A 1,153,433-nucleotide genomic window follows, 5' to 3' on the forward strand; every position below is an offset into this window, starting at 1 on the left:
TGGGACACAATTAAGGGGAGAATAATGACACCATACATATATGTAACCAGTATATTCTGAAAATGAAGCATAAACAATGTTTTTCACATGGAGATCTTTTGCTGGATCCTTAAATGCACGGTTTTCATGTCTTTTTTTTTTTTGTCTTTTTTTTTTTTCCACCTGTTTTCTCTATGAAAAATCAAGCTTCTTGCATAATTAACTAAAACCCAAAGATATATACATTTTAAAAGCCAAGCCTTCACCTTCTGATTTTAAAATGAGTTATTCCCTATCTTGCATATTTTAAAAAAAGGTCCAGAAAGAGCTTAGAATTGTAATTCAGAATCTGTACTTTGTAAAAATACTTCCCTTGAACACGAAGTCAGTGCTGACCTCTTCAGGTCATTTGTGAATAATAAAATCTTTCTAAAGAAAAGTTACTAAATAAGAAATGAGGAAAAACACAAAAAGAAGAAATACATTATCCTTGTATTGTAAAGTGTTGCCACTTTAAAGTATGGTATAGGTTGAAGAAAAACACAGGGGTGTGTATATCAAAATACATTTTCATTATGAGCTACAGAACATATGAAACCTTTCAACGCTCTGTCTGCTAAAGGCAATATAGTCTCTCTGGCTTTAGTACTGCTATTGTATACAGGTTTCTTAAAGTACAGTTAGTACCTACAGAGGTGAATTCTAACATGTAAGTGTGTGCTGTGCTTCATATGGCAGAAGGATAAGCATTTGAAAACATTTTTTACATTGGTTTTAAAGAAATTGTACATCACATAGCGTCTCCAATTCTAAACATAGAAAATTAGATTGTACTTGAAGGGCTTGTTGTTGCAGTATGACTTAAATTTTTCTCAGATATCAAGAAGGTCTTCTCCGCTCTCATCACTCTCCACAGTTAATTGTCTTGTCCACCATTTCTTGACTTCTGATCCACAAGAAGCAGCATCAGACATGGGATTCATTTTGCATACAACAGATTTCATAGTTGAACGTCCACCAAAGCGGAGGTTGACTGAAGACACTGAATGGCTTATTGGTTTGGGAGCTATGAAATTGAACAGAAAGTTCTGTATTAGAAAAGATGTGCTTCTTAAGCGTTTTTGCTTAGAATTCAGGTATACAGAACTAGCTGGACTGGGGCAGCTTTAAACTGATTTAGTGCAGAAAGAATAGGGCTCTGTCCTAATGCAGGTTTTTTTCAGCTCCAGCTGTTCACACTGCTCCTGCTAATCTGCTGGTTGAGCAGTTTAACTGAGCAGTGCCTCATGTCCTTCTACTGGGATAGCAATAGATCTCTTCTTACCTGGCTAGCTGCAAGCTAAATGGCAGTACTTACATGAGCTGACCTGCTGGCAAAATGGTGAAAGCGGTAATTGCCAGAAAAAGTGAGGGAAAAGTGCTTTTAGGGGTGGCAGCTACACCTAGAATGTGATATTTAACTATGGCCTAGGGGTGGGAGCCAGTACAAGGTGCTGGTATAGCTTTAGGAAAGCACTAACACACATGTGTCAGTATATAAAAACCACAATTGATCTCAATGATGCTATTCATGATCTTAAATATATGTCTTTGTTGTGTTGGAGGCAGACTCCTTATCTGCCAGCCTGTACTGTGCATAGAGATGACCCTACTTTTCTGATACCATCCACTGAGGAACATTCAAGATTGACATGGCCAAGATCAGTGCTAAGAAAGGAAACCCTGAACTCCTCATTCTCACTTGAAAAACCTATCCAGTGAGCTACAGGAGTACAATTTCTCCTTAGCATGCTCCTTCTTTTACTCTTTCTCTCCGTTCCAACAAAATGTCGATCTTTGCTGCTCAGTGACATTTAAGTGGAAAACGTGGATTGAAAGCTCTTTATTACGCTGTCCTGTCCTGTTTCTTGGACAAGTACTGCGATCACAAAAGTAGGGTTAATGGTACTCATAGCATGACTACCTCTTCTACTTCCACCTAGCTGTGATTAGGGTCTGAACAGTGGCAGCCTCTGAAGGCAGAGCTCTGACTCGGAATAGGTCTGACTGATGACAGCTGAAAGCAGGTTGATGTGCACACACTTAACCTGCTGGTCATGACTGTGGTGGGCAGCAGAGGTCAATATGCACTTTAAGAGAGGATATTTCAGGTGGTGGACAGTGCTTTTCAGATAAAGACTTAATAAGGCCTCAGACTGTACCTATGCACCTCTCCCACCCTCCTATAAGCACCCTCCTACAAGGCATAGTCTAGCCTTTCTCTTTCCAGCAGACTGTACTTACTAGAATAACTTCAGTATGTTTGCTGTTTCTGAAAAAATAAATGGGAAACTGATTGTACACCTGGCCAATTCCTGGCTGAGATGAAGATATAAAAATGTTTTATTATGGAGTAAGGTATAAATTATATGTCTGGTATGCTTAGACAAGAGATGGCACTCAGAAGTTATTACTGTTGTTAGGAAAAACTTCATTCATTTTCACTGTGCCTATACGATAAAAAAGAACTCTAAATGCACAAGATGCTATCCAAACATACGGGAAGGTGCAGCCCCCAAGCCAAAGATCCTGAGTAAATGCATGAAAAAGTAAAAAAACCCAACAACCTGCACATGGCAATGCTTGAGCCCATCTTCCAAACTTTCAGAGATGGAAGGAAGGGGAGAGATTACTGTATTTCATCATGCATGAGGGCAGAAAAACCCTGATGTGGGTGCAAGCAGCAGGCGAGAGGTAGAACTGTGAAACATGAAGCCTCTCATGGCCTTGTTATTGTACAGCAGTGATTCTGAGGACTCTGCTGATAAACATTTTTCACTAACCTGATGGCAAACGCCATTGTCCAAATTTCCGCTGAGGTTTGCCAGCATCTGCAGAGTCTTGTCGATAGCCACCTCTGTCAGAAAGTGTTGGGCTAAGGAGCTGCTGCTGGCTGCTTGTCTGAACAGAGAGAAAAAGAATCTCAGTCAAAGTTCTAGATTGCATGGGGATAACCCTAAGAAGGGTTATCTTTCTATTCTATTTCCAAGCTTTACACATGAATACAAACAAAACGTATTGCCATTTGTTAAGGTAGGAGGGTATTTACTCTTTACTGCCCCAGAAAACTACTACTAATAGGAAACAAAATTTAAAAAAGACCATTTGGGCTCAATTCCATTACACAGTCCCACTGAAAGGTACAAAATTGTTCTCAGCATTCTGCATTGGAGTCCTTATGCTGTACCTTCATTCCCTGCCTGGGAAGAGCTCAGGACTCCTACTCAGGGGACCCAGCATGCCCAGTGTTATCAATCTCAGTGTAAACGCTACTTCAGAATGCTTGAACAGGAAAGCTTCACATCCCTGAGCCTCTACACAGCTCATGCTGGAGCTCAAAGTTGGCGCTGCCAGAGTTGTACAGTTGAGTTTGTCCTTTATGGTGCTAGCAAGGCAGCTAACTAAGCTGGGGAATTACTGCCTTACACCATCTTGCTTTTAAATCTGAAGTAAAACAAGATACTGCTTTCAACTCTTCCAGTCAAAATGATGTTTAAAAAAGAACAAGTAAGAAACATGGAAGTTTTCTGATATCGTTCTGAGTAGATGATAGTCTTCTGGTTAACATACCTCTGGCTGTGCACTGTTATCCTGATTAATAGCATTCATATCTTCACTTGGCTGTGTTGTCTCAATGCTGGGAGGATTCAGAAATCGGCTCAACTCCTGCTGTTGACTCTCTCGTAGACTATGGATAATGCTGCACGACTGCTGTTGTTTCTATCAAGGTACAAGATGTGACAACAAAAATGTTCTCATAGGTGTCTCACAGTCTTTGATTTTTTTTTAAAGCCTTCTAAATATTTAACCAAACGGTGAGTGCCAGATGTGGATACCAGGTGCATTGATAAAGCTACATATATCAGATGATCGCTATTTAAATAAAGTGACTTTCAGCATATGTCTAACCTTTAAGTAGGGTATAGAGGATGATACTTATAGACTATATTAAGTGGCAGGCAAGTTGCTCAATTGTTGGTTTAAACCTAGAGTTTAAAAACATAAAGTTTTGAATTGACACATTAAAAGTTCTTGCAAAGAAAAAGAAACAAATTGGTAGAGCTTCACTAAGAATTACATAAGGCAATGAAAAAATTCTGATTTCTTTCATGGACTTTGGAACAGGCTGTCAATAAGACTGAATAAAACAGCAGTGGAAACCCTGGAACTGAGTACAGATTTACAGCACAAATAGAAAAACAAACCCAGTACCGTTATGATCTTACAATCTAATTTGCCTTTAAATTAAAATAAACAGCCCTTAGGAAGGGTTTCACTTTCCTGGGTAGTTTTCACATGCTCCCTCTAGAGAGACTTAGAGACTAACAAGAGAATTTGAAAATATATATTAACTTCCATAATTCAGTTTATAAAAGGTTCATATAATGTGAAATGATCTGAACCATATTATTAGAGTGAAATGAATAGCATATTTACTTTAACATAGTGTAATTCAATACCATAATGAAATGAACAAGAGAGTTGAACAAACACAGAATTGAGAGCTGAGATTAAATTTACTGCCATTATTATTATAGAGATGAGATGAAAATGAAACTATTTATCTGAATATGCCTTGAACATTGATGTTGCAGCTGGAATGTACATTACATTTGAATAGTCCAGTTACGTTTTTTTATAAAATTACAAACAGAAAAAGCCAGATCCCATGCTCATCTGTGGAAAACCTCCACTCACAAGAAGTAAGCTTTTAATTTAAAAAAAAGGCATCGAAACCCAGACACAGCCTTACAGTAACTGAGAAATCAGTCATCAAGGCAACCAGAGCTGGTTTTGGAAGAAAAGAGGAGAATAACTGCAAAATCTAATTCAAATTTCCTAAATTTTTTAAATATAAATTTCAGCCAAGACAAACTTCAAGCAGCATATATTGTAGCTATCCTGATCAAAGACAAAAATGTTTCTGTTAATCAGAAGCACTGTGTAAACAGAATACAGAAGCAGTGGCTAAGTCAATACTAGTAAATTAAACAGATTGGGATTTCCCGCAGTGCTGAAGCCAAGTGACAGGCCAGGACTTGCACGATCTGGCTAATCTTCCCTCTACCACACAAGACAGCTTCAACCACTGCCTACTAGAAGCAGTCTCCACCCTGACCTGTGCCTGGAGGGCAGTGACGCTCCTACAGCAGTGGTCTTCGTTTGGGAGACGATACGACAGCGGTCTGGGAGAGTAGGAGTATGCATGGGCCAAAACTGTGCCAAGGAACACGCTAATGAGTATGGGTGGCCCCAGCCCAGTCCTGAGCCAATGCCTTGGCCCTGCTTAATTTACTGGCCTAGGCACAGCTACTGTGTGCCACGGTTCATCTACCTGATTTGCATGTACACACTGCTCAGCTGCACACAGAGTTCTGCAATGGCTCATTCAAATGATGTATCTTGATATGGGTTCCATTTGAAGAGTCATCTGCTGGTGACTGATCATGGTATCTTCTGCCAGCAGAGGCAAGGGAATTATACAATTACATTCTTCAAGAAAGGATTAGGCCTATGGGGTTTCATCAAATTACATTGTTTTTTCTTTATTCCTTTGACTTTGGTCTCTGCACATGCATCTTCCTGCTATATTGAAAAGACATTGATTTCTGGCAGGAAGACAGTTTTTGCCTTCAAAAGATGCTTATTTTTGTAGCATTTTCAATTGAGCTGTAACATACTTTTTTTTTGCTGAGTTAGCAACTGCTACATACTTCTTCACACAAATATTATCGTGACTCCAGAGTAAATGAAGCATAGCGACAGCAAATTCCAGCAATGTTGAGCAGCACAATTTCTGCAATCATTTAGATCCTGGTTTAGTTTGACTTACTGCTCTGATTCGTTTTAAACATTTCTTCAGCCACATGCGTATGGTCTGTTTGGCCACCTCCTCTTCTATGGTATACTCCAGCTGTTCCCTAGCAAGCAGCTCTTCCAGTTGAAGACTTTTTCTGATATCAACAGATCTATACGAAAGCATGCTGGAAGAAACAAAGATTTTTTTTTATTTTTTTTTTTTTAATTCCAGTGACTTTACTTGTTAGTTTAGAAAACCAAAACTCATACTTGGTGCAAAAATACGTAGTTCAGGTGTGTGCAATAAGATTGCATTTGAAGCTAAGAAATGCTGAGATGATTCCAGAAGAGATTTGTGATGCTCAAAACAAATGCAGACCCTATCACCTACATCTAGCTATCCCATATAGGTGACTTGCTGAACTGTAAGCAACTAGGGCATTTGTTGTGGTTTGCTTTTTTTCCCTCCCTAAATGCTTACGCTTGATTAATGTTCCCATTTCTATTTTATTTCTAGTCACATTCACTGTCATGTTGCTACACACGTGGGGAGAGCATTTCATTGCTTGGGGTACAAGAACAACACGTGACTGCTGGTACGACAATCTGTCCCCAGTGAAAATGTTAAAATTGCTTAGAGGTGATTCCCTAGGACCTGTGTTTTCCATCACTAATATTTTTGCAGGAAAAAAAGGGAAATCTAATTTTTGTATTACATTTAAAGTGGTGGTCCTTCTGTAGCTACCAGTCTTGCCTTTTCCCAAGCCTAGTGAACACTTGTTAGCCTGGAGAGAAATACAGGCCATTATACCCATCGTACAAATTTAGAGAAAATCTCGGAGTACCTGAGCACATCATGGAAAGTGACGTCACCACCATTATGGAGCCGTTCCATTTCGTAGCACATGTGCTTAAACAGCAGCTTATCCTTGTCGAGATCCACCTCCAGCCTGCCCCGCAGAAGCCTCAGCAGAAATTTCACTCGAAAGGAGGGGATTACTCCCTGGGTAAAATTGCATAATAGGTGATAAATTATTACTGTGACCTAACAACCAAGACCTTCAATTTGATCAGTGAGAGATACACTGTTTCTCCAAAGACTTTGTCAAATCCTGGCCTATATAGTGAATACATTACTGAAGAATATACACACGCAGCCAGCTCTTCAGCACATTCATGGAAGTCTTTGCTGTTACTTGACTGATATACAATGAGAAACTGTGCTGTTAATTTTGCCAGAAATTTTCAAAATCGCTTGGGGGATTTAGTTTCCTCATTTGCATTAATCTATGATGAGAATTATATGCCCAAAGAGCTGCCTTTGAAAAACTGAAATTAAACTACAATTTAAACATTCACAGTCAGGCCTATACCTGGCTGTAACCCTGTCCCTTTCTCTGGAACATCTTTGGACAGGAGAATGTCGGGAATTTACTGGCTTTCCAAAGTTCTTCTGCTCTAAGAGTTAACCTAGCACGTTACACTTTTTGTGACAACACGTTTGGTCTGCTGTTAAAAAAGTAGGACTAAAACTACTTCCCTCCATAACTGTGGTATCCATACTCTTTAAATATTTTGTTCTGCTAAATGAACCTGACTGGAACTATTTTTGCTGTAATGTGTTGTTCCACTTCAGAGAGAGACACTGTCAGTGTTGGGCACGATGGATGCAGAACTCTCCACCTTCATCAGTATATACTGTAGCTCCCATCTCCAGCATAGCCATGTGCCAACTGCAAGCAATCAACTGCTTTTACCATAATGTTGTTCATATTCAAATCTTAGTGATGTCATGAATGATTCAGATGATGATTTAACTTGTGTGGGCATCTGAACAGCTGTCTCCCAGATGCTCTTCTCATCCCAGAATCACAAAATGGTTGAGGCTGGAAGGGACCTCTGGAGGTCACGTTGTCCAACCCCCTCTGCTTAAGCAGAGCCTCCTAAAGCCAGTTTCCCAGGACCATGTCCAGATGGCTATTGAATATCTCCAATATCTCCACAACCTCACTGGGTAACCTGTGCCAGTGCTCAGTCGCCCTCACTGTGAGAAAGTCTTTCCTGATGTTCAGAGGGAACCTCCTGTGTTTCAGTTTGTGCTCATTGCCTCTGGTCTTGTCACTGGGCACCACTGAGCAGAGCCTGGCTATGTCCTCTTTGAATCCTCCCTTCAGGTATTTATATACATTGATGAGCTCCCCCTGAGCCTTCTCCAGGCTGAACAGTCGCAGCTCTCAGCCTTTCCTTATAGGAGACATGCTTCAGTCCCTTCATTGTCTTCATGTTCCTCTGCTGGACTGTCTCCAGTATGTCTACGTCTCTGTTGTACAGAGGAGCCCAGCACTGGACCCAGGACTCCAGATGCGGCCTCACCAGTGCTGAGTAGAGGGGAAGGATCCCCTCCATTAGCCCTTTTTGTCGCAAGGGCACTGCTGGCTCATGTTCAACTTGGTGTCCACGAGGACACCCAGGTCCTTTCCTGCCAAGCTTCTTTCCAGCTGGTCAGCCTCCAGCATGTACTGATGCCTGAGGCTGTTCTTTCCTAGGTGCAGGACTTTGCACTTCGCCTCGTTGAACCACACGAGGTTCCTGTCATCCTATTTCTACAGTCTGTTAAGGTACTTTGGGATGGCAGCACGACCCTCTGCTGTATCAGCCACTCCCAATTTGGTATCACCTTCAAACTTGCTGAGGGTAAACTCAGCCCCATCATCCAGATCATTAATGAAGATGTTGAACAGGACTAGACCCAATATTGACCACTGGCGTACATGACTAGTTACTGGCCTCCAACTAAAACCTGTGCTGCTCTGAGCCTGGCCATTCAGCCAGTTTTCAGTCCACTTCATCGTCTTCTCATCCACCCCATACTTCATCAGCTTCTCTCTGAGGATATTCCAGGAGACACTGCTGAAATCTCAGCAAAGCCCTTCTGAAGATCAGACACATAAATGGATGTGAGTTTGTCGACTTCCAAGGGAAAAACAAGACAGCCGGGAGGAAAGATGCTATTGTATTGATCCTATGAATATCTACATGTTTTTAAATCTACTATTATAAGTACTTGTGGTGGTTTGGTGTCTGATGGGGTTTTGGTAGAAACGGAGGGCGCTACAGAGGTGGCTCCTGGAAGAGGCTTTGAGAAGCTCCTTCAGCTCCAATTTTGGACCCACCTCTGGCCAAAGACAGGCCAGTCGGCGCCTCTGCAAATAACTCTGTTTAAGAGTGAAAGAACCTGTGGAGTGAGTTCTTTGTTCATATTTCTTTGTTGGTGAGCAGAGGAGAGGAGAGGGATGTGAGAGAAACAGCCCTGCGGACACCCAGGTCAGTGAGGAAGGAGAGGGGGAGCTGTGCCGGAGCAGAGGGTCCCCCGCGGCCCACGCTGGGGTGGCGGCTGAGCCCCTGCAGCCCCTGGAGCCCAGCGGTGGCCCAGAGGTTGGCCTGCAGCCTGCGGAGGGCCCCGGGCCGGAGGAGCAGGGACCGGGCCCGGAGCAGCCGCGACTCCGAGGCAGCCCGCGCTGGAGCCGCCCGTCGGTGGGAGGGCGGCAGCCCCGGGAGGGACCCGCGCTGGGGGGTTCTGGGGAGCTGCGGCCCCGCGGGAAGGACTCCCGTTGGGGCGGTGGGTGGAGGGCTGTCTGCCGGGAGAGGGACCCCGCGGTGGGGCAGGGGAGGGCTGCGAGGGCCCCTCTCCCTGAGGGGGAAGGAGCTGCGGAGACCCCTTGTGCCGGACGGACTGTGACCCCCATTCCCTGCCCCCTGCGCTGCTGGGGGGGAAGAGGGAGCAGAGCTGAGCCCGGGAAGACCGGAGGGAGGCGGCGGGGGGGGCGAGGTGTGTTGTATTTAAGACCTGGTTGTATCTCTCATGCTTGATGGTGGTTGTTGTTTTGTATTAAATGTATGTTGTTCTCCCCAAGCTGAGTCTGTTTTTTGCTCGTGACCATAACAGGTGAGCCCTCCCTGTCCTTTGTCTCGACCCTGGAGCCTTTTCGGTTGTATTTTTTCCTCCCTGTCCCTCAGGGTAGGGGTGAGCAAGCAGCTGCGGGGTGCTTTGTTGCCAGCTGGGTAGGCTTAAACCATGACAGTACTTCACAGTAGTAAAGAATACAGGTTAGTATTTGAAGGGCCATGAACAATCTTACATCACGCTCACTGAACTTTTAGAACTTGAACAGTAACCGTTCAGTGAGTTTTGTCAGCACACTTGGTTTTCCCCATATGATTTTTCAAGGAAAAATGTATATTTACTGGATTTCTGTGCTCATTATCAAGTTTCTTACCTCTCTTTTGTCATCAACCATATTCCATATAATTTGAAAATGTCTAAGATCATTATAACTTAAAAGTTGGTCTTCTTCAGTTGAGTAAAACAATGAGAAATTCTCCACAATGATAGCTGAAAACCACAAAACCAAAATACACTATAAAGAAAGCCTGTAGTTACATTCTAACTGGTTAACATCTATAAGCAACAATGAATTTCAGCAGAATATGAATTCTGTTGTGCAAACTTCACATTAATAAATGCATTTAGGTGAGATGCAGATGAGGATTTCGAATGGGTAATATATTGTCATGCTACATTAATATTCACTGTGCTCACTTTTATAAGCTATATCTTAAAAGCTGGTGAGATGCCTAACCTAACATCTTCTAAGATAAATTTGGTGAATTCCAATGATGTTGGAAAAATGTTAACTGGAAGAAGAAGCTTAGAAAAATAATATTTCTTAGGGTAACTATACTCTACAAATATAACACATCTCTTTGTTCAAAAAACTTTAATTCCCAAACTTCCTGAGTTTTAGGATTCACCGTGCCAGAGAAGTATGAAAAACATCATTCGCATATAAGGTAACAGTGAAGGTACAACGTAACCTCATACCTAAATAGCACAACAGACTCACATCTAACATACTACATGCCAAGATGAACCTTTTTGTTATTAATGTCTATTTTCACTTACCAACAAGCAAATTTAGCATGATGTATGCAATTATGACATAAAATGAACAGAAATACATAAGAGCACCAGCATAATTTCCACAGTCTGTTTTCCAGTAGGTGCTGTTATCTGGTGTACAAAATGGAGGTTGAACCTTCAAAACAAAAGAAAGCAAAGTCAATCAATCATAATAAGAGATTCTTAATTTCTCTGCAACCAGTACAATACTTATAGCTGTTATTTCTTCAAAACTTCCCAATTAGGGAATAATAATGTGGGCATTTTCATGAAATGATAAAAATGAGAGAGGAATGACAAAAAAGGCCTAGGCGTGGGTCTCACTACCACAGACAAGGCACACTGTGCATTATGCCACTGTAAAGAATCAACTTGGTCCTCTGAAATGCCATGGTTTTCAAAAAGCTTCACTGCCCATCAGCTTTAAAAAGGAATGGCATATGGGTTTCATCGCAATGGAAACCACAGACAGAAATTTACTTGGGCAAAATAAAATTATTCAAGGTCAAATTTTGAGGTCATTAAGACTACCATTCACACAGAATGAGCCAAAGTGCAGGCAGTAAAGACAAAGTTAATCAGAAAAGTCACCTTTCTCCTGTCAAAGCCGAGATAACAGTGGAAAAGTGAGTTACTGCTCTTCTGATTTTGAAAACACCTTTTTTGTTTTTAAATCATGTAATAGCCTAGCCCCATGAAATATTACACTGTGACTATGTGATTGGAGCTGCAATTTGTGTGTCATGTTCTCAGGTTTAGTGAACATTTTATCTCTTGAAGAGATAAAGGCAATCACAACATACCTTGTACAAAGCTAAGATACTGGAAACACTTTGAGATGCAAGCATGTCTCCAGTTTCTTGCCTACTTTATCTCTGGCAGAACTGTACTTACCATGCAGTCATGCATAATTTTGTTCCAGTCTTCTCCAGTAACTATTCTGAAGAGTACAGTAATAGCCTTTCCAGCTGATGAAAAATTTGCATGTCTGTTTTAAAGAATAGGAGAGAGAGAGATCATTTCACATCCCAGAACTAAAACGTTGGCAAGAAAAAATGCAAATCACTTTCATTTTCTACTGTTCTATTATTTTAAACTAAAAATAGTTACAGTATTATTTGAACGAGCTCACTGAATTATTTATTCCATGACCTAAGGTATAATAACTAAACTTTAGCTCAGACACAGGGCTGAGTATTTTGGCTTATTTTATCAAAGAGCCAGATCCTATCTCCTGTCTCCATTCTCTTCCTGAAGCCGGATGATGCTATTGATTAGGAAATCTCCAGTTAACAGCCAGTTCACAGAAATGTCCCTGCTCTGTTATCAGCCTGGTATATGGATCCTGTTCCTGGCTGATGCTGATAAAGTGTAGTAGGTACATTGGTTTCAGCAGCTTGTGGCTAGCGCTGTGCTGCTTTGAAGCATATTCAGCTGGCATAATGAAGAATAGCTCTCAGGCTGCTCTGGGCTGGATCGGGTGTCATTTGGTCCAATGCACAAGGACTGGAAAGATGGCTCAGTGTCTCCTATCAAAATACCTGATTAGAGCTCTTCAGCTAGACCTGGGGACTTGTCTGGCTTTTACCACAGATAAACTTCTCTAGCAGAAATGTGATTTTTCAGGCTGTTTAAAGAACATCCCCATGAGGTAGTAAGTACATACAGTACCTGTTAATGTTCTCTCCATATTTCACTGTACCAAATAAAACCACTCCAGCAAAAGCATAACAAAGAAGCAGTAAGAACATTCCTACTATGATGAAGAAACTCTTGTACATGCTGACAACCACAGTCAGGAGTAGCATTTTTAGTGTCACCTGGAAGGACAGAGAAAAAGCAATCCATGACGCTATTCAGGAAATCAGAGATAAAAGGGAAAAGAGAGTTATTGCACTTGCCATTTTGACAAGTAATTCTTTACACATATACGTTAATGGATGAGCCCAGTGAAATGGTACATTATGAATCTGATTGGAACTGAACATTTTGTGTCTTCCTCTGAAATTTAGTGTGCTTTTTTCTTGGTAAAGAGATCAGCATATCCGCCCACTTTGCAAGGTCAAGAAGTTGCCCCTCAAAGAGTATATACAGGATAATACAGTATAGGATTATACATCAATAACACAGCATAAGCTTAACTATAATATTCTAGGATCAGTATACTCCGGAAGTATCAAAATTAGCATTGCATGAACCACGGTGCAGTCAGCTACTGTGGACTTACCTGAAAGTGATGCTAACTGTTAGGTGGAAACCACAGATACTGCAGCCTACCTAAAGGAATGGGTTGATGTATACAGAAGGGGGCTTCCTTAAGATCAGCACACCTTGATTAAACTAGTAATTTCTCACACAAGTTGGCCAAAGAGAAGACAGCATGATTTTGGAAATTACATAGGCTGTAGGCCTAGACGGTAAATATACTTTCCCATGCATGCATATTGTACATTTTACTCCTGATAAAGTTAGATTATCCTAACACCCTTAACCAGTTTGGAGGCTATGGAAAATTCTGTTTAATAGGACTGAGAGTAGCAGTTTTCTTTAGAATCATGACAAGCTGATAACTCATGCTGACTTTTAGTCATCACATTGCATCACAACAGTTAAATTAGTGAAACTGATGCAGCTCCTAACATGAAAGCACAAATGACTAGGTTAAAACCTTGAAAAGAACTTTAGAATCAATCAGAAAGCTTTGAAGGCAATCACTTTGTCTGGCTGCATAGGAGAAGCGAGGATTTTTCATTTGACTTCCAAGGCTCTACAGGCTCTGAGTAGCTTGATTGAAAGAAAACTTTTTATCTTTACTGAACAAACCCTCTGACTTACTGTTCTTAACCTCAACAACCTAGTGCAGCAGTCTTTTCATCACGTTTACTTCAACATGTCAGATTTCACAGAAAATGTTTGGATAGTCTAAGAAGTTCTACAGCAAGAGAACGCAGAGTGTCATCCCTTGTTAAACAAATGTGTTTGTTCTCTGCCTATACTTACTCTGCCAGCCTACTCTCAATTATACCAAAGCAAATCCAAACACAACAGAAATTTAAGCTTTAGAAGTGACTTGCTTTGTCACCGTGCCAGTGTTTCCAGATTAATATCTTGGCTCAATATTTTTTTAAATTGAAAATAAATCCTTTACTGTGATAAGACATATATTGTAGAGACACAAGACACAGACCTTCACTCTGGAGGAAGAAACTTCTATAAGAGAGCACTCTTATAACAAGATGAGTGCATCAACCACCACTCCACTAGTTTTGCAGAGAAAATAAATAGCGTGCACAACACACTACACTGAAATGGCAACTGCTCAAAATAGCACAATATATGTTGAGAGTTTTAGAGAGCATTTCAAAAAAAACTGTGTGGTATTGCAGCTGCACTTTTTTTTTGCAAAAAATGTAGCTTTTCCAGTAACCATAATATGGTGCTATTATACGATATATCTAAAATCCTGACATTTTAAAGGCAGCCTGTAAAGTTGGAGTCTCCTTTTTTTTTGGCACATAAAACGGAGCCTTACAGAATGTGCAGTAGAGACACGTAGCAATTAGTCCTTTATTCTATACATAGGCACTGCAAGGGTTGTAGGTCCTAATTTATACTTACATGTTTCCCACAAATTGAGAAAAACCTGAAGACAATTACGCATGCCCCCATCATGTATGTGTATGCATTCTGGAACAGAAACACAGAAGACTTAATACATTGTACTCCAGGCATCTCATGGAAAGATCATGGTAACTGGTCTTTTATTAATGTAGGGCAGTCGCCATATGAAATAAGAGAAATCATAACCTGGTAGCACCACTAAATCAATAACAGTGAAACAGTAACAAACTAACAAAAGATGCTCCACTACTTCAAAAACACTAACCCAGCCTCCCCACACATCAAACAAAAACCCCTTCAATCCTCTATTAGCTGGGCTGTAATTATGTCCAGCAGCCCAAATGTACTTGTTTAGGCAGCTGCTGGCTTACAGAAACTTCTCAGGCCTTCCAAGCTACTCAGCAGCAAGGAGCAAACTGTGAATGTCAGGGCAAAATGACTAGTCACACAAGACAGGTTTTCCTCCAAACAGAGCTTGGGGCAGATAAGAGAGAAACCCGCAGCCATTATAGGGTTGTGATTTCGATAACTTGTGATTGATGACAAGAATCAACTACCCCTTCCCCTTCCATTATAAATAAGGGAATCAGGGCTGTAGACAAATTTTAAAAACTGGGGTGGGATGGAGGGAGAGTTGATTTTCTCTCCTCCATGTCTACTTGGATTAAACATTGCCCCTTAACAAAAAACAGTGGTCTAGAATTGCTTCTGTGTTCAGGAGAGATTGTATTGTTCAGCAGCTTTGAACCTATGTCTTCTTCCAGTCCTCTGCTCCTGTCTGAATTCTGTGCGTTGCCTCTTTCTTCCTTGATGCTCATGAGACTGCCATTCACAAGAACTCTCAGTGTCTTTGGATTCCTGCCTTTCCCCTCCTAAAGACTTCAGTTTTGTACCTCATCTACAGACTCTACCTTGTATCACTAAGACAACTTTTGTACTTCATCATAGCCCAAGACAATGATTCCTTCTTCTTGGCATCAAGCTCAATTTGTTTCAGCCATATTTTGGCCTTATTAAAGTCCCATCTGAATGTATGACAGTGATCCTAATGTTGGTGCTTAACAGATAAAACCAAGCTTAATCATATAATCATGGAATGGTTTGAGTTGGAAGGGACCTTAAAGATCATCTAGTTCCAACCCCCCTGCCATGGGCAGGGACACCTCCCACTAGACCAGGTTGGTCAAAGCCCCATCCAGCCTGGCCTTGAACACTGCCAGGGAGGGGCAGCCACAGCTTCTCTGGGCAACCTGTGCCACTGTCTCACCATCCTCACAGTAAAGAATTTCTTCCTCATATCCAATGTAAATCTCCCCTCTTTCAGTTTGAAACTGTTGCCCCTCGTCCTATCACTGTACTCCTTGATAAAGAGTCACTCCCCATCTTTCCTGGAACTGCAAACTTTCCCCGTCACTGGAACTACATTTTGTAAATCTTACCAGTAAGGCAAAGTGAAGTATCACCCATATAACTCCAAGAGATGTCACCAAGAGATCGTACCGATTTCTTCTGCTTTGCCAGAAGCCAGAAGGTGACATGGCAATAATCTTCATTGTGACCTATGGATAAAAACAATTTCTCAGTTGTAGTGAAGAAATGGCTATTTCTTGCTATAAGAACCTCTTCCATTCTCTACAATGTTTGACTGAGTTCATCTTATGAAATAGTTTCAAACAACCAAGGGCAGGTTTCATGTCAGCTAACTGTTCCCATATGCACAAGTTAGGCTGCTAGACTAACAGGATCACATAAGCTCCCCTTAGATGGAGGAAAACTGATAGTTGTGGAAGACCACAGATAACCAAGACCAGGGGATAAACAGTGTTCTGGAAGTGTCTCTCTCCATCAAGTATTAAAGGAAGGAGTGCAGCTGACCACCTTAGACTGAATGCTTAATGTGTAGATTGCTGAGGTGAATCCGGGCTTAAGAGTTCTCATAGTTAAGCAAGTCATGAACTTAGAAAATGAATATGTCAATAATATGTAGCTAAAAGAGGTAGTAGTATCCTATCTATCCAGCTGTTCGTAAGCAGGCTAAAATCACATAAGCACATTTGAACTCAAGAATATAATTATGTTCTGTAGCACCTATAGTTGAAATGAATCAAAAAGCTTTCTCATACTGCAAGTATTTCTTGCTTTAAGGAATACTCTGTACTCAGCATCATCTTTATTCATCAGCAGATAAGAGAAGAAAGCTAAGGAGCACATTTTACAATGTGCCTGGTCAGAGACAGCAGCCAAAGTGCTTGACATTTCCAATACAGGTAATGGGAGTGCAGACAGGAAGCTTAAGAATAGATACTGATAAGAAATAGTCATCACAGCTAACAGATGTCGAGGTAGGGTGGTGCATGTAGAGGGAACACCGGAGAGTTTCTCATTCGCAATTTGTATTAAACCTTAAAGCAAGTCAAGTATTACTATATAAAGGCTATAAATGTCAGACATTCATTACATGTTTTTTTTCCATCCCACCTTGCAACACTGCCATTTAGCAGTATTCTTCGCATTTCTGAAACCTAAACTGTATATGAAAGGACACTAGTTTGAGGTAAAAGGCTGATTTTACAGTTATTTTTTTGCTGTATAATGTTTCCTGAAGTCTGACTACAAAATGAAGAATATGGTCTCTGAAACTCTAATTACCATTTGAGGGTACCTAAAGGTATCTTGCTTCCTTATATCCAGTCAGCTGAGATGCCCTAGAATATTTGAGATAGATGGCAGAGATGACACAAGACCTGCAAACATCCCTGTCCTTCTGTAGGGGCTAGTGGAGGTAAGGGGAGATCAGCTCGGGTACCCAAAAAAGCTTTTGAAGCCTTCAGTTATTTAGGCAACTGAATCTCACCCTACATCTCGCTTGATCACGATGACAGTTTAAACCCCTACCTCATATGTAGAATTTAAACACCTAAGTTCAGGTGTCTATAATCTTAAACTGAATACCAGATCATGCAAATAAAAAAATCACACCTCACTTTACTCTGTAATCATCAGTGTGGTAACAAAAGTGAGATCTCTGAATTCTTCCTGTTCTTCTATACCACATATACTGATGTAAGCAGTAGAGGTTTAAGAGTGAATCAGGAGTCCTTAGACTGGACACAGGGCCATTAGCTATGCAGAAAGCTTTGGCCTTCCTCATGGACCATGCCTGCTAGGGGTAGCAGACTCTATACATAGCAGACTCTGTAACCAAACTACGCTGCATTAGGGAAGATCCTGGGCAGGAAGCTGCTTCCCCTCTGCATAAATCGTGTGCATTCACAGTGTGACAGCTTGCCTGTTGAGACAGTCAACAAATTTTTCTTGGCTCTGACAAAGTTCCTTTGAAATTCTAGAAGTGTATTTGTTTCCCCTGGCAGTACAAGAGAAAAAAGTATTTCTAAAGACATAGTTACTAGGTAAATTAAAACCTGTCTGTGTATGATACAAATCAAACTTTTCTCTGTTTGCTCAATCTCTCAAGAGATACCGATTTCTCCCGGGTACGGGAAAAAGAACATACTCTAGCTGCAGTTCCTACAAGTATTCACTTCATTGTTTATTCATCACTGCTGGCAAAACCTATCACTGGAACATAGGAACTGTCACATCGGATTAGAGCAGTGGGAAACGTAGTCTACTATCCTGTTTTTGATAGTGGTCAGTATCAGCTATTCAGAGGGGACTGAAAAGAAAAATACTCAACCACAAACTTAAAAAAGAATGATGTACTAATCTAACCACAGAGGAAGCATCTTCTTCAACCTCATAAATGTGTGTTTTGTTACACTATGGATATCCTCCTACATGAAAAAATATGTGCTTCAAAAATTGTGTTTAAGTCCTTAGATTCCAATCTTACGAAAACAGGCTAATTACACCTTGGACGGTTGGCTGTGGTGACAATTTTCTCATAGAGAAACGTTAACGCACACGATCCAGATCCACACAGCAACAGAAGAGAGACAATACTGGCATTTGACATAGCTTATTAAAAAAATGAAACAAAACTGAGAGAGGTTTGATGTCATCACAGCTACAGAATGGTGGGGATTAACACACCAGGCAAATTATAAATGGATCGAGCAGAACTTCCATGATACAACACGGACCTTGTGTTGTACAGAGTGAATTTGATCTGAGATGTTCTACAAGAAAAGAATTCACTGGGTTCACCAAGCACATGTTGAAATGCTCAGAGTTGAATATATACAAAAGGACACAAAGCTCAAGGTGGCGGAGAGGTATGACTATAACAAATTAAGAGTTTATTCCTGCAATACATGTTTAAAGACAAGTGACATGGAAAGTCCCAAATGTACATGTTCAGAAACAAAAAATAGTGAAGAATGAGACAACATCCCTAGAGACAAAATTAAATATATGCATACTAGTCTTAATCTCAAGAAGTCATAAAATATATTACTTTACCTCAAGGACAAAAATGAAGGTGAAAACAACGGACATTGTTGCTAAAGGCACAGTCACTGGATCTGCAGCATCCCACTGAAATGAAAACAAAATCCGTTCTCAGAAGAGTACCTCTTAAACAGAACTAAGTGCCTCTTGATTGCCTTGTGGGTTTTGTTAATGAATAGATTTCACCTTAAAATATACTTAATAAGAATAGCATCTTGGCTTATTCTTCTCTCACAGATTTACAGCTTAACTGGAAATTAAAAATACTGGACCAGACTTCAAAAAGGCAGAAATCGACTCAGCTCCACAAGTTACAATTAATCCACAGTGATCTGTGCCAACTGAGATTGCTCTATATAGAAATCATGTTTCCGTACATTCATCGCAGTAATGGATCAATTGATCGTTAATTGGTGTTAGGAAATGTGCAACACATGCTGTACTACTATAATGAAATGCTTAAAAGAAACACAATTACCTTAACTGATAACAACACAGACTGGGCCAGAACAAGTACAGCAATAGTTCTCTTAAAAAATGGATGCTGAGTTATATCATACATCTTAGCTCTAAAGCCATCGTTATCTGAAAAAGAACGAGTTTGTGGAGGAGAGTTAAAATACACAGTGCTATTTTTCCCCTATTTCTTGAAGTATTTTCCATGTTCATTAGTGGCAAAATAATCCTTTCTATGTTTCAAAATACTTTTCTAATTTTCTGCTACAATTTTCCATATCAAATACAGCTTCTGAACATATAATTTCAAATATCGAATGGCAGTGTTGCATGAAGGCTTTGGTACTTGTAGGGCAAGTGCATCATTCAACTGCTGTCAGGTTAATACATTCCATTCATATCATTAACAGCCAACTGCAAATATTTTTCATTTAGAAATTCATTTCTTCATTAAGGCTTATCCTAAAACCATCGAAGCACAACCTTTTTTGGGTTGATTTTAATAGCCTTATGCAGAGATCTGTAGTTGAAGCCTGTTTCCACATTAACTTATGCACAACCTCCTAGTGGCCTCACGATTACAATTTTAATTTGAATCGCAGACTCCTGGGGAATTATGAACACTAGGGCTCAACATGAATAAAATCAAAATATCTTTGATACCCGGACGAGGTGGGAGATGAAGAGGTTGTGCTATCTTCAGTCTGCTTTTCAGATCTTCCCATCGTCTCTGATCTACAGTCAGTAAAGCTGTCCCCTTAACAAACAAAGAGAAGCGTATAAAGCTTTTGTCATATAAAAGCTAGAATATTTAATGCTGTAAACATGAAAACAACATTCTCTTTGGTGCCTGAAATAAAGTTACATACGCAACTCTCCTTAAATAACACACTGTTTGGGTAAAGGGGTCTAAAGTATCAGCTGTTACTCAAGAGGATTTCTGGATGCATTAGCTGTGAGTTTCTGGGACTCAACTCAGCAGGCACAGTTGTTGCTCTTTGTAGCAGGAGCCCAGTGTGAGCAGTAGAAAACTACAGGAGGTCTTCCATTTGACTGAACATCATTTGCCAGGAAGCACTGTTTTAAAAAGTGGTCGATTTTGTCCGGACTTTGCTGCAGAAAATCCCGCGGCTCGTCAGTGCCGCTACAGTTTCTGTGGGAACGAGCCCTCCAGGACACCGCTGACGCTCTCCACAGCTCTTCTGCTTGGGGTATAATTGAAATAAAATAATAGTATGCTGTGAATCTACAAGAGCTCTCCACAAAGGAAGCACAAGGAGAGGCAGACATACACCTTTAGGGTGGGCGGTGGTAGATGGCAACGTGCATGTTTTCATAACATAGGAAGAAACAAGCAAACCCCAAACAGAATTCAATGTTATTTAAAATGACCTTCAAAACAAAATGAGGGCCTCATCACTTCAGAGAACTGTGTCACGGGTTAGGGCTGGGCTGACAAACTGTAAAATCTCATGGAAGGAGTCTGGAGATACAAAAACAAGCGAGACCTTTTCAAGGTAAATGTCACAAGCCTGTCTCCCAGACACTTGGCTGCTCCCTCAGTCAGCACAGAGCTGCACCGAGCTGGGCGAGGGCTGATGTGATCTTTGGGGCTTGCCTCGGCATTGGCTTGTGTAGACACTGGAACTACAGCTGGCTGTGTGACTGATAAGGTCAGGATTCCTCCCTCTCAGTGGACATAATCTCTTTATGGAGCTGTGTCCCCAAATGGCACACTGGGAGGAGGTGCCTTCTAACACAATGCAGACAAAGTGACAGATGCGAGAATGCCTATTACTCATGTCAGGCCCAAACCACACCATTCAGAAATGCTTAAATTAAAAGGCAACTCATTCACCCAAATGAGCGTGTCTGGTTTATATTCTTGGAGATCTTTCACTGCAAACAAGACAAAAGGTGGCAAAAAAAGTGGACTTTTGTAAAATTTAGCAATAGTGATGCCAAGTTGCTCTGTTGCTCAGAAACTATCACTTCCACCAGCGGGACCATTACAAGGGGACCACAGAGCAGAGCCCCACAAGTGGGACTACTGCTGGAGGAGTTGTATTTGCATTCTGACTTCAGCTCAAAACAGGCAGATAATATTTGAGTCGATCACGTCTTCACTGCCGACTGAACATGTGGCACTTGGGAGCTGTGAGAAGTGATGGGTGGGGGTTGTGAAATGGCGGGGCGGTGGAACACTTCAGGCTACTGGCTTGTCACTGGGACAGCCCAGAGCCCCCTGTGGTACTTCCCAGTCCAATGTCTCCATGCCTGCAGCTCCAACAGCTCACATGAAATACTACAGCATACTACTCTGAAAATATTTTGGGTTTGTTTTTTTTTAAAAAATTGTTTGTTCTCACATAAAATAGTTTATTCAGTAACTGTCCAACTGTGACGCTCCTCAACAACTCCTGGCACTACCCTAACCATGTTATCAGCCATGAACTTTCTAACGCCAATGTTTACTTAAAACACCAATAGCTTTGCCAAGGAACCGGTTTTAAGAAGATGCAACTTAACCTCACACAGCGATGGTTTTGCTGTCTTCTTTCTAAACTAGTTGCCAGTCTTTGCTCTATCTTCACATTTTTTTTTCAGTTCCTGGACATTCCTTCACTCTACTTGAATATTGATTGGGCTGAGATTTTTTTTCTCCCACTACATATTCATCCTTTCAAATCAAATCCTTTTTTTTCTCCCACTAACTTATTCATCCTTTCAAATCAAATCTGAAGATGTTTTCTTTTCCCTATAGTAAATACATAAAAAGTAAAAAGTATTCAGAAAAAAGAGAGAAAAACAAGCATCACATGCCACAGCAGCTACCTGAGGTTACTAAGAAACAACTGAAGAAGCTGAACCAGATGACAGAAATGATTTATATTGACTGTATTTTTGGTATCATGTAAATTCTATAGAAATATTGCATAATGTGCCTACTCATTGTAATTCATAGGGAACTGTTACTAGCTTTTTTGATGTTCAGGCTAATGCTTTTCCTGTATTCAGATATGGAGGAGAGCATTCATAGTCGAAGAGGTGGCTGTAGTTTGAGGAAAGCATATAAGCAGAGAAAACCACCCCAAAATGACAAATGTAAAAATCAGATAATTTTCTGAAAATAATGGGAACCCTGATTCAGGGCCTACACCTTAGTCTTCCACATTTACACTGACAGCTCATACAGGGACAATCTGTGCTAAGATGAATTGTTTAGTTATCTCCTGTGCTCACAATCCTTGTAAGCCTCATGTTCACACCTTCCAGTTCCCTCTCATTTTGAATCACGTACAGTGAACATAAACGAACTTTTACTTTTCACATGAGTTTGAGCTGTCCTGTCTCTTTAAAGTTGCATATCTAGGAGGAGGGAATGACATTTGAATCTGCTACACAGTCACATATAATTAAGGGTATTTTCCCCCTGTTCATGTTGATATTTCAAACTTAAAAATAAAAAACTCATGAAAGATTTACACTGATATTGTGGATAAATCACTTGAAAAATAACCTGTGGGTTGGCCCAGATCACCTTATTCCATAATCGACAGTTGACTACACAGATGAATACTGAGTTATTAGTTAATGACATCTCACTAATTTGTGAAAGAAATCTCAGAAGTTGCCTTTGCTGGAGACAGGTGGACACAGTGAGCTTGATCTTGTGAGTGACTCCTACAGAAAGAGTGGGAACTAAGAGTGAAAACACTGTCTAGGAGATTGACAGCACTTGGTAAGTTTGGGCCTATTGTCACAAAAACATAATAAAAGTCATACTAGTAAGGTCAAATATTCAGCTCTCCTAGTACCTTTTTTCTACGACAATGGCCAAAAGGAGATGCCTGTAGGTATAGCAAAGCAATCCAGAGCAGCAAGTGTCTCCTGATGATTCTCCATTGCCCATAGAGCTGGCTCAGAATTCATGACAGATACGTTCAAGACCACAAGCAAAACTAAAGGGCAAACACATCACTTCCTCGCTCCTCAACACCTCACGCACCACACCTCAACAGGGTAAATGAAAGATGTTTGATCAGCCATGATCACAAGCTACTTAAGAGTGAACTCTGTAATGTGATATTTCTTCTTCTCGCCTATGCTTGTGCCTATAAACAGGCTTTTGAGGAAGTGGACCTGCGTGGAAAGTGTAAAGGGGAAGGAAGAAACAATTTCTATGATAGAAATGCTCAGCTAACATCTCAATAGAGTTTCATGAACTGTGATGTACATGACAGAAACACACACAGCTAAATAAATCATAGTTATAAAAAAACCCCACTAAAATAACTAATTTAAATGAAATTACCTTTTTTTTTTTTTGAGACTTGCTGAAAAATATACTGTATTCATCAGTGTAAGGCTGACACATTTGAAGGAAAAGCAATATTACAAAGCTGAACAGGAAGGGGCAAAAGCATCTATAAAAATCCAGTGGAATTCTCATACTGGAGAAATTTCAGCTTTGTTAATTCACTAGTCAAAATTTAGTGAAAAAGAAAACAAATGAATAGCACATTTCTTCTTGTTCTCTAGAACAGTTACCTTTTAACAAGAATGACTGCACTTTATCTCACCAAGATTACACTGGAGTCACACAAACATAAAAATACGTTCTTCTGAACAGCAGTGGGTTTTTTAGGCTATTTATTTGGTTTGCAATCTGCTTGACTTCATTTCATGATGCCTTACTTGCCTACATTGGGCACACAGTAGTGTGCTGCCCAGCTCCCTGCAAGAAGGAGTCAAGTGGTTTCCTTGAAGGGAAAACTCAATAGTTATGTTTGCTACAGAGTTGGGGTCAGGGCCACAGTAGAGCCACGGCCAGCACCCAGTGTGTCTCCAGCACTAGCACACCGGGTTGCCTTGCACCTCCAAGCCCCAGGGCGCACAATCATCCTTTCCCTCCAGTGTGGTCAATGAGTGATAAAAATATCACTTTAGCTAGCTGCTCACTGATACCTCATTATTTTTGGGACTTTGAATTGAAAGATGAGAAAAATTAAAAGTTATGTCTTAGTGCCACAGGGTCACCACAAGATGCTCAGAAAAAAAAGTCAGATTAAGGGCTGTTCGGTGTTATGTGGCAGATCCATCCAGACGATGCTATCTTTAACAAGTGTAGACCTGCTCTGTAACCATTGACCCAGGGATATGTTTTTCTACCTTTCAGGATAATCCACAAAGCCCACATGAACTGCAGTTTTTCCCTAGAATGCTAGCTACATTTTTGTTTGAGTGATGAGCAATCAATTTTACAACACGCTCTGCTGTTTGCCAGGAAAAAGCCAGGCAGCTTTCCTTTGGATGTGAAATACTGCAATTGCAGGGCTCTAATGAGACCCCTTAGTTTTACCATGTACAAGCATAATATGTCTTTTTACCTGCCACTGCATGTATGCAAACTAAAACAGCAGAATGTGGAGCATCTGTAAATACATTGTGCTTTAGGTTAAAGCTCCATCTGGCAGCATGGCTGCATTGTAAATAAACTCAGTTGACTTTGAAAGAGTGTGTGATGGATTGCCATCATCCCAGGCTTCAGTTTTGCAGCAAATATGGATCAGGCGTGCCTGAAGCCAGACTTGCAGGTTTGCAGAATGTAAGATTGGTAAGTCAGTCTTAAAGGCAGTCTTACCAGGTAATGTAGACAGTGTAATACCAGTTTCAGGTTTCTTACAGAGCCAGTTGTATACACAATAAACCACCTCACTCAGTACCTTGTTTTCATTGAAATTAGCAATGACAACTCCAACGAAAAGGGTCAGTCCAATCATGCAGCCAAGGAATACAAAAACATGAATGTAGATTCCATGAATCTGAACAGAGAAAAATAAGATTAATAGTTAAAACAAATCAAAGTATGTGTTGTAGAATTAAAAGACTCTGATGTGGTTTCTTACTGGTCCAACGCGATGAATAATAACATCTCTGACTTCCACCCAGCCTTTTAATGAAAGAACTTCGAATAGTGCCAGCATTGCGTTCCCCACATTGTCAAAATTAAAATTCCGAGGATTTGCCCTGAAATGCAGTAAACAAACAGGTGTAACTTCAGCAATAAAATTGTTCTTTCTGTTTGTTACCTTGATTCTTCATAGTCTAATTAACATCTAAATACCTTGCAAAGCTGGTGTGAAAGCCTCTGAAATATGTAAGTTACAGTTGTGTCTCAAGAGTAAGGAAACAATAGCAATAGCAATAACTACGTACAGTGTAATTTTTTTGATCCCTATGTATGTTCTATTTTCTTACTTAGAATTTGATTCACAGTAATAAAGCTTATAACATGTTGCTGCATTGTAGTGTTTTTGTCAACGAAATTAGCAAAATACAACATTCATGAAAAAACGGATCTGATAGCATTGGCCAGATTCTAAAATATATTTCCCTGAAGAAGACCAGTCTCAAACCCACATAAATGATGAGGATTCCAAAGTCAGAGAGATTGTTTAGAAAATGCTGTTCCTTATTTCATTATCAACAGAAACTGATGGTCTAAAGCAAAACTTACTGAGAGGACATCACATCTTGGCTTCCCTATTCCATATGCTCTGACCTTTTGTATCAATTGAGATTCAAAAGGGTGTTTCCAGATGAACATTAAAAGCACCCTCTTAGGGCTAGCTTAGCACATTTCTCTGTCTCTACAACCTGAGACAGATAATGCAAGGAGACCAATTAATTTTCAACAATTTAAGGTAAATAGTTGTATTCCAGAAGAATTATCAAGTGTTTGGTGCTTCTGAAAATGCAGCCATTCAGTGAAAAGGAAAGTTCTCAGATGCAGATATTTCTTTTAAATGCAGTCCTTATACTGACATCTGGCTCTTGAAAAATCTGTCCTGAAACAGCCAACAGGTGGTATAAATGTCCTTGCGGTAAAACATTTTTCTGCAATAACAAAACATTCCCCAAAGTTTACAGTTATGCTGATTAAGACCGTTCTTGCTTATTTCTGGATCAAGCTGAAGAGGATTGAATTTGCTTACTCAAGGAGGAATTTGTCTGAAGCATACAGAAGCAAATCCTTCTGCAGATGTTTCACTGACTATTCAAATCACAATATATTATTTGATTAGTGTAGGATGGCTCTGAATCTACCACTGCTGGTACATTCTTTATCCACGCACATAGTCAATTAAAATAATTGTGGCTGTTAAGCTGATTTTGCAAAATGCCACTCAACTTAAAAAAGCAAATAATTAAAAAAAGTTTTTTAACCTTAAAAAGTTTTTTTCGTCTGTTCAGGTGTTGGGAAATATTAAACAAACTTTATCAGAATACTAATCATAAATGTAACATTAGCTCTTATATAATTTGCAGTGCACTACTGCACCAGATAGACCACAAGGATTTCTTGCATTGGAAACAGAAAGAAGCTGTTAGCTGGTGTGGTTGATGGCCATAGAAGAGAAAGGCTGGATTTAGACATGACTTGCTCATTTTTTATGGGTAGCTGTAGGCAGGTTGATTTCCCTTTCTTCTTTTCCCATCTTTTCCTATTTATTCTTAGGTTCTGTGTTGATGTATGGCTCTCAGGATGTCTTCGTAATAGTACTAAACAACAATTAAATGATAATCTTGGTTCAAGACAGTAACTCCCACTATAATAAAAATCACATCTAATTCCTAGGTTCGGTACCTACAGGTATTTTTTTCCTTTGTACTTTATGAATAGAACAGCAGGTGAAGTCTGGAAAAGTCTTTACTAAGTATACCAGAATTTTTACCCTTAATATCATTTGACTTATAATAAAACCCCTCCATCAGCAGTTGAATGCTATGAGATTTGAGCCATTTTCTACATTAACAGCTGTGGTTTTGAAGAAGGATAGGCCAATGCGTAGCAACTCACCAGACTCGTGGCACCCAAAATCCAGGCTTTTTCTCTCCAGGTCTTAACTTTAAATTGAGATTTTTAGAAACACTTACATTTATTCTGAAGATGCCATGACAATCTTCCTACAGTGGAAAAAACCACAGCCTAAGATTAAACAATGGCCTGTGAGAGATGCCAAAATGCCAGTATAGACAGCACCCTTGCCATGATGGGGAAGCAATGTAAACAGAAATGAAGGGTTATTTACAGGTCTGGGATTAATAGTCATGGACCTTTACCCAAATGAAAAAAATGAATCTTGGAAGAATTCAAAAAACCCTTCTCCTTCCAGGACTTCTCCAGGGGTCAGTACTGGGTCCAGTCTTGTTCAACATATTCATCAATGACCTGGATGAAGGGACAGAGCCCACCCTCAGCATGTTCGCTGATGATAATGAAACTGGGAGGAGTGGCTCACACACCTGAGGGCTGTGCTGCCATCCAGCAAGACCTGGACAGGCTGGAGAGCTGGGCAGGGAGGAATCTAATGTGGTTCAGTCAGGGCAAGTGTAGGGTCCTGCACTTGGGGAGGAACAACCCCATGCACCAGTACAGGCTAGGGATTGATCTGCTGGGAACAGCTCTGCAGAGAAGGACCCGGGAGTCCTAGTGGACAGCAAGTTGACCATGAGCCAGCAATGTGCCCTTGTGGCCAAGACGGCCAATGGCATCCTGGGGTGCATTAAGAAGAGTGTGGCCAGCAGGTTGAGGGAGGTTCTCCTCCCTCTCTACTCTGCCCTCATGAGGCCACATCTGGAGTACTGTGTCCAGTTCTCTGCTCCTCCCCAGTTCAAGAAGGATTGGAATCTACTGGAGAGAGTCCAATGGAAGGCTATGAAGACTATTAAGGGACTGGAGCATCTCTCTTATGAGAAAAGGCCGTGAGACCTGCGTGTGTTTAGCCTGGAGAAGGGAAGACTGAGAGGGGACCTTATCAATGCTTATAAATATCTAAAGGGCCGGTGTCAAGAAGAATGGGCCAGACTCTTTTCAGTGGTGCCCAGCAACAGGACAAGGGACAATGGGCACAAACTGGAGCACAGGAAGTTCCACCTGAACATGAGGAAAGACTTCTTGGCTTTGAAGGTGGCAGAGCACTGGAACAGCTGCCCAGAGAGGCTGTGGAGTCTCCTTCCCTGGAGATATTCAAAACCCACCTGGATGCCATCCTGTATGAACTGCTCTAGGTGATCCTGCTCTGCCAGAGGGGTTGGACTAGATGATCTCCAGAGGTCCCTTCCAACCCCTACCATTCTGTGATTCTGTGACTGAGAATGCTTTTCATTTTGCAAGGCTATGTAGCCTTTCACTTATTTCCTAATGATAATTGCTCTCTTTAGGTGATATTTCTCCAAATGGAGTACAGCTAACTTTCTCCATGTAACCTACACAGCATTCACAGTGCTTTTGACCTCTAGCAGCCTAACCTGTTTTTTAGTTGCTACCTAGGAATGCAAAGGCATCATTTTCCATGGTTAATTCCATGCGACATCCAGTCCTTTGCAGATAATATGGTATGAATTTGACAACTTTTCCAGACAGTCCCCAATATTTGGACTTGCTTTACTTTTTTACATGAACACCCAGACTTATTCACTCACTCCTTTATCACCTTTCCCTGCATCATCCTGCTTCTAAACAAGAAAGTTCCCAAGATCTCCATCTCTCATATGATAGCTCTGATTGCCCTACTTGCTTTCCCCAGCAGGCAGAAATGGCACAGCATACTATTATTTTGAAGCAGAAAAGCAGTTCTTACCCTAGAGATGATGTGTGGATCATTACATTTAGCCAGTTTTCCAGCAAACAGCTGCACTCCAAAGCTTGCGAAAACAAGCATTAATGTCAGCAAAAGAATAGAAACCTGTAAAGATGAAGGTAGACTTGTCAAGCTCTCCTCCTGCAGACTTGAAAAAGGGGGTCTGATCCTTCCATGAACTGCAGGGAGGATCATTTTATTGTATAAACCTGGAGATAAGGCTTTCGTGACAGACATGTTATTTTAGGTTCAGATCCAGTAACCAAGTGCTGTGTTATTATTAGCAGTATTATTAACGTAACATTTAAGAATTGTAGACAAGGATTGAGGCTTTCTTGTACTCTGTGTACCATCTTGCTAAGTTCTGTATGCATAAGAACTGCCATTCACTTTAAAGAGAACTCTTCAATTACTTAAATACACGCTGCTTCTGTTTTGCTGAATCAGGCTTTAACAATTAATCTGAGTAAGCCATTGTTAGATATTTAATTCCAGGATAGCTACAACAAAGATATGAATGAGCAAATTACGATGTAAATATCTTTAACAGAATATAGTGTCTATGAAATGCTAACTAGCTGTATAGTTTTTGTCCTTGCTGTATTACTGTCTGCAAATATTTTGTAGCTTAGCTTTTTATAACAACCTAAACTAATACAGCATTCTGTTAAGGAACAAAGTGTCTGCTGTTTAGGCTGACAAATATCACATAGGGTCCCAAGACAATAGATTAGGTTTTGATCAAGCAACAACAGACTCCATTATTGTTATTATTACTATAAGTGCATAATCATGATTGTAATAATAACAACAATGACATAACAATGAGATCTAGATCTGTGATGAACAACTGTATTGTCTCTGGTTGCCCCACAAAAAACATGGAGGTAGAGACCTTCAGCTCTGAAACCAGGTTCACTTTTGTTCTTGCAGAGCTGCCATACCCTACGTCTCAACCTCCTTCCCCAACTAGAAGTCTAAATAAGAGGTAGATTTGATTTCAGTTGTCCTCCTATGTAATTATGGCCAAATATACACTGAATGAATAATATAATTTATAAAAGAATTATTACAGCCGCTTTATTCAGTATATATGTAAATGAGTTACTTATATTCCTAATTTTTAACCTGTTCTGTGGTCATCTGCAGTGGTAGCTACAATGAAAAGTAAACAGACAAGAATGGAGAAAAGATTAGAAAACATAAATGTTAGAGCGAAATGGTATCTTATTACTCCTCCACGTCTCATTTTTTAACAACAAGAACAAAATAACTGGCACATACCAAGAAGATTTCCTTAAAGCCACTGAACAGCTCTCGCACCACTTTCCTCATCTGAGGGACCAGTTTGAAAATTCGAAGAGGTCGGAGGCAGCGGAGTACCATTAAGAGCTGAGCTCCAGATTTGGCAGGGACGTTCTGAGGCATCCAGCACAGGAATATCAAACTCACCTTCAGGAGACAGGGCAGGAAAAGGCAAAGAAAGATTAGGCTTACAATGTCTCACTTGACATAGACACAGCACAGAAGATCAATAAACACTTCTCTTCCTTAAAATTAAAGTGAAGATTAAGGCAAAAAAAGCCTAATTTAGAAAAAAAGACTTGGATCTCCTGTGCTCTTAACGATTCTCCTAACTAACGGGCATCAGCTTCAGCCTCTGCCTTTCCCTTTGACTCAAAATATATTCTATTCTTCTCAGCAGATGGAACAGTTCCAAAGAAGAAATCAAATTGGCCGATTCAGAGCAGGGACATGAACTATACTCTCAGAGCACGCAGCATCATCTCTCTCCCCCCTTCTAATTTCAAACAGAGATTCTATCCTGAAACTGAGATAGTGTCACCTGGAAAGTCCTTTAACAGTTTCCTTGACAGTTTTTCCTAGCACTTTGTTACAGGCATAAGTAGTTTTGTCACTGTGTGGTTTTATCACGCAAATATTATGCACTCTAAAGTGTTTTCAAACAGCATAGTTGTGTCTTGTAGCCTGAGCAATCTCTGACAGATGGTTATTGATTGTAAAGTCTGTTAATTACTCCTTATTTTTTAAAAAGTATTTATAAAGCCAGTGTTATTACGGGGGACAGAAGTGAGAGTGTTGCAAAGAGGTAAGTGCACAAAAAATGGAGGATCAAGCTGATATCACCAATATGATTTAAAGCATAATATCATTTGCTAAAAACAACAGTAGTAAAAGACAGCTGCCCCACCAAAAAAAAAAAAAAAAAAAAAAAAGATTTGCCAGTGCTTCTGACTTTCTTTCATATTCTTTTAAGACCACCATAGGCACATTTGGAATATCCAAGCTACACCACCTAAGTTTTCCTTTCAGACAAGCAGAGGGATTCAGAGGGATTTCAAGAAACTAATGCACATACTGATTATGCATACTACAGTAGGAGTTTTGCAGAAGCATGCATGTTTTTATTTATGCTAACAATGGAATCTTTGATACAAATTGATCGTGACAAATTTTATGCAGCACATCTGTCTGGTGGATTAATCTCTGAAAGATTTAATCTAAATCCATCAAAGCCATTTTGCGTAGTAATTTCTTCAGTTAGAAAATATTTCGTACTGTGTTACACTGAGCACTCTTTTGACTCATTCAGTGGTGTTTATTGTCATATGTGAAGAGGAAATATACCCCCTTCTCTTGTATTTGAATGGAATGCAAGAAATTTCCAGGAGACAATTTTTTCCTGAGAACCACAACTGACAAGTATGGAATATAGGAAGACGCTGCTTTGCTCTCTTTCTGCTATAGCAACACCAGCAACAAGGATGTGTCCTTCTGTCAAATGGCAGAGGTTTTTGAAACACCTTCTATAAAGCAGGAGAACTGTTGAGAGGGGAGGAAGCAACGAATGACTAAGAAACAGATAAAATATTCTCCTGCATAAAAACGCTGAAGCAAGGTCAGAGATCTCTAGTTTACTCTGGAATGAAATCAGGCCTCATACTTAAAACATATCAGCAAATAAACATTTAAAAGGGGCCATTGTATGGCCCTACACTAAATTGCCAGGTGCTTATCACATCAGTGTATTTTTAGACATCTAAACAAGTATTTGTACACATAATTGACAGGACTGCACATGAAAACAGTGGTGTTTGTACACATATGATACTAGTGCATTTGCACCAGGCTGCAGAGACAAAATTTTTAATATTACCAAACATTTATATATCCAAAAATATCAAAATTAAGAATGCTACAGAAACTTCCCATAAGTATAAAAACTTACAAGATATATAAATATGTCCATAACTCCTCCAAAGTCCCTAATGACAGCTGTTGGTGTAAAAAACAAGCCATCTGCCATAATCTTCAGATTAAGCTCAATGCTCATGAATATTACAAAAACATATTCAGCAATCTGAAAATCAAAGCAGAGAACAGTCATAATTTAGGAACAGGCAGTGGAGAAAACCAAGGTGACTGTGCTTCATTAAATGTAAAACGATTCAGTGACAGTACCTGGAGTGTTGGAGCATGCATAACTCTTCTAAAGGGGGATTCGAACATCATGGAAATGCAGGAGCATATAGTAACAATGATCATGACCCAGTCCAGGTAAGTAACCAAACCCAGCAAGTCACTGTGAACAATACGTAAGGATAACCATTACAGAAGTGCCAAAACTGCTGTGTCACTTGTGTCTACACCACAGTTAAGTCCTTTCCTATGAAAAATAAATTAAACTGAGGAGTGTCAGAAATACCAGTATTTCAGAAATGTGTAATGAAACTAGGGAAATTACATGCAAGTGAAGAAGAAAAGCCTGATAAAAAAATCCTCATTCTATTCATCCTCCTCCTCAAACAATCCATGGAAATAAAAACCTTTTTGGGGAAAAAAGAGAAAAACACATGGGCATGCACACATACATGCATGTGTGTGCTCAAACACTTATACTGCAGGCTTATGTGACCAAGCAAAGTTACTTTTGCAGTGCTTACTAAAGCTGATGGTATTTGGTATTTTTCACAGCTCCAGTAACAGGATCTGTTTTAGAACTATAAAAAAAAAGAAAAGATACAGTCATTTACATTTTATTTTAGTCAGCATTGTAATTATACCATGCACCCATCACCTCAAAGTAATTTTTATCCAAAATCAAGGCTACATTTTATCTTGGCTTAATTTTTAATGTCTGTATAAATTTCATTTAATTCTATGCAATTTTAATCATATTATCAACACAGCTAGCATCACTTTAACTCATGGCCTACTGTAATTCCTCTAACAATTCTTTAAACTGCTAGGTTTTTGTGTTTTGCTTTTGTAAGCAAGGACTTAATTTTTGATTTTTCTTAGGGATAGGGGGTGATAACCTGCTACTGAATTTTATGTTCCAAAGTCCTTCCTCAGGAGTTCTTTCCTTTTATTTCAAAACCTCTTGGACTATATCCTCATCTGACACAAAAAACTCCTTCCACAAGTCCTATTTATTTTATTACTTCTTCGATCATTTTCTGATTAATATTTCTAGATTCTTCATATCTGAATTTTCCTATGAAATTGCTGTGCTTCACCTGCCATATCCAAACACCCTTTCAGCAGTCACAGAGAGTGAGAACCATGCTATAAGTAATAAGCACATATCTAGATAGACATGAGTTAAGTTCTTGCTCCAGTAATTATTTAGCCTTTTTATACAAAGCAGAATGGCTTCAGCAGGAGAAGCTACAAGAATCCTATCCAAGAAGCCTCTCCTGCCCCAGTCGTTAGGGGCACTTTTTACTTATCTTTCAATTCCTTGTAGCAAATCATGCTGAGACAGGATCTGCACTGAGGTATCCTATACTCCATGCGAAGGCTCCAGCCATTGGGCTGTGAAATTGCCATCACTTCCTCATTGAGCTTAAAGTGAAAAATGGACTGACTTGACTTGTGGCATTACTACCAGAAGAGATTTCATGAATTACAAGAACGCAAGATGCACGCAAGGAGAACAAGAGGCATCTTCCACATGCCAGGTTCACCCACTTACAGCACTCAGTATACAGAATATAATGGTTTTGATGCCTTCCCACTGAATCCACTGACTTTTGTGTCTTCTTAAGCTCACTCCTCTTCCCCACATTGTATATAGTGGCATTCCTCAGCCTTTTTTACTAGAAGAAAATATGTATCCTACCAGTTTGAAGAAGATACTTGGAATATCTTACTTGGCACGCTGGGTGGGAAAATGAATAAAGTAGGTAGGATTTAAATAAATGAAAAAACGACTGTTTAACAAAATTATTTTACTCTTATAATGGCAAACATTTTAATTAGACTGTTGATAATAAAAATATTCTGTTACCCTTGGGCACTCCACATGTATTTGGCAAGTGGATTGGAATGCATGTTTGTGTGTTTTGTTTTGCTGTTTTAATTTGCAACTGCTTCATGGACTGGTGAACCACAATCAGGTTAGCAGTTGCATAGAAAAGTAGGCACCTAACTCAAGGACATGCTCCTACATAGGTGGCAGAAGACTTAAATATGGGTTGTGTAAAACTGGAGTATCTAACCTTCCTGTTCTACCTAGAAATAACTTGTTAAAGGGCACAGAGAAAATCAGTAGTAAATCAGGTGCTGAAACCAAGTCTTCCAAGTACCAAGCTCATAGCCTTGAGCTATCTTCTGTCTTATGATGTCTGTTTGCAAGGTGATGTGTATTAACCCGCCAAAATTAGGGTGTCAGCCATAGACAAGTTTAAAAGAAGAGCAATGAGACAATTTTATATCAAGCTGCTTGTACATAGATCTATATCTGCCACACTCACATACACCTACAGTTCAGTTACTGAGTCTTACTGGTTTTCACCTGGTCTAGGTTTTCTCCTTTTATCTCCCACAGCTGAACACCTCCCGATCCCATTCTGGGTCTCTAATTATGGGCTAAGGACTCTTTATGTGAGCATAGGTGGGATTAATTTCTCTTAATCTTTTCCTATTCTTTGAGTAACTGTTGGTGTATAAACACTTCCCACCTTATGATGAGGAATAGGAAGGGAGTAGCAAGCTGACTCCCCAAGGTCTAAAAATGGGGGTATAAAACATCAGCCTTTCCTCTCAGTTCATGCCTGCAGCTTCCCCACAGTCTTGTCCCATGTCAGTATCAAAGACTGCTCAAACATATCTGCCCTTACACAGCTTTTTATTGCTTCCTTTCTTCCAACAGGACGACTATACCACAGGCAACTGACTGCCAGCTCGTGTGGTGACCACGTTATATGCAGTTTTCCTTTCAAATTAAAAGTTAGACCTAGATTTCTGAGGACGTGAAAGTAAACAGTTGGAACGAATTGTTGATATGGAATAAACTTACGCATTAAAGCGCGCTCGTACCACTACTCGGCAGAAATTCCGGAATCTGTGCTCGCGACCAACTATGAAAAGTGGTTTATCAAAATATGGATGATTCTCTCGCAGCTCCTCTTCCTGAACTTTCCTTTTGAAAGACAGAGTGTAAATTATTAAGTGATACGCATTATACCTGGCAAAAATATCACTTACACTTTGTTCTTTTTTCATCATGACTCTCAATACTTTTTACTTCATACAGAGAATACTTAATACAGAAAAGTGTGCACTCAGACTTTTGATTTTTAAATACCTTTTCATTTCAGCTTGTTCTTTTTTTTCTTGGATCATCTTTATCTCACTGTCTTCTCTCTGCGCATTTCTGTACCTCACTGTGTTGGAGTGCTAGAAGCAAAATGATTCCTTTTAAATGAGGTCTGTGGGTTGTTGTTTTTTAATGTTTCAGATGAAAGCAAGATATGGTATTTTACATAGAAAGATTCAAATGAAAAATCTTTATTTCCAAATGCACTGCATATCAACTCAGTCAAGCATATTGTACAGTATTTTCTATCTACAGCACAAGGCTACTTATTTTCATCAAGATTAATTTGAGTTTTAATTTCATGCATGAAGTCCCATCCAATGCAACTTTTAACTTTAAAAACAAAGGTCCTGTAAGTGCAGTTGATCTCTCTGAACTGGAATGAATACCACCAAAGGTACTAAGAGCAAAGACTGCGAAAGAAAGGGCTTTAGACGCCCTTTAGACACCCAGCTTCTCAAGCCTGTTGCACGTGCTGCCAGGCAGAGTTGTGCAGAACGTACAGGTAGTGACTACCGAGCACAGTGAGGGGGGAGAGGGAGGGAGGATGTTTTCTGTGCTCATCCAGTGGAGGGTATAATCAGTATTACTATTCAGAGTTAAGTGGGTCTTTGGAGCACTCCTGGAGGGGTAATGCCAGCTGTTACCCTTGCTATCGGACACAAGCAAAGCTGCATCTGCTTTAAAAGATTAGTTACAGTTTCTTTTGACCACCACACAGGGTAATTCATTAAGTACTTCTTATGCAGTTGTTTTCAAGTATGAAGCACATCTAGAAAATGACTGTCATAGTTTGGAAACAGACGAACTAATATTGCCCCTTGAATTTTCACAGTCACAGAGATCCACAAAATATCATAATGAATTTTCAGAAGTGAAAATGCACTTAACTGCATGTAACTATACCACAGTGAAATCCGTGGTTACTGTTCTCTCCTTTAGTCTTTGTCCTTTTGTCTGACAGTTCTGCTGTTTGAAAAACATTGTTAAACTTCCATCAGAAATTCTGAAGTGCTGTTTTGCCAGCCTCAGTGATTTGCGTAATTCCAGAGTAAGGCTTTTTAAGGTGTCCTGGGTAGCAATTGTTGTGTTCCTAATGTAGTGTCTACAGCTTCAGTGAAACTATCTCAGCAAGTGTTTCAAAACCAGTACGTCTATCAGTGAAATAACCATGTCAATTATTTTGAGGATAATTCTAATGCAGTTACAGTATTCCTTTCAAGATTTCAAAGGACAAATTGTAAACATTATATAAACTAAATAGACATTAGTCTTACACAAGCATTTATTATATAGTACATATTCTTATTTTTTTATATACTCAAATTGAAACCGTTATTTCTACGAGTACTTACATCTTGAGTCAACGTTTCAAGAGATTTTCCTCTGCTGATTCGCTGGCTGTTGGAACCATGTCTCAGTGACCTGAAACAATCATAATCAATTTAACGATACATCTCAAGATGAAATTTTGACCTTTATAGGATGGCCATTATAAAGCCATCTCCAGCCACCCAATATCTCAAATTCTTATCTTTTTTCTCTTGCTAACATCAGAAGCTTATATGTTCTTCAATTGTTTTCAATCTGGTCTAACATAAGCCAATTTCTTTCCTTCTGATCTTTAAATTGATAGCTTTGTAGCTGAAGAAGGAAATGACATTTGAAATAAAAAGGCATTTTTTCCATTTATACAGTACAATGAATTTCATTATGGTTACAATGAAGAATGTAGAATTCCATTCTTTGTACAAGTAAGAGACTTCAGTTTTTCATGTTAGGTATGGCTCAAATTTAATTCTTTTCATCACCTTTATTTTAAGAATATTTTTAAACCATCCTTTCTGTCCATGTATACCTGCGTTCTTGTCGTATATGATGCTGGACACTGAGTATTGACCTTTCCTTTGCAGGCTGCCCCTCAAAGGATCCGCTCAGCATGCGTTGTCTAGTGCAGGCTCTACGAAGAAATGTTGATGACACAGAGTTTTCAGTATAAATGATAGTTTCTGAGGTGGAGCATTCACAGGAGTCAGCTTGGCTTTCTGAGAAGCAAGCATACAGCTTAACAGACAATATCAATAAAACAGCAATGGAATTCCATGTAAATATATTTCCAAGGCAATGGTCCCCATTCTGCAACACAACTGGTCATCTGATGAACCTTCTCCATGTCTTGGCAGAGGCCATCTTTGAGATTTTTCAGTTTGCCGTAGAATTTATGGTCCCTCAAGACTTCACGAAGTGTGAAAAGGGTCAAGCAATGCACTAATCATCAGCAAAAACAGCTTCTTGGCAATAAAGAAGGGAATAATGCAGGTACAGCTGACATTTTACGGCAGCTCCCTTTCAGGGCTGTACTCGGCAAAATATTTATGTACACAAGCCTTACAGCATATCTTTGAGTGCTCTTCTACATAACTGAGAACATACATGGTTTGAAAAGAAAAGCTACACATTGCTGATTATCCTGTAATATGAAATGTCTGCTCTCTGGGAATGCATTGAACTTGTAGCATTTTGTTGTGTGGGGTTTTTCACTTGTTCGCTCATTTGCTTCGTTTTGCTTTTGCTGAATTTTGGCAAACACGTTTTACATTTTACACATTTTGGCAGAAATGAGTATTTGTTGGTTAGTAAGTGTGCTACAGCCAAGCAGTATCTTTATTTTGATGGCTACAATGAAATGGGTTTGCTTAAGAAAAAGAGAGGTTCCCATTAAAAGAGCTCACACAAATCCTCCAACAGCTGAGAAATGGAATTTCAACATTGGAAAAGTATTTTAACTTTCCAGGGATGCTACAATTTTAGGTATACACAGTGCACACCTTATTGCTCATTTTGTGTCATGCAATCATTCAGAGGAACACAAGACCCAACTGGTAATATTTAATACTTTTTAATGAACTGAATCTCAATTTTTTTAAAAAACATGAAAAACATGGTATTGGAGGAACCACTCTATTAGCCAGTCTACTGTAAGGCCTAGACAAATGCTATCCTTGATGGCATGGGATGATCATGTTTGATGGCAAAAGGTGTCCCAGGCATGGTCTTTCCCCACTGTGACTTCATTTTTCACTCTTCTCTTCTTTTTCTCATTCTTTTCTATTTAAACACATCAATGACACAAGTAGGGATCCAAAGTGAGATCTGGAACAAAAATGAGAAGCTTAGAATGCTTGTCAATGTTATCACTGTCAATCATACTAGCATGCCAGAAAAATTACATTGTGCTACTCTTGTTATAGAAGGCATTCAGTTTGCACTGCACTGAACTGAAGCATCATGCCATTTAAGAAAATTACTGTATGTCTTATGAAATACAGCTCATCTTAGCCAAATCATGAATGTTTTAATGTCAATGGATCTTAAGCATTGTATTATGGAGGATGATACTACATAACACTGTCAGAAGACAACAGAGATATCATTTGAATACCTGTGCAATTTTCTCGTAAAAAAAACCCCCACAACACAGATAAAAAATATTTCCTAAAAATAGATCCTACCTAACTCCATCAAAATGACAATTTAGCTTTTCCCAGCACAGGCAATGGAAAGTTCTGGGGTCTGACTTGTGTATAGAGGCTTCTTGCTGTGATAAAGAGGGTAACATTTTTTTTTCCCTGTAAATATGAATTATTGTGCTCTGCTTTTACCAGTTAGAAGTTATTTTCTTGACATCAAAAAGTGACCTGCACATAAACTTTTCATATCCTTGTACACAGGTTACTTGAATATCAAGTTACATAAACTCTTAGTGTCCATAATAAGAGAACATTAAATAAACTCAAACAATAAATTCCTTACCCGACTAATGAACAAGATGGCTTATTTGATTATTAATGATACAATAAAATACACTTAGCCATGTACTATACAGAATGGGCATACATAAAGGGTAATACCTGTAGAAAGACTGTTAGGATTCTCTATGATCTCTATCTAAGTTAGATTCCTAAATCCCTATTTAGAATTTATATCCATTGCATCATTTTCAACAACACTGGAAGCCCTGCAGCTCCTACTGAAGTCACCAGTGAAATAATGAAATGCCAGTTGTATAGCACAGAGATCAGAAACTTTTTTCAAGTTAACTGCAAAGAAACTTTTTGTATTTTCAGAGAAAAAGATGCTGTGCTGAAAAAGCCATGGCTACTTTTGACAGCCTCTCTCCCAGCATTCTCCCCTTGATGGAAATTAGTGCTTTAATCTTCCTTGTACGAACTCTTAGCAAAAGCCATGCTTTGTTATTCTTTTGACTTAGGATCTGGATATTTTTCAGCTGTTTAGCCACCTAGAATTGCAGATCTCTGGGGACTTTTGAAAAAGAAGACAGGTGCTATGGAGTTTTCAGAACTGCACAGTTGTCAATTTAAAAGTCTACAATAGGTTTTGTTTTCTTATTGTACTTATGGGCTTACTCTCAGTACCTACATGTAAGCCATGTGTCCAGGCTTCCCTCATAATCAGTGGAGGTATAGGACTCAATTAAATTGATTGTACAGAGGTGGATAGTGCCACCTGCCATGCCCTGGACTATTTTGCCTTGCTTCCAGCTGCTCCAGCAGGGTATGGGACCCCTACAAATCTCTCTATTACCTGCCATCCTCAAGAGGATGTTTTGGACATCCTCTGGCATCTCATACATTACTAGATGTCCATATGTGGACCACTTCATTGAACACTTGGTCAATTAATTTAATTAATGATGTTTGGAAGCTATTCAACTGGTCATAAAGTGGGCATCTGAAGGCTAAGCAGTCAGCTATAGAACTATAGAACTCATTGGGCTCCTCTGCCTGTATTGACCAGATCTCTGTCAACTAGCTCACAGGCAGATCTGATAGCCTGGAGGTGACCCCACACCTAGGACAATTACTGTGCCACAGTGTTAAAAATTCTGTCCTACATGGTTTGCAAATCAGAGTAAAAAAAAATGTTTTCTTTACTTGATACATCTTCACGTAACTGTAGGTAGTAAGAATCTTTTGACCTTTGTTCAGCCAACATAGGCAAAATTAGCATTTTTAGCTAAAATTGTCCTTTCCATCTTCCTATACGAGCTCTATGAAATATTAGCTAGGTTCATGTTCACTTGAGGAAGATATGAAACAAAGGAGAAGAGACAAGAAATATGTCAAGATTCTGGAATTTGTACTCACCTTGCAGAACTCTGAACACAGTCCAGCAGCTGCAAACTACATGCTCCAAATTTGCCTTGAAAAGCACAAATGTAATAAAATATCCTGAAAGAGAAAGTGTGATTTGGTAAGTTATCAGAAAGCCAGGCTACAGGGGAAGACCATACAGAACAATACGATACTGGGAAACCATACAGTTTGTATTACCTGTGAACAATGATGAGGTCCAAACTTTTGAAGTCCTTCAAACTATTTCATGCTTTGGAACGTCTGAAAAGTTAGTGAACAGACTGTTCAAGTACCATTCTTTGAGCTAATGTAAAATATTAAATGCTTTGATCAATACTTCAAAATACTATACCTTTAATGAATATTCTGAGGTCTCTTGCAGAGGGCATGAATATAGGTCATGCCTGGAATTTTTAGGGAGGCATCCTTTCCACAAGTGTTTACTCGTCTTCTTGCATTCCAGTGTAACACCAATTTGTTGTTTTTCTGTATTATTTTAATGAGTGAACACATGTAGTAACTGCAGCAACTGCATATATTACTAGGTACTTTTGTTCTTATTCTCCCTGAAATGTGTTCACGCTGAAGTCTTAGCAGTGTGGTAAGCTTCAGTAAAACACTCAGTTATCAGCCTCATTCAGCATTTTTTTCACTATGACTCTCTATCCTTACTAAATCTTTCTATGCTCTCATTATACTTCCACCTAACTTGGAATATATGGTTAAATGTGACAACCTAAGATTCATGGTGAATCCACCTGATAGGTGTTCTAGTGTTTCTCTCTTTCATTTTATAAATTTAATTCAATACGGCATTGATCGAATAGCAAGCAAAATGCACGTTTTCAGCACAGCTACACGACCGTTCTTTGGCCAAAAAAATACTACTTTTTAAAGAAATCTGGCTGATAAAATAAAATGAATTATTAATGCAACCTGGGTAATTCATGGTTTTTCTTTTCCATGGTTTTTCTTGTTTTCTTCCATACGTCTCTAAAGGAAAAAACAGTCACTTATTTTCTTTAGTGTCTGCTCAGCCTGTTGAACTATGTTAGCATGCTTTCTTTCCTTTAGCTATTTTGTATTCTCATTGTCATTCTTGCCTTGCTGTTTCAGCTTCTCCTCTACCAGATGTTTGTACAACAATTATTTTCCTCGGATTATAGATGAATTGATAGAATCAATGGAGAAGAAGGAACCTAAAGTGGTGATCTAGTCTATCACCTCTCTCAAAGCAGGATCAATAGCTACACTATTCTGGGATGATGTTTGTGTAACTTCCTTCTCCGTACCTGCAGTGTTGGAGACTCCACAGCCCACTAACTCTTCTTCACAGCAATGCTTTACAGTGATCTATAACATGGTGGTCACTTGGCAAAAAACCCGTAAAACACAGTAACTTCTTACCAAAGGATATGTGGATTCCAGTATTTCTTTCTCTTTGCAGCAGGCAGGTGAAATCCAATGATGCCATACGCTTGTGGAGATTTAAGGAGGTGGTGACTAAGTCTGGATTTTGCTCTTGATTACAACAATCATCAACTGAGCTTAACTATAATATTTGTTTTGAGAAATGAATGGTATCAAAGCTCGGCACCTCATAAACTGAGCTTATCTGGAACATTTGTTCTGAGAAACGCATAGTATCAAAGCCTCACAGCTATGAAGAAAGAAAACATACTCTTAAGATAGAAAATGTAAAATATATACAGAGAAACATGTAAGTGATTTAGAACTGACTAATACCAGTCAGTTATTTAATGCAGGCAGATTTCTAATAAAGGATACCAAAGGTATGCCTTCTATGACCATAGAATTGTAGAATTATTTAGGTTGGAAAAGACCTCTAAGATGTACTCTAGGTGGTCCTGCTCTGGCAGTGGGATTGGAGGTCCCTTCCAACCCCTACCATTCTGTGATTCTGTGATCATCAAGTCTGTAACGGGTCTGCGTGGCAAGGTTTTGGTAGCGCTGGGGGTTACAGGGGTGGCTTCTGTACGAAACTCTGCTAGAAGTTTTGCCTATGTCAGATATAGCCAATGCCAGCCGGCTTTAAGACAGACCTGCTGCTGGCCAAGGCTGAGCCAATCAGCGACAGCGTTTTTCTCCTCTGTGATAATGTATTTAAGAGAGTGAAAAAAGTCGTTGCGCTGCAGTAATTACAGGGAGTGAGAGGAGTGAGAATATGTGAGAGAAACATTCTGCAGGCACCAAGGTCAGTAAAGAAGGAGTGGGAGGAGATGCTCCAGGCACCAGAGCAGTGATTCCCCTGCAGCCTGTGGTGAAGACCATGGTGAGGCAGGCTGTCCCCCTGCAGCCCATGGGCGGTGGAGCAGATGACTGCCTTCACCCCGTGGAGGGCCCTCACGTCGGAGTATGTGGATACCTGGAGGAAGCTGTGAACCTGTGGGAAGCCTGCACCGGAGCAGGCTCCTGGCAGGACCTGTGGCCTGTGGAGACAGAGAAGCCCACACTGGAGCAGGTTTGCTGCTAGAGACCCCATGAGGGGGGCTCACGCTGGAGCAGTCGGTTCCTGAAGGACTGCACACCATGAAGGAGACCCACACTGGAGCATTTCATGAAGAACTGAAGCCGTGGGAAGACTCACGCTGGAGAAGTCATGGAGGACTTTCTCCCGTGAGAGGGACCCCACATTGGAGCAGGGGAAATGTGTGAGGAGTCCTCTCCCTGAGAAGGAAGGAGCATCAGGAACAACAGAGTGATGAACTGACCACAACCCCCATTCCCTGTTTCCCGCCTGCGTCGCTGCAGGGGAGGAGTGAGAGAAATCGGGATCAAAGTTAAGCCCGGGAAAGGAGGGAGGGGTGGGGGGAAGGTCTTTTAAGGTTTGGTTTTATTTCTCATTACTCCTCTCTGAGTTAATTGGTAATAAATTACATTTTCCTTAAGTCGAGTCTGGTTTGCCCGTGATGGTAAATGTTGAGTGATCTCCCTGTCCTTATCTCAACCCCACAAGCCTGTTGTTATATTTTTTTTTCCTCTCCCCTGTCCAATTGAGGAGGGGGAGTGATAGCGTGGTCTTTGGTGAGCGCCTGACATCTGGCCAGGGTAAACCCACCACAGTCCAACCATAAACCTAACACTGCCAAGTCCACCACTAAACCATGTCCCTAAGCAGCACATCTACATGTCACAAGTGGTGACTCAACCACTTCCCTGGGCAGTCTTTTCCAATGTTTGGCCACTCTTTCAGTAAAGAAATTTTTCCTAACAACCGAATCCAAACCTCCCTTGGTGCAATTTGAGGCCATTTCCTTTTGTCCTGTCCCTAGTTACTTGGGAGAAGAGACCGACACCCACCTCACTACAACCTCCTCTCAGGCACTTGTAAGAGAGCAATAAGGTCTCCCCTCAGCCTCCTCTTCTCCAGGCTAAACAACCCCAGTTCCTTCAGCTGCCCAGCTGCTCCTCATAAGACCTGTTCTCCAGACCCTTCCTCAGCTTTGTTGACCTTCTCTGCACTCTCTCCAGCACCTCAATGTCTTTCTTGTAGTGAGGGGCCCAAAACTGCACACAGGCCTCACCAGTGCCTCACGATCACTTCCCTGCTCCTGCTGGCCACACTATTTCTGATACAGGCCAGGATGCTGTTGGCCTCATGGCCACCTGGGCACACTGCTGGCTCATGTTCAGCCGGCCACTGACCAACACCCCCAGGTCCTTTTCTGCTGGGCAGCTTCCCAGATACTCATTCCCAAGCCTGTAGCACTGCATGGGGTTGTGGTGACCCAAGTACAGCACCCGGCACTTGGCCTTGCTGAACCTTATAGCATTGGCCTCGGCCCAATGATCCAGCCTGTCCACATCCCTCTGCAGAGCCTTCCTGCCCTCAAGCAGATCAACACTCTCGCTCAACTTGGTCTTGTCTGCAAACTTACTGAGGGAGCACTCAATCCCCTGATCCAGATCATTGATAAAGATACTAAACAGAAATGGTCCCAGTACTGAGCCCTGGGGAACACCAGTTGTGACCAGCCACCAACTAGATTGAACCCTATTCACCACAACTCTTTGGGCTCAGCCATCCAGCCAGTTTTTTACCCAGCAAAGACTATACCCATCCAAGCCATGAGCTGCCAGCTTCTCCAGCAGAATGCTGTGTGAAACGGCATCAAAGACTTTACTGAATTCTAGGAAGACAACACGCACAGCCTTTCCCTCATCCACTAATCGGGTCACCTTGTCATAGAAGGAGATCAGGTTAGTCAAGCAGGACCTGTCTTTCATAAACCCATGCTGACTGGGCCTTATTACCTGGTTGTCCTGTACGTTCTGTGTGATGGCACTCAAGACCATCTGCTCCATAACCTCCCCTGGCACTGAGGTCAGGCTGACAGGCCTGTAGTTCCCTGGATCCTCCTTCTGGCCCTTCTTGTAGATGGACATCACATTCGCTAACCTCCAGTCAACTGGGACCTCCTTGGTTAGCCAAGACTGCTGATACATGATGGAAAGTGGATGGAAGTGATGGAAAGCTGATCTGATCCAGGGTTAGCAATAGTCCTACTTGAAGCAGGCAGTTAACAACATGGTTCCCTTCCAACCAATATGTCTATGTTCCTGCGATAAACATACTAATGAAAATGTTTGCTCATTCTCTTCTGAGAGGTGGTATATTATACTACTGTATCAGTGTCCAGAGAGAATTTATTCAGAGATTAACTTTATAACTTTCCTAGAAGCATAGAGAATCTTGTTTCTTGCTCATTCTAATCTTCAGAAAAAAAACATTGTGTTTTTCAGAAATACTTGTATGAACAGTCCAAATCATCTTCTAGCATATTAGCAAATTAGTACAACTGGATACTTAATTCAAGCAATTATTTTCTTTTTTCCCCAAGATGCACTCATGGCAGTCTCAGTTTCAAGCATAAGATAAATGCACTTCACTCAATTAGCTGTTTATGAAACTGAAAGTTCCATTTAAGCATGAGCTATGTTATTCCCCCAGGCCCAGTAAATGCATCAGACAAATCTTGACTAGAACAGTGAAAATCTTATCTCATACCCCTAGCATCAGTTTGCAGTTTGAGTATAGTATCAGCAGTAATGAAAAGCAAATAAAAAGCTGCCCCTTTAAAAAATGTTAGTTTCCTAAACTGTCACAATATATATTTTATAATAAAATGAATTTTTGTGATTTTGCTGAGTTTGATTTTCTTATCAACAAACTAGAGAACTTTTAAGTTATTCCTTGTATTTTATAAAACAAGTGCATAAACACTCCTATGAGGATGACCGAGTACTGGTGCAGGTTGCCCAGAGATGGAGTCTCCATCCTTGGAGATATTCAAAAGTCATCTGGACATGGTCCTGAGAAACTGGCTCTGGGTGGCCCTACTTGAGCAGAGGGGTTAGACCAGATAACCCCCCAGAGGTCCTTCCAACCTCTACCATTCTGTGATTCTGTGAAGCATGGTTAAATAGATGCCAGAATCAGGTTCTGCATTACTGATACTTTGATTATATTTTGGACTACTATGTGAGGCTACTTTTAATTCGCTCAGTTTCCCTACCATTCTGTGCTGTTAACAACTTATCCTCAGCACTGGAGACAATGGACTGGTTTATACACAACATTTTGACTGGACCTTCTCCACCCTCTCTACTTCAGAAAGCGAGCGGGACTAATAAAGGACTAGACACCCACCCTTAGATAATGATCCCACAAGGAATGTGGGTCAGAAGAACCATAGGCACAAAACTTCCTTTTAAGATGAAAAGCAGTACTCACAGCAAGATAGAGTTGGAAACACTGAAGATATGCAGGAGGAATTAAATTTGCTAGAAGCAGTTATTGCTGCTCAGGGAAATGCTTCGGAATCTTCAGAGAGAAAGGGGAGCTGTTTGTAATTCAGAGGCACTACTAAATGTGATTGTGTTTTGAGAAAGTTGTTCTGTGTGTAACTCGCTTTTACCTTGTTTCATTTTCCTCAGAAGGGTGAAGTTGCCACCTCAGAATGGATTTGTGTGAAGAGTTAAGCCTCTCTGTGCTCTGACGCTGGCAGGGGTGATGCAAATCACTGATCAGAGTCAAAGTGCCCAGGACAGCAGTTGCTATATCCTTGACTCTGTTCCCTGGACTAACTGCATCAAGACCTCAAGGGGGCAAAGCGAAGGTTGGTTTCCAAGCAAGGATCTTCAGAAAACAGAGAGTTCCCCTGGAGTGCAGTGAGAAAGTTGCATGAAAATGAAGACCTGAGACCTCCGTTTTGCTGCATAATGGAACATTAGATGAGCAGGTGAGACACCTCAGATTGAAAGTATGAACTGTCTCTCTGTGTGGTCAAGGGCTATTTATGCCCTTCCTCCTCTTGGGGGGAAAAAAAAAGTCAAGCTGCAGTTCACTATATAAAGGGAAAAACAAAGTTTGGATAGAGGAAGGTGCACAAGAGAGACATAAAGATACATGTGTGTAATCTATATTCCTTCTATGAGGTTGGTTATGTTGAAACATTCCGAATTTGTTTAAAATGTAATTTCACAAAGTTTAAAAAGTAGGGGGGAAAAGATAAGAAGTGGACTTAAGCTAGAACAAACTTAAAATTATCTTTTCAGTACAGCAATTTAATCAAGATGAAGTTGCCCATGGGCAGCTTTACTGTGTACAGGCACTGCTTTAGATAAATGCTCCTTAATTCAGGGGAAAATTAAAAATATGCTAGAAGCAATCTATTCAGAAGGGACATCCTGAGTTATCTCTTATTGTTCTTGGCATAAACTCCATCTCTCCTGTTATCAGATACTCCGAATAGTTGAGGCTCAGGTACTTTTATTAAGGAGTATACAGCATTTGCAAGTAAAATAAAAATAAGAAAAAGAATCTCTCGTGTCTTGTGAGTTCGAGTTTTCCTGTATTCCTTGAACTGAATCCAAAGTTTTCAGCTGTAAATTTTATCCTTTTTTATCACTTCTTTCCATGTTTGTAAAACTCCCCTGCATCAACACTGGCAGCACTGACATCACCTGGAAAAACTGGCCCAGCAGGCCTATCACTGGCAATGCTCTCTATCAGCATGCCCACCAGATATACCATGAACACAATCATCTCATGCTGGAACGGACGCATTGGAGATGTTACAGTTCAGAGCTTATTTAACAATTTTGAGGCAATGAAAAGGAACAATAAACAGTATCTGTTCATTTTTCTCAGGAGGCGGATAAGACTGCCTCTTTGTAAATGACTTACAAGCATCCAGAGGACATATGATCCAACATTTTTCTTACTTGACAGAAGTTCCCTCCTTTTCTCTGTGTGCCTCAAAAGTTCATTGCTGACGACCCAGAAAGTAGATGGGAACACACAGTAAATGTTGAATAAATTAATAGATTAAATAAATTAATTGAAATAAATTAGTAGATTAGTAAATGAAAACTTTCTTCTTCTGCCTCAGAAACTTTTCTTCAGAGGAATTCAGGTGAATTGATGAGAAGTCCTCCTAGATACAAAGCTTTGGCAGAAGCCGTGCTCTGAAGGATCAAGTGGAAGTCAGCAGGATTGAAACTGGAAGGACTACTTTCTGATTCTGTTCTGGTACCTCCGAGAACACAGTGAAGTCCAAACAATGGTTTGCTTGGGTTGTCCTCCCACTCTGGTTCAAAATTCTCCTGAAAAGGAGAAAGTTCTGTGCTGATGGAAGAATTAATCAGAATTCCGAATTTCAATTTGCAGACTTCATTTTTCTTCTATGTAAGAAAGAATGGAGGCCCTACAGGTGTCCCAGTTTAATTTTTTTTTTTGAAATATAAAAAGTAGGATATTCTTTTTGTCTACATGTTTCTTCTGTGGTACAGTATAAGAAGCATGCCAAACAAATGGACATTTGTGTAACCCTAGAGGTGTCAATAACATTTCACAGTTGTAATATAACACAGAATTTCATTACAAATGTTTTACTGAAACACTGCCATGAAGGCACATCTTAAAAAAGGTTTTTGATTAGGACAAAGAGCCTTGTATTTATCTATCTGCAACAGTAATGCCTGTAAAATTAAGGTATATTCACGTAACGGAAAGAAATGCTTACAAATAGAGCCCTAAGTTTTGTAAAAATTGAATACTTATGGTCTTGTAATTACGTTTCTCAATAATATTTTGACAAAGAGCATTTGAATTAGTAATTCTTCATGTTTTCATTACCATGGGTTTAAAGACAGATAAAGTTTCACATTAATTTCTACAGTTCTCCCTGTGCTGTATTCTCATAGAGTATTAAAAAGAACAAGAGCTGTCATATTTCTAAATGGCATGTAATTACTAGGCACTTCTCAAGAAACTTCATAATTCAGACATCACACTGAATTCCTAGTGCACTGCAGTATAACATTGTACTTCTCAGATCAGTTATTCCTGTTTATACTGATTATTTACCTGGGACCACTCATTCACAATGTTCTGGAGATGTACCTGCTTTGATGAGAATGCAAATATAAAAAAAAGAAAGATCTATAAATTGTTGCGTTGCTAATGCACCTAACATCAATGACAGTCATTCTAATGTAAAACCAATAGTGGTATGAAAAACTGCAGCATGGTATTACCCATATGACAACTTTAGACATGGGTTTTGGTGACTCAGGCTTGCGTTATTTACTTATGGTGCTAAGTACTTACTTGATATGGAATATTGAAATGAGTGATCATTTTTAAAACATTCAGGAAATCCTTCTACAGAAGTCACAGTTATGAAATCTTCTCCACTGTACATTTCCTACTCGGAATATGATTATCTGTAGTCTATGCTTTCTAGTGTACAACCCCTGAGAATGTTTATGTGCATATATATGCAAGAACTAGGCTGGAATTCTTTAGGCAAAATACCACCACTTATGAAGAGACATATTTTGGTTACTTTAGAAGTAAGAAGTGAAAAGGGCTGAAACATGATCTTTCCGCATGACAGAGAATTCAAATACATACTGAAGAAGAACAATCTCTCTTTTGTTGCTGATCAAACATATAATATAGCCAGAGAAAAGAGCAATTTATCTTTGATAATGAAAGCAATAGATGTACCACAAAGGGATACAATATCATAAATATTATACACACAGTAACAGTCATGAAAAACAAGGTTAAGAGAAATCAGATGACAGTCAAAACAATATCAAATCACTGCTGCCTCTTACCTTAGAATTTTATTGATTGCTGTCTCTTTTTCCAGAAGATTTCTTGCTCTGATGCTGAAAACAGATTTACGGAGCTAAAATTAAGAAAAAGACAGTGTACTTTTTAATTGCTGTAAAATATAGCATGTCTATGTGACAGACCAATGAAACATTATGATGCCAAGTGTACATAAAATTAAACACATCATGTTTTCTATCATAAAGCTGTTTTTCACAGTCTGTGGCATGAGTGTCCTTTTCCAGGAAAAGGATGTAGAAAAAGATCAAAATGGTCACATAGAGCAAATTCCTTGAGGAATGTCTATGATCCTAGCATTATCTTGCAGCTTTTGGCCTCCCTATCCCAATCCCTAGCTAGTTCTGGGTAGAAAGAAGCAGATAACTTTGTTGACTAGAATTAATATTGTTCCCTTTATTACACATTTCTTTTCTTCTCCAGTTGGCCAAGTCGCACTTGTCTTAATCCTTGCTACTCCACCTCCACTTGATTTTGACTAGGATGGATCATACTCTGGAGGTGTCTTGATTATACAGACGAGCCAGCTAACAAAGCTTAGATGTATCATTTCAGTGCCTAGAGGTAGGTGAGATGAAAGTAGGTCCCTTTTTCCCCTTAATGTAGAGCAAAAAATGCGCAGAGCAAGATGTGCTTGTGCTTGCCTCTGGCCATGAACAGTGTTTCAGGCATATTCTCATGAACAGGACTTCATGAACATTAAATGAAAGGACTGAGAAACATGAAAAAACAAGCACTTAATTCCTAAGCAAGTGGTTAACAAACATGGCAAATCAAGGAACAAATCACAGCTGAAGAATTTAGCTGAGGAATTGCACCTGTGATGAAGAGAAAGCCTCTGGCACCTTGTAAGATTTAACTCTGTCAACTGTTTGGAGATTGTTATCTTGAAGCAAACGGTTGAGTGAGATTTGGGAGCTCCTAGCAATATGTGCCCTGTTTTTGATCAATTTGAAATTTAATCTTTAAGCACATTTCTTTAAGCTATTTATTATAAATATCGCATTTGTTTAACTGATCTGTGTCTGACCTAAGGATATAATAGATTTCTAAAATGATACCTCAAATCCAGAGTCATTCAGCATATAATTTTGCTAGAACTTCTCTCAAGACTCAGATTGACTCTAATTCACAGTAAGTTGTCTTACTTTGGAGAAAAACAGAAGCCTAGAAAATACCTTAAAACTTGTTAATTATACTGGCTGTCCTTAATAAAATGGTACTGCTTTTTACGCCACACCTGTAACAGCAAGCTATAGTCTCTTTCCGCATGCTTGGCTTTTCAAGTGTGGCCCCTTTAACCTTTCTCAAGTCCTAACCCATCTGTACAGCCTGTGGAAGTAAGAACACAGATTATTTGAAAACACCACTACTTTGAGATTCTGTGGGTTCCTTAAAAAAAATGCAACTTGAAAACTGAAATAAAGTATGCAACGCTTCAGAATGTAGTTTGGAAAACACGGAATTTCAGTTAAGACTAATAAATAGTAAACAGAATTTTTGAATGTTTCAATATAAACCAAAAAAAATTCTTCCATCGCCTGGATATGGTTATGAAAATAAACGGAAAATCACAGTATGAGATATACCATTATATTAAATTTTGTGTAGGGGTAAATGTTTCATATATTGAAACACATTTGTGTGGGTTTTAACTCATTTGAGGTACCTCAGCACAGGTTTTGTGAATTTCTCAGCATGATACCTTATTACAGATTTAAATATAACTGACAATGGTGAAAGCAATGGCAACTCTTTCACATCTTTTTTCTTCTAATGTAAATGAAATTAATGTCAGTGGAATCCCAGACATCTGATTTTTCCCCTTATCAGGATTGCAGAAAGAAATCTCCAAACCACAGTAGTATCTATCCTTTTGCTATGTGTTAGCTAATAATTTTTTTAGGGCTCAACTAGGAACATCAAACTTATGGGAAAAATGAAGGTGGAAAACCAGCAGTTTTGTTTCAGTTATAATAACTGCTTTAGAACAATTGCAATTACATCAAACATCAGTGAAAAAAAACGTGCTGCCTACTAATTTCTTATGTCCATTTATTTCTATTAACAATTCTTTGCTTGTTAACATCTTAGAAATTGACAAGATTTCAAGCACAGGAAGCATTCATTTCCTTCCAAATTTCCAGGTTTTGCTCATCTGATTCCAGAAAAAAAGCTGAGGCAAATACATTTTCCTGAAATTGTCTACAGTTCCCTATCTGGCATGGACCACTTCTTTTTGGTATTCAAAATAGGCATCAAAACATATTGGCTTCAAGCGTGTGGCCCAAGCAGGGAAATTTGTCCAGGCCATCAGCATGGGATTGTGTCCTGGGAAAGCAGGAATGAGGAGTCTACATTTCAAAGAGTTTACAGAGAGGCTGGATGCTTGTACTGATACATTCAGCCCTTCCCCAAGCCAAGTGTTAAACCATCTAGTAGTACCAGCAAGGAAGAAGAACATCTCAAGGGAAGCTGCTAGCAGGTCAAGGCTGCGGGCTACTTACATCTGGCATGTTCGTCTATCAGGGCTGCTGAATCCTCCCTCTAGGTAGCAAGACTAACAAAGAAGGAGGCAGTGGCGTATGTTTTGCATAAAAGCATACTGGTAAATCCCTTGCATGCCTCAGCTGGAAATGGTTTGACCCCCTTTTTTTGATGCCTTCAATGAGCATCCTAGTCACCTGCTGGAGATTTGCAAGGACAGAGCTGCACTCTGGTATTTGGCCACTGCAGCCAGAGGTGCAACATCCATGGAGCCAGAGAGATGAAGAGAAGCAGTAGGAAGGAGCCCATGTCTGGAGCCACCGAGATGGGAGAGAGAAGACTGGGTTCTAGTTCCTTTTCCAAAGCTGTTCATGAATTTTATTCAGTGATGCTTAAACAAATAAATCACAGAATCACAGAAAGTTAGGGGTTGTAAATGCCCAAGAAGTCATGGGAATGGGGAAACGGATCAGAACACAGGGTGTTGCACCAGTTTATTTGTGCAAAGACTACATTTACTTTTCCAGCCTTTTTTTTTTTTTCAGATGGACTAGCTGTGAAACTTGCACCTCAGTGGGTCTAGAGTCATAGAATCATTCAGGTTGGAAAAGATCCTTAAGATTGTCAAGTCCAGCCATCAACCTAACACTGCCATGAGGCAGTATGTCCTTGGGCATTGACCATGGTCTAAGCATACCCAATGGACTGAGGCTTAAGTGAAGTTTTGGAGGTTTGTTACCACCCTGTCTGCCGCTGATTGTGAGAGAATTTAGATTGGAGACAGGTATCCAGTTCTTTAGTCCAGGAACACATAAGCATGAACAAGATCCTATACTGTTCTGCCTAGGGATCTCAGTGGTCCAAAACGGAATTGGTAATACAACCCAGGCACTTCTAAGGATTATGGCTTTTGAAGATGATGGTCCTCGCTGCTTTTTAGGACTTAGGAGTCCTCGCTTGAGCAGAACCCTGGTGAATTTATCTTAAATTTAAAATATCCAGAAGAAGCAATACAAGATATTTTTAGACATACACGATTGATCTATTTCTCATATTTAAAGAAGTCAGCAGCCAGTCAAACAGCAACACGCATATGTCAATATGCATGTTGAAGAAAATCAAACATTACTATAGATTTTTAAAATGTGTCCTTATTTTTATGCTAGATGAATAAACCAAACTACTTCCCATTTAATTTTCCAAATTTGCATTGCATATCAGGCAAATGCAATGGAACTGTACAATCAGAAAATGGGGGTGATGATCAGTATTTTGTTTAATAACGTCTAGATGCCACATGCTGGTGTAGAAGGAGGCTGGCAATTAAAAGTTGTGATACCTGCCGAGTTCCTGAATGTTGCAAAGGAAATTATTAGCAGTGTTAATGTACAAAAGACATTACTCGACCAGATGATGTGGAATTGAATAAGTACAGTATGCTCTACTGAGGTTATTTTAGGGTATATATGTCTAGCCTGCTGGGTTTTTTATTACAGATTGTCATGTACTGTGAGGACACCCTCAGTGTATCTTTATTAGCCATTATTTATTTATTTACTTCTTTATGCAGCCTGTAAGTATACTCAGTGCAGAAATAACAGTGCCATATAGCTTTCTGCTATAGAGCATTATTTTTTAACATAAAGACATTGTCCTGAAATCACCTAACAGCATCTGATTACCGTTAAATACGTTTTCAGCAACACATTTTAAAGAACACCTGCAGGTGACTTTAATCTGTAAGGAACAGCTATGACAGGTCAGCAAATTACTAATTATATTTCCTGGATGAAAAGGTTTTAGATGGAAAACATATGCTCCTACGAAACCATAAATAAAGCTCATGTCTTGGTTCCCACATTCCTTTGAGTTTATTTACACAGATGTGCTTGTAATCACAGAATTAGGAAATCTGCAGGTAGTGTTTCATCCACAAGTGCTGGCACCCTTCGCTGCTGCTGTTGACAGGACAGACTTCAGGCAGACAAAATGACTCAGTCCTGTCAGCGTGAACTTGATCTGAATGCTACATCCTATGAACTCCCATTTGTCCAAAACGACAAGGACAAAGCAAGAAACCACTGCAAGTGTTGTGAAAGAAGCTGAACCACAGAATATTGTTGCTCTGCAAGTGCCACCCGCTGCTTTGAAAAGGTATTGCAGACATTTTAAATGACAATATCTATTTAGTAGTATATTTAAAAAATCCTTTCTACCGTAGCAAGAGAAAATCCTTGGCATAAGATTAAAAACAAAGCAACACAGGATGATACCTTCACTAGGTGACAGCAAATGACTGTGGACCAGTCCTACAGCCTAGGTGTATTGGCACAGCACTGCTGACTTCAGGGGCAGCTATGACAATTTATAATAGCTAAGATACGACTTGGTAGTTTTAAGTTTTGAGAAATGCTATTCATTGTCAAGGTTTTGATATATTTTGCTAGCAACATGTATGCAGTACACAAACCCCAGCAAACCCTGCATAAAACAACTGTTTTCAACTTGAATTTGACAGAGAATTTTATGCTATCAACAGGTAAAACTGTGGTGATGTAGTGTATTATTTTTGTATCAGACCACTGCAGAGTTGGCAGAAGAGACAAGCATTGGTGGGTGTTCCGCAACACAAGGTGAGGCAAGGTCATAAGCAAATAGTGAGATATAAATGTCTGAAATGTTTGGTTGACAATGGAAAAAATAAGTGCATGCAATATGTTTTTCTAATGCAATTTTGTAAGTGTTATATGAAAACTAGGAATTTTAGTTTAGTGCTGTTGATAGCAATCTTTTATAGGCAACTGCAGGACCATATGGGAATAGTCTTCTGTACCATGCCAGAAATTCCAAGCAAGGAAAAAAAAAATCATCCAAAGCTTCTGTTTCAGTTTGGAATTTGTTGGATGCCAACTGATGGTTTATGTAGACTTGCAGAATGAACAGATTGTTAGGTATTGCATTGTTATTTAAACATGTATAGCTTGTAGGGAAAATATGAAGAGTCAGTACAATAAGCAATACATCAGAGTGAATTTTAAGGAACAGCAAGGAAATATTTGGGCAGAATCTGTTCAAAGCTTAAGCATTCATTTTGGTCCACGGGAGTTTGCTGCGTAGCCTGTCAAATGCAAACATTATTTGTTCAACAACATTCTGCCTATGCATCTATGGCTTGAAGAGATTGCTTTCCATCAAAATTAATGTGACAAAAAATATGAAGAGCGATGGAAGGCCAGACCGCATATTGTTGGCAGGTACGTAACAAAACCTTCAAAAGAATTTAAGCAGGTTAAGTGACTAAATCCTATAGAAATCTGTGTGGAATTTCTTAAGCTCTTTTGAAAACTTTGCTTAATGCCTACAGAATCATAAAGGATGCAATTACAAGGGACCTCTAGAGATCATCTAATCCATTTCCCTCTCTCAGTGTAGAACTATCTTAATTTGGACTTTGAAAATCTGGCCCTTGGTAAGGCTGTCCTATGTACAAAACAGGCTTGCTAAACAGTCAAGAAAGTGGTCTAGCATTAGATTAAGTACCACAAGGAGTCAAAGGCTGTCCCTTTTGATCAGATGTCTAGAATGAGAAATGGGCATAATTTTATTAATTCTCGGGAATCATTGGCCTGGAATAGCCTTAATTCCCTTTGTAACCCTTGATTGCTGCCTGTCTCTTAAGGAAAGCCATGTTCTTCTAATTAGCTGGCTATTAGTCTGGAAAATCTACATGTCTTTTCATAAGGAAAGTGCAAAGAAGGGCAACAAAGCTGCTGAAGGGTCTAGAGGAAAGTCTTATCAGGAGTGGCTGAGGGAACTGGGGTTGTTTAGTCTTCTGGTTGTACAAGCACATGCATATAAACCCCTTCATTAGAGCAAAGTGATCACAACTACATTTAATCAGTTCTTGTGAATGAGTCCTGTGAGTGGGTGAGGGAGACCGAAGGGCTTGGAGAAAGAGATATGGATTCCCTGGTAGGAGCTGGGAAAGGGAGAGTACCAGGCTCAAATAGAAAGGCTTTCCTGTAACCCAGCCCCTCATTGCCTCTCCCTTCACTCCAAACCAATGCATGCTCTTTTCTGTTAGATACAACAGCCCTAATAATTTTGCCATGTTTGTATTTTGTTTGATTGAAGAAATAAGAGTATGATCAGCCTATTGTGTTTTAATGCATCCTCACAGTCTTTGTAGCAAACCCTTGAAATTTTTTATCGTAAAACTGATGAAGTAGAAAGCTAATCCCAGAAAGAAGTGCTGAATTATGTCACTTTTTGAAAATGGCAAAGTATCCAGTCCCCAGCCTCTTTTCTCTCAGAATGTAATTGAAATATTTTCTTTTCCAGACAGAATTTTCAACATACTATGCGGAGGCAAGAGGGACAAAGCAATTTAAAATCAGCAGAAGCCAGAGACAGGCCATAACAAGAACAGGGTCTTGTTAGTACTGCAGTTCTGTCTTCTCTGCTCTGAAGGCAAACAAGGTCAGAAGAGTTAAACATTAACAGCTGAAATGTGTACATGGTAAAACACTTAATGAGAAAGTGTCTTTTGCTATAAATTGATTTGGACACAGGGACATAGGGACATTGTTACATATCCATTTTTACCTGAAAATAATCAAAATATTTTAAAAATGCAAAGCAGATAAAGATATCTCCTGATTAATTTTCAGAAAACCTGAAGTACCTCACTGCATTTACATATATTAACTTCATTAGAAAGTTCTGATGAGAACAGACATGAGACAAAAATCATCATCTTTGAAAATCAAGACTGTAATGAGCAAGCAAATGCTGGATTCATGAGCCATTCTCATTCCAGGAGGTGCATTGTTTTAATGACTTTTCTGAATGCTACAACTAGATAGATTTTGGCAATATCCTGTGAATGACATAAATAGGTAAGACTGAAGCACTTGTCTGTGTTTAATTAACAAGTAATATACGGAAACTGAAATTGTAGGAGCGAGTTCTACTCAGATACTCAGAAAGGGAGATTAAGATAAGGTTTGAATTATTTTTGTTGATACTTATGCACAGTGTTCTGCAAGAACTACTTCAGAAAAAATGTAGTATTTATTAGTGTTCAAAAATAAAGAATATTTTGTTCTTGGAATTCACATATTCATGAATTCATGTAATTCATGGAATTCACTTTATTAGTTTCTGCTGTATTCAAAATTAATGTGATAAAATTATTCTTTCAAATTACTTAGAGAAAAGAATAATCAGGAGCACTACTTTTGCTGTCATAGTTTTTGTGTCAAAATTCTGCTATGCACAATTGAATGCCTAAAATAAAGTTCAGAAGAGGCTGATTAACTTGGGACATAAGTTTATCACAGTAAGAAGCAGAAATTCTGGAAATGACAATTTAGGAATAAATATTCTATCCTTGGTTCTTTTCTAGGAAGGAAAATATACAAATAAAATTATGACTATATCTTCGTGCCTGATGACTTTCTGAAAGATATCTTGGGACATTCTGTCTTCAATACTAAAAGCTGTGCCTTAGAAAAGCTGAATGGCTATTTCAGCTTTTACAATCACAAAGACTTTCTTCAAGGAAAAGTCCTTTCAGAATACTCTCAGAATATATGTGGTTCTTTTCGCAAGAAACTGAATCGTTAATGAAAGAAGCTGAGCACAGATCAGAAAAAGACATGCTGGAACAAACTGCCAGATTAAACAACAACTTCTTATCAAGAATATGTGGTATGTCTCAGCAGCTCACAAATGAAGTATCTCTGATGCTAACGAAACGTATAAAAAGTTGCAGGCAATTCTGTGTGTTGAATTTGTGTGTGAAATTGTAAACAGATAAAATCATAAACATTCCCTGAGGTGTCAAGAGGCAATGATTTCTACATAAACCAAAGGGTGTTGAACTCCAAGGAAGTACTGAAACCTTTCCAGGATGAGGCTTATAGTTGGATTGATGCTTGTGTTCCATCTCATCTAACTTTAATGGATATCAGCAGGATTGTATCTGGGAATGAAGGCAAATAGCCTTAAAAAAAAGTGGGTGCAAAGCTCACCAGCCCACCTGCAAGGCAACATAGGTCATCACGAACATATCACCTTGGTGCTCCAACTCCTCAAAGCACACAGAATCCAGCATAAGGTTTGCTGCTTAATATTCATAGACCTCCATGGTAATGGCTCTGGCTGCCTCTGAGCTCAGCTCTCACTTTCTGACCATGACCTCCTGTCATACAGGTACATTCTGCTGTAAGTAGGAAATCAATAGGAGAGGCATATGGCATGGGAGGTCGAGCTTTCACAGGAGTTAGACCTTAATGATGGATCTTGCTCCCACAGGAAAAAGGAATGTTGACTAACTTCACTGCTTGCAGAGCTAAAAACAAACCTCATACATGTGAAATGAAACAGGAAGGAAACAGGATGATAAAGAGGATAGAAAAGAGAAAATACGTTTGCTACTATCCAATTAATCTTACAAATGCAGAAATACGGGAGCTGGCTTGTTTATATTCCTTCGATTAAATGGGAGATGCCTAAAGTCAGAACTATAAAATACATGGATATATTAAATACTCTTTTGCTTTTTTTTGTAATGCACTCCTGCTGTGTCACTGCTGTAAACATGCACATGGATATCTGTACCTACTGAGCCATATGCATTTTCAAAGTCCATCTCATGAGCCTGTCAGTTTTGAACTTTAATTTAACAGCAATGTGTTCTGTTGTGTGGCCAAAGATAAGTAACAGCTCAGGGGTGTCCTCCTCACAACAATTTTCCTCAGGGCTTGCAGAAAGTTGTATGTCTCTTAGGAAAGCACTCTGAGGTGTTTCTGTGCTCCTCTGATTCTAATCTTGAAGTTAAGAAGCCAAGACCAATGCTCTGCAGCCAACTCAGCTGTGTTTTACTGGACACCTGATTTGTTGTAAATCTTACAGCTCATTTAGTTCTTTGTCCCCTGAAACTTGCTGTGACTATCCGTCAGGCTCTTGTGAAAGCCAACACAGTGAGATGTCCTTATTCTCTGCCAACTTCCTTTCTCCTCATCCACCCACTCACACAAAAATTGTTTCCATACTTCATCCAGTTCTCCTGTCCAAGAATTTACTGAAACATTGGATAGCTAAGGAAATTCCCAGCTTACTGTGAATAATTTTCATACAAATGTGGAAGTATGAAAGAATGCTTCCCTCTCTGTCTTTAAAATTCCCTTTCTCCCACATCTACAATGTTCATTTAATACCATAGCTCCCTCTTTTCATTAACCCTTTCCTCCCATTAATTTTATAACAGCACTGTCTCCTTATACCTGTATTTTTCTGAGTGGTCTTCCTTCTTTCAGCAGGAAGTATCTTTATGGTACTTTCTACTAAAACAGGGGTACTGTCACCAACTTGGACAGGCCTGATTTCTCTAATTAGACCCAGAGCTCTTCAACTCATAGCCTGCAGACCACATTAGGATAGACTAGCTCAGCACGCAGTGGAGTAGGTCTGTGGCAAGATCAATGGGTTTAAGAAAATTTACTCAGCAGGACCTCAAGCAGACAGCAAAAAATGACCATCCTGCATTTCCAGCAGTGTTAAGTTTAGAGAACACCAGTTTTGCACACAAAGTTACAGACAATCATAAAGAACCCAACCAAAGCATCGTTCTAAGCTGCCTATCAAGCATCCGTAACTGAGATAGCCCAGGTGTTGCTGGCATTTGATCTAAGAGAATGAACATGTCACACTCTGTCTCCACACGTACACTCAGACCCCACATATTGAAAGTGAACTTTTAGGGGATGTATAAAAGGAAAAAGGCATTTAGGTATCTAAAAGTAATTTTTTATATTAGTGTTTGCTTAGTTTATTACTTTGATAATAGTTTAGAAATTTGGAAGAGTTAGAAAAACTTCTGGAACTCACAGACTTTCCTAGAAAAAGGGAGTATCGCAGAGAGATATATTTTCCAAAGCTGTTCTTTTGATTTGGCATAGGCAAAAATAATTTCACACTGATTGTCATCATGGTTATGGTAATATATATGAATAAATACTTTTTCCAACGATTTTGAGAAGGTAAAATATCATAAAAAACACAGAATGCAATGATAGTCTACTCCTCTTTTACAACTTAAACAATCTTTTCAAGTAAGTAGGTAATTATAATACTGAAAAAATTACTCAACCCATTATGTAAAAGAACAAAATCCAATTTGCTTTATTGATCATCACAAATTATGGGTCAGATTGATTTTGAACACAAAACCAATACCATATATATGTAGTGGTAGATTATTAGAGAGAAAAAAAGAGTGTTGCTGAAGCGGAAATAAGGGAATGTATGTATTAAGTACTTCCTATCATTTCAGCAGGTGTGGAATGCGGAAATACCGACATAAGTGCAGCAGAAACTGGAGGAACTAGGCACAGTTCAGTCCCCACAAAGGAAGGACAGAGTCAAATCTGTCAGCAGAATCTAGCCTTTTTTCATCAACTACACTGCAAAAAAGATATGAAAACTTTCTGAAGCCATTTCACTGCTATCAGGAGCAGTGGGAATGCAGCCTACTAGGCACTGGGATCAGTAAAATGTTTGGTCAGGTTTCTTTTTTTTTTACAAAGAAAAGTAAAGTGTGCAGGTAAGGTTTATATTTAAGGGCAACCAGTCATTACAAGCTTGTTTTAAGGATAAGATATTTTTACAAAGATTTATTCATGCAGAAGTGATGTTGCCTTGGCAACTGTAACTATAGGAAGCCAGAGTAATTACTTACACAAAATCCTTCCTAGTGCTTTCTCGCTCTTAATAGGAATGTGTAAATACCTTGTTTTAAGCTACATTTATCAGAAATATTACTCATCATTGATTCTGCCCTTGAGGTATGGGAATCCAAAAGTATGTGCTTAAAGCAGGTTGAATAGTGCAAAACCAATTTGCAAACACTTATTTCAATTTAGAAATGGAATTCAGATCATGCATATTTGCTCTTGGAGGGAAGTGAAAATCTGAAAAGAATGCAGCATTCTGTTTCCATATTGCAAGATCTCATTGAATAAACTGTGCCATGTATTCATCTGTCTTAAAACAGAATCACAATTCACTTTTGTGAACAGTGGGCAGAAGGAATTAAGATTGCAATTTAATATACCTAAACTATATTCACGTAAACAGACCTACTCAATCATTGCACAGCCTGCATTGCATCCTGTGGGCTTATCTGTGTGGCTGGGACAAGTTTAAGGTCTCTGTTCATCTCTTAATTACTTGGTAGAAATGTAGTCTGATTCCCCTGGCAGTGTTTGAGATCCATCATTAGCAATATTTGGCATAGTTCTGCTGACCCTGGGCTTGTCATTTAATAACTTATCCAATTTTTCTGCTGTGCTTGTTAGAGTAGATGATGTCCATTTAGACTTGGTTCCTTCCTATGGCCTTCCTTGTCTGATAAACAATATTTTACCACAGACCTCCCTCTCAGGCCATGCTGTTCAGCTTTGGCTTACTGATGCCATAGAATACATCAGCCACAGCAATGGGTTCTTGCACTGAAATGGGGATGGAAATTAACAGTAGCTGGCAAACTGTCTCTTCTTATTCATTATCAGAAGAATATTGTTTTCCCTGACTCTGCTTCCTGCCTGTACAAATGCAGTCCTGAGTTATAGCTGCAAACCACACACTAGGAAAGCCAGAGTTACACTGTGTAACTGCAATATGTACCCTCTTTCTTTTCTTTGTGCTTCTCTAAATTAAAATGTATTTACAAACCCCTGATGTTAATACTCGAACAGGATTCGAGCACACTGTTGTGAATACTGAAAGGACTTTTCTTTCGTGTGTTAAAAGGTCACTAATAAGTTATACAACATTACAAGTGATCAAGAAGTGGTATCAGTGTAGACGCCACTAGAAATCTGGGAAACCAGTATCTTCCATGATGCACATGAAGATTTTTTCTGCCCCTGTAGTTTTGCAAGGTGCCAGAAGCCACACACATTTACTTACGCTGCATCATCATCAACATTACAAGGAGTCCTGATATTTTTCAAATCCAACCATCCATGTCAGTCCGGCTGGGAGACTAGCAGCATTTACAACGGCTATCAAATAGATGTGTTCAGCATCTATTTTCTAGTGATTCCCAGGCCTAAAAAGAGGTTAATGTCCTTTAAATAATTAGAATAATTCTTAAATTTTTACTCATCTCCAATGATTACACAGAGACTTTGCTTCAGTGAAGTGCATTTTCAACATGGTAACAGTAGCAAGGCACTCAAAATCCAGTGTAATATTCACAAACTTTAATTTTCCACTAGCTCCACAGTGATTAACAGCAAGACTGCTTAAAAAAATAGCTTCATAAGAAGAGTGCATTGAACAACAAAATAATGTATTAAATCCTGAATTTTGAAGTCAAAGGAGACAATTTAAACCAAACAAGGATTGGCTGTAATGTCTGGTTTAGGCTAAATTAAATACAGCCTTTTAGCCTGTGCTCAGTCACCCGAGCTTGTGTTCATTGTTATGTGGTTTGACAAACTGAATAATCTGAGGTCTTTCCTCACAATACTCAAGGAAAGACATAGACTGCCCTATACTCTTGATTTACCTTTTGATCAATATATTTGTTTTCTTCAATTGCTGATCTTTTAGAGTGGTCACACGAGGAAGAAGATGCTGAAGGAAGCCTTCGCAGCAAACAGCTGGTATCTTGTTGCTGGCGATCAATAAACTGCTTCATAAAACTTTCCCTTGTGAACAAATAGAAGATATTTATGGATTAAAACCCCATGAAGAGCTAATATTTGGGTTTCTTTATGAATGTCACAACCCATTACTGCTAAAATGGACAAACTGCAAGAAAAAATGGTACTGGGCTATAGATTTATAAACGGACAGAGTGCTGAAACAACCGATAAAACTTCAATTCACTTTTTAAAGAAATCCATAACTGAATTGCGAGGTGGGTGCCTTGCATGTGGTTTTGAAGAAAATAATTTTATTCCTTTTAATATTTATTATTTATTTACCAGTCAAGGTGCTAAATAACTGAAGTGCCTTTTGCAGTTGTCAGCTCTTTTGAGCTCATTAAACAGTGAGTTGCTACTTCAATATAAATCAATTGCTGATATAATCCAAAGGAAACGTACTCTTTGCAAGAAATTCTTTCCTGAAGATTTCAAACAACATCTGTTCGTGTAACTGCTCTGAATGCCAGTATTAAGGCACTTCAGCAATTCTGTACCTCACATATGGCATGTTTAAAATGTTGAAGCATTTCTGTTTACAGCAAATGCACATTTATCTTGCTGTATTTTAAGTTTAGTAGAGTTGCCCTATTTTCAGTGTAAATTGACTGTGAAAACTATTTTTTTTGAGAGATAGTTCTACATAGAGTAACAGCTTCAGATTTAAAGATATGATTTGCTAGTGATAGTCTGAGGTCCGTTTCAGTAGTTAGCATGATCTAGTATTAGTGTAGAGTACACTAGGAAAAACACAGCTAGAAAGAAATACGAAAAAAGACTAACACTAGGAGAAGAAAGCCCTCGTTATATAAACAAACAGTATTTTGACATCAAAAGCAAAACACCTATGACTGCTTCCTTGAGATTTGGAAGGTTGTTTTTCCTGACCCTTCTGATCAGCATTATTCCTTTCATTCAGCTAAGATGATACAAACAGGTCAAACCAGTTGCCTTAGCTTCCTAATGCATTTCATCAAAAGAAACGTAACCTGAGGAGACCCAGAACAATGACAGACATCTTTCACACCATCCTCTCTCCTGCTATGTGGTCTGTGGGGATACTGGAATGGGCATGGCCAAAGGACCTGTTTGGCCAGCCTGTGCAGTTTCAGCAGTCTCAGCAGCCTGTATGTGCTAGAGAAGCCCCTGGGTTTCTCTATGCTTTTTTTGGGGACCACACCAAGAATAATTGTACTGTAACTGATGATCTAGTAGCCAATTGAGGGTTTGATCCTTTGTTAAGGCAAGTTTTACAGGGAAGTGTAACTATGCAATACAAAGAGGGGACAAGGTCATCACAGAGTAACTGATATTGGATGGCCTGTGTTACCCCCTCTAACGATTTGCTGCCAGTTGACATCTTTAAAAAGCTACATGAGAATTGATTAGACTGCTAGTTGTCTATGTCAGCCAAGAATCTAAAATCCAAATGGGAGTATAGAAACAACACCACACTTTTCAATCATATTGTACTTGTGTCCATTCCAGTCAATCTAGCTGCTTTCATGAATACGTTATAAGTAGCGCTAGGATTATTTCTTTTGTTTTCAAAAGTAAAAATAAGGTAAACCCAAAATGTCACATCCTTTAGTACCAATATTAATTCTGTTTCATTTCTGATTTTTCTGAACTATCTGCCTAATCTACAAGCAAAATAGTTAAATATTTTGGGTGCTACGTGGCACCAGACAAGTTTACAGCATACTAGCAAAGGAAGTACTTCAGTACCTTATTTTTGGAACTGTGAAATCTGAAGGAAGCTTGGAGATTTTCACCATTTGTGGCCTGTTTGGAAATTTTTCAAAGATGCGTAGACGCAATGGAAGCTTCTCCTTTGTATCCGCATTTGCTTCACTTTGCTTTAGCTGAAAACAATGAAAAAAATGACAGAAAGGGAAATTTTGCTCTGTAATATCCCAGACTTGTTTTTCAGAATTCAAATAATAACGGCAATCATTTAAAGAAACAGAAGATGGCAGCAAAGAACTACAGAGGGTAGATTTGATACTCATGAGTTTATTGGTCTGCTTGTACTAGAAGATGACAAATACCTAACAATATCATGCCTTTAACTGAAAGTCATAAAACGGGAGGATTGATAATAATTTTGATTTTAAAATATGAAGCATATTAGTGTCCTATTCAATATGCTTATTTCTATGTTTTCTTCACAGAACCCTAGCACTTTATCAAGCAAATAAACACTCGGGATCTTTTCTCATTAGGCACATCTTTCTGTATATGCTGACAATTCTTCGATATTCAAATAGAACATAGCATTTTAAAAGGGAGGAATTTTAAAGAAATCCAGTTCTCAGAACATGAAAATAACAGGAAAATTACATTTAGATGAGTATTATAACTAATAAAAAAAATCCATCTACACCATCTATTCTGATACTGAGCTGCAGAAAATCACATAATGAATGATGCATTTGTAAGTACCCACAAACAGTTATTCCACTGAATATCACACAACTAAATACAGAAAAGGCAGATACATCTACCTATATGGACAGATATAAGATAAAAAAGACAGGATATGGAGATAGGATCCCTGAATTCTGATTACCTTATGTAGCAATTCAGTTGTGTCATTGCAACAAAATACCAGGTCATAGAATCAGTGAAATTAATTTTTACATTTATTTTAAGTAGTATGTGGATTGCGTACTATTGCAATAAGCACACATCTGAGATTATTTCAGTTCTCCTTCTCCCACCTGCTTGTGAGTAAAGGCTTAAAAACTTACATTTTAAAACAGATTTTCACCATCACCGCCTGCAGAGAATACTGCTGATAGACATCAGCTATAGATTTTTACTAGGGGCAGTTGCCCAGGAAGTCGAATGGAGTTTTAATTCTCATTTGCACTGCCTAGTGAAATGTACGCTCCCACAGCATGTTATAGAAGAACAACTGCTTGACTGCACTGTCATGCTATCAGCAACATCACCACTTCCAGCCATAGGACAGCTTAAACTGAAAATCAATTCCTATTCGGTTGGATATCAGTTGTCATGTGGACTGAAAACTGTTTGAAGAGCTACAAAGACTAATGATTAATGGTAAAGCACTGAGTCTGAATAGAAGGGCAATATTGCATAAATCTGTATTATGTCCAGTCCTATTTAATTGCTTTATTAATGATCTTTAAAAGGAATAAATTATGACATTAACAAAATTTACTTGATATTAAAATGTGAAGAGTTGCAAATACCATGTTGGACAAGGAAAAGGACAAGAAATAGGGGCAGGAAATAAGAGACTGAAAAAAATCTAGAATAAGAGCAGAAACTAAACAAGAACTTGTACTTCAGCACAGCTCCAAAGGGCAATTTGCGCACCAATTACATTACCAGCCAAAGGCTATGCTCACAACCAGTCTCTGTTGGTTAGGCATTATATAGTTTTAGAAAATGGTATAGAAGGCCACAGCTCTGCTCTGTGCTGCTTTGAAGAGATCATATTTGGATATGCACTCACTTCTAAAACCCATTTTATCAGTCTCACACTGACAAGCCAAAGTAGTGCAGAAGAGAGTCATGAAAACCAGGGGAGAACTACATAAACCAACTGGGGCAAGGGAATAAAAACGAGAGAAAGGGTAAAGGGGCCCAACATTTATGCTACAACTACCATAACTGATAATAAAGTAAGGAGAGGGGAGACAATGTAAATTTATGTAAGAAATATTTGAAAACAAATTATTTCAAGAATATAATAGAGTACATTAAATATAGGAATGAGAGGATGATATTAAGAAAGGGAATTTTTAGGCTGCAAATATAGATTACTATCCTTACAGGGAAATCTCTGAGTGTTCAGCGAGGTCTCTGGAGGGAAGTGTCTCATCATTGCAAATTCAGCCTAGACAGAACCCTTGAAATGCCAGAGCACTGCAGAAAGAAATCCCTCACTGACAAAGAAATGAGTTGGATAATCTAACTGGGCTTTTTTCAACATTGTACTGTTGAAAAGCTTTGGGAAGGGGTAATTTTTAGAGGGGAAAAAAGGTTTCCATTTCTGCTAGTTTGTTTTTTAACAAGAACTCATTGCATAAATATGCAGATTTTGGCATGGACAAACAATTTCTCTTACAGCTATGAACTCCTGTTCGCAGAAGTCAGTCTATACAGAATAGCAAGCATACGATAGATTGCAACGTTGTCTGAAGTCTCAGTGCAGAACAGATCAGGGAGAGCTTGGAAGCAGGAAAGTGTACAGTTCAAAAAAGTATGCAAGGGGACAGCAATATCCCCTCTCTAAACAGAAGAATGATTCAAGATAGGCTTTAAAATAACCTAAAGTCAAAGCACTTCTGTAGGATATCTCTGATTACTCATGCTGTGATAATATTACTTATTGGGGAGCACGAGCCATTTAGCTCCACTGAGTTCTTCTCTATACACTTAGGGTGTAATTGTTGCTCCACATGACACACATGCTATTTTGTATAGCTTAAAACCTTTACATTTCAACTTTCTTTAACGCATAACAAACTCATTTATTTTTAAAGGTACAGGCTTATGTTGAAATCTGGCAATGTTGTTGCAGAACGTTTCAAGTAACAGCTAAAACCCAAACAAAATATCAGGATGTTTTCTGTACGATTTTTTTATTATTATTACTTATTATTATAACTGTTGGCAAGGAAATGCACACTGACCTGATTTGCTCTGCATGGCCCTCGATCTCCAGCCCCAAAGAGCCTACTGGGAACAGCTCACCAACATTTTGTCAGCCTGGCCTGGCTAAATTCTCTTGTGGCCACCAGAACAGTAAAAACCATTTATGGTTGTAAAGCCATAGTAGGAATTTATGTCTACTATTTCCACTATTTCTCCATGGTGCTTGAGTTCACAGAGGCAGATTTAATGGCACAATACATACAGTACAACTGTCTGCTCCGAACCAAGATCGGAAGAACTTATCCAAATAGTACAAAAAGAGGAGTGGCAGAGAGGAAATCTGAATTTGGGTTTCCAATGGTAGCTTGAATAATATGTTCAGATACAGGTCCCTGAAATCCAAGCTCTCCCTGATCTGTTCACATACTTGTCTTAGATCAATACAAAAGACAGCTGTGAGAAAGGTAGACTTATTGGTGAATATTTGTGGGGTTTTTGTCTCCCAGAAAGGCATTATGGCCATGTCTCCACTTGGTTTTAATCTGTTTGAGGTGGATCCCTCAACCATCAACACTTGCTGCTTGCTGGTTTAGTTTATGGGCTCTGTTGGTAAGCAAAACAGATTCTTCTTAGAGGAAACAAAACCACAAGCTCCACCTTGTTACATACAAATGTACTCCAGGCACCAAACCCCATGTGTGATGGGTCATGTAGTCCAGTGTGAGACCAAATCTCTTCCGAAGCAAAACTCTCCGAACTGCACGCACTGTAAATGCAGCAGCAGCAGACACTGCTTCATTGTACTGATTCTTTCCCATGGCGCAGCTCAGGTGTTATGTGGTATGATCTCATTCATACTACTTAATGCAGCTTCACCTGTAAATTTTTTTGTGACTTCAACGCTTCCTTACAAAAATGTGATTGCTAAAAGCAGCTTTATCATAATTAAGATCTGGGCCCTTAAAACTGAAGAGAACCTGTTGTCCTAAATACATACAGTAGCATGAATGGTGGTGAAAGTGGAAGACTGGGATAGAGGGAGGGACAATAAAAGAGAGAGCAGGTAATGACTGGTGAGAAAAAGGGGCAGGATAGCTTTCTAACACAGATGCAACCTGGCTGTGGTCAGACAATTCTTCTGGGATGGTCAGAAAAGCAGTCAACGCCCTGCTGCAGAGAGCAGCCTCCCACCAGGCCAACTGAGCCACACCACAAAAGTATTCACAAACCATCCCACCTCTGCCGGCTACTAAAGCTTTCTCATCCATGTTTCAGAAATGAAAGTGTCGACATTAAACATTTTAAACAAATATGCTATATTACAGTACTTGAGCCACACTGTACACAGTGTTATGGAGAACCTGAGGATCAGAGTAACACAATAAATGGTGGTTCTTAATCTTTTTATCTTAAAACACTGTAGTACTATAGTCATCCAGATATTAATCACTGCAAGTGTGATCAGGGTGAAAAGAGTGAGTTCTTTTAAAGTGCATACTGCAACTTCTTTCATAGCAGTGACTGGAGTTACTGAAAAAGCATTAAAGCACTGGACTGAGACAAGCAGCAGGACCTGATTAGGACACCCACGTTCCCACAGTCTCTCCCTATGTTCACCAGAAGAGACATGCCACAGTGCACTTACGATCTTCAGGTGAATGCAGGGCAGTGGCACGCCTGCCCTCCAGCCTACATCTCTTCTGTGGAGGCAGGATGTGAGAAGTGTCTGCACATGCAGAGGTCTCATTATGGACTTAGGTGGGAGCTGACAGCCTGGAACATGGAAGTGCTCTGGGGTCTGGTAATGTGAACAAGATCACTCGAACAGTTAGGAGGGCTAACTAAGGTGAGTAGCTCTTAATTTGCATTTAGAGACAGAAACATCCTCAAAAATAATGTTTTGCAAAGCAAACTGAAAGCTCAAATTTAACACAGTCATTGAGTTTCTAAGACATTGACACTTTGGTGAGAACATGCGGAAAGATAAACAGAGTTAACCAAAGCCAAAGGGATAAGACCTACCTTTCCTAACTTTTTGTTTTGCTCTCTATTCATTCAATTCTGATTATGGAAGAAGAGCCAGCATATAAAGAGTGAAAGATGCAGTTTTCATATGGTCTGTGAGGCAAGTGTGAAGTAAAGGCACTTTTAACGCTCTGTAAATATTTCAGTGAAATTAAATGATTATGAAAAAATTACTGCAATGCTCTAACTCTTTCATTTTAGTTGACAGTTTTCCTAACAGGCTGAGATCAACCATGTTCGAAATTAAAAGATTTGCTACTGATGTACACACAGTTTATTTAGGAACTGGCCAACTGCCCAGAATAATTTTGTGGTGACCGAAAAGATCAAACCCTTTGAGAAAGTTCAAGGGGTCTCACTACAGGATAGTTTTAAATTAATATTGTTTAGTACATTATAGTGCACCGCTATATATCAACATTTTTCACTGCAGTCTCCTTTAGGGGCTATATTGAAGAGTAAAGTAACTATACAATATCTGTGTTACACTCTTAGCAGGATATGCTACATACGTCAACACCAAACACTTTGAGCATGAAAGTGCAGTGGGATGAAAGACACTACGAACTGATACCAGCACCCATCCAACAATTTTCCAGAGTTTTTTACTTATCCAGATTCTCAGATTTACCATCACCTTTGGCTTGTCAAAAGGAATTTTGAATGAAATCCAGGTAATTAGCATTAAATGACATGTAAATCAAACAATTAAAAATCGGAAAGGCAAATTAAACAAGCCACTATTTTCCTTTCTGTTATTATTCTGAAATCATATAGACCTGCTAAATGTTTGGACATGAATGAGCTATACTAAAGGAAGATATGCATATGGGTAAGCTTTCACAGCACACACTCAGCTTTGGCAGCAATTTATATCAACATTTTCGTACCTGCATTTGACTGAATGTTCAACACAAATCAGCTGTTCAGTTACTATTACTTACACCTGCAATTCCATTAACAATGAAGAAAAAGCTCAATTTTGTTTATGCAAATTGCATTGTGAAAAAAGGAAGGCAAAAAACAATCTGGAAATTAAGGTAAAAAAACCTGACAAATTGAATTTGGTTAAAAGTAACATCTGCAGTATTTATGATGTGTAGATCTTATTAGTATGTCTAGAGCACTATATAAAAGACTGCCAAGGGCCCACCCCTTGCCTAAGGTCAGATGGTACCCGCTGACTTCAACAATAGTTCATAATATTTGGCTCTTGGTTCCTCTAGGCTCTGTGTGGTGGCCCTGAGACATAATTACAACAGTTACTTTTCTACAGGTTTTCCAATTCTTCAAGGCATCCGAAACAACATGAGAGCTTTTATGTGCAGGGCCCCTGAGCAGCACCTCTGTAGGATGACATTCGGGTTGTGTATTGCCTATGTTGAGAGGGAGAAGAGGTCGTGAGTTTGGCTGAAGCTGGGATAGCATTACAGGACTGTGCAGCTTAAGAGTCCAACCTGGTGAGGCCTTGTCCGTGCTTTCTTTGAAAGATCCTCATTCCTAAAATATTCCCTGAACTACACCAAAGTATTGTCTGGGAGGAAGTAGCCAGAACTACAGGAGAGAGCCAGCAGCAACCAAAGAGTTAAGCTGTGTGCACAGACAAGGGGTTAACGCTTGAGCTTGCTCTCTTGTCCTCTTTTAGTTGACTGCCTAGATGTACCAGTTGCGATTTTTGCCCTTTGGGCTCACCTAAACAAATGGGGACATTGCAAGCAATAACAAATTCTCTCATGTAGGGACTGTAAAACAGAATCTAAATTGATTTTAACCACATCCTGCGCTGCCTTGGGGAATTTTCAGTGAAATGTACCAAAAAATGTAATTACAGTGGTACTGGCATTCACAGCAGAGACTGCACTGTTGAAAAGGGTAAAATAAGCTGAAAACGTTCCTGGCAGATGGAGGAATAAGTTTACACATACATTTTTCATACACACAAGATTTGGGTTTTTTTTATAAACAACTTCTCTGTGTCACAGGGTTTATATGCTGTGCGTAGTACAATTTGGTGCTGTTTCCCAATTGTTCACTTAAATAACTTTTTCTTCAATTTCACATGAAGTCTTCCAAATTAATAGGATATTGAGTAAGGTTTCACAAATGTGGGGTTTTTAATAACTTCCTTCCAGTAATTGTAGCTCCTATCAGTTCTTCAGGAACAAACGCTGCTGACAAGATGTGATTGCAATTCAAACGGTACAAAATTCCTCTAGCAAAATTTGGCTAAGATTTTTTTCCATTTATCTAATAGAGGACAGGAATCCAGCATGTCAGAGAGTTCCCCTTTGATTAACTGTGATAAATAAGATGAGTTTTTCAGAGCTATTACTTCATATTGCCTACAGACTCAGGCAAACATTGCTACATTGATTACACTTTAGCCATATTTCCAAATCTTTTTTCCCTCTGCAGTGGCAAGAATTAGACCATTTAAAAAAAACATGAAATCTGAGATTCTGTGCAGTCAGTGTCCATAATCAGGGCCCCAGGAATGGGCTTACCAGACCATGTTCAACCTTCTTGCCTTTAGACTGAAGTACCTACCAAAGTTAATTAAGTTATGGTTGTCTTAGTCTCTCTTTATAGTCAAAAGTGATGAAGAGGCACTTGTAGAGGTCAGTTCAGATCTTGGGCTGGCTATATCTTTTAGACATGCTTATCGTTTTCTATTGACTAAGTAGGGAACTTGAATCCAGTATGTTCTTTAAATCAGACATGTGATTCCCAGTGTTAGGCAGGATGAATCTAGGCCATAGCATCTATGATGGTATTCATCTCAGTTAATTATAGTTGTCCAAATATGAAGTACATCGTATAATCATCTAGGCACTTCCTATACTTAACTGGAAAAGGTATCTCCAGATACTGACTCATACCATACTAACACATAAGTAAGACAAGCAAGATCATAGAATCATAGAATCACTAGGTTGGAATAGACCTCTGAGATCATCAAGTCCAACTGTTGACCTTATACCACCATGCCCACTAAATCACGGTGGTATATCACCTGTATATCAATAGAATGGATTATTATATCCATAGAATCCAATCCAATACTAATCCAATAGAGTGGATTAGTATATCAAGATGGAATATCACCTTAGGGTAACTCCTTCATTGAATGCAGAGACAGTGTAAGGCCACACCTATACTAGTAATGCACCTGGGTATTGGCCTGAGAACTGGAGTAAGATTGTCCATTGTGTTACACTTTTAGCAAAGCTGCTTGCAGTTTTGGCCTTGGCCAACTAGCACTATCCCTGATCATGCCTGAGCACAGTTTGGGGCTTATCCCAGCTGGGGACATTCCTAGTAGGCAGTACGGACAGTTCCTATTTAAGTGGTAGGTAGTTTTGGAAAGGGAAAATAACTTTATATGTACAAGCCAGGCTGTACCAGCCAGCCAGCTTTAGGGACAGAGAACAGGCCCTGGTCAGCATTCTCTCTTGATATAGATTGGCTAAATTATTCATTTAGAGAAGATGCTGTAGTTTAGATAAGATAAAATGTCTTGTCTTAGATACAATAAACCTCACCCCTATTTTAAAACGGTTCAGGGGTAGGTACATTTTTGGATGGATAGTTTAAAAAAGATAATGGAAATGAAACATAAATCTAATGCTAACATGCATAACTACTCTTTTAACAGCTTTTTCACATATAAATGTAGTTTTACCATTTTCATATTAATTATTTTTCTCTTGGAATAAGTAGCAGAAAGATTTTTATTTTCACAAAAAGGTTAGTGAGTCACAAAAGAATATCCATTATAACAAAAAATGCATTACATGCTCCATTTCATCAGAGGAAACTGAGACTTCACTTAAACTAGACATCATTATTTGTTATGAATTGTATATTTGATGAACAATAAGCACCTAAAATATTTTCAAGTGAACAAGAGCACAAGATGTATGAATTCTGCTCTTGTACAAACGTAATCATTCAATATTGACTGATACAACGTGTTCATTTTCAAGACTCAGAGTAAAAGTCATTACAACCTAAAAGGGTGCTTCTGCACAGGAGGCAAAGTACCATTGCAGGATAATTCAGACACTCACAATATTTGCTTACTTATCCAGACCCTGCACAAAGGAAGATTCCTGGAGGTAGCTTTGTAAATGGCGCTTACGTACATGTAGCTGAGACACACAATTTTATCTGCTCCGCTGGGTTTGCAGAAAAATAGAGCCAATCTGGGAAATGATAATTGCAGACAGACTTTCAAAGGTTCTCACCACAGGCAGCTCCCATTTACTTAAAAAATTGCTGAAGACACTTAAGAGAACCAGGCTGTGATTGACTGAGGAAATCATCGTCTTGACTTCCTATCAGGATACAGGCAGTGAGAGGTATATAAAATGTTGAAGAGCAGTGAGGTCACAGGGATAAAAGACTCAATCTGCAGAGAGTCTGTGTGTCCCTACTCATAGTTTAACAAAGCAATGTAACTTTGACCTTGGTGCTCTTAATACCAAAGTATAGGAAGACTGGAATTTGATCCATCAATGCAAAACAATTTCCACGTAATTTGTATAGGCTGTTCTATGCATTGTCTGGGCTATTACACCACATAGATCACTACTAAACTGGTGTGGACATATGGCATATCCAACCTGACTTACTACTCAGTTTCATCTGCATGGTAGGAAACATAGTTATACTATATGAACCTAATTCCAGATTCCAAAGCAAGCCTATGTGTTGCCTATGACCTTGTGAATGCTGCTTAAGGTGGAAGCAGTGAGGTGTAGACGCTAAATGGTATTTGTCACAGATCGTGACACATGTGCTTGCGCAGCAAGCTGCATGTTGTTTCTATGGGTTGTGGCAACGCAAGCCTATGTTCCCTCATTTTTAGGTGTGCTGCAGTGTCTATGGATGTTCTTGTAAAGTGATACTTTGCTGGTGCAGATCAACATAATAATATCTTTTAACACATAAAGGATCTCTACAAAGGCAAAAAGGATAATCTACTCATGATCACTGTAGCTAGGACAAGAATGCATCATCTGCAACATCGAATACAATTCAGATGAGACACCAGACAAATCTTCCTTAAAATACCCTAACATGAGTACCAAACATGATAATGAATGCATTATTCTTGGTTTTAGTCACAGGACAAGCTAAGGAAACCTCAAACATAGTGCACATTACTTTGTTTTTGTTTCCAGTGCTTTTATTATAGAGCACCATTATCATGTGGATTTGTTTCATTAAATGTATTCAGCTAAATATGTATCAGGCTGTACACTTGATCTGATGTCCATGTAACTGATTTGTTTGGGACTGGAAAATTGGAGAGCATCTGCGGAAGGGCCATAGAGATCTTCTCCATAATGTACTTCTAGAGAATACAGAGGCACACTCTTCACAAGGAGACGGTCACAGAACAGGAGGCAAAGAGCACCTTTTGCTTAACAAAAAAATCTGTCTAGACAGAACAAAGCTCACTATGAAAACAATCATCAGAATAAGCTGCCCAGAGAAGCTGGCAACTCCCATGCAAACGCCAGGCCTCTACTTTTTATAAGCATACCACGGGTATGGTATGTACAATGTGTGCACAAATGCATAGATCCACAAGCTCCTATGGGCCTAAGACACAGTTCAGAAAAGGCAACGGAGACCTGTGTGACACAGAAGGACCCAAAGGGAAACACAGCATGGATTTTCAAGGATCCAATTGCCATCAAAACAATGAATAAAGCCCTCTCCTTCCTTCCAAAGAGCTACAGGACTGTCCCTTAATTCAGAGGATGGAGCATCTAGGGCTGAGAAGCACTTGCATTTTTCTTAGGTATCAACCAAATAAAACAAAAAAATAAAGATTAGATGAGCTCCTGGTGATATAAAAGCTAGGTAAGCATTTTCTTCTCTAGTGATATAAACGAAGCAGTGGAAGTTTACGTTTGTATTTTTGTTACTGCTATTCACACATTCATAGCAAATCTGACTCCCATCTCTCGTCGATGAAAAGTATGTGCTTTGAATACGATCTTTGACTAGAGTTTTCAAAGATCCCTATTTTATACAATAAAACCTTCCTCCAAGAGAATGTCCCTTGAATTCAATGTGTTTTCTTGACATATTGCATATACCAGGGAATGGCAACTTCTGAATTAATACTTAGGTGTTTATTTCACCATTGGGCATCAAATATATAAGCCAGAATTTGTGATCCATTGGTACTGTTTCTAAAAAAAAGGTGATAGATGAGGTAAGAGGTAGGAAAAAAAAAACAAAGGTGGAAGCTACAGCCTTCAGGAGACTTTCAAAGCTTTCTTAGTTATTAAAAAAGTAAAGTCTGGCACAAGCAGTTTTCCAGATGACCATGTTTTCCAGTCTTGAAAGGACAGCTTGTTTTCTAGAAATGGACATATTCTCTGTAAAGTTTACTACTTTTGAAATAGTGCTACTTTAAATGCTCTGCATATGGCCTCGGAATGGAGGACCAACTTGAATTTTGTGGACTTTCTACTATCTTCCTTCTGTGATGAAAATAAGGATGTAATGCATTTTATATAGTACTTAAAATTCAGTTTGGAACTACTATTGTACTTTTCATTTGTTAATAAAATATGTTATCTTTCCTGCCACTTGTTAAGAATCCATTTACATGTGATAAGATATAATGAAAAGTTTTTTAATTTTTATTCTATTTTGCAGTTATTTCCCATTTGGAATTACCTCAAGCACTGTCCTCATAATAAAAATACTCTGGAGGCAAGTAAATCTAACTAGGCTTCAAAAAGCTCCTTGATTTTCACACGCACATTCACATATATATATAAAATTTCATGCCGAGTGTGGTTAAATTAGATATACCAATTATAACACCTTGTTCGCACAATATGTTCATGAAAAATCCCCATGCTGAAACTCCCACTTTAATGCTGAAACCTCAGCACACAAAATTTGGAAGTGATGCTACTGCTGAAATCTTCATTGGCATCTTCCTAAATCTGCTGAATGCCTGGAGGTGCTGGGTGAAAGGCAAGGGGCTCTGGCAATGTGTTCTGACCAAACGTGTTCAGCATCCCAGAATGGGGTGCAGCAAGACCCGAGGACCAGATGAGGTTTCTGCTTTGTAGCTCTTCACTGTCCAATCTTAATGGGTATCATCAGGATGAAAAAAGAAAAGAAAGAAAAAAATTCTTTAAAAAGGAAAAAAATATCTAGGTAGTTCTTAGTGCTTCTATCAAAGCCTGTGGTTTTTCACAGCTCTGCTCCTGTTTTACGAGATGGTCCTATACCCACGAAAACACCTAGGTCTGATCGGTAGAAAGCCTCCAAATCCTATCTTTTCCATCCCCTCCTCTACTGAGAGACAAAATATCTCTTCTAAGATATCACTCAACATAGCTTTTGGAGCCAGGTGCCCAAAAAAATCAATTACCAGTGTTTGACCTGCTATTGATCCTGGTCTTGATTAAAGGTAGTAGTGAGCTATGTGCTTTAGTTCTACTTATCAAGAATCTGGGGGGATGGGAAGAAAAACTCCTTCACACTGAAAAGTACAACCAGGTCATAAAGTCTAAGTAGAGTTTTGCTCCTCACTGAATAAAGGAGTTGTCAATAGGTCTGCCAAAATGATGTTTGCATTGCCAGGAGAGTGAGACTCCTTAGCATTAGCTAAGTAGTAAGGTCAAAACTATCATCTCAATGAATAATGACTGTATCTGGATGGCCTGCACTTCCCCTAGAAACAGCTTCCTTTCAAATACTAAGCTGCCTCACCAGAAAAGAGATCTGAGGAGAGCAAATGGAGACAAAGGGAAAGCAAAAAGATGAAATCCCTAAAAAACCAGTATGAGTAAAGCATCAGCAAGGTAGCTGCATGCAGGTAGATAGGACTTCTGATTATTTCAGACTGCCTTCCTAATATTTTTTCTATTATGGACTAGATATTTTGAATTCTTTTTAAAAAGAAAATAATTTCCAGGAAATGATGCTACAGAAATTCTGTCCTATTAATTCAACATGCTGATTTATTTACTTAGAAAAAAACAGAGAGGTTTGTAATGTATATTAAACATGACGTTTTCCAAGATGGGTTAGTTAAACTGCCAAATTTGCTTGCAAATGCAGATCACTTCAAATAGACCTACCCAGTGAGAAGAAACTTTCATCAGATTCTAAAGCTGCATGTACAGGTGCACAAAGACAGAACACAGTGGAAGTAATAACAGGCATGGCAGGAAGGAAAGAGCACCCAGGAAGCATTTGACTGGAATGACTGTACATCATGAGCTAGGGGACATCAAATGAAATAATCAAGGGGCAGATTCATAAGTAAAAGAAGAAATATTTTTTCACACAGTGCATAGTTAAATTTATCTTTGCTACTGCAAGCAGTAAATGCTAGAATGTACACAGATTTGAAAATAGATTTAACAAACACATGCAAAAAAAAAATCCACGAAGAACTACTAGATAAAGATACACCATGTTGGACCCTGGAAGTACCCAGATCCCTGGAGAATGACTATCACTCAAGTATGAAATATCACTGGAGAATGGAGTATCACTATGTGCCTTCCCTGTCCTTATGCTAGTCCCTAAACATCTTTCACTGGCCACTGTCAGGGACTACATATCGGACCAGGAAGACCTTTGCTTTGACCCAGTACAGCTGTTATATTCTGAGCCTACAGGTTCTTCCTCAGTAAGCTTAATAATAAATGTCTAAACACAATATTTGCATTATTTTTTTTTTACCAGAAACATAGATAGTGAAATTGTATCAATCGCTGGTCACAAGAAACCACCAAGTTACTGTCAGTACTGTGGTGGTTCTTTCAGATGACATCAATAGTGATACAATTAGAGCTAGAAAGGAGACACTGGTTACCAGAAGCCATCCTTACCCCAGACGCTGGGGTTTCTGGGTGTAAGGGCTGCAGAAGGCTTTCCTCTGATGTCAGTGACCACCATCTCCAATACCAAGCAACATCATACTTAAAGAGCAGTAATTTTAGGGTAGAGGTCCGAAACGACTTACATTTGGGCCACCAAAGTAAAAGTCCCTAGTAGGACTTGTTCTCTTAGGACAGTCCACTGCCATTACAAACAAGATATGCAGGTACTCCACATCAATTCATTACTGACAATGGATAAAATAATCTTGTGGAACTAAGACATGCTCAGTGGGAAGAAAAAAAGTACTAAATACAAGAAAGCTCATTAGAGGCACTGTTGGAGCTGTTAAGAATTTAAGGATTTTTTTTTTAAGAACAATATTCTTATAATGCACGCACACACGTTTTTAAGGTTTGGGAGTATATTCAGCACTTACATAAAATCGGCCTTTTAAAAGGGATCTGTTGTCGCTCTGCAACCTCTAAAAATCAGGGCACTTTGAAAAACTCTGTATATTTGACAAGTTTGTTGTGTGTGGGTGTGTGTGTACACCTGCATTCACATATGCATATGTAACAAAGGTATTTGCAGGACCCAAAATGGAGGAAAACTTTTATGATTCTGAAATGGTTTGCACATATGTGTGTGCCTCTGTAGATTCAAAATCACATAGGCTGCTGGTATTAGAAAGCAAAAATATGTATTTTGGTTTTATGGTTGGGCTGGAAAGCAGACCCAAAATATACATACAGGATATGATAATCAGATGCCTAGAACAGAAAAATATGCATTGCAAGTACAATCAGGTCTTCACATCCTTTACTCTTTTCAAATAACATAAAAACAACCACAAAAAGAAGAGCTTGTCCTGACATTTTGATCGGTGCTTTTTTGCCCCTAACATAATTGCTTGTACTACTGCCTAGAGGATACCTCAGCCTCCCAGAACTCACATGTTATTTTTAGTGCAGAATGGAATGTAGCACATTGCAAGCTTTTTAACTACCTCAAGGCACTGGCTGTATAACCAAAAAATAACTGATTCAGAGTCCTTTTTGTATGTTTTAAAAGATAAATATTAAGATTCTTTACTTTTTTAGGGTTTTTTCCTCCTTTTTTTTAAAAAAAAAATCTGTGTGAAATATTTTAGACATGACTGAAGTACACATAATTCTTTTCAGAAGGATGTGGTCAATGCAAATGAAAAATAGTCTCTTCATTCTTTGCTAGGAGCTGAATTACACCTTTTCTACAAGCTTCTTGCATGAGTCTGTGCTCCCCCATCTTAGTTTTTAACCTGATGTCTGGAATCCTCTGACCTGTAAGTAAAAAAGTAATTGCTATTGGCTTGCATATTTAACAGCTGCACTTCTATAGACTGACCGCTTCCATGCATAGAGGTATAACAAGAACCTAACGTGACTTCGAATTCTCCAGTAAAAGTTGCACCCTGACACTAAACTAATTTCTCTCAGCCATGAGAAATTAAAAAAGGCACCTAGGTCAGTAAAACAGGTACCCTGGACTCCAGCCACAGGAAAGAATTAGATGGAGAGAGAGAGATCTGCAGAAGGCAATTTAACATACCTAAGGTATCACTCTGTCTCTGAAGAAGTCTATTCCTCTCTATTGCTCAGACAACTGCTGCAATTGTATTTCTGAGGCCAGAAGTTAGAGGGAAAGGACCCAAGCCTTAAAGTCAGCTCCTACAAGTTCATGTCAGTGAGTTTTAGCCAGATCAGGGCTTTAACAGTTAAATGAATAGCTGTAAGCCATTATAATCTAAATTTCTGTATGACATTTTAAGATGGTTTTGCTATTAATTTAAGCATTTAAAGGACCGGCTCAATCTTTACTAGTAGCTGTGCCACTGTGTTTTTGTGAGGAATACCTACTACTAGTAGTTTAAACCAGGAATCAGTTAGTTTATGTCTCTATAAAGTAAAAAACCCAACCTTGAAAAGTTTCTAAAACACCTTGCCAAGCCATACAATCAATACTATTTTACTATGCTGAGTTAGTGGCACTGCCCAACTAGTGGCAGCATAAACCCCTTAACTAAGATCTATGTTTTGTCTACTGCTTTTGAAGGATCTGTTCACATAAATGGAAACTACAGAAGCTGTTTATATGAGAGTAAAGTTCTGTTTGTTCATATCATGCAACTTTTTCTTTAGGACACAATCATCACAGTCTAGGAACCTACCTAAAGAAAAAGGAGAAAGCATGAGGACCCCTCTTCTCTCTTATCTCCTAGCAAAAGCACTCACCACCCTTTAAAAAGTCTTCTGGATATTACAGTAACACTTATAGATTTCAGCAGAGCCTGGGACACCATATTGTGCCAAAAGCTGTATCAACACACTGTAAGCAGGCATCCTCTATCCTAATGAGGTTAAATGTTAATTCACCAAGAAAGATTGGTCTGTAAGAATTACTGTTGTCCCTGTTTGCCAAATATGGAAGTGAAAGGCTAGCATGTCACTCATATTGAACTCGCTTTATGCTCTAAAGTGATAGCAAGAGGCCTTGTATTGGGTTTGTGTGGCAAGGTTTTGGTATCAGGGGGGCTACAGGGGTGGCTTCCGTGAGAAGCTGCTAGAAGGTTCCCCTATGGTCAACAGAGACAATGCCAGCTGGCTCCAAGACAGACCCACCACTGGCCAAAGCTGAGTCAAGTCAGCAACGGTGGTAGTTCCTCTGTGATAACGCAGGGAAAAAACCCTGTACAACTGCAGCAGGAGAGAGGAGTAAGAATATGTGAGAGAAACAGCCCTGCAGACACCAAGGTCAGTGAAGAAGGAGGGGGAGGAGATGCTCCAGGTGCCAAAGCAGAGATTCCCCTGCAGCCCGTGGTGAAGACCACCGTGAGGCAGGCTGTCCCCCTGCAGCCCATGGAGGTTAATGGTGGAGCAGATATCCACCTGCAGTTCGTTGAGGACCCCACGCTGGAGCAGGTGGATGCCCAAAGGAAGATGTGAACTCGTGGGAAGCCCATGCTGGAGCAGGCTCCTGACAGAACTTGTGATCCCACGGAGAGGGAAGCCCACACTGGAGCAGGTTTGCTGGCAGGACTTGTGACCCCATGGGGAAACCACGCTGGAGCAGTCTGTTCCTGAAGGACTGCACCCCATGGAAGGGACCCACACTGGAGCAGTTCATGAAGGATTGTCTCCCATGGGAGAGATCCCATGCTGGAGCAGGGGAAGAGTGTGAAGAATCCTTCCCCCTGAGGAGAAAGGAATGGTACAGACAACGTGTAATGAACTGACCGTAACCCCCATTCCCCGCCCCCTGTGCTGCTGCGGGGGAGAAGGTAGAAAATGTGGGAGTAAAGTTAAGCCTGGGAAGAAGGGAGGGGTGGAGGGAAGACGGTTTAAGATTTGTTTTTATTTCTCATTATCCTACTCTAATTTGATTGGTAATAAATTAAACTAATTTACCCAAGTCGAGTTTGTTCTGCCTGCGATGGTAATTGCTGAATGTTCTCCCTGTCCTTGCCTTGACTCATGAGCTTTTTGTTATATTTTTCCCTCCCCTGTCCAGCTGAGGAGGGGGAGTGGTAGAGCAGCTTGGTGCGCACTTGGGGTCCATTCAGGGTCAACCCACACAGGCCTCCTCAGAAATAAGAACTGGTCCTTAGTGATCTGCCCAAATTAAAAAACAAAGCCAGGTCTCACCCTTTCCACCTCAGATTTCACAAGGATACTGCAAATCTTTTTTTGGATCTCAAGAATGAAAAGGGGTGGTGGGACATGCATGAAACAAACAAATGTCTGAAAAAATTAAATCAGGCCTATTGGTCACCCTTATTGGAAACCATGTAAGGGGTCACTTTTGCTCGGCTTTGCATTATAGAGTGAGGACAGTTCTGGAAGACAGCACTAGTAGTGACGATGCAATGTGCTCCTAAGGTTATAGTTGACATAAAGAGTCAGTGACCAGATAGCTGTCAACACAATTCAGAAATCTTAGCTATTACTTGATTATTGTGTGAAAGTTTTATTGAAACACTGTGCCAACGGGAATGCATCATTGCTGCGCTGTGATGGCCAGCACACGCCAAGTATTGCCATGGCTATGTAATATCCTTCTAGATTTTACACTTCCTCTGGTAGATAGGAAACTCCATTTTGAAGTACATTCATTTCAATTGCCCACAGGAGACCTTGAACTAACAGATTTGATTTCTACACAAAGTGATACTGAGTGGAGATGATGATCATTATGTAGTTTGCACTGCAGTTCACCTTAGCTTTATATAACTTCATTCTGTTGAAGTTAATGTTGAAGCTCCTGCCAACTTCACTTCTGCCTTAGTATTTTCCAGTGGCGGATATAACTGGTTTGTAGCTAGTGGGCTTCTTAACAGAAAACTTTATAGCAGACCTGTGTGTGTGCATACACATATGCATGTATAACACAGAGGAGGTTTGAGAGAAAGTATTATGGAAAGCAAGAATACACATAATTCATTTTCAAGGTAACACTAACAAGATAAGGAAAATTTAGTTGTTATACATTGGAAAATAGAAAACAACAGCCATCTCATTGTGAATGACCTTGTAACTTTCTCCTGCCCCTGCTCATGCTTAGTCCAAATAGCCATATTACTGTGAGCTTAGGGAGAGTCAGCAAAATCCTCACACTATCACAGAATCACAGAGTGGTAGGGGTTGGAAGGGACCTCTGGAGATCATCTAGTCCAACCCCCCTGCCAAAGCAGGTTCACCTACAGCAGGTCGCACAGGTTTACGTCCAGGCAGGTTTTGAATATCTCCAGAGAAGGGACTCCACAACTCCCCTGGGCAGCCTGTTCCAGCGCTCTGTCATGCTCAGAGTAAAGAAGCTTTTCCTCATGTTCAGGTGGAACTTCCTATGCTCCAGTTTGTACCCATTGCTTCTCGTCCTGTTGCTGGGCACCAGTGAAAAGACTCTGGCCCCATCCTGTTGACACCTGCCCTTTAGATATCTATAAGTGTTGATAAGGTCCCCTCTCAGTCTTCTCCAGGCTAAACAGCCCCAGGTCTCTCAGCCTTTCCCCATAAGAGAGATGCTCCAGTCCCCTAATCATCTTAGTAGCCCTCCACTGGACTCTCTTCTCCAGTAGTTCCCTGTCTCTCTTGAACTGAGGAGCCCAGAATTGGACATTGACTCCCAGAACGAGCTGCTCCAACATCTTTCCAGGGATGGAGGTAAGGCTGACTGCCCTGTAGTTTCTGAGGTCATCCTTCTTGCCCTTTTTGAAGAATGGAGTGACATTGGCTTTCCTCCAGTCCTCAGGCACCTCTCCTGTTCACCATGACCTTTCAAAGATGATGGAGAGCAGCTTAGAAATAACATCTGCCAGCTCACTCAGCACTCGTGGGTGCATTCCATCAGGATGGGCGTCCAGTTTGCCTAAACGATCTCTAATCCAACCCTCTTCAACCAAAGGAAGATCTTCCTTTCTCCAGAGTTCCACTCTTACCTCCAGGGTCTGGGATTCCTGAGGACCAGCCTTAGCAGTAAAGACTGAGGCAAAGACGGCATTCAGTAACTCTGCCTTCTCCATGTCCTCTGTCATCAGGGCTCCCACCTCATTCAGCAGTGGGCCTACATTTTCCCTGGTCTTCCTTTTGCTACTGATGTACCTGAAGAAGTCCTTCTTGTTGTCTTTGACATCCCTTGCATAAGAACATACATTCTCGGTAACACCTTAAGTTAAAAAAGTATCTATTGAAACTCTTACCATCTCTTACAAATTAGAACTTTCAACAAGTTTCCACAAGTATTCTACTTTTAAATGCATTACAGACTTTCAAGTCAGTTTTTCAAGACAGACACATTTTGAAAGAAAAGAAAATATAAGTGGTGCCAAATATAAATGAAGATCACACTATGGCAGTCATAGAGAAAATCTTCTAGTAATAACTTGTTACAACTCTCGAGCTCCTACGTAAGCTAAAGCTTCAATAAATGAATTGGGAAATTTTGATCTCCTAGAAATGAACCAGAAAATAATTTTCTTCTCATCATTTAAAATAGAAACTTATTCTAATAATTTTGAGTGACATTCACTAAGTTTGTAAATAAGAAACAGAAAAAGAAGAGGAACAGGACAAAGGATAGTCCAGAATCATAAAGCTGAGGTACATTTTCATACTGTGGAGGATCACATCATACATATCCCATGAAAATCTGTTGTCCCTTGCTTCCTGAATCACTTTAATCTAAGACTATGATATCTTTACAGGATATGGGAAATGTATAAGACCTGACATCAGAAAGTCTTTTTAGAGAAACTTCATGCAGATCTGTTGGTAACACAATTCAGAGATTAAAAATGACAGCCAGCATTAACAGTTTTGGTGTGTAGAGTAGCTCTGGCAAGTCTTAAAATTACTTGCAGCTATTGCAACCAGTTTATTTTCTCTAAGCTCATCTAAATATTCTCCAGAATCCAGAGTTAGTTGATACACATCAGGAACTGACTTAAGACATAGTGAACCAATGAAAGCATTACATTTTCCTATTCTGCTATCCATACGGCCATCCAAAGTAAAAAGCATAAGGCATATACTTAACATAAGGAGTATTCTGAAACAACTGGCTATTGAATAACTTGTTCAATAAAACCTTTTTTTTTTGTTAATGTTGGTGAAAGTGGCAACTGCTTAAAGCTTCACTATTGCAGATGTTCTGGTTTCAGAATAATGCAGACTTGTGTACTTTAAATATCAAATCACAGAATGTTTGGGCTGCAGATAACTGTGTAATTGTACTTTACTCCAAAACCTGAATTCTTTATGGTTTGGTTTTCATAATAGGGAGAAAGGAAGGATCAAGTACTCTTCCAATACATTATTTTCTTTTCCCTAGCACAGTCCTCTTTAAAATGGCTTACTTTCCAAGGAGCTATTTCCCTCCCAAAAGGAAAGTACATTATTTTTAATGTCATGCATGCTAGTGTGGCCAGCAGTTCACAGACCACTGGCTAACTGCCATGTGAATGTGTTCTGTGAGAAACCAGGGTTCTGCATGTGGAAAAAACACCGTATAGAGACTTAGTTTATGTGCTTTCATTTTAACAGAGATTAAAAGAATTGATTTTTAGAACTCTCTTACAGTGTCTAACTATATTTTCTCAATTCCCAAATCCACATTAAGGAAAAGTTTTTACTTTTGTACTGTTTCAGGCAGACCATTTCAATTATCCTTCACACCAGACAAGCTAGACTTCCTTCTCCTACTGGAACCAGGCTTAGGTAGAACTTCTTGGCCTCACTCATGGTACTGAAGTACACGGTCACAGTTTGGCCAACAGTCAGATTGTGACTTACCTTCTCTCTATGACTAGTCCTGCTGAATAAACCATTTTGTTAGCCCTCACCTCTGCAAAGCTCTCATGGGGGTTTAATTATGAAGGTTTCTTGACCAAAACAAAGGTAAGGATCAATGCAAAATTATCTATTCTTAGAAGTTCACAGTAAAAAGTTAAAGAAAAATAAGCTGAGCATTTGGTTCAGGTTGCTTTCTTAATTTGTTCTGCAGACAATAATACAAAAAGACAGTGTCAGGAGTGTCTAGCAGAAGGTATAAAAATAGCATGTATTTTCACTAGCTAGAAAATCAGTGAGCTGTTTCAGTTGTTAGAAAAGCTTCACATGAAGAGATGATGAATATCTGGAGGGCAAGTGTATGGAAACTAAATTCCATAGCTTAGCATCTAGAAACAGTTAAAAAAAGCAAACAAAAGCTGGAAGGGTACAAATATAATCAGAGACTGCTTCAGCAAGTATCATGAATGTATACTCAAAAGGTTGGTAGCAAAACCTTGGCCTTTTCTTCTTGTTCATCTGTTTTCAACAGAACAACAAACCCCAAACCTGAAAATGAATTAAAATTTGCACCCAACCCCACATGGAAGCTGGGAACCTCTACAGAGATCCTGTTGGATTAGCACCATGGACCTTTAGAAAACTAACTGAAGTGCCAATGCCAGGGACTTGCTATTTTGTGAACCTAAGTTCACAAATGAGGAACTCGTCCTCTGCTGTGAGTGAAGAGAGGTGACCAGGTTTGAATGTTGACTTTTATCCTTCTTTCTTGCCATTAGCATCTAGGTGCCCAACCTAAATTAGGATCCCAAAGCTAGGAACTTCAGTAAGATGCCTAGTGTTACACACTGTGATTTTGGGCCTTAGTAATATAAAAGCATCCATATGATTAAATGTCAATGAAACATGTCTTCCTAATTCATTAAAGTTGCAGATTCATGTCATTTAATTTTACCCATTGAAAGTCAGGCATTTTGCCTAATTAGTTGTCTAGACTCCCCCTGTATTAGAAAAAGAGAGCATCCAACTTGGACAGGATGAATCATTCCCTGGAGGGTAACTACGACTACAGGCAAGCGCAGATGACTAGTTTAGACTACATGTCTAACTTTTTGCATGGCTAACAAGGTGACATGGGTTCTATCCTTTGACATTTTAGAAAATTCCAACCTTTATCTAAAAGAATGATATTTCTTTTCTTCGTATATAATTGTTCCAAAACTTGAGGACAGTTGCTGCTAAACTTCTGAGTGTTGGATTAACTATAAAAGCCCTAAAATTTTTTGATATGCTGCTTACTGCACGAGCACACAGAATTCTCATGATTTATTTTTTTCACTGTATGTCCGAAGATACATTCTTACTTCTTTCTTAAAAATAACGGCATTTTTTTAAGTGCACAAAGTTTTTTATTCTTGGGAGTTTCTTTTACGTGGATCAAAAATGTGAATCTAATTGCTGTAAGTTAGATATGAAAAGCGCAGACACTGGAAATATTTTTTAACTGCTTAAAAATAATAATTGCATAATCAACAACTGATTGCACATCAATTTAAGATCAAAGGTACAAATTGTGCTTCTTCTCTCCAGGTTATAGACAAACAAAACTGAATATTACAGCAATCACAGAAGGAAATTTTATGTTTGCTGTGTGGATGTAAGTTTGAAGTCTGGCATGTGAATACTGCTTTAGTTTAATAAAAATTCCGACTCTACAAGCAACTGAGTGACCCTCCTAAAATCACCATGATGCTATGGTGATGAGATTTCTGCAGCACTGAAAAAAAAAAAAATATTCTACTTAATATAAATGTCTGATTTGAGTCTTTTATTCAATTTCATTCTACTTTAGAGAAAAAATGTAGAAGGACTCAGCACCATCTCTTCAGAGACTAACTTGCTTTGTCTGGACTGACATTAGCCAAAATTTCACTTATGCACTCTTGAGTGAAAGAGGAGCAGTATCAAATCAGTATTTAGAATATTTGTGCCACAATTATCTTGTACAATATTCACAAAATATCAGATACTCTCCCTTTAGACAGTAGGATGCCAAAAGTCTCATTATAAATCAGGGATTTTCTAACCTAAGTACTAAGTAGAGTAGTGGAGAAGCAAAAGTAATCACTTAGTGAGAAAAAAAAAAAAGGTGTTAATTGCTGTTTCCCTGACAACAAAATCAGAAAAAACAGGGCAGATTTTAAGACCAGAGGGATTAACACCTAAAAATTAATACTTTTTTTTTTAAAAAAAAATTATTTTCGAAGACCGCTGTACACTTCTGCTGTAGTTCTGGACAACTACGTGGCGGTGTATATCAGTATAGACCTCCCCATGCCTCCATCACCACCGTCACCAAAAAAAAAAAAGGAAAGAAAAAGAGCATTATGGAACTAGCTTCCATGATAGTTCTGCCTTTTTTGATGGCACCCAACTGCCAATTAACTTTCTTCTATTGCAATTGTTCCTTCCTACCGGACAGATTGCCTAATGGTTTCCTTTTATGCTTTTGCTATGAAAGTCCTGTCAAGACCACTAATGTTTGTTGAGTGGCCTGTTTGTTGCAAAGCTTCTAAGCATTTCAAAACCTGACCCTGAATCACTGACATGAAGTTGAGCTGTTCAGATATTAACCATTGTCAAAACCAAGAATCTATCTCAACAGACCAAACCAGCAAAGTAGCTATTATTATCTCCCTGCTTCTTTGTTTACAAAGGTTTCACTTTCAACATCGAATAGTTTAAAAAGAGATTTTAAAAAGAGAAAAGGAACATGGCAAACATCTGTCAGTTTTAAAAGCACAGAGGTAAAAAAATGTAATTCTAAAGTCAGGACTTTTTTTAAAAAAAAGATATACAATAAATAGATACATGTATCTCTGCAGCTTCCTGCATTTGCTACTTTGATATGGATTCGTGGCGAAAAAATCTTGTATATATGGTATGGAGCAGAACTGGAGGGAAAGGAGCATGCACATCTGACAAGTACCTTCACTGGAGGGAGTGAGAATTTAATTAAATTAGAAGAACAACATCCCTACTGCACACTTTTGTTCACTCCTCTAAGAATTTCTGTTGCTAGGTAGTAAGGCATGTATTGGGAAAATATTTTTAGTAATGAATGCCATCTGTACTCGTGTTGTGAGTGTGCACTAGTGAGCACCAACAGCACACATGTAATATGACAAAAATCTGATCTTCCTTAAGGGAATATTCCTTTGAAGTGGCAGAACTATGGTTTTGTAAGATTTCAACAATTTAAAGTGGATGGATATTCCTGACTGACTTGAGGGGCCTAAGCGTTGGAACAGACTTTGTTTGATTTCCTTGCCATACTGGGAATTTATGTACGAACCCAGACATGTGACTTCTTCAGCTTTGATTCTCCAGTAATAAAATAGGGACACAATAATCTTGTCTGATACAAGCTGTAAGATAAATCCTGCAAAGGTAGTGAGGTAAGCTGAGGTTGTTATAAGCATAAGGCAAATCAAGAACATTTAATATTTTAATACTGTTAAAATTATATAAGTATTTTAACAGTGGAATTCCAGGAAATAAGATTACAGAAGTAAGATTACATGGCCATGGAAGTTAGGCCACAGCTTATACTCAGGGATGCTTGAAATGCTTGCTCCTTCCCTTGTGGAAATACAACTGAGTAAATCGGTGGCACATATGGTTTTAGCCACCAAAGGGTTCATCCTCCTGCTACTTGCAAATTGCTTCTGAAATTCCATTCAGATTATGGAACACTAGAGGAGTAAGAATGAATGCACTGGGTTAGATCAAAGGTTCATCTCACCAGAACTCTGACAAGGATCAGCAGAAGGTGTCAGAGATGTAAGAAGAGATCAAATACAGAGTAATTTTACTTCCTGCATGCTTTCCTAGCTTGGACAACCTCTGGGGCTGAATGCTATATCTAAACTATTCGCCCTTATAGGATTTTTATTCCGTTAATTTGTCTTAAAACCAAACCAATTTGATTTGATTGAGTGCCCTCTCATTTTCTTACAGTGGAAGAAGTAAAGGTCTTCTATTCAACTTCTCCCACATTTTGTGATTTCATATAACTCTGTCTTAGCCTCCTCCTCGTCACCTTATTTACAAGCTGAAAATGATCCTTGTTATCCCTGTCTGTACCTTTTCTAGGTTTATTATAGCTTATTTTTAAAAAGATGGTGTGATCTTACCTGCATGCAGTATTCAAGACATGGAAGCATCTTGGATGTATACAGCAGAACAGTAATGTTTTCACTTCTGTTTAACAATTTTGTCTAATAATTTTCAAAAATGTGTTTGCTTTCTTTTTTAGTAAGCACTGAACTGACATGATAGTGAATATCTACAATGATCCAAAAATTTTCTGAACTGGTGATAGCTTAATTAAAGCCTACATTCATATATCTAATAGGCTGCTTCTCTACGTGTATTTATTGACATTATATTTCATCTGACATTCTATTTCTCAGACACAAAATACGAATACTTCACAGTCATCTTTATTTTTGCATCCTTTACTTACTTTGCACCATCAGCAAACTCTGTCACCTCACTTTCACCCCATTTTCTAGATAACTTAAGAATACTGAGCAGCACAGATCCCAGCCAAGATCACGATGGACCTCTACTGGTAACTTTCCTCTACCACGAAAAAACAATTATTTATCCCTACCTTTTTTTGTCTTATCTTTTTGTCATTACTCCACAAATCTTTCTTCTTAAATTGTGTAAGCTTAGAAGGGATCCACTTTGTATGGTACAAGGGAAGCTGGGACATACACTTGAGAAGTAGTGTTGTACAGGTGTCATTGCTATAAACTACAAACTGTGCAGCAGATGAAGAAAAGATGATTCACACAGCTAGGGTGGCTTGAGGATAATCTCATGGTTGGCTTAAAATGTACAGCTCTAAAAACTGCCCTCCAAAAGTATCTAGTACTCTTCAGTCACTAGAGAAGGAAACCTGCAGGAATATTTCAAACTGGATATACAACTTTGTAACGTATTAGTGAAGTGGGATGAATTCTGCCCAGGTGTTTAAAGTTCCCTAACATTTTTCATGAACTTCATTGGCTGCAAAAGCTATTTCAGGGAGCAGGTACTTAAACAGTGGAGAAAGTCCAAAGTGGAGTAACCAACAACGTACAAGTGAGTTTCTCTGTACAGAATAAGGTTACAGAAACCCTAAAAATTCACAAAATTCTGATAGGAAACAGAAAAACATTAGAAATAAAGCCACATGGAGGGGGGGAGGCATAAAGCTAAACAAGAACAATAGAACACCACATATACAGGCTGTTACACTAATAGTAGAACCCTAAAAAATAATATGATCAAACTAGAATTCCTATTATTAAAAATCCCACAGGGCTGACACAAAAGACATCTAAGAAACCTGGCAGAAGTAATAAGCAGTAGGATCCTCCAGAATCAGAACATGCAGAACCAGACAACATATTATCCAGCCTGACAGCACCCTGCACTGGTGAAAGACTGGTGCTATTGTTAAATCTACAGTCAATAACGTGAATAAGGTAAATGTATATACAAACAGCACAGGATCCCTCTGTATTGAAACTGCATCGCTAACGGGAAGAAATACTCTGCATACATGTAAATGAGGATTAGAAAGTAACTTCAATATGCAAAGTTTTTATTAAAGGCCTAAAGACAAGAAGTAATAATAGTGGGAAGCCTTTGTTTACCCTCATGTATGTTTAGGAAAGGCCAGAAGAAGAGATCAACTTTTTACTCATAAATGACTCCTCACTGAAATATATAGTCAGACAGTACCTAAGTGAAGAAGCATCTCATGGTTTAGTACTGAGCAAGACCTGGTTCATGACATAAATATCAAAAAGTTATTTTGTAACAGTAACAAAAATACTCCTAAATTCAGATTTTTTTTTCATGAAAAAACATCTACTAAATTGAATTTAAATTTAAAAATTAATTACATAAAATCATAAAGCGTTTGAAATGAAATTCAAAGGAATGTCCAAATGACAGAAACTGTGAGGGGGTGTGTATGGAGTACCCTTAAATACTCTGTTTTAGAAACACAGAATACACCTATCATTTACAGAAAAACTTTAAGAAGGTCAAAAAGGCCAGCAATGTCAACTGGAGTGCAAAGAAGGGTTTTAAAAGTAAATGTATATGTTTCAGAAAGGGAAGCCATATGCTAGGCAGGGAATAGAGAAATAATCATAAATTCTGTCAATTTTTTTATAAAACAATATTATGGCGGACCATGAAAGATTTTGAGGGGCTACTTTCTAAAGAAATAAAATCTAATAAGGAAGCTTTTAAGAACATACAAAAAGCAGGAAGATCCGCAGAGAGTTTAAAAAGAGCAGCAGGCTATTAATCGAGAGTGTTCAGAAAAATAAAAGCAAAGCAAGAAAGCAAAACGAATTGTGTTGACTACAAAGGAGGTCAAAGAAGACCCTAAACCGTTCCAAAGACTAACCTCCAACAAAAAATGTCAGGAGAAAAGTTTTTGGAAGATAACCGACACAAGGTGAATTTGTTGCTCTCCAAGACCTGATGATGCTCACTTAAGACTTCTAAAGGATCTCAGGTATAACAGTGCTGACATACTAGCAGCGGTGAATAACTCGTCACCTAAATAAACTTGGTAGCTACAGAAAGGAAAGTGGCAAATGTGACTAACTTTAAAAAGGGATTTCATGATAGAGCATGGGAAATAAGAAACTAATCAGTCTGACTTCATCTCTAGGCAAAATGATAGAAATGTAGTAACAACAGAATTAGTAAATACATGGAAAATATAATGGACAAAGTTAACACAGCTGCTGTAAAGGGAAGTCATGCTTCACAATCTGTTAAGAGTGCTGAATTTCTAAAAAGACAGTCCAAACTTTATCACAAAAGGAAAAAAAAAAAATCAAATAAATCCTTTCAGTTTCTTTTTAACTTTGAGACAACAGTTTATGGAAAGGGTGGAGAAGACAGGAATAAAAGAGAAGGAAGACAAGGTTGTGGCTGATAGATTTCTTGTGCATGAGATGATTGATTTCAGCTGCACAACTGATGCACTGAACACCACAGAAAGGGGCCTCATGGGAAGAAGAGCAGGATTAACCTCATACCTGGAGGTTAAGTAGCATGTTAGAGTCAGTCTGAATTGCTACAGAGGATCAAGTTTATTGCACACATAGATGACGACTATGAGCTACAGTACAACCCCTTTTCAGTTGATTTCAGCTATCATGGCAGACATAGCTGAGAGGATGAGACTTGTGGCAGAGGGTGGGAGATGTATTGTGAACGAATGAAGCTGTAAGAATACAAAGAATGATTCTGTTCTTGAACCAGCTGAATGGTGTCTTGGAAAAACAGATTCTATTCCTATGTGTGCCTATGGCACTAAGTAAATCACTTAAATTAATCTTTTACAAGTTTTATGTTTGTTCTAGATACTTACGAGGGGTACCGTAAAAAAGTCTAGAAGGAGATTATTAGTTTTGTCTTTGTAGCAAAGCTTGAATATTGTGCAATAAATAATGCACAGGGATCACACACTGTACAACAAAGAGAAAAAATATTCACTGGTGGCTTATTAAAGTGAGCTCTGTCTACTCCTTGCACTAATTGAGGCCAGACTTTTGGAACAAGCATCATGTAATGATGTAATTAAAAACTGAATCATGATGTAGATCCTTAAATAAATTTGCACTGGCAAATTTAATTCTAAACATTTACCAGCTTTTAAATACATTATTTTACAATCTTACTTATAATCTCCTAGCCATTTAATGTGTTTTTGCTTTGGTTTTTCATATTTAAACACATTTACTGAACCAACATGAATACCAAATGTTTACATATCATTTTACATTTCAGACTACACTGCAAATATTAACTCATTAGTCCTTTCCCAATAATCTGAAAGATAAGTAATATCATTTTTCTTATCAAGTTCAAGAAAAGGAATTAAGTTATAATTAAGAAGGACACATCCCAAAAGGGATTATTAACTAGGTGTGATTTCTGGCCTAAATATATTCACCTTCCTTCTTTGAAAATCATTCAATATTTCATAATCTGAAAATGCCCTGGGCCTCAAGCTTTACAGCCTTTAAAGGCAGGGAAAAAATGCAAACATGGGGACGGAAATACTTTTGACAGCATTACAGTTTCACCATTTTCAACCAATCAATGTCTTTTACATTAACAGTTTGAATTATTTGATTCCTCCCTTGGAACACCATTCAGCTTTTAACTATAGATGTCAAAAATTTTCCTGTGCAGCAATACATATCTATTTCTTTATAGAAATGGTCTTGATTAAAACATAACAATTACCTCACAATCCTGCTTCTTCTTATAGTCCTTTTTTTTTTTTTTTAGTGGAGAATTCAAAATATCATTGAATTAAAAACTTTCTGCTTTATCTTCTGAGATAAGACAACCAATATTTCCATATAATAGCGCACAGTCACTATCAGCACTGAGCCTGTGATCCCATCGCACGTACTCCACAGGAAACCTTTTCTGTTCTAGACACTTAATCAGTTGTACAATCATTCCAGTAATTCCACATGATTCAGCTCCAAGAACCAACCTCTCACCTCCTTTCACCTTAGGCATTTTTAAAACATGCAACACTTCATGTTACATTAATTTGTTACGAATTAGATAAACACCAGAAGGCAATACATTCAATAGCACCAAGTAACAGTCTTTGAAGGGAGGCTACTCTTTAAAGCAACATTTCAAAAGCATAAATACAAGTGAAGCAGCGTTAGCCACCCTGGACATCTTTATACATCATAATGGTGTATAACGCATATACCATTATGCCAGTCAACCAAACCGCTGTGTCCAATGGCAAAGTGCTGTCATCTGGTTAAATACCCACATGGGTCATGGAAACAGACTATCAGTGTCATCATGGTGCCACACTGCATGGCAGCTAGAAGGTCTGGTGACTTAGGGAGCAGTTTTACTCTGGCCCAGCACTGCACTCACGTAGTTTAGCTGCTGTCAGTCTCAAAGCTATGAAGTTGAGGGACTTTTTTTAAAATTCTGTTTAAGTCTTCTACTTGAGTATGCTCTACTGCTATTCAGAGACAGGGTTTCTACCAGGCTAACAAGATTTCAGGCTGACACAGTGATAAGCATTGCAAGTGGTGGCCTCTCATCATCGCTTTTTGATCACCAGTTCCAGAGTGGGCTGCTAAAACACAAAGCCACGCTGCTGCCATTTTATAAGCACAGGTGTAGACTTGCAAAGTGTTTTATGAATCGAAGATGCTAAGTTTCACAGAAAAGCCACAGGATTTCGTATCTTAAGCTCTTCACTTCAGAAAGTTGATTCGTGCTCCTAACTCACGGAGACATTATGAAATTTTTCCGATAAGATTATCAGTATGATATGACATTTCTTACACTTACATCTGAGCTGTTTTCATTTCAGATCATTTTACCTCTTGAGAATGGTAAGGAGAAAAATGAATAAACTTGATTTGCTCTACTCATTTTGCATACTCAAGACTGCCATCTTAAAATCATCCATAAGATCTTGCATTTCACTTACATGAGCTGATTAAGTGAAATCCAGTATTTATATTTTTTTGTGGCAGAAAATACCTGCCCTTTTAGCTTATTTCAAGTTTGCAACACATAGTGATATTTATTACTGCAACAGCAAAAGCAATGTTGATTTCTGAGCACAAGGGCAGAATGGCCAACATGAACTCTATAGTTATTTTTGGCTTAAGTGATTGTCATTTGGGGTTTCAAGCGTGACAGAATGGTTTCTTGGTAATCTCGGTCCCTAAATCTGGAGAATCAAGCAAGCAAGTTAACTTGGCCAAATGTCTTTAGCACGTGCCTAACACATACAACCTAGTCCACTCTACCGCCTCCTGTCTGTGGACCTTTGTCAGTACTTTCCATTGCAGCAGTGCTATGATGTGCTCATAAAGAATCATACAGAATCACAGAATGCTTTACGTATGAAGGGACCTTTAAAGATCATCAACACCCCCTGCCATGGTGTGGTGGTCTGGTGTCTGTGGGGCTTTTGGTAGTGGGGCAGTGGGCTACAGAGCTGGCTCCTAGAAGCTCCCCCAGCTCCAATTTGGACCGGCCTCTGGCCAAGGCAAGGCCAATTGGTGCCTCCGTGAATATTTAAGAGTGAAAGAACCTGTTGAGTGAGTTGTTTGTTCATGTTTCTTTGTTGGTGAGCAGAGGAGAGGAGGGGGAGGGGAAGGAATTAGCCCTGCAGACACCCCGGTCAGTGAGGAAGGAGAGGGGGAGCTGTGCCGGAGCAGAGGGTCCCCTGCGGCCCACGCTGGGGTGGCGGCTGAGCCCCTGCAGCCCCCGGAGCCCAGCGGTGGCCCAGAGGTTGGCCTGCAGCCTGCGGAGGGCCCCGGGCCGGAGGAGCAGGGACCGGGCCCGGAGCAGCCGCGACTCCGAGGCAGCCCGCGCTGGAGCCGCCCGTCGGGGGGAGGGCGGCAGCCCCGGGAGGGACCCGCGCTGGGGGGTTCTGGGGAGCTGCGGCCCCGCGGGAAGGACTCCCGTTGGGGCGGTGGGTGGAGGGCTGTCTGCCGGGAGAGGGACCCCGCGGTGGGGCAGGGGAGGGCTGCGAGGGCCCCTCTCCCTGAGGGGGAAGGAGCCGCGGAGACACCTTGTGCCGGACGGACTGTGACCCCCATTCCCTGCCCCCTGCGCTGCTGGGGGGGAAGAGGGAGCAGAGCTGAGCCCGGGAAGACCGGAGGGGTGTGTGTCGGGGGGAAGGTGTGTCGTATTTAAGACCTGGTTGTTTCTCTCATTCTTCTTGATGGTGGTGGTTGTTTTGTATTAAATGTATGTTGTTCTCCCCAAGTTGAGTCTGTCTTTGCTCGTGGCCATAACTGGTGAGTGAGCCCTCCCTGTCCTTTGTCTTGACCCTGGAGCCTTTTTTGGTTGTATTTTCTCCTCCCCATCCCTCAGGGAACGGGGTAGGGTTGATCAAGCGGCTGCGGGGTGCTTTGTTGCCGGCTGGGTAGGCTCAAACCACGACACGTGGGCAGGGACAAATTTTTACTAGATTATAAGCAAAAAGATTACCTAGCTGTGATTTTTAAATTATTTTAATTACATGATATCTAAATTGACTTTCATTGAGTATTTAAACCAATTTCTAAATCTCTTTTACAATCTCTCAATTTGTACCTCACATTATGTGATGGTCAACTATCTGACAAAATACAGTTATTCTCTTCAACATCTACTGTTTTGTTCATTTTGATGATGTTTTCCATCTTTTACTATAAAAACACCAGTAATGTAATGCTTTATTGAAACTACTTCCAAGCACAATAAAATAATGTTCTTACTTGTTTAAGTTTCTTCAGATCTTCATCAAGTTCCAAGTTGTCCAAAATAACAGCAACAAACAAGCTGAGCAGAATCTACAAAACAATAGGAAATTATTTGTTATTAAGCATTATGAAATGACATGGAAAAATGCAGGTCCTACTGATGTAAATAGGAGTCTTGTTTTTGACATCTGTAGAACTAATATCACCTGCTACTATATGTCTGCTAGCCAATTTGCAAGTAGTAATTTTTTTTTAGCTTATCATACAGTTACTATATGAATTTAAAAATTTTGAATTCTAGGTTTTATGACCAATGCATTAAGCATGTTTAACAATATACCCATTAAAATGTATTTCACATGAAAAGAAAATTAAATTAACCAGAAATAATTAAAAAAACTCCACAAAGCAGAATCCTAAAACAGCTTAAAAGCTAAGGTGCTTTTCAATTAAGGTGTGAATTTTTAGCACAGAAGCCACCTAACACTAATTTAATTTATGGACTTGCTTAATGTTCAGAGTGCCTCTGTGCAAAGTAGCTAACTTTACTTTGAAAGAAAAGTAAGCTGCCTCATTATTTGCATGCAATGGGAGCCACAGCATAGGAAACTCATGCACTTTCATTACTATACATTAAATTTTATGTAGATATGCCTCTAAGAGGAAGAAGCCCAGGGGAAAAAAGTGTGTATCAGATTATTGTATTCTCCCCGTGTAGACATACTGACCAGAGGCCAAAGAAGCTGAGAATGTGACTGATGTAGCTGAGAAGGAGACTGCACTAGGAGAGCACAGATGTAGGTGAGGAAGGATACCAGTGTTCAGCATACATCCTTAGACAACTTACATATTAAGGCAGTAAATGTACATATAGATAGCTTTACAGTTGCCAGCAACTGCCAAGGTTTTGTCTCTGAGGTTCAAGTCAAATATCCTGAAACAGACTGAGCTCCTACAGGCAAGCACCAATTTTCTAGAGATATCAGAAGGAATCTAAGCTCTTTTAAGAGAGTTACAGACCTAAAATATTTCTGTTGTCTTGGACCATTGAGCGACAACCAGAGCAAACGTAGCTGTCCACCACTGTTGTAAATGGAGTGTAAGTTTACCTGTCATTCAGTCACACTGGAAAATTATTCCCCACCTACATGAAAGATGAAATTTAAGTAGCTCAGTACACTGGACAAGGAGTTTGGATCTCAAACTGCATCTGAGCGGGGTGTCTGGACCTTGTTCCAGAGGATTCCCTTTCCCTCTATGAACTACAAAGGTACAGAAGACAGGAAGAACCCTCATCCATAAATTTATAAAATGTCAGTGTTCAGAAAAAGAAATGTTATTTTAATAGGGAACTGGCTTTATCAATATGTAGAATTTTCTGCAGCTGTTTGAAAAGACATATATATGCCACTACTTAAACAGTACCTCATATAGTTTTCAGTGATCCAACTACTATGAACATTGGAAGTTAAGATGGCCTCCAGAATCACAAAGCAAGACAAGATTCTCAGAAAATACACAGTCCCTGGCACAAACTACTTTGATATGTAATTGCTGATCAATGGTTTCGCTATCAGGCTTTTACAGTATGGTGTTTTGACAAGCTAGAGGTGTGGGCCTGTGTGAACCTCATGAGGTCCAACAAGGCCAAGTGCAAGGTCCTGTACCTGGGTCAGGGCAATCCTTGCTATCAGTACAGGTGGAGGGGATGAAGGGATTGACAGCAGTCCTGCAAAGAAGGACTTGGGGGTACTTGCAGATGAAAAGCTGGACGTGAGCCACCAATGTGCACTCATAGCCCAGAAGGCCAATCACATCCTGGGCTGCATAACAGAAGTGTGGCCAGCGGGTTGAGGGAAGTGATTCTGCCCCTGTACTCGCTCTGGTGAGACCCCACTTGGAGTACTGCGTCCAGCTCTGGAGTCCCCAACACAGGAAAGACATGGACCTACTGGAGTGAGCCCAGAGGAGGGCCACAAAGATGATCAGGGGGCTGGAGCACTTCCCCTATGAGAACAGGCTGAGAGAGTTGGCGTTGTTCAGCCTGGAGAGAAGGCAGCTCCAGGGAGACCTCACAGCAGCCTTACAGTACTTAACAGGGGGCCTATAAGAAAGGTGGGGGCAATCTTTTTAGCAGGGCCTGTTGCAATAGGACAAGGAGTAATGGTTTTAAACTAAAAAAGGGCAGATTTAGACTAGATATAAGGCAGAATTTTTTTATAATGAGGGTGGTGAAACACTGGAACAGGCTGCCCAGAGAGGTGATAGAAGCCCCATCCCTGGAAAAATTCAAGGTCAGGCTGGATGGGGCTCTGAGCAACCTGATCTAGCTAAAGGTGTCCCTGCTCACTGCAGGGGAGTTGGACTAGATGACCTTTAAAGGTCCCTTCCAACCAAACCATTCTGTGATTCTATAACTCTGTGATCCAGCACCTGCAGCTCACAGCATACTAGTTAAGGAAGTACAGTTCCATACTAAAAAGAAGTACAGTACTCTTTAAATATATCACCCCTTACAGTCTTGCTGCTTCATGCACAGATGTGTATCAAAGCATCACGACTTTAGTTAACTCCCTTTTCAGTTTTTTTTTCAACAAGAACCAAAGATGATGTACCACAAAAGCAAAGTTAAATGCAAACTTGTTATTTGCTTAACTTCCTGCACTGCCATCTCAACTAATAACAGTCCTCGCTTCCAACAGAGGTTTTGGGTTTTGAGCTTCAACTTTTCTTTGCCTTCTAATGTGAAACCTATTCATTTATTTCCAAGGCTCTGCAGTCTGCTTTGCCAAATGCCTTCAATTATCACTTCTCAATTCTAATCCTCCCCCCTCTTCTGGCTGGTGAAAGTAGTTTCTTCATGCGACTTCACTCTTGTTATTCACTGATGGCTGTTTATTCTTAGAATACTTCTTTTTGGGTTTAGTAGCAGCCCAACCGTTTTCATGCTCCTTTACTAATTCCATGTTATTTTCTTTCTTTAAGCTTCTTTTGCTCCCAGACAACTCTGTCCTACATAGCTTTTCTCTTCCAGGGTCTGAGGACTTTAGAACTGAAACTAACAACTTCGTAAGCCCAGGTAATTCTGCAAAGTTGTCTTAGCAGAGTTTCTTCATCCATGTAAAATTTGCATAGGTGAATGAGAAGAAATGTGTACACTTATGAAGCAAAGCAAGGACCGTGTACTTAAATGCAAATTCCCTGTAAAAGGATTGAGGATGGTGTACTGAAAAGTGACTTTGCTCCTAGCAAAGTGCTTTGAGTAAACACATGAAGAAGTCCCAGATGCTTTCAAACATGAAACATAAAGCAGAATACTAAAATTGCTCTTACAGCTAAGTTCTCAATTAAGGTGTGGATTTTTAGCACAGAGGCCACCTGACACTAATTTACTTTATGGACTTGCTTAATGCTTATCTAAGAGATAAAAATGTATTCCAGTTCAGACAATGTTCTTGGCAAAGAATCAGAAAAACAGCAATAAGATTCTCTAACAAGTAACTGCTCTCACTTCCCTTTTGCTTTCTATCCCCACTTCCCAAGGAGTTTTAAAGATCACTTCCCTGATGTCCTGAATCAAGCATGAAAAGTTGTTTTTCCAGACCCCAAGGACTCCTCTGAACCTTGCAAGCAAATTACATGTCCTATATATCTGCTGATACATACATTTGTTTGGCTTATACTTCGATTTTGTTAAGTAGTTCTAAGAGCACCAAATGCACTTTACTGCCATTTATGAAGTCGTCAAGATTTCAATCCATATGAATGAACCTGCTGCACCTACAATTACAGCCAGAAGTGAAACAGGAAATAATGTAAAGTAAAAGTAGATGGAAGCTGATGGAGATTGTATAAATACAGTTAATACATTATAAAAGTAGACAACTGAGCAAAGAAAGAAAATGGAATGAAGAAAGTGAAAATAATAAGTGCATCAAAAACTGCAGTGAATGAAAAATACAAAATGAGCAAAAGTAGGAGTGAATTAAGGGTGTGTAATATGGTTATTCTACGGATTGTGGTATTTTCTCTGTGTTGGTATTCAAAATACAGTACCAAGCCCTTATTGATATAGGATATCCAAAAAACTGTTTTCCTTACCATTTGCTCTTAAAAAAATGTAATCATCCCATTTGAAATGCATACAGAAAAAAAAAGTTTCTAGATATAATCCCCATTTCCATACACATGCAGGAACTGCTGCATTAGTTCTCATCCTTTTATTGCTTGTTATACTATATCATATATTTTCATTTCATTGATTTTGCATCAGGCAACAGGAAAGTAGTGATTTCTAGTTAAGAGCTGATATCCTGAGGCTTTACACTTCTCACTTTGATTACTGCTGCAAAGAGAATGCAACGGAAGCTGAGGAGACCATTTCTACATGATAAATAAAAGCACTTGCTTAACTCTGCAATCATTAGAACTGTGAAGGTACAAGACAGTTAACAATTACATTGTTAGTCTAGCAGTGTGACTTGGATCTTAGGAAGAACACCACCTCACACTAGAACAAAGGCCACCACCTTATGCCACATGGCTGAAGGGTAAATTCTACTACATCAAAGAACTAATCCTAAAGCCCACTATGCTGAAAATGAGCATTATGATTAGTTTTAATTAGCTGAGAAATATAGGTAATGCAAGAGCTATAAGAATAATTCAAAACAAAAAGCACAGGCCATTTGCAAGTGAAGACTTACCAGAGTAGCAAAAAGATGATATAGTATAAAATAAATAGCAACTACTGGTGCCCACATATGTCCTACAGCATTCAATGTCTGATCCATGACATCCACCCATCCTTCCTGTGTAAGAATCTGAAACATTGACATGAATGCCTGCAAGAAAAAAAGAATTACAAACATATTAACAATTCACAAATTATATTAACATGGTTTTATTGACACATTTGTCAAGTTAATTTAACAGAGCAGAATACCTGTTTTGGTTTGGTTTTTAATCTTAATAAACAAATGTATTTCAATTTTTAAAGTCAGGTGAAATGCTATTCCAGAGCTAATGGAGAAATAAATAGCTTAGCCTTTGACTGAACTGTAATCGGCAACTTGTAAACATAGTCCTAGCTTCATTAGCCCACATGAAGAGCTTTTTGGTTTCTTCTAGGGCTGACAAAACAGGAGAAATACCCTGAGCATCAGAGATCACTGTTTTGAATGTTATACTGTATTGTGATTTTTTGATTCTGTTTATTCTTTTGTGTTACCTCTCTATAAATATACCTATAATGAAGTGTTACAATTAAATGTGACCATACATTCATGTTATCCTAATAGCAGAAGCATTCTAGGCACCCCACAGATAAGACTAACCAGTACAAGGCAAGGTCTCAGTACTTCCACTCGATTCAGTCAGTCAGATTCTTCCCCTATACATTTTGTAAATAGCATTATTTGTGGAACTATTCCTGTAACACTTTCAAATCCCTTCAGACCAGAGGCAGATGTCAAAAATAGAGGGAATAATGGAAATGTTCCAAACAGCTGCCTTTGGTGATAGGAATACATGAATCCAGATAAGCCTAGAACACAAATGACTTACACCTTTCAAACCCCAACTTGAACCTATAGCACAGACCAGAATCGAACTCAACATGAACAATGTGTGACCATGACATGTACATATACAGACACTGAGGACTGTGCTCTGCTTCAGCCACAGAAGCTTGACTATGGTATCAAAGTGAAGGGTGGATCTTAATAGCTTTATATCTCTCATCAAGGCCAAACTGTGGCACAAGTTTCTTTTGCTTTTGCCTGACATCAGAAGTACTCCTTCCAGACAGCAAATATCAAAGCCGGTATTTTACTGAAGTTTAATACTAACAAAAAAATGTGTTAGAAACTGAAGACACTAGCAATGCACGTCCCAGATAACAGGATTCCTCGAATTCAAAATGCCGACACAGTGGTAAAGACTACATCTATGCTCAATGAGCCTGACATCCCCAGCAACAGCAGATTAACACAATAATGCACTTGGCACACAAAGAACAGGATTCTTCTTGTCAGACTGTGGTGGTTTGGTGTCTGGCGCGGTTTTGGTAGTGGGGGAGGGGGCTAGAGAGATGGCTCCTGTAAGAGCCTTCAGGAAGCTCCCCTGGCTCCAATTTCGGACCCGCCTCTGGCCAAGGCCAGGCCAATGGCGCCTCTGCGAATAACTCTGAAGAGTGAAAGAACCTGTTGAGTGAGTTGTTTGTTCATGTTTCTTTGTTGGTGAGCAGAGGAGAGGAACGGGAGGTGAAGGAAACTGCCCTGCGGACACCCGGGTCAGTGAGGAAGGAGAGGGGGAGCTGTGCCGGAGCAGAGGTTCCCCCGCGGCCCACGGTGGGGTGGCGGCTGAGCCCCTGCAGCCCCTGGAGCCCAGCGGTGGCCCAGAGGTTGGCCTGCAGCCTGCGGAGGGCCCCGGGCCGGAGGAGCAGGGACCGGGCCCGGAGCAGCCGCGACTCCGAGGCAGCCCGCGCTGGAGCCGCCCGTCGGGGGGAGGGCGGCAGCCCCGGGAGGGACCCGCGCTGGGGGGTTCTGGGGAGCTGCGGCCCCGCGGGAAGGACTCCCGTTGGGGCAGTGGGTGGAGGGCTGTCTGCCGAGAGAGGGACCCCGCGGTGGGGCAGGGGAGGGCTGCGAGGGCCCCTCTCCCTGAGGGGGAAGGAGCCGCGGAGACACCTTGTGCCGGACGGACTGTGACCCCCATTCCCTGCCCCCTGCGCTGCTGGGGGGGGGAAGAGGGAGCAGAGCTGAGCCCGGGAAGACCGGAGGGGTGTGGGGGGGGGGGAGGTGTGTTGTATTTAAGACCTGGTTGTGTCTCTCATTCTTGATGGTGGTGGTTGTTTTGTATTAAATGTGTATTATCCCCAAGTTGAGTCTGTCTTTTGCTCACGACCGTAATTGGTGAGTGAGCCCTCCCTGTCCTTTGTCTTGACCCTGGAGCCTTTTTTGGTTGCATTTTCTCCTCCCTATCCCTCAGGGGACAGGGTAGGGTTGAGCGAGCATCTGCGGGGTGCTTTTGGAGCCAGGTAGGTAGGCTCAAACCAAGATACTCTGCAAACTTGGTAAGGAGCCCAAGCAAAGTACATGCCTGCAGTAAATACTAGTAACATAAACTTTAAGTCTCCCCCCCCAATTAGTTTTGTCAGCAGCTTTAAAAATTAAGTGGAACCCATTTTATTGTTTTTCAAGCACAAAAGTTTATATATCTACATGTTTTCAGCTTTTCCAGCATGCATTTGGGCTTAGAGTAAGTTGATGTGAAGGGCTCTCCCATCCCTCTTCCTCACAAACAGAAACCAAGAGATACGGAATCAACGGTTTCTTTCACTCTTAAGAATAGTTATTTGCAGAGGTGCCATTGGCCTGGCCTTGTCCAGAGGCAGGTCTGAAATTGGAGCCAGGGGAGCTTCTTGAAGCCTCTTACAGGAGCCACCTCTGTAGCCCCCTCCCCCATGACCAAAAGCCGCACCAAAACCCCGCCAGAAAACCATCCCATGGAGTTTTTCAAATAAAAGAATGTCATCTCTAAGCAGTTTCTGCCAATGCAAACAGGGCCCTTAAGGTTACACCCGCACCCTTAAGGGAGTCCATTCCAGGCTGTGATTTATACCCTGCAGTGTAGGCCAATTTACTCTAGAGCACGCTGTCCGCATGCACACAACACTTGGTCCTGAATCTCTTCCTGGCCCCATGTGATGTCCCTATGGCCATAAAGCATCACTAATATTTGGTGACAAGGAGCTGGTTCCAACTATCTGAAAGAATAAGAAGGATGTGGCGTAGCTTGCCACATGTTGCTTCTGTATTATGAAATCAAGGGTGTATGCTTAAAATTTGAAAGGAGGGGATGCAAGTGCAAAGCTTGCTGGGGCAGTGTAGGAGGGCTGGGTAAGGCAGGAACAGTCTAATCTGGTCCATCTTGCTATGAAAGGCACTGCATGAAAGGCAGTGCCCAGTTGGAGAGAACTATGCCCCTGCCCGTGTCCAGGGACTGCTTCGAAGAGAGTTTGCTGGAAGCAGGAAGAAAGTTAAGAACTAAGCAGTATCAGCATCAGGACGGCAGTGCTTGATCTCAGTATCTGGCCCTTTTTCATTGACCATTGATAAGGGACGTAGGACTGAATCTTTTTCTCCTCTGTGATTATAACTAGTACATATTTGAAAGTATAAAAATTGGATCATGTTGCCTCTAGATCATATTCAGAGGAAGAACTGTGCATTTTTACTCTGTTAGGGGGGGCCCAAACATTTAGCTGCTAAGGGCTTTGTAACAAATTTGCCCACTGACTCTCACAAAAAATCTCACACCAGAATTCAGAATAAGTTTCTTATTGCTGCTATGTTCTGTGGCACTCTAGAGCAGAAAGAATCATAAACACATTGTTAGGCTAAGACCAAGGAGTTAGAGAGCTATTTTTGTAGTTGCTTTTCAGAATTAAATCACAGTAATAAAATTTTCAGAGATGATTAAGTCTACAAGTCCAAATCACTCACAAGAAGTGAAGCTAAGGTGTACATGGAATAGATCAAGGCATCCGAGTTAGCAATATCACACACACTGGGAGACGAAGTTAAGCTTAAGACTTTAATTCCTACATCAGCAACATCTTGTCCAAAGGTAATGTCCCAACCTTTCCTTTGAACACACAGAACCCACAGAGCACAAAGGCTAGCATAAGCTAGAACTAACAGAGAAACTGCTCGCAACTACTTTTCTGTAAATTCTTTATGTCCGCTAAATCTTTGCTATGTCACATGTTAGGAGAGCCCAAATACAAGGGCTGGAATTTGCAGTGCACTCTGCTTCATGTTCCTGCCAGTAACCTTGGCCTTAACTAGCATGGTGCCAACCTGCAGCCAGATCCTCCCTTTGAATTAATGCCCCCTCACAACCACACACACAGACTCCTTACACTTTGCAAAATAACCAACTCCTATTACTGATTCTTTTCCTTACAAAAAAATCATGATGAAGGTCCTACAAAGAACACTAACCCCAACAAGTGTTATCTAGCTCTGCAAAATACCTTCCCATGCAAAACTTGCAGAGGTGGAAATATTTGGGATCGTTAGCTGGGAGAGGCCTTCTGTAGCCAGAGGAGCACGCATGAAACAAGGCAGGAAATTCATCCTCCTTTACGGCTGCCAGAGGTGCTTGAGGGTGAAGAAGACAAGCACCCCATCAGCACTCAGCACTGCTTCTCGGCTTCCCTTTGCGAGGGGGAGGTGAAGCTAAACCAGGCAGTCACCGTTTCCCTGCACTCAGAGCATCTTTGGAGCCAGTGGTGGTTGTACCTGACTGGTGTGACACTCCTTGATGAAATATAAAGTGGGCACTACGTTAAGTAACACACCCCACTGCTGGCTTTAAAAACACTGAAGGACTGGATAATTGAACCAGTGCAGTATCCTTTCTTCTGAATCACTCTAAATTACCATAGTTTATGGCTTTTAAAAAATATATCTTTTAATTAATTCTTCAAGGTATAAAGATACCTCCAATACTTGTTGTGGACCCTAATTAATACAAGCACTAGATTAATTTGGAAAAGACATTCTTTTAACATCATAAAAATCCAATCATCCATCTAAAAAAGTTGTCTATAAAGCATATAGTTATAAAAAATGACCTTTCAATATAATTTAAACAATTTATTATAACATTAAAGTCCAGTATGACTAAACATTAGTTATAAGAAAATAAGGCAGTGCACAATGAGTATGTGCTTCGCACCCAGCAATCTCCTTTGCAGCAAGTTATTTTTAGCCAAAAGGTATACTTCCCACTGTTTATTTTAAAATTAATTTGAAATGCAACTAGCTGACAGAATCAACATCTGTGAAGACGAGACTTAGAGATTTATGCAAATGGTGATTTTCTGAATTAATTTGTGTTATAGAAAAGACTGTCAATTTCTTTGAGTATTTATGCCCTATTACTTAATTAGCTGTTTTGATGATGGAAATCAAGTAATACCTTTTTATTTATAGTGGAAGATTGGCAAAGGTTCGGTGGAATATATGAGCCGAAGTGCCAGTTCGGGTATCTTGTCCAACTATTACAGGGGTGGTGCTATACAAATTACTACTTACAGTTATAGTGTACTTGATTTGTAACTACTGCTCATCCTTAAAATATTATGGGCCAAATCCCAATGGCCTTATTCATGGAAGCAGTCCTACAATTACTTCTGCAAATTAAGCTAACAGGATTTAGGCCAGTGCTGTGAAATGCTTGGAAATCTGTTCTACCTGTGTAAACTTACCTTTTTCTCCTAACATAGTTACGAGTGCTCAGTAACACCCTGAGAGAAGAGTCCTGTAAAAATCTGGCAGTGGCACAGAGATTGTAACTGCATCAGAGAATTAAGACTACATTGTTCAACTTTTTTAATGGATGAGGCTTAGGTTGAACTAACATTTCCCAACTTGAGCCTCCTCCAAGCTCAAGGCTAGGAGCAAAGTCCTGGTTTTGCTGAAGACTGGGGGATTTTTGCTGCTGAGATCTGTTGGGCCTGGCTTTCATCTTGTGTCGACCCATTTAAAAGAAGAGCAGCGTTCCCAGCTTTGTGACTTGAGACACCGAGTAGTCAGCACATGGCCCCAAACCCCAAGAGAAACCAGGGCATGGAATTCAGAGACACTAACAATGTATTTTATTTTCCATACAGTGAATTTTAAAATTTCTTAGCAGCCATCTTACACTGATGCCTTTGAACAGACAACTCCCCACCTCCCATTCCTTCTTCAGGGGGCCCAGCCACCCCCTGTCCTTTTCATGGCTCAGTATGCGCAGCCCAAGAAGATGTGCAAAAATAGAGATGGCGGATCGGTTAAAAAAATAGTATAGCAAACATCTATATTTTTACACTTAGTATTAGAGAGAAAGCCAGTCCATTTGGGAAGTTGGAATGGCCAACAGAAGGGGGAAATTTGTAGCCATGGCAACACTGAGCTTGTGCCTATTGAGTGTTGTCAGGAAACCATGTGAAAACATGCAATTTAGAGGCATTAGTGAAAGGAGGAGGTCTGCTTGTTCCAAAACCCATACTGTGCCTTCTTATAAAGCACTTACAGTTTCAAAATTATTTTAGGTTTTGTCTGTTTCAGTGTAGAAAGCACTTTAATGTACAAACTCAAAATTTAGCTTCTAGTATCACCATTTTCTTTAGCGTGCTTGTCCTCTCTGTATTTGTAACTGAAAAACAGCAACAGTCCTGGCCATTTTAAGTTTGCTTTTCTTTGAGGGTAAGTTCCTAAAAATTTGTCTTAGCAAATTCTGCTGTTACAGACCTCATATCATCTCCTATGACATATAGCAATACAAGTATGTCTGCAGTCACGTTTTGAAAATAATATATTCCAGGCAAACCCAAAATCGTGTATTTTATAATTGTCTCTTGTAAACTGAGTCAGGGGTCTTTACTCAGAGCAGACAACATGAGTGGCAATTCCCCCAGCCTTTGCTAGGAAAACGCACTCCTTCGGAGGGACACCATCACACACACCATCATTACAATTTTTAAGTACAAAATTTTCACTGACTCCATTATCCTGTTAAGAGATGTTTCACTAAAAAGCTGCAAAAAGAAATGACAAACTGTAAGTCATACTTCTGAAATATTCATAACAAAGTGAATATCAATAATCAACAACAACAAAAAAGGAGAGACTCTTGCTTCTGGCTATCATATAAAAAGTATTTAAAACATTTCAATCCAGTATTGCTGCGACACTCCTTTATTATCAGTAACAGGTCTTCTATTTTTCCAAAACTTCAGTCAGAAAATAGGAAACAAGTGTGGATATTTTCTGTTTGTAAAAAAAGTGTACAATTTGCTGGAGAAAATATTTTCTCATTCTTTGAACATGTATTTAGTATATACATATATCTGTTAAAAGTCGATATGATAGAAACACTTATTGAAGATTAAATGGCCTCAGAAATGTTCAAAATAATTTAAAACTTTACTAACATCTTGATATATCTTGGCAATGTTTTACTGCAAGTGGATCTTTCTAGATACTTACATCAATTTGTCTAGTTAAAATGTGCAGATGGTTGTGAATCGGTCTTATTTTAATTATACTACCATAATTCTTTCAGGACTTTCATTGCTGTTTGGCATGAATAATAAAAATAATTCTAAAACAAAATGCCATGGTGATTTCAAACTTGAAGTTGGAAGTCTTTTTTCAGAAGTTATACATGTGAGCTGGGCATACAATATGGTGGTAATATCACCCAATTTAAAGACAGAGGCCTGACTTCATTAGAAGTGGGTTTTTTTTTTCTTTCTTCAGCTTTTAAAAAATGAATTATACTGAATTCTTAATAATCCTACTGGCTGCTTTTCTAAGCACATTTTCCAAAATAGAAAGCATGGTGTTACATTATTCCCTGCGGGTAGGTATCTTTTGTCTTACATTTGATGGCAAGCTTCCCATACATCAAGTCCAGGTTGATAATTACAAATTGTTGCCTAGCCATTTTGTTTGCTAAATGCATGACCCTTGAGGCTGCCTTATTCATTGTTATTTAATTGTTCCAACCAATGCACTTTCACTAAAATAGATACATTGGATAACCAAGCTGGAATGACAGAAACAAATAAATTGGCACTGGAACCAATCCATGTACACTCAGTCTAATCCATTATTAAAGAAATGGTCGTATTTTCATTCAGAACAGTGTGCTTCAATAAATACATTAGCTCCAATTTCCACTGATTTTCAATGTTCTGTTCCGAGTTAACGCAATGCCCATAAATATCCATTATTTATATCCAAAAGGCAAACATTTATTTTGTCAATGCAGACAGATTTTATAACCTTGTATAAAACAAGCATTCCTGCACAAATCAAGAGCAATCACTTTCAGAATATGAAGATATAAATCAGGTGTAGACATGTTTTATATAAATTTTGTGGCATGATTGTGCACATGAACCCTCTTTCTGTAATATGCTAGAGTACCATTAAGCCATATGCTTTGTTGTGTCATCATCAGGGTGCATATGTAAAATTTCTCTATATTCCCTCAACAGCAGAAATAGAGTACCTAACCCAAAGAAAGACAAACTTCACTACTGAAGGACTACAGAAAGACTGTTACAACCAGAAAATACAATTCTTTTATCTACACATATATCTACACATAAACTGCTGCAGGGTTCTCAGAAGGAAAGGAAGACCACTAATATAAAACCAAATATGACAGATTCATAGAGTCATTCAGGCTGGAAAAGACCTTTAAGATCATTCAGTCCAACTGTTAACCTAACGCTGCCAAGTCCACCACCAATGGTAAGAAAATAATAACAAGCAACAAGTAACCAATGCTTTTTATACTTGCCCGTGGAAAGGTTGTAAATCTATCCAGTTCCTCCACAAAGCAAAACATCTGTAAACTGATTGCTGACATTACGATTAAAAGGCTGGCAGTAAATACCACCAAACTCCCAAGTTTTTTTCCTGGTCCAAATATCTTATACACAAAATCCTCCAAAGCAGGAGAAATCTTTATAAGCCGAACTACTCTAAGAACCTGCAAAGAAAGAGAAAATACAACTGTATTAATTATTTGATTATCAAACTAATCAACAAGTTTTCACAGGATCAGAGACTTCAAGGACAAAAAGGGACTTGCAGTCTTGTAGCCCAGTAAATATCAGGTCTCCACCGCTTGTAATAGACTACAAGTTGTGTGTTAGGTTAAGAACAGAAGCCCCGGAACCTGTCAGGTTTTGTCTGTACTTATCTTTGAGCAGCAGGCTAGATGAGATGACTTTGAAAGGCCACTTCCAACCTAGATTTTTCCATGATTCTGTGTTATTTGTTACACCACATTACATTATCCACATGAAGAGCTGTCAACTCTTCTTCCACAAGTCATCTGTCCATTTCAGTGACCAAAGACAAAATGGCTTGCATAGCATACCGTATAACCTAGCAAGTTTCGTTATAAACATATTTTCCTTTCTGATACTATATACAAGAAGGGAAATTTTGGGTGGCGTTTCTCACTATCAGAGGAAACAGCATTGTGTCCCACTGACATATTTGACATGTCTTGGTATTAGTATTGGCAGCAGAACTGTGATCATGCGTGGAACTCCTGACCCATTCACTGCTGACTCTACCTTGGAAAAGCTGCTGACAGCTCTGATCCTCCTATTTCAGCCACTCATGGTGGCACAAACAGTGACATAACATCAGTATCAACAAGAGGCAGTGGCAGCCACAACAGTTCCTGGAGACAACAGACAGTGGCATACGAGGCAAATGAGTTTCTGCAGTTCTTACAAAGAAGACTGTCTAGCCCAAGGTATCCCCTATATTTCCACAAGAATCATATTGAAACTGAAAGGTAGGGATTACAGTGCGATTATAGGCTGACCTTATGTACAAGTCAAATACAATTACTGTGCTGCTTTTGGAGAGAAAGCAAGTTTGACAGAAGTTGTTCACAGAAAGAGTTCACTGTACCTTGTAGCTTGCTAATAATGTAAACTTTTGCATTTTGCATGAAACTCATCTCCCTACGTATCTGTTAGGCACACAGAACATGCTAGTCATCTAGGCTTTACTGCCAAAGTGGAGAGAGGGAGAAAGCCAACTCAAGAGAGCAACTTATTCCAAACATACCAGACCCTTGTGTGAGATGGGATGAGCATTCACTGTCTTCAGTAGTTAAAAAGGGTCCTAGATACAGAGGTTACACTAGACAGCTTAACTTTCACAACATTAGAACAAGGTGAGATGAAATCCTTTCTTTCACTTTGGTACCTTGATCACATTGCATACAATCTGAGTACATGAAACTGGTTACGAAGGCAGTGACAGTGAGATGAGTGAGTTCCCAAGTCCTATGAACAAGTAAACATGGTGCCTTCTTACTTACAAGATCGACTTGTAGTGTAAATGTTAGCTCTGTTCCCATCAATACTAGTTTCAACACTGACCCCAGTGGGGTAAAGATTTCATGCTAGTCGGTATTCTGAGTTGTGTTTTAGATAAACTCTATATCTGCCTTACTTTTTTCCCCCTTCCTTTGGGGAACTTTAATTGACCTTTAAGCAACACACTAATCTTATTGATATGGTTTGGTTTTTTTTCATTTATTTTCATTAAGTGACAAATTGAATCTAGCAAAAGTACACTCTAATGAACATTTATGCATTCTATGTAATTGGATTGCAAATTGTATTAAATTTAAGAGCTCTAGAAGGTGCACTATTTGTATTAAATATAAAAATATGTTTAAAACCAAATCAAAATGAAAACACAAAAGAGGAGCCACAGCTTTATTACAAAATATGGCTGCATGTCCTAAAAGGGATGATATTTATTGAGAAAATGACTCAGCAATATTTTCCCCAAGCACAAATACAGTGGCATCTTTTCAGTCCAGTATAGGTCAAATTCTGTTTAAATCTCACCCTTTTATGCTGGTTCATTACAGATCTTTGCAATAATATGCAAATTCTGTCATTTCTCCACTGACTTTGTGTTCTATAGATTATAGCCATGGAATGGTGCTTTGCTGTAGTCTTTCACAGAGGCCTTTGCAAAGTGTTTTGATTGAATGTACAGCAAATGTAAGAAAGATAGGTGAGAGGGTGGACAGTGGCCAATGTGGCGAAGAGTGAATGATGTGTTGGCAAAAGGTAACGATAAAGACCAATGAATAATGCAGACTGAAATATATGCTAAGGAAGACTAGATAAGCCAAATGATATTTCTGCTCGCTATCCTGGAATGTGTCAAGTAAGACTTCTGTTTTCAGTAATCTGTTTTGTTGGCTGACAAGGAACACATTTAACCTGTCATCATTAATACCTGAAGGCCTGGAAATCTGCCTAACGTCAAGACGTCTCCATGTGAAAAAGACTTTTTGACCTTGGTTGATTTGAAAATGTGTTATCTAGCTTGCCCAGAAGCTTAATTGCGGGGGAATACGGTGCATACCTCCCTTACACACTGACATCAAAGGTAAAGTATTTTCCAACCTTACTGTCATTTGTCTCTTAGGGGATTTGGATTGGAAAACACAAATCTTTCAGTGTAGCAGGTGTTCCTCCTTCTAAAATGTATGTCTCTCATATATTTTGGAAAAAAAATTTCGCATCCTGACATTTTCTGTCATAAAAGCTAGCACTTTTTTTAAAAAATGCCACCACCCCTGCCCCATGAAACTAATTAAATCCATTAAGAAGAAAAGACATTATTTTATTATCAACATCTGGCTACACTTTAATCATACTCTCAATCCTGTAAGTTAGTGATGATATGACCCATTTAGTCCAAGACGTTCGTAATTTATACTTAAAATTCCTAGAAAGAAAACATCAGATATAAGTGGAGTCTGCTTAATAAATATGGAGCAACTATTAACTAAGATGCTAACTGTTTTAACTAAGAGCTCCCAGCTACATTTCCTGTGTGCTCTTGCCACAAGAGTGCAATGGCACGGTCCTGACAGATCATCCTTTCTTGTATGTTAGAAATATCATGCCACACCGAATAACAACATTTTACATATTTGGACAGCAAAATCAAAGCTATAATCATCTAAAAGCCTTCAGATGATACCAGATGAAAGCAAAATAGAATTTGTCATCCTGAAAGCTTTCTTGAGCAGGTGTGTAGAACAATTTAGAAAAAATACAGGATGGCATTTGCAGAAGTCTGAAAAGGCCACCATATTTCAACCCACACTTGGGGAGAGTTCTCCCCCCATATTGTACTTACTTGATTTACAGTATGTGTCACTGTAGCTAATCACATTTATTGACAGGACTCAGCCTGACAATTTATTATTTGCCTTTATTGATTATTAATTATTCACCATGCCAATCCATTGCTGAATAATGATATGAATCCTTTAATATATTTAAAAAAAAAATCCCTTTCTTTAGCACTGTAGAATGTAATGCATTATGGTGAATCTCAGTGCTTTCTCCCACAACTGGAGCAACCCTAAGCACTTCAAGGAGGATGAATGGGGAATTGGTTGGGCTGGCTGACAGAGGAAGAATCAGACGTCTGAATTAATCAATATTTCTTTGTTTCTCCTTCCTGCTCTTCACCAAAATGAAAATGTAGGAAAAGCCTCAATAAGCACACTTTCCCTCTAGATAACGAGTGGTTGGAAAGCTGTAAAAAACAACTCTAAGATGATTCTGGAGAAATGGCTGCAGAAGGCCCACAATAACTGGAGCAAAGACTCAGGCATGTGACTGCTACAGAGATGAATATTTGGAGAAGCAACAGCAAGTGTACCGAGGCCTCAGGGACAGAAGCCAGAAAAGCAGTGGTGGACACTACAGGAAGGTGATGCTGTGAACAGCTGTATGCAAGGTCAAGGCCCAGTGAAGGACAGTGAATAAACTAGTCCAGAACCTACTGAACAGTGTAGCTGGATAAGAAATTGCAGTAACTGAAAACAGAAAGGACTTCTCAACAAAGTTTGAAAGAATTCTATTTCTGTAAATCCACCCAATAAACATAGTTAAGAATAGATATATTTATTATTTTAAAGATAGTCTCAAAATGAGTCAATATTGTGAGAACATTAGTAGTCCAAGAATGGAAGTAAACGAGAGCGAAATGTTGATGAGTAATGTTTTTAACTGGTATATAAGGTAAGATGTAAAAGTAGCTGATCATACCTGAAAATATGTAAACTGAGAGTGATAGAGGTCTGGATAAATATGAAGAGTGGTTCCAATTACAAGCAGCAACTCAAACTTGTGAAGAGATGAGCTGATGTATCCTGTGAAACCCAAACACCAGATCTTCAGGAGAGCTTCTAAATCAAACAGAACTGTAAAAGCAACCTAGATGAATATAAAAAACAAGAAAGTTGCATTCAAACCACTGAGTTAAACTACAAGTTTCTATGTCATGTTGTCTATCAAGGTTTTGTATGGCAAAAATAAAGATCTCCATAATATTTAACAAAAGCACTCTAAAGAGAAAAAACAATCAATAATAGAGTTCCTCATATTGGCCAATAGTCTTCATTAAACTGTATACTTTATGAAATTTCCTAAAGTCTCAACACAGAGATGTAGATCCCACAATTTGCAAAGCATGAAATAATAAATCCATCCAGCTGACCTTTCACTGTGCATATAGATAAAAAGGAAAAAAAGTACGAGTTTTTTTTTTCAAAATGTGAAGCAACACTATGAGCAGTCTCAAGAATTTGAAGACATCTAAGGAACAAGTCAAAGTTTAAAGGTCTCTTGTTTGAAAATTGCTACTTCAGTCTTCTAAAACATGCATAGTAAATGACAACTGAAACAGATAGAAAAGGGGTCATGGGACTTAAGCATTAGAATAAATGAAAAAAAAAAAAAAAGAAGAAATTCAACCTCAGTCCAGAATTGGTAAATTTTTGCAATTTTAAAATGAGATGTTGTTAGAGAAGTTGAGCAAAGAGAGTAAAGTGGGAAGTTACAGGGGAAGAAATCTATTTGTAGGCATTGGATGACTGTGAGATTCTTCCAGAGGCTTTTCTTAAAAAATATACACACTAAAATGCATGATGTTGAGCTTGAAAAAACTGAGACAATTTTGCACAGATATACATCTTCAGGATTTATTTTCTCTTACGTCTCTCACTACCAAAAAATCCTTCTGGCTAGACACACTTCTTCCTTACCTGCCTTCTTATTTTAACACTGTGTATATTCTGAGACACTTTCTCCTTCACTTCCCAACAGCCAGGAAACCCAATGGAAAAGATCTTTTTCCTTGACTCAGCAATTCTCCTTTCTCACCCTTTACACACTTTGCAGTTTAAAAGAGACACTGAAATAAGATTAGGTGGCATCTATATACAATTAATACTTTCAAAGTGCTCTGTAAACTTAAAATACAGCTCAAACCTCCTTTGAGCGAAAGCATTATTAGTCTTTTAAGATGGAGAGATTAATTGACCATGGGCCATAAGATTTACTGGATTTGGCAGGGGATTACAAAATTAGAGACTAAAATTTTAACCCTGAGTCTGACAGTGACAATCTTGGGGATGCTGCTTAAAGTACTTAGACTATTTAAAATTTAAACTCTCCAGTCCAACAAAAATATATTTATCAACAGGAAAGAGGGGGTTTGTGAGATAGCTAAATGAAATTTTACATACTTTATGTGTACAGGACTGTCACAAGCAGGAGTGGAGATGGAAATTAAACACTGAAGTTTATGTCCTATGTTTATTCCTCTAGTTCACACAGTTGTTTATGAGAGGTACTACCGGCTATATTGTATGGTTTCCTCAAGGCATGCAAAATAGGCTTCAGTTGTCCTCTGAATGATTAAATCAAGGCAAAATGCTTCATAGCACTCAAACAATTTCTTTACATTAGGAAAGAAATACACTGCTAAGAATTATTTGTATGATTTCAGGCATACGAGGATCCACGTACACAGTATAGGGACGCTTTCATGCTTATAATGGCAGCCACCGAGCCGAAGGGCTCCGGAGCGGCGGGTGGCGCCGGGGGCCCCTTCCCGAAGCGGCAGAACCGCGGCCAGACCGAGGCGGCAGAAGCGCCGGGAGCGAGAGGGCGCCCCAGCCCGCCCCCCCAGGGAGGGGAGCGCGAGCTCCTGGCGGGGTCCGCTCGGACTCGCCGTGGGCGGGGACAGGAGCGGCGGCGGCCAATCCCCTCGCAGGGCAGAGCGGCCCCGGGGAGCGCGGGCCCGGCCGTTGGGGCGGCGGTTGGCGCGGGCGGGGCGGGCAGGGCAGGCGGGCGGGCAGGGCGCAGTCCCGCCCCCGGCTCTAGAGGCCGACTCGACTGGTGGCCATCGCCCTCCCAGAACAGGACCCAGCCATGGTTTCCACTCGGCCTAAAGCCCCCGCCGGGAGGAATGTGGCGACCCAGGCGGAGCTCCCGCACAGCCCCGCAGCCGTGCGGGTCTGCGGCTGCAGGGAGTGCCCGAGCGTGTCCCTGTGCCGGAGGGCAGCAGGGACATCCCCTGTGTGCGGTGTGAGCAGGGGGCCGATGTGCTGAGGCTAGTGGCAGAGCTGAAAGAGGCAGAGGAAAGGTTAAGGAGCCTCGGGGAGTGTGAGAGGGAGAGAGATGGGTGGAGCCGCACGCTGCCAGCCCTGAGGCCAAGGCAGCAGGTGGAGGCTCCACAAGCAGCAGAGGATCCCCTGCCCTCTTGCCACCAGGCAGAAGGAGGGGACCTAAGAGACTGGAGGGGCAATGGGAACAGGTCCCTGCTGAGGGCAGCAGGCGAATCCCCTCCTAGCCTCCCTCACCTTCCCAGTTGCCCCTGCACAACAGAAATGGGGCTCTAGAAGTTGAGGGCCAGGCAGATGAGGAGGCAGATGAAGGTCCCTCCAGGGAGTTGCCTAGGAAGAGTCAGTCAGCCCCATGCATTGTGACTGCCCCTGTTAAGAAAAAAAGGAGGGTAATTGTTGTAGGTGATTCCCTTCTGAGGGGAGCGGAGGGCCAAATATGCCGACCAGACCCATCCCACACGGAAGTCTGCTGCCTCCCAGGGGCCGGATTTAGAGACATTACTAGGAAACTCCCAGATCTGGTACAGCCCTCTGATTACTACCCACTATTGGTTATGCAAGCTGGTACTGATGAGGTTGCAGAGTAAAGTCCAAAGTTGATCAAAAGGGACTTCAGAGCACTGAGGTGATTGCTTGAAGGTTCTGGAGCACAGGTCGTGTTTTCCTCAATCCCTTCAGTGGCAGGAAAGAATACTGAAAGGAACAGGAAAACACACCTGATTCACATGTGGCTCAGAGGCTGGTGCTATTGGTGGAATTTTGTTTTTTATGATCACAGGGAGGTTTACACAGCACCAGCCCTGCTGGTGATAGATGGAGTTAGGCTTTCTAGAAAGGGGAAAAGTATTCTTGCAGATGAGTTGGCCGGGCTCATCGAGAAGGCTTTAAACTAGATTCGAAGGGGGAAGGGGACAAAACAAGGCCCACCAGTGATGAACCTAGGGGTGGCATGTGAATGTCAGGGGTGAAATCGATAGCTCAACTCAGGTGCATCTATACCAATGCACACAGCGTGGGCAACAAACCGGAGGAGCTGGAAGCCATTGTGCAGCAGGATAGCTATGACTTGGTTGCCATCACAGAAACATGGTGGGATGACTGTCATGCCTGCAGTGCTGCAATGGATGGCTATAAGCTCTTCAGAAGGGGCAGGCAAGGAAGGAGAGGTGGTGGGGTGACTTTATATGTTGGGGAGTGTTTCGATTGTGTAGAGCTTAACTATTGTGAGGACAAGGCCAAGTGCTTATGGGTAAGGATAAGGGGGAAGGCCAACGAGGCAGATCTCCTGCTGGGAGTTTGTTATAGACCACCCAACCAGGAGGAAGAGGCAGATGATGCATTCTGCAAGTGGCTGGCAGAAGTCTCACCATCGCTAGCCTTTGTCCTTGTGGGGGACTTCAACTTACCAGATATCTGCTGGAAATACAACACAGCAGAGAGGAAACAGTCCAGGAGGTTCCTGGAGTGTGTGGAAGAGAACTTCCTGACACAGCTGGTAAGGGAGCCTACCAGGGGAGGTGCCTTGCTTGATCCTACTGTTTATGAGCAGAGAAGGACTGGTAGGAGATGCACAACCATGGACTTGCGGAGGGCTGACTTTGGGCTGTTCAGGACACTGGTTGAGAGACTCCCTTGGGAGACTGTTCTGAAGGGCAAGGGGGTCCAGGAATGGGGGACATTATTCAAGGAGGAAGTCTTAAAGGCGCAGGAGCAGGCTGTCCCTGTGTGCCATAAGACCAACCCTCTGGGAAGATGACCAGCCTGGCTGAACAGGGAGCTTTTGCTGGAACTCAGGAAAAAAAGGGGGGTTTATCACTTTTGGAGGAAAGGGCAGGCAACTTAAGAAGAGTACAGGGATCTCATTAGGTCATGCAGAGGGAAAATTAGAGAGGCAAAAGCCCAACTAGAACTCAAGCTGGCCAGTGTCATAACAGACAACAAAAAAGTTTCTACAAATAGATTAACAACAAAACAAAAGCTGAGGAGAATCTCCATCCTCTATTGGATGTGGAGGGGAACATTGTCACCAAGGATGAGGAAAAGGCTGAGGTACTTAATGCCTGCTTTGCCTCAGTCTTTAATAGTCAGACAAGCTATCCTCAAGGAACTCAGCCCCTTGAGCTGGAAGATGGGGACGGAGAGCAGAATAACACCCCCCCCCCCCCCCATAATCCAGGAGGAAGCAGTTAATGTCCTGCTTTGCCACCTGGACATTGACAAGTCTATGGGGCCGGATGGGATCCACCCAAGAGCACTGAGGGAGCTGGCGGAGAAGCTGGCCAAACCACTCTCCATCATTTATCAGAAGTCCTGGTTAACAGGGGAGGTCCCAGACAACTGGAGGCTTACCAATGTGACACCAGTCTACAAGAAGGGCTGGAAGGAGGATCCAGGAAGTTACAGGCCTGTCAGCCTGACCTCAGTGCTGGGGAGGATTATGGAGCCGTTTATCTTGAGGGCGCTTACATGGCATGTGCAGGACAACCAGGGACTCAGGCCCAGTCAGCGTGGGTTCATGAAGGGCAGGTCCTGCTTAACCAACCTGATCTCCTTCTATGACCAGATGACCCACCTAGTTGATGAGGGGAAGGCTGTGGATGTCATCTGCCTGGACTTCAGTAAAGCCTTTGCCACCATCTCCCACAGCATTCTCCTAGGAAAGCTGGCGGCTCATGGCCTAGACAGGTGCACTCTAAGCGGGGTTAAAAACTGGCTGGATGGCCGAGCACAGTGAGTTGTGGTGAACGGCGTTAAATCCAGCTGGTGGCCGGTCACAAGCGGTGTCCCCCAGGGCTCAGTACTGGGGCCGGTCTTGTTCAATATCTTTATTGATGATCTAGATGAGGGGATTGAGTGCTCCCTCAGTTAGTTTGCAGATGACACTAAATTGGGTGGGAGTGTTGATCTGCTCACAGAATCACAGAATGGTAGGGGTTGGAAGGGACCTCCGGAGATCATCTAGTCCAACCCTCCTGATAAAGCAGGTTCACCTAGAGCAGGTTGCACAGGACTGCATCCAGGCGTGCCTTGAATATGTCCAAGGAAGGAGACTCCACAATCTCCCTGGGCAGCCTGTTCCAGTGCTCTGGCACCCTTAATGTAAAGAAGTTTTTACTCATGTTGAGGCAGAACTTCCTGTGCTCCATTTTGTGCCCGTTGCCCCTTGTCCTGTTACTGGGCACCACTGAAAAGAGCCTGGGCCCATCCTCTTGACACCCACCTTCTAGATATATGTGTTGATAAGGTCTCCTCTCAGTCTTCTCTTCTCTAGGTTAAAGAGCCCCAGGTCTCTCAGCCTTTCTTTGTAGGAGAGATGCTCCAGTCCCCTCATCATCTTAGTAGCCCTGCGCTGGACTCTATCCTGCTCGAGGGTAGGAAGGCTCTTGCAGAGGGATCTGGACAGGCTGGATCGATGGGCTGAGGCCAATTGTGTGACGTTCAACAAGGCCAAGTGCTGGGTCCTGCACTTGGGTCACCACAACCCCATGCAGCGCTATAGGCTTGGGGGTGAGTGGCTGGAAAGCTGCCAGGCAGAAAAGGCCTTGGGGGTGCTCGTCGACAGCCAGTTGAACGTGAGCCAGCAGTGTGCCCAGGTGGCCAAGAAGGCCAACAGCATCCTGGCCTGTATCAGCAATAGTGTGGCCAGCAGGACCAGGGAAGTGATCGTGCCCCTGTACTCAGCACTGGTGAGGCCGCATCTCAAATCCTGTGTGCAGCTTTGGGCCCCTCACTGCAAGAAGGCCCTTGAGGTGCTGGAGCGTGTCCAGAGAAGGGCAACGAAGCTGGTGAAGGGCCTGGAGAACAGGTCTTATGAGGAGCGGCTGAGGGAACTGGGGTTGTTTAGTCTGGAGAAGAGGAGGCTGAGGAGGGGAGACCTTATCGCTCTCTGCAGCTACCTGAGAGGAGGTTGTAGTGAGGTGGGGGTCAGTCTCTTCTCCCAAGTAACAAGCGATAGGACGAGAGGAAATGGCCTCAAGTTGCACCAGGGGAGGTTTAGACTGGACATTAAGAATTTCTTTACTGAAAGAGTGGTCAAGCATTGGGACAGGCTGCCCAGGGATGTGGTGGAGTCACCATCCCTGGAGGTATTTAGAAGATGTGTAGATGTGGCATTTCAGAATATGGTTTAGTCAGCATGGTGGTGTTGGGTTGACGGTTGGACTTGATGATCTTAGAGGTCTATTCCAACCTAATGATTCTATTCTATGATTCTGTTCTATTCTGGAATGTATCTGTCTGTTTTTTCAGCCCTTGTTCTGGCAGGTCAAAGAGCTTAAGGAGAACAATGAGCCAAGCTTGAAGAAACTACCCCTTTGGATGAAAATCTCTATCTCAAACACAAGGAAAATGTTTTATCAAAAATTTTAAAATGAAAGCTCATTTTTAAAGGAAAAAACACCTAAATGAGTCCTGAAAGAGCAGAGGGGCGAATTAGGAAAAATGTAACAGTGGGTAGAAAACAGCTGAAATTCAGCTTCAGAGCAGGTGGAATAACAATGCCATTTAAGTACACATATGCACACATACTTCATAGTACATAGGCTTGCTATTAGGACAAGACTAACAAATACGATGTTAAGTGTATTTTAATTTATTCTAAAAATGTGTGGGCGGGATCATTTGCATTTTACATGCTTGTCAAACGAATTCAAACCACTAGCACTTAAAAATGTATCAAATGGTTTGCATAACATCTGATTACATTTATACACCTGTCTTCCTGCTGACAGAGCTTGTATTTTTTTTTCCTTCCTTGTAATTAATTACAGGAGAAGATTCAGAATATCTGACGAGAACTTTTTGTTAGGTGTGAAATGTAATACAATTTTATAGACTTTTTTTTTTTTTAACCTGAAATCACTCCTTTTGTTGCTGTAGAGACAGGGGAAAGGCAAATTCACATAAGAAGCTAGAGCAGACTCACAGGGAAAGAGCAGGTGTAACACATGAGCAGCCACACTCCACCAGGTTGCCAGTTTTGCTTTGAGGAGGCCAAAGAGGGGCTACCAGGAATGGGCTGCTTCTCTGAGGGCTATCTCCCATTCAGTCACCTGAAAGTTTTATGATATTACTGCCACCTTCAGCAACATTAACTTTTGCCCGTAGCCCCTTAATATTTTTTTTTTGCAGAGGCAGAGCTCAGTATCAGCCAACATCCAACAGTGACAGACTCAATTTTCTTTGTAACTGTAGCTTACTTGAAAGGTTAGGAAGCTGTTGGGAAAGGCAAGAATTCTTCCAAGCAGGATCAGTGGACACAGATCCTCCAGCACTTCCCTTGCTACCAGATTTGACACAGCACTGAGTCTTTCCTTCAGCCAGGACAGGGCAAAAGCTACGCAAAGGCAGCAGTTCAAGCGAACAGACTGCAAAAGGAACCTAGGAGGAAGTGTATAGGAGCACCTATTTGAACTCTGGTTTTCAGACCCTTTAAAGCAGTACTTGTAGGAATCTCACACATCTCCAATAAGACTTCTAGTCTGTAACCTCTTTTAATGGAAGACAATGTAGCAGTTGCATATAAAACCAAGCATCCATCACTATTCTGTCTAGGTATTGAGCAGGTAAAGTCAGCATCCTCAATAACAATTACCAAAATGGGTTTGAAGCTCTACTCTTTCCAGGTTCTCAGATACTGTGTTGGGGTTTTGAGTCATCCTGTTAAAAGTCTGGTTTTGCTTAATCTGCAGGGCTGATGTATACCAGTTGAAATGCATCAGAACCTCTTATTTACTACTGGGTATACAAAATTATGCAACCAATGGGATCTGGTATTAGAATTCATTTCTGTCTTTTATGTTCTTTTCTAACCTTTGCCTTCTTTTCTCTTGAGTCTCTCTTCCCCTTCCAGGTTTTTTTTTTTCTTGGTACTGGGTATCTCAAGAACTTCACTTGGATATGTCTACTGAATTTAAGTGGATATGTTTCTACAGTTCTAGGCTACTACAATGTGTGGTCCGTAGAATGGATTGAGTGGGCTATTTTGTTAGACGTGTCTGCTCTTAAAGCCAGCAGCTTCCAAGGCAACTTCTGGAAAACGTATCAGAAGTATCAGAAAGCTAGGTATGTTTGCTGTGATCTGTCTGGTCATTTCCTTTAGCAAAGGGAATCCCCGCTGTTGTTGGCTGCTCAAGTCAGCTCCCTCTGAAGGGAAAGTTTCTGCAGTCTAGTCTAATGGAAAATACAGAGCAACAGCAGTGCATCCTGCTCCAACCACTCTGCCTCACCAAGGAAACAAACCAGCCACTGTGGAATAATCCTCATTGTCTGAGTATTCAGCCTCTTCAAGGCTCTTAAAAACAATTTCTTTGTACACCCTGTGCTGCAAAGAACAAGTTTCACAATAACTGAGTAGGAAATGACAGCAGCTTATCAATTTCTCCTCTCTTCCAGGATTTTTTTTACTCCTTTTCTGACACTGTATTTTATACCTCCTCCTATAAGATACTAGGGATTTGTTCTCGTTTGATTTTTATAGTGTCTCTAGTAAAACCATCACAGGTAAAAAAAAAAAAGAATAGCAACAAATGGAGTATGCCTTAGAAATAAACAAAATACCTTTCTCTATTCCAGACTAATTTACCTTATATACCTAGAAATGTAAACATGTAGAATGAAAACAAATTAGTTTTCTGCCAACCTCCCCACTAATGAATCAATAATCTAAGCTATACAGAAACAGAAAAATGTATCTTTAAAGAAAACTGGACATTGCTTATAGGACAGAATTATAATACACTAGTCTACATGACATACTCATCTTGAATTATTAAACCCTGGCAAGTATTTCTGTTGGAAAAAAAACCCCAAACCCTACACTTGAAATAGATGTTGAAGAGACTGTTTCCACCACTGTTTAATAAAAGCATAATTATACTCTATATTCAGTGCCAAGATAGAAATAGCACATGCAGCATTTCCTATTTTCAATACGAATAGAATTAATGTTATTTTGTTAAGAATCCAGTCTCCACTTGCTGTATCCTGGGCATAAAGCAGAAATGCGTACTGCAAAAAATTCATGGTCTCAGGCTTTAATGCTGACTTAATTATTTGTTTCCGGCCTAGGATATTGTACTGGTTTTGGCTGGGATAGAGCTAATTTTCTTCATCGTAGTTTATATGGAGCCCTGCTTTCCTGGATATGGCTGAACACCTGCCTGCCGATGGGCAGTGGTGAGTGAACTCCTTGTTTTGCTTTGCTTCTGTGCGCAGCTTTTGCTTTACCTATTAAAATGCCTTTATCTCAACCCAAGAGTTGTCTCACTTTTACCCTGCCGATTCTCTACCCCATCCCACTGGGGGAGAGCGAGTGAGTGGCTGTGTGGGGCTGAGGTGCCTGCCAGGTTTAAACCACAACAGAAATTAAAATGAATTTCCCTGTCCTCACTTCTGTCCTCAGATCTCGGCGGTGTCACAAGAGAGTCCAGCATTTGTTGGCTTTATTCCGATGTCTTATTCCCAGGATCATCTTCTTTTGCATTGTTTGTTGAATACGCTTAGAATTTGAGATAAAATAAAGATAACACATTTCACAATTACTCTTGTAATTGTTGGCTGGGCCAACATTTACTCCATGTTCGTATAAACTCCAGCTATCTCCAGTGGCATGAGAGACAATAGAGCAAGAGCATGACGCAACACTAATGTCTCTAAAATCCTCACTTTTTTGAGGGTTTGGTCTCTGATGCTACCTTTAATTTTTCTTTGCTTTCATTTTTGTTCTGGAACTGGTGAAGTCTCACCTTCATAAGATTTTAAAAGAATAAATATAAATTCTAAAACTAAGATAAATTAAAAAATGTGTATCAACTCAATCTCCCTTAAAAAGGGAGATTCATAAACCATCCTAATGTTATTGACTGAAGGGTTTAAAGTTGGGCACTTGAGTCTGACTCTCAAATGCATTTAGACATTTCAAACCACAAGAGTACAAATCATCAAACTTTTTGACCTGTGATTCCTCTGACGTTGGTATATTGGTTGCCAACAAGGCAATACCAATGGCAGAGGAATCACAAGAAATACACTGCTATCATGCACTCTAGCCTAAGAATGTCCCCTCTGGCTCCAAAGGACTGTGTAATTATCAAAGCCAGGGAAACTGCAGTAAGCATAAAACTAGACGTGTGGCAAATCCAGGAACGGTGTGTGATCAACGCTTCCAGAGAACTGATCTTCTGCATTTCAGCACTGGTGGCTTTATACTCAGATAAAGTCACAATTCACAGTGCCCATAGAAATAAGTATTTTTAATAAAGAATGCTACAATACTGCTTTCACTTTTGATTCAGGGAAAAAAAAAAATCTATTTGAAGTTATACCTGTACATTAGTACCAAAGATTTCAATTATTTTTTTTTTTAAACTGAATTAAATAGTACTAAAAAGACACGTAGGCAAGGTTCTAGGATGCCTAGTACATGATTGGCAGTAAAATCCTTAACCAGCTAATTACTCAAGCAGGCTCCCTGCCAGAATGTCACATGTAAAGGAACTTTTTACCTCCACTTCACTGGTTCAGGAGCACAGCCTCGTCCTTCACCAAATTCAAGACTGGATAAATGGCGGTTTTTTTGCAGTATGCTCTTGAAGTTGCTGAAGCCAGGCTATTTGCAACACTTTTGGTTATGGTTAAGGACCTTCTTGCAGCTAAGTACATGTCGAATAAAGATGATTTAGGAAGAAATACTATATTCTTGAAAGACAGTGTTTTGTCACTTTAAAGTTAAATTCCTCTGGATGTTAGGCTGCTGCTAGAGGAAGATAGCAACTCAGCAGCCATGCATTGCCTGCAGATGTTACACTTAAGCCTCATCTCATTACCACTGACATTTGGTTTGAGGAAATTACCTTTCAAAAGGTTGTAAGATAGGGCTGTCAGCCATTGTCAGACAGAGGAACTTGAACAAGTTAGCAAAGAATTCTTGGAATGCTTAAGGGAATAAAAAAATTATGTACTAAAATGTGCTTGACATTCACATTTTCTACTTCAGCTTATCTTGAAAAATATCCAGATAGCCATTTCAGCATACTCACCTCAGCTAGGTAAAATTCATCATATTGTCTCTTGAAATTTTCTCCTTTGTAGTAATTACTAGCAGCAACAATCACATCTACAGCCACCATGCTTAGTATGAACATATGAAACACAGATGATCTCATCATTTTCTGCAAAAGAAAAAGAAAATTTTATCATCAAAATGAGTCAAACCACAAGCATTATAAAGTTTTAGTATGTTGTCAAAACATAATCATCTATAATCATGTTTTTATAAAGCTTCTTTACATGATTCTAATTTATTACTCTTCAAAATATATTCTAATATATTGCTTCAACTGATTTATATGTGTAAGCTGTTTTTTTTTTTACTTTTCAGTTTTTTATTTTCCAGTTGGCTTCTTACTGAAGATTTATTATTTAATATGATATCCATTGCTTTAGCATGTTTTTAAAGTATAAACTGTATTTCTGTCTACTCAGTTGCCCTTGGTTAATACTCCTTCATTACGATTTATTCACGCAGATCTTAATGACTTATTGTTCAGGAACAAGTAACATCAGTAATATCAGTTCTATCTTTTGCATTGCTTTTGCTCAAGAAAGACAAGGGATTCATCTGATGTCAAACTATTGCCTAAAAGCATAAATCATATCTACATGTAGTAGATCTGCACATCTGGGCCAATGAACTGTGAAGTACCTCACAGATAATTCATGTATCTGTGTACTTAATGGTTTGTGACACTGCTGCTGCAATCCCACAGGAGAAAAGAGAAATGGAGGCACGCAGCACTGGCCAGGAATCTACATCAATGAATTGCCAAAACTATAGTGATAAGAGGTATTCCAGAAGTTCAAAGAAGTAATTTCTAGGCCCCCACCACAAAGACCGTGGACTTACGAGTCACCCTGAAAACTTAACCACTACCCTCACTGGGCCAGCCACAGCTGTTCCAGTAGAAGCTTGTCAGACAGGCAGAATGTAGTGTTATTTTACATTAAACCATCTTTGAATGAATGGTCATATCGATATTCTTTACAATCTTTCACAAGTAATACGTTTTATGTCTTCAATGCTTATTTGCAAACACAACATAAGTAAGATATGCACCATTATGGTTCCTTGTGTTTGTGTGTAAATTTAAGCTGTGTTCACATTGGAAAAGGCCTTTTTATTTTCTTCTGTATTTATATGTAAAAGTGCCTGACTCTGCCTCTTCTCAACTTCTTCCTAAAGACTGTGTGCCTGCACTAGTTTATATTCACAGAATCACAGTTATTTAGGTTGGAAGGAACCTCTTGAGATTAGCTAGTCTGCCCCTGCCTGCTCAAGCAGAGTCAGAGTTTGAGGATCTTGACAGCTGAAGACTCCACAACCTGCCTGTGCAATCTGTTCCACTGTTTGACCACCTTCACAGTGAAAGTGATTTCTTGTGTTCAGATGTTCAAAATTAGGCAATGTCGCAGTGGGAGACAGAAGAAAAATAAGATCACAGAATCTCTGAGATTATAAGGAGTCTGTTAAGATCATCTAGTCCAACCTCTCTGCTCAAAGCAGCATCACCTAGAGAAGGTTGCTCAGGACCACATCCAGTCAGGTTTTGAGTATGTCCAAGGATGGAAACTCTACAACCCGCCTGGGCAACCTTGTCCTGTGTTTTCACAGTGAAAAAGTTTTTTCCCATGTTTAAATGAGAATTCTTATTGTTTCAGTTTGTACTTGTTGCCTCTTATCCTACCACTGGACACTACTGAGAAGAGCCTAGCTCCATGTTCTTCACTTCCTCATATCAGGTATTTTTCCATACTGGTAAGATCTCCTGAGCTTTATTTTCTCCAGGCTAAAGAGTTACAGCTCTCTCAGTCTTTCCTCATGTGAAAGAAGCTCCAGCCCCTTTATCATCTTTGTGGTCATTTGCTAGACTCAGTCCAGTATGTCCACATCTTTCTTGTACTGAGGAGCCCAAAACTGGACACAGCACTCCTGATGGCCTCACCAGACCCGAGTAGAAGGGGATCACCTCCCCCAGTCTGCTGACAATGCTCTTCCTAATTCTGCACAGAGAGTTGTTGGCCTTCTTTTCCTCAAGAGCACATGGCTGGCTCATGGTCACCTTGTCCACCAGGACCCCTAGGCCCTTTTCTGCTAAACTGCAGCTGGTTGGTGCGTGTACTAGCCTGTACTGGTGCATGCAGTTATTCCTTCTTCAGTGTAGGACTTTGCTTTTCCCTTTGTTGAACATCATGAGGTTCCTGTGTGGTCAGTTGCCTAGCCTATCAAGGTTCCTCAGCGGCAGCACAGTCACCTGGTGTATCAACTATTCCTTCCAGTTTTCTGGTAGTCTTTTTTAAGGTCCCTTAATCCATTCAGCAGCTGGCCCACATTTTACCTAGTCTTCCTTTGACACTCTTATATCTGTAGAAGCTCTTCTTGTTGCCATCCATGCCCCTTGGCAGATTCAACTCCATGTGGGCTTTGGCTCTCCTAACCCTATCCCTCCACTCTCAGATAGAATCTTAGTATTCTCCAGGGCCATCTGGCCCTGATTCCACCTCTTGTATGTTTCCTTTTTATTTCTGAGTTTTGTCCAGAGCTACTTGTTCATCCATGTGGGCCTCCTGTCACATTTGCTTGATTTCCTGCACTTGGAAGGGGCCCATTTTTTAGCTTGGAGGAGGAGATCCTTGAAAATCAACCAGTTCTTCTGGACCCTCTTATCTCAAGGACTGTATCTCATGGGATTCTTCCAAGCAGACACCTGAAAAAGTCTTCTCTCCTGAACACCAGGGTTGTGGTCCTGGCTTTTGGCTTTGTTCCTTCCTTGTGGGGTCCACAATCTCATGGTCATTGCGATGAAGACTGCTCCTGCACCTCACAACCTGACCAGTTCCTTCTTGCTGGAAGTATGAGGTCCAGCCAGAACACCTGCCCTCACCAGCTCACATGTTAGGAAGCTACCATCACTGAGTCCAGAAATCTGGATTGTTACCTGCTGTGTTGACCTTCTAGCAGGTATCAGAGTGCTTAAATTGCCCCAGGAGAACCGGGGCCTGTGAATGTGATGATGCTATAGAAGAATGCAAAAATTAATAACAGACATTTTTATGTTTGTAAAGATACACTAATGAGTTAGAAGATTCATATATACAGTTGTAAAATACTGTCTTAGTCTTTAGTGAGCTGAGGTTGTTACATTGATAAAGAATTGTCCACATTTACATTTTATGTTAAACCCTGCCTGGAGCTTAGGGTCTTGACCAGCCTACTCTTCATACTACTGTGGGTTTTTTTTTGTGATCAAATTAGAACATAATATGGTATGTATGGGAGGCTGCAAGGACTAGCAGATGTTCAGGCTTTTAGCAAAGACTTGTACCTGCTTACAGAATAATTAATTCCCTGTTGAATTCACTGGTGGTTTAAGGTAGTTTGCTTAAATTGAAGCTGGGTGGAGACTAAGCATATATTTACAAGCATTTCAGCTAACAGGGCTGCTTCTTGTTTCTTAACATCTGGGCTTCTTGTGTGAATCATCAATAGCATTGCAGACAAAAGACAGCTCAACCGTCCTCATGCAAGCTGGCTGCCTTTTGACCCTAGTGGCATAAAATGGTTGTATATTCCAATCTAGAAAGGGAGGCTTAGGAGATAAAGCCTCACAGTCAGGAATTTACAGAATAAGCCTGGGTTAGTAGTAAATAAAATGCCTAAAGCACAGTGAAGTCTCCAAAACAGAGTGGCTAAATGAGGTCTTGCTTTTATTTTTAATCCACAAGGCAAGCTATAAGAATACAATAATTAAAGATATGGGCTACTGGCACCAATCATGCATTTTTGTCAGTGGTGTGATTCAAAACAGGTAGCATTGTATCTGTTACATTTCTATTTCACACAAGTTCTAAACAGATAGCTAGTCTCTCTGCATATTTTACATTGTATTTTTAATAGTGTCAAAATTTCCTTCATAGCAATGAAGTATTCTGCCTCAATTGTGAAAGGACTTGTTAAAAGAAACTAGTAAGTGAGGCTGTAAAATGCACTTCTCTCTCCCTTTGCAAAAAAACAGTAGGGAAGCAAAATGGTAATACAGGAAGAATAAACATGTAAACTGCTTTGGTATACGTGTACATACATGCATACTTTTCCATACAGTCCGTACCTTTGGACACTGATGAAAAGATTTTCCAGTGTGATATTTAATGCTGGAAAATAAATTACAGTAACATAAATAATATCCTAATCATACTGTGATTCGGTAAAATTCAAGAAAGCTTCTCGTCAATTGCTAAAGGTCGCCTTCCTGACTGAACTGAATGGAGACGGTTTAGCTAACAGAGGACTATGTTGGTGAAATACAATTCAACACCAAGATAATAAGGAAGGAGGTTCAGACAGGATACAAGCTAGGCACAGGCTACGTAAAGGCAGAAATAGCTGGCTGAGGGCGCATATCAAGAGATGGCTGTGGCAAGCAATGTGAAAAGCACCTAGTTGCTGGCAGGACAGAGCCCACAGGGCCAGCAAGGTGGAGGTATCTGAGCAAATAGACGTGCACAGCAAAAACACTATGCTGAGGAGACCCAAAAAAAAATAATTCGTTACTTTTAAATCCCGGGACCGGCCTGCTCACAGGGGCCAGATTGGCATCTGTGTTTCTTAATTTTTCCTACAGCATGTCAGAATCTAGCTGCTCACTTGTCATGAATGCTACGCAAGATAAGCAGCTTTCCTGTTGGCCTCTCAGACAGCCTGCAATATCCTTAGGAGATGAATCACAGGCTCTAGCCTGCACACGTACTGTGCCCAACTTTCCCCCTACTTTAATCTTAGTTTGTTCTTTCTGCATCACAGAAATTTAATTTGGATTTGCACCCTTGAAAGGGTTCAACTGCACCTCTGCTGTAATGTTTGACCACGAGAGTTCACCGTCTCTTTACACATTTCTGTATTTGGAATGAGGTCTAAGCGAAAGCTGAATTTAGCCCACAGCATTGCCCAAGCCTTAAATATCATTTTGGATCACCGGATCAGCAGTGTGTCATTTGGATTACAGCCCTTTTCAGAGCACACAGCCATGGAAAATTCTCCGTGCAAACTTGAAAGAAGAGACATAATGCCAGGTTTTGTTCTTGTTTAATTTACTGACCTTTTTCAGCCCTTGGATGTGTGTTTCTTAAACTGTGTAAGAACAAGATGAAAGAAATGTTCTGATGTTGCTGTCAGCCAGCTGCACGATGGGAAAATTGTGTCTAAAATTAAATTGGACTTCAGATTAGCTGTGTTGAAGCAGTCTCAAGTGAAATGCCCTGTTGCTGCCATCAATCAACTACAACAGTGAAGAATTTCTTACATTTACTATGAATGACTTCTAATGCTGGCATCTGGCTTCATGAAGGATGACAATTCTCAGTGTCCAGGACACTGTGAAGAATGTGGATGGCACAGTGCGTTAAAGATGCAATGGCCATAAAAACCAATACATGACAAACTCTTAACAATCCAAATTCTTTAAGTGTTTGGAAACGCACAAAGGGGTTGAGGGTTTGCTTTGGGCCCAGAAGGGAATTTCTTGAAAGCAGAGAAGACATCTAAAATACTACTCATTTATTTAACATTAGGGATGCGCTTGGTACAGCTGAGGAACTCTAAATGAAAAATTATACCTAATATCCCAGATTCACCCACAAGCTCAAGTAATCAATGACACTGCAGTTGCTGACAGGTGGAGACTATCTGGGTCACTTAGTCTGACGGACTATTACCAAGCATGACCTAAAGCAGTCTTTCGTCGCTCCAGGAGTATCAGAATAGGGTACATTGCTTTATATGTCAATGACCAGCTGGAGAGCATGGAGCTCTGTGTGGGGACAGATGAGGAGCTGACCAAGAACATATGCATCAGGATTAAAGGGAGGGCAGGGACAGGTGACATCGTAGTGGGGGTCTGCTACAGACCACCCGCCCAGGAAGACCAAGCAGATGAGGCCCTGTATAGACAGGTAGGAGCAGTCTCATATTCACAAGCCCTGGTCCTCATGGGGGACTTCAGCCACCCTCATAGCTGTTGAAAGGACAACACAGCAAGGCCCAAGCAACCCAGGAGGTTCCTGGAATGCGTTGATGATAACTTCCCTCTCCAAGGGACGGAGCAGCCAATGAAGAGGGGAGCTATGCTGGACCTTGTTCTCAGCAACAAGGAGGGGCTGGTGGGAAATGCGAAGCTCAACAGCAGCCTTGGCTGAAGTGACCATGAAATGTACCCAGGACTTCAGGAGAGCAGACTTTGGCCTCTTCAAGGATCTGATTGGTAGAGTACCATGAGATAAAGCCCTGGAGGGAAGAAGGGCCCAAGAAAGCTGGTTCATATTCATGGATCACCTCCTCCAAGCTCAGGAGCGATGCATCCCAATGAAAAGGAAGACAAAAACATGAGGAAGCCTGCGCGGATGAACAAGGAGCTCCTAGACAAACTCAAACAAAAAAAGGAAGCCTACAGAGGGTGGAAGCAAAGACAGGTAGCCTGGGAGGAATACAGAGAAAGTGCCTGGGTGGCCAGGGATCTAGTTAGGAAAGCCAAAGCCCTGGTAGAATTAAACCTGGCCAGGGACATCACAGGCAAAATTTCTACAGGTAAATCAGTGACAAAAGGAAGGCCAGGGATAATGTCGGCCCTCTCCAGAAGGAAACTGGAGACCTGGATATCTGGGATATGGAGAAGGCTGAGGTACTCAATGACTTTTTTGCCTCAGCATTCACTAGCAAGTGTTGCAGCCACACGGCCCAAGTCACAAAGGCAGGGGCTGGGAGAATGAAGAACCACCCACTGTAGGAGACAATCAGGTTCAAGACCATCTGAGGAACCTGAAAGTGCACAAGTCCATGGGACCTGATGAGATGCATCTGCAGGTCCTGAGGGAACTGGCAGATGAAGCATCTAAGCCACTATCCATTGTATTTAAGAAGTTGTGGCAGTCTGGCAAAGTTCCCACTGACTTGAAATGAGGAAGCATAACCCCCATGTTTAAGAAGGGAAAAAAGCAAGACCCAAGGAACTACAGGCCAGTCAGTCTCACCTCTGTGCTTATGGAGCAGATCCTCCTGAAAACTATGCTAGGACACAGGACACATGGAAAATAAGGACGTGATTGGTGACAGCCAATATACTTCTGTAAGGGCAAATCGTGCCTGACAAATTTGGTGGCCTTCTACGATGGGGATACAGTGTTGGTGGAGAAGGGAAGAGAAGCTGATGTCATCTACCTGGACTTGTGCAAAGTGTTTGACACTGCCCCACACAACATCCTTGTCTCTAAATTGGTGAGACATGGATTCGATGGATGGACCACTCAGTAGAAAAGGAATTGGCTGGATGGTTGCACTCAAAGAGTTGCGGTCAAAGGCTCGATGTCTGAGTGGACACCAGTGACGAGTGGCATTCCTCAAGGGTTGGTATTGGGACCGGTGCAGTTTAACATCTTTGTTGGCAACATGGCCAGTGGGATTGAGTGCACCTCAGCAAGTTTGCTGATGACACCAAGCTGTGTGGTGCGGTTGATACGCTGGAGGGAAGAGATGCCATCCAGAGGGACCTTGACAGGCTGGAGAGGTGGGCCCATGCAAACCTCATGAGGTTCAACAAGGCCAAGTGCATGGTCCTGCACATGGGTCACAGGGCAATCCTAAACACAAACAGAAGCTGGGCAATAAGTGGATTGAGCAGCCCTGCAGAGAAGGACTTGGGGGTGTTGGTGGATGAAAAACAATATGAGCCAGCGATGTGCGCTTGCAGCCTAGAAAGCCGATCGCATCCTGGGCTGCATCAAAAGAAGTGTGGCCAGCAGGTTGAGGGAGGGGAGTCTATCCTCCTACTCTGCTCTTGTGAGACCCCACCTGGAGCACTGCTCTCAGCTCTGAGGCCCCAATGTAAGAAGGACACGGACCTGTTGGAGTGAGTCCAGAGGAGGGCCACAAAGATGATCAGGGGGCTGGAGCACCTCCCCTGTGAGGACAGGCTGAGAGAGTTGGGGTTGTTCAGCCTGGAGAAGAGAAGGCTCTGGGGAGACCTTATAGCAGCCTTCTAGTACCTAAAGGGGGCCTACAAGAAAGCTGGAGAGGAACCTTTTGCAAGGGCCTGCAGTGATAGGAAGGGATAATTGCTTTAAACTGAAAGAGTGTAGCTTTAGATTAGATCTAAGGAAGACATTCTTCACTGTGAGGGTGGTGAGACACTGGCACAGGTTGCCCAGAGAAGCTGTGGCTGCCCCCTCCCTGGCAGTGTTCAAGGCCAGGCTGGATGGGCCTTTGAGCAACCTGGTCTGGTGGAAGGTGTCCCTGACCATGGTGGGGGGGTTGGAATCTTTTATGGTCTCTTCCAGCCAAAACCATTCTATGAATCTATGATTCTATAATACTCCTTCCACCTTTCTGCATTGCAGAGGGAGGATGAGTGACATAAATTGGCCTTTGCCAGCTCACTGCCCTGGAGAAAATCCACAGCAGCTGCCACCTTAGACAGCCAGAGTCACACAGAACCTGGCTCAGAGAAGTAGTGGTCCATGCAAAATGCAGTCACTAAGCAAACTAGAATAACTGAAGATGAAATTACATTTTCCTAATGCTAAAACCCCTTTTGGGGGCTTGATAAGTACATCAGGTCACTCCTTGTACCACCATCCTTTATATGGGATTTTTTTTTCAAGTCCATAATAGGTCTTGCTTACTTAGAAGATGGTAAGTGTTGCAAACTTCTGGGGTCTGGCAGACTTAATAATAAAAGAATACATGGGCATGTTACCCTGATACTACTAGCTCAAAAGTGACCAAGCTGGTAATGTTCAATATTATCACGTAAAACCTTGAAAGAGGTGGCTTCAAAGGGCTCAGTGGTTTTACTTCAGACCTACAGAAATTCAGACCGCGTTTGACAATACTTAACAGTCTTGGTGATGTTGTAAGAAAAAAAAAAAATTAGGACAAATTGGCTTGAAGAATAACAAATTACTGACAAAGCCCTCAAGCTTATTAGTACAGAGCAAGTCATGGTGAGGATTTGCTATGCAGAAAAGCTCTGCTTATTTTGGCCGATCAGTGTGTGAAAAGCTTAGAGTGCATAATTGTCAAAGTGGCAGGGTAGCTCTCAAAAGCACCAAACCAATTAATGAACAGTATAAACATCATTTACCTTAAAGAGTTGGATAATCACTATGTGGGTAAGCAGCTTTTTTCCCAGATTTTGATGCTCTTGAATTGTGTATTCATCAACACAAAACTGTATGAAAAAACCTGTATCTCTTTATATTTAAGATATACTTTAAAACTGCATAAAACAATAGCATCTCCTCCTCCATGTTTTAGAAAGAGGCTCAGGCAAGCTGCTTACTCCCTTTTCATCTTCATTACCTTTTGTTATTTGCCTAAGGAAGCTAGGTCCTGCTAAAAGATTCCAGCCAAGAATCCAGCTATGGCTATTGAGAGACCTTATACTGGCTACATGATGATTGTGGTTAATTTTGTACCTATCGCTATAATGGTATTGTAGGTTGTTTGTACTCACGTCTACACACGTCGACTGGAAGGCCATCCTTTCTGGTAGCTAGGATAGATTTTGATTTGTTAAAGTTGTTTAGACGTTTATGAAAGAATTGGTTGATAATTTAAAATAGTTATCACAACTGAAAAGGTTGCATTTGCACTACTCCAGTCTTTTTTACTTACGGGCCTGTTGCATCCTAGATCATACCACCGCAGTGGCATGAAGGCAGATTTGACTCCCAGTTTATTTCAGTGCACAGCACCAGCATGACTTGTGGCAGTGGTATGTTCTGTAACTGCACTGCAAGTCTTACGGTACCTGATGATTCTTTAAAGTCCTGTTAGCTGGAGTCATACAAGTATCACAGAATACAGGACCCTTGTTCAGAAGAGCTAACAAAGCACAATTCAGGTTCATTACAGCAGCACAGAAAACAGTAAGTCAAATAAAAAATGAAAATGTGTTGTGAGTAAATTATCTTTTTTTGGTTTTTATTTGGCAATTTCTTCAGAACTTGAAGCACAACTTCTAAATACATATAGAGGGATAATAGGTTGTATACAACAGTTTAAGTTGTCTCCATAGAATTCATACCACTAAGAAAGTAACACGGGAAACAGTCACTCAAGGTGCTGCTAGACAATACAGATTTGATAGTGAAAGCAGAAGACGTCACATACCTCAGAAATTATTATAAAGTACTGGTCCTGGAACAAGACCAGAAATAGCAAAGAAAACTTGACTTCTAGGATCCTATGCAAGATGACTTCTAAGAGCCACTGAGCAAAGATTCAATCTTGGCCTAAGGAAAAGGGCAAGTTTTTTGATCCCATACAGGTTTAGTATACTTGTGGTGGTTATTTTGTAATTTTTTTTTTTTTACAAAGTGCTTGAAGATACCTTGACTATGAAAGGAGCTTTAGAAAATCACGTTCTATACACTGCTAATCACAGATAATTCATAGCATGAATAGGATAAATTTGATTTTCTTCTTGTTGGTTAATGGCCATCTGAGCAAGTACAAAATTGTGAAATTGCAGGAAATTTTCCCTTTTGTTTGCAGAACATTGTAGAGCATTTTACAAGCTGTGTAACTAATTTTCTATAAACCATTTTGCTTTCAACTTACTTTATGACTGCCTGACAAAGATATTCTTGTAAGGAGAATTTAGCAAATTATTTCCATGCTCTGCAATCTGAACATTTCTGGAAATTATTAAGCATTAACCACAAATTTTAAGGAGGCAGGCTTTTTAATATCGTACATTGATGCAGTTATATATCAGTGTGGGATATTAAAAAACATTGTTAAATCTGAGATATCATCTACTGTATTTGAGAGGAACTTCCAGATGCTAGACAAATTCAAGTAATGCAGTTTCATTAAGGAAACAAGGTGAAGGGAGAGTTTTTAGTTTAAAGGAGTGGCTTTTAGACACAACAAAGAAAATAAGTCAGTAGTCTCAGCTCAGATGTCATTAACTTTGGCGATGGCAAGGAGGCAGTCTCGGCTTTCCAATACAGGCTGCCTGTGCCAGTGCAATGAGAATAGGGTGATTCTTCACCAGTTTGGGCTATAGAAACTTGCTTTAACATTCTTTATGACAACAGAGGAACTTCTCAGGGTAGTAATGTAGCAGAGATGAATGTAAAGACTCTTTAAAATCCACAGTCCAATGAAAAGTCTCCTTGGAAACTCTAGTTACTTTAAGATCACCTTAGCACAGAGAACCTTTGTTACCAGTTGCAGGAGTTCATACAGAAGGTATGGTGATATTCAAGGAAGCACAACACTCCCAAAAACCCAAATAACATCATAACTCTTGCAAGTTTTTGAATATGCAATTGGAAACCTTTCTATGTTACCTGACTGCAGCAGAGGCAACACTGGCCTGGCAGAAAGAGCAGCATAGACAGTGAACTGTCCTGGCTTGAAAAAGCTACGCATTTCGCTTTACTGTACTTCTGTTTCCACCTTCTACCTCATCTGGTTACTATGTAAAACTCAAGGAGGGCACTGTATTGAACTAAGTGTTTTTACACAGCCTCCTACTACGCAGCCTCAAAGTAAGCTGGAAATTGAATAATAAGCTGAATAATGGCAAGATTTCAGGGCTTGCAAATGCGTGCTCTGATACGTAAGCAGGGTCATGCTTTTTGTGCTGTCACAATACGTTTTTTAAAGCAAATGTCATTATCAGATTATTTATAGCTAAAATCATGCAGAAATCAGCAATTGCCAAGGAGTATCTTCCACCAGTCTAAATGTCTCTGTAATATTTGAAAATACAAGCAATTAATGAACCTGACATATTGTACCAGACTCTCCTGCCTTTCTGCTTAGCAGATTTTGATTTAAAAATATGAAGCTACTTAAAAAAGGCAAACTGAACTTTGGTCAAAGGAACGAAGTGAAGTCAGTAACGCAGGAAGAATGAGAAAATTCAGGTAGTAAACAAATGGAAATAATAATAGAAAGCTTACTGAAGAGAAATGAAAAACTGTAAGATATGACTTTTCCAAGTTACCAAACTTTAAAGGCAAAAGTTTCTGTCAGAAATTAGATAATTATTTTCCTTACACCCTAGATTTGATAGCCAAAGTCCTATTTATGCTATAGGGCTAAAGAATAAGTGTCGCATATGCCTCCTTCAGACTAGCTGCATGCTGTTAATTCATACCCTGCAATAACAGAATAAATCAGTAGTACGGGTACACTCCTGTACGCCTCTTACTAACAGTAGTCACTTTTGTCCTCCCACAAACTTCTAAGAGAACAGTCAAAACCAGAAATGGTGACTCTTCTGCCCTAAAAATCCATGACATAATGGCTTCTTTGAAACTAAATGAACCTCCTCCTCACCAGTTTATAAATCAGCTAGCACAGAGATGTCATTTTCTTTGCAAAAAGATAGAGAGGAAGTAAGCAGCCTTTCAGTGACTGCAATCTGACTTAGAGAAATGGAGAGCAGCAGCTGCAACATAAAAGAAACCTAAAAATACTACTTAAATTGTTCATGATAACAATAATGCACAGAGATTGTTACCTTCCCCTAAGATTTTAGAACTGTTAGTAAGTATATCATCACCTCAGCAGGAATTTTCTTAAAGCTACATACAATGAAATGCAAAGTAGAACCCAAATATGAATACTGATTTAACTCTTTTTCCTAAACATTGCAACACAGTTCAATTCAGAAAATACAATGAGACTAAATAATTACTGTATAAAACCTGAAATTAAATAGGCCAAATTAATTTTTGGTTTATATCTAGTGACTTCATCTAAGTTGTAAGGTTGAAGTGGGCCCTGTACTTTACTAAGGTGTAATTAATCACCTAACTGTCCTACGTAGATTAGTATACTCCCTTGCACCATAGTACTTTCAAAATGAAAGTCTACAAGTTCTTTTCCTTTCACAATAAAAAATACCATACATTTGCAAATTATCATTGATCTTTTAGCAGCAACCCTATGTATCTGGACTAGTTTTAAAGGACATTGATAAATGCATTTAACCTCAGGTACAAGAAGTGGTATAGACCCAATTTAACACTTTCACCTGGTCATACTATACACCACATATATACATAAATATATAAAACCCCACAGAATCAGATTCATAGACTGGTTTGAATTGGAAGGCACCTTTAAAGATCATCTAGTCCAACCTGCCCATCATAGGCTGGGACATCTTTCCCTAGATCAAGTTTCTCAAAGCCCCATCCAACCTGACTGAACACTTCCAAAATATATGTACGTATATGCATGCATATATCATCATCATCGAATCATCATACAATGATTTGGATTGGAAGGGACCTCAAAGACCACCCAGTTCCAATCCCCCTGCCATGGCAGGGACACCTCCCACTAGACCACGTTGCTCAAGGCTCCATCCAACCTGGCCTTGAACACTGCCAGGGAGGGGGCAGCCACAGCTTCTCTGGGCAACCTGTGCCAGTGCCTCACCACCCTCAGGGTGAAAAACTTCTTCCTTGTATCTAGTCTAAACCTGCCCCCTCCCAGCTTCCAACCATTACCCCTCGTCCTATCACTGCAGGTCCTTGTAAAAACTCCCTCCCCAGCCTTCTGGTAGGCCCCCTTCAGGTACTGGAAGGCTACTGTAAGGTCTCCCCAGAGCCTTCTCTTTTCCGGGCTGAACAAGCCCAACTCTCTCAGCCTGTCCTCATAGGAAAGGTGTTCCAACCCCCTGGCCATCTTGGTAGCCCTCGTATATATACTAAATCATAGAATCACAGAACCAATTAGGTTGGAAAAGACCTTTAAGATCATCGAGTCCAACCATTAACCTAACAGTGCCAAATTGTTTAGTGCCAACACTAAACCATGTCCCTAAGCACCACATCTACATGTCTTTTAAATATTTTCAGGGACATTGACTCCACCACTTCCCTGGGCAGCCTGTTCCAATGCTTGACAACCCTTTCAGTAAAGAAATTTTCCCTAACATGCAATCCAAACCTCCCCTGGTGCAACTTGAGGCCATTTCCTCTCATCCTATTGCTTGCTACTTGGAAGAAAAGACTGACCATCACCTCACTACAACCTCCTTTCAGGCAGTTGTAGAGAGCGACAAGGTCTCCCCTCAGTCCCCTCAGCTGCTCCTCATAAGAGTCTCCAAGCCCTTCACCAGCTTCATTGCCCTTCTCTGGACACGCTCCAGCACCTCAAGGGCCTTCTTGCAGTGGGGGGCCCAAAACTGCACATAGGATTCGAGGTGCTGCCTCACCAGTGCCAAGTACAGGGGCACGATCACTTCCCTGCTCCTGCTGGCCACACTATGTCTGATACAGGCCAGGATGCTGTTGGCCTTCTTGGCCACCTGGGCACACTGCTGGCTCATGTTCAGCCGGCTGTCGACCAGCACCCCCAGGTCCTTTTCCACCAGGCAGCTTTCCAGCCACTCATCCCCAAGCCTGTAGCGCTGCGTGGGGTTGTGGTGACCCAAGTGCAGGACCCGGCACTTGGCCTTGTTGAATATATGTGCACACTTACAGGACAGGCCAAATTTATAGCTGATTTGTGATACTGTACTCTGTCAGTTACATTATAATGAATGCATTTGCCATTATTAATCTACATTTTCTAAGTTTTTCTCTGAAATTATCTGCAGAAATACAGAAATATCTGCATTATAACATTGTTGGTGTTTACTTATTGTTTCTGAATCCTCTAGATGTACTCTTCTATTGTATGTAAACAATGTTGACATTTCCTACGGTTGTATATTTTTATTTTGAAAGTATGTTAACCATGAAAAAAACCCAAAACACAATAATGTCATGCTTACTGTGCAGCAGGACAGCTCTTTCTCTAAAACTAAATCTGTTTGCCATTATTCCAAAGCTGTACCATGTATGAGCTGTGGTAAATAATACATTGCTCACTCCTTCAGAAACACGTTAAATATGATTGTGACAAGTAATTGATTATTATATGTGCTTTGACTTTCCCTCAAATTGCAGGGAAGGTGAATGAGCAGAAAAGGAATTTTGGAACCTACCTGTGCTTTATTTTTTTTTCATGCCTTCAAAATTTCCATAATCTTACATTTTAAAACTCTAGGAGCCTCACTTCCAACAATTTTCTGTTAACACTTGTTCCTTGAATTATATGCCTTTGAAGACCTCATCTGGAATGCCTCCTTGAAATTACTTCAGTAGGCTACTTACTCTTTCACTTACATTTCAGTTCAAGAACGATGTCTTTGAAATGTCATTTATTAACCAGATGTGAATCGGGCATTTTCACTGTCTCTGTTTTCTTTGGCCTTTTACTTCTTGATTCATTAGAAATGTGTCCTTTTTTATTTTTATGTTATTGCAGTACTGTAGATTTACTAGCTGCTTTATAAATATGAAGGGAAACATTGATCTTATAATGAGTAGGTCATGAGCTGAAATGGCAATAGATCATAACGTAAGTATTGCACCACACCCTTCAGTTGGTACATAATCAGGATCATCATGAGATCCTTCAGACTTCTTGGCATTACCCATGTACCAAGGCAAGTACAGCTGAGCTAGAGAGGAGTTAAATACACTGCCTGCCCTTCCCTTTTTTCCCTCTCATATTTTAAATCACCTTCTCAGGTATTTAGCCTGAATTTAGTTTTAGCATGGCTGCATTGCTGTGTCAACTCCAGTGAGCAAGCTGCTTGTATCAAAGCTGGCTCTTCAGGGGCAACACGAGCTCAGTGCTGCACGCATGTGCTTTAACCCACCTCTCCTCACAACAGTGTTCACGTACCATGAGCAACTTACGTGGCTGTTTTGCTAATAGTTTAAAGTGACAGACGGCAGAAGATTGCTGACACTACTCAGAATGAGTTGGACGACTGGAAACATAAATTCTGCTGCTAGGAAGGCTTTAGGGCATGTATTGTAGTTCCTTTAAGCTCATGAGAAAGCAACATACAGAGCAATTCAGGATAAGCAGAAATTGGGTCTCTATTTGCCAGCAACCTCTTGTACAAGGTTGGAGAACCATTTTGAATTCCCAGCTACTTCTTGCTTCTTACATACCGAGAAAGCACTACCAAGCTAGTAAAGGATTTGGAGCATGTCTCATATGAGGAACGGCTGAGGGATCAGGGGCTGTTTAGCCTGGAGAAGAGAAGGCTGAGAGGGAAACTTATTGCTCTCTACAACTACCTGAAAGGAAGTTGTAGCGAGGCGGGGGTTGGTCTGTTCTCCCTAGTAACAAGCGATAGAACAAGGGGAAACGGCCTTAAGCTGCACCAGGGGAGGTTCAGGCTGGATGTTAGGAAGAATTTCTTTACTGAAAGGGTTGTCAGGCATTGGAACAGCCTGCCCAGGGAGGTGGTGGAGTCACTATCCCTGGGGGTGTTTAAGAGACGGGTAGATGTTGTACTTAGGGACATGGTTTAGTGGTGTTGCTAGAGCTAGGACAAAGGTTGGACTCGATGATCTTGAAGGTTTCTTCCAACCAAAACTGTTCTATGATTCTATGTTTTAACGGAATAGAATAACAATAAAAATTAAAAATAGAGGGAACAATTTTCTTCATTTTGAAGAACTGATGGTAAAAAAAACAAAAATAAAACCCAAATGCTTCAAGGGTTGTCTGACATGGAAACAGCAAAAAGTATGTCCCTCTAAATAATTTCTAACATCAAAATGTAAGCGTAGAAACATTCAGTTCTCTCTTTGGACATCTTGCTATCAGTATTTCCAAACAGCATAAAAACATTGCAAATGAGGTTCTAAGAAAGCAATTCCTCAAGGAAGGAAACATTTTCTTTGGTAGGTTTTGTTTGTATTTCCCAGCCAAAGACAAAGGAAAAAAAAATTCTTCATGGAAAGTTTTATACTCAACTAGAGCTCCTTACCTTCTGTTAGTTCTTATTGCAGCTTTATATCTTATTATAATGATTATTATAGCATGTGTGCTTTGAAATTCTTTAGAAGGCTGTGCTTTTTTCACAGCTCTTGTATTGTTGAGCTGTTTAAAACTTACAGAAGTACTTGATCAGCATCAGAAGTAGTAGAACACTTCAGTTCTTTGATAACTTCCCTTCTGAACTAAAAACTGTCAAACGTGTGCTTTAGGCAATTAAGACAATTCTACCCAGAATTAATGAAAATCTTTTCCTGGGTCAGACTGGCCATTTGTGTTGATTATTGATTTCTGATTGCAACGCCTTGCCTAACAGAGTACATCAGTCTTCTTGGTTACCCTATGTACTGTACTTGTCTTGGGAACACAGTGTACAATATAATTCAGACTTGCAATAGATACCTCCCATAAAATACGCTTCTGGTCTTTAACACTTTTACACTTTTGTGTGCCTGAATGAGGCAACAAAAACATCACTTCCTCCTAAAAGGCTTAAAGCATTCAGAAATAGCTAGTCAGGTATGTGATGGGAAAGATAAGGAACATGCCCATAGTGGTACACTACAGAAAATCTAATATTTAGGAAAAAAAAAGATTTTCTAAAATGAGTTACTTGGCTATATAAATAAATATCAAACATTTTAATGGAATTTCCACTTTTTGATTAGAACAGTTTTTCCTTGAGTAATTTAATTACCACACTGAAACTTGTGATTTACATATAAAAGCTGAGATTACTTTGAAATGAATAAAATGCCCCATTAAAGAAGTGAACAGATTAATAATTAGAAGGAAAAAAAGACATTTTGCACTTAGACTTCAAACCTACTTTCTAGTACAGCAGTTTTCATTCAAACAAAACACACAGAAGAGAATCATTGGAGTATTTTGGCCTAACTGAAATAGAACTGGAAACTGCCGACAACTTACAGGCGTTACTGCCTTGAGCAGGGAGATAGCAGAGCTAATCAGAGATTTTGACTGCTATTAATTTGGAGGGCAAGGGGCAGCGATTGCCTATGTACTTCCCTTTTTTTTTTTACAAAGCATCTGTTCTCCAGCTTCACCAGCTAGACTACTTTTACTGCAGTCAAGCTGTGATGTCCCTTTTCCCTTCGTTAAGGTAGAACCAGCAGTGTAGACCTGTCTAAAGAAAGGGATATGGAAAGACAACTCAAACTAATGTGGCTTGGATGAAATACAGTAGCATTTTAGAATGAAAATAAGTTGATTATAAGGTCAAAGATTTGTACATTTTTAATTGCTTCCCGCTCACAGGTAGGAGCACAAAAAAATATTTCCCGACTTTCTAAAGAGGTCATAAATTAAGGTTGGGTTTGGACTGGACCACACAGGAATCCTATTGTGTAAATCTCTTGGAGGGGCTGGAGCCATAGGATACAGCAGACTGCAGCCTCCTGGTTATTTTGAAGCTCACCTTTCCAAATGTAGTTGACCTCAAATTTAGTTGGGTAATTCAATGAGCAACACAATAGCTCTTTTGTTTCATAACCACTCACAAAGATGATTTGTAATGGTCATTTTTAGCAAGTTTATAGTTCAACATCACCAGCTTTCTTTTCTAAGATGTTTGTCTAATAAATTTATTTAAAGCAAGAGACCTAAGACAGAGAGATTGTCTCAAGCCTAACATATGCATCATTAATCCAAATTTCAGTTGTCTTTGAAAATCATTCCACAACTCCTCCAAAAAAAAAAAAAAAAAACCAAAACCAAACCACACAGAATCTTTTAGAAACCTGTGCCCCATTTCCATCTTTTGACTGTTTTTCCAAACAGGATTAAGAAGAGTTAAAAATGTAAACACCATATAAAAAGAGATAAGCATAATGCGTAGTGTGCATAACTATGGCATACTTGGGGTATAAAACCTAGCAGGTCCTTCAAAAGGTAAATCAACAGATACACCAAATGCAGGTACTAGAGAGTTTTCTTTCGAAGGCAAGGGGACTGTGTGTGGTGGGGTACAACTGCATTTTTTTTTGGACTGCTTTCACCATCACAACTTGCTGGAGCTGTGTCAGCTCCTGCTCATCGGGATCCAGCAAACCAGAAGAGCAGTGTAGCTGCCGACAGAACTGATTTCCAACACTGACAATTTTAATGCCACCTAATTAAGAGCTGCTTCACTGAATGCTGCTAGAGACGGATGGGATTACAGCAAAATGAATGGGATTGAGAAAGCAGTAAAGATATACAAGGTAATGTGTGATTTTGGATGAAAAAAATAAATCTTGGGGCATACTGTCAATAGTGAGAAGTGACGTGGACAGAAAGAAGTTGATTAAGTAAGGGAGAGGAAAGACAATACATAACTTCCCTTTCCCACAAATCCTTGAACTCTTATGATGCTCTTTTCCCTGTAACTTATCCTTTCAAAAACTATTTCCACACGTCCTTTATGAATTTTCACTTCAGGAATACTTAACTGATGTGAAAGCACATGGGGTGGGAATTAAGAACTCTTAACTTCACAGCAGGGGAAGGAAAGAAAAGCAGAACAGGCGTAAAGGAGAACAAAGGGTTTAGTACCATGGTGAGCTCATAAGAGTAGTTGACAGAACCGTGGGCGGCAGTGATAGGGGGATTGCCATGCACGGACTGTGAAACTCACTCTAGGATAAGGATTTATGCGAGCCTCACTTCTAGTTTCTGCTCTTCAACTGGTGAGTGCAGTGTTTGCTTTAAAACATAGAACATTAAATCAAGTTGGGAATTGAAAAGAAAGAAAATTAAATAAAAGAAAAAGGCAGGTTAAAAGTTTGCCATCAGCACATACACAGCTGTTTTAAAAAGTTTAATTAATAAAAATTCTATAATTGTGAATTGATTTTGATATATACTAAATCAAAATGAAGCAGCTAATTAGTAAACTAAATCTCTTCTGGTCTGTATGGTAAGAGTTTCTATTGAAGTTAACTTCAAAGGGTTTCTTTAAAAATATGAGCATCAAACATTTTTTTGAACAACAAAGGAATATCCTTTGATAGGAAAATGCTGTTGTCCTATATTTATAAAATATAATTCTTATTTGATAATTCTCAATGGAATTATAAGGTATCTCATAAGACTTGAGTAAAGAAGAAGGATGCTGTAATTAAATGATAAAACAAAGTAATAACATAAATCTGACAATATTGATGCAAGTTCTGCAAATTTAGATATTTTCTCATTTGAAAATAATTTGGCTGATTTTATTTTTCCAAGGAAGATCTACAGCACTTTTTAAAATGATCACATATTAATGTATGTATTAATCATGTATTAATCATGAAGTTATATTTCCATTTATATAGTCATCTGTGAAAAACAGGAAAATACAGAAATTCCAGCTTTTTCATATACATTGAGTTTATATGTTTTTATCAAGTATTAAGAAATTTATTTGTCCTTACTGAGAACCGTCTCTTAAATAATGGCCACTGAAATACATCCAAAAGTGAAGAACTATTTATAAGACATCATGAGGTACACACTCCTAGCAAATTTTCATGCTGTACAAATTCTTTAAAGGGAACCATTGTCGCTGACATACTGCAGTATACCTGTCGTGATCTGAGCCCACCCAGCTGGCACAAAGCACCCTGAAGCCACTCTCTCACACCTACTCTCCCCTGAGGGATGGGGAGGAGAAAATACAACCAAAAGGCTCCAGGGTCGAGACAAAGGACAGGGAGGGCTCACTCACCAGTTATGGTCACGGGCAAAGACAGACTCAACTTGGGGAGAACAAAATCAATTTAATGAACAACCACCACCATCAAGGATAATGAGAGATACAACCAGGTTTTAGAAACACACCTTCCCCCCAGCAGCGCAGGGGGCAGGGAATGGGGGTCACAGTCCGTCCGGCACAAGGTGTCTCCGCGGCTCCTTCCCCCTCAGGGAGAGGGGCCCTCGCAGCCCTCCCCTGCCCCACCGCGGGGTCCCTCTCCCGGCAGACAGCCCTCCACCCACCGCCCCAACGGGAGTCCTTCCCGCGGGGCCGCAGCTCCCCAGAACCCCCCAGCGCGGGTCCCTCCCGGGGCTGCCGCCCTCCCCCCGACGGGCGGCTCCAGCGCGGGCTGCCTCGGAGTCGCGGCTGCTCCGGGCCCGGTCGCTGCTCCTCCGGCCCGGGGCCCTCCGCAGGCTGCAGGCCAACCTCTGGGCCACCGCTGGGCTCCAGGGGCTGCAGGGGCTCAGCCGCCACCCCAGCGTGGGCCGCGGGGGAACCTCTGCTCCGGCACAGCTGCCCCTCTCCTTCCTCACTGACCCGGCTGTCCGCAGGGCTGTTTCTCTTCCATCCCCCTCCTCTCCTCTGCTCACCAACAAAAAAACACGAACAAACAACTCATTCAACAGGTTCTTTCACTCTTAAACAGAGTTACTCGCCGAGGCACTGACTGGCCTGGCCTAGGCCAGTGGCAGGTCCAAAATTGGAGCCGGGGGAACTTCTCGAAGCCTCTTACAGGAGCTACCTCCATAGCCCCCTCCACCGCTACTAAAACCCTGCCAGACAGCAAGCCACCACAATACTGAATTAATATGCTATTCTAAATACCAATGAAGTAGAAACTTTTGAGACTTTGTGTCTAATTTTGGCTAACTAGAGTTTTATTTTTAGCAGATGAAATTTGGTGTGTCTGTAAAATAGAATGTGCCCCCAAAATGCTTCTCATTATTATTACGATTCTTATTATTATTTCAATTATTATTACTACTTGAAGAGCATGGCCTACTGAAAATGTATTGCCACAATATGTGATTCAGTATTTGCATTGTGAATTTAGCTGGACACTTGAACGTTTAAATGACCTAGGTTTTGAGCTATCATCAATGACTGTCTTAAAATTATATGAATCACCTCCTGTTGATGTGTCTTTCTTCTGATTATCAAGTGCCTAAGGTGATCAGTCCTATCAGCACATTTAATTGCCAGACTCCTCAGACAGTCAATTAAATTCCATTCCATCTATGTCTGTACAACCACACCTACACATAAATATCTATTCTTGCCCTCATTCCCACACCTAAAGCTTTTAAGTAATTTAAAAATTAATTTCTAGTTAATGTTGCTATCCCACCAATGCAACATTTAAACTAAAACTGCATCTATCACTGTCATGCATCCCCTTCTAAGCCACAGCTATATTCGATTATTCACATTTTGCATACCCTATCTTATCCTTCTCTTAAACAACCACTACGATTAACCTTACTGGTTCTGTATTCATAATTAATGCTGAACTGAAATGGTGTGTACAGGAAATTTTATGTTGATTTACAATGTGGTTTTTTCATGTGAAAAAGGAACTTCAGTGCCAGCGTTACTGCGGACAATTTTCCAAATGATCTGCAAAAGTAACTACACTGGTTCATACATACCCACTGGTACTACTGTCCTTTCATTTAAATGATAATGCCAGTTACTAATGTTTTTAGTTGAATGCATTTGAATAATCACAATCCACAAAAATTAGTAAGTTTGTAGCATTTGCTATGCATCCTGTACGTACACTTACCTGTCTCAATATAAGCTCCTTACTGGTTTATGGAAACACAGCACACTCACATGAGGAACTTCCTTCTTAGAGATCAAGATTTTCCAAGCAGTCAAGTGGATTTAGACATGTAAGTTCCATTGAAGGAATGAAATAGGTACAAAACAATTCTTGGAATTGCTGAAGCACAGTACATTATTTATTCCGAGAAGTAGGCAGTGTTCGAGAAATGTGTTCAATGTTAAACATAAGCAGTAAAGTAAATTTCTTACAGCTAAACTACATTTAAAGAACTCCCTTTTTTCATTATATTATAGCTGGGAGAAATAAACAGCTAGTTTCTCCCATACACCCCTAAATCTTCATGGTTTTAAGGAGGAACACTTAGCCTGAGCATGTCCCTTTCGTCTCATGGGTTTATGGTATTTTTATTTGTTTCAAGACTATTTGACGTTTAGATTTGTTTCAATCTGCCATTTTTAATGACTGCAAAACCCATGTTGGATATTCACAGCATTAGAGATTAAATCCTTCTCCAGTACAGCCAGTGGCAAAATACTTGCTGAGTTTGATGGTGCCACTGCGCTTCTCCCAAACAGAAAGAGAGAAAAACTGGAGGAACAGAGGGTGAAGAAAACCTGTGCTTGTCACATGCCCTTTCCTCCTCACCTCTTCTCTGAGGGATAAGTAGAAGGTCTCCAAGCATCACCAGCACTTGCCTCTACTTAGCACTGCAGAACACTAAGAATCTCCCACCAATTTTCTTTCAGAAACCCAATCTGAGAGCGGTGAATCATCCTCTTTTGCAGCTCAGTCAGTGAACAACAAGCTGCCTCAGTACAGTCAGCTGAAAGACTGGCAAACCAAAGTTGGTATTTCTGTATCATACACAGCTGTTTCTTTGCCCAGGTATCCTTGCAGGCAGATCATTGCTCCAGGTTTGCTTTAGTTAATGGCATTCTCAGCTGCAATAAACTCTGCTCAGTCTGGTCTATCCCCCAGGCAGTTACTCCTATCACCTCTCGAAGGATGCCTACTCACTGCCACCTCAAAGTCTCCTGGTATAAGCTCTAAGATCCTAATGCTGTAGCATAGCTACACCTTGCCTGACTTCATCCACATCCTTTGCAACCATCTCCACGTGAAGCATGCTCGGCAGCATCCTTGAAAAAGGAACACTGCTCCCTTCTCTCAAGGGAATCGTTCTGACCGGGAGCACACAAATACAGCAAACACCATCCATGACAAGACACAGTGTAACCAGACTCCCATCCATACCTGCACCCTTGCCTTCCCACAAACAATGCCAATGGCATCAATAAGAGGACTGGGGCACAAAATCCTTACATATTTCGATGACTTGAATGAGATTCAGATATATGCCTATGCTTGCTAAACGGGATATTTTTCCTGAATAAACTACTGATATTGAAACAAAATAAAGGACCCATATGCTTAATAGCTTCTCAGTTGAAAATTACTTCCTGTCAAAAGTAAATCTGGTAACAACAGAACATTATTAAATCTACAAAGTTATGAATTACAAAATGCTGGAATTAAGGTCATCTGCGTCTGGTGTGTGCATGCCCTAATACAGCCTTTAATGACATGGTCACCAAAGTGCTGAACTTTTCAGTGAACTTCAAGGGGCTGTAGGATGCAGATCAGTAGATGAAACACCCTGCAACATGCGGTGTGTAAGGCAGAGAATGGCAGACGGAGAAGGATGGCTTCATAGTTAAGGCAGCCGAATGCTTCCTTGGAGAACTGTATTTGATGTCTAACCCTACTGAAAACTTTGTGATGCTAACCAAGCTTTCTGAAACTTTCCCTAGCCAGTTATTACTAGAGTGTTCCTCATTTTAAAGGTATTTGACTTTAGGGTGAAAATGTGAATTTCCAGTGTGTGTCCTGCCATGCTTTTCAAAGGTGTAGCTGAGCACTGAGTTCTAGGTGGTTGTGCTGTACAGTTACGCCTTACTATTGCCATAGCACATTTTTCTCTTTTATTTTTTTATACTTAAATTCAGTGCTATTGGTATTTCAAACTTTTATTCAACAAAATCACTTTAAAGGAAGTGTGTAATATAGAGAAAAATGGGAACGTTACTTAAAAGAGTTAATGTGCAAATGTGAGAAAAACATGTTGGTTTGCAAAATTTATGGTTACCAAAATTGTGCCTTTCAAACAAGCTTATCTTTGAGTGTGCTTAGTAGAATGATTACTCTGAGGGTGTGATGGATCAATACCAACCAAACAGCCACACCCTGATCACAGCAAAACACTTATACTGTGGGCAGGTATGGCTAAAGTCTACCTGACACCTAGCAGTGCACAAACTACTTTTTGCTTTAACAGGAAAAGATTTAATCTATGCAAAAAGAGTGGTACAGGAGCTATTCTGGCTCCACAAAGCATACAACAGGCATGCACTCAGCGGAAAATCAAGACCTCCACCAGAAGAAATGGTTCAGATTATCTTCCGGAGGCAGAGCATGAGATTGCTCACCTGTAGCAAACTTGCTCAGAGAGCTCTTCCTGTTATTTGCTTTGTTTCTGCCCTGTGTCAGTGACTGATATGCATAAAGGTTTATGTATGTGTATGCAAATGAGCGAAGAAGCATTGTTTATCTTTATGAGTTCTGATTGAGTGGCAGCAACTAGATGGATGACGGAGAGTAGGTCTGATCAGTGAAGGTTTATCAGCCATGGCTAAGGACAGCCAGCATAGATCAAAGGTTGCTCAACCTTGGCTGGAGAAGAAAGAAAGAAAGAAGAAATTAAGGATCTGTGAATGGACCTATTGGTGGTGGCTTCCAAACTATGCAGAACTGGGAAATTTTGCTTTGGGCAGGGAACGAAACAGAGTGACTGAAGGTAAAAATAGTAACACTTCTCTTGCAAACAACCATGAATATTCAGTCGGAGGTGGTTTCTCAGTAACAGAGAAATGGCTTAGAAGATACTGAAGAAAACTGAGAAAGATATCCAAGATGATAGTTCTGAGCCAACAGAATAACAGACTGGATGGCAAAACCGTATGCAGATAAAAAGAGTATGAGGGAGGGAATTGGGTGTACAGTCAGCTTTCACTAATTAGTGTTCCAGTTCCTCCTCTGAGTTATCTAGAATCCCACAGAGGGAAGTGGAGGACAGAAATAAAGAAAGGAGCGCAGCACATGTACTGCCAACTCTGCTATATTAGCAGTGTCTGTAGTAAAACACCTTCTGAAATCAAGCCCTCTAATGTATATATCTGCTTTCCTCAGCCAAACTTTTCGGAAAAGTTTATGATAGAGAAAATTATTTATATACACTCTGGGTACTCTGCAATTAGTAAAATGTCACCACATAGATTATATACACCAGGTGGCATTAATGGCAAAATAATGTATGGCACTTAAAGTACGATGTCTCAAGCTGCTATTCAAAGGATGAGGTGAAGATTAAAAGAAAATGAATGATTGTGGAAAGAAATTATGAAAAATACATGCAATTTAAATACAAAATAGCATGTTGCAGTGTCTAGGCCTATAAAAATATAAAAATTCTATGGCACAACTAGCAAATAAAGTTATCTGCTGAAGGTGCCTGCTTCTCTCTCCACTAAGCATAACCTCCTGTTCCTCAGTTGGATAACTGTATTTTAAATATCTGCAGTAAGTTAAATGCCCATTCATGCCCACAGGAACAACAGGTTATTGTGTGCTAGGAAAGAATATGCTAGTGTTTTGCCCACTCTCCTGAGAAAACGAAGCCCATGTAACAGTTTTGCAGTGGCCTGAGGTGGAAAGATCAAGGCCCCCTGTGTTGAAAAAAGACAAAGTTGGGGAAAAAACCTGGCATAGCTGAGTGCAAATTTTTCAGTTGTGATTCATTTTTGTCTTGCTCATCTTACGAGAGAGTAAAACAGGTTATCTACTGCATGACACTCTTATCCCTACCAGTGTAGAATTATTTTCTAGCCTTTTGTCCAGCCTGGCCTGACAATGGTTGCAGCTGTTGGAGGGCATTTCCCTGCTACCACACAAACTTCCACAGAATTTACAACATTCATTGTTGGCCATAAATTCCCTCTTTCTTAGTTTTATCCCATTAGTCTTAGTCACACTTGCTTGTACCATATTATGTACACCCTGCTCTACCCTATCCTCATTTTCTTCTCTCTACTCACTCCTTTAAAACACTTAGCATTAACAACCAGGCATGTTTGTTTTCTGCATCTAGTTATTGTACTGTATCCTTTTTGCCCCCATGTTATGAAAGAATTTGTTAAAAACTTTTGACCTCAGTAAAATTCATTCCCTGGTACCATCTGGTACTTTTACTCTGTTAAAGGAATGAAAGCCAAGTAGCAACTACAAAAATTGATCACCATATCCAGTCTGCTTAATTGCTAGCTGGCTGCATGGCTCTGCTTTGGACCTCTTCGGTTAGTTCTCCTTAAAACAACACCCAAGCATGGCTCCCTCCATTCTGTACAATCCTCTAACATCACAAAAGTCTTCGCACCCTTGAACAACCTCACTTGTCCTGGTATCAAACCTGAGAGCATGCAATGCATGATCGCAGCATCAGACCATAAAACTATCACTCTGGTAAGCCACAACACAGCCCTTGAATTACTTTGGATACTCAGAACTGAAGAAAAAAAAAAAGAGAAATAATTGTGCTTGAAGGACACAGGGATGCCACAGGGGCCCAGAACAGACAAAGGGCCAAGCACTGTGTAAAGTGGGCATGATTGATCTGTTCTGGAGAAGGAAGCATGGAAGGGCGCAGTCCATGTCAGATGGCCTCTGTGCCAGGTGTCCATCCTGGCCCTCTTTAGCTAGAAAAAATAAAGATAACAAGAGTCTATAAAATGCACACTCTTACAGTGACAGTTCAGTTTTGCACATTGTCTGAAAGCTCTGAGACAAGAACATAAAATGATTTTATTTTTTTGTATGGAAGAATTAAAATAACAGACAGAAAAAAAGACCTCAAACTGCAAAATACTCACCCTGAATACCAAACTAAATCTCAGGCTAGAAATCAAAGTACATCTATGCCAAAGAAGGGTTGCAAACATGTGCTATCGGTTCACATACATGAAGGAAGAAACTCGGTGTCCTTCCTCCACGTGCCACATTGCTAGCTTTCCTCTTCACTCCCGTCAGGCCTCAAAGACCCTCTTTTCAAGAGTGTAAGGCAAGTGTAGGAAAGAAAGTGAATCCTAGGAAGAGGAAGCCAAGTTGTAAGGGAAGCAGCTTGAAGATCTGAACTTACTGTACTGCACTGCAGCCTTCAACATGTTAAAATGCATAGGTCAGCTGAAGACACTTCCCTCTAGTTGGCACTTAAAGAATTCCCAAAGCATAAAGGATGTAGACTTTGACGTGACAGTGCAAATACTTCTGCGTATAACAACTGCATTTATGTCAATGAAATCACTCATATAAAAACATGATCCTCAGAGCTTGAGGTACCTTCTACTGATTTCAGTAGGATTTAATAAATGCAAAATACTTATGAAAGTTCAGTATGCACGCTTGCTGAAGCAGGACTTAATTTTGCTTTAAATCTGCACATCAAAAATATGTAATATAGATTATTATGGCCTACTGGAGAAAGAGGAGGTAAAGACTTTGGCTTTAGAGAATTACCTCAAAAGAATTGGTGCACCTAAAATAGGAAAGTAAACACGCTGCACTCTGATGCAGTCTATAGAGTGATGGGCAACACCAGACTCAGATCCTCAGCTTTCCTCTGGCAATGCCCATCTCTTTCTATTTGCTCTGTGCCACTATGATCCTATCACTGGCATCTGCTAAGGGCTAAGACATGTGAGATTATTCTTAAAAGTTAGAGTCAGTGTTCAGAATACCAAGAATACAATAAGAAAAGGCTTTTTCTCATAGTTTTTTTTTTTTTTCAATGAGATATATTTATGAATAATGGGGAAAAAAAATCTAATCTGAATATGAAATAGCCACTTAAAAATTTCATAATTTAGTAAGAGCTGTTTGTTTAAATACTTATTAGCTCAGACTCATTCCACTTACTCTTAGGAACTTCACTGATGTGCTGAGAAGGCCACACAGTTTATGTAGCCTCCCATGACAATGAAGAAATGCAGACAATGTGAGAGGCAATTCAGCATCCCCAGAATGTGAATTGTCTTTAGGTTCATGATGGGAACCACTCTCTCCACTGACTACTGAGGAATCCAAAGGATTAGAAACACCGATGGTAACAAAAAAAGATATCACAAAGTGATTTTTTTTCAAAGCTTCAAAAACCTAAAAAGAACATCTATAAAGAACAATCTAATAACCTACAGAGCTGTAGTACATGTAGCTCTTTGTAGTCCTAGTAAAAGAGACCTTTCTTTGAGAAACACTAGAAATATGGAAAATATTGGGGGGAAAACAACTCACACAAAGAAAAAACAATCCCTGCTAGTTTTATTCTAAGACTCTGCAGTCTTCCACTTTGCTCAGATTTGTCATCCAAGTTACAGCTCTAGAGGAAGTCATGCTGCTGCTGCTTCCAACACTTTGATTGCTGTTATTGTGCTAAACACAAAAAAGCTACATGACAATTTAAATACCTGTTTTCAGTTTGATGGGATTTGAAACACTGGACATATTTAACCCCAGAAATAAAATTTTCTGAAGGAAACTCAGCTCAACTTTAATTTTAGTGGCATTACTGAATAGTTTCTATAATCCACTGACACTGATGTGCCCCAAAATTTCTAAGTGCAAATTATGAGTACAAGCTGTACTGAAGTCCATTGCTGAAAAGTATGCTAGAAAAATGGTCCGCTCTGCCTCTTCAGATCACAGCAAAAAGACTGAGGGTAAAAAAAAAAATCCACATAGCTGAAGCAGTCTTTGGAAAATAAGAACTTTCATATTTTTTTACCGTGGCAGATTTTTAGCTTATTAATTTGACCATGATGTTGGAAGAACTGAATTTCACTACTTAATGCCATTTATCAGTGAACTGTACAAGCCTGTGTGAACAAGGGTCAAGATTTATAAAAATTCCTTATGCAAAACTTATTCCTTGTGGAGCAGAAAGTTTTTCTGGGGCCTTGTTTGAAAACTGAGAGTTACACAAAAGGTTCTACTTTCTAGGCTTGTCCAAAAATAAGGGGAAGTTCAGAGGTCTTGGCTGATTATTAGTGTCAGCCAAGGCTTGCATAACTCTGACACACAAAGATTTTTGAAAACCTGCTGCCTCAGACAAATTCCAAATACTTGTTCCTAAATCTCCCAAGGAGTTGCCAAGGGCCTGATGTGACCATGTTTTCTGCTGCAGCAGGCCCTCCTCTGTAAAGAATACAGCAAAGGAAAACCACTACCCTTTTATAAGCTTAATCGTAGTTTAACACCTGTTTTGTCTTTGTGACAGGATTCTGATACTTTAAGTCTGCAGAAAAATTACATGTTCAAGCTGAGGAAGTCATGTTCATGAAATCTGTTTGTTCAAATGCAAAACAGTGAAATCAAGAATATGTTTTCTTTCTTTTTTGTTTAGTTTCTGTGGTTAGATTGCTACAAACTGTGGCTAGTAATTTACTTTGATTGTAATGAACAAGAACAGACAGTTCAGCAAGTGAATGGAAAACTATGAAGAAACTAGGAACATAAAAGAACTAGGTTTCTAACTCACTGTTAACATCTGTGCTTCGGTATAATGGTTATAAAGGGAAAGGTAGGCAGGCAAGAAAGAGGGGAGGGAGGGAGGATAGAAGGAGGAATGAAGGGATTGGGAAGGAAGGAAAGGAGGGAAGGAAGGAAGGAGGGAAGAAGTGAAGGAGGGAAAGAAAGGAGGGAGGGAGGGGGGTTGGTTGTATGCCTTGCAGACTGGAAATATGCATGAAGTTCTGCACCCCCTTGAAATTACTTTTATTTTAGATGCATGCATACAATAGCAGGGAAATAGAAGCATAGACAAAATTATATTAGGAATCTAATAATCATTAAGTTAATTAATGTTTTTTAATGACAGAATAGTACCTATGGGAGATTTGAAAACTGTCATACAAATGACAGCGTTGGCACCAAATACACTAATGTCTTTTTTTTTAACAGTCCTTCCTGATATTCAAAGTCTATTTCCCTTTCTGAAGTTTTCTCATCTTTGGTAATTCTATTTGTATACAGAAGCACAAACATAAACCAGCCACCCCCCATCTTGGTGTTTATCATCCTCAGACACTCTTATCTGCCCTCCTCTTGTTGCTGGTTGCATGTTACAACAGCTTGTGATCCTGTCATTGTCAAGTGTTGTTGTTTCAAATTCTTTGTTTCATTGAAAAGAAAAGGAGCATCCATCTCAAAATTACAACCAATAATCTTTGCACTATGTGTTTTTTTGTAATTTCTGAGTAATCTCAGGAAAATCAGCAAATTAATTCCTCAATTGTAGTCAATTAAAATGCTACATAGTTACTTTATGTTCCCACAAGATGTTCTGGAGGCCCAAATGATAGATGGGTTCAAGAAAAGGCTAGACAAATTGGTAGGAGATAAATCCATCAACGGATACTAAATATAATGGCCTAAATTTAACATCCACTTCAGAAAGTCCCTAAATGAATGATTGCTAGAGTCCAAGACAGAGAACGAGGGCATAAATGGATATCCAGAAGCTCAGAGAATGATCTATCTATCTATATATATATGCCTATTTCTGGTATTGTCTGATTTTGGAGGCATGGCAAATGCATTGTTTGTCTGCTAGTTTTATGTGTTCTCTGGTATCTGCATCACGGGCCTTACCATTTTTCAAGTCCCTTTAGTACAAAATGGCGAATTTAAGTATGCAAAAAATGTATATGGGCAAAATATGTTTGGTTCTCCAGTTTGATGAGATTATCTTTTAAATTCCTATCAGAAAAAGGTAGTGGTTCTCAACACTGCAGCATCAGCTCATTCACATTATAGTCATCCTGGCCTCTCCTTCCAGTTAAACAGATTGTAACAATTTCAGCTGTCTGAATTCAGGGCTTCTTTTAATGACACAAACTGAAATGAACACTGGTTTACATTAGCAGATGAGACAGTGAGCTGTAGTGTCCCAGGAGTAAACTCACTGCCTCTTCAGTTGCCGTTGTTACTGTGGTTAAAGCCTCTGAAAAAAGGAGGCGAGCAGACAGCAGAGGGTGGTAACAGCTTTACCCTCCTCATCTTGAAATGGCATAAAGCTGAAACTGAGCACACATTTAACAACAGTTCATTTTGTGAATAACCCAGACAGAGTCTGAGACTTAGCCATATATTGGAGTTTCTACCCCTTTACTCCAGCCATCACACACCATTTCTTCCCATCCATACCCTATGTACAAGTGGAAAATACTGGAAGTCTCTTTTCTTTTCATAATGCCCAGCATTTACTATCTTCCCATATACAACTGAGGATAGGAAGGTTGGATGGGGCTGGACTTCATTGTGCATGTTCTGCCACCAACATGTTTAGTTTCTCTGTGGAGTCTTCCATTCCATCTCATTTTTTTTCACCATTTTTACCTCACCAAAACTAACAGCTTGCTTTTACATTACGCTTTGCATGCTTGGCTCCTGCGTCTCCTCAAGTACAACTAATATGGTTGTTTTTCAGTACCGTTTCAGTGCCAAGTACATCACTGAACTATCCAAGCTTCTGTTAACTGATACAATTTCTAGGCTTTCTAACTGAGAACAAAGCACAGAAAAAAGAAGTAGATTTTTTTTTTTTAATGACAGCCTCAGAGGTTTAGGATTTGGAATCAATTTAATCTGCTTCTGAATAAACTCATATAATATACTCAAATAATAAACTCATTCCAATCGAAACTTAATTTTAGCCAACTGAAAGAGAAGATTTTTCTTTCACTGTAAGAATCAGTTAATTGGAAGAAATTTATTATATATGTATTTAATTTAATGAAAGCCACTGTAGGTAAGAAGAGTATAGAACAGAGTAGGCATAGTTTCTGCTTGATTCCGAAGTTACACTAAAGGGCAAATTAGTGTATAAATAGACTACCACACTTGTCTCCTTCATCAATAATTACTTCCCATGAAAGAGAAGAGGATAAAACTCACCTGTGCTCTCTTCTGTTACTCCTGCAGTGAAAACCCCTAAGTACTGTTTTGTCTCATTTCTCTCTCTCTCATTCAGTATATCCATTACAAAACTGTTAAAAAACTCAGTTCCTGCTTCTCTGCCCATGTGTCCTCTGCCCTCCATATGTTTTCTGTCTTTCGGTATTACCTTTTGATCTTTTTGTCTCTCCTTCAAGGTTCTCTAAAATTCTGTAATTGTACAGAATTCTGTAACACATTCAGATAGTAATATGTAGCATGAAGGACTTTTTTTTTGAGGGAAGAAGATATGATTAAATTTCTGACATTAACCATATGTTCAAGAGCACTGTAATCATGTCGCTTGCTCAGATCATAGCTTTGTGACTTTCTATTTCTTCCCTGGACAGAGCACATTCGATTAGAAGTGAATATAGCATTTTTAATCTATTGAAGATTTTCCTATCAGAGTACGAGTGCACATATAGTTTCTCAGTAAGTGGCCACTTCCATTCATGCTGACACATCACACACAGTGTTCCCAAGCATTTCCTAAACATCATTCCATCGCCAGCTGTGTGTTTCATTTCTGCTGGACATATTAATCCATAAATATTATAATGAACAGGGAATTGCTGTTCGGCTCATTGTTTCCCATAGGAACCATAGTTCCGGACTTTCTTTGTTCATTACAAAACCCTGTATTGAGAAGACTGAAGATGTCATTACTTGATGTTAGTAATACCACCCACAGTTTCATGGAAGACCCATGAGTTGAATCTTTCCAGTTCAGCTTTAAATGAGCACGTGTATTTTATGAGTCTTTGCAGACAGGAAGACAAAGAGAAGGAAGAAGTGATAAGAACATCAACAACCTCTAAAATTAACAGGAAAGGAATAATAAGAAACACAACGTGCCTTTAGCATGGAATTAAAGGGGTGAATATATGCTCAAAAGAGTTTTTTAAAGGATTTTTTTCTGGAACCTGGTGCTCAGGGTTTTTTTTATTTGTGAACTGAGAGCTTCCTACTGTGCTTGTAGGAGTAAATCACTGTAGGCAGGAAGTTCTAACATGCTACAATGTGTTAAAGTAATATCAACAACAGCAAAATAATGTGGCAATGTGGAAGCCTCAGCGTGCATTCATGCCAAATGGTTCATGTTGAAATGGAAAACACAAAGATTGTTTTTCAGTGACAAAAGAAAATCAGTATTTAAAATCAATGCCAGTCATGGGGAACAGTGAGAGTAAGTAACAAAAGACCACAGAGCACCTTCGGGAACACTCCAAAGAAAAATGCAATAAATATAAAACCATTATACTGAAATAAAAGACTTTTTGCCCCACACTAGGATAGATTTGCAAGTCAAAATCAGAAACCATACTGATACTAATTTTTCACGTTGCCACTTTGTCACTTCTAAGAAACTAAAGAAAATTTAGTTAGGTGTCTGAGTTACAGTTCTTTGAAAACACCAGATTAATGCCCATCTTTCTTGCCCATCTCTCATGGTTTAGTCTTACTTACTTTTAACTACTGTGCTGCTGTATACAAGAGCCCCTTTCAGATCCCAGATCTGTTCTGCCCATATGCCATGTGCCCAGGGGAAGGGCAGGTGGGCTCTTAGGAGAGACAAGAAGGGGTACCCTGGCAAGCACAGTGGCACTCACCTGCCCAGCAGTTTAGACATACCAAGGCACACTATTCACTAGATGGGATTCTGAAACTCCTTTGCAATCCCCTCTTTGCAGATCAGCTGTGACAGAAGTGTAAAGACATGGTTAGCCTGCTGATTTGTTTTATCTCGTTGAGCAACAACACACCGTTTGTGTGTTGTTTGGTGCAACACCACCACATTTGTGTGAGGCAGAGTGAGTTACAAAGGCTCTACACAGAGCCTATACAGTATCTCTGTCTGAATCACTGTTTGCTCAGGAATGACACCAGACCTGCATCGCTTTACGTGCCATTGCAATGTTCCACCTAGGCCAGCAAGGCGTGCCAGGCTGAAACCCCTGACTAGGTCTGTGGGAGTAAGCATGGCTGTACAAAGGCCAAAGCAGTGAAATCCAATTCGTCCAGCTAGTCCATGTGAAGTGTGTTCCCAAATCTGTATTACAGAGGTTTTTATGTTACATACCACACATAAATCACATTATACTTTTCTCCACCACTCCCCTCTTTAGAGACCTGGATGTATCTATTTTCCAACTTAGGCAGCACATGGCCATCTTACTGGAGTGCCTCTCAACTAGTTAGTGGGTTTAAACACTACAGTAGCCAAATCTGGGAGGGATACACTTTTCCACCTTAAGGAATGTGAACTAAAGCAAAGATACCTGTTAAGCGGTTTTCTCAAAGTCTACAGGAAATTTGTGCTTAGTCAATAAATTAATCCCAGATCTCCAGAGTCCCTCTCCATTCCTTTAGCTGCTAGGATATTTCCTCTCCTGATGCACAGTACAGTTGTTGAGGAAGTAAATTCTAAATAACTCATACACTGAGTAAGTGGAGTTTCACCAAAGCATAGACCCAGAGCCATGTAACTGTTGAAACAGAACTTTTAATAGCGTTCCATTTTGTATTTGGAGCAGTAATATTTACAGAGCCCACAGAGGAATTAATAAAACTAAACTTACTGGAAAATTTAATTAAAATTATACAAGGCAATAGAGAGTCTTCACTACCTTTTTCTAAGAACTCCATCCTTCACAGGATATTGAATGACAATATACTTTGCTAATAAAGGTCAGAAGAATGCCTATTAATTGAATGTGTCCTAAAGGCAGGATATATATTCTCAAATCTGATTAACTCTTTCCTAGATTCAAATTTATGCACCATGTTCCTCTTAAGGAGCAAAACCCACCCAAACCCTTAGAAAATAACTACTGTATCGCTCATGAAGGACTTAATGCATAAAGAATGTCTTTAATATATTGCAAAGGCTTTAAATACATGAATTTTTTAGGAAGTCTATTTTCTTTTTACTTTGGATTGACAGAACTGAAACAATAATGCATGGTGAGATGAATAAAGTATGTGTGTTTATCCAGACTTTGAGATTTTGCTTTCTTTGGGCTATATTTTAGTCTATATTTCATAAGAATAAAGCCTATTGTTGGCACTATCCTAATAAAATAATATTTTAATGCATTGCTTTCCTTTGGATTACTTTCCTTGGACTGACATCCAGCAAGGTCATAGATGACTGGAAACCCTGCAGATGTTGCACAAAGGGATAAAGAATGAGAAGAAAACTGCTAGTTGAGTGGCAATTATAAAAAGTTGTAGCATCCACTGATGCACGGGGTTTATGTTCCCTGGAACACAACTTTCTGTGCGTTCACATGATTCCTAAAAGGGGCAAGAATGCAATACTATGGACAAAGGCAGACTAGGTAAATCAGATGCTATCTTAACTCTCACCTGGAGGAGTTTTCATTGCGAGTTCAGCTACATTTGATCCACATACCTGACACTGCTACTTGAGAACACCACAAATGATGTTCCTGTTGCTGTCAGATCAACAATTAAATTCAGGAAGAGGAATTACCAGTTAAGACATATGCTATAATTAAATATATGGCAGTGGTTTGACAAAGCAGATATACTTGAGAATGAACAGCTTGTGGAGGGAATGAAAGGTGCTTGCCAGCTTAGTGTTCAGCAATATACATGCTGCCAACAAGTATGTGTATTTGAGTTTACACATTAAACCAAATATAACCAAAATTGCCAGCAAACATCATGCCATCAGATTGCTATAGTAGATTTCGCTTTCTACTCTGAAGCAAGTTTGTTTCATCCAGAAGTGTCATTATTTAATTTGCAAATAAAAATTTGAGCTGCTGTACAATGTGCTGTAATAAAAAGGGATTTATAAAAATATTACTTATCTTAGGATGGATTTATTTAAACAATGAGGATAGAGTTTTACACACTCACCTATATCCAAGTGAGAATATTAAATCTGGAAGTTTCAAACACTGTCTGGCTTACTACCTACATGCCTCTTCCCCCTTCTTCTGTGAGCCTATTTTCAAGATGGAACAAGAGAAATGAGGTACTTCTGTGTTTACTATGATTAGTCGTGCTTCTTTGCATATGTTATTGTATTTTGCAGTTAATAAACAAGCATTTCTGTTGTGAATAACCTAGGAGTGGAATCAGTTTCTGGAAAAAGTCTGAGAGATAAAGGAAGATTACTTATGTTATTTTATATTTTAAAAACCTAAAATCTTTCTCTCATGGCACACGAAACAGAGCCTTTATAAGGAATGCATTTTTCTAATCTCCCTTTGGGTGTGGTGTATCTTTTTTTGTTGATCTGTGACTTTCAAGAACAAGCCTACACTGCAGAAAGCAATGGATTTAAAGAAATTTATGACTAAAACTCTTGTAGCTATTTCACACCACTGTCTCCTTATGCCAACATTTGAGTGGTGCTGGTTACACACACTGATTTATTAAAAAGCAATGTCATACCTGTAGACATGCAGGAGCTCTGCCCTGGGGTTTATTCACATCAACAGCCACAAGCTGCCAACCTCCAGCAGCATCTTCATGAAACATCTTGAAAGGGAAAATTGTTGTCAGAAATTTTTTATGTGCCAATAAATACAAGTGAAATCTAATACATTCCCCTTAAGGCCCTGTATACTTTTTGACGACAGCTCGTTCAAAATAAGAGGGAAATGGTTCTTACTACTACAGAAAAAAAGCAACACGCTCTTTTCCCAACATTAATAGATTCTGAATTTTACTTAGATAACATCAAGCACAATGTAACCCTATTAGTCCTAATGTAGAAACCGATTTAATTAATCTCTGATAAGTATCATTAGATAGTGGTACCTGTTCAGAATAAATTCTTTATTAAGGTAAGCTTATCCTAAGGAAACAGAAATACATTGTGAATAAAAAAATAAGTTTCATGGTGCCTATGGAAATAGACAACCTCGTCTCTTTTTCTGGCAAAATTCTTTTTCTCCAAGGTTCAGACTTTATTTTTGTTGCACTGATGTGTATCAAGAGTAGCTGTACAGTCCTTTTGTACTGCTACCCAGAGCTTATAATTCCTGCTAATAACTGATTGACACCCTGGCTCTAATGATGTCAATGGAAAAGGCTCTCTTTACCACAGTGGGATTGACATTTTACCAATAACCTCTGGAAGCATAGGTGTATGCATTCTGGCTTTTTTTTTCCCCCTCAGAAATTAGGACATAAAAAGATGCAGACTGCTGGACATAAGGCACAGTGAGAAACCACGTCTGGAAGTGATTAACGCTGTCCTTGAGAACGTCCTTGAAAGAAAATGAATGGCTCTAGCATTTTGAATTGCCACCCAAGAGTCTGCATATACTACGTAATGAAGGGCGGCAAAGTTCCCTCTTCACTCCCACCTTTTCCTTGACACCCAGCACCCAAAAAAAGTCAACTCGAGAACACAGCCACGGCAGCCTGGTTGAAGCTTAAAAGCTATCTGGAGAGAAGTGCTCATTAGACTGGAGACAGTGTCACACAAATACGGTTGTAATGCTGCTGCCACCTTACGTAGCATCTCTGCACTAGGAAGAGTTGCCAGCTCAGACCAGCACCGAGTTACTGCTCTTTGTACCATGTTTTATGTGCTGTGCTAAAGTGCTTTACAAGAACTTCCTTTAATCCTTCTACAGAGACCCCTTCCTTGACTTTGACTCTCAGACACTCATTTTCTTTTCTATAAGACTAAGTTTTGGGACCAGTTTAATGATTTATGAAGTGGGCAAATGACAAAAGACATTGGTGCTTTTTCTCAAGGTTATTTCATGCACGAAACATGCAAGTTTCGTCTGGTGCTTTGAACAAGAAACCCTGCAAGAATTTTTCTGCTCTTCTTAATACAGAAAAAGAGAAATCATTTTTGTACTTCCACAAGCTGGACTCCCTTTATGTCCCATTATGCCAGTGACTCAAGGAACAAAGTAACCGTTCCCTTGTCTGCAGCCAATGTGATGTTTTTATTTTGCGTGATGCAATTTATATTCAAGATGTTCATATTCTTTGGCATGATGATATTATTTTGGAAATTTCTCTTATCCCTGAAATTCCTTAATGTTGGCTGCTTCTTGAGTTGCTCTACATTGATCCCTATGTTCCAGCTTCTAGTTCAGAGTATAGTCGGTTAAGCCTACATGGCTCAGGAATTTGTCCCATCAGAAATGAAATAAACCTTACGTTCCTCAGGCTAAGTATGTGTCATGTGGAAAAGTCAATTTCTTTTGTTAGATTTTAAATTGATATCATCAAATCTGCTTTGACAAAGACATATATAGAGCAGAAATTATTGCCACAAATCTATTTGAGGTGAAAAATGTAGCAGCAGGCAGGAGTAGATTTACATATGGATTACCGGAATACCCAAAGGAATATCAGAAAACATTTAATAAATAATTTTGAAACACTTAAATCCTCTGGTTTAAGAAAATAAATAACTTTGACACACTTAAATCCACTAGCTTAAGAAAATAAATAATCTAGTTACAGAGGTTAGAAAAATTTTCCTCATGGTTATGTTTCTCATATCTGTCTTCCTACGGGTTTTTTGCAGGCAATTGATACTGGCCCCTCTTAGAGGTGGCAAACTGCACTAGCCTGGAAAAGCCTGGTCTTCTGTACATTCGGGATAGGACTGTTACAGTGATGAGTGGGAGAATTTAAATCTCAACCCATTAACCCTCACTTTTCATACTGGGCCTTTCACACTACCCAGCCCACACATGGCACCCTTCTTATCATGGCTTCTTCCTGCTCATTATCTCATATTTAGGGTCTGACTTGCTGTGGCTACCTCGGCTGTTAACATGGCTCTTTCACTGCCTCAGCATCTCATTCCTCTTTGATCCCTTCTCAGTTCCAGGACCAGCTTCCCCAAACACTTCAGATACCCTCTGACCTCTCTTCTTTCAGCTACAGCTTGCAATTTCAGCTCTTCTTCTTAGCACAGAAAGCGATATTCAATAGTAACCCAAATTCCAAACCCACCAATGACATGATAAAAAAGCATTATCCTAGTTCAGCAAAAGAAAATAAAAACATAGCAATAACATAGCCAGCCATATAGAGAACCCTACTACAGTCCTCTCTGTTACTCTTTTTTAAGAAAGCCTAGTTGGATAATATAAGCTACTATTCAGTATTATATGAAAATTCATATATCAGCTTTAAAATATATGTAGTAACATGCAAAGTCAAATAAATCAGATAAAATAATAATAGGAATTTTTGGCTTAATATTCATTCATAAACTAAACCAAATCAAGTCCCCAGAGAATTTCAGCATCTCAGGTGCTTCACCTGGGTGGTTGCAGTTGACGTAGTACTGCTCCTGGACCCCCACATCTGCTGGAACTGCACTCTAATTTCTGCAAACGTTTCAATGATGACTGCGATGAAAACATTCTGAAAAAAGAACAAGAAAGAATGGCTGACACAAAGCTCAGCAAGCAGAAAAGAGAAGAAATTCATTCTAATATAATCTGCATTTCAGACAGGTTTAAAAGAACACATTTTTCAGTACCTTAACAAGCCAGGCCAGAAAGAAAATTAAGGTGATGAAATAGAAATATGAACGCCATCGGGGAAAACTGTCGATTGCTCGGTACATAAGGAACACCCAGCCTTCCTGAGAAGCAGCTTCGTAAACAGTAAATATGCTTGTGCCTGTCAGAGGAAAAATGAAAATGTTTGGCATTAAGCCTTCTTCAAAGTTTTCCATATCAGCAAACAATAATCTTTTATCTGTTCTATTTTCCTTTTCTCTAAAGGGTATCATCTCTCCTCTCCTCCTTCAAAGGGAAGTTTTTCAGGTGCATTTCCGTGTTTCTTCCTTTTGCAGTTAAATATGCATTGGTACTGGATCAGACCAGACCGACTCCCTTCTCTCCCTGGACACACATGCATAATCCCTTCGATGGGTTCACTGGCAGTATGCAAATGCTTCCGAAGGCAGAATTTGTCCCATCATGTGACTTCAGCAGCACCCGTGAAAAAAGGCAAATTTAATTAAAACTATCAGGATCAACATTCAGTAGGTGAAAGAAATCACTATTAATATCAGCAACACTGAGCAAGCAGCAATACACCGAGAAGGTGCCCGACAAGCACAGTCAAGCATCTACACAAGCTACTGAACAGTTTCAAAATCCAGGCAGGTAGCCAGGGCCGCTGCATTAACAGAGAGGTGTTGCCTTAAAAAACGTTAAAGAGTTTTTAAATTGAACTTCCTGTATCACTCTGGGGAGGCGGGGGAGAAGATGAAAGAAAAGTTACGAGGGGTTTAAGTGTGCAGAAACCACTTTTGCATACAAGCTATGAAGTTACTCATTTTAAACTTAAGATCCAAACTCATCCTAATGTCTGAGTGATAACATGCTTCCGCCAGCTCCCCCTTCCTCCTCATCTCTGCAATGAAAGCTTCAAAATACAGACTGTGGTTAGGGCTCATACAGCATTCTTGTTTGAAGTAATTTTTTGTTGCGAGAAGGAACAAAATTAAACTGTGAAATTAAACTGTGAAATCTCACAAACTGCTGTGAAATCACGGAATTGTCCTACAGCCACCTGCTCGCTCCGCTCCGCTACCGCTTTGTTTCATGAAACATCTTGGATAAAACAAAGGGAGCGTGAGGAGTACTGCTCTGAGCAAAACATCGCAGCTGACAGCTACATACAGATAGTAAGCGTGAATCAGCTGACTACCTGATCCTGTTCACAGAGAAAGAAGTGGTTCTAGTCAGAAATTCCTGAGTCCAGGCGTTTCCCAAAAAATCACATCAGCCTATAAGGAGCTCTGCACTGTTATTCTCCCACTGAATTTGCAGCATCTACATCCTTTTGTCTGCTAACGCAGGTGGGATGAACCTGGAAGTGGTTTTGCCTTAGGGAGTCCCTTTTGCAGATAAATCGTCACTGATAAGAGCAGACAGGGATGGATGGAATTCTTTTCTGTATAAACTCTCTCCTTTGATACGTAGGTGTTGAATGGTTAACATGGTCATGGTGGGTAGGCAAAAATGTTAATCCTTTCTGTTAATTTTTCTGCTTATTGGATTCCTTCCTATTTACTGCATATGGTTCTCAGGACCAAGGGACAGAAATAAAAATAAATGGAAAGAAAATGTATTCAAGCATAGATAGCAAAGCCCTTTCTATTTCTTCAGAAAAGAGAGTGGTTTCTATCAATATGGAAATATTCATCACTGATTACTTCATGGGCATTTTGCATTTCAAAAATTCATAAAGTAATGGTTCAATTATCTAATATTATACTGTTGCTGAACTGATTAAATTATTGAACAAACCAGTGCTGTTGAGGACAGGCAGAGATCAAGAAAAAAAAGGAATCTATTAAAAGTTGCTGGCTAGGAAACTGTCATTAGTCATTACCAATGGGAAACTCACAGTGAAGATTAGTAAAATAGAGGGGATGTCATGCAAAGTATTTATAACACATCCACTGGGCCATCTGCCACAGTAAAGCAATACTGTGAAGAGACAAAAATGCACAGTTCACCCAATTAAAATAATACGTGTCCGTCTGTGACATTAAAGTAAAAATATGTCTTGTATACAACTGGTACAGGTGTTCTTAAGGCTATTAGAAAGCAAACATCATTAAGAATATACATTCTTACTTAACATATGTGACTAGAAAGTAATAAAGCTTTCAATACTGATGCCAGGAACCATGCTGTTAACTGTCTCTGTAAATACTGTTTCAACTGGATACAGAATAAAGGCATGACAGTAAGAGATCCAACACCGTGAAATGTTTCTCTTTCAAAAACAAGAGTAATTCTTAGTCAACATCCGCCTTACTGCATGTTTTTGCTCTTCTAAAAGTTGCATTTAAAACCAATCAGCAACTGATTCTATTTTCTCTAAGTATTTCTTTAATATCTGACTACATCTTCCTAAAGCCAATGCGTAAGTTAATAAACAGACTCTCCTTTCACAGTAGCATGCTCTGGTTTTCTCACCATGTTCAAAGCCACACGTTGGGAGAGAAAGTATAAAAATTTTAAGTGATGGTGAGATACATCACCCAAAAAACCAAACCACAGTGATGCTGCCATGTATGAAACCTAACTTATGCCCCTTAGGTCAAATGGCAAAATTCTCCTTTTCCACAGGTGTCAGTATTCTGTCTGTCAGTGTCACGGTGTCTTCTTCTACTAGTTCAGAGGGCTTAAGTCCTGGCCACATGGTGCTAGGAGTCCCATGGTTAGGGCACATGAGCGCATAGGCAATTCGTGTAAGAAAAGTGGGAATATGGGTGGCAGGGGGAATGAGGGCTTGAAAACCTGCAGAGCCTGGCTATTCAGATACACAGCAGGCCCCTGTGTATCTGAACGCAGCCATGTCTTGTCAATGTCCTGAACGTTTAAATCAAGATCCGTGCAATGTAACTACAGGCATCAGCGAGATGTTTCAGTTATAAAAAAGCTTTGAACCGTGTAGAGGTTAAACACATGACTATAATGACATTACTCATTGGTTTAGGCATGTTGGCAGGGGTAACCTGCTGAATTTGGGAGTATGATTTCAACATCTGCATCTAGAATATTGTTAAATCTTAGTGAATAAAAATAGCTAGAAAATATTTATTATAATTTTCCTATTTATTTCAGCAGATGGCTAAACCTCAGTGGCAAGGAAGATTAAAGCCATTTAGGAGGAACTTTCTGATGACTATAAAGGAATATACTTTGAATTTTTTTTGTTTCAGTGCTTTTGTTTGAACTTGTCTAGTAAGTTCCACATTTTGACGTTACAATGAAACAATTCCTTTAACCACATTGATGGTTAATTAAAACAAGGAAGGAAAATATTTCTCAATATACAGATTAAAACTAAATAAATCAATATCATAATATGTATCAGTATCAAAAGACTGGTTTTATGGAACCCATAAACACTTCTACTTTACAACTGCACATGGTCATTATCAAAAACAAAACAAAACAAAAAAGGATCCAGAAGATGAAAGAAAGATTTAATGAAGTATGGGAAGAGAGATTGAGACTTGCTCAACTTATGCAACACTTTCACTTGCTTCATACCCTGTAGAAGACAAGACAGCAATCAGAGACAAACTGTATCCTTACTAATAACGCATGTTTAGGTTTATGGACATTCAGCACTGAAATACAGGGGGGTTATGTCTTCTTCAATACTTGTTTCTTTCAGATCTACCAGCTGGGACCATTAGCCTGAAGGGGCATGGAGGAAGTAGTTGCTTTAACACCTAAATCGTTATAATAAAAGAAGATTCTACTGGTTTCCATGCCTAATCAGCAGCAAGGTCACCTGGCTCTTCCGTGATATACAGATGAATAGAGTACCAGGGGAGAAAGAATTAAAAGAGCCAGAGCACATAGATGATTTTCCAGAGGGGAGTGAAGAAACCTACCCTGCCAAAACCCTACCTTTTAAATACCTAAAGAATATGGAAGGTATTTATTTTTGAAAAAAAGGACTCATAGTTGACAGAACAATAGTATCATTATGCAAGGATGCTGTTTTACATAGTGTATTTTATATTTATGCATATTTTGTAAACACACAGGATTTTCTGCTTGTGTCTGTGCCTCTGTGACACCACCATGCTCTGTGACATCAGTCCTTGCTAGAATCAGCTCATTCTGCAAATGGACATAATGAAAAAGGGAGTGCACTGAATAATGCTGTAATTTTATAACTGAAGAATTAAAGGAGCAAAGCTAAAAGGTCACATGGAAAATTCACTAAATCTGGAAACAAAACCCTTTCCTCCCAACTCCATGTTACATTCTTGCTTCTCAATTCAAAATCCCATATTATTAGAGGAAGAGAATGCATGGTGTCAAGGTGTTGTCTTTTATTAACATCTTTGTGCTATGTGTTTTGTAGCTATTCCAAGTGAGAAGCAAAAAAATGAAAAAAACCTAAGCTTAGGTATGCCATTAACTCCAGCATTTTCTGCATGTGTAATCTACGTTCATTGACTACCTTGACTTACCACATCAGGGTTGTCTCAGTTTTCTTGTGCCTGCTGTGAAGCTGCTGAGAAAGAAAATCTACAGGACAGCCACTTTATGTAAAAAAAGCATGATAAAAGTTTGAATTTGTATTTTTTTTCTTTTTAATCAGTCAAGTAAAAATACACGCGTTGTTATTAAAAGCTTAAAACACCACATATTGTCACCCATAAAATGCCTCAGACGCCAGCCAGTCACAGGCTCCTTTTCCTTACTCTAGCGTAGCCACTAGATGGCGATCGTGCACCTCGGGCACATCTGGAACATCAGGCAGCGGAGGAGCTACCACCCCGGCGAGAGCAGGCTGATAACCTCCCGGCGCGCTGGCAAAAGCATTGATTTTTCTATTTCCCGACAAGACTAAGCAGCCTTCGAGCAGGTGCTGCTGTCTAATTTAACTCTATTTGTTGTGCTGAATACTGAAAGGCAGCCTTCCTCGAGGCGGTTTTGTGAATGCTACATCCCTGAAGAAACGAACTCTCACTTTAGGCTATAGAAACGTTAACCCTGTTTCTGTCCCTGTTCACTTTCACTGATAAAATCATGAAGCTGAATGTTCCTGCAATGTATATTCCCACTGATCAGTCAGCTTTTAATTTATGTCTTATCTTTCAGTGTCGAGGTATTTGTAAAACATTGCGTGCGGTCAGGATTTTCCAGCTGTCTCACACTATTGCTTTGGTGAAACTGGAAGGGAATAAAAATTAGCCAGATATGCAAGGATAAAGTTGTTAGCACTTCTAGGAAGTAGCAGGTAGATGGGACTGAAATCAACAAAATATCAAATCCTGAGCAGCTTCTTGGGGTTTCTTGCTCGTCTCTAAATGAGCGATCCAGTCTATTTTACTCTCCCAAACCAACTCGTATCACCCAGCCAGCAGAAATGAGGAGGAAAAAAAGAAAAACCAAACATTCCCGTTCTCAGCTCCTCCTTTGAAACCTCAAACCCCAGTGCCATTTCCCTGTGACTGAGCTGTGGAAAAGATGGCAAAATGGAAACTGTGCAGAGTACTGATTTACAACAGCAGAAAAACCACACCGCCAGTCCGAACACAGTATTTTAACCCTTGTTAAGTGTAGTGACTTCAAACATACAGTAGTGATGTGTTATTGATTCTTCATTCTGAAAAATCTCTTTCCTTATGAGAAGATGAAGCTTTTACATATGAGGAAAGACTATATACAGAGACTGTACGCATAAAACGACCTATAAGGAGATAAAGAAACATTACAAATATGAGTGCTAGGATCAATGTAATTTGTTCCACAGACTTAGTAGTGGAGAGGTGGAAAGTCAGCCAACTTTCAGAAAAAGTGATGGACTTAGCTGCCCTTTTTGCAAGTATTTTAGACACTTGTTCACTATTCAGAAGTGTTAGCTTACTGATGGGAATGTAGCAATGTTGGCATAGGTATTGACTGCAGAGGGTAAATAGGCACATGGCAGTTCATGCCTAGTTCATTGACTAACTGGCCTAGTTATACCATTAGTGTCTTACATGTGATCGTGCTTGTGCTCCCTGATGTAATATTTTACGCTTTAAAAAGAGAAATCTGTTTTACATTTGTGAATAAGCCCACAGTGTAAACAGAGACAACCATTCTTCAAAATCACTATAGGTGTGCGTGTTTATGGATATTTAGCCAGCCTAGCATTTATATTTGTTTTTCTTTAATACCTTTTTTAATTAAAATGCTCCTCAGCTATATATTCACAAATAACTTCGCAGATAGGGATCCAAAATGTCAGAGCTCATAAGCTGGCTTTACGTGCATAAATACCGTCTGCTTTTTCCTCTTTGCAATTACACAGCTGTAGTGCTAATACACACACTCTCTCTTACAATCACTGCTTTTTGTCTGTGTGGCAACTTTACAAAATTTACTGGCAGTTGATGAGAATCAAGGAAACGCTGAGCTGTGAATTGTTCACACTTCGCACACCACTACCTGGAAGCTCTGCAGCACAGTCAACAACTCCCACCTCTCCTTCTCCCTAGAGAGTATTTTTAAAGACACTACATTCCTCCGATCTCTGGGCTCCCATCCTCAAGAAAACGGGCAGAGCTTCAGGCTGGAGCCTGAAAGTAGGGCACTGCCATAGCTGTGCTTTTCTCTATCAGAGAATCAAACAGTAATAATATTCACTTTTCAGATCTAGAAACCAAGAATACAGAAATCCCTAGGCCTTGGTTTTAAGAGTGACAAATGCTATGAAGATGGGCCTGCCACCACCTCAGTCTTTCCAATGAAACGCCTCTGATTTAAAGTACAGACATAGTAGAGTAAATGACTGCTACGGTAAATGTTATGACAAAACTGTGTAACATAAAAAATGTTAAACAGAAGAAAATCTATAATTTATATTAACTTACGCCTTTGAAAATGAGCCGTCTTTTTATAGGACTGTTACTTCTTCTTTTAAAATACATTATGTATGTAGATGCCTTTAAAACCATACAGTAAAAGTGACAGTCCAGAAACCAAACATTCAGAAATTCACACAAATTGTCACACATAAAATTTAAGGAACACTGTAAGTGTTACCATATTAAAAAGATAAATTTAAGGCAGGTTCTCACTACAGATATGATGTATTTGGATTGTCATTCAGACATATATTAAACACTGGGATTGACTACTAAAATCAAGGTAGTGATGGGCCCCTTTGTTAGACAGAAAACAAAGTATGCAAATCTTCCTTGCACAAGGCATGTAAATTCAACATTGACTTTCATACACTGTCAATCAAAACTATTCACTTGTTGCATCAACTTTTTCAATAGTCATAGACAGAGCAATCTAATTCATTTTAAGGGCAATCATGAAACACCAAAGCGAGCATGCACCATGGCATTAACTAATTTGCTTAACTAATAAAAAATGTATCTGGTTTGTAAGATGAACGAAATATATCAGAATGAAACCATAGAAAGTATTCGCATAACATTTCCATATCTAGAGCGACCATGATGATACTTGACCCAAAAGCAGACTTAAATATGTAGCATGATTGTAAGCTTTACCATGAGAGGTCACTTCATCAAGTCTTGAGTCTGGTCAGGTAGCAGCAACTGTCTCAAGAGCATGAAAATGTGAGGAGGCAGAAAAGATGCACTAAAAGAAAAGATGTAGGAGCTAATGAGAACAGGCATTAGTGATTCAGCTGAACAGAATAATAACGGGGGGGGGGGGGCCTGGAGATGTACGGAGACCCTAAAAATGTGTGCATATTTGGGAAATATGGATTACAAGAGATTGCCTGGCCTAAATGGTGCATTTCCAGTGTGATATTTATATTAGCAAGAACTGAACAATCGGAGAAGTTCAAGACAAAAAGCCTTACAGGAAAAAACAGGCTAGCACAGTCCATAAAGAAAAAAGGTCATGTCCAGAGAGTGCTAAAAAAGATCTTGCAAGTGATTTTCAAACCTTCAGCAGCGTGTTTTATTTGACCACCATGACAATGCGTTTCCTTATTTTCAGTTGCAGTGCAATCCCTTCACCCTAAAATTTCAAACAGTCCAATCAATCAGCAATTAAAAAAACCCAACAGCACAAATATTTAATAAAGGGAAGAACTTCTCACCCCCGGCAGAATTTTAAGAGACAGAAGAGAACCAAAGAGAGCTTGAAATTCACTCTACAAGAACCCATGCCAGTGATTGTGTGTGGGAAGTGGCTGGCCAGTCTGACAATAAGTAACAGCAGGCTAGGTATGCTGGTAGACAGGAAGGTATTCAAGGAGGAAATTCAACAGTACATCATTTCAATAGCTTACAAAGGCTGTATTTCTGGGGGTTTTTTTTAATTTTTTTTTTTTTTTTTTTTTTTTACTGTAGAGTAGGAGAAACAACAGTTTAAGGGAACCTAGACAACCAAAGCTCCTGCTCTGCCCTAATGCTCCATTTCAGTTTCATTCAGTTCCTCTGGGCATCACTTGTGAATTGCAGGCACTTCTTTGAGGATGCACTCTCTATCTTAAAGTGAAGAGATCAGCCCCTTCCTCTCGCATGGATAACGTTTTCAAAAGCAGCTGCGCGAAGTTTTAGCCCTCCTGCAATCAGTGGTAAAACTGTTGTAATCTTAAATAAGATGGTTTTAAAAATCCCTCCCAAAAGCATCCTAATTTAATTTGCTCCAGCTATAGTGTAGGTCTGAACAAGACTTTATCCTTTTCTGTATAAAACTTTCACCCAAGGACAACAGTAGAAAATCCCAACTAGCAAGAACTGCTGAGTATTCAGTGACCAGAAACAAGACAGCAGCAGCACTTAGCTCAATACATTTCTGTAAGAAAAAAAAAAAAAAAAAGGCAAACCAACAGAAGCAAAGCTGGCCAAGGAGATATTATAAAACAGATAAATGTTTGAAATCTCATTAGCCTCCACACATCTGAATAACATGAGCAAATATACAATGCCAAATGCATCTTAAGAGACTAGTCTAACTAAGGAGACAAAATCTTCCTTTCCTAAATGGTAGAAATGAGCTCTATGATTGACTGTAACAAAAAAAAAACCCAAATGACATTCACTCAATGACCTGTTTAGCTATTAATGAGTTAAGTATTCCCTGGTACCTGTTACATGGCACTAGAAGTAAAATAATTTACCTGTTTTGCTGATGCGAGAGAGAGGTTTGCCCACTAGCCTAATACGCGCAGTTAGGGAGCAGGCGGAGACAGGGAGAAGTGGTTTAGCCTGCTAACATCTCACTAAACCCCGCAGCACCTTTGAGAGATAAGTATATTGTCAATTCCAGTTCAGAGATGGCTGTATTAAGTTAAGAGACTCTAAGACTTTCCTCGAATGGCAACACAATCAATGTCTAAGGTGAGACTGTCTTAAAGATTTCCGATTTTAAAAGAGCTGGGTGTCAAAAGAGAAAGAACCTGACTTTTTTTAAAAATAAAAACCATCCATGGACATCAGCAACAACAGACAACAACTTTTTTTTTCCCCTCCTTGAGTTGAAAACCAGTTCTTCTAACATCTGATTTCTTTTATTCTTGAATGTCTATAAAGTGTTTGCATAACTAGAGATCTACTGGTTATCAAAAGAATTCTTGGAACACTTGCACTAATAGACTAAGCAGCTGGCAGGTTTATTTGGAGACAAAAATCAAAACTTTGGGCAAGAAAAGCTGTATAAACTGCCAGATATTGCTGGGGAAAGAGAATGTTCAAAGTTTTAATATACTCTGTTTAAGCCTTGTTTTCAATATTATCTCCTTCTGCAGAAACCCTTCCCGATCTTTATGTAGTACTGAAAATAGTTTCACACACCCATAACAGAAATGTCTTGGATTTCTCACTGTCAAATCAATGATATTATTTTTTTCTCATATATGCCTTCTCTCTTTTTTCTCAGCATCAAATTTACCTGCAAAGATGTTTATTCTTTGTGTAGGTGTGTGTCAGCTCTGTGCTTTGACTCAAAGCTGCTTTAATTTCTCATAGACCTATGATATTTAACATATTTTTCTTCAAAGCTTTTTGCTAAAGTGGAAAAACTGTCAATTTGTATTGAGCCACATGAACATGTGGTTTGACAAAAAAGGACTGTGTACGAAAAACTTTTGGCATTGCTCAGTGAAGCACTTTCCCAAGAAATACAGATTAGACCCACCCCCAATATTTTTTTATCAAAGGATGAGCAAACAGACCTCATTTTCCATATGAAAGTAATTTTCCATTGGTGAAACGAAATCAGAGCTTTTATATCTGAAGGCGCAAACAACTGATATGCATAAATTCGGGGATGACTTTCTGCATGGCATTTACTTCACAGTAACTACCTCTTTCCCTACTCTTCACCTTAAAAAAGACCTTGGGAAGTTTATCCACTCCCTTCACTGAAGTCAAAGGCACCTCTAATTATCTATCACTTACTTAGGAATAAATACATACATAAGGACAGATACTGCTGGACTGCATAAACACATCTTGTTACCCTCAGTAACAAGTCTGCAGGTCCTACCATGGCTTGGGTAGAGGTTTATAATATTATGTTCCCATATTTTTCAGAACAGGAAACAAATCCTGATCCTAACTTGGAATCTCTGCCAGCACATTTATGTAACATTTTTTAAGAGAAAACCATGTTCACAATTTTTAAATCACACTGCCCAAAGTCAGGCATGTGAACTGACGTTCAGATAGCTGGATGTAGTCTGATTCTTTGAGATGCTGAAGGAGAAAAGTTCCAAGTTTTCAGTCCTGGCATTAAAACTCTTTTCAGTGACTCTCCTAAGGAACTTGTAAAAGTACAAACTAAATGCTTTTAGCAGGATTCATGTGCTCAGGTCAGAAATAATTGAAATAAAAGGGAAACAACTGCTAGCAGGCAATAGCAAGCACTGGAATAACTGAGGGAACTGTAGAATTTGTCTCCACTGAGCTCTATAAGGGATGACGTAGGTAGAGTTGACTCTATCTTGGGGTGACCAGGCAATGAGCTGGACCTTCAAATGGATATCCTTTTAAGGGTCATACTGTTTTTATCTGATTTTACAGCGTTAAATAGATCTGTGTCAGAAAGAAGCTCTGGGATTGAGACACTTTATCTGCCAGTCTTCCTTTCCTTGACATAACCATCTAAATGATCTGATTTACTCCTGGACAAATATCATACTCAATCCTAACAGCAACAATAGAAAGAAAAATGTATTTCTCCCCAGTCAGCAGATAATATTCTGCCTTACCATCTGTATAATGAACAGAAAGGTAAACAATCATGTTCCAGGGAAAGGAAATCTAACAAGAAATCACTGATAAAGTTTAAAAAATAACACAAACCAAAACACAGCAATGTGAGAGAACATGAGTATCAAAACATAAAAGGAGAGAATGAAATAGCAATATTAGGTGGACAAGGTATGTGATGAAACCTGCATTTGTAGGGAAATCTGGTGATAAAGAACTTCACTGACTAAAAACATCCAAAGATATTTTTTTTTTCCTCTGTATATTACAGCTAGGAGCATCAACCAAGTACCCAGCTTCTTTCCCTAGTACTGATAGTGTAAATTATTTGGCCTGTCAGCCAGATGGCTTTCTTGTCTAACATCCCCTTATTTATTGTGCAATGAGCAAAGGAAGCTTTGCAAGGCCATCTTCTACTGATCTATCACTAACAAAAAACAAGCTATGGAAATTAAAGCTGGGAGAGGAGGTGAGAGGAAATCCTCTTAACTGTTTCATGGTCATGTAAAGGCAGTACAGCATCTCATCCTTACTGGTTATAAAAAGAATGGTATTACCATGCATAAAGTAATCTGTGTGTGTTTAGGCTGAGCAGAGACACTACCTTTTCCAAATGCTGCACATAGAAACTACAAAGAAACACTGAGTTCAAAGCACAGAAAGCACCTTGGATTAGGGTTTTGCCTGGAGAACTATTGTAGGAGGTACAAAGCCAACTTCCAGTGCTGTGGACCTGCGTAAATCATATTCTTCAGCAAAAAGCCGTTTTTTCTTTTCCTTCCATAAAGGAAGAATTTGTGAGTCACGGGTTGTTTTGGTAGTTTGGTGTCTGGCGGTTTTGGTAGCGGGGGAGGGGGCTACAGAGGTGGCTCCTGTAAGAAGCTTCGAGAAGCTCCCCCGGCTCCAATTTCGGACCTGCCTCTGGGCCAAGCCAGGGCAACGGCGCCTCTGCGGATAACTATTGAGGGTGAAAGAAGGCGTTGAGTTGTTCTTTGTTTTGTCTGTTTGTGTAGGTGAGCGAAGGGGGATGAGAGAGAGACCGCCCTGCAGACACCCAGGTCAGTGAGGAAGGAGAGGGGGAGCTGTGCCGGAGCAGAGGTTCCCCTGCGGCCCACGGTGGGGCGGCGGCTGAGCCCCTGCAGCCCCTGGAGCCCAGCGGTGGCCCAGAGGTTGGCCTGCAGCCTGCGGAGGGCCCCGGGCCGGAGGAGCAGGGACCGGGCCCGGAGCAGCCGCGACTCCGAGGCAGCCCGCGCTGGAGCCGCCCGTCGGTGGGAGGGCGGCAGCCCCGGGAGGGACCCGCGCTGGGGGGTTCTGGGGAGCTGCGGCCCCGCGGGAAGGACTCCCGTTGGGGCGGTGGGTGGAGGGCTGTCTGCCGGGAGAGGGACCCCGCGGTGGGGCAGGGGAGGGCTGCGAGGGCCCCTCTCCCTGAGGGGGAAGGAGCCGCGGAGACACCTTGTGCCGGACGGACTGTGACCCCCATTCCCTGCCCCCTGCGCTGCTGGGGGGGAAGAGGGAGCAGAGCTGAGCCCGGGAAGACCGGAGGGGTGGGGGGAAGGTGTGTTGTATTTAAAATCTGGTTGTTTCTCTCATTCTCCTTGATGGTGGTGGTTGTTTTGTATTAAACGTATATTGTTCTCCCCAAGTCGAGTCTGTCTTTTGTCCGTGACCATAACTGGTGAGTGAGCCCTCCCTGTCCTTTGTCTCAATTCTCAAGCCTTTTTGGTTGCATTTTCCCCTCCCCACTCCTCCGGGGACGAGGTGGAGGTGAGCGAGCGGCTGCGTGGTGCTTTTGTTGCCACCTGGGTAGGCTCAAACCATGACAACTGTAGATCTAACTTATGTAAAGTAAGAGACGTAACACTGTGAATAAATAAAATGTCACTTAGGACATGATTTGATGATAACCCTGTAAGACTGAATACCATGTTAAAAGCATCACAGCCACATTACACAAAGTACTGATTTGCTATAAGGACTCTGCCACTTAAAAATACACTTTGTTTGAGGGTTTCACTGAAAGGTTGCACACTGCAACATGTATTGCCTCTCTGCACCCTAACTTGTGCCACAGCTTAAGTATTGTCTTGCCTCCTACCTCCAGCATAAAGTTGGCCCAAAGGCATTAAGCTAGTATAAATTCAGTACTGTGTGCCTCCTTCAGTGACTCCAACAGTAAGACATTCATGTACTTTGCCTCATCCTGAGCAATCCCTACTGTGGGATTAACACATGTCTTAACACGTGTCAAACCAGAGCCTGAGTCTGTTGCAAAGCAGCACTTCTGCAAGCGCTTATGTAGTCAAATGCTGTAGCTCCTGATCCCATGCATGTGCCTGTACCAAACATAGCTCCCTCCAACCCATACGCACCCTCAATACTGTTCCAAATAGGCTCACATCCTCAACATCTTCCACAGGCTGACATTCCCTCGTGTGATACATGCCTTCAATACTGGGTTATAAAATCACATCCCTGGTGAGCTGTGACACCAGGGATGTGACACAATGCTCATGGGAACTTTGGTCTGAAAAATCCCACAACATTTTTGAGTTATGTTTTGGGGCCACAGGGGTGACTCATGGGGTTCCACTGGAGATGAAAACCAACCACTATACAAATGGAAACACAACCACTCTGCTCTAGAAGGGACCAGGCTCGAGCAGTGTGAATACAAGTCAGTTTATATCACCTTGTTTGTAGACCAAAGATCAACACCAAGTAGATGATTTTATTAGTGCAAATCCTGCCTCTGACTCAATTCCATAGTTCACACATGTTTTCACAGTATATGGCTCTGTGGCGCTACACATCAGAAAGGCATATGGCCAAACATCTCAGTGCAAATACAACCTCTGGTAGTAGCAAGTCACCAAGTTCAGGTTGCCAAAAAATGGAAAATACAGAGGGTAAATATCACTAAGCACTTGCCTATGATCATAAAGACAGACAAAAGGTGATACTGGCATTGAAACAAGTGGCCATGAACATTAGGTAGGCTGATTTTAGGCATTTTCTAATCATTGGAGAAATGAAGTCCTGAAGGAGTTTTTCATCTTGTTTTGCCTCTTCCATTCCTAAGTTTTCTAAGTTGGGACTTCATATTTTATCAACAATGGACATGGCACAGTTTGCTATGGTCACAAGAAGGAGTGGACAAGAGCATCACCAAGGTTCCTTCCAGCTGAAAAACAAGGTTTCATCAGTAAATGTGATGATACAGGCCCCAAACAAAACCCCATTAAGTCCAATAGAGTCCGGTTGTTTTAAATAACACAGGCTTAATCCTCAATTAGCAAATAATACAGAAATGTTAATTATTTTATTTTCCTTGGCTTCCTGACAGGGGAAACTTCTAAGAATGCTTCTAATGAAGTTATGCAGGAAGGATTAACACTGTGCTCTGTTTTGGAAGTTCTCAGCAATGTGGCTGATTTAATAAAGCACCGCACAACAGCTGGGGAAGGTCATTATTTGGTACAGGGTCTGGTTTTGTTACAAAGTATTTGTTTACTCTGAGCTGCAACTGAAATTCTCCAGTGAAAACTCTTCCTAAGCTGCACCTTCCACATTGTGCCTGAGGACACTGTGGACACAGCTGCAATCATGCTTCTGTCTGTGGTGAGTTGGATACAAAACTAACAGTAGCCCCATACTTTGGTCAAAAATGATCACCACAGCCATTTGAACACCCTAAAAACTGCTGTCAGCATAGTGGGTCAAATGTATTGATGACCCTAATATTTAACTGAAATGAAGGACTGCTTAAGGACTAGAAGGAAGTAAATGTGTTTAATAAAAGAAGAGTTTCTAGCTCTTGGAGATAGCAAGAGTCTACAGATCCATGAAAGCATCTGCATTACGGATTTCATAGGACCTCTAAGGAATGAATGAAACCAGAAAGCATCTGGAGAAAGACAAGCTGATGGAGACCAGCTAGTTTGGTACAACATATAGCATCATATCTGACAAATTTGGCAAAATACTTGAGAAGAGAACACAGAGAAAACAGATAGGTGTGAAGCAACTAACAGTCTATTTTGATTAGGTTAAGACACTTGGGAAATTACTGCAGAGCGCAGGTTAACCACAGGTTGAGTAAATGCATGGTAGACGCAGCATACTTCACTGGATAAAATGATCAGATAAAAGATGCAAAGACTAATCTGATTATGAAATAACTATACAGACATCTATTAAATTAATCCTACAAGCTTCCCAGAGCAACTATTCAAAACCAGTATTCTCCCCTGATACTCCAAACTCTCTTCAGAATTTCTCTTAGTGCCCCAATGACTCCACTCAATATCCTTAGCTGTTTCCAGGGCATTTACCATCTTGATATGTGAATGTCAGTGAAATACATGTCCATGGCTAAGGTATACTAATGGTAGAATGCTAACTTTTTAAAAGGCTTTCACAGTATGCAATTTCTATTCACTGCCGCTATCCCTCCGTGAATCACCATTATTGCTCTGTAGTTCTGTATCAAATACCAAGGACAAAAAGAAAACATCCAGGTAATGGCAGAATTAGGATTCTACATGAAATGCAAAAAATGCAAATAGGAAAAAGAAAACACAGAGTTTGTTCTGGAGAAGAGGATTAATTAGTAATACGACTGAAACACTTTTGTTTGAGACATGATGATAGACATATTTAATTATTGTCACTTAACCTCAGAATTCTAAGTAAAAGGCCTAAAAACAGAAGATGAAAAACAAATGTAAGAAAAATATTCATATGTAGAATATAGCAAAGTCGGCTAATACAGAAGGATATGTAAGTAGTACACATACCATTATAAAAGCTATGCAAAACCTGCCACAGGCAGGTAATTAGAAGAAAATAATACCACAGTTTATCAGAAGAGACATAAAGAAGTCCTGTTGTGACTAATCTATTTGTCAGCCCCTGGGTAACTTACGTCAAGATCAATCAGCCATGTAGAGAGCCAGCTCCTTGAGAAACAGAAGATTTCAGAAGTTTTTATCTTGTACACATGGCCACACTGCATCTATGCTCTATAAATGGTTAGATGTCCCTGTTCCACTGGTGACTGACAAGGTCCTCTGACAGAAAATTTGCTGGTTTCACTTCTTTTGAATTTTATGCAATAAAATTCAATTTTAATTCTTTCCATATCATGAATTTAAAAAAATGTGTACTTAGCTGGAAACAGGGGCCCAAAGTCATCCAATCTCATTGTAGCTGTTTAAATTAAGCGTCAAAATTGGGAGCTTAGTTATTGCGATCTTCCTTACAGGGGAAAGAAAAAGGTGATACTCTTGTGTGGTTTACCCTTTTTCAAATATGAACTGAGACTCTCACACTGAGGGTTCATGCTAATTACCTAATCTTAGGAGGCAAAAACTGTGGTCAAAATCTCTTACTGAAATGAGGCAAAGTACTGACCATTATGGTACACGCTACTGCAAGGTGACAGTAGCATAGATTTGTTGGAAAAGTAGAGGATAACCTTCTAAAGGAGTTTTTGTATGAGAGTGGAAAATGCTGACTGCAGTATGGGAGAAGATGTATTTTGACACTTCCCAAGATGACCAGTCACACCTTCCCTGGAGATGGAACAGTATGTCTTCAAAAAGTCTTAAATTCTGCTGAGTATTAATGAGAACCTTCAAAGCAGCTTGTGCCATTAAAGAGTCTGTGCACTGAAAATATCTGTAAAGATTTCAGGGAATATAGGAATTATTTGCATATTGAAACAATTCATAGAACAAAAATGCCCCTGTGGCAAAGAAATCAAGATGTATTTCCCAGCACTGTGTCCTAACTACAGAAAACCAGAAGTGGTTACTATTCATTAAATGTGTTAAAGATTCATTCAGTTCACCCACTAGATACTGCAAGATCTAGCTCCCAGTTTGATCACAACCAAAATTCATGATCAGAGTAAAGAATACATAGGGTATTTAATGTTCTTAGGTAACACTTCACAGCTTTCAAGTCATTTCTATTCGTTCTCAGTTGCTATGAGAAAGGCAGTAACTGGAAGTGAATGGTCTTACAGTTTTTTTCAGAAAGTGTTTCCGTAGTTCACAGAGGATCCAAAACACTACACTATTATTTTAGTTTTCCAATACCATTCTGTGCATAATAGATATTGTACAAGAATTTCTTCATGTGGCAATGTCATGACATTGACCATGGAGCAGAACACAGTAACTATCGAAAGTCCCTAAAGAACAGCAGGGAAATGACACTTAGGAAAAGAAACATTCAATATTTAAATATTAGAGCAATAAATTGAGACTGTGCACTATTTAATGAAGAAAGAGTATGCCATTTCACATTTGCCACAGGGTACTGCAAGGGTAGCAGCATGAATGAAGTCAGTTACCACAGACGAGCTGATGTGCTGGAGTCACACCTAAGCTTCTGCTCTCTGTGTACTACTCCCTCTGAAGTCATCATCTGTGATCTAGATTTTCTGGAATAGCGTTATTCCCCCTTATTTCCCAGCAGAAGCAGAAAAGCCAAGCTGCAAGCTGGCCCTGCGTTACCAAATCAAAGGTCTTAAATCAAAGATGATTTGGTGAGCTGCTCTAATTACAGTAACAGAGGGCATGTTGCATGACTACGCTGATGGTTTTTGTGGTGGGTGGATTTGCTCGTTTCCACCAACTTTACGAAAATGCTGTTTAGGATAAAATAACCAGATCTCAGAAGGCAAGGTAAAGACAATGTGTCCCATGCATTATGCAAGTGTTGAAGGTCAAAGCCTGTAAACCAGTCACATACTGAAGCTCTTGTCTGAAAGTGAAAATCTTCCACTGCGAAAACAATTACCTCTATTACCCAGTAACTGCAGCTTTCATTATGCAGCGCTATATTGTCTTAATGGCACTGACTGATAATTAAACCGATAGGATCTAATTTTCTTGGTATGGAATGACAGGTTTCTAATTGCCTAACTTCATGCTTTGCCTATTGGCTAAGAGTTTCTTGCTCCTTAGTGTGGCTGAAATTAGTCACGCCTTTTGTTTCAGGGCTGTTCACACTACTGTCACACCTTTAACTCCTCTTTCTATTTTTTCACATTGTTTTCTGTTCCTTGTCAGACTGTGAGCTGTTAAGTAGCTATCCACACAAATAGTTATTGTCTTTGACATAAGCCTTTCTTCAGTTCTCATGCAGAGTGCAAACTGGTGGGCTGGGAGGTTGTTTTTGCTTGAAGCAGCTCTTTCTGTTTATTTTCTTAGCAAATCCTTATTAAGGAGATGGTCTTAATGCACATTTATTTCCCTTTGACCACGGCATTCCTAGCACTTGTGTGCCCCCTATTGCTTTACTTGGCTTCTCAAAGTTATCTGACCCTTTGGTTAGCATTCTGCATTAGAGGAAAAAGAAATGTCACTGTAGATAATAGACCTGAGTGTTTTAACTCACACTTCCCATAGGAATTATAAGTGAACAGTAGCAGCAGTACAAAAGCAAATTTCCTCCTTTGCCTTCATAGAGTGTGTGTCATCTCAAAATCATGATGAGAGGCCTTGCTATGCTGGAGCAGGGGCAGCAGAACGAAAGCATGAGAAGGTCATCTGCAGAAATAGTACTTGCACTACATGTAACTCACAGTCTGCAGCAGCGGGCACTGACACACTGCAGGCTCTCGCCGGGAGGCAGTGCAAGGGCTTCCTAGGGGCGCCAGCTGGGAGCTTGAGTCCTGCAGAGCCAGTTGCAATGTTTCCAGCACCACCTTCCCCAGCAAGCTCCCTTATGTTGGAGCAAATAAGCCCTCATAAGACACAAAGCAGTAGGGAGCAAGGGGTGGAGATATTTAAGTGGTTCAGTAAGAAGCCAACAGCAGTACTGGTGCCAGTGAGCTCTACTGAATTTTCACATTTTTTTCATTATTATGCTTGTGTTCTCCTACTAATCACTTCGGAAAACTTACATAGAATTTAAGATTATGCTACATGAGATAAATTAAGAAACATGAAGTTTTATGTCAATAAGGGATCGATATTTCTGAGGTGATATAGTTTAGAGTACAAAACAGCATAACGGCATACAATTAAAGCTCGCATTTGACCTACCTCAACTTTCATTTTCTTATATTTTAATAAGACTGCCTTTCTGCCACACTTTGCTCTCCCATGTCTTTGGCTTATGTGATTGTTCATGGGTCTTTTACTTAACATCAGCAAGTATGAATTTATTTTATTTTAACATTGCCTCCTCTATCACGCAAGTACCTTGTGAGAAGGTATATTAGAAGAAAAACTTCAAAATACTTTCAAAATTAAATCTAACCAAAACATATTGGTTCAGTGTGCAAACCATTCTTTCTGCATTCCCAGGCGCAGATGGGAATGAAAGAGAGATAGGAGGAAGCACATAGCACAGATGTCAGACAGGTCATTAAATGCTGTGCAGCATACTATAATGACATGGGTGATATATCAAACTATATATAGCAGAAAAAGATGGTCACCGGGAAAGAGGCACAATTACAAACAAAACTGAGAACAAAAGAAAAAATAAAGCTTTCTGAAAAGTTGTTTTATTCCATTATAAATACAACTATTTAGCTGCTGGAACTAACATGGAACACCCTGAAATGGCAGGGGAAAGTGTGTTCCACTGAATTCTCTCAGCAACAGTAAAGTTTGCTTTGACTGTCAGTGCAAGACAACTGTACTAATCTATTCACATTAGTTTTACCTGTTTGCCTGGTTTAATGCAAGCCTCAATTACTTTGGGATTAACACAGCAATAAATTAAAATTCTGGAGGGCTGCTCAAATTACTCTAAGTTTCCAAAATTCTACAACTTCCCACATACCATTTGTTAGTGGAACAGAGCTGATTCAATGGATATTATTTGTGAAATTTTTTTGTTTCTCTAAACCATTTGCTTAAAAAAAAAAAAAGTCTTCATTAACTAGGCAACTAAAATGGCCTCACTGAGAAAAGTGGCAAGCACACAGAAACATCAAATAGCTAAGGGAGTTAACTGCAGCATCATGCTATTTTTTATTTGATTTTATTTTCAAATTCTGGTCACTTTTTCAGTTGTCTAAAATCAGAAGCATTGTCTTAGTATCCTTTTTCTGAAAAATTTGTGGGTTTAGATATCTCTGTGTTACTCTTCCAACACAGAAATACAAAGAGCTCATTGTGACCATCAGTAACAGCCAATATGTACATCCCAGTCATGCCCTTGGACCCACGTAGTACAACCAGTTTAAGCAGTCGGTGTGTGCTGTGGAGTGCAAGGACACTGGTGCCTCAGCCCTGGGGAAGGGAGACTGGAGCTGCCTTCTGGTCCACATATCAGGGTTACTTCTCCCACAAAAATCAAACAGGAATAAGAAGTAGCAATGAAGTGTCTCTCTGGTATAAGGTCACAACACAGTCAGGCTATACAAAAACAGGACCTCAGACATGCAGGTCCACCACTTGCAATGTAGCCTTTAGGAAAAGCCCATCATGTTTCCACTGAAAATTCAGGTCTTTACATAATGTATTTAAGACACAGTTCTTTCTAATCCAACAAAAATTTTTTGTGAAAGGCTCTTTGCTAATACATTCTCCAGTAAAACTTAATCTACATCACCTACACAACGATGCAACAGATGCAACTCCCTTCAGCAATAGTAAGAATTCAGACAGCTTGAAGAGACAACATTTTCCAGAAACATGCTCCCTGCTAGAGTCTGATCATTTGTGTTCCCTGCAAAACAAGAAGTGACCTGTTTTTTCCTTTCCACATACATCCACAATGCATGCAAACTCACTAACACTGCCTTATGTTAGAGAACCTCCATTTTAAAATGATTCTGCTTGTTTAGATGGAATTGTCATACTAAAGAACAAAACTGAGAGAAACTGAAGATCACTGGCAAACAATGGAAGGCTCATTAAGGCCTCATGTTTGAAAGGCGTATTCAGTCCTTCTATAGCAATAATAATTTTGCCACGTGCCCCAGAATTTTTGCTAAACATAGCTAATTGCTACTCACTTTAAAACCACTATCACCCCCAAATTGTTTGGTAACTGCCATATCTCATATCAGAAAGAAACAGTGAATCACAGGCATTTGTCTGCTTTTTATAAAACTTACAGCATAAGTTTTGAGTAAGAAAAACTGTATTTTCAAAGTATAATGAACAGGGATATTCACTTACATATATAGTGTCCTGTCCTGTCAGGCTGCAGGAGCAAGTGATTTACAAAGGATAAACAGTGTATTTATTGTCAAAGGAAGTCAGTAAATAAAGGCCAATCACTCAGTATCTGCTCAGGACAAAACTCCATACTGAGGACATCAAGATGTCTAAAACTAGTCTACTGCTAGCCAGTCATCCTGGAAAACGGCTGAAAAATTGGTATTGTGATTATATGGTTTATGAACCCTTGAATAAACTTAAATCTAAATGGAGGAAACAGGTATAATGAGGACAGAACTGTCTCCAAATCAAGAAATAACTTTGCAGAGGCAACAACGCAGTATGAGCGTCTTCAAGCCCACCTAATGCAGGAGCACAAATGTTCCAACAGCATTGTATCTGAACAAAACAAAGACACCTCCTTTTGGAGCTGAGGTAAAAAGTACATGAGGCAATAAACTCTAAATATTCCTTTAAGGGGGACAAGTGACAAGCATAAGGCGGCATGTCCTTGCCAAGCTATAGAAACAGTGGACCACCACCACACATCACCACAGCCATAGACATCACAGAATTGGCGACCGACTTGGAAAATAACGTGCCTAACTTTAAAGCTCTTGCTAATATTTCTTACCATTTACTGTGCAATGCAAGATACGCACGTCCCATGGACACTGCCAAGGCTGGAAATATTTGTGCCACACAAGCACATTTTGATAAATTAAGTTTTCCTAGTCTTCTTCATTTCTGTTTCTGCTCATAAGCAACAGTCCTTTCTTGGTGCACCAGTCTGAAAATTAAGTTATATGCAAAAGCAGAGGAGTGGGGACTAGGACACGGGAAGGAGACCTGTGTAGACTGAAGTTGAGACAGGCGAAGGAGGAAAGGTGTTTTCCTGAAGTGTGTCTTTAACTGTTTGTCTTCCTTGCATCTTAATACCTGAATGAGTGATTAGAAGTTTATGTTAATTGAAAGTAAAAGAGTAAGTGAAATTCCCTGAGTGGAGACTCTTTAGCCCATGACAGGGCCTCAGCTGGGATCAGGGTCCTATTGCTCTCCAGCTGCAAGGCCTAGGAAGGAATTCCAGTGAGAAAAACAAAAATCAATCACCATTTTTGAAATAATGATTTTCACTGGTTTCTCAATCAGTGGACTAATGGGGCATGCTTTAAGTCATTTGAGTCACATTTAGAAAATACGAGTTTTATCGCTAGACAGTCTGAATGGCTTCCCTAATTACATTCTGACACCTTCATGCATTAACATCGTTATCACTTGTCATGTTACCACATGGTAACTCCACAGGCTGCAGTCATGGATGAAGGCCTCGTGATTAGGCATTTTACATGCAAGTGCCTGAATCAAAGAGCTGTGTAAGTGGAATAAGATTAGACCTGTTTATCAAAGCATTTAATACTATGATGCACTTGCTACGATAAACAGAGCATTAAGACTCAATATGTATATCAAGCGTACATATAATCTGTAGAATAAGAATCTGACCACAAATTTTGATGAAATCATTACTGAACCAGCGCTTCTTTCATAAGAGCTCAATCTCTCAGCCTTCAATGGGTACAATTAAATGGAGGCTCTGACTTAACAATTACATCCCCTCATTGCTTTCTATTACCCCAGATACCAAATGACTCAGAGCCAAGAGATTCAGGCTGTGGTGGTGATGCTGATCTGCATTTCTGGCCATCTACAGCTGTCTGTGAAAAATGACATTGGCTTCATTCAGGTGAAGATGACTGTGTGAAAGGGCAGTGCGGGGAGGAAGGAGGCATATTAGCAGGCTGAAAACACCCTTGCAATCCTTTTCACTATCAGTTGTATCCCTTACTTTGAACAAATACCCTGCAAATAAAATTTTTATTCTGTTCATCAACTTATAATTCCCTGTTCCTCATGGACCTTGAAATCTCAGAGCTGGCAAAGTAGGCAGTTGCCTAGGACAACTAATCAGTCATAATCCACTTGCCTCTCTTGTCATGCCAGGGACCTGAAAAGACTACGTGGCTGCTAATACTGCCATGAAGAGACAACCAGGCTGTGTCAGGTGGGTGTGGAGTGACAGAGAAATTAATAGGTGAGCCTCTGCCACCAGTGACAGGCTCTTTTCTGCATCCAGTGGCAGCAGGAATGGCAAGTTGGATTCTCAAGTGGTTTATGTTGGTATATCTTGTTAATATTCAGCCTCCTAAATGTTAAAGGTGGTTTTATATATTTTTATGTTAGGCAGTTCATGCAGAAAAATTGGTAATAACTTCATGGAAGAATAACAAAGAGTAGGACTTTATAGTATTCCCTCTAGTCATGTCTTGTGTTGCTCACTTTCCTCCAGGGCCAGGAATTCCTGCTGCTGCAGACTCAGAGCGTGGGAGGTAGAAGGGAGCATGCTCTGCCCCAGCCCGTGCACAGGGTTGAGTAGGACATCCTTCCAGAATGCAGGTCTTTCACTTTGACCACTGCACTACTACATAAAAACATGGGTCACTTCTACTTTAAGAACCTGTATCAGTCTCTTGTACGTGACAAATTTGGTAGCCTTCTACGATGGGGTTACAGCGATGGTGGATCAGGAAAGTACAACTGACGCCACTGACCTGGACTTGGGCAAAGCATTTGACACTGTTGGGCACTACATCCTTGTCTCTAAACTGGAGAGACCACCATTTGAAGGACAGACCTCTCAGTGGATCAGGACTTGGCTAGATAGTCACATTCAAAGAGTCACGGTCAACAGCTCAATGTCTGAGTGGAGACCAGTGACAAGTGGTGTTCCTCAAGGGTCAGTATTGTGACTGGTGCTATTTAACATCTTTGTTGGCGACATGGACAGTGGGATTGAGTGCACCCTCATCAAGTTTGCCAACGACACCAAGCTGTGTGGTGCAGTTGACATGCTAGAGAGAAGGGATGCCATCCAGAAGGACCTTGACAGGCTTGAGAAGTGGGCCTGTGCAAACCTCATGAAGTTCAACAAGGCCAAGGGCAAAGTCCTGCACCTGGTTGGGGCAATCACAAGCACAAAAAAAGGCTGAGCAGAGAATGAATCAAGAGCAGCCCTGAAGAGAAGGACCTGGGGTGTTGGTTGGTGAGAAGCTCAATATGACCGGGTAATGTGCATTTGCAGCCCAGAAAGCCAAATGTACACTGAGCTGCATCAAAAGAAGTGTAACCAGCAGGTCGAGGTCTGCCCCTCTCCTCTGCTCTCATGAGACCCCTCCCTGGAGTACTGCTCTCAGCTCTGAGGCCCCCAACATAAGAAGGACATGGACCTCTCTCTGAGTCCAGAGGAGGGCAACAAAGATGATCAGGGGCTGAAGCACCTCCCCTATGAGGACAGGCTGAGAGAGCTGGGGTTGTTCAGCCTGGAGAAGAGAAGGCTCTGGGGAGACCTTATAGCAGCTTTCCAGTACTATAAGGGGGCTGTGGTGGTTTAGTGTCTAGTGGGGGTTTGGTAGTGGTTTTGGTAGGGGGGGAGGGGGTACAGAGGTGGCTCTTGTAAGAGACTTTCAGAAGGTCCCCCAGCTCCAATTTTGGACCTGCCTCTGGGCCAAGCCAGGCCAATGACACCTCTGTGAATAACTATTAAGAGTGAAAGAAGGCACTGAGGAGTTCTTTGTTTTGTCTGTTTGTGTAGGTGAGCGAAGGGGGGTGGCAGAGACAACCCTGCAGACACCCAGGTCAGTGAGGAAGGAGAGGGGGAGCTGTGCCGGAGCAGAGGTTCCCCTGCGGCCCACGCTGGGGTGGCAGCTGAGCCCCTGGAGCCCAGCGGTGGCCCAGAGGTTGGGCTGCAGCCTGCGGAGGGCCCCGGGCCGGAGGAGCAGGGACCGGGCCTGGAGCAGCCGCGACTCCGAGGCAGCCCGCGCTGGAGCCGCCCGTCGGTGGGAGGGCGGCAGCCCCGGGAGGGACCCGCGCTGGGGGGTTCTGGGGAGCTGCGGCCCCGCGGGAAGGACTCCCGTTGGGGCGGTGGGTGGAGGGCTGTCTGCCGGGAGAGGGACCCCGCGGTGGGGCAGGGGAGGGCTGCGAGGGCCCCTCTCCCTGAGGGGGAAGGAGCCGCGGAGACACCTTGTGCCTGACGGACTGTGACCCCCATTCCCTGCCCCCTGTGCTGCTGGGGGGGAAGAGGGAGCAGAGCTGAGCCTGGGAAGACCAGAGAGGTGGGGGTGGGGGGAAGGTGTGTTGTATGTAAGACCTGGTTGGTTCTCTCCTTCTCCTTGATGGTGGTGGTTGTTTTGTATTAAATGTATGTTGTTCTCCCCAAGTTGAGTCTGTCTTTTGCCTGTGACCACAACCGGTGAGTGAGCCCTCCCTGTCCTTTGTCTTGACCCTGGAGCCTTTTTGGTTGCATTTTCTCCTCCCTTTCCCTCAGGGGATGAGGTAGGGGTCAGCGAGCTGCTGCATGGTGCTTTTGTTGCCACCTGGGTAGGCTCAAACCATGACAGGGGCCTACAGGAAAGATGGAGAGGGACTTTTTACAGGGGCACATAGAGATAGAAGAAGGGGTAATGGCTTTAAACTGAACGACGGCAGATTTAGATTTGATGTAAGTTCTTTACTGTGAAGGTGGTGAGACATTGAAAGAGGTTGACCAGAGAGGCTGTGAGTGCTCCACCCCGGAATCATTCAAGGCCAGGTTGGATGGGGCTTTGACCAACCTCATTTAGTGGAAGGTGTTCCTGTCCATGGCAGGGGAGCTGGAAGCAGATGATCTTTAAGGTCTCTTCCAACAAAACATTCAATGATTCTATGATTCCTGCAGCCCAATTCATGATATAGGTGTCCACATAAATGAATGGACTTGTAGCTCTGAATGCTTACTGTTTCTAGGAGTACCTAATTGGGCATTTGATTTATGCTGACTTCTCAGCTTTTATTCCAGACTGGTGTAAGCATCCTTCCTCCCTTTCCAGTTGTTTGGCTTTCATGTGTATATCATGTGTCACCACTCAACACTACTTGGCCACTATGAATTCTAATCCTAGAGACAGGTACCCACCTCTAGGCAACATTAAATCTCTCATAGAAAATTTATTTAATGGATTGTGGTAGTGAGGTGCAAAATCCACATTCACAGCATACTATCTTAACCTTAACTCCTTCCTTCTGAACAGTGGTCCTAATGCTACCCCAATCTTCTTCCAGTCTAAGAGCAGCTCCTTTGCAATTCAAACCGGTTTCACAGTCAAAAAGTATTAACCCCATCATAAAAGAACTCCTAAAAGAACTAATGTAACTCCTGTGTTTGGCAGATAAAGTTTCAATTTATGGGTAGACAAATGGGTTATTTTGATCCCTGTACAAGTCTTTTACTAAAACAATACCTGTAAGTGAATTGAGGAAGTTGACTTTGTCCCCACCGTGATGTTTCCTTTCACAAACACTAAATTAGGTTCACTTTTAATCTAATCATGGCAGACATTTTTCACAGTGACATATAAAAGTCTTTTCTAGTTACCAATTCAAAAAAAGGCTCTTTTAACTGTAGGCATGCCAAGAATATTTAAATTCTGGCTCACGTATTATAAGTGAAAAGGCCTTATAATAGAAGTGGGAGACAGCTGAGACCTAAAGCTCTGTTGCTGTTTTACAGACCATGAAATGAGATGATTTTGCTGGCTCATTGTTCCATTGAATAGTGTTCACTTTTACTATAAGGCAAGTATGTTTTAGTAAAGATGTAATTTTTATCTATGTGTTTTGAAGCACTCCTTACCATTTAAATTTCATTATTTGTATCCAAGACACAACATGTGCTTCTCTCCTATATGTAAAATGGACATTAATATGGTAGTCTTCGTCAAATACCCTCTGCAGATACAAGACTTAATTCGTATCATTTAATAGTGTATTGGCCCTAGCAATTGACAGATGGGTTGATGATTCTATAGAATACAATCTCCTCCTTTCAGAACGATCTTTCATGGCATAAAACTTCTCTCACTTTGTAGAATATTTTTTAACTTTCATGTATCTTTCATTCGGGACTTTTCTTTTTGAGAATATTTGATGCAATATGTAGCACTGTAAATCACGGAAAAAACATTCTCTAGGATTATGTGAAGAGTAAAATCAGTAATGTAGCTGCGAGTGTACATCTGTAGATGATTACAGATGATTGCACCCATGAGGCATGTGGAATGATTACTAGCCAGATGTTACAAAAATCTGAATGCAAAAGGTTCTGTACTGTGTGGAAAGTACAGGTACGGAGGAAAACTGCCAGCAACAGCAGGGGTTCTGGCACATTTGTGTCTATGTGGCCTCCTTTCCAGGAGCACCCACACAGACAGCTCTACCAACGTCCTTAGTGTGCCTTGATAGCAATTACGGCCATGTTAAATATTTACTAAAGGTAGACGCACACTCAGATAAGCAGTGACATGGAAGGCAGAAGTATTTGTCACAGTTCTCCAATTGCCAAGTCCTGCATGCTCTTATTTAATTCAACAATTATACTTACGTTTTTTAGATGCATCAGATACAAATGCTTATGCAAATACAATCACATGCCTAATGAATAGTACAATTACTGGGGTTTATTCACAAAACAAAGATATTTTTTCTCAATGTTTAGCCTAACTTTTTTTGCACACTTCATGATACTGTCATGCTATCAGCTACACCCTATGGAATTAAACACAGCTAGGAAAAACACAGGGAAGAAGAGAATAAAATCAGAAGAAACAGGCCAGCTGTGGATGTACCTGACGCTCTCAGTGGGAGACAAGGCTGAAAGCTGTTCTAATATGAAGGAAACCAACCTTTTATGGAGGCCTGAATCAAAATCAGCTATGAAGTCTGAGAAAGAGAAGAGCTTGACAGTACCATACAGGTACAGTCAATAGTAAGGAGCTTTGCCACTCACATCCACACAGTCAGCCAAGCCTTTCATTCATATCCTTTCTCTTACTCCCACTCAGCCCCACAGGTAGTATTTGAAAAATCTTTCAGGCATCCTGATGGGTAAAAGTCTTCATTTAATATGAAGGCTCTCACTGTATAAGAACAACACCTAGTTAAGAAGTCAAGTTCTGTGTCAAACTGTTCGGAAGTGTACTTGGGTTTCTAGTGAGTTCATGAACAACTTACCAGAAGAAAGCCGTAACTTCTTGTAGCCTCCCATCAGCTGAAACCTGAAATATCTGAAGTCACCTCACCTAAGGGGGCAGATTACTCTTTCTCTAGTATTCCTTCCTACCATCTCAGAACTTCATAGAGAAAGGGATTTGAGGTACTGAGGCTTTAGCTAATTGGTTCCCCACTCAATGTTTCATAACTCTCCAGTTTCGCAAACAGTTCTAAGATAGACCTCTGTGACTGTTGCTCATGACTTTCCTAGAGGTATAGCAAGACAGAAGTGCCCTGGCTTTTAGTAACTTCACTCTTATTAGGGATTACACTGCTCAAGTTAGCAAGCCAATTGGTATTAATTTCCTACTACATCCAATTTAGAAATACATACATTGAAGAACAGAGGTGTTAGCTGTAGATACATGCTGGTGTGGCCCATGTTTGAAAAATTACCTTCACAGACAGCAGGTGGAAGTATATTATTAATATACATTGAAAGGGTGCAGGCATTGGAGAACCTATGGCACAAGTCTTACTATATTATTGCTGTACAAATGCAGAATGGAAGCAGGTTTTGTAAAGAGAGGAGAAGCACCTGATGGTCTACATGTTGATTTTAAAAGGCTTTTAATATTGTCTCACCTTGAAAACATACAGAAATGTGGCTAGGTGAAAATACTATTTGTTAAGTGTCCTTACAAGCTGCTATTAATGAAACATTGTCAGAAAGGAAGACTGTCAAACGAGGTTCTGTTTCACTCTTGACCAGGTTGATAGAAAATAAATTGTACTCATCAAATTTCAGATAAAAGTAAGCTAAGAGGGACTGAAAGTATTCAGGAGGAAAGAACTAAAATTCCAGAAGATCTTTGCAAATTGAAGAAATAGTTGGAAAAAAAAAAGAAAGTATGCTATTCAACAGAGACAAGTGTAAAGGTCTACATTTAAGAATAATGAAGTAAAGAAATAAAGGATGGGAAACAGTGACGGCAGCTCTTTCAAAAGGACACAAGGGCTGTAACAAATCACATGAATCACCCACAACATGCTGTTCTGAAAATGGAAAACATCTCACTGGGATGTAGAAACTGTAATAGAGCTTAAAAACACATAAAGTAATGGCTCTACTGGGGTATTCTGCCAGTACTGCACTTCAACAAAGAGGTGAATCAGCTGGAGAAAGTCTAGAGGATAATAAGAATAATTTAAGGTACAAAATGTAAGTCCTATAGCAAAAGACTGAAACATCTGGAGCTATATGGCACAGCAGGGCCATAGAGGGTAGAAGAGGCATAATGACAGTCTTGAAAGACCCAGAAAGCTTTTTTTAAAGTTTTCTGTATGTCAACAGTGAATAAGGTGAGAAATTATGATCTTAAATTGCTAAAAAGAAAGATTCAGGTTATACTTTGGGAAAATCTTCCTAAGAGTACAGATACCGAAGCAGTGCAATAGATTGACTGCAAAGACTGTGAAGTCTGTTTCACATCGGAAGGGGATGGCCTAGATTATCTCGACAAGATGACTTCAAGACATATTTATCAGTAGTCTAACTATGTTCTTCCTTAAACAATACATAACATACTTTTATAGAAGCATACAGATAAATAGAACACCTCAAAACTAAAAATAGAAAACTTGGGAAATATATTGTCAATAACCAAAACTTAACTATCATCTTTCCAATTTTCACTCCTTTAACACCAAAGCCATTTATAAAAGTGGGAGCAGGGTCTGGCCAAAATTAAGGGATTTTCCAAATATGAAACTACCTACTTGGCACAGCCCTCACAGAATAAAACTCTACTAACTTTTACCTGATTAGGTCAGCTTGGTCTTCACCCAGTAATAAAACTGTAAAAAACCCCTCCCTTTTTCTTTAAAGAGAAGAAAAATAACAGAAATGATCAAATTCAAATATGCATAGCTTGTACTTATATTCTGCAAATTAAGTGGTACTAATTACACAGTAGCTGCCAAACCGCTATGCTCTTGTGATTTTTATAATGATAGATTCCAGGAACCAACAGGACAGGCTGCATAATAATATCTGCAAGTAAAATATCAATGGATGTATACAATAAAATAGTATAATTACACAGAAAATAGCTACTGCATTACTTTCCTGTTAACTACATACAAAGGTGCATCACAAAATGGAGATTTATAAAATATTGATAAACCTGCTGGTTATAACTCTTGTTTATAAAATTCTTAATTTGAGGAAGCTTATTTAACATTTTGTGGCAAAGCTGCTGTGTCTTACCCAGTATTTTAAAGTTTAGTAATCAGCTTTCAATTGATATTCAACTTGACTTCTGTCTGCTGTACTGAGAAGTGTTACAGCTTGGTTGCCTATTTCTAGACAAAAACAATATATCAATGACAAGTCTCCTAAGTCTATTAGCAATCTTTGATCTTTAAAATGCAGCACTCAGAATGACATATTGATAAAGTATAGGACTGTGACTCAGGAGAGCGGAGTTTGACCCCTGTTTTTTCAACCAGCTTTCCAAGCACCCTTGGACAAACTAATTTACCCGTCTTTGCCAACCTGCGCCAATCATTAAAAACATACTGCCCTCCTTTATTAAACACTCGGTGCCTCATTCAAATCATCTACCCACTTAAGCTTGTCTAAGGCATTGCTACTACTATTCCCTGGTGACCGGGTAGGCAGCTAGAATAACAGCCTTCAATGCCACAATAATTTTGCGTGTCAAGACAAGAAGGGTGATTTCACTCTGGTGCATAATTCTTCTGGTGATACACCTGTCCCATGCTCCCGTGCCAAGCCATCTCTAACTAGAGAACTTGCTTGTGCATGTTTTTTAGCTTCTAGTGAGAACTCGGCTCATGTTCACCCAAGTATGGCAGTATGCCATGAACTTAGGAATCTGGAGGTTGTCTCAGAGATCAGACAGGGTTATCCTTTTGAGTTCTACTGAAGAAAAAATTTATATGAAAGATAGGTACTATCAGTAGCGCTATTCAGCTAGCAGTACTGGTACAATTGGTACGCTTCTGACTCCCAGCAGAAACAGAATGAAGCTTGGATGAATTCAGTTTTTTCTTCCTTTCTCATGAGAAAAAAGAAAGGACACAAATGGCAGGTTTTGTTCAGAAAGTATTTGGTATCGCAGGCTTTCAATATTCAAAAAAACTTTTTGGATTGCAGTCATTCAGTCATTAAACCTTTTTATTACCTTCAAGTTCAGCTGGGGCCAGGATAACAGTCTGGAGCTCAAGCCAGGAAAAATGAACAAAAAAGCTTATCAGAGTCAGAGAGATGCATCAGAAAGAATACGGCCTGCAGGTATGCTTTATCATTTGATGGGACTTCCCTACCTGTGCTGAAATGAAAATTTACAGCTGCAGGCTCCTGTTGGACCTTTGTCCGTTAAATAAATGTGAGATAACCACAATGTTCTGACAGGGTAACTGCCTATTTTCCATTTGGATATGGATCTTGCCACAGCTGCCCATGCTCTTGCCACCTTTCTTGAATTATTGTTCTACACTCGTTTCCCCATGGGGATAGCATGACACATTGCAGCTAGTAGAGAATGTATTCTCCTGGTGACTCTGCAGGGTTTTTCACAGAATACAAATTGCATCTGTATTGCAAAATCTGCCTGAGTCCCAATCATTTTTCTGGGTAATGTTCTGACTTACACAGTTTGGATCGAGATTGCCGCATATACACATGATCTCATTTGCTCTCCCCCCTTCTCTTAGCAGCAAGACAATTACCAAAGTAATTCTGGGTGGGGTTTTTTCATGGGAATTACTACTAAAATTAGACAAATAGGATGAATTATATACTCTAAAATGAATCATAAATAAAACACAGAAATTAGTCATTGCATTTGCATACTGGTGATAATCAACGGTTGACTCTTCTTAAATAAAGACATTGTTTGGAAGTTATTTAAATCCTGGGATCCCAGGCAATGTAAAAATAGATGATAACTTCATCATTCCAAAGCAAATAGCACAGCTTCTCTTTCTGGCATATGCTCTACTTGAGCAGAATACTGATTGCACTTGATATCTTTTCAGCACAGACATGAGCTATCTGTTCTGTTCATTTAATACACATTTTTAAATGGATACTGAAATGGATTTTACCAGTAGGACAGACCTATCTCATTAAAGCCACTGTAGCCCAGCTCTTGCCTGCTTAGTCCCAGATCTTCAAGGTCCATGCATTTAAATCCAGGTGGGCACTGGTAACCTTCTTCTAGCTCTCTGGAACAGTGGGTGTCTGGGATAGCTAAATTATTCCACGTTACATTTCTGTGAAAAATACAAAATTAAGGTTACATAAACTCAGCCCATAGCAAAACTAAATACTTGAAAGCGAGAGGACTAAAATGAAAAGTAGTACATCAGCTATTATTTTTGCTATCTGATGTTCTTTGGAATATGTTATTTTCATTAATTAAACACGTACTGTAAAGGGCAAGCTAACAGTCTCCTAACACTTCAGCCTTATGTAATGATAGTACAAATACTAACAGCAGAAGTTTCATACTAACTCCTAGAGACCCCATCGAAAATAGAGACTCTCCAAGACACAGAGGAGTTAACATTCAGTTGCTCCAACCGCTCTTTAATGCAATTTAGACACTTCAGGCTCCTCTGCATATCCTGAGAATGTGTTTAACTGCAGTCAATACTGTGACTTTGACTTCTACAGACATTACCTGAGCTAGCTTTGACACTCTTTAAAAGGATCGTTGTGGACGAGTTGTCAGCCACCTGAGTGTGTATTCAGCTTCTTGTACCTTGGTCAGGACAAGTTTCCACCACAGATGGATAGTCACAGTCACAGGCAAGAACTGAAATCATTACATGTTTAATGCAATTAGTATCTAGGGGTTGCTGTGACTGAAACAGATCTACTTCACTTATAGGTCACGATTTGGTAGAACAGGTGAAAAAATTTGAACTGGTTTGAACTGGTTCAAATTGATTTATGTTCGTAAATGTAACACCGAAAAATAGAAAGGTTATGAGACAGGGAGCAGCACCACAACATACTGTGTTGGCCATTTTTTACTGTTGTCAGAGCCTGAGCATCACTTGTCTTCCCAGCCTCTCTGGCACCTGGGGCTGAGCTGCTGAAGAGGCTCTGTCACACTGCACCACAATGGGAATTCAGGTAGGTCCAGTGCTAAGAGAGACAGAAGCTAAAAGGAGAGGGAGGACAAGTTTCTAGCTCCCTGTCCTGTTAAATCTGTGCCTGTGGCATGTACATAAAGATAGGTATCCAAGTACTCCCAAACTTTGGTAAGGAGAAGCTCAGGCAGTTAATTCCCTCTAAGCATTTACAGCACCCAGTTAATAATCACAATACATAGTCCTTTGCCAAAACCAAACACTGGTCACGCCATCTCCCAAGAAACAGTTTAGTTAAGAGCTAACATTAGCAAACCACCACCCTCCATCCTGAGCAGGTCCCTTTTAGGGTCTATGGAGCAACACAGCACAGTACTACAGCACAGAAGTGAGGACTCGTTACTTGTGCTATGAGTCAGCTGGGAGCACGAAAAAGAAGAAAGGTTGCAATATGACATAGCTCCAACTGTGCTGAACAGGCACACAGCTAAGCAACATCTGGTTTTGTCCTTCCTTGTATTCGCTCATCCACCAAATGAAAGTCCTGATTTTTGTTTCAGTCTTAACGGCAATTTCAAATCAGACTTGAAAAGCTAATCATGGTTCTGGTCTGAGAAAAAACCAGTCAACAGCATTCTTCCATTCATGTTCAGGTTGATTCTGACTTCCTCGTCACAGCACAGACTTTTGACATAGAAACACCCAAAATGAATTGCTGAAAGTTACAAAGAAAATCTTGTAGTATTCACCCCATTATCCTGAGGCTTCAGAACAGTGCCTTAAATTTTTAATTAATCTTACTTGTCCACAGAAAAGGTGCAGCTTTTCAGTCTGCCCTTTAGTATAATTAGTATCTATTGTTCTGCTGAAAGTCCTCTTCTTTTAATCTAACTCACAGATGCATTTTGACAACTAAATTGGGTGAACAGAAGCTTTAATTTCTTTTTCTTGCTTTTATGCATTGCATGCAATAGCAATATTAGTCTAAATCTGTCAGTGAGAAACTAAAGCTTCCTACAAAATATTTCCTAGGCAATTATAAATGCAGAGAAATAACTGTAATTGCACTTATCCTGTAGTCATTTCTTCATGATATCAGCGAACCATACAGATCTGCATGGATGCACACACAGACACGTACAGATCCAGCTGAAGTTTTAAAGAACACCCTAAAAATTTAGCTATGTGTGTAACCAGAAGGACAGACAGAGACGCAAGTGTACACGTACTCATTTCACTTTTTGTAAACATGCTCAGCACATGTCATCCAAGGATTTAAAAATTATTCTGGGCACCTGAATTTCTTTATACCAGAATATGTTAATTCATACCCAGTTGTACGCTTTAAGTACGTTAGATTGCTTCCCTCGGCCCCGCACCCGCCAGCCCTGACGCCGCTTCCCAGGCGGAGCTCTCGGGGGAACACGCTGCCCCCCGGGGCCGTCGGGCTGCGGGGGGTGCCCGGCTCTCCCGCCGCTGTCCGACGGCAGCGGTGAGCACCCCCGGGGGAGGGGGAGGTGTGCCCGGGGAGAGCAGCTCCTCCGCTTCGTGACGGAGCTCAGGGGGAGGTCAGCAGGTTGAGGGCCGCCAGGGAGGGCGGGAGAGAGAGAGATGCTGGGAGTCGTCCCCTGACTGCCGTGACAGAAGCCCGGCAGGCGGACAGAACCCCCGCTGCAGAGAACTGCCTGTCCTCTCCCTGCCCGACTGAACGGGGTGAGTTGCAGGATGGGGGGCAACGGCAAAAAGTTCCTGCCCGGAGCAACAGGCACTGCAGGCGCGTCTGCCCAGTGACTACCCCCCCTTCTCAGGTGCCCTTGCGTAACAGGTACGATGTTCTGCAAGGGGAACCAAATAATGACAAAGAGGACAGCTGCTTAGCTTGGAGATGTCACCGAGGCTGAGACTGAACACGCCTTGCATCGAAATGTCTGATAAAAAGAAAAAAAGATGGGTCATGGTTGTAGTGGACTCAACTCTGAAGGGAGCAGAAGCCCAATGTGCAGGCCAGATCACTACGTAGGGAAGTCTGCTGCCGACCTGGGGCCCAGCTTAAGGATGTTGTCTTGGTTTGAAAAAAGACAGGTGTCTGTGGAGGAAGGCAGGAGCCTCCCTTGAAATGGAGAGTGCAACCCCCTTCCCTCCAAACTACTATAATTTTGAAATTAACGGGCCTTCAGGCAAAGATATGGGGAATAGGAATAACAGTTCTTTACTAATATATATATATATATAACACAAGGCAGGGAAAAAACAAACAACCCACTGGTTTACACTGACAGAGTCAGGAATACAACCTGACACCCTGTTAGGGTGGCAGTAGCAGTCCGATAAGATGCTGGCTGCAGTCCTCCTGAAGTGATGGGTGTAGTTCTGTGGAAGCAGCAATCAGGTAAAAGAGTCTGGTCTTCCTCCGAAGGTCCAGTGGTCGGCAGGTAGCTCTCGTCCTCTGGAACTCAGGTGGGGGGAAAAGCTCCTCTGGGAATCCAGTGGAAGAAAGGCGGCTAGGGTGTTCAAAATCTCCGTTTTTATTTGGCATGGACTGCTTGGCTCCTTCCCTCCCCCTCCCCGGGCGGAGTGTCTCACAATGGGATGGGGAGTCGTGAGGCAGTTCCTTGATGGGCCATTAACAGGAGATAGCCCAGGAGCGAGTTACCGATGGGTCAGGCGATAAGGCATTGTTGTGCCCATTGACAGGAGATAGTCCAGAGGGGGGGAGGCAGGGAGCACCGCCCCACCTGGTCTCAACAGCTCCTGAAGATGGTAATAGAATATATTTTTTTCTTTTGGCACATTTTACACTGTAACCCAGGACATAATCCACCCCTTATTCTATTACCATCTACACCATACCCAACCCAATGCCCCCTTACAGATACATATATACATATATACACAATGAAACCTTACACAGAGTTCTCACTTAAAATTAGGTCTCCTTGTGGTACACAACGGGTTTCCCCATTTTTCTGCATTACCCACCAAGTGTAACCAGGTCCTTGAGCAAAAACAACCCCACGGAGGGGTGTGCCTTTGCCTGATGTGGGATTAATCCAAACAGTCTTTCCTAACATACCTCTCGTGTGTACCACAGGGACTTTATCTCCGTCCACTGTGTGCAAGGGTCCAGACTGGGCGGGACCAGCTCGATTGATGGACCCTCGGGTATTGACCATCCAGGTGGCCTTTGCTAAGTTCAGTTCCCAATTTTTGAAAGTCCCCCCTCCAAGTGCTTTTAGGGTAGTCTTAAGTAGCCCGTTGCACCGTTCAACTTTCCCGGCAGCTGGTGCATGATAAGGGATATGATATATCCATTCGATTCCATGTTCTCTGGCCCAAGTGCTTATGAGGCTGTTCTTGAAATGTGTCCCGTTGTCTGACTCGATTCTCTCAGGGGTGCCATGTCTCCAAAGAACTTGCTTTTCCAGGCCCAAGATGGTGTTCCGGGCAGTAGCATGAGGCACAGGGTAGGTCTCCAGCCACCCAGTGGTTGCTTCCACCATGGTCAGCACGTATCGCTTGCCTTGACGGGTTTGGGGAAGAGTGATGTAGTCAATTTGCCAGGCTTCCCCATACCTGTACTTCGACCATCGTCCACCGTACCACAGAGGCTTCACCCGCTTGGCCTGCTTGATTGCAGCGCAGGTCTCACAGTCTTGGATAACCTGGGAGATACTGTTCATGGTTAGATCCACCCCTCGGTCCCGTGCCCATTTATAAGTGGCCTCTCTGCCTTGATGGCCTGAGGCATCATGGGCCCATCGAGCTAAGAACAACTCTCCTTTATGTTGCCAATCTAAGTCTATCTGGGACACCTCTATTTTTGCAGCCTGATCTACCTGTTCATTGTTACGATGTTCTTCGTTAGCCCGACTCCTGGGGACATGAGCATCTACATGACGGACCCTCACAGGTAGCTTCTTTACCCGAGTGGCAATATCTTTCCACTCATCAGCAGCCCAAATTGGTTTTCCCCTACGCTGCCAGTTGGCCTTTTTCCACCTTTCCAGCCAGCCCCACAGAGCATTGGCTACCATCCATGAATCAGTATAAAGGTAGAGCTTTGGCCACTTCTCTCTTTCAGCAATGTCCAGGGCCAGTTGAACGGCTTTGAGTTCAGCAAGTTGACTTGATCCACCTTCTCCTTCAGTAGCTTGTGCGACCTGTCGTGTGGGGCTCCATACGGCTGCTTTCCACTTCCGGTTCATCCCTACGATGCGACAGGAACCGTCAGTGAAAAGAGCATATCGTGTTTCCTCTGCTGGTAGTTGGTTGTACGGTGGAGCTTCTTCAGCCCGCATCACTTGTTCCTGCTCCTCTTCGTCAGTGAGGCCAAAGTCTTCACCTTCCGGCCAGTTCGTAATTATCTCCAAAATCCCAGGGCGATTTGGGTTTCCAATACGGGCGCGCTGTGTGATGAGGGCAATCCATTTGCTCCATGTGGCGTCAGTGGCGTGGTGGGTGGAGGGAACCTTTCCTTTAAACATCCACCCCAGCACCGGTAGTCGGGGTGCCAGGAGGAGTTGTGCTTCGGTGCCAATCACTTCCGAGGCAGCTTGGACTCCTTCATAGGCTGCTAGGATTTCCTTCTCTGTGGGAGTGTAGTTGGCCTCAGACCCTCTATAACTTCGACTCCAGAATCCCAGTGGTCGGCCACGAGTCTCTCCAGGCACCTTCTGCCAAAGGCTCCAGGACAAACCATTGTTCCCGGCCGCAGAGTAGAGCACGTTCCTCACCTCTGGTCCCGTCCTGACTGGGCCAAGGGCTAGCGCATGAGCGATCTCCCGCTTGATTTGGGCAAAAGCTTGTTGCTGTTCAGGGCCCCAGTGGAAATCGTTCTTCTTGCGGGTAACCAGGTACAGAGGGCTCACAATCTGGCTGTACTCAGGAATGTGCATTCTCCAAAAACCTATGGCGCCTAGGAAAGCCTGTGTTTCCTTCTTGCTGGTTGGTGGAGACATCGCAGTGATCTTATTGATGACCTCGGTGGGGATCTGACGCCGTCCGTCTTGCCACTTTACCCCCAGGAACTGGATCTCTCGGGCAGGTCCCTTGACTTTGCTCTTCTTGATGGCAAAACCAGCTTCCAGGAGAATCTGGATGATCTTCTCTCCTTTCCCAAATACTTCCTTTGCTGTGTTCCCCCACACAATGATGTCATCGATGTACTGCAGATGTTCCGGAGCTTCACCCTTTTCCAGTGCAGCCTGGATCAGTCCATGGCAGATGGTGGGACTGTGCTTCCACCCCTGGGGCAGTCGGTTCCAGGTGTACTGTACGCCCCTCCAGGTGAAGGCAAACTGAGGCCTACATTCTGCTGCCAGAGGAATGGAGAAAAAAGCATTGGCAATGTCAATAGTGGCATACCACTTTGCTGCCTTGGACTCCAGCTCGTACTGGAGTTCCAGCATGTCCGGCACGGCAGCGCTCAACGGTGGAGTCACTTCATTCAAGCCACGATAGTCCACAGTCAATCTCCATTCTCCGTCAGACTTGCGCACAGGCCAAATGGGGCTGTTGAAGGGTGAGTGGGTCTTGCTGACCACCCCTTGACTCTCCAGCTCGCGGATCATTTTGTGGATGGGGATCACGGCATCTCGATTCGTCCGATACTGCCGGCGGTGCACTGTCGAGGTGGCAATTGGCACTTGTTGCTCTTCCACCTTCAAGAGTCCTACTGCAGATGGGTTTTCTGATAGTCCGGGCAAGGTGTTCAATTGCCTAATGCTCTCTGCCTCCACAGCAGCTATCCCAAATGCCCACCTGAGACCTTTTGGGTCCTTGTAATAGCCATTCCGGAGGAAGTCTATGCCCAGAATACACGGGGCCTCTGGGCCAGTCACAATCGGATGTTTCTGCCACTCCTTCCCAGTAAGGCTCACCTCGGCTTCCAACAGAGTCAATTGCTGCGATCCCCCCGTTACCCCGGCAATGGAAACAGGTTCTGCCCCCACATGTCCCGATGGCATTAGGGTACACTGCGCACCAGTATCAACTAACGCTTTGTATTTTTGTGGCTCTGACGTGCCAGGCCATCGGATCCACACCGTCCAAAATATCCGGTTTTCCCGTGCCTCTCCCTGGCTAGAGGCAGGGCCCCTCTAGCACTGGTTACCATTTCCTTCCTGGACATACATACTAGAGGTTCCTTCAAGGGGATCTGTCAGATCATCCTCCCTTCTGTAATATCTGGCAGCTCGGTCCTGGGAGGTTGAGGCTACCTTCACTTTAGTGTTACTCCCCCGGTTAGTGTTTCCCTCCTTGAGTTGACGCACCCGTGCTGCCAGGACAGAAGTGGGTTTCCCATCCCACCTTCCCATGTCTTCCCCATGGTCGCGCAGGAAGTACCATAGCTCAGCTCGTGGGGTGTACCCTCTCCCTCTAGCTGGGGGACGTTGGGCTCCGACTTTGGGGCCTGTGACTTGTACCGGTGCCAAATGGGAACTGCTCCTCCTCACCTCCTGCTTTATTTCCCTCATCTCCTCTTGTAGGCTCTTAATCACAGCAGAAACGTTAGCCTGCATTGGGCCATTGATCATGCTTTCAAAATTTCTAAGCTTGCTCGTGACAGAACCCACTGTCTCTCGGTCGTTATCTGCATTAATCATTGCAATGAAGGTGGAGTATTCGGATGGCCCTAGAGTTGCCAGATTCCACAACATTTGCCCTGTGCACCTGACTTTGTCAGGGTCATTACCATGCTGTCCATCCCTCCCAAAGAGTACCTCCAATACTGCCACTTCTCTCAGCTGCTGGATCCCTTCCTCAAGGGTCTTCCAGCGCATTCTATGATGGTGCTCCTGCATTCTCTCTCTGTGGACAAACCTCTCTCTCACACTCATTAAAAGCCGCTCCCAGAGGGAAAGGGTCCCTGGCTCCCTTACAAATACCAGATTGACACCTGAGTCCTGAGTCAAGGGTCCCAAATTCCTTGCCTCACTGCCATCCAGTTGCACACCCGTACCCATAAGATCCCAAACCCGAAGTAACCAGGTTGTAAAAGCCTCACGCCCCCGCCGTACGATGTCTTTGTGCAGATTACGGAGACTGTCGTACGTCAGGGACTCTGTGATTATCTCAACCACTGGCTCGCCTGCAGGTTCTGAGGGCCCTCCTTTCTTAACTGAGTGGTCTGATTTCATCTTAGATTTCCTCGTTTCCACAGGGGCGACTGCTGCTGGCTCTGACTGCCCTTGCGTTTCAGCTGGAACCTGGACGGTTGTAACGTCTGTGGGTTCTACTGCTGCACCATTAGACTCTCCCTCTTCAAGGCAGGAGGAGGGATTCCCAGCAGCTGAGAGAATGCACTCCTTCAGCATCTGGCCCATCTCACGTATCTCCTTCACCCAATCCGAGTGGTTCATTTCTGATGTGAGCTGTGAGGCAGGGTCAGATTCTGGAGCAGCATTCCTAGTCAGGGTAGTTATCCAAGCCAATCTCCCCTGATCTCTGAATACTGAATAAAACAGGATTATCAGCAACACCAGCCACTGTATGATATCATTAGCACTTAGGAAAGCTCTGAATCCTTCGAAAACTGGTGGAGTAGACCCAAAGAGCTGGGTTAGGGGTTGGGAGAAAGTTTCTCCCGGTGTCATTTCCTCACAGTAGGTACCATTATTAAAGTAACCCCAAAAGCATACATTTAGTGTTTGATAGCTCCGAATCCATGTGCCCGCCTTCCAGAGGAAGTTAATAAGCCATGAACTCCTCACCTTATTAATCCATAAAACAAACTGGATAACAGTCACGGTAGCCTTAGTTATAGGACCCATGTTTAGATAAGGGCCTGCAAATGGGAGAAATACAGCCACCACCACATGCCACACGAATCGGGATAAGCTAGCCCACATGATGCCACTTAACAAGGAATCTATATCCAACGCACAAGAACCGTTATTCCTTTTATCTCTCGATGCCCTCGAGCCCCACGTTGGGCGCCAAAATCTGTCTTGGTTTGAAAAAAGACAGGTGTCTGTGGAGGAAGGCAGGAGCCTCCCTTGAAATGGAGAGTGCAACCCCCTTCCCTCCAAACTACTATAATTTTGAAATTAACGGGCCTTCAGGCAAAGATATGGGGAATAGGAATAACAGTTCTTTACTAATATATATATATATATAACACAAGGCAGGGAAAAAACAAACAACCCACTGGTTTACACTGACAGAGTCAGGAATACAACCTGACACCCTGTTAGGGTGGCAGTAGCAGTCCGATAAGATGCTGGCTGCAGTCCTCCTGAAGTGATGGGTGTAGTTCTGTGGAAGCAGCAATCAGGTAAAAGAGTCTGGTCTTCCTCCGAAGGTCCAGTGGTCGGCAGGTAGCTCTCGTCCTCTGGAACTCAGGTGGGGGGAAAAGCTCCTCTGGGAATCCAGTGGAAGAAAGGCGGCTAGGGTGTTCAAAATCTCCGTTTTTATTTGGCATGGACTGCTTGGCTCCTTCCCTCCCCCTCCCCGGGCGGAGTGTCTCACAATGGGATGGGGAGTCGTGAGGCAGTTCCTTGATGGGCCATTAACAGGAGATAGCCCAGGAGCGAGTTACCGATGGGTCAGGCGATAAGGCATTGTTGTGCCCATTGACAGGAGATAGTCCAGAGGGGGGGAGGCAGGGAGCACCGCCCCACCTGGTCTCAACAGCTCCTGAAGATGGTAATAGAATATATTTTTTTCTTTTGGCACATTTTACACTGTAACCCAGGACAGATGTAAAGATGAAGCTTCCTTCCCTACTACGGCCCTCACATTACTGTCCCCTTTAGATATTTCAGGTAGGCAGGGATGAAGTCATGAGAAGTCCAAGGGCAATGAAGAAAGATTTCAGGGTGCTGGGACAGCTGGTCAAGGGATCGGGAGCACAAGCTGTGTTCTCCTCTGTGCCTCCAGTTGCAGGGAATGATGAGGTCGTTAACAGAAGAGCCACCAGATGAATGCCTGGCTTCAAGCCTCGTGCCAGTGGCAGGACATTGGGTTCTTTGATCATGGATTGATCTACAAGACACCAGGCCTGCTGTTAATGGATGGGAAAAGCTTATCTCAAAGGGGGAAGAGGGTTCTAGAGGACAAAAGTTAGCAGGGCTCATTGAGAGAGCTTTAAACCAGATTCGAAAGGGGATAGGCATGTATATGGGCCTGCCAGAGAGGTGCCTGGGGGTAGTAGCTTAGTACTCGTGGGGCAGCATTTGAGAACCAAAAGGCCTACCACTCCTCGAGGGAGAAATCTACATACTCAGCTCCCTTCCTGAAATGCTTATACACCAATGCACGCAGCATGGGGAATAAGCAGGAAGAGCTGGAGGTCTGTATGCGGTTGCAGGGCCATGATCTCACTGTGATTACCAAGACATGGTGGGACAGCTCACATGACTGGAATGCTGCCATGATGGCTATGTCCTTTCCAGGAAAGACAGGCCAGCAAGGCAAGGTGGTGGAGTTGCTCTTCATGGAGAGAGCAACTGGAATGTATTGAGCACTCCCTGGGGGCAGATGAAGAGCAAGTAGAGAGCTTGCAAAGATTAAGGAGCAGGCTCATATGAGAGACACTATTGTGGGTGTTTATTACAGGCCACCTGATCAGGATGGGGAAGCTGATGAGGCCTTCTACAGACAGCTGAAAGTAGCCTCAGTCACAGGCCTTGGTTCTCATGGGGGACTTCAATCACCCTGATATATGCTGGGAAGGCCACACAGCCAAGCACATACAGTCCAGGAGGTTCCTCCAGTGTATTGATGGTAACTTTTTAACTCAAGTGGTGGAAGAGCCAACAAGGAGAGGTGTATTACTGGACCTAGTACTGACAAACAAATAGGGACTGGTGGAGGACATTAAGGTTGAAGGCTGCCTTGGCTGTAGCGATCATGAGAAGACTGAGTTCAGGATCATGGGTACTAGGCACAAATCAACAAGTAGGACTGCAACCTTGGACTTCAGGAGGGCTAACTTTGACCTCTTCAAGAAACTGCTTAGAGAAATCCCCTGGGCCAGTGCTCTGGAAAGCTGGGGGGCTCAAGAGAGCTGGTTGATATTCAAGTACAACTTCCTCCAACCTCAGGACTGGTGTATCCCTAAGAGCAAGAAATCAGGCAAGGGAAGCAGGAGACCTGCTTGGTTGAGCAGGGAGCTTCTGAAAAGGCTCAGGTGGAAGAAAGAAGTTTACAGTACATGGAAGAAGGGACTGACCACTTGGGAAGATTACAAGAAAGTTGTCAGAGTATGCAGGGATGAAACAAGTAAAGGTAAAGCCTCCTTGGAGTTAAACCTGGCAAGGGACATCAAGGTCAACAGGAAGAGTTTCTTCAAGTATATTGGAGGCAAAAGGAAAACTAGAGAAAATGTGGGCCTGCTGTTGAGGCAGGTGTCATGGTGACAGAGGATGAAGGGAAGGCAAAGTTACTAAATGCCTTCTTTTTATATTATAGTTTCCACTAGAAAACCCCTCAGATCCAAGACGCCAGCAGTGTGAGGGCACACTATTAAAAGTATTACTGGCTCAATCACTACAATGCGAAGCACTCACTTTAAGTGCTTCATTTAAACTTAGGTCATTTTTATATTACATCAAACCTCCTTCTGAAGAAGAAAAGCTGTCTCATGCATTGAGTATGATTTAGGCTAAAAAGAAAGAATCTCTGCTTATGGTACCTGTACTTGTACAGATAGAGGCCTTTTTTGACCAACGTCACTAGGCAATTTGTGTTCTGCCTCAAGACAGTAAATAAGCATAGACTAGTCTCATGGATGAGATGATACTCGACATCTAGTCTAGAAGTGGCTAGAATATCACCAGACATTTTCAATATAAGATGATTTAAATTGTTTTATTCCATCATAAGCCATACCCAACATCAACCAAGTACTGAGATGCTGATTGAGCACATAACTAGTTTTAAGCATCTCGAAAGTTCTATTAGGCAATGTGCTTAAATATCTTCCTGAATAGGGTGCCTTGATAAAATTATGAATACTTACAACACGACCAAAGAAATAATTCATCCCAATACACAAACTGGATATTTCTATGCAAACTATTCAATGTGTATGGAGTACAGCATCAACCCAAAAGGCAAGCTGAGAAATTAGTTCTGCACAGGAATGCAAAGGATGCAGAAGATAACTGACTCAACATCGCCTGATAAGAATCCTTCAATAATAAGAATGTTGTAAAAAGATATAGGGGTGCTATTCTGACATGTTTTTCACTGCCTGAAGAAAGTTCTGACTACATAAATACCTATGTACACAAGAAGAACCTGAACTGATTTGTCTTGTCAGTATATGTGCCTGTTTTCCATGGCATCTGTAGCAAAATTGGTCTTCCAACCAGTATGTGCTCATGTGAGCACAACCTCTCCTTGGGCACCATCTCTTTATTAGAGCTGTTCTTCAAAGAGAGGTTTTGACAACTTAGGAAACAAATCACCTGAGGTAGCTCCTAACTTCTTATTTTCTGTTAGTCTGACTTTCTCTGCCTAAAATAGAAATGGAGAAAAAACAGGTTTTTTTTTTTATTCTGGTATTCTATTATTTTTCCAAGATATCGCCAGAAAGCCATTCAAGATTACCAATCTAGTCATGTAGTTTCCAGATCCAGAACATAAAAGAAAAAATTAAGAAGGATATTTATTGATAAGGTATTAAAAAAACATTCCAAATGGTCCATTAGCTAAAGAAGGCAATAACTAAAAATTAATCAGCTGGAGCTGAAGGATTTTCTGTATTATTTGAAACGATCCCTATGTCAGTCTCTGCACAAAAACCAGGCACTGCACAGGTGCTCACTAAAGAACTACTGCAGTAGTAGACATAAAAAAAGCAAGTAAATAGCAACTGTACAGCCTCCAAATAGGGAGCAATACACGACCTAGGATCTCAGAGGAATTGGCACTAGGTTCTGTGCTATCCATTTTCACTAGTGACCTGGGGTACTGTGTGAGCCCTGCTTCATCAAAATCACACCAAGCATATGCTGAAGGATGACTAAGACCTTTGAGAATAGAGAAAGATTATGTAGTTCTAGAGAGCTTAAAGGTTACTCTCAATAACTGTGATTTAATGTCAAGTAATGAATTCAGAAAGTGATAGAACCTAAATGCAAAATGGACACCGCTGTATAGAAAGTACTAATATAGACATAAGCTTGGATCAGATGATTGATAAGAGAGAGATTTCTCTTTAAGGTATCAAGAATTCAGTTTCCTCTTCTGCTATACAAAGTCAGACATCTAACTCTGAGCATGCAATTTTGAAAAAAAAAATTCCATTCCTATGCATTTTTCTAAAAGATACTTCTGTTTTGCCATATTGCCAGAACACAGGGTAAAAGCACCAAGCTAGTGAGAATATAGCAATAAACCTAAAATAAACCCGAAAGAAGGCTCAGAGCTCCATGCTGCAAAGAAGTTTCTGAAGCTCAAATTAAATTGATTCTGGGCCAAGATCACTCAATAAACATTTTATGATGAAGTAATACTGTGGTTCTACATTGACTTTAGACAAGTTATCTCATAAGCATTATTAATACTGCTCTCTTACATTATATAGGTGAATGATATCTAATTAATTTGTCTTATTCTGACAACCAGGGTGATCTACTTCTGTAAAACACCTTCACTGCACCACTCTAGACAATTATTATAGTCTAAGAACACTTTTTTTAAGCTTTGAATTCTATATTATATCAGTATTTTATGAAATCAGATGTAATTTACAAGCTGGATTCATAGTAGGAAAGTAAGATCAGCTGCGTCGTGAGCATCCATATTTTAAGAATGTTTTTGGAGCTTTCTTTGAAGCACCAAAATATAAATGCAAGATATGTATAGACTGGCAGATTAATGATAATGGAACCTCTCAGGTTACAGATCTGATATAGCAAATACTAATTTCTATGGTAGCAAATACCAACTTCTTTCTTGCTAATTTCTCACTAACACATTTAATCATACAAAAGAACAGATTTTCACATCAAATGCAGAATAAGCTGTATTTAGACACAAACACTTTGCATTCTTGATTTAAAGTTTCCCTCCTGCAGTTGAGTCCATGCAAATACCCAAGACTTGTAACTCAATGTGATTTTCCTCACACAGGTTGCTAGTGCCATTTGGGATGCCTGATCGCAATCATCTTAACATTTAGATTCTGATCTAGGAGGTCACAGGTCTCTGTAGGTCCTGTGCCACACCTGAGTCCCCCATGTCATACCTGAGTGTCTTGGATACATTAGTTCTTTCAAGTAGCACTAGATGCCTACATATGGATAACTGCATCAGCCCCTTCAAGTTAAAGAAATGATGGTTCCTATGGCAAATAAGCCAAGCCATCAGACTTAGTTTGCTTTCCCCCATACCACTGTACAGTTTTAGAGCACAGAACCTTGTTTTCCAATCAAGAGCCTTTCCTTAAAGAAGATAAGTTACAGAAATTAAAAAAAAAAAAAAAGATACTCCTGGCATATCCATAATTAATGACTGTAATTTTCTACCAATAAAAATCAGGAAATCTGATATTAAGGTTCCATTACATTATACCAGTAACACTGTACAGAAGAAAAGTTTTAACTAACTTTTCTATTTACAATATGTCCTCTTAAAAGCTCAGATAGCTCATGCCATCTACTATACAGCTGCCGATATCACTACGTAGTTAAAAATATGTATTTCATATTTCAAGTTACGCTTCTTTTCAGAGACTCCAGGAACTGAAAAGATAGGAAGCCTAAATGAAAAAGTGCTTGCTTTTTATCTGACTCCTTGTAAAAAATAAAACGGAAAAGGGTGAAAGTGTATTTGTTGCTTGGTGACTGCGAAAGCAATTTAAGCACCTAGGCAAATTTCCTTTAATTTGTCCTTTTAAATGTGGTTTTTATTCCCATCTTAATTCTTACCATGCTAACCCATTCAAGTCCATTTTCTCCAGTAGGAAGCTCTGAACATACAACTGCTACTAACAGATGGTTCCTAAACTACTTCCTTACACTAGTGCTCTTATTACAGAAAGATTTTACAGTAACAGCTGCTCCCTCACAATTGTTAGAATGGTAGTATAGTGTTATAATAATTGTATTTCATAGAATCATAGAATAATTAACATTGGAAAAGACTTCTAAGATCATCAAGTCCAACAGTCAACCCAACACCACTATGCCCACTAAACCACGTCCCAAAATGCTACATCTACACATTTTTTGAACACTTCCAGGGATGATGACTCCACCGTCTCACTGGGCAGCTTGTTCCAATGCTTGACCACTCTTTTGGTAAAGAAATTTTTCCTAATATCCAACCTAAACCTCCCCTGGTGCAACTTTAGGCCATTTCCTCTTGTCCTATTGCTTGTTACTTGGGAGAAGAGACCGACCCCCACCTCACTACAACCTCCTTTCAGGTAGTTGTAGAGAGCAATAAGGTCTCCTCTCAGCCTCCTCTTCTCCAGACTAAAGTTTCCCCAGTTCCCTCACCCGCTCCTCATGAGACCTGTTCTCCAGGCCCTTCACCAGCTTTGTTGCCCTTCTCTGGACACGTTCCAGCACCTTCATGTCCTTCTCGTAGTGAGGGGCCCAAAACTGCACACAGGATTCGAGGTGTGGCCTCGTAAGTGCTGAGTACAGGGTCACCATCACTTCCCTGGTCCTGCTGGCCACACTATTTCTGATACAGGCCAGGATGCTGTTGGCCTTCTTGGCCACCTGGGCACACTGCTGGCTCATGTTCAGCCGGCTGTCGACCAGCACCCCCAGGGCCTTTTCTGCTTGGCAGCTTTCCAGCCACTCATCCCCAAGCCTGTAGTGCTGCATGGGGTTGTGGTGACCCAAGTGCAGGACCCAGCACTTGGCCTTGTTGAACCTTATACAATTGGTCTCAGCCCATCGATCCAGCCTGTCCAGATCCCTCTGCAGAGCCTTCCTGCCCTCAAGCAGATCAACACTCCCACCCAATTTAGTGTCTTCTGCAAACTGACTGAGGGAGCACTCAACCCCTCATCCAGATCATCGATAAAGATGTTAAACAAGACCGGCCCCAAAACTTAGCCCTGGGGGACACCACTTGTGACTGGCCACCAGCTGGATTTAACTCCGTTCACCACAACTCTCTGTGCTCAGCTGTCCAGCCTGTTATAACTTTGTTTTCAAAATATTTTATTACTTTTTAAACATATTAAAATATGTTTTATATTTGTTATAAATTTGTTGTAACTTTGTTTCTATCATGAAGTTTTCTGTTGATCATTTTCATAATTATTATCACATTATGACCTTTGCTTATGACCTTAGCTTAACAAGGAAGATATTAATATATAAATTAGTGATACTGATATTTCTAAAATTTGCAGTAGTAGTTTACCATTATTATTGGGCGTATTTTTCTTGAACTGTACTCACTGTCAGCTAACTCTCCTGTCAGACACATATATAATCATTAACGTCGTGAAAGGGAGTCATCTTGTAATTGAGTTCTACTGATAGATCTTCTAGTTTGTGCAGAAAGACATTGCAACTTAGGACAATGCTGCTGCCAGAGTCATTAGGTTCTAGATAATCCAATAACAGTATCATCCAAAATCACTAGTGAGAGTTAAAGGAATTTCAGATAGTACATCTCTGCCTCAAGGATTACAGTTATGTCTAGGCACAACTCTTCCTCTGATATTTTGCAATCTTAGCATTCCCAAGGGTCATTTTTAAATGTTATGTTTTCTTTTAGACAAACGTAGGTCTAAAGTCACCATCTACCATACTTACAGAACCAGTTTCCTGTTTTTAATCTGAGAACAAAATCTGTTTTATCTTTTAAACAGTAAGTGTGAAAACTTCATCCATATTTAATGTTTCTCATAATTATATCTGTAATTATAACTATAAAGCTTTCAGATCTTTCTGGTAACAGATTGTCTCTGATATCTATTTATTATTTTTATCACATTAGAAGATAAGATAGGGCACGCTTCAAGGACTCATGACTTTAGGAACACTACAAACACAAAGCTTAAACTTTGGCAACACTCCATCTTTTACATTTTAACTTGGCAAACACAGATTTCACTACTCAAGAATTAGTAACTGAGGAGACTATCAGACAGCATCTGCTGGGGATAATTATATTCAAATCAACAGGCCCAAATAACTGAGGGCATCTCTCATCTCTTCTATTAATTATTAACAAACCTTGAAATAGCAGGGAAATTCCGGAAGAATGCTAATGTGCCATTAATTTTTAAAGAACAAGCATCATGACTGGTTAGCTTGACATCAACCAAGACAAAAAAAAGAGTGAGCTGATACAAAGTCTAATTGATAAAAAGTAAAGAACATGAATGTAATTAATGGCAGGCAGTATAGATTTAGAGAAAATAATTCTCACCATACTAACATGATTTTGATAAGATTACAGATTTGTCCAATAAAATTGCCTAGTTTAAACTTTGTAAAGCAATTCATTCAATAACACATGACTGATTAAGAAGTTGACACTATATAATATCAATAAAGCACATGCTAAATGGGCTGAAAACTGATTAACTGACGTCAGAAAAATACTTGCCAGTGAAATGATCATCAGGATCTACTGTAATAAATGAGAAACAGGTATTGTGGGTTGTGAATTGGTTGAAGAAAAGAAGTGAGAGAGTTGTGGTCAATGGGACAGAGTCTAGTGGGAGGCCTGCATCTAGTGGAGTCCCTCAGGGGTCAGTACTGGGGCCAGTACTATTCAATACATTCATCAATGACCTGGATGAGGGAACAGAGTGCACTGTCAGCAAGTTTGCTGATGACACAAAACTGGGAGGAGTGGCTGACACACCAGAAGGCTGTGCTGCCATTCAGTGAGACCTGGACAGGCTGGAGAGCTGGGCAGGGAGAAATTTAATGAACTACAGCAAGGGCAAATGCAGAGTCTTGCATCCGGGAAAGAACAACCCCATGTACCAGTACAGGTTGGGGACTGAGCTGTTAGAGAGTAGCGTAGGGGAAAGGGACCTGGGGGTCCTGGTGGGCAGCAGGATGACCATGAGCCAGCAATGTGCCCTCGTGGCCAAGAAGGCCAATGGCATCCTGGGGTGTATTAGAAGGGATGCGGTCAGTAGGTCGAGAGAGGTTCTCCTCCCCCTCTACTCTGCCCTGGTAAGACCACAGCTGGAATAGCGTGTCTGGTTCTGGGCCCTTCAGTTCAAGAAGGACAGGGAACTGCTTGAGAGTCCAGCACAGAGCCACAAAGGTGATTAAGGGGGTGGAACATCTCCCTTATGATGAAAGGCTGAGGGAGCTGGGTCTCTTTAGCTTGGAGAAGAGGAGACTTGAGGGGTGACCTCATTAATGTTTATAAATACGTAAAGGGCGAGTGTCAGGAGGATGGAGCCAGGCTCTTCTCAGTGATGGCCAATGACAGGACAAGGGGCGATGGGTGCAAGCTGGAGCACAGGAGGTTCCACGTTAACATAAGCAAAAACCTTTTCACTGTGAGGGTGACAGAGCACTGGAACAGGCTGCCCAGAGAGATTGTGGAGTCTCCTTCTCTGGAGACATTCAAAACCCTCCTGGATGTGCTCCTGTGTGACCTGCTCTAGGTGGTCCTGCTCTGGCAGGGGGGTTGGACTAGATGATCTTTCGAGTTCCCTTCCAACCCCTAACATTCTGTGATTCTGTGATAAAACCAAGAATATGGATAGAAACACAAACAACAATGAAGACAGGTCAGTCTGAAAAGTTATCAGGATCATTTGACTACCTGGTTCCAATAAAAGAAAGTGTGCTTTAATACAGCCAAATGCAAAGTTATAGAGGTAGGATCTCTGAAAGCAAACCTTAAGGCCTATGGTCTACAGAATAAAAGCGTTAAAAGAGGATGGAAATACTATATTACAGAACATAGATGTTATGTGAGAGTTTGAAATGAGGGGATATATTAGGGCATCCTCTCATATTTGCCGCAATAACATCATGGCAAGAAACAGCCAGTGCTTTTTCAGACTGTACAAGCAGAACAATAATGAATTAATGTCCCTCTCTGTATGGCACTCATACAAATTATGATTAATATTATATACCGGGTTTTTGTTGATATTTTTTAAAATATTTGAAAAATTGAGGAAATCATACAAAACCATGAAAATGATAATACTGGAGAACATGCTTTGCAGTAAGAGACTTAATGAGCTAAATAATGTTAATTTATTAAAAAGCATATTGAAAGGTGCTTCAGTTGTTGTGTGTAAGTGGATTCACACAGAGAAAATACTGGGAATTAAGGTTCTGTGTAATCTAGCATAAAAAAGCATAACAAGAATAGAAAGCTAACAGTTGAAGCCAGACAAATTAAGATGATGAATTAGGATCATATTTTTTAACAGTATAACAGTCTTTGGTATAAACAAAAAGTTCCCTTGCTTATGAATTGTTCTGCCAACTAATCAAGAGTAGACACATACCTAGGAGACACACTGGAGTCAAACACAAACTATAAGGTTTCATAGAGTGGAAACAAAATTAAGTCTGACTAGATGATCCAACTGTTTCTTTTGACTCTAAATTCAATATATAGATACTATAACATTTTACTACTGCTAATACATTGTCATTTAGTATATTTGGCCTAAGGTACATAGATTTTTATATTTTACCGTTGAGTTCAGATCTTTTATTCATTATTTATACATTCAGTTTTGGGTTTCAGTATCAGGTTTTTTTGACAATTTTCACAGTCTAGTGTCTAAGCTTCAGCCTTTGTGAACAGAACTTGGAGATTCTTTTTTGACCAATTTTTCAAGAAGAAAATTTTTTACAGGTTTGTTTAACAAATTAAGAAAATACTGGTCTTACTCCCTTTCTCCTCCCATCCATATTCAGTAATAAGGCATGATTAAATCAGACTGCCTATTACATGAGGCAGTAATACTAGGTGAAGTTTGATTTGATTTTGATTGTAGGTTTTTTCATTTCATACGTGACCTCAGTTAGGGTCTACAAAATGTGTCTTTGACCTTCCATCTGTTCCCACTCACTGCACAGGAATTTTGAAGAGATTCAAATTAAATCACTGACCTTATCTCACACTTCAGGATGTGAAAATTCAAAGACCCCAGCATCTCTTAGCTGAATCGCTAGAAGGAGCTGCACAATAAAAGCTGCAGCTCTGCTGTCCTGCATCCCACCCCATTTTAGGCAATGAAGACAGAGAGAAATACATCTTCAGAGGTTTGGGGGTCGGTGGATTCATCCACACTCCAGAAGCACCTTTCTCTCTCTGCTAGCCAGAGAGGGAATTCAAGGCATTTAGGTTCCTAACACAGGTGCTAACTTCAAAACCAGATGACTCTGTACTGCCAGATTTCTTATGTTATGCAAACCAATGCTGCCATTGCCCAAATGAAAACAGGATGGTTGCAGCTACTTAACAGTTTTGACAATCTGTTGGTTTGATCACTAGTTACTGGCTTTAGAGGAAATCAAATTCAAATCACTCTGTCATTCACTCTGTCATTACCCTTCAGAGTAGCAAAGCCACTGAAGTTAACCACAGAAAAGTGAGTAAAAGAAGAAACCTTTCCTATGGGCAGTGCTGGAATGTACAACCAGGCACTAGAAAGCAAAGCTCAAAGAAAAAAGTTTTCAGAAGTTCCAGTGTGGATTTGTTCTTAAAGTAGTATGCACAAACAGTAGTATTTTGAGATTTTATCAAATGCCACATGGCATAACAACTCTATGACAGCCCATTTTTGTGACTGCTACAATCAGTCATGAGGGAGCTGAATTCAAAGAGTAATTGCATGACATGTATGATAATGCAAGACTTGTTTCACAGGAAGCAAAACAACATGAATTAATGGCATTCACACAATGAAGGAGGCTATCGCTGTAAGCGCTAATACATAGGAAATAAACAGGGAGAGTTAAAACCAAATCTAGCTAGTTTACACCAATCTGCATTTCACCAAGGTGTATCAAATTAGACTTATTTAGAAGTCGAAGTGATCTTACACGTATAGTACCTATTACAATCCAATAAAGTATTTCCTTAGAAAATTTAAAAGAAAGAGTGAAAAACACCTCTGTTCCTCGTTAAATTGCAAGGTCATGAACTGAAATACATGAAACAATCTCAGCTGAAGACTATCCATTTTGATTTTAGAGTATGTTCAGGATCACTTCAAAAAAAGTAAGTTTGCATATCAGACTTACCTGTATTAAATATAGAAAAATACCTTCTGAGTAGCTGTCTACCAATCATAGGAAAACACAAGCTCACTAAACTGCACTTTAGGATTTGAAAATCATAAGCCTGAAGTTCAGCTGGGAATCACTTCCATCAAAGCTCACAAGCACTTTTGGACCCATCAACCACAACAACAGAATTAGCTACAACTAGCAAGCAGAGAGGTTTTCCTGGCTCTCTCTTTGGACCACTGCACCATGCAGTTTTACCTCAACAAACTTTCTGCTTAGGCACAAGACAAGGTAATCGCCAGCATTATAAAAGAATACTGTCCCAAGTCTAAATCTGAACTATATCCAAAACAAATTCCTTCCTAAAACTTGTGTTGCAAAGTGTCAAGTCCATACACAGATGCCTTCATCAAATGCATTTACGTGGGCCAATCACTAATGTTACATCTGAAGTGGCAGGAGATGTGACTGTTGGCATAGCAAAAGAAAGGGGCTGCTATCACTGAGCACCTAAGAACAAATTTTCAACATCATCCAGATGGATCCAAATAGAAACTATTTAGCATTTGATGACTAGCCCTTTGACAGGCCAGTTCCATTTGGCAGAATTGGCCATTCCACCAAAGCTCTCACTCTACCTAGGAGAAAGCAGCTTGATCTCTCAATTTTATAGCATGATTGGTACACAAGGTGGACAGGAAGACTTACTGCCAAAACCGGATCACTGTTTCATCTGGTGAAAGGGCTTCACTGACGGGATATTAAAATATGCAGCTGCAGACTTCCAGTAAGGTCAAATAATTTAGTCAATAAGGGATCTGAAACATTGCTGGGGCTCCAAGAAACCCAAATGTAAAAGCCCAAAATAGTCTAGCCTTCAATCCTACAGGCTACATTCAGCTCAAGAGAGAAAACTAAATGAGTCATTGACAGTCTGTAACCAAAGCTTTTTCTTCAAATACCAGCTGAAAAGCCCTTCTCATTCACCTGCCAGGTAGAAGGTGTACAATAAGTTGGTCTGCTTGAACCATAAGTGTTAATACTACCCTTAGGAAATGTCCATGACAATTGAGGCAGGCAGCATAAAAGATCAAGCTGTAAGACGTAATAACTCATGTTCCTGCTGCCTTGGCCAGGGCCCCACATAAGGAGAGAGCATGAGAAGGCTAAGCCTTTGTTTGAGGCGAGCTAGGGGAACAGGGACGGAAATAAGGAGCTGGAAGGGAGAGGGTGAGCAGTGAACTTTGAATCTGTGAAGGAAACCGGTCAAATCAGGCATCAGCTGAGCCCAGCAGAGCCTGCTGCAGCAGGGACAGAAGGGTGGCCGCTATTTTAGGCACTGGAAAAGAAGGAGTGTGGAGCATTTGTGTTGAGTACAAACAATGGGGTTCACTGAGTATAAAAGCAGCTGATGAGCCTGTTCTATGCTAAGGAGATAGGGAGTGATGCTGGATTTGGAGGATTTCTGCAAATTTACTTAAAACTCTTTCATCTTATATGAGAGAGAGAAGGCAGGGGACTGAAGGACTTGACTAGGTAAGAGGCTGGAAAAGCAATTGTGGGGGAGGGGGACGTGCGCAAAGTTTAAGTAGAAACATATTGTATGTTACTGTAAAACAAAAATGAGTAATAACAACTTTGATAGTAAGAAGCATGTTTTGGTGAAAGAATTGGATATGCCATGTGGTGTAGGACAAAAAACGAAGTTGGAACATTCAAGAACATGCTCTTACCCCAACTCTAAAGTTTATACACAAAGAGAGAGAAAACAAGATGCAGCAAGCCACTCTCTTACCTCTGCCCTAACGCACAATAGTTCCACTCTTGCATCCAATCCTCCCCACTTTCAGTGTGACCCCTTTAAGAGAGATGAAGCAGAGACAAACAACTCTAAAGATGCTGAGGTTAACGATACCTGACTTTTGTTATGTCAAGAAGGACCACACAGAATTATAGAAAAATAAGGTTGGATATGAACCCTCAACAGGACATTAAATATAGTTCCCTGCTCCAGACTATTTCTACCTTTCCCAAGAGAAGTTCCCACAGCCTGTTTTAAAGATCGCCAGCGGGGAAATTCAGAACCTCTCTAAAGACTGGACTCCAGTGCAGCCTTATCTCTACCACTACAAAGTTTTTTCCTGATATCCTATTTAATGTTAAATTTCTTGCTAAAATTTAATACAGGCATGTCTTATCTTAGTAGTAGTGCAGAAACAGAGACCAGATTCCTTTTGTCTGTGCAACAGTTTTTATCCACTCAAAAACTGCTACATGCCCACTGCTTCTTTTCAGTTGAGCTAAAAAACTGCCAAATGCTCCTTATCAGCTCTGCTTTATAGATCTAATCTCATTCCCTTTCCACCTCCTTTAGACTCTCTCCAAATGATGCCTATATGTTGTCTGATACAATTTATACATTTTTACAAGAGAACAATTCTCTTGATCTGTTCCTTCATTATGCTCCCAAATCATTTTATGAAGAAGTAATTCCTAAACATCCATTCACAATGCTGTATTTGTACAGCTCATTTTTCCTAAGTGCAGTGTATTGTCCCTACTGACTTTCATCCAATTTTTTCAGAGCACGTCTTCAATCTGTCAAGATCAATTTAATTCTAATCTTGTCTTCCAAAATATCTGCAGTCCCTCCCAACCTCATGTCACCCTCAGTGCAATAAGTATACTCTATCTGCCATCATCCAGGATGTTACTGAAACCTCCAAATAGCAAAAGACAGACTTAGGTGGATCCCCGCTCTTTCCGTTCTGACAACGAGCCATTAATATCAACTCACCGAGCATGTTTTCCAAGCAGTTTTGCACCTATTCTATAATTATTTTCACCTTAACCATGTTTCTCCTGCCAGCTTACAAAAATGTCCTGTGAGACCGTTACAAAATCTTCCTAAAATAAAGATATATGACATCTCCTCTTCTCTCCAATTCACATGGCTGTTACCCTGCCATAGATATATTGGTTTGACGTAGTTTATTCTTGACAAATCCATATTAGCCGCTACTCACTTCCTTATCTTCCAGCTGCTTACAAATTTTTGTTTGTTTATTCACTACAGGACTCTTTCAGTGATAGACGTTAAGCTTACTGGTATTACAGCCATAATTCCCTGGCTTTTCTCATCTTCTCTCTTATTCTTTCCACCTTTTAAAATTTCTTCTATTTTCCTGCCTCCCAGCTCCTCACCCACCCTCCACAAGTTCTTGGAAATAATAAAATAACTGATATGATAGTTTCAGTCTGCTCACAAGTACCTCAGGACGAATATTCCAGCATTTCCCAGACTTTTCTGAGTCTCAGTAATCCAAAGGATTGGGACAGTATGTTGGGTTTGTGTGTGGTGAGGTTTTGGTAGCAGTGGAGGGGCTACAGGGGTGGGTCCTGTGAGAAGCTTCTAGAAGCTCCCCTGGCTCCAAGTCGTACATGCCTCTGCCCAAAGCTGAGTCCATCAGCAACACTGGAAGCACATCTCTATAACATATTTAAGAAGTGAAAAACCTGCTGGGCAAGTTTTTCTGGAGCAGAAGAGAGGAGTGAAATATGAGAGAAACAACTCTGTAGACACCAAGGTCAGTAAAAAGGAGGAGGAGGAGGTGTTCCAGGCACTGGAGCAAAGGTTCCCTTGCGGCCCACGGTGGGGTGGCGGCTGAGCCCCTGCAGCCCCTGGAGCCCAGCGGTGGCCCAGAGGTTGGCCTGCAGCCTGCGGAGGGCCCCGGGCCGGAGGAGCAGGGACCGGGCCCGGAGCAGCCGCGACTCCGAGGCAGCCCGCGCTGGAGCCGCCCGTCGGTGGGAGGGCGGCAGCCCCGGGAGGGACCCGCGCTGGGGGGTTCTGGGGAGCTGCGGCCCCGCGGGAAGGACTCCCGTTGGGGCAGTGGATGGAGGGCTGTCTGCCGGGAGAGGGACCCCGCGGTGGGGCAGGGGAAGAGTGTGAGGAGTCCTCCCCCGCAGGAGGAAGGAACGGCAGAGACAACATGTGATGAACTGACTGCAGTCCCCATTCCCTGCCCCCTGCGCTGCTGAGGAGAAGGAGGCAGAGAAATCGGGATTAGAGCCAAGCCCAGTAAGAAGGGAGGGGTGGGGGAAGGTGTTTTCAAGGTGTGGTTGTATTTCCTATTACCCTACTCTGATTTGATTGGTAAATTGGTGGTGGTGATGGTATTTAAATTTTAAAGTTGATGTTATTTACCGAAGTCAAGTCTGCTTCTTGCCTATGACCATAACTGCTGAGTGAGCCCTCCCTGTCCTTGCCTCGACCCTCGAGCCTTTTGTTACATTTTCTCCTCCCCATCTCACCGGGGAGGGGCAGGAGTGAGTGAACGGCTGCCTGGTGTTTAGTTGCTGGCTGGGTGGCCTAAACCACAACAGACAGGAATCAAATTTAGACAACACATTCAGCTTCTTGAATGAAGTACAGAACTGGAAACAAGTCCAGTTTTAAAACAACATATGAGATAGGTCACTCACAGAAACAGAGCTGAAGTCTGGTTTAGAACTTCTTTCTCATTATTTCCTGTAACTGTTTGCATATGTAGAAGTGATTCTTCCTCACAGCATTTCTAGGCTAAGAGAGATGTACTGCTCAGCGATAACTGCTGTCTAACCTGTGAATGTCAGAACATCCATGGCCTTCTCCATTAGTTATCTGGCTTTCTCTTGCAATAAAAATAACAGAACTTTTCCAGCTTCCTGTGGAAAGTTCAGTATTTACCAGGCCTCAATTCTGTACAGCAATTATAAGGTTAAAATGTTATGGATAAATACAACAGCAAAGAGGAGATCTGGTAGTTATGTTATTAAATTCTTGTGTTTATAGTCAGCCAATTTCACAATAATCTAGAAAATCTACTCCATCTTACTCAAAAGGACTTATTAGCCAGAGGAAAGAAATTCCATAAAAGTTGAAAGGCTGAGCAGAAGTTCAATAAACTTTGATGTCTGCAGTGAGACAAAGAATTGTGCAAACCCAATTGGCTCCAAAGCTTAATACAGATAAGCACGTGTCATTACTGAGCCACCAAGAGCTAAGGCTATTGGGTTCCCATCATTCTACCCTAGATCTTAATGAAAAGGTCACCTTCTTGCTCAAAATGGAGCTGGACATACAAAACCACTGGAAAGCCTGTGTGAAATGAATCAGCAGTCTAATTGCTTTGGATAATTGTCTGTATAACAACTCTAGACAAAAATTAGGATTTCTGCTCAGAAATCACGTGCCCTGTGAAAGTGAGGGGAGTCCCACTCCTGAAGACCACTTCCCTTGGGCACCAATACTGGCCATCACCTCAGAACTCTTTTGACAGGATCCCATTTGGACTGAATTACATCTGGTTTAGACTGATGCTTTATTTTTCTTGATTTTGGTTGGGGTCTAAACAACGTCAGGCCTGGAAAAGTAAGACTTCTTCCATTTCTCTTCTCCATGAGGAGTTTATGCTAGAGACATATGACCATTAAGAGAGATTGTGAATAAATCCCAAAGGCAATATTAAAGCAGTGTTGTTTGTTCGACTAGCATCAATAAATTAATGTGCCCTGTTAAAGAAGTCCTGTTAAGTTGATTTTTCAAGCTTGGTCTTTGACTTCTTCCCTTTCTCAGAAATCCAATTACTCATTCTTATTTTCCCACTGCTGATGTAAGACAGTATCTGAAATCCCTTTTGTTCTTTTTAATCATATCTATTTCCTCTATTAGATATTGTGGTGAACTTTCAGCTCCAGAGTCTTTGAAGCTGTTTTCTGACATTTTCGGGGCCTATCCATAGACAGATGGAAAGATGACCAAGAACATCTTAGATCTTTCTATTACTGGGTAATTATTTTTCTTATCTATTTTCCTGGGCAGTTCCTACTTTAAACAAGAAACCTTGCAAAGAAGAATTTTAAATTGACTGCTATGGTGACAAGGCAGACAGGTCTACAGAAATACTCAGACTATACCCTACTGAAAGTGTTAAAAAAAGGCCCTCAACGAATGACTTTGGGAGAAGAAATAGAGAAGCACTACATTTTACAGCAGCTAGCCGTATTAGCCTTCTTTATTTTGATGAGGCTTCCTCTCCCTTAGCTCCAGTGCAGACTGAGAATTACAAAAGGAAAATTTACCGTTGTGGAATACATATAATCTAATCATGCAATATGAAAGTATTTTTGTGTAGTCAAACATGTTTTGGTAATAAAAAAAAGAAAACACTCAGTAGCTAGTGGGTAAGGATATATAAAATATTCTAGCAGACAGAGCAATGGTTTGGAAATAATTTCTCTCTCCTATCCTTGTGTAAGTACCTTTTGTATACTGGATGTGTCCAAGAGTAAATAACTGTAGATTTTGGAACACAATCTATTTTCACCGTAGTTGTTCAATTCTTTGAAATTAACCTCAGATATAACAAAATAACCTGTCAAACTGCATATAATATATGGACTTACCTAGATAATTAGATTACATATACATTACGGTCCAACCATACTTTCAAGCAATTAAAGAAGATCTGTACTAAGGAAATCCACGTAATACACCACTTACTGGCAGAGAAAAATGTATACCAGTTGCAGAAATCATCAGGGAAAAGCTGTGACAGCAGAGTTGTAACAAGGTAAGTAATAATCATAAGGGAATATTGAGTGAGAAAATTATCTAGGAAGAAGACAATGTTCCCCATAGGGAAAAAAAGTCTGGCAAAATAAACAAGATGATAAGAATGAGAGGAAAAAAAATGTATCATCAAACAACAAAAAAAACCCTTTTCAGCCTTTGGAAAAAAGTCAGATTTTGATGATTTCATGGATAGAATGAAAAACTCAGACCACGGTTAGCTCACTTCGGTATTTCTGTTTGTCAGAGTTAACATTAGAAAATGACTGAGGAGGTGGAGAGACAGGAGGTCAGGCAGTGTGGGCGTCAAGAAAGATGGAAAGAGAAAAGAACTTGCAGCAGTCAAAGAGGCAATGGATGTCTGATGAGGCTGCCACATCCTTTCAAATAAAAAAAGAATAGCAAGATTTTAAGACGCCGTTTTCAAAAGACACTTGCCTCCCTTATAATAATAATTCAGAAGGCAGTAGACTTAAAAAGAGTGATTTCTAAAATAGATGAAGTCTTGACCTCAATAATTTTACCCTTGCTGCTTGCCATAGAATTCTCTGTAATATGAGGCAAATTACCTAAAATTAAAGTTCTCACAGGTGGCCACTAATTGGATCCTTTTCATTTTCTAATCTTGACTTGAGAGCCTAGAATTTGGTTTGCAGAAATACTGAGTATTTACAGCTGTGGCTCATTAAAGACTCTGAATTATTTGAGGCCAAGAACAGCCAACCTGGGCCACTCTCCATTGCCTGGAACAGAACCACCTGAGACAGACAGACAGACAGTCAGGCAGGCAGGCTCAACTTCTGAGAGGAATGTTTAATCCTTATTATAAAGTTGATAAACTGAACCTCAAAGACAAAAGTAAAATTTGTCTAAGCAATTTTTGTGCATTTGTGCTCTATTACATCTCAGCTAATAAAACTCTCCTGGATTTAGAAGTGGTGTGTCACCTCCTTTTTAACTACATCTTGGACCAATGTCTGCCTCTAAATTGTCCTCTTTTTGGCACCAGAACTGTTATTTCTTTCTCTATATTTATCTTCCCAGCCCATGATGGTTTTTCTTATAAATCCTGCAGCCAGCTCTGGGAAGGTCAGCCCTGACCTACACAAAGAAGACAGAGCCTAACTCCACCGAGAGCTTCTGCACTGCATTCCTCAAAAATTAGAAAAGGATCAGATTATGTCTAAGTGTTCACAAGGTATAACAATCAATATTACAGACAAGAAGAGGAAATAAGTGTTTTCAGAGTAGGAATGAGCAGTATGTAAAAAGTAAGGTATAAATCCACATGTCAAGCAACAAAGAAAAAAAATAGATTGTTCTTTGTGTCAGCACCATCTGTCAGAGTAAATGAGGCAGCACTTCTAGGGAAAAAGTGTTTTTCCTTGTAACTCATACACAACCATAGGAATCATTTAAAGTTACAAGTTTGGTTTGGAGATGGCAAAAGTGATTAATTACTTTCTGAAGGTGCCTATCCCAGATACCTAAAAAGTAACTTAAATTAGATTTCTAATTTTTAAACAGCTAAAATTATATATACTTGATGATACTGAAAGAAAAAGGAGTTAAGGCTAGACATTCAACCTGAAGTCTAAAATTTCATTAAATCTGCATATTGACTTTTCCAACTTTAACCCACTTCAGCCATGCTTTTATTTTTATTTTAAGTACTTTTAACTTTTCCTGTATTCAGCCTTTCAACAACCTAAAATTGAGGTGTTTCTGTAAACTTTCTTGGGTTTTTTAACATACATAACAGTACTCAGAGAGCAAACCAACACATGCGGAAGAAATTAGACAAAATTTTTATGGCAACCTTAAAGTTACAAACTTAACTCTTCATATTGCAAACATTATTACGTCTCATTTCATCTTCTTCTGCTGATTTCAGGGAAAAGCAATTATATGATGCCAAATCTTTCCTGTGTTGTCTATTGCATTTCATGTTTTTCCGAACAACATAGGTAAAATCACAGAATCACAGATCTTCTCATTACCACAAACGCATTTTTCACAAAGATTTTTTTTCACCTTCTCTATGGGAAACTGTAAAAGAATCTGTACTATAAAGATTTTCTCTTAAAAGACAGGAAAAGTCAGAATGAAATATCTCATTTCCAGTCTAGGTGAAGATCAGACCCATATTTTACTACAGAATTGATTAAATAAGAAAATACCGAAAAGTTGGTTGGTTTTTTTTCATTTAACAAAATACCATATAATGTCTAGCATATTCTCAAATAATTTTGTAACCTTTTTTGTTTCTGCCACTTTTAATAACCTCATTTTGTATTTGATAGCTTATAGGCTGTACTTTAGAGAAATCTTTAACACCGAGTTTTGCAATAATCAGACTCTATTCAGCAGAGTAGCAGATTAAGCAGCGTTTTGCTTTCTTACAATGCCTACTCTATTTATTTTATGTTCTGACAAATTCAATACGGGAATAAAAGGATCCAATTTTGACTAAAGCAAAAGCTACAATTTCAGAGTTAACATCTCCCTACCCAAAGAAACAGGGACAAAATGAAGAAATAGATGTAATAGAGTCACAATATAATGGTGGTCGAGCATACAGTCAAGCCCTCAATTCAACAGGACATGAAAGCGTATACTTATCCATGATTTTATGGACCATCCCAGTGACAAAAGGCTATACTGTACTTTGAGTTAATCTTGTGTTTAAGTATGTGCTGAACAAAAAATGTGATGTATACTCAATCACCAGTGTAAAATACTAATCATAAGTATTTTCCAAAGGCTGGGTAAAAAGGGATTCTAAATCTCTTAATCCAGAAAGGGTGTGAGATTCTAGGAGTGGTTCTGCCCTGTGCTTTAGGTCTGGCCCCACACACAGATGTTCTGGGAAAAGATAGAACACAGTGAAAGCTGATGAATCATCAGTGACCCGAGTCACCCACAAGTGCCAATGCTCCTCTCTTAAAGCCTCCTCTGCTCTCTTGCTCTCTCACACACCCCCATACGTACACAGTCACTCACCCCCTAACTCAGACTGCAGCCAAATGGCACAATTTGTAATCTGTCACAGTTAAAATGTGCATTTTTCATAATTCCTAACATTTTTGTTTCCCCAATTTATCCTAGTATATTTTGTTGGACTAATTTTAATCTATTAAATCCATTTCACACCCACTGATGCTAATTACAGTCACACATATGCACTCACCCTGGCTGTGTGTCGTCGGTCACGCAATGGTATGTAAAAGTTCCAAACATCTGCACTCCCAGGATCCCATACAGGAGGAGAAAGAACAGTAGGAAAATTGAAACGCTCCAGATTTGCTCTCCAGAACGCCTGGCAAAAAGATAGATAGGACACTGAATGCACAGGCAAAGTGAAGCCTCCACTGAAAAGCTCCAGAATAGAAAATAGGCTTTCATGTGTAGAAAATACGTCCTCTCTGTGCAGAGAGGGAGCCACATTTTTTTCTAAACCCGTAAGTTAGGGTAATTGAACCAGCTGTAAAGTACAAAGAGTGGAACAAAACCCCACCCAAATAAAATGTATAATGGCTTTTGTAGAATAGTATCTAATGACTTATATAGACAATGTATATACGATGAAGTTGATACCAAAATAGTCTTTCATATTACCATTACATGGCTTTTGCCTTTATATGTTGTATCAGACATACTTAGGTGTGTTTACTTGCATGTAAGCATCTCTGTACATATATATGTACCAATACATGTATACTCATAACTGTAATGGTTAGGGCATGTGCTCATGTACTTTTATTTATGAATATTACCCTACTAAGAGTGTTCACCTTAATTATTAAGTGCCCATATTAATGGAACAGAATTTACTACCATTGGTAGAAAATTACTAGCTATAGTTATTAGCAAAATGCTTTAAGATTTATTCAAACATTTGATGGTTTTGATAATTTTCTAGGAAACTTGATGATTCCTTAAATATGGATACCAACAATAATTTCTGGCCAGAACTAAAACTCAGGAAGAAAATGCCCATTAAGCATGAAGGGTCATTTTCTGAGCTGCGCAGTCAGTCTTCTAAGTGAAACCTGAAATTTTCTCTGTTGTTCTTCAGATAACAACCTTACTTACTTCAAGATATTTGTTATCCTAGTTCTTGGCAGCTCAAAACGAAAATATATGCGGAATGCTCGAATCATAATGAGTGGTCGTGGAATCCGTAACATGCCCCAGGGTGACATCTGGTCAACTATTTCAGCAATTTCAAACACCTACAAACAAAAGAATCATTTTTTCGTGATGACCCTGTTCTGTTCCTGTATTCATTTACAGAACTTTTAAAACTATGAATACTATACACGATTTTTATTTTCATTTTCAATCTTCTCTTGGTTTATTTTATTAGTCATTTAAACCATGTTTTTTAAAAGAGAAGTCTTAGTAAATCCTTTAATCCGTTTCTAAGTTATCCTAATGAAATTCCAAAAATATACTCTATGTTCATAATGCTTCTGTCTCAAACAACTCAAGACTGTGCAAGCCTGTGTCAGCTGCCTGCTTCTGTGCTAGTCCTAGCCCACAAGTTTCTCACAACTTCATTAAAAGTGAGCAATTTACATTTCCAAATATGAAAATCAGCATCTGTTAATGTTGCACATCACTAAGGTTTTTCCTAAGATACAAAAGTCCATATACGTATATGCCTTATGAGTTGCAACATGCTTATAAATTCTACATTTAATTCCAAGTGCATGAGAAAACTGTACATGTTCTTCTCCTAGACTTCACTTACGACACAAATTTTAGCCAAGCCACACAGATCAGGGAACCATTTCCTTAATGCACTGGCAGGTTAGGCACTCTGTAAAGACTGTTTAGCTTAATGATTGGGTGACAATGTCTTGTTTTAATCCTTGTCTCTCACTCTCTGAGAGTAACTGCTTAATTCAATATTTGCTCAAAGTACTAAGAAAACAGAGGAGGAACTGGGCAACGCGTAAACTGGATGATCTACGGTGCTTATCTGTAATAATCAACCTTCACTCTGCACAGAATCATAGAATCATAGAATCATTAGGTTGGAAGAGACCTCTAAGATCACCAAGTCCAACTGTCAATGTAACACCACCATGCCCACTAAACCATGTCCAGAATGACGTACCAAAGCTTCTCCTGTGTATAAAGCAGAAAATTACGAAGTGTCTTAAAATTGTCACAAGTGGGTAAGTTATGCCTAAGAGCAATCACTATAGAACTTTTCCAGTCCTTACACTATTGCTGGCCCAGCCTCACAGTCTTCAATCTGTTCTTACCCAAAAGACTGGCTATGGTTAAGGACTGATTGGTTTGCAGGACACAATTTGACCTGTACCTTAACGCTCTACACTTTTTTGCAATCTGTCCTAGTTCCCTTCTTTATGAAAAGTTATAATATTGTTCACAAATGTATTTACTACTATTTTTTCCATTGTCCTTTAACTTGAATTTTGGAAAAGGTTTTGTTAGGTGTGGGCCATATTATATTAAACCTCTCCAGTCACCATATCAATATGCCTATAGCATGGCAAACATCTACCATTCTACCAACCCTGTGGTGGGTTGATCCTGGTTGGATCCCAGGTGCCCACCAAAGCCACTCTGTCACTCCCCTCCTCAGCTGGACAGAGGAGAGAAAATATAACAAAAGGCTCGTGGCTTGAGATAAGGACAGGGACATCACTCACCAGTTACCATCATGAGCAAAACAGACTTGACTCAGTGAAATTAGTTTAATTTATTACCAATCAGATCAGAGTAGGATAATGAGAAATAAAACCAAATCTTAAAAATATCTTCCCCTCCCACCTTCCTTCTTCCCAGGCTTAACTTTATTCCCAGTTTCTCTACCTCCTCCCCTGCAGTGGTGCAGGGGGACGGGGAATGGGGATTGTGGTCTGTTCATCACACATTATCTCTGCCGCTCCTTCCCCCTCAGAGGGCAACTCCTCACACTCTTCCCCTGCTCCAGTGTGGGTCCCTCTCACAGGAGACAGTCCTCCACGAACTTCTACAACATGAGTCCTTCCCATAGGCTACAGTTCTTCATGAACTGTTCCAGTGTGGGTCCCTTCCATGGGGTGCAGTCCTTCAGGAACAGACTGCTCCAGCGTGGGTCTCCTGCAGGGTCCCAAGTCCTGCCAGCAAACCTGCTCCAGCGTGGGCTCCTCCCTCCATGGAGCCACAGGTCCTGGCAGGAGCCTGCTCCAGCACAGGCTTCCCACAGGGTCACAGCCTCACCCAGGCATATCTGCCTGCTCCAGTGTCAACCTCCATGAGCTGCAGAAGGATAGCCTGCCTCACCATGGTCTTCACCACAGGCTGCAGGGGAATGTCTGCTCCAGGGCCTGGAGCCCCTCCTCCCTCTCCTTTTTTACTGACTGTGGTGTTTGTAGGCTGTTTCTCTCACATATTCTCACTCCTTTCTCTGGCTGCAATTCTCCTGTGCAGTAACTTTTTTCCCCTTCTTAAACACAGAGGCGCTACCACCGTCAGTGATGGGCTAGGCCTTGGCTAGTGGTGGGTACGTCTTTGAGCCAGCTGGCATTGTCTCTGTCAGACATAGGGGAAGCTTCTAGCAACTTCTCAAAGAAGCACCCCTGTAGACCCCCCCACAACCAAAACCTTGCCACACAAACCAAATACAGTTGCCTAAGCTAGTCACCATGGCATCCTACTAGAGTAAATGGAAGGAGAGAGCACAACTGTTACATGGAGTAAGAGAAAAATGGCAGTGGCTCTCTAAAGATCCTTCTCTCTCCTTTTGACTATGCAGAGGGTTCATGGTAAGGAGCTTCAGATTAACATTTAACTTCTCAATAAAAAATATTAAACAAGATAAATTCTACTACTAGTGTAGATATGCTGCAATGTGCAATTATGGAGCTACTGAATTCAGCACAGTTTTTAAAAAACAATTTGATCCATGTACAGCTATACTTCCACAACTCGCAATTATTTGGTTGTGCCATATATTTTTCACAATTAAGGAAATATTAATTGAAAAAGCTAAGTGAAATAATTACCTGTAAAACCAGTGACACCCAAAGACAAAAGACCATGAATCCATCAAACACACACCAACGATCCTTTACATAGGAGCTATCACCCTACAAGAGAGAGAAAAGCTAAGAGGTTAATTGTTGTGGGTTTACTGTGAGGATTTACAAATATCATAAACAAAAGTTCTTGAAAGAAGGAAAATTCTTCTCTGTTCCACTTTTAAAATGCCACTTTTGAAAGACTCCAAAAGCCTAGTATCTGGAGTAGAATATGCTGGAAACATACAAACACATCTTCTGGGTGAATAAATAGCTTCATTTTTGTACAGTACTTCTCAGCTTGTGTCAAAAAGAACTTATAAAGAAACCTATTATTTGCACTTTGATGTAAATCAAAAAACACACAAAAAAATGAATACTGGACTCACTTTTCCATTGTATTACCCACTACAAAATACTTGCATAGGAAGGTAAGCGTAAAATGCTAGCAATCTACTATAGTGCCGTTCAATTACTTCAATATTGTTCAACAGCTTCAATTAAATCAATATCATTTTACATTCATTTTTTTGGTAAGTTTTCAATCATTTTTCATGCTCTAGAAAAGTCGACATTTTAAAAGCACTAGACAGTAACCACCATCTCATCACAGTGTAGGTTCTCAAGTTTCTTTGGACATCTCCTGAGCAACTCTTTATCATCTCAAAACAACCATTCTTTAGACTTCCTTAATAATAGGTATGGTGAACTTTTCAACATTGATACTATCGGCACTCCATTAATTGTCTAATACAACGATTCAGAGCATACTTTTGCACTACCAAATAAAAGACATTCAGGAAAGAAAACTGAGCACTGGATCCTTGATGACCCATATGCCTTCCTACCTATTCTCTGGATCTGCTTTAGACTTCTTCAACTAGCTCTCTCATATAACACTTGAGCACGTTTTTGGTGACAGTCCAATTCAGAGATCACTCCTAAAAGGCCGCATGGACAAGACTGCATTCAAGCTCAGCTTCCTTTATACTACACTGTTCTCAACCACTGTTCCAGTTTGCATGCTTAGATATCATAAAAACATAGAATGATAAGGTTGGAATAGACCCCTGAGATCATCATATCCAACTGTTGACCAAATACTCCCATGCCCACTAAACCATGTCCCGAAGTGCCACATCTACACATTTTTTTAATGCCTCCAGGGATGGTGACTCCACCACTTCCCTGGGCAGCCTCCTCCAATGTTTGACCACTCTTTCAGTAAAGAAATTTTTCCTAATGTGATTTTCAAGTCAGAAATAAAGGACAGTTAATTTCAATGCTATTTTCAGACGGAGGATTTTCAAACACGTAAGGATGTTATGTTAAAGTTCTCAATCCAAGAATTAAGAGGAGGAAGACTGCAAATTAGGGAAGCAACTGAACGGGAACTTTTGCATCATATTTTTAACCTGTCCTTCCTGAAGAAAGTAGACTTAATTCCCTAAATAAAGTCTGAGCTAATCAGTAACTCTTCACTCAGGGCTGACCAAACTCAGCTGTTGCAGTGCAGTGATTATGTTTGGTACCTGTGAAGCAGATACATGTTACTTGTCTGTGGAGATCAGCTACCAACACCCTAAATCTCTTACTCCTCTCTTCTCTCCCCTTGTTCCCTCTTAGTGAGGAAATTTGCAGTAAGAGTTGTATCAACATGCAACTTGACTCCTTCAATTGTAGCTCTGAACAAAGATGCTGATTGGTCTTTCTCTCACTGAAGAACTCCGAAACTTACTTTTCTTAAGCACCCTTAGTCTAAAGCAAAAACTTTTCCCTCAGTTGTGATATACAGATCTGAGCACGAACTTGTGCGGGAGTTCCTGTATTCACCCTCCTCTGAATAAACCATCAAGGACTCACTAAAAGCCAAATCTTTTTTTAGAAACTGCTTTTTCTCCCCACAATACGTGTGGTATGATTGAAGCAGCTCTGCTGTTTTCTCCTTACAAAAGAAGATGTCATGACCCTTTCCAATCTTCTCACCAGGCAGGCTGCTCTACCACCTCACTTCTCTCACTGTCACATCAGGCCAGCTTCCAGTGCTACATCCTCCCTGTCAGGAAGGCTTTCAGTGGATCAGCCAGAGAAACGTAGGACACCTGAATTACATCTGTAGAAACTACTCATTTTCAGGGAGGTTCTGGCCCTTTCCGCTTGTGTGTGGGGAGGTTTTGGCTAAATCCTTTTCAAGTTTGTCACTTGGTTGGCAGTGGACACGGTGGGGAATCTTTAATGCATTTATACTCTGTATTGGCATACGGGTTGTTATTTGCCGTTGGAAGCATTTTTAAGGCAGAACCACTTCCTGCTTAATGTGAAAATCAGAATATAATTTTTAGTATGAATCTTGGTATTGAATTCTACTGCTACTTCCATGAAAAATCAAATTCTCATGAAGCACAGGCTAGCAGTCACATAGTAATAGCAACGAACAGTGAGTTTCATTCACATTTGAAAAAAGCCTTGGGCTGAAATTCTACACTTAGAGTCAATGCCAGCCTGTTCTTAGACTTGGAAAGGAATACAGATACATGAATTTAAATACATTTGGTGACACCTTACCTAAAATAGCTTAAGTATTGCAATGTGTTAATCCCTCATCCTTTTTTTCATTATGTCTGCTGAAATTTAAGAATTACTGATGAGGTTTGTTTTAGCATTTTTTTTGTGAATGCACTATCCCAGACCATTTACATTATGGCTTATAAGTCTTTGAAACATGATCTAAACATTTGCAAACGATGAAGGATTATCACTGTAGACTAGAAGCCTCATGCTTAGACTAATCCAAACCTCTTAAAGTCATTAACATTGCTGACTCCCTATTGTCTACCAGTGGACAGTGGATTCTTTAATGTGCACAAGTCCTGAAAGCTTCTCCAGCAATATGACTTTCAGTCTCTCTAAACAACAAAATCATTTGCTTCTGACAGAGCAGTGGATGCTGGTCCCCTTACACAGTCCACGACTGCAGGCTTGGGACAGCCTTTGGAAGTAAACCTTTTTTGTAAAGTAAAACCAAAAGCCTTTGCACAGTAAACCATGCCCTCACTTAATGTCCCTCCCAGGCAAACCAAGGGGCACTGCTCAAACTCAGTGGACTAGCTAACTAACTTAACAGCTATTAAACACAAAGCATTTTAAGATACATAAAAAATCTGAAGTCCAAAGCAGCAGTACTACTTAGCTGTTAGATGGATCAATCTTTTATTTGTTAATTACAGGCCTATTCATTATTTTGCAATACCCTTCCTAGTCTCCCTAAACAGTTCCTCCTAATATTCTTCCGTCTTTTCCCTCAGTATTTATTTACAACAGGTCAGCTAACAACAGGTTAGGCTAGTATACAACCACCAAAATGGCCTTCTTGGTAAACCACACATATGGAATGGATTGAAAGTCTGCCTCTGTCTTAGAGATGCTAATCTGAAATTTGACATACCAAAAGAACAGACAAGCTTGACATAATGGTCTGTAATTAAAATATTGCCTGCCCTATAAGAACTTAATTTAATTTTCTATGGCAATATTGCCATAACTAAGGAAGGATACCTCAAGTTCAGCATAAAATCTGAGTGCTTCTTTATCTATTTGAAAATAGGACCAACAAATTACTCTCCTCCCTTCTCCCTATGTTCTCCTTATTTCACCATTTTTGCCTAAATTTAGCACCATTACATTAACTGAGTACAATGTATTAGCTCATTTATTATTTTTTTATTTTCATGTGTAAAATTAATACTCCAGTAACAGCACTGAGATGCCAGAAGATATACTTTCTCAATTGTAACCAGGACATTAAAGATAAACACCAATTGCCAGTGTTAGGTGCCCTAAACAGTCATTACAAGAGTTCATAGAACCCCCCCCCCCACACATTTCATAAGACCTAACTCATTGGAAATGTGAGCCAATACAAAATACAGACAGAACCACAGACAGAAGTAATAACACCTGAGGTAGTCACTCCACGAGAGCCGTTACAGTTTAACTTACACCAGAAGGGAAGACCAGCCAGACTGTATTTTTTTAATAAAAGTTTATTCCATTACCAACCTTGCTGAAAACAGAATACTGTACAAAATCAACATCCAAATTGCATAAAGCAATGTGCTAGAAGATTGATTATGCCCGCTAATTTTGTTAAGCAATTTCAGTATCTCATTGGTAAGGTAGACAGCTTAGCTAGATGTTAGCACAGTCATCTCCTAGGTCGTTTCTGCCATGCTTATCTTAACGTCTCAGGAACACCTCCTATGAACAGCAAATTCCTGTAAGTGAAAAGCCTCCTCTGCCTCCCTGCTTGCCTTCAAGAATTTCTTTTTCTCTCTCATCCCTGACTACAACCTGTTCTCTGAATCCTTCCCTCCAGCCTCTGTGGGAAAGCTAAATAAAAGAAATGATATAACATTTGCTCTGAGTAATCAGATTTATCATCATCTGCTCTGGAAAGAAGCCCTGTAGTCTTGGGTCTGTCATTTGGAGAATCTTCGTCTCCCACTTTTCCTCACAGTCTCTGACAAACAGGATAGTTGAAAGATGGTACAAATGTGAAGAGAACAGCAAGCTCAGCAACAACCTGCTACTTTGCTAGTCATTGGATCCTGCACGTGGTGGTGGCAAATAAAGCACATGAACAACTCTAGCAAATTCTTCACATCACTCTGTGGACTACTTTGTGTAGCACTACAAATAAGCATTATGGGGTGGAGGCTGACATTTACTGGCATTTTAGGAGCAGCGTAAATGCACAGAGGGAAATAGAAGGAACAGAGGGAATCAGAATTTGGGAGTGTGTTGGTTTGGTGTCTGGCGGGGGTTTTGGCGCGGCTTTGGTCGTGGGGCAGGGGGCTACAGAGGTGGCTCCTGTAAGAGGCTTCGAGAAGCTCCCCCGGCTCCAATTTCGGACCCGCCTCTGGACAAGGCCAGACCAATGGTGCCTCTGCAGATAACTCTATTTAAGAGTGAAAGAAGAGATTGACTGTGTCTCTTTGTTCTGTTTGTGTTGTTGGGTGAAGGGGGATGTGAGAGAAACAGCCCTGCGGACACCCGGGTCAGTGAGGAAGGAGAGGGGGAGCTGTGCCAGAGCAGAGGGTCCCCTACGGCCCACGCTGGGGTGGCGGCTGAGCCCCTGCAGCCCCTGGAGCCCAGCGGTGGCCCAGAGGTTGGCCTGCAGCCTGCGGAGGGCCCCGGGCCGGAGGAGCAGGGACCGGGCCCGGAGCAGCCGCGACTCCGAGGCAGCCCGCGCTGGAGCCGCCCGTCGGGGGGAGGGCGGCAGCCCCGGGAGGGACCCGCGCTGGGGGGTTCTGGGGAGCTGCGGCCCCGCGGGAAGGACTCCCGTTGGGGCGGTGGGTGGAGGGCTGTCTGCCGGGAGAGGGACCCCGCGGTGGGGCAGGGGAGGGCTGCGAGGGCCCCTCTCCCTGAGGAGGAAGGAGCCGCGGAGACCCCTTGTGCCGGACGGACTGTGACCCCCATTCCCTGTCCCCTGCGCTGCTGGGGGGGAAGAGGGAGCAGAGCTGAGCCCGGGAAGACCGGAGGGGTGGGGGTGGGAGGGAAGGTGTGTTGTATTTAAGACCTGGTTGTATCTCTCATTCTCCTTGATGGTGGTGGTTGTTTGTATTAAATGTATGTTGTATTTGTATTAAATGTAAATGTATCCCCAAGTTGAGTCTGTCTTTTACCCGTGACCATAACTGGTGAGTGAGCCCTCCCTGTCCTTTGTCTCGACGCTGGAGCCTTTTGGTTGTATTTTCTCTTCCCCACCCCTCAGGGGATGAGGTAGGGGTAAGCGAGCAGCTGCGGGGTGCTTTTGTTGCCAGCTGCGTAGGCTTAAACCACGACAGGGAGCATCATTTTTTCTCTCTCCACTGTGCTCATTACAACGCAAAAGACCAAGCTAGAAGACAGGGCACAGCAAACAAAACTCACCCTCCCTCCCTTATTCCCTTACTCCACACAAACACTATAAGGCAGGAGGTAAGAGGGGGACAGAAAATTAAATCAGAGCTCAAGGGAGCACTTTGCCTAACCTCTCTCTCCCCCTTGCAAATGCAGATATATACATACACACACATTCCTTATGTTTCTGGATCAACTTCAAATTTTCCCTATTTCCTTAAAACCCTGCAGTTTACAGGTCTGTTTAGTAGCAGAATTATGGACAATCCAGCCCAGCCCCCAAGCTGTCAAATACTTTCAACGTTTTCCTGACACAGAAAAGAGAATGAAGAGATACAGCCTAACCATGAAGAAAAGCTCTCCCTGACTTCTGTTCTCAATTCTCCTCTCTCTCTAAATAAAACTATTTCTCAAATGTGTTCATATGTCAGACATTAGCCCCCTTCTTCAGCGATTTGCAACTCCTCAGCTGCACTGGGGACCAACTGAAGTGGGACCTCAGACAGACAGACAACTCTCAGCCACACTTTATCCATTTTAAGTCCATCTTATACTGTGTGCGATGTTAAAAAATTCAACCTGAAGCATTTTATTATGCAACAACCATATGATGATCCATGCAGGAAACAAAGGAAATTGTGGATTGTGTAGCTAAGACAATGTTAATAACCAAAGAAAAAGTGGCATTTTAAATCAGGTGGTCACCTCCAAGTTAGCCCTCTGCAAAAGTGATGGTATCACTTCAAAATGAACCACCATATTTTTTTTTTAAAAGCCTGTATTTGGAAAAAAAAAAAAAAAACAACAAAAAATAAGGGGGATGCGCACACAGAGCTTCTCATTTCTGTATGTCTTCTCATAAAGCATCTTCACTGACCGTGAAGGAACTTATTTAAAATATATTCACATAACAGCAATTGATTTGTAACAGCCAATGGAATTAGAATTGCTGTGTGAGGCTGAACTCCAAATGGTTGTAGTGGGTGTAATACCACTTTATCATCCCCGAGTTAAAAACGTTCAATTTGTAACTACTCATGTATTGTACTGAACTGCTCCATCATCAGATGCTTCCAAGTAACACATTACATAGTGCATAATTTATCTTTGTCACAACATGTAATGTAATATTTATAGTAATCTATGCTAGAAAAACATTGCAAAAATCACTTGATGTTACAGCACACAAAACAAAGTTACTCTATAATTAAAAAAATGACACAGCTCTTGCCGGTCATTTGGATTAGAGGGCGATTCCATGCACGTTACAGACACACAACACACACAGTTCAATCTATCATTACAAAAAAGCTATAATCACTACAGAACCACTACTTCATCATTTGTAACATTTTTTTTTTTTTAAATAGATTTTTAAGTTAATTTCTTGAGACTTTCAGATTATTTTAGGAACTACCAATGAAGATGTAAGGCTATTTCATTCATTAAAGAATAGTCTCACACATATTTTTAAGGCACGCTAGATTTTTATTAATATATGTAACCAAGTTCACCAAACTTTGTATTTCATGTTTCATATTGTAATGGGAGGTTTTTAAACTGTAGTATTCACCATCTCATTTGCTTTTTCTTACAGAAAAAAAAACCCACAACCAAACAAACACCAAAAGGCCTATAAAGGAAGAAACAATCCTGGCCGTGAGGCAAGATGACTTTCAAACATACAAACAAGGACCATTTTACTTGCTAAAAATATAACAATGCTGTAAAATAATGGGGGGAGGGGGAACTGGGAGGAGTTAAAAAAAGGCATTTAAAACCAAAACTGTTAAAAGTAAATTTAAAAACAAAACAGAAACAAACATGAAAACATTACACAACACTCCCACAAGTACAAAAAGTATCAAGCGGAATAACCATTTCTGCAAAACGATGGAAAGGAATGCCTCAACACACCTCCTGAATCGGCCAAAGCACTGTAGAGCATCCCAGTTCAGGTGAGTGACAAGTAATTCTGATTGTCCACTATTCAGAGCTGTCAGGCACAGCCTTCATACAGAGTCAATAGAGGACAGATGCTAATACCTTGTTATCAATACCCAACAGTAGGTATGGCTTCAGAACATGCAGGGAAGGGAGCTTCGCTGGTGTATTACATCGCTGCTTTCCTGACACGGTGCTTTGCTGCTGCAGTTGGGTGCCAACACGCCCTGCAGAGATTTCATGGGTTACTACACTGAAAGCTTGAATTCCATTTCCCTCTCCATCTGCTCATTAGCCAACTGCATTCACTGCCTTAAGTATTGCCTTACTAGCTGACTCAGCTCCCTTGGATGTCTTAAGGGTTCAGCAAATCTAAAAATGGCTGATCAGGAGGATTAATACCTGTTCCAGGTAGGTTCCCCCTACCTGGAACAGCACTCACTGTTTCCAGGAAGTGCACAGGAAAAAAATCTTCACCATGAGAACGATTAAACCCTGGAACATGTTGCCCGGAGAAGTGCTAGCACCTCCCTTGCTGGAAATAGTCAAGACTCAGCTTGATAGGACCCTGGCTAACCAAATTAAGGCCCTGCTTTGAGTAAGATGTTGGTCCAGACCACCTCCACAGATCCCTTCCAGCCCAGACTTTTCTCTGGTTGTGAGATGCCAATCCCTTGGGATAGACTCCAGTTCTACAACTAGTTCCACATGCATGGACATCTGCTCATGCTTGGGAGTACTCTGCAGCCTTAAGAAGGTGATGTGTTAAACGCTGCTGTGCTTCATTCTGCCCTCCCCGAGCTTCAGTGTTTACGGTGGATGCAATGGGTGGATTTGGATCCAAATGTTTCAAGGTGAAAGCTTTCGCTCTGAAGCATCAAATATTGCCTGGAGATTGAACAGGGAGATTTGATAGGCAAACAGTCTCATCTAACATGACAAAACTCAGTTATGATCATCACTCACAGCTCTCCTTCAACAGAACAAAGCCACAATGATGACAGCTGGAACAGATAAGAAGGAGGCACTTTTCAAAAAGAGGATTTTATTATTTGGTAATTAAAATTATTAAAAGCTGGAGGATCCATTTTATACTAGAGACAGTTTATTCAAACAATAATCTTAGTATAGCTGTAAGAAAACAATATTTGTATTAGTGGTGGTGAACACAATACTCTGAAATTAAATTTTACATTCAGCTTACTGCCTTAAAAATCCCCCATGAACGTCGTCATTTTTGTGAAAATACAGCTGCACAGAAATGTTCTTATTCCCTTCCACAAGTATTTGGATGTCATTAAGATTTTTTCATCTTGATGTCCTGTTTTATTCGCTCAAATTAAGAGAGAAGACAACATGGGCATAAAATAAAATAAAGATATATTGTTTAATTATAGCAGACTTCCCTGTAAATGCAAGTTTCAATACAGAAAGGCACATTAGGAATGAAGTCATATATATATATATGTGTGTCATTCTACCCTGACATGAAGTAATACATAAAAATATCCCTTGATAACAGTTGCTTTCATGAAGAAAAACAGCAATCCTTGAAAGTGCTACTAGAAAGGGAAAAAATTAACACTACCAAAAAGTAAAGTATTGTTCATCTAATTGGTCTGTATATTGAAAGAGCATTTTTCTAAATACATTATGAAAGTAATTATGTGGTAATTTTTTCTTAGCAATTTTAAGGTTAAATTTTGATCACCGTGCTAAGTCACTAAGTATTATATGGACACATACTTCAATCCATGCCCAAAAATAATTTCTCACTAAAAATTTCTATGTCCCACTGACTGGTTAGAAAAATTACCATTTTTATTTTAGAAATACTGCCTATGTAAGTTTACTAAGTAATTTATATGCCTTTGATTTTCTAATACTTTAATGTAAAAACGGTGCAAAAAGCCCCACTGTGTAATATGAGTCATTACTTTCCTGTAATAAACACTCCAACCAAACCAGGCACAAGTAACCATAGAAACTGGTGCGTATATTCTAGTGCCATGGTCTCTAACCTTCCCTGGCCCACAGGCAGTAACACCCAACTAGCAGCATGCTGCAGGCAACTTCGTATTTGTTTTCCTCATGATAATCAGTTTTAATTTTTTTAATTTACTGTGACTAGAAACAGCATTGGAGCATTTCACTAGCAACATGATCCCAGGAGGCTGGGAACAGACGTCCTTGCAATGGACAGACGCACTTAGCAGAACAACAAGAGATAAACACAGGAAAAAGGTGAGACAGGAGAATCAACATTTGTAGACTGAATGTCTTATTCTAATAACGGATATCAATACTGTTTGCTATGAAATAATATTTAAAACTAACAATCACAGCTGCCAACACCAAAATACTCCAGTATTTTTTAAGTTAAATTTTAAGACAATTTTAAATAATATACTTTTTGCTAACACAGAATAGCATGGGACCTGCATTTTTTCATGTTTGCTCCCTGAGGTCTCTACTATGACAAGTAAGTAGTTTTCTATTTTTTCCCTCCACATAATTACACCCTGTTTAATCACAACATCTCATCATTTTCTCATCGTTGCCACGGATTCCACTGGTTATGCCCCTGTTCTCCAGGTTGAGGTTCTCCCTTAGGATTTGCACGTCCTGTGACTGAGCTTTCACCACCAGGCATCATGAGCACATCAAAGCATGCTGACGTGGGATGACAGGAGTCACATACTTTGTTTTACTACATGACCTTTGAAAACAACACACCTTCCTGATCCTTAACTCATTTACACGCCATGGGCTATACAGCATAACTAAAGTCATGGAGAGCAGAAATTTCAGAATTTCCACCTTCCATTTTCAGTCTGTAACACAACAGAAACTCCCTTGACAAAGTTACTGAAAGCTGGTGAGCCAGCTGACAATGTTTCACCACAATTCAAATAATATTTCCATCATTTATCAGAGGGATCAAACTAATTTTGTAATTTCTCCATTCTTGTTAGATGAAGGTGGAATGTTTAATAGTAAAAGTACTGAAAAGAAGGCAAACCAGATAAGGTACAGTAAACAACAGTTCTGTAATCCATAACTCAAGACAAACTTCTGAATTAGGAAGACTATGGAAGAAACTCATTTAAGCATAAATGAGTTAATGCCGTAAGCATTAAAGAAGCAGCTGGCATCCAGTTGTCTGTACACTTTCTGTAGTGCCCACCCCTCCATTGACAACAAACCTGTAACGAGTTAGAGTAATTGCTGACTGTGACATACCTAAAGGCTAGGTGTCAGCTTAGGTACTTCAAGCTTCCCTTTCAGTCATTGGCGAAAAACAGGCCAGATAAATTACCTTTTGGAGGAGCCTACTTTAGACACAAACAACTAATTACAATTGCAGACCCTCAAACTAGTGCTGATGGATCCTGCTATTTAAGGCCAAAAATCTATTGCATGCAAGCAAAGATAAAAAAAGCGTCAGAATATGCAAATGGACATTGGCTGCCACTGGAAACAGTTGCAGACCCCAGTTTAGATCATGGCAACCAGAGTATTTCATTACAGCATAAAAAGCCTGTCTCCACCTCACATTGCTTGCTCTACAGGTGGAAAGTTCGTTATATTGGGAGAGAACTGAATGTACAGTTAAGCCCACGTGGCTGAAGTACCTCTCCTGCTCTGTCCTCAATTCTCTCCTCTTGAGCAGACAGATAGCAACTACAGCAACCAAAGCACTGATCAGAAAAATGATGAGGAAAATGTGCTCTCTGCACAGGATTAATGCTGCCTGGGAACACCTGACACACTGAAAGACACAGATTTCAGTTAACCAAGTAATCTGGCCTTTAGTACTAGACAGAAGCAAAGGAAACAACTTCCATCTATCTGCAACCGCGCTGGTAGAAGATTACGCTTTGTTTCAGTTCCTGTATGGATTCATGGAGAGTGCTGAAAGCTAATGGTGCAACCATTCACTTCATCCCCTTGCCGGAGTACTGAAGTCAGTGTATAGAGCTCAGTGCTACTGAAATAAAGTCTGACAAATCCACTTGCAAATACTTCAGTTAGTACGAAAGTTCTGCTGCGAATGTAATTGATGTAACAATGGGGGAAATGTCAAGGACGATTACTTCTGACTTTCTATAATCTCCTTTGTTAGCTCACGTGTGTCACAACTGCACAGTAAAAAGGAAGCCATTTCTATTCAATTCAGTGCACTAATTGTGCTATATAAAAAAAAAAAATCCAAATTTTCAGCATGATGATACTAAAATAAGTGTCAACTAGGCTTTTTTAATAGACAGGCGAGACAACTCTCATACTTTTTATTTTACAGTATCGTGGTTTGAGCCACTCAGCCGGCACAAAGCACGCCGCGGCAGCTCGCTCACCCCTACCCCGTCCCCTTAGGGATGGGAAGGAGAAAATACAGCAAATAGGCTCCAGGGTCGAGACAAAGACCAGGGAGGGCTCACTCACCAGTTATGGTCATGGGTAAAGACAGACTCAACTTGGGGAGAACAACATACATTTAATGAATAACCACCACCATCAAGGACAATGAGAAACACAACCAGGTTTTAAATACAACACACCTTCCCCCCACACACACTCCTCCAGTCTTCCCGGGCTCAGCTCTGCTCCCTCTTCCCCCCCAGCAGCGCAGGGGGCAGGGAATGGGGGTCACAGTCCGGCCGGCACAAGGTGTCTCCGCGGCTCCTTCCCCCTCAGGGAGAGGGGCCCTCGCAGCCCTCCCCTGCCCCACCGCGGGGTCCCTCTCCCGGCAGACAGCCCTCCACCCACCGCCCCAACGGGAGTCCTTCCCGCGGGGCCGCAGCTCCCCAGAACCCCCCAGCGCGGGTCCCTCCCGGGGCTGCCGCCCTCCCCCCGACGGGCGGCTCCAGCGCGGGCTGCCTCGGAGTCGCGGCTGCTCCGGGCCCGGTCCCTGCTCCTCCGGCCCGGGGCCCTCCGCAGGCTGCAGGCCAACCTCTGGGCCACCGCTGGGCTCCAGGGGCTGCAGGGGCTCAGCCGCCACCCCAGCGTGGGCCGCGGGGGAACCTCTGCTCTGGCACAGCTCCCCCTCTCCTTCCTCACTGACCGGGGTGTCCGCAAGGCTGTTTCTCTCACAACCCCCTCCTCTCCTCCAGTCACCAACAAAGAAACATTAACAAAGAACTCCTCTTCTTTCACTCTTAAATAGAGTTATCCACAGAGGCGCCATTGATCTGGCCTTGCCCAGAGGCGGGTCCGAAATTGGAGCCGGGGGAGCTTCTCGAAGCCTTACAGGAGCCCCCGCTGTAGCCCCCTGCACCACTACCAAAACCCGCCAGACACCAAACCACTACACAGTGTTACTCTTTTAACAGAGGAACAGAATAAACCATGCCTCCTTTCACAACATGATTTTAATGTATGTTTTCTAACACCATCATGACTGTGATTAGAAGCTGCAATGAGGATGCGGTATAATGAAGATAATTTCACATACCCTCACAGTGTCCATGGAGTGAAATGATATCCATTCATCTCTCATTCCCTAAAGGCTGAATTTTCACCTGAGACATCTGTTACTTGGTTCCTTTATGTTGCAGTGGATGTGAATTCTTTCATATCATGGGCACAGTTTCCTGAAAGTTTCTTGGGTTTTGGCACATTTTCTTCTTTGGTTGTTTTGTTATATATAATGCCACAAGTGCATAATGCAAGCAATTTACCTGGAACATTTCTCTATCTCCTTATTCCATCTCCTAACACAAAGGCTGAAAGTAGAAACTTCTAATAAAGATAAGATACCTTTAAAGTAAGGTATCCTTACCTTAGAATCATAGAATCATAGAACAGAAGAGACCTTCAAGATCATCGAGTCCAACCTGTGTGCCAGCTCTATCAACACTACTAAACTCATACCCATGTGAGATGGCCTTCAGAAGACACCTTATCAGAAAGCAGAAGGTAATTTTTGCATTACACTGATTAAAAGATATACAAAGTCCTTCTGTCACAGGTTAGGCTCCCTGCTTTTTCAGAAGTCTGATGCTCACCTAATATCACATGTGTTTTAGGCTTGAGATGTATCTTTCATTTCTCTATTCCACCTTACCTCATTTTTTCATGAGGAGATCATTTTGGAAACTTTCCTTGAATCAACAAACAGACCTAGGTCAAGTGCATACAGTTATATTCATAAGTGACATATGAGTGGGTACGTAAATGTGAGCTTTGATTCTGAGGGACTGCGAGTCATGTCAGTTAGGTTACAAGTTGACTCATGAACTATTTTGATAGACACAAACATTAGTTAATTCATGGTGCTCTCAGAAGCCTGCCAATCAATAAGCTATGCAGTAGACATAAACTGCATGTAATTGGGAGACCAGTTTAAATCTTATTCAAGATACAGTGAAGGAGATTGATCTGCTTTCATTTAAACAGGCTTAATACTTCATTAATGCAGCTGATCATAGCAGAGCTTTTTCTGACCAAGGAGCCCAATACATGAAAGAAATCAGAATCAAGGAGTCACTTAACTCTATTTACATTCTGTGAAATAAAGAACATGAAAACAACTCTAGGATGAGTTGAAGAAAGTGAAATTCTGAACTGAAGAGATCATGAAAATACCAGTATTAAATTGAATTCAGTAACTTTTATGATTGCACTAAAATTTATTACGTTTTATACACTGGTAGGTACACACAGTGGGACTGTGCTGGCCAAAGTTGCATTTATTTCTTAGAAAGCTGTAATTTCATTCACAAAACCAAAGAAGTATATTATGGTTGCACACAACATTAAACTTTTAGATTCTTTATACAAATATAAATCACCAGTAGCAGGCAGTAAAATAATTTCCAGCTAAATGTGGAAATTCCAGTTTTATGATCCAAATGAATCAGAGATTAGTCACTTACCTAGACTTTGCCTATGTCTGCAAATCTTCATACTCCAGGAATTCTGGCAATCACCTTATTATGCGTGATTGATGTGAGGTGATTCTCCCCCTGTACTCCACTCTGGTGAGATCCCACTTGGAGTACTGTGCCCAGCTCTGGAGTCCTCAACACGGGAAAGATATGGACCTCTTGGAGCATGTCCAGAGGAGGGCAACAAAGATGATCAGGGGGCTAGAGTACCTGCCCTGTGAGAACAGGCTGAGAGAGTTGGGGTTGTTCAGCCTGGAGAAGAGAAGGTTCTGGGAAGACCTTATAGCAGCTTTCCAGCACTTAAAGGGGGCCTATAAGAAAGGTGGGGGCAATGTTTTTAGCAGGGCCTGTTGCGATAAGACAAGGAGTAATGGTTTTAAACTAAAGGAGGGCAGATTTAGACTAGATATAAGGAAGAAATTTTTTATAATGAAGGTGGTGAAATACTAGAACAGGCTGCCCAGAGGGGTGGTAGATGCCCCATCCCTGGAAAAAATCAAGGTCAGGTTGGATGAGGCTCTGAGCAATCTGATCTGGCCAAAGGTGTCCCTGCTCACTGCAGGGGGGTTGGACTAGATGATAAAGGTCCCTTCCAACCCAAACTATTCTGTGTTTCTATGATTTAACCAATATTTTCCGTAGAATCAATAATCCAAAGAGTAAGTCAAATAGTTCACTAAAAAAGGATTATTCATTGATTCGCATTCAAAGAAACAACTTGATAACATATTCAAATAAGCAGCAACATATTATTCATAGCCCCTAGGTGTCAACTGTGAGTGAAGTTGGTGTTTCCATACACAAAGGCTGAGAAATCAAGCTTTGGACAAAAGTCACACTGTTAGCCACCCCTCCCTCTCTCTGCATTAATATCTACATGTCCATTTCTTTGCAAAGTCTGTAGTCGTTGTAACAGTAACTTGTTACTCCTGCACTGCTCAGATGTGCACATTGGTCACTTAATTCCCCATGCACGATCCTGTGTCCTCCTCTTCACCTACTTAATGGGCATCTCTGAATAAGACACTACAGGTAGAGGCCAGAAATAGCACTTCATAAAGGATTACTTTGGGCTTACGCAACATATGAAGATTTTCTCAGAATCATCCTATTTCAGTAATTTTCTAAATATTAATGATACTGTAACTTTTACTATTAATATTCATTATGTATGACGACATAATAGCTTAGTTTGTCAGTGAACAAAAAATGCCATCTGCAAACTCAGAACAAATTGAAGAGCTAAGTACAACCTCAGATGTCTCTGGAGTCACCAGACTTTTCAGGAGTGAAAAGGAAAGATAACACACTGATTATCTATCCTGTGCAATACTGACACAATTCTATTTTCAATAAGGTCTGCAGATGGATTTTCTATATGTAAGCTGAATATGTATCTTTTTATAGAAGACTGGAAACAATCAACAAAATAATGTTACAAAATAATGATTACTGAAAAATTCTGCAGTTTTACATTCTCCGATATCATATTTACTTATACAAATTAGTCCAGCAACAACAGTAAACATATGATAACAGAAGCATTTGTTTACCAACATGCATTATATTAAGGAAAAAATTTGGTAAAGCAAGATAACTTTCTCATTTAGTTCACAGTAAGACATATGTGTTTATTTAAAAAAAGTAACAACACAACAACACATCCAGCCTTCTGAAATTACAATCAAAGTTCTAAGTCCATGTAAGGATCTCTAGACATTTACAAAATACTCTTGCTAATGTATATGTATCTTATATTTCTTTTCATTCTTTATACTAATACAATGCAACTATCTATTTCTTAGTAGGAAACCATCATTATGAATGTTGGTATTATATTTGGAGGGATTAAATATGCAGTAAAGCTGCATCTTTGTCAATCTGTCTTTTCAGTTTATATGCCATGGTATTGCCTGCAGTGAAAAACAATCATAGCAAAAAGAGCTGAGAAGTTAAAAAACAAAAATCAAATGTCACCAGCATATATTCAGATCACTTTCTTAAGCACATGTAGAATACTGTTTAAATGCTTACCTTAACTATCCCACGGATATGCATTTTTGCTATCATCTCTGCAGTGTAGAGAAACATCAATAGAGTATCAAGCGCAAATGTCACATATTGGAGAGGAGGATAATGCTCAAAGGTCTTTGGAGTGTTCATACAAACAGAAATAACACTGATGATGGCACAGATTCGCAGTAAAGAGTGTACCCACTGAAAAAAACCCAAGACATTGTGAGATTGCTTTGTTGTTCAAAAAAAGCTCAAATATTTCACCTCCATAACCTGTGCTGGCACTTTTTATAAACACACGTTCGCATTTTTTGTTTACATCATAATCCACATATTAAAGGTCTTCATCCAAAATGAAGCACTCCTGGCTTTTTTTTAGGTTTTTGTGTCTATATATGTGTGTGTGTGTGTGTATATATATATATATAAAATTTTATTAGTTAATTTTGTATAATTCAGAACCCAAGAATTAAGAGCCAGGAAACTGAGAATTAGGAATCTATCCTTTCTACTTTGCAGCTTTTGTAATCCAATTTCTTTTCAAATGACAACTTGTCACATTTATGGGCAGACAATAAGTGGGATTAGTTGATGTTATAAATTGGGTGAATACATTAAATTAAAATATCTGTGGAAAATTTTAGTTCCACATTTAGATGAACTGATTTTTAAATCAGTTTACAATTCCAAAAATTAAGTGAGAGGCATGGGGATTAAAAGCATCCTTCCATTTATGAAAAGAATAAATCTAAAAGAGACTATGTCATAGAAAGATACTTTTTAACATCAGGATTTGCTTTTGCTCCAACCAAGTTTTGTTGCTATAAGAGAACAGTTCATTTCTATGACTACTTAGGTCTCAGTCCCCTTACAATAATGATTAATAAGGCTGATAATTCAGTGCCAGTCACAGTGGGAGGTCTAACGAAAAAGCAGAATGTATCAATACAGGGGTTTAATGTTGGATCTTTTTCCCTTTTAAATCAAAACACCACTGAAACATCTTGAAGCCATACAAGTGTAATGAATCAGAGTTGGTAAGGTTGTATCTATCAAAACAAGAAGAAAAAAAAAACCACTTCAGCAACAAAAAAATTCTCCAAACAAAACCCACTGAACTAAAGTGTATTTATAAAAATTGTTGATCTGGGGAAAAATTCTACACTCATTTACACCACCTCAGATCTTTTGATATCAAGAAGATTTAAAAACACTCACATAATTTAATACTGTACGCTCACCTAAGTGTAATGGTATTTGACCTGAACTGAATAGCTCTATCATTTGCATGCTCTCAGCCCAAATTAATAATTTGGAAGTGGAAGGCACCTGATGAATGATCTCTTATGTCCCTTTAACACCCACTTTATTTGAAACTCTGTTTCAGCAGAAAAAAACCCATACACATTAAAGCGTGGCTGATATAAAAAACATTCTCTGCAACAGTAAATTGTTGGTATTATATATGCTATGCAATATACAACTAGTCCATCAGTGTGACAAGAAAAAAATTATTCCATCAAAAAAACATGTTCTGTGTGCTAAGAAACACAGGTATATAACCCAGCATGTGTTTCTGCAATGACATTCTAAGCTTATTACAGCAGTCAATACAGTAATTCTAATTCGGATTATTTAATATAAATTAATATGTGGGTGTAGTCTTATAAATGATTTAGGTGTTAAAATTTAGCAGCAAAGCTGAAGGGATCTGGCATCCGTACCACAAATGAGATAACAGCTCCACTAAATGAACATAATGCCAACAACAAGTATTATTCCAGAATATTTGACTTTCTGCTTTTACAAAGTAAAAAAATATACACTACTTTTAAGAGAAATGCAAAAAAGCCTTTTGTGCAAAACCATGAGTCATTCAAAATACAGCAATCCTGGATGCACACTGACTGCTGAATACATAATTTAATCATAATAACCATATTTACATGGTAAACGCATTGTCTTCATACTGCACATTTTATTAACTCTACTCCCAGTGAAGCTTTCCCCCGTTTCAAGTTGCCAGACACTTTCACACCTGTCTATTTCTTAGGGCAGGTTGTAGGTTAAATGACACCAGAAAAATGTGAGCTGTACTTCAAAATAACCACCCAAAATACACTTTTATATTCATAAGTGATGTAAAAGGAGAGATTTGAAAGTCAAAAGTGCTGACTGATGGCTACCACTTTAGCAATGAAATGCTCCTTTTAACATCCTTTACAAAAGCTCATTTTACAAACTTAATTCTAATTAATTCTAATTTCAATAAATATGTTAGGAACACAGACACTGAAAGGATGGCTGTTTAAAAAAAAAAATAAAAATCAGTAGATGATGGTTGGCAAACACTGCTTGATCATCCCCATCAGTGTGCAACAACCAAGAGAAAACTTTTTATTTAGTTTTGGATTTTTTGCAAAAAATGAACTGTTAGATTAGCAACTATAGCTCCATACTTGTTTCTGATAAATATCTATTTCAGAATCTTTTGTGGAAATCATATTTCAAAAATACAAGTTACATTTAACTTAAAATTAGTAACTACGGAAAGAGATACCTACTGGTTTGTTAATCCACAGAATATCTGCATTGTCTGACAAAGATTCATCGGGCCCAAAATCTGTAACTGGCTGGGCTTCCACCCTTGAACTTTGTTTCCTTTTTAGCATCCTGAAGTTAACTTTTGTTATCTATAATCATGAAACTTCCTTGGGGAGAAAAAAAGAGAAGACATTCATTCACTAAAACCATTTTATAATGCATTTTGAACAGTTTTATAAATAACCTATAGCATTTTTTTTCATGCAAACTGCTTTTGTACTTACTGAATAACAGGATCGTCATTTTATTAAAAAGCTTTGCCTATATAAATCACTGACACGACTCTCGTTAGTTTACAAAAATTTACATAAAGGTATGCAACGCAAACAATTACAAGAAACTTAGCAACGCTGGCAGAAAATGTGTAACGATATGCAAAGAATGCTATTGCTGTGAACTTAAACCCAGAGTAATCACTGGATGGATTTGACCTGGAGCCATTTAATTTAATGGTGGCATTTCCATTTATTACACTATGCTAAGATAAAGCCCGACCTGCCAAAGGCAAACAGGCGATGTTAAGCAGCCAACATATATTAATGTTCTTTACTGAAATCAGAAGAGCCTTTTTGCTATATACTACTAATAACATGTATTTTTCTAATACTTTTTTTTCTTTTATGTTGGCAATTATCTATCCAACATCCAGGCAGTTGGCACACGGAAGCACTGAGAAAAATGTGTCACTTCCACAAAGTCAGGCCAAGTCTGGACATTCCTGCGTAGGTGGCACTGATGGAGCCTTCTGTATGTTCAGTGATGTGAGCCACAACTAGCAGACACACCAGGAGAGCAGAAAGGTGGGTTAGATCCTATTATTGACTCTCACAGACACAGTTCATAGATCGCAGAGTCTAAATAAATCCAAAGAGATGAAGAAGATACACGCTGCTAAGAACTAACAGTCTGCCCATGAAATATATTTCTGTTGGTCATGAAACACAATCCCTTAGGGATTTTTTTCAGGAAAGTGAGGGGAAGGAGAATACAAGATCTTGGGACCTTGTTCTGGACCATTACTCTGGACCAAGTGTGGTTTGTAGGTGACGCACTTCTGGTAAGTTTGTCAATATTAGTATAAAATAGAATCATAGAATGGTTTGGGTTGGAAAGGACCTTAAAGACCATCTAGTTCCAACCCCCCTGCTGTGGGCAGGGACACCTTCCACCAGACCAGGTTGCTCAAAGCCCCATCCAACCTGGCCTTGAACACTGCCAGGGAGGGGGCAGCCACAGCTGCTCTGGGCTATCTGTGCCAGTGCCTCACCACCCTCACAGTGAAGAATTTCTGCCTTATGTCCAACCTAAATCTTCCCTCTTTCAGTTTAAAACTGTTGCCCCCTTGTCCTGTTACTACAGGCCCTGGTAATTACAGGCCCAAGTATCACAATGATGACTGCAACATGACTGCAAGAGATCATGATCCAGTCTTTGATCAGCTGGAAGGAACAGGCTCTGGACTGCAGAAATACTCATGTGCTTGGTCTCAGCTGCCTTTTCAACCACACAGGCTGCTGCTTCCTGTCCAAACACTGTACACCTATGTATTTTTAGCTGTCTCTTCTTTTAGCTGTTATGGCAAACATAACCTGTTCCTCTTCTTCCAAGTCTCTCAGAGTCTGCTATTACTCTATTTTCTCTCTTTCAGATTCAAGAGGTCAGCTCCTGTCTCTGTAATTCCCTTGCTACATTTTCAGAAGAGTGCTTTTGTGGTTTGTCCTATGGTCTCTCTCCATACACAATGAGCTACATCAATGAGCTCCCTGCAAGCTTCTACAAAGTTTTTTCAGTACCTTCTTTCGTATCTGTCATTAAACTAAAACTCCCGATCATGATTACTCTGCCATTAGTCCGACCTTGTGTTTTCCTGCCTATACACACCTATCTTATCTCTCCTGTCTAATATTTAAAAACCAAGTCTGAATCACTGGTGTATCTTTGTATAGACCATAAAGCAACAGGGTCAAGGTCTTGGACTGATGCTCTCAGCTTAAGAAGCTGACATTATGCAATAATTGATTTCTTAAAATAAACAGATATTATATAAAGGCACAAAATAAGGGACAACTTCTGACACCTTTGTTTGTGTCAGATGGTCAGTCACAGCAACCTTAGTACAAGTGAAACTGGTAAGCTGTCACTAAAACTATGCAAATATAGTAAAATGAATATTATAAATTAATAATCTTTCTTTAACAAATGAAGACTTGAAATAACACCCATACAAGTTGTATGTTCTCTTAATCCTCATGCTCAAGCTTCATGCTCTGGCTTCTTTCTCATAACTGAATTCACTACTTCTTCCTCTTTAGCAATTTTTCCTGCTTTCTCCTATTTATTTCTAAGCGTAATGTATTGACCTATTTTCTCTACTTGGACCACAGCATAACTAGAAATGCTTGAAGCCTCAAAGATGTTGGTGTACTTTTTTGAGGTCATGAAGCCTTAAAATGGCTACATTTAGAACAGTGAGTAGTTTACTGCAATGTCTTGGGAGCTGCATTTCTCAAGACCTTTGGACAAAAAAAAAAAGACACTTTCTAAAATGCTTCTTACAAATATGTTTCTTTGGAAATTGTTACTCAAAAGCTAATCAGTGAATTAACAAAATAATAATTTTATGTTTACCATTTCTGGTAATGGCTATGACAGTGCTCCTAGTAAACTCTTAAGAAAATATGTACCAGTAAACAGAGAATCAGTAAGATAAGTACAAACAATAATTATGAGAAAAGGCTCAGAATATGAAATACTGACAGTGACTACAGAATTTTTTTTTTTTTAACAAATGGCACTAAATAACAAGCTGTGTCTATTTGGGGAAGAAAGTAGGTAATTATCAACTGGCTATTAGAAAGGCTCTGTTGTTTTTATGCTTTTCTCAGTATTGCTTATTTATACATCTGATGTGTAGGAAGATAGCGTATCCTTCTAATGAAATTCCATTTATCCTTTTACCCAGTACCTCTTTTTTTTTTTTTTAATTGATCCGGGCACAGAAAATATCATGAACTTTAGATGTCCATAATGGATTCAGTTCAATACGCAGCTGTTTCTGCAAGTGGGAACCAGCTGAAAGATGAGGAGGAGGAAGGGACCTGTGCACGAACTTCTTTCAGCGTGTGACACGCAGCGAGTACCACACCGAGCTGTGCTAATGGGGAGGCTGTAGTCCTCCCTAACCCCAACTTCAAATTCAGTTCAATACTTCAACGTTGTGACTAAAGAGATCACAATTCTTATTTCTAAGAGGTGGCCTTGAATAAAATTGCCATGTATATAAATCCAACGGAAGGGAGGAAACATTTATGGAATATAAGATCTAGCTTGTTTACATCTCTCCTTGAAATGAGGAGAAATGTCTACAAAAAAATGCAGAATAAAGACAACAAGCCAAGAATCTTCTAAAAATGGTCTCTAGCAAGATTATTCGAAGTATAGCATGGTTGCTCTCAAACTTTTATGCAGTTTTTTGTTGTTGTTCTCACCACTTTTATTGTTCCAGGGAATATGCAGGCTTTTACATGCATCTGTTAGTATAGAGCAACATGAAGGCTGGTGCAGCCTCGGGACTCTGCCATGTGTGTAAAGAATTTTAACTCTTGGACTACAATCCCTTCTGCACCTGTTTCTGCAAGTGGGAACCAGCTGAAAGATGAGGAGGAGGAAGGGAGCTGTGTACGAACTTCTTTCAGCGTGTGACACGCAGTGAGCACCACACCGAGCTGTGCTAATGGGGAGGCTGTAGTCCTCCCTAACCCCAACTACAAATCCACCCCTGCAGTTCCCGCATTGATTCTGACACACATCATTAGGTCTTTCTTTGATCACAACCTGTTATTAACATGAAAGGCTTAATACATTTTCTAGGATATATTTCCAGCTCCAGAGTTTTTAAGAAACACTGGGTGCAGGGCAAAGACTGGTTTTGAGACAGGAAATTATCATGGAGTTTTGGGGCTACATCCACTTCACATTTCTCTGGAGTATTTTCTTTACAGTAGCAATGAAAATCCACAGCGCAAGTGTCAACCTTCTCAGGGAGGAATGTAGTGCCTTTGCTTTTAAATCTCTCCTCTATTTTTAGAAGCAAAGACAAATTAAAGGAAGAAAACTAAACAGAAAATTACTCACACACTGAGCCCCTTCAGATCCATTTGGTCAGCCTTTTCTCTTCCTCTGTTTCCCTGAACTTGCAGGCATGTTAAGCAACTACTACACAGTCTAAACCACTACCAAAAACTAAACTTGCAGCTTCTGCTGAAATTAAACTATGCTAGCACAATAGTTGGTGAACTTAAGACCCACTGTGCACTTGGGAAAAAAACAGTCTGAAGAAGCTCTAATCCCAGTTTTTGATACCCACACTAACCACAAGACACCTCTGCTGATGGAAGCTTGCACTTCCTACAAAACCCAAAAGACAAATTTTAAAAAGTAGCTGATCCTTCACAACATCAAAAGCTGAGAAATCTGTGTCTTGTTTATGAAGCAAGCTTACTGTATACAGCATAATTTGCTCAAGAAATCTCTATCACGAAGTCAGGAAAACATGCTTATAAAATGCTCTGGTAGACAAAGAAGTCAGCCGAAAAATGACTTCACAGAAAAATAAATAGGAAAATAAAGCAGATATTCCCAGCTATGGCTTATGGAGAGAGTTTAAAAATCAGACAAATCCTTGGAATCAGCAATGTCTGGCTTCCAACATACTTCTTTCTGTCTATTGCTTTGCCACCTACAAGCACTCTCTCCAGCACCAACTCTCCCTTTGAAAATGTCAACTCCCAACTTTTCACAGAGCTGTGACACACAAAGTGGCACATACACATCTAAGAGAACAATTACCTTTGAACCTTTTACTATCTGTGAAAGCTAAAATCAGTGACAGGAAGAGGATGTGAGCACCCATACCCATAGCATGATGACAAAACCCCATTCCATAGAATCATAACGTTGGAATAGACCTCTAAGATCATCAAGTCCAACCACTGACCTAATACCACTATGCCCACTAAACCATGTCCCGAAGTGCTACATCAACACTATTTTTGAACACCTCTAGGGATGGTGACTCCACCATCTCCCTGGGCTGCCTGTTCCAATGCTTGACCACTCTTTTGGTAAAGAAATTTTTCCTAATATCCAACCTAAACCTCCCCTTGTGCAATTTGAAGCCACTTCCTCTTGTCCTGTTACTTGTTACTTGGGAGAAGAGACTGACCCCCACCTCACTACAACCTCTTTTCAAGTAGTTGTAGAGAGCAATAAGGTCTCCCCTCAGCCTCCTCTTCTCCAGACAGAACAACCCCAGTTCCTGCAGCCGCTCCTCACAAGACCTGCTCTCCAAGCCCTTCACCAGCTTCATTGCCCTTCTCTGGACACGCTCCAGCACCTCCATGTCCTTCTTGTAGTGAGGGGCCCAAAACTGCACACAGGATTCGAGGTGCTGCCTCACCAGTGCCGAGTACAGGGGGACGATCACTTCCCTGCTCCTGCTGGCCACACTATTGCTGATACATGTTATATGTTAAAAAAACCCTGCAAACTACAGGCTACCTTAAAGAAGAAACTGCTCTTAACCATAGTATGCATTATATAGTATAGGAAAAATCTAAGTTCTTATTCTTTCATCTCAATAGCCTTCTCCCTTCCCTCTTGGCAAACGTGCTGTTTTTCCATTGCCTACTCCCCTCCATCCTCATGTCCTTCCATCCCTGCTTTTGGGTGCAGGTACAGGTGAACAGCATTTCAGTATTTGTTTTCATGTAGCAAAATATTTGAAGTGAGCAAGTTATATACATGACAGTAAGATATATTTAATTTCAGAGGAGTAAGACAGAATTCCAATGGACACAATCACATGGCACATGCCACTATGGATGTTATTAACTCATAACTAGTTTCAAGGAAAAACTTATTTCAGTACTTTTTCTCTCTGTGTGGTATGGCTATTACATCTGAAAAAATGTCCTAAACAGTCTCTTTATTATTTTGAATACAGTATACTGCTAACAGCTGACTGAACTACAGTATTTATTAAAACCAAATAGGATTCTTACAAAAAAGGTATACTGAAGGAAATATCCTAAAAATCAGTTACATTCACATTTTCAAATCATTCGGATACAGGTAGGAAAGAACAGCTGGTGACATCTTGTACTTACTAATGGGACCCCAGACCAAAATACCAGACTGGGGTTCACGGATCAAGGAAGGTTTAACAATTGCTTAAAGCTGCCAATGTAAGAAAATGGACAGGTGTCCAGACTTCAGCTCTTTGCTTCCAGCACATCTCCTGTGTCTTGTCTAGTTATCAGCTAAGGACATTGCTCGCACAATATTTATTTCTTAAATGTAAGTTCTTCCTCTCAGACCTAGTCAAAATAATTCAGACCTACTCAGCAGACAGAATCAAATATGACATTGCATACAAAAGCTGATCTCATGTAAGCAGATATACAGCCTACCACTACTATCACATAAAGTCATATTATGAGACCTTCCTACTATAAGCCTTCTAGCATCCAGAAGATAAAATTTTGAAGAAACCACACATGCATATACATGGTGCCATTATGCAGCCAGATAATGAACTTCATAATTTTCAACAAAATTAGTTAGCTTTTTGACATTTTTCAATTATGAAATTGGGTTGAGTAAAAGAAAAAAAAAAACAACTGAAGATAGTTATTCAAACAGCACTGTTAAGACCACACCATGGCACGTTCCACCACACCACTTCTTTAACATACAAAGTAGAGATCAAGGTACTCAAAAGCTACTTCTCTAGTAAAGAGCAGGTACACTCTCACATTTCACAGTCCCAGCTCCCCAAGTATCCCCAAAACAAGGACACATCCAAGCATGAAGTGGCTACGTCCCTGTACAAGTAAGCAGCTTTTTCTTTCAGTGGAAGCCAAAGCACAAGAGTGGTGAGCACCCTCAGTCTCCTTCCAACATGTTGGCTGTTGGCATGACTGGACAACAGGACTGCTTTCCAAGCCCTACAATTTAAATATACCCTTAGACATTAGTCTCCCAGAATGGTTGATAAAATGCTAAAATTTAATGATGGCCACTGAATTATATGTAGAGAATATACTAATGGCAATATATTCCCTTTATGGATACATAGCACTGTTTCAGAGCTAGATTACTTCAAAAGTTCACTTCAGCTGTGGGCCACCCACCCACCACTTGCTGCCCTAGGTTTAGTCTACTGCAGCGTAGTCTTCATGAAAATCTGTAAGAGCCCATAGCCGACAAAGACGTGCAGCAATGTACTTAGTAAGAATCATGCTGGAAAAAAATAGGAGAGCAGAGTTCTGTGATTTGCTTTTGCGGTCTACTCATCTCTGGGCAGAAATTGTGTTGCAGCCCTCCGTGAAATGAAGAGGACAGATAGCAGCAGGTCATTCTTTGAGAAGATTCAAGGAGCAACCCATCCTCTCTCTAAAATACTCCATATTCAGTAACCTGCTATGAATATTGCAGATCTACGTTTCAAGGTTTTAAAGAAAGGGATGAGGGCATCCTTCCCAGAATGATGCAGTGGTGGAAAGGAGCTTCTCTGTAGGCAGATGGCTGGCAGCATGCCTGCTTAAGTGATTATTTTAATGTTGCCGGGATTTTGTTGTACCACTAATTACATGTTAGTGTGCCTAGAACCTTGTATACACATCTTTTCGTAATATAACTTGAAATACATTTAAAAATAAAATAAACAGTGGTTATATTCTTTTAGCATTGTTACAACTTTTGCTAAAATAATTATTTAAGGAATGTGAATATTCTAGATCATCTTCCCTTTCCATCAGTTACAGAATCGCCAGCAAAACAACTGACATGTATATTTTAAACTCGAAATCCTGAAAACAAAATTAGGACTCTTTCTTTCTATCCTCTTATCTTGCCTTTAAAACAAACAAATTGACATGGGATACACATTCTCACTGCTGCAGGGCAGTTCCTAGAAGTTGCAGCCATAACGTTTGGTACTGTACTACCATCTTCATAAACACATTGACTGAATGTAATGTCCCAGGAAAAAAAGGCCAAACCGGAAGGTTTTATTTTGGGGGAAAAATAAATGGAAAACTGAGATCATAGAATTATAAGCTAACTCTAGGTTGGAAGGACCTCAGGAGGTCTGTAGTCCAGTCTCTTGCTCAAGCAAGGTCAACTCTGGTATCAGCCCAGGCTATTGCAGTTTACGCAGGTTACTCTAGCCTGGTCTTGAAAAACTCCAACGGTGGAGACCGTACAATTTCTTTGAGCATCTTGTTCCTCTGCTTGATTGTCTTCACAGTAGATGGAGTGGGGGAGATGAAAGATGAAAATATCACAGAAAATAAAGAAAGGAAAAGAAAAAAAAAACCCAAATTACCTAGTAGAACCAAGACAATTTGCAACCATAGTCTAGGAGTAGTATCTCCCAAAGCAAGACCTTTATCAGTACTTAACCGATACAGGAAACTTCAAATGAAATAAAAGAGGCTATGGACATAAAGAAAGGGAGAACAATAAAAAGACTGAAAGGGACATAAAATATGAGACAACCCAGAATGCCCATATTTGCCTGACTTTGCTCTTTACCTCCAAAAAGATTTCATGCTCAAAATCTACAGGACATGCAAGTCATTTTCCAACCATGGAATTACTCTATTAGTAATACAGGAAAAATAATTTGTGAATACAACACCTCCATTTTACTCATAAACACATCAAAAATCTTGTTTACAACTGCCTGGATTTCTAAATACCTAGGGGGGTGGAAAGGAAACCCAAATCCCCAGAAGCCAATAACAGTTCTATCTCATCATGACGTACTCATGCTCTAAGAAGACATTCTTATGTGAATGTGGAAAATAAAAATCTGACACTCTCCACCTCTTCCAGAGCTTGGTCCAGTATCCCATTACTCCCTACAACTCCCAGCTTGGTACTACTCATCTCCTGTGGTGAAAGTTTAAGACCTGAAACCTCTGTGACTCAAGACCTGAGTGTGGATGAATGCCACATAGGTCTACATGGTGTTCATGGTACCAGCAATGTCCAGAAGCTGGAAACAAGTCAAATCAGAGTAAGTTGTATGTCCAGGAGGTATAGCTTCTATAAGAATGAACTGTGATGGACCCAATTTCTAATTAAAATAAAACAGACACACCAAACCAAAAGACTACGGGTCTACATTTCTAAAGCACAAATGACACATTGATTGTTACTGCTTTAAAATTTCATTTTAAAACATGTTACCGAGCTCAAACAGTTAAACAAAAAGTCCCCCAACTGATCCTAAAAGTTCCCAAAGGCATACGCATGAACTTGCAGAGAGCTGGAGTCTTCTAGCAGCCAGAGACAAGCTGGAGTCTTCTAGCAGCCAGAGACAAACTTAAAGAAATGTAAATTTTTTCTCCCTCCATTAAAGTTTCTTAACTTTGTGAATTATGCAGAGAAACTTAGTTTATTGTTAATATGTATTATTTCTCTGTTGGTCACTTAGAGGGCAGGTGGGATGTGGCTGCTGTGGAAGGAAATGAAAAGAGAGGGCCAATGAAATGAAACAGAAAATTGAAGATGCTTGAGACAAAACCAAAAGACTCCAAGAGCATTTCTCACAGTGAATATTCCCTTACTAATGACTCAGAATGCCACAGCGGGTAACCAACCAAACATAGCTGACTTAAAAGCTACATCGCCACGTTAGGCCATCAGAAACCTCCATCCTTCCTAGAAATGCATCTCTGACATTACCAGGAGTGCTAAAATAAAAAGATGTCAACAACCAAACAAACCACTAAGCACCTCTCTCTCCACTCAATGTACAGATCCCCAAAACTGCATGTTAAGACTAACTTCAGGCCTAGGTTCGTCGCTCCCTCCAAACACCCCAACCCCCTGGACACCAGTGCCCACCAACCAGGCAAAACCTCCCCTTTTGGGAAGGATCTCTCCACAGCCTCGGCCCCATCCACACACCCCCATTAAATTAGCGTACCCCCGACCGATGATAAATGCAAGCGGCTTCTTTGCCTCACCGCGATGCTCTGCCTCGGTAACGAAACGAGGCGCTTTTTAGCCCCACTGAGGGATGTGGAAGGAGCTTGGGGCGGCAAGATGGGGGCAGGCCGGCCGCCGGCCTGCCCCGGTGAGGCCCGGCCGGCAGCAGGCCCCGAGGCCGCCCCGGAGCGCCCCCTCCCACCGCGGGGGGGAAACACGGTTGGGGCGGGTGATGAGGAGAACGCCGCCGCACCTGCCCCCCCCCCCCCCGCCCCCCGGAGCCAGCCAGGCCCCCCGCGCTCGTCCCCTCCCTGGGAGCCGCCGGCGTCCCCGGCAGAACCACGGCGGTCGCTGGAGACCGAGCGGTCGGGGAAGGGGGTGGGGAGGAGCCGGGGCCCACCATGTACCGAGCCAAGGGAGCCGCGCCCGACGCCTCCGACCTACCGCCAGCATCTCCCTTCATGGCGCGGTCGGGCGGGGCCGGTCCCGGCCCCCGCGAGTGTGTGAGGTGTTAGGGTTGTGTGCCTGCCTCGTACGCCGTCCTCCCCGCGGCGGATCGGGGCGGTGGGGCCCGCCCGGCAGCGGCGGCGGCCGTTCTCGGTCTCTCGGCAACGGCGGCGGGCGGCCGCGGGAACGGGGCGGAGGGGGGGAGGCCGGGCGGGGTTGGCCTGCGGGCCGGCGCCGGGGAGGGAGCAGGTATGGGGAGACGGTACGGACCGCACACACGCACCTTAAGAAAAAAAAAGCACACCCCCCCCCCTGCTGCTAAAGCTTCCCGGTTAAGAAGAAATACGTCTTCACGGCTCGGGAGCCAGGGGGTGAGCCCACGGCGACCGGTGGTCCCGTCACCCAAAACACTCCCACAGCGGCTTCGAAATGTGCTGCTGCGCCCCAAAACGCGCAAGGGGTGAGCTAAATGGGAGAGAGCCCACCGAGGGTGCCCACCGGGGGTTCCCCCCTGACCGAGCAGCCACAGCCGCTGTTTAAGCAGCAGCGTGGCACTGAAGTGTGACTTTGTGGCAATTTTCTGCGGTTTTGGTGAGGGCTTCAGTTTTGGTTTGTTTTTTTGTTTGTTTTTTTGTTTCTTTGTTTTTTCGCTATAGACTTCAAATACTAGGAGAGTTGTCTTATTTTGGTAGAAAAAACACTATTTATACATCTATTTGTACATCTCAAAGCTTATTTGGTTGTTGTGCACTTCCTTGCGGCTGCAGAGCGTTTACTTCACTGGTAGCATCAGCTGGGTGGTCTGGTTAATTTTCAGATTACTGAAGAGCCAAATAAAGGCTCAGTCTTGAGCTCCACAGTGAAATAAATTAATAAAATAGCATCACCTGTTGTAAAGAGATTCCATAAATTAATAAATAAACAAATACTTGGAAAATAACTTCTATAAATGACATTCCAACCTGTATTTTTATCTTCTTGGGCAAAAAAAAAGTTTCTGTAAATTATAGTTTGTCTTTAAATGATACTAGTTGATACAAAAGACTGTGAACCCATAGCCTTCTGGAGCTTGTAAAATTAGCAAAATTAAAGAGGTAATCCTGCAAATGTAGTTGTTGCTACTATGGCATTAAATACATGGAATAGGATTTGAGAAAGAAAACCCTTAGCAAAATACCCCGGAAAGCAGAAGGAAAACGTATGGCCTAAATTGTATTAGGTTCCTTTAGATTACATCTATTTGACACTTGCAACAAAAACTAATAAGCCAGCTAGGGAGCTGGCCTCAGGATTATGGATGCAGTCCTGCCAGCGCTTACGTATGCGCATTACCAGCATTAACCATTCCAGTAAATTTAGGCACCTAATTTTAGTGTTTACAGGACTAGTGTCTTTGATAGCAATCAGCCAGCTGATATCTCATGGGGAAAAAAAGGAAAACAAATCAGTTTAAGGATAAATGTGTTTACAAATAATGCTCTTCACATTTTGTCTTTTTCCTCCACAGTTATATTTTATTACTTGGAATAAGTTGCTAGGCAGCATTATGCTGTTGGTGATAACATCTCACAAATGAAAACTGACAGTTGCAAACAGTGAAATGTTGTAACTGTATCTAAGGAAAAGAAACCAACATTTACCAGCAAATGTGACTTTCTGCAGAAGTTTTTCTGTGGATAAACTGGCCTGGGAAAAATAATTCTTGATAGACCGGTTGAGGTTCAAAGCGACCTCGGGAGGCCATCTGGTCTGACCAATCTGCTGAAACCAGGCTCGGCTATGAGATCACATTCTGGTGTGGGATTAGCTTGCTTAGGGATTTATCCAGTTGGGTCTTGAAAACCTCCCAAGAGACAGACTGCACAGCCTTTCTGGGCAACCTGTTCCAGTGCTTGTCTGTCCTTGTGGTGAAGGATTTTTTCCTGACATGCAGTTCGACTGTCTCTTGTCCCCTGGCTCTTGTCCTCCTGCCATGCAGCCTTGGGAAGAGCTCAGCACTATCCCCTTGACAGCTTCCTCGTAGACCCTGGCAGGCTGCTTTTAGGTGCCCCCAAAGCCATCCGTTCTCCAGGCTGAACAAGCCCAGCTCCTTCATTGTCTCCTCATGGGGCAAGTGCTCCAGCCTCAACCACCTTGGTGGCCTGACACTGAACTGGTGTGTTAGCATCTTTCGTCTACTGGAGGGGGCTCAGAATTGGGTGCAGTATTTTAAATAACGCTTAATGAGTGCCAAATAAAAGTGGATTAATATGCTTACATGTGGTTTGTATTACAGAATACATATTTCCTTATGTATTTCAAACTTCTACGTGTACCTGGTATCAGTTGGTAACACAGTGCTAAATTTTGCCCTACCTGCCCATACTGAGCCTCTGTGAACTGCAAGCTACTATTAGTAACAGGGACCCACACTTTCAGCCGGAGACTGGGTTCTCTTTGACAGCCTGTCCATGAGCATGACTTGCATCAGATGAAGCTGATGCTGGAAGAAGGGTTTAGCCCTTGATGCCTCAATGTACCTGCCTATGCGCAACGGGAGAATAGTAGTATCTTCTATTTAAAGAATTGTGCAGACAATTAAGGTCTGGTGTTTGCAAGAAAAAGCCCTTTTTTGCTTTGCTATTTCACCACAAATTTACTTTCATACCTGTCACATGAAAAGCAACTATGAACATTTTAGAACCTGAGTGGCATATATCATGTATGAGAGGATAAAGTGGAAAACCTAGATATTTATAAAATTGCTGATATAACTTTGCAAAGAGTCTATCAGTCATTTAAAGTGCCTGCTGATGTTTAATATTTAGGGCTGAAGTTTGGTTTTATTCTGATTTAGAAAATTCCCACTGACCTAAAGAGCAAACTATAAACACACAGATAAGGACTAAATTTGGAAGGTAATCTTAAGATGTTACTTTATGGTAATATGAAACAGGTCAAAAGGAAAGGTATGTTCTAGTAAAGATTTATCTCTCATCTGTACAAATCTAGAACAGATAAAGGAATTTCTGTATTCATTCTTCAAACTTCAACATATGGTTGAAACTGGCCGTTGGGAAACTTCCATTTAAAAGGAAATTTTCAAAAATTCCAGAAGATTGATATTGAGAATTCAAGGGTGGAATTCTCAGCCTTACCTATCTCTTTAATTTCTGTAACATGATGTGCAAACACAGTAAAATCTTCCTGGATGAAAGGTGATTAAACCAAAGTTCCCTAGACCTGGTCACTCAGCAGGTCCTGAAGAGAAAGAGGGAATACAAAGCATCTACTTAGTTTTTCATGTTTTGTTGCAGAATTTGGATAGCTCTCAAGCCATGTGGTGTTCTTTTTTTTTTTTTTTTTTTTTTTTTTTCCTGGGATGCAGTTAACTCAAGAAATTAAAAGGATAAAAATTAGAATAAGTGTTTCTAGAGTACACCAAAGCAGGCAAGTAAGGAACATCCTAATCTTCCCCATTTTCAGTGAGGAAGAGCAAGAGTTAAGAAGGGAAAACACTAGTAGGTCCTTAACACAGGTTGGGGACCAACTGTTCCATCTTCTAAAATCCAATTGCTACTCTTCCATTTGCTGACATCTGTATAAATATACATGATTCCACAGCAATATGTGTATTTTAATTATCCTACTGTGGTTGAAAATAGGTAAAACTACATTAAAAGTAGAGAAATTATGGATTTTTATTTCTGGAGTTGTTTGAACTTTATTTGTAGCTCTCTCGTCCTTACTTTCCATGAGTATCTGTTGAAGAGATGAAGAATAATGTAAACAAATTTTTAAAACATCCCAAGGAGCTGAGCTTATTGGAAATGCCATTGTTGGAGTTTGATTTACCACTTAGGAAAGAATTCACTGCTTGATCAGATTTCAGATATTCCATAATGAGTAAAAGAATTCATGAAGTATTAATTTTGATATTATGCTTGAGCTTTTCAAAAAGGTCACAAAATGTCATTTAGAAATTCAGAATTAAACTTCAGACCCAAAGGAAGATTTAATCATTTAGGCATAGGATACAAGTCAGAAACTGCTCTATTCCTGCTTTGTTGCTGTGTAGCCCCAGGGCGTCCAAAGGCCTCAGCCATCTTAATGGCGGTTACCACAAAGTTTCCCTTTAGTCTGAAGTCCTGCTCTGCACACGCTGAGCAGCGCTCCCGTCTTCCTAGGGCTCTGCGTGATTCAAATCAGCTCAGCAGCCCATCTTTGTTCCATCCATCTGCTCTGTGTGGCTCAAGCTGAGAGGTGGTCTTGCTGTGAAGCCTATAACCTTAACAGAAATGGTCAGGGAGCAACATCAGACTCCTGACTGCAAGAGAAGATCGGTTAATGTTCATGAGTAATTTTGATTAGAATGGATTACAAAACTGTCATTCTTGAATGTCTGTGTCCGGTGTCAACATTGGTGAACCAGAATAAAGGACATGGAGTATGGTTTTCAAAATTTCAAACCTTAAGGAGGGTCCTAAGTCTACAGCTAACTATGTATATATTTGGTTTGCTTTCGAAAAGTATTGAGTACTTGGAAGAGGGGCAATAATGGTGTTCCTCCACCCTTTCTTTTTGTTAAATTCTGTCTCTCCTTCATTTTTGGTGTCAAGTGGCAGGACCCAGTGTAAGACAGAGCATTGAAACCATACGAGATGGTTACTGTTGCCTGGAGAATCTGGTGTGCATATGTTTAACTCAGGCACTCAACCTGAGTTACTGAAGTTTTGCCTCTAAGAAGTCAGCACTATCTATTTTTTAATTTACTATTCTTAGAAACAACTTTGGTCAAAAAGATGAAAATGATCTTTCGTTGTAACTCATTCAGGTAACTACTTAAAAAAATTAGAAATCACAAACATTCATTATTTTTATTTTATTTACCACTATTTTAAATTTTTCAATATTCCCAGCAGCAAGGAATGTTGTCCCTTCGAGAAGTAAGGCACAATTTGACCGCAGAGTGAGAATTTATGTTGGAAAATAACATACCTACTTATTTCTGTTCTTGGCCTCTTCAACAATACTGTTAGCTTGGATTACTCGAGACCTTGACTCACTTTCTGAAGTAAGTGCTAAACAGTTAAGAACGTAGTAGTATGTTTTTTAAAATGTACTGTTATTGCTGGCATTTGAGCTGTCTTGCAAGCTTATGCTTAAAAATGTTATGCTTACTTAAGGCCTCTGTAAGTGCAGAGTATTATTGCTGTTTAGGGGAATTAACTAGTAAACATTAAACAAACAAAAGACCTACCTGCTATTTAAAGTTTCAACTGGGACCTGAAAGAGTAAGCTAAGGTTTTACACTAGAGTACAACACAATAACATCTTGATTAATATTGGCCTATGAACTGTTTGGGTAGCTTATATTCACTACCATTCAGGCCAGCTACATTCAGGCCAGCTCAGCTTTAATCTTGTTCTAACCTTGATCCTATAACTCCAAAAGCTATTTCTATTCCCCTTGTGATACCATCAGCTGTCCTAGATTCCATGTCATGTCAGCAAAATGAACACGAGATTTTCTGTTCTGCACAGCTCTAGTGTACTCTGTCTCCTGCTCCCTTCCAAGGGTGCCATCGGCTATCACAGCAATGACTCTCAACGGCTGCATGCATTTCTGATCTGTTTAGTTTAGACAGATTTTAGTTAAATCCAGCAAGTATTTCGGTCCATGGGTGTTAAAGTGGTTTGTCATAGATCTTTACAGTCATCTCATTTAGTGATTGTATGCCCTTGACAGAAGGGATGAAGAATCATTGGAAGCTTCCAACTCTCCTCATTCCATGTTTTATGGAGAAATAATAACTTGTGTGATATGTGGGATTTTCAGCTTCTGGTTAATTTTAGAAAATTGCTATGTAAGCAAATGCAATGTCTCCACTGATACAAACCCGTGGTGTTACTAAAATGGCTTCCATGGAAACCAGGAGGATTATTTGACAAATTTTGGTGGTCTCCAGGTTTTTTTTAAGCTTAGACTGTTCACTGCATGTGCATTTTGCTTTGTTTTGTTAAAGATAAAAAGATCCTTAAAACTAGCAATAAACGTGGTTTGCAAACCTAATGGCTTCGTTAAAGTGACAATAGAATTAAGCTGGCCACTGAGAGGCTGTAATAAAGGAGTAGGCAGAGTCTGTCTGCCTCCCCACACCAAATCAAGTCTTGTTCAGTAGCACAGTATGTCATCAGAGTCATAGTATTATGGAATATTTGAGGTTGGAAGGGATCTCTGGAGATCGTCTAGTCCAACCCGCCTGCTCGGAGCAGAGTCGCCTAGAGCCAGTTACCCAGAACCATATCCAGATGGCTTTTGAATATTTCCAAGGGTAGAGACTCCACAACATCTCTGGGCAACCTGTTCCAGGTTTAGACCACTCTTACTGTAAAAAAGATTTTTCTTCTGTTTTGTTTGGTTTTGGTTTTGGTTGTTTTGTTTGGTTTTTTTTTATTTTTAATATGATTCTAATTTGCTTTACAACATAAATATTCTGGCAAAGTTAAGATATCACTTGCCTTTAAAAAAATAATTCAAAAAAATCACTGCTTATGAATTACCTTGTCTACTCCAAGGCTTACAACTTGATTTTCACGCATAATGTTACATCACACTTCTTCACATTTCAGAAGGCTATGAAACCACAAAAGAGCTATCACCACTTTGGATAGGAAATTGCATTATTGGTTCCTCTTCTGCTAAATAAAATTGCAGTCCCAATCTCTGATCATACCAAATCCTGCAGACTTTTAATAAGAACACTAATAGCGATATACTTAAACTGAGGTTCAAGTGTAGGTGTGTGTAGCAGCACTTATTTTCTTGATTCCACATCTTTATTTGAAGACATTTCTTGTCTGACAAGTATTGTTTAAACCTATTGCCTACTTTTCAAAAGACTGTTCAGTGCTAGGAGTAAGTTCCAGCTCCTCCTCCTCATTGTTGTGTTGACTTCTCTACCTTTACTCTGCAGGTAGTGACACTGCAATGTGTGAAGTGTACATCTACCAAGCACCTACAGGTCTGAAGCCTTAGTCTAAAACTCCAATATGTAGGAAAAGTAGCATTTTATGAGTTTTACTTTGCGTAGGTGTATGTTATCCAGCAGAGAACAAAGCTTCTTAATATTATGTTCAGGAGTGGCTGAAAGGAAGTGAGCAGTCATCAAGGCAGCGTGTCAGGTTCTCATTTAAAAGAGACTGGCTCCTTAGAAATTGAATTTACAGTCTATTTGGAAGCCACTTAGCTCCCAAATAAATACACATTGTGCGTGTATATATACAGATATATATATATATGCATGCATGCATACGAATATTGTAGGCTTAAATGATGAAGTAATAAATCTGAGCAAAGGTTAATGTCCAGTAAGGGAGCACTGAGATATTGCGTTAGAGGCATGTACACATGAAAGCAATTATTAAACTTAAGCTCTGGGTGCACATTTTAAATACTGCACCCTTGTACTGTGTAACTGCGCCTTCTCCAAATTCAAAAGGTCCACAGCGTAAAGGTGTGTATTACTTCAAAACTCGACAAATATAAATAAAAAATAAGAGAGTGATAAGGTCAAAATCTCATGATGGATGTTTTCTCCTCGTACGTTTGAAGTTATAGTATGCAGGCTGCTTGAAGATCTTGTGAATACCTATCAGCACCAGTCTGCACAGGGAAAAACGAGGAAGATGAACAGATGGCAACATTTTAGTTTGTGGATTAAAGATAAATTTAGTGCCAGAAGGGAATTACTATTGTTTAAAATGTAAAGCTTTCTATTTATTCTTCTCTAACTCCAGACTTCTGGCAGTACAATTTCTGACAATCATATGTTCTTAAGAGTGCTCCCTTTTTGAATCTAAGTTTTTTTTGGGTTTTGGTTGTGTTTTTTAAAATTATTTACAGTGGTACAAATGAATTTGAAAAACTGTCACAGATAGGATGCATAGTGCTGCATCAGGCATGGACTTCAAGGACTGTCAGAAATAAAGGCCTGCCAATATTACTTACTTTTTCACTAGATCCATCGAAATCAAATGTGTGAGATTAGCACAACTGTAAACATTCACAAGACTGAAGCCAACAGATCACTCAATACAGGAATTTTACCAGCTCCATTGCATGAGAAAATTTTGTAAGATATTTGAAATATGAAATACACTATGAAGGGCAGCAAAACTGTTAGAAAGGTAGTATACAATATGCAACAGCTGTATACGGGGCTTTTAGGTTTTTTACATCCAAATTCTACTTGCTCATATTTCAAGGCAAAATTATGTGTTATATAGAGGATACTACACTGCAAGTAGAAAGCAAGGTTTTACACCTCACAGCTTTAAGATAGCCTGTTAAAATAAGACAAATCATTGTGTTTTAATAGTCCATTGGAATCATGTTTGGTTTAAACCTGTATATCTTCAGGGAATAAGAACGTATATTTACATATACGCTGGAACATATTTTGTCCAATCTCTTATTCGTGTTTCAGTGAAAGTTTATACTTCAACTGAATGGGTATTTGACTAAAACCTGGATTTTACAGGCCCCAAACTGGACTTTGAATGTTCTTTTGGTGTCTATGAGACAAGCAGAGCGAAGTCAAATGCCTGATGCATTTATATTTTTTTTTTTTTCAGGAAATGCAGAGATAGTTGTGTTAGCAGGAATCCTGGGAATTGTAGCCTTGTGTAAAATGTAAGACACCTAATCACACTTTTAGGAAAGGTGGTATCTGAGTCAAAGTATTTTTAACCAAATCTTAAAATGTTCTCTAGAACAGTACAGTCTGTGGTATACCAGATACTTGATATGAAAATAAACCAGAAGTTGCTCATTTTGAGAAAGCTACTGAGGGCTTTAGTCTCCTATATTTGCTCTGGAAAAAGCGGAAGTTTCTTCTGTGAGTTGCTGGCTTTAAAAATGCGTATATGTGTGTGTGTAGACTAAGACACCTATATCCTACCATCTTTTGTGGTGGAAGTGTGTTTCTTTAAGAGCTTGTACCTCAGGGAGGTATCAGACAATCAGCAATTTCCCAGGACAGCCAGAGGGATCAAAAATTGTTGCAATATTTCTGTAGCATAAAGAAATACACGTGGCCGTCCCTGCCGAATTTTCTTCATTGAGAGAGACTATCCCTCATTTTAGCTTAGTTTTAAAGTGCTTCCAAAATCTCCCACTGCTCTGACGAAGTATTGTACTGCATGTTTTAATGAGGCATTAGGAAACGGATAACTAATAATATTTGTTAATTTGTAATCCCTGAGGCTGCTGCAGGTTAGCAGCCAGCGGTGTCTCAGGGTGCGATGCCCTGCGCAGGTAGGCAGCCTTGGGGAAAGGAGGGGAGGGAGGGACCTGGGGAGGCAGGCGGGAGGGAGGTGCTCCAGCAGCCGGGCAGGGATGCTGCAGCTGGGGAGCACTGGTCCTGGCTCCTCAGCGGTGCACATTTCCCCCACCATGTTACACAGATTATCCCACGCAGCCATCCGTCAAAGGACAGGGGGATGCACATACCTCAAATATTTACGGTGCCTGCACTTTGAGAATGAGACAGTTCATTCACATCTGCAAACGGGCCACTTTTAAAACATCAAAATAAACCATCTGGCTGCGCAACTGTTTCTAATTACTTCCCTGCCTAGACTGTAAACTTCGGGGTTTGGCACCGGCCTCCCTCCCAGAGCGCTGCCCAAATCCCGCTCCCAGGCAGCTAATCAGAGCCACTGCAGCACGGGGGGAGCAGCCCTGGAGCTGGGCTTGTCCAGCTCGCAGCTCTCCGCACGCTCGGCCGGTCTGTCCGGCCATCTGTCCGGCCGTCCAGCCATCCGTGGGAGCGCTCCAGGTGCGGTGTAGGGCAGCTGGCACCATGTACGCACAGGGGCTGCCGGGGCTGGTGGTGCTGCTGCTGGTCACCTTGCTGCTGGCCGGTCACCCTGCGCCGCCGGCCGGCCCACCGGCCCTCTGGTAAGTGCAGCTCTGAAGCCTCCCGGGGGGGTTTGTGACCGATTTACGAGATGTTAGGAGTGTGGAGGTAGGGTTGTGGAGGGAGCGGTGGAGTGGTTTGTGAGCTCTTCCTCAGCCTGCTTAAAAGTGACGCTGAGGGAAGAGCCCTGGGTTGCTGGGAACCTAAATAGGTGTTGTGCAAACTGTGGGAGTTTGTTGCAATGATGTATTTCCTGCCTGAGAGGCAGACTTTTGAAGGCGCGAAGGGGGAAGAGCTGGATAGTGATGAGTCTTTACACCCAAACATCTAAATTCTGCTGCCTAAGCGGAGCAGGAGCCTAACCACAAACCCCCTGTGTTCCTGCTCTTTGGTGCAGTGGCATAGCAAGACATGCTGCCCTTTGCTCTTCCCCTCTACCAGGGCCAGCACCCGCCTGCTCTCAGAGCCAGCATCTCCTTTGCTCCACAGCCTGCAAAAACCAGTGTCTGAGAAGTGCAGGTACTAGTCACCTGAATCCTCAGTATTCCCTAGCTTTGTGAATGCCTATTTTTGGCTTGGCCAGTCCTTTGTTCTTTTTTCCTATAATCCAGCTCCTGGTGAGACAACGTGTGGTTTTCCCTGTGTATGCCCTGAAAGTCCTGGTCTCCAGTGTGCTGGAGTGTGTGGTACAATTGCATGGCAGAGCTGCAAATCTTCAGATCTAGCATCCAAATTCTGATGACTTTACTAAAACCACAGCCACAAACTACACTGTTGCATGGAAAGCAGTGGCTACTTCAGTTTCCTTTTCCATGGATCCTATATATCTTGACGACCAGAAGGATGACTTTGGCAAATATACTTTATTAGAATCAATCATAGGTTTGCTTTTTGGTATCCTATATTCCTGTTATGCTACCTAGGTGTTTGGATGTATACATCTTTTCTAAAGCTTTTGGAATGATTTAGATCAAAATGTTTCATGATAGATAATCAGACTATACATGTATATGCATATTTACCAGATATGCACAATGAAAAAGATGAACCTAATGCAGTTAGCAAGGTAAGTAAAATACAATATAAGCATTCCTGCAGGTAGCAATGAGCTTTCTCATGAAAGAGAAGAAAATTGGGTGGTTTGAGGCACGTAAGAGTTTACAACCATAACTAAAGTGGTGGTGTTAAAAATGATATTCTGGGGATTGGCTGAAGCCATGGCAGGAGAAAGGTTTCCTGTGAGCTAAGCTCTCGCCAGCTCTGAGCAGCAGCCCCTGGCTTTGGCCACAGCTTGTCCTGTTTGCTGTCCTCCACAGGATTGGTTTGGGTAGTCCTTCTTCATGCCGGCTGTCCCGGACTGAGTCGGAGCTCAGGTGCCGTGTCCCAGGGGGGAAGCTGTGCAGTGACAGAGGCAGATGTGAGTGTGGAGTTTGCATCTGCCAAGTGACCGAGTCCGGCAAATACTACGGTCCACTCTGCGAGTGCCATGACTGGGTGTGCGAGATCTATGATGGGAAGATCTGCGCAGGTAAGGAAGCCACTATGGTGACAGAAGCTTAGAAAATTAAGGGCATATAGTATAACCAGAAATATGTCAGGAGCACAGCACACTGATCAGTAGAGACACAGTTTTGTATGTGTCCCTGAATCATGACTCTAAATGGGATTGTGGGCACAATCCAAGGATTTTACCAGATTAAATAATACAAGTCAAAGGGACTGTCTCTGCCATAAAATGGGACTTTGCCCAGAACAAACTTCATCTGCAGCAAGGGCAAGAGCAGGAATTGCTTTGGGTTGGAGGCTCTGCAAACTGTATTTTGGATCTAATACAGGACATGATATTGCCTGTGTTTTTCATATAATATTGCTGCATTTGAGCTGCTTGCCTAATGATGGCATATGGTATCTACCAAGGCTTTAAACCATCGGAACAATCGATTTTGTCCTGTAATTTTTTATTTTTTTCCTCTCCTGCTGTGAGGAAGAAGGTTTGCTGTAACAGGTACCATACGAAGAGTGTATAAATTTTAAAACTCTATTTTTCTCTAAGTAATGATAATGCTTTCCAAACAGAGACTTAAAACAATGTAATTGTATTGTGGTTTGAGAGATTTCCCTGCTGACACTGTATTCTTTAATGACAGATGAAATAACATACATTTCTGAGACAGGATTTAGTCCCTGCCAGTTGTTGGAACATGTTGCTTGGTTTGCATCTAAACATTATCACTCTTTCATCTTTCCAGCTGTCTTTACTTAAGTTTCTGGGCTATTTCGGTCAGATTTTGGGCTTTTTTTTTTTTTTTTTTTTTTTTTTAAGCGGCTTAGAATAGGATTTTAGAAGAAAGCACGGAGAAGAAATGCCATCACATTCCTAAGGGGATTCAGCCTGGAGCTTGATGAAAGGGGCCACAAGGGTACTTCATTTCTAGCATCCCTGCTTCAACAGCTTTACCAGATTCACACAAACGTGTCATCTTTTCAGGCCAAAAACTGCAATTAGGTCAATGGGAATGTTACAGGAATTCTCCTAGTAAGAGGATAATACAAATGCATTCCAGAAGTGGGTTTGGCAAATTTTGTAGGAAAAAAAGAGCAACTTATTTTAGCAACAATGTAGCTAAGAATAAGAAGTCCAATAATAACATTAAAAGATCAAGGATGGAATTATGAGAAAAATATTGGTATTTGGCACCTATGACTTTAGAGTTTTGTGGAGAAACTGATTTATAGATTCTCTAGTCAGCAGTGTTAAGTCCAGTTACATAAGAAATATTGGGGGTCCGCCTATCATTTCAGTGCTGTGCTGTCCCAAAGGTGAATTTTTGGATTGGTGGTATGATTTCAATATGCTTTCTGTTGTTGCTGGGGTAATTGTATAAAGTGAAACTGAAAGCGCCTTCAATTTTAATATTCTGCTACAAACTCCACTATTATCTTCCTCTTAATGTCATGAGCAGTGGCTTCAAGTTTTGTCAGTGCTTTATGGAAAGGGGTGCTGACAGGATAAGCAAACCCAAGAGCTTTCTAGCAAAATTTAGCTTTTGTGGAGCACTTCATGCAGCAGTTCAAAGATGCGCATGTTAAGTGATTAAACATTTTTCTAAAACCAATTTTTTGTAGTTGTCACCATTTGTAGCTCGAGTAATGAAGCCACATTACCACTGAGATGTCAATTTAAATTCACTCTTCTGGAAATATAAGTAGTAAAAAAATTCAGTACAATGTCATGAGGAGGGAAACAGCTTTGAAGGGCCTAGGGTATTCGCTTGTTTGGTTTGGTTTTTTTGAGAATGGTGCTTAGAGTCCACCTGACTTTGTTGGAGTCCAGGGCTGCCCAGCACTGCAGGAGGGTGGCCCTGGATGACTCCTTCGGGGCTGGGACATGGCATCTGGATCTGGGTGGTGAAACTCCTCCTTTCAGGCTGGCTGTGCTTGCTGCCCTCTTCATTTTTCTTTCACGTTTTTCGTGACTTAACTTTAAGTTGCATGTATATGGGAGGAGGGGAGCATAGAAAAGATGGTCAGATCTAGTACAACTGGCAGGAGACTAGTCCTGATGTTGTATAAATAACATCTTCCTCAACCATTTAGTGAACTGGATCTTCTGATGTTTCTTAACATCACACCACCAAGCTGATTTCCCATGTATGTATGACATATTTCCCTTTCTTTGCATTTTTGAGCACATTTTTTGACTCAATGATGAAATTGTTTCCTATAAGTGAATAGCCAAAATGTCTTACTGCAGTTCTATTCCTGTTTCCTGCTTTACTCTTCTTTTTCCTATTTTTGTTTTGATATTTGCTGTCCTATTTCATTGTGGGTCTCTCCTGATGAGTACAACAACAATAACTGCTGACTTGTACCACATGCAGAACTTCTAGACACTAAATGAATATTCCTCTAGAGAGCCATGGTATTTGAGATTAATGCTGTTTCAAACAAGCTACTTTTCAAGCTGCCAGGTTGATGCCTTTTTCAACTGACTGATGTCTAATCACCAGTGATGTTCATACTCAGAGTTGGGCAGGCAGAGTTTTTTGAGTCACAAGTGCCAAAGACAGCTGTTTTTCCCTGACAGTCAGTTCAGACATATCTCCACTTCCCTTTCCTGTCCCAAGCTAAACAAAGTTCTTGGTTGCTCAATATGCAGCTCATTATCTTCAAGGCACTTTCTAGGTCAGATCCATCTTCTGGACCAGTCGTTGGACACCCATATTCTGAAGAGGGAAGACCTGAAGATAGAGAAGATGTCCATCTGTTTATGATTTCTTATCACCTTGTATTAGCAACGGGAAAGAGATTATGCCATGAGTAATGAAGAAGAGCAGAGTCAAATGTCTCTGTCTTTTTATTCTCCATTGAGACTTTTCTGATGTATTTCCCTTCCATGATGTTTCCAAGTGCTTTAGAGGGAATTCTGATAGTTTTTTTGCCTTTTATCCCACTGAAATTGATAAAGCAATAGGTGATCTCTCATGGAGTCGGAAACAATAAGAGAGAAATGAAGTGCTGTAGTCTGAGTCACTGAGTTTCCTGTCCTTCTCAGTGTCCTTTTTATCTGCCTGTCATATCATAGGGTGTAGAGCAAAGAAGAGTAGAGCTGCAATAATGTCATTCTTTTCGCAGCGTTGATGACATCTTTGTTTTGTCATTTGCTGCGGATCTTCAAGGAGATGAACTAAGAGGAGGAAGACTGAATCAAACATTGAATCAAGACCTCAAAGTATTTATGCTTCATTCAGAGCAGACAATATATTTGTTGCTGTTTATTTGCAAATAGTAGTTCTGACCTCAGACAGGTACATGTTGCTTCAGGCTTTCTTAGCATGAAGTGTAGCCTGTGTTGTGTGCAAAAGAAAGTGGAATGCAGCACTAATTCCTATCACATTGCTACCTGATACCTATTTTTCTGTGGTTTTGCAGTGTAAAGCAAAACCAATTTTAGTGGTGGTTTTTTTTTTTTAGTTAATCATTTTACTGTGCCTGTGATTAATGAAGACAGAAAAAATAAACTAAGTGTAGACTTCCATGAGCAGCTGGGGACCCTCTAGATGTTCCTAGAGAATGGACCACAGAAATTGCCAGATGGGACAGGAGACAGTATGATTGCACTGCTCATAGTTGGTAAGATCAAGAGGCAGATAAGATTCACTGACAACATAGAGAGCAACATATGAAAAAGGTTCCTCTTTACTCAGAACTATAATCATGGTCTTTTTTTCCCCATTGTTATTAAAATTTTATAAAAACTTTTTCTTCCAAACTGAAGTACCTTTTACACCTACTGAATAGTATCTGAATATTATGAATAATCACTGCATGATTTACCACTGCCATAAGCAGTTGCTGGGCAACTTTTGTTGACACTGTTCAGGCCACTGAAAGATTTTTCTGTTTCTTTCTCCAAAGCTGTGGTTGCTGTAAGTGCTATACCTATTTTAAGACTAGTTTGGCGATGTAGTGGCAGCGTTAGTTGTAGGTTTTCACAGCCCTAAGTGTTATCATAGTTATGTGAAGGGCAGAAAGATACCAGTGCCATTATTTTCCACTCTTTAAGGCTTTAAACTATGCAGAGAACACAAGTGAAAAATTAAATTGACTATGGGTGGATTCAGAAATACAAGATAAATCCAAATTGATGTAATACATAGTTATGTATCCATGTATAACATCCATATATAACATCCGTGTATAACATCCATGTTATCCAATTGGATATATGGCCCCATGTATCAGTTGGAGAGAGTTAAGAAATTGAGAATGTAACTTGGAGAGCATTTTGACCTGAGGACTGCTCTTTGCACAAAAGCTGAATAGTGTTTTTTGCAGAGCTATCTTAGTTGAGTTGGAAATGCTCTAACAACTGTACCTTTGTATTAGTACCGAAGGGAGGTCTGACACGCTGATTTTTCATTGAGCAGCATTTCTTGCTAAAAGTGTGAAGCAAAGCCAGTCTGTGACCTGCATTGATTGCCATTTGATCCGAAGTGAAATTCAAAGCCCTGGATTTTGGGAATAGGTGTAAGCCTCTTCTCTGTCAGAGGCTATGTTTGCGAAGATTCAGCTATGGCACATGTGATCATTGGAGACACAGCCTCCTAAAAAGAGCAAGTTAAAAATAGGGCAGGAAGCTACTGGTGAAAATGGAGGTTGCAGTTCTTCTCTGACCTGGTTTGCTTTAGTCTGGATTTCAGAACTTGGCTTAAGTGACATTTCCTCTTGGAGCAAGGATTTGTAGGTGTGACAAAAGCATACATATTCACCTCAAAACAGGTCCCCCAGGTTCTAGTAGAAGTGACACTGCGATACCACAGACCTCATTTTGGGCTCCTTGCCTTGTTAAGTGCATAAGGTCCCAGCAGATTACAAAGCACAAACTAAAGCCCATATTATTCTCAGCCTTATACTGTTGGTACCTGATCCAGGTAAACTCAAGCAGTCTTTCATACATCTGCAATGGCTGTAGTTCCAAATGTAGCAGGTATGTTCACAGCAGTGGCAACTGAGGCGTGAGGAGGCAGCTCAGATGGAGGCACTGCAAGGGAGAGGCATTTCTGAAGTACCTTTTTAAATGTCTTGTGGCTAAATGCCTAGCCCTCATTTTGAGCACCTTTAGTCCTTTGTTCCTTTCAAACTAAAGCACTCATCTGCAGACATTATTCATGGAAAATATGTGCTACTTTAAAAAAAAAAAAAAAGAGTACACTGGGCATGTGGAAGGAGAGGCTTTTTGCCTCACCTTGCAGAGCTCGAATGCAACCCCTCTGGCCATCACCAACAGCAAAGCAGAGGGGAAGCAGCATCTCCTTCACCTTTTGCCCTTCTTTAGACTGGGGTGACAAGATTAACTGTTGTAGAGAAAAAGCAAACCTTTGTGGAAGTTTTAACAATGTAAATAATTCTTCTGAAGTGGATTCGAATTTTTATGCTATTCGCTGGCTGATAATGAACTGAAATCTTCTTTTTATTTGAAAAGCATCCCCCTTATGACAAAATGGCTTTCACAGACTGAGTCCTTTTATAAACATTTGTGTTTCATTATTATTAATATGGAAGAGATATGGATGATAGAAAATAGTGTACTTAAAGTTACAAAAGAGTGTGTTAATGATCTTACCTGCTTCATCAGTGGATGGATTTCACTAAGTATTCTTATGACAGCCTTTGTCAGAAAAACTGACTGGCTTGGTAAGATTTTATATTCTTATTTAAAGTTTTAGTGCTGATAGTTGGTCCTGTACAGGGCTTCAAACCATCAGAGAATCACAGAATACCAGGTTGGAAGGGACCTCAAGGGTCATTTGGTACAACCTTTCTTGGGAAAAGCACAGTGTAGACAAAATGGCCCAGCACCCTATCCAGCTGAATCTTAAAAGCGTCCAAAGTTGGGCACTCCATCACTTCTCTAGGGAGATTATTCCAGTGGCTGATTGTTGTGAAAAATTTTCCTCGTGTCTGATCAGAATCTCCCCGGGAGTAAATTGTACTCATTACCCCTCATCTTTTCCATGTGACTCCTTGTAAAAAGGGAGTCTCCATCTTGTTTGTAGCCGTCCTTTAATTACTGGAACACGGTAGTAAGGTCACCCCTAAGCCTTCTTTTCTCAAGGCTGAATAAACCCAATTCTCTCAGCCGTTCCTCATACGGCAGGCTTCCCAGTCCTTTGATCATCTTTGTGGCCCTTCCCTGGACCCCTTCAGCCTGTCGCCATCTTTTTTGTATAGCGGGGACCAAAACTGAACACAGTATTCCAGGTGTGGCCTGACAAGCACTGAATAGAGTGGGATAATGACTTCTTTGTCTTTTCTAGTGATGTCCTTGTTGATGCAACCCAGCATCCTGTTGGCTTTTTTTGCCACTGCAGCATGCTGTTTGCTCATATTGAACTTGTTGCCCACCAGGACCCCCAGGTTCCTTTCCTGTGCTGCACTGCTGGATTATGTTATGCCAGGTGCAAGGCCATACACGTGTCCTTGTTGAACTTCGTAAGGTTCTTGTTAGCCCACTCTTCGAGCCTATCCAGGTCTTCCTGCAGGGTGGCTTTCCCTTCTGAAGTGTCCACTTCCCCACTCAGTTTGGTATCATCAGCAATCTTCAGCAGGGTACACTTGATCCCATCATCCAGATCACTTATGAAGATATTAAACAGCATTGGGCCCAATATCAATCCCCAGGGAACCTGACTTGTGACAGATTGCCAGTTTGAAAAGGAGCTATTTACCACCGCTCTCTCAGTGCGGCCTGTCAGTCAGCTCTCCACCCACCACGCAGACCACTTGCCTAGAGCATAACGCATCAGTTTTTCTAGGAGGCTGTAGGAAACCATGCTGAAAGCCTTGGAGAAATCCAGGTAGACAATGTCTACTGCTCACCCCACATCAACCAAGCAGGTTATTTTGTCATAGAAGGCAATCAGGTTTGTCAAGCACGATGTGCCTTTGGTGAATCTGTGCCGGCTTTTTCCAATCATGTGCTTCATTTGACTTGTGACAGCCTCCAGGAGGCTTCGTTCCATGTCTTGCACAGGGATTGAAGCAAGACTGATGGACCTATAATTTCCTGGGTCCTTGTCTGAGCCTTTTTTGTAGATGGGGTGACATTAGCCTTCTTCCAGACTTCTGGAATATCCCCTGATCTCCATGACATCTCAAAAATTACAGAGTGGCCCTGAAATGATGACAGTCAGCTCTCTGTTGTGGTTTAAGCCTACCCAGCTGGCAACAAAAGCACCACGCAGCCCCTCGCTTACCCCTACCTCGTCCCCTGAGGGATGGGGAGGAGAAAATGCAACCAAAAGGGCTTGAGGGTTGAGACAAAGGACAGGGAGGTCTCACTCACCAGTTCTGGTCACGGGCAAAAGACAGACACAGCTTGGGGATAACAACATACATTTAATTCAAAACAACAACACCATCAAGGAGAATGAGAGAAACAAACAGGTCTTAAATACAACACACCTTCCCCCCACCCCCACCCCTCCGGTCTTCCCGGGCTCAGCTCTGCTCCCTCTTCCCCCCCAGCAGCGCAGGGGGCAGGGAATGGGGGTCACAGTCCGTCCGGCACAAGGTGTCTCCGCGGCTCCTTCCTCCTCAGCGAGAGGGGCCCTCGCAGCCCTCCCCTGCCCCACCGCGGGGTCCCTCTCCCGGCAGACAGCCCTCCACCCACCGCCCCAACGGGAGTCCTTCCCGCGGGGCCGCAGCTCCCCACAACCCCCCAGCGCGGGTCCCTCCCGGGGCTGCCGCCCTCCCCCCGACGGGCGGCTCCAGCGCGGGCTGCCTCGGAGTCGCGGCTGCTCCGGGCCCGGTCCCTGCTCCTCCGGCCCGGGGCCCTCCGCAGGCTGCAGGCCAACCTCTGGGCCACCGCTGGGCTCCAGGGGCTGCAGGGGCTCAGCCGCCACCCCAGCGTGGGCCGCAGGGGAACCTCTGCTCCGGCACAGCTCCCCCTCTCCTTCCTCACTGACCTGGGTGTCCGCAGGGCTGTCTCTCTGCCATACCCCTTCGCTCACCAACACAAACAGAACATAGAGACGCAATCAGCCACTTCTTTCACTCTCTATAGTTATCCGCAGAGGCACCAATCGTCTGGCCTTGGCCAGAGGCAGGTCCGAAATTGGAGCCCGGGGAGCTTCTCGAAGCCTCTTACAGGAGCCACCTCAGTAGTCCCCTCCCTCGCTACCAAAACCCTGCCAGACACCAAACTACCACACTCTCTTCATGCCTTGGGGTGGCTAACGTCTGGGCCCATCAATTTATAGGGGTCAAGCTCCTATAATCATTCGAATACCGTCTCTTCCTTCACTGAAGGTGGGTGTCATGTTTGCATTGACCTGGCTCTTTGCTCTCAAGGCCTGGGGCTCAACAGTGCTGTTAAGAGGTAAAGAAAATGCTGAGAACATCTGCCTTTTCAGTGTTGTTGGTGACTAATTCACCTCTCCTGTTTAACAGCGGGCCAATATCTTCCTTCTGTTTCTCTTCTGCCATCACTTCTGCCACTGCCTGTAGACTTTTCAGTGTAGGTGGTCCCAGGTAGTTTGTCCTGACTAGGAACATGTTGGTAATTTAAAAAGTTGCCATTAGCTTCTTTTAGGAGGAAAGAACGCATTGCTAGCGCTGTCCCAGGAAAAAGATAATTTGTGCTTGGCTTCCATGCAAAGAAAGACCCTAAAGTGTATTTGTGGTACTGTAACTTATCAGTGTTTTAACTGGTGGTGGAGGGAGGCCACGTAACTTTGTGGTGTACCACAGTTGTGTTGCTGGACTAAAATTTCCTTTGGAGCTGGAAGGACTATGAAGAACAAGGCAAAGGTGAAGGAGCTGGAATTTGAGGTTTTTTATTTGAATTTTTCTTTGATTTCTTTGAGGTTTTTTACTTTTCCCTAGAAAGAGAGGATTGTTTTGGCCCAAACTACTTGCAAGCCCTGCTCATTGAAGTAATTCTATATTGAAAAGGCACATATCCAGATCCCGTGAGGTATGTTTTCTTCCACTCCTCTGTTCCAAGTCTGAGTACATAATGAAAAAATGTTCTTCTTTTAACCAATATTTTAAAAGGCTAATTAAAAGCTTCCTTTCCTAGTGATGGACTGAGTGTTTTATTTGCAGATAGGAGTTTGTGAGTTGATACATTGGGAGTGGGCTGGAACAACAACTCAAGCCGTTACATGATCAGATTCTGATATGAAGAGCAATAAAGATTCAAAAGAGTTTAAGTGTATTTGCATCTGCCCCCTTTCTTGAAAGTGCAGTTACATTTCTAATCCACCTAATACCTGCTTCACCCTTCTGCCTATCCACCGGAGTAGCAACAGTGATATAATCTGGAGCATCTTCTTGCCAGTGGTTTAAAGAGTGACCGTCAGAGTCTTTGGAGGCATATCTGGGGTATTTTATGGGGAAAGTCACTGGGAGTGCCAACTCTGACACTGGCAGGAGTGAACTGAGTAATAACTGTGATTTGGAAAATGTTACAGCCAAACGCTGTTGCCCTGGCAGCAGCATGCAGCAGCACATGTTGTGACTGGAGCCACCTGGTCACAGTGTTTTTTTCCTGGAGGTGATGCTGGGGATGGGCAGAGGCATGAGTGGGCTTTGGGAGACTCCTCCCATGCCCCAAACAGACTGCCACAGTCCACCTTCGTCATGCTTTTTCTAGTCTTCTGCTTCCAGGAGCTCCAGTTCAGTCTTTTAAACCAGGTAGTGTCAGTCATTTTAGATATTGGGGATGTTAGCTTTCATGATGTGTGTAGATGAGATGTTTAGTGACATGGTTTAGTGGTGGACTTGTCAGTGTTAGGTTAATGGTTGGACCTGATGATCCTAGATGTCTTTTCCAACTTAATGATTCTATGATTCTATGATTCTGTGACCCACAGTTAGAGGCTACTGAATGCAAAACCCAGCTCCTTTTAAGTATTTTTCCCACTTTGCATGTAATTTCCTGTTTACTTACAAGGATGTATTAAAGAAAAGTTATTTAAATCTTTAAGTTTTATGGTTGACAGTTAAGAAATGATAAATCCGACTCTCTACTTCTAATGTAGAGTCCTGTGCATTTGCACCATGATAGATCTTTTGATTTTGTATTCATTATGCTTTTCTCCAGTGGACTTCATCAATGACAGGAGGCAAATTGTTGCTTCCTGACATTTGAAATGGTTTTGTTTACGAACCTGATAACGTATTTAAAGCAAGATATAAATGTTAATCATTTACCTTAGTCCATTCATTTGTCTGAAATGTGGGGAACACGTATGGCAAGGCAGTTTGTGGTCATGTAACACAGATTTCTTCACGCCTTATTTCCTCATTCCAAATGTTCTAAGTTAAGTTTTGCAGAAAGTAACTAGGCATTTGCTAAACTCGATGGTGCAAGCTGATTTGAGTCTCAGAAGCCAGAAGCCCCTCTTCTTAAGAAAACCCTCTTCCTCTCCTCTTAGTGAAACACCCAGATGCATTTCTTGTCTGTCCCTTCCCCTTCAGAAATTCTTGTATACATGTAGAGCTGGTATATGGTTTGAATGACTTTTCAGCAGATGAAGATACAGGCGTTTCTGTTAGAGGTGAATAATGAATGGCATTTGTCTGTGACAAGAGGTAAACTTACTTAAAATCTAATACATTTCTATGTCTGTATGTCCTGGTGAGTATGTGCTCTGAAAAAAAAACTAGTTCAGGGATTATCTTTGTCTTTTCAGTTGTTCACCTACACAGCTTTTGACTTGTCCTGGGAACAGTGCCGGTGACTTTTAAATAGTAACAAATCCGGATGTGGATAACCTGTTTTCCAAGGATGTAGTTCAGAAGCTGAAATTTAACCACTTTCCCTTTCTTTCTCATATAGCCACATCACGATTATCTTGTTTACTTTGGGGAGTCTTCAAGACACTCAACTGTAATCTCTCTTTTCCTCTGAACAGGGTTTACTGGATTCTTAGGGGACACAAGCTGATGGTAAATTCAGCTGGTAGTGCCATGCTTATACAAGCAGGATAGATTCCTCTCCTCCAGAGAAGAATGCAAGTCTGACTTCAGATGATGTGAACATGTCTGGTATATGACGCTGGACTGTAATGATCACAGCATCCAGCTCTGATACACATCTTTCTTTGCAGTTCTTGCAACAAGTTACTAGAAGGTATATGTTTTTCTTCTGATATTTTCTTCTGAAGAGAGGGGAAGCTGAGAGTCAGAGATCAAAAATATGCCTCCTGATCATCTTAGACTGATGATTAGACTCAAAAGAGAGACCAAGTATCTGAGTCCTGCTCAAGGACTCTCAAACCACTGAGTCCCTGTCAGGTACAAGAATAAAATGGGATGGTATGAAAATTATAACTTAAGGCTGTGTCAACCCCCCCCCCCTTTTTTTTTTTTTTTTTCATGTTTAGATGCTAAAATACTATTTCATACAAGTAATGGTCATGTATTCCTTTTTCAAAGGACTGTCTAGGCGTTAGGTATTACCAAATTGTTGATTACTATGTATCATTATCCAAGTGAGAGCAGCTTTGATTTATGAAAACAGGCAGTGTGTTTCCAGGTTAAAAGTGTTACATGTACAAATAAGGAGGTGAATTTGTAGCAGATCAGTCCTGCAGAGAATTGGTCAGTTTGTTCATTCAGAGTGTTCTGAAATAACTTTGATTAATCAAGCTAAGAGTAACCATTTTCAAAGCTATTCCAGAATGACAGGCTTTTAAACAGAAATAAGGTTTTAGGTTCCTATCCTTTTAAGCTCACCATGAAAAGATTATAAAGAAATGTTGACAACTGCAGGGACACGCCTGCATTCCAGAGAACAGTCCTCAAAATGGTGGCTTGTAAAGTCGTGCCTTGAAGGATTATTGGAGAGGTTCTGACATCTCTCTTCAGGAACAGGGAAGAACTGAAATGGAGAAGGAAAACCAATTTCGTCTTATGAGCATGCTTGCAGAAGGTCCAAATCGTGCTGAACAGTGGTGATGCCATAACAAAAAGCCATATAAGAACATGTTGGAGTGTGGTTCTCCTGAACGCTTTTGCAGAATTGTGCTTTTTAATCACTACATGCTTTACATGTAAAAACCCACTTATGCAGGCTCTCAGAACACAGCTTGCTTTTACCCTAACGATCTGTACTGGCTTGGTTCTTTCTCAAGCAGTTTTTAAACTGCAAAGAATAGCGGAAATGAATTAATTGTACAACTGTAGTCTGACTTGTAGTGATAAGGCTGAGACCTTCAGTTACAGAATCATAGAAGTCAGTATTACAAATTTACTTAGATTTTTGTCTAGTGCCTTCATAGGTAAATTGTGGGAAGCAGATAATCAGTAAGAAATGTATTTAAAATCAGAAAATAGATTTGAAGCACTTCATTGGAGTACTGTTGTAGGACTGGTACTTCTAATGACCATCGTTTGAAAGAATTTTGCTTCATTCTTACTTCTGTTTCAAGCCGCAGATAATCCTCATCACAAACACAGCAAGCATAATGAAGCACAACTCCCAGTCTGTGTCTAGGAAGAGATCGAGGTGCCAGCTGTCACTGAAAGAAAATTGCCTCTCCAGAAAGGGCAGTTTCTCTAGATGGGAATTGAGAATGTAGAAGCTCCTGCAATCTAATACAACTGCTCTCCATTTATATGGGTTTGCCTGCAGTCCATGTTTGTGGAAATCCTTTTATTTAAGGCAAAATGCCCAAATTTGATTTTTACAATTAACTTTTATGAAACAAAAAAAAGGATCAGTTTTAGCTGGCCAGGCTCTCATTTAGTTTCTTCAGCCTGGCTGATTCAGGCACTGCAGCTTGACTTAAGGCTGGCGTGCCCTGTCTTTCCTGCTTCTGTTATTGAGGATCCATCTAAGAACTTCCCAGGACAAGCCACCTTGCATAACCTGTTCCTCCACCAATCACAGATACAGTGAACTTTTCTTCTCTTTCCCGAACATACTCCTTTCTCACTCCTGAACATACTGCTTTCTCATTCACAGGGCTTTAGGGCACCCTCTTAAAGTGAGAGGGACTGGTACATTTCCTACTGCCTTTTTTTCCCAAGACTGATTAATTGATTGAAGCATAGAGGAGAAATGTTAGAGTTTATAATTGGCACTGGTTGTAAACTGCTTTCTTTTGTATGTGGCCTCTTCTAAACAGAGAGCCTTGCCTGTGGCGTACATTTGTGTATGACAATAAAAAATAATTGTGCAAGTTCTTTTCAAGATTTATAATGGTTAACTTCCTGCTAGTTTTGTGTATGTGATGCACAAATACAACAAAAAAATGATAGGAGATGGGATTGGCAAAATTACCAAACCCCAGTCATGTACTTCGTTAGATTTAGGAGTGGATCTTGTCACTCATCTCTACCCTTCAGGTTAAAAAAATGTTTTAATAAAAGCAAATGGTTCAGATTTTTTGAAGTCTAAACAGAAGACTATGTTTTCTGCTGACGTAAGTCTAATGAAATCAATATGGTTATGCCAACAGAGAATTGGTATCACAATGTTTCCTTCCCTTGTTTGCCCAGAATCTCCAGTAAATAACAGAGAAAAGTACAACAGCATCATGCAGACCCTGTCTTTTACCTGCAAACGATAGTGGTGAAAGAATAATAATAATAATGAAATCTCCAAAGTTTAGAATGCTTTTAAGCTTTACAACATTTTACATGATTTTCTGTTTTGTTTTTTTCTTCCACGTATTGTACTACTTTAAAGAGTTACATGTTACTCAGTGGTAGTTTGACAGGCCATATACTAAAATAATTTTTCTCCAGATTGGCAGAGTTGGACTTAGCAGAAATGAGACTTTTGTATGAAAACTTTTCTGATAAATGAAAACAAATCTTTCAAAGAGTTAGACTCTGCTGTATTAATTAGGGAATCGGTTACACTGACAGAACTGTCCCGAGTTTTATTAAATGGTCTGCTGATTTGGAAAGCTACGGTAAGATTAAGACTTTGTAATTGGATGAGCAGGACAAGTGTCAATCCCCTCTCTCTTCACCATCTTAATGCTTTCGTATACAAGTTCTGTTGGATTTTGTTTTGTAAATAAGAAAATTCCATTTTAAATGTGTTTTTTAATTGCTTAAATTTATGTCTGCTACACTTACATGCAGGCTAGGAGAGATTTTATTTACAGATATTATCCAGAGAATATAGGATGATTTCTGCCTAGGGGGTTTCAAAGAGACATACCACATAAAGTTTTTTTGAATACATTTCTTGCAGGTTAATATCTTGGAGGCTGTATCTAAATAATACAGTGACTGCAGACTTCATTTTATTTCATGGGTGCCTATCAAAGGAACTCATAGTTAGGAGTTTTTAAAATAATCTTACTCTGTGTGGGACATCACTTATCAAGCTCTTTCAAAGCAAGCGCGTAGCTCCTCTGGCTGTTTGTATGGGCTTCTAGTCCTCTGTCTTTCAGGGTTTCAGGTGTTGTCTTGGCTTTTCTTCCAACATTTTCTGTATGAGCAGTGGTTGCCAGCCCCACTCTAAACATTTTGGTTGTCTCCAATCGCCAAATAGTTTTTCATAATTCCAATCCCTGTTCTCAGAGTCTTTTCTGCTTTTTGGGTGGTCTCTATCTGGCCCAGTTCCTTGGCACTGCTCTTCACAGGTTTCTTAATCCATTCCTCTGGCTTATCAAAGAACAGTTTCCATGAGGACCTGGGTGAAAGTTAGACCCACCTTGTCTCTCTTTGCACTTCCTGGTGGCTCTTTCTCAAACGAATGACCTCTGCTCTCACACTTGTGTCCCAGGACTACCTTGACTTTAGCAAAGCTTTTGACACTGTCTCCCACCACATCCTCACAGGTAAGCTTAGGAAGTGTGGGATAGATGAGTGGACAGGGAGGTGGATTGAGAACTGGCTGAAGGGCAGAGCACAGAGGGTTGTGATCAGTGGTGCTGAGTTGAGGTGGAGGCCTGTGACTAGTGGTGTTCCCCAGAGGTCAGTACTGGGTCTGGGCCTATTCAACATATTCATCAGTGACCTGGATGAAGGGACGGAGTGCACCCTCGGCAAGTTTGCTGACGATACTGAACTGGGAGGAGTGGCTGACACACCAGAGGGCTGTGCTGCCATTCAGAGAGACCTGGACAGGCAGGAGAGCTGGGCAGAGAGAAACATAATGAGGTTCAATAAGGGCAAGTATAGAGTCCTGCACTTGGGAAGGAATAACCCCACGCACCAGTACAGGCTGGGTGTCAACCTGCTGGAGAGAAGGAGAAGGGCCTGGGAGTTCTGGTGGATAGAAAGTTAACCATGAGCCAGCAATGTGCCCTTGTGGCCAAGAAGGCCAATGGTATCCCGGGCTGTATTAAGACGAATGTGGCCAGCAGATTGAGGGAGGTTCTTCTCCCCCTCTACTCTGCCCTGCTGAGGTCACAGCTGGAGTACTGTGTCCAGTTCTGGACCCCCCCAGTTCAAGAGGGACAGGGAACTACTGGAGACAGTCCAGTAGAGGGCTACTAGCATGATTAAGGGACTGGAGCATCTCTCTTATGAGGAAAGGCTGAGAAACTGGGGGCTTTTCAGCGTGGAGAAGACTGAGAGGGGACTTTATCAATGCTTATAAGTATCTATAGGTTGGGCATCAAGAGGATGGGGCCAGGCTCTTTCCAGTGGTGCCCAGCGACAGGACAAGAGGCAATGGGTACAAACTGGAGCACAGGAAGTTCCTCCTCGACATGAGGAAAAACTTCTTTACATTAAGGGTGCCAGAGCACTGTAACAGGCTGCCCAGGGAGGCTGTGGAGTCTCCTTCCCTGGAGATACTCAAAACCTGCCTGGATGCAGTCCTGGGCAACCTGCTGTAGGTGAATCAGCTTCAGCAGGGGGGTTGGACTAGATGATCTCCAGAGGTCCCTTCTAACCTCTACCATTCTGTGGTTCTGTGATTATATTTTCTTAGAAAAGACATGCTTTCAAGAGGAGCAGAACTGCCTTGGGTATTCACTGACCTTGTAGAAGTTAACCACAGTTGTATGAAATTAAATACTGTTTCTTAGCTTATACTTTATTTGTGCAGGTGTTGTTCAGTTGTAGAGGCTCCTGGCAGGATATGAATCTAAACCACAGAATCTTTAAAATAGGCATAAATCAGATGTATGCTGCTATATCATCGTTTTTTACTGCTTCACTCCTTTCTGCTTTATGGAGTAGGTGGTACAGCACACTGAAATTTTACAGTTTATTTTAGTTACTCTGAATTAGCTTTTTATTGCTTTTCTTATTCCCAAGAGAGGGAATGTTTTTGGCCATAATAAAAAAGCTTGTCTTTGGGAGACTGTGGAATCCTGTCACTGGGGGGCTCAAGAACAGGTTGAACAAATACCTGTCAGGAGGGATCAACATACACTTGTTTGTGCCTCCAGGCACGGAAGGGGACCAGATGATCTCTTCCAGAGGTCTCTTTGAGGCTGATTTTCTTTGATGCTGTTGTGAAACCAATTCAGTTTGATGTTCTGCCTTAGTGAGGAGGACCTGCGGTAGTATAATTGTAGCTTTTATGACACTGTTATGTTTCTAAATGTAATAATTTATTGAAAGGGATGCATAAACATTGATTTTAATCTGTTAAGACCAAGAACTTTCCTCTTTTGCAGTATTTATAATACTTTATAAAATATGAGTGTCTGTTTCAAGTTTCTAAATGACCACTACAAAGTCTCTAAGAAGGAACTATCCTGGGAACAAGCTCACTTGTTTAAAGTTTAAGCATCTTTTCAACAGAGAGGCATAAATTAATGCTTTCTAGAGATAAGTGGTGGTTTGGCTTCTGTAACAAACTCAGAGTCATGGAAAACATTTCTTATCCAACCCTTGCAATTTGATGGAAAGTTAGCAGTGGAAGCATTAAACTGAAACATTTAGATTTTTTAATTTGCTCTGTTTAAACAAATAGATTCTTAGTCAACCGCTGACCTTATGGATAACTGGCAAAATGTACAAAACAGCAAGGGAAAGTGAATGGTTGTCCTGCAGTTTGATGTAGGATAATATAGACCATGAAAAAAATTATATTCTAGAATCTTCTTATCCTTGTTGGCTCTGTTAAACAGTGAATAACATAATTCCTACTTAAACAGGAACAACATCTGTTCTCCATTTTTCACAGGAAGTGAATATATAAAAATCTTTTGTCAGACAATGAAAAAAGGGTAGCAAGTAGTATTACATGGCTAATAAACTTATAGAAATAGGCCAGTATTTTAAGTGCTGTCATGGGGATATACATTCCCTGTATTGTCTCAGTGCAATATCATACCCTTCAGAAAGTTAATTATGCTTGGAAAGCAATGAACTGAACCCAGTTAGCTGAAAACATTGCCTAGGTTGATGACAAGTCAAAAGATGTTGCCATTGTGGGGATGCAACACTCCTATCGATCTGATTTTTTTTCATATCAATGGGGATCAGGGGGTTGCCCCTACTGTTTCCTTCCACACCTTAAAAGCACCCAGCTATACACAGGGTAATGCTACATACACTGCATACGGCACAAGTCTGTAGGAACATTTCCTCCTCCCTCTTTCCCTCTGTTGGTGTTCCTGCATGGCATAGGTACGTGGTCTTCATCACACTTCCTGTGCACGTTTGTAGGAAGCATATGGAGAGTTCCACCTCCACAGAGAGCTTCCCCACTATTCTTCTTTTCTTCTGTGTCCAAGAAATATGAAAACATTGCTGCTTAACTTTTCCTTCAGCTCAGTGTCCCTGACATCCCTTTAGGTGAGCCCTTCATGGAGCTATGTTTTGGTCCTGCTGATACCGTGTCATTCATTGTTGCTTCTGAGAAGCAGTGAATTCAGAAGCTGCTGTAAGAGAAGGACCTGTATTTCTGGTGTATTCTATAAAACCAAATAACTTTTTGGTGCTTAAAATTTTTTGTTAAGTTAGCCTCAGAAGAAAAGGCAGCACTTTTAGAGGGTGCTGTTACTCCATCTGTACCATGCGACAGAATTGTCACCTCAAAAATGTAGTGATAGAGGCTGATGTTGAAGCGTCCCATAATGTCTTGGCATAATGGACATTTCGACTTTATGTTATTCTTCTTTTGCTCTGTCTTTCCTCCCCATGTGAGTCATATAAGTGGTTTTAAATGTCTTTCAGTGAGTCATATAGTATTGCTGATGGATAGTTTGCTAATTCTGTCCCTACTTCATTGTCACTATGTACAGAATCTCTTTGCTACCTAAAAGCTAACATTTCATTTGGTCATCCACTTAACACCTTTATAATAAGTATGTGCTTTCCTTAAGCACAATCTTTTTTTTTTTTTTTTTTTTGTCATAGCAATGTCAAAACTTCAAGCTTTTGTTTGTATTCTGAACTGTCAGTTTGAATTTTTAAATCCTTTTTCAAAAGTGGACCAGACTGAGCATTACGTTGGCTGCATACCTCCTAACACCTTCTGGCAAGCATCAGAAGCCAAGAGTTTCACTCTGCCGTGGCTTATTGCACGTCTGAGAAAGAATCAAAACACACATAGGAAATTTAGTGTGGTGAAAGTGAGAAGAAGAAAAGGATTGAAGGTTGGAAACAAATTTAAAGGCTCCGTAAACAAGCAGCAGCTGGAATGTATGAGACTATATGCAGTACAAAGTGTTCCTCAGAACAAGAAAATGTAGGTCTGTTATAGCAGCCACAGTTTTTAAACAGTGAATTAAGTTTGTGATGGTAATATCGACAAAATTCCTAAACCAGTGGCTTCATTCAGCCTACAAATGAAGGGGGCAAATGCCTGAAGTCGTTGTGCATATAGTACAGAAAGGGGAGATGGCAGATACCAAAAATCGAAGGGAAATATTAACACCTTTCCAGGCAAACATACAGGCAGGAAAATCCTATTTTAGTCAATTGGATAAGGGAGATATATTTCTGGACAAAATGTGGGAGAGAGCCAAAAAAGATTATTTGTTTGACTGCTGTGCTGAAACATTGTATTGGCATTACAAGGTATGTTTTGGCATTGAAATGAAATGAACAGGGAAATGACCGTAGTTCTATGTCTTCATTGCTTTCCCTCAGTAATGGCTTCTTCCAAGGTAGCATTTTAATGATAAAAGCACTTCCTCACTTTTTGTGATAATAAATATACTAGAAATGCAATTTGAATAAAAATATTATTTCCTTCCCCACCCAAAATACTGGAACATGTAAAATAAAGAAATGAGAAATAACACTTGCATCGTAGCTTTTAAAACTTCTGAGTCTGAAAACTAAAACAGATGCAGTCCAAATACAGTGGAGTGACTTGGTGATCAGTGCATCACCATTTAAACACAAGGAGTCGTGCTTCTGGTTTCTGTAGAGACAAATCAATGCAAACTCAGATTGAATTTTTTGTCATTTTGAGATATAAACCTAAAACCTAAAGATTCCTTGTATTGTAAATGGAATATAAGCCTCCATAATGGTTTTAGGTACTATCTGTTCTGCTGTTCTTGCATGTAGTTTTTCTGTTGGTATAGCATGTACGTTGGCCAAGGGTGCACTTTGATGTACCTGCTTTTCAAACAGTTCCGGAGGTAATACAAGATTGGGTCTGTCAGGAGTTACATGGTCTACAAATTCATCTTGAAACCACTTTTTTTTTTCGTTTGCAAGATGTCCTAGTGAGGTATTCAGATTTCAGTTAATCTTTTCTGCTACTCTCCAACAACTAATGGTAGGATGTTCTACAGAAGGCTCTCTGAAGATAGCGTATTACATATCATTTATATTGGCCCAACTTTCGATTTCTATGCTTTCTGTTAAATATATTTCCACCTGTGTTTTAACGTGGCTGGGAAATTTGATCACTTTTGCTGTTTTTCAAAGAGCCTAAGAATACTCTCTGATTTACAAATCCTGGGGAATGAAAAGTGATACGGAGCTGTGCAGTCCACTGAATAGATTTGTGGGTTTCTCTGTAAATGTTTTAAGATAGTATTGTCATGAACTTTCAAGATACAGTTTTTGGTTCCTGAGTAGAATCCCATAAAGAATTGCACAGGTGATAAATGAACAGGGAATTGACAGAAACATTGGTGTTGGAACAAATACTATAGAGGGTGCCTAGAGACAATGGTTCATCTGTGAGGATTTCATCAGAGGATGAAAGAGAGGATTTCATCCTAGACGATGAAATGAGGAAGAAGTAAATAGGCATAGATACATACAGCTGTTAATAACTATTAGAAACAACAGTCATTTTGCTTTATTATTTTTCCTGCCCGCAAAATTTCGATTACTTTGCCTGCAGTGTTTGTAGTGCTGGTAGTGAAATCAGAACATGCAAAAGTGATTTAAGTACAAGTAGCAGAGGGTACAAATAGGCACTTGTTTTTTAAGCAGCAGAAATGACAGGGTTAGGGAAATTAAACTTCAGGAATATTAAAGTCAGCTGTGCTGAGGCAGCATTTTCAGGCTCTTCTTACCACTGCTATTGACAGTAGCTATCCTTGTGTCACAATTTTGATCATTGTGCAATCAACATTACAAGCAGACTTACCTTCATGATCAAAAGAGGGATTTCAGTGCTCCTTTCTGAAATACAGTTGTACACATCCAGCTGTACTCCCCATCAGGAATCCATCACATGTCAGAATCAATCCATTATCTTTTCCTTTTTGTGAAAAGTGTAAATTCTCACGGTTGAGCAGAAATTTTGACAGGAAAAAAATGAATACGAGTTAAAAACCTCTCTGAAGCATATACCTTTTTCTACATACCTCTTATAAACATACTATAATATGTTTTACCACCACAAAGTAAGGCTTGTCCAGACTCAAAGCTCTTACTTTTTACCATCTTTTTCAGCAGCATTGGTTAAATTGTGAAATCAGAAAGAACGGGCTGGTTCATAACCAGTCTATTAGAATAGCATCAGAGAATGATTTAGGTTGGAAGGGACTTGTGGAGGTTGACTGACACAGCCACCTACTCAAGGAGGGCCAGCTTTGGAGTGAGATCAGTTGCTCAGGGTCATCACAGACATGAAGTCAAAACCGTCTATGTGACAGGATAAAAAAAATCAAAAGAAGTACAGATGAACTGCTGAAATAGATCTTAATTCATCTGACTCATTTGACAAAAATTAGAAACAGTTAAAAATAATTTTTGACATGAGGAGAGACGGGTTATGGAACCAAACCAATTTATTTTGCCATTTTCTTTATTAAAAGTATAATACTTTTATCCTGAGAGCTGTTTTTTAAAGCTCTATAGTTTAAATCAGAAAAAACAAAAACAAAAAAAAGCAAGCCATGAGATAAACACAGAGGCAGAAAAGAAAAATTTTGTCTTGAGTTGTCTTTTCAGAAAGGGCTGTTAATTAGGCTACTTCTGCCTACCTGATTACCACACAATCAGTCCATCTGCCCCCGGTTACTTTCTGTTTCTCATGTTTCTCTGACCTCGTAAGCCTCTAGCAGACTTGGCTTTTTCTTTTGAATATGTGCTAACTGTTTGGGTAGGTTATCCCTGGGTTTCTCTACGAAGTGTGTGATGAACTGTTGGGCATTTCTTGTTGGAAGACAAGCAGAAGGTGGTACATGATACATTTCAGAAAGCAGAGGGATAGAATTGCTTAGTCCTGCAATCAACCATTTTTGAAGTTGCAAGACCTTAAAAGTTCATCAGTCTAAGATAACCTGTAGGAATGAACATGAAAATTTCATCATTCAAGCAAAAAAAAAAAAAAAAGGAATTTTTTGCTTGGGTCCGAACATCTCTCTGTTGACATAGAATGCAGTTATAAAACTACTATCTGTGTGTCAGACTTTGTGCCTAGTAAGAGACAATTAATAATCAAAAAGCAGTAACATGGTTCATCATACATCAAGTTGTGTTGTCAATGGTCATTGAAAGCTTAATGACTCCCAGACACAATTTAGATGGTGGTTGAAGACTTCCACAGAGCTGTTTGGTGTTAAACACATCTAGTACATTGCTAGCAAATAGTCAGTCTGGTCTTGTCTGTTAAGCCTGACATCAAGAATAAATCTACCAGCAAAAATTTAAATAAAAACCCCCACCTAGGTGACCCTTTGCTCTATTCATCCATCATCAGGGAAGTAAACAGTTTGTCTGTGATTGCCTGTTTCACTTATCTATTACAGTCTATTTGTTCTTCCTACCCTGTAATTAGTCCATGGGATCTGCTGAAATACCCTCTGATTCACATTCAAACTATTTTCAGAAACACCCTTTAATTCTGGCGTGGTATTTCATTGCTCAGTAAATATGAAGAGGTGCTCAAGATTTGCTTTATTATGAAGTTCTGGATAGCACTGTGAACTTACTGCTGTGTGAGGTTCCAGTTTGGCAGCAACTAAAAACTGATTTCCTGCCTAAACTGAATGCCAAAAAGATGGAGGCAGCAATGGTAGGAGGCACAAACTTACTTCTTCCCAGTACTAAGAAACTAAGTCAAGGCAGTCTCCCTTCAGTGAGATGCTTTCACCTCTTCTGACATTGTCTCTTTAGTATGAGTTCCGGTGTGATTTTTAACTTTAAAAAAACCCCACTTAAACATTTAAAATTCTGTGTTTCTATAGTTTGATCATTTTACACCTTGTCCTTGTGCCTTTAGTGTGAGAAAGTGAGACCTAGTTGGCTGCCCCAAGTGGGCCAGACATTAAGACCATGAATAAACTTCCCCTGCAAGGAGGCTAATGAAGGTGACCAAAAAGGATGGCTGATTACTTGGCCGCATCATGTACTCTGAAGTGAAGGTGGTGAGCATGCAAATGCAGCCCACCTTGTGGCATGGAGCAACTGTACCTGCCCTCTAGAGAAGCATATTGCTCATGTATACCTGTGGTTTCCTGCGTGTACCTCTAACCTGTTTGTGTGACCACACAGTTTTACTCCCCGTCCCCAAATGGTAGGTGATAAATGAGAAGACTCACAGGTTTGTTGGATGTTGGAAAGTGTGTAGCACTGACTGGAGAGTTTAGGAGGATAGCACCAGTTTCTGGGCCTGAGCAAGCTGAACCAAGGTGTCTCTGCTGCCAGAAAGAAATACGGGTATGTTTCATATCTGTAACAAGAGCTGGAGAGACAGAATCTTGGTGTTGCACAAGAAAACAAGAGCACGTCACATCAAGATTTTTGGCCTAATACACTATCCTGGTGAACATTTTAGAAGCTAGAAAGTATGGTGATTCCTTGTGCTTTTTGTCCTGCTAAGAAGCAGGGACTTGTGTTACACTTTCTATACATGCAGGAATGATCAAGTTCAAAGAGGAACAAGATCTCAGTGTGAGATATTTGGTTCAGTTTTTAGTTCTGAGCCATATATTTCCATTGGGAATTTAGTGGCTTAATGGCTTTCCTTTTTTTTTTTTTTTTTTTTTTTCTTCCCCTACTTGCATTTACCTTTTTATTCTTTCTCTAATATTCTGGGATACAGTGCTAACCTTGCTTCAACATTATTGGATATATGCTGTAATTTCCTACTGGAACTGATAGGATGCTTCTATGGATTTCTGTGTACAGGGTTTTGATTTAAAAATAGAGTACTGAAAGGTTATAGGAAAAAAGTATAGCAAACCCCTTGCCTTGCCAAGCCAAGTCATTACTTTTAGGACCATGTCTTATTCTTACCCTAATGTTCTTTCAGAAAAAGATTTTTTAGAATGTTGATTGTACATACGAATTGGTTGAGTAACACAACGGTACATTTTCAGCAATTTTGATGAGGAAAGTAAAAAATCTGTGGTGCTCCAACACTCAGAAATCCACTTTGCTTTTAATAACAAAAAAAAAGTGAAACAAAAAATACTTACTGATACAAACTTTAGAAGAAGCAGTACTTTGACAAAAAGTCAACAATATGTTTTACAGAATTATCACTACAGGCTCTTGAATGAAGAGTAATGAAATTATATGCAGATGTGAGTTGCTTATAGACCTTTTGGAAAATGTGTCAGACTGAAAAATATGCAAAAACATTAACAACTTTTTAAAGGACTACAACAGCATTTAAAACTGAGCAGAAAGTTAGGTTTTATTTTCCTTTAAGTAACATATTTTCCTTGGATGCTCTTTTGTTTTAATAAACACTGACACTTAAGGAGCATTTTATTGTCTTCACTCAGTCTATTCTCATGAAGCATGCTTAAATTAAAATTCTGACTCTTGCTAGTTATAACTCACCATTTTCTTAGAAAATATATTTTCCATCTTACTTGGGACATGTTGCCTTACTTGTTTGAAAGCTGTCCTTTTTACCGTGAACACAATTTGCGTTATTATGGTTAGGATAATGCAAGGAATTGCATATTATGCCTGTTTTCACTGGATTACTCAAATAAAGACCACTAAAAATGTATCCAACTTAGACTTTAACTTTGCAAGGGTTGGCGTTTTCTTTTTTAAAGTTACATTTCTAATTTTTTTAGCTTATTGATTTAAGATTAATGGCTTTTAATGCTGATTAAACCCGTGTTGCTTTTATTGGTTAAAGTTTCTCCCATTTATCTCCTTGGCTGTTTCTGTAATCTGAAGTGAAATGTAGTCCTGTTTAGAAAAGCTGCTTTGAAATAATATTCTCCACTAAATGCTTTTAAGTCAGTATTAGACACCAATAGAAATGAATGGAAAAAAGGAAAACTGATCAACAGTCTAATTAAAACAGATGTTGTGTACAATGTCATTAATATTAAAAAATCAAATACAAAATGGTTGGCAAGTACAAGAAAATTGAGTTCAAGGGGCAAATAGTCCCTTGGGAATGAAAGAAATTTTAAGACTCTTCACTGCTATCTATTTCTTTTCCCTCATCCACTTCTTTCACGTTAGTTAGAAAATATTACTTACAGAATTTAGTCAGCAAAGGTGAAACATAAATACTGAAAAACTTATTATGTGCAAGCTAAACAGCTTTGGTGTGTTAAATTGACTGTTAACACTGAATCAAAATACCTGAAGTAAAAAATAAAGCAGGTAAATAGTATTCAAGGCTACAAATTTAGGCAGTTTAATTTGTATGGTTTGTTTGCATTTGGGTTGTTTTTTTTTTTTTAAATCTCTTTGATAACAAAAAGTGTCCAAAAGAAATATAAATAACACCTACCCCTATACTATTTTATATCCATTACATATAGTGTATCTACCCCACTAATAGAGTCTAGTATATAATTAAAAAGAACAGTACCATTGTGACCACCACCTTGGGAAATTATTTGAAAATAACACATATTTCAAGTATTGTGCCCACTTCTTGGTCTTTGGTAGCTAAAAAAATCTATTATTAAGCACACCGCTGAGTGCTTTGGCAGAAAAGGCAAATTTGTTCAATGAGTATTAATTTTATGTATTTGGAAAGAATGACATACTGATATCATGTGAGAATTACAAAATACTATCTCAACCCTTTATTATCAAGTGTAAAATTAAACATTCTTTACTAGGAAATACATTTTAAAATTGAAATATTTAAAATCTAAGCATGAAAAACTTGCACATGAGAATTACGAGGTAATGCTCACTTTACATATTATTTTATAAGAACTGAAGAGTGCTGTATAATAGTATTATTAAAACACTCCAAATCAAATGGTCTGGGTGACCTATAAGGTATTCTAGATTTGGGGTAAAATAATAGAAGGACTGATACGGGATTTGGTTGATACAGAATTAAAGAATGAGAATATAATTTATAACAATCTGGTTTTACTATTTTAAAATTACTTTTTCCTTCAAATCAGCTTGAATTCATTCTTATTACAAATTTGGTTGTTGAAAGTGGTTACTTAGCTGGGACACTACATTTTTGTGTGGTATTTGTTTTGTTATTGAAAGTCTTCCAATTTAAAAGAAAATCGTACCATCATTAATGTCTACATTAAGAAGTCTCAGAATCAGGCACTTATTTTTTTGATGGATTTACATGTTATTGGTGTATTTAATTTTTTTGATGGATTTGAAAAAAATTATTATGGGTTGCTATCACTGAGTGAACATCTAATAGCAGTCACAGTTCAATTTATTTTATCATATTTTTAATGTGAGAAATATGAGATAATGCATTATTATCTCATATATAGTATGAGATAATAAGCTCACATGACAATTTACAAGACACAGAGACTGGCAGAATGGTCAATAAAGGTATTTGTTAACATTAGTATTAATACATAAGCAGGAAAGCAAAAAGTAGAATAATAGGAATTCATAATTCATAAAAGAATGTGCAGTAGAGGAGAGTCTGAGTAGAAGGACCAAGAATGAGGCACGTGGTGGAGGATAAATACTGGTTCCCTGGAGAAACTCAAATTTGTTTAAATGATCAAGATCTGACTTACTTATGTTAGAGTATATTCACACTTTTAAAAAAATCCTTTCCCATGTAGCTAAGAGATGACCACCGTTACATACTGGAAAAAATTTACATTATTTTTAATGGAAATGGTGTCACACAGCTCAAAAATTACCTGCCCTTTGAGGAACTGAGAGGTTTTTCTTCTTCAGAGGAGCACCACTTTTCTGGTTTTAATTGGCTCCAGTCATAGACCCCGGGACTGAGCTGGTATTTAAGGCAGCATCTGGAAATGAGTATGGAGCTACCTGGGACAAGATTTCGCAATTCCAGATCTTGCCTGCACTGCTTTGTCTACCCTTAGCTGGATTTATTATTTGCAATTGCTATCCTTGCCTTTTCAGTCTTGTGGCTAAAATACCTGACATAAGAGTTCCTGCTTCCTTACCTCTGTGTTAAATGAAGTATCCTTCTATCTGCAGTCAGGCTCAAAGGACAACATCACAAGGTGTAGCAACTGAAACAAGCCACCTGAGGAAATAATTTTTTTTAAATTTTTCAGTGTATTTAGCAAAGGTAACTTTTGGGGCACAGTGGCAGAATTTGGCCAATCCAGAACCATGAGTTCAAGCCATCAGTGTGGGTGTGCCTTACACATGCTAGCTTGATAGGTTGCTCTGGCTCAGGTGAACTGACACTTCAGTCAAGAATAAGTCCTTGGGATCTATGCATGGGCAGCTACATCTGGCCTCTGCAGTTCAGGCTTAATAGTCTCCACTATAAATATGTGAGTCTACTAAATGTACTCCTTTCACAAGGGGAAAGCAGCTTTACAGCATTGGCCTGGAGACAGACAGGGTTCTTTATGCTTTATTTGCTGTCACGGGATGCCTAAGTTTTGGGTGTCAATATTAGGATGATAATCGGGGCATATAACACTAGAACAGTGATATGTCTGACACCAGTGATGCTTACGTGATGCATCTTCTGCTAATGGCTCTGGCATTTGATGATTAGGTGAAATAGGTTCAAGGGGCCAAGAAAGCTCAAGAATATTAAAAGCAGTGGAAAAAGTACCAGAAATTTATTTTCATCACTAAATTTGTAATATTGACTTGAGGTAGGGAGGAGGGAATGTCCAGCTTTTACCACACAGGCTTCTCTTTTCAGAGACATACATAGAATAAAGACCATATCTCTCCAGTCTGTCATGGAAAGTGGCCAATGTGTGGGTGTTACTTTGATTAACTCACAAAAGAATCCCTGAAAAAATAGTACTTAACAACAACCATTGTGGTAACAAGAAGAGATGATTGCATCTTACTGACGTGCTCTCTACGGAGTCTTTGAGAAAGTTACTGGCTGTATGAGCAGAGAGGAAAATAGTGATTGAAATTGGCACAGACCATTTACAGTAGACAATCTGTGTGTATCTAGAAAGGTTTCACCCTGGAAATTGATTAAGAATACAATGAACTACTGAGTATGAAAATTGGAAGTGAACGTAACACTGAATAAAAATGAGCAAGAATGAGCCTTAAATTGAATGACTGAAATGAAAAAAATAATACTGAGGTAATAGAATTTATTATTTATGAACAAGAATATTATTTATTCCTTCGTGGTTTCATTATGCACTTTAATTAGTTTGATGAGCCTAACGGATAAACTTACAAATTTTTGACATACTGTTCAACTAGATTCAGTAGCAGACGTTGAAAAACAAAGTAGTCTGTAGTCTGACAGATTATAGAAGGATTTAGATAAATTAAATGGATGGCTTAATAGATGGCAAATGCTATTCAATCCACTTAAATGTGAAAGAATATGTAAGAATACAGAGTAAAATACAGTGGTATCTGTTCGTAGGAAGCTTGTTTCAGAGTACGGGCCAAGAGAGAGAATACAAATGATGTACTATACAAACAAATCATTAGGCCTTAAATGCATTTAATGGGGGTGGGGAAAGAGGGACAGTAGAAAACACTGCCTGGGGAGATGTTTGCTGCTGTGGTAGAAAGCCACCGCTTCCCTTCCCAACCTAGAGAAGGACAGCTGGTGGGCCAGCTGCAGGGAGGGCATTTACAGACTGCTGGGAAGGTTCACTGCGTGATCGCCATCTTGCTTTCTCCCATGTTTCAGCTAGGGCTTTAAATGATCCTATAGGTTTGTCCTCTGCAAGAAGAAAAGCAGGTGTGTTGTAAAGGTCACAACCAGCAGCATTTTCACCAACAGGTGGTGTTACAGCCTTGCCTCAGTACGAATTTGGTGGTTCTGATTGAGGAGGTAAGAAGGAAATTAAATCTAACTTGCGCAAATTGGAATTGCTTTCTGGGTCCAAGCAGCACTCGTGGTTGCTAGGAAAAAAAGCTTGTGGCATTGGCTTTAAAACAGTGGCAATAGCATTTTGCTTGAAGAAAATACGTGCTGGTTATTTAGGAGATGAGAGCTTGCTAGTGCTTAAGCAGACCTATTTCTCCCTTGGCAAATAGATTTACAAGAGTATTGGGTAAAGTGTTCCCATGGCAATGCACAGGCCTTTTGTCAGCATTTTTCAAGTGGGGATTGTAAGGTATAGTGCCGGGCAGTACAGGGCAAACACTTTTGCTTCCAAGCACCGAGAGGAAACTGACCCTCCTGAACTTCTGCGAGGCATGAAAAGGCAGGAGGCAACAAGGTGGTGGCTGTGGGAGGCTTTTTGTAGGAATATCCCTATGTCGTTCCAGCTGGGAAATTAGCTTGAGGCTACATTTTGAGGGAGTTCAAACAAGACGTTTGATGCTGATGCGAGGAGAGAAGCTGCAGAAGGAAAGCTAAAAGCTGCTGATGCAAAAGAGTAACTGTTTAAAAAATATATGTGAATAGTTGCCCAGATAACAATTTAGCCAGATGGTTACCGGCTGTTGGACTTCAGACCTGAACAAAGTCTGATCCATGGGATTGAAGGGGCGATTATTATACTCAAGTGCATGCAGATAACTGGAGAAATCCAGCTCCTATTTAAATGGATTTTTTTCTTGTTGTGAGGAGTAGTATTTCCAGTGCAGTTGGATGAGAATTGAGTTTTCTTTAAAGGCCTGTCAAGAGTTCTGAGATGTTAATACTTTTCTTTTTTTTTATTTTAGCCTGAGCTTGACAATAGTCCTCTGCCTGATGCAGGCAGAAGAAAGGATGTGTCCTGGGGGAAGGAGGGGGAGGAAGGACCCCTGGGTCCTCTGGAGGTGATTGCACTATTCACAGTTCTGCGGACTTTCTGGATTTACCCAAGATTTCTCACAACAGGCATTGCTGGAATACTATTACGTGAGAACGTCTTTGTATATGTGGTGGAACATGAAAAAACCTTTAAGTTACTGAAGGAAAAAGTGTGCGTCTTCATGCTGTGTCTAAATGCATAATTTAGAATCTCTCTTAGTCGAACGACTTGATGATATCAGTAGATACAAACTTGAGGAAGTCGCAAGTTAAACAGGAAACAAGGTTTTCACAAACAAACATGTTTTTGGATGCTGTGTATATTTCTGTGTTTACCAGGTATACACTTTGCACCACCAGCCTTCCAACAGATCTTTGTGTTATTTTGAGTTAGGGCTTAGGTGAAAATAGATATGCAAATAAATTTTTCACATAAGCTGGGAAGACAAGCTGCAGTAGTAGGTGCTGTCATGGCAGGATGATGGCAGTGAGACTGTGAAATGGACTAGAGACACCATCTAAAAGGAAAGAATTGTAACTTTCTTCAAGGTGCTCACAGGCATTCTACTAATGAATATACAGGATATACTCAGTGTTTTCAATGCAAATCATGAATTTATTGATTCAGTTATCAACCCACAGGTCAACGATTGTAATAGGCCTGCTTTTGCAGGAAGCTTGCAGAGACTGGTAAGCACACCTTTCATGATAATGGGCCATCAGCAAACTGCGATGAAAACCGAGCAGTAGGAAGAAGTATAGGCAAAAGTTCTGCTGAGAACAGTGTCCATGTGCTGAGCACTGATGGTGATGCACCACAGGGCACTATCATCCTCAGCACCAACTGGAGCAGCTATTCCTGGAACATCAGAAGCCTCAAGTCAGACAATGCTCCAAAGAGAGGATGCAGCTCTCCAGGTCTGGGTATGCAGGGGGTGGCCAGAGCCTCTCACTGAGGCAGAGGCTGGGGAGGTGGTGTCCTTGGCTGCAGGTGGAGGGTCTATGTCACCAAATAAAGGAGCTGCAGGAGGAGGTCAGCAGACTGCACAGCATCAGAGATGATCAAAAGGAAATTGGCCGGATCTTCTCGAAGACTGTGCAGATACAGGAGCCCGAGTGCCCAGCTGTACTGAGGGAGAGGCAGGCAGTCTGTGTTTTTCAGGCTGGGAAACGATGACAAAGGCTGGAAGCTTATGACTTCTGGTACCCACAGAAGAGGATCAGTGCCCTGATCTGTGCCCTGGTAGCAGTGAGAGACTGGGAATTGTCTTCAATGATGAACGGGAGCTGGATGATCCTGAGCTACACGGTAGCACCAGGAGGAATCAGCAAGGGATCGCTGTGGTGGGGAATGGAGGCCACAGTTTGGTGTCCTAATCTGCTGCCAAAGGTGGTTTGTTGCTGGCCGGAGACATGGACATGAGACGTGGAGAGACTGCTGAGCCTGGTCCAGCCCTCAGACTATTAACCCTGATGCTCTTCCATGTGGTACAGACAGGGGAGGCCTGGAGCATATCAAGTGTGACTACATGGCTCTGGGGGTGAGGGTCAAGACCTTGGAGGCCCAGGTGGTTTTCTTCTTAATCTTACTGCTGGAGGAGGAAGGGCTTTTACTTTTAAACAAAGGTCTCAATTAATTTTAAAGACAGATCCAGTTTTCCCTCAGTTTCCATGAACCTCATTAGAAATGAAGGAAGTAAAAAGCCTAAAAGTGCTTTTGAAAACAAAATACACTCCATTAAAAGAGTTTACATTTTGAAATAGTATTAGCCTTACTAATATTCTGGTTTAGAATATGTGGAAATACCTTTCAGTGATCCTTTTCTTTCTTTTGTTTTGAATCACAACCTTCAATGTTGGGGAATATTTCTGTAACTGGTAGAATCCTTGTAAATGAAATAAACCTCAGTAAGCTTTATACATCTTTTAAACTTAAGTTTAATGTGTACATCTCATATGCAAAAATGCTGCACTCCTTATAAGAGCAAAGTCCTGGTCTGTGAACTTCGAAAACCCATACTTCTTTTCCTTTCAGTGCTAGGAGAGATTTTATTCACATAGGCCTTCAGAGTTTTTGCCAAATGTTAGGTTTTAAATTTTTGTACGGTCATTTGAGATCCAAATGAATGCTTGTATTTACTTTAACCCACTTCTGTTGTACTTGCTACCACTTAATGTTTGTCTCTTCTCCCATGGAAAACAGTAACAAGTTCAAACATTGAAGAAAGAAAAGCCTCATAATTGATGTTTGGTAATTAGAGAAATGGAAATTCAAGCTAGGATCTAGGCTGTCTTAGCATTATTAGTTGTATTTTGTCAACAAAAGATATTCAGCATGTACTGCTGCAGAGAGCAGTGAAAGGATCACATCAGTGACCACTAGAAATTCACATTTTTTTGTTGCCTCTGCTATTTCAGTGCAGAGAAAAAGAACAATGAAAATTAAGGGCCGTACTTCTAATTTTGTTCCATTAGGATGGCTGTAGGAGGGTATCTTGGCATTTTATCAAAGAAACAATTCCTATTAATATCATTAAATGCTGTGGTTTTGTAAAGGTTATAAAGTAATACTCTTAACTACTTTTGTAGTTCTAATATGCAAATGTGATCTAGAGTTCATTCAAACATCCTGTTACTCTACAGAAACAGTGAACTTGGGTTTAGTTATTTTTATGACTCATCTCAGAAATCTTTATTAAAATGTTGCAGAAATGAATTTGTGTTTCAATTACTTGGTACAGGGTGGCAGTAGTTACAATGAATCAGAGATGCATTTATCAATTAGTCGTTTGGTGAATTTCTTTCTCCTGTGATTATTCTAAACTTCCTTGACAACAACTGGTGAAATCATTGTCTAAAATGGACACTTTTCCCTAAATGAAGCTTTAGTCATTAATTTTGTACTATAGTTATCTCTGGTGGGATTCCTGTGCTGATCTCTGGGTGTGCTTGTATAGCAGAAACATCTGGTTCTTTGGCAGATTCTGCAGACAAATGTGTTGCCAGCTTCAGAGCTGTCTCCTCATTTGCCTCATGATTTGATTTTTCTTGGCAGATTGACTTGAATTCCTCAACGCCATTTTTTTCTGATTTTCTTTTTATGATAAAGGCAATAATTAAAAGGCTTTAAGTTTATTAGTGAATGATTGTATGCTTGAAGTTCTGCTTGGAATATCACTGAAGAAGCACAGGTGACAGGAAAGAAAAAGTTGGAGGTAGTATAAACTGTTAACTTAAATGATGTACTACATTATTTTTATTTTTAATTTAAGTAGCTGAAAATCCCATGGTGTATGTTGTCCAAACACTGATAACCATGATACTTACTGCCCTGGAGAGCATTGTGCTCTCACAGTATTTGCACAAAATATATCTCAGTGTACTCTATGTAAATTTTTGCAATTGCAGTTACCAAGGCCCATGAGAAAGGCCCAGGATATCTGGCAACATTTCTCAAGGCATCCTGTATGCTGAAAAAGTAAAATAGCTTTTTAGGAAAAATAAATGAGTGGATATGGGGAAATAATACTTGGAATAGACCTGATCAAAAGCAAACATCGTGATAATATAGAATGTCTACAAAATACACCAAGCTCTGTCAATAACATCATCCGCTCTGTGCACACTGGCAAGGAATAATGGATATGTTTGTGCATTTTCAAAATCACAGACTGTTATAATTAGATCATTTACCTGTTGACAGGATGCTCTAAATAGTTTTGTTTTGTGCACCTACACTGTTCTGTTACATGGCTGCTCTTGGAAAAACACTGGGAGTTGGGTGCCGGGTGCCTTATACCCACATTTGCTTTTACAAATTAGGTCTTTTTATAGTGAGAGAAGATGATGGCATTTTATGTTGTACTTACTTTGAAACTTTTTTATTATTATGATTTCTATAGTGAGTTTTTCTTTCCTGAGATGATAGATGAATAATATAATCCTGTTGGGTATTTAAATTTTGATCTCTTTTGTCTCATTCATACGAATGCTATTAGGGAGTGTTATTTGCTTCACATTAGTTTGCTAGAATAAATTTGACTAGCCCCAGAGGCAATGTTAATCTCTTTTGATGCAAATTCTGCTTCGTATGCCAAGACCAGGTGGCAAGGCTAGGTATTAATGGGATCATAAGGGTTTTAAGCAGTTTCTTCAACATCTGATTCTTTAGCATGTTTTATTACAGCCAGACCACTCATCCAGTTACAACCACTGAACGTCAGTCTTCCTTCCACCTGCTACTTCTCTCTAATTTTTCTGTATAGTGCATGCAGAGTTCCTACATGTATTAGGGCTGTGTGGTGCCTGCTTCATCTTAGATCCCCAAATTATGGTTTGCTTGTGGATAAATCTGTTGAATAGAAGGCAATTTCTAAACTGCAAAACCTGAAGATTTATGTAAATGCTACGTAGCGAAAAATCAGAAAAGTTGGAAAAGATTTTGTGAGGACTTACAGACATGTTCCAGGCTTTTAAAATCAAACTCAGTTTAGAGTTTTGAAGTTGATCAGCCTTCAGAAATAATCCAGATTAATAATGTAAAGATAATTTTTCTTATTGTTATCGTATTTGGCAACGCTCCCATCTCTATGTGTATGTAAATGTGTGCTATGCTGCCATATTAGTGAAATATCAATGGAAAGAAAAGCAGTGCTGGAGCAAGTTCTGATTTATTCAGATTTGGGAAAGATGAAAGTAATCCTGTGTAGCCACTTTTGAATGCTTTTATTCCTAATAGGTTTGAACAATTATTCAAGAACATGTCACCCATGTGAAAATATGTTCCCTGTGGTGCTATCAAAATAACTGTGACCTTGGCATAACTGCTGCAAAAAGTGGCGGCCAAACAAGCAAATGCAGTTTTAATTTACTTTCCTCTCTTTTAAAACAGTAGACAAATACATTTATGTTATCTTTCTTTTTTTTTCAGCCTAATTTTCTTCTTTTTTAAAATGCCTGTTCCAGTTCTAGGCATAGGCACTTCAGTATAAATGAATACTGATGATGAATTAATTCAATCTATGCTATATCTGCATAGGCTAAAAGTAGGTTATGGTACAAAGCTCTGGTTTCTTGCCGAAGTGATAATTTGAGGCCAGCAGAGGTACATAAGAACGAATTATTTCACTCATCTTGTCTTTTTTTTTCTCAAAAGAGGAGTATGACACTAAAAATGAAGCTGGCTTTTAAAAACTGACTATAAAATGTCACTGTAGCATTCTACTTTTATCTCCTAATTGTGTATCTTGTTTATGTGCTTTCATTAATTATATTATTCTCTAGTCTTAATATTGCTCTTTACAGGTATTGACTTTGATTTAATTTTCTTCTGTTGAAATAAATCGTGTTTTTCTATCCCCCACTTTGGGTCGGCTGTGATTCTTCTCTTACATCCAACTAAAATTTCAGTGGGGGCTTCTTGTGCTCTAGCTGGAGGGGTGTCCACAACTGTGTGTGGGTTTTTTTTTCCACCCTTCAAAAAAAATAGGCTAGCAAAGACATGTAAAAGAAGGCTACCATGTTTAGGTTGTCTTTGTTATTCTTGGGAAGAAATTGTTTGGTTTTTGGACACGTGTTTTCTTCAACAGGCCACCAAATAGAGTCATGGCAACCTGACAATCAATGTCTTTTCCTCTGTGACTTTCCAAATAGATGAATCAGAAAGAATTTAGATTTTGAAAGATATTGAAGTATGAGTGCTCAGGATTCATTCCTGGTAGGTCAGTTCTGCTGGTATTGCTTGGATGGAGTCTCAGACTGAAAGCTGAAGAAAGGGGTCAAGTTTTCGTGAATAGGGAGCCAGAACCACAGCTGTGTACCTTGCAATAGAAATATTTTGGAAGCCAGAGAAGCCAGCTTAAGTGACTCCTTCTTAGAAACCCAGTTTCTCTCTTTGTTGTACAGAAAATGTATACAGACATTTTCTTTCTGTACCAAGCAATAAAATTATATAGGTATATGTATGTTTTAACTTGTAGCGAGCTGTCTTGCATAATCTGTATCATACTGAAATTTAGGGGCTTCATTCATGCTTTTACAGTGTGTGAACCTAAGAAAATTCTAAGTGTTAGAAGAACCAATAGGAAAAAAATGCCTGTACTGCTAAATTGTGGAGTTGTTTGTGGTAATGTGTGTATGTTAAATTTGATGCCACTGTGACTATTGCCTTTTTCCCCACTAAATCCTTAGAGAAGTGAATTATGTATTTCGGAAGTTTACAAAAACTCTGAAGGTGAATTGAGTCGTTTTTCTGGTCATGTGGCCACATTTAATCTCTGTTTTAAGAAGAAACTAAGTGCTTGACGATTTTTGTCCCACTGTGAATAGCTGTATTGTAAGCTGTCATGATTCCACTGCTACATTTACTACAGAGCTCATACATTGACTACAATGGGAGCAGAATTTAGTTGATAGGTATAGTGTGTTCTGCCCAGGAAGTTTTTACACATCAGGTCAAGTGAGGCAAGTGCAAGAATAGATCTTAGGTGAAGAAATGTGACACTCTTTACCCTTAGGGACCAAAAAAGCATGGAGTACAAACTACAAAAGCTTGACATGCACAGACTTGTATGGTCTGCCTTACTAATTGCTCTAAAATTCCTCACTGGCTGCTGTATTTTTAAAATATGAAGAGAAAATTAGTGTGCCATTGCACTTTATAAATAATTCTTGCACATTTAACTCATCATTTTCATCATTAGTCAGGAAGCAATTAACTTTTTAAATGCTAATTTTTAGACTATTAAAGAAATATCCGCTGATATTAGACTGCTGAGATGGGAGCATGCCATGGTAGATTATTATAGCATTAAGACTGTAGGGAAGAATACTGTATGTTTTAATTCAGTGTTAGCAAGAAGGGATACAGTGCAGTTCCATAGAAAGCTGGGAGATTTATTTTAACTCCTGGAGGAAAAATAGGAAAGCAGATGTATATAGAAAGGCTTACCTGAGAAAAAATTAAAAAGTAAAACAAACAAAAAAAGCTTTTTTGAATGTCAGAGTTGTATTGTTTTTTAAGGAGAACTTTCTGATTAATGCATCTTTTCACATCTATCAGTAGAAATGATTCACTTGTTAGCCTTTACCTGTTTTAATCTCACTGGGATCATATTAAAACAATGATACCTGGAGAGCTCTGGCACTCAAAGGCTAGAAATTATATGCAAGCAGACATGCTGTCAAGGGTTGAGGCTGTGCTGGCTACTAACAAGTGACAGACTCTATTAACCCCTCTCCCCTACCAGGAGGTGAAGGGAGAGAGAATAAGGGAGAGACTTATGGATTGGAAAAGAAAACTAAAACAGCTTTAATGAAACAATAACAATAAAATAAAAGGTAATAATGAAAATAAGGAAATAATGAAATATATAAAAATCTATATAAAATACCAATACTGAACGCCTGCCCGTTCTCTGATGGCACTGGAGAAGTCCCCGACTGACTTGGCAGCAGACAGGAACTGGATACAGGAACTTGACTTAGGAATGCACGGACCGGTATCAAAGGCAGAAGAACGGACAGAGTCAGCCTCAGATGTCAGCCACTGAAGAAGAGAGCTTGACCCTCATAATCCCTCAGCTTCATACTGAATATGATGTGTATAGGATAGAATACTTAGTTGGTCAGGTTTGGGTCACATGTCTGGCTCGCTTCTCCCTGCAAGTGTGACCTTTTTATGTGCTTGAGACCCTTTTCACTTCCAGGACCCCAACATGGAGTACAAGATTTAGCAGTGACCTCGGTTGCTACAGGAGCAAGTATAAGCAAGAGCCTTTCTGCACACCGTTCCTTGGTATTAACTATAAATATCAAGCACTAGCACTGCTAGAAGCACACACTGTCTGGAAAAATGCTGTTGATTTCAGAAAGTGCAGTTACTTAGAAATGACTTAACTGAAAAGTGAAATCACTGAACATAATTAGTTCTGATTTAGCTCAAACCAGGACATGTGCCCACTGATGGGACATGCAAAGGACTAGGTTTCCAGTTTACTGTCCTTAATTCCAGTCAGTAGAGGAGATTCTGAAATCATATGGGACATAAGAAACTCACGTATGAGGACTAGTTTTAGAGAGGGACAGAGACCAAATCAGAATATAATACAACTGGAGCAGGGCTTGAGACTTGCTGTTGTGCCCTGGCTTTGCCAGTGACTTGCTCTGTGATGTTCAGTCAGTGGTTCTGCTTCCAGAGAAACAGGGTGATGATACTGCCTTCCTTCCCAGAACTTTGTGTCTTCTAAGCTCTGTCATAATTCTTGTTTAAAATATTAACTAATTGCATACTTGTATCCCTCTGGACAAAGACATCCAGAAGAGGGTTACCAAGGTCATGGACATGCATGTAGTCTCTGTTACCCTTCTCCCCTCCCATCTCTTTGCATGCTGACATAACTCAGTTTTAGAAAAATCCTGGTGTTAACTATTTAGACATGGAAGTGTGGGAGAGACTTTGTTTTTCCATTTTGTCATGCTATGATAATTGTCACAGTCGTGTTTTAACTACAGAAACAAAATTGCTAGATCCATCAAATGCCAGACATTGTTGGTTAGGTCATACATTTTGCCCTAGGCAACTTCTCATTTCCATTCTGCTAATGGCTGTACAACACGTAGCCTCATAACAAATGGATGGTTTGATTAATTGGCCGAATGGTATGGGGCCTAATAGCCCTCAGCTCTCTGCTAGATGGGCAACAGTTTGAAGTCATTCTTCTCAAACTCCTGCTTTAGCAGCAAGTTTACTAGTAATAAAACAAACGCAGTAATGAAATTCAGTTATGTCTGCTCAAGTCAACTGGCTGTACGTTTGGAAATATGCACTTGTGTAGCAAACTGCTGGCAAATCTCCATTTAAATGAGTTTGTTATTGCACACACATCGATTTTGCTATTTTCCAGCAGGTAGCTTCCCCCAGCTCGCTGTCAGTGTTCATTGGGCTCCATCAGTGAACATTTGTTTACATAATAATTTATATCTGGCAGGACTATCTTTATTGAATCCAAGCACTTTCACATTATAACTTTTAAGAACTGTGAAATCTTTTTTCTACCCCTCATATAGGAAATATTGTCAATTTATGTGTGAAACCCTAGGCCAACTGAGTTAATGGGAGTGAAAGCAAGGGCTAACAGTGGATACGTCATCAAAGTTGCATAGGTGTTTACTATAAAGCCATTTATAAAGGTTGACAGGATAGTAACAGAAGCATTCAGATAGTTCTGAAAAATAAATAAATAATAAAGTATTCAAAGTAAGCTATCTAAAAATAATCATTCTGTAATAAATCTTTACATAAAAAGTAAAAAGACAAAGAAAAAATTATGATAAAACCAGTACCACACACAAAAACAACTGGAAGGCTAACAAATTCAAATAAAAGCTGTCTACACAGAAATTGAAACTCATTTTACTGGAGCAATTGCCCTCTCTAAAACACATGCATAATGTTATATTTAGCTGATTTCCATGGCATGTTGCAATGGTATTATTTCACTGCTCGACACTTGGAAAATTAAACATGCTCTAAAATTGCAAATTGTTACTAAAAAGCTGAGAAAAACCCATGAAGGGTCGTAGCAAGCCTTAGTTCCATACATGTGGCTGCGAGAGTTTGCAAGGGCAGAAAATTACTTAGAGCTACAGATTCTTGTACAAGAATCCATGACTGATCTGTACAATAAATACCTACACTAAAAACAAATTAGCTGTAGAAAGTCCCAAAACATGGGGTCAAATCAGTGTGTACAACCCCTCTAGCTATTCTTACTGATGTAAGATTACAGTAACCCCTCATGTTTTCGCTCGAGACGAACATTTCGTGGCTTCTGCAAAGAGGCTCTGCAGAATGTCTTGTCCTCTCTTTCTTACAGAAGCCTGTAAAGTTACTGTGCATTAATTAACAATCATGGCAGTTAAGGACCATCAGATAAGTCAATACTTGACACAGAGGTGGGAAGCTGGTATTGTGTGAGATGTTTCTGTCCTGCACTGTTGAAATTAGGGTGGAAACTGCTACTGAAAATAGCATGAGTTTTGTTCCCTGGTGCTTTTTCCTTTCTGTCTGCTTCAGAGAGGCTGAGTTAGAGTACCAGGACAGAATGTGCTGGGACCGTGGGTGACACAAGATCTTGGGGATGAAATCTGATTTCACCAAGCCTATTTCTAATTTTGATAGTTTTCACTGCAAATTAAAGCCTCGGTATTAGAAGTATGACTGCCCCTTGGCTTTGTAGCTTAATGGCATGTGGGAAGTGTTCTGTGTTCAGGTCAGCTCAAGACCATGCAGAGATCTAGCTTTTCAGCTTTACTCAAGTCCTGGTGTTCCCTTCCTAAAAAGTGTGTTAATATGTTTAGAAGAATTTTCTCACTGATCTATTTTTGCCAGAAATAGTGAAAGGGAGAGATTCTGGCTGTGAAGTAGGGGAGGGGAAAATGTATACTGAAGCAATTTAAACATTTCAGAAAAAGATATAACTTGACTAAGCACTGAGTCTCAATTAGCCTCCACAAATATAGCGCATGGCTCTTCTGGGAAGTATTTGGTTGTTGCATCTCAGTCTTACCTTGAAACCAATTGGAAGCAAACTAAGTATCCAGATCTGTACCTTCAGCATTCTGCAACAGACAGTGTGAAAAAAAAAAAGGAGTTCTATATTTCTTACCCCTACACATATTCTCATGTGTAATCCAACCTAAAACATCCTGTTATATGTTATTGCTGGAAAGTCTGGAAGTATTTTGCAAGACTGTTCATGTTAACATAGAGGAAAAGCACTTCCAAAAAGCCAAAGAACATAAGAGTTTAGCAGCTGTTTAGGGCTTGGTCCAAATCCTGCTGAAGTAAATTAAAAAAATTGGTAGATATTGAAATGAAACAATTGCCCTATTCATATATTTTGTAATCTCAATATAAAAACACCAGGCATGCAAGGATGAAATTCGTATAATTTGCATTATGCTTATCAGTTGAGATGTCATCTTCGTTCACACACGTCATCTATTTTTGGGTGCAATTGTCCCAGTGTAGTTCATAGAGTAACAAAGGTAGGACAGATATTTAAGGATTTTATGTCGTTTCGTTACTTGAAACAGTAGTGTTGATTTGTCCCTCAAGTCACCTATGTACTCCATTCAAAAGTAGGAAATTTGATAAATGATGGGGAGAGCAGTCTATATTTCAGAAGGACAGATGGAAACTGGAAGAACTAGGAAGAAACCTAGGAAGAAACATATACGGTTTACAGAAGACAGTAGAGAACTTTTCAGAAAAAATTAATATGAAATCTGTTCCATTCTGTATTGTATTCGTGGGAAACACAAATCACTTTGCAGTTGGCCTTTTCCTTTCGCTTTCTTTTCCCCTCTTGTACTGAATAGTATTGTCGCATGGTCCTCAGCCAAAAGAGGAGCAAAGGGCTACCTGGAAATTGTTCCTTGTTTCAGGTCTGTGCTATGTGTGTGTCCCTGAAACACAGGGAGTGTTTCCAATTCAGGCAATTCTCCTTGATGTGCAGAGTCCTGCTAACTGTCAGGCCTAACTACAGGATCAGAAATTCATGTGTTGTTGATGGAGCTCTGTTTTGGAGCCTGTAGAGGCAGAAAAATCAGTATAAAACCCAAGTTAACAAAACTGCAGTGCTTTTCCAAGGCTGCCATTCTGTGTGAAAAAGAAAAGAGGATATTTTGCTTCTTATAGTCAATTAATAAATAAAAAAGTATGCATAATAAAAGCCTGTTGTGATTAGTATTTGATCTCTCAATTTCCTTGAGAAGAGAAGCTAGTTTAAGAAAAAACATTACAAAAATGAAAGACTGAAAAAGAGTGTGTAAAGAAAAAGAACAAAACCCAGTTTGATCTAATTGCATTCCTTGAAATCTAGTTCCTAGCGTTTGATGATTTGTACTGAAAAAATGCCCACTTCCTGTTGCAAAGCTATTTAAAATAGACCTACTACATTTCTGTGCTTTTCCCATGATTCATGTGCAGTTAATGCTTATTTTCCTAATAAATTTTTACTGAACTTTAAAAAAATTTATTTCAACATTTTTTGATAGCATGTACAACAGTAAATATCTTTTGTTCATCTTCCATTTTAGTTATGATCTTTTTCTATCCCTCTTTCAATACCTTCCCCAAATGCTGTACACATTTCTGTGCTAATTAAGGTATTTTTACTTTTACAGGTAGATATGTAACTATATTTTGTATGTGTGTCTGTTGGGGGGTGTACCTATCTCTGTGGAAAGGAGTTGTCTGAAAAAGCATTGGAAAAACTTCCGGGTAACCTTTCGGAATTGTTTAATGCCAGAAAAAGCAATGAATAATATTTAGCTCTTTCTTTAAAGTGTCTGTATACTGTTCTTTCTTTTAGACATCTTGGAGAAATTGAGCCGCAGATACATATATTAAAGCACTAAATGGGAAATTGTGCACTCTCCCTGCTAGTGTTTATTTTTATTTTTATTTATGGCCAGCTTTAGAAATATGGCAAACTTATTTTTGTTTCTGTTATAAAAAAATTGTCATGAAACAATTTATCTGAAGAATAATAATCACTTAGGTTAACGCTAAATATTGTCAGTGGGTGGGGCATGGGGAGTGTAGTTTATTTGTGGCTTTGGAAATTTTTTAACTTCAGAATAATAAAGTTATTTGTCTGGTGACAGAAAATTCCAACCTAATACCTGACCAGGAAATGGTCTGTTCAAAATTATGATCCTGCTCCATTCTAGGTTCCATTGGAGGTACCAGCTTTAAGTGCAAGAGAAATGTCAGAGGATTATCCAAGACAGTAAAATGAATTTAAATTCTTTTAGAACATATCTTTTAATACCTTCGAATTTCTTGATATTCCTGATAAAAGGTTGTGTATAGAAGGCAAAATTATAATAATCTCTGCTAACCTAGTAACAGGCAGGGGCACAGTCTTGCAGCACTCTTCTGTTTTGAACCTCAGTATTTCTTTCCCCAATCCTATCCCTACCTCATTCTCCACCATTTGTTCCAGCTTCCTTTTCACTTCGCACAAATATCATGGTATCCTTTCCACTGTGAAGTTGCACTCCTATCACTGAACAACTAAAGACCTATCTACCTAATACACAGGTTAATATTATCCAGACGACCTGGTCCACTTAGGTGATATTTTCTAAATATTGTTTTAGTTTCTATTTGATTACAGGTATTTTCCAGATCTCCATTCTTTCAAAGTATGTACTTTCATGCAGAATATACATCCTAAAATATTTTCACTTCTCTTTTCACAATCAATAGATCCTGTCTCTATTAATGAATACTCTTTCCGCTGATGCTTTCAATAGCCAAGTTTTTTGGTATGTGCTAGCAGGCACTGTTTTTCTCTTAGATTTATCTTCTAACACTCAGTTCTCCAGTAAACATTTGTATATGTTTAGCTCCCTACGATGTTTCTGTCTTACTGAATTTCTGCTTTACAGTCTGACTTTAAATAATTTTCTGTTTGTTGCAGTCTCCTTGGCATCTAGGTATGTTAGTATATTGTCTTCTCATTCGAAATATGCGTTTATAAAAATATTTGTGCTATTATGTAATGTAACCTTTCCTTTGGAAAACCACAGGCATTTGGACATAAAAAACAACCCCAAAACCCTAAACAAACCAACAGCCCCTCACCTATTTACCTTTAGACACTTTCACCTATGTAAAGAGATTATATACATATTGGTGTGCAAGGAATTTTATCACTAGATACATTCTGAGCAGCAGCAATAATTCCTAACTGCTTAAAGCCTGAAGCAATTTATGGACCTCTATTGTGTGCACAGGAAATGCAATGAAAACTGGCACTTGCTGCTAAGCAAAGTGTGCCTCCCAACATAGCATTAAAAGTAATCTGCAAAGATCTGGCAGTTTAACTAGTAGGAATGCTAAATTGCTTCCAATGCAGTTTGCCTATGATGTATTTCTAAAATGAATGTAAACTTCTTTTCCTAACCAATAATTCATGCCCACAGAATACAAACCCTGCTGCTTCTGTAGGCTGTCAGCTCCATGTGGGAAAGAAATAAACATTTTGAGGTGCATTTTACTGGGATGTACTGAGCACCTGTGAAGGCCATTGATTTTAGTAGGAATTAACGAAACTCACAATTGCTCTGTAAATCACATCATTTGGCTTTTGAAAATCAGCACCCTTATTCAAGGGGTATGACACTGGGAGGGGCATGGATGTGGCAAAGGAACTTCACTAGCATTTTGAGTAGGTTCAGTGTTTGCTTCTGCTCTATTGCATGCTGTGGACACTGAAATGAAAAAGAAAGGATTATGGGGTTTGAGGATTGTAGAGGTCAGAGGAAGACGTGCTTCAGGATATTCCCGAAACAACACAAACAAACTAGCGAGTAATCAGTCAATCTAGATGAGAGACAATTGTGTTTGAATATTATATATGCATTTGGGTGGGCTATGTAGAAGCAATTAGAAAAATGTGCGATGGTTTATACGTTCTGTTTGTCTGATTTTAAAGCCTTTTTTAAAAAAAAATCCACTGTCCAACTGGAATTAAACCAAGCAGAATTCATTATTTCATTCATTCTTTCAAGAACGTCACACTTTATCACATATACCTTCACTTTAAAATGTTTGTAACAGAGAATGTTTGGCTGATTTGTATTCAATTAAACAATAAAACTTCCTTTATTCCACTGTGATCTAACTCAGTTTTCTCTTGTGGACTGCTGTATTGTAGGTATCCACCAAAGATCCCAGCTGTATACATTTTGTAGCTTTGTAGCTTTGATTGGCAACTGTAATATAAATGAGATTCTGCTTTGCTCAATAATTGTCATTCAGACATTCTTTGCAGGGAACATGAATTTGAAATAATGGCAAGAAAATTAAACAGTTCTTCTATTGATTTGTTAATTCTTATTATTTTAAAGTCGTTTCCTTCAGGGAAATTGCATTCTGTTCAGGAATATCTTCTGCAAGGCCGGAATTGATTCTTAATGTGATCGCATCTCATCCTTTTGACTGACAAGGTTGACTCTTTCTGGCAAGATATTTTTTCATCCTTTTTTCTTCTTCTTTGCATGTCACTGTTTTCTTCCTCTTTCTGTCATTTCCTTCCCAATTCTGAGTATATGTTTTAACAATTGTCTGTATTTTCTCACCTTCCCTTTTCATTTTCTTTCCTTTTTTTTTTTTTTTTTTGTTCTGAATCCTCTCTGCAGTCCTGTGGTTTTGTTCCCTGTGCTCTGCATTGTGTTCCAGCCCTTTCTACTCATCCATGCCTATCTCTTTCCCTTTCCTTAGTTTCTTTGTTCACTTCCTCAGACTCTCATTTCTTCTTCATTTGCTTCTAGGTTTCTTACATATGTTGTATTTAATACTGTCCTCTGCCTACCCCTACAGCCATAGTCCTTGTGCACTTAAAACAACTCTGATGTTTTTACCAAGTTCCTCTCCCCTTCTCCCCTCTCCAATACTGTATGTTCCTCTTTCAGCCTGTGCTTTTGTGGTTTTTTTTCCCCCCTATGGAAAAAGTCAGTTGACTGAGGATATTTACTTAAGGAGAAATACGTTCCTCTTAGTTTTTAATATTTTAAGTACCGTTTGCAAAGTAGTTGTGTTGACCTATCATTCACTTATGTTTGTTGATCTAAGCCATCATAGTCAGTCTTAGACTTATCCATATTCAAAGGTTTCAGAGTATTGGCATGAATTTGTTGACCTTGTCTAATCTATCTTTCAAATTGGACTACTTCTTAGAACAACTACCATATCCATAATAAGCAGACATTATTAATTTCTGTGATAATTGATTTCCCACAGAGTATGAAAGATAGCCAGGGTTACACATTGGGAAAACTTTGTGAAATAAAGCTATGCTGCCAAAAGGGGGAACAGGGGAACTTGGAGTTGGTTTTATCTTTTAAGGCATTATTTTAACAATTATGGATTGCATTATTCTTATTTTCTGTGACCGTAGTAGGTTCTTTTTCCAAGTTAGTTTATTTCTTTTTGTCTTGTCTTTAAAATTCTGTTAATAACCATTTAATTCTCTGACTAGCCGAGGTCTTGCTGTAACTAGATGGGTTTGTGATTATGTCATGCTTGAAAAGGCATGAATAACCAGCATGAACAGAAGAATTATGAGTGCAATACACGTTGTGTTAGTGTTCCTATTAGTGTGTCTCAGTCAGAAGCAGAAATGCCTTGTTTTTATCCTTGATTTCTGAGCTTTTCTTATTGACTCCTTTTAGTTTTTCTAAACTTTCCGCCCCCACCTTCCTCCTCAAAATGTTTCTAAAGTGTACAAGTAAGAGAAGGGCTAGGGGGAAAAAAAAAATAAAAGAAATAAAATACTCTATTATCAAGCCAGCTTGGTGAAACTTCTTTAACTGTTTGACTCCTTTTTTTTTTTTTTTATTGTCTCCTTTAAAAGGTTCGTTGTCTTAATCTCAAACTCAGAAGAACAGTAAGAATCTTGTTTACTGAATCCCCACTTTAAGAGAGAGGTGTTTTTCTCGTCTTTTTTCATTTAATGCCACCAAAGTTCTTAGGAATATTGTCTTTTAAAAGCTGAGGAGAATCTGTCTTTTTTTTGTCTGTGTGTGTGAAAGACTTGTTAACAAAAGCTACCTAGTCTTCCTTTCTGCTGCTTTTGAAGATCTCCTGATTGTTACATCAGATGAGAGGGTTTTTATGTCATGAGCAGAATGATTAGACTTGAGATGGAAACCAGACGTGAAAATCAGCGCGAGTTTTGCCATTGACTTCGGCAGGCCAGTCTCTTCTGTTTCTTTCTCTGCTTACAGGATTTGTTCTGTATGTTCTCTTCCATTCCTTCCTGGCTACCTGATCTGAGAAGGAAGTGCACAGAGCAAGGTGTAGGGACAAGACCACAGACTTGACCTGAGTGTAAAGACAGAGCCTGTCTTGCTCTGCCATATGAATACCTTGGAACATTAGCTGAACTCACTTGTCTTACATGTTTTCCAGTACATTTTATTCTCTATCTGTAAAGCATGGGTAATTTTTTTCCCCACAGTTTTTTGGCGTTGTGAATGTAAGTGTTCACACAAACACCTGATAGTAGATTGTGATATGCTGAGATGATACGGCAGTGTAACTATACAAATATCTGAAATTAAAAGGATTCAGGAATCTACCCGAAATTACTTTAGAACTTTGATATGTATTTTTCTTTGTGCTTCACACTTTTTCAGGAATGGAAAATGTCATTCAATTGTTTGGATTATTTTTTTTCCTAAATTCGTTACTTATAAATGCTACATTTAAATATACATCAAGGAGAATAACAACATAAAGGGACTGTTTAGTTCAATCATACCACCCACACCTAGAAATGATCTTTTTACACTAGGAATCTGAAACAAAGTTTTAAAAGTAAATAAAACAATCTCTTCACCTTTTATCCATTATGATTTTCTAGTTTTAGAGATTTCACTGATTTATTTAAAACCAAGGAATAAAAATAGAGATAATTTCAGTTTGCCGTAAATTTCAGTCTCCGGTATTTTAAAAACTTATAATACTCTGCTGATTACTCTTTGTTTAAAAGGATGGTAATCTGTGCATACTATTGCAGTTGGTGCCCTGCTCCAACCTGCGAGCTATTTTCTCACTGTGTCTCTGGGCAAGTAGTTCTTCATTTTGCTCTTTTAGTTATCTGATGTAAAGAATAAATAATATAATAGTGCCTACGCTGCAAAAGCTGTACATTACTTTCATCTCCCTACATTGTCTGACCATTCATCCACTCAATTTTGGTGATGTACCTGAGGCAGCTAAGTTAGGAGCCTATCTATCTTGCTAAAATTCTTACACTGGTTTTCAGACTGTGCTGTGCAGATCTGCAATGGGCCATGAAATATATGTAAAGTTTTCACAAAAGGCAACTGAAGAAATCAGGTTGTATTTGACAAAATAGATGAGTTTTCTGAAAAGGATAACATGTTATTTGGAAAATGTCTAGGGGTCTGTAAAGCAAGGATAATGTCCATCTTGTTATTTTTATTCCAGGAAATAAGCAGGCCTACTTAAGATCTGAATCAAACCAAGCCACTTGCTGGAGCCACCTATCTCTCTCCCTTTAAGTATAGACAAGCTTAGGGTGATCCACCCTATATCTTAGCCAAGGAACTCAAGTGCATTCTTTTCCATGGGAAGAATTGAAGGGCCTTGGGAGAATTATTAAAACTCAGATATCAGACTAATCTAAAGTGCTTTCATTATCCTCCCTAAATGAGTATCTAGAAAAAAGTAAGAAAAAATTTTTCATCCCTTCTTTCTCTCTGCCAGTCTTCCTACCTGCAAAAAAGGTGCAAAGATTTGTTAAGGAATCTTGTTTTGAATACCTTATTTCTTCACTGATACTCCTGTTCCACTTCCTGAGTCCTCCTTCTGACTGAATCAAGTCACTGGATTTAGAACATTTTCAGATGTCAGGATGCTACCGATCCAGACCTGACCTTTTTTGAAGACTGACTGCAATTGCAATACATTTTAACCTTCTATCTCTGTTTGGTTAGGGATAAAATTTCCCAAATACCATACAGCATGTTTTGGAAAGTGAAGTCTATTTTAGTTTCACTGAGGAGCCAGTGCACAACTTGGTAAATTGGCAAATCTGTGCTTTGGAGACTGTGATAACAACAGGAGGTGCTGCAGGAGATTTGGCTGGACTGTAGAAGAAACTGTTTGCCTGAGGCATGTTCTAGGAAACAGGATCCATCTTTATTTTGCTGAACTTTAGATTCTTCTTAAAGCTTATAAAGAACCCCACAATCTCTGAACAGGTTAAAAGTTCACAAATGTTTATCTTTTCTAAAAGCATAGGGAAAAAATTAGAGAGTATTAAGAGATGATTAATGTTCAAAAAGCAGGGGAAGAAAAACCTAATACCTAGTGGGGGAAGAGTATAGCCAAAATAAATCTCGAGAAGCATTTGTTTAACATTTGGTGCTGCTGAAAAGAGTGGATAAATGAGGGCACAACTTAATGCGTTCAGAATTATACTTCACTTTTGACCCATGTTCTTCATTGGAATGCTGGGGTATGCCCCTCTTATGTGTCCTTGGTGGTCAGATATTTTCAAAACTGTCTAAAATGGGGTTTTAATGCACCTGTAGTTTTCCCCCCAATAATGGACTATCGAAATTATATGCAATGCTCCGTTTATTTTTAAACATTATGCAAGCTAGCTTGAATACTCTGGTTTTATGCACTTCTTCTTTTTGTAATGAGTTTTCCCCCTATGCCAACAAAAGTTTTTGAGAGGTTAGCAACTCAATTTCAGGGATTACTAGCTGGTGTTTAACAGCTTAAATCTATGCTGTGACAAGCTATGGAACTGTTGTTTCCCATTTATATTTTCTGTGTCAAGTGCACATCTGCATTGCTTTGAAGAGAGAGGAACCAGATTTCCTACCAGACACAAGTCTAATGGAGACAGTTAATGATATTTATGATCTTGGCTTAAGTATTCATACTAGAGAACTCTCCTGCTTAACCAAAAGACTGAAAAATATGGTTTTGATTTAAATCTGAGGAAACTCATTATCTTTGTTTATGCTTTCTTGTTGAAATGCTGCTGTGCAAAGCACACCCACAAATAATGTATTTCAAACTAAGCTTTTTAACAAAAGCTGTAGGAAGAATGTGCAGGTACATCCCTTAATTCACTAAATGTGTAAAAACACCATTAAATAAAACAGTTATCCATTCCAAATAACTAACTATACTTATCATGAAGTTATTGAAAAATTATGTTTTGTAAAGCATATAAACAACTTTGATAACAAATACTAAAAATTAATCTATCACTAACAGGTAACACTAAATATAATCATTATTTCAGCTAAGAAAGTACATCTTCATGGAGATCCTTGGTTTGGAAATAGTCCTCAAACACAATTACTGAGTAATGATAACTTTTCATGATGATACTAAATTTCACTTAAGTGGGAGGCCTGTAGTTGTTTTATGAGTATATGTCCCCTTTTCTCCCCTCCAGTTCACTATGCAAAGGAGATGTAGTATAAATTTATTAGCTGGTGATTCAGTGGTGACTACATAGTCATCACACGGGTCTTGTGCAGTGAGTTGGCTTGAATTAGGCATAGGTTTTCCTGTGTGCAGGTCATGTACAGATTGTGCCAGGCTTGTCATTTTGACCTTTTGGGCATTAGGTTTACCATGCTGTGAATAATATCTAAGACTCATTTTTGTACTCTGTGGAGCTGTCTTACCCAGCTGACTTGTTCTATGTAATATTTATGTAACTGTGAGCTTCTTTGACCAGCTGCTAACCAGCAATCTGCAGAAGGTCTGATTTTTTTTGGAGAATCCTACAGAGAATTTTAATACACTTGTGCTAGAGTTTTTTAGGGATCCCAGTAAGAAAGACACTCAGACTTCATAAGGTAAAAGGTTTAAAATACCTTTTATTGGAGATAACACAAGAAGGAAAAAGGGGATAGCACAGATATAGTCTTATGTCTCTTCAGATGCTGGCAACATCAAGTTGTGCAGCATCAGGTGGGCCTCTAATCAGGGCACGTCAGACTGCCTCGATCCTGTCTGTACTGAGGTTCACCAGCATTATGTCCTTCAGACCTCTTACAGGATTTTCTTAGAAGTGAACAACATGGGCCATTTTGACTGTCAAGCAGAAGGATGTTCATGTGAGAACTTTAAGACAAAAGCAAAGACACACAGGTGGCGTCATTGCCAGGCACTGCATGTGAGCCTGGCCTCATATTTCATATGTAGCAAATCAAATCTTACTACTGCTAATCTGAGGTCACCAGTTCTTAAAGCAAAGTTCTTGGTGCCAACCTGTGCTCTACTTAGTCTGCAGTACCAGCTGCATTCATTTTGAATATGCCATGTGTATAACATAATTTTACCCCTAAATAACTTTCTGATTTTTGATCTGATACACTGGTAACTTCTGAAGTTAGTTTGTACTTCAATGGATATATTTTAGCCATGTCATTTTTAGCTAGCTTTTCAGTTTAGTAACTAAGCATTTAGGATTTAGCTACAAACTTCCCATTAATGCCTAGTGGTGAAGCAGCTCTTCCCACAAAATGTCTTCCAGTATCCAGGGCTTAGAAAACCTGACTTCACTGCAGTGAGTGCTTGCTGATGCTACATAGATGATTTTTTCAGCAGGCATCTCACGCTCTCTGCAGCTCTGTCTTTAAGAACAGGAGCAGGGCAGTGGGGTGGGCACAAGAGCAGCCCCAGCATTGGGCACCTCCCTGGGGATGAGGATGGGCCCAGGGCAGGCTGGGATGTGAGCCTGTGGGCCTGTGGATAGGCCTGGCTCCCAAGGAGCCATGGCCGGGCAGGGCAGGACTGTGGGAAGCTGGAGACAGAGCCCTGATGTGGTGGCTGACATGAGGTCCTGGGCGATGGGCAAGGTGAGGACAGCCCTGGGATGCTAGGCATGGACAGGGAGGGCTGGTGGTGCCCTGAGGGCCCTGGAAAGCTGAAGGAAATAAAAACATTTCAAGGGAGGGGAGCCCAGATTTTTTTACTGTGTGTATGGTCACTAATGCTTTATCAGAGAAGACTCTCAAAGCTCCAGAGGATATTGGGGTGGAAAGCATGGCATTTGACTAGGTGGAGAGAGGTGGCACCCGTGGCACCACCACCTAGCTGTAGCTCTGTAGACCAGAGGGTTGGTGCTGCCGGCAGAAGGGCTAGCAGGGAATTTTTAAATGAAACAGGATTTCACTGAAAACTTCACATTTGTTGAATCCAGAAGGAAAAGAGCTTTCCTCAAATTGCTTTTCAAAGAGCATTTTGAAAGAGCTTTTCGAAAGAGCTTTTTGAAAGAGCTTTTCTGAAATGATAGCTACCAAGTGTTAGATTTGCAGGTCACTATGATAGATATCTGAGACTGGAAGCATTAGGAGTCTTTCATCTGTCTTTGAGATTAAGAACCACAGCTGGAAACCTGGAGAGCACCGATACAAATATGGCTTCCAAGGTTTCCAGACTTACTGACAGAGGCTAAAGAGGTGAAACTGTGGAGGCCCCCAGGTTTTCACGGGTTCCTTTCTCATGAGCATGGAGGTCAAGAAGTCTTTTGATGATTTGGCTTAAATCAAGTAGCTGCTGGGCGAGCCTTTGGAGGCACAGCTGTTAATTTCATGTGCTGTTTATTTTTTTTTTTTTAAATAAAACTCCTCAGCGTTTGTTTTTTTTTTTTTTTTTTTTTTTTTTTTGGGGGGGGGGTGATGATGAAGCCAAACTTCAACTGTTTAATGTCATGGAGAATCAAGAGTTCTCCTTCAGTCAGTTTTGGATCAGCAAGTTTGGGCTCATGGAGACCTAAGGCAATGTGCAGCCACAGACTTTGGAATGAGCCAGCAAAATGTATCTGTGCTAGCATCTGTTAGTGAACCGAGAGCACACACCAAACCAGCTCAGTATTGGGAAACAAGGTTTATTTAACTCAGTTGTGTCAACTCCTGAGCATAACACAAACATGAACCTGCTGGTTTTGTAAATCTTTCTTTCCCACAAAAATTTAGTTTTTAGTGTGTCTGCAAGTTCTAGTGTCTACATAGCTAAATATGTGAAGCTCCTTTGTATTTTTTTTCTTCTTTGCAAGTTATGTAACGGAAAGGAATTGTTCATGTCTCAGGTATAGTTATGTTTGATAGGTGCAGTATCTGTATAAAAGTCTACACTGGGAAAGTGACATGTGGAAAAGCGGTCTTCTAGAGAAGCCAAAGAATACTTGCTCTGCCTATTAAAAGATCTTCCTACTTAAAAGTTGATTATTTTTGTGCTTCAAAAAAATGAGAAACCATTTGGTTAAAAATAAGTAAGGAGTCTTTCACAGAACCATTGAATTATTAACAGAAACCTTGACTCTAGACTGTTTTGATGGATAAAACTAATTTATCTCTGCCTCCCTGAGATATTTCTATCATCTGTCTAAACAGCATGAATCACATTTAAAATTATATCAACTTGTGCCACCTCCAGAGTAACAAACTGGAGCTGATTCAACTGTGTGTTACTTTCCTTCATTTTAATCATTCACAATATCTGATTGATTTTTATTAGAAATTAGCACTTTACACAGGGAATTTGAATTCATAGCTAAGAGGGGGGAAAACGAAATGCACCTAATCAGCAGTATCATTTATTTTTCTTATATTTTGTATCCTTTTAGTACAGGTAGAGGAAAAATGCGTATTGTCTTTGATTCTTGAAGTATGTGTGTGTATATACATAGACACAAACTTCATTTATACCAATTACACATACACGGTAATAAAATAAATAGTTTTTTACATGTATAAATGTGTGGTTTATACACTCTTCAAGTAAAAGGCTCAAGCTATGAAAGACAATTTGGTCTCATAGCACTGTCCAGTACATAAAAGTGCCAAACCCATGTATTAGCTTTGCCATGTGTCGCAACTGGAAACAATGTAATTAGAGTAGCAATTTTTTGGGAAATTTCATGTCTTGCACATAATTATTTTTTTAAACAATGACCAAAAAAAGATTTCAGAATTTGCCATGAAATAAGCTTTGAAAAAATTTTAGAAGTCAATTGAAACTTTCTGATATTAAAAAGGAAATATTCCATATTATACTGGTTTAATACACATTTGCTGAAAAAACTTGGTTTCTAATGCCTTATTTGGGGTTTAAGTGGAAGCAGGATGGAGATATATAAAGGGCTGCACAACCATATTACCTGACACACAAAGTTGTGTGCAGAGAAATTTTAAGAGCACAGGAGACAATCTCACCTACATCTGTTTCTTGCTGTGTCTGATTTTCAGTACTTCACAGAACAGTGAGAGAGTAAAAATGCAAAAAATTAAACTGAGTAATGTACCATGTAAAAGAGTAAAAATCCTTCCTGACCTTTTTCAGAACTTGTTGTTCTAAAGTTCTGAAATACAGGGTTAGAGCAGTATATATTAAAAACCCCCACCAACTATGACCAGCATGTGCAATTAAAGTCTCTTATAAGCATTACTGTAATTTAAGTTCTAATCTTGGTGCTGCAATTGCAATTGACACTAAGTGTAGTTTTAAATCTCAAGACTAAGTAAAATCAAGCATGATGACCTCTTTGGATAGAGAAAGATAACTATAGTCTCAGTAGTGAAGAGTATTCTTCTTTTTTCTCCCTATAATTTAAAGGCACTCAGTAAAACTTCGAGTTCTTTAAACAAAGCCTGGTGTTTTTATCTTCCTGAAATAGTTTTCTACCAATATTGCTTAATTAATTTCATTGTTTAAAATATCCTCCAGGGGACAACATTTTGATTTATTATTTTTTTTAATTTCAGTTTAATTTTCTAGTCTATTTCCATTTCTAAAGATACTGATTTTAAAGTATAGTTTAATCTGATCCAGTTTCATATTTCTATTAATGTAATAAATAACAAACTTTATCTAATGAGAGCACATTACTTCCAGATCATGTATGATGCTGACGCAAACTCTAAGTGTTTTCTTAAAACACTCTTCTGCAAATGCTAATACTTTTCATCTCTGAATTTAGAACAAGTACATTAAAATCAATTTAATTGTATTGGGATATGATTAGAAGATTTTAAACCTGCTGTATTCACATTGACTCAAGTGATAGAGAACACACGAGAGTATTAAGTTCCTTATGTCAACATGAAACAAAGAGGTTATTGCTATAAATAATATTGCAGAGTGTGTATAATAGAAATATCCATTATACCTAGTTGATTTATAACCTGAAAATTAAATAACATCAGCAGTCATGCCCTCACACCCACTTCTGGAATATTTTTTATATTTTGATGCGGGTTCTGATTGATTTTATCTTTTTAGAGCACTCACTACTGAATATTTGTTTGCTAAACCATTGTGCTAAGCAATCTCTGCAACTATGTGTACTACAAATGCAATAGGATTTTCTTTTTTTTTTTTTTTCTTTATATATTAGAGGGTTTTTCCTTAAGAAGTATACACAGTAGTTTGGTTTGGTTTTATCAGTACCTCTGTTAGAGTTATGATTTAACACCATTTATTATATTTTTGTTGTGCACTCAGTAGTAACTAAATTAAGATGATTTGTCACCACTTCTTATTTTGACTCTGAAAATCCATTTCAGATGACTTAAAGGAGCAGGGGGAATCCAATCACTAAAGAATGCTGAGAGGCAAACTGTGTCTCAGACCCTATATGCTCTTGTCACAGTGACTCAGTTGTGCTCTCAGGCTGCCCAAAGGCTGGTGCTGGATGTTCGTATCTGTTATTCCGGGTTACTTCAAGGTCTGGACACCCTAAATAAACACAGAGAAATTTGCTTAATGTAAGAACATCCAAGTTCAAACTTGCTTTCATTTTAATAGCCTTTTGAGAAATAAATAAGGTTAAGTTTCTTTTCCTCCCTAAAGGCCTCTGGGCTTACTGTGTTGCTTTGAAAATCTCTGATGCAGCTCTTATCAGGGCTGTGGTTTGTTGAAAAGGGGCTTCAGTGGCAAAATTGTCTTGAAATGTACTGCTATCATTAGGCAGCTGTTTTCCTTCAAATTTCCCCCTGTTTTTTTTGAGAGTTTTTTCTAAATTCAAATCAGTCCCCTTAACCAATCTATAGTTTAACCTCATAGTGTCAGCATAGGGCAAGAAAGAAGTGATTGGGTGTGAAGGAGGAGCCAGTATTTTTGTGAAAACCCCAGAATTGCTGAACCTGATTTCAACAGAGGCAGAATCCCTAGGGTATACTGCAAAGGTCTAGAAGACATCTGGCTTTCGTTGGAGGTAGCACAACGTAAACAAGCAAGATCCAAACTTTAAAGAGAGATTCGTTTCGAGCATACTGACATAGAAAAAATGTAATGATACCAATTTTTTTTTTTCCAGAAACCACAAAATTTTTTTCAGAAACTGCAACTCCAACAATTCTGAAAAATGAGACTCAGAGATATGCTTCAGCTGAATTTAGCAAGGCACAATTACTGAGAATCTCAAATGCAACTAAACAGAATAGGCCATTTTGTTAATCTTATCCTAATGTAATCTGAAATATTTTCACTAGCTCAGCATTGGTGCAAAGTAGCAGAATCTGCTTCACTAACTATAAGAAAGTCATCCAGTTGGAAAGCACTATTCAAAACATCTTCACTGTGCTGCTCTAGGTTGAAACTTCAGAACAATGTTGTAAATTTTACTTTCCCAAAATTTTCAACTCTTACAGCTCAATCATCCTTCCTATCTAACATTCCAGTTTAAAGCAGGAATCCATAACAAAAACTCCTTCATATTTCTTCACCTATTTCATGACGTGTTTTTTAGATTTGAGAAGCACTTCATGAATCACTCAGTGGTTGCTAAAAATGAATAATAATGAACCCAATTCAATTATCATGCCAGCTGCTGATTTTCTTCTGATGGCTGACTTTATGCTATAGAGAGGAATCCTTATGCTGAATCTCACCTGCCTGTAGGAAACTGATTCTATTACAATTTTAAAATGAGCACTGCCCCCAATTATGTTCTTACACAGAATAATTGGCCTTTGGTTATTAAAAATGGCAGCGACGACATCTGACTGTATTTTAATGTCTGGTCAAACAGCCTGGATTTTGTACTCCAGTAAGAGGCTTCTTTTGTAGTGAGAGTTACTGTGCTGTAACTAATGTTGCACAATCACATAAATAGGTATTCTACCAAAGGCAGTATCTCCAATAGTGTTGGCTTAATGAACCAAGGATTTATTTAAGAGCTTGGTCCTTGCAGTTTAACAAGCACATGATTATAGTTTTACAATTGCCCCTAGGCAGGAAGTACTCTTTTCATCTTACTGAGAAAAAGGTTGACCATAATTTCAAGGATACTATGTTGCCTCATTGAGGGTTTTTTGTTTGCTTGTTTTTTAAACTAATTATCTCTAATCATACGTAACATCTGAAAGCTCTCAAACACCAAGAAATTTGTCCTTACCAAAATTTCTATGATAAAATTAGTCATTATCGGCTTTATAAAGAAGAGAATTTAAGCTCATCTCTTGGGTCCCTGGTGATGTTGTCCTGTGCCAGAGGTTATCCAGAAAATGAAAGAGCCGAGAGTTGAACCCAGTTGAACCTCCAGATCAGGCTTTTCTTATTTTTCTTTTCTGCTAAGCGTTTCTAAGGAGTCTGCATTTTTGTGCCCCACCATTGCTCAGTGGAAAAGATAATCGCAACACAGAGACGTGCAGACATTCACATGTGTTCTTAGGTGGCAAAAGCATGGTAGGTAACAAAACAAGTAATTTGTTTTGACTGTTGGAATTGCCTACGGAAAGTTTAACCGCTAGGATGTAGCAGAGCTTTCAGACATGGTGAACATTACTAAGAAATAAAAAAATCAACCAAAACTGGTACAAAGGTGGAGAGAATCTTTTCCAGTGGGAGGCACAGAAATAGCAATAGCACTGCTGAGTGCTACAGTTTTCTGTAGGAGTATAGAGATGGAAGCAGTGTTCAAATCCAGTTTCTGGTTTACCCAATAATTATGTAATACAATTGTTTTCATAAACCAATGGAGTTCAACCTATAACTAAGCTGATATCCTTCTCCTTTTTTTCTTAAAGTGTGTCAGAATATTTAAAACCTGACATAGATTACTGTATAGATGGGTGAAGCAAAAGAAAATAAATGAATGAATCTTTATTTGCATACATGTCTAGTGATGCACCAAACTCCGAAGTCCCACCAGTTAAGCCTGTATATCCTAGTCAAGCGTTGTATGCTACCCAGTAGTTTAGTGAAGAAAGTCGACCTCTGAGGTCTATTCAGCCAACACAGGATCTGAGTCACTCTGCAGAAGTGCCTGTCTCTCATGATGGATTACAGATGGATCTCAGTGAAATCAGGCTTCCAAATTGGTGCCTTGAATACATACAGTTCAGATGTGGATTCAGAACTTTTTGTCCGAGATTATATCTTTGTGCCTTGGACCTCTAGGTATGCAACATGTAGTAGAAAAACATGATCAGAATGCACTTAGAATGAAGTTAAGAGTCTTAAGTACAAAAGCATGTGATCAGAGCCAAATGATTGTGGTTTAAATTACCATCTTTCAGCTGAGACAAAAAATGACAGATTTTAATTCCTAGCCTATTGCAACTTTGCAAATGGCTAAAATTCTATGAGTGTTTTCCCTGGAAAACTTGACTCATTCTTCTGAGGTTTAGAGACCTAATGGCAATTTTCCAGCGTTAACTGGACCCATGTTCACTTTACATTGTGTGTAGCATTTCAAATGCAGGTTTGCTACCATTTTCTGTCCCTACTAATACATCTTCAATGGGTACATCAAACTTTTTTCAGCTAAAGACTTAGTCACACCATCATTCCAGGGCTGACGTGAGTATACACTCGGGATCTTCTTGTTGTTTCCAACTGGGGGGGGGGGCCTTAGCCTATGGCATCCTTTCCTTGTCCTTGGTGTGTGACCCTGTGCTTTCTATTTCTAGTTTCAATCCACTTTTATTACTTCAGTCCTTCAGACTGTCAGTCAAATTAATTCTGTATGGTTTTCCGTCTTCACCTTTATACTGAGGGCTAATGGGTTTGTGTCATCAACAAATGTTGTTAGCGTACTCTGAATTTTTCTGTCAATATCAGTAAAACATATTTGGTCCCAAAAAGATCCTTTGAAACATCACCGGTAATTTTCTTCTATCCCAGTAATATCCCTTTTGGTCCTAATGTTGTTTACTTCCCTTAAACCAAGTTGTGACCTGATCCAGAATAATTTTTGTTTCCTAAGTGGCATTGTATCCAATATATATGATCATATCAGCTAGATTTCCTGTGATCCTTTTCTTAAAATACCAGTTACCTTATAAAGAGAGATGCCAGGTTAATTTGGCCTAATTACAGTCTGTTTTTTAGATAAAGCTGTTATTCATCATATTCAATTTTTCATTACCTCAGTGTCTCTAGCTATGCAATGCTTCATAATTTGTTTCAAATCCTTGCACAGCTCATGAGGTCAGAGCCACTTGTTTTTATGCTATGTTTCTTAAAAGAAAAAAAAGTTAAGTTTTTTTTTTTAATTTTTCAGACATTTGATTGCCAGCCTGATAGATTCATTAAAAGTCTTTGTTATTAAACTGGGCTTTCATGTGAAAGCATTGTGAGTACTCTCGAGTGGAGATTATGGAGTCTCATCCTCCTGGTCTAGACACTTCCTCAAAAACAGTTTTATGTCTTTGTTTTGTTCTCATCTTATATGAGTAATTTTCATCTCCACAGTCTGTATCATTAACCACACTGCATTTGCTACTGTAGTCAACATCCCCATATTAATTTTGTTTTGGACTGTCTGTAAATTATCTTTAATCTTAACTGCTTTTTGCTGCTTGGTAAAGCCACTCTTTTTCCTGCTTTCTTTTTATTTGGATGATGAAAGCACATTTTAGTACTTACAGTTTTGGAGATCTAACTCTGCCTAACATTTTCTGTTCTCACTTTCACATCTGACAGTTTTCCTTGCATATTAGGTTCATTTTCCACCCTACAAGCTTTCTGCATACTCCAGATATACTCTCTGAGGTGAGTGCTTATCTAGTTAGAAATGGATCCCTTTGTTATAAAAGGTTTTTCTACATGTTTGAAGCTGCAGTTTTTTTCACAGTCCACAGCCCCAGTCTTTTTCTTAAAGGAATTCTAGCACTTTATCGAGTCTTCATTATTTCCCTTATTTTCTGATTTTTTTAAAGTGAAATTCTGATTTATTTATGTACAGCATTTATTCATGTTACAGCCATTTTTAATAAAATGGAACGAATGTGTTCTCCGTTACTCCGAGATATAGCCTTCTTGACCAACTATTTATAAGGTCTTGTAGGTCACTTTTCTTGTGTTATGTGTCACATCCTCAGATACCTGGGTCTATCCCTTATTGGTAGAATTTATTTTCTGGGAAGTTACAATATCACCTCACAGTTTTCAAAGTGCTATATACTCCTTATTTACTATTTCATAATATTATATTCTTTCTAAATAAAACAGAAATTTATATACAACAGAAGGGATCCTACACAAACCTTTCTGAAAGGAATCTTAAACCAATTCATCGTAGAATCATAGAATCATTAGGTTGGAAAAGACCTTTAAGATTTTCAAGTCCAACCATCAACCCAACACCACCATACCCACTAAAACATGTCCTGAAGTGCAACACCTACAAGTTTTTTGAACACCTCTAGGAATGGTGACTCCACCACTTCCTTGGGCAATTTAGAAACCTTTTGTACCCTCTCTAATTTTCTTACAGCTTATCACATGCTTGATTTGTAGTTCATGACATCACTGTTTTTGCCATGAGGAAGACCATAAGACTAGCACATGCACATGTGGGAAATAAGCAAGAAGAGGATTACTATGTCAAACTGACTTGCGGATCTACTGCATCATCTATGTGACAGGGAAGATACAGTGAGTTATACAAGCTATTGCAGGCAGTTTTATGGCCTTCTACAGTTCAATACAGTCTTCTCACCCAAATTTTTGGCCAGAATATTGCCATTGCTTTACAACTAAAAAAAAATCCAATTGCAAAATTAGGGTATTTTAAGAGGGTGGCCAAGGTGAAAATCATTAATACAATCTTATGAATTCATATTAGCTAACTTTATAGTTGCTTTCAGTTGCATTCAAGAGATCTTCCATTATTTCTCTCAGTTTAATTTCATTAATTTCAAGTTTTTGTATTTTCTTGTTAAATAAAACCAAGAAACTGCTCTTCGAGCAGGCTGTATGAATTTTAAGTGAAATTAATTTTTTCCTTTTTGCACCATATATCAGAGTGGTGCACCTGTAACTGAGAGAGGTTAGAGCTACTGAACCATCAGTACTAAGCAGCAGTGGCTTCTGCCTTGCTCTGTCAGTTCGGCATGGGAACAGGGAAATCAGTCCTCCTATTATTAGAGCATCTTTTCTTCACCAGCAGACAGCAAACTGTTAAATCACAAGTGCCTAACATTGAGAACACAAAGTCACTGTGATAAGTAATCCTTGAAAAAAAGGAAATTATAGGGAGGTGGTTATGTTTTGTCTTTAGTTTTTTTAAACTACCCTAGGACTTACCATCCTTTTCCAGAACAGCTTATGCTGCTGCCTGTCAGTGAAACAGACTAATCACGAGTAGGTTTTTATTATATATTTTATATCCTACTTTTTTTCCTTGTCCTTTACCAACTGAGAGTAATTAAGCAATTTTTAAGGTGGTAAATCCTGTTTTAAAACAAGAACTAACATGATTCTCTCACATGTTTTTACACTAAATTTTTCCAGCTACTGAGCTATATCTTGTCTTAGGACCATCTTGTAAGGCAAACAAAATTTTATTGAGCAATGAAGGATACTCCTTTTTCTCATTAAAATTTTTTATTTACAATAGTTATTTAAATTCCTTCTTATTGACAGCACACTGGGCTTGTGTTTTCAGGCAGTTGACTCTAACTGCAGGCAACAGATGCATTTAAAATAGACTGCAATAAGATTCTATTTTTGAGATGTAGTGATTGGAAGGCAATCTTCTTCTGTCAATCAGATATACATTCAAATGGTGTTTATTTTAAAATTGAATATTCTAGCTTAAAAGATTTGCAGTTGTTTTCGCATTTGCTACATAAAATTGTAAGGGAATGCTAAAGATTTTACTGATAGAAATTTGTACCTGGAATTTAGTGTGGAACATGATAGTTAATGTGTAACATAAATAGTGTAAATTGTCAGTTTATCTGTGTATTTGGCTATTTTTCAAGAAAATTAAAGAATTTTTTAAAACCAGCTTTCCTTTCTTTTATAATTCTTCGTGCTATTAGATATATTACAAATTTTAAGCAACATATTATTCAACTGATAGAAGGCTAGTATGTCATGTCCTAATAGATTGAGCAGCTGCATTGGTTCTTTAAGATTCTTCACACTTAGCGAATAATCATACATAAATATAGTCCTATGAGCACCAAAATATACTACATTGCCAATATTATGTCAATATTTAAAGACAAAATTCAGTTTTACAGCAGCAGCCAAGTAGAGTCTAAGTGAGTGGGAGAGGGCTGGAGGAACCAGTAGCCAGAGGAGGCTTTACAAAGAAGGGTTTGCACCTTTCAGTAGAGGTAGGAGCTGCAGCTGCTGCTGCATGAGGGAGTTACTGCTTGCTGCCATCGCTGGCCCTCTCCACACTCCTTTTCAGGGTTTGTGCCATAATAGATAATCCTGTGTCCTCAGTGCTTCTTAAAATAAGAATTCATATGTAGGCCTATCAAAACTACGTCCATTAGGTTTCAAAATCATGGTGATGTCAGGTGTCTCCTCACATTTAAGATCATACTTATTCATTTCTATTTTTAATTGCATATGAACTATGTTAAGTGAATCTGTCAGTTGCGTTCATTTAAAACTATAATGGATGGAATCTATTTTAGAAGCTGGATTAGAAAATATCACTTTCTGAATGAAAAAAAAGGACTTCGCACACTCTTTGCTTCCATTGCTAGGCCATGGGAAGTGTGACTGTGGGAAGTGTAAATGTGATGAAGGCTGGTATGGTGAAGCTTGTCAGTATCCAAATACTTGCAATCTTACACGGAGGAAAAGCAATGAAATGTGCAAGAATTCTCAAGATATCATCTGTTCTGGTGCAGGTAAGATGTCTTTTGTTGCTTTTGTGGCTTGATGTTCTCCCTGTGTTATCTCGAGGATCACTGTAATTTCTTCCCTAATTTGGAATTTAGTAGAGTGTGTTTCAAGAGTCTGAGAAATAACTGCATGTACACTGAAGTGCTTAATTCTCCTATAGGCCTGTTTCTGTGCATCTGATGTGCACTGATTCAGAATGCCTACTTTAGTACTCTAGTTTATCCATAGCTATTTTGGGTTGATGAAACTGCAGGTGTGTCATGTATTTTGCCCATCAAAACGTTATGGTAATGGCATAGACGTAATTTTTTTTTCATTTGTGCTTATAGTATGCAGAAATGGCATTTACAAATATTTTTCCAGGACATTTATAAGCTGTACTGTTTTATGAGATAATTTTGAGCTGTAACAATGATTATTGAAAACAGTCGTGGAGGATCTGCTGAATCATTTTAATAGGGTACTTCCATCTTCACATTTCTGATTGGATAACTCTCTTTAATTCTTTAATTCTATAACTCATCCTAACTTAAATAGGAAGTTCTTTCCTTAAAAAAAAAAAATCACAGGAAAAAGAAACAGCCTTTTAAAGACTTCACTGGAGAATGGTAAAATTTTGAAGGGGATTTGCTACTAGTCAAGGTTTGAGACCAGAAACTGCCTTCCAGTTTTTCCATTACATTGATCCCTGAGTGAGAGAATGTTTCAATAACCTCACTTCTGCTCGCTACTGCTAGCCTGTAATTTCTGTCTGGGTCCATATCTTTTCAAACAACTGAATTTCTCACAAGGTATTTGCTGACATGAACAAAGAACCCAAAGGGTTTGTGCAACTTGCTACAGAGAAGCTAGACTCTCACAGCAAGATGTGAAATCAATTTAACATAAAATTTTAAGCACACAGCATACTGAGTAAAGGATACATTTCATTTATGACAATTATATAGATTATATGAAACTCATGATTGTTTGGCTAACAAATGAGAGACACCTAAATGAGAAACTACTCTCAAAAATAAGCATAGTTCTTTGTGATCAGTCAAAGTACTAAACCAAGAATGTTAAGACCTTTTTTCTCTTTTGTTCCTTGGCTAGAAGTGGCCCTGGTCTGTCTATCACTGAGCCTTCACAGGAAAACAACGTATCTGAACAACCGTTAAAAGTGGCTAAGAGGGGATTTTTTTGGGAGAGAATAATAATGCTTTCAGTTTTACTGGTATTAAACAGGACAGAAATTCCGAGACTGGCTAGGGAGTTTGGGGTAACTTTGATGGTCTGTAGCCATATATATTTTGTCTTGATGGGATTGCCTTTCGATCTACTGACAACATTGCTTTTGGGATCTGAGCTCTGTTTTTTAAATGCCAATAAAATATGGAAAGAGATGACATGACTCATTGCAAGAACAGTTCTTTGCTGTCATACAGGTAACTATTTATCGTAATTCTTTTCATGAACCAATCAAGATCCACCTAAAATTTTCTGAGACTTTTCTGTCTCAACTGTTCCTAATCATTTGTCAGAGCAACTAGGGCATTCTACCTAAACTGAGATTCTCTACATGAGCAATTTCAACTTCTAGTCCATGGGAAGGAATGAACACTTTTGGGACACAGTCTGACCAATTTAGATGCCCAATTTATGAATTAATTTACCATTTAATCTTTTTTCCTGCTTGGAAATGATCCATAAACAGTTTTCTCAACATTTTTATTCTTATTTATTTTCCACGTGATTGTAGCAAATAATTCTAGTTCTGTAATTTAGTTATGTTGTATTGTCAGTTGTATTATTATTTTATTATATTAGCTCTTGCAAACATTTTTGAAGTTTAATTTTTTAGACTGGCCATGTATGTCGCAGAGCCCCCTTCTTCTGTTCTTTGGATTAATGTGATGTTTAGTAAAACTTACACTATACTTGTAATGGTGAAATATAAAACTGTTTCTGCAAACTAGTTGTGCAGTATCAGCATAAAACTGCTATTTTGCAGGATTTCTTTAGTGTCAGTAATCATGTTTTCCAAAATAAGTATGGATGTAACATGAGGAGTATGAGTCTTGTGAATTAAGTTCCTTTTTTTTTTTTTTAAATCTGTGCTTGCTTGGCACAGTGGTGCCAGTGACTGCTGAAACAGCTTCTGCAAGCCCATTGACCACAGGGCCCCAGTTAACATGCTATTGCACAAAGTTCCTACCCTTACAATTTTAATAAAGGTGATAGAGGTAGGGAAAAGGAGTGTCTTATATGACCAGCATGGCAATACTTGTGTTCCTAACATGATTTTATAGTATTTTTGCTTTTTTGACCATATAACTCCTTAATGTGTTTATTTATGGTTGTTATACGCTACTATGCATTATATTCCAAACTAGAAAATATTCAGGAGGAGGAGGGGGAGGAGTTGTTTGGTTTGCCCTGGCAGTTCCACTCCAGGTCAGATAGGCTTTCTGAGGGAAAAAGGGGGATTGTTCCTTCCCTGGGAGCAACAAAACAACCTTTTTCTGTTGGGGAGGGTGGGTCATGAGAGAGGCAGCCACTGAGGTGAGGGGGTAACCCTGCTCAAAAGACCAAGAAACAAACATGCAACCAGACCAGAGGTGACAGAAGACAGATCTGTTCACAAATCGATTTCCATCTTTTGCATTGTTTGAGCACTCTGTCTTGGCTTTATGTCAGGAAGTTTTCTATTGTAGTTTAAGTTGTGAGAAAAAAATGGTTCTACACTTCCAAAGCATTTGGGAGTCCTGGGGGTACTTACATTGAGGGAGAATCTCAGGCAGACCCATATTCTCGCTAGTCTGACATGGGTAAAACCCATCCTGTGACAAATCAGCAAGTTTCTTTGTTACAGCTTTTAATATCCTTGCAAGATATAATCTTTTTTGAGCCATCACCCACAAACTGGAGGAAAATGAACCCTAAAAACTTAAAGTTAGATTGGGTCAAAATCCTAAAATGACAAGATATTATTATAGAGGTTCCTACATTTCTTGAAACGAATGAAATAACTTGTAATGTGAACATCATACCACTGGAAAAACATGCAGATTGCAGTAAAACTGTTGATACGTTATTATAATACTTATGGTCTGTTTAATAATACTGTGAATTTATTTCTCTGCAATAGGTTGTCTATTGTATAATTAATGTATTGCTGCCGTAATTGCTTTCTAAGTTGAGTCCTTTTTTCCTGACATCTGATCATAAGGTCTTCAGGCAGGTTTTCCTCATCAATGTTTCCTTCCTTTGATTCCTGTTTTTTTTCTCCAAGGCTATACTTACAAAATTTTAGATGATAGCTGTAGAAAAGGTACTAGATAATAGAGTGCAAAGGAACTTTGTAAACTTAGGCAGACATATTTGCCATGGCCTATTACTCTCATGTAACATGGCTGTGGAACTGGACAAAACCAGGCTTCATTTTTGAGAAGATGACTAAGTCAAATTTTCTCCTTTCGGTAGGGAGAAGATACCTCAGTGGTATGAAGTCAGACAGACAACTCTAGGAGTGGATTTTGCCTAGGAAGATATGGTGCTTCTTATTGTTTTATTATCATTATTGTTTATTATATCATTTTTAGATATATATATATAATATATATATATATAAAAACACATATACATATATAATTATCATAGTGTTTATTATAATTAAAAATTAACCACTTGAATATTGTATCCATTCACAGCTCAGCATAGGCTTTTTGTTGATATGGATCATTTCTGTGTCTGTCTTTATTTGGCTGGATGATTTTTAGATTTCAGCCTTCTCAGAAGTAAAATATGTACCATGAACTGCAGTTACTGAGTAGTGACTTAAATGTTCACAGGCACATGTCAGTGTGGCAGGTGTAAATGTGCAAACTCAGAAGGAAATGGACTGGTCTATGGAAAATTTTGTGAATGTGATGACAGAGAATGCATAGATGAGGAGACAGAAGAGATTTGTACAGGTATGTATTATAGTGAGTACAAGAAAAATGGTGAAGATTAATACAGGCTGTTATAAAATTGTTTAATTGTGTGGAACTACAGAATGTCTTTACTGGAAGTATAACTTAAAATAAAAGTAACTATATTTGCACAAGAATTTAGTAAGTAGGAATTTCAGATGCAAGAATGAGCTAAGCAGGACGTTAAAGAATGAAGAAATCCTGTGACATCCTCCTCTTTTTGGAAGGATTGCAAAGATCATTATACAAGGTAATTCACTAAGTAATTCATAGCTCAGTGTGTTTGTCTGATAGAATACGAGAAATGTGAATGCTTTATGGCACAGATGAGAGCAAGATGGAGGACAGAAAAGAACAAAAGATAAAAGAAAATTATATTAATAAGAATATTGTGAAGGAAACAAAAAATTAAAAAAAGAACAAGAATAAATGTAGGATATGAACTCAGAAGCAATTCAGAAGATTAACAGAGAAAGGAATGAATGAAGAAAAATTTCATGTGATAGGTAAGGCATGAGAACAAGATGGAGTCAACTGTGCTGGTAGATTGAAAAGCAACCAAAATTCAAACTGTGCTTTCATTTCATTATAAGATAGGAACCTGGCAATTATATATTATGCTATACACACCAGTTATGGCATTATAAATGCTGTTGACTATATTACTACAGAGGCTTGTCCTTGAGCTGGAAGGTGCTACAAATACTTTTCAAGCTATACACATGCATATTGTGTCTGTATGAATACAGGAGGGTTCAGAACTGCTCTTAGATTATTCATTGGTCTGGTAATAGTGCTTGCACTGAGTGTGTGTAGAAAGAGAGAGAGTACTTGTGTAAAATAGATTTATCAGTCTTTGTGCTTGCACAGAGAATAAAATAAATTCTCTTTAAGTGTCTTGAAGGCAAAAAGCACCTTTTTGGCATAGGATTAGGTAGAGATTTTAAATGATGGTAAACAGAATGGTCCTCTGAAGTCCAAAGCCAGGAGCACAGTACAATACTTCCAATAATTGCCTAGAATAAAATGAGTGGAGGGCAATAATTTTTATGTGGCAATGTTTCCATTTATATTTATTTGCTTGTAACCATTACATGTGGTACAAATGTGATATAAAAAATTACCATTTATTTAGTCCAGTAAATTCTCCTTCTGCTGGTTTTTGTCATTTTTTTTTCCCCACCTGTGTTGCTGCTGGTTTACACTGCTAGGTTTTCCTTAGCTTTTATTTCACAGAATCCACTTTTTTCATCCAATCGTGCCATATTCCAAAATGCATCTCTGTAAAAAACTAGTTTTATATGTATGCAGAAATCAAAGTATGCTGATATAAAAGGACAAAAAAATGTTGGTAGATTCAAGTCTCTGAGGCCTGTGATTCATCAGCATAAAATCCCTGGTACCTTATGTAAGGTTTGGAGCCTTCTAAAGTAAATATAGGGTGCAAACTAATAGTGTGCTTGACTTGGTTTTGTTGTTGTAAGCTGACAAGTTTTTGCACATAGATTATGAGTGTTAGATTTTGCTTTGCTTTCTAGCAAACCTCTACAGTACATAACCATATGCTGAACCAGGCCTTATGCAGACAAAATGGACAGCACATGAACAGAAAGTCAAAGGTAGATAATATCATCACATAAAAAGCAGAGCCCACATGCCTATCTGGTTACTGCTTCTCTCTCCCATTCTGATGTCTCCTTTAATACCTTCTATGCTATCTTTCCTTTCACAGGATTTCCACCACAGGAATCTTTTAGGTTTATTTGTGAAGTAATAAAGAAACAGTGTTCCAACCCTGTTCTGCTTAGCTAGCAATGACCCCTGGATACTGTCCACAGACAGGGTGAACCTAATCACTGCCTGTTGTACTTTCACAGTTTGTATAGCACCTACTTAGTTGCTACATATCCTTTATTGCCCTTGAAGGTGTAGACAGGTCTTGAAGATTTTAATTGTTTTCAAAGAAAGCCAACTCAGGAGGATCAAGCTTCTATTTACACACCTATTTCTAAAGCCTGCAGCTGTGAGCTGGTGTTTTATCCTGGAAAAGCATGCAATGCCATGCTGAGATACGGACAACATGCATTTTAATCTTTCCACAAGGGGACGGCATTTTTCAAGCGAATCAATTCTTAGGTGGGGCCAAGTTACAAAGATGTATCAAGCTTTTCCAGCCTCAGTTGGATTTTTATCAGTCAGTTGACTGTATCACTATTTATTTTGCAGTCAAGTTGCAGCTTCTTTGTAATGAAGTATTATGGTTCCTAGCAAATTAAATTCTGATCCTGATCTTTTTATCTAAGGATTTTTTGCTCTAGTGGGGTGCTTTTGTCTTCAGTAAAGAGTAAGAGGTAGCAACAAATTGTATCATTTAATTCATATTTATTTGAGGACTATACAAGTGTGCATGAAGAATGAAGTAATGCTGGTTTAATCTGCAAAAATTGCCAGTAGATCAAATTAATTAACTCCTTCACCATTTTTCCCTTTTCTTGTCCACTGTTCAAGAACAACCTTTTGGTAACAAGCATTATTTTAGATTGTTGTTTAGTTATCTAAGAAAGATGGTATTTTTATCTTCTGTTATTTTTTGACATATAACCAAACAATTGTAATGAAAATGTCATGTGTAATTGTAAAAACAGGGAAAAAAGATTATTCCACAGGTCTAAATTTGCACTCTTGATACTTAAGGATAGAAGCTGCCCAGATTGTGATAGAGATGATCAGGTCTACTAGGCTTAACATACCTAGAGGGAAAAAAGGACAAGATCCTGACTTGATCCTTCTAGTAAAGAATTAACTTATGGCTTTAAGTTTATTAAGAGTTGCAGCTACTATGCTTTGTGTAATTGAACCCACACGGCAGAAGCACCTTAATGGACCGAAATGCTCAGGAGCTGGTTTCCTAAAGCTTGAGATGACCCAAATATCTTTTGTGGAGATGTGAGTTTTGTTAAATTAATATCTAAAAGGTTAATTTAACTAATTCTTGTCTTTCATGGACTGGTTTATCCATGTTCAAAAATCTTCTTAACAGGTAAGAAGGGAAGCCATATAAAATGTAGACAGTTTGTAGTAAACCAAGGTCCCTCTGCTCAAATTATCTGAGGAGTCAAACTCACACAATGATTTCTTAGACATGCCAAGTGCAGTGGGCAAATGTGTCCTATCTTAACATTTAAAGGTGTGCTTAAATTTTAACTGTTATATTTACTGTATTCCAAATTTACCTATAAAGTTGCAAAAATTAAGCTTACAAATATAAAAATATTGATATTATTTTCTTAGTGTTTATTGATTAGATTTAATCTGTAATGAAATGAAAACATGTTCTAAAATGAACTTGAGGAAAAATATAATTCAGATATCCTTTGTCTTATTTTATGTAGACATATATGGTCTATAAATTGTTTCTATTCTGAGTCTAGCACTAAGAGTTTTTAAAAGAAAAGATCAAAACAGTTAAATTGTTAATGCCTTTTCAAAACTTACCTCTTTCTCACTGTGTAAAATTTGTTTTGGCTTAAGGCCATGGAAAGTGTTACTGTGGAAACTGTTACTGTGAGGCTGGTTGGCATGGAGATAAATGTGAATTCCAGTGTGACATCACCCCCTGGGAGATCAAGAAAAGATGCACATCTCCAGATGGCAAAATCTGCAGCAACAGAGGTGTGTCATTCGCACGTTCCTTCTATGCATATTTATATAGCTTGCTTTAAATTTACAATATGCATTTTATGCAGTAGGACAAAGATTGTGTTTTCTGGTAGTTTCTAGTTTGTTCTCACTTATTTCAAATCTGGATAGATGTTTCCAAGTGAGTGGGTAGGTATAAACTTACACAAATCCACACACATTTTTGGATTAAGCTGACCCAAGTTGTTCTCATCCTTCATTTTTGCAGTAAGACTGAGCAGGATAATTTGTTATTATATCTGCTTATGTGAGAGACCTATCCTGCAAAATAAAATATTAGCAGAATTTTGACTTTGCATGGATTGGTTCTGTAAGGTCAAAAGGTCTGTAGGTCAATTCACTCTTAAAGAAGACCAAGGACCCACAACTGAATAAGTAAAATGAAAACACAAAGCTTTTAGTTTCCACTGCAACCTGAAAAAACAACTAAGTAGTGTTCAGTAACAATGCTGTGGAATGCATACAGAGCTGGAAAGGTAGACTTAAAACAGTATTTCTAACTACATGGGGTTTTATTTGCACAAAGTCCCAGAATTTGACTTTTACCTTACACTTCTGTCTGATTTTGTCATTTTGGCAAAAAATATCACAAAATAAGATTTCTTTTCAGTATCTTCAGTATCTGCTATATTTGGCTTCATGGAACAAAGAGTTAAAAAAAAATGTTATTTTTTTGGCAATAGTCCAGAGTAATTACAGTAGAACATAAGTGCAAGTTACATAGATACCTCTCTTAAAAACATCTCTACGGACAAAACCTGCTATAGTGTGAACATCTAATTATCTTGAGAGCATTTAGAAAACTCTTTTCTCTTAATTATGAGGAAATTGAAAGATTGGCTCAAATACAGAGATCATGTGGGCTCATTTAGTCTAGGGACTTCAGCAGTAAAAACTTTTCTATAATTCTGGAAATAATAAATATCAAAGTGGCTTTGAATCAGACACTTTGTTTGCACTGAGAAAGTAATTTCTTGTCAAAGAATTGCTTGTCAAAGCAATTTTTTGTTCAAATTTGAAATTTTAATGTGCAAGTATCTCTTTAAATTTACATTGTAATTGGGGGAAATCAGGACAAATTATATAGTGGATATTCTGAATAGCTACAGACTCCTATACAAAGGTACATTCATGGGATACTTCTATATTTTCAGCCTTTCATGTATTTGTGATTTTATAAACACAAAAATTTTGTAGGCTTTTGACTACAGAAAACTGCTTTCCAACACAGTATTTTTACTCTCTTTAGTCCTATTTGCCCGGTTTTCTGTGTATATACATCTTGTGATATAGGTGCAGTTCATCTTGTCAGTCTTGAGCGTTCTAAAAATTAAATATCAAGGCTAACCTTGCTGTCCAGCCTCCTTCAGTACTAAGATGGATAAATGTTCTGTATCTTTCCACCAACTGACTAGTCAACCAGCTGAGACCAGATGTGAACCTTTAGATTTTTTAAACTTTGGTGAGATGGTGTTTTGATTCTGATATCCAGAACAACTGATCCAAATTCATTTTGAAGTTGTTCCTGGGAGGATTAATCACTCTCCAGAGGCATTTCCTCATTTTATGGGTTTTTTGTTTGGTTGTTGTTGTTGGTTTTTTTTCTTCTCCTTCAGTAACGCCACTGAATTGCGAAAGTATCCAAAGTCAGGTGCAAATTTCTTGAGGTTGTCTTGGTCGCTTTAGCACTAAACAGGGCAGCAGCTGTTCCTGCTTCATGTAACTGTCATGCACGCATGATTGTGTAGACCTTTTCTTTTTAGAGAACGTGCCCATATCTATATGTACTCTTTAGTCACCCTGTCCAGTTGTCCTGAAATGCATTATATTGTTCAGAGTAATGTGGATAAGAAGACAAAGGCTTTGGTGGAGTAGCAGAAGGTGAAGCTACTGTTCTGGAAATGAACTGCATGCATCTGTAAGGTTAGGCTGCTTCTTTGTGCCTTTTGGCATCTCAGAAAAAGTGAGTGTATGGTCCTGAAGCATATTTGGATTTCTGAATCAAGAAACTGTCTTTTTTTGTTCTGACTTTTCCTAAGTTGGTAGGATGCATGTTCTCTGTATATCAGTAAGGTTGTGACAAACTAGTGTCTCCGTCATATTTTACATTTCCCTTCCTGTTGTAAACCATAGGGTGTGGCCCTGAATGTTGACTTGGGAAAAGTGGAGAAGTATCATTTTCATGTAGATCTCTGCTGATTATCATCTTAGTTAAAGAATAACCTCCTAGACATTTTCAGCTGGATTAGAATTTAGATTCCCTTCTAGTTTAAATGTTTATGTTTTAACAATCATTAATTATCCACTGTGCTCAAGCCCAAGTCATTTAAAAGGCATTGATTTTTATTGTCATTAGTGTCAGGGCAAATTACTGTTGGTGTCAAAGATTTACAACAGTTCTGTGCACTACATTTTTCTGTTGATTCCTAACAAGGCAAAAGAAATTCGAATAGCAAGCCAACTTGTTTGCATAATATATTACTACTAAATAATCAGAGAAGGTTTTAAGTCATAGAAGATGAGCATATGCTCACGATTAACACTTGCAGCTTTGAAACTGCGCTCCTGTGAGAGCAGAAAATTCGCAAGTGTAAATTCCTGTAATCAAACTACAATTACTCTAAATTGCTCAGTTAATCTTCTATCTCTGTCCCTCTCTCTTTTTTTTTTTTTTTTTAAATCATTCCTAGGCACATGTGTGTGTGGGGAATGTACATGCCATGATGTGGACCCAACTGGTGACTGGGGAGATATTCATGGAGATACTTGTGAGTGTGATGAAAGAAACTGCAAAGCAGTGTATGATAGATATTCTGATGACTTCTGTTCAGGTAAGGAATATACATAAAAGGAACTTATGTGTAGTTTTATAACAAAAGCATCCAATTGGTCTGATCTTGCTCTTCCTTAGTGCTCCAATTCTCATTTTCCTAGCTTAAAATATACCAAGCTTTAGCTGTTTGGGTTTGGTGGGGTTTTTTTGTTGTTTTTGGTGGGTTTTTTTTTTGAGCAGACTTTTAAAATTAAATATATAATACTGTAAAAAAAAAGTTTAGAGCGCTAAAGCTTTCTTAAAACATGTCTGGTTTTCTATGCCTTTTAGCAAAATTCTGTAAATATGAAATACTATTAGGTGCCCATCTCCCTTCTAATGCTCTTGTCTTCAGTGTAACCTAACATAAATTGGAAATGGTTGAAACTTAAAAAAAACCCAAAAGGTATAACTCTCTTTCCTTGGGGAAATTTAAATTTTAAAATTTGTTAGAACAAATTTTGTTTGTTATTCCATGTTATATGGCAGGGAGAGGACAAGTGAGAGGAAGAAATTAGAGCAAAAGTGAATTAGCAGGTTAATGAAAAACAGTACCCTAAAAATACCAATTGACCTGACAACAAGTAGAACATCAGAATGTGGAAAATATGAATGTGTGGTCCAGCTACAAATCACTGACTGTACATATTAGACACTTTTACCTTCCTTCTGTCTTCTATTTGTACTTCAGAGAGTTATATTCAGATTAGTTAATGCCCATCCATCCATCCATCCAAGGTCTGCATTATATTTAGATTGATGCTCCATGTATCAACTAACGAACACTGAAATTCCGAGCAAGACCTTGCATACAATTGGATGCATACAACTATGCATACAACATAGTTACTGATAATATTGGCAGGAGAGATGGACTTTGATCAATACACAGCATGCAATTTGTACATGCAGGAACTTTGAAAACAACAAGTAAGGATGGTTTCAAAGGGACTTGACAGATTACAGTTGTCAGCTCTAATATGTAGAAATCCATAGGAATCTGATCTGGCCTAATTAATAATAGGAAGAATGCAGTTACATCAAAGAAAGTAATGATGTGATATATTCTCCTCCTATTACTAGAACGAGAGATCCCTCACAGAAAGATCATAGGAGTTGTCTGTAATACGGAGAGAAGTCTGAAACAAACGTGACACACAAAATTCTTAGCCTCTTCTTTGCCTTTTATAAAGGTGAAAGGTTTCTCAACTGTTGTGGTGGTGGCTTTTTTTTTTTTTTAAATAAACATTGATGAAATACTAGCTAATAAAATGAGAAAAAAAAGACAGAATCATTTCTAAAAACCTTCAGTGAATTCATTTGCTGGTTACAGTTTCAGGCACCTACAAATCTTATATAGGTTTATTTAATTAATAAGCTGGAAGGATGTGGAACTGCAGTCATGAGAGCAGCAGGAGGATTGACTTATGGGATGTTGTCAATTCTTGAATGTATTGTGTTGCTGAGTATGTTTTTAGCACTTATCAAAATGTCAACATCAGCTAAGGAATACAAAGCTAAGAAACAACATGGTCAATGTGTTCTGCAGTTAAGGGTGAACACAAGAGTTTCAAACCTAATTAGACTAAAGCAAACCTGTGGCATCTACAGGTAATGCTGCATCACTGAAACAGGGCTTGAACTCCCTCTTTCCTGTCTGTTATTGCCATTGCTGCTGCCGCTGCCTAGGGTGGTAATGCTTGTAAGAAAGCAGAGTGTAAGAAAATATGGACAGTCACAAAGGAGTTGTGGGGAAGATATTGCCATTTGACATTGGACTAAGGACTGGTACAATGTTCTTTATTACACAGACATAACTGCAAATGAGCAAATCTTATGAGAGATACAAAAGGAGGTACTCGTGGCTTTCCTGATGTAACTAAATCTCGTTGAAGCATAGCTTAGTTTTTCTATCTAATCATCAGAAATTTTAGTACAATTTCTTATTCTTATCCATTCACTTTCCATTATGTTTTAGAAAAGCCTAATTTAGCCTTGGCTGGCCATCCAAGTTTGCATTCCTCAAACAGATTGCGCAAAAAATCCGTTTTCACATGAAGCAGTGTGAGCAACATCTTGTAGTCCTGCTGTTTAGTCCTGTTTCAGAAATGGACAAGATGCATAAGTACTAATTTTGGTTTATTGTGGTAGACAGACAGAATCTGCAATTAAATCAAAGATTTACTAGCAGAATTGTAATTGGACAGCTTTTTTCTTTGTTTATGTGAAATACATATACCTAGTGCACAAAATGTGCACACGCTAGGTGTGTTGGCAAAATATCCTCATTTTTCTCACAATCATTTGTAAATTGATTTAGGATGAATCCAAGAGGGATCAGTCAGATTAGGGAAAATAATCCAGCTCTCTTAAAGCCTACATCAAACTGAGCTGATGATACAAAACTTTCCCTCTCTTATTCTGCCTACCTAATACCTAGAGACAGGAAATCACATTGTCCTGAGTAGCAGATTGAAAAGATATGAAATCATGTTTACATGTAAAGAGTTTTGCTGTAACTGAATGAAATGCTATGTTCAATTCATAAACTACAAATGACAGAAATTGACAGTCCTGCTGTGAGGATTTAGTATGACATAACAGCAGCTCCCTCCAGAAGCTTCATATGGCTTAGGACGACTGTCAATTTGCAGTACTCTATATTGGCAACTGGATGTGTTCTTTTAACATCTGAAGTGCTGTTCAAGATGTTACTGAATGATTTTCTTTCAGAGGTGTTCACAACATTAAAGTGATTCTCTTCCTTTAAAGAGAGAATAGCTTTCATGACTTGACATAGAAAGAAAAAAAGGCTTCCATAAGAAAATTCCTACATTCACACATCTCATTAGCTCCTTTGCTGTGACCCTAGCAAAGAAAATATTATATGAAAGAACAACATCCTCTCATAAGTATTTATCATCTGGATCAGGGAACATACGTCAAATTCACACCTTGTCAGCAGGTACACGTGAAAGCAAGGGGCAGATTTGTAGAATCTGTTTGAGTTGGAAGGGACCTTAAAGATCATCTGCTTCCAACCTCCACCTTCCAATAGACCAGGTTGCTCAAAGCCCCATCCAACCTGGCCTTGAGCACTTGCACATTGAAAGTTGGGTTTATGTTGCTACGTTCAGACATGGTCAGGAAGAGTCAAGTTAGCTAATAAGATATCAAAAGCACATCCAACTGTCCTATTTAAATGAGAATCCATTACGTCCAGTATTTTATTATTTGCACATCACTGTTTAGTAGAAGGCATTGGTTTGAGGCTTGGAATTGGTGTGACATTGCTTGTCTCTAATGGATCACATTGATGGCAAGTAAATAAAAGATGGTATTGATATATTACTTACAGAAAATGCCGCAACCATGGTAGAAAAATAAGAACATAAAGGTAAATAAAAATATTGCCTTATGACGACCCCACTTTTCCAGACAGTGGTGAAATGTGTATTTGTAACCTCTATTCCAGCCTTTTGCATGAGGCATGTGCCCAATGGCAAAACTTCCCTTAAGAAAAAAATTAATAGGAAATAGGGCTCAAATGGAACGATAGACCAGTGCTATTTTCAGAAAACAGTAGGTATAGTGAATTGATTGTATTTTTTGCCAGTCTGGTTATTTAAGGAAACCACAACTTTGATAAAGGTCATCTAATCATGAGGTTTTGTCATGTATTCATTGTAAAGGTCATGGACAATGTAATTGTGGAAGGTGTGACTGTAAAGAAGGATGGACTGGGAAGAAGTGTGAACATCCACGTTCCTGTCCATTATCAGTTGAGGAAAGTGCTAAGAAATGCCAAGGAAATTCTAATTTGCCTTGCTCTGGAAGAGGTAAGTACATTTCTGGGAGAATTTTCATGCCCTTAAAATGTACTTCCATTAAAAGAATTTTCACAGATGTCCAGCATTAGTAGTACTGAAAAATGTAAACTTTTGTGGATTACTGTGCATGAAACACATCTGTGTAAGGTGTGAGTGATGAGAAAGGTGGAGAAGAATACAAAGGTCACCTGTTTTTCCTGTCATCTACTGCTTTGTATTTTATTTTACATATCGCAATGTTTGTTTTGGAGGTTTTCAAGGATGCTTTGAAGATTGCTGCAGTTAAGTCTTTACTAAAGATACATTATAATATGAACCAATTCTATGCATTCTTTGACAAAACCAGCATGAGGTTTTCAACCTGTGTAAAATGTTGTGGCACCATTGTGATAAGACTTGTTCATATTTACACTGCCTGAGAACCTGCCCTACTGAGTGCAGGGCTGACTTCTAAAATGCAATTTTACTTCAGTGCAGTTTGCTAGTTAGCTACTGGCTTTTCTTTTGAAAGCATTTCTTTGTGACACTATAGCCTTTTCAAAAGCTTTGACTATAATAATATGCTATGTCATACATACAATTGAAATATACATTGCAAGTAAAAGGAAACTTTTCTCAGAAGGAAAAAGACATGCTAATTTTCATCTGCCAATGAGTGAAATGTGGTTTTCTGAAGAGAGAAGAGAAAAAAGTAAATATGAGACAGACTTGCTGGCACTGATAATTGAAGTTGTTATGAATTCTGCCCACTTAAGTATTTGCTGGCAAAGGTCTAAAACTACTCTTGAATTACTGCATTTGACCCTAAAAGTCATTCCTTTGCAATTTCTTCTTGCGCTAATACTGTCTAACATAGCCAAAAATTGTAGGCTGTCAACTCAAGTTAGCACTGTGATAATTGTATTTTTCTCCCCCTGTAAATGTGTAGCATCTCATAAGTTAAACACTGCATTAGCTGTATCTTAAAAGAACTACGTATTAATAGATCGTTGCTTGCTTTTTTCTTAATTAAGCTGCTGTTTTCCAGTGAATTGCATCTCTCTTCTCTTGCTAAAAATTCTCAGAGGAATTTTCGGGTACAAGTTAGGTGAAACTTGGGCATCTGTAGAGAATTAACTGCATTTTATTGTTCATGATTGCAAGTAGTATAACTAAAAGAAAGGAGTGTTGACATTTGATTTTTTTTATTATTATTTTTTTTTTAAATACCGGCTTACTGTTTTCCTGTTCTTATTATATGCTGAACGTCATTTCTCTCATCTGCTTCGCTTCACTAGAAGTTGTGTATGTTGAACATTTGGAGTCAGTTCTATGATTTAATTGCACCGTGCACCATGAGAGTCAAGTGACAAAGAATGACAGTTATAACAACAAGTTTAATTTTAATAAAAACACAGTCTTAAGTTATGAAACATGTTGTACTTTTTATATTTTAAAATTTGAAAAGTTTTATTAAGTATAGTGAGAAAAAGTCAGTTTAAAGATTTAAATACCAACAGCAGTAATTCTATCCTCTGGACTTTCTGAAAAAACACCCGAATATTAATACTGTCAGTATTCTGTGTTGATACTAGCAGTGTAATAAGTCCTTTTCAGGTGTTCATTTAACTGAATGATCTTTGGCCAAAATTTTCAAATAATGTACAAGCAGTAGCTCTTGGAACAAAAGGCTTAGTTGATAGTGGCTTTCACTGAATTTCCTTTGACTTCCAAAGAAGAAGAGATCATCAAGGTTTATGAGGAGTGCAAATGGTACAGATATTCATCTAAGACATTGTATGATAAAGAGCTGCTGTAATGAAGAACAAAGGGTTTTGCATCCCACACTTAAAAAAATTCCCATTAAATCTGTAATTTTAAAATGGAATGTGGTATCTTGTTTTAGTTCTACAAACAATTTTGCTTAAGAAATTGGGAGACAAAAAAAAAAAGATTTTAGTCTAATCATCTGCAATTTACTGGGTGGTGTATTTTTTTTTACCCTGGACTCCCTGTATTTCCTTTTCTTGGAATTTTCTTTTCTTTGGATAGAATAAAAAAACATGAGAAAGTTCTTGTACTGGTGAAATGGTGTAAGTGTTTAGTTCCTATGAAAAACTGTCATTGAACTTGCACAGTTAAATTATTTGGTGCCATTTGAAATTCCAACCGCTCATCATTATAACTTGCCACAGGCAGAAGTGTTACACAAGCAAGTGAAACAAAATAAATATTTCCAATAAAACGCAACCTCTTTCAAGCCTTCCGAGGTGGGAAAGGCCATGGACTTCTAACACCAGCCTCATTTTTTCTGAAGTACATAGGGAGGATTGTGCGACAAGGAAGGGAAAGCTCCAAAGGAAAAAGTAGTGTTACCTTTTCAACTTGAACATTGTTTTGGTAACGTTCTTGTAATATTTTTCTCCTGGTTGTGGTACAAGGACAGTAAATCCTTATGCAGGTCAATAATCCACTGCACTGTTGAAGAATTTGAGCACCGTCTTTATTTAATGGGAACTTTTAGTAAGGTAGTTCATGTATGGACTAGGATGTAGAATGGAGGGCACAGAGATGCAGGTGCATGACCCTATGACATTGCCATGTTTTGTTTCCTTGAAAAATGTTTTTTCTTCCTCTGTACCTTTTGTTTCTAGATTAGCCAACAGCAGTTGTGACAACTCATGTACTCTTCTGCAATCACTTTCATGGTCTTGGATAAAGACATTGAAGGACAAGGCATTTTTAGTATTTTTTAATGCCATACAGATAGCCAAGACACATAGGGAGAAAAAGAACTGCTACAATTCATAGTTTCTTTCTATAGCTTCTCTCTAAATGCTGACATATGCTCAGGTTTTCAGATAGAGGAGTTTAAAACTTTAGTTGGTTCCCTAGATTAACAAAAATTGTATTTCCTAGGTGGGATTTTTTTAGTTGATTAAGTATGATTTCAAAATGTGATAAACCTTCACTTAAACAGTAGTAAAAAAAATAATCCATGCTGCCTGAAGAAGCATTGAAGAAACAGTCCTTCAAAACTTTAGCTGGTCATATTTAGTTTTTTGTGCATTTTGCAAAACTTTCTGGTATGGAAGACTATAAGACTCCCAATGATTCAGTTTCTCTTTAAAATCTCCAATAATTACAGAAGGTGAACCAGGGGGAAAAAAAACAAAACAAAAACCCAACAAAAACTAAAAACCAAACCACCAAATCCTCTAAATTCCTCATAAAAAAAAAAAAAGGTTTGGGATTTGTATATTTTTTTGTCAGAGACTTTGGATGATGAGGGCTTACGTTAAAAAAAAATGTTTTACTTCACAAAATGATATAGTATTAGAACAAAAATCGTGACAAAATGGTACTCTGAAAATTTTCAAACAGTCTGAGTGACCAAAAGCTTACATCTTTGAACTTAATTTTGGCAAGTTGCTTATTTTATACCCTGTACTTCATTTTTACAAGTAATTATGAATGGGAAAAGAAAAGAGAATGTTAGTCTAATCTTACTCTTTTTTATGATTCAATATGTTTGTAATATTAACTTTTCATATAAAGTACCAGGCTTTTATAGAAATATACCCAAAATTTTGTAATGAATTTTAAGGCAAATTATAGAATCATAGAACAGTTTTGGTTGGAAGAGACCTTCAAGATTATTGAGTCCAACCTTTGTCCTAGCTCTAGCAACACCACTAAACCACGTGCCTAAGTACAGCATCTACCTGTCTCTTAAACACCTCCAGGGATGGTGACTCCACCCCCTCCCTGGGCAGGCTGTTCCAATGCCTGACAACCCTTTCAGTAAAGAAATTCTTCCTAATATCCAGCCTGAACCTCCCCTGGTGCAACTTGAGGCCATTACCTCTTGTCCTATCGCTTGTTACTAGGGACAACAGACCAACCCCCGCCTCGCTACAACCTCCTTTCAGGTAGTTGTAGAGAGCAATAAGGTCTCCCCTCAGCCTCCTCTTCTTCTATTATGTTCCTACATAAGCTGAAACAGAGAAAGCATCAGCAATGCAGATTAAAAGAGAATTGTCATATGCCACCCAGATTTCAAGAATCCCAGGTTCCTTTAACTATAAGTCATGTAACCTCAGCAAGAGGGGGGAAAAAGAAAGATATAGAATAAAATAAACAGTGAAAGAAATTTTTTTTTTTTAAAGTTATGTGTTTAATATATCAAGGTACACAAAAGTTCTAAAAGTTTTAGAGAATTAAAAGGCTATTATGAAGGACACAACCTAATTAGATAATCACTATCTATAAAATGCTATAGATTACAATTTCTTGATCTGTGTTTCACTCTCCGGAGAGCAGATGAAGCAGTGAACTTTCATTCCAGACTGTAATTCTCTTCCTGATTTTCTCTAGTCACTCACAGGAATAACAAGTTGTTTCATGGGTGCTGGTCAGCATGTGGGGAGAGCAGAGATCCTGTCAAAAATCTATTTCACCATGGTCTTATATTTCTTTGCTGCTTCAGTAGGTGAAGGACAGAAGACTTTATATTGGTATGCTGAGCAGTGAGAACATCTACATTCTGAAATCATGTTATAAAAGCAGAACAAATATAAATCCTCTCAGTTACATCAATCAGACTGTCTTTACCTTCAGTATTTCCTGTTATATATAGTGGGAGAGAAGGATCAGATGAAGATTTTGGGAATTAAAATACACTATTGCTAGGTACTTTCCAAAAATCACTTTCCCTACAAAAGCATGTTGAGGACAAGGAGATAATTCTAGCCAGCTTCATTCACGTAAAACAAATAATTCCTTCTACACTTTTATTCCTGAGAGTGGGTTTTTTTTTTTTTACTTGCTGCACGACTTTTCACTATAGATATAGTACTTTCACAGCGGAAGTCTGTCCCTTTTAAGAACGCACTGTACAACAAGACCAGTATCAGAGACAAATGAAAAAGCACACCAAAAAATCCTTACGGTAGGAAATAAAGAGATAGCATATTATTGTCAGGATTAAGGGACAAGACAAACCACTTTTCTCTTGAAAATTCACACCACTCCCTTGAGTTCCCCCTTAGGGCAAAAAGCAGATTTCAAAATCATTATAATAAAAAAGTCTTCAGGAAGAGAACTGAAAATAAGAGTAGGTTTTGAGAAAAATAGATGAAAACTTTTTTTTTAAATAATCTTATTCTCATCACTTACCCTTAGTGAAGGCAGCCATCCCATGGCAGTGATCCAAAGACAGATAAATGACAAATCATCTTATTGGTAGTGTCTTTTACCATTTTAATCTCTTCCTTATAATTGCTTTTATTTATTTGTCATGTGGAGGGAATATAACTCCTTTATCTGTGAAATTCTCCCTTATACTTCTGCTCTATCATTAGCATTGGCTGTTTGAAATACAAATTTTTTTCGATTCTGTACTGAAAAATTTTTGTTGTTTTTGCAAACCCTCCTAAGTCCCATTTTCAAAATATTAAATTTGTGAGTTCAAAAGCTGTACAGCATTCTGAAACTTTACCGACAAGGTTACTTTACAGTAACTACATTTTCCTTCTCTGTTTAAAATCATCAGAAGTTGATTGACTTGGTGGAAGAGCAACAGTGTTCAATGCATTATTAAAAACTCCCTGTGGTGAACAGAGACAGTGAATCAATCCCTTGTGTTCAGTGCTGGATTCTGTAATGCATATTGCTCGTCTGCAGTATACCGTCTCCTAGAGTCTGGAAACAAAAGCTTTGGGATAAAGGTCAGTGATGACCCCAAAGGGCAGTGCTGTTGGCCAGGGGCTGCTGTAAAGTCCTAATCCTTTTTGACATATCTTGACCATACTGTTGCATAACATATACTTTGTGCTGCTCTGAAACCTACCTCAAAGCTTAGGCTGATACAGGAAACACTGTAAATTCCTGTTGGTTCAACACACCATGATACATAGAAGAGAGATACACATACGATAAATCATACCTGTGTACAAAAAAAAGTGGATGAAAACCAGATAAAGAGATATGTGGTAAATAGGTGCCTAAAAGTAGGTATAACTACAGGATCCTCTTCTGACCCTTGTGAAGTCTTAACATGACTGTTCATAAATACAACATAAAATATTCAGCTTGTAAATAATTTCTGGAGTCATATTATCAAGTAGTATAGCTTCATATAAAGCTTTAAATGACATCATTTGGTATATCTTCAAGTTTTTTAAATCTATACAAAATTTAATATAGTAATGCCAATCTGATTGTCTACATTTAGCCTGTACCCAGGGCTAAGCTATAACAGTTGCTCTATCACCTGATGACCCTTCATGAGCCAGGAAGGGGGAATAAGGAAAAGGAGAGCAAACCCATGCATTGAAGTGAAAACTTATTTAATTGAGCAACACCAATACCAACAAAAGTACACAAAGTTATACTCAGCCAAATGCAGCACACAATTCACAGGAAAGCAGTCCTCAGGAGCAGGGGAAAAGCCAGAAAAGGAGCAGGAGAAGCCATAGCAGAAACCCCATAGAAACTCCTCTACCTCTGCAAACCTTCCCCCTTCTATAATGACCATGACATTATGGGATGGGTTACACCTGTAGCTCACTCAGGTCAGCTGCCTTGGCTGACTTGAAACTGCTAATGGCCTGCCTGGCATGGCTGGGCTGTGGTTCTGTCCCAGCTAAACCAGGTCACTGATCATGTCTCCAACAGGTAAGTCTGTACAGATAGGTGGGGTGCCTTAAAAGGTCAGAAAGGCTGTTGGTGGCATGTGCCAGATCACGAGAACTAGTTCTGTACTGTTACTACTAGAGCCTTATTTACTATAGTTTTATGTCCTCACAGTTCTGGTTCTTCTGCTCTAAGTGCAATTATTTATCAAGGGCTTTGGGGTCCTCCTCTAGTATGGGATTGCTAAAACCAATCCACCAAAAAAATTTCCTATTAGGTACCTATAGAAAAACATTGTTTCTAAAGCCTACAGCTTGTTGAATTAGTAAAGGAAGATGGTAGTAGAAGTTGCCATTTGAATAATTCACTGTATTTTATATATGACAGGATGGGGTCAGACCAGAAAAGTGTAAACAATTCTAAGGTAAAATCTAGGTTACTATCCCTGCTATCAGCTCTTTATTGCAGCCTCTTATTATGCAAATAGCACTGTTTAATTGAAGTGTAAATTACTGTAATGTACATCATCTCTGAATTTGGCCTGCTGTTTTCATTCATTTTGCATGACCCCTGCATTCTGAAGGAGGTCTTAATTAAAGCACTGTAGTAGACAGCCTGGCAGCAAGCAATGTTATTAGCCGGTGTAACAGGAATAGAACGTAAATGCAAGTCATGCGTCGCATCTCTAGCTTTCACCTCATCAACTTTGAGACTGAGCTGTTATACATCTGTGTGCTTGAAGCAGAGAGGCTCTCTTTCTATGCTAGTACTTTAATGCTGAATGAGCTGGCATAGCAGTGTTTGTTATACAGTTTGGTATACCCTTATATGCTGGACTGGCAGTCTGAACTCCACTTGTAGTCTGTTGAAGTCTAAGAGAAAAAAATACAGATAAATAGTTGCATCACACTCCTCCTAGATTTGTCTACCAATAGCTTAGGTCACCAATTTTAAACTTTTCTGATTCAGGCTCTGTATGAGCCTATCTCTTTCTGTTAATTGAAGCAGGATCCTCTGGAAGCTGTCTCTTATTAGGAAAGTCAATTTGGAACTGCTGAGAATATTCCACTCTTTTTCCATTTTGGATTTTTTAAAATATATTTATCTTTTTTAATCGGGAAACTTTTAGAAGTTCAATACTTCAGTATTTCTCTGTAGAGAAAGCCACACATTTGTCAGTGACCCACCTACAGCACTCCTGGCTATTGTTTTTGCCTTTTACTATTCTCTTTTTGGGGAGGCAGCAAGTAGGGACAGAGTAACCAAGGCAGGATTGTAAATCAAGAGAACATTTCATATCTTCAGTGAACCCATACTCACAGTGCTTATAACTCAGTAATAAATAAATGGTTCAGGAAGTACTTTGTTTCTGCATAAATGCTTTTTTTAATCTGTTCTGGTAGAAGCAGTGTGTGTTGGAGGTTGCCTGTTTCTGAGATGTAGGTGATATTGTAGGAGTGAAGTAGTTCACAAAAATTTCTGTAATAGAATTTGTTAATGTTCTGAAGTTTCCTACTTGTTTTCACAGTGAGAAGTTTGAAAAGAGGTAAAGAATAGAGGAAAAGTAACATATGTGTTTTAGGATGATGCATAGGAATTAGGGCTGTGGGATAAAAGTCAAGTATAACAAAGGAATCTTTAAACCATGGCATCTATGGCTGGCAGTGTAACGACCACTTTGTAATGAGAATAACTTGACATGCTCTTTTTCAGTATAGCATTTTTTTATGCAAATATCTTTCATTTTATTCTCACCGTTAAGAAAGGCAGTGTAGGACCAAACAAATTCTGATGTTTAAGTGGCTATGCAAGAGGTGGGCACAATTATTTATATATGATATATTTATGTAATTATTCATATGTAATACATAACTCTTTATTATGAGTGTGGTAGGTGCCTGCTACAGACCACCTGATCAAGGAAAGATATAAATGAGAACTTCTTTGGGCTAGTTGACCTCTGGAGGCCCTTCCAGCATACATGATTCCATGAGTCTATGGTACAACCTGAGTACGAGATACCTTGTAGTCAACCAGCTTTGATTTTTTCGTGCAATTTTGAAGAGGCGCAGATACAAGTGTGTAACTGTCCATTCTGTGGACTTTGTTATATCTAAGTACATGTCTTTGCTGCTTTTAAAGCTTAAATACTTCAGAGAGTAGAAACAATTCTATAGAGTAGGGGAACACCTAGTGTGACCATAGGTCACCGACATCTGCAAAATTTGCAAAGCAACCAGTTGGCTTTGTCACACATCACTCTTCTTCATCATAGTAATGGCTATTAAATCATAGCATGTAGCTTCACCTATCAGCACATAACAGCAAAATAAATATCCATACACAGATTAGTGCCAGCCATTTTGTTTCAGAATTTTGAAGGCTGGCATAGTGTTACAGTTCATCTTTGCATTCTTTCTACTTACTGGTTAGAAAAGTAAAGGAGTGTGTTTCCTTGCTTTTTTCAATCATTAAGCTCATATTTAGCTTCTGAGATCTCCAGAAAAAAAGAGATTGCTGTGCAAATGCTTTATTGGCAGCTGTTAAGAGATGAGATTCTACGTTGTGCCTCCACTGGTGAAAAGGGACATAAAATGCAGCAATACATTTTTTGTACTCGGTGGGCAAATCTGCACAAACCCACTAGCCAGCCAGCTTGAGCGGTTTTGTTTCGAATGAGACATATGCCTGTTGGAGTGTATTTGGAAGCATGGGTTTAGGTAGGGTTAATCTGATTGATAAGAACGCGTGGGGTACAAAGGCACAAATCTGTAAAAAATTTGACTTACTCATTTCACAGCTCAGGGATAAATGTGTTTTTCTGATGGCTGTAAGCATTAACTACATGAAAGATTCCTCTTATTCTCTCAGTTGGTGTTTCTGAAACACTACCATCTCTGGACACCCTGCAAATTTCCTTTTGTATGGGATATGGTCTTCCTTGTTCTTGTTCCTTTGATTATAATTCTTCCTCCAGCAGACAAAGAAGACCTCTTTCATCTGCGAAAGACATCTGTGAAAGAACTCGAAGGCCAGGACTGCCTTCTCCCTGACAACTAGTTATCTTCTGTACAGTCTCTTCTGTATCCCAGTCTTGCTTAATTGCTCTCAGCCTGTATCTTCCTCTTTTCAATTGGTGGGAGTCTCTCTTGCTGTTTTCGAAATGTCAATATTCAGTGATTGTTAGTGTGTCTTTTAGTTGGCTTTTTTTTTCAGGCAATCCTGTTTTTTCAAATTATTTGAGCTTGACTTCTTGTTTAGCAGAGCAGGGAACATAATATAGAAGGCAAACTGGAAAAAAATAATTCATAATATATTTACCTTCTTTCTGTATAATATAAAAATCTCAGCATTGAAATTGTTATCCAGAAAGAGTACGTGAGAAATTACAGTTTTGCCATAGTGTTGTGGGTTAAACCTTCAACAATGCCTGTTCTCTGTACATTCCAGTGAGATGTATATTTGTAGATGACACATATATCTTAGAAGAATTCACGAGGTGTTAATAAGATGTAGTAGATCACAGTCTTAAGTTATCAGGCCAACTTACACTGTTTACAACTGAAAGAACATGATCAGTATTCAAAAAGTTGAGGCAAAGCTTTGCATAAGTGGATGCTCGCAAGTGCTAGGCTTTGCAGCAGACTGGCAGTTTTGGAACATTCACCTGTAATGGGTTGCTGTAATTATGATAATTGCCATTACCTAATCGAGGAATGGACTGACACTGAATCTTTTGTCTAGTCTGTCTCTTTCATTTGATTGGATAGTGAGCTGCATATAGACCCACAACACATCAACACCTTTGATGGATGGTGTGTGCTTGTAGAATCTAGAAAGGGAATATATTGTTGTCAGTGTTAGATGGAGAAACTGCATACACTTAAGCAGTAAATCTTGAGTCAGAGGTTTGTGGTAAAATTTCTTTAGTTTCTGCTGAAGGATGCCTACAGATCGTTAAACACACTTGCTGTTTTGGTATACCAAAATAGTTTGTAAGGAGGTTAAATAAGTTATTCATTCCAGTCAGAGAAGATACAACCAATTAAAATGAATAATAGTTTTAAAAGTAGATTAGATTTTTGCTGCTCCAAGTAACCATCCTGTTTTTGTTCACTTCAAAAATGACGCCTGACCTGAAGTCAGGATTTATCAATGTCTTGAGTACTTGCAGAGATATGGGAATGATTCGCACTGCTGGAAAAATTCTTCATTGAAATGTGCAAGGGTAATTAATTGCATGAAGGAATGTTTATGCAATACATACAACATGAGAGATAAATACAGGTTCATTTTACATTTGTGGAAGCATTGCAGCTGTTTAAAATGAAAGTACCTTTAAGTACCTTCTCTCTCATAACTTCGATGTATTAAGTGTTTGTAGTTTGATCACAGCAACAGAAGACATTTCAAAAGAATTTTTTGCTGGGAAAAAATAAGTAATTGAGATGTATGTATATGTTTATATGTGAAAGCTGATAGATTTCACAGCTTGTTGACTAGAATAATGCCTGATATAAAGTCATTAAGCTGTACATTGCAGCAAAATGTGAGATGAAGGCCTGTATTGTCCAGAGGTTTTATTCATCACCATAATAAAAGTATGTATATTGAAGCATTACTGCTTGAGTCAGCTTGCACGGGGAAATGCGTAACTGACTGGTGTATGCACAACAGAGTGTTTTTGTTTACCTGTACAGTTGCCTACAGGGGGGAAAACCCATGTCAAGTTATGTGTTAAATATACGCAAGCTATTGTAAACACAGTAGAGTATTCTGGGTGAGGTTCATCTCCTGAATTTATCTAGACATCAAAATGTGAGATACTTCAGCCTTTGATTTCAGCAGAATGATTGTACCTCTAAATCAGAGGCAATTTGCCCATTTCTTCTATATTTCTGTGTTACTATAAGATGAATTGTCATCATTCATACTTTTCCCTGCGGTCCTTAAAGAGAACGACTATCAGGTTAACCTTTAGATGCCTGCATTTGGGTTCTGTGAATCCCATCAATTTATGAAATTATTTACCCCAACTGTAATGTTTTACTACAAATAAAATGAAGCCTGCGTGGGCTAGAGCAAAGAATCTCTGCTGTTGATATGCAGATAGGAGAAGTCCTTTTTCTGAATATCTTGTGGTAGTTTATGGAGTGTTTTGAGCTGCCTTAGCAGTGACATCTAGACTGGTAGATTAAACAGTGCTGTGGATTATCCCCAGGCACTGCAGCTTGCTTGCCTATAATGTCAAATTTTTAGAACAGTCACTGGCCCACTTTTGCCTCATGCCAGCTAGTATTCTTTCCAAACAATTCCTGCTTATAATTCAGGAATTAGCGTGGGCTAGTGACTAGTCCCAGTAGGCAGTCTGGATGAGGCCACCTTCATGAAAGACAGCTTGGTAGTACAGATGCCAGTTCTTCTGTGCCAATCTGCCTCGGTGCCAGGGAACAGTCCCAATCCCATTTAATTGACTAGTAAAGAGACATCTATCAAATACTGTTCTGTTGTTATAGTAATGAAGATTGACCTTCTTTCTGCACTGTGGTTGGTATGGTATCTATGTAGCCTGCATGAAAAGATGAAAGAAAGAGTTTCCAGCACACCTTGCCAAGGACCCATTGCCTACTCTGAAGCTGTTACCTGCTCTGTGCCTTCTCCAAGACAGCAGCTTGTGTAAAACAAATGGATCAGTGCGGTCCCCAAATTGGTTTTGTATGGTGTGACAGAAGATTAATAGATTTCCAGGTTGACTGAGTAGTTTGATTTCTTCCTTCTTTTGTGCTCCTTTTATGAAAATTTTTACTTAAAAATACTGTGAAGTCCCTCAAAATTCAAATGGAGGCAATTTTTTAAGCTGAAAACTGCTAAGAATTGGAAGTGTTCAGACTGTTGGTGAACATCATTGCACGTTTTTTCCAGAATTTCATTTCTGGAAAGTAAGCCTGGATTTCATGGCATAATTGTAACGTCCAACTTTCCATAGTACAAAATGACACCCCACCTTTTTTCTTAACTGGCTTTATACCTGAACAGGTTCTAGCCTAATCAGTGCTTACTTGCTTATCTATCTCATAGTTTCTTGTTTGAGGAGTTTGCTATTTCTCTTTGAGTATTTTGCTATGTCATGCTTGTGCTGCAGAATGAATTATTCTACTCCACTGTGTATCAGTACAATGTATTTGAAGCATGTAGGTACAAAGATTAAAAACTTTTTAAATTCTGCAAGGGAGAATGCTATTAAAAAGCTAAGCAAACTTTATTTTTCTGATAGGCAAAAATAATCTTGCATGTTTATATCAGTAGTTATGTTCTGCTTTAGTTAAATTCTAAAGCGCTGTTTGCCAAATTTGGATGAAGCACTGACTGATACATTAGAGATGCGGGTGTTTGTAAGAGTCAGAACAGTATAAAGATAATTTATTAAGTCAGTGAATCTCATTTTCAGAATATGTAGGCTTTCCTATCAGGAACAGAAGTCCATCTTTTTTTTTAGCAAAGTAACTTTAAGATGTTAATACATTTAGCAAATGCTGAATTTAAATCAACATGATATTTAAACTGGACTTTTACCATACCACTTTTTGAGGTTGCTTACTTGGTGTGAAGGTGCACAGCGACCAATGTTATGATTTATAACAAAAAAAACCCCCAGAGTATCTTGCAAAAACATGTAACATTTAATTAGTTTTATTTCCTGAGGAAACTGAAAAGGAAATTTTATGAGTTCCTGTTAAGTAAGAATGTCTTTAACAAGATTTTCTTTAGAAAATCAGTTCTTTAGTTTTTTAAAGGTCTACCAAACACCTATTGATAAATCTCGGTTACATTTTTATGTGGGTAGTGCTTCTAAAGTATTTTGTTCCCTGTGATTGTATAAACAGTTGCATCTTGTTTTGCATAGTAAACTGAAATGGTATCATAAGCTCCATGAGAGAGATGTGGAATTGTTTCTCTGCTTTTAAGTGTTTCTAGAGAGATTTGTGTACTATGTGAACTGACAGCAGACTGGACTAAATATTTTAACTAGAAGCAAGGAACCTGGGGAGAAGTGAGATTGGGGGGGAAGTATTGAGGTTTCCGGTCTCTCACTGAGAATTTTTGCAGTTACCAGGAGAAAGTGGGAAGTATAGTTAGCAACTAAGAGCATAAACCCTTTCTGAAAGCTTTGCTAGATATAAGTCTAGATATTGATATGAAACCTTGGGAAATGACTCTAAAGTAAAGTTGTTTTCTGCAATTTATGTTTGGAAAAGATTGGTGCAAACTTTAATGACAGTTCAAAGTCAAGAAAAATCAGGCTCAAAACCAGCCTTCCTACTGAGAAATTCCTAACAACGTCTTCTTCCATGTCTAAATCTTTGTCCCAGAAGTTGCACATCTGAAATTTTGTAGAATTTCAGCTCTCTAGTTCTAAAATGGAAAGCTTAGTTTCAGGTAAAACCAAACAAAACAACTATCTTACAACTATAGAAGTTTTCAGAAAGACAGATAAATGCCAGATCCAAGAAACTGCTGACATAAAAAATATTAATACTTGCTGAATCTGCTTCCTCTGAGACGTAGAAGCAGAGAAGGAAAGATAAATGAGATAATAAACATTAACGGTTTTCTTTTAAGATTTGGGTTTTTGGTTTGGGTTTTTGGTTGTTTTTTGGTTTTGCTTTTTGCTGTTGTTGTTGTTGCTGTTGTTGAGTTTGGGTTTTTTTTTTGTGGTTTTTTTTTTTTTTTTTTTCCTTCATGAGTTTTAGTCATGGTTTTAAAGCCCAAGTATCTGAAGATAGGCTGTTCCTAATTTTTTATAGAATGCGATATGTACACGCTCTCTTTCTAGTATTTGTACTATAATAAATAATTACTATCGACTTTACTTTGCTATAAATCAGTCATTGCCTAAATAGCTGTTTCAAAACATCACCACTTCAACAATGCATGTTTTTGGAGAGTTGTATGACAGAGAACCAAACGTGAATCTGTGTGCATCTAGTGGGCTCCCTTTTTCCACCAGTTTACTCATGAATCTTTTAACTGCATCTTCTGCCTCCTTTATGCAGGCAAACTTTGGAACTGTGTGTTTGGATTTAATTCCTACTATTGCTTGCTTGCTATACATGCCTTACTTCTTGTTGTGAAAGGTGTCCATTTTGTAACTCTGCCAGTACTGTGTATGTTTATAAGGGTGTGGAATATACACATGCAAAAAATGCCTTCTTTCTAAGTGGGTCGTGAACCCAGCCTGTTATTTCCTCCCAGGGACTTGTTTCCAAATATAAGGCAATGATTAAGAATAGACATTGAAGAGAAACCTGGAACATAACACCTTGTTTCAAATTTAGAGATTTCTTTTCTTAAAGGACCTTTGGACTGATATGCAATGTGTGAAAGTGGCAACCTTACCACACCTACAACTTACAAACAGTGCTTCTTGTTGTTTTTGCCAGTAGATGGCATTATTTATATTAACTAAATAACTAACAGTTTGGAACACTTTTGTCAGGTTCTTTTTTAGCAGGACAGAGGTTGATGGACGTTTACTTTTCAGAGTGTTCATGGAAATCATACATAGCTGCTATTTTGAAATGTTTTGTCAAAATTCCTTATTTCCATTCAACAAAACAAATTTTTTTTTTCCAAATGAAAGTCATTTCAGATTCATGTAATGATGCAATTCAACTGATTTAGTAATTTTCACTTTTATTTGGGGTGAGGAATAAGAAAGGATTTCTATTTTCTTCTGTTGGAAGACAAAACAGAATATTTAATGGACAGCTTAGAGTTTAATATTAGTGCTTTCAGTCAAGAAAACTTTCAGAAATTTTTTTCTGCCCTATTGCTTACTTTCTGCAACACCCACAGTGTACAGACACAATAATTTTTTCTGTAGTAGATCTGTAATGACCTGTGGCAGATCTGGGGAAATAACCCAGCAACCTGAGTCCACATGTAATTTATAGCTCACTAATGTTTTGTTGTTTTGGTTTTTTATTTTTTTTTCTTCCCCTTTTGAATGCTTAACCCAAAGCCCACTAAAGTTAACAAGGAGATGTATATTGGCAATGGCATTTTTTTACCTGTTTCAATGGATGTTGAAATGAGAGTGCTGCTCACAGAGTAAGATTCTTTGATGGAAGCTAACCAGAAGATTTATAGTGCATTAGTCATATTGGAATCCATGACCTTTGCAATGATAAATGAGCAACTGAAGTCTGGAAGATATTTCAAGATCCATTGTATTTCAAAATATATTGCATATTCCACTGCATAATCCAGATATTGATCCTTGTGGTTTTTGCGTGTGCTGCATGTTTATTTCACAGGCAGCAACCTGTAGGTAGGAGCTGGACACCCCTGAGGGTGTGTGCACAAGAAGTCTAATGCTCCCAGCTTGGATACTGTAATACAGTACCCTTGGTTCAATTTGCTATCACACGTGAACCGAGTCCATCACTTTATGCCTGTACAGCCACTGTTTACCCAGAGGTGAGCTTGAGGTGAGTGTGAGCAGCAGCCTCTCAGATTCTGGGCAAATGAGCCTTCTCTGGTTGGAAGAGGTGCCAAGTGTGGAACACTTTCTGGATATAACTATTGGTGATGATGGATATATATCTACTGAGTAATGAATTAATATCAGCAACAGCTTTGTTTCTGAACCTAGCCTTTGAATGGCAGTGATTTTCAGTCCCTAACAGCACACAGCAGTGTCAAACTGGAGAAGGAAGTTGAAAGACCTGTAGCATCGAAGAAACAAAATAGAATTTTACCTTACTGCACATTTTTCTCTACTGGAAAAAAACCCTGTTATTCCCAGGACCATCAGAAGTCCCGTATGCAGTGACTTCGTTGCAGTGGTGATTCTTGTCACAACCCTGTAGTTCAAGGACCAAGTTGAGAACCAGGGAAGAACAATTATGTTAATTATGTTTATGTTTATAGACAAAATGCCCGTGGAAGGAATATTCAGGTCATCAGTACTGCTCTGCTACCCAGAGGTTATTCCATTTACTCAGACTTCATTGGAAATGTCCTTCACAAACACTGCTTACTTAGGGAAGATGCTGCCACGTGAATTTGTCCCAAATACTACCTTACCACACAAGGAAATACATTCATTTTATGTAGTTTGAGGAGTAAGATATCCCTCGCTGCACAGAGGTTCAGAATTTTACGCAGAGCACGCACTGGAGCTTAAAGTGTTTCCAACCCTTTAAAGTTTCATATAAGCTTTAAGTGGACTCTGAAAGCAAAGGGAATTAATAGAAACCAGAAATATCACAAACATATGCAGATGTATGTTTTCACATATGTGGTGGCATACTGGAATTCTGTTTGCTGCTTATATGTTAGATTAAACTAGAGATGCAATTTAATCTTTGTTGTGATTGGTAAATTTGATTTAGTTATCCTTAATCCATGCCTTTATCACAAAGCACAGGCTACTAAGCTGTTTTATCATTATTGAAATTATAATTAACTTGAGCTGACATGTAAATCTTATAAATTCTGGATCTTTTAATTCAAATTTATACTTCTAGCTACATTTTTTTGGGCTTGTACCCAAATGAGTAATAGTTCTGTTTTATTAGTTTCAGTATGTATTAATACTTAAAAGCTGTTACCATAACCAAGAGATATGATGATCTTTTTTCACTTTTCTGGATGTAGAAAGAATGGGGCATTTAATCTGAACAGCCTGAACCTTATTTTGCTTTATCTATCTTTTTATTTCATATTACAGAATCAAAGATATGTCTACATACTTCTCTGTGACCTTTGCTACTGATCCATCAGCCATTTGAATGTGATGCACCATTGATTATCATCTAATATAGACATTTGCAAGAAATAATCAACTCAGAGGCCTCTTGGTCTCATATATATGATGTACTGAATTTCTTTATTGGCATCTTACACTCATTATTCATAGGTGACTGATTTTTGACTGGAGATATCACAGTAATGTTACGGTCAAGAATGTATTTGTCCAGTTTTTGTGAGGATACAGATGGATACTAATTGAATAATAAACATCCAATGATTACTTTATAAGCATTTCAAGTAATTAACACAGCAAAAAAGAAAAGGATAATGACAAATAGAGGTAAATAATAAGTGTAAAAACGGCTTTATATTTTCCTAAACCTGAATAGTTCTTTGGCAATGGCAACCAAGTAAAAGACAAAAAAAAAAAAAAAAAAAGGCTCTGAAGAGATCGAAGGAAGGGCATTACAAATATAAATATAAATGTATTTATTAACATTAATACAAGTTTTCCTGAGGTGTGAAATGAAGTGCATAATGATGAGCAGTTGTACCTAAATCAAAGCAAGATACGCAAGAATCTGTCACTTGTAGAATTACCTAGCATGCCAAACTTCAGACATTAATTATAATTCCATTCTTGGATCATCTCAGTGAATATATTAACAGTAGGTCACAGGAATTTCAGAGAAACTTCTCATTCCTGATGTTGAACATAGTGAGGCTTAGGAGCATCTTGAAGATATCATCAGTGCTTTGGGTCAGAAGCTTACCCTTCTGTAAATTTGCAAGTTGTATCAGTTTCTATTGAGATCAGGAAGATTATTTCTCAAATGACAAACTTTCAAGTATGACCTAATAAGCAGATACTGTACAGAAAGAAATAAGTGACTTACTGGAGTTCATTCTCATGTTTGGCAGTTTTTCTTGCTTCTACATTTAACTCGTAAATTCTTAAGATTAGAATTTATTTTCTTTATAGCAAACAGTTATGAAACTTGACATGATGGGTTTGGGTCAGCTAGACTTAGCTGCAGTGCAAATAGGACACGCAAACATAGCCAGTAGTAAGTAACATCTAAATTAAATCAGCGGCTGGTTTAGGTGTAAATGATAACTCACACTAAATGACCTCATAAATAGTGCTTACTGATATGGAATTGTATATTGACTGTCATTTTGTCATATGAGAAGTATAGCTGTGTTTTTGAAGAGCTCTTTCTGAGGTCGCAAACATTGTTCTTTCTCCATGGGAATGACTCATATAATCACAAATCTGATATTGTGACATTTTCATGTTTTATTCTAGTTTATATGTGTATTAGGCTCTTCAGAATGTTATATGCTGACTGAACTGAGTCAGCAAGGTGGTATAATCTTGTCTAAATTCATTTAAAAGGATTGTGGAGCAATAGATCCTTTAGATAATGGAGTGCGATAATGATTTGTTCTGCTTAAAAACTTTCAAAAAAGAAATTTCTCTCTTCGCAGAGGGGTGACTTTTTGACAGCTAAGTCTTATGAGCTAGAAAAAGGCTATTCCACCTTTTATAATAGCAAGTTTTCTTTGGGGATTAACATGCCTACATTTCCAATGGTGGACCACTTAGCCAGAGTTAAGGTGGATGACTATAGGCATCATAATTTTTGAATATCCAAATTCAAAACTTAATTTTCTTTTATCTTGCTTGGGCCTCTTTAAGAATTCATATCTGTGAACAGCTGAGTGAGATTTACTTGCACAGCCACTTGCAGAAAGTGAATGTCAAGTTCAGAAGCTTAAAGATTTGCACTCTAATTGCTAAACTTAGGGCAAAGCTTGGCTCAGCAGACTGGCAGAATTTTTCAGCTGCCTTCCAGAGGCGAGTAAATAAGCCAGTCAGGGACCTGATTACAATCTTTACATGGGATTACTCTATGTAATAAGGAACGTGTGGTGCTAGAGGCAATGCCTTCTGTATATTTTACAGAGAACAAGTTATGGTTTCTAAACCCCTTTTTCAGAATCCCAAATACCTTGTGCCTCATGCAGAAAGCTTTGCAAGATTGACATTTCAGCACGGTTAACGCCCTTGAATTCTGCTGAGTATTTTCTATATGGTTTTACACGTAGGAGCCCTTCAGGGGGTTCTTCGTTTGCTGAAATAAATACCTGTGGGGAGATAATTAAACATTTCTTCAAGAAGTTTTTGCTGTAGTAATGATACATTTCTATGATATGATTTGCCTAAGAATGGCAGAAATATTTTGGTGTAAGGCACTATCATCAATAACAAAAGATCATGTAATCAATGTATCATGTAAATCTTCACCCAGCATTTTAAAACTCCTTTGGGGACAGCGAGGGCTGAACATAGAAAGCTTTACAGCAAGGTGAAGTGTTCCTGAATATCTACATAGGGCTCAGCAATGAAGCAGTAAAAAAAAAAATTAAAAAAGATGTAGAATGGACCTTGAAACCACTGCAAGAAATGGAAATGAAAAAATACTGGGAAAAATATCCGTTCTCTTTTCCTCCTGTACTGGGTGCAGGTGGCAAGGTGGTGGGGGCAGGGGGGCGGACGGACTGCAGGGTAGCTGCTGTGAAGAGTGGCGGGGCTGCCCAGTGCCGAATGCAGATGGCTCCAACTGACCCACCACAGGGCACAGCTGAGCCCCGCAGCCGCAGTGGTGGTGCCCCGGGGAAAGCGTATTTAAGAAAGGGCAGAAAATGTTGGACAGGGAAGAGGCAAAAAAAAGGGTGAGAAACAGCAGTATGAACACTGAGGTCAGAGAAAAGAGGAGGAGGAGGATGCGCTTCACAGCAGAGCAGACATCTACTGCAGCCCAAGGAGGACCCACACTGGAGCAGGGGAAATGTGTGAGGAGGAAGGAGCGGCAGAGACGAGCTCTTATGGACTGGCCAGACCTTCCAGTTCCCCATCATCCTGTGCCACTGGTGGCAGGGGAGGAGAGGAGTCAGGGGCGGAGGAGTGAAGCCGATTATGGGAAAGGGGTAGGAGGGTTATAGTTTTAATGTTTGCCTTTTTGTTTCCCAATACCCAAATTAGTAAGTAAATATTTATTTAATAACACCAGATTTTAATTATTAATATTATTATAACTAAAATTAATTTTCATCAAGTCTGGTCTGTTTTGCCAATTGAATTTAACTTTGAAAAGACAGTTCACAATTCAGATGTTTAGATTTCATACAGACATCTACAGAGGTCACTAGTTTCTCTTTGATTTGAGAACAAAGCCGTATCTTCAAGAAAGGCCTGTGACCCTGACTTGGAAGGTGAACACAGCACTTTCTCTGATGGCATTTTGATAATTAAATACCTTCACTACTATAACCATTTGTAATATAAATACCCAACAAGTCATTGATACTGTCTCCTCTAATTCCTACAAGAATTTGAAAAATAAACAAACATGGATTCTGGGACTGGCCCACTTGGAAAGAGGAAAAATGGTTCCCTGTTCCCACAAAACCAAAACTTCCTGGTCATCAAATCTCAATTTTAGGAAAAATAAGCTTCATTTATACTATTGTATTTATCTATGCATATGCTTGTCATGGATGAGTGTTTTAGATCACGTAAAGAAGTTGTAGAAGTGCAACTTAACAGAGTTTGATTGCAAAGTTCACTCTATTACTACACAGAGGAAATACGCAAGTGAAAATTGAGTTAGAATCAATTTGGAATGATTCACACAGAGATAAGAAATGTGAAAAGGTAAGGGAGACCCTCCTGTTAAGTCACGAGGTTTAGAATAGATTCCCTTGCTTTCTAAACTCCTCTTCAGTGAGGAGTCTAGATGCGGCTAGACCCACTCCTGTCCCGGACTTCATTGATGGTTCATGTCTAAAGGATCATATGTGTTTATGATAAGGGATTATATGTGTTCACTCAGTAGTTTATATTATTTTGCTAATATTTCAAAGTTTCAGCATACTTATTCACTTACCTTTTGTCTGGGTGTCTTGTGGTAATTCTCTCCGAAGTTCAAACTTTTCAGTCCAGGCATCCAGTGGTAGCTTGTTCTGAAGTTCAAATACTAGGTTTCCTGAAGCAGACTCTTAGGCATTGGACTTTATAATAAATAACATATAATTTAATAATATATAACATTATATAGATAACATATAATTTAATAGAGCAGTAGAGTGGCAGGGTCAGCTTGTGCAGGGTGCCTCCAGAGAGACGTCCCCCCAAAAAGTAGGGAAGAACCGAACAAAGAACTGCACAAAGAAATCCCTGGGAAATTATGCCCCTAAAGACTATTCACCTGCCCTCACATGACTGTTCAATCCAATAGTAATATTTGGGTCTGGGGTCTTCTTGTTCCTCATCGGGTCCAAAAATGATTCTGGTCTGACGCATTGTGACTCCTTGTTGAATTACTTCATTGTGTCCAGACAGGCTGTTATCTTGTGTAGTTGCACCTGCTGCTAATGGATGTAGCCTTGAAGCCTCCTTATCTTCTGATTTACGCAGGTTCTGGAGGCCCTGTTTTGACTAAGTAGATATATGTTCAGTAAATCTAAGTGGAAATTTACAGCTTGCAGCCTAAGGCTTCAGCAAATCTAGCTACTCATACTAAGTAAAGCTAAGCAAACAGTATACTAAATCACACAGCATTATAACTCTAAGTGATTCATTCTATTTATTACTATCTATTACTTATTTAAGCTAAATGACTAATATCCCTCAACATTGAGGGGCATTCCTGCCAAAGGGGAGAGTTTCCTGGTGTGCATCGCAGCTGCTGTCCAGGGGGATTCAGACTGGGCTCATCCACAGATCTTGTTGCTGGAGATCACTGCCATGCAGCCACACTGCCTAGCAGCAAGACTCAAAGAAAGCTCACTTAGGCTGTCGTATTTATGGGATAAAGTCATTGGCTTGTAGTCAAATTCCATACAATGGGAAAGGTGTACGTGAGACTTCTTGTACCCACAACTTTCTTGGTTTATTCTACTCCTTTATGGGTTTCTTAGAGGACTTCTTGGCCTGGCTACAGCTTAGGCTTTTACCTCCTTTGGAGCCTGTACCAAACTGCTGCTGGTTTGGTTAAAGGGGATTGAGTGCATCTGTCACAATGCTGCTTTAATAATTCATTTGTCAAATGGTAGTTACCTTTAGTCAAGAGGAGATCAAGCACAAAAATCTTTGGGTAGTGGGGGTGTTAGCAGTCAGGTACTAAGAGTGGACAGTGAATTCTAATACCTAGTTGGAATCATAGAATCATTAGGTTGGAAAAGATGTCTGAGATTGTCAAGTCCAACCGTCAACCCAACACCACCATGCCCACTAAGCCATGTCCCGAAGTGCCACATCTACAGGTTTTTTTGAACATCTCCAGGGATGGTGACTTCACCACTTCCCTGGGCAGCCTGTTCCAATGCTTGACCACTTTTGCAGTAAAGAAATTTTTCCTAATGTCCAATCTAATCTTCCCCTGGTGCAACTTGAGGCCATTTCCTCTTGTCCTATTGCTTGTTACTTGGGAGAAGACACTGACCCCCACCTCACTACAGCCTCCTTTCAGGTAGTTGTAGAGACTGATAAGGTCTCCCCTCAGCCTCCTCTTCTCCAGACTAAACAACCGCTGTTCCCTCAGCCACTCCTCACAAGACCTGTTCTCCAGGCCCTTCACCAGCTTCGTTACCCTTCTCTGGACACGCTCCAGCACCTCAACGTCTTTCTTGCAGTGAGGGGCCCAAAACTGCACACAGGATTCGAGGTGTGGCCTCACCAGTGCTGAGTACAGGGGCACGATCACTTCCCTACTCCTGCTGGCCACACTATTTCTGATACAGGCCAGGATGCTGTTGGCCTTCTTGGCCACCTGGGCACACTGCCGGCTCATGTTCAGCCGGTTGTCGACCAGCACCCCCAGGTCCTTTCTGCCTGGCAGCTTTCCAGACACTCATCCCCAAGCCTGTAGTGCTGCGTGGGGTTGTTGTGACAGAAATGCAAGACCTGGAACTTGGCCTTGTTAAACCTCATGCAATTGACCTCGGCCCATTGATCCATGCAGGCAGAAGCACAAACTGCCAATACTTTACCAGAATTTCGTTACAACTAAGTTCTTCATGGTATTATTAGCTCTTTGCTTGGTGTCAGATTAGAAGAAATATCTGTGTAGTACAACTACACAGTCTAAGAATCATAATTCAGGAAATGTAGCCATTGCACTGTACTTGTTTTTGAGTATTAGTATGTTTTAACAAGGTCAAGTAGTGCAGAGTTTGGAATTTCTTTGCAATTAATAGCTAAATAGCTACAGAATGGTAGATAAGAAAAAATTAAGGCAAATATCTCAAACAATTGTGAAAGATGATACTATACTAGGCATAATTATGTGAATTTCTATAAACTTAGACAATAATGAAAAAAAATAGTAGCAAGGAAGATTCCTTTCAATTCTTCCCCCTCTTCTTTTTTTCTACTTCATATTATTTTAAAAAAACAGTACTTAGAGGTATATACTCGCTTTGTTCAGCTTTTCTATTTTAATCTACAACAGAATTTAGTAAAACTGCATCCTAGAAAAAACATCAAAGGATAGGTTAAGACCAAGAAATGACTTATTAATGGAGAAAAAGTTGAGGCTTAAAATCCATCTTTTTTTTTTTTCACCACCACCATCTACTTCATTAATAAAACGCCAAAATGTTGCGATGATATTCTGAATGGTAATGATGTGACAAGTGGGGCCTGTTCTCCATTCCAAAAGACCCCAAATAATGGTGTTTCTAATTAGGCCTGTAGCAAAGTGTATTAGACAAATTTTACGTTTCTTACAGCTGTGTAAAGTGCTGTGAATTTCACAGAGAAATACATGACAGGGTAGTTCTGTAGTTTTGGAGGTAGCTTCAAGGTAACCTTGCTTCAGTCTGAGATAGATCCCCCTCTAAGTTTGCCTTCAAAGACACCAGATTAGTGTTAAGGAAGCATAAAATACTGCATGGTGAGTCTTTAAAATGGCACTGTTTGTGTGAGAGTAGATACATAATGGGAAGCTAAAGATTCTACTATGTCTATATATTTAATAAACCAAACTGAGGTTTATATTTAGGCTCTGCATTTAGTTATCAGCTATCTTAGGCTTAGTTTCAATTACTCTGTGATCATTTGTATTCTCTTGGTGCCTCTGGTCTCCACTTGGAAGTTGGCAGCAGTATTTCTGTAAGCACGGTATGCCTGTGTGGCAACAAGTGAAGGCTCTTGTCTGAAGAGGTTTCTTGTTTAAGGAGGGACTGTTCTGTTCTGTTGACAATGAAAAATGGCATATGCGAGATGAAAGGGAACATTGCCTACTCAAGCTTAGTGTTAGCTGAGATTTTAATTGTTCTCTTGTCTTCTGTGTTATCAATTATAATGTCGCTTTCTCTGCTCTGGGGTCCAACAAACTATATGTTTTATTGTGAAGCCTGATATTCCCCAGTAAGAAATATATAATCAGATACTTAAAAACAGCATGAAAGAATATTTTGACCTTTTAGTCTGAAATACTGAGTAACACCTGCTTTCATTGCCTATAGTGGGGCTCAATAACCTTCCTAATTGCCTACCACCTTGTCGGAACAATGAGGAGTAATTACAGGTGTTATATAATGTTTCAAAACAACACAAATTAATTAGATTGCACCATACATTTACTGCTACCTTCATATTTACTCTGTCAGGAATTCTTTGCACTGCTTTCCTTTTAGTATGATTTGGGTTTGTATTTGGTGTTATGAAGACTTTTGACAAAGAGAAATATTAGGCAGTTCATAGACTCATACAACCATAGAATCGTCTAGGTTGGAAAAGACCCTTAAGATCATCAAGTTCAACCATTAATCAAACACTGCCAAGTCCACCACTAAACCATATCCTAAGTGCCACATGTACATGTCTTTTAAATACCTTCAGGGATGGCAAATCCACGATTTCCCTGGGCAGCCTGTTACAATGCCTGACAACCCTTTTGGTGAAGAAATTCTTCCTAATGTTCAATCTAAACCTCCCCTGGTACAGCTTGAGGCCATTTCCTCTTGTCCTGTACTTGTTACTTGGGAAAAGAGACCGACACTCACCTCACCACAACCTCCTCTCAGGTAGTTGTAGAGAGCAATAAGGTCTCCCCTCAGCCTCCTCTTCTCCAGGCTAAACAACCCCAGTTCCCTCAGTCACTCCTCATAAGTCTTGTACTCTAGACACTTCACCAGCTCTGTTGCCCTTCTCTGGACATCCTCCAGTGCCTCAATATCTGTCTTGTAGTGAGGGGCCCAAAACTGCACACAGAATTTGAGGTGTAGCCTCACCTGTGACGAGTACAGGGGGACAATCACTTCCCTGCTCCTGCTGGCCACACTATTTCTAATACAGGCCAGGATGCTGTTGGCCACCTGGGCACACTGCTGGCTTATGTTCAGCCGGCTGTCAACCAGCACCCCTAGGGCCTTTCTGCCAGGCAGCTTTGCAGCCACTCATCCCCAAGCCTGTAGCGCTGCATGGGGTTGTTGTGACCCAAGTGCAGGACCCAGCTCTCGGTCTTGTTAAACTTCAATTGGCCTCAGCCCATCGATCCAGCCTGTCCAGATCCCTCTGCAAGAGCCTTCCTGCCCTCAAGCAGATCAACTTTCCCACCCAACTTGGTCTTGTCTGCAAACTTACTGAGGGATCACTCGATCCCCTCATCCAGATCATTGATAAAGATATTAAACAGCACTGGCCCTGTTACTGGACCCTGGGGAACACACCAGCTGCCAACTGGATTGAACTCCATTCACCACAACTCTTTGGGCTCAGCCATCCAGCCAGTTTTTTACCCAGCGAAGAGTACCCATCCAAGCCATGAGCAGCCAGTTTCTCCTGGAGAATGTGCTCAGAAATGGTGTCAAAGGCTTTCCTAAAGTCTAGGTAGACAAAAACCACAGCCTTTCCCTCACCCACTAAGTGGGTCACCTTGTCACAGAAGGAGATCACGTTAGTCAAGCAGGACCTGCCTTTCATGAACCCATGCTGACTGGGCCTCATCACCTGGTTGTCCTGTACATCCCATGTGATGGCACTCAAGATGATCTGCTCCATAATCTTCCCTGGCACCAAGGTCAGACTGACAGGCCTGTAGTTCCCTGGATCATCCTTCCGGCCCTTCTTGTAGATGGGATCACATTTGCTAACCTCCAGTCAGCTGGGACCTCCCCAGTTAGCCAAGACTGCTGATAAATGATGGAAAGTGGCTTGGTGAGCACTTCTGCCAGCTCCTTCAGTACCCCTGGGTGGATCCCATCCAGACCCATAGACTTGTGTGTGTCTAAGTGGTGCAGCAGGTTGCTACCATTTTCCCCTTGGGTTATGGGGCTTTATTCTGCTCCTCATACCTGTCTTCCAGCTCAGGGGGCTGGGCACCCTGAGAACAACTGGTCTTACTATTAAAGACTGATGCAAAGAAGGCATTAAGTACCTCAGGCTTCTCCTCATCCTTGGTCACTATGTTTCCCCCTGCATCCAATAAAGGGTGGAGATCCTCCTTAGCCCTCCTTTTGTTGCTGATGTGTTTATAGAAACATTTTTTATTGTCTTTTACAGCAGTAGCCAGATTAAGATCTAGTTGGACTTTGACCTTTCTAATTTTGTCCCAGCATAACCTCATGGCATCCTTGGAGTCCTCCTGAGTGGCCTGCCCCTTCTTCCAAAGGTCAGAAACTCTTTTTTTCTTGAGTTCCAGCAAAAGTTGTCTGTTCAGCCAGGCCTGTCTTCTTCCCTACTGGCTTGTCTTTCAGCACATGAGGACAGCCTTCTCCTGGGCCTTTAAGATTTCCTTCTTGAAGAATGTCCAGCCTTCATGGACTCCTTTGCCCTTCAGGACTTCCTCCAAGGGACTTCCTCAACCAGGCTCGTAAACAGGCCAAAGTCTGCCCTCTGGAAGTCCAAGGTGGTAGTTCAGCTGACCCACTCCTCACTTCTCTGAGAATTGAAAAATCTGTCATTTTATGATCACTATACCCAAGGTGATCTCCAACTGTCACATCACCCACAAGTCCTTCTGTGTTCACAAACAAGAGGTCCAGTGGGGCTCCTTCCCTAGTTGGCTCCCTCACCAGCTATGTCAGGAAGTTTACCTTCCACATACACACCAGGAACCTCCTAGACTGTTTCCTCTCTGCTGTGTTGTATTTCCAGCAGATATCTGGTAAGTTGAGGTTCCCAAGAAGAACAAGGGTAACAAGGGCTAGCGATTGTGAGACTTCTTCCAGCTGCTTACAGAATATTTCACTTGCCTCTTCATGCTGCTTGGGTGGTCTATAACAGACTCCCACCATGACATTGGCCTTCTTGGCCTTTCTCCTCATTCTTATCCATAAACTCTCAACGCTATCATCACCATCATTAAGGTCTAGGCAACCAAAACACTCCCTAACACACAGGGCTACCTCTCTGCCACTCCTTCCTTGCCTATCCCTTCTGAAGAGTTTATAGCCATCTGAGTTTATAGCCAGTTCTAGTAATTAGGCCAGACTTGGACATGGATGAGAAATTTCAACACTGTTATCGACCTGAATTTTTTATTCACACATCGAAAGCTTCTGTCAGCTGCCTCAAAGAGGACCTTGGGATACTGTATGGAACAAGAAAAATTTCAAAACAGTCTGTAAATTCTTGCAGAATTTTTCTTAAGTGCTATCTGATGGCATCTGAAAGGATTATCATCATTTCACAAGTACAAAGTGCAAATGCATCAATGGCAATGACATTTACAAGTCAACCCACAGCATCAGTGTATTCAAAATCATATAGAAGATTGTATATTCATGGCTGCATTCATAACACGGCCCGTATTTATGGCTGTATTTTCATTCTCAGAAGTCAGTAAGAACTGCCTACACCTCGTTTAGATTTTTAACCTTCAGTTGAAGGTGCTGAAATGATCTTTCTAATTGTTGTTTGATTTCCTTTGGGGAGAAAAAAAAAAGATATTTTGAGAATGGAACACAGCGAGGACCGCTTTTTTTTGTTTTCTTTTGTTTTCTTTCGTTTTCCCCTACTGAAAGTTTATACCTTTGATATCTGGAAAGAAATGGGCTTCTCTGTATTCTAAGTCAAGCAAGAATGTGTTTCATGAATATTATAAGCTTTTTCTCATCTGACTTTTTATAGATTAGTATGTCTGCTTGTGGATCTATAGGCAATCTTGAAGGGATAGTTGCTCTTCTGTGAGGGATGCACAGAAGGGGGCTGAGTTTTGTAACATGGAGCTCAGCATATCAAATGTGAATTTTCCAAAGCTTTTCATGGTCACTGAAGGGATACAAGATCAGATATACTATTGTTTTACTTTAGTACAGCAATTCCTGCTTTGTTCTGTTTTATCTATGCTGAATCAAGATATATTTGTGTGTTTTGGCAAATTTATTCAAACTGACAATTTAACAGATATTCCATGACAGGTGGTAACTCTTAGCTTCTAGTTTATAAACAGGGTAGTACAAAATTATTTTCAGTGTCATCTGTAAATATAAATAGATGATGCCTTCCATTAATATACTTTATGAGGTTATAGTCAAACTGCCTAATTTTGATGTGGTATCCAAATTCCTTTCATGAATATGTCCTAACTTCTGGGAAAAGAGAAAATAAGGGTGAAAAACATATGCATGTATTCCATAGTCAAGTTGTTGGGAGCAGAAATATCTGAGCTTATTTACTTAGACTTCTTCCTATTGAAATTATTTTCTCCGAGTCACTGTGAAATCTACATTTGTCTTCCCAACTATTTGAGACACGTCCTGCAGATACAGCTAATTAAGAGCCAACCACTGGTTGGAGTTTCCCTCAGTGCTTTCCACTGATTTGTTTTTGTTTATGATGTGTTTTGTTTGCTTCATTTCTGGGATACATTTGTGCAGTCTTTATTTAGCCTTCAGATCATCAAGTTACTGGAGCATCAGTGCACACGGCATGAAAAGAAATGAGTCATTCACCCATTCCTAATCTTTTGTTTCCTCATCTGATTGAAGGGTTCAATAAATTACTGTGGTTCATAATGACTATAAAAGTTAAACACTATTTTTATCTATTCAGTGGTGTTTTAAATACAGCATTGGGATCTATCATTCTGTCATGGAAAGAGGCTCTGGAAGCATTTGACAACTTATAATCTTTCCTCCTTCACATATTCATGAGAGAGGGAGATTATGCATGCAAGCAATAACTTTACACATTAATTATTGAGTCAGATATCTGGAAGACCATAACTTCATGAAAGACAATGCACAGAAATACTTCGATTTGAAGAAAAGATAAAGCTCACAGGCAAAAATCCTGAGGTTTGAATAACAACAGCTAATTTCCTGTCCTTCCTCCTCTGTTCCTTATCTAAGTTTCAGGCTAGAATATCTATATTACAAAAAGTCCCCAAGGAAGAACAGAAGTGAGCAGCAGGAGATACATCTGTTCATTGGGCTCTTCAATGGGTTTGGGCAGTGCCTGGTTAGTGCCTATTACAGGTGATGTAATGAGCTCCATCTCTCAGTGAATCGGTTATGTTACTTAGCAAGCTGCAAGGAGTCAGCAGGGCCATGACCCTTTAACTTCCTACACTTTCATATATTACCTCCTTCCTGGAAAGAAGATGGAGCCAGCCAGTTGTCTTGCCCAGACCATGCAGCATGAATGGTGAGCTTCTAGTAAATCATTCTCCCCTCTTTATTGCCGTCTTGTTTGACTTAATGAATCGGTGCACCTGTCTCTACATCAAACAGCACTGAGATAGCCCCTTTATTTGTTCATGGCTGTTAGTGACTCAAACTACTAACTCCAAGTAGTTCAGCTGGCTGTATTTTGAAGTCCCTACACTCATTCTTAGACTGTTAGTGCTTTTTTGATGCTAGCAATTATAACTAGTCCTGGTATTACACAGGAATAATTCACTAAAATGATTTGTTTGAAAGACAGAGAGAAAAAATCGCTTCTGTTGCCCTTTCATCTACACACTGTAACACGGAAACAACACTTGGCAGGAGTTAACCCATGCTCTTGGATAATCTTTCACAGATTAAAAAATGGAGGCATACCGAGCAATTCTTTTCATTTGGATATGAAGCTTCCCACAGCCCTTTTTTCAGATAACATAGACTGGATATGAAATTAATTTAGTGCAGAATGAGTGATAGCTGTTGTCTTTAACCTGCAGACACTCATGATAATCTCTCTAGACTAGAGTCGCTGTGGTTTAAGTTCATAAATAATCCATTTCTAGTAATGTTAGCTTTTTCTGTATATTGCATATGATAAGAGCAAAGCAGTTACAGTTATCTACATACATGTAAGTATCAAGAATGAACACAGTAGCAATGACACTTGCATTGTTGCATAATTTGTTCTGTGTTCAGCTGTAACACATCCTGCTATACAAAAGGTGCCCAGATGAGGGGATCTGGGTTGTGGAATTTGGAATTGCCAAGCTTTTCTACTTTTGAGGCTTTACCTTACTGTCACACTTGCTTTGCCAGAATTTATATTAGTGCTTCCTAGAATACACTTCATTATTTTATTTATTTTAATTTTTTTTCGAGAAGTTGTGCATTGACATGCTTTGAACCTGTCTCAGTACAAAACAGATAACCCTTGTAGACTTATAGTGACTTTTCATGTTTCTTCATAGTTGTAGACTTGAAAGGATGCTATTCTAAGAACTTTGTTATATATCAGTTACTCTCAACAAAGTACAGAAAAACACATTGTTTAAAAGATATAGAGTAATCTGTTTTTAAAACTCCAGAAATCTCAACTGCTTCAGGTTATTTCACACCTGTCCTCAGTCACAGAATCACAAAACGGTAGAGCTTGGAAGGGACCCCTGGAGATCATCTAGTCCAACTCCCCTGCTAAAGCAGGCTCACCTAAAGCGGGTTGCCCAGGACTGTGTCCAGGCAGATTTTGAATATCTCCAAGGAAGGAGACTCCACAACCACCCCAGGCAGCCTGTTACAGTGCTCTGCCAGCCTCACAGGAAAGTTTTTCCTCCTGTTCAGGTGGAACTTCCTGGGCTCCAGTTTGTGCCCATTGCCCCTTGTCTTGTCATTGGGCCCTAATGAAAAGAGATCGGCCCATTCTTCTTGACACCCACCATTTAGATATTTGTAAGCATTGATAAGGTCCCCTCTCAGTCTTCTCTTCTCCAGGCTAAACACACTCAGGTCTCTCAGCCTTTCCTTATAAGAGGGATCCTCCAGTCCGCTCATCATCTCTCTGTTGAACTGAGGAGCCCAGAACTGGACACAGTACTCCAGATGTGGCCTCACCAGGGGAGAGTAGAGGGGGAGAATAACTTCCCTTGAGGTTAAGGCCACATTTGTCTCAATGCATCCCAGGATACCATTGGCCTTCTTGGCCACAAGGGCAGATTGCTGGCTCATGGTCAATTTGTCGTCTACCACAACTCCCAGGTTCTTCTCTGCAAAGCTGCTCTCCAGCAGATCAACCCCCAGCCTGTACTGGTGCATGGGATTATTCCTCCCTGAGTGCAGGACCCTACAGTTCTCCTTGCTGAACCTCATGAGGTTCCTCTCAGCCCAACTCTCTCACCTGCCCAGTTCTTTCTGGATGGCAGCACAGCCTTCTGGTGTATCAGCCACTTCTCCCAGTTTTGTTTAGTCAGCAAACCTGCTGAGGGTGCACTCTGTCCCTTCATCCAGGTTGTCGATGAATATGTTGAATAAGAGTGGACCCAGTACTGACCCCTGGGAACAACGCTAGCCACAGGCCTCCAACTGTACTCTGTGCTGCTGATCACAACTCTCAAATCCCTGCTATTCAGCCAGTTCTCAATCCACATCCCTGTCCATTCATCTATCCCACACTTCCTAAGCTTACCTAGTGTCAAAAGCCTTGCTGAAGTTGAGGTAGACAGCATCCACTGTTCTCCCCTCATCTACCCAGCCAGTCATGCCATCATAGGAAGCTAATCCATGTCATTTGCTTTAGTTAAATATTTTTCCCCTGCAGGCTGCCCTGTTTACGACCATCTTTTGTTAGAATTTCCCTATTAAATTCTTGGCTTGGCTTTGCCTTCAAGTTGTCAGTCTGCTTTTCAGGCTTGCTGTCTTGCTTTGTTAAGCATCATAAGACTGTTTGTCCTTTTGAATTTCTTTGAGTGATCTTTTGTGGTGTTTGGAATTCATTCTAACCTATGTATGCTCTTACACATCCCCACCATATCCAAGTGCCTTTCAGTTGCCTCCTAAGGAAGAGTGCTACCACTTGAGACTTGCTCTTTTTCTTCCCCTTTCCTAAAGGAAGACTGTTTTGTTTTGAGGAGGTGAATTGATGATTTATGTTAGGAGATGTTGAAAAAGAGCTACACCTTGTCGCCCCAGCAGAGAATGGCAGTCCTCATGTTCTGTAAATTTTGTGGGTTTTTTTGTTTTTTGGTTTTTTCTTAATTGCAGACCTGCTCCTGAGAATCAGGATCATGTGATCATGTCATTTTGGTACAGCTTGCTGTGAAAGCTCATCATTTGTTGCTTTTTGCCTTTAAGCAATGCTTGCATGCATGTAGTCTTGCATGGGTTTTGTATATAGAAGATACCTGTATCAATCTGTACTACAGTTTTTCAGATAAAGGTCTTTTGGGGGAAAAATGCACATGAAAATAATTGCATTGCATTGTAGAAACAGAAACATAGAATCATAGAATTGTTTGGGTTGGAAGGGACCTTTAAAGATCATCTAGTCCAACCCCCATGCAATGAGCAGGGACATCTTCAATTAGATTAGGTTGCTCAGAGCCCTGTCCAATGTGCTTTTGAATGTGTCCAGAGGTGGGACATCTATCACCTCTCTGGGCAGCCTGTTCCAGTGCTTCACCATCCTCATCATAAAAAATTTCTTCCTTCTATCTAGTCTGAATCTTCCTTCTTTTAGTTTAAAACCATTACGCCTTGTCCTATCAAAATGTTGCTCTCAGTATGTCTCTTGACATTTGGGGTGGGGTTTGTTTGGTATTTTATGTGGATTTTGTTGGTCTTCTGAACACTGAACCTCTGCTTAGCAGTAGTGGCTTTTTTAAGGTAAGCCTAGATTGTCTGTCAGATAGATACTGAAAAGTATCTGCTGAAAAGTTTTGTGTGTATTGTTTTATATGTATTTCTTATACTGTAGAAACTATTTGGTTTGTAGATAGTTTTTTACTTGTGTAGTGAAACTTCTTGGGAACATTTCTTTTTTCATTAATTGCAGCTATAAATAAAGTAGTGGAGAAACAGATAGAGTTGGGTGTAATGTTTCCTGTTGTGATCTTTGAGATAGGATAGATGAATGAGTCATTCATTTAAGTAGCAGTGCTGGTAATGAAGGCTTCAAAGGAAATATTAAATTCTGTCATTGTGATCTGCCTGAGCTCAGGCTCCTGATCCTGAGAGCGACAAACCCAGGCTGTCCAGGTCTGTTGCAATGCAGCCTGCTCTGGCAGTCGCCTGCTGCTGCTCTGCCTGCTGACCCCTTTTCCCCTCATAACTTCTGAAAGCCAAACTACTACTGTACAAGGTGGAGAGACTCAATGGCTCCGGCAGTGATGTTGAGATTCATGCAGTCTCACTGCTGGGAAGGAGGCAGGGCTGCTGCTCTTGGGAAGGAAGCAAAGAGTGACTGACTTTTTAAAATAAGTGCTTCATTCCTGTGAGTGTGTACGTGTGTGCACTGCAAGAGTTTTGACGTGTTTTGCATGCTACTGATGTTATGGTATGTGTGGTTGCTGCTTATTTTCAGCTGATGTCTCCACTGCTCTTTTTCCTCTCACAACTGAGTATCAGTTTCTGCCCTTGTCTGATCTACAATTACCGCCCCCTATAACTTATGCCTCCCACTTTTTCTCACAGAAAAATAATGAGTTCTACTGATTATTTCCCTTATTTCTTCCCACTCCCTCAGCACCGAGCCTCACTAGCTTCACCACTCCAAGAGGGGAAATGAAAATAGCAACAAAAATTAATAATTCTTCTGTGGCAGACTCTACTTTGCTGCTGTCAGTGCTTTGCCGTAACTCAGGTTCCTGGGGAGCAGGGTTAAAATCCAAGCGGTTGCTGGGACCTTACAAATTCCTGCACAGGAATTTAATAATGCATCAGTTTTTTAGTTGCATAGGACTACTGAGAGGAGACTTAAATACAATTTTCTTGTGCTTATATTAGCAAAGAGGAGCCAATCCACCTTTTTTTTAGGAAATAAATGCTGTTTAGCTCATTATTGCTTGATGCTAAAAACAAACAAAGCAAAACAAAACAAAAACTTTATTAGCTTAAAAAATAGTTCTGCAGAATTAATTGCTTTTTAAGCATAGCATTAAACTGTTGCTTTTATTGTCTGAGTAAGTTGGGGTACTTTTCCCTAAAACAGCAATAAAAGTAAATCCCACATTCATGCTGTGTTTAAAGCAGTTTTGACAAATTTAAGCTTGTTTCCTGTTTTGTTTCTCTAATAAGATGTTTGTGGTAAGTGTGGAATGCTCCATAGAGGCCTGATTTCCAGCTGAAATCAGGTATGACAAAGCTTGCCAAATCATTGTGTTTGATCTAGTTAACAGTAATTTTTTTTTTTTTTTCCTTTTCTTATTGCTAAGCAGAAGTCTGATATTTCCTGGAAAAGAGCTGGGATTAATTTTTGATAGTCTGTAAAAATCCGTATGAGCAAACATGGCTTTAGTATTAATTCATGCCATGCTAAAATCAGTGATGGCATCCTAGTGCTGGAACAATATTTCTCACCACTGGGATTTGCCTCCTATCTACTCTCTCATACCAGTTTAATCCCTCTCAGTGAAAGTCATGAACAACAACAGCAGCAAAGCTGCCTGGTTCATCTCCAGTTCTTGTGGTGGTTATACAGGTCTAAGCTCAACAGCTGAGTTCGTCTCTAGGGGCAGCCACCTTCCAGCAGGGCTGGTTCCTGCTGCTATCAAAAGATGTCCTGGAGCTCAGGGCTCAGCAGCACTGATGAATGTCTTCTGCCCCAAGCATGGCAATACCTCTGTGAGCTGCCGAGCTACTGGACATACAAACACCTAGCTCGTGTAAGCCATCACCTCTCATGCAAACCGAGAGCTGCCAGGTCTTGTGGCTCCTTTGAGCGCAGCAGGAGAAAAGGGCCAGGGATGCCTGACTTTCCCAGCAGCACAAGAGCTCCTGTCAGCTGCTAAATGGTATCTCACAGCTGTAAGGGGCAGTTCCCGCCATGTTGTCTTTCTCCATCTGGAGATGCTTTCAGCAAATTTCCGCTTTTTGCAAGGCATAGGTTGTGGGGTAGTTTGTTGGGTTTGGGTTGGTTTTTTTGGGGTTTTTTTTTGGGTGTTTTTTTTTTTTTTGGTAACACTGTTTTTCACTCTGACTGCTCTTAATACACTGGTTGCTAGTGCACTGCTCTCAGGTGCTGTAACCCTACTTCGTTCTTAAAGACAAGAGGGTGGATTGCTTATCATTTGCCTAAATTCAGATCCACGGTGAAACTCAGAAGGTGCAACTGTGCACTGTGATCCCTGATGCCCTCTCTAATTATAACAAATAAGTATATAGGACCTTTTTTTTTTTTTTTTTAATGAAAGCAAGATCTAGCTTGATTGAACAGCCAAGTGGGAATACTGTTTTTCTCCAGGTTGGCACAAGCTCTCTAACTGTGCTACCACACCTCCCATGTGTTATGGCCACCATTCAATCCTTACCAGCCATGGTGGTTCAGAGGTGGTTTGTGTGACAGAAAATTTGTTCTTAGACAATAAAAATCAGCTGGCAAAGTTTTGAACCGTGGTGATGTAGGAAATAGTGTTTCTTCCTATGGTCTCAGCGGTCTGTAAAATGATACATTGCTTAATAGTTCAGCAAGGTGAATGTCTTGATTAATCAGAGATGTCTTCCTATGGGAATGGGGTCTGATTATTTATTATTATGGAAAATGTGTTAGCTCTTTCTGTAGACAAAGTCATTTTGACTCAGACAGATGTTCTTTTGCTTTTAGAGGATAATATAGATTTTTTTTTTTCCTTTCTTCACACCACTGCATGAGCTAGCTGTTGTCTTTATCTCTCTTTTAATGCTACTTCTTTTCTGCAAATTGGAAAATATTTCCTGAGGACACCTAGGTTTCCACTTGCTGGAGCATCTTCCTCAGAACTACTCATAACTACCCCTTTTCATAAGCTTGTATTTTTTAGATTAATCTCTTTTTTTCTGAATGTCAGCCACAGGTTGTCTTTCTTCCTTTGTTTTTTCTTTTGGCAGACCACCTCACTTTGCTTTATCACACTATCACCCGCTTATTATTCTGTGAGCTCTGATATCTATCTGCCTCCCTTGTCTGTTCCTTAGTGATAAGGGAAGACCTTATTGCTCTCTACAGCTACCTGAAAGGAGGTTGTAGCGAGGTGGCTGTCAGTCTCTTTTTCCCAAGTAACAAGTGATAAGATGAGAGGAAATGGCCTCAAGTTTTCCCAGGGGAGGTTTAGATTGGACATTAGGAAAAATTTCTTCATCAAAAGGGTTGTCAGATGTTGCAACAGGCTGCCCAGGGAAGTGGTCGAGTCACCAACCCTGGAGGTATTTAAGAGGTGTGTAGATGTGGCACTTGGGGACATGGTTTAGTGGTGGACTTGGCAGCATTAGGTGAACAGTTGGACTTGAGGATCTTAAGGGTCTTTTCCAACCTAAATGATTTTGTGATTCTATGATATGCAGGCATCTTTGCTCTTCTTTCTTTCCATTTCACATCATCTTTTCTTCATTTTTCAGGTGTTTGAAGCACTCCAAACTTGCCCTTCAAGCCTGATTCTTCTCTGTTACTAGTTTTACTTTTGTATCCTGACTTCATGGCCACGTTTCCCATTCTCCTTGTTCAGGAGGTTGTTTGCCAGATTTGCAAGTTTTCAGTATATCTGCCCTTCCCTCTTCTCTCATACCTTTTTCCTATCCAAATTTTACCTTAATCTTCAGCTGCGGCTTTAATCTTGGGATCTTTTATTTGGTGGAACCTGCTGGATTACATTTCTTACACGTACATATTCCAGAGTGTGCTTACTGAAGCGTAACTAATCATTGTAATGGTCTTCTCTTCTCTCCTTGTCCCATCTTCTGCTGCCTTGACAACCACTTAGATAACTTTTCCGACTCCTACCCTTAAATGGAAAAGCATGAAAAAAGAAAGAAAAAGCTCACAGCAACCTCTCCCACCTTTAAATTCACATGAAATCTCCACTGTTTCTGCTTTGTTGGCTTTGTTACTGGCTGTTTTACCAGTGAGGTTTTGTTAAGGCTAAAAAAGTACTGAAACTGACTTTTGTAGGTTTTATTTCACAAGCCTGGTTTATCTGAAGGTTCAAGTACTTTCTTTCCTCTCCACTGGAGTAACCTTGCTCCCAGGTTGCAAAGAACTGTTCCTAAATAGCTGGAGTGGGTAGGGAGTCGCATCTACCTTCAGTTTTCCATAATAGCAACTACCGTCTCTGGGAACACTATGTTCTCCATATATTTATTGGTGGGGAATAGGCAGGTCTAGTTTACAATTTAGTGGACCTTCTTAGACAGATTATTTTGGGGGAGAAAAGGCACACAAATTGCTACGGCAGATGGCTTTGATGCATTCCTTCTCTTTCTTTACCCAGAAGATGAAAGTACTCAGTCCACTGGCTAGGTCCAGATTCCTCCTCTTAAGTCATTTTTTGCTTGGCAGATATTTTTTGCTAGAAACTTTTGGAGTGAATATTGCATTTTCCTTGAAAGGATTCCTTTTTTAGCCAGCAATCTCACTTCTGATGAATTTTTAAATATTTAATAAAGCAATTGGTCTGTAGAAAGCACAATTTGCATTGTCTTTGTGTTCTTACATGATGACTGAGGAGAGTGACAAAGCAGTACTTTGTATAATATCTATACTTATTTTCAAAACAGAAGAGGATAGATGTTTTCAATTTAGCATAGAATTCCCTACAGTACTTATCAGGCTTTACAGTCTTAACATTTTTAATCAGTTGTAAAAGATCCTCTTACTCTCTGATTTATATAATAGACCTTAGCTTTTCTATTTTTGCTTCATTTGACATCAGAACGTTTCCGATCCTATAAAAAATTGGTATTTTGTTACTTATTTTCATCTTAAATTTTTCCATATATAATGTCGATAAAATTCTCACTTTTTAAAGTGACTTTTAAAGACAAAAAAGGTTAGCTATATCCTTAAAACAAAAGAGATACGATATTTAATATCAAGCATATTACTGACATTTTATGTGACCATTTTTCCTCAAAATCGTATTGACTGAAATTTTCAAAGGACTAATGACTGGTCATATGTTTTGAATTTTCCATCTGCTGGGGAGCTTTTAATGCTTTCTGAAGTGCATTGGACTCTTCTCTCTCCCTCTCTGTTTTAGAGAGGAATTGTAAGAAGAATTGCAAGTTATATAAACCTTCCCTGGCACTCCCAGGAGTTCATGTTGTCTGGTAGAACAGTCCCCACACTGATGTGAAAAATGCTTTCTTGGTGCCTAGTTTCCATTCAGTTTCAAATACCTCTTTTGCTTATCAGTGGCATTTCCTCTTCTCCTGTCCAGTGGGTGACACTGACCAAGGGTTGAGGCTCTTCCAGGCACTTTTCTTGGCTGTCAGTGTTTTCAGTGGGCTGTCCCACTGAGAGCAGACCCAGAGCTGACAATGTGGGTCAGGACTGAAAGCAGGTGGTACAGAAAGGGCGGGTGGCTGCACGGTGAGACTGCTGTGTTTTGCAGCCCTGACTTAAGCCCACAGGTAAATCTGTTGCTTGTGACTGGCAGAATGAAGGTCAGTTCCAGTCAAAGCAGAAATTTTGGCAGGAGCGTATGTCTTATTTAGGGGTGATCCTTCTAGAAATTTTGGGCCTAATGCACACTATAAGCCTGATTTCTTGCTCTCGGAACTAGCAGCAATATTAATGTATAGGCAATTGTTTCAGCCTCTAGGCTTTTCATAGCAGTTGCTGGAGTTAACTAATTAAAATAAAATGCCTTAGTTTTAGTGTTTCAGAGTACTGTTGTAATTGTCAGGAAGGTTTGGAGACTGATCACAAATCCCTCTTTTCTATGGCAGACATTGCAGGAATATTGTGACCTCACTGGTAGGCTTTAATTACTTGTTGCATATGTTTCGACTAGCTTGAAAACTGCTGTCTTTAATTTTTAATTGTTGGGCTTTATTCAGGTCCTCCAAACAGGAGGCTGAGTATAAATATATGAAGCTCATAATTAAACCTGTTGTCTCTAACTCAGTCTTAACAGACAGTGTCCTGGCCTGCTCATTACTTTCTGTATTACTTTCAAGAAGTTTAAACAAGTACACCTGTAGTGTGATACATAATGTGCCTAGCTGGTCTCCTTTGATAACTCTTGGCTCACTGTTTTGCTATAGGCTCTCCCTGAAATCTGTAAACTCAGGGTTACCTGCAACAAAGAGTTTACTACTAATACTTAAAAAACAGAGAGTGAGAAATTGGAGGATTTTGTTGTTTTCTAAAGATAAGTTTGCATTAAAAAAGCTGTTACAATCATGCCTTTAATTCCCTAATTACATGTTACATACTCTTCCTCAGAGCTAACCTTTTTGGGCACAAGGAAGAAGCATTATTTCACAGATGCAATTACATCTGGGGCAAAGATTTTAGGAGCCGTAAGGCACTGTCTTTACAACAGATTAAATAGAGAGCCTTGTAACGAGAGGCTAGTGCAAAATCCGGACAGCTGAAAACAAAAAGTAAAAATTTGCTTACAAGTGATGGCTAAGAGCACTTTAACTTGGAACAATTCAGTGGATGATGCAGTTGCTAGGTAATGTCTTTCATTTCTGGAAAAAGTCTTAAGGTGAAAGCTAATCAATCAGGTAGACACAGTATGATGTCATTTGTTGCCATGGTTTCTGAACTTAGCAGTCTGTTATCTGCAAATAATATTGATGGTTGCTATGCAGTTGAATCTTTTCATATTGTTGTTTTGCCATTATAAAGCTCTTTAATCTTGGCTAAAGCTTCAAAGAGCAGAATGTCTAGGAGTTTAAATGTTTTAATAGATAGGGTTGTATTACAACCCTAAAATATCTTGAAATTTACTACCTAATAAACAACAGGCATCAGCAGGAAGTGAACAAGGTTAACATTTTGGTGATTAAACTTCCACAAAGCAGTTGACATTTTCTAGTAAATTAATCTGCAAATTAAATATCTCTGTGGAATTAGTGCTACGACTCATTATATGGCAGATCATGTAAAAAAGGGGTAAGCAGTCAATCCTCTGGATGATAAGGCAGTCAAATGTACGAAGCTGTAAATGGCTCCAAAGCCATCACAGCTTCTTGAACAATGTCCTTGTGTTTCATATATCTTTTGCTGTTGGATTGTGCCTATTTATTATGTTTGGGTTTTGCTAGAAAATATTTTATAGCAGCTTATGCTAAACATCAGACAGTTGGACAGGCTGAAAGGGAAATAAGCCTTATTTTTCCTGATAGTTGTCAAGGAGAAGAAAAAGCATTCTCAAGTCAGGTCCTTTAAATCAAACACAATACTTCATTTTTCATATTCTGTAGGGAAGATGTTAGTTTTAGTAGAACACCATGTATCCTTTACTTGATTTATTGGCATCTCTTTACAGTAGATTTTCTTGATAGTTTGAGTTATTGAAAGAATTTTGGAGGGGAAGAATGAAAAAGAGATGAAAAGACAGAGCTCAGTGCAAGCTAGAGAAGGTAACATGGGGTGATCTAAAAGATGAGGTGATGTGTAGAAATACAAAATGTTCAGTACCCATTGGTGAAATATTTTAAAGGAGGGGAAGGCCCATTGGACAAAGTGGAAAGAGAAAAAAAAAAGGAGAGAGAAAAGCAGAAAAGAAGGCTGATGGAAGAAGAACTATTTTTATTGGGGTGAGAGAAGAGGGGAGGAAGGGTAGAAAAAACAGTCAGATGATGGGTTGCTGAATTCTAGGGGGTTTACATCTTCAGAGTGACATTTGCCATGCTGTCTACTCTTTCTCTTTTTCATCAATAGATTCTTTCTCCTCCTCTTCCATTTCTACTGTTCTCTGCCTTAAAAACACATTTCTTTAGAAAACATTTTGCCACCTTCTTTCTTGTCTTCACACATCTCTCCTCTGTGTGGTGACATTGACTATCACATTTCTGTCAAATGGAGAAGTAATTGCCTTTGTAGTCTTATTTGTCCCCTTAATATAGTGAGTGAATTGTCAAGAGCATGCCCTCCACGGGAGACCTGAGGAGGATGTCACCAGAAAAAGCAAGGCATATGGCTAAAGTGGGCAGGGGTGTTCTCGATGACTCCTCTCCTGGAACTCCTCTAGAAATTCCCTGTTGGCTGTGCAGAAACACAATAGCAGCCTTCAAGGAGTGTATCCTCAAAGTGCTGCTACTCAAGAGGAGGCAGATGGAGGAGACATGTCGGCTTGATGATGATAGCAGATGTCAACAAGTTAACAATCTGAAAAGAAAACTAGCAACACAGCAGTGCTTCTTAACCAAATGTTTAAAAAGAGGGAGGAGGAAAAAAAAAAATTAAAAAAAACAACATGGAAAAGAAGACACAAATCAGCAGTGCTGATCAGCAAGAGCCGTAAAAGACTATCTGATGCTAAATCTGTAAAGTGGTGCTGTTGAGTGGATTTATCTAAAGAAGACACTATTAGGCTGTCACAGAGGAACAGCATTTACTTCATATGCCATATGCCAACTGTGCAATCAGGCTTCTGGTCATACATGCCGCGTGTACTGAAGTGGGGGACAAGTCTCAGCCATTTGCAATTGCTCTTGCATAACGCTTGCTTCTACAATCCTGGGTATTCAGTTGCTTGTGCTGTTGTGAGAGTTCTGTTGCTTGGGATAACATACTTATCTTTTATTTCTCCAGGGTTTTTATCTTAGGGATATTTGTTTTCTGTGTTGATTTTTTTTTTTTTCTCCCTTAAGGAAAAACTAAGTTGTCAGACTTTTTTTAATACTCTTTCACATTATAAAGCAATTCAATTTAAAAAAGATTAAAAGAAAGGTACATTTTATGTCTGAGAAAAAACCCACACAACTTATTATATGAGGGACAGCTTGGTACTTTGTACTAGTGAACGACTTCATAAAACATACATGCAATAGTGGAAAGTCTCAGAGAGCTCTGACAAAAGAATTTCTTAATTTGTGCGTTTATGATGGTTTTCTTAGGCCGAATTTTTATACCAACAGCCATTGCAAGACACTGAGTGCAGGTGATGAGCAGACATGGGACTTTAGGTGCTTTCTAAAGGAAAATGATAAGAGCAGCTGTATACAGCAAAGTCCCCAGAGCCACCGTGACACTCCCCGCGTTGCACACACCTTGTGAAGCCTCTCAGCCTGATCGCAGCCCTTTCACACGGGACTAAGATATTCCACGTAGCACTGGATGGCCCAGTGTCACTGAGCACTTAACATAGATTTGGAGTAGGATTTCCAAACATGACATAGAAATTAAAAACAGATGTATCAACATAAGGAATTAGTGAAAGTATCCTGACCTTTGAAGCCACTTTTGGGCCTAAGGTGAGATAATACAACCTGGAACAAAAAGTTACCGGCTATAGATACAAGCCTTCTAAGTGTGTGATATGGTTAATGATAATAGTCGACTGCAGTTACTTCAGCCCTGTAGATAGTGTTGAATGTAGAAGCTGATGCAGTTTTTGCCATTGAGATGTGCCTAGTAAGACTAAGGAAAATACAGGTATTTAACCCAATTACATGCTTTAGCTACTGTGGGTGCTATTTAAATAAAAATCTCAGAGCTTGCTGCCAGAAGTTTGCTCCAGTGTACAAAACTATTGAAGAAAAAAAAAAAAGTGATTCAGAAATCTGAAGTTTGGAAATTACTTTAGATTTATTAAAGCAATTTTCATTTAATTTTATGTCTGTATGATTCAGCTAAGCTCTTCTCTGGAGCTTTTATATCTTTAGTTGAGGTCTTGGGTCAGTCATGCTGCAAATAATCTTTTTTATGAGTAGACTTAAGGCATGTTTGTTTTCTGTGTAGTGATTTAGAAACAGGAAGTTAGTTCCCAAACCAAATCCAAACAAGCAGTTGTTCTTCTAATAATTGCACCACATTTTTTCTTGAGTATGAGGAGATAAATGCACAATTTTATTTTTCACAACATACTGCAGAAAAAAAGGTGCTTGTTTCTTGAACCTTGTGTGGACAACCCAATTTTTATCAGATCTCCACAAAAACAAGCCCCCCATCCCAAACCCCCAACAGCCTAACAGAGCAATCCTGTGCATACTAAGAAAATAAATTCTTTGTTGTTCTTGTAGGTTCAGTTAAAATACAAAACCATCAATATTCCCATCTGATGTTTCAAATGCAAGGAAGTTGCTGTACAAGATGTCCTCTCCTGGGCTGTTGGTTTTCTGTCTTTCCTGCAAAGACTCATGAAGTGCAGAGCACAGCAAAGCCAGGGCACCACACTACTGATACATCTCTCATGCCTCTGCTGCTATCACTGTGCTGCTCACCAGGAATGAACTGACACTGCTACCTGTGATAAAGGTCGGTGTGTTGTGATGAGCAGCACGGTGCCCCTTCCTCATTCTGCAGCTACAGCTGAGTACTCTGTACAGAGGGCAAACCACATTGAAGGGCTCTGACATTCTTAATTTCTCTGATATGGTGAAATAGCACTTCAGTGCAGAAAGGAGTGTTCAAGTCCAGCAGGAGAATTGGTTTTTTTCATGTAGATGTTGAGCTCCTTTTGCTGAAGAGGTAGCACCAGAGTTATGCTAGCCCATCTAGCTGTTTTGTCACAAAATTTCAGACATGGAGTACTGGAAACACACAGAACTGTACTGATACAAGTCCATAAAGCTTTTTTAGAAGAGCAAAACTTATTTTTTTCCCAACATAACTAGAGGTTGCAGGAGGCATTGTTCACGTGTTACAAGTAGAACACTGGTCTCGCTTGCCCAAAATCCTTGTAGGAAACTAATCCCTAGATTCACACAGTTTGTGTGAGATCATCCAGTTATTCAGGTGTTTAAAGAGGTTCCAAGGATACTTTTGCACATACTAAAGATTGTTCCAAAGGTTCCCTTTTTCTGGCACCTCATAAACCATACAACCAAGCAGGTCCAAGAATTACCAGCGTTTTAAAAGCCAGAGATCACTCCACATACAAGGCAGAATTAATTTTTTTTTTTTTTTCTAGTCAGTACAATATTTTTTTTTTTTTTAAATGAAAAGCCGTGCTAGGTGTGGGAAGTCATTCCAGGCCATTTTGGGAACAGGACATATGAAATAAACTATATGTGCCCACTAGGAAGTCTGTAGTTGTGTTCTGTTTGTCTATAAATTTCTCCATATTGATCAAGCTCAGCTGGATTGCACTGCTCTTAATGCCTCAGACTGAGCAAGGCATGATGAGATTGTCCACCTTATTTTTGGCAACTGCTGCATTTTGTTTGCCCATTTTGTCATACTGTTTATTCCCTTTACTAGTCTTTTTTCCCTCTGCCACTCAGTGACATTTCCTTTTCCTTACCTGAAGCAGTGCCATCCTATCTATTACTTCCTTAAGTCACATCTGTTTCACCCCACCCAGTATGTCCCCTGAAACTTTGTGATCTTCTGTACAAATCTTCCCATCCCCCTTCTCTGATTTGCCATTTCTGAACATTATTTTAGATCATCTGTTCCCATCGAGCATGAAATGGGTTCTGCTGGCAGAAAGACATAGCAGCTTTACTGAATGTGCTCAGGTTGCCTGAGATTTCTTGATAACAAAGAAATTGCAATTTCTGATAGGTAATGCTTTCAGATGTTAAGCCTGGGACAGCCATGGGGCAGAAAAGTCCTTCCTAAAGGCACATTCCCTTCTATTTATCACTAGTCTAAACCACCGTCTTTCCAAGGTACCAATCAACCTGGTTTGCTTTTATCAAAATCTTGGTGCAATTTGGTGCTGTATTCATTACACATTAAAAAAAAAAATATTAAAAAAGACTTTATTTATTTGTTTTCATTTAGAAGATAAAAATTCAGCACCATGCACAGAAAAACACTTTATGTGTTATAGGCAGGAAAAGACAATGAAGTACATCTTATTATATTCAGTATTTATTTTTACATTGAAAGCTATTGCTGTTTCTTCATGATATTTTTGCTGGCAATAACAGGGTAAAAACGTTTTATTACACAAATTATATATTTCTAGCACAGTGTTTTAAAATGAAAATTACCTGTGTAAAAGAGACTTTCAATCAGTCTATATAGGCAGCTGGAAATTGGCTTGAATGTACACAGCTAATGGCCACAGCATTTCGCATGGGGGCAGGTTTAATGTAAATCTCGGCAGTCTTTACTTACACTTTCATAAATATTGGACAAAAGGAATGAAAAAGTCTAGTAAATGGTAAATAAAATCAAAAGATAAATGCTTAAGGCATAGATTTTTAGAATTCTAAAGTCAGTTATATGACAAACTTATGTGTTCTAATGAGATGTGGCATTTTAATTCCCTTTAAAAACCAAACCCCTCACCCTAAGCTGGTCTTTTTTTAGTCTTCAAGTAATAACAATTATTGGTAATAAGCTAATACTCCTCTTGACATCAATGGGAGGAAACAGTGCCATGAAATATTAAGATTGTAGACAAATAAATGTCTTGTATAATTATTTCATTTTTGGGATCTTGCATTGCAATAAGTAGGTTAAGCTTTTCAGTGCTAACAGCTAATATAACCTCCATCATAAAGCTTCCTTCATCAGACGAAATTTACTCTCCCTGTTTACAGAGAAGGAGAGGAAGACACTTACTATAAAATGTCTAAGGTGAACTTTTTTAATTTTACTCATAAAATTGTAGCTCTTGCACTGGCAGTTGAGAAGGTGCAGAATATTATAGTCCTCCTGTGTTTAATTGTTTCTGTATGCCCTGGAATTTAAAAGAGAATTTAGGATGTGTTTGGCAGTAGCTTTCCCTCTATAATCAGGTTGCTATGGTAAACCTATTATTCTAGACAAAGAAAGAGTATGTTTAGTAAAGTGCTGATCCCTTTTCAGTATAATGTGAGCTTCAAATTACTTTTGAATTATTGAATTTGTATGGTAAGTATTCTATCACAATAACTAAGAGAAGGTCACAGAATAAGGTGTGGCTTCTGTTATTTCAGTAGCAGATACACCTGGCATTGTAGTAGTATGGCTGAAGTAAGCTAACCTTGCAAATATCTTATCCTGGTTTTCCCAGAGAAGCAACCTGAAATTTATTGTTACAGAATGCTACTAATTTTGGGGTTTATCTGTATGGAAATAAACTGAGCCTTCGAAGTTTGCATTTGCTACATCCTATGTAGTTAGCTGTTCAGAAGCCATAGGCCTTTAATTATCTGTTAAATTATCTCCACAGAGTGAGCCCGCCTTACATCATCTAACCAAAATCTCAGTACTTTTGGAGGTAAAATACACTTTCTAAGTCAGTACACAGTTGCGATTATTTGGTGTCACCACTAAGTTCACTTCTCATGTCCCTAGTGCTGATTTTGTCATATTTGTAAAAGAGAAAGAATAATGAACTAATAATTTCATTATCAATTTCAGTAGCAGTGTACTGAACTACTGTAACTGTATCTGAATACTTAAAAGTAAAGAAATAGCTCAGAGAAATCCTTTTCCAGAGCACTTATTGACTGAGGTTTTTGTCAATTTTCAAGACACTTTCAGTTCTGCTGAGGTCCGCAGTCAGATTATCTATATCATACCCTGAATTTAGGTGGGAGCCAGCCAAAATATAATATGAGGCACAGATATCAACAATGAATTTTGGCTTTTTGAATGTATGTGTTGGTGTTTTATTCATTAGCTAAGCTGAGAAGATTGAGACAATGGGGCCTAAATCCCCTTCATCTTTTATTTTGGGAAGACAATCTGAGCTTGTATCTTTTACATGACAAAAATGTGCCCTATGTGCCTAGGGATGAGATATTCCTCAGGTTTTTTTTGCTGATGAAACCGTCGGACATTAACTAAAATGAATAAATATTAATTGCAGCAGGGACTGAGAGCAATCTGTTCCCATTCCAGTGCAAGTGCCCAGCCACTGGGCTCTCAGGTCATCCTGACTTATTAAATTAAGCATTACAGAAAGTAATGCTTAATTACAGAGCATGCAGGACCATCATTACAGAGCCTTTCTTTGCTCATCCCTCTGCAGGATTTTCCATCTCTGGTGACTCCTCTCTTCAAAGAAACTTGCTTAAACTGATTTTATTGTCCTTCAGGCATCCTCCTTATTATAGCACTAGCTGGCCAGGATATTACTGTTAAAGATTGTTTTTTTATTTATTTTATTCACAACAGATGGGTCCTGTTTGTCAGGTGGCTGACTGTGCTTTGGGACACTGCGATGTGACATTTTTGTAAAAGTAGCCAGGTTGTCTAAGGTGAATGCATAGAAGGAGACTGTGAGAGCCCCAAATGGCAACAAGTTGGACTCATTAAAAGTTTCTGTATATTTCAGTGCTATGGAATTATTTTTTTTTTAGAGTTTCTGATGTAGCTGTCCTTGGCAAATAATTATAGCTTAGAGAATGCAGGCAAATAACATCAATCATTCTTAAATGTTGTCACGATTACCAAATACAACTGTATTTCATGATGTGGTAGATGCACTTCCTATAAGAAGTTTCTTTCTGGAACAAATACCCTCATATAATTCATAGAATCATAGAATGGTTTGGGTTGAAAGGGACCTCAAAGACCATCTAGTTCCAATCCCCCTGCCATGGGCAGGGACACCTTCCACTAGACCAGGTTGCTCAAAGACCCATCCAACCTGTCAATTCAACATAATTTCAAAACTATATATATTATAAAGGTATCATGAGGTATTTGCTGTTAATTCTCTCTATCAGCATGCCTTTTTTAAAATTCTTGCTCTTCAAGTTGATCATAAAATGTCTTTCAAGATTGAATCCTGGCACACAGAATGTCAGCTTGAAAGTGCAATGTTCATTGATGCTTAGGAAGATGAAGAGTATGGCAGCTATAAAATGAGCTGGGAGTTTTTTTCCATAAGTAATAAAATCCCTCCTACTCCAACTTAATTAGACTGGGCTTTTTTGAAAAACAAATGTAAGAAATTTAGACTAGAAGTTGAAAAAAAAATAGATTAAGCATGATCTGGCAGTATGTTGACATTTGTCACAACAGCTACAGTCAAAAAAGCCCCCCTAAGGTTCTCCTTAACAGTCCTTTCTCATCCAGCAAAATATTTTGGCAAATCCTGAAAAAATATTGTGCGCGCTGAACTGTTTTGTTACATAATGAAAGGCTGCACTTAGAGGATTTTTTTGCTTTGTAGCTATGGTTGCTCCTACTGTACATTTGGGTTCTACAGTCAACAGAGCAGTGTCCAGGCCCAGGCTGAGTCTCACTGATGCTGTGATTAAATTAAAATGAGAGAAACAGGTTTTTCTGCATCCTAATCCATGTCTCTGGTGGCCCTTTTTTATTCTTTCCCAAGGCCATCAAATGTGATACTTTGATCCATGGTTTGCATCCTATTTAGAGCATTCTCACACTAGCGTTGTGTTAAAACAATTTAAAAAATATAGAACCAGACTCTTAGAAGATAGGAAATAACACAACCAATCTTACCCTGAACTGAGTTTGTCTCATATATGTGCAACGGAAGACTGTCCTTGATCTTATTTTTTTTTCACATCTGACCATTTAATACTCACTGCTCTGAGGGCTTTGGAGTGGAAGATCTGTGGGAGTTTGGATGAGTCTATTCCCCCTTTAAGCTCTGGGGAGGTCTCCTGTGAGCAGGTTGATGGAAGGGAAGACTCTGACAGAGGCTGTGCTTTCGACTTCTATTTCCTCTGGTCTAGACAGGAAAAATTATAGGGATTTTTGCTTTCCAAATCCCTGACAGAGTATTTGAAGAGAAAACATCTTAGATAGTCTATGCACAGGGCTATTTCACTCTAATCATATTCATTTTGGAGTTTCTGAGGTGTATGCTAAATATTTTAGATCAATTATAGAGGTTAATTATGCAGTTAAGCATGTGCCATGGCTGTGTTATGCAAAGTTGAGATATGAAAACATACAATGCTAATAATTGCTTATTGTTGCTGTTTCCACCAAGGTATAGCAGTGATATACTCTGCTTCTGGTTGCCATGGAGGAGGGATAGTATTACGGATAGTAATAGTGTTTATGTGCATACTTTAATGAATACAGAGTGACTTGTAGTTTGTCTTTGGAAGGTAGGCTGTAGAACAAGTTTGGGGGTTTATTTAATTTATTTTACTACGCTGAAATCATGACTTTAACAATTATTTATTTTTACAGGGAGATGTGAATGTGGCCAATGTACTTGTTTCCCTCCAGGAGACAACAGAGTTCATGGCAAAAACTGTGAATGTGATGATCGACAGTGTGAAAATGCGGACAGCGATGTCTGTGGGGGTATGCATTCACTTAATAGACCATAATTAATATAAGTCTTGACAGTTTATAACTTTCTGTTCCCCCTGACTTTATAAAATAATGTCACTATAAACTATCTACATAATTGATTAATTATAATAGATTTTTGTAAGGAACCAGCTCTATAAATATTGAGTATGTTAGTGAATATTTATTTTAAAACTTCAGAAACACTAACAATGAAGTAGATTAAATACATCTAATAGCATATATGTAAGTGCTGTAGTATATCCTAAACTCCATCAGTGTTCATTAGAGAAGAATAAAGACACTTAAAGCAAAACCTGAAAAATTAGGTAGTTTTACTTTGTATTTAGTACAGTTGATCTTTTACTGATAATGTTGTATTTTACCTAAAGCTAATAATGACCAGCAATACTTCTGAATATTTCATATTCACTGACAATGATATGGCTGTTTTCTAAAAAAAGTAGTGAAAATATGAAAGAATCTAAAATGCTTGAGATACATTGTCATAGTAATTGTATATGCAGACGGTTTGTTTTAATGTTGACAGTGAAAACTCCAATTTTTGATTTTTCAGTAATGTAGTTGGTGTTAAGCAGTATTTCAAGTTAGTTTTAGAGATGTAAATGCATAGATTCCATATGGTATTTTAAAACAGGGGAGTAGGATTTGTCCTAAATGCTGTCTTTCTAGATTTTATTGATTTTATTTTAGAAATGATTCTTTGATTCTTAAGATTAACAATGTAGTTGTTATGAACAATGACACATTTTATTATATTCCTTATTTTTATACAAGAAAAAATCCATATTGCTTCATAATCTTTGTGTACATAAGCAATTCTGACTACAAGAAAAATTTCTGCCATGCAGAATATAGGCATATATGGAAAACTCTAGGTTGAATTTCTAACCAGCCATAAAAATAGTTTATAACATTCAGTGTAATTCAATAATACAAATGTGTAGAAAAGAATAATTTTGAAGTTAATTTCATATAAAGGACATAACAGCAGGTAAAAAACTGAAAAGCTGGGTCATATTTGTTATAAATTGAGTAGCTGGGAACCAAAATTCGTCATCTTTCATATTTAAAAATATGTCTTCCATTTATGTCATTCATATTTTACATTATTTAATGATAATGCTTCAATATTAATACTGCTAATTATATTCCACATTTTGGAAATCTTAGACAAAAATTCCATTCTTCCTTATTAGGAAGGCTATGGTGATAATTTTAATTTTTGTTGCTGGCTAGAGCACCTCACACTTAAGTTAATAATCACCTCAACACATGAGCCATTGTCCGTTTTTTACTATGCAGGAGACACTGTAGGTCATACTATTACCTGAATAAACTCTCCCCTTTAGTCTAAATAGCTTTGTCCAAAGAGAATGTCAGAAATTGATTAGTTTTTAAACCATACACTTTAAAGTTATTTTCCTAGTTCTGAAACACCAAATGGAAAGAAAAGCCAGCTCATGAACTTAGGAATCAGATGTAGTCTTAAGCTCAAGTTTTCCACTCTCATTCAAGCTGATAGTTTAGTTACTAATGATTCTTTGCAGCTAAAAGGAATTGTATGGGAAACCGCAATTCAGGTGACTGCTCTGTTTGAAACTGCATCTGTTGATAGGACTTCAGAAGGCCCACCCTGTCTTTTTGCTATTCCAGGTTACCGAGCTTATTCCTAACTCTTTCGCCAAAGTGCCAAATCAGGAATTCTGTTGTCCTGGGCTTTCTTGTAGGTAAAAGTGGAGAAAGCATGGCACGAGGTGACGATTAAATCCACCAAGATCTGACCTTTGAAGTGCCTCAAGGGAGACTAGAGCATCTTTGCTCATGCACAGCTATCTGAACTTGGTGAGGTGAAGCTGGTCTCCAGAATTTTAATCTTCCCAATCAGAAGTCATGCCACTCTCAAAATTGCTGGATTTCTGTAGTAAATCAGTTGGGGTTCCAGTGGTAAATAACTAGCAGATTATTATTTCATATTCTTGGTATTTTATTTCTTATTCTGTCTATTACATTTCTAAATATAGTTTGAGATATTTTTATCCTAAATTTAGTTGTAATTTACTCCTTGAAGCATGTTTCTATGTTATTATTATTGTTGCATGATTCCACCTGCTTTTGTTCCTTCACAGTCAAGGACTGTTTTGCCCTTCCTCGGTTTCTGTTCTTACGCCACAGAAGTGTTTCTTTGCACTTTGGTTCTTCTGTGTGAAGTGCTCTGAGATTCAAATTAACAAACATAGATGTCTTACTAATTACACAGTTCTCTTCCATACACCACTTTCCCTTTTTGTGGCTGCTGGAGCTCTGAAATGGCTTCTCATCCACCTGCCTCAAGACACCACCCCTCACCCCAATAACGTAAGGCAGCACCTATTTAGGTGTAAGTACTAAGTATAGGAATGTTTATCTTCAGACAGTCCCCATCAGTTGCATCTTTCTGTTCACTCACCATTTCGCAAGTGAATTCCCCTCATCTTCTCTTATCTTCAAACTCATAATGAGCCATTTACTCCTTATGCATTTTCTGCAACTTCATCTTTCACTGTCTCCCACCAATATTTTCATTGAAATGTCTCTTCCTACAATTTCTGACCAGCTGTAGGAATTTCTGTTATCCTCTCAGATTCTCAATAGCCTCTAATGTTACTGACAGCTTCAGCCCTAATCTTTGGTAATTGTCAGCTGTTTTGCTTGGCTACCACTTTCTATTCTGATTTTGAATATTTCTTTTGATATACATTATTTAACACAGCTCACTTTTTAGGAGATTCTACCAATTTTAACCTTACTTTCTTTCCTTTTTTGCGACTTACCTATGAGCTTCTCTCATTAATTTTGCACTAGTGGGCACGCACATCTCTCTCTCTCTTCCTTTTGGGTTTGTCCATGGTTCCATCTCAGCCTGAACCTCTTGACACCTCTGGCTGAACTGCTTATTCTTTCCTCTTTCCTTCTCCTCTTTTCACTACTATTTTTATACCACTGTTGCTACCGAGGCAATCACTGTCAGGACATAAACTCTTGCTAGTAACTCCAGCTTCAGAGAATTGTAAGCTGGACTCTGTGAATGTGCAGGGTCTGACAGTGAGCACTAAGTGCCTGAAAGCAGAAGGAAGGAAGACCAGTGTTTTCAGATTAAATGCATGCTGAAATGAGAAATGTGAATGACAACCTAAATGATTTGAATAAGAATTGTTACTGGCCTTCTCTGACCAGCAGAGATTGATTAATAGCTTGCTTTCCAAACCAGCTGTCCATGCAACGGTAGAAAGACATGAGGCAAAAGATATGATAAATTAGGGTAGAACTGAGTGAGACCCTATTACCATGCTTCTGCATGATTGTAGTGAGTCATTCACTTAAAAATTCAGCTGTCCATCACTGCAGTACAGGAATAGAGACATTACATCTCCACAAAGGCAGACGTTGCAGGAGGACTTGGCATTGATTCCAGAGCACTCTGCTATTAGAAACTGATTCATAGAATCACAGAATGGTTTGGTTTGGAAGGGACTCTTGAAGATCATCTAGTCTAATCCCTCTGCCATGGGCAGGGACATCTTTCACTAGATCAGGTTGCTCAAAGACCCATCCAGCCTGACCTTGAACACTTCCAGTAACGGGGCATTCACAGTTTCTCTGGGCAACCTGTTCCAGTGCCTCACCACCCTTATCATAAAAAATGTCTTCCTTATGTCCAAGCTAAACCTGCCTCCTTTCAGTTTAAAACCATTGCCCCTTGTTTTGTCACTATGGGCCTTGGCAAAAAGTCTCTCCCTGTCTCTCTTATAAGCCCCTTTTATAATATTGAAAGGCTGCGATAAGGTGTCTCTGGAGCCTTCTCTTCTCCAGGCTGAACAACCTCAACTCTCAGCTTTTCTTCACAAGAGAGGTTTTCCAACCCTCTGACCATTTTTGTGGCCCTCCTCTGGACCCGCTCAAAGAAGTCCATGCCTTTTTTGTACTGGGGAGACCAGAACTGCATGCAGTACTCCAGGTTGCATTTCATGAGAGCAGAAGAGGGGGAGATTCACCTCCTTCGACCTTCTCGCCAGGTCCTTCCTTCGTTTTCCTCTTTCTCTGCCTGGGCCTCTACACAGAGACTTAATACTCTATGGCTGGAGGAAGTGTCTCATGTTTCAGATAAGTATGTTCTGCCTAAAGAGACATTCCCTACAGTTCAGTTTTTTTCAACGATGTAAGATTTCCCCAGGTGTATTTCAGTGCTCTGTCACCTTCAGAGGAAAGAATTTTTTCCTCCTGTTCAGGCGGAATTTCCTGTGCTCCAGTTTGTGCCCATTGTTCCTTGTCCTGTCACTGGGCCCTACTGAAAAGAGTCTGGCCCATTCTTCTTGACACTCGCCCTTTAGTTATCTATAAGCATTGATAAGGTCCCCTCTCAGTCTTCTCTTCTCCACGCTAAACACACGCAGGTCTTTCAGCCTTTTCTCATAAGAGAGATGCTCCAGTCCCCTAATCTTCTTCATAGCCTTCCATTGGACTTTCTTCTCCAGTAGTTCCCTGTCCCTCTTGAACAGGGAGGCCCAGAACTGGACACAGTACTCCGGATGTGGCCTCATCAGAGTAGAGGGGGAGAATAACCTTCCTCAACCTGCTGGCCACACTCTTCTTAATGCACCCCAGGATACCATTGGCCTTCTCAGCCACAAGGGCACATTGCTGGCCCGTGGCCAGCTTGTTGTCTACCACAACTCCCAGGCCTTTCTCTGCAGAGTTGCTCTCCAGCAGGTCGACCCCCAGACTGTACTGGTGCATGGGGTTATTCCTGCCCAGGTGCAGGACCCTACACTTGCCCTTATTGAACCTCATGAGGTTCCTCTCTGCCCAGCTCTCCAGCCTGTCCAGATCTCACTGAATGGCAGCACAGCCTTCTGGTGTGTCAGCCACTCCTCCCAGCTCAGTATCGTCAGCAAACTTGCTGAGGTGCACTCTGTCCCTTCATCCAGGTTGTTGATGAATATGTTGAACAGGACCAGACCCAGTACTGACCCCTGGGGAACACCACTAGTCACAGGCCTCCGACTAGACTGAGCACCACTGATCACAACCCTCTGAGCTCTGTCCTTCAGCCAGTTCTCAATCCACCTCACTGTCCACTTGTCTATTCCATACTTCCTAAGCCAGTCATGCCATCATAGAAGGCTATCAGGTTGCTCAGGCATGATTTCCCCTTGGTGAATCCATGCTGACTCCTGATAATCTTCTTTTCCTCCACCTGTTTAGAGATAACAGCCAGAACGAGCTGCTCCAACATCTTTCCAGGGATGGAGGTAAGGCTGAGTGCCCTGTAGTTTCCCAGATCCTCCTCCTTGCCTTTTTTGAAGATTGGAGTGACACTGGCTTTCCTCCAGTCCTCAGGCACCTCTCTTGTCCTCCATGACTTGTCAAAGATGATGGAGAGTGGCTTAGCAATAACATCTGCCAGCTCCTTCAGCAGTCTCAGGTGAATCCCATCGGGGCCCATGGATTTGTGTGTCCAGTTTGGCTACGAGATCCCTAACCCAATCCTCCTCGACCAAGGGGCAGTCTTCCTTCCTCCAGACTTCCTCTCCTACTTTCAAGGTCTGGGATTCCTGAGGACCAGCCTTAGCAGTAAAGACTGAGGCAAAGGCGACATTCAGTAACTCTGCCTTCTCCATGTCCTCTGTCACCAGAGCACCTGCCTCGTTCAGCAGGGGCCCACATTTTCCCTTGTCTTCCCTTTGCTACTGATGTATTTGAAGAATCCCTTCTTGTTGTTTTTGACATCCCTAGCCAGACTTAATTCCAAACGGGCCTTATTCTTCCTCGTTGCATCCCTGCATACTCTGACAACACTCCTATATTCCTCCCAAGTAGCCAGTCCCTTTTTCCACCTGTTGTAAGCTTCCTTCTTTCCTTTCAGCATTTCCAGGAGCTCCTTGCTTATCCAAGCAGGCCTTCTGCCTCCTTTGCTCAATCACCAGGTTGACTGTTGTCCATTATGTTCTGTTCTCTTTCAGGATTGAGGGCAGGCAGGCAATAAGAATTCAGAACAAAAGTAAAGATCAATTTGAAATTGATTTGATAATGCTCTTAACTCCATTAATTTTGATTTGTTCTCTGGACCATTATTGGCCTAGCTGTGAGTTCTTGTCACAGCAAAGCATCAACCATTAAAGGAATAAAATAGAAGCCCTTTTGGGTTCTCTGCATGCTGCTGGTTGGTGCAGGATTGTTCTGCTTAAAAACTCTACAATAAAAACAAACCCAAGAAAAATAGTAAAAAATTGGTTGAAGCTTCACACAAGTTTGTCACTAGGGCCACTAGCAAAGGTTGAAACTCATAAAGCTAACTCATAGCAAGGCAATACTATATTTCTAGGGGTGCTCTCATTTTGTTCTATGTCAGTATTTCAGTCTGTGCTTCATATAGTGGGCCACCAATTAGATAATCAGATTTGATGAGACCTTTTAATATTTAGTCATGGATGTTTGCGCTATCCTCAGCACTAAAAAACAACTAAGCCTCTGGTCATCCCAGTAAACCAGTTCTTTGACTGGTGAGAACAGAATTCTTTGAGAAGTCTGACTTGTTTCTTTTCAAGTGAGCAAATTCACTTTGACTTTTTAACTACTTTTTTTGGTCGCAGCATATCAGAATATAATCCTAACACTGTAGGGAATCCAGTTGTGTGATGTCATGTCTCATCAAAGAGCAAATACAACTATCTCTTTTATTTGTTTATACCAATGCCTTGTGGTAAAAGGCATTACTTGTCATTAATTCAAGATTCTGGTTGTAGTATAAAGTCTTGTAAAAGCTGGAGGAGCTGATTTATTCTTGGGGGAAATGCTGAGGTAATTAATATTTCCCTCCTTACTCAGGTCTGCCTTCACACCTCTCTCTTCTCTAGCTGTAGGAAACCAGTGCAGCAAAAACTCTACATAAGACTTTATGGGAGGGGAAGATAATTTTTTTTTTAATAAAATCCCCAAGTAAATTAATTTTTACCACTCGGACACATTCTCTCACTGATTTCATTCACTTGCATTCTCACACCAACATACAAGCATCAAAGTGTCTGGATTTAAGTAGTTTGTCAGGATCACCTGTGTGTGATCAAGTTCTCAGCAGGTCTTTCGTTTTGACAGACAACAATAAACTGGTTTTTAGACACATCTTTTATATTGTTTAGAACCCAACAGTTAGGATAATCCTTTTGACTCATGATTTTGCTTACTTTCATCTCTGTAAGCTTCAGGCAAGTCTGGTGCTTGTTGTGCTTCGTCACTTTTCACATTCTTAGGACAATGCTGTTCTTGTTGGGTTCACAAGGAAAGGAATGACACAAGTTATGAGCTGTGTCTGTGTTGACATCCTTTGTTGTTAGGTGCACAGTCTTCTGCTGACAAGTCATCGTGAAAGCCACCATACCACTGTTTCGTTAGAGTGCAGACCTGATTTTGACAAAGTAATATATTCCTCAGTTTTACTGCTGTTCTTGAGTTGGTGGTTATCAATACCTGTCATGTTTTTAATACAAGTCATGTTTTTAACCTCCTTATAGTGCTGCTTCTGGTGCTTACTTACACATTTCCATTCATATGCCATTTGCACCAATCTTAAGATTTCCAATATAAGTCTCTATGTATTGGCAGAGAACAAGGGAAAAGCTGTGATTTATAAGGCGTACATACACTTAAAGCCACAATTCCCAACTTTCCAATATTTTAAACTTTCAAACAGAGACAGAAGCTTCCACATCACATTCCTACAATTAGTGAAGGATTCTAGGAGAGCATAGTCATCACCAGGGTGTACAACGGAAGTGCTCCCTCTGAAAAGACTGGTATAACTTGCTCCTTTTAATATAAAATTGTCATTACTATCCAGTCAGGCTAAGTAATTTGATTCAGAGGAAGTACTGACTTTCTTTCTTTTTTTGGAATATAACGATGTGATATTATATGATAAAGATACACAACAGAAACTGTGAATTCTTTTTTATGAAAGTTCTAGGTCCATATTGCAGAAATCACGAATGACATTTATTTTTGTCATCTGCTCAGTGAAGTAGAAACACGATATTTTCAGATAGCATATTCTTATGAGGACCAATAAGACCATAACCATAAAAACTATAGAATTATGATTAATGATATGCTTCATTAAGCAAAGCTAAGTATTAATATTATGGTGCAGTTTCTGTCATACAAGTTCCCCATTTCTTGCACTAATGTTGCTTCACAGAAACAGAAGCATATAGGACATTTATGGAACTCTCTAATATACCTAAAATGCAAATCAGGAGAGAAAAATAATACCATTGCCTATCTCCCAGCCAAAGACAGCTTTTGGCACTGACTGATCCGAAAATTCAGAAACATGAATTCAACTCCTGACTCTATCATGGCTTCTCAGACTACATGGGACTTAATTTCAAAGCCTTCAGTTGCCTAAAGTTAGGCACACTGTATAATTTCTGATGCCCAAGGCTACCCTTGCCTGATCCCAGCTTGGCTCCACAAGGACACAGGGGTGCCTGCATAGCTGCCACCATCAGGTGGGTGTCCTTGATATCTTAGAGTATGTCAGATGGCACTAGGCATCTGAATTTAACTCATAATCTCTCTGTGGTTCCTGTTATGTTAAAATAATAGTCTATTTCCTACCCAAGAGGTTTTTCATCTTTCCTATTGAAAAGTCATCAGAGCAGGGACCATGATCTTTTGACTGAGGAACCTGAAATACATGTTGTTACAGAATTCACCAGACATTTTTATACTATTTAATAGTATATAGTATTATAAAAATTTTACTACAGTATTTGGTATTGAAAATTGCAATTGATTCTCCTAGGGAAAAAGAGTTCAAACACATGCTTACTGGGTAAAACTGATGCTAAAAAAAGTGAAAATGACTGTATTATGTAGTGAAGTCAGTCTACCTGGCACAAAGCTAGTGTGATTTAGGGTTTTATTTTGACAACACTAAGTAGAGAGTTAATGATTCAGTGCCTGTGTCCTTGCACTTAACTACTTCATCCTAGCTCTGAGGCACATCCAGGGGCAGCAACAGATAAAAGGATCATTAGGTATTGAATTAGATAAGAGAGTGACTGATGTAGACAGTATAGGTTTTAATGTGCATGCTACATTCTGTATTAAGTTAATTTGGATTTAGTTAGCTAATTTTACTTTTTTAATTTTTCTTTTAAATGCTCCACAGATTTCTGTCCTGGTCACCCATTTGTGTAGGTGTATGAAAAGTTGAGACTTTACACAGATGCACAGAAAATACTGGGGTTTAGCTTTTCAGATAGCATAAAATATTATTTAGGTTTGTAAAAAGCATTTTAATTGAATTTGCTGAAATGAGCAGTAAAGGAATTGCTAATGCATCAACATTTAAGTTGATTGATAGATATTAATTTGCAAATCCAAAAGGGGCCCTTTGATGTTGAACCTCATATATTAGGCTGTAATAGCCATTACACGATACCCATGCTTCCCCGATGTTGAAGTCTGTGTACTGTGTGCAACCAAAGCCTGTCTCTGAGAAGGCCGTGCTCTGAAGACACTAAGACACGTGTAGCCCATGCCAACATCGCTTGAAAGTTTGTTCCAATAGTCATCATCCTTGTTTGAAATGCTGTTTTGTTTCTCAAATGAATTTGTCATTATCAGCTTTTCTTTCTGGTGCTTGCTTCATCTTTCTCTAGTAGCTTGAGAATCCCCATTCTAGTACCTTCAAAGAAGATAGTTCAGATCCTGCTAAACACTTGTTAGCCTATTTTTTTTTTTTTTTTTTTTTTTCAGTAGGCTAAGCAGATACAGACCTTTGAAATTCTTTCAACAAGCTATTTTCTCTGCCCTTTGAATTCTTTCTTTGTAACTTTTTGGGAATCTTCCGAGTTTTTCGAAATCTATTCAAACATGGATATCACAGTGAGTTGCAGGACTTTAATGTCCATCTCATCCATGCTCTAAATGTTCCTACTCATTTCTGTTCCCTCTTGCTTCCCTCCTGTTATATGCATATGAGGATGGCATTAGCCCTTTTTACTGCAGTGTTTCACTTGAAGGTTTTACTGAACTGCCTACCTGTTTTGTTGTTCAAACAGGAACTACAGCCCACCTTTATTAGTCTTGGACAATAACAAGCTACCTATTATGAAAATATGATAGACGATCAGTATTTTGCTTCACATTTCTATTAGATTTCTCTAACTGCAGTTGTCAGAGCTGTTCCAGTCTTATGACATTCTCCTGGAATTCAATTTAAAAAAAAAAAAAAAATAAAAAAATCCACTAAAGTTTTTAACAACTCATTTAGCGTATTTGGGCAGGTTAATGAAGCCTGCTCACTAAGAGATATTTTGCCCAGGTTGATGTTGTTTAATATTCTCTTAAGTTAATAATATAATGGAAAGTTCTTTATCATAGTCCTGTAGTAAAAAAAATACAAAAACCTGTTTCCTTTAAATACAGAGAGAAATATTTGTTTCATATACTGTATTGCTCTAAATCCAGGGGTCTTGCATTATGCTGAGATTTTTCATACTCCTAGTATACTTTAAAAGCTTATTTTTCATCCAGTTATAGATTTTTAGGTTGGCTTTTTTTTTTTTTTTTTTTTTTTTTTTACTTATTATGTCTGGTTTATTCACGACAAAATTTCTCATTTATGGTGGTTGCTATTTCATCTTTCTTTCTTTGGCTGTACAGCCTTCTCATTCCTAACTCATAGCATCTCTACACCCTTAGACCTGAGTGGACTTCCCTCTTACTACAGAAAAATGTTGTTGGGCTATTAGATAAATTCGTCATACAGGACAGTCAAATTCATATTTTTATAGCTGAAGATTTGTTTCCTCCATTTCTGGTTACTATTGACTTTATTATATATTTATTACGTTAGTTTGAGAAACCTGTTCTTCTGACGTGCCAAATTTTGTTTGGGCCAGGCCTCTGTTTGCCTTTTGTGAGCATCATCTAGTTTTAATCAGTTAGTCTATAAATAAGAACCAGCTTCCTCTGTAATGATTACTTCGCCTTTTTCATCATGCTGACATTTCCATGTAATGGTGCTTTCTGTGTTAAAAAATTCCCATGCAGGCTTTTTGGGAACTCCGACAACGGTTGCATGAGTAGTCCTAAACTGGTTTCCCACAACCACACAGTTTTATTTCCAGGCGTGGTAAGAAATAATTCATCCTGTTGACCAATTTGATTTGGGTTGATTTGGGTTATAATGGACCTCCGCTGTCACAGCTTGCTTTGTTGCTGCATTCATATTTCACATTTAAATATCGTGTTTATTTGATTTATTGATAATTCTAAACACAGTGACAGTATCTTTAACAACATCTTTTTTTCTCCTTTGCCTCTCCCCCATCACAGCCTTTCCTGTTGATTGGAGATTAATGTTTAAAACATTCATTTATATATTTAAATGTTCGTTTAACACAGATTTTTATGAATGAAGAACTATAGTCTCAGAGACATTGCAATATACAATTTGTTGTGATTTTAAGTGTTTTATGTTAAATCTGAATTGATGATAGACCAACACTTTCCAGTAAATCTGCTTAATCTGAATAGTTAAATCAGTATTTCATCTCGTTAGCCAATTCAGTTGGTCTGGACTTCCTTAATTAGAGATTTTTCTTTTCCTCTTTGCTCTATGATTGCTGTATTCTTAAAATATTATTCTCCTCTATGGAGGGTATTAAATTCAGATCTAAAAAGGACCCATGAGCTAGAGCAGCATCTTTTTGTTGCTTGTCATGCTTATAATTTTGAGAGTCTGGGATTCACTGAAATATAACTGGGACACTCAAATGTAATTTGAATAATTGCATTCAACTGAAAGCAGTTGCTTATAATGTTTTGGCCATTCCTTTTGGTCAGCTTGTTTGGACATCTTCAAACAAATGCAAAGAGCCTCTGCAATGAGGATATACACAACTAAACAGTGTAAAGCAGTTTTTCACGTGCTTAAACACACGCGGAAGATAGCTAGACGTTAACAAGCTCTGGGCTAAGCACTTGCATACTTACCACCTTGATGGATGAGGCACCCAAAGAGCTGCAGCTGCCCCAGTTGGTGTCAGCTAGGAGCAAATATTATTTTGGTAAAATGGATTACTGGAAGCAAAAGGATCCTTTATATTTTGAGGATTTACATGGCATAAAGGAGGAGAGGAATACTCATCTCAGAAAAATACATGTCAAAATTTTATGTGGTAAACTGTAAACTCTGTTTGCTGTAAATTTATAGATTATTCATTACTTATTTGACCTGTGTAAAGGCTTTACAGACTTGATCAGTTTCTGCATTCTGTAAATCTTAATGACTATACAAGAAAAATGATACAGAATTATTTTCTGCTAAAATGAGTACAAGTATTTGTATGTCCACAAATAATTTTCCAACGCTGACACCCAGTTGTATATTTTGCTTTTCAGTGGTTGAGCTATTCTCAAATCTAATCTATATGTTATATCTAATTAAAAATAAATAAGGCAGATAAAAATGCTCTGACAGAAGCATAGCTATAGTAAGTTAATGCAGACAATCGCATGCCATCTACCTGGAAGGAGCATATGGGAGATTATATATGTTTGTTTTCTAACTCCTGTATTTTGGTTTATTGTGTAGTTGTTCTTGTTTCCTAATCTAACACAGAAGCTAAAGTAGCATCAAGCTTCTATTGTTGCTAGTTATCAGTTTTTAACATTTGATATATGTTAAATGCACATATGTAAATCTGTAATTGCTGAGTGTCACTTGCAGAAGTGGGTAGGAACACTGTCATCGTTACTGAGCATTTAAAGATGTATAAGTAGAGATAAAAAATGGAAGATCAATACACAGTCTGGGGTATAAAATTATTCTGAATATTTATATCTCTGTAAATGACAGCTCCAAGACTTTGGAGCTTCTAGTATTTTCTAATTTAAATTAGTAAAGTATTTGGCCATCAGTAAAACATTAAGGGACCCCACTTACGGCAAACTACAAGGTTTGTCTCTCCTTTGGGCTTCTGCCAGTGCTGCCTCCTAGTTTACAATGTCAAGTTACACTGCTGACCCTTGAGAAGTCCACAAATCAGAAAACCAAAATTTGCTGGTTTGCTTCTCTGTATCCTACAGCTCAATGCTTTGCCAGATACTCCTACTGCTTGTTCCCTTCTTCCCAGCCCGTGCTCCCAAATTATCTCAGTCTCTCATTTCCACTCTCTTGCACTACGTAGCAGGTAAGATAGGACAAAAGTCTCTGATAGGTATAATTTGCTTCTTTTAAGCTCAGTAAACTGATTAGCTAAGGAATGCTCTTCTCTGCTGCAGAAATATTATTCAAAGTTGAAAAGTGAAATTCTGTCCGGGAGACTTTTCTTACTTCTTCTTTCTATTTTCCATTCCTGTATTCTTGTCTGCATTTGTTGTCACTTTTCCCTTCTTCCTGGCAAGATTTTCCACTCAGTATACTATTCAACATATTTTATTTTCTATTAATCTTTGTACAAGTACTTCTCATAAATTCTATTTCAATCCCCTCCTTTTTTTTTAAACACTGATTATAGATTATAGGCTGTTTGACCCATGTTCTTGGGTTTCTTTGACCTTTCCTTCACTTGTCATTCCCTGTCCTTCTTTCCCTAACATTTCAGAGTGCATTCTCCACTTGCCCTCTATTTTATGTTTTTCCTCATTCTTCTTTTCTTTATGTCCTTTCATTTCCACCTGTTTTCCTCCCCTGTTATTAATCACCTTTTGGTAGCTGTGTCCTTGCTACTGTGTTCTTCTTCTGCCTGTCCATCTTCCCTCTTATTCAGGCTTTTTGTCTTGATCTGGGAATTGAAATCTATGTGTCCCTGTGGAGAAAGCCCACTATGGTAGCCTGCCCATCCTTCTTCAAAGTCCTGCCTTGGGGTCATACAAGTGTGCACTCTGGAGGATGCTCTAGTCTCTTCCTTCTTCCTGCTCCTTCTTCAGCATTTCACTACAGTAACAGGAGTGAAAGTGCCAGACCTTTTAAACTGCTGAGCTGGGGTAGCTATGTCTGGAGAAGAGATGCAGAAGAGAAACGTGATGTTGTGAGGGTGATGAGAGGAACTCTTTGCAGGTTACCAGTTGGGTTTACATAGAATCAATTTTAGCAGTTGCCTGAGACTCTGGGGGAATGTTGTGGTTTGAGCCTACCCCGCTGCAACAAAGGTACCACTCACCCCTACCCTGTCCTTTGAGGGATGGGAAGGAGAAAATAGAACCAAAAAGGCTCAAGGGTCAAGATGAAGGACAGGGAGGGCTCACTCACCACTTATGGTCACAGGCAAAAGACAGACTCAACTTGGGGATACATTTACATTTAATACAACATACATTTAATACAAAACAACCACCACCATCAAGGAGAATGAAAGATACAACCAGGTCTTAAATACAACACACCTTCTCTCTCTCCCCCCCCCCCCCCCCATGTCTTCCCGGGCTCAGCTCTTCTCCCTCTTCCCCCCCAGCAGCGCAGGGGGCAGGGAATGGGGGTCACAGTCCGTCCGGCACAAGGTGTCTCCGCGGCTCCTTCCCCCTCAGGGAGAGGGGCCCTCGCAGCCCTCCCCTGCCCCACCGCGGGGTCCCTCTCCCGGCAGACAGCCCTCCACCCACCGCCCCAACGGGAGTCCTTCCCGCGGGGCCGCAGCTCCCCAGAACCCCCCAGCGCGGGTCCCTCCCGGGGCTGCCGCCCTCCCCCCGACGGGCGGCTCCAGCGCGGGCTGCCTCGGAGTCGCGGCTGCTCCGGGCCCGGTCCCTGCTCCTCCGGCCCGGGGCCCTCCGCAGGCTGCAGGCCAACCTCTGGGCCACCGCTGGGCTCCAGGGGCTGCAGGGGCTCAGCCGCCACCCCAGCGTGGGCCGCGGGGGAACCTCTGCTCCGGCACAGCTCCCCCTCTCCTTCCTCACTGACCGGGGTGCCTGCAGGGTTGTCTCTCTCCCGTCCCCCTTCACCCACCAACACAAACAGACAAGACAAAGAGAGCTATCAATCGCTTCTTCTACTCTTAAATAGTTATTCCCAGAGGCGGGTCCAAAATTGGAGCGGGGGGGGGGGGGAATGCTTCTCGAAGCCTCTTGCAGGAGCCACCTCTGTAGCTTGCTGCCCTACTGTCAAAACCGCACCAAAACCCTGCCAGACACCAAACCACCACAGGGAATTATCTTCATCCTGTACTGTATGAGTTAATCTGCAGCAATTGCAGAGTACGTTGAGTCCAGGCCTTTCACATCAGCTGCTCCATGCACTGCAGCAGATAACCAGCAGTAATGGGCTGCTGGAGGGGATTGTAGCTTTTATCTCCCTTGTCTGTTCTGTTGCATGCTGTGCTGCTGTCAGTCTTGTGCTGGGGTCTGCTTCCTCGGGTGATAGTATGGGAAATGCAGGTGAGACTTTGGCACCAGGCTGCAGGATTAAAGACATGGGAGGAAAGGGATTGTGTTTGTCCTCGGTACGCTGCGGATGAGGGAACATCCCATAAAGTTGAGCTGATGCTGAGCTTTTTGGATGAGGGGAGCCATGCCTGTGGTTTTCTGCACATCGCTAGGGCACCCTCTTTAACACAAGAATGAGACAACTGAAGAAGGCCGCACTGCAGGGAAGCTGTGCTGGCTGTCTGTCTGTCTATCTCATAGCAAGCACTTCACACTGCAGAGATTTGAAGATCCTCTCAGTTGTGACTGCAGTCACTGCTTTGTGCTTGTTTTGCTCATAACCAACCTTGATGTCATTATAGGTCATGGTACCTGCTCATGCGGACGATGCATTTGCCAGGATGGGTGGTTTGGAAAGTTATGCCAGCATTCAAGGAAGTGCAACATGACGGAGGAGGAGAGCAGAAGTCTCTGCGAGTCAGCGGATGGCATGTTATGCTCTGGGAAGGGTAAGAACTGGCAGCTCAGCTGCCCCATGTCAGTGATCGGCCAGAGGAAAACAATGACATTCTGGAAGACTAATGTGCGTGGAAGCGGGTCGTTGTTGAGTAACTCTTTCTTTCAAAGGCACCTGTTATTAGAAGGATGTTACGTTTGGCTCTGTAATGCACTTACATCCATTTTGTCAAACACCCACCATGGCCGTACTTGTTTAGCAGTGTTGCTTTCCTATGAAATTTGTTAATAGCATATAGTTTCCTGTATGTGATTATCTGATGGCCTACGTTGAACAGCTGTACATTATAAACTAACCGTTAGTGCTCCGTCCAGTTTGAGGGGCAGGGGCACTACCTGCAGTAACACTGCAGTGGGCAAGATGGCAAATGTTGTATCTCAGGCAACAGTAAGGGGAGGAGAGTGTTTAACAGCAGTGGTCAACTGTTTAACAGTTTAATCACCCCTCACCCCAACACAGCAGCAAGGAAAGGTAGACGTCTGCAACCCCATGACAGAATCCCACAAACTCTTTCATTTACTAATTTTTATTCAGGTGATTGCACCAGCTTTAGTCCAGCTATAAAAAATTGCCACAGGGAGCAATAAAATTTAGAAAATCTTGATAATTATCTGAAATTGTTCTTTGAGGTTCTTACCTTCCAGTCTTTCAGGCTAGGAAGCTGCATTACTGGAAAGGGATTCTTAGCTCCCCCGTAGTGCAAACTACAGGGTTTTGTATATATGTCTGAAAGAGAATAGACAAAAAAATGGGTGGTGGGATTGGCTGGAGGCTAGAATGCACTCACTCCAGACTGGACATGCCATTTCCTCTGTTCATATATCCCTTGCATAGACAGGGAAGAAACCCGCTAGCTGGAAAAAAACAGTTTGGAGCCTTCTACATCAGGCAGATTTCCAGTTGTCCCTTTCTTCAGTGCAAAGGAAATTTAAATGGGGTTTCCAGCTGGCCTTCTTCCATTTGTATTATCACTTGTCAGAATTCTTCCCCACTCCACCATTTTAATTGGTTTTTTCCCCCCAGTTGTTGCAATGTCATAGAAAATGAGGAAGATGCACTGTTTCTCTATTCTTTCCAGAAGATGTGGCTGTCTTTAAAGTAGCATATGTGTAAGAGGATGCTGAGTTACTGGAGAAATGGAGTTACTCTGTTTTACTGCAGAAGTTAACTTTTCTTCTCTTAGTCTTGGTCTCCCTGTGATTTTTTTATATAAACCATGAAGGTGAGCGGATATGCTTAAAATAGTCAAAATGCACTATATAAGACTCTAAATAAATATAAATATGAAAAATTATCTTGAATTTTAAAACATTTGCATGATCTGATACCTTTTTGTAAGGATGGTCGAAAGCTATTTATTTCAGTGTGTGGGTCTTACTCTGAGAACAATTAGCTTTGAGCATATATATCATAGGTACAATTTATTTTGAAGCTTTGAGATAATCTGGCAGGAATTTGCAGAGACATCAAGGATTTTTTTTTTTTTTTTCCCCTCTGTTGGTTTTGCTGCCCAGGGAGTGGTTTGGGATCTGGTCACTGATGTAGGCTGGAGCAGCCTGAAAGTTGGTCTGGGTTGTAACCAACTTCAGGTAGGTAGTGCTTTTAAACCTGACTGCGTGAATGGAGGCTCCGAAGGCCCAGATTTTCTAGGGCGGTAGTACACTGTTGAACAGCATTTACTTTCTATGTGAATTACAAACCTGACCCTAAATCCTTATTCAGTAACACTGGTGGGATTTTGGTTTTTAAGTTTCTTTGGCCTCCAAGCACGGGTAAACTTCCAATGTGATGGAAGGTTGCCCCGAGGACAGTCAATATAATAAAGCTGTGTCAAATTAGATGCTATAGGGGCTTTACTGTGGGAACAGCTGATCATATGTTAATGCTTGTCCCTGCAGAGAAACACCTCACATAAGGTAACTTCCAGAAATGTGTGGCTGGTGAAATCCAAGGAGGCTGCTATCTCCTAGCTCTTCTCTGAGCAGAATGGGGATCACTGGCACAGACAGTCTAATTCTGGAAATTATGTCTTACTGGGTACCCATACATTAAAATGTTGTTCATAGCTAGTGTCAATGGCACTATCTGGAGGCCAAAATGACAAATTGTTCTTTCTGTTTCATTACATTGAGCAATAAATAACCATTACTGGTCAAATAAAAGGGAATTTTGAACCCGTGCAGTAATGGTGGTTATGCCATCTTTGGTGGAAACCTAGCCAACATATGCAAGCGCTGCCATGGACTGAGGGAGCTTGAGTTTCTGCCTGTCAGATTTAATAGACTCGAAGGAGTCTTGGTTTTCAGCAGATAACTGCTGAACACTTTCAAAAAATTGCACTCTCTTAATATAAGGAAAGTTGGACATCCACATTCCTAGGCTGTTTTCAAAATCTTGGCTCACTGATTATGCCACCTGTAGTAAAAGCTCTTCCCAAGGAAAACAGCAACACCCACCATGCTGCTGCCTCCCTGGCAGTAAATGTAGGGCTGCAGATGGCTACTGTAACAGTGCAGGATGCGGCCTAGGTAATGAGCCAAATCCCATCCAAGAGGATCTGGCGGGGATCCCAGGGAACACCCTGCAACTCATTAGACTCATTTTAATTAAACTGAGGAGCCTCCCAGAGCAGCATGTTCTGTTCAGGGAAAAGACTTGATACACTCATTCTCCCTAACAGATTTTACATTATGGAGCCTGATCTTCCTTGGTTCACTTGGTGTTAAATTTGCTGTGTCTCCTGCAAAATAGTTTTAAACATCGTGGCATCTATCAGTAGCATCATCAGTGCTTCCTTATGCAGAATAACTTCAGGTTTCTTACAATGTCATGCTCTTACTAACTGCTTTAATTTCACTAAAATTCTCATGCTATTCATCATTATTTTCAGCTGTCAGTCCTTGTAGGTTGTATAAACAGAGACATTTGGTTTAAATTACCCTCAAGTATGACTTAGTGTAGCTCTTATACAGCAACGATGCAGTATATCCTCTGCTGCTTCTTTATATAATGGTATTTTTTATCCTTGTAGGGAATATCAGTATTTTCCATGCCCATGGCTCAGTAAGCACTACTCAGAACTTATGGTAAAAGTAGATGGCTAACCAAATACTCTCATCCGCAAATGTTCCAATCGCTGTTTCTTCCTGTACGTATTTACATGTTTCATATGTTGCAAGTTAAAACAGTATTTCTCTAAAATTAGGCAATTAGTTAATTTTTGTCAACTTAAAATAAACACTAACACTAAATTACTCACACTTTAAATTCAAAAATTAGGTACTCTGCTGAGGATGTTCTGAAGTTTTAAAGAATTTTCAGGGATCAGAGACATTTCAGTGTTTATGGGAAAAATCTGGGGAAATTTCATTGATATCGACAGACAAACTTTTTTTTTAAAATGTGTATGTAGATTTTTGCTATGGATTTTTTTCAGAGGTCATGGAAAGGAATGGAAAGATGGAAAAACATCATTTTATACGCTTTGGCTCAGGCCTTGTTAAGTAACCCATGAATTCCATTTAGGTTATATTCTGACATGACCAAGTTTCCTTCTATATATTTTTCTTTAATATTGTATTAAACACATTGGTGACTTTGTACTGGAATCATTCTGGAAATATTATAAGACGGTAGGATTTTCAACAGCATCCAACTCATTTATAAGCATGTTCTGTTAAAGTTGACAGCTTTTTTTTTTTTAAACTCCACCTTCCCTAATTGAAAACTATGCGTGTATTCCCTGTTAACACATATTTGGTTTTTGAGATTTTGTATTGATTTGTGCTGTAACCAGTTCTTAGGGCTAGGTCCACAAAAGGAATTTTTCTCAGCGGTCCCTAAGCACCTCACCTTGGCATTTAAGTGTCTAAACTCTGCATGGGGTCAGGCAACTAAGGATGGGCTCTTGAAAAGCCAGCTCTCTTCAGCCACGTATTGGAACAAGCCAGGAGGAAGCACTATCTCCTAGTTGCAGAAAAGCCTCTCTCACACTCTTCTCAGGCCACAGACACATGATTGCCTGGGGGAATCTGTCCCTTTCCAGGATTCTGAAAATCTGAGCCTCCTCCTGAAGGTAGGGATGTCTCTTGAGTTTTCCCTTAAAGAGATGTTTCTGGTGTTACCCCAGTTCTCAGTGGGTTACAAAATCACCCGAAAGTCACCATAAAGTTCCTCCTTTGCCTGTGGGGGGGCAACCTCACATCCCTGAGGAGGAGTGGCCTATCCGAACAAGGGGCATTGAAGTACTCTGCAGGAATGAGCAAACTGCTGAACTGCCATTATGTCCGCAAACTCTTTCTGGCCTGGAGTAAATATTTAGTAATTCCACAGTAGGTGGAGCAGATTCATTTGTGGTGGTGAGGATTTTGGAGATCTAAAGACACCTCTGGTATTTTGTGGACTCATCCCTAAAGGCTTTAGATGAGGAGGGCCATTTTCTTCTTGAGTACGATTTTATTGCCTTCAGTAACAGTGGGTCAGGGACAATTTGAACTTTTCTAGTCAAGAAAAAAACAGTTACTGGGAAGAGTAGCCCTGATTGTAAGTCTCTGAAACCAAAGGAAAGCTTCAAAATGTCAGTCCTGACTACGTGAAGTAGCAGAATCAAAGCATTAATAGTAACGCCCTACCATACTCTAGCTCACCCCAGAGAATCCTTTTATTCAAAAAGCTTTTAGCTTGATTATTTTCTTTTCTACAGTAGCTTCTTAGGCAGCAATTTTGTGCGTAGGCACACATGTGTATGTGTGCACGTGTGTGTCTGGGGATGTGTTTCCAAGTTTGAAAATGCCAGTGCTCTGTGACTGCGTGTAATAATTTTTGTGATTTCAGGTTCCTGCCACTGTGGAAAGTGCATCTGTTCACCACAGGAATGGTACATTTCGGGAGATTTCTGTGAATGTGATGACAGAGACTGTGACAAACATGACGGTCTCATTTGCACAGGTGCAGTACAGGCTAATACTTAATTGCTTTAAGAAACAAAATGTGTCGATGGGAATTATGTTAGACAAAGCCCAGCCTCTTCTTTCTCCACTGACAGAGGAAGTGCATTTATTCAAACCTGCTATAATTGTTTCTTCATGCAGCGTGATAATCAACTTAAGGTTTCAAAACACAGTTGAAAGCCTGAGTATAAATTTAAATAAGTAAGCCAGCTATGAAATCTATCAACAGTTTTCACTGTAATTGACTACAAGTGACTGCTTTTTGGCAAAGGACGCACAGTGTCAGCATTGTTACAATGAGATTTCTTTAACTTTTGTTCTCTTACTAGACTTTCAATGTGTACAATGCGTTTAAGTCACAGACAAAATTCCCTTCTCTGATGATCTTTGGTAGGTGAGAGGCATAGCTGTGTGGGTTGACAGAGCTTCCTGGCAATCAGACAATTCTCAGTGGGAGGCTGAAATACCAGACAGTTTTTCTTATGACATGATGGCTAGTGATTAAAGCGGCTTCACCTTAACATTATCTGAGAGTTTGGGTGGCAGATGTGGCTAGAAATGGGCAGGCTGCCATCAAACCCTCATGACAAATCTAGTGACAAGAAGCAACATGGGAATTGCTAAATTAACTCACTGGCTGCTTCCTGTTACAACTCTTAATTTTAGAAAATCTTTGCTGAGCAATTGTTGATGTGGAGGAAATCTGCAAGTCGATTAGAGTGAGAGTGGGAGGGCTGACACTAGTCAATTGTGTCTTCCAGCTAGCCCTATTAGCAAGGGTCCTTTTCTGTGGGTGAGTAGCCAGTGCAGAGACGACAAGAGTCTTATCTTCAGCTGCTGCGGCTATTCATGGATCTTCATAAAGTCAGTAGGAAGAGGAGCTCACATTGGAAACCCAGGCTGTAGAGGTCTCCAGCTGAGCATCCAGGAGTCATGAAAAAATATTGAAATAAAATTAAAATATGCATCTTGGTACTTAATGTTTCCCCACTGCAAAATAGGGCCAACACATTTTTCATCTAATAGAGATATTATTTATTAGTATAGCACTTCTGAGAGTTTAGGTTTAAAGTTTTTTGTGTTCGAAGTGCTGGTTTTATTGCTATTCCATTTGTAACTTTTTATGTCTTTTTCTTTCTGCATCATGCTTAAAAGTAATCTTGTTTTTCCTTGCACCTTGAGTTACAGTGTGAACACTGAACCTCAACAGCTGGGTACAAATAGTGGTAGTATAATTACAGTATTTTCAATTCTGCTGATGGAATTATCGAGACAATGCTATTAATGCTTTGGAAGTGTAGGTTTGGGGTGGCTTCTTAATGCAGTGGTACAGTAATTGCTTCCTTCCAAAGCAAGAAAAAGGGGTGGGGGGGATAATAAAGGAACAATGCAACTACTTTAGTATGGCTTTTTACTTCCCATAAAACACATTTTAAGGTAGTACATTTCAATTATGATAATTGCCCTTTATTCATTCTGTTCTAGGCAATGGTGTTTGTAGCTGTGGAAACTGTGAGTGCTGGGAAGGATGGAACGGAAATGCTTGTGAAATCTGGCTGGGGAGAGAATACCCTTAACAAAGGACATCAAAGACTGACAGACTGACGGGGTTTTTTTGTTTGTTTTTTTTCTTTAGGCTGCTAGAACATTTAATTTCAGAAGTATTCAGTGTATAGGTGTGGGTCTGCATTCACGCACACATATGTGGGTGTAAATACTCTAGAACAATCATTTGAGAGCCTGCTCCTCAAAGAAAAGCCTGACAAAACTTAAAGAAAAAAATTAAAAATGCCTTGGGAGCAGGACAGTCCAAGCTCTAAAAGGTGAAGTCATAAAACACTAGCCCTGTGGAACCTCTCCAGAGTTTTTTCATAAATTCAGTGGGACCGAGATTACACCCATAAAGCCTATTTCTTAAGAAACCTTTGGAAAAGGTGTAAGAACCCCTTTTTTTTTGGACATCATCTACTTGGTTGTCACCTCTCCATATCAGTATGCAACAATATTCCTGTAGAAGAGTAGCACTAGTTGAGTATTTGTCAAATAACTGATTTGATTAATTTTATGGTGTTTGACAAATACATTGTTTGGCACTTTTTTCTTTCTAACAATCCTGATTATGCACCAGATCATAAATTGAGAGAAGCTGTAAAGAAGCTTATCAAATTATCAGTGATTTTTCGTTTGGTCAAAGAATTGTATTTGTCTAACTGAGGTCAAATCACCTGACAACCATAGACTGAAGACCCAAAATGTTTGAACAGATCCTTGTCCACAAGAGAACTTCTTAGTTACTGTGGTTAATGTGTCAGTAAGTTGGCTATCTAGTCTGCATACTACAATGCTTTCAAATACATAACCTGTAGGAGTATAAGGAATGAAACTAATAAAGGTATAAGTGTATGATTAGCTATTCTGAGTATGTATCCTGCAATTCATATGTACTTTTATCATACTGTTCCATGTATGTACAGTTGCCTAGTCCTCTTAAAAGTAAAGCAAATGAAAATTTGTTGTACTAATAACTTTTAGGATGACAATTTGTATGCTATTAGAAATCACTGTTTGGAACAGATTGCACTGTCACACATGGTATTCATTGAATTTAACTGCTTTTATAGACGTGGGGAGCCTGAAGGTCAACTGACTTGAAAAATCAGCTATGCTATGCAGTAGCCTCGCCTCAGCCAAAGGTGTTTAGAGAATGGCAATGAAGTAATTAAATTTTTAATACAGTAAATACAAACAAAGCAGTGCTATGAACAAAAATTTTATTTTTATTTTCCAATGGTGAAATGCTGCTCAGTGTGAAATTCACATTGAGTTATGAACGATGCACAACTATTGGGACTTCCCTAACTTATTTACATATGAGTCTCTTTTTTTTTTTTCATACATGTAGATTTGGCAGCCCTTTAATTCTTTAGAGCAAAAAAAGATACATACATTTTAGTTTCAAAAGTGTTTACATTTTGTGAAACCATGATTGAGCAAGAAACTGCTGAAATGGTTGGAAAAAATTTCTTTTTAATACCAAACTGTAACATTGTGGTTGAGGTGCCAAGGTCCCAATTTTTGAAGAGGTACATGACACAGAAATAAGGGAACTATGTATTAAATGAAAAAGGTATTTGCATTAGTCTAGAAACTAGTTTTTTTCAGAAAGGATAATTTTGAAATAGGAAAATACAATGGTACAGAACATGTAATAGAATGCAAAATACTTAAATGAATTTATTTAATCACTTTTATTATCCCCCTTCCCATGCAGCTTGCTCTTTCTCTTACCCAATTGTTTTCCTTAACCTGGATTCTTTATTTCTAAAAATGAAGCCTGTGAAACCCATGTTCTCAGGGAGTATAATCAACAAACGTCCATGCATAACTTTTTTATAGAAGTTATGCAGATAAATAATGAGACATACATCCCAAAGCTGCTAGCTGTTCTCTTTTTAGATAACCAAAACCAGGCAGAGTTCTAAAATGTATTGGTACAGTATAAAGAATCTTCAAAGTAAAAATTCATCTTGAAATTATAGTTTATGCTTTCTACTTACAACCTTTCAACTCTGCAGAGCTTAACAGGAATATTTTCTTAATTTTTAACATATACGCATTTTGCCAACCCTGGTGTCTGGAGAGCACAGATTGTTGATTTTATTTATATTTATGAATACCACTAACCTGAATCATCTTATAATGTGTTTTTTCGCATATACATTCGTCTGCTGAATCAGTGTGTAAACAATGAAAAATACAAAATTTTCCTTGATTTTCTTCCATTTGTATTTAGTATTGTAATAAGAAAATACTAGATAGTCAAAACTTTTATCTCTGTTCAGTAGATGCTTTTGACTTGTTCCATGGCATCATAAGCAGATTTATATACACCGTGTATCAGCTGTGGTATTTAAGGTACTCATATTCATAAACAAAAGAACAATTCTTTAGAGGGTTGCAATATCATATTTGATGCAGTTTACTTTGTAATTTGCTTCCATTTTAAATTTATATACTTAAAGAGTGTAAGATGATTCTGGTTTCTAGTTACTCTTTTTTAAAAAAAAAAAAACAACTAACATTTTGGCTACTGCATGGATTACACAGCCATAGCATTTCAAAAGCTGTTATCCAAGTTGATTGTTAAGGTACATATGGAAAAATACTAGAATATTCTAAGCTACTGTCAGTGGTTCATTAAAGTGTAAATTATCAGACAAAATGGTGCTATTGCTATAAACCTTAAAGTATTAACTAAGACTACTAAAAATATAATGTATACATAAATTCCTTTCCAATTTTTATTCTGTTTCTTATAATGTTGTTTGAACATTTGCCCCGCTCTTCATGCTGAGGCAACTGGTGATGTAACTCCCAGCAGATCTGTTTTGTGGCTCTTTTCCTCACTAGAAAAATGAGATCAGAAGGAATAAGATTATTATTCCACATATGTGAATAATAGCTGTATTAATAAATTGTGATTTTACACCTCATTCCCTGTGACAGGAATTCCAGATACATAAACTGCAAAAGCAGGAAGAGGTGTGAGGGAGTGAAACACACTGCTCGGTTCTTCATACCTAGTGACTGTAAAAACTTGCTTCCAGGCCTGTGGCAAAAGGCAGTTCTAGGTGGCAAAAACCAAATTGGATAAATGGGGATTTTGTACTGGTTAGATTGATAAACCTGATAAACAAAAGATACTATGGCCTTGCTTTCTTCTTGTGAAAGAAAGAAGACAATCCAGAAGCATGCTGAATGCTTCTACAATAGACTTGCAGGATTATGCCTATTCTATATAACATATTTGTAATATCACCTATAAAATAGCTGTGGATCGATTTGCTTCCATGAATTATTAACCTACTTGTGAGCCTTTTCTCCCTGATTATACTCTTTCTTAGAAACATGTAGATGAACATTTAATCATGTACCTGCTCTCACATTTCTGATGCACTGCCCTTGTTTCTTTACAGAATGACATCTCACTTTGTAGCTAAATGATACAGCTAAATGATACTGGGATGAAGAAAGCTAAGTTGAATATTTGTGTGACTAGGTAATAGAACAAAAATTTTATTACATCTTTAAAAATAAGTCATAATATTTGCATTAGTCATCACCACCCCCACCCCCCCTCATTATTAGACGTTTTAAAATGCATTGTACAGAATATGAGTTTATCTAAAGGGGCATTTAAAAGAACGATAACCTCTTTACGTAGTCCAATTTTACTTGCATTCCCATTTGAATGTAGCTGAATAATTTCTTTTTTATACCAATAAACAGATGGATCAGCAAGACACACTTTTAATGCATGGACCAAACTGCCTGCTTTCATACCTCATTGCTTACAGTGGTTTTAAGCCAACAGAAGAACTTTCCATATATATATATATATATCTACCTATCTCAAGTCACAGTTCCTAGTGTTGTTTCAGGTATATACCATAATCAAAGTGACTTGCTTTACGTTGTATTGGGGGGTGGGGGGGTGGTGTGGGGGAGTGGGTAGTTAAGAACAAGTTAAAGTTGTTAACTTTAACACAAGTTAAAGTTGATGAAAATGACAGTATATTAAAAAATTATTTGAGAGTGGCTAAAACCCCCAGCAAATCAAGCGAAAGCTGTGTTATGTGAACTACAAAGCACTCAAAAGCTATAGACACCTTTCTATAGGCTCTATCATGTGAGCAATTTCATAAAGATTCTTGTGTATATATAAAATTTTTCTAGTACAACAAAACAGTGCTTTGTTTGAAGGAGTTTATATCTGCTTAAAATTGGATTTTTAACTGTTCAGGTGTGACTGATTTTGCCAAATAGGACTGTAGCTGAAAACTAGATTAAAAAACCAAGGAAAGAGATTAACGACTAGGTGCAGTGTTAACATATGAAATGATAAAACAAGGTTGGATTTCTGTGCAAACAGTCTCTCAGAGATTAGATAAAACCCAGAAGAAGAACCAAATACAAAGCAAGCATGCAAAAGATCTGGAACGTTGCAGATTCACAGACAGCTGGACATGTAAATACAAAAAACCCAATCTGTAAATACAAATTGATTCCATCAGGTTTACTATACAGTACTTTAGTAGTAACAGACAGTTGAAAACAGCTTTCACTTAACAGCAAAATTAATTTTAGAGGGAAGAAAATGGTGAAGTCTCATTCTGGAGAACAGCAAGAGAGGTATTATATTAAGGAGCTAAAATTTTCTTTGGCATGGTAAAAGGGGAGAACTGAGTTTGACAGCCTATTTACATGAAGTTTCACCATCCTGTGGCCAGTGCAATGGTGTTTTGCACAGTCTACTTCTTCCATGATTTTTTTTGTTGTTTTCCAGTATGCCTTCATATAAATCTTTTATTCATCATGTTGAATCTGTGTATACAACAAATAAGAATAAACACAAACTGTACAATGCAGACAAACTCTTTGCATATATGTATGTAAATTTAGTAATACAGACCAACAGTTTTTTGATAGACACAACCTATTACATGCAGTTCATTCTTGCCATCCTCTTCCCATGCAACAGATAAGACAAGAGACAAAATTAAAGAGAAGAAAAAAAGCACAGAGACCCCTTTAGTATGTGTAAACAGACTGTAGAAAAAAGTACTTTTTAGAACAACTGTTCATTGGATTAAACACACATACTAATTTAGCTCATGGAACAAAACCAGAAAATAATTTTTAAAAAGGCTGTATTTCCAGTATGTACTAACTGCTTTCAAAAATTAAATCTGGCCTTAATTATAGCCCCCCAAACTGGTTCGCAGATCGTAATTACTCAAGATAAAAGTTTAATGTTGAAAACAATAATTATGTAGCATCAAGCCATGAACCACAACCTCCTTGCATGGCTCAGCCAGGTCTCCACCCTGTCTCTCCCCAGGCTTTTACACGGACAGAGTAAAAAAGACAGCTGGATGGATGGGACATGAACACATGTATTCCCTCCTCATGAACTCTTACAAAATTCAGGTGAGAGAGAAAGAGAATGTAGCCTTCAGCTGTATTATCTTACTCAAAATACTGTCAAGTGCTCCTATTACAATTGTAGGAAAGCCTGGGGCCTCCTATAGGACCCAGCAGATGGCATGTCGTCAAGGCTGCTGCCTCCCATGGGTCCTCCAGATGCAGAGCAACCCCCCGGCTCACCATGTGAGTTGCTTTGGTTTTGTATTTTTTTCTCAGGTATGGTACACAAATCCCTCAGGACCAGATGGCATGAGAGGGGTGCACCAAAGTTTTTAATAAAGTGTTGTTTTCCCCACGCACACATGTTTAGTGCTAGCAGGCAAGGGCACAGTCTAAGTCAAAGTTTCTTTGAATTTTTATCACAGTATTAGAGTAGGTTTGTATTTTTTTTTCTCTACACAGATAGTGGGATTCATGCTTAACTCATTCCCTCCCTAGAAAAAGCAACATCAAGTTCAGGTTGCTGTTCTCATATTACATATACAAACAAGGAAGTCTGACCTAAGGAAAAAAAAAAAAAAAGCAGCTTATCTAGAATTTAGCAGCTTTACAGTAGCCTCCTTGAAGAGTGCACTAAATGTTGCTTATAAAAACAGAAGAACACATTTGAAAACTAGCATGAGGAGTTCATTCAGACTGAATTAGTTGTTCAGCTGAGCAGACAGGGAGTTTGAAATAACCAGTAGACTCTGTTAGGGACTTCAGCACAAAGATGTGGTAAAACAAATTGCCAGAAATACAATGCTAAAAAAAGGTATGGATGACTTCCTTTTTTTTGTCTTTAAATATCAAGGTAACAGCAAGAGGCCAAGAGAATGTTGCCACACAGTTTTTCAGACTGAGGTACAGTTTGGTCCTTGTTGCCCTTTCTGAGAAACAAATACCTTCTTAAGCATGCAGAGAGTACCCATATTTTTAGTCTTCTGAAAGCCTGTGACTAAGTGTGCAAGACTTCAGTTGCATCTCTGCAGCATTCTCTATATCTCTCCCCTGCCCTCCCCACTTCAACATTAGTTTAATTGGTCACAAGTGACAAACTCAAAGGGTTGATGTTTCTGGTAGTATGATCCAAGGCTTCAATTTTTATAATGTTTTTGATTTCTTCTGGGTTCATGTAGGAGAAAGTACAGTATACAGAGATCAAGGCAAGGCACCTTCAATCTAGCAATTTGGTGGGCATATTATCCTAGGAAGCTGGGTGGAGGTACGTACTGGGATATCAGTGAGATACATAGGACCAGACTTTGCATGCTTAGCTAAAAATAAAAACCAAGTTTTGTAATATGTCCAGTTTTAAAACTTTTTTTTAAAACACCAGAAATAATAAACTATAATTTGTAACTACCCTTTGCATTGGTGCTGCAAAAAGAACACAACAACATCCTTGCCCATGCTTTGCTAAGTAGGTGTGGGATTCAGCCAAAAATAACAATGGCATTAAGATCAGTTCCTTAAAAACAGGAAAGGATTATATTTGAAATGGATTTAGGTAGCGCAATTCTGGTTAGTCTTATTTATTTTTATTATTCGTGGTGGTTGTTTTTCAAACAATGAAGATTTAGTAGATGAAAAATGAGCCTTAATTCAGGCCTACAAGGCCTACAAAATTCTTTGGACCCACTTTCCCAAAAATGAGTGGGTCTTGCTCGCTGGGCAAGGCAAATGTTACCATTACCAGTAAGCCTGTGATATGTATAAAACACACACACAAAAAGAACCTATAGGGGGATGCCAAACACTCGTTTCAGAAAACTTCCTGTTGGTTGTGTTTGACACTCTTCCCTCCACTACAATGCCAACCTCAGAAGCACAGTATCTGTTACTGAAGAGTATTCACATTTAATCAATATTGTAAGCCAGAGACAACAATCCTATTCTTTATAGATATAATTTGTAGTAATAGATTTTTTTGAAGGCTTCCTGATTCCCTGATTGCTTTCAAAACTAAACCACTGGCAACGCTTAAGTTATAGAGAAACACAATCCCTGCAAAAGGTCACAGACAGTGGAGCGAGCAGCCTTATAAAAACGGGAAAAAGAGAAATCCATAATAGCACAGGTTTACAGCATCTAACTAGAAATTACTTGATTATTTGTGTGCTACAAAATAGAACTTAAACACATGGATTTTGCTGAAACTGGACTCAAAAAGGGATTATGGGCAATTGTCAGCAGGCAAGGTATCAAGTGTACTTGTGAAGTATGTCATTCACATGAAGTGTCACAGTCACAGAAAAGATATTAAAAAGGCATTCCAATATCTGGTAGGGCATTCCATGGTCTGAGTTTAGCTGGTTCATCCAGGTGTCTTCTTGTTGTGGGTGGAGCTACACGTTGAGATTTATCCGCTTGCAACAACTCAGTTCAGAAACAGCAATGGGCAAGTCTGTGACTTGCCACAAGCTGATCCACAGACACTGCAGAGGGGAAGTCTGGCAAGGATAAATCGCTCAACTGTACTCAGGACTCAGTAAGTCACAACACCTGTGAGGATCTGGCTATGTCGTCTTGCTCTTGTTAACTGGTTTGCCGCCATTCATTATTGCAGATGCACTTGTGCTTTTACTTGGAGTTACCCCAGCCTTTGGCACTGTTTCTCCAATATCATGCAAAGATGGTTCTCGATACATGGCAACTGAGGGGAGAAAAGAGAAAAGGAGAGACGTTTTTAAGAATTTATCTATCTCATTTAAGAGCTCATCTCAAAAAGGATTAATTTTCTACAATAACTGATACTGTAATATAATCCATGTTCCTCTTGCATGCAAGGGAAGCTATTTACTTTGACAGACACTTGTTTCGCATGACTGATATCTTTCCTTGACCCTCCAAATTTCTTACTTTTTCTGTATCTGACTTAAAAAGACAGTAGGAAACTGTATGCTTGCTTGTTGAATGGACACTACAGAAGCCTTGGAAATGAAAAACTACTGTTCTGTTTTTGCATGAGGCAGACACTCAAAAAAGTACATATATATATACATACACATATGCGTATATGTATATATACAGCACTTAAATAAATATTCTGCAAGTTTTTAGAAGTAAAATATGATAAGACAGATGGTATGTTAACAAATGGGATCATACGATACAGTTGTCTAGACTTAAGTGTTCTTTTTTAGTCCTACATTGCCAGACTAGGCTCGGGTCTAGTTATAACAAGTTACTTGTACATCGGTCTCCCAAATATGAGGAGCTTGGCCATGATCTCAAGTGTGTACTGAAGAAATGTCCAGGACAGTGCTGCAGAGAGTACACAAGAGGTTTGGGGTTTTTTCTTCCTCCTTTCCAAACATGTATGCAGTAGCCACTGGTCTCCACTGAATGTAAAAGTGCAGAAAACTCCAAATTAAAGTATTAATTGAATTCTTAGAGGAATTAGAAGTTTGCCCCTGGGCTTCAGTCCCTATCTAACCACTTTAAATCCTTTGAGGAAAATACATGTGCTCAATTACAGAGTTCCAGCATTAAGCTGCCTTAATGATTAATGCTCTTGGATAATTCAATTTCATTTTCCATGTCACTGAATCAGGTAATATTTCCACTTATACCTAACTTCAATAGCATTTATTTATATCAGAGCAACGTTAAAAGAGATGTCAAAGCAGTCAAAGGAATTAATCATCACTATGATTTTGGGACTGGCTGTGTGCTGACATAGAGAGCACAATCCCTTCATCCCTTGGCTAATTAGAGTAGGAGACTGGAGCATCAAAGTACTGACCTTGGTCTTCAATGGTGTGAAGTTTCATAATAAATATGAAGGGCCCCATGGCATCATTAACTAATCAGATACTTGTTCTAACATTTCCAATGACATAATGTAAATCCTTTTATGGCTTCTGAAAGTCTGAAATTATAAGTGCTCTCTAGTGTACATAAGGCTGGTTTTGATTTATGTCTTCAGACTGCCTCCATAACTGTGTTTAGGACACTTTGCTGATTAATTAAAAGAGCTTGATGAAATAACACCATGACCTACAAAAATATTAAGTCAAATAACATGAGATGGAACTATAATATAAGGAATTACATAGCAGAGCTGTCATATTTGATGACTCTCATGGGCAATGCAAAGCAAGTTATTTCTAAGCCTTGTCTAAGCTATTTTGATCGAGTGTGACCATCCAAACATTAATGAAGAAAGTAACTTGTTTCCTAATCCATATGAATTCCTTTTAAAAATGCACTGGCTTTCCCTCCCTACAGTTCTTATAATTCAATATAAAGGGATGACATATAAAGTGTCAATATCGTTAAGGGCTCATGAAAATACTGTAAGATTTTGCAAGACGAGGAAAGCACAAAAGCATCAACCTCAGTCCAAATATGAAGTTAAAACATAGGATTATTCAGATTCTTTCCTATGATGAGACTCTAAAACATTTAACAAACTGATCCTTTAATCAAAAACTTTAACTTAAAAAGTTAAAAGAAATGGGACTCAAGTAAAGGTTTACTCAGGTCTGTGTTTTCAGATGTTAAATAAGGAGATAATTTTCAGAATGACTGATGCTGTGTAGCAGTAATATCAGTGAAATTTGGAGTGCCATCAAGGCATCAGGACAAGAAGCAAAAAAGCAGCATAGGTTTATAAAGGCCTGCAGAATACATAGGATAACCCAAAAGTTCCAAGATATGAACGACTATATTTTTCAGAGAATGTGTGACATCATTTACTGTGTAAAGTTAGTATGACTTTTATTTGCTTCTGTCTTGGTTTAAAGGCCAACTTACACAAGTTATGTGCATTACATCAACTGGCTAAGTAATACAGTAGGATTTATTTTATGAAGAGACCTTTATGTTTTGTATTAGAAAGCTTTTACTTTGAAATGCTGACATTTCATCTATTCCCTTTATAACTCCCAATTATCCCATCACATCCGTTATTTCATTCTGCTTAATGAAAGGACTATTTTCTCACTGAAAGACTCACAACAGCTTTTGTCCTGAACGAAAAAATATTTTCAAAACATCACAGTGCACTTCCACAAAAGATTTGTTTTCTTGCAAAATGACCTCTTAATCCCTGGAAAAAACTGTTTTTACATATGCCCTTTCTAGCATCGCTATGCTGAAGCACAAAACCACTGAATCCTGGGGACTGTCATTTGGAATGGCCCCAGTGCCGGGCATGCACATTCACAAAGGGTATTTTAGAAACCATTTCCTCTTCTTCTTGGAGATTTGTAGGAGGATCTGCCAGTGATGGACTGAGCCTCACCTTCCAATGGCTTGGGTAGAAAATGAGCTGCTGGTTTTGTTTTCTTCACTCTGTTTCCTTTCATGACCTGCCCTTCTTTGTTCAGCCCCAAGAACCAGGCCCTCCCGGACTCCTGTTGTCTGTAGAGCATGGATGAGTAGATTACATAGTAATTTTCAAAAACAGACTCCTTGAATTTGCACTCTGGTGTAAAAAGTTCCTGTGGGAGGAAAAGTAAGTGTTAAATTATAACTGTAAAGTTTGGCTTCTGTTCTGTTAACTTCCAAATACCTGTTGATAAGTTTAATATATGACTTATTATAAGGTTCTGCTTTGAGACCAGGAGATCTGTCTTCTTCTAGAAGACCTCCAGGTGAAATTATTTCAGCACCCAAGGATGCCTGTGTTTTCCCATCTATGCAACAGGGATAGTATATTTTCAAAGTAGAGAGCAAGCGACACAGGCATAAAAACACTATTTAAAATACAGGCATAATTATTATAGTGCTTATTTTTCTGATAGGATATCCTTGTAAAGATTAAGAAAGTCTATGCTAAAATAGCATTAATGAGAAAGCAGTTGTTCCATTTTAATATACTAAATGCAACAAACTCCCATTATGGTTTATAACAACTGGTATTTGATACTTAAAAAATGCTTCTACCAACATATTAAAATATATATCATTTCTTAGACTCTGCATGGCCTGAAACACCACAGGAAAACACTATTTTCACCTACAAATTTATGTACAAAGAAAAATTATTCCTACTGACATCCTCCTGCATTCATCCCAAAACTGGAATGCTTTTCAGAAGTCACATTCAGTAACAGAGCAGTTGTCCTAAACTCTAACTAAGGTTAACCTAAGCAAAAACTTCTGTAGCCCAGTAGCCAAATAATAATTTAAATATATTTTTAATAACATGAGTAACAGTAACAAAATAAACAGTATGAACATGTAGTGAGACAGAATTTATCAAAATCCTTCAAAAAGCCCCCAGCAAGTTAATAAGAAAATAAAATTACTTTAAAAATATCACGAGAAAATACGATTATGTGTGAATGTGACTTTCTGTCTTTAGACCCATCTGCTGAAACCTGTGGGTAGATGTGGAAAAGTGGAAGGTAGCTTGCTAAGCTTTCAGAGCACAAAATTCTCAGCTCTGACTCCTCTTTCTTATATTTCCCAAGAAGTAAATATCTGGTAATATCATATATTTTTCACTTCTACATTCACAGTATTTTGTGTGTGTGTGTGTGTGTCCCACTTTCTTTTGCTCCTGGCCCCATGCAGTACTGTGTTAACACTCAGCAGGTAACATATTTTCAGGGTCTCTATGCCATCCCCAGTTGCCTATATCTTGTATGAATTTCACAGCCGTTCCTGTCACAGATTTCCTTTTTGGAAACTAAATTTCTTAAAGACACATTTCCCCATACCACAAAGCATAGATGAAATACTCTTCTGAATCTGCACTAATGTCACTTAGTGCACAACCAAGTTCTCCTAATGTTGTGGGGTACACATTATTTGTATTGCCATGCCTTAAGTCACCACCTGTAAGCAAAGCTGTCTTGATGGACACTGGGCACACTATTAGCTTTGTCAATTACGGACCATCTTTTAACCTCAAATAAAAAGATTTATTGTATTTTAACCAGCAACTGACTAAAAGCAGTTACTGCAGCAGCTGGGAAATAATTTGTGAACCTGCCCTAAAATAGGTTGCTTTGTCAGTGTGAGGAAGGACGCTTAGTGTCTATAGGTCACGCTCATTTATAGGATGCAAAACCCACTTTCTGATGTGTGCAATGGCCATCTTTTCGCACTACCACTTCTTTGCCACCTTTGTGCACAACTATATATATATGTATATACACACATGCAGAAATGCAAACACAGTCTGTACTGGAGGCACCGAAAAATAATGACAGGGAATAACAGCACCTTCTCCTTTGCCACAGGGCTTTTTCTCTCTCTGTTCCAAGACTTTAAGACATCTGTTGTTTGTGTTACTCTCCTTTCTCCTCCACTGATTTCAAATCACAGTAGGGCTCAAGGAGACTCAAAATAAAACCAGAAGGCAGGGTGGCATGCTAGAGGGAATGCCTGTTAAAGCCTAGCACAAGCATTTACATGTGAGTCATGTTTCTCAGCTGTTGAAACAGAAGATGCTAATCAGGAAATGCCTACACAGCTCTCCTTATTACCTGCTTCACTGCAAATGCTACCCCCTGTGTTCCCCACTAAGTTTTACTTCCTTGTAAAGCTCAATTACCATAAACACTACTTCTTAGCCAATACTCACTTTTTGCTATAAACAAAACCCATTTGGCATTCCATGCTTCTCTGTACCAGAGATGGTTGGCTGCTTGTAAATGCTATTTGTGTGTTTTCACAAATAATATCCATTAGAACACTGAAACAAGATTCCTTCAAATCATATCCCACCTCTGAATCAAACCTGGTTCTTTCCTCTCTCATTTCTTTGACACATACAGTAGTGTTTCTGACAGTGCACAGCATATGAAGCAGTAGCTACTTACTTTACCAAGTCAAAAAAATGAATGATGTCTACACAGTTACTTGGCTGCTCCTGGATGCAGACTGATAGAATGGACAAACTGGCATCACTATTATTTCTTAGTTATGAAAAGCACAAGAATAGTCTGCTGATTTTTTTTTTTTTTTTTTTTTTTTTTTTGCGTACAAGGAGGCACCAAACCTGAATACTGTATTCTGCCCCAAAGTTACGCAGCTATCCTACTCCAGATGTCCAGGTAGTGTAACAGCTTTGCATTCACCCAATATATTAGGATGCAATTCTAACTGGGATAAACTCCCAGTCAAAATGTCACTTAAATACATGTTACATTAAAGCAGGCTCATAGTTGCACCAATGTGGAGAGTAATGAACAAAGTTTAGTCACCTGATGGTGACTGTGCTGAACTGCAATGACTGGTTCCTCTGAGGAATTACTCAGAAAGAGACTTCCGAAATGGGCACCTTCCCTGGGGCTCAGATTGGAACTGAATATTTCTAAGTTGAGTGATGTCTAAAGCCTTGCCTCGGACACCATTTCATCTGGGTGAAAAGCTGTAAGCACCTACATTTTCTCCAGTAAAGCAGCCATAACACCTAAAATGCTGTTTCTGCATGTACCTAGGCCAAATCTAGATCTGTGTACCTAAGCCTCAACCCAGTAAGAACTCTCAGAAAATGACTAATGTGCTAACAACACTGACTTTAAAAGAAGTCATCCACAGATGGCTTTATTCGAATCCATTGCTGGAGGGAAAGCCAGTACAACAGCATTTTATAAAAGAAACTCAATGGTGAGGGCACTCCCCTAGGCTATCTGCTTATCTGTATCCAACCTGAAGGAATACAAATCTGCATCTGGTTGACATGAATAATTTATATCTTCCCTGCAAGAATTACTTTTTCGGTTTTGATCCCAGGACAGTCTTTATGTTTTGTATTAAGAAATGAATTAATAAATCGCAAACCCAGACATGATTTGCAAAGAAGAACTTGTGCTCAGGATTTCTCTTCCAGTGTCAGTGCCCAGATGTAATCCATAGTCTTATATAAAAGATGGTTTTCTCCTGTCAAAGCAACATTTGAAAAATAAAATATAAACCAGCTGATATTTTCCAAAACCCCAGGAGTGGGTTTTGGCTGTAAACTGCAATCTGATACAGTTTCCTGGGTCCTAGAGAAGTGAACAGTGTAATAAATTGCACCTTGCTGAGAATTTTCATTTGGATATTTTTGCCAGCTTCCCATCAGGCTTTGCTTGATATGATTCCTATTGGGAGATGTTTTAATTCTCCTGGTTGCTGTAGCATTAATAAGTATCACAACACACAGGTTGTGGGTTCAAACTCTTGGAATCCAAAAGTTCTGTCATTGGGGAGTTCTTAGTTTTAGGGTCCCCACCAGTGTTGCCAAAACTCAGCATTGTAGTATTACATCATGATAGTGGAGCCTTAGCTCATGGAGTCATGTGGTGGTGTCAGAATCTACTTTCATTTAAGAACAAAACAAAAATGCAATAAAGGAAAAAGAGCCATTATCCACCTCTCCAACTTAGGAGTGCCTGAATGAAGGAGCTCAGATTACCTGTGTTTTCAACAAAAAGAGATTAGTATTGTTGGAAAGCGATTCAGATGATAACTGAGATGAATTCTCTACCAAGTAATTCCTTTTTGTCAGTCAGAGGCTGAAGTCTGACGTGATGAAGCTAGGGCTCCACACTAATCAATAATATGGCACAGTAGCAAACGGCTGTAGTTCAAAATCAAAGTACAGCAAACTTTACTGTCCCACAAGTCATTGAGTAAATGAAAATATTTAAACGGGTTATCAGTTTAACTTCCAGTTGCTGGGCCTTCACAATTTAGTCTGTTCAATTTAGCTAGCTTTTCTGAAGTTGCATATATCCATTTGTAGCCGTGGTCTTTCACTTAAAAAGAATCCCACAAAGCATGGAGTTTTTCTACTACAACTCTTAGAAAGAAGAAATAATTATACAGCTATGGACAAGACAACTGTGCTGTGAACCACAGAGTTACAAAATAAAAACTAGCATGACAACACAGCTAGCCATATAGCTTCTAGATACTGTTTAAAAATTACGTGAACGCCTACAATTTTAAACTATATCTCTGTTCAGTAAGTCAATAATGAACTGTCCAGGCTGAACAAAAAATAACCTTCCACTGCATGCCATTAGGGACAGCATAAGACCATGGCTCTACCACGCTCATCAAATCAGGCAGTTCCAAGGACAAGGGCTTCCACAGAAGTTTCCTACCTTCTACTCCTGAATCTTCAAGTCTCTTTAAATTTGTGTTTTATTCTGAAATATAGGAAAGGAGGGTATCATTCTAGTTACAGCTCACAGAAGTGATATAGCCAGCAGTCAGCTTCTTGAATTGTAGCCAGCAGTAAATAAAGAGGCAGTGGATTCCCCTGGAGATAGGCACAATGGGACTTGTTCACCACACCAGGCACCAAAAGCACAGCTGCGGGCTGAACCAGATATAGCTTCTCCTTGGTGCCAGCACAACCACAAGACAAACTCAAAGAGATTTCCAGGTAAGAAACAGCCAGTCTAATTTAGCACTGTAAGAAAACCCTAATACTATTTATTATTTGCACTTAGAAGCCCAGGTCATGGAACAGGGCCTTACTGCTTTGGAAGTACAGGCCAAGTGGAGTCAGCCTGATGTGAACACCTTTCAATCAGAGTAGCGATTGACACAGAGGAAAAAAAAAAAAAAAACAAACCAAAAAATCCAAGCAATAATATCAGCATGGTAGTAGCTGGTAATGGAACACTTTTTTTAGGAATGATGAGAAAGGATTTTTAAGTAGAGGCTGGAGAAAGCACAACACTAGCTCTGTGGAGGCTTATAGGAAACTTCTGCAGAGTGAGAAAAGCAGCACAGATTCAGCACAAAGGTTAGAGACTAGCAACACAGGAATCAAAAGAATGAAGTGACATTTTAGAAGTGGATAGAAAGGTTGGAAATGACTCATGGAGAAGGGCCTTAAAATTGAAAAAAAAAAAACCCAGTCACCCAGTCTGTGTTTAATGAGGAGAAGGCATTCAAGAGAAATACATTTAAAATAATGAAGATGGGAAATGAACTTTGTGACAGACTTCTGAACACAGATCGTGGGGGTAGCACTATATTTCTCTGTGCAGGAGGGGAGGATGCTGGAGTAATCGAGGTGTGAAACGATGAGATCCCAGAAAACAGTTGCAGTGCTGTAGAAGGGCAAAAGGCTGTATCATAGACATATTTATGCAGCAAGACCTGTAAGATCTGGAGCTTCACATGCACAGGAGAACTGGAAAATACCTGAATTGATATTTCTCTGACTTGCAGCACATTGAATTAGGTGAGTTAGCTACCTTATTACAGTATACCTATTTGACAAATGCTCGTGCAAGGGAATAAAAAAAGAGTTACTCAAGATTTCCCATCCATTGCACCAAATTTTTCCAACTCTTACACTGGCCAAAAGTCTACAGTTCAAAATGATCTTGTTCAAGATTTCCTTTCAAATGGCAGAAAACCCAGCAATACATGGTTAGGTACTTTATGGATTAAGGAGAAATTGATATTACTTTCCCTGTATGTTCAGAAGGCATTTAGCTGATTTGGGCCTAAAAGCTCCCTAATACAAACATAATTTTTAAACATAAAAACAAGAACAAGGAAAGTTGGCAGAATTTTCTATGTGCAAACTGTCCAAGTAAGATACAGAGGAACATGAGGTTTTAGCTGACACTAAAAACATTGTGGTGACTTTACTAACAAAGCTTCAAAACAAAAAGCAGTAATAGCTGAACCTGCCCAACCTACAGACACCCCATGAAAGCAGCAAATACTCAGAAGTCTGTTCACATACTTTCCACAGCCTTCTGACAGAAAATTTCCTTTATACCATAATTTGCTCTTCAGAGCTAGTGTTATTTCTCTTGCCTGTAAGATTCCTAAAAGTGGACTTTAAAAAAAAAAAAAAAATAAAAAAAAAAAGGACTTGATATCATGCAGGTAAAAAACAAGGATGGTTCTTGCTGGTTAAAGAATCACAGTGCAGTAAGGAAGTCAGCATGTAAAAGTAAAACTTTCAGCTATAATTGCTGTCTCTCAATTTTTACTTTTAAAAGTGCTTTACTTAAAAGCCCCAAATATATCAATATCACTGCTTGTAAAGAAATAAAACACAGCTAAATTTCTAAATTTAGGCAAAAGTAAATGTAAATCAATGCTATTGTAAATATTAGCACTTAACTGGGATTCTAATTAGCAGGGATATGACTGGCGATATTAATAATGTAGCGATTCTTTTATTCATGTACATTCATGAGCACCTAAAATAAGGTCACGAAGAAAAGCCACACAGCGTACTCAAAAACAAAGTAACAAAAAATAGCTTGGACAGATTTCTGTGTGTTTAAGATGGTATTGATCGCAGCCTGAATTTGGCTTCATTTTCTGTCCAGATTGAGCAGAACATAAAACAGCTTGGATTACAAATAATTCCTTGTTTCATGATGGAAAGGTTGCTTTGCTTACAACTAGCAGCTACAGTCATATTAAACTATAATTTATTAAAGGCAATAATATTTTGTATGGAAGGCAGAGCACATACTCATCACTTCCATAAACTTACCATTTGCAAGACTAAACAATGATGTCAGATAAAAGCATGTATTAAATAATAACTTGAAGAACGATCCCCAAATACTACTTATATATACTACCCAAGAGAAGTCTTATATAGCTCTCTCCCTGTCCACATAGAAGTTAGATTTATAGCACAAGCAGTGCTCAGGTATTTATATTCTTTTGATGAATACCTACAATTCAGTCATCAACACAGTGGGACATGGCTGAAATGTAGAACAAAATCTCCTTGATAAGTGTTTCTGATACGTGTTATTTAAGACTGTACAGTTTGACTCCAAAAGTGAACTAATGTTTTCGAAACGAAGCCCATTGTGCAGATCTGAATCACCCTCACATTAGGAGTGAATAAAGGTTGTCTAAATTCGAAAGAAGGTTTGGAGAAGCAGCCTGGAAAAGGTTACTTATTTTTAAAACTGTTTCTATGGCATTTGTGTGCCAAAACTGGAGTACTTCAACAAAAGTTCAAGAGAAGAACTGCTAAAAAAGTTTTGCCTCACCTGAACAAAAGAAGCAAAATGAATTTTAAGAATATTAGTGATAAGCCAAATTTGTAACTATGGGTTTAGAATGGGCTGCAACCCACCGACAGCTATCACATGTTATAGCATATGGTCAAGTATAATATCCTCCTTCATCCCCACAGACATATAAAGGAGGGTGACGTTATTTTTCTGCCTCAGTCGTGCTCTGAACTTTGACAGAAATCTGTGGTTTTTGGCTTGAGTACATCCCTTGACTTTAAAGGAAATGCAACCAGAATCCTTGTACCAGTGAAAAGAGATCTTTCTCCAAGAGCACAGTCTTCTCCCCACCTAATCCTCAGCACCTAGCTTCCCTTAAGACTTAAATTTGCAGTAAAAATCTGCTTTAAGTGTTCAGCTTAAATGCCAACTATAACTCCTTGCTGTATCAATGCAGAAAGACATCTTTTATCTCCTATACATCATCTGTGATTAAAGAAATCCAGTATCAATAAGAAAGGCACACACCCCAAGGCATGACAAAGAGAAATTGTGTGTGTTGTAGGGTATATTTTCTTCCACTACTCTTATGGGACGTTTCGGAGAAGAATGTGGGTAAACCAGCCTATCTTTCCTGGTTGCTTCTACTCTGAACAGCCATAATTCATCAGCTTGTAGACAGCACCAAGTTCTCAGCTAGAAAAGGTCAGTGCTGAGGGAAAAATGGGACAGCACTAAATTAAGAGACTGAAAGGAAGGATTTAACAACATAGCTGTTGAAACAAGCCACGATGGGCTGAGGAAGAAATTCTCATCCAGTCGCCCATCAATCCACCGTTCTGTCCCTGGATGAATAATGCAAGAGGAATACAGAGTACTCTCAGATATAGATCGAACCTTTCCAAATGACAGTGGAATTTTTTGACACAATTTTATCGAGACACTTACAATCATTACTGCAGACAACCTTCTGTAATCCAAATGCCTCAAATAATATATACTGTCAAGAAAAGAAGCAAAATAGTTATCAAAATAGCCAAGTACCTAAAAAGAGCAAAGGAAGATGACTTTTTCTTACCATTTACCATGAATGAAATCTCTGCCTCTCTGCAATACACTGAAATGTTGGATAAGGAAAACTGATTCCAGCTTTGGCCACTGCCTGACTGGTGTATTAGCATTAATTAGCTACCATTTTGCAATGTCAGATGGGATGGTATATTTTCATACATATGGTGTTGTTACATAGTGTTTGCAGACCTCCCTGAGTATGATTGTATGACATGTCCATAACTGTCTGCAAATGCAAAAGTAAACGTAAATAGATGCAAATTCAGAGGTATTTTATAAGGTGTACTTTAGGCTCTTTCAGTTCTACATGTTCCTTCCAAAAGATGTGTGAATTTATGAAAGTTTTAAATGGGTGTCATTTACAAGCTGAGAAACTAGAAAAAGTTGTAAGAACTCTCAAGTTATAAGTGGCCTACTTTAGTGTACTCTTTTTAATTTCTTTTTCTTTACAGTTGTGAGCTTGTTTTTCTGCTTGCAGCCTTTTTTTATGATCTGTCAGTGCATGAATTACACTGCCTAAAGAATCAACTAGTATAAAAGACAGGGGCTGGACTGAATAAAAGACAATTAGGGTAGGTCAATTACATGAACTTCTTGCTAATGTATCTTTGTCACTCTTTTGCTGTTTTACGCTGGGTATTCATAAGAAGAACATGAAAGGCAAGCCCAGAGGAGCCTCAGTCTGAGGAGACTAGTGCAAGACAAAACCATTCTGTCACAAATGTAACCAATTTCCTGAGAAAAATGCATTAGCTAAGACTTCTTTTCGTTTCTTGACTCAAATAAGCTGCAGTTGAGCACTGAAAACTGGGAAGCAAAGGGAACAAAGACCACTTTCAGATGTTTGTTACTTCACTTTTATATTTTAGGAGAAAAAAAGAGCAATTCTTTTCTTCTTTCACCGTGCATCTTCTTGCACAGCTTTGTCCTTCCACCACGGAAGCACAGATGTAAGTATTCAACAGGTTCTCCCCATTTCCTTCCAAAGCAGCTTTCACATATGAAGACAAAGGGCTCTTAATCTGTTCTCTGTTCTCCTTCCTTCTCTCCTTTTCTAATGAGAAGGTAGAAAATGATGGACGTCAGATCTGCAAGATGGCCCAAACCTGACAGGCTGACAGGCTCTTAAATATTCTGTACTGTTTCCTGGTTTGTATTTTCATTCTTTCATAGAGATGGATGTGTACAGCTGTTTCACTTAAACATAAAAAGTCGATGCACATATGACAGGACACCCAAAGGAGTGCTGCTCACCACATAACATCTGTCCGGAAAAGGTAACATAGAAGCAAAGTTGCCTGTCCTGAAATTAATGAATATAAATAAAAATCCTAAATTTCTTGCTAATATTTTCAAATGCAAGTGCAGGAAATATTATATATATATATATATATATATCTCACGCAAATAGTAATTTTCACTAAAAAAGGTCTCTTTTCACTGAATATATTTCAGTTCATCCAGAGATCTAAAATATTTTCCTGTTATGATTTAATTTTCACAGCTTCTACATAACTGTTATTTCAAGTATCCACTATCAGAAGAACCTTGAAGTACAGAGATTCACACCCAAATATTCAAAAGCTGAATAGTGAATTAATAACAAAGACAAAAGAAAATCCATTCTGTCTCCTGTTTTAACTAAACAATTAATGGGAAATAAAATGTCAGCCACTAACAGGTATTTTCAGAATGGCATCACACTGTTAACTAGTCAGAAGTGGCAAAAGGGAACAAGCCAGACACTTTTGCGTCTATCATTATATGTTAAAAAAACAGAAGCTTAATGTGTCTCATTGTATAGGAGATGACTGCACGCAAATCCTGATACATGCTTAGCAGTGATGCTTGTTTTTGTTATGGATGGGTAACAGCAGGATGATTATAGCTACATCTTGATGCTGAGATAAAATTCCTCTTTTAGCAACAAGCTTATAAAGGCTCATTATGAACAATGTGAATATATGGATGTCTGGCAAAGCCAAAAAATCAGAGTGGTAGCAAAGGATTAGGGCTTTTTACTTGCCTCAGTGTTACAATATGCATTGCAGAAGTGAAAAAAAAAAAAGTTTGGAAATATTTTTACCAAATAGTGTTCATAACAACAATAAAAAAGGCAAGATTTTTATCCATAGTGGCTGGCAACTGTAAGAAGCAGAAGCAAACTGCTGAATGCAAAGAAAATACTGCTGTAAGGTCTTACAAACCGCCTATTGATTTCTAAAGGAAAAATCATGGAGGTGAAAATATCAGGTATTTTGATTTCCAAGTCAATTAGAAACACAATTCTTCACCGGTCCACCAAAGCTGAGGACAGTTTTCATATCTTTATTTCACAGGAAAGGTATACGTCAAGCCATATTGCACACAAATACTGAACTGCAAGGGATAATTCGGAAAGGCTGGGAGCAGGCTGAACTTCAGACAGTGACTTGGTTACCCCTAGCTGATGCCTGTTGATGCCTATCTCAGTTGCCTTTTCAAAGAGCAATTGTTTTAGCTGTGGGTTATGAGCACTAATTTATCACTTAGTCCCTGGTTCTAAAGACCCCAGTGGTCCTTGATAGCTCCCATAACTTTCTTCTTACACGTTTTTTGATTGCTTATAAATTACCTGAAGAGCTTTGGCATTGTTTCCTGTAGTAAAACTCCTGTTATTGCAATAGCCATGGCAGTGAGCCTATGGCCAAGACTGTGCCTATGCTGAGGCATTATTTCTTGTGGCCAGAATGTCCTCCTCACCCTTTGTGCCCACCTGCTGGCTCCAGCTCCTGCCAGGGGCTTTTCCCCAAGCAGGAAAATTCAGACAAGAGAACGCACACACTCAACTCATACTCACATCCTCTCACCCTACAAACTTAATTCTAAACTCCAGCATTGTGGTCGAATACATTGGAGATAGATATATGCCTAGATTACCTGCTGTGGTAATTTGGTGTCCAGTGGGGTTTTGGCGGGGTTTTGGTAGTGGGGGAGGGGGCTACACAGGTGGCTCCTCTAAGAGGCTTCTAAAAGCTCCCCAGGCTCCAATTTCGGACCCGCCTCTGGGGCATAAACATGCTGTTACAATACAAGACTGGTATTTCACAAAAAGACAGAAAACCTTTTTTCTTTTTTTTCTTTCCATTCCCGTTAAGCTTTATATCTTCAATGGTCTGTACTAGTAATTCCACCCACCATTGCCTGTGAATAGGTTGGAAAAAAGTCTTTGGAGTACATTTTATATGTTGGAAAATCTGGGAAATTGCGATTAAAGCAAACATTCTCAAAGGTGGTCTCTGATTTTGAGATCAATTTTTTAGCAGCGATACCTGGAGACCAGGCATTCAGCTGCTTGGTGCTGGGCAGCTCCTGGTCCACTCTTAGCAGCCTCTGTGCTTCTGAAAATCAGGCCAGGAATTTTGATGCCCAAAACATACAGCTATGGAAATACACAACTACAGAAATCTACTCCTAAACAGTTTTCCCTAAACTCACAAAATCAGTCTCATTTTTCAAGCCAGTTAAAATGCACTGCTTGCCAATCTTGCGCCTTCTCAGGAAGCCCCAGGAGTGGGAAGGGGCTGTTTCATCACAGGTTGTCACTGTTATGCCCATGCTGACCCATCTGTACCTGCTGCATAACACTCCAATGCGGAATTAGATATTTTGCTATGTATCTTAAAACCGGCCCACATCTAAACACATATGCAGATCAAATGCAATGCAGTGTTGTGGTTGCAAATTAACCCTCAAACCTATTCTGTGTGGTCGTGAAAAGACTTTCAGCAGTGTAAGTGTTTAAGAAAAAGGGAAGTCCACTAAATTAGTTAGGAGGACAAAATTTGCAAGAGAGAGAAGATAATATATGGAGAAATAGAAAAGAGAAAAAAAAAAAAAGGTCCGAACTTAGTCCGAGAAGACCCAGACAAATAGGAGTGGACATGGGACAAAGTGGTGCGATGAGACTACAGAAATTCAGAGAAAAAGCAGTGTAGTTATTCAAGGTGCTCAGTCATACGAATTCGGATGAAAGTTCATATGGGCTGAGACACTGTGGGTATATGCACAGGTCCAAAAATACTGTTAATAGAAACCTCTACCCCCATATATTCAGTGAAGTGGTAGGGTTTGTTTGCAGTGCTTCTTGTAACTTTTATCACCGCAGAATGGTGGTTTTCCTTGTTAAATGAGTACCTGGGAGCAGCTAAACATATAGGATGGGTGGGCCTGGGGGCATCCCACTCCTCAATCTGGACAGGCTGTGGCTGTGCCTCATTCCTTCGGCAGGAGGGGCCATGCTTCCGCTGCTGAATCTTCCTGCCACTCCTCCCTTGTTAAAAGTCACTCTCCCTGCGTGCTCTGGGTGATGCCAGCAGCGACTCTGACCTCAGGATGGAAAGATAATATAAACCTCCCTGCTTTGCCAACCCTCTTCCCAAGCTGTGGACCTTCAGACCTCTGCAGAACACTTATCTAGATCTGGGAAGTGAGAAGGTACGTTCATAGGGCAACTAAGTTGCCACGGATGTTTTGCAGCCTGTGACTGTAAAAGTAGGCAGAATTCTGTATAAACCACTTTTTCAGAGCTCTGAAGTGAGCAGCGTATTTGCTCATGATGATATCCAGGGGAGTACCGTCCACCCCCGGCCTCAACCGATCCATTCATGTTAGCAAAGCTATTTTAGAAACTGAAATTAAGGAAATGGAGTCATGCTTACAAAGAAAAAGGGGGAAAAAAACCCTCTGCTTTATTTTTCTCACCTGTTACTGCCTCCAGAATGCTATTGCAGGTATTTCGTTACTTGCTCTTATAAATAATAACAAAGAGGTGCAATATTTGAAAAGAAAAATTACCCCTTCTCTACCCACATAGTGTCTGTCTCTTGCCTGACACTTCTCAGGCTCACGACTTGTACAACACCCACAGTCTGTGTACCTTTTACCAAAGAGTTATCTGGTGCCTCAGCTTGTATATCTATTAAACATAAGACTGACTCAAACCTAATTTACATTGGGTTACAAAGTAGAGGTAAAATTTTGAAATACTACACTGCTCGTAAAACTGATATAAAAATAAGAATACTTGGGATCCTTCTTGGGGGATAAGAATTACCATTTTAATTTCTCAATTCCACATGTCTTATTAAAACATACTTGTTTTTAAAACTGAAGGAGAGTTGTTCTCTTTGGTTAAACTCTAATTTTTCCATTGAGATTAAGGGAAGAACTACACACCTACCACTGGCCAGAGATGTCACCAAGTACCAACCAGTAAATACATGACATGGCTCTCTGGGTGTTCACATCCACTCAACTCCATGCCTACCACCACCTAAAAGTAATTGCCACCATGCAGAGTGAGCGTTAGCTCCTCAGCATTCATCACTCTGGAGGAGAAATAAATAAAAGGGAGGGAGGCAGGAAAAAGCAAGCACCGTGTCCAGATGCAGGGGGTTTTCTTCACATAAGAGAAAGGAAGAAAATGAGAGAGTGAAGACTAACAGTACAACACAGGTAGTGAAAATATAAACCTTGCCTTATTCACTTATACTTGTTTGCCTGGACTTTTTAAGGGGCCTCAGAGCATAGGCTTCAAAGGTGCTTAAGTCAGGTAAAGCCCTGAGTTTAGCACAAATAGATCACACCATGAGGACACTACATGGATATTATTAAAGGTAATTTCTCCAGGACCAGCCTGGCTCCTGCTGGGGATGCAGGTGCCTGGTGTGGGGGAAGCAGGGGGTTGGGGCTGGGGCAGGGAGCAGTCTCTTTTCCTGGTACCCACCCAGGGCGTGCAGAAACAGACCCCAGTTTTTGGGGGATGCACAGCCACACCCTGGGTGTTGAGGTCTGCTTGGAAGTCACCACAGCATATGGCAGCGTCACGCTGTGACCTGAGCCTCCCAGACAAACCATCAAGCCACAATGGAAGTTCAACATCATTTGCTTATGCCAGCCCGCCAGCTGGGGTGGGCAGGTGAAGGAAGCTGCTCCTGCCTGGGAGATGGCTCAATTTATGGATATTGAAATAGACACTCCCTTCATCGAAACTCAGTGGATACCAGACTTTCATTATCTCAGCCATTTCTTTATTATGGTTTTATTAGATTTCATTTCTAAAATCATATTGTCAAGCAATTGAATTTTTACACCTTTTTAACTCATTCCCTGTCACTCCTTGTTTACATCTCAGGGTAAAGGCTTTCTGTGGTATCGCCACAATTAAAAGTAAATAAATTAACACTTGTATTCCATGAAACATATTTTTTTCTCCTGATAATTCACTGTCTCAAAAAGAAAACCGAAATTGTAAATGGACAAAAAGGGGGAAATTATTCTTTAATAACATTCTGGTTTATGTGCTTTTAAATGAAACGCTAAGCACCATGCAAAAATTACAATATTAGCATAATCTTCTCTATTTTAATGGCATGAGCATTTTTCTGACTTGCTGAAACCTCTACCAGCAGTCAATCCTCAGGGCCAATGAGCAGAATGGCAAATAGACAGAGCATATTTCAAAGCTGAGTAAAAGTACCCTTGAATAATTTATAATCATCAATGTTTTATTTGTCTAAATATAATATTTATGACTGTCATTTATGAAATTACTTAATGAAACATAAAATGTTATGAGCTATAATTTATTTTGTTAATATGAAAATCAGGAACATTCAATTACTGGTATGGATAATCTCATCTGAATTGAATTGCTGTTGCTGGGAACTCTCTAATTCTTTCTAAGACTCAGAAGCTGCAGATACATTACTTACAGAACGACTGTTCTTCATGAAGAATAGAGAGGCCCTACAGCACCCAGGAGAGTGCTTGTTATATTTATTTTACATGGAATAAAACAGCAGTCTTAAAAATTCTCCACTGCCTTGGATAACAAAGCCCCAAGCTGCAAACACTTATAAATATTAATAACCTTAATTAGTATACCTGACATTAGGAGGACACTCATATTTAAACTAAAATATATAAATAATTGTAATTAATAACATCATTACTTGAAGATAGATACTCTGAGAAGTATTCCAGGTATTTATCAATGCAGATTCCTCTAAGCAAATATGGACTTGACTTCACCTATACCTGCCACTGATACAGTCACGGTTGTAAACTATCAAAACACCTAAATTTATAATCCAGAAATCTGAAACATAATCAAAGGCAAGATGCCTGGATTGGGATACATTTCTCTCCTATGCTTTCATAGCTATTTATTTCAAAGTGATGACTGCTTTCACAAAATACTACTCTGCATGAGTAAGTTAGCTGCACATGATGCGAGTGACAGGGAAGGGAACTAGGTCAGCTGTGCCGTTAAAAAAAAAACAACCCACAACGATTACAGCAGCTATTCTGAAACCAGGATACAAATAATAAAGATTAAAAAAGGTCTTGGATTGTTTTACAGGTTTAAAAGTCCCTTCCTGTTGTTCCATTAAATTTGTATTTTATTCTGTGTTTCTCTTTTCCTTATACTACAAGTTGATAGAATTAGTTCCTCATACTACAGGTATGATCCTCATACTACAAGTTTTTGTGAAAAGCCAGATCCCCATTTCCTCAATGGCAAAAAAAATCTCACATTTGATTTATTACGGAGCAATCATTATCATCTGATTCAGTAACTCAATACATATAAACATCTGTTCTGGCAAAGCCACAAGCCATTTTCCATACTAGAAGTTACATATCTCCTCAAATTTCCTTGCTAAAACATTCCCTTCTACTGCCACTCTTGTCTTTAAATATTGCTGATATCAGGTTCAGCATCACTGTCCTGTCTTTCTGAGCTCATCTGAAATCTGGATTAGATCAGATTCTTCCTCCAGTGATGGAGATGTGCTTTGCTTCTTGTGTAATCTTCCTTACAAACCCACTGAGAGATAGTTTGGACACAGTTTATTATGATACAACTCTAAATATATGAGATACTGCATGAGATAAAACCAACAGGATACCAGACAGTAACATTAAGAAATCATTGATTTTAAGTTCCAGTTCATGAGACTGAGTTACAAGCACTCATTGAAAGATATATGAAACTCCTGAAGTGGAACAGGCAGTAACTAACCCACCCAATCCACAAAACTCTCTCCTGTTGTATCATTAAGTGTTCCAGATCCTCTCTGGAATGATGCTTTTATTCTATTTTGAATGCTTCAGCACTTAAACACATCAGTGATATAAAAATGCAGTCAGAGATAACGTATTAATGCGAGATAGAGATGCTACTACTTCTAGCTCAGAACATGGCACTCAACCGTAAAAGGTTTCACTGAACAACCTATAAATACCACGCTGTTACTTGGTCATCTGGTGTCCCTTCTTCCAAATGTGAACATCCAAACCGATGATCTCTGCCTCTAGATGAGCATGGAATAACATTAAAATCATCATTAAAAATATTTAAGATCCTTTATATTTTCCCTTTGATTCTTTGATGTCCTTATTAATTTATAACACATTTCACGTGTCTCTCTACAAATAAAGAGAGAAAATGACAAAACTAATTTTTTTTTTGTAATCACAAGGTTAAAGGCACTTTGGGGTTGAAGAAAACCAGCCTAGTAACCATGTGTTCACTCACAGGCTCATTGACCTTTTATTCACCCAAACCCCTCATTTATCGTGTCACTCCTGAGCCAGGCTGAGCAGACAGTTGAACGATCCTATGTAATTCCCCACAGCGGAAGAATCTGTGTAAGTCTCATGGCAGAGCACTTTCATTAACAAGACTGAAACACTCACAGCTGCACAGTGCCAATACATATCAAGGACCCGACAAGAACTGCATTTCTGTCATCGCTGATCATCTTTCTTAACAGAAGAAGATGAATGCAATTAGCACCAAGGATAAACACAATGGAGGATGGATCCTGAGTCCTAATACTCTTACTCAAAGCTATAGCAGAAACTGGTGTGAGATCAGGACCTTATTTAACCCCCAAGAGGTGGAGGTAAACTCCTGTGGAGTATAGTTGCAAAGAAACACTCTAACACCCCCTGGGATTTTACTGATAATTAAATGAGACCTGAGTACACAGAGAGGTGATGAGAAAAGGCTCGGGAGAGGTGAGCTGAATTAGTTTATTGCAAAGCATTGCCAAGAGCTACCTGTTCAGAAAAGCCCAAACAACAGAAGGGGCCGTGTGGAGTATGAATAAGAAAGATGAAGGTATGTCCTCTCCCAATCAAACCTTCATGCTTACTACAGCCACAAGAGTAAGAGTGAAAGAATGGGTTTCCCCCTTCTTCTCTGAAGGGGAAGCAGACCCAGCTGTGATTTCCAGAAGTGGAGGCAGGTGAGGGTGGCCTCGTTGGTTGCATCAGGCCGCTGGCTGTGCGTTGGGCCAGTGCACAAGACTTGGGACTTGTCAGGCTCTGCTTGGGCTTGGCCTGGCCTGCTTGGAGCTTGTTTAGCTGTAGCAGCAACTATCACAGACTCCCAGAATAACTTAGGTCAAAAAAGACCCCAGAAGGTCCAACCTTCTGCTCAAAGCAGAGTCAGCTATGAGAGGAGGCTGCTCAGGGGTTTTTTTTGGTATTAGTCTACTTTCTACATTGGTAGCAAGCAATTACTAGAGAATTTCAACACTCCTGTAATTAAAAGTTCTAGTTTCTATAGCTGTTAAAAAGACTCTGAACAGGCGGACACATAATGCTTGGAAGGCAATAGAAAATTAAATTAAACTTGATATTTGCTATCTGGTTTTGGATATCATAATTTTTAAATCAGTGATTTCCAGTGACTTGGGAGGAGCAGTGCAGTACTGTACCAGCAACAAAGTGGTTATGCATTAACAACTTTCTAAAAGACATTTCCAACTCAGCCCATATTTAAATCAGCTTTTATCAGATGATAATTACTCTACTGCAAACCCAAACTAAATTCCAAACACCTCCTTTAAAATGTGTGAAATTTCCCCTGAATTAAGTAACCCCTCTTAATTAACTTACCAAGAAAAAAAGGAAAAGCTAGATAGATCACCAAGCAGGATCGAACAATCACAGAGATCAAATATTATTAAAAAAGTAACAATGCTCAGTGAAAACAATGCCAAACAATACTAAAGTTAATCAAGAAATCGAAAATTACTTATTTTAGTGGCAATCCATATACTCTACATGTCGGTACACGTCTTCCATCTACTTCTGAAGAAAATCAGAAGCCAAATTCTTAACCAAAAGAGACATGCCACCACTATTTATTCACGTCCTTTTCTGGATTAATTTTATAGCTTCAGAAAGAAAATATTATTTTAAAACTATTTAATTAGCAGAGAGAATAGTAAATAATTCATTTTCTGTACATTGCACTTAGTTTTGATTTGCAATAAACTTTTGCAGTATATCAGCCTTAAGGCTCCTACTCACCATATTGTTAATACCCTTTATAGTACCACAAGAAATAGAGACACTGTTCCACTTCTAATCACTTGCCACTTTAAAACAACATATGGCTGAGGCCAAATAAATGTTTGAGAATTCTGTTTGTTTAGCAAAATTTAATAGCAGCTTAAATTAATCTTTCCTTTAAATTCTATTAAGATTACACTTAAATATATCAGTAGTATTCTAACATATTTCAATCAGAAATGCGTAATGCCAAGGTACAATTTTGTGTTACACGTTATTAGCTGCTTCACAGAACTGAGGAAACGCTGCTGGAAAACAAACAAAGGCAGAGATTAATAACCCCATGACAAGGAAAAACAAAGGCATGTTTGCATCTTCCAAAATACCCACACAGAAAAAGTTCTCTAAGTCTACTTAACACTCTGTGCTTACCTTCTCTTGTTTATTCTCTACTCCACTCTTGCTTCTCTTAAGTGCCTGCACCACCTCCCCACCTGCACTCATTTAATTACTTAATGTCACCTCCAACGGTCTGCACTTCTCCAGATCTGGGTGAGGGTATCAGTTGGACCTGGGGCTCAGGAGAGACATGCAGCCTCCTAAAGTGCTTGCACCTTGTGGGCCCTGGTTTCATCAGTCACCTGCAAACCATCTTTGTCTCGGGGTGGGAAGGATTAGCCATTGCCCGCTTTTAGTCAGGAGTATAAACATAGCTCTAGCTATATTGCAGATGGTGATTTTGATGGTTCTCAGAAAAATTTCCTTATTATTAAATAACAGTTTTTTACCCACAGCAATACTCAACAATAAAATGGATGGGAAAACACAGACTTCTTCCCTATCCATCACTTTGTCCAGACAGCAACAAATAAATGGAAACAACAGGACGGAAAGGTGCGGGACCCTTCCTGACATCTCTTCCACAGCCAAAAACCTAAATGTTTACTTTGATGATTTTTGAGCCTGGGATATGAAGCCTGTCAAGAATTTTGCAGCATATGTGCAATTCCACTATATAGAGAAATAAGCTCTGTAATGACTTACAGTCAGAGACTAGGACTTTTGCCAACCTTTCTTATAATTTTACAGTGCAGAAAAATGATTGTTTTGGAGACAGTCACCCTACAATGCTTGAGAGCATATTTAGCTACCAACCCCTCCCCCCCCCCCAAAAAAAAACAAAACAGAATGAAGTGGTAAAGTTGTTTCCGAAAATGTAGGAGGGAGCAAATGAGCATCTTTTTGTGGAGCACATAAGGAGAAAATTGTCAGGTCAGAAGCAAACCAGAGTGCAGATGTACACAATTTATGGTTAAGGAAATAAAAGAACAGCGGGCTATTGTAAAAACGGAGCCACTCTTAGCCAAAGTACGTAAGCAGCACAGTGAGGTTTTTGTCCTGCAAATTTCTGAGCTCTCTCTCCCTAACCTATAATGAGTGTAAGTGGATAATATGCTTCTAACTCCATGAAGACATAAAATTGGTCTCTTTCTGGGGCTTTTGGACAGTTTCAAAGTGCATTCTGCAAAAGTAACAACCGCGCGTCTGGTTCACTGCGCTAACGATCTGATCTCACTCTTGGCAGACTAAGGTAAATAACTGAAGTGAAAATTATTCTTCAGACCCTAAGAGTCGCAAACAAACTGCTGTGCTACCCAGCAGGCTTCCTGCTGGTTTTAGTCAAACAATTTCACAAATTCAAAATGCAGGCTTTGGAAAGGATCAGCATCCTCTCCCTGAAACTTCCATCACGACTTAGATGAGTCCGGCCCTCAGATGAGACGGTGAGCTGGGTGCTTGTGCGGCTGTCTGCTGAGCAATACTTTCGTGGAACTCCTGGAGTAAAGCATCGCACACTGACACATTTTGTGAGCTGCCCTATATTCTCAAGAGCGGTGACAAAATAAAAACTTCTCATCGTTTGACTTCTTCCTGTGCTAATCCACGCTGCTTGGCCAACCAATGTGAAACTGAATAGCTGATGGCATTTTTTATGGGAAAAAAAAGCCCAAATCTGGGGGTTCACAGGACTGTGGAGTTGCTCTAAGAGGCTTTCTGATGAGTCATTATCCAGCTGTCTGACGCTTTTGGCAGAAAAGACATCAAAAACATATTATGACTGCACAGCTTTCACTCTGGGTCCTTGCTCCAAATGATTTTTTTGCCTCTCTGTACTGCTAACTACATTCTTTGCAGGATATTTATTCATGTACCACTAAATACAGTCATCACAGGATATTTATTCACTTGGTATTCTGCTTATACCACAATATTAGACAGCTGTTGGGTGGCCTTGGCTGCTGCTATTCAACAACAGTGGTTGTAAATGTCACATTTCTTCAGACTACATCTGCATCAGCCAAATTTTCCTGCTTGTCGTTTTTTCTCCAGATGCCCTGAGGAGGAGTTTCGTCCCAGGCAGTGACCTACATTAGGGCAGGCTGGCTGCCGCAGGGAGCACCTTTTAGTGCTGTGTCTGCCTCCCCCGTGCTGCGCTCCAACTCTGACTGTTGTTTCTCATGTGAAGTCTTTTGCACCCCTCCAGTCTTCCAGGAAATAACCCAAGCCTTTTTAAAAAAAATAAATCCACGGGAATTATTCAGAAAGAAATTAATTACTTTATACTAGTTGTCACTGAAAAATGCTCCACTTGTGCCAGAGATACCAAAAAACCCAAGCAAGGGTATGTACACTAATAAATGTGCATGGATATGTAGGACCTGTTTTGCATAACTTCAATTATCAAGTCTTCTTATGTAGACAGTTGAAAGATATTGTTTCACAGAGTGACCCGTGCAACCTATGATGTTGAAAATAAGTAGGATTAATTGCCCTCTTCGGATGTTTCTTATACTTGTCAGAGAGAACATCTAGGAGACTGATCGCATGCTAATTGCTGAAGCCTGGGACAAAAAAAAACCCAAAGCCATTGGGTGTGGAAAAAATACTGAACAATAAGTATATGGCCAAGTGTTACAAATGTAAGTAGCATGTCCTTTAATATCTTATATAAATGAACGTTTAACCTCTCTTATTTTGTGTTTTGTATCACAGGGGTCTCTACTGCCATCACCCGACCAGTACCTAGCAGAGATACCTCTCTAAAACAAATGCTAGGTGAACACCTGAACACAATCAGCATTGGGGAACCTCAGGGTTTGAAGTGGTGCTGGTGTTTGCCACCCAGCTTCACCAAGCACACACTGTAACAGAGGAAAAACCAGAACAGTGTTTCATGCCTGGGTCCATTTGCTTCTCGTCTTACAGAAAAAAAAAAAAAACCAAACAAAAACAAGCAGGTGATCAGAAGCTTGTTCTGCCCTGACCTTTCAGAAGCTGCAACAGGACTCAAAACCTGCTTTCCAGTTGAATTACATGGACTGGGAAACAGGAAGGGTGAGTGCTCTTTACTTACAACATAAAAAGTAACTAGAAAACAGCAAATGGAAAATCCTACACATATTCTCACTTGCCTGAACAAGTTGAGGAAAGTGTCTCAAGAAAAATGTGTTTTAATTACTTGCTGTTCACTAATCTTCAGTCACGTGTACGCAAATAATACTGAAATCTGCTTCTTTTATCATAACTGTCAAGGACGTTTTTTAAGCTAGTATGACTTACCAAAATGGAATGTACATTTGAGAACAATTCCAATATGTTGCAATAAATTAATTATCAAAAAAAGTATATTTAAGTAACAACCAGCAGCTTGTGCTCCAAATTGTGTTTATATAGAGGCACCGTAGGTCTGTGACCATACGGTTTGCACTCAAACCTCATGGATACAGCCCACGTGGCTTCAGTTATAGGATCAGGGCTAATACAGTTTATAAAAGAGAGCAGAAAAAACCCAAACAACCCATGAACAAAAAACCCCAACAAATAACAGTTGTTTGGTTTGTAAAAAGTGAAGTTTAAAAGATGATTGGCTAGTATTGCTCGGGCAATCTATCGACATCTCTATACTACATCTATCACCATAGCAACTGCAGCTGGGGCGGTGTTTCATTGCTAGCGGCTCCTTCTCCCTTCCTCTCTTGTGGTTTACAGAGCAAACCATTTGAGGAACTTCTTCATCATTTCTTTTTCACAAACCATGGTAATCTGGTCCTAAATTTATCATAGTGTTTTGCTAATGCTAGTCCCTCAGTTGGTATTCATTTATCCTTTTAATCTCTTCCGGCAGGCAGTTATCACCAAGTACTTAGTACTTTACCACTATCACTAATCTTTTCTTAAATGTTATTTGTAAATGTGAAAATATTGGAAGGGTCACAATAATAGCAAGCGTAAGAAGCAGACTGATGGGACCACACTGAAGCAGTGATCAAGAAGCCCACTTCAACTGATTATTTATATTAGAAAACTATTCCTGTACACCTCAGCCTTTCATTAAAGACAGATGAGGTTGTATACAGCTTTTGAACCTGAGACTATAGAAAAGCATCTGACTCCTGAGCCAGCTTCTCAGACCACAGGTCAGGGCAGCCCAGATGCTAAAGTACTCCTGGGCAAGGTGTAAAACTGTCACAGCTTCACCTGACAAATTCCGTGCTATTCTCAGTGTGGGTTTAGCTGGAAACAGCATCCTCCATCTGAAAATTTGAGGAGTGTGTCCTTGATTAACACATTGTAAGAGATTTGAACAGGAGCTGAGAACACCTCAGTGACGCAGGATCAATGCATAGGGTGCACTTTACACTGATGCTAGACAAATTACATCTGGTTTGGGTCCTCCCATATATACTGTCCATGCATACTGACAATCAGGGAAGTATAGTCTCTTCATATAGCAGTGCAACATCAAATTACAAAGCAACTCAATTTAAATAATTTACAGATTTGGCATATTGGATTTTCTACAGGCAAAAGCTTTGCCACTTCAGAGTCGGCATGCTGGGGAAACACTCCCAGGCCACATAAACCAAGTGACCACCAGCTGGCTGAGGCATGGAGACAAAGGGGAACTTGAGACCCCATTTGCTTTCAGCTTATTAATTTATTTTAAAGCAAAAGCTAGGAGACTGTAGGCAAGGGGGAGAGGACCTGAAGCAACTTGTTTTGTCTGTGGGTTACACATAGGAGGAAGACTGGTGACATTTGCACAAATAGTTTCGCACATAAAAACACACTGACCCTCTGCTTACTTACACTGCAAGCCTGAACATCTTTTGAAACAGTGGAATAAATAATCTACTTAATTTTTAGCCAGCTGCAGCCTAACTAAATGTATGGAGTAAGACTTCACATAATGCAGAAGTTGTCCCTACCTACATATAAAAGTTTGCATATTTTTCTTTACACATCACTTGGGATAGTAAGTCCATGAGTTAGATCAGTCGTGCCTGTGAGGCTGTTGCTTCAGTTTTCTATGTGAAGCTCTCAAGAATCCCTTGATCTAAATCTTGTTTTGTAAATGTTTGTTCTAGCTTGATCATGCAATTTCTAGCAAGTCCAAACATGAATCAATACCTTTTTTCTTGAAGGAATCTCTCCGTCTGTAAAACAGAGCAAACACTAATAGTTACAGGAGAAGACAGGCTGTGTTAATGTCATCAATTTCCAGCCAATAGGCTACATAATTCTCTCCTTTAAATGATTCTCAGACAACACCCAATTTAACTGCCTAAGAAAGATTAATCCATTCCAAACAAAACCAACTTCTCCTTCTCTTGATGGAGAAGTAAACCATCAGTTTCCCAAACTACAGTGCCAAAAAACTCCTTTATCAAAGAGGGAAGCCTCTTTCTGGTGATGTGGCTGGTCAGCAAAAGATGTTGCTATGAAGGAGCTGAAGAACACTTTAAAACAGACTGGGCAGGTACTTCTTGAATGCAGGATTTATAATATGGATTATTGCAAATGCTGGTGAGTAACAAAACAATTTATTTAGTGCTAATATAGTGAAGTATTTTAAGACCAGTCAAGCCACAAAGAATTTAAAATATTTCATTATTATTTTCCAATGATGTTGTTTCTGCATTACACATAATTTATCTGATACCTAATTGTGTAAAAATAGTCCATATTTTCACAAACAAAGCAAACAGAAAAAAAATGTCATTATAGAAATAGCATTATAGGAAATAGTTATAGTGTAAAAGTATATAGTTACTGACAATACTGGAAATCAGGGTGAGGATAAAAATGTATGGCCAAGATTCCCACCAGTGACTAGAAATACAAATGTCCAGACTCAGGTGTGATTCTTTGATGAACCATCTGTAACTGGAAGTCTGAATACTGCCCACCGTGCTTGCCTTTGGCTAGAGCAGCAGACAGGGTGCAGTGGTCTGGAGTAGTAAATACTCTTCACTATTCTCCTTAAATTTAGACACAACATAGGCTCTAATGTGTCTTGGCACCTATAGTGGGCAGCTCATGCAGGGACCCGAGCCCTGGCCCCTGTCTGTAGTAATCATTGTGCAGGCTGTTTTAGCTAACACAACAGGTTTTGTATCCACCTCTAGCCTAAAGCAACGGGAGTGTGTACATTAATCTAAAGATGCAGTTGGTGAGGACTAATTATGTTTTCTGTAAGCATGAGCTGCTAAGGGCATATTTTTTTTTTTGCTAGCAGAGATTACAGTGTCAGGAGTGGGTTAGTTGTTCTTTCTGTGGAGCAGTTTCACCTGCCAGAGCTGAGTACACTGTGACAGACTGTGCTGCGTAAACACGGGCACACACTTTAAATGACATGTGGACAGAGTGCTCTCTCTCTCCCCCCCTGCCTTAGTACACATTTCCAGCTGCAGGCCTCTGCATTTAATAGCAGTCAGACTTAAAGCTGGCTTTTTCACTTAGTTCACCTGAGAGCTGCCTGCGGAAAGCAGGAAAGGGCTTTACACCATAAACAGCAAATGGAAAACAGTGTCAGTAAGTGGAAACGTTAGGAAAAAAGGTAACTTTTGTTCATGAATTATGAGCCTTTCCACTTTGCATATCTCTTGAGTGTTGTATAGCACATAAGCTTTTCAGAAATGCTTCCCTAGTAGATATACCGATGTAGAAAACAGAAGTTACGTTTCCCTTGCAGTAATTTTCATTTCAGTATAGCACTGTCAAAGTAAGCTACTTATTTGAAATAGTTTGATAAGTTAACATATATACTTTAAAAAACCTCCAATACATAAATCCACATAGCTCGGTGTCAATTCAGAAGACAGGCAGGAAAACCTTATAGCTCCTGTGCTGCTACAAACCTTGCACTCAACTGAAGATGCAAATGAGGCCTTCAAGTACCAGAATTTGGAGACTTTCTAAAGAACAGTTTAGCTTAAACTAACCTAAATGTTGTCCTGCAGCTCTCAGGCCCACTGTAGCTTCTCCCAAAGCCCAGTGACAAAAATGAGTGGTAGGCAGCTGAATCCCAGCATGATGCCGGTAAAGCTTGCTCTTAAGAGAGAAACACACAGTTAAATACGGATAAACTTCATTTGCAGACACTGTCATTAAAGCAGGACAAAAGAGCTTGAGTAGGAGCCAATAATACCTCTCTTATAAGTGAAATGTCCTGTAACTATTTGGAATAAATGATATTATCATAGCAGTAAGAAGTCTGGGACACATAGCTACTTTCTCTCTTTTTATCAGAGCAAGGAATTTGTCTTCCTTCATCTCTCTTGCAAACACAATGTAACCCAATTAACACTATATCTAACCCTTATCAGCACCTTCTGCAAATGAGTTCTGAAGGGGAAATGAGAAAACATATCCAGCTGTGTATAATGACAAAGTTAAATAGTACAGAGTATTTTTCTATTATTAGTAGGAAATAATTGTTGTTTTAAAAGATCATTTCTCTCCAGATACATGCAGCTATATTAATTGATGAGAAACAGTTGTGTAAACATATATATGCTGATTTCTAAACAAGTAGAAAAACAGTTTTCATGGAGCACTCTGCATTAAAGAATATACTGTATTTTTAAACATAAGTGTAATACTTTTCCCTTAATTTATAGGTGCTCCAGACAACATGTCCAGGAAAAAAAAAAAAAAAATCTCTATATTAGAATTATCAGATGTATGCTGTCCAGAAATGGGGCCTTTGGGAGAAAGTTTTGCCACTAGTATCCAAATTCCTGCTGTGCTAAACCCTAGAAAAGAATGACCTATGCACTGCAGGTGAACAAGACTACCAAAATTTTAACAAAACTACAAATGTTGTGCTTGGAAATCTCTTTATCACCAGAAATTAAATCTACTGCAGGTACTTCCCAACACTGTTTTCTTTGTGCACACTGAAATTTATCAAAAGCTTCACTGCCTCTTTGAAAAGTTTCTGTAGACATCCACAAATTTTGAGAAGCGCCTGTCTTGTGAATACTTTCCTTGTGCTACAAGGAAAGAAGTGAGTTCAAACCCAAAAGGACCAAAAAGCCATATCTGTGCTTGTGGGCATGCTTTCCAGCCGTTTGCTATCAAGAATTTAAGCACATCCACATTTCAGGCAGGCACTGGGTACCTCACTCCATGAATTAAAACCCCTTAACAAGGATCAGTTTTAAGTTCTGCTCCATTTCACGAAAATTACTTCTACTCTAATCCTTCCAATCTTTTTTTCAAGGGAGGCTTTTTTCTTTTTCCACTTTAATGAAAATTTCTAGGCAGTTTTCAGGAAGCTTGACTGCCATGTTTGATTGCCTGGATTTCATCATTTGGTTAGAATGACACTGTATTTTTAAGGACTTTTGGTTACTTAAACTTTTTTCACTACCTAGAAGAATCAGCAGAAGCAGGGTCTGACTGGCTTTCTGGGTGAGGGGAGTGCTCCAGGCCCCTGAGGCCACCCAGGCTGCTGCCCACCCGATACGCTGTGCAGGGCATTTGTTTACAGTGATGCAGGGGCTGCTAGCAAAGGTGTTTTGTTGTGGAGGTCTTGAGAAGACTTCAATATCTTTGCATAAGTTAGGAAAAAAAGGTCTTTAGGTATTTCTTGAAGCAGAGCTCTATAAGTTATGTAGCTGAACACCTTTTGCTTTATAGTCTTTGCTAACCGACTTTGCAGTCTGCAATAATGTTTCACAGGTTCCGTTGTTTCCAAAGGTGCATTTTCAGGGTAGCATGTCAGGCTGATTTTACTCTGTGCTCTCATCAATAGTTTTGCTTTAGCAATTGTGGGTTTTAAATATTTAAAGTGCATTGTTGTTGTGGTCCTAAAACTGCAGCAAGAATTAAAGGAGAAATTATATTTGTCTTGGACAAGTGAAAGGGACAAATCTGGAAAATGTAAAATGTCTAATTGCCTCTTGGCTGTGAATATAAAAATTGAAAATCACCTGTAATTGGAAATTACCTATTTCCGACTGTAAATTTATGCTGTTGAACAATAATTTTTCTTGTTTCCCAAAGTAAAAGGAAAATTCTCAAGTACTGAGAATACTGTTAAAGAATGCATGTATCACTAAGCTAACCAAGTGGTATGTTACTATGATGCTTGCTAATCAGAAGAGTGAGAAAACACTCAATAAGCAAGAAAGGAAAGAGACTTTTTCCTACCTGGAATATAATATTATCTCCAACTGAACTGAATGGTGAACTGTCATTCTTTCATTTTATTCAAACTATTCAAATAATTAATTTTGGAGGATGCCACAACACCATGTTAATGCCAACTTGATGATTTTTTCACTGTTGTCTAGAAATCATGATGATCTTTCTTTCAACACTGACTCAAACATATTCTAAGAAATCTGGGAAACATTTGTCTTGATGAAATGAGGGGCTCTACAGATGACACTGAAATTTGTGAATAGCCATGAGATGAATTACAAAAATAATAATAATAAAAAAATACACACAAACATTTACATGCACTCCAAACATGACTGCCCAAAGGGCAAGCTTTTGGTCTGAAGTGGGATGTACAGAGGTTACAGCTGGAAGAGCTGGAAGACCCCATAGGTACCTTTACCCCACAATTATCCTCTCCAGAATGCCATTTCTATCATTTGAAGATACGGTGAAATGAACAGAAGTCTATTTACTCGTTAGACTTCCTGGTTGACGAGCAAATGAACACGTATTTCCCATGTGTTTATTTGACTTTTCGTAGTCACAGTTCAAAGCACACGGAGCCTGTGCATGTGCCCTCACCTGTAGGCTCTTGCTTCACTTTCAGATATCACGGGTTACTGAAGTGAAGCCAAAATCTCCAGCACTGATTTGCAGTTGTAGGTCTGTAATTAAAAGCCATGTTTGACATCTGAATTTAACTGACACCCATATATATGGCTTCAGGCCGGTCTCCACTCCTGTTGTGGTTTGTATAACATTAATTGAAATGCTTCCCTTGAAGGGAAACTTTCTGACAGCTAAGTGAGTAAACAGCTTGGATTCCAGTTCCCTTCAATCACTCCACTGATGTGGTTCAGTAGGAAGTGATTTTAAATCTGAACTGTCACTAAAGAACAAACCTCAAGGTTAAAAATAAGAAACAGATATCTGAAGGTTTTTTGCATGAAAGAAAGAAAAAGATTCACGCAGAACTCTGTTTTAGTTATGCCAACTTTGAAACAGATTGAATCAATAACAGGCTGTGCGCTACAGAGATGCAAAGAAGTCAGGAAAACCCGGTTAAATAGACTGAGGTAACCTAAAAAAAAACCCTGAAAAATGCCCTTACCACCAAACGTGTGTATTAAATTATGGCTTGTGCTAGGAATGCTGGTTGAATCCTCTGTAGATTTGGACAAGAGTATTCTGGTATGAAACAGGTTAGCAAGTGTTCTTTCTTACCAAATCAAATATATATGTATATATATGTTGAAAACCATTGACTGTTTTCACAGTCATTTTCAACTAAGGACAAGATAGTTTCTTGGTGCATCAACAGCATTTTGCATTTCACTGCCTCCACTTTTTACTAAGAAAATAGAGGAAATAATTGTTCGAAACATCCAGCTGTGTAAAAAACTAGATAAAATCCCTAGGTTAAGTGACCTGAAGCCCTGCAGTTTCCACTCTGCCCACAGTAGCCCAGACCATCCCCGACAGTCAGGGTGTAGTCCTGACTCCACCAGTGAAGCCAATGCCTCCCTAGTGCCTGGAGGAGGGATTATGGACAGGATTATGTGGAACGGAGGAGAAGAACAGCTTTTAGAGGTGCTAAGGTTGTACATTTCAGAAATGTTACAATAGATGTTGGGCTCCTCAGTGTGTTTTGCTGCTGTTTCAAGAGCAAGCAATACAATAAGCCCTTTCACACAGCACCCCTAAAATGATCTCCTCATTGTCCAAGAATGATGGAATAAAAAATTTGCCTGCACAGTAACTCATGGTACCATTCCTCATATGTAGGTCACGTTTCTAGCCTTTGTAAGGCTAGAATCATTCCAGCCTTTAGTTAATAAGTTGTTCACATAAAAACTTTATCTAAGACTCCTGTGCTTCAATATACAGAGGATTTGTTTTACAGATTTGAAGGAAATGTATGACTGTAGCTGTTAAGCAAAGCTATCAAAAAACAGATTATCTTTAGTCCATTTTTATCTTCTGTATCAGCTTTATTTTGTTGATAAACGCATAGTGCAATTTGTTTTTCATGTATCAAGAAGGGTTTTCTTTCTACATTACCTAAACTAACTTGCTTTGAAGGAAACGGTTGCGTTGGACTGTTGCAACTGGTTTCCAATTCAGAAGAAAACTATCGATAGTATTTTGAGCAGAAGATAATCTTATCTAGCAAAAAACAAAATACAAGTGGAAAACACCCTTTATTCAAAGTATTACTTTAACTGTAATTGAGAAAAGTGATTTTCCAGAATATACCTCCTATGCATTATATGCTGTGAAGTAGTTTTTAAAGAAACTTACATACTTCATGTTAAAAGAATTTCATTAGACAGCTGTCTCTGTCTACAGCTGAAGTACTGGAGCAAGCAAACCACCTCTCTTCTTTTTCACAGATCAGGAATCAGCCCTGAAGTGTGTCTCCCCAGAAGCTCACATACCTGAGTGCACTGAATGATTTGCATCCTAATGACAACTGAAGCCAAGAACAGCGAAAGTCAGGTTTTTACTTAATTTTTTAATTGAAAGATAGCTATAAAATTAAACTAAACATCAAACTGCACAAATCTGAGGGCTAAAATAAACTTTTTTTTTTTTTTTAAATCAGTTTGCACATGTACAGGGACTTGCACAGAAACAAGATTTGCTCCAAAATATTTGCTGACGTCTTTTCAGACACTTCCACAGTAAACGCTTCACCGCACACACAGCTGAAACCATTATTTCCAGCCTAGGGGGACTTCAAAGTAAATCTTATAGTTCTCAGCCTTTAACTGAAAGGTATCATTCATATTAACCCTGTAACAGATTGGTGACAAATCACCAAATTTTGAAAGGTCAATGAAGGATTTCTGTGTTCAAATCTTTTCTCCCTAACCTATAATGAGAAATTTACTCAAGAACTACTAGCACCAGGGTACTTAGAGAAGCAGGAAAATACTCAAAAATGAGAGAACAGAAACGTAATGCTGCTTTCTCAAAATGAAATCAATGTTGCTTACTTCCTTAAGGTAATAAAATTCATAGGCTTCCCAGTATTTGGCTTGAAATCGTGGGGATGTTGCCTGTTTTGATTTGCAACCTGTGACTTCTTCATTTACATCACCAAGAGGGACCATAAAGCAACAACTTCTTTATGACTCTGTAGGCATTGCGATCTATCTTAGTCAGTTCGAGCACTCTTTCAGGAATGACCACTACCATAACTCAGAAGCAATGCACCAGCACTTCAACCTTTTAAAATCTTAGACTCTATCTCAAGTGCTTTTGCATTTCAGAGCAAAGATTCCTTACTGTGTGGACCAAAAAATCTTTACCATTCAGCATGGAAGGTGCAGAAAGGCACTTCCACTCTTCTTTCTCCTTAATGACCAGGGAAATCATTACGATTGAAAGCTTATGGAGACACTGTTACAGAACTTGAGATAAGTCTGAAAGTAAGTGATTTTTTTATATATAATAAAATCTATTTATGTTTACATTGCTAGCTGACAGATCATCTGTTGAGAATGGAAGCCGGTAAGCCTATAAGAAAAATTGCACAGTAACACACTTGGAAGAATTTGTGTCTGAGGTGCCTTCCAAAGTGACTGGTTCAGATGAACAATAATAAAGGCTTCTTTTTATCCCTAAGAGCTTCATTCAAGTTTTGACAACCAAAATATTACCCAACAAGTTGGACAGGATAGAATGAATCCCAGTTACTGGGATTTTTTTTTTTTAGTATATAATAACAGAACCTTTAGTTTAACAAGTCACTAGAATAAACATATGTCATACCACAAAGAAAAGAAATGAAAAGTTCTTCTCAATATCTTCTCTCTCTCCCCTATTCATCTACAAGAATATTAATTGCAGATGGCAAAGGAAAATGTCTTCTTTTATGTGCACAGCTGCATAGCTATGTGACAAACTTCTGATACAAAGTACAACTCAAAAAGTCATGATGCAATAAGTAACAACCTTCCACTGCTGAATGGACAAATTTAAACCACAGAAATGAACACACACACACAAAAAAAGCTTTTTGGCTTTAAAATCATAAAGAATTGTCTCCCACTTCAGCACAACACTTGCTCAAAGTCCCAGAGCAAATCTCTTTTGCTGTAAAGTTTACTTGTGCTTCCCCTCACCTCCCACCCAAGGGAAGCTTGGAAAGGGCTTTAACCAAAGCACTGGCAGAGGTACATTCACTGAAATACTGCTTGGTACAGTGATTTATACATCTGGCTGAAAAATCCAACCACTGGATGTCACTGTTACTCCACACGAGGTATGCAAATACAGCCATGAGACCACCACACCATAGAGCAGCTGTCTAAGGCTAATTCCTTCAGAAAAAAAAAAGAAACTTTGAACAGTGAATTTAATAATTAAGAGTGCAAGAGAAAACCACGCTTGGAAAACAAAGGCTTAGAGAGTCCGCAGCACAAAGAGTGGTCAATGGTGGCCTATGCTACTGTGCCAAATTTTGACTGTGAAAGAAACTGAGGGAAACTTTGGCTTTTCCTTCAGAATGGGAGAATGGGAGAACACATCCTTCTCCAAGCCCTTTACATTTCTGAGCTCTGAGGCTGCAGACTGTTTCCAATTGATGCCCATTACATATAGTCATTGTTCTGCAGGTACTTTCCCAGTTGGAAGAAGACTGACATGATTCCTTTAGGCAGCACCGCAAAGTTACACATGCACATGCTCAAAAAATTACCATCAGTCCTCAGCTGGGTATTCTAACAGTGAAAGGTTTGCATTTCCATCAGCTCTCCCATGTTTCTGGTGTAAAGTGTTGCAAGTGGCTTTAAGCTGCTTCACATGGCATTGTAAATGGAAATTTCAATGCTCTTAAAAAAAAAAAAAAAAAAAAAGGGATATTCATCTTCTCCCCAGAATGCAAAAAAACCCTGTTCTTGACCCCAAGTGATTTTCTCTGTGCCAGCCTTGAACATGAAACTGCTTTGATCTACTGGCAAAAACTTACTTCCTTTTTTTTTTGTGTATCATGCTTCATCAACAACTGTTTTATCCTTATTTTAACCTCCTCACCTGCCTGTCTTTAGTATTTGTAGTAGCCCTTGAAAATACAGGTATAACTCAGCTTGTTATTTCCAACATCACCTCCAAGAAGCAACATGAGGATTTCTGTAGAATCTGATAAACGATATTATTTCAATTTACCGTATAATTAGTTGTGCTTAAACAAAAAGTACGCTCCTAGTAAATGTTAAGTCTGTACTTTAAAAGCAAAAGTAGTTCTCATTTGTAAATTATTATGATTTATTGTCAATAGATTCATCCTACTTCTATACGATCGTTTCAACTCCCTTTTCAAACTTTGTCTGATGATTTCTGAGCTTCTCACCACTTTCAAATTAAAAGTAAATGTTAGGAATGGAAATAAAACCTGAAGTTCATAATGAGAATTTGGAAGGTGTCTAAAATATGCAAGCATAAATATCAAAATTGTGTCCCTAAGTATCCTTAATTATAGTGCCTGATTTCACCTTATGTATGCAGAAAAAGAATTTTTAAGTCTTCTACACATTTTTGAGTTTCCTTTGCAGCGAAATATATACAATAATACTGAATTTGTTTACCCTTGTTAAAATAGGATCTCTATATTATTAACATTAACTATGGAAAAACTCTTAACTCTACTGAGATACAGATTCAAATTTAGCACAGTGCCTGTATTTCCAGTCAATATGTGACTGTGTTACTATAGTTAGATGTTATATGTGTTGCTGCTCATGTATTATAGCATGTTATGCTTCTAATTAAACTTAAAGCTGTAGAAAAGCTTAGAAACATATAAGCTGTATAATCATGAAGATAAGAATGTCTGGGACTCAAAGACAGAAAAAGCATATAGAATGCCTTAAAGATGATCTGTTCATTTATTAAAATGCAGTGGAAAATGCCATTTTAAAGATACAAATTCAAGGATTTCCAGGGAACTAGAAAGGCAAACTCCATACAGCTTTTTCACTATTAAATGCAGCACTGATTTCATATTTTCACATGACAGTAAAAATAAGAGATGTAGGTCAGGAATTAAATCATGGAAGTTCTTTGAAAGTCAGAGACACTGGAAATAAATATCCACAGTGAAAATATTTCAATCAAACACGGCCTTTTAGCCATCTTACTAGCTGCGGATGAGAAGAGATAAAAAATAGTAAGAGTTGACCTTTCCTGAATGGCTCATCAAACCTGGCTTGCCCTTGAAACTGGCAGGACACACAGACCCAGCATTTCACAAGATGCACATGGAGTATAACATACCATGGCCACACACTCTGCCAGGCCATTTTTGTGGCCATGATATTGTCCACAATTTACTAATGAAACTGAATTTGGTGGAAGCGTTCCTATCAATTAAAATCATCCACTGGAATAATAGAACTTAAAAGGCAGGCAACAATATGGCACATCACACATACCCTGGCCATTTTACGTTAGATTTTTTTCTACAGTTTATGCTTGTTTGACTTCTCTTTGCACTTATCAACTAGCCAAATAAAATGTGGGTCATTCAAAACTGCAGTCAGCAATACAGATTCTGCCACCACCAGCGATTTTAACTTCAATAGAAAGGCAGAAAATGGTCCAGGAAGATTCAAGAAAGCAAAAAAAATCTCTGAAAATGTCTTTCTATTGTGTTTAGACTATTACAATGATGAAGCCTTGGTGATAGGAGCAGTGAGGCAAGGGTGTCGTGGGAGGAGAAGCCCTGATTACTGGAAGACCTCATACAGTATATTACCAGACGGTGCAAAATACGGAAACTCTGCAGATGGTACCTTGAGGCATTTTCTGGCCTTAGATAAGTCCTAGTTTGAATTTTTTTCCCTTTAATCTTTTTGCACTGACTTTAAATGGTTTGCTCTTTCACGGCGGGTTGTTAAGCACCTCCTCGTGCCGCCTGCCACAGAGGAGCTCTGACATTGCAAGGATATTTTCTTTGATGAACTGTAACGAAACCTGAGTGCATGGCTGCATTGTCTTCAGCCTTCATAATGGGATTGCTCATTAAATGGAAGGTAAACATATTAAGAATGACAATTTCCATCCAATCATTCAATTTAGAAAAGGACAGACATTCCTTGCAAAGTCAAATAGCATGGCAAGGTTATCCATAACAGGGATTTTACAGCACAGCTGTCAGCATTCAGAGATCATCTGTTTACCAACAGGTATCACTGTCACTGTTGTTGGGCTTTTCCGGAAGCAGAGAAGAAAACTGAAGAATGACCAAATCACATACAGTATCCATGGCCTAGTACATTCCACAAATGTTGGTACTGCAGAGATGACCACTGTTTTCAGACACACGTGCACCTGCATCATATGGAGGAGGAAAGTTCAGTGGCGAAGGTGCCAGAACTGCACAATCATTTAAATACAGTAGGGGCTGATCTTGCAAACGTTTCTGAGCTTGGTGCTTATTACCATGAATACCCTTACTAAAATTAATGGAAGTACTCAAGCAGATAAAGCTTTTAATGCCTTAAATTGCCTGAGTCTTGAGGTCCACAGGTGCATAAATGTAGATCATTACGCCCACAAGGAGTCCCCTGACTTCCCAAAAAAACCCTCTATTTAGGTGAAATCATCGGCCCACACTGTTCTTTTTTTAAAGATTAGAGATGCAGTTTGTGGAATAACATACCAGATAATTTCTCTGAACTTCAACAAGAAATTATTCGTTTCTTGTTCAGACAGTTAAGGAGAAACTGACATAAACATACAATGTAAATGCCAAAATGTAATTGATTAAGTTTGACAGAAATGTGAATACAGCCACCTTCCAGAAAATTTTTTGTGACCATAAAAGAACTCTAATTTATAAGGTCATAAAATCCTGAACTACAATTTGTAAAAAATATGTAATTTTATAAATATTTTTCTGCTTTTCATTTGGAATCTGCAGAGTCTTTTAGACATGTTGATGGTCACTCTCACCAGATGTTTGTCCCCCAACTTCTGCTTTACACAGAGACGAAGGATCCAAAGACTAAAGACCACAAAATTCACAGTGGTGTCTCAACGTGACACTGTTTTGTACACATGCCCCTGTCCTTCCTCTACCTTCCTCCTCTTTCAGGGTTTCGTTTCAAAGTAACTAAACACAAAAAAGCTCAGAAAGATGGTAAGGTGCTATATCTGTTCTTACTGTTTTCAGAGTTCCTAGAAGAAATGCAAGTAAAGGTGACCTCAAAGACAGTTTCCAAATCTCAGTTCCATCATGAAAGCATCCCTTAAAATTGACCATATGACAGTGTTCTGATTAACTGCAACAGAAATTATTATGGATACTGAATTTCGTTACTGGTTTTGTATCCATTTATTTTAAGAAATTTTCATTTTACTGATTAAATTAGAACTGCTTTGAAGATTGAATGCAATATTGGACCTGGTAATAGTTCCCCACCTGGAAAGCTAATTACCATGCCTATTACTTGTTGGACATTTAATTCTGCTCTTACATTAGACACAATATATTGGTATACTTTAAAGCTGATACTGGATTCACTTTGGATCCAAATTTTCCTCTGGTTTCTGTAATGTATGCCAGGAAAATCCTTGAATGGACTACGTGTACTGAACTCCACATGGTACAAATGTAAAGCTTACTGGTAATTACTGAAAGAACTCCTTCTCTCAAAAATCACAACTGCAAAATGAATGCAACCTGTCACACCAAATTAAGCACATAATAAATGCATAAGAAGTCTGCTTTCATCTAGGCATAAAATATACATGCTCCCAATGGGCTGCTGAATCTCTGTTGACTTGCAACTAGGGAGAAAGTGTGGGCCCATCTAAGTCCTGACTCCAGTGGCACAGAAACTAGCTAACAACTCTGAAACTAAGCTACCCATAAAACTGCAAAATACTAAAATACCAGGCAATTTTCTCAGGCCACGAAGACATGGGGACCATTCCACGTGTGTCAAAACAGTGCTCACCATGCCATTTACTTTGGGGGCAGGAGACTTCTATTGTCACTCTGCTTTTTATCTCTTGTGAGAGATATTGTGTAACTTCACAATTTCTGCCCACAGACGAGACAAGTAGTATTTGTAGGTACGACAGACACGATATGTATGAACATGCATGACTGACAAGTAATGTATATTGTAAAATCTTTGCAGCAAGAACCATGTCTTCTATGTTTTGCACTATTTTACAGTATCAAAGTTCTGTAGGTAACAATAACCATCACGTAAATCTACAAACAGCTGACGATTTTTTGGTATTGCAGAAAAGAGCTGAACATGTATTTTTTTTCTCAAAAGTGAAAGAGCTGCCTAAGAAGAATCTCTAGCAACCATGTTCATTTTCAATACAAATGGGAATTAGTGGGGAAGTTCGGGTTCTAATGCTGTGCCAATATTTGAAGGGAGCAAATGGACTGACTGCATGTCAGTTAATACAGCATCAATCCCAGGCAACAAAACAACCAACCATAAAATAAAAAAGAAAAGATTAAAAGATTGTGTTGTACTTCATTAGTAGAGAATTAAAGGTCAGGAATTTAATAAGGCAATTCAACATGATACTATGGAAAATGTATTTTGTCAGAGAAACATTGTTTCATTCTGAGATGGCTTTAAATTTGGTAGCTGACAAAGGGAGCTGTGTTTATATACACTTGTATTTCAACTTGGTAAGGCATCTTACTTGATACTTTACAGCATTTTCGCTGAAAAAAAATGACATCTCAACCATAGTCATGTAAGAAATCATCCTAGTTTGGTGCTCCACTGTATTCATCAATGATTCCATGAAGTGTTAGCTGACAAGAAAGAACAAGTACTGGGTGGACTGCTTGGTAAGAGAAGCAGATTCAGACAAAATAAATGTTAATATAGCCACATGGAGATTCAGGCATTTAGGGACAAGATGCAAGTAATACTTCTAAAACAAGGAGGGAGAATTATGGAAAACGCTAACTTTAAAAAGAACAGGAGGCCAGCAGAGACAAGAGACTTAGCATGAATTCTCAGTGCACAGTGCTTTGGGAAACAGGGCTTACAGTAGCCTTGACTTCATAAACCAAAGACCAGCTAATATCCAGAGAAGGTGGCTTTACCTCTCTATACAGCATTATCAGGTGAGTGATGGAATAGGGTTCACATTTCTGATGCCCATTCTTTTAAATTTGGAGGCATGGGAATAAACAACTGAGAAGCTGGCTGGCATTGCATTTATCTGTTCTTTCATCACAGTTCTTTTTGGAAGGTGTGTGTTACGTATTATTTATTGATGCAAGGTTGACTGTTCAAAATGGTGGAGTGTCTAGTATTAAAGTGTAGAAATCTTGAAAGCTGATAAATAAACTACTCATCCCAAAATGGCTACTTTTGTATCTTAGTGTTTATTGGACTGCCTCTGCAAAAAAAGCTCCTTCTGAAATATCTCCCAGTGTATGCTGTCCATCATTTAAATTTACAGGAAGGTTTCCAAGGGAGACTGGGATGAAAATTTTGATGCATCAAAATTTAGTTTGCATGAATAATGTACCACCAGAATATCTACTGAAGATTGTCATACAAAACCTGCTTGTTTTGGGATACTTGGGAACATCCTATAATGCAATGTCATGTAGAGACATAACCAAGGTAACTTCTGGCATCATAAACATAGTTTGGTACCCATGCTAATTACTTTCATGAGAAATTAATTAGAATGGGCATAGTGATAAAATGATGCAGCTACAATGCTGCTAGCTGTGCTAGAGCCAGCTCCTTTGCCTCAAGCTTGGCTGTCTGAATGGTTTTATATTGTGTGTTGAGGCGGTGCCCTACACTTAGAGGAAACTTTACTGATTTTTCCCTTCACTCTCCCCCAATATCCATAGTGATTACAGAAGTGTTATCACCCTGTTATAAAAAGGAGGAACTAATACAAAATTAAATGAGATAACTGGTGAACGTTGAGGGGATGCCTGCATGACAGACTGATTAATTTTGAGCAAGCTTTTCCTTGTGCTCTGGGGCAAAGACAGCTCCAGTCCATAAGCTCTGTGATAACACGTTTCTGAGCTCAAGCTCAAAGGCTTATTGAGAAACAGAGTATATTGTCTGTGTATGTCATAGTACTAATGCAGATGAATTTTGAATTAGATATAGCTTGTAATCTAGTTTGTTGAGATACAGGTCAAGTTTGACTACTCACCATCCAATATACAGGCAAATGCACAGCATACCACGGTAACACCAGGAACATACATTCATTATTTGGTGTTCCATACCAAGATAAAATTAACACTGATTGTATTGAAGAGCTTAGAATTAATTTATTGCATCTTTTGGTGAGCATATCTTAGAAAAAACCATACATTTTTCAAAGAAAACCGTACAAAGAGCAATTTCCTGTAAGTGGAAAGGGAAAGAAGTATTCCTAGCAAACCACGGAACAACCTTAACTTTAAAATTAATTCTTCCTTGTTTGTATTATTCTTTTATACAAAATCAAAATATTAATAATAAATAAATTAAGAAAAATATTTTCTATTCCGTTGCTAGATCTCTATATGAGAGTATAGTTATGAAGTGAATGCTAACCTTTGGCTCCCAGTGCAAGACTGTAAAGCATTTAGATGTCAAAAAATATTTTTTGAAACTTTTAGTAACATGACTTATCATTATACATTATACCATGAAATCAGGAAATGTTTCTACAACTGACTGCATGCCCAGTGAGAAATACCCTCTGAATAAAACTCTGTTCAAGCTGGCATGCAGTATTTACTCAAGCAGGAAAGCAGTGCACATCATAGCTTTGGAATGAATAACCTGATATGACAGAGTATGCTATAAAAATACACCTCTGCATAAATTCAACAAAATACTTAATTTTACTAAATCCTGAAAGGGTGTAAAACCACCAGAAATGGGCTATTTTATCTTATGAGAGGAAAGAGCAAACCACAATTGGGATACAGCCATTCTAACGGAGAGAAGATTTTCAAGATATGGGATTTTATGCTCCAGAGTGTACAGAAGTCTGAGGGGTGAAAAGAAGGAACACTATCACAGGTAATTTCTGAAACGCAATGAATTCAGGGGAAAAAACAACCCAAACTTCGCAAAGTGAAAGTCTCAGGCTCCTGAATACTGAATATGTTCATATCATAAAGAAATCATCAACCTCATCAAATCTTACAATTTTCTTATCATTTAGATTTATCTCCTTTACATTTTTCTATAACTCTGTTCATGAATTTTATAGTATTTCAGAATTCATATCATTGTAATCTAGTTTTTCACTGAAAACGTCCTTCAAGGTTTCTATTGTATCACCACAGTCAGAAAAAAATACTGAACGAAAAAATATAAAAAATAATTTGCATGTTACTGCTCTAAAAGTTTTGAAAGAAAAAGTAGTAGTCTAGGTCATTCATATAGGTCATTCAAGATAGTAAAAATATAACAATATAGTCATTTTTAGTGCTCAGTGATTTCTCACATTCCTAGCTAGCATTAGTTTTTCGGTAGGGAAGTGTAGACAACAGAGCTAATTCCAATTTTAATTAACAATTTCATAAGTAATCTGATGGGATAACAACACTGGTTAATTTCACAGATAATACTAAATGGAAAGTTGCTATAAGCACTAACAGGATTGGGGATATAATACAGATGCATGATACGTTGCTAAGAGGCACTCCTCCCCAGACCTGAGGATCATCCTGCATTGGTGAGCTCTATTAATAGCTAATCGAAAGTTAAGATTTTAATTTCTTGACATCACCCACTATATTTTATTAAAATGTGATCCCTCTGATGTAAGAAGAAGTAATAATAATAACAATAATAATAATAATAATAATAATAATAATAATACACAAACATAGAAAGAAAGTCTGTCTTACATACAGTAAACGTGAAATAAAAACATTTGGAGAAAGCAATGTGGAATACATACAGAGAGTAGAAGATTTTGATGACTCTTTTCCCAAAGTAAGGTCCAAAGAGATTTGGCATGTTGAAAGTTATGTCTTAGAGATGCATGTGTAGTACATCATTTTATTAAGAATCTGAGATTTTGGTTATATGCTGCTGTATTCACCGAACTGATTTCTTAATCCATATGACTTTGCTGATACTACACTTGGAATATCATGTGCAGTTTGAAGCTTCTCCATGTTGCTGAATGGGAGTGATCTTGGAGGAAATGCACAGAATCACACACACAGAATCACAGAATGTTAGGGGTTGGAAGGGACCTCGAAAGATCATCTAGTCCAACCCCCCTGCCAGAGCAGGACCACCTAGAGTAGATCACACAGTAACACATCCAGACGGGTTTTGAATGTCTTCAGAAAAAAAAAAAATTAGAAAGTTTGATGAGGAGAGGACAAAAAACAAAATTCCACATCCAAATGTGCATATAGAAAAAGGGGTGCTGCAGGAGATAGAATCAGACATAATTAAAAATAACAGTATTCACATTTCTAAAAGTAAAAATAGATATTGATAAACTAGCCAGACTAATGTCTTTCCAACCATTAAATTCCTCTGTATTGTGCTACATTTAATTGCACCCATTGTCTAAGAATTAATAGTAGCTAATAGACTTGTTATCTTCTTTATTAGTGCTCATTATGCTAAGCTACACCACTGTATTGGACAGCTGCCATTCCTATTCTATTCAAATTTTGTATACTAAATATATTTAATCTATTCACTGCTGCCAAACAGTAACAAAAGGAAAGAACTCTGAGAAAGAAAACTGAGTTTAAATATCTAAATGAACAAAATCCATTTAATAAAGTATTACCAAGTAACAAAGAGTAATGCTACTTTGACAAAGGAGAAGAGCAGGTGGGACAGATATTTTGTCATAAATATCGATCAAACCAAGATTATGTTAAATCTATTTTTAAAGGATTTATCCTTTAAAAGGCTTTAAAGGATAAAGTTTAAAATGTGCCCCTTATTTCACTAGATGCTTAAAAGTTTATATCAAGAAGCAGTGTTGCAATGATGGCAAGACTGAGTTGTTATTATAAGGAGGCATTTTGAAATGGGACTATGACAACCAGCTAAAAGACAATATAGGTCTTTCGATTTTAACATAAATTTTCCTGTAAATTTTTTATTAGTTTCTCGGGAGTATGAATTGTTATGCTATTAATTAATTTTGTTATCTTTTTTAAAATGACTTCTCGCTTTATGCCTAATGACTTGCAGAAAGATAGTTTTGCCATTGACTTGACATCTTGTCATAACTTCAGTCTCATGCTTATGTAGAAACTCCAGTGATTATACTAAGCTGTATTAAAAATAAATTAAAAACCCCACAGTATAATAGTCTGATTCTTCACTTCACCATAGAGCAACTCTTGACCACAGTAAAGCAACATAAAGCACCTCTAGAGTCAATGGGTCCACTCCAGAAAAATCAGCTATAAATGTGTAGCATTTGTCGCTACGATCACTTGGGGGATATTACCTGAGGAAAGTGGGGAAGAAACCAGGCTCATTTATACCCGCCACCAGTCAGACAAACATAGCTACACCTAGCTCACTACTAAGGATAGCAGGGTCTTGACTTGATTCCCCTCCTATGCTAAACGGTGTGCGATGATGTAACCTGGCCCAGTACAAAGTACAGTGAATAAGCACACATCCTTGCCAGGTAACTCAGCTCTCTGCAGCAAGGTATGTGGTATTTTGCTAGGACAATTCACTTCTTAACAACTAGGTTTTTATTAATTTGTAAATCCTCATATTGAGACTGTCTGAACGAGAGTAGAAAGAATGAACATCGCGTGAGTAATTGAGCAGCACTCCAGAGGGGTTGCAGAGTCACCTGGTGGGTGCCACTACAAAGAGAGGTAATGGAGGGATGACAACCCACAGCTTCAGCTATTCAGAAACTTTTGACCCTGTCAAACCAAATGGCACGCAATGGCCTGACCCCAATTTTTTCCAGTATACAAAGAGGAACAAGAGTGTCCACGATGAAACACTAGAAGCCAGGAGTATATCTGTTTTATACGTGTAACTTATTGAAACTGATGACTGAAGAAAAGAAAAAATATATATTTGAATCTTAACATGATTTTTTAACTTATTTTTGGAAACTAAATATAATTAATGTTAAATCTTTGATAAAAGAAATTTATTTTTTCTGTTAAAAATCAATTTCTAAATTTTGGTTAAATAAATCACAGCTTTAGTTTAAAATTGATGAAAGAATCAATAACCATTTCAAGAGCATTATTATCCAAATGGACAGTTAAAAAGACAAGCTGATTTGAGTGTGGTCAACATCTCAGCGTGGATGTCCTGCCCTAGTAAATAAACTTGATTATGCCAGAATTCATCCTACCAATGATGTCCAAGTTTGAGCTGTAGTTTGAAGGCTTGTCAATAGAGACAAGGACCTCCAGAAGCCAAATTCAGCCTAATTTAGTGACTTTCTGGTGACTCCTCTATCCTCTATCCCACTGTCTACAGAGAGTGATAGGACTGAACTCATGAGTTAAGCATGCTAATTTCAATTTTTCCACCTGAAGTCTGGGGCAAACCTGGGCATTATCCCAGCTGTTTCTTGGTGTGCAAGACAGGTCAACCATGCTTTGCATAATCACAGGAAAAAAATAACACACTCTGCTCACTATTGGCTTTTATCTGAAATCAGACGTGATGGTAATCAAGTGATTTGGGATGACAGATTTGAGTTCAGATGATGTTCTACAGGATATTATCACATAACTAACCCCTCCTTGTCCTCCTCTCCAGTTCCCACACATAAGGTTTTCCCATTTTGCTCTTGCACAGTAAGTGCCCACCTTCAACATCTTAGCAAATAAACAGATTAAGAGAGGTAGAAAATTGGCATTGGTCCTCTACTGTTTTTATACTACTGTGTCGGTAAATACACAATTCACAAGCTTGTAGAAATGCTTCAGGTTTTCTCTTTAAACCCATTGTCCATCCATTACTCCAGTTTCAAGTAAACTCAACTGTACATTCAAAAATCTATGCTCAGGGAGCTCATTCAAATGCTCTCTCTCCGAAAGAACAACAAAGGCAGTCACTGTTTTCCTCTAAAAGCCCAAGTTCTCCAAGAAGCACAAAAACAGACAACCAGAAAACAATGAAAAGATTCCCTAATTTTATCTGCATGATTGGTTATGAATCAACAAGATGGTTGTGTGGGTTTTTTAGCAACTTTTTTTTTAATTATTGGAAAAATATTTTAAACAGTGAAATGCTTATCAGTCCATATAGAAATTCCTTCAGCATACTGAGTCATGAAAAATAGCTGGGGGCCCTAGGATGTCAGGCTCTGAATACTCCTGAACAGGCTCCGCAGAATATGCAGCTACATTTACGAAACTGTCCAGTCCTTTTACGATCAGTTATGTTTACTCTTAATTCTAGCAAAACTATCCACTGTTGAAATTCCTGTGACTCCCTTCTTCCTAATTTCACCTGCAGTTTTCAAAACCACTGCATACCCTCCAAACCATGGCAACCTTCACTTCCCCTGCAGTGGTGTTAGGACAGACATGTCTAGCAGAAATAGCAAAAAAAAAAGCAGGTGAAAAAAAGGAGACCTTTCTTAAATTGATATTTTTGCTTGCTGCTGTTCTCTACTACTTTTAAGGATGTATGAGCACAGCCTAAACCCCTCAGATCACCTCCTTTTCACAGAATTCAGTGTTGCCCAAGTAAGCTCGGTTACTTTGAAATGTTTCCACTCACTTCCCAGCTCTGCTGCAAGATCCGTCACAGTAAGAAGCATTCAAGTAAGTAAAACATGACTTCCCAACTGTCTAAATTATGTAAAATGCTAACAATATTCTAAATACAGGAAAACTGTTTCTTTAACGCTCCTTTCTGACAGTTCACCACAACTGCATCCATTTCAAAGGCTTCTGCTCCCCACACAGAATTAAATAGCTGCCACAAATGTCCTTTGAACAAGAGCTGCTATCAGTGGGATAGGAACACAAGCAGCCTGGGGGCTGGTATCAAACAGTCCCCCAAAATAAAGATTATGAAGCAACCAAGGACATCTAAAGAGAGAAATCTAGGCTGAGAACTATTTGAGGAATTATCTTGAGAGAGATTTCTTCCAGAAAATATATCAGACATGGTTTACACTATAAAGCATCTTCTACGAGCATGATCCTAGGCATACATATATTCTAGTCTAGTTTCAGTCCCGACAGCCGAACCCTGACCTTCTGCAAGTAAAGTAATAGCAGTCCTTGAAGTTACGGGCGCCTTTGATTGACACTTCTCCACTGTGGCAGTCTGTGTAGGTGTCTGTCAGCACAAACAGCTCTAACGTCAATGTGACAGTGCCATTGTCTTCAACGCTGGCTCTGCTGGCCAGAATTTCTACCTCTGCTGCCCAGGGATTACATGACTATACATTCATAATCTTTAAGATGTCACTGTGTCTTGGAAATGTCCCTTCTTTGCCTAGGTTATCAGCACAAGTGGACGCTAGTGCCCTGGATAACGAAAGGGATCCTGGATTTTTTTCAGACTGAGGGTAAAATAAAACAGCATGAAAGTCCAGCTGCCACAAATCAGAGGGAATACAGGTATTCCTTTGGACATTTAAAAAAAGACACAAAATCTAATGGAAGATGTTCTTCACCGCATGGGGAAAGCAGAGCTCTGACGCATGAAGACAAAGGACATAAACAAAAGACCATGCTGCCACATGTGGATACTATGTAGAGCTTAATGCCATTTTGTACAGGGAATCTATACCATTCCAGCAATGCAGAAGATTCTTGCAACACCCAGAGGAAGGCTCCCCCATACCACAAGGCAAGGAAGAATTCATAGGGAAAGGAAACACAGAAGATGCAGAGCCCATAAAAACCCAGGAGCTCTTTCAGACTCAACAAACCATGGAGAAAGATGGAAAAGAAAACAAGTGATTTACAACGCTCTGTACCACAAGCATTAAAAAAAATAAAAGATGAAAAAACATCACTAATGCCTCAGCATTTTGTTCCCAATGTCCCATCACAACCTCCAAACACTTCTCTCCCCTCTGTAAATGCCAGGGAACAAAGACATTCTATTTCAAGGTTGCCAGTTTGTTTCTGGGGCATGTAAGTGGTAAAAGAAGATACACAGGGTGACAAATTGTTAATCAACCACAACCTACAAAGAGGAGCATGCCAAAAACACTGTGTCCCCAACAAATCTGTCCCTGAAATTTAGTGTGTGGTGGTGTTGGTGTAGGTTGTTGGTTTTGGGGTTTTTTTAAAGCAGTAAAGTCAACCAAAAAGTCTGAATTCCCAAAGAAATCGCTTTATTAGAGGCTTCTAACGTAGTCAGAAATAAAAATGCTTACAAACAAAGTAAACCAATAAAAATGTATACGGAACAGAAGTGATTCAAGTTAATTTAAGTGTGTGAAGATATCAAAGTGTATCTGGAAAGAATTCAGCGAATGGATACTTGGACTATGCCACATTGCAAAGATACTAATAAGGACTCATCAAAAGTAGTGGTTCTACTCAAAAATACATTTTTTTTGTATTCCAGATCAAAAGTTCAAGTACAAAGGAAACTGCTTGCACACTACACTCCAATTCAATAATCAGGTAGAAATTACTCTATGTTTTAAGAACAAAACAGCAGCAGCAGTTTCTTCCTGTAGGGATTGAGATTCATTTTAGCCTTTTTATACCAGTGCACATTTATTTATATTTTCCTGTTTTGTTCCCTCACTTTTTTTAAAAAAAGAAAATTAGTTTTGTCTTAACATTGTAAGGAAAAAAAAGGCTTTCCTCTTGTTCAGCTGGCAGTAGAGTAGGTGGTGGCCCAAACTTTTGTGCCATGCAATGTGCTCATGCTCTAATGAGGAAAGACGTGTGCCACGCTCAGTATGTATCTGCCTTTCTTTGCTGCTGTGCTCCAGCAGATCACCTCTGTGAAGAAGCAAGTGGCACATATGAACATCGATAGTTCTGAGGTGGCTTGCAGCAACAGCAGCAATATTTGGTGAGTTAGGATCTGGCTCAGTTTTGTGATATTTCTGCTGCCTATATCATTTTACTCAGTGTCTTCAAACCAACTTGTGCCTGCTCAAATAGTAAATAATTCTTTGTCATCTCTTTTCCAGTTTCATGAGGCAAAGATCAGTCAGGGCCCACAGCAGTTGCCATTGGAAGGGTAATGGCACTGAATCCTCCTGCTCGGCCTTGGAACTTGTTGTCAGTGGATGGTAACTATGCTTACTCTGGATTTTCTGATGTCAAACTAATTACTGTTGTCCAGTCCTAGGCAGGACAGCAAGCTTTATTTCCATCATCAAAGCAGCTCTTGCTGGTCTCACAGCTGACTGTGTTGCAGGGATAGGAAGAGCACAATGCATTATTGCAGGAGTGATAACTTCCCCATACGGAAGTTCTGCAACAGCCATCAAGTCGTTGCACTTTCCCACACCTGTCACTGAATATTTAATTTGCTCACAACTACTACTCACTGTAAGGAACTGGTGTGTAAAACGCCTGTATCATCTGGTGAATTTGATTTGCTGTCTTCATCATGCATCCATCAAATGATCTCATTTCCAACATAGCACCCTTGGCTGCTCTGGTAGTTGCTTTGAATGAAGGAATATAAAAGGATTGGTTACACATACTCTAAAACAAAGTATCTCAGCTCATTTTTTGAAAATGGAAGCTTCTGCTGAGGAAGTGGTGAAGAGACTGAAAGTCAGTTTGAGAAACAGTGGTTAGGAAACCAGTTGGAGAGAGTGTCTGGATGCTTAAACGAAACACATAAAGGGGAAGATGGAAAAACTGAATTTTAGGGACTTTGATCCTCATCACCTACCGTACCCTGAAAGAAGCTCTGTTACAGCATGGCACAATGCTGTACGCCTGAAGGTGATATTAGGACAGTAGGGTGACTCCATACTGCTACAATTAGTTTCTGCCACTGCAAAATGTTGTTATGAGAAAGGGTTGCCTTAGAAAAATATTAAAATATGAAAGAAATCAAGCATCAAAACAAAGCTGGAAGTTGTGCACTACCAGAAATTTTACTAATGCAATATTTTAGTGCACTGATGAATACTTGCAGGTAGCAGTGCTTGGACTTTGTATCCACTCTGAATTAAAAATAATTACTGCAAGCTGTATCTTTTGAAATCCTAGAAGAATAAATGTGAGGTATCCAGTTATTATGCAGATTGATGCAATATATAACATGACATAGCATAAAAAATGCTTATCACAAAATAAAGTACTTTTAAAAGGTACATTAGCATGTTTGACTCCTACTGATTTAAGTTTATTGACTTACTGACTGTTCAGGAATATGAATCAAGACTTTAATATAGCATGATTACTAGGGAACACTATGATATATTCTACTGAGTGTACTAAGATATCACAGTGCCAGTAACATATGAAGGTAAATCCTAGATTTGTAATGGCAGTTTCTAAAAACATTGTTGTAATTGTCATTCAAGAGACTGCACAGTCCCCAAAATTTAAAGTCATTGAGGAATAATTCTGGATCACAGCTTTTATCTAGTTATTTCATGTAGAGGGAACCAACTGGGGTTACAAGATTCATGTTATAAACATGCACAGAATAAACAGCACTATATTAAACTGTAGTACAAATATTTGGCTCATTGCTTCATGGTTCATGGATAGTTTAATAACGGAAAATATTCTCCTTTTGCGTTTCATTAACCTTCTCACTGCGTTGGGCATGTCAACTCTACTCCTCTGAAAATGAGGATAGAAAACTGTGAGGTAAAAAATGAAATTCAATGATCACAACAATTTAGACACATGCCTGTATCAAATTCAGAACTGATGAGCAAATGCAAAAGTTATATATGCCACTTTGCACAAGTATCAAAATATTTATACCTTGCAATTGTGTGAGCTGGCATGCACAAATCCTGTTGTGAGGAAAAATAGGGATTGTAAAATGAAAGTATTAGAAGCGTGCTTCCCATCCTGCTGAATTATCAGTAGTAAAAGGTGTCTAAGCAGGAACCCCAACACTCTTTTGCTTTTAAAAACATCATGACATTTGGTGCCTTTAAGAGCTAAATTCAGTGCTGTAATCCAGTGAGAATCTGGAAACTCTCAGATCCCACTCCTTGAAGGTAGTAAAACACAATACTTAGAAGTGGCGACATTTTAACACACAGAAAAGCTGCATTTGACCCTAAAGTGATTGCTGCTTGCCATAGGGCGCAGGCAAACCTAAATCCCTATTTTGGGATATGAGCAGAAAATGCTTCTCTGACGAAATCAAAAAGCAAATTCAAGATGTGCTTGTTCTGCAGCCTCCCAGGGATTCTGAAGAAATCACCCAGGTCATAATGACAGAAAATAAGTAATGTGTATTTCTCTAGTCTGCCACAGTTTTGTTCCAGATGGATGGAGGGAAGAAAGAGATGAGGAGCCTCTATTAATTATCATTCTCTATATAGTTTTAGTACCTATGCTATCTTCCTAGACAGCTCATTTCTGAGGGTTTTCATGCCAGATATATGTATATGAGAAAAATTATATGACAAAAATTAATCAAGACTAGGCAACCACACCCCAATCTGGATATATTTGTGTTGTCAAAATAATTCTTCCTCAGACTGACCTTAATATTTTAACTACTTTATCAGCCCAAACTGGCTTCCTAAAAGAAGTATTTCTGTACTGCTGGGTTGGAGACAATACATGACAGAGTGTGATGGCTTAATTATGAAAAGGTGGGCATCAGGGAACTGCCAAAGAATCATTTGGATGAAACTCCACAGCTGAGAATTCGGATGTGCATTTGCAGAAAGCATCGCTGTGGCCAGTACCTGTGTGTAAGCTGCCACCAAACAGATGCAGCTCTGCTTAGGGTGAGCAGAACTAGGAGGCATGGAAATTCACTGCCTGACCTCCAAAACCACTGATAGGCAGCGCTGCAATAATGCTGCAGGTGCACAGCAACAAAAACAAACATGTGTAGGCAGGTTGGGGAATAAAGATAAAAAGCAGAAGGTGGTGTGGAATACTTCAAGTAATATGTATGTTGAACAATTAACCTTTTTTTTTTCTCTTTTGTATTGCCGGACACACAAACAAACTAGATTTTGCCCTATATTACATCTATAAAAGACAGGAGAAAACGGAGTGGGCTTCAGTGCATAGCAGATACTAAAAGGGGTCTGTAATCTGGACTAGGATGCCACAGCAAATCCTAGGGAATCTCCCTTGTCACCCCTGGGATCCTGTCACACAGCTACTAGTCACCTGTGCAGGTGATCACTAAGGAAGAGCTCACGGGATTTTTCCAGTTTGGTGTAGAGTTTGGTTACTGCATGTTTCAGGGACTTGCTGGGTCTGCTTGACTGCCTGTTACATCAGGGCATGTCCTGCTCCTGGTAGCGATGCTTACAATTGACTGCAATTAGAGACAAACATACCTCTTGTACCTTAACCTTTTCACTCATCATTTTACCTTCAAGGCTTCACTCAGCCCTTTGGCACACCAGCTCCATCTAACTACTTCTATACAGAACAGCATGTGAAGGGATTTAAGTTGTGAATTAATTATGCCAATACGAAGCCACCAGGGAACATGCCAGTGCAGATTGCTCATTTGCCTCATGGGAGAATATGTCAAAAAGAAAGTAGCAACAACATGTCAGGCAATCTAATGTTTCTGAAGCTTGACACAACACATTACAGGAATGAAAGATATTAAGATATAATACAATCACAAAGCAAAGGCAAAATCACATTGCTTTAAAGAGAGGTTTGCATGAAAGCACAGTTACATTTGTGGATAATGAATACTATTGTAGCTTTGTCTTTAGTACTGATTTCTCCTGCACATTTAAAAATCTCTACAGAAGATGGACAGGTTTAAACAACTTTAAGACTGTAAGCATCACCTGTGACAAGCAAGAAAAGTGTAGGTTAGTGGTGACAATCGCAACTTCAGATTGTCTATTTTGGCCTAGATGTCAACAGAAAAATCTATTTGAAGCTTCCTCAGTATGCAGGGAATAGCTGAATCAAGGACCATTTTTAACTTCTGTTTTAATTTTGCTCACTTGACTACTTTGCCTTAGATTTTTGCCTCTAGTCTTCATTACTGAGTTTTGATAACAGCTTCCAGCCCACCACTTCCCAAACCTATAAAAAGAACAGTACTTGAAATTATTACAAATGTAAAAGAACTTTTAAACTGCCATTTAAGCAAACAGATGTGTAACCAGTTTTCCTTTGTGATACATGTTGTTAGGACAAAACGTCTGTTGGACTCCCCCAGGCTCAGGGACTAAAGAATAGGCAAACTATAAAATTATCTCCTTTTTTGCCAACATGAATAAATTGTTATCTCCTTCCCATTTACATTGTTTGCATAAATTGCTAAGCAAAACACCTTTTAGTGACTGCTATTTTAAACTAAGAAATTGTCAGGTTTTGTGGTTCATAAAAGTTCCAAATACGATTTCTTTAATCCATGTCACTTACCAATGGTCTGTAAAACTGGAGTTTAAAAAAGAAAGATCAAAACCAAATTAGAAACCTTAGGGAAGTATTAAAAAAGGAAGAAAAATGTATGAGAAAAGCTCTTTGTGCTTTCATATCTCAGAATCTGTTACGGTGATGTTTTTCATTAACCTGTCTGGTGGTATGTAACCAGACATATGGGCTCGAACTGTGTGCACTGATCACCAGATCTGGATGTAGAGGGGAGCACCTCAGTAAGGAGGAGACAGCTGAGAAATGCCAAGATTAAAACAGGTCTGAGGGCTCCTCACAGTCCCAGCCACAAGGGAGAGGAAGAGGCACGCAGCCCTCGCAGCTGTGTGTGGTAAACGTGCTTGTTGATAGTCCTCAAGCCCTAAATGACAGCATGCCTGTTCTGCTGCTTCTGCACGTTAGCCATGCTGACATTTCACAGTAGTGTGGCACAGTCAACCAGTAGAGAAAGCGTTTGATACAGTAAGACTCAACGTATCTCTTATTTCATACATCTAACGGGTAAAACTGCCAACCAGTAAACACAGTATAATGTTCCCTAGCAGCGAACTGTAAAAAGATCTATTGACTCTTAGCAGTTGACTACATCTACTGAAGCAAGCTGTGTTTTGACATGTACAATACTGTATGGCATGGGAGATTTTAACTAAAGACATGGCAAACATATATAAGTGCATCAAGTCCTTGACAGAAAATTATTTGGTTTCTCCTCATTTCCACTGTTTGAAGTTGTTAGTTTTAAACTTTTTGGTTTACAGGAAAGTCATAAGACATGGTTTAAGGACCAGGTTTGAACACACCTGAAGAGCATACAGAAAATGTAAGATGAACTGAACACGAAACATGAACAAAGGACATTTTAAGGGAACGATAAGTGTCACCTGGGGAAGGAATTTTCCCAATCAGGCATGGCCCTGCTATAAGTTGACATTTTGTACCATTTGCTCTGACTGAGCAATGACTAGGAGAGGCTGACTGGTTTAGGCTTTAGAAGTTACATCCGCTTATTTTAGCTGCAACACTGTTAAATGCATATTACTAACTAAACAGATATTCAAGTAACAAAATTGTGGTTTAACTGATCACTGGGAAAATGCATTTTTTCTATTCACATTTCTCTACTCACATGCAATCCTTTCACAAACTATGCAATAGGCTTAATTCCATGAGCAAGGAGATGAACTCAAGCTTATACATATCCACATATAGGTTCAGCCCTGAACACTTGACTCAGCTGAAGTCCTAAGGCTGACCACTACAGTACAGATTTGGTGACTAAAAATATCCTGGTGCTGAATCCAGCTACCTGAGGCAGTATGTCTCCCTTGGAGCTAAGAAGAATGTTTAAATTAGATATGGAATACTTGTCATGCGCAAAAGAGTGAGTGAGTGAGAAATTCAGCGTGAGCTTCTACAGACATCTTCAGAACACAACTGTGTTATGAATTCTCAGCATATCAGATCCCCTACTGAACACAGTTCTCTATAATGCTTTTCTTGATAAAAAGATTAACAAATTTTTAAGGAGACCTTTTTACAAGATTTTTATAAACTAGAATGTGAAATTTTAAATTAAAGACCCTAATTGTAAGTTTTTTTTACTTAATTTCAACATTTGAGCACAGAATTCCTAAAAATTGCTTATAAATTATAAACTTACATACACTACAGAGATTTGCACACCATTAAGCCAATAAAGTTCTGCCTTGTTTACTCATTGAAGGTGAAACATACCAGTGCAACCATTCTTTGCATTATCTACTTCTAATTCTGATATTGAAAAATGCAACTATTTTTACTTACTGGTACGTTAAACCTGGGAAGTAGGGCTGGGCTAGAATTATATTTTAAATGGAATACAGAAGGAGTAAAAGCCATAAGAGAAATAATATCTGTTCTGATTCGCCAAGGAGTGGATTAAGATCAAATAGGAAGTCAGATGCAAAAACTGTAAAACCACACAGGCTGAGATGTGGAGCTCAAATGCCATGATGTCAGCAGTATTAAAAACTACTTTAATTTGGATTAACTTTGACCACTTTCTCCTCCAGCCTAAAACCATCTCCCAGATTAATTTCTTTTGCAGTCTGTTCACAAGGAGTAATGCAAAATTTTGGCCAAACTGGATTTTTGGAAGAAGTTTGCACAGCTGTGCAATATGGAACAGTGGAGTGCACCATACAGCACAGCACTGGAAGCTGCCTGGAGACCTCCCCCTTCTCTAGCAGCTCCGCCGTAATAGCTCTGTAATTTGGCGTCTCACCAGGTCTGGAGTCTCAAACAGCAAGGATAATATTTACAGTGCTTGCTAAATCATGAAGGTGGCACCACTGCTAGAACTGACCAGTTCACGTTTGCAAAGCTCACTGGAGAGGAAAGTATTAGTTTAATTTTAAATTCTGAAGGATATACAGTTTGCTAAAAGCCGTAGTGGATGACAAAAACAGATTCTTTGAAAACCCACAAATCCGTAGATTTGTAGAGGACTGAATAACACGCCAAATGGAAAGAAAAGTGCTTTGCTCTGAACACGTTTTTTTATTTTCATTTTAAAAGAAGTGTTTCTTCTCGCTTCTTCAAATCTTCAAATTTAGTAGCTCATAAAATAAGTAAACAAACCATTACAAACAGAATTTGATTTAAATGTCAGTCATGAGATGGATAGATGCTTTTCAAGAACAAAAGGAAACACTGAAACTTTCTCCTATATAGACAGAAGTTAAAAAGATCCTATCTGACAGCTTAGTAAAGCCAAATCTGAACCATCACAGAGTCTGCAAAATCAAAAGCTAAAATTTTATCAAAATAGCCAGTCTCCTTTCTGAAAAGGCCATTGGTTTTTCATTGCAGTGAAAACTCTGGAGAAAAAAAGGAAAAGAAAAAGGGTACCTAACCTTACCATATGTGAAAACAGGAGATTTAAAGCAAAAGCCAAGTCAAAGTATAAACATAATGCAAACCAATTTTCAGTGTCCTCAAATACACAAAATAATTCAGGGCATCAGTTTTACACCTACATTCACTTCTTCAATATGTAAAATTAGTTATGTCAATGCTCTCTAATAGTAACTGTTACTGAAATGTCATGTTAATCTGTTGCTTTAGCTCGAGTTAAATCTGTTCTGTCTGAAATATTGTATCATTAATAAAAACATACCCTTGAAAGCACTGTCTTTATTACATAAAACATAGATGCATCCTTGAGAGGTGCTGGAAAGAAATATAGTCAAGAAAAGAATAATAACTATCTGTACTTACTACATATCCGCTTACACATCATTGCACTATGTGCTGTATCTCAGTTTTATAGGCAACAGACACATCAGCTGTTCAACTCCAGCACAACAAATCGTTTTTATAGCATTGATTTGCAAATTTTGCTCACTGAATTGCATTGCTTCAGCCATTTGAAATTAATGTGATCACTACCAGTAGTAATGGTTTCCTTTGCCAACACAGTGCCCTCATTAAACCACAAGCAAATCAGAAAACAGTTCCAGATTCTATAAAATAAATCTGTCCTTTTGCCAGAAATAAAATGTTCCTGAGTCCCATCAAAGTTAGCTGCATCTGAAAATCCCAAACTGAGAGTCAGAATGACATTTCCTTATCCAAAGGACTCACATCATAGTACATAGATTTCTGTATGTAGAAAAAACAAAAATTGATTTTTCGTGTGTACAAAAGGCAAACGTCGAATTTCACTAGTTCCATAGCTGGGCTGTTGCTTGTTCTGTGAGCTAATGACTGCCTTTTTTTATTGCTTGTCATGTCCTCACATATTGTTATATATATTATACAGACCTACTATGATCCCAATTGTTTTGCCAGTTTAAGATAGAATATTTCAAACTAATGAAAGGGAATATATTTTAGGTTTACATTTTTTACTGCACAGCATTTGTTTCTATTTCTATATGTGGAAAAAAAAAAAAAAAGAAAGAAATGATAACCAAAGTTCCACCTCAATTCTTTTATCCCTGTTTTATGTTTTTAGCCAAAAAGTCTGTGTCGGAAAGAATTATACGAATCAGTGATTAAGACCTGAACAAAGCTTAACAATACATATTTCGTATGTATCCAGTTCCTTTATGGTCTGAGTTTTAGCAAGTAGCTCTAGTTAAAACGAAATAAAAGTAAAATCACAGCCACTGCTACTGCTACATTAGTAGGACTCTTCAGTCACATTTTGAGCTAAAACCACAACACTCTTAGAACTAAATTACTGTGTTTCCATTTCATGACTGCATATACAAAACCAGGTAGGTCACTCTTAAAATCGTGCTAATTAAAACATACACACAAAATTTGATAATACAAGCAGAATTTCCTAGAGCTAGTGCACAGAACTATAACTAAGTTTCCAACTTGCTTCATCTATCTTAGTGTAGCACTGTCAGGCCTGGCAGCAGTATAACGACTCCTCCAAAGGAGAAGTAACAGGCAAAATGAGGTGTTTGTAGCCGTCTGTGGCTGGTTATAGACAGCAGTGACATGCGTACTCGTCCTCTCAGAGACAGGGATCCACACACCTGCGATCTCAAGGTCCAGCTTGGCAATCCTTGCCTAGGAATAAACCACAGCATTCCACAGGTATCCTGCAGGCACCCCACAGGACAGTGCAGAGGCAGCACTAACCTGTCCGCACATCACCCTGTGTCTCTTTTCTTTCATTACCTTCCTGGTTCACTGTCTCAGCAAAATAAATGCTCTGCAGAAGTGAGCACAGCTTCTTTGCAGGCTGATTGCATTGCCCCTTGTACCCACAGCTAGGCCCCCACATGCTGACTCTGTTTTGCAAGAATAATGAGTATTGGCAGATCCTAATAAGAGGCAGAAATCTCCCAGCAGTACAGCCCTGTCTCCTGGGACCGCTCTGACCAGGAACGATGCCAGGTTCAGAAAGCTCAGGAAACAGCCGAGACGGCATCACCTTGACACAGGCGCTCTTAAATTATACACCAATACAGATCTCAGCTAATTATTGCAAAATAAATAACACCGGTGATATTTCCTTCCAAGAGCAAAAAGCACAGGCAGCTGTTACTCAGTTGAGAAACTGGATTTTTAAAACCCCACCTCTTGAAGCTACAATTTCATTCTTTATACTGAATTCTGTACCTATAAAATATGATAAATATCTTTGCAACATCAAGGTGTAACATGTAGCATGATGCCAGCTACTGGCTGTTACCACAGATTTATCGCAAATCTGGTGGAATACTGCTGTTGCTGAGGATAACAAGGATATGATCTGGGGAAACATAAAAATAGGGGAAAAATTGCTCTTTGACACAAGTCAAAGAGAACGCAGAGAGGTACAGCAGATTCAGATGTGGCCTCCAAAAATCTTTATATACTGCCTTTACTCTACCTGCTTCATGCTGTGTAGTTAGTAACAGCGCAGCACACAGCAGAATTGCAGCGCTATAAACCCGACTGCAATCCCATTGAATGTAAGCCTCTACAGAGAAGAGCCACATCAGAACAAAGTCCACCTAGCCCCGTAATAGGGGATAGTGGCCAAAACCAGATTCATACAGAAAGATCAACAAAATCCCAACAACAACATCGAAAGCATGTGGTACATGGAGAATCAGAATGACTACTTTCTTTAAAATAGGAAAAAAAAAAAGCCCAAACCTGTAAGTCATAATCAGGTAAGTTCCTAGCATGCTGTTTGTCTATATAAATTGAAAGCTGCTTACAGGCATTGCATCCCCTCCTATCTTATAGCAACAACATGTGCACGTAGCACAACGGAGATGGAGCAGAATGGAGGCAGACCACTTTCAGTGAAGATGAAAAATGTTTGAACATGAACATGTTTCTTTACAGATGGCTTAGAAGACACTGGGCACCATGCTTGTTTGTGATTTGCATAAACTGGAAGATTAGTTCTGGGTAAAGGATAGAGTGGTATTATAATTTTGTTTTGGACTTTTAATTGCGGAATTTTCACGTTTTCAATTAGACATTTAAATCAATTTTCTATACACCAATGGAGAAGGAGGTTTGGGAATTTAGTATGCTGAACTACACACAGCTACAATCTCTATATAATTTGTTTCTTTTGTGATGACTCCAATTACAATATAGTGTTCTGCCAAAAAAAATAAAATCATAAAATCTTCAAAACATTTAGCTATTTCTGTACTATATGGCTTAATTAAAACCTTGTTTATCACTTAATACACTGAACATGCAGTCCTCATGAACTGACTTTACAAGCCAATCGAGAAAGCAACACCACCGTGAGACTGAGTAACTATGTGTGCCAAGAAACAAACACTATCATATAAGAAGGATATGTATTCTAAATAAAAACAAAAATGACACCAGGTCCATCTTTCTATGAAAGACTCAATTACAGTGTAGTAAGAACTACCTGCCCTAGAAGACTTCATTCAAATTTAGCACGTTTCAGGGTTTGATTATCTGGATGATAGTCTCTGACAATTTAATTCAGCACTAATTCAGTTTATTTTTTCTCAGTAACATATCTCCTAATCTATGTCTGTTTCAGAGAACAGTCAGGCCAGTAGTCAATTTGCACCCCAAAAATGCAGGGGTTTAGAACTTTTCCTTAAGCAAAGCAAATCAAGATAACCTTGAGGTCTATAATTAAGTTGTGGGGAAGCCATTGCACTCATTTATATACATTTTCAGTCATAAACTCTTGGACCTGGTCCAAGAAAATTACTGAACAGTATTCTTGCATTTTGAAGGAAGTAAGGTTAGATGGGAGTCTTTGTCACCCGTATCTATTAGCTTACTGCACCAAAGGAGGTTGCAGATTCCTCTTCACGATGGTAATATTTATATTCCATGCCAAAGCCTACATAATTTCACATCTTGAATCTTTTAAACCTACATACTACTACTAAAGCAATCTAAAAAATCACGATAAATCATGGCAGTATAATGGATTACCTCAAATATTTCCTGATCCACTTGTGATAACTGAAGAAAATTAACAGATTGCTGCAGCAGGTTTATGCAGCTTGAAAACTTTTGACTGAACATGAACTTCTGCTATTTATCTTTTACTGCATACATCCAAAATTCATGTAGCCCCTTGACATGGTACTATTTTGTTCTGAAGCATTTTGGCCAAGTCAAAAAAGGTTGAACACAGGTTTTTATTTTTTGTATTATGGAGGCTTTTTAAGTCTTGAAGTCATAACCGTCTGTCAGATTGCTTCCTAATCTTTGTAATATTTCTAAAGTATACTTTATCTTCACAGCAAGTTCAAAAGTGGTGCCCTAGTGCACATCCATGTCATATTAAAGTGCCTTCAGATAGAATTTATAGGCATTAAAATGATTTCTAGTTTTTGCTGGAAAGTAAGTAAGAGGGGAAAGAAGAAGTGGTGCACACTACAAGCTTAAACTGAAGTTTCTTATGAAGATACCTTTTAGAATGTAACAAAAAGTCACATTACAGTCTACAGAATAAGTTCCTCAAAGAATATAAACTTCAGTTATTACTGTTATATAGGCTGCTAATAGAACCTCCTGGAACTTAGCTTGCTTCTTGTGATAGAATTTCACTTATTGACAATTAATGGTTACTTCTTTTTTTTTGAAGAAGTGGACAAATGAAAGGGTATGCAGCATTAAAATTTCATCCATGACTTCAGAGAAATATTTCTCTACTCTTAACACAGCTTATCAAAATTGTTTTCCTGTGGTTTCCTAACTTTTATCCCCTCTCAATAGCGTGAAATATTGTATTAGTAAAAGGATTATTATGCCATTTCTGAACTGTCATCTGGTCATTATGCCATTCCCTTCCTGAACATTATTTGCTCCTTACAGTGAAAAGCAACTCAAACTAAAATGCACACAGCACAACATAGAGCAAAGCTACTGAAAATCTTGAAGAAACTGTGAACTAAATCCCTAAACACAAAAGGGTAAATTAAAATATAACTTTATTCTTAAACGACCTGCTAAACTAATTAAGAGTTGTTATTATTGTCTCTCACTTCGTAAAAATGTCACCTCTCAAGAATACTTCAAAGCTGCACAGACCTCAGAAAGAAAGTAATGCCAGGAAAACTGCAATGTAAATCACAATAATAAATGCATTTTTTCAAAGTGTTAGCATTTCAACTACTTGTGAGTCCTTTAACATGGTATCCCATTTTCTGTGATAACATCATTACACCAGAAAATACACAATTGTTTCAACATTCTGTTTAATGAAAAACAGAGTGGAGTTTTCAAATGTACTCACTCTTGTCCGGGTTTTGCTCCAGCTGAATTTAGCATGAGTTTTATGCTAAAATGAACATATTCATGTTTGGGCCATTGGAGCGGCTGAAGGGGGTTAGCTGCTGCCTACCATTACAGCTACAAAACTGTGTTGATGTTCTGTAATTTTTCAGCTAGGGACAGAGGCCACACATTACTTCTTTGAGCTCTCTTGGAGATCAAACAGAGATCATTGCATGCATTGTTTTCTGACAAATAATTTAGACCGGATTTTTTTGTTTCATTTTGTTCCCTCAAAGATAAAAATCAAGGTATAGACTTCAATGTAGAAAAGGACTGCACTGAAGACCAGTGTGTTCAATCTCAAATTTAAAACATCTGAGAGTAAAGATTTTCCTATGCTCATTTTCAGCTTTGCACACTCGAATAAAAACAAGCCTCTACTACAACAGCAGCACTGAGAAAGAAACTAACGAAACAACCAGTAGGAACCACTGAAAAAAGCAAACCAGAAAAGAAAGGAAGTGGACAAAATATTAATGGAAGGATTTTCTATGCTCTGTGCTGCTAACTGGATTTAACTTCTATTTTGAATCATTCCTAGTTCCCTTCCTATATTCTTCATTTTCTGTATTACCATTCAAAATAAAGCTCTAGCTGTATTTTGTAAGGAGGGATCAGGATAAGAAATTTGGGGATTGATATTAATACTGTGACTATCTTACTGCAGATCTCCAAAGCACTAGGTTTTGTTTATCGACTATAACTGAATTCAACAGCTTCCCTGTCATGTAACAAATCACTCCTTTTAAAAAGGACTGTATAAATACTGCATTTGAATTATATATGTTAAATCCATATCGTATGATTTGATGACATATGATTCTATGACAGCTACCAATTACAGCGATTGGTACTTTTTCCTGAAATAATATCACACAAATCAAGCAAATTCCCCTTACTATCTTAGAGTAAATTTAGCCTCCTATATATTCATGTATGCACACTATTCCTTGAAGTTGGTCTAAAATGCAAATGAAGGAGAGCAGATTTTAATTCACAGATTTTAATTCACAGCTTTCAGAATTCAGGAAAATCACTGTAACTTCTCATATTCCACTGATTAGTATAAAACTTTGTTACATGTTAAACATGAAAAACACATGCAGAAGAGGGTATATCTGATGACTTGTGGGAAGACAGCCTTACCTCCACAATAAACAATAACAACATCACCTTTTCTGCTAATTGCTGTAGGGACATTCCAAATGTCCTCTCAAGGCAGTCTAGATGCAGTGCAGTCCTCGCTCTAACAATTAGCTGTGATTCCTTCAGTACAGAATAGAAATTTCCACATAGAATAAAGCAAGCTGCTTGTACATAGGACATGATTATGAAAACTCAGAGACATAAGATGAAACAAAACCAGAAAAATATCTTGGATTGTGATGACAATATTTTAGGACACTAAAACTGGGGGAGGGAGAAGGAGAGAGGGATGGAAGGAAGGAGGGAGATGAGCCTTGCAGACCAGGAGGCCAAAAGGAGTACAATGGGGAGTTGTGCTACTTTTTGGAGCATGAGTTAACTTTCCTTTCTGGTAAATAAGTCCACCACTAGCCCACGTGTAAAAGTAAGAGAGAGAATTGTATTATACACAAAATCGACAACAATCTGCTATTACCTCGTACAAGCCAGTGCTATGTAATCACAGCCTTACCTCTTTACAAGCAGACACAATCAATTTTTCTCTGAAAACTCAGTCTAATGAGTCACACATGTGGAACTGATCAGCCTCAGAAATCATCTCAGCTTCTGAAGGATCCCCAGTTACTAAGTTCACTGGTATCCTTCAAGCCTCCTAGAATAAAAGTGACATCTGTGGGAAATTCTCAACCAAAAACAAATTCCCATGGCACTTTAAGATGTTACTGACCCTGGAAAAGTACTCTTCACTAAAAAACCAGGTAATTCTCAAATTCAGTCTTCTCAGTCTGAATCCCATGGGGCTTTCACAGTCTTCAGTTAATTGGGCTAAATTTATCGTAAAGTAAGCAATCAAATTGTATGTTTAGATTGCTGTTTCTTTATATTTCTGAGTGGAAAGTATCCAAGCGACTCCAAAATAATGACTCAGAACCTACATCAACCATATTGAATTAGTCTGAGCATGCATGTCACCTGAAGAAATCGTCTCTGGAAACTGCACCAAATACTGACTGAAATTCATCAAGCTTGTGAAATTAGACCTAACATTCAGAACTATACAGCTCTTAGTAGAAATAAAGGCAGACACTTAATACTTTTTCAAATTCAGGCTGCTGCCTTTCCTAAATGACAACACCTTTCTTAAATTTAGAATTAACTAAGTTTACTAGAAGGAAAAACTGAACTTCAAATCTTTTAATTATTACCAGACTTTCTGAAATGGGCAGTCCCCTATTTCTTTTTCAACTCTGATACCTTAATTAAGTGTTGCAGTCCAAATGACAATACATACACAGTACAGAAGACTGCAGTTAGTAATAATTTGATTGCATTATCTGTCAATGGCCAAGAGTAATAGACTATATAAATCAGAGTTATCATGTAAGTGTTGGACTAGAAAAGGTTTTTTGGTTAGAAAGGTTATAGACCCTGTTGAAATTGCCTGCTCTGAATCAGAAGCAAGTCTATCTAGATCACGCTGACAAGTGTTTGTCTAACTCATAGTTAGAAACCTCCAGTGAGGTGATTCATAGGTTTTTAGATCTTCCCAGTACCTCATGTAGTTAGAGATTTTATCCTGACATTGTCTTCACTGACAATCAAACCATTACCTCTTGCCCTATCCTAGATGAATATAAAAACAGCCGATTGCTTTCCTTGCTCCTTTACAGTACAGATTAATGTAATCCAGTTTCCTCAACATCAAAACCCTACTAAATTTTAGATATAGCATACACAAATCTTTCCTCTTACCACTAGGTGAGTTATCAGAAAGCAATGAGACAGTAACTTCCTGATAAATTAATACGTTTTTTTTCTTACTATATTAATATTTCTATAGTTATAAAATTAGTATTGTTTAAAAAAAATATCTGTGATACCTAGAAAGACACTGTTTACTAGATTCTACCTCTTCCTCCCACTCCATCCCATCCCTTAAAGCTAGATACAATGCTTGCCTTGTTTCGGGTTTGGGTCCTGCATTATCCCTTACAGCTTCAAGCTCCTTTGGCACATTAGAGACCAATCACAGCAGACGTTCTGATCAAATACATCTAACTCGTCTAAAAATCCTCTAGCTTTGTTTAAGTCTTCTTTTGACTTACTCTCCAGTGGGTGCATTTAAGTTCCAACTAGTTGTGGACCGCTTTGGCTTCTCAGTGCCATACACTGCTCCTCACCCTGTTAAAGATGGACATACAAGCTCATTTTTCCTTCTCCTACTTTTGTTGTGTTTATTCAAGCTCTTCTTGCCATGTTTTATGTTTCTTGGTATAATATTGAGAATTTTATCTTTTCCAAATTATATGCTTCAGTTACTCCTTCATACTCAACCTTAGTCCCACATCCTTGTTTCCATTTGTTCTACAATTTGTATGACAAATAGTCAAAGAAGTTTCTTATTTTCTTTGGTTTTACAATAGTTTGGCTGTTTTTTTCTTTAATCTTGTTTCTTTTAATACTACCAGCTCTCCTGAATGCAACAGCCCACTTGTTTTCACTCAGTCTTTTGTGACCACCTTTCCCTGAAAGCAGCCTCCAAACTCAGGCTTTCCCTAACTTCATCAACATACAATTCTAATTTACGCACTGAAATAACAGGCCTGAAAGATTTTAGGGTATCTATCAAGAATATTGATTTGTTTGGGCACATTTTTACCCCTTTGCAGATTTGCGTTGCTGTGTGATTCCAGACAGAGCCCCACTGAAACTGATGTGGCTCTGCTTGAGGTGCAGTGGGACATCTATACAGATCCATTTATGGGTCTGACTAAAAACCACAAAAGACAACAGGTCTGGACAAAAGAGGAGAGGAAGAAGGAAGGAAAGCAGAAGGACTACAGTACCAATGACAGGTACATTGTATTACTATCAGCACTTGCAGCTTTCACTCTGGGAGAGGATAATACGCTCTACCACATGTATCATATGATCAGTAAACAGTCACTGAATTAACAAAACATGGAAGATTAACCTGTATTGTAAACGTTCCTCCCCCCTAATAAAATCTTCTATATTGTTTGAAAATACTTGTTTCTTTAACATACAATTTCTATCTTGTAAATAACCACATTTTTCAATGAGAAAAGTACAATGTAGTTAAAACTTACATCTTAGTTAGTTAAGAAGTGTTTGTGATGAAAAAATATTAAAGAAAAAATCCTGTTCTTTGGAATTCTCCTGTCTTGCTCTGTGGCATAATTTAAAAATACTAAAAATCCTTACCTTATTAGCATGTGTCACATTGAAATGGAAGTACTATAAGCAATGAACCCAAAATTTATGCTACTAGAAATTCTTAAAATATTCTTCTAAGTTTTTTAGTGTTCTGAAGCAGTACTTCAAACACCATGAGTATATGAGGAAACTTTTTTCTAATGATTTACCTTAAAGTATTTTATTTGATCAATTTTATTTCTGCATAAAGGAAGGTTAAGCTGGAAGCACACTCAAGAAAGAAATACAACAGAAAAGAGGTTTCAAGTCTTCAAAACTAATGTATTTATAGTTATATTAATCTTTAAGAATTACTTGCCTTCTAGCTAATAACTGTTTAATTAGTGCAAGAGAATTGTTTTTGAAGGATATAAGGTAAGATATAAGCATGTTTTCAAGAAGAAAAGCACATCCTAACCAAATCAGAAGAACTGACAGAGACAGGAAATAAACATGAATAATGTAAATGACGAATATTGTGGCAATGTATCAATCTTAGCTAAGGACCAATGGGAGATCAAATACCACATTTTCCCATGTAAACAAAAACAAAACCAAAAACAAACAGTAGAAGCAAATCACAAAAACATAAATTTCAAACCCTCCTATCAACAAAAGCTCCCCCAAAAATCTTTTCCTTTTTGCTAATGGAGAAGTAATGCAGCCTCCTGAATGTAATAAATCATAGTAACACTATGTAAAGAGGAAGGGAGAAACAAAGGAAAAGCTTCATTACACATTAATAAGGCTTCTATTTATGCTATAGATAGCATTCAAGTTCACATAATAAACCTCTGCTCTGTAGTGTAAAGTCACAAATTACCTTTCAGATCTCAACAGGAGAATGATACATATTTATTCACAGGTTTTCCCACCATTTACCTCCAGTAAAAGATTTGATTCAGTATCCTTTTACTCATGTGGGTCTTTCTTATTTCAAAACAATCTCTGCAGCAATTTCTGTTCTGTATATATGGGGTTTCAGGTGCACTTCTCTGCTTCCTGCCTCCTACTGGTAATTGTCCTGTTGAGCCACTCAGAGACGGGCGTTAGAAAACAGCATTCACATTGCCATCTTACATTTCCAAGTTAACTGGAAATTTTTATTACAGTATTTTTTTTATTAAGGTAGCCAGCATCGTACTATGCACTACTGGCTAGGTGGTACAGCATATCCTGATGCATTCCCTTTGAAAAGTCTTTTTCTTTTCCCTGATGACTGGTACCAAAGTCTTCCTTTCAACAACAATGTAAAGGATTATACACAATGGAAAAGGGAAAAACTTACCAAAAACCTTCGCTTAAGAGTTTGCTAACTTCATGTATACACATTTATCTAATTCTATTACAGCAGGATGAATTTCTCTTTGGCTCTGCCATTCTTACGGTTATACAGTGAAAAGTGTAGCCACCCTTCATGTACCCTCCATATTCTTCATGAAATGAAGCAGTAGTCTTAATGAACAGAAATAGAAATTTGGATGCTAGAATCTGTCATACATGCACTTTTCTTGGAAAATCATTTCTAGTCGGCTTTCGCATAAGCTACTTGCATAACACTCACTGACTTTGAACCCCTCAGGTATACTGTTTGCAGCCTAATACTCCATTGCATTAAGCACCTGTGATTTTAACTGCAGCAATACTGCAGGATGGATTTATCCCCATGTTTTCTTCACAATAAAGGGCTGTTAATTAGGCTCTAATGATTTTTTTTTTTTCCTAAAAATATAGGTGAAGTTTCTGTTTTCATTATGTTTTTAGCAATTTCTTAAGCAAGGTAGGGACAGAGAAAGAAAACACATACAAGCCAGGTCCTATATGCCTCTTTGCTCGTCTATGCTCCTATGTTTTTTAAGGCATAAACTTCCTAATACTTTGAATTTCTTAATACTAGCATGACTAGCAGGCCATTTTTAGGACAAACATTCATCCTGCCTTTTAGATCGTTAATTTTCAACGTACAATCCACAAAATATCTGAAGCCAGTCTTCGAAGTGAAAGGGGTGACAGATGAAAAATATAATTTCATGTTTGTATTCCCTGGCATGCAGCATTTGAAAATATAAAAAGCAGGGAAAATGACCTAAACAGATTATACGGACGTTCAAGTAAATAATGTTGAGAAGCATTCTTGAAGCCCAAAGTAAATGCAATCATATAATATACTCTAAACATGGTGAGCTACACTTAGGAAAAGCATTCCAGAAGCTGTATTAAGATCCCCAGGGCCAGAAGTTCTGACAACTGAGAAGATAGGTCTCTTGAGATGTCACGCTAACAGCTAGCTTCAGGTGTTTCTTAATTTTATTTGTCAGCATTTTAAAAAAAATAGTGGTTTAATGCTAAGGTCGTGTTTTGGTGTCATATTAGCTTTGTTGTACAAGAGAGACATAAAACCATTTTAATATAAAGAAATGGAAACAAAGGAGTACTTTCAGTTTCAACCTAAGATCTTTCATTATTATGGAATTTTTAAGAAAAAAGAGAAACTACTAAGTACATCTCATCAAAAAGAATGAACTTTGCTCAATTTCATTGACATAACATCTTTCAAGCATAAAGACTTTGCAAGTGATATAGTTTAATCAAGTAGAGAGAGCTGTATAAAAGTATAGCTATTTTTCTAAGTGATAATCAGATTTCAAATCACCTATGATGCTATTAAAAAGTAGGTCCCCAATCTAACAGCAGTACTAACAGGATTGTGGCCTGGAGTTCTTATCATTTCACCACATTTCACTTAATTTTACTCATGAGACATAGATTTTTTATTTTTAAACTACGGGATTTTGAAATAATTGTGGATGTTCAATTCACGTGGTAATCTGACATCTGAAATGATTACTTATGTTTAACCTGTTCAATATTACTTTTCTTTTACTATTCTCCACTGCAGAAGTTAAACCTAGAAGCCAATAGAGTCGTATTTGGCAAAACTTTTCCAAGAAGCACTAAAACATACTAAAAGCTGTAGCTTCGTTCCTGATAGCACTGCTTTGTCTTTATAGCACAGCTAGGAGATTTCCATGGTCAGGACCATGAGCCAGATTAGGTTGTGAAAGCAAAGTTTTATCTGTGTAGTGATAAGGTGAATCTATATAAAATTCCCCTGGGAGAAATTACATCTTAGTACCAGTGTTCAGGTAATCCAGTTAGCTAACAAAACAGGCTTGAGGTAAGAAACATACACCAGAAATAGAAAAAAAAAAAAAAAAAAAAAAAAAAGAGAAGCAAAAAAGCTCATTTTAGACAGCTACTTTGAACGTGAGGTTTTAGCTCACGGCAAAGAAACTGTATAAAAAACCATACTTGTCTTCTCTTCATTCACTGTGTTCATCATTTAGTTAAAATAATAAAAAGATGGGGCTTTTACAAAGTCTACTTAAGAGACATTCCTGGAGACAGCATGTGATTGAACAATACCATTTTCCTGTGGTTTAGTGGCAGAAATTATGTTATTCCACATGCAATTTACATACCGGCTTCCTGCAAAAAGAATGTCAATGTTTTGTTAAATTCATTCTACCATAAAGTTACCTCAAATACTTTGACTGTATGTCTATCATTTTAGTAGAGGTTTTCCAGATGACAGAAGGCTTTGTGACTACATTCAATCCACACGCTATGGCACAATGATGAATTTATTATGATGTTTAAATTCAAGAAAACAATGAGAAATTCAGGTATCTGCTTCCTAACCCTGTCTGAGCCTCGCTTAAAATCAGTCCATAGAAAGAACTAGGGCCTTTGTTCAGACTAGCTTGGAATGTTCACATGTCTCAAATCTTTGCTATATACTTAACACTTGACATATACTTCTGTTACCATGGTTAACTAAACTCTTCTCAATTAAATAGTTTCCTAAATGTTAACTTCAAAAATTTTTTTAATGGAAGACAAGAAAGCTTACTGGCATTCTGGCACAGCACAAATGGGAGTCACAAAGCTACATTCATTCCTGCATGTAAAGTTCTTTGGGGTCCCCAGGTGCAAGCCATTAACAAAATAAGAAGTTTCTGTCACCATATTATGGGTATTTGTTGCCATTCCTTAGGCTCTGGTCTCACAAAGCTTTTTTCATGGAAGAGGAAGAATTCCCCCCTCACTGAGGTTACCCAAAAGTATGAAACTGCTGATGTGTGTGAGAAAACCTTGGCGTACTATTTTGCTAGCATAATACAAGATTATCATTTTAACTACTTGTCCAAGAAAAACCAGCCTTCCTGTCAATGTTTCAACACTGATGTTTAGAATGCACATGGCAAAGAAAAACACATTAATGAAAATATTTGCTCATTTTTATGTTTTCTTGATTTACCTATTCATACTATAGAATAAATAAATGAGTCTTTTTATTTATATGTTTGATGGGGTTTTTTTACAGTTGGCAGTAAATACTTACTTCAGAATAAAGGGGCAATATGCCACTTAATAAGGGTTTATCCAGCAGAGCTTGCTTTCCAGGTCACTCCAATCACAGAGCAATGTCAATTTGACATTAACAGAAAGATACTACTAACAGTCTTAAGCATGAGCTAGAGACCCCCCTGCTGTCTACCAGCGAGGGAACTGAGTTGGAAACCTTTAGAAAAAGCAGCAGCCCATGAAATGCCAAATAAAGTTCCTCCTTCCATCCAGAGATAAAGGAAAAGAGTACAGCACCACTTTAACAAATAGAACTTGACAAAAAAGAAAGAAAATAGATGTGGGCATTTTTCAACATTTGTGGCTTTGCCGAATGGAACAATGTGAAGAAAAAGGTTATTTCATCTTTTTGGAGAAAAAACCAGCACATATGCACAAACATTTACTGAACTTCTGAAGCCCTTTTCTTTTACAAAAACACCACCTAGTCTGATTAGAAATTACCAACAGATGGTAATAACTAAGAAGGCAAAACAATTGTCTAATTTTCTCTGTGTTTTTGTAGTTACTGTTACATATCTTTGAATGCAATGATTCCTGATTTGATTACCAATACTTTCCTTTTATTGACAGAAGCATAAAAGAAAAACTCTGAATCTGCAAAATACACAGGTTCAGTTCTTGTAAAACTGAATAATAATTTGGATTATTCAGACTCTGTCAACAGAGAAGAGGCTCATTCTTAAAACAATTTTCTTGTGGATTTGGCTTTTTTTTAATTTAATATCTGTGATTAAATTACATCTTTATGTATAATTTATCCACTTCCAGTCACGTGTGTGTGGATACATACTAACACATCCCTTTACACATATAAGCAATAGGAGTATTATTAAATGAGTTTGTATTTATGTTGTTATTTTCTTGTGATTTAATAGAATTTTGACCACAAATTCCAGGAAGATTTCAGCATTCCTCCCAAGCCTAAATAAGAGCAAACTTCAAGATCTTGAAAATTTTGTTGAGCAATTATTTCTGCAAATAAAGTAAACTTTTCACCTGGATAATTTCAAAGCATGTCTTTCAAAATATTTTTAATTTTTAGTTAATATTTTAAATAAAAATATCTTAATTTTCACAAGTTGTCATTTTTACTTTTTGCCTTGCAAAACCATTAATTAAATAACAAGATTTTCTAGTATTTCTGGTTAAATTCCATTAATGTAAACAACAGACAATATTTATTAGGATAACTAGTGTCCTTCATTTTACCTTGTACTATGTCCAATGAGATGTTTTAAAAAACCACTTTTGCTGACCCAGGTGACATTTGAGCACAATCAACTTTCCTCTGCTCCCATTAGCACTCTGGGATTGGTGTTGTGAACAGTTACAGTGTCATAACTGTTATTCATCATTCCTTTATTCAATAATACCATAAGTTAACAGTTACACTCACGGACTTCTTTTGTGATTTTTCAGTTAAACAACCCAATGTTTTCTTCACATTTCCATGACTATTGTTTCATTCCACAAATCTGTCCAAGAAACTTCTATCAATGTAGGCTCACACAAAAATATGTCTACTAAAGTCATGAGGATAACAAGGTTATAGTGTATTTATTTTTAAGACAAGGGCTGCAGAACATGCTGTATTTTTCAGTTTGGTGTATCCACAGACAAATGAAACTGCACATGCCTTTTTGCACCTGAGAAAATCTTAATCTGCCAGAATAAAAGGATATTTTGTGTGAACTTTGCGTCTTGTCTGCATCTGACATGGCCAGTGTCCCCACATTTCCTATCAGTGTAATTCCAACAATTTCTACTGAGGCTATATTTACCTTGAGTAGTTTCAGGCAAAATTTATTAGTGAGACAATTTTCATATGATTGGCAGAGTTTGCTGTGAATCTACTATGATCTACCTGTCAATCATCTAATCCTAATCTTTTCTTCTGTCTCCTTTCTCAACGCCATACTTACACACTCAAAGCTGTGAGTCAGACACAGAAGTTTAGACACTATCTCACTATTCCTCTCATGCCATCTCTAGAGCAGTCACCTCCATATAATAATATTTGAAAATCAAAAATCAACTCATCCTTCCTCTACTCTAATCATGTCAGTTCAAGAAAAGTGGCTTTCACTGTTCTGAGCAGGATAGCACAGGGTAGGATGCTGTCAGCTATCAAAGACGCAGTGAAATGTCTGTAAATATTAAGGAGAAATATCAATTTTATCTCTTACTCTGTTTTCAAAGGCTATTCTTCAGCCATTTTTAATGCTCAAATGAATGCTAAATGGGTGATAGAATTGCCTCAGCTGATGCTTCTCTAGTTGTCACTTCCAATGCCTGAAAGGCGATTCCTTCATCTCCTTTGCTGCTGGTGCCAATATTCAAAAATGAAGAGACAAGGGCACACTCCTGATCTTCAAATGTCAAGAAGAAAATAGTCAGCTTAGTCCCCCTCATGAACAACATAAATATTGAAAAAGAATATTAAATGCTGCCTCTTGCTCTCTTACCCTAAGCCTTAAAAGAAATTCTCCATAAAAACAAAGGAGGGGTGCGGGGTGGGGGTGGGGGGGGGTGGGTGGGGGGGGTGGGCAGAGGGCGAAATGCACAGGGTATGCAGGTTGAAATTAAACATTCTTTTTACTAACAGCATTCAGATGTTGAATTGAACAGAGGGATTCTCCCTGCTACACGATGTTCAAGAAGAAGCTGAATGAGAATGATGCTTGCTCTTACCCAAATCCTTCTGGTACCTACTGAAGTTTAGCACAACAGCTCCAGATCCCACTGTAATGAATGGAAAAATTCCTACCAAATCTAAAAGTTATTCTATGCCTTTATAAAAAGAAAAGTAATTTCTGTGAAAGTGTGAAATTACAACTGTGACTGCGTTCTGAGAGGATACATTTTTCAGTTCGTATCTTTGTGAGAACATTAATAATTTACAGAGATAGTGTGTCCAGATTATTCTTGATTAATTATACTTTACTTTTTTGTCTGATCACTCTATTCTTACGTTATTTCAGTAACATGCCCATTGCTCTTTCCTTGGCATGGAACATCCAAACATGTTCTAGGATAAAGAAAAATACAAACAAGGATTCTAGAATGTGGTTAATCACAGGCAGGTCTACTTCTTAATTCAAATTTTGTAAAAACTAAGCCCTTAGATTTTTAAATAAAGCCATACTCAACCAATAATGTAAAACTGGTAGGAGAAATAGTAAATATTTGGCAAATAGATAAAAAAAATCTTATACTTCTACTTATTCTTAACATCTTCCAAGCTACTTTAAGGAGTAGATCTTTGCATATTATTCTCTTTCCTGATGATCTGGACTGTGCTCAGTTTTGGCCTGTAGCCTGGATGGCAATGTGACAGGGTACAACTGCTTAGGGGACATCAGTCACAACACAGAAGTCAGATGCTGACCAAAAGGGACATGTAAAAGAGGACATATTACACTTTTGAAACGTTGGCTATATTTTGTTTTGTGCCTGCGGTATAAACCCCTTTCCTTATCTTTTTAAAATTCACCAGCCGTTAGGCAATTCTGCAACAAGTAAACAATTCCATGGTGAATTAGGCAATCACATCTCTTCTGTGGAAAACTCTAGGTCTTTAGCTGTGTACATCTGTGGAGCCACAGAGTACTGGTATTTCATTTTCATGTTGAAATGCTTTGTTTTCAGCTTTACAGCCACAATCACACGAAAGATTAAGTAATATAATGTGAATGCCTGACAATGCTAAAAAATGTTATTGTCCTGTTATTAAGCCAAAGTTATCTGCAATGTGATGTGCTATTGGAAAAGGAAAACCACATGTGCACAGAAGGAATTAAGCCTTCAGCCTTTTGTTTAATTTACTCAAAGTACAAGTTTTTCCTGCAGTTCCTGCATATTAGATCCAGGGGCTCATGTTTTGCCAGGTAGTGGCATTGTGTCGCTTTTTATTACAAAACGTTTAGTGACAAATATATCAGGAGAACAGAATGTAGAGAACAGTCACAACTGAATTCAAACATGATGGGGTGAGTTTTCTACTCACCCCTACTCCAACGCTTTTAGTGCAGGATTCAGGTTTGACTGCTGGTTTTCTACAGATTTATGATTCCTTTTGAGACACCCTCGGGGAGAGACAGTATGTCCCCAAGGCTGTAATTGTAGTCTGCTAAAAAACAAGAATCCTTGTCAAGTCAACAGGAATCAGTCAAAAGCGATTCTCATTTGACACTGAATAGAACATGTTGAATAAACTTTGCACAATAATTCTCTCCAGTTTAACTCTTGCAAGAGGGATTTTTGAAAGTGCTCAGTTACGCCAACCCTGCTACCTACGAGATCAGTGATTGTAATTGGCACCAGAATTAGGCCAACAATTTGTACTTCTGGGAATTTCAGAGCCCTCCAATATCCAGCCAATATTTTACAAATTTGAAACTGGAAGTTTAATTTGATTAAAGATGCATGTGATTACACTAAGCTATGGGCAGAAAAGGCCCCACCATCGCTAGGTGCTTTTCTGATGCCACACCACAGCTAGTGCTTGGTCAAGTAACAAGACAGATGAACCTCATACATTCCTCCTGGATGTCTGCTTCTGCCTGTCTTCAGCTAAAACTGCCTCTCTAGTGACTGAATAGTGTCCCAAATGAGGGAAAGGTGAGAAGGCAGGAAAGAATCACATCCTACAAAGAAAAATGTCAAGAGTAGGTTGAAAGGTCTATGGCACTTGTCTAAATGAGCACATATTATCATGACTATCCATGGAAATTCCCCTGGGATCACTGTTAGGGAAAGTTGCCAGCAGAGAAGTGGAGGATTGAGAATTTGACATGAGAAACCAAGAGGGAGATGAAGATTGAACTAACATAAGTCTATGGGACCTGATGAGATGCATCCCAGAGTCCCAAGAGAATTGGCTGATGTAGTCGCCAAGCCACTCGCTATGATATTTGAAAAGTCATGGCAGTCAGGAGAAGTCCCAGGTGACTGGAAGAATGGAAATGTTACACCCATTTTTAAAAAGGGTAGAGAGGAGGACCTTGGGAACTACCAACCTGTCAGCCTCACCTCTGTGACTGGGAAAATCATGGAGCAGATCCTCCTAGAAGCTCTGCTAGGGCACATGGTGGACAGGGAGGTGATTCAGGACAGCAAGCATGGCTTCACCAAGGGCAAGTCCTGCCTGATCAACCTAGTGGCCTTCTGTGATGGAGTGACTACATCAGTGAACAAGAGAAAAGCTATGGATATTATCTATCTGGACTTCTGCAAGGCCTTTGACATGGTCCCCCACAACATCCTTCTCTCTAAATTGGGGAGATAATGGGCTCGATGGGTGGACTGTTCAGTGGATAAGGAATTGGCTGGATGATCACATCCAGAGGGTAGTGGTCAATGGCTTGATTTGCAGATGGAGACGGGTAACAAGTGATGTCCCACAGGGGTCTGTGCTGGGACCAGTGTTGTTTAATATCTTCATCAATGATATAGACAGTGGGATCAAGTGCACCCTCAGCAAGTTTGCAGATGACGGCAAGCTGAGGGACAGGATGCCATCCAAAGGGACCTGGACAAGCTGGAGAGGTGAGCCCATGTGAATCTCATGAGGTTCAACAAGGCCAAGTGCAAAGTCCTGCATCTGGGCCAGGGCAATCCTTGTAATCAATATAAGCTGGGGGATGATGTGATAGAGAGCAGCCCTACTGAGAAGGACTTGAGTGTACTAGTGGATGAAAACTGGATATGAGCCAACGATGCACGCTTGCAGCCCAGAAGGCCAATTGCATCCTGGGCTGTATCAAGAGAAGCGTGGCCAGCAGATCAAGAGAGGTGATTCTCCCCCTCTACTCTGCCCTGGTGAGACCCCACCTGGAGTACTGTGTTCAGCTCTGGAGCCCTCAATACAAGAAGGACATGGACCTGTTGGAGCAGGTCCAGAGGAGGGCCACAAAAATGATCAGGGGGCTGGAGCACCTCCTCTATGAAAATAGGCTGAGAGAGTTGGGGTTGTTCAGCCTAGAGGAGACTCCGGGGAGACCTTATAACAGCCTACCAGTACCTGAGGGGGGCCTACAGGAAAGCTGGGGAGGGACTGTTTACAAGGGCATGCAGCAATAGGACGAGGGGCAATGGTTTTAAACTAGAAACAGGTAGATTTAGACTTGATATTAGGAAGAAGTTCTTTACCATAAAGGTGGTAAAGCACTGGAACAGTTTGCCCAGAGAGGTGGTGGAGGCCCCATCCCTGGAGACACTGAAGATCAGGCTTGATGGGGCTTCTGATCTTTGGGCAACCTGATCTGACTAAAGATGTCCCTGCTCACTGTATGGGGGTTGGACTAGATGACCTTTGGGGATCCCTTCCAGCGCAATGCATTCTATGATAAGTTACTGGATGCTTGCTTTCCGAGACAGTTTTGCATAGACACCTAAAAATCAGTCCTGACACGTTCATATACATTGTAAGTAAACTCTAATTGGCAAATAGTTAACTACAAATTTAGCTAAAGGGAAAAAAAGAGGTCTCAAGTTATCCTTTCAGAGAGGTTTAGTCCCACAGGAATGAGAAGGCTTCAGAAATTATCCCAGTCATTTATGTGGATGTATTCACCCACAGACTGTCACAGCTCTGCAAAGACACACATCATATCTAGTCCCTGGCCACAGAAAATCCAACAGGGGAAAGCGGGAGGAAGCAGCCCCATCACCCTGGCGCACACACATAAGACAGGGGACCATGAACACCCTAGGGCAGCTCCCAGATTAATAGGCTCTGCCAACAAGCAAGAGGCCAGGGTAAGGGGTCGTTAGTCAGGACATACAGAATCAGCCTTTCTGTGGCCATGCCCAGATGGTCAATTTTCCATGCAGGATTCAGCACATGGCTAAAACTGCCTCACCAAGAAGGAAGAAACTGAAACATCCCAAATTTTTCCACAGGGGCACTTGGCATATGGGAAGATTACAGGGGATATAAATTTATCACTGACCATCATTCACTAATCTTAGCTACACACTTGCCTATTCAAGTGAAAAAATTAATATGCTGCAACAAGAAAATAAATGTGTGTAATACCAAGGTAAAACAAGATTAAATAAAATCAAGAACAATATGAAACCTGTTTTGTTCCAAAAATGTAATGGATATTATATATAAATCAGTCATTAACAACTATAACACTAATACAGAAGACATCTACGGCTATTGCATTGCAAGATACACTTTCATCTTACAACAGTGGTGAAGACTGCTGTGGTTTTTTTCAACATTTGGTATTTATAGAAACATCTTTTATAGAAATCCCTACTGTGTAGGGTTGCACACTACAATAACACATTAAATAGACCATCCTTCTTTTGCAGCTCAATCTTAAGGACCACACATTGTACGGAATTGTGTTGCAAAGGTACAATGGAAAATTAATACTCATACTGCCCACATCATCTTATTATAGGATATATAGGGTGCCTTACCAAGCTCCCTGAAGTTATAGGATGCTTGCATAATTTTCTTTAATTGCATAGGTAGACACAACATTTTCCCATTTTATGATAGTATTATGGGATATAAATTGAATATTCTGATCCGCTTAGCAAAAAGTTTTAGAGAAATTATTAAAAATTAATAAAAATATTCATTTGGCTATTTCATTTCTGCAAGATAATACTGAACTTTTCTTGCATAATGAAAGCACATTTTTGCCTAACTAAAGCCATTCTTCAGCCCACCAGATTTATTTATTTTTTAAATAGACTTTATATTTAAAAGCTCATAGCTCGTTTCTGTTCATCTATCTTGGTATCTAGCCATATATCTTTTGGAAATAGCCCTGAACAACAGAAAGTGCATTAACTATGCAGCTACAGCAGTGACAGACAGCACTGCATGTGTCTAATTGTTGTTGTTCTGCTCCACAGAGAGTTAATTTTTCTTTCTTACCTAGAAATCTTGAAGATGCAGTGAGAAGTCTCCCTCACATCATAAGAACCAAACTTATTATGAAAGGGATTTAAACTTACCATAAAAACCATCTACAACTTCATTTGGTATTTTGAATATTCATTAGCCAATAATGGAAAGAATTAGTAGGGTTTTGTTTTGGAAACCTGTTTTTGATAACTGTCCAAAATTGGAGAGATTTTAAATCTTTGGTAGCTACTTTTCATACATTGATGCAATTAATGAGTAAGATTAAACAGTAATGAATAGAAAACTAGAAATGTCGAACATGATCTTTTTGCTTGTGCAGTGACAATTACGCGGGTAGTAAAAGAACAGAAGACAAGAAGGGTATTCGAAGGCTATACCTCAGACAGTGAAACAGCATTCAACATCTAGGACTACAGCTAACCCAAAATGTCTAAGAACAACAAAGCTGAGAATAAAGAAACATCCAGAAAAGTGTAGCTGTATTTATGCAACAAAACAAACATTGGCCAAAAATACTGGGAGGTTACCATGACAGACAGAATTGCCAGAAGCAGAAATTTGACAGACTAGATTAAGCTGCTGGTCCATCAAGCCTGTGCTCAGCCTTTGGATGTGACCATTGCACAATAGTTAGAGGCAAGACTCCTTCAGTGGATCTACAATAAGCAGTGCCATATATTGAGGAAAGCATTCTTCTTGATCCCTGTGGCAATCATCTTACTTCCTGAAGCATGAGATTAGATTACCTCATTTTAGCACACCTGCCTACAGTTACTATTCCTTGTCATACAATTATTAGTTGAAAAACATCCAGCTGCAGCTGCTGACTCTGTGATCTTCCATGCTTTGACAAGAAGTTTGGAAGAGCAGCTTTTTAACCTTGATGTATTTATGTACATTTCTATAATGTTAAGGAAAGAAAACACATATATCAAGAGATTCTTTGCATGTGCATATGAGAGATAAATGTGGGAAAGGAAAATAAATATTTTAAGCAAATATGAAGGTGTTTCTTGTATTTCAAATGAGTCCTGTCAAAGATACTTTGGACATTAATGAATTAAACAGGACACACATATTTGGTTTAAGTGGCAAGAAACATCGGTGCAAATTTTGAGTCAAATTCCCTTATTACGCCCAGTACAGTGTTTAAATGGCAGGAGGGTGAAACATCTGTCATAAATGAAGAAGCCACACTAAAATACTCTATCTTTATAGTACTAACTATATTTTTGTATATTCACAGTAGCATATTTCTTTAACTGCTATTGTTTATGATATGATGGTCAAATAGTAGCCATTTCTGCAGTGAAAGACTCAGGTGGGTAGTAAAAAATGCAAGCATCAGACTCAACAATGGTGATATCATCATAAACGTTTCTTCAATTATGATATCACCATAGTGTTTTCTACAATTCCGATGCACTCAGCTGTGCTATTTCTCCACTTTCTTAAATCTCTGCTTATCACAGTCTCCTCATGTCAGCCATATTCCATTCACCTCTTTCCTTCTCACTTCTCTCCTGCCCTATCAAACTCATGTGTCTGTGCATGCCTCTTTTTTTCCCTTATCTTGTGTGTGAAAACACTGGCTTCAGCACATTCAATAAAAAAAAGTGTGCTGAAAACCTAACCCACTGAAAAAAAGTCATGGACTTAGTGTGTATTTTATACCCCTTTTCTATTCTGCTCTGTAGCAGAGACATCTGGCACTTTTTTGTACAATACAGCAGGGCTGTGTTATCAGTTGTTCCTTAAGTGCCACCATAGAATAAATAAATATATTAGCAATTTTCTGTATTTATTTTTGGCAGGCAACTTGAGAGACAAATTATCTACTTCCAAACACAGATATAAATAAGCATAAACCATGCAGATGTTTTCCTCCACCCTGTCAGTGTGTTTCAACTACTTCTGGAACATGCTGAACTTGTTTACCTTTTGAGCAATGCAGCCCAACTTACAGAGAAACACAGCCCTGAAATGTGCTATTTACTCCCCTCTCAGACAAACTTTTGTTATGTGAAGCAAATAAAGGTCATCTTCCAACTGATATCAGATTGAATAAAAGATAACAGGGTATGAAAAGAAGGTATTCACACATAAGAAAGCACTTTAGTGGTAAGTCCTTAAAATTAGCTAATGGAACTTGCGTAATGTCCATCTGTTTACAGTCTTAAAAATACCACTGTTAACATAACTGTTTTTCAAAAGTCTGTATCAGAAGCTGTGATTTTCGAATAATTAAATTCATACATTTTCCTCTCTCCAAAGTGTGCCAGAGTAGTTCCAAGACATAGATAATGACAAGTGAACTAAGGTCTTATCCCTGTCTTAGTAAAGTCTATGGTGGGAGATAAGAGCATGGGAGCAGTCTAAGATCCTAAAGCATAAGTCTGACATAAGAAAATAATGTTTCCTACTGATCAAAATATTATTAAAGGAGACACTCCACTCTGATGTGCTTACATTCACAAAACCACAGATACCTCAAAAGCAACATTTACCCTATTCTATTATTCAGTATGCTTCTGACTACTAGAACAAAAGCCGACCTCTTTAAAATCACAGAGCAAGCTCATATTTGTCCAAATCTCTCTAAACAGATAAATTCCTGTTTCTACAGTACCTTGCAAAATGGAGAAAAATCTCTGCCAAAAACTAGGTCAACCACTTTTATACTATGACAACACAAAATCAACAGAAAAATGCTGCCTCGATGTCACATTAACCTTTTTTTCGATTATTCTTGTAAAAAATATTAATTTTAAGATGTTACATTTCCTCTTTGGTTTTGCCTAGTTTAAACATCATTCTGTTCTGTTTATTATAAGGTTTTATGCACATTTGAACCTTCAAAGTACTGCACACGCTAAGAGTTTTTATTCTAAAGCACAAAGAGTCGCTCTGTGTAAAGCTACCAGAAACATACTTTTCATTTGACTTTGATTTCAATACTAGAAATATGGATTACTTCAATTCTCACTCTTTTGCAGGCTGCACTGTCTGTGCTCCTACTTTCTTCCTTGAGGCTGAATTTTGCTCTCAGACAGGTCAATTATGTGGGCTTAAAGAAGTGGTAGAAATGCCAGCACTGGGAAGCTGCTGAAATGTCAGGCGAAAACCCCAAAGACTTTTCTTTCAGATGAGAGTTGCCAGAGCAATATAACAAATACGCTTCATAGTAACAGATATCGATGTTTTCTCTCATTCATGAAGGCTGTGACACAGACTGACATCTTAGCTGCTGCAGAAACACTACCCAACCAACACCCTCGACACTGCGTGCTGTGGCAGATTAAACACATACTACCATCTTATGAGAAGATTATTCTGTAAAGCACGTAGTGTGCCATCCCTAGTTCTGAAATACTTTATGAAATTTGGTAAGACCTCCTAGAAATGCAGCTGTGTCTCTCCATGACTCTCTACACCCTCCAGCAAAGTTCCCACTGCCCCATACCCAGAGGAAGAGCTCTGGAATCACAGCAGAAAACTCCAGCTAGTTACCAAGCTGGAAGAGGTAACCAGGCACTTCAGACCTGGCACTGCAGGCTCAGCCATCTTGTAAAAAATCGCTGTAGTTCATCAGCCTTACTAAGAAACCATGCAGTGGATTGCTATGACTTTAATATCTGCTGCTGACAATATCACAGACATACTATTGCCTTTCCGGTTTCATATCTCAGGTCTTAGTGAAAACTAGCAGAAGAAATAGTTAAAAAGGAAACACAAAAAAGAAAGCATAAGCAGGTAAAGGTGTTTTAGAGTTAGGAATTTTTTCCTTTCTACATTTAAGTTTTTCCCTTTTCTCTTAACTCTGATAGCCACCAAATGTTGACCACACCCTGCTAAATTGCTCCTAGGATTAAAAAAAAAGAACACAGTAGCCCTTCCAAACCCTCCTAGATACATCAAGTAATTCTTGAGAGAAATTCACTAATATAATCCAAGACGACTGTCATATCCTCACCTTAGGAAAAAAGGAATCATAAAATGGACTAACGTATTATAAGTTTTACATCTGAGTTCATTCTGTTATGACACCAGAAAATCCTAGAAGCAAAACAAGAAGCTCCAGCTCCCCTGAAAGTTGAACTAATGAACCTTTCACAAAGTGAATTGACCAAAATGAGCACCAAAACCAAGAAAAGATTCTGCCGTGTATTGCACTGCCATCTTCCTGCTGCAGGCAATACCTCTTCCCCATGGAGAATCCCTGAGGCTGTCCTTGTTTTTTCAGTGCATGCAGCCAGTTCCATTCCTTTTGATTTTGACAGGATCAACCCTGGAAATAAAATCGTATCTTGCCCAACCTTTCCAAAGGCGAGATAGGAGTAAGACATATTTTTGGACTTTTGGACTATAACTATTACATCAAAAATCTTGCAGATGAGGGTGACTGAGATGGTTCTTTGTGGAAAAGTTCAGCTTCTCCAACTAGCTTTTGCAGTGATGAAGTCAGTCATAAATAGTGAATTATTCACAGTTCATTAATCCATCTAAAATAAATTTCAACTCTTTTTTATAATTCTCACTGCTCACTAACATACACCTAGAATTGGGAAGATGTCACTAAATAAATATATCCTAATTATGAATGGATATGTATGGATATACATATATAAGTATAAGTATACATGCACACACAGAAATAAAGTTGGACACAATAAACTAAATCTTAAAAAATGTGAGATTGATGGGTAGTCTTTAAGTAGGCTAACCCTTAACAGTGCAAGGAAAAAACTGAACATGAAAAGGCTCTTGTTTTTATATTTTATATGATGAAAAATAATGAATCATGGTATCACAAGAATTACTTTAAATGCATTGAAACGTAAGGTTATAATTTTGGAAAAGTATTTTCTCTCAGGAATTTTGCACAGCCATATCAAACTCCAAACCTTCTGCTCCTCCTTTATTTGACAAGGCTTTGATGGTGTGTGTTAGGGACCCTGACTTGATCAATCCCCAAAGGACAGAATACAAATCTCAACTGCTGCAGCAGGCAAAATAGGTATGAAAAGCTATTGAGACTGACTTTCATATACAATTTGCTGTCTTTCTATTTATGTTCTAAGAAAGAAATACAGTCATAATATCCTTCTATGATATTTCTGCACTTTCTCCTAGTTCTAATTCTGTGAATTGGTTGAAAAAATCTTAAATCTTAAGTTCTTCACTGTGAGGGTGGTGAGGCACTGGCACAGGTTGCCCAGAGAAGCTGTGGCTGCCCCTCCCTGGAAGTGTTGAAGGCCAGGTTGGATGGGACTTTGAGCAACCTGGTCTGGTGGAAGGTGTCCCTGCCCATGGCAGGGGGGCTGGTATTAAATGATTTATAAGGTCCCTTCCAACCCAACCCATTCTGTGATTCTATGAAATATGGCAGAATAAAATAAGAAAAAATCAAGAGACTCCCAGACTGACATAAACAACTATTTTAAAAAAATTGTTTTAAAAAACAAAGCCAGAAAACAATGCAAAGCTGCGTTTGATAATCTATATGTAAAACTGGTCTGTCACTGTACCTTCACTTTGCTCTTATTGAATACTTGATATCAGAGAAAGTAGGATTACACATAACACCTTTCCTGTCAGTGCTGTTGCTTAATTAGTCAACATCATGTGAAGCTTATGATAAAACAATTGAGTTGGGGCCTTCAATCTCTGAAAAGAGGCATCAACATGTAGGATATTCTCATAAGCTATGCATTTCATATACTGTGAATGGAAAAAGGGACACTGAGGTATTCTGCAGAGAAGAGCTATACAGGACTTTGGTCTCCACTTACGTTATGAATGCTACCTAGCCTATAGTGCATGCTTCCATATTTTCTAAATGTTTAGAAGAAATTGGTAATATATCTAAACATGAAACTTAGAAAACTTTTTCTCCCATCCTCCCCTGAATAGCCAAGGAAAAAACATATATGACATATAATACAAAACTTCTGCATTTAGATGCTACAGATACACAACAAAGAGTCAAAAAATCCACCATCAAGACAGTAATAGAAAGTCATTGGTTAAAAATATTTTTCTACAAATGACAGCATTTAAAATATTCTGCATGCAGTATTTCTTTAACTTGACCCTCAGGGAAAAGACAGGCTTCTCTCTGGTGCTTTGTCTTCTTATTTTCAAATGCATTAGTCTCTAAGCTGAAAGCAAGCAATTGCTAAGACATTGTCAGCATTTTCAATACATTGATATGAAACAATCGAACCTGTATTACAGTACTGATGTTTTGAAATCACCACACTTGTTTCCTTACCTCACACAAGGTAAAGCGATCGATTGAGACACTGTCCCAAGAAATTTTTAAGTGAAATACACTCAAAACATAACAGCATTCACATAACAAAATTCAGACATACTTAACAAGTTGCCAATAACTACAGGAATATATGAAGTCATCAAGTCCAAAAATCTTGCCATTAGTGGCAAAGAATATGCAATCCTGCAAAACATTAAACATGTGCATTACATTTTCCTTATATATAATCTTTTATTTATGTCCATAAGACTTATCACAACCTAAGTAATCTGTGTCGCTCAAAAAGAAGACATAGAAACAAAGCAATTCAGATTCCAACTGGCACGACAGAAATATCTTGTAGACCTGAGGATATTCTAAGGGTCGGGTTCACATCTATTCAAAGTTTGGATCCAGCCATCTCTTCTTATCTTGCCTTGTACTTTCCACTCCTTTTCCTTCCCCAGATGACACCATTCATTTAATTTGACCATTTCCAGAAGAATACATAAACACAGTGGCTGCCAGAATTTGCTCATGTAGGGTCCCTCCCTGAGCAGAAATAGTAGTCAGGAAACTGGTATATTTTCTGAATTTTGTATTTCTTTCTGAAGGACTGAGAACTCACTTCAGAAACAGTGCTGGGCAAGAATGTACTCTTAACTGTACCAACACATTAAAAAGGTACTGTTCAGGCCATAGTACTGAAATGAACTTCCCACATGAAGTGATGGAACTGGGAAGTCAGCAGTGTGTTTTCTCTAATAGACCTAGATTATTTCTTCTGGTTTTCTTCCTTCTGATAACAAATATTACATGTTTTCCTGTGACAGATTTTTTTTATTCTGAACAGAAGAAAATAAATGTTTTAGATCATACTGCTGGAGTTTCCATCAGATATTTTATGAGGAAGAATTTTCTCTTTGTCTTGACATTGACATTCAAGATTAGTTTCATTTTTTCTTCCTAATTAGCTTTTCCAAGACAATTGTATATTTGAAACAAATAGCACACTTCCCCTCAGGGCATCACAAACTTAATCTGTCCAATTTCCTTTCAATGGACATTGAAAACAAAGCAGGGTATTGTAACTCAGTGGGGAATTAAGAACTATGTGACACAAAAAATGGAAAAAGCACTATGTAAATAAATTCAACATAGACAGCAATGAAAATATAGTAATGAAAAATCCTTTAAGCCACCTTGCTAATACCTGACGGAACTGCCTGTTCATGTTGAAGTCTGTTTGCCTTTCAAAAGAGGTTAAGACACTAAATTTACACAAAACTGAGGATTTTTGTATTCACAATAACACACTGAGTGATTAGCATTAAATAATTCGGAATATCTTAAACAATCTGAGGACATTCCAATCACTTTATCCAGCAGTCTTATTTGAGATTCAGAAGACTTTTCTTAAACCTTGATCATCCTATAAAGCTATAGTACCTCACAGAACTCCCTATTTTCCTGATACCTGAAATTAAAATATCAGTAATGCTAAGCATACAATTACAAGATTATGGTGATAAACTGGAAGACTGTCAATGACTTTTAGGTGGAAGTTACGCTTGTCTTATCAATGAAAGGAACTGTTGGAGCAGCTTTTGGTTTCTGATCAATAAGTCACTAAGAAAATAATATCAGGCCTTTATCTAAAATTTTTGGAGAATTTAATTGAAAATAATAATCTTTGTGGTGTATTGCACACTACCAGTATAGCCTACCAGAAAAGGAGGTCTACAGAAGGCTTTTTAGAACTGCTAACACACAGGCTTTCATACATAGAACACAGTAATTTCTACTGTATCCCAGTTATAGATAGGCTGCATACATACATGAGTACACAGGTGTATGTGCTATATGTATATACATATATAGACATTATAGAACTCCTTAAAGTGAATATGCATCCCATTCTTGTATAGATTTCAACTTTGTCTGTGCCTCTTAAACAGAGTTCAGAAAGATACTTACTGATGTGTAGAGGAAACCTTCTCCATTTAGGGCTATATACAACCCAGTCTTTACACCCTGGATAGCAACAACTCGAAGTCCCACTGGTATAAGGTTGAATAACGCTGTGAAGAAACAACATGATGAGATATGAATATACTATGTTTATTACAATATTCTAATAAATACCATTAGTAAAAAGAAAGAAAACTACTCCCTGCATGATAGTTTCTGATTTTAAAATTAAAATAATTAAAAAAATCTTGCTTCTAATAAAGTTAATCCTCAAAATTAAAGCCTAAGTATCTCTAGCAATAAGTCCTGTAGTAGTTCAGTATTTGGCACAAGTGGTAACTAGCAAATACAAAACACAGTAGACTGGATTGTAATCATTTGTGCAGCATTGCAGACATGAGTATCTCAGGCAATCTGAAAAGAGTCAAAGAACCCAACATTTCCTTCATCAATGTAGACAGATCATAATGGTAATACTTGTGAGATATCCTGCAGAAAATATCTCTCTCTGATTCTGGCAAGTAACTTTTTATTTTCTCAGGTATTTTTATGGTTTTGGATTAAGATGTGCTCTCATTAAAGATTGCTTTCAAGGAGTCTGTGATTTCAAACACTTTTTTTTTGCTTTTGTGAATGATACATTTGCTACAAGCAGTAGTACACAGGTCTCAGGCAATTGCAGAGGCTTATCATGGTTCAGAAAAGCACTGAAATATGTGCTTGGCTCTAAATGTGCATAAATACTAACAAGGTGAATATAGAATATGTTCAAAGATTGGAATTCTAGGAAAAAGATAATTTAAAAAACAGCTAATAGCAGATACCCTAGCCATGGCCATACCTCTATAATAACAAAAATAGCCACAGCTTTGATTAGTGTCTGAAAAAGACCAATGTGAAGAGTGGGAGTTTACCAGCCTTGCCACAGGAAAACAAGAGAGAGTGATATAAGTAGAAGGCACAGACCAATTTTTCTTCTAAAATTTATTCCAGCACACAGCTATGCTAAGTTTCCTGACCCATACTAGGAAATGAGATGCAAAGCACACATCAGTCTTGGAAGAAAAGGTCTGTATGAGCCAGAGTTCATGCTAAGTGTTTTTCCACTGTGGATGAGTCAAGGATTCACAAGTTGCTGGATGAAAACCAAAAGTACAACCTGTGTGTTCAACATAGGCAGTGAAGACCATGATTTCACCAAGCCAGGTCTCAGGAATACTATGAGTTCCTCAAAATTTACGATGGACATCCATAGGTGTGACCAGAAAGCGTACCCTATGAGGCTATCTATAATCAGAATGCCAGGGGTAAAGCACAAATCAAGAGAAAAAGGGTCGTGTAATTGCAGTGGATAAGTACATTTTTTCAAGATGTGAAAACTCATGGTTGGTCAAAGGACACAAAGCCATAGATCGCTTATGATAAAGATGATCAAATCTTTATAACTGAAAAAACCCATAGGTTGACTACTAGAACTTAAAGATAGAAGTGGGTGGAAGAAGACCCCTTTCCTTTAACATGCAGAAAAAGAATATGTAATGTAAGATCTTTTTAAGAATGCACAAAGCAAGTATAAAGCTAAGAATTGTTGTAGCAGAGCATTTCCTACAGCTGGAGAAAGGAAAGTGTATTCAAAAGAGCTCTGGAAGAAGAGAAAAAAGATGTATGGGTTTACAAAGTATAGAGATTACATCAGACAAGAATTAGCACAAATACATAGCATCTACATTTCTGTAGTTGCCAAAAGTCTCCATCATGATAGGATATTACTGGGCTGTTCACTAAAAAAACACTGGGTACAGACAACGTCTCCTCTCTAATCTGTACAAGATAAATGTAAACCAGTGAAATATGGTACTCACAGACAAAATATCCTAAGAGTATATCGGCTAAACACACATGACTTGAGAGCTTTCAAATGTTCAATATAATTTGGAAGTTACAAAAACATTCAGCTGTTACCCTCAAATGAAACAATGTCAAAACCAGCAAAACCACTATTGTAGGTGTTGAAGAGAGTCTGTCATGGCAAAACTAGGTTTCAGATGGCAGTTAAGTTTCTTTTTTTTTCTAGAAGAAAAGAAATTCTAGGAGGAAACCTGGATATTAACACCATGCTAGAGGGAGGGCAGCAAAAACTGAGGGGACACCAGGAAGGAAAACCAAACAATACTCGTGTAAGAAAAGAGGTGAACATAAAAGACAAGTCAGCCATAGAAAACTGCAAATAAAAAACAACTCCAAATTAGAGTGGTTCAGTCAAAACTTCTGGAACCTAGATATAATTTGCTGTATCACCAATAAAAATAAAGAAACAAAGCTCGGAAAAAATCAACCACCACTGAAGGAGAATTAGAGGCCTGTAACATGGCAGTGTTTTATACAACCTATAAAATTACTAGAGTGGCTTCTAGTTGCTAGTGAATTTAGAAAGCACAGAGGGCATATAATGTATCTTTTACTGACACTAAGTTTTAATAGGAGATTGTCAAAACTCCTGTAGTTAGTCTAAGATCATAAAATTTTAGAGCGTGATCTGAAGTGCTGTAATTCTGCACATATAGAATATTCAGTAACTTCCACAAAATCTTTCAGACTTCTGAAACTAGAGAAGCTAGTTCACATTCAGTTATTGATTGACAAACGCTCAGCAATGTGCTTCATACTGAGGTAAGCAAAACATGCACAAGTAAGGCACAGTGTGTGGTTTTTACATGCTCTGAAGCTGGCCAAAGCAAATTCAATTTCTTCCAGAACCTGGCTGTGCAGTACTCTTTACTGAGCAGGACTTCTGTGCCAAATTACACATTTCAAACCTTCCTAGGATTCACCTGTGCTATCCCCTGCTCTAATAAGAAACAGACTTGAGAAAAGCAGAAATCTATGGCTTTACCTGAGGGGGGTATGAAAAAGAACCATGCCCCCAGTTTTCATTTATCTTTAAGACAATGATCCAAACCCAAAACTAAGTGGGGAGAGAGGTCCTGAACATCTTTATGGCCCTAAACCAAGGCTGGTTAGTCCACAGATAAGTTGAGAGAGGGAGGACCCTGAAACAGCCCAGGAATTATACTTCTGCCTGGTGCTCAGTGATCCCATGCTGCACACTTAAGTATAAAGCCTGGCGAATTCAACTGTAAACAAGATATGGGAGCATTAGGGAAATCAAGTGAACCATTCAGCAAAAATGATGCAAGTAAAACCCTTTCTCCTTGTCAGTGCTGAGCCTGTGCAGGCTTCCTTAGCTCTGCTTTGTATTCCAGCTAAACATGACTGTAAAGCAAACGGTTTATCTTCCTTTTCCTAAGCCTGCAAGCCTACTCCCACCACACACAAGATCAGAAAATGGGGGTGGGTGGCAATTAACAGGAACAACTGGCGTGAAAAAAAATTATTGTTTTAGGTGTCATGGAGGGCATTTGCAGGAACATATTTGAGTTGTATTCTAATCTCCCAAAAATTTTAGCCAAAGTCCACTTTTTGATAAGCAATTACTCCTTCCTTGAGCAAAACACAAAAGAACCACATTTCTTTTTCCTTTTTTTGTGTCATATCATCACAGTCTATTAACTTGAAATCTGAAATGCCTGAAATCAGATATTTCCTTGTGAAAGTCTGTTTAGGTACGACTGACTCGTAGCTACAAGAAAATTGCCATTACAGATCACCGCTTTTCTCAAGAAGCTTGCCAGAGACCAATTGCTTAAGGCTTATAAATTTGCTGTCTATTCTGCACGTGCACTGCCCTGGTGTTAGTTACAAAACTTCCCACAGCACCAAATGCGCAACCAGATCAAGGCAACTATTTCTTTAATTTATTTCCATCTGCAGGCCTACAGGCAAAAATTACGCCTCCATCAGAACATCTTTTAGGTTGGCAACGAGTGCAGGGAGGTTGGTATTCTCAGATCTGTCCATCCATTTCTTAGGGAGCAAACCCATTGCTACCTGCCTGATGTTACACAAGATGCAATTAAAAATGTACTTTTTAGTATGGCTGAACATGGCCTCCATTGATCCTATCACATTGACATCCATTATACTGGTGGGAGAAACAGGCTTACCTAACTCTCAAAGGTGGTGCAAACAGATGACTAAATGCCTGTGCAATTTTTTGAAGAAAAACTGAAGTAAAAAAAAAGTGCAAAAATCAGACTGCAAATGTTTTAGTTCAGTAATCCAAATGTAACACTCTATAATCCAAATTTAACAGCATTGCAGGTGTTATTTTTTAATCTTCACATGCTTTATTTCTTTCTAATTATCTCCTTTACCTTACAAGGGTACTGTGAAGATTATTTTATTAATATCTTCAAAATATGATAGTGGTAGGTACTTTAGAAAGATATTAAAAAGTTAATACTTCCATATTCAATTTGGAAGATACAAATAAAGCATCAGGAGCACACATTAAAAGATGAAAATAAAGGAATGTTAAATGGTTACATGATTTCTTGAACTGCAACTCTACCAAGCATCAAGTGCCATGAAGGAAGTAAAGCAAGTTGCTGCATAATTAAGCAAGAGATGTGCACAGCGCAGCCAAATCAAAGTTGTTTGGGTAGTGTTAACTTCGCCATTTACCAGTTTACGAAATAAGGCTACAAATGAGTAATGCTCTTTTAATCTGTTTTAATCATGACTGTAATTTCATAAGGGGCACAAATAGCAACATTTGAGTGTTAAAATCAGGTTTATCACCCGTCACGGAAAGTATCATAATTTATGTTGAATTCTTTCAGTGGTTGTTGGCCGAGATAGACTCTTCAGGTGAATCAAAATAAGCCATAGTGTTAAGTGATTCAGGGTTTCAGTCTCAGAAACTGAAGAACCAGAATTGCCTGTTTCCCAAATTGATTACCCTTCCTACTGAACCTACCACTCATTAATGAGACAAAACTTTAAAGGTAGACCACAGACTAAAAATGAGCCATTTTGGGTGGGGAGGAGGGCAGGAGGGGAATGTAATGCTTTTTACCACAAGCATAACATGGAAATCGCTCCTATTGCTTTATAGTTTCTGGGTAGGACCTTGTTTTTCCTAATTATTAATGATGGGGCCCATGGACAGCACCGAAGCAAGTTCCCTTTGCACCAAGTAATGCTGAGAACTGTTGTAAAACCCAGGAAAATTAGAGCTAGAGAGGAACAGCTACGCTGAGTAGGACCTCAGTAAACAAGCCTACAGCTTTAACCACGGTCACTCCTGTTTTCACTACAAGCAAGCCACAAAAACTAACCAGGAACTGTAAGGCATTAGAAGAAGAAAAAAGAGAAAACCACCTAAAACAAGAAAAGCAATGTAATAAAGCCTCTTTCCACATATGACTGAGAATTTGGCAAAAAATTACAGACTGTACGCACAAGATAGTTTAACCTAACAGCCTTGTTCTGGTGATGCGATTTAAGGAAACTTCGCACCATTAACCAACAGGTGCATTAATTCATACTCTGTCGCAAAATATCACTAACTTGGAAAAGATTATAAAAAGAAATTACAACAATGAACGGAAACCCCTCAGTCTATTTATGTTGGGTTCTAGTAGCATGGCCGCAAACATGAGCAGACGAAGTACATTCAGGGATGCAATTACAAGCAGTCACATTTTTCTTCTTTTTCATGCAAGGGTTTGTGTGCAGCAGCACGTTAAAAATCTTGCCATCTATCTCTGCAGACTCTCGCCTTTACTCAAACTTAAGGCAAGACAGGACAATGGCTTGCACTATAGCAGCTGACAAAAACCACTGATAAAAATAATTTTGACTTCAGATAGAAGCAAAAAGTCACATTAAAGAGACTACCAAAAAGCTTTAAAGACAAACAAAAACTAGGTGTGAAAAGAACCACTCAATTTGAACAGACTACCTCTTAATCTTACTTTGTGCTACCTCTCTATAACACTGTGACTCCCATAGTGTGTAATATGTTTACTGACATACATATAAAATGAGTATAAAATAATACATGCACTTGAGAAAATTTTAACTTCAAGCACTCCTCTAACTGCTTGACATGGAATAAATTGCAGCAGCACAGAAAGTAGCAGCATGACTAAGCTTCAGTTTCCTTGCTGAAAACAAAAAAGAAATCACTTCTCTGACCCTCGCTACTCACTCACTGTGGCTTCTCCGACACCCAGCTACTTGGATGGTCAGTGCATGAGGAGGACTCTTGCACAGGCTTCAGGGACAGTGAATAGTGCAGAAGACTGGTGGAAGGCTGGCAGAGGTGCACTCCCTTTGGCAGTCTGTATTGCCTCCATTTTTATGAAACACAGTTTGAATGGAAGTCATCCTCACTATCAAGGTAAGCATATTATCTGTCCTATTGACAGCTAATATATGTGCATCCCTTTGCCCACTGGGCACATTAAATACGCAGCCTGCAAGCTCCATGGTCAGAAGCAGGATTTTCCCCCTCTGGCAGCTGCCAAAACTTATTTACTAGTAAACGTCAGACAGAAATTTTCATGATAAGGAGGTCACAAAATAAAAGATCAAAATACTAGGAATTCTACCCATGAGAAAATTATTGTTTTAAAGTAAAAGAGAAAAGGAAAAACAAAATATGCTGCAATAAAGAAAAGCAATATGAAACAAAAAGTTCAACAGGAAATGGAATGAAACAAAGTGGAAAGGGAAAAGAACTGAGGAGAAAGACTGATAGCACAAAAGAAAGACACATATTGATATATTCATGAATATACTAAACAGATCAATCTTTGTAGCTCTTAATATAGTGTTTATACATATATACTAGCAAAGTTTAAGGTGGAGATTACATGCTTTCCTGGCAAACACATTAATTTTACATCCTTATGGACTAAAATGTCTTTACTAAACAATAGTGTAAAATTGGACTAGTGAAGAAACAAATAATGAATCACACCAGTTAAAGATGGAAAAAAATCCATTTATGGAAAAAACTCATTTTAGCTTAAAAATCATGTTGAAGTAAACCACAATGTTATCTAACAGTATTTATCCAAAATATGCAATACTGCTATCTGGTATTTGGTTGAGTTTGAACAAGTTCTGTATTTCAGAAGATTTATAACATAGAATATTTATTCTGCATTTTGGAACAAGAATAAGAGAGATAGGCAGATAGATGGAAATCCAGCAAGGCAGAGAAGAGGAGAGAGAAAGGGAAAATGAAATAGTAAGCAAAAAAAAAAAAGGAAGATTTGTAAAGCTGACGAGCAAAAAGTGGAAAGTAAGGCACTATGATCCAGTTTTGCAAAGATTCAAAATACGTAGAGTTCTAAGCCTAAAAAAAAAAAAACACACAACAAAAGCAGAAATAACCTTAAAACATGCCAAAATTGTTGCAGTCGTACACACCTCCTCACTGAAGCTGAAAATAAGACAGAGATGGGCAGAGAAAGAAGGAGAGGGCGAGAGAGCTACACGTTTGCACTCTAAGACACATTTCTTGGACCTCATATAGGCAAAGCTTCTATGATAAACAGTAATGATCTTGTCTGTACAAGGTCTCAGTATCTAGTCCAATACAGAAGTGGGCATGGGAGATGGACACACTGAGGAAGAAAAGAAACAAGGAACGGCGTGGAGGGGGCAGGAAACACTTGGAAAACAAGCAGAGAAATACACATCAAAATAGATTAACCAACTATTTTTCTCAGTTTTTTAAAAAAATAGAACAATAAAAGATGATCATGCTATCTGTTGATGAAATGTGTTAAAAGTGACAGCCGTGCATTAACAGATAAAACAGGGACCTATCCGAAGAAAAGCAGAAACCTCAAATCCCTTAATTTCTATAGCCTAATTCCAACATTTTTGAGGAAACTAAAGGCTTATATATGCATAATAAGAAGATAAATCTTTTGTATTAAAAATGCTTGAAATAAGCCTCGAGATCACACAAAAATATGTTACTTAAATATGACATTATCATTAAAATAAACAAAATACAAATGTTGTCTGCTAAACAGAAAATTATAAATCAACTGTTTCTAGAGTAAGAATAGGTTTGCTTAATTATCATTTGCAGCTGAACTTATCAAACGTATATATGCTCATTGGATGAAAATACGTGGCAGTATCATAGGAAAAGAGTACCAAAACAGCAACCCACATAGCCTTTCAAGACCACTTTCGTTCGGAAAATTTTTGAAAACCGCCATTGTCGCAGTCCCTACACTGGCAGAAATTCTCTTAAAACCAGTTGGAGCTTTTGCTGGTATAGGGACTGTAGGATCTTTAGCCCTAATTCAGCAAGGTACTTTAGCACATGGTTAAGTAGCAATTTGATAGTTAGACATACACTTATTTGCTTTGCTGAATCAGGGCCTATATGATCAGATTTTTCAAGGAATTTTTGTTTCCTTTTTTTTTTTATTTGAAGATAAGAAATTTGTGTTCAATATATAGCTTTTATTAAAATATTTTTATTATAATTTTACCATTTTTATAAAATTACCAGAAAACAACCATTGGCCTAAATATCTCACCCCTGAGGTCCATCAGCACTTATGCCCTCCCGTTCAGAGGGAATATATTTAGGCCAACGTCCAGGCTTCGAATGGACAGAACCCTCTTCCTTTCAACAAAACACATTCAGAAACCCTCTAAAGGCATTAACACTGTGTCTGCGCATACACACTCGAGCGATGCAATCTGCGTGTGCGATTAAGACATTCCCTTGGGGCAGTCACTTACTAGAATTACTGCTGTCATCCTTGGTTCCATCGAGACTTCCATCGGGGTGCATTTGCAAGTAGTAGCCTTGCCTGCAATATAACCTGGTCACTATACCCTTGAGCTGGGGATCTGAAAGACAAACATATTTTGTCACTAGCCTCAAAACTTTTTCCAAGAGTTATCCCTACTTCTCTCATTGTAGGAGGAAGTTTGGTGAAGCAGCATTGCCGTCTTAAAAGTAAGTACTACAACAGGATGGATCCTGATGGAGATGGAGAAAAATCTCGCCACAGAGTATTATTAGGCCAGTTGGTGTCCTGTTCTCTGACTCCAACGTCCTTCATTATAATTAACACAGGTAAAACACAGAAAAAAAGAGCACCCCAAACACTCATAGTCAAAAGACTTAAATCAGATTAAGCCCTGCAAAAAATTTTAGACTTCAACAAGCCTTACAGAAACTAACAAAACATTTAAAAACCCTACTCGTTTCATACGTTAGTAACTTACTATGCTTCACATAAGTTTTAAGGACACTTGGAGGAAAAGATCTGTCTCCTTTCACTCTCTACCAAGAGTGATAAACTTATCTGGTATAATATTTTTTAACAGTCCCATCTGAAGAGTTTCCAAAATATTTTACCAATCTAGACGCAGATACACTTTACCTGCCCTCTCCCACCCCCCAGGGAATAACATCCACAATCAGGGCAAGGCATAACCTTCCTTCAATAGAGGAAAAAAAATATGAAAAAATCTTATTAATCTAAAAGAATATGGGAAATTCAGGTAGCTGAACAGTTAAGCTACCCTGTTTAATATTCTGCACTTATGAAAATTGCCAAGTGTTGGACAGGGGCTGCCAAGCCACAAATTCATGATTCATCTCAAGGTGCCTTACCAAATCACAAATTAAGCATCTGCAGAACTGGTTCAGTGCTGAGGAAGGGGACAGCACATCTTAAAAAAATCAACAGCACTACCCCTCTTTGATATTGGGGTTGATATTGTTAAACAGAAACTATTAGGCCCCACTCCAGGCAGCCAGTACATAAACTTGTAGGGACATTGGCATTAAAAGCATCTATGTTGTATCATGCTTATCATCAATCATGCATCACGCAATAATGAACTAAAATCATAAAGACTTTGAGACAGGTATGTAATAAAACAAACAGGTGAACTCCTAAGGACAACAGAAATTATTTCCATGCAATCCTGTGGCCAGAATATAAAATCCTCCTTAAATTTGTGTATAATTGCTCTCACAATCAATCATGCTGTATTACTTACAGTATCCTAAGGTGAGGTGAAAATAAACACTAACAAACAAACTGCCTCTGAGTGGAATGCTCTGATTTTTCCTATAGAGGCTCTATTTCATGAAATGATTATGAAAATGCTAAGTTATTCTTGAATACCCAAATTACAAAGTTGTATTAAACAATAAACCCATCTAAATTAAAAGTATAAGATTAAACTGTAAATATCGTAAGAATTGTTACTATGAATATTAATGCTGTAAGACTTTTGAGGCATGGAAATAAATAATATAAACATTTGATGATCAACATGTAAGCATATTGCAACTTCATTTTTTTTTTTTTTTTTAACTGCAGATTTTACTTTCTGTGAATTTTATGTTAGCAAAAGTTTCCATCTTTATATAAGAATACTCAGAAGACAATATTTTTTAAATTTATAAACAGAATGAACTATTTTCTTTGAATGTACTGTCTCAATCAACTTCAGCAGGCAACTCAAAAGTATTTTCCTAGTTTAAAAATGAAAATCGAGTTCCTCTTATACAGGCACTATTCTTATCAACACATACTTTCAATGCGCACTTCCAAACTGACGATTTTAAACATACTTGCTTTACACATATTAAAATGGCATCTTAAAAGACCAAAGAAAAATATTATTAAAATTAGAGCTTTAAAAAGTATTTACAGGAAAAATATCAGTATTTCAAAAAGCAGTTTCTACACCCAAAGAATCACAAATAAATGATTCTTTACCATCACTTCTAGCTCAAAGTATCATAGGAAGGCAAAGTACAGTTAACCCACTATCACCAGCTGTTTACATCTACTGCCTCAAAGTAGCTTAGAAGTGACTTTCAAAGTTGTTCTTTATACTCATTCTGTTAATTTTTCTAAACTCACAAATAAAACCTATTTTCTAACAAGAAATTGCACAATCATTTGTCTATGTTTTCACCAAAAGCATTATTTAAATTTGACCCTGCTTTACCACATACACAAAACTATATCTGAATGAAAATAATTTGGTAGATAGCTATACACTTCAGCTAGCATTTCAGGCTCTGTGTGATGAGACAGGGTATGAATCCCCCATTTATTTGTTCACTCAAGCCTAAACACAGCAAAATAGTCACTATTTTAGCATGAGACCAGAGGATCCTATTCACGTGTTATATCCCACTTGTATACAGTTTTAATGGTTTAATTTGTCAGAGAACTGAATAAAACTGTCCCAAAACATGACTCTTTCACTTCAAAGTTGCACTGAAAACTGGAATTTACTACTAATAATGGGATACTAATTAATATTTTCATTGTACAAAGTAGATCTCTGTAGACTAATAAATGGCAAAAAATAAGTCTTTTTTTTTTTTTTTCCCCCACTAAGCGTATCTTTCTTTTTACCTTTTTTGTGTGGATTGCTAGAACCTTTTTTACCCAGCCTTCTAATATCTTTTCTACCTTAAGTTTCCACCTGTCCTTAACAAGATTAAAACTTTTATTGCTGACAAATAATTTAATCATGTATTTTTTAGTAGTTCTTACTCTAATATTCAGTTAATATATATTACAGCGCTTCAGACATACAAATGAAAGTCAATAAAAACTAAACGGTTTAGCTGAACAGTGCATAAAAAACTGGGGGAACTGGACAATGAGACATGGTATTTCTTTGATCTTATCCAAAAAGGAACCCAGATTTAGTGATGGAGTTGTATGAAATGACACATTAATCTCAATGCAAGTCATAATAAACAATAGTCAAAATGACTACTCCATACAGCCTCAAGGTAAATATCTCCAAGATGAAGCAGACAATCCCATCAGGCAAGGAATTTCTCCTTGCAGAAAGATAAATATCTTCTCCTTGCAGAAAGATAAATTACTCTTTCAGGTCCTTTTTAAGACACCTGGGCAGCAAGCAGAGAAGAGAAATCTGCTAGTCCCTGTATTTCTATAGTGCTTTATCTACGCATTGTCACTTAATAATATTACAGTCTCAGCTTCAGACGCTTTACAAATTAGTTCCTCAAATCCTTCCTGACCACTCTTTTATTTTTTTTTTCTGCCTACTAGAAAGCAGGAGCAACCAGCACTGCCCAGAAACACCAGCAGAAAACTGATGCTGCGGGTGCACTGGATACATTATGTTTTTTAACTCCCACTGCAGTGATACAGGTAGACAGAGCAGCAATTACTCTTACCCTTTATACCCCATGCATGCCTTTTTCTTCCCACATGAAAGAGAAGGCAATGGCAAGAGAATATAATAAAACACAAACGAACAGGATGAGAGTAGACAGCCTTACCAAAGAGTTCCCAGCTCTCTTAGGTTTATTGCAGATATTTTGCTACTACTTCTTGTCAAGTCCTAGCTGCCACAGAGAGGTGTTTATGTGAGAAATAACGTTTCTATTTAATTTTAAACACCTTGCCTTCCGGAGGAAAAAAAAAAAAAACAAACCAGGAAACGTCACCATGGATCAAAATCAGAGGACAGTTCAACATCTCCTAACGACTTTTATTGATCTTACTTTGCAACTTGACTTCTGATGTTGAACAGTTCCACACGACAAATCTGCAATGCCCCACCATGGAAAGTATTATTCTGGCTTGTAGTTATTAGAGGTTGTCACTAAAAATTCAGAGAAGCTGTACTGAATGGACAAAGCAACAGCTTCTCAAACGCCTCTTCCACAGAAACCTGCATGACAGCAGCCACTTGCAGCCCTCTTTTATTGCTTTTTTTCCTTGTCAGTGGCAATGGCAAGATGCATGATTGCAGTTAGCATGCACATTCTGTCAGTAGCTATTTTGATGTCCTCAACAAAGGCAGATTTTAATTAATTTGTCTTCTCTTCTCCCTTGAATAGTGGCTATAAAAATGGCTTTGGCATTAACTCATGACAGGCTGAGTGCAGCTCTTATTTTAGAACAATTATGACACTTTATTTTTTGAATTAAGAATATTTTCTGTTCACAAACAGAATGGTTTTAGCATCTCCTTCCCCACTTCCATAGGCTGCGAGGACAGATATCTTTAGAAATTGTATAGGTTCAAAATAAACAAGGAGACTACCTCATTAAACATGGGTCTTAAGGATTTTACCTTTGTGTTCAGACATAGATGAAATTACAATGCTAAAAGAACAATGGTGAATATGCCCATTGCATTATAATGCCATGAAAAATGAATCCCTTAGAATCCGCTGGAGTTTTAATTTTTAGTTTTTACCATAGGAGGGTTTTTTTGCCTATCATTATTTACTTACTCCTTCTTTTGTGTAAGGGTACTAAATAGAACCCCTTTTGAGCTGACAAGAAAATGCTTAATGGTGGGTTAGTCTCATATCAACTCACATTGGTATGGAGAATAAACTGCACTATCCAGTCAATTATCAGTCTGTCACAAAATAAGTTGCTCAACAAGTCAAATGAAAGCCAGTATTTAGTGGTATATTCTGCTCAGATATCATAGCATCGAACTGATTTTCGCAACTGGTAACTCCAGCTCCTTCACATTTCACTTGCCCTTTATTCTTTGCATTTCCCCCTTGCAGTTTTTACGTTTGGATATATCAGTACTAAAAATACCACTCATACTGGTCCAGAATAAATTAGGCATTTGTTTTTTAAGATTTCTGATGCTCTGATAGTCACCATGACTTGACTGTCATTTCTTGCTCACTGATGTTATAATCAGCATTTGTTACGAATCTTCTCCCTCGTGTTAAACTTTATCTGAAATATCAAAAATATTTATAATTTGTATTATGTTAAAAAAAACCATTAAGCCCCAAAAAAGCTGTAACCCTCAGATTTCTTGTGAAGTTGGGAAGCAAAATACCCACCCAATGCACAGAGTGTCTCACCCACTCCAGACCCATTAGCCCCAGTTAGTTTGTAAGGCCTAGGACATGTGAAAGGACACTTTTCCTGACTTCTAACACAAGAGTACCTGGAGAAAAGTTTTGTGTGGAGTTTTCAAGTGGGATTCTTGCAGTCTCTCTTGCTGAAGTCACTCCGCTTTTACAGGTTGCCCAGAGAAGCTGTGGCTGCCCCCTCCCTGGCAGTGTTCAAGGCCAGGCTGGATGGGGCTTTGAGCAACCTGGTCTGGTGGAAGGTGTCCCTGCCCATGACAGCAGGGCTGGAACCAGATGATCTTTAAGGTCTTTTTAACTCAAACCATTCTATGATTCTGTGATACTTTGTATAACAATTAGCTACCGACCACAGGCAGGATTCGAGCCCATACACTACACCACAGCTCAACGCAGCCTCCAGCCTTTCACTGACTTCTGCAGAGATATCTGTTGATGTTTCAGATTAATGTCTGGATACACTTCAAAACTTTAAACATGTGTCAGTACTACTCAGTATTTTAGAAACATTTTCCACTAGGCAAATTAGCTCCAGAAGGAGAGACAAAATCCCACGTAAAATGACATTTCCGTTTTGGATTCTTGTTTCAAGTATTTCAGTTCCTGTTGTAATCCTTTTCCTAGTTTCCAAAAGTTGTTTTCTTCTCAAGCATACTGTTGATGTTTAATTGCAACAGTACTCAAACAGGTACAGTTAATACAGATGATTGCATTACACTCCTTTTGACCTGTTTTTGGCAAGCTTTGCATCATCATTCACAGAATCACAGAATGTCAGGGGTTGGAAGAGACCTCAAAAGATCATCTAGCCCAACTCCCCTGCCAGAGAAGGACCACCTAGAGTAGATCACAGAGAAATGCATCCAGGCAGGTTTTGAATGTCTCCAGAGATAGAGACACCACAACCTCTCTGGGCAGTTCCTCTGATATGTGTGCTTCACAATTACAAAAGCAAGCTTCCTAAAGCAAGTACATAGCCAATGGGGAATTCAAAATGCAGAATTTTGTACTTCATTTTAAGGTGATAAAATCCTAAATAGTCATCTAAAACCATAATGGTTCTTCATTATTAAACTCTTCAGCTTATGATACAGGTCTTGCATTCAAAAGCTTTATACACTCCTAACTTCTTTGTTATTTTGACTGTCCTGTCACTTGGTGTCTCAATATTTCAAAGTTTCTGATTGTGTCGTTTTTACTTTCTCTCATTGTTAATAGGAAGTGACAAAATACCAATATTTATGTGATAGTGCTCTCTGATCTTAATAATAATTTTTTCAATATCCCATAATACACACCAGAAAACTAAAATTTAATTAAAAGCTTGAAAGAAAAATATTTTCAAGAGAAAGTTTTGCTCTATTCAGGACAGAGGGGAAAAGGATATACTGTGAACTCAGAAAAGCAATAGCTTCTATTATTCCCTGTTCCCATAAGTAATAATAGTACTTATTCTGAAATGCAGTGGCTTTGTGAGCCTATTTCTCCGTGCTCACTTATTTTTCTGTCCTCATGATGATTACAGGGCACTCAACTTCAGTGTTTATTTTTAACTCTACTTTTTTGTCTGTTCATGCCTCACATCACAAGCTCATCTCCCGCAGAACCTCGCTTTGAGAGCATATTTAAGAGAGACAGAGAGTCCTCCTACGTTCCTGCACTGTCATTGTCATTGGCGCTTCCACAGCGTTTATGAAATTTCTTGGTAAACTATGAAAGCAGGTTGGAGTTCTGCAAAATGGTTGCTTTTCTTGAAAGCACAGCATCTTACCCTTTGTGCTGGCGTCCTTGCTTTTGTATTGTAAATGTTTTTATGTTAACTGCAAAATGTGCTCCCTTCCATTTGTGTGCACTGACATTTTGTCTCTGAGTCTCACAATACATTTCAAACTACCTGAGATTTGCTTCTTGCTATATGGTTTTACTTGAGCAAATTTGATTGTCAAAAGAATTACAGCAACTTGGCTTCTAGCTGGGATAATTTGCATCTGTTCAGATTCACAAGATGATTGGATTTAACAGATTTCTCTACAGCATAATTGTTAACAGTCTCCTTTACCAGCCATATTATTTGTGGAGGGTATTTGTTAGAAAGGGAAGAGGTTTAGGTTGTAAAAAACCCACATTGTTCAAAAAAAATCACAATTTTACTCAGGTATGGGAATTTACTTGTAGTAACTTCATTTAGTAATTTGCATTTCTCTTTCTACTGGACTATATTGTACATCTCCAATGTATCTGATCATGCAACACATGGATTTGTTGGGAGATTTCTCCCTAAATACTGCCTTCCACTGTTGACCTGTGTTCCTTCTAATTTGCTAAAATTCAATGATCTCTAATTTCTCAATATCTGAAATAGCTGATGTTACACACAGGAATATTGAGAATTTGGCCTCTACTTCCAGGCTTACTTAGGTAGCTCTAGTCACAGTTTAATGCATGCAACTCTTATCTGACAAGTATCATCTTCCACTGACACAAAAAAATCATCTTTGCAACTATATTCACTTTCTCAAAGTTTACTTTGAAATGCTAAAAATTCTATTATCTAGTTTGGTTTTTTTTTACAGCAGTCTTGCTATTACAATTTTTATTTGTTCTTTTCATTCTATATAGGCCTAAAAAATACCATGTCTTACTGAATCTTCCTGACTTAGATAAAATCATTTTCTAGTATTTTGTTAAGGACTGCTTCCTATACCTGAACATCTTAGTTCAACCTGGTATTTTCTTGCTTCTGAATTCTGACAGTAAAACATTAACAGCATACAAAATATTACTTAACATTTCCCTTTAAAACAAAAACATTAAGCAGTAGATCCCAGAGTTAAGTAATTTCTGTGTCCTCATTTTTGCAGTAATCTCCACTTCGTTAGCTTCCCATAAATAGGTCCTGTGGAAGACCAAACTTTATTTTAGTCACATTCAGAAAATATGAAGGCACCACAATGTGATAGATTCTATTACCATTTAACTTATGTATATAATTTGACTAATGCATTGCCCTTTGAATCGGTAAATAAATGGGTTTTAAGAATGAGATTTCTCTGAAGATGTCACTGAACGTTCAAAGCACAATAGGATGGGCACAGGCGACATTTCGAAATGGAACTGAATATATTTCACATAACACCTAACTTCCCAAAGAATGAATTTGAATCACCCTTTCCTAGATAATTCATATTTTTAGAACAAAATGTTTACACATTATGTTTATTTTTATAATCTTGACTATTTGTCTCCTTGCATGATGCATCACAAAGCAATGAGATACTTGAAGTCAGCTTCTATTTCTTTCACAAATTGAAGTAGAATTAAATTTGGAAAGCACCTAAACAATCTGTTTTAAAAGTATTAAAAACTATCAATGGTCAATGGACAGAGGATAGCAGGGTAATTTGCAATGCAAAGTATGAAATCCTAAATGACACTCCATTTTCTGTAGTTACATACAGGAAGCTTCCGTAACGCTGAGTGGCAGGGGCCCTTAACTTGTTATTAACTTAATTTAATTCTTGCCAGAATATATAAAAGCACACAAAATAAAGTAGTTTATTCCCTTCCCTTAGATATGCAGCAGCATCACTTCTGAAATGCGCACCTCAAGAACTTAGTGTATTATATTTACTTTTACTTTATTTCCAATGGCACAAAATATTGAAAGAAGCCATTCATATTACTTTCAAGAAATTTTACATTTTCATCTACTGACTAGCCTCAAAAGTGGACACTAACAGATGAATTGCACTGCCAATGAACAGGAACAAGGAGTTACTACCTAGTTAAAAAGTGATAACTAGGAATTGCAATATATAAAATCATAGAATCATTTAGGTTGAAAAAGACCTTTAAGATCATTGAGTCCAACTGTTAACCCACCGCTGTCAAGTCCACCACTAAACCATGTCCCTAAGCACCACACCTACGTCTTTTAAATAACTCCAGGGATGGTGACTCTATCGCTTCCCTGGGCACCTGTTCCAGTGCTTGATAACCCTTTTGGTGAAGAAATTTTTCCTTATATCCAGTGCAAATCTCCCTTGGCACAACTTGAAGTAATTTTTTCTTGTCCTGCTGCCTGTTATTTGGGAGAAGAAACCAACACCCATGTCACTACAATCTCCTTTCAGGTAGCTGTAGAGAGCGATAAGGTCTCCTCTCAACTTCCTCTTCTCCAGGCTAAACAACCCCAGTTCCCTCAGCCACTCCTCAGAAGACCTGTTCTCATACGTTATGTCACAGACTCATTGCAGAGCAAAGACGTTCAGTTTTCTTTGATAGCTGAACAACATATAAGGCTTTCCTGGTTTCAGGTGCAGCAGATTCCAAATATTTCCTAACGTAGCAGTCTCAATTTTTACTGCCACCACCATAAACAGATACATTACTACATTCTGCAAAATTACAAAAAATCACAAATTGTCATTTCTACATTAGCTGGGATTTGTGCAGGTTTAAACACATAAATAAGAAAGCCAACAGAAACATGACTTATTCTTTTTAATCAGTGCCGACAACTTAGTGCACAAATGTAAACTCCTGGTTAATAAAACAATAAAAGCACTAAGTTGTGACCAAAGGCAAACAAACCTGTTTGATACTTAAAAAAAATCACTCAAAAGTGAAATTAATTACATTTTAATTTAGTGTTTAATGATGTATAAAACACAGGGATTTCTTCTTTTCTTCATATCTGACAGAAAGCATTTACAATGAAAAATATGGATTAGTAAACCAACTTCCAAACTTCAAAAAAGTGGAAAAGTCAAAATTTTCCTTAGTTGATCATTATGTTTTTTTATGTACATTATTATTTAATCCTCACACTTTAACAGAAATCCTCACTGTCAAACCATGTCATTCACCAACACTGAACAGATTTGTTTACAAAGACATAAAATTCCAGCAAAATGAAAACGGCGAAATGCAAATTACATTTCAGTGCTCTTCATGAACAAGTAATATTACTGGAGATAGAGGACTCCAAAGATATGTGGCCAGGATGAAAGAAAAATTGATTGACAAATGGATAATCCCATTGAGAAAGGGAAATGTATTTCCATATTTGTTATTAGTGAGGAACAATATTTACTGTTTCTTTATAAAGCAAGATTACAGAGGTCCCATCAGACAAGCTGAAGTTTGCACTGCTAATGTGAATGAAATACCTTATTTATTTAGAAAAGTATTTATTTTTGCAGGAAAGCATGAAAGCTTTGATTCATATGGAAGATCTACAAAAGAATTTTTAATATCATTATACATACCATTAATAGTACTGTTAATTATTATTTAACATTTTTTATTACATTCCATTGCTCTTTCACAAAGGGTTGCTATTTTCAGTTTGATCTCCAAAATCTCTAACAGCAACAGAATGAAAGTGAGGCAGTATCACCAAGAAAGTATAATCGAGGATCTACTGCCTTTTTTCCCTTTTTATTTTTTTTTTTTTTTTTAGCAAATGATATACTCAAGGAATGTCATGAGTTATAGGAAGCAAATTATTAAGAACTACTTGAACCAGAAAATACCAAGTCGTACTAAATATTTCAGTTGTTCTTTCATTTTTGCAGCATAACTAAATGTTACTTTGGAATGCTATTTAACCAGGAACACACAGACATTTTCCTACAATTTATTCTACTGTACACACAAGAACTTGTATATTTTATTTGTGAGAATGCAGTGAGATTTAGAGACAGAAAGGGAAGCAACACATGGCTGCTTTGGTTTTCTGAGATGATGTTTTCCCCAAATCCTCCCTGTGAGAAAGACAAGTCCTGTTCAGCCTACAGACTGCAAGGCCTTGTAATCTGTGGTATTAAACACAATTCGGAAATCTTAAGAGAAGCAGCTTGGAAAACTGATCTTCAGCCAGTGCAACAAGCAAATAATCCTCTGTACTTGAAGAACACAGTCTGTACCATTTCTAATTCAGAATTACAGGCTCATTTCTTCTATCATTGGTATGACAAAGCCGTGCCTGTTTACTGGAGGTGCTCCCTGCTTATTTTTTGAGTTCAAGGTTAGCTGGGGCTACAGCTTCAAGGTCTTTTGTCTTATCCCCATCTCTGCTATCCAAGAAAACTTGGAATACACAGAAAGAAACTCTTATGAAGTTACATGACCCCAGGAGCTGGGCTTTAAGGAAATCAGTAGATTTTGACACTGACAATACAGGACGTGTCACAAAAAACTGTGACAGGGATTCAGTCAACAAATCCTTTTTGAGGAACCTCAGCACAAACAGCCTTGCTTCGAGACTGACTCTAGCAAGAAAAAAACTGCTATAAGTGGCAAACTTCTTTTATGCCACCTAATGTTCCTAGAGGAAAAAAACCCACAAAACTTCAAACAAAACCAAACAATTTATCCCACCTAGATTACTCTGGTTCTCTTGGAAAGGCTATTTAGTCCAAATATTTGACTACTAAGCAGACCTATACTCATAGCATCTATGAGAAAATGAGCAGAAACCTTCTAGGTCAGAAATAAGGAGAAAATCTTCCAACTCTGAGTCTCTTGATAATCTGGTGAAGACGCAGTCAGCAGAGACTACCCCAGCCTCTCACTGGCACCATGAACTAAGCCTATTGTTCACCTACAAAAAAAATAGAAGTATTCTATAAAGTCTCACAAGAGTCCAAATGTCTGCTAGGTTTTGGAAGAGCTCAAAGTTAGTTCATGCTTTGATGAAGACCTGCCCAAAAGCACGTCAAAAACACATGAATGGCTTTCAATCTCTAAATCTCAATTTTATTAGAACACAAATCAGAACAAAAAGCTTTTAAATATATAAGCTGAAAGTAAAATAAAAGAAAGTAAGAATTTTATATGAAATCTCCCATCCTATCTAGCACATTTTTGCAGTGAGTTCATGATCTGTTTTTTCATCCTGCTTTGCCTCCAGTCCATCTCTCACCATGGAGAACTGGCTATACATCTACCATCTGTACTTTTTTTAGCCTGTTCAGGTAACAGGCTCTCCTTGCTCTGTTTCTCACATCCTGTCTTTCACTTCATACCTGCAGTACTCACCAGTCCAGCATCATTTCCCAGCTCTACATCAATAACTAATCTGAGCAGTCAAGAGGACATAAGAAGGCAGCCCTCCTCCCTGCTGCCCAGTCACATCTTAACTTTAATAACAAAACACATTTTTAAACTTAAACAAATAAACAAATATGGCATCAGTCACATATATCCTCCTTCACAAATTTATAGAAACACTCTGATTCTCTTTAGGCTAACTATGCACTTAACAGAAGATACAAACCACACCTTATAGCTACAAGGAAATAATACACAGTCTATAATCTCTAGTTGTACACACAGAAGTGTATCAGAACATTGAGCCAAAGCCACCAGCAACTTCATCAGCCCTCATACGCATTTTTCAGAGTCAGAGTGAAGATCTGTGGCAGTTCTGAATGTGTATCTTCTCCCAAGATGTGTAGTATAAAACCGGCAAAATAACCCAAACCAGAATATATTCCTCAAGGCTGCTGAGTCACAACACTTCCACAATGATGGCTCCTCCCTTCACCGTCTGCTTGGCCAAAAAGAATTACACCAGCATCATTCCTTGTCAAGTCTGGCATCATCTCTTAATTTATTATAGATGCCCAATTACTTGTGTGAAGATACCAAAGGAGGCAGATTCCAGACCTGTCATTGGTGTTTTCCAATGACATAACAAGTCACATTCCTTTGACCAGGTATGGACATCTGCCTCTGAGCTCCTTCAAGAAGAAGCGAGGAGAAGCAGGCAGCTCTAGGTATGATTTTCCTCATTCTGAAGGACAGGTCAAAAATGCATTGAATGAATTGCACCCAAGACAGTTTGCTTATCCACCCAAAACATCTATCATGCACTCTTCAGACCTGTTGACCCCCTCGAGACACTAATGATCTCAACCCTTTGGACAAGCCTTTCCCCTGTCAGGACCCAACAGCAGCCCCTGTCAGTCTAGCCTGTTTGGACTAGACTTATGGTCTGACCCAGACAGACACTCATTCACTTGCACGTTGTGTTAGGAGACCCACCTATACTATAAAAATGCAGTCATATGGGCACAACGAAATTTACACTGGTTTGCTTAGCATCCTCAACAATCAGCTGCTTACTTTTCTCACACCGGGGTTTCCACTCCACCCTTTAATTTGAAGTAAACTGCTTTAGAAAACATATACATTCAACCAGCATGTTTTAAACAGAAATCAAGAGCAATTTCATTCTCCAGATCCGTTTACTTGTACTGCAGCAGTATCCTTTAGCCCCAGTGAAGACTGAGGTGCCACCGTGTGAGCCAGCATTCAGAAGAGCCAGCAGGTATGCTCCTAAAGAATAAATTACAACATTTTCTGAGTATTAATATTAAACTCTTTTTAAATTTCTTACATTTCCTGCACATTTATTATACCGACAACTTAAATGTTATTTGAGGCTGAAAGATCTGAGATTTAAAAGGTGGAAATTTGTCCCTGGGATTTCCACAGCAACTTCTGCCAGCACCTGATGACGCTGCAGTGACAGCACTGCTATTAGCCCGTATCACTGAGCAGCTGCAACAAGTGGTGCAAACTTTACTCTGTAATAATGTCTTAACGACAGCCTTGGACTGAATGTTTCAGCTTTCTTTAGCTTCACAACCCGGGGACTGACCTTTCCAAGGCTGGGGCAAGGCTGGCAGCTCAGGGTCGGCCACTCAGCCCCATGTCTGCAGCGCAGGCTTCGGCCAGGGCAACGCCCCTTGGCTGTGGGCTGGTCGGCAGGCTGGCACACCAACTGCAAAACCCTGTGTTGACTCAGCGTAGTGTAAAAAAGTCTCTCCCTGTCCTCTTTTCATTTTCTAACGCTCATGTGCTCTTACTTGGGCTGTCTGATGCGCAGTCCGAGGGCTGCTCTTCTATACCATAACCGGAGGTATTGCTAGAGCTTCACGTGTAGTACTGCAGGTGAAATGCTGCACGGTTTAGTGTCATAACACACCTCCAGTGCGTATTCACATACATTTCAAAACCAACATAGCATAGCATGAAATACCTAACACTTTTACTTTTTATCAGAACATAAATTCAAGACTCTCCAGCTCCTAAGTGCAGCCAGGAAAAAAGAAACAGAACAAAACAAAAACCAGAAAGGATATTACTAATTCAGAAAGCTGTCCAAAATTAATCTACTTCCTTCTCAACCAAGCTCACATTATAGCAGAAAATCCTTGGTTGTTTTTCAGAGGCCTTTGATGTAGTTCTCTGTTTCTATACTCAAATACAGCAGAAATCTCTGACAGAAATCTTGTTCAGATTTCACACACAAGCCAAACTCCCTTTTCTACAAACAGAGAAGAGGAGTATGTATGGGCCTTGATTGTGCTTTATTAGGTTCTTCACTAAAGTCTGTGTTAGTGGCCCTGTCAAGTGGGTGATACTTGATTTTTCTAAGAAATTATTTTTAGCTGTAAGCAAAGTGTGGCTGTACCAGAGAAGGAAGAGGAGGGAAGAGGAAAGAGAAGGTGAAAGCTGCCATCCCCCTGACTAACACACTGTCAGCTGTGTGCTCCTGCAAAACTCACCTGCCATCATTTTTAGTGTGTATTTTGTGGACAAACCAGAAATCTGCTGCTTTATAATCAAAGTATTGCTTCAGCTATTTCTAGGGAACATAACAAGACAGCAAAGGAAGCATAAAATATTGGAAAGCAGCTGAGCAACAGTACGAGGCCTGAAGATGCTTGGCCTTTCCCTACCTAAGGTGACCATACAGCCCTTGCCACTGTATTGTCAAAGCAACAGAGGGCTTTTTTATCAGGTTCTTCTGTGTTGCAACACTAAGTAGAGAAGTAGTGTCACCTCGCCTTAACAAAAAGGACTGAGATGCATGGCTCAGGAACTATTTATGCCATATGACTTCAGGTTTCTAAGATGAACGCCCTGAGTCGTGCTCTGGAAGGTCATAAACTACTCAGGGTGCCCGATGTTGAAGACAGAAGTCTGAAGTGGGATGATGTGAATAAAGGAACCATGGCGTCACCCATAATGTTTGCAACTGAAAAAGGACTTGGATCTGAGTCTCCATAGCACCAGCAACTGCCTGGAAGTGGGACGTTTGGCCTTTGTTTTTAGAAACGAGATCAACAAACTTTTTCTGTAGTTTACAAAAATAAAAGAAACCTTGAAATTAAAAGCAAAACCAAATGGATTAAAAGCTTTTCCATTCTTCAGTAGGCCAAAGTGAGTAATGGTGTACCACTAGCACTTGAAAAAACATTGGGTCACAGCAAAACAAACAAAATCATAAATAACTCAGAGTTTAAATCCTTTGTTTCCTGAAAAACTAGTTACTTAATTCAGTCAAAGAGTAAATATTTCATTTCAAAGATTAGTGCAATTTTAGAATTTTAAAATTAAATTGACTGACAATCGAAATAAATACTTCAAAACTTTTAAAGTAATAGTAATAAAAACTGTAAAATGCCTATCTGAAATTAAAAGGCTTACATCAGATTGCTTCCAGGTTCACCTCTTTCCATTACAAAGGGCAACATAGTTAAACTAACTCGTCTGTGGAGTCTTTTTTGTTGCTTTGAGTTCTACATTTTAGAATCACAAAGCTTGCAAAGAAAAGTACCTTTAAAAATAGCCCTGTCCTACCAAATATCCCATCTAAAGCAGAGGCACACAAATCCTTTCCACCTGAGCTAACGGGATCAATCCATGGCTTCTGGTTTCACCTACCAGCATAGTTCTGATGTATGAAAGGACCCAAAACCTAAAGACCTTGCCATAGATATATGCCCTATTTGGAAACACACAGACACCGAGGAAGCAGAGTTATAACTGCCAGAGTCAAATTCTCATAAGAGCAGAGTCTACACTCTTCCTGTTGGGAAAGTGTCATGTACTCAAAGAGGACAAGTGTTATCTATTGAATTTCTTTGTCTCCTTCCTGAAATCTCTGAACATTCAGCTCTAATGCAAGGAAAACCAAAGTTAGTTTTAAACTTCTGCCCAAACCTGAATTCCTAAGTTACATCTGTATTTCTACTTTGGTTTTTTTTTTTTTTTTTTATTTTTAGAACATGGTTAGTTTTGAATATTTTGACATAAATACTTTAAAGGCCATACAGTTATTCATTGAAATTATTATTCAAGTTCACAGTAAAAACAGGCTGCTTCTATTATATCTGGGTTAAAAAACGTGTGGTATCCACAAGATTTTATACATGTCTTGTTGATCACAACATTCTGTAGACTCTACTGAACACAATGTTACACTGGGACTCTAGCAAGACGAAGGAGGCCTCAGTCAGGAGAGGAGTGTGGGTTAGGCTTTATTTCAGAGGGGACTGGGCTGGTCCAGAGCACTGGGGCACGTTCCTGGAAGAGGATGAGCACAAGCCTCATATGCAAAGTCACAGTATAAAGACCCTTCTGCCAGCAGGTTTCCAGGGAGACTCTAAACACAGGAGATCAGCACCACCCTCGCTTTACAGGCAGCAAAACAGAAGCACAAAGAGGATGGACAGTTCATCCAAAGGGACAGGATGTAGATACCCCTACCCAAGTCCTAAAAGAACTTCATATGGCTGAAAAAGACACAATTAACAACTGGATGGACAGAAACCACTATTTGCAAGCATGTCAGAGGCCAATTACTACCCTGAGTTTTACATTAAATTGAGTGTGTTTATTTGTGTAAAACAGTATTAATCCCAATGTGGAGGCAAATGGAAGGATTTTCATAGAGGAATTTAAATTGGGGGAAGTGAAGACAAGGGGAAAATGCTTGCCACTGTTAATAAAATAAACAGATGTCAGTGCAAATGGACATCACTTATTAGAAGCCTTCTATCCATGTAGCAGAATGACGGCTTATAAAATCTTTCCTCAGCACTTTAATATCTAGTGATGAATGCAACTGGGAGGAAAAAAAAAAAACAACAAATCCCCCCACTGCCCCCACCATCAACAGTTTTCAAACAATTCAAAATAAAATAATCTGCTTTAAAATTATATTTTGGACAATTCATGTTAACTACTGGATATATGTTGTTCAGAATAAATACTTTCTCTGTGGAATTACCTCCTTTGAAAAGTCACAAAGCATTTGAATGGCAGTGTTTGTACACTGTAAGTAGTTCTAAAACTTTTCTTAAACTCCTGAGCCATTTAAAGCTGAGTAAACTGGAAATTAGTAAGAACATTACATTACATAGTGTAGGGACACCAGCACAAATCTAAAATGTTGAAGTTCTCAAAATGTCCTAAACATCTAAACATTAGTAAATGCTTCAGGTTTCTTCCACAGAAATACCTGTACTCCAGTCATTTTAAAAGAAGATAAATGTTAGTGATAAGAGCTAAAATTAAGACAGTTAGAATTTTTTGGATCAATACAAGTAAAAGGGAGACAACCACAGGGAATTTTAGAATTCATAATCTACTTATTCTGTCATAAAACACTCCTTCTTTAGAAATCCAGTTTCTCTGTGAGAGAAGTATCCAGTTTTCTCCTCAGCTCTTCTGAGAGCTGGAGACCGCAGGAAGCTGAGCTGTCACCACAGTGCAAGGGAAGGCTCCCAAAGGTTCAGGCTCACAGCCTGCTGTTTGCCCAGGCACTGGAGACTGAGAGGCTTTTAGGAGGCGAAGAGCTTGGTTTGGAGACTTACAGCAGTATTGTGAGTCTCAGCTCTCCTCAGGCCTGCCATGCATCATTTCAGTGTGGAGAAATGCTAGGCTTGTAAGATTATCATGCACTAGAGCTGAGCAACTTGCTCATCTGGCAAAAAACAGCAAAAGGATAAGATTGCTGGTATCTGTTTCTCTCTTCTACAAACCTGCGAGGTTTGATAACAGCTGAAAGAGGAAGTCTTGCGGTGGCAATGGCTCTGTTTAGGCTAAAGAGTGCAGGAAAACAGTTTCAGCACAAAACTCTGAAGGCTGTGATGCCCTGGAGTGAAACTTTTGCTTAATTAACTAGAAAGTTAATATTACAGTTAATACCCCTGTGTATGTTAATGAGAATTACAGAGATCAGCTATACATATATGACTATGTCACTCAACTCTTCACCTAAATCATCCTATATGCAAACCATGGGAGGGGAAACAAAGAATTAGAGAATAAAAAGAGGAGAGTAAGGGGTAAAAATTGGGAGAAAGGGACTGAAGATCTAGAAGAGATGGTCGACAGGCTGTGGTCCTCTTCCTCCACCCAAGATAGGGATGCCTGCTTGGTGAGAATTGCACCTTCGTCCTGGCGAAGAACACCTGGGAAAACTTGGCCAGCACTATTATACTACATTAACGCTATTGCAGTAAGTGCGTTTATCAATGGCAGTTCCGTACTTGTTATATCTGTTGCCTTAATAAATTACCTATATTTGCAACTTTGCAAAACTGTTTCAGTGAAAGTCCCTGAGAGGGCTCTGACAGGCAAACGTCACATCCTTACTCTTAACGCAACACTCAGGAACCAGAAGTAACCTGCTTTAGAGTAGACTCCACAACTAGAGTCATTGAGACTTCTACAGCATACATCTGATGTAATCCTCCTAGGTTCCCTTCACAGCTAGTGGAGCCATCTATTTCTGTATGTCATGAATTACACCCTAGAAATAAATATTTTTCATGAACTGTATGACAGTCAAAATATGAACCTGTAAGATGCTCAAGCTTTGGAGTCTATACAGCAAGACTTTGCATTCAGTCAGCTGAATGTCACCCCAAGAGTCTAGAGAAGCTCCATGGCCACCAATTCACTGGTTGGAAGACATACTTTGTTTTTCCTGGAACCTCAGTGGAAGGAAAATATCCCAGAAAAACATTCTGATTCAATGGTAAATGAGCACAACAAATAATCAATGGTGTAACAGATGATTGCAATGAAACTTCTTTGAGAAATGTTACAAGTCATCTGAATCCACTCAATATCAAAACCCTTTGAAATCCCATCCTGAAGGCAGAACTTTTTCAATGCTGGCCTTACCAGAAAGTTATTTCCTACTAGGGAGAACAAGAAAATGTGCTCAATAACTCTGTTTCTCTCCAAAGAACTTAAGATGACCACTTTAAATTCAGAAGTCTAAGGAAACACATGGTAAGAGTTAAACCTTTCCCGAAAGACACAGGGACTGTGTCTGAAGGGGAACAGATCCTCTGATTTTGTGAGACTCCCTTGCAGCTTTCCAGAAGATAAACTACTTCCATGTCCTACTTCTCTGTCTGTCTTATGTCATCCCTTGAAGAAACAAGTTTATGAGATCCTTCAACAGCAACAAGCAGACTGCATAAAGATCTAGCTCCCTATCATAGTGTACAGGCAACACCAGTGTACAGCTGCCACAGGTATTCAACTAGTCTAACTGATGTCCAAAATCAGTATGTGGATGTGGGAAAATGCAAAAAGTAAACCTAAGGGGATGAAGTTTATGCCTTTGTTTAGCAGAAAATGCTCGTAAGACACTGAAGTGATCCTTTTTCATTTGGTTATCTGCCTAACAGATATTCAAACACAGCTGATAAAATACAGAATATAAATACTGTGCTCTGTAGTAATCGTGTTTTCACCTCATCAACCAGGAATAAGCTTCCAGCTTTGTAACTGTCCTACAAATACCATCACTCCACACCACCAAACACTCTGATAATGTCCTCGCATTGGTAACAAATATCAGTCACCTCTTATCTGACTACAGCAATGTGTTTTGAAAAAGTTTTCCAGCTAGGATTAAGCAAAAAATAATATTCCTGTTGTGAAACTCTTTCTCAGGAAGCCCAGAACAAAGCTTTCTTCAAGAAAAAATAAAAAGAAGGGAAAATTAATCCAGAGTTACTCTCACAGGAATAACTAGCAGCCTGGCAATCAGCACCCACTGCAGATTCAGGTTAAAGGCTTTTTGATTGATCCAAAGCGAGTGAGAACTCAGACTTGAAATGTCCGCACAGTAGAAGAGTGCTCAAGCCAGAGAGCTGCTTCTTACACCCCGGGGTTTAATAGCAAAAATTTTCCAGCCTCAAGACACTTTTCCAACACAAATTTTAACAAAACTATCCTGTTCTGATGGAAGCTTGGCATTGGACCAAACCTGACAGAACAGTAAAATAGTTTCAGGTAAAATCAAAATATCAGTCCAACCACTTCTACCGGAGGGTCAGAAAAAAAATGTAGCTCATCTGCCTAGGAAGAATGATTACTGCAGACACACAACTTCACTTTACTCGCTAACCATAAAATATTTGGTTAATTCTTTTCTCCTTCCCCTGATGATGATATCCAGTCTATCCAGTCCTAAAGCACTGCTTCACCTTTTTTTTTTTAAAAAAAAAAAACAATTACAGTTACAAGCATGAACAACAAAGCAAAATGCAACTGAACATAGCACAACAGGTTATCACTTGAACAAGTCACAAAACAAATTAACCAGGTCTTCTAAAGAATCTCTTACTCATTAGGGCAGCGTTTCACTACTGCTACAACAGCAACAGACTATCTCAAATTTAGCATGCACACACATGTGTGCACCATTCCACCCTCTCCAGCACAGGTGAAGCCTACTCACCGCTCTCATCACTCCTTTGTGTGAAAACACAAACTGGCACAAACCCTTACAAAATTTTTGTTCAGTAGAGCTGCTAAAAATAAATCCTAGATAAATGAAGCTATTTAATTTGTTAAAACATACTCTTAACTCATTTTGCTAAACCATGTACCATAATGATTTCTGCTTCTTTATAACGATGACTGGAACATTCTAATCCACAGAGCTCTTGATGTTAAGCCTAACATGTTGCTGTGCCTCCATCTGAATTTTGGCATGTTTGCTTATATTTCATAGTGCAACTCTTCTAAGAATGTAAGCTAGAAGACCTATGCAATGTACTGAAATTTGTCTGGATGCCAAACACTACTCATTTTAGTAAACATCTGTTAAAACTTGCACAAACAATTATTTTAGTTATATTTTAAATCAAGTCTGATTCTGTATGAGACAAATTATAACTTGATCACTGTTGGTTTTGTTTTGTTTTTAAAGCTTCCATTGAAATGAAACCTTCCAGCATTTATTTCTAGTAGGCTATAGCAGTTTAAAGAACTCATAGGTATCATTCTTTGTATTCAAAGTGAGCGTGAACATAAAGGTAGAGTAATTTTTGATTCAACTTTAACACACAGAAAGACAAGTAGAGATGGTTTTAATCTTTGGAAAGACAAAATTACCTCTCTGTTTAATTGCAGCAGAAAATATTTCTGTTCTTTCAAAACTATAACTAAGTAACCTTGTCTCTGCAAGATTACTTGGAAAGATACATTTCTTACAATCTTTTTTCTTTAAAAGTTCATAAAATTAATACTAAGGTCATCCTGGTTTCTCAAATAGAAGAATAATAACATTCCCATGAATAATATTTTTCCCCTTCAAATCCCCCAAGTACAAAGAACATAACCTTCCCTATAAAATGTATGAATTGCATGAAATACTTATATAATCCAGCTTACAGTTTTCACTGTCCCTCACTACGTCTCGCATAACTTGTGTGGCTTTATCCATCCTCCCTCGGCTTCCCCTCCCTTGCAATATCTGATCTTCATGCACCTACTAAGGACCATCAGGAATGAAATGCAGTATTCTTTCATTATCAGCCAGGTGTATTTGGAAAGAAGAAATCATGGATTAAAAATGTCTGGAAATGGAAAGGTGTGATGAAAAATGAAGGCAACCCATTACAAGTGATTAGAGGATTTTAGGCAGTGTCGTATATCTTACCTTATCTAAGATTCCACTAAGCTCACTTTATATGGCTTAGGCAAACTAAACCAAAATTAACAGCGTGGACTATGCTCCAATTTTTATGAGTTCATTCCTCCCTGGTCCATTTCAGCAGTAGTGTAGAAAGGGGTTAGGTGCAGGTATAAAGGACGGGGTCATAAAAGTCCTGAGTGTTAGCAGCTCTGGAGTTTCCATAGTTAAAGCTATACCATCAAAATCTACAAATGTAAACAAGGCCAGAGGGACATCAGAATCATTAATGGTTAATGCACAGAAATGTACTTTTGCACAGTGCTAAAAGCACTTTTTCCCCATCAAAAGTCCGTCCATGTATCTACTACTGCCAGGGCTATTTCTAATGCGCTGTAATAGCTGTTTTCACAGGCTTGCTGGCTAGTTCCAGTGGTGGACTCAAAATAAGGAGCAAGTTCTGCAGCTTCATGTGCTAAAATTAAAATCTCAGTATTGATAGATACTGTACATACGGAAATTCTTGAAATGGAATCAAAGTCTCTGGTTTTGTTTACCAAAAACTATACAAAAGTTGGTTATGGTCATCAGCAGGTTCCAAACTTGCAGTCCAAGAACCAACTGGCTATATTTTATTTTGCCTTTGCAAAACTGAAACTAATTCCAACTATCTGTCTGTTTGAGTAGCAGAAAGCTGTAAGAAAATAAACTCAGTGAAATACACTGGGGATACAGTGATAGACTTGAGGTTCAGAGTTGTTTTGCTGCATTTTATATTGTTCATCTTTAAATGTCCCTCCGCCTGTAGCAAAGCCTGACTTTGCTGCCAGCTCCACTCCACTGACTGAAATTGCATAATTGCTGTCAGGTAATTGGTTGTCACAAACCAACTGTTATTCCCCTTGATTGTGTTTCAATACATGAAACCACAGGATCACAGCAGATGAGAGGCATTATAGAACTAATAAAATAAAAGTTAAATTAATAATTCAGGTTGCAGTACTTTCTGATTAAGTCTTGTATGCCTACCATAGTTTTTTTAGATAGAACAAAATACGTATAGCTCATTTGTTTGGGTTTTCTTTCCCCCCTCGAGTAATCAGGTGCCTTACCAATATGGCTATACAGTACTGCCCAGTCAGTATATGTCTGTCAAAACAGGCTTTGACTGGAAACGCTGTTCTGACAAAACAGAAAATACAGCACGCTTTGCAGTGAAAAACTCCACAAACCTAAATGTCGGTTTGTTTTCCCAGATGACAGTACAGTGGTTTTCTGAGCAGCTTTGTTTAATAAGTTGTTGGTATCACTACTATTCTGATTTCCAAGCTGAAGCTTTTAAGCAGCCAGAGCAGTTTCTTGTGCACTGCTAAATCCTTCTGTTAGGAGCTGCTTATGAAGCAGACCACAAACCACTTCTGCTCTATTTTTGGGATTTGAGTAGTCTCAAGGTGTGGACCTAAAGCAATACACCTTCCAGCGATGTAAGCTTTGTCACAGCACAACCAAGGATAACTACGGCCTCACCTACATCAGAGAGTCATATTCTTCTCAAGAGTCCAGGTGCTTGTGGAAGCAACATCACCACTGTGCATACTTGTCACAGAAGTCACATAAATATCCAGAGCAACCTTAACATCTAATATCATAACTGATCTACATGTGTTATGCATCTATAGCTGTATCCTGTTGCAAGGAGAGTCAAATCAACTTCTTCCCTCCCTCTTACTGTTTTTTTCTAATTTAATTTGTGGACATATAGTTACCCAAGCCGCATATAAGCACTATGTTATCTGTTTCACTACTCCCGCTGAAGCAAGAGGTGAGATGCAGCTCTGGTCGATCTTACTGTAATGACTGAGCAACAGCCTCATGGCTAGTCTTTCTTCAGCATTATATGTGCAACGCAAAAGGATGGCACCATAAACCCCCATGGCTCTGAATGGGAGAACTGAGCAACTGTGTGTTGGGATGGTCGGAGAACAATCCTGTTTCCTTCCAAAAGCATCTCTGCTGAAGTTCACAGGCAGAGGCGGTGGCAAAGAGCTTTCAGAGCTATAGAAATCAATATTTCTCCTTCCCCTGTGGGAACACAAATGGGAAAATGTCTGTCTTCCTCCAAATATAGCATCTGAATGACTCCAATAAAAAAATTCTATTCAATCTTTTCCTCTTTCCTTGAAACAGAAGCATAGATACCCATAAATAAATAGACAAATTTATTTTGTCTGAATAAAAATATTCAGAATTAGCTTATTGATAGCTGCCTCACAATTGTTTAAAAAACACTGATCCAGTGCCTCTTAGAAAGAGAGAAAAATAAACATACCTAGCTACACATTCATAATGCAGAAAGCCCAATTGCAACCAGTATGCAGAAAGACCAACGTCCAATTCATCTTGAAAATGTTCTCTCAAAGCTCAAGAAGAATACAAGACTAAAAAAAATAATACTGGTATTTCAATAGTAGTCCCTTAAAGACATCTTTCTGTTTCCATGGCAGTAGACAGTAGAGTCCAAAACTGTGTAATTTTCATGTTACTTAAAAAAAAAAAAGAGAAAAAAAAGCCTTCATAGGGATAAAAATTTAACCCGATAACCAAATAGAGGCATTCAGGACTCACCGAGCTGTCAACATATTAGAGCCACTGTGCGAGACATTGCTGATACTATGGCAGAAGTGAAGAAACATTTTTTCACCTCCTACACAGCTATGACATATCCCTAAAAAAGAACTTGGTATGCCACAATCTATTGGACTCAGGATGAGAGTTGCGCCATTAGTCCTCTGGCATCACATCTGAACTGCTCTGGAAAATAAACAGTATACACATGAATTGTTCCTATGTAATAGCACACATCTATCTGGAAATCAACTGGAACTAACACTGTTATACATATAAACTGATACACAATCAAAACCTAGCTGCATCTCATATAAACAGAGTAAATAGAATAAAAATAAATAGCAAATAGTTAAAGACGGTTTCTGTGTCAGGTCTTGTCTGCAGTAGTCTGTGTCATCCTTGATACAATTAAGGGCAACAAAAATACTTAAAAAGAAGAAAAACTTTTTTGCTGCTTCAGGCTCCAAATGTGGCTGGTTTCCCCAACTGTAATTAGGAACTGAAGTTAATCACACTACTTACTTATATAAGTAAGAAGCTTAAATTCAAAGATACTGCTCCAAACAACCCCAATTATGTTCTAGATGGATACTAATATCAGGACAGAAATAATTAAAAAATCTAAAATTACATTATTTTTACAAGTCTGTTTAATCTGAAAGTTCTTACATATCTAGTCAGGTTGCTCAGATGCATTCAACTTACCCTTTCCTCACCTTAACATGGTTGAATTTCTCAAAGTTTAGCCAAAATTTGCAGAGAATGCTTTTGGAATAACAGCATCAACAATTTACCAGCAATGCATTCCCCACTTAACTACCTATATTCCACCCTTATACTACTTATACCTAAACAGTTGATAGCAAAAAGTAGAAAAGAAGCTTATCTTCCTTACATGCCTCCCTATATTTAAAACAAGTGACAACTGTGAAAACCAAAATACATACATTATGCGAAGTTGGCAACGAGCTGACAAAGTTATAGTTAACAACCTCTAAGCATAAATATTTTTTAAGATAAGATGCACTATGTTCCTCATATGTGTGCCACTTGGGCTGCTTAAACCACGGGGGTTTTAGCTGCTGTTATCAGAGCTCTGCAAGCGGAGAGTTTTACTAAGTCAGATCCTGAATTTTTGAACTGTTTATCCACAACAAACTTTGAACAGGACCTGCCCAGTGACATCCAATGACCTAGAAAGCTACCCCAGTAACTCAACGCAAATGTTTGCTTATGCCACTGGTGCATTTCAACCATTATGTTTGCAACATAAACCCCTGGTAAACAGGGTGATGATTAACTGATTGAATTGTACTGAATATGATAAGCAGCCTTAGGATGGCTATTGGCTTGATCCAGCCACTTTGTTGTGACAATGAGATACAAATGACTATTCATATTCTAGTTTAACTACAACCAGATTATTCAGGCTTAACCTACGCTGATTTTAGTACCTTTTAACTGTATGGAAAACCTGATGAGTCTTTGTTTCTGTGTTAACAGAGACACACTTTTAAGACAAAAAAAAACATCTGAGAGTGCTGATACACCTATTTGTAATTAGAGATCTAGAGAGTATGGCTAACGGGAATGGCTTAGGTTTTCTTTCTTTCTGTGGTTTGGAGTCAATCATCTTAACTCTACAATGATATTGCACCCAGGTTGGGGCAATCCCAAGCACAAATACAGGCTGGGTGATGAGTGAATTGAGAGCAGCCCTGCAGAGAAGGACGTGGGGGTGTTGGTAGATGAAAAACTGAATATGAGGCAGCAATGTGCACTCACAGCCCAGAAAGCAAATCATACCCTGGGCTGCATTGAAGGAAGCATGGCCAGCAGGTCAAGGGAGGTGATTCTCCCCCTCTACTCTGCTCTCATGAGACCCCTCCTGGAACAGGTCCAGAGGAGGGCCATGAAGACGATCAGGGGCTGGACATCCTCGCCTATGAGCACAGGCTGAGAGAGCTGGGGTAGTTCAGCCTGGAGAAGAGAAGGCTCTGAGGAGACCTTACAGAGGCCTCCAAGTACTTAAAGGGAGCCTACAGGAAAGGTGGGGAGGGCCCCTTGATCAGGGATTGTAGTGATAAGATGAGGGGTAACAGTTTTAAACTGAAAGAGGGGAGATGTAGATTAGATATTAGGAAGAAATTCTTTACTGTGAGGGTGGTGAGACACTGGCACAGGTTGCCCAGAGAAGCTGTGGCTGCCCCCTCCCTGGCAGTGTTCAAGGCCAGGTGGGATGGGGCTTTGACCAACCTGGTCTAGTGGGAGGTGTCTCTGTCCACGGCAGGGGCGTTGGAACTAGATGGTCTTTAAGGTCCCTTCCAGCCCAAACCATTCTATGATTCTATGATACTGTTTCCAAAGAAAGATGGCTGCTTACTAGTAACATTTAGGATTTTCTAAATGCTATAATTTATATAATCTCATTCATCCATTTGTTTTGATTTATTTAAATGCATAACTTTTTTGCTCATTTTGCATAGAACTTACAACAGAATACTTTGTAAAATGGATATGTAATGCTTTATATAAAAAGATTTCCAAAATCATGTGTACTACATCAAAAGATGTGTTTTTAGGGTAGTTACATCATAACCTCACAGTTGTTTAGCACATATAAGCTGCTTAGACAACAGAATTCAATGAATAAATTTACATCTACAAAAGGGCTAAAATACTCCATTTCTTAGTTGCACACAAATTGCAAATTTGGGGACATCTGGCCTTTAGAGCTGGAATTCAAAAAGTTTTATCTCTTTTTCCTTAAATATTCCCCAAAAAAAATCGTTACTGAGGCTCTGTGGAAGCGGGTCTCATTTGCTTTAGCAAAAGTCTATGGACACAGGAACTAGAATGATAGTTATTTCTACTTTGTCAGAAAACTAAAATATAACTAGAAGCATTAATAAAGTGAGATTTACCAATCTAATGCCTGGAAGAGTTCAGCCATAAACTAATCTCTGCACAAATCCATCTTCAGAGGGAAAAAATAAAAGGTAAGTGAAAAAAAAAAAGGTTCTTGGAATCCAGACTGTTATTTTAAGCAAGCACAAATTATGCTTATAAGGAATTTAAGACTATGGCCTTCATTTTAAAATATTTATAAAAAAGGTATAAATAATCTGTGCACTAGACTCTGTTTGGAGTTTGAGATAAGCATAAAATTTGATTACCTAAATAAAGCTATTCAGGTCAAAAAATAACTTGCTTGGTAGTGAGAACTGATGATGATGTATATTGTTCATTATTAATAATTTTCTAATGAGTTCTTTAGGAGGAATATATATATTTTCAAATCCTTAAAACGTACACAATTTAAGTTCAACAATATTTGCTAGGAACAGCAAAGGTTTGCATTTCTTCAGACTACCTGCATCAGCAGGGATCAATCTCTCTCTACTTTTCAACCCCAGGAATGGCTTTCTATTAAAAAATTCTAAAGTATCCTGTGTTACTTTATGATTAGTCCTACTTCTTAGCACAGTCATGATCCAAGATAATTGATAATGAAAAGGAACTAATAGCAGGAGGAATCCATTATTAATTTTTTGTGTGTCCTTACGTGAGAAAAAAGGGTAGACAAACACACCTAGGTCTACATCTTGTAACACGCCTCTACTTGTTTGAGGGCAAGCATGGGTAATCTTCAGGACTGATGCTGTAAGTATGCCTCCAGGTACAAGCCTGACCAGAGCTCTGATAAGACAAGACTTGCAGTGGACACAAGGGGAGCCTTGCTAAAATCCAAAAGGCTGTAGCAAAGCTCTGTCTGCCATGCAAGTTTCCTCCTAGTGTTGTAGAAAGAGATTCCATAGCTGATGGAATCTTATTTTTGTTGGCTTAAATAATACAGTTTAAAATGCTGTTGGGAACAAAATATTACGTATTTCATGTATATACATATTTCATGTATATATAATATCTGATTACAAAGAAGGAACCATTCTGATTATACAAGAAAAGTGAAAGAAGAAAATAAAGCAATGAAGTTTAAGAGTTCATTTATTTCACAGTCACTGGTACACAGATTACAGTGGTAAATTTTTCAACTCATCAGAATTTCATATGAAGAGATACAAACCACTAATTGAGGTAGAGGAATTCAAGCCTCAGTTATACATAAACTATATAGATGAAAATGAGAGGAGCATCTGTTTAAGCTGGGATATTCACAATGCATAAATTAGTAAGTGTGTGAACAAATAAACGCTCAGTAAATGTTGCAAGATTTTGGAGTTATGAACTATAATACATGAACTACAGAATTTAGGTTACAAGGGAGAATGATTGGAAGACCTTACTTTGTCACATTTATAAACCTACCAATTTGGTGTAAGACTGTTCTTAAAAACAAAACAAAGAAGAAATGATCATAGAATAAAACCAGAATAAATAAAACCCTGAATACTATTTTATTTATACTCTAGCAAACAGATTGTTTTTAAGGAATTACCAATGAACTTCACATATGTTGTCCTAATCACAAAAATTAAGTCTGCTGTTACGTGAAAAACTCTGTTACAGATTTGGAAATAAAATACAAGAATTGTACTGAAATAGACTTTTGTTGGTGAGGTACTCGGTGTTTCATTATGGAACATGATTTTTAAAGAGCAGCAATAACAAAATCTATGCATTATAGAAATGTGATGTTTTCATATAAGGTATAGAGAAACGATAAATTTAGTACTTATGATGACAGAAATCTGAATAGTTGCCTTTCAAAGACATCTTTCTTTCATACTACAGAAAATACTACAATAAAAGCATAGTAATTCTAGTAAAAAACCCAGCATTGTTTTAGTTTTATATGGTAAGTAAGGAAGTGAGTCCCTCTCCAAAACGCAGGGAGTACAAGTTCTCATCAAAACCAAACTAGAAATACCTATAATGCATTACTGCATTAAGGGAGAACCTGGTACCAGCTCCCATCTCTAGGTTCATAGTTCCACAAGAATTTCCACTGTAAAGAAACCTGCTGACCTTTTCTTAAGCCTCACATACCTGTTGTTTACTGAGTGACTTTGAAATCCAGCAACAAAAATGCCTGAGGCTTGAAAAGCCCATTTTCATTGGGACATGACATTCCACTCAGGTTTACCGGTACAAAGAACCATTAAAAAATGGAGACTAATTTAAAAAATCATTACTTCCTTTCTCTCATTTGCATTTTTTAAAAAAAAACACAGGAAATAGTCTAGCAACAAAAACTAGGTATTTTCTGGAGCCAGGCTTTACAGTACCAAATCAGGATTAGCAGCAGCTACACTTAAGTGTATTGGATACATCTTGGAGTTTGCAAGATAAAGTAGAAAGGGCAGGCTTTGCAATTGAAATGGTAGTTAAGAAGGACTTCCACTTTTCATCTTTTTTTTTAAATTCACTTCTACAGAGAGGAAAAGAGTGTGTGCTTGTGTTTTGTAATACTGAATTATTCTGACATGAAATAAAATGCTTGATTTAATATTTTAAACAAATGCTGAATTCCATCGCTTATTTATGCTGATGACTGCCAATCAGCAGTCCAATCTTGGTTCAATTTATAGCAGTTTTATAGCACAGCAACTCCAATGCCTTTCAAAAGTTCTACACCTGGGCAAGGGATTAGAATCAAGACTACAGATTTAATTAAATTGTTTAACTTAGTTACATCCTAGAGATTATCCTTTATATCCCAGAGAAAGGATATACTTTGCATTCCAATTTCAGTCAACTTTCTCTAGCTTAATTTATGAAAATTTTACTGAAACAACCAATAGTGTGTTTCTTAGCTGGTACTCATCATTGTACGAAATGGCAACAAAAACAAGCTGGGATCTTGAAAACCTTGAGGGAACGAGATTTCTGTATTTTTTTTCAACATAGTCCATCTATTTAAATTTTATATCAACCTTTTACTATTTACTTCTTTCAATCTTATATTAACTTCCCTTTGAAATATCAAAATTCTCCACTTTCTTTGGTTATATATTTATTTATTAACACAAATGTAAATTTAAGTAACATCACCTATTACATGATATGCTGAAATCATCTACAGTTTGTAATACAGAATAAGAGCTCAAGAGAGTCCTGAAATCAACTCCTGCCCGTCTCTAACTTGATCCAATTATATATTCCTAAATCCTGGCACCCAAAGCAGCTTGTTCCTTTCTTGGCACCAGGAAAGGGTATCGTCCCTCATTTTCAGTCCCATAGGAAAATCTATTGGAAGATCTAAACTTGATCTCGTCAAGTTATCTGATTTATATAATTGGAATGAAAAACTAAATCCCTAATGTACAGAAATGTTATGGTCTACAAGCAATGAAAAGAGGTTGCTGATTTTAGATTGTAATAGAGAAAATCAGAGCTTTATGAATTTTCTCATCCTCTTCTACCATGAAATGTAGTACCGTCTATTCTTTCTATTTTCACACCAGTCAGTGTATGACAGAGCATAAGATCTAAATTAGCACTGATGACACTTGAGGACAAAAATGTCCTGGTTTCAAAGGGTTTCAGAAAAAGCTGATGGCACAGTAAGAGTACATGCCATTGGGGTATATCTTCCTGTCTATCACTAACTCTAATACTTGTCTAAGGTAAAAGGGAGCTTACATATGACCAAGCCAGATAGGCTTCTGTTTACTCATTATGAAAAATGGGTATCCACAGTTGTGTACCTTCCAATTTCTAAATTATGCTTCCAGTCTAAACAGCAAATTTGTCTGTAATAAACTTTTTGAGTTAGTTCTATATTAAAATTAATTACTGCTGTTTATAAGCTACTGACTTGAAAAGTTATTGTTCAAAATGAGTTTTAAGCATCATTTTAGCGTAAATTAAGACTGATACATTCTGAAAACATGACATCCACTAATAGGTTATGTATTGTTAAAAGACAAAATTCTGTATTTAAATACAGTATAGAAATCTGATCTCACTTGTAACATTTCTATTATTGCATCATCATGAATCAGAAACCACCTATGCTGTAACTTCCCTTAAGATCTCTATTAACCAGATAATTTAGTTCTATAATACATTTAGTAGACACAATAACTGATACAGCTTATAAACAAGATCACTACATGTGGATGGAAACTGCCTGAACTTTGGAGATCCATCAAGATCACTCAAGATGGAAGAGTTCATTTGCTAATGAAGAGTTAAATCGCCAATTACCAAGTGAAGATAATGAAAAGTAATGTTTGTATATAGGAAAAGTGAAATTTGGATTCCTCCAGTTTCACATATACTCCAGATATGCAAACTTCCTAAGGTAAACAAAACCAATGTTTATCAGGAAGAAAGAATTGACCAGAAACCCCTAAACACCGCAGTACTTTATAGACAAGACAAGCAAGGAATTCAAGCCAAAACCATTGTGAAATCTTTGAGAAATTTCAAAGAAATCTTATCTTGCAACTAGTACCAAACTTAGAATATTTAGAAAACACAAGTTAAAATACTTAGTGCTTTCTGAAGTTATTCGATTTCTACTTTTAGCATAGTATTTTAAGATACATAATGGATGCTGTTAAGTTTTTCTACTCACTTTACATTAAAATAGGAGATATTCTGAAATAACATTGCTACAGCACTACATGTACATTAAATGCCCACTCTTCTATCCGCCATGTTTGAGATATTACTCAAAATCAACAGTCCTTAAAATTGTTACCCTTTTAATGTTATTTTTCCCCATTTCCTCTCAGAAAAACATCTCATTCATCACTTTTAGAACCACCAAGACCAGTTCAGAATAAGAGAATTTCATTCCAGTCATGACTACATTTCTTTTTAAAGCTTCTCTTATCAAGCTCAGGGTCTATGTGAAATACTGAATGCATGGGAAAGAAAATTTGACACTAAGTCTAGCAAACCACATGCTCAAAAATATTTTAAAAATATGCTTAGAATATTTTACATGAGATACAGCATATTTAAGCATTTTCAATTTGTGACTATCATACCATCCTTTGAACAGTTTAGTAGCAATGAAAGAAAAAATTTGAAAAATTAGATTTCTCATATATATAGTGTTAAGACTGTGTTTATAGTTCCAAAAGGGTTGTCATGGGTTAATCAATTTCATTTGAAGAAAAGTAGTGAAGAATAAGCAACATCAGTTCAATACCCAGAAAAATAGATGGTCTTGCACCTAAACAATGCAGCTGCTGTGGGCTTCAGTGAACTGCCAAGAAGAATTAATTCTGAGGACAGTCACATAGGAAAGCGTAGCTACAGGTTTTGGTCCGCTGAAACTTTGAGCAAGCCAGATCATTCGAGGCTGGAGCTAACTGACTGGCATTCGATGCGGTTTCTTAAGCTTCAGGAACCGAGGCATGTACACCCACATGCACAAATCTCCATTTCGGTTCCACTTACATCATTCCACAAGTAGAACTAAAAACTACTTAAGGCACTACATATACGGGGAATTATCTTACATCTGAGATTATGGGCCCCTCCCACATCTGCCACAAAACATTAGCTGATATACTGAGGAATTTTCCAAAAATGCTTTCTTTGGAGAATTAAATTACCTTTGTAGATGCAATAAAATCTAATCAGTGAGTTTTCTGAACTTGTTCCCTAGGTCTCTCTTTCTTATAAATATTAATGTACAAAAACAGAGGCCAAGTCATTCCAAAATTCATACTCTATGTATAAATTTAGAAGTTTTAATGTGGTATTAGCACACAGAAACAGTAAACATCACACTTGGTTTTTAATACGTTGAGTCTTTTCCAGCAGAATACTCTCAAGGGACCTAATTAACCAAATGTCGATTTTTCAGATTAGCAAAGAAGTTAGATATGTAGATGAAAATACAGGCTAAGAAGTTCGAATTTGCACTTGTGACAAGCATATGGTTTTAATCTCTGTGCACTGTAGTTGCATGAGGTGAAGAACTGACATTTATTTTCTTCTTTTTATTGGGTAGCCTCAGGTTATAGAAGGCTATTTTACATGAAGACTCAAAATCTTCTCTGTCAATTCTCCCATTTGTGATTATATTAACATAAATTAAACCATTATAACTGATCAACCTCTAATCCAAGACAGGATGATTCATAATTGATTGATGTCTGGCATCAGTGTCAGGCAAGATCTTGGCTTCATGGCTGCCCGGAAATTAATGACAGTGATTGCTTCATCAAATGACAGGTAGCGTAAAATAAAGGTGAAATAAATTTGAAATACCGTAATACTAAAAGTATGAATCAAAACTGCCCAGTAAATGAAAATGGCTTCATCCACTTAGCAGATTATCAGACAAGTCTCCCACAGAAACCACTTTGCCAGTTTAAATCATTAATCAAAGTTTTAGAAAAGATGTTCAAAATTACCATTATGTCTATCATTAGAGTCAATATATAAGCAAATACGAATATTACCCTTTACCCTGAGTGAGCTCCTGGATGTACCTTTAATGCTACTCTTCCTAAAAGTGAGTCTCCCAAAACACTCCTCTGCTGATATTTTAATATCCCCCTAAAGGAAGGACCATGAACAGAAAGTTAGTCACAATGACAAAAAAATTTTATATTCAGTTGGGGATACATATGAATTTCATATTATATTTATTCATAATAACTTAATTTGTTCACAAACAAATCCCACTGAACAAGAACAGTACTAACAGGCATTTTTAAAGAAGAATTTAAAAATAAAGAGCATTTCCAAAAGTTTGCTAACATGTTGGTAAGTGTGCGTACATTGTGTACATCCATTTATCTAATTCACATACACATGTATGTACCAGAGTAAATGCATATTTTTAATTTAAAATGCAGCATCACTAGTTTTTGCTGCCTGACTGTTTCAAAGATGGGAAGACACTTACTTTTCATATGTAAGTACAAAGGAAAACACCTTCTTATTCCGTGAGAAATATAGTCTAGCTTTTATGGCTCTACATAACAAATATCTTACATATACTACTCTTCCATTGAATTGTATGAGAATGCTATGGATGGTTTGTCACATCTCAATTAGCTCATTTTTCACAATGCTCTCATGACACTGTATATCATTTACACAAGGTTTATTTGTCAAAATCTCATAGCACCTTTCTGACAACAGTTGTTTTGAAATGCATCCTATCTTGCTTGGCAAAGACTTATTTTAATGGGTTTGACAGCAGGATTTCAGTGAAGAATTCAGTGGTCATTTAACTCAGTTTAGGAAAACTAAAAAGAGACTTTCATAAATGTTCATTTTGTAACTCATATAACGTACTTCTAAAGCAATGAGACTTATAAAACGTGTTTTTTTCCAAACGATTATTCATTCTAAATTATTCTGCGTAAGATGTTTAAGTAATGACTTTTGCTTGATTGTTGCTTTGGTTTTCCTGGTAAATAGCATGCAACTTTGAATCCACAGGTACTCCATTTATCACTTTGCTCATCACGAACATACACACAATGAAAGGCATGATAGTAATTTTTTCAGCAGGAATTCTTATGTACTAGCAGTAATTCTGAGACCTTAATGTAAATCAATGGATAAATATCACAATGTCTCCATTTGAAGGATTTTTAGAGAAAATAAACTTGGGGGTTTGATGCTGCAGACTTTACTAGTGAGTAGCCCTTGTTCTGATTATTCTTACTGAAATCACTTGTACTGGTGTTTGGTTAACAGCTGAGTTATATTCTAATCCAGTTCTCTTATTCAAGAATGCCACAAAGTGCCTTATGAAAAACGAATGAATGAAAAAGGATGAGTTCACAAGTCTCTTTAAAGCCCCTTCCTACCTAAGAAAATGTTTGGCATCCCGGTGCTGTGAGACAGTCATCTCCTCCTGAAACCCTAATACAATCAAATACAGAGTTTTCCTCCAAATGAGACTGCACAGGTGGTCAAGAACAATTGCTTAGTTAGCAAATTCCCCTAAAATTGTTCTCATGAACAAATATCACATAGATAAATCCACTACGATAAACCAAGCACTCTTGTCTTCTTTTGAAGCTCACAAGCAGACTGCCTAAAAATAAGCCACCACAGATTTTGCCACTGACATGTTCTTGCTTATCTTCCCTGTACCTCTATACTATCTAAAAATGGCAAGATTTAGCTTGCATTAGGAGTTACAAGAAATAATCCTTACAGTAATAAAGCCATGTAAAAATAAAATTGTATGGATTTTGCCAATTTATGCTATTTCAAATATGAAGCACAGAAAAGAAACAAGAAGTATCAATCAGGACAGATCACTGACTATGCTTCTTAAAGCTATCTTCCAACCCAACCTAAAGAGGAGCTATAGTACACATACCAAACTACAACACATGGTGGCATTCTCTAATGTAACGGAGGGTGGCTTGTACTTTACCATTGACTGGTAGGCATTAGTCACGTTCAGAGTGACAACATTTTCACTCTTCACAGTACAATCTTTTTGTTCTAAAACTACTTGTTGCCTGAGAATAAGTATAAAACAAATCATCACCTTTTATGAACGCTGTTGACTATTGAGTTGCATACCACAAAATTTAAAAAAAAAAACATCGAGAAGTCATTGCAATATCATTTAGCTCCTTTTATTTCTAGGATTCTAATACAAAGTACTGGATAAAGCACGATCACCATGGTACTAGGTTTAGTCGTCTTAGTTGACTACTGGCCATCTACCCCACAGAAGGACTGCCTGCGAAACTTGCAGGTCTGTATGAAGAGGCCCTGACCCGGGATGGGCAGCAGGAAGCACAGCCACAACCGAGCACCCTCGGGGATGAAGAGCAGCTCTCCCACAGCTGTCGGCTGTGCCCTGTCTCTCACTCTGGTGACCGGGGAGTCACCGGGCAGGGGGAGCGGGACCCCTGCACTATGGTCAGGCTACGCCTACCAAAGCCTAGCGGGCAGCTCAAGGACGGGACTGGCGAGCGGCAGCTCCCAGACACACCTAAAAAGCTTTCCGCCCTGTGCGCTCTTTGTCCTTTAAAGAAAAACACAGGCGAGACGGGGACACGCGGGGTGACGGGCCACGCCGGCCGCCTTCCCCGAGGGGCTTCCAGCCCCGTAGCCCACCTGCCGACACTAGCACCTGAGCCCCTGGGCGGGGCGGCGGCGCAGGCAGGAGGTCGGGCGGCAAGGCGAGGGACCCAACAGAGGGTCCCCGGGGCCGCCGCGCCCCTCAGCCCGCGGAGCCCTTCGCCCGCTGACAGGGAGCCGGGACCGCCCGCTGACAGGAGCGGCGGCGGCAGTTGGCGCTTCCCGCCGCGGCGGCGCCCGGCCCGGGAAGTTTCTCGCCACAGGTTGCCCCCTCCCGCCCAACCACCACCCCCCCCCTCCCCGCCCCCGGGAGCCCCGCGGGCGGGCCCGGCCACAGGGACGCACCTTGGCGCCGCAACCGCCGCTTCTTGAGCCCGAAGATGCGGACCTTGGAGAAAATGTCCACCAGGTTGCCGTTGCAGAGCCCGCGGTTCTTGCTGGGGCTGTTCCGCCTCCTGCTGGCCGAGGGCCGGTCCCAGTGCTGCTCCCTCGCCTGACGCTTCTGGCGGATCAAGCCGCTGGCGATGGCCGCTGCCATGGCTGCTCGCCGGCTCGCCCACGCCGGCCGGCGCCGCGACGGGCAGCGGGGAGGGTGGCGGCGGGGCGCTCAGCCCCGGCGGGGACCCATCCCCGGGGGCACGGGCGAGCGGGAGCCTCCTCCGGCCCGAGGCGCGGCTCCAGCGGGGCACCCCCACCCCACCACCCCCCCTCCGCTGCGGCCGGCGGGAGCTGCCGCCGCCGCCGCGGGTCACCGCATGGGTGCCCCGCCGCCTCTGCCGCCGTGCCCCGGCACAGGGGCACCGGCTTGGGGTGTCTGCGAGCGGGCTGGCGGCGCGGAGCGGAACGAGCGGGACTCGGGGCAGAGCCGCACCCGGTCGGGTCGGGTCGGGTCGGGTTGGGTTGGGTTCGGCCGGCACCGTCGCCTTGCAGGGCTGCCCTTAGCCCCGCGCCACCGCCCGCTCGCCCGCCGCTCCCATCGCCGCGGCCGGGGCGGCTACCGCCGCCTCTTCCAGGCTCCCGCCTGATGATTGTCAAGTGCTTCGGAAATCAGCATCTGGAGAGAGCAATCTTCTTCTCCGGGGAGAGCTGTAATCACGGCTCTTCAGTCCCACCCCGCTCCAGCCTCCCCTCCACACACACACACGCCACACACACACACACACACGCCACACACACGCACACACACAGAGGCACGCACCGCTGGAGCTTTTTTTTTGTCCTCTCCAAAGCGAGGGGCGGCGAGGGTGTAGGGGGTGGAGAAGGAACTGGAAAAAAGCAGGATAATAAAGCAAAGGGGGCGAGAGGCGGAGGGAAGGGGTGTTGCTGATGCGGTTTTCTGGTGGGAACCGGTGGGTTCCCGGCGGATCCGCCGCCAGCTGCCTCTGCCCCCCTTAGCTTTCCGGACGGCTTCGTGCGGGGCTCCCTCCCCACAGGCGAGGACGGCGCTGGGCGCTGCCGGAGGGGCGTATGGCCCACCCCGTCCTTCACAGCCCACCCCGGCACGCCGAGGCACCCTCACACTCACCCTCCCGCCAGCTCCCCGGCACCGGCTCCCCGCCGCACGCGGCGGTGATACCGGTACCTGTCGCCGTCCCCAGGCCGGGGCAGCCGTGGGGGCAGAGGAAGACAGGTGCGGGGGCGCTCGTCTGCCTCGGGAACGGAGGGTTTAGTCCGACGGGAGAGGGGGTTCTGCTACATGCGGAGGGTTTAGAGCTGCGAGGAAGAAACAAACCTAGGAGGCTGAGGGGACCTTTCACCCAAAGCAATTCGCGCTCTTTGGAAGAAAGATTATAGCACTAGCAGGCTTTTAACTTGGAACACCAACCGATTTCTGAGGTTTCAGAAATACCGAAGGAATTCCATAGGGCACCCCAAACAGCCGCAGTGGGTACATTTATTGATCACTAGCACCATGTAAAATTATTTAGTTGTTTTCATAGTCTACGTCTTGGAGCACTTGAGCAAGCACCAGCCAAGCTTGCTAGACACAGAATGCCTAAGGAGTCTCTGCCCCCAGGAGCTCACAATACACTGCATATAATAAACACTATGTAAAATAGCACATCTCATTTCTTTCCTTTCGTCTTTTTCTGTTGGGTCTTTTCCCTTTTCAAATAAGGGCTCCATGTTTTTCGGGTTTACTTTCTGCCAGCCTAATGGTGAAACTTCCTGAAGTTGTACGTAACTGGAGGGAAGTAGAAAAAGGAAGCCAGCAGCTACACAGAAAAAAAACGCAGTTATGTTACAAGTAAGGGTAGATGCTCATACAGGGAAATATCATGTAATAAATACCTAATTTTAATGCTGTTTTCAGAATACTCTATTTTCTTATTAGATGGTTCTTTAAAAAAGCAGGCTTTGAAGTGTAAATATCCATCCAGAATAATTCACTGCTTTGCATTACAGAACCTACAGAGTAGGTTCTTTTTTCAGCAGAGGCTTCAGCATCTCCGATATTGACCATTATTTCCCTAAATCCTTTAATCTACAAAGAGCTATTTTTATACAGAGGGCAAAAGTGTATGGTGGGAACTCCCTTATAGAGGGATTTTGTATTAATGCTAGACCAACTAGGAGCAGAACATGCACAATCGGATCTGTATAATACATTTTAATTCTATTTAAAAGTGTCTCTAAAGAGATTCAGCTAAACCGCATTGGATTTTCTATCTGGCAATTTTTACAGAGCAGCAGTTTCCTTACAACGATTACAATTACTTTAACTAATGCAATTAGACAGAGAGGTGGGGGTTTTAATTATTATTATTATTTAAATTTCACTGTAGTAGTTTTGCATACTGCTTCCCTTTTCCTTACTTCCCAGTTGCCTTCCTTAAGACTCCTCAAGATAGAAGCGATCCTCCAAATGCCGCCCCAGCGCCTCCCCGGCCCCGGCCCCGGCCGCCCGCGCCCGGGGGGGGGGGGGGGGGGGGGGGGGGTGGTCCCTGCCTGCAGCACCATGGACAGGGACAGGCGGGCACAGGCGGGGCGTGTGGCCCTGAGACACCCGCTGCCACCGGCGGAAGAGGTGACAAGGCACAGACGAAAGTCTCCTGCTCCTCAGGCTCCAAACAAAGGAGTGAATGAGAAGCAGTAGAGTGAAATAAAGCCCAACCCTCCCACTATCTATAATTTTCATAGGAATTTAGGAGTGGAATACATGCAGCCCTAACTTTTGCATGAGAACCCCCCAAAAGATGTAGCTTCCACGTTTTCTTTTGCTGGAAGGACCTCTTTATATTATCCAATGATGCTATTCACTATATACTATCTACTACTATTATTCCTTTTCCGTAGTTTCCTTCAAATACTGGGCCTTTGCCAAAACACACTGACATTTCTCAACGATATGATGCTCAGGGTGACAGCAAAGAAAGGAAAGAAAGAAGGTGAAAACGGGCGGTATGCCATTAGACAAGAGAAACTGTGTTTCTTACTCCAGAGATCAAAACCAGTAGCTTTCTACTTGCATCTCAGAAATGCAGAGCAGTTGTTTACAGCTTGAGGTTTTGCAAAGAAAACTCAAGAGAGCCATCTGCTGTCTTAACCTGTGATAAAACGTGTGCAATTCTAGTCAAAGTGAAGGTTTTGCTAACAGATGGATTGTAGAAGTATGAACATATCAGCTACCTTAAAGACTAGTAACTGCATAAGATTATACATTTAGGGCAAATGGAAATATCTTAGTTGTAACATATGCTACATTAAAATAGAATTTTATTTCTGATTAACAAAACTCTGGGTATGAAAACAAACGACTGAAAGCAAAAGAGGGGAAGAAGGGATTTTCAATACTTTCTATTCTCCCATCTGTTCATTTCTAACTGCTAATTTATCATCGATTTCAGGAGTTTTCTAAACAAAAAACGTTTTAGAATCTTTAAAATTACTTGTTTGAATGAATTTTAGGGGATAACATTCAACAGATATAAAGTGTGCAAAATACTTGCTTTATTATATACTAGGGTATGAAATATTATTATTCCTTAAATTTATTTTTTGCTGTATAACCGGAGACAAACAATATTCCATTTCATCTAATTTAAAATTTGAATGACAATGTGCTAATTTCAGGCATCAAAGTTCAATGTTAAAATATACACTCAATATTGGTGTATATACATGTACTACTGATACACAAAATGCTTTTATAAGGGCTTCCATTAGGAAAAACGAGATTCTGTGTTTTATATTCTGTCCTAACCTCGATCCATAGGCTACAAAATGTACAGAATCAAAAATGTCATACTTACAGTTTAAGGGCTGTGTTACCTTTTTTTTTTTTTTCCCCACTTGTATGATTAGCATTAGGTTGGACAGAGTTACATGCTACAGAGTCATTTTTTGTCAATGAAGACATGAAAACTCTTCAGAATTCTTCTTTTCACAAACCATTTCAATATAAATAAAATGTCTTTCTACAGGTATGTACCCACATACACACACTCCACCCACATTTTTTCCTCCAAGATATCCTGAAACCATTCTTCATATCAAAACAAAAACAAAATAAATAAAATCAAACCCTAAGAAAAATACCTCAAAGTCCTTACAAGTATATATTTACTGGAAGTGTAAAATGCTGGATTATTACATTACTACTAAACGTGTTTTAGTTTCATGAGCTCCAGTAAAGTTTTTATTGCACTTCCTTGCCAACAGTAAGCACAGCTTGTTTGTCTTGTCAAATACTCTAGAATATGATGCTTTAAAGTCAACCTATCTTATAGTCTAGAAATCACCAGAAAAGTATTGGTAATCTAGATGTTCTTCCAGACTCTAAAGAATTGAAGATCGTTTTGTGTCCCTGAAAAGGCTTTTTTTTTTTTTTTTTTTTTGAAGATGCTGTAGTTGCTTATAAGAGTAATACTTTACTTCTTATACTTCAAACTGGAAAGGCTACTCTAGGGGTAAAAGTACAAATTTAGGCATAAAAATTGCCAGATATGCATAAGACTACATCTGGGCCATTGAGAAAATTTAATGTCATTCCAAGAAGAGACATCTGAGCAGTGAAAAAATACTTGTTTATAACTTCTGAAGGATTAATTTAATCAACATTCCAGTGCTTTTGATAAGACAGCAGACTGATTACCAGTGCTGTTACCAGCTAAGGTTGTGGTAAGGGTTGGAAGGGATCTCTGGAGATCATCTAGTCCAACCCTCCCCTGCCAAAACAGGTTCACCCAGAGTAGGTTGCACAGGACTGCATCCAGGTGTGTTTTGAATATCTCCAGGGAAGGAGACTCCACAGTCTCCCTGGACAGCCTGTTCCAGTGCTCTGTCACCCTTAATGTAAAGAAGTTTTTCCTCAAGTTGAGGCGGAACTTCCTGTGCTTCAGTTTGTGCCTGTTGCCCCTTGTCCTGAAACTAAGCACCACTGAAAAGAGCCTGGTCCCATCCTCTTGATACCCACCCTTTAGATATATATAAGCATTGATAAGGATATTTATAAGCGTTGATTTTTCATTACTGATCAAAAATTTAGTGAATGTTGCTGGTAGTTTTGGTGGATCATAACTCAAGTGCCTAAATTCAACTTACACACTAAATCCCCTCCACTCCCACAAAATGATATCATAAGAAAATGTGACACTACTACAAATGGGATTATCCACGTACCTATAAACTGGTATTTGCCCAAGGCACATAATGTGTACATATAGGGGCTGTAGGGGGTGTTGTTAAGCAATAGTAACTTCCAATTCTTGATTTAATTTTCTTGAGGGATAAAGCTAGAGAAAGAGATATAACTTAATGACTTGAACAAGATGAAAGAAATATGGTCTATGACTTACTCCACAGGTTGGTAAGTGTTCAATTTTTAAAAAATTAACAAGATAGAAAAACATTTGTCAAAATAAAAGGTCATGTTTGTCATGACCATACCAGTATGAACATATTAATTCACAGATAAGAAATCCCTTTTAAGATAGTTTATGTGCATTCCATGCTTATAATGAGACTAGTATGGTTTTGCAATGAGCTTTAAACAGTTTAAGTTAGGTCAGTTTTACATGTTCTTGTATGTTAGTCTGGATATAATTCTCTTTATAAGTTATTGTTAACTTCTCAGAAGACAATGCACTGTGAAACACTGCAATTTAAAGTCCTTAACATCCTGAACACTTAATGCTGGTTGATGAGACTTTAAAGAGCATTAAGAACAAAATTTATTAAACATGCTAATTTATTTCACAGAATTTGGATAGCTATGTTTTTACATAGTTCTATATCAAAAGCACTCAGCTGTCAGTCTCAACATTCAAAATGCACTCAAGGAGCCAAAGTCATACCTATTAAAATGTACTGAATACATAGGATGTCCCATGTAGTTAATTATTAAAAAAGTCAGGTAAATCTCTTTAAATAAGACAAAAATAAAATTCCAGTATGTTGTTTAAAGGATTGCACATATTTTAGCCAGCTTCTTCACAGGCTTTGGACTCGCTTGACTTTATGTATCTAAGACAGAAGAAGAACCATTGAAACATAATTAGTGTATATGCAAGAATAAATTAATCCACCATGTGAGGAAGTCCTACATTAGATGACTGTTTATGCAGAGAACTATCCAAACGTAACTGTTAATATACATAACATCTAAGGAAGTACGAATGCCTGTATCAGCTCAGAGGCAATGGCTTAGCTAGTGCAATATTTTTTTTCTGCATTGACGGGTGACATTTCTTTCACTCATTACCTGGGATATGTCTGCAACTTGAAGGACTAAGTACCTCTATGCTAGTAAGGATTGAAGTTCATTTAGGGAACCGAATAAAAACGTCTTGTAGATGTCCAATAGGACAACACTGAATAGATACTGTGTTATTTTTTAGAATGATATAATTCCCAAATTGCTTGGTTTTGCTCTTGCTTTTTTGACTTTGCTTTCCTCGTTCGCTTCCCAATATTACACTGTATTGATCATACTGTAGTAAAGAGGTCTCACAAATAGTGCTGTGTCAAGGAAAATACCTGCTTTAATAACTTAAGGGTTTCGTTTTCAATTCCATTGGCTAACTCTTCATTCTTCAACAGGGAAAAGGAAAGCAAATAGAGATTCTTATGCAGTTTTTAGCAATCTTTTGGCAAGACAAGATACATGATTACAGCTGTTAACTTTTAGCACACATCCTGTGACACTATTCACGAATATTCCTAGTTTTCACTCTCTCTGTCCTCTATTTCTGATGCTGCTTCTTCTGAGACCAGGTGAACAAAAGAAATCAGCTGGACTGACAGGAGAATCTGAACAGTACACACATCATATGAGGCTCTCCAGGATAGCTCACCCAGGTCCAAAACTTAAATTCAGCAAGTCTCTTTTAAAAAACAATGAACAATAACAATGACCAAAAAAAGAATCAAGATCACTTTCAGGGACAAATCCATAAAAGTAATTAAAAATGAAATACATTGTTGTTTCTGCAGCGACACATGTACATGATTTTCACTTTTAAAATTACATAATCCACTTAAAGATAGATCCTTAATTACTAACAAGAGAAACACATTGCCATTTATTTTGCTTCCACTGAAGCTAATAGCAGATCTGGCACCATAGTACTTCAGACAAGGCTCTAGTGACACAAGTCGGAACAAGGACTTTCACTGAAGAAAAGCACCACCACCACGCCCATCTCTAGTCCGCACAGATACAGAGAGCAGTTTAAGGCTTAGAGACCTGAAGATTAATTTTTCATATGCACAGCTTAAAGCAACACCTATTGCACTTGCTTATCTAGCCACAGCAGGACTTTTTTCTGTTTTGCCCAGCTTCTGAAACATGCAACAGACTTTGCTATTACTCTTCCAAGTAACTGAAAGTCCCTGTAATGTGAGTCTGCTTAATTTTGTTCTACAGAAACAGAAGGAGCACTGTCCCTGAGAAATTTGGTCTCTACAGTGAACTTCCTCTGGAGTCAGTACAGCTGATAGAGTGTGACAGTATGTAAGCTGTTGACAATACTCTCCTGTGAGGGTTTCCTGGTCCTAGAACCAAAAAAATGTTAAGGAGATTGCAGTGAAGTTACTCACAGTCTCTTGATTAGAATCATCGCAAATATTATCCTAAACATACATAATTTTTTGGTGCACAAGTTCTAGGAAAAAAACATGGCCTATATAAAAAGTAGCCATCAAAATGAAAATTTCTAACTCTAAGGAAAAAAAATCAGCTCCACGGTTTAACAGTGATTTGGGGAATGTTTACCAGCATACACATGGGAGATTGTTCCTTTCACAGACTTTGACATTACATCACAATATTTATTGGTTCATTAAATGTTCACTTTCCAACTGATATCTTCATAGAGGAATCAAATCCTTTAGTCTTTTTATTAATGAAATAAAAAATATCAGTGCATACAAAACCCACACAGCATATATAAGCAGAAAATGCATGAATATGTAAAATTTAAAAAAAAATGTTACACATATATACATGAGAGAATTTTTGTATTTATGAGAATTTGCAGTTGGAAGGAGATATTTTAATTCAGATGCCTTGTCTGAATACTATTTAAATACTATTTAAAAGTTAATAACTTATCTGCACATGATAAGACATGTAAATCCCAACTTAGACACAAACACTATATTTTCTGCCTTAAATTATTGGGAAACACAAAATTCTATCTGAGCAATAAGCAAAAAAGTAAATAAATAAGTAAATAAAAATAAAACTATGAACGAAGCTCAAGCTTATCGTCAGTGTTTTTTCTAAAATCCTCCAATATATAAATTAATTTTAAATCTTTACATAAGGTTTTCTTGCTTTCCTTAGAACAGATATGAAAACGTACAATAATATGAAAAAAAAGTGTTGTATTTCTGGATTTTAAGAACAAGGGAGGTATTAGATTTTGGTCACCTCACAGAGACCCAGGAGAAAAAGTGCATGCTATCTGCTACAATAAAATGCTGAACAGAAAAGGTAAGATGAGCAGAGACATACATAAATTACTAGCTTGAGAAGCAGAAGGATGATTCCCCTTAAAATACATTCAATAATCCTGTAAGTATAGAAATTGGTTGTCACCAGTGACAGGAAGGACTGGAACATGGCTGCCTGAGCACTTGCATCCATACATACACATCCAATACCGCTTTGTGGTAGAAGACAGCACTCTGTGGCAAATGATTTAGAAAAAAATATTCTTCTACTATCCAACCTAAAATTGGCAGTGTAATTAATTTAGCAGAAGAAATTTTTTGATAGTTATCTGTCTTGGTTTCAATTCTACCATTTATTTTCAAATAACTCTTGCTTTACAATCAATTTGATGCTATTTTGAAGACATTTGCAAGCTAAAAAAAAAAACAACCCTGAAACCTAAAATCCTGTTCTTTTCTTGTTCCAGAGGCAAGGCAATAAATTATTTCTCTGGGTACCCATCAAGACAAGGTTAAGTCTCCGAAGGGAGAAAAAGTAGCTATAGAACAATGCTGGCTAATGCTGCACCCATCTGTAGGGTAAGCCTTGTCTGTACCCTTCTTCTGGGGTACAGACATAACTAGTGTTTTCTAGAAAAGCCAGACACTGTGTTTTCTTCTTTCCAAATAAACAGAAAATTCGGTGTGTTGTATTTCCATTGAATGGAGTAATTAAGGACAGATATAAATCTCTGAACACAAGTATACCTTAGCTTCTTTTTAGTTAATCTAGATATTCAAGAGTATCTGACATGATAATGCAGTTTATGTTAGCATAGGAGGCGACTTTTGCATTTCCCCCCCTTAATGTTTCTTTCCATCTATATTATTGCCTTTGACTGAAAGATTTTCTTTGTACTGACACACTATCATTAAGCAACAGATGCAAATATGATCTGCTACAAAAATACACCAGAAGAATATTGATTAAATTAACTTTTTAGATACCAGCCTTTTCTCCTCTTCTCTTTGATAACCAGCCTACTTCAGCTCTAGTTTCATCATTACCAGTAGTAATTGCTACATCAAGCTGCACGTCTCCATTTTACTCCTTCCCAAATAGAAACATTGATTTTTTCTATACTTCATTTATAATTTTAAGAAAACTGTAGCAAACCCAGAAATTAATGCTTTGACCTGAAAAAAAAAAAAAAAAAAAAAAAAAGTAGGAACTTCTGCTTGCCTGTCCTTTTATTTACATAAATTAGAACATCAAGACAAAATTTATAGACTTTTACTATCTTTTCTTTATTTTGAGGATGCAATAGCTAGAATATAATGAATACTACAATCATCTTATTTAAGTGCTGAAAAAATATTGCAATACCTGCTCATATTACAGGGCTGACATTCCTGGTTATTAGATCAAATACCATAGCGTTTATTATTAGCAATGATAGCTTGAATACTCCTAACATAGTGATCTGATTTTACAACTCACTCCTACAAACCTAAATTATGAAATATCTCATAGTCAAAACTTAACTCCTCGAACCCTTTCAACAGAATACCGCTCTAATGTGCATGCAATTATCTGATTTGCCAGCAGTGGACACTGTTACTCTAGTTATCCACAGATACATTGACTGGTGAATAACTTGCAACACACACTCGTAAATTTTTATTTTATTACTTGCACTGCTGTAACGACTTGGAGTTATTTGTACCAGACAAAAGCTGAGTAAATATTGTATGGTAGGAACATTCAACACCTGTGCAACAGTAGAGAGACCGTCTCTTTACAAAAACTGTTATTTTTAAGTAACTGTTATTTTAAAAATAAGCACAGACTTACTCAATGGGATTGCTTTTTTATCATAATAATTTCAAGTTGTAGAAGGTGTTCTGATGCAAAAAATGAACATTTCTTCATTCCTCTTTTTCACAGAATGATAGCTGTGACAGTAAAACTGTACATCTTTTGCATTGCTTCTACAAAATTGTTGCAAGTAATGAAATCAGCAAGCTGAAAATTTCTAAACAGGGTATTTACTTCAGTAGCCTGTACAATTTGTTGAATAATATAATTGCTCAAAATCTGCAAAGGACTTCTTTTACCCACTGATACTTTTACAGGCACTTTGAAAGTTAAGCTGAAGTGTAGCTTTTTGGTTAGGAATAAAAACCAGACAGCTATAAAATCAACACAGAGAGTTGCAGAAGGATTAGCTGGGAATCAGCCTAGTGAGTTGGAAGAGAGTTTCTGTTCATCTTAGAAACAGAAAGAAAATCTAAGCATTTAAGAAAAGCAATCCACAGGTTTAATCACAGATAATAAATATTATCTTCTTAGACACAGTTACAGGAATTCCAGCAATCACCTAATCTCAATATTCAAATGACTCATCAAGCTCCCCCTAAAATTCTCATCAGTCTAACCCTATTATATAAATGCAGTTTTCCTGTAAGAAAATGTAGTATCTTAATAGCATAATGCTCATCGTCTGGCTACTGCAGCTGAAAACTTACGAATACGGCCTAATAGTCTGTCTCCAGTATGTGTACATATGATGCCCAGAAAGCCTACCAGAACTGTGGTTTTTGTCATATGAAAAGTCAGATGCAGATACAGGCTATTTTTTTTTCTTTATACTATTCACCTCGATTAGTAAATTGGTATGACTTACTATGCAGTCTGGCCATGCAGAGCTGGCAAAGTTGAACAAGAAGCAAGGAGAGGGTCATGCCTTTATCAGTGGTGGGATAGCTCAGATCAGCCTAAGACTGTTGTGAAATTGCCTCCCAGAAAGCTAGGAAGTTCAGAAAGGTTGGTGTCAGGTCTAGCTTCTAGCTGGCTATATTTCAGTATTTGAGAACTTTGAGCATCCACTGAGTCAATGACTCTTTGTTCACAGCCTCTTATTATTTTCATAAAAGTGACTTAGAAGCCAGCAGTCAGTGCATGAATCTAGTCAACACAGAACAGTTGGACTAGAGTGAGAGACTGCTGAAACTGTCCTCATTCCACATCAGCTCTTAAACTTCCTCAGCCTTGAATAGAGGTAGGCAGAACACTGCCCCTTCCCAAAGCCCACTTTTCCCAATCCATCCACCTCGTAACTGAAATTGCTACTGATGTACAAGGTTGCTCTTCAGACTTAAGCCTTTGGGACTCATTTGTTACCAGAAGTCTCCAAATATCCCTCGCATTGTTGTTCAGTGTTCAGGCAAGCCTTGTGTTTAAAAAAAAAACCAAACTCACGAAGTCTCAAAGCTTTCTGACTTATTTCTAGCCTTAGTTTAAGCACTACAGAAACTTGCTTCAGCTACAGATGTAGGGAGGAAGAGCTAAATTAATACCAGGAAACAGCTTGATGAGTGGAAGCTGTCTTTGATGCAATCCAAACTGTGCGTGCTCTGTAAATAATAAGTGAGAGGGTTTGGCTATGCTAGACTGATAAGGAAGAACAGAAGTCATTAGAAATAGAACATACTGGCAGCCAAATTCCTGTGAACCACAGCTCCTTGACTAATACTCTCTCTACAGAGACAAAGAATCCTTTCTGTGCCTTAAAGACTCAAATATAAAGAAACTACACACCATCATTTATTGTGGAAAAAAAGATTTGCTTACAATTGCAGTTTTACACATGTGGAACAGGGTAGTATACCATGCGGTAAGTATCACTCATATAACTAAGTTTTTAATGATTTTGTTTACAATTGAAGAACAATTCTATTTTAGAACAGGACCTTTTAATTTAAAATGTATGCAAAAAAGATTAAAAATATTTTATATATGCTCTCAGAGCACGATCTATTTCTGAAATTATTTATGATCAGAAGACAGCACATTTAAATATGTGGAGCTGTTGGCAGTTTAAACCTTGATTGTTCCGTATGTTTCACATGACATGGGATTTTCTGAAGCACAGATAATCTTTATAACTTCCAGTAGACTTTCAAAAAAATATTTTCTGATGGCCTTTATTTATGAACCACGAGACTCAAACTTTTATTCTCTATGAAATGAATCTATCAATGGTCTACATAGGTTTAAATATGAATATCAATGGTTACCTCAGAAAGCTTAAGCGACTTCTCCAAATATTATCGTGGGACATAATTTCTTGCACTTTCAGTTAAAAAGGATTTTTTTTTTTATAATTATGCTTTTTAAAAGCATAGGTTTATACATGCCACATATAGTTACATACAATTTTTCCACTCTTAAAAATGAAATGCAAAACTGGACTCTAGAAAACAAAACATCATAGCCTATCAAGAGTGGACATAAAGTGAAAGATAGCTACAAGATGTATGGCATAAGATAAAATGTATCTTCAAAAGTCCTCAGAATTTCTTTACAAGGTTAAAGAAATTACAGGTATGTTATATGCATACTCAAACTGAAACCACACAAACACTAGAGTGACTGGACAATAATATAATCAAAGGTCTTCTTCAAAGAAACCAGTGATCAACTTAGTGGTCCAAGCAATTTTCAAATCTAGTCGACACTGAAGTAACTTTTCTTTCTTCATTCCAACTATTCAAGAAAACAATGAGGCTATAAAAAACCTTTTTGAACTGAAAGAGCAAATCTCTTTTACAGACTGAAAAATAATTTGACTGCCTTTGTCTATAGAAATAAAAGCACATGGAGGAAAATGCCAGCAAAATCATACTAATTTGTTCTTAGAAGCAAAAATATTTTCTAGGTAAGGGTATCATACTGTTACCAATCAGGAAACCTGATCTCACTGCAACGGAAATCTATGTCATAACATATCGTATATAGCAAAGTTAGAAGAAATATTTTAGTAATTTCAGTCAGCACTAACAACTCTAACACTAAAACAGAAATAATGATATCATTTCTAGTGAAAGATACGGAGATTGTTCAAGGAGAAGCCTTGCTCTGTGCCTCTTTCTGATCTGCTACAAATAGAAACTAGGACCTTTTGTTTTCAGACAAAAGCTATGAAAGACCAGTGGATCTGATGGGCAAAACCCATTCGTGCAAATTTGCCTTAACATGAATTATCACAGCGTTTGAGTTAACAGGGACCTTCGCAGCAGTATTCAACACGCTGAATGTGGAGGCATTGGGCCAACAGGTATTCTGAGTTGCTGCATGCAAGACTCCACTTTTCTTCCACTGACTGTACAGGTAGTCTTTACGGTTAGATTGAGAAGCCTAATTCTGCTTTTCTGAAATGCACCGCTAATGCTTAAAACAGTCTAAAGTATATAAGTTCATATTTTAGGCTTTTATACCAACAAAAAAGGTTTGAGGTAAGCTTTTTAAAATGGAAATTTTCAAAGGTATTTAAAATAGTTATTAGTTTTCAGTAGTTAATAAATCATTGTTTGAACTAGGCTTTCTGTATTGCAGCATCAGCTGAAATATCCTGGATTTTCACTTTTTCATGTTTATAATGCTCCTGCTCACCAGAAATCTTCAGGCCATTTAAATTTTCGCACAAAATCCAACAAGGATACTAATTACAAGATTATGTAAAACAGTTTCAGTGTGAGGCATTGAAACATTACAAATTATCAAGGATTAATGACTTTTACACGTTCAGTTATATCTGCTGATGTTATTATAATGTTTATCGTAGCTCTGATCATTTTTTTTGGTTATTCAGTGATGCTTGAACACATCCCAGGACAGATTTCCTCTTTCTTCTCACTACACTTCATCAATATTCTTACATATCACCAAAACCTAGTCTGCATGTAGTTTGTAACATACAAAGTCTCCCATTTTGGCCTCATCCTTGAAATCAAAAAATAAGAGCTATATTATCTAGCTAACAGAAATAGCAGTGTTGGAATCTATTCTCTTTATGCTAAGAGCTGGATATCTCCCACTATTTCTCTGCAGTTAAGTGGCAAAGTATTGTGTTAATGGTGGGGTTTGTGGTGGGAGGGCGGAAGGGGAGAGAGAGCATTAGATGAAAATCTGAGATGCTCTTTGTGGTAAAACACTCCTAGATTGCAAGACATTTTCTGGGAAGGAAGAAAAACTTCAGTCCCTTTCACATACTGTGAATCTAAAAGAATATTTCCATTTTAAAATTTATTTCCTAGCTGAGGTAAATATTTGTATTAAAATACTATATAGTTCATTGGTCTTTTATATGTGCTTACTGCTAATTTTGTTCACTGAACTAAGTCAAGTGTTAAAAAAGACCTACTTGATGCAGTTTTGTTGTAAAATTAAGCATTATACCTTATTTTGTTGAGACAGAAAACAAGTTAATTCCTTCTAACCATCAGCACATTTTGATATTACCTTGGGAAACTGAATTTTGATTTAATTTGTATTTAAAAGCAAGCTAAAGCTACTGCCCTGCTCTGGGTTGCTCTGCTCCAGATGAACACAGAAGTGCAAGCAAAAAATCCTCTCTAATTTTCCAAGATCTCCTTGTGGATACTCAGCTTTCAAATGGGTATTTATGACAACAAACTGGCTTTTCCTAAAACGTATTTTCTGTGTCCCTTTTCTCTATTAGGTGGACAGCACCATCAATGCCCCTGTTATCCACTCCATCCCTTTGGCTTCATTAGCTTTGCCATTCTAAAAAAAATCCAATTCTTGCACATCGTCAAGATCCAGTTCACATTATTTTTGAATTATTAATTAATTTGGTTTGCATTCATTATAATCAAATTGTATGCTCTCTTTTGTGGCTGTGTTTTCCTTTGTATACCACTGAAACTCCCAACCCAGTGTTATAACCTGATGGCTATTGACTGCACTCTTTAGAGGAAGGTCTCCCACTTCTGTATATGTCTGGTACCTAGTGCAAGGCCTGAACCTCTGTGACAGCTATGCCAAGACAAAGCCTGTAGCCCACGGGTGATCCCCATACGTTAAACATTTCTGATTTCATCACCTATCCATCCCAGTAATAGCTTCCTCCCATAATATAAAACAGCAGGAGGAAATCAGTGCTTTGCTAGCATCAGAGCATTTTGAAAGTTCTGATGTATAGCACAGAGGTGTGCTTCCTTTAATATAAATTAGACTGTATAGACTAGTTAACTTTAGTATAAATAGGATCATATTCTCACTGCTGTCTATGTGCTCTTTTAGTATAGTGGTAATTATAACTCTTAATACGGGAAAGGAAGGGAAATCTGAAGAACAGTAGGCAGATTTTTACGAGACAAAGTACAGTTTTCTTTCTGACACACTCATTATAATTGTCAATTATAGGTAATTTCCTTGCTTACCTTCTCCCCCCCCACCGCATGCCAAATGAAAGAACAAAACCACTAAAACAGGCATCAAAAAAAATCAAAATTTTATGAGTATAAAAAAGAAATCAGGATGTATTCTTTAAAAGCCAAGATCATAGAGGCTCAGAACAGCCTAATTTGATTGTAATGCTACCTTAACTGATTACTTTCCAATTGAAACTAGTTGCTATTTTATGACAAACATTAAAAACGAAAGCCAAGGTAATACAATCTCACTGAGAATTTGAATGTCAGGGTGTGTGAAATGATACCTTCTTCCCACCTCCGTACACTAGAACCAGCTGGTGGCACAAAGAGCAACAATAATGCTTAAACTCACCCAAAACATATTGTTATGTACTACAGTGTCCTCACAACAGGATCAAATACAATTCGTTTATGCTCTGTGTACCACTGATTCAACTCAAGGTCTAAACAATGTTAATATTGCTCAAAATTTGGAAAAAAAACCCCAATGTTTATCATAGCTCCTTAAGAAATCTTCAGCTAATCAAAGAAATATTGCTAGCAAAACACCATGAATCTGGGGTGGGAGACCATGCAGGAATGTATATATGTTATACACAAGCAGTAAAACTTTTTATAGACTCAGATTCACTGTTGTTAAGGATTTATAAAGACAAAAGATGCAAAGGACTAGATTAAGCTCACCTAAATTTCACCACTAGGGGTTTGAAATATTGGCTCCCTCTGTTATAGACCAACCTGCCCAAAGGAGACGAACACCCGCCCAGCATTTTGAAAATGCTCACCACCCTCTGCTGATCATGAAGAAATCCATGCTCCTAAGAATTAGGTGAAACACAAGGGAAACATTCAACAACCCTGATACAACAGATACTTTTTGCACTCAGCTACGTACATGGCGTTCTCCCCTATCTGCCCAGTTTAAATTCAATAGCTCTGTCTTATTTATAATCCAGGTCAAGATTTTACAAGCTTATTTTGTACAACTTGCAGACAAGTTACCTTAATTTTTTCTACCTGGTTATTTTGCTAACTGTTCCTTCTCTTCTTTTCTGGCTATCTGTCTCGCTCCCTCAGGGTGTGAGAGAGGTACCACAGAAGCTACTCTTGCTCTGCTGAACGGCAGGGTGAAGCCGCTTTTCCTCTGAGCGTCCATATTGTGCCAAACTGCAGTCAGCATGGTGCCATTTTCGTGTTGAATCATAGAATTGTTTAGGTTGGAAAAGACCTTTAAATCACCGAGTTAGGATGAAACAGGAGAGGGAATATTGGTTTGTTTTGCACAGTCAACTTGTTTTTGTGCTTAAATGGTCATAAATGTCATAACTTTCCATAGATACGTTAGAATGTTATTCAAATGAAAAAAGTGAAGAGAGTAATTAAAATTCATTAGCTACATCTATTTTCGCTAAATAATTATTCATGGAAACAATTACGTTCAAATCTTGCAAGAATCACTTTCAGTAGAACAGAGATGCTAGACTCATTGTAAGAGGATTGTGGGGATTAAGGCACAATACTAATGATTTTTTTAAATTTTTTTTTTACTGTCTTGAGCAGTAAGAATGATATACAACCTTTGAGGATTATTATGCACTTCTTTGATTAGGTAATACTGTATTAATCTCTTGAGCTATTAATCTTCATGAATCACATGCCATCGAACATGCTTCTAGTACTTAACAGTGGCAGAAATTATCTAACAAATTTTTTGTCTCACTACATTCTGTCTCCAACTTTTTGTTCTGTCTTACTTCCCCTATACCCACAATCCTCGCCTTTTCCTTCAATGTTCTAAATCCTGTAAATTATTCACCCACCCTCTAAGGCATTTTACACTACACAGTCACTGGACAGGGTAAAGATCTACCCTCGCAATAGGAACTGAAAGCCATTTCCTACGTTCGTTGGAAAATTTTTGTTACAAGGGCACTGACATGCCCACTACTCCCCTCTCAGTATTTGCTGCACTGGGCTACAGCCTGAAGAGAAGGAACAGAGTGTCCTGTCTCACTGCCTGGTTAGTAAACTGCAATCCCCAAACCCCTCCTATTTGCAAAGGATGTGTAGCTAAGATCTCTCATTATTTCTATAGTAACAAGCAAGTAAGTGTATAACTGCAGAGGGTATATAAAAAAAAATTAGCGACATTTTCTGCTGTGCCAGCTGTACATTATGGCAGGAGAAACTAACTAAGCTCTAATATTTAAAGTAACAAAGAGGGTTCTGGGCCTAACCTCAGTAGAGGACTTCATCTGTAAGTATCAATCAGGCAAACACAAGCAATTCCAGAGTAATTTATAGCACAATTGCTGAAAAGAAATAAAATTCTTTTTTGTTAGTAAGGACAAGGAACTACAGATGAAACAAATTTTAGTCACAAAATGTGTGATTCTGTTTGACAAGAAAACTGTCTTAGCAGTCATAAAACATGAAAATTTTCACATTTAGAAGTCATACGTGAAAAACACAAGTATTTCCATTCTGGTGAAGAAACAGAAGTATTTAGGGGAAAAAAGGACTAATGTTTGTGGGTGGTAACATTGGAACATGCTAGAGGTGCAGTCGACACTGCTTTAAAACTAATTTTAAAGTAGTTATACAAAAATTAAGGCATCACATTTGCTGGTTGTTTCTGAAAATGTTAACTCTCCATGCTGCCTATAAAAAGTTAGCAGTACCAGCCATTATTCTACATATCATAAAATAACTATCAACTAGATTTTTGGCCAGAGAAGAAACTGACTTTCAGCGTTATTCTCCTGTTGCTGAAAGATGATGTTTCTTGGGTTCAAATAAAATTATATCTGAATGCAGAATTTAATATGTCAGCATACAAAAGAATACTAGTCCAGTTAACAGAAAACAAGCAAGTCTTTTTCTGACATAGCCTTGAAATGAAAGTTGTGTAAATTCAAGTAATACTGTCAGCTGCCTGTATTACAAGGCATTTTAACAAGAAAAGGTCACAGCAAGATGCTTAGCCATTAACAAAATCAACAGCTACAAATTAAAAGGTTGATAAACAATTTGGAAACATCTAGTCATTCCACACTTCTTACATATAATGGTGCAGTAGAAGAAAAATTAATCGCCATGTAGATGTCAGTACTATGCACAAAAGAAATGTCAGTGACTAGTCACCACCAAGACATTCAACATGTGCAGGCAGCTTCTCCCCTCTTGTGCACCTTCTCCTCAAGTTTGAAAGACTGGAGAGGGCAAGAGGTATGGCCCAGTAATGAAGAGCCAGGAATAGGAATCCAACACTCATTTTGAAAGTCTTTAGAGGTATAGCAATGCAAATTGCTGGTCACAGAAGACACGATTTCACTTTCTGTGGAGATGAAAGGTCTTGTCAAGAGCACGTTACTATTTGCATCTCCCATCTGCTTGGTGTCTGTTTAGATAGATATTCAGGTCCTGACTAAGATGCAGTTCCATTTTATGCTGATCTAACCACTAGTCTCCAGCTCCCTCAGCTAAGCACTGCTTCCCTCTTCCACTGACCAGCAGCTTAAGGGAGAGTCGGAGTTGATCACTGATCCAATAGAAAAAATGGTGCTAGTTTTAGCTGATTAATCTGCTAGATCGTCCTGCTTGTCCTGTAGCCACAGTGGTGGAAGGCAGAGAAGAAGAATGTGAGGCTACAAAGAACACGAGTCCTCCCAGGTGAATGGCTTTATAAAAGCTAGATATATTTTATTAAAATATCTAGTGCTCTGTAAGAGATTGTTGCTTTGCATACTTGAGCTTATATAAGCACATAAATTGTCTCCCATTTGCAAATAAAAGTAATATCTAAAAGAAGTCACAATGTACTTGAGAGCTAATTAGTCTTGGATACAGAAGCAATAATCAGATCAAATTATCTTTCCACTCTTTCTTCAAAGAAAATGTTATTGGACAAGTAAGTATGAATGACAGATTCAGTGAATCCATCTAAGCAACCTATGGAAGAAAACCTTGGTTATAAACTAGAAAGAACGCTTGCACATGAACATTGTTTTGAGCACTGACCTGTTTTCCCAATTATTTAAAACATACAGATTCAATGATTGTGTTGTGTGAGACAACATAGAAACTGCATATTTATATTTATTATGATGTTGAAAACCTCTTTTATGCCAGCCCGCTTCATAACAAGTACGTATTTTTATTACAGCGATAGCACTGATGAAGTGACTTCTCATGGAAATCAATGGCAAAATGTCAATGATTTTGATAGATCAGACCAAAAATAGCTGCCAATTACAATACGCCAAATGTGCTTCAAATGCATTTAAAAATGTTTATCTCTGTTGGGGCAGCTGGGGGAGGGAAAGCTGCTTGTTATTTCAGCTTGAAAATTTATTTGTGCAACAGGAAATATGAGAAAAGCATAATGAAATACTTTATTATACATAGTTTCTGCTTTTCTGTTGTGATGGGCCAGAACACATTATGTAGCCAGTTTAATGAAAAACATTAGAAATTTATGTCCAAAAATTACCTATGCTGAAATTATTATCCTATAAAAGAAATGGCTTCAACAACTAGAAGATTCATGGCATCTTATTCTAAAAGACCCCTGGACCCCTAACCCCAGCCTAGTACGAGGTAATGATACTGAATTTGTCTTAAGTAGTATGGACAAAAGTAGAAGAAAATGGGAAGGTTACAGGGGGGGAAACCTAAGTAAGAAAGAAAAGAATAATAGCTACTCAAAAATATGAAGAAAATGGTTTGTCAGTGATGATCAAGAGGTATCTAGAATAATTCAGAAAGGAGATTTACAAATATAAGTTAATATAATTGTTTTTAAAGTGTCATTGTCAAGAAGGTGGTTGTTTATTATGTTATTCCTTTCAAATAATACCAAAGCTTTTTAATTTGCTGTAGTCTTTATATATAAATTTATATTTCTCCTTGTAAGACATTTGGCAGGGATTTTTAATAGTTTGAGTCCAACTATTGGTTAAATAAATGTCTGCTCAGGCCGAAGCATAGCTGAAAGTGTTTGAACTTTCTAATGGCAGCTCAAGTTTGATTTACGTAAAATGAACGAGAGAAGACAGGACATGTAGATTTAAAAAACAGTGTTAAAAAGGCTCTGCTTACATCTAATTGTAACAGTCTGAGAACCAAATTAAATTTCCATTTGAGGGATATTTCCTCAAAATAATTAAACTGAAAATCACTCCTATAATAACTGTATTATTCCTCTAGAGGTTCAGAAAAACACTGCTGAGCTATGCATTCTGCTGAATTAAAATAATCTGCACTTAATTGATGGCTTCACACACACTGCTGACTGTGTGAGAATATCTTACCTTTGAGCCCACTCTCAATATCTTACACCATGAACTGAAAGACTTTCAGACTGTCAGAGACTTTCGTTAAACAGTTACAACAAGATTTCACATCACACGAGATGTAAGTACACACAGAGAACATGTGGTTTATTACTTATTGTGGATAACATGAAATAAAGTGTATCAGAAAGGTTTTCTTTAAACCTTTATGAAGAGAACTTGAAAATAAGTGATGGATTCAAATACTGAGATGATAGTGGGGTCATAGAATCACAGAATCATAGACCCATTCAGGTTGGAGAAGACCTTTGAGATCATGAAGTCCAACCATCAACCCTACTCTACGAAGTACACTCCTAAACCACATTGCCAAGCACCACATCTAAACGACCTTTAAACACATTAAGGGATGGTGCCTCAACCACCTCCATGGGCAGCCTATTCCAATGCCTGACAACCCTTTCAGTGAAAAAGTTTCTCCTAATGTCAAGCCTAAACCTACCCTGGTGCAGCTTAAGTCCGTTCCCTCTTGTTCTGTAACTAATTACCTGTGAGAAGAGATCAGCATCTACTTCTCTACAATGTCCTCTCAGGTAGTTGTAGAAAGCAACTCCTCTCCCCTCAGCCTCCTTTTCTTAAGACTAAATAGCCCCAGTTCCCACAGCCGCTCTTCATAAGACATTCTCTAGACCCTTCACCACCTCTGTTGCCCTTCTCTGCACTCTCTCCAGCACCTCAATGTCTTTCTTGTATTGAAGTGCCTCAAACTGAACACAGCACTCGAGGTGCAGCCTCACCAATGCCAAGTACAGGGGGACGATCACATCCCTACTCCTGCTGGCCACATTATTCCTAATACAAGCCAGGATGTCATTGGCTTTTTTGGCCACCTGGGCACACTGCTGACTCATATTCAGCCACTTGTCAATCAGTACCCCCAGGTCCTTTTCTTCTGGGCAGCTTTCCAGTCACTCATCCCCAAGCCTGTAGCGTTGCATGTGGTTGTTGTGGCCCAAGTGCAGGACCCAGCGCTTTGCCTTGTTGAAGCTCATACAACTGACATCAGCCCATCGATCCAGCCTGTCCAAGTGCCTCTGTAGAGCCTCCCTACACTCATGATCGACACTCCCACCTAACTCGGTGTCATCTGCAAACTTACTAAGGATTCACTCTATCCCTTCATCGAGATCATTGATAAAGATGTTAAACAGAAGTGGCCCTAGTACTGACTCCTGTGGAACACCACTTGTGACTGGCCACCAGCTGGATTTAACTCCGTTGATCACCACTCTCTGGGCCCAGCCATCCAGCCAGTGTTTTACCCAGCAGAGCGTATGCTCATCCAAGCCATGAGCAGCCAGTTTCTTCTCTAGAATTCCATGTGAAAAAGTGTCAAAGGTTTTACAGAGGTCAAGGTAAGCAATATCCCTCATCCATCAGGCAGGTCATCTTGTCATAGAAGGAGATCAGGTTTGTTAAGCAGGACCTGCCTTTCATAAACCCATGCTGACGGGGCTGATCACCTGGCTGTTCTGTAAATGACTTGTGATGGCACTCAAGGTGATCTGCTCCATGACCTTCCCTGGCACCGAGGTCAGACTGACAAGTCTGTAGTTTCCCAGATCCTCCTTTTGGCCTTTCTTGTAGACAGGTGTCACATTTGCTGTTCTCCAGTCCACTGGGACCTCCCCAGTTAGCCAGGACTTCTGGTAGATGATGGAGAGAGGCTTGGTGAGCACATCCACCAACTCTTTCAGTACTCTTGGATGTACCCCATCTGGCCCCATAGACTTGTGTGCATCTAAGTGGTGTAGTAGGTCACTGACCACTTTCTCTTTAATTGTGAAGGCCACATTCTGCGCCCCCACCCACCCCCGCCCCTCATCTTCCAGCTCAAGCTGCTGGGTGTCTAGGCAACAACTAGTTCTACTACTAAAGACTGAGGCAAAGAAGGCATTAAGTACCTCAACCTTTTCCTCATCCTTTGGTCATTGGTATGATGGATAAAGATGAATTCACCATAGTACTTGAAAGTGGTGGTTATTTGGGGACCAGGGACTAGGGATGATAACTTAAATATGTTAATTGCACCTCAGCCTTTTCCTCATCCTTTGTCACTGTGTTTCCCGCTCTATCTAGTAAAGGAGGAAGATTCTCCCTAGCCTTCCTTTTGTTGTTAATGTATTTATAGAAACATTTTTTATTGTCCTTAACAGTTGTAGCTAGTTTAAGTTCTAATTGGGCTTTGGTTCTCCTACTTTTCTCCCTGCATAGCCTCGCTACTTATTTATAGTCCTCATGAGAGACCTGCCCCCTCTGCCAAAGGTCATAAATTCTCCTTTTGTTCTTGAGGTCATGCCAAAGGTCCCTATTCAGCCAGGTCGGTCTTCTTCCCCACCAACTCATATTTTGGCACACAGGGACAGTCCACTCCTGCACCTTTAAGACTTCCTTCTTGAAGTATGTCCAGCCTTCCTGGACACCTTTACCCTTCAGGGCTGCCTTGCAAGGGACTTTGTCAATCAGTCTCCTGAACAGGCCAAAGTCAGCCCTCTGGAAGTCCAAGATGGCAATTTTACTGATCCCCTTCCTTACTTCCTCAAGGATTGAAAACTATCATTTCATGATCTCTATGCCCTAGATGGCCTCCACCCTTTACTTCCCTCACAAGACCTTCTCTGTTCACAAGGAGCTGAATAAGCCATTAGCCAGTACTAACTAGTTTCTACTTTACATGTTATTCTTTTAATCATTGGAAATTTAACATGCGGGTTTAAAATTTTAGAATACTTCTTTTCAGAATGTTTTTAAATATCTGATAGTTTGGGCTTATTATTAATGAAGGGTTCCTATTAAGGATTGCTTACAAAATAACTGTGTTTGTGGAAGTCAGATATATTTATAAGACTTTATTGCCTTAAAGCACACAACACTGAAATAAAACTTAGATGTTACACTCAGGAAAATTTATTTACTTCTGTAAGAAATGGTAGTTGAGCTTGGTTTAGGGTAAGTTTAACATCAAAACATACATAGTAAAACCATGATATTCTGCATTTAATAAGACATTGCTCATTGAACACTTTTAGGGAATGGAAAAAAGAAAGCATGTATTGACATTTTTGGAAGGTTTACTTCACTTAATATGCGGTAAACAAGTATGCTGAAAAATTAAATTTTCCTGGAACTTAAAAGCAAATATAATTCAAGTCCTAAAAAGTAGGAGGAAAAAACCTGCATGTCCTTGGCAAAAGTTAATCTGCCAGTATATTCAATTATCTCATAACACCACTTCACTATTTTGTGGAACCTTGCAATAGGTATTAACATGCAAACCAATTATACTAGCCCAAACTGCCCTTCCAAGGAAGGACAATCAAAGAAATCAGAAACAAAAGTAAGTGAATTAAAATTAATTTGTTCAGGAAGTGAGGTAAAAACCAGAATGCATAATTTCTTAAAGAATGTTATTAACTAGCTCAGTGTTTTGCTGAAACACGTTATTTTGGTACACCAAGAGAGCTATGAAAACAGTTATTATGTCTGATGTGTTTTCCATGTCAGAATCCTTTGCTAGACCTTCTTTAAATGCATGAACTAATCTGCTTCAGCCGTTAAACAATGTTTTAGTTAAGGATTAGGTTAATGGCAAGTTTGAAACTTAAAACTAAATTCATTTTGTTTATCTAAGTGGAAAAGCATCCTTCTTAAAAATAAAAGAAAAATAAGAAATTTCTATCATGTTTCCAGGATGAGACTTTTACACTTTTTTTTGGCACTTTTCAAATAGTTATTATTTGTTTAAGACTCGTCACAGGTGGAATCGTGCCCTTAAAGAAACATTCTACAGAAAATTATCCTTAGGCTAGTTGTAACAAAGCTCATTAATAGAAGAAAAAATGTTGCTGCGGCTCAAGTACCATCAGAACTGGCAGATACAGTTACTGATGTAACAGAAGCTGTAGCTACAATGGCAAACATGCAAGAACACACAAAAAGCACAGTTATTTTACATTTAAAACCAAAGGAATAGGATTTTTTTCCCCGTTCAGCTATAAGAACATTCTGTTCTTAAACTGGATGCTTCCAGTGGAATTCCCTTTCAAAAACAGTCCATGAGACAGAAATCATACAAAGGTTGCTCTGGTCAATAGTTTCTAAAGGAAATTTCCAAAGAAACCCTTCAACTCCTCAATCACATCAATGAAAAGCTCGCTTTGCTAGCGAGCTCATGTATTTATAACCCCAAATTTGAACTTCTCAACCTAGGCCAAGGCTCTCAAAGGCAGGCTTTAAACTCCAGAGGCAATGCTTTAGGATTACAACCTACCCACGTTAAACACTTGCAAAGGCTTGATAATCTTCATTTTTGGAAGGCCAAACCAAAAGCCTTGTGCAAGGTTATAATGTCAGGCATGTTACAAGACAGCAAAAATCACTAAGCCCTTTTCCATCTGTTGTACCCATCCAAATTCCCAGTGCTTATTACAATAAAACATACATATATTAGCAGACAGCAGCTTATATGTAATTTCAAAAATAACATCATGTTTTGAAAAGAAAAAAAAGAATAGTAAAACATGTACATTGGAACAAATTTCGGGGAAGATAGCCATAATACCTGATATTGAAAGGAACAGTTGCCTATGTAAATTGGCTCAAAGGGAAGATGTAAAGACACTTTTTGAAAAATCTCAGCTCAGTAAAAACGTCATTGAATAATTATTTATTGAAAATAGCCATCTTTAAAGAACTATCTCCTCACTCTTCATTGTCCAGGTGCTGTAGCATAATGCTAATGCTTGAGAACTGGAAAGTGAACAAAACTAAAAACAGAAGCCCCCCCACCAAAAAAAAAGGCAAAAAATAAAAATATTTTCGTGACAGTGACATACATACGGTGAAAACTAAATTTGAATTGGCTGTGATCCCATACATCCCATTACTTTTGGCTTTCAAACCCAGAAAGGCTGTTTGGAACAGCCTCAGCACAGTAGGGTCCTGGCCCAAGACACTGAGGTATTAGAGGAGAAGAGTAACCATGCATAAATATTCACACACATATATAAAGCAGTCAGGAAGCAACGCAGTAATTCATACAAAATTCCACATACCCATTCTCCCCCATCCCTCATTTATCTCCCTGAAATGTATCTGCATGAAGATCAGATACTTGTTCTTAAACACAACCTACTAGTGTCTAACCAGGCGCAAGGAAAGCTTATACAATCCACTGTTAACAAGACCAAGATTTGTAAGAAAAATATTAAGGTTAGTATGAATGAAATGAATGGAAGTGCGTGTTTGTAGGGAAGCTGGGGAGGGAAGGAGAATTCACATGTATGCAAGGGAGCAAACGTTGACTTACAGGGTATAGGATTCAGCTTCGTAGAAAGAGTTAGTCAAGAGCATCCCTAAATTACAATCAGATCCTGGCAGGAAAACATACCTAAGGAAAGCTGCCTGCAAATTGTGCAGAAATCTGAACTTTTTGAGTCCAAATGACTGATCTGCAGGCTGTGTCCTCATTACAAGTCTTCCCACCTTGCACCATTTCTCATTGGACCAAAATCTTGAATTTTTATATGATGAACTGCCTATTTAAAAAGAATAAAGCAAATTTTTTCTATTTTCATCTCACATTGCACAACTGTGTCCCCAGTTTCCTCTGTAGCCTGATTTGCAACATGGGCACTGAAGATGCACAGCCTGGAAGACCACTATAGAGTGAAAAGTTCCCGAAGAAAGGGAATCCCAGAAACCTAGTACTGCAAGACCTGCGAGATACAAATTCCCCTATCAAAGAGAAGCTATTGCACCCCATTCACCCACTCTGGTGTTAGAAAAATATCTGTAGCAGCTGTCACCTTGCGTCTGCGTACTGAACTGGGAATCACAGTGTAAACTAAAGTAGCCTATACTGTATTTGTCTGTATAGCAAATCAGGATAACCTGAGAATGAGAAAACTGTAGCTCTTTTACAGCCTACAGGCCTATCCACTTAGTTTTGTGTTCAGATATAAATTATGACCATTTGGAGAATAGTTTGGAGTGATCCTAAAAAAACCCTAACCAAAACCATTCAGATTAAACCGGTAATCCTTCCCAGTTTTCTTCTTTGTTTCTGAAAAGTTTGCTAAATGAAGTCTGTTACTGAAAGGTGTGCTTATCATTCTTGTGAACTTCGGAGAGAGATTTTACCTCGGCGCATGACAGAAGTGAGGAAAGGAGAAACAAAGCAACACCAAAAAACTAACTACATCGGTTTTGTTTCTCCTACCCCATTTGCTTTCTATTTTGATCTGTTGTGTCCCACAACTTGAAAAATGGTTAAATTTAGGACTGTACTTGAAATTGAAGTGTGAATGAACTGCTACATTAGTGTTTGCAGGCTACATTATAGAGTAAAAGTACTCAACTGAGGTTTGACATAAAAGTAAACTGTGTTTAGGGTGCACTAAAAATCACAGTAATGTTTCAAGTATAATGTTGCAAAGTAACACAAGTTGGCTGGAACATGTTAGCTGTTTCCAGCTGATGAAACAAGACATTTAGAGAGGTATTTCTCCGGCTAAGGTTCAAAGACAAAACTGCCTTTTTTACTACTAAAGTTCTGCAATTGGACCTAAGTTACAGGTGAGGGCACTGTAAGCAAAAATAAAACCTTAGGACAGGCTAAATGCAGATACATTTACAGTGAAATACCTTTAAAAGGCACAACAAAAAAACCATGCCCACTGACATTTCAAATCACAGAACAGTAACTCCCAAGTTGAAAAGCATTTTATATTTGGTATATAAATACCATTACTTAGAGAATGATCGAAGCTTTTCGTTAGAAAATATATATTATATTCACACACATATAGACGTTTGAAGACAATTGCCTAAAAATAAAATGCATGTAATCAAATAGGCTTGTATATGAAAAGTTAAATCTGCTGCCCAGTGCACCTGAAATAACAAACAGTCTGAGAGGTAACTGTACAGCAAGAGGAACGAAAATACTAGCTCAGACTTTTTCCTTTATGATTATCAAACCTCACTTGATAATGTTGCAGGAGACCTGATATTCTAAGGTAGCTCCTTTTTTTTCTAATTAAATGCAACTGCAGAGCATTCTGTACTTGTTTTCAAATAGGTTTTAGATATAATAAAGTACATCACACACTCAGAATTATTTGAAGTTTAAATATTAGTTTTTTCTTTTCTAAATTGTTCAATATTTTTTAAAAATTAGAAATTATAGTTTCTGTCTTACTTTATCTCACTGATTTAAAAGGCGTTTCAAAAGACAACTACCTTGATTTTTCCATAAGATGTATCCTTTCAGCTCAAAATACTTAATTGAATTGAGCAGGAAAAAAAGGCCACGCTTAGTCACTGATGTAAATGAGATGTTTTTAAGGAACACTCAGCATCAAACCACTTCTCTGATAGTTAGTGAAGCACTTTTTCTGTTTAGTTGCCTCAGCACATAATCCAAAATTCCAGGAAGAACTGAATAATGTCTTCATTTAAAAGTTTTGAACAGAGTTTGGATCTTGACTTCATAACAATTTTTTACAATCTAAGACACGGAATAACTGAAATCTATTGTATTTTTCTAGAATGACTGATAGGAAAAAAATACAGATTGTATTGTCTGAAAATTGGTGTGAGACAACTGAAGATGCTGGCATGGTGCATGCACAACAGTGCCGTCTTACATTTGGTTTCTGCTGAGTAACATTTTAAAAAATAAACAAAAAACCTTCCAAAAATATGAAGGTAGGAAAAAGAAAAGAAAAAAAAAAAAAAAGAAAATAACTACAGTCTCTGCGATTTTAAAACTCATGAGACTTCCAACAGTTTGCAACCTTGAGTTATTACTGCATTACACCAAGAAATACATTGACTGTAATGAAACTACGTAAGTGGAAAACTGCTGTACTGAAGAACACTTGGAGAAGATAAACAGAAATATTTGGCTCAGTTACTGGAAGCCTGTCATCCTTCATGAAGCACTAAACATTAGGTCCAAGCTATTAAAAGTTTCAATTAATCCAATGTCTGCAGGCTCTCTGACACTAGCCTATAAAATGCCTAAATGTTTTGATCTCACCCCACATTTAAACCCATTGGATACAAATGTAAACAAAGTCAGCTTGGCAAACAGAGGGATCCACAAAGGGACTGACTTCTGAAACCTAGCATATCAGGCTGATTTTTCTATGAATCTTTACGAAGCCTAAACACAAAGGCTAGTAAACTCAAACCCTAGCAGGTCAAAGTCATCTACTAGTAGGGCCAAAACAATACACTGGGTGCCTAAGTGGTTTGCTCAATGCCTTCTTTATTCACAGCAACACTGGGAGACCTGTCCAATCCCAAGACGGTCCCCAGAATCCCAAGACAGGGAGCAAATTTGTCTGTAAAACACATGGTGAAGGTGGGGAACCAGAAGCATGATGATGTGGAGTTGCCTACCTCCAGAACACTGCAAGAAGACACTTCTTTTCAGGGGATACGATGATTACCAAAAATCTCAAAGGTCCAAAGTCTACTCCTCTCTCCTACAGGCAGACAGCTTGCACATCTTTGAGAAAGGTGACAGTCCTCCTTTAATTAACTATTCTAGACTACCCCATTTTCATTGTCAGAGGTAATTCACCTTTGGAGTCCCACAACCCAACTGCAAGTACGATGGCTCAGAATCACTCCCACTGGATTTGGGGCTCAGGTCTGCCCAGGTGAATTAAAGTGGTTTAAACTCTGTCGACAGAGTTTAGTTTGGTTCTTGACTGTCCTTCCTTTCAAGAGAAAGCCTTAGGTGCATTTTGGACAGAAGCTCTTTCCTACATCGGTCCTATACACTGAATGTCTGGTGCAGGAGGTGCTGCTGTCCAACATCCTACCCAACCCTAACCATGAGCTTGCAACCAGGTTGCCTCAACCTGTCAACAAGAAAATGCTTCCTGATATGCACCGAAACAAAATTTGAGGCATTTGGGGTAAGAAAAGTGCCCCTATAGAATTTAAGTCCCCTCAATGTTAGGTAAAAGCTGAGAAGAGCTTCTTTGGACTACAAGTTGGACCTGGTTTCCAAGGAAGTGTTATTCCTAATGAAAAACTTCTCTCTATGCATTGTTCCTAAGTGAATGAGAAAATGCACTTTTCTAACATTTTGAAAGCGTAAGTACATATAATGTGCTTGATGACATCAAAACACAGAAAAATGTCACAGTGAGGCAAATGCAAGTTTTCTTTCAACAGTACAGCCAGGCTACCACCCCATGTTTCACTCTTTGAGAGCAAGCGAGACCTACTTTCCTACATAAATATTTAGGTTAAACCTTTAACACTTAGCAAGATTTTGATGATGTTAAGTGAAAGGTTTGAACAGCTACAGTTACAGCAGAACAACAAAAAAATTAAAGCAGCGCCTTGTTTTTACAGCAGCAAAAAGGTAGGGAACAAAAAATCAAAAGTTGTGATCTGAATTTCAACACTTAACAAAAATACATTGTCTTTCATACTTGTTTTGCAATAGAAGCAGCTCAATATGAATGTTGACATGTACCTGATCTATATTCCTTCTACAAAAGTGGGGTATTTTTATACAAGCAAGTAAATTTCATGGAATCTTCCATGCAAATGAAGATTAAACAGTTGGTATTTATCAAACAAATGATGAGAACACTGTCTGGTAAAACAAAACAAAGCAAAAAAATAAAATCTATTGCCTAAATTAAAAATATCTATAAAAATTATTTTGGTGGCACCTACTGGTATTAAGAGCTTATGTCCCCCCCCCCCCCCCCCAAAAAAAAAAGAAATATAAGCCTACTTTACCACCTTCTCTTCCTCCAATATCCCCCTTGCTGCCATGAAAGGAGGCAAGAGTCCCAAAGCTATTATTGATGCAAGTGTCCTGCAGATCATATACTTTCTAGGGCCCTCAAATATATCCATATATCACCAATCATCCATCTTCCAGTTTTAACTTTTCTTTATTCTGAAGTGGTAAAAGCAGATTTCTTAAATAATATTTTTTGGCAGCAATTTGTGGTGGATGAAACTTCATTTTTATTGCGAACTATTTTAATCATGTATATAACACCAAAAAGAAGGTCACTTAAATCAAGTGTGTAACACCAAACAGAAGGTCAGTTTCCATCAGAGCAGAACTAAAGAAGATCCTTTCAAGTAGATTCACAAATAAGAAGTCCCATGCATTCGATAGCAAACTCTGTGACAAGTAATTTATTTCATGAAGGACACAAAAACACTGGCAGTGGAAAAGTGGCATAAACAGTTGAGGCTTGCCAGCAATGCTCTGCTGATGCCAACTGCAACAGGAGGAGAACCTCAAGGCAGAAGGATGACTCTGCCACAGCCAATAAACCATACATTTTTGGAGATTATGTATACACAGAAGGAAGTAATTGGCCTAAGAGATGGCACTGCTTATGACATGGATGCTTAAATACTCCAGGGCAGACATCTTTACTTCAAGGCTTCCTGCAGGTTTGAGTCAGCAGCAATATTTACCTGATACTAGCACAGGTTTACTACCATTGATCAAAAAGACAAATACCATTGTCATGTTGTAGCACCCATTTCCAAATCCCTCCGGATGTTTTATTTGGTTTAGCCAGATTTACTTCATTTAATTTGCTTGTGTTTGCAGGCCTGCATGACAAATAAAGTGGAATTAATTTGTTGTCTCTTTCAGTGAAGTAAGCTACAGATGTGTAAGAAAATAATAGCTTTTTTAATACACCAAAGCATTACCTTAGCAAGACTAAGTACACATATTCTAATAAACCAAGTATTCATGCAAATTAATGTATGGGAAAAAATCTGATTTTTAGGCTAAGAAAAATGTATGCTCACACTTTTCTACACCACATAAATGCATTAAGTAAATGTCTAAAGTAGCAAGCCAGCTCATCTATCATAATTTTTACATATTTAAAATAGTCTCTTTTCCTTGGTTCCTCTGAATTTTGTTCTTGCCCTAGCTGGAAATATAATTGAAATCTTTACCTAGTTATGGAACCATAGAAAATGAGGTACTTACCATTGTAAAGAAGACAAATAAAAGAGTTCAGTAACAAAGTAATTAAATGTGAAATTTTTGAAGGCTGCATCCCAAACAGTGAGAGGAGTAATTGAAAAAGATAGAAGAGGTTTGTTTATCATTAAGGAACTGTATTGCACATTTTAAAAGCTATGTATGTCAGTGCACACTGCAGATAGATGACAAATTGTTCCTTCAGGACAACTATGTGTTACAATTATTAAATGCTAACATAATTATAACAATCAGATACCACATTCTCTCAAGATATGATGTTGATACTCCACAGATGCAAAATGATTACTAAATTTAATACATGTAATCTATAAAGAGGGCTAGAGGTTGCTTCTAAGACTACCTAATATAACAAATTAAATTAAATTAAATATCAACAGGCTTTTATTTCTTTTTCATCAATGGATGAAATTTATTACATTGAAAGAGAAAGGAAAAGACACATCCATGGACTGATTGAAAAAGTTTCACTGGCATATTCTTTGGTGCTTTTATACTGAAATTTGTGATTCCCATCTAATATGATGCTGGTCTTAACAAGTGACATCAGCTTTAAAATACGCCTGAAGAGCAGAATGAAGCATGGTGGTAAAACAATTTATGAAATGATGCATAAATAGCCTGTGCAGTTTCCCTGTGAGACTTGACAAAACATACTGGCTTCTATCCAGACATCAAAATGTAATTAAGTATGATTTGTTATGTATATTCATGGATTATTCATGTCTGAATACTTTGCTTGCTTGAACTGCATGAGTGTATTTGGCCCTGATCTGCAAATATTTTAAGTGAAAAATCCAATTAGAGCAACTTTTTCTGGAGGAAATCAGTTTTTCTTTGTCTCCCTTTCTACAGATCTAGAGTAATTAATAGTTTGAGACATTGGATTAGTGTTAGAACATTAATCTAAATATTTAAAACAGTGACAGATGGTACTAATACAACACACAGTGTGATCCTGCAGGAAGGAGAGCCCAGCTATGGGAGTAACACCAATATTCCATATGTTCAGGTTGGTGGTGAACACTTTAAAGAGATAATTGTTTGGTCCCAACAGCAACAGAATTTCCACAATTCCTACATAAACCAACAAGTTTTCGAACTAGTTCAAGAAACACCCTGTGTAAAATCTCTACATTTGCAGGCCTTTGTCAGGACACTATTTTCAAATACATAGAAAAATGGCTCCACTGAGCAAAGAGAAGCTCTATTTTCTCTCATTTGTAAAGATGAGAAAACTCTCACCTTTAAACTCCTGCCAAATTGTCCTTAAACTTTTATGTGTTTATTTAGTAGGTCAAAATTTTTGTTTAAATAAGTGATATCTGATGATTACTTCTACAAAAGAAGAAGAAGAGAAACATTCTCCCCTTGCTTTGCTTTACCTTCCCTTTCCCAGCTCCATGTAAATATATTGGTTTGTAAATGTTCTGCAGATTTCAGTATGGCTCAAACAACTTTTAAAAGATGTTAAGAAAAAACACAACCTCCACAGCACACCCCTCCAACAGTAAAGGTCTTATCTTTGGCCGTGTGGCTAACAAACACATTACTACTGCTTCCTTTATTAAAGTATGCTTGTGTTAACATTCCTGTGTACCGCAAACTCTTCTCTCCTCTAAGGCTTCATTTGGCCCACTTTAAGGTGTCTAACATCAAATGCGAGACCCTTTAATGTAGCCACATTTCCATGGAACCCCCTCGGTATGGCAACTAACAGTGGGAGGCCAGTCACTGGCTGAGGACACCCAAGAGTTGTTACAAAACCAACATTAATTTTACTGTTTGTCATATCCTGCCATCAAAGCCTAAAGGGTGTTTACAAATCCTATGCTCTGATCAGTTGTACGGATATTCTGGAAGAATGGAGAAAGCAGAGGGAGTAAGTACCAGGTTTTGTTCTAGAATAAAAATAAATACAGCTGATAAGGGTATTTAGGTAGAAAGAAGTGCACCTGGTCAGCAAGAGAATGTTGTAAAAAAGCTTTAAGCAGAATGTAGAAAAAACACATTAATTTCAAAAAGGAAAAATAATTAAAAATTATTTTTTTGCCATTGAGCTATATAAATAATAGTCTAATTATATTTATTTATTTATCTGAAAATGCTTAGCATCCTGTAACTATGGTAACAATTTGCCCTGCTGAGCACATCTTTGTTAACGTCCCCTTGCTGTAGTAATGCTTCCATCACCATCTGGCAGTGACAATTTTCTTGCTTGAGTGAAAATTCCTCCAAAGTATAAAAATCAGGCCATTTATTTTTAGAGGGCTAACTGCCCCAGCTCCTATTGACTTACAGAGTCCCAGTCAGTACCTCTGTAAATTCAGTCATGTGATTTTGATATCTTAATGAAAGGGATAAGCAGCAGTGTAAAAAATGATTGAGTTACAAAGCTAATCATCTGTCCTCTTGCCTGTAGTAGAGAAGGTTTATTTTTCGAACTTTTTCAAGGAGTGATGTTTTAAAAACTATATACTGCATCTCACCTCCTTTGCTTCACATAAAATCAGTGGTATTAAGCAGATGGCAAAATGAACTCCATTATTAATAAGACAGATTCCAGGACTATCGCATGAAGACTGGGAAACCTTTGGTTTCCATGGTAAATCATTTGACTCTAATACACTTAATAAACATGTTTAACATTCCATACTCAGTAGGTCAAATAGAAATAATGTAATCACAGTTACTAGGTCAAATAAATAAGGTTAGAACTCAGAAGACCAGCAAAATACTAAATACGTACTGACAATGAGCTAGGTCGGACAGATACAGAAGCAAAAGTCCTTTCAATCACAGGCCTCCTTCCTGTCTACATTTTGACATTTCAGTATCTCTTCTGAATTCTGCTGAAAAGCAGAAGACACTATAATTGCATCACAAGTATAAAATAAGCATTATTCTTCAGTTAGAAATAATATAAGTGCTACTGAACGTTTAATTAAATTAAACTCCTTTGCCCATGGTCCTATTTTGCATATCTGGTTATTGAAAGTCAGTTGATTGATAAATGGTTTCTGTATTAGATATTTTCTTTAAAATCACATAAAATAAGCCAAATAATCCTTCTGGTTTTGTGAGGAATACAGGTAATGATGAAACTAATGACAGAGCATGGGATACATTTTATACATATTTATATATGTCTTTGGTGTACATGAAGAGTATAGACCAGACATAAACACAGGAGCACTGTTTTTCCAGATCATTCATCCAGGCATTTGCAACTGTCAATTTCTCCCTTCACAGGTCCAGAACATTAGGCCAGAGAGTCCTGTTCCGCTCTGTGCAACAAACATATGTGTAGCTTGTGACCAGGTCCTTTATATGAAAAAAATTGCTTTCAATGTGTGTTCATATACAGACGAATCTCTACCTCAGGGTGAACTTTTTTTTCCCTGAAAGTAAAGGTTTTCAGGAAAAAAAAGGAATTGACAGTAGCAGCTTAGGCTGGCATTTGGAAACAATGGAGAGAGCAGCATGTAGCTTGACAAGAAACATATTGACGGAAGAAATGTATTGATGGTTGCAATGGAAGAGTTGAGATACTGCAATGACTTTCAGTTTCTAGGATGATTGTATAGGTTTGAATGCTTTGCAGAAAAGATGCATTTTAAACTGAGCATATTTAACATGAACACTTGAGAAAGAATCTGAAAAAAAGTCACAAAATAATGAGTCCACAGTATCAAATAAGTCAGATTTCTCAATGAGAACTCCTCAAGTTACCTTAGAGAAATGACTACATGTCTGGTTATCTTTGATGATTCAACATCTCTCAGGCTTGGGGACTTGATACACCTCCCAGACAGAAATTTTATAAAACCTCTTTTTTTTCAGTATTACTGCAAGCTTCCCCTCCTTCACAAGGGACTATTCTTTATTTTTTCTTATGTTTATTGAAGAAATATGCTATAAATTTATTAAATAAGAGATAAATCCTTTTATGAAAGGACCGAGGAGAAAATTCTCTTTTAAATGTCTAGTTTATTTTTTTAAGGAGGTTAGCATATGTAAGACTACTTTGGAAAGGTTAGATAGTCTCTGAGGAAGAGCATTACCAATTTCCTGACCAGAAAATACAATAGCATGGAATTCCTTAGGCAAAATGATAAGGCCTTATGTTTCTGATTTCTCCTTTATAAGGTAAAGAAATCTAACTTTTATTGAGAACATTAATCCCCCTTTACGTTACAAACTGTTATAAAATGCATAGTTCTTTTCACTGGGAAAAAAAGTCATCTGGTGAAAAGAGAAACATTGCTTCTTCCAGTCTCCTTTATACAGAAAATTCAGTACACATGTTTACAATGCAGAAGAAATTACCATGAACAAAGCCAGCAGAACTCTCAGAGGTACAAATTTTTTGATCTGGGATGGAAAAGTAACAATTTACCACACCCAAGCCATGAGTGTGGTGCTAAGACAGATATCTAACTCTACTCAGATGGTTGGGAAGGATCAGCTACTGATGGGGCCAGTCCCTCCACTGAGCATGAATAAGTAGCCCACAGTTATTGCCCGTATCTTAGCAAGGCTAAATGAAGATGGTCTGGATTATTAGCCTGTTTGTCACTTATCTCCAGTGACGCTGTGGAGGTCAGACATAGCTTCACAAAAGTCAGCAGTGCAGTAACATAAAGGAAGCAACGGCATGAAGACATGATTTTTTTGAGCAGCATTAGACCGGAATTCATTTCATAGAATGAATGAATCATAGAATAGTTTGAATTTCATTGCATACAGGTTTGCCTAACCTCAGCCTCAGGAAAAAGAATACTTTGGTAATTCTCTTTCCCTAGGAAGTAGATGCATAAAGCAGCTGCTGCTTCTCTTTGGCTGACGTCTGTTTTGTTTGGACCATGAATAAGAAGTCCATGACTAACAATTTTCTCTTCACAGTACATCCAGAGCTCTATCTCAGTGTTTAACAAAAGAAATCTCCTTTCTTACTACTGCTGATGAAAATTATAAATAGCTCAAAACAGGCAGAAAAAATTGGATATGTATATTTATAAAGTTGTTATAATAATTATATGCTAAAAGATCAAAAACAGAGGACACCAGGAATTATTTTAAAGGCAACAATCATTATATTCACAGTAAAATAAACACCACATATTTGGCATAAACCAAGAAAATTATAACCTATGGGTCAAAGAAAAGCCAGCCAAAAGTATACCCCAGCTGCAAAATAAACAGGCATGAATATAGAACTACTATTAATCTGATTTGTTACACCTGAATAGCAGTTTCCAGGTACTGAAGCAATTCAAGTCCTGCTGTTTTTCTAATTTACATTGTAAAAATTCAATATGACTGAAGTATCAGAATGTTATTTTAAAAAATATATTAAACTTTGTATTCTACGTATCCATTCTTCAGTATTCTTTAGTGTTGCCTTTCCTTGTTTATAACAGAAAAACTATAAAAATCTAACAAATGGCAGAAAATACACCCACACATGTCCATAGGAAAGCTTTGCTTAAAAAGGTTTGATATGTTCTTAGCAAATTGCCCTATCTACTTCATCACATTAGCAGGGTTGTTGCAAACGTTGCAGGAAACACAACAAATACAAGACTGAAATGCTGCAACATATATTTTACATTCACAATTCAGCCAAAACAGATGCTGGGGTCCTTGTCGCAGAAATACTAAGGACTTCAAGAGTCCCCAGGTTCCACTATTTCTCTTCACTCCAGCTGATAAAAGAGTCACTATTCTACACCCATTCCCATTAAAATATTTTTCATCCACAGTACTGAGATAAAGATAACATGTACCAGTATAACCCCAAGGTGGTGGTCACTCCACTATAGGCCAAGAACAATTCTTGAAATTAAAATGGACAACCTTCTAGGCTGCATGGGGAGAAGACAGCTATCATATCCACAGGTTTTGTGATGGCTCACAAATCACAATCACATTTAAAAAAAAAAGATAAGTACTGCACCCTCTGCACCCAGCTCAAGTAAAATTTGATCCAGAGCAATTATACATCCTGTTGAAAATTTTGAAGCGCCATTTTTCTTGACAACTTAGTAGCCCATGCACTTTCTATCAAACAGACAGCTCTATTCAATATGTGTCATGTCTAGCCAATAAAGTTATCATGAAAATTAATGGTAATATTACGAACCTCAGAATAGAAGCAATTAACTTTTTTCACAAATGCCAACAGTGCAAAACCTCTACATCTTAATTAGTTCTCTATCATCTTACTTTGTATTTTTCCACAACATGCGGATATTATCTAGATAAAACACACTTTGCAGTCTCATTTTCCAGCATGATGGAGTAGTTTTGCTCCATGTTGACAATGTGAATTTAGGTCTTACCCTAGTCTAGAAAGAATCTCTCCACTGAAAGGCTGAACTTCCCTTTAAATGGACCAAGCACAGACAGATCACCCAAAACTCATTTGTTTCTAGTTTCACAGTAGAAAGAATTATCCTGACCATATGTATCATATCAGCCCATAAGTAACAACAGCATGCTGGGGATTAAAGTAATCCATTGTAACGGGTTATTCTTTTTATAGAAAAAAACCCACCCTATTTTACTGAGTATCAAAGAGATAAAGTTTATTCTACCTTTTCCATTTACTTTCTTGACGTACAATCAGTGCAGATCAGTTAATGTACAGGATCTGATCCCTAATTTGTTCTTACCAAGAGGAGTGCAGATTCACTACCCTGTTGAGGATTTACTGGATTTTGTTCTTGTTTTCAGCTGAAATGGAAAAGCTTTCTGATCATCATGGCAAATACAGATGCAGCTTTTGTTTCATAATTATCATAGCTATTCAGAACTTGAAAACATGACTTGTTTTTTGCTGTAGCTGTACTATGCATATCTTAGGGGGTGTCATAGAAACTAGGAATGATTCACTGGGCAGATATGTTCCTTCACAGTCAATAGTGAACCAACAACCCAGAATAACACTAAGAAAAATTGGTGTAATGAAGATTGTATCTTTCTTGAAACAAGTTTTTGACACACCATTTGCTTTTTTCTATTCCTCTTGATAACTGAATTCAATAAAGCGCTTTTTCCATAATCTTTGTGCTGCAGCTATGATGCTTTATATATCGGACTGATAAACACTGCCAATATGTACCATTTATGACAGAAAAAAAACCAAAACCAAAACCAAATGACAACATCTTTTGAATAACTACAAGTTTGTATAACTTGAGTGAAATGTTCAAACACTAAACATCACAGTACTTTTTAAAGTGCTGCCTTACACTTAGAAATAATACAATTCCTCTGTCTAGCCACAGTCTTCCCCTTCATTTTATGACAAAAATCCCTCTAACCTCCAGACAATCTGTGTTATGCAAGGCTGGGTACTGTCTCCCTGGGCCATTCATACTTACTAAGGTTCTTCAACTAGCATTTAAGTTTACAATATTTTGATGAAACTTGACCCAGAAAATCAGGCAGTTCTCTATCAGCTCTACAGTATCAGCTTTTCAAAAAGATAGCACACTATATGTATGTAGTTGATTTTATTTTAAATAGAAGGATGTTTACCCTTTCCCCATCACAGCTGTTCTCTCCAAAATCCCACATACAGTACCCTGTTAAATATTTTAAAAGGTAACGGATGGCTAGAGGATTTCAGATGTTGCAATGGGATATAGAACCTGCTCAGTTTAAGTTCATTCACACTGTGGCCAAGAGTGAGCACAATCTGACCCACTACCTATGCATCCATCATACACAGTATTCCATTTGTATTCAGTCTTAAAATCCTTCAGGCAATTAACTAACAAAAACTGGGAAGAGGTGTTTTTATAAAGAGCAGCTAATAGCAGTATAAGGCATCATCATATGACTGAGCACATTCTGCGTTAAGACTGGTAAGTAGGGAGAGACAAAGGAGAAAGGGAAAATTACATACCACTATTTGTGTTTGTTGTAGTCCTCCCTCTTCTTGCACCCTACAAAACAAGATCCCATACAGCAAGCGTTATCTACCTACTAGGAAGCAGGAAGCAAAAAGACTGTCAATCACAGGGGTATTACATACAGTAAACTTCCACCCTTTCTCCCCTTTATAGTCATTAAAAAAATAGGAAAAAATTTGTAGAATTAGGAAATACACTATTATGGAGAAAGTCAGTATAAGGTAAAAAGGGGAAAGAGGGAGGAAGATAGGATGGCAGAAAACAAGACTATGACAAACACAATTACTAGTATGTAATTTTACACTTTTTTTATGTCCTGTCTCCTCCCATTCTACAAAACAAGGTTCCATACAACAAGCAGAAGTGGTAAGAAATGAAACTGGGAGACAGGCTCCTCTTAATTGCCAGCCTGAGGAATTCTTCAATCAAAATCATCCAGATTAAGCAATAAGTCTTGTTGATAACAATAGTGGCAAGAACTGTATCGAGGATCCAGTCTCAGTTTTGTATATAACAGTCATTGCTGCCTCAGTCCTTTGGTCTAGAAGATTAAAATGCTTCCAATACACTGCTCATGAACAGGGAGACATCTAAGGTTTTTCTGTACCCAGTGGTGTATCTTCACTAAGCACTGAGCAATGCTTACTTCCAGTATCACTAAAAACTTCTTTTCTCATGGAACAAAACAGATCTCTTCTTCATGTGAGTGTGGCCTTGGTCCAGGAAGATGCAAGTATGGTCCTTAAGAAAACTAAGAGGTATAGCAATTCATATATAACGCTGAAAACTGAAGGAAAGAAACACACCCTACACAAACAACTTCATCTGGCAGTAGTCAGTTCAGAAAAACAATGAAGTCTGATTCCAGTAGGTGTTTAGATAGAAACAAATGAGAGGGCTCAAAGTGACTCACACAGAAAATTTTGCAATATCCAGGTTTTGAAATACAGACTGCCCTTTCCTTATCGTTTGGCAAGTTGTATCTTGAACCAGGTAAAGAAACGTGAGCACTAAGAAGTGTTTTTTCATGATCTTATGGGAAAGGGGAATTAACACCCAGTAACTTCAGAGATCACTTGATAACAAAACTGTCCTAAAATAAGAGAGCTCAACAGATGTAAAATAGCTTCAATGCTTAAAAATATGAAGAGAAACTGATATTATAGTTATAAGACAAATATGATGGAATTACTACTAAACAGAGCAAGGTAAGTGGGTCAAAGCTGGTTGTAGATAATTTCAAGAAGATTGAAAGAATATCTGTTGAAATACATACCGTGCTGCAGGAGGTTATGTTATTGTTTCTACACACATTTAAATCTCAAAGTATAAGTAAGCAACTAAGCCAAAAGGGGAGGAGAGGGGGAGTTAAATATTCATGCATTAACTGGCCAGATGTTACAACAGGACAAGCTTCAGAAATAGTTTCCTGACATCTTAAACACGTTTCTTGTAACTGCTAGTTCTGGGTTATAAAAGAACCGTTGTTTAGAAAAACATAAATCACTCCTCTGTATCAGTTCACACAGGAGTTACAGTTCATTCATTAAGCTATAGGAACTGGAATGTATTTAAGCTGTACAATTTATAATAACCACTACAGTATTGGGAAGCTTGCAAACATAGAGAGTGATTTTTTTTTTTTAAATATTTATAAAAATTTTATCCACACCAGATGCAAGTGTTTGAACATATGAAGGTTCTTCATACCATGAAAATTCTTCAACTCCTTTTGAACTCTGCTTTAGAACAATATAATTAAGTCACAGGGAGTAGACAGAACAAGACAGAAGAGCAGTATGATGGAAGAAGCAAAAACCCAAGAAGAGACTGAAAATATATATTAATCTTCTATAGACCTTTTTTTTTTTCCCAAGTGTAAACCCAACAGAAGTAAACTTTGAAGGCAGGTTGAAGATCAAATAACTCAATGTATAAAAAAAATAAACTCAGAGTCAGAGAAACTGTGAGAAAATAGACATGTACTGACAGTCCCAGGGAACACAGCAATTAAAATAGATTGAAAGCAAAATAAATTGCCTGTTTGTCATGATGTCGCTACAAAATACTTTACAAACATCTGTTTTCGGGTAGCAAAGAGAAGATATTTACTGATGACAGCCAAAAAAACTGAAAAGCCACAGCTCACAAGAGACAGAAGAATGCAGCACTGCCAGATGACCCACTGGGTTAGGGAAGAAAAGGCAAACTGGATCCCTTATCTACTGCACACAGGCAAGTGATACAGCTATCATAATACCCAGCAACCTCTGGCTTCCTAAATATGCCATTCATGGCTGGGTTATGTGAACCAGAGCCTTCAAACAGGCTCAAAGTCACCATTTTTCTGCAGATCCAGAGGACAAAACACCTCTGCTATTGTACCTACAGAAATGTTTTCCAGAGGAGAAAGGATCTCAGGTAGAAAGTCCAACAAGGAGTATAACCAGGATCTGTATCACGGGGCAGTGTTTCTGGCTTTTTGGCTGTGGAGCCTGTTTTGACCATACAGCCACTTTGAGCCTCAGTCAAGTCTTGCTTACACACGTCAGCCACTCAGGACAGAGGATAGCAGGCTTGGATTTCCCATACAAGTTCAAACACTCCTCCTTCATACACTTTTTATTCAGTGGGAATATCCCAATAGACCTACCAGTCAGATTACATCATTGTTAAATGCAGTTTGCTGTCAGATACATGGTGCCTGCCCAGATTAATTGAAGTAAAGCCTGCACAGTATACATGGTGCAGAATACCAAAGGTGGCCCAAATCTCACTGCACAGTGCTTGTAACAGGAGCATAATGCTCTTAGGCCCATAAACTCTGCACTCAGTCATCTTCATTCCAAAGAATACATATGATTTTCTTGCCAAAAACACATCAATTCCCATGACGCCAACAGAGAGCACAGTAAGAGATGCTGTTCACTTGTGATGCCTGGAAGATCCTTTAGAATGAAAAGTTTTCCAAAAAATTGTAAAGCAATTCCTACAGTGCAAAATTTGTTCTTTGGCAAAAAAATAAAAAGCACTGGTTTTAGTTAAACATATTTTTACTGAAATGAAATACTGAAATTTTTATCTTTCTTTCTCCTACAGCAAAAGTGTGTGATCCCAATCAGCTCTACTGAAGTTGCACAAGCTTTATGGGGAGTGGTGGTTTCCTTATACAAAAGCCATAACATGTTGGAAATACTTGTTGAAACACTGTACTCAGTCAAAATCTGAAATAGTAATTTTTTTAGTGGTAAATATCATATCCTAAAGGTTCTTGTAAATGCATCTCAAAATCACTAGGAAGATTTTTTTTTTCCTCAGAAGAAAACTATTCTGCTTCCAAGTTCTCCTACTGATCTGTAAAACAATTGTTTTTTGGTTAAGTTGTATCCATATAAATGTCATTGTTTGAACAAGAGGTCCCACTGGTCTGAGTAGAAGACAGCCTTAATGCTGAATCAGAAGCAGGCAGTGAAGAAACAGAAGTTTCTGCGAAAGGGACAGGCTTTTCTAGCTGGGACACAGTCTGTTTAACAAGTGGTGAATGTACACAGAATAAAGAGTAGTGAATGACTACTAAAAAAAAGAGAATGACTAAGTAATAACAGTTATAAAAAGACCACCTATTGAGCAGTGGAGATGAAGGACAGACTTATCTATTGTAAAAAACACATCAGCTGCCAGAATACTTGGGGGGAAAATAAAAAGTAAAAAAACCCAAGGAATATACAAGGACTTTAAAAAAGGCTACTGAGGGATCATCTAATGATTTAACAACAAAAAAAGCAAAAATTGAAATTTCTCCCATAATTCTGAAAAGAGACTATGCCCAGCTACATATGCAGCATGCATTTTAGCCTGAGCTCAAGCAGAAGACACACATCTGAAAACAACCTTCAAATCCTGGAACTCCTGGTTTCCTTGAAAGTCTGTTTGGCAAAGGACAGGAAAAGATTTTTAAAAAGAGAGATAAAAAGAAACAAACAACCCAACCAATGAACCCTGGGGCATTGAGAAGCAGACTGAGGAAATGAGACAGCTACAACCAACTGGCTGTGCTCTGCCAGGATGTCAGTGATAGCAGATATTTCTATGACAACATGCAGTGCTCAGAGCTGATACAATGTAGTTTTCCTGCTTCTCCAAGAAACAGAGGCAACCTGTGATGCACGGGCCAATAACATTGACAAAAGTTTGAATATTATTATTCTTTCCCGTCAGCTATCTTCAAGGCATGTACAAAAAGAGACACATCTCATGCCTGAACACCCCATTGTCTTTGGAAGCAAAAGGCTTGGGCTCAGAAGCACAAGTGTTAAGAGAGCCAGTGAACAAAGATAGCATGCAACTGGGTTGTTTATACCTCCCATTACCAAATTTTCTTTCTGTTTCCTCCTTTCAAGTTGGTAGAGCTATATTGCTTGTTGTATGGAAAGTTATGTTGTGGGCTAAGAGAAGAAGGGACGTGTGAAAACAAAATTAAGAAGAAATATGGAAAATAGGACAGAAAATTTCTTTGTGTGAGGCTCAGCTGTCTCTGAAAGATGAGCATAGAGACCAGTATTGCAATCACCACACAACAACAGCATCTTAGATGTTGGAGGTGGAAGAAAGGAAGAAAGGAAGAAAGGAATAAACTACTTACTAGATGAGAGCATGGAGTTCGGTTTTCAGGCCTTTATTCCTATACAGAAACCGCTCAAACAACTGAAAAAGTACAAATCTACAATAATGGAAATATTTATGAAATGAAGTCCAGACACTTTTCACACATTTCAGATGGGCATGCAAACAACCTTCACAAGACCACACAATTTTGTTTTCCTAGAGTACTTTTATTTTTAACTGTTATCCTCATAATGAAAATAATGGTGAAAAGATTCTAGATCAGGGATTTATTTTCTAGGTCAATTAGGCTTATGTACTAGATAGCTTATTATAAATGCACATGTTGGAGCATACAGTGCACTGTAGATATTTTATAATAGTTTAGAAAGGTAACTAACCTCCTCTGGCCCAGCAGCCTTCACAACACAACCAGAGTTATTAGATATGCACATAACAGCTCACAAATTGCAATATAATTAATAATTATTCTCTAGTCACAACAGTTAATCACTCACTGTACTATAGACAGGCAATGCATCAAGCAAATACCAGCTGTAAAAATGCAGCCATATAATTAAATGAGTTTATTTTATTTATAAATCAGCACCTGTTTGCTTCACAAACAATCAGAATTTGACAGTACCGTGTTTATTATTTTAATCCATTTGCTCATGAAGACGATTACATTCAATGTGCCTTGGGGAAGGAAAGAAGATAGCATGAATTCCCTAGCATATAAACACCGTAGTTAAGTGCAGGTCTGATGGGATATGATTATGGGGACTGCAAGGAACAGCAGAAACTCCAGAAGAAAAAAGTTATTTCTATTACTCTACCAGGCTTACCTGAGAAATACTAGAATAAAATCCTATTACAACTGACCTCTCTTGTAGTTGCTGCACTGACACATTTAAGAGAGATGCTTCCTCAAGGAAGGATGTCATTCCTCAGTTGTATGAAATCCAGAGCTTGTGAATCAACTTCGCTCTCATTTTATTACAGCACACATTGGGTTTCTGGACTTTAACTGGTCCCCTGTGGTACTACTGCAGTATAAGTAATAAGTCTAACTATACAATCTCTGTGCAAAGCTATTCAGTCGTGGCTGTTTATCCATCATCTCTTTGAAAAGACAACTTGCTTTTTTAATTCTGCCTCAAGATAAAGACACTTATTTATAATATTTTGAGTTGCTGTCCATATAAACATATTTTTTTGTTTGAGAATACACAATGAATACACTTTCTAATGTAAAGCAGCAATTTAAATGTGACTGATACAATAATACTAAAAACCCCTAAATTTCAGTGAATCACGTAAAATGTCCATCATGAAAGACAAGAAGAAAAAATTCTCTAGAAAGCAGATGCAAAAGCTTTTATAAAAAAGAAGAGCAGAAGCATGTGATGAGAAGATAAAGTGCTACATGCAGGTTTCCCATGAAAGTCAAGAGGGGTGATGACAAGATACCAACCTGGAGGAGAAAGTGTGATTCCTGACTACACAAGCTGAACCCCCATATGAACAGAGTGAGGAATCACACTTGGAGGAAAGAAAAAGAACATTATGGAGAGATGGAAAAGGATTTGAGACAACAGAATAAGAGAAAGTGAGAGTATGTGTGTGTGTCAGAGGCAGCTTGACATCAAAGAAATGAAAATAGAATATAATTAATAGAGGAGGGAAGCATAGACTTAAAAGAGCTGAAAACAGATTTTAAAAGAAAATAATTAGTCTTAAAAAGAAGCAATACATGAAAGAAACATCCATGCAGGAAGTAGAGTGCAAGTAAATAAATGACACTTCAACATCTTCCTGGAAATCTCAGTATTTGTGTAGGTCTCAACAGCACACTGTTCTGACTGCCTCAATAGTTTTTAGAACCTATAAAATTTATACAATATGTCTATGTGTTTAAGCCCACCATTTAAATGCCTAAGGTTGTGGAACTGCATTTGAATACTGAAGTCTTTTTGTATGCCACAATAATTTAATGTAAAACTGGGCTGTTTTTAAAACTTGTACCCCTGCAAGTGTTAGAATGGGAATGAAGTTGACTAACATCAGCTGTGGAAGTGCTGATTATATCCCCTTAGTGTACTGCTTATTAACTTTTTCTTTAGAGAATATTATGTGCTAAAGCAGTAAGAACACATTATGCTGGGCTGTAACAGCTTGAATGCAGGGCCAGCATCTTGTCCACTCCGCATATCAGACAGCTGCTGAGTGGTACCTCACTTACATCAGCAATTATTATGGGTCCAGCACACTGTACAGCACTACAAATGTCTTCTTTATTTCCTAATCTATTTATTTTTAAAAAGCCTTGGTTCTTCTACCAAAAAATCTGAATCAAAAGGATCAAAAGGAAAGAAAAATAAACTGCACACTCCATGAAAAATGAAGTACCTGTCTCCTGTACTTTTTAAAGCCCCTTCTTTTTGCAGTAAGTATGACTCACCCTTCGTGTGCTGTTGTAAAACACCACATAAGACCAGAGATGACAGACTAGATTTGCACACATTAATTTGGTCCTGCTATAGCTCTCCAGTGAGTGAATAAACGAATATGGAGCTATTTCCTCTACATGCTAACCTCAGAAAGAGCCATTATGAAATGCTCTGTAGTTGATTTTTCTAATTGCCCAGCTTCCACTCAGGTACCTAAAAAAGATTTTCCAAAATGCTTAGCAACTGACATATTTAGCATCTTCAAAAAAGCTGATGTCTTATTTTGATAGCTGGATAAGATTAGAGTATCTTGCTAGTGTTTTAGAATAAGAAAAATCTAGTTTAGGAAACCCAATCTTCTTCCACTGACACCAAATGAAAAATACCTTAATGGTACTGGAGTTAATTTGGATCTTAAATGTATTTTCCAGAATGGTGTTGAGCTCTGCAAACATGTTAAGTGGAAAAAAGATACAGCCTGCTACACACCCTCTCAACTTTTGTGAAATAGTAAGGAAGGACAGTATAAGACATAAGCAAATTATGATACAAAGCAAGAATTTGCTCACTTAAATGTACTCAGAGCTACTAAAAAAGAAAGTATATTTACCAAGTGAATAAAACACAATAGTTCCTAATAACATACAATAAAAGACTAATCTGAGTTAAATAATTTATTATCCTAGACGGATTTTAATTTCAAGACTTTAAGATTTTGATTTTGAGATTTTAATTTCCTAACCAGCTGTCCTTCAAAACAGTATAAATTCATCTGGTTTCACATCCCATTACTTAATTTTTTCACAGAAAAACTTTGAATGGATTTCCACTTTGAAGAGTCTCAAAATTTCTTGACAAGGCAGACACAACAAAATTCAATTTCAACCAGTCAAATATTAATCCTGTACATGAAAAACTTGCTGCAGCAAAGCTGCCCAAAGGCAGGCTATCTGTGTTGCCACAAATGAACCCCAAGATATACGAAATCCTCCCTGCCCTGTAACACTGCCCCCCCTAAACCTGCCCATCACTAGGCAACAGATGACATATGTAAACATCTGGGAATGACAGAGTCCAGCACACCCATGTGTGTGCAGTGTGTGTGCTTTCTCTCTTCTCACATATGAACATTGTTTATATACCAGGGAACACTAACAGACAGCCAGATTATGTGTAGCAGTATAGGAAATAGGACCTGTCACTGTTCATGAATTTCTGAAACCACCAGTGTCTCCTTCCATTCTCTTTGTGGAGTTTCCTCAGAGGAGCAGAGGACAGACATTTTTTAAGGGTGACAGTAATCTCCATTCCTGACCTCTCTAACATCTGACAGCCATGAAAATCCCAGGCCACATAATCCACAGCCCCCTTAAAATTTCTGCAGGTGACTGATAATCAATCAGACATGGAAAAATCTGTTATTCTGTTCAAATGTTCTGGTTTCTGACATTATTCCAAGAACATTTTGGAATATTCTCACCATGGCAAGGAATTGAAGTTGGATTTAATCCAGCATTATGTAATCACCAGACAACAAAATTAATCCCTGAACAAAGGCACTGCATGGCAGTGCAAGGGAAGCAGCACTGGGTGCTGCCTGGAAGAGGATATGCACTTCTTAGCTCAAGGAGCCAGGTCCTGCAAACTGAAGCGCTCCCTGCAAAGTCTGAAGGACTCTTAGCACATCTCAAGATAACATGAGTTGTTGGGGTTTAATTTAATGAAACCTCTGAGAGTCTTAACTGGTTTAGAAAATAACATCACTTGTTCTGTTTACCATTTGCATCTCAAAATATGTAAAGTAATCTGGAAAAAAATTATACCATCCAAAAAGGAAAATGCCTAATTTAGTAACATCAATATCTCAGTTTCATGTCAGTTTCTTAGTTTAGCTAAAATATCAGAAGTCTAATGTCTTCTAGTTTATAGGTGATTAAAACCACAAAAGATAAATAGTGTGCAAATACATACAAATGAACACTTTTCTTCTTTGAGTGGTCTGATGGTAGTCGACCAATTACATACGCATCCATAGGAACTAGGAACTTGTTTTTGTAACATGAAGACACACCACATGCAACACTTCAACTTAGGAGAAGAGTAATATCATCACTGAAGAACAGCTGAGAATTTTAGCTAACATCTTACATGCTAAATCTCACCACCACCACCACAACCACAACCCCCCCTGCCCTGCTGATTCAAAGGAACCTCTTCTGTACTTTCACATATGCAAGGAGTTATACTAGGACATAGGTTGCTGTAGGGTGACATTACAAATCATCACATGGATGGATATTCAGTATGTATCATCACAGTTAACATGTGATTATTAAGAAAATCAAAGGGCAGCAGACCATACAGTTATGAAAAACATTCTATCCAGATTTTAGGGGTTTAATTATTATACTCAATTGCAAATTTAAGATGATAAAAGAACTAGGGTTTTTTCCAACCACTATTTCAGATTAATCAATAGCTTGCACAACGGGCCACAGCTTCAGCACATTCTCTTAATTTAAGCACTTTTAAGAATTCAATGTAAAATACAGTTAAATTATTCTGTTGTAAACTACTGTCTTTGGCTCTGGAAAAACCTCCAAATTCCACCCAATTAGTAATTTTTCGCTAAGTCCTATATGAAATTAGGGTTTCCAAATTTTATTGACTTTCTCATATTACTAGAAAACTCTTTTATGACTACTAAGGATAAAGTGGCTCACTTCAAAAAAAAAAAGATAAAATAGAAAAAAGAAAGTTATAAGACCTTCCTCTTCCCAGAGGAAATGTCCCTTTTAGTTGGCGACAGGAAGAGTGACAACTCAGCTGTTCCTGAATTGAGACAAGAGGAAATCAGCTGTTATTGACATAGAGAGATGAGGCTGCCACACTTCAAGGAGACTGCGTGTCCAAGAATGCTAAACCTTCTGGACACAGTGTCCCCACACAGGACTAACAGCCCACTGTGAAACTACCGCATGTTAAGTCACTTGAAGCATGTGAATACAACTTCTTCAGCCTTGTGAAGCCTCTTATATGGGATTTCTGAAGCCGGTATGACTTCAGCCGTTTGTCAGATAATCATATTTTTTTATTAACAATCAGGAGATCTTGCCGTATTTGAAAGATTTGACTATTGGCAATGTTTCTCACTGTGCTAAGAAATGTTTACACAGCAATGCCAAGAAGTATTCACTAAAAATTTTCTCCTGTGCACACAGCTTCAACTTTCATAATTGCTCTCTCCCTCAGTTGTTGGGCTTGAATTCATCCTAGCGAGATACTCTCTTTAAGAAAATCTACCAAAATAAAGACTGGAAGTGATACCTGCTTATATTTTAATTTAAAGCACCTCTCAACCCCGCCCCTCAAAAATGCCAACTAAGCAAAACCCAAGAGAACAGACTACTTTACTATCTGTAAAATTCTTCCTGCTGGTTGAGGCTTAAAGAGTACTTCTTGTTTTGACACTATGAAAAGCAAAAATACACAGTCTTTAATGAAGCTTCAAAAATAATAATTTTACTACAGAGTGAATCAATTTACTAAGGAGTGAAAATTAACCAGATGATAAAAAATTACTATTCTCAGAGTAAAGGGAAAAAAAATAGTTAGTTATTCATTCTGGTCAAAACATATGGTACAAACAAGACATGTCTACAACTATGTTAGCCCTTCTCACATGAAAAATGGCAAGCAGAAGAAAATAGAAGAAATGGAAATTTTTCTTGTCATAAGAACATATACTTTATACACTATGAAGACCTCCTACCTGTCAAATTCCAAAAGAGATATCAAGAATCAAAGTCACTTGAGGGAAAAGACACAAAAAAGGAACCGGTTTCCAGTTACCGTCTTTGACACTATGAGGAGGTAAGTGTCCAAGAGGTACAACAGCTCAGACACACTTCTGCTCAACAACCACTTAATCTGCCACTCCTGAGCACCATCCAGAATAGAAAATCATAAAATACTATTAATCAGGATATATTTTGCATCCCTGTAAAGTCCTTAAAAGCCTTGCCTCCAAAATCTGGTATGAAACCACTGCCTTGCAGTTGGGAAGACCACACTCTAGAACCACCTTCACAGAAAAAGCGTGAGTGCTCCTTGCCCTCCAGAGCTTCAATAGTTCTTTGCCCATACTTCCCCTTCACTGTTACGGACCAGTAGCTATCAGAGGGTTTAGGCCACCCTGCACTTTGCCCTGATGCTTCTTAGGGTCAAGCAACGAACCAGAAAGTGGCACAAGGAACAGAAGTCAAACCCACAAGTGTCAGCCAAATCTGGAGTCCTGGACACAGCTGTCACACACAGTGCTATCAGGTTTTCCCCCTTCCACAGTGATGAAGAGTTACCAGAGATGCAGGAATAGTATCTCTGTAAACAAGTATTTGTTGATTGTTAACAAATGGTACAAGACAAAGGACATATTGAAGCTCTTTACTCAGTTTTCTCTGGATTTTTGGCAATGGGGATTGACAGAGGATATGACTGCTGTCCTTTTTGCTGTCTTCATAACCCTCTTGCCTTTCATCCTTCCATCCTTTTATAGCTTTTCCATCTTCTTTTTTAAGCTCTACAACCTATTTCTTATTCCCCTTTCTCCCCTCTCACAAATTTTTTTTTCAGTCTCTAAATCTCTCCTAGAAACCAGAGCTGGGAAGGCAAATCTGAAGATGCCCAACAAACTCAGTCAAAATAGCAGCACTAAATTTCCACCTTTGCCCCACAGAAAGACCTTGCACAGGACATCAATGTTCAAGCAAAATATTTAAGATAGATACTGCAGAGACAGCACACATGCTTTTTGTTTCGGGCTGTAAGTATGTTGCACCAGGAATTGTACCCTGTGATTAATTATGGGAAGCCTGAACACTTGCATTAAAAATAAAATTAAAAAAAATTTGAAGCTTTGTTTTGAAATGAATATCAACAAAGAGTTTAGTCACTCTTCGAGAAAACAAGAGTTTGATTTTGTGAAAAATTTGATATTTCAAAAGTATGTGATCTTCAAGCTTTCCTTTAGGATAAAATTAAAAAATAATTGGCTGAAGAAAATATGCAAATTAGGGAGGAGAAAGTATATTGTGGAAGAAAAAACCCACCTTTCAAATATCAGACTAGTGATATTGTAGAACCTCTTACTCAGAAGAGTAGTGGAGAAGAAGAAAAAATGTCACTTTCTGATGTGGAATAATTTAAAAAATGGATAGCTATGCTGCTTACAATAATAAGAGGGTAAAACTCTGCATAAGTCCCTCAGTCATTGTATTCTGAAATTCCTGACAGTTATGTCCAAATAAAATGATTCTCTTTGATAAAGTCAACATAAAACTAAAATTTTGTGAATAATACAGGAAACATATAAATGTGAAATTTGTGATAATTTTTTTGAGACAAATGAAGGTGAAGAAAGTGCAGAAAGATAATTATAACAGAGCTATTTGTTCCAGCTACTCCTATGCAGCAGGAACATGAAAAGGCAGGAGGTTAATTATACTCTGTAAATAATATTTTCCAGTGAACAGCTTTGGTAAGTGTAATAGGTTCTCCGCAATCACAATCATTATTTATTGCAACCACCTGTCCTGAAATAGGAATTAGCTGCAATATCTACAGAGGAAGTAATACATACTGGGTTTTAAACAGAAGCCTCAATTCCTAAATAGTATCACAATTTTATCTATATTTCTAAGTTTCCCCACCTTCAGTTTTGTGACCCAATACTATTATTCCTGTTAGCGTTACAGTCTGAAACATTTCAAATGCATTACAGCATTTCAGAAAACCACCACAAAACCCAGCTATTCCCCACAATGAGTGAAATCACCATCGCACACAGCAGTAAATCACTGTCTTCCACAGTTACTACATCATTTATATGCCATTTATGTAGGATTTTGTAATATCATTCAGAAGAACACTATAACCAATATTATAACCTCAGCACCGTCAGCGTGACGCTTACATTTTCACGTTAACTGGTGTTTTTGCCTCTGAGAAGTAGAGATAAGGCTACTGACATCAGATAAACTTGGAAACACCAAAATAAAAGCGCTGTTGATAACACCGTTTGGAATAAATCTCTCTTATCTAGACAGGGAAGTGCCAGTGATAAATTCAAGAGAATAGAAAAGGTGATGGGCTGCGCAAGTGCAGTGGTTGTTCTGTGCACTCTCCAGCCTCTTCTTTGCAGCTACCCAACTCTGTATGCCCGCTCAGACGGTCTTTGCTCAGGAAACAGGGAAAAGATGACCACACGCAAGTAACAGAAGTCTTGCATGTTACGATTGTGAAAATACACAAGCCACGTCACAAGCCAAATTTATACATGTAGATAAGCATACCTTTTTATACAGTAACCTATGGAATTTAGTGCCTCAGACTTTTGCCTTGCTGCATATACAGTACAAGATCACATCGGATAGTTTTGATTCATTTACTTTTACACTGGAGCAAAAATTGAGAGATGAAGCTTTACATATTTAAGAGGATTAATTTCAGTTAATAAAACTTTGGAACCTCAGAGCAAATTATTAAATAGAAATGATTGAACATTTTTCGAAAAACTAGAAAGCTTGTTAAAAATGTATGTGATCCTGTTTTCTTTCATGTAATTGAAGTACTATACAGTCTACAGTTCATTTAAATGTATGTAGTGCTGAATGAAGAAAACTTGTAGTAATTCAAGCTTGCATTTACTCATCTGCGTACAATAATATGTGAAATAAGCAGAAGGAAGAGAAAAATCAGAGAGGCCAAGCTTCTGTAGGTCATACAGTCATACAGCTACTATGAGAAGCCACAGAAAGCACTTTATCCATTAATCTATGGAATAAAGCTAAATTGCTTTAAAGAAAATACAACATTGAATATAAAACAAGCCTGTGCAGTTCTACCCGGAAAAAAACATCTTTTTAGGTATATGGAAATCAGAGAAAAGGAATGGATTAAATAGTAGGAAAGAATGGTGCTAAATATGGTTAAGGGCAAAAATCCCAGAAAGCTCCTAATTAACAAAAACCCCCAGTTTGTTTGTTTGGTTTTTTTACTGGTGGTAAAATCATACTCTTTTTATATTCTCTATAAGTATCTATAAACATTTTTATATGTTCTATAAATATAAATATCTATATATACCATCACAGGACCAGTCCTCAAAACCAGGTTATTCCTATGATTTCAAAAGTTTCACAGGTTTTTGTCTCTTCAAAAAAAACCTTATAGGTGACACTTACAAATGAGTATTCTGCAATTTAAAAAAAAAAAAAAAGAAAAAGTACTTTAGTGGTTGGTCTGAGTGTGAATGTAAGAGAAAGCACAGCGCCCTTTACGTACTTAAGGCATATAGAGTATAATGGCCTTTTTACTGCTGAACATCTCATGCTGCTCTGGAAGCCCATGCTTTTGACAATGTATATAGCTACTTGCACCAAAAATGCCTCTGACTCCTAACTTTTCTTATATTGTGCCCCAGCTGCTTTTTGGCAAAGTGAGAGGAAAGAACACAAGTAGTAAAAATTATTTTAATGCATAATTTTTTTCAGACCTCTAAAATCTTTTCACAAGGTTGGATGGATGCAGCACACAATTGGCAGTCTTAACAAGAAAAGGTACTACGATGGAGAGACATCCTGGTTATATCCCTTGTCTTTGGAGAAGTTCAACAGACAGAGACTTGTTGAGATTTAGCAGAATGTATCTATAACCTCAACCTGAAAAAACTGTCTTGGCTACTTTAGAAACCAGTAATTATTTAACTGTAGTATTATTAAAAATGTAAACCATTTGAGAACGATAAACTGTAAAGATTGGGGGTTTTATCGATAAAGATGAACCCACATGTTTGCACCAATTCAAGAATCAGATTTCTGACAAAAAAATAATTTGTTTTTAATCCTCTGAGATGTAACGGACAAAACAAAGAACACTATCTATTGAAGACAAGCATTTGCCCAAAGAAACAATCCAACCAACCACCTTTCAGATGCTCTGTTAGAGAAAAAGCACAGCAGACTTGTGATCCTAACCTGCATCTTTGTTTCACTTGTCAAATGGCACCTACATAATATAGAAGCATTCAGAAGTTAAACTTCACCAAAAAAAAAACCAAAATCATTTTCAACTACTTTCTAGATGTACCTTTGCAATTGCAAACTTTTTAATCAGCGGTTGGCTCATAAGAACAATTATTTGCCATATCAAATGGTTCAGCATTTTTTCCCATAAAGAATTCCTGAAAGAACATGAGTGATAAAATTAAGATCATATTCCATTGAACACACTTACAGCTTTCTTCTCCACTAAACCACTATGTTTCATGTCAGGTGCGTGTTGGAGGAAGCTACCCAACAAAACAATGAAAAAAAGCACCCACACCCTGCCTCCTCTATGTTGCTTCACCATCTTTTTGTTATATTCCACACTTTGGCCCACTCATATGATTTGCTTCAAAAGTGATATTTGGTTTTATCACTAAAAACAAAATCTGAAATTCTTCTAGATAATGTTGAATAAAAAGCATAAATAAAAATAAGGGAGTTGCTCACCAAGCTGTTTTGGTTTTTCTAAACTTAGTACTAGAATAAGAAAATCCGAAAATACCCTAAGGCAGTGAGTGGTTGCACCTTTCCAATTACATGTACAAAATGTTTTGACACACAAGACAGCTCTGAGAATGATTCAATAACCTGGAACACAAGACGTACTATTGATATTACCATAAAGCTGAAACAATCCTGATCAATACGTAGCAGGGCTGTTAAAAAAGAAATAAAACTCACCAACACACCTTTTTATTTACTTACAGGTGAAGAAATTTAATTTGGAGATAAAAACAAGAACCCTACCATATACTCATAAAAATCAGTAAACTCTAAGACCAGCTATTTTCACATTATTAAGTAATATATAATGCTTACTGCTGAATCACTTAGAAATATAAATCAAAACTATTGGCTAGAGAGTGTACATAAAACTAAGGCCTTTAAAAATATATCAGACAACAGAAAAATCTTGAACACCCATAGGCAAAAAGGAATTTACTTTGTATAATCTTCTGTTTTCTTCTTATATACAGATTAATTAATACAAATTCCATTAATCTAGCTAATGCATCATTGGATTAGCTTGGATGGAAGTAATTGTATCTGTAACTTCACAAGTTTTCAAGATATATTCTGTGCATCACAGTTATTTATTTCCATAATGCTTCATTCTTTTAATTTTATTTAGAGGTGGTTTTTTTTACTTCAGATTGTGCTGAAACAAGTAATTAGAATAATAATGCAAGATACTAATACAAGAAATCCAGTTGCTATTAGACCACTAAGACATACCATATTTGAAGACTTGAAACCAAGCATCACTAATTATCACAAAAGTTGTTCCTTCTGGTATCCAGGGAAAAATACATCAGATATGGGAGAGCTATCTGAAGCAAGAGTAATTTGAACAACATCATGAAGGATATGAAATTAGAAGGCACAAACCTCAGAGTTCCAGTCTCTGTTTATTTGACATTTGTTAAATATTTGTGTCTTTTTTAGGACTCATAAAGGAAAGCCTTGATAGTTTTGGAGGGGGCAGGGGAGTCAGGAAGCCTGCAGCTTTATACAGGCAATCCAGGTGAAGACCAGCATGTTCAGATCCAAAGATAGGTGGTAAATAATGGTCGTAAATAGTGAGGCAACACTTTTTTGTTGTTCTCCCTTTGTTTCATATGATTAAAAATTGGAACAGGACACTGAAGAAAATGCAAAAAGACTGAAATGTGAAGTGAAAACAAGATTAAAATGAAAACTAACGTTCCTTCTCTTGTTTTTCTGTGATGAAGAACAGTATTGCATTAAGTGAGGGCTAAGACATCTTTCAAGACTTGGATTCAGTTTGTCCTCTAGTTGAAATTAAGTCACAGGCTTTCTGCAGTTCAGATGCTAAATTACTTTTAACATTGCCAGGGATTTGTTGTTTTATTCACATGCACGTTCGTCTCATTACCCCAGCTCCTCTGTCACAAGTGTTAGGAGAACTTAAATTCCCTACTTGGATAACCACCAATTACTCACTGATTTGTTTTACCTTACATGAACAAAAAAGAATTAACAGGCCAAAATTAATATGACCACCTTTGAATTTTTCAGATCTCTTATTCCAACTACAAATTTTAAGGTTTTCAAGAAGCAACATTAATTAAAAAAAATATATATAGAAGGAATAGGCATGAAAATGGCTATGTCAGATTCTGATTTTGGATTTTTTTGTCCCTTTTATAAAGCTTACATTAATCAGATTTGAGGTTAAGATCTTTACAGAGCGTCAATGGGGAGTGAAAAAAATAACTGTTGAAGCCCTAAATTTTTATTTACCATAAACTGACTTGCAAAATCCTAGTCTTCTATGACAACTTTCCATTCCTCATTCCTCGTTTTATTTAAACTCTTTTGGCTCCTGCTCAGAAATGTTAATTGAAATTAGGAGCTTTCTCCTACTTCCTGAATATTTCACGTAATGATTTAAGAGCAGCTCATCAGTAATTCTTCCATGCAGTGCAGGGTGATACTGTTGCCTTTTTCTAAAATTAAAAAAAAAAAAAAGGAAGAGAGGGAGCAGATGTGAAATAATGATTTGTCAAATCCAAACATTTGGCTGGAACACATTTGTCACTTTTCACAAGAATGGATTTTTTTTTTTTTGAGATGGGAAAAGGAAAGCAAAAAAAAAAAAAAAAAAAAAAAAAAAAGAGGAAAAAGAAAGCCTAGAGAGGTAATATTTAAATAATATCCCCAGCAAGGGCAACACTTGGAATACGGAAACCCCATTTAAGATCCACCTGCTGCACAACTTAACGGGAGGTACTTTTTAACCTTGGTGTCCATACCCCAACGAATGTTGATTATCAGGCATTTTTTAGTCCAACAATTAAATATAGTAAAATGGCAAAAATATTGAAGTTATGTCTTAACTGGATTATCAGCTATTCTGTGATGGATGCACATGCCCTTCAGCTCATCTCCAGACATTCAGTCCTGCTGCAGAACAGAATGCATTTCAATTCAGATACATCCTATGGACAGGGAAACTACTCCTCCCAAGTCTTCCTACATACCACTTCTACTACAAAGAATTTTATATCAAAGGTGATCAAAGGACGGGGAAGCCTGCCATATGAGGAAAGGCTGAGAGAACTGGGTTTGATCAGCCTTGAGAAAAGAAGGCTTAGGTGAGACCTTATCACCATGTTCCAGTATCTAAAGGGTGGCTAAAAGAAGATGGAGACTCCCTTTTTACAAGGAGTCACATGGAAAAGATGAGGGGTAATGGGTACAAGGTACTCCTGGGGAGACCCCGATTAGACAGAAGAGAAAAATTTTTCACAATGAGAACAATCAGCCATAGGAATAATCTCCCCAGGGAAGTGGTGGAGTCTCAATCATCGGACACTTTCAAGATTCAGCTCGACAGGGTGCTGGGCCATCTTATCTAGACTGTGTTTTGCCAAGAAAGGTTGGACCAGATGATTCTTGAGGTGTCTTCCAACCTGGTATTCTATGATTCTGTGATTCTGTGATATCTTTACTTTTATAGAGTGGCATTGAAAATGCCACATATCATGCAATAAACTACAAAACACCATCATCTTTAAAGTTTATTCAGACTCCACTTAAGCATACATCCCATTTCTTAACATTTTAATTTGCAACAAATATTTGTAATTAAAATTACTGTAAAATAAGCAGAATAATATTACTCAATAAAAGTCAGAGTATGATTCACCACACAATACTGTTTTCCATAGCAACTGCTGAAAAAAATCATTATTACACATGCACTCATACATACTTGTACACTCATAAAGGAAAGCTAATCCTCTATTGTTTCCTTATGACCCAGCCAAAAATCTAGGACATATACAGGGAAAATGAAATTTAAGGTCTGCTTAGAATGGATAACTAGTTTTCCTTTTATTTGGGGTGGGGTGGGGTGGTATTTGTGTTTTCTCTTTTAAAGAAAATGAAGGAAAACATTGTTTAGATCCAGAAAACAGTTGATACACTAAGGAAAAAAAAAAAACCAAACCAAAACTCAGCCATTGATTGCTTCCATTCTCATAATACGTTTTGGATTTTGTGCAAAAGTTCAGATTAAATTATGTTCAAGAATACTGGAAAATACTGGAAAATTTTCAGCGTTTTAACTAAGTTTTACTTTGAAGTGTTACATTAACTAGAATTCTTCAGCCTTGACAACAATACTACTGGAGGTGGGGAAGATGAATTTTCTGTAACTCCAAAATGCACTAGAGAAGGTAAAAAGAGAGCAAGTGTACAAAGACAATGACACCAAATGAAGCTGGGAGAGTGCAGGCGTGAAAGAAACAAAATTCAGTGGCCAAACTCTTTATCACTGGATACTGTAGATTAATCAAGCCGTAAACAGGCTGCAAAACTTATTTGACCAGTTCTCAGGCAAAAATCCCAAGTCAAATTAAATCAAAATAAACTGACTCTGACTCTGGAAGCCCCTAAAATGCCTGTCACTAGAAAACAACTTTCTGGAAAAAATATCCTTACCTACCCACCCTGTTTTTATTGTTCCCCAAATACCTATTTTTGAGTGATGGCAAACAGAACTAGGTGGACCTTTGGTTTGAACAATTAGAGTAATTTTGACATTGTTACATATAACTGCCTGCATACTTGCTTTTAGATAACAGTAATCCGTCCCAAAGAAGCAAATGCCCAATGTACTGTCTAGGGAAAAAAGTGATCAGAGCTCTGGCCTGAGCAGAAGCCATCACTGTGCTGTAAGGCAAGAGCCTAGGTGCCACATGTGGCAGCGGGGAGGCAAAGACCCCAGCCTCCTTCTCCCTCCTCCTTTCAGCACGAGTCTGGCCCAGGAAGCACGCAGAGCACGCATGAAGAACAGTCACACTCCCACAGTGTGCCAGCGATGATTGCCCTTCAGTTGATTATATGCCAATATACCTTTAAGGTCCTGTTCATGAGAGGTATTTGCTTCAGAATAGCAAAAGTCAGCGTTGCTTGTAACAACACAAAGTCAGCTCGACAGATATAATTAAATACAAATAAACTTGTGACAAAGCATACAAGTAACAGTACTAAAACATGAGATGTACATGACCACGTGTACATACTATTGGCCAGCACACTGAACCAAAGCCTGTCGCAAACCCTGGAAGGATCCAAACAGCCTGAAGTGAACATTGGAGGAAGGTCTGCATACCAAGAGCTTTGCATCTCTCCCCGAACTGTCAGCTGCAGATGTTTCTCTTCTCTCAGAAAACTGGACAGCAAACAAAAAATCCCAAGAAATCCATACTAAGATGACAAAACCTGATAAAAATACTATACAATGAGGTGCTCGAAATACGGTATTTTTAAATGAGCAGATTTTATTTCAGTTGGTATTGCTTTAAAACATTTTCTGCATACTAGTAGAAATTCAGATGATTAATATAGCTTGGTATTAATACTCAAAGCACTAAATATGCTCTACAAAAATTTGGTTTAAAGGGATGTGCAAGTTCCAGAAGGTGAGGGTGCAAACTGTGGAACACATCCTAAAATAAAATAAACAGCAGAGGGAGGAAGCAAATGCCTTCTAACAAAATCACTCTATTTTTAAACAAGTCCCATTTTTGCATCTTTTACATACATATTTCATTTTTCTCATTTGGTAGAGAAAATACAACAGACTCTTATCAATCATTTATATTTCTAGACTCAATTTCCCTATGGCATACATCACATTAGGAAATGTATTAATATTAAATTACCTTTTTCTTCAAGTATATCCTGCCATTAAGTAGGGCATTATTACTGCCTTATAAATGCATACTGCTTTATCACCAGAAAATCTAGAATTGGGGGGAAGAAAGGCTTAACTATAAAGGAACACTATTTCTCTTTTTTCAATAGTCAGTTTCCATTGGAAGCTTACTGCTGACACTTAAACGTTTATCCTCATTGCTTACAAATATGCGCTCTCAGCTTTTTAAATACACAGCACAACTGTTCTGTGTCACCATGACAGAATTCTTCATCAGGAAAAGATAGAAATAGAATAAATACTGAAAGCTGGCAACTATTTTTTTATTCCCTTAAAAATTTTACATCAAGCACTATTTGAATTTAAATACTACAGCTGTTCCTATAAATTTGCTATGGGCTGGTGCGAATTATGACCACAGGCTGCTGTAACACAGTAAGGTTGCACGAGAAACTCTGATGTTTGCATGATTCATTCTCTCTGTCCATTAGGGGAAGTTTCAGGTGAAGCTTGGCAGCCAGGACAACAGAGCACCCTGAGATGTCACTGGAGACAGAAGGCCCTGAACATTGCAGGGAGCCAATATTAGTGCAAAATTCTTAGTGGTACACAGAAGTTAATTGTAGCTTTCACACTGCACTGGTTTTGAAATATGTCATTAGTACCTCTGTGGCTACTCCTCCTGATCTCAGACCTTTCTCTAAAAGCTGTGAGCATGCACCATTGCCTCGTAACCCTTGCAGCGAAACCCTGGAGGTGGCTCTCATGCTACAGTGCCCCACATATCAAATGTGCCTAGCTAGGTAGTCCAGCAGCATTCAGCGTTGGTGCTTCTTCTCTTTGGTAGGAGTGGTGACCAGTAGTCAATGTAATGACCCAGGACCATTTTCTTAAAGCAATAATAAAGGAATAAATCATGTCAATGAGAAATACTAAAGCAGAAAGGGGTCTACATGGATGTCTATTTACAGGATGCCAGCAGTGCAATTGGAGACATGACTGTAATAGACACAGATTTATTCAGGCCAATCCTGATTTGGGTCATGCTGACACCCACAGCAGTGACGTGGGAGAAATGGATTTCAGTGCTGTGCAGATTCTATCAATACCAGTTAAAAATGAGCAAGGAAAAAAAACCCAAACAAATCCCAAACCAAAAAAAGAGACTCCATGCCCTCTTGCTATCAATGACCCAAAGGAGAAAACCACTGCAAAAAATATCAGCTTTTCCCTTGCTCAATATAAACCATAGCATTACCACTAGTATCAAACTGTTTCATGCCCAGTAGTGACTCAGGGATGTGAAACAAGAAAACAAGCACAATCGGTTTATAATTTCTTAACAAGGAAACAAACTCTCCATTCTTTCAAAGAAAAGAAGCTTTGATGCTTTGTTTCACTGTGCTTCAGCTTTGGAGTCAAAATAGCTACCTGTCACAAGTATTCAAAAAATCAGTTAATCTATTGCAAAACTCATGCAAAACAACACATAAGGGTAATTCAAATGTTGTTAATGGTTCTATGAAGCAATTTCCTAAACAGGAGGGAAATAGAAATAGCCTACTAAGAAGAATACATAAATATTCTATTAATGGACACAGGTAAGAAGAAGCACCTTCACATTCTTTCCCCTCTTCCTCATCAAGATCACATTCATCACACGGTAACCTCCAATAATTACACACAACACTGTATTCATAATTTTCAAACACATTTACCACCAACATATTTATTATCCCCCCCAAGATATTTATACTCCCTGAAGCACATTTTACAGATTGTTACAAATTTTAAATATTTCAGAATATGAAAACAACTCCTTATTCTCCTCACATCCTGATCCAAATCTCTGTTTTGAATAGAAGAAGAGCATAATTTGCAACATGAACTTCACCATCTATTCAACTCATACTAGCAGCAGTGTGCTTTCAGATAGCTTGTCTGGGGAATCACATGTCAAATGCAGCTTTTTGGCTTTTTATATGCAATACAACGCAGTCCGGCAAGGCCATGGAAGCAACAGAACAAGATTAGACAGTGCACTGTCTCCTAGTAAAATTTAAAATTTTGACTGAAAACCAAAACTAGCCTCTATAAAGAAGCAGCAATACAGCCCTGGAGCCTGCCCTGCTCCAGCCTCTTCGTCTCTGGGCCTTTGAGGCACCACATCGGAAACAACCTCCTGTGATTCAGCTTTACACGATCTGTGTCGGCAGTACAGGACAACAGCATTGTCAGCAAGACAAAAATGAAAAGGGAACAGCAGAAGTATAGGAGCTGGAGCTCCTGGCCCCTCCTGTCAGGTAGGACTTTGCCCCCCTTGGCCAGCGAAGAAGCGTGAGCAGAGGCTTGCTGTAGTGCAGGCTGCTTTGTGCCGAGGTCTGTGAGCAGATTTAGTCCTGAACAGTCTGATCAGAGAAATTAGCGAAAGCCTGCAGGAGCCAGAGACATCTGTTCATCCTGTGTCTTTTCACTGATCCCTCCAAGAGAAGGTCCAGCCTATGAATTTTCTTCTGCTCCTCTCCATATGCATGCAGAACACCTATTAGTCCTCTCCTCTCACCAGTGATTTATTACTGAGCTTTGCTGTCCCTCTAAGCCTGACAGCCATCATTCCTCTGCCTTCAATAAAGAATGGATCATCATACACTACACACATACATCATACACTAGAATTTTAAGAGTTCTTTGAGCCAGCAGGCAGTGGTATTTTTGCAGACCATGGGTATGAGCAACATGGCTACTGCAGAGACACAGGAGCTATCACAGGTCATTCTCCCTTCATCGAACTCTGCATGCTACAGTGCCAGCTGTGCCAAATCAGTGAATGTCTGTACTTGTCCCCAGAAAACATCATCTTCTGGAAGAAAGATGAACATCACAGTTTAGTGTCAATAATCTGCACATGCTACAGACTGGTGTAAAGTAGCTGAGGAATGTTTGGCAATTTGCTGCTCTAGGATTAGCTGAAATTCCTCCCAGCCAAAGAAAGACAATTTGGTAGGTATCTTTGGCTTTCAGAAAGGAAATTTAAAATTGGGATTTCAGAGGACAGACAATGAGATGCTATTACACAATGTCTGATCCTTGTTTCTAACTAATATCTAGCAGCATTTTAAAAAATAGACAATGATTGCAGAATAAAAAACAGTACTCAATTTTCTTTAAAACACCTGCGTGTGTCTGGTAAAATTAACACATTATTAGCTCTTGAGTGGAGTAGAAAGAGGGGAAAAAAGGTTAAAAGATACACTGAGAGATTTCCAGGACAGAAGCAAGAAAGTGAGACAAAGCATCCCTGTACCAAATAGGAAACCTGAATTTAGTTAGTATCATAGTGTGACAATAAGCCTGGTTTAAATACTGTGACACAGCCATGGTCACTTCAGTCCATTCCACTGACTGTACTTACAAACTCTGCAAGAAGCACATCACTGTGAAAGAAGATGAGCTGGGAATGACCCTGGAGACCACCGTGCTCAAATTTGTACATATCTTTTTTATATATGTTCTCATAACTCATTTTCAGGTGCAGTCAGAGGAGACAACATCCTAATACAAACAAATATTTAAACAATAGGAAGATCATTCCAGGTTATAGTAAGAACTCACAGCAGACAGGGAAAAAGTAGTGGTACTACTAGCACTGCTGGTAGATTTGTTATTTAAAGATTGAGTAATTGTAGTGAACTGTCGTATTAGCCCATCCTCCCTCCCTTGGAGGCATAAGCTTGTGACCTTCTGAGTTCATTGAGAAGCTACCGGTTGCTAGTTACGGAGCATCCTCCAAAGCACTTCTGAGCAATGAACTAGTTTATTGCAGGCATCTCTATTTCATTCCTTCATCGTTAGCTTTCTATAATGTTTGTACAAATCCCCTTAAGAATTGTTCTGTATTGTAAAGTAAGTACGACTCTGACAATTATGCTGATGTTATTTGCCTTATTCAGCTGTTCTGTAGTGAAAATGTTAGTCTCTGTAAGACAGACTTAGTGGTCAGCAAATATTATATTTTTTTCCACCTGTGTTTTAATCTCTGTACTATTTTTATTTCAGATTATTAACATATTTGGTTCTTGTTTCAAAGTGATTATGCCTAGAGAATTTTGTCTCTAGGTTTTGGCATGAATAAACTTAAAAAAACATCTGATGATCTCATACAGTGGGGAGAGGGAAGTAGTAAGACTATCTCCCTTTAATGCAACAAAAGCAGCCAGGGCAAGGGGCAGGACAAGGAAGAGCAGGCCAGCACGCCTTGGTATCCTACATTTTCAGAATGGGTAAATGTGCACAAATAATATATTTCTGAAAACTTAATTTCAAAGAAAGCAAGCACTGAGGGGGAAAACAAAAGCATCTCATAAAGGCACTGGCAGCTTTATAAATGATGAGCAATCCTTTTAATGTTTTTGTGATGTGATTTAAAGAGTTCTTATTACTTTACAAGAAATCTGGGGAACAATGTTCCTATCTCCAACAACATAATTATTAAACTGATACCTAGTTCCAAAGGCATCGGTGAGCAGCCTCATTCTGTCTCTCAAAAATGTCCGTAAAAACCAAGAGGCCATAAGTTCTTTTAATCCACAAGCTTTTGTAACATAGAGAAGCAGACTGGAGATTCAGTGAAGCAGCTGGTTCCGAGGGCAGGAGGCTCTTGGTGCACTATTAATAGGGGTGATAGGCCAGAGTTCTGCAAAAGCATCTGAACTTACTTTAACTTCACCCAAACGAACAGTCCCACTGAAATCCAAACTTTATGAGAAAGCCTCAAATAACAGTACCTTCATACTTGGAGATTATTAACAAGAGATATGGTATGGAGAAAGGTGTTTAAAACACATTTACATAAATAAAATTCAAGAATAGCAGCCCTGCTTCTAGCAGCATTCATTACAAGCTGCTGAAAATGAGTCTGTTACCACAGTAACCAAGCTAATATTGGCTTTCCAGCTTGCAGGCATTAAATCCCTTAAATGCAGGTGCAAAGGATGAATTCACAGTTTTTGGAGCAGGTGAATTTTGTCTGCCAAAAATGTCAGAAGTGGAAGAAAGAAGATGCTATAAATTTTTATGGCAAAGACATAATAAATCGGTTACCCAGGAGGGGGAAGGGCTTGTTATAGTAACAAAATTTGGACTGGATGGAGCACAAGCTCTAAGTACACAATCCCATTATTTTTACTCAGAAATAACGGACAGTGATTCAAGAGTTATTCTGGTGATGCTTAAGGTGAAATAGAATTAATTTCACTCCCCTTCAAGTGCGGAATCACAGCCAAAATATACATAATTTTTGACCAAGTGAGCAGGTGAGGTCCTGAATACAAATAAGCAGTAGACCTGTTGAGACAGAGCATTCTTCTCATGGTTGTTTTCTGAAGGAAAAAACCTCAGGCTTGTAAATACCTGTTACTCTGAGGAAACTGTACTTTGCTAGCCTCTCCTACCAAAGAGGTGGTACAAATAGCTTATACCTAGATGCAGGTCATACACACCTAATTTTTCCTAACTTAATGATTAGTATTGAATTTCAGGAGAACATTCACTGCTAACTCTTCCTAGAATTATTTTCAAGGCACTCATTTTAACAGCTTTTTTTTTCATTTATACATATATGGCTCTTTTGTCTTGTGCATCAATTGCACGCTAAAATAAAAAATCCTTACAAACTATCAGTTTTACAAATCATACATAGACTCTACATATTCCAGAGAATTTCTGGATTCAATGATCAATATTTCAAAATGGAATTGCATTCTGGAATTAAATCGTTATTACATCACACTTTTAAAATAGATAAATATATGCATGTTCATACAGCATCTGAGCCTACTAACTGTATAGTTTCTAGCATCATCTCGTGAGAAATCTTCACAAGTCTAAAAACATGAACATTTGGGGAACAGGAGCCAAAAGATGCTTGTCTCAGCCTCAGGGGCTGCGGGTGACACCAGGATGCCCTAACCTCTCAAAGGGGCTGTGTTTAAGGTGAGGTTCATGACTCACTTCTTTCTCTCACCCTCTGACTGACTCAAGCATTTTAAAAAAGCATGACAGAGGTAGGCAGCCAACTGGGAAAAGCCACCCTCAGAGCAGCTGGGGCAGGCTAGGTTGGCTTAGGATAGTTTCCTGCCTCTTTCAGTGCACAAACTCACTCAAGAATCTCCAGGTTGTAAGACCTGTATTTCGGGGTAGCCAAGATGACATCTCCCAACTCATCTGCTATTTTTTTCAAAATTATTTCAGATAAGTTTGCTAAACATTAGCACTAAATAAGAAAAGCATGTATGAGGAGGTAAATAACTGTGCTTGCATTGCCATGGGCATAATCACAGATTTTACTTAGTGATTCACCCAAATGATTTTAATAAATCTTTCCTCTCTGAAGTTTGACTGTCAGAGATGACATTTCAGATTCAAGAAACCTCTGAAGCACATCAAATAGAGCAGTTGAAACTTTTTTTTTAAAAAAAAATGAGCAAAGAATAAACATAACAGGTTCTTATAACACAAATGCTGGTGCAACGTCCTCACTCAGTTTTAATAAGAGTTGGTGTTTTGCCAATATCTTCCAAGTGTTCCTCTTCAGGACCATGATCTTTCAAGCAGCTATGCTGGTCCGCAGGGAGTTTCTGAATTAACTCTTAAAACGTTTAAATATAAAGGCTATTTAGAATACTAAACATTTAAATTACAGACATATTACTGAAGCATGGCACTCTCCTGAAATCTATTTTTTCCTTTCTCATATGATAGTAACACCTTGAAGACTAAGCAGCATGACAGAGTAAAGTCACTATCTTACGAATCAACACAGATCAGACAGACCTTTATAAATACTGCCAGCTGGTGTACTATAAACAAGAATCTATACTAATGGTTTATTATGCAGTAGCTAAACATATATAGCATGGCTATTTAATAAAAATATTCTAAGATGCTTGATGCATGGGAAGAAGGAATGCAACATGCTAGCATTCAGCAGGAAATGCTCAGAAAAATTGTCTTTCTTCGTTAATCTATGTTTTACTGATTTTCAGAAAAAACTTACAGAGCAGTATCCTGTAAAATGAATGTGTCTCAACCTGCTGATAAGTCATACAAACTATGTTTCCATTTTATTACCTCACTTTCAATCTTATACCAGGAAACCTGTGACATTTTTGTGAATAGTTCATCATCCCGATACTCAAGCAGTGGTTCAGTGTGTGGAAGAACACCAGGATTCAAACACTCAGTGTCACTGATTGGCCCTTGTGTTTGCTTCTACATAACTGAAAGGTGTTCTCTGTACTGCTTTTCCTCCATTCACAGACAAACCATTTGTGCCAACGCACCAAGGATGTTGAGTGAACATTTGACAAAGCACATTCAAATGTCAGTTCTTGCAGCTTGCAATGAAAGGTAAGCCCATATAACAGGTATTTTGGCCAAAAGAATAAAGTCTTGAATAAATCTTCAGTTATGATACCTGTTTTACTTCATATCTAATATGAAATGTTGACCAGAATACTGGTCAATATAAAAAAAATAATTTTAAACTTATATTAAGAACTGATTTCCATAAAATCTCTGATAGCTATTATCAGTTAGATAATATCATCTAACATATTATTGAAATGTTGTGTCTTTGAGTAAAAACATTCACATTTTTTTCCTTGAATTTTTAATTACAGATTGATACCAAATATAATCCAGCAGCTTCAGGCTTTCAAAAATGTTGATTAAATGCAGAAAGACTCAAAGGTTTTGAAACTTCAGTTTTTCTGCCCCAAGGGCCTCAACATTAAACTCTGTTATTAAAGAAAAACTAGCTGAAGTTATAATAATGAGCTTAAGAAATGTAGAAAATACCCATAGTATTTTTAAGAAGGCCTATTAAATTAGAAGTCTCCATAAGGGCACCAAACTAACGCAGCATGCGACTGTTTAAAATTCAAACACCAAACGCAGGTGATACTCCATCAAGTGTCTTACAGAAATTCAGAAGTACAGCCAGCAGGCAGAGTTGTCATCTCTGCATGACACGGTATCAATGATGTTTTTGTGACAGATCTCGTTCTTCATAAAATTATACTGACTGACTCAAGTAAATGTTCATCCTCTGATATCTTAGTGACTACATCTCCTGTAGTGTCTTCAGGCTCTGATGATGAGCTAACCGGGTTGCAGTGTTCTCTATCAGCCTGTACTTACATTTAAAGCAAACAAAAAATACTGACCCATCGCAGTTTCCAGCTTTCTTAAATATATCATCAGTATCAGATTTGTTGAACTTTGTCACTGACTTGGAGCTTTGTGGTCAATTCTTCCAAACATCTTTAGTGCAAGTTATCAAACCTGCATGTACAAAAATGCTCTTGTTTTTCAGCTGATGTTTAACTTTCCCGCTGACTTCTGGTTAAATATGTATTGTGGCACTAGTGCTCTGACATCCTCCCAGCTTTCCTTAAAGAAAAGCAATTCATTATTTCTGTTTTTTTCTCCATCATGCTTGATAACTTCACAATTCAAACTGATCCCAGTGCAGAAATTCTGACATGTCAGAGCTTAGATGTTAACTGAACTACTTGCTATGCACATAATCTTTACTGGAGTGTCTAACACCGTGTAACTGCTTCAGTCACTCACTCTTTCCTTCCTAAATTAACTTATGCTTATGATTTAACATTCCCTAAGAGTCTAGGTAATGTCAGTCACCTCAGCTATCACTTACACATAGAATATATTCCATTAAATTAATGGAATGTATACTAAAAACACTGCATATAAATAAGCACTTTAAATTTCAGAACTTCGGCATTTTCCATCTACTTGTAGGAAAATAAAACAGCCTTTCAGCACTTCAGTGCAGTTATGATTTTTTAAAAATCTAAACCTTAAATATGCTGGAAGATTTGACAGGTGTATGTTGGTTTAAGATAAATAAGTAGTCTGAACCAGAAACTAATTTTATCATTTGAGAAACAGTCACATAGTATACCAACAATAGCATAAAGAACTCAGTCTCACAGTTTTGCAAGCTGACATACAAGACAGCTAAGGGTTGCAACACTGCTTCAAGTAAAGGTGGTGTATTCTTGGTATGAAGAAATCATAAAATATTCACCTTTGAATAAGACAACTGTTGTCTACCAGCAGTCCCCAAACACTGGCTTAGTTTATTTTCCTGTTTCCTTCAGCTGCCTCCAAAAGCCTTGCCTGTTTTCCTTCCTGTAACATATCTCCGTGATTAAAATTTCCTTTAGCTTCACCAGTCATATGGTGTTATGACATATAATGGCATATAAGCTGCATTTACTACAAAAGCAACCACATTTTCCTTATCATCACCTTCACATTGGGTTTAAGTTCTGGTAATATGATAAGTCACAGATTCCTTTTGATGTTATAGAGGGTGTTGTTGTATTATGGAATTATTTCCTTACTCTACAGAAAGTTTGAAAATCCTATTTGTTTTTAAGGAAAACCTACATTGAAATTTTCTAGCTAAACTAGTTTTATCAGTTGAGCTCTTAGCAGGCAAGAATACCTAATTTTTTGTTAAGAGATTAAATAAATATACAACATGAAAGGAAAACATTAAAATATAAGAATAAACAAAATAGAAAAAAATGTAGAAAAATAAAAATATTCTTATTTTTATAAAAGTAAGAAGCTTCCTTTCCTCAAGGGGCTGTCACTGAACTGAGCTGAACAGACATGAGGGTAGCAGCATGAAGCCTGCAAGTGCTACACCCTCTAAAGCTTGTGTCATATTTGCCTAACCTCCCCCTTCCCATTGAAAAATGTGTGCCAGTCATCATTCATGCATATTCAGACCCAGCTGAAGTTAGCAGCTCCCCGATTTCAAGAAGTGAGGTAATAGAAGTGAGAAAACCCACGGACTGCTGTGCTGCGTAGCCATAATCCGTAAGTGTCTTGAGACAAGCTGCAGCCCCAAGAAGAAAGATGCTTCATAAACAGGCTAATTGAGCAGGCAAAACCTTCCTGTGTAAGCCACCAAAATGATTTTTTTACCTCATTTCTATTACTTCAGCTTATTGTCCTTCAAGAGTAATACTGGTTTTCTTTGGAAGGATTGCTTTATTAGGTGTCTAAACACTTTTGGCATAAACTAAGCAGAAACATGCTTTTTTTTTTTTTTTACCAGAAGATAACTGTAGTCAGCAGTTCAAGTTTTTAAAGTAACTGAGGTCTTCACCTAAGTTCTACTACTTCAACATTATGGCCAAACTGCAGCCCTTCACATATTTACATCATCATTTTAATCCACAGAGAATTTCCTTCTGTAAAAAAAGCATTAATAGAAGCTTCAACAAATTGATTTCAGTCTCTGCAGTAAAGCACAGTGAATATTTAAATCCATTTCCTCAGTGAGACCCCACAAATAATGTTATTGGAGACAAATATTGCATCAAAATTCTGCTGTCATTTGAAATAGCACAGGATTCAGCAGAATACTTTCCACTTCAATATGTAGCTTTGTGTTGAGGAGTTTGCGAGTGGTTTCCTTGTCCCATCATACTAGATAAATCTCTAATTTCTACACATTCCCAATGAAAATATCCTTCAGATAAATAAGAATTAAGGAGTGGAGACTTTTAATTTCTAAAAAAAACGCCAAAAAAACAAAGAGGCAGTTTTCTACCTGCCAAACAGCAGGAATAAATAAGGGGAGTATCCTAGAGGTGTTCTGCTCCCTCCAAATCAGGAGCAGTTTGTCTTTGGCTCAAATGAGAAAAGATAAGCTAATACAGCTGCACAAAACTTTGCCCAGGTGATGCCAACTCCCTTTTTGATGTAGCCTTCTGCGTGGGTGCTTGGCATGTGAGCACACTCTCGGCATCCCTGAAATGCTCTATGGGTGTGGTAAAGCGTTCTCTGACAACATGTCCAACTGAAACAGGTCTTTCCTTTGATAGAGGTCGACCGCCAAAGACTGAGTTAATTTTTTCACAGGTGATAAAAGCGCAGTTAAAGCTGGCATCTTTGTAGTAAATTCGATAACACTGTATTCACTGTACTGATCAGCATCCATGGCAGAGAGAAATAAAGGCCCTCCAAAACTGTGACATAGTAAAATTTTAGCTGTGCTTTGATCTGTTAGCTAAATATCTCTCCTTCCTCTGCTGAGATCTTGTCAGTAAAAGAAACCTTGGTGAAAAAAAAAAGTAATGCTTCCATGAAAACGGCATTCGCTGATTTAGCTTTAGCACCAGAGCACAGCGAAGTGGTTCGTTAATTTAGACTTTTGCAGTTCTGCTAAACTTAGTAAAACTGATGTCATCAAGCCCAGAAGCATCTCTAGAAATACTCACGCCACTTCGTTTCAGAGAATGAAACCATATGAAGGACACAGGCAGAGCTGGATGGAAAAACAAAATCCACAAAACTGTTTCGAAAGTTGTTTTCTCTCTTCAGCTTTTGAGAGAGTTTTGACATTTTGTGAAAGAGGATCAACAACCACCTTGCCACCAAAATCACCTGAGCTAGAAAGGCACTACACCAGTGTAGATCCAACACAGACACGTGCGCCTAGGTCTCTCACATTTCAAAGAAACAACCTAAGCCTGAAACACCACTTATTCCAAGACAGAAATTAAGTCCTAGAAATCCCTGTTGAAAGTAACATTTGGAAACACACTTGATTTTGCTAAAATTGGATCTTTTTTGCCAGAGGCAAGTGAAATATTGAAGAGCAATGGCTAATTAAAAATAATTCCTAGCTTGAATACTTGATCTGAGTAAAAGTGCTAGGATGAATTTCTTAAACAGCAAGTATGTAGCAAAGCTTGGCTAGTTGTGAATAAAACTGCAATCCCACAACAAGCTCTGCTCAGGCAAACCAACTTCTCTAGGTCTCTAAGCAGGATAGCTGAGGATTTGTGCAAATTTTATTGAGGGGAAAAAAAAGGAGAGAAGGAAAAAAAAAAGCCCAGCAGGCACTGGTGTTTACCCTCTGTTTTTTGTAGCAATATTCCTTGGGATTATAATTCACACCCCACCGAAGGCTCCCATCAACCAGTAAACCTGCCTGATGTAGTGCTGACATACTGAATTATTTAAACAAGAAAATCTTCATAATAAGGAATTTTCAAAAGCAGAAGAGAATTATTTTGCTGCAGCTCTGTTGCACATCTAAGAAGTCAGAAAATAAAAGCATTCTCCAAACATGCTGTAGGTGATAGCACCGGGGGCTGTCAGTGGGAGGTGAACAACTGAATCCTACCCTCAGAAAATGCTTTCACACTTTTCTAAAGAACAGATATGGGGGGTTGGGGGGAACAACACTTTCTTTATTGCTCTCGCTGAGTTTGGAGTTTACTGTTGTTAACCAATTTCAGCTCACTGACTAATAACCTTGAAGTTTTCTTTCTCCATCCCACTAAATTAGAAGTGTAAAGGTAAGGAGGCACAAGGTACATCTAGTAATACAGACTAGGAAAACGCAGTGCCTAATGAACATGAAAGTAAAGAAGCCAAATACCAATTCGTATCGATGCCACCAACCCTATTCCCTCTGACAAATCTCCTCTCTGATCTCCTTGCCTCACCTCTGAAGCATGGCTGCCGAAACAGCTCTCGGCTCGGTGGCTGATGCCCAGGGGAGAAGCAGCAACCGGAGCATAACCTCCGCTGCTGGGACAGCAGCAGCTGGGGCCAGCGGATCCAAGGCTTGGTATGGAAAGCGTAAGGAAGAAGCCTTTATGCACTGTTAAGCTACCCTTTAACGCGTGCAGCCAAGCAAGAGACTCTACCAGCCACCCACTTACTGGGATGCAGTACAGTTTTCAGCATGGTATCTTTTTCATGTTCAGCAGGTTTTTTCTTCCCCTAGAGAGCAATAACTCATCTACGCAATGGGATGCACTAATATATACAGTTCTGCATCCTCGCCAAAGAAGGACAGTCAGAAACACTGCAAGTCACAATATCACACAAGAGAAAAATCTGGTTCTGAGTTTCAGATTCAGCATCTCCCTGTGCAGCTTGGCATCTGCCATCAATACAATATTTTTCTTTCCAGCTCAGAACATATGCCTCTTCGTGCATGAGACACGATTGGACAACGAATGACATCATCTGTATCTTTCCTAACCCATTTTCAGGAAACTGGGGTCCCTTGACAGTTGAATTGAGAAAGATAACTAGTTTTTTCCACGTGCTAAACCAAGATAATCTCCTGTGTTTTGTTCCTTCTGGCGTCTTGTTTAGTGCTTATGCAAATAATATAATTTATTTGAGCCATTTGCAACATTAAACATGGAATTCAGCAGACAGCATGCACAACCAAATTGCACAACCATATGAGAATGAGACGGTTTCCAAAGATAGTTACATTAAGCTTACATTTGCAGAATAAATAATTCAATCCTCATGCTCCACATTTAAATATTTATACAAATACACTGCTTGTCACAATTAGTTTGATTAAACTGTTAAGAAAAAGGAACTCTGCAAGAAATGAGACTTCATCCAGGAGGAGAAGCTATTTATGTTGAAGTTAATTATGTGAAATTACAGTACAGGCAGCAGGTCAGGAAGTGGTCCTCCAAATCCACACAAAGATCGGACCCCCAGCTCATTCAGGGAAGGTTTTCTACCCAGATTTTTTGCATTTAGCAAACAAGACTGAGCTTATTTTCATCTTTGTCTCATGGAAACATGAGACGTATTTTCTTCTGTCTCCCATGAAAAGATATAGATTGAAAATACACTGTAGTTTACAGACTACTTTCTGCAAAATTTTCTTTCACAATATGCTCAGGACAAATTACTTGCTTTCACAGCATACTCACCACAACTCCTTGAAGCAGGAAGAGAAATATTAATGGAAAAACTTTTCCCTTTAATCTCAGGGGCATTTTTCAGGAAACTTCAAAAATCCTAAATAGCCTCAGAGAAAAACCTGGATTTGTGATCCTGTTTATAGATCAGAGTAGGGATTATTTCTGATTTATGGAGGTCTGGTGCTACAAAGTTTAGGGGGAGAGAATGACACTCCCTCTCTAAGCAGAAGGAAGCAGCTTACCCTGTCTCACTGGCATTAATTTTGATGTAACTAAGGCTACCCAGAGCTCCACACATGACATTCTGTAGTACTACTAGGAATTCAATCTCTGACTGTATGTGCAACATCAGAAAGCTGCCATGACAAGACTTATGAATAGGCAAGTGTGTCACCTTGATCTTGAGATAGTTTTTTCTGTGTTTTGCAGTAATCGAAGGAAAAACAGGATGCTGGGTCTACTCCATCACTGGTCAAGTTCAAGCTGAACAGCATTGTGTAAGTGCATTTACTGCACAAAACATCTGGCTAGTGGGAGAGATTCTGCAGGAAAGCCAGACCGCCAAACCAGCCTACAGTTCAAGCTCGTGAGGAATCTGCCCTTGCATCAAAGGGCGCTGAGTAGAGACTTTGTACAGAGGACAAATAAAAAATTCCTGTTGTTTCAACCTTCTTATTTTAATATCATTTCTGGAATAAGCCTATGAGAGCCAGATCAGGAACATTGCAAAAGTTCATAAACATGTGTTATACCTTTCAGGGGTGGTTGGTGGTGCAAGAGCACAAAGAGTGGGAAGGAAAGAGTGGGATACTGCTGTTAACAGCCATAGACCTGCCAAAAACCTGCCAAAGAGGTTTGCTTTATTGTATGATTCAAGGAGATCAAACAATTTAGTTGCTGTATCTATGAGGCAAGCTAGATTCCTGAATGTAAGTGATATTTTGCCTTTTTTATTGTATACTTGGTTGACATATTTCCTCATATTCCACTTTCTTTTACCTTCCACTCACAAACAAAAAGTTTCTCCTTTTTCGTATTTCCAAGCATGAATGCATAATTATGTGTGAATGAAAGTGAGACCAAGAATACGCTCAAAGAGGTAATGTTTTAGTTTCCCGATACCAAAAGTGAGCACAGGCAGCTTTGGGAAAGCTCTTCTACCACCTGGATTTATGTTTAGAAGAGCTCTAGTGAGTCTGAATCTTTTCCCCTTTATTGCTGTTATCTGGAAGAAGGTTAAACATTACATACACACAAATGAATCCATAATCAAGGACAGAACTGGCACGCTATTGGAAAAAAAATATAAATTTGACTATTTCTCCAAAGTTTGTCAAGCAAGGAAAAAAACAGGTGGACAGTTATAGAAAACCCCTTCTTCCCTCCTATGTAGGCAAAAGTCACATATACAGCTACAGTCCCCAAGAAATAAAAAATGGATATTCAGGTAAATTCATACAAGGAATTGATGCAGAGTTTATACTACTGATAAAAACCGCTGCCACACCACAGACCTGCTCTTCTTCAGTAAAGGGACCCAAAAAAAAATGAAGAAAGAGGCATCACAAGCTTCACTAATGTGGACAAGCATGAGGGGAAATTAAGTACGTGTGATATGGGTATTTATCAGCTTGACCTTTTCAAGAAATGGATTACTCGGACCCTTCACTTTCTCCACTTTTATTTCTTTGTCACCAGAACAGCAAAGAGTAACATTTCTGTGTCAGAGAGGACAGCCATCAGGAGCTTTATTGTTACATTTATTACTACCTAGAGAAACTTCCTCCCCAACAGTCCTCAATGCTGGCAACCTGCTGAGAGAAAGAAAAGTAGAGTGCATGAGCTGTTTGCTATATCTGCCAACCTGTTCCTGACATTTTCACAGGGGCTGGTAAAAGACTTCATTTTCACATTGATCATGTAGCAAATCGGCAAAGACAAATTCCAGCCAGGATCTTTGTAAAAAGGCTTCTACAAACCAGGAGTTATCCTAGGACCTGTGTATCAAAAGTTTTCTTGATTATTTCAGCTCATATTAGTAGCTTAGTAAAGTAGTTGTAGCAGAGAACACTTCACACCAGCTTAACCTGGACCTGCCACTGAAAGGAATAGTACCACCAGGTTGATTTTAAGTTGAAGAAGCTCTCCAGCACTGTTTACTGCTTAAAGGTTTGTGCCAGATCAGCTAGCATAGATGTAGGAACAAGGGTCAGGGGGTGGACTACGCACTGGACTTCTCTTTCAGGAGTAGATCTGACACTAAACATTCAGGAAACTATAACTAAAGATTTGGGGTATGGGAGAGGTTTATGATTATTTTGCAATTATTTTCCAACACTTCCAATATAGACTGGTTGAAGATATAAAAACATTATTTCCCCCAAATATCATATCTATTTGTAAAGTCTTATAAGATTTCAAGTCATAAAAACATACAGGTTAGCAGGGGGCATTAGTTGAAGTATTATCATTGAAAAGTTGTTCTTCAAAGAACCATGCAGTTCTGCAATCTGAGAGAGAGTCTTTCCCTTCCCCTTCCACTACCCCCTGGTTTTTCCTGTATTTTGGTACTTAGACATGATCATGCCACTTCCCAAACAGTCATGCAATCAAGGCATAATTTGTTCCATTAGTAATGGAAGAAACCATTTAGAAAAATGTTATTCACTGGCAGCTGAGACTGACTCAGGGAAAAAAAATGTCCAGAGGTTGTAGAAGAGATTGAACTTTGAACCATACTATTAATCACTCTGGTTTCACAATGTGCTACTCTCTAGTCATCGTCCCTTGAATATAAGGTTTCAGAAAAACAAGTTAAAAGCAAAGCCATTATAAAACAGGAGAAAATGATAATGCTAACCAATACTCCCTTCTTTGCAGCAAAGAAGGAAAAGCAATTGCAGTGATAAAGCATTTTTAGCTTTTGTTCTCAGAGTGGCAGTACCTCTACCCTATAAATAACTAGGTCTTATAATTGTATTATAGATACAATAGGTATTTTACTACATACATTCAACATCACATGCATACTCGTGCTAAGTACAAGAAGCATTTTCTTTCTTGTAGATAGGCTACGTTGTTTAAAATATTTGCATTAACACAAGTGAAAGCAAAGTCAGGGCCCGTTCCTTTCTGTGATCGAACAAAAGTGGAATACAAAGTCGACAGTGTTGAAAATATCAGGGTTTTATTATGTGTGTTAGGAAACAATTTCTGTTAGGGGATATGTCTATTTTACCTTTCAATGTCATTAGTAATGGAAAGAATTAAAATTCATGGAAATAACTTGGTATATCCTGGAATAATGCAGAACCTTTATTGGATCATTTACTCTAACCCATTAAAGCAAGCGCTCCATGTAATTCACAGGTTGCTTTGTCATGTCCTGTAGGAAGTCAGAACAAACAGCCTTGGTCAGAATAATGTATCCCCAGAGAGATCTTATGGAAAGTCAAGGAACTTATAGAAAATATTTTGTTATCTGCAACATAAAACCTAAGAGTAGAAGGGACAACAATAACAAACTATGGATGTCTCATACTGGTCTTCCTGCTCTACTGTTTTTAAAATTGCTCTCAAATGGTGACTAGGATAAAGACGAGCACTGAATACCATTAGCTTGAGTAAAGATTAAGGTCATTGCTAACATGTATTCCATAGCTTGTTAAATACTGTCTTGCATAATCATATCTTGCCAATACTGAAACTATCTTTAAGATGGAAAAAGAATCAGGTTAAGGTCAATTAAAGTATTGTTATGCAAAACATACACAACTAATTCAGCCGAAGGTGAGAAAACAGGGTGTTCTTATCTGAGGTTTTTCAACTGTAGGCACTTTTCTTATGGTTTTTCAAACCTGCAAAAAGCCATAACACACAGGCAGACTGCAGAGAACAGTACTTCAATGGTTGTATACTGCGGGGTCCTTCCCATTTCTCTCTTGAAAAGCAAGACCTCATGATTCCGTACTGATAGCCTCAAACACAAAATGCGTTCTTCAGTCTTCAGAAACTCTCATGCTTCTAATATTAGAATTATTTATGCCGTAGACCTGTTCTGAACAAATAAAGACCTATTTTGTGAAAGATGTGAATAGGCATTTTTCTTTTCGACATTCTTAGAAAGCATGTATGCTAACAGAAGAGTGTCTGGTCTTCACATCTCAGAGAGAGCACAGTTTCAGTACTAACTTGGTTAAGGTGTCTGGCTTCCTGCATTTGGACGGCAAAACTTTTTGGTTTATATCCTGAACAAAGTTTATCTCCAGTCCTTCTAACAAGAAGCAGCTTTCTTCACGCTGCAGTGAAGGAACTTTATTACTTTGTGATACAGTAAAATTTGCCTAATTATTCATTGAGACCTTTCACCTTGATCATTCAATTGGTCTGAGATCACCTTTATTGGATTCAGTTACATTTTCTCCGGAGGAAACTGTAACTCGTTTAATATACATGCTTCCCAATATTTTAAAGATACTGGATAGGAGAGGGAAGGTCTGAAGGAAAGAGGTTATTGATTATAAAGCTCCATTAGTTGCTAGAAACATAGGGGGTTTTACCACCTTCAAAGTGTAAGCATCAAAGATGCATTTGTGATAGGACACTTGTTAATATTCACGGAAGCATGCAGTAACTCCTAGGTCAAACCATTAGCACAAATTACACATATAATTGTGCTGTTTTATCAAACCTTCTTAGAAAGCTCAGGCATGACTATGCATATGAATTTTGGACAGTTTTGCATATAAACGACCATACACTTTAATTTTGGCTTATGGTCTTAACATTAATACTAAATATTATGCACTTTGCAAATGATGTAAGACATGGTTCTGAAATTAAAAAAAAATAAACCCATGTTAATTCTGTAAGTTGTTGAGACATGCAGTTGTTCTGCCAGACAGACCCCTGAACAGTCAGCCAATGAAGCTTTCCCCCCTGCCTCCCCGTCACATGTTTCCACTGTACTATCCAGGAACAACATGCTCTGTGGTTAAACTTTGTAAAGAGGAACGCACTTAAAATACTCAGTAAGTCTGAAGAGCACATTTTAGCTTCTGGAAGTATCACTATACACTTCAGCAAAAGGGCCATACAAATCATCTTCTTGCACAACGCAGAAGCTGTCATACTGGAACTGAATCTTGTGTTTCAATGTATTTTACTTTTTATTGCATAATAATAATATAATTAAGCAAACTACATGTTTTCAAATGACTTAATTGGAAGCAAAAGGAGAAACAAAATATCCAGTGGCAAACTTGCAAAATACTGAAAGCAACATATCTGGTGTAAACTAGGAGAAGCTCAATTTTACATCACCAGATCGTGGTATGAATAAGAGCCAGGAAGAGCAAATAAAAGAAGGAAGCCACACTCAAAGACGACGTGGGAAAACTGCGTGTTGTGTTTCTCAAAAAGCTCAAGGAAAACTTTTACAGATGCATAAAGAAGTTCAAATCAAGGCCACGTAGATTTCTACATCTCTGACAGCAGTTTTCAAAATCTCCACTGTTACATGTATTAGTAAATAAAGATATATCCATTATGCCTATCTGGGAAATAATGTCAGACATTTTAGGAAATAAGATTAGAGAAAAGATAAAGTGACTCCTAGTAGAAAATAATTATTTGAAGATGTGTGTATTTTTTTCAGAGCAAAGTCCAGCTATGTGAATTCTGCAATAGGTTTCCTTTTGGATTTTCTTTCTTCATTTGCATTCCATACTATATCAGAAATGCTACAGATGATTATTTTGTCCCTGAGACTTATCTCAAGATTTGGCTGATGTCTAAATATTCAAACATGTACAGCATGTATGCTGGATACTTGACCAAGTACTGTTGTTTTCCAGTTGCTACGGTTAATTAAGTACAGTCTTAGCTCCGAATTATTCAGGATGACACTGTTTCTAAGTAGAGTTTCTGCTAAAAGTGCCATGAAGGAGTACAAGAAAACCTCATTTTCTAGAACTAAACTTGTTAATTTTTATAGTAGTAACGCATCCAAGTATTTGAAATGTGTTTCATCAGGGTGTCCACTTCCTACCTAGTTAAGCACTGCATACGGAATCCATTTTAGGAGAAATCTACTGTCAATGGCATTTTATTAGGATAGTCTTAGGGAGGATTTACATAAACCAGCTTACATAGGTAATAGACTCCATCACTGAAGAATGATAATATTGCTCCCTTTATTTCCACAAGAAAGTTCCTCAGGGCACACCACTAACATATTAGTGTATTCTAAGTCTAATTTAATTTTTAAATCTTTACTTGGAACGAAACTTGTATATTCAAAGTGCATTTATTGACCTACCAGAACACCACAAATGTAAAAAATACTGATTTATTTAAACACCTTCATGTAATCTGGTACCCAGGAAAATGAGTTAGAACAACATATAGGCTCACGTAACAGATGCCTTCACAGATTCTGTTACAGGCTTTCACAGTATCTTAGGTTAATGTTTTTGCTGGTCTTTGCTCCAGTGACACTTCAAGCACTTTTGTACCAAATAGTTGCAAAAGTATCCAGATTCTAGCTGTAAGAAATCCTGACCAGGAACTAAGCTACTGTTATTTCTATTGTAAGCTTAAATAACTAATCTCCTTCTCCATTAATGAAGACTCCCTTAAAAAACAACTATATTCTTTATATGAAAGAATCTCATTTGGCTGTATACAAGGGAACTTGAAACACATGATCAAATTTTAGAATACAGAATAAAATAGAAACAGAAATGTAAGTTTAAATGTTTTGTTCCATGGCTTCAAGACATAAATATACATCACAGACTTACAGTCTTTCAACTTGGCCCAGAAAAAAAAAAGCCATAGAATCACAGAATCATAGGACAGCTTAGGCTGGAAGGGATCTCAAAAGAACCTCTGGTCCCACCTTTCGTAGGAAAGGAAGCCTAAATGAGATTACCTAGCACCCTGTCTGTGTCTAGTTATACTGAAAGTGTCAGTGAAGTAGATGGAAATACAAATTGTAGGTGCAAATTAGAACAGCTACTCCAAGCCGTCTCAATCAGTAGTCATAAAGATCCAGTACTTCTAGTGCAGAGAACACGTTCCTGAGCTCTGCAACTGTGGCTGCTGAAGCTCTTCTGTAGCATTTGAGCAAGAGAGGAGTGAGAGATGTCTAGTGAACAGGGTATGTAGAAAATACCAGCTTCTGCTCCTACTAGTATTTTAGCATTTTAGATATATAACAGGATACAAAATAAAGAAGCAAAGATAGACTTCTTCCCTAGTGGCTATTTGTCTGCAGAGGTATTTTAGCTTGTCTTATTTTTTTAAAAGAGCAAGCTTAAGCTCTGATAAAGAACCACAAGCCTCTGTCCAACCTCACATTTCAGTGGGCAGTAAGCCCATCAAAAAGCAGGATATATTCTAATATTAATAATCCCTTCCCTCATTTACTCACTTGCTCATCTTCTCAGTGAATTTCTAACACGTTAAAGACATTAAATAATGTAATAAACAAGACTTCAATCTAAACAGCAGCCTATAAGTTCCAGTTTGCAGAATGCGGCATGAAATTGTAATTTCACCCTGTGGTTGTGCCCCACTGCCATCCTTGTATTGGAGAAGGTAGGCAAAGAATTATTATTTATAGTTAGTCTGCAGGGCAAACTAGAAAACATGAGAATGACAAGTGTGTTTCACCCCTTGGTTTTGATGTTTCTCTTATGCCTGCATGGTGATTTGCAGAATGCCAAATCTCTGGTCTTAAAATTCATTCTGCAGTCCTAGAAAAACACAACTGAGGACCTGGACTTGAGTCTTGAGACTTTTGAACATAACGCAAAGGAAATTAAAAGAAGTCTTAGAATGGGAGAGCTGGCCAAGCTGTAATCTAGACATTGTTAAAGGCTTGCTGTGGAAGGCTGGAGGCCCAGCTGCTGAGATTCTCATGCTTGGTAAGAAAAATCCCTTGAGTATCTTCTAAAAACTGGGTGTCACCTGTGTCTTCAACCTTACTGATGTTTCTTTCCAAGAAGGGGTGCGGAGGGATAAAGGAAAGGGACCAACACATGCACACTGTGAAAAATAAAAGTGTTTGAAAGAATCTCACTTATTCGTTGTCCTATTAACTACTGCAGCTTCCATGACTTTATGAAATTGACTTTATGCATTTTGGCACAAATACCGAAATAAAAAGTTCCTTAAAAATAAAACTGAAGCTTAAACAAATGTATATATGTATTTATATGCACAGAAAATAATCCTATTTTCTGAGGGACAGAACTGAGAGGAGACGGGAAGATGATATATTTTAGATTTATGTAGCTGGAAACTGTTTATGTGGATCCATTGTTCTATTGACAGAAAAAAAAGCCAACACAGTACCTCTTATTGTAAAAAACCCACAAAACTCCAAACCCTCTGTGTTGTTATTTATGTCCTATGTACTCTTACCTGCAGGAACCACAAATTTCAATTTAAGTGGTTTTTCCAAATTTATCCTTTTTTCCTACAGAAATTTTGCTGACCATTTCCTTATTACATAAACTATTCTTAGAAGTAAATATGAAAAGCATAAATAGCTGCATTTAGTCCCTGGATATATGCTTATTTTACCAGACCACATTACCTAGCCCATGCAGCAGTACAGGCTGGGGACCAACTGGCTGGAAGGCAACTTGGCAGAAGAGAACGTGGGGGTCCTGATGAATATCAAGTTGACTGCTAGCCAGCAATAGGCCCTCATGGCAAAGGTGGCCAACTGCTGCCTGGGCTGCATAGGGCAGAGTGGTACCAACAGGTCAACGGAGGTGGTCCTTCTCCTCTGATCAGCACTGATGAAACACATCTGAGGAGCTGGGTCCAGGTCTGGGCTCCCCAGTACAAGAGGAACATGGACATACTGGAGCCAATCCAGCAAGTGCCCATGAAGATGATGAAGGGACTGGAGCATCTGTCATATAAGGAAAGCCTCAGAGAGCTGAGACCATTCAGTCTGGAGAAGAGAAGGCTCAGAGAAGTCTCAGAGAAGTCTTATCAATGTATATAAATACCTGATGGGGGAGTAAAGAAGATGAAGCCAGACTCTTCTTCAGCAGTGCTGTGACATAACAAGAGACAATGGGCACAAACTGAAATGTGAAGAATTCTGTTTAACCATAGGAAATATTTTTTTTTTTTGCTGTGAGGGTGGTCAAACACAGGAACAGGTTGCCCAGGTAGGTTGTGGAGATATTCTAAACCTCACTGGATACAGTTCTGGACAACCTGGTCCGAGTGACTCTGCTTTAGCCAGGGGCATTGGACTCCATGATCTCCTGAGGTCCCATCCAATCTTATCCATTCTGTGAGTTTGTGATCTTTTCAGCATACATTACTTTGTCCTGATTTGTATTAATTCATAATTTTACTTCAAAACATTTAAATTCTTCTATTACAAATTTTGGATCTGTAGAAAAGTTAAGTGTTGCAAAATCCACTTTAACTTGTTTCTCCAGTCATAACTGTTAAGGTTTCAAAAAGTTCAGCATATTATATGCCTCCCTAAATTGATGTAATTGATGTACTGCAACAAGTTAAAGATCAGTTTAGCAATAAGAATCCTCATAATATTCACTGTTCTTTGCATCTCTCAAAACCAATCATTAGCTAATAAAGATGTCACCAGTATATAAAAGTTCCCCTAAGTTTACATGGCTAAACCAATCAATTTTGTTTTCTTATTTCCTTAGAAATAAGCAGCCATCCTTCAATAGCTGCCACAAAAAGAAATAATGTCTGCAAGTTCAAGATTATTTAGAATCTTTCTGTAATGACTTAATACTTCCTTCTTCCAAAACAAGGCAATATATTACAACAGCCAAATCTGCAAGGAAATGGTTTAGTAAGGAAAGTCTACCAGACGCCATTGGTCACAAATAATACTCAAATGATAAAATGCCAAGAATATGTGAAAAAATAATTCCACAAAAACAAAAGCAGTCCAGAATAATTACAGAAATCATCTAAAGTTTACAAAAATCTTAGTTAAGTCAGGCTAAAAATTTGTTTTAGCTACTTATCATAGAATTATAGAATGATTTGGGTTGGAATGGACCTTAAAGAGAATCTAGGTCCAACCTCCTTGCCATGGGCAGGGTCACCTTTCACTAGACCCATCCAACCTGGCCTTGGACACTTCCAGGGAGGTGGCAGCCAGAGCTTCTCTGTTCAGTCTGTTCCAGTGCCACTTAGTCTTCCTGGTCAGGTGGCCTGTAGCAGACCCCCACTATAAAGTCATTTGTACCTGCTCTCTGTTTAGTCCTGACCCATAAGCTCTTGGTTGGCTCCTCATCCAACCCCAGGCAGAGCTGCATGCCCTCCAGCTGGTAATTGACATAGAGGGTGACACCCCCCCCCATCTCCCCTGCCTGTCCTTCCTAAAGAACCTGTATACTTCCATTCCAACACTCCAGCCATAGGAGCCATCCCACCACATCTCTGTGATGCCAATGAGATCATAGCCCCGCAGGCATGTGCACATCTCTAACTCTTTTTGTTTATTCCCCATGCTATGTGCATTTGCATAGAGGCATTTAAGTTGGGCCCCCGATGAAGCTGACTTACTGGCTGGTGGGGCTGGAATTCCTTTATGCTGCTCTTCAGGTGCTCTCCTGCTGACCTGTGATCCCTCTCTAGTCTCAGGACATCTCTTTCTGGCACTGGCATCAGACTGGTAGGAGTGGGATGGACTGAGGTTCCCCTTCCTTGGCAACTTTAGTTTAAAGCCCTCTTCACCAGCTTGGCAAGCCTATGACCAAAGATGTTCTTCCTCTTCTCTGACAGATGGACCTCATCAGCCCCCAGCACACCAGGTTTCTCAAATCGAGTCCCATGGTCTTACTCAGGTGTTACTCTATTTTCATTCAGTACCCTAACCTTAAGAGAGTGCTCATGCAGTTATCGATAGGGAATGGAAGACATTTATATTCACTGCTGGTGAATCTTCCTGCTTGTTTCCTCCCAAACTTCTTTAGCATGTACTATACCCTATACTTAGGATCATAACACTGCTCTGCTGCACAGATCATCCTTTTCTTATGTGTTTGTACTATGCTTAGCCTGGTGGGGTACTAGTCTATGAGTGGGATCTCAAAATGCTGCCCTAACATTACCTAATTTTACTTGCTATTACCTTAAAAATAACAATAGTACTCAATACTATCTTAACAGAAACATTAAATCACTTCCTTCTCTAGCAGGAGGTGTAGCATGTTACACCTACCCAAGTCTAATCACATGCTGCTGCCGAAAGCACATTTCCATTCTGTCTCCTGCCAGACCTCATGAGCGTGTGGTTGCAGGGCAAATGGGATAAGCTTGATGATTCAGTGAAACTCTGGATCCCATGCATCCATTAGATAATTCTCCACAAGAGAAAGCCATGTGACTCATCTGCATGCTGCACAAGTGCAACAGGGGGCTCAAGGTGCAGGTCCCTGGGGGGTCAGGTGGGGATTAGACCCTCAGTTAGTTTTTTTTTATCAGCTGTAAAAAGAAACTGCACCCCAGCAGAGCTGAAAACAACTTCAGCAGGGCATTGGTTGATGATTAAAAGCATGACAATAAACTGGATGCTCTTGTACATAAATACTGTCATGTAACCGTATTGATTTTTAGTTTATCCCAATAGTCAGACTACTTTTGGAACCAACTTGGCTGTATAGATATCCAACCCTAGTTTCAGAAACATGTCAGTAAGACTCATGCTTATTTGCAAAGCAAGGCACTGACACCCATCGGTCAAACAAGCAGAGCAACTTAGAAAAACATATACCATCAAGAGTCCTTGATTGAAGTCCTAACATTGGATGCATTAGATTGCTCTCTCATAAACATCTCAAGATAATTTATGGCTACTAAAGCTACAGAGTGGCTGAGAGTATTCCAACACCAAATATCAGACATCCAAAACTTAAAATGTCTGGGTCTGAATCTGTAAAAGGACTTAAAAAATAATCCAGCAAAGGAATTAGCTGTCTTAAATCAGGCATGTCTAAATGACAATGTCAAAACAATGTCTAATTTTTTTAATCTTGGTCAAAGAGCAGAATAGAAAATTCAGAGCTAGACACAGAGCAACCATAAGGAGAATCAGAGATAAGGCAAGAGACTCATTCTCCAAGTGGCACAGCCAAGCAGTGGGAAATATAATTAACAAGAGATGTGAGCTCATCTTCCGTGGAACTTCAACTCCTGACCTGCTTGGAATCTGCAGCTCTGATTTTCATAGAATCACAGAATGGTTTGGGTTGGAAGGCACCTTAAAAACCATCTGGTTCCAGCCCCGCTGTCATGGGCAGGGACACCTTCCACTAGACCAGGTTGCTCAAAGCCCCATCCAACCTGGCCTTGAACACTGCCAGGGAGGGGGCAGCCACAGCTTCTCTGGGCAACCTGTGCCAGTGTCTCACCACCCTCACAGTGAAGAATTTCTTCCTAATATCTAATCTAAATCTACCTCTTTCAGTTTGAAGCCGTTACTCCTCGTCCTATCACTGCACTCCCTGATCAAGAGTCCCTCCCCATCTTTCCTGTAGGCCCCCTTTAAGTACTGGGAGGCCACTATAAGGACTGACTTCTGGGTCCTGTTACCTAAGACTATCGCTACAGTTTACAAGAAACAGTCATCATATAAAACGGGCAATTTTTATCTTTTATGGGTGCTGGCACCAACAGTACAAAAATAACAAATGTAATTGTAAGAAAAAATATTCAGGAAAATGACAAACTAAACCCTAAAGGGTAGATTCTCTCATATCACCTCTCCCAACAGGTGTTCCAGGCCATGAAACAAGGGCAAAATTTTGCCACCTTTCCTAGTCCCCTTCCAAGCTGCCTTGCAATCAGCACTAGCTAGGGCTTAAGATGTTCAAGCAGAAGCCTGCAGTCATACACTGTGAGAAGTCTCCTTAAGGATAGTTTTAGCTGTTTCAGCCGTTAAAAGGATTTCTTCTTTTGGCCTGCTCTCAGGCCTGAGTATTGCTTGCGTCTGGCAGGGGTTTTACAATGTATGCTCAGCAGGTTGTTTCTTCCTCTCCTTTTGTAAAGAAACACCAACCAAACAGAAGAAATGAACATATGAGGGGCAGAAGAGAAAATCCCTTGTCTATTTCTCAAAGAAAAAAAAAAAAAAAAGAAAAAAAAAGGTTAAGAAAGCTATAATGTTTTCATATGTGTTTGTGTCTCACCAGAGAAGCACTGGTTTAAATTTAGATTTACCACATTGAAAAAGCACCTTTGAAGCATTTCAGAAAGCCTGAAATAATAAATAATAAAAGGGAAATATTAAAAAAACCCTACACCAAACCCCCACCTTATGTTAAGGAAGGGCATCACTTTGGTGTTGATACACACAATTAAAACTACAATAAAGGCAAATCTGGTAATTTTGTGTCATCAGCCAAGCTCACACTGAAGACGCTTGACCTCCAAGGAGAAGAGCTGGGAAAAGCACTTGCTCCTGCCTGCCTCACTTGCTGGAGCACACCCAGCGGCGAGACTCCCACACAAGCCCTGGGCAGTGCAGGGGCAGGGGCCAGGGCAGGGACTGAGGCAGGGGCAGCAGCAGGGCCAGGGGTAGTGGCAGCAGCAGTGGCAGGGGCAGGGGCAGATGCAGAGGCAGATGCAGGGGCAGATGCAGAGGCAGAGATAGGGGCATGGGAAGGGGCAGGGGCAGAGGCATAGGCAGTGGCAGGGGAAGGGGCAGATGCAGAGGCAGAGGCAGGGGCAGAGGCAGTGGCAGGGGCTGGAGCAGAGGCAGGGCCAGGGGTAGGGGCAGGGGCAGGGGCAGGAGTTGGGGCTGAGGCCAGGGCAGAGGCAGAGGCCAGGGCAGGGGCAGGAGTAGGGGCTGGGCCAGGGGCAGGAGCAGGGGCAGGGGCAGCCACTGCCTCGCCCAGCGCGCCTCAGCCACCGAGACCTCTGTCCCGGGCGCTCCGCTCTTCTGTGCTCTGCCCCACACCTCGCCAGGCCACGCTGCCCCGCTCGGCTCTGCACCAGTGCTTCTGCACGCACCCCGCAGAGCAGCTGTGCCCTGCCTGGCACCGGGCACGAAAAAGTGGCGTTCGATCAAGTCACCTGTTTTTTCACACTCGGAGAAGGAAAGCCGTTCTGTTTTCACTCCCCTGCCTTGGGTTTCATCCTAACCCGGGACTAAAATTAAGATGCTTTTCTACCCAGCTCTCAGGTATAATAACATGAACGTCATGCGTCCTCCTTTGCCTGCCTCACAGCTGTCATTTTAGTGAGTTGCATCTTCACAAACACGCCATGGTCTAGACCTAAGACATTCTAAAACCTTTTTATAACCATTAGACAGATACCCCAGCGGGGAATACCATGAGCCTCCCTGCCATCTGATGTTGTTCGTGATAAGTTTTGGATAGAACAGATTCAAAAATGGCCACAGGATGAAGCAGGAAACAAACAGGTATTGCTTAGCCATTACCTTTCCGGCTTCTGTTATGTTGGCTTTTTCACACTGAAAGGAGCAAAGTTGGGTTTTTTTAAAAATCTTAGAAGTTATTTTGGTCAAAATGTATCTTAGCCTGGAAAAACAACTAGTTACCAGAAGTATCCGGGTTTGCTCATTAGTGTATTACTCAGTGACCATTACCAAGATGTTTTTCTCTAAGCAGGTGGTTCACTCACCAAAAGTCTGAAAAATGCAACAACAATAATTTTTTTTCTCATTTCTCTATTACAAAAGTTGATAATAGAGTCCCTGATCCTGAAGTTCTCAGATACATATTTTTACATTCACAAAGAAATCCCACATACTGAAGAATTTTAAGTACTTCGGTCTGGTTTTGAGTTTCAGTATGAATTTAAAGACCAATAAAGTAAACAAAACCTTTTCCAGCATTAGTTGCCTCCAACATCTTCTCAGTTCAGTTCTCGTTGGTTCTGATTTTTCCTGTAAAACTACACAATGCTATTGCCTTCCTAAGTATACACTTAGAAAAACCACATCTTTGATTGCTAAACACAGGGTTGTTTGTGAAGGAGCTAGGTTAGAACACTGAGCTTAGTACAGTAAATAACTGAGAAGGAGTTTTGACTATAAACGCCATTGAAGATGAAATTCGTATGAAAGTCGTTCTGACATTGTTTGAAGATGCGCTGCACAAATAGACAAAACCCGGTGTAACCTGAAGCTTTTCACAAATTTTGAACCAACTATCTATGCTGCAAGGATTATTCTAGAAACAAAAGTACTTGAATGTCCACTGCCTCAAAAATTAATGCCAATGTATAAATTTCATACTGTAATCATCACTTAATTACTGCCTCAAAGATCTAAAGATTCCAGAAATATCAATTCAGAATAAAGCGGATTTTCACTCACACTTCCCCACAACAGGAGAGATTATCTTTGTAATGTGACTGGAACCTCAATTTAAGGCAAGCTGACAGACTCCAAGAGACCTTATGTCCCTGGATCACTGTAACTGTCAATGTCAAGCAGTCACTTCCAGAACAAGGGTGACAAAGGGCACATACCATACGCTGTTTGTATTGCAACAGTCTTCTGAAAAAACTCTGTCTGTAACTTACTAACACGTGTGAAGCAGTTACTCATAAAAATCTCAAATACTGTTTTGCAATGGAAAAAATATTTACTTTGGCATTCATTTGGGCATCCATCTTGAGTTTAAATAGGGATCTTCACTAATTTTATTGAAGATACTCCATGCTAATTGCAAATATGTGTCTATATTTGGAAGGACACTATGCTGTAGGATCCCAAGGCCCGATTTCCTTCACATGGGACTCAGAAGAACTTCAGTTTTCTGTCAGAATTATTAGGAAATAAGTCCACACTCTGGTCTTCTTGTTGAGTCTTTCTGAGCACAAACTATGCAAATTTCCTCCTAGATAAAAACTACAGGTCTTCACTCTAACAACAGATCTTAGGAAAACACTTTTTCCAAAGCATTTTACCTTTCTTTGCATCTTGTGATACTCTGATACGAACTATTTTTTTTAATTCCTCACCGACCTTCCTCACTTTTCCTTAGGAAAGCTAGGTTCTAAAATATAAATCTGTTTCATACAATTTGCTTCATTTGCTTTTCACTTGACTCAGGAGCTAATGAGTTTCTTTCACTTCTGGGTCCAGCCCAACAGCAGAGTAAGAAAAACGGAAATACCTTCTCTAATCTGAGAGTAGGTTCTCATTGTCTTTTAAATCCATTTTCACACAAGATGCAAAGTTAGGTGTTCAAAGCATTAACAACATCCCTCTGAAAAAGAAGGTTTTTGGGAGAGATACCATCCCCCGGCAGTGTGAAAACTTTACGGCTACATCACTCTCTCTAGAGAAAGGAACATTTCAGGCACAATGACAGTGAGATCTTAATAGGAAGAAGATTACATTTCCATTGGGTATTGTAAGTATAAGGCTTTTCTGTGTCTGAAGATAACACAATTTTACCAACTCTTCTGAGTTACCTTCAGACATGTTCATTATTTACTTCCAGAATAGTAAATTCTGTTTTATGAACAATGTTAATCATTAGACTTCAGTCTGTTGCATATACTCATTTTAGGAGTATTATTAGTAGACACAGTGTTCACAGGGTGAAATATTTGTTCATCAAAAATAGTTAAATTCAAGCAGTATTATACTTCGCAGTAGTAAATTTTCATAAAGTATTTTCAATAGCATTACAGAAGGCAGCAGACTAAAGAGTTCATAGTATATTGATGTGGAAAGTGCTAATATCAATTTCACTTAGGTCTCTTCACCTAAAAGATATTTTATACATCTACACATTATACATTTTATTTTTTCCCAGGTAGAGTTATTGGCAACTCTATTATTAATATAGACAAAAATATTAGACTGAATTCATTCCCTTGCTTGCAGGATCTGTGGTCTTTATACATACCCAGCTGGATGCTGTGGGGCAGAGACCAAAACCTACCCACTGAGAGAGTGGAAAGACCCAAATGACCCTGCATACACAGACACAGAGCAAAGCCCGGTGCCTGCCTTTGCCCTAACTGCAAGATTTAGCTGTTTGCAGAGGTGGATTCACAGCCCAGATTTTACTTCTCACGCAGAGATTTATTGAGCTGTAACAAATTAACGAGAGTGCCTGGAAACAGGTTGCTGGTGCTAGTCCTGTGAGATTGCTGAACTCCACTGGCAGGCTGGCTGAGATGAGGGCAGTGCCTCTGGTCTGAATTTTTACAGTAGCTGCCAGCAGACACACACTACAGATTTAACATGTCATGTTACCTGAGACTATGTACACATGCACACACACACAAAAAAACACCTGAAAAGTGCAGTTCTGGTACAAAGCTATACATGTCAGCAAATAACACTTCCAATCCCAAACTCTCACCCTTCCAAAACTCCCCCTGCCAATTCTGCAAAAGTGATAGCTTATTTTAATAACAAGTTACCTGTGACAATAATACAAATATGTTCATTTCTCACAAAGAAAGAAAATAATACATGGCTCAGTAAGTCTGTTAAAAAAATTATTGCAGATTGGAATACAGATACTAAATGAAAACAGAGATCTAAACCAATTCTACATCAGCCATTTCAAGATTTCATGAAGGAGTTAGGATCATTTAACAGACTGAATATCTCACAACCCTCCAGCACCAGTTAGCTTTCATTCCAAACGAAAACATTGTTCTTCTAATGACTCTCTTCAAAGACTGAATTTTAGCCAATAGCAAGTTAATAAAAGCAGACTAGATTCACCACATGCTGCATAAGGACTGAATTAGCAGCAGAAGACCCATTCAAATCTTTCCTCCTCTATCCCAACAATATCAAACACAAAGTCCGCAAAATAGAAGGAGGGAAAAAAAAAGTTAAGTACCAAATCTAGTGAAATTTCTGTCAAGAAAAAGAACAGTGTTTTTCAAATCCTGCAGTTTCATTAACATTATTTAATATCAGCATTATTTCCCTTACTGGTTATATCATCTCATTAGTGCAGTGGTCAAACAATACTCACAGTTAACCTATAAAGGTATGCTTTTAAATATATTTACACAGTTGTTGTTTTTTTCTTTTATAATTACTTACCAAATGTTTGTCAAAACTGGAAGAAGAATTTTAAAAAGCCCATAGTTTGCTGCACATGCTTTGTGTGATGACATATATTAGGTTCAATGTGAGTACAGTGGTGTTCCTGCACGCCTCATGTTTCCAGTAACAAATCATTGATGGAATCTATTCTTGTAGCCAAATACTACTTGAAAAGCAGTAGTTGTCTGGCATCTTATCAATAACATTGTATTAGGACAGACCATTAAAGGACCTGAAGCTGCAATCCTGGGATACCAGATCATCACTCAGTCAGCAGGATCTGGTAACAGGTGATATAACTTGCCCTACTGCAAGTAAGACCTCTTGAGTTCTTTCATAAATGGTGTTTGGTTTAGAACAGTGGTTGAATAGAGGGAGTTTTGACGAGCATTGTGTTGAGAAACAATCAGTGCACACAGGGAGAAGGAATAAGCCTTCTTCTCCCTCAGATTTGGCTGAACAAGAGAATGAGCTACCCTGCAGGATGCCAGAGAAGGGGGAATCATCTGTGCTTAATGCTGCAGCATCCCCTCTACATAAAGAAGCTTAATATAACCATCATAGCTGGGGGAAAAAAGGCAGTAATCTCAGAATCCATGTAACAAAGTATCAAAGAAGCTACCATATCTTTTTTAAAGTTTCTAAAAATTGTATTCAGTGGGACTGAAATGAAATAGACTGCAAACATTGCACACAGGAAAAAAACAGGGAGGGTAGGAAAGTACCCTTTAAAAGACAGGTACTGGTAAACCACATGGCTTGTGGAGGCTGTATTTCACCAGCACAGCTAACACACTCGCTGCAGCCAAGATACAATTGGTTAAAGTCAGCTTTTCTTAATTTAATATATATCTAATAATACAGGAGGCAGGGAGACTTGATTCTGTCTAAAGCCACATAGCTTCATTCCCAGAGCAAATAAGTCACTGCTACAGCAAAAAAGTGTGATCTCACCACTCGCTTCATTCAGTGTGTTTTGACAAATTGCTGAAGAACTCCAATTCTTCAGTACCGCATCTATTCAAGAATATTTATAGGCTCCCTCTACTTGCTCATCCCCTCCTTTTCGCTAAAAAAGATACGTCTCCAAGGATGACTAACTGGAAAGGGGAACACAGGCTTTCTTATTGGTAATTACAGCTACAGTATAACTGCCAGCCTCATGGGCTTGCATATTCCTCTAGGGCTCTAGGCGTCACAAAAGAGATGCTGAAGAAAACTACTGAGGGACAATTACCCTTTTACCTCAAGTTCCAATATCTTATCCAAGGGATTGATGACTAATTTTATTATGAAAGTAAAAGCTGAAATGAGGCACTGGAATGGGTTGGGTTGGATGAGAGTTAGTTAGACCTGGATGTGGGATCTCCTCACTAAAACCTCAGGGAAGGCTCTGAGTCCTTGTACTGAGTAAAAGACCATCTAAAAATTTTTAAAATGCCCAGAAGGAAAACATTACGACTTCTTAGTGCATGCTGCTTCTACAGGGAAAATAGTTTGTTCTCTTGCTTATCTAAGGCAACAATCTGTTGACCAATGACAGACTTTCTAAATTAAAACTAAAGCTAAAACCTGTCTCTAAGTATGGTACCATAAGTGCAGTCTTTGGCATATACTTAACTTGCCTTTGTATGTTAGGATTGTGTAAAAACAGACAGATGAGCTTTCAGTGATATAAGACACTTAGGTATGTTTCTCTACACCATAAAGTATGCACCTCCTATTAAACATTATGTTATAGCAAATCATTGAACCAGGGATGCAAATAAAATATGAACATTGTGCTGCTTGTGTAGCTTCATAATTCTCAGCTGATTTCTGTCGACAAGAATTTCCAAGTAAAAAATCTTCCATGGCAAAGATTCAACAACCACAGACATATTTATTTTTTTTGTTAATGATAACAATTCAAAGAAAGAATTGAGTCTCTCTGAGTGTTCTGCCTCTGAAGAGCTTGAAATTTGATTTTTCTCCATACCAGATCAAGAAAACAAGTCTATTGTAAACTGAGTGGAAGAAAATAAAAGAAGAACTGAAGGCAAAAAAAATTCTCTAGCAAACTGATGTTATAAACCAGAGGTCAGCTGCTTGCTTAGAGAAAACATGGAAGTATGATACATATCTGTACCAAGAGTTGTACGGGAGCAGCAGTGCCTGGAAAAGCAGCCAGCAGGTATCTCTGCAGTAGCATCCCTGGACAGGAAAGCACAGGTAGTAAAGCTCTTCCAGAGAGTTTTCTTTCCTCCATTCTGTTACTTGCATCTATCAACTCTCTGCCTGGCATGAGATGTTGACAGATACCTGTAGGCAAAGCATTTTAAAATCACAGAGAATGTCTTCCTTGGTTGTTATTTGTCTGTCAATGTTTTCAGGGGGGAAAAAATCCTTAAAAGCCCTGAAGTGTTAAGACAGAAAAAGAGGAATTAAAATACTTATAATTAATTGTATACAGACTGAAGAAAAGCTCCAAAGTTAGTATACCACCATGAAAATTTAAGCCTTTCAGTTTGTGTTATAGTACATTTTCAGAAGTGAAACTGTGGGACACACCAAGCATTTCAAATATTGCACATGGCTAAGCATTTTAACAACTTTTACAAATAATGCTTTTGACATCCAGTAGAGCTAGTACTCCTAACAAGCATAAAAAGAAAAAAAAAATCCAACAAAATCCCAGCAAAGTTTTCAAATGTAAATTTAACCTGACAGCAGTCTTGTAAAAAGGCTGATAATTTCAGAGTTTCCTACCAAGACCCAAAAAGAAATAAAACAAAATTGGGAATAGAAGCACTGATGGCATGGGCAAGCAAGGAGATTTCTCAAGCTTTTTAAAAAATAATTTTGTACACACAGAAATGTATTTCATCTGTGTGAAAACTTGAGCAAAGTAACTGAATGCATAATAAATTATAACTTTTTCAAAAGCAGTGCTGTTCATTCACCTTCATTTCTTAGAGTCTGAATTACTGACAAGTGGATTTCTTAAAAGAAAGGAGGAAAAAATTCCAAGTTATTTATATTAGTCAAATGATAGACTGTGATGGTTCACTAATTCAAACAAATTGAATCCCTTAATATAAAAGCATCAATATATCAGACAGATCTTACAAATTTAGCATGCTAACTTCTGTCTACTTTTGATCCACTATAAGCATTTAGTTAATTTTTTCTTGCAACAGCCTCATCTTCCACAGATTTATAGCTCTTTAATTTTTACGCTGTAATATACTCCCACATCTCAGTGTAACTATTCATGTCGTTAAATGTAGAGAATACACATATATCTTTTGCAGGAGTATGGCCCAATTCTCAGACCAAGCTCTAAACTCAAGTAATAAGTCAATATTTAAGTAGGGGGAAAAAAGCTGCCAATTGCCTATATCATTCATTCAGTTTTCAGAATGTATGCTCAGGAGGAAAGAAGGAAAAAACCCTCCCCTTTAGCAGAGTATCTAGGCAAACCATTCAATGGAAGATGTATTCTGGGTAAAGATTGACAAGTTGAGAGTCTGTGGAAAAATTAGAAATGAATATGTAAAAGAATGTCTGACTATTTTAAGGTAATTCATGTTTTCACCTCAACATCTGAAAATACAGACCTTGCTCTTTTACTATTTTTTCCTTTTGTAGTTATAGGCACATTTTTAACTGAATGATAGTGCAGAGAAAAGTTAAAAACAAATGTTATAGTAGAAGCAGAGAAATGGGGGGACCTAAGTCTTTGAAAAACAAAATCCTGAGCTAGGATTAAAGAAAAAGACAGGCTTTTACTGTTCTTCTAGGCCTGAATTCCCTTCACTTGGCCTCAGTAATGTAGCAGTTAGGCATTTATGCTTGGATACCATCTTTGATTCAGACACCTAACTTTGGGTGCCTGTAGTCCCTTTGTAATCACTTGAGATCTAGCCAGTATCTTCAAGGGGAATGGAAGGAGTCATGCCACCAGTCATAAGCAACCACCAGTGCTGATCACCTGAACAGTGCTCTCTGCTCCACCAGGCATACTGTCTGCATCTCAATTGACTCTAAGAGGTGCCCAGGCACCTGCTGCAGGCATGTTGGCATCTTCTTGGATGTCTCAGTTTGGACCTGAATCGCATCCCTCATCAATGTCAGTATTTCAGGCTTCTTTTCTAAACCCAGGTAGAAAAATAAACACCTCCTAAGGAAAGTTCATCCCTTCCAAAGTATATAGAAAATAAAGAGGATGAACTGTCTTCCAGGGGTGCCTGCCCTGCTCCCAGCACCACAAGGCAAGGTTCACTGGCTGACTTTGGAACAGACGTACTGAAGGACACTCATCATACTTTAGATATCTACAGTGGTATCGTTTAAGCTTCAGACCAATTAAATAAATCCCACTACTCGGACTGTCTGGAACGGGTGGTCCGTGGTAGGAATTTGCTCTTTTGAGGTGCTATTTTACTTAAACTGGAATTTAGCCAGGCCCAGTGGAGCCTGACTGTATGGCAAGATGAACAGTGGACATGCGAGCTTGGCTCACGTTGGTGCCCATCTGGAGCCCATTTGTTCTTAGGGAAACCCAGCATTTTTTTCCCATGCCCCATCTCTGAATGTGGAAGTTTAGTAACTTTACTGTAAAAGGGGCAAACTTCCTTTCCATTTTCTGGAACTTTTGTTTCACCTCCATTACTATTAACCCCTGCTGTTATTTCACCTCTGCAAAACAGAGCTCATTACGGTTTACTGCAATTTTGCACATGCTTTCTCCCCTCAGTTTCACTGTGCCCCTGGTTTCCCTGTCCTACTGTGGGTCTATGACTAAACTCTCTTCCAACAAATCTGACTGCCCACCATTCCTCCTTCTTTTATGGGCTGTGGTAATATCCAGCAAACTACTTTTCCTCCCACTAATTACAGCTGCCCTAGCTATTTCCTTTTCCCTACCTCCCTGGATATACTGTCCATATAATCACAGTCCCTGTGTGGCCGTTTTTCCACCTTCTGTAAAAGCTTCTTCCCCCTGCCTCACTCTTTCATTGGTTTTATGGTTTCACAGGTATGTGGCTTTTTTTTATGTCTCGAATCCCACAGCAGTGCCTCACATTAAATACTTAGAAACTAGGACTGAATACTGGCTACAATTCCAAGCCACAAAACTAATACACTCTGAGGATCAAATGTCTTAAGAGCAGAAATAAAAAAAAATTATGGAAGCCAACAGCCAAAACTGGTTTTGCTGCTTAGGTGTGGAGGCATGCTGAAGATAGAAGGGGGTGATCTGTTTTCTCTGTCTGTAAGTAACTTTTCATCAAATGCATTTACTCTGACAGGCAGAATAAGGTCCATTGCACATATAGCGCTTTGATAATTGTACAACATGAACATCCTCTTGGAGGTGCTAAGGCAGTGCCCATTGCATATTAGAAAGATCAAGAAATCTAGGTGTCACCCAACATGACCCATCAGTCTAAGCATGCTGCTTTTCAAATGTCATGTCACTCTCTTAGCATGTGTGTGATCTATTTTTAGTCCTTGGCCTTTTTCCTGGACCTGCTGTTTCTGTCCCAATGGCATGGATGCAGTCAGTCTCTGAGGGGCACACAGGCAGCCTGGTGGCCACCTCCCCAAAGCGCTTTTGCAAATTTACACTCGCATATACTGATCTACTGTGGAAATGCTGCCATCTCCAAAAGAGAGCAGTGAAGGTAAAGCAGCTCAGAGCCAAATTCTTAGCAATTTAGGCAAAGCTGACACTGTCATAGGTATTTCAGTAGTGGATTAAAGCTGGTATGCAGTATACTGTTACTCAAGCTAAAGAACTTGACCAGAACTAGACCAAAACCCCAAAATTAAAGCTCTTACTTTTATGAGGAGTCCTGTAGGACTGCTATGGCATTGCTGGGGGAGAGATTAATTGCTCCAGGCTGGGCCACGGGCAGGGTGGAGGAAAGACCCAGGGGAGACTACACAAGGCCAGGAAGACCTTTTCATTCCCTGACAGTGGATTTTTGTGGAAAAGGTTCATCACATTTTTCAATGACAAAGTCCTGTTTCTGATTATTGAAATCTGAACAGATTGCAGTTTGAGGAGACACTGCTGCACTGTGAATCAAGCTGTGCTGAACATCAGATCTCATCATATATTCTTATCTCCATATCTGTGACTGAAAAGAGAGTGTTCGTAATGAACTACATACAAAAAAAGGGCACACATCGTCAAACTGAATGGGTGTGGACAGATCCTGCAGCTAAACCAGCTTAGACCTTTATGGCATGCCACTCAAACCATGGCGAGTCTCCTTCAGAAAGAAAAATAGTTCAAAGAAACCAGCATCTGCAGATCTTCTGCAGCCATCAGTGCCAGAGGCATATTTCAACAGCCTGAAACCCTGCACTGCTGGCAAAGCTATGAATTGGTATTGTGATTCTGGAAGGGAGAGCTGAAACAAAGGAAATTTTTTTCATGTTCCAAAGTTAAAAAGAAGTTTTCAAGTCTTTCAAAGTCTTCACCATTAATTATCACTCACTGATTAATAAACTAACTGTTCTATAAACTATCAGCCAATGAAGTAGGTAACTCGGAATGTATTTAGTAAAGATGAAGCTACACCTATCCTCCATACATAATTTCTGAAGTTTAAGTTAAAGTCTTGGCTCCACTGAACCCACAGGAATTTTATAACTGATCCCTGCAGTTCAAGATTTCACCAGCTATTCTGCTTGTTCATACAAGTAATGAATTCCTGACTTTGAACTTATGTTTCTCTGCACTGGCTCAAGTGTATTTCAAATGCGCAAAAAAAAAAACAAAAATTGAAAAGCAAGAATGTGCACTATACACATTGTGCCTGCCTTCACAATGTAAATTATAGCAATTCAAGTCTATAATTTCTGGCAATATTGGTAGTTATATCCCATTTCAAACTTAACAAACAAACAATAAAATGCATATTCTGGTATAGTGAAAGCACATCCCTGTGTCCTGAAATCTGCTTCCAAGCACAGAAATGATGGTTCCTTTGTTCTTATCATTGTTATGATATCTGACAAATGCAATATCCCTGCAACTGCCACAGTCAAAAGGATGAAAACTCATCATGAAAACAGACCCTGCCAGTTTGAAATCTCACACACAACAAGAATTTATTTAAAGAAAAAGGACAAACTGATACTGTAGATTTATGCATAAGCAACTTGTGGTGGCTTAATAGTTCCACTATATATAACTTTAAGAAAATTTGCATATAAATCTGGTCATTTCATTAAATGTCCCAAGAATAATTTTAGTAAAACTTACACTAACTGTAATAAAAAACATCTTTGTAACTTTTACCTGGTAAAAGTGCTGCTTAGTTGGCAGGCAGTAATTTGTTAATCCAAAGTGGTCAAACTATCGTGATTTGTGTGACTGTACTCTTTCCACGTAATCGGTGTTGAATACCAGTTACTTCATAGGTGGTACTTAACTTAAAAGACTTGGGAGAATCAGCCTCTCCCACATGGAACAACTGGGGCTCAAAATGCCTGGATCACTTCATTGTTTTTCTGTCCCCCGTCTCTTAATTGGAGACAATCGCCTTTTCGTACAATTTTTATTAAGCAGTGTTTGCTTATGTAAGGTGCTTTGACCCTGACAGTGCTGAGTGTGCTACTGGCACACTGCAATTACAGGTAAGAAAGTCAAAGATCTTTCATAAATCTTCATAAATGCACTTCTCCTTATCACAGTCTAGATAAAAGTGGCAACTACTTGGATGCATAAAAGGTTCCATCTATGATTCTACATAAAAAAAAAATACAGACAGATGTTTGTTGGATGCTTTTTACTACACCCTTGAAAAATCCCTGTCAACGCAATAAGTTTACCTGCTCTGTGTGGATGAAGACCACTACTTGCAGCAAATTCTGAGAATCTGGAATAGTAAAAGCTGAGCTGGATTCAGGACTCCAAGCCTTACCTACCTTAGCGAGACTTTTGACAGATTGAGAAGGATTAATTATATCAATACCCAAAACATCTGATTTGGACTACAAATGGTCCTATTTAATAACAGTATTTCCTCTCTATACATTTGCAGTAGAGCAGCAGTTCTGACTTTTTAGCCTATGTTTCCAGTGCTGGCAGCTGTGCAAACACAAGGTCACAAAAGCCAGTTCCTGTTAGTTACACCCAAACTGCAGTGATAGCACAGTGAGTGCCCAGTGCTCCCCTCAATCCTACCTCACCTTGTCCAAACACCCAGCCTGCTTCACAGGGGTAGAAACAGTGTGTCAGCAGGAGAAAAGAAGAGGAAAGAAAAGGGTAGGCCTCCCCAGTGCACCCCTGGGGTGCTGCTGGTGTGCAGCTAGGAGGCACCCTGGGGAGCCCAGAGCTCCCACAGCTCTGATGTACACCACAGTCCGAACATCAGATGCCCCATGATTCCTGTTAAACACATCCATTTAAATATGTAGTCTCTGTAAAACTCCACATACTGATGAGGGCATAGGTTTGGATGCGACAAGGTTGCAGAATTGAGCCCTAAAGGCAACTCAGTGCTATTCTCATTATCGCTGTCTGTATTGCAGCAGTGATATTGACAGTGATCAGATCAGAACCCTCGCACCGCACTGCGTGCGGATACACAAGATGGCAGTTTTCCACCCAGGAAGGTCTTGTGTTCTAAATTTAAATGAGATCCCATTTATAAATAGCAACGGAACAATGTGGTTAAATAGTCTCCTTTGCCAGCGTCATAATAATTCCGAATCGCATCAAAATGGAAGCAGAGAAAATTAACAGCACTGCCTTAATCCTTTGTGTGTTATGTTGGGGAACTTGTCAATATGACTTCATTCCCAGCACTTCTATTCCTGTAAATAAAGCAAAATAGAATGTCCCTAAAGACAAATTATGTAAACCAGAAAGGGGATGAAGATTAAGATAAAAAGTCCAAAGTTGAAGATACTGCCCGTGGCAACTGCTGAGATTGACTGTGCTTCTTAAAAGAAAAAAAAAAAAAAGAAAACAAAAATCAGACAAAACCAAAGTAAAAAATAACTTTCCTATTTTCTAGTGGAATTCCCCTGCAGTTTCATATTGATTCCTTTTCTTTAATAGTTGGATACAGCGTGCTATACAACTTGGCTTCAGTGTGTTGCTCAGTAGAAAGTGTTTGTCTCCATTATATTACTGAAGCTTACAGAGGCATAGTTAAACACCTTGTAAATAACAAGCCATAGCACATTTTACCAGATGGCTGTTCAAAGGCTCATGTAGGCATCCAGAAAATCTACAAAGATAGCATTCATAACAGGAGTAGTTACTAAGCGCACCTCTAGAATCAGTACAAATGTGAACAGTGATGCAGGAAAACAGCTAAAAAGGGAATAGGTCTGATGTATCACTGCATTACCCTACTTTCACATGACTCTGATTCCAGCAATTCTCCCAGGAATCAGTCCAATCCAGTTTTGTTGACAGAGTTAAAGTGGCTTTAGCTAGAGTAACACAGCAATGAATCAGATTTTCTACCAACTCTTATTATAGATTTCTCCCTGTCTAAAACCAGAAGGAAATAGAAGATATCTTTGCAAACTATCTTTGCAAAATTATATCTTCATAGTCATGACTACACATTAAGAAAGAGGAGTAAAATGTTTCCTGAGGCCAAAAGAAAGTAGAAAACTTTCATTACCAAAGTTGTGACATGTAGTAGAAATTTGGGGAGACAAAGCATCGCCTTGCAAAGAGACTACGTGCATATATTTTGAGAGCCTGACTGCTCAGATGCAGAGGTGAACACTGCTGCAGCACCCCTGGGGGAGAGCTGTATTATATTAAAATTAGCAAAAAACCCAACCCAATCCAATATGCCATGCAGGTTTGCTGTAAGCTACTACAGACTCAGGCTTGCTGGGAAGGCTAAAGCGCAGACACAGGCTCAGTCTCTTGTTCAGTCAGGAGGTTGCTGGCCTCATTGCCACAGCAACTCAGGAGGCACCTTGCAAAGACTAACATTTCGTCTTCGTGTTCCCATGTGCTCTTTCTTTTTATTTTTTATTTTAAAATTTAATTTACTATGATAAGCATATGCCTAGATGCGAGTGAAGAATGTATAATAGGTTATTTCAACTCCACTACAAGTAAAAATTCTCATTTCTAAAGCATGCTGAATGAAAACAAGTTTTAACTGGAATGTAGCAAAGGGAAATATCAGAGTTTAAACAGAGAAAATATTGTACATGAATCTTTGTAGGGGAATTTCTGACTTGAAATAAAGCCAAGGGAAGAAATATGTTGAAAGATGAAGATCTGTGATGACCTTACATTCAAAGGCAGCAGGCTTCTGACCACGGAGAATAGGACTGGGTTTGATGTAGCCACCCATACAGCTAAGTTATTAGGGTCAACAAAAATGGTAAAGCTGAGAATATGAAATGGGAGACCTTAGAGTGTAGGAGGAACATGGGAGGAGAGAGTCAGGTAAATTAAATAACATAAACCTTAAGAAAAGGGAAATACTGTGGATGGAAGTTCAGAGGAATTAATTCTGGAATCCAGCTGAATGAAGCAGACTACCTGAAGAGGCTACTTGTCAGGGGGCTGGAAGGTGTGACATCCACCTTCCCATCTAAAGGCCCAGTTATACCCCTACACATTCTGAACGTTGCTTTTATCGATTCGCAGAGCTTTTTATGTTAAGACTTAACCAGTGGAAAGTCAAACATTCCTTCCCCAAAATCATAAGCTGCTTTTTCTTTTCTTCAGTTTCTCATTTGGGGCTTCGTTTGCTCAGGGACATGCTACATATTATTATCTAGAGAACATGTAGCTGAGACATGTACAATGTCGGTAATAGCTTCAAAAAAAAAAAAAAAGAAATAAAGTGAAATAGTTACTGCAGCTGTGAAGGAGTGTGGATAGTATTGAGACAATATCAAGGGCTTGGATGGAACATGAACACCCTGACAGACTTTCTATCTGTAATCAGGACTTATTCTTACATCTCCAATCCAGTACACTCAAATAGTTTCTTGAAGTTCTCTTTGGTTCTTGCTCCCTTTCCCAGTAGTTCTGCAGTAGGAAACTTCCTGCACATTAAATTTCTTGGGGTTTTTTTTGTTGACTTTTTTTTGAGGGCAAAACAAACATTAAATTAAATTAGAGCTACTACACTTTAAATTGGTTCTATTTATAGCATTAAGAATAATTTTTGGCAAATTTTATTTTAAGGTTTACACATTTATTAAAAGTTTTCCTTCCTCATTCTTCACTCTCTTTTCTCCTGAGGATCAGGGATGCCTCACCATTTTAAGGTTAGCTGCTGGGAGGTTGGGGGTGCCATGTTAAAGCCCCGATTGATCAATAACAAAACTTCGCAGCTGATGCAAGGAAACATTGAGGCTCTTTGCCAATGCAAAAGAAGAAGCAAACTAACTAAAAGACCAAACAAAACCAAATAAACACAAAACAGAGGAAGTGTGGTATTTGAGGTTATTAAAAAAAATGAAATGAACTATTAGAGGAGTTCAAACTATAATGCTTTTAATAAGCTAACCCATTGATGGCAGCATACTCAATGAACAGAGGCTCACAGTGCATTTATTAGATACACAGCTGTATATTTTATAAAGTGATAGCATATATTGTTGGTGTAAGAGCATATTCTCATCGGAAAACTAAAAAAATAATTTATTTGGGTGAGAATCAAGCTGCAATCTGTTTTCAAGAAAAGTGCTTTCTAAGTTTGTGGTTTAAATTTGTTTGATTAATTTGAATGTCATCAAGGTATAAGAACAAAGTCTAGACTGCAAAGAACATTTTTTTTAATCATTCTACAGCAGCCATCAGTGGTTGTTAAACAGCCTCAAAAACAACATTGTGTTGAACCACAAGTTACTAAGATATGTACTTCTACCTATTCCTATCTAGCAGCAGCTGTGAAGAACCAAAGTCATTGCTAATATTTCATCTTCCTCAGTGAAGCACTGAATTTGCTATAGTACAATGAGAATGGACGTTTCAAGTGAAGGCATCAACTATTCTTAAATACAAACCTATAAACTCTCCATTTACTATCATTCTAATATACTCATAATTTATCAAGTACTGTGATACTTGTTTTCAACAAGGACAAATAACACTTGCAAATCTAAATTTAACTTGGCACGCATGTATTGTCAAACATACATTCATAACAATACATGTGTACTGTCATAAATGTAAATGCCATATTCTTTGCACAGAGCACACAATCATTTGGACTATGGTTAGACTTGATGATCTCAAAGGTCTTTTCCATCCTAAACGATTCTATGATTCTATAATTTCCAAATAAAAGAGAAGATTGTGAAGAATTAATATTTTGTTTCTACCCATCTCTCAGATAATTGGAGCCTTTTATTTAGGTCTTTTAAACTACACATTTTTGTCTTCCAATTCAGTTCAAGAAACGTTACAAGCGATTCAGTGGCTAGGTCAAAGAAGAGGAAAACCAGAGAGCTTAACTTATTTTTCTCATCTGTTGTAAACACACCCTATGCCCTTACACTAAAGCTCTTCATCTTCTTGCAAGTCCTTACCTAAAAATGGGGAACAGTGAGGGTTAGGGTGTTTTATATCCTTCTTTGGTAGGGTACTGTTTCTCTACAAATCTGAGTGAAAGGATGTTATTTGTTATACAAATTTAGCACAAGAATAAGCAGGCGATATCACAACTGAATATGCATTTCCTGTTCTCTCAAAATGGCACTTTCCAATAAAGCAAAATACAAGATATTAAAAATATTCTGTACTTGAAGTAAGAAAATTGACAGGTCATTGGCTACCAAAACCAGGAAACACATGCCCCTTATTTTCTATAAGGATTTGTTGCTTTGGGGTTTTTTATGGTTCCATTATCTAAATCCTATGTGAAATTCATGCATTTCAGATAATGACTCTCTGTATGTTGGGTTTTTTTGTATGTGGGAGGAGATTTTTTACATGTCTTAAAGAAAGGAATAATCTGGCCAATTTTAATAGCAAGCTTCAGTTTTCAGGACAAAGTCCCTGCTAACATCGTTTTAAGTTATTTGGGTTTTAGGTAGATGTATAATGAAGAGACACCTTTTGTTCTCAGAAATTTATCTAAAATCCATCAGGAATACAAGGTGCAAACTAATCCAAGCATGACTTCTCAGTATCAATACTCATCTGTGTATCACATTTAAAATGTATAGGCTGAGGAGAGGGTGAAACAGATTTCAGTCATGTTGCTGGATACATGTGTGACTATGCATATGATAAATCCTAAAAGTTTTCAAACCCACCTTCAAAAAGAATCCATGAATGCAAACCATGCAACCCAGATGTGGATCCCCCCTAAAAAAGACCTTAGAGGAAGAATGAAGGTAACAATGCAATCTCTTGTATTTCTTGTGATATCTCTCTACCTAGCCACAAGGCTCCTTATAACCTTATAACTTTAACCTTTATAAGGAAGGCTCGGTAGAAAGAAGCATTCTGTCTTGAGCAGACAGAACAGAGCACAGTGAACTCACAAGGAATGAGTTATGTCTTTTCTACCTCTAGTCTTTCTTTCTTCTGTCAAAAGAAAGAGGAAGCTTTAAATGAGGAATGCAATTGTAATTGTCATGATACAGCTGAAAGAGCCACAAACCACTTCAGTTCCACTTTGTTTTTGCTACAAGCAGACAATATGCAGCACAGAATATCCCAGTCACTGCTTCTGACCATTACTATTTCCGCTGCAGAACGCAGCTGCCGTGGACTCCCAGGATCTTAGATGATGAGTGGAACTAAATGCTTTGCAACATGAGTAGGTTGCAAAGCTGCTGGAAAACTGAGGCCACCTCATAAAACGACATTTCACCGCCATATAATGTAGTTGTGTACACATGACTATCTACAGAGTGAATTGTGCAAAACCCCAAACTTGTTCAGACTGCATAAAGAGTGTTTTCCTGTGAAACTGCACTACATAAAGAACAACATGAAGGTAAAATAGCACACAGACACCACAATGAGCACTGGAGAGAAGAGTCCACCTACCATGCGAGATTCCAGGCGAGGACTGATTCCCCTTTATCCGTGTCCTCCCTGAGACTTTGTGCATATTGATACACATGTAAGTGATCTCAAAAAATGCCGAGCACAACAGAAATGCTAGCAATAACCTGTCTTTTTCAACTTTGTTTAGTGAAAGAAAAAAAACGTCAGTTCTTTTCTCTTTGGTCCAATCTGCACCAGGTGGGTCCTGCAAGCAGCAAAAGGCGTCTTTTTTCCTGTAACAGATTGGTGGAGAATGCAGGGAACTCACCAACCAAGGCTATAAGAGCAATAATGTGAGAGCCTGAGTGGAACAGAAATAGAATTTTATCATTGTCATATACAGCGAACAAGAACACTCAAATACCAGGTTGGTAAAAAGGTCATAACCCCTATATGCCAAAGCAGGATGGCTAAGTTTTCAAGTCCATCAGCGAATACAGTCATGGTCTTTGAAGGAGAGAAACTACTACGGCTCCTATGGTAGAACAACGGGAAGAATGGTGGGATCCTGATCCCTGAAAATCTAAGGCTTTTAAAGGCTTTTAAAGCAAAGTTTTGTGATTTTTTGAGGGGTTTAGGAAGAGTGGATTGTTTATGGGAAAGGAGGAGTTAACAGGGAGGGCAGCCTGGGCTGGTGGAATGTTGGGCAGCTTGTGAGAGCACGTGAAGATAAGAGCAGGGCATTAGGGGAGGCAAACAAATGCTGTGGGGATCATGCTGTGGAGTACAAGGCCAGGGAATGTACCTTTGCTGCAGAAGGGCTAAAAACAGCTGCTTCGAGAGGACAATGGTGAGGATGGGAGGAGAGACCAAAGAAAGAAGCTTCAGATATAAAACATTGGGAGGGGAAAAAAGAAAACTGAGTTGGCTCAGGCTAAGGCAGCTGTTTTAACGGTGTTGGTGAAAACGCAGTAGAGATGTAAGGTGAGCAGCACGACTCTTACAAGAAGATAACTGAGAAGCTTAAACAGAAATTATCAGATAAAATGGGGAGAGCAGCTGCAACACAAACCAGAAGACAGCTAGCAAAGTGGGGTCCTGAGGACTGGCACAGAGGCATTTGGGATGATCCTGTTCTACCTGGGACTACTCTTTGTGAAAGGAAATCACCTCTGGTTGACCAGTGCTGATCAAAATCATCTGGCTTAAACAGCCTGTGCAGCCACCAAATGGGCCAGGTGCAATCCACAGAAGCTCCAGCAGTGGGGAACTAACAGAGGTTGCAGCCAGTGTTGAGATGTGGTAGGGCAGCTGGAATTGGTGTCTGTAGAGATTCTTTTGGAAAAACAAAAACCAAATGGGTCCAGGGTCACATATTGTTAAAAGCAGTTACTGTTTGTGGTTGTTAAACTGGTGCTGGAGGGAAATGAAGTGTAGTCATGGTGTGCCAATATTCAAAACTATAGCACTGGAGGATTTACTCATCTGTTGCACATGATTATAGGTCCTCTGTGCCCTGCTAATGTAAACTGGCTGGATTTGGAATGGCAAGCTGGCAAGGTTGGGAAGACTTTCCAGGAAGGAGAGCCTAAGGAACCTAATAAAAAAGGAGAAGGCAAATAAATACCATAGTAAAAGAAATACAAGCAGTTATAATGCTTGTTAGTACGGGCCCTGAGGGCAAACAAGCCAGGCCCCTGGAAAGTAGGGACAAGACAGACGGCTGCGGTTCTGGGTACAGTGCTTGCCTGCACAATTGCAAAGACGGTTTTTTTATTTTTATTTTTCCAGGAATGCTGGGTGAGTCATGAAGATGGCGTTTGAAATAGAACAATAATACAGTTTGGAAGAAAAAATAGAGTGCCTGGGAGAAGATACAGCCAAATGGAATAAGAAACACCTTACAACCATCATGCATAGGTTGGCAGAGCTGTATGGTAGAAATGAAAGAGAAGATCCCAAGAGTCAAGCATTGAAACCAGTGCAGGTGATCTCTAGCAGCATGAAAGCAACACTTTCAGCTCCACTAGCTGAGGAGCATTCAGACTTTAAGATGGGGCAAGTCCAGTCACTCGACCTTTTGGGACACAGTAGATTAAGGTATGATCAGCCAGGGGAGACTTATAGTACTGACCCTACTGGGGTAGCTGTAGACGTAATGAATGGCCCTAGCTTGTTAATAGAGTTTGATGCTGCTATTCACGTCTTGAAAAGTGCCTGGGTGCCTGATTAGGAAATAGTCTCTTCCTCGATCTAGCAAACAACTGTTTGTGTGAAGGCAATATAGAAACTGAAAGCCCTGTAATAATCTTGGTTACAGAATGGTGAACTGCAACGAAGCCCTAGAAACACTTGAAGCACGAAGGGGTGAGTGGCAAGAGAATTTTGTACATGTGTGCTGAAGATAAGTTACAGTGTGGAAGGATTAATGCACTCATATTAAGATCCAAAACCACAGAAATGGTATGAATATCCAAGTGAGGCTGAGGAATGATTGTGACCCACTATTATTAGCCCAGTGGATTATGAAGTACTAATTCAATGACCCAGTTTATGTAATTTATCAGTGTATCAAAGAGTGATGGAAGGATGTGGAGTGCAGATTTCAGGGCAGTAAGCACTGTCACTCCACAAACAGCACCTAGTGCTGTTAAACTGCCAAAACGCATGGCCACAGAAGTACAAGGAACACAGCAGTTTTCAATCAATAGAAATATTTTCTTTTTTTCTTTTTCTTTTTCTTTTTCTTTTTCTTTTTCTTTTTCTTTTTCTTTTTCTTTTTCTTTTTTTCTTTTTCTTTTTCTTTTTCTTTTTCTTTTTCTTTTTCTTTTTCTTTTTCTTTTTCTTTTTCTTTTTCTTTTTCTTTTTCTTTTTCTTTTTCTTTTTCTTTTTCTTTTTCTTTTTCTTTTTCTTTTTCTTTTTCTTTTTCTTTTTCTTTTTCTTTTTCTTTTTCTTTTTCTTTTTCTTCCTTCCTTCCTTCCTTCCTTCCTTCCTTCCTTCCTTCCTTCCTTCCTTCCTTCCCTCCCTCCCTCCCTCCCTCCCTCCCTTCCTATTCTTTTCTTTTTGTTGGTTTGTTGGGTCTGTGTTTTTTCCTTTTCCCTAAAAAGGAATGCTACTATAAGTTCATTTCTGTATTCAAGGGAAACAATATTAATTTACACGAATTCCTCAAGAGTTTCACAACAGTCTTGCAGTCTGCCAAGCAGACATCACGTGAATGAGTGATAAATTAATCCATGAGAAAAATTATTGTAGATGACATAGTAAATTTCTGTTGGTTTTGTTCAAAAACTTTAAATTTTTGATAACTAAGGAAGTTCATTTAGCATTCATACACACAAAATTATGTGGTGAGCTAGTAAGGAGCAAGAGATACAGCATTCGGCACTGTCCATAATTCCTGTGACAGCTAAAGGGGTTTAGTGTATGATTTAAAGGAAGAATAAAAATCTTAACAACATTTGAAATCTACCAACAGCTGAAATATCACTCAAAATTACTCCTCTGTGTTAAAGAGCAGGAATAGAGTAAGCTTTTATATAGTAAATTATTTGAAACTCCTTCTTCCAAAGTACATACATCATGAAAGAAAAATCCATCTTCCAGATTTTTTTTCAGTATAACAGACATCAGCCTTAGATCACTTTTTATCACTAGATGTTGATACCAGCAGACGTATTGTGCAGCAGTCAGTTATCGAAAATAACAATTTGGCTTTTTGTAGAGCAATTGGCACTGCAGTTATCTGAATGGCTGCTTGACAGGAACCACTTGCAACCTACCCTGGTTTCTGCTTCCCCAGAACTGATTCCTGTGGAGTTACAAACCAAACTTCATCTCAGTGGTGAAATTAGACAGGAATATTTTAAGGATTGTAATGTTAGTGTAACTGTACAGCTTAAAAATCAATAACAGCACCTGTATTTTAGCATTTGACATTACTAAGCATTTGAAAAATAGCACAGGACAAAATCCTGCTTAAATAAAACAGGCTAGTTGTAATATTAGAGTGAAGGCTGAACTTAAATTGCTGGTTTACTTCTGTATTTCCATTAAAGTTGACAATCTTTCTCAAAGGCTCTGTAGATTGCTGGGTCACAGAAGGGGCAAGGACAGCAGTAAAAAGCTGAGCCTGCCTTTGTAAAGATGATCCTGCATTGAACAAACTGTAACCGATAAGCTATAAAGTGTAATTTCTCTTTCAGGTTGATCCCAGCCCAGCGTTTACAGTTTCTTTTCTGATCTTTTTAACACTTGCTTCTTTAAGGGAGCAATAGTAGTGCCAGGAACACATTGCTGCAGTGAGATGGCATTACAGCATCCCTCCGGCTGCGGCTGTGCCAGGGAAGATGTTTACCACATGTGGGCTGGGGAAAGGGGAAGGAGAGGCGGGAGGGTTCCTGCTGTGGGTCAGAGCTTTTGCAGGCAGCCTGACACCGGGCTGTGAGCAGAGCATTTGCCCTGAGCACGGCAGAGCCACATGGGCTGTGGGCAGCTTTCTGAAGCCATCCATGGTATGCTGGACTTGCCTCACTGCCCCCTGTCTGGGGGAGCCAGTTGAACAGGAGGCTGACAGACGACTGGCTAAAAAGCTGCTCCTTCATTTATTTAAAGATCCACATACATATTCAGGTTAAGCTTTAATGAGCGATGTTTCCCTTTCTGCCTTATTTCGCCAAGATGAAGGACAAGGGGGTCTCTGCTAAGAAGTGAATGAAGCTGGGCATGTCTGGGGGAGAGGGAAGCCAGTCCCACACTTCCCAGCATCAGCAGGTAAGAGGGCTTTAAAATGTCAGTATTCTCATCCATAATGACAGCTGCTTTGAAAGGCTGGAAAAGCCTCAGCAGCAGCTTACTGTCATGAATCAAAACAACAGCTTGATTCAAAGCGAGGGTTCTTTCCTATTCATCCAACACCTCACAGTGCCACGCTTTGTGAAAGCAGAAAATAGTTTTCATTTACAAAATAATTTTCCTTCTGTAGTGTTCTACAACAGACACAAAGGAATATTCATAAGCTGCACCCATTGTTCTCCACATTTATAAAAAATTAAAAAGTCTTGCAATGCAAAGATGATTGCCGACCTCAACAGTTGATCTAGGATAAGGTACAGAAAGTTTGTTCTGTGTTTTTTCACCCCTTTTAAATGGAAGTCCTGATGTAATTTTAATAGCAGTGGCATAACCACTACAGTTTAATGCTGTCTTGGTAATGAATGAAAAGAGATGCCAGCACAAGCTGCATCATCAATTCTAGGGACACCTTGCTTCTTCAGTGGTTTTAAGACTCAAAATGTACATGAATTAAGCTTATTTTAATCTGTAAGGCAGCATTTCCAAGAGCAGAGTTTGTACCGGAAAAGAAAGTGGCATCTTTTTTTCCAAAGACATTAAACTCAATTTGTTCTGGAAGATTATGGCAACCAACAGCCTAAATAATCCGTCTGTCTAATACATTTTCTTGAAGACTACCATACAGAAATTTTCAAGTTGTTCCATCCCATACAAAATACTACTTTAACATACTGAAGGAGAAATAATGGTTTAAGGGCACTGAATGTCTACTAAGATTTATGTTAAGAGCAGCTTCATTAAAATCTTAATTATTTAAAATATATTTGAATTTCATTAATTGTCTCTGTTAACTATTGTGAATTTTATTCTTTAATTATATTTAATTTCCTTCTTTAGTGCTTTGTATGTGTTCCTAATTAATTTGTACAGTTTTTCTTGTGGTGGTCACGGGCTTAAATGGGCGCAGGCTTTACAGCTGAGCAAGTATCTTACCTGATTCCATCTCCGGTACTGCTTAACCATTTTAACTGTTGTGGATCCCATTCTCACAGGCACCACAAACTAGCAATGTAATGGCAGCTTGGCTCCGAATGTCTTCATTCACAAAGCAGAAAGTATTTGATGAACTCAAGATGCTTCTACCTCCTCTGCAATCTTGAGACTTCACATTGTGTGTGTACACAGTGCAGGCTTTTATGCCAGGCAATGATAGAAATTTTCAATAGGCTCCTCTTTTAGTAGAGCTACAAGTCCCACATCAGCAGCAGAAGTATAAAGTCCAGTGTAACGTTATGGCAAAATCCATTATTTAACCTTAGGATTTCATATACTCCACTACTTGAGCTTTAACCTTGTAGTCTATAAGGTAATAATAGTAGTTTCAGTGAAATTGCAGCCTTGCAAAGCTCTGCTACATACACAGCCTTCTTCACTGTAATAGAAGATTTACAAGGCAATATGTAGGAACTGGAACATTTTAAAACCTGAAGTGGATATTTTAAGTAACAAAGCACTTTACAATAGTTAATGGTAACAGACAGATGACAAAAATGAGTCATGATAATACTATTTTTCTGTAGAGGTGTGAGCAAAACAGACGTTAACTCACCTTTTTCTTGATGCTCAAATAGTTAGGTTTTTTCTAGTACCTTCTTTAACCTAAGTCAGACCTCTTTCCATTTCAAATTCCATTTGCTCCTGTTGCTGTCTGCACAGGAGGGCATATGCCACTCCTTTACTCCCAGCCTGCTTGCCACTAAGCAGGGTGGGTTTCTTATGGGCTTGCAGGTCTCCACATGCACAGAGGCTGCCCAGCACAGGAGCAATAACCCATGGTGGTGGCCCAGAGCACCATACTTTTGTGCTCTTTCCTATTCTCATGGCCTGAGTATTTAAAAGGGAAAAGAAAAGCACTGTCCTGGCCTGCCCAGAAGCCAAGGCCCAACTGCCTAGTGTTGTCACAAGCCAACTCGCCAGGATCTCCCTCACCTTCTCTTGCAGATGCTTTATCTGATCAAAGAAGGTCTGCTTTCCTTATTCTGTAACATACTCTTCATGGACCCATATCACGTGCACGTTAATACCCACAAGCCACATTTAGATCAGCAAGGAAAGGAAACAATTTAAGGATGAAAAAATAGCTGACCCAAACTGTCACACCCTCCTCGAGGACAGTGGGTTTTGTTCATTGTTTTGCCTTGGGAAGCAAAGCCCCTGAAATCTGTATTTTGTATTCTGCACATCTTATGTGAAGTAACAGTAACTTGATATGAAGGACATCTTGAAATATTCTGCCTTTGTGAATATGAATGTAGGAATCTGCAGAAACTGTGAATGAACATTTACAACAAACTGTGAGCCTCCTACTGATGCACTCGAATACAAAACAAGAGGCAAGAGAGAGAAGGAAAAGAGATGAATTTGTTTTCCTAGCAAACAGCTGTCTTCTTTAACAGAAGAAACTAAAAAGAAAACACTGTGTGAAGAGGCCAAAAGCTGCATTAATTACTGTATTTTTAGATGCTACAAGCACAATTTTCATAAACACTCTAAACTGTGAAAAAAACGTACTGTCAATGCAATTAAGTCTTTTTTCTTGGTGCAGCATCATCAATGCATGTGCCTGCTGAGAATGGATTGTGGGCTGTGCAGTGCAGTTACCCTTTGATTAATGATTCAAGGCAATCAGTGGGGACCACACAAACTCCTGGGGGATGCCACAGTAAGCAGCACAATGTCATAATTTCTTCTCTTGACCTACATTACAAAGAGTGAAGACACAGTCACTATTAAGGGCCAAATTTCAGCTGTGGTTATAGAAAAGCAACTCCCACAGAGTTAAAAATAATAGGTACACAGCTTAGGAGCAAAATTTGGCAGGGAGAGATTACTTACTTCTTGGATATTTGGAGGGTTGTTATTTATTTATTTATTTAGATCAACTGGAGAATGTGGGAAGGTATCAGATTATTTCTTATATTAGCTTTAATGGCTGGGTGTGAAGGACAGTCTGAATTTTTGCCTTGAACAACCTGTTTTGCAGATTTTATGTATTTCTCTTGAGCAAACCTGTTTTATAGTGCAGGGTCTATGTATTAGCCCTAAAAACCAGCCTGCTTTGCAGTACAGCCTGCTCCAAGGGGGGAACAAGCCCTGCAAAGGTGGAGCAGTGCTGCCTCCTTGGAGACAGGAGGGTAAAGCAGTGCTCCCTTCTCAGAGATAGGTGGGTGGAGCAGTGCTCTCCTTCAGAAACTTTAGTTGGGGTGATTGATAAAGGGCGGCTTCAGTTAGAGCAGCTACCCAACCTCCCCTATCCAAATGAACAAACCCTGCAGAAAAGGGGTGTTTCTGGACTTGAAGAGGCCCACTCCCTTATCTATAGTGGACAGAACCCCTTGGACCCCCCAAAATACTGTATACTGTGCCTGCATCCCAATTAGCATGGAAAGCAAGAAGAGGAGGGGGCAATGTGAACAGGACTCATAAATTTGACGGAAAGGGACAATAAAAATACCAATAATCACAACACAGGTGTGCACCCACCACCGAAGAACCAAAGATCAGACGGGACCTGCGAGATGATGGACACCAGGAGTGGTGATATCTCTTTTCTTTCTTTCTTTCTTTTCTTTTCTTTCTTTCTTTCTTTCTTTCTTTCTTTCTTTCTTTCTTTCTTTCTTTCTTTCTTTCTTTCTTTCTTTCTTTCTTTCTTTCTTTCTTTCTTTCTTTCTTTCTTTCTTTCTTTCTTTCTTTCTTTCTTTCTTTCTTTCTTTCTTTCTTTCTTTCTTTCTTTCTTTCTTTCTTTCTTTCTTTCTTTCTTTCTTTCTTTCTTTCTTTCTTTCTTTCTTTCTTTCTTTCTTTCTTTCTTTCTTTCTTTCTTTCTTTCTTTCTTTCTTTCTTTCTTTCTTTCTTTCTTTTTCTCTTTCTCTCTTTCTCTCTCTCTTTCTCTCTTTCTCTCTTTCTCTCTTTTTTCACTCTTTTTTTTTTCCCTTCTTTTTCCATATTATTACATAGAATTAAGGAAAGCCATACTTTTATCCAATCTGTGAAACATTACCTTTACTGGATCTGTGAAATATTATTACTATTAAAGTGTGTTATTGCTGCCAATCTACTGACCAAAGAGGGTTATTAACTCACTACCTTTGCTGAGAAAAGGGTCTCTGCCGTGCAGAGGAAAATCCCTTTAAAAGACAGGATACAAAAGATTCACCTACCCCAAAACCCACCGAGTGGGATGGGACACTGGGCTACTGTGGCCCATACCAGAAAAAACAATCCTTCTAGTTGGAAAAGCTGTATCTTGTTTCTTAGCTGGTTAGTGTTTCTATTTAGCCAAAGCATGGCATTAGAGCTGGTATTTTATCAGGATAGACCTAAAAGGCAGCCTGAAATAATCTTTTTGCTAGAGGCACACACACTAGTGACATCAGCATGTCATTTGGATTGCTTTTCTTCACTGACATGAAGTCCTCCATTTCATGCCGATGGGCAGTGATCATATTATCTCATGAAGTATTCAGAGCTGACCAAGGTAACACAGCATATTTGGTTTTGTAGCCTTCAGCACTTAGAATCTAACACCAAGAAGTTCAAAATGCTGTAGCATCTCCTTCAAACAACGTTGTCTACTGTTTGGGTAGCAAGTCTGTCCTCTGCTTCCTGAACCAGCTCCCTGTACAGTATTTATTCTTGCCCAAGATCTCAGTATCTTCAAGTACATCATTGTTTCAACCAAGGTTAACTGAAAGGCCAACATTAGAAAGGCTGCCAACAGCACTGTTTCTATGACATGCGGAAATTTTCTACAGAGAGGGTGAAGCTCATCTGCACTAGAGACATCATTTTCTCCAGGGCTAATTGTTTGGAATGTATTTCCTGAATAACCAAAGGGCATCTATGTGAAAAAGTTATTTTCAGCTTTGACTTCATTTGTAAACTCAAAGCATCTCCAATATTCTCATTTTTCCCATAGGGAACGGATGCAAAAATAGATATAATGGGATGGATGCTAGTCACATTACTTTCTGCACTTCAGATAGCTGCTCAGACACTACAGTATGAAAATCTACATGATATGAAATGGAACAAAAGAATATAAATGCTTAGATATATGAGACTACAGATAAAGAATAATTCTGGCTGTAGTGGGAGTTCTCAGTTTAAGCAGCTTCACTGTGTAGTTAAACATGAACACATATCAGTGAAAGGTTAATATTTTTTGCTAAGTAAAAGTCTATAAAAGTTTCTATTTTTTTAATGTAATCATTAAAATCCCTGTGATATTGCTTATGAAATGTAGTCCACAGGGTCACATACACTGAAAACTGATTTCAAATCTGCAAATTGTCACCCATTAAATACTTCCTCTGAGTGTCATCATAAAAAAAGATCCAGAACAAAACAGCACACTCTGTGCTTAGGAAGCCCACAAGGAGCTACTTCTAGCCTATCATAAAAGAACTCAGGCAGTAATACTTCAACTCCATCAAATGTTTGCTAAATTTGAAATTGACCAAAACTTGTAAAGACATTCATTATTTGGGGCATTCACCAAGAATTTATATTTTTATCTTTCAGTGCATAAGAAAGTTGATTTCAACTTCGGTAAGTTGCAGCAGCTGCTGAAACCATCTATGCATTTATAGGCAGTTCATCAGCTGTCATGAGCTGCCATAGCTTTCCTCACCTTCAAACCAGAGATCGTTTAGTGCCTACACCTTTACAACTGGAATGGCACACAAAGCTTGCTGTCTCCTAGAAACAGTTTCAGATTAATTAATTATTAAGCTTTAAATGTTACACAAAGCCAGTTATTTCTATTGCTGAATCAATATAACTGGTATGTACCTCTTATGTTAATAATGTATCTTTTCTGACCTGCTCAAGGGCGACTAGGTGCATCAGGCATAAAAATACAGCTCTCATCTTTTTTCCCCCATTTTTGTGTATCCATCTCTCTTTATGTAATGAAGTGATCCATTCTCTCCAAAAAAGAGTAAAATTTTTAACCCTCAAGATCTGGACTTCAAAATCCTTCAGGTGCCTGGAACTGTGCTTCCACGCTTAAACAAAACTGGTCTAAGACTGAGAGAGTTGAGGAGTAAAGTTTCTTTATTGGCAGACAGTCTCTATTCCAAAAATTTCACTTACCCATTAACTATTTAATAAAAAAATAGGTCCTTGGACCAAGCAGGAGAACCAAGGTATCCTATTTCTGCTGCCCTCCCCTTGTGTGTCCTACCAGATAAGGAGCTCTGTCCTCAACATTTAAAAGATTTAATTGGACTGATTTTAGCAGGAGGAAGGAGGGTAAACCAATCAGTGTACATCACAGACTTACATTTCCCTGAAGACACACTTCAGGCATTTAAATCCTTCATCAGCGAGACCTCAAATGTATTTTGTAATTGGAAAAATAACATAGAAGCAGCCAATCTAACTTTAAGAATAAACTGGTTAGTCTTATACCAAAGAAGGTAGGATCAGTTGTTCTTTAGAAGAGCCCCCCCTTGCTCCTCTGACTGCGGAGAAAAACTCAGTGAATCCCTGGAGCAAGAACCCTTTTCCCTGAACTCTGTTGCTGCTCCTTCCCTGCCTCATGTTCTCATGTCTACACTCATCTTCTCAACAGTCACTGGACCAGAGAAGCCCAATTTGATAAGAATCAAAACTGACAAACTACCTACCTGATCAAGTGTCTCAATGTCCTTAGGGACCAAAATTCAAGGCCTAAATAGGAAGAACATAAGACATTACCAACCACCCAGATAGGCTGGCAGCCCTGGCTGCTATGCCATGACACATTACAGGCAGAAAGGGCAGGAAACACGAGAATAGTAGGAGCCTTCAATTACCCTTATGAAGATTCACACTGGTACATAACATAACGTCACGGGTTGAGGCTGGGCCGGCCACTGATGAATGACAGATGCTCTCTATTAACCCCTCTCCCCTCCCAGGAGGGGAAGAGAAAGAGGAATAAGGGAGAGAGACTTCTGGATTGGAAAAGAAAACTAAAACAGCTTTAATGAAACAACAACAATAAAGAAAAGATAATAATAAATATAAGGAAATAATGAAATATATACAAATATACACAAAACCAATACTGAACCCAACCCCCTGCAATTGATAATCATGTCACCACCGACACTGCAGGGCTGGCACTGGGGGAGTCCCAGGCTGGACTCAGCAGCAGATGGAACCTGGCATAGGAACTGGATTCAAGAACTGGAGTAAGGAATGCATGGATAGGATCATCCTCAGATGCTTAACCCTTGTAATCCCTCAGCTTTATGCTGAATACAATGTATATGGCATGAAATACTTGGTCATTTTTGGGTCACCAGTTTTGTCCACTCCTCCTCGCAGGTGCAACCTTTTTTACTTAGCTACAACCATTTTACTTACGGCACTTCAATGTAGGGCACGAGATTTAGCAGTGACCTTGGTTTCTATAGAAGCTAGTACAAGCAAGAGCTTATCTGTGCAGTGTTCCTTGGTATTAACTATATACATCAAGTGCTATCACAATTAGAAGCAGACATTGTCTGGAAAAACATGCTGTTAATATCAGAAAGTGCAGTTACTTAGAAGAGACTTAGCTGACAAGTAAAATCACTGAACAGAACTGATTCCGTCCTAGCTCAAACAGGACACACAGAGATCACATTTCTATGAGGCCATTGATAAGTACATTTTGAAGTAGCTGTGAAGGCAGTCCACAAAGTGAGACACTTCCCTCAACCTTGCCCTGACTATCACACATGGCTTGGCTCAATATTGCACATCTGAATCTAGATAAACTCTGTATCCCTACAGGACCAACGAAAGCCAAAAAGATATGTCGTAGTTTTGTTCCATTTCAAGAGTTAGAGCCACATAAAGATGAAGAAACTTATTCAAAATGAGCAGCTAAGAGAATTAGAACCTTACAGACAGCGTGGAGATTATTGAAGGAGCAGCACTGATGAATGCATATCACAGATTTTTTAAAAAGAATTTTAGAAAGGATGGAAAAGATGAGGACTGAACAGCAGGTAAGGGAGGTTATGAGAAACAAAAAGGTTTCAACCTCAGAAAGTTGAAGCTGTGTCAAACCTAAGGAAAAGGAAATGATCACAAACTCTGGCAGATTAAATGTAAAAACATAACTAGGAGGGTCCAAACGAGGGTTTGAAGAGCAACTGGCAAAACAAATTGAAACTAAATACAAAATCTTTTTTTCAAACACATCAGTGGCAAGAGGCTTGGCAAAGTCTATACAGTCAACTGATGATTAAAGTACACAAAAGAAACCTGAGAGAGGACAAGATCGCAAAGAATAAAATAAATTCTTTGTGTTAGTGTTCACTGTAAAAGAAACTGGACAGATTTCCATGCTGAAATCCTTATTTTTTGGAGACTCAGTAAAGGAGACCTCTGACTTCTGTATCATATTTTACTGTTACTTAAAAGTGACTGGTAATAAACTGCAAAAACCCTCTGGCATTCAGTAAGCAGTTCTAAGAGAAATTAGGGATGAAATTGGTACTTACCAGCAGTGGTGGTAACCTCTCCCTACAAGCTGTCAAAATAGTCGAACATGATAAATGCAAGTTGAGTTTTTAAAAATTGGTTTGGTAATAAGCAGATTTGCACATCCAAAGAAGAGCAATGAAGCTGGTGAAGGGTCTGGAGAACAAGTGCTATAAGGAGTAGTTGAGGGAACTGGGGTTGTTTGGCCTGGAGAAAAGGAGGCTGAGGGGAGACCTTATTGTTCTCTATAACTACCTGAAGGGAGGTTGTAGTGAGGTGGGTGTTGACTCTTCTCCCAAGTAACAAGTGACAAGACAAGAGCAGATGGCCTCAAGTTGCACCGGGGGAGGTTTAGAGTGGATATTAGGAAGAATTTCTTCATGGAAAGGGTTGTCAAGCACTGGAACAGACTGCCCAGGGAAGTGGTTGCGTCACCATCCCTGGAGGTATTTGAAAGACCTCTAGATGTGGTGCTTAGGGACATGGTTTAGTGGTGGACTTGGCAGTGCTAGGTTAACAGTTGGACTCGATGATCTTAAGGGTCTTTTCCAACCTAAATGATTCTATGATTCTAGATAAGCAATATTCAGAAAGATTGATGCAAGGACCCTTATATTTTACATAACACAGATATTGTTTTATCTTCATCAATAAGAAGATGACTAATATATTCGTCAAAACTTGAAGTAATAGTTTAGGCTGTGGTGTAAGAAATGCAGCTCCCCACTTCCCTCACAGTGTACTCCTTTAGACACTAATTTTGGATCATTAATTCAATGGCAGATTGAATATAACAGGATTTAAAAAAAAAAAAAAGCTTTTTGTTTTGGATGAATTATTTTTCCAAGCCAAAATATGTTATTCCTCAAAAACACAAAATAAAAATACTGCAATAAACAACCCAAACCACCTGCCTGAAAACAGGTTGTTTACAGTCTTTGAGACAATTTTAATGTCTTTCTTTTCATGTTTTGAAGTGCATTCCTCTAAACTCTTTGCTCCTTTCACTGGTGCAGATTTACAAAAATGACCCGATCTTTGAAGAAAATTTACTAGAAATCACCTGGCAAAGAGATAATTTTATTTTGTGTTGTACTTTGTTCTTGTTCTCAATATGTTGAAGGATCCTATTTCTCAATGTTTATACAGTCTTTTCAGAGCAGTGTTTTCAAAGTAATTTGTACTCAGATGTCTGCTTGTATGTATAAAGATGATGTCAGAGCTGATGTATTTTCCAGGAGGAATGTTTATTCCCTTTCTTTCCCCTGAAATACGCACATTGGACTTTTTTTCCTATCTCTCAGAAATCTGAGTGAGATCCATCTTGTCTAACTCTAGCTATCTGTAAGTTACATTCTTGTATTTCCTCATAAGAAATATCAGTACTGGGCAAGTCCAAGGGTTCATCTGATCTAGTATTCTGTTTCCATATATGTCTATAGCTGTCTGCTTGAGGAAAGTAAAAATGGACAATGATACAGAATCATAGAATTACAGAATAGTTTGGGTTGGAAGGGACCTTAAAGATCATCTAGTTCCAACCCCCCTTACCATAGACAGGGACATCTTTCACTAGATCAGGTTGCTCAAAGCCCCATCCACAACCTTACCTTGAACACTTATGGTACTTCCTCTGAGTACTTTGCTAGATTCCAGATGTTTTCCACTCAGCTGATTTCTAGAACCTGTTGTGATTTCTGTGTTTACTAACCCCCAACAGATACTTCTTCCAAGTACTCGTCCATTTCTTGCTTGAGCCCATGTAAACTTTTATCATTCACAGCATTGTCTATCAGCAAGCTCCTTGGTTCTGATTCCCATTGCATGAAGAATTGTCTTTTTTGACTGTTTTGTAATGGGCTTCTCGTACATTCATTTGATGCCCCTAGTTCTTGTATTGGAAGAGGCAGCAAACACTATCAACTTTTGCCATGACATTCATGATTTTAGAGTTATTATATCCCTGTCTCCTCCATGCTCCCCATCTCCATGTCACCTGTTTTTCATGGTGTGGTGGCTGACTGCCAAGTGCCCACCAAGACACTCTATCATTCCTCCTCCATTAACAAGAAAGGGGGAGAAAAAAAAAAACAACCTCATGAGTTGAGATAAGGACAGGGAGATCACTCATCAACTACCATCATGGGCAAAACAGACTTGACTTGGAGAAATCAATTTAATTTATTGCCAATTAAACAGAGTAAGATAATAAGAAATAAGAACAAATCTGAAAACACTTGCCCCCCCCCACTCCCTTCTTCCCAGGCACAATTTTACTCCAGACTTCTCTACCTCCTCCCCCTCAAGCAGCACAGGGGGATGGGGAATGGGGATTGTGATCAGTTCATTATGCATTGTTTCTGCTGCTCCTTCCCCCTCACACTCTTCCCTTGCTCCAGCGTGGGGTCCCTCCCATGGGATACAGTCCTTCATGAACTGCTTCAATGTGAGTCTATCCCACGGGGTGCAGTTCTTGATGAACTGCTCCAGAATGGGTCTTTTCAGCAGGGTGCAGTCCTTCAGGAACAGACTGCTCCAGCGTGGGTCCCCCATGGGGACAGAAGTCCTGCCAGCAAACCTGCTCCAGTGTGGACTCCTCTCCACAGGCTGCACTTCCTGCCAGGAGCCTGTTCCTGCATCGGCTTTCCACAGGCTGCAGCTTCCTTCAGGGCACATCCATCTGCTCCTGCGTGGAGTCCTCCACGGGCTGCAGGTGGATATCTGCTCAACAATTAACTCCATGGGCTGCAGGGGGACAGCCTGCTTTGCCATGGTCTTCGCCATGGGCTGCAAGAGAATTGTTGCTCCGGTGCCCGGAGCACCTCCTCCCCCTCCTCCTTCACTGACCTTGGTGTCTGCAGAGTTGTTTCTCTCACATCTTCTCACTTCCCTCTCCCAGCTGCTGTTGCGCAGCATTTTTTACCCTTTCTTAAACACATTATCACAGAGGTGCTACCACTGTTGTTGAATGGCTCAGTTTTGGCCAACGTTGGATCTGTCTTGGAGCTGGGTGGAATGGGCTCTGTCCAACATGGGGGCAGCTTCTGGCGTCTTCTCACAGAAGCTACCCCTGCAGTCCACCCCAACACCCAAACCTTGCCACGTAAACCAAATTCACATGGCCAGCCCACCAAGTTATAGGTTGTATGGAAGCTGTTCCCTGCTTTTGACTGCCCTCACTGCTTTTTCCTGAAGTTTCTCCATTTCTGCGATATGTCCTTTTTGAGAAGAGTGGATAAAAACAGCACTGTGTTCAAGATATGGCTGAATCACAGATTTACAAACTTTCTGCTTGTTCTTTGCGTATTTTTCTGTTCTTTTCCTATAAATTCCTAATACTTGATATTTTCTGATTATTACTGAGATGGTAGTCCTATGAAAATAACTGTCATAATCAATAATGTCTCTGTGAAATTATTGGTTCTCCGAAAAAGAAAGTTTTTTCCCAGGCTTCTTTGCCAAAACCTCCCATCCTCTGACTTACTATATCTCTGGTTTTGTTTAAAAATGTAATTGTTGAACACATGGGATGAAAATTAGTAGTAGTAAACAGCTGAAAATAACAAGAATGTTAAAGTAATTTGCATGGTTCTTGCTTGTGTAAACAAGCCCTACAAGTAAAGCACTACTTTTTCCTCATGTATTAATTCAGCTTCTATCTCACATAGTAAAAGGGAGCAAAGGAAGAAATTCTCACAAAGAATGGAAAACATTGATTTGCCCGTGGCCGAGCCAAATACTTGCTTAACACCTTGATTAGGATGCATTTACTCCTGCCCTGAACCTAGAAGAGGCTCTCAGCAAGCTAGGTGATGCTTGGTATGACAACCAACTGGGCCTAGGGATGCTATAATGAGTCTGAAGTTTTACTTTTCCCAAGGGAAATATAAATCCTGCATGCATTCAGCTGTTGTATTTCTGATACACGTGTTTGCATAGAGAAGATAATGAGATATTTATAAGTGGCATGATACATTACCCTATAAAATTGATGAGCAATCCATGCATCACGCTCTAAGAGAATCAAGAAATTAATCAGTAACAAAGTATCCTTTCTTGCTTCTGAATTTTAATTTTTAGAGGAGCTGTGAAAACTGTAAACTATTAAGAAGTCTAAGTTAACATTGTGCAATAACACACGATTTCTGAATCTGATTTGAAAACTACGTAATATAAAGATTTAAGTACTTATTTATTTCATTAAACAGGTGAATAATGCAGTCAGTAGCACTGTTGATCTACCAGAAAACAGGCCAAGGGAAAGGAAAAAATCCACAAAAAGGGCATATTCAGGAGGTTTTGGCAGGGAGAAGAGCTATTGAAAGACATGAAGATATACAGCTTAGGGCAGGAAGGAATTCACCTTTCATAGTGAATTATACAGGCTACAGGATTATCTTTCAGAAGTGGCTTTTAATAGCTTATGAAGAACTGTTCAAGGGCTGGAACAGATAGATGACTGGAGAGAGCATACCTCCACCATTACAATATAATAGCCAGAAACTTGGCACAAGTCTTTGGACCTGAGAGTTAACTTCACTTTTGGGCTGCTCCAGAGGCCGTATAAGTATTACCAGTTCCTTGCCTGGAGCTGGCTAAAACTGAGTATTAGACAAGATATACTAGGAATATTTTCAGAATCCTGCAAATTTCAGAAATATTCATGTCAGAGATTTACTCCACACTGATGCAATGCCTGCTTTAAGCAAACCTACAGTTTATCAGCTAAAAATACATTCAGATATTTTCAGTAAGAGCCATGATAATGAAGAGATTGTTCTTCAGTTCATCGATTCCACTAGGATTTGGGTTGGTCTGTAATCCTTAAACATTAAGATTAATATCACAGATGGAAGAATTAATTTTATCAGGTAAGACTGTGAGTTACTTTGTTGAGAAGGAAAAGGGACAAAGTAAAAACAAGCCAAATGGCATTCAACTGAAACCTCTGAGTTAATCTGTTTTGTTCTTTTACATCCCTTAGAAAGACACTTCTGTTCATTATATATCAGCCTTCCATCACCCTTATTTCACTCTTTCTTTTGGACTTCAGCTAAATGACAATTGAAAATCTTAGGTAATGTAATCTAAGATTTTTGGAATGTTTTTTCCAAAGGAAAATCATGGCTTAACCAATTTATTTAAGCTTGAAAAATAGTCTTTTGATCTTGTCAAGGCAGTAAAAATGTTTAAAAAATTACTTGGAAGCAAGTATCAGCTATATAAAAGAGAAACACATGACAAAAACTTGAGCAAAGTACTATCTCACCTAAAGGCACAATGTTCAACTGATTAGTGATATGCTTAAATCCCCTTGAAGACATTTAATTTTCTCTCTCAACCCCTGAACTGGAGAAGAAAAGAACAGCAGAACACAAGTTTCTCCAAGCTGCAGAATCCCCAACAAGGAAAAGAATGAATTCAGAAGCATCTAATCCCATACTGAAAATTAAATTCATACATATAGTACTCATTCAATTACGAGAGTACACATAGTCTGCAGCATGTATGTTCTAACAACTAATGTAGAATGTAACCTTTTAATAATATTCCTTTTTCCATCTTGAGAGAATTACTCATCTGTTTGCATCTTTATTTCTGATTTTGTATTAGAAAGGGATAAATTACACAAATAGTGTTAAATTTAAAGCAATTTTCAATCACAAATCAAGTGACTGGAAAGTAAAGATTAATTTGTGGTGGAAACAAGAGAAAGAAAAGTCTGTGCATATGGACTATAGGATAGAAAAAAATAAAACAAGCCAGCTGGGTAACACTAAGAGGTAATGCTGCCTGCAGAAACAAACCAAGCATCAGTTTCTTGACTTTTTAGACATTATTTTTTCTTACTGAAAAGCAAATCACAAGAATAATTACTATGGTAAAGGACAAGACTTTTCTGAGAAGTACAAAGATTATATGCCAAAAAACTGAAACAACAGATCTCGGTGCCTTTCTGACCTATCCTAGTTTCCCTCTAACTTGCAACAACTTGGCAATTAATAGATTCTTTTCTTTTAATCTAAGCTGTCTTATTTACTTGCACATTTATATATGCAGTTCAGCAACTCTTTAAAGTGTTCCACTCAGCCCCAACCTGTCCCCGTATCCCTCATCCATTTCTTATTTGAATTTTTCCTGTTAAATCACATCTTCTCTAACCACTGTTTTCCATGTGATGTTATTGAAAACTTATTCTAAAATAAAGACACTTATTAAAGTGGCTTATCTTTTCACAACTAATTGTCTGGGGTTGACTACTAAAGGATGACGTTCAAAGTTATCAGTACCATTATCTTTGTCTTAGGAGGCTTGGAGTTTTGCAAATTCCATCTCCAATTATTCATTGACAAGGGGTTACTGTCTCCCTCAAGAAGATCAAAAATTCACCCTTATTCTCAGAATTCTTGTGCTGGAACCCTCCATTGACATTATTACAGATGAACATAGCTGCTTTGCAGTACTCTCTTTCAGAGAGGCAAAGAGTGCCTGTGAAATTTGAATGACATCAAGATAGGCGATGCAAAAGAAACAAACAAAAAATAGTCAAAACCAAAACTTTGCTTTCAACAAGCATCATTTTCTCTTCTTCCTCCTGACCTTTTCAAAATCAAGACAAAGATTGCTTTAGATAAAGTGTACAAAATGACAAACACTAGCTAGTTGTCCTAGTAGTTTCCTTTGGGGAAAGCGATTGTTTAAAAGAAGTGACTCATTAGTTTCTGTGCTTTCCAAATGACAAAATGCCTTCACTGCATGTCTCTCAAGCACTGTACTCTACTTGCCTTCTGTAGCATTGAAGAGATGTCAGCAACTAGCTGGTTTTTGCTTTAGGATTGGATTGCCCTGTGAAACCCCTATTCTCTCTGCAAACAAGAATCAGGTTCTATGAGGAAAATACAAAAGCATGAGTAGATTTATTTCTATAAACCACAGCAGAATTGCCTACTTCTGGGATGTTCTAAAATAAGGTAACAAAGCAAAGAAATTAAGAGCAGAATTAGTTCTGTTGTTTGTGAAACAATTGAGGGCAGCTACACTCATTCCTGAAGCTGGAGATTTGCTCAAGCCACAACACTTGCATCTGGGCACAACTGTTAGATGCTGGGTTCCCCAAGATAACCAGTCTAGAGGGAACAAGCAACTGACACATTTAGCCTCCCACAGTCAAAGGTAACACAGTGGAGCCCAAAAGGGACGGCAGGGACCAGGAAAGCTGAGTTTGGATTCTGGCTCTGCAAATAGTACCAGCCCTCAACAAGGCTGACGAAACAGAATCCAGGTTTAGAAGATCTGCACGAAAATTGATAAAATGAACAGAAAGAAGAGCAACAGAGTGTACAGGAACAAGATACACCTCTTAAAAATGTAAAAAGTCATCTTAAAAATTAATTTCAAGAAAAAAAAAATAGAGAGGCAAAATCCTTTTCTCCCCTGTTACACACATGCTGGTTTTAAGTGTCCCATACTTTTACAATTCTTTTCTTTTTCTACAACAAAAAGTTATTATAGCTATGCAATGCTCAGATATAAAACTCTCAACAACATCAGTAGCTCTGTGGATGTATTTAGAGGAGTATTCAAAGACTGTAATACAGCTGGCAAAGAAGTCAGTGGGAATGTAGATATTTCACGCTTCAGGTTTCCTTCAAACAGCACTACTTTCAGTTAAGAATTTCTACTGTGGCCCTGCATGTGGCCCTCCACAGTCTGCACACGGCTCATCAGAAACGTGTACCACTGAACACTGCTGCGTCATTACTGTATCTGCAACCGATGGTTGACTATACTGATGTTCAACCCAACCTACAGCTACTAACTCTAGTGTGAAGACACCCAAGCCCTTATTAGCACAGCAGGTTGGGGACTTCCTGTGCACCAGTAACGATGGCTGCCCACAACCAAGCTACCTGTCTAATCAGACATTTTAACAGACTCCCTTGGGGTCCTTCCTACATGAACAGCGTGCTTCCCAGGGTATTCCTGGGCTAGCACGGTAACTCATTGCACCCTTACCTGAGTGCTCAGGACTCTGCCATGAAACAGCCACCAGGCAGCCTTCATGCCATACTGCTCCTAACATTTCTTTCCCTTTGAACCTTTGTCACAGACTTTGTTTCTCTTTGCTCTGAAGAAACTTCTTACCAACACTTTCATGCCCTGAATATGGAATACTCAAATCAGCTTCCTAATGTGTTTTTAGCAATGCTTGCACTGAGGCTCTACTTTGAATGTGAGAACAGGATGCCTTGACAAAACAGCTCCACAGCCCAATCCCAAGTGTGGAGTCTGCCACCATAACTTTCCTGATTAAAATAGAAAGCATTACTGAACATAGACAAAAAAGGCCACAAAGTACAGATTGGTAAGCTCATAAGGATTCTGCAAATGGGTCATCAAGGCTTACATTTACAGTGTAGATGCTAAAACCAATGCTTTAACTGCAATATCAGGCTGTTTCTCAACAATTTTTTTAAAAAGTTTTCTTTCAAAATGCTCACAGGAAGGTGAATTCTCAGCATAGACTAACATCTTCAGAAATCTCACTGAAAGGCTTTCTAAATGTACAAAGAAATACTCAGCAGCACAGATCTAGTGGAATTTGATGTCCTTACAATTACAGTTTAAATTTATTTTCAAATGAAAATGAAGCACTTTAATAGGAACCATTTCAAGAATACAAACCTTCATTTCATGAATATAAACCTTGGACTCCCAACTCAGGGTTTTCTGTTACTTAGACCACCTACAAACTTTCAGACCTGCCCACTATGCAAATGACAGGCCTCCCTGGGATTTCTATAGTGCTTTGCATGAATTCTCCAAACAGATTTTTCAGTTAAGACATAATGCATTATATCAGTTATATATATATATATATTTCAAAAGCAGAAGCCTATAAAAATGGAAGAAACTTTTAAATCAGTTAATGGAAACAGTAACTTCACTGATCAATTGTGCTAGCTGAGAGTAACCTGTTACCATAAATATGGGAAAGCAGTTGAAGTCTTCCAAGTTCCCGACATATTTTCACGTCATATAGCTTGACATACAAAAATACACCAAGTATTTCATCTGCTTGCTTTTTTTTAATAGGGTGATTTATTTACATGTTGAAGTATATGTGGGAATTTTCTTCATTAAATTAACAGCTATAACCGTGAATACTGGGATACTGCCTACAAGGTAACATTTTAATGTTTCATCTGACCTCTCAATTTTCTTTCATGATGTGTACTTTATATCATGACTGTTTTCAGAGAGCTCGGAGGAAAGCTCAGAACACTTTCATATAGAACTGCACGGATTAATAAATAATTTGTATGTATTTAGTTCTTTAAGAAATGCCTACTAAATTTGTCCAAATACGAAGAAATATTATGCATGGACATGCTAATATTAACCTTTATTACCACATATGAGTTCTATACAACTACCTCTTAAATTACTGTCCTAAGATGTATTTGTCATATTGAAATGAAAACCTGGTTAGCAACAAATGAATTCACATAATTCACATCACTGAAACAGAATACACATAGTGCTTTTAGGTGAGGGCTAGGAACAGAGCCAGTGAAAATGCCAGACAAATTTCTTTTGACCCGAATCATACTCCCGAACCTAGGAAATGAAGTCCAGGCTCAACTGTTATCAGCATTCCTTGGAGTCTGCCAGCACCGCGAGGGTAATCGCGCAGCGGTGCCGCAGTGTCAGCGCGCTGTCAGCCAGGGCCTTGCCACTGCAGAAGAGAGCTCTTGTCTGTCCGGGGATAATATCTAGAATAGGCTTGGCAAAGCACAAATGAAGGGCTAATAATCTCTGCCCTAGAGAGCATGCCCTCTGACAGTTTGATGCTGCACGGAAATTCATGAGCATGGCTCTTCAGTCCATGCCAAAACCCTGAAATAGCCATAAAGCTCTGCACAGTCTGTCATCTCTGCTCATGAAATTGAGAAAGACTCCTGCTTTAAAAGAAAAGCTACAGATATAAGGTAGCAGGGTGGGAGGAACACAAGTAAACAAGTGCAAGTGTTTATTTTTTTATTATTATTAGAGAAAAAATTCCCATTTCTTCTTTTCCTTCTCAGTTATTTTTTTTAATTTTTTTTTTTTTGAAGATGCTGAAAAGACCTTCAGCTCTGGGTTTTGTTTCTCCACCTAATTCATCCTACCCAGGATCTATGAATCTAGCAGCACGCTATATAATTTCTCTCTTTGCTCTTTTCTTCCCCTAGTCCTTCAGGCTTCCAAATGGTGAATTGACTGTACCAGAGAAACTACCACTCAGATCACATTTTGAAAAAATAGTTCAACATAATTTTGATCAGGTGATTTATTTTTTTTTAATTTGTAGTTTTTCTTATGATGTTTGGATCAATCCATTATCTAGCAAATAAAGAAAATCACAGAAAGAAATGTCTTAATGCACTAAGGAACACATTTTTATTACAACATTTGTGTGTTTTGGTATAAAGAACCATAATTGCCTCCAAAAAACTTCTTTCAAGTTTACGTGTTGGTATAGTTTCTAAAACGGTGCACACTAACTCATTCTCCAAGTACCCTTGCTGGTTGCTCTCTTTCTGTCCTCTCTTTGTTCAGGAAGTTCGTTGAATCACAGCTTTTCTGCCTGCTTGAGTTTCACCCACTCGTTATCAGGAATGAATCACAGCTCCGTAGCATCTCCTCTCCTCACAGCCAGAGTCTCCAAACAGAAGCAGCAGCCCACAGATCAGCTCCTGATTTCAGTCATGTGTGCAATTCTCCCACCCCAGTAGATGTGGGCGACCACCTGTGGCATTTGCACAGCTCAGGCGCTGGCTGGGTACCGCAGGGCAGCCAGGCTGCGCTGCATCAGGGGTGCCGAGGAAGACCAATCCCTGTCGGTGGGAAAGTCATAAACTAACAAGAGCTACCACAATACCTGCTACAAAGTCTCTTTCCCTCCCACGCTGTCTTTCCTTACCTGCAAAATGCCCCCACTACTCCCCTTTCCTCCAGGAATATGGCTTTAAGTCAAAGTTTCTAACCCAGAGCTTATTGGCACCACCTAGAAGCAGTTGCAGTTTTCGCTGTATTAATCCATGCTGGGGTATGCTTTAACCCCATTCCAGCAAGTGGCTTGGATTATTGACTGATAAATGGTTCAGAAAGCAGTTGGTCTATCTTTTTCTTCTTTTTCTTTTGTTTCCAAACTCTTGTGAAAGCAGCTGACAACCTGGGGTTCAGATTGTCCCATATTTTAAAAGAGAAATAGAGGTTCTGCTCATATAGAAATTACTGACTATTGTAGTCCTGAAGTCCTGGAGCTGATTTAAGCTTTTCCACTGATGATAAAATAAATACATTCACACTAACATCTTCTTTTGACAGTTTTTGTTATTTTTACTTTTTGTGTATGGTTTTTAAAAAGAGGCTTTTCTGCCCAGAACTTTCTTTCCAAAGCCCATTCTTTTTTATAATATCACGTCAAATAAAGTAACAGAAAGAACACAGTGGGACAGGTGAGCAAAAGAGAGGGGGGAAGAGCAAGTGGAAAAAAATTGAGGCTGGCAAATGCATTAAAGGCTTCATGTTCAAATCACAGCAATACTGGTGTATAAATTCACGCTGAGGAGAGAGGCAGGGGCAAGAGCTGTTCACAGACCAGAGTTTGGAAAGAGATGTTCGTACTAAGTAGCTTTAGGGCTACTTTTAAGTGCCTCCTTATGAATATGTCATTTTCCATGATCATTTTCTTAGGTTTTTATGGAATCAAAGATAATGCAGAAATCCTCCAGATTCAGGGTGCATATCTCTTGACCAGAAGACCAGCCTAGATCCCTACATAAGATGTCTATAATCAGGTGGTATGGCTACCCCAGCTGAGGTATTCACATCTTTGAAGTTAAAAACACAATTTCAGAGGCCTGACCACTAGGACTTTATGATACACCTAGACAATATAAGCACCACTACATTACTGTTTATAAGAGTATGTATTATTCAGATTGTACTCTTGAGAACTGTATGAACATTCATAATATATCCCAGCATCCTAATGTTACTGGATTAAGGCACAAAAGAGAAGCAGGACAGCATATCTAATCTGAAAAAAAGATTTAATACCTTTGACAGAAGGAACAAAAAATTGTGACGGGTGAATAAAGGAATGACAATAAAGCATCCAAAAGAATGAGAAATAAATTGTATCTTATTTTAGACTAATTTATCTCTGTTTGGGGGGGTAAGAGAAGGGGTGGGAGAAGACTTTGGGAAGGAAGTAAAACAGTGGAAGCAAGTAGACTCAGAGGATGAACAACCTTCTCTGCTACCTCTCTCATCACTCTCCAGAGTCACAGATCCATTAGGACGGTGAGGAACCTCCTACTTTTTGAATGTTGTCCCAACAAGACCCCGCAGAGATGTAGATGCAGATTTTACTACCGTGCCCATCTCCTCTGGCTAAATCTAGAGCAAGTCCTGGGAGATGTCTGTTTTCTACTGCTCTCTGCTTCTCTCCTCTTTGAAAGTCTTGCTTTGACTTGCAAGGCCATCTTTTTTACAAGGCAACATTTCTGTGAACTTGTGACAAATGAGGTAACTCAATAATATTCTCAACAACCCAATCCTGCTACAGGTTTGCCACATCACAGAGCAGCTGATGAGACCATGTGTTCTGCCTACGTCTTTCCAGCACCTGACACAAGAATGGCTTTTTCTATTTTTGCTGCTTTTTTCTAGTACATTTTGTCTTAAGAAAAAAAAACCTTAAAGCAGCAGTCCATCTCAACTACCTTTTTCTCCTTCATCCCTTCCCTAGTACCTAAGAGAATGGTCATTAGTTCCAGATATAGTAAAAGGCAGCCAAGCAGGACTTTTCCCCATTAAAAAACAAAAACAAAAAACAAAACTAAAAAACCTCGAAACAGAGCAAAAGAAAATAAATCCACACACTTTCTAGAAAAAAATGAAGTTTAAAAAGCAAAACAAAAAATAAAAAATGCTGCAAAAATAGAAGTGTCAGTTTCTGTTTAATGTTCACATCACTTGTCCTTACCTGTTCTCTCCTCTCTCTCATGCATCCTGCCCAGAAAAAGATTTGCTAACATGAACAAAGCAGCCCACAGTACCCATTGGTGTCTACATTAGCATGTAGCCTACTGCAATAGGAACAGATCTGTATAGCAAAGCAGCTGGTGCTAGGGATCTGGCATCTACCAAAATGCTGATATAGATGCACTCCCGGTTACTCAAAAATGCAAATGATCTCTGAATTCATCACCCACAGTGAGAGGGCTACATTAAGCATCTTTAATTCCCTAGGATTATTTATAGAAACACAATGTAACTCTGCTTTTTCCTCTATGTAAAAAGTGTTATGCTAATGTTAGTAACACCAAACAAACATTATATGGATTTCAGAATTACCCGTTCTAGCAGGTGAAAACACCAGGGTAGTGAAGTCACATTTATGACACTATATATATAAGCCTTCCCACCATTACAGTAAATTCAGAGAAGACAGTCTTCTACCACTTCTCTGCTAAAAAAGTAGTTCAGCTTCGCAAAAGCTCACACATCCACTGGTTGGGGGGGGGGGGGGTTGCAATTGAAATCTCATTGCAGCTTCTTCTTTGAGGTATCTTTGACTATCACTTGTTCCTGCATCAGTATTTCGGTTCTAAGTTTGCTGGATAAATACCTTTAGTTCAGTTCTCCTTAGGTCCATTAGAAAATATTCACATGTTCAAAAAAGTCACATCCTTTAATACATACACTGAACAACTGAAGAGGAATTCTAATTAAGCTGCCTCTGCTGATGGGCACTTTGTAACCAGCAAAGCCAGCTATCTTAACCAGCATGCCTTTCCAAACGTGCCATACCATGCTTGTTTTGGAGCTCCATACTCAAGTGGTATTGAAGATTCAGGCTTCTAAATTGACTTTAACATTCACGAGAAAAGAGTAAAAGTTGAAACAAATCTGCTGTCCTTTCCAAAATATACAGAGAAGGAAAAAAGCAGCAGTTGGGTTAAACAAAATATTTGTGACCAATCCTTACATGGATGGAGCTCATCTGTGCTTGCCACCACTGGTGTGGAATTGTTTTTACACAAAGAGGTTGGTTTTTCTCCAAGGTTTCATGTTGTTTTGCTTAAAGTTCCAGAAGGAAACAGAACAAGTCTCTAGAGGGAGATCTGGTTTCATGCGCCTTCAATCTGCACTATACTTTTGTGACCAACCTACAGGGATAAACAAATGATCAGCCCAAACCACTTACATAAAATTAACACTGCAAATCATTATATCAGAATGTGCTAAAATTGCAAATAACAAGTGTTTGAAAGCCAGAGTATTCAAAAAGAAAGCTTATCTATAAATTCTTAATTCAGTCTTTTCTGTACAGGCAAAATCTATCAGTCATTAATTGCACTTTCATTTCCATACATGACGGTGGCTGCTTACTATTAGCATAATTATGAAAAAAAAAAATTGAAGAAAAAAAATGAAAGCTGTCCATTTCAGATCTAAGATGAGTCACATTCAGCTATGGATCATGAAAGACCTGCCAGAGTACATATAAATTGAAATCCCTCAGAACTGCATGACTTCTCTTTCCCTTCAACACACTTCTTTAGAGGTTTTGAAAAAAAAGCCAAAAATCACTAAGCAAACCAGAGGCATTCTGAAGCAAACACTCAGCACCTATAGTTTCGCTCCTATGTTTAAATTTGGCAAAGTTGAAAACCACTCAAAACAGGATCTTCCAATGCAAAAACAGCAAAACAAAACAAACAAAAAAATCTTTACTTGGTTTCTTGAAAAAAAATAAAAATGCGTGATTTACATGATGCAAGCCATCCTAACTGCTTCAAGAAAAAAAAAAAAAAATTGAAATGTTCTTTACAATGCTCTGTTTTCATTTAAATAATATTCTGCAAGTGCCTGACTGCTTTGTGTTGATTCCTCCTGAAACACTTGTGACATCAGTGAGTATTCTTCAAGATCTTAGCGAGTGCCTGTGGGGCTCTGGGTGCCTCCCTGTGGCCTCAGGTGAGGCTCTCTTTGAAATACAGAAGCACCTTCTGTACGGAGGTACAGAAATCTCATCGGTCCAGTCCAGCCGTGATTCCAGAAGAGGCACAGAGTCGTTTAAGCTTGCACAGCTTAAATGGATCTTTCCACCTCCAAGGGAACAGCGATTGATACGCATTGCTAGCTTTACGTTTCTTCACTTCCAGAGGTGAGAGGTGCTACATGATCAATCATAGCAAATGCGGGGAAGAAAATAATGAAATACACTTTACTATGTATAATGAGTGGTTTATTCATACAGTTATGGAAAACATTTTGAAACAGTTAAGATTAAACACCACAGGAAGCTGCTGAGGTACATTATTTATCAATATGATCTGTACAAGTATTTGGCCCCCTCATCCTGCAAACAATTTCCTCTGTGCAGTACTTTACCAGTCACTAATTGGTAGCACTGCAGGTAATTTTACAGCATTTTCCCTTGCCTTCAAAAGTGAAAGAGTGAAGAATAATGTTCGTAGGCTGATATTTTTATCCTTTTTTTACTCCTTAAGCAAATTCTACAGGAATAACTGCTAAAATTTGAAATATGGCACACGTGGTCCTCATTGACTACTAATTCTGGGGTTTACTTCATATTTAAAAAAAATATGGGGTTTCATGTGAACAAAGACGTCCATAGCAGGAAATTTGTTTTAGCATTTAAGTGAATATTGTTTTAATTTGATTTTACAAACACTTTAATATTGCAGTAACTTTAGGCACATTATTCTGTGACTCACTGGTGCTTGCCCGTCTAATTAGCAATGAATACTCACACACTTCAAGTATGATTCAGAACCAACAAGTAAAACTCCTTTGTGACATCTTCTGACAACATCCATTTACAGATCCAAATGGGCTGCTGTCCAAAGGTGATGGACAACACTTGTGTCCTATAAGTGGCTAAGTTAAGCATTTTCATAGCATGAAGAAAGCAAATTTTGGACCTCTCAAGCAGCTCATCCTGATGAACACCAACAGAAGAGATGCTCCATACGTTATGACAGTAAAACTCCTCTGCAGTTTGCTGAGTTTTCTTTTTCCAGCAGACCTAAGATCTGTTGCTTACATAAAGTCTGGGAAGCAAAGAATTTAATGATTAAAAGTTTTAGGAAGTGATCATGGCATGCTTTCTGGTAACACAAGTGTCCAGAGTTATTTGCTTTGCCTTGGTGTTTTACTTCATTTCCAACAGCTCAAGGTTAGGCAAACTATTCAGCTGTCTAAGCATCTCTATGAAAGTATATACAGTAGTTCTGTAGTTAACACTTTAAGCAACTATGACAAAATGCAGCTGGAAAAAAGAGGAGAAAAGAGAAGTGAAGGTAGAAGTTTGCAAGTTTGGGAAGGGTGCAACATCACCTCAGACCACAATGTTATACTACAGGTTGGGTAGAGTCACCTCAGGAACCACAGACCTGGGTATTAGTAGGAATCCTTACAGTCCCTCTGCCTTGTCAAAATCCATGTTGGATTTGATGCTGGGCCTTGAAAATGTAAATCATAGATATATGCACCAGTCGCATATGCTTCTAGACTTGATGGAACATGTTCTGGAGTTACAACTAAGGACTAGATCCTCACGTTTTAAAATCCGGCTCTTTTCTTCACAAATGTACAAAATCTAAGAGAACTGATAATACAGCACATAAGAAAGTAATAATATATACATATTATATATGTAACGACATCGTTTTCAGTTTATTCATCCCAAACCACAATTTCTAAAGGAACAAATTACAAATACACTATACTGACCTGAATCTATTTTCTGCTCATTCATCTATGTAGGAGAAGCTTTAAGTTCTTGTCCGAGCATAACTGTTTTGCAGGATATCATACTCCTTGCTGGAGGCAGCCTTGCTACCGCAAAAAGTTTATTTTGATGACACATCCATAACAACCAAGGCATCAAAAAGCATTTCTTTTACTCAAAAGCCTCTTACGTGGCTGGAGCAGCTGCCTTCATGACTCTAATGCTTTTTTCTTACCAGCTGTAAGCAAGGGCAGGATGGGGACAGAGGAGGTAGAGCAGACTGCTCTCTCAACTGCCACCAGCTGGCATTTACCTTGAGCAAGCTCCTGTCCTCCCTCACACTGTGTACTGCACAGCGTCAACTCAAGACTAATGGCTTTGCCAAATTTTCCTTCCCTTTTTATGCCTCCTTCCTCTCTGTCCAGAGCCTCATATATCTATAATACAGCAAGGAAACTGCAGACTGGAGGTACCTTCATATCCTACAGTGCACACCTACACAAATTTTGTTTGCTTTTTTATTTAGTTAACACCACAAATATGTATGCTAATTCCAGCTGTGCCAAAGGTATTAGAAAAGTTGATTCAGCCCTCTGCTCCCTCTCCAGAAGATAATACACGAGCACATACTTCGAAGTACAGCGCAGTCCTATGCCTACAGAAAGTGGCTATGCTTTAACATTTCTGCACTTTGCAATGTTTGTAGCAAAATATTCCCTTCAAGCATTAGCCATCTGACGAAGTTTGCTGATCAAATCTTTCCACACATCTCAATGAAGAGCTGTGGTTAGATCTAAGGCAGTAACAAATACACCAGATTAGGCCTTTGGTCTTTTTAGATTTTATCTATTTTAATGGAGAGTAGCGAGAAGAGGAATATCCAACATGATACCTTATGTTCTCCATAAAATTGCCCTGTATTTTTGTAGCATGTACCTTTCCTACACAAAGAACAGTCTGTGCTTTCAAAGCACTTAAACAAATGCAGATTGGAAACACTTACCAGGAAGGAACCACAGAGCCAGGCTAGTTATAATTGTGACTCTAATATTCACATCAGCTTGAAATAACTTAAAATTGTTCATCACATCATAGCCAGTTATAAAAATGTGACACCTGAGAATAGGATGCTGGCTTACTTGAGGAATATTTGTACAACTAACCAACTATGTGCTTGAATTCAAGTTTCAGAATCAAGCCAATAGCTGGTAATTTATTCTATTTCACAGATTCTTGTATTTGCAAAATACAGTCACAATTTTTTTTTCTTCACTCTTCAGAAGACACAAATTCAATGAGAAAAAATAATATCAGGCTTAAAGGAGGAAAAGCAGCCCAGTTGTGGATTTATGATTTTGTTGTTTGGAAGGATACTAATTCAAGCTTCTTCCCTCCCCTTTTATTTTTATATGACTATATAAGAAATTTTTCTCAGAACCATCAGTCAAAGAAACATTGAACATTATACTCAGAGGAATACACCCAGTAAATTATCATACTGGAATCAGTTTAGCTCCAAGAAGTTGAAGGGTATGGGCCCCAGCTCTTATGTAAAATACTTTCTTTTGACTGAAACCAAGTGAAAACACCACAAATCTCCCTCTTTTCATCTATTCTGCCTCTGCATACTCAGTACTTAGTAACATGATGTTCAAACTCTGGAAAGAACACACATTACAGATTAAGATACCTCAATCCCTTACTTCCCAATTTAAAAATCTTGTCTGAACACACAAAAACGATATATTACCTAACACACTGTGAAAACTAAATATAGCTTTATTTCTAGTTGATCAAAGAATCACTCAGGTTGGAAGGGACCTTAGAAAGTATATAGTCCAACCTCCTGCTCACAGGAGGGTCAACTTTCAGATGAGACCAGGTTGCTCAGGGCTTTACCCTATTGCATCTTGAAACTCTCCAAGGATGAAGCCTGCACAAACTCCGCCAAAAACCCATCCCACTGTCATGGTGACCTCCTGAGGTAAGAAAGTTCTGCTTTATAAAAGGTTGTAACCTCCCATTTTTCAGTCTGTGGCCACTGCCTCATGTTCACCTGTTGTACACCTCAGAGCCTGGCTCAGACTTCTCAGTCCTCTCCCTGCATGCACTGCGGGCCTGCTGTTAGATCTTCTGAAGCCATCTCTGTCCCAGGCTGAACAAGCCCCACTTCTTCAGCCTGCCCCAGCACTGACCAATTTGGTGGCCCTCTACTGAGCTTGAATTTATCAAAATCTTCCTTGTGCTGGGGTGAGTAAGAGCCATAGGCAGGACTCCAGGTGCTATGTGGAGCAGAGGGGGACAACCACTGTCCCAGTCTTCTGGCTGCACTCCCGTTGATGCAGTCATAGATACTGTTGTCTGTCACTGTCCCCACACCTTGCTGCTAGCTCTGTCCAGCTCACTGCCTGCCAAGACCTCCAGCAACCCTCTGCAAAGCAGCTCCCCAGCCTGCATCATTGCAGAGGGATGGTCCACCGCAGCTGCAAGCTTTCGCATTTGCCCTTGTTGCTTGTCATGACTCCTTTTGGATTTCTAGGCCCTTCTGGATGGCAGCCCTACCCTCAAGCATACTGAGAGCCTCAGTTGCTGATGGTGCCTTTCATCTCCTCCTCCAAGTCATTGATAAAGATATTAAACAGGATAGGACCCATGACAGAACCCTGCAGTACTGCACTTGCAACTGACCTCCAGGTAGAGTACAATCACTGAACTTTAGCCTGACCATCCAACTGTGTTTTTCACCCATCTGGTAGTCTATTGATCTAGTCTGGAATGTGCTACCTTGGACAGAAGAATACTGTGGCAGATGGTGTTGAAAGCTTTGCTAACGTCGAGGTAAATGACATTCACTGCTCTCCCCTTGTCCACCACTTCAGTAATTTTATCAAAAAAAGGCAGTTGGGTTTGTCAGACATGATTTATCCTTGGTAAATTAATGCTGGCTGCTCCCAATCACCTTCTTTATGTGCCCAGAAATGTGCTCCAAAATGACCTCTTCTACAGTACTCCCAGAGGGGTCACAGTAAGGCTGAACCTCTGTAGTTCCCCAGACTGTCCTTTTTTTGACTTTTATGAAGATAGGAGCAATGTTTGCCATTCTCCACTCATTGGGGACTTACCCTCACCTCACTGATTTTCAAAGATGACAGAGTGGCTTTGCAAGTACATGAGCCAGCTCTCCAGTCAGCCTTGAATGCAGCCAATTTGATCCCATGGACTTAGAGAATCACAGAATAGTTTGGGTTGGAAGGGACCTATAAAGGTCATCTAGTCCGATCCCCCCTGCAGTGAGCAGGGACACCCTCAACTAGATCAGGTTGCTCAGAGCCTCATCCAACCCAACCTTGAATGTTTCCAGTGATGGGGCTTCTGCCACCTCTCTGGGCAGCCTGTTCCAGTGTTTCATCACCCTCATCGTAAAAAAATTCTTCCTTATCTCTAGTCTAAATCTCCCCTCGTTTAGTTTAAAACCATTAGTCCTCCTATTACAACAGGCCCTGCTAAAAAGATTGCCCCCATCTTTATTACAGGCCCCCTTTAAGTACTGGAAGGCTGCAATGACATCTTGCTGGAGCCTTCTCTTCTCCAGCCTGAACAACCCCAACTCTCTCAGCCTGCCATCACAGGAGAGGTGCTCCAGCCCCCTGATCATTTTTGTGGCCCTGCTCTGGACCTGCTCAAGTGGGTCCATGTCTTTCTTGTGCTGAGGACTCAGCTGAACGCAGTACTCCAAGTGGGTCTCATGAGAGCAGAGTAGAGGGGGAGAATCACCCCCCTCAACCTGCTGGCCACGCTTCTTTGGATGCAGTCCAGGATATGGCTGGCCTTCTGGGCGGTGCGCACACATTGCTGGCTCATGTCCAGCTTTCCATCCACCAGTACCCCCAAGTTCTTCTCAGCAGTTGTGCTCTCAATACAAATACTTGGCTTAGTCCTCATCCACCGCTGGTCATTCTCCTCCTCCTCCAAGCCTTTCACTAAGCACAAAGGTCTGGGAGACCTTTCTGGTGAAGACTGAAGCAAAAACGACACTGAGTCCGTCAGATTTATCTGTGTCTTTTGTTACTAAATCACCCACTCTATTCTCCAATGGGCTCACATTTTCCTTATTTAGCCTTTTACTATTAATGTATCACTAGAAACTTTTCTTTCCCTGAGTATCCCTTACCACTTTCAACCCCAGTTGAGTTTTGGCTTTCCCAACACCATCAATACAAGGCTGGGCAGTGTTTCCATATTCCTCCTTTGTAACCCACCCTTGCTTCCATGTGCTGTGTACATCCTTTGTGTGCTAGAGCTCATTCATGAGTTACCTTTTTAGCCAGGCTGGTCTCCTGATATAATTACTAGCTTTCCTGAGTATCAGGATGGAGCATTTTTTTTGCTTGGAGGATGCTGTCCCTAAGGACCTTTAGACACTGTCCTTAAAGACCTTCTGGCTCTGTTGAGCTCCTCTGTCCTTCAAAGCTGCCTCCCTTGTGATCCAACCTATCAGTTCCCTGCAGAAGCCAAAGTTTGCTCTCCTGAAGCCCAGGGTCTGTGCTCTGCTACCTGCCTTCCTCTCTGTCCTCTGATTTTGAAGTGCAGTATTTCATAGTTCCTACAGTTAAGGCTGTTACAGACTAATTATCACATCGAGTTGAACAAAACACTTTCTTGTTTTTCGTAGCAGATCCAGGACACTATCACACTTGGCCATCCAATCTAGCATCCGTGTGATGTAGTGACATCTGGCATTGGTTCCAAGCCTCCTGGATTGTTCACACTCCATATTGTTGCCCTTCTGACAATGCATCTTACAATGGTAATATTTTTTCTCCAGGAGGATTTCTGAGCAAGTAAGGTAAATTCTTTTATATTTCTCAGGTTATTTTTTTTGAATTTTTTTTTTTTTAATTTCAGCATCACAGTTCAGCATCTATTGAATACCTTGCAATATTGCAGTATTCCCCTCTGGTTTTCATCCTACATATATCTTCATGGGTTGTTAGATCTTTTCTCACACTAAAAGGAAAATTTTACACAGATCTGTACTTGAATCCATAGGAGCATCATTACTTCCTCAAAGTGAGCTATCCTTCACTCTTTAATTTATGTGGATCTTTCCAAATGGTCTATATGAATAGTTTTCCTTTGGTATATACATTACTGAAGTTAAGCTTACTTGTTTTGCTGCTTTTCCCAGAATGAAAAAGTTCAGCCTAACTGCCAGATCCTCTCTCTAAGTTCATAAAAGCATGGAAGAGCAGGATGATGTAGCTATTCCAGCGAGAAACATTTTACAGCAAGAAGGAAGAGTGGGTTTAGCTTCCACTATGCCAATTTGGTAACTAAGGTCCAAATGACTTAAATAACAAGTCTTTTTCCTATTTGCAAATGACATAATACAATTCTTCACACACAATAAGGCTCAGTTTGGGAAAAGATTGGCAGCTGGGAAGTTTTGTTCAAAGCCTAAGGGCTTTGAGGTTTTATTTTAGGATTATTGTTGGCTTGTGAGATTCAGTGTGTCAGCTTATTAATTAATTCCTTAATATTCTTATTTTTTCTATATGTAGCCCTAAACACTAAGCAAAGGACCAGGGAACAGTGCAACTCAACTCAAGTAATTATGTTTCAAGTTAACCCTTGCTTTTCTTATATGCCTGTGCTGTGTATGAATGCAGAGATCATTTTAACTAGCATAAGTTGAATCTGACTGCTCTGTTAAAACAAAAGTTGTGTGTTATTTTGTATATGTCAATCTTCAGCACAATCAATAAACAACTCTATGGCAAAGGAGGAGTACGGGACGATTTGTTTCTCAGTTGTTGCTCAGGCAAAGGGAGCTTGTGCAAAGGAACAGCGTAAGCAACGTTGCCAAAGGCTGGGAAAGGGACCTAATGCAATCAACAGACTAATCCTCTACATGCATGTTTCAAAATTTCCATAAAGAACAGTACACAGGCTGAAAAGAATAATGTCAAGAAATGAGAGATTCCTCAAGCAGGCAGACTCAGATGCAGAAATCAAAGAAGACGGTAAAAGGGTAATCAGACTTCAGTGCTGCAAAATACTCAGAATTGTGAACATACATGAATGTCAGAAGCACTTTCAAGATTTAAGGATGTCACAGGATCACTCAGCACCTTGGAGAATAAATGTGGCAAATACTGATTTGAGCAAGATGGTTTGCAGAAAAGTGCGATCGGAGAAAAAAATAATTCCAAACAAACAAGGCATGGCACACATTACTTCAACATTAAATCAATTTTTGGCTGAGAATTTACAAAGAAATGGGACAAGTATGGAGTATATATTTTTCACAGATGAGTAATACTCTGATCAACCATGTACTTTGTAAACACCTGCCCGAATGTCAGGTCAGATGAATCAGTCACATCTGAGTTTCTTCTTCTTCAAATACAATCAGTTTTTTCTTCTAGATAATGAGAAACCTTCTTAAAGGTGACTCATGTACATGTCTGTAGCTGAGTTTCTATTATGTGAAACTTACTTATTCCAGGACAACTTGTAGTTTGGTAAGAAATAGCCACAGTGCTCCACCTTGCTAACAACATCTACCCAGTCCAGTTGAGTACAGTCCTGACACAGCAGTTAGTACAAACCCACTTGGACAGCGTACAACCACATTAATGTGAAGGCAAGTCTTGAGTCAGCATTGCTGAGACATTCAGACCTTAGGAGAGCAGTGGGTAAGCACTGGGAGAGACCTCCTTGAGCAGTGTGGCCCTGATCCAGGCCCTAATACCATGTAATGTCCTGAAGAACTGCTTGCTTTTCTTACTTAGATGGGTAAGAAAAGAAATCCAAGGGCTGCGGGCACATGCACGCACACACACAGACACACACATAATATCAGTGTAACTGCATTTGTGCTTTCCTGTGCACTGCTATAGTAAGAAATTCTTGGCTGTTATTATTACTACTTTGTGTTGTGAACGCAAACTATGTACAAAGTGCTAAAAGAATAACTGAAGGTTTAGGAAGGTTGAAGTCTTGAGCTAATTTCATTTAGTGCTTTATTGACTAACAGCAAGAAGGAAGCACCTAAACCAAAACCTAGTCAAAATCCCTAAATAACTTGTGTAAAGAGATACAAAACACACTTTTAAAAAATGTCACTCAGACTGAATTTTCAACAACCTCTGTGTCTGTTTGCACTTGGTAGGCACAGAAGGGTGACAAAGCAGGTCTGACCCTGCTCCTGCTCTGCAAGGATAGTGCCCTCCATATAATTATTTGGGGTACAGCTGTTTCACACAAAGTGCAAAACAGATGTGCCGCCACAGATGGCAAGCACCATAGCACTTTGGCCTGGGACACAAGTGAAGGTGGGGTGGTGTTGGTGGAAGAACATGTGGTCCTGCCTCTCAGTAATTCTGCATCCTTGAGCACTGAGGCAAGGGTGCAATGTAGGCACAAGAAATGCCAGCACCCAAAGTAGCCTGCTTCATTGTCTGTCACAGAAGTTGGTTGTACCCAAGTGGTTTGGTTGTTCTGGGAATTTGGCAGCACCTAAGGAAAAAAAGCCCTTTCTGGGTATCAAAGTCCATATCAACACAGAATCCTAAAATGATCTTTACCCTCCTCTGGCCTGGGCACAGCATTTCACAATGCTGCAAATCTAAGAGATTCTTCTGCTCCCAGCCATGCTTCGCTTACACTTAGTCTCACAGTGATCTTCTCATCACCCCTTTCTTAGGACCCTTTCTCTAACCACCTATATTTCAGCAAATCATCTTATTTGCACCTCGCAAATTTCCATACATGTATGTGATTTTCCCATTACAGGTTTACTCATCTTTTCCTGGCTGAACACTCACATAAAAAGACCCCAAGCATTGCAGCAGCATGCCATATATATCTGAACAAGATCTCAGCCTCCACCAACCCTCAGTATGATAATTACAAGTGGAGTCCTCTCATTTTACTCGAAAAAGAAATCCAAATCACCTTGGTTTTAATACAAAACATTTTCAAAATAAACCAACGTCATGTTTAATACAAAATTACTTTCAAACATGGAGTTTCATTGTTTTGAGGTAGCTTGAACAGCCTACAAATACCTGAATGCTTCTCAGAATCTGAAAACTTGAACAAAATTAATCCAAACCTCAAAATCAGAAGTGCTAAAAACTTTGTAGCTGTGTACAGTATTAACTCAGCAATAAAGCAGAAGCCAGTGTTCAGCCTGGCTGTTGATTTATGTAGAAAAGTAAAACAATTCAAAATATGCTCTTTTGCTTCACTGATTTATTCACATGTACAACTTCACTAATGCTAGCTAGAAGCACAGTAGTTCATTAATGAGAGATTAAGCTTCAGAATCCTCTTCCTGAAAAATTTGAAAAGACATCAGTAAATTTGACTTCTCACAGAGTGCTGTGACTGAAGTATCTCCTTAGTACCACTGTTAAAAAAGAATAAAATTATGTACCTATTCAAGTGCCCAGTAACTCAAAATAGAATCACTAAGCTGCCCTGCTACCTGGAAGTCTGTCCTTCAGAAGTTGTCAGCCATTGCAACAGGTTTTTTTCTGTCTGAAGCTGAGGCAATTATTCTTTCACCAGAATCAAAATTATGAAATACTGTGGGGCTTTTTTTCCCAAAAATTGACACCAAGAAGAAGTTAAAAAAAAAAAAGAAACAACTTTTGATTTATAACAATTTGATAAAATTTGTGGTTCTTACTCAAGCGAAATAACAGCTTTTCAATCATTCTAACAGGACTACTGTGTTTTAGTAAAATAAAAATAACCTTGCTTTTTCCATTCCAGAACATATTAAAAAAAAAGCTTCAGGATTATTGGAATCTGGTAAATCATGAGAATTTTCTTATACAAATTCCAGGTTATTGACGAATGAGTGAAAAAGGAACGTACATCTCTTCATCTACATCATGTTTATTGCAGAAATAATTAAACTGACACACATCTAATGAACCCATTTCTAGCGAAAGTAAGAAGTGCATGTTTTACAAGGCTATACCTTCTGAGATATTTGGGGCAGATTTGATCATTGTCTCTCCCAGATGTAGCTGCTGTCTGACCCTCTCTGCTGAGGGACAGCCATGGGCGACTGCCTACACACCAGCTAGCCCCCGGCTAGCAAGGACAGAGCATTTAGGGTTTAGTTTTGTGCCTGCACTTCACCAGTGTGCTCACCCTACCTGCCTCATTGACAAGCTTGAAGCCAGACCCAGCCGTGCATTTGGCACACCTTTCCAACACGGGCCTTTTCCTTTGGTCTTAAATATCCCGTTAGGAGTCATGTCATCATCCAGACACGTGCCATAATAGTAAGAATTTATCTTCTGGTTTTGCCTTTGAAAACCTATTGGGAAAGCATCACGCAACACCAGGTTGAAAGAAATCAACCTTCCTTCTCAACCTTGCCTAACCTGTTGAAAAAAGAAAAAAGCAGACTTTGATTCCCTTTCTTGAAATTTCTATCTAAAGTCGAAATAAAGTAGAACCAAAAATGGGTGTTCTTCTCTTTTTTGAACAGGTTTTTCTTCTCTGCCAAAACCAGGTTGACAACAGTTCATACTAATTTCCTATTTTTACAACACCACAGAATACTAAATCAAGAAGTTTACCCAGTTTGATACTATGAAAAACATTGAAAGAGGAAAAAAAATCTTAGAAAATGGTTTCTCATGAAGGGTTTAATCTTTTTTTCATGTTTTCTTTTTTATGTGGTATTTTTCAAATTCAGTTTGGTTTTATATGAATTCGTCATCACTCATTGTACTTATGAATCAGGAAAAGTTATCTTTTTGGATTTTCATCAGGCAAAAGAAGATTAATTACACCAAAAACTCACTTAGCTGCCATCCTATGCATGTGAACAAAATTTAAGTATCTCAAATATGTCAGATGAAATTAATCAGGAAAAATCTATTACTCCGTATTGTGTTCACCTATGACCAAAAAACCAAGACTTGTGATGCAAATATCAACTTAGTAGGCAAAACATTAAAAAATTCAGGCTTGGGAAAGAAGAAAACAACAGTTAAAGGGGAAGAAAAGAAATACAACTATGTTTAATTAGGTGCACAGTAGGTTAAAACATCAGCTTGCAGTAATCCTAAAGAAAAGAGATACTCCCAGGTGGTATTATTCTATACAGCTTTATGTCTCATCCTAACAAAGAGCCCTGAATTGTGATTCTCCACATCCAGCAAACCCCCATGGGCTCACAGGAAGAAAAGGACAGCATTTTCAGATTATTATTGTCAGCTCCCTTTACATATTGTTGCAACTGCCACTTTTTAAAATATTAAACACCCTGAAAGAAACATTGACAAAGCCTGAGATTTGAAAGAAAGAGCACTGAGGTGAGCCCACCAAGCAGGCAATTTATTGCTACAGCTTGCATTCACCTCACCTGCTTGGCAATTTAAAGATCCTGTACACTTAATGAAGCCAGCTACCATGGGGAATTATGGCATTACCTTTTACAAGTAACATAAATATAAAAAAGGATTTTACTTCCTACCCATTAAAAATCTGAAGGTTGTAATAACTCCAATTAGAATAATAGTAAATTCTCACATTAATTTCCACCTTCCCTGAATCCTCACTTTTATAATCAATAATATTTTTGTGGATTTAAAATTTACTTTTTATCCAAGATTCGAAAGTCTTTTCAGGTGTAAATTTACAACGCACCACTGAAGCACCCATTGTTGTCCCTGTTCTCAAAAAAGGTGCTGTAATAAGCTTGAAGGTTTGTCTACAAAAGCAAACTGATGAGGTTGATGTGAATTTACAGCTTCTCAGCTCCCTCAAGGCAATTCATATGCCCACATCATGAGGACACAGTAAACACAGTCACCTTGTGGCATATCTAACTGGGAACAGCTGCCTAGGGGTCCCGGTGCACTCGTATCCACAGGGCAACACAGCCACCAGCAACCCATGTCCACCCCCATTCTTCTCAGCGTTTTCAGCTGGATCGGTGAGTGCCCCCACTGGGCCATGCTGGCTTTTGTTTAAGCAGGCAGAGGTTGCATACCTGGATGAGGGAATGTCAGCGGGCTGGGTGGCCATGTCAACACACCTCCTTTAGCAGCAATGTCATCTTAGATCCATTTAAGCTACACATGGAATTATACCTTACTCCGTTTTAACATACTTTGTTATAACATCTCCATGTTACAGCCTCTGTGCAACTTGCCCAAACCCAAGAGAGCAGGTGTATCTCTACAGACATTTTTCCAAAATAAGCAGAAAGTAGCAAAGTCAAGTTCAGACAGAAACAGAGGGACTCCCCTGGAAGGGTAAATGAATTAACTGAAGGTGTGATTTGATGACAGCTCAAACAAATCCATGGTGGAGCTGCCACTCCCTTTCTCATCAGAAAAAATCATGCTTTTGGAAAGCAGGGCCCCCTACAACTCCAGCTAATGCTAGTTTATTCCACCACTAATATTGCAGCTGCAGGTTATTTGCAATAAGTAGCCAAATGACAGACTTTCACATACCACATTTAAGCACAAACACAAACCACTTCTGCCTCCCCCAAACCAATTTATAACTCAGCTATTCATAACATGATACATGGCCAGTACAAGACGTTGCCTGCACCAACATCTAGAGTTCTGGGCATATAAATACGGACTAAAATACAGGAAGTTCTCCAAGGATTATAAGGAAATCAAAATCTTTATTCATGAGCGCTGCTATATATAAAGCTTACTGCTTTGATGGGTGTGGCAGGTGGGAAAAAAAAAAGGCTTTATTAAAGTGGTTGGGATCTGCACTTAAACCTGGTGCTTCTTTATAGACTCAACATCCTCTGCCTGCACATGCTCACCCTTGTAATCCTGTCATTCATCTACCAAAAGGAACCGCCCCACTAGGAGACGAGAGAGCAACTTAAAACATAATTTGATTCAGAATAGAGAAGTTTCATTACGGTCCGTTTTGAAAATTAACCATTACCTAGATATAGTGGCTTTGTAACTCTTCAAAAACTCTTACACTCAGATTTGCAGTCAAGCTCATGTATCGCAGTTTATGAACGCAATGGTAGGTATCCAGAAACTACTTCAATATATACCTTCTTGTAGGAAAATTAATTTACTGATTTTGGGTTAGGTGTTCTTTTTTTTTTTCTGTCTACACTGCAGCACATTTCTGAATAAGACAGCAGATAGCTTTTCCACCTGGCTTCACATTAGTTGGTGAAACGCCAGCTGATCCAGTCATTTCCCTCCAAACTTTCCCTCCAACCGCAAAATCACAAGTCTGACAGTCACCTTCTAAATTTTTTTCTAGCAGGGTCCACTCAATTTAAAATTAACTCCAGGATTCTCACTATCCTCCTTTCTACTCCAACATATTATAAAGTGTGTAATTAGGTTATAAAAGTGATACATATCTAATAACTAAAATATGTTATTTTTCTTGTACTTACTTCAGCTTTTACTTCAGCAGTATAGCAGAAGTACAATCTTGTGCTATAATGCTTTTAGCATTGCAATAAATTAAAATACATTGGAATAGTCAGTCATCATACTTTTGCATGAAAACTGTATACCAGCTTTCATGACAGTTCTCTAAGCATTTACAAGAGAAGATTCAGGTAAGCATGCCATTTGAAAAGGACAAGCTGCCAAATACTCAGCTCACAGAAATATTTTTCTTCTAATTTTGTATATGGTAACTATTTTTTTCCATCTTACATTACAGAAAATTACTTCTCAGCCTCTACACAATGTTATTTATTACACTTCTGTCTTAAACTTTCTACAGACTATGATTATGTCTGACGTTCAGAAATTAACAGGCATTTTTAAACTACATTTAGAAAGGATATGATTTATGCTATCAATTAGAATCTATATCTTGTCATACAGAACTTTTGAAATTACTTATATATAAAATTGTGTGCACATCTACCAAAAACCTTAGACTTTAGATTAGCCTTTCCACACTACCCTGCACAATAAATTTGAAGGAGAAAGATGATCTTCAGGTGAAGGCTATAAGCCTGCACTTGAACCACCTCTGTCAGGATGAAAAATCTGTAATTTTTCTGCATATTGTAACCCAGTTAGCAAAACACAAATAGTAACTGTCTGACTATAGTAACAAATAGTAACCCATATGACTATATGGGTCAGTGGTGCATAATAAAATTTTAAATAAAGATGACATAGACAGCTTGAGTTGACTTTGAACTAGCTCACATAGTTTCTGTGAGCCCTATAACCTTGACCATGCCTGGTGGAAAATCAGATCGTATTTGTACTCCTGTTTTGCAGGAACCCGACAGTAGGAGCCTAAGTCACCCCCAGACACCTGTCCAACCCCTCCCCACAGGCAGTGAAGAGAAGATGCCTGGAAAGCTACTGCTGCTGACTGTTCACCACCCAGCATGGGGAAGGGGACCAATGTAGTGCCACACAAAAACAATTGTGTTGGAAGAATTCAACACTGAAATTTATCTCAGAAAAGGTATGTTTATGCTTTACATAAGACAATTATCAAATCATTATATATTATTAATACATGTAAAAGTCCGGGGTAGAAGGCTTTTCCATCAAAAGGAAAATATGGTAAAGCATTCACAAATAAAATTTTTATGTATATTCCATATGAGAGATTGTAACAGGCACTCAAGTACACTGTGGTTGTTGAATCTCTGGTAATACATATTTTCCCCTTTCCACTCTGAACATCAAATCTGCCTTACACTGATGACTGCAATGAAAAATGAAACATTTTAAAACTGCAGCAATTATATTGAATTAGTATTATGTAGCTGATGTCCCTCCATAACTGAGGTTTTTTTCTGTATGTATATGTCTAAGCGCTGATGACACAAACCAAAGGAAACCCATATGAAAACACGCAGAAACACCTCTCAGCTTGTACATTTATTATATTCCAATGCCTATCAGCAGCCTCTTCTCTGGAGATTATGAAGCTGATATAGTGCTGGGCTATGAAGTGCTGTGTAGTTTCAGCCATGTGGGATCATATTAGGGTTGACTTTAGGATTAACTTGGTTTGCACAAGCTGTTGCAGATACCTACAGGGATAGGCAAAGATCATTGGTTTTGTTGTCAAAAACAAGGAGCAAGCTGGTTTTAGTGGGAGAAGAGCAGAGGTATGCTCCCTTCTGGGAATGAGCCCTATCCTTACTGGGCTAATATCTGAATATGGCCTAAAAATATAAGTTAGGAATAGGAAAACTACAAAAAATGCTTCAAGGAAGAGGGATAAATTAGGGCAGCTCTCCCTCTCAAGCACCCAGAGGCCAGGGTGTGCAGAGGGCAGACAGAAGTGGATAGCCACTTAGCCTTTCTTTCAAATCCACCCTAAACATCTGTCCCCTTCTTACTCTTGCAGCAGCACTGTTGAGGAAAAATGTCTGTGAAATATAGCTCTTTCAAGAGTACTTATCTGCTGTCTAGTTCTGAAAGCAAGCTGGAGGCCCTCCTGATGACTTTATATAAAAACCCTCCCTTTCAAAACAGTCAAGTTTACCTTTGCATACTGCTAATAATTACCTGTCGACTTCAGTGGCTGCTTTTATCTCCCTGCTTGGGCTTTATGGGCCACATATAATGCTACCTGGGAATTAAAGAAAAACAAAAAGCCCACTGCCATTATGCATTAACTTCCTAGTTAATGCATGTTCGCTCTGCCTGATTTTGGAAAATACCTTAAAATTTTACATGTGTATGGAAGAAATTAATTACATATAAGGGGAAAAAGTCGCTAAGTATCATATGTAGGTGTTTATATAACAAGACAGAGAAAACATAATTTATCAAATGAAAATAGCATATACAGACAAACTTATAGCCCTGAGAATACAGCAGTGAAATTGAAAATAAGATCCTAATTTTTCTCAGATGTAAGAAAAATTGTCTACTTATCATTTTAGGAAAATAATTATAGAAACAATAAGCTATTTTTTGAAGGCATTAGATGTTGTAGCAACACATACGGCTAGTGTAATACTAGTCTCCAGGGTTGTTTTATTCCTAGGTGTTGAAAAGTTAGGAAAGATGCTAGGGGAAAATCTATTTCATTTCAAGTTTTCAGGATGTATTCCCTCCTGATCCTTCACAAGTGTTTTGTCAGCTTGACAAGGAAGCATGAAAGGAAAGCCTGCAAAATTTTGACTACTGAAATTTGAAATAATTAGTGAAAAGAAGGTTCCCAGTATGCTTTTCCTGTCTCCAGCAACTGACCAGTAGAGATACAGCTGACCAGTAGAGATATGATACTGTGCTGGATGACACATTGTATGGATTTCTCACGTTACCAAACTGATCTTTCTGCAAGAACGCCTTCCTCTCCTAAAACTAAAAATATGAAAACTTGGATCTGAACTTCACTCATAATAAATGCTGCAAGCTACAGGTATGATACATCATCAAAGACAAGAAATCACTTCTGTCAAAACAGAAGAAATGTTCTAAAGTGTAATCCAGAGGAAAAAAAGTAAATCGTCAAAACAAGCTGAAATTAAAAAACAGAAACATGACCACCAAGTTTAAAAATAATGTTGTGGCACCAGCTTTATAATTCAATCTGTATACACACCAAAAAAAAAAAAATCCTACTAGCTAGTAACTAAACTTCCTCTGGAATTTATGGCTCAGTCTTCCTCTCACAGTAATGAATGCTTATGAATCTTTTACTGAAATGAATGCTTATGAGTCTTTTAATTTTATTGGAAGACATATGGATCTTCCACTCAAGTAAAGTTATTGCTGAGCCATAATGATATTTTTTTTTCCAACAGTACAATATTATTACTTTCTAAGCATTCAAGATTTTTCATTTTGGCACTGATTTCCAGTAGCTGTTAATAACGGTACAGCTTCTATTTCCTGGAACTGGTATAGTCATTCAGAGGCAACCTGCATTGCCTAAGGTACATCGGCGATGATGCTACATGTGCATATTTGAATTATGTATCTCTAGCAGTTAATCTATCCTATGGCTTGTCCCATTTGGTTCAATGTAAAGCCTAATCTGGCACAAACAGGAGGATTTCAGATTTCTTGCAGCTAGGCAATATCTATTTCCCTTTACTATTGATTCATAGATGGTTGTAGTTTGATGAATGCTGAAAACTATGAAAATACTGTCTTACTGGTACAGGTTAGAGACGTAATTATGCACACAATTCTTATTTATAAAATCCCCAAATAAATCAAGTTTGGTCACTTTTAAAATACATGAATTAGCTTTTGTAAATGGGATTCATCTCTGCAAAATGTATCAAGATAAGGTTTAGGCCTCCAGTTATTAAATATGGAAATGTAACTTCTATTTCCCTTTGTTTCCTTAATAAAAGCAAGACTCCTTTCTGATGTCATTAAATAAAAGTTCTGACTGAGAAGTACTATCCCGGCTAGTAGCATATTGAAATCTGTGTATTTGAAAGAAAGAAAGAAAACTATAAAAATGAGACTTATATTTTGTAGAAGTAAGTACAAAGTGGAGAAATTTCCCATGGTTAAAGAATGCTTTGACAATGAGTGGAAAAGTGGGATCCATTTTTCACAATATTATTGTTACACAAGTTTGTGATCCAAGATGCAGAACTAAAATCTGCCTTTCCACCTCTTGACTTCTGAAAGTTCAGAGTGGGGTTTCTAATTTGGATTTGGGTCATTTGTACTCTTTTGACATGCCTCTGTGTTGCTCTCATTGATTTTAACCTAAAATGACACTTTTATTGTGCTTATTTAGTTCCATGTTGAAGCTGAAAAGTGCAATCTCAAATCTTTCTCTTTGAAAGACACAAAAACTTAAAACCCAGGTACAGTTGCCAGTTCCCTGTACTCCATAGCCCTACAAGTTTCTTCCATGTGATCAAGGCAATATGACTTGTAGTCTAGAAAATGATTCAGTGAGCCATACAGAGCAACAGGACTAGAACAAACAGAAGGTAATGAATCTGGTTGCTGCTTATATGAAACAAGGAATGGATGGCAAGCCAAAGGCTGGCACAGTGATTAAAAGAAAAAACACCCCAAACCAGACAGATGTTCACCTGAATGACTTCCAGGTGAGGAACACTGGGACAGTCTCATGCATGAGGTGGCAATTCGAACCGCTCCCTTTGTGTCTTCTCTCTTCTGGTACACAGAGTACCAGAAAGAGCAGAAAGAGAAGTTCTATTTAGGATGAGACTGAAGAGTAGCAAAAAAAAGCTGCATGACTTACAGTCAATCAAAAGGGAATTTATTGTGGCATTTTTGGTTAAGGCCCAATTCAGAGTGTTGTATTGATCTGGGCAGCTCTGCCATGCTACCGCAGCAAGACTTGAATACTGACATGGAGAATCCCACAACAGGTATGGCATGGCCCTTTGAGAAAAAAATTATCTTGTGCTACGGGAATTTCTCATTAGCACTGTAGAGATGTTTGTTTTGGGTGTGGGATAGAGGGAGGGAGGAGGGCCTGTTCCACAACAGCTATCACAGTATAAAACAGCTCTCACAGGAACATCTAGAGACATTTTATAAATACTGATGAAGTCTCCCGAGACTCCGACAATTTTCGGAAATAATATGCTTGTACTGTGGAAAGTTACTCTGCTGTCTGGAGGAGTTATCGAATTGCACAAGACCATAAATGTGTAACAAAGCTCTCAGTAAATGTAGGTTATTGCAGAAGAACTGTAAGAAAATATTGTGGCATAAAGACGGGGTGGGAAGGAGGGAAGCTGATTTCTCCTGAGAGCAATGCTCCATGTTTCCACCTCCAGATGTTTACAGCTACTGCCTGTCACTAACCTCCCACCAAGGACATGCAGCCCCTCTTGCAGGACAGTGCTGGTCAGCTTCCTGCTATTTAAGCTTTTTCTTTCAGAGTGCCTGGGCAGGCACCCATCTCACTTCCCCCTTGCTACAGCTCAGTTCGTTGCCAGACTGCAGCAACGATGGCAAAAGAGATGCTTACCTTGCTTACCTTTGTGTGTAATAAATTTATGGCTCAAAAGACATTCAGCTGTAAGTGGCTTTATTTTTTAAGCAGACAATTCCCCCCCCCAAATATACTCATCTTAATATGCCTTTAATCTTGTTAGTAGGCAAGTACTTGGAAGCAAACTGCAAAAAGTCCATTAAGTGTCATGAACACTCTCAGCCTAGGTGCAATTTTAATTTAACTAATGTTCTTTAATAACATGGCATCTGACAGGCAAAACTATTTCCATTCAAAAAAGAAAATGCATGGGAAATTTCCACGACTTAATTTTGTGAATACGTAACATTAAGCAAATTATATTATTAAAAATTAGGTTATTCCACACAAGATCCAGTTGCCAAAATAATATTTGTCAGCACTAATAGCATTTTGACATTTATACCTATAAAGCTATTATTATACACCCATTGCAATACAGTGATCATAGTGATTTCTCTCATAACCAAACAGAGAAACACTTCCGACCAACTGAAAAAAAAGAACAAAAGAACAAGAATGGAGCTGTCCCAACACACTGCAAAAGGCAATTAAAACTTAGGCTTCTTCTCGCTGAAGTTATTATTTTCTTTTTGAATGAGCTCTCAGTTTGGCCATTTACATCAAAATGGAAAAAGAGGACTGGCCATCTATCAGTGCCAAGTCAAAGCAGTGACTGAAATCTGCATAATCACTAGCATTTATTTTCACAGATTTTCCTCCTGTGCTCCTGGGTCACAAGGACAAGTGATGGACACAGCTGCTGGCTTCCAGAGAGAGTTAAGCCCTGACTTGCCTTCCTACTCATTAAAGTCACCACAATGAATTTGTAAGCATGGTTGTTCTTGAGCACCTCGAAGTACCTCTTAAGTACCAAAAAGTACACATTTCTCTGGCTGGAATGTGTGGGGAAAGTTTACGAGAAATGGCCTCCTACTGTATATTTAATTGGCAATGAAACTGCTCAAAAATCAGTTGTGATTGGACTTCTTCAGTTGAACACACAGATGGACAGTGACTGATTTAACCTGTTTTGCTTGTCCTTAGTGATAACAACTGCCATTCTAAAAAAGTGTCACAGGAGAGTTTCTTCAAGGTTTAGGCAGACAGACCATGCACTTCCCAGAATACAAATTATTAGGACTGAGCTCCAAATCTTCAGAAGTTTTAGGTATTACTTTTTTTTTTTTTTTCTTTCCCCTGGAGTTTTTCTACTCCCTCAGCTTAGTGAGCCTTATCCTGCTTCTGTTGTTATCACAAAACACTCAGAATATATTTCTTGAGTGAGTTTTTAGAGTGTGTGTCAGAACTGTTTATCAAATACAGGGCAGACTTACGCTACTGCTTCATTCTGGAAAAAAGTCAATCAGTAATTGCAAAAACTCAATCTGTGTGGACTAAGCCAACTAGATACCAAAGATGAAGACCCTTTTCAGATACAGTATTGAAAAATCCCAGCAAAGGGAAAGATAAATTTGATATTGAAAATGAAAGAAGTCTCAACAGTGACCAAAAGTTCCATGTGAAGAAGTAATATATGTGTGTGTATGTAAATACGAACAAACATTCAAGATCCCAGATATGAGGTTTATTTAGCATCCACGTTTCTTAACTTAGTGCAGGAATAGTTCACAGAAATGAGGATGATACTGAATTACAACTATTTGGTGTAAGAGTCAGTCCGAAAACAGCATTGTCTCAACCTTGTCATCAGGAATATGGACTCTGAAAGTTAGGCTAACATCTTCACATGAGTCTGCAGCGACCTGCCTGAAAACAGCTGCTGATCCTGGGAATGGAATGCCAGGCTTGTAAGGTCATTATGCCCTGGACAGAGAAAGGACAAGAACTGAATAACTTGTTCATCTGCCAGGAAACTGCAAAAGGATAAGAGTGCTGGTATCCGCTTCTCCCTTCTAGAAACTTTGTGAGGGGAGATAACAGCTGAAGGAGGGAGCCTTGAGGAGGCAAGACGGCTCTGTTTTGGCTAGAGTGCTGTGACGTTCCCCAGTGCCAGGGACGAGCCTGAGAACTATTATCAATAAGGATCGATCAGCATCGATGGAGCCAAGAAGAGGCGGAGATACAGAGAAGAAGCAAAGGGTGCTACTTGGCATAAACGGCTCCTCAGCAACTGAACTTTGGAAGCTTTCCCCACCAAGGATCATGACAATCGTTAGACCAGTGGGACACTGCCTGGACCTGGGACCATAGGGATGGTTTGGACCCGTGGTGGTAGCTATCGATCTCTTTCCTCTTTTCAATTTACTTTTTACTTTCCTTTCACCCTCTTTACCTATCGCACGCCGCTTTGCGGGTGAACAATAAAGTTCCACGGTTTGATTGTAGCAAATCCCTTTGGTGTGGTCGCCTTAATTTTGTACTTCAAGATCACAGCAAACGAACCATCACAAGTCCACTGAGTGGACCGTGACATTTGGTCAAACAAAGGCATGGGAAATAGTCATTTTTCACACTTATTTCACATATTCATATCACATCCTAATGTGATTAAAGTAATAAATTAGACTGCCTTAGAAATTTCCTTAATTTAGAGTTCAAAAACAGTATTGTGTGTCTTATTGATGAGTTTTATCCAGTAATAGTAAAAATGCAGAAATACAGTACGCATGGCTACACTAAGTCAGAAACATCTACAGCAAAGAAGTTGATAGTCTTTGCTTCACAGAGGCTCATCCCACATTGTTTGATATTCTTCTTTTAAACCTCTGCCTCAAATAATAGATTTTTAACCAAAGTATCAAATGTGATTAACAGTAGATAAAAAAGTAGATACCTTTAAAAGGCGGTGTTAGCTTTATTAGCAGCACTCCTGGCTTTGCCTTTTATTCATACAAAGGGAAAAGAAAGACAACTAATCTAAGGCAGTTTTAACTGGAGCTCTAGACAGGCTTGTTAAACTGCTTGGTTTTGGCTGGATGGGAGAGGCCTCCTTTTCACTAATCCTTTCATCAAATAACCTCATCTGTTTTACCTGGCTTCTGTAGTGAGGCACGACTTGTACTTTGGGAGGTTTTGTAATTTATTTCTAATAATTAGCTAATATCAGCTAAACATTGCTTATCTTTTAAATCCAAGCCTCAGGTCCTTTCATTGAACTTTGGAACGTAAAGAGACCTTATCACATACGGCAGATACAAGAAGGAATGAACACAGTTTTCTCCCAGTCAGGTTTTCTCCTAATCCTGTTACTGGAATAGGAGGTTGAAGCATTCTCTATTAGCTATGAGACGGCTTCAGCGTCCATATGAGCGTAGCAAGAGAGCAGACTGCATTTTTGTCATTCAGTGCTCTTCTGCCCTTATCTGGGAGCATCATGAAATCATAGGACTAGAAGGATCATTAAATATCATTTAGTCTAACTTCCAGCACTGAGACAGAATAAAATATACACAAATAGATCTAGGTAAAATAATAATCTAAATCTGCCATTAAGGCCAATTTTAATTTAAATTCCAGGTGAATGTATACTTAGCTGATGAAAACAGATCTTGATTTGAATTCACTTCTTAGGGCCAGTTCTGCAAACATGCTTATGTACTAGTCATTAAACAAAGATTTAATTCTCCTTGAGTCATTTGAATTGCTTGCGAAAGAAAAGCACAGTATCTGAATATATGCAAAACACAAACTGAAAGCCAAAAAATATCCTAATGGTGAAGCCACATGCTGCTTTCTGCCTTGGTTTGTAAAAGGGGAGGTTTAATGGAAAATGGTGATATTTAAAAATTATCTTTTCTGTACTTTGAGTATGAAACAATTGGAAATTAATACTGAAAGTATGCAATTTTTTCTAAATTATAAAAGAATTACAATTCTATTAATTTTAAAATTCAAATATTACCATCTTTAAAAAGTCACTGATAATATCTGTTTACTGTAAATGTAAAGAATAAATATAGACTATAGATCTGTATTCTGACCTAAATTTGTTCACTCCCTCTAGCCAACTCCATTGTGTTGACACACATCCAAGCTCCTACTGTAGAAAAAGGAGAGATGCCAAACTTGGCTTGTGCTGAGCTCACAGAGAAATTACAAGGATTTTAAGCTTGTGCTCAGGAATCAGGAAAGGCATTTCACTTGTTAGCACAATTATTATAAACAGGATAAGAGACTCAAACTTACATTTCTAAAGACTCTGTATACAGTTATAATTACAGTGAACCTTAAAACTCTTGTTTTTAAAATACTGTGATGTTGACCATAAATTGTTAATTTAAAGAACATTTTTATGCTTGCAGAGGTTATTTGCTCATATTCAGCCTTTAGGAAATGCCAGGACTAGGAGTGCCCATGTCTATAAAATGCTTTTCCACAATGCTTACATCTTGTGAAGTGCATCAGCTTGACAGTGCTCATTTGATGAACATCTATTCAACATTTCATTGTTGTTGGAGGCTTAGCCCAATACCTTATTTACTAGAAATATTTCAAATCTTAGTCTGAAAGAACAATCATTAATATCCTCATGGGCTTTTTGAAGGCTGCCATCATTTATGCTAGCCAAAGGCCTCAGGAAAATTCATCTCCTTTGCAGGTGAGCGCCATAACCAAATTCCTAATTTCACAGCTGGGAAACTGTGACACAGTGACATCACATTAGACATGTCCACAAATACTGAGTGAAAACTGACAGGTTCTGAGCTTATGTGAATTAAGGTACATGGAGGCTCACCATTCAGACATACAGACATACAGCTGATGTGAAGATAACCTTATACTTCCCACGGAAAAATTTAATGTGAAGATAACCTTATCCCTCCCACAGCAAAATTTCACAATCTTCCTCCTAATCGCTGAAGTGCTACAGAGCTCCTTTAGAAACGGGGTACAAGATAGTTTAAGACATAGAGAAGGTTGGTAGGTTTGACAAATTTCATTCTTAGGAAAGATCTGGAGTGTTTTTTTTTTCCCTCTCCTTTGTGAATTTTTCCCCTGAAGCTCAAAGGGAAGCAACTCCTGAGAACCAGCAGGGCTGCAAGATTAGTGGGAGAGCCATAGGCTTCTGCAGCAGCCACCAGACTTCAGCACACATCCAGTGGCACAAAGTGGTCGTGCTTAGGCTACTACCTCCCAATGACTGTATCCTATGTTGAAACAAAGCATTGGAATAAAAGTTAAATACAGAGAAACCTCTGTAGTGCCTATGCCCTAAAGCTGTCACTATGATGGCATTCAAACGTTAACTTCAGCACTTGCATGGTATTCTTTGGGACCATTTGTATCCAGCCAAGCCAAGATATCTATTATATACGTATTCATAAGAGCTAGTCACCCTAAGCTCTCTTTATAGTCAATGGAGAGAAAGAAGCAGTTCTAGGGCATGATTCATCTCCTCCTGAAGCAGGTGTCCAAAATAGGTCAGATGAATCATGCCCTAAAAGCATCTGTTTCTTTCCATTGACAGCGAAGTGGCCAACACCACCAAGCTCAAATGCAACCTACTACCACACAGAAGACTTCTGACGCTCTGGGAGCTCAACCCCAACCATGCCCTACAAAGAGGTTGAGGTGCCAGGACTCAACCTTGCCCACTGCAGCCTTGCTAGGAAAAAAGGCTCCTTTTTTTGCTTATCCTCAAACCCATTCCCAAAAGTTCATCTTTATCTTTTCCCCTTCACATAGGAGCTGTTTTCCTGTTTCCTTCTTTCAGAGGCTTATGTCACCTTGAGCTTCACAGCTTGCCCTTCTAGCAGCACTCCTCTAAGTGCTCTCCCTACTTCCTTAGGCACTTCCCCTCCTCTGCAGCCTTCTCCTGAGTGCATTTATCCCTTGCAGCTGCATTTCATCATCCCATCTGCTGTCTTGCCAGTGCCTGCATTAACCATTTCTCTGCTTGAAAGAGCTTCTAAGCCCTACCCTACACCCTGCCTTCAGATACTTTTATTAGCATTTACCCGTACTGTGCACACTGAAGAGCATGTATGCACATTAGCCTATTGCTTTTGAAGGAAACAATCTGAAGAAGTGATAAAATACTGTAAAAAATTAAGTCTTCTGGCCCTTTTGAAATAAGAACAAATTTGTGGGTTTTCCCTTCAAAAAGTATTCTGTAGTATTTGAGCACCCTGCCCTGTAATAATGAAAATATTGCAGCAGCATAGTAATGGCGATACTATAGTTCAAACATAATGAAAATAAAACATGGGAGTATATTTCTATACAGCAAGTTGCATGAATGAAGAAACCGCATCTTTTTTCCTTCCAAGTGGAACTACAGTCTATATACTTCAGGGGAAAAAAAAAATGTTAACTGTGTTACAAGTTAGAGGTTACATTACCATGCACCAACACAAAATAGCAGCAGCAGCACAGACAACTCCACAAAAAGGGAGACGAAGACAATGTCTCATGAGTTCTTAATTCATTAAGGAATGAATACACTCCTACAATTTGTAAAGGAATTTTGTTCTGAAGAACAAGGCAACTTGGGGAAAGGAGGAGTATCTAATAATTTTGCCTTTGATCTGAAAATACACCTTTTAAGCATCACTATGTGCAGCTGAAAGAACAAGAAATGAAGGCAAAAACAAAACTATAAATATTAAAAGCTCTGTGAAAAAACAATCTCTGTGAAGTTTTCCCACTTCCTAAATGGTAGTTATCATGCGAAAGAGTGAAAAGCAAACAATAGAATAACTTTTGTCTCTATAGTATATGTTTTTTTCTGTGTTTCTGAGCCCTATTTTTCCAATCCCAAAGTCAGCAACTCACCCAGCTGTGAGGAAAACAAAAGCATTGTGTAGTCTTAGGTTTAAACAGCACAAAATAAATATGTCATTTTAACTTTACATATATGACAAGTATTACTGAATGAAATGGAACTATCCATTTACATTCAGCTAGGTGTATGCTTGTAGGATTATAACTCATTTCATGACTAAGTGTATTTCAAAACCTGTAACTCCAATGAATTTTTCATATCTAATGTTTTCTCTTTTTTATGCCGTTCAAAGAAGATATGCAAGTATGAGCATAAGGTTGCAAAGAATATCATAATTTGGATTCAACATTCTTTTCTCCTCTTGAAGAGGGAGAAGAAAGTGTTAGATATATGAATGGAAGGATAATCTCAATAGAGCAAGAATGCTTGAGGGTCACTCCATGGAGAAACTACTTTTTTAACTTAACTGTCTCTAAACAGTTTAAGTGCTCATCACCAAGAAGCACAAGTGCTGCCAGTCATTTACATGATTAATTAAAAAAATCATGTCCAAACCAAACATATGACTTTGTTAAAAACTTGTAATTGGCACACTGAGGCTGTGACCTGGCAAGCTGTGTTCCAGTGGATATATGGGGGAACTGCCGTGCCCATCTCAAGATCTAATACGGGAAACAGTAGTGACCCCAGAAGCAGCAGTCTGTCCCTACAACCACATCTTGTCCTGACTTTACCACAGTGCATTTACTCTTTGGCCTTAAGAAATATGGAAATCTTCATTCTAAGTTTTATGGTAGTTGTAGCTTGGAAGATGGAAAGCAAATTATTTGACAGGGGGTCGGGGTGTTTATTAGATGAGTTACTGTCTCTAATTTTTAAAACAAAGTTTTCAAATTTTTTTTTTTAATGGCTCATTTTTCTCGAATGAGAGTACATATTGTCTGCATACTAATGTCACTGATGACACCATTGATATCTTCTGAAAGGGTCAGAGACTTAAAGGCATGCTATAAACTTGAAAATCAGATTTTCAACAGCATCTTTGTGCTCTTTATTCTTTACTTTTCTATTATAAAAGAGAACATAGCAACCCAAAGCCAGGAAAAAATTGAGAAAACTTTTCTACAGGTGTATATATAAAATGTTCTAAAGCCTTCTCAAGCCAAAAATCTCAAATTGACCTCGATAAAATCCTTTAAAAATTGTTCCTATCCATTCTTTTTCTTTCCAATTCCTCTGTTAATTTTTGGTTTACTATTATTCAAATCAAGCAAAAAGATAGACACTAATAGATCAGATATCTGTGTCTGAAGTGCAGTCTTCCAAGCTTTTAACGCAGCTTCTGTGAACCAGCTTTATTTCCTTGAAAATGAGACATATAGGTTAAACAGGTCAATTTTATTGAATTAAATCATGCTGTTTCCCTGTATTTTCCATGACAGAATATCTGTAATTCTAACATTACTAGCATTTGCTAAAGCAATTTACTTTTCTATAAGTTGCTCAGTCATGCATGCTCGAAAACTAATCATACTGAGAGTTAGCAAACTTCTGAAAGAAGTTCACAGATTTATACCCTTCATATTTGTCTTGACCCTGCTGTGATACCCATGGAAGCAACCCTCTGCATTGTTATGTCCTTATGCATTTTTACGCCACCTTCTAAGGTGCTGTCTTTCAGCTTAATCTCATCTGTATCAGGCTATTATTTTAGAGTCCCAATTAATTGTAACTGCTTTTGTATTGTACAAGCCAACCTCCACACAGGTATCATGGCTCAGGTGTCTCCTGGGCCATGGGGAGGGTTGAAAGTCCCAGGTGAGGCTGGGCAGGGCCATCAGAGCCCAGGGGTCCACTCAGGGCACAAGTACAAAGTAGTAACTGTATTTCTAGGAGAAGGACATCCTCCTTTAAAAAGTAGCAGCTGGTTACATAAAGGGGAAAAAAATTCATTTCAAGAATCATAATATCTCAGATGCATAATGATACCAAAAAGAATTAGTTTTACATTTATTAGCCCACATCACTGAAACTATTAGTAGTAATAGTTTCATTGTCTCCTTCTTCTGATTACACTGTGGGTTTAACAAAGGGTAATAATTCTACCAACATACCTTGGTTTGCCCTTAGACCAACAGGACTAGAAAAAGGTTACCCACAAGTGTTTTAAAACTGACAATCCTCTTAAAGGATTGTCAGTCTTACTGACTCTACTCAGTGCTTGTCAGGCCACACCTGGCGTACTATGTTCAGTTTTGGTCCCCACTATATGAAGAAGATCTGGACAGGCTGGAGAGGGTCCAGAGAAGAGCCACAAAGATGATCAAAGGACTGGGAATCCTGCTGTATGAGGAACGGCTGAGACAATTTGGTTTGGTCAACCTTGAGAAAGGAAGGCTTAGTGGAGACCTTATCACCATGTTCCAGTATTTAAAGAGTAGCTACAAAGAAGATGGAGACTCGCTTTTTACAAGGAGTCACAAGGAAAAGATGAGGGTTTACAAGCTACTCCTGGAGAGATCCCAATTAGACACGAGAGGAAAAGTTTTCACAATGCGAACACTGAAATAGCTTCCCCAGGGAAGTAGTGGATTCCCCATCATTGGACACTTTCAAGATTCATCTGGACAGGGTGCTGAGCCGTCTTATCTAGACCGGGCTTTTGCCAAGAAAGGTTGGACCAGATGATCCTTGAGGTCCCTTCCAACCTGGTATTCTATGATTCTATGAAAAGCACTGATACAGCTCCCACTCATCTCTTGAAATGAAAGGGAAACAGCGGCAACAGAAGTCTGTCCTTAGGCTGTGCAGCTCTGTCTGCCTGACTGCCTCGCACAGGCTGGGACGTGCTGGACCAGGCTGTACAATGTGACCACATTTCACAAATCTCCAGGACAACATGTGGTGCTACTTTTCCGCATGTTTCAAGTAGGGCTATCACGCTCTACTTCTTTATCGTTTCAGAAAACAGGAAAAATGGGCATGAAATTGACCATACTAATTCCATATATGCCAATTATTGTAGCCTGGGAGTTTGCAGTTCTTGTGTTACTTCTCCCATGTTTGTCAAAAACTCATTTCTGCATGCACTTTGCTCAGTTAATAGTTCCTGAATTTCCAGCTTGTTCGTGTGCATCAAGCATTGTGTCCTCCCTTTGGACACAGCACACGCACCATCTCTTCCTCTTCAAACCTCTGTCCATTTCTTCCCTTTGTTTCAATACCAAACCAGAGAGAAAGGCTTTTAAGTTTCTACACTTAACAGATATTCACCAGGTACTGGTTTTACCTTTGATATGGCAACTACCTCCAGCACAAATAAGATGCAACTCGCATCCATACCACACCCCAAAGCCTGACTGTTATGCATTTTTTTAGCCAGTGAACTCAGGTTCCCTTAATTCATATGGAGGAAAAAAAAAAAAAAAAAAAAAAGAGTTTCAACAGACATCTTATCTAAATTAAGTTTCTTCATCAGGACAAGTAACTGGTATAGCTAATGCCAAAATACCATATATCTGTGTCACAGCCAGCATCTTCTTTTGCAATGTAGTAGAATAGGACCACTTTATAGATCAGTTCAATAAGCCGTAAGGAAAGAAAAAGTGCAAAGTTTTGAGGAGATAATTAATCTCTGCCAGATTTCTGAGTTTCCAGGACAACCTCATGTTTTATTAAGCAGGAAATTGAAAAAAAAAGAATGAACTGGAAGGATATTACTTTGCAAGAGATTGCTTAGATAAGATCTGTTAAGGAGATTGACATTTATAACAATAAAATGTATTTATGGTTTGTGCAGCCACTAGAAAAAGTAGATAAGATTACAGTTGATTTAGGTTGGCCAAATGCATTCTTGGGAAATGAAACAAACAGTGTCTTAGTATCAGCATACCGACTGACAAGTCTTTTAGCAAACAGATACTGTTAATTTCCCTCCAATGGCCATGGGCCAATACTGTTTTCCTGCCTCTAAGCAGCTAGCTATCTGTTGAAGTTATGTGTCCAGAGGGAATATCAACAGTGATATTCCAAGTTTGTTTTGATTGTCTTTTTAGGTACTGTCTTGGCACTACCAGCACCTTGCCAAGGAAGTCAAGATATCTTTCTTCAGCTTTTTTAGACAGTGTTTTTAATTAACATTCTTTCCTCTTAAATGTCAGGAATAAAAACATACGATAGATATGTATATTGCTGTGAATTGGGATCTCTCTCACATTTCTCCATTAGTTCCTCAAGTCTGTTTGCGCACATGTGCAAGTACTACCATAATCAAATAACTTAAATAACTATTTCTGTGCTTCATCTCCCCATTCACTTGCCTTTCTGAAGCTGTACTGAGGCCATGCAACATTAGGTGCATAAAATCGAAACCAACATGAGCATAGTAAAAACATTCAACAGCTAATAATTATTTTTAATTCTCCATATTGATTATGAATGACATTGGGAATTGGTGTGGGTGTTCAAGATTTCTGGGCAACACATACCTCCCAATGCCAGTACGAAACCTCTCTGCAGAAAGTCCCAGGAGCAGGGATATTTCCTGTAGTACTAATTATTTCTCTTTCTCCTGCATTTCTCTTCTACATTTATTTTATTCTCTTGAGCAAGCAGTACAGTTTTCTCATGCTTTCTACAGCATTACAGTCTCAGATGTCTACTCACTATCAGCAACTCCCCCACTCCTCTGATACAGCCTTCTTTATTTCTGATCACGAAATTCATCCATATATTAGGAAGAAAAAAAAAAAGCCAAAGCATTTTCCACAGCCTTTACATTATTGCTGATGCCAGATGTTCACAATTCTTGAACAAGGTCCCCACATACTACAAGGCAGCATTTAGGGGGGGTGGGAGAAGAACATTTGGATGTCTTTATTTTGCTTTCTGTTTTTTAAACATTTAAGCAGCATTTTTGAATAATTTCCTAACTTTTTTCTTGCAGGCCCTAGAGCTAATAACATACTAAAAGCTATAAAGGGGTTTCTGACATTTATGTTACTCCAAGAACTAGAACCTTAAGAAAACTTCCTAATCAGGGATATATTCAAGGCTTATGGGCAATGTAGTCCTTTTCAATCTATCTAAAGAAATCCTTTTCCAGAGTATCTTAGATCTACAGTCTTTGTACCTGCCATTTACCCAAACAGATAATTACACAAAAATTTCATTAGGTTCAATCTGTGTTGAAATTAATCTCTATGGAGCAAATTTTGTTAATCATGAAATAGCAGCTTGGAATCAGAGGGGTTATTTCCTGATGGTAACTATTTGCAACAACAATTCTCATTTCTCATTTAAGCAAAAGTTCTTCAAACCAGCATGTCAATCCACACTTGAAAAATGGTTGGAGATAGACTGTTGCAGAGGATTAAAAAATAGTGCTTGCTACTGTAAGCATGTGTGAAAGCACATGTACATGCATCTTCAGTTAGAGTTGTGTTCGTTCAGCTGTTGTTATTCCAAAAATAATGGATTGGATATAAAATGGTAGGCACTTCTGTGTCCCTTTCTTGTCTGGATACAAGCCAGAAAACAATTTTAAGCTTAACTGAAAGACTTGTTTAAATGGTTTTCACAGTTTTCTGCACCAAAATGTTATCCCTTGTACCATTCTTTAAATATGTGTTGGGCTTAGCCAAGCTATAAAGAAAGGGCTCTGAAATTCAAATGAAAACAAAAAGACAGTTCCAATCACTCTGTGACTAGGAGAGCATTCTTTCCCATTGAATGCCTAGTTAGGGCAGTCTGCTTAGCTTTTTTAACACAGGTGCTTAGGCATGTATAACTGCTAAACCACATAACAGCCGGTATACAAAGGGCTGACCCGGAGCTTAGCAGAAATCTTGAGCAATCTACAGCATAACTACGTGCTCATTTTGCAATGCAAATTACGCTTCTCTTAAGCAAGACGTTATGCCTGTGCTGAGCCTTGTCGGCTCAACCTGCCAGACTCTGGCAGCTAATTTGCAGTCAAATTTTAGGCAGTGAAGCAGTTATCTAAGGAAATCATCAAGTTCCTCATATTGCAAATGGAGAAGGGGAGATGCCTGCAGAGGAATAGCATGTCCATCCAATGTAAATACACAGATTCAAGCAGAATAGCTCTGTCTTTGGACACCTCTGAGGTATCCAACCTTTTCTGCTTGTACTTCTATGAAAATAGTTTAGGAGACTAAATTAATTTAGATGAATTAGGAGAGTAAAATTGAAGCCCATATTAAGCAAAAGTTCTCACCCATCAGCTCTATTTGGCAACGACATCTACCTGCACAGATTCTGACCCCTCAACCTCATGTATTGTTATTAATTAAATATTTATTCACTTCTGTGACGTTAATGCATTCAGTTATGCATGCATAGTTGAGCAGAAAATTTAGACAGAGGTATTCTGGTACTCATGAGAAACCTGGTGATGACAGTCTCATGCTAGTGGATCAGTAAACCTGGGTGAAAATCACCAGATGAAAAGGAAAAGACAAGAAATGGTTGATAATATATATTATAATTTTTTTTTTCTTATTCCACAGAGTTTAAGCAGAATAGGAGTTTTTATAAACATCAAACCCAAGAACTACAAAAAAGAGAAAGCATATTAATAAATTAAAAGAGAGATTAAATTAGTGATGTTTCAGTAATGATTGCAATACTGAAAGCCCTTTTCAAAGCCATCTTTAGAAAGATAAAGAAGTCTGAATAAACAGAAAGCAGTGAAGACGTTCTAAAATAAACTATTGAGAAAATGAAGATGAAGGAATGCATGCTACTTTGGATGAAGCCTATCACACTGTGCAGCTGTCTTGGAAAAGCCACAGGCAAGTAAGTGCTGGAAAACAGGAAGAACACGTTACTGGCTCACAAAGGGGAAAGAAGGACAACATTTTTCAAATACATTATTCATTGTAACTACTCATGGTCTTTTATTAGACCAAGTAAAAAGGGCAAAACAGGTACAGCAGTACCAGTAAAATGTATGTGCGGGTATAAAAATGTAGGTAATGTCCCGTAAATATTTTATTAAAATTTTACAAATGCCAAAACACAAGAGGCTTTGCAACTGAATACTTCCACTACATATATTTACTAGATAATACAAAGGATGTTATTATGTATTTCAGCTTTGTCATTTGTTCTTTTCATATTTCTTTCTACTTAGAGAAATTTTGATTTTTATTCACACCCTGTTCATGGAAAAGAGATCTGAAGCTCTTTAAATGAGAAGGCAATGACTCTACTAAAAATGTATGTTCCTGATGGCTTAAGAAAAGCCCTATTTCTTCTCTGGGCAAAATCCATTGGAAAAAGAATACCAGGGCAAGTCAAAAATACTGACACAAAATCCTTGAGCATCTTATCTCTATCAAGTTACACAGAAATTATACAGTTTTAATTTACCTATGATAGCAACTGTAAGGATGACAAATGAATCCTCAAAAGAGATGGGCAACATTCCTTGTAAAATGAAGGGAAGAAGTAACATTAGACCCCGTCATTCACAGCCATACAAGCTTTGTATATTACTGAATGTCTTTAAATGTCAGGGCAAATAAGCATTTGGTTAATGTGTCCATGTTTATATCTTTCCCTGCATATTTCCATGCACACACATAGAATAATATTCTCATGGTTCTGCAGCAGGGAAAAAACTCCCACTAGTGAGATTAGAACTGAACCACGCACTGTAACCTGCAGAATCACTTATAGCTTTGCTTTAAAACAGCTTATGTTCCTATAATATAGTTAACATACAAGTGCACATGGAGATTAATTTTGGCATGTCAATAAGGGGCCATTTTGAGCAGTGGAGATGGACAGGTTAAAGTCAGAATTTCACAGAAGGGGATGATGCAAAGATGACTTTATTTTCATTTTGAAGTTTTCAGAAGATGCTCATTTCTGCTTCCAGCACGAATTTGTTGGTTTTTTTTTTTTTTTTATGTAGAGCAAATATCGCAAGCCAGTACTACAGCCAGGGAAAAACAGAACTTCAAAATGAAAACTACTTTCAGCTTTAGGCTGCAGTTCAGTAAATGTAACTCCAGCTAAATATAGCTTTTCCTTTTTTATAAAAACAGAAACTTGTGCAACTCTATCGAAGTAGTTGGACCAATTTTTTTATTTGATGGCAGATGATGCTGGTCCCCAGGTAAAGGAAATTAATGTTTCACTGTTGAGTTAAAGAGATGGTTTTTAGTGGAGCTGAGAAGCAGGACAGTGTAATACTTGGGGAAGAGGAGATTGAAAGTTTGAGTTGCAAGAGTGTAAAGAATAGCTGTTGAAAGGCACAGAAAGTTCTAAAAATAGAGAAAAATTGGGAGATTTTACAAGCATGAAAGAAGCAATAACTTCTTGTCATCAGTTGGAATGCATGTATCTCTCTTTTTTTTTTTTTTTTAATTAAAATTCAATGGAATTAAGCTTTGGGCTCCAGGTAAGTTAACCAAAATTTTTAGATAAAAAAATTTGTACTATGTGAATTACTGGCATATTTCTAAAATTAAGTAGGCTTTAGACACTTCTAATATGTCTGGGAGAAAAAAAAAAATCCAAAGAAATAGAATTTTCTTCATATAAAGAAATGTTATTAAAATATGCTGAATTAAACTTGGTTCATGATTTCAGTCTATAAAAAAGTCACCTGAAACTTAATGTTCCCTAAGTTGTTTTTTTTTAAAACACGGATACCACTGTCATCAACAAGACCTTGTAAAACTACTCCACATGTTGACAGATGCAGTTTGTTAATAGCATGACATTCAAAACACTGCAGTAAACGGTGCAGAAAATACAAGATTGCAAGGTGTGGAGCTGGTCATTAATAACAGATAGGACAGCAAGAAAACTATTTTTGGAACACATGACTGAATTTTTTCAGTATTTTGAATTATTTCGTTTTGCCAGTACTGTTGTATGTAGAAAAACTATTTTTGTTGACTGCCTAAAATTAAACTACTGAAGATGATCTGATGCAATGCATATGCTTTAACAATGATCATGACTTCAAAGGTGATGGATTTTCAGAAGCTCCCACTGTGTCAGTGCTAAATTCTGGATTCAATTATCTCGTCTACAACACATAGCATCTTTTTCAGTACCATGAGGTGTCCTGTCTAACCTTAGCTACCACTTCATAAGGCAGAGTCCTGTGTTATATTAGACAGCAGTATCTTAAATGGCACTTCACACCTATGTTTTGTCAATTGAATACTCCCTGAAATATTTAACTTTCAGAATGATAGAAATTAGCCTACAGACATTTCTGATCCATACTAATAGCATGTATTGCACACTTGAGAAAATACTACATATTTAGATGTCTAAAAATGAGGTTATGACATAACTCTGAGTAAAAATCTGTTCCTAGTGTTTTTGTTGACGAAGGCCCTGACTCTCCATAGATCCCACATACAAAAAAAAAGACATTTTTGCAGAACTGGAGCCTGATAAAGTTTATCCTTGTGTTTTTCCTTTTCAGTGTGATTGTGACTGGAGCCTAAATTTGCCCAAGATGATACACAGCCAAGTTTCAGGAATACCTATCACTCTACACTAGAACGGATTTTTTTTTTGGTAATAATCTGCAATAAAAAGTTTGGCACATTCTTGAAAAGTTTTCCTTTTAAAATCAGTTAATTTCTTCACAGTTTGACCTCCTAAAGTTTATATTGCAACTACAATCCACTGCCATCAGCTTGCTCATCTAGTTTGCATCAGCTAGTTTGCAAGCAAAATAATTGAAAGCAAAGGGTGATACTAAGAAAGTGGGAAGAAATTAAATTAAACTATTCACAGAAATTTTAGCACCATCTGCTAAGGTACATAAAGTCTCAAAAAACAGTATAAACTAGCCAAGAGTTAATCATGAAACATAAAACTAAGAAATACATTGTATTTTATGTTAAATGCAATAGAAGGCAAGTACAGGAGCTAAGTATTAACCAGGTAAAAAATGACATGTTTTGACATATTAAATACTATACATGCAACATTTTTCAAATCCTTTTGGAAGGCTAAGCTTGTTTGGAATGAGAAGATACAAAATGAAGAGTCAATAAGCTGTATTTTGGGTTTCACCAGTTTTCATCAGAAGAATTTGAAGGGCTGAACAAAATTTTTGACCAAGTTAGGTCCCCTTACTCAGTAGTTAGAGAACATTTCGGCAACATAAAAGAGTAGAAGACTGTAGAAGTCACATAGACTAAAAAGTGGTCTTGAAGGTACTTCAGTAAGCATACTTACTGCTGTGTATGCTTTATGGTGCTTAGCAGTCATGTATTCCACAGGAAACATTTGCTTAGTGTCATGGCATTCAGTGCATCCCCAGCAAGTTTGCTGATGACACACAGCTGGGTGGTGCAGTAGGTATGCCAGTGGAACGGGTTGCCATCCAGAAGGACCTGGACAAGCTGATGAGGTGGACCCACGTAAACCTCATGAGGTTCAACAAGGCCAAGTGCAGGGTCCTGCACCTGGGCTGGGGCAACTGCTGGTATCAATACAGGCTGGGAGAAGACATGCTAGAGAGCAGCCCTGTAGAAAAAGACTTGGGGTCTGATGAAAAGCTGGACATGAGCCACCAGTGGGTAATTGCAGCCCGGAAGGCAAATTGCATCCTGGGCTGCATCAAAAGAAGAGTGGCCAGCAGGTCGAGAGAGGTGATTCTGCCTCTCTGTCCTGGTGAGACCTCACCCGGAGTGCTGTGTGAAGGACGTGGACATGGACCTGTTTGAGCGTGTCCAGAGGAGGGCCACGAAAATGATCAGAGGGCTGGAGCATCTCTCCTATGAAGACAGGCTGAGAGTTGGGGTTGTTCAGCCTGGAGAAGAGAAGGCTCCAGGGGGATCTTATACTTACCTTCCAATACCTGAAAGGGTCCTATAAGAAGGCAGGGGAAGAACTGTTCACAAGGATTTGTAGTGATAGGATGAGGGGTAATGGTTTTAAGCTAGAAAAGGGTAGATTTAGGTTGGACATTAGGAAAAAGTTCTTTAATATGAGGGTGGTGGATCACTGGAACAAGTTTCCCAGAGAGGTAGTGGAAGCCCCATCCCTGGAGACATTCAGGGTCAGGCTTGATGAGGCTCTGCGCAGCCTGACCTAGTTAGAGATGCCGCTGCTTATTGTAGGGGGGTTGGACTAGATGACCTTTAGAGGTCCCTTCCAACCCAATACATTCTACGATTCTATGATTTGCAGTGGATAGACAAAAGGCCTTGGAAGCAGCTGTGTCAAAGGCAAACTTCCTAATACCTAGGGACACAGAACAAACCTTCAGCATGCAAATAAAGCCACTACAGAAAATACTATTTATCTGGACGGTAACATGTTTAAAGATAGGCATGACTGTCACCCTGTACAGTGTGAATCTTCATACCAGTCTGTGGTGGTTTGGTGTCTGGTGAGGTTTTGGCGCGGTTTTTGTAGTGGGAGAAGGGGGCTACAGAGGTGTCTCCTGTACGAGGCTTCAAGAAGCTCCCCCAGCTCCAATTTAGGACCCGCCTCTGGGCAAGACCAGGCCAATGGCGCCTCTGGGAATAAATATTTAGATGTAAAAGAAGCGTTTGATTGCTCTCTTTGTTTTGTCTGTTTGTGTTGGTGAGCGAATGGGGGGTGGGAGAGAGACAACCCTGCGGACACCCAGGTCAGTGTCCAACTGTGAGGAAGGAGAGGGGAAGCTGTGCCGGAGCAGAGGTTCCCCTGCGGCCCACGCTGGGGTGGCGGCTGAGCCCCTGCAGCCCCTGGAGCCCAGCGGTGGCCCAGAGGTTGGCCTGCAGCCTGCGGAGGGCCCCGGGCCGGAGGAGCAGGGACCGGGCCCGGAGCAGCCGCGACTCCGAGGCAGCCCGCGCTGGAGCCGCCCGTCGGGGGGAGGGCGGCAGCCCCGGGAGGGACCCGCGCTGGGGGGTTCTGGGGAGCTGCGGCCCCGCGGGAAGGACTCCCGTTGGGGCGGTGGGTGGAGGGCTGTCTGCCGGGAGAGGGACCCCGCGGTGGGGCAGGGGAGGGCTGCGAGGGCCCCTCTCCCTGAGGGGGAAGGAGCAGCGGAGACCCCTTGTGCCGGACGGACTGTGACCCCCATTCCCTGCCCCCTGCGCTGCTGGGGGGGAAGAGGGAGCAGAGCTGAACCCGGGAAGACCAGGAGTGGTGGGGGAAGGTGTGTTGTATTTAAGACCTGGTTGTATCTCTCATTCTCCTTGATGGTAGTGATTGTTTTGTATTAAATGCATGTTGTTCTCCCCAAGTCGAGTCTGTCTTTTGCCCGTGACCAGAACCGGCGAGTGAGCCCTCCCTGTCCTTTGTCTCAACCCTCAAGCCCTTTTGGTTGCATTTTCTCCTCTCCATCCCTCATGAGACGATGTAGGGGTGAGCGAGCGGCTTTTGGAGCCAGCTGGGTAGGCTCAAACCACGACACAGTCAGACCAATCCTAAGTACTATTTGAATTTGAAAACAGTGAGGCAGTAAGAGAAAACCACTGGATGCTTATGCACACCGTCCCATGAGGATAACCAAAATTAATTACTCAAAGATCGGACCTGTCCCACGATGTCAAGCAGAGATAGTTCTGCCGAATTGGACAGGAACATAACCGAGGTGCAGAAGAAGCGTGATGAACTGTATGCAAACGTGGTGGAAGAAGGGTGTTCTGCAAGGGCACATATTAACTTCTCCCCATGTCCAGCACTTTTCCACTTCTCTACGCTTCAGAATAGAAGACAAATGCTCCCGGAACTGTGATTACCTAAGCACTTACACTTTCATATAACTATTGTTATTATGCATAACTGTAATAAGAAAACTTCAACAGAACACCTACATGAGGCACTTAAATCAGCTTGTAAGTGTTACAGTGTCGCACAAAAATTGCATGGCCTCTGTCAAATTAAACACATTGAAATCTACAGTAAGCCTTAATTCTCTCCCTATCAGCTATCTAATAATCACTAAGCACCCAAATTACACAAAATGTAAAGTCCATTATGTATATTTATTAAGTTTAGAACTCTTCCATCACCAAATTTAGATAAAGTTCCATTCAAACTTGTCCAAAGTACATATCCAGCTTGATAGCACTTTGCTGTTGAGTTCACAGGGAGGTTTATGAGGAATCTTGTGCAGTACTCCACTGTGAAAGAAAGTGCTAATGTATTTCTTAAATTTCTCTATGGGCTGTACAGGAGAATGTACTCCTCTGTGTGATCCTGACTTTTCAAGGTTAAAGAGAGAATGATTTGGTATGGCAGTATTTGGAAGGAAGTGTGGCAATCCGTATCTGTTTCACAGTGTAAGCAGGCAGAAGCAGCTGTGTGGCATCGCCAGGCATCCAGCAACTTGCTGCAATTGCAGACCACAGTATCAAACAGGAGGGCAACTGGCATCCCTTCTAGTGAACACCTGCAGTATAACAGAAGAGTTCTGCTAATGGAAATGTCTAAAAACTCACTGTGACATCTATCCAGTCATGAGTCTAAAAGCCCATAATCGCCAGAAAGCCATTTCAGTTTTCTATAATCTTGCTACTTGCAAAGCCAGGAGCCTTTAGTAAGAAAATAGGAATACAGGTAGGGATGAAGTTAGGGCAGATGTTTCCACCAAATTCCAGGTACTGTTAAGTAACTCTCTTTTTCTTCTTCAAAGACCTGTTCCTATCCCAGGGTGCTTATGAAAGAGCTTCCCATTCTTCCCAAGGTTTTGAGAACACGGGGGCTAGTTAAAAAGAAATTCCTAACTGACCTCCAAATCTGGGCAATGGATCCAAATTTGCCTCACAAAAGTGAACACTGAGTTCTGCTCCAAATACTAGCTCTGCAGATCTCAACTATCAGAAGTGGCCTGAATCTATTAAAAAGTCTTTCTGATACAGAAATAGTAGCCATTTTAGAGCATTCTTCTGGGTAAGGCCTCGTACACTTGTAACAACTGATCTGTAATAGCACAGCTGTAGTGATTTCGCCTGAGTAAGCAGAATAAATTCTTAAACTCAACGATCAGCACAAATTCATCAGCTTTTTTGACCAATCTAGCTATGAAGCCAAAAAACCCTCACAGGGCCTAAAATATTCAGCATTGCCTCATCTAGAGGAGACAGAAGCTTTTAGGAAGAAAACTGGCACATCCAAGACTTCACTGAGATGTAAATCTTCCAAGGCTAAAACTAAGGATTGAGGCTAAAGTTAGTTGATGCTATGGCAGTGATAAAAGCTGTTTGCTAGATTAGGTGTTACTGTCTCATGGGTTCAGATAAAGGCTTATCATCAGCCTTATAAGCCCTATAGGAAATCAGGAATTTATGAGTGTTCTGCTCTTACCATAGCACGTTGGGATACATATGTGCTCCCTGCCTCTATATGAGGAGCGGGAATGACTGCCAAACACTTTCAGGCACAAGAAAAGACAGTCCTGAGGATACAAAGTGGTACTGTTACTCCAGGTCAGACTGAAAGGAGTTCTGACTCGAATTATGAGAGGCCAGAAATAACTTAAAGAGGCTCATTTCTATTTGTGGTCACCTCAGGAAAGGGCTGACTGCTTCAGCACCTGGATTTCAGCACTTCTTGCGCTCTGGCGGCAGACCAGAGCTCACAGCAGTGAGAGATATATTGCCCAGGATCGTATATACCAGGTTTGGTATTTAAGAGCCAGATGCCTTTCTAAGGCATCAGCAGGTACATATGACTGGGAGAGATTAGGTAGGCTTCACAACATATTTCCCCCTACTACCACAGCTGCCCATTTTGTGCTGATGCGAAGAAAATATTCCTGGCCTTGACCCAGCTCATTACCCTCAGTACTCTTTTGCAGTGAGTGGATCAAGAAAGGTGATGGGAAGGCCTACTGCCTGATTCAGTACAAAACACATAAAAAGTGTGTCTGTGCTTGCCTTGGAGAAGTCAGTCCTGTGTTTGATACTGTGCTTTGACACAAGGAGACTTACTTCCAGTCACATGGGCTGGAGAGATGGGCACGCTGCTGCCCATTCCTCCTCAGGGGACCACCTGTGCAGGGCTAGCTGAGTCTCATGGTGTTATTCTGCAGGGTAGCTTTGTTCTCTGCCATATGAAGAGCCACAGGTCATCTGTGAAAGTCCCACGGTCGCCTGCTCTGGGACAATCGTATGAATCATCTTGTGTTTAATGCTCACACCTCCTGCACACCCTTCTGGGGGAGAAAGCCTTGAATGCAGGCCTGCCACTCCACCTCTCAGCAGCTCCGCAGAGCCACATCTTTGCTGCGAAGAGTGCAGAATCGCTTACATAAAGGGCTGGAGATGAGCGGTGGAGGAGGAAGAGAGGTGTCTTCCCATAATATCCTGTCTCAGGGAGTCTGCCAGCAGACAAAGCAAGCTCTCTGGAAGCAGTTCAGCTTCCTGTGTTGTTGAATAGTTCTGAACCTACTGCGTTCCTACTGTATCTCTTTAGACTTGAGAATTATTGGGTATAAAACAATGAAATTTTGCCCAAATGTGCTCTGCTGCACAAATCTGCAGAAGGAAGTGCACCTTTGTCCACTGTCATAAGAAAAAGCAGATCAAATAACCTAGTTAAATGAGTTAACAGACTCTAGCACACATTCAAAAGATGCACGCCAACACTGGAAGTCACTGCTGAGAACAGACATCAGGAACTTTTGAAGGGTTTTACCCTTTGCTCCCCCTCGACAAAAAGGCCCAGATCCTCTAAGGCAGGCAAGTGCCCAGCTGCCATTGAGGCCATTGAAGGGCCTCCACTCACAAGCAGACTTTTGGGGGTGCAGGCTGTGTCTCAGCACTGAACAGAAGGGTCAGCAGGTCATCAATTATTTTTAAGTTATTCTGAATTCACAACGAATCCTTTAGCGCTGCCTTTGATTAGACAATTTCCTTTTAAGAAATGGATGGGGTCGGTTGGTGAAGAAGAAAGTACCCTACAGATCCTCCAGTCACAGAGTAGCTAAGGAGAGTAAAGTAAATGTGTCCTGAAAAAGCCATGCTGTACAAGTGTTGACAGGGGAAAAAAAAAAAACAAACAACCCAAGGAAACTGGGACTCCTAAATTACTTTAATTGTTTCCGAACAGTTGTCTCAGATACCTACAGCTAGTTTATTGGACCACTTGAAAGTCCTGGACAGGATGTCAGTGGCTTTTACTACCTTTACGTTTAGTAACCCATGTGACAAGAGCCAGACACTTCCCAAAATTGAAGGGGCACTCACAGCCCACAAGCTTTTCCCTTACAGCCTTTATCTGCTGGCAGGGCAATCACTGTTAAAACATGCTGAATCTTCTTTAAATAACTGTAGTAAATTAAGGATGAAAACCAAAGTAGTTCACTATTAGAATTTTTTTTTCTAATTGCATGTTTACCTCATATTTATTGTCCTTTCACTGGAAACAGCAGGACTGCGAGTCTTTCTGATCTTCAAAATATCTCACTGATCCTTGGCTTCTGCTCTTCAAGCCTGGGTCTTAATACATGACACAAATATTTAATCACATATGGCACAAACATTTAATGACACAAAGATTGCTTGTCATGAAGAATTATTTCCAGAAGAAAAGCTACTATGAGAATCCATCAAACAATATGAGTAATGTGAGACACAGTGACACTGTTCCTTTGAGGCTTTTTTCTCTATTATTGGCTTTCCCAACTGGCTTTTAACAGCATGATGAACCACTTACTGATGATGAGCGATCTCATCAGCACTAACAACGTCCTCAAGACTCAGCACTATGTCTCCTTTGAAACACTTCTATCAATAGCCAAGGATCAAGGATCACATGTTAATTATCAAAGGCATCAGAGGTAATTCAAACTATTTTATAGCTTATTATAAGTACTTTTGGTGTACTGCATCGTTTCCTGGGTGCAGATGACTCAGATGTGTTCTAAACAGCTTCAAATTTAACGTCTCTGACCTATGCAAAGCTTGTTTATAATGCAAAGTAGGATAGCTCTTGCTCTTATATAGCTTATATATTCCTAGAAAGAACCTGTTCCATCACCAACAACAGCTAAAGTTAAAGCAGTAAATAATGTTTGCTTTTCTTTAAGTTTCTACATAAGAAGCCTGTTTGCAAGCCACATTATTTGAGTGCTGGGCTGATATACCAACAGTTATCTCAGTTTCTCTGAGGGATAACTGTGCACTTGAGAAAAGAATTGTAATGTTCTCCATAACTGTATGGCTGTAGACAGATGACTTTCACAGTAGTCCACCAACATGTTTTTCTCATGACTAGTGTTAGGACTCAGTTTCATTCTTTACAATATACTTAGATCATTAATTGTTAATTAACGAAAAAGGAAGTAGGCATCTTTCTAGTGAAAGCTGCATGGAAGCCAATGCAGTTCCAGTAAGATATTGGATAAATTAGGTAAATTTTTGGACAGAATTAAACAGGTTGAATTTTAAGCATTAACTACAAGGAGAAATTTCCAAATACCATTACCTACATTCCAACTAAACTACCAATTCTCCCAAAAGACTTAAAATATATACTCCTCACTTTATTTGAAAAACAGTATCTTTCAAATTAAATGGTTTTTTTTTTTTTGTTATTTCACAGGCCAGAAATTACTTTAACTCCACAGACTGATCACCATCAGAAGAAAAGTTGTAATGGGACCAGCTTCCTCTCTTTTGCAGTAACTTCTTTGCATTCACCCAAAAATGGTTGTCTAGGCTGTACAATCATCTCTCAGCAGCAGAACATTCCTCTGGAGATATTCAAAACCTATCTAGACATGTTCCTGTGTGACCTGCTCTAGGCTAACCTGCTTTGGCGGGGGAGTTGGACTAGATGATCTCCAGACGTCCTTCCCAGCTCCTACCATTCTGTGATTCCTCTCCTTTAACAAACTCCACGTGCTAGCTATTCAAGAAGACAAGATGGCGCTTAAGCCCTTTTCAACCTCCATCCCTCAGGTTCCTCACATCATCCCTTACTCATTATCTTCTCCCTTCACTGCCACAGTCCTGGCAGCTCACCCCTTCCAGCTGCTTTGCATGCACCAGGGAGCAGCTGCAAAGCCACACCACAGACAGGTATGTGCATGGGCACATGTACGCACCTACCCTGCCCCTGAAGCTTTGTCATGTCATGCTGCCTCCAGCACAGGAGCCACACAGGCCCACAGTGTGACCAAACACGCTGGTGAGGCCTAGAAACTCTGCCATTTGACAATTATACCTGTCCCTGTTCATAGAGATTAGAAAAAGACTAAACCTCTTCCAAAGAAGGCCCTGAACACACACTGCTTGCCCTCTGCATCTTCATTGATGATGCGACACATTTTTTGCACAGTTCAAGGTGGAGAAGCTGAACCATATGCTCTGTGACCATTAGTAAACCCATAGCACTTGTCCAAAGGAAAAAAGTGCTATGTGTGTACTGACAAAATCTAACACATTTCTCCCAAGCAGCCTCATTTACACTCCTGCACTGTGTATGGGGAAAAACACTTGATAAATAAAACACCTTTCTATGAGCCCAGACCCATTTTGAACTGATGTTCCTCACCCAGCACTGGGTGTGAGGGGGACACACAAGAAGAACGTTGCAGAAAGGCACCACAGCAGCAAACCATTTGGAATAATTTAATAAACTCCAGCCCAACATATCCCTTTTCTCACACACACATATCTATTTCAGTGTTCTCAGATTGATGCCTTCACATTTACAGACTGAGGAACCTCTGCACTGTCATCAGGCTCTCCTTTAAGCAGCAGAGACATTTAAAGCAGGTACAAACATTGCAGAACAGCTATGCTGCACTATCCCGTTACTATTATTTGTTTTATCAACATGCTTCCCAAGGGGTAGAAAAACAGTCCACAGTGTACAAACAACATCATACCATTATCTTCAAAGCATGAAAAAGATACCAAAGCAAAACACAATTCAAAGGATGACCTTTATGTGCTATTATCCACAGTGCAGTAATTAATTTTATCTGCTATGCACAAATGAAATGAACAGCGGTTTTGCAAAATACATGAATGAATGAATAAATAAATAAATAAATCGATAGATAAAAAGCGACACCAGAAGCATCTTCCAATACATCCCCCTTTGTTCCCCTTTGTGAAGCTGTACACAGGGGGCAAAGATGAAAGACAATGGCTATCAACCCTACGTCTTTGCTTTGAAGCATTCACTTGTTCACTCCGAAGTGTTACAAAGAACATTTTGGCTTCAGATGCCAAGAAAATCTTCCAGCAAACAGGACTTGATTCCATCTGTCATCTAATATCAGAGAGAAAAAAGAACCCTGCTGGTGTCATTCATGCTTTCAGATGCAAGCAAAAACTTGCTGGCCGCAGCAGACTGCATTGTATTGCCTGGGTAAGTGTGGGCTTGGTCTACCTGTGGGTGACAGGTCTGGGTTGTAATGGAATAAACTGGGGAGTCAGGGGAAGAAACTTCTGCACAGCTATTGTAAGGTTTTAAGCAAAGACAGTTGAGGCAGATAAACAACTGCTTAAACTGAAAAGTTTCTAACAAGGCAAACTACACAGCTATGTGCCACACAGGCTATTCATTCTTAAAACAGATCATCACAGGCAGATGTCTCAGAGAAAACCCAAACTGGCATACTTGAATGTATTTTAAAGAGTATTTTTATATCCTTCATCCCTAAATTTTAGCAACAGGAGTGCTCCTGACCTTAATCCAAAGGTATCAGGCCTTGTATTTCTGAACAGAAGTCATAGAGAGGAGTTAAGCAGAGCCAAGAGACATACTTGACTTTGAAAATACCCTTGGCTCTGCCCCCTAATTGGTACTAGCCATCAACATTCAAAAACAATTTTAACATAATTTTCCACAAAATATTACAGAAGCCATCAGAAATATACATATATTTTCATTTATCAGAAATATGCAAACTCAGTGTTACCTCCCCTTTCACCTTTCTTGTGAAATTAGTATCATACAGAGACTGAGTTACCCCAAAGAAAGGGGTGGTTTGCTTCAAAATGTCATTTTAAGTTCTATAATGACATAACAAAACTGACTGAGGTCAGTTTTCACCTTCCTTCTGCTGCTCCTTGCTTTGATAGGAGTGAGACACTGTGAAGTGTTCTGGGTGTGTTAAGACCTCTTTACGTTTCTGAACTGCAAGAAAATTATTTTTAATCCGAGGGCTCAACCATGCCGTGTAAGTGGTGCTAACTCCACATTCTGAATTCTTTGCAAAACTTTGGGGATCTGTTTTTTGGGATTGTCTACACATTAGGTCAATGGCCCCTGTTGATATCTAATTTGCACTGATCACTCAATCATGTAAAGCTGTATGCTAATTAGGCCAATAACTGAAACATATTGTAGGGAGATTTAAGCTTTGCAAAGCTGACGAAGATTACTGAAGTATCAAACAAAAGAAGAAGGGAAGAACACATTTCAATGGGATGATTAATTGTATGAACAATTTATTTTTAAATGATCGTGAATGTTTTTTTTTCATCCTTAATTGAAAAAAATAAGTTAAATGCAAGAACGGAGAAAGCTCTTTGCTCCTCTACTGCCACAGTGACAATTCCTAAAGCCAGAAGTACCATAGCAAATCAGTAATAGAGTAGCAGAATCACTTATTAGTTTATAAAAAGTCTTTCAGTAATGTAGAGCTTTTTTTCCTTTAAAATTTAGAATCAGGATAATTCATTACAATTTGAGGTTTTATTTTAAAAAAATAATAAATTTGTAGTCTTCATGTTCATGATGAAAAGCTCAATGTCACCTGAAGAAAAGATGTAGAAAGAAGTTACCAAAAAAAAAAAGTGAGCATATTATTTTCACTGCAAAATATTTCATTTGTTTGAGGTTTATTTTGTACTTCTAAACAAAGTATGTAAAAATAGGGTTTAAGTATCTTTTCATTGTTTATAAATCTTCAAGCATTTAAACACTTCATAGTTATGACTCCCTTTACTTTGCAGGTGGAGAAGCAGAGACATAAAATTATTTGAGACCCAGGGTTCAGAAACGTTCACTAGCTTTGAATCCTTCTGCATTGTGTAACTCAAAATGAGCTAATCTGGACTATATTTTGAGTTTTTGAATATTATTGATCTCATCGACGTTTCTGGAGATTTCTCAATACAGAAAAAATAAAGGTGCTAGCAGGACTTTCTTTTTTAGAAGAGACCCATAACTTCTGAATTGACTCCATATGTTGTCCCAGAAATCCCTGAATTCTTGGAGTATGCTGCAGACATGTTTCAAAGCTCATGTCTTTTGAAGGAACCTGCTGATTTTATTCTGTTACATCTTCCAAATGCCATTATGTGCATGTGTATCTGTAGCCTGATACACCTGTTTTTCTTGATGTTAAAATCTATTGAGAATTCTCACATTCTTGGGATAACAAGCAACACTTCATCCTGCAAGTGATCTCAGGGATTACAGTAAGAATTTTAAAGGATAAAAGACATTACTCAAGTATAGGAAGAAAAATCTGGTCAAACTTAAATATGAAGCTTTCAAGGAGTTTACAAGACTTAGAAGGATTATTAGGTTAAATAACGCTGTATTTGGAAAACTTCTGTTATACTTTATGCAGGAAAACATGGATTATATCCCAACAGTGGGGTTGTGCTAACATCAAGAATGTCGCTATTAATAGGCCTCAGCTGTACTTTAACCCCATTTTGTTTTGCTAGTTCAAGCTTTTATTTTGCAGTTTTAAATGAACCCATTGTGTAACGCTGTCTCTTCTTTTTTTTTCTACCAGCATGTAGACACAGAGGTGATTGCCTAATTAAACAGTAATGCTACAACAAGCAAATTGGCACCAAGACTCTTTAGAAGTAACTTGCATGAAGAAATAATTAATCTATTAATAAAATAGTAGAAGTTAAATAAATCAGCTTACAAAAAAGAGATGCATTTCAGCATGACGTTGGGAGGAGCACAGAGAAATTTTCTGAGCAGCCAGAGATCAGGTTAGGAAAGCCAAAGCCCTGATAGAATTAAACCTGTCCAGGGACATCAAGGGCAACAAGAAAAGCTTCTACAGGTATGTCAGAGACAAAAGGAAGACTAGGGATAATATAGGTCCTCTCTGGAAGGAAATGGGAAACCTGGCTACCCGGAATATGGAGAAGGCTGAGGTACTCGATGACTTTTTTGCCTCAGTCTTCACTGGCAAGTGCTGCAGACATACCTCTAAGTTGAAGAGGGCAAAGGCAGGGACCGGCAGAATGAAAAACTGCCCACTGTAGGAGAGGATCACATTTGAGACCAACTAAGGAACCTGAAGGTGACTAAATCCACAGGACCTGATATGATGCATCTGCAGGTCCTGAGGGAATTGATGGATGAAATTGCTAAGCCACTATCCATCATATTTGAAAAGTCGTGACAATCTGGTGAAGGTCCTGCCGACTGGAAAAGAGGAAACATAACCCCCATATTTAAAAAGGGAAAAGGAAGACTCAGGGAATTACAGGCCAGTCAGTCTCACCTCTGTGCCCAGCAAGATGATGGAACGGATCCTCCTGGAAACTATGCTAAGGCACATGGAAAATAAGGAGGTGATTGGTGACAGCCAACATGGCTTCACCAAAGGCAAATCGTGACTGACAAATTTGGTAGCCTTCTACCATGGGGTTACAGCGACGATGGATAAGGGAAGAACAATCGACGTCATCTGCCTGGACTTGGGCAAAGCATTTGACAGTGTCTCACACAACACCCTTGTCTCTAAACCGGAGTGGCATGGATTTGATGGATGGACTACTCAGCGGATCAGGAATTCGCTGAATGGTCACACCCGAAGAGTCACAGTTAATAGCTTGATGTCTGAGTGGAGACCAGTGATGAGTGGCATGCCTCAAGGGTCAGTATTGGGACTGGTGCTATTTAACATCTTTGTCGGTGACACGGACAGCAGGATTGGGTGCACTCTGAGCAAGTTTGCCAACACCACCAATCTGTGTGGTGCGGTCGACACACAGGAGGGAAAGGATGCCATCCAGAGGGACCTTGACAGGCTTGAGAGGTGGGCCTGTGCGAACCTCATGAAGTTCAACAAGGCCAAGTGCAAGGTCCTGCACATGGGGCGGGGCAATCCCAAGCACAGATAAGGGCTGAGTGATAAGTGGATTGAGAGCAGCCCTGCAGAGGACTTGGGGGTGCTGGTGGGCAAAAAACTGAAAATGAGCCAGCAATGTGCGCTCGCAGCCCAGAAAGCAAATTGCATCCTGGGCTGAAACAAGAGCAGTGCGGCCAGCAGGTCGAGAGAGGTGACTCTCCCCCTCTACTCTGCTCTCGTGAGACCCCGCCTCAAGTACTGTATTCACCTCTGGGGGCCTCAACACAAGAAAGACATGGGCCTGCTCGAGCAGGTCCAGAGGAGGGCCACAAACAGGATCAGGGGACTGGAGCATCTCCACCATGAGCACAGGCTGAGAGTTGGGGTTGTTCAGCCTGGAGAAGAGAAAGCTCTGGGGAGACCTTATAGTGGCCTTCCAGTACTTAAAAGGGGCCTGCAGGAAAGGTGGGGAGGGACTCTTGGTCAGGGAGTGTAATGACAGGACAAAGCATAATGGTTTCAAACTGAAAGAGGGGAGATTTAGATTAGATATTAGGAAGTTCTTTACTGTGAGGGTGGTGAGGCACTGGCACAGGTTGCCCAGAGAAGCTGTGGCTGCCCCCTCCTTGGAAGCGTTCAAGGCCAGGTTGGATGGGGCTCTGAGCAACCTGGTCTAGTGGAAGATGTCTCTGCCCATGGCAGGGGAGTCAGAACTAGATGGTCTTTAAGTGCCTTCCAGCCCAAATTATTCTATGATTCTATGATGTCATCCCAAAGATAAACTATTTAAAAGAAGGCTTATATTTGTGCAAACAACTTTTACATTATCCATTTTTAAATTGCCATGAAGCAAATGAGGATTTATCATTTTAAAAGAGATTATTTATTTCCTTTTGCCATCAACAACATGCTGTATATCTGATGGGTTTCATTATTTCAGAGTCTGATTTCATTTGTAATGGAGCAAAAAAATATTTAATGTATTTTGCTTTTAAACATCAGTTTCTGTCATTGCCAATAGATGTTTATTGCAATTAGTCAATGCTGACGGAGATTTACCTATTGATTATTGGATTCTACTCAGCATAATAATTTATTGCTAGTTCTTATTTTGATAATAGGGTCAAACTGGAGTCAAAATATTTCTTGGATAGAAAAAAGACAATTTATTATTTAAAGTAGTACTCATGAATTTTAATACATTTGAATACATCTTTCTTCATTCACAGAACTCTGGATATGAAAAAATGAACTTTAATTGGGAGCTCAGGGTTAACAGAATCAATATGCAGCAGGTTCTGCAATCTGTCCACGTCTCTTTAGACAACATCGTCTTTCCACTGCTGTGTTGAAGGTGGGACTGAACATCGTAACTCCAGAACAACTAAGAAATCGAGAGGAAAGCAAATGGCTAAATCAAGTTATGGAAAAGTTTCTTGTTGAAATTGAAGTGTGAAGGCAGGTATTTAAGTGCTAATACACTGCAGAATTAAAGCCAAGCCGTGTCTTTCTGCTTTATAATAATATGTTTCCACAGAAAAGTTTTATTTATTGGAATTTTTTTTCAGGAATTACTTGCTATCAATCACCCTTCAGGTGACTATATTATGTCATAATTTTGACATGTATAAAATATTTTTTTCTAGCTTTCAAACTGCTTCATAAATGCTTTAAACATACTGTGACAGAAATAGAAATTAGAATTATGTCACTGACAGCATCTCTTCATCTTTATCTTCCCTAAGAGGACTTTAAATTGCTATTTTCATACAAAGTAGAAAGCAACTTAAACCACTTGGAAAATATTTTTATATACATTTGACTGCAGGCTGAAGAGAGAGACTGTCAGAGGTGAGATAAAATTTCATTGTATATAAACAATTCCGAACCTTTTGGACTTGATAATAAGAAGGAAATAAAAATGTGTACTATGCAGCTTTAAACTGACGGTTGATGTCTGGCTTTGCTGAACACTGCAGCACAGGAGGTGGTAAATACCTGCAAACAAGTACTCATCCTAAATTTCATTTCTCTCTAGACAAGATGGTGTCTACAAATAGAGTCTACAACCAGTAGTATTATTAGCTGCAGATGAAGATATCCTGTCAAAACTGAAATCAGTTTATACAGTATGCATTCTTCTATTTTTAAATTCCTAATACACTTAAAAAATAACCAAGGAAACAACAGATTATTTTCACTGAGGTTAAATAATTAATTTGGAAACATTTTGGTATTTCCTTAGTTCGAGGCATCAGTGGCCACAGAGAAAAATACATCCTTTCAAACAAGTCCCCAATTTTAAGAAGAACTAATACATGATTGACTATGCATAATGTTTCTATCCTACTGTATGGCAAACAGCAGTACTTAATTTTTCTCCACAGTTAAGTGATCAATGTGAATAATCACACATAATATGTAGTAAACCAACATATTTTCTTCAGAATTCTCTTTATCACTTATTGTATTTTCTTATTTCACAACGTTAGTACTGCAAAAGTTACAAGAATTCTGTTCTTGAGCTATGCTAGGGTTGTATTCGTGATCTGCTCGATTTGTATGCTGCCCTACATCTGACAGTCATTTCTAAATGATTGAGAAATTTCTTCTGCACAAACTCCAGTAAGCCTTGTGACAATTACTGCTATCTCTGCAGATGCATAAAAACTGCTCTCCTACTCACTTTTGAAAATGTAAAGCCTCTCTTTTTGTACTTTGACTCACCATTGTGATGTTACCACTATGGTAGCACTGAATACAAATATGAACAGATTGACTAGAAATATATTTATAATATCAAAATGTAGACTTAAATAATTTTAGATGTTCTTTCTTCCATCCCTTACGTCCAATAGACCTGAGATTCTGCACACTACAAAGGTGATATTCAACTATGTAATCTGCCTACAGTTATTCTGGGATTATTTTTTATTTATTTATCATTTCATATTTAAGTAATCTGTTCATAAATTTGAAGAAGAAATTCAGGCTCTTTTAGGGTTTTATTAAGTTACTGTATAGATCTAATCATGCAATACCTAACTTCATATTTACTCTAAATTAAATATACACTGCCCAACTTCAAATGGCAGGGTGATTTGGGGAAAAGAAAGAATTTTCAGACAAAAGAAAAAAAAAATCATAATTCCAATTTGGGGCACAAACACTTATAGTTTCTTCAGAATTTACCATCTCTTTTTTGCTAGGTCATTCAGCCTCCAAACTGCAGTCCCAGTTTTGCAGACGAGGGAATTATTTAGCAGCAGTCTTTCACCTCTTTCCTCTTCTAAAACTTATATTCAGTCCTTACCCTTCGGGGTGCCCGTTTCACTTACTACTTTGGCATCTTCTTTCCAGCATCTTCTTAGTGACTTGGAACAAATCAGCACCAGATTACAAATTATCTCCCCATACTCCTGCACATGGCCTACTGAGACTGGATGAAAATTTCTTGAGAGAGCTGGTGAAGGAAGAAACATCTGGATTTTGCTAACAAGAGCTGTCTTGACCCTTTGTTTCACAGCCCTATCGCATTTTGGAGCAAAGTACTCACTGCATCTTTTCAATAAATCATAATAGCACAGCTAATGTGGCACAGATTTACTGTCCCACTGTCACTAGTGACCCTCTCCAGGAGTTCAGTTCCTTGCTCTTCATCACCCTATTGGCATAATAAGTGGAAGCTTTATGTGTAAAGCCACATCTGTGATCTCTATATCAGGTATATAATTCAACCTTGGGAAAACAAAGAAGGAGCGCCTCACTTCCTTAAACCTTTGTAGGTGATTTTTATCAGAAACATTCTTCTCAGGCCACATTCTGCCCTGTAGAGGATTGAGTCTTCCAATTGCTCATAGGACAAATGAATCAGAAAATCTGTGTCCCTTATAATTGAAGAGAAGTTTTTTTCTCTCAGAAAGAAATGTAAGAATGGGTATCATAAAATATTGGAGCTACAGTCTCCCAAAGTCTGAAAACCTCTAGGCATATTTTGCTTAACACTGGACAAAAGCAAAGACAAACTGTATTTCAGAGACCTAAAGCATTATTTGCAACAAAATGCTATAGCAAGTTTGATCAAGAGGAGGACATGGTGGAGGGTAACACTAGTAACATCGTGCAGTCATGTAGGTTTTCTGTCACACATTTTGATGTCTTGGATTGTATCAAAAATTTTGTTCTTAACAATCAACTTGCTCTGTCTGCCATGATCTAGCTATCACGGACTGCTTAGTCTTTTCTGTGTACCATAGAAAGACATAAACATAAAAAAGGGCAGCAGATGCAAAGAGTTTTAAACCTTAAAAGCCCAAAAGGTAAAAGGGACCAAAGAAGATATTTAGCAGTGCAGAAGCCTTCCTAAAGTTCATTCCTGTAAGTAACACAGAAAAAAATGTTGTTCCTTCAGAGGACAATAAGATTTCTTAAGAGAGCTTGAGAAGAAAAAAAATATAATACTACTACTGAGAAATGCAGGGTTGAGAAACAGGATAATTCAGCCTCTGGAAATTACAACTAATTAGCCAGAGATCCGATGGCATTTTTAAAGCTTGTTAATGTTACTGCTAACATCATAATTCTGAACTGCAGTGTGATGTAACTTGCACTCACATTTTTGGGGTTTGCAGCAGCATCAGCTAGATCCTTCCTTTCAAACAAACAAGCAAAATGTCCTCAAAAGTGGAGTTCTGAGGAATAAGCCATGAGAATGGTCATCAGCTCTTCCCAAACCTTTGTAAGCCGGGTTGCTAACATTTCAAAGTTTTCTGAATCAAACAGATCCCATTTCTTTCCTTCAGCCTTCTTTTCAGCACAAACCAAGTCTGTATTTTTATGGTACACAGCTCTGAGATGAAGTCCTGATAAAGATGAGGCTCTGGTAGTTTTAAAAACATTTTAGGACTTTCAGGCTCCACCCCAATCTATCCTTTGATCTGTTATTGTATCTGAGATGTATAAAACCCCCTTATGTTCACTGAGATTTTGCATCATCTTAGGTCGAATGCAGTTTTTATCCTATGGTGAACATGGCCAGGCAGAGTTGAGAAAAAAAAGTCTTTGTTAACAGAAATGAGAGGCCATCTGGGCAGCAACTGTCCTTAAATTCATCATCCTTTATGCTCAGTGTTAAATATACTAGGAGAATAAGGCCTCCCTGTAGAAAAAAATAAAAAGAAAGAAAAAGATTTAAAAAAAGGTTTCAACGAAAACTTTGAGAATAAGAAGCTATCAAAAAAAAAAAAAGGAGTAGAGGTTTGAATGGAATTTCAATGTATTTTTTTCTTCCTTACGACTGAATGCTGTGTCCTTTGAGAAATGCTAATCTACGCTCCCTGGACAGGGTAGCCAGAGCTTCCCTTTACAATGAATGCAACATAAATATAACTGGTCTCTAATTCCAGTTTTTAGACATTTATTGAGGGAGAAAAACAATGAGTAAGGAAGAAGGGGCTTGCAAATGTACTAGGAAGCAGAGGAGAGAAATTGTGCATGTATGTGTGTGGGAGAGCAGAGCGAGTTCAGAAGAAGAAACGTCAGCTTTAAATCTCCTTTCTGCCTTAGCTCAGATGTCATTGCATTGTCACATTTTGGTCCAGCATCCAACACCAAGACTCATTTTCTGTTGGAAAGCTAATTGATAAGCCTCATTTCCTTTAGCAGAAGCTATGTAACATAGAACTGAATCAGAAATTGATTCTTCTGTTGGTAGTAGTTAGGTTCAGGAAGCTGAAAGAAGGAGATTAGGTTCTGAAATCCAAAAAACCCCAAGAAAATAGAAGAAAAAGGAGAGAGGAGGGTGACAGGGTAATGGAAAATATGTAACGGTGTGTATAAAATACCATATAACAATATATTCAAAGTATTAGAAAGAATCTCCCTGAGCCATTTCTCTTTCCCTGCTATGCTTTTGTCATCAGGAAATATTAAGGGAGAGATAAATTGGAAAAAAATCACTAAAATTTTATTATTGAAAGGCATCTGAATCTTTTGATTGGTAAATTATATTTTGTGAAATTATGAATTACTGCATCACTATTACCCTTCTTAAGGGCTGCAAAATAATCACAGTGTGCATAAAGAGTCTAGCAACAAAACCCATGAGAGTTATGGCCATAAAACACTTTTACTTTTTTGCAGTATATTTACACTTAAAAGATACAGTTTAATTAATGATCATGACAAGGAACTGAGGAAAGTGAGAAAGGTGACTGCTGACTGTGTTTTAGGTGCATTAATTTTGAAATAAGCCTGATTTAAAAAAAGCGTATTATTCTGCCTAGACAAATAAATTAAATCATTCATCAATTTTAGTCCTCAGTTGTGAAAAAGATGACTTCATTCCAAAAAAATGAGGCTAAAATTGGCAGATAAAAAAATTACCTTTCAGGAGAAGCAGCCTTCTAAATTAGATTGCCCCTTTATGAGTAAGCGGAAAAGATTACTATGAGACTAAGCAGATATACAGAAAAGGCCTGGAAAAACACACCTTCACTGCAGGAAGAGCCTTAAAGACAGCAGCTAACGACTTCTGCTCTTTTAAGAGAGCTTCACATTCTGGAGTTCAAGGAACTGGTTGTGGAGTCCTAGTACATTGAAATAAATGCAAGTGAGAAAATAGCAAACCTGGTAGCAAAAGGAAAATATGTTGCATGGATGTTTCCAAAGATTTCAGAGAAAGGCAAGTATGAAATATTAGTCCTGCAACAACTAGCAGTTATGAGGCTTTTGTTAATATTTGACAATGAATAGATCTGACCCTAAAACTGATTTTTAAGAACAACATCAAACTGAGAAAAGCATAGAAGCACCTTACTTCCTGTTCCCTACCTACATGTGGGTAAAAAAAGGGCTTAGATCCATGACTTCCCAGGGTTAGCAGAAAGTTTCCTCAAGAGTCTATAACCATCTAGACAAAAATCAAACCCCAGCAAATGGTGGGCTCGCTGGTAGAAACATTGTACTGGAACACATTTGTTGAGCTACAATTTTATTTTAAAAAAAAAAAAGAAATGAAGGCAAGGGGAAGAGACACAGAAAAGAAAGGCAAAACACTGGATGCTTTCCATTTCTCGAAGTTAAGATCCAAATGTAACATCAAGATGATGCTAATATTATACAAGCTTGCTGCACTGCACCAAGCTCACAGAACATACTGCACTACTTAAAACACTGCCACACTCTCTCTACAAGCAGGCTGACATAAAAGATCCTCCTAAGTTATTTCCAGCATTAAGCTGTTCATCAGTCAGAGAAGGCATTCATTTAATCATCTTAAAGGGGTGTAATATACTGCTGTGTTATCCATTCATTGTTATGTATCCAACATTACAGTGGTATGTAAAACTAAAAACCAAAATAATTGTGCTTTTCCACTGCACAGAAGCTTCCTTTTGTGAGCAAAAAGATAGTGTTTCTTCACCTGCATCATTGATGTTAGACCCACAAGGACTTTCTACTATAGAGGACCATGAAGTTTTACAGCAAGACTCAGAATCATTTGGGCAATAAATAGAATAAACATTACACTGCAGGAACAAAAGAAAAAAGTGTTGAAATATTTATAATACATATATCAGCCTTTGTACATTTAAAACACTGAAATCTTCTTAAATCTAGACGAGAGCATTAGTAACAGAACTCAGGGAGAAGCCTCTTCACAAAAGAAACATACAGTAATTGCCTCCCCCAACAGTGTAAATTTTATCAACCACGATAATCCCAGCATCTAATTTTCAAACTGCAATCCAACGTACTGGCAAAGGATGCAGGACATCAATCAGGTCTAGACCCATGCCACATACACACCCTACATCGCATCTTTGGGTTATCACAGCTTGGGTCTGCCCATTTGCCCTTATGTTTAGATTGCACTGGCATCCTCTATATCCCTGACACGGGACATACGCAGCTCATCAGGCAGATTTTATGCATTAGTTGGCTAACTAACACCTCTAGAAAAGGCCCAGAGACTTTGGTTAGATTAACATCTACCTGTTGGGCACCAATATGCCTGTCTGAGCATTGGCAGACTTTCCTTCAGAGTATTAAAATGTTACAGCTGTATCTTACAAGGTTTCAGCTAGGTCTGTGTAGCCTTGTTTTGGGGAATAAGAGTATTACCCAAAGCATGCAAGCCAAGCTGCACGAGATGGTTTCAGGGCCAGAGGCCATCTCCTGGCTCATTTTATTTACTAGTAAAGACATAACCAAGCAATTCAACCTACAAAGAGACTGAGCAGTCACTTTTACATGTAAAGAACCGGAGAGTTCGACATGTAGACAATGTCGAAGACTCTTGGAATGGCAAGGGTCCAGTCAGCTAGAAATACCAAGATGATTTCAGCTGGTGATCTGTGGTCCAGAAAAAAAGTGAAAAATTCCCCAAGGTCTGTGCCTGTCAGAGCTGGATATCTAGCTTGTGCACCCTGAGTCTTTATAAGGACACATCTTCTCATAATGTTCTGCTTAGGGTAACCCTGTAAGATTATATTTCTTGCAAACAAAATCCTTCCAGTTTTCTGTTTTCCTTACTAACAACCAAGAGTCCGTCAAGAATTACAGACACCCTCAGAGAGGGTCATGAAGACTATAGCAGATCTGCTTGAAGCACTGATTTTTCCACAGACTACCACAAAGCTCCATTTTAAGATTTAAAACTGATGACAGATGCCAGACCAGATTCTCTCTCCCTTAGGTGCACTGGGGCAAGTGCCAGGGTCAGACAATTCTGTGCTAGAAACTGGATGAGGAGCATGACCTAATTCTAGCACATGTACACCTCTTGTGCCAGGAGTACCTCCAGTGGTATTACTAGCTGTGTCCCATATGGCCTATTTCTGTTCTCATTTTGATACAAAAACACTGCTCATTACCAATATCCCACCAACAATCCAGTGGTTTTACTGGTTCTATGGCTTCTACCAGACACATGTCAGTCAGGAAATCTAAACCTCAAATAAAATGGAATAACCTGCATAGCACTAATGAGGTATTATATCTTAGCCAAATTTGTTTAGTGATTTTCCATAACTAATGGTACACTGAATTTTTCTGCTTATAAATCCTTGGCATAGAGTGTACACAGACATGGGAAGTATTCCACAGACTCTTCCATGGCAATGAACTTTCACTGATAAAACTCCTTTGAGAGGTTAGGGAAAGGGGAGTATACTGAAGATCTGAACATGTTGTACAACAGTGAAAAAGAATAGGGTGGATGACAAACCATAGAAAGGTAAGATATTAAAGTAAGATGGAAAGAAAAACAGGTGAAGAAAATGAGAACGCCATGCTGTAGTTGTACTGAGGAATCTGCAAGCCTTAAATACTTGTCACTCATTTAGAAGAGGAGAGGAGAGGAGAAATAAGTCAAAAATATATTATGCATCTACAGGCAGGGTATTTTTATATTTAAAACCATCTGTCTTACAAAAGTTCAGGTCGCATCATCAGTTAGATAATTATAAGCCCTTCCAAAGACCCAGTTTTAGTAGAAAATGCTAACTTGATATGAGTTCCTGGCCTGAAATAGCTGTAGGCTTTGCTAAGGCATGACAGAGGGAAAATGGATGTGGTCAAAAATCCTTCCAGCTTCAGCAATTCCTGCTCCCTAAGGGAAAATAGAGTTGCAATTTTGAGGCTGCTCCAAGTCACTGGGACCCCAATAGCCCCAGGATCCATGATTCAGAGTGTCATGGGCAAGACAGTGAACAACATCCCACAGTGGATTTGGATACTGGGGTTTATTTAACAACGAGTGAAACAAGAGTTTTACTCTACTTGATTATGAGCCAACCCCTCTTTCACTGCCCCCAGTTTTAAGCTACTAGATCTTGCCATCCCTTTCCAGCAGGGAATTCGCTGCTTGCTCAGGACAGTCAGGCGCAAAGTCAGGTTGGTTCCTGCTATGTCACTGCTCACCATGACACATCTTGGTTGTTACAGACCAAGGTCCCTGGGTGTCTCCTGGCATTCGTCTCCACTCAGGTCTTTGGTGAGATCTTTGGTGAGATCTTTGGTCTCCAGGATCACTTCCAGGATCTTTCTTCCAATCAAGATCTTCACCTTTATCTTTCGAGGCTCCCTTCTTTTTTGAGAGACTGTTTCTTCTTTACAGAAACCCTTCTTATTGACATCTTTCCAGCATCCCGAGCTCACAATTTTCCTGATCTAAATTGTCTACGTGCAGAAGCACAATGTGTTATCAGCCTCCTAATTGCTATTTCTGGCTCATGTCTCTCTTAACTGGAGAACTGAGGACACGACACTTTTGCTTAGTCCAGGTGTTGCAGCTAGCAAGTAGCAGGCTTCTGCTTGAGAGTTCAGCAGTTCAGCTTGGGGCACTCACCCACACAAATGCGTGCATACAATTATCTGCTGCCTCGTGGCATTCACAATTCAATCCATTTTTTCACCTACAATAGTTACTCTACCTCATACCAGGCAATATCACCTAAAAACTAGAAACACTGTATTTTGTAGCTGCACTACAGATCTGAGAGCATGCAAATGCCAGTTCCTGCTTCAAAGACCCATTTCATTAATATTAGATGAACATTTCTCAGCTGAGTCAGGGACCACAGTAGTTCCTTCTCATATGGTAGTAAGCTGGCTTTACATGGAGGTATGAAGTGAGAAAGCAGAGAAGCTTCCCTCCTCCTTACTGAGCCGTGCCTATCAAGTGGTACTGGGCGCTTCCCTGGGAGATGGAAGATTTGGCTCATTAGGAAACTGAACTAACATTTGCTACTTGCTGCCTGAGCACTTCACCTGACGAGCCTCACTGCTAAGTGTTGTCCTCCTATCTCCTACACCTTCCCACTCCCACCAGCTGCCTCTTTCTTCCAAGACCTCTTGGCATGGTCCCTAACCTTCCCTACACATTCTCATGTTCTGTCCTCTACCCAATTGCTTCAGTTTCCTCGTCCTTCTCTTTCCCATGACTAGTTTCAGAGTGCAAGCTGGTACTATGAGCAGAGCTTGGCAGCTTGGGCTTATTTTTTTGCACAATGCTACTCTCCCCATATATAATATCAGTACCCTCCAACCATCAAGAGTTTGGGGCTTTGGCCCCAGAGGCACCAAGAAACGGATTTTTGTCTCAGGCTTCTCCAACTGTTTTGAGCAGCAGCAGCAGGTGTGAACACATTGTGCTTAATGTGTTCAGTCTATGCTAGCAGTGCTCCAGAGAGTTAAGGAGAGGAATCTTGTCTTTGGATCCAAACGGGGCTTAAGTGCAAGCTATTTGACCACATCAAGAATGAAAGAGCCTGTATATTCACAGAAGTCAGATTCCAAGTGTCCAAGAAATTTTACAGTTAAAGACAGCAGCACTCATGCTGCTCTTCCAGGGTCAGGGAGCAGATGAGCAGCAGTTTCCACATCACAGCTTTGTGTACTAGCTTCTGAATTCCTCTTGAGAGATACCTAGATTTTGATAACCTCCTTTTGGGTCTGGCCTTCTCTGTTGCAGTCAGATTCCTTGAATGTGCTTGGTACTATCATTAAAAAGTCTCAGCCACAAAGCAAATGATTGATGTGATCAAACAAGGCATCCATATGACTTGCCAGTTATAATACTGTTATGCACTCCTCACTTTAACACAGATGCCAGAACAAGTCTGGCTTTCTCATTTGCAATAACATGGGAGAGACATGCAGCAAACAAGTCAGTTTACAGAAGCTAAGGCAATAATAGGAGGTTGCTATGTACTATGATACAGTGACATGTAGCACAATTGGGGAAGATAAAAGGAGTATTCAAGATTTGAAAGTATCATGAAAGTGTTTTCTGATCGGAAATAAAGACTAAAAAGAAATTCTTACAGACTCTCCTATATCTTTTTCTTTCAAAAGATTTGGAAATGCTAGAATAATCAGAGAGAAAACAATTCATGTTCAATCCTTTTCCATAGCAAGGCAAACCTGACAGGTTACCAAGGACCTGTCAGATCTTCTCATGGAGGCCAGTCATTTAAACACCATCCTAATTGTAAAATGGGTGGTCAGGTCAGTGAGCGCTATCAATCTTCTTGGAGAACAATAAGCACTGATCGGATACTTACACTTGATGGTGCAACTCAAAGTCTGCCCAAGTGTGTCCTGCCTCAAAATGCTCTATCAAGGAGTCAAAAAAATGCACCAGACTGTTTTTGAATGTGAACTGGCATTGTGAAATGTTCCATCAAAGTTAATGACATAATCTTCCAAGGTGCTGAGGCAAATCAAACACAAGAGTTAAATTTCCTTTTACCTTCAGAATTTTTGTTGCTTGAAATGACAGAGCGCAACACAGCCCCCAGATTCCACTATAATCATTCACTTTTGAGTCAGGTATGTAAAGGAATAAAAAACAATGCCACATATATATTACAAAGCCTCAGTGCATACCTTCTATATATAGCGCAGACACCTAGTCTGCTTTATCACAAATGCTTAAGACATCACATTATTTTGGACTGAAATATCAATGACTTGGGAGAGAAATAATAAACTTGTTACAACACTGAAATTTCGTACCTATTGTTTGTTTTAAAGGAAAGAAAGAAAATCAGAAATATCTAACTCAAAGGGGTTTGAATGGCAAATTGCCCTAAATATGAAACAGAAAATGCAGTGCATATAGTTATTACTACCCTCTCTACCCATATATGTAGTTGTATTCCCAGGGAGGTTGTGGAGTCTCCTTCTCCAGAGACATTCAAAACCTGCCTGGACACGGTCCTGTCCAACCTGCTCTAGGTGAACCTGCTTTAGCAGGGGGTTGGACTAGATGATCTCCAGAGGTCCCTTCCAACCCCTACCACCCTGATTCTCTTTATAGCTTTTTGGGATCACAGCTTCTGTGTTTCATCTCAGAAAATTCTGTTCAAAGAAGCTGGAGAGTGGAGCCACTCTGAAGCTGCAGACAGTTGTGAGGATTACCCATAGTTCTGCATTATAGCTCTTTTATTTCCAGCATCTGCTGAAGACTGACATCAAAAGAAAGATCATAAGTAACATAAACCATAAACTAGCCAAGTCCTCATCAGGAAGCAGATCCTTGTGATCTGACAAGACAAAGGGCAAAGTGGTTTTCCACTACAGATAATGTAATGTGTCAGTATCACAAAATATTGAATATTGATGCTCTGTTGCATGTTAGTATTATTACCACAACAACATCAAAGTCCACATCAAGACCCTGGGTCTCTGTCTTACCACAGTTCAAAGATCCCTATTATGAAGTTAGAGCTCTCAAGATCTCAAGGCACCACAGCAGACCAAACAATGGAGATTATAATCAGATCATATCCTCTACACAATAGCCATCTGACTTTACTCAGTCTTGTAAGATATGGCACACAGCATCTGCATCAGGTCTCACATTGATGCTGCAACTGCATACTATACAGATAGATAATGAAGGACAGACTAATACTGAGCAACATCTTCCTCCAGAGGAATAATCTTGATTCCTTCTGTGCCAAGAAATCACAACAGATGACAGTTTTAACACTGATCTTTAATGCAAGTTACTTTACAGTAGGAGAAATAGAATTGTTCAGCCTATAACAGCGACACAACTAGTAACAATTATACAATACTTGCGTAGTCACTAGGTTTACACAATACTTGTGTAATCACTATGCTTAAACCACAAAACACAAATCTGAGCAAATAATTTTGCTTTCTGTATAAGTGATTTCAAAGGACATCTGCTCTGCCTAAATGTCACATGGAACGATGGATACAAAAAACTTTTCCATTCCTGACATGGTAGCGGTGAAGAGGAGGTATGGGGTGATAAACATTGTTTTATGGCTTTTGAACTCCCTAAAGCAGGGAGTTTAAAGAGGAGGTGTTAAAAGGTTGTAGAGGAGGAAAGGGAAGAAAATTAATTTAAAAAAATCTCAGTAGTCTTACAGTCCCATCATCTTGTCTTCTCTCAAGTATATGTTGAAGTTCTCTTGTTTCTTCTGAAGAGACTGGGAAGTCAATGCACTGACTTTGCTGAGAACGGCATGAAATTACTTCGCTGAGAACAGCATGAAAATTCCCACACAGGAGACAGAGGGATTGCCAAGCCTGAATAGAGAGATCTGCATGTTCACATTATGGTTAATGAGAACCAACTGCACAAATTGCGGCAATTCATTCAGCCAATAATGGCTGTTATCAGGGAGAGTTTAAGTATTTGTATACTGCACTTTCCCTGGACAAATCTGTATGATGCAGGCAGAAGCACAGCTGAATGCACTAGTTTGCTCAGGTGCTGATAATGCTAAAGTACAGTAATAAGGTTGTAGTTGATAATAAGGTTGTAGTTTAGTGGCCTACAGTGAAATCTGTGCTTCTGCACCCCCTTGTCAGATTTAGTTTCATGCTAGTTTGGGGATAACTGTACCTGCTCTGATTGTAGCTTCCATCTGGAACAAAAAATAACCAAAGCTGGTTGCATGTTATGAAAAGCAAGCAGGTAGCAGGAATCCAGTCTCTCCAACTTGGATATATGTTTTTTTAAAGCACTGCTTAAGCAGCACAACTGAATTAAGTACCAAAGTTGCTGGTACAATCAATGGCGTAGGTGCCTTCAAAAGTCCCTGAGAGATGCCAGGTTTGGCCCTTTATTGCGTAAGCAGATTGAATACCTTAGTCTGGCCAACTATTGCCTTTTTAATATACATTTGTAAAAGTTGTTTGGCAAACAATTAAAATATGGTGCAAATATACATCGAAATCAAGGTACTTTTACTACAGCACATACAGCCAAAGTTTTGTTCTCCTTCCATGTTGTCTGTGATTAATTTAACAGCCTCCATAACATCAGCATCCTGTGATCCTGAATCAGATAGTCAAAGTCAGAATGCAAGGGTTACATCACGAGGAAAAATGTTTATTGCCATACAGTAATAATTGTATAGCATTCCTGCACTGCCTCTGACTTTTTTTCAGCAGGGTATAAAATAATTTGTAACAATAAAAAAGTTAAAATTATGTCTATAACAACTATAGCAAAGATATAAAGACAAGAAGAAGCCTGCAGCAAGAAAAGGGCATTTATAATTTCTTTCATATTTCTTAGTGTTTCTTTTTTTTTGACCCTACTTTTCTTTGAGGACAAACAGCGGAGTAAATAACATATTGTCTAAGTTAATTTGGTTTTGCTAGTTTATATTTTTATCTTCATACAAGAATCTATACTCTCATATTCCCTAAAAAAAGTACACTTACAGAAAATGGCAGCTCCAAAAAACTAACATTTTAACATCAAATTATGAGACACCATTGACAGTACATTCAAATTTTGTTATTTTTTTAGTGTGTTTGATGAAATAGTTTGTATATCTTTGTATGTACTTGTGCAGACGCATATGTAGAACGAAAGAAACTTAGAACAAGTGATTCAGGCAACACTTCGCCATCTACCTAGCACTGGATTTTGTCTCAGTATAGCGAACTATTATCTGCTGTTGTTTCGGCTTCAGCAACACATCTTCTGGTGTTGGTGAGAAAAGACATTATTTGAAATAGTGGGATTGATTTCAGCTGGAATCAAAGTCAGCCCTAGCAAAGCACACAGTCTCTTTGCATGTCCATCCCAAGAACCTTACTCTGGTGCAGGCAACCCGAGGGCTCAGATTGGCAAACAAAAATCCAACAAAAATAAAAGATAAAAGCTAAAAATCATGATTATTTGCAGCTGGAAAAGGTCACTGGAAGCAAAAGGCAATACTTTCAGTGACAGCCTAGGTAATTTCGGAGCCTACATTTCATCTTCACACAGCATTTAAGAAGACAGGGCCAGACTGCTACATGCAAAGGTGCCTGAGGCAGCAGGGAGCCTCTGTATGAATTTCAGCTGTATCCAGGGACTGAAATCCCATTAATTTCAGCTAGTTCAGACCTGTCATTGGACTGGTCATCATCCCCAGTAACCAGCTGCTGCACAATGGCCGAACCCCAGGAAATTCCCAGCTCTGCTGTAGGTTATTGGTTAAAGCATTTTACTAGATTTTTTTTGTACTGTTGTAATGAAAGACATGAATTGTACAGTCACTGTCTTTCCATCACGGCCTGAATCCCTATGCTGATAATTTATTAGGTTTCTCTGTTTGAAAAACTGCAGGTGGCAATAGAATCTGCAGAAATTTAAGACATGTTCACAGTTTGATGTGGTGGAGTTCATAAAATATAATTACCATGTGGCCATATGAACACTGTATTATGAAGGTGTGGATCCTAGTTTGATTTTATGAACTCCCCGTGTATATCTTTGTTAAATGACATCTTATATTTTAACCATGAGAATAGCCTGATGTATCTTTTTTTTTTTTTTCACTTTCATTTCCATATGAAATATAAAGCAATGGTGGCATCACTAACTAATGGAGATTCTTGGATCTTTAAAATCTTCCTTTTAAATTAAAACACCATCCAAGAAGATGGTCAGATCAGGAAAGTGAGGTCAGGCAGATTGAAAATAACGAAGTAACTAATTACCAAACAAGGAACATCAGTCCAGCTATCCAGATCCCCCAGTGAACCAAACTAGAAAAGGAGGTTGAATTTTTTAAACGGACTCTCCTTTATTACTAGGCAAGAGAAAGGAGGTGATTTAAGCATACAGAGCAGTAAACCAGATTCTGCATCTATAGTTTCTTGTACTAAGTGAAAGCTATGAGTTCCTGCAAAGTGGGTGCTGGGTGTCTCCAGTGTCTCAGGAAGCCACAGGGAAGCCCAAGCCCCTGCATGGTGCCACTTCTGGCTGACAGCATCTTCATGGAACCCCAGTTCACACTATTCATCACGCGACCGAAACTACAGCCTCATGTTAAATCATTAAGGGATCACAAACCATTTTTTTGATCAGGGAGAAGACAAGAAAGAGGCTGAACTGGAGCATGCCCAAAGTAAAGGAAGCTGAAGGGAAAGTGTGGTTTTGTTTGCAGTGTGCCATATGGCAGAGAAAGGTCCCTTCAGAACACCTTTCTGGTAGGTAAATTAACTAAGGCTGTGCTGTGCTGGGATGCAATTTGACATATACCTTCTTTTGTTATTTATGGCTGTTGGTCTAGAATACAATGCCCCAGAAGCAGTCTCAGAATATCTCCTGTTCATTTATTTATTTTTATCTAGATCTTCATTGAGAGATTGCCGCAAACCACACTCAAGGAAATAATATGCATGAGTAATTGTCACTTCTGTGTTCTTTTGAAATGAAATACATTTTATTATTCAGCATATCTGTCATCCTTATCTTCTCTCTCAGATCTAGAAGTTCCAGCTTTAAGTACCTATCATAAATCATGCGTGTAAACTCTGATATTCCCAGCATCTCAGAGTATGTATTTTCCATATGTCTCAGCACATCCTGCATCATTTGGGGTATGAAACATATAGAATCAATTTGTCTTTTTATTGAACCAAGCCTTTAAAAACAAACAAAAAAAAATGGAGATACATGGTAAAAGGACCTATAAAAATTCCAGGAAAAAAGCAAAGACTAACTTATGAATAAATTTATCTCTATAAATTGTGCCTGCAAAGACCAAGTCAAATTCACTATTTTCTCAAAGGCAGTAGTGAATTCTAATATTGCATTTCTGTAATGTTTCTCCCAATTCTCCTATGCATTTAGGGCAGACACTTGACATAGTGTCAGCATAACAGTAGGAAAAAGGAAAACACAGAACTGTACAGATCATCAAGACATAGCAGCCAGCTCCAGCATTTCAGCTCTGACTATTTACCTTTTTGTTCTAATTTACTTTTTGTAAAGGTGCATCTCTAGTTCTGTTGTTGATTGAACACACAGTTCTCATTTGGGCAGGCAGCTGGCAAGCACAATGTTATACATGATGAAAGTGAAAACCAACACACTGGAAAGGCTTGAGCTCCAGTAAATGAATTACCAAATCTATATAAACTGAGCATTGACATCTGCACTCTGGACACCTCCTCTTCCTGACCCTGCCTCGGCATGTCGAGTTTACCAATGTGGATGGAATAATTTATGTCAAAGAAAAAAGGCCAGTTTAGATGATCTAATAGTCATTTTGAGCCTGTTCTGTAACTTCCATTAAGAGCACAAAAAACCTGGGTATGCTACCAAGTGAATTCACTGTTAGGAGCTATAGTTTCCTCATTATCTAACAGGATTTGGCTGAAGAACTGAAGTGTATATTTCAAGCAATGGTTTAACTCAGTGATTGCAGAGGCACTTTCCTGAAGACCCTGAAGGGCACCCTTTGATGCCAGCTGGACCGTTCACTTTGAAAGCAAAGGATGACAATCCTGAAAAATGTTTTACCCCTTAAATCTGCACCTCTGAGCAAAACCATGCAACTAGGGGCCATATCTGTAACCTGGAAGAGGGGGCAGAGTCATGTCATGGAGTAGGGAAATCTGGGAGGACTCCCAGCAACTATTGAGCTGCTGAAAAGAAGAGCAGGGAGGGGCTATTCAACTGCAGCAACGCTGGATGGAGAGGTTTCAAGCCTGCTAGCTTGCTAGTGAAATCCACTTGCTATTTTTCAGGAGATTAAGAAAGGCAGGCAGAGATGGGCAAAGCTACCTGAGGAAAAACTGCCTTTGGAGAGAAAGTGGCTTAGGAAATCCTGTCTTCTCAGAGCAGACTAGAGAGCAAGGTTTAGCCACAGACTGTCTGACAGTTTGGAGGTTATCAGAGGATAAGGAATTCTCCTGGTTGGGAAAAAAGGGTGGTTTGCAGGCTTGCAAAATGTTAAAAGCAAACAAACAAGCAAAACCACATGCATAAAACAAACTCATTCTTCAGTAGTTTCAGACTGATTAAGAAAGAATCTCCTGTTGTACTGGAGGATGGTGTATTATTGCATTAATTTGAAAATATAATCTCTACTCCCATTCTTCAATCAAGATGGACAAGCATCTTCAAGCTTTATTTTTGCTCCATATTTGTCTAAAGATGAAGACTGCAAAATCCTTATTAAATATACAGAATAATGAACTAGAGTTCAAGATGAAAGCAATGAGTGGACACCCCTTACTTTGATCTCCCTGTAACAGCTCTTTTTGTGTTCATATGAAGATGACAAATTAACAGGAAGGCTGAAATGAATTCATGAAGCTTTATATTTTATATCATGGAGTTTGTTTGCAAAATATCCAGTCTTTATTCCTCTACTGAACTGTTCCTTTCAGCCAAAATAGGAAGTTGCTGAACTATCATTTTAAAAAATATTGCTCATACTATAACATTTGACACATCTTAGGAAGCAAAGAAATACTGAGCAAAGTGGTCATATGTCAGCTGGAGACTTTTCTTTAAGATGCCTTTAAGATGCCTTGGTGACTGGGCCCAGAAGTATCACTCTTCACTGTTGACAACTGAGTACCCTGGTTCCTTTGAAAGGGTTACAGCCTTAGTGGTTTTTGATCTACAAGCAAAATAAAGGTCTACATTTCACCCACTAACAATTCTAGTAGCTGAGAATGGGGAAGAAGAGAAAGATACCAAGAACCTTGAGAAACCATCACCTACCCTTGGGAGAAAAGAAGAGAGACTGTCTGTTAAAAGAAGGATATTTTTTAATGTATAAATCCAGAGTTTTCCACACATAAATCAATTGACCTGATTAATCTGTGCATCAAATATTTTAATCAGATTCATAGTGACCATTTCTGGACAGGACTATAACGGTTACCAAGAGTGCTACTTGACACACATGTAGACACCAATCTCTGTATTCCCTCAGGGCACTGTAGGAGCACAGAGATCCATCAGCTTGAAGCTTTTGACATACAAGGGCCCCAGCAGTAGCCCTCACCAAGCCCCAGCAGGGAAATTGAGGTATTGGTGAGGAACTGGATACTGCAGCTTCAACATTTGCCTCAGTCATACGATAAGATACCAAATACTTGCGGAGGGATAGCAGTTTTTCAACAAATACAAGTTTGTTTTTCCGTTTCATTTTCTATATATTATGTCAGAAAGCAAAAGAAAATCTGTCCTGGCAGAAAAATTGCAATGACTGTTTTGCAAGTCTCTCTTAAAGGTCCGTGGGAGTCAAAGACTGTAGTGAAACAAGACTCAAACCTCATTGTAAGAATTTTAGACATCAGAAATTACTGCATATGACTGGAAAGCCCTTGGCTGTAACCATCACATATTTTCTACTTATCCTCATCAGGACGAAGTTTGCGTAGGACCCAAAATCTAGAGAGAGAAGTAAAAAATAAAACAAACGTCTTTCAGGTTATGTGGACTTCCTGATTCACCATTTTTCTTCATCATCACTAAATTTAAAGAGTTGCACCACCAGCAAAAAAAGGCAGGGACTGGTGATACATAGTAGAAAGAATATACTATGCATTTATTGGGTGTCCCCAAATGGAGATGCAACATATACAGGAGGAATATAGAAAGAGGGAGGCTATTTAAAAAGTCTTTGAACATTGCATTGCAACTTGCTAGATTCTTATGGTGCACCTACGCTGCTAAATCACAGAAGTTTTCCCACTGCTTATTTTCTGTTTCCTCACATACTTGAAGTCTGAATTTACTACCCTCTCTAAAAAATTCCTAGTCACTTTTCTGCAGACACTTCACTCCATAAAGTACAGACTGAGCCAAAAGGCAATAGAAACAACCACCATGTTGTGTGCTCTAACTGTTTCCCAAGTTTCGCAGGGTTAAGCGCTTGCTCCTTCCCCAGGGACTGCAACAGCCTGGGTACCACACGTGGAAAGGCTGCTCTGAAGGGCAGCAACACATTCCCCATGCAGGGCCCGGAGGAGAACCAAGGCCAGGTACCACCTTGCTTCCAGACAGCCAGTCTGCTCTGGAGAAGCTAATACTAAAGAAAATGGTTACGAACTATATCGAGATCCTTGGTTTTGTTTTATTTAGCAGCAGATGTAGCCTTAGTGTCTAAAAAGTCTTGGAGACAATATTTTGAGGATACAGACCCTTGCCGCAGAAGGAAAACAAAGGTAGGGTTTTGCCCTATAACAAAGGGGGCATCTTGGTAAGAATACTGAAATCAGCTCTGCACCATAAAAAAGGATCCAAACTCTTTTAATTCTGCTGCCAAGTTATGTAGGAGGATTGAGAAACTCGTAGGCAAACAGATTTGTCTGGGGAGAAGATGGTATTTTCTTGAAAAGGTTTTTCTTTGCTTGGTTCTCATTTTGCTTATTCGATGGACTTAGCAACCAAGTTGGGCAGGCCTGGATAGAAGTTATTTAGGAGTCCTGCTGAGACAGCTGCTTGAGGGCCTAAATGTGCTACAATAATCTTGATGAGTCTGAGTAAGAGTGGATGTAAAACCCTTAGAAGAGGGCAGTATCCCCAATGGGATCCTCAGAAGTTGGTGACTACTACCCTGTAGGCTATGTATCTTCCATGGACTTTCTTTGTGACATCTCCTTTGCCTGTCTCCCCATCTTTCACATCAAGGGACTTATATTTGCAGCCTTCAGGCTATTAAACTAATTAAAATACATAGTCTTCAAGATGGAAAGTCTGTTGATCTGGCTTCTGTAAAGATGTCAAAAAAAAAATCACCTTTCCTCTGAGTCAGAATAAAATCAAATTATACACAGAGTAGATTAGATTAGAGAAGGTCTGTTTCTTAAAGTACCTTATCTGTTCTGTTCTTATTGTACTCAGTCAAAGCAGGCGGATTCACCAAATGCTGTTTATGTCTGTGAGCTTCATGCTTGCGTAGGGATCAAATTCTGATCCGGTAAATGTTTAACTCATTCCAACAATGATATGTATAATCTTCATCCGACTAAAGCAGAGGATTTTAGCAAAAAAAGCAAGTAAACTGCAATGGGTGCATAAGTGCATTAATAGGTCCTACTAAGTCTCAGTGATCCTCTTACAGGTACACAGACTATAATGGATCCACAGTAGACAAGAGGCAATGCATAGCAAAGCACACACAGCTCATCCTGATGGCAAAACAGAAACAGTGCTTCTTGACAAGATGAGGGAATTGCACTTTTTTCAAAAATGGCTGTTCAGGAGTTGCCATGGAAGGTCTAGTGGGCATGAGTGGGATGAAAGTTCACGTTCAAAGGAGCTCAGTTGAGGACTCCTCCAGAAGGGAACTTGAGAGGGTATGTACTCCTGTTACCAGCCTGAAGGCAGTAGCAGCTATACCTCCACATCACGTGAGGAAAGCACAGTTTTCAGGAAGAGGCTGATCACCTGAGAAAGTCAGAAGTTGCAGGTGAGCTTTCAACTTCACACACCAGGGTGAAGGGTGCACACGAGGTCACCGCTTTTTGTGACTGAATCTGCTGACATTACAAAAGATAATGCCTTTCCCCGCAAACTGAGCATCCTTTATATCATTAAACAGTCACCACCATAACAGCAGCAGTTCTGTGCATGTCATCATCTTTCTTACTATTCTCTTCTACTACATGGGTGGGGATACTGCTCCAAGGTGTTTTGTAGTCTGGTGAAAAAAGCGTTGCCACTGGAAAGAATAAAACCAACAATTTTAAACAAAAATTAGTTCCTCCTTGGCCTTTTGATAGGCCACATCACCCTCTCAAGAAGTGAAAGTCTAACTATTATTATCTCCTAGTTAAAAGGCAGCTAATGAGATATCTCAAAGAGCGTGTGAACTGAAAATTCACAACTAAATCACAGTTGCATCTCTTTTCCATACAACCATATTTATCTTTGTCCATCCCCCCATTTCTGTGTTTTCCTGGGTTCATTTAGTTCTTTCAAACTTTCTGATTAACTAGACAGGCATTCAAGTAAAGCACAAAACAGAAATAATAAATATTACATAATTGGGACACAATTCTTTTAGTTCCTTTAACTATTGTTATCTTGCCTTACCTTTATAAGCTGTATTTTTGTCATTCTAACACACTAAGCACGTTGCTTTTAGACATTAATTTCTGAAAACTAAATATATTTAATATTTCATGAAAGCATTTCTTAAAACACAAAATGTGCTTAGGACCTGTTTTTTAAAGATCTTTCTGTCGAAGTAAGTTCAATGGCATAACATTGAGAGGTAGCCACTTTTTTGTGTGTCCTTGACATTCACACATAAAAACTCTCTTCCATCTAAAAATGTCACTGTTTTTAAGTGTACTATCTTTCTGATAGTAGACATCTAATTAGATAATATTTGCTATGCATATATCTAAGAGCTCTCAGAACTATAAATAAAATGTTTACCGCAGTGAAAAACTTTCAGAAACATGGGACACCAAACTTTTAATTCTCACTCACTTAGTTTGAACGTCAGTTGAAAATACAGTGGGTGGTTGCATATTTTGTACCAAGGAGGACAGAGTGCCATAAATTGTCAGAAGAAAGAAAATTATTTGTAACTGCGTATATTTGTTAAAGGTCAGTCACCTGAAGCAGCTAAGAGGTTTAGAATACTGGTGTCTTTGACGTGGACAAACTAGTGAATGGTTAACGGTGTTTAAGCATAATTCATCTTCTGCCTCTGAACACTGCCAGATGATTATGAAGTCCACAGTCTACTAGATGCTTACACACCACTCACCTAATTTATCCACAAAGAGTGCTCACAACTGCTTGTTGTGTTTGTGTTTAAGTTTTGGAACTTGTTCTTCTGTAACAGGAAAAAAAAGGAACTTTAATAACAGGACCTTTTATAATAGGAACTTTTTTCCTCTCTAATGGGAAAAAAGGGAGAAAAAATGTACAAAAAGAGAAGAAACTCAACACACGAAGGACAGAAAGATAGGAGAAAGGGATAAACATTAGAATCGACTTTTTTTTTTGTATTCTGAGAAGTCATGAGGATCTGATTTAGCTCAGAGATGAATGAAATCACCTGAAGGCTACCTCCTTCGTCAGCGATATCTTGCACCTTGCATAGGCCTTGTTTTAAGAACAGGGAAAATCAGATTATCGTAAGATAAACTTGAGTGGTGAGGACAAATAAATGTTTTATTAACTCAGCTACCATGTTATTTACTTCAGTTTATCTAGCCTATATATGTATATCCTAACAGCATAGATTGACGAGACCACTTCGCCTCAGCCCCTTCCCTCAGTGTAAAATTTATTTGAATGCCAGAGCAAAATCCGTTTGAATTTCTGAAAATGTGAGAAGGGAAAGGAAACAGTTCAAAGCCATGTGATTATTGTAGGAAGCATCTAAAACACTGAAGAATCTATGCAATGTGATTCGTCAACCTGAATCCAAGAAAGCAAACCTCAAAAGGCAACCTCAGCCTTTAAGAAGTGGCATTACAGTAAACTTATAGAGACCTCTGCAATGTTATGAAAGAGTGTCAGGGTCCTGTGAAAGCTGAAGAAATACAATTTTAACCATGACAGCAGTCCATTCCAACCCACCTTAAAGCTCAAAATCATCTCATAAAATAGCATTAGCATTTCTGCAGAGAAACTAGGCAGGCAACTTAGATAAACATTTTCACTGGCACAAAAACATTTTCAGCAAATAGCTACATGTTCCTCAAAACAGTTTGTTCATTAGAAGGCAGAAAAATTTGACTAGTTTTCTCTTGAAGAAAACGTTGCATACAACTTTATTTGCAGTCCTCTCTAAATCCTGCCTGCAGGGTGGAAGCCTACAGTGCTAAGGAGTCACATCAGATGCTCAGCATCATGCAGCGTACGCTTCAATAGACACAGCCTTGGGACAACTTAAAACTACAGAGCAACCAGTGCAATGAGAAGAAAGCCGAATTATTCTGACTGTAAGGCAGGAATAAGTTAATCTATCATAGAGAGTGACGGAAAGAATATTTGATCCCTCCTGGTTTCCTTTGGAGCACCTTCATTCATTTGATGTCCAGATGCCAACTATGATCAACTCTATTAGTATCAGCAAAAATTCACTTTCTCCAGAAACTCTCATAACACAGACTAGCAGACTTCTCACTGTATTATTTTTTTAAAAAAGCTTTCCTTATGAAATATATCTTAAAAGCAACAGACAACAAGGCACACTTTACTTCCGAAAAAGCTGTGATCAGACACTCTCATGAAAGCGGTGTTTTCTTGCAGCCTCCAAGCAAGAAAATATATTAATAAAGGAAAATCAAGTAGCACGATGTAATGATTCAGTAATCTCATTTTACTGGCCAAATCATTCATTTGTACTGTGATTACACATTGAAGCTCTTAAGCTGCAGAGATACTTCCCAGATGCTTCTGTTTGCTGTCTTTATCTGATTCAAAAGGTGCTCCAAGCCACGGTCACCTGGGCTCTGGCAGGCAGATCACTTCAGGGTCTGCCATGGACACAGCTCCTATGGTAGATCCAATTCTGTGCTGGCCCAAAGGGGCAGAAAATGGGTAGCAAATGTTGTTGGTCATTCAACCAGATAAACCCAGTCTTGCCTGTGGAGATGTACGGGGATGGTACTCCTGCTGCTCCTGCCTTCTCTTCCTCTCGCTGTCACCCAGGGGTGCATACGTATTTTCCTTCTTCCCTCTCCACTCCTGCTTTGGCATTATTTTAAATTCTGCATGGGACCAGTTTGATCTAAGCTCAGGTCACCTCAAGTCAGCAGAGTCTTTTGCTCTCCCTTCCCCAGTCCTCCTGCACAACGCAGGGGCAGAAGAGCTAGTGGCAGTATGGCAGCAAGCGAAGCACTGCCTGCTCTAGGCTTCCTACACACAGGAACACTGGCTGTGAACAAAGACCTTCAGATTCAATACTGAGTTATATTGCAGTGGTAATAAAGGGCTAATTTAGATGAGTTCTCATTTCCTTTTATTATAACACAATTTCCTTTCATAGGCATACGTTGCTTTCTCTCTGGCTTTGCAAAGCAAGTCAGACCTGTACCAGTGAAGAGCTGTCTTATGCACCCTGAACATTCTGAGGACTGTGCAACCTGGAAAGCTAGAATTTTCTCTAGCTGCATCTATAAGCTCTGCTTTTTCTTTCCTATGAATAAGATTACAAAGGCTCTGTGGACCGAGTTAAAATTATCTTACTATTTTCTTTACATCGGTTTTATAAGAAAATAGGAGATAATCAAATGCCGAAACTATCCTAGGGAAGAAATTCTAAAGGGATATTACAAAAGAGTTCCCTTTATCCACACGTGAGACATTAATACTTCATGAAAATAAAACTAAATCAGTATATCAGACTCTATGTAAAGATTTGAAATCTGCCTTTACCAAACACTAACTTTTCTTAGGCTTATGTTTAACTTTGGCAGGCATGGATTCGGTAGAGAAAATTTCTCAATTATCATGTGTTTGTTATAGTATTCTGAATTTTAATCTCTATTTCCTTAAAACTATTTTCTATTTCTTAAGTAACAAAGACCAAATACAGTTTTCCACAGAACACTGACCCTCTTTAAAAGGCTGTAGTGCACCCTCATCTTGTAAATCCCTGCCTGGCCTACTGCCTCAGCAAACTGCACAAAGCTAAACAAGCTTTACCACCTAATGGGTCATTTTTGAACTTTGCCCATTGAAAGTAAAATGCTACCTGATCTCATATGGGTGCTACTGAACTAGAAGTACAGTTTCCTGACTTAGGTTGGACTCCATCTAACTTAGTCTGGGTGCTTAAAATTAAGGCATTCACCTTTTTGAGTCAGGTATTTGATATTCATCTGATAAAAGACAGGCGGCTATTTTAGTATGCAGAGTATCATCTTCTTGAGTTGCCTTTTCCTTTTTATTGACTGTTTATAGGGCCTAGGAGAAATAGCTCACATTCAGTAGTCTTCCAGACATCAAAATTTAAACAAAATTGTTTCCACCCATAGTCCTTTTGTTCTCTTGAAGTTGTAGAGCAAACCCACGCCACACAGCAAAACATTTCTTCTTTGTTTCACCAAGATTTCAGCTTTTCTACAATCGAATTTAGGTGTTACAACACACAAGAGCAAACAAACATCTCAAGGGGCTCCCTTACTATTGCTATAAACAACAGAAAAAAAAATATTTTTGGAAATTTCAGGAGCACTCAACTTGCATTTCTTTTTTACCTATTTTGCATGATGTCCCTCTATGGATAGGCTACTTCAGGAAACCAATAAGCACTCATTTTTCTCAGGATTTGAGTAAAATAAGAGGAAAAGCATGACTTCCGTGGAGTTTGGGTTTTAAGATTTTTGTTACCTCTTATGCAACATCTGCTATATTTTTACAATCCACATAGGCTTGTTTGAAGTCTTTCTTGAAAACAGTCTGATACCATCATTAAGCTTTCAATTTTTGAAATCACCAAAGTAAACCAAGAAATATTTCATACTCCATGAAAGCAAAACAGTTATATACACATTTACTCAAAAGTACTTATTTAGCATTCTAATGTACATGTGAATATAAGCACCTAGCTGAATTGGGAACCAAGGACATGAAAAACTTAGGAATTGGCCCCAGCATACCACTTTGATGTTGAACATCGGCAACAAAAGGCTTTGAATAACTAATAAAACTGCAGCTGAAAATCTTTTCTTTAGTGTAGACCAGAATAATGATTATTTGTTATTTTAGGGGAAAAGTCTTAAGAAAAATCAAGTTCTTGTCTGAAGAAAGTGACAGCAGCACTGTCAACTACAGCAAGAACCATCAATGCAGGTAAATCATTACGGTAGACATGCAAAAACCTCCCCAGCAGTACTGATAATCTGTCTCAGCCATGCCTCAGTTAAAATACTTCTGAGAACAGACATTAACTCATTCACCATACCAGTGTTATCCTTGGCCTGGGCATGTGACAGTAAAAGCATAGTTTTATACATCTATAACCAAAGCATACCAATTATGGTCTGAGTTTAAAATTTCTGGAATGACTAACTGCGGGAAATGAGATAAAACAACTCTGCTGCAATAGAGTTCTTGAAAACGTTAGACTTTCAGTGCGAATAAGATGATTCTAAAGTTGTGATATCATCAAACTAGAGCTGTAGCCAAGTCTAAATTCTCCTATTTATTTTCAGTAAGCTGTACATTTCCTGGCCCACCATGTGAATGATTATTTCAGTGGTGTTGGTGCCTGTCCAGAGCCTATGTAAAATAGACAGTTTTTTGTCCGGCTCGACATGCCAAGCACTGTGCTGTGAAACACAAGAAAAATATCACAGAGTACACCTCCTTTGCACACATATCTCTCTCCATCTAGAAATTACACTAATGTAATACCTGAAGGTGTTTATGAGAGGAGTCTGAGGTTTACCAGGTAGGTTGGTTGGTACGGTAGCAGGAGCCCTGTCCATGTTGCACATGTTCAGTAAACCATAGGCAAACATCCACTACATAAATACAGAAAAGCTCCAAAGTGCACATGCATACATAGAATCATAGAATCATTAGGTTGGAAGAGGCCTCTGAGATCATCTAGTCCAACATGCATACTACATGCATAAAGTCTTCCTTTCCCAAGATGTTTGCCTATGCACTGAGCAGGCTGCGTGCATTTGGATGCAGTAAATCTGATGCATTTTTTTCACGTGTGAGACTTTCTGCCTATGCTCAGATCAACTAAATGGCACATAAACAGTTACTGCTATTCCAGATAAAACAGACTCATTCTGCAAAGGACTAGCATATGCTCTTGTATTTATGGCACCTGTATATTTTCAGTTCTCTGAAGTGCTAAAATGGACCTCAATATATTTTTATGCTGTTTAAAGGCACAGCATAACTTCCGCTGTTTATAACTGCCGAGGATCTCATCCTTTCCATCCAGGAAGGGGAAGAAAGGACTGTGGAGGTTTTTCTCAAGGAGCCCCATACAGTACCCTTTGCAATATAGTTCTGGTGATAATATCTGCTGAGGAGCTGGTGAAGGTACAAGGCAAAATCTCTCCTTGAAGATTCAGCTCCAAAATACGCATTTTGTAATTTTAACTATGTTCATCCACACTAAATATCAGGTAAAGAAAACAAATGGAAACATTGTGAACTTGCATATGACACATGCACTGCAAGGAAGTTTGTGAATTCACAGGAAGAAGCAATAAACTTTTTCTTCCAAAAGAGAAAGGGATTTTTTCTAAGAAAATAAAAAAAGAATAAACAATTTGGAATATGCCATATCTTCAGTGTTGTTGCCTCTCATCAGAGAGTGACGCTCTTTTAAAATAAATAGTATCTGTTTGAATTTTTAGTAAGAAAGGAGATGTAAGCAACCTGGTACCCTTATTGAAGAAAAAGGTGTACTCAACTTTCAACTCAGCCACTCCTGGATTTTGGAGGAAATCGAAAAATACAACTTGAGTAAAGTGACTAATATCAGTGATCATATCACTTTTATCTGTGGTATTCAAACCCTACCAGTATTAAGTGCTGAAGTACATGTGCCATGTTTGAAAATTAAGTATGCAAGTCCTGGACACTTAAAGTATACTTGAGAGTGGAAGATAAGCACCACTGACTGCTCAAAAAATAAAACTGAAAAGATTTATTAGTGAAAGCTAATACTCAGGATGTAGGCAAAATGGCTGCCTTTGTTTCAATGGATTTGCACTCTTTTATGCAAGAAAGTGTTTACTGATACCAAACTGCAAGTTAGTAAGTCAAAGATGATGTCTTTCAGGTTTTTTGATGACTGAATCCTTTTCTATACTTTTAAAACATCTTCTTTAGCAATTAGCGTGTGCCTTTCCTTAGCGCTTCACTGTGACTACCTTTGAATCACCAGATTCAATTAGTGGCATCATGTTACCTAAAGAGCAATGCTAAATCAGATCAAGAAGATAAGAGGGAGCATAAAGTGGTTTAGCGTGAACAAGGATTAGATGCATTTACTATAAAATAACTGCTGTTTTTTGGAGTAAGTCAGTGTCCTATGAGTATTAAAGCCATTTTGGGAAAAATAGGTATTTTAACATGCAATGCAAAAAGGAAAATTTTTAAATGTTGGGATTAAATCAGGAAGAAGCACATTTATGCATATTTCCAGAAAAAGCATCCGTCATTCAGCCATAGAATAATCTAGCAAGAGAAGAAATACAAATCTCATTTTCTGGAAGTTTTAAAATAGAAGTCAGTATTATTTCAATAATACAGTAATAATACAGTAATTTGTCACTGAAATATGGGAATGATCTTGTTTTTCCAGGAGACAAGCATGATAGATCCTCCTATCCTTCCAGCCACAGTAACACTATTGTGTACAACGGGACCATCTTCTTCTACCAATGCTGTTTGAGCAAGATAGGAATACCAGAGCTTCATGCAAGTCATACTTTTCTCCCCCTTCCCCTCTTTATGTCCCAGTGATACTGATGCCCAAAATGACAGTGTTTACTGCTTCCTTCTCTGCCAGACCCACTTGGGGATGTCTTAACGCACGACTTTTGTAAAGAATGAGAGAAAAGGATCTTTATTTACAGCCTTGCTGTGGCTTGCACATCAACACAGCACAAGGCAGAGCAAAATGCTCTCATCACAGTAGGTAATGGCCTACCTTAACATTCATATTAGGAGCTAAACATGCCATTTTACAATCTCTTTATTAATTCATTCAATTGTTATTGCACAGATGGTCTAGATACAATCTCCCATAACTGTATGATATGCAAGGCATTCAGATGAGTGACCAAGACTGTTACTTGTCTTATAATCTCCTGTCAGACAACCCAAAATTGTAATACATGAATAGCTCCTTCAAACTTCATATGTATGCCCCAGTTATCTTAGAAGATAATAAATGATGTGGTAGCTATTCAATAATCTACTTGACAAAAACAACAAGCTTTTACCAGTTTCAATACTTGAGATTAATGTGACAAATTTTACTATTTCCAAAAATCTGCTTTGTTTGAGACCATAATCTTGGTGTTACCTGCAGACCACAGAAGCAGCAAAGGCTAGTAAAACATTATCTATTTGGTTTCTTCTTTCCCTGTAAGTCCAAAGTGTTTTTGTATAAAGAACATGCAGTTCATTGTACTTTTTCCGTAATTACAAAATTAAAACCATCTGACTTATGCTAGGCAATCTTGCAGCAAACACTTTCACCTACTATACTTCGTTATTTACATAGAAGTTGATAGCTGAAAAAGATTGTGCTGGTTCTCTCATCGTGCTTTGGAGCACATGAACAAATGTGTGCGCTGTTTCACTACAAGACAGAAGTGAGAACTTGGACTCATCACACATGGTCAGGTGGAGCAGATGTGCTGAGCACTGAAGTCACCAACCCAGCAGAACTTCCCCTGTGCTTGGGATGCAGGACCAAGAAGAAACTAAGCTTGCAGGTGCACCAAGATAGGACTGCTGGAGGCCTTGCCTGCAACAACTTGCTTCCTGAGCTTGGCCATACTGCTAATCTTGCAGCTTGCATTGTGGTTTCTAGTAATGTTTTCCTAAGTTATCTCTCCAGGAATATTTGAAACATTCACTGTCACAGAATTACTCTGTTGATTGCTGTCAGTACTGCTAACAGTCTTGTTTCATCACCAGACTGAATTTTTCAAAATATCCTCTGAGATGATGAAAGTCAAGTGGAAAAACAATTTGAGAAATACTATCTGAATATACAAGTAGGTGTTTTCCCAGAATCAATTTATTTCCAAACAGCTTGGAACTGCTTCCAGTCCTGGCACACCTGCCCAGTTTTGCTAGAGATCAGTGGATGCTCCCAGGATCACATACAAGCAAATCAAATGAGCACAAAAGGATTTGGAAATGGACAGAACCACTTTCACATTACAGATGGATTTTTCTACAATTTTTAATGCCTCTTGTCAAGCCATCACAAAATTATGATTGTAAATCCCATGTCTCTCACCTTTTTCCCTGCCACATACACATCACCATCTCACACATGTAGAGCTGTATAGCTCAGCCAGTCTCTGCAGATTACTCTCCAAGGCTGATCTTCGAAAAGCTAGTAGATCCCACTTATTTAACTTGTCTTTTTGACATACATTTTTGATATAAAAAAAAATATTTTTCTAAAAATATGAAGTTATTGAGGCGTTATGGAAAATACAAAAGGACCTTAAGAGTCTAAAACATCCTGTGAAGAAAGAAAGGCGAAATTCAGTTTGGAAAATGCAGAGAAAAATAGAATGCCCGGAAGAAAATAACCTGACAGAATCGTTCAATAATACAATACCGACACTTTGTACTTAACCAGCATGGTTCATGGAAGAAGCTAATGTGCTTTACCAGATGTTAGGAATAATTTTTCCATCCTACACCTGAGGTAGCCAAGGTCTCAAAATGTCATGTGACTTGTTTAAGATAAAACAAAGAGTGAAGAAAAACGCACATAGTGGAAGAAATACAGGCTGTTGGGTGTCTTACATGCCTGGTCACGGGATGAAGGTCAAGGTCAGAGGAAGGAGGAAGGCCAGGGGCTACTTTAGTTGCGGTGGGATTCTTCCATCTACATCTTTTAAAACTGTTCCAAATTGCAATCAACCAGCTATTTTGTTTCCTTTGTTGTTTCTCTTTTCTGCCTTTGGGTCAGCTTGTGACAGACTCTGTTCCCACGTGAGGGAATAAAAGCAGAAATCTCCCATTACCACCTTAATGCCAATCTCTGCTCCCTGCATTTACCTTCTCCAAGGTCCAGAGAAGAAAACCAGTGATGCAAACAAACCTTCAGCCTCCCTGGAGATGTCAATAAATATCTGGACTTAGATTATAAAAACACCCAAGCCCACACCTTTTGAAATATCTCCTTTTTTTGTTTGTTTGGGTCTTTGGGGGCTTTCTTTTTATGGACTCACCCTTTTTCTTCTTTCTGGGCTTTTTCTGCCGTTTTTTCTGCCGCTCCATTTAAAAAGAATCTAGGTAGGTGTAAATATTATGTATATAAAAGACCTACAGTAAGACAGAGGGTAAGCATAAATTTAGTGTTTTGCTGAGCCAATAATCAGTCCCAGGCTAGAAAGCAATGTGAATGCCCTGTGGGCTACATGTTTACTTAGGGTATCACTGTTTAAGTCAAAGCTCCATTTTAGGAAGCACTAACCCCTGGTGTATGGAGAAAAGAGGCCTTATTTGCTACTTCTCTCAGTTGTTAATAATTATTATAATTCCAAGCAAGTTCCCAATTAGTGTGAGCTAAATGCTCAACCCTTCCCTTCATAGTTTCCTAAATGAGAATCTCTGAGCCTAAACAAACATAATATTTAGTTTCATTTAAATACAGAAGAGATTCAGTGCTTACTTTTAAAAATATTGCTAGAGCTACTGTTCAAATACCTGATCTTTATCTGGCTGTAACATCCATCTAGAACAGCTAAGCGTTTAAAAAAAGATCTCTATTTCATGGGTTCTTCTTTTAATTTTTTTTAATAAACTGTCACAGCCAGAATGTGGAGAGCTTTTAAATTTATTATATAACTCACAAAAAGATCCAGTCCCTCCTTAGATATCAGTAACAATATTAAGTGAGCAGCTGCAATCCACACACCCTTTTTTGCTTTTATCACGAAAACAGAATGAAATTTATCAGTTATCAAATACAATGCCTTCTCTGTATGAATAAATTATCTTATGGTTATAACTTACAAAATGTTCCCATCTCTATTCGTACCAAATGCATCAAGCCATTTAGATGACAGAACACTACAAAAATTATCTGAACTGTCAGGAAGCTGCAATGACTTATTGTATAAAGATTATTCCAATTTTTACCTACTCAAAACAGTAGCAAAGAGGGAAAAAAAATAAGTCTTTCCAGAATATTGGTCATACATAGTTTAGAGTGAATCACCATTGAAGAAATCATGTTCTTTCTAAGGAATCAATGATTTACATTTTAATGACACTTGACAGGAAAGTCATGATCTCTTTCAAACAAATCTCCCCACCCCCCACCCCAAAAAGCACTGTGTGAAATTTTGAAAGTATCAATAACTTTATTTCAACTCAAATAAATTTACAGTAACAAATACCTTCTTATGTTTCCCACTCAGATAATGTCATCCACCATGAAATGATGTAAAGCCTGAATCATTAAAGGCACATCTGATTTTTAGAATATTTTTACTTGACTCTGACCAACTGCACTCCAGCTGAAAGGAGCTCCATGGATAAGGGAGATGTATACAGAGCTTACTGATAGACCTGGAAACCAGAAGAGGTCTTTAACCTGTTTTTTTGTTTCTGCATTTGGAATCTGGTCAATGTCTTTTTGATAAATATTTGCATAACTGTAAAGAACGTCTCAATCTGTTAAAAAATCCTAAAAACGTTTTTTTCTGTCCATTTTAGTGACTATAAAGCTAGTTCAAGATTTAGGTTTTCACAGTAGAGCATGTATTTTCAAAAAGATTTTTCATAAAATAAAATTGCAGCTTCTTAAATCAGTAAAAAAAGGTTAAAAATAAACTACTGGGGTTTTGGATTTTTTTTTCTGAAGACAGCAACTTCTCCCTCAACTGCAAAAACTTCAAGCAGTTTTGGCTTGAGCTGAGTCAACACAGATTGAGCTGAAGCATCTGGTCCTATGAAAGCTGCTGTGAGAGTTTGCAGAATTTTAAATCCTATTTCGGGAGCATCGTGGTGACACTGTAATTATCACACTGCACTACTAAATAGACTGAAGCACCATTTTAAACACACGGAGCTTGTGCTCCAGCATAGCCCAAAACCAGTAAGACAGGCCTGGCCACTGGCCTGACTAGTCCAGCAATGTCTCCTGCAGCAGCATCCTCAGATCCCTTCAGAAGAACACAAAAGAAATCCTGAAATAGCCAATTATTAAATTAATCTTTTTTGGGGAAAAAATCTTCCTAATCCCCCAGCAATAATTAAAGTTTGGGTTATGCTTCAAAGTGCTGAGATACTGAATTTTCTGAGTCCCAGATGTGGATACTCAGCACGTAGGCTGGTGTCACAGCACTGAAGGCCATGCAATGGCCGTGGCTGAGCACTAGCCCAGTTACTGGTGTTTCTTTATAATCCCTGCTGTATGTCTGAATGCTTTACACTCCATATAAACCTTCAGTCATCCTTTTAATCCTAACTCTTTTCTTTATTGCTATCCGCTGGCACTGTAGATCACAGGCATTTATTGCAGTACAAATATCTCATCAAACCATACTTTAGTTTTCTTGCTCCTGCATCTCTGAGTAATCAGAGCTTTTAATTTGCCTTTTCCATTCTTTTGCATTCTTTACCAGCCATCTCCTTCCTAAACTGAGTAGTCACAATCTTTCAAATCTTTTTCTCCTTTCAAGGCTTCCCTCCTACTATTCTAGTCTGTTTAAAAAAATGTTCAGTCATTGATCTTCAGTCATATTTTTAACAATGGAAAAAAAACCCATACGTAGATAAACACAGAGCACAGAATCCCCCATATTGTTCCTGGCAAAAAAAAAAAGGCCTTACTGATTGACCTCACATGCAACAAGGTCCCACAAATCTCCTCCTTCGGGCTCCGCATAAGGAAGCTGGCACTGAAAGGGGAGTGCTACCAGAAGTATGGGACCTTTATAGCACTTGGCATGGGACCACGTGACCGAAAAGGGCTCATTCTGCCTATAATTTCCTAAGCAACATCTTGAAGCAGACAGCATTAACTTTTGATGTGCACCTACAACACGATCTTCATCCCCTTAATGTAGGCCCCAGGAATTTTTTAGGGAAGGCAGCAAACAGAACATACAGCTGAAAGCAGAAGAAACAGCATTTGACCTTTTTGTTTTTATTAATGAACAAACAACATACTGCCATTTCCTTAGCATAGCATATTGAAAAAAAGACCTTTCTGTGTCATACATTGCCCTTTCCAAAACCGGGGCCTGCCTGCCTGCCTACCTTCCTTCATTCCTTCTTTCCCTCCTTCCTGTTTTCAAGAAGGTGACTTGTATCTGTATAATTCCACACTGTATCTGTAGAATTTCACCTTAGTTTATTCCTGGACATGATCAGAAATATGTGTGGTTGTGTTGCTGTTGCACCAATTATTATAAAACTTTGATTTGTCAAGCACAGCTCATTTTTCCTTTTACTCTAACATTTTTCTTAAGTGATGCTCTCCTGAGTAACCATGGAATTAACTTAAGGAGTGTTTCTCCTGCATCAACCTTAACCCTGTCTCCTTTGATCAGACATTATCCAGACTAAAAATAAGATGGCTGAAAATCCTTCCAGATGATCACAGACAACATACAAAATTATGCCTTACAAAATGACAGATGAAACTATAATGGGTCTGGTCTGCCTGCATAGAGGGGATTCAATTAACATGAAGGAGGTAAAGTGAGGCATCATCTGAACTTCTGCTACTCTAGTGTACGGTTTATCCATGAGGAAACAGGAACACATTGCTGTGCTGGTGGAAAAGCAAGGTGGGAAACTCCCGTGACTGCCTGCCATTCACTGAGGTTGCAGATGTAGTACCTTAGAAAAAGACTCTCTGTAATGCCAAATGGTGTAAAAGAAGAGGTTTTCCATTAAAAGTCTGCATTTTTTTCTGCTAATATATAGGAGGAGTTCAAATGTTGAACCAGGTTGCCCAGAGAGGTTATTAGCATCCTTGGAAATATTCAACACTTGACCCTGAGCAACCTCATTTTGTTGAACCCACACTGAGCAGCTGAACCACATGGTCACTTCCAACCTAAATCACCCCACAATTCTGTAATAATATATCATAAATGCTTCATTTTAGATGTACTGAAAGGCAAGGCAGGTAGGTTTTCTGACCAACTCTGCCTCAAGCTTTCTTCCTAGAAGGAAGCAGGTATCAATGATCTACATATAGTTCTTACAGTAGAGAGGGTCTCAGATTAAAGGCACACAATCTATAGACCATCGAAGGCTACCGTGAGAATAAAATATTCAAATGCATGTTAATTCTTCCTTGAACCCACCCCTTGCTCAAGGGAAAATGGAAGACACATAAATTTACTACAAGCCATAACAACATATGCTTTTGAAAAACCACCCCTTGTTTTCAGATTTTGAAATCACAATCTATCTTAAATTTCAAATAACATCTTATTTGCCGTATGAGTTTCTTTTCTATTTCCCATTGCAAGTATCTAACTATCTGGCGATCTTTCATGTTATATCAATTTAATATATATTTAATATGATCAATTTAATATATATTTAATGTACTACCAGGGAATATTATGGAGTGGTTCATCTTGAGTGCACTCATATGGCATATGCAGGACAACCAGGGGATCAGGCCCAGTCAGCATGGGTTTATGAAAGGCACGTCCTGCTTGACTAACTTGATCTCCAATGACCAGGTGACCCACCTAGTCAATGAGGGAAAGGCTGTGGATTTTATCTACATGGACTTCAGTAAAGCCTTTGACACCATCTCCCACAGCATTCTCCTAGGAAAGCTGGCGGCTCATGGCCTAGAGAGGTGCACTCTGAGCGGGGTTAAAACCTGGCTGGATGGCCGAGCACAGAGACTTGTGGTGAATGGAGTTAAATCCAGCTGGTGGCCAGTCACAAACGGTGTCCCCCAGGGCTCAGTATTGGGGTCAGTCTTGTTTAATATCTTTATTGATGATCTTTATTGATGAGGATATTGAGTGCTCCCTCAGTAAGTTTGCAGATGACACTAAATTGGGTGGGAGTGTTGATCTTCTCGAGGGTAGGAATGCTTTGCAGAGGGATTTGGACAGGCTGGATCCTTGGGCCGAGGTCAGCTGTATGAGGTTCAACAAGGCCAAGTGCTGGGTCCTGCACTTGGGTCACAACAACCCCATGCAGCACTACAGGCTTGGGGATGAGCGGCTGGAAAGCTGCCTGATGGAAAAGGACTGGGGGGTGCTGGTCGACAGCCGGCTGAACATGAGTCAGCAATGTGCCCAGGTGGCCAAGAAGGCCAACAGCATCCTGGCCTGTATCAGCAATAGTGTGGCCAGCAGGACCACGGAAGTGATTGTGCCCCTGTACTTGGCACTGGTGAGGCCTCACCTCGAATCCTGTGTGCGGTTTTGGGCCCCTCACTGCAAGAAAGACATTGAGGTGCTGGAGCATGTCCAGAGAAGGGCAATGAAGCTGGTGAAGGGTCTGGAGAACAGGTCTTATGAGGAGCGGCTGAGGGAACTGGGATTTAGCCTGGAGAAGAGAAGGCTGAGGGGAGACCTTATTGCTCTCTACAACTACCTAAAAGGAGGTTGTAGTGAGGTGGGTGTCGGTCTCTTCTTCCAAATAACAAGTGATAGGACAAGAGGAAATGGCCTCAAGTTGTGCCAGGGGAGGTTTAGATTGGACATTAGGAAAAATTTCTTTGCTGAAAGAATGGTCAATCATTGGAACAGGCTGACCAGGGAGATGGTGGAGTCACCACCCCTAGAGGTGTTCAAAAAATGCATAGATGTGGCACTTTGGGACATGGTTTAGTGGGCATGGTGGTGTTGGGTTGACAGTTGGACTTGATGATCTTAGAGGTCTTTTCCAGCCTTAATGATTCTATGATAATATGGCTTGAACTCACGAAAGCCTTTGTTAAACCAGGACATATTCTGAGTATGCAGACAGAAAAAAAAAAAAAAGAAACTTTTAAGGGCCTAAAGGTAAGATTACTTGAAAGAAGGAAAAGTCTGTTATTCATTCATAAATGAGAAAGCAGAAGAAACTGGTCTGTGATTTTAAAATGTAAGAATAAATAAGACTAATTCTGAATTGTGAACTTCATATTCAAAGAAAAATCTAAAACACCATGTCAAGATTCAAATTTCAAGGAATGAAGGCATCAAATAAAATTACTAGATTTTAATGTGACCAGGCCTGTCTAAACATTCATTGGTGACAGCTAGACAATATTTACAAAAGCTGTTGCAACATGAGCCTGTATGCATAACAAAATGCAAATAGTATGAGTTGTCATTAATCACTTTTCATGCAAGTGGCAAGGTCACTTAGACACAGGCTAAACCTATGGCAAACACTATCACTATGGAGCTTTAAAAAAGTGGAGTGAGGAGGCTTTCAGTCAAGCAAATACCACCCCCTAAATCTGTCTAAAACAGGGACTGATTTTCTCCTGTGTTTCTCATCAGAGTGAACATTAGTGGGAAGAAATTACAGTACTGTGCAGATGCTTCTTCCCTGCCAAAATGAAGGCATTTAGGGGAGAAGAAAATAGAAGATGCCTACTAAGACATTTGTTTTCTTCTTGCAGTTGGATAGCAGTAGGAAAAAGAATTATATAACAGAGAATCCACCAAAAAAGTACAGGTATATTCTCTATCAGATACTCTAATGAATTATAGACCTTAAAAAAAAAGTGTTTGCATACGTCTCTGTAACCACAAGTTTAATGTTGTATTTTTAATTAGATATGATAACATAGTCAAAACTGATTCTAATGATTAAGAGAAAAAATTTCATGGATGTGAGTGTTGTAGTCTAAAGTGATGAACAGGTTCATTTACTCAGCTGATAAACATGAAAGGCGCCAGATGTCCTTGTTTCTTGTTTTCCCTAGAAATGGCTGCAGAAAAATGGTTATCTGACAAGTCCTTTATCAACTTTCTATCATATGAAATCTCAAAGATCCCATATTAAATAACAATATGTTCTAAGGCATGAGGTCAGAAGAAATGTGATAGGCTGTCAAAGAGTTTATAGGAAAACGTTACTTTAAAAACCCTGCAGCATGCAAGATATATCAAACAAGATGAAAGGCAACAAATGTGCTTCATTTAATAAAGCATGCTTCTTGCAGGCCAAAAAACCTACTTTGACTTTAGGCTGGCTTTTCAGTTACAAATGTGGGAAGATGTATCAGCCAAAAATACAGGAGTTCATCAATTCTTGGGGAAAAAAAGAAAAAACATGAGATACCATTAGAGTATCGGATGGAGAATATACCTGTCCTTTTTTGGTGGATTCTCTGTTATATCATTCTTTTTTCCTACTTCTACCCAAGTGAAAAAGAAAAAACGATTTAGAGAGATGGATCAAACCACTTAGAATGTTCTTAAAAATTCCCTCCTAGCTTCTTAATTCAAAACTCTAATTTGAGGCAAAACCTTGGATTTAAATAAAGCAAATTTGGTTTGCTTTATGGGGTTTGTGTGGAAAGTCTCCTGGGAACTCTACATTCCCAAAGCAGAGTGCATGGTAAGCACTGAGGTTCATGATGCCCAAAAGGAACAGGGGAGTGACAGAAAGGGAGGCAAGCTATAGGCAGAGTATACAAGAGGGAAATGCCTATGATACTAGCATCAACTCCTTACTTCAAGTAACATTAAACCATGGCAAAACACCAATTTTTTATGTCAGGGTACTGACCTAGCAAAAAAAAAACTACCTAGGGAGAGGTTATTCAGAGCATTAGCTATAAAGACAGCATGCCGACACTTTGCCTAGTATGGACAAAGATGAAGCAACCCCTTGCCTGTGCCCTAAGCAGTGTCTGGTGACTCAAAGAAAATTCCAATTTAGAAGAGCTACTAAACCAAATAATTTGTTTTTCACTTAAACATGTTTTCCAGAAAGGTACCCTGTCTAGATTTGAAGACATGAGGAGACAGAGAATATAGTTCTCAATTGGTTCAATCTATCAGGCACTTTCACCATTAAAAAATTGATGCCTGGTGTCTAATTTGACTGTGTCCAGTTTCAGCTACCAGACATTAGTTTCTGTTACGCCTTCCCTAGCTAAAGTAAAGAACAACTTCATTTCTGACATTTTCTTTTCACTCTTGTAGACTGTAATCAAGGCATACTACAAGGGCCTGAGCTCCCCAAGTCCCTTTCTGAAAGGTACATGTTCCAAACTTAAAATCTTTTTTGTATGTTTTTCCCCTGCATCTTCTCCTTTTGTTCAAGTCTTTTGAGAAAAGAGTGGCATCAGAACTGCACACACTGTACTATGTATTAGCAATCAGAACAATGTCGGTTTGCCCACAACATACTAACATGCTCAAAGACCAAATAGAGTATTTCTCACAAAGTATCACCCTGGTGCTCATGTTGAGGTGTTCGCGCACTATAGTTCCCAAGTCTTGGTGAAAGTTGCTGCTTTCTTGCACGCAGTCTTCCTTTCTGTAAAAATGGTCTCTGTCCTCTGCCCCAGTGTATATTTACTCTAGCAAACAAACCTTCTCAAACAATCCAAGTCACACCCTGTGATCGCTCTTGCTATGAGGTACACTTCTTCAGTCACGCTATCATTCTCTTTGTTTGTTTTAAATCAGAAGTGACTTTTAAATCTGATTTTGAAAGTTTAGGAAAAAGAGTAAGCAGCTTCCCAGGTCCTAAAATCCCCAAAATTAGAATGACGTGTAGAAATAAATCAACAGCTTTGTGAAACTGGATTTTTGCCTACACGGTTTTCTTTCAGTCTTTCAATCTAATTTATAATCCCTCCAAAATGAAATAAAGATTGTTTGATGAGACTCATTTTCCATAAAACCATGTTGACTGGCATTAATTAACTTCCTATCCTTTAAGATGTTAATAATCACAGGCAGGCTGGAGAGCTGGGCGGAGAGAAGTTTAGTGAAATACAACAAGGGCAAGTGCAGAGTCTTGCATCCGGGAAAGAACAACCCCATGTACCAGTACAGGTTGGGGACTGAGCTGTTAGAGAGTAGCGTAGGGGAAAGGGACCTGGGGGTCCTGGTGGGCAGCAGGATGACCATGAGCCAGCAATGTGCCCTCGTGGCCAAGAAGGCCAATGGCATCCTGGGGTGTATTAGAAGGGGTGCGGTCAGTAGGTCGAGAGAGGTTCTCCTGCCCCTCTACTCTGCCCTGGTGAGACCGCATCTGGAATAGTGTGTCCAGTTCTGGGCCCCTCAGTTCAAGAAGGACAGGGAACTGCTTGAAAGAGTCCAGTGCAGAACCACAAACGTGATTAATGGGGTGAAACATCTGCCTTACGATGAAAGGCTGAGGGAGCTGGGTCTCTTTAGCTTGGAGAAGAGGAGACTGAGGGGTGACCTCATTAATGTTTATAAATATGTAAAGGGCGAGTGTCAGGAGGATGGAGCTGGGCTCTTCTTGGTGATGGCCAATGACAGGACAAGGGGCAATGGGTGCAAGCTGGAGCATGAGAGGTTCCACATTAACACAAGGAAAAACTTTTTCACTGTGAGGGTGACAGAGCACTGGAACAGGCTGCCCAGAGAGTTGTGGAGTCTCCTTCTCTGGAGACATTCAAAACCCACCTGGACGCGTTCCTGTGTGACCTATTCTAGGTGGTCCTGCTTTGGCAGGGGGGTTGGACTAGATGATCTTTCGAGGTCCCTTCCAACCCATAACATTTTGTGATTCTGTGATTCTGCCCAGGACGGATGTCTGTTTATGGTTACCCATGTCAGACGAACTACCTTTCACTAAAGCTGGAGCAATGTTGCCCTGTGATTGTTCTCTCAAATTGCAATATTTTTCTGATATTTACTAATAATTAACACTAGATATCTTCCCAATCATATACTTAAAAGTTCTGCTGATTTAAAACTGCTTATCCCTAGCAGATGTTTAACATCCTAAATGTTTATGAACCAGGATTAGAATGACTAAATTATTTTCATGTAATAAGAATACATCATCCTATTTCTTTCCAACTACAGAAAAGAAATATTTCTTGAACAGTTTTGTTTGTCCTGAATCATACTAACTATTTATATTTTCCATTCCATATTGGACTGACACTTTGCCAACATTTCTTTTGTTCTTAATCTACTAAAAAGGAAAAAAAATAGGGCCTATTGCTGCTAGCTCCGTCAGGCACAGGTTTTTCCTGACAACTTCTTATTGAGATTTTCTGCTTTTACTTACAATTAACGTATTTATGTTACGATCCCTAGTCCCTGGACCCCAAATAGCCACCACTTTCAAGTCCTATGGTGAATTCATCTTTATCCATCATAGCAATGACCAAAGGATGAGGAAAAGGCTGAGGTACTTAGTGTCTTCTTTGCCTTAGTCTTTAATAGTAAGACCAGTTCTTCTCTGGGCACCCAGCCCCCTGAGCTGGAAGACAGGGACAGGGAGCAGAATGAAGCCCCCATAATCCAAGGAGAAATGGTTAGACATCTTCTACACCTCTCAGACACACACAAGTCTATGAGGCTGGATAGGATCCACCCAAGGGTACTGAGAGAGCTGGCAGAAGTGCTCACCAAGCCACTTTCCATCAGCAGTCCTGGCTAACCAGGGAGGTCCCAGTTGACTGGAGGTTGGCAAATGTGATGGTCACCTACAAGAAGGGACAGAAGGAGGATCCGGGGAACTATAGGCCTGTCAGTCTGACCTCGGTGCCAGGGAAGATTATGGAGCAGATCATTCTTAGTGCCATCAAGTGGCACGTGCAGGACAACCAGGCAATTAGGCCCAGTCAGCATGGGTTTATGAAAGGCAGGTACTGCTTGACTAACCTAATCTCCTTCTATGACAAGGTGGCCCACTTAGTGGATGAGAAGAAGGCTGTGGAAGTTGTCTACCTAGACTTTAATAATAAGACTTTGACACTGTTTCCCACAGCATTCTTCCAGAGAAACTGGCTGCTCATGGCTTGGACGGGCATACTCTAAGTTAAAAAATAGCTGGACGGCTGAGCCCGAAGAGTTATGGTGAATGGAGTTCAATCCAGTTGGTGGCCAGTCGCAAGTGGTGTTCTCCAGGCCAATTGTAAGAGGTTCAACAAGGCCAAGTGCCGGGTCCTGCACTTGGGTCACAACAACCCCATGCAGTGCTACAGGCTTGGGGATGAGTGGCTGGAAAGCTGCCCAGCAGAAAAGCACCTGGGGGTCCCGATCGTCAGCCAGCTGAATGTGAGCCGGCAGTGTGCCCAGGTGGCCAAGAAGGCCAACAGAATCCTGGTCTGTATCAGAAAGAGTGTGGCCAGCAGGACCAGGGAAGTGATCTTGGCACTGGTGAGGCCGCACCTTGAATCCTGTGTTCAGTTTTGGGCCCCTCACTGCAAGAAAGACATTGAGGTGCTGGAGCGTGTCCAGAGAAGGGCAATGAAGCTGGTGAAGGGTCTAGAGCACAAGTCTTGTAAGGAACGGCTGAAGGAATTGTGATTGTTTAGCCTGGGGAAGAGAAGGCTGAGGGGAGACCTTATTGCTCTCTACAACTACTTGAAAGGAGGTTGTAGTGAGGTGGGTGTCGTCTCTTCTTCCAAATAACAAGCGATAGGACAAGAGGAAATGGCCTCAAGTTGTGCTAGGGGAGGTTTAGATTGGACATTAAGAATAATTTCTTTACCAAAATGGTTGTCAAGCTGGTTGTCAATGGTTGAACAGGCTGCCCAGTGAAGTGGTGGAGTCACCATCCCTGGAAGTGTTCAAAAAATGTGTAGATATGGCACTTAAGGACATGGTTTAGTGGTGGACTTGTCAGTCTTAGATTAACAGTCTCAATGATCTTAAAGGTCTTTTCCAAACTAGAGCATTCTATGATTCTGCGACAATTTACTTTGTTCTGGAGGCAATATTCTCCAGCTCAGACATTACTTCCTATCTTTTTCAAAAATGTTAATGTTGTATTATTTGTTGTGTGAAACTGAGTATGTGCCATCCAAATTCAGTATCTCTTTCCTCACATTACACACAAATCTGTATCAGGATAGGGACAGGGGAGAAATCATAATGTGTACTGAAAAGTATGACAGCAGAACATCTGACATAATATCTGAAAAGAAACACACTGTGAGACAGCAGGGGTTTTATTCAAATAGTTTCAGCATCCATAATAAAAAAAGATGAATGTCAGCAAACAATGGGAGAATCTGAGAAACAAAACTAGGTGATTTAGTCTGCCTGGTAATGATATAAGACACAGAAACGCAAAAAATTACTATAGTGAAGATAAATATAAATCCTCACTCTATAACACACAGGAAAGGCAGAGATTTTTAGTGGAGGGAAACAGCATTATATCTGAAAAATACGATAAGAAATCAGTGAAGAGATATCTTCAACAGAGTATAAATTAATACAAATATATAATATAGTACTGGAACAGTAACTAATAACAAAGCCAGCTGACCAAGAAAAGGAAGTCAGTTGCACAAACTTAAGGGATATAAAGGAACAACTCCAAATGTCAAGTGATTATATTTCAGCTCCACATGCAAAATATGTTACATGTGCTTAATCCCTAAAATTATGGCTTCTCAAAACAGTTTATTTCATAGTATGCAGGACTCAAAGCCATTCCCAGTTTTCTCCTCTAAAACACACTGGAATTGGTTTAAGAAGTAACTACAGCCAAGCCACTAATTACCAGTGACACAATACAATTAAGTTCAACTTCCTCCATGGAGTAATCATAGCATAAAATAATACTGTCACCCTAATCTTCTGAGAGGGGTATTTTTTTAAAAAAGTGAAGAAGCTAATCAAAAAGACAGTAGAGAGTGAGCACACTGAACGTTTTAACCACAGCATGAAGAAGTCTCAGGATTTTTAAATAGTTTAGATGGTAAAACACCAATAATTCTATATTTAAATAGCATGGAAGGAGGAAGAAAAGAGAAAGAATCAGAAAGGGGTGAGTACTTTTACGCTTCAGAGAATAAGAACTTAATTTTAGGCAAGTCAATAGGAAGAAATTATAGGAAGTAAAATGTTTCATGGGAGAAGACCATGGACACCCTGCAGACGAGTTCAGTGAGGTCTTGTGCTCACCTTGCAAATCAGTAAAACAAACAATGCTGGGATGTATAAGGTACTGAACAGAAAATAATACTGGGATGATTATAAGGCTGGTACATGAACTAATACAGTCTTAACTGGAACACCATGTTTAGTTCTCTGAAAGCAAAGAGGAGCAACAGAGTGCAGAAAACTCCCCCCACCTCAAGCGTCTAGAACCATAAAAAGACCAGAAGATAGAGAATGAAGACATTAAGGCTTAAATGGGAGAGACTTCAGCGAAGTAGACAAAAAAAATCATTAAAAAAAAAAAAAAAAGACAAAAATAATGGAAAGGGTGCATGAGAAAGTAAATCTTCTACTCAGTTTCATATTCATAGTGATAAAGGGGTTATTAACTAGACTATTCACAAAATTAAAATAAAATTTTGAATTAAATGTTGAATAACTCCATAGTCTGCTGTTGTAGAGGCAGGAATTTACAGTTCACAAAGAAAGAGCACTTTTTACAGGTAACACTTTCATTATGCACATAAAGTTTTAGAAAGAGTTTTGAAGAAGTTTATGTAGAATCCTTTTGTAGCTTAAGGGACAAAGCCAAAAATGCTTGTTTGATAATTAACAAATGGAAGATATACTTGAACATTCTGAGCCAACTAGATCTTAACAGTGAATGACAGATAATATCATTAGCAACAGATAATGAAGGGCCTTGAGAGGGAAGATAAGGGGTGCCAGAGAGAGAGTCCAGGATTTCAGTCAAAGTAAAAGCTTAGTAAAACAACTTTGTAGCGGATAAATGTGTGTGTGGAAATATTGTACTCTGAGAGGTCTACCTCTTCTCTTTCCCCAAGTTTCCTATCGGGTACTCCAAATACAGGTGAATGAGAAGTAGGAAGCCTGAAGAGACAAACTAGCAAGCAAGATCATCAAGATCATATTGTGCCCCAGTATTTGCAATATACAATCATGAAACCTCTACAAACTTGTGTGGCAGGACGATATCACCTCACACTTTATAAACAATTCATTCAACATGTTCAAATCTCAGAAGAAAGCTAACATTTTAGGTAAATGCTGGAATTTGAGAACTACATTATATATATGGCAGAGGACTCTCCTGCAACATCTAAAATAATGTTAGGATTTAAGTTTTTGTGCAGGTGCATCATTGAACACTGCGTAAGATTCCTTGGAGGCCCCTCTGAGTTAGATATCTTAGTATCTCATGAAAATCTGCTTCCCAGGGGCTAAGACTCCAGGTAGAAATTTAATTACTGTTCAGAGGACACAATCCATGGTGCCACAAAGTCTGTTCATAAAACAGTCTTTAGGAAAGAGGTAAGTGGGAGAGTGTGGCACTTTAAAGCCCTGCTCAGCCCTCCTAGCCTGCCACAGTGCTGAACATGAACTAAAATGGTTCACTAAGTTAGTACTATTCTGCCTTGATTCTTTAAAGAGGATCTCTTGAGAAATAGTCACTTTAGATAATGAGGTCTCATGAAATGGCCCACTTGATCATTACAGAACATTTTTCTCTATACGTTTTCTGATGGATTGAATGGAAACAGTATGTTTCCATACCAGTGACCCTCTTTCTTTGTCTTCCAAAGCTGCCTTTTTTTGGTGAGGGAACAGTCTGACTTTGAGAACGCGATAGTTAAATATTGACTGGTCCTCATGTCGAGTCATACAGTTGCTGCAGATGGACCAGAACAAGATTATCATGATAAAACACGCTTCTTGATCAAGTCTGGATCAACATTTCCTGTCTCCTACAATACAGGTGAAATTCACCCAGTCTAACATAAGAATATAACCTTAAACATCCAGGTCTAAGTGAATCAGCCTGAGTACTCTGTATTCAATGGAAAGAAACTAGCATTTCCAAAGAGCAATCCAGCTCAGCCCAAACAACGTGTCTAAAAATGGTCAGATGAAGCACTTTCTGGAATTGTCCATTTCTCTCCATCAGCTATAAAATGAAATTAGAATTATCAGATCAGATTTAGAGGTTTAATTCTATGGCATCTATAGCAAGATAAGAAGCAAAACCTCCTTCTCATCTCTATATGTCTACCCAGAATACTCTAATCTTCTTTCCCTCCAGATTTTTAAGGCTTGTTATTCTGAGTACATGCTAATTGTCATAAAATTGGTCCAAGATCAACAAGGGAGTGGTAAAGAGAACACGCTGAACATCCATCTGCTTACCCCTTGCAGATCTTTGTAGGTTGTCCTGACTCTGAATAAAAATCTTGGCTCCAAAAACTTTGAAATTTCCCCAAAAATATCAAGACTTGGATCCTACTTTCTTATGCACATACCCTGATGCACATTTTTCCTAAGGAAATGCATACTGCATGTATTTATTCATTTCTTTGTGATCCAGTGATATACAAAGAGGTCTCATTTCAGTTACTTTCAGGTCAGCTTCTACAAAACATTTTTTCAAATGTTCTACAGCTTTCTGAAAGACAACTCATTTGCATTGATTCACTTGGCATTCAAGAAGTGTATGTCTCAGATGAGACAGTCCACGGAGCCCGGAGCCCAGAGTCTCTCAAACTGAGGCCTGAGCTCCACTGTGTTTTTGGAGGTGCAGGGTAAGACACCACAACTCTGAATCATGGATCCACCTCAGAACAACCTGTGCCGCTCATGTATCAGCCAATATCCCACAAAAGCCCAGCACTGCAGTTCAGTTAGCAAAATTAGACTGGACGTTAGGAAGCATTTCTTGACCAAGAGGGTGGTCAAACACTGCAACAGTCTGCCTAGAGAGGTGTTCGCTGCCCCAAGCCTGTCAGTGTTTAAGAGGCATTTGGATAATGCCCCTAACAACACACTTTAACTGTTGGTCAGCCCTGAAGTGGTCAGGCAGTTGGACTAAATGATCGCTGTAGGTCCCTTCCAACTGAAATAGTCTATTTTATTCTGTTCTATTCTATTCTATTCTATTCTATTCTATTCTATTCTATTCTATTCTATTCTATTCTATTCTATTCTATTCTATTCTATTCTATTCTGTTGTTTTGTTTTGTTTTGTTCAGTTTTACTCTATTCAAAATGTCCCTTCATTTCGCCAGTATGAATTACATTTCCACTTCTAAGGCATTTACTCCCATTATTCTTAGGACTTCCTGCAGAATGATTTTACTACCAGACATCAAGTCAGAACAGATTACAACCCAACTCATTCTCCCCCTCCCCTGCCTCCACAAAAAAAAAAAAGAAAAAAAGCCTCAGTGTGGTGACAAATTACAAAAAATTGCAATGGAAACAGAACAAACTGAATGCCATAAGGCCAATCTGCAGTGCTGTGCTGGCAGATCAGCTTAAGTCCTGTTGTGGAAAGGCCAGCGTTCCCCTATCGTTCCCTCATTGGTTTACATCTTGAACCAGGAAATCCTCCCTACTACAAGGAAAATCATTCTCTCTCTCCTCCGTGTTTGTTGTGCACCTCCTAAAGCAGTGCAAGAAAAGGAGGGAAGAAGATCTAGATAAGCCTCATAAGTAGTTCACAGCCCTTCAGATGGCTACCCAAAGCCAGTATGGTTTTTGGCAGATGCTGGCCAGATGGCTATGGCAATTCTTCTGATTTTCTGCACTAGCATCACACAGCTCCATGCAGCCAAGACAGAGAGAAGGCAGATTTTCTCCAGGTTTCTCTACAGGCCTAGTGACTAGCCATCACCAAGCAGTCAACAGCTGGCTGCTGGTAAGATGATGGAGGATGAAAAGCTGAGCTTGCAAATGTGCCATGCTCAACCACATAAATGCCTCAAACTCCTATCCTTGTTTTCAGAAGACTGCTGTATTGCCTGGCCTGCCCTATCTCTAGTGGCCTTTGCTTTTCTCCAGTTTTCTCCTCAGCTCCTTGTTCAAAAGCAAAACTTTGAAAACACCATTAAAAAATCCTTTACTTATTTTCATTTCAGCACACCTCTAATATCTTTGCTGAATGAACAATCGCTGGATGTTTCTTTTGTTTACAGGTATGCACTAGAAAAATCAGTTATTCAACTACTTATTTTTAACATTAGGTTAATTTTTAAAATAATTTCAATATTTAACATTAAGAACAGACTTCCCTGCACCACTACTGAACTCCAAACTAATTTATAAATATATTGTATATTCGAGTTTTGGAGAAAACCAACTTCCTTGCTTTCTTACTTATAGAAACTTCTGGTAAAACAGTATTAGTCTAAGCAAGGGGCAGCAGCCATGATTTGGCATTTTCTGCTTTTAACAGTCCTCAGTGTCTGTAGGTAACGATAATGCTGACGATCAACAATCTTCTCCTAATGAAGGAAAAAGTTTCATCCCACCTGGATCAAAAGTGGGATGTGGGAGTTAATCCCTGGAGAGGAAGAATTATAGGCATAAGAAGGTCCTTGAGAAAACTCCTGGAGTAATCATGCCAGACTTTAATGTCCTGTTTCATTTATTTATCTTTTAAGGAACTGAAATTCTGCTATGGGATTTCAATGGTAATTGTGTGGGAACAGCATTTGCTCACATAACTTACATTTGATTTTTAAAAAGTCAGAAAGTGTCTCTCCCTTTCCTTTTCAGATAAGTGCATTGGAAAATCATAAGAATGTGGCAACTTATTTTCTTTTGTTATGATTAAATTTAGGCTTCATTACAAACCAGCTTAAAGGCAAATATTTTTTATTGCTTACAGAACCAAACTTTTAATTGCTTCCAGCAAACTTTATGAATTACATCCTTCTAGCACCGAAACTGTTAATTCTATGTAATATTATATCAATTTCTGTATCTTATTACAAATGTTAGAAAATGTCCATAACTGCAATTTTAATTTATTTTTTGCTTACACCTCTGAAAACAAAAAATAATGGGGAAGCAAGATGATACTCAATGGATATATCAGTTCTCAATGATTAAAAAGTTGAATAGCTCAGTCCCATTTCTAGCTGTTCCCATTTAAAACAACAGAAGCAAAAGCATAGGCTAAGAATTGATGAGAAATCAAAGATTTTATAGGCAGATAAAATAAGGTTGGTCTTTACTAGATCTTAGTATGAACCTTCATTCCCCTGACAGAACATGAGAAAACCTTGGGCGGGGGGGGGGGGGGGTGCAGGCAGGATGCAACTATGTATAGATGGACTGAAAAAAAATTTTGGAACTTTATTTCAAAAAGTGCCGAAACTGAAAACATGGTTATATGAAACAAAGAAAGACATCCCAATGCATTAAGTCCATTCATTTCTTGACTATGAAGTTGCTTACACAGTCAGACTGATGGAACTTTTTTGGAAAAAAGTCTCCACCACTACTATTATTCAAAATTATTCAAAATACAGTTTTACTGGGAACAGCCTCAAGAATTTTTGTACTAACAGACAATGCACTAATTCAGGGCCAACAAAGATGAATTTTTTTTCTGGAAAATCTTTTCTTATCAACAGGTGCCTTTTCTATCATCCACTTAACTCCCATCCCCTAAGTTATCCCATTTCCAAAGACACATGGATACAATAACTGTGTTTTAACATGATAACATGATGCATCTTCCTTTTGAAAACTGTAAAGCACACAACACACGGCGCTACAAATCTACTAAAACACTTCTTTTGGGAACCTTTTCTGGAATTAACTATTCCTAGTAGATTTACTCATCTCTGACTAACTCCCAGTGATGTAAGGACAAAGTCATACATAACAGGAAAGAACAGGAGATCTCTTCTTTCAAACTGCTTGTATATGTGTTTAAATACATATGCATGTGTGTGCACTATACACAATGAGACACTCCTGTCACACACTACAATCTATGCTCAAAGGTGGCTTTAATCTTGCAAACGACAAACAATTGGGAAGCTTAAGCTCTGGAGAGAGTACTAATGAACTTCCATATTAAATGTCCTGCTTTGTGGCTATTTGACATCATAAATTGATCTTAAAAATATTTACCTGAATATTACCTGAAAATTGCTAGATACAGAAAATAGAAAGAATATTCTCTTAAAAACTGAAGAATATTTAAACTTACTTAAGCATTCCAAAGAAATTACTCGGATTTGCAATGCTAATCAGAAGAACATAATATTAAATCTTATAAGTAATGTTTGTCTCTTGGTAAATGCAAGGCAGTTTGCTGTTATCTCTTCAAACTTACCAGATTTTAATCTTTCTGAAAAGTCAAGCATAATTATAATTAATCAAGATTAATAACAATATGCACTGTGGCCAGCATTGAGACTCAAACCCACTGCCAGTTATTTCAGTGAGTTTTTAACCCAAACGGCCACTGACATCCACTGGGATTTTTCTGATGGTGACTTCAGCAGGGTAAGGACTCTGCAGTTATCCCATGTATGATTGTGCACTGTCGACTGACTGGTTCCATCTTGGGAAGAATTTCAGTCTGCAAGGTAATGAAGCGACCTCCTCTTTAACATGCCAGCAAGGTCCTGCTGTTGTGAAATGCACGGCCAAGATCTCTGGTTTCAAATCTTTGCTCACATAGAGTTAGTACAGAGTGAGGGAAGCAGATAACAGTTACAATTTCAAAAGTAGTACTACTGTCAGGCTGGGGTTTTTTCATACCTTCCTTGTTTACTGTTATAACCTAAAAACATCACATCTTCAGTATTTCATAATTTGGAGATCTAAGTCCCACTAATCAGTAAAATTTGTTCCTATAAACATCAATATCTTTTGACATCAAATGCTCAGAAATAACTCCTTTCTAAATTGTTTTTCAAGTGACTAACATTCGTGATTCTCAATCTCATGAAATCATGCTATCTCACAGTATTCAAAACCATCATTGTCATTTTCCAGGAGCCAAGGAGTCTTGGTTATTTTTCTAATCAAGGTTCAGCATCTAGAAAAGTACTTTAAAAATCCACTTTATCAACAGCTGAGATAGAAATTTCTTTTATATTCACACAATCAGCGGGCAGTTTTCAAGGCACAAATTTAAGAAACTGTGAGGATTCCAAACGATACATGATTTTCTATCATTGAAGCTGATGAAAAGAAAATGGAAGGAAAGAAAAAACACAAAGGGGAATATATTTTACAATTATCCTTATCAACACATGCTTCAGGTGACCAAAGCAAAATATGAAGGTAATATATTACCTCTGCCTAGTGATGTCTTGTCATCAGCCTGCACAAAAATCTGCTATGAGCCTGCATCTGATCTGAAAATACATGGAAGCTTACTGAAAGAAGATATTGTCTGCAAGCTGGGTGCCTTTGCTGCTCTTCTCCTTCCGTTTTACAGTGGAATACAGATACTGGGTTCCTGCCATTATTTGCTCTACCACAAATATAACTTAATTTGGTCTTAATTTGTGAGATGTTCTATTAATTCTGCTTTACCCCAAAAAAAAAATAAAAACAAAAGGCCAAATGTTTAACTCTATACATAAAGAAACTATTTTATAAACCAGACAACACTGATAAGTGTAAAAATATTCAACAATCACCAAGGGAAAAATAAACAAACAGCAGTAATAGAAAAGGTCATCTCAGCTCTTTTACCTCCTTCATGAAGGGAATTATTCTTAGAAAACTGTGCATATGTCACTGCAACAGTATCTGGCAAGATGATAAATATTATTTTGACCTATTTTGACATTAGTATTTTTAGACCATAAAATTCTAGTTTAAAGTAATCAATGAATGAAAGGTCTCAAGGATAGATGCTGAAGTGCAAGTCAGCACAGAAAAAAAAAAACTATCATAGATCAAAACAGTCCTTATAAAGAAAATATTTTACATTCTTATGACAAAAAATTACTAGGAATACTTTGCCAAAGATTTTTCTTTCCCCAGTAGCTGCATTAAGTCCTTCAACTTCTTATCACTCCAGTCTCTTTAAAACACTGGTTTCCAAAGCAGAAGTCTTTGAAGCTTGCTAGGAGCCTTAAAGCAGGATGGGAAGGAAAAGAAGGGTCCTCTGCAGGCAGCACACCGCCAGGCATCATGAGCCCTCGGTTGGTGGTGTTTGGACTCTAGATGGTTCCCTGTCATAGCCCTTCCTTCCCGCTGCCGTTCCCTGCTGCCAGACTGTGCTGCTCAGCCAGCCACAGCTCAGATGTGCAGAGCAGAAAGTCTGGTCCTACCTGCCAAATAGAGGTGTCCCCCAAAATGCTTTGTGGAGTATAGTACAAAGGGTAGTAGAGAACTGAACAGTCCCTGTCTGATTGCATGAGGGAGATGCGTGCGTCCTTGTGCGTGTGTTTCTCTATCAGGATGTAGCTCCACAAGCACCTTTTCTCAGAGGCAAAGCCAGTCTATGGGACTCCTACTTTGGCTTCAGGTCCCTGTGCATCTGCCACAGCTCTCAGATGCAACAGTTGTGCACTTTTTCTGAAAAGTTACTTTTAACCCAGATTATTTCCCAGTCCTGGTGTGCAGAGTGGATCCTCAGAATGCTTGTACCAGTACAATCAAAGTTGAAGAGCTGAGGTGGGAAGGTGGGAACAGGCAGACAAGACCAGAGATATCCTCAGCTGCCTTCACATGTGCAAATAGGTCCTGAAAGTGCACACGCATGCCCTCTTCAAACTCTTCTAAGCTGTTTTTACTCACACTATAAGAACAGAAGTCAAAAGAAATGGGGTCAAGCCTACCAGTGACGCACTGCTCATTGTTTCAGATTCTCACCTTCCAGTAACACCATTAGATCAGCAGCTACTGTGTAAAAATAAGTGTATCCGTGTCTATACAATAAAAGAGAAAGGTTAGAACAAGGAGAGAATGAGACAGCGCAGAGAGGGGATGGAAAGAAAGAAATCGAAAGATGTGACCTTTAGAAAAATAAAAGAAATAGAAAGGAAAAGAGGAAAAAGGGAAGGGAAGGGAAGGGAAGGGAAGGGAAGGGAAGGGAAGGGAAGGGAAGGGAAGGGAAGGGAAGGGAAGGGAAGGGAAGGGAAGGGAAGGGAAGGGAAGGGAAGGGAAGGGAAGGGAAGGGAAGGGAAGGGAAGGGAAGGGAAGGGAAGGGAAGGGAAGGGAAGGGAAGGGAAGGGAAGGGAAGGGAAGGGAAGGGAAGGGAAGGGAAGGGAAGGGAAGGGAAGGGAAGGGAAGGGAAGGGAAGGGAAGGGAAGGGAAGGGAAGGGAAGGGAAGGGAAGGGAAGGGAAGGGAAGGGAAGGGAAGGGAAGGGAAGGGAAGGGAAGGGAAGGGAAGGGAAGGGAAGGGAAGGGAAGGGAAGGGAAGGGAAGGGAAGGGAAGGGAAGGGAAGGGAAGGGAAGGGAAGGGAAGGGAAGGGAAGGGAAGGGAAGGGAAGGGAAGGGAAGGGAAGGGAAGGGAAGGGAAGGGTCCTATTTCAAATCTGCTTTCTTTCTGCATGCTGTCATGGACATTGTCATCCTCCTTATAAAAGTAAGTATAGTGAGCACAACCACAAAAATTTTTTTGAATAAGGAGAAGAGACGTTAGTGTAACAAACAAAAAGGTGGTTGTTTTCAATACTTTTCTCCACCAGTTGTAGAGTTCTTATGTTTGTTCCTTTGCCTTTTTGAATCATTAGACTGATCTTTCCTCCACACCACACACAGAGATTTTCCCAACAATTCTATTCAATGTTCAGCAGAAAATGAGCAGGAAGTGACAGAGAGAGACACGCCATGTTATGCAGACATCTCTAGAGCAGCACTAGGTGTAGAGCAGACACCACGATTTGTTTGAATGCATCTGTCCTGCCCAGTTGCTAACGTGCATAGTGCTGGCACTCTGCACACAGAGACATCACTGACCTGGTGAGAGCATTTGCATGATTATATCTAAGAAAAACATTGGTGTTTGGCATGATAAGATTAAATGAATTACGATCAAGTGATTTTACCACTGTATTTTTATTCCTTCTGGGGAAGGATGCATTAAGGACGACCAACGTTCACTGTGAGCTCTTCAGGTTAACAGTATTTCCATTAATACTCCTAAAAACCCACAGTCTTATTTTCATCAGCTAATGTGCAATCTGCCTGCCAATGGGCAACACCGCAAACCGCTGGCAGTCATGCATAAGGAAAATACATTCCGGCAGAAGGCCACTCTTCCTTCAGCTAACATGTGCCATTCTCTGGCAGACATCTGCATGCCAAAAGTCAGCGTTTTGTCAACCCTGCCTGATTTAGCAGAGGGCATGGGAAGCCCTGGATCTTCCCTTTCCCCCAGCTCAGCTCCACTCGCTCAGTAGTCAGCTCGCAGCAGGTACCTGTGGCCCTGAAAACTACACTGATTATTTTGTTGCCTTGTGCACAGAGCACAGCATTATTAAGGCTGACAGATAGAAAGACACTTCTCTCGCACACATGTATCACAGAGGTGGACAGATCATGCAGGAGATCTGTAACTCCACAGCTGCTCTGGTATTAGAGGCAGAGTGCAAGGCAGCGACTTACAGAGAGATCGCTAACCGCCCCTGGCACAAACACCTCCAAACTGTGCAATTAGGCAGGACTGGTGCTACCCTCCTGCACGCTCTGCAGATAGACCCACTCCCACTTAACTGCTGACACGTCCTCCTATGCTTTGAAGGCTATGAAGGGGAATATGCTTCCGGACAGAGAAGCAGCAATTTACCATGTATCATGGGAAGAACTGGCTGAAGGGCAGAGCTCAAAGGGTTGTAGTGAATCGGGATACATCTGGCTGGCAACCAGTCACCAGTGGTGTTCCTGAGCACTCATTCTAGGGCCAGTCCTGTTTAGCAAGTTTACAAACTGGGAGGTACTGTTGATTCCTTTAAGGACAGAAGGCCTTGCAGTGGGATCTAGATAAATTGGAGCAATGGGCAATGATTAACAGGATGACATTTAACAAGCTGAAATGCCAGATTCTGCACCTAGGACAGAGTAATGCCAAGCACAAGTATAAATTGGGAGAGGAGTGTCTGGAGAGCAGTCCTGCAGAAAGGGATCTGGGGGTGCTGGTCAACATGAGGCTCAGTGCGCCCTGGCAGCCAAGTGAGCAAACCCCATCCTGGGGTGCATCAAACACAGCGTAACCAGGCAGTCAAAAGAGATGATTATCCCTCTGTGTTGATGCTGCCTTACCTGGAGTACTGTGTGCAGTTCTGAGCCCCACAATTTAAGAAGGATGTGAAGGTCCTTGAATGCATCCAGAGGGCAACAAAGTTGGTCCTATGAGGAGCAGCTAAGGACTTTGGGCTTGTCTAGTTTGGAGAAAAGGAGGCTGAAAGGCAACCTCAATGCTCTCTACAGCTTCCTGAGGAGGGGAAGCCGAGAGGAAGGTGTTGATCTCTTCTCCCTGGCATTCAGTGATAGGATATGCGGGAATGGTTCAAAGCTGCGCCAGGGGAGGTTTAAAATGGACATTAGGAAGCATTTATTTACTGAGAGGATGATCAAACACTGGAACAGGCTTCCTAGAGAGGTGGTCAATGCCCCAAGCCTGTCAGTGTGTAAGAGGCATTTGGACAATGTCCTTAATAATACACTTTAACTTTTGTTCGGCCCTGAACTGGTCAGGCAGTTGGATTAGATGATCATTGTAGGTCCCTTCCAAGCAAAATAGTCTATTCTATTTTTTTTCTTTTGACCTATTCTATTCTATTTGATAAATTACAGAGGTGAAAGCATGCAATGTATACTTTGCTTTTCCTATATTCATGTGCCATATGCAGACTCTGTAAAGTATGGCTGTGTGATTAAGCAATCCCAGCTGCTAAACTGATAAAGCAAGGAAAACATCAAAGTATTTCTCTTTTTTTCCTCATGAAAAGTGCAGGAAAACCAACAAAATTTGACATAATTTTTCCATTTGACTGACACTTCGTTTTGCTCATCCATACGAAAACCAAATGGTTACATTAATAATTACAGCAACTAGCTTTTTCTCCAGGAACTGACTACCTTGGGCCCTGGAGGTGTTCCATTACCAGCCAGGAATGTGGTAGAAGAGCAATAGTACGCCTTACTGTGAAAGACAGTCTGACTTTTTGCCTTAAACAACCTGTTTTGCAGATTTTATGTATGTCTCTTGAACAAACCTGTTTTACAGTGCGGGGTCTATGTATTAGCCCTAAAAACCAGCCTGCTTTGCAGTACAGCCTGCTCCAGGGAGAGAACAAGCCCTGCGAAGGTGGAGCAGTGCTCCCTCCTCAGAGACAGGAGGGTGAAGTGGTGCTCCCTCCTTGGAGATAAGAGAGTGAAGCGGTGCTCTCCTTCAGAAACTTTAGTTGGGGTGATCAATAAAGGACAGCTTCAGTTGGAGCAGCAACCCAACCTCCCCTATCCAATGGACAAACCCTGCAGAAGAGGGGTGTTTCTGGACTTGAGGAGGCCCACTCCCTTATCTACAGGTGTACACTGGACTTGAGGAGGGCCACTCCCTTATCTATAGCAGAGAGAATCCCTTGGACCCCCCAAAACGTTGCATACTGCACCTGCATCCCAATTAGCATGGAAAGCAAGAAAAGGAGGGGATAATGTAAACAGGACTCATTAATATTAACAGAAAGGGACAATAAAAATGCCAATAATCAAGACACAGGTGTGCACCCACCATCACTGGATGCCAGCAGTGGTGATGTCTCTTTCTTTCTTTCTTTCTTTCTTTCTTCTCTTTATTTTGGTCTCTCTCCATATTATTAGATAGAATTAGGGAAAGCCATGATTTTATCTGATCTGTGAAATATTATTACTATCAAAGTGTGTTATTGTTGCAAATCTACTGACCAAAAAAGGTTATTAACTTGCTACCTTTGCCAAGCAAAGGGTCTCTGACATGTAGAGGAAAACCCCTTTAAAAGAGAGGATACAAAAGATTCACCTGCCCCGATACACATCGAGTGGGACGGGACATTTCCCTCAGCAGGTTTCTAGCCTCTCAGCCTTTTCTTTATTTCCCCACCAGAAAGCATATAGAGAATTGGGCCTCATTTGCAAATACTTTCAGAAATGCCCACACTGCAGCTGCCAGAGCCTTTACTCCCAGTTCCAGCAAAGCACACATAACACAGCTATGGCTATGTGGGGGGCAGCAATACACTAGGAACCATTTCAATGGGAAGCAGTGTTTCTCTTGTGAAAAGAACTGGTCCCCATGGCTTCATTCCATGCTGCGCCATAGCCCAAAGAGGATTATCTTCCAGGTAGCAGCTGTCACACATACATGTGTTTTGCTTATGGCTTCATGCCCCATGTAGAGGTCTTGATGATTAATGAGAAGTCTGTCTTGGAGTTTAAGGTGATGAGTTTTTCACATAAGGACCAATAAGCTGGCAGCCATTAGAGGGAAGTCCAGCCAGTGCTCTCCATGGCTTCTGACATGGCAGGTCCAGCCCTAATGCGTACAGTTCCTTACACATGGGCTATTCTCCCCTTTTTTAACTTTGAACAAACCCAAGCAAGAGAAACACTACAACAACATGCTCCACTGGTTTCCTTTACTTCTTTAGAATGCTTGTACTGGATGACTTTTTAATTTTTACTTCCTTGAAGTAGAAATAATCAAATACTTTGAAGCTACAGACTATTTCTGACACAAAGTAATTATATCATGTCCTTCTCTTAAGCACACTGACATAACCACTGATGTGCTGGATAGGCTAATTTCCTCAGTAACAGCAAACCAAAGCCAACAGTCAGCAATCATGTTGAACAGGCATACTGTTCGTTGTGGGCTACCTTGCCTTTACCTCTGGCATACTCTGGCAGCTCTCACTATTCAATCTGTCTCAATATTTCAAAAGCACTGTTCCCACACCTTCCTACATATACTTGGCACAGCCCTTTGACCCGCTTCATTACTAGAAACCTACGTAGATAGCACTTGATAAGAAGTAGCTTAAGAAGACTATGAAAAATATTTTTCAGTCTAACTAATGGTTCCCAAGCAGTCTGGACCAACAGATTGCTGTCAAACCTTGACATTTCTCCTGAACCACTACGCACTGTACTACTAAGCAATGTGCCTACCACCAGCCAAGGGACATATTGAGTTACAGGCAGAAGAGAAGTGATGACTCCCAAATGAGAAGGAAAGTACAAGTGTTCACCAAATGAGTTCCACACTGAAAAGAAGAAATCCACAGTACTCATTCTAGAAGACCATTACTGAAAATACGAATTGTGGAACAGGGTAAATAAATCAAAGTCATCTAATATAAACTGCAGGAAAGAAAGGCAAGAGATGTATAAATTTACTAACTTATCAAAAAAGAAGAGTCTTATAACTACATTTACATAAATAAACTTCAGCTAGAGGTCAGCCTTTTTGTGCTAAATCTACCCTAAGCTTCCCTAAAAATGTCACTTCTGGGATGAAGAGGGTGTCCCCTCAAGGAACTGAGCAAGAATATGAGGCATTGCCAGAAAAGCACTGCTCCAGGGCAAAGCCCACTTTTTATTACCTAATCACTAAAATTAAGCTGCTTTATTATAAATATGATAAGCTGTTTTCAAACAGATTCAGTCTAAGCTTAAACCTGATTTTTACAGCCTGTGGTTCCCTAAATCATGATCTTCTTTGGTAGCCTGTGAGACTTGTGCAGACAAAAAGTTTATTCCTTCTACCATTTCTTACCTGTGACTACTTTGTTCCACTTTTCTTCCCTTGATATCTCTTTTTGGTCTGTTCTAGGTGAAACACCAAAGCCAGTAACTTTCACAGTGTGCTACAAAATGTCTCCAAAAGTCACTGCTACACCCTTTTTAGCATATTAGAAACTTACTCTGTGTTTTTCTTACCTCTGTCTTACTCCATGTTTTTTTCATTTCAGCCAGTGGTATGAGAGAGTTTGAGAGTCTGAGGTACTGTTTAAGGCCTAAAGACTCTGCTGTGCTCTATTAGAGCCAGTGAAGCTGTCAGGAAAGACTGTCAGCTTTTTGCTTCCACAGGACAGCTTTGTACCACTTTCTGTAGCCTCAAAGACTTCCAGAGATCTGCTGACAACAATTCATCCTCATTTTTTCCTTGAACCCAACTCAGAATTATATATTACCTAAATCCCTCAACCTCCCCCTAGCTTCTTTGTCCCCAGATAGCGTTACTTGCATTGCCAATCTGCATTCAGCTGCTGAGACTTCCCAACTTTAAAACTGTGTCAAGACACTGATGATGTTTTGACAGTGCAGGCTGTAATGTAGAAGATTTGATACAGCTTAGAAAGAAGTAGAAAAAATGTATTTCAAATACAGCAGCAAACAGTTTTAAAATGTCTCATCAAAAAGAGCCAGGCCATCATGGTAACAAACCATCCATGGACATAGACATGCTGACTGGTAAAGTACATTATTTTAAGATAGTGTCTTCTTCATACAGGAACTTGATACAGAAAAATACACTACGTATTATTATGCACTAAGGCTCATATTTTTAAAATATGATTGTTTAGAGTCACTTCCTAAATCAAATGTAAGTGCCATACTTCCAAAAGTGCTGAACACCAGCAAGTCCGTCCTGCTGCAATGGTTTCTCCTTCTGTGGCATGTTGACTTGAGTATGATGAATACCTTGATAAAACCAATCCATTTATTTAACAGTCTCAATAAGGGCTGAGCTAGCATACCAAATTTCAGACTGATGAAAATTATTTTCCATCAAAACATGAAATGTCTCTGCAGTGAAAATGCTGACACGTTCTTAATAGCAAATCGAAATCCCAGAATAGAGTGCACATCTATCTGTTCTCAGGAAACAGTTAATTTCATTAAACCCATTATGACTGCTGTTTGAATTCCTTATTACAGGAGTGTGCAACACAACTTGGCAAGTAGGGGCTCTTTTTAAATGCATGTGTACAGTTCCTGAGCAAATGAGTAGATAATAGACATTTTTTTTCTAGAAGCAAAACTATGGCTAGAAGGTGCACTTAGAGCAGTACAAACACACAGCTTTGTGTGTCCAAGAGAAAAGTCAGGATTTCTGACATTTGTTTAAGCCATCCTCATCTCCAACGTATGACTGCCAACAGAGGTTTAGGGAGCAGAGGGGCAGGGAAGCTGAACTGGGCACTGTGAGAAGCAGAGACTCCTGTATTAGCAGATCCACAGTCTGCTAGGGCCTATCAAATCTCTACCTCTTTTTTATTTTAAGAAATAAATACAAGATACAAAACCTGCATTTTTACAAAACAAAGTATAGTGCAGAATAAGGACATATTTTGAGGCATAAGCAATGTGGGCATGTTTTTGACTGGCTCCTTAAGTTTAACTCATTGCTTTCCAAGCTTAGCCCTTGATTTTTCTCCTGCTGTTGTTAGTGGCTGCTTGGACACTTTTCATGTTAGCTTGCACTTTGTTTTTATTCCAGTAAGACACAGAATTGCAATAAGCAAAGTGTTAAGGGTGGATCCTTAGCAAACAATGAAGACTTGTATTTCGAAATAAGAAGGTAACATACCACCTGTGCCATTTACAAAATGTTGCATCACACTGTCATGAATTAACTATAATGTGTTGCTGAGACTCAGCGGAGTTTTTAGTTGCAACATACCCTCTGAGCCAATTGCTTGGACATAACCAGAAGGGAACGAATCTGATGATTTTTCTTTTTCTGACTAGCCACAGTGGGTAGAACATGTAACAGTAAAGCTATGGCAGCTAGAGTTATGTGCTGTGATAAAGCAATTTCAAGGCCATAAGAGGAATCAGACAGACGATAAGGTAATTCAGAATTAGTAATTTGGCCAACCTTGCCATACTTGTGACCATTTCACATATGCCCTTAGTGCATATGAAACTCATCCACACCACTGCTTAAATTCTTCGCTCTGCATTCAAGATTTTCATGCTTCTTTGGCAGTACACAGAAGGAATCAAGCAACCTTTACCAGGGGAGCTTACCAGTGACCATAAATTTGGTGCACCTAACTAGCTTCTGCACTATTCTGTCATGTAGCCTTCAGTGTAGAAAAGGCATGCTGGAAGTTTGCCAGAGTAAAAGATCTATAATGCAGAGGCTGGGAGAGGCAAAAGACCCTCAGCTCCCTCACTAACCCAAAATGCATTCTCTTTTCAAGAACATTACAATAAATGTAATACTTCTAATAAAGTATTCTCTTCCTCTCTTTCAGCTCATCTGCACGAAGCCCTGGAAAGATGACTTTTTAAGGCAAGAAATAGACAGACCTACCCGAGGGGATGCGATATTGGACCTGATGATCACAAATGCAAGCGAACTCATCAGAGATGTCAGGACTGGAGGCAGCCTGATGCAGTGATCATGCACTAGTGCAGTTCACTGTCCTAAGGGGTATGAGGCAGTTGAAAAGCATAGTCAGGACCTTAAATTTTAGGAAAGCAAAATTCCAGCTCTTCAAGGAGTTAGTCAATAGGACCCCTGGGAAACAGTCCTCAGGGACAAGGGAGCAGAGCAGAGCTGGCAGATCTTTAAGGACACTTTCCATAGAGCGCAAGAGCTCTCAATCCCAGGTGTAAGAAGATGGGCAAGGAGAGCAAGAGACCAGCATGGCTGAGTCAAGATCTGCTGGTCAAACTAAAATGCAAGATGGAACAGCACAGGCAGTGGAAGCAAGGATGAGTACCCTGGGAAGAGCACAGGGATGTTGCGCGGTGGTATAGGTACGAGGTCAGGAAGGCCAAGGCACAGCTGGAGCCAAACTTGGCAAGGGATGCAAAGAAAAACAAGAATGGCTTCTACAGGTATGTCAACCAGAAAAGGAAGTTCAAAGAAAGTGTACCTCCTGATGAGCAGCAATGCTGAACTAGTAACAACAGACAAGGAGAAGGCTGAGGTTCTCAGCAACTATTTTGCCTCAGTTTTCACTAGCAACCTCTCTCCTCACAGCTCTCAAGTTAATGGACCACAAGATGGAGACCAGGGAGACAAAGTCTCTCCCACCGTAAGTGAAAATAAGGTTCGTGACCATCTGAGGAACCTGAACACATAGATGGGACCTGACAGAACGCATCTCAGAGTCCTGAGTGAACTGGCTGATGCAGCTGCCAAGCCACTCTCCATGATATTTGAAAAGTCATGGCAGTCAGGTGAAGTCCCTAGTGACTGGAAGAAAGGAAAAATTATACCCATTTTTAAGAAGGGTAGAAAGGAGGACCCTGGGAACTACTGACCTGTAAGCCTCACCACTGTGCCTGGGAAGATCATGGAACAGATCCTTCTAGAAGATGTGCTAAGGCACGTGGAGGACAGGGATGTGATTCAAGACAGTCAGCATGGCTTTACTAGGAGAAAGTCCTGGCTGACCAACCTAGTGGCTTTCTACAATGGAGTGACTACATCAGTGGACAAGGGAAGAGCTACGGATGTCACCTATCTGGACTTCTGCAAAGCCTTTGACACAGTCCCCCACAACATCCTTCCTTCTAAATTGGAGAGATACAGGCTCAATGGGTGGACTGTTCAGTGGATAAGGAATTGGCTGAATAGTCACATCCAGAGGGTAGTGGTCAATGGCTCGATGTCCAGATGGAAAACAGTGACAAGTAGTGTCCCTCAGAGGCCCATACTGGGACCAGTGTTGTTTAATATCTTCATCAATGATATAGACAGTGGCATTAAGTGCAACCCCAGCAAGTTTGCTGATGACACCCAGTTGGGTGGTGCAGTAGGTATGCCAGAGGGACGGGTTGCCATCCAGAAGGACCTGGACAAGCTGGAGTGGTGGGCCCATGTAAACCTCACGAGGTTCAACAAGGCCAAGTGCAGGGTCCTGCACCTGGGCTGGGGCAACTGCTGGTATCAATACAGGCTGGGAGAAGACATGCTAGAGAGCAGCCCTGTAGAAAAAGACCTGGGGGTACTGATGGATGAAAAGCTGGACATGAGCCACCAGCGAGTAATTGCAGCCCAGAAGGCCAATCGCATCCTGGGCTGCATCAAAAGAAGCGTGGCCAGTAGGTCGAGAGAGGTGATTCTGCCCCTCTGCCCTGGTGAGACCTCACCTGGAGTGCTGCGTCCAGCTCTGGAGCCCCCAACACAAGAAGGACGTGGACCTGCTGGAGTGTGTCCAGAGGAGGGCCACGAAAATGATCAGAGGGCTGGAGCACCTCTCCTATGAAGACAGGCTGAGAGAGTTGGGGTTGTTCAGCCTGGAGAAGAGGAGGCTCCGGGGAGACCTTGTAGTGACCTTCCAATACCTGAAAGGGGCCTATAAGAAGGCAGGGGAAGAACTGTTCACAAGGGTTTGTAGTGATAGGACGAGGGGTAATGGTTTTAAGCTAGAAAAGAGTAGATTTAGGTTGGACATTAGGAAAAAGTTCTTTAATATGAGGGTGGTGGATCACTGGAACAAGTTTCCCAGAGAGGTAGTGGAAGCCCCATCCCTGGAGACATTCAAGGTCAGGCTTGATGGGGCTCTGAGTAACCTGACCTAGTTAAAGAGATGTCCCTGCTTATTGTAGGGGGGTATAGAGGTCCCTTCCAACCCAATACATTCTATAATTCTATGAAAGAGGATGCTGTACTGCAGAATTGTCCATGACTGTGATGTTCCCGCTTGTACCAGAAACCCTTGCATCTGCTAGGCTGAGCATACCAGCTCTCTTGAGGGTACGAAACACTCTGCCTCCAACACGCACACATGAATAAAAAATAGCATGATCCAACTAGTATTAAAACAATGATTGTCACAAGAACCTACGAATAACTGTTTCCCAGTCAATATATTTTGCATTGCTAGTCCAGTCTCCTGAAGAACTGAATGTTAGGAGGACTAAAGTGATACCGGCAAGGAGAAAAGCAGATGGAAATACACAAATTCTTCCATAATAGCACTCGCCATGATGAATGTCTGCCATGAGATCACTAAGACCTTCAGTAACAAGGCTGTTCACCTGGATTTATAACTGTTTCTGAATATCTGACTGTAGCTGCTGCTATAAAGACACCTTCCACTTTCCAGGGATTAAAGAAGGTTGGACTTCATCTTGTCAAATGAAAGCTGAACTGTAATGCTCTCATATGTAAAGCCTCTTTATTATTTACATAGCTATAGCTCGAAGTAGTCTTTATAATTCACCTCTCTCTTTATGACACTTCTAATCTTTAAAGGAACTAATTCAGTCAGAACAGAGAAATCAATAGCATGTGATTAAGTACATCACTACCTGCCTGCCCTGTTAAACGATGAGTCAAATTCAATATCAAGACCTCCTCTTTAAAAGCCAATTGTCATGCAATCATCTTCATGTGATCCTCCAGAAAAACCTATATCCCACTACAGCAACAGGACTGCCATTTTCAACAATGAAATCCATAAAAGCATGAGAGCTTTTTCTCGATACCACACTCAGAGCTGGAATTAACTCCTAGAAGACAAAACAGATTCTCAGCCTTCACAGAAAATTGCAAAAGCTACTGTCCCTCAGGACATCTAAAGAATAATATAGTTCTGTTATTTTGGAAGTCAAAAAGAGAGAGTAATTGTCACTGACAAGCACTTTTTAGGTTTTGCAATGTACCTGAGTAATACGGAAATGAACCCACAGCAAAGAAAGATCTGCCTTTGCTCTTCTTTGTGGACCGCTTTGGCTCTACAGATCAAATAATAACCACAAGTAACTCGAACTGACTACCTACAAGTGAAGAGGGAAATGCATGAAGTGATGGATATGAATGTTGAGATGGGCAGAAGGTAGAAAGCCAGGAGAAAATCCTGTTGGCTTTTTCGATCCTCACTGAGAGACATAGCCAAGCCAAAGCCAGTTATTTAGTTCAAGCCATTTTTGTGATTTCTTTGGCTCTTTTTTCCCTTCTGTGCAAGGTACAAATCACATCTGTCATCACATTTCTTGTCAGAGCCTGAACTAGGAAAATAGCTATGAGTTTTCTCTCTTTTTCATAAATTACGGCTGTAGGAATGAAGGTGTTAAATGCCACAGAAGAAATATTTCCTCAAATCCACCAAAAAGGCCTTTAATATAGAACTGTTTTGAACTAAAGCAATCACTGCTATTTCAGTTACAGACTTCAAAATGTTCTTTTTAATCTTTAATACAAATTTATGGCTCCACAGTTCTACAACTTTCTCTAAAGAAATCACAATCTTTAGTCTTGTTACTATCAAGGTTTCTATGGAAAATTCTTTTCTTCTTTGGAAACCAATGACAGAATAAAGATTATATATATACACCCACATAAACACATTTGTTGGGTATATTCACCTCCTCTCTGAGAGAGATACAAAAAAGCCCAAGCATGGAAAACGATATGTGAAAGGAGGCCACTTGGAGGCTGTCTTGTAAACCAGGTATTACTCTACTCGCACATTTTCAAACACTCCTTGGCACTACTGTCATGCTTTGGAGCATTAGAACCAGATTTCCACAGGTAAGGGTGTATACAACACAGCCTGAGCTCTGCTAGCTTTGAGCCCTCTGACTAACTTCATCTCTAAGTTGCATCTGCGCGGCCTCGCCGAAATCAATGCCTGTGCGCCTGGCTAATTGCTGGTTATTTTCTCAACGGCAAGCAGTATTGACCCAACAGCAGCTACATGTTTGATCTTTCACTCCAGTCACTGGTGAAGATGGAAATACATCTAGTCTTCAGGCTTTTTCGAAAGAATAGGAATGAATGGTAGACAAGGCAGCTTGCAAGTGGATAAAGAAAAGAGGTTGCTGTTTTTCATGAATAATAAAATAATGAGAAACTGAGGGATACTATTTATAGCATACAGGTGCAAACAATTGCTAGTGACAAAGCCTGGCTTTAACCAGACAGTACAATAAAAATGATAATGTTAAAAAAGCAGCAGCAGTACCTACAGCAATAGGAAAGACGAAAATCAGAAATACATCATTTTCCAGAAAGGAAATTGTGACTGAAACTAAATAAGAAGCAGGATAATACACATGCTTTGCTTAGCAGCCTGCTGTGTAAGACCGTGCTTCGGTGACATGTAATTGTTAACTTAAAGAGTTGCTTTGACATTGTTTATATGTGTGTAAGAATACAATATTTAGCAGTATTTCAAATGCTAACAATGCAACTGAAATGAATTAAATAAAATGAAGAGTTCAAAATAGTATGAGTGTTTAGAAAGTTATGTGTTGATAAGAAACAAACCTCATATTAATTGCAAAGTGTTTGTTACTGGATATATAGGTTTGCTAAGCATCAGTAGTAGGAAATACATTTAATGTTGATAACCCTTAAATAACTGAAAAAAAGTTTAAAAAGAATAGCATATTAAGCATTATGCCACTCTCATAAAACAGTGGCTATTATATGTCCTTCACATTTTTTGACTATGCTATAAAATGCTACAGAGGAATTACACACTTAGAATTACAAGCATGTGGCTACTGCCATCATAATAAACAGATTACTGCTATGAATATTTAAAACATAAGCAGCATATATGTAATGGAATTAGTTCTGACACAGCATTGCATGACCTCAAGGCAATGCAGGCAAAGTACCTGCAATGCACCTGAAAGCTGCTGTACCTGTCAATAAATTGTAAGATCACGTGAGCTTTGAAAAGAAAGAGAGATATCCAGAGTCTGAAACAACCGGAAAACAGTACAAAGAATACATATATATACATATATACATATATATGTGTGCGTGTGTGTGTATATATATAAAAGCACCATTTTTCAGACTTACTTTCATTCTTATCCCTGTAAAGACTGTTGGCAATTCTCACTTTTATTATGTGCTTTAAATTAGACAGAACGATGGACATAACGCTAATAAACTACAATACATGCAATGCTTTGGCTGTGAGTGTACTCTGTATAAACAAAGTGTATACAAAGCAATTTAATTTCTTCACAGATCATGACATTTATAAATTGCTGTCTTACAAAATGAGATTAAGGTTGCTAAATGACCCGCGTAGGCACATTTTACTCCAAAATGAGATCCATAACTCATAACATGATATTGGTATATGAATACCCATACAATACACTGATCCTTTATACTACAGTGGGTTTCCAACAACTGTGCTGACTTCCATCATGGTTTTTTGTACCTTTCTTTAGTCATGGAAATACAGCATAGCAGCATTTCCAGAAACAGATTTCACATAACACACAAGTGATGCACAGAAATCCCTGAGGCATTGTTCCTCCTTCCCAAGCAATGAATGTGGCTCCCAGCCACAAGTCATTTCACAGCTGTGGCAAAAAAAAAAAAAATAAAAAAAATATATATGATCATATATATATATATATATGATCACTGTACTGTGAAGGCAAGAAGCTGAAGTCCTCAAAACTCTGCATCCAAAACCATGTACACTAATAAATATTAGCATTTGTCTGTATTAGAATGGCACTCTCCTACCCAAATCAAAAGCAACATAGTTTGCAAAAGTCATGTTATAAATAAAGGTAAAGATTGCATCTCTTCTGAGCACATCATCTAGCACATATTTATCTTTTCAATACCACTGTGAGGTAGAGAAGTGTCCTCCCCATAGAAGGACATAGAAGTGTCATAGTTGGGGAGCTAAGAGAGATGATTTGGTTTTCCCAACCTTCCAGGAAGTCTACAGAAAGTCTCTGACAAGTCTTTAGCAGCAAGTCTCTGATAAACTGGCAAGTACTTGCTGGTGAGAATTACCATTCTTTGGGCAGCTTTATCATCAGAAGTACAAACAGCTGTTCTTGAAACCAAGCTTTGGCTTCATTGCATTAAGCTTTGCTCACCATTCCTCTTTCCAACACAAGAATGGTAATGGTACACACTGTTTAAATCCCCTTCAATTTATCCTGTCGTATTTTATTCCAACAACATAAACTGTGATGTCGCAAGATACGGAGTGTTATAAAGTACTGCATGACTTTTCCTCCTATGAATGTCAATTAGAGTTCAATTTCTTACAAAGCTGGGATCTTTGGGATTTGGGTATATGTAACACTTTCAATCAATTACATCATTATATACTATCCAGAAAAATATAAAAATCTGTTATAATGGAGATGTAGCTATTTCATAGAGTCTGATATATTTATGATGCTTTTAAGCAAATCAAGGCAAAACACTTCCTGCATAATTTAACTGAACTTAGGAACTCTTTGTATAATGGAAAAGGGAAATTTCACTGGAATACATGAAAAAAAAAAAAAGAATCATAACACCTAAACACCACCTGACATGTACATGTAAAGGAAAAAAAAAAAAAACAACAACAAGTTTAGAAGAGCTTTATTTCAATAAAGGATTGATTTTATTTTCTTTGTGTCTGATGGCCAAAGGTATCAGCACCTGTTGATATGTGTACCTGTTGAATGATTTACACTGTAAGTATAATATTGTAACACTAGGACCTGAAACAAAGAATTTTTTGGAACAGGACCACATTTATATTCATCTGAAAGCCAAGTGGGGAAACCATTCTTGACTACTTATGTCAAACAAAATACAACTTAAATGAACTGAATGGGGAATAAAACCTATGCCTGAAAATTTTTTTTAAAAAAAAGAAGTTCTAGGTGCAACTAGTTAGCTCTGGCTAACCTAATGCAACGATTGCCAATATATGAGAGTTTTCTAGCTGAAATACAGAACAAATTGTGTGTTACTGCTTCCAATTACTAAGAATGGCATTAAAAAAATGGAAGTAATAATATTCCAGCAATATCTGTGGCAAAAAATGATCTGTCAGATCTATGACAGTCTGACAGCATTTTGAAAAACCCTGAGACTTTTCCAAGTCATGCTAAGATCCAGTTCATCCCTCATCAATGTAGTGCCAACACCAGCCATTTACTATAAAGAAGAGGCTCTATTTAGGTTGAAATTTGCATTGCACTGCTGGTGTGCTCCACAGTCCCAGTGGTCCCATGGCTGAAGTTGTGCGCCAGGGTACCCTTGGAGAACCCCTCCTGCTGTGTGGACACAGGGTCCTCCAGCAGCTGGTGCTGCCTGCAGGTAGGAGATTGTGCTACCAACTGCAAGACAACCTTGGGTGGCTGACCAGCGATCGGCTGCTGATCACCTATTAGGATCATAGGGTAATCTGGGCTGGAAAGGACCTCAGGAGGTTTCTAGTCCAACCTCCCACTCCCAGCAGGGTCACCTCCAAGATCAGATGAGGTCACTCATAGCATTGTCCAGTTCGCTCTAGAAGACCTCCAAGGATGGAGCCTGCACAACCTCCTGGGGCAGCCTGTGAGTTTAGGCACACAGTGGGTGCCTACAGTTGGCAACTGGCCTGAACTTCATTGCCCGTATACACATCATGTGCACTTTGAATCCTCAAAACAAAATGAATTGACCTTATCCTTCCCCCTCCTTGCTGCACCAGTCAGTAATGGAGATGTACACACTGTGTGCCAGATGAATCATAGTGTATGAATCCCACCTCCCCCTCAGATGTAGTAAATGCAGATCTGCTGCAGCACCAAAACTGCCTTTTGAGAGAAGTACCGTTTTAATTGGAACTTCAGGAGAAAGGGAAATCTTGAATTCACCTGAGTTACATGTTTATATACTACAAAAATCAATACTAATCATGTCTTTGGAACCTCTAGGGAGCACTTTTTAAAGCAGCTTCATGGATGATTTCATGTGCACAGGAGTGATTCTTTTGATATCACTCTCAGAAACTGATTATTTTCATTGTCTCTTAGAGAATTAAATCAGAGAGAGGGACAATGACAAAGGATCGGATCCTTATTTACAAAATAACCCATAAAGGCTTTAGTTAATATAAAAGAAAACAAGACTTTTTATGAACTTAACTCAGTTATTTAACGGTGTTTTCTAATTAAAAATAGCAAAAGAAATATACAATAATATTTTCATAACGCAGCTAAAATGTTAGTATGCTACCAGTTTATGTAAGACAGCTGCATAAGGGACATAAGGTTAAGGCATTAACAGAGAAATTATTTTGTTTGTAATTAAGGACTCCAACACACAGTCTGAAGGGTCTCTTTGCTTATGTCAACTGCACATTACTATAATGCCAGTGACTCCCCTCTGATTTAGACTTATTATTCCAGATTATATTAAATCAAACTCAAATCCTTAGTACACTGCCTAACAAGATCCCTGCACTTAGACAAATGCAGGCTTTTGAAACTCAAAATTAGAGCTTCATCCTTTTTGGAGACTACTTGTAATCCTATTCATTTGTTTGATGCTTCTCTGTCCTACGACTTTTCACTCATCTAGAGAAAGAAGATATCTTTCTCAACAATTACTGCAAAAACAAAGGCAGGCAGAAAGGAGAGGTTTTCCATGTAGGCTACATGCAACAGTAATTAAGCCTGCGAGTAAAAATAGAGATTTCAGTTTCTCCCTAAGGAAACCATTCTTGAAGAAAGCCTCATATAAAGACTACCCTTCTTCTTGTAATTGCATGAATAGAAAATGTTATAGAAAGACCATTTTAATTATAACTACATTCATTTCTATCAAATCTGCAGGTGTACATACTTACAAATGTAAATTCAATAAGGCTCACCCAACGTTTTCAATTCTTAACAGATATGAATAGCTAATCTAAAACCTCACCTTTTAATTGCACATCTTGACACATCAAACTGTGTACGGGTATTGTGTTCAAAGGCAGCAGTGCATAATCAAGCCGCGTATAACCATAAAGACTACCTTCCGCCATGTAACGCTACACACACACATGTGGTGGCACATATAACCTCACAGAATCCTTTCTATTGCCTTCCAGACTGGATTTGAAAATATGATGCATGTATATACATATACATGTGTGTGCATGTGTGTATATATACATAGAGACCTGCAGCACAAAAGACTGGTGGATACTTATTTGTCTAGAGAAATGATGACAACAGAGTTAACTTGGTTTCCTTATTAAACTGAAACTGTATTTCATTTACTTCTTAGCTGCTGAGTCCTGCACTTCCCTAGGGTGTTTATACTTTCATTACCACTCAGCTGCAGATCAGCAACTTGATTACACAGAAGAGCGAATACCAAGTAACACAGCCTAATGGAGCACATCTCCATACCTATTTTGATTATCAGACCTGGTTTTGGACTGCATGCGTTTTCCATGCAATACCAGGTTCAAGGTCCTAATCCTTATTTTTAAAGCACTCAATGGCTGAGCATCAAGACATCTAATAGATCAAAAGCAGTGAGGATTTGGCAAATAATTTCACCCTCCTGGCAGAATGGAACTTTCTATGGTAAAGTTTTCCTCAGTAAAATGCATCGACACCAGAGATGGCGCTCACCTTCCACTTCAAATGCAAGTTGAATTTCTTTGAATCTTCTCTAACAACCGTATGCATCTTTCTATGAAGCTAGAACAGTTAGTTTCACAATATGCAATCCTCATCTTAGGAAGAGGATGAAATGGCTTATATGATACTGTATATTATACACTATTATATTTATTATATTATTAACAGTTATTTATGTATTATTATGTTATACTAAACATTAATAACATTTAATACAATTCTGAAAGGAGCAACAACAAAAGAGGAAACTATTTCCATAAATAAGAAGTGTCAAGCACAAGACAAGGTTGTGGTCAGTCAGCTTTCCTTACTCTACAAATGCTTTGCTTTGTTCAGGTACAATAACTAATAAATATTATCCTACGGCAAGAACAGGGTAAATTAGCTAAGATATATCCAACACTATAGCTTTTTTGTATATCTTGTACATGCCCATCCACACGTGCCCACATCCACATTCAAAGACCTAGTAAAGCAGCTAGAGATGCATTCATCACCTAAATACAGTCTAATTTTTTCACTATACTAGCCTAAGCTGGATAGTCCAGTTAAGGCATACTGGTTTCTGCAGCCAAGAGAGCGACTCAAGAGAGCAAGATAGCTCCTACAGCTCCCATAGCACCTGACTCCCCTTGTTTCCCAAGCCCTAATGAGCCATTGCCCAGCTAGAACTGGATCAAATGAGCTGCCTTTGGCACAAACTCAGAGCAAGGCTCAGAGCAAGGCTCATACCCTCACCACTGGTTTCATGTACTGACTGCACTGCTCCATCTGACCTCATGCCATTACAATACATTAGAGTTTCTCTGTTTTTCAGAGAAGATTTACCAAGATATTTTGGACTCATCTTATTTTTACATAGTGTATTAGAAAGCATTTCTCAGTACACAATGAAATAAATAATTCTTGCTATTTTACTTTCTTTTCACTTAAACCCCAATTCACAAAATTGGGTCATTTTCAATGGATTTACCACATGAAACTGAGAAATAATAATAGCCAGCAATTAAGTCAAATTTAGCACTTATTACTCAACAAGAATTGCCTAGGAACAGAACATGTTTTCCATAAATGCATTCATTGTTCAAAATTCTTTTGAGCATGTTTTAATTCATGCACGTCCTCTCCTACAGACTTTTAATAAGCTGCTCATTGCAAGAATGTATCATAAGTTGGAGGCACAGTTCAAAATTAAAGTTAATTTGACAGGTCTCAAGCCAAATGTGTTTTTTGCTGATTACACAAGCATAACTCATCTGATCTGCAGTATGTCCATTCAGAAGCCTGAATCCCATCTTTACTTTTCATTAATATTCTCCAATAATTAAAAAACCTTGATTTTCTAACTATTCCTATGAGTAACCATGTTTTCCTGAACAGAGTCAAGCTACCTACAGGGGGAATCAGAGTGAAATAGCTTCACCCAGCTCTGTTCCTACTTTGAGCACAAATCCAAGAAGCTATATACTTGAAATCTGACTATAAAGTTCTAAACAGGAAAAATAGTGTCTTTGCCATGAAATGAAGATCATTCTGCTTCTCTTCTGTTTGATTAAAAGAAAAACATGAGCCATTGTCTCATCGTAAGTGCCACACACTTAGTGTGGTATTTATCAGCTTTGATATGCTGTCTGCCCTCAAAGACCTTTTTAAAATATGTTTTTATGGACCAGTTTCTTTTTCAAGCCATAATATAACTGCACACCTACTATAAAGTTACAGTTTGCCATCTCTTTTTAATTTGCATTATAACTTGCAAAAAAGTCAACATCCACTTACAATAGGAATCACTCAGGTTGAATACTCATTACGTGATCAAAATAGAAACCGAGGAGTTAGAATAGGCACACTGTATTTATAATGTCTTTTGACTGTATCTCAGCTTAGTTCCCCAGTACAGAAAACCAAGTCTTTAAGCTAAAAATAGTCTTCAAGTCTTTGGTCTTTAAGTTAAAATTAGCACTCGAAAACATTCACACTGCAGGAATTATAGCTCAAGCAACAAATCTCACCATTTCAGTTACAACATGTGATAACGCTCCTCTGCAACACACAAAAAGCTAACATAATGGGATGTTCCCTATTAGGTAGAGACTCAGGAGGCGTAGCAGCTCTGGGTTGGACGTACAGGGGACTCTGAGCCTGCAGCTAGAGCGTGGTGCCACAGACGCTGTACTACACATCCAGCCACCATCCCATGGACTTGGGGGAACAGTGTCAGGCTGACACTGACAGTGGCACAAGGCAACGAAGTCGATCTGCTTTAGGTCCACGTGGCACATCTCCAGCCCATACACTGTTTCAGTTGCCAGCCCTCCTCCCATAATTTATGCAGTTCACAACCGTGCAAAATGACAGTGCAATAAGCAGATAGATCAGATTCAGTATTTATGCTTTGCACAAATACGGGAGGCCTCACACCATGCACAGCTGTAAAGAAGCCAGCCTAACAATCCTCCAAGTTGTTTACCAGTTAGCTCTCACTCCTACATATTTGCAGATTGCTAAAAATGACAAGTTTCCTTCGTTTCAGCAGGCTCCTACTGGCTGTCTACCATGGTCTGAAATTTCCAGTCTGACCACTGAACTAAGTGGGAGACTGTAATGAAACAAGTGAGTCAGTGAAGGTCTGTTTCCCAGGCACCATTTGGCACAAACCAAAGCACTTGCATTGGCTAAATCTCTGTACAGACTTAATTTCCTGTGTTGGCTTGGATATCTGTTCACCAGAACTCACTACAGGTAACAATACTGGCTAACCAAGTTCTACTATTGTCTTGAAATAGTCAAGAACATATGCAAGAATGTAAAACAAAATGAACTATACCATACCTGTCTTCTAAATGCAATAAACTTGTGCATAAGATTGTTAATATGACTAATAATAGACTAATACCTGGAAGGAGTAATTAGGTATTTTGTCAAAAATCCAAATAAATAAAGCATCAAATTAATGAAGGCATAGCTACCTCCTCAGCATTTAAATATCACAGTAATGGAGAATTACCTTAAAATGCTTTATTGCCTCCTGCTTTCTTTCAATTTCCAAATTTCCTCAAATTATATTTGTGTGTATATATAGACGAATAAAGCAGTCTTATCTTAGCTTGAGCCATTCTTTGGAAGAGGTCACCTCTTTTTTTGTTTTGGAGTGTTTTGGGAAAACCTTCCAGAGAGACCTCCATATTTCTGCTTCTGTGAGAAGCTGGGGTTACTCGCCCTGGCTCCTCCCTCCATGTCCTGCTGCCTATGGCCCTCTATAGCCATGGACAAGCCCCCAGCCTTTTTCCTTCATGAACTCTAGCATCAGGCACTGCTCCTGCCCCGTTTCCCATCTCCTTTAAAACTGCTGCTTTCATTTTTCTTCACACAGCATTCCCAATTTGATGACCAGATGACCAGCTCTCTTACCCCCTACCCCATGGATATTATTCTCAAACTGTTCTTACCCCTTTCCTCACCTCACCTTTTCCCCCCGGGATCTGATTACATGCAAACAGGGGTAAGATGGGGAAATACACAGATTCTGGGCATCTGCTACACAGTCTCCCTTGCTTCTCCCTCTCCCACATCCCTGTAAGCACAGGGAGAGGGTAGGTAAGGAGATGCAGCAGGCTTCTTGGTTTGCCCCACAGGTTGCCGCTCCCAAGACAGCAGAAACCGGTGCAGGCTGTGCAACAGCTGCCTCAGTTGGAAGCATCCTGCACCCTAGTCCAAAGCCATCTTCCACCCTCCCACTCTGGCAGCCATCCCACCCTTGCAGCCAGCACTGAAGCAGAACTGCTGAGCTGTCAGCAACTTCTCACAAGAGGCCAATTTTTACGCCGCATAATTGTAGCAAAAAAAAAAAAAAATTCATGAGACTTGGCAACCCATGTTAAATTTGCATGCATATCTGATTAGCCGCATCTTTAGAATACACAGTCTTACAAAATATTGCAAAACTATTCATTTTCATTTTTTTAAAGTCTGGATTGAATTCTGTCAAAATATAAAGCCTGTTTTCTTCTTCCTTTCCTCCCTCCAAGTGAGTATAATTCCATTTTCCTTTGAAACTGTAACATTTTATTTCACATTGCTTGGGAGTTATGAACAAAAAGAGAAAAACAGTAATAGGAATGAAAAAGGAATTTGCCAGATTCGCCTTTATTTAAGCAGACAGAGAATGAAATAGGACACTTTCCTACAGTTATTGCTCTTTTTCCACCTACTTCCCCGGAAAGTATCTAGAAGGAAAGGCTCCAGGCTGGTTAGTCAAAGCTTATGGAAGTCAGTCTTAGGGCAGTTTTACACATCTCCTACATGCCCTTAGCCTGAGAGTTCAAACTACTGACATTACCGTACAGGAAAGGAGCCAGCACATTACAGATCTAGGCACTGATGGGAGACCTGCTCTGCCTCCCCTAGATAGACAGTGTCAGAAGGCCAAAAACGTAGTTTTCCAGGCTTAAGTGGAAAAGTTGTAGTGCACCAGCAACAGGTAAGATTTTCATTGGTTTGCCAGTCTGACTGGGACGTATTTTCTGAGACTGGAAACCAGGGTGTTGCAGGAAGATTCAGGGAGGGGAGTTGGGGGGTCACATTTTCTGACCCTGCAGAAGAACTTGGTTCTGAGATACTGCTGTTTCACCTTTGCTTGTGAAGGCTTGGATGGCAAATGCTGCATTTCAGGCTGTGGCCAGGGCTGCCAAACGTCCATTTCATCTGGCAATCTCAGCTTGCACCTTGGCCTCTTGCATCCAGCAATGCTGCCCAGGAAGGCAGCTGACACCCTTGGCATTGCTCATCATGTTACATGGGACCACCCCAATCCATCCCATCTCCCCAATGTATTTGGGAAGTCACAGTATGGAAGAACATTTTCATTCCAAGAGGAAGGACCCAGTCTTATTTCCTGCCCTCTTTATCTGCCAAGATACTGCCTGTGACAATCCCTTTCAAACCTACCCCGATCTCAAACCTGCCACAAAACTTTCTTCCTAGTCAAGCAGGAGTAAGCCCACTTGAGCCATCTTCCCAATCACTGGGTCCTCACAACAACCAGAAGCTTCCAGCAAGACACAACCACCTGCCTTCATCGCACCTTCACCTCACCTTCCTCAGTGCCTTCCTGGCACCCACAGCTCAATGAGCAGACTCTCCAGCACATGTCCAGAAAGGTTGTGGTTATGTGCAAATATCAATCCATGTACAAATTGGCATGATCACTGATACTATATGCCACACAAACAAACCCTGAAAGACTATAATAAACATGAAACAAAATGTGTATGTCTGTGTGCATGAACCAAAACTAAAACCTTTCCTTTCCCTTCTCTGGCTGTTCCAAAAGTATACATGCTTTATTCCATAAATATGCATTATATAAACTGCCAAACAATATACGAGAAAAGCTATGTCAAATTGGTTAAATTTTCTTTACAATATTTCAGGCCCCATTTTGAATGCTGTATTTTGCTCAGTGTGAATATCTGAGCACTTAAGCTACTTTCTCAAAACAATATTTTAAAAAGTTTTAGACTTCATTTCAAGACTTCTATACAACGTCCTGTGTGTGTCTGTATGACACTTTCTGAAAAGAACAAGAGTGCAAAATCCAGGCTTCTGTTCAGAAAATGCACAAAGGAAAATGTTGCAGTGGCTACACTGATTTTGCTTCAGTACTTTGATACATAGGTGCTTACATATATTTGACAAAAATAAGGCTTCCAAAAAACACTTCCTGTGAGGGGAAGTGTCATAAATAAAATACGTCCACTTCTGTGGTGAAACACCACCTTTCATTTTTCATTATCCTCTTACAGCTTTAAATAATGTGGTCACCATAGTTCATCTTCTTTGAGGTAAAACTTTATGCTCTAGTTCATAAAAATAGAGCATAAAGTTTTGCCAGAAAGAAAACACTTAGTCAATGCCTGGTCATTTTGACATAAAAGTGAGAAAGCAGGAACAAATAAACTACGAATCCTGCATACTTTTGTCAGTTCACAAATCATAGCTGTCAATTCAAAAAGCAACTGCAACCATTTCTCTTGTCAAAGTACACAGAGTCTCTGTAGTTAACCAGGTGGCAGTCCTCAACCCTGAAAGGTGTTTGGACACTGAACTCCTGGTAAGGAACTGGCATTTATGTTAACTACGCTCTGCACATGGAGAGGACGCCTTGTTTCCCCAGTTAGGCTCACACCAGTAACAAGATGACATGAAGTACCTGGCATCAGTCTGTGTTCATCGGGGTCTTTTAGCTCCAGGCGAGTACGAGTTTCAGACGAGTATAGACAGCTTTGGTTGGAGTCACTTGCATGTTTCTGCATTGCACTCTTCAGCACACCACGTAATAGGAAACATTATTCACTTGGACACGGTGCAGCACAAGTACACACAGACAGCTTGATTCCTAATCACACCTGAGCTAATAAGTCCTCCTGAGACTTATTAATGTCAGCTTGAGCTGTCTGGAAACGTCTTGCCCATATTTAAAAAAACTCTCAGTCATTCCTCTGAAAAGGTCTAGTGCATCCATGAAGTAGAGCAGACATCTGTAAAAGCACTACAGAAAACCTCAGCCTGTGGTTTTATAATAGACTTACTAGAATTTAGCAGGTAAATTCTCTGGTTGTGCTGTGCATGCTTCAGCCCAGGATTTTGATCGGTGAGCCGGGAAGATTTTCTCTTGGGTTGCTCCTAACACCTTTCTCAAGCTGCCTGGGAGGTACTCCCTCCGGTGCTCCTGCAGGGCGCAGGCAATGCTCAGTGCTCAGACAGTGAAGACAAAGAATAAAAACCAATAGGTAACCAAGTAATTAAAGCCCAAGTCTATCATAATTAATACATATAATGGAGATCAGTTAAGAAGAAAGTTAACTGCTGTACCAACAGGAGGTTTCTTTATACCCGGGCTTCTTATTCCTTCCTGGTACAATGGCCTACGAATTAAGGGATTTAATCCTACTGCTGCAGTTAAAGCATTACAGCTTTCTAAAGTCAAGTAGACCTAACATTTGAATGCTTGATTTTGCAGCTTCTTTTAATGACTTTTAATTTATTTGTTTGTTTTCAATAATGTATTGACAAATACTGTCAAGCAGCAACAAAACCAAGTTGAAAACAAGCACTGTGATTACATGCACCAGGTTTAGCTGCCTCACATCCCTGGGAGCTATTTACTTTTTTTCAGATATCTGGATGCCAGGGTATGAAGGCTAGTGAGCAAAGAATGGTTTTATGGTTAAGGCATTGAAAAATAAGATTGTGTTCTTAGAAAGAGTATTATACAAAAATATTAGGTCATTATGCTTTTCTATTCCCCCTTGCCCTATCTCTAAATAGAGGTTAGTATGACTCCCATAGCCCATAGAAATTTTGGAAATCCTAATTAACATCTGCAGAATATTTTATGTCATGGACGGATACAACTACTTTAAAGCAATTAATTTTTATTGGCTATCTTTTCTATAGTGTATCTGAAAAAACCTGTGTGTTGCAAACAGAAATGTCTATCTACCATATAGAAAGCAAAGTAATACAGAGCTCCTGGTAATGCCCTGTTCTCTCAGAGCCTTCAGCACACTACTGAATGAATGGATTTAAACAGACTTGATTTTAAAGGAAAAAAAGGACAGTAAAACTACCACACATCTGATAGTTTCCATAGCATCAATTGTTCTTTGCACTCTTCCTCCCCCCCCCCCCCCCAAAAAAAAAAAAAAAGAAAAATGCTTGGCATTATCAGTGAAACCAGACAAAAACTTTTACCCCTTTCTCCTTAAAATCACTACAGTCACAAAATATTCTGGAGCACTTTTCATTACTTCTATTCATACAGAAAGAAAGGTAATGCACTTGTTTCAGATATTATATTACATGGCAGTCCTTCTAGGAGGTAAGTGCTGTTGTGACAGAAGCAAATCTCCACAGCACCACTGATGTGAAAGAAACCCTTTCAGTTTTCATCAGATGAGACACTCTTCTATGGTGAGGGGTTTGGCTAATTTTTCTCCTGAGGCTGTGGGTATCTTGCTGCAGACTCAGTAGCTTAAACATAGGAGAACTGTCAACATTGTCCCCACATCACATACAGAAATGCTTATGACTCCTGGGCAATTTTCTTTCACGTGTTCATAGAGGGAAGGTTGCGGTCAGTGGAACTGGGGCATGACTTCTTTTCTTTGTTCTCCCACTGTCGTCTCAGCCCCCTGGGGGTCAATGTTGAACAGCGTTTCTAACCTGAAACAGGAAACTAGAAAACCGGTCGAGGAATGCATGTCTGCAGTGAAGATGTTTATTTACATCATATGCCCATGCATTAGCTTCATGCCATAGCCACAGTCAAGGAACTGGTCTTAAAAGGAAACACCAAAAATAAGGAGTGATAATTCTGCCACAAGCAGGAGATGGTTCTTTGTTCCCCCACCTTGTTGATTGTGGAAGTCACCCTCACTCAAGCATAAACAGCCGAAATTACATCCTGGTCTTTCTGCCTGCATTGCACGTGCTGTGTTCAGGTCATCTGGATATCAACCACATCCAGCTTTGAACAGGTGCTCAAAGTGCAGTAGAATAGGTCATATTGCTTCCACTTGTGTAAATACTGTATGTTAGCAACGCTATGTGAGTCACAGCTCAAAGTCTGAGGTGAAAGATGTTAAAAGACCTCACCATTCATCTACCTGCTCACACCCACAAGTAGAAGCTGTTAGATTTGAAATAACATCCTGTAACTTGTTGTTTTAATTTCTGCAACATGTGGCAGTAGCATACACTGTCAACTGATCAGAGGAACTGAGGAAAACAGGAGACTACTTGCAGTATAAGCAGAACTACCTGTTACAGCATAGGGACAAATGAGTGAGGAGCAGGAAGCACCTAACAACACTTCAAAAAAATATTGTGAACCACTGAGGTAGAGTTATCAATTTTAATTTCTACCTACGTTAAAGCAGAGCACTGGCTTTGCGGTTGTGTCCCACATATCATTAGGAATCCAGGAATCGGGTGCCTTTTTAATCAGCAGAATCACACGACTCCATGTGACATCAGAGATGGATTTGTTGTAACTGGAAGAAATTACTGGGGTATTACTCTATACAGGTCTGCCTCTAGCCTTCTGGCTACTTCAGAAAGAGCAGAGACATGGCTTTTCCCACCTAGTCAAGAATCACCTCCTGAACATCCCTCTATGCCATCCCTCCTGTGCCAGCCACTCCACAGCAAAATGATGAAGAGCTAAGTACTGCCTTGTCCTTGGTACGCCAAGTGCAGAACTAAGTATAATCTCGCCCTTACCATGTGAATAGCACCATTTAAATGAGTGCACAGTATTGTATGGAGATTTTCTTGAGATGCATCTGGCACAGTCAGCACATATTTTTAACACTTCTTTTCATGACCACGGCAATACTACGCAGATAAAGCAGAGGCACTCAATAATAAAATCCTATCCTTTGCCACTGCCCAGTGAGATGTTGAATTTGGGCAGAAAACAGTAGTACTATAGGGTCTTGGGATGAAGAACAGTGAGCATCCAAAACTGTGTTTTACCTCTATGATGACACTATTCTTAATAATTTTTGTCCCTGAAAAGGTATTTCAAGGAAGACAGGTTTCCAGTCTTGCTTCTAAAAGTGAAGACCATGACTTCAGTGCCTCCACTCCTATAGCTACTGTGACCTATCTATTAATAAGACAGAACAAGCAACTGGTAAGACAAATGAAGCATTACCTTACTTTTACCTCCGGAACATTCTGAAAGACTGATGAAGACTAAGAAAGAAATTTACTTGGGATCACAGCTGACTAGAGTAAACAATAAATAATTACTATCTGTTAAAAGACACTATCAAGATAGAAATAATTTCCTTATTTCCTACTTAAGTATTTTCCTATTTATGTAAGTAAAATCATCTTATGCCAAAATAGTAATACATAACATAAATTAAATAGAATTAACTTTTCATCTATTTCCATGCTGCTTATTAAATGTGAACATTTTTCTTAGTTTGGGCAATAAAAATACCCTAAAATCTTTAATTTTATTTCTTAACTGGTCTGCTCTGTCTTTGACGTGCATATGTTTGCTGCCTCTACTAATAAAGTCCTGTGTACTGCTGTATTTTATTATTTAATTATTTATTACATTAGGCTACTGCATCACTCCCTAACTGGGTCTTTTAGAACAAACTATACAGCATTTAGTGCCAGTTTATAAAAAAAAAATCTTTAACAAGTCGATACAGTTTCATCTATTTATATAAGCTGCAGCCTGAGACTCAATGAGGTGCCACAGATTGTGCAGCATGCAGCTCGCTATGAACATGCTATATTGTGAGTTGCTTGATGCAGTAAAATCAGTCCTTATCTAGCCTCTAGGAAGAGCCCGAACCTGTAGAGAGGGAGGAAAGGCAATCTGCAACACTTTTGTTCCAGTTTCCAAGAGCAGAGAGAAAAAGAGATGGGAGGAAATATACACAGAAATAATAACTTCTTGGTTTCTAAAGGGTAAATAAAACAACTGGGTCATTTTCACGAACAATGAATCTTAAAGACAGCAAATTTGTACTGGCTTTTTGCTACTAATCCTTGTAAAATAATCAAAGGTTAGCATCTTCACTTGTGTAAAGACTGAGATACAGAAAGGGCCTTGAGCCTGCAATTACTGAATTGATATACAGTTTTTGAATGGCTGAGCTCTTTGTGAAACCTATCAATATACTGAAAGGCATTGGTAAAACTATACAGTTGTGAAAGGTTGGTTAAGAAACTGAATGTTAGTATTACCCCTAAAAACCACACAGGCCAGGTGTGTTTTTTACACATGCACCTGGTTTTTACAGGCCATGCACCTTCCATTTTACGTTGCTGCTAATTGAATAGATCCCGTTTATTAAATAAGCATAGGAAAATTTTCTCTGCAACACTCATCCAAGCCAAGGGCAGTGTTCCCCCTTACTGAAAATACCTTTGGGCTGGAGTTGAATGCTCCAAACAAAAAGGGGTTTTTTTTTGCAACACAACTGATATTCCAAGTCACAACAACTAAACCATGAGCCCAATCCCACCATTAACATTGCAGACCTTTAAGAACATTTTGTGATCTGTTAACAGCAGAATGGGAATTTGTGTAATATGTATTAACTTATTTATCTCTCAAATTACAACTAGATCTTTCAAACTAAAAGTTGCCTGCAGAGAACCAAAATCTAATAGAACTAGCATCCACTGAAAAATCATTTATGCTTCTTTGTACATGCCAAACTCTGAGATGTCAGAGCAGTAGCGCCAAAATTAACCTCTAAGTGTTCTTTCATGTCCTTGTACATCCATCATAAATATGACTATTTGGCTCCTGTTTAGACATTGTCTTCTTAAATTCTTAATAGAGTATTGCCAAAAATGGAGCAAAGTTGAGTGGACACAGATTAAATGGCTGCTGCATGATGAAGAAAAACCAAAATAAAGGTAATTTTGTAAGTATTAACAGACTCATGGTACCCATTAGCCTGAAAGAGCTGGAAAGGAGAGGAGTACACAGTGAACAACTGTCAGTATAGTACACAGACGCGCAGGAAGTCTTTCTATAATAAAAATAAAACTACCTGTCGTTTTTCACCTCCTGTAGAACAGAAGAACTTTTAGTAAAAAGACCCCAAAATTTTGATATCTCAGCCACAAAACCTGAAGCTTATTTGTGGGACATCAGGGTACCAGTGGATTTACTGGCTTTGTTCTTTCCTCCCTTTCCTCCACTCACGCAAATCCCTCTGCACACAGGCTGGATGCTACAGTGAGCAGGGCCTGTGCTCTCTCTAGAGAAATTTCAGAAGCCTTTTCCCTTCCCATCTGTTATTTGAATCCACCCTCATTTGTTCTGAGCAGAGCCTGTTCTCAGAAGGGCAGTACCATAAACCCCACAGTACCCCACCAACTCAAAGTTCAAAACTTCTTCACTCCTAAAGCAAAGGTTTCTTCTGTTATGAAACATCTTCACCATGCTGAACCTCATCAGGTAGGAAGGCCAAACTGAACCTCACCAGGTAGGAAGGCCACACTGAACCTCACCAGGTGGAGGGGCCACACTGAATCTCACGAGGTAGCAGGGCCATGTGCCACGCTCCAAGGATGATGGTAATTGTCACTATGGCATTGACAGCAGGCACCGGATACTTCCTCTCATCACTGAAGGGAAATGTAGGAGAAAGACCATGAGATCTCTTACAGAGCATAGCAGAGGTGTCCTAGCTCTTAGGCTTTTTAAAATCTGTCAGGATTTAAAATACTCAGAAATATACAGTGCTGCCAAGGACCCATAGCAAAGGATGTGAACTCACAGGAGTTTTGTATTGTACCCACAGAAGTAGTGAGAAAGTCTGCTCCAAATCCCGTCCCCAGGTGGAAAAAAATCCCTGCTGGTCATTGTAAAGCAGGATTTTCACTCTCTCCCTAAAAAATTTAGCTGAAAGGAAGATGGGGAGAGAGAGCTGAAGGAGGTAGGAGGAGAATAAGCAGACTGTAGTAGAATCCATGGCACTGGCAAAATTAATTTTCCCATGCCTGTGTCCTCTGTGGGCTAAGAAGAGGAAATATAGGCTGAAGAGCTCTGTTACAGGGTAATCTCTAATTAGGTAACTATGCATCTAGGGGCAAGAGGAGTCCACCCAGGCAGCAGCCATGGAACATTATGACAGAAATGATGTCTTTTAACAGCGATATTACAGGAAATGTCAGGGCAACAGCTAATTTATGACCTTGAGAATAATGTGGTAACAGTTTGCCCAGTTATGAAAAAACCAGAAAGAAGACAGGAATGCAATGCACACTGATGTAAAATGAGCTTGTTAAAATATCTGAGTGAAAAAGCTTTTGGCATGAAAGTATTGAGTGTGATGAAAGATCTGGCTCCTCTTGAAGCACGGGTACAACTTGAGCATGCGAAGTACCACATCCAGACACTTCTACTTATTAGCACTAAGACAACTGTTAATGTAGAACTGCTCACCACTAATTTAAACAAATTGCATATAATTGGTTCCTATAAACCCTCCAGAAAACACTGCTTCACTACCTTGGCCACCTGACTTTCTCAGCGTATTCTCAGTTCAAAAGGCTTAGGCACTCACAGAGAGTACCACGAACACTGGGTTTAGTATCACGGCGCTTTTTGGTTTAACTGCCCTCCTAAGTCAAACAGCAATGAACTGAAACCAAGAATTTTTACATTTTGTTTCAGTCATGGACATTTATTTCATAATTAGTTGAGTGTACTGCAGTTCGCTGGACAGCACATTACGTACTGGCCTTCAACCAGGGCATTTTCAGAAGCTCTATAAACTCGTCATTATATCTAACCTTAAAAATATTAATATTTTTAGCCCTATTCTTTGAAAAGTACTGCTTTTGTATCTTATCTACCAATGCCATATATTTCTACACTAGATCTTTCTGTACTGGATTAAAAAAAAAAAAAAAAAGATAGTGCTCTGTCAGGGACTTAGGATACTCTTGTTGCACATCCCCCTCAGGGAGAAAACATTAGTGCCATGTACCAGTGGCAAGGAGACTACCAGGTGACCCGCTTACTAATTTGTATACTGCTGTGTTTGCAGTTTGAACTTTCATTCTGTGATATTCCTTTTTTTAGAAGTATTTTTTCAAAAGGATTAGAAATTCCTGCCAACTCAGCCTTCCATTTTACAAATTTCCTTCGAGGTCCTTCATTGAAGAAACATTGAGACTTGTGAAATCCGTTTGTGTAGCCTCCAGTTTGTTCTGGTTTCCACTGTCGCCTATACCAAATAGAGCGAAAAAAACCAAGAACTTTGGGATTCTGAGAAAAATCTCAATTCTCTTTAGAGGGAAAACCCAAGAGGACCGTGCCCACATGGGGGGAAACCGTTGTTCTGTCTCAACCATTCATTTGCTGCTTGTTCTGTTTGGTTTCTGTAGACCTAGATTTGTTTCATTATACATTAATGCCCTTGAATGCAAACTGGGGAAGACACGCTTGTTCTGCAAATTAGTCACTGTAAGTTAAAATAGACAAGAAGATGGAGCAGACTGAGGCTGATGCTGTAAGAATTATTCAAGTAATAGTAGATTAAGCGCAAAACCTATTAATCTGTACAAGAAAATTATTGTCTTCCACAGAAACAGAGGCCTCTGCTTACAGAGACCAAGAAGTGGTGGATCAGCAAGAGAGGATTTGAGTATTGAAATCTAGCTAGATTTTAAAAACCCAAAGCAGTGTGCTGAGGCCAAAAATACCTCTCCCTTCTTTCCCTCTGAGGGCAAAGATCACATCCATCACAAGAATGGTCCAATGTTCTGGCTATGGAGAGCATGATCCCTTTATCCTCCTGTAAAACCCCTCTTCAGAGGTCTTTGATGACCTAATCTGACAATGGAGCACAGCAGTGTAAAGCAAATAGCAAGGAACTTCCAGAAGAAGGATTAAAGCTGGTACTTTCAGGTAGCATGCCAAAAATAAAGACACTGTAAATGAGGAGACACCAAAACCTTAATTTCTCCAGCCTGGAAGAGGGAATGAAGAAAAGATACTTTCACTCTTGGAAAGAATCTCAATGCAGTTAGTCTGGCCCAAGTTGATTCAATTGCCATGCTGTGTAAAAGGTCCTGGCCATGTTACATTAATGTGCTACTAACTGAAGAAAGAGTTTCCAAGGTACCTAATAAATTGAGAAGTATTTATACTGAAAGTCTTTCACTCCTCTATTGCTAAAAAGACTTTACCAACTTAGAAGATTTGATTCGACTTCCAAATTTATAGAGTGGTTTCAGAATTCCCAGCTCTTTGTAACAAGCCTACATGCTGAACAAAGCCCCCCACTGTGCTTTATTTTAAGGCAACACAAAACTACTTCCCATGATCAGAGCTTTTCACAATTGGCTTTATTGTAAGCAATGAAAACACAAAAATCTCTGTTCTTGTTAAATGCAACACCCTCATCTAGCCCCAGACTAAGTCATGATTTTCAATTTGTAAAGGAAGAGTTACCTTAAGGGGTTTTCAGGGAATTCATGAAAAGAGAAGCATCCACTGCTTAAATTCAACCTTTTCATATTTAGCATTAAATGCAAGACTAAACATACCCGTTGCATCCTCAGAGAAAAGATTAAAGAGATTCCAAGTGCTATAAACTTGTTTTCCCTAAAACTATTTTAAAACAAACAAACAAACAAGCAACAAAACCCAAGCCCAAACTGTTTTATAATTTCTAATTTGTATTAATATAGGCAAAATACACAGAAATATACCGGATCATACTGTCAGACTACGAGCCAGACCCTTTCAATTCACAGATCATGACCAGATGTAGCCTGCCAAAATATTTAAAGCATCAATAATCAGTAAAAATGTTTCTTTACTTGGGCTTCTCACAACTATATAAGGGAAGAGAGGGACTGGCGGTCATATGGGGAGAAATATGTACCCTTTAATTAAAGGCAGATCAAGAAGCACATGTAGCAGCAACTCAGGTCGGTGTCCATATAGCTCTGCAGATAGAAGATGGGTGTGCAGTACAACAACAGGTTACTCAGATGACCAACAGTGTTGGCCAGTTTCATTGCACATGCTCACACAAATGAAGGGGTGATCCCTAGTAAGGGCAGTGATGAGGAAAGTCAGTGAAGAGGGAGAAAAAGGTTTTCTTTAGAGACAGATGAAACCTCCTGTCCTTCAGCTCCTCCTAACCCTGGAGCTGCATCTTCTTGTCAGAGAGAGGAGAAAGGGGAAATCTGTTGCAAGTCTGAGCCTCCTTTCCTGTCTGGTTCACCCTCCTCAGAAATTCAGTATGATTCATTACTTGCAAACTCAGGTCTCTGCTGCTCAGCTGGCAGCCTTACTCTGAAGCAGGGTTCTCTGGCCTGTTTGCTCCACCAGCTTTTCACAGGGTTAACCAAGACCCCATAGGAAGTCTCTTTCTAGGTGCTCCTTCCTCAAAGGATGAAGCTGGGATTCACCCCTTCTACTGAAGCTCTAATATTGCTTTTGCCTGCGTGGGATGGTGTCATATGCTGTTATTGGTGCAGGTGCATTCCCACCCTGAGGCTGGGGGCACAAGTAAATCACCCTCCAAGCAGCGTTTGCCCTAACTTTCCTTAGTGGAGGTGAAAGGAGTTTTCTGATCCTCTTTGGCTGTGCTCATGCTGCTAAATAAAGGAAGTGTTAGATCCCTGGTCACTCACACTTGTTCCTTAAGTCCCAGGCAGTTTTGGACCACTTCAGCTTGCCCTCTCCAAGCTAAATCTCCTAGGGAGGGTAGCAACTGCAAGTAAGGTGGACATGAGCCAGCCAGAGCCATTTGGACTTGGATCAATCCCTGGCCCTTTTTAATTAAGCAATATAAATTCAGTCTTAGGTTCCTGAACAACTAGGAGGAGTTTAAGGTTGGAGAAGGATATCAGTGCCAAAATGAAGGTGGACCGTTCCTATTCACAATTCTTACTTGCCATCTGCTAATGAGAAGAGACTGGCTCTCCCTTTGAAGTTACTGTAAGATCTCCAGTATATGCTTCTTGATGCAGACTTACGGTGATCTACTAAGTCTGAACAGCACCTAATGTTCTTGACCTATTTGACTGTGGTCTTAACGAGCTATTGGAAGAAAAAGGCAAATTAGTATTGAACCTATACTACCCTCCTTCACTGCACATAATGCTTGCAAGTGTGCAGAGATGCCTTTGAAACCTCTTGATAGACACAAAAGCTATTTAAATGCTTCCAGTGTTGGATATCTCTATAGTTTACACTGGCCAGTGCATGATGTCTGATACAAAGATTTACAAAGCTTAAGATCTGTAGAACACGCACTGCCTTTTTAAAGGTGTGCTATAAATCAGTTGGGGCAGGGGGGGAATAATACACTTCCTCTCACCAGCAGTTACTGTGGCAACTACACTGACTGTTTCAGTTCAGCTTGAGGGCCACTCTCGTGAGTAGACCCATGTGCCATCTCTCCTGCAGGTGAGCCTGCAGGTGTTAGCCCAGGCAGTTGGAGCGCACGTAGGACTCCACATGCCCATGCAGGTCCAAAACAGCAACGGCTGCCAGGCGTGCTCACGCAGACGGCTCGCAGACCGTGCACGCGACAGCAGGCAGGCAAGCAGGAGGCACTGGACACTCAGCCTAAGGTCACCCTGGAGGCCACTCCTTCAGAGCAGTGCAATGACAGCTGGTAGACTCATGAGAGTGTGGGAGCACCTTCATTTATAAAAGCAAAGCAACATTTACAAGGATATCTCACCTTTAGCAAGATAGCTATAAATGGAATAAATTGAGACAAGCTAGACTCTCAAACGTAACTCTCTTAGATATCCCTGGAAAAGAATCACTTCTAGAAATAGAGGTTTTCCATGAAAATGTCCTTAAATTTCAGATCTATTTGATCTTCGATTGATAAGTAGCTTAAACAATTTCTAAATTCTGCTTGCCTGTAGGACTCTCTATCACTAACCTGTCTAAATGACTACAGATTCCTTTAATCCCTTCATTATTTACTTTATAATTTCTTTTATCGTTCTGGTTTTTCATCTCCCTCTGAGAATAAGTGGGAGAGAGAGCATCCCACACTATTCATGTATCATCCACACAGCACTTGAAAAAAAACCTAATCTAATGTACTAACATTGCATTCTGACTTTTATTTTAACTTCATCAAGTTCCATCCCCAAATTCTTAACCTATATATATGAGTACAAAGGCTTGGTATTTATCTCTTCCTCATCTTCCATCTTAAATCTATTAGAAAGTATTCTTTTTGGCAACCAACTTAGACCACAGTCACATAGCCAGCCAGTGAAAGCCAAGGAAAATGGGCTTCAGCAAACATAATGAACCCTCACGTTGCTGTTTCTCCTGATTTTTTATTACAAAATTTTAACCTAGCCTGCACAACTTACAGGTTACTTCTGCTTTGGTTATAAAGTCCTAACCTTCTGCCTCTGCTTTCATCCTGATGGCATTTGGCACATCTGGAATAAAATCTTTCTCATCCAGCATCTAGGAGGCCATGAAACTAAATAGCCTTACAGTTAAACTACTGTGATACTCACCTGCATATCCTTAGGTTCAATTATTTGTTCTCATTGTGCTTAAAGACTTTTTTTAAATTGAGAACACCATATTTACTTAAGTAAGGAACCTCTTAGATTGTGTTTACCCCAGTGGTATATGGCAATGGTCAAAATCAACATGCGTGATATTGAAGTGCTAAGAAAGCCAATGTCTTCTAAGATATACGTTCCCTGAAAACCTTCAACGAGGAGTTATCTTCTGTGGCCCACAAATCACAGGACTCAGCTCCACTTTATCCAGTAATAGCCCAGACAGATACGTCATCTCTTATAAACTCCAGAGATGAACTGAAATGAGGAAAGACACTAGAACACAAAATCACAATGACTCCATTCCCACTACCTTGGCGCACATTCCTCATTGATTTCACCCAGATATGTATTACCTAGGAAACTACAACAGCTTTTTTTTTTTTCTCTTACAGTTTTACAACTCTACAAACATTATCAGGGTTTAAAGTCCACTTCTGAAACAAAATAAGGCCTCCTTTGAAAAATGTGGGTCTTCAATACAAACACTACATAATGATGTATTTGCTGTAAACCAATCCTGTACTGCTTTTAGGTGACCTGTTCCATGAAAGAAAAGCCCATGCTACAAGTTTCAAAGGTAAGGGAATTCATCTCTGACATGTTTCAAAACTTTACGCAAGTAGGCAGAGCTCAACATGTCAGAACACAGGGCTTAATAACACATACAGTCACTGGTTTTGGCCATAACGTACCTGGTTAGCAGGAGCCCTAGAGCATGTTGCACTAAAGTGGCATGTTACAGTCCTCTCATACAATAATGTCTCAAAACTAGACTATCAAAAGTGAACTCAATCAAAGGTGAAGAAGATCCAGACCACACGTTTGCTCTGTTGTATCCTGCTGAAGGTATGGACACATGGGGAATGCCTGCATCCACATGGGTTTTGCAGTTCTCTGGGAACAGTTCAGCAAGGTACCACGGCCAAAAGCTTCAAGGAGACACGTAGCACCCATGGCAAATCCAGGACCTGGAACCAATTCTCTACCAGGTCAAGTAAGAATTGCTCAGCAATATTATCCAGAAAACTTCCTTGGAAGCTGAGGAGTCCTGCTTTAACAGCAGAATACCACATAAAGCATTTTATCCTCAAGCAAGTAATATCCTCAAACAATCATCAAAACAAATGAAAGGGATAACGTTTGTTCTTAGGTCTTCCGAATCCTCTTGCTGATTTTACTGTCTTCTCCTAATTAATCACATTTGCTTTACTGCCTCTGCATTTATGTACTCCTGCTCAGTGCCACTAGTTCTGCTACTGTAAATCAGGAGAAAGTGGAAAACCAATCACTCATACAGCTCATGTCCAATAGAGAAAAGGATAGTCCATCAGCCTGCCCTTCATCCATTATAAATATCTATTACACCAGTAATAATCTGTACAGTCATACTGCTCACTGCCACTAGCTAATTATTCAAAGTGGTGGAGAGAACTTAAAAATAGCTGAAAAAAAAACATAATTAAGGGCTAATTCTCCAAAGAGACCCTAACACAAAGTAAAAAGGTGAGATGCCTGCACAAGCAGCAGGTGAAAGAACTGAAGGAGATGTGAGAGGCTACAATGGAGGCAACAATGCTCGGGATGCATCCAGGTCACATTCACGGAGATAAAACAGGTTTGAGTAAAGCCAAGAGGTGAGCAAATGTTGGTACTAAAAGTCCACATAACCCTATTGTTTGAGGTAGAAAGTCTCCTTCACATGGGGACAAACATAAAAAAAAATGATTTATACTGGCAAGGGGCTAGGAGGAAATCTCTTGGGGGCACAAGTGTTTACAAACTTTAATCCACCTGTTAGTGCTATTTTAAAACAGGGATTTTAGTGAAAGCTGAAAGAGTCCAAGCCACAAAATTGCACCTGGATTTTTGACATCCTGAAGTTAATTCACATCCGAGATCTTGGGTTGATCTCCTAGTGGGATAATCTGCCTAAATCACATTTAGGTTCAGTTTCTCAGGGACTATTAGCAGTCTGGGTTCGACTTGCAATTTCTAGTTGCAAGAAAATCAGAATTGTAAAGTGTTTTTTCATATCATGAGCACTATGAATTAATAAGCACTACAATTAATTTAACCATTATTAAGATATTCCTGATAGGATACTCTGTTTTAAGATACTGGTGTACTAATGGTTTAACTGATTTTTTCCAGCATTTCCCTACTCTACAATTTTTCCACACCTTTTTCTATATTTTACTCTATGTTTTGCACTGGTAGTTCCTGTTCATCTCATTCAACGTCAATAAATGTACTACATTAGCAGTGAGTGACCCATAGAAACTACTAGGCAATAGCAACACTCCATAGTGCACTTCTCTAATGAGAAGTGTGAACTAGGAACCGTTTAATCTGGACGTTTTGTTTAAATGTACCAAGTCATGCTTAGAAATAGATTTACTGAAAGAGTAACAAGTCTGGCAAACTTGCCTTCTTTAAATTAACATTTTCGGCTCAAACTTCATTAAAGGGCAATGAAATTCCTCTATATTTCCTTTGCTAGCATTGGTAAGAACCAAGAGATTTATATGTAAACAGAAGTCTTTGCTTTTGTATGCAAGCTCTCTCTCATGCTCAAACCATTCAACTCGGGTACAAAATTACAGTTTTCGGTCACACTAGAGCTTAATTCTTTATAAGTTTGTTCAAGGGAGCAATATCCTACTTCTTCCCTCAAGAGAAAGGACTTTGTGAAAACATGCCCTTTGCAGGAGACACTTCCTTATCCCATAGGCCTAGAAAATCCATAGGAATTAACTCGCTTTAGCTGGACGAAAGCAGAGCATACAAGGGGATGTGTCAGCTGCTGCTTCATCTTTGTCCTCCAAAGCCAGAGACATCCTATATCCTCAGGAAAGGCAAGTTATACTGCACAGGAACTGAGATGATAGAAATGCCCAGGATTTTCTGACAGTTCAAGGAAGGAGAAGGCACCATGAAGGAAGAGTTCTTCACCTTACAGATGAGATACTCACCCCTGAAAAGCTCCCCGTAATCGGTAATAACAAACACAGAGAAGGAATAGCAGTATTAGCCCCTGTTTTTCAACAGGAGAAGAACCAAGGAGTACCTTCTGAAAGTACAAACTCCTCCACACCCTTTCCATATAGCATGTGGTTACGTGGAGCTGCCACACTAAGTTTTTGATGCTCAAAATAGAAATGCTGTTTGACAAGTTAAGATGCATTAAGAAGAAGCTACTACATGCGGTGGCCTAAATAAAAACTCTGATTTAAGACAGTCTAGTGACAGGTGAAAACTGAAAAGGTAGATTAGGATAAGGATCACACCTAGATTTGCCCCGTGTCTTACGTCTTTCCTAGACCACCTAAAGGCCAGAGCTGGAGACAGAACATGTTCAAGAGCTAAGGCGCGAGTCCCACACATTCTGTATCCTCATTACGTTATCTTTCCAAATGACAAAGCTGCATGAAAAAAACATGGATGACATGATGAATTTTCGGAGAACAGCAAAGTCTATTCCCCTATCAGCTCAGTGAAATACAGACCTTTCTGGAATCTCCTTAAAACAATTTTTTCATAGAGGATTACAGCTTATTTGTCTCACTGCCTGAGAGCAAAAGCCAGAACAATTCCAATGGAATTAAAATGTTTAACCTTTTTTCGATTCTGCTGTCTGATGGGACACGGTTAATTTTAGTGACACAAAATGATCAAGCCAAGTAATTTTCAAGGTACTACCTTCAGTGTGCAAATGTTAAACTCATTCCACACAATTCCTTATACTCTTTCCAGTTAAAAGTAAAATAAGCAGGTGTCACAGTGAAAACACAAAATACAAAAATTAAAATTACACTACCAATTTCTGCCAGCAACTGAGTGTCATTTATTGTCATTTGACCCACACAACGATCCAATATTAACTCTCAAACTGTTAAAATGTTGCTTATGTTCAACACAGTATGTTTTCTAAACTAGTGCGTTGAATTTTACTGCAGAAGGTGTTATTCTGACTTCTGCATTGAATTTTACTACTGATATTATTATTATGACTTAATGCTGTCTCATCAGCAACTATTTACTGTCTTTGCTACTATTTACTGTGAGTGCTTCCAAAAGAGTATGCTACAGGCACACAAAACCAGCATTCCATTAATCCATTAAAAGCCTTTCACTTGATGATTTTTGAGGTTTTGCCTTCAACAAGATCCTCTTTGAAGTCAGCGTGCTCCTGATTTGAATAACAACTTTGTTATTCACATGCTATTTACCTTTGCTGCGGAGTGTATTAAAAAGAATATATGACACACATTTTGCCCATTGTGAGTTCAGGCCATCATGGTGCCAAACACCATCAGTTCCCTTTGCAATTACAATTTTCAGTATTTCTGAGTGGCTTAGGCCCTCTAAAGATCCACTTTGAGAACATAATAAATAATTTTTTAATAGCCAGACTGAAGATGAAGATAATCCTTTGAGCACATTATCACATGATCTCCAATAAAAAGATTTTCTTACCAGTTGCTTCATTTGTTCTGACAGTAGAAACACACGCTGTGCAAGAAGTGGGCTCTTTCTGGACTAACCATGGCCCCAGTCTTGCAAAGTTTATTTCCAGGTACACCGTTTTTCTATTGTATACGCTCTTTCTGTACAGTGGCAAGTCGCTCTCAGGTATATTAATTGTACATCAATTGTACATCAAGCCTTATGCTACACCACAGGATTTTTTTTCACAACAGAGACTGCAAAATTTTAAGATCATTCACTGCTTTGTTACTCAGTAAGTTGTTCAGTAAACTAGTACTTTGTCTTTGAAAAGCTATCATTCACTGAAATGCAAAAAGCAAACAAAAGGACCCACAGCACACTTTCGCAATGTTCAGACGTTGCCTACAATTTTTAACAAGCAGGGAATCAAGGCATAGGGAAGTTACAGTGTGTCCAAAATCACAAAAGCCATCTGAAACAGAATTAGGTACAGAAACAAATCACTGCTCCTGGAGCAACAAGGTCATCCTCAACTGAATGAAACATGCTCCAGCAGGACTTGGTGCTCACAGGCACATTTGGGAAACAACTGTAAATACTCAGCAGAGTTTAATTTGCACACAACCACTTCATTTATCCAACCACACTCTAGACTCACAGCATTTCATCCAATATGTTGAGTGATTACACAAAAACCTCAGTAGTGACCCTACCAACCCAGAATCCGTGTAATGCCATTTCCTATTTCTTTAGTTTGACGAAGTCCTCTTGAAAAACTGGGTTCCAGTTTCAAACAACTCTTTCCTGTCCATATTATATTTTTACAGGCATTTAATGGACAGAAAATCTTTGCAAAGGGACAAATTCTGAATGTCTACATGACTCCTTCGCTAAATTTGAAGTCAATATGAATTTTAGCTCAAAATTAATATACTTAATGTAATCAAAGCAGGTAAGTAGAATAAACATCAAACTCAAATGAAAACTGCATACACATAAATATTTAAACCAATGATATCTGTAAACAAATTTTTCATATTTTCCTTATGCCTAAGTCATCCTTTGTATATTTGAATTAATTTATAAATGGTCTGTCATTAGCACACATTGAATTAGGTGCAAGCATTTTATCACAGTAGGGAGATGCATGAGCAGGCATAAATTTCACCCCTTAACAAGTAGAATATGCAATTTAATTTGATCAAGAATAATTAAATTTGTATAAATTCAGGAAATGTATTCCATAAAGGATAGAACTTCAGTAGGTGAGGTACATGTGAATAGGCAATTTTACATTTGAGCAGGAGAAACACACCGCGGCTCGATTAACAGTACGGGAATTACAGCATTTAGGCAGTCAGAGCTGCTAAGTGAAAGAAACTTCAAGGACCAAATCCTGCAGCTCTTCCTGAGGCAAAACACCTTTTGTCTTTTAGTGGGAGGTTTGTTTTCTATGAGTAAGGAAGGCAGCGGGGAGGGGAAAGCAATTTACTTAGAATTCAGATAAAGACACACACTATATATTTTATGGGCAAGATCCAAGTTTCTGCTTTAAACAGATCCAGCCTCGCGTGGCTGTGCTTAGAAACTTTTTCAAAATTGTAAGCGACCATGAAAGAACAGTCTATTTTACGGAGAAGGAATTTAACAAGGGACTATGCAGAGATCCCAGTCCAGCCACAGCCTGCATCTCAGGTGCTTTTCTTTTTAAAAAGGCTTTGTGTTTGAGACTGATACGGGGTTGATACTAACAGAAACCAAATTCCTCTATCAGCAATATATTCATAGTAATGCCAATTTCCATCTACTCTCCTGTCAACATCCCTGACTGAGTCAGAGAGATGCCTCTCCTTGGAGGTAAACAGAGAGGAAACATGATACATCCTCTGTCTGCTGGGCTGCCACCAGGAGTGAAATAAGATACTAATTGCTGCCGTGGGGGCATCTAATACTCCAGCCAACTAACTCTTCTCCCATGGGCACCCTAACAGCTCTCATTGGGTAAAAAAAAAAAAACAAAAAACAAAACAAAACCAACAAAAAAACCCCACTTGTTGTATTTGCTTCAAAAAATAGAGATACCCTCCTTCCCAATCTCCCCTCAAGCTCCAAATCCTCCGCGTGACTTAGCCATGCCCTAACTGACCATACCCAGTTTAGAGACTCGGGGGTTGGGGGTGGGAAGCCACCAGGATGGCATCTTATCATTGCAAGCCCCAGCTCAGGCCTTACAGTCTCAAGTGATTTTTAACTCTTTGTGAGAAAAAGTCTTTTTTGTCTCACACTTTGTGAAGCCCTCTCCATGGGTATGACAAGCCAGAATGGCAGAGCTAGATGGAAATAATCACAAAAGCAAGTGAGGCCCAGGGAGCTTAATACACTGCAAACATTTTCATGCTGGACAGAATGCTGAAGATATGTGGTGCTTCATTACTTTTTGTACTGTTAAATTCAGGAAACCCCCCCAAAAAAAAACAGTCAGTGCAAGCAAAACCCTATCAATTGATTCTCAAAGTTTTTCTCCTTATGAAGATGTAAAGAGGTAAATAATTGTAGGAAAGGGAGGTCCTCTTTCTGAGATGTCAAATTTGAAACAAATTTGGTCCCAACAAAGTTATTACTAAAAAAAAAAAAAAAAACCCTCTGATGTAATCCTGCCAGAGACTTGCGCACACCCTACTGGACACACCCCGTCCCTCCCTGCCCTCCTCACCCCTCGCTCCAGAGCCCTACTCGATGCCGGTAAGCCCGGCAGGGCCAGCCGGACCCGCCAGGGCTGGCAAGGGGGCCCCGGGAGGAGGTCATCGCACGGAGGGGAGGGATGCAGCCAGCGGTGGAGAGGCAACGTAAAGCAGAGAACACCTGGAAATGAGCCACCTGATCCCGTTTCTGGAAAAAGACCAGCTGTTGAAAGGGACAAAAAACGTGCAGCAGGCCGAAAATAACTAAATAAACTGAAATCTCAGCCAGCGGTGCCTGCCTAACCTGCTTGATTTTCCGCACGGTTGGATCAGCGGCAGCTGCTCGCTCATGTGGTGCCTTTTGAGACTAAAAAGTCCAGTCGCTCCTGAAAAGTTTGGCAGGCAAAAGGGGCCGGGGGGAGTGTAGCGGAGCCCCGTGTGGCAGCGGGGACGGGGCTCTCCGGCTCCCAGGACGGAGCTGCCCGCAGAGGGGGAGCCCCCCGGCCCGGGGCGCCGGGACACCGGGCGAGGTAGGGCAACACGGCACGGGCTCCCCGCTCTCCCGCGGGCGGCCCCAGCCTGGATGGAGACGATCTGCCCCCAGAGCAACAGCGGCTATGGCCGAGCTACGAGCTAATCCGGCCAAGCAGGGTATCAGCCTCCCCAGGGGGGTTACCGCAGTTTAGCGCTCCCGGGAACGGGATGTCAGGACAGTGCATGCGGCTCGGCTGGGCTCGGCGTCCCGGCTCCTCCGCCGGGATCCCGTCGGACCACAGCAGAGAGGCGCAAACTGCGCGGGGCGGAGAGCCGTACCACGGGCCTGACCGGCGGGGACGGCAGCCACAAGCCCCCACCTCCGCGCTCAGCTCTCGGCCCGCCCTGTGCACCCCCGGCACTCGCGGCAGCGGAGCGCAGCCACCCCCCAGCCCGCCCCCCTGGGTTTCTGCCTCCCCCCTTCTGCCCTGCTTGCTCAGACCGGGTCATCTCCCCCCCCAGCAGGCACCCCCTGGGCCAGCTCAGTCCTCCCCAGGCAGGGTAGCAGTGGCGGCGGGGGCAGTGCCACTCCCCGCCACCAAAACCCACTCATCCCATGCAGGGGGGGTAAGTGCAGCAAAGTCCCTGGGGAAGGGGATACACGGTGTGCTGCGGTACCCGGCAGTCCGAGGAACACGTCTTAGCTTCAGGGACCGTTTCCTTACAGCCTCCCCTCCACAAGGAAATGACACGGCCTTGGGGGGGGTGGGGGGGTGGGGTGAGGGGTGTCGGGGTTGCATATCCCCCCGGTATGCAAACTGAAAGGTCTAGAAACCACCACCCCGCCAAGCCCTTCCTCCGGAGCATCGCCTCTTGCCCAGAGCACCAGGGTGCTGTAGCCGTGTCGTGACCCCCCCCCCCCCCCCCCTTCGGGGGGCTGTCGGCAGCAGCAGCGGGCAGGGCAGGCAGGGCCACGCCGCGGCGTTGCTCTCCCCCTGCGGTCACGGCCCCTGCATGCGCGGCCCGGGCAGGGGGAGAAGGAGCGTCCCCAGGGGCTGCGAAAAGGTAGCCGGCTGCCCTGCCCCTGCCCGCCCCATCCCGCCCCGGGGCGGGAGGGAGAGGGGGGGCGGGCGGCAGACACGGCTTGGAAGTTGCCCCCGGCCGGGGAGGTGTCTCGCTGCAGCGCCAAGGGGCGAGAAGCAAAGGGCACTTTGCGGGAGGCTGAGCGCAGCCTCCGGCGGGGCATTTCGGCCTCTTTGGTATGCTGAGAAGTGGCTGCTCTTCGCTGCTGCGGCAGCGACGGGGAGAAAAGGGGCGAGACGAGCTGGCAAACGGGAGCGAGGCGGGGGGGGGGGGGGCGGGGGGGGAAGAAAAAAATCGGCCGAGGTGCCCACCTCGACTCTCTGCACTGGCCCTTAGCTGGGCAAAGCAGGAGCCGGCACCCCGGCTGCCGGGGCGGAGAGGGGTGCAGGCTGCCAGGGCTGCTGCTTGTTGATGTTGGGGTGTCAGAGAGGCAACGAAAGCCTATGATCTACTACACTGCAGTGCCAGCGTCAGGAGCCTCCTGCTCGGGAGCTGCCACTGCAGGGCAGCCCGCACACACGCACCCCAGCGCTCACACACGGCGTCCCTCCCCTCCGCCCCGGCTCCAGTCGCTCTCGCCTCCCCAGGCACGCAAGTGCTTGCGGACAACCTGCCGGCCGGGGAAGGGGGGGGGGGGGGGACGACACACGACCCAGAGCCCGGTGTGAGGGGGCGGGGAGGGCCGGTATTTCCCCTGAAAAGCTCCCGGCTCCCCCGCCCGCCAAGCATCCCTTCTCGCCCACCTTGCTCGCCAAAACGCCGGCTTGGCCGCACGGACGCCCCGAGCAAGAGGGATGCAACAGCAGCAGCGTGACCCTCCGGGACCGGGCGGCCCAGAGCACCTGCATTTGCATTTCTTATGTAATGTACTGCAAGTTTCCCCCTCGGAGCCGGGCTGAACCGAAGCGCATGATCCTGGCTGCCAGGCAGACATGGAGACGCACGCAGAGACACCGGCGTGTGCACAGAGGGGTCATCCCGGCAGGGAGAGGCGGAGGAGAGACGCAGCCACCCAGGCGGTGCTGCTGCTGCCGCTCGGCGTAGGTGGCCGAGTTGCCGTCTGGGCACAAGCCCCAAGAAAGTGTCCACCCCCTTTCCTCACACCCCCCCCCCCCCCCCCCTTCCCGGCCTAAAGTTCCGGGGGGTGAGTGATAAGGGGGATAAGGGGGAGCCCCCAGGCCGGGGGCGGGGGGTGTCGGGCTTGACTTCAAAAAGCCGAGCGAGGCAGGTGGGTGGGTGTGTGTGGGGTGACATATTGCAAGCTAATCAGAAAGTGCTGTGCAGGACCTGAGCCCCGGCGCACTCACCCACCACAGGCAGAGCCGGCTCACACCACCACGGGAGACCCAGGCTCCTCTTCCTAAAACTGACTCGGGGTGTGCACGGGGGGGCTCACATCGAGGAGAGGAGTGGGGCGGTGGGGGCTCTACTGGCTTCCCCTCAATAAGGGCAGCGATATAAAAGTTTCCTCCTTGGAAATACCACATAGAAACTAGGAGATGCAGGCTGGGCTAGGGTCGCCTTTGGTATTTTTTTTTTCCGGGGTGACAGTGGCTGAAGCTAATCCAAACCGCTCCTTGCTTATTCATACACGTATGCACATGCATGTCCGTGCTGGCCTCGTTATATTTCCCCCTTCTCCCCTCAGCAGGATTGCAGATCTACCTCGGCGAGCAACAGACAGGATAGCATAAAAGAAAAACAACGCAGTGCAATGGATTGCTTACCAGTTTGGTTCTTGTTTTTCTTAAGACTCTTGCCACAAAGACACTGCAGCATATGCGATCCTTTGCTGAAAATGTTCCAAAGAAACCACATTGATTTGGGCGAAAAGCAATCCAGCAGCTTATACACCCTGAGAAAGAAGAGATCCTTGTGGTTGCATAATAATAAATTGAGACCAGTTCTCCTGAAGAGGGGCACCAGTTTTATCATAGAAAAAATGATTATATTCCGATCTTCTCCCAGTTTTTTTTCCTCACGTGGTCTATTTCTTTGAGACTTTTCAACGGATGCTTTTTTTTCAGCCAGGCTGAATGGTTATTCCCCCTAGATCAACATTGGATTATAACCAAAAGCGTGGAGACAAAATCAAAGAAATCCCTTTTTTCAGCATGAAGCCAAACGAAAAGTAAGGTAGTGAAATCCCAGCCGAGGCCAAAACCTCATCAGAGACACCGGCAAAACGCGGAAGAAAGATCCCCAGAGAGAAAACCATAGCCTGGTACTTGACTGCTAGGAGGATGGGTGGATCTGCAGAACAAAAGCCACGGCAGGATCCATCCTACTGAACGACTGCCATTGTGCAGCCCCGCGGCGGGAGAGCGCACCACCGGCACCCGGCGAAGCCCGGCTGAGGCGCAGACACCGCTGCCGGCCGCGGGCGCGGACCCCGCCCGCAGCCCCCGCCGATGCCCCGCAGCCCCCGCCGCCGCCGCCGCCCCGCGACGCCGCCCGCCCTCGCCCGCGCGGGCCGCTCGCCTCCCGGCCCCGGCTGCCGCTGCGCCCCGCACCGCCGCGCAGGAGGCAGCACCCCCCGCCCCGCCGCCGCGCCGCCCCGCGCCGCCCGCCGCAGCCTCGGCGCCCAGTCGCCGGCGGGCGCCGGGGGAGGAGGAGCCGCCGAGCCCCGCCGGCCCCGATCGCCGTCACGTACCCACGTGCGGCCCGGCCCGGCACGGCACGGCGCGGCCCGGCACCGCCCGGGGGGGGGAGGACAGGAGGGCTGCCCCGTGGGGCAAAGCGTCGCAGGCCGCTGAGCGCGGATCCCTTACCCCCACCTCACCCCCCGCCCAAATGTCCTGACCCCTGAAATCCGGCCCTTCCCCAAGGCTGCGTTTTGCCCGTCTCGGTCGCGGCGTGGTCTCACAGAACGCGAACGGCCAAGGCAGCCGCCATCCGCATAAATCAACCTGAGAAGGGTGTTTCTGGATGCTGGCCCTGCTGGCGTCGTACCTAAAAAGTGAGGTTTGGGGATTGCCCCAGCAGAGGCAAGCACCGTCTGTTTCATGTTGGGATGGTACCACACACGGTGGAGTCCTGGGCCATGACTGGGGCTCCCAAGCACTGCAAATATCTGCAGAGGCAATGCTAAAGTAATCCCCCCAAGCACCTGCTGCACAGCCAAGTTGACAGGTCCACAGGCAGCCGGACCAGCTCCTGAGCAGTTCCACTGGCTGCTCTCCGCAATCCCACCCGGGGAGCACTGCCCTCTCACCAGCCCTCCCCGGTCTCTGCAGCAGGGCTGCACCAACCAAGCCCACAGCAGTGGCACCCAGGCGTGGCAGCGGTGGTGCTGGAAGAGCTGGAAGCTGATGCCCATGTGCTCCCTCTCCCATTTAGATGCTCTGGTGGGCTGAGTGGATACTGGAAGGTGTTGGAAGTGATGGGACAGAAAGCATGAATAAATGAGGGAAAAGAGGATGAGGGTAGTACTAAAAGAAGCTGCTGAGAGGAAGGTGAAAGGAGAAAACAGAGGTGATGGAAATGGGGCAGTGAACAGCTCTCTCTCCTCTCCTGCTCTGTCTCTCATTGCCAAAGTCATCTATAACCACCTTCATGATCATCTTTACCTCTTTGGACAAAAGTTCACACTTTGACCATTAACTTTTTCCAGTAACAAAATAGTACAAAATAGAAGTACCAGGACACTGTTTTTACCTATGACATTTATATTAATATTTGCATTCATTCAGACATAGTCAGATGTTGGTGTTTTCTCCTGGAGCCATGGAAGCTGCCGTTGCTTCAGGAAGTGTAAGCAAGTGTATGAAAACACAGAGGTTTGTGTGCGTGCTTTTCATGCCTTGCCAGGATCTCCGTCTGGTTACCAATGTTTGAGAAACTTACAGTGAATAATTGGTCAGCACACCAACAAAAGCACTGTGAAACAAAAATTTTCCAATGGTTTTAATTTCAGCGAGATGCTGGGTTTACACATAGAGATGAATTGCTTGGTTGCCAGATCTTCATCGTTATCCTGTTTTACAGAGATGAAGAATGACACACAAGAATGAAGGACTGTATTGTGAGAAGTGGTCCATGGAATTGGCAGAACATTATGGGGGCAGGGGTAGGTGCCTACAAATCAGCACCCAAGTTCACAAAAATAAAAATAAGCAAAAGTTGATTGATAACATTTAAGAAAAGTTAGAAAAAGAGTGAGGCAAAGGTCACAGAAGAAGTTCATGCTAGGAAGTGGCTTGGTCCCATGTCCCATCCTCTTGGCTGTTCCACCTGTTGAGCTAACGGCCTGTCCTTCCTGGAGTGCAGGCATTACACTGGCTGCTGGGAAGATGAGCTGGCTCGGCCACCTTGCAGCCAGCTGGCTGGGAGTTCACAGCAGCCCCAGTGCTATTCATGGTAGCTCATATGTCACAGCTCCCTACAAACATAAAATTGATCTACAGTCTTCCCAAAATATCTGAGATCTGTGTCTATCTTCCCTTGACCACAAGAGCCAACGTTATATAGCCGGGGACAGTCTGTGATCTGTAGAAAACAAAAAAGTAATTTACAAGCTTTCCACCCAAGTAATTGGTTTGTATACCTAACTCAGGCTAGCATGTAATTCCCTACTTTCTAAATGAAAGTAAAACTTCTCTTTAGCACATCATCATCATTTAGATGTCAGGAATTGTGGCTACAGAACTGAAGGGGGCTGGTTCTGATGGTGATACATGACTTAAGGTTTACCGGAATTAGAACAGAAGCAGAAACTCCATATCTCGACTGAGAAAACTATCATTCACCTTGCTTGCCTGGTAACTTAATGCCCTTGAAGAGGTCTCCAAAACATGTCAGGCCTGCAGAGAAATACCTGAGTAAAAGCAAGAATTTATTCAGAGTTCTTCTTTATGCAAAGTCAAAGTCATGGAAAGATTAGCCTTTCAAAAGAATGGTTGACCTAATGTGGAAAAAAACCAGGGGAAGTATTCTCAAGTGAAATATGTATAACAACCTTAAAAAGTCGAAAACATATACTTAGACCTATTTAGCCTAAGTATAAATTATACTTTTCAACACTTTAATTAATTTATAAATGTCCTATCATTAACCGATACTGAACTAGGTGTAAGCATTTTATCACAGTAGGAAGATTCATGAACAAAAATTAATCTCGTACTTTACTGCATACAATGTGCAAGCAATGAAATCAAAAAATGACCTGGACAAAGAGAAGGAAACATTCCCTCAAGGGTTTTTATCTGTTTTAGGACTATGGAGTAAGATGACTTTATTGAAGAGGGATATATGCATAAAAGGTGGGCAGACATGTGAAAGAAAACATCATCTACATAGTCCTTGCAAGGCAAGAGAAGTGAAAAACCAACAAGCGATACTTGGTTTAGCTTTTCCTCCAGGGATTTCAGGTTCTGTGGTGGGTTGACCCTGGCTGGATGCCAGGTGCCCACCAAAGATGCTCTGTCACTCCCCTCCTGAGCTGGACAGGGGAGGTAAAATACAACAAAAGGCTCATGGGTTGAGATAAAGACAGGGAGATCTCTCATCAATTACCATCATGGGCAAAACAGACTTGACTTGGGGGAAAAAACCTTTAATTATTACCAATCAAGTCGGAGTAGGGTAGTGAGAACTAAAACCAAATCTTAAGAACATCTTCCCCCCCACCCCTCCCTTCTTACCGAGCTTAACTTTATTCCTGATTTCTTTACCTCCTCCACTGCAAGCGGCACAGGGGGACAGGGAATGGGTGTTGGAATGGGGGTTGGGGTCAGTTCATCACAGTTGTCTCTGCTGCTCCTTCTCAGGAGGAGGACTCTTCACACACTTCCCCTGCTCCAGTGTGGGGTCCCTCTCACAGGAGACGGTCCTCCACGACTTCTCCAGCGTGAGTCCTTCCCACGGGCTGCAGTTCTTTACATACTCCTCCATCGTGGTTCCCTTCCATGGGTGCAGTCCTTCAGGAACAGACTGCTCCAGCATGGATCCCCCATGGGGTCGCAAGTCGTGCCAGCAAACCTGGTCCAGTGTGGTCTCCTCTGTCTCCATGAGTCTGCAGGTCCTGCCAGGAGCCTGCTCCAGTCTGGGCTGTAACATGGGGTAACATCCACCTTCAGGCATTCACCTGTTCCAGTGCAGGGTCCTCCACAGGGTGTAGGCAGATATCTGCTCCATTGTTAACTTCCATGGGCTGCAGGGGGACAGCCTGCCTCACCGTGGTCTTCACCACAGGCTGCAGGGGAATGTCTGCTCCAGTGCCTGGAGCACCTCCTCCCCCTCCTTTTTCACTGACCTCGGTGTCCAAGAGGTTGTTTCTCTCACATATTCTCACTCCCCTCTCCAGCTGCAATTGCTCTTGAGCAATAACTTTTTTTTCCCTTTCTGAAATACATTATCACAGAGGCACTACCGCTGTCACTGATGGGCTTGGCCTTGGCCAGTGGCAGGTCCACCTTGGAGCCAGCTGGCATTGACTCTATCAGACACAGGGGAAGCTTCTAGCAGCTTCTTACAGGAGCCATCCCTGTAACCCTCCTGCTAGCAAAACCTTGTCACACAAACCCATGACAGGTGGAAAGGGAGAAAGCAGCAGTGGAGTATTCTGGTAACTCAAGTTGTACCAAGAAGACCTCTGATTGACGGGGACTATTTCAGGTTTGCGGGAGAGGAAGAACATAACAAAATGAAAGGTCCCTTGCTTATATAGTGTGCCACCAAGCGTCCCTGACTTCTAGATCAGAGAAAAGAAGTCATTACCTAGGGACTCCATGTGGGAGGCCAGGGTGATGGTGATGGATTCCATGTGATCCATCCTCATGGGGTGGTGGCATCAGAGGACTCATTTTTATGTGAGGAAAATTAAGCAAAGCCTTGTTCTGGAAGGCCTTTTGAGAACAGAGACAATTTTCCTAAGAGGTCAAAGCACCTTACCGTATAAGCAGCTTGTATATTAGTCAGTAAGACTGTGGGCTGAATAACTCCCTCAACCCAAAGTTTTGGTGTGGATTGATTGCATGAGTAAGTCAGACAAGGTTAGCTGTTTACAAATCAACTGTAAACTCCTTTGTTTTCTAAAATACAAAGCCTGCAGAATTCCCATAGAAAATACAAAGATGGTAGCTACCATTTAGTAAGACTGAACCTGTAGAACAAGACATCTAGATGTCTACCTGTGAACTAGATGGTTATACTCCATTATAGTCCCTGAAGATCTGGAACTTGATTTGACTGCTGAAACTTAGACATCTGAGATTTCCTAGGATATCTTGCAACATAAGGCATGGCAGATATGATTCTGGATCTATGTGAGACCCAGGCCCTTATGGAGCTGCAAGCGGAGGCCACATGTACGTCCTAGAGCACCTCAATAGGAAAGTGATGGCTGTCTATGTGTAGGCAACTGTATAGAGCTCTTAAATCCTTATTGATTACCCTGGAGCTTATATACCCAGTTCACGGATTTACACATACACAGATAATTCGGTTTATGCATCTTACCCACAAATTGTATCCCAAACTAAATGTTTGTAACTGTAGACTCTTGCCGTCCTTGGAGACAGCTAGTTCTGAAACCCTCTTCATCTCTTCCTCTTCTATGCTGAGGTTAGTGTCTAGAGGAGTAGATGAGGCTGAACTCTTCATCATACTTCATGGCAGATTTTTTGACTATTCCACATAGAGGACATCAGAAAGGAGTGCCCAAGTACAAAGAGCAATGGAGATAAAGGGATCCATCCTTTTTGGAAATGTCACCTTGCTCCTAGTGGGAAAAGGAAGAAGAAGGGATTGTCATTCTCCTTCGATTCAGCATACGGGTGCACTCACCCTGAGGGAATCAAGAGGATGAGTTTGAACAGTGGATGATCTTACAAATTAGAACATGCTGATCCACCAGTTCTAGCCCAGTGCCAGTTTCTGTAGGAAATTGTAGGAAAGGGTGACATTAGTTACCTGAGAAAGAAAGGGACACGATGGGGAATAGACCATATTCTCACAAGCAGATGTTAGCCAAATCCATAACTACACACATACAAAAAGAAGTTATCAAATATCAGGATTTCCCTGTTGTTCCAAGGTGATGAAAGAGCTGCTGGGAGCTCTTGGGGCAACTGAGGTGAATAGTGCCCTAAATTGGCGGTGCACTAGTGCCCTGTGCTGGTGATGCCTGGTTGGGTAGCCTGGCTACATTGAGGTCCTGGGGTTGTTTTAGGTTACTAAGGCAAGTGGATATTTTCATGTGCGCGAGTGATGTCCTCTATTATCTGTCTCTATCCTATCAGCCTCGTATCTCGTGATAGCATTGCCTATGGGGGAAAGAAGCAGCTAACTGAATAGGAGAAAAAAGGGCCTTGAGCTGCCTGCTCAGTAGAGGCCTACGGTCCTGATGTTCAGCAGGAGCAATTGTGGGAGGAACCCTACTGTTTCCACATAGCATAGTGAGATTTCATGAGAGGGTAACTGCATGATGGGTGGGATGTTGGGACAGCTCAGATATTGTCCCATAACAGACAAAATTTAATTCATTCATCAATCTGTAAAAAACATGAGGGATGTTCGTAGAAGCACAGAAATGCTCCTGCATTAACGGTATGAGCATCTCCCCCAACAAGTACGAGGTCCAGTGGCCATAAAAATGTATCAGTCCACCAGGGTATGTATTACCTCTGCTTTTTCCAAGGGAGAAGCTAAATGCAAATGGTCTGACAGAGCACAGCGTCAGCAAACAGGGTGACATATGATGTGGGAGGGACCCATGTAGGTTTGTATGTAGGATTTGTCTTCAGGAAGCCTGTTAAAATTCCCTCCATCAGACTTGTGGCAGACATGCCTGAGCAGGTCGTGATGGCTGTACTTCCCTCTGCCTAACCTGCGGCAACCAGATGGCAGTGACTGCCTTTAAGGCACTTGGCAGGGGTTAGAGACAGGTGAGGGATTTACAGATTGAGCTTTTCTGCCTGCAGCCATCTCCTGGCTGTGCTGTTGGGGGCTGCCCTGGTACCAACTCCAGCCAGCTTCAGCACAGAGGCTGGCTCAACTAACTGAAAATTTGGAGAGCAGAGCCCTGGCCACTCCATGACATACAAGCAGCTGTAAAGCACTCTGGTTATGGCAGGGGACTGGGCAACATCCCTGTTTAATTTGTGGGGCTAACGCTGCGGTGGTTTGCTCTGTGGAAACACAAGTCAGTCATTGCAGAGACCATAATCGAGACCACAGATTGAGAGCAGCCCTGCAGAGAAGGACTTGGGGGTGCTGGTGGATAAAAAAAATGAACATGAGCCAGCAATGTGCTCTTGCAGCCCAGAAATCCAATTGCATTCTGGGCTGCATAGAGAAGTGTGGCCAGCAGGTAGAGGGAGGTGATTCTTCCCCTCTACTCTGCTCTGCTGAGACCCCACCTGCAGTACTGCATTCAGCTCTGGGGCCTCCAGCACAAGAAAGATATGGACCTGCTTAAGCAGGTCCAGACGAGGGCAATAGAGATGATCAGGGGGCTGGAGCACCTCCCCTATGAGGACAGGCTGAGAGAGTTGGGGTTGTACAGCCCGGAGAAGAGAAGGCTCTGGGGAGACCTTGTAGAGGCCTTCCAGTACTTAAAGGTGGGGAGGGATTCTTTTATCAGGGATTGGAGTGATAGGACGAGGGGTAACAGTTTCAAACTGAAAGGGGTAGATTTAGATTAGGTATTAGAAAGAAATTCTTCACTGTGAGAGTGGTGAGACACTGGCACAGGTTGCCCAGAGCAGCTGTGGCTGCCCCCTCCCTGGCAGTGTTCAAGGCCAGGTTGGATGGGGCTTTGAGCAACCTTGTCTAGTGGAAGGTGTCCCTGCCCATGGCAGGGGGGTTGGAAATAGATGGTCTTTAAGGTCCCTTCCAGCCCAAACTATTCTGTGATTCTATGATAATCTGTAGGAAATTTGAGATTGTTGTTGTCATATAAACAAAATACAGCTATGGGTACTAGAGGAGAAGGCATTCATTTTTAAACAAACCTGATCTTGGCACAGATTTCAAATGCAAATCGTGCCTCTTTTCTTTCCCTTCAATAATAGAAATTTCATAAAGTGCAAGATCATGTACTACAGGGCAGAGGTAGTAATTTGAGAAATATAAAAACATTGAAGAAGCAGTTACATTTAAGATAAAATAAATAGACTGCAAGAAATGTCTCAAGGACTTAAGGGCAATGGCACTGAAGAAGCAATTAACTGTGAATCTAAGCAAATATTGCAGATTATAGGACAGAGGAAAGACTTAAAATAGCATAGTCTAAGTTGTTTAGGTGATACAGTGGTTTGGTATCTGTAGTTGCTTGATTTAATTTCAGATACGTGTAATTGCTATGAAGACTGACTAGTGAAACTTTTATAGTTCTTAAAGGGCAAAACATTTGTGTTACAGCTCTGTGGCTAAATTAAAAATTTGTCAGTGAAGGACAGCAAAATGGTTTGAGTGGTTTAAGTGTAACAAAATAATTCTGCTTCAGCAGAGCTTTTGTATCTCAGTTTATATTTATTGCAATCGAAAGATGTGAAGATATCAAACTATTAGGGAAAGGAGAAGTTACTGCAGTGTTTTTTCACTGACCTGAGCAATAGAAGTAACAAAGTCTCTGAATGATCCTTAGAACAGAAAAAATGAAACAGCAAACACTGGTGAAAGCAGAAGTAAAGCATAATACCTTAAACTTCATGCTATGATCCAACAAGGAATATATGTTGATCTAAATGAGTGTAACTGATACAGAAAGCAGAGGTCAGTTCCTGATGAGATAGAGAGAAGTACAGTGGTGACAAGCTTGAACGTGTGTTTGCAGAATGTTTATATTTGCCTTGCTGCCATTTAGCAGACCACCCTGAGGCAGCAGCTGCATCAGTTAAAGTGGTGGGCACAAAAGGTGGTGCAGTGCCCAGCTATTTAAACAAATTGCAGCAAAATGTGTAGACAATGCAGCACTGTGAATATGAGGAAGGATCACCAAAGAACAGCAGAAATCTGTTTACCACCACAGCAGAGCAGGGGAATTTGCAAATATGTACCTGCTGGACACAGAGGACTTTTTTTCTGAAGTGTTTTTGTCTGCAGTATTTTCATATCAACACGTACGTTCTTTGAAACAATAATCATCATCCACAGGAGGAAATGAGAGTCCCCCAAAGGAAGAGAATTCAAACTGTTCAAAACCTAAATCAAGTACACGTGTTTTCCCTTAGAATAAATTATTTTCCAGTCTTGGCTTGTTATGTAGTGCATTGAACTCAGCCAGCAATACCAAACTGTCGTAAGAAAAATGGTACCCTTCATCTAGGTAAGTAAGAAATAGTTGGAGATAGAAGTCGATTCACCTCTGTAGTTGCCTGACTTAGAAACCAATCTCACTGAAATTGTAGACACTCAGCCATGGGAGACAAGAGGGGAAACAGAATCTGCCCTACCGGAGTATCTTTATCTTTCCATTGATTATGCAGATAAATGAATCCAGCACACCCACAAAATTAGCTGGTCGCCAAAGTTGTAGACCTGGAAGCAGGAGACTCTCTTCAGCCTAATGAAAGTGATTATCTAATCACTAGATCCTATCATTCCATTATCTATAACAGTCCCATACATCAAAGCATACATGGGCCAGGCATTCCATCTCTCCACCTATCTGAAGGTCTTTGAGCCCTACAGTAGATTCAGGCTTTTTCTTCCCTGATATGACCACAAACATGTCAAGCTCAGGAGAGAGCTGGGGCAGATTTCTAGTTCTTCCTTTGTTTTTTCTGGCACGCTTCAGGGACGTGTAGATTTTTCCAAGTTGAGGTAAAAATGAGAAGCAAGTTTAAGTAGCCTGATGGAGAACCATGTCACTGTATTTCTCAATATGAACTTAAAAGAGATGCAGTCACCACAGCACTGCCTCTCCAGATGTGAGGGAAGGGAGAGCTGTGTTCAGCATAAGCAGATGGATGAAACATGAATGTTCAAAGGAAAACATGCTATTGAGGAAGGAGGTAAGGAGCCTTCCTTTTCGTTTCCCAGGTCATGACAAAGACCGATACCTTCAGAGGCAGGGCAAATCTACAAATGGAGAACTGTACTGGAGAGCTGGTGAATGTCCCTCGTTCAGGAGAGGGAAACATAGAAATTGTGAACATTCTGTAAAAAATTGCTCATTGTAAGGAAAAAAAAAGGAGTACTTTTTGTTCTGTTCCCAGCACAGTCTCTGACACTGTCCTTCCTGGCATCGACATAATGAACAACGAGAAATTTCTATGCACGTGTTTTCATGAGTGTTAGGACAAAAAGTAAAAGAAGCATCCACTAAATTGCTCACTGGAAGGAGCTATTGACACTACTCTTCTCCAGTCTTTTCATGTCTATCGATAGGGGCTGCAGCCTTACCATTGCAGATATTTAGGTATTTCCCACTGAAAGCAATACTTTGAGGACTTGACCCAAGGTCATAATGGTATGGTCACTGACTGAAGCTTTTTCTCTGTTGTAAATTGTGTCTATGTCAGATGCTATAAACCAACAACTTGTGAATAGCCCAGGTAAGTTAGGCGAAAAACAGTTAAAGGAATTAAAGAGCTTAGTAAGCAGAGACAGTGCCAAGAGCTGTTGTGGTTTTTTTTCAGTGAGAGCTTTCTACATGCCAGATTTCATTATCACTAAACATTTCCGCAGCAGAAGTGATCAAGAAGAACAAAGATTTTTATTCTCCTTTATTTTTTCCCCTGACCACAAAAGTAGCCAAGGCTTACCCAAGACAGAATTAATTCAGACCTAGCTTGAGTACTTTGACTGGCAATTTTGCTGTGCTATTGAGATACAACTGAGATTCAAAATCTGTCTTCCCAGGTGATCCACTTTTGCTTTTTCTTCCTGTCTAAATAAAGAAAAATCTTTTGTTGGTAAAGACTACACCAGGAAAACTATCCATTCTTTAGCTCCAAAGCCATGCTTTCTACTTCAGAAACTGTTTATGTTTTCTATGTGCTCTGGTTACGGGAACTTATTAACATACAACTACTGCTGAAGACAGCTGTAATAGGACTTTTTTTTATATCTAGGAATGTGATTATTCTACAATGGATGGATAAAATGACTAATTAAAACTGAATTCAAATTTTGATGCCTGATGATAGTCCTAGCAAGTGGATTTCAGCTCCCAGTTTAAAAGACCTAAATGTAAGATGTTTGCGTGTATTTACACATAATCTATATATGTCTATGTGTGAGATAGCTGTCTCTGTTCTCAAGGTTGTCAATGAGATTTCCTCAGCACAGTGAATGGACTCCAAAGAAGAGTAGACTCTAGAGTTGTTCTGCTAACCTCAAAACAGATACCAGGTCAGCTTTGTATCAGGTCAGCTGAAAGACACTTTTGATTCCACTGACTCTACTGACTAGCTTCCCATAATAGAGATTACATTTAAGAGCCTTAATCTGCAAGTTGAATCCAATCCTTTGTTACACATGGGTGATATGCCAATAAATGGAAAGTGAAAACTAGTTGGGTTAATTAAAAAAATCAGCATACTTGCAATAAAATGAATAAAACAGTAGGTAGGTCAGAAATCCACTGATGAAAAATACTGTGTGTGTGGACATGCTGGTTTCTGCACGTGCAAGTTAAGCTACATTGGTTTAACTTTCTACCATGATCACCACCCACATAAACAGCTTGATCTTCTGAGGTGCTGAGAATTCATACTTTCTAGAGCCAAGAAAAGCTCCAACAGTACATCAAATCTGAAAATTGGGACATTTATTTAGATTGCTATGCAGCAATGTTGATTTAAATACCCAGCTTGAAAATGTTGGCCACAGTGAGGAAAGAAAGCAGTATCTTACCATCACCAGTGAAAGGCTCTTTATCTCATCCTACGATATTTTTTCTTGTTCTTCCAGTTAATATCTTCTTCCAGTTAGCATCTTTGCTTTTTTCCTAGTTTTTCCCCTACAGGTTCTGGCATGGTATTCTGCTTGTTCACTGTTCACTAATATCAGTGATGGCCCCTCTTTGACACTTTTGGCATTTCCAGACCTTTTCTTATTACTGTCATTGTTAAAGGCAGAGATTTGCACCACACAGAGTCAGGTCCTCGCTTGCCTTTCTGCTTGCGCTATTATGTATACAAAGAGTTGGAAATGGTTGGATAATCAAGACCTCTGATTTATCGTTATGTTACATTTATTCTGCTTAGGTGAAAGCAACTATACAAGCAGTGTAAGTGGCCACAGAGCAATGGAAAGCAAGGCTTTTCCAAAGATGTTTACAATCCTCATTTACACTCAGTCCCCCTTACTTGTCACTCTAGTGTATGAAAGGTTTTAATCTGGAAGAATTCGCAGTTGCACTCACTCTAACATCTTGTATTATTGCAAGAAAAAAGTAGCAAGGTCTATCTATGAATGAGAATTATGTCTCAAGTCCTCAAGATTTTGAAAAAAAGAAGGGCCTGGAATGGGTTCTTTTTTGCTATACCAATAAAAAATTAGGTACTCCAATAAAGATGGTGAATGCAAAATAAACACAATCTTGCCTGAGGATAAAAGGTACTAAATAAAACACATACAACTTTCTTCAAGTCTTTCTCTTCATATCAATATCTAGTGGATGCTTGTGCTGAACAAACCATTAATCTAGAATATCTTTCAAAGCTGCTTTTTTTTTTTTTTTTTTTTTTTCTACAAAGGAAACATATTCAGTAGGAGTTGTTCACATTTTTTTCATATTTTTTCCCTAGTCAAATTATTAGTTTCAGGTCTAATCTGGGCAACTCACCCTCTCTTCAGCTACATTAACTGCATTAACACATTAATTTTTGAGTAGCCACTTGTACTGCACAGAGTTTGCACATAGATCACCAAAATCATTTCAGTTAAAGGCTTTACTTTGTACTTGGAGCACAGGCCTTAGAGGTAACAGTCTACTATTTAATAAATTAAAACACATAGTGATGTACTTTTGCACTGCAAATGAATGAGAACATATTATAAATAATAAATTACAAGAGAGACTGACAATGTATCTAACATACATCTTAGATCTTGCATTTATGTTACACTAAATACTACTCTGTGGCTTGTGTCATGGAACTGTGGAACAAGGTACATTAAAATGAGATGTATTAAAATGAGAGTGCTGTTAGAAAACAAAGCCCAAGTTTGTTTCCCATCCTCATTCCTGATAATCTGGAGTAACTGTCAAATCACTGGAGCTGCTATTCATTATTAGAGATACAAATAAGAGCAGACGATGGTTTAGAATCATCCTCTATGGAGACATCTGAGCCATTCTGCTATTATTTTTTGAATAAAAAAAGGACTGCTCAGGGGCAGGTTTCATTAGTTTTCATTCAAAAAAGAAAACAATAAAGCATTAAAAACCAGAATTAAAGCTATTTGTTTTAACCCATTTACCCATCTGAAGTCAGATCTAGAGCAGCAAAATCAAGAAATCTAGAAATCAGCTTAATCAAAATTAATACAGGTTCAGATGTTGCAGGAGCTGCAGAAATTCTGCTATTAGTTCTTCAGCTAAAGCTCATTTTCACATAGAATGATGGCAAGACAAGGCTTGCAGAAGTAATTTCAGAGTGAACAGGTTACTGATTATATTATTAAATCCTTCCTCCAACATGTATTAGGTTTCAATGGAGTTCTAGAGAGAATCCAACTCAGGTGGCAGCTGGCAAGGATGAAAATGCTGCTGTGGAAAACTAGGCAAAGCAGAAAACAGTTGCACTTTTCAATAAATAACCTAAGGTCCAGTATTTTTGGAATATATTCCTAATATATTCCGAATCCCATCTCAGGACTGCCTGAATCTGGGCAGGAGGTGACATTTTTGATGCTTTCCCTTCTGCAGTGGTAGAAGCTGCAGGAGCATCTGCTGAGACCATAGGAAGTAAGAAACTTGTCTAGATATCTAGACATCTAGGGTCTAGCTGTCCCTGGAATGTATTGGATTTACACAGAGAAAAGTAAATAGTCAGCACAAGCTGATTCAATAGTTTCCTATTCTGGTTTATGCTAATCTCTCTTTACATCATTCATAAACTCTCATGGGATCACAGAGCGATGTAGAACGCACTACACGTATGGGAAAATCAGATTTTGCTTCATTATAAGTATTTTCATAAACCCGTTATTACAAAGAAATAAAATGTCATTAGAACTGGTGAGATACCAAGGAAGAGAAATGAGGCAGAGCCTCTACTGCAGCATGCCATGCCAGCAAGGAGTGCCCAGAGCTGGTGTAGGCATATTGCTGTTTCTAAATGTGAGTGCGTGCTTTGGTTTAGGAGTATGAGGGCCCTATTTCTTTCTTGCTATAACACACTATGCAAAGAAGGTGAGTTACGCAAGCACAAGAAATGTGGTTTGATAACATGAATGTTTAGGTTATCCCTGATCTAGGCATAGAAAAAACTCTCATGTTTCTCTTGATTTCATCTGAAAGAGCCAGGAAACTAAAACTTGTGTTAGCCAACTGGAAACACCTGAAAATCTTTCACTAAAATAGCTACTATAATTGTAATTTCTTAATTATTTTATTTTACTATTTAGGTACCAAATCTAAGTCTCATGGTGTTATTGAGGTAATTTCCAAGTTATCTGCAACAAGGTACCATGAAATTGGAAGGCTTCAGTAAGCCTGTTTAACAGACATCAGCTGCCAAATAGGGCCAAAACAGGGAGAGAAGAGAAAAGAAAAAAAAACGAAGTTCCTCCCTCTAGCCACACTCAATGCTAGATGCACTGCTTTTTGTCATTGTCCATCAAGAGAAGTAGAAGATAATGTTCCACAGCACATTAAAAAAGGACACTGTCAACCTAGCTTTAATAAATTAAATCAAAATCTAATAAAGCTACTTTCTCAAAAGGGCACCTGCCTCTGAGATCATCTCCTTTATATTCTTTCTCATTATTTAAACTAATTTAATCTAATTTAATTTTTTTATTACTTTTCAATTCTCTGCTACTGTGAGACCATTTCTTCCCCCTACACAGATGCAAGCAGCTTGCAAAGATTCCCTGAGGATTCCTGGAAGTAGAACTGAGATTTCAGGGTCCCTTAATGCATAGCCATGTCACTGTGAGAGCTTTATGCACCCACATGCACCCACCTGTCTCTGTTGCTTCTCCTCTTCCTTAGCTTCAAGCAGAATGAGGCAAATTGGGAAAAACACTTATGTCTGATGTCGTAATTCTTAACTGCCCTTGCTTAGTTGCTGCATGACATTAGGATGCTTAAAGACATTACAAAGGGGATTTGAAAATCCTGAGGCAGAGAGGAGATGGTAGTATTTGCTTCCTGAGTAGCTGCTCTGTCCACTACCATATCCTACAGAAAGGGAGCAGCAGCAAGTAAGTTTTAAAAGGTTGCAGCAAGCCTGCCCAGCTTCAAAGGGAGACTGAAGGACCCTTCCTTAAAGACATGATCCTGTGAGAAGAAAAGGAAAAGGGGTGGGATGTCCATGTGAAGACTGAGACGGAAGATGTACTTGAGTGTATAGCATTCCCATCTTGACTCTCACCCCACAACCCTGCACTCAATAACTTGACTTCAGGCATGTTTCCACTCAACGTGGTAATTATTTGGATCCCATATAGAGATCTGCCTCAATTACCTTCTTCTTTGCAACATCTAAGTTTGTTCTTGGATGTGTGCTTAGGATTCTCTTTGCCTTTACCTTCGTTGACACCATTGAAGTCTTCGAGGCCCTCAGGATTCCACAGAGAATCCATTGTTTATGTGGTAGTTGGTTTTTTTAACCAGAGGTGTCCCAAGAAAACACTAAAAATCTTCTTCCCAAATCCACATCATTCAGACCCTAGCACACCAAATAAAGTAAATAGGTCATTTTCCATGGCAGCTTGGCAGTTATTCTGTGTTCCCCTTAAGTCTTTTGGGTAGGTAGAAAACAAAAGCTCCTTCTCACATCCATTGGAGTAGTGACTTCTCCAGTGATACCTTCTGTTCCTACTTCTTTCTCAGGGCATCATGAAGACTGACCACATGCTTTTAAGACAGGGAGAAGCTTCTTAGATAAATAGTCCTTTCCCTAGCATCTGCAGGAATTCAGATCAGAGAAGTACTCACCAGCAGCTGCATGGACCTACACATTTTCTGAACACTCTAAAAACATTTCAGAATAACTAATCCTAGTAAATAACATTTTACTACTATCATCTAGCTGAGCTCTGCAACTTCAGCCACAGCTCAGATGCTTTAAATTTATGCAGCCATATTTACAAGGTCTAGGTTTTCATTCCAGAAGAAACATGGCTATTGAATTCTCATTTCTCATCCCTTAGACTAGGGCATGACACTGACCAAAGGGACACTCATTTCATGTGCAAAGAAATAAATTGGAAATCGTTTCTCTCAAACTGAACAGTTCTGGGAACACAGGTCATATTTTCCAACAGTGGCGTTTCAGAGAACGTCAGCAGTGCTCTGCAGAAAGCCAGGGCCACTTGTGACAGCAGTGCTTGTCTCTAGATCTAAGCCGCGTCAAACAAAGCTAACTACCCTTTTGACACACTCTATTAATGATACCTCCTCCATGTAAGGAATTTTAGGCCATTGCCATAAAGTGCAAGGGCTTTGGAAAGTGGCCCCACAGTGGCCCAAACCGTGATTCAGATAACCACATTTCCTAATTCCCACCACTTCCCGGTCCTTATCTATTCCCTCCTGCCTGAGGGTGGCCAGCTGGCTCAAGTAGGCTACACTGCTCCTCCTTGCCTCTCTCCTAAGGCAGCTGATGCCATTTGCATGTACAGGTGCAATTAAGCCACTGAGTAGGCTGGTCTGAGTCACTCACCGTGCTGACATTCGCACACACACACAACACTCACTGCTCATTTCCTCTCCTAGGACAGAGGCTGGTTTGCATGGGTCTTGCCTATGCACACACTTCTCCTTTGTTGTTTCTGCTGCCTTCCTATCTGGTCTTGAGTCTTGAGTTTTGCAGCCGTTCCTCTTTTCTGCCTGACTTTCTGCTCAGATTCCACTTTTAAAGAACTGAATGTTGTTTTAAGTTTGATCTGTTTCTCAGCTTTTCTGGAAAATACAGTAGGACTTCAGGTTTCCTGCTTTCCCCAAAAAATAAGTATAAATGTTAAAGCTTCCCTGTTCCCTTCCTTTCCATCAAAGACACCCTTTTCTTCACCCTGTCACCTTCCTGTTGAGCAACCACTGGCCCACACCACTGCGGTGCTGGCAGTTTAGGAAGATGCTGATGCTCTGGTCAGCACCGTTTGCACGGACAGAGCTTTCCTCTGTACTATGACTTGCTGACTTTAGGGTGAGCTTCACCTGCTTCCAGATTAGCAACACCAGGACCTCTATCAACCCCAGGTCTGTTCTCAGTGCCAATTTATCCTTATGTGAAGCATCATATCAAAAGCAAATGCTTATAAGCTTTCTGCTGTTGTTGGTAACGCAGGCCAGATGTGACCACACAGGAATAAGGCTCTGTTATCAGTTTTAGTCTACTGGCAGTTTATAAGACAATTCAATGGCAAATCCAGGAACATCTAAAGAAGTCAATGAACTGAAATAAAATTTGCTGCTTATGGTGCTTGTTTTCCAAGTCGTCTGTGTATACCTAAGAAACATACCGTATGCTCCACCACTTACATTTGTGTAGCTAGCAATCACAATTTGGTTGTAAAGTGACAGATGTGGAATGAAAGCATTGAAGAACAATAAAAATTAGAATCCCATAAAACCAGTTGTACATGATGATCACTTATCAGAACGTGGCTATATTTTAACATATGGCCCATAAAAAAAACGTTACTGAGTGTATTTTAAAATCTAAGAGAATGACCTTTTTAATTGGTGATAAAATTGGCTTGCTCCCCAGGCAGTGCAGTTTTAATGAAGCTGTAAAAAAATTAACTGTTTTGTGACAAAAAAAAAAAATAATGCTTAGATTATATTTCCAGGAAATAACACAGATTAAAAAGGAAACTTAGAAATATGGTGTGACTTTTCATTATAATTTTTAAAAAATTCATAGTGAGAAGAAGTAGAAATCAAAGTTATCATAAGCCACCATTATAAACATTAATTCAACTGATTAAAAATTACATAAATAATTTATCCAATTTTATAATAGAATAACAGACTAGGGTTGATGAGCTAATAATACAAAGATTCATCTACAGACAGAAACACATTATGCACAGGCTACATCATTTTTCGTATTCATAAAAGATCCATTTATCTTCTTATGAAAAGATTATAAGATTTGATCTACAGACGCATCATAGGATGCCCCAATGTGGCTGATGTAAACCCATCACGTTAGCTATACCAGACATGTTGATTCATATCTCTATCTTATTTTAACCCTGTTACTTTTCAAATAGTCATTTGTATAGCATGACACGGGGCCCAATGATGTCTTTAAAAATAATTTTTTCTTATATTAAATGTCATAAAAGCATTTTCTTGTGAAGAGATCATAGCTCATTTTACATTTCTCTTAACAGCATTTACTTGACGACTTCACCACTTTGGAGTTACAGCTGGGACTGACTCATAAGATATTTATATAAAGAGCTGTTTTATCTTGTAGCTAAATTCCCATATACAGACAAACTCTAACCATAGATAGAGCAGGACAAGATTGGTACCAAGCAATGTGGATTTATATTTAGGATTGCTGAAGCCTCAATTTTACAAAAAGCCTCTGAAGCGATCTCACTATTTATTTCCTAATAGACAAACCTGAGCTTATTTCTTGGCAGAAAGAGCCTGTGAATCTTGAGGAAAGAAGACCATTGCTTTTACAGTCCTTTTGCTACCTTCTTCTACCCAGAACATGTGGTAGCTACACAGCTGTATTGATTTGTTCCTATCATAGTATGCTCAAGACGGTATCTCAATTATTTCCTAACAGAGCTAACTGAAAAGTGTTGTTCTTCTTTAGATACACTTTGATAAATTTAAAATAATATTTTATTATTTTTCACTGAAAAACAAAACAAGAGCATTTAATGCTTTGACAAGATGCATTCTCTTCCCCATATCTAAATTTTTGCCAGTGAGGTAAACCAAAACCAGATAACATAAAAATCCCCAAACAGTAGTCAAGACAGCATAAAAAATGAAAACTTGACAACAAAAAAATTTAATTTTAGGGGGGAAAAAAAAAAAAAGACAGTTTCTACTGGAAATTTTGCAAATTCCCTTTCCCTTACTGTCGAATCAGGGGGGACACAGACTACAGCCAGTATCTGCTAGAAGGCCTTTTATCACTGAAGCCATTCCTCTTAACAGAGGCAGGCTGTTCCCATTAGTAGCAGGCAATTATGCATTTACCACCCCACACACTTGCTCTGGGGGCTGAGGGCCACAAGATGGGCCCTGGCTCACCATCATCCAAGGGTTCTGGCTCTGCGGGGCAGATGTAAGCACGCCCATAGCCTTTGCAGGACAGCAGCCGCCTCCTCCTCCTCCTCTGAGACACCCCACTTGCTGCTGAGGCCGGTGCCCGTCGGCAGCCATTCTCGAATTTGGCCAGCTCATGGTGTTATAAGATTATCAGTTCTCGTGGGCTTGGGGGAGGAATGGTTGACAGAGCTTATCAGCGCTCAGGAGACCCTCACATGCCCCTTCTCAGATTCATCGCCTGCTTTCTGATGGCTGCTTTCAGTAACTCTTTCTCCATCCATATGAGTACATCCCTGTAGAGCCTGTCCACACAAATCTGCACACAAGGGGCTTTTATGACAAACTGGCTTTTATTTTTGGCAGGAGAAGGAAGGAAGGAAGGAGCCTCCTAACCTAAAATCTTGAAATAATCATTGTATTTTTCTCCTTTGCAAAAACAACTTTTTGCTCTGGTTCTCTGCTTCATCTTGTTCATTACCAAGTTCATTACTGTGGAAAATGTTGCTTTATAAAAGCCTCAGATCAATATGATAGATACGTGCTTATGTTCCTAATAGTTGGAAAGACTTGGAGAAAGCCAGACGATAAACTTGAAGATAGCACATCACTACAAAGTGGAGATCAGCAGTCCCTGCAGGGTAAGTGAGCTACCTCTGTTAGTAGCTAAAACTCAAGGGTTACATTAAATAAATTTAAAGCTATATTGCATGTATTATGCTCTCCTCCACCCCGGTGTCATAACCAATTCATATATATTGGCAACTTTGTGATGTGGCTGACCACAAAATTACAGACGTTCAGCTATTTCTTGCAACTCAGGAAGGGAACAGTCTCAATCACATGACATATCTGTGTTATTTCCAGGAAAAGAGGTGGGAAAGTGTATCAAAATGGCAGAACTCATACTCAAAAATCTCTGGATGACAGTGTCCAAGGCAAGAAATCCTCTGCCTGTTCTTTTTCACCTGGTAATGTGTAAACTTTTCACCTTAGAAGAAGGGGTGGAGATTTTCTCCCCTACTTAGTACACCAGAACCTGTTTGTTAGGAGATTTTCCTAGGAAAGATGTAGACAAACTTCCCTGGGTCTATGAGGGTGCACAACCAAGGCTGTCTCACTCTGAAGCAAGCATTTTCATCACTCTGTTAATATCTACATGATAGGAAAGTGGGACACCGTGGTTATAATTTTCATTTTTAAAAAGATCTGGTCATGCTTTATTAGGTCCATATCTTCAAAGAGGACTACGCGGAATGGATTCTGAATAGACATAGTCATCTAACATTTAGGTCTCTGTGCAATTAATGAAGAAAGATAAAAATCTGACTTAGTGAGGCTGCATCTCCCTTCTACTATCTACAGAGACACCTACCCCACTCCATTAACTTTAAAGAAAATGTAGGTACTTTCTTTTCTCCTGCCAGGTCCAAATACCTAAAATTTCTGCAGATTTTTGCACATCAGTTAGACACACTGCATTTCGCTTGCATAGACTCCCCTTCAACAGGACTTACCATAATAATTAAAAGTTGCAGTGTAAAACAACTGTGTCACATTACATGCATTTATATTTGGCTCTTTCAGGATACAAGGAAGCGATCAGTTGACTTCCAAGGGATCAAGGAACCAACCTGACTGTCCACTCCTTGTACTTTCTTTGATCTGTCTGTACAGCACAAACTGAGTGTAAAATACCGTCTACCAGAATTCTTGGCTTTTTTAAGCTAATACTCAAATAATTGTGTCTGTGACATTGCAGTAATTTATTCTGTGTTTGTACCCTGTCTAGCTCAAAGGAGTCTTGGGCAGGGAGTGAAGATCTGGGATGCTATGACTAATGTGATTGTATATGAGGGGGGTTTTTTTCATCTCAAAATGTCTTTTCTTTTTTTTTTTTTTTTTTTTTTTCCCCCCTGCCTGCAAAGTCTATTCCAAGAGGATTTTAAAAAGAGCTTGGAGTTAGATTTTGAAGGTGTGACCAAAAGCAAGTGATGGGACTTTGGTCTTGTGGGAAAACGGATGGGATACAATGCCCCAAGGTGAGGGTGTGGATCACCCAGGTGGAACAGGTCCAGGGAGAGATGAATCTGAGGTGTTGGACAACTATGCTATGCTGGGGAGAAGTAGTAAAGCAGACCTTGTTACAGATTGTTTCATTTTGTGATACAGCTGTTCTGAAGGTGGTGGACACCTCCCTGCTGAGTGAGAAGGACTGTTCCTCTGTTTGCTTGCACCTCCTCCATTTATCTTTGCCTTCTGAACATATTTACAGCTTCTGGAAGCTCCTCATCTTGGAACAATGGGGACAGGCACTCAAAGCCTGTTAGCTACTGGGCTCCTCCTGTTTTGCCCAATAAGATGCGACACCTTTCTGCTGGTGATACCTACGAGCCTAAAACCCTCGGCTCTGAATGGAGGCACCAGCTCCGTGTTCTGAAGGATGATCTGGGGTCTTGACCCAAGTGCTGCTTTCCAGATATTGCTGAAATTGCACGTGGCTTGGTGCACCAGCTCCCTGCTCCTGTCTGAGACCCATAGGCTCCCCTGTGAGGAAGCAGAGAGGAACGAGGGCAGGCAGAGATGGGCTGCCTATCCATGCTGGCAGGATGCTCAATTGTAGCAGAGACTGAAAGGAGTTGGGGGTAAGAAGGGCCCAAAAGCCCCTCAGTAAGCAAAAAGCTTTGGGGTAACAAATGACATTTGATGGCTGGATTTGATTCTGTAATCATGAGGGAGATCATTAACAGAAGTGGTGATTTCATCTTTTCATGGAGTATGTCATTTTCAGAGGCCAGAGATGACTGTTAAATTACTTAAACTGACTTCTCATGTATTAAAGGCATGTAAATGTCACCCACACATTCCTGTACTGAACACAATGACTTTAATTAGACTCAAATATTTCAATCCTCAGGCAACTAAACCCTTTTGTACCACAGAGAGGGAACAGAAAAGATTGAGGCATCAGTCTACAGTGAAGGGGATCTACTACAACACAAAGGTTCTGTTTTTCTTTTACTTGAATTGCAAAAAGTGTCATGAGTCCTTCCAGTATGGAGATATTTTTCATCCCAGAAACATTTCTTTATCATCCCAGATTTTATGTTCAACCTGGACTTTGAGTAAATGTCAATCATCAGTCTACTGACAGGTGAGTCTCAGAGTACCAGTCCATCTGCTGTCCTGCATCCACCTCCAGTCAAAGACTGATGTTTTAGAGTAAGGGAGAAAACTGGAGAAAACAAAATTTGGCCAGTCTTTCTTATTCAAATGAGGAACCTTGAGAACAGATTACAGTAATTTATCACAAAGCTGTCAGTTCTGTGGGACTGTGCAGGCAAGACTGTCAAACCTTCCTTCACCCAGGGATGTGTGGCTGAAAGTGGATGGCAGAATGGTATTTGGAGCCACACGATCCAAGGCAAGAAGGAATACAACCACCTAGGTTTACCTAGGTACCTGCCTGTGCAGCCTTCAAGCTCTCAGAAGCTGAATCAAGTCCTATCTTTAGGACAGCAACTAACGTCACCTTCCAATTATAGTGACTGCACCACCCTCTAAAATCAGTGTTAATTTATCATCCTCCCTGTTAGAAAACTGCATCATATGTCAAGGTGAATTTGCCTGACTTCTGCTCATTGGATCTCATTGTCCCATGTTATATAAAACTGTAAAGACTTTCAGTTTTACTTTCTTTCCTAAAAGCCAGAAGTACACACTTTTAGATCCTTTTTTTCCCCTACATGAGTATGAGTAGCTACACAAGATCTTATCTCAGCCTCCTTTCTATAAGCTGAATAGGACCAGCTTCTCATCTTAAGAGTTATTTTTAGCGGTTTCATTTTATGACTCTTCCTCTTGAAGTGAAGATAGCAGAGCCGCTATGGTAGTCCAGCATACTACAGTAGGACAGCATATTACTGCAGCACAGCAGTACAGCTATTGCAGAAGTAGAACTATTACTGTGGTGCGTTGCTCCTATGTGCAAAGGCAATATGGTATCCCCCCCCCCTTCACTTTGATACTCACTCTTTTTTCCTTGATCAAGGAGGAACATCGCCCTTGATCAAGGGTAATGCTGATACTTCTAAGGACAGTGTTAACACTGAGAGCTAACAGTAAGGTGATGAAGACGGCCAGTGATTAAGCAAAAAAAAAAGGTTCTGAATTCTGGAAAAAAAAATTATTGAAAATATTTCTGGGGCAAAATAAAAAAAAGACTTCATTTTTAGTCATTATGAAAGTGGAGAACTAGAATGTTTATATATTATATTTTAAAAAGAAATGGGAATACACTACCTGACCAATACATGTCTTGTCATTATGGACATATTACCACTTCACTAAAAAGAAATTACAACATTTTAAGATTCAAGGACAGGACAAGGAGAAAATTGAACAGAGAAAAAATATCCTGACCACCTCACCCTTCTTCTCAGAGTGAGGCTCAAATCTGAAAGGAAGAAAAAAAACAGAATACATGCCACATTTGACAGCAAACATTTGGTCAGGGGAAGTCCTAAAAACACATTCAAAACCTGTAAGGTGCACATGCTTACAGGAAAAGGTGTTTAACTCCCGGATTAAGTAGGTAACTTAAAATTTAGATGCAAGGTTCAAAAATGTCCTGATGTGTCTGAAATATATCACTTCAAAATGGTTTGAAGGCCATTAAGAAAAACAGATTCATGCTGCTAAAGTTATCTCTCAAGAATTTTTGAAAGTATAGTTTTGTTAATAACCAGTTATATCAGAACAGAGTAAAATATTTTTAAGTGTATATAGTGACCAAAGAAAACCTATTTGGAACTATCTGATAAAATGGATATATCTTACCCTCAGGGAAAACACAGAAACTAATTGGACATCGCTACTTTGGAAAAGAAAAAGTCAGAGAGAACCATTTATGATAGATATTTCAGAACGTTTAATGGACACCTACATGAAATGTAAAGAACATGTCTCTTCTTCAATTATTATCAGCAGCTAAATGAAAGGAATATTTCCAAATTAAAAAAAGCATATTACATGGACAGTAAAATAGCCATATAAATAATTTATAACCATTTCAGATTGCAGTACAATACGTTGGCCTAAGCAGGTCATGAAAATTTTCCATTTATACTTGCAAATTGAATAACTGAATATTCACTGAAGAGGAAAGTTCCATAAGATACAAATACTAGTTAAGACACATGATTTCCACCATCTCCTTATGGAAGTTAGGTTCTTAACTGATTTTTGCACATTTAAAAGTCTTTCTTGCAATCATCTGATCTAAAAACACAATTACTTTTTTTTTTCCTTTCTACGATCAGTGGGCGGTATCATTCCCCAGGATTTTCAGCTCTCAGAATGGGAACTTAGCATCTTGAAAGGATCTGATCTCTGAAACCAAATCAAAGCAAAACAAATCAAAACAATAGAGTTGACTCTACCATCCAAATTTGGACCTGAGCTGTTATAACTGTGTTCTGGCTTTATTTAAGGACGTATGAGCAGAAGTCATAGAATCACAGAATGGTTTGGATTGGAAGGGACCTTTAAAGACAGTCAAATCCAACCACACCTTCCACTAGACCAGGTTGCTCAAGGCCCCATCCAACCTGGTCTTGAACACTTCCAGGGAAGGGGCAGCCACAATTTCTCTTGGAAAGTCTAGGGAACAGGGTAACCCAGGTATTTAATATTGTGGAGAAGGTATCCAGCTATGAGCGCTGGGGGTTGAAACACCAATCAGAGTTGGTTGTGAGTAAGCTGGACCAGGATGACACATGAGATTGCTCAGGAACACAGTTCCTTTGACTTTAGTGTTCTGAGGTTATTCAGTATCCCTCTGGCGTGGTTTGAGCCTACCCAGCTGGCTCCAAAAAGCACCACGCAGCCACTTGCTCACCCCTACCCCATCCCCTGAGGGATGGGGAGGAGAAAATACAACCAGAAAAGGCTTGAGGGTCTCAGCTCTGCTCCCTCTTCCCCCCCAGCAGCGCAGGGGACAGGGAATGGGGGTCACAGTCCGTCCGGCACAAGGTGTCTCCGCGGCTCCTTCCCCCTCAGGGAGAGGGGCCCTCGCAGCCCTCCCCTGCCCCACCGCGGGGTCCCTCTCCCGGCAGACAGCCCTCCACCCACTGCCCCAACGAGAGTCCTTCCCGCGGGGCCGCAGCTCCCCAGAACCCCCCAGCGCGGGTCCCTCCCGGGGCTGCCGCCCTCCCCCCGACGGGCGGCTCCAGCGCGGGCTGCCTCGGAGTCGCGGCTGCTCCGGGCCCGGTCCCTGCTCCTCCGGCCCGGGGCCCTCCGCAGGCTGCAGGCCAACCTCTGGGCCACCGCTGGGCTCCAGGGGCTGCAGGGGCTCAGCCGCCACCCCAGCGTGGGCCGCAGGGGAACCTCTGCTCCGGCACAGCTCCCCCTCTCCTTCCTCACTGACCCGGGTGTCCGCAGGGCTGTTTCTCTCCCGTCGCCTTTCACTCACTAACACAAACAGACAAGACGAAGAGAGCTATCAATTGCTTCTTTCACTCTTAAATAGTTATCCGCAGAGGCGCCATTGGTCTGGCCTTGCCCAGAGGCGGGTCTGAAATTGGAGCCGGGGGAGCTTCTCAAAGCCTCTTCCAGGAGCCACCTCTGTAGCCACCTCCCTCACTACCAAAACCCTGCCAAAATCCCACCAGACACCAAGCCACCACACCCTCTTACAAGAATGGGTTTCCCTTTGAAAGTTTCCAGTCTGTATAGTACAATTATTCTTGATTCTTTATGTTTTGCCCTCCCCAGAAGCACTTGTCACTGACTGTCAACATCCTGATGCTACAGCCATTCACATAAATTGAGTTTCTTATTCTTTTGTAGAAAGCTAAATATTGGTGGAGATGACACCAAGGTGAGTGGTGCGGTTGACACTCCTGAGGGAAGGGATGCCATCCAGAGGGCCCTGGACAAGCTTGAGAAGTGGGCCCATGTGAACCTCATAAGATTCAACAAGACCAAGTGAAAGGTCCTGCACCTGGGTTGGGGCAAGCCCCGGTATCAATACAGGTGGGGGGATGAAAGATTTGAGAGCAGACCTGCCAAGAAGGACTTGGAAGTACTGGTGGATATAAAGCTGGACATGAGCCACCAATGTGCTCTCGCAGCCCAGAAGGCCAATTGTATCCTGGGCTGCATCAAGAGAAGCATGGCCGGCAGGTTGAGGGAGGTGATTCTGCCCCTCTACTCTGCTTTGGTGAGATGCCACCTGGAAGACTGCATCCAGCTCTGGAGTCGTCAGCACAGGAAAGACATGGACCTGTCAGAGCAAGTCCAGAGGAGGGCCACAAAAATGGTCAGGGGACTGGAACACCTACCTTATGAGGAAAGGCTGAGAACTGAGATTCAGTTCAGCCTGGAGAACAGAAGGCTCCGGGGAGACCTTATTGCAGCCTTTGAGTACTTAAAGGGGGCCTATAAGAAAGACAGAGGCAATCTTTTTAGCAGGGCCTGCTGCAATAGGACAAGGAGTAATGGTTTTAAAATAAAAGAGTGCAGAATTAGGCTAGATATAAGGAAGATATTTTTTACAATGAGGGTGGTGAAACACTGGAACAGGTTGCCCAGAGAGGTGATAGAAGCCCCATCCCTGGAAGCATTCAAGGCCAGGCTGGATGGGGCTCTGAGCAACCTGATCTAGTTGAAGATGTCTCTGCTTACTGCAAGGGGGTGGGACCAGATGACCTCAAAAGGTCCCTTCCAACCCAAATCATTCTATGATTCTGTGATGATTTGGGCCATATAATTAAAAAGATTTATGACAAATCATAACACCATTCAGCCCCACATTTTTCCACCCTCATGAGTTTTGTTCTTTTCTACTTCAGAGAAACTAAATTCATCTTTCTTCATGGTCGCTTGGATAAGCAGCAAAAAGAGGTTTCACTGCAGCCTGTGTTTTAGCCATGGAGACAATCTCCTGTGATATCAGCAAATCTGACAAGCCTGACCCCGAAGGTTACTCCTGTCCCAGCAGACCCTGGAGAAGGTTGATGTGCTATCTTAGGCCTTCAGCTAGTGTTTACTAATCTAGTATTCTACACAAGAAAAGATAGGTCAGAAACTCCACTTTTTCTGTCTGTGCTCTATTCTTGTCTCACGGGAAAAAGCCATTTTCCTTTTCTTTGTCCTCTCTTCACTTTTGTGCAGGGGCTTCTCTGTGTCTCAGCAGGTTCTAACACAGTGGGGACCTTTATGAGAGCAACTGAAAATAAATACATTCAGACTTCCCTGAGCTGCAAAAATTTCCCTCTTGTTCATCTTCTGGAAATCACAAGACAATGTAGAATTAACTTTTACTTTTTTAATGAATAAGAGAAATACTTGTGTGCAACAGCTCCTTTAGAAAAGGTTGAACTCAGATGTAAATCCAGAAAGCCCTTAATTCCTTCAGCTGCTGGTTCAAATCTGCCTTCCCTCTGGTCTTCTTGAGGGATTATCTTTCCTCTGAGGAAATGTGTATGTCAGTGGAGGAATCTGCCCTACCTGTCTCCAGCTTCTTACTGTTCCTTTCAGTAGAGGACTTCCACTCCTGACCCTCTGCCTCTACTCAAAAATCTGTTTCCTTGAGCAGTTTTCCAGATTCTTTCTGCAAACTGAGTTTCTTTCTGATACATGCTGCTGTGCCATATGGACACCAGGAAATGTGCAGAGTAGCTATTTTCTAAGAGCCTAAAGGTATTCCGGCTTGGCTTATGCTGGTAAATCATCTTTTAGATAATGTCTAGGATTGCTTGGGTAAAACAGTATGTACAGTCCCCAAAGATGAAATTCCTGTGCCATTTGCTCCCTGCTACCAGTGCTGAAATGCAACTTAAGAAGCAACAGGCCGCAAAACTTTTGGGTCCATTCAGGGAGGTTTTGGACCTCTTCAGCCCTTCACCACCTTCCAAGGACTGCGTGACAGCTGATGGTGCTGTTGCAAGAGATCTCACTTGATTACATGGATTTTCCATTTTTCTTGCAGGACCCTGGGCTTGAGTTGACTGACGGTGGTAGGTGTGGAGAATTGCCAAATGTCACTGCATCTGGGCACTGTTTGATCCCTTCCATGCTTAACTTCTCTGACAGCCAGTTCAGCAAGCATCAACAAGATGTAAAACAAGTTGCACCAGAATTGTGAAAATTTTCCAGTATTTGAACTGGAAATGAACTTTGTGTCAAGAGGATGGGGCCGGGCTCTTCTCAGTGGTGCCCAGCAACAGGACAAGGGGCAATGGGCACAAGCTGGAGCACGGGAAGTTCTACCTCAGCATGAGGAGGAACTTCTTTACCCTGAGGGTGGCAGAGCACTGGAACAGGCTGACCAGGGAGGTTGTGGAGCCTCCTTCTCTGGAGATATTCAAAACCCATCTGGATGCATTCCTGTGTGACCTGCTCTAGGCTAACCTGCTTTGGTGGGGGAGTTGGGCTAGATGGTCTCCAAAGGTCCCTTCCAACTCCTACTGTTCTGTGATTCTGTGAAAAAAAAAAATCCATTTGAGACTGGAGCTTAAACAAAATACAATGAAGAACATATAAATGGCTTAAATGAAACCATGTTATGAGAAACATAAACATCCATAAACAGTAGGAAATCACATTTTTTAATCAATGAATGAATTTTGATTGTTTCACAGTTTTTGCCTTTGCACTCAATGTTTGTGTGTGCATTTGAGAATGATACCATCTTCCTTGTTGTGGTTACTTGGAGGAGAACCAAATCATGCCTCTCCATGAGTTTTCACAGAAGTGAGAACACTGCTTGTTACATGACCTTCAGAAGGTGGATGGTGTGGAGGAGAAGGCAGAGTAGAAGGACACAGTTTAGTGTTTTGTTTTATTTTACTCATTAAAGCTATATTTCCTGCTTCACAGACCCCCTTTCTGCAGGGGAGAAGGGGAAAAAGTAACTGATTCACAGTTTTCAAATGTGATTATCTTCTGCCTCTAGTGGAATTAACACAGTGAGTTGGGTCTTCCAGCCACTGTGACTAACAATAATTCTTTTTAATGCATTCTTGTATTGAGTATTCATTCACTCTCCTTTTGTTTATTCTTTGAAAAATAAACTAAGCCTGCAAATGTTTGAGCCAGTTTGATATTGATGTTGGGTCAGGCTTCAGGTTTTGATATTTATCATTTGTTCAGTGAAATGGAACTTTTTAAAGACAGTTAATAAATCACTTTGTCAGCTGAAAAGTGAACCAGCAGGAAAAGAATGGAAGTGGTAAAAAGACTTTCAAAAATATCTTATACATATTCTGTGACTTCCTGTGAAAACTGTGTTGGGAACATTTTCAGTCAGTCTCCTTCATTCCATTACTGCTTGTCCTCTGAAACTTTTTATGCAGCTGCAGGATCTAGCATGAAATATATGTGCACATGCCAAGCTGAAAGATAAATGTGGCTCCTTCTTCTCACTGGTTCCTCTGGATAAACCCAGTACATTGTAATGGAAATACCTGAAGGACCTGCAGTTCACCTCTTCAGGGTAGTGTGAAAAGATGTGTATATCTGGAACTGCCAGAACCAACATGACATTTCTGACAATAGACTAACACCAACAATTAATGAGTGAAATTGCCAGTGAGGTAATTAAATGGCCATTTCACTTGAACATTTGTCTAAATGCCAGAAAATTCAAAGCATTAGGTTACAGGATTCATGCAGTATGAAGAGACAGGGTATCCTTGGGATGGGCATGTAGAGCTCATCTGGGCATGTGGGCAGATGATAGGATGCCACGGGGAGCAGGCCGGGACCACTGAGCTCAGAGGTACCCCTGCATCCTCTCATCTGGGTACAGCCATGCTCTTGCAAGGTCAACTCTGAGGATTTCTACTAGCAAAGCCTGAACTGAATCTTTGCTTAAAGCTTAAATACGGATTCCAGACCCTAGTCTAGCCCAGGTGTGAATTTGAATGCTATTGCTCGATTTCTGCTAACAATATAATCATACAGAGATATAACTGTATATCATGAAAGCCTTGAAAACTTAGTCCTAAATTTGCATCTCTTCTCCACATAAAAGAACCCATCTGTGTGAGGAAGCAGTCCAGTGTGAATTCAATTTTATTAGTTAAATTTCCTTATATGACCCGAAAACCACAGATTCAACAGATGAAAATATTTCAGAAGGAGCCTAGAATGTCTTTCATGACTGTTATTAACATAATCAATTACATTCTGCAGCAAAGCCAATTTATTCAACATTTACTGTATTGGACAACAGGCATCTTCCATGTGTGACGGCAAGTAACAAAGTGTAGCACCTTTAGTAATCAATTTTTTTACATCAGTGACTGTTTTGGAGCATGGGATTGAGTGTGCAATATTCATGTCACCATTTTCAGCAATTTTACCCAAAGCCTAGTGATTGTTTTTTTGTAACAGCTGAAAAAGCATTTCCACTTTACTAGAATTTGTCATTGGAGTGCTTTGACAATTATGGGATGTCCAGCACATGCAGGACAAAACCAGAACAAAACTAGAACTGTCGCCCTTTTTGGGTACAGTGTTCTTCTTTCAATCACACTGTCATCTATATTCAGCACTTCAAGTAGTGGGACGTTGTGGTTTGCTTGCTTGTTGTATTTCAGTGCCTTCATAAAGCCAAAACCACACATTTAAAACCTAAAGGAGTGATGAACTACAGAGCCAACGTGAGGAACCTGCTAAGGTTTTATCAATGCGCTCTTGACTGATGTATTAGAGCAGGGTAACTCCATTTATTTCTGCTGTTTCAAGAAGGTGTTTCTGACCACGTCAAGCAGAAGTGGGCCAGCTAGTCTTCTTGAAGTGTGGGGCCTAAGACATCCTGGTGGAGGTGTTTATGTGCTTCACCCCTTTGAGGAACGTACTCGAGGAGAACATAGATACTCACAGTCTAATTCTCATTTAGAATAAGGCCCTCTCACGCTGACCTAGCTGTCCATACAGGGGCTTTAGAGCATGACGAAGGTACAGCCACACTTATTGTTTATACTCTGTCATACCATGAAAATAGAATTTCCAGATCCTTGCCCTGATGCGCCAATAAGGCCAAATAGCATTCACCTTACTTGCACGTTTAGCCTCATCTTCTCTATATGGTTTCATCCCATGAGTAAAGGGAAAGGATAGGTTTTAAATTCCACTGATCTCGGTATAAAGGACTCTGTAGAGAATGAAAATTTGAGGCCCTGATCCTACAACCATTTTCTTGTTTGGGGCATTTTACTTCATTTGTCCCTTTGTATTCCTAATCTTCCCCACCAGCTGCTTCTTAGGGTTTTGTCACACATTGATCTCTCATGGGAAGAACAGCATCCCTGCCAGGACTTTGTTTTTAAGGCTGCTCAACACAAGCCCAGCTCTCACATCTTCACATACAATGAGCCTCGAGGTCTCACACACATCTAGTTTTGTCTTTCTCAAAAGTCCTTGAGAGAGAAAAGTAATGAGCATTCCTGCTCACTTATATAAGCCTATGGTCTTATTCTTCATATTTTATTCTTTTTCTCCATGTTCCCTCCAATTTGGTACCAATGAGGTTCATTGATTTGTTATGTCGCCAGAATATAAGCTCTTCCAAGCACATGTGCTGTCTTTTGTACTTGTATAACATCTGACTCCAGGATGCCCAGTGCAATGGATCCCAAATCCATAATAGGGCTACTCATATGTGCCACTGCATAACAGATAATAACAATATTAGCAATAGTCATAAGAACATATGACTAGTGCTGCATTTTTGTTTGTGTAACTGTGAACTACAGAACTCCAGTGTTTTTTTCGATGAAAAAAAGCCCTGTGATTTCAGCAGTAGGTAGGCTGATTTCATGAGCAGGTATTACAAGAGCAAATTCATCCCAGAGTCCTGATCATCTGGAAAACCTCTTGCTTTTGATACCATGACATGACTCCTTTGTGAAGATATGAGTTCTCTGAATACTTATTTTCAAGAAATGGCTCCTTTTAGTGAGGTGCAGGTAATATGAAAATATAATAATACATTATGCAAACACAAAGCCTCAGTTAAGTTTTCAAGAGCAGTATATAGCCTAGTTTTCAATTGCTTCAGTTCATTCCATTTTTATTGAAGCTGTGTATTCTCCAGAATGCTTCCTCCAACCAAAGAATAAAAACATTTCCATTTGGCTTTAGTTATTCTATTTCTTTTCATAAAAGAGCAGCAGTCTTGGTAGTGTTCTTGCTCTGCTATTAAGGGCTAAGAAACCTTTTCCTTAATTATATTTTTTCAGAAAATGCCTTCATCCACATTTCCCAAGGCAGATAATGCCATGTTGCAACACATCAAATCCTGGCACACCAGCCACACACCTCATTATCCCGGGTCATGGGATGGAATACAAGCCTGCTATAAATGGATGTCATGAAGCACAATGTAGGATGTCAGGGATGAGCCCTTGACTTGCATTATTTTTCTGCAAAGTGTAGCATGACAAAAGAGTGCCTTTGCTTAACTCTCCAGCATCTAAAGTCAACAAACTGAAGTATGTGCAAAAGCATAAAGAACTCCAGACCTTGCTAACTTGCTTCTTTTAAAAATCTTCTAAATAGAGGTGATTACCTAGTTAAAGATGCAAACAGAAAAGTTTCAATATAATGGGATCTCAGATAATAAGAGTCTCTTCCTGCTTCTTATCACTCAGGATCCAGGCCGTTCAGCTTTGAGAGACAGGATCTCTCTCCCTCTAGAAACCACCAAAGTCAATGACACATCTTAATTGTCTACACAGGAAAATTTGCCCCTTACTTCAGAAGGATTGCTTTGTTAGACACCTAAAATGAATGTTCAAGCAAATTGCTAAATTAGGCAGACTTGATACAATCCTCCCTTTTATTTCTTGTGTTGGAAGTATATTTGCCTTATTAATGACTAATTTATTGAATGTATGGAAATAGTTTACAGTTTAAAACATAAATACAACCTCTAACAAATTATTTTTATTATGTAAGAAGAGAATCTGATTATTTTAGTAAACTAATCAAGATATCTGTGTCATTTATTTATAAAAACTGTAGCTAAAACTTCGTGTAATCTGAGTGAAAGCAGAAACTAATTTTGCAACCAGAATCCGTTTTAAGCACTTACACATCCTGTAGCCATTAGGGGCAGGGTACGCGTAACAGGGGGACTGAACTGTAATAAATGAAAATAGCTTGTTCTTTGGGAAAAAGAAAAGCTATCAGCTCTCCCAGGAAAAAAAAAAAAAAAGAAGAAGAAGAAGCAGGACTCCTCCATCTCATGTTCTATTCATCAGCCTTTCACCACCTCTGGCATTCTTGGGGCATATTTCTATGGTGTTGTCTCCAGACTTGAAATGTGTTGTAATATTTTGATGGCATGTATAGTGCTCTGAATCCTCTAATTCATTCTCTCAAGGTGATACGGCTTGGAGGCAGAAGGGTTTGCTATTTGTAACAAGGAAGAAAAGGATCACTCAGAGCAGAGTACTCCGAGTGTGAAAGTATTTTGTGCAAGAACCCCCAAAATTGTGTTGTTTCAGCTTGAATGGGCCTATATTTTTTAAGCTGTTTCACTGAAGCCTGAAGTGCACAAATGGAAGCAAATTTTAAAAAACCTTTGCTTTCTGGGATTTTTTGTAGCTATTACATGAATTATTTAAATCGGTTAGATAAAATGGAGGAGAGTGAAGAGGGTTCATTTGCCGTTTAGTGCTTTCCACTGAAGGGAGTCGAAACTCCTTCCCAAAACAGAAGTGCAGTCCTTCTGCAGATGTGTGACAGAGGAGTGTAAAGCTCAGTAAATGCTGCAGTTACGTGCCCATATGCTCGCTGTTTTGTCCTGAAACAAAAAACGTTTGGGCTACCATTCTCTGCTTTATAAGCCTGCTTCATCTTGCAAGAGCCAGCGATGCTCTTGCAAAACACCGTACATACTCTGGTGCCACGTTCCCCTCCTCCGTGGCATGGGAGAAGGTCATTTGCCTTGTGCTCTGCTCCTTCCAGTCTCCTTGCTGGGGGCTGACCTGTGGTTGGAGGAGCTGTGAGAGCATCCTTGAGCACTAGCAGGCTCCTGATCTGCATGTAGTGCTCTCTATGTGCAGCACTGAGTCAGGCACTTTGGGATTACGAAGTATTATATCAATAGAAGAGGACTGTGTGCACACAGTATGAGTCTGTTTGTCTTTCCTAAAACTTACTGGTGTGACTCATGACTGGCTTTTTCTATGCCATTAATGAGATAATTGAAATACTTTTCCAGTGGTCAATTTAACATGCTTTAAACCCAACAGTAAAATGACAGGAATGGCAATTATACTCCCACGCACATTTTGTAATTTTTAATCTCCACAGGCTGGGCAGAATATACGCTTGTTTTCTAAAGCTATGGCAGTTTGCGGGTGTGAACCGCAGCGCCGCACTCTCCCAATGGCTCATGCAGGATTCCAGTGGGCTGTGGGCTGTGGCTGGGATAGGATCAAGTCTGCCTGTGTGTTGCTCAAGCCAAGATGGCAGAGAGGTAAGGTAAGGAAAGCAAACAAACAGCAGCAGAGCAAGTGACGTGAAGGGACATCTGCAAATGTTATTAATGACAAAGCAAGAAAAAACACTTATTAAACATAAAGTGCAGGGTGGTACTAGATGGATAGCTGGAAAAGAACAGATCCTGACCTGAGGGATAAGTGAGGAGGACAGACAGATGAAGTGAGAGACAGTGAAGTAAACTCCTTGGGTTGGTTCAAAGACGAGAGAAGCATGTGCTGTATGGAAATGAGAGGCTAAAGGTGTCCTGCTGCCTTCCCTTTCATTATATGACAACACTGGCTGGTGACAGAGGAGCAGCCTCACAGAAGACGCAAGCAATAGTCCTCACTCCAGAGCTGGACAGCCTCAGGCAGACCTACAGGCATCTTGCAAAGCAGAACAGCATTCGTCGTTTTTGTGAGAGGTCTCAGCAGCCAGATTTGTGGTGATGACAACACACTCCAGGGTCAGTCAGCCTTGTCACACAGGCGATGCTTGTCATAATCGAACGGTTGCTCTTGGTCCCTGCTAAGAAAGCAAAAGTTGTAAGCTGTTGCATCGATTGTCTGAAGAGTAACTCTGTCATTTAGGGAATAACCTCAGTTTCTGCAGCAGGGGCATGTTTGTGACACTATCTAAGACTGAAAACATTTAGAAGAAACATCTTTTAGGGGTGAATGCCCTCCCTGGGGCTAACTAATTGTTTAAGTTACAAATGCTGCGGTCTATAAAGTACTATTCTGATGTAAGTCAGCTGGTGCAAGACAGCAAAATGAGGGACTGGAATCGGACCTGATTCCTTTGGGTTGCTGGCAGAAGAATCAGATCTGAGCTTCCCTTTTTCTGCAGTTTTTTGACATTGCCCAGTGCAATGACACACACATCCACTTGAGACTCCTCTCAAGACTGTTATCTGGGTGCAGAAAATAGTAGTTTACACCTGTAGAATGCTGCGCTGGTATAGCCATACAGCTTTGGTTTGCATGTGAGTCCATTCAGACCTGGATCCAGACTCTGTGCAGAACAAACTTTCTTTGACTCCCATAATTTCCTCCTGTGTCAGCAAGAAAGTCACACATGGATGTTAATGGGAGCTTTGTACACGGGCTTTGCTGGGTGAGGGACTTCACCCAGTGACATTATGGCAGCTTCCTGGTTATGTGTTAAAGTAAGGACAGAAGACTTTTTATTTTAAAAACTGAATATTAATATCCTTGGAAATACCTAACTGGGAAATATTTTTTACAGCTAAATGGAGTGATTATAGCACTTTAAAAATCAATCACTGTTCCCCTTTTAAAAGGTTCTTTGCATTTACCAAGCTGATGAATAGCCTAATTAAATTCAAAGGAGTTAAAAAAAAACAAGTTCAGAAACTGAAGCATGCCGAAGTGCTATTTTGGGGAACACAAAATATGACTATGTCAAAAGCCTGTTTGGTGAAGCAGCATGTGATGAAAACTGTCTTACTCAATTGAGGCTGCTCTCTTTCTATCTCTCATAAAGATTTTGAATGAAGAATAGCAGAGATGTTTTTTCAGGATCAGAGCTCCTGTTTCATCCTCACCTTTTTCACTTCCAGTAGTGATGTAAAACAGGAGGAAATTACAAATACAGTCGTGTAAATAACTGTTCTTTTTTAATTCTTTGTAGAATTGTGGATGCATAATCATTTTTATGGCTTATTTTACTGTCCAGGCAGAGCAAAATTCTGTTGTGCAAGGCACTATGCAGAGCATAAAGAGGGTTGAGTTACTTTAGTGTAAAAGGGACACTAGAAAAAGAAAAAAAATCTTCTCTTGAACTGGTAGATTTAAGGGATACTACTGCATTGCTACAGGTAAAATATTTTCATTTTTGTATCTTTAATTATGTAACTAATTTATAACTATTTATTATCTGTTTATACTTATTAATAGTTCATATCAATTTATGATCTATAATGAATTTATGTCTTTTTTCTTCCTTACACTTCAGTCCAGTGAAAGAACAGAGGGGTGCTACAGACATTTACATTTGCTTATTCTAAACTCCTAGTGAAGCCTTCTTTTAGTTTCTCAGGCTTGTTTAGTTTTCAAATACAACAGCAGAAGTTTATATTTCCTTAAAAATGGTCAGTGGATCTTCTATATCAGAAGTTACCTGATCTGGCATTGGGATGCCGCAGAACCAAATTCTCTTTTCTGCAAATGGATCGGCTGTTGGCCCACCCTCCATGCAATAGTTGTAGGGACCAGCTGTACGCAAAATTTTGAACTGTTATCTCAATTTAAATGAGACAAAAGCAGCAGAAGGGACAGGGAGTATTATTTTTACTCCAAATTTGAAAAGGCTGACTGCAAAAGAAGAGTTTTAGGTAGAGGAAATGATAGAGAAGAAAATATGGTTGTGTTTAGAGAAAACGTACCATGCAGGCAAATAGAGATAAGGTCCAGAAAGAAACTCGATAGGTAGGTGAGAGGTGGAGTTGAACCAGGGCTGAGGGCTAAGTCAGAAGATGAAAGAAATAGGAGGCAACTGAGGCAGAGACTCACAGCATTAAACCCAGAGGCAGTGGAGTGAGGGAGGAAAGTCAGAGGACTGGAAAAAATGAAACTGCGGACAGACATGAAGTGTCAAGTCTAAGAAACACAGAGAAGGAAATGTTAGCAAAGAGTTTATTACAGCATCCAGTGAGAGAGAAAGGAAGAAACAGCAGGCATGGAGGAGTAAAATCCAGCTCTGCCATGGCCTGAAGTGTGTAGTGTACCACAGTTCAAAGGAAGGGGCAGGTGTCAGCTAATGCGAGGAAAGGGACAAAGCACAAGGGGAGGGCATTGAGCTACAGTGATAGGTCTGTGGGTTTTAAACACTGTGCTCAGTGAAATGCGAGTTGACTTTTCTTCAGACTGTCAGGATTTGAGGCATGTTCAGGATTACCCTTTGCCTTGGAGGAGAGAATGAGAGATTACTCTGATTTTCTAGTTGTATATCAATGCTTTAGAAAATTAAAAAGAATTTCAAGTAAAAAGAAAACTGCAAGCAGCACCTTTTCTTGTTTGGATTTCTTTTTGCTAGCACATACTGGAGTTTGACATTACTTTCTCTTTGCTTCCAGATGCGTTAGCATATACTTTTCTACAAGAATAGTGTCACTGGCAGGTTTGCACTGACTTCTGTTACTGACTGACTTGGAAACTGAGGCCTTCTCGGGGAGATAAGCTTATAAGTAGTTCCATAAAATTGCTACTTGTCTCTTTTTTTACATTGTCTGGAGGTTATCAGGCAGTCAAAGTTCAGTCACTCTCAAGTACAGTTCACAGCTTCGTTGCCAGAAGAATTTATTGCAGTGGCACAGCCTGATTTCTGTGTGAGAATGTACCTCCAATGAAAAATTCATAGCATATAGAATTTGGAGTTTCCAAAAAAAGCAGCTCACAATGGAAAGCTGAAACCTGTGATAAACTTAATAGATGGGTTTGCTAACTCTTTTGTTTTGTAAAATATCAATCTCCTGACCATTTTATTTAGACATTACAGTTGTCAGTCAAACCCTCCTTTTTCTTCTTGTCTCTTCTTTTTTTTTTTTTTACCCTTTGTGCCTGAGTGGACAATGATCTTGGGCTAGTACTAAAATACAACCTTTTACCAGTAACTCCTGGCAAATGGCTGATATGTCTCCATTGAGTAGTAAGTACAGTTGCACGTTTGTTCAGCTGAATGTTGGAAAGTTTTAGAATCTAGTTTTGATCCCAGGTAAGCTGAGCCACATTTACGAAACCATGTGAGGGTAACCACGTTAGCAGGATGATTATCACTTCCTGCTACTACTTTGTGCTGATCCCACAGGGTGCCTCGCTTATGTGTATGTTCATATAAGACATCCACACTGCTCTTCCATGTTTAACTTAAAAAGGTATGTGCTAGTTGACAAAACTGCTTCTCTGTTCCTACGCTTTATTTTTCTTTCGTCTTGCTTCATTTGTAAAACCTATGCTCTGTATGCATAAGGCATAAGTGATCTCTAGCTTTAGTTTCAGGCGTATGAAGATATCACCCAAGGTGCCCAGTTTCATCATGGTATTTTCGTTACTCAGCTCCCGAGTGCAAAAAGCCGCATCCCTCTTGACTCCCCTAAACTGCACACTGCTGGGATCAGCAGCAGAGAACTGCACAACCATCTAGCACTGGTAAGTTTCATTTGATATTTGTCTGGATATTTGAACTTCTACGTTTCCGAATGTTCATTACTACCTTCTCCTGTATTGAATGCCATTTTATTTAAAAAAAAAAACCAAAAAACAAGGCTATGTTTAAACACCATTATGGCTGCCCACCAACCATCTTGATGCGGATGGGAGAGTTTATGTGCTAACGGTATGTGCTGTTACTTACACCAGAGCAGGGTCTGTGCCAGGGAACGAACATGGCAGGTGCTGCTAGGAGCAGAGGGTGACAGTGGGGCAGGACCCTGCAGATACCAAGTTAAAGGATAGGTCAGACTCCTGTCTCTGATGCAGCTCCTTCTCAGCCATCTGCTGCCAGCTGACAGAGCTGGACTGTAGCAGATCTGGCTTGAGCATGGGCAGCCAAACCCAAGGGAGGTGAGAAGAGGAGGTGGAAGAGGTTGCAGAGCCTATTCGTGCATGCAGGGTCATGAAGCAGATACTGATTCAGAGAGGCTCATAGTCCTGCTCCCCAGTCACCTAAATCAAGGAAGATACTGTGGCGTCCTAAGGCTCCTGCTCAGCCTTTTCTTCCAGTGGAAGTTAGCCTACAGGCAGCAAATGGAGGAAACACAGCCACAGCTTTTATCTTAATGTGCAGTCCAGACATGGCTGGGGTAAGGGACCTGCCTCCAGGAGCTGGAAGGCAACCTGGCCTTTATTGTTTAGGCATAGATATCGAGGAGGAAAGTGGCATAAGTGCCTACTAATTTTGATGCCTGCCTGAGACAACCAGATTCTGGTATTTCAAATTTGTTACTGTTTTGCAGCCCATGACATGCAGGTATCAGGGCCAGTTTTATAAGAGTTAATGTGAGAGGCTATTGGAAAGAGTTTAGAGTGTCAGCCAGGGAATACTTTTCATAATAGCATCACAGTGCTTGCTTTGGGATCTCAAGCCAGCATCTAACCATTTCTAAAGTGAAGCCACCATGCTCATTTTGAGGGGCACAGAGAACCCTGCAGTTCCATCTAACCAATTCTTACACAGATAACATCTTCAGCCACTTCGATGCTCAAACTCTGTTGCCTCTACTGCCAAACTGAGCATGTTTGGTAATTTTCTAAATTTTTTATATTTGTGCAGATCCTTATGGAAGAGAAAACATACACCCTACCAATAAACTTGAAGGTTCTTCTTTATAGCATGGGAGCATTAGTTCTCTTCACAAAAATGCTTTTAATAGCAGAAGGACAAAGAGCTTGTCCCCAGTCTCATTTTTACCTAAAATCTTGTAAGAAACTACGAATTCCCAGCCTGGGAAAAAAATTAGCCCAGAACTTTGGTTAATCTTTGGCAGCATTTTCAATAACTGGAAACAGTCTTCTAATGGAATATGTCAAGCAAATTGAACTGTAGGAGGGACTGTCAGCTATGCCTACGATTTCTTATACTCATCTCCTATTGGAGATTCTGCTATATAAAAATCTTAAGATGCGATTAGCATGAGCACTGCACCCTTCCTAATAGTTTTCCTTATTTGAGCCTGATAATTGTCCATTACATCACTGTTACTGCAGTTAATCATACTTACCTTTCTTCACAGGTTTGCTTTCTTTGCAGTTCAGTTTTACCTCAAGTAACAGTTCTTTTTAGTGTTGTTGCCTTAAGATCTAGGAACATCCTAGTCCTTGTTTCTGACCTCTTGGGACATTCAGATAACACAGATGTCTTGATCTAAATCCAGGAGGAGATGTGGTATGAGACCCTTTACCACTACTTGAGTGACTCTTCTGCACATATCTAGATTTTAAGTGTCTAAGTTAGATGAAATTAATCCCATTCATAGTTATTCACTATTACCTTCCTCAGATCAGATGAAGGACAAAGAAACATGAGCAATTCCCAAAAATCTTCACCTTTATTTGCAGGTGTTATCTGAGCAGTGAGGATACTATCCTGAACCAGTCACATCTGCCAACTCTGAGGACTAACCAAGTCTAAAAGCTATATTGTCATCCAAGGTCATAACAATATAAAGGAAGAAGGATTTGTAAGCCATCTTTAAGCATAATATGGCCAATTTTTTATTTAGAATCCTCTTTAAAAATTAAGGTGGTGATTTCCCTCTAATTCAGTCCAAGAATTTCTCATTTTTATCACTTTCCAGAAAAGTGATCCAAAACAAAATCCCTCATGGCTCTGACAGAGTATCAGGTCTCCCCTTCTCAACATGTTACACATGGATTCTTATGAAGCTGTTGGCTTTCATCCATGCTGGAGAAACCCTTCACTTGCATTCTTCAAGAAGTAACAGTCTGATAAATAACAGAAAGTCATTCTTTCCCATCAGCTCTTCCAACTGCTTCAAGCCAGATGGAGCGTTGTCTTTCTGCTTCTCCCACCTTTGATTTTGGAAACACTGAACTATTTATTGTTCAGCAAGAAGCCACAGCTTGTCTTTCTCTTCTCATCATATTTTGTATCTCCTGCTACTGTAAATAGTTCCAGACTGTGACTATGACTTTTCTTCAAAGCTTCTCCAAGGTTATGGAGGATGACTCTGACCCAAGTTTTGTCAGTTGCTCAGTTGTCCCCAGGGATCCCAGCATTGCCACTGTCCACAGATATCTCAGGGGTACCAATTCATCTTATTCTAAAATAGACACCTAGGACAGATAAAAGTACCAAAGACTTCATCCAACCATAGCACTTGGGAAAGCTGGAAGCAGTAGTAGAAGCACTGGCAGCTGTGTGCCCATAACCTCGCGCATTGCTCTGGTCATTCCTGCTTCATGTTCAGGGGGTTTTCATCTAAACCACACAGGCTAGAGCCTGTTTATTTCCATATCGATATTTAAATAAAGCTAAAATTCTACGGAGTTTGATAGCACTTGTTTGGAAGAATTAAGGTTAGAGAGGAGCTGTTTCGTCAAGTCTTACATATTTAGTAACTGACATCTTCTACTATATTTAGCTTGTGTACTGAAGAGCAGACAGCTGATTATGCAACAGATTGAACTTTTTCCGGCCTCTTTGCAATGAGCAGGGCATTGAGCACCCTGATTACAACTGTAAACAGTTAATAATTATTGTAATAAGGACTGTTATCATTAATCTCACATTAAACTTCTGAGATTTTCAAAGCATTTTACAAAATAATGGAGACTTGAAACAGTGCTGTGAGTTAATTAAGACCTGACATCCTTCTATTTTTTTTTTTTTAATTTTTTTTTTTGGAACTGAGGATTAAGGGCCCAGTCTGGAAAGGAATGTAGATGATACTGATGCAGGTTTCAGTTTTAGTATTAATAATATTGATAATGTTTAATTAAGTGTTTAAGCTTGTGTAGCTTACATGCTTTAATATCATAACTGCGAAGTTATACTAAGGTACTGTTGGCCAGACTTTTCCAGCAGCTTCTCTTGCTATTTATGATGAAGACACAATTAATCCGAGTGTTAATGAACTTATAAATGTTGCTAGTATAACATTTGTTAAATGCGTCAGGAAAAAGAGGAAGGCGGGAAGAAAATTCATGCAACAGAAAGTCATTCAGGCTTTTTTAATCCCTAGTTAATGGTGAACCAACCATGTAAGTATCAGACATAAGGACATTATTTTTAAGAACGATATTTTTGTCAATGTTTAATTTCATGTAGTTGGCACTTCCCAAAGATGAACTGAGGAAATAGATGACATCAGGACTTTGAGATCTGAAGAAATTTCCCCAAATACCCGGGCCTTTCGTCTCCCAGCATTCTCCTCTAAAAAGTAAATCGCCACCCTTCAATGAGAGAACAAAACAGATTTCTGAAGCATCATTACTGTACTTTATAACTCCACAAGTAAATCAGGAAAGATGCTGCACAAGAAACAAACATCATACACTCTTTGGTTTCTCCTGAAGTGCTAATTATTAGTGCTATGATTAAAAAGTCTCTCTGTTCTTCTTTTCTTCTAATCATTTATAGATTACCATGGTAAAAGAATGGCTTTGACTGGTTAACTGTGCAGTAAATTGACTGTTCTTAGTCAGCAACATTTCTTAATGCTATGTTTATGTATATAGCTGTAAGTGAATTGCCAAAGTAATATAGTAAGTCAATAAGGAAACCTGCAGTTCTTCTTTCTGATTTCACCAAAAAAAGCCCTAGTATTCACATTTGAAATAGAGAAAAATGCAAACAAAATCTCTGTAGCTGATTCTATTGACTTATTGTTGTTTGATTCATTCATGCTTATGCAACGTGTGGGCGTAGCTACAATAAGCCTTCCAGTATTCACCCATTTAAAAACCGCATAAATTACTGTTGTTTAATTAATGTATATTTTATCATCTGCTGAAGTGTCAGCCCTGGGGAGATGGATTAATTTATATTCTGCATTCCCTAAGGGACCACATATTACCTGTGTATTACCGCACATCGGACACAACAAAGCAGATCGATTTTATCTGAAACAAGCTGTATCTCCCAAGACAGCAGCATTTTGCATTTGACTTAGCATATACTTGTGTAAGTATTACTGCATGCAAAATTAATTGATTACTTTTGTTTTTCTTCTGATAAAGACATCAAGTCTTTCACTTCCCTTCTCTGATTTATTGACATTTTGATGTAACTTCTATTGTGCTATCTTGTATGTTCTTTTCTCTTTTAGGAAACCAAGTGCCATTATCTTTTTGACATTCTGTTTAACCGTAACAAACAATAACTTCAGATTTAGTAGAACTTCAATCGTTTCTCCTTTAAACATTGATACTCCATTGCAAGCTACTCTTCCAAAGGAAAAACACATCACAGCTAAAGAGTGGTAAAAAAATTGTCCAGTTTCCATGTGATCCCATTCTACCTTAACTCAGCCATGTAATATCACCTGTCAGGCAGTAAGGAGGCAAAAGCATTGCCCACCAAATGAACGATAAAACACTACATAACCCCTGTCCCTTTAGTTTTCCAGTCTCTTTCAGCATCAAAGGTAAAGAAGTTTTATGCTCTTTTCTTTCCTTCTGTAGCTGTTTCTACACTTTTGTGGGTTGTGCGGGATTTTTTCCTAATAGCAACTCTTGGGATTTGGAGAGTGATGGATTCGTTGGCTGATCAGTTTCCTCAACTTTAATACCCATGATTTCTCTTACTACGCAAGAGGAGGCAGCAGATACAACGGCTGGAGCCCTGACTGCTTTGTGACATTAACTGGGAAGCTGACACAGACGCCAGCTCAGATCAGAAGCAAGCACAGATGTGCTGATCTCTGAGCTCAGACTCATACAGCCACAATAACTGCCTGATGGCTGACCCACGGTCACTGTTGACAAATGTGCCCCAGCTCACAACAGATGCGATGCAATATGATTTAACTCAGACCACTGTGAAGAAGCGTAGCCACAAGTTGCTTCCCATACATTTGTCACAGTCTAGGAACGCGTGCATTGATAGCTCTTGCTTCTCAGCAGATATGCACTAACTTTTTACCCTGCGGCAATCTGGTCGTGTATCTGAGCCTAGTGAAGAAAGCAGAAAAGAAAGTGCTAACGTAGAAAAGCTTGGCTACTGTGAGCTTGGAAAGAAGAGAGTTGTAGTTGCAAAGTGTTCGGAGTATTGTTAAGAGGCATTTGGCATACCACACTTGGCTCCTGGTGCACATCTTCCCAAATGTGTTCAAAGGCTTAAAAGTTTTAATTAAAACACTTTATTGAAATTACTGATACTGAGAGTGTTAAGAATTTTCTGGGTGTCAACTGTATTGCTTATGGTGGCCTGCTCAGTTACCAGTCAGCGATAACATTAACTTCATACGATGCTAGAAAACCATGGAATATCATGTGAATCCATTTGGGAAGTCACTATCTCAGAGTCTTACTGAGATTAAAATTCAGCTTTGCATAATCATCTGATATACAAGCGCCAACAGATCCTGAAACTTTACTAATTTCTGGATTACTGTTATTGGTCAATTTTTAGTCTGTTAGGAGTATCTCAACACACACGTTAATCAACACAGATGCCATAGTTTAGTATCTTACTCATTCTTCCATTTTTTAGCCAGTAGGCCTGTTATGAAAAGCGCTATATTACTTTTAATCTTTTATTCTATTTTAACCTAGCACAACCCACTGCCTTTTGTTCACATATGTGGCAGAATGTCACTATGGTAATAGCTGTGCTATTTTTTTTCAGCTGTTTTAATGGTATGCTAACGTTTGTTGGAAGCTAGAGATTTTGCTGCGGTACTGTTTCTCACATCTGGAGCATATGCCCACTGAGGTTTGTATTGTTGATTCAATTTCTGATTATAAACCCAGACCTAAATTTTATTTGTTCTCCTTGGCTTTCACTGAGTGAACTAAATATGTGGCTTTATATTCTTTATGTGTAATTTTCCTTAAGACAGTCTGTGAAAATCACTATGTAAGCACAATTTGTGCTGCATGGTGTTATTAAGTATTCTCTTTTAAGTTGTGCAGTGAAAGAACTGTATAATTCATTTTGTTGTAGCTTCCCAAACAAATATATTTTGCTAAAATATTTTTGATTAAAAATTGATGTGTCATGTAGCTACTTCCCACTGGTTGTAAAATGAACACAAATATGATAGGCTGGAGGATTTTCGAAAGATGTATTCCTTTCATGTATTTTCTTTGGATTGAAGCTAAGAACGCTTCCACTGGTAAAACATCGTTTCAAAGTTACATGTAATTTCCTGTGCCAGTCTTCCTATGGAGGTCAAGATTTTAGAGTCAGACCATCAATAACAGTATGTATACTTCGTATTTCAGATATGCAAATCAACCTCCTTTCTTTCACTTTGAATTTTATTATAATACAGATCATAGTATAGAGAACCATGGTATGCAGTACTGCCTAAAATATTCTGCTGGTGAGAAGGCAATGTGAGAACTGTTATTTAAAATAAAAAATCCATTTTTTCCATCAGACCAGGAGGTGATTATGCACTGCTACTTCACAGTTCACCATAACAGCAATGAATAGTGGATGACTGCCTCGAAAACATGGGTGGCTGAGTTTCTAAAGAGATTTTAACCAAACTGCACCTCCACAGTAATCACGTCTGGTATATTAAACATCTAACAGTTTTTTGTTGTACAAGTATATATTATGGTGTAAAAAATTCTGGTTTGTTTGAACAACAGTTTTTACAGAATTTGCCTTTAATGCTTTGCAGAGGGATAGCTTTGTGTATGGAGCTGCAGCCAAATATTACTCTCAGATCTACACGATCAGCTTTCATTTATCTTCATAGTATTGAAAAATGTATATGTGATCTGATCCAATTTCATCACGCCATAGCTTACATTGGCAAAAAAGTTCAAATTCAAATAAATCCTATAGATTGTATTTTTAATAAGCATTAAATTTGAATCCAAACACCACTGAAACAGGAATATCTCCAGTTTTCAGCATGCACCTGAGTTCCATTGAAAGTAATAAAGGTAATCAATCAAATCCAAATGGAAATACCCTTCAAAGTGGGCAAGTGAAATTTAGAACTGGATCTGAGTTTATGTGACTCAAACCTGCCTTTAACAGTTGAATTACCAAATTACAGCTGTTTCTTGTTTTATTGACATATGCAGGGCAGGGCAAAACTTAACATCCTCCGCTAAGCTCTACTGTAGTCCAATTTTGACTTGTTTTTGAAGGAATCGTCATCTTTCTGAGTTACTGAGGTGCAATAGAATCTATTCTGCTCTTATCACTGGCTCTCACCAGTTTCTCTCTGGCTCACCACTCTTCAATGTCCTATCCTGCCTGCTCTGTAGTCTTTCCATTCCTCAGTCAACCTATTGCTGGCATATATTTTTATTTTTCCTACTTCTCTAGAATCTCACTTCCTGAGAGATCTAATATGTGGCAAGGGCAGATCTAGGCTAAGTAACTTGAAGACTTGTGCCTAAATTTTCTGTTCCTCCTTCATCAGTCCTTGTCAACTGGATGAGTCTCCTGTATAGCTAATGGAGTGACGAGTGTGCTTTTGAGAGCCTTCAAGAGTAGGCCCTGTCTGTCCAAAATTTAAGTGCAAGTTAAAAAGCCTAAATTAGGCACACTGTGTGTTGTGTTCCATGACTCTCTGGACGCAGAGATGGGCTATTGTTTGGGCCTGTACTTCCTCAGCTTAAGACTACTAAAGTTGAATTTTCTTTCAACTTATCCCCCTTTTATGTTAAAAGTCATTGTCATTGACATTTCAGTAATTCGTATTTCCAGATGTGCAGTTCTCTGACCTGTCTTATGCTTCTTGTGGGCAGCTTTACTTTTCTAACATCCTTCAAAATCCACCATTTTCTTTACATCTCCACCAGCAAAACCTCATGTAATTTTTTCTTTTATTTTTTCCCAGTTTTTCCAAGGTTACAGTATCCTTCTCTTCCTCCAGTCTCTCTCACTGAACGTTTCCTTCTTACAATTGTTCAACGTGCAACATTCATTCAATTCTGCTCTAATGACTTCCGAGATCGCCAGTTGGGTCCTCATCTCTTGCAAGATAAAGCATTAACTCTGATGTCTCCTGTTGAGAGAACCCACTCTAAGCTGCTGCATTACTGTGGTTCCTCTCCTCATTTGAGTGCCCTTTTGCCCTTGTACTCCCTCTCTATTGTTCTCCGTCCATTTTCCTACTTTCTTTCCTTCTTTGCCTTTTCTCCCTCTTTTGGTGGTTTTTCACATAGCTCTAGCTTAAGACGGCAGAGGTGGGGGCAAGGCAGAATACATGACGGTAGTTTCCTGTTCTCAGATGGCCTGGCAGGACTCTCTTCCTCTCTCCATTGACTATGGAAGGAGGCAAAGACAGACAGCCACCCAGTGTCTTCTCCTATACTCTTCCCTCTGCTTAGTGATTTTCTCATATTTCATTAAGCAACATGTCTCTCTATAACTCCTTCCTATCCAAAACCTATTTCTCTGTCTTCAGCCTTCCAGTACAACAATGATTCCCTGGGACATTGACTAGTGGATAGGGACAACAGTATCCTCAGGTTGGATTGCTATGGAGAGCAGAGGAATTTATCCTTTTAAATGTGAAGAATGTTGGTAATTGCGGCACTTGTACAAGATGTTCTCACGTGCTTGCTTCAAATTGTATTTTTCACATAGCTTTTATTTCTACAAGTAAGATTTATTTTTAATAGCAAAGAATTCATGTCAGGAGATGGTTTTTAACCTTCCTTGGTTTTATATTTAAACTGCACTGAGAGTAGTATTTTGATTAAAATATTTGTCTTAGACTTGAATGACAGAGCAAATATTAATGAGAGATTCTGCACCACGAGAGCTACAGAGAATGAAACAATCTTTACAAAACACATTTTTTGTCTTGCTCACTTGAACAGTGAATGATTATGCTACCTGTCTGTGAACGGCACTTTTTGTCCTAATTATACTTTGAGTTCCCAGGAGAGGGTCACAAAGGACAGAAGACTAGCATTCATTCTAGCATGTGTCAGTTCTAGTGGACTTCCACTCCACATAAAATAGTGTGAGCTCTTTCCCACAGAAATCCATTGCACTTCTGTGCATCTACTACCATGTCTCACTGACCAAAAATACTGGCCTTGTTGAATTTGTATTCTGTCTAGAATACTATTGAGAGGAAAAAGCAATAGAAGACTTTAGTTACGTGCGTCTTCCTTTCCATTCACAAAAATCTTCACTATGTTCACTGGCAGATATGACTAGGTCAATTTGGAGAGAAGGATCAATCCAGTATTTATATTCAAGGTTAAAGATGGAAAAAAAAAAAGGACAAGAAGACTTCCTATGATGTTTTCAGCTTATTCCACTGCCATTGCAGTACTTTATTTCTGCCACACAAAACTCATAATGCTTGCCCTGTCTGACTTCACATGACGGATTACTTAAAGTGAAAAATTATTCAGAGATAACACCTCACATCACTCCAGTGCAATCTCACATGAAGATAAATGATTGAAGAGCTCAGACTTGTCAAAAGGAGAGACTGAGGAAGTTCAGCAAAAACAAAAGCCAACATAAATGGGCTTTCGACAGAAAGATGAGTGTGGAAGTGTGAAATAAGATGTTACAGCACTCTGATAGAGAGGACAAAGCCTCATTTGTGTCTGATCAGTGGTCCTTGCAGTCTGGGAATGAAAGGAGAAGAAACATGTCTATAAGACAGTTTCATTTGAGGAGTGAAGTAAAGCAAAACTAAATACTAGACAGCCAGATCCCTGGCAAAGAGACTAACAGGACCAACAGTTTCCTTAAGATCTCCTCAGCACTGGAAGTTTCCTTTACATGGATAACTTCAGACAGAGACTTTCAGTGTTTGTTCCACTGGGTTTATGACATCCCCATCTAAAGCTGATGTCAAAGGTCTTGGCCTTACAGCCATGACTGTGATCCTAGGATTTCTAATGTCTCCTGCAATTCTTTCCTCTTCTCCTACTGGTCTGGGTCACCTCAGCGGTCAAAAGGGCACAGCTAGTAAATTTGGTTCAGTGTTCTGGAGTGTTCCCACACTGACTTTGGGTGATGGCCTAGAGGTATCTCTCAGAAACACAGCAACAAAGGCACAAAACAGCATGGTGCAGGAGCCAGGAAACTGTGCTCCAAAAAAGCAGTCTGAGAGCTAACAGTCAGAAGTAGTTCCTTCTCCAACCAACTCTTTGCACACAGAAGTTTCCTAAACACAGAAGCTTGCATGGGCCTAAGAGGAACTGGAATTTGGCACAGGCTTTGAGCACTTACAGATACTGAGGCATCTGAACACCCCATCGACAGGAGAGTTTCCTTGCACAGGTGCCACTACTAGCTCTGGCAGGGCCATGCATGACTCCACAACTCCTGGAAAGGTTTCATTCAGTTATGAGTATGGAGGTGAGGAGGGCTTTGAAGACATTCTGGAAGGTGAGTGGGAAAACCTTTGGTAGTCAGTAAGTAGGTGCCCTGCTTCATAGTGCCATTCAGCCATGGGGTCCTCCTGACCCCATATGAAGCACCTAACCCCCACAGAGCTTTCTCCACATGAAGAGAGTGCCAGCTGGTTTCCTCCTGGAAACTTGGACTTTGCAGGGCTTAAGGCACATATGGAAGGTGGGCTGTGGGATTAGAGGGGTCTATCCCTCTGGCAGAGATCTGTATGTAATGGAGGCTGCCAAGGCGTTAGTGCATGGTAAGAGGAGGGGGCCTGAAATTATCATGTGCTGACTGCCCCTGGTGGGGCCACTCTGTGTCATCCAGCCTGTTCTGAATAGTTTTTCTGACATGTTTGACAATGCCCATCATTTGTCAGGATCAGTGTCACCTGCAACTTAATTCAATTGGCCACACTTATGCATCTAGCACCATTCCTGATACCTTGGAGTGCCCCACTTGGTCTCTAATTATCACCCCAAGAAGGGCATGGATCCCTCTCAGTTGCTACCTTGCATCTGCCTCCCTTGTAGAGAAGTTTCAGACATCCCAGGGTGTCACAAGTAGCAGTAAGTGTCTTTGTGTGCGCAACTGAACCCAGCCCCTGGGTCTGTGGTGGCTCAGGTAGATTTGGCTTGCTTGGCAATGTCTGTCATAGTATTTAGTCAGTGATACTGAAGTTCCCTTTGTGGAGGGCAGGGTCACACTGGACTATCCTGGTGCTCTCCAGGCATCACAAGTCAGGCTCTGGCTGCTGTAGAGATGTGGGTTGCCCAGCATTAAAATTTCTGTGTAGCAGGTAAGGGAAGGAGTCCTACCTTGCAATTACCCCTCTGATTAGCATCACTAGCACCCAGAAGTGGAAAAGCTGCATCCTGCACTTTGGACCTGTCAAAGGGAGTGCTGTGCATGAGAGTATGGGCCCTAAACTAAGAGGGAGGACACAGGGACATCCTGTGGATGTGGTAAATTCCACAACATGAGGCTGTTTGAGAGGACCCAACGGAATGCCAGAGACCAGATGCCCACCTGTACAAAAGCAGCCCCTCCTGCCTCTCTGCAAGACAGCCTCAAGGCCACACAGGCTGCACATCTTCATGTCTGGAAGATGCTCTTGGAAATTCTCCTACAAGATGTCGTAGACGTGGCCCATATAAGTCCATTTTGAATTTTGATGCTATGCCAACGTATCTATTTGAATGCTTCTTCCATCCTTACAGATCAGTTCCTAGGAGAAGATGCTCTCTCTCCTCTCTGAGGAAACACATGTCTTCATCTAAAGTCAAGCAAGAAAGTGGAAAAGAAAAGCAATAAGCAACTTTAGTTCCTGCCATGCAGAGTTGTTTCAGATGTCAACAAGCATTCAGTTACCACTCTCCAGTTAGAGTATTTGGAGTCGAAGAAGTTTCAACCTCAGATTGCACAATTAAAAGAAATTAAAAGCCAATATTCCTATCCAAATTTTGTTTCAAAACAAGTAAGTTTTACAATAGCTAATCTGACAGTCAAAATTTCTTGTATAGGAAACTGATGTCAGATCCAGCTGTAGTCAAAACCTAAAACTGACAGAAAAGTTTCTTTTCTTGGATTTTATGACACGCTAGAGTAAACAGGATTTTGACTGACAGCTTCTCAGGGAGACAATCTTACCATCTTTGTATTGTGAAAAGTATGTTAGCAGTAGAGCAGAGTAAGTGGTATATGTGCCAATATGCAACAAAACCTGTTCAGAATTTTTTATGCTACCTGAAAGCAGGTGATACAAAGACAGCTTCAGCTTTTCTTTTTTTGATGCATTTATAAGAACATTAGAAAAATCAGATAAACCTATTTAAAGTGTCTAAATTCCTTAAACTATCGTAACTGTTTTCCTGAAATGTTATATTTTCTGATTTTCACATTAACAGATCTTTGATTTTACAATGTTTTATGTGGTACAAGCCTCATCTTTTTTCTGTTTTGTTGTCACTTTTTGGACTGCTTCTACTTCAGGTGCGTCTAACAATATATCTGAGCTATAACGAGGAGGCCAGAACTCAGCACAGTATTCATGTTAGGGACCTACTACTATTCATTATAATGTATTTTTTTAATGCATATTTTCCAGTCTTCTCTTAAGCAGTCCTTATAGCTTTACACAGGCAAGCTAGGCTTTTCCCAGTACTGTACTTTGCAAGATGACAAATTGGCAGACCTCTCTATTCATCACCAAAGCAGCACCACTCTAATACATAGGTTCTGTAGTTGAATGTAATTAAGATATGCATTATTGATGTGGCTCTGCAAGAAAAGCAGTAGCAAAAATGTGTCTTTGTCACCGGGATCAATCTGAATATGATGGCATCTGTGGATATTAGTTTTACCTAGTACCTTACAAGAGCAGTTCTGCTTTAATGAACTGTCTCAGGTAGTTGTTTCCTCTATTTGTTAAACAGGCTTCTCTAGTTTCCCTACCAGGATTTCTGCATTCTCTTTTCTCATTAATCTCTCTCCACATAATCTGGTAGTAACTTTATTTTCTTTCCCTGAATATAGCCCAGTCTTTTCTCTGGTCAAACTTAGCGCTTTTTTTATCCATTCTTCTCCTATGAACTCTTAATTACCATTTCCTTAAAAACATGCTCCTCTTTTCCCAACTGCTACAACCTATCCATTTCCAAAATTTCTTCCTTGTGAAACATCTGGAAAGTTAAGTCATTCTGCATTTGAGGACTCTCAGCTGTGAGCACTTTCTTTGCTTTCTCAAGCACTTCAGGACTACCTAGAAGACTCTGCTGGGCTCAAGGCTCGTTGCAATGCATGATCCATTCTATGAGTAATATAAATGTCATGGTGCTGAGTAGCATTGCCTTTCAATGAAGAACTGAAGTGCAGAGATGACAGCCTGCCCATGCACGTTCACGGCAGAACCTGGAGACAGCGAGCAATTTAATGCCCTTAGCACAAAACCAACTTACCCCTGTATCTGGTAATACTGAGTCATGGTTATCAGTCACAGAGGAGTATAGATGATTCAGAGGTTCATTAGCGAAGCACTTTGACATGGCTGGAGGCTATACTAATTAGGTTCACAGATAGAGCCTGAAGATTCAAGAATCTTGTTGTTTCCCTTTGCGTGCTTGTTATTGGTGTTCTGCAGTACAGCAGTTTTCCATGCTAAGGGATTTATTTCTAGTTGCTACAGAGTATTACAGTACCCTTTAATGTAACTCTCTGGTGACATTTTTAAATGATTCATACACATTTTATATGTACTAGCTTATTTTTAAATGGAAGATGTAAAGGAAAAACTTAAAAGGCACATATCTGTACTGGGAGCCTTGCTGAAGACATTGCATTCAAGGACTCGGTGCCTTGGACAGGCCACGTCTGCTCTGTAAGGGCTCATACTTAGGGTTCAAGAAGCCCCTATGTTATCAATATAATCTGCAACTCAAAAGATAGCTTTGGGAAAAGTAAACTCTACGTGGATCAAGGGGTGGTATGTATTGATCCTGACTAGGACAGGGCTGCTTATCGTGGAGCGAGCGAGCCACATCACGGTGAACCCGAGCAGGCATAGGCCAGTCCTGCACGGGGCTGCACATCCAGCATGGCCTTCAGGCTGTGTTGTGCTGCACATGGCCCTTGGCTGCAGGATAAGCTCAGCCAGCTGCTTGTACCAGGGGAGCCTGCAGGCAGCTCCCACTTGGTAACAGCGATCACACCACGTGCCTGGCCTTGACTTCATCTAAAAGGGTAGCAAGAAGTTCTTGTATGAGCATCCCTTAGGAATAGGGTTGTTTTTTTGTATACAATACAATTCTTGTACTACGCAATATCTCAAATGACCACAAAGGGAGAGCTTCTCTCCACAGACAGGATATGCTCTGTGCAACACTGGGGGAAAATCCATCCAGGCTACGTCCGATGCTGCACGAACGCAGGTGCCCAGCATCTGAAGGGACATAACATTTACTCACTATCTATATTTCTCTTCCTGTTCTGTCTCATTAAAGCTGTTATCTTACTAAGCCTTTTGTTGTCAGCCCTTTCCTGTTCAGATCCAGGAAAAGCCCTGCACTGGCTCACCCTTTCTCTCAACCTCCCCATCACTCCCCTTACTGCTCACACTGTGCAAAGTCACTAAGGCTCTTAAACAAGGAGTAACCTGATTTTTAAAAGACAGCTAAAGAGTGAAAGCTGAAAGGGAAAAAAAGGGGAGAGTGAAGCAGCTTCCACTAGCTGAATTCAGGACCTCTTTCTGAATGATGTATTGTTTTCTGCAGTCACTGTCTACAAAAAAACAGTGTTTTCATTCATATAGCTTAGTAACAGGAGGCAAAGCGACACAGGGAAGGAAGTAAAATTCATGGTATATTTCTTGCTAAAATATTAGTCTGAGCTTGGAAAACCAGCACCTGAGGACTTCTGATTTTTAGGCAAGAAATTTGGTGGTGTGTCTATATGCTTAGAGTAATACTTAGATTTCTCAGGCGGAAAGTCAGATGATGATATGATTAAATCATGGGAGCATAAATCAGGATTCTCATCCAGGTGACTTTCATGAGAAACTTTAATTAAACTTTGATTAGGTGTAGATTCGAGAGAAGTATTTTTGTCTTGCCTATCCACCTCTGTGTTCACCTCTCCTTTTGTTCACTGTCTAATGATTTTTGAACCTGGCAGCCGATTTCAATCAAATATGACAGACTGGTTGAAGTCTTAAATATACTGGGCACCAGGCAAAGCAGCAGCTGGTTAGAAAAGGGTCCCAGTTGAACACTGCCATGAAAAGAAAGGTAGCAATTTCTCAGCCTCCTACCAATCCCCACAAGAAGCTGTCCCCTGGCAAACAGCAAGTGCCTGAGGGGCAGCTGGCCAGGGCATGACAGCCCTGAGCCTGGCAGAGCTCAGACTAAGATGGGAGCACAGTCTGCTGCACCAAGGGATGGGGAGGATGAGAGCTGGGGTGGGGAAAACCAGCTCTTGTCCCCTTGCAGCGTAGGGAAACCCAGAATGGACCAGATCTGCTGCTCAGAGAACTATTTGCTTTTTCCTCACTCTTTTTTTTTTTTTTTTTTTTTTAAATCTTTATGTTGTGTAAGAGATGGAAATGTTTCCGTCCTTTTTGATCAGTCCATAAAACCAGTTAACCCATGTTCTATTTCCAGCAGCAGCTGGAACAAAAAAAAAGCATTTGTACAAGTACAGAATTGCCTGTCCACAGTGGGACCCCTATTCCCGCGCCCTCTCAGTTAATAGCTGTAGCTTGGCCTGAACATGATGTTTTACATCCCTTCTGTTTTCTAGGTTGACTTTCTGAAGGCAAAAGGAATTCACGTGATTGCTCTGCTTACCTGCTTGTGTGTTCGGGTGTCTCTCACACCCCCCAAAAACTATTGAACCCACTAGCTATTTTTAGCAAAATCTGAAAAGAATAAGAGAAATCCGTGATACACCATATGAAAATCAGTGATTCTGGAAAGGGGCTTATATTAACGTTCCCACTGATAAAAAGGTCTGGCAAAATTCAGCTGCGATACACCCAGTTTGGCAAAAGCCTGTAAGCCAGCCCGCATGCAGAGAGCTACAGTGGTGCTGCCTCTGGCAAATAAGCATCGTGGGCTGGGGAGTTAGGGCTAGGGCATATTGGGGGAAAGCAGATGAGGGGACAAAGGATACAGTAAATCGGTTAGATTACTGTTTACAGAGAACTTGCTTCAGAGGTTGTTTCTTCTGTAATAAGAAAAAATGTAAAAAAGACTCATAATTTTTGTGTCAGTCTCTTCATATTAGTTATTCTGGAGGAAAGGAAGAAAATGCTCCCTGGCACCACAAGAATGTATGCACAGAGCATTTGCAGGGAGTGACTCCATTGTACTAGCAGAAGCTTTAAACAAAATGACTGAAATGTTTATGAATTTTTTAATCCATGTAAACCAGAGTAGTTTAATTACATATAAAAAAGGGTTGCACAACCTCTGCAAGGTGTTGAATATTTCATCTCAGCCTAAGGATGCTAGAGTGCTCCATTAGTTGAAAAAGCCCTCGAGGACGTGTGAAAGTGGTGTGTGAGAGTGTTTCTATGTATGTTACATCAGGAATGCATACGCACATGTATATGTATGTGTGTGTATGTATAGGGGAGGAGAGAAAATAATTATGGACAGTGTAATATTGTGAGGAGTAGGTTGTATCTCACTGAGAGGACGCAGGTATTTATAGAGAAAGATACAATCAACTTTCATTATAAGATCCTATTTTAATAGTGTAATAATTTTTACTTGAAGCATTGTTTTGCCTTGAGTCTTGTCTTTGATTGCCTTTAAAGAGAAAAGGGGATGCTTATGTAAAGTCTGAATAACATTCATAAACTCTTATCTGAGTATCAGGATGTTAAACAATACCCTGTTTGTAATACTTGGCATTTGCCTAAGATGTCTTTGTTTTTATGCAATCAGCTTGCTGCTGAATGTTCACACTCCTTGTGGCTATTTGAAGAAAACAAGGTTTAATTTAGCAAGGTATTTGTTGTTAATTTGTTAGATAATTTGGTCTCCACTGACGTAAAGAGAGTTTATTCATTCAGTCACTTATTTTGCTCCTGGCTTCATCAGAAGCACACTATAAAACATCTGAATTCTCCTAATTGCAATTCAGAGATGGTATATGCTACACTCCCTGCAGCTCAGGATTACAGGTACACTTTCTGAAGAGCACGGATCTGAAATGAGCTCAGCGCCCAGGTTGGGTAAAGGTAGGTTCTGCTATCCAGCCACACTCGGTTAAGCAAGAACATCCCTCTCTCCGTAGATACTGGAAACTGTTGCTAATATGTTAGCTTTATTGATCTTTCTTTGCCATGTCTCCTAGATTAACCCATTAATAGCATGTAAGAGTTTAACCATTTAAAGCTGTGCCGTATTTAGCCCTTATAAAGCATAACACTTTGCTTTTCTCATCTGTCACAGACCCAGAGCCAAGGTCAGCTCTGAGTTAGGTAGCAGCATTTAGACAGAAGTATTTTAGTGATGTCCAGAAACACAGGGACAACGTTCCTCTGCAGGCTCCTGGTCCAGAACATGATGGAGGCCTGCCTGGGTGCAAGGATCACTGCTGCAATGTGGCAGAGGAGAGCAGCTGAGGAAGAAGTTCAGCAACCACTGTGGTCATTTACAAGGCAAACTGCAGTTTGCCTCCTCTGTCTAACCTCCTAATAAGCTCATCCTCCTCCCATATGTCTTCCCTAAAAGACAGAGCCACTTGTGGATTGGGAGTCTGGGACAAGCTTCATGGTACAGGCACTGAAAAATCTCTCTCAGGAGCCATGTGGCCAAAAAAAATAATTAGTTTTATAAAAAAAAGCATGTTTAACTAAAAGTCTGTAAACATCCAGGGAAAGGGTTAAGGTAATGAACGGCTGATCTTTGCCATTTCCCTGTGAACATAAAGAGTTCTGACAAGCAGTCACTCTCTTCCTCTGCTGGAGAACCAGACTGCTGCTTTGCTGTCTCCTCTTTCATTTAGTTCAAGCCGTCCACAGTGCTCCTTGGCCCACTTTCCATTCTGGTGCCATGAGATGGAGGTTCTCCTGAGCTCCTCACCAGGAAGGCCCTGTGACCTGCCTGCCCTGTGTCCCTGTGTGATGTTTCCTCCAAAGCAGGTGGGGTGAACAGCAGACCCAGCTGAGCCCACCAAGCCCACCCCTTTTGCACTGCAGGAAAGGCAAAGCCCATGCTAAGGGGCAGCAGAGGCCTGGGCTTTCCCCTTTAACATGCCCCAAAGCTCCTCAAAACCCTGAGCCTTCAAGTTCTGGTGCAGGTGCAAGACAGGCTTGGGTCCAAAAGGACAAGAGTCCATGCTGAAACACAGTGTCACCTTAACCTTGTCCATTCAGTATGACCTCAGGGGTTTATTTTATTTGACAAGTTTAGTTTTTAATGAACTTTGGCATGGGACTCAATCACAGAGCCAAGCTTTTCTGAGGTAACCCTCCGAAATGCCATCAACATACCCACGTGACAGAACTCTCTTTTCCCTCTTGATGAGGGGTCAGGAGTTGTAACTTTCAGGGCTCCCAGTCAGCACCCGCCATATAAATGTACTGGACATCTTCTCAGCAGCAACTGCATCTCACTTGACTTCAGGGTTCATCCCCTGTGTTAGGTTGTGGTCTCACAGGCGGTTGCCCTGATATAATGGCTTGTCACCACCAAGAAGGAGAGGACTTACTGCTCTGACATGCTTCCTTCCCACAACAAAAACAACAAAAAAAACCCACAAACAAACAAAAACCCATGCAAACAAACAAAAATAGTTTGCTTTGTGCTGGGATAGCAAACTGATTTAATTTCCAAAAGCTTAGAAGGAGGAGTATGCATGCAGGAGAAGGGAGCAAGGCAGGTTGAAAAGGAAGCAAGACCTCTCAGTTGGCAGTGGTGGATTTTAAATCCATTCACCCCATCTTATGAAAACTAAGCTATGGCTGTGGAGAGATGAGTGGCTTCTAGCCTAGCGACTTTAAAACTGATCTTACCTAACCCCAATCCAAGGCAATTTAACTAACAATTCAGTGTGTTCATTTAAAAAGCTAATTGCAGAGAGATATTTATTGAGATTTTTCAAGGCAAAGTGCATCAACACTTTAGGATTGCTTTGTCGGTGCCTCACCCTGTCTGCATGAGGAACACACCCTAAATCCCTTTTCTCCAAAATGGATGCTTTGAACTCTCATTTTTGCCTTTAAAAAATAGCTTTATCAGTCCTGGTTATCACCTGGAAGATATAATTTCACTCAACGGATGTTATCTGTTCCCACAACTCCTCTAGGCAGTTTTTCAACTGTGCTCTTTCCCCTAATCCTTTTCTTTAATGCTGTATAATTAAACAGAATACTAACAGTTAGTCAAATTACAGTGCAGATGACACTCCATCAGCCAGAAGGAAGAAGAGGAATTACAGAGGCTGGTCCAGACACATGCCAATATCTAATTAGTTTACATCTGTGAAATCCTGTGAGATTTTTGGAGTGTGGGGGTAGGGAGTAGAAGAAAGGAGGGTGCCAATAGATATTGGTGATCATTTTTTCCAGGAGTGTCCAAAGGAAGCGACTGATCCCTTGCCTATGACTACTTTGAAAATTGTCATGGGTAGAGCATTTTTCTATCTCTAAGTGTTTTCCATCTCTATATGGAAATACTTCAAAGTTAATTAGAGAATATTTGTAAAACACTTTGAATATTCAAGTGTCATGTAAGTACCAAGGTATTATTTAACTATGACCCAAACTAATTACCGAGGAAGTTTAGACTCCAACAGCACCAAGCAGGCAGTGCTGCCAGGCTGAGTTAGAGAAGAAGGGAGCTGGATCGGAAGAAGATGGTTTCAGAGATGTATTGCAAATTCACCTGAGACAGGTGAGTAGCAACATGAGGAGGTGGCCGTCTTAGATACGCTAAACCAGCAGTTGCTGGAATGGCTTACAGGTGTAACTGTCCCTTACTACAGGTTCCTAAACAGAAATCTCTGCAGTGCAGCATTAGCAGTTACTAGTTCCTAGTTGGGATGAACAACCAACAGCTTCCTCTTTGCTACACTGTTCCAGTCTCTTTCCATATACAGGATGAAGCACTCAGGCCTTTTCATGTATGACCATTTTCATGCTGACTTTTTTGATGTTAGACACAGAGCACCTCACACATTCCCAACCCAAAGGGAACAGCTCTTCTCCTGAGCTTTTCAGCTGGATCTTGTATCTCACCTGTCCACGAGAACAAGACTGGAAGTGACAAGAACTCTGTGATGCTTTTCATGGTTTTTTGGTAACTTCCCACCACCCTGAGATATATGAATAAAACTCAGCAATGGGCTGCAGCTCACTGAGGGAGAGAATCTGGAAGACTTCTGGGTGGATACATTCCCAGTATTATTCCTCCCCAGTTGTGCTGCTAAGCTGGGTTACATAAGTTTGAGGGAGCAGAACCTAAGGCCAGGGAAAAAGAGCTTTCTTATAGCAGTCTGCTGCTCCATTAATGTTCACGCTTTCCAAAAAAGACATGGTTCTTTTGAAATCCCTCCAGCCTCGTGTGGTTTGGACCAGAGATCTGGTGACACACAATATTCAATTTTGAAAAAGAATTTATTTCTACCATTTCATGGGTCCACTGAGAGGCAGGTGAGCCACTTTACTTACCTTTACTCTTAAGAGAACAATGAAGATCCTCATGGGGTGGATTCTTCACTCACTTGAAGTACACTATGAAAACTGTGATTGGTAGCTACCACCAGCCTGTGCAAATGTGTCTTACTGCATGTGCAATGGTCTCACCATCCATGGGAGCTTTGACTGGCTAGAAGGTTTTAAAATCAGGCCTTTTATGCTCAATGAACCTAAAATCCGTAACTTTAGGTACCTAATAAAAGTACTCAGAAATCCATTTTAGTGCACAGCTTGTTGTAATTTTCTAGCCTTTCTTATTCTCTGCCATTGCTCTCAGCAATTTCTGGAAAATTCAAGGGAGAAGAAAGGGATAACAAGGTTAATCAAAAAAAAGAGAAGCAGCTTCTCTTATAGAACATTAAATACATTAGAGACAATTTTATATTTTATGTAAACAATGAGGCAAAGTGAAGGTGATGTGCAGGACTCTGAACACTGTTAACACCACCAGGACAATTGCCACTGGTTTTAACGGTATATGAAGTTACCTAGGCACTTGCAGGTGGTGAGCATTGCCAAAATTTTTGTTCTTAATTTTAAAAGCCAGGAAATTGAATATTACATATACCAGAGTGATTGAAAAGGAAACTGAAAAGGTCTCAGGGTTAGGAAACGTGCATTTAACATCTATTAATTAATTCTACATCTTTTCTCAGGGAACAGGCAAGCAGAATGCCCACACTGATCCCTGGCAGACTCCACTTGACCAAAGAGAATCATGCCTGCATGGTGCAAGTTGGGCAGTTGCCACATGGCCATGCTTCAGCTTTGCGCCATGAGTCCGCAGACTGATATCTGAGCGTGTTCGTATGGGAAGGCTGCCGTCCCCAGCCTCTGCAATGCAGCCAGCCAGTGCCTCGCCTTTCTTGCTGAGCCACTCCACCTGCCCGTCCAAGTTTTACTGCTCCAGGTGATGAGCCCTGGATATTTTAAATGTCCAGTAGTGCTTAAATAATTCATTTGGCCTTTTAACACTGCTCACAGATGGGAAGGTGCCCTGGGTGGTGAATCACTTCAGTTCCAGTTGGGCTTCAAAGGGTCTAGTCACAGGACTGAGAAATACTACAGGAAGTGCTGGGATTGCACCTATTGCTCATGCTGGCAGGAAAGGAAAAAATCCCTACCTAGTGACAGGGTAGATGTCACAGCTCACAAGGTTGGAAGACCCTCCACAGGACATTTGGAAAAAAAATGAGTTTTAAGCAAGCTCATAAAATGAAGAAAGTAACTATTGATTTTAGCAATGGGTAAATAACAGCATTTCTTTTTGCCCCCACTTCTGAGTGGCAGTGAACACTGGAGCCTACATGATGCGGAAAGGAGTGACTCCTGCCCCTTTTGGGTATGGCTGTTGTGATGCAAATACTTACCTCTCCTGAAGGATATTATTTAACTATATGAACATCAGGGTTTAATTTTTAGACATCTAAGAATACCAACTTAACAGGAGCTCAAGCTGCCAGCCAGAATCCCATCAGATCAAACTGCAACACTTGGGCAATAACTTGAATGAGTTTAAACAAAGGGTTCTGCGTTAACAGAACTTTCCTTGAGGGAGGTATGTGGGGAAGAGAAGGCTGGCTAACCTTCTGTAGTGCCAGCCTAGGAAACCCAAACCATTACTAGCCCGTGGGACTGCTGCTCTCGTTTCCTGACAGAAAGCGGCAAGCATCCCTCCTCTTCAGTCCTTCCATTGTTGTAAATCGCTGTTGAATCACCACGTACCACCCTTCTTCATGCTTATACGCACTGAAACCTGGACCCCAAATATCAGGAAGCTCTGTCTCTCATCCCTGCTGAACGGACAATGTGTAGGGGCCCCATTCCCTTCCTGGGTAGCTCTGGTGTCTGTTGCAGCTCTGCCACATAGTAAGGATTCCCACCAGGAGGTTTCCTGCAGCAAGTGGCCATAGCCCCATTTAACAACCATTTCTGTCACTGCCACTTCGCTCTGGTTGCTGCCTGCGCTCCTCCAACTGCCAGAACTCTCCTCTTTGTCAGTGGCATCATCTACAAAAGCCATCATTTTCCAAATTCTTTCATTTGTTTTATTTTAGAAAGAAATAACTGCAATACAGCTCCTGCCTACACTTTTGCCACAAAAAGGGAGACAGCCTTTGATGGCCTGTTCCACTTCACTTTCAAGGCCACAGCAGCTAACTCTGGTAGCTCCTTCCCCTACACATCTTTACCATAATTCTCTCATTCATATATTTTCCAGTAACAATACAAATGTATGACTCATCATTATATGTATGTGTGTGTATATATATATTTATATATATAAACTTGCATCTATAATGGTGTATACATTTAAATGGTGTGTGTGTATATATATATATATATGGTGTGTATGTATATTCTATAAAATAGTGTATATATATGTAGAAATGGTATGTGTATATATCAAGCAGTCATTTCCAACTGATAGACTAAAACCCATTTTTTCAGTGTAGAACCAGTAGAATTACATATTTGCCTGTAAGAGGTCTTGCAAATCATCTTGGAAGCCACATTCTGGTACATTCTGGTATCTCCCACTCTCCATTGCAGTCTTCTAGTACTGATGGTTATGCAAATCTTAATTATAAGGCAGCCAGTTGCATTTAGTCTTTCAAAAATTATTAAGAAATAAAATTATTAAATTAGTAATTACTTGTCCTTATGATGCTGTATTAAATCCTACTTTTTAAATTAATTTGTATTGTACAATTTTGTTACAAAATTATTATTTTTTTTCTTGTAATACAATTTTATAGGGACTTCAATAGTTGGGTAAGTAATACGCTTTTGAATTTGCCTGAAGTAGGCTTTATCTACAGAAGTCCCTCTTCATTCCTTCATATTATCCATGTTGGCTAAAATAATGGAATAAGAGTGGCCACACTGCCTCAAACTGGATGTCCCTTCAGCCCAGTACCCTGTCCTTGGCAGTAACCAGGGGAGGATGCTCAAGGAAGCACAGAACAGGACAAAGATGTAGGATGTTTTTCCTACCCGATATATTCTCCAACTTTTTGTGGCTTGTACATTTAGTGGCTTATAAGCATTTAATAACTGCTACTTGACTAAGAACCGTGAGGTGTCTGAACCCAGAAATTTTTCATAGCCACAACATCCCATGAAAACAGATCCTGCAGCTGAATTATATACATCCAGTTTTGTTTGCTGCATGCGAGGTTTCATACTGGGAGATACACAGAGGAACTTAGTGAACTTATTCCTATTCAACCTCAACATGCTACTCAATTGTTTACAGACTTCTGCCTTATCCCCCTCATTTCTCTCTTTTCCACACTACTTCCAGCGTCCCAGTTTACTGGGAAATCCATGAACTTGCTCATCTTTGTAGCGCTTCTCTGAACTTCTTCCAGTTCTGTTTTCTTGTTTCACCTGTCGGGACATTTTTTTTTTATTATTCCCTTTTTTGAGATTAAACAAGCAGAGCTGCATATAACAAATCATGGAGCTGTGGCATAATGACATTCTGTCTTATTCTCTGTACTTTCTGCTAATAACTCTTAATATTTAATTTGGTTTTTGACCTCTGTCAGGCACTGATTTGACATCTTCACCAAAGCACCCAGAAAAATCCAAAATTGCATTTCTGAGTACATCTACATATATATGTATAGTTATACATCTTATGTGTAAGAAACACTGCTCCTTTTCCCTCAAGTCTCTGAATGATTTAGTATATTTGAAACCTCTTACCTCGTCACGCCCCATTCTCCAGGAACATGTACATGTCCCAGCAGAGATCCATGCAGAATTCACTTATGACTTCCTTCCATTTAAAGAGCTGAAAACTTATTTCTATGCTGTGTTTCCTATTCCAACCAATTACTTCAACACCAGCCACCAGCATCTCCTGGCAGCAGAGACAGACAACAGCATCCAGAGCTGCATCAGCAGGAGCACAGCCAGGAGATGAGGGAGGCATTGGTTATCCCCCTCTGCTCATAGAACACATCTAGATACTGTGGCCAGTTTGGGTCCCCCCAATATGGGAAAGACATTGATAAACTGCAGCGAGTTCAGCGATGGTCAGGGCTGGAGCAGTGCACTTGAGAGCCTGGGGCAGGGGGCTTGTCCAGCCTGGGGCAGACATGGCTTTGGGGACACCTCACAGCTACCCCAGTGCTTATGGGGAGGCCACCGAGGAGATGGGAGTCAGACTCTCCAATGTGGTGTGTGGTGGGAGGATAAGAGACAACAAGCATACATTTAACCTTCTCTGAAGTTTCGCATTTTCTGCCAACCAAAACCACTTTAAAACCTCTGGACTGTCTGCACTGACTTAAAAAACAGTATGTTACACCCATGCCTCAAGGTTTCTTAAGGCTCATAGAAAATAACTCCTTTATTTTTGAGGATTCAGAAATCTTGGAACCCCATTCTGAACTGGTTTTCACCTCACAATGACCTGAAAATCCCCTTTGTGATTCCACTTTCCTCATCATATTTATATTCCTCACAAATTCATGGGCAAGGATAAGTAGAAGACTAACTCCAGGAGACATTTTGGGCTAGTTATCTGGACAGGACACATAAATGTTAGGCATTCCATTGCTGTGATTCAGAAAAAAAAATCAATAACTTTATTGAGTTTATTATTAATTAGGCCTAAGGGTTATTTTGGAGTTGGAGGAAATAAATTAGCAATTGAAAAGGCATGTTTTCCAATTTCCCAGTTCTAGCTGAATGGTAAAACATTGCGAGCATCTAAACAAATCAAAGAATCAAAGAACATCTAGCAGATCTTCCCTGCAAAGATCTACTAATTTCTTTTTCTACTACCAAATTATTTTTCTAGAAAGAATGTTTTTCTTCTAATACAAAGTTCTAATTGTTTAAGACTTCAGAATAATGAAATAATGTATTTTCATTGCTCTACAACTTCTATGGTGTAATTTTTAACAGAAATGCTGAATATTCAATGTCTACAATTAAGGACACAGCACTAGAAAGCTATAGGGTTATCCCAGAAATTTTTTTAAGGGCCTACAACTTCAGAGCAACGAATGATGCTTCAACTATGTTTTCATAGAGCAACAGTCACACCTAGTGGCCATAAAGTTAATTATTTCTATATACTTTTCATGGCTAATCTGAAAGGCATTTTTTAACACTGAGTATCAGATGCTATTATTTTCTATTTACATTGTATGCATCTTAATAAAATTTGAAATACTCATGTAAGGAAAACAGACATATATCTGTGTAGAAATATATACTTTATAATTCTGAATTGTGTTAAGAGCAAAAAATGCTACAATAATAACAGAGGGAAGAAGTTCAGAAGGCATTTAAAGATATTCAGACGGGTAAAGAAACCATTTTGATTTTGGCATGGGATGATGCCATTTATGAATCCAATAAAATGTAACATGTAAAATGGTAACATGGCCAGAACCATCAAGGATTTGAGGTTTTTATACCCTTGAAAGCAGAAGGACCATCCTGAGGCTTGCCATATATGACAGCAAGCAGATATGTACATTGTTTTATTAAACCAGTCCTGCAGGGCATGTCAGAGCGTATGCAGAAAAGTTTTTCCTCTCTTGGCTAGCCTGGATAAGTTGCTCTTCTGGTGGAAGAGATACCTGCCTGTGAAAGAAAAGGAAACCTTCCTAGAGATCACACAAGGGCTCTGTGGCCGCCACTTTGAAGGACTTCAGGGAAACTATACTGATTTCCCCGGCTCTCCCAGCACAACCACTTACCATGGCACCTGGTCTTCCTGTCTGCTCCATGCGGGGCCACCATTGCCTTAATTCCCAGTAAGGACTGAGCAGCAGCATTCAGACCTTGAGTTCCTCAACCGAAAGAGAGGATATGACACTACGTATGGTCAAAGGATAGCTCTGCTCCCCAGCCCAGCCCTATGCGGGGATCCCTTCCCCAAATTTCCTCTGCCTTATGATGAACTGATCAATATCACCATGAGCAAAGAATCTAAGTAAATGTAAATTACGTGGGTATTTGAGGTATGCAATTTGGATAATGCATCCAGAGAATACATTCTTGCTACAAGTACTCCTGTAGAGTGCAGTTTGGTACAAATCAGCTACATCACACTGAGAATGATTTCCAGCTTTCCTGGGAGCTGGAAATAAGCCACAGAACAAGCAGAGGACAATCAAACTCCTTTCATTGTTCCTGGGACCTCTGCATCACTCTCCAAGTTTGAGGGCATTATGTTTTCTAGTACATGAAGTGAATTCAAGGGAAGCAGGTCATTCCTGGGTCAGGCATACTTTCTGGGTCAAAAGCAATGAGAAAAGTTCTGAATCACAGAGTTTCTATTAATAAGATCAATGTAATAGCAAAATGCAACATGCCAATGTGCATTTGTAGCATTGCCAGCATGAAAAGTTACACTTAGATTGTCTAATTTACTCTTTCATCTAGCTTCATTCAAAGATTACACAGAAGCCATAATTATCTTCAGTAGTAAATATAGCACTAGTTCAAACTGTTCTTGATAACTCTTTTCTTAATGAATGAGGAAAGAAAGATTGTTCTTTTTAGGCTTGCACTGAATTTGATGACAGTTAAGAGAGTTTGCCCACCGTTGGGGCAGCACATTGCACCGATACAAGAAGCAGCAACAGCAGGTGTTGCGTGGAGGTGCAGAAATACTCCCTGAAACCTGTCACAGACCTACTGACCACCGCAATAATTTGCATTTACCTGTTCTGCAGCATGAGACTGAGCTGAAGAATGAAGCCACATGTGAGACACACAAACAATATACAGGCAGACCCAGCACGTATACTAGTAGGTTTTTCTGTCTTGTTTGTAGTTGTTTCCTTTCCTCTGTTTGAAGGCATAGCACTACATCCATGATAAAGTCATAGGAGACGGAACATAGCCAGAGATGTCATTCATCTTGGCTGAGTATGTATGAATATGGTCATAAATCACCAGAGCTGTCCAAGGCACCCGAGCTCCTCACACAGCCTTTGGTTAAGCTCCTTTATTATGAAGCCATATTTAAAAAGCTAATTTTAAACTTTATCACACATGACTGGCTTTAGTTGCCACAACGCACAGAAAAAGAAAACTACTTCATTTTTAGTGCATGTCCAGATTTTTTCACCTGACCTTACCAACAGTGTGGAGATTATGAAGTGTAGGATATGTTTCTACTTCTCAGTTACTGTGTTCTCAGTTGGTTTACAAGGTGAAGCCTTGGTTTAATACACTGTATTTTTCACTTAAGCTTTCAGGCTTTGTCCTTTATTGTAAGAGCTGTAGAGCTGTAAGCAGAGCTGTACTCTGAACCATGGGGGCCAATGCGCAGGCTAACCCTGGTCTATCTCAAATTCGGGATATTCTTTATCACATTGTTAAGAAACGTGAACAATTTCTAGTTCTGAATGTTTGCTGCCCTCAAGAGGAGAACTTTAACAAATATCTAATTCATTACATTACTCCACCAAAAGCAACGACTGAGGGGTGGGTTTTTTATGTTTTGCCAAACAAAACCACATCCTAGTCATTGTATCTTCAACTACCTATGCCTTTAAAGAGTTTTCAGAGTCTGAAACACTTACCTTTAGAGTTATTCATATTTTTAAATCAGATTAAAAACCATGTGCTAGATAGCTGTAACGCCACCACCACCAACATACAGTTTCAAGTGGGGATTAAATATGTATTTGGAAGACAGATCCGTGTAAGGTTACTAGACAAGCCTCATCAGGTTCAGGAAGTCCCCTGAGCTGAAAATAGTAGAAGTTTAGGAGATTACTCATAAATATAATTTATGTTTGCCCAGATCTTACTCCTCCCTTGGTGTCTGCTAATGGTCTTCACTGGGAAATAGGATACTGAATCAGATGGATCAGATGGACTCATCCACCACGCTTAGGTGCTGAAATACAGTCTTCAAGTATTGGTTAAGTAATCTAGGAAATGCCTCTGAAGAGCCCAGTGTCCTCATTATCTCCTGGACAGAGCTCTGCAGCTCTTCAAAAAAGGTATTTCCTGGAAGCAGTCAAAAACTTTCCAGGAGATCCTTGGTGGTTTGTTCTTTTAGCAAAGCTCTACAAATTTCTTTGAAATTCCCATTCAGCCACATCTTTGACTTTCTGGGAAAATTGAGGAGTAATAAAAAATGGAATTAGGGAGCAACTTCAGAAAACAAAGAAACAAAAGAAATAGTTTAAGTGTTTAAACTCAGAACCAATCTAAATAGTTTCAGAAATCATTCAAGCCTTCTTTTGTGAAATACATTCCTTAATTGCAAGATGTTCTTTTAGCTTTATGCTGCTCAAGAAATTATGTTAAAGGCTTATATGCCATATACAGTTAGCACAGAGAGTGTGCGTGTGATACTGCTTAGTTGATGGGGATTTCAGCAGAAAATGTTGTATCAGACATCTGCACCTGCATATAAAACACTGGAGGTTGAGACAACTGTACCATAAAAGTCAAGAACAGCATAGGTTATGCTGTTCTTTGTCACCCACCGGGAAAAGGCCATGACCTTGTACAGGATCTTGTAATTTTCTCTTGTGTTTCCTTTTCTCTTGTCAGTCCAGGTTGTCACATGTCTCTTTGACCCTGAAGAGAGACAGCAACATCCCTGCTGAGGTCTAATAATGTATCCAAGTAGTCATAAAAAAAAAAAAAAAACAAAAAAAACCAAACAAACCAAAACAAAACAGGGAAATTAATTACAAGATGTAAAAAGTTGCTACTAGTTTGTACGAGGTTTGTAGCTGCCTCTGTTTTAAAATGGATGTAGTTCTGCCACTGCATGGTATACAAGAAAGATTTAAGTGGGGGGTATGGACACCTGTAGCTTCAAGAAAAGAACTGCTCCTCTTTGGAGAGATTTCACACAAAAGATACCCCCTATATTAAAGGAAATTCACTGCAACTTCTTTTACTTTAGTGAAGATTTCTTTTTGTTTTCTTTCAGGACAAGCTGATACTTAAAGCACATTCCTTAATCCTGACTACTGGAATCCAATAGCTGCTGCTTATTTCCTATTGTATAAGCTGAAGAAAGGTACTTGGTGTTCAGATTTGTCCCTTAGAGACAAGGATTAGAACTTCAGAGGTCAGATTATGTCTCCATTTTACATCAGGCTCATCAATAATAAAAAGCATCACCACGTTGTAAAAGCGGTTGCAGGAAAATATGGAAATATTCCTAGTTGGCCTATTGTGTAGTTCCTAAGAAAATACAGCTTCAAACACTTCTAAATAAACAAAGCATTTCTCAGACAGAAGTGCCTGAGTTCCATTATAGGGAATATGTATATATTTCATACATGTATGCAGATACATGAGATATTTTTCACCTTTTCTAAAGTGGGGCTTTAGGGTTTTAGCAGATATAGGAAATCTTCAGAAACAGCTTGTAAGAATGTATGATTTACATTCCATCATAAATAAGCATGAACTGCTGTACTTAAATCTGTAATAGTGTGTGCTGGTTTTGGCTGGGATAGAGTTAATTCATAGTAGCTGGTGTCCTGGGTTACAGTGTAAAATGTGCCAAAAGAAAAAAAATATATTCTATTACCATCTTCAGGAGCTGTTGAGACCAGGTGGGGCGGTGCTCCCTGCCTCCCCCCCTCTGGACTATCTCCTGTCAATGGGCACAACAATGCCTTATCGCCTGACCCATCGGTAACTCGCTCCTGGGCTATCTCCTGTTAATGGCCCATCAAGGAACTGCCTCACGACTCCCCATCCCATTGTGAGATACTCCGCCCGGGGAGGGGGGGGGAAGGAGCCAAGCAGTCCATGCCAAATAAAAACGGAGATTTTGAACACGCTAGCCGCCTTTCTTCCACTGGATTCCCAGAGGAGCTTTTCCCCCCACCTGAGTTCCAGAGGACGAGAGCTACCTGCCGACCACTGGACCTTCGGAGGAAGACCAGACTCTTTTACCTGATTGCTGCTTCCACAGAACTACACCCATCACTTCAGGAGGACTGCAGCCAGCATCTTATCGGACTGCTACTGCCACCCTAACAGGGTGTCAGGTTGTATTCCTGACTCTGTCAGTGTAAACCAGTGGGTTGTTTGTTTTTTCCCTGCCTTGTGTTATATATATATATATATTAGTAAAGAACTGTTATTCCTATTCCCCATATCTTTGCCTGAAGGCCCGTTAATTTCAAAATTATAATAGTTTGGAGGGAAGGGGGTTGCACTCTCCATTTCAAGGGAGGCTCCTGCCTTCCTCCACAGACACCTGTCTTTTTCAAACCAAGACAGCTGGTTTGGTGCCATGTTTTGAATTTGTGATGAGAACAGTGTTGGTAACACAAGGATGTTTTAGCTGATGCTGAGCAGCGCTGGCACAGCGTCAGGGCCTTTTCTGCTCCTCACCCCATCCCACCAGCGAGCAGGCTGGGGGTGCACAAGAAGTTGGGAGGGGATGCAACTGGGACAGCTGACCCCAACTGACCAAAGGGATATTCCACACCATAGGATGTCACGTTCAGTACATAAAGCTGGCGGAAGAAGGAGGAGGGAGGATGTTTGGAGCGATGGCACTTGTCTTCCCAAGTAACCACTACACAAGATGGAGCCCTACTTTCCTGGAGATGGCTGAACGCCTGCCTGCTGGTAGGAAGTGGTGAATGAGCTCCTTGTTTTGCTTTGCTTGTGTGCGCAGCTTTCGCTTTACCTATCAAATTGTCTTTATCTCAGCCCATGGGTTACCTCACTTTCACCTTGCTGATCCTCTCCCCTATTCCAGCAGGGCTAAATGAGCAAGCGACTGGGTGGTGCTCAGTTTCCAGCTGGGGTTAAACCAGGACATAGTGCAACTTGCACAAAAGTATTTGCATTCATAAATTTAAGAAGAAACATTGTTGTAGTGCCTTACAAAATTCGACTTATTAAAAGCCTAAAAACCTCAAAGTGACTTTCATGTAACAGAATAAACACTGTTGCGATGCTGACTGCTTTGACAATCACACTATTAATACAGTATTCCTGTGGTTGTAGAAATTTAATACAACCAAAATCAGTGTGAAATCACATGGAGGAAGAAGGTGATGCCTATGTTAAACAAAACCAGTTTTGGTCATTTCCATTCATTATCTCATGGATTGTTCTCCTGCACTCACACATTCACCTGCAGCAAGATGTGTGTGTCCCAGTGGTCTGCCCATTTTCACTTACACATGTCACGGTGGACAAGGGACGTCAACTCCTAACTAAACCTCTTGGATTCCTCTTGCTGACAATGGGGTTTAGACATAGGTTTTATTCACTTTGTTAGTCACTACGGCATAAACTTTTGCCTCAGAATCTTGCTTAAAGATTCCTCCTCCATAAACTTTTGGGAAGGCAGCTACCCATGGTCTGTGTATCCTCATTTGTGCATCTTTGTGTCCACAACCTTGCTGCCACCCTCCTGTTATCACAGTTCATGTCTTCTGCTTAAGCATCATCATGCTGTAGCCCCATCAGAGCTCAGGCCTTCTGGTCTTTCTGTAAGCAATGCATTCCTTGGTGTTGACCGCTCTGACTGATGTTAACCATGTCCTTGGTTATCAGTATATGATGTTCTTCAACCTTTGCTTGGTATTGTTTCTTCTGGTGCTTTTACATACATGCATTTCCATCTGCACTTCGTTCTACCAATCTTTATATTTCGATTACAAATCTCTGCATGTCATGCAAGGCCAAGTTTGGGAGAAAAGCTCAACTCCCTTTCAAGTTTCAGAGAAACCTGAAAAATGAATCTGCCTGCTCAGCTCTAGAAATAGCAAGTATTTATATTCAGCAATTTCTTTGCTCATTTCTGCAGCATAGTTAAAGAAGACCCCACAGGCTTTCTTGCATCCCAACGCATGGCTGTCTCATTTTGTTCATGCTCTTAAACAGAACGTATTACTTTAGCTTGAATGCTCTCCAGCTAAAAAAAACAGATCATGGAGGCCACATTTCCTGTATCCTCATCATTCTGTGTTATACCATTGCGAATCTCAGGTGTAGGTTAATGAATTACATTCTCTCATTCCTTTAACTGCCTGTCTCATCTCCCCCATGTGGGGCAAAAAATGCACGTCTAATTTGTTTAGGGAAGATAAGTTTCTAGAAAGTCACTCTGCAACTGGAACACGACCTCCAATGGTTTGGGTGATTCTGAATTAGGAATTCAGAGAAGGAATCCTTCCTGTCAGCTCAACTGCCAGCTGTGTTGAGGGCCAGTGGTGGCCCTCAAGGCTCTTAGACTGGGGGTGTGTCAGAGCCCAAAACTCTCTGAGCAGGTTCTCTGAGGTATTCCACATGAGGAGGGCTTCATGTTTAATACCTTATTTCCTCATTTGTAGATATTTGATGCTACACAGGATTTTTATTTAGCAGAGTGATACAGCAATGTACTAAAATCACAAGTGCAATACAGCAATTGCATTAGGCAGGTGGATCACAATACAAACCCGATCGCCATTACCAGTCCCTGCATGCTCACCATTATGACCCCGGGCATCCCAGCCTCTAGGGGGGAAGGAATATGTGAGTTGAAACTGGCTCAAGTCAGTTGCTCTCTTCCAAGTTCATTTTCTTGGTTGTTCAGTTTTTATATTTTTAGGTTTGGCTCAGTCGCCTACACACTTCTCCACCCATGCTGTTTCTCTCCCCTAATTATCTCAGGCAAGGCTGTTTACACAACTCCAAAGCCCACTGGTACAGCTGGATATCTAAAACAAAGGTCACCCTCCACATCCTTTGTGCTGAGGTAAGTTCAGCTTTCCTTACGATAACTGGTGGCCATTCGTTACATTCTTCCCCGAGTTCATCATTCTTGCCCATCTCCTCTGAGCCTTCTTTCATTGTAGGCGTTTGTTGTCATAGGGTGTGATTATCTTCTTTATTTTTTATACCAAAAAACCACAAACTCAAAAAACATTCATTAGTTGCATTGAAGATAAAAAATGAGTATGACATTTGGTTTTGTGCCTCTATTCTCAAGGAACTGCTTTTAAAAAGCAACCCTAATACTAATTTTGCCACGGAAGACCACTAGATGTTTGAGGTTCAACTGGTACTGAACTTCATCTGCAGCTTTTTGCTAAGACCAGTGTCTTGCTAAATGAACCCTATCTTCTTAAATTTTCAGGACTAATCAGTTCTTTGAGCAGCATTATTGAGAAAGTGATTAAAGCAATATATGAACAGCTCTCCATATGGATGTCATTTCAGATAATTTTTAACTATTTTGTAAATTACAATATAGCCTAAAACCACTAGCTGGGCCTCAAGAGTCTGTGACAGAGAACAATAAGAATTCATTAATTTCAGCTTCTGCTAAATCTGACAGGCATATTTGAAATACAACTATGTTGGAGAGTAACAGCCAGCTGTTGTTGACTAATGATCTCATCATTTTGTGCATACAATGATCTTATTTTATATTTATCAAGGGACATGCATGGCAAACTGACCCAACAAGATAGATAACTTCATGAAGACAAAGCTGAGGATACATTTTCCAGGAAGGATGACTTGTTATCAAAACTAAAAGACGGGTATGTGTTTTCCTCTCTATGAAGAAAGAGTGTCAAAGTGCTCACTGCATCGATCTGATACCTTTGTCCACGCTGAACCGTTCTGTACTAATCGAAGAAAAAAGTACTAGGATTGAACCTCCTCTGAAAATCTTTATGAAACAATCCACCAAAAAACTTACTCAGGCTTGCAGCTACCCAGGCACTTTGTGGAAGTCTCGGTACAGGGCCTGGCAAACAAAAATCTAAATCCTGTAAACCCAGTTTCCCTGCCAGAGTGTGTTGTGGACCTTGCACAGTGGCCAGGGCTCCCAGTGCAGTGCCGTAGTCCCATGGGCCATTTAACCAGGGAGTGCCAAGCTGTGAAGGACTATCTCCGCTCTGCACCACCACAAGCATGACAAAGGTGGCACAGGAACCTGTCTCAGGTAAATGCTCCCAACTGCTTCCATGGGGTAGTTTTCAGCCGGATTTATTCCTTGATCTGCTCCACCACAAAGCCACAGCAGCACAAGTGACTGAGGAAGCAGAAGAACAAGAGTGAATGGCCAAGGATCAGTCTGGGAGGGAGTGAGAAACTGTTCCTTCTGGAGGACTTGTGTTGGTTTACACGTACAGGGGAATAGCAAGAGCCAGTGTGAAGGGAAAGAAGACAAAAGGCAATGGCAGGAATTAAGTACATCTTGACGTCCACCTCATTCAAGGTTCACCTATTCCTGTTATGACCTAGAAGTTAAATACCAAAGCTAATCCTCTCTCATAAAGTGGGAATGAAGAGGAGTCTCTACTGAACACTGCAGTAAATAACGAACTCACTCAGAATACTGAAGTGCCGCCCTCGCCTAATGTGACTTGATCAAACACCTCCTCTCCCGGTCTAACTGGTAGGCTCATTCCTCCTCTCAACATGTTGTAACTAAGGCAGGGTTGAAAGAAGACATGAGTGGGTGAAATCTCTAACACGGTGACTAAGGTAATTGCTTGAAACTGAAATTTAAAGAGTTCTTGTGCTCAACTCCAGTTGGCACTTTGCATGTAATAATTCCATGTTAATTAGACAAAGAATGAAAACCCCAGTACTTCTCCATCCATGTCAATGCCTGCACTAGTAAGATATTAGGTCATGTTGTCTCCTGTTCACTTTGGGATGCTTCCACGCAAAACAAACGCCCGACTCTGAGAGAACCCTGCAGCAGCTTGAGCATTTAGTTTGCAGAAAGATGCAAGCTCAGGCAGAAAAGAGATTTGAATCCCAGCATCTGACTTCTGGACGCAACGTTGGCCAGAAGACGCAGTGAGCATCCTCAGCCTTCTTAGCTGAAGTGCGTTAGGGCTGCACGGGAAATCGAAGGGGATCGTTGGCTCAGCTCTGCGTTCTGAACAGCCTAACACACAAGCAAGGTGGGGGATTGCTCAGGGCTGTCAAGACTGAAGCAGCTCTGCCAGTTCTCAGAAGCAGACCTAGAAGCGCATCCGCATGAGGAGTATTCAAGGCTGAACCTGGATGGAGCATCACATCCCCATGGAAATCTAGCCACCCGTAGACATTTAGGTGTTGCCAGGCTTAAAACCTACTTCACAGTAGAGGAATGGTCATCAGGGAAAATGGGCAGCTCTGGTTTTCAACACTTTCAAAGAGATCTGCAAATCACGTGCACCTTTGAAAATCAGTCCTGGGATGTGGCAGCAGTTGGTTACTCTTTCGCTTTGGCTCAGTCCCCAGATTTGGATACAAACAGCCGAAATGGTTCCTAATATGGAGGTGTGAATCTATTTAACACAGCAAACCCAGATGAACTGCTGTACAAACTCAGATCCCGAGAGAGGCTAAATCATTACTGCAATGACCAAACCATATTGGCTCAAGAAGTTTTGTGACAAACTCTTCTTCTGAGTTTTCAACATGGCAACTTTGTGGAACAGCAACAGTATTACTTAGAGCAAAATAAAGCTCTATTTATGAAAATTCAGAAACTTAAGATACAGTAAGGGGAATCAATGTCAAGTGTGCATATTATCATTATAAAATAAATATATTGCAGAATTATTGTAACAAGCTCTATAAGCAAACTAAACATCAGAAACCTCAGCAGCTCAGAATTAAATGTAAAATTCCAAAAGTCTCAGTATGTTCAGCTCTGCAAAGGGTCAGTAAGATGCACAACCTTAACCTTAAGCCTGTGTCCTAACACAGCAATTGTATTCATACAATCAATACAATACGGTTAGGTTTTAGAGACAGTAACCAAAATTAAGTTTTCTTTCTTCTCTCATCTTATTGCTTTAAAGTCTGTTAGAAGATGTTTGGCACACCTTCCACAAATCCTGATTTTTCCTGCAGAACTTGCCCTGCTACTTGGCCATGCACATCATTGAGTTACACACACCTGTACAATTAAAGTACCTGACAATTAAATGAGTTGTTTGTGGTATAACTCTAAGACCAAGGCAACAGAACAGAGCAGAAATTTTCAGGGTTAGTAATAAGTGTTTCGAAATTGTAACACATGGCTTGTTTATTGAATGGGATGTGAAACAGTTTGAGAATTTGACGCAGCTGAGTGTCTCCAAATATACTAGGAATAGGGTATATTAGACTTCTGTTGACCTGAACGTGTTGCCAGAAATACAAGCCTCTCCCATAAAAATGCATTAGCAACGATACGCAGAAGGAAAACTAAACTCAAATGGGCAGTGAATTAGATATTGGACAAGTGAATAACCACCTTGTCAGAATAATTCTCTCCCCTGAAGTAAGATCAGTCAAGTTTTTATGTAATCCTAAAAAATCTGAACATGGCTGTTGGAGACCAGCAGTATTCTAAGAAAGTCAAGCACATGGTATCCAAAAATCAAAATGTAAAATTCTGACTTATGATTGAAAGCCAAAGACTGAAGCAGATTGAGTTACATAGTAACTACATATGGTACAGTTTTGACTTTTCTTTTTTTTTGTAATACTTATTTTTAAGACAACACTTTTCAGATTTATTTTAGTACTTTACTTGCATAAAAACTCTGTTTATCTCTAAAGCCACTGATGAGTTGGAAGATGAGAACGGGGAAAATGCACTATTTGCTAGCAAACCACCCCACACTTCCAAGGAAGAACAAATGCCAGATTTACTTCAATGGAGATTAATGTGTGACAAACATTCAGTAATAATCTCAGAGCCATGAAACAACAAAAAAAGTACATAAACAGAAAAATTCTCAAAAGCCAAAATCCCTTTTGCTTTACAGTGAACATGTTAATGTATCCAAATTTCCCTTTTTCCCCCCAGTGTAACTCTATGAACAGAAACTCACCTGAAGAAAGCAAAGTGATACCCAAGTATCCAACCAGTTTGTACCCTTATTGCCAGTTAAAACAGCTAAAAAGCCATGTGTCAGACACTACAAATAAGACATCTTTTTAAAAGTTCCCTGTATATTTGGTTTCAGATACTTGCCAGTTCACCTTTCTTTGCAAGTTTATATGTGACCATGAAAGTTAGAAAACTAGCTTTAAAACCCCTCTTCACAGTTGAGATTTTCCCTTGACTACCTCACCAAAAATTTTATTTGGGGCTCGCCACAGCCTTTAGGTAGCCTTTATACTGTTTTCTCTTTGCTGAACAATTGCACACGCGCCAAACTGCCCTGCAACGCATTACAAAAGCCGCGTCAACCGACAGCAACGGAGACACAGCGCTCCTGCCGGCACCGCCACCACGGAACGTGTTTTTATCCCGGACAATGAATCAGCAAAAAGATACGTTACAAAAGGAAAAAAAAAAAAAAAAAAAAAAAAAAAAAAAGAAAGAAAAAAAAGAGGGGCAAATATTTGCACATTGGTTCCGTTTACGATTCCCAGGACTTGGCCCGCGCTGCAGCACTGGCCCGTCCCCTCAGCGGTGTCGGAGGGAGGGAGGGAGAGAGGAAGGAAGGGACGGAGGGAGGCGACCCGCCACCGCCGCCCGCCGCGCGCGGACAGAAGCCCTCAGGCGGGACCGACCCCCCCCCGAGGAGGCCGCAGCCGCCCCGCCCCGCCCCGCCCCGCCCACCGGGAAGCGGGCCCAGAGCTGCCCTCAGCGCCCACCGGCCTGGCCTAACCGGGGCCTAAGCCGAACCCGCCCCGGCCGCACCCCGCCGCTGCCCTACGTGGCCGCCGCGGCCCCGCCCCGCGCGACACGCCCTGCCCCCGCGGCCGCCCCTCGGGGCCGCCAGTCTGCCCCTCAGTTCCGGCGCGTGTGCACGTCGCTTCTCTGATTGGCTGTCTGCACGGTGGGGCCCCGCCAGCTCCGGCGCGAGCGCCAGCCCACTGCCCGGCCGTATAGGTCGGTTTAGCCCGGGCGCTCTCGCGCCGCGGGCTGAGAGAGGGTGCACCTCCCCGCGGATTGGCGGGGCGGCACGGCGCATGCGCCTCCCCTTGGCCTCGCACATTCTACTCCCTCCCGCCGTAGCCGCCGGCCGTGCTCTGGTCTCGCGCGGCCCCGTGCGGCCCCGTTCCCCCTCCCGCCATGGCGGCCGCCGCGGAGGAGCCGTTCCCTTTCCACGGCCTCCTGCCCAAGAAAGAGACGGGCGCCGCCGCCTTCCTCGCCCGCTTCCCTGACTTCGATGGGCGGGGGGTGTTGTTGGCTGTGTTGGACACCGGCGTAGACCCGGGGGCGCCGGGCATGCAGGTAACGGGCAGTGGGGAGGAGCCGCGGCCCTGAGTCACGGCGGCGGGGGAAGCACCTGGGCCCTGCCGGTGCCGGGCTGCCCCCGTGGCGTTGTGGTGGGTGGCCGCTGTGCTCCCGGGGGGACGAGTACGGGGCCAGGGTGTTTGTCCGGGAGCGGCCATGCCCCCCGCCCTGGGCGGCCCGAGGCGTCGGCGAGAGCAGGGGAGGCCCCTGAAGGGCTGTCCTGGGGACTTGTTTGTTTGCTTACCGTTCCCGCTAAACGTACATTGGCGTGAGCGTGGGCTCTGGTGCGGGAGGGCGGAGGAATCCTATAGAGGGGGGGCTCCGCGACGGTCAGTTCGGGGGTTTGTGTAAGGATCCTCCTTTTAAGCCGTTCACAGGCGTTTTATGGTACTTAAACCTCTTTGGCTGTCTTCTTTCCCATAGAACTCATTGTAAGAGGTTACTTCGGTTTTTTGTTAACCTTAGCATTATTTCAGCCGTGCGTAGCTTGAGGCTACAAACAGCCGCTTAGCTGTTTTACATGGAGAGTGTATTTTTGGCAAAATTTTCATATCTCTCTTTCTCGGTGTATTTTTAGTGCGTTGTATTACAATAACAGTCTGTATCAAATTTGTTTCTGCCAGCTTCTTTTGGATCTGCTCGCTTTGTAGCTCAGATCGTAGTGATTGCCATTATCGTCTCAATCTCAGTTTTGTAAATTTCTGTGACTTTGATTTTGGCATTTCTCAGTACTTATTTCTTTTAATTCTTGTCCCTTAACATTTTTCTTTATCTTGTAATTTTGTATGTGGCCTTTTATGTCACTACTGCTTCCAGTTTCTTGTCAGGATGTGTTCTCTGAGACGGGGCGAAGGAAGCCTTGAGAAATGATTCAAAGAGAGTTGTATGCAACTGACATGGATACCGCATCCTTTATTTTTTTTACTGAGCAGGGCCTGTGTTGGTTTCTGCTCTTTCTTTGGCACAGGCACAGATTTTACTCCTAAATGACTTAGTTCAGGAACCTCACCCTGGCAGATCTTTAGTTTAGTGTTCTGAACTGACTCCCTGTGGTGTTCGGGTAAGTGAAAGGATGAGTGAAGAGGACAGGTAGAGTGGAAGGAGGAACTGAACAGCTGCAACTTTGATTGATTTAAGCTGGAATGAAACTGGTGCTTTTGGTGAAAGGTTGTGGGTAAGTGGAATTGTAATTAGAAAGCTTAAAGAAAGCTAAACAAAAAGCAAACGGAGTTACACCATGGACAGACCAGAAAGTAATAAACGACAATTAGGAAGATGTGAATATAAATGGGATGTGCATAGTCCTGAATTTTCATGTATGGAGTCAAAACCCCCTAAATCTCTAGAGGTGAGGAGTGATCAAACAAAGAAAGCATGAGTTTATGGGCACTAGAGGGAAGCTTTGTTCTGAGATAGATAACCCAAGGCTCATAAGGGATAATAAAGGATACCTGTGAACCCTCACAGTCTTAGTGTTGACCACACCAATTTTCTTCAACCTGTTTTCTTGATGTGGAGGATAAAATTTCAGGTAGTGTAGTAAAAGATTTGTAGAGAACTTTGGGGTGCATGTGGGTGGAATTCATCTTGCAATGGGTCAGAGTGAGCTTGCAGGGATGTTAGAGAAAGATATAAAGAAGCTGTGTGCTCTTTCCTCACTGCCTGCTTGATGTACCTGACGTCGGCTACTTGCTAAACTACAGAAGGGAGAGGCTTATTGTACAGGGAATTATGAAGGAGATGTAGGCAGTGCATAGTCTACGGAGTAGCTTTGTAGTTGTTGTTTTTTTCAGCAAGAAGATGTATTCACTTTGTGGAGAATTGAGAAGTTTACATTTTGCCTCCACGGAATAAGACAGTGTCCTGGGCACATATTGCAAGACAGTGTAGCTGTACTGTGACAAGTAGTTGCTAACCTTGGGATGAATGTTTGAGGTTTTTTTTAAATGTCTCTGTCTTCTCTGCTGCTGCTTTTTCTTATTGTCAGGTCTTGGCCTGGCATGGAGTTAGAACTATGAGAATAGTGTCAGTTGCTTAGAGGGAGGAGAAGGCATTATACGTAGCAAGGTTAATAGGTATTATAACTTGGAGTTCAAGTTAACATCAGTAATGATTACAGACCAAGATGACCTACCTTGTTTTGAATATAGTGGGGTTTTTAGTCAAAACAAAATGACTCATGTTCTGTTGCTCCCTAGTGTTAAATTCCTGGGTAGGGTTCCTTTGCTTGTTGATATTATACTTCGGTTTGTAAACACTGGCATCCTAAATGTGTGGCATATGCTCACTTGCTGAGGGACAAAAAGATTTGGGGACAGAATATAACAGGGAAGTACCATTGTGCCTGTGTTCTTCCCTGAACACTTGCTGCTATAGAGAGAATAGTTACTGGGCTTAACAAACCTTCTTGCATCTGTTTCATTTTTCTACTCGTTGGCTTGCTTTGCCACACGCAGTGTTAATCTGAGTTGGACTTGCTTTCCTTTTCTTTCTGAATCTGTTGTAGCCAATGCCATCTAGGGAACTCTTTTCACCTTGTCTTCCATTGCTTTTCACTCCACCTGTTGATGCCAGCTGTGAAGTTCAGTTTGCCTACTGCTTTTGTGCTAATTTTTTTCCTCCTCAGCCTTCTTGGTAGAATCTATTTCATATTGTCATCTGCCAAGTCATGGCTTGTAATTTCTCATTAAGGCTCAGCAACTGATGAAATTTTAAGTGGGCAGATAAGGTATGTTTAATGGAGCGTTGTGGTTGTGTATGTATAGACTTTGTTCAACCCCACCCTGTCCTTTCCCTGTTGCTGCTGTCACTTCTTGTTATGTTTCATGATAGGTAAGTCAGTGCATCTGCTTCTTGCAATTTTGCTTATTTTGTGAAGTGCCTGTTGGAATTATTATTTACTAAAATTAACTTGTACTTTTATGAGTATAAAAAAAACTTACTTGAAAATTATTTTATTTGTGGTGATGATCAGCTGTCCCGTGACCAAAGTGCTGAAGAACTTGTTCATCTCTGGTTGCTGCAATATCTGTCAGTAGCAATCGGTTGTATAGTCTGGCAAAAACATGCTCAAATGCATTTGGCTTTGCCTTTTAATTTGGGATTGTCACAGATACTGGTGCTCCTCTACTTCTGTTACACTGATCAGCTGCCAGGATTATGCAGATAGATTATTTTTAATGTGCTCAATTTACTAATTTATTTGTTTAGAAAGTCAGAGCTGACATGAAAGTATATTTTTCAAACTAAAACAACAAAATAATTTTCAGTTATAAACTAGTAGACTGATTTATTTTTTCAAATGTCCGTAGGCAAACCATGATACTAAAGGTAGGATTGGGGATTTTGTAATACACTCTAAAATATTTTTAATTGTATAAGTTCTTCATTTTTTTGAATTTTAATGGGAAAGGTAGTAAAACATACCTTCTATCTGTAATAAATTACTTACTTTAGGATTTTTCTGTTCACACAAGGGAGTTGATCAAGTTCACTTGATGTTTTGGTTTTGTTTTGTTTTGTTTTGTTTTTTTCCCCTCAGAATTACAAGACTTGAGAAGGAAAACCCAGTTGAACTCTGAGTTTCACTGTAGCATTACTGCTGAAGGGCAGTATGCCAAACAATGGTTCAGGTCTGCAGAAGAAGCCGTATTGGTTACTTGCACTAAATGACTGTGAACCTGTCTGGATCGCTGCCGTTAGGAATTGAACCTTGGACCTTTGCACCTGAAACTCTTGAGTTTCTTGTCTCTGGCTGAAATACTCTGATTTGTTAATTCCAATTGTACAAACTTACATGCGTGTGTGGACCTGCTGTTCAGCTAGGGGGCAAAGCATCCTATAGTGTAGGAGTTGCACATTGTCTTTCTGGCTAGGAAACAACTTCTAAAACTACCCAAGCTCACTACAGCGTAAGTCTGTGTTCTGGCCACCACTTGCAGTATAACTAGTCTACTTCAAACAAGTCACCTTGGATTACGTTTTCATTCTTGTTTTCTTGTGCTTTGATCACTGAATAATTCTCTTTCATTAGAGGCATATTGAAAAATGTCCGATTCTGATAATCTCGGGTTTGGCTTGCAGTTGCTTTGTTATTGGAGTAGCTCTTGACTTTTCTGTCAGTGGAGGCTGGCATTTCAAGGCGCTAATTACAAACACTAGAAAATTACATGGTTTGAGTGCCTACGTACTATATTTCCCAAGTAATTTTTTCACTACTATGTTAACTGTTGTTCAGTAGATGTTTTAGCAAGTTAATGTGCTTTAACAATTTTCTTAACTAAATATGAATTTCTATGAACAGAGTAACTGTGTTGGTTTCTGTAATGGAAGTTCTTCCTTAGCAACTCTCTTCAAAAGCCGTATTTATTACCTTCTAGGAAATGAAATTGATGATTCCTTTTCATGGTTGCTATGGGTTTGGGATGCTTAAACCTATTTTTGTTGGGGGGGGAGGTTGCTTTTATTTTTCTGTTTGTTTGGGTTTTGGGTGGTTTTGCTGAGTTTTTTTTGTTTGGGGTTTTTAGGGGGGATTGTGTTTTGGTTTTTTATTTGTTTGTGGAGTTTTTTTTAAACCATGAGAATTTGAGACCTTGAAAGTATTTGTCCTTGTTTGTTGAGTTGTGATAAAAGCTTGACCCTGGTTGTCTTTTTGATAGCAACAGAGTGGCTTTTATGGAACAGCTTGATCATACTGTTAACTTCCAGCAGCTGAATTCACAATTTCAGAGCGTGATTTGAGCAAAACTACCTGCCATCTATGTTATGTCTAGCATCAAAATTATTGATAGAGACTAAAGACAACAATACCAAATATTTCAGTAGTCAAAACCAGCAAATATTTCTGCTTTTCTGAACAAGAACCTTTTTTCACTTTCCGTGTAGTTGGTGTATAGGAGATGTTGGGAAGATTATTGATGTATTTTTTTCTTATTTTAAATCAATCGTTAATGTGGAACTGTAAAAATGGGTGCGTGTGGCTAATTCATAGAATCACAGAACAGTTTGGTTGGAAGGGACCTTTAAAGGTCACTTAATCCAACCCCCCTGCAGTGAGCAGGGACATCTTTAGCCAGATCAGGTTGCTCAGAGCCCTGTCCAGCCTGACCTGAAATGTTTCCAGCGATGGGACTTCTACCACCTCTCTGGGCAGCCTGTGCCAGTATTTCTCCACCCTCAGTGTAAAAAATCTCTTCCTTGTATCTAATCTGAGTCTACCCTCTTTTAGTTTAACACCATTACTTCTTGTCCTGTTGCTACAGGCAATACTGCATTTGCTCATCTTCGTATGGATTGCTTGATATTTACTTTTCATATGTCTTTATGAATATTCTCTATAGGGGGTATGTACAGCATTTTGTTGGGGGCTTGATAATCGCTTAATTACTCTTTGTTCAAATCAGTATCTATCTGTCTGTCCCCACCTTTCCTGCAGGCCCCCTTTAAGCACTGGAAGGCCGCTGTAAGGTCCCACCAGAGCCTTCTCCAGGCTGAACAACCCCAACGCTCTCAGCCTGTCCGCACAGGGGAGGTGCTCCAGCCCTCTGAATTCATATCACCCTTCAAGGAAATACTACTGTATATGGAGTATAGTTTATTTGCTGAATAAAGTCATACAATACCTACTAGATAAAGCATGTTATTACACAAAGCTAACATTGAATATTTTTGCTAATTGTTTAAAAAAAAAAAATCATACTCTTAGTAATCATGTAGAAGGTTCCTCTAGGTGAAAGGAACTTTAGTTACGTTTGTGGTTTCTTGATGTTGTGTAGTTGCCTACAAGTACTGTCAAGTCAATCAGGGCTAGTTTTCATTTAATTTGAGGAGGTTTTAAATTTATGCTTGTAAATTCTTCTTAGTTCATCAGCTCTCCTCACTCTGCTAAAAATACTCCTTATACAATATTAGGTGTATATAGCCATAGCTCCTAACACTTCAGATTGATTAAAGCATGAAGCAAAATCCTTAAAACAGGAAAAATAAGATGAGGTTAACTTGTGTTCCTTTTAGGTTTAAGCTTAGGTGAGAGACTCAAGCTTGTGAGTGCATGTGCTTCACCATGTTTCATATTTTTAGTTGTGTGCTCATTACTGTAAAAGTTGGCCAGAATGGTGGGATAGAAGCAATGCAGCAAATAATTTGAATACAAATAGTAGTTTTTGCAAATCGTTTTGCAAATTTAGGCTTGGTTTTAAATTGAGGCTCCTGTGCTTTATTGATACAATGTTTTTACTTCTTTCTCTTCTAAATCCTTTTTAGAAATGAGTTAGTGAATTTGTATCAGCCAGAAAGATGGACATGTTGCTATTAATTAATTGAAAATTTAACTAATTTCAAGTTGAGTTTATGTCCTTCAGTTAAATGTTGGGTGCTTAAGAAAGTTAGTTGGTAATTCTGTTAACAAAAATAAAAAATTTCCTGGTTTGTGTGCTAAAATAATCAACTACATTTGCTATTTTTCTGTGCTCCTATTTTCAGGTTACAACTGATGGGAAACCCAAGATAATTGATATAATTGATACAACAGGCAGTGGTGATGTAACTACATGTACCGTTGTGGAACCTAAAGATGGGGAAATTGCTGGTCTTTCTGGAAGAACTTTAAAGGTGAGTATTTGGTGGTACAGAGACACCACTGGGCATCTTTTTCTTTCTTTCTTGTTTAACAACTAGTTTAGCACCTATTTTGGTTTCTGCAGAACTTAACTTCCTTTTAACCAGGTCTTATTCAAAACTAATACTGCATTTGCTCATCTTCCTATGGATTGATGTTTACTTTTCATATGCCTTTATGAATATTCTCTATAGAGGGTGTGTACAGCATTTTGTTGGGGGCTTGATAATCACTTAATTACTCTTTGTTCAAATCAGTATCTATCTGATATAGCTCTGGAAGTTGGCTGAAGAAAACATGTAACATGCTTTAAAAATATCAGACACTGTTCTGTCTTTACAAGTGCTAGTATTTTCCACATTTGTATAAACTACAAGAGGAATCGTGTTAATGTTTTGGTAAATAGCTCTAGAAACTGAAAAATCCGTGAGGACTTAGTTGTAGGCTCATTGCATTCTCACTATGAATAGAACCAAAATGGTGCAGGGTTTTCAGAAAGGACAGGATGAGATCTAGTAGAGGTGTCGGCTACACAGAGAACTGCTGGTGTTACTGGCATGTTCTTGATTGACCAGTTAGATTGATGAGGTCATAAGGGGACATCAAATCTTGGGATCTTTCCATGCTATCAGCTTGCTCCTGAATTTTGCACAGAATATGATTGTAAGGGTCAATCTGTTTCTCTCTTTTGCTGCTGATCCTAGAAACAGTGGATCTGATATACTGGGAGTCTCAACTGCAGCAAGATAGGAAATTAGTCATTCAGATATGTTGTGGCCTCTAACCATAATACCTCTTCATGCTAGGGTGCTTCTTTTCATTTATAGTGCTGTTGTTTCCCCAGACCTCTACCCAATACAGTCACTGCTGGAGCTGTATGTTTAAAAGTAGAGTGTCAGGGTAACTGATAGTTAAAGGTGTTCAATGGCAGTGTCACAGGAATTGATGCTGATTCCTTTGGAACTAGATTGAAATTGCCCTGTCGTGTTGTTGAAACTTAGTGCGGTAGTTACTGTCATGGAGACAGGGAATTTTAAATTGATGATATTTGCAAATCTCTTTTGCGAAGCTGTCTTACACAGTGTTGATTTTTTTTTAAATCCATTAGTTAACCTATTTCTGAATATACTTTTCTGTAGATTCCATCAAACTGGGTAAATCCTTCAGGCAGATATCACATTGGCATAAAAAATGGCTATGATATCTATCCTAAAGCCCTTAAGGAGAGGATTCAGGTAAGGAATTATATTTTCCTTCTGGTATACAGTCATATCTCACTGTTCTGATTCTTAAGTTTTTCTAGGAAAACAGAGTATGTGATTTGCTATCATACATCGTCTGCTAGCCAGCGCTTGAGAGCTGTTTTCTCACTGGTTTTAGTTTAGTTTTGGCATGATCCATTTCTTCTGTGATTTTTTCAGAACAACAGGAGGTGGCCTGGTCGTCCTCACAGTCATCCATTGAGGCAAAAAGCCTAGAAATTACTGATGCTCTTTTTTGCTGTGTAGGAATTGATGTTTATTTATAGCATTGTATTGACCTTTTTTAGCCATTGTGTCTCAAATCAAATTATTTTTGTAGTCTTCATACTTTGACGTATGTATTTGTCAATATATTGAGGAACCTGATTTGATTTTACAGAAAGAACGCAAGGAAAAGCTCTGGGATCCTATTCACAGACTGGCTCTAGCAGAGGCCTGTAGGAAACAAGAAGAATTTGATGCTGCTCACAGCTCTCCCTCCCAGGTTTGTATAAATTAAATAATTTGTGAACTTGTTGTTTGCAACAGTTTGTTAATGGTTGAGAGGATTGAAATATTTCATTAGATGAGTGAAGGAAAGATACTGTTATCTGTTAAAATAATCACAAGTATATCTTCTGATTAATTTAAAAAGACTATATACGGATGGTTGTTTGATTTGCTTAGTGTTAACTTTTTCTATACTTGTCAAATATGAAGAGCATTACTTCAAATACTTCATAGCATATTTTTAGTAAGTTTTAATTTAATATGCTATTTTTTGAGGCTGTCCTCCTTGCTATGTTCAAGGTTGGAGTCTTCTAAACATAAATGTTACGATTACAGAAATTGGAAATAGTTATACATAATAGGCCAAAAATATGTAGTGCTCTATTGAAGACCATTAAACTTCTGGATGTTGTAACTCCTAGAATAGTCTTACATTCTTGTTGAAGTTACAGAACGAATGTATAGCATCAGAAAGGAATATAAGATTACCTGTCTTGCAATAATTTTATAAATACTCTCTATTTTTGTTGGCTTATTAGGCAAATAAGCTAATAAAGGAAGAGCTTCAAAGTCAAGTGGAACTATTGAATTCTTTTGAGAAAAAATACAGTGATCCTGGCCCAGTATATGATTGTCTAGTATGGAACGATGGTGAGACCTGGAGGTAAATGCCTAAACTTGTTTAAAATGTCTTGTTCTACACAAAAAACAGCTTGCATTGAAGACTGTTAGCTTTTAAATCTACCCTCTTTTTGTAGAGGTCTTAAATATTATTTGCTTTAAAATAATCCTGCTGTATCACTTGAGTTTCATGAGAAAGTTCCAATCCCAAATGAAGATGTAGAATGAAGTCTTATTAAAGACAGCATGCTATAAAGAGTAAGCTTGTGGGATTTTTCTCCTGAGACAGAGGAAAATTGCTTTGTGTATCCATTGGTAATAGGAAAAAAAAAACAAACCCAACTAAAACAGAAGCCTTTGCAGAAACTGCAGGATATGTAATAATGGCACTTTCTTGACTGATAATATGCATCATACAAAACAGTGGGCAAGATTGCAGTAGGCAAGACTTCAAATGTTTGTGTACCAGCACTGAACAGCTAGCTTTAGTAAAATTTCTTCCTATAAGAAATTGTCTGAATTTCCATATGCTTGCTTTTCAAAGACAGATTTATTTGAATTTAGTAGCATTTGAAAATAAGTTTATTTAGAGAGATCTTTCTGGTTTCTGAATTGAAGTGTAAACAACCAGGTTTAAAGATACTGACTTAAAGAACTAAGATACTGTAAACACAGAACCAGACTTCCTGAAGTCTTTGTGGTACTGTTTGCTGAGGGAGGCCAGGGGAGGGAATAACAGAAAGTTTACAGCAGCTGGACAATTGCCTTTTTTTTTTTTTCTTTTTGTCAACAGAGCCTGCATAGATACGAGTGAGAGTGGTGACTTAAGTAGTTGTATGGTACTGAGAACCTACAAAGAGGCTCAGGAATATGGATCTTTTGGAACATCTGAGATGTTGAATTATTCTGTGAATATATATGATGATGGAAACCTTCTTTCCATTGTGACAAGTGGAGGTAAATGAAAGTAATATTATGAAAATTTTGCTGCTGAGTAGGTATCATGAGAAGCAGCAATTTGTATTTGGTCCTGATTCTGATACTTGGGATGGCTCAAGGCAGCTGTCTTAATACAGTGTGTTCATTACAATACTCAGATTTCCTGAACTAAACCTATAAAGACAGCTTATTACCAAACTTGCTTGCATTTCTGTATGAAATATTCTGTATGAAAACTTTGTGTTCATATGCATGTGTACATACAATGCATATACTTATGTGCTATTTAAGATGTTCCTGCATCTTAAAACCTGAAACAGGGAGAACCTTCTTTCAAAGTAACTTTTTGTTTGTTAAATACAGGGTGATGATTGAATTTTTTAGTTGCTGTCCTTTGTGCTTATATAATTCAAGAATCTTATTTAAGATATCGAGCAAAAGAGGTATTAATCTTTATTTTGGTGTAGCCAAACTTTTTTGTGACGGCAGATGTCACTATAGCTGTAGCTCCAACCACTCTGAACCATATTTGTATTTTCTTTATATAATCATGTTTTGGTTTTGAAGCATCCTGAGTGGTTGTGGTATGGATGTATATGATTTTGAAAAATGCTCTTGATTTCTTATAAAACTGTCCCATCTTGGTAGAACTGCAGAAGCAGTTCTGGTTTCTAAATCGATAGTAATTTTTTTGAGATTGCTTTTTGTACTTCTATGCAGTTTTATTTCTAATGTTTTTCTTAATCCCATCTGAGGTATCTAATTTTCATAACTTTGAGCAGGAAGTGTGGAGCCTTTTAAGTAACTTTTTTTTGGTGGAATGAAGTTAATACTTCCTTTCCCTCTGCCTACTGCCTCCTTTCTCCCCTCAAAAAGCTGATTTATTTTGTAGATTCCTGCTGTTTACTGGCTTTTTTTTTTTTAGTATAATATGACACTTATTAAAGTGATTGGAACCCTGGGCTCATTTTATAGATTCACAGGATCATTTAGATTGGAAAAGACCTCCAAGATCATTAAGCCCAACTGTTAGCCTAACACTACCCAGTCCACCACTAAACCATGTCCCTAAGCACCACATCTTTGAAATACTTCCAGGGATGGGGACTCTTACCACTTCCCTGGGCAGCCTGTTGCAATTCTTAAGAACACTTTCAGTGAAGAAATTCTTCCTAATGTCCAATCTAAACCTCCCCTGGTGCAAATTGAGGCCATTCCCTTGTCCTATCACTTCTTACTTGGGAGAAGAGACAGGCGCCCACCTCACTACAACCTCCTCTCAGGTAGTTGTGGAGAGCAGTAAGGTCTCCCCTCAGCCTTCTCTTCTCCAGGCTGAACAACCCCAGTTCCCTCAGCCACTCCTCACAAGACCTGTTCTCCAGGCCCTTCACCAGCTTCATTGCCCTTCTCTGGACACACTCCAGCACCTCAATGTCTTTCTTGCAGTGAGGGGCCCAAAACTGCACACAAGTTTCGAGGTGCTGAGTACAGGGGCATGATCACTTCCGTGGTCCTGCTGGCCACACTATTGCTGATACAGGCCACGATGCAGTTGGCCTTCTTGGCCACCTGGGCACACTGCTGGCTCATGTTCAGCCGGCTGTCGACCAACACCCCCAGGTCCTTTTCTGCCTGGCAGCTTTCCAGCCACTCATCCCCAAGCCTGTAGCGCTGCATGGGGTTGTGGTGACCCAGGTGCAGGACCTGGCACTTGGCCTTGTTTAACCTCATACAATTGACCTCACCCCATCGATCCAGCCTGTCCAGATCCCTCTGCAGAGCCTTCCTGCCCTCGAGCAAATCAACACTCCCACCCAACTTGGTCTTGTCTGCAAGCTGACTGAGGGAGCACTCAATCCCCTCATCCAGATAATCGATAAAGATGTTAAACCAGACCAGTCCCAATACTGAGCCCTGAGGGACACCGCTTGTGACTGGCCACCAACTGGATTTATATACTAATAGCTCAATAAGTGAAACTTGAGCTGTAGTGTATTAAATTGGTATAAATTAAGTTCACTAAACATACAGTGATACAACTTTTCATTTGCTCAGGAGCACATGGAACACACGTGGCTAGTATTGCAGCTGGATACTTTCCGGAAGAACCAGAACGAAATGGTGTGGCTCCTGGAGCCCAGATTCTTGCAATCAAGATTGGCGATACGAGACTAAGTACAATGGAAACTGGCACTGGTCTCATAAGAGCTGTGGGTATTTCACTAAATAGATTAATCTCAGCAGTGTGACTTAATTGTAGAATATTGTGGAACACTTCCTGCTCTACTTCCTTGTTGAATGTGTGTTTATGGTTCTAGAATATTTCTAACAAAAAAACCCCGAAACGACCAAACAGACCCACACCCCACACCTCTCAAAATAAATCCAAACCAAGCAAAAATAACCCAACCAGAAAACCCCATAAAATCAACCAGAATGTGTTTTAAAACATATCTTAACACTAATTTTTTAATATAAAACAAAACTTCTGTTGCATAGAGCACTTACAGGGTTTTTCAGACTGATAGAGTTACAGTCTGGCTATTCATGGGCTAAGTTAATTGTATGCTTGTTTAAAGTTCCTTATTCTGTGTTGTGTGTATTTTGTTGCGGTTTCTTAGATAACTCTAGAATAAAGACTAGTATCCGCCCATGTGGCTGAGTTTGGTTTATCTTTTTCTTAAGAGTGTGGAAAAATATCATTCCTTTTTAATGATGAAAGGCCCAAGACCATTTCCATATAGTGAGTTGATGGGGAAAAATTTTACACAAGAAAAGGAACTGAAAATAGAAAATTATGTTTGTGGCCCATAGAATATCTTGCGATAGCAACATGAAGATGTACAATAATGTTTTTGTGACTTTTTGGAATTCCACTGCACTGCACAGGAAAGAATTTTATGTTATTGAGGACAGACACTTGAGAATATTAACCATGTCTGCAGTTTTCTCTTAGGGTACTGTCTTAATTTATAGTTTGAAATGCAGCAAGAGTAAGACTGTTCAGGGAGTGGGGTTTTTTATTCTGTTAGTCACTGGGAAAATACCACTTTAACTGATTGACGTTTCTTTGTAGAGTCAAAAGAAACTTATCCCTTTTTCCTATGTCTGTAGCAGATCAGTTTAAGCAGATTTTTTTGCCGTTCTTGAAGTGACTTGCTCTGACTAGTATGTATTTTGGCTTTTACTTTATCAGATGATAGAAGCAATAAAATACAAATGTGATCTTGTCAACTATAGCTATGGAGAGGCAACACATTGGCCAAATTCTGGGTGAGTACTACTGCGGTTAATGTAAAATATTGTAATATCACTGAAGTAGAATTACGTTTGTTGAGCTTTGTGTAAATGAACTGTCAGTAAGAATGAATTGTTCAGGCCCAAATGATTCATATACGTTAAACTGTAGCAGTTTATATTTTTTAACTGTCTTCAAAAGTTAAGTAAACCTATCAAAAGTGCTATTGATTCATAATACAAAGAATATTTTAGAATAATAAGGAAATTTTGTAGTTGGAACACCACAGAATCTGAGGGATTTTTTTTTAAGACCTAATACTGCTATGTAACTGATACTCTTCTTTAAAAGCAGAAGATTTTTTTTTTGTTTGTGGTCATCTTCTGTACTGGAACAGCCTCTGCTAGGTGTGGGAAGCAGGCTGTGTATAATATTCCTCATTCTGCGACTGGTCGCAGAGATTCTACTAGAAATGGGAGTTTTGCCCTGTGGGATGAAAGCAATATTGTTGATTAAATTACTTTTTTTTTTTTTTTTTCCCTCTCTTACATCAGGAGAATTTGTGAAGTGATTAATGAAGCAGTGTGGAAACACAATGTAATCTATGTTTCAAGTGCAGGAAATAATGGCCCTTGCCTTTCTACGGTAGGATGTCCTGGTGGGACTACATCTAGTGTAATAGGTAAGTAATTAGTTTTGAAAAAAATTTTGACAGTATTCACCTTCTGTGTTTTCAAGCTTTGTACTTGTGTTATGTGTTTGAGATCATCAGTTGATTGCTGAACTAAATCTAAAAAAATATCAAAGACTACTGATCTACAAGATTAATTGTGAGGGAGGCACTTGCGGTAAGCTTAGGTATAAAAATTTAGATTGTTATGTTCTTACAATTCAAGATCTTACTTATGTAGAAAACAGAGGTCGGAGGTAGATGGTCTTGATTTGGTGTGGCTTTGTATAAAATTCGCAAAAGAAATCTTTGTGGTCTGAGCTATTTGAAGATTCCAAGATAATTTTTTTAACTGTAACTGTATGAGCACACCACTTCACTCAGACCGTTAGCTGCTGGTAAATGCAACCTAGAAAAAACATAAGGAGGTTGTATACTAATTAATCTTCTGGAACACTCGTAATGCATTCTGAATTGTCAAAACCACAGTTTTAGATCATTTGTCTTCATCAGATACTCTAATTGTATAGTAAATACATATACTCTAATATGTAGTAAAACGAAGCTTTTTAATTTGGATATAAAATAATTTCATGATGTGACCTAGCGAAGTCCTTCCAGGGGAAGAATTCTTTGAGCTGCAGCGCCACTTCTGTGCAAGCCTATTACTGGCATAAAAATATGTTTTTCTGATGGGCTGGTGTATGTTTTTGATATTTCAGTGAAAGATTGAGGTATAAGACTTAGCAAAAAGTCTAGCATTCGGGGGGTAACTTCCCTAATCTTAATTTTTATATGAATCCTCTGATGCTGCATTACACAAGATGCTTGTTAGATCTCCGAATTCTCATGCAAGGAGGCTAGTGTGTAGACTTGAAAGTTGGAGAGACGCTATTTCAGGACAGCTAGTAGAATTAACGCTGATTGCTTTCTAAAAGTTCATCTGCAATTACTCCACTACTGAGACTATGGGTTGGAACTGGAACTAAACAAGCTCGTTTCAGGTCTGCATTGGCTTTGCTCTTACAGTGCATCTGCTCTGTCAGTTCAGCTTACTTGGTGTATCACTGTAGTGAGTGGGTGATCATTCATTCTACATGCAGAGTAGCTTGCTCCTTATCCTCCATCTGGAGTGAACCAGATAGGATTTGTTTGGGTTTTGAGGGTAAAGCAAAATACAGTTGATGGGTTGGCATAGTTCACACAGACAGTATGGACATGGACCTTGCCATATTTGTTTGTCAGCTTGGTATGGTAGTCTTCTACCATCCTGATAGCGCTTGTGCCGTAAAGAAAAGTGCATGGCATGGATGCGTTGTGCATCCTTGACATAGTGTTCTAAAATACAACTTTATCAGGCTTTGACATAGTTATTTAGATGCTCTGGGTACTTTGAACTGATAGATGGGAAAGTGATGGCTGTCTCATCACTGTGTTTGAGCTGCGTGGATGTGGCCATCTGCTCCAGGTGCTGTAGCTGTGAGCCATGTGAACCTCAACCAATTCCCATAGACTGCTTTGAGGTCTGGTTGGTGTAGTCTGTAACAGTGTAAACACAGCCAAAGGGATGCGGGAGAGAGTGGAGACTTATGTAAAAGTGATCTGTTGTGGAAGAAATGTAGGAGGTGAATACATTCTATTCCAGTTGAATACAAATGAAACTTTGAAATTTGCATAATATTTTAGTATTATACAGTATGACCATCAGCATGGTTACTGCATAGTATGCTGCTTTACATTTGCTTTGTAAGAACGTCTGGATTTAATGTGATGAAAGATGTGTGGTTCCATTTTTAAATGTCAAGCAAAAGTTCTTCTCATAATGAATTTAAAACGCAGAAACATTTTATTTTTTGCTTTTAATACAAATTAATTGTATGTTTAAAATGCTTGAATGATTTTTACAGGTGTTGGTGCCTATGTATCGCCTGATATGATGGTTGCTGAATACTCTTTAAGAGAAAAACTGCCAGCAAATCAATATACTTGGTCATCCAGAGGGCCTAGGTAAGTTACGCTAGAAGAACAAATTCATTACTTTGGTGTTCAGATTATGTAATTCAAAATCTAAAAATTGGTCATTAATACCAGAATAAAAGTATTTCTTTTGCATGGGAAGAGTGTAGGTAGCCTTCAGTTCTTGGAAGTCTTGGAAGCATGTTGGACTCTAGAATTGCTGGGGGAGGGGAGAGACCACTGAACTGCCTCAGCACAACCTGTGAGTTTCAGAAAAGTGTGTTTAATGAGCGCAAGCCTATTCAGAGACGATAAAAGTTATTGAAGAGCTGTCTGGACAGTTGATCTTTTTCTGAAACTTATTTTTTCAGAGGATTTTTTCCATAGCATTTATGGCATTAAATTAGTGTGGTGAAGTTAACTGTTCTATTAGTGTTGAAGATTAAAAGAAATACTGTTACTGCAGTGGTGTTACTTCTGGCTTCATTGACACTGCTGTGATGGCCCAACTAACTCAAAGATTTTGCTGGAGTCCAGTAGAGGTGTGAGTAGGCAGAAAAAAAATGCTTTTCTAACTCACATTATTGAAAATTACCTCAAAGACCTATGAAAGAAAATTTAGGGGCAATGAAAACTTAAGTTTTTATTTCATGTCTCAGAAGCATTCGATAGGCTAATGCGGTAGCCAAAAGAAGAAAAAAAGAATAGCATCTCTTCCTGAGTTCTTGCCTGTGTTTAAACTTTGGAATTGTTACTGCAAGTCGTAGAGCTGCTGTATACAGTCTTTAGGAGTTTAACCTACAATAGTATTGGGTGATGGAAAAAATAAGACATAGCTTGACGTTGGTCCTTGATTTATTTGCTGATTATATAGCAAATGCTTCCCTATTAGCATTGGTCTTTCAAGTTAGCTGTTGTGCTGTTTGTACATTTACAAGCAAGTGTATTTTTCCCAAGAGCCTTATTACCTAGAGCTGTCATGTTTTGTGTAGGGAAAAGAGAAATGTGATTTCTGCCTTCAGATGAGAGAGGGAGAAAGATCTGTAGTTAATATTGATATACATATACACGCACACGTATATCTATATAAAAGATACATTTTGTGTGCTTTCTCACTTTGCATTGTAAAATAGTCAGAACCAGCATATGTCAGCTGAAAGACCCAAGTCTGGCCAAAGGAGATTCCCCTTGTGTAGGGTACAACACACAGGTGACGGGAGAGTTCCTAAAGCTTTGCTTGGAGCAGGCTTGGGGTAGGGGAGCAGTCTGTCCAAGTAAGGAGCAGAGGCTTTCGGGCAGAGAGCTGTGCACTGCTTGGCCAGAAGTGTCATGTTACAGACCTGTTGTTTGTATAGGGCTGTCATAAAATATGTCCAAACATTACAGTATCATACTAAGAGTACTCTGATTTGAGACGGACTTTAGACATATGAAGCTGTTAGTGTGGGATATAAATGCCCTAAAATAGTCTGCCCCTCTGCAGACCTTAATAGCTCAGGCACAATGCTGTTCTTATTCAAGCAGTGCAGTTTTTGTTCAGAGCAAGGAAGATGGAATATATCTGGCTCATACAGTTGAAAACTGGGTGCTGCTTTAACTGAGCCATAGGTACTTGGTCCATTCTTAAATATGCTTGGGCAAGACAGAAAGGTGGCTTAGACCCAGCTGTTCCTGATCCACCTCTTGACATTCCTTTTTTGTCTTCTCCCCTTGCTCTTGTCTCAGGTTCTGTATTGTAATTCAGAATGTGACCTGGTAGTGAAGTGGCAGCATGCAAAGTCAGAGATCTGGGTTTTGGATCTTTTCTAGTCTTCCTCTCTCTTTTAACTATTTTTCTTTAAAAATAATAACTGTTGAATAAGCAATGTAGAATGCTAATTTGTGTGTTGAAGTGTTTAATAGGTTTGTTTGCATGTGTTTTCTAATTCAAATCGCAGAAGATATTCTGCTGACTGAACTGAAACCTGGTGAGGAGTGTTGAGGGAGTGAAGGTTTAGACAACTTTCCCTGTAAAACAGGCATAGCTGATGATTAATGTGACATTTCAAATTGCTGCTTATTGGCATGCTTTTTTTTGGGTTCAATGGGTTAATAGAGGTAATGTACTTGTGAATGTTCCTAAAATTTATTTTTTTTAAGTGCACAGATAACTTCAGGATAAAGTGTGCAGAAAAAATGTTTATTTTTCAACCATTCTGTTTTAACTAGCACTGATGGAGCCCTTGGAGTAAGTATCAGTGCCCCAGGAGGTGCTATTGCTTCTGTTCCAAACTGGACTCTGCGAGGAACACAACTCATGAATGGCACATCCATGTCTTCTCCCAATGCGTGTGGGGGCATTGCATTAGTATTGTCAGGTAATGTGCTACAATGTTAAATATCAATGCATAGTCTAAATGAGATTAGATACTTTTTCCTCTAAAAAAAAAAAGTGCTCTCACTTTCACATTTTTTTGCTGTATTCAATAATACCCTTATTTTTAATTTCAGGACTCAAAGCTAATGATATTCATTACACTGTTCATTCTGTCAGAAGAGCTTTAGAAAATACTGCAGTGAAAGCTGAAAACATAGAAGTATTTGCACAAGGACATGGTATTATTCAGGTACTTGCTAGCAAAAAACCAAAGATAATATAAATAACTGTCAGTGGAAACTTAACCTACAAAAAAAAGAGCAGCTTTCTATATGAGCTCACTCAGTTCGTTCCGGTGCTACTTGATTCTCAGATCTGACTGAGAGAAGGGGTCGTAGTGGGAAGGGAGGAGGAATGAGACTGTTCTTTCATTTTCTGCATGCAGTTACTGTAGAATAAATGTGTTAACTAGACACATTCTTAGACTGATCAAAAAGATATGTGGACATAAAAGTGGAATGTGGGTTTTTATCACCCACATGTAGATTTGGGTGTCTAAATTCTGTCCTAGTGTCCAAAAATGTTTTTTATACTGTTGTCAGAGAGCGCTGAACTTGTTCTGTGCAGACAAAAGCTGCAACTGTAAGTTCTGGGCAGTGAAAATACAGATACCCACGCTGGTTCACAAAGCAGCACAGCTGCAGTTGTGCAATGACTTTGCTCTAGGCCTGAACTGAAAAGTCTTGCATGTTCATTGTATCCTGTGGATTTCTAAATAGCTTGGAAATCTGTGATGTGATCCTTTGTATGATGAAGCATAGTGAATGACAATTTCTCTGTGCATAAGCTTAGGTTCTTAAAGAGCTGTTGCTGTTTTTTGCCTACAGTCACTCCCATCCTAGCCAAATAGAGGTACTGAGATTTTGCTCTCATGCTTAAAGACGCTAGATATGAAGTGCTTAGCCCTAAACTCACTTTGTGGAGATACTGGAACCTAGTATGTAGCATCTGCTAAGCACATCTATAACACTGAGTTTGATACAGAAAGCAACAATGGTGGTAGCCATATAAAAAAAAAAAATTGCCACAGAAAAATGCAATGTGCCAGTCATGTCCTATAATTTGGTAGTCTGTGATTAAAGCATGTGTTAAAACATGTTGTTAAAACTCCGATCTGGGAGATCGAGGCTCTTGTACGTCCATTTGCTGCAAAAGAGAGTGCCCTATCTCTGCTGGTCAAGGTAGCTCACTGTGAAGCAGAAGAGAATGTAGGATTTTTGGAGTCGGTAGAACAGAAAGTGAGACAGAAGGTCTTTTTAAAACAAAAAGGTGACCGTGCCATCCAGGTTTACTGTGACAGCTCATTTACTTTAAATCCAGGGCTGGCTTTCATGACCTGATGCTCTTGTTTCATATCAATAAATAAAACTTAGATGAGCATCCCATATTGCTTGTGTCTTTTCAACTGCTCAACTTCTTGTATTATATAAAAGGTTTAAATGTTTACATAGTGTTGCTCCACATAGAGAGACACTTAAATTAGTATAGTGGATCTGGGCCTTTGAAGTCCTCTTGTCTTTGAAGTCATCTCTGAAAACTTTTGTTATGCATCTTTTGATGGATTTGTAGCAAAGGAGGTTTGTCTTTTTTTAATGTTCTTGGCTTTCTGTGCTCTGTGTGGCTGTTGCAGGCTGAAAATATTGCCTCATTTTCTATACTGAGTACCACGTAAGGCGCAATCAGTGTGGCTCAGGTAGCATGTGAGTTACTGTTGCTGTGCTGGCTGAACACTTCATATTGAACATAATATGCATAAAGTACTATTAAGTTGAAATGTGTTAATTTAGAATGTGTTCTTTCTAACAGGTTGATAAAGCCTATGACTACCTCATTCAGAACTCATCATTCACCAGTAACATAGGCTTCACAGTTACTGTCGGCAGCAACCGTGGAATCTACCTCAGAGATCCTGCCCAGATAGCTGCACCTTCTGATCATGGGGTGGGCATAGAACCTGCCTTTCCTGAGAATACAGGTAGGAAAGAGCTTTTGTATGGGGGGAGTGGGGGAGGATAAAGTGTAATCTTTAAACAAAAAAGCTGTGATGATAAGGAGTGGTAGGAATCTGTACTGTAAAAGGAGTAAGTGTGACTCTAAATTTCATAGTAAATGAAGGCATGCGGCTAAACAACTTTTCCGTTCTAACCTCGGCGTTACAACTGCAGCAGTTCTGTGTTTCAGGGGTTCTGTTGCTTCATGGTTCCTCTCACTGAAAAAAGGGATCTCTCTTTGTTTTGGAGAAGTTTAAAGCAAAATTGTGGGGCTAGGGAAAAATACAGAAAAATATTCAAATATCCCTAATGTTTCATGAATTTGTTGAACTTCAGAGTTTCTGTTGTAGATAACTCTTGACAAACAGTGGTGACTGTTCTAAAGGTGAAAGAACTTACCCAGAAATTAATTTCTCAGTTATTTAAAGACTCTAAATTTTAGATTTGGACTCAAGTTTCCACAACCTGTGAAAAATATTACTTTAACAAACTAGATTTACCTTCAATATCTAATAATAGATAAACATACATGTATCTAAAGTCAATAGAGGAATTGGTACAGTTTTAGTTACTGACAGGATAAAAGTAACTTGTGCAACTGAAAATAAGGTTTGACTTATTCACCATATACCATCTTGCCCTGCTTTATTATATGCAAATTGGAACTCACTGAGAGACTGAATTACATTGTAGTCAAAAAATGATCTGAGAGCTTGTTACAGAGATTAATTCCTTTCCTAAAACCAGTGATCCCCCAAGAAGGTTGGCATGTCACAAAGGGGCAAGTTTTTTTAGGGGAAGACGGTGTGAATTAGGATGGGCTACTGACTCAGGTTACCTTAGTTGTTTGACAGGTTACATTGCAATCGGTGCTTTTTAAATGTACCGTGTGACATGAACAAATAAAATAATTGTGTGATAGTCTTCTGCAGGAAGCAAACAATCTGAAAGCATAATTAGACATTTGTAATGAATGACTGGCTGGTAGTATGAGGTTGTCTACCTAGTACCTGTCCAGTTGTTATTTCTGTGCTGCATCTGGTGTCTTCAACAAGACTGAGTTTGAGAAAGTGTAGTAAGGTGTTAGAGGAGGCTGATCTGCTCAATCTGTCTGTTGCAGTTCTCTTTGAGCTTTTATTGCTACTCATGTACCCATGAGGGAATTACATCTGATAAGAGTACTCTTTTCTCTGCTTAACAAAGATGTAATGAAATGTCTGAAAATTAAGCTAAGGTTAATTAGGACTAGGAAACATGGACATTTTTTTCAAAGTGTCATTAATCTTTAGAGCAGGAGAAAACTGGTTTTTAATCACTAAAACATTTCAGCTAGAGTTGGGTGCTTTTCTGGAAGCTGTGCTTTGACCCATAGCTTTTTTGACATGGAAGTTAATTTGCTAAATTGGCTAAATTGACTGTTTGCAGCATCAGACTAGATTGTCATAGTAATTTTTTAATAGACTTTACCTCTCGCTTAGGTTGCTCCATAATGTAATTTGGTAACTAGCATAATCTTCAGAATCAGTGCAATTGCTTTTTATTGTATTTCTCGGCATTAGGCAAGACTTTGTATCTATACAAGAGAGTTTATACCTGCTTCCAGACTGTTGTGGGTAACTGAGGCATTGCTTACTAGCCTGTCTTTGACTTTGTCATGTTTGACTGTTTCAGGGGGGAAAATTTCAAAGCTGGGTACAACCTTTATTTTACTATACACTGCTGCTTATTCTGTTTTTCTCAAGTTAAAAGAAATAATACAGAACCTGTCCTTTATGGAGAATCTGACATCCAGGGGCCCTAAGGAATTTGTTCCTATTACATTTTATTGTTGTGTACATTTTAATGGCAAATACTGTGTTATAGTAGAATGTGAGCACATATTTGTGTTATTGAACTGGTTTTTAAAATTTGTTTCTTGACAGAGAACACCGAAAGAATATCTCTCCAGCTTCATTTAGCTTTAACTTCAAATGCACCGTGGGTCCAGTGTCCTAGTCATTTAGAGCTTATGAACCAGTGTCGACACATAAACATTCGTGTGGATCCACGTGGCCTGAGAGAAGGACTACATTATACAGAGGTATTGAAGTATTGGTGTTCTAAGCAAGATTGGGTGCCCTTTTATTTCGTGTGGTCTCTATCAACTTCTTGTAAAAGTAGTTTTTAAGGAAATAAAAGCTGTGTGCTGTACAGACCAGAAAATACTGCCACACTTCATTTCACTCTACAGGCTGAATCCAGGGTTCAGTGATAGTTATGCTGTAGTGTTACATAGCACATGCAAATGGGCCTTGAGTATCTCTGTTTAAAAAATAAAAGCATATAGAAAATATAAACCAAATAACCATTCATTAAGTTTTTTCTCTCTGGATATATTTTCACCTTTGACTATCTGGCTCAGTCCTGTATTATTATTGAGGATAGAGATTTGTGATTTTATGAGGTCTTAAATATTTCTCTCTTTCTGTGGTGGCTTAAGGACTGGCCTGGCTTTTGTGGTGTTGCCATGCAGTCTTATATGGACTCAAGATTTGCTTTACCTTGAAGAGTTGCTTGGGTACAGTGATGCAACCTATTTTCTTGTTTCCACACCTCTACCCCATCCCATTTTGGAAGGTGAAGGAGAAAAATGTGTGGTAATGTCTGTGTACAGCAGAAGCATTTCGCTGACTTTGAGCCGCTGTGTTCAAATTTGGACAAATTTAATAAGAAAGCCATTAAATTTCTCATTTTCTCTTCCAACCATCCTCTTTCAGTCCTGCAAAAGAAACTCACCAACAAAAAATGTTTTTCCTTCCTCTCCATTCTCATTCAGAACCTTATATTAACATTGAAACATTTCCATTGCATTGTAGTTGATCATAATGAAGATATCAGCTTGCTTTTCAGAAGTAACTTGCTTAAGAGGCTTAGAGTTGCAAGTCTTCTATGGTACCACTGAGAACATTTTAGCAAGGTGATGGTGGAACAAATTTTCAGAGATAGCATTTAAAGCTGGGCCATGAAAGGCACAGTAGATCAAACTGTATTTTCTCAAACATAACCGTCGAAGACAAGGATTAAAATATTTTTAATACAACAATGAAAAAAATAGCTGAAATAAAATAATAAGGCTGTTTAGGATAAATTCTGAGTTGAAACTAGTTGAGCTTTTGATATAGGGACTATCAAATCTGAGTTGAAAGCTTGAAAACTGAGGAGAGACTGAAATGGGTGTAAAACTAATGAAAACTAATGTTTTGTGTTCTTGGTGAATGTTGCTGTTTTACTATTTCTAGGGCGACAGTGGTCAAATGAAGATTGTTTGGGTTTTTTTGTCTCAGTGATAACTACAAAGATTCAAAATACTCTGCAACTAGTTTAGGTTTAATGTGCTCTGTAATTTCATTTTGACCAAAGTTTTTAAGTGGCTGTATTTTATTTTGTTAGGTGTGTGGATATGATATAGCAATGCCTAATGCAGGCCCTCTCTTCAGAGTTCCAATAACTGTTGTTATACCAACAAGGTCAGTAAACCCAGGCTTTTTCTACATTTTTGAAGTTTAGTTTAGTTTTCTTTACCCACTTGTAATTTATTTCACCACCTTCTTTCTCTGGTAGTTCTTGAACTCACTGCTGACGTTGTTAAGGGAACAGATTCTCTCTTTCTGTGGTGGCTTAAGGACTGGCCTGGCTTTTGTGGTGTTGCCACAGATTCTTCTAGCAGACTTCCACAGCAGTGGCTTTTTTTTTTTGTAGTTTTGGTCCTGGCAGCCAGAAGGCAGTGTGTTCTAGTGGGCTTAGCCACAGTGGCAGCAGCTTCCAGGTCCATCAGAACACAGATGACTTCTGGGTTGTTTACCAAAGCATCAATCAATATCCTCACAGGTGCAAGTCAGCTGGTGTTCATTTCTTCATTTCTAACTGGTGGACTAGAGTATGTAAAGGCGGGGGCAGGTAAACATGGGGATAAGCTGCCATCATGGCTTTAATACAGCAAATTTAGAGTTAGTATTGTGCCAATCAGTGATTTAAACATGTAACTTCAGTGATGTTGATGAGGAAGGAGAGTGGCTTATTAAACCTATTCAGTGGATAATCTACCCTCAGGAAAAAAATATTAACTTTTCTCTAACTTATTCATAGAAATATTACTTCTTATTTACTTCAGCTCACTTTAGTGGGAAATTACTCAGCCAGGAAAAGCAGGTCCACCGAAAGCTAGAATTCTTTGATACTGACGTTTAAGCACAGTAACTTCGGGGAGGTGAGGAGAGTGTCTACATAGTGTGGTGGAGCTGATGTTTTAAATCTTTTGGGTATGGTGTGCTGTCAGATTCTGTATTAGTACAGATTAAAATAATTGGTGCTGAGGACTAAATATCCTCATTGTACACTTTTTTGACAGTATTTTTGCATTTAAAAATACTTTTTCTAAAAAAAAAAAAAGGGCTTCACAGCATGTTTGATTACTGTTTGTATTTTCTTTTTGACATACAGAGTAGATGAATCATCAAGCTATGACCTGACATATACAGATGTTCATTTTAAACCTGGTCAAATCCGAAGGCACTTCATTGACGTTCCACAGGGAGCTACGTGGGCTGGTAAGGAAAATGACCACGTTAATTAAATAAAAAATATCGCATCTGCCAGACTTGACAAAGTTGTTTTGAAATCATTTTGAGTTCTGTCTGAATGAAAACTGAAGGATTTGACCCATGAATACATAAAATACTTATTTGATTTTAAGCTCTTAGAGGAGTGATTTTTTTGAGTTATCTCATGGTTTCTGATATAGAAAAATCCTGATTCTTAGTCTTCTAGAAACCAGCAAATACCGTAACTGGAGGAATACCCTGTTTAGGGAAAAGTACTAGTGTCTGAGGTTTCTCTAGTTTTTAACGTGTATGGATGTACTGTTGAAAGATGTCTTAACTGAAGATAATGTGATGTTCATAACGGGAGAGTAGCTCATAATTCTGCAACGAGCAAAAAAAGGGGTTTTTTCTCATTTTTTCTTATCTTCATGTGCGAGATTACTAAATAAGGATCTTTCATTTAGATTGAAGTTAGTGATAAAACTTTTAATTTGGAATTCAGCAGCAGTCTGTCCTGTACAGATTATATATCTGTACTATCTGATTCATTTTCACTATTTAGTTCAGTTGTTTCTCTTAACTGATCTCTCAATTTTGCTAGTTTTCCTTAATCTGAAAAGGTCTTTGTAAATACCTGGTATATAAGCATGATTCACATATAGTTTTCTGGTGAATCTCTGCTTTACTTCTAAAATTCTTGGCTCTTTAAACTAATTTTTTTTTCTTTAATCTAGAAGTGACAGTATGTTCATGTTCAGCTGATGTGACTGCCAAGTTTGTGCTTCATGCTGTTCAGCTAGTCAAACAGAAAGCGTACAGAAGTCATGAGTTCTACAAATTTTCTTCCTTACCAGAAAAAGGATCCGTGACTGAAGCATTTCCTGTCTTGGTAAATGACCCTGGGGTGGTGTGGGGGAAGAGGGAGAAAGTAATATATCAGTGGAGTGTAACATAACTTATTTTGGATATTTCTTTTTTTCCCCAAAGAAAAACCCCAAACCCAAGAAATCATGCTTTTGTTACCATATTCTGCTTTTCAGTTTTGAAAAGATCCCTAATAGCTTACTAGTGTTTCTTAATCATTTGGTAATGCCCTTATAATATGTGTTAATCTCTTCAATTTTTTGGTACTTGTTTATACAAACTAGTTTCGGATAGGGTCTGTGGCTTGTTGGGTGGATGCAGTTCAGCATATTTTGCCTTCAGTGCTTAATGTGGTAATCTGTGACCTCTTGATGTTGAAGCCAGGTGATAACCGACTGGCTTACATTCCTACTGTTTAGGTGCAGCAGGCTTAGCTTGAATAATGTGATCTCAAAGTCCAAAACAGAACCAGGGAGTGAGCTAGGAGTTCAGTGGTGTGGATGATAGTGTCCACTTCTCCAAGTTTGTCCTCTGTCTTGCTTGATTTAGTTGTATAGCTCTAGAGCGTAAGAGTGGTTATGATTTCTGTGCTGTTCAGTCCCCTGCCCTCTGTGGAAACATCAGTTGGGGGACCCTAAGCTAAGTTTGTCCCGTCGACACGTTGTGAATTTTAATTAAAAAATAATAAACAACAATAAAAGCCCCAACCAACCAACAACAACCACAAAAAAAAACAGCTTCACAAGCTTCATGTCATCTTATTTAGGCAGAGAGTGGAATCTCTTCTCATACACATTTTCTAGGGCACACATGTTAATGTCCTCTATGAACTAACCTGTCTGCCTAGTTTAAAGGATAGAAAAGGAAGACATAACACTTAAAAGCTGTACCTTTCTCTGTAGGGTATACCCCTGGCACTCTTTGATGTGGTCATCAGTCATCCTATTTTGTTGGAGCTGTCTTGTCTTTTCTAGAGCAAGTATAATGTCTTACTTGGTGCTGTGCAAACCTATACAAATGGAGTCAACTGGACCTAACGGGGTCTTTTTTGAGCTATACTCCAATTTTTTGGGGTTGTGATGAGGGAGGCTGGGGTGAATAGAAGGGGAAGATGGGAGCTTGAGTCTAACCTTGTGCTTTTTTTACCCAGGCTGGAAAAACCATTGAATTTTGCGTTGCTCGGTGGTGGGCAAGCCTGAGCGATGTTAGCATTAATTACACAATTTCTTTCCATGGTGTACTTTGCGCTACTCCTCAGCTAAACATGGTAAGTTTTCCAGAGTGTTTATTTTGAATTATTCTGAAGTCCTGTGGTATCTTAGAATAAAGAAAGCTTTTCTTCATTCTTGCATGTATTTAGAAAGACTAAAAGTATCTTTATACACCAGGTGTTGATGTTTTCTATTAAAAATAGGTAGATAGGAGTTCAGTCCCACAGAAATGCCTGTTACAGTTATTTATGATTTTTCCTATGACTTTTCATTACAAATCAGTAAGGGGAAAAAAACAGAAAGGAAGAAAAAAAAACCCAACGAACCTCAAACAGGAATCCAAACCCAACACCAGTAGAAAGAACATACTAAAAGGCTGAAATTGCAACTGTACGTACACTAGCAAGTGTTTATGTGAATAAACTTTGCTGGGACCACAGTCCTTGAACTTGACTATTAGACTGCTATTGCTAAAAGCCAATACTTTGAATACCATTTTCAGAACAAAATATCATTAAAATTTATTTTCTGTTCAGTGTTTTATGGAGTTGTGCCAGTTGGCTTGAGATTGATCATTTAGGGTAGTTGAAGGCACAGTGGATGGGCAGTGTCATGATTCCTAAGGCTCTGTGATACTAAAGGATTGAAAAAATTGCTAAAAACACTAATATCATAATATTTACAGTACTTTGTCTTGCTCCTGTGTTGTTTGCTCTCCTGTGCAATGTGGCTTGGCTTGACTTTGCCTCCCTCAGGAGATGGCTCGCTTTGGGAGCTGCGATGGCGATACCTACAGGAAGCAGCACCATGCTATTTTATCTTGGCTCCTCCCTTTTTTTCAGCTAAGGGCCAGAGCAAATTATAGCTGTCTCGCAGGTGAATGTGGATGTACTCAGGCTCTAAGAGCTAAATAAACTGGGGGGAAAAAAGAGTGGGTGCATTGTGCTAAGTTACCAGGTCTTGAACCAGTAGAGCAGGAAAAGAAAGAGCTGGTGGTGTTGGTGTGCACAGCAGCTCCCCCCACCCCAGCAGGATTACATCAACTGAATAATGGAGACTTAAACATCAGAGAATACAAAGAGTTTTGCCCTTCCTTCCTGAGCATCTGTAATTTTCATAAAATAAATTTTAATTCTGCTGATGTAATGGTGGATTTGTCACAGGATACTGCTAGAAGAAAAGTTTTCGAATTATTTTGCCCATCACTAGCCTGTGTACGTAATATTGCTTCTTTTTTGCAAAGCTAAACTATTCTGTAACAGTAATCCTAAGCAGAAGCACCATAAAATACTTGGTTAAAATTTTAGTTTAGTAATACTTACGATTTTCCTTTGAATACGTAATTCAATCACAAATGCACTGACAAAACCCAGCCCTGCCCGAAGTGTGACTTGTGCAGTTCTGTAATTATTCAGATGGGAGGGGCGGGAGGGGGGGGCGGGGAATGTAAGTAAGACTTTAACTGCAATTGCTAAAGTTTTGAAAGTCCCAGTATATCTGCTGTTGTAAAATAGAGGTAAGCTTGTGACAGTTTCAAACTCATGCAGTATTACTTCTCATAGCATAGATAAATACAGCTTGTGTTGCATTTGAGAGGGACATATCAGATGATCCACACCTGACATAAGTGCACAGAAGCTTAACTGTTATATGCGCTTTTTTTTTTTAGCATGCTTCAGAAGGCATTGTACGATTTGATGTTCAGTCCTTGTTGAAGTATGAAGATATTGCTCCATGCATAAATCTGAAAAGCTGGGTTCAAACGCTCAGGTAGAGTTTCTGGGGAACTGTTATCGGGAAAGTGGGAAAACTATTCATATCTAGTTAAAATGGTAACAAAGTAACAGTGAAATTTAGGGTAACAACAATATTGTTGTCAAATTTCAAGTAGGTTTGGAAACATCAATTAGTAAAATTTCTCAGCAGTGTCATTTTTGGTTCCTTTTAACTTTGATAAAATTTGAGAATTACGGTGACTTTTTCCTTGCAAATTATTTTCCTTAAGCTAATTTAAAAAAAAAAAAGTTCCATTACTTCTGAAGGAGACACTTAGAGGTAAAGGGCACTTTAACATCTAAAGAAATACGTTGTAGAGTTATTTGGTGCTACTGTTTGTTGCTTTGTGGGTTTTTTTGAGCAGCTGCTTCAGATCCTGTGTGTTTTGACCTGGGAAGGCTGTCTTCTCTCTTGCTTGATTGGAAATATTTTTGTAGGATCTGGTGTAGAATTTTGTGTGGAAAGTTGTGTTTATCTTGTTATCAGTTTCACACATGCTGATTAGGAGGAAAAGCTTTATTGTAAAATTCTGAACCAGTGCAGCAATTACTAAAGCTGGTCACTTGAGGAAAAAGAAACGCCATACAGTTTAAGCAGTACTTCTAAGACTTGGACCAGACAGTTTCACAGTGGTCAGTAATCCAAAGTTTTCCATTATTTGGGCCTCTCAGTGGTGACCTTGGGCTCTGTCTGGGGCTTTTGGATTCTTATAACTGGAATTGAGATCGATAGGAGTTTATCGTTTAATGAACCACCTAACGTTAGATTCAGAAAAAAACCCATTTGATACGGCTTAAGCGAGGAAATAAATCAATCCCCTGATATATCTTTGCCTCATTCTTGGTTTGTAAAATGGAGATTCTCTTATCTCCTTGTTATGTGGGAGGCACTCATCTGACAGTAAACAGACTGCAGTTAGGTACATTTAGTGAGAAATATTTCTGTATTTGAATTAAGGCATGAATAGTGTCTCTTGAATGAAGTAATGAGTCATAACACAGAGGAAAAAAAAAAAGTACTGAATGGCTTCTCATTCAGTCTCGAGTTTCAAATGCTTGGAGGCAGGGTGAGTATTAGGAAGATGTATCATGTGTGGTATTACTTAGTTCTTAAGTCTTCTGTCAACAGTTTGTCTGGTGTCTGCCAGACTAGGAAACCTGGATTAAATGGACCTGTGTTTTGATACAGCCCAGATATATTACTGAGTGACTAGTCTGTGCTCTTGGCAATGAAAGAGCTGACAGAATGTTATAGAAAAGCTTTGATCGTGTAATTAAAGGCTGTCAGAATGAATGTATGAAACATAAACTTAAATGATGCCAGGCCACCCTCATTCCCCTGTTTATTTTCAAAGCTCTGATTTTCCTGTATTATTTTTATTTAGCTTATATTCTTTGATGCTTAAGGTCTAAAATGTTTGTGGTGCTCTCAACAGCATTTGAGTTAACATACAGCACATAAGTAGTCTATGTTAATGTTTTTCTGTGTTACTACTCAGATTTCTGTAAGGCCTCTTAGAGAGTCTTTTCTAATATAACTTCCTATAGCAAACAATTAGCAACTGTTTATTCTGTCTTCTAATTACTGTGTCATTAATCTTTCAATCTATGCCTAAAAGTGCTGATGTAGAGTAACCAGATTTTTTTTCCTAATCCTGACGTCTGTTGGTTTTCTCTTTTTTTTTTTTTTTTTTTTTTTAGCCTTTAATTTTGGGCATTTAGACATGCTTGCTAGGATCTGTTGGCTTCTTTCAAAGAACTTTACAGAATCACAGAATATTAGGGGTTGGAAGGGACCTCGAAAGATCATCTAGTCCAACCCCCCTGACAGAGCAGGACCACCTAGAGTAGGTCACACAGGAACGCATCCAGGCGGGTTTTGAATGTCTCCAGAGAAGGAGACTCCACCACCTCTCTGGGCAGCCTGTTCCAGTGCTCTGTCACCCTCACAGTGAAAAAGTTTTTCCTTATGTTAATGTGGAACCTCCTGTCCTCCAGCTTGCACCCATCGCCCCTTGTCCTGTCATTGGCCATCACTGAGAAGAGCCCGGCTCCATCCTCCTGACACTCGCCCTTTACGTATTTATAAACATTAATGAGGTCACCCCTCAGTCTCCTCCAATCTAAAGAGACCCAGCTCCCTCAGCCTTTCCTCATAAGGGAGATGTTCCACCCCCTTAATCACCTTTGTGGCTCTGCACTGGACTACTTCAAGCAGTTCCCTGTCCTTCTTGAACTGAGGGGCCCAGAACTGGACACACTGTTCCAGATGCGGTCTCACCAGGGCAGAGTAGAGGGGGAGGAGAACCTCTCTCGACCTACTGACCGCACCCCTTCTAATACACCCCAGGATGCCATTGGCCTTCTTGGCCACCAGGGCACATTGCTGGCTCATGGTCATCCTGCTGCCCACCAGGACCCCCAGGTCCCTTTCCCCTACGCTACTCTCTAACAGCTCAGTCCCCAACCTGTACTGGTACATGGGGTTGTTCTTTCCCGGATGCAAGACTCCACACTTGCCCTTGTTGTAGTTCATTAAATTTCTCCCTGCCCAGCTCTCCAGCCTGTCCAGGTCTCACTGAATGGCAGCACAGCCTTCTGGTGTGTCAGCCACTCCTCCCAGTTTTGTGTCATTTTCTTTGGCAGTGTCTGTAGTGTCACTAAACCTTGTTTTTGAACAGACATTCGTTTTAACTGAGGAATTTCTGCTGCCTGGATAGTTACGATATTTTAAGAGATGTTATTGCATGTGATGAATTCACTTGTAGTTCAGAATATGCTTCTGTTTAGACAAGACGAATTTTGATAGAGGATACATGTTTCTTAAGAGTACCTTCTGTTGTTTTTTGTTGTTTAACTGCAGACCAGTGAGTGCAAAAATAAAACCTTTGGGCTCCAGAGATATTTTACCAAATAATCGTCAACTATATGAGATGATTTTGACCTATAACTTCCATCAGGTAAGGGTTATGGGTGATAGGGCTTTTTTAAAAGTCAATAAAAATACAGCATGTTTTCTAAAATCAGATTTTAACTTCAGCTAGCTTTCTGTCAGAAGCAAGGTCTAGATTCCCACTCTACAATCAAAATTCTCATTTGGTTTATTTTAGGAGCTACTGTTGCTTGAAATGGGATTTTGTTCAGGTATTCTTTTGAACATGCATGTAAGGATTGTACTTGTTTTATTCAGTTGTGGATTAAATGTTTTGACCTTTCTTTTAATAGCCGAAGAGTGGAGAAGTAACTCCAAGCTGTCCGCTTCTTTGTGAATTGTTGTATGAATCTGAGTTTGATAGTCAACTGTGGATTATTTTTGACCAGAACAAAAGACAAATGGGTTCAGGAGATGCATATCCACACCAGGTACACAGTAATGCATTTATTTTACATTCTGTTTTCTGCACAGTGTGAAAATTTACATTCTTTTTCACTTCCCAGGCCTGCTGTTAGCTCCTAACACTTCCTGATGCATAGATATAATGTTCTTATATCTTCACAAGAAGGCAGGTTCAGTGATGATATATTTGTATGAAAAAAGTAATGACAGGTTTGTTTCCATGAAAAAGAATATTATGATTTTTTTCTTCCAAGGAAGGAGAAGGAGTTATGGTGTCTTATTTCTACAAAAAGCTGGTAACTTGTGATATCGTGCGATTTTGACTGGTGCTTCTCAAGAAGTGAATTCAAGTTATTGTTGTCTTTATGTTTGGGTTTTTCACAAAGATAATTTGTGAAAACTTTTCTACCTTGAACTTTTCTAAGGTGGAAAGGATCCATTATTTTTCTGTAGTCTTTGTCCGCTGATAGATCAGAGGCTTCTATATTCATGAAGGCTGTCTTATGTGGTGTTGATGTTTTCAAATAGCCTTTTAAATCCTATAGCTTTGTTTACTTCCTGTTGCTATATTTCAAAGGGAGTTTTTTTGCCCCAGACTTGTAGATACTTTGCCCTCTCTGGGAATATCTTTCTGCTGGAACAGACTCTGTGTCTGGATCATGCAGAGGCCGAAAGCAGATAGAAAAGAAAAAAAAAAAAACAACTCACACATAAGAGAAACATTTTCCATAGTTTTTGGATCTGAAACTGGTTTTTAACAATCCAAAATCACAAATGAACTTCATCAATGTATGTTTATTTTGATAGATCGATCATTCTGGAAATGTACGAAGGATCAACTCTAAAGTGTGTCTTTAGAATCTTAAAAATTAATTTCAGAAATTGCGTTATTTAAACTTCTGTTCCTTAACCTGCATTGTTAAGGTGCTATAAAATGTAAAAATCACCACAGTAGTCTGTTGCTTACACCTGGTGGACCACCATGCTGTAAATATCTGATGTTGTACATTATAGAAGAATTCTAAAGCAGTTCAAAATTATTTAATTCAGGAAGAAATACCACCAAGAAGAAGCATAACTCCCTAATCCAGGAGAGAGAGATTCTGTGAGCAGGGTGGTTCTAAGTTATTGTCCCTTTCTACCTAGGCCTGCCTTTTGTATTATAGCAGCAGCAGCAGAAAGGAAACTTAGCATGCTACTGCTCAAAACATCCACATGGTGCCTTTTTAGGTTGACAGAAGTGAAAGAATGTTTTCAAAACGTAACAATTTAAGAGCCTGAGTTTTTTGGGGAGGGGGGTCGTTTGTTTTCTGTTTTGTTTTTAATAAATGGAGGTGATGTTACGTGCATGTTCCTAGCTGAATATAGTAAAAGTTCAGGGCAAAGAGTCTGTGAGCTATTTAAACTGTAACCTTAAATCTCACGGGAATACTGGGTCTCCCAGTGTGAAAGCTGGTACAGAGACAGTGGAAGATATCCTGTGATCTAAACCACAGAGCACCTGAAGTTACATAGTAAACTGAAAGTGTATCAAGGCAAACCTGCTAGAGGTTTTGAACTGAAAGTTTAGCAAGAATTCTGATTATTATTTGAGCAGTTAATACAGTGTAGGAGTAGGAACAAATGATGTCAGCCTATTTTGTGTTCTGAAAGCTTAATTTTTTTTTTTTGTCAATCTAAAATGTGTTTTGGTTGCTATCAAGTCTTGAAAGCACTCTTTTCAGGAGATTCTAAAACTAAGCAGTCTAGCATATTTTAAATGGGTAGAGCTATGTGGATCAAGAAGAACATGACAGTCTTATTTCTGGATTTCTTTGTGAATGGTGAAGTATTTAGTCTCGACATTTATGAGAACTTCTTTCTTTCAGTATTCTGTGAAACTGGAAAAAGGAGATTACACTATTCGCTTACAAATTCGTCATGAACAGAACAGTGAGCTGGATCGCATCAAAGACCTTCCATTTATTGTTTCTCACAGGTTGTCTAGTACCTTGAGCTTAGATATTTATGAAAACCATAGCCTTGCTCTCTTAGGGAAGAAGAAATCCAACAGTTTGACATTACCACCAAAACACAGTCAGCCATTCTTTGTTACATCTCTGCCCGATGACAAGTAAGTTACTGAAGTCCTGTTTTTCTCATCTGCATCTAATCAGCTGCCTCTGCACCTAACTGAAATCATACTTTGATAGTGTCTACCTGTTTAGGCTTAGTAATTCCTCTTGTGTTGCTCTTTCACTGTTTGAATTCTTTATTGTAGTCCGCATGGAACATTAATGAACCTGATTTTAACCCTGAGCTTTCTTTTTTTTGACTAGAATCCCTAAAGGAGCAGGACCAGGGTGTTATCTTGCAGGAGCTCTTACACTGTCTAAAACAGAACTCGGAAAGAAAGCTGTGAGTATTTGAAATGGATGATGGCTTCTTTTTCTGAAACTCTTGAAGCGAGTAAATGGCATATCGGGAAGCGCTGTGTTTCATGGTTTTAGTACTTTAAAGAGCACTAGGTTTAGTAACATAACACATTTTAGAAGCAGTTGTTTCATTATAAAGTCAGAGTAACTTCTAAGTAGGTCTATTTTTATTTTCACCTTATAATTTCAAATTTAATTGCATTTTCTAAATTTTGAATTCTAATTCTTTTGCTCTGAATACTTGTATTTCTAGAACCACTTTTTTGTTGGTGTGAAGCCTTTAAAAGTGATTTTTTGCAATTGCCTAGCTTAGTATATTTTTGAATGAAAAATACATGCATATATATTGTATTTTGTGCATGTGGGTTCTCTAATAAGCAGCTGTACTCTTCCTTGCATGCATACAATTTTCAGCAAAAATGTGCTTTCTTAACAGCTACATGTTACTGTTACAAAGTAGTAGGAATTTTGCTGACTCAAACGCATAAGCAGATATTCTTACTTGCTGCACACTGTTGTCAACCACTAATACGACTGTGTATTCCAACAGAATAATGTAAGATCTCTGTATGTGATGGTAGAAAAAAGCTGTAGGGTTTTTTGCTTATAACGCAGCATCTTGTAAAAAACGGTTTCTAACTTGTATGAATCTGTAGTGCAACAGTGATTATAGTAACCAGATCACTTTTGTGTGTATCTGGTGCTAAGGTATTTAGAAGATTCCCTTAGCTATTTTTCAATAGATGGCAAAGCTGAGAATAAATTTGAATCAATCTTCGTAATTGTTAGTATTTAGAGGTAGTTCGTCTATGTCCATATGTCACTAGATGGGGCTTAACAATGTGTATGAAACCAGAGTATGTTTTCATAGAAAATAAGTTCCTGGGAGTAGGTGGGCACACACTTTTAGATCTTGTTGAGTGGAAAAGTTTAGTTCATTCAATCAGATTTGCTTGTAGGTAGTATTTTGGGGTAGTACTTAAATTGCATGTAACTGCAGGTTAGATAACGTCTGTCAGGAGTATTTATGTATCAGTGAGGAAAAATCCAGTAACTAAGAACTTTAAAATACTTAGTTTTATATTTCTTCGATTCCTGCAAAGTTGCAAGTATGCTTTTATGAAATCCATGGTAAATACATTTCAGTAGTGTAGTACAGTTTCCCTAACTTGAATTCTGCACTTCCTTGAACTATTGTTTGTAATTCTCGTCTATCTTATTTTAAAACCAGACTAAGTAGTTGTATACAGTGATTTTTGGGTTGGGGAGTAGGAAGTAGGTAGGTATTGCCTGTCAAATTTCATGTGATGAAGAATACTGAAGAGCTTACATGGAGAGAAATTCTAGCTGAGGATTGTCTCATGTCTTAGGCAAAGGCATTACTGTTACAGTCATATTTCACTAGAAAAAGGGTATCAAATAGCGTCAGGTAATTTCTGCTGCCTTTAGTGAACCTCAGTATGTACCAGGAAACAAAAAAGGAGGACTAGGCAGCAAAATTGTCCCTGGGTCAGCAAGTGGATGCAATGTGAGGGAAAATGTATCTCATTTCTGTGTATTTATTATGAAATAGAACAATGCCCCTAAACAGTCAAAACCTAAAATTTACACTTTTGAGGCTGAGTTTCTGTAATTTGTTAATTTAAGCTAAGTGGTTAACAACACTTGCTTGTCTTACAGGAATAATGGACTGTATACAGAATAATGCATTGTTTTATTAATTTTTAAAATCTGAAAGAGCATGCTTTAAGAGCATGTTTGATCATAATGTGACTCTCTAAAAGTTTAAAGATCTGTAGGTTGAAAGTATAACCGTAATTGTACAGAGAAGGTGTCTCCATCCTGTGTGGTGTGTGCATGTTTTCTTACAGTATGTTATTCTAACTCCCAGGGGCAGTCTGCAGCAAAGCGACAAGGAAAATTTAAAAAGGTACTGAATGTTAGTTTTTGAAAAAGATATACTTAAGTCTTTTTGCGTATGACTTAAAGAATTTGTCTACCAGTATCGGGTTTTGTCGTCTTCATCTACCTCCTTAGTCCTGAGTTATTTACTTCAGCACCTTAAGTATGTCTACTGGTAGAATGACAAAACACTGTTGTAATACAAAGCTGAGAGGCATGTGAGCATCTGGATACTTCTGCAATAAGTGCTGTAAAAATGCATGTGGTGATTAGTGGTCTGTAACTTTTCTTTTTATGAAATACTCGGGAATCTTCAGTGTTTGTCAAGATTTTTCTGTGGCAAGTGTTTCTGCCTATTCTATTCTGTCTGCAAATTGACAACTGAATATGAACCTAACACTTTGATGTAGAATTGAATATCTAACAGTATACCAAGTCTACTGAATTGAGAGCTGGATTCATTACAGTTGTAAAGAAACATACAGTAGCAAGCAATTTTTTTCTTGGGAGGGATGGGCTTGATTGAGAAGTCTCTCAATTCATGATTCTACTCGAATGTAACTTGTTATAGGCTAGAGTTTATACAGTGATGTTAGCAGGTAGTAGAATTTACGGAAAGAATTTTGAAGCATGTGTAAGATATTTCAGGTAGGGAGTGACTTTTAACATAGCAGTGTTTAATAGTCTCGTATTTTTATATTAGGTAATAGAATATTCTGCCAGCAGTCAGAGACTGAAATAGTCTTTATAAAAAAAACCCAAAAAGTATTTTAATAGGCTACCTTTATAAGGCTACTGTTTTTTCTTATTTTGGCCTTAAGTTATAAGGCTGTTTACATTCTTTTGTTTTCAAGGTACTGTGTTCTGGAGTGAAATGCAAATTAGTCAGGATTCTTGTTAGAAATAAGGCATGAGAATCATGAATAACACCGTTTATTGCCATAATCGATTATTTTGTTAACAGTGAGCTGGTAACTGAGCCTGCTAACTTAGTCTGGTCTTGGTGTAGTAACTGTGTGGCAATGTGATTAGGCTTTACAAGAAGGATTTTCATGCGCATTGCTGCAGTTTTGTTTTTATACTCCATATGAAAATTATGCAGATTCCTTTTAGAAAGGTGATTTAAAATCCCATGTGAATGCGCTGCTTCCTGATGAATAGGGTATAAAATCTTCACTAAGTGAATCGCTAACGAGAGAGTTAAACTCTAATCATAATTTAATTTGCATAACAAAATGTGATTAAACAGATTCAAGAGGTTGCATGGGGGTTTTTTTCTTTTGTTTTTAGAACAGAGATTTGTGTTCAGATCTGAGCAGCATACCTACCCAAGCCAAAATAAAACCTGTTCTTGATACTTCCACCTATTATTCATAAGAGGCATCAGTGTACTGGCAGCAGATAAATAAAACAGTGTATTTCAGAGCATTGATCCATAAAAGCTCCATTAATGAATATATTTTTCTGAGAATGCAGCTCTGAGGGCTTCCTAGTTTACAAGTTTTGAATGTTTACCCTGCCCTGTCATAAGTCTACATGTGGTTAAGATGTTTTTCAGCATGGAAAACATGTTTATATATTTCCTTTGTGAGCCAGTCAGTCAAAAAGGTATGTGTAGATTTTTTTTTTTTGTATTTTTCACGGACAAGTCCAGGCCTTCTTGTAGGATTAGGAGTGTTAATTTACAAATCCCATTTTTAAGTATGTTGTTTGCTCTGATACCTAGGTGACTAGTCTGTGGAAAGGTGGGGTTTTTTTCAGTTGAGGGAGGTGGGTTTTTTTTTAGTTGAGGGAGGAGGGAAATTGTTAGCTTGCACCTGTGTGCATGACATTACCAGAAGTCCAGGGTGGACGTTTCTGGTTGTTTGAAAGTACTTTTATTTTCACAGATTGGCTGAGGCTGGAAGGGACTTCTGAGGGTGACCTGGTCTAAGCCCCCTGCTCGGGCAGAGCCTCCTAGAGCTAGTTTGAGGCCCGTGCCTAGACAGCTTTTGGGTATCTCCAAGAGTGGAGACTACACAACCACTGTGGGCAACCTGTGCCCAGTGTTCAGTCATCCTCACTGTGGAAAAAACATTTCCTGATGTCCAGGGGAACCTCCTGTGTGTGTTTGTGGCCGTTGCCTCTTGTCCTCTCATTGTGCACTACTGAAAAGAGTGTGGATTTCTCTTTACACCCTCCCTCCAGATATTTACACAGATTGATGAGATTACCCTTCCACCCCCCAAATGCCTTCTCTAAGCTCAACAGTCCCAGCTTTCTCAGCCTTTCCTCATACGACAGATGCTCCAGTCAGTCATCTTCATGGACCTTCCCTGGACTCTCTCCAGTACGTCCACATCTCTCTTGTACTGGGGAGCCCAGAACTGGACACAGTACTCCAGGTGTGGCCTTACCAGGGCAGAGTAGAGGAGAAGGATCACCTCCCTCAACCCGTTGGTAGTATGTCTAATGCAGCCCAGGATACCATTAGCCCTTTTTACCACAAAACCACATTGCTGGCATACATTCAACTTGGTGTCCACCAGGACCCCCAGGTCCATTCCTGCAAAGCTGCTTTCCAGCTGGGTGGCCCTCAGCATGTACTCGTGCATGAATTTATTCTTCTCCAGGTGCAAGACTTTGCAGTTCTGCTTGTTGAAATTTGTGAGGTTCCTGACAGCCCATTTCTGCAGTCTGTCAAGGTCCCTCTTGATGGCAGCACAACCCTCCGCTGTATCAGCTGCTCCTCCCAGTTTAGTGTCACCTGCAAACTTGCTGAGAGTGAGCTCTGCCCCATCATCCAGATCATTAATGAAGATGTTGAACAGGATTCGATCCAGTAGTGACCCCTGGGGTACACGACTAGTTACCGGCCTCCAACTGTGTGCTGATGATCACCACCCTCTGGGCCTGGCCATTCAGCAGGCTTCAATCCACCTGACTGACTGCTCATCCAGCCCATACTTCAACAGCTTCTCTATTTTGCATGAAGGCACTTTGAGGTTATGCCAGGAAATAGCAGCCTCATTTTCCAAAGAAGATAGTTAATTATTTTATAACTGGACAAAAAGGTCAATGAGTTCTTTCCACAGAATAAGCAGGTGTCTTTGTTTTACTAGAGATGTACAGCAGAATCATATGCCTAATCCATAATTTTATGCTCAAAGAGCTATTCTGGGGAACATAATTTTATCTTAAAAAAACCCCAAACCTGAAACAAAACCAAAACAACCCTTGGGTTTGGGTTTTTACATTGTCTTCAATGTGTCTGGACTTAAGAAAAAAAGATTTCCTTTCTGTCTGACCACTGAACCTATGATATGTATGAAGTTCAGAATTCGGGAATGCTTTTCCTCTGAACTGATGCCCACTGAAGCAGAAAGTGCCCTACTGTCACGGCTTGGGAACCTGGTGTATTCTTAGAAGTGCCCTTGGTCTCTAAGGGGGAGGCACGTGCTAAACAACTGTGTGAAAAACAAATCGGTTCTATGCAACTTTCTTCTTTCGCAACCTAACTTGTGTAACACAGTTACAATCTGATTTTTTTCCTCCCCTTGTCTGCAAGTTTTGTCATGAACATAGAATGAAGACAGATCATTGACTTTTTCTAGTCTGTAAGAAGCAGTTTTTGATTGTTTTACATAATGCAGCATTTGAACAACAATATGTAATATATAGAAAATTTCTACATCTTTCTCTCTGCCATCCTTTCTTCCAGTTTGAAGCAAGAAATGCATTACGCAGGTATCGACAAGTAGTAGTGGAAGACTAATAAACACCACTGTGAAATCGAATGTAAAAGGATAACTTCCTTTGAGTATTAAGATGCTAGCCCTGTTCAGTCAAGAGGCCTTCAAAAATAGGATGAAGTACATGTCTGACGTAATCTTGCATAAGCCTGGCTGGTGACTTCAAGAAACATCATTTATTTTCAATTAAATAAGACTATTGCTGTAAAAATAAGGAACGTTGCACAAATTGTATGCATCTTAAAGTAGATACAAATTCCATCTGCACATTCAACTCTGTGTGTGTATGCAGATGTGCGTGGTATTTATTAAATGGAAAATTAAACCTGGGATGTATTCCCTCAAGGAGCTTTTTCCTGTGGTTAGTTTTGCTGTGGGTGCTTTAAAGTACAGATAACAGTAGTTCGTATGTCTTCTCCACTTTTAAGTACCAAATGTTGAATCATCAGATGAAGATCTAAATTGAAATCTTTAAACAAAGTTAAATTTTTGTAAAAAAGCAAAAAACTGTTTGACTGTTTTGAGGACATTGTGCTTGTCTATATGTGCAGTTTGTAGTTCTAGTTAAAAGTAAACTCACTGGGGCTTACCAAACTCTGCACAGAGTACACTGACCAAAGTACATATCCTGTATGATTCCAAAGTTTTTAATATTGCTTAATTTTTTTTAGAGGATAAACAAAGGGCAGCTTTCTCATTAATATGAAAGCTTCCTTAAAATCATTTTTTCAATGGATAATATGCTCGCTCGCTGCCTTTCTCTGTCTATGGCCCTGTATCTTTTTGTAGGTATGTATAAAACCAAATGCAGTACACTAGCATTCTGTTGCTGTAGAACAGTTAGAGTGAAATTTTAATAAGAAAACAGATTAAAGTGCTGAATTGTGAAGAGTTGCCTTTCTTCTTAACCTCTAATGATAGATGTTTCTGTGAAGGCAATGACAGTGTCATTCTGGGATCTTTTGGTATCTAGGGGGTTGCCAAGTTTTATAAACAATGCTGGTGTTTGCAGTCAGGATAGAGAGAAGAAAGAAGCCTTCAGTCCATCTTATGGTCTTGTGATAGTTGAGTTAAACATGATACACACCTAAACCTTATTTATCCCATGAAATAAGTTTGATGTCTGTAGAGAAGAGTGTGCCTCTTTTTCTGTAAGCTCTTTTGGAAAAGGAGTGTGCTTAGGTCTGAAGCTCATTGTTTTCTTTTCAGTGGTCATAGTTTGTAATGCTTGCAGAATCTCATGAGACCAGAAGTACCTGGCTGAGAGAATGGGGAGGTGACATTTTACTGTTGATGGTTTAGCTACATAGGATTAGTCTCTTAAGTGTTCATCCACATAAGAAGGATTTTGTTAATGTAATTACACTTGGTTTGAAACGTAAAGCAGAGTAGTGGAGCCTTCTCATATAAACAAGGCTTGAGAATGCAGAGCCTGTTTAGATACATAACTTCAAACATATGTCGTCACGTAAGATCAAAGAGGACTTTCAAGAAGGAAATCCTGAAATACTAGAAAAACATTTTTAGGAATTCTTTCTTAGGAAAGTATTAGCCTCAATAGAGGACGCCTTTCAAAAAACACTGTAAACTACTGATTCAGGTTTTTATATTGAACTAACTTCTTAGGCATCTTAAGATGTTTGGTTTGCTTTAATGATCTACGTTGTTGCTTTCCACCGTACTAATTACCTCAGCCACCCCCATACCATGTTCCTGACTTCTGTATCCTCCACCACACATGCTTGCCTCCATGAGCTGTTTTGTCATGCTCTGGCCTAGGTCTTGCTGGAGTTTTAGTTAGGTGTACTGCCTGGGCATGCACTTGGTACTTCAAATGCACATGTGCAGGATAGTTCCTGTGAAAGCTACAGTGTAATCTAGATTAGTGATCTAAAGTAGGCTTCAAAAAAACCCGTAAATGTCAATTTTGTGGTTCATCTGCAATTACATATTAAGTAGCTAAAAAGATTGTTTTAAGGGAATATTGATGTCACTTTCTCTTACCAGTATTGCTTTCAGTAACCCGTAGCAAGCTGCTGGTCTGTTTGAACTATCAGTTCAAATAAAATTGTTCTGCATCAGTGTTTTTGAATAGTTTCAGAAGTGTGGTGTTGAAGTCCATTACTTCAAGGTCATACATAGCAGTTTCTAACAGTCTCCTTTTTACTTACTATTTCAGTAACCTGATAGAATTGTATCTTGTGCACAAGATTTCATTTCATTACACAACACTGATCTGGTTTATGGGAAGCATATTCACCTTGCTACCACAGCGACTGAGCGTGCATCAGTGTTTTGCATGATGTTGCAACAGAGTAATGGTATCTAGAGGATTTAAACTTAAGTCATGTTCTTTGTGAAATATTCTGTATGTAAAATAACGGGAGATGTGCCCTCACTGTTTAGGGAGAGGCTTTTTTAAAAATTGCATCATGAAAACCAAAACCAACAAAACTGCCTCCCCTAGCAATTTTAATGTTTTAGAAGCAATGACTGAAATCTTAATGCTGGCTTATTTGCAAATTTATGTGTAAATCATCTTAGGAAATGCTCTTCAGAGCGTGATCTAAGATCAGTTAGGATATTCCTTTTAAATAGCTGTAGCTGATTTTCTCATGGTAGTTGTTGACCAGTGTAGCATGAACTCAAACTATAGTGATATTTCTATGCTAGCCAGGGTTTTTAAAAAAAAAAAAAAAAGTGCTGTTTCTACTTAATTTGAGCACAGATACAGGTGAAACTGGAAAGTCTGTAGCAGCAAACTGGAAAAGTTGACTGTGGATGCATCAGCTAATTCAGTAAGCATATGGAAGAAATATTGGCTCAGGAGGAATAAACATATGTATCCTATGACATGATTCATGTTTACGCTACTGGTATTATTTTTTAGAATTCAGTCATCTTTATTCATTTGGTTATTGCCAGATTTGTAGGATAGGCTCTCTAACCGATTTTTTTTTTTTACTTTACCTTTTAACCAAGTTATTTGCTTTTTTTGTAAACAAACAGAAAACCCCCACCCTTCTGATTCCCTAACTAATATGTAAAATTTTATGAACACAAAAATGTCAAACTTGCTAAATTTTAGGCTTTCTTGTCTTACAGTGTGCTGTTTTAATATTTACATGTTTGCATTGCTTAAAATAAAAAGTTAAAGCAGTTCCTGAATTCTTAATGACTATTAACTTTGCTCTCTGAATCTTTACTCGGTGTATGTGTAGTTCACAGTAGTTGCTTGCTATGATTTAGCTTTTATATAGCATCAGAAAAAAGCATACTGTATCCCTCTCAGTATGTGTCTCTTTTCCCACCTCCAGGATGTCCTTACTGTTCACTATCATCTGATACCATCGCCATCGAAGAGTAAAAATGGCAGCAAAGAAAAAGAAAGAGAACAGGAAAAAGAAAAAGATGTAAAAGAAGAATTTGCTGAAGCTTTAAGAGATCTAAAAATACAGTGGATGACCAAGTATGTCTTCTGTCATGACTACGCAAGCCTGAAGTACTCGTACAAAAAAAAAAAAAATCCAGAATCTGTACTTTCATGCTATGTCCTCCTCTCTTCTAGGCTGGATACCACTGACATGTATAATGAGTTGAAAGAAGCATTTCCTAATCATCTTCCATTGTACGTTGCAAGACTTCATCAGCTGGATTCTGAAAAGGTTAACGCTTTTTAACCTCGATTTGTCTCAATACATCCATGTAGCGTGAACAACTGAATTTTTCTTCATACATGTTTGATCTTGAAGTGTCTACCATAGCTGTACTCAGTACTGTAAAGCAGAAACTCCTCATTAAATTGATAGCTGCCTCCCTAACTGACTGTGTTTTACTTAACCCCACAGCAGAATGAAAGAAAGTGTGCCTACCTATAGTATATTTGCTTATCATTTACGCCTTGTTAGGTTAAACACGTTGTAAGTTTCCTTACTGGTTCAGGCTACAGCAATATAATTCTAAATGGTGGTTACTGGGACAAGCATACATCCCATTGTGCTCCTCTACTGGATTGGTAATTTCTTCCAGCAGAATTTCTCAAACAACTTGAAATGACACAGCTAAATCCACCATCTGTCATTGTCCTCAAAAATGAGAACCGTGAACAGAAAAGTTCACATGTCTGCTTTTTTTTTGTTTATCTTGAAGATAAACAGCTTTGTGTATATATGAGTAGCTTGAATATTTTTCCGCTTATTTGATTCTGATTTTATATTTATTTCTGAAATGAATAACTGGTACCATTATTTAAGAGGATTAATTCTTCCTGAAAGGTGGTTGGCTTTCTGTAAACTCTGCATTTTGCATATACCCACCTCATGTTTTACAGTTTTTCAGTGAAATGGACTACATAAGTGGGAAATCTTGATGCAGACTTCTTACCAGTTTTTGAACCAAAAATTGGAGAAAGTGGAGAAAAGGACATGATGAATTACCTAATGTTATTTCTGCATACTTTGCAATTATCTTAGTGTGAGTAGAATCAACAATCAAGTAGTGTGATTTCATAGTACTAGACATCTTTTTTATTCTTCCTTTAGGAGCGAATGAAAAGACTTGATGAAATTGTTGAAGCTGCAAATACTGTAATCTCTCATATTGACCAGACAGCATTAGCAGTGTATTTTGCCATGAAGACTGATCCCAGGCCTGATGCAACTACTATAAAAAAGTACCTACCCAGTAAATAATTTTCTTGCATCCTATTTCTGTAATCTATGTGCTTTGTCTCTGCTTGTAAGAAATGGAATGACTATAACCTTTCTGAATAACTTGTGTTATTCTAGGGGGCATAGGTAATTTCAAACTTGACTGCAAAATTGTTTCATTTTTTTATTACAGCTCCAAAATGCAGGAAGCCTGAAACCTGCAAACTTTTACTTAGAAATATTAAATAAAATAAACAAGGCTGCTTTCAGGATTTAAATATGTCAGAAAATTGGGATGTTAAGTTTTTTGTATCAAGCTTAATCTTAGATCGGAGAATATTGATATAGGGGTGCGTGTTTTGAATGCTAATTGCCTCTTCTTTGCAACCTTTTGGACCTGTATTTGAAGGCAGAATTGACAGCAGTCTAACTGCTTGCAAAAGATTTCCTTGGTGAAAAGTGTGATGACCATGCTTGTGCTTCAGAGTATTTTTGAGACTGTTGTTTTTCTTTAGTTTTACATTGTTCCTCTGAATTACCAGTATCTATCCTTAGGAAGACAGTATTTTGAAGGTGACTCTCTAGTCTGGAGAATTACTGATGGATAGCGGAGTGTGTGCTGTAGTGCTGTTTTAGTCGCAAATACAGCAGCAGATTTGAAGATTAAGCCCTTAAAATGGGAGATGCATATTTGTGGATTATTTTAGATGATAAAATACCAAATTTCAACTGTAAAATTAGTCTGCCTGTTCCAGATATCCTGGGTATTTGTGTATAATTCTAGAGTTGCTGATATAAAAGCAAAGCTGTGACATAATAAACTTCATTCTAAACGTTTCTTGGTAATTGATCCATTAGGTCATGTGATTGAATCTGACATCTGAAATTGAACAGCAAATTCAGTGGTGCTCTAAATGGGTGCAATTCCTTTGAAGTCAGCAGAATTGTGTCTGCTTATGTTGTTGGTGGATTCAACTCTCTGTTTATAATGCCAGGAGCTATAAAGCTGTATTTCTAGATGCTGGCTTATGCAGTTTTAGAATCCTGAGTTGCCCTTGCCTTGAGGCACAAAAGGCATTTCAGACTTAGAACAATTGAGCTTGTTTAGTGCGTACTGCCTCTAGGTAATTTTTTACAATGAGTTTAATTTATAGTAAATAGCCATGCTTTAAAGATTATCTTTGTGCTTATTTTAATTTTGTGTGTACTAACTTCTGTCAGCTTTTAGCTTACACTCAGTAAAGCACTGATTCTGTTCTTAATGAGGTATCTGCAACAGGTCTGTAATATTTTTCATGCTGTGTTTTTCTAGTGAAATGGAAAAACAGAAGACGACTTTAGTGGATGCGCTTTGTCGAAAAGGAAGTGCACTTGCTGACCAGCTGCTTCATCTGCAGGCCCAAGAAGGGGCTGCTTCCAGTGATGCAGAAGGCAAAGATGAGGATCATGAGAGCTGCTCAGAAGCTTTGACAGAGACATTCTGGGAAACAACAAAATGGACTGATCTTTTTGATAGCAAGGTAAGAGAGCAGAGCAGAGGTTTTTTTTCTTTTGCATGATGGTTTTTTTGATGGTTCCTCGTAGAAATATGCACCACCTTTGTGTGCACAGCCTCATGCATTCCTCCCTTCTACTTTTTCATGCTGTCCCCATATGTTGTGCTTCTTTAATGACCTTTTTCCACAGAGGTTTTGCCAAGCCTGTCAAATCCATGGTAAGCCCATCTCTGTGCATGTGAATGTAGAGGCTAAGGGAAGGGTATAGAACAGTACCAGATTTCCATGAAAAAAGCTGCTTGCTTTATTGAATTGCTTCTTTCTGTACCTTTCAGTGAATAGTTTTGATTAACCTCTGCACTGCTCTAGCTGTACACGTACAGAAGTGTGCAGCACCCCTACTCTGTTCAGTCCTGCATTCTGTAGCCTCTTCTACACTATGGACAAGAGAAGTTTTGTGGTTTGCTGTCAGTAATGTCTGTGGAGGTAAAGGAAGAAACCCTTGGAAATAATTACACTTACATATTTATTAGCACAGATTACCCTGTCACTTCAAGGTTCCTCATCCTGAGATTTAAGTTTTTGTCTGCTTCATTCAAGAGAGCTATTCCAGAAGAAAAAAAAAAATCCATTGTAGGTGATGAGTTATGTAGCTTTTGATTTACACAGTTTATGACTTTGTGTGTTTAACTGTTGAGTTATTGAGTATTAATCAGTTGCTGTACTTAACTCTTGCATATGGCTGTGTTTTAGAGGAAGATGAAGTGACCAATGTATTCTTCTATAACTCGGTTAAATTGCCAAAGCCCTTCAGATAGTTACAAAAGAAAAACTTTTCAATTAAAAAAATTGCTTAATTTCCTTGACTGTAACTCATCTTCCGGATAAGAACTTGTGCTTTAGCTGGAAGCCTGAACAAGAAGGTTGATGGTGGTTACCCTCACTTCTTTTAACGTATATAGTCTTGTACACCTGCATCTTTTCTGTGTTCCTCTTCTAATCTTTAACTGATTGTAATAACCTGTGGTAGCAGATTTTGTGCTTTAATCATGTTGTCTGGCACATGATTTTCTTGCTATTTGTAAATATAGTACTGTGTTCCAGTATAGCAACCCCTGGTTTACTGCTGCCTTTTTATTTTTAAAGCTGATGGGAGTGGAAAACCTGCCAATATAGATGACATCTTGGGAATTTATCGCTCTTTGTTATGTGGTTTTTTTCAAGATAGTTGTTGGTTCCTGGCACTCTTGAGTTGTGTGCTCTGGGCCTGGAATGAGTAACTCTGATCTGAATCGCACAGAGTAGGGATTGAACCTCTCTGACTGCCTTAACCAAGGATTTGTCTAAGTGCATATTCAGGTTTTGCTCTGAAAATCGATGCTTCACTATGGTTAAATTGGTACTGAAAGGCCAACAAAGCTTTTTAGATTTTTGTAGTATTTCATATGGAAATAATTTACATCCTGTTCACACAGTATGTTTGTCTGCTTTTCCCTCTTGCTTTTACTAGTCAAATTGAAATCTAGACTGATTGACTGTCATGAGCCCTACGCAGCCACTTGCGTACTCCCCTGCAGCAGGATGGGGAAGGGAATTAGAAATGTGAAAGTGAGACAACTCATAGGTCAAAATAAAGGCAGTTTGATAGGTAAAGCGAAAGCTGTGCACACAAGCAAAGCAAAACAAGGAGTTCACTCACCACTTCCTACCAGCAGGCAGGCGTTCAGCCATCTCCAGGAAAGCAGGGCTCCATCTCCTTTAGTGGTTACTTGGGAAGACAAGTGCCATCGCTCCGAATGTCCTACCCTTCTTTCTTCTTCCCCCAGCTTTATATGCTGAGCATGATGTCATACAGTATGGAATATCCCTTTGGTCAGTTGGGGTCAGCTGTCCCAACTGTGTCTTCTTCCAGCTTCTTGTGCAACCCCAGCCTGCTCGCTGGTGGGGCAGGGTGAGAAGCAAAAAAGACCTTGATGCTGTCTGTGCCAGCCCTGCTCAGCAGCAACTAAAACATCCCTGTGTTATCAACACTCTTTTCAGCACAAATCCAAAGCATGGCCTATAGGAGCTACTGTGAAGAAAATTAACTCTATCCCAGCCAAAACCAGTACATTGAGGGTACTTTTAGCCTAGAAATGTTCTAGAGTGCTCTGAGTGTTTTAAATAGGTGGCTTCTGTAAATGTAGAAAATGAGCCTGTCATGCTACATCCTAACGACCACTGAGGTGCATCATTGTCCTGTGCTTTTCTGCAGCCTTTCTGTCCTGTCCCCATGCGTAGCCTCCCTTACTCAACCTTGCCTGGCCTGCATACAGTTTATCTTCTGTGTTCTATTGCTTCTGGACAAATTACCTTATATCAGAATGGTTATGATCACTAGTAAAGTGGTATTACAAGGGCTACAAAGGTGATTAAGGGACTGGAGCACCTGTCGTATGAGGAGAGGCTGAGGCTGTTCGCCTGGATAAGAGAAAGTTCAAGGAGGTTTTGTTTGTGTGTATAGATGTATGATGGGGGAGTAAAGAAGGTGGAGCCAGGCTCTTTCCAGTGGTTCCCAGTGACAGGACAAGAGTCAGTGAGCACAAACTAAACCACAGAAACTTCTACTTAATTAAAAATTGGGTTTGTTTTTACTATTTGGGGGCGGAGTGGCAATGTGTTGGAGTTTTTGGGGGGTTTTTTGGTTGTTTTTTTTTTTTTTTGCTGTGAGGGTGATCAAACACTACAATGGGTTGCCTGGAGAGCTGATGAAGTCTCAGTCTTTGGAGACAGTCAAAATTTAATCGGACATGATCCAGGGCAAACTGCACGGGGTGGCCCTGCTTTGAGCAGCGGGATTGGACAAGATGATCTCCAGAGCTCCCTTCTACCTTGAACCATTTTGTGATTCAGTGACTGCTGATGTAGCTCACTCATTTCTTTGGTGGTTTTCTTCGTGTGATCTGTGATCTAGGAGCATGTATGTAGGTCAGTAATGATGCAGTGTTAGTTTTGCTAGCTATCAATTTAATGTGTCTGAAGATCACACTATGGATGTATCATAGAATCATAGAACAGTTTCAGTTGGAAGAGACCTTCAAGGTTGAGTCCTCACATCTCTTCCGTGGTACTGTTCAGTAACTCTAATCCCAGCAGTACCTATAGATAAGGTTAAAAAAAAAAGTCTAAAGGGAAAGAAATAACATGCTGCTACTTAAAACTTTCATATGATAATTGGAACTGAGACTTTTAATTGTTCAGTTTTATACTTTGAAGTTTTCTTTTTCTGGAAACTCTTGAAAAGGCATGAGGACTGAGAATTTTTCTTTGAAAGGAGGTAGTAGAGCACTCCTAATGATTTTCCCTGATAACAGATTTGGAGAAAAGAGTTGGGCCTGTTGTCACAAAATTGATGGAATCGTTTGTGGTGTGTAAGCCAATAACACATAGAGTTCAGTATTAGCTATTTACTAGCAGTTCTTTGCAGAAAGAGATGCTGGAGGATATTTCAATAAAGTTGATTGGTGTAAATTACCTTTGCCTTCATTTAAAGGTACAGCAATTTTTAATTCTACTGTGCAAGCTCAGTGAGTGAGGGTCTTCAATTGGAGGCGGGTATCCTAACTTCTAGATTTGTGGTTTTCACGTTATAATCAGCTGAGTTCAACTAGAGGACAGGATTTCAGCTGAGGCATGCAATTTGGCCAGGTTTCTTGGGCAATCAGCCACTAAAGTTTCTGGTTCTTGGGTTTAGGTCTGTTTGTTACTTCTGTCCCATTGTCTTGTCAAGAACTGTTTACCCAGGTGCTTCACATCAGTTACTTATTAAATTAAGAATTACAACCCTAAAGACTTCAGTATCAATGCTGGGGCAAAGGGAGTTATTTTCAATTGAGAAAAAACTTTTTTGTTTTTCCTTTATTGCTTCCTAGAACTTTCATGCTTGCTGCTGTTCATATTCTTTCATTTCCCTTACTAACAGGTGTCATGTCCATCTAGTAGTTTTCTTAGGCACTGGCTAAGAAAACTTAGCTGCACTGGCTGCAGTTAGTAATTGCACTGTTCAGACCAGCTGCTTCAGTTGTTAGCACTGCAGTTGGCAGCTAATGACCAAATGTTCTTTGGTCATGTAAAATCATAAATACATGATGAGGATCCAATTATGCTTTATTTTTTTTAAGGGTCATTAATGACTAAGACTACATAATTATGATATGGCCTGACAGAAAAAAGCAGAAGAAAAAAATTTACAGTTACTGTCTTTGCTGTGAGAATAGCTGTATACCTGGGTCATGGGCTGTAACTTTTCTTCGAAAAGAAACTTAATACTTTACAGTTCCTTCATTCCACCCACCTCTGCCAAGCTACACCTTATGTTCCAGCTGCCTGATCAGTATTCATTCATTTTATTTGTAATGGCTGACAAGTTTTGTAAGTGGGATTGTGCTTAAAGCCTCTCAGCTTCCTGTTTGAATAAAAATCAGTGTCTTCTGTCCTAGAGATGGGCCAATAGAATGTTTTAAATATCTGCAGTGGCCTTTGGTCTTCCTCCTTTGCAGCTGCTTCTGTCTGTTGGGAGGAAACAGTTGTGTGAATCTCCACCTTGCATGCAATATGCTGTTGTACTTCTGGAATATTTTGCTATTTTAAAAACAAATTGGATAGCTTAGTGCAAATAATTTAATTTTACAGTCTGTTAGAGGAAAATTTGGAGTTTTGACCATTTAAGGGGAACCATACTGTTCATGTAGCTTGCTTCCTTTGCGATGGGGAGTTTAGGAACAATGTTGATGGCTTAATTTTGTAAAGTAGTGTTTAAGGCTTCAAAACAGATTCTGTCAAAGAAACAAGTATCTTTGCTAGGGTAATGGCAAAAGTGTTGATTGTGTTCTTCAGTCCAGCTGACTTGTGCTTGTCAAAATTCACCTTGGTAGAAAAGAAGAAATTGTGACTTGAACAGCCTTTCTGTGATGCTGCTCTGGACTGATTTAGGCCAGACTGATAAAATGAAGTTGTGACTTGGTCCTGTCACCTAACCTGACTCATTTGCCTTTTGGGGAACAGAAGAGGTTTGGAAGGAGGAAGGATAGAGTGGAGTAGTGATGTAGGATCAGGGACAGACCTTGTGTGAATGCCCTTCAAATGAAAGTCCTCAAGAGGCAACCAGCTTATTCTAACACACCATGTTGGAAACAAAAATGTGGCACTTTTCTTGTACGTGAACATGGCTTTGTGGCATTGGCACTCAAAAGATGGAACAACTGGGTGAGAAAGGATAGAAATAAGGTCCTTGAATACTACACTGATCATTCAAGTATATGCATGGCTTTAGATAGAAACATTGATCTCGGTGGTTTTACTTCTAAGCTTCCTGTAAGTCATAGTTCATCCAGATGTCAGTAATGTAAAGGATAAGTACATTTTTGAAAACAGAGACCGTGTTTATCTTCTATGTTGTTCTTAAAGATGAATCAGGAACATCATCGCTTTTCTGTGTGTTTCAGAAGCTCACCCTCTAGTAAGCCAAGTACTGTCACTTGCTTCTCCTCTCCTCTGCAGGAGTAGCACCTGTGTTGCCACAGGGCATTCCTTGGTTCCTTTGAATTGCCTGTTTTCCACTGAAGTATCCTGCTTGTCCCCGTACTGTAGCAAGTATGGAGGGAAACTGGTGCTGACTCTTGATAGTAAGTGCATTTGTTGACGCTTTCGGCTATTATAGTTAGATCACTTGTCACTGAAGCCTGTTTTCAAATGAAACGTGGAAGAAAATATTTGTCCCCTGTGTACACAAAAGCGTTTCAGATAATCTCCAATGGAGACAGGTCTATGCAGCAAGTATTTGTTTGATTATGCCAACGCATTTGTGATAGTGCTTTAGGGATTTTAGTAATGGAATACAAGTTATGCGGTTTTTCTTTTACCTAGAACATAGCTTTGAAATTTTTAGGCCAAATTCCCAGTTTTGAACAAAACTGCTACAGGACAGTAGTAGGATGTTGCTGTTTGTTACTGGGACTGACTCATCTGTAGAATTTAATGCTCCTCAACCTTTAAATCAGCTGTTGGGGAAAAGCAAATGTCACATTTTAAAATAAGTTTAAAAACAAATAAAAGGCACAGACCTTTCCATCTTGTGTTTTAAACCCCTTTAGCCTGGATTGTTTTTCATGTTACTGTCTACACTGTCAGATGAATCTGCTTCTTCCAGCTGATCGTATTCAGTCACTGCCAAACAGTTGTTGCTGGATACTTGATTCCCATAACTCTCCTCCCTCTCTTGAAAATTGATGAGTCAATTTTTTTTATGAGTATTGCTTTTATTTGTAATAGGCCAGTTGACAGAGCAGAGAGGAGTCAACAAATGTAGCTAAGAAACCTTAGTTTGTTACCACAGATGTTTATGAACCTGAAAAAACTCATTTGCTGGTAATTATAAACATTACGACTTCAGTGTTCTTAGAAGTAGTTGGAATGTGTTATCTCGTAGATTATATCACTTAACCTAGTATTTTAATTAGTTGTAAATGTAGCTACGTTTTAATCAACGGTTTAAATGGTGAAGTAACTGATTATATAAATCTGTGTTCCTTTTCATAGGTAACAGTATTAGGATACCAGAAAAAGTTTTATTAGGTAGTTTAGTGCTGCTGGATTTAAAAAATGTTCTTTTTTTGAAGAGTGTTTTCAGGCTTTTAAATACTTTAGCACTGCAAATACCTTGGGAGAGTCCATGTCAGCATTTTACACTCCTAAATATGCATCTTTATGTAGCCAATGGCAAGTTAAGGAGCTAGTTAAGAGGTGGACGTCCAACCACTTTCATGGGTCTGGCTCTTGGCGCGTTTAGTATTACGGACCATTAGTGTGGGGACTGAAGTATCTAACAGTGATTTCTCCCCCAGTATCCTAGAAGTACTCATGGCCTATTCTTATGACCCTTTGTTTATCTCTCTCTGGCCAATTTCTGGGACATATTACTTGTTCTGTAAAAGCTAGCCTTAATTATATTTATTGAAATTATGACATAATATCATACTTCGAATTCATTCCTATTCTCTAATCTAGCAACTGCTTTTAAGTACTATAAATTGGTTTATTTGCTGTTGTTATACTTTCAGATAGCAGCTGTTTCCTCTGTTACATCTAAATAGCACTCCAGTTTACATTTTGTTTACACATATCAAGGAATCATAATCTTCACTTCTGTGATCTTGTAAAGCTTGCAGTATTTTAATTATAAGGCTAAATTTGACCAATATATATATAAGTTATAAAGTATTACTTATCTAACACTTTTTGTTTGTAAGCCTATTCTGATTTTAGAGCATCTCATGCATTATTCTTTACTTCGGAAGTGCTAATGAACTTTTAGGAGTTTTACTTAACTTGTATACGGTTGATTGGTTTTTGTTGGGGTTGTTGGTTTTTTTTTTTTCCAAGCACTAAGACAGAAATTATTGTTTTTTATCAAGAGCTCTTGGAGCAGTGTTTTCAGTCTTTGGGTCCACCAGAGAACTTTTTTCTCATTTAGAAATACCCAGACTTTTATTTGGTCAGAGCAAGGGTGTTTCGTAAAATGCTTTGTTTTCTTGCCACAAAAACTCTAGGAAGCCCTGTTACGAAAGAAATGCTGTCAAGTGGCTTTCCTCCTGCCTTTATCACTGATGTTCAATAACCATTCAAAACTTACAGGGTCAGGTAAGAGCTTTCTTAATAGAGCAGTGACATTATTTCTGGTTAGCCTCCAACATGTTACGTTTGCTGAGAGCTCCAATGCATTTTTCATTTGATTTTTTTTTTGTTTCGTTTTGTTTTTGTTTTGTGGTTCTATCATCTTTTACAGAAGGGATTATTTTTTTTTTAAGTTTAATTTAACCGACTAAATCTGCTAATGGATCCACTGAGCAGTTACTCAGAAGTGTTTGCTAATGTGTTTTGCTTTAGGAAAATATCCAAAATGATTGGATTGAGAATGCAGCATGCAAAGTATTTTTCCAATAGCAATATTTGGAAAATCTATATGTGACTAGTGCTGTATGCTCATTGTTGCATATATGTGTGTGTTTTAAGCTACAACAGCTTAAGAGAGTACTTCAACGCAACAAAATTAGTACTTGAAGACAGAAGTAGAATGAGCAACTCTGTTTGGTGCATACTTTAATTACACCTTTACTTGCTTGATAATTAAGCTTGGTTTTTTTTTAGCTCAGTCTTTTAAGTATTAATCCTGCAAAGACTTGTGTGTGTGTGATTAACATTCAATGGAAGTGTTCAGGCAGCTAAAATTAGGCAGGTTCTTCAGTCTTTGCAGGATTCAGATCTCTGAGTCCTTAATGTTTGTATTAAGAAATATTTAATTTTTTTTTCACTGTAATGCAAAATACTTATTTCTAAACATCCTTGAAGTGTTCTGTTAGCTTTTCTTAATGGGATATTTTCAGTGGACACTGGGAAAATGTAACGTTTCTTATGGGAGTCAGAGGAAAGGAAAAATGTAATGAGTGAGGGGAAATGAAGAGAAAACTCTTTAATACGAGATTTCATAAACTTTGCCAACAACAGAACCACCACCATATTCACCAACTTTGCTGCTGTCACTCTTCAGTAAAAAATAAAAAATCAGCTATTTACCCTGAGTAGTCCCAAGGGAATATATGAAACAATGTCTTGATTGCACTAATTCTTAGTGCTGTAGCTGGTGAAACGAAATATCTTGCAGCACCCTGAGTGCTGTCAGTGTGTGGGTGTTAAGGTCCTGATTTATTTTATGTTAGCTCTGAAGTAGATACATTCATTTGCGCATGGTAGTTATAGCATCGGCAAGTATTGGAAGCTGTCTCTTTAGAATCATTATCAAGAGGAAGCTTTTTTAATAATCTCTTAATAAATTACCAGCAGGGAGGAGGTGACCCAAAACCTGAGGCTTGTCTTCATGCTTACCTGTCTTCATTGCTTGTTGATGATTATGTGCATTTCTCTGTGTGTATGTGTGTCTGTGTCTGTCATTCACTGTGTACCTTCATACGTGTTTCTGCAGTAAGTTTGTGACTTCCTGGAATCAAAACTCTCAGTTGGGTCTTTGTTTCTGTGGGTCAAAGATACACCTGCCTGGTTCTTGATTTTTTTTTTCCTTAATTTTTTTTAATACCATATAGTTGCCTCTAGAGAATGAAAATCCAAAGAAGCTAGGAATGTGACGAATAAAAATTTAGAGAAGTGACATCTGTGTTATATAAGATATTCTGAAGTCAAATATGTTCATGAAGTCAGAAATAGTCTCTAGGAAGTTCATGTTCATAACTAATGAATCATCTGTTTTACTACAAAGAAAAATGCAAGCTATCTTGTGTAAATGTTTTGCCTTGTTTAAATCACTTCTGCTACCTGAACAGAATCTGCTAGTACTTGTTAAGCATTGTAATATTGAAATATTAAAATATCTAATTTGATTTTGTTTTCACATTGTAGGTTTTGGGTTTTGCCTATAAGCACGCATTGGTAAATAAAATGTATGGGAGAGGTCTCAAGTTTGCCACAAAACTTGCGGAAGAGAAGCCAACGAAGGACAACCTGAAAAACTGCATTCAGGTAAGGTGTATTTGGTAAGGCAACGAGCTACATTCACACTGAGTAAGCTTTTAAAAGTAAGATATAAGTATGTTTTAATTTTGGATACCCCTTACATTGTAGGACTCGATAAACTTAACATTTTGACTTTATTCAGGCTTTTGTGGCTTGGCCTCCATATTTAATAGTGACGACTTGTTTGTTTTTCTAGAATAGCCAGTTTGTGAGTAACTGTCATTTTTGGCAGATTTACCTTCTGTAACTTACTTTGGGGCATAAAGAAAATAGAAACAACTTAGCCAAAGATCTTCTGCATATTTAAAATCCATTATGTTGCTGTTTAACCACTGTTATTTTTACTCTTATTAATCACAGTTATTGCTAGTAGAATATAGGTGTAGAACTAATGGGAATTACTGTAACTCCTAGAACAAAATTTTCTGTGCCTTGAATTGAAAGACTGTAGATCATACAGAATAGTTTTCTTTTTCCCCTTTCAGGACGAAGTAGTTCAGAGAGTTCTCCAATCTGTTATCTTTCTGATAATAGACATCTTTAGTTAGATGTTGATATCAGTGCAGTGTTTGTTGGAAGGACGTAGATTTTAAAAAGAGTAAGACCCTAGAGCTTCTCATTTTTTTTAACGTTTTCTTTTTTTCTTCAGCTAATGAAGCTGCTTGGATGGACTCATTGTGCAACTTTCACTGAAAACTGGCTTCCTGTCATGTATCCACCTGATTATTGTGTATTCTAGAAACCCAACAATTGTAAACTTAAAGTGATTTTATATGGGGCAGGATATTAAAAGATAAGTTTGACTTTTTATTGGAACGCATGTTTTCATTAATGAATGCTGATTATTGTGTGTATTTATCAGTAAAGGCACCCGGGTACAGCTTAATACCTGTTAACCAAACTCCTGTCATCAGGGAGTTTCCTTATTGTGCATCCCATTGCTGGCAATGGATGTGCCAGAACTGCCAACACCAAGGATTTGGAATTAGGCTGGAAAGGCTTACTGCATGCATGTTAGGTTCTTAACTGTTACTTTTAACTGCAAACCTGTAAAAGCTCTGTATTTTTTACAGTAAACTGAATTTTAACATGTTTGATCTTAATTTCAATTGTATGAAGGCCTTAAAGCTACTTCAAGAGTAGCTAAAATCTTATTTATTAGACTAAAGTAACGGGACACCATTACCTGTATTGTTTGCAAGAGTTTACATTTAATTTTTTTAAGAAAAATTCAACCTCTCAAACTGTTACAATGTGTAACTCAGAATTGCTGATGCATAGGTGCTCTTGTAAATCTTCATTTTGGAGTGATTTCAGGCAAACTCAAAAATCCATGTGAAGTTGAGTATCAGGGCAGGGCTGATACGTGTATAAAAGTGCCAGACAGTTAAATCTTGATCAGGTATTGTAAAGCTATACATATATGTTTAATAATGTTAAAAATGTAAAACACAACAGAATAAATGTGCAAAGTTGAAGATCAAAAAACACCATGTGCACTCTGATGCTTTAAAAGATTATTTTATAATTAATAAAAACAAATAATGAAGCTAAAAATTGTATTGCTTTCTGAAAGAGTACATAAATGAAACTTGCTGAAAGAAAACAGCTTACAAACAGCAGAAGTTCAGTGCAGCCCAGAAGAGCAATGCTTTCTGTTAAAGCCTTTTTACTAACTATTGCTACTAACATTGTTCCTTCACTGGAGTGAAATTGGTCTGTTTGAACAGGTCAGACGTATCAACCAGAGACAAATCGCTGTATCATTTGTCTTGCCAATTTTTTCCTAACTTGTAGTGCAAAACTCAGATGCAGCTGCACATTTACAAACATAAACGCACAGAAGGTGCACCATAGTGCTGCAAAGCATTCCAAACTAAGGTGCTGCCACTAAGTCAAAATTAGTCATAGTTTTCTCTTTAATTCTCTCTTACTGTGGCTTTAAGCAGCTTGACACTTGATTCTGGAAATTCTGCTAGAATGGTTGTGTTAAATATTTTGCAAAATTTTTCCAAAAACTCATAGTCTGTACTGAATCTGAATTTATTTGCCCATAGTAATACTGTTCCTGGCTTACAAAAATGCACCATTGTTCCTAGCAGGGGGTCCAAAGCTGTGTGGTGGTATACAACATCAGTTGCCAGTACGAAATCATAATGGTAAGTTGATAAAGGAAAGTCTTCATTGAGGCTTTCTCCCCATACCAGTTTTCTCACTTCAGGTTTGTGCATATTCGTGTTTTGTGTATTTCTTGAAACATTATATGAGAGATTTTCAAGAACTTCAGGCAAATCAGTAGCTGTAACATAAGCTCCTAAAGAAAACATGAACTTATTTCAACTCATAGGTATGTAGTTGAACATATATATATAAAAAAACTTCATCCACATAACTTCCCCAGGCTCCCCCTCACAAAAAACTAGGTACTTTTATTAACAAAACAGTATTTTATAGTAATTTTCATTTTTAAAAGAGCCATGACAAAGTTTACTTCAACTGTTGCTTCATTGCCTTAAAGTGACAGTGGTAGATCTAGTTCATCTGTCACAAGAAATGCAAAAAGGAATATGAATTTACTAACCTAAGATACAGGCCACAATGGAAACCAAGCCTGTTCCAGCGCCAATTTCCAAAACTTTTTTGTCTTTGAGGTTGAATTGTTCTTGATTTGATTCCAGATATTGCGATAAAGCCAGTGCCTAAAATGGTTAACACATATCCATGAGAGGGTAACAGGTAAGTTGCACAAAAATTCGTTAAGTGTTTTTATACAGGGTTTGAGGGGTTTTTTATACAATGAAAAACACTGAAGGCTGTAACATAAAAATGTAATATGGAAAGAATTGTGATGTGTCCTGTTTTTTATATTAAAAAAAATTCAACAGCTTATTTTTAGGTTTATGGTATATGGATTTGCTACACACTTCCATACACTGTGAGTCCGCTGACAGCTCAAGGTGGGCAGTGTTAGATGTGAATCACACAGTCAGAACAGCAAACAAGGTGTAGGAATATGTAAAAAGTAATGTTACGATTTATTATTGTAAATGTTGCGGTTCATTATCACTATCGTAAAGTAGATTCAGGCTTCAGCAGAGATTTTTATTTTAAAAACTATCTTTTGTTTATTTTTTTTAAGGAAATATTAAAAATGTATTATTTACCAACTCAACACTTGTCTATTGTTAATAGTACAAACTTACTAAAAAAAAAAAAAAAAACACCAAAACAAACCAACAAAACAGATCCAGCAGCACTGTATGAAAGTTGCTTGTCAGACCTTTGTAAAGATCATATCGATAAGATATAAATTAGCTGTTTATAAACCACATAAATTGATGCCAGAGAAACTAACTTTCCCTTTTGCTTCTTTTCTTTAGAGTTGTGTTACTGTTACTGTTTTAACTCTTGTGCTTTTCGTAATGCAACACTGGCTACCTGCTCTGGGAAAGCTGACAGCTAATGAATCACCAGTCCAATTTGTGCAGCCTCTCGATTTTCTTGGAAAGTTTTACTGTCTGCACTCTGACACCTGATTAATGTGAGAACTGATGATCTGACATTTCAAGATACTGTTTCACCCACCCATATGCTTTCTTTTTCTCTATTGTTTTGAAATTGTCTGCCATTTTCTGTGAGCTTTTTCAATAAATGTGGATCTGAAAAATTTTGAAATATTAATTTTCATATGTCTGTCAGTTGACCCTCTCTTCCCTCAAGGGCAGTTTTCTCAGTCCACATAAAATTCTGGTTTTAAGCACAAGAGAAGCAAAGGCTGAAGAAGAACTGTTTGCAAGTGTGGTTTTCCATACTGCAATGGAACTGTTCCAGCCTCTTCTTTAAAACAAACATGTTTAATTGTTTTATCCTCCTTTATTTAATCTCTCACAATTTTCTTTTTAAGCCTCCTTTTTATACTGCTGATTGTTTACTTCCCAGCAGTGACTGATGAGAAACGTGGAAGAAGCTGAACACTTCTTCCCAAGTTCCCTTTCTTAATTTTTTTCAGTATATGCATCCAATTTACAAATACTTGGGTGCCATGGTTCTTTTGGCATGAAGTGGCACATTAGCATAAGGCAGAGCTTTCTGCCGAAGTACTTTGCAACTTCATTCGGCATAGGGCAACTTCCACTGTCAGAAGGGTCATTTCAGAGAGCTTCCTCAATGTTTGTGTGCCACTGTCATGGTTTACCTTCTGTCCTGTCAGCTTTCTGGGTGCTGTATCGCATACTTACCCCCGGCCATACCACAGCTCCAAAGTGTTCTATGGACTCCTGAATGACGATCTGGTGGCCAGCGTACATGTAGTGCTCTTTATCAAAGTAGTGTGAAACTCTGGGAACACAGTTCTGTAGTAGTTTAAGAGTTACTGGTGAATCTGTGAGAGAAAAGATGAAATGTGTGTTTATATGCAACTTGTGAAAGGGTTAAAAGTACTTTGCGAAAATAGTACGTAAGCACATGGACTAGGAAAGCTGTCAGGCCATTGGCCTTCAGAGTAGTTGCTGTCCTGAAGTGGACAGTCTGGCTGTCCAGGGAGTGAAAGGAGCACTGGTCATTTCCTGCTATTCTGAACAGATACAAATGAACCTTTTAGAAAAATCTACTAATTTAGACATACAACTCTGCTAATAACAGCTAGAAGATATGCAGGGCCAAGTTAGCTTGTATTTTGGGGTATGCTGTAGTTCATACTGTGCCAGAGTATGCCACGTAGGGGGTTGTGCTGTAGTTTTCATTTGTGGAGCCAACAGATCTAGAACTTTAAGCTTCTTTCTTAAAAAAAAAAAAAAAAAAAAAAAAAAGATTTAGGATTTACCTCTTAGGTTGAAGAACACCTAGCGTGTTTTAGTGGTTACTTATTAACCATTCTTCCACAAAAGGAGGGTTGTAAGATGGTCTTTTAGTATATGTTGCCACAAACTGCGCTTTTCAGTGAGTCAGCGCTACAGTTGTGCTAGCACGTCTCACCAGGGCAAGCAGGCTTGTCGGTGAGATTTTTCAGGAGAGCTCTGCTGAACTGCTCCATCTGATCTCACTGAAAGCAAGGACCCTGTTGTGAATGACTGTACTGTTGTTGGAAGCCTGTCAGCGGGAAATGCATAAATGATAGAAAATTAACTGCAAAGAAAAATTTTGCTCTGGCTTGCATGGATTTCAGTTGATGCCTGCCTAGAACCCTTGGTAGGTGCTTGAGCAGTTTAGCCTGTTGAAATTTGTAATACCACAGCTTCAACAGTGCCAGCCCAATTAATGCATATTACGATCATATCTCTGATAATTGAGAAATAATTCTTAGATGTCTAAAAAATCCAGAGGCCTTTTTAAATGTACGTCTTGCCTATAGAGATAGTCTTTTTTTTTGTAGATTTGGTCTGATAATAAGTACAAACACAAGGCTAAATGGTGGGGGAAATAACACAGAGATCAAAAGGAAAAGTGAAATGATGACATCTGCTGTTTGAAGACTGGGAAAAATGAAAGCGTGAAATGCTAGCTTGCCATAGCAATTGCAGTATTTAAATTGGATTAAACCTGGGTTGGATTGTGCTGTTGGTGATGCATGCTTGGAGCTGCAAGTGCAGTTTTCAGAGTCATACTGCTCTTCACAGGTTTCTTCTTCCTCAGTTTGGCAGTCCATTACTCTCTGACTTTTGTTGGGGAGCGGTGGCTGCTGTGCAGACATCATGGCAAAAGAGCTGAAATGGAAGGGGAAAAATAATGCTGAAAAAGCTTGCGGGTACTCTCTTTGTGTGAGGGAGGACTGGAAGAAGACAGTGAGTAGTTTGGGTAGGCTTTGGTTTTAGGGGTTTTTCGATGATGGGTTGAAAGTGGCTTCCCCACTCCACTGGAAATTGCTGTGAGCACTTTCTGGTAATGCAGTAATACTATCGGAGGTTCTATTTTATCATGTTCATAATATTTATTATGTTATCATGTTTATTTTATCATTTATGCAAAATCTTAGCATTATGTCACTGAATTGATGCCCACTAATCAGTCTGAAAAGTGAGCTACTTCCATGGTGTTCCTATCAGTTGAAGCAGCAGCTGAGAAAGATGAACAGTCTTTTAATGTCTATGACTATTTATCTGTGTAATTTACCGTTTGCCAAAGAACTTGGGACTTGGCATTACTGCGATAAAACTGGTTAATTTGCTGCAGCCACTGCTCTTGATGTTGTCTCCTTGTATACAGTTGCCTTCTCTGCCTTTTCCTGCAGATCAGCGACGCTTTTCATGTGCTACATCTACACATTTTTTGAACACCTCCAGGGATGGTGACTCCGCCATCTCCCTGGGCAGCCTGTTCCAATGTTTGACCACTTTTTTGGTGAAGAAATCACCTATGACAATTACCTTCCTTTTTTTTCTTAACAGAGGCAGTCACAATGCGTGGGGCTGACTGACTCTCCCTAGGCAACTCCCTGGAGGGACCTTCATCTCCCTCCTCATCTGCCTGGCCCTCAACTTCTAGAACCCCATATCTGTTGTGCAGGGGCAACTGGGAAGGTGAGGGAGGCCGGGAGGGGATTCGCCTGCTGCCCTCAGCAGGGATCTGTTCCCATTGCCCCTCCAGTAGCTTCGGTCCCCTCCTTCTGCGTGGTGGCAAGAGGGCAGGGGATCCTCTGCTGCTTGTGGAGCCTCCACCTGCTGCCTTGGCCTCAGCGCTGGCAGGGTGCGGCTCCACCCACCTCTCTCCCTCTCACACTCCCCGAGGCTCCTTAACCTTTCCTCTGCCTCTTTCAGCTCTGCCACCAGCCTCAGCACATCGGCCCCCTGCTCACACCGCGCACAGGGGATGTCCCTGCTGCCCTCCGGCACAGTGACACGCTCGGGCACTCCCTGCAGCCGCAGACCCGCACGGCTGCGGGGCTGTGCGGGAGCTTCGCCTGGGTCGCCACATTCCTCCCGGCGGGGGCTTTCGGCCGGGTGGAAACCATGGCTGGGTCCTGTTCTGGAAGGGCGATGGCCACCAGTCCAGTGGGCCTCTAGAGCCGGGGGCGGGACTGCGCCCTGCCCGCCCGCCTGCCCTGCCCGCCCCGCCCGCGCCAACCGCCGCCCCAACGGCCGGGCCCGCGCTCCCCGGGGCCGCTCTGCCCTGCGAGGGGATTGGCCGCCGCCGCTCCTGTCCCCGCCCACGGCGAGTCCGAGCGGACCCCGCCAGGAGCTCGCGCTCCCCTCCCTGGGGGGGCGGGCTGGGGCGCCCTCTCGCTCCCGGCGCTTCTGCCGCCTCGGTCTGGCCGCGGTTCTGCCGCTTCGGGAAGGGGCCCCCGGCGCCACCCGCCGCTCCGGAGCCCTTCGGCTCGGTGGCTGCTACTATTCTGCGCATTCTTGAGAATGGGTATTTGTTTGCTCTCTCCAGCCACACACGCTGCAAACAAAGTGTTGTATGATTTCTGTCCAGTTCTGGGCCCCTCAGTTCAAGAAGGACAGGGAACTGCTTGAAAGAGTCCAGTGCAGAGCCACAAAGATGGTTAAGGGGGTGGAACATCTCCCTTATGAGGAAAAGCTGAGGGAGCTGGGTCTCTTTAGCTTGGAGGAGAGAAGACTAACAAGTGACCTCATTAATGTTTATAAATACGTAAAGGGCGAGCGTCAGGAGGATGGAGCCGGGCTCTTCTCAGTGATGGCCAATGACAGGACAAGGGGCGATGGGTTCAAGCTGGAGGACAGGAGGTTCCGCTTTAACATAAGGAAAAACTTTTTCACTGTGAGGGTGACAGAGCACTGGAACAGGCTGCCCGGAGAAGTGGTGGAGTCTCCTTCTCTGGAGACATTCAAAACCCACCTGGATGCATTCCTGTGTGGCCTACTCTAGGTGGTCCTGCTCTGGCAGGGGGGTTGGACTAGATGATTGTTCGAGGTCCCTTCCAACCCCTAACATTCTGTGATTCTGAGATTCTGTGATTTGGGTTGTGTCATACTGCAGGAGGCTGTTCTAGATATACTGGTCAGAAGGAGAAGAGGTTTGGCAGCAGCCAGGAGGTTCAGCAATGCCTGCAGGTAGTTTTTTAAGGATCAGAGTGACTGCTGACTTGTGCGAGTGGTTTATTTGCACACATGATACTCACACCATTGCAGCTTTACTCGTATCTGATATATTCCTTATTGCTGTTCTGTTTATTCACAAGGACAGGATTTGTGTTCCAAGTCCTCTGACATTGCATTTGTTCAGTCATGGCAGTGATTTTCTACTGTTTCAGAAAAAGAGTGCTTTAAAGTAAATTGATTTCAGCAGATGTATTTTTTTAATTTTTTTTTTCATCAGAGGGCCTCCATCTAGCTAATAACGAGTTGTAGCTATGCACCTTTTGTGTATAATTCGAGATCTGATGTTATGGCGATTAGCTGAGGTTAATGCTGCTGTTACTGCATTCCCTGACGTGTAAGTGAATGTATCTGTGTTCGCGTTTCACACATGACAGCAAGCCTCCTTACAACATCAATGGTTTCTCATGTAATCAAAAGTATACTTCCAGTTTTCAGCAATGCCTCTTTTTCATGCCTTGAGCTAGAATAAAATCTGGTCATGTTTTAATGTTTTAGGAAATCTCTGGGAAAATATATTAAGACTTGTGTAATTGGGAAGGTGTGTAATGAAAAGAAAATAACCTGTTAGAATTGGTGATGGCTACAGCCAGAAAACACTAGCTTGAAGACCCAGTCTTCTGAACATTTCATGTCTAAGCATGCAAAGCACTATGTTTTCAAATTTAGGGATTGGGGAGGAGCGTGTTTGTTTTGGCAGGGTTGGGTAAGGCTCCTGTAGCGTGAAATTTGTGCTATTTAAGTGAAAAGCCAATTCTGAAATTACAAAGCAGGAGGAAACTTTGCCTCAGCCAGTAGTCTTTTACGTAAAAACCAGAAGGGCTTGTTTAATGAGTAAACTGTTTAATTCATCAGTCTGGGTAGAAAGGAATCCTTCTATATTTTTTTCCTTGCTTAGACAAGTTTTTCTGCAACAGGTCACAATTTCAGTTGGCTATGGGTAGCAGTGAATACCCTATTATCCCTCATTCAGTACAGACTGAATTCTAAATTCAATTAGACGTGTTATATTACATTCTCAAATTAAAAATTGTTATGCTTTCTCCCATTTTGTCCTTTCAGCTCCTCTAAAATAGGAGTCTACTTATATATTTATGAAGACACTTTGCTGTTTTTATTAAATCCCTTCTTAAAATGATCAGGAGGTGTAAAAAACACCTAGCGTACACTGGTACTGTGGTGAGACTGGTGTGGTCCTTAAGTCCATCACTTGCCTGAGCTCTTAGACCGTAAATTGGGGGAATAAAGATTATGCACTCTGCATTTGTATGTAACCTAACACACTGGGCTCTGGTTTATGGAAGGACCTTTTAGATGCTATAATAATATCAATAGATTTTCATAGGTGTAGCTTTTGCTAAACAGAAAGGGATTTTTATTTATATATATATATATACCTGTCCTACTGACATAACTATGAAATTATATATTTCCTAAAATGGAGTTAAAAGTAAGGCTTTTTTAGCTGCAAACTACAGGACAGATTTAGTCTTATAATTTCAATAATTCAAGTATATTAGCCTCTTGACCTTAATGATGCACAGCTTTATTTTATCATTTTAAATGACAAACTACCTGAAGACTAGAGACACGAGTACTGAGTAAGCTATTTGCAAATAGGTGGTGTTTGCATTATTACATGCCCTATGTGTAATATGGTCAAGTTGCTGCTGTGTTTCTAGAATTGTAATACCTGACATTTCTTACTATTTTGACTTTTTTCTGGTACGTATTTCACTGAAAATGGTATATCTCTAAATGAGTTTTCATTTAATAATATTGGAACCAAAACCTATTCCCTTACAAAATGTTGGCTCTTTCTGAATATTAGCTGCCAGTTTCTTTCCAAAATGATCCTGATGGGAAATAGTCATCTAAATTCTGTGATTCCCAAAGTTTTTAAACCATTATTGACTTCATTAATAGTCTTAAACTGTTGTTGTGAAGAAAATAACTTACAAAATCACATTTGATTTCTTCAGAACCTACGGAAGAAAGAATAATTCACAAAATTATATCTATTTGACAACGCCACATAAAATTAGCAAGGTACTTAAACACTGAAAGGCAAACTGTAAGATGATGGTAAACCTTAAGGTAACAGTTTATCCCCTGTAAGAATACACCTTGTGCTCTTAAACTTCCAAAATCCATTGCCTGGAAAGAGCTTTTCAAATCCAGCTACATGGCAAAAAAAAAAAAAAAGTAGGTTAATGAGCAGTACTGTGTCACTGGGTCTTCAGCTGTAAACAGAACTCTGCTGAAATGCGTCTCTCTCACCTCTGCACCAAGTTGCACAGCATGGTCTGTTTTAGTCTGAATTACTTGGGAAAAAGCCAATTCCATCTACTGACATGGGAAATACAATTGCAGTGTGTTCTTTGAGAGAGAAAAGCCATACGCTGATACCAAACATCCATATTTCTTAGAGCTCATGCAATTTTCTCATCATGCACTAAATAAAAAAAATAATAATAATAAAATTTAAATCAAAGATTAATATCAATGCTAGGAAATAAAGGAAATGTCAGTGCTAGGAACATCACTATAGTAAACCTATATGATATTTGAGCCCACAAGGTAAATGCATCCAAATACTGAAAACCAGCAATGATAGTCACTCCTCGCGAAATAGTAGGGGTCAGGTAAGCTGGATGTCGTTGGCTAACGCAGCTGACCTGAAATGTAAGAATTCAGACAAACCTACTTCCTTTGTTAGTTAGCAGAGAACACAACGGCACGTCAGACGAGGTTAGCTGGACAGCTGTGTGGGTACCTGCTGAGACAGAGGGCACTGGAAGTTTCCTGCAGGCGAATGCGCGCTCCAAAGGTTTTTATACAGGCATGCACCTGGAAGGAATAACTCTCAGCTCCGACCGGTCGGATTGCAGGCTATTTAGAGTAACATTACCAGGCAGTGCTTGAAGAACTTACCCTGTTACACTAAACTCTTCCACATTTGCAGTACAAAACAAAAACACTCTTAGGCTTTGAAGTCCCCAGCATACCAACCTTCAGAAATAAAATCTTGGCCTCCTCCAACCTCTTGTTCCGTTCTTGCAGATTAAGTGTTCCTGCGTTCGCCTCGGTCTGCAGTGCTGACCCAAACAAGCAACTTATCATGGGCAAACTAGCGCATAAATAATGTGTGTGGCCACCTAGCAGTAGCCCAGAAAAGTTCATGAAGCTCCTGTTGCCAGGAAAAGGTCACGCCTTCCCTGCCCCGCTGAGCGTCTGGCTGGGGAAGCTCTGGGTACCCTCCCTTGCTCTGAGTCACAGTGAACTGACAATCCTGAGGAAATAACAGCTTTCTCGTCATCTTTAGTGCAGGTTGTAACCATAGGAAACCCCATATCTACTGAAAGAGAGTGCAGACACGAAAATCAGACTTTCATCAGAAAAACTTGCAGTTGCTTGTTTTAAAACAGATGGATATTGTAGATGTTGAAGATAAACAAAATATGTATTCCTTACACATTTCAAGAATTTGAGAGTTTTATATGCATTTACCACTTTGTTACCCTTCTGCTTTCCCCTCTTCTTGGAAAAGATTCTGTAGAGAGAAATTCAACCGGAGCATATAAAAATTCAAAGGGAACTTTTAAAGTCATAAAGCTAGAAAACAACCCCCTGCTAATTAATGAACAACTGAAGGTGGGCAATAGAAATAAGGGGGGTGGGGGGTGGAATCTACATTTTTAACTCAATTTATAGGCATTTGCATCTTTGGAAGGACAGCTTTTAAATTCAGGTAATGGTGTCTTGAAGAGTGGCAAAGGAAAAAAATGAGCCTTTTCTGTCACTGCGGCTGTGTATTGCATGCGTTAGCTGCTGCGTGTCTCTAGTAGTCACAGCAAGTATAGGAAGTGCTTGGCTGCTCATTCAAATCCTCACCAGTTTCTTTCCTCTGAAATTTGATAGTTAAAAGACATTCTTTTTTTTTTTCAATACTTGGGACCTAGTATGAAGGTATTAACTGTATTAAAGTTGATGTTGTAAACGTTGCATTTCACAGACCCACTTGACTTTACGAGTAGCACAAATGAGCGGTCCCAAAGTAGGTCAGTAGCTGTTATTAGAAAGAAAAACGCAGATACGCTGCTGTTGGAATGGCTGCCATAGCTTTTTTAAAGACGCGGTCTTTTTAACAGGCAGGTTCCCGCTGTCATATTTGTTGCATTTGTCACTGGGGATGAATGTAGCTCAGACTGGTGCTGCTGTTAAAAGTTCTGTCCTAAGCTTTGGCAATGGGATTGATGCTGAACGTAGATAGTTTTATTTTTTTAAATCAAATCAGAGGAACTGGCCACTCTGTATCGTGTCTCTTCTGTAAGCAACTAAAAAGGATGGCAACTGTAGGGACAGCGTTACACCTTTATTACAAATCATGTAGGTATGGCTTCGCTTCTTGTTTATAAGTGATAACAGGAATCAACACTGATACTCCGAACTGTGGCTGCTGTTGACATATTTACCAAATAATTTCTATAAATGCTTCTTGTGCTACAGTCTGTCTCCAAGCATTTCTTGTTTAACACTGAAAATGAGCATTGTCTGGAGGTGTAGCCCCATGGAATTAAAAATTCTCCAGTCTTCTGCGAATAGGCAGGCTGAGGGGAGTACGGCACCTCAGTTCTATGTGTAGAAGGGCGATTTTCAGTTATTAACTCAACATCCAATTCCAACAACACAACATCCAACACAAAGCTCTGAATTATTTGGTTGGCTTTTCTGTTTCTGTAAACACTCGTGGGAATTTTGCCATCTAGACCATTTGTGGAAGGCAAAACACAACAGGCTGCCAAATGCGATAAAGTCAGTCAAACTTCAACTATTTTTAGAATGTATTTATTTTTAATGTGAGTTGTGTAGCTTGGGGTTTGTGGTTTGGTGTTTTTTTTTTTTTGGGGGGGGGGGGGGGGTGTGTTCTGGTTCCATGAAACCTGATTGATGGTGTGGGTCTTTTTCCTTTTTAGTGCTATCAAACTACTAGGAAAGCCGGGAACACTATTCTTCCTAACTGCCTGGCACTGAGCTCGGCAGTAGCATCCTCTCCAGTGTATAGGCAGAGTAGAACTACCTTCGTATTACCAGATTATAGATTAGAGTTATTTAAATTCGAAACTAATCTGAAAGTTCCTCTGCTGTTAATAGTACCAAGTTCAGTGTAAAATAATGTAAAACCTTATTTTAACCTAATTAAAATATTAAATTAAAATTAAATAATTAAAATTAATATTTAACCTAATTAAAAGATTGTGAGAAACAGGTATGAAAATGTTAAGGTCTTCTCTGAACCCATCAGGAGCAAGATTCATGCCAAAAGAAGGCAAAGTTAAACCAGAAAAGTTAAAGGATATTCTTATCAATGAAGATAATAGTTAAAAATCACCAGGACCAGATGGTAACTACCCAGAACCCTGCAGTGAAATTACCAGCTCCGAACCAGACCGTGGTGCCTGCTGCTGAAAGTAGACTTGGTACCAGAGCCCGGGAAATTGTACAAATGCAAGGTGCGTTTCTCAGGGGGTCTTGCAGGGATCTAGGAAAACTAGTTAAACTGAGAGGAACGGTAGTGTGGCTATTAGCTGATAAATAATAAGGCATAGCATGGAAAAGGAAGAAGGTTTTGTATGTTCTTTGAAACTGTCTACAAACATGTAGTTCAGGATCCTGCTGTTAATGCAGCGTACATGGATTTCCACGAGCTTTTGATAAGGTCACTCAGTGAATATCCTTACAGAAATTAAGCTTTGCTAGGGTAAGGAGGGGGAGTTATCTTTTGGTTTAGTAATTTGTTAACAGCGAGGAGGCAATAAATGGTCAGTTTATTAAATTACAGTGTCCCATGGGGAGCTGTGCTACTGAGTATATTCCTAAAAGCTAGCGGGAAATTAAGATAGTGTGGTGACAAGAATGTAGAATTATTCAAGATGGTGAAAACGAAAATGATCTGGAGAGTTCCAAAAGGTTCTCTGACATGTTATGAGAGGTGATAATATGATAAATGAAATTCGGTGCTGACAAGTATAATATAATACACAGGGACAGCCTCTAACTCTGTACCACCTAGGAAAGAGATCTTGATGGCACCAGACACAGCTATATAAAAATACCTTTGCAAACCATATCAGTAATCAAAAACATAAAGGGAATGTTGCGGTTTTATAAGGAGAAGAATAAAAACCAAAACAACGAAAAAATACTATTGTTTTTCCTCTCTAGGAATTTGGAGTTTGTCTCACATGTTCAGTGTGTGGTTCAAGTCTTCGATTAAGACATTCAGGGTCTCAGAGCTGCAGGATTTGCTGGAGGTCCTGGGTGGCCTGGTGAGTGGCTGACGAAGAATGGCAGACTCCCAGTTGTAAAGCAGATTCTCCTCATCCTTACTGCTGGAGGCAGCAATGTTCCAATGCTGTGCCAATGCTTGACAAAAGCATCCTTTTTTTTTTTTTTTTCTTTAATTGATTTAATGTTGCATGTTAAGTTAATCAGGCTTAACCTTATTTTGCACATACAATGAGATGACGCGCATCTCAAAGAAGGGAGTGAAGCAGAGTGTTGCCAGATAAGTAATTAGTTAAAACTGAGCTACCACACAGGGGATCTTCATGTTCAGGAGCATGGAACAATGAAGAAATGCTTCAAGATTTCATGCTGAGAAGAGGGAACGCCAGCCTGCGCCTGCCTTGCCAGCAGCTGCTGGTTGCTGTCAGCCACGTGTTGTGAATTCAATGCCAGCTCTGTCCTTCCCTGGCAGTGCAAGTGCTGCAGCTTGGTAGCGAAGCTGTTGGGGAGAGCAGTGCTGCATCACTTGGGCTTGCTGCAAGAACCAAACTGGTGAGGGATGGGACTGTAAATTGAGTGTGTGTTTCTGTCCTCTAACCATCCTCTGTGACTTGGGCTGCTCTGGATTAGGCTAAAGAGCCTCATTTACGTGAGGACAGATGTGTCTCTACTTTCTGTGTCCATCTGTGCGATCTGTTGAGCAAGGCCTCTTCCTGCCATGCAGGAAAAGCAAGGAGGCAGGTCAGTCAAAATGTGGCTTTGAGTGTCCGACCAGAACATCCCTTCACTTTCAGTGAAGAGCCCTGGAGTGTTATTTAAACACGTGCTCTGTAATACTAGAAATAACAGTTTGATTTTCTAGTGATTTCCTTGTCATAGAGGTTTTTGTCTGGCTTCTGTATGTCTCTCCTCTCCTAGCAAAGACCTGTCACCCAAATGGACACAGGTCATCAAGATACCATGCACTTAGATGAGGACATTGGTTAGAGAGGTACAACTGCAGAGGGAAGGCGGTGGAGAAACAGGGAGGCACAACATCTGGCACTGCTGGATGTGAAAAGTGTTTCACTATGTGAAGTCAGGGCTGAACCAGATCCTTTGCCCTCGTACTCACGTACTGACAGCAGAGACTATACAATGCACCCATGGATTTTTTTTTGCAGCTGATTAACTCCTGCTTTATAATAAAGCCATACACTTCTGCTCTCCTCGGCAATGAGTTATGGGATGTCCCCAAGCCTCCTATAGTTAATTTTTCAAGGTCTGAAACTATTTGCCTTCAAGGGATTGTTTTAGTTTGAATTTCTTCATTAATCTTAGTCCTTCCCTGTGCCTCCTCTATATTTGGACGGCACTTTTCTTAATAGGGACAGGTTTTTCCCTTGATGCCACCTCTTTCTCATCTGCTTATTCGCCCCGCCTGTTTGGACATCCACTGCTCACTCAGGAAAGAAGTCATTAAAGCTGAACTTTCATCTGAACTCTCTCAAAGCTTGGGAAGAATTTTACATCTTCGCTGAGGAGCCCTCTGTCCTGCCATGGGGTGTTGTCTTACCTCCCGTGGTCCCTCTGCCATTTCTCAGCCGGTTGCTCAGAGAAGGACTCAATGCCATCTGCTATTTTTTCCTTAGAGCAAGGAAAGAGATCTTGAACTAATTCCGTGGGGCTTTTTATAGAACAAAGAATGTGATGGTCTTAATTTACCGAACTGGAAGTTTTACAGCAGGGGTGCCTTTACTTGATCTGTTTGGGGCTGGTTACTATACAGACAAATGAGGGACCAGCTTACGCTGGCTGTGTTAAGGATGAGCACACCACTCAGTGCTACAGGCTTTGGTTGGCTACAGTTACCATCATGCAGAGATAAAAATGGCAGAACTTTTTTCACAGTTTTTGTTTTTTTGGGTGGTTTAGGGAGGGGTTTGTTGTGGGACACTTAGTTATCCCCTGTTGTAATAGTGTTTGCCTAGGATTAAATTCTGCAAGTTCTTTTTCAGGTAAAGCTGCTGAAGCTAGGAAGAGTTTTGTCATAGTGAGGGACGGTTAAATGGCTGAATAACAAGAATGCAAGACCTGATTAATGGTATCTCACTGAAGGGTCTCCTTGCTTCTCTTCCACTTGTGAAAAATCTGGTGTTTCTTTAGAAGGAAGATAAAAACAGATTTAAAGTAATTTCAAATTAATGATTAAAGAGTAGCTCAAGCAATATTAGATTAAGCAATTAGTTTTGCAACTGGAATTAAGTATTTAGAAATTAGTCTTTGCAGACTCTTATTAGAAGTAACTTGACTTGATGGAAGAGTCTCTGTTGACTTGGCAGCCACCTTAGAATCACAGAATCATTTAGGTTGGAAAAGACCCTTAAGATAGTCGGGTCCCACCATGAACTGCGCACTGCCAAGTCCACCACTAAACCATGTGATTTTTAACAAACCAGGCCTTGTTTGAGCTTAACTGTACAAATACAAAGGGCAATGCAAAGTCTGTTTCCTTAACTATTGTGCATGCAAATCAAAAATCTAATGCAAGTCAAAGCAGCTCTGTGCCTGAATTAGCCCACAGACTCTTGAAGACATTATTGAAACCACAGTTAAAATGTCAGGTGGTGACCACAAGGTAAATTTCTATGTTGTTGGAGTCAGTGTGATTTTTGCCTTGGACTATGAGAAATATAATATTTAATTTCCACTGGTTTAGCTGTAAGAGGGCTTCTGTGCATTTGGTATTTTGCTTTCTCTTTCTTCTTTTTTTTTTTTTTTTTTTTTTAGAATGAGTTTGGGTGCAAAAGGGATAATTTGAAGCCTCCAGTTTCAATTTTATCTAATCTATACCTGCATGCTGCAGTATGCAATACGTTTGAAAGCTCCACATGTTTGTCTAAGCAAGAACTGCAGAATTTAATCCTGAGTCACTAGTAAAATTCATTTTTTAAAAAAATCTATTAAGCTGCTACGTTCATCATCCCATCTTTGTCACTGCCATCCAGAGCTATAAACAGGCTGTAAATTCAGTACGGCCTTACCTGCTGTAGCTTGCTGTGCACCTGCTTCACAGGCAAACCTGTGCTGGCTGTCTCGTAAGTAGGAGTAGGATGCTGACTTTGTGCTTAAAAAGTCTAAAACGAATGCAATCTGGATATTTAACAGCTTTCTTGCAGTCAGAAGTCATCGTTAAGCACTTTCTAGCTCACTAAAGAGGGTGCTGCTGGCAACGTACCCCTCATGATTTCTTTAGGACATCAAAAATAGTTCCTGGGTTTCACAGAATCACAGAACAGTCAGGGTTGGAAGGGACCTCTGGAGATCATCTAGTCCAACCCCCCTCCCAGAGCAGGTTCGCCCAGAGCAGGTTGCACAGGACTGCATCCAGGCAGGTTTTGAATGTCCTCAGAGAAGGAGACTCCACAACCTCCCTGGGCAGCCTGTTCCAGTGCCACCCTCAGAGTAAAGTTTTTCCTCATGTTCAGGGTTTTTTCTGCAGAAGCACAAACTGGGCTTTGCTGCCTTTTGGGGATATAAAGCAAAGTTTGACTGTTTGAAGGGAGAGTTTTATCATATTTTTATCAGAAGAACACTTGAATCTTGGCATGTTTCCTCAGCTTTGCCTACCAGATCAGGGCGTTTTGTGGAGGTGAGAGGTGAGAAGTCCCAGGAGCTCGGCTCCAGGGAGGTAGTCAGTCTTGGCAAACCTTTTGTTGTCCTGCTGCCTCGGCAGTCATGCAGCGTGTGTGTAATATGTTAGGAATGGACCAGAGAAAGCAGAATTACGTTATCTGGAAAGTACCAGTAATACTTAAAGCTATGAAAGATTTGCCTGGCAGCTTTTGTAAGGCTATTCAGAAAAGATATTTTGGGATGACTGTTATGGCAAGGTTAAAACTACTCCCCGCCAGCACCACCAAAAAGAAGAGAGGTCGCTTCAAGCATTTTAAGCCAGTGATGGGCCCCGCAAATACTCTGTTGACCTCCTTCCCTCCGAGGACGCGGTCCCAGGTGGAGAGCTGGGGTGTCAGCATTTGAGCGTACTTCGGAAAAGAGACAATTATTTTAAAAGCTGGTTAAGAACCATAATTGCAGCATTTCAGCGCAGACAGAAACTCAGAGGATGGGTGGCTGTGCTGTGTAGGAAATTATCCTCAATTGAAAGGTATGCCACGAGTAACAGTATCCTGCCACACAGCGCGGGCTAATCCAGTGCTACAGCAGTTGCAATCCCAGGCAATTACATCTGGTGTTACAAACCCATTTTTGTGTCCCTTACTCATCCTCTCCTCTGTCCTGAAGTTTTAATCTGCCTGTCTGCAAGGTTGTTGTCGCTGGCAGGCATGCTGCCTTTCTGCTCCCACGTGCTTGGGTGGTGGAGTGGTGCTCGTGCCTGCATGAATGGAGGTGACCTGCTGTAGTGTCACTGCTCTGAGTCACACCTTTCTGTGGGGAAATTATTATTCACGTATTTCCACAAGAACACTGTGCCATCGTATGGATGCTTTTATGTTATTCTCTTTCTGGTCAAATACTGAAAGGTATTGCTCAGACTGCAAGGAGCCCCCTCCAGCTGTTTCACATGGAAACAGTTATTGTGGATGCTGTATAGTAAATGCTTTCCTATGCAGTAATCTGTGCATGAGTTATGAAAATCAATTAGAAGAATAATAATCTTATTTTGACTTTCATTATCACCTGTTCTGCAATGCAGCTCTTCTAAAGAACGTGGTTAGTGGCAATACCATGTGAGCTGAGTTGTTTTTCCCTGCAAAAACTGCCAGATACACTTTGAAAAATAAATAAACAAGAGCTGAGCTTTGCAGTATTAGGTGTAGTATAACAACACGTCTCCTTTGGCCCAGGTCTTTGATCTAACATTTCAGTGACTCCAGACGGTCATCTTGGTTCAGGTGGTAGCAGCTCGATCTTCAGCAAAGTCTGTCTAAAACATGACCTACCCAAAAGGATAAGACAAGAGCAGAGACAAGAGACACCATCTATAATGAACAAGACTTGTTGTAATTAATATGGCTCAACTTTTTGCAAAATGTGTAATTGTAACTTGCATAACTCTGTGTGGTGACACTGGCTTTTAAATATATTATTTCTGTAATATTAATTATTGTGGGTCTGTCCAGGGTCTGCGTGAGTTAAAGCAGCTGTACCCTCTTTCACTGCAGCCTCCTATTGTTCCCGTGCCGAGTCAGCTGTTTGCAGGTGGGTGTTTGGGGCATCACTGAGATTTGAACTTGGTCGGCGCTGGGCCCTGCACGTCCCCAGCAGTAAAGCTCCTCCTCTGCTGGAAGCTGAGGCTTCCACCCGCATCTGTGGGTTTCGGGAGGCAGTGAGCAGCCTGGCACGCCTGCCTGTCGCTGATGGACGTAATTCTTGCCCAGCTGTTGGTTATCCTGCCGTGCGCTCGCGGAGGTATCTATCCCAAAGGTGCTTGTGATATTTTTTTTTCAGTCCTTGCTGACCAGATCTTGCAATGTCACGCAGGTGCTGGACAGGACACGAGAGCACGGTAACATCCACAGCTTGCTGATTCTGTGCCAGGTTCGCAGGTTGGTGACAGGAGTGGCTGCTCCCCGCCTGCCCCTCCCTGGCAGGGCCTTTTTTCAAGCATTTGTTGGTGACTCACGGATAGGAGGAACTGGATCCTCTTCAGGAGCCTCCCAGGTTGGCCTCAGGGCAATACATGGTACTCTCATTTCTTACACCTATATTTAAGCACCACCAACAAAGAAATTCAATATATTAATGCTGTGAGCAGACTCACCCTGCTAGAAGTCAAGTATGTGCTGAACACAGATAGTTCAGTGTTGGAGAGCAGCGAGGAGTGCCAGGGAATGAGGATGGTCCGGACTCGTGCCTTGGGCTCTGGAAGCATCCATCTCATTACACCTTCTGTGTATAAACCCTTCTGTCCCCATCTGCTTTCTATAACTTGAAGGGGAAAGGGAGCCCTTTACCAGAATCTCACTATAGCTCTAGAAGTTTCTGAAATGCTAAATGAAGGATTTTTAATTTTTTTTTTCTAGAAGAGATGCTACTTCTTTCTTCCTCAACCAGTGATAACTTGTGAATTGGTTCAATGGAGTCAAGTACCAGGGAAAGACAATTTGCTGTTCTGGAGAGCCTGCATGCATGCAAGTTGTTTCTGTGCTTTTAGCCTCCTGGTTTGCACTAAAACCTTTTGGGTTTGTTTTTTTTAAATGGTGATTCTGAATTTTGATGCCAGGGAATTCCTTGTCTCATAAACGGTGAGTTGAGTTTGAAAGCTGGCTAAGGAGTGTGCAAAATTTATGCCCTTACATTAGATGATTATTCTAGTGAAAGAGAAAATAAGTTCATGTTTATCTGCAAATACAAAAATGCTCTAGATGTTTATTGCCTGTCCCTGTGCAAACTGTTAATTTAAATCTTCCTTTTTTGAAACAGCTGGGATGGGGTTCAGGGATCTCAAATAACAGGTTTACCCAAACCCATCTGAGTTTCCATGTCGTATTTGCTCTCCTGTATTGTTCACGTGTTCATGTCTGGAGCTGACAATGGAAACCTTTCATCATCTTGGCACCAAGGTTTCCTTTTATCCCTGCTACTCCTCGTCTGACACGAAACGGCAACGTGGCGTTAGGGGTTTACTGGAAGGGAGTTTGTTATCCTTACACCTGCTTACTGAGGTAAGAGATCGGAACTATGTGGATTGCTGTCTCAAAATGGAAAGATGCTCACGTACAAGAGTATTTAAGAGTATTTAAATGCAATGGCAATTCTGTCTATTTGCCAGGCGAATCTCTTTACAAAGTTGGAGAAGACACTGTAAACAAGTACAGCAAGACATTCACGCTCTCCTCCTTCACCTGGGGATGATCCCCATTCATTTCTTTAGTTTAGCCCCACCTGTCATGGCTCCAGTGCAGGTCAGGATTTCTCTCACTGTCTGCTCACTACCCTTTTACTACGCACAGAAGCACAGTAGAGTCTGTTCTCACCCGAAAAGGCTGAAAGGCTGGCAAAGCCTGTGTACTCCAATGATTTTATCTAAACTATTCAGACTCTCAGTCCACAAAGTCTATGCTGATAGCAGAAAAGAATTTCAAAGCACTGAATACTGAAATAAAATTCACAAATGTCTCTTGGAGAGACTGGGTTGGCAGTAAAAATACAAAAACCTAGCAGTGCAGCTCTAACTAGTAAGAAAGTGCTGGGGAATCCGTGATGGGTGCTGTTAGCATGAGAGGGCGCAGCTTGTATGACTTTGCCAGGGTCACCACGTCAGAGAACTGTAGGATAAAAAGTGGAAACTTCAGCATCAGCCTCCGATACACTTTTCAAGCCAGAAAGCAGTATGTAGTGCAAAATCAGCATGGAGCAAATAGATGCTGCCCCTGCAAGCAGGCAGTGAAGCCACCGCAGCCAGAAGATATGACAAAAGTCTTGTGAACAACATCAGTGCAGCCTTTGGCTCTCCCCTTCCCAGAGACACCAGAGTGTCCCTGGCACTGACCATACCTCACAGCCATCTCCAAGGCACTATGAGCAGGATGCAGTGGCCTACATACGGATGCCCAAAGCCCTCCAAGACACCTCCATGTGTCCAGAGTAATTGCATGGGGCTGACAGAGAAGACATGCACCACTGGGAGACACTCACCCTCCTACAGCAGCAGCTGGAGTCCAGGTGGGGCACCCGAGACTGTAATAGACACCCATATTTAGGCCACTTAATCCTGCTGGGGGAGATTTGATTCCAGGTGAGAATACCTAAATTCAGGAATCTTTGTGGGAGTTCAGTTCACTCCAATCCACAGAGATATATTCTGTATAATCGATGAATCTAGAAGTAATTAATCTCTCTAAAACTGAAAGGATTCAGTTGCCTAGAAGCAGGTGTCTAATGCTATTTTAGGTGTTGTGGAGTATCCCGGTTGGCATTCTGTTGCTGCACCAAAAAGAACATGGGCTTCCTCCATCTTGCATCATGTCTGCCAGCCCCGTGCAGATGTCTCATCTGCCCTGGAGTATCAAATGGCAGGAGGAGCCAATGTTAAGGGAACTGAAGACATCCGTGCTGGCAGGGCATCTGAATCATCCTCCAGGCTCCCTTAACTACATCAACCAGATCTCTGATGATTATAGTGGGAGCCAAGATACTAAATTTTAAGAGAAGATATAAGCATGACTCCTCAAAGTAAAGCTATCTCACTGACAAAATCACAGGATTTGGGGCACTGACAGCCCTTTTTCCTCCATAGTTAGATGATTTATGGGTGCAACTGTCTCTGTACCACCTTTCTCTTACCTCCCAAAATGACAGTCCAGCTTACAGGCTGATGGTTATTTTTAAGTCAGTTTTTCAGTCCCTCCTGTTGTAACTGTACCCCTGGTATGAAGAGACTTGAGCATCCCTTATTACCTAGAGAAGGGTGCCGTAGCATGCTTTCAACCAGGCATCCAGCAGCAAAGTATAACATGAGGCAAGGGGTAGACTTAAACTGGCGTCTTCCCCTTGCAAGGTGAAATAGATGGGAAAGCATCTCTTTGGGAAATCCACCAGGACTTGTGTTGGGACAACAGCACTTGGATTTGACTAATTGTAATTATGGCCAGCAGCCGATGAGATGGAGATTTTACCATGGAAACAGAGCCATGGGGTAGATTTCACCAGAGCCAAGTGGCAGCTTAGCGTAGGATTCACAGGATATCTATTTTAGACTTAGCTGCCCAAGAGGGGCTTACGATTGCCATTTGTGATTTAGACTTTTTTCTGTCTGTGTCAAGCCTTGGGAGAAATAACAGGTAAATGAGATGGAATGTATATCCTCTCAGTCCTCTCAGTCACTAAGTTGAAAAGGATTCTCTTCTCAACAGGAAAACAGTCTCTTTCCTCCAATCTCCTCTTCTTGGGGAAGATAGCTAGGTAAACTTTAAAAGGTTCAAGAGCTACAGAAAAACTGGTATAATAAATATCACTGGTTTTAATTTTGACTACTAACTAGAAGCTATACTTGCCATTCATGTAATAGTCTAACCGTCATGTAGCGTAATTTCATAAAAGTCTCAGAAAATTGCATTGCAATTGTTTGTAGAAGGCCATTCTTCCAGCCCAAGGCAGGAGCAAGCATGCCTAAACCTGGCATTCCTGCCAGGTGTTTGTTTGCTCCTCAAGACCACCAAAGACATGCAGTCTTCATTTCACTGAGGTCTGTGATGAGCAGTGGATTGCAGATGCGGGGTCTGGGTGCAGGGGTGAGAGCAGGTTTGCACTGTTTGGTTTTGTACAGCCTCTGGTTGAAGCTCCAAGCTGGATCACTCAGCTGTAGCACAGTTATTAAGAACATTCCAAATCCCATTAAATCCAATAAGGTTAAATTGAAAAATACACGTAAGCTTTTTGCTGAATGACAGCTGCAAATGCGTTTGAGCATGAGCTGGGATTACTTGCCACCTTCCCATATCACTTGGTGCCTCACTAGCCTGAGACTTAACATGGCAAGTTGCTCCAACCCTTTATGAGCCAACAAGTTTCACAGGGAAGAGTAAGTGTTGAGTGTCCTCTGAGTTAAACTGTGCTTCTTAGTGAGATTACAGGGCAAATGCTCATTTAAAAAGAATTAATAGCATAGGTAGACAGATACACTGCTCCACTCGCACCTCCACTAAATATCAAAACTATTTCTAACCTGAAAATTTGATATGTCACCCACTGATGCAGACATCTATGCCGATCAAGGAGCACATGGAAAGAAACTTCGCTTTCGTACGTTTTTTGTTTTTTTTTTTTTTCCAAACTGCATCAGTCTGAAGACCGGACAAGAATGTACTCACTCCGCAAACCCGGAATGAGATCCTGCGAATGGAGCTATATCCAGCAGAGTTTTACAGACTCAAGAATTATCTCCAGCATGTGTGCAGGAAACATGAGAAAGGACACTCCCCCTCTGTGGTTTACGATGTTGCTAATGAGGTTAAAGTTGCCTCCACTCCCTCTTGTCAACTCCTCCATGCACACGCAAGCTATTCCATCATGTCAAGTCTTCCCCTTCAACACTGAACTGCCAAGTGCTTTTTTCCAAAGGCTACCATCTAATGGGCTGGATGTGCTGTAGAGCACTTGTAAACGCAAGAAGACTTGTCTAAGAGCATTCGCTGTGGCATCTGCCACTCTTCTGTATAAAGCCATATAAAGGTTTGTGTGTCTGACTCTAAAAACATTTATCAAAAATGTCTCTGCTGCTCTACTGATGGGAGAATTTGGGACCAGTTAGTCGTTGCCTTAGTCCTTGGTTGTAAAATGCATCTTCAAAGAGCAACACTGGCATTACTATCCCAAGCACTGCAGAGCAGCTCTTTTCAGCTGCCTGCTGTCTGGGACCAGGATAGCTATAGCCAAAGCCACCAGAGTCCACTGGAAGCAGCCAAAGCAGCATATAAACCCTTAAAAAAGCCCACCACTTTCAACTTTTAAAAAATTTTTGAGAAAACAAATGTAGCCTCAGTTGAAGAGGTCAATTTCTGCAAATGTACTACTTAACTCACAGTGTTTTAAACATTTACTTCTGCACTTCTAATTTAACATCTGGGTATGCTGCTCTGAATATGCTCCGAATCTCCTTTAATAAGGATCCTTTTGATTTGTTAGTTTTAAATTACAGCCCACAAAACATCAAAATACTTATCTGCTGCTAAGAAATATGTAATAAACAATAGAAGAAAAACACGCATGCAGCTAAGCTTGTTGTCTGTAATATTAATATTTTTGTTCAAATTCACCAGTGAGTAATAATGATGTATTATTTAGGAGAATGCCTTGCCTGTGTTTGCTAATCACTCTTCCTAAGGGTAACAGGTCCTGCATGGTCCAACAAATTGCAAGCCAATCTCCAGGTCCAGTGCAAGGCAATATCCTCAAGGAAAAATGACTTTGGCAGTTTGGGATCAGCAACTTGAATTACAGCCTCGGTACTCTGAGCATCACACCACTTCATTTAAGAACGATGACCACATGTTGGCAAAGTGAGGACTGGTTTTTTATTTCATTGCAGAAGCCAAGTCAGAAATCATAAAGACAGCATGATAGCAACAGCCTTCCTCATCCAGAGGAGGAAAAATCAGAAACTGTTAAGTATAATAGGGAAATAATGATATATAAGTATAATGCTTTATATAATATGTATAATACTAATTATAACATTGGGCTGACGATTGTTTAATAAGAGAGCTTCTGTGCTTGTTCCATTGCTCTGATCTCTCGATATAAATATGGTATTAATTTTTTCCATTGTGAGTACCGATTCTTACCAATTTATTGGACGCATCTAAATGACTGGTGTCCCCTGTCTCCAGAAAGGTCCCTTTGATATAATTTGGGCTCTGCAGCATTGCTGAAAGGTGGGACAGAAGAGAAGCAAAGGCCAGGGACTGTCTCACTTTGCATCCCTGTTAGTGATATGAAGGACAAGGTTATGATTGTGCAGGCTCTGCCCTTGCTGCCACAGTTGACCTTGGCTGAGCCCATGGGCTTAACCCGAATGGTGCCCAGCATGTGCAGGGAGAACCTGCTCTGGTTATTAATCCAGAGGAACAATGACAGGAGCCAAACACAATGCAACAGGCTTTTTGGCAGAGCCAAAATAAATCAGAAAAAAGCATTCAGAAATTCCTTCCTCCATCACCTCTCGGCAGACAAGGCAGGGTTGGGGAGGAGGACACCTGGACAGGGTTCGAGCCAGCTAACGCAAACCTTGTGGTGCGTGCCAGGTGAGGAGCTGCCCAAGCACAGAACAGGGAGAGGAGAGCTTTTCTGGTCCTAGGTCTCCCGCCATGCCACCCAAAGCCAGAAAGGATATTTCTGACCTGCTGTCTTCAAGGCCTAATTAGCTCGAGCTTAGTTTCAAATGAGCCATGAGACCCTCCTGAGTCAAGCATCACAATGCCAGTCACTCGATCCTAGGCCTGACCTACTCAGCCCTCTGTGGGATGGGAAGGGACAGCCTGCACAGGCACTTGAGCTGGTTCCCAGCAGGTCAAGGGGTTCTCCAGGAAGGGGGCCACCAGCAAGCCACAGCTTGGCAGCGTAGCACCCACCTCCTGGCCAGCAGCTCCCTGCCACCCCAAGCAGGAGGTTTTGCTCCCCACCACTGTGCCTACCTCCACAGCTAGCTGCCAGCCTTTAGGTGGCCTGGCACTCCCTGGCTGTGACACCACTGAGCTTTGTAACCCTTGCCCACACAGAAGAGGGGGTCTTCTCCTGCTGGAGAAGGTTTGCATGTGCCACGGTGGCCAACCGGCACCTGAGTGAGGGCAAGGAGACAGTGGCACTGTGTGGTAGAAAGTGGTGGGAAGAGAAATAGAAGTGAAGGAGGAGGAAGAGGAGCCAAGTTTTCACTTCCATTCACCATCCTGTGCTGGCACAGAGGCTCCCACCCTGCCAAGAGTCTTGCAGCTCACTCGTTTAAATCAATTCAATGGAGCACCCGCATACCAGGAATGAAGCCCATGTTTTGAGGGCTTGTCCTCTGCAGGAGTGCTGCAGCCCCTTCTCCAGCCAGATTCAGGAGTACCCAGATCCAGCACATTCGCATTGTACATGGACAGCAATAGAGATGGGAAGTCACCTCTCTGGCCCATTTTTTCCCCATCTTCCCTCTTACCCTGCTGTGTTTCCAGGACACTCACCTCACTTCTTGGCTAGAAAAGTCCAGTTTTATGTGAGCAAAGACTTTTCTCACAAAAATAGGACCTTTTCTAATCTTGTCCTCTCCCTGCTTTAAAGACCTGCATTTAGACTTCTGACTAGCTACCTAATTAGTTGTGGCTGTTACAGCACTTCTAGTTCAAGAGGACAGTGGGTAACTAGGGCTGCCTTTTCTGCTGGGCTGCTGGATCACGGAGAGAAGCAATCACACCACCTCACCCAGGCATCTCTGACAGGTGGCTTGAGACTCCAGGAACCAGAATTATCAGTTCCCTATGGAAAGGGAACTGTAGTTCCCTGATAGAAAGCCATGACCAAGAACTAGTCAAAATGTAATTTAAACACACCTAGGAAATGCACTACTTACTGCATCTACAATGTAAAATAGCCTCAGCAGACCAGAGAATCTGGCCCTTCCAAGCCTGCTGAATTGGTACCTAAGCAATTGCATTATTTATTTTCTCCTTTCTACTGTCAGTTACTTTCTCTTATTGACTCGGGTTGTGTTGAGTTTTCCAGAATGCGGACCATGTCTGTTTGCCTGTAAAGCACTCACCATAGTCAGCTTTCCACAGCCAGGAGTCCTTTCATCTCATGCAGTTGCAGATGTCCCATCTGGACAGGGATTTCACCTCCTCCTTCAGGCACAGGGAAGGACAACAGGGAGGCGACAAATCCTTTGAATTACAGACTTAATATACATGCACTGTAATGTCTCTGATTCAAAGCTGCCTAGTGCAATGCGACACATTTCTGCTGGAATGGAAACACAATCCTGTTGGAATAAAGATCACTATACAAACTAGGCCTCCTAATGCAACGATTTGATTTCACTAATCCAGCACCCCAAATTCTAATTCAACAAAGTTTACGGTGGCCCAGATGTGGCCTATCACTCAGGCATGTGTAGCTCTAAGCATCAAGTAACGCACGGCATGCTCAAATTATGGATGTGCTTAAGAGCTTATGTTTGACCTTGGTCCCCAGCAGCAAACTCCTTTGGATCTGATGTGGATGTGATGTAGTTGTAAGTAATCCCTTCTACGGTTAAATATGGCCTGGAAAGCAGCCGTTTAATAAGCTGAAGATACATTTAGGGGTTTTCATATTTAAGATTACTTCTTATTTTAAAAGAGCCTGGGAGCGTTTATTTCTATCAGAGGGTGCAACTCTTCATAAGTAATTATTCTTGCATCCTGGAGCCTCCCAGCCTCCCTCAGCAACTTTTCCTAAAATCCTTTTATTTTACTGTATAGAAGGATCCTGAAAGTGTTGGGAAAAATCTGTTAGCTTATCTCAGTGCACTTAAGATGTACAATCCTCCTGGAACAGTCCCGCTATCCCATTCAACACTCCTGACTATACATACATGTAAGAGAAATTAAGTTTAGGTTGAAATACGTATATCCATATGTGTATGTGCACGGACTCCACACACATACATGCATACACACATTTATTTTAAAAACAAGACCTCACAAAGCCTTTGACATACACCTCATCAAAAATGTGCAGTGAGCTTTTTGAACCCAGGTGAACATGTCTCACTTCAGGCACCCTGAACTCATCTGGATCTTTAACTCTGCAGCTGGCAGCACCAGGAAATTCGCTGAAGCCAGACACCTGACACGGCCAGGCACCATCAGACCAGCGCTCTCCTGATTCTGCTCCCCACACCTCCAAGGAAAGAGGAAATACCCTGGCATGGTCCTTCCCCAGGAAACTGAAACCTGAAGTCAGATGCACACATTACAGCCCTGCCATTGCCTCAACTACCGATCTGCCGGGACGGTGCCAGAGTGTCCCTTCTGTTATCTGTCATAGCTTCAGAGGTGTTAACATCCAATTACAAGAAAAAATGAGCTCTGCAACCAAGGGAAAAACTGGTGCTGCCTTTCTGTAAGCTGGGAGATTTTTGTTCCTAGGACAGAGGGTGTTTTTGCCAACTGTGAAATAAACAAAATCACTGTGGGATGTGTTTCCATTAAATCGAAAACAAGGGCTTCTTTTAACGTGTAACTATTCTCACAAAGTACAAAGGGGAATCTGAAAATCAGAAAGATTTTGCTAATATGTGATAGGTGGGAAATTAAACTGCCTAGCACTACCAAAGACTAAAGTTATCTTGATCAACATCTGAGACCTCCCTAAGTTTTGGAAACACAATTTACCTTTCTCCATTTTAGTTCTGTTTATTTTACATGTCCATTGGCATGCTTTTTTTACGCTCGCAGCTTTTGGGTCTGTGGTAAGCTCTTATGTGAGCTAAAAAGGCTGATGCAAAGAATGGCACCATCTTCACATCAGTATCCAGGATCACCCTGCCTCTGTGGAATTAGGTTACTGGTGAGAAAGAAGGCCTCCATGGTCAAAAATATCCTGGGAACGGTCCACTTTCCAACTTCCCATAATAAGCAGCAATGAAAGAAAATCTGCCATGTGTACCTGCACACATAGCTGCTCTCTTCACCCTCTCACACAGGTTTGGGGTGTTCCTGCCTCAGCAAGCTGTCATTCCTTCCCTCACCCCAGGAGGAACTGGGAGATGCTCTGTCTTGAGACATTCTCTCCACGGGTGACGGGAGGCTCTGCTGTCCCTTTGCAGTTACGGCAATGAGATGGCAAAGTGCTACCTGTGGGGCCAGGCTGCTCCCTCCCACTCCTGTCACCCCACAGGAAGCTGATGCAGAAAACAGTGCCCAGGAAACTAGGCCAGGGCACTGTAGGGGCCAAACAGGGAATAATTTTCCCCAGCTTTTTGACCATGCAGTTCCCTGAATGCAGCAAGACTTGCTGTGGGAGCATCGTAACACAACTCACTGAAAGAATACAGGAGAAAGCAGGAGGAGGGCTGAGCAGACATTGAAGGGGGAAGGAGCAAAGTTAAAGGGAGTATAACTTGACATGTCCACCTTCCAATGGGATACAGACATCTTGCCTCATAGCAGGGGCCGAACCACATGCTTGTGACTTCTGGCAGTGAGAAAATGGGAAGAAGATGAACCTCTGAAAACTTGCTGCAGCAGCAGGAGTCCAGCCATGCTCACAGCCCCTCTGTGAACTCGCTGCCTGGTCCCCAGCGAGTTCCTCTCCAGCAACTGAAACAAAGACAAAACCAGCCATCACCTCTTCCCCCACAGCCCATCCCAGAGGCCTCTAGGCACGCTGGAGCTGCCTCCTGCTGACAAGAGGTTTGTCACCTCTCCTGACCGACTGATAATGGCACTTTGAGCTGATGAGGGCAAGACGGTGGTGCTCACTTGCCCAGACAAGGAGTGTCCATCCAGGGAACAGGAACTGTGGGGTACAACCCAGTCCGGCTTTCACGGGTATCTCTCTGCTGCCTGGGGGGACATACAGGCATAGCCTCGATGGAGGTCACCTCATGCTACTGGTAACCTCATCTACAATTGTTCCCAGCACTGCTTTCCTTGCCCTTCCTGCAGGCACCTGGCAATTTATTGATCATCTTCCGGCATAATTTTGAAACCTGCCACTCTGCCAGGCCAGGCAGCCTGAAATTACTGTTTGGGACATGGTGACAGTAGGGTGGAAGGCTCCTCCAGAGCTAGACGTTGCAAGCAGTTAGGGAAGAGGGCCCTGAGAAGAGCTTTATGCTACACCCAGACCACTCCCGTCTCAAATATGGCCTCAGACATGGCCTTACATCAGCAGAGTGAACTCCCTGGACCTGCCTACCTCGTGCTCACAGAGCTGCCTCATGGGCTGCCTACTAATGCTGCTCATATCAAGCATGGCTCGAGGAGCATATCTAAAAAAATCATGTTCCCTGGGTGACATTGATCTTGAAGTGTCTGAATGCTGAAAGCGAGAGGACGCTGCCGCCAACATGCACAGCCTTGCCCCAATGTAGGTATCTTCCAAGGTCACCCATAAGCCCTGCAGCGCGGGCAGGGAGGTGCTGCCCTCACCTCTGTGGCATTAGCCATGCACATTTTGCCTAAGCCGCACACCAGGTGCCTTTCGTAAACGTGGTGTCCCTTGCAGAAAGACTTATTTATTTATGTATTGCTGACTGATCCCAAAGGACCAGGATTTCAGGGAGATACTCAATTCGTGTTTCTGCCCCATGGATGCGCCTTCAAGCTCATTACCCTACGCACTGGTGGCTAACTTCTTGCAGCAGCGTGGGGTTCAGTCTAGGCTTCAAACTCCATCCCACAAATGAACAAAACAGCTCAAGCTGAGCTCCATGACGCAACATTTTACTCGCTTGATGCTACCGACCTAGAAGGGGTCTTGACGGGCTTATCTGAAATGATCCCAAAGGACTGGGATACTACAGACATACCTTAGGCTCTTTTCACAGCAGTGCCGCTCTTTTCCTTCTGACGGGTGTTTTGATGGGGACTTCTGCCGTCTGGTGAGTATCTGAAGAAGAACTTTCTGAAGGGAGCAGCTGACTGGCAAGCGATCCAGTCACCCTCAAAGCTGTCATGTGAGATTTTTCACAAGATGCCAGAGAGGGCACCTAAATCAGCAAGATCACAGGTTTTCCAGGCATGGATTCCCAGTCACCCTACCTGTAACTATTAACACGAGCATTACTTCACAGTGAATGAACTCTACCTGCTCCCCTTGCAGAGACGTGGCACGAGGCTCCTCCAACATTTAATACTATCTATCTAAGCTCTCAAAATAGGGATTTAATGAGGCTTAAATGCTGAGTTTGTGCTAGACCTTCCAGAGGGAAGTTTATTTCATCCTGCAGGCCTAATATTCATAAACTTGAAAGCAACTTTGGCATCAGTAAAAAAAAAAAAAGTGCTGTATTACATGTGCATAAGTGTATCTGCACATTTTTGTGGATATTCCCATGTGCCAGTATTTGAAAATGCACCCCATTAAGCTTTTGGCTAAAGAGTTGGGGGTTTTTTTCTGTTGTATTTTATTGTCTGCAATAAGCAAAACATTAGCACTGCAAATGAAGAATGGGAAGCTCCAAGACTGTGAATGTAGCTCATCGACGTGCCTGTATTGCAAGTCTCCATCTGTACCCACACTGCACAGAATAGAAAACATTTCTGATGATCCCTGTGGTCCCCTGAGGCTCAAGATGCTCTAACCAGTCCTTGTGGCTTGGAAAATCCTTCTATCAAATGCCTGCAGGTTAGTTAAAATACCTGCTGTCATATAAATGGTGTAGTACACGTACATGTCTCTTCCAAAGATGTGGTCTTCTTTTCAGAGCTGCTTTGGGAATGGGAAAAGTAAACTGGGAAATAGAAGACCTTTTTTATTTATATTTATGCCATTTTCGTCCCTTGCTTTTCTCAGCAGTCTCTCACCATCTCCAAGATGCAGAAGGAGGAAGCCTATGCTTACTACACTCCTGCAGTTCTGGCTAAGACAGGAACTCAATAGGCTCTGGGAGGACCATGTACTTCAGCGCACAGAGCCAGTGATAAAGCATCCATACGGATGAACACCTAACTTGCAGCGTGCATCAGCTTCACCAGCACAGCTACCACTCCGGTGGTTTCAGTGCTCCTGCTGCTGAACCAATATCCCATGGTATGTGCAGGCAGGGCACAGGCCAAGCTGCCTGCATTTATGCAGAAACTGTTAGCACAAGTAACACTCGACTAAACATTCCTCAAGTTCATAACAAAAAAGAAAAAAGCAACTGGCACTGTAGGATTTAAGACTCCTTAAGAAGAACAGAAAGAAAGCAAGCAAGAAAGAAGGAACGTTGAGGAGAGTGTGCTTGGAAAGGTAAAGAAAGGGAAGTAACTACTAGAGAAGAAAAAACAACACGCCGTATTTGATGTATTATCACCTTCAAATAACAAACTAGAAAACCTGTGAAATGTGGCCAGAACTGGAACCCAGAAGCACAGGAACTTAAAGGAGTACATCTTCATTAAACTGTGAAGTCTCCATCTTCACATTCCCCAGAGTCTCTGCATGTTTGGCCGGTGGGCTGGTGATGAGACCTCTCAGCAAGGTCAGCAAGTCACAACCCAGTTTCATAGTTATGAGTGTATCTAGTAGAGTGAGCTGGCAGAAAAGACACTTGGCTGCTAATTGTTTGACTACCAGTTTCACCACTTGGGCAACAAACAACGTTGGGACATATCTAAGAGATGACAGTGGGGCATTTCTGACCACTCTGCTACCCTGAAGTGTGGAGGTGGGTCTGCAAGAGTCAAAGAATGGCAGAGTTGCAGAAAACAAACTCTTCTCTACAATCCTCCACCCAACCAAATCAGAAAGAGGACAGAGAGATGGATGGAGAGGGGTCAGTCCAGGAAAGAGAAGGCCTCAAAATGGCACGTGACATCCTCCAACTTCTTTTTGCTGGATTCACCTGTATTTAGCTGAGACCCCTGCCTGGTCACAAGTCAGCACAATCTGCTCAGGCCAGGCTATTTGGGGTGCCCATAAACTGTGCCAGTCTGCAGAAAATTTGCCTGCCCTGCCAAAAGAAAGGAGAAATATTCTTGGGAGCTGGGACTGAGACTTTGCACATAAATGCTTTCCTATATGAACATTAAAATAATTATGCACTAACGTGCACTGTGTGTGCAAAGAGAAAACAAGCAATCCATTTCAAAAGAAGACGTGGTTGGTTGCACAGTTCTAGGCAGAGGGGGAGATGACAAACTTCTGATGTTAATGATATTCTTTAATATAGGTATAAACTTATAGGGAGTGAGAGGGTTGAAGGGACTAAACAGATTACCTGGTGTGTTTGTACTGGTGCAGCCCCCTCCTTCCCCTATTTGAGGCTGTATCACTGCAATCACAAGGACTGCTGCCATAATGTGCTCTTAAAAGTTCCCGACAGCTACCACAGCGAATGTCATACAATGTTGCCCTGGCAGGGACAGGACTAGATGGCATAGCCAGCTTTCAATTCTGCCATTTCTATGGTCCTAGGAAAATGCCCGACCACTTAAAAGATATTTAACTGCAGTGATGTCAAAGGATCTACTAAGATACGTTTCTGCTGCATCTCCTTCCATGGGATCCCACTAATATATACTGAAAGAAAGATTTTAAGAATTTTAATAGATTGATGTATCCCACTCCTCTGATAAATCAACTGACCGATCTCACTGATCAATTGATCTGACCTCCTTCTTTGCTGATACAAATTCATATCTCACTTTTGGTTTAGACACATTACAGACCACATGAGGGCCTATAATCTCAGCCCAGCATTTGGACAAGGCCAAGAGCTCAAGGTGAACGGAGCGTCCAAGAGAATGACAAGTTTATAAACACAGTTTGCCACCCCTGGGTCTTAAGACTGATTTGGCCACAGTACAACCCTGGGCTAAATCTGATCTTGATCCAAACCTAGGGCTGGTAGATCTCCCTTAATCTGGAAGTGATTCATTTTCTTAAGGGTCAAAATTCTAAACTCACTGCCCAGAAACCCTGCAGTTATCCCCTTTGGGAAAAAAACAAAATAAAACAAAACCCAAAACCCAACCCACAAAACCAAAATCAAAAGAAAAAAAAAAACAGGGAGCAAATATTCCCTTTGGAGCGTACAAAATTGGAGTTGAAATTGCTGAAAGCAGCAATTAAACCACAAAACAAATAGCACCATGAATTCCATCCTGCAGACGACCTTTCCCCAGCTCCCCTTTTCACCACCCCTTGCATTAGCTCTGCCCCTGTCCATCACGCTATAAAGCACAAGGCCAAAACCATGCCGTGTGCACTGGTGCAAGCTGGCATGGGCGTGATGCAGGTTGCCAAGCCCGCCTCCTTCTGAGTTTATCACCAATCTGCCTCTTGACTCCAGGGACAGTGTGCCTGATGTCATTGCTCAGAAATCCTCAGCCTGATTTGATGCCATTGGCAAAGACCTTTGAATTCTCTATGGAAATATGGAGTCCTCCAACTTCTGAGTGTAATGTTACTATCCTTAGTGTTTTCCCAGAAGGCTGAAGTGCAATGAGCTTTTTTTTTTTTTTTTTTTTTGTGGTTGTTTTTCAGCTAACAGGATTAATTGTGGAACAGACATGTGAGAGACCTGAGATCTTGGATCCAGTCTCCAAAGTAAACGATTGGGCTTTGCTTGTTGAAGTAACCAGGTGATCAAGGCAAGGCTGCATGTCCAAAAGTTCAGAAGTCAAAACTGGCATGACCAGTCCCACATAAATAAAAGTCATGTGATGCTACAGGATCTTTGAAATACCCACCGGGGATGAAGTCCTGTGCTTCATCTTTCTTCTAAGCTTGCTTGTGTCATATCATCTACTGATTTACAAGTGCTGAGGAAAAGAAGCGCCAAACACGTCTGGGGCTAAAAGCCATCATGTGGACTCCAGTAATTTCTTGCCCTTACAGCATCTCATGGAAGATTTTCCACTTGGCAATAAACAAGTCCTTGTAAAAGGCAGGCAGATTTTGTGACATGCAAGCCATAACTTCAAGCGGAGGTCAGGATACCCGACATGGTTAACTTCACATAGCAAGAAGCTTAGAGAAGGAATAGGTCAGGACACATTTAATGTGTCTCCAATATACCTATCAGAGAACTTCTTATGAGGCTCAGCTTTATTTAAAATCTGGATTTTAAATGAGTCACATGTACAGTGTGAGTGTTACTACCTACACTATTCCCAAATCTTCTCTTCCAGCCTATTAAAGTCCTTGCAATGGCTGCAAGAGCCATTCCTATGCAATTTTGTAACAAGCTTTGATCCATTAATTTTAGCTGGTTCCAGCTGACTGACCCCAGCACAAGAAAAAACAGCATAGTCAGAGCAGGTCTTTCAGCCTTCTTCAAAGATCGCTCTTGGTTTGATCACCATATAATGTTCATGTTTCTATGCATCTCTTCCGTAAATTTTACAACCAAAACTGGAGAGCACAGATGAGTGGGGAAGAGATCATTGACACCATTGTTTCTTGGGTAGCTGTAGAAGATGTGAAGCATACTTGTAAGAACTGAGGTGACAGTACATCTGATCGGGATCAGAAGCTCCTGAACAACATTGTTTCTGGCTGGCCTTTCCTTGGGAAGGAGATTGTGGAAAAGGGTGAATATAGGACAGCTGAGATGGAAAAAATGTAGTCTCCAGAAACAGAAAGCTGGGAGCTTCTGCTCAGTTGAGAGAGTATGGATACAAGGACCAAAGAAAAGGGTAAGGGAACAGCTTTTCAGCCAGGGATGTGGCTGGGTACACAGGAGGGCTGTAAGGTAGGACATTGTCTCTCTACAGTTGATTTCTCCTGTGCTCAGAAGAGCAGGTCTTGTAAATAGAGATTTGCACCAAAGATACTTGACTCCAAGACAACCGTCACCTCTCCAGATATGCTCAGACTGGTTTTAGATATGGCACTAAATGCAAGACTTCAAGAATGCCCACCTATACTTGGGTTACCAAGTGCAGCAAGATGCTAACTCCTGAAAACACTGATGCATAGAGCAAATGCACCGAGGGGAATTTGCTATTTTGCTGAGCACTGAGCGTAGCTTTGCATGACACCAGGAGGATTTAAAATAGCTGGCAACAGCCTCATAAGCATTCCCCCACCTCAGACTCATCCCACCTAAGACTCATGGAGCACAGTTAGGTGATGTCTGACCTGTCCTTTGGGCATGCTGTGAGCTAGAAGGCAGCTCCGAGCAGTACCAGTACTTTTAAAAATTCTGCCTAGGGCCATCCATAGCCGCATCTGTCCGTTTTCAGACATTTACAGACTTGTTTCCTTGCTTGCTAACATTTTTAGTGTGCATGTGTGTATGGATGAGTATGGATGTTTATATTCAAAAGTATATAGCTGGTAGCAAACTAGATCCTGTTACAGTTGTAAACGCATGATAATGTGTAAGTTAAAAGAGGAAAATAAGGAGAGGCCAATAATTAGACCTTTCAGTTTAACTCCAGTTCCTAGGCACTATTAAAGCAAATACACACTCTTTGTGTACACTGAAATCTACTTAAAGATGAACAGCACCCAGAATGGATTTGCTAAGTTGTGTCAAACCAAACTATTTTTCCTCCCATCTCAGGGTAGTAGATTTTGGGATCATAAGGAGATGTCGACTTTAATATACTTTGCCACTGCTTCTCTCTATCAGACTAGAGAATCATCACATAAATTAAACTTCCAACAGCACATGTGTTAAGCCAGAAAACACTTCTTAGTGATGCGTGTGATATTCTATGGGAACAGAAGAATAAATCAAAGAGAATTCCACAAACTCCCTTCTGGAACTCACTATATTTAGAAATAACTTGGATTACAGAGTAGATAACGTACTTCTTAAACCTACAGGTAATGTGAGGCTGAGAGGGATTGCTGGAATGCTTTGGAGAACATCTTTGGAGCCAAACATCCACATAAATGAAATGATCTGAAGGAATGATTAACTGAAGAAGGTATGACAGACATCTGCAGAGACTCAGGGTTACTCCACAGTTGCCCATGCTCTGACAACTTATGGATAAACAAAGGGCTTAATTTTCTAATTTGTGTGAATCTGTATGAGTTAGGGAGGTGCAATGTAATTTTCTGTACCTTAGAAGGAATCAGTTTATTAATGAAAGTGAAAATGGCCTAGGAGCTTGCAAAATGTACTGAGTTCCCATATTTAGGGGCTGTAACATGGTGTTTATAATTATAAATAGCAATAATCTCCAGATACGTAACTGACTTGGATGACTGATGACATGACCGCAGAGGGTATCAGTTTTTTGGACTACGAATTAAATGTTAAAGAGTCTCAGATCTTAACACAATGTTCATAATAAAGATAATCCCGGCAGCGGCAGGATTTTACCCTCCCTACCCATGCTAACCTTTTGAAGAAGCAACAGATAGAAACAGAGTGAAACTTCAGAGCAAAAACATACATGGAATTGAGTTTAGCATTCAAAGATTGCACAAACATGCCAAAACTATTAATTCTTGCAGCAGTGGGAGCAGAAAGGTTTGTTCCACTGGCTCCTGGCCAGGTCAGTTCACCATCAGCCAAGGGGAGAGAATAGCTAGAGCTACCTCCTGCCAGCACTTCCCAGCGCAGACCCAGCACACGAACGAGTTGTAACAGCTGCCACTGGAAAACAAAGCAGTTGCATTTATCGAGAACAATGAGGGAATACAAAGTCCCTAACACAGACCCTGAGAAACGTATAGCATCCAAAAGCTGCCACCCAGAAGCACACAACATGATGACACCTTCCTTAAGTAAAGTAAGGACCTTCTATTTAGCACACAATTACAAAGCCAGAAATGTTCCCAAAGAGCCTCATGCTGTTTGGAAGAGAGAGAAAGTTTTTATGCATTGCACATGTGTTACCTGATTGTTACCTGATTTGTTACTCAGAGTTTGTGAGCAATATCATGCTACGAAAGGCAGCAGTTTTCTGTAAATATTACAGTCTCATAAAAATCAGTATCTAACCCATACACATTACAGTAAACGTGTTACTGATATATTACAGTCTGAGCAGGCTAATTAATGATGGACGGACACAACAAGAAGGCTGAGATCACAGGAAAAGCTAGAATAATAAAACAATGATATTATTATCAATGTCAAATTAACGAATCACCTAACAAATACATCTTATCAGACTGAATTACAGAATTACCACTAATAGAAACGGTTTCAGTTTGGTTTGAGCAATTCGCCTTCTGACTAGCCTAAGGTCCCAAGTTACAGCCAAGACAGTTTCTGACCTCATTGGCAGTCAACGTCCACATCTGCAGAATGGCTTGCTCCTTCACCCTTCCTGGAGAAAGTTGTCCAGTGCAAATGGCCAAGCTCTCCAGTTCATCGTAAAGACATGGGGATTTACATAAACCAGGCTAAAATCCAGTATTTTTCTGCACGTTACAGCGGTTCTGCTTATTGCCTGTCCATCGCTTCCTCTTTTAGAAAGGACCTCAAAATCTTTTCAGCCCCTCAAGAAGTATGATAAAATGTTTTAAAAACAGTCAGCATTATGGATATCACTAGCTTTTAACGCACGAAAACTATACTGGCTCATCGAATAATAGCTTGCTGATCACTTTCAGAAAATCAGTAAAGGTGCTTTTGCTAGCTGTGCACACAGCACATGCATGTGTTGCTGTGTATTCACATCCTCAGGAAAAGGAAAAAATGAAGGATCTTGGTCAAAAGTCAAGTTTCTCATTTAGAGTGAGAGTTGAACTTTTAAAACAAATAGGTATGTCTCCAGCCTAGAACAAAAGGAATAATGTTGATGGTCTTTTATTAAAAAGCTTAAGAAAAGAAAAAAAGAAATGTTTCTGATCCCCATGCCCTTCAGCCTTTAGTTATTTTGCACTGAAATACAGGAAGAAAACATATTCTTTTATAAGTTTATAACATTTAGAAAAATGTACGAAAATCTATTCCAACACAAGATTAGTGGGAAAGGTCATCTCTGTTGTTCCTATTGCATAGAAATCTAAGTCTCTGGTATGAAAAGCCATATTTATAATCCAAGGAAAAGAACAGGGATTGTCTGATGCGCTCCCCAAAGTTAACAGGTCCCAAGTTTAGATTGGGGATAATGTCATTCTTTGATAAACAGCCACTGTTTCTTCAAAACCAGCTGTCTTTGGCATATCAAATCTGTCAGAGGTGCTTACAGCAGCGTATAGGTTATTATAACACACAACATATATTCTCACTGAGACATGTCAGATCACATACCTCTCATAATTTTCATATTTGATGACAAATTTAGATTATTATGCACCATACATTGTTTCCAGAATGAACTTCTATTTCCAGGAGTGATGCAAGGTTAAAGTTATAAAATGACGCCATGCATCTAAGAAACCACGTTTTCTTAGGTGTTTAATTAAAAACATTAATCAGAAGCTCAGAAAATATTTATAATCTTAGAAACTTAATTCATATTTAAGCATATAAAGAAAAGCATCATGATTTTCAATGAGTCCTAGTAGTGAATAGTTCTGGGTTTCATTAGAGTTACTCAGTACACTTGAAAATCAACTAGAATCTACTTAAATGTCCCCCTAAAACCACAGAAACCTAATTTTGAGCAGCTAGGTATGAAAGCTGCCTTATGTTGTAAAAACCAAAACCCCAATTCCTTCACATTTAAATCAACAGATTTCATTACATATGCACAAAACCGTAAAAACAGAATTTACCCATCAGAAAAAAATATACCCAGGAGTTGGAATCTAATAGATATGTTTATATCTAAAGTTCCCAGCCTTTGACATACTAGCCATACTTGGGCCACTATAAAGGACCCTTATCATGCAGAAGGAAAGGTATTGCAGGAAAAGTGTGGCAAAAATAGATTGGCCCGACCCTATTCCCATGAGGATTAAAAAACGAACGAAGCCCCTCCTTCCTCCGCACATTCACACATTCATTCGCATTGCTCTGGACTTTGCCAGGTATTAGCTAGCCTATTTCAAACGCTGTGCTTACGCAGAGAAGGGTTTTAAGCATTGAAAGGAGATTTGGGCTGAGAAAATGAACAGAGAAAATAGGAAGTAACCAGTAGCTGCTTAGTGTATGCAGAAAGCACAACGAAATAGCTTTCCAGTGGGAAGGGGTTACACATGCATAGATTTAATGGCATTTGTGTTCCTCAAGGAGTGCTCTGAAAATAGTATGTGAATAAAGCTGGAGAAACACAGCAGGTGAACTGAAGAGGGAGGAAAATTTTAAAAAAAAAGAATGAAAAAGAAAAAGAGAATGCAAAAATCAGACCAAGGAAGAAGCAAAACAACCCCAAAAATATAAACTATACCAGAGCACATACACATCTACTATGTATAGGAAAGAAAGCAAAGAAGATGAAAAAACTAGAAAATTAATACAAAGTTTTTCATAACTCTCTTCTTTCTGGCATTATTGTGTTCTGAATTGAGTTGATGTAACTCCTTCAGGATGGCATATCTTCTCAGCCCCCTTTCGCTAAGCATCTAATTTATAAAGGTTTAATTGGTGTTAAGTATCAATCGGAATAGCGTGATCTCCACCCAAGATGAGTTAATCTGGTATTACTCTGAAGCATTTTCTTCCCCCAAGTCTGCTGGACTCCCCAAATGTGAGGTAGGGCTCAAGGAGCCGCTCCCACAACACTGTCTGCAATTCAGCTCCCAGTGACCTGAAACATACAATTCTCACAGGCTGCGCTGATGCCTTTCACCCAGCTTTATGCTTCCGCATCTCGCTTTCGCTCGACAACTTTTAGGCAAGCTAGAAGTGTAGACAAATAAAGCTTGATTACAGCTGAACTTCCCCACTTCTGCCCTTAACACATTTTAAGGTGATAATGCCTGGGCTGGGAATTTGCCTGCGAGGCTGGCAGTCCGCAGATGGCAGGGCTGGTCACTGAGATAGTGGGTACATCCGAGCTGCCCTGCCAGGCTCACTTCTCAGGAGGCTGCAGTACTGGATCCCAGTACTTGACAATATCCAGCTGGCATAGTGACAGCGAGGCACTTGGAGCACAAGCCAGAGCACGCTTAATTTTCCAGCAGGTGAACACACAAAAAACAAAGTTCCACTTGGTGATGGCATCTTCAATCAGCTAAAGTAATAGGGTATCCTAATTTTATGTGAGGTTTATACACTGATAACGGAAGAAAACATGATCTCTGGCTAAATATCTTGCCATAGAGGATTTCAGAAGAAAATTTTTACGTATGTATGAAATAGCTGATATATAAATACCGCAAGCATTGTTGTAGAATATTGGTGCTGTCTTCCATCAGTTTAAGGCCATGTTTTGAACATACTATTAAACACACTAGGTTTTTATTGTATAATAAAGCCCAGGGGATAGCTGTACGGTGGCATCTGAAACACTAGCCATGTGGTCTCCCTCTCCTGTTTGTGAATGCCACATAGATCCAGCGTGCTGACAGCTGCCAGAAAAATCACCTGATGTTGCTCTGGACACCTAACTCGTAGTAAGGATCATATCCCTAACTTGAAGTCAGTGAGAACACAGCCTTTCAAGCAATTCCTAAGTAATTGGCTTTATTTCTTCTGAATAATCAGTAGCAGGCCGTCTTTTCCACATAGAGGTGAGTAAAAATTATTTATGGGGACATAAACCATCATCACTCATACCTAATTAATTCAGCAATTAAACAACTGCCGTTTAAATTCCTTCCCTAGTCACTATGATCAGTAAGCCATGTTTCTCCTTGATAGACCCAACAGTTTTTAAAAATACAGCTACTAGTGCCTGACGCCCCCGGGGTGTGCGCTTAACCGCACAACCCGGTAATTCAAGGCGCCGCCGACCCCCACAGGCACCCAGCGCTGCCGGACGTGCCCCAGGCGCCCCCGCTTCACCCGAGGCCCATCCCAGAGGCGTCTCCTCACACGCCTCCACCCGACCCCCGTTCAAAATTCCCCTCCAGCGCAAGCCCCTGCCTGCAGCCAACGCCTCCCGGTGCTCCCCCCCCTCCGGCCCGGCCCGGCCCGACCCGGCCCGGCCGCGAACCTCCCCCTCCCCTATTTTCTCTCCCCCCCTAGAGAGCCGGCCGCCTAGCCCCGCCCCTCCTCTTCGGGGCGGAGCCTTGCGCACCCGTGGGCCAATCAAGCACCGCGGCAGCCAGCCCCCGGGGCTGCCCTTTCGAGCGGCGGGGAGGCGGTGGGTTGTCATTCGCGTGACGTCACGGGGCAGGGAGCGGCATGGGCGGGCAGGCAGAGGTATGGCCGCAGTGATTCCCCCTGACCTGGTGGGGGGTCCGCCCGGGGAGCGCTGAAATCAGCCGTCCCTGTGCCGGGGCCGCCCGTGGAGGAGGCCGGCGGTTCAGGGTGGCTGTCCTGGGCCGCAGCCTGCCCAGGGCTTGGTGAGGCCGTGAGGCCCCGGGGGTGAGCCCCGCGGCCTGGCGGGCCCAGCCACCCCGGCCCCGGGGGTGAGCCCCGCGGCCTGGCGGGCCCAGCCACCCCGGCCCCGGGGGGGAGCCCCGCGGCCTGGCGGGCCCAGCCACCCCGTGGGCTCACCGGGCCGCTCGGGGGAGGCCGCAGTGCCTGGTCTGGCCCAGCAGCTGCGGCTGGCGGCTGAGCAACCGCCTGTAGGGTCCGTGTGCCTGTTTTCCGTCTGGATATGTAAGGTCCTGAAGCCTGCGGCAACTGCCTTTCCCCTCTGAGGAGGCCCTGGAGCTGGGGAAGGGGGGGGGGGGTGGGTATGCTGCCGCCTCTGCCTTCACGGGAGGGGTGTAAGCGTGGCTGTTGGCCTGCTGAGCCCCGTCTGGCCTGGTGTCTTCACTGAGCAGTGGCCAGGTGGTCAGGAAGCAGCAGCTCTGGCTGTTCAGACTTCTGGCCATCTGTGTACCCGCGCGTGAGTGCTGGTCACCCCCGTGTCCGACTGCCATCCTCTGTCCGGCATCCTCTGCCCATTTCAGCTGGGCTGAGGCTGTAAAGGTAGCAGCTCCGTGAGGGCACTGCCAAACCTCCTTTCCTGTGCGGTGCCCCTGTAGGACCAGCAACGAAGCTGGTGAAGGGCCTGGGGAACAGGGCTTGTGAGGAGCAGCTGAGGGAACTGGGGTGGTTTAGTCTGGAGAAAAGGAGACTGAGGGGAGACCTTATTGGTCTCTACAGCTACCTGAAGGGAGGTTGTAGTGAGGTGGGACTCGGTCTCTTCTCCCAAGTAACAAGCGATAGGACAAGAGGAAATGGCCTCAAGTTGCACCGAGGGAGGTTTAGATTGGACATTAGGAAAAATTTCTTTACTGAAGGAGTAGTCAAACGTTGGAACAGGCTACCCAGGGAAGTGGTGGAGTCACCATCCCTGGAGGTGTTCAAAAAACGTGTAGATGTAGTGCTTCTGGACATGGTTTAGTGGGCATGATGGTGTTAGGTCAACGGTTAGACTTGATCTTAGAGGTCTCTTCGAACCTTATGATACTATGACCACTACCAAGGAGAGTCTTTGGGAGGCAACAGTGGCATGAAACTGTGTTTCGTTCTGGCCCTGGGTATTTTCCTTTTTGCTTTCAGAAGCTGCAGCAGGTACAGGGGCACATGTGCTGTCCAGTTCCCTTTCATTCAGCAAAACATCAGCTGGTCTTGCATGTCATTCAGCATCTCCAGATGTCTGTCACAACTGGAGGCCCTCTGCCAGCTTGACCCTGGCTTAGTCTGAGTCTGTGCTGTGTCTCTCCTGTCCTTGGGGAAAGTTCAGTCTTTGACTATATGCGGCCTGCCACTCCCCTGAGTGGTTACTGCTGTCTAATTTGGAAACATTTGCTGGGCTGTGTCTTCATGTCTTGTATTTCTGTGATTTTGGCTGCTAGTTACTGTCCTGTTTATCTTGGAATATCAATTATACACATACATGAAATTTGTATCATGTGACATCTGCTCTCAGTTATTTTTGAACATTTAATGAAAAAATGAATTTCCTTTTTTTTCTTAATGTCGTGAGTAATATCTAAAACTAATGTATTCAAATCCATATTTCATAATACTCTGTTTTGGTCTTTTCCCTGTGTATTCAAGCTTGTACATGGATCCTACAGCTACAGGATTAAACAGTTGCTGCCAGCATGGAGTTGTCTTAATGCTATATATACTCCATATGGCTCTACAGACCCAAAGTAATTTGATAATAAATGTTTAGGGGCTTCTGTAATTCTTTTATTTTAATAATGTCTGTGAGAGATGGCAGATCAAAATATTTTTCCACTATAGGAAACTGTAATTATAGAAGAGTTCATATTTCTTACTTTTTAAGTCTTACAGAAGAGTTAATTTTTCTTATTGTGGAAGACTTGATATTTAAGTAGTCAATTATGGCAGTTGGCTCTCGAATAGGTAGATAATATAGTGAAGGTAAGAAGCATTTCAGTTTATGCCTTGAAGCATCCTTTGAAGCTATGGATGCTTCATTTTCTAGTGGAGAAAATAAGGTGTGGGGTGATAAGGTGACTTGCCCATTATTGCATGGAAAATGTTCAGGCCAGAGGTAGAGTTCCTCATTAAGTACTCTTAAACCGAAGAAATAAAAGTGGACTTGGCAATTTTGGATTCTTTCTTGATTGCCCGATTCTCCTTCATCATAACATGTAGACTGGGAAGATGCTTTGTTTGTTTTTTTTAAAAATTTAATTATGGGGTGTTTTTGTTTCATTTCTAGGTTAAAGTGAAAATACCTTTTGGAAACAAGTATCTTGATGCTATCTTTTCTGTCCCAGAGAAGAAATCAACATATGGAATGATTCTTACGCATGGAGCTGGAGGAGATATGAATTTCCCTCACTTAGTGTCTTTGGCAACCTGTCTTGCATCCCATGGAGTTCTGTGCCTGCGGTTTACTTGTAAAGGCCTTAACATTGCGTATAGGACTAAGGCCTTCAAAACAGTTGTGGTAAGAAGTGACCAAATTCTGCCAAAGCTTAGATCCATGGATGTCGTCTTCTGGGTTTCTTAAATTATGACCAGAGATTAGTCAGGCAACAATGGGAAAACTAGAAGCGATAGTTAGCTGAATGGAGCGCTGTCTGTAAAAAGAAACAGCAGGAACAATTTTTATATGGGCAGTAGCTGGAACAGCTGCAGCAAGTATGTGGGTTTGAGTTCAGGGAGATAAAGAAAAGCTCGAGAAAAGGATGTGAAGAAAGCAAGGGTGTTCTGCGGGAGAGCTTACAGCTGGGAAAAATCAAAGCATTTAGGATGGAAACAAGAGGTAGGTGTTTGGGAGGGTTTGGTGAGGGGATTAAAGGTTACAGCTTTGGGAGCGGTTTTGAGAGGAAAGAAGCTGACCTGGGAGTTGTGCTGGGTCTCTGAGGGCTGGTGATTGGGAGAACAAAGCTTTGGGGAAAGTGTAGGGGACTTCGGGTTGCAGGAAAAGTTGAAGCAAAAGAGATTGGAAACAGCATATGAGACTCCTAGAACCAAAATAGTCTTTGGTGTCAAAACCAATTAAACTGTTACATGCATGTGTTTATCTCTTTCTGCTGCTGCTACATTATTTAAGATGTTCTTAGGCACCTAGGTTTTGCTAAAATGAGCAACCTTCTGTTATAATAGTGTCAGCTTAGAGTATCTTCCTGTTCTGGAGTGTGTAGGAATTTTTCTCCTGATTAGTCCGGCTGCATTTACTGCGGCATGGGAAGGTAGCTTGAGTGCTTTGCATTGAGTAGCAGACATTTTTATAGGGGCACTACGTCCAGTTCTTAAGGAATTAATTTGTATTATGTCATTGAGATTATATGTACATTGAAGTTAGACTTGGCTAGCTTTAATGTGCATCTGTTCTCCATTCTCTTTTGAAGAAGCATAATGTTGTTAGTGAGTTTATATTAATATACTGCTGTGTAAAGGTAGTTTAAAGGCCCCCGCTAAGATAGCATCTGATCAGTTATCTCCTAAAAACTGAAAAATGTGTTGCTGGATTTTATCTTTTCTGTCATACATAGAATCATAGAATGGACATAACTGATTGTGTCTTAAACTTTTCATTGGAAATACATGACTTCAGCCTCAGTGAAGGGCGTTTTTGCTAACTTTGTCTTTTGATGGGCTAAGAGTGTGAGTGCAGTCTGTTACTGTAAGTTATCAGAAATGATAACACAGTAATCACTTGTGTTTTGGTATCTTGATAGTGCACCTGAAGTTTTAGATTTGCTGAGAACTAATGTGAAAATGCTTGTGTTTATTATGTTGTTGCTGCAAAACGGTATGAAATCATTAATGTGAAAAAAACAGGAGAGCAACTTGTGTGTATTTGTTTAATCTGCAGTGCTGAAAGAGCTTCCCATTTTGTGATGCCTTCCAGGTGTCTTAATTCTGACTTGTAATGCTTCTTTTTATCTTATTTCTTTAGGAATACTTAAAGCTTTCTGATGACTATAAACTTTCAGGTGTCTTCCTTGCAGGTATTGTTTTTATTACCTATAGTTTTCTCTCTTACACCACCTCTAACGACAGCCATCTGTCGTTGCTCCATTGTTGAAGTCTATCCCACGTTGGTAAGAAGCGAATGAACAGATGTGGATGACAGGTTTCAGTTTGAGGTGGGCACTAAAACCTTGCTGTCTAACGTGGGAACAAGCTGAATAAACTCCCGCTAGTCAGTGTTGCCTAGGGAGAGCGGTTCAGCTGTCTGCTGGCAGTTGGATGCTCTGTAACCCTCACTAGTTGATCAGCAGCCCGCTGGCTGCCGTGGGAAGGCAGGTGCCCAGCCCGCTTACAGACCTGCGTTCGGGTCTCTGAAGGGCACCAGCCCCGTCGCTGGTGGCTGCGCGGGGCAGGTGTGCAGCTCGGCGCTCTGGCGGCTGGCTTGAGCAGCGCTGCTGCTCGGGTCGCAGGTGGGAACATCCAGCCCGCCGCTTTCAGCGGGTTCTCTTGGGTGCACGGCTGTCTAGACCTGTTCACCCTCCTCATGATGCCACAGATCTCGCTCCAGAAGGAGGAAGGGAAGAGCAATAGACCGTGTTTTCCAGGTACTTTGGGAGAAAACTTCCTTGTCGCTTGTAAGCGACAGGGCGTGAGTTCTCTGATAATCCCTGTGTACTTTTTCACTGCAGGTCTAGTTACTGGGAAATGGAAAACAGTTTTCCCAAAGCAGGTTTTGGTAGATAAACCTAGTGGCAGATTAAAAAAAAAAATCAGTTATATTATGTGAAAAGGGAAGTAGATAGATGTGATTAGGAATAACTTGACACAGGAAACTCTGAATGTTCTCTGACTAAGTGAAACCAAATCTGCACTGGTGCAAGTTAATCCCACTGGAATCAGCCACTTCTAACACTCCATTACAGAGCATTGCCAGCTCATATGCCTCTTCTTTGAGGAGATATCGCCTTCCTGTTACTGGCTGACCTCATGCTGCAAGTTCACACTTTATTTTTTTCCTCCTTTGCTTTTACTTTTAGGCTGATGTTTGAGGTGTGCATAAACACTTGCTGGATTTGTTCTGGGAGTAAAGTACATAAAACTTTGTTTTTAATTTGAGCAGATTACGGTTGCATGAAAAAAAGTTATGCAAGGTAACAGCATTGCTGTCTCGAATTTCAAGGGTCTGGAGCATAGGAGCTGTCCCTCTCTTCCCTTTGCCCCCAGGTTGGGCCGTTGTCCCTTCCAGTATTGCAAAGGATCCCTCTCTGTTTATCTTTTCTTTTTTTCCCCCCCTTCTTTTTTAAATGGGGATGTGAAATCATAATATAACCAGACAAATATTTTAGCAGAAAATGTTGAAATTAGGAATAATATTTTTTCATGGAGCAGATGAATAAAAGCATCCGTAGCACTACTGCTAGTACACTGAAATACATGCCGTTGGATTGTTTTGGGGAGTTATTTACTTGAACAGAATGTAATGAGGTGACAGCAGATATACTCTTTTTCCTTTATTTTAACATGGGAGAAAGGCCGTTCCATGGGCTCACGAGCTGCTGCCTCTGTGATACGTCAGCTTAGCCAGCATGACGATGACTTCATTCAAGGTCTAGTATGTTTATCTTACCCATTGCATCGACCAAAACTTCAGTCCAAGCTCCGGGATGAAGATTTATTATTTATCAGGTGTCCGGTGCTGTTTGTCTCAGGATCAGCAGATGACATGTGTGAAAAAGTGAGTACCCTTGTAAATCCTGCTGTGAAGGGGGGCAGTATGGAGGAATAGGAATGAGTCTGACGTCTGTACTGGTATACATGGCTGTGAGTTTGATTAACATCCTTCTCTAAAAATATATATATCTGTTCTGAAGGAAGCCTTGGAAACTTCATTGGACATAAGGAAACCTGGGGGTGCTTCCTTTTGTTGCTTGAAACTTCTGGATCAATCTTGGTCATACACTGCAGCAAATCCATTTTTGGGCCACTGAAATACTGCTGATTTAAATGTTTTGTCCTTTTTGATAGGATCGTACAAATTAAAAGTGGCTTGTGGATGGAACGAGTTATTTACTATTCTGTTTTAACCGTTCCAGATTACAAAACACAAACACTGTGCCGTGCCACCAGTTTCTCCTTTGTCACGTTGTCATGACAAATTCTTCTAGCAAAGCAGTTCTACAAGTCAGACTTCCGTGGTAGAAAGCAGTATGTTTCCAGAGGTGAAGATCAGGTGTGCGGAGATAAGAATACAGTGGTTTTCTGCCTTGTTTTCTTGCAAATAGGGATCTATTCTTGAACAATTCAGCCTGAATTTGGGAACGTGTGCAACTGGCATTTTCCGTGCTTGGACAGTTTCTAAGGAGTCGTATAATGCTTTTGTGAAGAGTTGTCACCAAAACATCAGGCTGGCAGCCAGCAGATCCTTGGAGCGCCCTCTTAACAGGTCTTTAGGGAATTATATTGCCACTCTGCCACTCTAGACAAATCTGACTTAAGAAGTTCTGTTCCTTTATTGGTAGTATTACCCTCTGGCAGTAAAAGTGGGTTCCTTGGTCAGGGTGGGGAAGGAGCCTGCTCAGGGTTGTGACCTTTGCAGTTTTTGAAGTTCTAATTTTCTGCTTTTCTGTGTTTGAGTGAGGGCAAACCTTTGAGCAAATTCCATTATTGAATAAATTCCATTGTCATCACATCTTTCCTATCAAGATGTTTTTAATGTGCATGCAAATCTATTTGGATTTTAGGAGCTGCCTATTGTGTGTTGCACGGGTGAAGCAAGAGACATCTGTGAGTTGCACCGTTTGGAGCAGCTGCTTCTCTGACTTTTTCATTCTTATTTTCTCCGTAGCACTTGCTAGAAGGTGTGGCAAGCAAAATGAAAGCCCCTAAAAAAATCCACTGGATTGATAAAGCAAACCATGGGATGGCAGTCAAAGGACGAACAATAGACGATGTCATGGAGGAAATAAATGCCCAAGTTTTTTCTTGGCTTAGAGAGCATGTTGAACTGGAGCACAAATGATTTGCGGTGTTTAAGCAGTTTCTTCATTTGGCTGTTCCTACCTGTGGCGAATCAGAGCGTGTTATTTCTCAGGCATATTTTTTAAAACATATTTTCAGAGGTGTAAGTGTAAATGCAAATAAAACTTTTTTGTATGAATGAAGAAAATTATGCAAAACAATAAAGAACTTTTTAAAGGAAGGACAGAAAAATTACAACATATTTAATGTCAGCATTGTTTTTCTGCGTTTCTATGCAAATAACTGTACAACACTTAGTAATGCAGAGCGCTAAGTAAATGCTTTTGACTAATAATTGGAGTAATATACTGGGGAAATGACTACTTTGACAGCAAATCTTTAGGTGCCTTTCATTTCTGAGTGTATTACTGATGCTCTGCTTCTTTGAAATTAAAACCTACTGATTTGTCGAAGGCCGTGAGCACACCCCTGAGGCTGGCGGGCGGGGCTCGTACTACTCTGCCTTGGTGCTGTGTGTGTGCAATTCTGCTCTGAAGTGCAATACACTTCCAATCCAGGGAAATCTCTCATCATTTACAATGTCACTACCCCAAGGAGACAGATTCTCTGCCTGTGTGGGGAGGAGGAGGAGGCAATGCAAAGGACACAGGTCACAGTTTTGAGAAGTCACCCTCCCTTTCCTGTAAAGGACCGGTCACAGAGGCCCTTTGGAGAGAGGGGCAGAGAAGACTGTTAAATGAAAACTGATAAATTACGCTTATTCTGGCAGAGGAACTCCTGGTGGAGGAAGCCGGTGTGACGTGTTGCGCAAGGCTTCTGACAGAGGGCTCGGAGGAGGCGGGTGGGGGGTCTGGGCCTCATTACCCGTTAGCAGGAGGAACTCGGGTCTTCAGCTGAGCCCCAGCATTGCAGAGCGGAGGAAACGCTGTGTGCGCGCTTGCAGCTGCAGCCTTCCCCGTCACGGGCTCCGAGCGGCCTGTGGGCACAACCAAAGGTTACAGCAGTGTGTCCATTGCTTTCAGCCGTGTCATCAGCTGAGTGGTGACCCCCCCCCCCCCCGAGATGAAATGGCTGGTTGGTCCTGAGAAAACTCCTGAGATGGTGGCCTCATCTCCCCTGCCATGAGTTTCCCTAAAACCTCCTCCGGTCATTCTGCATCTTTGCAGCTGGCAGCTTGCTGAACGTGAGCAGGCAGCTTGGGCCTGGGGGTTGTTCTGGGGAGGAGCTGTTGGATGTGACAGCACAGAGCTGCTTAACGTATGCCAAGCCAGCCCTGGTGAGCTGAGAGGGTTCCTATGATGTTTTGGTCAGGTGCTTAGGTTGGATAGCTTCATTTTGGTGCTGTATTGTGTAAAAAAAATCTATTCGAATGTAGGTTAGTATAGTTAAATTAGAACATGTATTGTTTACCACACGGTCAAATAATTCCTTAGGCTTGCCTTTACTATAGTAAAAATAATAAGCTGGTGAAAGTTAAAAATGTTAATCAGATACAATATTCTTCTGTTGTTCCTCACAAGATGCCTCAAGAATGCTATCTGCCAGCGGTAACGTTGTTCAGTAAGCATAGCACACATCTAAATGTTTGCAAAGAAAATAGCTATATGGATTTTAAACTGACTGGCTGTGTTACAGAGAAAAGAAATCCTCACTTTGGACTGGAAACATATGTGTTAACTTTAGAATGTGATGAATTTACACTTGACTGAAAATGATCGTGGATCATTTTCAGACAATGTTGATACACTCAGAAGTAACAGTTGAATTACTTGGTGTCAGGGCAAAGCAGGTATTATTAAGAATAGACTTCTGAAACAATGGTTTAGTTTCAGTAGTCACTGTTCAATGCTACTTAATTCCATACTGCCAAAGTGAGTTTCACAGACAAAGCATCTGTGAAAAATCGTATAGAACTTAAAAATTTTACCTAGTATTCCTAAAGTGTCCAATACCGCTGTGTTCTATATTATAAACCCCTCATCACTGTCTTTGAGAATACTGATTCTCTCAGAAGGAACAAAGTTATGGTCTGAAAAGGGTGACTGTGGTGGGGTAGGTGGAGGGGTAGATTTACAATTTCTATCATCTGCACTTGCTGGCAGAACACACTTGTGAACAGACGCAGTATAACAAGCATGAGTAAAAAGTATCTGCATTTCCAAGGTAGCTCAGGACAGTAACACATGACTGATACAAACATGGTTTTTATTTTAAAAAAAAAAAAAATATATAAAAAAGTTTTTGAGTAAGGCTCTGCAACTACTGCATGATAGAAAGGAACCGGGGTGCTTGGTTTTCTTCCGTATGTAGTACGGAAGAAATATTTCATGATGCAGTAAACTTCATAATATCCATTGACGTTATCCACTGGCATTTTAATCCAAATTTTTCTTCTTTCCTTAAGAAGACAGTCTGAATGTAGGTAATTATTCAAAAAATTATTTTATTTCTTTCTGTCAGAGTTCATCTTTGGCCTGCAGTCAAGAAAGAAGAAACATTTTTCAGTTAATTCATAACTCTCTAGTCCCACAAATGGGTTAAGAAATGTTTCTGAGTTTGAGAGGCGTTGATGATCAGGTCAGGTAACTGGTACCACGCGGTACTGTGCGATGCCCGTTCCAGTTTGGCTGAACAAGAACCGAAGACACCCAGCACTTCATGTGTGATGCTGTACGTACCGTACCTTTTTTCTGTGGCAAGTACATGGAAAAAGGTCATCATCAGGCTGCTGCACCTTCTCCATCCCATCTCTGATTTTCGGCTCGCTCACTTGCAAGCTGGCATATTCCTAATTGTAAAAAAGGAGGGTGGTGTTAATTCGTAAACTTGTTAGTTTGTACATCTGGTTGTAAATATTGCACCAACTCAGCGGAGCAATTCTGTAAAAACTCTGGGGCCACACAATCCATTACTCCGCGCTGTGTCACAGACAGGGTAAGCAGATACTTCACTGCGGACAGGAGCCCCCGCGGGTGCCTCACTGGAGCGTCGGTACCTCGGTGCTAATGCACAGGTATTTACAGCTGCGCTTCACGGGGCGCGCGCCTGACGTGGAATTCTTTGATCATTGTGGGCAACGTATTCTTGCAGATTAGATCAAGATTTATGGGATCTGACTGCTTCTCTCAAAGCACCGGCGCAGTCTTAAGAGGCGTCGGAGGAGATAACGGCACACAGTGGTGTTTGTAAACTAACTGAAGTTCTTCATTGCTGCTGCTCGCTTTGTGGCCTCGAGTACTGGACTGGCCAATTTCCAGCGGCTCCGCTGCCCTGAATTCTTTCTGTGGGATTTCTATTTTGGTGGTAGGAGCTGTTAAAAATATACTAACCTGGAAAAGTTTGAAATAGTAACAAAAAATGTGGTCTCCCATGAGATTGTTTCTTGCAAATTCTTGTCCAGACTTTGCAATATTTTTTGCCTGTCAAAGAAAATAATTTTTTAAAAAAAAATTCTCAAAAAATAGTAGTTGTTTCAGGATGCCAGTGTTGACTTTGGAGTTAAGTATAGTCTTGACAGTTTAGGATAGCATTTATTTGTATTTAAGCACACTTAAAAGTAAGGCATTCTTATGAAAATACTGATAATTTTTCCCAAGTTCAATTTAATTTCAAATTAAGGGCAGTATTATGTACTTTTTAAAAAGTGTTTTTCGTATGTTGGAGTTGACTACAATAATTTTTAAGTCCTTCTAGTACAATTCTTTTTTTGAAGAATCGCACTTTTTGCGCTCTCTGTCTAGAAACATTGCTGAGTACTTCTAACTGCGTATTTACCTCTTCATCATGCTCTTTTGCCCACTGTAGTTTTTCTAGTAGATCACTCAGGTCACTTTTGAATGGAATATAATGTTTCCAAGGCTGCAGCTCGTTATAAAAATGTTCATAGTAGATGGAGTCTTGCTTTAGCACCACACTGTTTCCTGCTAGTAGGTAAGGCAATCTGTATGCTGCCACTGTGCCATCAATATTAATTTGATATTTATACTGGAAAGAAAATGACCAAAAGTTATGAACAAACAGAAGATCCAAGTAGCTTGGTTAGGTTATATTACTCTGAGAGCACTGGTACTACTGACTTGCCGGTATTGAGAAAGGTAGGATTGGCTAGGCAAGCGTCAGTGTCTTAAGTAGCTTTTGTTATTTAGTTTGGAATTCATCACAGTGCAGGGTACACGGAGCTGCCCTCTTCACCAGTTAAGTTCTCCAGAAATTCTTAGACACTCATCCTCAGATGTGAGGGTAGATGTGCCACTTCATCCACTGATTTTCCCACTATGTTAGTTATGTTAGTAGTCCTGATTGCTGAATCAGGAAAAAGAAATGAAAAGGAACTTGGGGCTATATAGATTACACAAGGTTCTACAGAACCTTTAGATGTAAATCAAACGTTCTTATCCTTAGTGCAAGAGCAACACAGCAGCTGATCCCCCTGAAGGGATGCCTATTCATGCTTGTTACTGGTGGTGTGCTGAAAAACTAAACCCCACTTTATTATCAATAATACATATAAAGTTATTTGAATAAAGGGAAACACTGAGAGCGTAGTTCTATGAAAAATGGTTAGTGGCTTACCTTAAAAAAATCAAAAAATGAAATGTGCTTAACAATGGGGCCGTAGAGGCTTTCATCATGTTTAAAAAAAAAAAAGTTTGTGAAAGCAGCATCTATGATTTCTGGATATTTTCTGCTGAGTTTTACAAGTTCAAGCCTCTCTTTGCGGCTGTCACGCCCTCTCCAGAATGCTGTGGTATTCTTGTCTTCCCATGATGGGCCAGTATTTGCTTGAACTGACATCATATCCAGACTGACTCTGGAGGAGAAAGAAGTGATTTAACAGTGAAGCCTACTTGAAATTTTTAAAAGCGCCATTAGTGAAAAGAGTTTACAGTACCAAGAGGCAAATACCAAGGATGAGGTATGCCACGAGCACACTCCTATACATACTGTATCAGTGTTTCTGCAGCAATAACAATAGATAAGGAAGGTCAAGTTCACGGGCCTGTGGCAAGATGGCATCAGTTCAGCGACAGCGTGGAAAGAGTACCTGTCCGTTGCCATGGAAAAACAGAGCTACAAGTGGATACGGTCACCAGACAGATGAAGGTGATGCAGGGTAATGTAACTAGCTTAATGCAACATACTTCACTTCCTTAAAAACTTTGTTAAATAAACTGGGGGGGCAGGGGGGCAGCGAATTTAGGAAAAGTCTTGATAATATAGACAAGGATCCTGAATGGAATGCAGTGAAACGATAAACAGGTTCGAAATGGATTACGAAGATCTCTTAGTAGCTGGCTTTGTAGTGTTTCAAGTGAGCAACAGAGCAGTTGCCAAGGCCTGTTATGATCAGTAATCAAAGTGGGAGATAGCAGGTTCAAGGTTGAGAATTCTGGCTATGTTGGGCTTTAAAAGGTTGTGGTGGTTTGGTGTCTGGCGGGGTTTTGGCAGTAGGGGAGGAGGCTACAGAGGTGGCTCCTGTAAGAGGATTCGAGAAGCTCCCCTGGCTCCAATTTCACACATGCTTCTGGCCAAGGCCAGGCCAATTGGTGCTTCTGCAGATGACTCAATATTTAGGAGTGAAAGAACCTGTTGAGGGAGTTCCTTGCTTATGGTCCTTTGACGGTGAGTGGAGAGGAGGGCGATGACAGAGAAACAGCCTTGCGGACACCCGGGTCAGTGAGGAAGGAGAGGGGCAGCTGTGCCGGAGCAGAGGTTCCCCTGCGGCCCGCGGTGGGGTGGCGGCTGAGCCCCTGCAGCCCCTGGAGCCCAGCGGTGGCCCAGAGGTTGGCCTGCAGCCTGCGGAGGGCCCCGGGCCGGAGGAGCAGGGACCGGGCCCGGAGCAGCCGCGACTCCGAGGCAGCCCGCGCTGGAGCCGCCCGTCGGTGGGAGGGCGGCAGCCCCGGGAGGGACCCGCGCTGGGGGGTTCTGGGGAGCTGCGGCCCCGCGGGAAGGACTCCCGTTGGGGCAGTGGGTGGAGGGCTGTCTGCCGGGAGAGGGACCCCGCGGTGGGGCAGGGGAGGGCTGCGAGGGCCCCTCTCGCTGAGGGGGAAGGAGCCGCGGAGACACCTTGTGCCGGACGGACTGTGACCCCCATTCCCTGCCCCCTGCGCTGCTGGGGGGGAAGAGGGAGCAGAGCTGAGCCCGGGAAGACCGGAGGGGGGGGGGGAAAGTGTGTTTTTAAGACCTGGTTGTATCTCTCGTTATCCTTGATGGTGGTGGTTGTTCATTAAATTGATTTTGTTCTCCCCAAGTTGAGTCTGTCTTTGCCCGTGACCATAACTGGTGAGTGAGCCCTCCCTGTTCTTTGTCTTGACCCTGGAGCCTTTTGGTTGTATTTTCTCCTCCCCATCCCTCAGGGGATGGGGTAGGGGTGAGCGAGCAGCTGCAGGGGGCTTTGTTGCTGGCTGGGTGGGCTCAAACCACGACAAAAGTACAGAAAAAAGACTCTAGGAAAATCAGGGAAAAAGAGACCTGGCCAGTTGTCAGCATGTTCATGGCAGGGGGAAACAAAGCAAACAAACAAAATACCTACCCTTGCAACATTCCCTCTAAGTTCTGTTTTCACTGACTTGTTTAGAGTAATTTTGAGTAAATAAAACAGTAAAGTATTTTAATATATGTCATTTATGGTATGTAATACATAATTTGGTTAATGTTAAGATATGGTTCACACAGTTATTGCCTACCTACGGGGTGCCAATGTCTCAATGAAGAAATAAAAACAGTTAATATATCGTTCATACAAATATTTTTTTGGAACATCATTCACTGTGAATTTTTTTTTTAATTTTAAGCAATTTCTTACCGTCCCATAGTCTCCAAAACTGAGTCTGTTAAGTCGTATGTTGGCATGACAATGTCTTTTGACTCACTGGACCCACACCATGAGAAGATGGGGTGCAGGTTCTGTGGGGGCTTCTTTTTCTCCAGAGGCCAGTCCCCCAAATTAACAAAAAACTCTACATCTGGCATTTTCACCTAAACAGAAGCAAAGTAGGCACAAATGCATTTTAATACAAAGTAGTATTCTTCTGCTGGCATCCTGCATTTTTAAAAAAACCTCACCAAGAGAAAAAAACAGTCAGGTGTCTAATATACTTAATGTACCTGGAATAAATTGTTAAAAAGTTTAGAAACATGTTAGAAGTACTGAGACCAGAGTAAAGCCTCCAAGATGATTTTTTTTTTTTTTAAGATTTGCACAAAGTCATATAAGTGCTCTCTCTTTTTTTTTTTTTTTTTAAGGGATAGGCACACCCCAGTTTAGAGGACAGTTTCTTGTTACACTTCATATGATTGGCCACACAGTCTTTGTACGAGGCTAGCACTGGGATCTAGTAAGCAATTGTATAGTCCCAAGGTAAGTTGAACTGCCTTGTTGACTGTATGGAAAACTGCTGTTGGGTGGTAAATTAGTTTTCTGTCACGTCAGTGAACTGATTTGCCCCGTGTCTGCATGATAACTAAATCCAGCAGAAGTAACAGAAATGAACAGCCACGATGGGAAGACCACATTTAGTCAGCAGTGGTGTTAATAATTAAGCATAATATCCTCACTTATTTGAAACAGTTGGTAGTATGGAACCATATCTGAAATCACTGCTGCAGCCAAAAAGCAAGCAAAGTACTGTTGATGACCAGGAAATGTTGTAACAACAGGACAGAGGGCATAATGTTGTGCTATATGAAAATCTGAGCATTGTGTGTGGTTCCGGTATTTGCAAACGAAGAGAAGGTACAAAGAAAGGTAGCTACTACGATAGCGATGGACCAGCTGCCTTGTGAGGAGAAACTGAAAATGGTGGGACATTTCAGTCTGGAGAGCAGAAGGCTGAAGGCGACATATGGTTGAGTTTTACAGAACCCTGAAGCCATGTGTAATGTCAGTGCAGAACTGATGCTGTATCTGTTCTTAGTTCATCCTCCTCACGACAATAATTTTTAAAAAATATAAATCCCCTCAGTTTGCTCTTTCAAAGCAAAGGAATCCCAGACAAATTAGCTAGTCTTTGCATGCCCAAACAGCCTTCTTGCTGTGTAGCTCTTTTCTGAGAAAGGGAAATGAGAACTGCACCGTTTTCACAAGATAGGCAGGTCGTAGGTTTTATACTGTGACATAACCTTTTTTTCTTTTGTTTTTGCCTCCCTCCTTAATAAGTCTAATTGGGTAATCGACTATTATGAACACCTGATTATCATACTGGCATGTATGGAAAACTGTTGGACTAACTCCAAAATCTCTGTCCTGACTACTAACAGATAATTTATAGATTACAACTGTACATATGTGTGATTAGGACATTTTGTTCAAGTGTTATCATCAACGATCTTAGTATCTACTATGAGAAAAGATTGTCTCCGAAGAAAGAACAATTATGAATGTTAATAATTCTCAAATTAAATATACATATACATGTAAAAATATAATTTAAACATATTGCTGACTCATCATATATGCATGAAAGCATTTCTCCTCTCAAACCCCTTTATTCTTCAGACCAGAATGGCTGGTCACAGGCTAACATGTCACAATTCTTCTGTGGCCCAAACAGGTTTCATTAAGTTTCTAATTTATCTTTACAGACAGAGATAGAAATTAATAATTTGCCAAACATCAAACATCCTCCTAAATGGTTGAAGATATCCTTCTCCAACTTGATGACACGGGAAAACCTTTGGCAGAGACATCCAAGCTGTGACCCAAAGCAGTACTTTTTGTCTTCTGTAGCACACACACCAAGAGAAGAGGTTTTATTTTTTCATATTAATTTCAAAGGGGGTTTGGCTACACATTCTAACCTTCAGCACTGAACTTTATGAGTACAGTGCCATCTCATGGTCGTAATGGACGTAGAAAAGCTACAAATTCTATTTTATCTACATCCTTGATGGCAGAATCATTCAACAGGTTCAATCTTCTTCTCCAACCCAGTACATCTACTGTCTTCCAGTGACACTGTCTTAATAGAAATTCCTAAAGTATTTAATGGGGATGAGACAAATTGTGTCTTCTAGGTCTCTAAACAGTTTCTGACTTTGGAGTTAGCCAGTCTTTTCCAACATTTAGTCTAAATGCCTTTGATGCAATTTAATTCCATTATTTCTTGTCCAACACTATTGACACTGAGAATAGCTTCCATCTTCCAGAGAGCAACCTTTTTGACAATTAATGGCTACATTCATGTCTTCCTTTTTAGATGAAACCATCCCTGCTTAAATGAACCTTCATTTGTTTGTCTAGTCATTCTTAGTGCTTTCCTGTGCAATGTCAGTAACCGAACAATCTTTCCTGAAGCATGACCAATCCATCACCAATCCCGAGTGTAGTGGAAAGGTTACTTCACATTTCTTTCATGTGTTTGTTCTGTTAAATGTGTGTGTTTTCACAACAGCATGCCACTGGTGACTCATGTTAAATTTGTGATACTGTAACCATCACACTTTTCTGCAGAAAACAATCACTCCCTCCCTGTTTCAAACACATGTCCTACCTACATGACTTACCCAGCCTTTGTGTAATATCCTGCCCTTGTCACTTTATTTTATCCCCTTTTCCATACAATTTACTCTTACTTCTTAAGAAAAATTTTAATTATGATGCTGTACTGTGAGGTGCTTGCAGGTTCTTTCATTTTTGCTATCTGAAAATTCAGTAAGCATGTTCTCTAGTCCATCGTTCAGTCAAAATGTAACAAAGTTATTAAATGGGGACTGAGCCTAGGACAAATCTCTGAAGAATACATTTGTGATGCCTTTGTTATTCAGTCATCCTGTAAAATGTACTAGCAGAGACAGCGTTTTCTATTAGATGCTATGTATTTCATCTATAGGAAAAAAACCCTACACACTGTCCAAATCTGCTGTAAAAGCCTGCTATTCAGTTAACATTTCAGATTGCATTCTAGAACACGCCAACTTCAAACACGGAAAATCCATCTCATCTTTCCATTATAAACTGAAGAACAAGAAGAGCTTTTTAACAGAAATAGCAACAAATATGGTGAAGTATATTTGTAAAGCCCAGGCTTCTATAAGTTAGGACATGTAGAATAAATGACTGTACAGATCTACTCACTTTTCTTGTCAAAGAAAGCAGTATGGCATCCATGAAAATTCTGAAGCCAACATGTTCCCCATACGTCTTTATATAAACCTGAAAATAAACACAGGTTTTACTGGTCTGGTGTTTTTTTCATTTCAGAGAACGGCTGGCACAATTTAGAGCTCTGTTAATCACTTAGTAACTAGTCAGACAGATTGTACGGCTGTACAGATTTATGAATCGGCTGGGAAGCCTTAGAAATCTCATCTCTCTAACTCATCACAGAAAAGTGACCCAAAAAAAAGGACAAGCTTTGCTTGCTTTTGCAGACATTTTAGGTCTGTCTCATGGAAACAGAAACTGGTTGCCTGTTTCTGTTGTGTCCCATCGTTCTCATTTCCATATGAAACTCTACTGAAAGTCAGTACAGTTTTGTTAGAAAGAACTGTAGCTGTGATCCTCAGTCGACCTAAACGTGGTATTTCTTTACCTCAGAATTATGCACAATGTAATTTATTGATGCCTGTCAAATTAGATGATCAAGACACTCCACAGCAATATTACTCAGAGAACATGAAACTGTGTTAGCATTTAGGAGACTTGGGTCTGTTCCCAGGACTCACACTGATTGCTTGGAGAGCAATCTGCCTCCACTGTGCTTCACTTGTAGCGTGGACAGAAAGCACTTTACAAAGTAGGGCAGATATTGCTGAGCTCATATACAAACTGCAAAGTATTCAAGGACAGCGAAGCAAGCAAAGGAAGTTTATCTTAAAGACCAGGCTACAAGAAGCCTTTCAACTGGGAACAGCCAAACAGACTAGTTGTATGACTTGCCACCAAATCCCATTCCCTACCTCGTTATCTTTGATGGTGTAATGACACAAACTCTGTCTTTGTCCAAACCGCTGTGGAATCTCTTTTGCAATCTTATCTGGATCAACAATGGGAAAATTTGCTAGGTCTCTTTGAATCTGTGGAATGATCTGAGGGCAGTTCATCTCTTCCAGCCATGCACTGCTCTCCTCCTGAGGGCAGTCACAGTTTTCATGGTAAATAGGTCCTATCAGGAACACAATTATTTTATTTTTAATAAGTCGCACTATTGAGCTGTTGAGCTCACAAAAGAGGGTCAGGCACTGGGCATTCATTGCTTAGGGGCAAACCTTCAGCAACTCTCAATGGATGTTTTAACCTTTTTTGACTCCAATGGAGTCATGCCAAGCTCCATCAGCTTATGTGTGAGCCCTGCACATAGATTTGCTAGGCAACAGCTTCACAGCATTTGTTTCTTTTTATTATTTTGAATAGTACGTGCAGGATGCTTATAATGAATCCATAATTCTGATGGGATTTGATAGCCTGGAGAAGTACCGAGGTCCTGCAGAATCCTGTGCTAATCCTAGAAAAAGCCATGATAAGAAATCTGTGTGTAGTGCTGCTTCTTACCTTCTAAAATGTAGGGAGACTTTGCAACATGTTTATCTCCAGTTTTGACTTCTATCTTCAGGTTTTTGTAGCTTGCATACATCCTGTATCTCACAAGGAAGGAACCATCTTTTCTGTCTAATACCTGCACACCAACGCGAGTGAACTGTTCATCAGGAGCGGTGATCTTCACCTGGAATGCACTTTCACCCGGTGATGAAGTGAACCTACCCAGAAAACAAGTGGGAGCTTAATAAAAAAGGAAACACACAACAGCTTTCTTAGTCTGATCCATTCCTTTTCAACTTGACACATTTCCAATGACTTCACTGAGCCCCGCTAGGTCTTCATGAGCACGTCGTAACGTTCACAAGCAAGGCGTGATCTTTCCGAACAGAATTTTGTTAGGCTACCTAAAGCGTCTCATGCTGTTAGAAGCAGTAGGTATCAAGAAGTTTCCACTCAGATACTCATGAACACACCTCCAAAATCACTTGGTGCCCAACATGTTCAACAGTGTCGGAAATAAGTTCTTTGATTATATAGGAACAGAGCACCTTTAAAAATCCAGCATAGCTCTTGATTAGTAGTAGCTCAAGTGTAAAATGATGGGAAGGTAGAAAGCATGCAGATAAAAGGATCTTGGTAGATATATCTTGGTGTCCCGTCCTGTAGGGACAGGACAAGGGGCAATGGTTTTAAACTGAAACAGGGCAGATTTAGATTAGATAATTAGGAAGAAATGGGAGGTGAGACACTGGCACAGGTTGCCCAGAGAAGCTGTGGCTGCCCCCTCCCTGGCAGTGTTCAAGGCCAGGCTGGATGGGCCTTTGAGCAACATGGTCTGGTGGAAGGTGTCCCTGCCCATGGCAGGGGGGTTGGAACTGGGTGATCTTTAAGAACCCTTCCAACCCAAAGCACTCTGTGATTCTATAAAAAAAATAAATACTAGAACAAGCTTCACTTTAGCAGCTTAATAAGTCTTATTGTTTTACATACGGAAGCAAAATGTTTCCAGATTACCTTATTTTCCAGGTATTATTTAAGCAAGTAGAGTGAAGTTAAACTTCTTGATCATTATGGCAGCTCATACAGGAGGAAAAAAAAGGATATTACAAATGCCAGTGGGGTAGGGAAAAAACATTGGAGTGGTATCGTGTAATTCAGTGTACTTATGACATTGTGGTAAAATTCACCGTCCACCAATCACAGAAAAATCTCCAGAACACCAAATAAAATAATTTGGAAAACCAGGAAGTTATCACATGTCATTGAGCTATTAAAGTCGGCACAGTCAAAATGCTGCACCTGCCAACTTTCTTCCACCTCTTTAAACATGATCCCAATTATGTAGGGAGAGAGATTGTCCCCAATTATTGGGGCAGAGAGAGATATGGTGGGAGCAGCTGGACTAACGGATTACAGCCCAGCAGCCTGGTCACATTTCCTGAAACTGGTCCAGACATACTAGAGAGCTGCCAGTTCCACTAAACGTAGGAAATACTCTCCCAAGAGAAGCTGAATTGGCAGCTTCCAGACTTGCACGTGCCATGGTGCATCTAACCTGGATGGGAGCACTCTGAGCTCCTATCTAGCTTGGACGGTCAGGGTTTCTTTCCTGTAGAAATGGAAAGCCCTGAGTGTCTTCTGAAAACTAAGTTTACCTATTTCATTCCTATGAAGTTCACCTAATGGCCTATAGAGTAATTCCTAAATGACTACTGATCTTGTGCCAACGCCTTTAGGAGAAACACTGATGTTCCTAACAGTGGAAACAAGCAGGACACCTCAACAGGTGTATCACAAATTAAGTATGTTAGTTATTGTCAAGGTTTTGACAAAGCAGAATAAAACATAACTTGTTGGTTGGACTAACACACGTGTTTTGTTGTTGAATATTTTCATCCTCTTATCTCATCCCCTTGTGCAGCTATTTGATACTCCTAAAAGATTAATTAGCTTTTTCAAAAGTCAGGGTGGGAGCCTTCAGCCTTCCTTTTCTACACGAAAATACCCAGTAAATTTCTGCCCCAAAGGTGAAAGCGGTTCAGCTGGGACATGGGCAGACAAGGTCAGCCTCGCCGAGGACGGGGCACTGCTGCGATTCCAGGAAGGGAGGCGGGAGCAGGGCGCTTCGCTCCTTCACAAGAAATCCAGCAATTAACGATTCCGAACCAGGGCCCGCAAATACGTACGGGGCTGCTCGCCGTGGGGGGAAGTCGCAGGGGGTGCAGACGCCCGGCGAAGGGCGCGTAGAAAGTCCTGCCGCTCCCCGCCTAACTCGTTTCCCCCTCCTGACCGGGAGGGGATCGGCGGCCAGGGAAAGTCACCTTTTAACCGATCTCTCGGATTTTTTTCTGCCCACCATCTCCGTGAAAATCAGCCGCCGCGCTTACCTCTGCCCTTCGGCGTCCACGGCCTGCACGTAAAAATAGCGAGCGGGGAGGGCAGCCTCCGCCCGCAGCCCGGGCCCCCATACCGCACTGCGCTCGGGGCTCAGCCGGCCGCCCCCGCCCGCCGCGGCTCCCGCCGCCACGGCTCCCAGGGCGACGCAGAGCGGCCACAGGCCCCGCATTTACAGCACTTTCCCCGACAGAGAAACACCGCCGAGGCGCGGGAGGGACAGCGGCCGGGACCTTCCTCCTTCCCTCACCGCGGCACCGGGGAGTCCCGACCTCGGCGCGGCTGCATGGGACGGAGGCGGAGTGGGATCGCGGAGCCGCTGCCACCCTGTCCCTGCGCCCGGCTACCGCCTCGGCTCCTCAGTGAACCATCCCCGCGGCGCCTGAGGGGAGCGAGGCAGGGCGGGGCGGGCGCCCCCACACTCAACTGCTTCCGCGGGGACGGGGCGGGGCGGGGCGGGGCGGGCAGCGCACCACTTCCCGCGCTGAGCGGCGCTGCTGGGAGAGGTAGTCTGGCGGGGGGGGCGGCGGCGCCTGAGCCCCGGGCTGCTTCCGCGGCTGAGGGGCGGTTGGCGGGCGGCGGCGGGTGAACCCCGGGCGAACCCCGGGCTGCCTCGGCGGCGGAGGGGCGGGCGGCGGGCGGCGGCGGGTGAGCCCGGCGCTGCCTCAGCCCCGGTGGAGCCTGGCAGCTGAGAGCGGCTGAGGGGCTTTGCTGATACTCGCCTCAGAGGAAGATGCTGGGGAAAGACGGCTCTGCCCTTGTCTCTGACTTACGCATTTGGACGTCTTGGCGTCGGTTTTCTCCGTGTCGTGAGCTCAAGTTCCCACTAGTTCACTCCATTTTCGTAACATTAGGGTGGGAAACAGTTTACAGTTAGGAAAAGGAGTTTCCAAAATCCTCCCCGGATCAGACAGAGCAGGTGCCTAGGCTAAGGGGCGCCCCACCAGCCCCTTGCCATGGGAGCAATTGCCCAACCTGCGGCTTTGGGGATTCAGTTGCCCTTTGTCAAATGATTGAACCTCAGGTGACAGAAAGCTAGTGTGAAACACTGATGCTGTGTATAGAATCGTAGAATAGTTTAGGTTGGAAAGGACCCTAAAGATCATCAAGTCTAAGCGTTAACCTGATACTGCCAAGTCCACCACTAAACCATGGCACTAAACACCATATCTACATGTCTTTTAAATATCTCCAGGTACAGCGACTCCACCGCTTCCCTTGGTAGCCTGTTCCAATGCTTGACAACACTTTCGGTGAAGAAATTCTTCTGAATGTCCAAACTAAACCTCCCCTGGTGCAACTTGAGGCTGTTTCCTCTCGTCCTGTCGCTTGTTACTTGGGAGAAGAGACCGACCCCCACCTTGCTACAACCTCTTCTCAGGTATACACACATCCCCAAATGCTTTTCTTTGTCATTTAGCTACAGAAACCTCACCAAAATTAAGGCTCTTTGTGGGAGAACTTCAACCCTAAAAAGACACTATCAATTTTTCTCTTTATTGCTTTTCTTTTGTTAAGGCAAACAATAAAGAAAATTGAACTCCATCATCAAGGAGTCGGAGTCATGAATTTCGAAAAGATTTTGTATTTTGCATTTCTAATCACTGCAAATATATTTATGGAAAAGCACACAAAAAATCACTTGCTTTAAGAAAATTCCATGCTGAGAATGGACCACTTGGGTCAGCAAACGTCTTTTCCAACCAGCAACCTCATATGAAATGCCATAAAAACTTACCAAGCTCCAACTTTTAAAGCCATAACTTTTGTGTCCTGCTGTTGCCATTGATGTGATTTTTCAGGATGTTGAGCAGTTACAAGACATGTGATTTCCAGTCTAAAAATTCGTGCAGGCCCTGTTTGATATCCATCACCCTTGGGCTCCTCTCCTTTCCCTACCTTTACACTCTTGATGTATTTACAAGCTGAAATCACATGCCTTCTCAGCATATGTTTTGCTGTATGAGACAAGCCAGTCTCCTTTAGTGGAGGAGAACTTTAAAAATGTTTTTATTTAAAAAGAAATTTCATAGCTGTAGAATTTACAGAAGGTCCTTCCTCTCTCTAGCAGGGCAGCATTGGCAGATTAAAAAAAGCACATCAGTGAGGAAGTAAAGGTGACACACTTCTATCCTCCTGCCTTTCCCTCCTCCAGCTTTTCTTCCCCTGCACAAGCGTGGCTTGGGAAATCTGCGTACAGATCTGGCGCTATTTGTCAGCACCCAAACAAGTTGTAAAATAAATCATGCAACCTAATTTTAGTCTTGGCTGGCAAAGCCAATGCTGCTGCTATCTTAATGCCTATAATTTGGCTCAGAGAAAAATGCTTTGGAGGCTGAATTTTTAATGACTTCACAGGCTGTTTGGCCAACGAAGGCTCAGCTGGCTTCCAGCTGGCAGAGGCACAGGGGACGCTCTCTATCACAGAGGCAGGTTGCCTCAGGATGAAGTCACATCAGATTCTCAGTCCGATCTAGGTCTGGTCTTACCCATGTCCAGGGGATGGCAAATGCAGTTGTGCACCTTTCATCCACCTAACCACTGAGAACTGTCAGGTAACTTGAACATTTGTGGAGAGATTTGCTACTTCTTTCCATTATTTGCAGACCCTCTGTGTTGGGTTGACCCTGGCTGGATGCCAGGTGCCCACCAAAGCCGATCTATCACTCTCCTGCTCCTCAGCTGGACAGGGGAGAGATCATACCATCACAGAATCGTTATGTTGGAATAGACCTCTGAGATCAAGTCCAACTGTCAACCCAACCCCACCATGCCCACTAAACCATGTCCTGAAGTGCCATATCTACACATTTTTTGAACACTTCCAGGGAGGGTGACTCCACCATCTCCCTGGGCAGCCTGTTTCAATGTTTGACTGCTCTTTCAGTAAAGAAATTTTTCCTAATGTCCAATCTAAACCTCCCCTGGTGCAACTTGAGGCAATTTCCTCTTGTCCTATTGCTTCTTACTTAGGAGACCAACACTCACCTCACTTTCAGATAGTTGTAGAGAGTGATAAGGTCTCCCCTCAGCCTCCTCCAGACCAAACAACCCCAGTTCCCTCAGCCGCTCCTCATAAGACCTGTTCTCCAGGCCCTTCACCAGCTTCATTGTCCTTCTCTGGACACACTCCAGCACCTCCATGTCCTTCTTCTAGTGAGGGGCCCAAAACTGCACACAGTATTTGAGGTGTGGCCTGACCAATGCTGAGTACAGGGGCACCATCACTTCTCTGCTCCTGCTGGCCACATTATTTCTGATACAGGCCAGGATGCTGTTGGCCTTCTTGGCCACCTGGGCACACTGTTGGCTCATGTTCAGCCGGCTGCTGACCACCACCCCCAGGTCCTTTTCTGCCCAGCAGCTTTCCAGCCACTCATCCCCAAGCCTGTAGCGCTGCATGGGGTTGTGGTGACCAAAGAGCAGGACCTGGCACTTGGCCTTGTTGAACCTCATAGCATTGACCTCGGCCCATCAATCCAGCCTGTCCAGATCCCTCTGCAGAGTCTTCCTATCCTCAAGCAGATCAACACTCCCACCCAATTTAGTGTTGTCTGCAAACCTACTGAGGGAGCACTCAATCCTCTCATACAGATCATCAATAAAGATGTTAAACCAGACTGCCCCCAATACTGAGCCCTGGGGGACACCGCTTGTGACTGGCCACCAGCTGGATTTAACTCCATTCACCACAACTCTCTGTGCTCAGCTGTCCAGCCAGTTTTTAACCCAGCTTAGAGTGCACCTCTCTAGGCCATGAGCTGCCGGCTTTCTAGGAGAATGCTGTGGGAGATGATGTCAAAGGTTTCACTGAAGTCCAGGTAGATGACATCCACAGCCTTTCCCTCATTGACTAGGTGGGTCATCTGGTCATAGATCAGGTTGGTTGAGCAGGATCTGCCCTTCATGAACACACGCTGACTGGGCCTGAGTCCCTGGTTGTTCTGCACATGCCACGTGAGCGCTCTCAAGATGAACCGCTCCATAATCTTCCCTGGCATTGAGGTCAGGCTGACAGGCCTGTAGTTCCCCGGATTGTACTTCCAGCCCTTCTTGTAGATGGGTGTCGCATTGGCAAGCCTCCAGTTGTCTGGGCCCTCCCCGGTTGACTAGGATGTCTGATAAATGATGGAGAGTGACTTAGCCAGCTCCTCTGCCAGCTCCCTCAGTGCTCTTGGGTGGATCCCATCTGGCCCCGTAGACTTGTGGATGTCCAGGTGGCAAAGCAGGTCATTAACTGCTTCCTCCTGAATTACAGGGGGTTTATTCTGCTCTCTGTCCCCATCTTCCAGCTCAGAGGGCTGATTACCTTGAGGATAGCTTGTCTGACTATTAAAGACTGAGGCAAAGAAGGCATCAAGTACCTCAGCCTTTTCCTCGTCCTTGGTGACAATGATCCCCTCCACATCCAACAGAGGATGGAGATTCTCCTCAGCTCTCTTTTTGTTGTTAATGTAGTTGTAGAAACTTTTTTTGTTGTCTCTCACAGCAGTGGCCAGCTTGAGTTCCAGTTGGGCTTTTGCCTCTCTAATTTTCCTTCTGCATGACCTAACAAGATCCCTGTACTCTTCTTGATTTGCCTGCTCCTTCTTCCAAGAGTGGTAAACTCCTTTTTTCCCTGAGTTCCTTAAAAAGCTCCCTGTTCAGGCAGGCTGGTCATCTTCCCTGACGGTTCGTCTTCCGGCACACGGGGACAGCCTACTCCTGTGACTTTAAGACTACCTTCTTGAGGAATGTCCAGTCTTCCTGGACCCCCTTGCCCTTCAGGACCATCTCCCAAGTGACTCTCTTGACCAGTGTCCTGAACAGCCTGAAGTCAGCCCTCCAGAAATCCATGGTTGTGCTTTTGCTGACTCTCCTCCTAACTTGACCAGGAATAGAGAACTTACCATTTCATGGTCGCTAAGCTCAAGACAGCCTCCAACCACCACATCTCCTACCAGTCCTTCTCTGTTTGTAAACAGTAGGTCAAGTGAGGCACCTCCCCCGGTAGGCTTCCTTATTAGCTATGTCAGGAAGTTCTCTTCCATACACTCCAGGAACCTCCTGGACTGTTTCCTCTCTGCTGTGTTGTATTTCCAGCAGATATCTGGTAAGTTGAAGTCCCCCACGAGGACAAGGGCTAATGATTGTGAGACTTTTGCCAGTCGCTTGTACAATGTCTCACCTGCCTCTTCCTTCTGGTTGGGTGGTCTATAACAAACTCCCAGCAGGATATCCGCCTCGCTGGCCTTCCCCCTCATCCTTACCCATAAGCACTTGGACTTGTCCTGACAATTGTTAATCTCTACACAATCAAAATGCTCCCCAACATACAAAGTCACCTCACCGCCTCTCCTTCCTTGCCTGTCCCTTCTGAAGAGCTTATAGCTATCCCACCATGTTTCTGTGATGGCAACTGAGTCATAGCTATCCTGCTGCACAATGGCTTCCAGCTCCTCCTGTTTGTTGCCCACGCTGTGTGCATTGGTGTAGATGCACTTGATTGATCGATAGCACTTGGCTATCGATTTCACCCCAAACATCGGCATGCCACCCTTATAATAACATACAACAACAGGCTCATGGGTCAAGATAAGGACAGTTTAATAAAGCAAAAGCCGCGCATGGAAGCAAAGGAAAACAAAAGATTTTATTCTCCACTTCCCATCAGCAGGCAATGTCTGGCCACTTCCTGGAACGTATGGCTTCGGTACGTGTAGTGGTTGCTCTGGACAACAAAGGTAAAAACAAGTGCCCCCCCTTCCTCCTCTTTTCCCCTGGCTTACATCGCTAAGCAGACATCATATGGTATGGAATATCCCTTTGGTATGTTTGGGTCAGCTGTAGTGGCTATATCCCCTCCCAAGATCTCGTCCTCCCCCAGCCTGGCGGGGTAATGTTGGAGAGACAGCCTTGATGCTGTGTGAGCCCTGCTCAGCAGCTGTCAGAACACTGGTGTGTTACCAACACACTGCACAGCACAGCAGGGTGAGGGCTCCATCTCAGACAGATCCACTACAATCTCCACCCCTTATTCTGTACCATTTGTGTCATGCTCTGGTCCCACATAATTTAATACACCTCTTAACCATTTCATTGTATTCTCATTACTGAAATTCCTTCTTACCAACACTTAGAAACTTAAGCTACATACTGAAACCATCTTTATTCCCAACATAGAGATTTATACATTCTCATTCACTACTATCACTTGTTCTTTAGCAGATAGTCTTCTTCCACTCCTCCAGGTCTATAACTTGGGTCCGGTCTGTCTAGATGAGTGTTCAGGACAGGAGAAGCAGTATCTTTGATTGCTGGGCACCAGCACTGCCTTGGTTTTGGTCATTGTTGCACTTGTCTGTTTCCTTGCGAAACTTTCTCTTCGTCAGTTCAGGTCATTCCTGCTATATTACTTCCTACAACAATACAACTCACATCGCAGATTACTTTTCAGCGAAGGTTTCATCTCCTTGAGGCACGCATCAGGTCTCCCCATCCTTCCGCATTATCCACCAAGTATACCCAGGGCGTTGAGCAAAGACAAACCCATGAATGCATTTGCCTTTTCCCATGGGAGGAGCAGCCCACACTGCCTTCCCCAGCCACTTTCCTGTGTGTGGGAGGACATTTATGAAATAAGGGACATGTGAACAATCCAGCCTTTCCAGAGAATCTGAGCTGGGACGTACCGGAACTGCGGAAAGCATAAACAACTTCCGGTGCAGGGAGCATGAACATCTTACAGGTGCAGGAGAAGAGACAGCCACCATTAATGACGCAGTTTTAATTCTTGAAGAAGATGGGTGTGAACATCTGTGAACGTGACTTGAACATGACTCGTAATGTGGCCAATCAGGTTGGACTATGGGCTGTTATTTGCGATGAAGCCAATCAGTATTTATTGGGTGTGGTCGAGGGTTATAAATTGCACTGGAAACACGGAAATAAAGGTTCACTTGCTAGATCACATTGATCGTGTCAGTGTCCTCACGCAGCTCCCACACCTGTGTGCACTACTGGGACTTTATCTCCTCCCACAGTATGCAGGTGTTTTGTTTGGGCAGAACCAGGACGGTTAGCAGACACTCTGGTGCTAACTAGCCAAGTGGCTTTTGCTCAATTTGTGTCCCAGTGCTTCCATGCCCCACGGTCCAATGCCTTCAACATGGTCTTTAACAGTCTGTTATATCTTTCAATCTTTCCAGAGGCTTGTGGGTGATGATGTGCAGAAAACAGACTCCACAATCTATAAGACTGTAAAGTAGGTATGTTTATTCAGCACTGGGCAGCATGGGGGTAGTCCCACCGAAGTCATGCGTGCTTCAACGCGGCAACTTGTCTCAGATTTATACAGTTAGATGTTAGATATATATAAGGTTTCCCAATACACCTATAGATATGCATAACCTATCCCTGCTTTGTATTAAAATTAGTTCCAAAAGGTGATTTCTATAAACTACTCCTAACTGCGCTTGCACAGTGCCTTCTTGTGGTCGTGGAGATGAAGGCTGATGGCTCCTCTTCGTCACCACTAGTAACCCCTTGAAGGCTGATGGCTCCTTTTCGCCACCGCTAGTAACCCCTTGTTCTTGTGCAGACTCAGTTGCTCCTCGGCTCTTCCCCAAACCATAGGGTTGGTTTCAGTCAGTTCTTGAGGCACTCTCCTGGTTGTTATCAGGAACTGTCCTTGTGTGGAGCCGTAAATCTTCTTGCTTATTAGTTTATCAGGAACTGCCTTTTGTAAGGGGCCACAACATTCCTTGCTTCAGGTGATAGGGGATGTGATACACTCACTCAATGCCATGTTTCTTTGCCCATGAGTTTATTAGGTTATTTTGGAAATGCTTCCCATTGTCTGATTCAATCCTTTCTGGGGTGCCATATTGCCACAAAATTGACCTTTCAAGGCCTAAGATGGTGTTTCAGGCAGCGGCATGGTTACAGGGTATGTTTCTAGCCAACCAGTAGTTGTTTCCACCATGGTGAGTGTGTAGCTCTTGCCTTGATGTGTTCGTGGCAGTAGTCCAATATAGTCAGTTTGCCAGGCCTCACCATATCGAAAACCCAGCCACCACCCTCTGTTTCAGGGAGATTTTACTCTTGTGGCTCGCTTGATTGCAGCACATCTTTCACATTCATGAGTGACCTGTGTAATGGCCTCCATGGTCAGGTCCACTCCTCAATCACGAGCACTGTATCTGTATGTTGCATCTCTTTCTAGACGTCCAGATGTTTCATGGGCCCATTGAGCTATAAATAGCTCACCTTTATGCTCCCAGTCCAGGTCCACCTGAGCTACTTCAATTTTGGCAGCCTTGTCTACCTGTTCATTGTTTCGATGTTCTTCTGTGGCATGGCTTTTGGGCATGTGAGCATCTACCTGATGTACCTTTAGAGTCATGTTTTCTACCCAGGCAGCAATGTCCTGTCACAATGCAGCAGCCCAGACGGGTTTACCCCTGCGCTGCCAATTGGTCTTCCACTGCTGTAGCCACTCCCATAGGGCATTAGCCGCCATCCAGGAATCAGTATAGAGTACTGGCCACTCATCTCTCTCCGCAGTCTCCAGGGCTAGTTGGATAGCTTTCACTTCTGCAAACTGACTTGACTCATCTTCTCCTTGAGTAGCCTCAATGACTTGTGTGGGATTCCACGCAGCAGCATTCCACTTCCGATGGTTTCCTACCACACAACAGAATCCATCAGTAAACAAGGCATAATGTCTTTCATCTTCTGGTAACTTATTATATGGTGGTGCCTCTTGGGCACGAGCCATCTCCTCAGTTCTTTTATGTCTGGGAGATGGCTGATTGTCTTCTTGTGTCTTTGCAGCAACTACGCTGACAGACTTCTTGGGTGACCCCTTCTTAACAGCTGTCTTCCCTCTCAGTTCACATACATGTGCTTCCAGCTTGGAAGTGGGTTCACCATCCCACTTCCTCATGTCCTCCCCCTGGTCACACAGGAAAAAACAGAGTGCACCATGTGGCATGTGCCTGGGGCTCCCTTTCCGTCTGACCGGGGCAGGAGAGGACTCTTTTCTTGGGGCACCCCGACAGCCAAGGTGCTGTCCCATAGGAATGAGAAGGTACAGAGATTTTTTTCAAACTTTTAGAGCCAAGAAGACACTCTTTCCACAGCTGGTGTATCCATATCTGGGTTATACATCGAAGCCAAGCTGCTAGAATATGATGCTGGGGCACTTTGAACCACCTTCTTCCACATGGCCTGTGTGCACAGGACATCCTCTGGATCTTTGAGGACCTCATCATTGTCCAGATCGCTGTAGATGCCTTCCAGCACTGCTAGTTCTTTCAGGTACTGGGTGCCTTCATCTGCGACAGTCCACTTTCCCGGGGAGTTCACAAGATCTTCCTTGAATGGATATCTTGCCTTCACACTTGAGAGGAGCCATCTCCAGAGACTGCAAATTGCTGCATCTTTTCCAATTCCTCTCTCAATTCCCCAGTCTCTAGCAAGGGATCCCAGCTGTTGGGCTACCCTACCTTCCAGTTGCTGACTGTTAGCCCCGTTATCCCATCATTGGAGCATCCAGGCAGCAATCCACTCACCTGGCTGGTGGCTGTAATCTTTCCGCATGTCTCGAAGTTCTGATGAGGTTAAGGACCAGGTAGTTTCTGCTTCCTGTTTGATTTCTCTCACTCCTTCCTCCAATTTCTCTGTCAAAGGACCAGCTTCTTGATCAGACCCTTCTTCCTCCCTTACCAATCGATGATATGGACCTGTTGATTTCCTTATCCACTGTTTCTTCTTCACTACTAGGGCAATTACTGTTGTTGTTCTTGTTTGGGTTCCTATCTCAGCCATGTTGTCCTCAGATGTAGTTTGGGTCCCTGCCTCAGCCACAGTCCTCTGAGAATATTGAACTGTGGCTCGATAGGCACAGGCCGGGCCCCAGTACAGAGCTAGAAGCTGCTGGTTTTCATTGGGGTAGGTAAGGCACCCTTCTATTAGGTGGTGCATTAGTTTGCCAGGATCTCTTGCCTGTTCAGGTTTAAAGTCCCAGGTTTTGGAAGGTGATAATCGCGCTAAGAATCTGCCCAAATCCTTCCATACACCCTGCCACTCAGGGACCAGCCGCCTCAGAGCACATTTCATTATTGCCTGACCCACAAGTTGTCTTCTCTTACACCAGGATGACACCAGATTCCACAATACCCATCATTTGCCAACAGTATTAATTACTAGTATTAAACAACTCACATAAAGGTGAACAAGGACCTTGGGAGCCTGCATAATAAAATCATCCACATCAATCCTGGATAGGGAGAGGGAGATCACAGAATGATAGGGGTTGGAAGGGACCTCAAAAGATCACCTAGTCCAACCCCCTTCCCAGAGCAGGTTCACCTAGAGCAGGTTGCACAGGACAGTGTCCAGGCAGGTTTTAAACATCTCCAGAGAAGGAGACTCCACAACCTCCCCGGACAGTCTGTTCCAGTGCTCTGTCACCCTCAGGGTAAAGAATTTCCTCATGTTCAAGCAGAACTTCCTGTGTTCCAGCTTGTGCCTGTTGCCCCTTGTCCTGTCATTGAGCACCACTGAAAAGAGTCTGGCCCCATCCTCCTGACACCCACCCCTTAGATATAAATGTGTAAGTGTTAGTAAGGTCCCCTCTCACCCTTTTCCAGGCTAAAGACCCCCAGGTCTCTCAGCCTTTCCTTGTAGGAGAGATGCTCCAGTCCCCTCATCACCTTAGTAGCCCTTTGCTGGGCTCTCTCCAGCAGTTCCCTGTCTCTCTTGAACTGGGGGGGCCAGAACTGGACACAGTACTCCAGATGTGGCCTCACCAGGGCAGAGTAGAGGGGGAGGAGAAACTCACTCAACCTGCTGGCCACACTCTTCTTAATGCACCGCAGGATACCATTGGCCGTCTTGGCCACAAGGGCACATTGCTGGCTCATGGTCAACTTGCTGTGCACCAGGACTCCCCAGGTCCTTCTCTGCAGAGCTGCTCCCAGCAGATCAATCCCTAACCTGTGCTGGTGCATGGGGTTATTCCTGCCTAGATGCAGGACCCTACACTTGCCCTTACTGAACGTCATGAGGTTCCTCTCTGCCCAGCTCTCCAGCCTGTCCAGGTCTCACTGAATGGCAGCACAGCCTTCTGGTGTGTCAGCCACTCCTCCCAGTTTAGTATTGTCAGCAAACTTGCTGACAGTACACTCTGTCCCTTCATCCAGGTCGTTGATGAATATGTTGAATAAGACCGGACCCAGTACTGACCCCTGGGGAACACCACTAGCCGCAGGCCTCCAACTAGACTCAGCACCACTGATCACAAGTCTCTGAGCTCTGTCCTTCAGCCAGTTCTCAATCCACCTCGCTGTCCACCTGTCCATCCCACACTTCCTGAGCTTCCCTATGAGGATGTGCTGGAAGACAGTGCCAGAAGCCTTGCTGATGTTGAGGTAGATGACATTCACTCCTTTCCCCTCATCCAGCCAGCCAGTCATGCCATCATAGAAAGCTATCAGGTTGGACAAGCATGATTTCCCATTGAATCCACGCTGACCACTCCTGATAACCTTCTTTTTCTCTACATGCTTAGAGATGACATCCAGAATGAGCTGTTCCAACACCTGTAGGCCTTTTGGTTCTCAGAAATGCTACCATGTTTGCCTGCCCCACGAGTACTGAGCTGCTACCCCCAGGCACCTCTCTGGCAGGCCCGGATACATCCCCATCCCCCTTCAAATCTAGTTTAAAGCTGTCAATGAGCCCTGCTAACTCTTGTCCTAGAACCCTCTTGCCCCTGAGAGAGATGGATTCCTTCATCTTCTGCACAAGATAGCTCCCACAGCACAAGGCCATCAATGCCAGGGCAAAGCACAGAGCCACTGTTTGTGCTAGCATGCTCCCAAGCGCCTTCATCCTCCCCACAAAATGGCTCCCCAGCACAGTAAAGCCATCACTGTGAGAGCAAAGCACACGGCCATTATTCGTATTAATGTGTTCCCAAACTCAGTGAAATAAGGAGATAAGCAGTGCAGCCAACAAACTCCGTGACCTGCACAGGAGCTTGCCACTTAATAACTACTACAGCTACAGCACACTTAATAGGAAACTGCCGTTGTCAAGCCCCATGTTGGGCACCAAAAAGACAGTGGTGGGTCGACCCTGGCTGGAAGCCAAGTGCCCACCAAAGCTGCTATATGACTCCCCTGCCCCATAGCTGGTCAGGGGAGAGAAGATACAACAACATTCATGTGGATCAAGATAAGGACAGTTTAATAAAGCAAAAGCTGCGCATGGATGCAAAGGAAAACAAAAGATTTTATTCTCTACTTCACATAAGCAGGTGATGTCCATCCACTTCCCAGGAAGCAGGGCTTCAGTACGTTGCCCTGGACAACAAAGGTATAAACAAATATCCTCCCCTTCCTCCTCTTTTCCTCTAGCTTACATTGCTGAGCAGACGTCATACGGTGTGGAACACCCCTTTGGTCGGTTTAGGTCAGCTGTCGTGGCTATATCCCCTCCCAAGATCTCGCCTTCCTCCAGCCTGCTGGGGAAATGCTGGAGACACAGCCTTGATGCTGTGTGAGCCCTGCTCAGCAGCCGTCAGAACACTGGTGTGTTACCAACACACTGCACAGCACAGCAGGGTGAGGGCTCCATCTCGGACAGACCCACTACACCCTCTCACTGGGGGCAGCAGGGCGCTGTGGGCCGAGGGTGCCGTGCTGCAATCACATGTATTGAATCCTCTGTCGGCGGGACATGACATAACTTTCCGATCCTTCTCTGGTTTTGGTTTTTATTTTAAATTTTGCAATTGTTATAAAAGTAATCATTTAATACTACAAATACGAATATTTAAAAATAAATAGATTTTAAATAATTGCAGCAGTACCAGAAGTGCTCCTCTCACGTCTTCAGTGTCACTGTTTACTCCCATTGAAAATAGGCCGACTGCAGTGAAGATGAAATGGGAAATACCGTCAGCAGCTCCAGGCACTGTTACCTGCAATCATCTTTTGTTCCTTTATACGGTTTTCCAGAAGCGTTTTCAATAAGTGCATTCTTTTAATGTGCCATGGCAGGGGGGTTGGAACTAGATGATCTTTGAGGGCCCTTCCAACACAAACCATTCTGTGATTCTATGATGCGATTGTTACTACAGCCAGGGAAACCAAGAGAAATCTGGTGCAAATGAAATCTGGTCCGGACGCGTCCCCATTCCCCAGGAGGAACTCAGCACTCGCTTCTATGCTCCTGCACCTTCCCCGTGGGCTCCGAATGGGAGACGGACCCACCTTAGAAGCGCGACGCCAAAACTGAGCTCAGAGCCCAGTCCAGTCCACTCAACCTAACGGCAGCTCTGGGCAGCAGGGCCGGGTACCCCGCTGGCCCGGCCACCAGCCCGCACCGGGCGGCAGCACTGGGCCCTGCGGCATAGCTGCCGTGCACCGCCGTCCGGGAGGCACCGGGCCCGGCCGTACCGGTTTGGGGAGGGCGGGCGCCACACGGCCCGGGCCAGCAGGAGCTTCGGCATGGGACGGGGATGCGGTGTGGGCGGGGGCTGGCGCCGAGCTCGCCGAGGCAGGAGCCTCAGCGGCCAGCAGCTCCGGGGCCGGACAGCTTCGCCCAACATCTGCAGCTCGTCGTTAGCGACGGCGACGGGTCGTTTCCGGCAGGGCGTCCTGCAGCCGCGCGCCCGTCAGCCAACACAGCTTCGCGTCCTCAGAACACACCCGCGGAGCTCCCGGCGCCAGGAGGCCCGCCACCGGCCGTGCCTCCCCTCGGCCTCCCCGTCCCCGTCTTTGCCCTTCCCGAGTCCCTCTGCAGCACCCGGAGCCTCACCTCGGAGGGCAGGTGAGAGCTCTTCCCTGCCCCGGTCAGGCCAGGGAAAAGCGCAGCCACCACCCGGAGAACGCACGGCTGCTCCGCTCCCCGGCCCGGCCCGGCCCGACCGGGTGCCGAGGCCCCGCGGAGGGGCCACCGCCCCGCGCTGCCATCCCGGAGCTGCTCCTCCCCTCCCGCCCGCGGGGCAGCAGCGGACGAGACCATGAGGGCGCATACGGGGGACGACACACACACACACGGCCAAAGAAGTGCCTCTCGCAGCAGCGAGGCGCAGTGGCGGCCCAGCCGGGAGGCGGGCAGCTGGTTCCTCCGAGACACCGTGAGGCCCGCAGGGGGAGCGCGGCCGCCGCCGAGCCGCTCCGCGCCTCCCCGCGCCGAGTGCGGGAGTTGGTGCCGGCCGGCGGCGGCGCTGAGGAGGCGGGGGGCGGCGGGGGCGCAGGTGAGCCCGCGGCGCGGCGCGGCACGGCACCCTCCCGCCGCGCGCCGTGTCTGTTTCCGGCGAGATCGCGTTCCCGCTCCGCCGCGGCCGGGGGAGGCGACGCAGGCGGGCGCCGCGCCGCGCAGGTAACGGGCCAGGAGCGCGGGCCGCGCCGCCCAGCAGCCGCCTTCCCCTCTCCCCCCACCGCCGGGTGCCCCTGGCACTGCGGAAGGAAGCGGCCCACCCTCCCGGCGGGCCCCACTGCCTCCGAGCCGCGGCCCTTTTCCCCTCACCCGGGGCTGTTCACTCTCGAACCGACTGGCGGCAGCGCGGGAGGCGGGGCCGCAGAGCCGCGCCGAGGCCCCGATTGGCGGCGCCCCAGCCCTCCCGCCCCTCCCCGGTACTGAGGCCGGGTATCCCCCGCCCGGTGGGGGAGCTGGGCGGACGGTCTCAGTGGTCGACCCCTCCACGGAGCTAGTGAGAGCGGACCCTGCTGGGGCTGCTCAGCAGGCCCGGGGCCGAGCGCTGCCTGGCCGCCTTGGTCGCAGGCGGCTGCCGAGTACGGGCGTGTGTTTCGGTGTTTCCTCGCAGCCCTCAAGCGGAGCCCTGCCCGCGGCTGGCTGCGAACCCCGCTCCGGGTAGGGGAGGGTTCCTGCGCGGCGGGCGCGGTGCAGGGACCGGCGGTCGGTGCCGCAGGAGCCCGTTCCCGAGCAAAGCTCCTGCCTGCCGGGTTTCCCATCTGCGGCGTGTGTCCTCGCACCGCGGGCGTACGAACTGCTGAGCTGACGGGTGACGCGTGCTGTCGAGCCAGCCTCCTAAATCTGTTTTTTGGTAATTCTTTGCTACTATAAACAAAACCTGCTTTTCGTTCTCCCATCTTGAAGTATAGGAGGCACGTAAAAATAAAAGGGAACCCTTAACAGCCGCGTGAGGAAAGCAGTGAAACAGATTGAGGGTATTGTCAATTTACAGTCAACAGAGGTAATAGTTACTGTAATTGTCTGTAAGCAAAAGTATGCAGGATTCTTCAGAATTAAGTGACCTTAAGTTGCTGTTTCTGTAATTTATTTGTATAAATTATTTTGTATTCCATATACATAATGTGTTGTGACTGTAAGGACTAGAAGTGATTAACCACAACTACATGAATGTAGGAAGCTTTTTATTTTTTTTCTTCATGTGTGGGTTTACAAGTATAGTTACTCATGATGTATTCACTGTGGTATCACTATGGTGTATGCTGTTGGCACCTCACAAGTAATAAAAAGCGCTGTTTGGAGAATCCTAGAGATGCTTAGGGAACAACCTGGTGTATGTTGTGATGTATTTTGAAGGGTGTTTCAGCTTTTATTGGATATAAGTTAAAAGATAAGCTTCCTGTATATTTTATGTTGACTGAGATGCCTGTACTAACTTCTTGTTTTCTTTCAGATACCTCGTCAATACCTTGCAGAGGTAATGGAGGCGATGACGCGAACTCTGCTGTAATTAAAACACAAAGAAATAGATATTCTTGGCTGTACAACACTCTTGCAGTATCATTCAATGCCTAACATTTCAGAAGATGAAAAGGAGAATGGTTCTGGAAATAATGGAAACAATGAAAATAAACCTGGGAAGGAATCCCCAGAAGCTTCTCTTCATGATCCTATGAAGCCCTACTGTGTGTCAGGCTCCTCCACTGCGTCCTTAGTGTCTAGGGGAGATGGGCATTACCCGTGGGGATGTCCTGTGACTCATACACGAGAGAAATTTTATACCATCTGCTCAGACTATGCTTTTTTAAACAGAGTAACATCTATTTGTAAAAGCCCAAGTGCTTCAGTTAGTGCCTGCCTGTCGGGCAGTGCTGCCTTAAACATTGGAAATAACACACCTGGCTTGCTCGGAATTCAAACTGGTGCTTCAGAGATAATCTACAGTGAAGATGCTAACCTGGAAAGCTTGCCTGGTGATCTTGGAAAGCTTCCACTGGCATGGGAAATCGACAAATCAGAGTTCAATGGCGTGACCACAAATCTGAAGAACAAAGCAGGTGAGGTGGTGAAGGTTTGATGTTGTGATGGGAAGAGGCTTCAGGTTTACAACTTGTTTGTGGAGGGGCCTGGCCAGCACCTGTATCTCTTGAAGAAGTGCCATGGAAGAGCCTGGACGTCACTTCAAACAACCTACTCATCGGGAGCAGGGAGAGTGAGATAGGAGGAGTGAAAGTGAAGTGTAGCTGCCTGGGGAAGTGGCTCCAAACCAAGGCTGGCTTCTGCTTAACTGTGGGGGGGGTACTGTTTGGGGTGGCTTCTGTTTGTGTGCGTTTGGGTCTTTTTCTCTTGTTTTTTTGGGGTATGTTTTTCTTTCTTTTAGTAGGACCTAGTGCACTCTGCAGTGTTTACTTCTACCTGTTAGGTAACAGGTTTGTCACTTGCAGAAATGTTTCAAGGTACTTCCAAGGTGTATTTTGAAATTAAAGCCCTGATTTGTTTATGACAAGAAGTAAGTGAAATCATTACAGTTACCCAGCAAAGCATTTGGTTCCTGTAAGAGAATTGTATTTATTTGGATTTGCTGTATGTATACAGTGTTAGGGAGCCCATTTCTTTAAAACTGGCTGCTTTGCTGCCTCCTGTGTTCTTTCTCTGCCTTGTCACAGGTTGCAACTGTGAATCAAGCACTTGCATACACACTCGGTGTTCTTTGTCCTGTAATCCCTCCGCTTATCTAGAGTAGGCTGTAGATTTTTTTTTTTTTTTGTTAATGGGTTGGCTAGCTAGTCAAATTGCTATTTTCTCTACCTTATATGAAACCTAAAAACATGTTTGGCAAGATGCTGTTGCCTTTTCATGTGTAGTGTCCTTAAATAAAAATAAAGAAATTGTATTATCTTACAGGATGGTCATTTTTGCTAAAATATATGTGATATATTTCATTTGGCTTCAAAATGGATCAGAAATACTCCTGCTCTAGCATGTAGCCCAACGCTTCATTTTCCACTGCCTCAGCGGCTTACAAAAAGGAAGAGACCTTGGAAGTATGTTACTCTTACTGGATTTGCATAGAAGTTTTAATCAGAAAGTGTAGCTGTTTACAGAGCTTGGCTGTGAAAAACAAGTGTTACATTAGATTTCCCAGAGCATTTAATGTTAGGAGAGGGGAAGTCCGTGTTGGTCTGAGAGTCTATTTCTGGATGGCTGGTTTAACGCATTAGAATAATCAGATTGCCTGCTCTCTCCAAACAGTTGGGCAGGTCATCATTAATTCTGATCAGAAAAACACAATGCTGATTATGGAGCTAATGGCAGCTTTATGAACCTGTTCACAATTGTGATTATGCATTTGAGCTTTTTCCTTCAATTAACGTTTAGTCCCAGTTTGCACTTACTAAGGCATCTCTATCTGAGGTGTATGATATTACTAAAAATACTGAAGAAGAAAGATCTGGAAGGTAAACTAGGCATTCATTTGTTTGTTAAATCTGTTTTGCAGGCAACATGAAGAAACAAGTGACAAAGAAAAAATCTGTAGACAAAAAAAGCAAACAGTACAGGGAGTGTCCTCAGCGTTCTGCTCTTGAAGATGTGAAGGAGAGGAAAGTGTTGGACCTCCGGAGATGGTAGTATTTATGAATTGTATTTAAGATTATCCCCGTACAGTTTGTCAGTAAACACTGTTGCTGGTTACCTGATTTCAAACTTCTTAATAATATCTTCATACTTTTTTTTTTTTAGTAGAAATGGGGATCTCTTAAGCGTACGTGCACTAAATCTCTTACTTTCTTCAAGAAGAATGAGAACTTTCTTCCCATCTGTTGAAATTCTAAACCCAATTTTCTTTCTAACCATTTTTTTCTTTCAATATGAAAATATTTATGTGGGGATTAATTGCTAAAAAAAAATGAAAGTTCATTAGCATAGTCAGGGAAAAAGTAACCTTAACCGTAGCACTGATGTGTCTTACTCCTGATTTTTCTTTTTGCTGGGAAACACTTGATCAGAACCTGTCAGTTCTATACAACCTGTATCATATAAATATACTGCACTGACTTCACTTAGCTTAATGAATCCGTCTGGTTCTTGCTGTATGTCGATGACATCAGAAAGTTAAGAGCCTGGGGAATCTGTGACCTGGAATGACATTCATTAGTAAATTGGTAGAGACACAGTTTACTACAAATTCATGTGTTAGAAGAGACTGGATCAAACCGTGCGCTATATTAGTGCAGAACCGTTTTTTCCTACAGAATCATTTGTACAGAACTCCCAAGGGGCTGTTGGGAATTTGACTGATTTGTATGAAATAGGGCAGTAGTGTCTGACAAACTTAAATAAATTGGTTAGCATATTTGCTCTGTTTTTATTTTTTATTTTTTTAAAAAAGAATGCCTTTTTTTTTTTAATACAGGTGACATAAAAACACTTAATGTAACATGGCACTTCAGTGGCATGGCGCACAGAAAAGTAGTTCAGGTTGCTCTTGTACCTGAATCAAGAATGCTAACTGATGTGTTTGGGTTTTTGTTTGGTTTAGGTATTGTGTCAGCCGACCTCAGTACAAGACTTCCTGTGGAATTTCATCCTTAGTGTCTTGCTGGAATTTCTTATATAGTACACTGGGAGCTGGAAGGTGCGTCACACATAGATTGCTTTGCTTCTGGAGAGTCTAAAATACGTTGCTAATGACTTTATTAAACAATACCTTTTTCCCCCCCCTCAGTTTACCACCTATTACTCAAGAAGAAGCTTTGCATATATTGGGCTTTCAGCCCCCATTTGAGGAGATTAGGTTTGGTCCCTTCACTGGAAATACAACTTTAATGAGGTATGTTTGGTTCTTTTGATGCAGCTAAATTGTTAATGTTTGCAAAACTAACATAACCTTTAAAAATACGGTAGCGGTTCACTTATTTAAAAAAAAAAAAAAATCAGCTGACACAAGTTAATCCTCTTAAGTTTTAGAATAACGAAGCATACCTGGGTACTCTGATAGTGTCCCGAGAAACTTTTCAAAAAGTTTTTTGCACTAGCCATTTTGTATAGTGCAACGTTGCTACGTGGATCAGGAGAACTTGAAATGTTTGTTTAATGGTTGTGTAATGATCTAATGAATCCTGTCTCCTGGTTAGGAAATTTTTTCTTTACACTCGTTTTCCTGTTTTTGAAAGTGCATGTTAAATGCCTATTAATGTCACTGGAACAGCCTGAAGAGGCAATTGATATACTAGTAGCTTTATGTAAAAAATAATGTAAAAATTGAAAATGAGAGTTGAGGCCTGCACCTTTGCTCAATGGAGCTGTTCAGGAGGAGGAGAGGGGCAAACAAAAAAAGAAAAGAAAAGATGGGGTTGGAGTCACAGAACACTTGAACTTTCGGATTCTGTTTCACTTCTGCTCTGCTGTTTCTTGATCTTTGAGTCAGGTCTAAAATCTTTGTACTTTTTTTTTTTTTTGTGTGTGTTATTAAACTCACAAGGGATTTTAAGATTAAACAGGGCCAGGAGCATATTGTATTTGAGTGTTGAACATCTTGACAGGGCTTTGGCGTGTTACCCTTCTGTGAGATTTAAAAATTTTGCAGTGTTCTTGCCTGTTTCATGGGTTGCATTTGATCTAGTTAGTGGTTTTTTGAAGGCGATTATATATAGAGTTTGTCACAGAACGTGGGGGCTGGATTTGAAAAAGTGGCAGCAGTCTGTTCTTTAGTGGTAACATACTGGCTAGATCTTTGAAGAGTGTCATGAAAACTTCCTTCTCTGCCTTAGGAGACTCGGATCCAGATTTTGTATCTCTTCAGGAGTATGTCAGGGCATAGCAAACCCTTATAGACCAAGCCAATAAATTGTTCTGTCTATGTCCAATCTATACCGATGAAAGTTAAATTTGTAATTCTTCTTCATTTTCCCCTGTGAGTGCCCTGTGCGCTGCAGAAAAGTCACCCTTACTAGTTTGGGTTTTTTCTGCCTGATAAAATAATTTTTAAGTACTTGGCAGACTAGAAAACAGGAGGGCTGAGAGCCAACCCCATTATCCAACATAGCTTTTTGATTGAGTTATTATCTTCAGAGATACTAATTTGGATCTTCTAATGTGAATATCCGAGACAAAATCTTCTTTGCAGACCTGTCCTCACTTACTGCTGCTGTGAGGAGCTGCAGTATGGGACTCCTGTAGCACTTGGGCATTGTGAAGCTCATGTGACAGAAGCCCGACGTGATACACAGAAAGTCTCACTTGAAGGGTCCTGTCTTCTGGTGTCTTAGAAGATTCCCTTTGTGGAGCTTGCAAACCACAATTGAAGTTTGGCACTTCAGAATTTGAGTGCCTTTCTAAAGACTAAGTAACTGAAAGTTAGTGGTGAGGGGACTGAGCACAATGGGACCAACGTTTCACATCTGGCCCTTTGGTTATTATGGATCTGTGTCGGGTCTGAAAAAGCAAAATGAAGGAGAAGTCTTCAAGTATTTATTAATCTCTCTAGGATATATTGTTTGCATTAGGGTACCATGGTCATCTCCAGTCTATATACTAGTGTGGCAGACACTTAGTAGCACACCAAGATTTTTCTTCTAAATTGTCAAGCAGAGGAAATGTGAGAGGAAAGGGAATTGTGCTTTATAACTCTTGAGTTACTACAATCTTTAAGCTTATTGTTTCAGATGGTTTAGGCAAATAAATGATCACTTCCGTATCAAGGGATGCTCGTACGTTCTGTATAAACCTCATGGGAAGAACAAGACAGCTGGAGAAACTGGTACGTAGCTAATCCTAAAGCATTCATCTTCTAGTGTGTAAACTGAAAAATCCTGCAGTGTGTAACATTTGACAGGACAAATTCTGCAAGTAGTGCTTCCAGTTTGAGGTAAGTTATCAAATAGCTCCCAGTTGCCTGATTTTTCTAGTTTTATTTTTTCTTATTTTACTAAGACTTTCATTCGTGCTTTATTTTAATTAAAATATATTTTGTGCTATATATTCTGCCCTCACAGAACTGGAATTTTAAGGTATCCGGGAGGTCTCTGCGCTTCTAGTTCTGTGTTGGTGTCCTGGAAGATGTTTTTGCTGTAATACATGGGGGAGCGACACGTTTTTATTTCAGCATAGTAGAAATCTATGTTGTATAAAAAATTTAGAATGTACAGCACAAAAGTATTAATGTCATTAATAAATCATAGAATCACAGAATGGTTTGGGTTGGAAGGGACCTTAAAGACCATCTAGTTCCAACCCCCCTGCCATGGGCAGGGACACCTCCCGCTAGACCAGGTTGCTCAAGGCTCCATCCAGACTGGCCTTGAACACTGCCAGGGATGGAGTTTTATGAATAAATGTTTTATTCTTTTTAAAAAATGCAGTTTTAAAGTTAGTGAACTCATTATTTTTTTTGTTCTTGATATCCCATTTGAGAATTCTATCATGTTTCAGTGCCTTTTCTTGTCTTTTCCTGAAACTGAGCACTGCAGCCACATTACAGAATATTGTAAGCCCAAATGTGGCATGTGTTTCTGAGACTAGGAAGCTCCAAGGAGCTTATGATACAGAAATGTTTGAAAGCTTTCAGGGGTTTCAGTAGTATCATTGATCTGTGCTACGTCTGACTTGGGGCAGTAGGACTGCATTGTGTTGCGGTGTGTATTTCCTAGGTTAAGAGATGCTTTTGATTCTTTTCTTTGCAGAACAAGTAATTTTTAATATGACTTTGATCTGAATACAGTGCATACTTCATATTGCATTTCCCTAGTACAGACTGTGTGGCAGATGTGATTTTTTTTTTTTTTTTTTTTTTTTTTTAATTTTATACTGGACAGGAAATTAAATACTAAGAAGTTTGAATCAAAACTGGGTTTTGTGCATGCCTGCCAGGTCATGTCCTCTAATTTAAAAAGCAGTGCAACTATTAGGTCTTTTTTGCTGAATATGTAATGCAGGATCCAAAGCATCCTGGACTGTAACCTGATCTTTCTTTGTAGCTGCAGGGGCCCTTGCAAAGCTAACCCGTGGACTGAAAGATGAATCAATGGCCTACATCTACCATTGCCAAAACCATTATTTTTGCCCAATTGGATTTGAAGCAACCCCAGTAAAAGCTAGTAAAGCCTATCGGTAAGATACTGTGTTTATGCTTGTTAGTGGAGGAAATGCACAGAAAAATTTACTCCAAGTTGACCATATTTCTCCCTAAATAAATTTCAGTGTATGTTGTAAAAGCGTTTATGTCTGAACTAGCAAAGCACTGCTGTGTGATTTGAAAGGATTGACTTAAAATGAAACACAGCTAAGCAGACTAGATTGACAGAACTTAAACAGAAAACTATTAATGGTACTAAGAAACTGTTTAAAGAGACTGTAGCCAGATACAGAGAAGGTAGTTATTTACTTGAAGGACAAGTGAAGGTAACTAGTCTGAAAAATAGAACCATATGGACTGAAAAAAGCCAGGTGTTTTTTAAGGAGAACCAATAAAAAGTCAGCTAATTATGAAGAAAGTCTGTTCCCAGAGAACTTGAGGGGAAATAAAAGAAGTAAGAGAGTGTGTGTGTATTAGGACTTTTCTTTGTAAACTAGAAACAAAAAGCCTACAGTGATACTAATCCATTACAAAGTGGACATGATAAAATCTGCACTTACAGAAACCAATGTTTGTGTATGGTGAGAACAAGGGATGTGTAGGTATTGCAGGATGGTGGCTACATACCTCTTCTTTTTTTTGCAGTGTTGACTAGCAATGATGATAAACTGCAACTGCTGGAGTGTAAGGCTTAGAAGAGTAAAGATACTCGAATAATTTGTAACCGAGAATTAGTGGGGGGTGCGGGGAGAGAAGCTAGAAGAGGTCTCTGGACTATCATGTAGTATGTTTTTTTTAAACAATGCTTGGAATGCTGGAGTGCTTCTTGAAGACCAGGAGAAATTTAATATGCCAGTTGTTTTTAGAATAAAAATGCGATTACCTGAATAATTTCAGATTTGTCAGGGTGACATACTTAGGATAAAATAATGGAATAGTTGATACAGGTTTCAATTAAATACAGGTTTTAAAAGAGGGTAATGGCATTGATGTTCATACTGAATTTAGGGAAAGTCCTGCATTAAAAACATGAATTCAAAGTTTGAAAAATTTCATAATCTTGAGGCAATTTATCTTAGCTTTTGTAAGGCATTTAACTTGCTGCTGTATGACTTGCTGAGAGTAGTCTGTTTTACCTCATTCACAGAATCCTATTAAATTTAATTCTCCCAAAGTGGTTGCAAACACAGTGTTTTCTGGAGGATTCTGTTGGACTTTCTCAAGGTTCAGCTGTTGGTCAGTATTTGTTAGTATTATTGAGCATAAGAAGACAATCCTTGACAAAATTAGCAGATACAAATAGTGGGGAATGCTGAAGAGTAGGTCGCTGGTGTAAGGTGAACCTCAGTCTTGCACTTTGCTTACCAAGCAGTCTGCCTTTGGCTGTGTTGAAGATGTAGAGTCACACTGAGGAATGGAGAATGCCAGCTCTGCTTTTAGAGTTCAAAATGGTAATTGTTTGGAGGTAATAAAGCATGATCATCTGAATCTAATTTGTTCCCTATGTGAGTGTGACCATAGGGTTAGTGAAAGCTTTTAGTATATGCACAAAAGAATACAGAAGATTTTATTAGGACTGCATTCACTGGCGTGCCATGTGAGTGAGAAGAGTGTGGAAAATACACGCCAAATAAAAGTCCAACACATCAGTCTGCTTAAGTTTACCAAAAGGTTAATGGCTGGCTTGCTTGATCACTTACTAATAATCTGCACTGGAAGAGCAAAGTGGAAAAAAAAAAAAAAATTGTTTACTAGATCAAAAATTCCATTTGAGAAATAATATGGTCCAGTGTATGGAAACTTAACGTGCTTTATATCTAGTTGGAATTTATATTTAGTAATGAGCAAACCCAACAATTTCAATACTTTACTCATAGTTGAAATGGATTCTCAGTCACTAGTGATGTTGTTATTTTTACATCAATATTGGCACTTTTTTTTTCCTAACAACAGATCTCTTCTAACAATGTAACATGAAGTAATGAGTTCAAGGAGCTTTTATAGCCTTATTTTAGGCTGAAGGTCAGACCAGAAGAGCATCCTGTTCTCTTCATATCTTCTCATATCTTACTGGGAAAAAATATGTTTAGGTTCCAGAAACACTATCAAAAGATTCTGCAGCCATTCTTGTTTGCCTGATTTTGCATTCTAGCTACAAAGGATAGCTCTTCTTTAAAAATCAAGCTAAGAAATGTTTAAGTTCCAGAAGAAATGGATGGATAGGTTGCTAGGCTGAGCTTAGTAGACAGTTCTTAGGTCACCCACAGACTTCCTGTATGATCTTAGGTTGCTGGATTTGGACTCGGGAGACCTGGGTTCAGTTCCCAGTTCAACCACAGACTTCCAGTGTGACTTTAGGTAAGTCAATTAATCTATCCTGTGTCTTGGTTTCCCATCTCTACAACGATGGCATACATTGTAATTTTACAGGGAATTTTTTATAAGTAAGCAAATTATTGCAAGCTGTAAGGCCATATGCTCTCTAATACCCTAGGCAGAAAAATCTCAGGTTTTGTCATGGTTGAAACTAGTTTTTCATGGGATAACTAGACACAGGAAGTCACAGAACAATCCTCTGTATCTCATCAGTCTGCCCTGATGTCTGCCACAAATCTTCCCTGATAAGGTTACTGCAGGCTTTGAGTTTCTTGGAAGTTGCTCACAAACTTGAACTAGTATTGGTTGAGGGGTTTGGTTTTTAATATGTGGTATTGGATGCTTAGGAGGAAGCAGCTGAAGTTACCAGTTGCTTTCATACAGGTTACCCTACAGCGGTTAGTAACAACTGTCAGCTGGGGTATAGTTTAAAAATAGCAGAAGGGGCTCTTTTGTGATTCTATTAGACATCACAGATAGGGAGGAAGACATTTGTTCCAACTTTGTGTGGCTTTCCACAACTCTTACTTCTGTTGTAAACATTAATATATATGTAAAATCTTACACTAGACTGCCTTTCATCCAAGTAACACCATTTTTATTAAGATCTGTCTTTTTCCCAAATAATATGCAACAGCTTCTATCTTGCTTTGAGGCCTTGTGAAACAAAAAGTTTCCCTGTCTGCAATTGCAATCACTATTTGTATCATGGGAGCTGGTTTATAGTTTGGCTGAGGAAACAATTTTAAATGTTAGAAGCTCTTAAAAAGAACAATAGAATGTTAATCTCTCTTTTTCTTTTTAGTATGCACAATAAATCTTACTAGGATTGTATCTTCTATTGAACAGAGGTCGTGTCTTGCAGCAAGAAGTAGAATATTGGATCTTAATTGGAGAGCCAAGCAGAAAACATCCGACAATACACTGTAAAAGGTATGTTACTTGGTAAGATTATAAACCAATATGTTTTCTTTCAAAACAATTTGTATTTCTCTGCTAAGGGTCACCAAGTGACTTTTAAAGTTCTTTTTAATGAATATATCTTTTGGGGGCTTTCTGAGGCTGGGAAAAGCGGCAGCCTGTGGCGGGCTGCTGAGGCGGCGCAGGTGGCGCCAGCACCACTGGTGGCAGCTCTGAACGAGCCGTAACCGCGCCAACGGTCACTCCCCTTCCAAAAGAAGCCCCTCGGGATAGCAGCCACGGAGTAAACAGGCATCGAGTGGGTGTCCCCCGGGAGCACCACGGCAAGGGCTCGCTCCCGGGCGAGCGGTCGGAGCCGGCACACGGAGCGTGGCGGTTCGCACGGGAGGCGCGGGGGGTCTGCCGGCTCGGCCGGGGGGTGACGGGAACCGCTCGGCAGAAGCCCACGGCTTCCCTCGGCCCCGCACCCGCCAGCCCTGACGCCGCTTCCCAGGCGGAGCTCTCGGGGGAACACGCTGCCCCGCGGGGCTGTCGGGCTGCGGGGGGTGCCCGGCTCTCCCGCCGCTGTCCGACGGCAGCGGTGAGCACCCCCGGGGGAGGGGGAGGTGTGCCCGGGGAGAGCAGCTCCTCCGCTTCGTGATGGAGCTCAGGGGGAGGTCAGCAGGTTGAGGGCCGCCAGGGAGGGCGGGAGAGAGAGAGATGCTGGGAGTCGTACCCTGACTGCCGTGACAGAAGCCCGGCAGGCGGACAGAACCCCCCCTGCAGAGAACTGCCTGTCCTCTCCCTGCCCGACTGAACGGGGTGAGTTGCAGGATGGGGGACAACGGCAAAAAGCTCCTGCCCGGCGCAACAGGCACTGCAGGCGCGTCTGCCCAGTGACTAACCCCCCTTCTCAGGTGCCCTTGCGTAACAGGTACGATGTTCTGCAAGGGGAACCAAATAACAACAAAGAGGACAGCTGCTTAGCTTGGAGATGTCACCGAGGCTAAGACTGAGCATGCCTTGCATCAAAACATCTGATAAAAAGACAGACGAGTTCTTGTCGTAGGGGACTCAGTTCTGAAGGGAGCAGAAGGCCCAATGTGCAGGCCAGACCCACTACATAGGGAAGTCTGCTGCTGACCTGGGGCCCAGCTCAAGGATGTAAAGATGAAGCTTCCTTCCCTAGTATGGGCCTCAGATTGCTGTCCCCTTTAGATATTTCAGGTAGGCAGGGATGAAGTCATGAGAAGAAGTCCAAGGGCAATGAAGAAAGATTTCAGGGCCCTGGGACAGCTGGTCAAGGGATTCGGAGCACATGTTGTGTCCTCCTCTGCGCTTCCATTTGCGGGGAATGATGAGGTCGTAAACAGAAGAGCCAGCAGATGAATGCCTGGCTTCGAGCCTGGTGCCAGCAGCAGGACTTCGGGTTCTTTGATCATGGATTGATCTACAAGACACCAGGCCTGCTGTTAATGGATGGGAAAAGCTTATCTCACAGGGGGAAGAGGGATCAGGGACAAGAATTATCAGGGCTCATTGAGAGAGCTTTAAACTAGATTCGAAGGGGGATTGGGTTGTATCTCAGCCTTCTAGAGAGACTCTTGGGGGTAGTAGCTTAGTACTTGTGGGGCAGCATACTAGTACTTTTGAGAACCAAAAGTCCTACCACCCTTCGAGGGAGAAATCTACATGCTCAGCTCCCTTCCTGAAATGCTTATACACCAATGCACGCAGCATGGGGAATAAGCAGGAAGAGCTGGAGGTCTGTATGCGGTTGCAGGGCCATGATCTCACTGTGATTACCAAGACATGGTGGGACAGCTCACATGACTGGAATGCTGTCATGATGGCTATGTCCTTTTCAGGAAAGACAGGCCAGCAAGGCAAGGTGGTGGAGGTGCTCTTCATGGAGAGAGCAACTGGAATGTATTGAGCTCTCCCTGGGGGCAGATGAAGAGCAAGTGGAGACCTTGCAAAGATTAAGGAGCAAGCTAATATGAGAGACACTATTGTGGGTGTTTATTACAGGCCACCTGATCTGGATGGGGAAGTTGATGAGGCCTTTTACAGACAGCTGGAAGTGGCCTCACAATCAGAGGCTTTGGTTCTCATGGGGGAATTCAGTCACCCTGATATATGCTGGGAAGGCCACACAGCCAAGCACACACAGTCCAGGAGGTTCCTCCAGTGTATTGATGGTAACTTTTTAACTCAGGTGGTGGAAGAGCCAACAAGGAGAGGTGTATTACTGGACCTAGTACTGACAAACAAAGAGGGACTGGTGGAGGACATTAAGGTTGGGGGCCGCCTTTGCTGTAGTGATCATGAGAAGACGGAGTTCAGGATCATGGGTACTAGGCACAAATCAACAAGTAGGACTGCAACCTTGGACTTCAGGAGGGCTAACTTTGACCTCTTCAAGAAACTGCTTAGAGAAATCCCATGGGCCAGGGCTCTGGAAAGCAGGGGGCTCAAGAGAGCTGGTTGATATTCAAGTACCACTTCCTCCAAGCTCAGGATCGGTATATCCCTAAGAGCAAGAAATTGGGCAAGGGAAGCAGGAGACCTGCTTGGCTGAACAGGGAGCTTCTGAAAAATCTCAAGTGGAAGAGGGAAGTTTACACTGTATGGAAGAAGGGACTGACCACTTGGGAAGACTAAAAGAATGCTGTCAGAGTATGCAGGGATGGAACGAGGAAAGCCGAGGCTTCCTTGGAGTTAAACCTGGCAAGGGACATCAAGGTCAACAGGAAGAGTTTCTTCAAGTATATCAGAGACAAAAGGAAAACTACAGAAAACGTGGGCCTGCTGTTGAATGGGGCAGGTGTCATGGTGACAGAGGATGCAGGGAAGGCGGAGTTACTGACTGCCTTCTTTGCTTAAGTCTTTACTGCTCAGGCCAGCCCTCGGGAGTCCCAGACTTTGGAGGTAACAGAGAAAGTCTGGAGGAAGGACTACTTTCCCTTGAAGCTGAGGAAGATCAAATTAGAGATGAATTAAATAAATAGATATCCACAAGTCCATGGGTTCTGATGGGATGCACTCATGAGTGCTGAGGGAGCTGGCAAAGTCATTGCTAAGCCACTCTCCATCCTCTTTGAGATGTCCTGGAGAACAGGTGAGCTGCCTGAGGAGTGGAGAAAAGCCAATGTCATTTCAGTCTTCAGAAAGGGCAAGAAGGATGACCGAGGAAACTACAGGCCAGTCAGCCTCACCTCCATTCCTGGAAAGAAGTTGGAGCAGCTCATTCTGGGGGTCATCTCAAAACATGTGGAGGAAAAGACGGTTATCGGAAGCAGTTAACATGGATTTACCAAGGAGAAGTCATGTCTGGCTAACCTGATAGCCTTCTTTGAGGGCATGACTGGAGAGCAGTGGACATTGTCTACTAGGGAGACTAAGGGTGAGTAGTGGACATTGTAGACTAAGGGTAGAGCAGTGGACATTGTCTACCTTGACTTCAGCAAGGCTTTCAACACTGTCTCCCACAGCATCATCATAGGCAAGCTTAGGAAGTGGGGGTTAGATGAATGGACAGTGGGGAGGGTTGGAAATTGGCTGAAGGACAGAGCTCAGACGGTTGTGGTCAGTGGTGCAGAGTCTAGTTGGAGGTCTGTAGCAAGTGGTGTTCCCCAGGGGCCAGTACTGGGTCCAGTCCTGTTCAAATATATTCATCAGTGACCTGGATGAAGGAACAGAGTGCACTGTCAGCAAGTTTGCTGCCGATACTAAACTGGGAGGAGTGGCTGACATGCCAGAAGGCTGTGCTGCAATTCAGTGATACGTGGACAGGCTGGAGAGTTGGGCAGAGAGGAACCTAATGAGGTTTAATAAAGGCAAGTGTAGGGTCCTGCACCTGGAGAGGAATAATCTCATGCACCGGTACAGGTTAGGGGCTGACCTGCTGGAGAGCAGCTCTGTAGAAAAAAAACCTGGGAGTTGCGGTGGACGACAGGTTAGCCATGAGCCAGCAATGTGCCCTTGTGGTCAAGAAGGCCAATGGCATCCTGGGGTGCATTAAGAAGAGGGTGGCCAGCAGGTCAAGGAATTTTCTCCTCCCCCTCTACTCTGCCCTGGTGAGGCCACATCTGGAGTACTGTGTCCACTTCTGGGCGCCCCAATTCGAGAAGGACAGGGAACTGCTGGAGAGGGTACAGCAAAGGGCTATGAAGATGATTAGGGGGCTGGAACATCTCTCTTACAAGGAGAGGCTGAGGGACTTGGGGCTTTTTAGCCTAGAGAAGAGAAGACAGAGAGGATCTTGTCAATGCTTATAAATACTTAAAGGATGGGTGTCAGGAGGATGGGGCCAGTCTTTTTTCAGTGGTGCCCAGTGACAGGACAAGAGGTGATGGGCACAAACTTGAACATAGGAGCTTCCGTCTAAACATGAGGAGGAACTTCTTTCCTTTGAGGGTGGCCGAGCACTGGAACAGGCTGCCTAGGAAGGTTGTGGAGTCTCCTTCCCTGGAGATGTTCAAAACCCACCTGGATGCGGTACTGTGCAGCCTGCTCCAGGTGAACCTGCTCTGGCCGGGGGGTTGGACTAGATGATCTCCAGAGGTCCCTTCTGACCCCTGCCATTCTGTGATTCTGTGTAATGTACTATAGTTCTAACCGAAACAGGTGCTTTAATGAGAAACTTCATGTTTTGACCTCAAGGCAGGCTCTACAGTTTTATATTGTGTGTCTGGAGACATGTGGGCTGCTGAAAGCCAGTCTCTTTCCCTTGTTTAAGTGTGACACAGCTCACAGTAGTCAGGAAGAAAAGACACCTCAGTTGTCTGCAGTCGTGCCAATTGTGACTTACAGGCTCTATGGACCTTGGAAGAGTTTATGTTGCAGTTGAGGACATAAACAAGCTGTTTCTGGGGTGTGCACAGGATATTATGCTGCTACCAAGACCTCCTAGCTCAGGTGCAGGTACAGCCTGTACTCTGTTGCATTACTAGCTTATCTATGCATTAAAACAATTCATTTATGGTGAGATCTGGCTCATACGAAGTTGGTGTCTAAACTAGACATACAGACTAGGGGAGGTAGAGAGTGCTATGTAGAAATTGCACTGATTAGTTATATTTGTCATGATAAATTAATAGAACAGCTTTCTCAGCTTTACTCGTCCTACTAGTTCATAATGCTTAATACTCATTTCTGAAATGAGGGAACAGTGCAAAGGAGTAGTATTTCTCAAGAAACCAATTCCATGGCAAAACATAAGGTTTTGTGACTAGCTTCTCTGCACCCCTGGAGTTAAATATGGAGTGATTTTTTTTTTTTCTTGATGCATAAGGAAAATACTAATAATGACTATAATAATAGTAATAAACCCCACACAATTTCTGCTTTGTTTCCTTTATTCTGAAAAATTGTTTGAAAGTGCCTATGTGATGGTTTCATAGCCAGTTAGATCTAACCCAGTACCTAAAACTCAGGTGTCTCTTTGTTCTTGTTTTGTCAGTGAGGTATGGATGTCAATAACTGTAAATAGCTGGATATTTTGGACTAATGAGATTAAGTGCAACAAAATAAAACATCGCATTATGCGTGTGATTGTTGTGCTGAGAAATGGGTACTATAGTACATCCCACTGACAGATTTTTGTACTGTGGTATATGAGCTACAAACAGCACAGGAAAAGGTTTCTAAATATAGAATACAAACATTTTTAATGTTATTTTTGACTGTGGAGACATTATTCCTGCTACAGGCCCAATGAGAGCTAGCAGAAAGTTCTGTGCCTAAGGTAGGAAGGCAAAGATTGGGGTAGAAATGGACTCTCTGAACTTGGAGAGATGTGCTAGAGAGAAGCAGGTAATTAGACATTGGCAGAAATGAAAAGGCAATGTGTAGGCTTAAAGTGGTCTGGAATATGGGGATATTTGTTCCAGTTGGGCTAGAAGGAGCTGTGAAACTCTGAAAGACTGAGTGAATGGGGAATGATTGAATTGATAGTGTATTACAGATGGGAATTAAATAAAATGGAGGAGTGAGTTATGGTGAGATTTAGTGGCCAAAAAACCCAAGGGTTTGTGCAAAGTAATATAAAAGAGTAAGAGAGGATTAAATAAAGTAAAAGCTACTGTTTCCTCTTGCCTAAACTGCACTTCTTCCTTACACAAAATGATGAATTGATAAGGGTTATCAATGTAACTAATGACTCGCGGTGCTTTTATGTATTTTGGAAGGTCTTTCCCAAGAGCAGGAATAATGACTGTGAATGCTTTGATTGAAAGTGACTCCTTTATATTTCACTTGATGTGTCTAATGCTGAGGCTTTTGTATCTTTACACCTTTGTTTATCTTTAAATCACCGGTAAGACTAAAGCTGCAAGCATGTATACATGAGTCTTAGTGGTGCTGAGGTTTCATACATGTCAGCTGAGTAGTAATAATCTCATTCTGTAGGTGGGCAGATATTGTGACTGACCTAAACACCCAAAATCCTGAATATCTAGATATTCGACACTTGGAGAGAGGACTGCAGCATCGAAAAACAAAGAAGGTAAGGTAAACTTACTAAGATGGGAGGAAATTAATGGTAGATTTTTTGCAAATTTGTTCACACTTCATCAGTGAAAGATAAGGTCAGTAAAAGAAATTTGTGACAAAGTGTTGATGAAGACAAAAGTCAAATGTGGGTATACTTGCTTACCAGAGTCATTTATATTTGCTTGCAGGACAAGATACAATACAGCACTAGCCTAACATATGCTAGGATGAACCAGGGTATCTGCATATACAGTGTGTTTGGTCACAATATTTAACCTTGCTGGCTTAAAATGAGCTGCAGCAAGTGTAGAAATACTCTACAGACAAATTACAGACAGATCCTCTTGGTACATGACCACCTAGCTACATGTAAGCGGGAAAGAAAGTACAGTCGAGTAGTATCAAACATAAAAGAATGCACATGTCTCTTGTGCGGACTTACAGTCCGTACATACAGCTTGCTTTCCTATAGATAGGGCTGTATCTTGTGGGTAGGGGTGTACTTTTGATTTGCAGATTGAAAGCCTGTGAGAAATAATACGCTGAAGAGATGATTTCAAATGTGGAGACCCAATGGAAGTCCATTTCAGCAAGATGAGAAGGGACCAGAACACCAAATTTATGTGACAGTGGCTGGAGAGTACAAAAGACTAGTAGAAGACAAGTTATACTAGCTGATGAAAAAGGAGGCAGTAATTGAATCTGGGAAACGATCAAAATTGATTGAGCAGAGTTTTGTGGTTTGGTTTTTTTGTTTTGTTTGAGTGATGCTGCAGGTTTTTCATTTTCTATTTTAAAGACTTCTACTACCTGCCAAGATGTTCACTTCAAATACCTGTGTATGTTACAAATGTGCCTGTGTGCATTTAACAAGGAACCTTTTTACTTTGATTAGGTTGGAGGAAATCTTCATTGCATCATTGCCTTTCAGAGACTTAACTGGCAAAGATTTGGTCCTTGGAATTTTCCATTTGGAAACGTTAGACAGGATAAGCAATCCCAAACACAAGGACAAGGAATTTCCAAATCTGAGAGTGAAGACAATATCTCCAAGAAACAACATGGACGACTGGGTCGATCTTTCAGTGCCAGCTTTCATCAAGAATCTACGTGGAAGAAATCTAATCTTCGTGAGAGGAGGAACAGTGGGTATCAGAGTTATAATGATTACGATGGAGATGATTAAAATTAACTTTAGATAATAGACTTGATATATTAAAGTTAGTTTTAATCAAGACATATTAGGGATCTATTAGTCCTAGAATACGTATGAATAGAAATAATGGTATAAGATACAGCTTCATAATTATTAAATAAATCTGATTATATGGTTGCAGTGGATGAGATCTGATGTATAAACTGACAGATAAGCACAGATTATTGTACTTTTGCAATCAAAAGTAAATATGACAGCAAAATCAATTTCTTTTGAAATAACTGTACTATGTCCTGATCTGTGAAAAGAGCAGATTGAAATCAGTTAATGTACTAAAGAGACTTAACTGAAAATACTTAATATTCAAAAGCATGAAAATGTATGATACGACTTTATAAAAGGGTTATTCTGCAGATGGTGTAAGGGTAAAAGTAAACATTGCCCTCCTTTTAACACTCCATTTTATTAAGACTGCCTATATCCAGGGAGAAGGAAAAAAAAAATCACATAGGTTAGAAAACTTTGTCAGATTTACAAGTGGAATGTACGTTCTCCATTTAGTTCCCCGTAGACTTCTGTCAGTCAGATAATCATGCTTTTTCAAGCAGGTCTTAGTTTCTTTCCCTCAGCTGGATGCCTCTCAGACTGAGAGGAATCGCCTGTGGCATGGGAAGTTTGAGGACAGACCTTCTTTATTGCTTTTGCTCTGTGGGTCCAGTGGCTGAATTCTTACTGGAGCCTCTTGAGAGCACGGACTCACTTAATACAAGCTTGTGAAATTCAGTATTAAAAAGCTGCGTTTACCACTAGCCAAATGAGTTAGCTGAACGCTGTGTCCTGTTGGCAGGTTTTTTTCCTTGTTCAGTCTTTAAACCTCTTGTCGTTTTTCTGCTGCTCTCTTTAATTTTGTATGAAGGGGATGCAAGTGCCGAAAACTGCTGGCAGCCCTGATGATATTATATACCTCTCGCCAGCAAACAGTTCAAACTTTCATGTGCAGTCTCTTTTTTTTTTTTTCCCTAATTTGAAATGTATCCAATTGTTTGCCCAAACACATCTCAACAGTTCTAACTTTCTGCGTACAAATGTTCATAGCTGCTCAAGGATTAATTTTTTGACATAAAGATTTGTCATGGAATGCAGGGGTTTTGTAGGTTGCTGCTTTTGTTAACCAAAAATGGGAGACTTTTAGACTTTTGTTCATTCAATAAAATTTGTTTTCTATTTTGTTGTTTGCTTTTGATTTGTCTTGGAAATAGTGACCCTACGTTTAGTGAAGGTTTTGAGTGAAGTGGGTAAGCTAAAGATCAGAATTGCAACCCCTGCTTAGCAAAGTAATTCTGGAGGTAGGATCCCTGCTTGTAAGCCTTTACACCCACTGCGACTTCACTTCTAATATTTAATTTCCCAAAGTGTGCAGGCTGATGACTAAACAAAACCTATAGGTACTGAAAAAATTATTTTCCAGAGAACTCTTTTTCAGACTTTATTTTTGTGAGCTGAATTTGGGCTGAGGACTCAAATTTCTTTAGAAGACTTGAGCTGTGTTCCTTAGGGTACTTCAGGCTTAGATGAGTTACGTAAATGTTTCTAAAAAATTAAGTTTTGCTTAATAATGATCGTTGCACTGAGGAACAGGGACTCTTCCTCTCTAATGGTAGCCTGCTGCTGTTCTCAAGTAGGTGTTGTGATAGACTTTGGTTTTTACAGTTATTTCGCTCTTGGGTTGGAGGCTGTCACACTTCATCAACAAAGTACGTAGTTCTTTGGTTCTTCCAGCATTAGCAGGAGGAAGGCGCACGTCCTTAGGGACCTGCTGCTGGGAGCTTTCCCTAGGGTTTCTCGGGTGGGAGGTGGGCGCAGTGAGGGGCGTTGGGGTTGCAGGGGGAGCGGAGCGGGGAGACCCTAGGCCGGAGGGGACATCATGTTTAGGGAAAAAAAATAGGACGTTTTTTCTTTTTGCGATCTGGTGTTTGGTACTTCACCCTTCTCCGGGCAGACGAGGAGCCCGCGGGCGGCTGCCGCCCTCCTCGCTGGAGCCCGCCCGCCTCGGGCCGCAGCGCCGCGGCCGCTCCGCCTGGGGCTCCCCACGGGCGGCTGCAGCCGCGGGCGTCCCTTGGAGCGTGTGGTGGGAACCGCCTGCCCACGGCAGCTACACCCACCGGGGACGGCGATGGGCCAGCGGGGCGCCGCCCTCCCGCCCCGCCCCCGTCGGCAGGCAGCCCCCGGCCAGGCCGGGCCCCGGTTCCGCCGTGGCGCCCGGCTCCGCCCCGCAAACTGCACTTCCCGGCGGGCAGCGGGGCAGGGCGAGGCAGGCGCATGCGCACGCTGTGCCGTGAGGCTGCGGGGCGGGCGGGCGGGCGGGAGCGGGGCAGCGAGGGGCTTCTGGGCCTGAGGCGGTCTTTCCCTCCCCCCGCCGCAGGTGAGCTCCGCCGCGACCTTCAACAGCCGGACCCCGGCCCGGCCCTCCCTCGGGCTGGGCCGGCCCCGGCGCCCCGGGCCTTCCCCAGCCGCCGCCCCCCCCCACCCCCCCCCCCCCCCTACCCCCGAGCGCCTCGGCGTGTCCCCGGGATTGGGGGGCGCGGTTTTGGGACCGCGGCGGTCTCCGCAGAGAGGGAAGGCGGGACTCTCCTCTTGCTGCCTGGCGGCCGGCCGGCGGGCAGCTGCAGCGCTGCGCCTGACCGGAGCTTGTAAACGTTTGTCCCGTACCGCAAGCGGAGGGAACCGTCCGGAGCCGGCCCCAGCGGCTGCCGGGGCGGCGGGGTGCCCGCCCTTCCCCAGCCCGGGCTGCCTCCTGGTTTCTGCTGGCGGTGACAGCGCATTCGCGTTGATAAAGCGTACGTGGATCGTCTCACCTTTGGGTTGTGCCGCCTTTTGCTCCTCGTAGGCTCTTCTCTCTCAGAGTGGCCGAGAAAGGACAATGGGAGTTCAAGGCCTTTGGAAGCTGCTTGAATGCGCTGGGAGACCTATAAACCCAGAAACGCTAGAAGGAAAAATTCTTGCTGTTGGTATCCTTTAAAAGTAAAGCTGAGGAACCGAATTTGTGGGGGAGATTATTTTAACTATTTTGTTTATTTCTACGTGATTAGCTTTTTTTAAAATTTGAAATCACGACAACATTTTGATAAGTAGTTTTTGTGCTTTAAATATGTGGAATACTAAGCTCTTCTTTCTTTATCTTTTAAAAAAATAAACTTTTTTTTTGTAGGTTCCTTACGTGAGTGTTGGGCTATAGGATTTTGTGCTTTATAAGTAAATGTGCTGCTCTCAGTAGGACTGTAAGATGAAGGAATTTAAATACTTCTGCATGAACTTTCCTATTATATATACTTGGTTAAATGCTGGAAAGATGTGGGAAGAAGTCACCTTTTGTTTATTTGTAAAGATAACAGCGGAGGTACTACTTGCTGCACGGTTATTTCAACTCTACCTTTTGTCCAGGGCAATGAGGGCAAGAATTTATTCTCTGAAATTCACAAGTGCTTGGATAACCTTGGTTTCAATAAGCGAAGCGTGGAGCAGTGGGCAGAAGCCACTCAGTCAAATATGTGCACTTTATAGAAACTATCAATACAATGTCTGTGTAAGATAGCATGTTTTTTTCCTCTTGACGGTTCTTTAAGATATCAGTATTTGGTTGAACCAAGCTATAAAGGGAGCCAGAGATCGTGGTGGTAATTCCATACAAAATGCTCACCTCCTCACTCTATTTCATCGACTCTGCAAGTTACTGTTTTTCCGAATTCGGCCTGTCTTTGTTTTTGATGGAGAGGCGCCGCTTCTGAAGAGACAAACCTTGGTAAGTACCTTTTCTGAGTCATTGCAAAGCAAAACAGGGTGTGTGTCTGCTGACACTAAGTAGCCACTTCCAATTTCCTTCTTACTCTGCGTTGGAATCTGAACTGTGAGGATGGAGGGCTTGAAGTGCACTGCTGTGCAGGTGTTCTTTGCAGTCCCGGCCTTGGTTAGCTGTCGGAGTGTGCAGCAGCTCCCTTTTGGTATATTCAGTTTTGATTTGCATAGAAACTAAATTGCGGAGAGGTAGGTGATGGCCTAAGCCCGGATCTTGCTCCAGGATGGACCTGAATGCAACTCTTGCAAGCATCTGTACGCGGAAGCTGACAACTATTCCCGAGTCCCATGGAGGAAACAGGCATAGAGAGATTTAGAGGATCTGAAGGCTATGTCCCTGTTGATGTAGGATGAGTTAGGAGTTTCCTGTAGACTCAGCATACAGAATTATAACATTAATTCACTGGGTATGTATCTTCAGCATCCAGCAAAATCTCATTGGTGTTAATCCTCTTTTCCCAGGCTAAGCGAAGACAAAGAAAGGAAGTTGCTGTCAGTGATTCCAGGAAAACTACAGAGAAACTCTTGAAAACATTTTTGAAGAGACAGGTTATCAAAACTGCACTTAAAGGCAAAAGGCAAGAATCAAAATGATCTTCCACTTGTTTATAAGTGGCAGGTAAGTTTTTATGTAGCTATTAATCACAGTTGGTTTTTTTTCTTTCCCTAAGCAATGAAGCTTTGCCCAGTATTACACAAGTTCGAAGGGAAGGAATTGATGATATGTATGTATTGCCTTCTCTGGAGGATGAAGAGAAGAACAGGTAGGTAGAATTAAGAAAAATTACTTAAATGGCTATAATAAACTCAGATAAAAGTATAAACCATATTTTTTTGATGCTGCTGAAAGGCCTTTGACCTGTGAGACTCCATAATATATAAATTGTATTTCTTTATATTTTATATCAGTTTCTATTTGGAAAGTTTGGTTTATAGCTCTGGATATAGAAGCCTTCTAGTTATTTATGGGTGTGGTGTTTTGACCCTGCCTGGATGCCAGGTGCCCACCAAAGCCACTCTATCACTCTCCCCCTCCTCAACTGGACAGGGGAGAGAAAAATACAACAACAGGCTTGTGGGTCTAGATAAGGACAGGGAGATCACTCAACATTTACCGTCATGGGCAAAACAGGCTCGACTTGGGGAAAAGAAGTAATTTATTACCAATTAACTCAGAGAGAAGTAATGAGAAATATAAACCAAATCTTAAAACACCTTCCCCCCTCCGCCTCCCTTCTTTCCTGGGCTTAACTTTGTTCCAAATTTCTCTCCCTCCTCCCCCCAGATGGCACAGGGGGACAGGGAGTGAGGGTTGGGGTCAGTTCATCACCCTGTTGTTTCTGCTGCTCCTTCCTCCTCAGGGGGAGGATTCCTCATGCACTTCCTCTGCTCCAGCATGGTGTCCCTCTCACAGGAGACAGTCCTCCATGACTTCTCCAGTGTGGGTCCTTCCCATGGGCTCCAGTTCTTCATGAACTGCTCCAGCATGGGTCTCCTTCATGGGGTGCAGTCCTTCAGGAACAGACTACTCGGGTGTGGGCCCCCCCCATAGGGTCACTAGCAGCAAACCTGCTCCAGCGTGGGCTTCTCTCTCTCCACGGGTCCACAGGTCCTGCCAGAAGTCTGCTCCGGTGCAGGCTTCCCATGGGTTCACAGCTTCCTTCAGGTATCCACCTACTCCGGCGTGGCGTCCTCCACGGGGTGTAGGCAGATATCTGCTCCACTGTCCATGGGCTGCAGGAGGACAGCCTGCCTCACCGTGGTCTTCACCACAGGTTGCAGGGGAATTGCTGCTTTGGTGCCTGGAGCACCTCCTACTTCTCCTTCTTCACTGACCTTGGTGTCTGCAGAAACATTTCTCTCATGTATTCTCACTCACTGCAGTTACTGCTGCACAATAACTTTTCCCTTTCTTAAACACATTATCACAGAGGCACTACCACAGTCACTGATTGGCTTGGCCTTGGCCAGTGTTGGGTCCATCTTGGAGCCAGCTGGCATTGGCTGTATCAGACACAGGGGAAGCGTCTAGCAGCTTCTCACAGAAGCCAGCCCTGTAACTGCCCCTGCTACCAAAACCTTGCCACACAAACCTATTACAACGGGAAAGTAACAGAAGAAGCTTTCGGCCCACAGAGTAAATTTCTGCACTTGGTTCATGTTTAAGGATGAAAGTTGTACCTCTCTGTCTCCTTGGCCTTATCTGTATGACTAAATGGAACTGATTGTTGAAGCTTGGGTAGCTGGTGTCTGGCAGCTTGGTTCCAGTTTGCATCCCCTCACGCAGTAGTTTAGACATAGTACTTCAGCAGAAGTAGGCTTTGGATGTGTCATGGTCCACTCAGTGGACTCGTGATGGTTCGTTGTCTGTGATCTCAAAGCGCAAAATTAAGGCAACCACACCGAAGGGGTTTGCTTCAATCAAACAGTAAAACTTTATTGTTCTCCCATAAAGCGGTGTGCGATAGGTAAAGAGGGTGAAAAGAAAGTGAAAAGAGGAAATAGATTGATAGCTACCAGCATGGGTCCAAAGTGTCCCTATGGTCCCAGGTCCAGGCAGCGTCCTGCCAGTCCTAATGATTGTCGTGATCCTTGGTGGGGAAAGCTTCCAAAGTTCAGTTGCTGAGGAGCCATCTTTTATGCCAAGTAACACACCTTGCTCCTCCTCTGTGTCTCCACCTCTTGTTGTCTCCGTCGATGCTGATCAATCTTTCTTGACAGCAGTTATGCGGTCCACCTGGTCAGCTCAGGCTTCTGTACCAGAGAACTGCACAGCATTCTTCGTGCCATGCAGCTCTCACTCCCAGGGTGTTTGTACCGCATTCCATTCTTGGGATCAGCAACTGTGTCTCAGGCAGGCCTCTGCAGACTCATGTCAAGATGTTAGCCTAACTTTTGGGGTACCTTCGTGTCCATATCCCTGATGACAAGGTTGAGACAATGCTGTTTTCTGGAGCGACTTACAGGATGTACTTGTCGGACTTGTGACATCTTAAACAACACTAAGGGGGAATGTGGAACTGTCCGTTGGATTACTCTTTGCACATATTATAATATATATATGTACACTTTTATATACTTGCTGGCCAAATAAGAATCCAGTAACGATTTAAACAGCAGCGGTAGTCTCAATCTCGTTTTAACTGAGATAAGCCTGCCTTCTGGCTTTCTGTTCAGATCTTTTTGATTTGTGTATGTATTTATATATGTGTTTATTTATATGTGCATATATATGTGTACTTTGATGTTGTGTGTGAACTTTTGTGCTTACTGGTGAAGGGATGACTAATGTCCTTTTCCTTAAAATAGGAACTTTATTTTCCTAGGTAAATATCTACATCTTTTTTTTTTTTTCCTCTTTGTGCTTTTTAGCTCAGAGGAGGAAGATGAAAAAGAATGGGAAGCAAGAATGAGCCAGAAAAAGATGTTGCAGGTAAGTGCATCCTATTTGCCCTGTTACTGTGAACAGTCCTCTCATGCGTGTGCTATGTTTAAAAGGCAAACAAAAAGGTTAAAAAATGTGTTTGAAGTTATAGGTCTTACTATAGCGTTATTTATCAAGCAAAGAAGTTAACGTTAAGTACCCTATGAATTCCTACTAACAAGGAAATATAAATGTAATTTTATCTACTAGAATACAGCAGAATAGGAATTTCTTATGGTACCATTTTTTTCTTTTGGCCACTTTGTGTGGACATGTGGAAAAATTTATTTTTGCAACAATAGAAGTGAAATGTATGTCTTTGTGCACATTTGTTTATGCACAGATAAGACAGCATATTTAACAAAATTCCCCTGCTTCTCCAAATATTAATTGATGCTGAAGCACTTTGGTCCTTGAGTTTTCACAGATAAATTCTGTATTCCCTTCTGATATGCTGATCTCATGGGAAGAGGACAAAAGAAATACGTAACGCAAGAAGAAGGTATAACGAATAATAAAATTCTCTGCTTCAAAAAACCAAAACCAAGTCTCTCTTGTAAATACTGTTTATCTTTGAAGTAGTTCACATTCAGAAGGAGAACCTTTTTGGAAGGATAAAATCAGACTAGCCAAGGCTGTAAGACCTGCTCCTGTGATTTATACTAAATATCTTTTTGTAGAAAGAGTAAAACCAAGTTCCTCTGTGTAGTGTACATCAGTAGTTATGTACTTTATTTTATTGGTTCGTTGCCTTTTATTTTCTTAACGGCTTTCTTCACAGTATAGGAAGTAGCAACAAGGTTTTGTGGGTTTTTTTTGTTGTTTGGACTGATACTCTAAATGTTTTATTGTTCTTGCTGTGCTGTAATATAAAACACGTTTATGTTGTTTTCCACTTTTATAGGAAGAATTATGTGAAAATCCTCATTCTATAGATATTGAATCAGAAGATTTCAACAAGCTGCCTCCAGAAATAAAACATGAGATCTTGACCGACATGAAAGAATTTACAAAACGAAAGAGAACATTATTTGAAGCAATGCCAGAGGTAATATTTAACATAGTTTTCAAGCCATCAGAAAGGATCCCTTGCTGTTAACAGAGGTGAAGTCTGCGTCAGAGTATCGCATCTGTAAAGCTTTACCCCCAGGCCCGTTTAATAAGAGATGTTATGTTGAGGGGGAAAAACCCAATGAGGTAATGAGCCCGTAGCAGAGCCCCCCGCCATGTGTCTGTTCAGAACCCTATCTCTTGATTTCCACTAAAATTGGCAGAGCTCGTTCCGTTTGTCAAGAACAGGAAAAAATCATGCTGTGTCTCACGGCTCGTCAGCGTTACACCCAAGATTTCAATTGCACGACCGTGCTGCTGGTGTAGATGAACCAGGTAGAATGAACACAGCTTGGGTTCCAAACCCTCAGGTTGTTGGGGGAGCTGGCAGCTGGGAAAAGGCTTTTGTGACTTGGGTAGGTGTGTTACTGATGCCACTCAGAGACAAATGGGGAATCCTGTAGTGCCACTTCTACAGTAGCTTTTCAGAGTACAGTTCAATTTTTAAAAGTACTATATATGTCAGGTCAAATGACAGCTTGCGCCTAAGCTAAGAAACGTCTTTTTAAAATCGTCCACATGTGGATTCTGTTATAATTGTATTGTTTTTAAGATGGGGACCATCTCTTAGCCAGTGTCTACATTTAGCCTGTACCCAGGGCTAAACTGTAGCAGTTGCTCTGTCACCTGATGACACCTCACCAGCCAGGGAGGGGAATTGGGGGAAAAAGGAGAGCAGACCTGTGGGTAGAAGTGCAACAGATTTAATGAAACACCACCAACAGAGATACACAGAGTTATACTGAGCCAAATGAATGTCCAGTCATCACAATTGACCAGAGAGCAGTCCTTGGGAGAAGCCAGAAGAAGAGCAGGAGGAACCTCAGCAGGAATCCCACAGGAGATTGCTCTCTTTTCAGCAAACCTCCCCCTTCTATAATGACCATGACATTATGGGATGGGTTACACCTGTAGCTCACTCAGGTCAGCTGCCTTGGCTGACCTGAAACTGCTAATGGCCTGCCTGGCATGGCTGGGCTGTGGTTCTGTCCCAGCTAAACCAGGACAGCCAGCTAAGCTTTGTTGGTCACATCAGTGAGATCTTGTTGTGTTTAGCCAGCGTTCAGAACTACTTAATGGTACCTTTTAGAATTGCTGTGTGTTACCACACTGGTGTTGCTGTCGCTTGGGAGTGCAGCAGTTAGTAACAGACAAACATTACCTCCTTAAAGGAAACTCTTGAAAGGCTCTCCAGAGCATGGTAAATGAACTTGCTTAAAAGGTACGGCTAGTGGCATTTTATTTAAATTGACTTGGTTGTTTGTTTTGTGTTTTGTTTTGCTTTTTTTAAGGAGTCCAATGACTTTTCCCAGTACCAGCTTAGGGGTTTGCTTAAGAAAAGCAGCCTCAATCGGTGCATAGAAAATGTAGAAAAAGAATTGAATCAACAGCACTCGGGTGAAATCCAAACACAATATGAAAATGAAGGTGGTTTTGTGAAAGAAGTGGAATCTAGGAGGGTAGTCTCTGAAGATACTTCTCACTATATCCTAATAAAGGGTATGTCAGGTCTCAATTTTGTAAAACCTCTTGGTTTGGTGTGTACAGTCTGCAGCTGTCAGTTTTAAGAAAAAACTGAATTTTGTTTACAGGTACATGTAGCCAATAATTTGTATGAAATGTGCATTACTGTTAGACATAATTAACTGTGGTCCGTAAATGTGCAGAAAAGTGGTTTATTAATCTTTATAATGATGTTCATTATGTAAAATAGAATGTTAGTATAAAGCATTTTTTTTTACTAAAAAATAAACCGACAAAAAACTTTCTTTCAGGTATTCAATCAAAAGAAGCTACAAGTAGAGACTTGGAAACTACTGCAGGACCCTCATCAAAAATGTTTGAATTTACTAAATCGAATAAAATCAATGAATCTCCTGCTAATGCAAAGCTGGTTGCATCTGACAGGTTGCAGACAGAGAAGGATAACAACGTGGTGACAGCGCCACCCTCTCCTCGGACTTTGCTTGCTATCCAGGCAGCTATGGTAGGAAGTAGCTCAGAAGAAGAACTAGGAGGGGATGAAGATACAGGGCAATTGAATGTGGACCGATCTGTAACAGAGGAAGGCAGTGTGTCTCCAAGAACACTACAGGCAATTCAGCGAGCTCTGAGTGATGATGATGATGAAAGGAAGAAAGTTGTTACTGTTAGAACGGGTGGAGCGCTACCGGAAAGATCAGAAGTGAAGGATTTTCTTCTTAGTAGCTCAGATGAAGAAGATCAGATTCCTGAAGTGAAGGAGGCAAAAAAAATACTTACACCTACAATTCATTTGTCAAACCAAGAAATTATGCAAGATGCTGAATTTGAACAGAGGAGTCAGGAGCTGGAAAAAAGTCATGTTGCACCCAAGGACACCAGTATAGCCAGAGCTGAAAATTATTTCTGTGTTGACAATACTAGAAAAGTCAGAGAAGATGTAGACAGAGAAAAAGATAGTTCCAAAATGGACTTAAATTCTTTGGAAGATAAGGATATAAGCTTGTGCATGCAGAAGCCAAGCTGTTCCCCTGTACAAACTAGTATAGAGGCTTTGATTCCTGCTGAAACAACAGACTTTTCTAAAAATGAGGAAAACTTGAAAATTTCTGAAAATATAGAGGAAGTAATTTCACAAACAGAAGAGAACCTATCTGAGGTACAAAAGGATGTTAGATTTTTTCCAGAAGCAAAAGGTCCTGAGGAGGAAAGAGAACAGATATCACAGTCTGAAGACAGTGATTCTGATGGTATGTGCTTTTTCGTTGTGTAAAGAGAGAAGAAAATAGGAGCTTACTCTGTTTGTAGTCAGTTGAAGTTAACCTTTTCTCCTGCTAAGAAATGCTTTAAAATACATCTATTCCTATGTGTGTAGATGAGAAGAAAATCTGAGCTATGTTTTTCCCTTTGGTATTATGTTTTTATTATTGAAACCTGAGTATACAATATGGAGAGTCAATATGCTGTTGTGTACCCTGAACTTAACTGGTGTATTAATCATCAACTGCCTGGTTTCTGTAATTTCACAATCCTTGTATCTATTTACTGCACATAGAGAAAAAAAAAAAAATCAGTAAATACGTGCCCAAGTTAAAAATGCATACAAATACTTTTTAAGCAAGCAGCAGGAAGTTGAAATCTTTATTTTCCTTTAATAGGAAGCTTTATTGAAGTGGATACTGAAATCCGTAACGAGGCTGAATTTCCTACTAAATGTGATGAAAAACTGGGTGATGAAACAGTACTTCCAGAAGCGGAGGCAGACAGACATGATATTGTCACACAGGACTTGCTGAAGGAGTCTGATGAAGAGCAGTTGGCAGACGATCAGAATGTTGAAAGAGAAGATGATGGTAAAGATGCAGCAGATGAGTGGCAAGACATCAGTTTGGTAACTCATTGTTATGTGTTTGAGCTGGTAGTGAAGTGCTCTGTCCCCAGGTAGTTTTTAAGGAAAACTATTGGACATCTTCTTAGGGTTTCATTGCTTTCTCATATATGTATCTAATTCTATGGGAAGTAATTTTTCTTTAAAGATGGTGGTTAACCGTCATCTCTCTGAAATCAAAGGGAAACTTTAAGATTTGGTGTTCTGATGGACAAGACCTGTCTCTCTTACAATTTACTGCATTTGAGAAGCTATGACAGCTTTCAAATGTGAATTAGTGGAGCACATACTACTAGAATAATTATAGTTGTGGACTTAGTGGTTTACTTAACTAAGTATACCTGAATTGTTGAAATAATGAAAATCTTGTTTTATTTTTCAGGAAGAACTAGAAGAATTAGAAAATGACCTTTCTGCTGAGCAGAATATGCTTCAGGCTCAAAAACAGCAGCAGGAACGTGTTGCTGCTTCTGTAACAGGACAGATGTTCTTGGAAAGCCAGGTAGTATTTGTTGAATCGTTTTGATTTGATATAGCATGATGAAGTCTTCCCCCCTCCTCCTCAGTCAAACATTTTCTCAGAAGTTGTTAGTAATTTTGCTTAATTGTAGGTCACCTTTTTTCCTCTTAGGAGCTTGTTTTCTTCAGTTTGCTTGATTTAAAATATTGAAAGTATTGAGATAATCTTGAATACCAACAATTTTAAATAATTTTTACAACATTATAAAAGAATAAAATTATTAATAAATCAAGGGTTTTTTTAAAGCAGTAGCTTTTTAAGTTTGGATGAGTTTGATCTTTGCCTGTTGCTGTGAAAGCTGCAAATTGAACAAAATAAAATCAGGAAGTTACTTTCAGCAGTATAGAAATGATGTCGTCTGGGTGCTAGGTAAATTGTGATTTCCCCTAGGGATTAAAAGATAAAAGCTTACAAGAAATTCGCATGGTAACCCAGTTTATGGCCTGGGTAGCTGATTTTAAAGAATCTCACCAGTAATACCTGCATAAGCCTGTAACTTCTGTTTCAGTATTAGCATTTAAAGGTTAATGCAGTCTAACGCAAGGACTACTTGCAATACAATGTGTTTGGGTTAACATACCTGTAATACAGTGGACTAGTGATAGTATCTATGATGTAATAAATTTATTCTAACATTAATTCTGAGAAATATATAAATGCTTTTATTTTCTTTGCATAAAAGGGATAACTTGGTCTAAAATGATTAAAATTTTTGTTTCTTTTGTTAAATATTTGCTCATACTTGTTTCTTCGGACATTTTTTTTAAAGGCCAGTAGGTTGTGTGTTCGTAATGTGATGTGCCATGTAATGGTAGATACACCATTATAATTGTAAGTCTTTTGACCTTGTGCTTTTCCTCTTTATTGCAGTAAAAGTTTCAAGTCCTGAGACTGACTTTGTCAGGGCACAAAAGCCAACTGCAGTGAGAAAAAAGTGTGTGTATGTGCAGATATATCTATATATATATATCAAATATAGATTTAATAAATTTTACAGCTTAGCTTTTGCAGTGATGATTGCATCCAGTTTGGGAGCAGGAGAGTAAATGGAAAGCATAATTTCTGGAGATGACATAATCCGGAATTGTGTAACTAACACAAGCCTGTAAAACCTAGTCTGCCTGTGGTATTTAACTGAGGTTGAATAATGTATTCCATAAAAGCAAATTGTGTAAAATGCATCAAAATACATGTATGTCAAAGGATGATTAATCTGCCCACTGTTTCCTGCTTGATATTAATGTTTCTTGTATACTTTCATACTATTTTCTGAACTAAGGTGACAACTGATATTTTTTTTTTTTAAATTATTATTTCTTTATATTTACCCTGCATGGAGCCCACATAGTTGTAATGCATGGGCTTTTCTCCATGTTATGGAAAGGACAATACTTAAATATTCTTGTGTAACTAAGGTAGCAGATTCTCAAACTGTGTAGTAATAGTGTGATCAAGTAGTGCTTGACTTAGGTGGCACTATCTGCCCAAGATGAATAAGTGGGATTTCTTCCTTGACTTAACTGTGCTTGGCACTTCCTAGCAGAAATTAAGATTTGCTGTGAAATATTAAATACCTCCAAAGTGTGAATCTAGCAGTTCCGAGTCAAGCAGAAGTATAATAGGAGTTCATTTTTCAGATGAAATATGAACTGTTTTCTCTTGATCCTACAGGAGCTTCTCCGTCTGTTTGGCATTCCATATATTGAAGCTCCGATGGAGGCAGAGGCACAGTGTGCTATATTGGACCTTACAGATCAGACCTCTGGGACAATCACCGATGATAGCGATGTTTGGTTATTTGGTGCACGACATGTTTATAAAAATTTCTTCAGTCAAAACAAACACGTGGAATATTATCAGTATGTTGATTTTCAAAACCAGCTAGGTAAGCCTCAGGTCTTGACTTGTTAAATACAGTCTTTAATAAGACAGCGCTGCCGTGTGTCTTGAAATTGTATTTTCTACAGAATTTGGTGTGTCGTATTACAATGCCTGTTCTTTGAGGAATCTCCGAAGACATTCAGTGGGTTGCTGTTTTTATTGCCAGATGACACCCCTGAATTTGCAGGCACCTACACTTAATACACTGAGTTAGTGTGACGGTCATCAAGGCTGGAGGTTTGAGCTATGGCAGCAATTTCTGGGTAAATGTTGGCAAATTTTCTGACATGGTGGGAGAATTATATTCTGATGTTGTCAGATTTATAGTCTTCTGGAAATGGAGGTCAGTTTTGGACATACTGCCACATAGTGTATTAGAAGAGGCTCTGGCATATGTATATGCTCTGTAAAAGTTTAGTTAATTTAGTTAATACTGACGTTTTTTTTTCTTCTTTCAGATTGCTCTCCTACCAGTCTAATCAAATTGTTGTTAATTATGTTGAACTACTAAACTTAAGTGTCACGTAGTGTATTAAGGAAAATATGAGCCAATTTTAACTTTTTCTTATGTCTTGTTTAAGCAGAATCTTTAAAAATCAGTTTTGATGTTTTCAAAGTTGAGAGAGGCTGTAGACTTTGAAATAATATTTCAATCTCTTCAGCATGTAACACTTCACAGTGTTTTTGTGTGCTGAAAAATACGTCTTTGGTTTCTTCTCCCAGCAAACTGAATGAAATATTTTTTCCCCCTACTTGTTCCCACTTAGGTATGCTACTGTAGCTTACTTGGAAAGGATTGGTGTAAAAGCACGTGTGTGATTTTTAGCTGTTACTAATGTAATAAACCAGAGCATTTATTTATTTGTTGTGGAAAAACAGTCACCATCGGTCTTCATGTCACATTCCTCTGCGGTTTTGTACTTCTGCTCCTTTTCCGTGCATTGCACAATTCTTCTTTCTTGACAGCTGATGGATATCCTGACTAGCATGCTGATGGTCTTGCTTTGTGTGATTAGACACACATCCCTCCTTTTCTTCATTGAAATTGTTTTGTTTTGTTCGTACTGTAAACTCCTGAAGCTAGTCACTGAAAATCAGTCTGGTTGCCTCAGGTCTTAAGAGTGTACCAAGCAGAAGTGGTCAGCTGAGTTCTTCCTTCTTTCTGGCTGTTTCACAGGCTCTTTTGGTCTGCTTAGTAACTGCAGTAGCACAGAGCAAAAGGCTTCCAGTTTGGGAACTCTTTGAAGAAGCAGAGGCATTGATATTATGGACTAGAATTCAAACAATGTTTTTATTTCTGATTCAGGGGTTATTAAATTCAGGTCAGCATTAAATGAGAACAGGATGGTAACCAGAGAAATAGATGTAAAATAATAGCTCTTAGCTCTTAGGAGCCCAGAATTTCCCAGTGGTCTTTACATTGTAACATTTTTAATTGTGTCAGTATGTATTTGCCAAGTTAGCACAACTACCGGTGCTTGAGCTAGCAGTAGCATATTGACACTGCTCCGAAATTTAATTCAGCAAATTCTGACGTTGATTTAAATGTAATTTTACAGAGTTAATGCCTTTGAGTTCCTTTTTGTTTTTTTTTGCCTTTCAGAAAATATATTAATTTTTAATTTGTAAGAGAACAGATGCTGAATCCACTGGTTTTATGTAGTTTGTGCACTTTCTTTTACAGGGTTGGATCGAAGCAAGCTAATTAATTTGGCATATTTGCTGGGAAGTGACTACACTGAGGGCATCCCAAATGTTGGCTTTGTAACAGCGATGGAGATTTTAAATGAATTTCCTGGGCATGGCTTGGAACCTCTCTTAAAATTTGCGTATGCTTCATCGTATTTTGCTTTTTTTGTCTCTCCGTGATATGAATGTTAGTGAATACACTTTTCTGATGCTTAAGCACGCAACAAAAAATGACCATTATTGACCATCGTTAAGGAGACTAAGTAAACTGTAAAATATGTGACTCCATTATATCACTGTTTGAAATGACAGGTAAATAAGGTGACGTGTTGATACAACAATTACAGTGAGACTAATGAAGACAATAGGAAGCTGTAGAACTGTGCAACTGCCTCTGAGATCATTGCAGAGCTGGATCCGTAGTGAAGTGGAGGTTTATTCTCCCTGAGTTTGTGAGAAGGTGCTGTAGCTTGCTTGTAGAGAAAAGAGACTTGAGTGAGGAATGGATGACCTGGAAAAAGACAGACAGGTGGGCTGTGGGGAAGAACAAGATTTGAAGAAGGTCAAGCCAGTTGTACTGGCAATGGTGAGGATGGTTAGAAGTCTTTTTTTTTTTTTTGGTATCTTTTTTTTTTTCATTGCATACCAAAAAAACTCCAAAAACGATCAGTATGTGTGAAACAGGCAAGTGAGGCTGAATTTAGGGCTTTCTGTTTAGCAGCTTATGGGGAATCCAGGTGATGTTTGCTCATGTGGCTTACAATGGCTGCATTTACTGTGTGTGTTTTGTCTTTCCACTTTCAGATTATATGTTCCTTTGGCCATTTTTAATTTGGAAATTTCCTATCTCTTCTCATGTAGTAACTGAAGTAGGGAGGTTATTGAAATTACCGTGGTGGCTCTTGATATTCCAAATTATAATTTATGGCGGCAAATTATTAATTTCCTCTGTTTTTCAGTGAGTGGTGGAATGAGGCTCAGAAGAATAAGAAATTGAGACCAAATCCACATGATACCAAAGTCAAGAAGAAACTGCGGGAGCTGCAGCTTTCTTCAGGTTTCCCAAATCCAGCAGTGGCAGACGCGTATCTGAAGCCTGTGGTGGATGAGTCAAAGGGTTCGTTCATCTGGGGGAAGCCCGATGTAGAGCAGATCAGAGAATATCCTTTTACTAGGTGGCAGGACTTGTTAGCTAAAAGTACTCAGATGAAAATTCATTAAGTCTCATTAGTGAGTCAGTAATGGAGTGTCAAATTCTTAACAACTCATTGGTGTGAGGGGCCCCCACCCTGTCTGCCAGCAGTTTCCCACAATGATACCAGCTCTGGAATGGAAAGGAATGCAGCCATGCTTGTGTGGCACTCGGAGCTGCTCTGCCCTCCTGAGAGAGGGCACTGCTTCACTTTGCTTGCAAGGAATCTCGGAGCTGGACTGACTAGTTGTGATGTTACGTTTCTGTAACTGTGCTGTGCCTGTTTCTAGACTTAGAGCGGGCTTATTTGCACACTCCTGATGTGTGTTTTGCCATCTTTCAGGAGTAAGTTTCAAAACCTAGTCAGAAAGGGTGATTCAGTCTGCAGTTTATCCCTAGTTACTCACTGCATTTCTTGCAATGATGTCCGTTTCTTGCGTCCGTTGCAGCTTGAGCTGCAGTGAATTGTTGACAAGTAGGTGGCAATGCATGCAGAGCTAAGTGTTTTAAACAGTAGATGAAACTTCCAGTGCGTTCAAGTGTGAAAATAAGGTTTACTTCTAGGCATTCTGTCTTAGAGCAGTACCGTATAGCCAAAATGAGCTCTGTCTTCACTGAGACATGGTCTTGGAAATGTTGATATTAGAGAAAAGTTTCTGTAACTAATAGAGATGTAACAGCGTGGTTAAGATATGTAAGTGTGATACTGGAACCATCCAGATAAGTCTGCTGTAATAACTTAGAGTATTTTCTCTGGTTTTGTAGTAGAAAAAGCTTTGATGTAGAGTAATTTTCCTCCAGAAATTGTTTATTTGATGAATTTTCATTTTGTGTGTTTACAAAATACTAGTAGTAGCCATTTTATAAAGTTCCTTAACTTTCTGCACATTCTGTCAGGATCACTTTGGCTGGACTAGGACAAAGATAGATGAAATCCTTTTGCCTGTGATAAAACAGCTGAACTTGCATCAGGTAAAGTATAAAACTATGTGTAGCTTGAGGGTAACTCCAAAATAGTAAGAGAAGCATTTTAAACTGAACAGCAAAGTTTTAACCTAGAATACATTTCTCAGAAACTAGGATTTGGCCATATTTTTTTAATCTTTATATAATGACTTTGAAATATATATATATAAACTTACTTGTGTAGACTTTATTTCTGTATGATTTGGGTGTGTTTTGAGGCACTCTACAAAATTGCGATTGCTGGTTTCAAATTTTGTTTTCGATCAAGCACCGATCTCAAGTCCAGGTTGCTGTTTGTTCTGGATGTAGCTGGAATTAACGGGTACCTCAAGCACCTTTAGTACTTTTGAAAGACAGCATGCTCTCTCTAAACATGATTTATAAAAATGCCCCTGAGGTTTTGGTGAAGTGAGAATGACCATTTGGTACCATCCATATCCTTTGAGGAAGAGTGCAGACTGAACTGTTGAGCAGGTGCCCATTAATAATATTACTGTAGTTTCCAGATAAATGTTCTGTCAGCTTTAATAAAACTTAAAAGTGAATAGTGATGCATGCTGAGATACTCTGAAAGTCAGTTGTGAAACTGGTCAGCTAAGGTCAGACGCTTTTCTCCTTTTCTCATAAGCGAGATAGTCTAAATCAGTGTTCTAGGTTCTCTTTATCACTCAAACAATACCAAAACCTGTAGCTAAATCCAAATACTTTCAGGTTGGCTCGAACATCCTTTGGCATCATCTGTCGCTCTTAAACAATTTTGGGGAGAATATAGAGGACTAGCTTAGTCTATACAGGAAGCCGAGCTGTAGTTGAGTAACATGGACCCACGTGTGTGACTACTCCTAGTTCTAAAATCTTTATCCTGTAGCAGCATGTGTTACAGTGAACTTGAGTCAAATGACCAGGTTTTGTTGCACTAGCATATGCAAATATAAAGTGCACTTACAACATTTGCTTAGTAAACATTCTGTTGTTTTAGCAGCTTGAAGCTAAGGAGCTAAGGATGTGTTTGTAAGGACATACTTAAGAGCACTACAGAGATTCTCGGTACTAGGGTTGAAAATAGCAACATATGTCTAATCATCAGCACAATGTTTATAAAATTTCACTGGAGTTCGCTTATTATTTAGTTTCTGTAAAGGTTCTTGTTGCATAATTTAGAATAACATATAGGTATTACTATAATAATGGATCTTACTGTTCACATCTATTTGCGTGCATATTAACTTCATTAGACCTTTGTCCTTCTTGAGTTTGGGGCGCTTTGTAGTATGGTGGAGATAACAACTGAATTCCCATCACAAAACATCCAAAGGTGTTTCTCTGTTTTATTTTTTATAGACTCAGCTTCGAATTGATTCATTCTTCAGACTAGCACAGCATGAAAAACTAGCTATTAAAAGTCAGAGACTGCGCAGGGCTGTGACTTGTCTGAAGAGGAAGGAAAAAGAAGAAGCCGATGAAATTCAGGAGGCCACCGCTGTTATGGAGCTTGAACTTAAACAGCATGAGGACAGGAAAGGGGAAGGTACTGCAGGCTGCGCAAATCGTCGGGCTGTGGCAACAGAAGTCCAAAGTGGAAAGAGGAGAAAACATTCCGATTCCAGAAATGAACATTTATATGGAGGTGGTTTTGTTGGGAATTTGCATCTTTCAGAAACTTCTAGTGACTCCTCAGTAGAGGAATTGGAAAGCAGAGATTTAGGCAAGAGCAAAAAGAGGAAAAATGTCTCTGCAATGGAGGCAGCAGACCAGAAAGAGAAAAAGGGGTGTGGTAGCTCAAGTGATGAGGATGAAGAAATGGAAAATGTAGTTATGGTGACTGCTAAACCTGTGTTTGAGGGCAGAAAAAAGAAATCACAGAGAGGAAGGAAAAAGAAAGTCTTAAAGAAAAACAGTCTTTAAAAAGACAGACTGTGTGTGCGTGGCTTTTTATGACTTAAGCTTTGTAAATATGCTAATGAATTTTTGATAAGTAATAAATTATCCCTATTTATCATGGTTTTGTCATGCATTTTTTGTCCAGAACTTAAATAGGAGGGATTTTAAATGAAAAAAAAAAAAAATTTAGCACATTTACTCATTAGGACCCTGATTGGACTTGGTATAAGTTTTCTGTTTTGAGATTTTAAAATTGAGCCAAAATGTGATGCCCATTCATTTGCGTTCTGAGGTGAGATAGCTGCTAAAAATCACGTGCAATCTGTTGCTTCCTTAACTTCAAACTTAAATGAAATTTTGAAAGCAACTTGAATTATTTCCAGCTGCTGAGAGAAGGAAAATTAGATCAGTTAATGTTTTCCTATTCCCTTCACTATACCTGTCTCAAAAGTTTTGTGCTCAAAGTAACGCTTATCAAACCTTTAATGAGTCAATGTAAACCCTTGTAAAATCTCATGGAAAGTTACACAGTACAATAAGTCCTTATAAAATCTGAGTGCTGTCATTGTTTGTGTTATGAATGTAAATGTCGTGTTTCTAGACTTGGAGTTAACGTGACCGTGTCCAAAGACAGAATTTGTCTGCAAAAGTGATGTTCAGAGGTACCCGGTGGTTGCACCACTCGTGACAGATTAATTTGTGAGAGAAGCAGTGTGTCAGGCTCAGGCTTCCACCCACCTCAGCCTGTCTCTCTGAATGATTGTAGAATTTATTTATAGTTCCTATGGATTAAGATGGAAAAGCACTGAATGCTGCCAGTCATACTTGGGTTCTTACATTGCATTTTAGTCCTCCTCGCTTCTCCCTTCTCATTTAATATTTGTATTTCATTTCTCATTGTTCCATTGTTTTACAGTCCAAGTCTACACGACTCAGTTTCCTATGAAACATGAGCCTCCCCTAAAAGGGTGAAGGGCTGAGCTGAACTGGGTGGGATTTGGCCCTTACAGTGGCAGAGAGTCTAATACTTCATGAACAGTGTTTACTGGGCACAAACTATCCTTTTTGATACTACTTTTGTGAAAGATTGTCATATTTTAAGCAAGTTCTCAGCCTGGACAGCCAGTTTACAGCAGTGCTTCGTAAATTGCTCGTTAGTGTTACTGAGATTTGCTTTAAAAGGGCAGATCACGTCTTGGTGGTTTGTTTGATAGTTTCTTAATGCAGAAGAGCTCCTACTAATTGCTTATGCCAAGTATAGCGAACTACAGAGACCTTCAGTTCTCTGTAGGGCTCGTTTAGTATTTTTGTACAATAATTTATTGTTTTTCAATGACACCCCAGTTGAGGTTGAAGTCTTATTTTGCTAAAAACTGTAAAGCAAGAGGCAGTTCCTGTCCTGAACTGGTTACAGTCTAAAGGGAAGTCTGAAAGACACCTGTGTTTGTTCTCGTGGCAGTAAGTGGCTGTGATCTGTTGAGCGAATGTGCATCTTGTGTGTACGAAAGAGGAGTGGTATGTGTGTAATTATGCATGTTGACAGCTGTCTCGTGGGGTAAAGTGGGCTAGGGTTTGGGGGGTTGTGTGCCTCCTTGCAGTGCTGCATTCCAAAGTGAGCACTCATTTATATACCCCTGCCACAAATGCACCCCTGCCCCTTGGTAAATCGTGCTCCCTGCTTGGAAGGCCCCTTTGACTCTAAAGAATGATATTTAACTCTTTGCTTACTTTTTAGTAACAGTGAGTGGTTACTGCTGCTACCTCATTTTTGTAAAAAATACTCCAAAGTTGGTTACTTTGCTGGTTGGGGCTGCCTTGACTGGGTGCCTGCTGCTGTTACGAAATCTGCTCCCTTACGTAAGGGATGGGGTGTGCGGTGCCCACTTTGTGGTTGTGCTGCAGCTGTCGGGATTTATTACCGCTTCTGCTGTGGGGATGTTGGCAACGCGTGGCACATGCTTCAGAGCACACTTCTGCCTGGGAGGGAAAGGACCGGGCAGATAAGGACTTTTCTGCTCCTGGAAAGCTGCAGGAGGTTCAGGTAATGTTGGCTGAAACACAGTGAATGCTGGTGGTGTTTCGCTTGTCTGCGTCTTGTACTCTAACTTTGCATCGTTTACTTCAAGTGGCATAACTCGGCAACTGAGCTGTTCTGCTTTGTTTAGTTGCTTGTAGTACTCCTGAATTTGTGTGCTAAAGTCAGACAGGTTGTTGTGTAGTTCAGTGTGCCTCAAAGGATATTGTTAGAAGGGGGAAAAAAAAAAATAGAGGACTACGACATACAAAGGTTTTTCCCTTTAAGGGTGATTTTATAGTGCAATGTTGCTTGTCCTTCAGAATGCAAAGGGAGTGATTATTAACCCATTATTTTTGTCTTCTAATGGGAAGAAAATGCGTTTTTTTATACTTCTGAGGTAGATGGCAAGTTGATGGATGTGCTTAACATCTACTGCTTAATGTCGCAGTAGTTTCTAATGCTACTTGTTATTCTGAAGATACATACAAAGACTGAATCCTGTGGAATCTCTTTTCTGTTCGCCGCATACAGCTGTTGCTATTGCTAAGTTCATACACAGACATAAATGTAGTAACAGTATTTTTGTTCTACAAGTTACGGTGGTCTGTAGAAGCCCCCTAAGTTATTTTACACCTTCAAATAGGTTAATGGCTGCTGGCGTGGTGATAAGGTTAACCATTAAACCTGTATGCCTTTAGCAGGGTGAAGTCAGGAGGGCATGGTGCGTCCCTTCTAACAAGGCAGGGCTGTTCTATACCGTTCTCTTTCATCTGGAGCCTTGAGAGGAAAACCTTCCTAAAGCTTTGCGCTGTGAGGACATTTTCACGATATTTAGCATGTGTTTTTGCTTTAATTGTCTTTTTTTACTAGAGAGAGATACTGCTTCACCCATTCACCAGTTCTTTAATTGCATCCCTCATGGATGTTTAGATGTTTGTGGATTATTGACTGCGTGCTGCCTGTAACCATTCCTGCAAAAGTCAGTCAAATTTCTATATAACCGTACAGGAGCTTTAAAAATTATCAGAGCACTGATTTTTTTTTTTTTTTTTTTTTTTTTCCCTGTGAACTCAGCATTTTTCTGATGGTGAAATACCAAGAATTGGAGACTATTGGTTGTCTGCTTTTCTGAAGGCGGCTGAAAATTGTATTGTCCTCTGTCATACTTTTCCTATTATTTCTTTCTTCCAAATCTGCATGTTCTGCATGTTGTCTATAGCTCCTGCTGCCTACTTATTCTCATGTACAACTTTTACTAATAGCTTGTTTCCTTCTCTTCCAAGCCAATTATTCAAACAAGATTAGATCCTTTTGGTGCAATTTTTCTTCTCTTTCAGACGTTTGCTACTACCTTTCCTTTCAATCATTTATGAGCCTACCAACCCTGATTTGAATTGATTCTAATTTTAAAATGTCATAAACCAGTTTTAAATGTTTATCAACCTTTTTTTTTTTTTTTTTTAAATCTGCTTGCTTTTTCCCATTTTTGAGAGTAGAACAGTTGAACTAGTTTGCTGCTTCTGGTTCTTTTATGCTTTGAATATTGATATTTATGTGTCTACATGTCTTTACTATCAATACAAGTAAATTATAGCATAATACATGTAAAAATAGTTTATATTTTTTTTTTGCAAAGTGTTATGTGGAGAAAAAGAAAGTCATTCTATTCAGGCAGGCTTCTGTTTCTGTCACAGGTTTGTGGCTTAGTATGGATTTTACATCATCACAACGTAGTCATCTACAAAATGAACTGATAAGAGAACTGGAAAAACAAAAAGGTAGAATGTTTCTTATCTCTCTGTATTTTCTTGTACCTAGGAATATTAAGTATAAGGAGCAAGGTGTCTTACTGGCAATGAGCTATCTTCTCATTAATTTTTTCTGAAGAGTTGTGTTTACGGCACTTGTACAGAAAATACAATAGATAGCGCTGTTGTAGTATTCTAGCTATGCAGGAAGTAACTGCTGACACACTCTGGTCCTGGCAGTTTCCTACCAGTGCCTGGCATCTTGCCTGCAACTGGTTCCAGATAATGAAGCAGTGACTGTGATCAAGCTATTCAGGAGAGGTTTGTTTGTGGGGTGTCAGTTAGGGAAAATTGGTTATTGTAAGCTTGGCTTCTGTCTAGACACCCTCAAACCTCATCTTCAGATACCTTCAGGGGTGTTGGCAGCTTTTTCTATTACGGAATTTTATGGCTGCACAATGTTCAAGATTGTAAAACATCACAAGTAATCCCCTTTTAAGGGGTCACCAGGAGTGTACAAAGTTTTAGGGCAAGCACGTGTGTTGTTTTGGGGTGGGGTCTAGTTATGTTCTGCAGCTGAATGAGAAAGAAGGAGGTGGGGTTTTTAAAAATGATTTTATCTTTCATAATATTTTTGTTTAAAATCTCAACTGAGTCTTGGCTCACGTAGAGCCAGACTTTTGGGCTTCTGCTGTTTCAAGAGTGCTCAGTGTGCCATTTTGCTTTGTTACCTGTCCAGCGAAGCAAGGTGGAGCCTTGGGCACGACTGCAGTACTTAAAACTAATTATTTGCTTACCGAAACTAATGTTTGTTATTTTGCTTTCAAATACTTTTTTTAAAGTACCCCAAATTGATGACCTTCTCCGAAAAGTTGACATTGCAGAAGAAAATGGCTGTTAGGGATTGGTATAGATTGCAGTTCACTGTTCAAGTGCCTTAATCTGGAAATTTTCTTTAATGCAATTCCCTTTCCTATTGTGTAATTCTTACTTGAATAAAGAGCTCAAGCTGATCCTATGCAATGAAGCATGATTGCTGGGAGAAGAAATATCTAGATGTATAAATATTAAAGATAGAACTACTAAAGACTGAAATATTGATGACTGTCATTATGTATTCTGTAGTACACGAAGGCTGAGCTAAGGTTGCACAGGCATTTCTTATGCTTCTGCAAGCTTGATCCTCTAATATTGATACTCTCTTTATGCAGGATTCAGAGGAGGGAGGAGTGAGTTTGCATGTAATTTTTTTAGTTACTGAATTATGAAAATAAATTGAGTTCTGGGAAATTAGGTCGATATATGCAAAATTAGTTGGTACAGCAGAATCTTTAGATCAAATGCAGAAATATGTTCCACTTAGCTAACAAAGTAACTGCGTTGATAGCAATAGCAGGTGGTTCTCTTCCATGTCTAGAAACAGTTGTTTAAGAGGATGAGGAGATATAAATGGAAAATGGGATATCTTTACAGTTTCGTCTGACACCAGGCTTTGGCGTATTAAATTCCATGCCAGGTTCTGGGGGTGAAGGGTGCTAAATGGGCTGCATGGAGACATACCTGCCTGATCACTGTGAGCCTGTGCCTTTCTTGTTCTCATCCCTTTCCTCCACTGCCTTCCCCATTCCCATTTCATTAACTTCACCTACCCAACCTCAATCTCTGTTCCTTGGGGTTCTTGCTTCCATTCAGTTTCTCTGCAAGTTCTAGTCTGAGCTCTTTATATTCGGTGCCTTCCCCTTTCCTTCTTAACTGGCTTGTCACAAGCTGTCCAGGTTAAAACTCCTTGTTCACGATTCCCATTACTACTGGTTCTCAGCTCACAAGTAGGTCCTCACCCAGTCTGATTTTTCCTCTGGTGTCTTTATCCAATCAGTTCTCACCACACCTATGTGGTTAGATGTCTCTGTTCTTTCCTCTCATTATTTCTCATGATCATTAGCTTTAACTCTCCTTGGCTAAACTTTTCCGAGATCAGATTCTGCCGCTTCCAGCTTAATTTCTTGGGATAATAAATTACGTTACCACAGTTGCATTATTTAAATTCACTCCAGAATAACTTTATCCCTGAGACAAAAGGAGGAGAGCAAGTTTGCAAGGCGTACTTGTCCTTGACACTCCATCATCTCGCTTCACTTGGCCAACGCTCAGTTTTTAATCCATAAATATCTGAGAAAATGCTGACCTGATAACCTTCACATATCTCCTGGCATTTCAGTAGGGACACACTCCTTTTACTCGCCCTGCTTGACAGGTGTCCTAATTGATGGCAATTCCTGCTGTCATTTCAAGTCTCTGGGTGGAGTCCAGAAATGTACCTTAAATGGGACATGGTTGGAATAGAGGCAAGTGAGAAGCAGCCTAACTCTGTAACTTAGAAGTTAAGATGTTCAGCTGGGAAGAGGGAGTGACTTAGTGTCTCACTTCTATTTCCTGGGTTACTTCTAAACACTTCTTACCCTTCTCACTCCCTTCCCCGCTGACACTTTTCCATTGACTTCAAAGGCTTTGCTATAAAATGTGAAAAACACCCTGGGACTGGCGCATGGAGCCCAAGTCTGCTTCTTCACAACTGAGTGCCCAATTCACAGCTAGGCTTTTCCTTGCTTGTTGTCCTCCTAACATGATTCTTGCAATCCTGGTTTCCTGATGGCCCACCTCTGGTTGTGATGGAGGGGCGGGGAAGCATCTGGTTCTATAGGGCAGCTGGAACACACCCATCAAGTGAGTGAGTTGTGAATCTGAACCCTGCTGAAGAAGGTCCAGCACCCAATTCCTCCATTTTTCTGAGTACTTAAATTGCTGAACCCTTGTTTTTATAGTGGACTTTGCAATTAACAGTGGTGGTTAAAAAATGAGCCTATTTATATTATATGTAAATGACACTTTTGCTGTATCTTCCCACTACCTGCCTTGCCTTTCATCTTCCTCTTTTTTTTTTTTTGTCTCTTAGCTTTCAATTGTGCTTCTATCTTAAAAAAAAAAAAAAAGACAACCAAATGACCTCTTCCATTAATTCTCATCTCAAAACCAGTAAAACACCCCCCAAAGTCATGGAAATCACACCATTAATTGCTTACATTTTTTTTTCTTCACTGCAGGATTGACCTGAAATATTAGAATTCAAATTCTACTCCTTTTAGGCAACAAGCTGTCTCCAAACAAAGAAAGACTAAAAGAGGTAGTGTGGAATGTGACTTCAGTATAACCCAATTAAGGACTGACTAGAGGTAAATTGTACTTTCACAGCAGATCAGAATAAAATACTGAAAAAAACAGAATAAAAATACTTCTAGTCTGACTTTACCTCTTGGCTATCTTATACTAACTTATCTCTGAGCTCTTTTGTTTGAAAGTGGCAGCATTCAAATACTCTAGTAAACATGAGGTGTACTAATTTAGATTAACACTTCTGTCCCCCCAATAAGTAGATCCGCTTTTGCTGAAGACATTACTAAACTCACATGGTAACTTCTTCTGTATGGATAGAACAGAAGGTGGAGGCAAAACTCAAATAATCAAAGCTTGTGTTAACTCTGTAGAGAAGTCTGTAACATATTCTCCCTTCTCAGCCATGTGCCTGTCTTTCCTGTTTTCACGTCTTTCCCCTTTGCCATAGCTGCATTTCAACAATAAATTAAATATTTCTCAATTGCCACATGAGAAAGGTGGTATGTTTGCATGGATTGGTGTTGTTAGGTTACTTTCAGGCCCTTTCCTCAAATAAATGATTTAGAAATCCAGAATTATTGGTAGGGGAAAATTGGCAGGCATTTTGTTGAGTCCCTTCTGTTCCACTGGCTGTGGTACCTGGCATGTTCTGGCATGTAGTTACAAGGAAGTAAGAGCTTTCAATGGCACAAAGCCCTCTTAACTGGGCAAGGCAAGAGATGTGAAAGATTAGACTACACAATGGCTTACAGTGTCTAAATTACTCACCCAGAGCTTTTCTGTCCATCAGGAAATTGACTGTAAGCCTTTCATAATGTACATTCAACCACCTAATTTAAGAACACAGTCTGGTTTTGTAGTCAAAGGGAAATAATTTAGTTATCTTTAGAGATTAAATAGCTTCTGTGACTAGATCTGGAGATGTTTTCAACTATAGACAAACATGATGAAGTAAGAAGGGAAGTACTTGGCACATCTGGATTCATTATGTGTTCATGAGATAATCTGACTATGGTACTTCTATTTTCAGCCTTCTAGTGGTTTTGGATGACCCCTTACTTGGATGGGGCTGGGATATCAGTGGTGTGAATTTTGAATTGAAAATGCACCTCTCAGATCTGGGTAAACACATAGACTGGATACTGTGAGCATGTCTGTCTCCTGTTCTTGTCTCCTCGTGCTCTGAGCTAAGTGCATCTTGTCTCTTGGCTGAAAAGAGGCTGCCTGTGGGTGGCAGTTTTGTATTTCTGCATTTCAAAGTATAAAGTTTCAAGCATTATATTACCCTGACGTAGTATCTCAGATTAATCAATATAATACACGTCATCATTGCCGTCACTTCAGCAGTTTGTAATGAATATACTGGAATGTCTATGCTTGGTTACACGATCATTTTCCTCTTTGTAGGTGGAGATGAAGTAAGGAAAAATTAACTGTGTAGTTTAGGTAAGTACTGGAACAGTACCTTGGTTTATATTCTGAGAAAGGTATAGTCTACATCTGACTTCTGGCAAGTCAAGGGTATGATTAAATTTCCCTCCTAACCTAACCCCTTCCTTTAAGGGTCCTTAGGCTGTAATGGAACGAAATAGAAATAAGTGGAATGAAATAAAGATACTGAAGTGATACCACCTGTAATTTGGGGACTATTCTGTGATTCAGGATTGTGTATGTTTCCATGGCGTCATCTGTAATGCTTGCAAGACCAGAGCTCTGATGCTGAGATGTCAGTAGCTCAGTAAAAATTGTGAGACTCCAGAGTCCCTTATAATTGGGACCTAAAGTAGATTTAGGGTAAAATTCCTCTGAGCGGTTGGAAATAGCCAGATGGATTCACAGGGCTACCTTCTGATGATTCCTTTCAGTGTAGTAATGTAACACTTCTCCGGTCATCTCTTACAGTTACAGAACTGATTGCAGATCTGTTCCCTTACAGACCTTTCTGCAGGTATCTTCTTGATGTTGGGATACACAGATAGTTGTATTTATGTTTTTATATATATATATATATATGTAATGTATATTCTATATATTGTTCGTATATGATTATATATAAAATACATCTGTAATCTTTACTTTGGATGACTCCAGTTCTGTGTGTCCAGAATGGAGAGAGCTGAAGAGTCCTGGCTATCGTGAATTCTTGGAGATTTCTCTTATGCAGTACTCAATCAGTAACATCAGGACAGGTAGTCCTCCTGTGTTCCTCAGGCTCAGAGAACACCAGGTTGGAAGGGACTTTAAGGATCATCTAGTCCAACCTTCCAAGGTAAAAATATAGTTTAAATGATATGGCCAAGCACCCTGTCAAATTGAGTCTTAAAACTATCCAATGTAGGGGAATCCACCACTTCCCTTGGAAGATTATTCCAATGTCTAATTGTCCTCATCCTGAAAAAGTTTCTTCTGCAGTCCCATCGCAATCTCCCCAGGAGTAACTTGTATCCATTACCCCTTGTCTTTTCCATGTGACTCCTCGTAAAAAGGGAGTCTCCATCTTCTTGGTAGCCACCCTTTATGTACTGGTACATGGTAATAAGGTCTCCCCTAAGCCTTCTCTTCTCAAGGCTGAGCAAACCCAGTTTTCTCAGCCTTTCTTCATAAGGCAGGTCTTCCAGTCCTCTGATCACCTTCGTGGCCTTTTTCTGGACCCTTTCCAACTTGTCCACATCTTTTTTGTATAGCGGGGACCAAACCTGAACTCAGTACTCAAGGTGTGATCTGACCAGCGCTGTGTAGAGAAGGCTAATGACTTCTTTATCTCTGCTGGTAATGCCCTTGTTAACGCAACCTAGCACCCTGTTGGCTTTCTTTGCTGCTGCAGCACATTGTTCACTCATGTTCAGCTTGTGATCCACCAAGACCCCCAGGTCTCTTTCCACAGGGCTGCTCTCCAGCCACGCAGATTCCAGTCTGAGCTGCATTCCTGGGTTATGTATTCCCAGGTGCAAGACCTTACACTTGTCCACGCTGAACTTTGTAAGGTTCCTGCCAGCCCACTCCTTCAGCCTGTCCAGGTCTTCCCGGAGGGTGGCTCTCCCTTCTGGAGTGTCAACTATCCCATTCATTTTGGTGTCACCTGCAAACTTCACCAGGGTGCTCTTGAGCCGAACATCTAAATCACTTATGAAGATATTAAACAGCACTGGGCTCGATACCAATCCCTGGGGGACCCCACTAGTGACTGGTTGCCAGTTTGAGAATAAACTATTTACCACCACCCTCTGGGTGTGACCTGTCAGCCAGTTCCCCACCCACCGCACAGACCACTTGTCTAGGTTGCAACGTGTCAGTTTTTCAAGAAGGAGGCTCAAAGACAATTTCTCAGAATTCTTAGAGGAACCATTTATGTCTTCACAGCTGTTAATACCTGTTTATTAAGACATTTGCAAATACAAGTCTAAATGGTAAAGTTTAAATCTAAACTCTACAGGTGAGAGTATACTGCTTCTGAAGAAAAGAGAATATGTTGCTGTAGGGGTGAACTTTGTCAGGTCAGGTGCATGCTGAAGGCTTGGATTTCATTCCTTTTGCCAGTTGGAGAAGATCCATCAAAGCAGGAGAGAAGCAGAAGATGGCTGGGTCTTATTTCTTTATCACCTTGGGCTGTGACACCATTTGACCTCAAGAGATTAAGTAGGGTCAGGCCAGCAGTTGAAAAAGACTAATCTGTATTTTTTTCCGCTGTAGGTTGTTCTGATGAATTATTGGGTGAAAATATTGTTTCTGAATTAATGCTCTCCTAATCCATTGGAAAAGTACTTGGAGGATGTTTTGTTACTCTGTGGTCTTTGAGAATGAGCCTGAAAATGCAGATATTGACTGCTAGTACATTCACAACTTTTATGTGGGAGGGTCATTTTAATTCCTTGTTTAGCCACATTTTAATTCGGGTATCTAGGCAGTGGTATCAATTTTTTAAAAATAGAATTATTTTTTTTAAAATATAATTTTAGTTCAGCCCCTTGTCTTTGCTGCTTTTGCTGCATTTTAAGTGCTGTTTAACAATGCCTGTCTCTTATTCAATGGAGAATGCATTAATGTAGGCAGCAGTATCATTAGTTTTACAGTAAAAGATTTAACATATGCTATTAGTTGATCAAAGCTACCCAACTGAATTTTAAGGTTACTGTTTCCTGTATACTCCCAAGCATTATTTTATGTGGCAATTGGTGTAAAGGGAACAGCTGAGCATGTAGCACGTTTCTAAACAGGTACTATTTCTACTCATTCAAAGCAAAAAATGTGCAGATAAAGACAGCCTAAGGCCCATTCATGTGACTTGTTTCATTGATAAAGAAAAAGAAGCTGCAGCTTACAACTTGTTCTATTCTGACCTGGTCTGTCTCCTGTTATTTTCTTTCTGCCTTCCCTTTGCCACTTGAAGGATTTCTCCAGCAGAACTCATGTCATTTTCTTTCTTTAGGTTTTGTTCTAATATAAAACATTTCATTTGACATTTGAATGTGTCAGCAAAATCCTCTGGTTCCCTACACAAGATTTTGCAGCTTGACATGCGTTTCTCTAACTAACCTGCCACTGACTTCACAACTCCAGTCTTCCACATGATTTAGTATGTCTCTTTGGAAAACTATGTTCGCATTTCAGTTGTAATAAGGATGATTGCTTTGCCTTTGAGAATGATGTTTATGCTGTTCTCTTAATGATGTGGTTGATTTAGTGCAAGATGTGTCAGCAGTATATGACTTTTCTCCCTCAGCCCTGGTATTAACTTAAAATCAAGGGAGTTCAAAGAACATGCTCCAAAGACATTAGAGTTGTATGATAAACAATACTTTACCTCAAATATTTCAAAGAATGCTGTAAGAAATTAACCTATTAGGCAGAAAGTCTTAAGAAACTTGACGTTCAAATTCTATTTCAAGAAGATTTTGGTGCATCTATAGATGGGAACTTTTTTTGTGAACACAAGTTCAAGACCAAAGGAGCGCTATCTGTTTCACTAACAAAAATGATCTCAATTTCTATATGTTAATCTGAACAGGATCAGACTATCTCATTATAATATAAGTAAGATCCTAGCACCTGAAACTCCCGTGGTTTCTGTGTATACATGCTCATGCGAAGAGATGAATAGGCTGAAGAAAGTAATTCTATGTATATACCACTTCTGTGCCTCTCCAAATACACAGAAGGAGAGTGAGGGCAAAAGTACCTGGTCAAACCCAGGCAAATGAAGAAAGGAGGAACCAGTCCTAGCAAACATTTACGTTCTGACAGTTCAGTACAGATGCTCAAGTGGTATTGCTGGAAATGTCCATTATGCACTTTGAGTCTTACAAGAATGGAAAATCAAGCCTCCTCTTCTCTTATTTGACCCTATTCTACTCATGAGTCAGCTCTTGTTGTCTTAAAAAGTCATTAAAATCCATTTATTGAGTCAAAATTCTAAGATTTTTTTCTTCCTGAACAAAATACGAACTAACACAGGGATAAACACTTCCAGGGGAATAACTTCCTATCGTCTTTATACACTTGTTACCAAGAAACTAGTTTGATCAAAGTGCCAGCAGAACTTTCTCAATGTTTGCAGGTACTAAAAAAACCTCATGTCACTTGGATTTTGCTTACTCTAACAATTTTCTTGTTGCTTGAAAGATTTCCCACTAGTTTGTTATTTTTCTGTTCTAACTGCTCTGAAGCCAGTTACAGAAAAATTAACTTTTCTGTTCGTGCACTCCCACAAGAAGTTTAGCTATTCTGAAAGATATAAATCAGAAAACAGAAGTGTGTCTTTTGCAGTATGAAGGGAAACTTGTATGTAAGTAAGCAAATCTGACTCGAAGTCTGCAGTCCTTATTTTGTCAACACTCTTCATGAGAATCATTAGCATCCTGGTCCTGGACATCCTGATAAAATTTCTTATTAGGGTTTTGAAGCCTGTCTACCATATGATGTATCTGATGAAGCACATACTCTTTGTGATTCTCCACAATAGTAAGATCTTCTTAAAGGGAAGGCAAAACCATACAAATTACGTAAACTTCTCCAGATAACCCACCCGGGGGACTACTAAAGGGATAAGATGGCCAAAGATTTAACTGCTGTTACTAACCAGCAGATTTAGGATTCTTCTTTCAGGGGTGTGGACAGTTTAGCTCAGGTGGGGAGCAGTGGGCTAGAAACCCTGCCAGTGTAGGTGCTGTGCAAGCCTTAAGTAGAAAGATTTCTGATAATGTAGGGAATAGGTAGGAAATGTTTATTGAGCACTAGAGGGGTAGCTGTAATACTGCTGAAGTTTTATGGATCTTCTGGCAGAAGCTTTATAAGTTAAAGCTTAATAAGTTATGGCGTCTCAACAAAACTGGATCCAAAACAGATGTCAGGGGAGGAAGAATCAAGAAAAATGTTTGTAATTGGGAGGTAATAGAAGGAACAGCTTTTTACTTTCACAGCTAGTACTGATCACAGAACAAGATCAGACTGCTCTAAGCAATAGGAGAAGATTAAAAGCAGGCTAAATCTGGTACGCCTGGAAACAAGATGATACATGAAATACACTTACGATATGTGTAATAAGACAGCTTCATATTAATTCTTTCATAAGGAAAGATTAATTTTGCCCTGGAGCAGCATTTCTCTGGTACTTAACTCATGTTTGTGCAGAGTTCCCTGCTTGCAGGCACGATGATACATGTGTTTTCTCTCAACATTAGAGTCCTGCAGAAGATGTAATGGGTGGCCACATCCTACTGATTTCCTAACATCTTAAAATATCGTGGTTTCAATGTTAACTATTTTATTTAAGTTATCTTTATAAAATTATACTGTTTAATTTTTTTTTCCAATACTATATACATTTCAGTATTTTTAATCTTGCTGTATGCCATGATTAGGGTCTGTCCCCCCCCACCAAATACATTCTTGGGCTACCGTGGGTTGGTTTGTTGGTTTTTGTTATTGGGTTTTTTTTTGGTTTTTGTTTTTTTTTTTTTTTTTGTTGTTGTTTGTTTTTGTTATTGGTTTTTTTTTGGTTGTTTTTTTAACTTTCAGATTATGCTTAGTGCCAACATGCTAAGATTGAACATGAATGTTTTTGCTTTTTCTTCCTTATTTGTTGCTATTCTCTCATTTCCTCTGATGCATAGAGCAAGTTGAGTTACAAGCTTAAAGCACTGGCTAATGAGCCTAAGCATCTTCCTTATGTGTTTTTGTTTGGTATCATCTTTTCCTTTGTTCACCCCTGCTTTTGTTCCTTCGTCCTTCTATCACAAGGAAGGGAGAGAGACTTTGTCGATAGGTTATGGTAATAAAAATACTGAGCCATATGGGAAAGCAAATGACAACACTTGAGGTCATCGTGTCCTGTGACTGCAGTGATTTGAGGGGGAAGAATATGTGAAGAATCTTCGGTAGACCAATGTGTTTTATGCTGATGAAAACATAAATGTTTTAATTTTTAATAGCCATTGAGCCTGCAGTTTCTGTGTAGATCCCGATCTTGAAATCTATGATCTTGATACAGAAACTCTCCTTTGGACAAGATGATGTCCCAGTTATCTAGATCTCTAGCATGCTTTCTAGGAGGTGTAGCTTGTAAACATGTTTTGCTCTAGCTAAATTGCCAAGTGATCATAGTTGGCTGTGAAGGCAAATATCCTGTGATATTTTGGAATGACTTTGTTAAGAAAATGCTCTGGACAGCTTCACTTACGTATTTTTTTGGTAACATTGTGGTGCAGCTTTTGTGTTGATGGCAAAACTGAAACTAGCTTGGTATTCAGCTAGAAAAGAATGAATTCTTTCCTGTTAGAAGAGTTATCCAGGATTATGTTAGCTATCATAAATATCCTTTGCTTAGCAACCGGTCTGGCATTCAGGATATCAAGCCAACTGGAAAGAATCCCTCTGACAGGGCTCTGTTGGGGTGGGTGTATAAGCTTTCCTGACAACACTAGTGCTTTCGCTCCTGTCTGTCATAATTTGTGTTGCTAGGATCTGTTTTGCAAGTTTTGTGACAGACTTATAAATGATACCATGGCTCCTTTTGTTTACTGTCAGAATGAACTATAATGTGGGGAAAGCGAACAGTAAAAGGATATGGAAAATAATAAAAAATCTGGGCACGTAAGACCATGAATGTCTATGTTAGGGCAGCTGTTCTTGAAGGCAAAAAGAAGTTTAAAAATTTCCTTTTGATTGCTGAATTGGAAAACAGTGTATAGTAACGTTCCACTTTACTTTTTGACTTCTTCAGCAAAACAGGAGAGAAATTATTTAGCCATGAACTGAAAACTTCAATTAGAATTCAGGAGATTTCACACTTACCGTGCTAACCATTAATGGTGAAATGTATCTTTATTCACAGATGTAATTGACATTCTTGCTTCCAAATCAGCTTTTCAATATCAGTTTGTAGTTTCATTATCAGTCCACTGACCTTTTATACTTTTTCTTCCAGAGGAAGAAGATGATGAACAGATAGTTGCAGAAATCATGAGAAGGCGTTTTTTTCCTGCTCTTATAACTCATAAGGCCTGGGAAGGCTTTCACTTTGCCGGCCATGAGATAAAAATTACAGAAGCCACTGATTGTTATGGGGCAGTCGTCTGGCCATCGGTACAATGTTTATGCAGTATTGTTGTTTTTTAGATTTGGAGTCTTCTAGCACTTTTAATTTGTTTTGCATGACAAATATGTTTTGCTATATGTTGTAAACCCAAGGAAAACATTCTGTGCTTCTCTGTCTCTGTTCTGCAAATCCCAAACCTGAATTTAGCCTGATTTTGTATGGATTCCTGGTTCTTGAAGCTTAAATGGTATTTCTTGTTTGTGCCTCTGTCACACAAAATGTATGATCTTGTGTCCCCTCCGCACCTACCAGTAACTTTTGTTCCTATTGACCAATATAAGCATATTTTGAAGGAAATATGCCGGTCTTCTGATGATTACATTTCTGTACGTTTTATAAATACAGTAGGCTGTATAGCAGGTAGATCCAGGTTGTGGAAACAGCTGGGATATGAACTCACAAGGTATTAACATTCATAGAAGCTACTCAACCTACTCATGCGAGAAACAAATTTACCTTGTAAATATGCAGATGTGGGAAAAGCTTCATCTGGAGCTTTCAGTTTCAACAGCCAGAAATCTAGTGGGAGAGAACCATTGTTCTTGGCTTTTGATGTAAGAAGCATCAACATGCCCACCATACAAAGAGCCTTCTTCAAGGTTTTGAATTTGTGTGATGCAGCTAACTGACTGTTTTGGAATAATCAGGAGTGAAAGAAACCACTGTGGTCAGGGGAGTGCCATGATACAACATTGACACTGAGAGAACATCTCTGAAACAGAAATATTTCCAGGAGCCCCTATAGGAGGGAGACTACTGAAACCCAGGAGGGTCCATTTCTGTCCCAGCAGTATCAGCTTCCTAGGATTGTACTATTTTTAAGAAGTACGGCCATAGCTGAGCTGAGGAGAGTTAGCATACTCTGCTGTTTTGAACTCCAAACATTTTTCCTTGTCTTAGCAGACCTGGACAAATCAAGTTATACTACAACTCTTAGCAGCCTTGGTGAACATCTTCATGGAAAGGTTGGCTGACTGCTGAGTACTCTCAGAAAATCATGACCTGTACTGAAAAGAACATATTTTTTTCTAGAAGTGTTTAGCCAGTTTTGCTGTGGAAGGCAGGCAACCCTTCTGTCTGTGTCTCTTCATGTTCTCCCTTCCTGTCCATCCAGCAGTATTTGAACTCTTCCAAAAAATGTCAGCCAAATTTTTGAAGAGGGCAGAAATTTCAAGGAAAATACATTTTTTTTTTTTTTTTTTTTTTTGCATGTTTCACGAAAAGGAAGGCAGATTTCAAAGTTTCTGTGATTTAACCTACAGAAGTTTTCATCCTGCCAGCCATTTTCTACAACAGAATATGGCAAAACTCTGAGGGAAGAAATTATAGGAATATATGGAACTGACAGGAAATCTTAATATAATATATTTTTAAATGTCAGTCAAACATCAGACACAATCTTTAGGAACCTGGCTTTAATTAATCCTGGTGCTCACAGACTCATTTCTATATCAAAACTTTGTTGATTATGAGAGATATGTAAGCTTGCTTAACAGATGCTACTCATTTTGCTCCGAATTAAGAGATAGGAAGAAAAAACTTTGTTTGAATTTCTGGCATGTTAACATTGGGTCAACAGTCCTCCTGTTCCTTTCCTACTTCTTGATTGCTTAAAAGCAAAACTAAGAGCATAATTTTGCTGTGCCAGACTAAACCACTAATAATTTAATTTCCAAATAGTCATCTGTACTGCAGGAAGATGTGGAACGATCATATGTATTTGTCAATGGAGATTATATAATTATTGAAGTCTGGGAAAAAATGTGGGAGGCAGGCTGGAAACTGTCTTTGCCAGAGAAAGAAAATTAGCAATTTCTATTTCAACAGTGAACTAAACCTCACTGGTCAGTATGAGACAGGGCAGAAAAGCTGAAGAATCTTCTTAATCACAGTTAATAAATGCAAATATAAGTAGTCTGTTGTACAGGGCTCTTTGTGACTTTGGTTTCTATAAAAGTTTGGTAAGCTTGACAAGGTAAGCACATAGAAACTGAAAACAAACTGAACTGGAAGAAAAGGAGTAAATCTATTGGTCCCTTTTGAATCATTATGGTAATTAATTATTGTTAGAAATAATTAATTTTGGAAGAGATTAACAAGGGTTGTTGTGGATTTTCTCTCACAAGTGGTCCTTATATCAAGATGTCTTTGTGAAGGACACATTTTAACTCAACCAGAAGTAAATGCAGTTATAAGCAGGAATTGCTGACTGGAATTTTATAGCTCATGTTATGCAGTGTGACAGATTAGATAATTGCAGTTGTTCCTTCTGGCAGTAATGCTTTGCAAGCCTATATTGAGGCGTGTTGTGGCATTTATTTTGTCAGCCTATAGAGCTCAAAGATCACAGTGAGCTGTGATCATTTAGGGACAGCGCTTGAATGAATGTTGCTCGTTTGAACAGACATGTATTTTTGAACAGAAAAGATTTTTTTTCTTTTGCATGCATTTAAATGACAATGCATATTTAGTAAAGGGGTTTATGTCATTTTTTTGTTCAGTATATTTATGGATTCCCTCCCTTACAGGCTCTTGTTCTGTGTTATTTTTTGGAAACTAATTCTAAACAATACAATTTGGTTGACAAAAATGTGATTGAAATTGGATCTGGAACTGGGTTGGTCTCCATAGTAGCCAGTTTACTGGGTGAGTACTTGTCGTTGCTCTTATGATCTTGGAAACGTTTCTCAGATGAATACTGGAGGACAAAGGAAGTGGCTCAGTTCTTCTAAAAGACTGTTGTTTGAAAGCTTTGAAGCGCAAGAAAAAGTGAATCCCTAAATGCTTGTTTGGAAATCTGCTCTGTTATTTTTTACTGTAAAGCTGTGAGTATATTGATGCAATAAAGGAAGTCCCAGTAGATGATTGTCATTAACAGTGTTAAACAGGGGACCAAAATAAGAAACTAGTGGCCTTACAGGATGTCAATGGCAACCAGATGAAGCCAGATCTAGATGTGACCGATGCATCACCTTCCATTGATGAAACAGCGCTTGGATGCCAGGTCACTTTCTTTCCACTTGTGTTCAGCATTTACTTTCAGCAGCTGATCAGCAACTAATCAGCAACTTGACTTTTCTGCCACAGACGCTTGTGTTTTCTCTCATGGTAGCCTATTCTTTCCCAAGAGTAATCCAGATCAGTGACTTCTGCATTTTAGCAGGATTTTAGCTGTGTGTAGTCTGAGAAAGCTGCTTCTTATGTGAAAAGGAAAGAATGTGAGGCAATGCTTAAATCCCATGCTGACTTCTTGGAGTCAGTAACTGGTATTCAATCCCTAGTCTCTCACTGCATTTTTACCCAATATGATACAAGGATGCAATAAGTATCTGATTTCTCCCCACACATCCCCAGCTGCATTTAGATGGCAATCTGTAGAGTAGAACTACTGGGAACCAAATATTTATTTTAAGCAGAATGGCTAAGAGCATGTGCATTGTTCTGTACCCCTCAGCGAGAGCTACCTGGTATAATCAGTTCCTTGTGCAGTGGCTTTTGTGAAAGGACTTTAACTCAAGTCTTGAAGGATATTCAAAGACTATGTTTGTTTTCTCCCTGTCACAGGTGCATTTGTGACTGCCACTGATTTGCCAGAACTGCTGGGAAACCTTCAGCACAATGTTCTCCAAAATACAAAGCTCAAGTGCAAGCACCAGCCTTGTGTTAAGGAATTGTCTTGGGGAATTGATCTGGAAAAGAACTTTCCTAGGTCTTCCTGTCACTTCGACTACATTATGGCTGCTGATGTAGTTTACCACCATCCCTTCCTGGATGAACTCCTCCTAACTTTTGATCACTTGTGCAAGAATGACACTGTGATTCTGTGGGCTATGAAATTTAGGCTGGACAAAGAGAACCAATTTGTGGGCAGATTTCAGATGCTGTTTGACTTAGAGGTGATTTCTGATTTCCCCAGTTTGAACATAACCTTATATAAGGCAATGAGGAAAGGCAGGATGAAAGCCAGACCTTCCAAACCGATGGTCTGAGAGAGATAGAGGGAGATGACAGCAGCTGTTCTGCAGATTGTTCTCTTTTTAACAATTTCCGTGTTAATAGCTGCTAACACCTGCATGAATGACATTTTCAGAGATTGCTAAAACTGAATATCAGATTACTAGTGCATCCCTAACAAATTCCTAAATTCAATTTATTGGTAGTTTTATACACAGAAGAAAGGTATCTTTGATGTTTTCTTGACATTTATGTGCTAAGGTGACAACACTAATAACTTTCACAAGTCTTACCATTATTGTTATGGATTGTGTAATGAACATTTCCAATAGTTTTCAATTACAGATTTTAACGTTGTCTTACAAGATCAACGAATCGATTAAAACCTAAGATTATGATGAATCTTTGTATTTAAAAGTTGTGGTGTTAAATCGGATCTTTCCCCATTCTCACTATTGTGTAAATCCTTCCTTTGACTAGCCTTTATAGGACATTAAATTATCAAGAAAAAACCCCACCTGGGAAATATACTATCATAATAAAGGAAGAGAATATATTAGTTACCCTTTGATTTAATGATTATGCTTTCTTCCCCTTCCACTTTTTATTTAGATTCAGGGATTCTTCAACAGACAGCCGCACACATGAGACGAGAGAGTAAAATGTTTTGTTGCTTGAACAGAGGTCTTGGATAAGAAGAGTACAGCATATCACCAACTGCCCTTTGCAGAGACCTTAAATTCTTGGAGGTCTGCTCCTCCAAAAATAGACGGTCATCTGGACCTCAGGGAACAATGGAAAACCGACAGCGGCCATCAAGAGAGGAGTTTTGCATTGCTGGCTGGTGGTGACTGGAGGTAGAAAACTAAACCAGCCTGACACAGTGTGGCTGAGGCATGGGCAGGCTTAGATAATTTTTTGATTTTGTAGTATGGGAAAACAAAGTACTTTTCTAGCTGCTTAGTACTATGCGTTCCTTTTTTCAGTGGTCAGATTAATGTCCTTGAAAGCCTATCAAAGAACTTTCTTTTGGGAATATTGATAAAATGATTCTTTGATCTTGTTTTCTGATTCTGTTTGTGATTGACTGTGAGAGACCTTCAGGTCTGTTGTAGGCTAGAGAAGAAATCTTGCTCATGTACTAATGTCCTGGCAGAGCTTTAGAAGCTCTGCTGTAGCAGACAATTGCTCTAGTAATATGAGGGCTCTGGGGGCTGTCAGTCTTTATCTTTTTAGCTCCTATTTGTATCCTCCTATTTGAGGATTTTGGTTCAGGCGGTAGGTTGTAGTGAGTCCCCAGAACCTTCACGTGGTGCAAAGAGAAGTACCTGCAGAGGGTGTGCTCAGGGTGAGGGTCTTTTACATCAGGTGGCAGAGCTGCAGGAAACAGTCAAAAGGCTGCGTAGCATTAGAGGAGCTGAGACAGTTAGGTGGTTTTATAACCATGTGACACCTTGGCTGTGACCCACAAAATCAGGACTCTGCTTCAGTTTCCACCCTCCAGCATCACAATTAAAAAAAGGTGTGAAACTTTAACAGCTATAGACACTTATGAGCAAACACAGCAAGGAGAATCTGTACTAGCAGCACAGAGTGCATACTGGAAAAAGAAATGACAAGAGCTCGTAGTGAGTGGCTCTCTGTTAAAGGACACTGAGGTGCCCATCTGCTGATATGACAGAAAGTCACGGGAGGTGTGCTGCCTTCCAGGAGCTAAGATCCAAGATGTGGCTGAGAGGGTGTCACAGCTTAAGAACACAGATTACTACCCAATATTACTCTTCCATGTGGGCATGAATGATGCTGCAAGTCACAGCCTGGGTAGAATCAAGGAAGACTATAAAGCCCTGGGGATGAAAGTGAAAAATATTGGTGCCCAAGTTATCTTTTCCTCCATTTTACCGGTCTGAGGAAAGGAGGCAGCCAGAAATAGACAAGTAATGCATATCAACTTCTGGATATGTGGCTGGTGGCATCATGAGGGTTTTGGCTCTTACAACAATGGGACATTCTTTGACTGTAACCTGTTAGGGAGGGATGGAATCCACCTTTCTGGAAAGGACAAGGGTATCTTTGGCAACAGGCTGGCCAACTTGGTGAGTCAGGCTTTACACTGAAGGACTCAGGGGGTGGGGTCCAAAGTGGCAATACTCATACCAATGTGTCCAACTGGGGAATAAGCCAGGTCAAGCAGAGCAGTGACAAACATTCCTTAGCTGCCTCCCAAGATGAGTATCGGAAGGCCACCTGCCTCAAGCGCTTATATGGCTATGGTGGATCCTCCTGCACCCCTCCAGGGAAACCTGTGTGCTTGATTACCTCTCTGAAGTGTCTGTACACCAATGCACGCAGCATGGGGAATAAACAGGAAGAGCTAGAGATTGGTGCGCAGCTGTAGGGCCATGATCTCGTTGCAATTACAATGCGTGTAATGGTGGGACAGCTCACATGACTAGAATGCTGTCATGAATGGATATGTACTTTTTAAGAAAGACAGGCCAGCAAGGTGAGGTGAGGGAGTTGCTCTTTACGTGAGAGAGCACCTGGAATGTATCGAGCTCTGTCTAGGGGGGCATGAAGACCTAGTCAAGAGCTTATGGGTAAGACTTAAGGGGCAGGCTGATACGGGTGACGCTATTGTAGATCTTTACTCCAGGACATCCGATCAGGAGGAGGAAGTTGGCAAAGCCTTCTACAGACAGCTGGAAGCAGCCTCACAATCACAGGCCCTGGTTCTCATAGGGGACTTCAACTACCCTGATATATGCTGGAAAAATAACACAGCCAAGCAGCCACAGTCCAAGAGGTTCCTGCAGAGCATTGATAGTAACTTTTTGACATAGGTAGTAGAAGAGCCAACGACGAGAGGTATGCTGCTGGACCTGCAGTTTGTAGGTAGAGGTAGCGTGTTTTATTGGATCAACCAGAATAGCGAGAAAATTAGACTCTATGCTGGCTGGTATGGAATACTACCTCTACTTACAGATGTTATTATACTTACATCCTTAGATTTTTACAGATGCAGAAAACCACAGCTACTGAATGGGAATATTTTTTCCACACTGTGTAAGAGAAGCAGTTCAATTCAAGTGAATAAATAAACAAACATGGATCTCTTCTATTTCTAGATTTCCTCTCCCTGCTTCCTTACTCCTAACTCACTTGCAACCATCAAATCCACTGCAGTTGAAACTCTAATCCTTGCATCCCAAAGGACATCTCTGTTCACAAATATTTCATGGATAAAGGGATTGGCACTGTAATTAATGGGTAACAGCAAAAATATTGTGAACTCCAAAGTGATGAAGTCTAAAGAGGAAAAGAAAGACTACGGCAAAGTAGTTAAGTGTGATCACTTTTAAATAGCTGTTCTGCCGATTAGCCCTCCTGTTTGGACCGCAGGCTGTCCCCTGATGAGCTCCTGGTGAAGTCAACCGGAGAGGGGTTTTTAGAATGGATTTAGGATTGAGTCCTTTAGGCCCAAAAGCTTGTTAATATTTACTGTAACGTAACATTAGTCTTCTTTCTCACAAGTCTGTCTAGCACTGCTGTGTGAAGCTTCCTGGGAAAGCTCTAGTGACTGGCTGCTCTATTGTACAGCTACCTTTTGTCCTCTGGTATGATTGGCAGGTTATTAGCCATGACCAATGAAGGGTGAGGCTGGATGTGGCATTTGTCTATGGAGTTTATTTCTGCTCTTTGAGAACAAGTCTCACATGAATGTCAGATATTACTGATGCCTAAAGTCAGTCATAATTTTAATAATCACTTATCCTTTGATCTGATATTTCAAGTAAAGAATCAAGTTGTCATTTAGTGCATTGTGTTGCTAATACACATGGCATTTGTACCCGTAGTTTGTGAAAGGTGGATCGAAAAAAAGGTCAGCTAAATCTGTGGGTGAAAGGGTTCCACCTATGAGGAATGCCAGAGAGGCTGCCTAAGCTGGTAGGATTTTAAAGTGTCTTATAGAACATCATGGTAATCATACTAATTGATGAGATATATGGGGATATATGGTACGAGTTCAATCAATTGCTTGGATTTTCCGTATTCAGACCTAAGAATCCTTTATTGAACAACAATATATTTGAGTAACTTGATGGTGTTTGTCAGATTTTCTGCAAACAATATGCTTCACAAATGCTAATGTTTTCAGAAAGGTTTCTTTTTGTATAAAGTATTCATAAAATCATTACAATGATTTACTTTACTGTTTATTATATTACATCTCCATCAAGATCTTTTATAAATCTTCACCTCTTCCTTCTCAGAATTTAACTGGCAAACACTTTCAACAGTGTATGGTTTCCATATGGTCATACTGAGTTTTTAGCTTTGTCTTGTTCAATTGTGATGTTGCAGCTCTGAGTGACTTGGTTTCATTTGTATTACTAAACCCACTGATTTTGGCTTTTTGCCTCCTATGACATCCGTAAGAAAAAGCTGTAGCCACTGAACATTTAGAAAAAGCATTCAAATGACAGTACAAATCTACTGTGCAAAACTCTTTTTTCATTTAGAAGCAGTAATAGAGGCCCAGCCTAAGAAATGCAACTGCCAACATTACTTGAATAACTACCCATGGCACAAATGACAGTTGAATGATGAACAACTTAGATATTATACAGGCACTAGTCAGTGTTAGGTGAGTAAAGAACACTAGCTGCTACATATGTCCTCCTTAATGGTGATTGGTATTAATAATCTGTTCAGTATGTCAGCACAGGCAACACAATCACCTGAAGAAATACTACATTTACTAAACAACAGAGGATCCTGAAACCTGAATGGGTTTAGAAGACCCAGATTCAACTAACACCCTTTGAACTCTCAAGACCTGAAACATACAGGATTTTTGCCCACTCATAGCCACTGATACTGCACTGGTGACCATGAGGTGATCTCAAATAAATTCATTGAGAAAGATAGATAGACAGATGCTGTCAAGATGTCATTGCTCCATGAGTGTATGTCAGAAATTGATATGTTCATTCTTATAATACCTCTGTGATGTCAGGGAAATATTGTTACACAGGTGTAAAGCAAAGAGGGAACCAAGCTAAGTGTCAAGTGATTTAACCTCAGTCAGTGGAGGGTCCAGTACCAAGGTTGTTTCACAGTAATAATAACAATTTCTGTGCTCTATCTTGTTTGAATTTGCTCACATTAAATTATTTATTTCACAAAATATAGTTTTCCATACCACTTTGTAAATAAATTATAAAACCCCTAAGAGTATAAGCACTCAGCAACAGGCAAGAATAAAATCTTGAATTTCCCATTTGCATAGTTATGCCAACCAACCATACAATACACAGACTGGCTACTGTGGAATTTAAGAATCATTCAGGTTTGAAGGCAAACTCTGAAGGTTACTCCTGCTCAAAGCAGGGCCAGATTCAAAGTCTGAACAGGTTGCTCAGGTTCTCTAGTTGGTACATGAAAATATCCAAGAAAGGAGATTCTGCAACATATCTGAGCAGCCTGTTAATTTAATTCTGCCTCCCTGCACCCCCTCCTCCCCCCCGCCCCCCTCCCCATCCAACTGGAATTTCTCTTGCTGCCACTGGGCATCTGTCTTTTGTAATTTTGAAATGTACCTATGGCTTCATCTTGTCTATAACGCTCTTGTTAGGTAGTAGAAGATAGCCATTAGATTCACCCCTAATCTTCCTTTCAGGCTGAACAAAACCAATAGTCTCAGCCCCTAAACTGTTTTAGTCCTCCTCTTCTGGATTCTCTCTAGTTTGTTAAGATCTCTTTTAGTAGTGGCTCCACAACTGGACACAGTACTGCAGATGTAATAATGACTTTGAATGATCTGCTGGCTACACTCTTGCCAATGCAGTTAGCTTGCAAGGCTATACCACTGTCTTTGTTCCTGCTCTATCAAGACCTCCAAGTCCTCTTCTGCAGAGGTCCTTGCTAGCCAGTCAACTCGTGGCCTATGCTGTTGCATGGTGTTATTCTGTTGGACTTGATGTGGATTTTGACAGATTATTTCTTCAGCCTGTCAAAGTCCCTCTGAGCAGTAGCTCTGCTCTCACCCCAGTTTGGTGTTTTAACAGCATTTCATTTCAACGTATTTAATCCATTGTCCAGGTCACTGATGAAAATGCTTAATGACATCAGTCCCTGCCCTGACCTCACCTGCATCACTTCTACAGGCTGCTAGCTGGGCTTTGAACTTTTGCTCACTACATTTTGAGTCTAATGGTCCACCCCAGTTTTTTTACCACTTCATAGTCAGTTCATCCAGTCTGCATGTCTATGTTTGAGCTACAAAGCCTCTATAGGAAAAAAAGTGATAACCTTTATCAAAGAAAATTATATCCATTGTGTTCTGCTTATCCACAGGACCAGTCATAGACAGCAATCAGGTTGCTCAGGTCCTCAGCAAATTTGTATTGGTTGTTTGCAAACATATGTGCTTGGAAATGTCTTCCAGGAGGTTTGTTGCATAATCTTCCCAGGGACTGAGATGAAGCAGTCTGGACTGTAGTCCTCGTGGGCTTATCTCTAGTTCCTTTTGAATATGGGCTAATATTTGCCCTTTTCCAGCCATTGGGATCTGTCTCTGATTATCATCTTTCAGAGTTGATAGACAGCAAACTTACAGTGGCATCGGCCAGCAACCTTGGCATCCTCAGAAACGTTCTGCCCAGTCCCATGGATTTCCGTACACTCAGTTTACTTAAGTGGTCCACAACTTGATTGTTCTACCCTACTACCTCTTTCATCAAACTCTGTCACTAAGCACAGAGATATGGAAATCCTGAGAGCTGACCTTGCTAGTAAAAATCAAGGCAAAGAAGGAAGAAATTAGCTCAGCCTTTTTCATATCCTGTGTCATTCAATTCCCTGCCCCATTCAGCAGTGGATTCGTATTTTCCATGTCTTCCTTTTGTCATTGATGTACCTATAAAACCATTCACTTGCCTATCTTCTAATCCAGCTAAGCCTTGGCTTTCCTAGCTCCACCACTGCATGTTTGAGCAACAGTTCTGTGTTCCTCCTGGGTAGCCCATCCTTACTTCCACTTTCTGGGTACTACTTTTTTTCCATTCGAGCTCAATCAGGATAGCTCTCTTTTTCTCTATTTCTGCAGAGCTTGCTCGACTTTCTACGTGATTGGACAGACCAACTTCATTTGAGGAGGTTGTTTCTGAAGATCAGTCAACCTCTTGGCCCCTTTGCTCTTCGTGACAGTCCACCATGGGATCTCACCTACTTGTTCCTTGAGCGGTCTGAAGTCTTCTTTCTTGCAATCTAATGCCTTTATTCTGCTACTTGCCTTCCTCACTTTTCTCAGAATTGTCAACCACCATGTCAGGGTTGCGTCAGTCAAGGCAGCCACAGACCATCATATCCCTGACCATTATTTACGAGTAGCAGATTCAGCAGAGTGCTTTCTGTATCTGGCCAGTCCAGCACCTGCATCAAAAAAATTGACCCCAGAGCACTCCAGAAACATTTTGAATTGCTTGCAGTGTTGCAAGTTGCCTTTCCAACATGCATCAGCATTGGTTAGTCCTTCATGAGAACCAGGAACCAGGATCCTGATGCCTCCTTAGACTGTTTAAAGAAGGCTTTGTCTACCACCTTTTCTCTAGCAGACAGTCTGTAGCAGATGTCCTTCTTGCTCTCCACTCTGATCCCTCCCAAAATCTCTTGGCTAGCCCATTGTCTCATAGGTGACTGGGTGCCATGCATTTGAACCTCTACCTCACAGAGTACAAATCCTGCCTCGCCCCCCTTTGTCCTCTCTTCTTGTCCTTCTTAAAGACCTGTGAACAATGGCACTGTATTTGTGCTGTTTATCTGAAAGACAATGCTCTAAAATACACCAGTGTAACTCTATTACTGTCTCTGAGGAAGAATGGTAATTGGAAATCGAGAGACAAATTAGGATTATGTAAGAGATACTGCAGCCTCTTAGGAGCTATCCAAATGTAAAGTCCCAATGCACTGAAATCCTAAGTGCTCATGCTCTGGGAGGTCCGTAACTACATGAGTTTTCTACAGAACATTATTCATTGATTGTTAGATATGATTAATCTCTAGTCAGAGAGGTTAATCAGATTATTGAATTATTGAATTACCCAGATTACATGTTATCAGATTATTATTATTATTATTACTACTACTACTACTACAACAAATTAGCTATAGGCCATCTGTCCTCTGTGTTACTCTGTTATCGACTCTACTCACATTCCTTTCAGGCTTGAAATCAGTTAATGAAAACAGAAAATGTTGTTGCTCTCATGATGCCCGTGATTATTACACCCATGTGTGCAGCGATGACTTTTACATTGCAAGTTGCTCAGCCTTGGCAGCAGAGTAGAAGAGTCTTTAGATACTGGTTGTGTTCCTGCCAGGAGTCAATCAGCTTATAGTAGCATTAGCACTCCTGATTAATTGGTAGAAGTTAGTGGGCACTCTGGGTGACTGAATGGATTTCTTGATGGTAGAGGAGACCATCTTTGGAACACGTGATTTCTCATGACTTCTACTGATCTTTTAAAAGAAAATTGTTAACAATGTTCCCCAAGTGGCCTGAACAATCAGAAAAAGTGGTCCCGATGCCCTGACAGTGAAATCCTGGAGTGCTCTGCTGTCACACTGCTGTAAAAGGTGAGAAAGACATGTGGCTTCATTCTAGTTTATTGAATCTTGGATGGTGGCTTTTTGATTTACAATGGGAAAACACAGATGGAGATAGATGGTAAGTCTGATTTAGAGGATCAGAGACTACAAGCAGAAAGAATACATGACCATTCTGCCTGATACTGATGACTCTGAAAATATTTTGAAGTGCACTCCATAAGTACTGTCTGCCTGTTTCCAGACGGGAGTGCTTCATCAAAGGAAGGAAGCTTTTAGGGAGTGTTTTAATCTGAATTAAGATGAGAAGTCTCACAGTTTTACAGAATCATCTGGTATTTTGTTGGTGAGAGTGCATGTCTGAGGAGCCCTGTTAGTGCCCTGTCTCCCAACAGTCTAGCAGAGGTGCCTGAAAGATTTTGGCTTAGACTACTTGGCGGACAGAAACTCTTCAACTTTTAAAATCTGTTTTTCCTAGCAGTATGGTAGGCAAATAATTTCAATTGAAGTGCATTTATTGAAACTGGTATGTTCTGCAAAACTAGTGTTTTGTACTGTAAGACAACTTTGTCAGAAGAGTCCTAGCTAATTCTAATTAGGAAAATGCAGTGGGAAGAAACGTGTTGAAGAAGATGTGCAGAAGGTTGCAGAGGTAAGAAATCATACAGAAATTATCGCTGAGCTATGTAAAATAGCCCAGCTTTATTCAGTACTTGTTTCCAGTCTACTTCTATTTTTCAGTAAACTCCCAGCGGATAGACTGTATAGTAGCCATAAGCAGCTGAATAACAGACACACGGGAAAGTTTGTATAAGAAAAACTGTCTGACAGAGCCTGTGAAGAGAAATTTCCCTTTTAATAAGTATATAAGGAGCCCTGCTTGTAATCTCATCACTATCTATATGGAATATTTAGAGGCTATCTGTGATGTAGCTGCAATTTAGTAAGGTCTAGCCAGAGAAAACAAAGATCTCTTTTGTGAGTCTTTTATTATTGGTCTGACATCAACACCAAACACAGAAATTCTCTGTTTCTATGCTTTCTCCATAAAGGTAGTTGATGCCAAATATTTTTTCATCTCTTTCTCACAGATTGTAATGGTTGGGGAAAAAAGGGATGGCAGAGTATAGAAAGAGGAGGAAAGAATAGATCTGTGATTCTTTTTCATGCTTATGACATTGTTAATTTTTTTTCTGGATCATAAAAGCTTGATATGAGAATGTATATGCATTTTAGAGAGTTGTTTGAAGACTTCTTGCTGTGTCTTGCTGGCTGAAAGCCCTGAAATGCAGGGTTAAGCTTACCCTTGGGTTTTTGGGGCCTGGCCTCATGACTCCTACATTCCTGAATGCAGGGCAATCCAGACTCAAAAGCAAAGTGGAGGTTGTTCCCACCTAGCTCAAGGATGAGAAGACACCTTGAAGTCGAGTATTCATCTTCTTGAATAAGTGCTGTAACCACTACACAATTACATAAAATTTTGTACCACCACTTCCCAACCTGGATCAAGAGACACCTTCTGTTTCATTCAGTGGGAGAAGGAGACACCTAATTTAAGCAGACTAGATCATTGTCAAGATGTTTAAGTTCCATGTAATATAAATGGAGAGATGGAGGCACTGATGTTAAGTGCATTTGAAGATTCAGTGGATCTCTAGAGGCATTGCCTCTCTGCTAATTGTCTAGGGAGTCTTGATAATAATACTGAAGGGACTGAATTTACCCTTCAGGCAAGTACCTATATAGTTCAATGAGATAATGCCTAAGTCAAGCATGTAAGTTAGGAGAACTTAATTTCATCTTTTTTTTTTTTTTTTTTTAATTGTATAGATTTCTCTTAGTCCTTAAAAGAATTTACTCAATAAGTTCATTTGATAATTAGTCTTTTCCTCCCGGAGGATCTTCTCTCCAGGTAACAGAGTGCTTCAGAGACAAGCCCCTGATGTTAGAGAGAGTTCAGTCTACTGTGGTCCATAAGCCAAATATCAGATCATCAGAGGAGATGCAGGTTCCTTATTCATGTAAAATAGATCACCCCTTGAAGCTGCAGTCATTCCAAGATGCAGATACCAACAATTCTGTTGTTAAAGCATCTTTGAAACCTGATGTACATTTGGCAGTTGATATTTCTGATGTCAACACAATTTTTCTTTTTTCACAGCATACAAAGTGTTTTGACTACTTAGTGATGTTTGTGAGGCTTTCGCTGCATTACATATAGGCTTTGGATATATGGCAACTGCTGATTAACTAGTACTACATGCAGTGCTGCAAGCTCCATTCGATAAAGCCAATACCTTCCATCCATCTATTTGCTCCTACTATGATACTTAAATTTTCTTGACTGGATCCTTCCAGTCTCCCAAAAAGTGTGAAGCTAACCACTCGCTTTTCAGGAAGCGAGCCACTAATTTTCACATGAAGGAAGCTTGTGCTCCACAGAAATCTTTCACTCAACATTTGTGCCTCCAGACATTCTTATTTTGCTTCAGCTGACCAGATCCTTAGACCATCTCAGGTCTTTTATGCTTTCTTATCTTTGTCTTCTCAAAGCCATGAAGTTCACACACAAGCTCAAAATGGTGTGTTGCCTGAACAACAGGTAATTTGTGTCAAAGAAAGCACTTTAATATACCAAGAGTTGTGAATCCTCCTCCTCTCCTCTCCTCTCCTCTCCTCTCCTCTCCTCTCCTCTCCTCTCCTCTCCTCTCCTCTCCTCTCCTCTCCTCTCCTCTCCTCTCCTCTCCTCTCCTCTCCTCTCCTCTCCTCTCCTCTCCTCTCCTCTCCTCTCCTCTCCTCTCCTCTCCTCTCCTCTCCTCTCCTCTCCTCTCCTCTCCTCTCCTCTCCTCTCCTCTCCTCTCCTCTCCTCTCCTCTCCTCTCCTCTCCTCTCCTCTCCTCTCCTCTCCTCTCCTCTCCTCTCCTCTCCTCTCCTCTCCTCTCCTCTCCTCTCCTCTCCTCTCCTCTCCTCTCCTCTCCTCTCCTCTCCCCGTAATCTTTCGTGATACACTTTTTTTGAAGTGCAAGCATTTAAGTATTCCTATCCCTGAGAACTAATTGCCACAGAGAAATGCTACACTTGGTGTAGTATCCTGAGGCTGCACAGTGCTATGTGCATCTCTGCTGAATCCCAAATCCTTTTCTCCAGTCTCTTTTTACAGGGATTCTTCTTACGAGGGCTCTCTGCAAGGAAGGCAATATCTCCCTTGCTGTACAAGGTCCAAGTCTCACTTGTCTCAGTATTTGGAGTTCATGTCACCCTTCTGCCGTTCCTTGCCATCCAGGTTGACAGTGGCAGGTGTCTCTTCCTTCAGCCAGAAAAATCTTGCCAACCAGCTAACAGCCTGTGCTCTGCCATGAAATAAAATCCCCATATAAATGTGCTGAAGCTCTGGGAAGTAAGAAACAGGAATTGCACCATCATTTGCATGTCCAGGGCCATCTTGTGTCAATAGAGGTGCACAGCAGCACCATGGTCTGAGCCTTCCCTCTCAGTGGTCAGGGATCTATCCATACAGGTGACTAATACATTGAACAGCAGGTATGTTTGTTGTCAGTATATTTACCCAAAACCAAGAACATAGTAGTGACTGGGCTGAATGATGAATGGAAAGGTTGTGATAACATCTTACAAACACGGGTTGTAAGGTGGGCTTTTAATAATGGGAGAACAAGACTGTTCAGGAAGACCCTGTTGTACCTTTCCACAGCTGAAGTATCTAGAGGACTTACCATTTTGATGCAAAGGTGGGACAAGATCCTTGGAAAACTGATTGTGAGCACTAGGAGTAAACTCTGTCACTGTTTAAGTAACTTTATTGCCTCCCTTTCGGGCATCCCTCAGTAAGTTTGCAGACAACACTAAGTTGGGTGGGAGTGTTGATCTGCTCGAGGGTAGGAAGGCTCTGCAGAGGGATCTGGACAGGCTGGATCAATGGGCTGAGGCCAAAGCTATGAGGTTCAAGAAGGCCAAGTGCTGGGTCCTGCACTTCGGTTGCAATAACCGCATGCAGCGCTACAGGCTTGGGGATGAGAGGCTGGAAAGCTGCCCGGCAGAAAAGGACCTGGGCGTGCTGGTTGACTGCCGGCTGAACATGAGCCAGCAGTGTGCCCAGGTGGCCAAGGCGGCCAACAGCATCCTGGCCTGTATCAGCAATAGTGTGGCCAGCAGGAGTAGGGAAGTGATTGTGACCCTGTACTCAGCACTGGTGAGGCCACACCTTGAATACTGTGTGCAGTTTTGGGCCCCTCACTCCAAGAAGGACTTGGAGGTGCTGGAACATGTCCAGAGAAGGGCAATGAAGCTGGTGAAGGGTTTAGAGCACAAGTCTTATAAGGAGCAGCTGAGGGAATTGGGGTTGTTTAGTCTGGAGAAGAGAAGGCTGAGGGGAGACCTTATTGCTCTCTACAACTATCTGAAAGGAGGGTGTAGTGAGGTGGGTGTTGGTCTCTTCTCCCAAGTAACAAGAGATAGAACAAGAGGAAATTGCCTCAAGTTGCACCAGGGGAGGTTTAGGTTGGACATTAGGAAAAATTCTTTACTGAAAGAGTGGTCAAGCATTGGAACAGGCTGCCCGGGGATGTGGTGGAGTCACCACCCCTGGAGGTGTTCAAAAAATGTGTAGATATGGCACTTCAGGACATGGTTTAGTGGGCATGGTGGGGTTGGGTTGACAGTCGGACTTGATCTCAGAGGTCTATTCCAACCTAATGATTCTATGATTCTATGGCTATAATTTATGGGATGCTACTTGGAGCTTTGTGATATGGGAACATGTCAGTTTGATGCTACCTCTATTGCATTTGTTCTTTCTTCCTCTATTCAACTAAGAACCCACTCATCTCTCAGGGGTGTGGGCTGGTGGGAGTCACCTGCACAGTGAATGAACCTGTAGGCAAGCTCCTGAAGCAGAAATAAGTAATATCTACCCCTTTCAAAGAGGTAATCTCTGTAGGTCCTCTGATACTTGTCCTACCAAGGCCTGGAAGGATTTCCTGGAAATGTGGTGTTGAGATGGAGGGACATGAAACAACACCTTTATGGCTGCAGGTACTTCTGTGGAGGGGAATGGGAGCCTGTGTATGCCCCTACAGATATTGCAGCAGGAATAGTGAATAACGAAGAGTGCCACCCACAAAAATTAGAACTGGGTAAGATGGTAGCTCCCATCTCAAGCCAACTCCAGAGGAGGGCCATGAAGATGATCAGGGGGCGGGAGCACCTCCCTTATGAGGACAAGCTGAGAGAGCTGGCATTGTTTAGCCTGGAGAAGAGAAGGCTCTGAGGAGACCTTATTGTTGCCCCTCAATATATAAAGGGGGGGGTTTATGAAAAAACTTAAAGATTGGACATAAGGAAGAAATTTCTTATGATGAGGGTGGTGAGACGCTGGAACAGGTTGCCCAGAGAAGCTGTGGCTCCCCCCTCCCTGGAAGTGTTCAAGGCCAGGTTGGATGGGCCTTTAAGCAACTTGGTCTAGTGGGAGGTGTTCCTGCCCATGGCTGGGGGGGTTGGAATTAGCCTCACAATCACAGGCCCTGGTTCTCATGGGGTACTTCAACTACCCTGATATTTGCTGGAAAAGCAACACAGCCAAGCAGCTACAGTCCAAGAGGTTCCTACAGAGCACTGATGATAACTTTTTGACACAGATGGTAGAGGAACCAATGAGGAGAGTTGTGCTGCTGGACCTTGTACTGACAAACAAAGAAGGACTGGTCAGAGATGTGAAGGTTAGGGGCACCCTTGGCTGCAGTGACTACGAGATGGTGGAGTTCAGGCTCCTGCATGGAAGAAGCAGGGTAATCAGTAGAATTACAACCCTGGACTTGAAGAGAGCCAACTTCAGCCTCCCCAAAAACCTACTTGGAGGAAGCCCATGGGCTAGGATTCTAGAAGGTAGAGGGGCCCAAGAGAGCTGGTTGCTATTCAAGCGGCACTTCCTCCAAACTCAAGATCAGTGCATTCCTGTGAGGAAGAAACTGAGCAAAGGAGGCAGGGGGGCTGCTTGGATGAGCAAGGAGCTTCTGGAAAAACTCAAAGGGAAGAAAGAAATTTACAATAGGTGGAAAAAGGGGCTAGTCACTTGAAAGGAATATAGAAAAACTGCCAGAGAATGCAGGGATGCAACACAGAAAGCTAAGGCCCACTTGGAAATAAATCTAGCCAAAGATGTCAAAAAAAACCGCAAAAGGGCTCCTTCAAATACATTGGTAGTAAAAGAAAGACCAGGAAAACTGAGGGCCCATTGCTGAATGAAGTGGGTGCCCTGGTGACGGAGGATATGGAGAAGGCGGAGTTCTTGACTGCTAACTTTGCCTCAGTCTTTACAACTAAAGATGTTCTTCAGGAAACCCTGCCTCTGGCAATAGGGGAAGAAGTCAAAAGAAAGGAAGACTACACCTTGGTCAAGGAGGATTGGGTTAGGGATCTTTTAGGTAAACTAGACACCCACAAATCCGTGGGCCCTGATGGGCTGTAACCACGAGTGTTGAGGCAGCTGGTGGATGCCGTTGCAATGCCACTCTCCATCATCTTTGAAAGGTCATGGAGGACAGGAGAGGTGCCTGAGGACTGGAGCCAATGTAACTCCAGTCTTCAGAAAGGGCAAGAAGGAGGACCTGGGAAACTACAGGCCAGTCAGCCTCACCTCCATTCCTGGGAAGGTGATGGAACAGCTCATTCTGGCTGTTATCTCCAAGCACATGGAGAAAAAAAAGATTATCAGGAGTAGTCAGCATGGATTCACTAAGGGGAAATCATGCTTGATCAATCTGATAGCCTTCTATGATACAATGACTGGCTGGGTGGATGAGGGGAGGGCAGTGGATGTGGTCTACCTTGACCTTAGTAAGGCCTTTAACACCGTCTCCCAGCACATCCTCATAGGTAAGTTTTGCAAGTACGGGTTAGATGAGTGGAGAGTGAGGTGGTTGAGAACTGGCTGAAGGACAGAGCTCAGAGTGTTGTGATCAGTGGTGCTGAGGCCATCTGGAGGCCTGTACTAGCGGTGTTCCCCAGGGGTCAGTATTAGGGCCTGTCCTATTCGATATATTCATCAATGACCTAGATGAAGGGACAGAGTGTATCCTCAGCAAATTTGCTGACAATATGAAGCTGGGAGGAGTGGCAGATACAACGGAAGGCTGTGCTGCCATTCAGAGAGATCTGGACAGGCTGGAGAGCTGGGTGGAGAGGAACCAAATGAAGTTTAACAAGGGCAAGTGTAGGGTCCTGCGCCTGGGGAGGAATAACCCCATACACCAGTACAGGTTGGGGGTCAACCTGCTGGAGAGCGGCTCTGTAGAGAGGGACCTGGGAGTTTTGGTGGATAACGGGATTATCATGAGCCAGCACTGTGCCCTTGTGGGCAAGAAGGCCAACAGCACCCTGGGTTGCATTAAGAATGTGGCCAGCAGGTCAAGGGAGGTCATCTTCCCACTCTACTTTGCCCTGGTAAGGCCACACCTGAAGTACTGTGTCCAGTTCTAGGCCCCCCAATTCAAGAGAGACAGGGAGCTACCGGAGAGAGGCAGAGGGCTGCTAAGATGATTAGGGAACTGGAGCATCTCTCCTACGAGGAAAGGCTGAGAGACCTGGGTGTGTTTAACCTGGAGAAGAGAAGACTGAGAGGGGACCTTGTCATCACTTATAAATATCTAAAGGATGGATATCAAGAGGGTGGGGCCAGGCTCTTCTCAGTGGTGCTCAGCGACAGGACAAGGGGCAACAGGCACAAGCTGGAATACAGGAAATTCTGCCTCAACATGAGGAGGAACTTCTTTACTCTGAGGGTGGCAGAGCTCTGGAACAGGCTGCCCAGGGAGGTTGTGGAGTCTCCTTCTCTGGAGATATTCAAAACCTGTCTGGACGCATTCCTGTGTGACCTGCTCTAGGCTAACCTTCTTTGGCAGAGTAGTTGGGCTAGATGATCTCCAGAGGTGCCTTCCAACTCCTACCATTCTGTGATTCTGTGATTCTATGGAACTAGGTGATTTTTAAGGTCCCTTTCAAGCCAAACCGTTCTACGATTCTATGAAGTCTGAGGAGATTGAGCTTGCTGGTTTGGCAATGTGTGTACACATACATGGCAATACATGGCAGGGGCTAACAGAATAAGATTTGCCATACTGTGGGCTATATAAGGGACTACACCATTATGTCCCTTCTCCCACGAAAGTTCGTCAGTCTGGCATGGGAAAGGTTATCACTTGAACAAAGATATTGCACTCATCAGAAGCTGAAATACGTGAAGTTGTTGCACTGTAGTATCAGAAAGTATTTAACTGCTTAGCGTACCCATTTCTGCATTCTTCTGCCATGCATTAGCTGTTAATTCTTCTAACTTGAATTTTGCTTTTCTGTATGTTTTTATTTCATGGAATATTTTTGTAACTTGTGATATTTTTCATGTTTGATAAGAAGACATGAAATTTATCCCACTAAACTCTAAATGCAGACATGATACTAGAAGGCTATATAGATAGATAAACAAGCCTTATTAAAGGCATGTCAACTAAAGAAATGGCTAGATACCGAATTCTTTAAACTTCTCTCTTGTTACTTATTTCGAGATAACATAGCTAGCTAGTCTTCAACTTTGATCCAGAAGCATACGGATTCACTTTCTGTCTCTATTTCTAGAGCCGCCTGTCACACATAGACAATAATCAGGGATAGTTTTACTTTTCTAAAATAAGATGTGAGAAAGGCTCATATTGGCCACTGGAGGTCACTGTAGCTCTACAAAAAAAAAAAAGACCCGTTGTTTAACAGCTGACTAGGGAAAGGTTTAAAGATTGAGCGTTCTGGGACTTTCTGTGTTTACGGTGTGAAAATTGTGGGATAAAAACAATAAAATCCTATTGCAAAATGTGACATATTTTGGCACATTTTTTTAAAATCGTGCATGTTTAGGATTTATTTTGAGCAAATAGTGTAGGAGTCCACTTCCCACGTGCTCCTGCTCTACATGCTGTGAAGATTTCAAGTGTTTGGTATGAGAGAGAAGGGATCAGGCTAGCTCTCATCCTCTTATCTTTACATAGGGAAGTGATTTGCTGAAGCCTCTGCTTCCCTTAGCTGGCCTTCTCTCTGGGACACATAAAACATGAGGATATTCGAAACACAGAATACTTTTTTTTTGTTATTTCTTGGAATTGCACCTTTGTCCTTCTCTGTCCTTTCCAGACAGTGAAATGCAACATCTGCCTCCCAGCAGGCACATGACGTGCTCAGGCACAGCAAGCCCTGCTGCACCTAGGCTCTTGGGGCAGGTCCCAAGAGCAGCTCTCCTTACTCTTGGTCACTGATGCATAAGCAAGCGAGAAATGGGCTACAGCTGCTCTGCCACTGAACTGCCTTGTATAAACTTGTTATCTGCTGCATATACAGCAGTGACACCATTCAAGGCTGCAAAACCTATCTGAAAAGGTGGTTAGACTTTCTGGCCTCTATCCTGCCCTGAGCTCCTTGCTGCTGCAGTGTTACTGCCATTAGCTATTGAGCCAGCCAGTTTAAAGCTAGCTCAGGAAGGATGACATTTTGGCAGTAATACACTGAGTGCTTTGCTGCAGCAAAGCACTTTAACGTACACTCATGCTCAGGCATAGCTTTGTCCCTGACCTCAAGTGGCGCAGAAGAATGGGGTTGGAGAATGTAAAAACTTCTTAAAAGATGCAGAATTGTTTAAATTCTTGTACTAGAGTGTTTGTGAAGCTTCTTGTCTCTTGTACTCTAACAGCTGCTGCTTGGAGTTCTCTCATAGGAAGACATAGATCTTGCCTCAAAAAAGCTTTCAGCTAAAGAAAAAACAATATATGAAAAGTACACTTGAGGCAAAATGAGATTCTGGTCCAGTAGATCCACATCTACTAAAAGCACTGAGGTCGAGGTTCATTCTACCTGAGGTATAAGCCTCAGTCTCCTTTTATGATTTAGCTCTGAGGGGATTCCTCCTCTGCCTCCTTTGAACTGTGCAGAAGAAAGCATATGAGTGAGTGAGGGTTGACACCTCCTTGGTTTAGAGGTACCCACCTTTAGGTGACAAGAGTGCCCAGCGCTAAGATGAATCATGCTATCAGCAGCACAAGAGGCTTGTCTTGGAGCAATCCACCTGTTTCACCAGGAAGAGGCTTGCTGTAAGCGAGGCAAGCTGGCAAACCAAATAGAAGAAAAGGTCACAAGTGTGGTGCATTTCAGAAAGAAACCAGGATTGCTCACATCTCTTTCTCTGAGGGAGATGGTAACAAGCCAGTTTAATAGAGAATTCATGGATGCGTAAGTGTTGGTTGTTTACTATGTGTATTGGCATCTGGTAGTTTATGCAAGTAGCCCCCATGCACATGTCTGGGTACTGATAATGCAAAGTGTGCCTAATAGGTTTGGAAAACGAGTGTTGTAGATTAAGGTAAAAGATGACCAAATCATGAAGTGGAAGCATATAGATTCACCTGTCTGCATATATACTTAGCCTGTATGCCGTCACCGTGTCATGCTTGTAATGGGCTCATGCAGAGAACAACAGCCCTGCAAGGTATGCGGGGTACGTATGTAACATGCCTGTTACTGTACTGCAGCTGCTGGTTTCCTGTCTGTGTCGTGGCATATCTCAATAAAGAGGCAACAAATTTGGAAAGGGCTTGAGATTTTGATATTTCCACTTCAAATCATGTGTTGCCCCATTTTCCTTGGTGAGAGAATATCCCAAAAGAGCCTCTTTGTTTCCTGCTGAAGATGTTCAAAATGGTTATGAATGGGGCCTTCATGAGTGTCCCATCAATTACTCCCTTAGGAGTATTGCCACTTAGGCCACATATTTTTAAGGCTGATGTGACCTGTTAGAGTTTTTCACTGTCTTCATGGACTCCCACAGCATCTCTCACTCGTCTAAGGATCTGTTAGGACGTTAATATTGACATATTTGACTTCACTGTGTGTGTAAATGAGATCAATATGTCATTAGAATTGAGTCCTGAGCTGGAGTTTGAAGGAGGATTGAGAAATGCTATTCCAGGACAATTCATTGCATGTGTCCCAGGCACAAAAGAGAGCTAGTGTAAAAATGCCTATGAAGACATCTGGGGAAAATAGGAAAATAAGGGAATAGGCTCATGGCTGGTGTCATTTCTGGGCAACGGTACCACAAGATGTACAGACCTTCTAGCACAACAGGGTTACTAAATCCTTGGCTGTCACAAAGTTTGTATTGACAGGATTATAGACAGAAGGGAGAGGCTGGTACAAAGGACACCATGTGAGGGTCAAGGTGTGTGCTCTGCTGCTTCCAGCTGGTAGAAACTGGAGAGGTTTAAAGTGCTGACTTTGAAGTTTGATCTGATTTACTAGCCTTCTGGGTTTGTTTCTTTGAAAGTCAGGTGTGGGAAGATACCTTATTTGGGACTACAATTTTCATTCCACTGTGTGAGCCTGCATTTGAGTCACATCAGAGACAAGCAGAGAGTGGTGGCACCAGGTCTGCCTGGAGGGGCCCAGTGAAGGCTGCCAGGAAAAGGAGTCTGGGCTCGATGTGGAGGGAGGGCTGAGTCCAGATGCTGTACCTGGGTTTCCCAGTACCTGGAGAAGAAGGGACAAAGAAGCCTCCAGGAGTGGGGAACATATGCATACACAGGTTTGAGGGGCATGTGCAGAAGGGAGGCTCCCAAGGGGAGGTGAGCTCTGATGCCCCTGCTCATTATTGAGAAGCCTCCTTCATTCCTTTTCATAGAGAAAATGGAAATCATGCACTTAACCACACATCAGTCAGCTCAGTTGTTTTCAAAATGTTTTGTGTTTACATCCTAATCCTACCATTCAATTTGAATATCAGAAAGGGAGAAGGATTTCAGAGGAAGAGAAGGTAGTTTCCAAGGGATTTGCATCAAGGATTTCACAGTAGGACAACTCCTCCAAGGGAAATTTTTTAGAAAAGTTAACATTTGATCCTGACCTCCAGTGTAATTTGGAAAATCAGCTTTCTAACTCCTGATTCAAAAGTGTGGCTGACAACTCTATAAAAGCCAGCTATGCTTTGAACATGAAACTTGGCATCTGAAAGACATTATCCACCAGTCTGTGCTTAACACCACATCAGCATCTCTGGGAGAAGCAGGACCAAACACAGGACGAAGTACCTGGAGCTCAACTTTGCTAATTATCTGTAACTGCCTGAGTGATTTTGGGCAAGCCTCTGTGCTCCTGCCTCTGTTTTCCTATCAGTCAAATACGGTTTTACTGCCGAGTGCTATGATGTCTGCTTTCTCTCAGGCGCTCCAGTATTTCCAGTCTGTTTACCAGTTCCTTCCTCTGTTTTTCCAGGAATGCTGCTTGACCTGTTACCATACATTTGACAGGGATGTCTGACAGCTGTGTCATGAGCTACCTTCCCCTTCTAGATCTCCTTAAGGAGCCTATAGTGTGTCTTACTCTCCGTAAGGCTGTGTGCACCTCCCATTTCACATGGATCTGTGCCCGCCACAGTGGCATATCTGAGAACAATAACCAAAACCTGCTGGGTCTGTGTCATGGTCTCCTTGCTCTTTCTATCAATACCAATCCTAATGAAATGGTAAACTGTAACTTCTACCCAACCTCTAGCTGGTGAGGACGAGCAGATCAAAGCAAGTCATCTTCGTGTACACTTGTGAGCCTGGTTCAGTGCAAAGCTTGTGCTATTATGCATCGTGAAACCTGAGAGGGGGGTGGTAGTGATAACTGGATATGTCAATCCATGCCAACAGTTTCACCAAATCCTTTCTTGGCTCCTTTGTGGTAGGTTGCTATTGGAGGAATAATTCAGTCTCTCGCTTTCGCTTCCCTTTTATTAGGCTCAGTCCTGCGTAACCTGTTTTGTTCTTTCCTTTTATTCCTCTGAACCTTCTGGGAGTACATTGTCTCCACTGAGATGATTTGGAAGTGTAGGCAAGTTGTGAGGGTGTTGCTGTTGTCCAGCAAAAGTGTCCAGTGTTGCTCAGGTCCAGGGCTCAGGCACATCAGTCACACAGGCTGCATGAAGACCTCTTCTTATCAAAACAGGTGTCACGGTTTGAGGCTGGGCCGGCCACTAACAAATGACAGACACTCTCTACTAACCCCTCTCCCCTCCCGAAAGGGAAAAGGAGAGAGAACAAGAGAGAGAGACTTTACAGTTTGGAAAAGAAAACTAAAACATCTTTAATGAAACAATAACAATAAAAGATAATAATAAGAATAAGGAAATAATGAAATACATACAATATGTACAAATGTATACAAAACCAATACTGAACCCAAGTCCCCCAACCCTGATGACAATACGTCACCACCACACTGCAGGGCTGGCACTGGGGCAGTCCCAGGCTGGACTCGGGAGCAGACCAGGGACAGGATCCAGGAGCTGGACTCAGGCACTGGATTCAGGGATGCATGGGTTGCGATCGATGACAGAAGAACAAACAGAGTCCTCCTCAGATGTCAGCCATCGAGGAAGAGAGAGAGACCCTCGTGACCCCTCAGCTTTATACTGAATATGACATATATGGGATGGAATACTCTGTTGGTCAGGTTTGGGTCACCTGTCCAGTTCGCTTCTCCCTGTAGGTGCGACCCTTTTCACTCCCAGCACCCCAACACGGAGTACAAGATTTAGCAGTGACCTTGGTCACCATAAGAACAAGTATAAGCAAGGGCCTCTCTGCATATCGTTCCTTGGTACGAACTATAAACACCAGGCCTTATCACTGCTAGAAGCAGCCACTGTCTGGAAAAACAGGCTGCTGTTTCAGAAAGTGCCGTTAGTTAGAGGAGACTTAACTGAAAAATTAAAGCACTAAAGCAGAATTAGTTCTGATTTAGCCCAAACCAGAACAACAGGTGAGCCTTATCTGCTGGCCTCTGCAGATACTCAAAGCATTGCCAACAAAGGCAGGAACACTGTAACGGTCTTTGCCAGGACACATCTGTAGTAAGAGCGAACCAGTTTCTGCACTTCATGCTCACACAGATGTAGAAGGATTGCCGTCACTGCCTATCAGAGCAGCTCTGAATGAGACAAGGGAAGGGGAAAGTGCCCCTGCTCTCCAAGCCTGGCTAGCTTTCTGCCAGGACAAACATGCCAGGACAGACTTCCAACCTCCTTGTTCTCCCCCTTCTCCCTGCCTGCTGGGGCTGCCCTCAGGATCCATGCTTTTTCCCAGCCAACAAATGCTCTATTGTGTTTGGACCTTGCTCTGCTGGAACTTGTTTCTTCTGGGAGCTCAGAGATGTGGCTGTCCTCTGCAGCAACTTGCAGATTCCTATTTTTAACTTTATAAATTAAAAAAAAGATCCCACCCCCAAACGAACAGTTTGTCAGGTCTGAGCTATCCATCAGTGAAGTCACATCGTCTTCCCCACCTCAGCTTGATGAGATTTGTCCATGTGGCAGTGGGTGTGACAAAGACCCAGAAAGAGGGTGCAGATGGACAGGTACATGCAATCATTCATGTGCTTATGTTGTGTGTACCATTGCTTTGGTGGAAGTGCACTTCCCTGCTTTACTTACCTTGCATGGGCAATGGAAGCATTTTCTCTGATTGCTCATGGCAGCGTGTGTTCTTTAGTCACCAAGGGTGGGCAGTTAGCAGGGCTTGCTTCTAGCTGTTGGGATTTTGGTTGCAACATCCACAATTTTGGACATGCTTCTGAAAGGTTATCTCTTGGAATTAAAAGATCACAAAGGAATTGAATCTTTTTTTTTATTATTATTTTTTTTTTTATTCCTTCTCAAAAACAAACAAAAGAGATCTTTCTATTTTAACAAAATTGTGGAGGGCTGTATCCTGGACTGCTATTCTCACTGCCCTGTGGTAGATACTACAGTAACACATGATCTTGCATATCCAGCCCATCTTTCACTACACATTGTACACGGTGAATAATAATGTCTGACTGTGGACCACAGCTTTGAGAACATAAAGTTGGGCAATTTGCAGTAAAATTCGGATTTAGACACATTACTACTAGTCTCCATCATTCCCAGTATAACAGATGATGGAAAAAGACATTAAAATAATAAATTGTCCACTGAAAAAGCTGTAAATCCAGAATCTGCTATGAATTTAGCACTGCAGAACTGCCTTAATGAGCCATGGGCTGCCACCTACTGACATGCTATTCTGCAGGAGACTGAATGCAAGAAGTCTGTAATGTTTGAAATGTTATGGGATTCACTGGCAAGCTGCAGAGGTATGAAGAAATAGGTAAGGTGGAAAATCATCAGTCTGTTCATGTTTGCAGCAGGCAATAACAGCTGTGGCTCAGGGAGGTGGTGGTGTCATACTGCAACTGCTTAAACATCACAAAATTTTGTGGTAAGATTTTTTTCTTAGAATTTATTCTCCACTGTCCTTCACCTGGTGAAATGGGCATGATATTTGGGTGGTGCAGTCACACCAGAGGAATGGGTACTGCAAAAAAAGGAGGCAGGTAGGCATTCATTTGGCCCAGTACAACTTGAAAAAGTTCAAGCCTGAGTCAATATGCTCAAAAGCAGAAAACAAAGAGAGTCACCACTTTTGCTTTTTAGACAAGTCTCAAGATTGTTAGGGCTTGATTTAGCTGCTGAAATCTTCAAATTATCAATACTGTAACTAGCCAAGCAACTGAGATGCAACCAGAATTGTTGAAGAGAATTGTACTCTGAGCTGGGACTCAGAAACCTATATATTACTAAGGGAACTGTTATTATTTAATATTATAGATGTAATTACCTTAATAAAGGAATAATTATATAATGTACAATATCATTTTCTTATTAAGAAGCATTTAGATTTTATTATTTAGACATTAAAAGAAATGAAACATTCCCCTGTTGAGTGGGCAGTTTAAAGAATCATGCTGGTTATACCACCAGGGAAATTCAGCTTCTCCATGAAAGAACCAAAGCTTTGAAAAGCACAGCAAAAGAGTTTAAAATGAAAGCAAAGGTATATTATCTTTCACCTTCCATTTTATGTCTGCCATTATGGGAGATACCGATGAATGTATATTTCCCAAAATATTTGCACAAAGTTTGCAGGAAATGATTAGATCACTGTCTTTGGCCTGTGGACTGGAATTTATCTTTCATAGTTTCAGATACATACGTTGTCATCTTCTACATTTTCTGCTAAATAGCAGACTTCCTAAGTGCCTTAAAATAGATGCTTGAAAATGTGGTTCACCTGTCCTGCTTTGAGTGTCTACCTAAGGATGAGATGAGTTGTGTTCCTTGTCCTCAGTGGTGAAGGGAACTGACACAGCAAGTTCTGGCAAGTCCACTCCATCTCTCATCTGAGCCCCCAGAGAGCAGACGTGGTTGGAAATGGCAGCAGAACACTTCCCGAGTACCCTACCTCTTCCTCCTGCCCTTGATTCAGAAAAGCTATGCAGAAGGGGAGAAAGGGAGATTCAATTCCTCCAACCACGTCTACACGAATCTCTGACAAGTAGCTGGGAGAGCATTTGCCAGCACAAGGTGTCCGTGGGGCCCAAAAGCTTTGCCTATGTTGGGGCGTGCAGCCTGAAGGCAGCTCATCAGGGTGGTGGGGATCTCATGGTCTGCTCTCCTTTGTGGGGTGCCCTTCGCTTGTACCCAGGCAGAGCTGGCAGCTCCTGCCTGTGCAGACTTCGGCTCTTGGTTTAGCATGGCGGTGGGCCAACTCTCAAACAATGTACAGACATATTTCTCCTTCTTTCAATTCTTGGCTTTTCTGTTGTCAGGAGAATGAAAAAAGGCCCAACTGGGGTGATACCTCTTGCAAGGAGGACACATAGTCACCAAGATCCCAACCGAAACAAGCAATTATTTCCCAGGAGAGAGCATTTCAATGACAAGCTGCCTCAGGATAAGAGAGCAACAGGAGTGAAGGGGGGAACGCAGTCCATCTAGATGAGAATATGCTTCAGAAACTTGCAATTTTCAATGAAAAAGTAATGAGAATTTGGCCTTAATTTTGTTGCCTATAACTGGCCTCCTCACATCTTACTGCTGATCAATAATTTGCTTTGACATCTGAGTTGCAAAAAGAAGGGGGAAAAAGGGAAACTCATGGCAATATGCCACCTAATTATATCTACAACACAAAATCACTGCTTCAGTTGTATCTGACAAACATCAGGGAAGCTTTAAGCCTAACTATGCATGAAATTCCTAACAGATTTACCACATGTGTGAAAATTGCCTGCAAAACATTAAAAAGGATAAATTCTACCCTTTATTGTGTTCTAATTAAATAGACAATGAGGTACCATATCTGGTTTTGTTTTTTTAAAGCCTTAGATTCTTGCATATCTCATTATAATAATTAACAATACCACTGCAAGTGAAAATCAGTTTTGAGAGAGCTGATGCCCAAGATGTCATGAAAGCGAATAGTGAGGAGAATTGCTTTCTACTTGGAGAAAAGCAAGCTGTGAGATTTCAAAAATAATTATGACTGTGAAAAATCTGCTTGGCAGCTCATTTCATTTGTGTCTCAGGGTTGCCATTCTTTCTTTTCAATGATTTCTTGCTAGGTCTAAATACAGACTTCCAGTCTGAAGTTAATTCCCCACTTCAACTTTTAAATTCACTTTTGAAGAGAACTGGGGAAAAATTATGATTAGTTGCTTCCATGATACTCGGCATTTAACTGCACTTCGTTTTCACTTCTGGATCTAGACTTCAAAGTGCCAGAGAGCTATTAATCCATCCTCTAGTGTTTGCCATTTATTCCTACTATAAGTTCTTGTTTTGCTGTGGTTGGCATCAGAAAATGCCTGTTAGCCTTAGCAGGGACATCAGGAGTATGTGTCTAAGGACTTCACAGTCTGAGGTCTTGCTTTTGTGACTGTTTGTGCAAATGCTGAATTTTACTCTCCTATGTAGTCCCAATGTATGCATTAAGGTATATTATTTTTTAATAAAAAGGGAAAAATGAGGAACCCTTATAAACAGTTTCAAATGTTAAACCTTGTTGTAAAGAATCCCCTGACACTTTACAATGTAGAAACAGTGCTCTGTTGATCACATACAGTGCTTGCCTAGTTTGTTTTTAATGTGCTGCTATGGGGAGTGTCAAGGGGATTCCTATAAGGGGAACTGGAATGAGAAGTGCTTATTATGGGCTCCTGTTAGGACTACACACTTGAAATAAAACTCAACTATGCTCTATTAAATTTTGTCTTGGCTCTGCCCACTGGAAAAAAAAAAAAACCAAAAACCCACAGAGGGTTTTAACCCCCCCAAAAGAATGGGCTTGAATGCAGGTGTTGTTGGTATTTTCCTAATCTAATTGAAAACATATCATTTTATGAAAGACATGACATTAAGCAAATTTTTTCTCCCATGCTGCCTATTTTGCTTGCAAACACTGTCTTTTTAAAGGTAATCCCTGATGCCAAATCTCTTCTGAAAACACTCTGTAGGCATGTGTGTGGCTAGGAATGTGGCAAAATGTGATCAAAAGGAAGCACAGGAAGTTGGGGAAGAAAGTCTCCCTTCCACCAGGGAGGAAGAGAGGAAAAATGTATCTGGAAAGATGGGGTTTTGGAACAAAAATTTACTGAAGTTAATTCTAGAAGAATTTCTAAACAAAGAATTACTAAAGCTTTGGTTACAGAACATGATACTTGTCAAGAGGACCTCTTTCTTTTATTGTGCTTCTTGGTCCCACCAGTTTGCTGCCTTCATTTGTCTTTCACTACGTCGATGGTGAGCTTTCAGTGACAATGACTGTCTTCTTGTGTAGGTGTGGGGTTTTTATGAGCATAAGCAGTGGGGGATGTGATGCTTTCTGTCTTAGCATAACAGTAATTAATACTGACATGAGTGGCACTGGATGCAGCAGGGATTCTGCCTTAATTTGAAAAGGCATATTGAAAATTTTACACATATGTCCGCAGGTATTGTATAATCACAAATTTGAGAGTAGCAGTGAAAGTGTCTTTGGTTTATACAAGACTTGTTACATCTGTTGACCTGTCCTTAACTGCTTCATGAGGTTTTTTTTCATATTTGCGTAGATTTATACTGTATACTTTGGGGGGCTTTTTAAAGAGACGTGACATTACTCCTGCTATTTCTACTTCAGGGGAGGTTCTTTCCATAAGCATTAATGTGGGATAATGCTCAGTTTTGCCAAATCTAACTAGAAGAACAGGGAAGATATGACTCTGAACACTTTGGTCTAGACACAAAATATCCCACATCTTGGGCAAGTGCTCAGATTGCCAGACAATGTAGGCACTGATCCTTCCCTTCTTGCCCTGTTACTGATGGACTCTGGGCGGCCGACATGTGAAGTCTAGGGTTTGCTGTCCTCAGCTGCAGGGTCTAAATTCCTCCTTGATGCCCTAGGACTGCCCTGCACCAAGTTATGTCGACAGTGATACATGACAGCTGCTGTTTTGAAGCAAAGCAAATTAAATGTTGCAGAGAGCAAAATTCTCTTTAGAAAACACCTTTTATTACAATGAACATATCCTAATTGCTTGCTAGTGCACATAAGTGTACTGAAAGGAGACCCTGCTTATAACAGCTGAAGGATGAAAGCCACCCTTGGTGCTCAAACTGCACTCAAAACACTGGTTTTCTTGCTTACAGCTCTGAACTGTTCTCTTCTTCTGCAGCTGTATTTATTGTTTAACTGAGACGAGTCCATTATTTAGCAAAGCAACTTGGTAGGTGGTTTTTAATAAAAGATACTATATGAAAGATAGTTTATTGTATTATAAAGCTGTATGTTGCAACCTGAATGTTGCTACTGGCAAATCAACAAAACCCAAGTGATGATTTGTACATTCTGCTCTTACCATCAGAAAATGAATTTTGCTCTTTAAGTGTTATATACTAATTTTCCTCCTCATCACAGGCTATTCAAAATTAGCAGACCAGAAAGGAGCTACCATTTATTTTCCTTGACATTAGAGAAAACTCCTGTGCAAAGCATATGTTCAGGCATTAATGGCTGTTGCATGAGGCTGACTGATTCCTCAATGACTGACTCTCTCCGTTTGTGGAAAGCAGAGTTGTCTCTGTCCCTCCATTTCTCCTGCCTGCTCTCCGTAGCTCTGGCTCACCTCTTATTTGGAGTTTTGTCATCCCATACCAATCACCAGCTTTGGTCACAGGAGTCTGTCACTTCAGTAAAGCCAGGAAAACTCTGAAATGATGGACAAGCTACTGAAAAGGATGCGTACAAAACCTACAATTCTGATTTCAGCTGTTTTGAATGTATCCTTTATCAGCGAAAAGGAAATGACATTTCTATGATTGCTTAAAATAATTACTGATAATTTAACCAAAAATATTTCAACACTGTAAAAATTTGAAACAAACATATTTATTACCCATGATTTTCAAAATAAATGTGTATCTTGGGGAAGAACAAAATGGCTTTTCATATAATACCAAAAAAAAAATGTTAAAGGACCATTTTTGGCCTTTTTACTGTGAGACATTTATTTTCCTTAGAAGCCTATAGACATCGTGTGACCACTAAGTATCTGTTTGTTACTTTTATTTTCCCTATTTTGCTGCAGCCAGGCGGATACTGCTACCCCGACTTTTGCTGCCTCAGCTACTGCACTGTAAGCATGGAGTGCTGCTGAGCCCTGGGCCAGCTCTCAGCACAGCTGACTACACCGGGTTTGTACTCACTGTGTGGCTCCCCAGGGACTTCCTCAGATCCTCCAGCTCTGCTACTTGGCTTCTAGTGTCTGGACTTTAAGTATTTGCATTTAAAATGCACTGTTTTCCAACCCTAACAGAAACGGCACAAGCAGATACACAGTTTGGTCCTGAGTTTGAGTCTGAAACACTTTTAGCAGTCTAGGCTATAAATCCTTGGGCTGGATGAAGGGGGAGTTTATCAGGGAAAAGATTAAGTTTAAACCCAGCATTTCCATGTTGATAACAGCATTATTATTACTATCAAGCGCATGCACTACATATCTCACTAGTAAGTAGCTCTAGTATCATACAGCTTCAAGGTCTGTTCAAAGGATTTTTTGCTGTGCTTTTGTTAGCTTTGGATTGACCTTGCTTTCTTCCGCCTAAGTTTTTGGTTTTTTTGAGGGGCAAGTTTTAGAACAATTTTATAAGCATTTACAAATACAAAACTAAATCTACCCAGGCCATCTCATGTCATGATGCACAAATACTCCATCTGGAAATTAAGGTATATTATACAGTTATATTTTAAGTATATGCATATTTTTATATATATATTTCAGCATGCTAATATTTAATATTTGATTTATCTTATTTAGGTGTCACTGTTGCAAGGGGAAGAGCTTTGGTGTTCTTGTTGGCCGAAACTTCATTGCAAACAGATACTTATACATTCACTCATACGTTCTCTTAGCCTCTGCAGTTAACCTGATCCAGTTGCCCATGGTGCTTCTTGGTAGCTAGCCAAGGCCGTGGGGTGTGGAGCTGGGCTTCTGTCCAACGTGTTCAGATGATTTGCGGATGCACATACAATGAATTTCTGCAAGCCTCTGATTTTTTCAGAATATACAGTCTGACATCTTCAAGGGTTTACATCATGTCTTCTTTTTTGGCCTCCAACAGTGCTGCTCTTTCTGAGATTTCTCAACAGTGTCTCTCTCCCTCACCCTTACCAAGGGTAACACTCTTTCTTAGTCCTACCAGAACTGTCCCTGTTCTTTAAGACCAGTTGTGCACTGCAGCTATTATCATATGCTGAATGTTGAAATGACTGGACCTCTACAAATCCATTGTTCTTCAGCCAATTCCACAGATTGTGCCTGGTCAATATAATCAAACAATCTTCCATTCACCTTTTCATCAAAGCACATTTACATTCATCAGCTGCATAGTCCTCCTAACAAGTGGAACATGCTGGAGCATATGTTGAATAATGAAGTTGATTTAAACATAGTACCTGCATGGTGTTTTGTTATTCCTGAACACAGAAGACCAGAACAGTAGTACATTTGCATAAAGCAAGTGAATGAAAGTCTTCACAGTCCATTTTCTGAATTCCTTGTCAATCTTGGTTGGTCTTGATGTTGGCACAGATCTCTGCATCTTGGGCTTTTATAATCTAGCATCCTTAAGTGACACATTATGTACTTTTAATTTATCGTTATTCTTTCTTGTTTGCAGCCCTCCAGCCATTTCCTACAGGTATTTCAGTATTAACACTCTATCCACCTCTTGTTCAGCCTCAGAATTACACAAAGTAGGGGTTATTCCAGGATCTGACTTTAGGTATCTACTATAGGTGCCCAAATTAGAGATCAGCGTAGACAGACCAGGGAAAGATTTCAGAAGCTGCTTCTCTAGGTGCAGACAGCCTAGGTTTCCAGCTCAGGAACCTGCCTTAGACTCCTTAAGCTGGATCGTTTTGCAGCTGGATGGGGTTGTTCACTGTATGCTTTGAAATTATTCAGTGGTTAAACATGTTCAACTATACATCATTATCTACTGAGTATACATCAGGTGAATGGTTTTCAATAGTTCAAATAATCTGTCCTACCTTGCACATTTGTTCAATTTTTTTATTTTTCGAATGAAAACCTGCAATTAGGATGGGAGACTTGCATTTTGCTTGGCAAAGTCTTGGCAATAAAATTTGGTGGCCAGTGTTACAAATATCATTGCAGTCATATAGAATCATAGATTATCACTTGAATTGAAACTATATTTGCTGAATGATTTTTCTTCAATATATGGGGCATCAGATGGTTTGAAAAATGAACTAAATTTTCTCTTTGTTGTACAACAACATTGATCCTCATAAGATGGAAAACCTCTCATATCTACTTTTAAAAGCCTAGTGTGTTGCTACAAAATGAATTGTTTCACATGAATGTCTTAGTTCTATGATTAATGACAAGACTGAAGAGGGTTTTTTTTGTTTTTTTTTTTTTTTTTTTATGATACAGGAGAATATTTAGCTCTATCCAAAAGAAAACACCAAAAGGATAAATGGTAAGTTCATCGACGTGCAAGAAAATTTGAGAGAGAAGAATTTTATGGTGACCAAAGATGACAGTTTTGCAAATTCTGGCTTTTGCTTTGGTTACTTGTCTCTATAAGTGTAATTTGTATAACTGTGATAATGTCAATAGGTGTAGAATAAAAAATGCTGCAGGTGAAGAATAAAAAATGCTGCAGAAAAGCGGGATTTGTGTGTATATGTGTGTGATGGCTTCATGACTTCACATATGTTGGGAGTGGGTTCAGGCAAAGAATTTGACACATAAGCTTTATAATGATAGTGTCTGAGCAATCCCCTTATAACACGGTAGTTCCTCACTCAAGAACAAATGAAGTTCTTCACTCGCTTCTTGGCTTCCTCTTAACCTAGCTGTGGCTTCAGTTTTTGCCACTCCTGCTGCTCTTCACTTGTGGCTGCAGCAGTGCCCCAGTGACCCGCTCTCACCTTTTATGACTTCAGGCCCTACCTGAAGCACACAGAAGTGGCTAAGGTGCAACTCATAGGTGCAATTTGGCACCTGAGGCACCTGCCTGGGCCTGGCAGATATGCTACAGGACTTAGGACAGATCTGTGCTCTTCCAAAGGGGCAGGTGCAGGCCAG

The 1,153,433-nt window shown here is 40.0% G+C and overlaps 10 protein-coding genes and 1 pseudogene across 15 annotated transcripts; 6 read left to right on the forward strand and 5 right to left on the reverse strand.

Moving 5' to 3' along the window:
• Nucleotides 1–851: 851 nt before the first annotated feature.
• NALCN (sodium leak channel, non-selective) lies at nucleotides 852–253,126 on the reverse strand. The gene is given in 45 exon segments (XM_086482062.1): nucleotides 852–1,045; nucleotides 2,802–2,919; nucleotides 3,589–3,738; nucleotides 5,852–6,002; nucleotides 6,663–6,820; nucleotides 10,095–10,210; nucleotides 10,781–10,913; nucleotides 11,672–11,765; nucleotides 12,449–12,597; nucleotides 14,396–14,464; nucleotides 15,838–15,957; nucleotides 18,821–18,895; nucleotides 19,287–19,393; nucleotides 19,928–20,021; nucleotides 24,991–25,089; nucleotides 25,174–25,294; nucleotides 27,129–27,235; nucleotides 28,912–29,016; nucleotides 30,196–30,363; nucleotides 32,162–32,293; nucleotides 32,395–32,515; nucleotides 32,877–32,933; nucleotides 35,237–35,359; nucleotides 35,525–35,616; nucleotides 36,892–36,961; nucleotides 37,395–37,496; nucleotides 39,049–39,094; nucleotides 39,097–39,134; nucleotides 49,843–49,916; nucleotides 62,925–63,066; nucleotides 64,792–64,928; nucleotides 97,271–97,345; nucleotides 101,962–102,099; nucleotides 110,621–110,812; nucleotides 114,939–115,106; nucleotides 126,340–126,471; nucleotides 163,277–163,363; nucleotides 166,130–166,234; nucleotides 166,353–166,495; nucleotides 198,921–199,075; nucleotides 229,854–229,982; nucleotides 230,759–230,898; nucleotides 233,689–233,772; nucleotides 250,473–250,655; nucleotides 253,019–253,126. Coding segments are annotated over 45 exon segments (5,301 nt in total).
• A 16,398-nt stretch (nucleotides 253,127–269,524) lies between these two features.
• Nucleotides 269,525–423,659, forward strand: ITGBL1 (integrin subunit beta like 1). 3 transcript variants are annotated; one of them, XM_086482065.1, is made up of 12 exons: nucleotides 269,525–269,542; nucleotides 273,308–273,450; nucleotides 274,726–274,937; nucleotides 336,891–337,037; nucleotides 340,866–340,988; nucleotides 344,520–344,660; nucleotides 347,378–347,518; nucleotides 351,192–351,338; nucleotides 401,083–401,199; nucleotides 416,979–417,125; nucleotides 421,967–422,080; nucleotides 423,568–423,659. In XM_086482065.1, exons 2-12 carry the CDS (start codon nucleotides 273,353–273,355, stop codon nucleotides 423,657–423,659), a joined length of 1,479 nt encoding a protein of 492 aa, XP_086338191.1. In that variant the 5' UTR covers nucleotides 269,525–269,542; nucleotides 273,308–273,352. The 3 variants fall into 3 exon arrangements, with proteins under 3 accessions (XP_086338191.1, XP_086338189.1, XP_086338190.1); XM_086482063.1 differs by lacking the exon at nucleotides 269,525–269,542 and having other exon boundaries at nucleotides 273,353–273,450; XM_086482064.1 differs by lacking the exons at nucleotides 269,525–269,542; nucleotides 273,308–273,450; nucleotides 274,726–274,937 and having other exon boundaries at nucleotides 336,998–337,037; nucleotides 351,192–351,342; nucleotides 401,087–401,199.
• A 7,908-nt stretch (nucleotides 423,660–431,567) lies between these two features.
• On the reverse strand, nucleotides 431,568–850,979 carry FGF14 (fibroblast growth factor 14). Of its 3 annotated transcripts, none has more exons than XM_086482066.1 (5): nucleotides 850,772–850,979; nucleotides 528,285–528,395; nucleotides 519,606–519,709; nucleotides 434,300–434,498; nucleotides 431,568–431,704 (listed from the first exon to the last, which is right to left on the reverse strand). In XM_086482066.1, exons 1-5 carry the CDS (start codon nucleotides 850,977–850,979, stop codon nucleotides 431,568–431,570), a joined length of 759 nt encoding a protein of 252 aa, XP_086338192.1. The 3 variants fall into 3 exon arrangements, with proteins under 3 accessions (XP_086338192.1, XP_086338193.1, XP_086338194.1); XM_086482067.1 differs by lacking the exon at nucleotides 850,772–850,979 and adding an exon at nucleotides 565,127–565,319; XM_086482068.1 differs by lacking the exon at nucleotides 528,285–528,395.
• A 78,166-nt stretch (nucleotides 850,980–929,145) lies between these two features.
• On the forward strand, nucleotides 929,146–985,841 carry TPP2 (tripeptidyl peptidase 2). Its single transcript, XM_086476737.1, has 30 exons — nucleotides 929,146–929,312; nucleotides 935,796–935,924; nucleotides 937,071–937,166; nucleotides 937,573–937,677; nucleotides 938,222–938,346; nucleotides 939,097–939,260; nucleotides 941,298–941,452; nucleotides 942,439–942,515; nucleotides 943,035–943,162; nucleotides 945,058–945,157; nucleotides 947,315–947,463; nucleotides 947,597–947,712; nucleotides 949,329–949,497; nucleotides 951,436–951,593; nucleotides 952,943–953,019; nucleotides 953,993–954,099; nucleotides 954,828–954,982; nucleotides 956,108–956,224; nucleotides 957,838–957,938; nucleotides 960,807–960,903; nucleotides 961,169–961,306; nucleotides 963,149–963,393; nucleotides 963,599–963,677; nucleotides 965,586–965,624; nucleotides 972,645–972,796; nucleotides 972,896–972,992; nucleotides 973,869–973,999; nucleotides 975,289–975,496; nucleotides 984,920–985,039; nucleotides 985,683–985,841. The coding sequence occupies exons 1-30, from the start codon at nucleotides 929,151–929,153 to the stop codon at nucleotides 985,770–985,772; spliced, it is 3,786 nt and encodes a 1,261-aa protein (XP_086332863.1). The 5' UTR covers nucleotides 929,146–929,150; the 3' UTR covers nucleotides 985,773–985,841.
• A 38-nt stretch (nucleotides 985,842–985,879) lies between these two features.
• METTL21C (methyltransferase 21C, AARS1 lysine) lies at nucleotides 985,880–990,692 on the reverse strand. Its single transcript, XM_009949861.2, has 4 exons — nucleotides 990,572–990,692; nucleotides 989,272–989,414; nucleotides 987,615–987,732; nucleotides 985,880–987,347 (listed from the first exon to the last, which is right to left on the reverse strand). Exons 1-4 carry the CDS (start codon nucleotides 990,675–990,677, stop codon nucleotides 986,953–986,955), a joined length of 762 nt encoding a protein of 253 aa, XP_009948163.2. The 5' UTR covers nucleotides 990,678–990,692; the 3' UTR covers nucleotides 985,880–986,952.
• Nucleotides 990,693–1,027,696: 37,004 nt separating this feature from the next.
• On the forward strand, nucleotides 1,027,697–1,034,907 carry TEX30 (testis expressed 30). The gene is made up of 5 exons (XM_086482069.1): nucleotides 1,027,697–1,027,714; nucleotides 1,030,146–1,030,376; nucleotides 1,031,835–1,031,886; nucleotides 1,033,381–1,033,583; nucleotides 1,034,694–1,034,907. Exons 1-5 carry the CDS (start codon nucleotides 1,027,697–1,027,699, stop codon nucleotides 1,034,865–1,034,867), a joined length of 678 nt encoding a protein of 225 aa, XP_086338195.1. The 3' UTR covers nucleotides 1,034,868–1,034,907.
• A 2,262-nt stretch (nucleotides 1,034,908–1,037,169) lies between these two features.
• Nucleotides 1,037,170–1,048,872, reverse strand: POGLUT2 (protein O-glucosyltransferase 2). Its single transcript, XM_086482071.1, has 10 exons — nucleotides 1,048,694–1,048,872; nucleotides 1,046,319–1,046,524; nucleotides 1,045,727–1,045,932; nucleotides 1,044,903–1,044,980; nucleotides 1,041,633–1,041,805; nucleotides 1,039,400–1,039,637; nucleotides 1,038,602–1,038,811; nucleotides 1,038,157–1,038,246; nucleotides 1,037,511–1,037,615; nucleotides 1,037,170–1,037,301 (listed from the first exon to the last, which is right to left on the reverse strand). Exons 1-10 carry the CDS (start codon nucleotides 1,048,870–1,048,872, stop codon nucleotides 1,037,284–1,037,286), a joined length of 1,503 nt encoding a protein of 500 aa, XP_086338197.1. The 3' UTR covers nucleotides 1,037,170–1,037,283.
• An 8,238-nt stretch (nucleotides 1,048,873–1,057,110) lies between these two features.
• Nucleotides 1,057,111–1,062,201, reverse strand: LOC147416227 (uncharacterized; annotated as a pseudogene).
• Nucleotides 1,062,202–1,064,475: 2,274 nt separating this feature from the next.
• Nucleotides 1,064,476–1,081,939, forward strand: BIVM (basic, immunoglobulin-like variable motif containing). Of its 2 annotated transcripts, XM_086482073.1 has the most exons (10): nucleotides 1,064,476–1,064,965; nucleotides 1,066,408–1,066,534; nucleotides 1,067,449–1,067,544; nucleotides 1,067,635–1,067,739; nucleotides 1,069,574–1,069,668; nucleotides 1,070,885–1,071,017; nucleotides 1,073,269–1,073,340; nucleotides 1,074,208–1,074,291; nucleotides 1,080,670–1,080,766; nucleotides 1,081,649–1,081,939. In XM_086482073.1, the coding sequence occupies exons 1-10, from the start codon at nucleotides 1,064,476–1,064,478 to the stop codon at nucleotides 1,081,937–1,081,939; spliced, it is 1,590 nt and encodes a 529-aa protein (XP_086338199.1). The 2 variants fall into 2 exon arrangements, with proteins under 2 accessions (XP_086338199.1, XP_086338200.1); XM_086482074.1 differs by lacking the exon at nucleotides 1,073,269–1,073,340.
• Nucleotides 1,081,940–1,084,803: 2,864 nt separating this feature from the next.
• Nucleotides 1,084,804–1,101,912, forward strand: ERCC5 (ERCC excision repair 5, endonuclease). Its single transcript, XM_086482072.1, has 15 exons — nucleotides 1,084,804–1,084,917; nucleotides 1,085,533–1,085,708; nucleotides 1,086,224–1,086,339; nucleotides 1,086,433–1,086,525; nucleotides 1,089,134–1,089,194; nucleotides 1,090,090–1,090,233; nucleotides 1,091,588–1,091,795; nucleotides 1,092,071–1,093,027; nucleotides 1,093,436–1,093,668; nucleotides 1,094,048–1,094,167; nucleotides 1,095,857–1,096,070; nucleotides 1,097,751–1,097,895; nucleotides 1,098,715–1,098,915; nucleotides 1,099,835–1,099,919; nucleotides 1,101,255–1,101,912. Exons 1-15 carry the CDS (start codon nucleotides 1,084,830–1,084,832, stop codon nucleotides 1,101,816–1,101,818), a joined length of 3,405 nt encoding a protein of 1,134 aa, XP_086338198.1. The 5' UTR covers nucleotides 1,084,804–1,084,829; the 3' UTR covers nucleotides 1,101,819–1,101,912.
• A 15,248-nt stretch (nucleotides 1,101,913–1,117,160) lies between these two features.
• On the forward strand, nucleotides 1,117,161–1,121,312 carry LOC104350651 (methyltransferase-like protein 21E). The gene is made up of 3 exons (XM_009956557.2): nucleotides 1,117,161–1,117,310; nucleotides 1,119,852–1,119,969; nucleotides 1,120,888–1,121,312. Exons 1-3 carry the CDS (start codon nucleotides 1,117,188–1,117,190, stop codon nucleotides 1,121,310–1,121,312), a joined length of 666 nt encoding a protein of 221 aa, XP_009954859.2. The 5' UTR covers nucleotides 1,117,161–1,117,187.
• The last annotated feature ends 32,121 nt before the right edge of the window (nucleotides 1,121,313–1,153,433 follow it).

Source organism: Leptosomus discolor, chromosome 1 (assembly GCF_034619465.1).
Source record: "Leptosomus discolor isolate bLepDis1 chromosome 1, bLepDis1.hap2, whole genome shotgun sequence".
NCBI lineage: Eukaryota > Metazoa > Chordata > Aves > Leptosomiformes > Leptosomidae > Leptosomus > Leptosomus discolor.

Excerpts from the sequence above, each read along its gene's own strand:
- ITGBL1 (XM_086482065.1), top strand. The coding sequence starts at position 273,353 with ATGTACGCACAGGGGCTGCCGGGGCTGGTGGTGCTGCTGCTGGTCACC. Across the intron at positions 337,038-340,865 it reads TATCATCTGTTCTGGTGCAG|GCACATGTCAGTGTGGCAGG; the intron begins GTAAGATGTCTT and ends AAATGTTCACAG. Across the intron at positions 347,519-351,191 it reads TTCTGATGACTTCTGTTCAG|GTCATGGACAATGTAATTGT; the intron begins GTAAGGAATATA and ends TTCATTGTAAAG.
- TEX30 (XM_086482069.1), top strand. Across the intron at positions 1,030,377-1,031,834 it reads AGGCCTTCAAAACAGTTGTG|GAATACTTAAAGCTTTCTGA; the intron begins GTAAGAAGTGAC and ends TTATTTCTTTAG. Across the intron at positions 1,033,584-1,034,693 it reads CAGATGACATGTGTGAAAAA|CACTTGCTAGAAGGTGTGGC; the intron begins GTGAGTACCCTT and ends TTTTCTCCGTAG.
- ERCC5 (XM_086482072.1), top strand. The coding sequence starts at position 1,084,830 with ATGGGAGTTCAAGGCCTTTGGAAGCTGCTTGAATGCGCTGGGAGACCT. Across the intron at positions 1,093,028-1,093,435 it reads TGAAGACAGTGATTCTGATG|GAAGCTTTATTGAAGTGGAT; the intron begins GTATGTGCTTTT and ends TTCCTTTAATAG. Across the intron at positions 1,093,669-1,094,047 it reads AGTGGCAAGACATCAGTTTG|GAAGAACTAGAAGAATTAGA; the intron begins GTAACTCATTGT and ends TTTATTTTTCAG.
- FGF14 (XM_086482066.1), bottom strand. The coding sequence starts at position 850,979 with ATGATAAAACTGGTGCCCCTCTTCAGGAGAACTGGTCTCAATTTATTA. Across the intron at positions 519,710-528,284 it reads GGATGACAGCAGTAATTCTA|CGTTATTCAACCTTATACCA; the intron begins GTAAGTGACTGC and ends GTTTCTTCACAG. Across the intron at positions 434,499-519,605 it reads AAGGTTTCCTCTACACATCA|GAACTTTTTACACCAGAGTG; the intron begins GTAAGTATCTTT and ends TTCCTCCCACAG.
- POGLUT2 (XM_086482071.1), bottom strand. The coding sequence starts at position 1,048,872 with ATGCGGGGCCTGTGGCCGCTCTGCGTCGCCCTGGGAGCCGTGGCGGCG. Across the intron at positions 1,045,933-1,046,318 it reads GTCTCCCTACATTTTAGAAG|GACCTATTTACCATGAAAAC; the intron begins GTAAGAAGCAGC and ends TGTTCCTGATAG. Across the intron at positions 1,038,247-1,038,601 it reads CAAAAGAGCATGATGAAGAG|GCAAAAAATATTGCAAAGTC; the intron begins GTAAATACGCAG and ends TTTCTTTGACAG.
- BIVM (XM_086482073.1), top strand. The coding sequence starts at position 1,064,476 with ATGCCTAACATTTCAGAAGATGAAAAGGAGAATGGTTCTGGAAATAAT. Across the intron at positions 1,066,535-1,067,448 it reads GTGTTGGACCTCCGGAGATG|GTATTGTGTCAGCCGACCTC; the intron begins GTAGTATTTATG and ends TGTTTGGTTTAG. Across the intron at positions 1,080,767-1,081,648 it reads AGCATCGAAAAACAAAGAAG|GTTGGAGGAAATCTTCATTG; the intron begins GTAAGGTAAACT and ends TACTTTGATTAG.
- TPP2 (XM_086476737.1), top strand. The coding sequence starts at position 929,151 with ATGGCGGCCGCCGCGGAGGAGCCGTTCCCTTTCCACGGCCTCCTGCCC. Across the intron at positions 953,020-953,992 it reads ACTGTTGTTATACCAACAAG|AGTAGATGAATCATCAAGCT; the intron begins GTCAGTAAACCC and ends TTTGACATACAG. Across the intron at positions 975,497-984,919 it reads CTGATCTTTTTGATAGCAAG|GTTTTGGGTTTTGCCTATAA; the intron begins GTAAGAGAGCAG and ends TTCACATTGTAG.
- METTL21C (XM_009949861.2), bottom strand. The coding sequence starts at position 990,677 with ATGGACTGCCAAACTGAGGAAGAAGAAACCTGTGAAGAGCAGTATGAC. Across the intron at positions 989,415-990,571 it reads AACAGCACAATCCAACCCAG|ATTCACCAGTAACTCTTAAA; the intron begins GTTTAATCCAAT and ends TTTCTCTCACAG. Across the intron at positions 987,348-987,614 it reads CATTGTGGCCTGTATCTTAG|GAGCTTATGTTACAGCTACT; the intron begins GTTAGTAAATTC and ends TGTTTTCTTTAG.
- LOC104350651 (XM_009956557.2), top strand. The coding sequence starts at position 1,117,188 with ATGAGAAGGCGTTTTTTTCCTGCTCTTATAACTCATAAGGCCTGGGAA. Across the intron at positions 1,117,311-1,119,851 it reads GGGCAGTCGTCTGGCCATCG|GCTCTTGTTCTGTGTTATTT; the intron begins GTACAATGTTTA and ends CCTCCCTTACAG. Across the intron at positions 1,119,970-1,120,887 it reads CATAGTAGCCAGTTTACTGG|GTGCATTTGTGACTGCCACT; the intron begins GTGAGTACTTGT and ends TCCCTGTCACAG.